General features: G+C 45.9%; 3 protein-coding genes, 1 non-coding gene and 2 pseudogenes across 16 annotated transcripts; 4 read left to right on the top strand and 2 right to left on the bottom strand.

Annotated features, from left to right (window-relative positions):
• Positions 1 to 103,410: 103,410 nt before the first annotated feature.
• LOC132494199 (protein artemis-like) lies at positions 103,411 to 106,202 on the bottom strand (annotated as a pseudogene).
• Positions 106,203 to 166,155: 59,953 nt separating this feature from the next.
• DBX1 (developing brain homeobox 1) lies at positions 166,156 to 170,173 on the top strand. The gene is made up of 4 exons (XM_060105542.1): positions 166,156 to 166,522; positions 167,168 to 167,269; positions 169,185 to 169,387; positions 169,808 to 170,173. Exons 1-4 carry the CDS (start codon positions 166,156 to 166,158, stop codon positions 170,171 to 170,173), a joined length of 1,038 nt encoding a protein of 345 aa, XP_059961525.1.
• Positions 170,174 to 195,905: 25,732 nt separating this feature from the next.
• NAV2 (neuron navigator 2) lies at positions 195,906 to 965,215 on the bottom strand. Of its 7 annotated transcripts, XM_060105512.1 has the most exons (39): positions 603,475 to 604,521; positions 475,786 to 475,903; positions 465,868 to 465,920; positions 438,163 to 438,235; positions 426,495 to 426,750; positions 422,056 to 422,124; positions 413,879 to 414,045; positions 369,196 to 370,291; positions 363,897 to 364,009; positions 357,874 to 357,982; positions 355,032 to 355,421; positions 321,792 to 321,914; positions 270,676 to 270,814; positions 262,386 to 262,677; positions 260,940 to 261,642; positions 257,731 to 258,198; positions 256,996 to 257,061; positions 255,618 to 255,662; positions 252,994 to 253,154; positions 250,728 to 250,916; positions 245,549 to 245,601; positions 240,454 to 240,477; positions 240,265 to 240,339; positions 235,367 to 235,450; positions 234,873 to 234,984; positions 233,202 to 233,347; positions 230,281 to 230,453; positions 223,203 to 223,356; positions 222,035 to 222,197; positions 221,197 to 221,297; positions 218,989 to 219,084; positions 217,139 to 217,307; positions 213,057 to 213,292; positions 210,612 to 210,766; positions 210,340 to 210,411; positions 208,501 to 208,697; positions 207,460 to 207,578; positions 200,950 to 201,153; positions 195,906 to 199,291 (listed from the first exon to the last, which is right to left on the bottom strand). In XM_060105512.1, the coding sequence occupies exons 1-39, from the start codon at positions 603,730 to 603,732 to the stop codon at positions 199,166 to 199,168; spliced, it is 7,347 nt and encodes a 2,448-aa protein (XP_059961495.1). In that variant the 5' UTR covers positions 603,733 to 604,521; the 3' UTR covers positions 195,906 to 199,165. The 7 variants fall into 7 exon arrangements, with proteins under 7 accessions (XP_059961495.1, XP_059961493.1, XP_059961488.1 ...); XM_060105510.1 differs by lacking the exons at positions 422,056 to 422,124; positions 603,475 to 604,521 and adding an exon at positions 964,644 to 965,215; XM_060105505.1 differs by lacking the exon at positions 422,056 to 422,124.
• Positions 433,252 to 434,053, top strand: LOC132493895 (26S proteasome non-ATPase regulatory subunit 9-like; annotated as a pseudogene).
• LOC132494513 (small nucleolar RNA SNORA1) lies at positions 709,177 to 709,310 on the top strand. Its single transcript, XR_009533091.1, has one exon. It is a non-coding gene; the product is annotated as a small nucleolar RNA SNORA1 (small nucleolar RNA).
• Positions 965,216 to 1,063,946: 98,731 nt separating the features above from the next.
• On the top strand, positions 1,063,947 to 1,081,688 carry E2F8 (E2F transcription factor 8). Of its 7 annotated transcripts, none has more exons than XM_060104985.1 (13): positions 1,063,947 to 1,064,109; positions 1,065,927 to 1,066,054; positions 1,068,233 to 1,068,511; positions 1,068,858 to 1,069,014; positions 1,070,719 to 1,071,033; positions 1,071,253 to 1,071,414; positions 1,073,075 to 1,073,212; positions 1,074,754 to 1,074,957; positions 1,075,262 to 1,075,349; positions 1,075,838 to 1,076,369; positions 1,079,985 to 1,080,117; positions 1,080,235 to 1,080,629; positions 1,080,998 to 1,081,688. In XM_060104985.1, the coding sequence occupies exons 2-13, from the start codon at positions 1,066,040 to 1,066,042 to the stop codon at positions 1,081,178 to 1,081,180; spliced, it is 2,601 nt and encodes an 866-aa protein (XP_059960968.1). In that variant the 5' UTR covers positions 1,063,947 to 1,064,109; positions 1,065,927 to 1,066,039; the 3' UTR covers positions 1,081,181 to 1,081,688. The 7 variants fall into 7 exon arrangements, with proteins under 7 accessions (XP_059960968.1, XP_059960967.1, XP_059960965.1 ...); XM_060104984.1 differs by having other exon boundaries at positions 1,064,101 to 1,064,177; XM_060104982.1 differs by lacking the exon at positions 1,063,947 to 1,064,109 and adding an exon at positions 1,064,457 to 1,064,727.
• Positions 1,081,689 to 1,098,883: the final 17,195 nt, after the last annotated feature.

Genomic DNA, 1,098,883 nt, shown 5'->3' with positions numbered 1-1,098,883 from the left:
GACACACCCTAGGCTACTAGGGGGACAGGGCCATAAAATTTCAGGGCAAATGGGAGGGCAAACACATAACGGAAGGCAAAGGGAACACAAGGAAGCTGGGGTAACATGGAAAGGTCCTGGGCCGGAAGACTTGCCTGCCAAGTCCAGGATTGACATTACCTTTGATTTAGATGAAGTTTCTTCATTTATTTGGCCTCCCTTTTCTTATCTATAAAATGGAAACTGTTTTATTATGTTTACTTTGCTCCAAGAAACAGAGACTCACTCATGTTAACTTGAGTAAAGACGGTGAATATTGTAAGGATACACATAGTGTGTAAAGGAGACAGAATCTCAGAGAGATCTGAAAGTAGGATCTGCTGTAAGATCGGGCCTCAGGGAGACTGGAACTGGAAAGTAGTTCTGTATTTAGGTCAAATGTAGGGTCTTTAGCATCAGGGATCCACGCATCTTCACTTTAGAGCCATATTTTTAGTGACACCTTAATAAAGACTTTCTGTTTCAAGCAATTGGAACACCAACTCAAAATGCTTTGAGCAAAAAAAAGAAATACACTGACTCATATCGTTGAAAACGTCAGTGTGTGTGACAGCCTCAGACATCACTGGAGTCAGGCGGTCAGCCAGTGAGGCCAGGACTCAATCCCTCCGCCTCCCTTGGCTCTGCTCTCCTTCATGTCCATCTTACTGTCAGAGCCCACAAGATGACTCGAAGGCGGTGGGCAGCTCCAGCCTGTCATCCTCTATTTTAGTCAAGGTCCAAGATAGGAAAGACATGGCACTCAAAGTGGGTAGTCTAAGGCAAGGGTACTAAATGGATGACGTTTCAAAGAGCAAAGGACAAGAGGGGATCAGTTACCAAAACTGAGACAGAGAGAGCTGTCTCACAGGACCTGTGATCTTCAGTAGAAGAACACAGCCAGTATGCAGCAACCCCACAGAGGAAGAGTCAGGGGAATAATAGCCCAGCCTCACTCTTCTCCTTCCTTTATCTCCTGCTGTTACTCCTAATTGGCTGCAGTCAACTAGAAGTTAGAAGGAGCTTATTTTGTGCAGACCAATTTTCTTCAGGGCATAGAGCAGGGGGCAGAAATGAAGAGAGTGGATTATTCAAGATATCAGTGCATCTCCCAGATTTAAGTCCAACAGAAAAGGGCACAATTGTAAGCAAAAGTTCCCTGCTGTGTCTCCTTAGTTCTGCCTGAGGAGCACTAAGGAGACCCTCCTGACCATCACTGTGGCCAGAGGAACGAAGCCTAGATGGGGCCAACGCCTCCCACATGTCTGTGAGTAGAGAAGGAGGTCGTACCCCCAAGGAAAGTAGCAATTTGGATTCCTTTTATTTCTTTTTCTTCTCTGATTGCTGTGGCTGAGAAATAGAGGTCACTATTTTTAAAAAGAAAGAAGAATGGATTTAAACAGTATCTACAGTGGCCATACTTCTTCCCCATTTATTATCCCATTTATTCATATAAATATGTATGCTGAATGATTTTTTTGCAAAGGAGAGTTACAAATAAATGTAGCATGACTAAGGTATCTGGTGGGGCAAAAAGAGTTTGGACTTGGAAAAGGTAAGTGTTTGGAAGAAAATGTTTCTGTATTCCCCTGTTACAGAACAAATGCAACCATGAACGGCATTCATCAATTTAGGTAGCTGATTTGGTATATTTATCACGTTCTTGATAGTAATTTTTTTCCCTTTTGAAAGTTGTACGAGTGGAGAACTGCTGGCATATGTGCTCACATGTTTCCTGCTTCCATGCCAAGTTTTTTCATTTTATAGATGGAGAAACTGAGTCATGTATCTGTTAAATATTTGTTCAAGATCATAGAATTAAAGTTTGATGCCAGGACAAGAACCTGGATATCCAGATCAATGACAAAATGTTTAGCGATACCAGTGCAATTCTAGAATAGTCTTCAGGAAAGCATAATTCCTCTTCTTTTTAGCTTATTGTCCTATCTTGTTGTATTATTCAGGTTTCCTAGCATTTTTGAGAGTGTTCTCTCATTGATCAATGCTGAAGAACAACCTATGCAAAGGCACTGTGGTGGGTGAGAGTATGGCTGGTTTTGAGGGGCCAAAAACCCAGTATGACTGAAATGGAGGCATAAACACATGGGGTAGGGGTCGGGGAGAGGACACTGAAGAGGTAGGCAGGGGCCAGACTGTACCTGCCCTCATAAGATAAATCATCATTTATAATTATTATTCAATTTTAATTTTTTAAGTTCAGTAAACTTGATTTCATTGTAGTTTTAATGGTTTTCCTCTATTTAAGGTAGCCGCATATTACATTACTAGTAATATATTTATTAGTACTTATTACTATTAATACATTTAAGAAAGGTGTGTAAAAGTGAGGACATTTTTAAAATATTAAGAATAGGTGAGTGGACTTCCCTGGTGGCTCAGTGGTTAAGAATCCGCCTGCCAATGCAGGGGACACGGGTTCGAGCCCTGGCCCGGGAAGATCCTACATGCCGCAGAGCAACTAAGCCTGTGCGCCACAACTACTGAGCCTGCGCTCTAGAGCCCACGAGCCACAACCACTGAGTCCGTGTGCCATAACTACTGAAGCCTGCGTGCCTAGAGCCCGTACTCCGCAACAAGAGAAGCCACCGCAGTGAGAAGCACACGCACTGCAACAAAGAGTAGCCCCCACTTGCCGCAACTAGAGAAAGCCCGTGCACAGCAACAAAGACCCAACGCAGCCTAATTAATTAATTAATTAAAAAAAAAAGAATAGGTGAGTGTAGAGTACACATGAGACATGACGAACTCATGAAGGAAATATCTGAATGAGAAGAGTTTGTGAAATACTGGCGTACTGGGCATTTTCACCTGCCCCTTCAGATCCACTTTCTACCCTCTGCACCCTTCTCTGTGACCCCAGAGCTGACCTCTAAGGCCCGTGTCAGCCCAGTTTCCCTTGTCCTGTGGCTTCTAGCTGGATTTGGCCAATGGGAGGCACTGGTTGGATCTGAAAAGGGGAAGAATGTGAGATAAGGGTCTCTACTTCCCCACATCCCTTGCAACAGGGTCACTGTGGTCAGTCCTCTATCAAAGGGCACTGCTCCCACCAGACCTCCCTCACAGATACAGGTGCTCTCCGAGGTTCTTGTAACCTCCTCCCCACCACACCTCTCACACCCCGGTGTGGTAATGTCTCCGGCTGTTGTTACCATTGGGACTCAGTGCCATTCCTTGTTGGGTTTTTCTTAACCCTTGTAAATCTTCTCTTATTAAATTCTCCTCGTTTATCCCATTTCAACACTCTGCATTTTCCTGCCAGAACCCTGACCGGTATGCCTGATGTGGTGGAAACCATGAACTTTGAAATCAGACATAAGTAGATTTGAATCTTGGCCACTTAACAGCTGTGTGACCTTGGGCAAGTCCAAGTAGAGCAGCCCAGTATTCATCACCCCAGGAAGACTCTACCCTGTAAGTTCAGGCACCACATCTATCTCACCAATACAGCCCCAGCTCTTGGGGGTAGTGTTTAATACTTAGTTGGTACCCAAGAAAAACTTTTGTATGGATGGATTTCATCTTTTAGGTGACCTAGAAGGAGAGTAAGAGAGCAACTTGTCAAACATTCTTACTTTTCAGGTGATACCCAAGTGAAACCAGGTAACTCAGACTGGGACTTGAAACCACATGCCAGGACTCGAACACAGCCAAAACCCAGATTGGGACTTGAATCACAGTCTTTTAACTGAAATCACATACCTGGTCTCAGGACTTAATGAAGCTCAGGTTCTTGCTGTCTCATCACAGAAAGAATTCAGTGAGAGACACAGTGGTAGGTAAGAAGTGGATTTATTTAGAAAGAAACACACTCCACAGAGTGTGGGCCATCTCAGAAGGTAGGAGCGGCACCAGGGTATGGGGTTGTCAGTTTTTATAGGGTTGGGTAATTCCATGGGCTAATGAGTGGGAGGAGTATTCCAGCTATTTCGGGGGAAGGGGCGGGGATTTCCAGGAATTGGGCCACCATCCACTTTTTGACACTTATGGATGGACTTGGAACTGTCATGGCGCCTGTGGGTGTGTCATTTAGCTTGCTGATGTGTTACAGTGAGCATATACTGAGGCTCAAGGTCTAGTGGAAGTTGACTCGCCTGCCATCTTGGACCTATTTGGTTCTAATCAGTTTATGTCGTGTCCTCGGGCTAGGTTATGCTTTTAAAGGTTGCGTCCTGCCCCCTTCCCTCCTGTTTCACAAGGCTGAGGTATAACTTGTGCAAGTAGTAAGCCTCAGATGGGCTCTTTAATGGAAGCAACATAGGAAAGGGTTTAAAAAAAAAAAGGAGGAAACATGGCAAGTAACTCATGGGCAAAGGGTGCCCTGCCCACTCCACCATCTGTCCTTACAGAGTTCATCTCCTTCCCCATATTACCCACTTCAAAAGACAGTTTCCTTCTGAGAGTAAATTCTGTTGAGAGAGCATGTCGTCTTTCCAACAAAGAGGAAGCAAACTGAGGGAAGGCACATAAAGGACCCAAGGGTCCCATGCAGAAGACAGTGAAGGAGCACCAGATAAGGCAGAGGATTTATTTGAGACGCAGAGCCTGATGAGCAGAGAAGCCACAGATGTCAGGAACCGTGAAAGTCAAGAAGTGAAGAGATGGTGTTAGTGTCCTAGGGCTGCTGTAACAAATTACCATGAATTGGGTGGCTTATGACAACAGAAATTTACTCTCTCACAGCCCTGGAGGCTAGAAGTCTGAAATCAGTGTGTCCGTAGGGCCATGTTCCCTCTGGAGGCTCTTTCCTTGCTTCTCCCAGCTTCTGGTGGCTTCGGGCATCCCTTGGATTGTGGCTGCAGACTCCAATCTCTGCCTCTGTCTTCACATGGCCTTCTCCTCTGTGCGTCCGTGCCTTCTCTTCTATCTCTTAGAAAGATACTTGTTGCTGGATTTAGAGCCAGCCGAGAGACATACAGCATGATCTCATCTGGAGATCCCTAACTTAGCTACACATGAAAAGATCCTTTTTCCAAATAAGGCCACATTCACAGGATCCAGGGGTTAGGATATGAACATACTTTTTTGGGGGGCGAGGGCACCATTCAACCTACTACAGATGGCAAAGAGAACAAATGTTAGCCAAATTTTAAGCAAAAGAGTTGCTTGATGAGCTCTACATTTAGTGGATAAAAAGGAAGCTGGAAGTAGGATGCAGAGAAGGGATAAAAGTAGAAGAGGGTTTTTGGTTGAAGCTCTTGCCAGATGGGATGAAGGCATGGACCAAAGCAGTCACTGCAGGAAAGAGAAGGAGGTCATGCATATGAAAGACCTTATAAAATAACTATCAACCCTGGTTATTTGAAGTTCTCTGCAACAATATAGAAAGAGCATAGGATTTCAAGTTATCAGACCCAGATGTAAGCCCCAGCTTGTACACTGACTAGCTGTGTACATTCAGTCCAGTCCTTTGTCTCTGCAGCTATAAATTGGGGATAATGGCAAAACCAGTTCACTATACAGATTTATGGCAAAATTCAAATTAGACACCACATGGGAAGGCAGTCTAGGCTGGTAGCTAAGTGTACAGGCCACAGCATCGGTCCACCTGGTTTAAAATCCCAGCTCTGCCACCAGCTATGTAAGTGACCTTGGGCAAGTTGCTTACTTTCTATTCCTTGGTTTTCCCATCTGTAAAGGATAGATGATAATAATTACCTAACTCATGAAGTTTTTGTTGGAGGGTTAAAAGAGATGATCCAAATAAAGCACTCAGTATCTAAAATATAGTAAGCACTGAATAAATATTATCTTATTATAGGAAAGATCTTTGTCAACATCTAAGTACTTACAGCAGTGACTTGCAGTTCTGGCTACAGATGGGAATTTCTTGAAACTTTAGAAAAATAAAGATGCTTGGGCTTTGCCCTAAACCTACTGAATCAGGACCAGTAGTTTTTAAAGATCCTCAGATGATTCTGCTGCACAGTCAAAGGAGAAATTCACCACAGCAGGACACGTTATTAGGATCCATTTCCTAACAACATCCATCAGGAGAAAAAGCATAGTCTTTATCTTAGGGAGACCATATAGTAGCCTGAACCAACCTGGGCTTCGCTTTTCCGTTTTTGTTTTTGTTTTTTTTTTTTGCGGTACGCGGGCCTCTCACTGTTGTGGCCTCTCCCGTTGCGAAGCACAGGCTCCGGATGCACAGACTCAGCGGGCATGGCTCACGGGCCCAGCCGCTCCGCAGCATGTGGAATACTCCCGGACCAGGGCACGAACCCGTGTCCCCTGCATCGACAAGCAGACTCAACCACTGTGCCACCAGGTAAGCCCCGCTTTTCCTTTTTCTAAAAGTATCAATACTTACATAGCACTTATGATATGCCAAGGACCATTAACTCACTTAATACCCACAATATCCTTATGAAGCAGGAGTGATTATTACAGATAAGGAAAATGAGCCACAGAGAGGTTAAGCACATCATCAAAAGTCACACAGTTAGAAAATGCTAGAGCCAGTATTGGAACTGCAGTCTTCTGGCTCAAACAACTATAGCAAACAGATTCTCTCAAAGCTATAGTGTCTCTCAAAGCATGTAACCTCTACATCTCAGTTTTCTTATCTGCAAAATGAAGATTATAACATTACTTGCTTCCTAGGAGACTTGTGAAAATGAAGTGAAATGCTGCCTGTAAAGCTCTCAGCAATGTATTTAGTACCTACTAAGCACTAAATGAAAGTTAGCCATTATTAATCATTTTAATATTATCACTAATTATTCAGTTTCATAGAAATATAATGCAGGTTCCAGCTCAAGTCTAACTAATAATCTGAAATATCTGAGCCTGTTTATCGAGCTGCTCGGGCAGGACACCTGGTTTAAGGCAATGCAGAATCTATCACTTGCATTTACCTCCTGAGCCTCTGTTCATTTCCAGTGCTCACATGTCAGAGTCCAATGGTGCAGGGGAACTTGAAAAGCTAAAAGTCCTGTGGTACTAGTCAACAAACAAAAACTCAGCAAGACATTGAAGAACAAGCAACACTGCTTCAAGGGGCCTGTAAGTAAAGGCAAAGTGAAAGGACAGTGGATATGCTTCCGTCTTCCAAAGAGAATTTCCTACCCTTTAACTTCTTAAGGAAATCAGAGCCCTGACATGAGGATAAGAGAGAGACAGGGAGAGAGTGAAGGAGAGAGACAGCAATGAGAGCATTCTTGCCAGATAACACATATGACACATACTTCCAAAAAACACATAAATGCATTTTATAGGTTGTGTAAGTCTCCAGGAATAAGAGCTGGAGGAAATTCAAACTGATAAGGTAAATTACAGCCTACTGGGGCTAGGGAAACTCAGGTTACATAATATTTTACAATTCCTGACACAAGCACCGATTAGAGTAACAGGCAGAGAGGGAAAAGAAATTTTAATCTGTAAGAGTGTGTGTTTTGTAGAATTTTTTCAGATCTCTCAACTTCTGGAAGCATCAGCACTCTTGCTTAGTTTCCACCACAAAGCACAAGAGGGCGCCAGAGACGGTGGAAATTTTTGTTTTCCCAGGAACCACTCAGTGTTAGAAAATCTTCTCTGATCTTTATATAAGGATGCTTATTATTAGTTCTCTTGAGTTTTAAAAAATGAAATGACTATGTGCGTAAGTTTATTGGCTAATACTTTCGGGTGAGGTGGGTAGTTCACAAGTGAAAACGCTAAACTATGTAAGCAGTGTTGGAGAATGCAGAGGGTAAGGAAGATTGCTAATGATTAATCAATTCACTTGTCAAATATTTATTAGTAGTTGCTTTCTGTGTGTCTGCTGGTTAGATGCTGTGAGTGCAAAGATAAATGAACCCGCAATTTTCCATTGAACTTATTAGTAACATCAGAAGTCAAAATTATCATAACACTTTATTTTTTCTTATTTAAAACTCTCTTTATCCTCTTCATCTGTTCACCCATTAACATCTTCAGAGGGATTCTGTGTAATGGTTAAGCACAAGGGCTTCGAAGTAAGAGGCAGAGATGAGACAGGTATTAATATTATTTCCATTTTACAGATGAGGAAACTGAGAGTAAAAACCACTAAGTAATACATCTCAGATCACACAATTAATAAAGGAAAGAATCAAGATCTGAATCCATTTCTAGTCTTACTCTTATTGTAAAACTGACATTTTTTTCAGAAACTGTCATTCCCCCCAAATGACACAAATACCCTCTGGTATAACACATGTTTAAAAGTATGACCTCAGTCATTTTTGATTCCATGTAACAGTGACACATTTCCACACCCCTCGAACCTTCACGGACTTTTCCTTTCCCTGAGTATTGGTCAAAGTCACTATAATCAGAGCCATCAACTACCTCAATTACCTCAATTATCCCTCAATTACCTATATACTATTTACTAACTGTCTTGCTAGAAAGAACATTCTATGAAGGCAGGACTTTGTTTTGCTCACTGTTACATCCCAACACCTAGGATGGTACCTGTTACAGTATAAGCACAAAATAAATATTTGTTGAATGAATGAACAAACAAGTATGGGCTGGCTTTCCTTGACCATGCTGGACAACTTGGTGAGCAGAACCCTTGAGAACATTACACACTTGATAACATTGGTCAAAAATCCTTATTTGTTTCTTCCATATCGTCACATTGTAGGAACGAAACACACACACACACACACACACACACACACACACACATTGACTGATAGATATATCAACTCTACCCTTAAAATGAGCTCATTTCCCTCAGATTCCATAGCAGGATTCTGTGAGTGCCTGGTGAGTACAATGAAACTGAGTGTGAAAGTTCCCAAACTCTGTTCTAGGGTCTACATTCTTGGCTCTGTTGTGATGGAATTGGCCCCATCATAGAGCCTGAAAGGTCTGGGGTCTCATTCTAGCTTTTCCACTTGCCAGCCATGTGGCCTTGGACAAATCCTTTAGTCTCACTGGACCTTCATTTCCTTGGGTGTAAAATAGAAATAATCACTCAGCTTTTTGTGAGGATCGAATTATATGGTTATGAAAACATGAAAAAACCAAGCAAGATACATAAGGGAAGACATAAATTGAATTCATACATTTCTAGGTAAAATAGGTTAAAAAATCTCATTGTGATTACTGAATTCCTTATATTGATTGGTCCGGGTGGGTCACATAGGATTTGGCTAAAGGCAAACTGGAAACAATTTATCCAAATACTATTTGGAAGAAAGCAGTTTAGTTGAAATTAAATTGGCTCAGAGGACAATTTGGTCAAAAGAAAAGTTTGATGAAAACAATTTTCTCAGTTACGGGTTTTACAAAAATTGGTTATTTTGGTTTACTTTGGGGAGAGTCTTTTTACATCTGTTGGCATTTTTGTCATTTAAAAAAAAATTCTAACAGTTTCTTTTCTTCTTTCTGCTTAAAGTCATTTTAAGGATGCCTGGAACTGGGTTTTTCATCGGTTCGACCATTTGTCAAATGTGTTTCCTCTCAGGAGATACGATTAACATCGATTAATTATTTATAACTGGGAATTCATAATTGACTAATTATAAAAATGAATTACCAGAACACAGTCAACTTCTCAGCGATAAATATTGCAGTTTCTCCTTCAAACATTTGAGCTCTTGGAAACTGGCTGCTTTGGGGTCTTTTCACCACTTTTATGCAATTTACTGTTAACAGAGAGTAAAGAAGGGAAGAAAATCTTGCAGGGAGGAAGCATTCAGGATTCCAGCGTGTACAAAGCCACCATTATCTGCTAAGAGCCTTCTAAAACCTCAATTTAAATGTAAAACTAGCAGGCAAACTCAACTGTAGTAGTGGAAAAGAGAAGATTGGGTGGAAGGAAGGCAGTGAGATTCGAATAGTCTTGATGCTGTAAACTTGGTTGAAAGCACAAGAGGGCAGTGCAGTGCTAACTATCTCAGCACCGACTGCCTGAAATATACACAGACTTGCATCTAAACATGACATTAAGGAAAGGAAAAAAGTCGAATTCACAGAAACAGAAAATAGAATGATGTTTGTCAGGATCTGAAAGGTGGGGGAAATGGGGAAGGTTAGTAAAAGGATACAAGCGTTCTGTAAAATGGATGTATTGTGACACAGGATTCTTGGAAGGATTAAATAAGACAATGTATGGGAAGAGCCTGGGACATAATAGCTGCAGCATAACTGATAACTATTATTATTGTTGAATTTTATTTTCATAGTATTTACCATTTCTGAACAAGATAAGTGATATACAATCTGATTATAACAACAGACAGTTTACTTTCATCCTCATCATGGATGAAAAGTGTAATTAGTTTAGCCCTGTCACATTCATTCTCATGCTGAAAAACCATCTAATGACTGTGGAGATCAGTATAACTCATTCAAATATAGAAACCACTGTTCTTGCAGAGCCACAGCAGATGAAAATGTACTATTATGTGTTAAGATGATGTTAAGAAAAATTTTCTGAGCACAGCCCAGCAAGCCAAGAATTTATAATCCAGTTTTTCTTGTCAAATCCCGATACCTGATCCAATAACGATAGTCATGATAATGACAGTAGTCCTTAATTTTCCAGTCAACAACACTGCTAAGCCTTAACTGACGAGAAGAATTCACCTGGGCATCCAAGTCATCCTGCCATAAGGTCAATCATGATAAATCACTGTACTATGGATAAATCACTCAGCAAATAAATATTGGCTGGTGAGAGTATAAAGAAAAAAGCACCAAGGAATAGAAGGAGTCACAGAAGTTGCCTGGTCCACTAGAGATCATTGTGTGAGAATCTAACACTTAATAGCAGTTCAGAAATATTTCTACCAACCACTACTGACCTGGACAAATACAGTCTGAATCAAGAATTCATTTGGAATATTACTCAGCCATAAAAAAGAACAAAATAATGGCATTTGCAGCAACACGGATGGACCCAGAGACTGTCATACTGAGTGAAGTAAGTCAGACACAGAAACACAAATATCATATGATATCGCTTATATGTGGAATCTAAAAAAAGGGTACAAATGAACTTATTTACAAAACAGAAGTAGAGTCACAGATGTACAAAACAAACTTATGGTTACCAGGGGTTAAGGGGGAGAGGGATAAATTGGGAGACTGGGATTCACATATACACACTACTATATGTAAAAGAGATAACTGATAAGAACCTATCATATAGCACTGGGAACTCTACTCAATACTCTGTAATGGCCTATTACGGGAAAAGAATATAAAAAAAGAGTGGATATATGTATACGTATAACTGATTCACTTTGCTGTGTTGCTAACACAACATTGTAAATCAACTACACTCCAATAAAAATGAAAAAATAAAAGAGACTTCGGAAAGTACAGTTTGACCCAAAGACTGAATAACTATTGCAAACAGTAATCAATGAGGTGGTATCCATTGTAGAAAACACCTTAGCTGGAAATTATTCCTGTCCATTCAAACTGGGTTTTCCTTAAGTTTTTACCTTTACACTTGGTTACTATTTCCTTTTCAGTGAAAAATGTGCACCCTTTTGAACATGGAAGCTGAACTAGCCTGAATAGCTCCTGGAAAAGTTTTTTGTACAAATGAATGTGCAGTCTGGAAAAAAAAAAAAAAAGAATTCATTTGGGAATTGAAAAGTGGAAAGACTTAGGTTTACCCCCAAGTTGTATATAAACAAAAAGAAGAGAGTAAAGTCGGCTGATAATCTTTTAAGTTTCTTTTGTTGAACTGAAATACTCTATGTTATATGCATTTTTTTTAATCTTTTTTTTTTTATTTTTATTTATTTATTTATTTATGGCTGTGTTGGGTCTTCATTTCTGTGCGAGAGCTTTCTCTAGTTGAGGCAAGTGGGGGCCACTCCTCATCGCGGTGCGCGGGCCTATCACTATCACGGCCTCTCTTGTTGCGGAGCACAGGCTCCAGACGCTCAGTAGGCAGGCTCAGTAATTGTGGCTCACGGGGCCAGCCGCCCTGCGGCATGTGGGATCCTCCCAGACCGGGGCTCGAACCCGTGTCCCCTGCATTGGCAGGCAGATTCTCAAGCACTGCGCCACCAGGGAAGCCCGCATTTTTTAAATCTTTTAAATTAAAAGATAGTGCTCTGCTTCGTATTCTTTTTGGTACAAATCTAGCTATATGTAAAGGAATGAAATTAAATGAAAACATAGTAATTACATTTTAAAATAAACACGTGCTTGTTGTGTTAAAATAATTACATATGCTTATTAAGAGAAAACATCCAAAACACATTTATTCAAAGATAATGTAATTTTGGCAATAGTTTCCTTATGCTAACACAACAAAAATAACCCCCATATATAATCCACGTTACACTGGAGATGATTCACCATTTTCTCCAGTAACTTCAAAACCATCTGCTTTAATTAGCTCTGCTTATTACAAAATCATCCTTCTGTTTTCTAACATGCTATAAAAATGGATATCAAAATTACTATCTTCAAGGTATTGTGCTTTTGAATGAACTATCTGAATTGCAAGGACTATCATATAGGATTATACAATAAAAAACAAAAATGTGCTCTTTGTAGGAAAACTAGTGAGTTAAATCAAACCTACTCGAATTCAAAGAGAGGGAAGGTTATCAACTGGATAACTATGGTTAGTGGCCACAAGATGAATGACTTCCATCTGCAAACCAAATTCCTCAATTTAAAATTGGATGGCCTTTTCCCTTGAAATTGCTTGGAAGGGATCACACACTTTCTACAGAGCCAACATGAATTCATTTGGTTGGTATTACTCTCTTTTTCCAGGATAAGATGGATGGCCTGAGAACATTAGCTCCTTCTGCAGTCATAGTTCAAAAGTGGACCTAATTGTTAGTAAACCATGCTAATTGTCAGAAACAGATGCTTTAATATGAGTAAGTTATTCTTGACAGTGTAATCATGGCATGATGATCTGCCCCTGAAATAAAGATTCCAGAATTCTAGAATTTAAGAGTTGAAGGAGACTTTAAGTCATTTAGCTCTTCTTGTAGCCACTGTTTGGATTAGGCTGGAGATTCTTCTGACTTGTAAAACTCCCCAAGGATGAAGATTCTGTTCCTAGCTTACTAATTGATTCTAAGCACTTACTAACACAGATGTCTAAGTCCTTTCCTAGAACCCAAAGTGAATCTGATATTTTTGTTGTGGGCCCCATAAATTTCCAAATGTATACGCCATGCTGTTGTAGAAGGAGTATTGAACTTGGAATCAAAAGACCTGGACTTGACACTTCCTATTTGACCTTCAGCGAGTCCTTTATCCTTTCTGGGGTTCAGTTTCCTCATCTGTAAAGCAAAGCTAATAATCCTTACCTATCTCAAAGGAGGTTGTGAGAATCAAATGAGCTAAGGTATGTAAAAACAAAAAAAAAAACAAACAAACAAACAAAAAAACATGCAATAATCATAAAGCTGCAGACTTTCATCCTAAGCCTTATGATATTAGGAAGTTTAGAAAGAAAGAAAGATTTAGGGCTTAGATCTTAAATAATTATGCTATTAGGAATCTTGGTTATGATAGTTCTCAGTCTACACTAGACAAACCACTCACTTAGGGGTCTGAACCCTAGGCCCCAAATCTACAAAATTTCAACATCCACCCATTGCTCTCAGACCCTTTTCAAGCAGTTTGTGAACTGTAAATCATCATACGAATTAAGCTGTTACAAAAATGACTAGTACTATTATACTAAGAGCCAGTGAGCCACCTGTTTCAGAAAAGCCCCAGGCTAGATTATCTAATAAGAGCTGGGATGAGGAGTTTTTTCTTGGAACCTATAAGGCTTATCCTTTATGAATAAACCTAGTTACCAGGGAACTTGACTAGCCAAAGAATCACATGATCCTAACATGCTAGCCAGCAACCCCAAAGTCAAAGGACCATGGTGACAAACGAAGTAGCAAGGAAAGTATCTGTCATCTACATAGCGCTTTGCAGTTTTCTAAGCTCTTCCATGTGTTACAGACCAAATGTGTAATATGACTGCATCATGGGAGTAATCTCAGTAATATGAGAGGTGACAACGAAAAGGAAGGAAATATGAGTTAAACCACTTAAATATCTTAAAACTGTAAAACAGATTAAGTACACAGATGTATACCAAACTGAGCTATGATACTAATATCCATCAGAATGTAAATCTGTGCCATTCATATAAAGAAGTAGAGATTTGTGCCTATTCAGCATTTATTTCCCTTTTTCCCATTCTTTGCTCTGGGAAAACATCACTCATGTCCAGCTCTATGTACTTTGGGTGGTATTGACCTCATCCTTTGGTCTTAGGGTTGGCCCTGATTGATCTAAACCAGTTTGGATAATCTTAATCTCTGTCATTATTCAGGAGCCATCCAATCACAGTAAAACCTAGAACTTTTGTTTGGAGGATATGGGAAGCATCCTCCCCCCCGCCCCCCCAGAATGTGAAAGAGAAAGTCTGTAGCCCAGTGTGCCGCTGGCAGCTATCCTGAGACTGTAGAGAAAAGAATGGCACCTTATCCATCTCAGGGCTTTTGGGTTATGAAAGCCAATATCTTCTCTCTAGATTTAAGCTTTGAAATTGATTTTCTGTTCTTGCCACACAAATCATTTGACATGATATTATTTAATATATAAGGGACTTTGCCATCATATATTGCATAATTGGACACTCACAATGACTCAGTGACTCATCTCCATTTTATAAAAGAGGAAAGAAGTCTCCGACAGGTTCATGACTTGCCTAAGGTCCATACCAGGTAAATGTTAGAGCCAGAAATGGAACCAGGTGTTCTGGTCTAAAACAATTACTTTTCCCTCTACCCTGTCATGCTGAAATGTCAAATTAAGGGCAGATTTTTAAACTTTCATGACCTAGGCAACATATAAGATTTTTCAATTTTAATGTTGTTAAAACATGGTAGACACATATTATAAAACGAAGAATCTCAATTTTGGTTTTCAGCAATGGTTGGATTCCTTAATTTTTAAACCTTTTGCATATGGGCCCTAGCCTGTGGTCTGAGTATGCTGTAACTCGCACTGAATGTGTTGAAACTCTTGTTCTGTCCTGTATAACAAGGCAGAGATATTGATGTTAAGTTATGTGAACGTTGGGGTGTAAACAGCTCATGGTTATCGCTACTAGCACTGATGTTAAGGGCGTCCAGTGGAACTCTACAAATTGCTGTCGATTTCAAAGCATTATTCTTTGAAAGCGAGATGAGACCCTGTATTAACCTGTTGTTTGTTTTTCAGTGTTTCACTGAAAAGCCCATTCTCCAATGTCATGGGTGTGGAGTCGCATTGTAATAGAAAGGCGTGACTGATATTCATTCATTCAGCAAAAATTTATTGAGGACAAACTATGTGTCATAAACTACTAGAACTCAGTCACACATATGAATAAACCACAGTTTATTCTACCTTTAGGTTACCTGTCCTTTCGTTTTAATTCAGCCAGACAAAAATTAGCAATTACTGTTTGAGCATCTTTTAGGGGAATGAGGAGTTGGAGGAAAGAAGAGAAATACTGAAACACTAAAAACTATTTAAGAATAATTAAATTGTATGTCTGTAGCACTGAATCTGTTTACAGTTGGTAGCCACATAATGAACATGATGTGGGCCCAGTTTCCAGAAAAGACTTCAGGAAGATAGTGAAACATGAATCCAGTAATAATAGGGGGAAATTTTTTATTTTCCTTAACAGAGGGTCCCTCTGCCTCAATAAGACCCACCTTCATGCATCTGGCTCTATATAATGCTTGAATTTAAGCAAAGATTCCAGCTTTGTAAGCTGGTGTCATCATCCAGAAAATAGGAATAAAACTAAAACCTTCTTTATGGGGTGGTGTTGATTATCCAATCATATGATGTGTGAGGTGAAAGTATTTTTATATCAGTTAGGATGCTTTCAGTTGTAAGTAACAGAAAACCAATTTTAATTTTGGCATAAATACTCCAAGGAATGTATTCTCTTCCTTAAAACCATAGTGGATCAAGCTTCAAGCACAGTTTGACTGGGGCTCTAACTTTGTTTCTCTCCGAATTTCTCTAATTTTTCCTTCTTTGTGTAATGGCTTTATCCTCAGGCTGGCTTCCAGTGTTTTTCAGGGTATAGTCCTGAGACCACCCTCATCAGACTCTCCTATTGAACCAGAATCTTGGGGTATAGGGTAGGGAAAGAGTGTCCAGGAATCTTATGTTTGAACAATGTCCCAGATAACTCAGGCATGCTAAAGATCAGGAACCACTGGATAGCCCTGAAAGAGGAAGGTAGAAAGGACATAGTCTATTCCAGATTTCCCAATTACAGCCTATAGTGATTTAGCTTTAGCTAACTATCAATATTTGGTAAAGTACAAGTCCATTTATTCTTATTCCAGGCACTCAGAGAGAAACTGAGGTCTGAGACTCTATGAACATGATGTTTAGCTCAAGTCTCTTTTGCCTGTGTCCTTCCCTTCAGACATTTGACACATAGACCACTGTCTTCACAGGAAAATCTATAGGGGGAGAGGCAGTTGGAAAGTGAACTTGCAGAGAGTATCATTAGGATTTTTTATTGCAGAGTATCATTAGGATTTTTTATTAAACACAGATTCTGGCTATATTAGAAAAAGAAGGGGTTCATTAGATAGATATGGGGTGCTCACAGAAGATGAGAAGGTGTCTGATTGATCAAATGCAAATCACATCTGTTCTTTTGCACATGGGATGGAGGGTGAAATCTGGCATTTGGGAATCCTGGGATAAGAGCTACTATCTTCTACCAAGACTACGTACAAAATGGAAGTATCCAAAGAGGAAATAAGGAGTGGGACCTGCCTACAGTTAAACAACAACAACAAAAATTACCTGATTAAAACATGGGCAAAGAAAATAGACATTTCTCCAAAGAAGATATATGAATGGCCACCAGGTACATGAAAAACTGGGCAGCATCACTATCAACAGGGAAATACAAATCAAAACCACAACGAGATATATCACCTTACACCCTAGTTAGGATGGCTCTACTTACTAGGAAAAAGAGTAAAAACATATGTAAAATGTTACCCCTGTGCACACAACCACCTACAAATAAAAACTGCTTCAGCAGAGGGAAAGCAGTTAAAAATTGGCAATTTGCAGAGACAGGAAATTAAAATTTCACATCCCGTGTGAAGTGAGCAGTCTGAAAACTGCCTCCCCAAAGCCAGCTGAGACTGTGCACTGGGGGTGGTGGCCTTTAAAGGCTTACCAGGGTTGTCTCCTGACCGTCTATGGAGGCTTAGGCCCCAAACAATTTCCTACTTTGATGGTGATTCCTATCTGTCACTCACTCCGGTTCCATTAAAAAATCTCCAGCTTTTTTTGCAAAAGAACAGTGGAAACAGGCTCCTGGGGAAGATGACAAATCTATCCTATTTCTGATTGCTATGGCTGATTCCTAGAAAGTTCTATTCCTTGAAACGTCTGGATTCTAGGCAGCTGCACATGACCTGATTTTTAAATAGAGTCCTGGACCGTCACTTCCCCAGGGGATTTGCCCTTTAAGCTGCAGAGCCGACAGGCATCAAATGATACCCATCCCAGTGCTGGGAGCCCAGGGAGAATTTTTCCATTTCACAGCTGAACCAAACTTCACAATGCGCCAGGGAAGAACTGGTAAAAGGTTGAGCTGGAGCAACTGTCTTCAAATTGGAATACTAATGATGACCTTTAATGAAGCCTGACAGTACAATCTGTTTCTCATTGTTGCTTAAGTGCCGGCTCCCGAGCATACCCGGGTTTTCAAGGAAGGGACAGACTGGGATAAATGGGCCCTGCTGGTGAGCAGGCCTGAGCACAGCTGATCTTTCAGCCAGGATTAAATTAATTAAAGTGATTCTCTCGGCCACAGAATTAGTCTTTTTATCTGTCATTATTGTATTGTTTATTAATCTCCAATGGAGGCTAATTGGTATCTGAGCTTTTGGGGACGAGGGATCTGGGAGTGATAGGGATGAAATTGCCCTCATTTGGAATGGGGAGAACAGGAAGGGTTGTCTTAGTTCTAGATGTGAAATGAGCTTGTTAATTTAAGACCTTCATCAAAAGACTACAACAGCCCAAGGCAAGAACTGTAAGACAAAATGAACCTATATGGGGAAAGCTTTAGCTGTGTTGGCTTTGCCCCAGATTAGTAATCAATGGAATAGTCACTAAGAAACCTACTACAAGCATGGCTTTGTGCCAGGGAATTAGAGGGACCCATTCATATGCCATGGCTCCTTAAATAGGGTGCACTTTAGTTAATGAGATGCCTGAGTCCCACGCCCCAGAGGAATCTGGAAAAAATTTGAAAACTCATCTAGTTCAAACTCTCATTTTACACATAATACGTAAGTTACCATCGGCAGTGATGATGTTTCTCAAAGCTGGGGTATTTCTTGGAGTGGGAAAAAGGTGCCAGGCCAGGCTTGGGACATCAAGATGTCAGCTGGGTCCAAAGAGAACAGAGTTTCCCCTTCTACTCTGCTTTCAGTTCTACTCTCAGGGCTTGGGTAAACTTGGAAGGATGACCCAAGGAGGGGATATTGGGACTGGGAGTATATGAGAAAAGTATATACACAAGACATCTTGAGACAACTTGCCAGGAAAAAAGAGAACCAAAGTTCTGTTTGTACTAGTAAAGGCTTTTTAAGATGCAAGTGACAGAAACCCAATTGTCCTTTGCCTTCATGGCCACTCCAGGGAAGTATTTTCTAGTGGAATTCCTATTCTGAAGGCTATATTGCTTTAGCAGTTCTCTCTTATCAGTTTGAGCTCTGGCATCTAGGGATTGCAGAAAAAAAAAAAAAAGCTGATCGATTTCAAGACATTATTTTGCAAGCTTGGGACCTCTCTGGCAAAAGCAATCCTTAAAACCACAGTTAACTGCTAATCTGTTAGTGTCAGTGGACTAAGGTCCAAAGCCAGAAATCTTGTTCAAGATCCTCAAATGTAGACACCACCCTTGCGGTTTCTGTCGCTTAGCAACAGTCTTGCCACTTTTAACTAATTCCCACTCTGATCATTAGGTACCACTTTGGCCTCTGCTAAGTAAAATAAAAGCCTGAGGTGGGAAAAGGTTGATGCTTTCTTGCCTCCAGGCTGCATCTCAGCCAATGGCTGCCTACAACAGAGCCAGATAGGGAGTCCACAGCAGGAGGGAAGAATATTATTTTCTATTCTGTATTGTCTCTTTCCTTTGTTTGTCCTATCAATAGGGTTGATAACGGATTCATGTTTTCCAACTCAGGCAGATACAACCATCTTGAATGACTGGCCACAGCAAAAAGAGTATCTCAGTAATGTCCCTTTGTTGCACCTGGTATATATCAGAAACTCACAAGGGCTCAGCCACCTCCACCACGCTAATGTTGGGAAAGGGATGCCCCTTCATTGCTGGAGCTCACCCCGTAGAGGGTGGGGAGAATCCCCAGAGCTTCACCTTACATGGGGCACTTCCACTGCTGCTGTTGTCACTGATGGAGAGGGGAGGTCTGCTGTTTCCTTGCTGGCTCTCACCTGGAGTAAGCCAGGGACAGTTAAAAGACCTCTGTCCCGCAGGATTTCCTCCTCCAAGTCCTCAGGCTAGAAAGCATGAGTTTTCCTCAAAGCCTTTTCTGTCTGTACCCGCTGGTAGTTTTAATTTTCAGGCTGCCCTGGAGCCAGAGACAGGCTCTCTAGGAGGGAAAAAGAGCAGCAACCCAGGAAGTTCACTGCTGGGTTGTCCCTCAAGGACTGGGTTTCCTACCCAGTCCCCCTGCTCTGATCCCCCTCCCGGAGTCCTCTGACAGTTGCTTTACACATTCTATCCAGGATGTTTAGTTGTACTCAGAGAAAGCAATAGAGTAGAGTATGCTTATTCCATCCCGACCAAAACCAGAACTCTTGTGTCTTTTCATCATGTCTCCATTATTCTTTGAACACATCTTTGCTTTCTGATTCAGTAAGGTGTTCCAGGCTCATCTTACATTTTCCTCGTCCAGCCCTTAAATCAGACATTTCTCAAAGGAGCTCTGGTTCCTTTTCATAGAGAAAAGTATTTAGGAGCCAAGATCTGGGCACCAGATTGCTATTTGCTATTGCTACTGCTTTGGGGCTTTGCTTCTTCCAGCCCTTTCACCACTCACGGATCTTCTCAGTGATCAGACCTTAAAAGAAGCAGCCATGGTACCACAAATAATAGTGCTACCTGGCTATTTAAATTTAAGTTTAAAATAAATAAAATTAAAAATTTAATACCTCGGGCCTCCCTGGTGGCGCAGTGGTTGAGAGTCCGCCTGCCGATGCAGGGGATACGGGTTCGTGCCCCGATCTGGGAGGATCCCATATGCCGCGGAGCGGCTGGGCCCGTGAGCCATGGCCGCTGGGCCTGCGCATCCGGAGCCTGTGCTCCGCAACGGGAGAGGCCACGACAGTGAGAGGCCCGCGTACCGCAAAAAGAAAAAAAAAAAAAAAAAAAAAAATTTAATACCTCAGCTGCACTAGTCACATTTCATGTGCTCAACGGCCACATGTGGCTGGTGACAACCATATAAGACATTGCAGATATGGAACGTTTCTATCGTTGTAGTGCTGATCTAGATAATTTCTGCCCCAAATCGCCTGCATTATGTATTTCACTTTGCTTGTGAAAATGAAGCATAAAGCTTATGTCAAATTTTTCATAATATCTATCTATTAACTTAAATATACAAAAACTTATGGTTACCAAAAGGGAAGGGAGGGATAAATTAGGAGTATGGAATTAACAACTACAAACTACTATACTACTGCTATATCTAAGCAACAAGAATTTACTGTATAACACTGTATAACAATATCCTGTAATAACCTAGAATGGAAAATAATCTGAAAAGATATATATACATATATACATATAACTGAATATACATACATATAACTGAATCACTTTGCTGTACACCTGAAACTAACACAATACTGTAAATCTACTATACTTAATTTAAAATATTAAATATACAATATCACCTATAACAGGCGTACAAACAACCCAGGATGCACTTCATAGCAAAAGAATGAGTAATGCCTTCAACAAATCAAACTGTTCTCCAGGCTAGCAGTTTACCCACTTAAAGTCAGTTTTAGCTCTCAAAGGACACCAGAGATTCTAACTCAGAAACTTCTCGAGGATTCAGTCCAAGATATATTACCAACTAAAATGAGAAATTCTTCTTTTCATTCTCCATCTGTATTTTTTTTTTTTTTTTTCTTTTTGCGGTATGCGGGCCTCTCACTGTTGTGGCCTCTCCCGTTGCGGAGCACAGGCTCCGGACGCGCAGGCCCAGCGGCCATGGCTCACGGGCCCAGCCGCTCCGCGGCACATGGGATCCTCCCGGACCGGGGCACGAACCCGTATCCCCTGCATCGGCAGGCGGACTCCTAACCACTGCGCCACCAGGGAGGCCCCTCTCCATCTGTATTTTTTCCACTGAACCAGTGAGGGAGGGAGGGATACTAAGTGAACACACTGTTGACTATGGAAGCATAATGCCCTTCCTCACTAGAGGACCATAGGATGGAGCCTCCACTGTCTTGATGAGAACTGCTGTAGAAGCTAACACAGTTCTCACTATTTTAGCATTCTTACTAAAGTGTCATAAGTCCAGGCCTGCTGACAATGATTGGCCAGAGGAAAAAATGATCTCAAAATTGTGTCACAGAGGTATATATACAATATATATCAATAATATATATTATTATATATAGATATATATAATACTATTATAATTATATAATTAAATGAGTTAATGCACATATAGAGTTTAGTATAAGACTCAGCACAAATAGTAAGACCCTGTTACACTTTAGCTATTCTTTTGATTCCCTTTTTTAAAAAATGGAAGTTTAGGGGCTTCCCTGGTGGTGCAGTGGTTGAGTCCACCTGCCAATGCAGGGGACACGGGTTCGTGCCCCGGTCGGGGAAGATCTCACATGCCGTGGAGCAGCTGGGCCCCTAGAGTGAGCCCTGGAGTGAGCCATGGCCGCTGAGCCTGCGCATCCGGAGCCTGTGCTCCGCAACGGGAGAAGCCACAACAGTGAGAGGCCCGCGTACAGCAAAAAAAAAAAAAAAAAAAAATGGAAGTTTAGTTTCTGAGTACAAGTATACTTCTCTTCCTCCTTCTCCTATGCTGACTAAGAGTAATTCCGTAACTATTTGGCAGCCACTTTGGTAAGCACTTTGAATATATTATCTCATTTAGCCCTCAAAACGACCCAAGGAAATAGGTACCATTATTATACTCAGCTCCAGGAAGATTAAATAACCTGCCCAAGATCACATAGCTTTGAAGGCAGTAGAGGAGAAACTCTGTGCATGTAGTCTGGCTCTCAAGCCAGGACTCCTAATCCCTGTGTAAGAAATTCCAAACCAAGTTTCAAAATACTTTCACACCAATTTTGTGTGAAAAGGTTCAGAAAATACTGATCCCAAGCTATGAAGCCTTGTACATCATAACACACACACCTAGCCTTCTAATACCTAGTGAAAGGAGAGGCTGAGGACACAAATTCAGAAACAATGCAGGGCTTCCCTGGTGGCACAGTGGTTGAGAATCTGCCTGCTAATGCAGGGGACACAGGTTCGAGCCCTGATCTGGGAGGATCCCACATGCCGCAGAGCGACTAGGCCCGTGAGCCACAACTACTGAGCCTGCGCGTCTGGAGCCTGTGCTCCGCAATAGGAGAGGCCGCGATAGTGAGAGGCCCGCGCACCGCGATGAAGAGTGGCCCCCGCTTGCCACAACTAGAGAAAGCCCTCGCACAGAAACGAAGACCCAACACAGCAAAAATAAATAAATTAATTAATAAACTCCTACTCCCAACATCTTAAAAAAAAAAAAAAAGAAACAATGCAGATGTTAGCACACACATACAGTCCTCCCTTGGATGCTCAAGTCCCTTATATAAATGACACAGTATTTGTATATAACCTATGCACATCCTCCTGTATACTTTAAATCATCTCTAGACTACTTATAATACTCAGTACAATGTAAATACTATGTAAATAGTTGCCAGTGCATGGGAAGTTTAAGTTTTGCATTTTGGAACTTCCTGAAAAAAAATTTTTTTAATATTTTTGATCTGTGGTTGGTTAAATCTGCAGATGCGGAACCCGCGGATACAGAGGGCTGAGTGTACAGTACTTACTTTGTATCAGACATTGTTCTCAGCACTTTATATATACTAACTCATTCAATTTTTCCCAATAACCCTATTAGGTAGGTACTATTACTATGCCCATTTTTCAGAAGAGGAAACTAGGCCAAGAGCTTTAGGGATTGACACAACATCACATACAACTAATAAGTGTTGGATGTAGGATTTGAACTCAGGGAGTCTGACACCAGAGGCCATAGCATATTGTCCCAAATGTTGCTATCACACAGCTGGTGATGTCAGTTACTAAACAAGTGATCTCACCACGACTACCACTGCCACGACAAACTTAAAAATTCCCTAAAGTTGAAGCTACAAAGTCTTTAGCCTTATCTTAAGAGAAGCATATAAATAGAAAATTTAAAACAGTAAATCCAGTTACTGTAGGTATTCTAGTCTCATAGGCTACTGGAATTCTTATTCGCCACACCACTCCCACATTTTCTTCTTATTAGTTCTTTATCATTCACATAAATACACACACTCACACACACACACAGCTCCTTCAGAAAAACTCAACCATTATGTTTGTCTTTCTGAATTATTCTGACTCTTTGCACTTGAGACTTGTAGCCCCTTGAGTTGCAATATGCCTGAAACAAAAGAGGAGATCAGTTGAAAAACATAAGTGGACCTTCTTAGAAAATTGCATGCTTCCATCACAGGGCTGTTGTGAGGATCAAAGTGAGAATGTGTGTGATCTCTCTTTGAAAATTCTGAAGGCCTTCAGAAATGGAAGGCATCATTATTATCACCATACTAAAAACAAAACCCTAAGCTCTCTTCCCAAAACAATTCCTGCAAACACAAAATCAATGGGAAGGCAAGGTTTGTGGTTCATAGCCTTTCTTTTTATTGTGTCAAACTTCAGAGTTTCTGTGGGTCTTTTAGTTGTTAACATTTGTTTCACTGGCATTGCATAAGACTTGCACAAGCTCATGAAGACTGTGCAGTAAGATTCATTTATGAATTGGCCAATAGATGACACAGTTTTTTCAGGGAAATTTGCATTTGTCATTGCAATAATTGAATTCACTGCTCAACACATGAGTAAATTCCTCAAAGAAGTCTTTGTGTTGTGCTTGGGATTAAGAGTATTTCTTTCTGTCAAAGCAAGGCAAGTTCTGCCTGAAATGAGTTTCTTTTTGCAGCACAAAAAAAGTAAACTGGAAAAAGATGCTAAGATGATCCTTTGGATATGATGACCTCAGTTGAACCAACTTGCCCTGTGGCCTGAGTAAAGCCATACAATTTATCTGGACCTTGGTTTTCCTGGCTACAAAATGGGGAGGGTAAACTTGGATTTTGTGATCCCTTCAGACTCTATTATTTTATGATTCTATTATTCTTCCCTTCTGATGTGCCCAAAAGATTAATGTGGTGCGCCTAGGCCCTAACAATGGATAAACCTTAATGTTCTAGAAGGAAAAGCGAAACTTCATTCTACCTTCATTATAATCAAAAATACACTTGTACTACTCATTTTATAGTTAACAGAGTGTTTTCGCATATATTATTTCATTTGATTCCTACCATAAACCTTTGCAGTAGCAATTTTTATTCCATTTTACAAGTGATGATGGAATTGAAACTCAGAGTGAGTCGTTCAATGTCTCTTCCAAAATTTCACATTTTATGAATGGTGAGTCCAAGACTCGAACTGTAGGTCTGGACTAGTGTAATTTCCACCACTGATCTGACTGACCATTTATTATGGGAGGAGATTTTTACTCCCTCCTTATAGAATGCAAATGTTGGTACTGAAAATTACGCTGGTGACCTATATCTTCTCTCATGAAATGATGGTAAGAAACTAGTTGAGCAAGAAAGCTTGAAATCCTATTGGGCCTGTTTCATAAACATTGTGAAGGTAGAAGTCCAACAAAAATACTAAATTCTATGTCTTGACATTCACTCATTCATTCATCCATTCTTTTTCATAAATTCAGCACATACTTGTCAAGTGCCTACTATTGCTAGGCATGGTATTACGAGACACAGTACCAAATAAGGCCAAGTTCCTGCTCTCATAAAATGTATAAGCTAGCAAAAGAAACAGACAAATAGGAATTGTTATGAGTGTTCTGCTAGGAAATGGTTAGGGTGCAACAGGAGCATAGAGAACAAGCTTGTGACTGTCTGGAGCAGTTAGAAAAAGCTTCCCATGGGGGCTTCCCTGGTGGCGCAGTGGTTAAGAATCTGCCTGCCAATGCAGGGGACACGGGTTCGAGCCCTGGTCCGGGAAGATCCCACATGCCACGGAGCAACTAAGCCCGTGCGCCACAACTACTGAGCCTGCGGTCTAGAGCCCGCGAGCCACAACTACTGAAGCCCGCGCACCTAGGGCCCGTGCCCTGAAACAAGAGAAGCCACCGCAATGAGAAGCCTGCGCGCTGCAACAAAGAGTAGCCCCCTGCTCTCCTCGACTAGAGAAAGCCAGCGCTCAACAACAAAGACCCAATGCAGCCAAAAATAAATAAATAAATAAATTTATTTTTTTAAAAAAAGCTTCCCAAAGGATGTAGGGTCTAAACTGAGAATTGGAGCAGGAAGAGACCCCTGGTGATGTAAGAGGCAAGGGAGGTGTTTCACGTGGAAAGAAGAGCATGAGCAATCTGGCTTTTTCTTTTGTAAAGTTACTGCCTCCTTTTTTTTTTTCCGATACGCGGGCCTCTCACTGTTGTGGCCTCTCCCGTTGCGGAGCACAGGCTCCAGATGGGCAGGCTCAGCGGCCATGGCTCACGGGCCCAGCCACTCCACAGCATGTGGGATCTTCCCAGACTGGGGCACGAACCCGTGTCCCCTGCATCGGCAGGCGGACTCTCAACCACTGCGCCACCAGGGAAGCCCACTGTCTCCTTTTAAATACGTTTCTAAGATTTTTAAAGTACAAAAATAATATGAGCTTGTTGTGTTATCTGAAATAATATAAAGGTCTATAAAGAATAAGTTAATATTCTCTATCTCCATTCTCATTCCATTTCTACCCAACAAATATACATTGCTTTTGCGTGGAATCTTCCTCTTCCTCTCTATGAAACAGTTATGATGTAGCTAAATTGTTTTGAAATGCTTGGATCCAGACAGTGTGGTATTTTGTGTGTGTTAGTTGGTTTAAGTCACAAGCCAAGAACAGTCAGTTGCCCTGATCCAGATGTGGCTACTATAACTGCTTCAGCACTCTTCATCTTTGAAGGACACAAAGACATTTGGTTGATTAGGTAGTGAATGTCAGAAATGGGATTTTCACAGGTGAAATGAGTAGCTTGTTAGCATGATAGATGTTAAAATGGGCTCTCATTGGTGAAATTGGTGGTATTCAATTATATATGGCTTACTTAAACTCTTTTACAGACACTCCACTTCCTTGCATGGATAGGGTTTAAGACTCCAGTAAGGACTATAGCCTGCTCCCTTAGGGATGGCGTCTGAGGCCTGATCCTAAAGGGTACTGTCTAGTTTGCTTTGGGGGATTTCTGATGGCCTGAAAGACCAGAAGGGAAATAGAATCCTGCCCCTGAAGTACCGTCACATCTGGCTCAAGGGAACCTGCTGTGCAAGGCAGTGAATAAAGCAACTAGAGGACAGAGCTGGACCTAATTCAGCTTCCAGAACTGGTGATGTGACCTGTTTGTGCTTGTTTGCTAATAATAAATAAATAAATAAACAAATAAATACTTGAGTCAGACACTTGCTTTTATTACAGCCCAGTAGTGAGATTGTAGGGGAGTAGCTAACTTTTCCTACCTAAAACTATTAAGAAGTTCATGTTATTTACCAATATGACCCTAAGAGTGGTGCATGTCTTCACAGTACATATAAATACACACACACACACACACAGGTGAAGTTTTAAAAAGTAAAAATGTATCATACCAAATTCATTTCTCTTTTTTTTTTTTTTTCATTTACTAAATACATCATGGCCATCTGAGTTAAGAGATAAAGATATAACTTTCTTTAGAGGCTGAAAAATATTCTATAGAGTTGATGTACTCATTTATTTATTTGCCATATACCACTATTAATGAATACTTCCAGTTTTATTTTATTTTTGTTTTTATGATGATAAGCTTTGCTATAATAAGCACCCTTGAACACAGAAATTCTCAAATGCACTAAATCGTCTTTTAGATTTTCTATTTGGCTCTGGTGCTTTGGTTTTCTTTTCTTTTTCTTTGCTCTTGCCAATTCTATATTGTGAGAACAGGAGACTTATGGTACGTTTTTTCTTTCCCTGGTTAGTTGTTCTTTACTAATAAAAATGAGTTAATCAAATGAAAAAGCAAATTATTTAAATTTAAAAAGCTTAGGGGGACTTCCCTGGTGGTCCAGTGGTAAAGAATCCGCGTTCCAATGCAGGGGACGTGGGTTCAATCCCTGGTCGGGGAACTAAGATCTCACATGCAACTAAGCCCGCACGCCACTACTACTGAGCCTGCACGCTGCACACTACAAAGCCCATGCACTCTGGAGCCTGCATGCCACAACTAGAGAGAAGCCCGCATACCAAAATGAAGAGCCCTTGCACCACAACGAAACATTCTGCATGCCGCAACGAAGATCCACATTACGCAACTAAGACCCAACGCAGCCAAAAAATTAATTAATTAAAAATAAATAAATAAGAATTTAAAGCTTATTATTCAGATGGGAAAAAATAACAAATGGAAACATGCAATAAAATCAGTTTTACCTAACCAAGCAACTTTGGAAACATCCTTTACTTCCCTCAACTTCAGTTTGCTCATCTGTAAAATGGGCATTTATAATTGCCACCTACTCCACAGGTTTATTGTAAGGAACCAAAGAAATTAGACATAGAAAATAGTTTGTAAATTCTAAAGCATGTTGGAGACATCAGTTATTATTATTCACATATGTTGTAATATGTGGGACACCTATTTCTTCATGGACTATGTTTAAGCATGTAAGCATAATGACATCTTATAAATCATGAACTACTCTTGTTTCTCCCACTCAAAATAGAGGAATGGCTGACAAGGCCTTAGAAATTGCATGTGTTTTCAAAGCCCTGGCCAACTAATTGGGAGGAACGATAGAAAACAAATGGAGATGATGAACAATGCAGTGTGGAAAAGCTGCCTCCCCAAATCCCCAGGTTAAACAGGCTTAAGCATCCCACGTTGTAGCCTTGTCTGGGGAGGATTCTAAGAGGATCATTGCCCCATAGCAGGCTGGGTAAAGGGTGAAAGGTTAACAGGCCAATCCCAGGACAAGGTGTTGGCCCAAATTAGGTGTCTGAAACATTTGCTGAAGGACTTAGTCAGCCGAATTCTTTATTTCCAACAGCAAAAGTATTTAGGGAACAAAAAAAGACTTTTATGTGGAAGAATTCAGGAAATTTAGTTAGGTCCTCTCTTCTCCAAGGGAACCAAAAAGTTTAAAATTTTCCCCCTATTTCAAGGAGACAATTATAGATAAAAAACACTGAAGCTCGTTTTGTGTTCTGGGAACCAACATCATATTGGCACGACTCTTTGTTCAGTAACTTTCATTTGGAATTACTTTTCCACTGAGAGAAACAGAACCACCAAGAAGTACAAGTGGTTGCCCGTTACACTGACATCCAAATACTTTTAATAGCTCTTTTACTTTTAAGGGCAGTGAATTTTTCAGTAAAAACTAGGCTTGAGGCAAGGGAAGTAAGAAGGAGATTATTTCAGAGTACGAGGAAAGAAACTCATTGGACACCTGCCACCCCACCCCCAAACCCACACATTCCAAGGCCAGAAAAACTGTCTTCAGTCATCCTGGGAAGTACTTAAGCATTGACTTTGGCTACATTGTTATTCAATAGCAATTCTATAGCAATGAGATCATGAATCCGGAAAATGGTATTTTGAAGGAAGAGAAGAGTATTTCTTTAGACATTTGTACAGCATACTCTGAAGAGACTCCTGGTCAAATTTATCCAGAGCCAGAACTCTCATATCACCTTGCTGAATTCTGAAGATGTTGACAGAGATAGAATGCAAAGGATCACATTAGCAAATCCATATGAACCTGGTACCAATCAAGTAGGAATTTAACTTGATTTTACAATGATAGGCCAGAAAAAAATTAAAACCGAAGTTACTGTACATGAAACTACCTCCAAACCCTATAAACTACAAAATTTTAAAAATTAAGTGTATGGATCTAGTTGAAAGGTAAATTTGTGGGGAGGAGGGTGCTGGTAGTGGTAGTGGCGATTATTCAGTGTACAGAAGGAAGTGCAAATAGAAGTCGGTTATGTCCGTTTTTCTCCTTGCCTTAATGAAAAGTAAGGGTAGAATATAAAATTATTTTTATGCTATGATAACAAGTGTGTTATAATTGTGTATGCTTGTGGGCCAACTTTGAGAGAGACCATGAAAAAATAATAAAAACTGTATTGAGGGGGGATTAGAGGTGATTTTTTTTTCCTCTCTCTCTCTCTCTCTCTCTCTCAGTTTTTGATTATATCACAATATTCCTTGGAAAATAAGTGACAGTTAAAAATTTTTTAAAGTCCAACTTATTGTAAGATTGTCCTCAGGAGGATAAGAGATACCTCTTTTCATAATGGGCATGTAAATTTGCTATTTTCCAGAAGAGACAGTTTGTAGAAAATCAAGTTGTAACATGTAATAGTCCTATTTTTCCACTAAAAGAAAATCAGAGAAATCTAAAAATTAGAGATGTAAAATTTTCTAAGCCTGGTTTTACTCATTACACAAAGCCTTCTTCTTTTCTTTCTGTGTGTGCCAAATATCAATTGCATTTCAAAGGTCCTAGCCAAAGAGGATCCTCACAAAGCACTGAGAAGTCCCCAGTTTTGTCAAGAGAGTGCACCCCTTCTGATAGTGTTCTCAAGTTTACACCACTATGAGGACTAAGATAGCATAAATATGGGGATTAGGGGAGTGTAAGACAAAAGGGAATGGTGGGGCCTGGAACAATCTGGATAGCAAATTCCAAACTTCTGAAACACAGTGCCAGCTGAGCAAAAATCCTGGAGTTGGGCTCTCACTCATTAGCCTTTGACCCCTGGATAAATATGCTACAGACCCCAGGGGGCTGAGTGACCTTTCTAAATTGCAGATCAGATGAGATCATGACCCTGCTTAAAGACTTCCTGTGGCTCCTGGTGCCCCCCAAATAAATACAAACTCCTAGGCAGGCAAACAAGTCTCCTGCCTGCTTCCGCAGCTTCACAAGCTGTCCCTTGCCCCCATCGATCCATTCTTGCCCACATATCTCAAATCCAGGCATACTGACCCTCTTAGGGTAACCCAAGCACATGCCCTCTTGGCCTCACACAGCCTGTTTGGCTTCCCCTTCCCATCATCTCCAACAAGCAAACTCTTACTCATTCTTCAAAACAAATAATAATGTTCTATTAGACCAGCAGTTCTTAAACTTCTTGTTCTCAGCACCCCTGTACATTCTTACAAATTACTGAGAAATTCCAAAGGTTTTTGTTTATGAGGGTTATATTTCTTGATATTTATAGTGGTAAAAAAATAAAACTAAAAAGTTTTAAAAATATTAGCTCATTAAAAACAACAATATAAATTACATGTTTTATGAAAAATAACTATTTTCCAAGACAAAACATATTTGGTATGTTTCTGCAAATCCCTTTAGTGTCTAGCTTAGAAGAAGACAGCAGAATTCTCATATCTGCCTCTGCATTGAATCTGTTTAGATATGTTGTTTTTGGTTGAAGTATATGAAGAAAATTTGGCTTCACCAGTAGGTATGTAGTTGGAAAAAAAGTAATAACCTTTTCAGATAACTGTGGATTTTATTCTTTGACATTATGCCCAAAGTAGACAAATGGTGATTTCTGAAAGGTTAGTTGCAATGTGGAATTTGAAACCATTTCAATGGAATTTTCATACTCTGTTAAATTAAAATCCATTAGTCTACCTGACGCTCTGAATGGATCTTTTATCCATGTCTGAAATTTTAACATCAGCGTCGGTCATTTGGAAAATACTGATTCACTAAGTGAAGCAGATCGTTCAAATGTTGGCACATTTCATTATACAATATTGAAATGTCATTTTCACTAATATCACCCCTAATCTCACTGAAGAGGTCTTTTTATTGGGATATGTCAAATTCATGATGGGGGGCATACAGTTTTCTGAAATTGTAATTTTTGCTTGAAACCTCAAATTTTATCATGAGCAACAAGTACTGTCAGTTGTCTCCCTTGAAGCGACAGGCCCACCTCATTCATTTGCGAGAAAATGTCTGTCAAATATTCCCGTTTGCGTAAGCATAGTTTGTCTGTCAGTTGCTCTTTCAAGTAAAAACGGTGTTTCACAAAAAAGCAGCTAGTTCAGCTCACAACTTGAACAATCACACAATGCTTTGCCTTGAGGTAGTCATGCTTTGGCATGAAGAACTGCTTTATTTATTACTTCCCAGGTCATCACACAGAATGCTAAAAAGACATGTATTCAAGGATAAATAATCATATTAATAATTTTAACTGCTTCATCAAGGAAATCCTTAAAAGAACTTGGAATTTTTTGTTTCCCTGCAAGTGTGCAGTGTTGAAGAAAGACTGTGCTAGCAGCCCCAGGCCTTGATTCATGCTAAGCCTCCAGTTTTATCAGTGTTGTTTTTGCACCATCAGTACAAATGTCGACATAGTGAAAAAAGGCAAACAGCATCTTAGTATAAAATGAAAATAGTTTTGACCTCACAGACCCCCTGTGAGAGCTACTGCACTGGACTGTAATTAACCTGAGAGCAAGGTTAATTACAACCTCATGCTCTCATGTCCAGTGGTGTGCTGGAGCCAGCTTGTATTGGCTTGCAAAAGCTGACTGTTAACTTTACAGGAATTTTTGCAAGGGGGTTGACGTCATGTTGGCTCTGTGTTATCAGCCAGGCAGGACTGTTTAATGCACAGAAGTCATCAGACATTACAAATTGCGGTCTTTTTTTTCCTCTTCGGGAAAGCCGATTGTTAACCATCTACCAACACACCACTGTCTGTGTCCCTACTTCTTTGTGAATCAGTGTCTTGCATTGTTCCTGCCACATGTACGTATTTAATGAAAACCTGTTAATAAACATGAGTAAATGAATCAGTCAATCTATTGATGCCACCTCCTCCAGGAGGCTTTCCCAGGTTCTCCAGGCAGTCAACCTCTCCTCTGTGTTCTCACTATTTAGCATTCTACACTGGTTATACTGAATTGTAATTGTTTTACAGGTTAGTTTTCCTCATGAGTCTGCGGACATCTCTAGAGACTATTTCTTGTAGGGTGGCAACCTGGCAAAATAGTTTAGCACACAGGTACTGTGTGCTGAATTGCCTAAATTCTGATCCCAATTTTGCTACACGCTAACTCTTTGACCTGGGGCAATTCATTTCACCTCTTCCGGCTTTACAATCAGAGTTGAGATCACGTTAGCTCTTCCTTCCAAGGATTTTTGGAAGAATTAAACAGGTTAGTATTTGTCTAGGAATGAAAACAGTAAATACTCAATAAATGTTAATTACTTCCACCTCATCTATTTCTTCATCCATACTGTCTTCCCAGCATCTGGCTTAGGACAGATGTTCATTAAGTATCTTGTGAATGACTTCCATGTTTCAAGCATTGTACTAGTCACTATTAGAGACATGAGGATAAATTAAGCCTGGAATTCTAATCTCAAGATACTTTATAAGCAAACACACATATAAATAATAATGGGAAAGGAAGGAAGAGGAAAGCTCCACAAGATGGTAAACCTGAAATGCTGCGGGTTGTATTCTCAGGAAAGTGAGAATAATGGAAAAGAAAATGAAAGTAGTCAATTGTCATGAGGAAATAATGAGGCCCAATAACATTCAGAAACTTAAGTTATCCGTAACTGGTCAATGTTTCTGCTACTGCATCCCAGGGAGAGAGGTAAAGTGAGAGTGTTCTGGGTACAAGAATTGGGAATTCTGCTGCGAGGTAACTAGAATTTATTATGTTTTACCTGAACCTGGATGAAATCTCTCTCAAGATACTTGCAGGCTATCAGGAGATTACCTCTTTGAGTCTTGGTTTTTCCATTTGTAAAATGGGAATGATAATATTACCTGCTTTGGAGATTTTTGTGTGTGCCAAATCATGCAGTGTTTGCAAAGCCTGGCACATACTAAATACTTTATGAATATTAGCTACTGTTATTGTTGTTGTTTGTTTGAATTATTCTATGCTTATCCTTTTTTTTTTTTTTTTGGCTGCTTTGGGTCTTCATGCTGCGTGCGGGCTTTCTCTAGTTCTGGTGCGCAGGCTTCTCATTGTGGTGGCTTCTCTTGTTTCAGAGCACCGGCTCTAGGCACGCGGGCTTCAGTAGTTGTGGCTCGCAGGCTCAGTAGTTGTGGCGCACGGGCTTAGTTGCTCCGCAGCATGTGGGATCTTCCTGGACCACGGCTTGAACCCGTGTCCCCTGCATTGGCAGGCAGATTCTTAACCACTGAGCCACCAGGGAAGCCCTTATCCTCTAACTTCTGATTATTATTTTGCTTTCACAGGTAACTTAATGACTAGAAAGAGGCTAACCTGTACTTATTACCAGTATCCTAGTCATCGGAAAATGTTTCCTCTTTTACGTAGAGGTTTATAAAGTAGTTGTTTTTTTTGCGGTACGCAGGCCTCTCACTGCTGCAGCCTCTCCCGCTGCGGAGCACAGGCTCCAGACGCACAGGCTCAGCGGCCATGGCTCACGGGCCCAGCCGCTCCGCGGCATGTGGGATCTTCCCAGACCAGGGCACGAACCCGTGTCCCCTGCATCAGCAGGCGGACTCTCAACCATTGCGCTACCAGGGAAGCCCTAAAGTAGTTTTTTTGACTGTCAAAATCAAGTAGACAATCAAGTAGAATCTTGATTGTCTCTGGATTAACTGGTTATTCAGTTCTATAACTCCTTTCCTGAAACCCTTGGGCCAGGTATGTTTCAGGATTCAGAATTTTTTTTTTAAATTTGAGAACGATAATATCAAACATATACTACACATTACATAAAACCCTCAGCAGCACCTCATAATCAGACATATTAACATTTTGGCAAAAAAATATATAAACACTGACATTTTATGGGATAGAAAGATTGTAAGAAGCCTCGCATCAGTTCATGCTAGGCTTTGCTGCCAGGTGATAAAAAGAAAAAAAAAACCTTTGATTTTCTGAGCTTTGGGGATTTCAGAATTGCAGAGGAGGAGTATGGACCATATTAGGCTTTAGGCTGGCAGAGCTGGGCATCTGACCCTGTATGGTAGTGACCTCTCCAAGGAAACTGCCCAGTTGAAGCCAGGCAGCCTCTGACTCCTGTCCTCAGCTGCACATTCTACAGACAGGCTGTACAGGGTACTTCCCTCTGGAGATGGGAAACCAAGTCATTGTGTTGCATCACAAGAAAAAAATAAATGATGGGCCAGGTGCAACTCCCAGTAGCATTTGCCTGATGGTGTATGGAAAGGCAGTAATAAGCAGTGAATCATGTTGGATAACATTCCCTCTCAGTGCTTCACGGCAGTTTCTCAGGCCCTTCTCCCTGTGGGGAAGGAAGAAAAGCCTCTACCAGAGACCGCTCTTGGGTTGCTGTGTATGCCTACACACCCAAGAGCCGGATTTATTAACTCCATATCTTTAGTAGGAGTTCACATCAGACCCACCACAGGCCTAAAGATGGCTCCTGCTGAGCCCCCAGCAGGAGGACAAACGGTTAGGCTAAGAGTGCGAGCCAGCATGAATAGGCCTAAATGAGGCCGGGCCTAATAACCCGTTTACTAACACCTGTATTAGTCCTCCACCACTCAGGGTGAACCGCTGTCGGACAAGCCGTAATCCCATAAGCTTTTCATTTGCATACCCCTCATTAGCTGATTAAAACTTGAAGAAGGCAGGTTTCTGCAGCTGGTGGGCCCATTCCTTCACACCGCCTGCCTGGGTGGCTTTGGTAATGAAGTCATGTGGGTGGATGTGAGATTTATATGTATGGAAGGGATTAAGAGTATTAGAATTTGTGTGAGCTGATGTTGCCATATTCTCTGTACTGGAGCCCAGTAATTGGATGGGAGGAGAAATGGCAGACCCATTAGTTTTGTCTGTTTACTCAGGAGCAGGGTGCTAGAGATTCAATTTTGCTTTCTTTGGCTCCCTTGCCTTTGTGAAGCGGGTCTGCTTTGTCTCCTCTGGCCCCAAGCACCTCCAAACCCCAGCCCCGCTAAGGCGATTCAGCCACAGGGGCCCAGGGAAGAGAAAATGCAGCTCCAACTCAAGTACTACTTGAAGGTAGCCCCATCCCGCCTCGTCCAATCCTGGGAGAGAGAGCAAGAGATCATTGAAATTTATCAACACTGCTGGGGGCTTTTTTTTTTTGATTATTTTATTAGTTCTCCACATTTGGGATTAACCATCCTCAGCATCAAAGGCACCGCAGGCTCCTTATTTGGGAAATGAATCGTTAGACATTTCGGAGACTTAACAAAGCAATTGTTGTATTTGCCGGGTTTGCATAATTTTAATAGACAAAAAATAACACGAAGGGAAAAAAATCCATTTCCTGTGCTGTTTGTACAGCTGGAGACAGAGCTTCTTGTGCTTGGTGATGTCAGAGATGCGCCATTGTCTCACCCCTCACCCCGACAATGTGGTCCCACTAGTATCGTTCACAAAACCGGACTGGACAATTCTGCAAACTTTGAAGCTGACCATTGTCTCCAAAGTGTATGGGGCGCCACAGACAGAACGATGTTGATTCATCAGCCGGGCTGGGGTTTGCAAAGCCTGGAGATGAGGACTCCCACCAGCAAAGAGTGAAGAAGGGAGGTTGCATGAGCACGAGGTCAGAGCTTGAAGCCAGAGGAGACAGGGGGGAATGTGGATTGGGGAATTTTTGTTCTTCCTTAAAAATATCGGAGAAGTATAGAATATTTCAACTCAGACCCTGTGAAGGTTTATTTTATATTTTCAGTTCTCTCTATTAAAAGCCACAGCCACGACCACTTCCCACAAATTCTGATGTGAAACTTAGTTTTATCACTTGCTGAAGTATTCCATTTCAATTGGGTTTATGTTTTTAAATGTCTTTAATGAAGGGGAAAAAAAAGGTCAACCAAATGCAAGTCTGAGTTAGGTCATTTGCAGGGTTTTTAGTGAAATCATTTATCGAGATCAAGGAATTCAGATGAGACCCCCATAGGCAACAGACAGAGAAACTGCAGTGACAGTTTTTATAAAAGGTTTCCCTCAGTAAAATCCAATCTTTAAAAACAAAACAAACAAAACACCAAGCCAACACGCCAGGACAGCAAATAAATAAAAACACCACACAGTAACCATCCTGCAGGCATTTATGTGTGTTTGATCAATCAGTAAAAGAAAAAATTTGCCATTTCTACCTCCCTCTGCCCTTATGATTTTAATGATTTTTCCATTCCTGTTAAAGCAACTGGATCCCCTGTGCTTGATACTCAATTCAGCTAACATTTTTGAGTCCCTACTCTTGCTGTGTTTAAGGTAGGGTTAGAAAGAGGGTCACCCAACAAAGCATGTAAGATTTCAACCACTACCCAGAATTACCAAGTGGGCAATCAAGGAAATCTGTTTAGAAAGGTAGTGAGGAAAAGAGAATAGGAGAAAGTTTTATCCTGGCTCATATAATGATTCTTGAAGACAGAGATTCATCAAACGTCAAGAATAGGATGAACCTTAAAGATCCTCAAATCCAGTCATGCAATCAATACTCCAAATCCCCTATAGCAAAATTCAGTATACCTCCTTATCTGTTCCAAGCATTTGGGACCTATCATCTTCTTCAATTTTTGTAATTCTGATCTACAATTTTATTACAAATTACAATTTTTGTAATCTGATCTTCTAGCCACTTTGCATTCCTCTCAAACTTATCTTTACGTAATAAATTCTTCATGGGGAAGGAATTTAACATTTTTTGAGCACCTATTCACACCATACAGCAGGTGCCAAACATGTACTATCCTGTGAAGTGGGAATAATTATTCTCACATATAGATAATAAAACGGAGGCTCCAGAAGGCTAAGTAGTGTGTCCAAGGACACACAGCCTTTAAGCAGATCAGCCTAATCACTACTCCAAACCTAGTGGTTTAAAACAACAGCCATTTTATTATTTCTTAATGATTCTGTGGCTTGGCTGGGAGGTTATGCTGATCTAGCCTGGCATGGCTGGGGCTGGAGGGTCTAGAAGGGTCTCACTCATAGGGCCGGGCCTCAGCTGGGATGGCTAGGACAGCTGGCCCTCCCTCCATGTCATCCTTCAGGAGGCTAATGCATACTCGTTCATATGGAGGCAGCCTTTCAAAAGAGTGAGAGCAGAAGCTGCAAGATCTACTGAGGTCTAGGCTCAGAACTCATGGTTACTTCCCTGCCTTCTATTGATCAAAGCAAGTCACGAGGCCAGCCTAGGCTTAACGGGTGGGAAAATAGATTCTGCCTCTTGATGGGAGGAGCTGCAAAGAATCCGGGGCCATTTGCAATTGAACATATGGTCTGTGGTTTATGCTCTTTACTCTGGAGCCAGACAGTGTATGTTCAAATATTGGCTCAGCTAGGTGTTAGCCATGATGTCTTGGGAAAGTTAACTAACCTCTTCCTGCCTGTTTTCTCATCTGTAATACAAGGATAATAACAGGACCCTTTTAGAAGGATACTTATGAAGACTGAGTGGATATATATAAAGCACTTAGAATACTGCCTGGTACAGACTCTGCACAATGTAAGTATCAATTATTATTATTGTTGTTGTTATTGTTGTTAACCCATATGTTATACTGCCTATCTCAATATTTACTAATGTTTAGCATGTGCTAAGGCCTAGGAACATAAAAAAAGGAACTGGGTGGGAAAGATTTAATATTTATTTACCACCTATTTATGTAGGCCCTGTGCTAGGTGCTTTATATTTTCATTTAATTCTTATAAGAATCCAGTAGGGTAGATGTTATTCTCCCTGATTACAGGTAACTAAGGTGAATAAGACATGGTCCCTTTTCTTGAAAAGTTCACTCTACTATGGAAGACATTACCAAAAAAACGACGTTTATTTGGTTATTTCACAACACACTCGTACACACTATTTACTCACTGGAGCTCAACAGCATTTTTGTCAACGCTGTTAAGCAGCTGAAGACAGTGGTGTGCAGAGAAGGCGAGCATCGGAGAGGCCCACCGCCGGGATGAAGAGCCTGGACCAGGGCTGGTGTCTTTGGCCACTCTGCTGTAGGCTTCTCCATGATGCCCCCAATGTCTCACTTATTTAAATCAGAAAGTGTCATTTGTGGAGGAAAAAGATCTCCAGATAGTGCTAAGAAAACCTGGATTAGATGAAGGCAAAACAGCCAAACGCAGCATGAGATGGCCACCCCTGGTGCATGCCACACCCTGTCATAACACTTAGAGTCACTGGCTAAAATCATTTTCAGAGCTGGTGGGCCTAGTAAGCAGGTACGGCAACATGAAGCATGAAGTTCCATGGACTAGCGTTGTGGAGCCAGGTTCATAAAAGGAAACCATTCCACAGCCAGCTTGATTTGTGATCAGCTCACAGATACAAAGCATTCATCGAAGACTAGGATGGTCACTATCAGAACAACTCTGGAAAACTGGGATCTTCTACTTAATTTAGGATTGCCACAGCTACCAGTCAAGACTAGACTGGGATACGTGGCTCCCTTCGCACACTGGAGAGGACCAACATGAGCCTTCAGAAAGAGCAGGAGGTGGAGTCCAACGGACCTAGATTTTGATCCTGGTGGCACTGCCACGCACTGGGCAAGTCCTTCGCTCGGTGGGTCTTGGATTTCTCGTCAGTAAGAAGAACAGCTTTACTAGCATGTGACTGTGTGGACAGTGTGAGGTCTTGCACATAAAGTGCTGAGCACAGCGCCTGGCACGTGGTCAGTTCTTACTGGTGAAGGACGAATTGATAGTATTGGAGTGAGGAACCCAGGTGTGTCCAAGTCCTGCCCTGCAACCACCCCTTTCCTTTGAGGGAGATAAACACATGAGGAACAAGAGCTGAATGGAAACTAAACTTCCATTTTGGCATTACTGCTCGCACCCCCGGTCCTGAGTTCTGGAAAAGCTGTGATGGAGCACATGATTTTAGCTTGAGGACTAGACAGAGCCTTCCCACTCTCCTCCTAAATTCAAATCTCAGAATCGTCTACCTCCTGGTGGATTCATGCGGGAGGAAGGTCAACGGAAAAAGGGAGAAAAAGTTGGTCAGGTTTGGAAAGAGAGAGAGAAAAAGGGAGAGAGATAGAGAGGAAACAGGGGCAGCAGGAGGAGGAGGTGCAGGGAGAGGGAGAGGGAGAGCGAGGCGACGGGGCCCAGCTTGCTGTGCCAGCTCCATCTGGATCTGCCCACCATACAGGCAGGAGGAGACGGCAGGTGCTTTTTATTTATTTATTTATTTTTTCGCGGTACGCAGGCCTCTCACTTTTGTGGCCTCTCCCGTTGCGGAGCACAGCCTCCGGACGTGCAGGCTCAGCGGCCATGGCCTACGGACCCAGCTGCTCCGCGGCATGTGGAATCTTCCCGGACCGGGGCACGAACCTGTGTCCCCTGCATCGGCAAGCGGACTCTCAACCACTGCGCCACCAGGGAAGCCCGGCAGGTGCTTTATAACACAGTGACCCTGTCTATTGATAACCACGACCCAGTCCACGTTTTAGATTCTTGTTATTCATTTTAGCAACTCTTCTTCCTGTGACATCGGTCGTAGAAAGTGAGTGGAAGTAGGGCCAGCACTGGGAGACAAGGCTTGAAGACTCACCTACCCGACAGCACTCAATATACCTTAATTATAATTATTGTCATTGTCGTCATTGCTGTCGTTACATTTCTGTGTCTCCACTATTAGTGAAAAGGAAATTGAATAGTGAGGACTAAGGTTTCTTTCAGCTCTGAATTAATGATAGTAATACTTCAAAAAAACTGCTGATAAATCCCACTACTAGGCATATACCCTGAGAAAACCATAATTCAAAAAGAGACATGTACCAAAATGTTCATTGCAGCTCTATTCACAATAGCCCGGAGCTGGAAACAACCTAAGTGTCCATCATCGGATGAATGGATAAAGAAGATGTGGCACATATATACAATGGAATATTACTCAGCCATAAAAAGAAACGAAACTGAGCTATTTGTAATGAGGTGGATAGACCTAGAGTCTGTCATACAGAGTGAAGTAAGTCAGAAAGAGAAAGACAAATACCGTATGCTAACACATATATATGGAATATAAGAAAAAAAAATGTCATGAAGAACCTAGGGGTAAAACGGGAATAAAGACACAGACCTACTTGAGAATGGACTTGAGGATATGGGGAGGGGGAAGGGTAAGCTGTGACAAAGCGAAAGAGAGGCATGGACATATATACACTACCAAACGTAGGCTAGATAGACAGTGGGAAGCAGCCGCAGAGCACAGGGAGATCAGCTCGGTGCTTTGTGACTGCCTGGAGGGGAGGGATAGGGAGGGTGGGAGGGAGGGAGATGCATGAGGGAGGGGATGTGGGAACAGATGTATATGTATGACTGATTCACTTTGTTATAAAGCAGAAACTAATAAAAAAAAAAAAAAAACTAAAAAAAAAAAAAAAAAAGTTATGCAGCACAGTTAGATGATGTTTTATAGTGATTGAAGATATTCAAGGGGATGTACCACAATTTTATTTTAGCAGATAGAATATTGAGAACTTCAATAACGCTACAAGGTATTATCCAGTAAAATAAAATAAGTTCATTCTCAAAAAAAAAAAAAAAAAAAAACTGCTGATAAATAAAAACCTATAAATCCAAATTCATTGTCTTCTAACGATACGTTGAGAGATAGTATGGCATAAAAATAAAGCCCAAAGAGAGGGTCATACTTGGGCATATTACCTAACCCCTGTGAGTCTTAGATTTCTTATCTGTAAATTAGAATTAATGATAACTATTTCCCAAATTTGGGAGAATTAATGAGCTAATGTAAGATAGAGCCTTGTTAAGTCAGACAAAGAAAGACAATATCATATGATATCACTTATATGTGGAATCTAAAAAAAATGATACAAATGAACTTATTTACAAAACAGAAACAGACTCAAAGACTTAGAGAACGAACTTATGGTTACCAGGGGGGAAGGGTGGGGGGGAGCAATAGATTGGGAGTTTGGGATTGACAATGTACACACTGCCATATTTAAAATAGATAACCAACAAGGACCTACTGCATAGCACAGGGAACTCTGCTTAATATTCTGCAATAACCTAAATGGGAAAAGAATTTGAAAAAGAATAGATACATGTATATATATAACTAAATTACTTTGCTGTACACCTGAAACTAACACAACATTGTCAATCAACTATATTCCAATATAAAGTAAATTAAAAAAACATTTTAACAATCAAAAATAAAATAAAATAAAGCCTTGTGTGTGGTCAAGGTTCAAGCAACAGCAGTCTATTATTATTACTAAAAATAGGATATGAGATTCTTTATTTTTTCTTCAATTCCGACCTGTATTATGCTATTCCATGTACTCCTGTGTTTGAAGCTTTAATTTTATTACTCATCACCCACACCTCCACCACCACTCCATGCCCCCACAGGCCATGTCCAGGCAGAGTGTTGTAATACAAGTGGCATCAGATTCAGATTCAGGGAGAACTAGAGATGAATTTAGGCTCTGTTGTTTTACAGTTTTGTGACTTGGGACAAATAATTTACTTCTCTGAACTGTTTCCTTGCCTAGATAATAATTCTGTGGCCAAACTTCTAGTCTTTGACCCCAGTATCCATTCCCTTCCTTATTATCTGCATATACTGCTGCCTACTTAGAAGACTACACTTCCCACCTCCCTTTGCAGCTAGTCATGGTCACATGACTCAATTTTGGCCAGTGAGATATAACTAGGAGTATTACCTGGCACTTCATTAATCTTTCCTATTTCTTGGAACAAAGGCATAATGGCTGGAACTCAGAAAACTTTGTGGCCCCTGCGGATAATTTAACAGAGAACGGAAAGAACCTAAATCCTGAGACAGTGGGATTCCAGCACCAGCTCTGTAATCGCTACCTCTGAACATCTCTTAAGAATGATCAAAAATAACCAACCTTGTTTAAATTAATCTTATTCTGAGTTTTCTGTCACCTGCAGCCAAACCCATATCAGATAATGGATGATAAAGTACTTGGCACTTTGTAGACACTCAATAATTTCAGTTTCTTTCTCTCATCTTTCCAATCAAGTCCATTCTTGTTACTATACTCAGATAGCCTTTCTTAAATTCCAATTATTAAACAACAAATTTCATACATGTGCTCAATTATCGCCATTGCAAAGTCATTAATGGGGTTATGATGAAGGTCAAATGAAATAATTCTGTAAAAGTACTTTGTATGCTGTAAAACTCTATCTAAAAGGGAGGCATCAAGGCCCTTCCCACTATGGCCACACTTCTCTGACCAGCCTTGTTCTCGCTCTCTTCTCTGTCCATTCCAACCCCTCCTTCCATGTACCTCATTTTCCAGCTACACCAAACTGACCACCTCCTACACTAGTCTCAAACTTTTTGACTAATTGCAGAGAAGAATAAGCACAGACCCCAGGCATATCTGGAGACAGAGCCTGCCTGAAATAGCTTTATGGAAAAGCCCAAAATTTCTTGGAAGTATTAGATTTTATCTCAAAAATTAATTTAAATTTTTATTCTCCTCCACAATATCCTATTTATATTAATAAGACTATACTGTTTAAATCAGTCAACCTTGAGTAGCTTGTGACTTTGAGAATTCCCCCCAGATCCAGATCTGAGAAGGAAGCCCAAATCTGTCACATCTCTGTGCTTTTGGAGCCGTTTCTTCTGCCAGAAATGCCTTTCCTTGAACTTGACCCTTCTAGCCTCCTCTGTAAAAGTGTTCTTGATTCCTTCAAGCCGACTTAGTCACTCTCTAGCATGCTGTACATCCCTCCACTATAGTACTTAAGAGATAATATCTAAACTTGTTTCGGGGGTGGGCTGTTTAAAGTGGAATGGGCTGGCTCTTTCATTAGTCCACAATATCCTCTAGGAGAATGACTGCCATCTTGTATCATCATCACTGCTACCACTACCATACCTCCATCCTCATTAGGGCCTAGCACTGTGCCTAGCCCATAACAGATGCTCGGTAAAGACCAGATAGAATGAATAAATGAATGTTCAACAAGTAAGTCAAAAGAAAGAGGAAGCTTTGTGGACCTTAACCTTGGATTTCACCCACCATGCACTGTTCACTTTGGCTTGGGTCAAGGCCAGTAGTGACCTCTTCCGTGTATATGGCTACTACACTTCTAAACTGGGCCCTGAACCCGTCTCCATGTACAATGGAAAGATAAAGGCAGCCACCTCCAACTCAAGTCAGCCCAGCCAGAAAAATCCACTGCCAATGTCCCAGTGGTCTCTGAAATGTCAATACTATGAAGGTTGACGCTAAGCCCCGCACACCCCCACGTCATCAAATGCCCCTTTGCTTCATGTTTTGTCTGGTCTGTCAGCACCATTTACTGCTGAGCAGGTCCCTTATCTTTATTGATCACTTAATTTATCTTTTCTTAACTTCCCTTGCACCGTCTGGTGCCGTGTGTCCGTCTGTTGAGGCTGTCATGACTGGTTTGCTCTTGACATAATAGGGGCAGCAGGTGGTGTGACTAAGTCGACCCTTGGCAGAATGGAGGATCATTCCCAGTCCCTGTCTCAACCTGCCAGTGCGTCTACACCCTCCCAGCTGTTCCACATTAAAGCAGTCAACTGTGACTTTACAGTCCAAGTTTTACACAACTGTTTTACAAATCGGGAAGAAGGTCTTTTGTCCCAAATCCTTTGTCAGGCAGTAGAATGGGGGGAGAGAAAGCCAGTTCCGAGAATTCGTGCATTTTAATTACTATGCAGATAGATGCATACTCCTTTGCTTTAGTAAAGGGGTGTGGCTTGGGGGTGGGAGGCTGGCTGGGAGGAGAGAGAGCCACCTGACTCCTTGCTCTTGGGACAATTTAGTAAGAGGAGCAACTTCACTTTCAACACTAATTTCAACTTCAAAGAGACCCATGAAAGCCTTCACTCCTCTTGTAAAGTGAAAATAAGGGCAGTTATTTAGAGCCCTGTGTCCTAGAGTCAGTACCCTGGGGGCAAGTGTTGCCCAATTGAGAAAACAGCAAGAGAATTATGCTTTTGGGAAGCAAACATCAAGTGTCTTTATTATTTGCGGCTTGTAATCACATGTGAGAAGAAATGAGACAAAGTGAAAAACAGCACAGAGTTTTGAGTCAGACAGATCCAGGCTCTTAAGATAAATGACTTTTGACATAACTCACAATTAACAATATGGTATATTAAAATTCCTAGTTATATTTGTAAATGATGTGACTGACAAGGGGTTAATTTCCAAAATATACCAACAGCTTATACAACTCGATATCAAAAAAAACCAAACAACCCAGTCAAAAAATGGGCAGAAAATCTAAATAGACATTTCTCCAAAGAAGACATATAGATGGCCAACAGGCACATGAAATTATTCTCAATATCACCAATTATTTGAGAAACGCAAATCAAAACCATAATGAGGTATCACCTCACACTGGTCAAAATGGCTATCATCAAAAAGTCTACAAATGATAAATGATGGAAAGGGTATGGAAAAAAGGGAAGCCTCCTACACTGTTGTTGGGAATGTAAATTGGTGCAGCCATTATGCAGAACAGTATGGAGGTTCCTTAAAAAACTAAAAATAGAGTTACCATATGATCCAGCAATCCCACTCTTGGGCATATATCCTGAAAAGACACAAACTCTTATTTGAAAAGATACATGCGCCCCAATGTTCACTGCTGCACTATTTACAATAGCCAAGATATGGAAGCAACCTAAGTGTCCTCAACAGATCAATGGATAAGAAGGTGTGGTATATACATACAATGGAATATTACTCAGTCATAAAAAAGAATGAAATAATGCCATTTGCAGCAACATGGATGATCCTAAAGATTATAACAGTAAGTGAAGTAAGTCAGACAAATATCATATGGTATCACTTATATGTGGAATCTAAAAAATAATACAAATGAATTTATTTACAAAACAGAAACTGACTCACAGACATAGAAAATAAACTTATGGTTACCAAAGGGGAAATGGAGGTGGGGTACAAAAAATTAGGAGCATGGGATTAACAGGTACACACTGCTACATATATTAATAAAATAGAGGGACTTCCCTGGTGGCACAGTGGTTAAGACTCCAGGCTCCCAATGCAGGGGGCCCGGGTTTGATCCCTGGTCCAGGAACTAGATGCCACATACATGCCACAACTACGAGTTCACATGCCACAACTAAGGGGCCCTTGAGCCGCAACTAAGGAGCCCAACTGCTGCAACTAAGGAGCCCACGTGCCACAACTAGGAAGTTGGAGAGCCACAACTAAGGAGTCCACCTGCCACAACTAAGGAGCCCGCCTGCTGCAACGAAGACTTGTCGCAACCAAATAAATAAATAAACAAATATTTTTTAAAAGATAGATAAGCAACAAGAATTTACTGTATAGTACAGGGAACTATATTCAATATCTTGTAATAACCTATAATGGAAAATAATCTGAAATATATATATATAACTGAACCACTTTGCTGTACACCTGAAACTAACACATTGTAAATCAACTATACTTGAATAAAAATTCCTATTTCTTAGGATAGAAATCTTTGATATGACATCTATCTCTATCAACTAGAAGTTGATTAATCAAAACCTTTAAATAATTAAAATCCACATCTCTCTCTATACACACACACACACACACACACACACACACATGCATTTTAGTTAGAAGCTAAAAGTCAAGGAAAAGATGATAAACTTAATATTGTGAAAAAAGTACATTAAAGTAAAAAATCCTTTTATTCTCTCGTTTTATTTATTTATTTATTTTGCTGCACTGGGTCTTAGTTGCAGCATGTGGGATCTAGGTACCTGACCCGGGACTGAACCCAGGCCCCCTGCATTGGGAGCACAGAGTCTTAACCACTGGACCACCAGGGAAGTCCTATTCTCTCTTGTTAATACTAACCAGCTGGTTGAGTTTAGGCATATCACTTAAGCACTGTGAGCTTAGTTAGGAAACTATTAAATGTAGTAGTTTATCTCTAAGGTGTGTCAACTGGAAAACTGGATGGTAATGGGGGCAGTGAAAGGAGAGTGGGGCTATGGCCTCTCTTTCTCCTTATTTATATAGGTCTGTAGACTGGCAATTTCTACTTTCTTTTAGGTATCAGAATGGCACTGTTAGCCCTTCTTTTCACTGACCCTTACCTAAGGTGGGAGACGGCTAGTGTCTGATTCCTTGCAGCCACTTCTCTCTCCTGGGTGGTACGCGGTGTTAAAGATTGATGTTTCCACAAGGCCTGTCCTTTTCTCTTTCTGATTGTCTGGCCAAAAGGTCACAGGTGCAATATTCTCCTTCTAGCCCTCATGTCTTTAGCCATGGGGTGAGAAAACCCAGGTTAGAAGCCAGGTCCCGTCTTCTAAAGCAGAGACACTCAAATGTGACCTGCTGACCAAAATGTTTATGACTGATCCATGATATGTAATGCAGACATTGTCATTAGTATTTAGAAATCTGTCAATCCATGAAGCAAGCTCATTTTTCACATTAAAAACTAAATATTGATGTAGCCAAGAGGTAAATGTATACACAGCATTAAATGTTTATACTGGAAAACAAATAATTCCTTCAAGCAATAATCTAAGATTCCATCTTACGATACTAAGAAAAGAAAATCAAATTAAAACCAAATCAAGCAAAGGGAAGGACATAAAAAAGATAATAGCAGAAATCAATAAAATAAAAATAAAATAATGGAGATAATCAATGAAGTCAACAGTGATTCTCTGAAGAGAGCAATAAAATTGATAAACTTCTAGCCATACTGATCAAGAAAAAAAGGAGGCAAGACATAAATTACCAATATTAACAAAGAAAGAGGATATAGAGCCTTCAGAATTTAAAAGGATTATAAGATAATATCGTAAACTTCTTTATGCCAATGATTTTGATAGCTTAGGTAAAATAGACAGATTCCTTAAAAGACACAAACTACTCAAGAAGAAATGGATAATCTGAATTGTCCTTATTTATTAAAGCAATTGAATTGATTACCAAAAACTTTCCCACAAACAATACTTGAAGCCTGGATGTGCTCACTGGTAAATTCTACCAAACATTTAAGAAAGAAATATGCCAATTTTATACAAACTCTTACATAAAATAGAGGAGAAAATATTTCCGAAGTCATTTTATGAGGCCAGCATGACCCTGACAGCAAATCCAGAGAAGACATTGTAGGGAAAAAAAAAAACAAGGTAATATCCCCCATGATTACTAACAGAAATCCTTAACAAAATTTTATCTAATCAAATCCATCAGTATATGAAATATTATACATCATGATTAAATAGAGTTTATTCCAAAAATGCAAATTTGATTCCACATTTGAAAGATAATCATGTCAATGGACTAAAAACAAAATGCAAAAAAAAAGCATTTGACAAAATCCACATCTACTCATGATAACATTTTCACCAAGCTATGAATAGAAGAGAACCTCAACAACCTTATAAAGGCCATCTATGAAAAACCTATAGCTAACATTATACTTACTGGTAAGAAACTGAATGCTCTCCTCACTAAAATCAAAAAGAAGGCAAAGATGTTTGCTCTCACTACTCTTATTCAGCATTGATTGTAACCAGTGCAACAATGCAAGAAAAATAAATAAAAGACAAACAATTGGAAAGAAAGAACTAAAAATGTCTTTATTTGCAGACATCATGGTCATCTAAGTAGAAAATCCCACGGAATCTTTTTTTTTTTTTAAATGCTACTAGAAGTAATTAGTGAGTTTAGCAAGGTTGCAATATATAAGTCAATATACAAAAATTGATTATATTTCTATATACTGGCAATGAACAATCAGAAATTTTTTTAATGCATTTGCAATAGCGCTGAAAAACATGAAATACTTATTGATAAATCTAGCCAAATATATGCCAGAATTGTATGCTAAAAACTATAAAACACTGATAAGAAAAATTAAATACCTAAATAAATAGGTATACCATATTGGTGGACTATAAGATTCTGTATTGGGAAGATATCAACTCTTCTCAAATTGATCTATAGAGTCAAATCAACCTCAATCAAAATCTTATTAGGATATTTTGTATAAATTATAAATTAAAAGCTTATTCTAAAATTAGTATGGAAAATCAAGTATCTAAAATAGCCAAAACAACTTGAAAAAGTAGAACACCAACTGATTTCAAGACTTATTACAATGCTATACTAATAAAGATGGTGAAATATTTGAGTAAATATAGACACAGACCAATGGAACAGAACAGAGGGTCTACAAACATGCCCACGGATATACAGTCAACTGATTTTTGACAAAGATGTCCAGCTAATTTAAAGGACAAAGTACAGTCTCTTCAGTAAATGATGCAAGAAAAGTAGAATATGTATATGTCAAATAAAATAAAATCTCAATTTTTACTCATGACATATACAAAAGTTAACCCAAAATGATCATAGACTTAAATGTAAGCCTTTAAACTATAAAATTCCTAGAATAAAACATGGGAGAAGATCTTTGTGATTTTATATGAAGCAAATATTTCTTAAATAAGTCACAAAACATGAACCATAAAGGAAAAAATAGATAATATGGACTTAATAAAAAACTAAACAGACCTCCTCTTCTTTCCTGGTAATAACTCAGCCAATGAAAAGTCATGGATTCTTTGTTTACTATAGCCCTCCCAACTTCCTTTTCCCCTCTATAAAAGCATTCTCCTTCTCTTGCTGTGCAGGGGACTTGCATGTGGCTCGCCATGGTTGCAGACCCTGAATTGTAATTCTTTGCTGATCCCAAATACACCCATTTGTTCTGGAGAAATACCTGGTAGTATATTTGTTTCAGGTCAATGCAACCATTAAAACGTATTGTAGAAGAATATTTAACACCATAGAAAGATATTCAAGTAGGTGTAGTATGTTCCCATTTGGCAAATTAACAAAAAATAATTATAAAGAAAAAAGAGTGGAAGTATTCAGGCCAAAATGTTAATAGTGATTTTTCTTCTTGTTTTTTTTTTTTTTTTTTTGTACCTGTATATCTAAATTTTTCAAAGTGAAAAATTTCACTTAAAAACGATCCAGGGGCTTCTCTGGTGGCGCAGTGGTTGAGGATCCGCCTGCCACTGCAGGGGACACAGGTTCGTGCCCCAGTCTGGGAGGATCCCACGTGCCGTGGAGCGGCTGGGCCCATGGGCCATGGCCGCTGGGCCTGCGCGTCCGGAGCCTGTGCTCCGCAACGGGGGAGGCCATGGAAGTGAGAGGAAAAAAAAAGGGGGGGGTGCTGGGGGGGGGAAACGATCCAGGGCTTCCCTGGTGGCACAGTGGTTAAGAATCCGCCTGCCAATGCAGGGGACACAAGTTCAAGCTCTGTTCCGGGAAGATCCCACATGCCACGGAGCAACTAAGCTCATGCGCCACAACTACTGAGCTTGCACTCTAGAGCACGTGAGCCACAACTACTGAGTGCGCGTGCCACAACTACTTAAGCCCGAGTGCCTAGAGCCCATGCTCTGCAACAAGAGAAGCCACGGCAATGAGAAGCCCATGCACTGTAACGAAGAGTAGCCCCCGTTTGCCGCAACTAGAGAAAGCCTGCACACAGCAGCAAAGACCCAACATAGCCAAAAACAAATAAATAAAATAAATAAAATTTTAATAAGTGATCCAATTGGTTTTACATTGTTTATCTTGTCTGTGTCATTCATATGTCTCAGAGTAACTATAATAATTATCTTTATGCATATGTGATTCTGTATATCAAGTTTGGGCCATGTTCTTATCATATTGTATTCTAATTATTTGGCTAAATATATATCTCCAGTAGACTTATTCATCATCAATATGTAACACAATACCTGGTATATGTGATGAATAAATGTTTAAATTGGAAAAATTGGGGAAAAAAAATTGAACTGTTTCACCAAAAAAGAGATTATAGTGACAAATAAATTCATGTCAAGATGCTCACTTTCATTAGTTATTTAAAGAAATACAAATTAAAATGACAATGATATGCCATTTCACACCTATTAAAATGGCTGAAAATTTTTTCACGTCACAATACGGAATGTTGGTGTGCAATGAATTCTCACTTTGATGGTGGGAATGTAAAATGGGAAGCTACTTTGGAAGATTTTGGCAGTTTCTTATAAAGTTAAATATGCAATTACCATCAGACACAGCAACTCCGGGTATTTACTCAAGGACTATGAAATCAGGTGTCCACACAAAGACTTGTATGTGAATGTTTATAGCAATTTTATCCATAATTGACCAAAACTGGAGTCAACTCAGATGTTCATCCACTGGTGAATGGATAAACAGATTGTACACATCCCATACAAATGGAGTACCATTCAGCAATGAAAAGTAATGAATTATGGATACATGCAACAGCATGGCTCAATCTTAAAAGCATTATGTTAAGTGAAAAAAGCTAGACACAAATGGCTACATCATATATGGTTTCATTTATATGTCATTTTGGAAAAGGAAACATCACAGCACCAGAAAACAGGTGGTTGCCAAGGAATGGGAGTCTGGGGAGAAGGGTTTACTTGTAAGGGGGCACAGTGGAACTTTCTGGGATGATGAAATATTCTATATCTTGATTGGTTACATGACCATACACCTCTGTACTTATCAAACTGTGTACCTAAAAAGGGTGAATTATGCTGTATGTAAATTATACCTCAATAAACCTAATACAAATAACATCGATATATACAACATTCACCTAAAGTGTGCATATATGCATTAAATGTGGGGAATTGCTATTTCACTCATAATTTTAAATTTTGTTATGCTTGACAAGTGGCAAAAATTATGAGTGTGATAATGATTCTATATATTGATTGCCTATAGGCATTTTCAATGAACTGTATATACAGTTTTGTAATTCTTTTTTTTTAACCTGTTGTTTGTTTTATTATATTAATGGAAATGTAATTTTTTATCTGTTGAATCTAATAAACATTGCAATTTGTGTTTTATATGTCTTTGCTTTCTTCATTTCATTTCTCTAGTAATCCATTCTTATTGCATTTGGCAAATTAATGGGTCTATTATTGAATAGGAATAAAAAAAGGAAAAACTGGTTCTTCAGCACAGATAGTTCTAGAAGCACTATTAAGGCAGGTGTAGAGGCCTGTGCATGTATGTGTGCATGCGTGTGTGTGTGTGCGTGCCCGTGTGTGTGTTAGTTGTTTCCCTTGTAATTGATTTGGGTCACTGTCCATCCTGCAGACTCAATCTCTTCTTCATAAGCAAGTAACAATTCTAGAAATTCCACTGGGTCTCAAGCACAAGATCATTTCCCAATTTAGCTCTCCTGGCAATCTGTGACTAATTCTCAACTCTTCCTGAAATTGAAGGGGAAAGGATATGACTGGCCACATCAAACCTCAACATAAAGATCCTTCCGGTTTTAAAATCCTAAAATTCTACCAGGAGTTTATTTAAAACAAACAATGCTCAGGGTGTTTGCCAGGGTCATTGCATAGAGAAGTCTCCTTACCCTAGTCCTTTTCACCAATCCTGGACACTTCCCTTCAACTCAGCCAATGGTAACAGATACCTACTCTCTATTGGGCCCCTACTCAGTCCTATAATAGTAAAGACGAAAAAGGCAGAGTCTGCCCCTCAAAGGATTATAGATCATCTTATAATAAGAATTACTCTTCAAAATGATGATCCCAAAGCCATAAGATCCAGAATCATCAGGAAACATTCAATTGTGTTTTCTTCCTTAGGTAACAAAGTGCCTGAAATGTTAGAAAACTTATATAATTACAACAGTCAAAATAAATAGCTCTTTCCTTCAATTTCAGTAAATTAAGCATTAATTCTACCCAAATTCCAAATTCCTCAAAGTTTTTATTCCTACTGATTAAGGTTTTCACTGCCCATTTGGAACTCTTATCCAAGGATAGAGCCTCCCTTCCCAAAGGGCTTGACTATTGTCTGTAAAACCGCTACAGGCAATTTAGATAATTAGCTTGATTTTGATACACTCCTGTTCTCTCCCATTGTCTTAGCGTTTTTGCTTAAAAATGTTCTGCATTTACTCATTTATAGGTTTTTCAGTTGAGATAATACATGTAACTTTAATTTCCTCTAGCTTGTTGCTATTTTCAAGTAGTGGAATGCAAGGTTCGTATAGAGATCCTCATTTCCAGGCTTTTCCTCTGCTGAAATGTGAAGGCCAGGACCTTAGGAGATAATGATCTGAATGGTTTTCATTTTGAAGCTAATAGTTTAAAACCCAGCCATCTATAAAGTCCTTTCTAGAATTTTTCCCCCCAGGAAAAGATTTGACTTTCCTGATGAACCTGTATACTTCCATTTACTATAAAATGGGAATTATGTAATTTATCATATTTCCTTTTGGCTTAAGCCAAATAACTATGTCTCTAGGTCACATTACTCAACTCTTCCTCTATATGATTTTTTTAACTTCTCATTTTATCTGTCTTACAACCTTATTTAAGCTGCCTCAGAACTCCTGTGGAAGTTAGTAGGTATACAGCACTCAAAGGTAAACTGATTAAATTAATAATGGCAATTTAAGAATGGATTCTATTAGTTCCTTCCTCTCCATTCACTACTATTTTGTATAATTACTGGATTTTGAGGTGTTTCAAGAGCCTAGATCTATTTCTTTTAATGAAATCCATGTAATGATATAATCAGGTAGAAATATGTATTAAGGTAAAATTGGATATTATTTATTCTTTCTCTCTTAATAAAATCAGAAATAATTTATTAGGTTTGTGAAGAAGATAATTTTTTAACAAAAATTTTAAAAATTAGCAAACAACTAAAACCAGGCAGTAGGTAACAGTACTCCCCAAGAAAATACTGATATAAAAATTTGAAATTAGTCTTTAAGAGCAAACATTCAAAACAATATATAAGATATTTGAACAACATGAATAATAAGCAACATGTTTTCTTAAAGACAGCATCAAAAATTTTAACCTATGACCAAAATCTGGAGTTCAGGTTTACCTCTGAATACAATCTCATCAAGGATGATCATATTTCCAATATCTCGTATACCCCTGCATCAGTAATAAAACAATGTGAGTGGACACTTGAAATGTCTATCTGCCATCCCATTCTGAAAGTTGGTCTTTTTCTAAACATCTTCAGTTAAAAGTTCTCCAGTTGGTATTATTTACTGTGGTCAGGCAACCAAATAGAAGGGTCCCTCACCTCAGGGTCTCAGGGTGTAAATTAGAGAGAAGGCACAAGTGAACTGAGTGTGGTGGTCGTTTGAGACCCTCATGGACATTTGTCTACCTCACAAAAGCCTCCATACAATTGGGCTCAATCTGTCACAACTGACAGTTTCTGCTCTAAAGAGGCCCAGACCTGGAGTGGCACAGATGTTACAGTTTTTCTCTTTCTTCAGTTTGGACCACAGAGACAAAATTCAGAGTTAATAATTCCAAGCAATCTGCAAAACTCCAAACATGCACCTTTTTCTCTCTCTTGTTTCCTAGCTCTTTGATGCTGTTCTGATCAGCTTCCTTAGCATGAGAGCCCCTTGGTCATTGCCAGAACCAACCAGCAGGAGACCTACAGGCACACAATCATTTCATGAATCATTAGAAGGGCTCTAAAAATTACAAACTGAGATAGCATCTCCACAGAAGTTTCTGAGCTTCTGGAATGCAGAGCCCAGCCTCATCCACAGCTGTACCCACCCCCCAGTGTCCAACTCAGTGGACCACGCAATAGTCCCTCTGTAAATGTTGCATGGAATTGACAGAGGAGCTTGACATGTTGTCTTAAATGCCAATGAGCCCATTTCGCTCAAGTCTCCCTTACACTAGTTTCAAAGAAAGCCCAATTTGTAACCAGACATCTACAGCAGGGCCATTAGAAGGTACAATTGCAATTGATTCTTGTGGCAAAAGTCATCAAACTCCTGTGTTTTTGTCTGTTCCCACAAAAAAAAAAGACTGAGGAAAACAAAAATTGTTGTGTAGGCGCCTTGCGGTGAGTACAGTTTTCATATAATTGTCTTCAGAGTAATCGAATCTGTCCTTTAACAACTCACAAATTATCTCCTGACAACTTGAAATAATAGACTTTTTTGTTAAAAGGAAAAGCTTGTGGAGACCAAAGGTTAAACAGGTCTTTTCATCATGATAAATCACTGGTTAATGAGGTCACTATTGTTGGGTATTATGACCATTCCCTTTAATGCCATTACCTCCTGGTTGTAAAGCTGACACTACCGATGGGCTGCATTCTTTGAACTTTGCCACAATATTGACTGGCTTCTCTGAGCAGATGTTCCTTGCATGTGATTGCAAGAGGTTCTACAATTCTTAGTCAAGGAAAGAGCTTCAGGCAAGCTTATGGAAACCAGACGGTCCTGACATTGGCAGAGAGGAGGGAAGAGGTAGCAGAAAAAAAGAACACCAGTTTTAATTCTGTGATAATATCAATGTGCAACATGTACCTGAGGTGATACTGTGAGGCAACTAGCACCAGAGAGCTTAATGAAATTCATTAGAAGGTGAAAAGTACGATTAATACTTGGATTATCCCTTACACATTACGACAGCATACATCTTCTCAAGTTGATCCGTACACAAATTCTGTAAGTTCCATTTATTAATGCCACTTTTAATAATGGGGAAGGGGCTTTCCTGGTGGCGTAGTGGTTAAGAATCCGCCTGCCAATGCAGGGGACACGGGTTCAAGACCTGGTCTGGGAAGATCCCACATGCCGTGGAGCAACTAAGCCCGTGCGCCACGACTACTGAGCCTGCGCTCTAGAGCCCATGCTCCGCAACAAGAGAAGCCCGCACACCACAATGAAGAGTAGCCCCCGCTCGCCGCAACTAGAGAAAAGCCCACATGCAGCAACGAAGACCCAATGCAGCCAAAAATAAATAAATAAAATAAATAAATTAAAAAACAAATGCTCTTGGGCTTCCCTCGTGGCGCAGTGGTTGAGAGTCCGCCTGCTGATGCAGGGGACGTGGGTTCGTGCCCCGGTCCAGGAAGATCCCACATGCCGCGGAGCGGCTGGGCCCGTGAGCCGTGGGCGCTGAGCCTGCGTGTCCGGAGCCTGTGCTCCGTAACGGGAGACGCCACAACAGCGAGAGGCCCGTGTACCGCAAATAAATAAATAAATAAATAAATATTTATTTATTATAAATAATAGAGACTGAGAACCTGTGGAGAAATCCTTTCTCTAGGTCCTGCAGATACTAGATGATGAGGAAATGCTGACCCCAAACCTCATGATCTCTCATACATACAGCCATTGCCACCAGGAGAAAAAATTAACTAATTATGCATCAGAGTATTAATAGCCACTTCAGATGTTTCCTTTAGAAATGACAATTCCACAACAGACTAGTCCTTCACTTGCACTCAATAACTGAATAGAAATAGAGCTATATAATTTTCACAACAGAAAGATTTTAGAGATCAATTACATAGGGAACAGAGGCCCAGAGGCAAGTAACTTAGCAACCCTCAAAGCCAGATAACGAATGAAGATATCACCATGTCATATTTACAGCAGCATTCTTAGGGCAGAATGGTTTCCAGGGCACATGTACAATTTTTGAGTCACAAAATCTCCCTTCCTTTATTTTTGTTGTTGTTGGGTTGTGTTGTTTTTATCTTGTTTACCTGAATCAAAAATGAAAAATTGAATTAATAAACCACATATCCTGCTACTATGAAATCAAATATGTACAATGCCTTCCAAATACACATGATTACTATTATGTAGGCAGGACATCTAGGTATTTGGGCATGAACTATACAGCCTATTCAACATCTGATGCCCACTACCTTTGTGAAAAAAGAGAAAAATGGAACAATGCAATTACAATCACTGGAGAGCTAGTAGGCACTCAACTGGAAAACATGGGTATGAATTTATACCATTCTTGTTTCGTGAAAATTTGAAGCATTGGAATAACTTAAATGTTTTACTTTTTGAGTTGCGAAGAACTTTTCTCATAGGGGAGTAAATCTAGAATTACCAATGTTTGCTACCTTTTTTCCCCTCATAGAAAGTAATCACATTGACAGCATTAGCCAATCTTTGCTACTTCAATCTTGAGTCCAGCCAACACAGTTTGGGTTTGTGTCACCTTTGAGGGACACTGATGAAATTCAGAGAGGATTAAAAAAGAGATTTGAAATGTGAGGAAGCAAAAGAATAGTCTGTAACCAGCATACTGGATGCTCATTAAGGGCAGAGACTATATTCACTTTTGTACCTGGCAGATAGAAGGCATTCAATACATGTTTGTTGAATTAATTGAATAAATACATGAAAGTACAAATTCATAAATGAAAACTTCATATATAGTCTATAGATAATGGCTCAATTACTTTAGACTTCCTTTTCCAAAGCTGGCTTACTTCAAATACTTACTGATAGTTTGATATTACAACTTCCAATGGGTCAATGAGGTGGGGAATCATTTTGTCTATTTTGACAGATGAGGAAATGGATCCACAGAGCAGGCAGCAAACTACATAAAAAGGAAATACTGATTTCAACAGAACCTTTTTCTATCTTTCGAAAACTGCAAAAAGGAAACCATCCAAAGTAAACTTGACAAAGTTAACGCAGTAAGAGGCAATCTTGGTTGTGCATGTTCCTGAAAAAGGGAAGAGGTTTCCGTTTTTGGAAGAAGACTCAAAATCTTCCCTTTCACACAACAAAGGATAAAACATGGTATTGAAACATGAAATTAATCTCCCCAGTGCTTTGTCTTTGTACCTCCAAAGACTCTTGATACAGGGGGGAAAACTCTAAATGTCTGGAATCCCATATCAAAGACCTAATAATGAGCTGTTTTTCACTTTTTTTTGAGAATACAACCCTGGATCCACAGGGGGGAGTAGGCAAATGTTAATTAGTAGGGCTTAATTTTCAAACCAAAGCTCTGACTAGGCCTAGTCCACATTTGGATGAAATCTGAAAAAACAAAGTCAGGCACACTTCAGGATGTTTTGAAATATATGGGTATTAAGTCCTGTAATGGTAAACCAAATAATCTGCTTAATTTCATTTTTCACCACATCCAGGTGTCATTCAGAGTCTAAACTGGAGATTAAACCTATTCTCTCAATTCCAGGGATTATAGGACCTCAATCATCAACTTAGCTTAAATAAGTGATTCCAAGAACGTGGGGACAGGTAATTGACAGAGACATAATGAGAGGATGATAATTAACATTTTACTTGAACTCACCACAAGGTTGTACTGTGTTAACTTTGGCTAGCACAGTTACTCCCATTTTAGATGAGGAAAACGAGGTTCTGAGAGGTGAAATGAGAAGTCAGCATGTAAAACGATTAGGGAAATAGTCTTGCCTCTCTGCTTCTCTGATTCTGGGACTTTCCTTTTTGACAGCTCAGTGCAGTGGTCAGCAGTATGGGGGTTACAATGTCTGCAGTGCTTTAAAATACTTCAGTATAATCTTGTGATAGTATGTCTGGATCAGGGAGCATAAACTGTAACTCTAGGGGCGGTCAGCTCACATGTCCAGAATGTACTGCCCAGGAGCAGTTGGCTACTGCTATCTCATAAAAGATACACTCCAGAGGAGGCCAGGTCATTCTTGATCAATAACTCACATGCTGCTAATTGGCATATAGGCTGTCAAAAAAGGGGTATGATGAGTTATGATCCTAGTATCCTGTTAAATAGTATACATGTTAGAAAACTGGCTCTCATCAGTAAAGTGAGAGGCATTCACTATAAAAGGATGAGCCAAAATAGTTTAGGGTCCCCTCCCCGTCCTTGCATGAACAAGGTATATAATCCACTGAGGTGCTGTAGGAGCAAAGGGGAAGAGATCCAAAGACCCTGAGAAGCTTGTCTTCAAGGAGGGGTAGAAGACAGGTACACAGTCCATCAAGGCCTCCTGGACTCACCACATGATCATTTAGTGCTCACCTTTGGTCATACCGTAGCCCCGGTCTATAGGATACGTTCTGATCTTCAAATTCTGAATCAAAAGGATTCAAGGAACCTTAGTCTCAAGTTTGGGGTTTGAGCATCATCACCTTTCCTGCTTGTCTGGTCTCGACCTCGGGTTGCCAAGGTTTTGATAACTTGGCTTCTGCCTTCTTCCCTGGGACTTTGTAACATGATCAGCAAGTTGGCTGCCTGGATAAGGATCCTCCTCAACAGTCAACCCAAACCCAAAGTCCTGCTTTGAAACACAGCCCAGTGGTGGGGTTCCAGTCAGGAAAGTATAATCTCCATAAGTTTGCTCAAGACAGTCCTAGTCAATACCTATGGAGCCAGTATCATTATTGTGTAATTATTAATAGCATTCCCTTTCCCTTTTAAAAGTGTTCTGGTTTGCGTAAGAAATTATATGTTCACCCTGCCTATGAGAGAAGAGAAACTTACCTTCCTCCACATTATATTCCCAGGGCCTGGCAGGGAAATGGGGTTCAATATCTGTTTGCTGAAGGAATGAATGAGTAAATGAAAGACTATGTCACAATGTGTCACCTGGGGCACATTCCCCGTGTTACCTCCCTATATTACTACTGCTGATCCGACTTGCAAACACCACTTGCCTTGACTTTCAAATACATTCTTACATTTTCTGCAGACATTTAAATCAGGCCAACTGGAAGAGTCTGCTACCGGCCAGAGCTGGGACAATCTGAATATCAATGAGAATAAGGACATCAATGGGTTGAACACATTAAATATGATTAAATTCATAATTCAAAGTGTTAATCGAAAGATTCCAAAACAAAACTTCATTTGTGATCTTCGGAAGAGCCTAGGGAACCAACTCTTTAAAAACTGATAAAGGGAAAGAATTAAGCATTGATCCTGCCTTTCTTATAGGACTGACTATACCTCACTGTAAGTCGCCAGCTGCTGAGGGGAAGTTTGTCTTTCTAAAAGGACACCAGCTGACAACTAAAGACTGAATGATGTACTTAGAATATCAACATTTTGCAACCTCTAAGGAAATAATGAGTCTAGGTCAGTGGTTCTCAAATGGAGCCATTTTGCCCTTCAGGGGACATCTGACATCTGAGATAATTTTGGTTGTCACAACCGGGGAAGAGGCGCTTATAGCATCTAGTGAATAGAAGCCAGGGATGCTCTTAAACATCTGAAAATGCACAAGACAGTCCCCCGCAGCAAAGGAATATCTGGCTCAAAACATCAATAGTACAGAGTACAAGAAGCCTTGATGTAGGCAATAATCCTTAAGGGTTGCAAACATTAGAGACAAACAGACACTGTGTCCCTCCAGATGGACTTACACAGCACCTCCTCTAAAGCGGTTATGCCAGAAAGTCAATCCTGCATCTGACCAAACCTCTAGTTCAGGTGCTCTCAAACCCAGTGTGCATTCAAATCCCCAGGAGGGCTTGTGAAAACACAGACTGCTGGGACCCTCAACTGAAGTTTCTGATTGGAGAGGTCTGGGTGGGTCCCAAGAATCTGCATTTATAACAAGTTCCTAGGTGTTGATGCTGCTGGTCCAGGACCATACTCTGAGACATAAGTGCCAATTTATAAGAAATACAGAGGGCAGAGAAATATGTTAACTCATTATAGTATTCATCCATTATATTCTGCATTATATTATTGGAATTCATTATACCATTCTCTCTATATTTGTATGTTTGGAAGTTTCCATGTCAAAAAATGAAAAGAAAAAGCTATCTATGGAAGAAAATTTAATGAAGGGGGAGTAGTTCATATTGTTTTTTGTTTGTTTTAATAAATTTATTTACTTATTTATTTTTGGCTGTGTTGGGTCTTTGTTGCTGCGCGTGGGCTTTTTTTTTTTTTTTTTTTTTTTTTTTGGTTGTAGCGAGCTAGGGCTACTCTTCATTGCGGTGCACAGGCCTCTCATTAAGGTGGCTTCTCTTGTTGCGGAGCACAGGCTCTAGGTGCGCAGGCTTCAGTAGTTGTGGCACAGCTTAGTTGCTCCACGGCATGTGGGATCTTCCCGGACCAGGGCTCAAACCCGTGTCCCCTGCATCAGCAGGCGGATTCTTAACCACTGTGCCACCAGGGAAGCCCTAAGCTATATTGCTAAGAGAAAAAAAAATATGTGCATTGGAAAAAAAAAAATAAGGGAAAAAAGGCCAATATGTTAACTTTAGGCATCTTTGAGTGGTAGAATTAAGGAAATTTTTTAAAACTTTTTTGTTTTTCTTTTTTTAATATTAAAGATGTTCTTTTTTAAGAAAGTTATAAAAATTGCTCTGTGTTCAGCCTGGTGAACTGTATTTCTAAGTGTCTATATCTTTGTCTGTCTTAGTGTCCTCACCTGGTGCAAAGTGCTTCTCCCAGACACAGTCCTTTGAAGGCTGTAGCAACCTGCTGCACTGGGCAGTCCTAAGCTATAGTCACGAAGTGACACAAAATGACTATCACACAAGGCACCATGGGAACTCTAAGATAGTGTCACTGGGGTTGAAAGGAAGGAAAGACCACATCCTTCCTCATATAAGAAAGCAGGAAAGGCTGCGTGGAGGAGGAAGGGTCATTTGATTCAGAACAGGAAGAGAATGCATAAGATTTTGACAGATGGAGATGAAGCAGATAAGGCAGATGAATGAAAGGTCAATCGCAGCAACAGAAGCAACAGGGCAAGGCCAAAGGCATGGAATCTGGTGTGCTCATAGTCTGCTCATAGTGTGGCAGGAGCATGGGAGCCTAGGAAGTTTGTAGGAGATCTAAGGAGGTTAGAGACACATTGTGAAGAATGGAGAACGCTCAGCAGATTATGTGCAGGAAGTGTTTTGCTTTTTCAAAGCACTTGCCTTATTCTGGAAGCCTTACCCATATAGTTGCCTTGTGTAGGTCTGGTTCATGCAGGCTCTTTTCTACTTCCTTTGCTCCTGATACTGCAGACAATTTCCCTCTCCAATATGGATCCTTCTCTCCTCAATAGGTGAGTGTATTCATTTCCACAAAGACAGCTGGCTGCAACACTGCCCCCAGATGCACAGGGCCCCAAGTTGAAGAGCCAACTAAAGAGATGGCCAGGCCAGGCAGGTTATGTCAGGTTATCCACTGCCTGCACACATTCTAGACCAAGGCCGCCCCAGCTGTGCGCCTCACTGAGGAATGCAGCTGCACTGGCTCTGCTCGTTTATTGGGTTTCCAAGTGAAAGAATTAAATTTTGTAAAAAATGCTCATTTCACGTACACTGATTAGCATAAAATTGCTCTTTTGTCTCAGCTGCTACAGAGGACAATGGTGCTGAGACTCCTGGCTGGGGAGACAGTCCCTCTCCCTTCCCCCACCCTGGCTCAGGCCACCCTACACAAAGACCCCAGGGGCACCAGGATCAGCCAGACTTCCAACTGTAAAGGCCAAGAAGGTAGTCTCTGGTCTCGACCTCCTTCATCTCTGGGTGAAAATGTAAAACAGCACCTGGAGACTTGGACAGGACAGAAAGTATTCCTCCCTAAAGTGCGGTTTCTACCTTCTTTCAGGAGTAGAAGCTTAAGACATGGGAACTTCATTCACTCATTTCCTCTTTTACTGTTTATGCAGTGGTTAATGCGTAAGTCCTGATTTGCCTAGACTCCTGGCATCTGAGAAAGAGATGAGAAACAGCACATAAAGTCAGTGATTTCTCCAAGAAGAACTTGGAAAAAATTACCAGCCCTATGATGCTGAGATCCAAGTATATATATCTGATTCTAAAATGCACAATTTTCTACATTTTAATATCTCCTAAATAGGCAGAAGTCCTATAATTAATAGCACACTAAAATTATAAATGGCAGGATTTTTCCTTTTCTGGTGGCACATGAAATAGTGTGTGTCTAATAATTGAGGGTATGTTGGATTAGATAAAAAAATCTCAGAGCGAAAGTCAATGACAATGTTAGAAACTGATAAACAAACAAAATATTCTCGTATTGACAAGCTCTGCCCATCTGAAAGGGATTTCCCTTTCCATCCCAATCCTCTAAAGAAATGTTTTCCAGGAGACAGAATTGTGTTTTATCAATCCAAAAATGAGATGGTGTATTTAAAATTCCCTAAGACTACCTGGTTCCTAGCAAAACTACAAGGAAACAGAATCAACTTTAGGCAGACAGAGTTGGTTCTAATGTCCATTTCTGGTACCTACTATTCCTTTACTTTTTGAAGCTTCGCTTACCTGCTCTGTAAAAGGTTGATGACAACATTTCCTTCCTAGAAATGTTGTGAGACTAAATGAGATGGTGTGTAGGAGATGCTCAATAAGAGCTACTTTTCTATCAACATAGAATTATTTTTTAAGAGTTTTTTAAATTAATTAATTAATTTGCCTGCACCAGGTCTTAGTTGCGGCATGTGGGATCTAGTTCCCTGACCAGGGATCAAACCCGGGCCCCCTGCATTGGGAAAGTGGAGTGTTAACCACTGGACCACCAGGGAAAACCCTACACAGAATTATTTATGATACTAGATATACAGTTCCCCCAAAAGCTCATGCAACCTGTAAAACGTACCCATTGGGAAAGAAACTGGTAACTTGACCGAGGTCCCACAGCTGGTAAAGGAGACAGGTGTGGGGTTTCCAAACAGTCTAGTGTTCTGTTTTCCATACAACAGCTAACTCTGTCAAAATCCTCACCGCAGGCCCCAAGCCCTGCACTCTGGTCAAATCCAGAGAATGAAGTTAACATGGCTAGGCTCTTCATAAGACATTGATTGATTCACACGGTGAGCATCTGTGTGAGTTATCATGTCAAAAATGCAGGGGTCATAATTAGCTCTGATATGATCCGATGCCTGTGACCCTCTCCCCCTGACATCCTCCGGGGGCCACCAGTCCTGGCCCGACACAGCTGCTGTACTACCTCAGTTCGCAGCTATATTGACACAGCCATTTTCATGGTGGGCCTGTTGTAAATGTGTTGTTACATGGTGCGTCTGCCCCAAATTGCACGGTGTACGTAAATTTTTGTGTGTGTGGCGGGGCTGGCACGGGGGCTGGGGGCTGGGGTACCGGGGCTGAATGGAGCGTGTGATGAGGCAACCCGCAGGAGACCTAACCCTGATAAATTGTTTACTTGTTAGTGATGGCGCTCAAGAGTGGGCCGGGGGCTGCGGGCTCAGCGGGACAGACGTAGAAGGTGGACCCACGCCAATTACCAGCCATTGTGGCGTCCTACCCCGTGACTGACACCAATGTCTCCCCTCTCACCATGGGTCCTTTTACTATCCCAGACCCAACACAAGCCCCACTGTGCTAATACCATGGTGTCTTCAATTTCCTCTGCTGCCAGCAAAAATTAACCTAGGCCTGCAGCCTGTAGAAGACCTAAGGCCTTTATTTTCTTATGCATTTTCCCCCAGGTTTTTCAAGGACGGGTTAAAAAATGGAGGTTGCTAAGGCCAGTTGGGCAACAAAGGAAGCAAAGGGACAAACATTATCTTTGGATGACTGACTTCAAAGTTAATGATCTTCCCCACTGAATTGTGCCCTCTGCTCCTCAATGAGGCCTTTGCCATCAGATAAAGAAGCGCCTTTTTAATCCACTAACACTTCTTTGTCCCTTTGTGGCAAAATGATCATTTCATCAGTTTCGGGCACTCTCTGCCGGGAGAGTTTTTTAGCCTAGTGATTCAGAGCAGGAGAGACAGAGAAGGGTATTTCTCTACTTCATTTTTCCTCAAGTGACGGCTGAATAACTATGCAAAAAAATTAAGGCATAATGACCCAGCAACAGTGACAAAACCTAATTAGTCACGGAGTCCACTGGGTAATGAGCCGCAAAACCCGGCTCTTGAGTGTGTAATAACTGTATTTTTCTCCATTTCTTCCCCTTTAGTCACAGCCTTGTGTGGCATTTTTAACAAACTAAAATGGCACCAGATGCAACAGGGTTCAGACATTTTAACGTGAATTAAGAAACCATATGTTCCGATAAGTCATGGTCTCTTCTTTCCCACAGACTGGGTCCTCCATCTGTGAGGTAACACTCCAGTGGTGAGGGGACGACGGCCGATGGGACAATCATCCCACGAAGATGACAAGGGGTTGGGGTTGGCAGTGGGGTCTCAGATCCCTCGCTACAGATACTGGTTCTGACTCCCGCCGGCAACCTGGACATTCCAGACATGGGGCCCAGACTGCTCCCGGAGCACACAAGGACTGAGAAGCAGGAGGAGGGAAAGAGGGTGGGAGGGGGCAGAGGTGGGAAGGGCTCTGTGTCCAAGTAATAGAGTCTGGAATGCTGAGAAATGCCTTTAAGCATTTATGACAACGTTCTCCACTTTCAAGTGATTTAAGACACAGGTTAGCCAAGTCTGAGTCTCACAAAAGCCTTGAGATGTAGGATCGTCCTGATCTCCTCCATCCTTTTGAGATGAAGCAACCCAGGATCAGCGAGGTTAGGAAATTGCCCATGATCACAGTTAGAAATGCAGGAATCGAGATTTGAAGCCACATCTGTGATCATTATCCCGGTGTGTTTCCTGTGTTTATTGTCATTATTATCGTTGTTAATAATAGTTTCCCCTTGAAATTAGAAAAAATTTTAAAGGGCGGAAAGTTTACATAGCATAGTTTGGCATGATCTCTCTCTTCAACCCTCAGATCCAGCGTCAGTTAGGTACATATCACTAATACACAATTTTTATTTGGAGCAGGGCATCATCAGGGGTATGCCCTTGGCCCTGCTCTGATCTTAATGTGAGACACTTCCAATCCCCATCGAGGGAGACACCACCCCACGGTGTTAACTTTCATTTCTCCTCTATTTCCGTGGATGTCGTCCTACTTCTGGATGTCACCAACTTTGGGGCTGCGACTGGACTTGGAAACAGCAGGCAGAAAGAGTGACAGAAAGGCTGACTTTTCTTTTGTTCCTCCCCATACCCAGCAGACCAAGAAAAAACTTCCCCAAGATGAATCCAACTCCCCCTAGGTTTCAATAAGGACCTCATTTCCTCCTGAGCCTCTGGCCACGGAATCACATAAGGGAATCTCGAATGAGGAATCCCATGTGGAACACAGAGTATAGAATTACTCAGAGAACACAGACACAGGTTTGCACAGACTGTTTCCCTCCTCCAGGAATTTTAAAATAGCATGCATTGGGCTTCCCTGGTGGCGCAGTGGTTGAGAGTCCGCCTGCCGATGCAGGGGACACGGGTTCGTGCCCCGGTCCGGGAAGATCCCACATGCCGTGGAGCGGCTGGGCCCATGAACCATGGCCGCTGAGCCTGCGCGTCCGGAGCCTGTGCTCCACAACGGGAGAGGCCACAACAGTGAGAGGCCTGCGTACCGCAAAAAAAAAAAATAGCATGCATTAAAAAAACACCCAGCACCAAACTCTCCCTATAACAGGAACAATGCATGGAATGAAAACACAAGCAAAAACAAACAAACAAAAAACAGGACAGGCTACACAGTTGGGGGGTTTATATAATATACATTATATTTTAACTCCTCATATAACTCTGACATAGCAAAGGGCTGGTGTCTGGGACTGTGTAAATGTGACAGCTCTTTATTTCTCTAATCCAAGACCAGCTACATAATTTGCCAGGCCCAGTGCAAAATAAGAATGTGGGGTCCCCTGCTCAAAAATTATCAAGAATTTCAAGACAGCTATGGTAGAGCATTAAACCAGATGAGGGCCCTTCTGAGCCTGGGGTCCTGTGTGACTGCACAGGCTGTACACCCATGAAACCAGCCCCGAAAAGGAAGCTCATGCATCAGCGTCCGAGTAGTAAAGGCACACACCAGACAATCATGAATGGTTTAGCCAAAAAGGCCGCCTCGCGTTATCCCAGCTTTTCACTCATAGCGGTTCAAAGTTGACTCCTTTTCCTCTAAACTTTGAACTTCAGAAAGTCTACTTTAGCATCTCAGAAGTACCGTATGTAAAATGGGGAATTTCTCCATGCAGACAATGCCATTTCTTCTTGACTCTTCTCCAAACTTTCATCTATTCTAGTCCCCGGCAAGCTTGGCTGCTCTGTTCACTGGGCCTTTTCCTGCACTCAAGTCATTATCCTCTTTTTATATACTGCACTTCGTGCCCTTGTGAACCTGTTGAAAAACAGTGAAAGAGAGTTGAAAAGTACCACTGGCTCCTAAAAACAGTGCTGACTAGGAGGCAGAAAGGGGGAACTCCGGTTTTATTCAGTGCTAAAGATAACACCACCAGAATGATAGACTCCTCTGAATTGTTTGTCCCCACTGCCCATTGTCCCCCGGGCACTGAATGAGCCTCTTAGCAGCTCTTGAGGGCCTGTCACAGGTAGGCACCCAACAGAGATAATTCCCAGCCTATGCTTGACTGCTTCTTTATAGACACTCACTCATGGTTCTGAAAGGCCTCAGACACTGTTGAATAAACTCCTGCTCGCTTCCATAACCTTTTTCTCCCACTGAATTTTCCGGGGATGTGAGCAGCTTCCCAGCCTCGCCAGAGGATGCTTCTGAATGCACTCCTGTTCTGAATCAAAGCCTGACAGCCAAGCCTCTTTCCGAAACAAGAGGGAAAAAAATGGGGCCATCGGTCCCCAGGAGGAATCTCTGTGCTTTCTTCTACAGGTGAAGGCCAACTCCCAGAGGCTCTGGCCTTCTCCTTGCTCTTCTTATGGGTTTATTTATTTGGGTTGTAGGAGACTTTTTTTTTTTAATGAAGGAAAAAACCTCTGTTTGTTGTCTGAGCTCCTGTCTCTTTTGGTTTTGAAAATGTAGGGCATCCCTACAGGACATAGACACGCTGGGGGCATGTTTGTCTTCAGAATGTCCTAGAAGAACCCGGGCTTTAGAGCAGCACCAAGCTGGACATGATTCCAAGCTCTACCACTTATTAATTTGCGGGGTCTTGGGCAAGTCACTTGCCTGTCTGAGTCACAGTTTTCTCATCTATAAATAGGGCTAAAAATAATCTATCTCACAGGTCCTTTTCTATCAAAGGTTAAAATAGATCCATGTACGTAAAGTGTTTTCCACGGTGCCCAGTAGGAAAGAGAATTCAATAAATGATAGATTTGATTACTATATTATTATTCTGTTTTTCTTTTGTTTTTCTTCTGATTCACCAGACTCTTAGGAACCCTTTGAGGCCAGTCTCTGGCTTCTGAAGGATGCTGACCACCTGCCATTCAGATCTTTCTAAGCTGGCTTCTCAGGGAAGGAGACACTACCTCCTACTATTACTTTATATTTCCTCATTCAAATAACAGAAGTGAATATCCCCATGACCTCAAAGGCCTGTTTTAAGATCACTGGGGCTTGAGAACGCTTAGGAAGAAAAGTTTAAGACTTTTCATTGTTGCTCTTTTTATTGTATACTCTTTGCTCACCTTTTATTTCACTGTGTGAAACAAACAAAATGAATGCTTTGCCCCCTCTCTTCCAGAAAGATAGAGAGACCCTTTTAGAGATTTCTCATTTAGAGGAAAATGAATCTAAAAGTGGGGGCAGCCTCCTTTTTTCCCCTTATTCCCCCAGCATTTCCTCTGGAACATCACTGGTACAAAATGCAAACTTCAAGGAGAACCATCTCTGAGGTCTCTGTTTTGAAATATCAAGCACTAGCAACACTTCCCTGATGAAACCACAAGGGTTTTGATCAACATGCTGACTGGTGTATAGATCTTCTAAAATCAGTAGGGGGACTTCCCTGGTGGTCCAGTGGTAAAGAATCCATCTTGCAATGCAGGGGACACGGGTTCGATCCCTGGTCAGGGAACTAACATCCCACATGCCACAGAGCAACTAAACCCACCTGCCACAACTACTGAGCTCGCGCGTCTCAGCTAGAGCCCACATGCTGCAAACTACAGAGCCCACGTGCTCTGGAACCCACACATCCTGGAGCCTGCGTGCCACACTAGAGAAGAGAAAACCCACTGCCACAACTAGAGAGAAGCCCGCGCACCACAACGAAGAGCCCACACGCTACAACGAAAGATCCTGCATGCCTCAACAAAGATCCCGTGTGCCGCAACTAAGACCCGGCACAGCCAAAATAAAAATAAAAATAAAATAAATAAATAATAAATAAATCTTAAAAAAAAAAAATCAGTAGGGTTGGACGTTAGGGAGGAGGCTGCCCCACTGAGCACATTAGCATTCTTTCTCTTACCAAGAATAAATGCATTTGTGTACTATTCGAGTTGGTCCCCCATTAGGATCAGCGCGAAGCTCTCTGAGGGAAAGCTTGGGGGAAATTGTTCAAAGGAAATCCCGCCCTAATTCTAACCCACTGCAGAGAATCCATCACTTTGTGACACCTTTCCTCTCGGCCTCATAAAGTAGGGCCGCTTGTCAGTAATTCACTTATTCATTCAGCAACTGTTTATTGAACATCTACTCTGTGTCTGGTCCTCTGCCATGTGTGGGAATACGGAAATTAGTCTGGAAGAGCTCCCCATGGCCAAGAACTCACTCTCTGGGTAGGATAATGTGACTACATACAAAGAACTCTAAGGCATAGTTTAGAAAATCCACTGTGCCACGAATCCAGGGGTGCAGACAAAATATCGTAGGAGTCCAGGAAAAACAGAGATTAGTTCAATTTTTAAGAGTAGGGAGGAGAAAGGATAGGATCAGGAGAATTGTGCCTTAAAAGCTAAAGCTGGATGTGTCCTTGCAGAGATTGGTTGGGGGAGGAAAAGAGCTTCCAGGTGGAGGAACAGGCAGAGCTCAAAAGTGTGGGACCCAAGGGAACATTCAGTAACTAGAGACATTGCATTGTGCATCTAATTTTCAAACAGGAATGAACTCTGAGAGATAGGGACCTTCCTCACCCATAGCCTCAGCAGTTAGCAGTCTTGTTTGGAGCCACCTTCCTGCTCCTGGTTAGATCCCCAAAATGCTGACCTATTTCCAAAGTACACAAATCTCCACCAGGAGTTCTGGGAAGTCCAACTGGCTTGGACCAGCATGAGACTTGGTCCTTGCCCTAGCAGGGCTCACAGACCTGCTTCTTCATCCTCTTCTCTCCCAGTACATAGTGATAACATCCTTTTTACTATATGAAAATTATTTACAGGTATTATATTATTTAGCCTACCTACATATGTAATTCCAAAAAAGCAATGATGCTCTTCAGTAATATAAAGGAGAAATAAAGGAAAATAATTTATAATAAAACAGCATGTATTTCAATATGTAAATGCTTAAAAGAAGCTTACACTAGCAGTTATAGGAGGTCAGAAGTTTTCATCTACATACAGAATTATTGTAAATGCAATCACTATAAAAGCAGAACAACGTAGCTATATCTTGTGGAGACTCAAGTACCACAAGCAGTGTTGCCATCAGTGGATGCATTTTCTGAAATGGTAAAAAAACTCTTGGTCAAAGTCCATGCTAAACAAAGTATAACTGTCCTTTATTTTTTAACAATGGTTGTTGCATTCCTGGGGAATTCTCCATATGTTAAACTGTGTAAAGATTACTTGGTGTCTATATGTAAAACAGTTAGGTTTGAACCTTGGATAATTATAAACAGTTGCTGACCTTGAATGTCCAGTGGAACATCATAAAATTTTGTGAACTGTGGCGTAATTATTCATTGCCTGGACTGTCCTGTGCATTGCCCCTGTGCAGTAAATGACAATAGTCCTCTCCAATTAATGTGATCACTGGTCCCCACCCAAACATTTCCAAAATGCCTCCTAGCGGCAATGCCACCCCATTGAGAACCACTGGTTTAGAGCTTACTGGAGGAGGGAAGATTCACACCCCAAAAGACAATCATATCTGGGCTTCCCTGGTGGCGCAGTGGTTGAGAATCTGCCTGCCAGTGCAGGAGACACAGGTTCGAGCTCTGGTCCGGGAAGATCCCACATGCCGCGGAGCAACTAAGCCTGTATGCCACAACTACTAAGCCTGCACTCTAGAGCCCACGAGCCACAACTACTGAGCCTGCACGCCTAGAACCCGTGCTTTGCAACAAGAGAAGCCACTGCAATGAGAAACCCGTGCGCCACAACTACTGAGCCTGTGCTCTAGAGCCTGCGCGCCTAGAGCCCATGCTCTGCAACAAGAGAAGCTACCGCAATGAGAAGCCCGTGCACCACAATGAAGAGTAGCCCCCGCTCACCGCAACTAGAGGAAAGCCCGCACGCAGCAACAAAGACCCAACGTAGCCAAAAATAAATAAATAAATAAATTTATATTTTTTTAAAAGACAATTATATCATAAGTAGTCATTTATTAAATGTCAAATCAGTCATGCAGAATAGACATCAAGTACTATTCAAAAAAGGGCAAGAAAACTGGGGTTTCAACTCATCAGGAAATTCTTCACGACTAAACATGGTTTAAGAAAAAGTATAGACTCTGCATCAGATTCTGGGGCGAGAATTCCAACTTTTTTTTTTTTTTTTTTTTTCTTTTTGCGGTATGCGGGCCTCTCACTGTTGTGGCCTCTCCCGTTGCGGAGCACAGGCTCCGGATGCGCAGGCCCAGCGGCCATGGCTCACGGGCCCAGCCGCTCCGCGGCATATGGGATCCTCCCAGACCGGGGCACGAACCCGTATCCCCTGCATCGGCAGGCGGACTCTTAACCACTGCGCCACCAGGGAGGCCCGAGAATTCCAACTTTGACATTTACTCCCTGCATGAATCTGGGTAAGTACTTTAACTTCGCCAAGCCTCCTTTTGCCCACCTGTAGAATGGGAATAATGACACCTACTTTGAAAAGTAAGTAGAAAGGATTAAATGAGGTTATGTATGTAAAGTATCTGGGAGAATACCTGGTTCATGGCAAATGTTCAACAAAGAGTAGCTGTTATTGGTATAAAGGAAGAATAACTTCAGTTGGCCTTTGAAAGATGGCAGGGGTGGGGGAGGGAAGGTAGGCACAGTGTGACCAAAGCCTGGAGGCAGAAGTATCTACGGTGGGTTTTGCAGTAAATAGTTCAGTGAGTCTGGCAAAGAGGGTGAGAGTGGGAGGCATGATCAGCAAAGTGGGCAACTTTAAAAGGGTGCAGCCTTGAATGCATGGCTAAGGAGGCTAGCATTTATTCTTTTATTTTAAAATTAATTAATTTATTTATTTGTCTGCGTTGGGTCTTCGTTGCTGTGCGTGGGCTTTCTCTAGTTGCAGAGAGTGGGGGCTAATCTTCACTGCAGTGCGCGGGCTTCTCTTGTTGCGGAGCACAGGCTCTAGGCAAGCGGGCTTCAGTAGTTGCAACGCATGGGCTCAGTAGTTGTGGCTCGTGGGCTCTAGAGCACAGGCTTAGTAGTTGTGGTGCACACACTTAGTTGCTCAGCGGCATGTGGGCTCTTCCTGGACCAGGGCTCCAATCCGTGTCCCCAGCATTAGCAGGCAGATTCTTAACCACTGCGCCACCAGGGAAGCCCCTAGCATCTATTCTTGTTGGCTAAGAAGACAATGAATGTGGAGCAGTCCTAGACACAACCTAGGTTAGAACCGAGTGCAGCCGAGCCCAGCAAGAGCTACAGTCCTCACTGCTCTAAAGAGCTGTGTTCTGCACCACGTGCTTCTCACACTTCTCTACACCTCAGCTGAAGTGAACTGAGGGGGGCCTTGGCCTGGAGAGCAGCCTGTCTGGTAAGCTGTGACTTATGCTTAAAAAACTTGTTAGCCAAACTGAACTGTGCCAATCCATATTCTTCTTTTCAGAACAAGAACAAGACAGTAGCTGCTAGAGCTGAGCAGAAAGGTCTTGAGGTAGACCTGGGGCTGTGGTGTCTGCTTGGGACCATAGGTACCCTGAGGCTAGGAGGATGCCGCCTGATAGAGAGCAAGGAACCTGGATCATACATGGACAGAAGCAGCAACATTATTATGAGAAATAAGAGAGAGACTGAGAGAGCAGCTACCAGAGGCACTGGTGGTTTTCTGGTTCCAGATTCAGTTTCTGTACATCCTTTCAAAAACCCCCCTTTCCTTAAAGTTAGTTGAATGGGTTTATGACTTCCAGTTACCCAGACTTCTCTACACACAGTGGTGTTTACCTCTTCTGGGATTTCTTGGATAAAGTGATTTCAAGCCTTCAGAAAGTCTTATGCATATTAATATCTCAATTTTGGAAACAGTCTAGTAGTGGAGGGGATATGCCAAGTTATCATCTATGACACTCTAAGAAAGACGAAGAAGAGATTCTGATTGAAGAATGTGATAATAAGCCTTATGCTTTTTTTTTTTTTTTTTTTGCCGCACCTCGCGGCATGTGGGATCTTAGTTCCCCAACCAGGGATCGAACCCATGCCCCCTGTATTGGAAGTGCGGAGTCTTAATGACTGGACCGCCAGGGAAGGCCAAATAAGCTTTATGCTTAATGTCCCCTCTCTCAATAAAATTTCTACTAAAATTATCAAAGAAAATCAACTATTATGGGGGAAAAATCCAATTTATCACTGGAAGCTAGGGAAACTCACATGCCAGCAACTTTAAGAAATTTCCGCAGATTTTAACACAAGCAGTACCATTTGTCTGGAGGGAGCACCAATATGCCGTGAGTTGTCAATGGAAGAAACCCCAGTGGAACCCAAACAGCAATCTCTACCTTGCAGCATTTCTTGGGGGAAATTAGTGCAGGAAATCAAATTTCAAGCTTCCTAAAGCCTCTAGAAGGGCAGAATGTTATAACGCAAAAGGAATGGGAATCTCGTTGCAACAGACCATACCTGACATGGATGGATGGTTGGTCAAAACACACAAAGGACCTGCCAAAGGTAGATCCTAGCAAGAGCAGTCCTGCAAGTTAGAGAAGAGAATGGGTGAGGTTACTTCAGCTATACCCAAGGAAGAAACATCTTACACACAAAAGTCAGTAAGTAGCCCTGCTTAGACACTGCTGGTGTGGCTACTTCCTTCTACCCCAGGAGATGAAGTGATTTCTCTGATCAGTGAGTGACGGAGACTGTGGGTTGCCCCTCATACCCATTCTCCTCCTCTTTCTAAGTAGTGAAATGTTTAGTGGGGCACATGACTGCTTAGAATAAAATGTTCATTTCCCAGCCTGCCTAGCAGGTAGGATTCAGTCCTGGCCAATGGAATGTAAGTGGAAGTATCATGTGGTAGCTTCCATAAACTTCCCTCAGTTTCTTCTTTCCCCTTTCCTCCATCCTGCTATCTGGAATGTGGGTGTGATGGCTGGAACTCTATCTTGAACCATGGGCATAGGAAACACACCCTTATGATGGCAAAACTAGAAGGAGCCTGAGTCCCTCAGGACTTGCAGAGAGCTGCCTTACCAACCCTAGATTGATTGTCTTCAGATCTTTACATATGACACAAACAAATCTCTCTCTCATTTAAAATACTGTTATTTCATATCTCAGATACAGTCCAACCTAATTCTAACCGAGCTAAAAAGCAACACTACGGTAAATCTGAAGTGTGTACTTTCCCTTTCATCTGAATTTAACACGGTATATAAAGGTCACACATAATCAATCACAGAAACCTCAATACTGGACAAATAGAGGCTTCACACTGTAAGGATGAGCAAAAGGAAAGCATTCTCTGGATACACAGCAATATTAAGCAATTCCAAAGAAAGGGCCAATATGAGGTAAGAGAAGGTATAAAGACCTAAAAACAAAAGAGAACTATAGAAACGTCTCCAATTTGTACTGTCAATAAGCTCAAGAAGCTATTGCATCTATAAAACAGGATCAAATTAGCAACAAAAGGGGAAAAAAACCTACACAGAGGAAAGCCTTCTTAAACAAGGAAAGTACAACTAATGAATTTTAGAATATAGTGAAGGCAATAAACAGCAGACTGAGTACTGCAGGGGTCTGGGTATGCCTGGTTACTTCCCTGGCACATTCCAAGCTTTCACTATTCTTCCTCAAGGTTACAACACAATCCATCCTCCTCTTTCCAACATCTGACTTAACCTATTTCACCAAGAATATTAAGCATATTAGGTATGAAACCCCTCGAACTTTTCTCTATATACCTACAGCTCATCTCCATGTGCCTGCACTCTCACCAAACCACCCTCTCATCTAACAGGAAGATGGATCTTTTCCCATTCTTAGGCCAATTTCTATCCCTGATCGCTTCCTCTTCTGATTTCTCTAAGATCAGGACCTTGTTCTTCCTCTCTCCCCTATATTATTACCCTCTCACTCTTTGCCAGACCCTCCTGTGCAGATTACAAATATGTTCAAATCACCCATCTTTATAAAAATCCTTCAATTATTCATCCTCTACTAGTACTACATGACTAGCACCTCCTGTGCGGCATGGTCCTCAAAACAACAGATAGCACTCACTACCTCTATCTTCTCACCTCCCAAGCACTCACTTTTAAATAAGCTGCTTAGATAAGTTGTTAAATGAGTTGGTTTTCCTTGTTATGATATACGTTAGTTACAGGAAGTTTGAAAAATGTAAAAAAAATCATCCATAGATCTGTGACTTAGTAACAACTGAGTGAATCTTTTGGAGATTTTTCTATCCATCTAGTCTGTCTGTATTCATTGAAATGTAAAATTGAATCTGACTCTAATTATAATTTCATAGGCTTTTACTCACTTTATAGAATATTTTGCAATTTTTCTATATCAAATTTTCTTTAAAAATACATTCATTTAAACAAAAACTTGCACATGAATGTTCATAGCAGCACTAGTCACAATAGCCAGAAGGTGTAAACAACCCAAATATTCTTCAACTGATGAATGGATAAACAAAATGTGTTATACCCATACAAGAAATATTATTCAGTCATAAAAAGGAATGAAATAGTGTCTATGCTATAGCATAGATAAATCTTGAAAATGTTAAGTGAAAGAAGCCATACACAAAAGGCCACATATTATATGATTCTATATATATGAAATGTCCACAAATAGGTAAATTCATAGAGATAGAAAGTAGATTAATGGTTGCCAGGGGCTGGGGGAGGGGCAATGAGGAGTAAGGGCTTAATGGGTGGGGTTTTGTGCGGGAGTGATAAAAATATTCTGGAATTAGATAAGGATGATGGTGGCAAAACACTGCAAGTGTACTAAATGCCATTATTGTACGTACACTTTAGAATGGTTAAAATGGTTCCCCTTAGGAACAGATAAGTGACACAAATACCAAATTAAATCATTAATGATTCATTCATATGGTATGATTCATTAATACATAGTTATTCTTTAGCAGGGACCTATGAAAATTGGACATGGAGAAGGAAGTTTTAAGATGGAAAGGCAGAGGGAATTCCCTGGCAGTCCAGTGGTTAGGACTCTGCTCTTTCACTACCCACTACCGAGGACCTGGGTTCAATCCTGGTCAGGGAACTAAGATCCTGCAAGTAGCATGGTGCAGCCAAACATAAAATAAAATAAAGCGAGGAGGCAGAGAACAGCGGGAAAAAGAACCTCCTTGTAGTCACCCACAGTGAGTGCATTTTGGCACCTACATGACAGGTTACCAAAGAAATGGATGGAAAAAGGAAGAGAGGTTGGAGCAGAGGAAGACTTTGGTTTACTTCTCTATATTCATAGTACAGGTCCCACAAGTGGCTTGGAGAAGATGGTAGGGAAAGTACAAGACACCAACATGAACTGTAAACTACTGAGGAGTCCATCACTGTCTTTTTCATTCATTATTGTACTTCCCAAGGCTAGCACAATGTCAGTTACATAGTAGGTGCTCAATAAACTTTTTACATTAAAGAAATAAATGGAAATTTCATGGTTTCCTAGTCATAATACTTGCTTGTAAAAAACAGAAACTTTGTCAAATTAACTAAGTTTAGTACGAGGATAAAGAGGAATTTCCCACAAACCAACTACAGAATGTACAGCAAGGTCTCATGAGAACAATTATCCATTCTTTTCCTCTACCTGGAGCCCTGTGGATCTCTCACCTTGACTCCTTTGTCCATATCTAACCTACTCTTCTCTTCCTCTTTATGGATTAGTTTCCTCTGCTAAGCCTTTAGTTTCTATTCTCCCAAAATTCTACCTGCTTGAGGCTTTGGGTAGCCATGCTGACTACCCTACATGCCTATAGCTCGGATGACCAACACTGCCAACTGACTCAATCTCTACCTAAATTTCAACTTCCAGGACAGAGACTCTAATTAGCTAAGCTTGATCCAGGTGTCTACATCAGGAAAGTGGCTGTGACCAGGCTGGAATCATGCAGTTCTTTGGGCTCCCTCTTCTAGGCTGTGAATAAGACAGGTTTTCTAAGATGGATCATTGTTTGCGGAGGAAATGGTGATGCTATGACTTGGGTAAGAACAGAGTTAAGGGAATTGCTTTCCACCCTCTGAAGCTTTGGGCGACAGTCCACGGTCCTATGAAAATGTATTTAGGATATAAAATGGCCATATAAATACCATGAGCACGATGCTCCAATGATCCATCTGCTTTTCAAGCCACTAGTTCAAAAGACAGAGATCAAGCTATAAAGCTAATCCCTTGGTCATGACACATACTGTGTCATTCCCTACGCTTCTAATAATTAGCATCTCCTCTCTGCTTCCCATGGGCACTCTCAGACTATTAGGGTCCATAGTCAGCCAATGATCAAAATCAGAGTCCTTCCCTGACAGAGAAGTGCAAATAGCAATCACCTTTCTTTTCTTTTTAATTGAAGTATAATTGACCTATAACACTATGTTAGTTCCTGGTGAACAACCTAGAGATTTGGTTTTCTATACATGACAAAATGATCACCGTAAGTCTAATTACTATCTGTCACCACACAAGTTATCATAATATTGATTGTATTCCCCAAGCTGTGCATTCATTCCTGTGACTTACTTGTTTTGTAACTGGAAGTTTGTACCTCTTAATCTCCCTCAACTATTTCACTCATCCCCTCACCCCCTCCCTTCTGGCAACCACCTGTTTGTTCTCGGTATCTATGAGTCTGTTTCTGTGGTATCACACTTGTCACTTGTTTTGTTTCTTAGATTCCATATATAAGTGAAATCATATGGTATTTGTCTTTCTCTGACTTATTTCACTTAGCATAATACCCTCTAGATCCATCCATATTGTTGCAAATGGTAACATTTCTTTTCTTTTCTTTTTTTTTTTGCAATCCCCCTTCTGAAATTTCCAGGACTCCAACCTTCTAGCAACAGGCATAGAAGCACATAGGAACCAATGTGTTAATTTGGATTAATCAGCTATGTTGAGGCAGGAAAGAAAACAGTAGCTTTCTGCAGAGTCCACTTGGGGCTGATGGTCCGGAAGGGTCTTCAGACTCTTCAAGGGTCCCCTAGTGGCCTGAGGGGACAAAGCTACCTCCCAAGCCCCATCCTGTTCTTGAGGAGCAGGTCACACTGGAAGAGAATTTTTTTTTTTTTTTTAACCATTTGGGCCACATGCAAAAGTTTAACACATATTGGGCTTCCCTGGTGGTGCAGTGGTTGAGAGTCCGCCTGCCGATGCAGGGGACACGGGTTTGTGCCCCAGTCCGGGAAGATCCCACATGCTGCAGAGTGGCTGGGCCCGTGAGCCATGGCCGCTGAGCCTGCGTGTCCTGAGCCTGTGCTCCGCAACGGGAGAGGCCACAGCAGTGAGAGGCCCGCGTACCGCAAAAAAAAAAAAAAAAAAAAAAAGTTTAACACATATCAAGTTACAAAGTTAGACCTAGGAAAAATAACCTACATATAGTATATTTTAATATTTGCTTGTACATATTGTTATAACAACAGTTGATCAAAATCCAAGTTGAATAGTTAAGAAAAACACTTGCATTTCCTTCATTCTGGTATTCTGCACTATATTCTAATTAGTGTGACAATAGAACCCTCAAAAACCATCATGTGGACTAAATTTTTTATTTATTATTGAAAGCCCCTAATGCCAAGTTTATATCATATTAGTTTCCAAAATGTCTATAATCTATTGCTTCGTGTATAAAAACCCTAGGTAGTCTGGGATAGAGTTTGGTCCTGGAAAAAAAGATAAATTCCAGTTCTTGCCTCAAAATACTTTTTTTTTTTTTTAATTCTTTTTTAAATCTTTAAAGGTCCAGACTGTTGGTTAACTTGAGAGAGCGCCGGGGTTGATTGACAGTATCTGCCAGAGGCAATGAACTCCACTCCAATGTTGCCTTTATGCTGGTGTGTCAAGTTGTTCAACTGTGACCCTTCCATCTGTTCCAGCTAATCTGAAAGTCATTTAGACCGGCTTCCCCATTCATTTGAAACACAGCACATTCTCCTGTTAACACACATATGCAAAGTTGTCTGCTGTCAGCAACCTATGGTTTTTTTTTTTTAAAAAGTCTCACTTACAACATCTGTATAAACATTTACACAACAGAAAATCCATTTATTGCCTATTACTGCCTCCCTAACTTAATTTTTTCAGACATTTCTAAGTATAGGGTCATTCTGAATAGACATTTAGTGGTTTACCTCCCCAAATTAATTTTTAAGCAGGAATGGTCACTTGACTTTGACATTTCCAAAAAAGCATTCTGTGTTATATGTTAAGAATTCCTGGGAATTCATGATCTTATTTTCAAGGATTCAGTTACAGTTGAAAATCTTTTTTTTTTTTTTTTTAAGCAAGTTTAGGAGGAAGTAGTCAAGTTCATCAGATCTACTAAATCAGAATCCCTGGGGTGGGGCTCTGGGAATGTGTACATTCAAAAAGTCCTCCAAACGATTTTGAGAATCAACCAGGTTCAAAAACAACTGGTCTGATTTACTTATACTTTACTAAGATGCCTGGTAATGCATGATTCTGCTTTCTTATTTGCATGACCCATACCATTCTAATAAATAAATTACTTAGCTAAAGGTAAAAAAACAAGTATAATAAAATAAACAGGAAAGCTTATTTGAGTGATTTACAAGGGTGTTTCCTTGCATTATGTGTAAATTGAAACTGCATTTGGATGTAACACAATAGGAATACTCATACTAAATGAATTAAGAACTTCTTTGGTCCAGAACTTTAAAAAAATTGCTTTGCTTTATTTTAACCTGGTTCCTTCTCTGTACTCTGTCCAGATTTAACACTGTATTTCTCAGGTCTGGCCTCAACCCTGACATTGAATCTCTGTGTGACCTTGAGTGAGTTACTTCTCATGAGACTTAGTTTATATGAGGGAATCTGAGAAAATGATTTCTAAAGCCCCTTCTAGCTCTGACAGTGTCTGGGCACCTAAAACAAGTTCTAGACATCCTCTTCTCCTGATAAAATCACCTCCAGCCTAGAACGTTATCTCCAACCAGACACAATTAGGGGGCCACAAAGGTACAAATTTATCAGGGTATTTTAGGAAAGTATTTCTGAGGTTCGGGAGCTTAAGGGACTACCCTTTGTGAAATGTTCCTAAAATTTAAAATTTCAGCTCTAGCTCCAAAAGATTTTTTTCACTGATCTATTCACAAAATGTTGCCACTCTCTTTCTTGAGGTTATATCCAAACTTCAAAGGTTCTTTTCGTTACATTTGTTGTGTTTGTCCTTCCATATCCGCATCTCCTCTTCATTTTTGTCTCTAACCCTCTTGGCGTGGTTGAAAGAACATATAAGACTTCCAATGAGTTATGTGATTTTTTTTTTTTTTTTTCCTCCTCGGTACGTGGGCCTCTCACTGTTGTGGCCTCTCCCGTTGAGGAGCACAGGCTCCAGACGCGCAGGCTCAGCGGCCATGGCTCACAGGCCCAGCCGCTCCGCGGCACATGGGATCCTCCTGGACCGGGGCACGAACCCGTGTCCCCTGCATCGGCAGGCGGACTCTCAACCACTGCGCCACCAGGGAAGCCCAGTTATGTGATTTTGAACAAACCATTTAATCTCCTCAAGTGTTTGGTTTTTTTCATCTGTAAGATAGAAATAATATGAGTACAAAAGAAAACAAGTCTTAAGTACAAAAGAAGATAAGTGAGAGATAAGCACTTTCTGAACTGTAACTTGGTATACAGGTGTCATTATTATTATCTTTATTACAGTTATTACTGCTGCTGCTGCTGCTCAGAAGTTGGTCATCCTCTGCATCACTACTGTGAGTAAACTACCATCTAATAAATTTGTTTTGGGACATCTATGGAGAAAAATGGAAGGGAGTTGCAAACACGTGTACCAAAAGCTCTTAAATTTTTGGTACAATAATTTGACTTCTAAGAATGTATCAAATTATATATCCTATTTTTGCATAAAGACATTCATCAAAGCGTATCTGCAATAGCCCATATTAAAACCAATTCAGGGCTTCCCTGGTGGCGCAGTGGTCGAGAGTCCGCCTGCCAGTGTAGGGGGTGCGGGTTCGTGCCCCGGTCCGGGAAGATCCCACATGCCGCGGAGCGGCTGGGCCCGTGAGCCATGGCTGCTGAGCCTGCGCGTTCAGAGCCTGTGCTCCGCAACGGGAGAGGCCACAGCAGTGAGAGGCCCGCGTACCGCAAAAAAAAAAAAAAAAACCAATTCAATGTCCGTGAGTAAATCATTATCTAGCCATCATTGAAATGCTACATAGCCATTCAAAATGGTGTGTTGGAAAAATATTTAATGACTTAGGAAATGCTCAAACTATGTAGTAAGGAGTAAAAATAAACCACGACGCAAACTTGCATTTAAGTATAATTGCAATTTTATGGCAAAATATATTATCTAAATATATAGTAAAGAAAAAAGGCATTGAAGTATTTACAGTGACTGTCAACAATAGGGGTATAATATCTGTTTTCTATTTATCTCTGTGTTTTGCAAATTTTCTTTTTAAAAAGTTTTTTTTTAATTGCAGCACTCCCTTCCCAAATTTCAAATCACATATTCAATCATCCAACAAAACATACTGAGAATCTCCTGTGCATCTTTACCCTCTGCTGGACATGGTGGAGACATGAAGGTGTGAAGCATGATCATAGGATTCTAGGACCCTACAGTCTAGAAGGAAAAATTGTTCCTTATACAAAGCAAGGCAGTAATGACAAAAGGATCCTTAGAACAGTACAAATGAGCTGCCATAGAAGTTAAGAGAGGAAGTTTCTCTGAGGATGTAACAGATAAGCTGTTTATTAAATCCCACAAGAATTAGTGTTGAGGTAATAAGCAGTTGGCAGAAATACTTTAATATGATTAGAATTTGCACATGCTATACCTTCTCATCAGGAAATAGAAAGTTTTTTAGTTTAGCTTTTATTTACTGGAATGTTCTTGTCAAATTAGGCCCCAACCTGGTGAGCCCCATATTTGTCAAAAAAAAAAAGATAAAATTAAATGCATCAGCAATCCATTCTTAGGAGGTGAAATACCCAAGAAAGAATCTAAAGAGTCTTCAAATAGCACAAGGTCACCAAAATCATATGAGGGCACCAGGATTCTTCTAGCTACTCCCACTTGGTCCCCTAAACTCAGGAGTACAACTCCAAATGCAAATAGGCAGGTGTCAATGTGAAAAAGAAAAGAACACTTTCCATCTAGAGCCCAAAATTCTCTACCTAAGGGAGAAAATAAAAATAGTCAGAGTCTATGATGCTGGACCCCACAGTAGAAATACAAATGAAATTGTCTACAGAGCTATCTCATCTTCCACTTTCAACTGCACCATTCTCTATTTGTGAATAGGTTAGAGTTAGAATATTCCATTTAGATGAGTACTTCATGTCTAAAGCATGATTGGTCATGAACTTCAACTGCTTACAGTGGCCAGGCAGGCCATATAGATGTGTGAACTGGACAGATATAAGACACTGATGCACTGATGTGGTGATGCCATGCTAAACTGGAGAGTACATGTCTCACCTAATAGCATACTATTTAAAATATAAAAAGCACCATCCCAACCCAATATTTCCCATCTGTAAGCCGAATCTGCCTCTCTATCCTGTAGCCAGTTTGTGCCCTGCAGAGAATGGCCCACAGAAAAGCGTATTCATCAGCCCATTATTCATGGTTCCAGATAAGGGCCATTGGTTTCCCAACCACTTCTAGTTCCCGTTCCTGGAAATGATTCCTCCTCAATGAGGAATCTAGAATAAAGAGAAGCTGAGAGTTGGCCCTGTGCGACCAAAGAGTCAAACAGAGCATGAGCTTTAACAAGAGGAATGTAAATGGTGAGGGAAATCATAGTGAAGCCAGCAAGGAATTGAATCAGGAGTTACTGGTGCCCCCAGAACATGAGAGAAACACACCAGTGGTTCTCACTGGGGACCATTTTGCCCCCAGGGGCCATTTGGCAATGTCTGGAGATATTTGGGTTGTCACAACCTTGGGTGGGCATGGGGGGTGGCATGTCACTGGCATCTAGTGGGTAGAAGTCAGGGATGCTGCTAAACATCCTACAATGCCTAAGGACAGTCCCACACAACAAAGAATGTCAACAGTGTGAGATATGAAGTGAGGGAGTTATTTAAATTGAGTGGTTAGGAAAGAGATCTTTGGAGATGACATGTGTGGTGAAATCTGATTGATCCAGAGGAACAGTCTTCCCCAGGAAAATCTGAGGGCAAAGTGGGTCAATCAGGGAAAATAGCAGGAGCAAAGGTACTAAGGTAGGAATGAGCATGGTGTAGTATCTTTCTCCACAACCTCACCAATACTTCTTATCTTTTGTCTTTTTGATAATAGTCATCCTAACAGGTGCAAGGTTTATGGTTTTGATTTGCATTTCCCTAATAATTAGTGATATTGAGCACCTTTTCACATACTTGTTGAGTATTTGCATATCTTCTTTGAAGAAATGTCTATTTAGGCCCTATGCCCATTTTTTAATTGAGCTGTTTGCTTTTTGCTATTGAGTCGTATGAGTTCCTTTGTATGTTAACCCCTTATCACATATATGGTTTGCAAATATATTCTCCCATTCTGTACATAGCCTTTTCATTTTGTTGATTGCTTCTATAGTTCCACCTGTTTATTTTTGCTTTTGTTGCCTAGGCTTTTGGTGTCATACCCAAAAACATCATTGCCAAGACTGATTTCAAGGAGCTTTTTCTTTGTTTTGTTCTAGTAGTTTTATGGTTTCAGGTTAATACATTTTATTTTAAGTCTTTAATCCATTTCAAGTTAATTTTTGTGTGTGGTGTAAGATAAGGGTCCAATTTCATTCTTTTGTTTATGGATTGTTAGGATGCAAGGATGATTCAACATATGCAAATCAACAAATGTGATACATCACATTAGCAGAATAAAGGATAAAAATCATGTGACCATCTCAATTGATGCAGAAAAAGCATTTGAAAAATTCAACACCTTTCCATGATGAAAACTCTCTCAACAAACTAGGTATAGAAGGAATGTTCCTCAACATAATAAAGGCCAAATATGACAAATTCACAGCTAACATCATAATCAACAGTGAAAAGCTGAAAGCTTTTCTTTTCTTTTCTTTTAGCTTTTCTTCTAAGATCAAGAACAAGACAAGGTATCCACTGTTTCACTTCCATTCAGCATAGCACTGGAATTTTGTAATGTATTTAAATGTTGAATCACCATGTTGTACACTTGAAACTAACATAGTATTGTATGTCAACTACATTAAAAAAAAGAAAAAAAACCCATAATACTGGAAGTTCTAGCTAGAGCAATTAGGCAAGAAAAAGAAATAAAAGCCATCCAAATTGGAAAGGAAGCAGTTAAATTATCTTTGTTTGACATGATCTTACATATAGAAATGCCTAAAGACTCAACTAAAAGTTCATTAGAACAAATAAATGAACTCAGTAAAGTTGCAGGATACAAAATGAACATATAAAAATTAGTTGTGTTTCAGGGCTTCCCTGGTGGCGCAGTGGTTGAGAGTCTGCCTGCTAATGCAGGGGACATGGGTTCGAGCCCTGGTCTGGGAAGATCCCACATGCCACGGAGCAACTGGACCCGTGAGCCACAACTACTGAGCCTGCGCGTCTGGAGCCTGTGCTCCGCAACAAGAGAGGCCACAACAGTGAGAGGCCTGTGCACCGCGATGAAGAGTGGACCCCACTCGCCGCAACTAGAGAAAGCCCTCACACAGAAACAAAGACCCAACACAGCCAAAGATAAATAAATAAATAAATAGTGACACCTTTATTAAAAAAAAAAAAAAAAAAAGAATAGCTAACCTACACAGTGTGCTTACCATACCCTAGGCACTGCGCTGTCCTCATTAAAAAAAAAAAAAAAAAAAAAAAATTAGTTGTGTTTCTATATACTAAGAACAAACTAACCAAAAAAGAAATTTTTAAAAATCCCACTTACAATTGCATCAAAAAAATAAAATATTTAGGAATTAATTTAACCAAGGAGGTAAAAGATCTGTACACTGAAAACTCTAAGACTTTGATGAAAGAAACTGAAGAAGACACAAATAAATGGAAAGATCCTGTATTCACGGATTAGAAGAATTAGCATTGTTAAAATGTCCATACTACCCAGAGTGACCTACAGATTCACTGCAACCCCTGTCAAAATTCCAATGGCATTTTTCCAGAAATGGAAAAAAAAATCCTGAAATCCATATGGAACCACAGAAGATCCCAAATGGCCAAAGCGATCTTGAGGAAGAACAAAGCTAGAGGCATCATACTTCCTAATTTCAAACTATATTACAAAGCTAAAGTAATCAACCAGTAATGGGACTAGCACGGAAACAGACACAAAGACTATGGGACAGAATAGAGAGCCCAGAAATAAACCCATGCATAAATGGTCAACTAACATTTGACAAGGGCACCGAGAATACTCAATGGGGAAAGGATAGTCTCTTCAATAAATGGTGTTGGGAAAACTGGGGTATGGCCTTGAAGGCCAGGGAGGGGCTCTGTCTCAAGCTCATCACACCCATCTACTCACTCATACATTGAATTCCTTAGCCTGAGCCAGAGTCTGATATTCCAGAGTGAAAGACTTTATATTTATTATGCCTCTGAAAGGGTCAACACAGAGGTCTTTCATTCTCCCACTGAGGAGCATGATAGACAAGTACACCTCTGCCAGCAAACACGGTTTGATGAGTTGGGGAAGGAAAGAGAAGACGGAGCTGCTAAAACTGCAGCAAACATCCCAAATTGATACCTTTTCACCTGTTGCCCCAGAGCCAGCACAGTAAGGGCTCTGTCACTACTGGTAGAACTGGGCGGAATTGCATTGGGTTGGCTCGCAATGATAATTACATGTCCTAGAGTTCCTGGGACAGCCCTGGCTTATGCCTGTTGTCCTAGCACAATTATTCATAGCATCCCCTTTCACTCTCACAAATGTGCTCAGAAGCTCTAGGGTCCATTGGCCATAGGAGCAGGGCAGTCCCAGGGAACGTTAAGGGTGGTATCTGGATGAATTTCAGCCTCTCTCCACCTAGACTCTGCCTAGGGGGCAATGAGCCAGCCAGAACAACAGATGAGTAGTCAGCCAGGCAGAGGAAAGATTCTACTCACTATTTGCCACCAGGTCCCCAGTACAGCCATAGGGGATATTTATGGCTTTGTCTTTCATTCATTCCCATACCTTCTGGGAAAGCTCCCTGAGTGTGCTTAGGAAACCCCACTCCCCTCACTATTAAGCCAGGGGGCCTCAGGGACAAACGGGGGACCCAGGCTGATCAATTACAGCATTTCAAATCCTTCGTCACAGGGGTTGGTTCAGGGAGAGACATGTGACCTAAGCCTGGCCATTTAGAGTTCAACCCTGGATTGCCCATGTCAGAAAACCTGTCTCTGCTACAGGATACCTGACAACCTTGAAAATCAATTCCAGGATATTTTGGAAACTGGTTGAACTGCTGAGAAGTTAAGGGAAAGCCTGGTGTCCTTGGCAACTATCTTTCCACTATGAGAGGAAAGTCTACCTAAGAATGGAACTGACGCAGAGGAAAGGCAGAACAGAGAGAGCACTGAAGAGAAAAAGCTAAATCCTAAGGACAGTGTTTATTATTATTATTTTTGGCCACCGCTATGTGGCTTGCAGGGAAGTTCCCCGACCAGGGATTGAACCCACACCTTCGGCAGTGAAAGCGTGGCATCCTAACCACTGGGACCACCAAGGAATTCCCCTAAGGACATTGTTTAAGTACCTGTATCCAATGAGGCCCAAAGCTAGTATTTCCCTAAATTTTTAAGTTAGGGATGTTAAACTACTAATTTCCTTTTTTAAAATTGAGTTTAAGTTGGATTTCTATCCCTTGAAAAATAACGAGAACATATTTGCATAACTGAAGGCAGATCTTGTGTCCCCAGGGACAGTCCTCCTCATATGCCATGGGTCCAGATCTCTACCATAGTGCTCCTACTCCTTTGGGGGTCTCCCAGAATACATTCCCACCCTACAATTATAAGCATTACCGTAACAGCCAGAAGGTATTAAGCATTTACTATTAGCCAGGCAACGTGCTAAGCTCTTTACAGGCCTCATCCCATTTAATCCTCACAACTATCTGGGATGGGTACTATTATTGTCTCCATTTTACAGATGAGAAAACTGAGGCTTTGAAGACTAAATAACTTCTTAGGGTGATGTAGATATTAAGTGATAGGTCTGCACTCATATCTTGATCTAATTGAATTCATCTCTGTTCACTACTACATAATACTGCTTTTATGGCCTGGGACACAGGATCTTACATTACATATAGGAACTTGGGTAATAACTCTACACCATATTGCATTTGTACAGATGGCTATACAACACCAACACAATATCTGTAAGAAAACACATTTCTGTTGTTTTAAGCCACCAAATTTGCAGTAGTTTGTTTCAGCAGCCACAGGAAACTAATGCAACTGCTGAGTCGTTTTGGATCCTAATTCCCTAAACCAATGAATAAATTATATCTCCCAACCTTAAGCCCCCAGCAATGTAAAAGATACCATATCTTGATCTTGATCATGCCCTCTACATATATACTCATGTAACTGCTAAAATGTAGATCAGACACAGGACCATCTATTATATTGTCGGAATGGGACTCTGGTTTCAAAATAGGAATTACCAGACAAAAGGGGCTTCTTGGTTTAGTAAAGAAGTTTGGGAACTACTGGATTGAAAACATTTGTAAAAGTTTCTCTACTACAGGACTTCTCAGAGCCTTGAATATGCTGGTGGACATTGTGAATCTCCAAGGAGGGACGTGATCTTCAGTGTTCACCAAGCTTATTTGATTATAATCATCCCGCCCCTGGGAAAGCACTTATAAGGACAAGTGTTACAAAGACCACAGTTAGGAGAAAAATATATCTGGCCCAACCAACTCACTGTACTGATAACGCAAGTTCAGAGCAGTTGTGAAGGGAGGAGGGTTCTCTAAAGACAACTTCATTGAAAGGAAACATTTTCTGCAGTGAGTTAACAGCTTATAGAATGCAGCAATGAGATATGAGGAAAGGTGGACTTTTCCTACCTTTTGTTATTGGCATTGACCCTGAAGGTCCTTAGTCCTCCCCCAGAAGCTTAAGGGGCTTAGATCAAGGGCAGATTTTGAAATTGAATGTATTCAGATTAAGCAAAACCTTCAGTGAGAGGATTTACTCCCCACAAGCTGTTGCCAAATTGGGGCTGTCCGGGCCAGGCCCATTTTCCTGAGCTGCAATCGACTGGTTCCCTAGTTGCTGGCAGCATCCAGGCAGCCAGTTTCCTGGGACATTAAACATTCAGAGCTTCATCAGACTCCTGGATCCTTCTCTATTTCTCCAGTATTTTTAGACAGGTTTTGGGTAGGCTGCAAATTTTCTAACAATTATCCAAGGAGATGATCCTGGGGAAAGTAGCCAGAGATTCAGAGTCTAGAAAAATGCACCTGTCTTATCAGTTAGCATTTGACAAATCACAATGAGATTGTCCCTGGCAAGGAGGATATTTTGCCATGATAATCATCTAGAAGACAAAAGGCAGCTGGGAGCCCAGGATTATAAGTAGTTGTTTATTTGGGGATTTTTCTTTTAATGCCATATTCCCCTGGTTTGCTGGATGCTACTTTTATTCCTCAAGTCTGAAAAATTACCACTCATTTTGAGAGTCCTGAATGTGGCAGACATAATAGTTGCCGAGTGGATTTTCTACTTCCGGGGATGTAACATTATCAACCTTCTATTTCAAACGTGCTCTGCCTTTAAGACTGAACTTCTCTAAGCATTTAGAAGGCCTCAAGTTTTTCCCTTTTGTGTCTATATTTTTTAAATAGCTTCTATTGCTTTTTTTCTTATAAAAATAATACACATTTGTTTTAGAAATGTTGGAAGTATGAGAAAAGCATAAGAAAAGAAAAGAAAAATCTTCTGTGTTCTCACCACTGAGAGATAAAGGTTATTATCATTTTTGGCTCTAAGTCCTTTTAGAGTCATTTTAAAATACCTTAACAGGATGCTGGTGAGCGTAAAGTTTGAGGTTAGTCCCTCTAATCCCCACAGGATGGAAGGCAGCCTCTGTGGTTCAGCCCTGCATCAAGCACAAAGAGAATCAATCACCTATCACTTACTGAGCTACCACTTCAAAAAAATCATAGTTTGTCAGACTGGATGGGGTCTGAGAACCCCACTGAATAGGTAAGAAAACTGAGCACCAGAGAGTAACTAACTTCCCCATAGTGCCTGACATCTCAGAGGTAGAGCAGGGACCAAGAAAATCTTCTGATTCTCATTTTAGTGTTTTTTTTTCTCACTATACCAGCTGTGTCGCTAGAGAAAGAATTATAAAATTCAATTTGAGTAAGAACATTTAGCTATGCCAAAACTCAAAGCATGAGGAATTTTTATGTACTAATTATTTGGCATTATGGAGAGAGAAATAATCTCCACATAAATAGTAATTTCCAAAGTACTAAAGGTCAGCTTTTTAAGCACAAAGACTTGCATCTTAATATCAATATTAGCCAATTCCAGTGGAAATTATTCTACCTATGCCTTTTTAAAGACAGGCACATTCACATTCATGACAGCAATATATGGGAAAATGAATGCCTGCACATGGGCAAGATTGAAACATGACTCTGGGGGCTATACATAAAGATGACAGTTACTGAGTTCCTTTTTCTATAAAGTTAAGTGCCTCATAAATACTGGCTATAGGCCTCAGATTTTTTAAAAAAAGAAAAAAAAAAGACAGGCACATTTAACAACACAATCTTTTCTTGATGACTCAAAGTCATGATTATGAGCATCAGTTTTTATTCTATGCTATGACACAGTGAGATCTTCTGGGACTGGTAAACTGTAAAACCCTGAATGGCTCCAGACTGCTAAGCTTTCATAGCGTTATGTTTGCTTTATATGGATTTTCTGTCTCCCCCTTCACAATCAAGCTGTCAGCTATTATTTCTTGCTGCTCCCAGTATGTCCGAGATCCTCTCCTCATTTGTTCCCCATCTGCTATGCTGCTTCTGATCTTTTATGAGCTGGAGAAGCGGATATCCACGTGTGTTAGAAGTATTTGTAACATACGAGTAATTAGGCTCTGAGTGAGTACTGAGGGTCTCTCTTAGTCATAAAGTTAGTGAGCAGACTAAGGGACACATATTTTTATTGCTCAGAAGCCTTCTTAAGTTTGTTTTCTCGTAAGACTGGCAAATAAATAACACCCAGATAAATGATACAGTACAGTACTTTAAAAATACATATAAACAGGATGAAGAATTCAGAAATCTTTTGCTGATTTTACGCACATAATTCATTCTTTCCTTGGGAAGAGATCCAAATCTCCTAGCAACATAGCGCGTCCTGAGTCTTAATTCCGTCATTTCTTTTAAATTTCTAAAATTTACTTTGCAACATAAAATTGGTCTTTTCTAATGCTAATGGAAACACAGCCAGCCGTGGCATCTCTCATGGGGGCCTGGCAAGTACAGAGGACAGGCTTCACTTTGGGGGCTGTTTCCCAACCCCTCCCCCCCACTGCCTGACTCCCCTCCACCCTCAGCTGCTATCGTCCTCTCAAGTACAAAAGTTGCCTACGTTTTCCTTCTTCACTTGTTGCTTGTGTATTTTTGAAAAGATTAAAATGGTTTTCCCTTAATTCAAACTTTAAAATTCCTTTAAATGATCAATAAGACTGATATTCCTACTGTCTCCCAGTATTTTCTCCCAGATTTAAAATTTCTAAAAATTTTATTGCCAAGAATAAACAAATAACTGAGATGGACTAGTAGGAAACTAATGTCCCAGCTCACATGATGCTGAAATCATTTTGAAAGCTACCATTAGAAATGGTGCTGCGGGAATGGCACAAGCTGTAAAAGCCAAGCTATTTGCAAAATTATGCCAAGAGGAGGAATGACTCAATGCAAGCACCTGCTGCAGAGTGATTATCAAATTATCCACAGAGTAACTATGATCCTGCAAGTTGACTTTCCTTCCCCTCCGCCCACCCCCCCGCCATTCCATGGTCGTTTGTATTTACCAGTAAACACCCACAAAACCACTGCACTCTGCTAAACCAAAAGGCCAAATTAAACGACTCACACTGGAATTAATGAGGGGCTGTAATAAGAACAGCCCAGCCACATCTGAAGGAGACATTAACCATTTGCAAAGGACTTCCACACACAGAATCTCACAGCTTGGAATAACTGCCCACTAAGGTGGTTTCCAGGGAAAGGTGCCACCGATGGGTTTTCCCAAAGAAAGTGCAAAACTTTAAAATAAAAACCTAAGTTAAAATATACCCTAACCATCCCTTCTACTTCATCCTGCCCCCCTCCACCACCACTTTTCTTTCCAGCTGTCAGTTTTTAAAGTGTATGTTTTAATTTTCCATGGTTGACCACAACCAAAGCTTCTTTAAAGGAGCATGGGATTCTATTCTTCTCTAAAATCTATATGCAGCCATGGATTACCACAGCTGGCCCTGGTAACATGTGCAAAGTCTAACTTACTATCTGAGACTATTTCTAAGGCTATTGTGAGTGACATTAGGCCTGTTTCTGGCAAGAAATCCTCTAGTTGTAATGTATACCATCTTAAATGGTCTTTTTGTGATCAGGGTCTCTCTCTTACACAAATGCAGGGCGTATTTTCCCCGATGGGTGTCCCAAGGAGAGCTTGGGAAGAAATCATCATTATCAAGGCGGTTCACACAGACACACAGACTTGCTTGTTACCGTATTTAAAGAAGTGGCCACAAAGAAATAGTCATTGCATTTACAATAGGAGAAACCTAGTATGCATTTCCAAGGAATCACATTTTGGGGAGAATTACAGAATAATTACACATATGCTTAGATCATGAGCATTCAATGAAGCGGACAGTATTTTGAGGATTTAAGATGTTGGCGTTTTGGTCGTCTCTAAGAAACCGGGATAATTCAGACATTCAAATGCAAAACCACACCATTTGGAGAGTGTAATGCGGTCTGTTCTGGTCACTGTTACAAATTCGGAAAGGATTCCCTGGCTGCAGACATTAGAGGCACTTAATACTTAAATCTGTTTCCAAATGTAAAGCATAGAACAAAAGTGCTGGGCATTAATGAAACGTATCCTAACACTGGTGTGCTGACACATTTCATTAAAGTGTCACTTTGGGAGAGTAAAAAATAATGACAACAGCTTTGCTGTGTGCAACTTGATAAGGTCCTCAGATGAAATATCATTAACTAATAACACATTAAACATCCATTTTAACACTATCAGGGTTTTCAGATCAGGCTGGAATTAATTTCATGCCTAGATGTTGTCTATAACCAATTACTATAAATGAATCTCTTTTGTAGGTCTAAATACTGATTGTTTATTCATGTTAGTTGTATTCAAACTGCCAGGAAATCAAGTATTCTTGGAAGTTATTGCAATGATCTTAAGAGAAAGATCTTAAAACATCAAATATCTTGTTTACTTGTAAATTAGTTATTTCCTGAAGGGATGTATTGTAAGTATTTTTTAAAATACACACTTTTATCATTTTTGTTGGGTCACTGGCAAAATACTTTTCTACTGCACTATAAAAGTTAAAGTGGTTTTCTAAGCTCAAAAGGGTTTTTCTTTTTTTAATTAAAACAAATTGGATAAAAATAAGAATTCAACAAATGTAGACCAAAACCTCAGCAGTTTATGAATTTGAAAAGATTTCCAATCTAACGTTCCAATTTAAAGCTAAGTAGTCTTCTATTTAGGAAAATTTTCCATGTGTAAATACATGCAATTTGTATTTTCAGTAAATTTTCAAAACATCTTCTTTGAAGATCTTGTGTTCAAAATATCAGAATAACGAGAACTTTGCAACTCTGGTAGCCACCTGGAACTCTTACTGGGCAGATTTAGATAGGCTGTTTTCCAACATTTATAGATTTGTTTGATTTTATGCAGAAGAGTCATTCTATAAAACCTAGGGAGGCAAGAAATTCTCCCAAGCTGGGCCTATGCAGCCAAGAATCGAGTTACAAAGTAACACAAAACAAGAGATGAAATAGAGAAATTAGTCTAGAGCAAAACAAGAGAAGTGTGCAAGAAACTTGGAGCTGGCAATCTCGTAATGTGAAAGGTTAATCACAAGATTTAAAATCTAATCTTGCTCTCAAAGGCAGCTCATGTAATTGCATACATTGTAAAGGGACATGAGAACAGTGGGAACAGAAATAAAAAACTTAAACAAGTGAGCTTGATATAAACTGTAAATTTAATATGGAGAAAAGTAAAAACTTAGCAAAAACAGGCACAGACCTCAGGAAGGGGTCAGCTGGGGAACTAAGACAATAGAAATGGCTACAAATAACTACTTCTAAAGAAAAGACAACCTTTAATTTTGGATAGATACGTATTCTCATGGGATACTCCCTAAAAACCCTTTAGATTAAATTCCATTCATCTATGTTGCCTAGCAAATATTTATAGGGGACCTATCATGTGCTGATATTGTGGGAATACAAAGATAAATAGGACACAAGAAGAAGAGAGTCATAGCTCCCTAGAGTACAAAGTAGAAAGTATTAAGTGAGAGTTAAGAGGTGGAAGAAATTACTCCAAAAAAGGGCTGGCATTTAAATTCTGCCAGGAGGAACGTGCAGCACTTGGCCATAAGCAGGTGGGGATGGGAGGGCACAAGCAGAGATAGAAAAGCCTGGAGTATGTGCAGAAGTCAGAGACAACTTCAGGTTGACTGGCAGTGCAGTCGACCGACACAGGAGCAGTGTGGGCATCATGGGATCTGGAGGAATCTGAATGATTTCTATGGAAAGTGGGAAAACAATGGAGCTTCTGGATTCCAAGAACAGTCTGATGTAAGGGTACTGGAGAAGGTTAATCTGTGTGGGGCAGTCTAGAAGAGGAAGAAGAAAACATAATCTCAGCAGAATATATTTCAGGACAGCAAAAATGCAGAGATTTGTGTTCTTGGGCCAGAAAGTACTGAATGCATATTTATGAGTTATGTGTCTCTAAATTTCAAGACTGTCAATTCTTGCTAATTTGGAAAAGCAGTGAAAGGTGTCACTGAGGAACATGTAATTTTTCAAGAAACCGTGGAAGACCCAGTGGGTGTTAGACCAATTTCCCCGTTTTTTCCAGAGAGATCTCTGGGTGTGTGTTGAATGCCAGGGACTGAAAGGATTAAAAAAAAAAAAACACGCCAAGGGTGTATGTAGTTCCCTATCACAGCAGGAATTTGGATACACCTCAGGCCCAAGCATGACATACAACTACCTCATGAGCAGCCCCTGTGTCCAGGAATGTGCTAACCAGGATAAAAATTGTTTCTGTATCAACATCAGGAAGGGGAAGCAGACACACACATTTAGAGGCCCTTGGCAATAAGTGCATCGTGTTAGGGCTTGGGCCATCATTTACTGAAGAGGATAACGTACCGGTGAGTAGAACATTTTGCAGGTTTGTTTTCATAAGGACATTTCTTTACCTGTCATATTTGAATAGCATTTTATATTTTTCAAGATCCTTTTTTTTTTTTTGCAGTACGCGGGCCTCTCACTGTTGTGGCCTCTCCCGTTGCGGAGCACAGGCTCCGGACGCGCAGGCTCAGCGGCCATGGCTCACGGGTCCAGCCGCTCCACGGCATGTGGGATCTTCCCGGACCGGGGCACGAACCCGTGTCCCCTGAATCGGCAGGTGGACTCTCAACCACTGTGCCACCAGGGAAGCCCCAAGATCCTTTTAAATAGATTATTTTATTTCCCCCAATAACCCCATTATTCTCGTTCTACAGAAAGAGTTACAAAGCCCCATCAGGCTGTGCAGCTGTGCTTCAGATCTCACAGCCACTTGGTAGAGGGGTAAGCACCCAGAACCCAGCTCTCTGGATTTCTCCTCCACTTCTTCACCTGGCCTCTTCCTACTTATCATCAGCAAATATTTATCAACCATCTCTTCTGTAGAAGGCATACTTCTAAGTGTGAGGAAAGCCTCAAGTTTTCCTGGAAGTGTTAACATAAAAATCCTAGGATTTTTGGTGCTGAATAAAAACCTAGCTCATCTTCCCTGCATAGCGCCCTCTGGTGGCAGTAAGATATAAATTATGAGGTAGAAAGTCCTGAGTTTTTAGGATTCAAGATGACTTGAGGTGTTTTTTTAAAATATATTTATTTATTTTTGGCTCCGTTTTGTCTTCGTTGCTGCGCACGGGTTTTCTCTGGTTGTGGCGAGCGGGGACTACTCTTCGTTGCAGTGCGTGGGCTTCTCATTGCAGTGGCTTCTCTGGCTGCGGAGCACAGGCTCTAGGCCTGCGGGCTTGAGTAGTCGTGGCTCGTGGGCTCTAGAGTGTAGGCTCAGTAGTCGTGGCACATGGGCTTAGTTGCTCTGTGGCATGTGGAATCTTCCCAGACCAGGGATTGAACCCGTATCCCCTGCATTGGCAGGCAGATTCTTAACCACTGCGCCACCAGGAAAGTCCCTCAAAAGTCTTTACAGAATAAATCTGATCTTCCAGAAAATTAACTGCCCAATAAAATTCAGCATGCTTTAATGGGAGATGACAAAATCCAGACTCTCAAAGATTTATAACCTACAATGTCCAGAATACAACTTAAAAATTACTAGCCTATGAAAAGTCAGGAAAATATGACCTGTGGAAAAATAAATCATTAGAATAGACCAAAAATAAGAGAAACAATAAAGTTTTTAAAGAAGACTTGAGACTTCCGGGTAAGATGGCGGAAGAGTAAGACGCGGAGATCACCTTCCTCCCCACGGATACACCAGAAATACAGCTACACGTGGAACAACTCCTACAGAACACCTACTGAACGCTGGCAGAAGACCCCAGACCTCCCAAAAGGCAAGAAACTCCCCACATACCTGGATAGGGCAAAGCGGAGAGATTCCCGCACAGAGGATCGGTGCCGAGCGGCACTCTCCAGCCCGAGAGGCTTGTCTGCTCGCCCGCCAGGATGGGCGGCGCTGGAAGCTGAGGCTCGGGCTTCGGTCAGAGCGCAGGGAGAGGACTGGGGCTGGCGGCGAGAACTCAGCCTGAAGGGGGCTAATGTGCCACAGCTAGCCGGGAGGGAGTCTGGGAAAACTCTGGAGCTGCCAAAGAGGCAAGAGACTTTTTCTTCCCTCTTGGTTTCCTGGTGCGTGAGGAGAGGGGATTAAGAGCGCTGCTTAAAGGAGCCCCACAGACGGGCGCGAGTCGCGGCTGAAGGCGCGGAGCCCAGTTACGGGCGTGGGACGCTGGGGCTGCTGCTGCCGCCGCCAAGAAGCCTGTGTGCGAGCGCAGGTCACTGTCCACACCGCCATTCCGGGAGCCTGTGCAGCCCGCCACTGCCGGGGTCCCGGGATCCAGGGGCGGCTCCCTTGGGAGAACGCACAGCGCGCCTTGGGCTTGGTGCAACGTCACGCCGGCCTCTGCCGCTGCAGGCTCGCCCCGCACTCCGTGCCCCTCCCTCCCGCCCGATCTGAGTGAGCCAGAGTCCCCGAAGAGGCTGCTCCTTTAACCCTGTCCTGTCTGAGCGAAGAACAGACGCCCTCCGGCGACCTACACGCAGAGGCGGGGCCAAATCCAAAGCTGAGACCCGGGAGCTGTGAGAACAAAGAGGAGAAAGGGAAACCTCTCCCAGCAGCCTCAGAAGCAGCGGATTAAAGCTCCACAATCAACTTGATGTACCCTGCATCTGTGGAATACATGAATAGACAACAAATCATCCCAAATTGAGGAGCCAGGAGTCAGTGCTGTGCCTCTGAGGTGGGAGAGCCAACTTCAGGACACTGGTCCACAAGAGACCTCCCAGCTCCACATAATATCAAACGGCGAAAATCTTCCAGAGATCTCCATCTCAACACCAGCACCCAGCTTCACTCAACGACCAGCAAGCTACAGTGCTGGACACCCTATGCCAAACAACTAGCAAGACAGGAACACAACGCCACCCGTTAGCAGAGAGGTGGCCTAAAATCATAAAAAGTCCGCAGACACCCCAAAACACACCACCAGACGTGGACCTGCCCACCAGAAAGACAAGATCCAGCCTCATCCACCAGAACACAGGCACTAGTCCCCTCCACCAGGAAGCCTACACAACCCACTAAACCAACCTTAGCCACTGGGGACAGACACCAAAAACAACGGGAAATACGAATCTGCAGCCTGCAAAAAGGAGACCCCAAACACAGTAACATAAGCAAAATGAGAAGACAGAAAAACACACAGCAGGTGAAGGAGCAAGATAAAAACCTACCAGACCTAACAAATGAAGAGGTAATAGAGAGTCTACCTGAAAAAGAATTCAGAATAATGATGGTAAAGATGATCCAAGATTCTATTTCCCAGATCCAAAATCTTGGAAATAGAATAGACAAAATGCAAGAAACAGTTAACAAGGACCTAGAAGAACTAAAGATGAATCAAGCATCCATTAAAAACACAATAAATGAAATAAAAAATACTCTAGATGGGATCAATAGCAGAATAACTGAGGCAGAAGAACGGATAAGTGAGGTGGAAGATAAAATAGTGGAAATAACTGCTGCAGAACAAAATAAAGAAAAAAGAATGAAAAGAACAGAGGACAGTCTCAGAGACCTCTGGGACAACATTAAACGCACCAACATTCGAATTATAGGGGTTCCAGAAGAAGAAGAGAGAAAGAAAGGGACTGAGAAAATATTTGAAGAGATTATAGTTGAAAACTTCCCTAATATGGGAAAGGAAATAGTTAATCAAGTCCAGTAGGCACAGAGAGTCCCATACAGAATAAATCCAAGGAGAAATACGCCAAGACACATATTAATCAAACTGTCAAAAATTAAACACAAAGAAATCATATTAAAAGCAGCAAGGCAAAAACAACAAATAACACACAAGGGAATCCCCATCAGGATAACAGCTGATCTCTCAGCAGAAACTCTACAAGCCAGAAGGGAGTGGCAGGACATAATTAAAGTGATGAAGGAGAAAAACCTGCAACCAAGACTACTCTACCCAGCAAGGATCTCATTCAGATTTGATGGAGAAATTAAAATGTTTACAGACAAGCAAAAGCTGAGAGAGTTCAGCACCACCAAACCAGCTTTACAACTAATGCTAAAGGAACTTCTCTAGGCAAGAAACACAACAGAAGGAAAAGACCTACAATAACGAACCCAAAACAATTAAGAAAATGGGAATAGGAACATACATATCGATAATTACCTTAAATGTAAATGGACTAAATGCTCCCACCAAAAGACACAGATTGGCTGAATGGATACAAAAACAAGACCCATATATATGCTGTCTACAAGAGACCCACTTTAGACCTAGAGACACATACAGACTGAAAGTAAGGGGATGGAAACAAGATACTCCATGCAAATGGAAACCAAAAGAAAGCTGGAGTAGCAATTCTCATATCAGACAAAATAGACTTTAAAATAAAGACTACTAGAAGAGACAAAGAAGGACACTACATAATGATCAAGGGATCGATCCAAGAAGAAGATATAACAATTGTAAATATTTATGCACCCAACATAGGAGCACCTCAATACATAAGGCAAATACTAACAGCCATAAAAGGAGAAATCGACAGTAACACAATCATAGTAGGGAACTTTAACACCCCACTTTCACCAATGGACAGATCATCCAAAATGAAAATAAATAAGGAAACACAAGCTTTAAATGATACATTAAACAAGATGGACTTAATTGATATTTATAGGACATTCCATCCAAAAACAACAGAATACACATTTTTCTCAAGTGCTCATGGAACATTCTCCAGGATAGATCATATCTTGGGTCACAAATCAAGCCTTGGTAAATTTCAGAAAATTGAAATTGTATCAAGTATCTTTTCCGACCACAATGCTATGAGACTAGATATCAATTACAGGAAAAGAGCTGTAAAAAATACAAACACATGGAGGCTAAACAATACACTACTTAATAACGAAGTGATCACTGAAGAAATCAAAGAGGAAATTAAAAAATACCTAGAAACAAATGACAATGGAGACACGACGACCCAAAACCTATGGGATGCAGCAAAAGCAGTTCTAAGAGGGAAGTTTATAGCAATACAATCCCACCTTAAGAAACAGGAAACATCTCGAATAAACAACCTAACCTTGCACCTAAAGCAATTAGAGAAAGAAGAACAAAAACATCCCAAAGTTAGCAGAAGGAAAGAAATCATAAAAATCAGATCAGAAATAAATGAAAAAGAAATGAAGGAAACGATAGCAAAGATCAATAAAACTAAAAGCTGGTTCTTTGAGAAGATAAACAAAATTGATAAACCATTAGACTCATCAAGAAAAAAAGGGAGAAGACTCAAATCAATAGAATTAGAAATGAAAAAGGAGAAGTAACAACTGACACTGCAGAAATACAAGAGATCATGAGAGATTACTACAAGCAACTCTGCCAATAAAATGGACAACCTGGAAGAAATGGACAAATTCTTAGAAAGGCACAACCTGCCAAGACTGAATCAGGAAGAAATAGAAAATATGAACAGACCAATCACAAGCACTGAAATTGAAACTGTGATTAAAAATCTTCCAACAAACAAAAGCCCAGGACCAGATGGCTTCACAGGCGAATTCTATCAAGCATTTAGAGAAGAGCTAACACCTATCCTTCTCAAACTCTTCCAAAATATAGCAGAGGGAGGAACACTCCCAAACTCATTCTACGAGGCCACCATCACCTTGATACCAAAACCAGACAAGGATGTCACAAAGAAAGAAAACCACAGGCCAATATCACTGATGAACATAGATGCAAAAATCCTCAACAAAATACTAACAAACAGAATCCAACAGCACATTAAAAGGATCATACACCATGATCAAGTGGGGTTTATTCCAGGAATGCAAGGATTCTTCAATATACGCAAATCAATCAATGTGATACACCATATTAACAAATTGAAGGAGAAAAAGCATATGATCATCTCAATAGATGCAGAGAAAGCTTTTGACAAAATTCAACACCCATTTATGATAAAAACCCTGCAGAAAGTAGACATAGAGGGACCTTTCCTCAACATAATAAAGGCCATATATGACAAACCCACAGCCAGCATCGTCCTCAATGGTGAAAAACTGAAACCATTTCCACTAAGATCAGGAACAAGACAAGGTTGCCCACTCTCACCACTCTTATTCAACATAGTTTTGGAAGTTTTAGCCACAGCAATCAGAGAAGAAAAGGAAATAAAAGAAATCCAAATTGGAAAAGAAGAAGTAAAGCTGTCACTGTTTGCAGATGACATGATACTATACATAGAGAATCCTAAAGATGCTACCAGAAAACTAATAGAGCTAATCAATGAATTTGGTAAAGTTGCAGGATACAAAATTAATGCACAGAAATCTCTGGCATTCCTATACACTAATGATGAAAAATCTGAAAGTAAAATCAAGGAAACACTCCCTTTTACCATTGCAACAAAAAGAATAAAATATCTAGGAATAAACCTACCTAAGGAGACAAAAGACCTGTATGCAGAAAATTATAAGACACTGATGAAAGAAATTACAGATGATACAAATAGATGGAGAGATGTACCATGTTCTTGGATTGGAAGAATCAACATTGTGAAAATGACTCTACTACCCAAAGCAATCTACAGATTCAATGCAATCCCTATCAAACTACCACTGGCATTTTTCACAGAACTAGAACAAAAAATTTCACAATTTGTATGGAAACACAAAAGACCCCGAATAACCAAAGCAATCTTGAGAACGAAAAATGGAGCTGGAGGAATCAGGCTCCCTGACTTCAGACTATACTACAAAGCTACAGTAATCAAGACAGTATGGTACTGGCACAAACACAGAAAGATAGATCAATGGAACAGGATAGAAAGCCCAGAGATAAACCCACGGACATATGGTCACCTTATCTTTGATAAAGGAGGCAGGAATGTACAGTGGAGAAAGGACAGCCTCTTCAATAAGTGGTGCTGGGAAAACTGGATAGGGACAGGTAAAAGTATGAGATTAGATCACTCCCTAACACCATACACAAAAATAAGCTCAAAATGGATTAAAGACCTAAATGTAAGGCCAGACACTATCAAACTCTTAGAGGAAAACATAGGCAGAACACTCTATGACATAAATCACAGCAAGATCCTTTTGGACCCACCTCCTAGAGAAATGGAAATAAAGACAAAAATAAACACATGGGACCTAATGAAACTTAAAAGCTTTTGCACAGCAAAGGAAACCATAAAAAAGACGAAAAGACAACCCTCAGAATGGGAGAAAATATTTGCAAATGAAGCAACTGACAAAGGATTAATCTCCAAAATTTATAAGCAGCTCATGCAGCTCAATAACAAAAAAACAAACAACCCAATCCAAAAATGGGCAGAAGATCTAAATAGACATTTCTCCACAGAAGATATACAGACTGCCAACAAACACATGAAAGGATGCTCAACATCTTTACTCATTAGAGAAATGCAAATCAAAACTTCAATGAGATATCATCTCACACCAGTCAGAATGGCCATCATCAAAAAATCTAGAAACAATAAATGCTGGAGAGGGTGTGGAAAAAAGGGAACACTCTTGCACTGCTGGTGGGAATGTGAATTGGTACAGCCGCTATGGAGAACGGTATGGAGGTTCCTTAAAAAACTACAAATAGAACTACCATATTACCCAGCAATCCCACTACTGGGCATATACCCTGAGAAAACCATAATTCAAAAAGAGACATGTACCAAAATGTTCATAGCAGCCCTATTTACAATAGCCCGGAGATGGAAACAACCTAAGTGTCCATCATCGGATGAGTGGGTAAAGAAGATGTGGCACATATATACAATGGAATATTACTCAGCCATTAAAAGAAACGAAATTGAGCTATTTGTAATGAGGTGGATGGACCTAGAGTCTGTCATACAGAGTGAAGTAAGTCAGAAAGAGAAAGACAAATACTGTATGCTGACACATATATATGGAATTTAAGAAAAAAAAATGTCATGAAGAACATAGGGGTAAGACAGGAATAAAGACACAGACCTACTAGAGAATGGACTTGAGGATATAGGGAGGGAGAAGGGTAAGCTATGACAAAGTGAAAGAGCGGCATGGACATATATACACTACCAAACGTAAGGTAGATAGCTAGTGGGAAGCAGCCGCATAGCACAGGGAGATCAACTCGGTGCTTTGTGACCGCCTGGAGGGGTGGGACAGGGAGGGTGGGACAGGGAGGGTGGGAGGGAGACGCAAAAGGGAGGGGATATGGGAACATATGTATATGTATAACTGATTAAATTTGTTATAAAGCAAAAAATAAAAAATAAAAATAATTATTAAAGAAGACTTGAAAAACTTATTATAAATATGTTCACAGATTTATAAAAACAAACACAATGAGGAGACAGATGGAAACTATAAAGATGAAATAGGGCTTCCCTGGTGGCGCAGTGGTTGAGAGTCCGCCTGCCAATGCAGGGGACACGGGTTCGTGCCCCGATCCGGGAAGATCCCACATGCTGCAGAGCGGCTGGGCCGTGAGCCATGGCCACGGAGCCTGCGCTCCGCAACAGGAGAGGCCACAACAGTGAGAGGCCCGTGTACCGCAAAAAAAAGAAAGAGAGAAAAAAAGTAATAAAAAAAATAAAAATAAAAATGAAATAAAGGGAACCTCTAGATCTTTTTTTTTTTTTTTTTTTTTTTTTGCGGTACGCGGGCCTCTCACTGTTGTGGCCTCTCCCATTGCGGAGCACAGGCTCCGGACGCACAGGCCCAGCTGCTCCGTGGCATGTGGGATCTTCCTGGACCGGGGCACGAACCCGTGTCCCCTGCATCGGCAGGCGGACTCTCAACCACTGCGCCACCAGGGAAGCCCTCTAGATCTTAAAAATACAGTTTCTAAAATGAAAAATTCACTGGATGGACTTAACAGAAGATTAGATATTGCAGAAGAAAATATTAGTGAATTTAGCATGGCATCAAAAGTTATCTAAACTAAAGCAACAGAGAAAATAGGCTTAGAAATATAACAGTGCCTCAATGAACTGTGGAAAAACATCACGTGGTAATTGGGTTCCCAGAAGGAAAGGAGATGGAGTGTTTGGAGAGGATAAAATCTGATGAATTATGGCCGGAAATTTTCCAGATTTAATGAAAAACGTCAATCTACAGATCCATAAATCACAATGAATTCCACGAAGAATAAACATAAAAACACACATCAAGGCACATCTTAATTAAACTGCTGAAAACTAGTCATAAAGAGACTATCTTTTTTTTTTTTTTTTTTTTTTTTTTGCGGTACATGGGCCTCTCACCACTGCGGTGTCTCCCATCGAGGAGCACAGGCTCCGGACGCGCAGGCCCAGCGGGCATGGCCCACGGGCCCAGCCGCTCCGCGGCATGCGGGATCCTCCCAGACCGGGGCACGAACCCGCGTCCCCCGCATCGGCACGCACACTCCCAACCACTGCACCACCAGGGAAGCCCAAGAGACTATCTTAAAAGCAGTCGGAAAGGGAAAAAAAGACAACACATATAGTAGAATGAAGATAAGGATTATCACTGATTTCTCAAGCCAAACAATAATGGAATGGCATTTTTTCAATGCTGAAAGGAAAGAAAAAATGACTTTGGATTATTAATATCACATATAAAGGCATCAAAAAATATGAAATACCTAGTGATAAGTTTAACAAAATATAGTTAGGAACAGTATAGTAAAAACAAACAAAAAAATAGTACTGGTAGAAATTAAAGAAGACCCAAATGTTCATGGATTGGAAGATTCAATATTACTAAAATGTCTATTTTCCATAAATTGATCTATATAATTCAAAGCCATCTAAATGAAAATCCTTAAGATGAAGCTGTGATTTCTAATTCTTCACTTTCACTGATGGATTCTTCATAATCTGTAACGTTTGCCCAAAGAGAGGTTGGTGTACTTTCTGCTTTGAGGCATCCTGTGCCTTTCTCAGTTTGTCAGGCTGGTTTTGTGATATTGCAGTCACCATGGGAAATACCTCAGGGTGAAGAGTTTGCTCGTTTGGAACCTTGTGCCTTAAAAGTACAGGGAGAGGATCATCAAAGAGATCATTGTTTTCCTCCTGAGTCTAGGTGGATTGTTCTAGCTCTCTTCAATTTTCCAAGTGGTTTATACTTTGGCTCCATACTTTGGGGAAGACCAGCATGAAGGCTTGAAGATTTCTTTAACTTTATCCATAGTTGTGCCTTCTGGAATGGCATTTGGATATGCATCCATGTGAGCAGCTCTTTGCAGGAAACTGCCCTCAGCAGGAAGCCCCTTTGCAGGTCACTTTAGCAAAGCTACATTGTAACTAACTTCTTTCTTTTTTTTTTTTTTTTTATAGCGCACCGTGTCTCTGCCACACTATACAACTAAAAACCTTGTAAACAATGCATGGGGCAGCCTCTGAGGACTCTGAAAAGGAAATCGTAGCAGGCTGCTTGGAAAAAGAAGAGGAAGAAGAAGGAGAAAGAAAGAAAGAAAGAAAAGAAAAGAAAAGAAAAGAAAGAAAGAAAGAAAGAAAGAAAGAGAAAGAAAGAAAGAAAGAAAGAAAAGAAAGAAAAGAAAGAAAGAGAAAGAAAGAAAGAAAGAGCGAGGGGGGGAGGGAGAGAGAGAAAGAAAGAAAGAAAGAAAGGAAGGAAGGAAGAAAAGAAAGAAAGAGAGAGAGAGGGAGGAAGAAAGAAGGGCAGGCGAGAGAGAGAGAGAGAGAGAGAGAGAGAGAGAGGGAGAGAGAGAGAGAGAAAGAAAGAAAGAAAGAAAGGAAGGAAGGAAGGGAGGGAGGGAAAGAAAGAGAGAAAGAGAGAGAAAGGAAGGAAGGAAGGAAGGAAGGAAGAAAGAAAGAAAGAAAGAAAAGAAAAGAAAAAGAATAAAACTCAAAGCAAGACCAATTCAGCAGTGAATTATTGGGTTTTTTTTTTTTTCCACCAGTATCTCCAGCCTGGACCCAGAGGCATGCAAAAATCCAGAATTAGGCACCAGTGCAGATAGCAGGAGCTCCAAAAGATCTCTCATTTTAATCTAAGAAATGAGAAAGGGTGCACCTAGGGGTCCAAGAAGAGACTATTGTAACTAACTTTTAAACCAGGCACCCCCAAGATCTACTCATCTCTGGCCCAAATACACCTTTCAAATCTTTTGATCACACAATACCTTGCCTAACCTGTTGGTTCTTTCCTTAGATCAAAGAAGTAGAGATGAAGAATAAGTAATTAACTGAAGACCAGGTCTTTTTCCTAGTAGCTTCCCCTTCAGTAATCTCACAAACCATGTGAACAAGACAGCATCTAAAGAAAGTTCACAAGGCGGCAACAAGCCTGCACACAGTGGGAGATGGCTATGAGTTTGATCCCCCATCTCGATGATTAACTGAGATTACTTCCCCTTTAAAAACTTTCATGGCTGAGCAAAATCTTTGGAGTTGGTTTTTTTGGGAGACATGAGTTCACCTTTTCCCCAGATTGCTGGCATTCTGATTAAAAGCAATTTTCTTTTCTACCAACAACTGCCTCTCGGGTACTGACTTTCGAGTGGTGAGCAGTCAGACCTGAGTTCGGTAACATTCACAGGACAGATGTGGCTCAAAATATCTTTAATCTCACTGTAGGAGGAGTTAAAAAAAAAAAAAAAGTGAGCTCTGTACAAACTCTCTCCAATCCTCACAATGACATTGTTTTTTCTGGTTCTTTCTCCAGACCACATAGTGGATGGCTTCATGCTGACTGTGTGAAGTGGAATTCTATTTTTGGAACTAATTCTGCAGGTAACTTATTCCACTGAAAATATTCTGCTTTTGTATGCCGACATGTGTGGATCTGAGTGCTACCGTCTGTTGTGAGATGATGAAGAATGTCAGGTATGTTTCTAAATGTCTCGTTTATCCACAAGAACCTGGACTCCTAACTCCTCACTAAGGCTGACTGATACTCCTACCCGTAAGCTGCTTTGCAGTTCAGCCACACATCACGGTACAGACTCTGAACGATCCAGCTTCAAACCAGCTCGGATGTTCCACTCAGACAGTCCACCCAACTAGGAATTTAATAATATTTTGGATTGCAGAAAGTAGTATATAAGTACACACTCTAAGATGTCTTGCAGTCTGCCCCCAGAATGCAAGCTTCTAGCAGCTTCTCCGTTTGCGAGTCTGAAGTCTCCCATGTACAAGACAGTTCTGTTATCGCCCTGAAATAAAAACGTAATTGATCCTGGGCAATGACCAGCTGGTAAGAGAGTCACAACAATCTCTCCCTTCTCTCTTGATGCTTCATTGACTAAAGATATCTGGGTAGGAGTTTCAATTTCAGCTGATATAATGTGTTTCTCCCAAAATCTTTAGTTAACAACAACTAGTTGACAACTCTCTGGTAACAGCAAACAGTATAAGTAAACCTTCAAGCTGGTGGAAATCCTGGTCCTGCCATCTACTGGATGTGTGACCTTGGGCAACTAATTTAACCTCTCTGGTTCTTCAGTTTCCTCATCTGTACTCCAACCTTCTTTTAAAAGTAGGGCCGCTTAATTCTTTCACGTGATCCTTATGGTAGCAGGACAGGAAGAAGGTGTGGGCCCTCAGGTTCTCCCTGTCCAAGAAGTCAATGGAGATTGTTGGATACTCGGCCATTTGCCCCTTGAAGGAGCTCACACCACCAGCCAACCCCAGTGAACTGGCCACCCAGCCGGGTGTGGAAGCCCAAGCCACCACTGACTGCACCACCATATCTGGGAACCTGCCCAAAGATTCCTTAAACATGATAGAAAAGCACTAGCAATAAGAGAAAAATATTGACTAATTGAGTTTTATCAAAATTAAAAACTTTGATTTTCAAGAAACACTGTTAAGAGAAAGGTCAAGCCTCATACAAACAGGAAAAAAATATTCACAATACATACACCTGACAAAAGGCTTATTTCCAGAATAAATACAAAGAACACTTGCAACTCAGTAAGAAGACAGCAACCCATTTTTTTTTTTTTTTTTTTTTTTTTTTTTTGCGGTATGTGGGCCTCTCACTGTTGTGGCCTCTCCCGTTGCGGAGCACAGGCTCCGGACGCACAGGCTCAGCAGCCATGGCTCACGGGCCCAGCCGCTCCGCGGCATGTGGGATCCTCCCGGACTGGGGCACGAACCCGTGTGCCCTGCATCGGCAGGCGGACTCTCAACCACTGCGCCACCAGGGAAGCCCCAGCAACCCATTTTTAAAACTGCCGGGCTTCCCTGGTGGTGCAGTGGTTAAGAATCCGCCTGCCAATGCAGGGGACATGGGTTCGAGCCCTGGTCTAGGAAGATCGCACATGCCGCGGAGCAACTAAGCCCGTGTGCCACAACTACTGAGCCTGCGCTCTAAAGCCCATGAGCCACGACTACTGAAGCCCACAGGCCTAGAGCCCGTGCTCCGCAGCCAGAGAAGCCACCGCAATGAGAAGCCTGCACACCGCAATGAAGAGTAGCCCCCACTCGCCACAACTAGAGAAAGCCTGCACACAGCAATGAAGACCCAACGCAGCCAAAAATAAAAATAAAATAAATTTAAAATTGCCAAAATATTTGACTGTCATTTCACAAAAGGATATATATATTCTTGAGAGAATACCTGTGAGGGAATTTGAGGTGATAAAAATGTTCTACGCCTTGACCAGCAGGGTGTTACATATATTTGTCAAAACGCCATAAACTGCATGTTTTAAATAGGTGTATTTTACCTAAATTATAACTCAAAGTTTTTTTAATAAAAGGGAAAGGGAAGGAAAAGAGGGTTGAAGTTATAGAACATTATGCAGCTATTAAAAAGAATGGGTAGATATCTATTTCTAAATTTAAATATATGATGTCAAGTGAAAAATTAAAGTTATTGAATACTACCATTGAGCCCATGTATTTTTCTAAAACGTAGTCTCTCTCCCCTCCCCCACCCAAATATATGTATTTGCTTATATATACCCACACAGAATGGATACAGAGAAAAAGCACGTCAAAAGTTACTTTGTAGAGCATCAGAGAAAAGGGGGACGGCCCTTTTATTTTCATTTTATGCCTGTCTATATTTCTCAAATTTTCAATTAGACCATATTGGTTTTAAAATAAAATAAATTTTTAAAACTTTAATGCCCTCAAAGACCTGCCTTCTGCTCTCTAAATGATACAGTTAAAATACAAGATAGGAAGGTATCTATTCTTTCCGAGTATTTTTATTATTCATACTTATGACATGTGTAGAAACCTTCACTTTTTTATTGTAGAAAAACATACATAACGTGACATTTACCATTTTAACCAATTTTAAGTATACAGTTCATTGACATTAAGTGCATTCCCACTGTTGTGCAAGCATCACCACTATCCATTTCCAGAACTTTTTCATCATCCCAAACTGACACTCTGTACCCCCTAGACAATAATTCCCCATTCCCCCACCCTCTAGCCCCTGGCAATCACTAATCTACCTTCTGTATCTATGACTGTGACTATCTCAGGTACTTCATATAAGGGGAATCATACAATATCTGTCCTTTTGTGTCTGACATTTCATTAGCATAATGTATTCAAAGTTCATCCATGTTACAGCACATATCAGAATTTCACTCCTTTTTAAGGCTGAATAATACCCCATTGTTTAATCTAGTCATGCATCCATAGGCATTTGGGTTGCTTCCATCTTTTGGCTATTGTGACTAATGCTGCTTTGAAGATTTTTGTACAAATAGCTGCTTGAGTTCTCGCTTTCAATTTTTTCAGGTATATACCTGGAAGTGGAATTACTGGATCATGTGATTATTCTCGTTAATTTTTTCCTCATCTGTAAAATAAGTATGATTATCCCTGCTCTGTCCACACCTGTGAGGCTTTGCAAACCAGATAAGAACTCCTTTGTAACTTGGTAAACATCAAATTCATGCAAGAGATTATGAGAAAGTTTTTATGAGGAAGAGTATAATCTTAAAAACAAAATATGTATAAATAATTTTAAGATAAAAATTAAGAATAACAACTAAATGAACAGTTATTGAATGCTTCGTGTGCCAAGCACTGACCTATGCATTTCACAGGTGTTAGCAAACTTAAGCCTCATAACAATCTTGTGAAGTAGGTATTACTACAGTTGGCCCTCCGTATCTGTGGGTTCCACATCCACAGATCCAAGCAACCATGGATCAAAACTATTCAGTAAAGACACAGACGTAGAGAATGGAGTGGAGGACACGGGGAGGGGGAAGGGTAAGCTGGGACGAAGTGAGAGAGTGGCGTGGACATATATACACTACCAAATGTAAAACTGATAGCTAGTGGGAAGCAGCTGCATAGCACAGGGAGATCAGCTCCATGCTGGTGACCACCTAGAGGGGTGGGACAGGGAGGGTGGGAGGGAGACACAAGAGGGTGGAGATATGGGGATATGTGTATATGTATAGCTGATTCACTTAGTTATAAAGCAGAAACTAACACACCACTGTAAAGCAATTATACTCCAATAAAGATGTTAAAAAAAAACTATTCAGGAAAAAATAATTTCCACCAAGTTCCAAAAAGCAAACCTTGAACTTGCCACACACTGGCAACTACTTACATAGCATTTACATTCTATTAGGTATTATAAGTAATCTAGAGATGACTTAAACCATACGGGAGGATGTGCATAGGTTATGTGCAAATACTATACCATTTTATATAAGGGATTTCAGCATCCACCGATTTTGGTATCCTTGAGGGTACTATAAACAATCCCCCATGGATACTGAGGGCTGACTGTATTATCATTTTACATGTGAGAAAACTGAGGCACAGAAAAGCTACATAACCTGCCTAAAGTCATACACCTAGTAAGTAAGAGACTCAGAAAAAACTTCAAGGAGTAATGAACTTCCCCACATGATAGAGTTCTTTCTAAATTTAGTAGGTTTTATCATAATTTACCATTTCAAATTTTGAAAGAAAATGCATTTATCTCATTTCAAAACCACATGAGTAGTCTAAGAAATACAAAGGGAAATAAATCTGTTATAAATGCTACCTAAGGTTCCCCATAAATGGCTATTTCTTTGATACTGAAAGGAAAGAAGAGTCCAGACTCTATAAGCACCACCATGTGTAGGTATCACAAAAACTGGCTTCTGAAAAGGTTTTGACCTCCTTGTTACCAGCAGGGATTGGGCAAAGGGATGGGCAGGTGGAGAGCAATGTCTGCCGTTGGCATCAACACGAAGGGAAGAAAAAGCTAAGGAAAGCAGGTGTGAGCCAACAGGAGACACACCACATTTCTAATGAGGTCTTCATGTCTTCTTTGTCTTCAAATGAAAACTGAAGCCATGAAATTTCTTTTTTGTTAACGTTAACATGTGGTAATGCCAAGCATTCATGGCCATAAGCATGGAAAATTGATGAAATTACAGTCTGTTCAGGGAAACAATGTAGTGATAAGAGAAAAAAATCTTCACCTATGTCAGGATCCTGACAGCAGCTTTTTAGAACCGGTGAACATTTCTTTCCCCTCTGCAGGAAGACATCCCTTTGTGGATATGCCAAGTAGCTGCTTATGGAAAAAAGTCAAAGAAAAAAGAGACTGACACAAATAATTGAGATATTTTTAAGGGCATGTAAGTCAGTGAGCATTTCATTAGTATCATTTCAGCAATTTTCTGCTCTCAAAGAAGCAGCCAAATTGAAATCATATCCTTCTACTTAATGAGCAAAAGAATGTGATTATGTTGCTGTAACATTAAGATTTGAGACGGTCATGGGATGGGCATGAAGAAAATCAGAGTTAAAGAATCTAAGTAAAATTAACCTGGCCATTTCCCATGAATGCTTTTCATCAGAATACACTAAAAATAATCACTTCTTTATGAGCTAATAACATCCACAACTCAATGGTCAGAGTAATGCATTTCTAGCATATGCTATATTGAAGCTCCAAGTAATTGAAAAAAGTATTGCTGTATCTAATCATAGCGCATTCAGCTTCCACCTTAAGTACCACCTCCGAAGGTTCAAGGCTACATGACTCTATCAGTTAGTTATTGCTGGTAAACAAGTCAACTCGAAACTTTGTGGCTTAAACAACAACCACTTATTAATTCTCATGAGTTCTGCTGATCTGGATGAGACCTGGCTGATCTCAACTGGGCCTCCTCCTAGGGTCAGCTGGTGTACTGACTGTGGGCAGATTGGTCTAGGATGGCTTTGGCTGGCATGACTTAGCTCTGCTTGCACATGGTGGCTCATCCTACAGCAGGCTAGTCCAAGTTTATTTTCATGGCAATGGCAAAGTTCTGAGAGAAAGAACAGAAGCAATCAAGGCTTCTTGAGGTCTAGACTCAGAATTAACACATGGTCTGTACTACATTCTATTGTCCAAAAATAAGATATAAGATCAGTCCAAATTCAAAAGGTGGGGAAACAGAGTCTGTCTCTGGATGAGAGGAACTGCAAAATAACATTGCCAAGGGGAAGAATGGAAGCCACTATAATTATCTAATTGTAAATGGATTGCCTCCGATATACAAATAGATTGAAATGCAAAAGTACACTAATACTCCATTGTTTGACTCTTGGGACACATATTCCTAAAGCCGCAAATGTTAAGTTAGGCTCCCCAGTTAATCAATGAGCCTATTATCCCACAACGTTGAAGGAACAACTATGCATTGGCAATGTAATATAAAAATTAATAATGTATTTGCTAGGAAAATCACAACAAAGAGGAAATCAACAGCATTAAATCAGAAATTACTTTCAGATAAAGGTGCCTTAGAAAAGCAAGTTTCATTAGAGGATGATGACCGTATGGGTATTTTGAATCATGAGATAGTCAGCGACCTGTGAGAAAATTAGCAGTGACTTGTCTCCATGCCCTTCTTTACCACCTACTGCCCCACAATTCCCTGTCCACCAAACATATGTATTTTGGGTTCTAAACCCCCTCCCCACTCCAATCTCATTCTTATACTTACTACTGGGAAATTCAGGTAACTGTAGTAAAACTTTTCAAACCAGTTGTCTAGATGTACTCCTGTTAATCCCCCAATCACTCTTCAGCCCACTTCCATCTGCCTTCTGTTTCCACCACTCCACTGACACTGACCTTGTCAAGGTCATCCACCAGATATGGGCTGCAGAATTCAAGGTCATTTTTTAGTTATCATCTCATATGATCTTTGAGCAACACTGGGCCCCACCGACCACACTCTGCTTGAAACGCATTTATTCCTTTGCTTTTGTGAAATTAGACTCCTGATTTTCCTCCTACTTCAATGGCTCCTCCTTCTGCCTCCTTTGTTGTTTCATCTTTTTTTTCCCTGTAACTCTCTACATATAAGAATGCCTCAAAGTTTGGTCCTAGTCCTTTTTCTCCAGCTGCACTTTCTTCCCAGGTTATCTCAGCCATTCCCATAGCTTATAATCAGAGGGGTACCAAGGGCAGGGCAGTGAGAGCTATCCATGTCTGGTACAGGCAATGGGGATGCATGGTCTGTAGAGATTATTAAAACAACAATAGGACCAGCTGTGTGTGGGTCTAATTTTCCTTATCACCAATTCTAAACAGTGTCAGCAACAAAATACTCCTAAGGTGGGAGGGCTTATCTTTTATTGATTTAAATTGTAAACAATGGCTGCAGTTACTGTTGAGTTTTAATAAAAATATGTAAGTTTCAAATTAGCATATTTTAATTAGTTATTCTTTAATAAGCACTGTCTTGGACATGGAAGTTCATCTGGAGAATGCCCATTTATGAAGTCAGTCCTCCCCCTCTTCCACAGGACACGTGCAGACTCCGCTACATGCATTCATTTCAAGAGAGGTTAGTAATAGTTTGAAATTATTCAATCTTGTGTCAGGTACAGTTCATGTCTGTTCCCCCTGTAGCACTACATATTCCCGTGGTTAGGCAGCACAGTGATTGTAAAATGGTAAAATCAAACTTGAGTTTTTCAATCCTGTCATTCTACGTGAACATTTGGAGTTTTTATTTGTCTTTAAAAGAGTGAAACAGAGTGTGAACTTCAAGGTGTAATATTTCTGTTGGTAAGTGTAAAATATATAACTCATACTGAAATATTTTACTAAATTTGAATATCTTTAAAATGAAAATGTATTGCTCTTAATTGTTAATTTTTCTTTTAAAACTAAAGTATTAATCAAGAAAATGTGAATATTACCTATTATTACATGACTATTATGAAAAATATTTTGTCATATAGAGGAGGGGGTGTTTTAAAATGATCGACTTGGGGGTCAAGCACATTACATATGCCACTGCTTGAAACAGTGGTCTATCTATGCACTCTCAAATTTCTGTCTCTAGTCTAGATCTCTCTTAACGGCTGCAAATTAACATATCAGAGTGGCTGCTTGACAATTCTATTTGGATAGCCTACAGATATCTCAAAATTAGTCATCAGATGGGCCTTGATTTCCTCTCATCCCACACCAGCCCATGTCTCCTTCCAGGCTTTTCAGTAACTGATACCACCATTATCCATCCAGTTACTTAAGCCAAATTCCAGGAGACATTGCTGATTCTTCTTCCCCTTCCCTCTCTTTCCATATCCAAGTAGTTGCCAAGGGACTAGTATAACCATAGTTCAAACCATCTAGTGACAAACTCTCCCAGTCTCCCAGCATGTGCACTCATCTCTCCAACCCATGCCTCCCATATAGCCCCTGGACCAGGCGATGTTAACTCCTCTCAAAATCTTTCAATAACTTCCCACTGCTGAGTATCGTTACCACAGCCCACAATCCTCTGCGTTTCCTGTCCAACATCATCTCAGAACACTTCCATCCTCACTTATTCTCCTCTTGGTTCTGACTCTGAAACACCTCAATCCTTTCCCCAGGTCAGAGCCTTTGCACTTGCCCTTTCCTCGACCCAGAGGAGCCTTGAAAGCTTTTACTCCAGTTCTTGCAAAAGCTCATTCATTGTTACCCTTTAACCTGTAGTTTAAATGTCACTTCTTCAGAGCAGCCCTCCTTGGCCCTATTCATACCCATTATCAACCTCATAATTATAGTGTTCATTTGGCTCCTAGTTAATGATTTCTCTTCCTTATTATAACAGAAGCTCCGGGAGAGCAGGTCAGTTTGCTCACCCCTGTGTCTTCTCTTCTAGCACAGTGAACACACATTGGGTACATAGTAAGTCCCCGTTGAGAGTGAATTCCTGACCTCTCCTCTCCTGGTCGGCCTCTATATGACTGCTGCAGAAGCTGCCATGCTCTTACATGACATACCTTCACTGGTCCAGGACAGTACATCTGTCTCACATCAAAACACGGAGACTCTGCCTCAGGATTTTGGAACTGGGATTGAGAGAGAGTCTTTCAATCCCTCTCAGGTAGATACAGTTGCACCATAAAAACTTAATGGGCTATCAATGACTTTGTTTTCCACCACGAGTCAGAAAAATAGAGACAACAAAATTTTCGAAGAGATAAGTAAAGCAGATGCACCTAAAACAGAATGCAAGAGACAGAGCGTGTCCTGATTGCATTCTGCCTGGTCCAGGTATTCTGGGGCCCTGATGCAGCCCTGTCCTTGGTGTCCACTAGACACAGCAGAATCCACAGACTAAAGACCCCTTTCTCTTAAGTTTGTTCACATTGAGTTTTTATCACTTGCAACCTTAAGAATACCATAAAAGCACATTGTTTTTGGTCACAAAGGCACATGGATAAATGACAGCTATAAATGGCTGTGCCCATCAAGTGAGCAGGTCAAGAAGGTAAAGTTAGGTAAGTGAACATAAGTCAATGTCACTGTGAAAAAAGACATTGACAATCTGAACTGGCATTTACCAGCCAAAAGAGACAGTAAGAAAATGAAATCAATGACCAAAGGATTCACTGGGAAGAGTCCAGTGTGATGGGGCAGGAGGATTGGTAGCAGCAAGTATTTAAGGTGTCCTATGAGAGAAGGGAGGGGCCGACAGAGGGGGCAGGGTTACAGCACGTGCACTTTGGTAGCAAGTGTGTAACAATGATGAGACTAAGCTATTTCACACCCTAGAAGACATTCTTCCAACAGTCATTCACCCAGGGTCCACTATGTGCAGAGTACTGGGTGGCCTGCACCTTTGGTTTGGTAGGCAGTCTGTGTGCAGAACAAAGGATGGATGGGAGTGGCGATCTAAAACCCAGGCTAAGCTCTGCTTGCCAACCGTGAGCCTGTGGGGGTTGTAACTGCCCAGAGGGGGACCCCATTTAAGGTTCACACAAAAATCAGTAGCAGTCCTACCTGAGGTCCAAAGCTTCCTGATATTGATCAAGTACAACTCTTACCCTCAGGGTTCTCTTAGGCTAAACCCATAGTTATTACACTGCAAAAGTCCTCCCCAGTAGGGGTCATTTGAGCTAAATCTTGAACGATTTCAGACAGACAGACAAGAAGGCTAAGTATTTTGAGCAGGAGGACAGCACGCGCAAAAGCGTGACGCATGGTGGTTCAATGTCAGGCACTGCAAGCAAGTCAGAAAAACTAGAGAAGTGGGTGTAGAGAAGAAATGGGTGGGAAGGATGCTGGAAGGGGAAGAAGCCACCAAGAAGGGCCTTGCGTTCTACACTAAGGAGTTTGGGCTTCATCCTCCCACCCAGAGCCACTGAAGGGATTTGAGCCAGGGAGCGACCTGGATGGGACCGGTGGGTGGGAGAGGCCTGGAAGCAGGGAGACCAGTTAGGAGGCAGTTAGTTAGTTTAGGTTGGGGCTGGTAAGGGCCTAAACCAAAGCTGTGGCAAAGGCAACTGAAAGAGGAAATAGATTGAGTGACATTTAAGGATTACAATGGAGATTATACGTTACATATGGAGGCCATATGTTCCAGTTTGCCCAAGACAATTTCAGTTTATACCATTGTCTTGGCTTAATTATTAACAGTGCCCCCTTGCACTAATAAATGTGCCTTGATTTGAGTGATTAATTATATGTTACCCTAGGTGTAGGGCACAAAGGAAAGAGAAGAACGAAGATCCTTTGGGATCTGGCTTGGACAACTCTGAGCTTCGTGCTTCCCATTACTAACGTAGAGAACACAAAAGGAGCAAGTTTGGGCCAGAAAATAACAAGATTATCACATACTGGCTTGAAGGTGCTCATGAGACATCTGAATGAAATTACCAAGTAAATAGTTAAAATATACTAAAATGTTGCACATAGAATGTTGTTAACTCGAAAGACCATAAGAGACTTTGAGACCAACTACTGCTGTTACATAATTCTTCCCCCTAAAATTTTCCTCTAATTCTCAAATGTATGAAGCTCTACATCAGAAGCTGAAAATCACCAACAGAAAGTTGAGGGTACATCCCACAACACATGGAGTGAGGAAAACCGTTGGATTTGACCAACGGACACTGACAAAGGAAGTCAGTTTCTGCTACCAAATCCTTTCCCAATGGAAACCTTCCTGCCTTGCTTGGCTAGGAATATTTTACAAATGTCAGCATACTCAGGGTCCCAGAGAAGGGATTTAAATTACAGATAATAATTCAATTGAGGAACTTTTGATTTTTCATCTAGTCACTTGAGGCCAAAACACAAAGTGGAAATGTTCACAGACTGTGATTAATAACCACTTTTCGCATTCTGAATTTAAAATTAAATAAGAAGAATGACATAAGATAAACAGAACAGGTTTCATTCAAGACCTCCAGCACGCATGTACTCTATGGCATCCTAAAATTTAGCATGCTTCCTTAACCAGACCCACCCTTGCCCAAATACACACACACACGCACGCAGGCAGGCGCGCACACACACACACACACACACACACACACACACACACACACTGATACCTGGGCTGAACTTCAGCAAAGAAACAATTTGTCACAGCAACAGCTGAAATAAGAAGGGTCAGCAAGATTGATTAGACTAATTATTAAGGCTCCAGCACCCATCAGAACCGCGATGACTATGCCTTCTTCTTACAGCCTGGGCTGGGGAGCGATAACCAGTCAGAACCCACAGTCTTGCAAGCCCCCAGCACTCGCTTTCACCTGGGCCATTGGAGACAGCCCAGTTCAGCCAAAAGTGTCTCCCTGTGACATGACCACCCTGCCCATCCTGCCCTATTACGAGCCTCATGTGGCTCTACTGATGCCTGTACAATCCAGACATCATGCAGTAGCACCATCATAATTGACGAAAGAGACCCACCAAAGAGCAGCTTTACTCAAAGAAATGTTTTTTGAATTCCGGTGGTGCACCCTCGACAGGGAGAGCATAGAGTTGGAAAGAGTGTTCCCACTTCTCTCTTCTTTTTCTTTGGTTGAGGTTTAGAGGGGAAGGAAATCAGGGGAGGAGGATGAAAAATGCCTTATTCAGTACAGTGGAAAGCAAACGAGCTCGGGAACACTTATTACAGATGCTCTGCTGTCACCAAGCTGTGTGACCAAAGGCAAGTCCCTGCAACGTTCTGATTTCCTAGTTTCCGAGCCAGAAGCTTGCTTTGAATCTTTCTTCTCTTCATTATCCAACCACCTCAATTTCCAACGACACATTTAACATTTGCCTTGGCTTCTGTTTATGTCACTCTCCAACTCAAAATCATCCACTGGCTTCCCAATGATCGTATGATAAAGTTGAGCCTACATAGTGAGGTATACAAACTTTTAGGATCTCATCCCTATAACAGAAATATGAAAATGATGGCAAAACTAGCTGGACTTTCTTAACATTGATCCTTCTCCTGGATTATGTCACATCTGACTCCACAGCCTCTGGGTGCTATGGTCCACCTGCGTGGCTGGATCCTACTCATCGCTTAGTACCAAAATGCCCACATATACCCTCCCCCCTTTTGGCCTCAAGATCCCTTTACAATCTTAAAAATTATTGAGAACTCCAAAGGGATTTTGTTTATGTGTGTTATATCTGTCAGTTATCATTCTATTAGAAATTTACACTGAGAAATTTTTAAAATATTTGTTAATTCAATATTCTGAAAACTGTAACTTGTTAACATAAATAACCTGTTTGGGTAAAAATAACTATTTCCAAAACAAAAAAATAGGGAGAAGAGTTAACATTGTTTCGCATTTTTGCTAATCCCTTTTAATGTCTGGCTTAATAGAAGATAGCTGAATCTTCAGAGCTACTTCTGCCTTGAATCCATGGCAATATCACACGTCACATAGACTCTGGAAAAGTCCACTATACACTCATGAGAGAATGAGTGAACAAATCAAATAGCATCTTAGTATTGCTATGAGAATAATTTTGAGCCTCCGAAAGAGTCCTGGAAGCCCCCAGGAGTTTCAAGATCTCATTTTGAGTCTCTGATCTAGTGTGAGTGCAATGAGTTCAATTTCTTGGATCAAGGACCAGGGGAAGCTGTGGAGCCAACTGGTAACACACAGACATTGAATCAGGCAGACTTGGATTTATATCTCAGCTCTGCCACTTAGAAATATGCTGTATAGGATATATGAGCCTTGGTTTACTCGCTTCTGAAATGGGAATAATGCCATCTATTCCATGGAGCTACTGTCAATATAAAATAGGGCAGGGACTTCCCTCGTGGCGCAGTGGTTAAGAATCTGCCTGCCAATGCAGGGGACACAGGTTCGAGCCCTGGTCCGGGAAGATCCCACATGCTGCGGAGCAACTAAGCCCGTGCGTCACAACTACTGAGCCTGAGCTCTAGAGCCCGCGAGCCACAACTACTGAGCCCAAGTGCCACAGCTACTGAAGCCCGGGACACACAACTACTGAAGCCCACGCACCTAGAGCCCGTGCTCCGCAACTAGAGAAGTCACCGCAATGAGAAGCCCACGCACCCCAACAAAGAGTAGCCCCCGCTCACCACAACTAGAGAAAGCTTGCGCACAACAACAAAGACACAACAAAGCCAAAAATAAATAAAATCTTAAAAAATATATAAACTAGGGTATATATGTGCTTGCCACAGTGCCTGGGACATGGTCATTATGGGGGGTGGTGGGGGGAGACAGGAAGAGAGGAAAGTCACTAAACGACTTTAAAAAGTTATGTGCTGTCCTGACACACTTTGGATCTTACTATCTAGTTTGAAGAAAAAAGGTAAAACATAAATAGTATATTATAGCATGGTATGGAATGGGATGATATGGCATGGTACCCTCTCCTATCCTATCATATAGTGGAAGCTCCCGCAGGCGGGGCTGGGAGATAGTTAGCTAGTTGAAGGTGCAGTTAAAGCAGAAGATCAGGGACTTCCCTGTTGGCACAGGGTTAAGACTCCACACTCCCAATGCAGGGGACCCAGTTTCGATCTCTGGTCAGGGAACTAGATTCCACATGGATGCCACAACTAAGAGTCTGAATGCCACAACTAAGGAGCCCACCTGCTGCAACTAAGACCCAGTGCAACAAAGTAAATAAATACTAAAAGAAAGCAGAGGATCAAGCAAAATAATACACACTGACCTAAAGCATGTTATTTTAATCTAACACATGTATATGAACATCAATCTGCCAAGCTCCTGAAATGAGGCCTATGCTTTTCTTTGAGGACAAGTCTTATAATCGGTGCTCTGTGTCATCTTTCTTACAGAAACCACACCTGTAATACATCACATATCATTTCCAGCTTCATTTTTATTTAAGTGTACGGGGAACTTAAAGACACTTGAGAAGCAAGTATAAAACCTTCCGTTTTTACTATTTTTCCCCCAATAGTCCCAGTTTTCTTTACTTGGATAGCAATTTGTTTTAGTGATCATCTTTGAACTTAATCCCAAAACATCAAACTTAGTTTTTGGAGAAACAACAGCTCTCTTTCATTTTGCACTGAAATGTCATTGATTTACCTCATATTTAGTTAAATCATGTAACTACAGTAGTAAGGACAACTGGCATAAACAGGTTTGGGAACAAACAACTCAACTCTTGGTAAGCATACGACTCAACCCATGAGCGCAGACATGCCCGGTGGCTACAGAGTGACCTATTAGCCAAGAACGTTTATGGGGCCTCAAGCATGCATTTGTATGTTTAATAAAGAGAACAGAAAGTAGTGGTTTATCTGAATTAGCGAAGTGGAAATTGTTTAAGGGTGCTCTGTAGATCTGTATGTACTGTCATGGAAAGATATACAAAATATGCCCCCACTTAACTGAAAAGAAACCCCCAAAATCTATATACATTCACATGTTGTAAATGCATGGGAAGGATGTCTGGGAGGATGTACACCTCATTCCTGGCAGTGGTCACTTCTGGGGTGAGCAGAGATTTAGAATTACAATAGAAAGTGGGTTTTCACTTATTTTCCCCTCTATATACATCCATACTGACTGAATTTTTACAGTGATTATTACTTATGTAATAAATAAACAAATAAATAAATAAGGCAAACCCTTCCCCACATAGTGAATTTAGGGGGTGAGAAACAACTATCCTCAATTGGTCTAAGCAAAACCAAGGTGGGCACTTGTCCTTGGGGCTCCCCTCCTCCACTTCATTCTGTGGTCTCCCCCATTTTGGTCCCATCGAGCTCATGCTGTCACTGCCACCTCTCACTGAGGTTATAGGCTGGCCAGGGAAAATGACGGTTATCAACAGCATCCTTTGATAAGGGCTGGAAAGGAAGAGTGCTATGAGATCACAGAAGAACCTGATCTATTTGGGGAAGACTAAGGTGAGCTGAGATCCGAAGGGTGAGAAGGAATTAGCTCAGGGGAGTAAAGAAGGGGGTGGGAAAAGCGTGCCAGGAAGAAGGAACAGCATATATAAAGACCTAGTGACAAGAAGGGTCACACATATTTGGGTATTTGAAAGAAGAGCAAGGCAGTATGGTAAGCGAAGCAGCAGGCTGAAAAATCTGGTCTTTATCTAGTGAGCAATAAAAAGCCATGTAAAGGTTTTAAACAAGGGAGTCAGATGACAAGACATCATCAGATTTTTTTTCCACACAGGACAGTCTGAAACACAAAAGAGTTCATACTGAACGATACCATTCATAACTAGTGAATAACTAATTGAAGGGAAGGTTAGCGATTGAAATGGGCCACGAGGAAACTTCTGGGAGCAGGTAATGTACTGTTGCTTAATCTGGATGCTGGTTGCATGAGTGGGTTCAGTTTGTGAAAATTCTTTTGAGTTACGACGTGCTTTTTAGGAATAAGAGATGTAGAGAAGTGGGTAGATTTGAGAGCTACCGAAGAAATAATGATGGGGAACAGGGAGGGATGTGAAGAATGTCTCCTAAGTTTCCACCTCGTCCAATTTGATGGATGTGGTATACCATTCACTGAGAGAAAACAAAAACCCTGGAGGAAGACGAAATGAGTTTTCATTCGTGCTTTGCTGTTGTTTTAAGGACAGGGGCTGTGGGGATGCATGGGATCAAACTTAGAAATGTTGAGCTTGAGGCAGTATCTAAATGGAGATGCTAAGCAGGCTGTCGGATATACACGACCGGAGCTCACAGAGGTTATCTGTGCTGCAGGTTCATACTGGAGGATCATTTGTGACATGGAAGCCATGCAGTAGATGGCTTCACTTAGGGAGAGAGGATACTATTAGAAGAGAAGGGGGGCTCTGAACTTAGCAGAATGCCAGCATTTAAAGGACTTGGGCAAGGGAGGATGAGCCAGTAAAGGAGAATGAGAAGGAGCCTTCAGAGAGAGAGGGAAGAGGAAAACCAGATATATTCTATTTGTAGTTCTGGCATTATCGCCTCACCCAGTCACCCTTCTTTCTTCCTCCTTTCTCACAGGGGTTCCACCTTTTCTCTTATGTGTTTGTACCTTAAGATGGCCCAGTGTGTTCATGCCTTCTCAGTATATGGACACCTACTAGATGCCAGTGGACTGTACTCTACTAAGGTCTAATCTCCAGAAGGTTCCTTTGTAGGCACCTGATGAATATTCCTGAGTCTATAGAGGATCCTGGCCACTCCCAGGCCAGCACATGGTCACTGAGAGCCATTTTAAAGAAAATACAGCAATTACTGTCATAATACACTTGATGGCTGTAGTGACATTTTGCAGCCATGGGTCACAATCTCTTGGCTTTAAATAGCACCTCTTTGCTGGGCTTCAATCTCCTTATTTGTAAATTGAGGGGCTTGACCAGATCATCTTTCAAGCCCTTTTCACCAATATCATCCTATAAGTCTATGCCCCTTTGGCCTTGACCTTCAAACTAGTTTTTCAGTGGGGGCAACGCCCACAGATAGGCCAGATCATTTTAGAAAGAGAAACCAAGGTCAAAAATGATGGCTTTTCCCCCCCAAAACCTAGAAGATTGCAGAGACTGAATCAAAATTCGGGCCCAGAGGTTGCTGGCCTCTTAGTGTGTATAATGGTTAATTTTATGTGCCAACCTAGTTAGGCTACAGCACTCCATTTATCTAATCAAACACTAATACAGGTGTTGCTGTGAAGGTGTTTTCTAGATATGGTTAACAGTTGACCTTAAGTAAAGGAGATTACCCTTGATGGGGATGGATCTCATCCAATCAGTTGACGGCCCTAAGAGCAAGAACTGAGGTTTTCTGAAGAAAAGGGAATTCTGCCTCAAAATTGCAGCATCAAATCCCACCTGGGTTTCCAGTCTGCCAGCCTGCCCTACAGATTTCAGATTTGTCAGCCTCTACAATCATGTGAGCCAATTCTTAAAATAAGTATCTTTACATATGTATATATACACATACACAACACATGTACACACACATGACGCTCATTCTCATGTTAGGCTTTTAGTTTCCATCAGAAAGAAGCAAGAAGAGAAGGCCAGGGTCTTTGACTCTAAAACTCTGTTACATCCACTTCTGTTACTTCCTGCCTGTTTCCCACATTATCAGACATTAAATGGTTCAATGCTGAAGTGTCACAGCTGGTTTCAGAGGTGGCATAAAAGGGGCCGCAGAGCACTACTCCCTAGTGGCACTTAGCAAGGGGAGAGTCCCAGTGGGGAGAATTGGGGCAGGACCCAAAGTTACAAGAGCAGGTTGAGTCCCAAAATCCACAATGAGGAGGAATAAAAGCGTACAGGAAGGCAAATCCCACTTGAGGTTCTAAGAAAGGCCTCTGATGTCTCCCCTCTCCCAGGAGCCCATAATTTCCAGCAGTTAGGGGGTATATAGAGATCGCCTGAATGCCTGACACGCCACCCGCTTCTGTGCTGATTTACTGCACCCGTTTACAGGATAATAAGCATCTAGCAGAAAAAAACAAAAACAAAAACAAAACAAAACACTAGCAAGGTTGACAGGTGTGCCCACAACAAATTTAAGCTTTCCCAGGCAGTCAGTCTAGAAAAGCATTTATCCGCCAGGGCCAAAGGGACATCTCTAGCAGGTGACCCTTTCATTTCCTCCTAATTCAATTTGTGTAGAAATAAGCATAGCTCATTGACTAAATCTGCCTTTCTCTTAGAGAGGAACTTGATATGGCTTGAAGTTGCTCACTTAATTCCCATCTCCTTTTACAATCAGGAAGCTATATTTTTACTTGATTAAAATTAAGAAATCTGAGATCTGGAAAGAAGCTTAGAATACCTCAAGTTTAGCCTCTTCATTTAATGGTGAGGACCTGGAAGGTCACAGAGAAACATTCAAATAAGACAGATCAGAGAGTGAGTGGTGTGGATCAGAAACTACCAGGTGAGGGGGATCCAGGGTGCTCTAGTAGAATGTTCACACGTGTGGGGTCAGGCAAGGGTGAGGTTGGATGCTTGGGGGTGGTAGTGACAGGGTGGATGCTCCATTTCCCAGGGGGATGGTACTCTGGTGATCTGGTGCAACCTCTCCCAGGAAACCCTTGCACCATTTCCAACCTCTGCTTAAATACTTTCAGTGATGTGAAGGGGGGCAGAGGGGGGTTATCCAACCACTTCATTAAGCAGACCCAAAACAAAAAATGTTTGTTTTTTTGTTTTTCAGTCAAATTAAACTGTTTCCTCGAAACTTCTACCCATTACCCCAGTGGTTCTCACCTTGGCTGATATTTAGGACTTATCAAAAAAGTCCTGATGGGCTTCCCTGGTGGCGCAGTGGTTAAGAATCTGCCTGCCAATGCAGGGGACACGGGTTCGAGCCCTGGTCCAGGAAGATCCCACATGCCACAAAGTAACTAAGCCCGTGAGCCACAACTACTGAGCCTGCGCTCTAGAGCCCACGAGTCACTACTGAAGCCCATGCGCCTAGAGCCCGTGCTCACAACAGGAGAAGCCACCATAATGAGAAGCCTGCGCGCCGCAAGGAAAAGTAGCCCCCACTCGCCTCAACTAGAGAAAGCCCGCACATAGCAACGAAGACCCAACGCAGCCAAAAATACAAGAATTAATAAAATAGATAAATTAAAAAAAAAAAGTCCTGATACCCAGGCTACACACCAAGCCAATCATATCAGAATTTCTGAGGGGAGAACCCGAGCATTAGTATTGCCTAAAGCTCCTTGGATGGTCCCAACGAGGGACCAAGCTTGAAAACCTCTGCATTTGGCTCAGTTCTTGCATTAGTCTGCTAGGGCTTCCATAATAAAATACAGCAGACCAGGTGGCTTAAACAACAGAAATTAATCTTCTCACAAGTCTAGAGACCGGAAGTCCAAGATCAAGATGTCGGCAGGTTTGATTTCTCCTGAGGCCTCTCTCCTTAGCTTGTAGATAGCTGCCTTCTCACTGTGTTCTCACAGGGCCCTTCCTCCGTGCTTTGCGCATCCCAAGGTGTGTGTGTGTCTCTCCCTCTCCCTCTCTCTTCTTACCAGTCATACTGGATTAGGAACCCCACCCCTATGATTTCATTTAACCTTACCTCCATGAAGGCCAGTCACATTAGGGGTTAGGGCTTCCTATGTGAATGAGGGCGGGGGAGAGGGGGAACGGGGCAGGAGAGACAATTCTGGTTGATTTAGGGCCCCTTACCCAAAGTGACATAGCACCCATGTGCGCCACGAGGTATCAGGTTGTGAGGGTGGCCAGTTGGACTCTGGGGCCATCAGAGGCCCTGGGATAGCTGTCTCTGGCCCTATGCAGCTACTCAAGCATCCTCTGAAAGCAGCATCCACTGAGCACGGCCAGATGCCATGCCCAGCAGTCTCATGAACCCCCAGATCAGCAAACAAAATGAGCTATGCCTGGCCCTCACTTATTTGGGCAAGTAACACCCTCAGGGCTACCGGAGGAGTTTCAGGTGCCCAAGGAGCACAGAGCACAGGACAAAGAAACAGAGGTTAGGGGCCACACAGGTGGGCTCCAGCTGGTGGCTTTTACTCTCTCCCTTCACATAAATCAGATGACATATTGTGACAGATGAGCTACTGGCAGGCAAGCAGATTCTGCAAATTAGGGCTTAATCATTATTTTGAAAGACCTGGTATTTAGGTGTCTACAACAGTACCTGGCACTTAGCAAGCCTCAATAAATACTTGTTGAATGAACAAATAATGAAAATGAAAATATCTGATTGGACTTGAAATCCATTAGAAATATTACAAGAGATTTCAACATTAAAAGTCCTTACATTTAACTGCAACTCTTGAAGTTTTTGAATGGTGAGAAAAATATTTCTAATTTTGTCTCCTGTGTGAAAAAAGGTTTTCATTGTTGTGATTTTCAAGAATTGGAAGAGCTTATCATTAAACAGTCTTGATCAGAATTGTGTGTAGCCACTTCAAGTTTAAAACCTGACATTAAAAAAAGTCAGGTTCTTTGAAGCGATGTTCCAAAGCAAGTTCCTCATTAAATTTTTTTTTTAATTTTAAGTGGTATTTTTTAAATGTATTTGCTATATCTTCCCTAATGCTTTGTATTCTGTTTTTCTTATCATAATAAAATAATATACAAAGAAAAATTTCACCAAGCCTCATATAGACATCTGCAAATGCTCTCTAGTTTACTCACTGAATCCTACAAATATCATCATTTTTTTATTTTTATTTTTTTGTGGTATGCGGGCCTCTCACTGTTGTGGCCTCTCCCGTTGCGGAGCACAGGCTCCGGACGCGCAGGCTCAGCGGCCATGGCTCACGGGCCCAGCCGCTCCACGGCATGTGGGATCTTCCCGGACCGGGGCACGAACCCGTGTCCCCTGCATCGGCAGGCGGACTCTCAACCACTGCGCCACCAGGGAAGCCCTATCATCATTTTTTATATGTGTTACAACACGAAAAAAGTTAGGAAGCACTGCCTTCTACTTCTCTCAGTAAATGGCACCACTATCAAAATTATTAAGCCTAAAACCTGGGTGTTATCCTGATTTCTCTTTTTTCCTCATGTTCTAAATCCAATCCTTCAGCTAGTCCAGATGTTGCTACTTTCAAAATTATCCCCTCTGTCCACTTCTTTCTTTCTCCAATGCTTCTACTTGCAGTAAGCTACCATCATCTCTTGCTTGGACTATTGCAAAAGACTCCTATCTGGGCTTCCATTTCCTGTGTTTCTTGCCCTTCTCCAATTCCTTCTCCACATGGCAGCGAGAGTGTCCTTGTGAAAACTTAATTAGATCCCGTTATGTCTCCCCAACTCCTTACACCCTTAAAGCTTTCCAATGGCCCTTTAAATAAAACCTAGACCCCTTCCTATGGCCTAAAAGGGCCCTAATGATCTGGCTCTGCCTTCCTCTCCAACCTCATCTCTACTGCCCTCCCACCCTTGCATGCTCCAGCCACAATGGCCTTCTCTCTGATGCCTGAGAAAAAATTCTAGGACAAAGGTCAAGGTCAAGTGGAGATACCAGGCAAACAATTAGACAGATGGAGAGTCTAGAGCTCAAGGGATATCTGAGCTGGAGCTGTAACTTGGGGGTCTAGTAGAAAAGCCACAAGACTAGGTGAGATCACCAAGGGGGCTTAGAAAGAGAAGAGGACCAAACACTGGGCAGTGGAGCTCTCTCAACATTTAAAGGTCAGGGAGTTGGAAAGAAACCTGTGAAGGAGACTGGGAAGCAGCACCCAGTGGGGTAAAAGAAAAAACAGGAGATTTGGGGGCCTTGGAAGCACGCTGAGAAGTTTGTAAAAAAATATACACTTTCAGAACTATCCACTGGAGTTTTCAGTATGAAGATGAACACCCGAAGTCTGTTTGGTTGTTTTTTTTAAACAAGCACTCCTAGTCTTGTTATCGTCAGAGAAACCTGGGAAACACTGCCCTGGAGCTTGGCCCAATCAGAAGAATCACCTGCTTGGGACCCTTTTTAAACACATACTTTTCAGAGACTTCACCCCCAAATACACTGAAACTGAACCCCCAAGGGACTTAGAATTTGGAAGTTCATCATCCAAACTTAGTATTTCTTCTTGGGACTTGCTCTAAAACAACCCACCACAGTTTTGCTTTTGAACCAACGAATCAGTAGTTCTCTCTTCATTGACAAAGGCTGATACACCATTTCCATCATCTGGAGATGCATTTACTAAAACCATATGGAATTAATTTTAGCGAATGCTAGGGTCTTGGCAAAGAGTCCTGGGTTTGAACTAGAATCAAAATCACCTAATAAACAAATGGGAATTCCCACGTCCAGACATAAGTCAAACTACAAGTTAGAGCTCTCCACCCAAATGTCTTAGCTGATTTAACTCTCAAAGCACACAGAATCACTCTCTCCGAGTCTCAGCAACCACATCTACCCTCCCCAAATGATCTGACGGTGGCCACGTCTAGATGGCCCGCACACAGCCTCTGTTACTGGTGTCCTCACGGCTGCCTCCCCTAATCCAGCCTGCTCCATCAGCTTTTCCAATTCTGTACTCAGAGACTCTTCCTGAATTTCCTTACTCTGAATGTTAAAAACTCTCCCGTCCATCTGATCAAAATGGGAAACTTTTTGCCCTCTCTGACAGAAATCATTCTGTGTTGGCCACCTGATGGGTACTTGGGGTTAATTAGAAAATCCCCATCAAGAGTTCAGAGGCCAATATCAGCTGTCAAAATCCCACATTCCCCTCTCTCCCCTCTTTCAAGTGCAAAACAACCTGTGTCTGAAGATGTGCGGGAGATAAAAGGGCACACACAGCAGCGCTGGGGGCTTTGACTCAGTCCCATTCATGGGCCCACCACCATGAATACTGCAAAATCTCAAATGAAAGTTTTAATCTCCCCACTGCATTCAGCCTAAAGAGAAAAGGGCTTCCTTTTAACAATTTCCCCCCTTAAACCTTTTGTGTTGCCATGCTCCTGAAAAAAGCGGAGATTTCACTCTGACCCGGCGAGGGCTTTACGCCAAAGAAAGCAATGCACCTCAAACCCTTTGTGCTGAAAGAAGGGCTGGCCGGCCCGAAGCAACCGGCGGGAAAGCAGCAACCCATGGTGGGGCGCGCGGGGGACCGAGGGTGCCCGCGTCTCTGCTGACGCCGGGCTCTGGCCTCTCGACCGACGGGCCTAACGGAACGAGTACGGTACGCCGCGGGCCCCACTGCTCTCAACAGTGCCGAGTCTGGCGTGAGAGAGCGACAAGGGTGGCTGATTTCGCAGCTAGAAATTTTCGCAGCTAGACCGTTTCATCGGTCTGAAACGCAACAGCACCCGCAGACCAGGAGGCCCAATTTGGCCCTTTGTGTTCACACTACACTCAAAAGAAGAAAGAACAACTCCACTCCAAAGTTCCACCCTCTCCAAGCCACCCTTTGCGGAGAATCTCGGACGGGGGTGTTCACAAGACCCTGGCTGATTGCTGGGAAGCAGATAGCGGCGGCCTCTAGGTTCCTACCTTTGGGTGCAGACTCCGGGCCACTCCGGGAACAGGGGCTCCCGCACTCTGCAAAACGCCTTTGCGCGGAGGGCGCTTCCCCCTCGCAGACCCGCCGTTCCCGAGAGGACTTGGAGGAACGCAGAGTGCTGTTTCGATCTTTGCCTGCCTTCACAATTACTCTCTCCGCACGCAGTTAATGCTACTGGGGTGCTTGTGATAAGAAACGCAACGCCCACCCCCCACGCTCTTCTAGCATTAAAAAAAAAAAAAAAAAAGTTTAGTAAGTATGACGTTCCCTTCTTTATCTCCTCCAAAGGGCTGCCCTGTTTGAAATTAACACCTGATATTAATCCAAAATGTCGGGATTAAAACCAGAGGCTCTGTTCTGAGCCCAACGCGGTCTTATGAGCGCCTTAATTCGGTGTCGCTTAATTCTGACAGCTCAGTGAACGCCACGTTTTCAAAAGGGTATTTTTGTCGAGCGGCCAGAGTTCAAAAGGTCCAGCGCCCAGCTTTCTGCGCAAAGTACGTGCAGGGGCAGCCTGGAGCGGTTCTAAAGCAGTCCCTGCCGGTCCCTCCTTAAATCTGTAAAACGATGAACGCGCCCCTTTCCTCAAGGGTTCCGTTTCCTCCTGTTTGACAGTTTGCTTCGCTAGACTTCTCACCATTCCTGAACATGATTTTCATTGAGCGTCACAGACATCCGGGTAGATACGTTGCCACTGCCCATGGCAAAACTGTCTTTGATTTGATATTTTTCCTTTTTAAAATGTTTGTAAAATGTCTCCCCTTTCCCTCTCTGGCCAGTGTGTGTGGCCAGAGAGTGTGCGTGACTTGGAGTGTGTGTTGTCTTCAGGATAGCGAGAGGGAGGTGGAGGGGGAGGATTTCAAAAGATTTCTCAAATTCAGACGTTTAAAGAAACAGCGATGAGAAGGCGGTAGCGCGGAGGTGAACAAAGGCCAAATAGCATTTAAAATTATTACATTTATCTGTGCTGAATGACATGTATTTTAAAAATAAAGAGCACATATAAAGACTTTAAAATCCCTTCCTTTTCATTTGCCACTTGCTGAATAAAGGGTTGTAGAAAACGCGCCTTTGATCATTTTTGAGCTGTGAAATTTTGGCCAACCTCTTACACCAAACACAAGCACACATACATACACACTTTCAAATTGAGAGCAGGAATAATTTGATAATGTTGGCCAACTTTTCTGCATCTCCTTTCTAACTGCGAGCTCAACAATGAAAAACCAAATGGACACAGGGCTCTATCAAAGTGTTTCTAAGTTCCTTTCCAGTTCTAATGTTCTATAAATAATATTTCTCAGTTTGTGGGTAGTTCAAGTGAAAGTACAGCTTTTTTAAAAACCATAATTATCTGGGTAATTAGACTAATGCAATAAAATTTAAGTACTAATTTTAACACTAATAAATACACACTTCTGGAAAAAACTCATTTTATATAAAATCATATTTCAAATGCACAAATACTGCTGCATTTAAAGGAACTCAAGTGCAAATTATTCTGTAAAGTGAAGAAGACTTTTCTAATGTGAATAAACACCCCCTTGTTAATGTTTCATATGTCTGATTTTTCTTAAACCAGACTCTTAAAAAAAAAAGTCATAGTTTCCTTAGACGGCAGTATGGCTATATTCATAGTATACTTAAATTAAAAATTCTCCAGAACCAAATACAAACTGAAAGGTTTGTAAAGACACTTGACATCTTTTCTCATTAGGAAAATGACGAGATATAAAACTTAGAGATATCTGTTTGAGCAATGAAAAAAAAAGTCAGAGAGCATAAAACTATTTTTAACTCCTCCACTAAATAGATGTGTTTCAAACTTACATCTTTATGAAGAGGAAATAAGATAATCAAATTTAAATATTCTAAATTTCAACTGAATTATGAGTAATGCATCTTTTATGTAAGTTACTTAAATGTGGCTCTTTGAGGAAAACTTTTCATTTGATTTTGATGTTTTCTCCAGGAGTTTCAGAGAAGGAGAAATTGAAAAAAATTAATGCAATTGCTCATAAATTTCAGTTAAGCCAAGGTAGAAGAGGAACAAGTCGTTGGATATGGGGATATCTGCATTTTTGTCTTCTAACACTAAAATCTCCTTCAGAACTCAGCAATTGGAAAATTAATTTGTGAGCCTTGTTATAAACCGGAATAACATTTCTCACCTAAACATTTTCTCCACTTGTCTTAAAGTAAAGAGACAACCTGGTATAAACCACCTGTAGTCCAATTAGACAAGTCTTTTGCCTTGGTGGGAATAATGACCTGCATGAGTCACTACTTTCAGACTAACCGAATCTGAAAACCCTGGTCAGAGTGGTCTTTTCATGCTCACAAAGTCAGCAGGCATCTTGCCTCTCATAAAGCTTAAAATCTATCAAGCACATGCAGAATAATTCACATCACTGCCCCTGAAACCCTTTGAAGCAAATAAACAGAAAAGAAAAAGATTACGATTTGATCTCAATTTAAACATGTTAACAGTAACCCTGTATTATTCCAGATTTTACCCAGCTGTTTTGGATCTTTAGTGAATGTGAACAAGAGAGCAAACCTGTTTCAAGGATTAGAGAATATAAAGGTTCAAAAGGAGTCGAACCCTTTTCTGAACTACACATCTCCTGCGCTGGCTTCTTGCTAGGCAGACTTTTAGAATTCAATGCCACTGGGTTCTTTCTCACTTTCTTTCTCTGCAATCTGGCTTTCTTATAATTACTTCCTAAACCAGGTCTCTTATATTCTTAAAAACCATAAACATTATAGGTCACATGGGTGGGCTCCAATAATTTGCCTCATACGGCACTGGGGTTTGTTTTGACGTCATTCATAATCATCTATGTCAAATTCAACGAGGGAGGACTTATTTAGTTTTACTCTTTTCTTTTTTAGGAAGACATGAGCAAGAAAGAGACTAAACATGACCACATTTAGGGTAAAGTTGCAGCCAGTTATCACATAATCACTTCCCTTAAAAGAATGAATCTGCTAAGTTTTCCCAGAACTTGCAGAGAAAAAAAGACATTCTCACAGACAAGAAAGCTTCATGCTTAATAGAAGCTGATTCCGCCAATTAAGTTCAAATGGAGAGTTAGAGGGAAATGTTTAAGTGTAACAGAAGAAAAGTCTGAAAATGAATAATAAATCGAAGGGAACTATTTGTATATAGCATCAGTCACTGTAACGTTGCTGATCAGAAGGCAGTTTGTCATTGCAATTAGGTTAACCAAGTTCCATAGAAGATACTGCAGGACCTACGGGAATGAAGTGCCTGGAAAGATACACTTCATTTGCCTTGGGAAAAGAGAAATAGGGTTTGGAGGTAGAAGTGTAGGAAAATATTTATTGAACAGCGCTATTACAAAGGTAACCATCACAAGAACTCTTACTAGTCCCCATTTTTACAGATGAGTAAAATTAGTTTAGAAAGTTTCAGTTTCTTGCACAAGGAAGACAGCAACTATTTGGTGGGGCTGAAATTCTGCTTCAAGTCTACTCTTTAAAAATATGCTGCCTCTCCACTCAGGAGCAGGAAGGCACATTGTAAATGTTCATGGTAGGTAGTGTATATAGGATAGTAGATATAAGGCCTCTCTTTTCCTGTTATCTGTTTTTGCATCATTCATTTCAACAAGGTAATACATATTCATTAAGCATCTTTTTACTAACCACCACTCCCAAAAGATACTTGGTATGGGTTAAATGCCTTGCCTAAGGTTTTACAGAACCCAGGCAATCAGACTAGAGTCCATGCTCTTCATTAAGCACCATTCTTACTGCCTCTTGCAAAATAGATGATCTGGCCAAAAGGACGAAAGAACATTGCATAAAGGTAATGACAAGAGGATATGCGCCTCCTAACTCATGAGAAATATGGCATTTGGGCAAGATTCTAGAGTAGCAAAAATAAATCATTGACCCAATGGGAAGAAAGCAACAAAGAGTTATCCAAGAAAATGGAATTGATTTTCTACAAAGCAAAACAATCACATCAGTACTTCTCTGTTCAACTAAGTACAAAACCACAGTACATACAAAGGAAGAACATATATTGTTCATATAGAAAATTTAGAAAAATTATAAAATAGAAAATAAAAATCATCCATAGTCCTGTCACTCAGAAATAGTCACTATTTTTTTGTAATATACACATTTAAATATACCTATATAATACACAAATATAAGGACATTTTTAATAGAATTAATCTTATGTATAATTTTTAACCTGGCTTTTTAATCACTTACTATGCCAGAAACATTCTTCCATGCCATTGAAAAGTCTTTGAAAACATTCTTCTTAATATTACATATCAAAATGTATTAAACCAATTCCCTATAGTTAGGTATCCAGTAATTCTATTTTTTGCTACTATAAGTAGCTCCATGTTGTACAAGTAGTTTGTATTGTTGTGAACATCTCTGATGATTTCATCAAGATTAAACAACACTTTTCGTGTTCTTTATACTGCCATATTGTCTTCCAAAATGGTTGTATTTATATACCCTCCATGAACAAGATGCAAAAATGATCTTTTCACTGCTGGGTAAGGATTTCTTTTTTTTAATTTCTACCAACTAAATGGAGGGAGGAAAGCATGTTATTATTTGAAGTTCCTTCATTATTAGGTTGAATACTTTAACATTCTTCTTGATATTTTTGCCATTTATGAATTATCTTTTATGTCCTTTCCCTTTTTTGCTATTGGTATGCTTGACTTGTTGATTTTAAAGAGCCCTTTACATATTAAGAATATTAAATAATTGCATAAAACTACATTTGGACCTGTTTTTCAAGGCCCAGACCAAGTTCTGCATCTTTCATTATGCCTTTCCTGACTCCTCCAACCCTTACACAAGTCTCCTGCTTCTAAAATCCTAATACAATATTCAATACTGAATTATACACTGTTTGCAATTCTTTAGAGTTTCTTCTTTTGTCCTCCATAATACCTTTCCAGAGGAGACTTCATGTCTTTCAACAACTACAAAGATGACCAACTTGACATCTCTGAAGTCTCAGTGTCATTAACTATGACCTGGTTGTAATTATCCCCATTTAACAGGTGATGGAACTGGGGTTCAGCCCAGATTTGCCAGCTACTATGTGGTTATCCTAAGTACTCAACCAGGCTTTCTGACTTCTGCAGTGCTTCTTCCAGTTCTCATGTTAACACGTTTACATTGAGTTAATCTTATGTTAACATTTTCTCTTAGTTTATTTTAAATGTATAGAACACAATTCATAGAGCTCACAAAGAAGACTTGGTTGGTAAGAAACAGAATCAAGTCTGATATTTTAGATTTTTGGTACAGAAAAATGACTTCTTTTATTCTTTTTCTGATAATTACTTGAATAATCCTTTGCCTTTAGAACAAAGAATATCAAATTTCCTCAGAACTTGATTTTATGGGTTATTTATATATAAAGGATTTACATGAGTCACCCTAAAATCACATCACAAATCAGCAATGCTAACAGAAATGAAATTAAACAGCCTATGGCTTTCAATATTTTATTCCTCCCAACTCTTGCTCCAGAAGTCAAGTCCTTACAAATGTTCCAAATGAATAGCTTTCTTTCTTTTTGTTATCAATAGGATGGGAATTTATCCAGTACTCACCCATAAAAAGCTTTTATTAAAAATCACTCTTTAAAAAAAAATCACTCTCTTTGAAATGGAGAGGACCCCAGGGATGGCCTAGAATCCAATGGAGAAGAATCCCACAGTGTGTTACTTTTTGTGCAATCCAATGTGACTTAGCTAGAGACTGAGGAGAGGATGAATAAGGAGTAAGAAAATGTCGTATGCGAAGGTGAAACTCATGTCTCTTCTATGGAATTGGGCAGGTATGTGTTTTAGAAAGGCCTTCAACGTTCTTCTGGAGAAAAGGCCTGATTTGAATCAATTAACATGGCTGGACTTCCAGGCCTTCTAAAATGGTCTTTCATTTCCATGTGAATATTGGAAAATGCCCTTCTTGGGAGCAGGGGCAGGGGGAACAGACCTCTTTGCTTCCATCTCTGCTAATTTACATGCTCCCCAATGGAGGTCATATCAATATGAGACCCAACCGCTGTCAGCTTTGCGGGTCCCTTAACCTGAGAACCTTGAAGCCCATTGAGAGCTATTCATACTTGGCAGATTGATTTCTTCAGTTATTTTGTCATAGTAACTGACAATTCACTGCCATCCAAGTGTATCTGGGAGCACAATGCCCACATAAATATTGTTGGCAATTCTCAGCATATCCCTTTGTGGAAACAGTAGGTTAATTTACTTCTGCCACTCGACTTTCTATAGCTACGTGGCAGAAGATCATTTCCTCTGCAACCATATAGCCAACAGAACCAGTAGGGCTTGTTTCAAAGCAGCAGAGAGTTCAGAATCCCCCATTAATGCAGAATGAGATGAATCAAAACTTCAAACCCAGGTTAATCTGGAGGGGGAGAGAGGAGGTCCACAGGAACATAACAACCTTGATGGGAATCAGGTGCAGCTCAAGTCCTAAAGCTATTCTAGAGAGTTTAGGTCGTGGAAATAATAGATCATATGATCAGGAAAATGTCTCTTAAAAAAATAATCACGTGAGGGACAAAAGGCACTGACCTTTAATCATACCAGCTAATTTGAAAGGTGCATTGTGAGCTGTGTTGACTCACAGAGCAGGTGGGGGACTTCCTGAGAGCAGTGCAGAGAGCTCCAGGGTAGCCTTGGTCTATAGAGGATTTTCTTCCCTAGCTGTTAATCCAACCATCCCGGAACGGTGAGGCAGCCACAGCTGTGGCATGGGAGAAAGAAAGGGGGCTTTGGCAGTAGACATTCCTGGATTTGATACCTAGTGCCACTGCTTAGCCATGGTACACTAAGTCCCTTCATCTTTCTGAACTCAGTTTCACTGTCCGTGAAATGGGATTGTAAAGGTACCGACTTTATGGAGTAGTCATAAGGATTAAATGAGATAATTTATTCATCAAGTCAATCTTTTCTAAGTGCCCTCTCTGCATTAGGCAAAGCATTTAGGACTGGGAAAGAAAACATTTGTTTTTTGTTTTTGTTTTTTGCGGTACGCGGGCCTCTCACTGCTGTGGCCTCTCCCGTCGTGCAGCACAGGCTCCGGATGCGCAGGCTCAGCGGCCATGGCTCACGAGCCCAGCCGCTCTGCGGCATGTGGGATCTTCCCGGACTGGGGCACGAACCTGCGTCCCCTGCATCGGCAGGCGGACTCTCAACCACTGTGCCACCAGGGAAGCCCGGGAAAGAAAACATTTGAAGGAAAACACTATCTTTGATTTTAGTGCATCCAGTTAGAAAGGAAAATAAAATTGCTTCGGTACAAGACTTGACTGAGTTGGCTTGGAAGCATCAGGGAAGGCTTCTCAGAGAAGACAGCACTTGAGATTTGAAGAAGGAGAAGTTTGTCAGCAGACTAGCAGAAAGGAGACACCCCAGGCAGACGTGAAGGCCAGAGAGGCAGGTGACAGCACTCTTATTGCTGCTGATGTATGGTGGGCAAGGACCATGCGGCAGAAGACAAGGCTGAGCAGGGAGAGGAACAAACCAGAAAGAGCTCTGTGCATGTCCAATACAAAGGAGTTTAGATTTTATCCTATCATCACCAGGAGCCTTCAAAACATTCCTGTCCCACTGAGCATTTACTAGGTACCATGTGCTATGCCAATCACTGTGATACTCTGTCTAGTCAGGGTGATCAAAGCTGATGTCACTGTGGGAGCTGACTTTCCACTGAGTTCCTTGTGATGAAAAATAGTGAACCAAGTTTGTGTATGGGTGTGTGGGGAGGGGGTGGGTGGCAGATAAACCTTTTGAAAAATTCTACACATATTTGGGGTCAAGAGGCATGGATACACCTCCAATTGGTTTCTTTATCTCTCTGAACCTTTCTCTCTCTAGTGTGTGCGTAAATAGCACCTGCCAAGCCTCAATGGAGAACTTTTATGGCATAAGGGATACCAAGCACCTTGAAAAGTTAAGTATTATCTAAGGCTATAATCTGCTCCAATTTTCTCCTTCCTCTCTCCGAAGTGTGTGACCAGGACACTCGAATATCTGAAGGAACCTAAGTTCTAAGAGAAGGGAGCCCCAAGCCTCCCAAGCCCACTTAAACAGGAGGTGGGATTTCCCAGAGGGTTCGTACCCCCCACACTTCTGAGGCCCATGTGAGGAGAGTCAGGACTTAGGGGGTACTGGGAAGACAAATCCTAGAAATCCAGATGCTACGGCTTTACCACTTAGCTATGTGATCCTGGAGAAGTCACTGAATCCCTGTGAGCTTCAGCTCCCTCATCTCAAAAATAGGAATAAATGAGCATACCCACCCTGCTTGCTGCATAGTACAGCAGCGTCGGTGATGACCATGTGCTCTGGTCATCTATTGCTGCATAACCATTGCTCTGAAACAGAGTGGCTTAAAACCATGACATTTACCTTGTTCACAAACCTGCAATTGGGACAGGGCCCAGTGGAGACAGTTTATCTCTGCTCCACTTGGTATCAGCTGGGGCCAATCAATGGCCGGGGCTGGAATCTCAGAGGGTTCGTGCACTCACAGGACTGATGGTCAGTGCTGACTCTTGACTACCTCACTGCGTCCTCACAACATGGTAGCAGGTTAGGGCTAAGTGCCTGATTAGGCAGATCACCAAGCCAGAAGTCACAGAGCATCACTTCTGCCATTTTCCCTTAGTCACAAGTCCCATTGGGATTCAAGGAGAGCCCCCACCTCTCCACAGGAGGAGTGTCAGTGCCACTGTAAGATGATGATGTGGAAGGGGATAGACATATATTGGTAGGGCCATCTTTGGAAAATATAATCTGCCACTTCGTGTAGAGGAAAGAGCTTTATGAAGTATAAATCAACATATGAATGGTGTTCCTGACACTCAAGGCTTTCCGCTTAAGTGCCGCTTCACATACTGAAGAAGTACTATTATTTTTAAACTCTTTATTCAATATCTATTGATGTCTACTACATGCAGGCACCATTCAAGATGTTTTCAAGCCCTAGACCTCATTTCACCCATACAACGAGCATGAGAGGTAGGATTTATGATCCCTATTTTAGAGTAAACTGAGGTACAGAACATTAATAAAAGCACTGAGTGACAGCTTTTATTCATTCACTCAGTAAATACGTACTAAACATTTACTTTCTGTCAGACAAGGTGCTCAAAGGGGAACAAAGGTAAACAAACCAGCCATAATCTCTGTCTCATCTAGTGGAGGAGAAAAATAAAAACCAAATGATCATGAAATAAATTGATTACCATTGTGACCAACACTATGGTGGGAAGATCTCATGTAGACTGGAGGTCAGGGAAGGCTGCTTTAAGGAAGTGACATTTTAAATGACACCTGAAGAATGAGTAGGAATGAGATGGGCGTTGGGGGGTTCAGGAGAGCATTCCAGGCAGAGGGAGCTGCCTGTGCAAAGGCCCTGTGGGTGGAGGGAGAGGGATAGAGCTGGAGCATAGAGAGTGAGGATGATCTTGCTTTGAGATGCAGCCAGAGGGACAGACAGGCCAAAAAAGCATGCAGGGACTTGCCTAATCGTAAGCCAGAAGCTGCAGAGTCAGGACTTATCTTAGGGATTTCTATCTCATTATGTAACATAATCAAACTATGGTAGATGAGTTAGACCAAATATTTTCATATAATTCAATCCAATTTTATTAAATGAATATAATCCAAGTACTAAAATTTCTAGATTTATAAAGACTTTTATTGGAATGGGAAAATTTTTGGAGGACTAGGGGTATATCATATTGATTCAATTATATATTCATGAACCTAAAACTTGACATTCTAAATAATAATGAATGTTTACCTTCTATATGCCCTTCTTTTCTTCCTTTTTCTTTTTTTAACCCTATTATTGTCTTAGTAATGGTTGTTACTCTCACTTGACATCCTAAGCTTGGGTGGAGCCAAAAGTCTTTAACTTCAAAGAAAGCAAGTTTGAGGTTTTCTGGATCTGACTCAATCACTGAAGATAATAGCAAAGAAACAGGAGACTGGATTATAGGGGAAGGCTTCTCTAAACCTACCATTGGGCAAATAATTCAGAAGTATTTCAAATCAAAGCTAAAAGAATTGGTGTTTGATTGAAGGGAAGGCACTAAGAATATCGTATTTCCCATCAGATTGTGTTTAAATTCTACATATGTTCAAACTGACTCTCACCTATTATGACCCCAAATAAGAACAGTCATCAGTCCTAAATTTGTTCAATGCAATATTTATTATCTACCATGTGCAAGGCAAATATTCACAGGAGTGACTCTGTGAAATGGTTCCATTATTCTACATAAACTCTATAGCAGGTTAAAGAGGAAAAGGCAATTTTTAAAAGAGACTTTAGGGAAACAGCCCTTTTCATATCACAGCTATGATGAAACTCAGCATTCAGAATACCAGAGGTGGACAAATAAAAGCTGAAAATTTAAAAACAGTCGGGAGAATCTGTAACCAAAACAACTCAGGAAAATTAAATATGTGCTTTTAGGGAAAGGTCTAGAAAATGCAAGCAATATTATTAATGAAATAAAAATATAGGCCAATATAACAAATTTAGTGTTAATTCGGAATGTTAACTTTTGAAAAATACAAAATGGATTGCCCTGACAAATTAGATAGAATATAGAAAAATATAAATATTATACCCTGTGGCCTAACTTAAAATATTTAAATATCGCTCGTAGATCAAGGGCAACGTTGAGGTCTTATTTCTGTTTTTACCTCTAGACTCTGGAAGTTCTTGAAAATAAGAAGCATGCGGAAAAAATCTTGGATGAATTACAAAATCGTTAAAAAGTTGAAGTACACAATCTGGGAGTTCATTTATACTTAGCTATACTTAATACTTAGTAAAATTGTTATAAAAGTTAGGAATGAGGGAGAAGCATATACAATTTCAAGAAGAAAATGTCTTAAGAACCATTCAATCTGAAGAGCTCATATGATGAGGAATTCTTGATCAACTCTAGATAATCTGGTTTCAACATTAAAGAGTACTGATCCCTTGTTTTCTGTTGGATACACAGCCTTCTTTCTAGAACATCTAAATTAAATAATTTATCCAGTTTGTGAATAATCAAAATCCTTTTCCAGTCCTCATCTACCCCTGAGGCTGCTTTTTCTGAATCTTTGCTTATTCTAACCCAGCCATGCTCTTTTCTTCCAGACTGGCAGAGGAAAGGAAATTCAACTCAGTCAGCCTCTCTCCCTCCCTCTCTCTACCTCTTGCTTTCTCTCTCTTCCTCCCTCTCTTCCTTCCCCTTTACCAACTTTTGTTCATTTTTATTTGTATCAAAGTAGTACATGCACATCATTTAATTGTTAAATGATACTGCAAAGGTTACAATAATAACCCTTAGCTCCTTCCTCCTACTTTCCAGATAGAACTATTTTCCTATATTTTTAACTATTTCTTCTGCTATTTACCCCCATATTTCTAAACAGTTTTCTTCTAGCTCTGTTTTGTTGACTAGTACGTTTTAAATTTATTTATTTTATTTATTTATTTTTGGCTGTGTTGGGTCTTCGTTGCTGCACGCAGGCTTCTCATTGCGGTGGCTTCTCTTGTTGCAGAGCATGGGTTCTAGGTGCGCGGGCTTCAGTAGTTGTGGCACACGGGCTCTAGAGCGCAGGTTCAGTAGTTGTGGCGCACGGGCTTTGTTGCTCTGTGGCACGTGGAATCTTCCCAGACCAGGGCTCGAACCTGTGTCCCCTGCATTGGCAGGCGGGTTCTTCACCACTGCGCCACCAGGGAAGCCCTACGTTTTAGACGTTAGCTATTGACTTTCCATAAGAGACGGTGAAGGTTTACCCCTCACGCTCAATGTCTGCCACCACTCTCCCATAATAATTCTATCTCTACTTTTGGTACAATCACCATTACATGTATCCTTTACTACAAGTATGCAAATACTGTGCACTGATGAGCTAGCATTAGGCAATGGTTATACTGCCTTCATTGTGTTTTTCTTTTTTCCTGAAGCTAATAATTTTTTCTTTTTCTTTACATAGCTCTCTGTGCAGCTCTCATTAAGTTCTTCTAAAACTCTCCCTCAGAATTCTAAAACACCTCTAAATACCCTTCTCTTTACTTTGTGCTCAAATGCATCGGATACCATCAGTCCCCTGTCTTCTCCTGCACCCTTCCGTCCTCCTGCTCCTCGCTGCGTCCTCTGGGCCTGCTGTCCCAGATTTCCCTTTGCTTCTCTTCTGGGTTGGACCTCTTATTTCAAGGACCTTGTGTCTTCTCCCTTCTTGGTTTACCCTCTCTTTTGGTAAAGCATCTCCTGCTGAAGCTTCTTAAGAAAGGGAGAAGAGGAAGAGAGGTCTCCTTGCTGTTAAGACTCCCACTTCTCAATTCTAAGAACCCTGCTCCCTTACAATCTCCTTTAAAGCAGGGGCCATGACCTATATACATTTTTTTAACCTCCCAGGCTGTACGCCACTATTCCCCTACAAGTCCTTGTTCACCACAGACCCTGAAGTTACCTTAGTTATATTTATGTGTTTACCAAGCTATTATCTCTCCACCATGCATGCCTTAATCAGTGTATCCTCAGTGCATGTAGCTGCCCGCCCCTCCAAAACCACTAAATGAATAAACAGAAAATTGAATAAAAATGTGCAGAAAGAGCATGCATTGGAGAGTCAAACAGCCTTGTACTCAAACACTGGCTTTGTATTTTGGTTCTGAGACTTTGAGAAATGTGCCTAACATTGCTGAGATTCCATTTTTTCGTTTGTCAAATAAAAGTAACTATTTCTCATGTGTCAAATCAAGGGGATGCTGCTGATTTATTTAGGGTTGAAGTATCAGGATACCTATAACTTACTTTCAAATGGTTCAGCTTCCCTTCCCCAGATGTATATGTAAGCACACAGAGAACAGATGAGGCAATAAGGCAGTGATTAGTGAACCCAGGAGAAGGATATATAGGTGTTCACTGTACTTTTCTTTCAACTTTTCTCTAAGTTTGACTATTTTCAAAATACAAAGAGATGAAGGGGGGGAAATGGCATAGCTACCTCAGAGGGTCTTTGTTAGAATTAAAGGAATCTGATAATGAAGCACTTAAAACTGTGCCTGGGCTTCCCTGATGGCACAGTGGTTGAGAGTCCGCCTGCTGAGGCAGGGGACGCGGGTTCGTGCCCCGGTCCAGGAAGATCCCACATGCCGCGGAGTGGCTGGGCCCGTGAGCCATGGCCGCTGAGCCTGCGCATCCGGAGCCTGTGCTCCGCGACGGGAGAGGCCACAGCAGTGAGAGGCCCGCGTACCACAAAACAAAACAAAACAAAAACTGTGCCTGGCAGTACTGGATGCTCAACAAATGTTAACGTTCTTCATTCCCTGGAACTAATCCCAACCTTAGACTGGAGAAATATAAAGGAACTGACATCTGTGGACTATCAGCTTGGCTTTCAGCCAGCCCTGCAGTGGGCTTACTCCAACTTCATAGCCCAATTCAAAAAACTTCTCTCTAAACTTTGCTCCCTGTGGTAAGCTGAAAAATTCCTACCTCCCACCAAAGATGTGCACATCAAATCCTTGGAACCTATGAATGTTACTTTATTTGGTAAAAGGGTCTTTACACATGTAATTAAGAACCTTGAGATGAGATCATCCTAGATTATTCAGGTGGACCCTAAATCCAATGATCAGTGACACTGACAGTGACAAATCCAATCCTCATAAGAGACACACAGAGGAAAACAGTCAGAAGAGGAGGAGGCAATGTGACGTTCAGGGCAGATATTGGAGGGATGTGGCCACAAGCCAAGGAAGCCGAGGAAAGCAGACAGCCACCAGAAGCTGGAAGAAGCAAAGAACGTATTTTCCCCTTGCAGCTTCTAGAGGGAGCTTAGTGCTCCAACACTTTGAGTTTGGATTTCCAGCCCCATAACTGTGAGGGAATAAAGTTCTATTATTTTAAGCCACCAAGTTTGTGGTAATCAGTTACGGCAGCCCAAGGAAACAAATACACTTCCCCTGACAAGATTCTCAACACATGCTTCTATTGGAGGAAACAAATACACTTCCCCTGACAAGATTCTGAACACGTGCTTCTATTCAAGCAGCCTGGCTCTGCCTGAGTCACCCAACAGCCCTCACCCAGCCCCTCCAGCTGCATCCCTAAGACTAGGGCCCTGTTTCCTGTCCCTGGCTCTTCTTTATTTCTCTCCTACCCACCTGACCATCTCTGTCAGCTGTTGGCTGCAAGATCTCTCTGATGCCAGCTACCTGCTTGTCTGCTCTTTGCATGTGACTTGCCCTTCATACCTCTCAAGCCTCATTCTTATGGGCCAGCTCCCTGGTCCCTGGGGTCTAATCATCTCTGCTCTAACTAGCCCTACTAACTACCATGCTCCAGATATGACATCTTTTTTTTTTTTTTTTGTGGTACGCGGGCCTCTCACTGTTGTGGCCCCTCCTGTTGCGGAGCACAGGCTCCGGACGTGCAGGCTCAGCAGCCATGGCTCACGGGCCCAGCCACGCCGCGGCATGTGGGATCTTCCCGGACCGGGGCATGAACCCGTGTCCCCTGCATCGGCAGGCGGACTCTCAACCACTGCAGCCACCAGGGGAGCCCCAGATATGACATCTTTAACATTCAAAAATGGGCAGGGACTTCCCTGGCAGTCCAGTGGTTAAGACTCCATGCTTCCACTGCAGGGGGCGCAGGTTTGATCCCTGGTCAAGGAACTAAGATCCCACATGCCGTGTGGCATGGCCAAAAAAAAAATTTTTTTTTAATTTTAAAAAAATGGGGGCACTTCCCTGGTGGTGCAGTGGTTGGGAGTCTGCCTGCCAATGCAGGGGACATGGGTTCATGCCCCGGTCCGGGAGGATTCCACATGCGCTGGAGCGACTGAGCCCGTGCACCACAACTACTGAGCCTGTGCTCTACAGCCCGTGCTCCGCAACAAGAGAAGCCACCACAGTGAGGCCACACGTTGCAATGAAGAGTAGCCCCCGCTCGCTGCAACTGGAGAAAAGCCCGTGCACGGCAACAAAGACCCAATGCAGCCAAAAATATAAATAAATAAATAAAATTTAAAACACATTTTAAAAATGGGCATAATAATCTGTTGTGAAAAACAATTAGACAATGGTTGCCTTGGGGGGTGGCGTGGGAACCGACTGGGAAGGGATAGAAGAGAACTTCTTAAGGGTTATGGAAATGGTTTATGTATTTACAGGAATCTGGATTGCAAGGATATGTGCATTTGCCAAAAGTGATCAAACTGTAACTCAACTTAAGATACCTGCATTTCACCATATGTAAATTATTCCTCAACCAAAAAAAGTAAAAAATGAAAAAGAAAAAAGGAAACCTGCTTATAATAAACAAATTTAGAAGAAAATTAAAGTCCTTAGGTTAGTTCAGAGTTTCTCACCTTTGACTATTGACATTTTGGGCCAGACAACATTTTGAGGGACTGTCCTGCACATTAAATAGCAGCATCCCCTGGCCTCTCCCACTAGATGCCAGTAGCATTCTCCTGGCATCCTGGCACCCCCACTCCCCAACTCTGTGATAACCAAGAATGTCTCCAGACATTGCCAAATGTCCCCTGAAGGGAAAAATCATCCCCTGGTCACAGGTAATCATAACTGGGCTACTTAATACATAGTGTTTATCCATGGCCATCCCATGCAGAGTGACTGGTACACACTGTGACACGCTTTGGAGGACCAACTGAGAGGGACCTGAAGAGGGATCTTTCTCCGAAAGGAAAAAAAAACTTGTTGCCAGGGATGTGGGCATGATCTGATATTTCTCTGCTTTTCAGTTCTAGTTGTAAAAAGAAAAAGTATAGATTAAGAATAGGCAGGAATTCCCTGGTGGTGCATTGGTTGAGAATCCACCTGCCGATGCAGGGGATACAGGTTCGATCCCGGGTCCAGGAAGATCCCACATGCCGCGGAGCAACTAAGCCCGTGTGCCACAGCTACTGAGCCTGTGCTCTAGAGCCCATGAGCCACAACTACTGAGCCTGCGCTCTGGAGCTCGTGCTCTGCAACAAGGGAAGCCACCACAGTGTTAAGCCTGTGCACCACAATGAAGAGTAGCCCCGCTCGCCGCAACTAGAGAAAGCCTGCGCGCAGCAACAAAGACCCAAACCCAATGCAGCCAAAAATAAAAATAAATATATAAACTTTAAAACAAATTTTTAAAATGGATATCGTAATCTGTTGTGAAAAAAAATTAGACAATGGTTGCCTGGGGGGTTGGGGTGGGAAATTAAATTTAATAAATAGATTAAATAATAAAATTAAATGAAATAAAATACAATTAAATTAAATTTTAAAAAATATAAAAAATTAAATTTAAAAAGCATTTTTTAAAAATGAATCTAGACACAGACTTTACACCCTCCACAAAAATTTACTCAAAAATGTATCACAGACCTAAAGGTAAAACAATGAAGCTATAAAATCTCCTAGACGATAACCTAGGAGACAATCTAGATGACCCTGGATATGGCAATGACTTATAAGAGACAACACTAAAGTCATGATCCATAAAGTAAATAATGGATAATAATTTCATTAAAAAAAAGAAAAAAAAAGAATAGGCAGCAGGGGCTTCCCTGGTAGCGCAGTGGTTGAGAGTCCGCCTGCCGATGCAAGGGACACGGGTTCGTGCCCCGGTCCGGGAAGATCCCACGTGCCGCAGAGCAGCTGGGCCCGTGAGCCATGGCCGCTGAGCCTGTGTGTCCGGAGCCTGTGCTCCACAACGGGAGAGGCCACTATAGTGAGAGGCCCGAGTACCGCAAAAAACAAAACAAACAAACAAAAATAGGCAGCAGCAGTAGCACCAGTGATTTTAGTAGTTGTTCTGGGGGTTGTGATATAATACCAATGATAACTAATATTTATATGTTCTGTATTTTAATTCCTTTAAAAATCCACTAATTTCTCTGCAACAATATCCCTTTGAGAAAGTTAGATATGATATCAATGTCTTTATAGATGATAAAATCAAGGGGCAAAGGTGAAGTTACTGCCCAAGGTCACAGTGAATTAAAAGAACAGCTGGAGCCATGACCTAACCCTTAGTGTCACAGAGGGAGGATCCACATCAGAGAAACCTGTGTGTTTGCGAGGAAATAAGTAATCAATTAGTCCCTGAAGGGCTGGCTCTGCAGACCCAAATTAATCTATGTGAATAATGAATAATAAATTTACTTTAGAAACTATAGCCATTGAAGATTTTCCTCTTTGGTACGATGTCTGGGAGCACACTTTCGGGGAAAAGGATGTGCAGTTAAGGTGACAACAGCAGTGCCCAGCACCAAGGGAAGCTCAGAGACTACAGAACGCTTCCCGGAAATAGAAAACCCATCACCAAGCCAGGACTCCTCCTTTCTCAGAATCCTCGCCATGCTGCTATCTCTGCAAAGGAAGAGGCCTTGCTGCCTCTTTCTTTATATGTCCCAGAATAGATGTTCTGTAATATATGCACAACCTACTTGTAGTAAATTAAATAAATGCCAGTGACGTAGACTCTCTGAGTATGCTTCTCACAGGACCCTGACTTAGCTCCGATCTTTATCCATAAACATGCTGTTTGCCTGGTTAATTCCCCACCAACTGAATAACTTGTCCAAAACAATTGCTTCATCAAGACTCTCCCCGCTTGAACATTTCCAAGGTTCTCTGCTTCCGATAGGCTAAAAGTCCAGCATCTTTAGTCTGCCTTTGAACACGTCCCACAGTCGGACAGGAGCCACTTTATCCAAAGTGATCATCTACTTCCCATGGTCTCAGCCCTGTGCTCCAGCCATACCAGAACCATCACAAACCCCTGAGGGGGTCGGATCTTTCCAAACCTCTACCTTGGGGATTGGAGGGCGGGGGGATGCTCTCCTTTAAATAGGGAGCTCAGGGAGGGACTCTTTAAACTAAGGCGAGATTGGAGGCCAGAACTGAGAAAGGTGAGGCGTGAGACATATGAATACCTGGAAGGTGAGCAATTCAGACAGAGGGAACAGTCAGACAAAGGCCCCATGTTGAGAATATGCCTGCCAAGTTCAAAGAGCCACGGGGAGGCTGCTGTTTCTGGGGCAGAGACAGCGGGAGGAGTAACAGGAGGTGAAGTCTCGAGGCGTCACAGGGTAGTGGGGAAGACGGCAAGGTGACGGGGACTTTGGCTTTTATTCTGAGATGGGAAGCTTTGGAGGGTTTTGAACAGAGAAATGACATCATCTGAGCTGCATTTTAAAAGGGACCCTCTGGCTTCTGTGTTGAATACAGAGACTGTTGTACCAGGTTAGAAACAGAGAGACTACTGCAATAAAACAGGTGAAGGATGAAGGGGGTGAGGAATAGCAGGTGGTGGTGGAGGCAGTGAGAAAAAGATCAGATTTGCAGATGCATTTGGAGAGTAAAGCCTGAAAATTCTCCATCTTTAAGCTCTATCTCAAGGATGGGGGGGAATTAGCCAGGATTGATAATATAACGTTTGCATAGGCCCTGAACCACAGAATAGCTTGGTTGGTTCCAGGAACCAAAAGGTGAAGGGACCTAGAGCTTAGTGAACACAGAGTGAACTTGGTAAGAGGAAGCTGGCGAGGTGGGCAGGGCCCGATGAAGCAGGGCACAGGAGGCCACAATGGGAGGTCGTGGATGGGTTTCAAGCAGGGGCATCTTTTGAAGCAATTTATGTATAAAAAGGTCACTGTGACTGCTAGGTGGAGACTACATGGATTAGAGAGTGAGCTATTAGAAAGGTCTTATTTGTATTCAGCCAAATCAGTTTTCCTTGATTAGTCCCAGTTCTACTTACTTGTAGCCATGTGCAATGACTGTGATTTCCTTCTCTGAGACTCCATGCTGTCCTCAGAACCCCTCCAGTAGGCTCAGCACCTCTCACAAGCAGTTTTTATCCAGGACTGAGTGCAGTGAGACCCATCCAGAGCAAACCAGAGTGTTCTGGGTTCCATGCCTGGAGCCTGAGATCCTTTTCTTATCACTAGCGGCAGCCAGGATGAGCCGTCCCCTCTCTTGGCAATGCTGCTGCTGCTCACAAGTTCCTGCCCTACTCGGTCCCAGTGACCTCCTTATCTGATCAGTTTCACCTGGTAAGCCACATAATCACTTTGCCCCTCAATCATAACGGCTTCCCAGTAATGCTCAACTGGTGAGAATACATGAGCTTGTGGGTGGGAATGTGTTTGTTTTGTTTCCCTGATAGATAATAAGATGTTGGACAGATGAGAGTGGGTTAACTTCTCTGGCTCGGTAGCTAGCACAGCTCTATATACAAAAATTGATGACTGGGGCTTCCCGGGTGGCGCAGTGGTTGGGAGTCGGCCTGCCGATGCAGGGGACACGGGTCCGTGCCCCGGTCCGGGAAGATCCCACATGCCGCAGAGCGGCTGGGCCCGTGAGCCAAGGCCGCTGAGCCTGCGTGTCCGGGGCCTGTGCTCTGCAACGGGAGAGGCCTCAACAGTGAGAGGCCCGCGTACCGCAAAAAAAAAAAAAAAAAAAAAATTGATGACTGTCTTTCGGAGTAAGTATTTTAAGTATACTCTGAACGTAAGTATACTCCTTGGTTTGCATCAAGTAAATGTAAATTATAACACCAATAAGATACCACTGCACACCTATCAGAATGGCCAAAATCTAGTACACTGGCAACACCAAATGCTGGGGTGGCTCTAGAGCAACAGGAACTTTCATACATTGCTGGTGGGAATGCAAAATGGTACAGGCACTTTGGAAGACTGTTTGGAGGTTTCTTACAAAGGTAAACATACTCTTACCAAACGATCCAGCAATCGTATTCCTTGGAATTTACCCAAATGTCCTGAAAATTTATATCCACACAAAAACCTGCACATAGATGTTTAGAGCAGCTTTATTCATAATTGCCAAAACTTGGAAACTACTAAGATGTCCTCGATAGGTAAATGGATAAACAAACTGTGGCACATGCAGACGATGGAATACTGCTCAGTGCTAAAAAGAAATAAGCTATCAAGTCATGAAAAGACACGGAGGAACTTTAAATGCATATTACTAAGTGAAGGAAGCCAATCTGTGTGATTCCAACTAGATGACATTCTGGAAAAGGCAAAGCTATAGAGACAATAAGATCACTGATTGCCAGGGGTGGATCAGGGAAAGAGATAACTAGGCAGAGCAAGAGGATTTTTTAGGGCAGTAAAAATACTCTGTATATCATTGTAACAATGGACACATGGCATTATGCATTTGTCCAAACCCATAGAAAAGGCAACACCAGGAGTAAACACTAAGGTAAACTATGGACTTGGATGATTATGACCTGTCAATGTAGGGTCATCGTTGGCAAAAATGTACCATTCTGGTTAAGTGATGCTGATATTTTGTTGTAAAACTAAAACTGCACTAAAATAAATAAATAAATAAAAGTCTTAAAAAAAAGAACTGCTGGAGGCTCACCCTTGTTAATAGTTGAGGGAGTACAGATCCCAAAGAAGGGGACCCTAGGCGAGTTGGCACCCCCAAAGCAGCTGACATTCCCAGAACATCATTTTCCCTCTCTGCTGTATTAGGCTCTTGTTCCTGGATGTTCCTAAGAAACAAGGGAATTTTCTCATTGTCATCCTGGATATGTTCAAGTGCAGCGAAAGTGAAAGTAACATTTGTTGAGCACCTACCATAGGCATTTCTCTTATAGCAGGAAGTTTTCATGATAAAATTTGGAATTAACCATGCAATCAGTTAGAAAGTAGGATTTGCCCTGCCATTGTTTTTAAAGTATCTCCATCTGGAACTTGTAGAAACAGAAGCATTTTGAGCCAACATGGCAGCTTCATTTGAATGACTTGCGGCTTTCTTTACCACAACAATGGAAGATGAGGGAATAAAGGTGATAAGAATGAGCAAGAAGTACTGAAGATAGTGTCTATAGGACTATGAAAAGAAGGCTCTTTATTCTTGAGCAGAGGCTGGAAGTAATCAAAGCTGGATTTGCTAAGCAATGTTTATAGCAACATTTAAAATTTCTATTATTGAAGCGTCTGCAGGAAAAATAACGTTTGACACTGAAAATCTGAAACTCAGGAATCCTTAGCCCCTTTTTCACATTCTGTTTTTATAATGTGGTTTCTTAAAAAGATAACACTGATCCCATCGGCACACCCACCATCACATACTGAACCAGGCAGTGCTAAGCGGGTGCTTATTGAATCAACATGCTTAGTCAAAACAGGTTGCAAATGGCATGAGTTTTAGAAACCTAATTACTTTGTTTCTCTGTGGAATGGCAAATAGACCTGAGATTCCTTTCACAAACACCCGTGAAGCAGAGTAAGTCAGAACGGAACCTATCTATATATTTTCTGAAACTACCACAGTCTTGAACCCGAATCTGAAACAAGGGGGAGAGCTCACTTGGGGCCCGTTCCTCCTCTGAACCTCATACAATCATCTGAGCCAAGAGCGAAGTCCCCTAAAGCAAGTGCCAGGAAAGGGCCTCGGAAGAAGGTGATTTTTCCCAGGAAGAGTTAAACTTCTTGGGTGAACAGGCCTTGCCTTGCCTACCAACCCCTTCCATCCAGAAAACAGCCCTGGGAGCCCCAGAGGGGGCTTTTTCTGCTGACTTCTCACACACCCTTCTTTCAAATGAATTTAAACCTTTTCTTGTCCAAATCCCTACAGAGGGGGGAAAAAAAAAAAGAGTAACCACTCTGTAGTTTTTCTACTATTATGCAAATAGATTAATCAGGCAATGCTCCTGTGAGAATTAATTTATATTTGAATCCAATGAGGCCTGGATGCTTGCTAACAGAACTCCCCACCACCACCACCCCCCGGGCCAAAGCCTCAGCTAGGTAGCACCTCATATTATTCCTTTGACGAGATGTGAACTGACACAAATACTATGGCACCCTTTCAATCCGATTACCCCGTTACCTCACATCAATGCTACCCCAGCCATCGGATTCTGGCGTCTTTCCTTTCACCGGCCCCAGGAACAACGGACAACTCCTCCTCGATAAACAAGCACCCACGCTGCCACCTCGTACCCCCGGCTCTTAGCCCATCATCCTCCCTCAATGGGCTCTATTCGACAAGGTATTTTATTTTGTGTGTAGGAATCAAGGACTGAAAACCAGTTCAAAATCAGGCCTGGCTGGGGCTGTTCATTCAAAGCTGCCCTTTCACACAATCCGTCACTGAGAGCCTCTGGAAACAACACCCCTGAAGTATCCACCCTGTAAAGGACGTCATCCCCTTGGGACGCTCCGGCCCCCATCTCCGCTTCATCTCCCTCCCTGGCGTCTTCTTAACTCTTTTTAAAACACACAAAAAACAAATAGCAGCACAGGTTTCCCTAGGCTTGCGTGACCTGAAGCTCAGTCAAAATGAACCTACATTTTAAACCATACCTTGGTACTAAACTCATGTTGACAACCACTAAATTCTTTCCGTTGCTCTGCACAGAAACTTACAACAACAAAAAAAAGATTCATTTCTCTCCCTGCCCCCCAACCCCAAACTCTGCCCATTTAAGAAGCTTGGCTAAACAATCCACCAGGTGGGGGGAAAGCTTTTTTATGTGGGCAGCTCCGTTTCTGGAGCCCCTACCTTGGTAATTAGATTAACAGGCAAATGCGAATAGCACAGACCACAACGGTCCCCTCTCCCTTCATGCTTGATACCATTTAGTGCACATAACCCAGAGAAAAATATCTTGAACGGTGGCAGAAAAAAATATGAATTTGTGAACTATGCTAAAAATGGAAATGAGAGAGGATGAAAACAAAGCCAGCTTTATTTGTTAAAAAGCAACCCCAACTGATTGTAGTACTTGGTTTCTTGAGAAAAGGGCAGAAATTATATGTGACATTGAACTTGTGCTGTTGGCATGTTTGTCAGCTTTGTAGTTAATTAGCTTAAATATTTCTGTAACTTCTTTTAGCTTCTCTAAAATAGAGGACAGTGACCCTACAGCCACGCTTGTGTTTCTGAATGGATGAAGGCAAGGATACCTTCTGTAACCACCATCCCTCTAGAGGCTCTGAATTTGAGAAACCCTTTAAAACACATTCTAACTAAATACATATATTAAGAAGCTACTCACTTTGAGAATAAGAGAAAGCAAAATAAGTCATAAGAATTGAAATACATGAACATTGCCTCAGAACACCTACCTACAAGGAAAGTTAAAGTTTTGCCAAATACCATTCATATTTTTTTCAAAGCAACTTGCTTTCTGTTTATGCCAGCGGCGAACACCTCTGTTTTCATATCAAATAGACTTCCATTTAAAAGTTAAAGAGGCATTGAGTGAACATGTTAGCTTTTGGTAATTCATTTTCATTAAAAGAGACACTGTCTTTTTCTTTCACCTGAACACTGGTGCCTTTGCCCAAATGTCTAAAATTTGCTGCTTAATGTCTGCCAAGTACAGATTTAGTGACTCTTCAAGAATGCTGTTTCATACCATAGTTTTACTTAAAAATAAGTGCAACTGCTTTATTCCCTTCCTTTGGTCTGACTGGTCACCATTCACTCAACAAACACTCCTTCCCTATCTACTGAGTAGGAGATGTGCCCACAGCGGCAGGCTCTCAGTAGCATTCAGGGTGACCTGTGTGGTTAAAATCCTCACTCCACATTCTTCCTTTACCTACAATTTGGGGCCACAGAAACCTTCTCCTGCAAGCTTCTCCCTCCTCAATCCTGCCCCTTAACAGGAAATATCTGGGAGACTTAGTGCATGAGCTTAGGGGACTCAGCTTCCTCAATGCTATTGCCTTCTTCATGTGACAAAGGCTCCCAGGCTACCCTAATGGACCCCCTTGCCCACTAAGTTCCCACAACACTCTTCGGCCCCTTCCCAGATCACCTGCCTGCCCAGAACCACAAATGCTCCAAACATAGGGCGTGCCTTCCTCTAACCCACTGGTCTTCAACCAGGGCCAGTTTGGCAGTGTCTGGAGACATTTTTCTCTAGGAGGCAGGGGGGAGTATGCTACAGGCATCTAATGGGTAGAGGCTAGCAATTCTGTTAAACCTCCTACAGTGTACCACACACTCCCCTACAACAAAAACTGAAGTTCAGAAATCTTAAATCAGTTCCCTCCCCAATTCCATAGACAGCATAGGCGACAGGGTAGGAACACAGACTTTGGGTCAGACCACCCTGGTCCAAATCTGCCTCTGCCACTAAATTAACTACATGATGCCCTGCAAGCTACTTTACATTTTTGAGCCTCAGTTTCTTTGTCTGTAAAATGGACTTGTTATAAGGAGACAAGGAAATTATATATATATATAAAGCATTAGCACAGTACCCGTTAAACGGAAGGCATAATTATTGTTGCAATTGTATCATCATCCCTGGAAATGTATCCCAAGATCCAATCCCCTTGAGTCCTGTTATTTAATGGCAAACCTCTTTCCTATGAGCTTTCTCCCTGTAGTTCTCATAGTTCTCAAACCACAGATGCTACATGGAGCATGGGTCTACCACTCCTGCTGCCAGAGCCCTGAAAGGCATTATTAATTAATAGCAGAACATTTTCCCAGGCCACCCAGAGTTGATCTTAGAATCCTTCTCTACATATCAATAGCAGCTTAAATGCAACTACTAACCAGCGAGATTCGGCACATGAACTGAAGTGCATTTACCATCTTTCATTAATATGTTCTCTCTTACTAACCAGAGGTTATCTCTTGCTAGAAATAGTGAGTTCCTTATCACTGGACGTACTTAAGTAAGGCTACCATGAAAGGGATTTTATTTTTAACATGCATGGGATTTTATGCATGTTCAGATAACCCTCTTAGCAGCCTGAGACCTGCATACCAGATCTGCAGCCCCTGTGCTCAAAACACAAGGCACAAGGAAGATGATTTGATGGGTACATTAGTCACGATAGGATAAATTCTCTGATAACCCCCAAATCATATAATAAAAGCTTATTTCTTACTCATGGCACAGTCCAATACGAGATGGGTGGCTCTCCTCCAAGCCATGACTCAGGGATCCAGGTTCATTACATGTTGTATCTCTGCCACCCCGACACGTGGCCTTCATGTCCCAATGGAAGGAAAAAACAAAAAGGATTGTACTTGTGAGATTTTATATGCCAAGCCTGGAAGTAATATAGATAACTTCTGCCCACATTCCATTGCCCAGAACAGGGTCTATGGCTCCATCTAACTGTGAGGAAAGCTAGAAAATGTTGTCTGTGTCCTCATAAAGAGAAGAATGGGCATTGGTGAGCACTGGCAGTATCTGTGGTGGTCAGTAAAAATTTTTTAAAAACAGGAGTAGGGCTTCCCTGGTGGCGCAGTGGTTGAGAGTCCGCCTGCCGATGCAGGGGACACGGGTTCGTGCCCCGATCCTGGAAGATCCCACATGCCGCGGAGCGGCTGGGCCCGCGAGCCATGGCCGCGGAGCCTGTGTGTCCGGAGCCTGTGCTCCGCAACGGGAGAGGCCACAGCAGTGAGAGGCCCGCGTACAGCAAAAAAAAAAAAAAAAAAAACAGGAGTAAGACACAGTGGTGAAGGGCGGCTACCAGGACACATCCATGGGTCTAGCTTTGGGTAAGGCCCATTTTATACACTTTGCTTTATTTAACATGTAGTAACAGACACTGTTTGTTGCCTATATAAAGCCACACACCTTTTCCTTTGCAGTATCTTTCCTTTTCAGTATCTTCTTTGTTCAGAAATCTAACACCCATGTATTTCAGGAAGCTAGGTCCTTCCTATTTCCAGGAAGGTTACCCTAGATCCACTTAATTAAAAAATAGTAATTCCATTTTCTTTGCCAGTGACTGGCTTAGACATGAGAAACTGGCACTATTCTGGCCAACGAGACAGGAGTAGACATCCTCCAGGTGGGCTTTTGGAAAAGATTTTATTTTCCTGCTGATAAAAGGAGAGAGAAGACAATAAGCTGACTCTCCTTCTGCTAGATGTTGTCATCTGCATGTGATGTCTGGATATGGGGCAGCCATTCGACACCATGAGGGAGCCAGTCAAAGAGGATAACTCAACACATTAAAGATGGCAGAGCAGAGAGAAAGAACCTGGATTCTGATGATATCAATGAGACAATAAATGAATGGACTCTGGACCTGTTTTACTTCTGGAATTCTTGTTTTATGGAATAATAACTTTTCTTTGTAGTTTATTCTGTTTTTGGATGGGTCCTTTTGCTACTGCAGCCCAAATCATCCTAACTGATAGGTATGTGTTAAGTGCTTTAGATATACACTCTCCAAAATGGAGCTAGTGGAGACCCAAGGTTCATCTATATCTATCTCCCTTTGTCAGAGCAGGGAACTAACAGCTCCCCTCACTCTGTATCCCTTGCCCTCACAAAGTTCACTTTTTTGAAATCCAATACCTACTTCTATGCATAAAGTAAGTGTTGGAACTCCTGCTTCTACTTCTTGAGAGGACTGTGAAGATTAAATGAGTTGATACGTAAGTACTTCGAGCAGTATCTGAAATTCTGTAGATGCTAAATATGTGCTCATATCATCATTATTATTGTAGTAGTAGAAGTTTTTTTATTTTTAATTTTTATATAATTTTTAAGGTTACTGTCCATTTACAATTATTCAAGACATTGGCTATATTACCCATGTTGAGAACTTTTGATTTTTATAAACTAAGGTAAACTTTATCAGTTGCTATATGCCCTCTGAGTGTCAGTTTGGCCCATGAGTATAATGACCTGTTAATCGCTGTAATATTTCAAGGCAGAAGAGGGCTCCAGACCTAAAATTTAAACCTCAGACTAGTCTCATCTACCTTCAAAATCCCTAGAGTTTCTTCAGGGCCAGTACCGAATAATGGTTATGAACATAAGTTCTAGGGTCAGACTGAGTTCCAAGCCTCGGCTCTGGTACTTATTAACTGTGTGTCACGATTCAATCAGAGAAGCAGAACTAACAGGCAGTATACCATACACATATCAGGAGCAGGCTGGAATCCACAAACACAAGCTGGAACCCCACAAGAACAGACTGAAATCCATGTCAGTCTCTACTGCCTCTGACCTTGTTGGTGTGAATGTCCTGCAAAAGCCAACACCCGCCTTCAGTGGGGTAAACACAGGAGTCAGAGAAGCTGGGGAAAGTGGAGGACCAGCTGCCTCACACCAGTGACATAAGCCAGCTGGTCAGTGACAAACCAGCCACTGCTTCCTTCCACCCTCCAAATCTCTCAAGCCTGTTTAGCGGCCCACCCTAACTGGAGTCATGCTGCACAGGGAATTCTGAGAAACAGAGTTCAGCCTAGCCAGGCTGACACAACGCAAAGCTAACCTAGTTCTGTTGTTAAATTTCCCTAAGTTTCTATATCTCCTCCTGTAGGTAAGTGGGGATAATAATAGTATCAACCTCATAAGGCTGTTTTGAGGATTACTGTAAATCATGCCTGGAAAATATTTAACACAGTACCAGGCTTATAGTAAGTTCTCAATAAAGCTAACTATCATTATCATTGCTGTTGCTATTATTATTAGTTTAAATGTCCTTCACTGACATTTTAAAAGGAAATCAGGTATAGGATTAGGATATTTAGTTTCTTGAGAGGAAAGGGTACTAAATTTCTTATGTGTCTAAATATAAGCCAGTCACTGTTCTAGGCAATAAATATTTTTCATAGTCTTTTAGGATAAGTTTTATTATTACCATTTTAGATGAGGAAGTTGGAAAAACTAAGGGACAGAGAGGTTAAGTAACTGAGCCCAAAGTCACACAGCTAGTGAGTGACAATGTGTGCTCTCTCTTTATACAGTAAGTCCCCTACATACGAACGAGTTCCGTTCCGAGAGCATGTTCCAATTTGTTCGTAAGTCCAACAAAGTTAGCTTAGGTACCCAACTAACACAATTGGTTATATAGTACTGTACTGTAATAGGTTTATAATACTTTTCACACAAATAATACATAAAAAAGAAAAGAACCCACGAGCCACAACTACTGAGCTCGCGTGCTGCAACAACTGAAGTCCACGTGCCTAGAGCCCGTGATCCGCAACAAGAAGCCATCACAATGAGAAGCCCGCGCACCACAACGAAGAGTAGCCCCCGCTCACCGCAACTAGAGAAAGCGCACGCGCAGCAACGAAGACCCAATGCAGCCAAAAATTAAAAAATAAAATAATAAATAAAATAATTAAAAGACTATAAAAAAAACAGAAAAATAAAGAAAACATTTTTAATATTACAGTACAGTACCTTGAAAAGTACAGTAGTACAGCACAACAGCTGGCATACAAGGACTGGCACTGAGTGAACAGGCAAGAAGAGTTACTGACTGGAGGAGGGAGAGGAGGTGGGAGATGGTAGAGCTGAAGGATCGTAAGCAATTAGGAGGCAGAGAGCAAGCTGCAGTTTCACTCACGTCAGATGTTGATGGAACACACATTCGCATCTTTGAAAGTTTGCAACTTTAAGGTTTGTATGTAGGGGACTTACTGTATGTGTATAAATATAGATATAGATATATTGCCAAGAAGAAAAATATGCAGGGTGATTAAAACTGGGTGATGAGAAAGTAGTATTTAAACTGCAGTTTGAAGGATGAGCAGGAGTTAACCAAATGAAGCAAGCAGAGAGAAAAGCATATTGCAAAGGTATACTGGTGAGAAAGAGCCTGGCATCTTAGAGGAAGAGAGAAGAGATGGGAGACAGGACTGTGGTAGAGGAGGGGGAGGGGGAGGGGCTGGCAGAGGCCCGTTCCTACTTCATCCTAAGTGGAATGAGAAGATCCAAGATGGCACAAGCTCTGTCTGTTTTGTTCACTCCAGTGTTCCCAGACCTAGAACAGTGCCTGCTGGTACACGGTAGGACCTCAATCAATATTTGTTGATTGAAAGGAGAGGATGGGGCAATAAGAATTGACTTATGTTTTAAAATCTCTAGTTGCTGTAAAGTATGCATCTGGCCTTTCTTTGGTTCCTTCTAGTAACTTAGAACTCATTACTTACTTTCTTTCTCTTGGCAGCCCTTCGAGTACTTGAGTATGACAGTCATATTCCTCTAGGTTTCCATTTCCCCAGGCCAACAGATTCAGTTCACATTCAGGAACTCTAGTCAACGCTGTCAAAAGAACTGCAGTGATGGAAATGTTCTATATCTATGCCATCCAATAGGGTAGCCACTAGCCCCATGTGGCTACTGAGCACTTGAATTGTGGCTAATGTGACTGAGGAACTAGATTTTAATTTTTATTTAAATTTTAATTTAAGTTTAATTTAAGTTTAATTTATTTAACTACTTTGAATTTGAATAGTTCCTTGTGACTAGTGGCTACTGCATTGGACAGTGCAGCTCTAGTTCTACATTGACTTTTTTTCTGATAATAAATTGGATATCTCTGCATTTTCTCTGAGAGTCTTGCTTTCTTTAACTTCCTCTCCACCATTATTAACCAATTCTGATACCCATGCCTGTGTTGGCTTTCTGTCTCACGTCAACCAATTTAGTACCTAAGACCTAAGGATTAGCTGGCAGGCACCAGTTTTCAGAGCTGCAATTTTTTGCTTTCTGGACCACAGAATTCCTCTTAGTGATGAGTTCATTAATATATATATTTATACATATATATTTATGTATGTATAAAAAAACACATATATTTATACCCCCTAAGTGAGGGCTGGGTGGGGATCTGCCAGTGGATTCATTATTTACACTGTGAAAATTAAATATTTACTTAATTTAATGCTGTGAGACCAAGAGTTACCGTATATGTGTTCATCTGAGCTTGGTTCCTGTGCTATGGAATCTGACCCTCTGTTAAACATATTTAGTCAACTAAGCATATTCACCAGTAATATCTAATAATGACCAACAATGCCAACAGACCTCATCACCTAATCATTCAAATCATCAAAGAGGACTGCCCTAGGAGATACAGATGAAGACCAGACAGTCTTTTGACAAAATCTGGGAGCTTTCCCATCTGGTTACCATCTAGAGAACCAAACAGTATAAAACGAAGAGCTAATAATGATAAGACTTTAGAAGAGGTTAGAAGAGAGATCAGTGAACTAAATACACTGAATTTCAAAGCAGGAAAGGTCCTTTGACATGAGGCAGCAAAGTGCTCCCAAACTTGAAGGTTTTATCACTCTGCACACATTCTCTGAATGCATGCTATGTGCCAGGCATTAGGACACAGAGCCAAAGGACACGGTGCCTACCCTTAAGAAGTTCATGGTCTACAGGGGAAACAAACATGTAAATTATTCCAATAGGTACAGTTGCCAGCAAATAAAAATTCAGAATATCCATTTAAATTTGAATTTGTGATAAACAATGAGTAATTTCTTTAGTCTAAGTATATCCCACACAGTATTTGGGACATACTTATACTAAAATAATATCTGTTTGTTTGAAATTCAAATGTAACTGTGCATCCAGTATTTTTATCTGGCAACTCTAAATACAGTGTAATAAATGCACTATTAAAGGTGAGTGTTAGGTACTATAAGAAAATATCCAACAGACATAGACCTCACAGTACATGTCAAAGAAGGATCACAAAGGAGGTGAGGCTCAGGCCAAATCTTTCCCAACCCATGGAAGTTAGCCAGGTGAAAAGAATCCAAAAGGATCAGTGTGCACAAAGGCACTGGGGTTTGAGAGAGTGGGGCATAATTAGGCAAGTGCATGTAGTTCAACAGGGGTAGAATAAGTAATAAGCAGAATTTCAATAACTGTCTGGGGGAAGAGCCAAAGTCAGAACCCAGAATACTGTTACCATCTAAGGGCTTAGCAGAGAAAAGAGAGTTCACAAACAGAGCAAGAAGGAACAGTCTGAGGAGGAAAAAGAAAACCATGAAGCCAAGAAGGGAGAGGTCCACAGTGACAAAGGCTGTAGGCAGGCCACATAGAATTAGAGAAGATCATTGACTCTGCCCACAGGGATGGCATCAATGACGCTAACAAACCCATCTCAGTGGAATGTGGTGGCAGCAGGTTGAGAAAGGTCATGAAGGTGGCAAGAACAGGAGAAAGCAAGGTTAGACGTCGCTTTTCAAAAAAGTCTGGTTGTGGGGCTGCCCTGGTGGCGCAGTGGTTGAGAGTCCGCCTGCCGATGCAGGGGAAACGGGTTCGTGCCCCGGTCTGGGAGGATCCCACATGCCGCGGAGCGGCTGGGCCCGTGAGCCATGGCCGCTGAGCCTGCGCGTCCGGAGCCTGTGCTCCGCAACGGGAGAGGCCACAACAGTGAGAGGCCCGCATACCACAAAAAAAAAAAAAAAAAAAAAAGTCTGGTTGTGAAAGAAGTACCATGCTTCGACCTGGACAAACAGGGAACTTGTAAGGCCTTTCTGTCTGACGACTATCTTTTTCTCTCTGCAGTTAGAGGGAAAAGCTGATAGTGGAGGAGGGTAAGCAGGCTAGGGAATGTTTTGATTTTCCTCCTGTAGACAGCAGCTGGCAGTTAGTCTTAAGGCCATTGTGCAGTATAGGTAACACCCTAAAATAAGGCTATTTCCCCCCATCCCTTCCCCATGTAAGAGGAATGTCACATTCTCTCATGCCTCCCTCTTGCTTCCCTACACTGACTAAGCAGAACTGCAGAGCTGGCAAAAGTCTTGGGGGACTTTTCCTTCTCTCTTTCCTGCAATAACCTCTAAACCCATCTCAGCCGCAGGCAAAACAAACCCTCAGCAACTTAGAGCCCCATACACATCAGAATACTTCTCTCTATGGTTCCAAACAGCCTCTCTCTCTCTGATAGGTCCCTCCTCTGACCAAATCAAGACTCACTTCCTGTTAGAAGAAAAATAATTTTTAAAATGAATTTTTACTACATTATAAAGAACTAGCAGTCTTACCTCTAATCCTCCCATGAGTATCTGGATTAGAAAAATACCTCTTTGTCCCAAAAGGGCAATCTCTACATTTCAAAGATGAGCTGAAGAATTTGGAACGTTTAGCCTCGTCTGCTCCCTCCCCCCACCCCGCCCCCACCTTCTGCAACCAACTGGCCCTAGATCTAAAATGACTCCTCTTCCTTCTATGTTTGAAAACATGCCATCTGGTTTTTTTAACATGAAAAAGGAGAAGGTGAAGCAAGATTCTGGTTTGGGAAACAGAATCTCAGTCCATAGGCAAAAGTCGTTTTCCCTTGTGGGTTCTTAAACGTTGGACAAGATTAAGGTTTAATATCAAGACAGCAAGCTCCCCAGAGATAGCTTGAAAGACTGGTATAAATCTGGCAGCACCGACTTCGCACAGCCACTGCACATCAACAAGACCAGTCTTCTCAGAGTCCTCTATTCTTGAAGTGTGGGTGTGGGTGTGAAGTGTGGGTGGCGGTCGTCCATTTCTCCAGGATCTGCCACGCAACTCACTGGACTGCCGACTCCCTCTAGAGCCGCCTCCACCCCAACGTAAATCCAGCCTCTCAGAGGCACCTGCTCCCCATCCCTGAGTCCTTGGCGAGTGAGAAGGTGGAACAGATATATTCCCTCTTCTCCCTCCCACCGTCGACGAAAGCCAGCTCTTTCAGGTCCAGAGAAAGATCCTACATGGTTTCCCACTCAGCGCCCCTCAAAGATTCTGGGACAGGAAACCAATAGTTTCAGCTTGAGATGAGAGGAAGGGGAAAAAGAGGAAGGGGAAAAAGCTGGGGCGGGGGCAGGTGAGGAAGGGGTTCATGGGGGGAGAGGGGGGCGGGGAGCGCAAGGAGTAATTCAAGAGGCTGAAAAGCAACTCCCAGGACCAGGGGAGCGAGGCAGGGAGCAACACCTCCTGTTTTACACCTGGCATCAGGTCACACCTCTTTTCGGGACCAGGACTGAACAGAAGTCCGACGCAGGGAGGGATGCGGGGCGGGATGCTGCGTTGGATGCGAGGGCCCAGCACCTAAGGGCTCCGAGTGGATCTTGAGACCCGAGGAGCAGAAGCCCAGTCGATCTGCACTGACGCCTCCAGCTCACTCCACGCTTCTTCCCTCCACTCAGGGCTCGCCCCTAGTACCCGGAAATGCAGTCTTTCAGGTCCTCCAGGTGGAGGCCAGACGGAGGGAGCTGCTGCGTTGGGACCCGCAGTGGGGTGACAAAGAGCAGAGAATTTTTAAACCTTAGAAGGTTAGACCTGAAAGGGCCCTTAGAGAGCTTTCTAGGGCCCTAGTCCCTTGTTTCCCACACAGGGACCCTGAGGCCTGGGAAACAAGGACTTTCCCCAAAGACACACAGTAAAGTGAAATGGATCCAAATGTGAGTTAAAAGGATATTTAACACTGCAGTCTGCTGAGAGCCGGTTAATCAAGGAAACGCAAAGGCAATTTACTTTTGGGAGGGGGGGGGACATCAGCTTTGAAAAGAAGCATTATAAAATTAATTTCCGAGACAAGGAGGTGGGAGTGATGGAGAGAAAAAGCACTCAAGGCTCGGCTCACCAAAATTTAATTTTGATTATCTTGAATGGGCTCAGATCGCCTTTGCCAACATCTCACGGTGCTAATATCACTGGGCGGCAGGGCCCAAGCAGCCAGTTAAAGTAAACTCCCACCAAGCCGGGCCTGCGCACAGCCCTGCTCTAAAGACACCCTCTTTCTTCGGGTTAAAAAAAAACACACACACAAAAAAAAACCCCCACAAAAAACCCACAAAAAAACACAACACACAGTTAACCACCTGTCAGGGCTGAGGACACAATGAGGCGCTTCGAAAAAGAGCTTTTCATGCATGCGTAATATATTTGTTCAGCTATTCACTTAATGAAGCTGATAAATGTGATGCAAGACAATAGTCAAGTTAATCTATTTAGTAAAATGTTTTTGAGACTTTCAGGCTACGTTAAGGAGGGGAGCTTTCGGCGACATTTTCATTTAAATGCGCTCATCTCCCCTCTTAGGCTGCACAAGGGGGTTCAGGCAATCTATGTGAATATAATTTCTTATAAATGTGTCTTTAATGGGTTTAATTCACCCTTGCCAGCTGTTTTGGGGGCTATTTTGTAAGAGCAAAACAAACGTTTCAGGCTTGGAAAGCTAGTTAAAATTAGTTTCGGTCAGCAAGGCCAAGCTATATTTCCTGCAAACCATCTGCTTGATTGGCACAATAGAAGGATTTTCAAGGAAAAAGGGGGGAGTGAGTGTGAAAGGAATGAGCGGTGCGGGGCGATGCTAGAAAGGGCTGGGGCGGCCGGTAGCTCCCTGTGGCCTATTCTGAAGGTGAACCCCTTAGAGGTGTCTTAATAGAGCGGCTCGCCTAAAGAGCTGGGGCTGTAGGAAAGCTCTTACAGCCCAAGCCTCGCCGCCCTCCTCCTTTGCCTCGCGCATCAGCTCCCTCTTTTTCCCTGGGACGGCAGAAGCCAGGAGGGGGGTGCTAATTCTGACGCCACCGCCACCCTGCAGCCTGCCAGACTTGCAAAGCATTCTCTGTTGGTAGCTCCGATCGGGAGCGCCACGGCCTGGGGGTTTGAACCCTTGCAAAGTGTGACCCTGGGGTCCCAGTCTTCTCGAATTTACGTTCGTTATCTTTTCGGAGGGCGAGGAATATATCAAGTCACTTTCTACTTTTCGGGCACTTCGTCTCCCCATGGGCGGTCTGCACTTAGCCGGGGCAGGCGCTCACGCCTCGACCCACACTGGAGAGGGTGCGCCACGGCCAGACGCTGGCGCATCCGGCAGGGACGCGCCAGCTCTCCAAGGCCCCGGGGGCGTGGCGGGGGGAAGAAACCCCAGACGGGTTCCAGAGCCCTTCCTGCCTTCCCAGGGAGGCTCCGGCAGCTTTGGCCTCGAAGGCCCCGGGAGCCTCGGCTGCCTCTACTGAGGCCTTCCCCCAGCGAGCAGCGGCGTCCGCGGCACAGGCGAGGATCTTCACCCCAACCCGGCGCCTCCGATTCTCTTTTCCCCTCCCGTCTTTTTTTCCCCTGAAAGAGAAACAGACAGAAAGCCCCGCTCTGGGAGACAGGACGCTAGTGACTTCTCTGAAATAAACTTGAAGATAACGACATTACAATGAATGGCAGGACGCACAAAACCCCAAGGGCTCAGGTCAAACGGCATTAGTCACAGGTCTTAGCCGCAGCCGCCGGCTGCGCAGCCCCTTAGGCTATGGCGGAGTTTGAAAAGACGCGTTCAAGGAAATCACTTAAAAGTAAGATCCTTTCGTCAGATTTCTTGCTTCCTTAGGATTTATTTTGCCTTTTCACGGGCCGCCAGCCCTCGCCCCCGCCTTCACTGTTCCCCTTGGAAAAAGGAAAAAAGGCTATGGAGACGGACCGCTGGAGGCCAAGAACACGTGGATCGCAGCGAGGGGTTGACCCACCTTCCAAAAAATGTCAGGCCCCCCTTTTTAAAGAAGAGACATCAGCAGTTAGTCTAGAGTGCGGCAGAATGGCCTGTGTGTGTGTGTAAGGGTGGGAACCAAGGAGCATGTCAATTGTCAAGATAGTAACTGTAAAAACTACGCCCATGGAAATACCTCAGGTGGAGAGCTCTAGGGAAGGCGGGGGGGGGGGGGGCCGGGGGGCGGTCAGGAAGGCCTTAGACTGGCTTTGAGTCCTTACCACCCCTCAATACAAAGCCCTGCAAATGTAGGCTCTATCTTCCAGTAGACTGCAGTCAAATGCTATGCCGCTGAGCTACACCCCGACTTCCTTGATGGGAAACCCAACACCTCTAGTCCGGGCTTTCCTCCTTCCGGGAACTGGCAACCGCTCCTGGCAGGGGAGTAGGGGAGGAAGGAGGGAGGGAATGAAGAGGGGAAAAGAAGAGAAGGAGGGAGAGAATGCAAAAACCAGAGCTGGTCCTCCTGCTTCCAGAAAGCAGTTGGTGGGGAGGGGTGATAGCGAATGAAAACTCTGTGGCAAGGTTAGAGCTCAGGTGTTCAAATACTTTCGACTCTTTCTCCCCTATTTTATGGCAAAGCTTCAAAAAGAGGAACATTTGAAGTTCTCCAAAGATCTGTCTCTTTCGTTTCCAGGGGACTCCAGTTAACTTGAGCAACACATTTCCCATGTTTAAATAGCCACTTATTTAACAGTTGTTCTTTCCTTAGTGGTTTTCCAGGGCCTGCTGCCCAGAATGCCTCCATAAACAGTCTTGGGCTCAGAAACTCCGTACTTGCGTCATGTTGGAGCATTAATTCGGCTCCAGAGCCCGACCTAAATAACTTTTTAATCTGAATCAAGGGAGAGCTTTAGCGAGCTCCACTTCTGGTTTAATGTGATATAAATCACAGATGCACTTTTATTGAATGGTTAAAGCAGCGACATGGAGATCATCAACACAAAACGCTCTGAACAAAACCATCGAGAGAAATAAAGCTGGTTAATAAGATTTTTGAGAAAGCTTTGTGTTAAAAAGCAAAAAAGGAAAACCAGCTGAAGGTGACAGTTAGTTCATGGTTAATAGGATCAGGGCGGCCTGGCGGGCTGCACACTTCTCTTTGGGGAGGTTCAGCCACACTAAAGAAATGAATGGGACATTTTACACATCTGTTATCTAGCCGAGCTGAGAAACGGAATTGAGGCTCAGCGCCACCCCAGCCCCAACCCAGCAGAAAACACAGTACTGTCTACAGGAAGATTCTCATTTGAGGCACCAAATTAAGTAAGAATCGTCTTTCCTCATGTGGACCAACATTTTTGGGAACCGCGTCCTTCGTGCTGTTTTCACGTGTTTATACATTGCAGTTGATGAAGAAGCAGCAAAACTTTGGCCGGGTTAAGCGCCCGCCATGGGTAGGACTCTCTCGGGACAAATCCCAACCTTCGCTGCTGTGGTTTTAAAAGTCCAGGCTGTGAGTTTCTACTGAAACTGCCGAGGGCTTGTAGAGGTTAGAAAATAGCCAGCAGAGCACCCACAGCGTCCAGGTGTCCGTGCCTGAGGCAGCTTCCAGCAGAGGTAAACCCCTGGGAATGGAATCGGCTGCCTTGCCCCTTTTCGACACTCGCTCTCCTGATCCTCCCCCGGGTGAACTGCTGTTCGTTCCTCAGTGACACTTACAAAGATACGTCGCTGAAAATCATTTTCTGAGTTGCTGGGAGTTTGCAGGAGAGTCATATTACTATTCAGGTATCCACTAACTCTCTCAATCTCAATTAGTTTCCCAACATGAAATAACTCAAATCAAGACCTCCCCCCTCCAACCCTAGGGACGCACATCCAGTAGCCCCAAAGCATCAATTTCAAGTCTCCCTGGGTTGTTAGAACGGCACTCCCCTACCCCACATTTATTTAACCCACCCATCACATCTGCTTTATGCCTCAGCTGGAGTAATGTATAGGGCAGAGACCGAAGAGGGAGTATATTTTCATGTTCACTGACTTGAAATTTTCCATTGCCCTCCCCACAAGGGGGGAGGATTATTTTACTGATTGCCTGGAGATGAATTTCTATGAATATTTATTGATTTATTTTCCAGGCTCAGCAGGGGAGCTGCAAATAAATTTAGTGCATTCTTTAAATAATTCCTTTTCTATGAGGCAAGATGTCATCTGAAACTTCTAAATAGGCATTTAATTAGCCCGGGTGTTGCTTCCGAACAAAAACTCCCGGCGAGAGCTTTGGGGGAGCACTGTATTGCAAAGAGGCGGTCGATACGCAGAATTGATGCGCGCCAGCCTTTGTTGCCAGCCCATTGTGCGGGTCATGCTTATGAAGACTAATCCAATCATAAATTGCACCCCTGCGCCAATCAGCGCGCCCAGAGCCTCCAGCGAATGAAGCTCGAGTGGAGAACTTTGTTGAACTTCATTGTCAGAGCTGTCACTTTTCAAAACGCTTTAACGGGCGGGCCACTATAAAACCATCACCTCAACGGGAGGACCGCGGAGGACTCGCAGACACCCAAGTGGGATCGTTACTAGAAGACGTTTGCTAAGCCCAAGAGAGAGGGCGGGAGGGGCGGAAAGCCCAGCATCTACCCTCTGGCCACTGGAAGAAGGGTTTTTCCGCCCGCCCCTCGTCTAACATGATGTTCCCCGGCCTCCTCGCGCCCCCAGCCGGGTACCCCAGCCTCTTGCGCCCCACGCCCACCTTAACATTGCCCCAGTCCCTGCAGTCGGCATTTTCCGGCCACTCGAGCTTCCTGGTGGAGGATCTGATCCGCATCAGCCGACCCCCCGCCTACCTGCCCCGCAGCGTGCCCACCGCCAGCATGTCGCCCCCTAGGCAGGGGGCCCCTGCGGCTCTCACAGACACAGGGGCCTCGGACCTGGGCTCCCAGGGTTCAGGCAGCCGGCGTGGCGGCTCACCGCAGACGGCCGTCTCCCCTGCCAGCGAGCCCACGTTTCTGAAGTTTGGAGTGAACGCCATCCTTTCTTCGGCGCCCAGAACTGGTAAGTGAAAGCAAAACGCTAAGGGGCCGGTCTAGATGCCGAGTCCTTCTGGCCTCAGTTTCCCATACGCAGGGGGTACCCACGCTCACAGCTGTGCACACACGTACGCAAGATCCCCGAGGCCCCACTGTCAAGCAATGTGAGACTTAGGTGCAGACGATTCCCGGGAAGCCTCCAGGTTCGCCCCACCCTCAGAATGAATTTGAACACCTGCAGTCGGAGAGCGCACAGTTCCCTGGCGCAGTGAAAATTGCGCGCACGCCCCTGGACGTCTGCGTTTCTGTCCTTGAGCTTCTGAAAGCCAGTTTTTTTTAAACCCAAGACAATATATTTACTAGCTTAGCAAGTGTTATCGATCTGCAATTCTTTTCTCCCCCCACCACCAGTTCTTCTATCTCGTTAGTGCCTAGGATGACATGGGGGGGGAGGGCTCTGAGGACTATTGGGGGAGGGGGTTCCACAGATAGAGACAGTGTTAGGGAAAGGTTTACTTTACTGTGTCAGTACACTGAGTAAGATGCCTTTGAAACCAGCCGAAAGGTTAATCATGTCGTGTATTCACTGTGCTGTACAATAATCATGTACTTAATCAAATTCCCTTTCTGTCTCCCTCCTTCTGTTCCTCCTTTCCTCACTCTCTCCCAGAAACGTCCCCCGCCTTGCTCCAGAATGTCCCTCCCAAGACCTTCGCCTTTCCCTACTTTGAAGGCTCCTTCCAGCCTTTCATCAGATCTTCTTATTTCCCAGGTAGGTCTCATCCCCCTTCCTTTCAGGAGGCTGGGCGTCGCCCCAGCCCCACCCCGTCGCTCCCTGCCCCGAAGCCATATTTCTCCGTCCACCTCACGGGGTTACGCTCCGGTTCAGAGGTTGCAAGGCGTACAACATTCACGAATCCGTCGCGCCAATTTGATGCCCTATTTAGCACAAGCAGTGACTGCTTGACACTTTGCACCAATTCCCTGCTCTACAAATTAGCAGGAATTGTCATGGTCCAAATTTGAGGCGGTTCCCTTCCCGGCGAGGAGCTGTTGGCATCCCTTCACGCCGCCGTTTTCCCACAGAGTCAGTGCACTTGGCCACGATTCCCCACAAAGGTTTCAGCACCATGACCAATTGGTCAGCTCCTCCGGGCAGCCACACACAGACCAACCCTCGCCCCTCCAAGCCGCGGAGAGACACCTACCAGCCGGGGCTAATTTCTCTTTAAGACTCATTCAGGGCTTCAGGCTTTTCACAAGACCACATGGGGTGCCCTCTTGTGTGGGATGCCTGGGGTCGCCCAGGGGGAGGGGGACTAGATCCTCCCACAACCCCAACCTTCTATTTCCTACCTGATTTCCCAAACTCTTTCTCATACCGTCCCCCCACCGCCATACCGTTTTAAAGATCCTAGAGCTCGTAAATTAAGTCGGAGGGAAGCCCATAATTGGGGCCCGGTTTAAAGGAGAAACACCTTAAACAGGTTCCAGGACGTCTTCATCCTGGAATCCCAGTGGTGACTCAAACTATGGCTCGAAAACTCTGCAGCTGGTCAAGATTAAGGAGACAGGAACTCTTATAAAGGGAAGAGAGACTGGGCATGGTCGGTGGGGGATGGGTAGAACCTCGACAGCACTTCCAAATATCAGCGAAAGAAACAAGCAATTGATTTTTGAAAGGGGGAGAGAGAATTCACCCCCCCTCACCATTCATGCTACTGCTGATAATGGAATTTGCTCCCTTTCTCCCCCATCTCAATGCTCTAACAAAAACAACCCGAGCTTTATAAATAGCTTTTCATGTCCATTTAATGAAAATGATTCGGGGAAGAGAAGCCTCTGCCATCAGTATTCTCCCAATGGTCTTGGCCTGCAGTTGTGTTTAGTTTGAAAGTGTAAATCTCTTTTGTCCCAGTAATATATGGCTTTCGCTGCTTGTCCTCAGTCTTTTTCTGTTAGTTCATTACTACACAATTACCATTCACGCTTCATTAGAGTCTCTGTTTCTTTTGGGGTTTTTTTTCTCCCTTAAAGCGAAACTCTCCCCCCTTTTATCATGCCAATACCCATTGGGAAGCGGTCAATGTGCTAATTAGCTGCCACTTTTCATGTATTCTGGCCGAATTCTTTACGTTTTGTGGGGGAGGGGAGGAAAGATTAATATAAAAAAAGATGAATACTGATTGGATTTTTCAAAACATAAAAAATCCAAAGCGGATTTTCTCCTCTCTATCAAATCAGTAAATCACCTCATTTTCATCTAAAGAATGCAAAAGCCACAAACGTGTTAAAAGCTTAGGGGAAACCCAGTGGCTGGCTACTTTATTTTTACAATTTACTTTTTTCTGCAGTTATATTAGCTGATGCACGCAAGTTAGTTTCCCTGAGACCGCTGAATGGAAAAACGAAATAGGCTATTGTGGGGGGTCCTTTCTGTGTTTCCGTGGTTTTACCTAATCCGAGTTTGCACGGCTGAAAGGGAAAGTTATTTGGGCAGAAAGCGCCTTTCACTCTCGCAGGTTTGTAGGTTCATAGCCTATTCTCCAGGGGGAGAAAAAGGAGAGCTTTAAAAAGATGAAGGGATCAGAGAGAAAAACCTAAGGAGGCCGCAATGGTGGGGCGGACGCCACCGGCCCGGGCGGGCCACCGCCCACTCACTCACCTCGCACCCCTGGCCTCCGCAGCGTCCTCCAGCGTCGTGCCCATCCCGGGGACCTTCTCCTGGCCACTGGCTGCTCGCGGCAAGCCTCGTAGGGGCATGCTGCGTCGAGCCGTGTTCTCCGACGTGCAGCGCAAGGCGCTGGAGAAGATGTTCCAGAAGCAGAAGTACATCAGCAAGCCCGACCGCAAGAAGCTGGCGGCCAAGCTGGGCTTGAAAGACTCACAGGTGAGGGCAGTCTCCCCAGAGCCCCTCCCCCCACGCATCGTACGAACGGGAAGGTTCTCTGAAACCGCCTAGGTCCCATTGTACAGACGGGGTAAGGTCTAGAGAGGGAGTAAGTGCACGAGCCAGCTTCGCGGAGGCTTCTCGCGATAGCCCGCTACTCTCCCCGCCCCGTCTCTCCCGGGCCCAGCGTCTCCCCCACCCCCGCCCACCTGGGCCAGGTGCCGGAAGAGAGGGCGAGAGGTGCGTGCAGCCGAGCTGGTGGGGGTAGGGTAAAGGCCACTTCCGGTCCGATCTCACTTTACCGGGTGGGGAGCCGGCAAAGAGAGGAAGAACAGGACCTCCTTCCCACCCACTTGGGGCGGTGGCGGGGGTTTTGCGCTAACCGCTGCTTCTCCCCTGCTCTCACCCCTCTCGCCCCAGGTGAAAATCTGGTTCCAGAACCGACGCATGAAGTGGCGGAACTCCAAGGAGCGCGAGCTCCTGTCTAGCGGGGGCTGCCGCGAGCAGACCCTTCCCACCAAACTCAATCCGCACCCGGACCTCAGCGACGTGGGCCAGAAGGGTCCCGGGGACGACGACGACGAGGAGGACGAGGGCCCGGGCAGCCTCCGCCACCGCCTGGTCTATCATCCCCCGTCCCCCGACCCTCGGCACCTGCGGGACCCGCGCCTCGAAGGGCCGCTGCCCCACTCGCCCGCGCACTCTGGCAGCCCCGACAAACCTTCGGACTTCTCCGACTCCGAGGAGGATGAGGAGGCCGAGGAGGAGGAGATCACCGTATCTTAGAAGCCCTCCCGCGCCTGGGGTACCAATTATAAGTGCTTTGAAATTGAAGAGGTGGATTTCGGTGCGTGTTCACTTGCCCCCGCTGCGCAGACGCTGCCGCTCCCCGCTGTAGAACTGCCGCGTCGTCGAGGGCACCCTGCCCCCTTCCATTGCCCCCCAACGACATTCCCTTGCCCACACCACCTACCAACAGCCCTCTCCGCATAAGTTAAATTTAGGTCTTGGTCCCAGCCTTAACTTTGCCGCGAGGGCCCCTGTTTAGCTTCCTTGTTGCAAGATATTTTCAACACAGTGGGGTGTTCACTCTCCCAGCCCGGGTTTAGCTGTGAGCCAGGCCCTGCTGGTCTACAGCAGCAACAACCCTGTAAGGTAAGAAACCTTTTCTGAAGTAGGAAACCGAGATAGGAGTCACAACATCAAGCATATAACTTCAAGACCCCTGACTTCCTAGATCCTTCCACCTCCCCATCTTAGGTAGCGAGGGCCTCTTGCCCAACTCCAGACGCTGGTAACCTAGTCTCCCCGTAGCAATGCCCTTAGAAAGCTCAAGAATTTCAAAAAAAAATCTACCCGTGCCTTCTGGTTTAAGGTACCACATAAATATTGAGTCTTTTCTATGTGTCATATTCCAAATGATCTCTGGGCAAAGAAGTGAGTTCTGTAAATGGGAGGAAGAGTCGGCCTCTATTTCGAGTGTGTGTTTTAAAGCCTTTTCTTTACTATTTCTGCATGCATAGTATATGCACCAAGCACTCTACCTTGTGCCCTTTTATTATTTCTGGGGAGGTTTCACTGAGCACTGGGCATGATGTGAACAGAGAGAGACCACAAGCCTCTTTGATTTTTTTTCATAGAACTTTGCTGTCTTTGCACAGCTTTTGTGAACTGTACACTATTTTGTACACTTGTATGGATATTTTAAACCAAGTTTATTGTGAATGATATAAAGGACTGACTAGATTTCCTTCTCTCTTTTCTTGCAATGGTTTTTAAACTTTAAAAAGGTAGCTGTTTAATTGAGTAACTTATAAAAAAATACTTATTTTGTATTTTTACCATGTACAGATTTTTATATATGTATATATGTATCAAATGAACAAATGCCAAATAAAAAGTAGGATGCACACAATGATCAAGTGTTATCCCTAACTTACAGATTGTTAGAGCTATTCTAGTGCAAAGAATGGAGCTATTCTAGTCCAAGTGCTGCTGGAATTTACAGAAGGTGTGCTCATATTCAAGAGAGGAAGGCACTTGTCTAAAGCACCCAACTAGTTAGAGGACAAGCTAGAACTAGAACCCATCTCTGACTCTCGGGCCAGTGCCTTTTCTGCTTCCCTGTACCATAAAATAGCCAATTTTGCTATGGTTACAAGTAAAATAGCTCCAGTCAAGTGATGTCAACAAGTTAAGTCTGTGAAGACCCTTCTCCCCTACTCTAAGGACTGAAATGATGGACTAGAAGACAACAATGAAAGTCAGTTTAAGTGGTTCAACTTTGCAATGGTTTTTCTTTCCTTCCTTGAAGGCATATTTCCTAGTCCCCAGGGAAGCCCAAAGTTGGTTTTGACTTCTGTGTATGAACTGATTTTAATAGGAATGACATCTACAGGCAGGACTTGGGATCCCAGATACAGACTCTGGGGCTCCCCGGTGAAAGTAAAGTTCTTTAAAGACTAACTTTCAGCAAAAATGATTTATTTAACCAGCAACCAGTAAAGAACATCAGGTTAGAACCCTGGCAAGGGCTCTGTGCTCTTTGAGAGACTGATCTCTGCCACATCAGCCACATAACACATTTGTTTATTGTCCTAACCCATAGCACAACAGCCAGGAAAAAAAGTTGTTAAACTTAAATTTCAATAGTTTGCATTATATTTGAAATTTGAATATATTCTATTCTCAACTCTCTTTTCAAATAACACAAGACCTCTCCATGCGAAGGTCCTGATATCCTGCCCTCCTGGGCACATTTCTGACACTGGCAATCACTGTTTTCATTGTCATGGGAATTTGGGGGGGAAATTATCTTAATTATCATAGTTATCTTAATTCAAGAAATCTCCCACATTTCCCCCTCAGTACATATGAAAGTGTTAGCATGGTGTCCTGCATATGGTAGGCATACCATCTTTCAGACAGGAAACCCTCTCTGCTCTGAGTGATTCAGGCTATTTTCTCCTTCCCTCTGCTGTTGCCCAGAGAGATAACCAGAGATGGAATCCTGGCCAGAAATGGCCCACATTTCCCCCTCTGCCAGCTCAAGCCTGCAGTTATTACTTACAGTTGAGACCTATTTTCAGGCATGGGGATGGATTTGTGTCTACATCAAAGTACTCTAGTGGCACACCCGTGTGCTTTGCAGCATTATTTACAATAGCCAAGAGATATTCACGTTCACATCATTCCCATTATTCACAATAGCTTCTGCAACCCAAATGTCCATCGATGGGTGAATAGATAAAGTGGTATACACACACGATGGAATATTATTCCACCTTAAAAAGGAAAGAAATCCTGTCACATGTTATCCTGTCAACATGAATAAACTTTGAGGACGTATGCTAAGTGAAATAAGCTAGTAATAAAAAGGCAAATACTATATGATTGCAATTATATGAGGTATCTAACGTAGTCAGACTCATAGAAACAGAAAGTAGAATTGCAGTTGCCAAGGGCTGGGGTCACAGGGAAATAGGGGGTTGTTCAATGGGTACAGAATTTCAGTAACATTTCAGTATTGGAAAAATAACTCCCATGTTAGTAGATTTAAAAATCCAGCAATGGTCAAAATTATGGCAGGCAAGTGAAAAAAATCTGAGGTAAGCTATATATATATATATATATATATTTTTTTTTTTTTTCCTTTGCCACACCACACGGTGTGGCTTAGCAGGATCTCAGTTCCCTAACCAGGGATTGAACCCAGGCCATGGCAGTGAAAGCCCGGAATCTTAACCACTAGGCCACCAGGGAATTCCCTGAGGTAAGCAATATTATCATAAGACAATGTAAAATTCAAACCAAGAAGTATTATGTGATGTAAATAAAGTTTTTTTCTGTATTAATAAAAGTTAAGAAAACCCAGAAAAGGAAAAAAATATACTCTGGAGGTTTTTAAAAAATGTATGCTACTCCCCCATATGCACAAAGCTTTACTTCTTGAGAATTACAAATGGCACATTTTGGCTCATTTTAGTGCCAATTTTAGCTGAGTGTCACAAGGGTGAGAATCATGTTCATTTTGCATACTGTTTTCCTAGTGTCATGCATAGTCCCTAACATGTATTAGGTGTTTGATATGTGTTGAATAAATAAATAAATTAAAAGGAAGGACAGAGACACTCTAGATTCTAGACCATAGGTTTGAAAGTTGAAGGATTACTTAGGCTGATAATAAAGTAAAAGAAAAACACTAAATAAACTGGTCAGATGTGTTTTTTAAAATCAAACCAATTGGGCTTCCCTGGTGGCACAGTGGTTAAGAATCTGCCTGCCAATGCAGGGGACATGGGTTTGAGCCCTGGTCCGGGAAGATCCCACATGCCGCGGAGCAACGAAGCCCATGTGCCACAACTACCGAGCCTGTGCTCTAGAGCCCGTGCTCCGCAACAAGAGGAGCCACCACAATGAGAAGCCTATGCACCGCAAAGAAGAGTAGCCCCTGCTCACCGCAGCGAGAGAAAGCCCGCGCACAGCAACGAAGACCCAACACGGCCAAAAATAAATAAATAAATAAATACATTAAAAAAAACATCAAACCAATTACTTTAGTCCGAAAGACTAAAATAGTTATAAGCTGAAGAATATTAAGTACAACAAAAAAAGAATTTTTATTGAACACCTATTATGTGGCAGGCAGGCATTCTGCTAGGTGACTTACACATCAGTGCTTCTCAGACTTTAATGAGCATAACACCACCTGGGGATCTCATCAAAATGTAGATCATGGGGCTTCCCTGGTGGCGCAGTGGTAGGGAGTCCGCCTGCCGATGCAGCGGACGCGGGTTCGTGCCCTGGTCCGGGAGGATCCCACGTGCCGTGGAGCGGCTGGGCCCGTGAGCCATGGCTGCTGGGCCTGTGCGTCCGGAGCCTGTGCTCTGCAACGGGAGGGGCCACAGCAGTGAGAGGCCTGCGTACCGCAAAAAAAAAAAAAAAAAAAAAAAAAATGTAGATCATGATTCAGAGCTCTGGGTATTTATTTAGCATTGCTAACCCCTTGTTGGTCCACAGAACACACTTTAAGTAGTGAAGATTTACATGAAGTTTTATCCTCACAATAACCCATCTAAGGTAGATATTATTATTCCACAATACAGATGGACAAACTGAGGCTAGGAGATTTGGTAATTTCCCCATGCTTACCTCAGCCAGAATTCAAATTCAGGTGCATCTAACTCTAATACACCATCCTCCTTCCTTGACTAAACTGGTAAAAACTCATTTAACCAAACTCCAACCAATAGGCACTCTTTTTTTTTTTGGTATATATTTATTATTTATTTATTTATTTATTTTCTCTCTCTCTCACACACACACACACTGTATTTTATTTTTACAAGAGATAAATAGACTGACACCAAGCATTGTAAATGGATGACCACAACAAAAGCAACGATGATTGCAATTACCAAACACCAAACACACTCATACTATGTCATAATATTGACATTCAGACCAGTAATCCTCCATTGTAACAGCTCCTTTACTTTACAGTGAAAATTGATTTGTGTATATATATATATATATAATATATATATATTTGTGTGTGTGTGTGTGTGTGTGTGGTACGCGGGCCTCTCACTGCTGTGGCCTCTCCCGTTGCAGAGCACAGGCTCCGGACGCACAGGCTCAGCGGCCATGGCTCATGGGCCCAGCCTCTCCGTAGCATGTGGGATCCTCCCTAACCGGGGCATGAACCCGTGTCCCCTGCATCGGCAGGTGAACTCTCAACCACTGTGCCACCAGGGAAGCCCTGATTTGTATATTTTTTGAATAGGCACTCTTAATAGAGCTTTATGTTTTTTAATATTCTGAAGTTATGAGAAAAAATCAATGGCTATTTAGGGACTTCCCTGGTGGCATAGTGGTTAAGAATCTGTGTGCCAATGCAGGGGACATAAGTTCAAGCCCTTGTCTGGGAAGATCCCATGTGCCGTGGAGTAACTAAGCCCATGCACCACAACTACTGAGCCTGCACTCTAGAGCCCGTGAACCACAACTAGTGAGCCCGCGTGTCACAACTACTGAAGCCCGAGTGCCTAGAGCCTGTGCTTGGCAACAAGAGAAGCCACCGCAATGAGAAGCCTGCGCACCGCAATGAAGAGTAGCCCTCGCTCGCCGCAACTAGAGAAAGCCCGCAGGCAGCAACGAAGACCCAATGCAGCCAAATATAAAATATAAATAAATTAATTAATTAAAAAGAAAAAGAAATCCAAATTTTAAAAAAATCATTGGCTATTTAAAAACCTTTCTCATCCACCTAAATCTCTCGAACTACCAGCTCTCCTCCCTGAGGTCTAAACCAGTGATCCACAAACTGTGGTGTTAAAAAACCCCTTTACACTCTTAAAAATCACTGAATATCTAAAACACTTTTTTGTTTCTGTGGGTTTTATCTATCTATATTTTTGGTATAAGAAATTAAGACTGAGAAAAAATTTAAATACTTATTACTTCATTTTAAAACAATTTTGTTTAATATCCATACAAATACCATACTTTACGAAAGATAAGTATATATACAAAACAAAAAAATTAGAAAGAAGAGTGGCATTGCTTTACATTTCTGCAAAACTCTTTAATGATTGGCTTCATAGGAGATAGCTGAATTCTCTTATCTGTAGAAAACTCGGCTTCATAAAATATGCAAATGGAAATGAGCAGTATTTGATTAACCTTAGATGACTGTGGCTCTTTGGTACAACAGCAAAACTTGATGAGTGGTAGTTTTTTTAAAGGTTAGTAGCAATTTGAAATCTAAATTCTTATCAATGAACTTTTCAACTATGTTACATTAAAGTCCATTGGTCTCTCTTGCAGTTTGAATGGGTATTTTACCCGTATTTGATTTTGTAACATCATGCATTGGTCATTTGGAAAACATTGGTTCACTGGGTAATGTCAATATTCTAAACATTGACACTTTCCATATATTATCAAACATCACATTTGTTAATATCACACATCTCATCATAGAAGTTTTAAGAGTTGAGGAGCTGTCAAGCTCATGGTGGCAGATACAAGTTTTCCAAAATTTAAGTTTTTATTTGAAAACTCTAATTTTATTATGGGGACAAATGTTATAATTTTTTCTTCAAGTGAAAGGCTCACTTCATTCATTTTTGAGAAAATGTCTGCAAGATACCCAAGTCTGAAACCATAGTTTTTCTATCCATCATTCTTTCAAGTAAAAATGGAGTTCCATGAAAAATGTGGCTAGTTGAATCGCAAAGTGCTTTTCCTTGAAATAACCATCACATTTCACGATGCAGAGGCGCTTTATGCACACTTCTCATGTCATCATACATAGTGTTAAAAGGATTATATATTATATACTTAAGCACTGAAATTTGATAACATTAATAATTTTTCCTGCCCCACCAACCACATTCTTAAGTGAAACTGGCTGTCTGTGGGCAGGAGGCAGCAGGGAATGCAATGACCACTGGTGTAGTTTAGCACCCCTGCCTTGATTTGTGCCAAGGTGCCAGTAGTTGTACCGACAACCGATTTTGCACTAAAAATGCCCTAAAAATGTCAACACAGTAGTTGAATAAAACATAAGATTCAAAAAGGTATTCAATACTTTATAAATACTTCAGCAACACTTGCATTTGCTGTCAAGCATTTACAGATCTTCTTTGATGATTAGCTGTTGTGAATACTAAACAAATACAAACAGAATAGAATATCCGGGCACTTTTGCAGATTTGTCCATTTCCAAAGCAAAATTACAGTTTTGCAGACGATTTATTAACTCTGTTTTTGATTAATTACTCTAGTATTGGAAAGTGGCACCATCATGACTGCTTTTACTGACTGTTCATCCAGCAGGTGTTCAGCATTGTCAGCTGTTTTAATTAGTCTATCAGCTGCTGAGTGTACTTCCTTAGCTAATGCAAGATGCTAACTTACTCTGTGAGATGCTTTAGCAGACTTTCCATCTCTAGTCTGAAAATCTGTAACAATTTTTAATTTTTAAAGAGTGCCTCACACCTTTGTTTTAAAATTGCAATTCAGTTCCTTTCTTTAAACTCTGAATGACTGGTCTCAGAATGATAGTACAATTTAATTGGAACCATAATACTATCCCCAAATGGTCTGTTGTGTAAGAAAATAAAGGTAAATTATTACATCAACTAACTTTTAACATATTTTCCTTCTTTTTTTGCAGTTTCATCCAGCTTCTGTTTTTGTTTATTGGGGGGGAGAGGGGCAGTATATTTCCTGCCTTCCATGAACTCTGATATGTCACTTTTATCTGTTTTAGCATCTTTAGAAATAGTGCAGCTATGTGTTGAGAAAGTGACTCTTCTAGTCTCCCTTTCAAAAGCCAACAATTCACCCTTAATATAAGAAAAACGTATGGCACATTTTCTTTTATTTTTAAATAAAATATAAAATTCTAAAATAATAGCAGTTTTTGGCAAAATCTTACAGTGTAGAACATTTTCAGAAAATTTAAAAATATTATGCTAAACAAGACAACCATGTGCATTTCTTGTGTTTCTGCACAGGTGCAAGGAAAATTTGGGAATTTCAAAATAGCAATTTACTGGGTGATAATGAGGTTACAGATGTCATAGCAGGTATAAGTGAAGAGAGCTCTAAAAGCACAGCAGAAGTACTGAGAAAAAAAAAACTAAGTTAATCACTAAAATGAACATAAATCTAAATTCACCACCTTAGAAAATTCTAAGAAACACAAGACTATACAAGTACATATTCCATTAGCCGTCAGAGGGAGATACCATTGTACATGCAACCCCTACTGTACAGAAAACACCACTGTACAGTTATAGAAGGGTCTTGGGGACTTCCAGGGTCCCCAGATCACACTTTGAGAGCTCATCATTTAAACATACGAAGTGCCTCACTAGGGGAGAGATGGGAGGAAACTATCTGGCCAAGTTAGTACCACTCCACTTAAAAATTTAGCTGCAACCACACCTGTGCCTTCCACAGGTCCTCAGTTCCCTCCCTCCTCTGTCAACTCTTCCCTTCCCTCCAGGAATCCCTTCTCTATCCATCTTCAGCCCACCTTTCTCAGTAGTACCTCAGTAGCACCCACCTTTCTCAGTAGCACCTCAGTAGTATCAGTATTGACACACGATCAACTTTATCCCTTCCTCCAAACGTACCCTAGAAAATCTCCTCTTCTGTTCCCTCTAGCTACTGCCGGATGTCTCTCAGCCCCTCGAGCTGGCAAAGGCTCATTCTTTGGCTCATTACCCGTAATGAGATGTTTCTCTTTATCCTTAGCCCCTGCTGCTGCTTTCTCCACGAGCTACCCTGGTGATCTCCTCTCTGACTCCAGCTAACATCTGTTTGATGGTGAACCCCAACCTGGCAATTGAACATCTCTTTCTTCAACTCCAGACCCAGATAAGCAGCAGTCCTTGGATATCTGCCCTTGGATGTCCCAAGAACTTGTTAAATTCCACATGCCCAGGACCAAGGGCAAGTCTTCTAGTTGCAACACTCCATTCAAACAAAGCAGAAACAAAAACAAAAACACCCCAAAAAACAACAATAAAAAACCCCCCACCCAAGTCTTCCCCTAACTCCATGAATGCCTTCATCTCTCTTGCCCAAAAATTAGAGACAAGTGCCATTCCTGACCTCTCCCTCTCTCATCGGTTCCATACAAGGGATCACCCTCTAAGGCCTGTCCTGGTATGTAAGTCCTTAGTAGATTTTCTGCTTTGCTTTCCATTCTCACTGCCACTATCTCAAAGAAAAGCTATTATTAATTATTATTATTTCAGACCATACTACATGCTAGATGTGGGGATTAGCATTTTATATACATTACTTCCTTTAATCACCATGACAAATGATCTTCCTGGTTATCCCCTTTTCCCAGCATTTAGTGGGTTTTGTGGAGAAATTTGCCCCAAGTCTTGAAGGATGGTATTATATTTATGGGGTAGGAAGAGGAAAACATATACTGTTTTGTTTCCAGAAAGACATACCACGAAGAGCAGAGGGAGCAATGTTTCTGAGTGTGCTTGTGGACAGTGATGTTATAGGACGTTTTTATTCAGTGGCAATAAATTGAAACAAGCAGCCACTAAGTAAACATTTCCAAAATGCCTCGTTCCCTTTCTTTAAACATAAAAGAATAACAGTAATGCCTACGGAGTCCTAGTGTGCTGGGCATATTGCTAAAGCTTCCATTTAGTTTGCATCTAACCTTTACTACAGCTCTCCGTGGAAACATCAATACCTGCATGTGACAGAATGGGAAACTGAGGCTGAGTAACTTTCACCTAATTACCCAGATGGCAGAGACTCCAGCACATTCTTTTTCCACTAAGGGCAAAGGCACCATAGAAGCCAAGTCTCCTCCCCTTCTCCCCAGCCCACTACCAACTGCAGCTTCTACATGGGGTCCTTTGGGTAGATATTCATGCTTTCCTTTAAAGAGTGTCTTTAGCTGGAGTCCCACAATCTGAATTTGGAAAGACAATATTAAATAATTATAGAAATGGTTTTCCTGGGAAAGACCTGTAAGTCTGCAACTTTACACTCTCCAAAAAGAAAAAGGTTTCCTTGATTTTAAGTTTATGGTTTTACTTCAAAATTTTTAAAAATGACTTTTGATGCTGATGTAAAAACAATCTCAATCAGGGGGTAGGTAGGGGGAAGGGATAAATTGGGAGTTTGGGATTGACATGTACCCACTGCTATATTTAAAATAGATAACCAATAGGACCTACTGTATAGCACAGGGAACTCAATATTGTCTAATAACCTAAGTGGGAAAAGAATTTGAAAAAGGATAGATATATGTTTATGTATAACTAAATCGCTTAGCTATACACCTGAAACTAACACAACATTATAAATCAACCATACTTCAATATAAAATAAAAATTTTAGAAAAATTCAAACAAATCAAAACGAACAAAAAAACAATCCCAATCAAATGAGATCCTGGGACAGAAAAAGGACATTAGGTAAAAACTAAGGCAATCTGAATAGAGCACTGACTTTAGTTGATTACAATCATGTACCAATATTGGTTTTTTAACAGTGACAAATGTACTGTGGTAAGGTAAGGTGTTAACACTAGGGAAGATAAGTGATTATACGGGGAACTCTCTGTACTATCCTTGCAGCTTTTGTAGAAATCTAAAATGATTCCCAAATAAAATATTGTTTTAAAAATCCAATGTGTTTCTATAGATGTGTTGCAAGGGAGAAAACAGGACCACATTCTTTATAGTTTAAATGGCAGAAGTACTATTAGAGTAAGGTGATTATTAAAAGGAAAAGTGAAGTTTCAATTCATTCTTTGGTAATCCACACAACAAAAGTGTGCACCCCACCCCCTGCCCAAGCCCAGTGGGGCTGATGATTCTATTATTTAAGCCACTCATCCCTACTCCCCCCTCCAAACCCCCCACCATCAGGGTAATGCCTCCTGGAATTCTTTTTGGCACAAACATCTTGTTTTAGGACCATGTTTAGACTGTGATTAAAAGAGGATTATTTACACCACGTAGGCATCCAATGCGAAAGGACAGGCCACCTCCTGCACTTTTCTAAACTTTTCTGTAAATACCACACCCCAGCAATCACCAACAAACTAAGCAAAGCAGATCAAGGGGCGAGAGAGCTGAGGTTTTATTGTTCTTAGCAAAAAACTGTCAACTAGCAGCTGCCACTAAACTCCTCATTCTTAATTCAAAAGGACTCATTTACTGGGATTGATGGCGTAAGTAGTGCTAAAGTTTGTATTCCAAGAAAACCTTCCTTTTCAAGCTGTATAATGGGAGGAAATGACCAGGAATGTACAGTTATTAATTATTAACAAGGCCTTGGACAGACTGGTTTGCAGAGGCCTATTTTACATACAGGTATTTGAGAAAGTAGGTCCTCATTCTAAGTTCTCACATAAGTTTTCCTCACCTCAACATCAAATCAACCCCTCACATTTGTTCAGAGTTTAAAAATTTTACCTTACCTCATCCCATTTGATTTTCACATCAACCCCATGAGATAATCAGGGCAGGCTTCATTTCCCCCATGTTCCACATAGGCTCTGAAAGTTGACTGATTTCCCCAAGGTGGCACGGCCTGTAAGCAGTAAAGATGGTACTTGAACCAAGGTTTCTTAACTCTAAGTCAGGGTTCTTTCATTTAACAAGTATTTACTGAGTGCCTTCTGTGTGTCTGGATCTCTGGTTGTTCCTGAGGATGGAGTGATACTTGAAACAAACAGGGTCCTTGGTCTTGGAAGCTTACAGTCCAGCAGGAGAGGCAGAGACAAGTCAATGAACAGATGCATATAAAATTACAAATTGTGATGAGGTCTATAAGGGAAATAGAGTGCAAAGCTAGCCAGGTAAAGCCTCTTTAAGGAAGTGACATTTTAGCAGGCATCAGGCACCAGTGGGGCACATATTGTGGAAAGGATGCTGCAGATGACTTAGGAGTCTGCAAAGGGCATAACAATGGAGAAAGGAACCAAGAGACACGATGTGGTTAAAAAGAAATGGGAGTCAGAGGATGGGCAGAGCGAATCTCTCCCAGCTTCGTAGCCCTGTTAAAGGGCTTCAGTTTCATTCTACATGGGACAGGAAGTACAGAAGGGTGTTTAATATGGCTTGACATGACTTGACTTGTGTTTTTTAGAAAATCGTCCTGAACACAAGGTGAAGAATGGATTGAAGAATAAACTGGTTTTACCTATGGGCAAGAGTGGAAGCAGAATGATCAGTTAGCAACACTTAGAAATTATGGTGGGGGAATTCCCTGGCAGTCCAGTGGTGAGGACTCGGTGCTTTCACTGCCACTGTTGAGGGCGCAGGTTCGATCCCAGGTCGGGGAACTAAGATCTCGCAAGCCTCTCAGCCAGCAACAACAACAAAGACCCAGCCCTGTTAAAAAAAAAAAGGAACGGAAGAAATTATGGTGGCTTGGACTAGGGGAGTGGTAGTGAGGGTACAGAGGGGGCGAGGGCTAAAAGGATCCACAGGTTGTAGGAATGAATTAAATGTGGGAGGTGAGGAGGATGGAGGAGCGTACTGTACTGTTCAGTAAAAAAGCCAGCCACAGGGCTTCCCTTCCTAAGATCCCACATGCCGCGGAGCGGCTGGGCCCGTGAGCCATGGCCGCTGAGCCTGCGCGTCCGGAGCCTGTGCTCTGCAACGAAAAAAAAAAAAAAAAAGCCAGCCACAGACCCATACATGAATTCATTCATGGAAAAGAAAAGACATATTTATTAATAAAGATCCTAAAGGATATCTAGCTTGAGCTAGGTCCATTTTGGGTGTGAGAGAAAATCCCAAATAACAAAGGTTTACAACAATACTCACATTCCTCTCCTGTATACAAGGATGGGTTTGGAACAGCATCTCTGGGTCTTCCTGTCTCCCTCAATAGGCAGCTCCCACTTTGGGGTCTGTGATATTGTCATTTATAATAAGAAATATGTATTTGGTCTTTGTCCCCCTTTCTGGCACAGAGCTCCTAAAACCCTCAGAATTTCCTAAGTGAAGAGACAGGTAAAGGCGTCTTGTTATCCATAACAAACATCTTTCAACAACACCTGAGTTTATGTTAATGAGGTGACTTCCAGAAAGCACTTAAGAATGGGGGCCAGGGACTTCCCTGGTGGTGTGGTGGTTAAGACTCCGCCTGCCAGTGCAGGGGACACAGATTGATCCCTGGTCCTGGAAGATCCCACATGCCGCGGAGCAACTAAGCCTGTGTGCCACAACTGCTGAGCCTATACGCCACAACTACTGAAGCCCACGCACCTAGAGCCCATGCTCCATAACAAGCTACCACAATTAGAAGCCCGTGCACCACAACGAAGAGTAGCCCCCACTCGCCGCAACTAGAGAAACCTGGCGTGCAGCAATGAAGACCCAATGCAGCCAAAAAAAAAAAAAAAATGGGGGCTGGGGGCAAGTGGAACCTGCCACATGATTAAACAGTTGGAGCTTTCAGTTCCATCCACACCTTTGGGGAGGGGAAAGAGGCTAGAGATTGAATTCAATCACCAATGGCCAATGATTTAATCAGCCATACCTACGTAATGAAGCCTTCCTAAAAGCCCAGGAGGACGGGGTTTAGAAGGCTTCTGGGTTGGTAAACCCATGGAGATGCTGGGAGAGTGACCGAGAGCCTGGGAGATCCGTGCTGCTTCCTACATAACTTGTTCTGTGCAACTCTTCCATCTGGTTGTTCCTGAGTTCCATTCTTTCATGATAAATCGATAATCTAGTTAAGTAAACTGGTTTCCTGAGTTCTGTGAGCCGCTCTAGCAAATTAATGGAAACTGACGAGGGTGTTGTAGGAACCTCCGATTCACAGCCTCTTGGTCAGAAGCACAGGTGAGAAGCTGCCCTTGGAATTGGCATCTGAAGTCTGGTGGGGCTGAGCCTTGACTCCTGGCAGCTGACTCCATCTCCACGCCAATAGTGTTAGCGCTGAGTTGAATTGAAGAACTCCCAGCTGGTGATGCAAAGTTGCTTGGTGTGGGAAAAAAATCCCACGTATTGGAGGGTCCCAGGGGGCTGCTCTGGCTCTGGCAACCCAACAGTAGAAAGGAGCAAAGATGAGGAGAAGGGCATGTCTTTTTCTCTGAGGGAACATCCCTGCAGTTGCACACACAAATTGAACTTCTCCACCGTGAGCCAGAACTCAGTCACAGAGCTGCACGCAGCTGTGTGGGAGGGAAACCCTGTTACCCAGCAAGGGCTTGCTGCCCAGCATGCATTGAAGCCAATACCATGGCACTGGCTTGTGATAAAAGAAAGCTTGATTGCGAGGTCGACTGGCAAGGGGACAGGAAGCAGGGCTCAAAGCTATCTCCCCTATCCAGAGTCGAGGGTGAAATTTAACCGGTTAGGGGAATTTCAAACTTGGAAGCTGATTGGCTAGTCTGGAATCAGTCCATCTATGGTAATCAAGTTACTCGTGCTGCTGGAAGCTGACTTTTCTTTATTGAAGGACTTCTTGCTTCGTAAAGGGCTCCGGTGGCAACACTTCTATTCTTTGAGTTCCGTAGACTAAAGATTCTTGGTTCCAGGCTCATCCTGGAGATGTGGGTTCCCATCCTGCACATGCAGTACTGTCTCTAAAATAACTCCAGGTCTGATTAATCAACAACCCTACTTAAAGGAAGCAAAACCAGTTTAAACTGGGCAATGCTTTACATTTCAGTGTAATCTGACTTCTGGGTGGTTCGATTACAGAAGATAAAGGGGAGAGTGGGTAGTGGGCAGCTCACATCCTCAGCCCCCCACACCCAACAGTCCACATGCCTCTGTGGGGACACAGGTGATGAGTTATAAAAAAGGGATATTTTATGTTCCTCTTATGGATCTGCCTTGCTTCATTTCTCTACTTTGGAAACAACGTATTTGTGTATCATTTGTGTACTTTTTTTTAAGCCAAAGAAGGGTTGGAGAAGGAGGAGGAGCTTGTGCTGGGACTGGATAGAGTAGAAGGCACCTGGGAAGGAGATGGAAAGGAAGCAGCACTCATGGTAGGAGGAAAGCCAGCAGAAGTAGGTTGTCATAGAGGCCAAGAAGTAGAGGGATGCCAGTTCTCCCGAAACTTTAAAAAGGCAGTCAAGGGGCTTCCTTGGTGGCAAAGTGGTTGGGAATCCGCCTGCCAATGCAGGGGACACAGGTTCAAGCCCTGGTCCGGGAAGATCCCACATGCCGTGGAGCAACTAAGCCCGTGTGCCACGACTACTGAGCCTGTGCTCTGGAGCCCACAAGCCACAACTACTGAGGCCCATGTGCCCAGAGCCTGTGCTCCACAAGAAGAGAAGCCACCGCAATGAGAAACCCACGCACCACAACTAAGAGTAGCACCCACTTGCCACAACTAGAGAAGGCCTGCGTGCAGCAATGAAGACACAACACAGCCAAAAATAAAAAAAAAATTAAAAAATAAATAACGTAAAAAAAAAAAAGGCAGTCAAGATGAGAATACAAACTATCTGGCTAGATAGAAATCATCAGGGACCCTGAGAAGACCAGTTTTATTTGAGACATGGGTGTAGGCCAAATGGAAGGGAATTAAAGAATAAATGCCCCAGAAACAAAACCAATACACAAAACCTTGCTGTTTGCTCATTCAGTGGAGAGAAATGCACTTCGATAAAGAATGTTAGGACAACTGTCTCTCCAAAATTATGTATACTTCTGATCCTGAGCTCACATCATGTGCAAAAATTCATATGAATTAAAAACCCAAAACAAATGTGAAATACAAAATTTTCAAATACTTAGAAAAATACATCTTGTTGTAGATGCACATAGATTTAGTAGGAGTTTAAGAACACAGACAAGATAAAAACCCAATTCCTGCCTCCAAAGAGGAAGAAAGGGAAATGGGAGGTGGGACTGTAGGGGACATGTTTTTAAATCTGATGGACATATGACAGTGTTAACATTTGTAAATTCTAAGTGGTAACAACAAAGTTTATTATACTGTCCTTTGAACTTTAATATATTTAAACATTTCTCAATGTCAAAAAGTTAATAGGAGAAAGGAAGTGGAGCAACAGTTTAGGCCAGTGTCTTAGTCTGTTCAGGCTGTTACAAGAAAAATGCCATTACCTGGGTGGCTTATAAACAACAGAAATTTATTTCTCACAGTTCTGGAGGCTGGACTTCTGAGATCAAGGTGCTGGCAGAGTCAGTGTCTGGTGAGGGGCCACCTCCTGGTATACAGTTGTCTTCTCAAATGGAGAAGATGCCTTCCACACCCCAGAGGAAGAAGTGAGGGAGCTCTCTCAAGCTTCTGCTATAAAGACACTAATCTCATTCCCGAGAGCTCCACCCTCATGACCTAATCACCTCCCAAAGTCCCCACCTCCAAATATCATCACATTGGGGATTAGGTCTCAACATAGGAATTTGGTGGCAGCACGTAGTGTGGGGGGACACATTTAGTCTATAGAAGCCAGTTTTTTGTTTTTTTTTAATGAAATGGCATAACATAGCATTGAATGGAATAGAAAATCTCAGTGTATATTCCATGAGTAATGTTTTCTGAAATGTTTGTTTCTATTTCATATGTGTGTTTATGTGTGACTGTGTGTATGCCAGGGCATGTGTGTGAGTGTGGGTACTTGTGTGAGAGTGTGTGTGCTTACACACTGAGTGTGTGTGCCCTGGGCTGCTTCGTAAAATGCATTTCTTACTGTGGGTCATGGTCAAAAAGTCTGAGAGTCACCGGAGACAAGAATAGTCAAGTTTTTCAATCAGGTTGGCTATAGACAAAAGCAGAGCAATGGAACAGGAAAGGGATGTGTTGTTAAGGGAGGTTCTTGGTTTGCTTTTCCTTTTTTTTTTTTTTTTTTTAAAGTCTGCTGATTCTGGAGCATGTCTGTGGGCTGATGAAAGATACATCCAGAGAGAAGGAGGGACTTCCCTGGTGGTCCAGTGGTTAGGACTCCACGCTTCCACTGCAGGGGGCCCGGCTTCGATCCCTAGTCAGGGAACTAAGATTCTGCAAGCCATGCAGCACAGCCAATAAAAAAAAAAAAAAAAAAAGAAAGAGAGAGACAGAGAAGGAGAGTTTGGTGATTAGGACTAGAGTGGGAGTGGAATAACTTAGGCAATAAATGTATTATTTATAGACTAGTACCACCCCTCTAGGTGGTCACAAAGCTCCGAGCTGATCTCCCTGTGCTATGCGGCTGCTTCCCACTAGCTATCTGTTTTACATTTGGTAGTATATATATGTCCATGCCACTCTCTCACTTTGTCCCAGCTTACCCTTCCCCCTCCCTGTATCCTCAAGTCCATTCTCTAGTAGGTCTGTGTCTTTATTCCCGTCTTACCCCTAGGTTCTTCATGACATTTTTTTTTCTTAGATTCCATATATATGTGTTAGCATATGGTATTTGTCTTTCTCTTTCTGACTTACTTCACTCTGTAGGACAGACTCTAGGTCCATCCAGCTCACTACAAATAACTCAATTTTGTTTCTTTTTATGGCTGAGTAATATTCCATTCTATATATGTGCCACATCTTCTTTATCCATTCATCCGATGATGGACACTTAGGTTGCTTCCATGTCCTAGCTATTGTAAATAGAGCTGCAATGAACATTTTGGTACATGACTCTTTTTGAATTATGGTTTTCTCAGGGTATATGCCCAGTAGTGGGATTGCTGGGTCATATGGTAGTTCTATTTGTAGTTTTTAAAGGAACCTCCATATGTTCTCCATAGTGGCTGTATCAATTCACATTCCCACCAGCAGTGCAAGAGTGTTCCCTTTTCTCCACACCCTCTCCAGCATTTATTGTTTCTAGATTTCTTGATGATGGCCATTCTGACCGGTGTGAGATGATATCTCATTGTAGTTTTGATTTGCATTTCTCTAATGATTAATGATGTTGAGCATTCCTCCATGTGTTTGTTGGCAGTCTGTATATCTTCTGTGGAGAAATGCCTATTTAAGTCTTCTGCCCATTTTTGGATTGGGTTGTTTGTTTTTTTGTTATTGAGCTGCATGAGCTGCTTATAAATTTTGGAGATTAATCCTTTGTCAGTTGCTTCATTTGCAAATATCTTCTCCCATCCTGAGGGTTGTCTTTTGGTCTTGTTTATGGTTTCCTTTGCTGTGCAAAAGCTTTTAAGTTTCATTAGGTCCCATTTGTTTATTTTTGTTTTTACTTCCATTTCTCTAGGAGGTGGGTCCAAAAGGATCTTGCTGTGATTTATGTCATAGAGTGTTCTGCCTATGTTTTCCTCTAAGAGTTTGATAGTTTCTGGCCTAAGAAAGAGAAATTTGATGGCCCAAATTCTTTAGTGAAGTCCACGAAGAGTCCCTGCAAATCATCTTCACAAGTGGGAGTTTACCCCTTCATTCTCTCAATTGTCCTGTTAGTAAATGTTGAATCAAATACTCTCCCTCACACACACACACACACACACACACACACACACACACACACACGTCCCTGACTCCTAATGCAGACACTAATTCTCAGAGGTGCAGTTTTAACTAGTGGTCATAAATGCAGATGCTTTAAGGGATCAGGCAGGTGACACATACTGAAGGGGGCCAGGACTGGCGGGGACTCTGGAGCCCCCCCAAAAGACCGCTGCTCCCTCCAGCTGTTTGTTACCACGTGGGAAGTGGTCAGATTGCCTGGGGTAAGCGGGAAATCTGGAATTTAAGTGCAATTTCCCATTAAAAAAAAAATGTTTCATGCCTCCTCTCTCACCATGAAGTCTCTACTTCATAATATTATGTATGCAGAACTGTTCCTCGCCTTTGTCTCCCCAGCTTCTTTCAAACTATCCCTTTATGCCTGCTTGACAAAAGAGGAAGGCCTGAGGCTGAGCGGTACACCTCTGAGTGGCACCCTTACCCTTTTGTTATCCCCATGGACCCACGGATGTTTGGTTTATTCAATTATGTTATGATGCATCACCACCATTATTCTTTTGGATGCTCAGTGATCTCAGACTCAGCTAATGGGAGTCCCTCAGATATGTCTCCAGTAGCTCTTAAGCACCTCCATGCTTTCTGGGACAACCAGAGTTTCCAGGCTCACCTTGTAATTTTTCTGCCCCATTCGTGGAATCAGCCACTTCTCTAAGAAGCTCAGGTTTATTTTTTAATGGGGAATGGTATTTAGATATCAAGATCTGGTGGCTAAGTGTGTTGATTTGTACTGTAATATCATTGCTTCCATGCCCTTAGAGGAGAGAGAGACAGAAAGAGACAGAGAGACAGAGAGATCATGCTGATCATCTACAGCAGCACAGGGTTCTTCTTTTTTCCCCCATTCCATATTTTCATCTCCCTTCTCTCACATTATGTGAGAATTATTGTTACCCCATACAATATATTTGCTTTAACCTACATACATCACTCACAAAACAGTACTGGAATGACTACACCAGCACCACCATCAGCATGCCTACAAGTAAATATAAGATTATATTCCTTGGGGGCTTCCCTGGTGGCGCAGTGGTTGAGAGTCCGCCTGCCGATGCAGGGGACACGGGTTCGTGCCCCGGTCCGGGAAGATCCCACATGCCACGGAGCGGCTGGGCCCGTGAGCCATGGCCGCTGAGCCTGCGTGTCCGGAGCCTGTGTTCCGCAATGGGAGAGGCCACAAGAGTGAGAGGCTCGCATACCACAAAAAAAAAAAAAAAAAAAAAAAAAAAGATTATATTCCACTAAATTGTACAAAGTTCTGTCATCAATCTGATGCACAGTTAGGTCTGTTCGTTTCCGCTGGTCTTCATTTGTAAGCATTTTTCCATCCTTGCTGATGTAACTTTATTTCATGTGCACACCTAGGGTGTTTACCTTCTGAACTTCCTCGAACTTGGCTTCCTTCTACCTCACTTTCTCCCCATCGAGTCCTTTCTTTTTTTTGGCCACACCATGCGGCTTGTGGGATTTCAGTTCCTAACCACTGGACTGCCAGGGAATTCCCATGTTGAGCCCTTTAAATGTCTGCATTTCCTTCTGTCTTTCTTTATTTTCTGTCCTTATCACCTTTACTGATAGGAGCCAAGTTCTGTGCCAGGTGCTAGAACCCCACGGTGGAATCAGCATGCCTCCAGCTCACCACGTGTGGAGGAGACACAGGTAACAGCCCGTTGCAGCGGAGCGATGGGGACCATGAAGGGGAGGCACAGGGCTGCCGGGAACACGGGCTTGGGGGCACTTCTCAATGCACTGTGCCCATCGAGAGAGTGTGGGTGGCACTCCTTAGCTGGTTGTCCCATTACAGGTGGAAGAGACGATGTCTCTTATTAACATTAAGTTAATAATACTTACTATTGACTTAATAATTATTAACTTAATACTTATTATTAGCAATAGGTTAATAATACTCACGGCATAGGGTCACTGTGAGGATGAAACGAGATAGTGCATATAACATGCTTAGCACAGTGCCTGGCACAGGAAAGGGTTGAGTCAGTGGCTGGATGACAGGATCCAGTTCCATCTCTGCTCTCCTCCTCGCTGCTTCATCCTCAGGCTGGTCTCGAGATGATGGCACCAGGTTGGAGGTCACCTTTCAGACATGATGATAGTCAGAGGAAGAGGAAACGTTTCTCCCCTGAGGATCTCTCTTAAGAGATAAACTCTCCCAGAAGTCACCCCTTCCCCAAAGACTTTCCCACAAACCTCATCATAGGTCTATTCCTGACCCATCCCCTAGGAAATAGACTGGGTTTTACATTAGACCATTGACTCCACCCTGGACCTGGGGATGGGGGTCAGCCTCCTTGAATCACACGACCTTGTGGGGAGGGGGTAGATGCCTGCACACCATCAGGGTTTAGTGAGGAAGAGAGGATGATGGATGCTGAGAAGGACACAGCATCTACTACAGGTGGGTATTTCATGTTCATTTTACAGATGAGCAAACTGAGGTTCAGGGAGTAACAACTTTCTCAGGGTCACAGCATATGCATGGGGGAGCTGGGATTTAAACCCATTCTGTAGGACTCCAGAGCCTGTGTGCCTAGCTGCTTCCCTAGTTGCCCAGGAAAGGAAGCCAGGACACCTGGGTTCTTGTTCTTGTGGCACTATTAGCTCAGGTGTGTTTGGGGACAATTTCCTTCCCCTCTCTGATCTGCATCCTCCTGTGAATGCAACTATGCCTTCTTGGGCCTAACCTGCAGGGCCAAGGTGGACCATCAATAAGGTTATGGATGTAAGCATTTCAGCAACTGCAGGTGGAGGGCACCATGTGGTATAGGAGAGACTCCAGGCTTTGGAATCTGACTGGGCCCTGGGTTCAGATCCTTACTCTATCACTAATTAGTGAGACCTTGTACAAGTCCCTTAACAGTCTATAGAGTGGGGATGATGATACCCACTCACACAATTGTTATGCAGGTCACGTGAATCCATGAAGGCAAATTCCTTGGCTTAACAAGATGCCTGACACACGTCAATTCCTTTCCATATTCCATTTATTAGAGACTGCAGCTTCATCCTCCAAGCATGGGGTAGAAGGGAAAATACGACACTCAATGGTCTGAGGATCATATCCAATTCTTTATTGGTAATATGGTGGGGGGGGAGGGGAGCGGGGAGGAAGGCGGTGGGGGGAGAGAGAGAGGAAATTTTGCCAAGAAAGGCACGTCCATCCCAATGGAGGATTGGCATTGCTTGGGCTTTCCTGCCCCCTCGTGGCCACTGTGAGTAGAAAGGGCTGCCCGTAATTGCACCCTGGAATGGAAGGAGCTGGGAGAAGCCTGCAGTCCCCAGCTCCTTCTGATTCTCCGGGGCTAAAGGGGGGCCGTAGTCTGTTTCTAACGTGCTTCCTGGGCTCGGGGTGGTCAGCCACATTAGGGAACCACTGAGCTAGTCCAATCCTTTCATTAAACAGATGGGAAAACTATGGCCTTGAGAGTAGGGGGGACTTGTCTGAAGGAGGCAGCCAGGATAGGAGCCAGTAACTCAGGTCTCTAGACCCCAGGGCTCTTTCCATTATGCCCTGTCTGAAGCGATCCTGCCAGGCAAGCAGAGCTCCAAAGACCACTGGAACTCACCTGCCAACCGGGGCTGGGATCCCTCTGCTGCTGCTGTCAGGTGGTCCTCCATTCTGTGCTTGGACTCCCATGGTGACAGGGAGCTTACTAGCAGCCTATTCCCTACTTGTGAACTTCAGGACATTTCCCCTTGTCTGGGGTCCAGACTCACCTCTCCGCATCCTCCCCTATGGGACCCAATTCCCCCATCTGAGGCTGAGCAGCTCTGTCCTCTGACACACTGGAAAGACTGCACAGCCAGAGGAGCCAGAGCTGGGAGGATGAGGGAGATGGAGTGAGTGCTTCACGGCACCAGGAACCCTCTGGACGCATCGCCTCCCTGAATCCTGCAAGACACAGGTGGTTTAGCCTCATTTTACTTCAGAGGGGGCTGAGGCATAGGGAACTGGCATTAACCCATCCAAGCTCACGCATCAGTTAGTGTCGAGGTGGACGCAAACGGTGTCCTTGGTTTATGGACTTGGGAAGCTCAGTCTGCTCTCAGGCAGGAGCGTTCTCGGCTGCCCTGTAGCACTCATTGGGTGTGGTGGCCAGGCGGGCAGCCTGGGGTAGCATCTACTTTGTAAAAACCTTATTTTGAAGTATAACACGCACAGACAAAAGTGCACAAAGATATACAGCTTAGTGATCTACGACAAAGCAGCTGCTCATGAAATCACCACCCAAGTCACAAAATAGGACACCACCAGCAACCCAGAGCCTCTTACCCTTCCTGACCACTGCCCTTGTCCTCCTTGCTTTTCCTTCTAGTTTTATGACCCACACACGTGCCCACACCTAACGGCAGTGTGAACTTTATGTAAATGGAATCACACATTTGGCATCAGTCTGGGTCTGGCTGCTTTCACTCAGCATTCACTCAACATCCACCCACAAATATTTTCACTGCTGGAGGACACTGACATCACAATTTTGTCAGTGGACCTGTGGACTGTTTCCAGGTTTTGTTATACTGAACGTGATAACTGCTGTGAACATTTGTGTACATATTTCTTGGTGCATACATGTATACATGTATACATTGGGTATGTAACTGTATGCATTTCCTAGAGCTGCCATAACTCAGTGTCATAAACTGGCAGGTTTAAAACTGCAGAAAGTTATTCTCTCACAGTTCTGGAGGCTAGATATCTGAAACTAAGGTGTCAGCAGGGCAGTGCTCTCTCTGAGACTCTGGGTAGAATCCTCTCTTGCCTCTCCCCAGCTTCTGGTGGAAGCAAGGAGCATCCATCCTTGGGGTGTTTGCAGCTGCACAGCTCCCATCTCCGCCTCCACCTTCGCGTGGCCCTCTTCCCTTATATCCTTAGGTTATCTTCCTATAAGGACACTAGGCATAGTGCGTAAAGAGTCACCCTACTCCAATAGAACTTCTTCTCCATTAATTACATCTGCAAAGACCCTGTTTTTTTTAATACTCTTTAAAAATTTTTATTTTATTTATTTATTATTTTTGGCTACGTTGGGTCTTCGTTGCTGTGCACAGACTTTCTCTAGTTGCGGCGAGCGGGGGCTACTCTTCGTTGTGGTGCATAGGCTACTCATAGCAGTGGCTTCCCTTGTTGCGGAGCTCAGGCTCTAGGCGCGCGGGCTTCAGGAATTGTGGCTTGCAGGCTCTAGAGTGCAGGCTCAGTAGTTGGCTATACTTCACCTTTTGCGTTTCACTATACATTGTAAAACCATCTTGTCGATTCCATAAAAATTATGTCGGCCTTTTGAGTGGGCTTGCATCAACTCTCTAGACCGTTTTGGAGGAACTGACATCTTCACATTGAGTCATCTAATCCATACACATCACATATTCCTTCATATCTTGGGGTCTTTCACTTCTCCCCATGGTTTATAGATTTCTACGTAGAGGTCTTGCCCATCTTTTTTTTTTTTTTGGCCGTGCCGCATGGCTTACAGGATCTTAGTTACCTGACCAGGGATCAAACCTGTGCCCCCTGCAGTGGAAGTATGGAGTCCTAACCACTGGACCACCAGGGAATTCCGAGGTCTTGCCCCTCTTACATTGAATTTATTCTTAGGTATTTGATATTTTTGATGCTCTGAAATTGGTATTTTTAAATTTAAAAAAATTTAGGTGCATATAGATGTTCAATAGATTTACATGTACTTTGTATCCAGCAAAAATTTTCAACTTATTATTTCTAATCATTTATCTGTGAATTCTTTTGGATGACCTAAGTACATAATGCTATCTGTAAGAAAAGACAGTCCAATTTCTTCCTTTCCAATCTTCAGGATTTACTTCTCTTGCTTCTCTGTGCTGACTGGGGTTCTCTACTGTGATGTTACCTGATGAAAGGAGGCATCTTTATCTGTCTCCTAATCTGAAAGGGAACACATTCAACATTTTACCATTAAATACATTACATATGATGCTTTCTATAGTTCTTGCATTTTTGTTTTTTTTTTACATAAATTCTTTTTATGGTCAAGGGAGAGAATGTCTTAAGAAAATGGATTGAGAAGAAGAATATTCTTTTGTTTTTTAACATCTTTATTGGAGTATAATTGCTTTACATTGCTGTGTTTGTGCTGTACAGCAAAGTGAATCAGCTATACGTATACATGTACCCCCTCTTTCTTAGATTTCCTTCCCATTTGGTCACCACAGAGCACTGAGTAGAGTTCCCTGTGCTATACAGCAGGTTCTCGTTAGTTATCTATTTTATACATAGTAGTGTATATATGTCAATCCCAACCTCCCAATTCACCCCACCCCCCTTCCCCCTTTGGTATCTATAAGTTTGTTCTCTACATCTGTGTCTCTATTTCTGCTTTTCAGATAAGTTCATCTGCACCATTCTTCTAGATTCCACATATAAGAAATATTATATGATATTTGTTTTTCTCTTACTTCACTCTGTATGACAGTTTCTAGGTCTATCCATGTCTCTGCAAATGGCACTATTTTGCTCCTTTTTATGGCCGAGTAATATTTCACTGTATAAATGTAGGGGTGGAATATTTGATGTGGGAAAACTTGGAAATTCAGGATATCTAGTTGCCACACCATTGTACCAGCTCCCTTTCATTTTTTTTTGACAGGCATTAAAAACTGCCTATTCTCAACGTCTGGATTCTTTACCTGCCCCCTGGCTGGGCCACTGCTGTGTGCTACATTGAGTTGGACATTTCACATCACCAGCAGTTGAGCCAGCTGGGTCGGATCAATTTCACAGTGACCCCACAGGCCTCACTTCAAACCAAGCCTTTACAGTTTTTGTCGTTCTGGTAAAAGTGAAGGTTAAGATGTGATGTCATCTCCCGCTGCCTCTGCTCTGCAGTGGATATCAGCTGCAATGCGGAACGGGGCCCCTGAGATGAGAGGCAGGATTTGGGGTTGGAATATGGGGCTGAAACTCCAATTCTCTCACCTCTTAGCTTGCAGGATCCTTGGCAAGTTTTCTCTGAGCCTGATTTTCGGTCTTTGTTTTTCCTCTCACTTGTAAAACGGGAGTAAGAATATTTACCTCCTCTGGGTCATTTTGTAGATTATATTGGAGCACTTGGGAAAGCATCTGGCAATTAGTAGGTACTCAATACATTAAAAAAAAAATCTTGCCTGTGCCAAGGGGTCGACTGGGGGGTGAGGGGTGGCTGGATACTGATAGATAGAGCTTGCCTTGAAGTATGGTCTAGAACCTAGAGCATTGGCCTCACCCAGGAGCTTCTTAGAAATTGAGAATCGCAGGTCCCACCCTGGACCTGCTGAATCAGAATCTGCAATTTCACAAGATCCCCAGTGACTCAAAGTTTGGGAGGAGCACAAAGTCCACACAGGCAATAACTGAGGCAAGGAACTGGGAAGAGGTAGGATGTCGATGACACAGCAGCAAAGATGGGTTTGCAGATTTTGGGGGGCTCTCGCTGTGTTTCCTGCATCCAAATAAGAATGACTTCCTCCTGGCATGAAACTGAACTCTCATTAGTACGTTCTCTAGTACAGAAAAGCCAAACCACTAATCTGAATAAATAAGCATCAATTTTATTGAATCATGAATAATTTAAGACTGGTACAATCATCAGCTTTATTCTCTATGATGTGGGGCATGATCTCCAGCAGATCATTGGCAAATCCAAAAACCTCATGACGAGTGAAAATTAAATAGGGAGGGACGGCGGACGGGGAGGGAGGACGGAAACATACCGTACACAAAATACTCAATTCCTAGTTTTCTCTTTAAAAATGGCTAGAAAAAATTCATCAAAATGCAGCACTTTAATCAATTATTTACAATTTCTATGTTACAATGAAAAAATGTACATCTTATAGAACATATTTCATAAACTGCTCCACTGGAAATAACTTGATCAAAACAGCAAACCTTCCATTTTGTATCCACAAAGTTGGATTATTTTTTCCTTTTGAAGTAGATTCGGCATTATCAAATTCGAATACACAGAATTTTGAAATTTAAGCATCAACAATAAAATATGTCCCCAAGATACAACAAAGGTCTAGGCAAGTCTCGTTCCATGTCCCCCCCACCGCCCACCCACCACCTTAAACTAAAGGGAATTCCCACCTCACTTATGGCCTGTAAAATTCTTGGCAGTTTGGAAAGAAAACTTTTGGCTTCCATTGGTAACTCAACACAAATGTTGCATAGAATTTCATACATTTTCAAAATTAGCCTAACTGTAGAAAAAGGCAAAATGGAAGCATTTCGGACAGAACCCTAAATGAGCACAAAGTCACTTTGTCAAAGGTGAGTGACACAAAAGCAAAACAGGACCAAAGTAAGAAATGTGCATATCAGACAACCCTGCTTCCGGAAACTGTAGGAAAGACCCCGAGTTGTGACTCGTACAAGGCTACACTCCTTGAAACCACCGTTCACTTGTCAGGCAGCACCAGGGACAGAGGTCTCGGCGCTGAGCCTGGACCCGGTGGGAGGGAAGTCTGTGGGACGGGGGAGAAAAGAAAGAGAAAAGAGGGTGCTATAAAAAAGAAAAAAGAAGTGTCAAAGGATATTGGCAGGTGTCTACTCACAAGGTGACCGGGAAAACTGCCCATGAGGAGAAGTCCATTGCACCTCCTCCCAAATTCACAGTATGAGTGTGTAAGGTCATCGCTGGGAGATAAATTGAGAAGGACCATTCTTCAGGTTTACCAGAAGGCTCAGGGTGTGACTGACCCCTGAGGTCACAGGCTAAATACATGCTTTAAACATTTTATGAAAAACAAAACAGAACAAGACACACTCACACACCCAGATGACTAAGGAAGGCTTAGCAGAATAGAGTCTGAGTTTACTGAGATTAAAGAAAAGAGCACGCTGAGAGGTTTCCCATTCACCTGTTAGAGGGACACATTCCCCTTTTCCTTTCAAAGAGGAAGCAAATGGTGTCATCCAATGTAATGTGACTGGTTTCAGGTCAAGCTCTTGTGGTAAGAAAATAAAAGATGTTGAGAGAGGGACCTTTGGAAATAGAAATGTAAAAAAAATGGAGTAAAAACCCTGATCATTAACAGAGACTCCCCCCATGGGGGTCCGATAAAAATAAAACAGAAACAAATGACTCAAAGATTGACCACACTCTGTAGAGAAAATACCGGTATGTTGAAGACACATACGAGCAGAGCATGGCTCAACAATGTCATGTAACATGGTAGGAACTTTTGCCTTTTCCTGAACAAGACAGATCATTGTCTAGTCAGGGCGTTAGCTGGAGACTGATAAGAATCTAAAAAAAAAAAAAAAGATTTTTTTTTTTCTCCTTTTTCTTTTTCCCACAGTCACACATCCACACGAATGAGTCTTTTGGATGAGAAAAGTCACATTAGCTTGAGTTCTTCTAGTGAGCAGATGACTTGTTAGCCCTGTTTGCTCTGATGGGGAAAACAGAAAAACAGACCCCAGGCAGGCACGACACTCATCAATGAACACGGTGAGTACAAAACCAGTTAAGGCATCGCTTTGGGAAGGTCAGCACCGAAGAGGTCAGGCAAGGCTCGTCCGCTGGAGGCCAGAGCTTCTGGAAGCGAGCAGCTGCCTCCACCTGTTGACTTGTGTGACGTCACGTTGGTTCCGGGGAAAGTGCAAGTGTTTTGCGAGGTGACCTCACCCCCCACCTGAGGTCGGGGTTGGCATGCTGGAGGTGTCGACGTGTGTCCTGCAGCCTTGAGGACGAGGAGGAAAGGCAAGGTCCCGCTCACCCACACGCTGAGGACGGGGTCCTGGTCCACTGTCAAGGGCACAGCGACCCCGGCCCCAGCAGGAGGCAGCGAGTGTGCAGAACTGAGAATGGACAACTGAAAACCAAAACTCAGCAGGACCAAACCAAAAGCCAACTCCTGCGGTTCTCACGTTCACCAAAGGATGGATTCTGATCATGAGGGGAAGGAGAGGGGAAAAAAGTCTTCAAAATCAAAAGAGTCAGAAAGGGAGAAACTCAACCTCATTCTCAAAGGGGTGATCGGTTCGCCAAGGTAGATCAATTCCCACTGTACACAGTGTTAGCAGGAATAAGACCTGATTCATTTCTGTACGAGAAGGAGACAGACACATGCAGCTCTGCGTTGACAGCCACATCCGCTCGGCCTCCCTCTCACTTATGGAAGAACCAGAGGCTGATGGGTCTGAAAGGCGGGGGAGGAACTGGAACAGGCAAAATACCTCTCGGGTAAGGAGAGCACCATTTTAAAAACAAACCAAAGAGAAAGCACGATTTGTTTTTCCTAAGTTTTTCCTGCGATGCGGCTCTGCAGTTTGTTGAGTGTGACCAAAGCAAGGGCCCCGGCTGGCATCGGATCTCTGTGTGGCCGGTGTGGTGGAAAGGCGGCGGCGGGGTTGGAGCTGCAGGGTCTGTGCGCGGAGGAAGCCCTGCGGTCTCCGCTTTCAGCTCTGCTCTCATCTCTTCTGTCTCTGGGCCGCCGAGGGCAGGATGCTGTTTGGTTTCAGAGCTTCAAGTGGGTTGGCTTTTTTTTTTTTTAAACCCTTTTCATTTCAACGGTGATGGTCCTTTCCCGAGAAGTATCTTTCAGTGTCTTAGGAAGGTCACAGCAACGAGGCAAGACAATAATGGACCCAGAAGACGGTGCAGTTCTCCCTGTGAAGGAAGCGGTCCCGAGGCGGCTGGCCCGGGGTGCCTGCACCCAGGTCAAGGCTGGAGGACGAGGAGGGTCCGGGTCTTCGCGTGGCACTCACGCCGAGGCCAGGGGCTGGCTCAGGAGGGCGCCCTCAGGGTGGTGCAGAGGGGGGCGGTGGAGGGCAGGAGGGCAGGCTCCGTGGCCCGGCCGTCACAGAGTAGACTCCAGGGACGAGTCCAGGATATCGTCGTGATGGCTGTTGCTGTTGGAGTCGCTGTCGTAGCTCTGGGGGCTGGAGTAGTTGGCCGCTTCCTGGAGCCTCATCAGCATGTTCATCTGGGGAAAGAGCGGAGGCTGCGACATGGCTTCCGGTCCGGCCAGCCGGCCACGCCTGGCCTCTCCAAAGCTCACGCCACCTCCTCTAGACTCACCCTGGGGACTGTGGCCCGCAGTGGACGAGAGCATGGGCCCTCGGCCAGGCTTCCAGGGCTCAAGTCTCGGCTCCACCACTTACTAGCGGCATGACCTTGGGCCAGTGACTTAACTGCTACACCTCAGTTTCTTCACTGGTCACATGTGAATCATTATACCTGCCCTATAACGTTACGGTGTGGATTAATACACGCAGATCACTGAAAATACAAAATCCTCTAAAAGATAATGTGTATATATTTTTTACTTGGGAGGGGCACCTTACTCAAATATAGCCCTCAGCCTGGGTGAGATGCCAGCCGCTGACCTCGAGGCACAGGGTTCCCCCTTCGATGAGCATCGAGCCCATCTGTAGTCCTGGCTCTAGCCAGAGGGCAGGCTGGAGTCACCTGGGCTCCAGCTCCTGTCAAGGCCTCCACGGGGAGGCAGAGGACAGCATCAGTAAAGCAGAGCCTCGGAGCACAGGGAGGCCTGGATTCCAATTCAGAAACTTTTGGGCAATTATTATTTTTTTATTTTTTTATTTTTTTATGGTACGCGGGCCTCTCACTGTTGTGGCCTCTCCTGTTGCGCAGAACAGGCTCCAGACACGCAGGCTCAGCGGCCATGGCTCACGGGTCCAGCCGCTCCGCGGCATGTGGGATCTTCCTGGACCGGGGCATGAACCCGTGTCCCCTGCATCGGCAGGTGGACTCTCAACCACTGCGCCACCAGGGAAGCCCAATATTATTATTTTTTATCTAGCAAATCAGTTAGTCACTAGGGATAGAACAGCAAGTCAACTGTCTTTTAATCCTGCTGCATCTCTTATGAATGTGTTCTTTCATTAGGTAATGCAAGCAATATTCTTTGCAGTGTTTTTCCTTTTGCCTGAGTTGCCAAGAGAGCTCAGTGTTAAATTTATAGCATGATAATGGTCATTTAACCATGGGAGGTTCCGGTATATGTGTTTCAACCTTCTTTTAACAGGGCTTTTGATTTATTAGGTCTAATTTCGCAGTATGCCTACGTATGGGTCTTACATTGGCAGAGAGTTCTAGAATTGTAGTGGTATGATCTCTGACCCAGGTTTTTCTTAAAGGGCCTTTATTGCTTTAGCATCAGTGGAGTAAAGGTGCTCAGGCAGCGTTAAAGGCTTAACTCATGTCACTGGCCAGGGGACCCGCATTCAGGCCCCCTTGCCCTCTCCTCCATGAGTCCCTCCCACCGTCAAACCTCTCCCTGCCTAAGCTCCTGACCATTTGGCTTGGGCTACTGGGCAAGACATGATAAAGCTGGCACTCAAACCAGAGGGCGAAGAGTGGTGTAGGGACATTTAGGGAGAAAAATCAAATTCTTGAACTTTTATCTGAAAAATTTCAGAGGGGTTAAAGACACGAATGAAAAACTAAAAACAAGGAAGAAAATATTGGCAAAAATGTCCCAAATCTTGGGATAGGTCTAGCCTTCCAAAGCAAGGCTGGGGCTCAGTCACTTCCAAATTTCCGGTGTGCCTGGCATGAGGCCCAATACACTGTAAGTGCTCAGTGAATGAGGAGCTGCTCTGGACGCCAAGAACTCACCAGCGGGTCTCCGTCAGCGTCGCTGGGGGGCATCTGCTTGCTGGTTGACCCCTCCCGAGGCATGGAGTAGCCGTCGAAGCCGACATCCTCGGGCCGGAGCTGCAGGAGGGGAGGCCACTCGTGCTGCTGAGGGCTGGCTGCCCAAGGATAGGTGTCCATCACCCACTTGGCGGGGTCCTCCCAGGGGGCCCGCCTTCCATACAGCTGGAAACAGACAAACAAGGAACAGTTAGGAAGTGGGCCGAGACCTCTTCTGCAGGCCTTGTTTTGAAACTTTCTGAAAAACTCTCCAAGCCCAGCATTATGCTTCCCTTGATGGAGTAATTCCACTTCCAGAGGAAATCCTAAGGAAATCATCCAAGGCACGGACACCTTGATGTGCTAAGACCAAAGGCAGCATGACCTAGGGAGTAAAAGCACTGGCTTTGGAGTCAGCCTGACCTGGGTTCACACCTCAGCTCTGCCACTGACTCACTGTGTCGCCCTAAACTCTAAGCCTCGCTGATTTAACTTGAAAAACAACTCTCTGATTTGAAGTGCTTGCCAATTTCCATGATATGAATACTCCCACCGTGGCCAATCAATTACCGACATGATGTCACTGAATGTGGAGCTGGAAAGAGGGGCTGTCATCCCACTGAGTACCCCCCGCCTCCACGGCACACAGATGGGGTGCTGGGTATCAGCAGCCCAGGCAGAGGTCACCAATGGCTCTGGCTCAATAAAACCCCATTTCTTAAAGTGAGTCTGACTCTCAAAGAGCCCCCGTGTAGAGGCAAATTGTTAAAGGGGTTCCATGTGGGAACTGGAATTGTAACTGCTTCTCCTCCCTCACGTATTTCTCAAAATTGCCCAGAACAACTAATTTGCTCTTAAAGCGGAATTATCACATAATTTTGTAAGACCAGTACCATGCCTCCAAGCTCCTTTCCTTAAGCCTGAAATACCAAATAATACGATGATGTTAGTGACTTCTTCTGTCAATTTCAAGAAATACATACACTCTTCAAAGAGCAAACACCTAGGCTGCACCACTTCCCCAGGCGAGGCTCTGCATCTCACGTGGCTGGGTGCCTTCTCTGTATCTTTCCCCTTTAACACCACCCCTGCCGCCACACCTTACAGCTCCCTGCGTGCCAGGGATTACGAGAAGCACTTGACAAATATCTTGTTTAACCACCATGTGATTCCAAGAGGAAGCATCACTACCCAAGTTTCCCAGACAAGGAGCCAGGCCCAGGGACGAGAGAAGGCAGAACTGGAATCCAAGTCTGCCCAGGTCCGTGGACCACTTAAGTCTGAGCATATGTGGTAGGACTGGCTCACAGCCAGGACAAGATGTGCCCACCCGGGAGAGTGCCACCTGTGGCTCTGGAAGGGCACCCCCTCTGTAGGGCACCACAGGGGTACAAAGACCAAAGCCCCCTGAACCACAAAGGCTGCAGAGGGGGGACTCTAGAGTGGACTTACATCTGGACCCAGCCTGTCTGTCCGTCTGCCTGTTCCCTCTGTCCTCCCAGAACTCTTACAGTTGAGAGGGGAGGGAGGGGGATGTGGGGAGAGAAGGCTGACAGTACAGGAGAGCTGAGCTCTGACTGATAAAACCACGTCTTTCCCAGGTCACAGGCTGCCTCAGCTGGAAGGAACTGGGGTCCCAGCGGCCTCATCTACCGGATGGAGAACTTACAGCTTAAAGAGAAGAGCCAGTTGTGAAAGGTTTCGGAGCAGCACTGGATTCGAACCCAGGACCCTGGCATCCTTGTCTGGGCCTTTCCCTTCTCCACCCCTGCTGACAGACTCCACTCTGAACCACTCGGTATCGGCAAGAGCCACATGACTCAGCCAAAAGCGGAGCAGGGAGATGCAGGCCAGGCTGTCCACTTGACGAGGACACGTCACCTGGGCTGGGCTTGCTGTCCCTCCGCTGTCTCACGATTGCCTAAGCCCCCTCCGATTGTCTCAGGGAAGTGCCTGCCCTGCCCACACTGCAGACAGGCCCGCCACCTCCCTTAATCCATGGCCTCCTCCTTCACTTAAGATACATAGCCTTCTATGAACTCAGCGCTTTCAGACACCAGCGCCCTTCCTGTCTAGTGCTGCAGCCCTGTCTACTGCGAAACCTTCCTTAACCTGGGGCAGCAGTGAGAGCTCAGTCTGGCATTGGAAAGGCGACTCACAGTCCGAGCAGGAAGGGATCGTGTGAAGGTTCGTGTGCGCATGGGTACGAGTCAGGGAGGAAGGGAACACAAAGCGCTTAGGGTTAGTTAGAACTGAAAAAGCCTGTTGCACGTGAGAAACGTTCCTGCAACTTGTAGAAGCTTCTTCCTCCAAGGGCTTCCCTACAGCACTCAGCTGACTTTCCCAAGCCAGATTTCACATGTGTGAGGCTGAACCAAACGTCGTTTCTGGAAGCTACTGCTTCTGTCTCCATCCTCCAGCCTGGAAGAGAAGATGCTCAGGGCTGCAGAACAACAGAGTCTAGAATTCCGAGCTCATCAAGCTCCTAGAGGGTCTGGCCCCGTGGCTTTTAAATTTCTACTCTGTCCCCCTGACCCTACTATGAGTGGTCTGAGGAACTTCGGGGCTCCACAGAGCCAGCCTGAAAAAACTCTTCTAGTCCACACTTTTCAGATTACAGATGGGAAACCCGAGGCTTAGCAGTGGGAGGTTTGCCCAGAGTCTCAGAGCAGGTTGGTTCATGTGATCAGTGGCTCCCCACTCTCCCCTTTCCACCAGGGGGACGGGGGCCTTTTGAGTGACTCTGCAGGCTTTAGACACTTTGGCAAGTGTTTACAATGAAAATTCCAAAGGGGAACAGGGCTGAGGACTAAGTCGTACGACAACTGCACACCTGGGCACACCTAACGTCGTCTGCAAGAACAGAGAATATTTTTACAAGCCTCCCCACTTGCCGCTGGACATGTCTAAGTCCAGGTGATGAATGGCTGGGTAAGTACCGTGGCAAGCAAAGGATGTGTCGTAACGCTCCTTGGTCCCCCTGCAGAGCCCTAAGGCAGCTCTGGGAAACAGCAGACAGTTGTACAGACAGACAGGACATTCACTTTCCCCAAGGCAGGAAGAGGGAGCCAAGACACTGGAAACTGAAAACTTCGCCACTGGGCACCTTCTCACTCTGTGGGATGCACATGTTTATCACACGTGAAGGCATCAAGGTACACATTCTGGAAGAGCCTACAAGCAGTTGCGCGTGCGCGCGCACACACTCTCTCCCTACTGGGAAAAGACTCAGGAGCCAAAACTTGCAATGATACCTGGTATCCACTAGGGGGCGATGCCACATCTCCTCCAGGCAAGGCTGTGCCTGTTGGAGGGGCTGACCGGAAGCCCCTGGTGAGATCTGAGGGCAGCAGGGTCTCTGTGCTGCCAACCATCACCGGCAGCCCTGCCAGAGCCCAATCTGGGGCTCCACCTCTTCTTAGCTTATGACCTTGGCCAAGGGCTTACCTGCTTTGAACCACAGTGCGCTCACCTCATGGCCACACCACTCCTCGCAGGGTTAGGGTGGAGTAAAAGGCCTGCACAGCGCCCAGCGCCCAGTGAGCACGGGACTCAAGGTAACACGAAGGAGAGTGAGGAATTTTAAACTTTTTTTTTTTTTGAATAGAAGAGTCTTTTTGTCAAATGAATTCTTATGTAGAAAGTCACGCTATGAAACACAATACTTGGTTCCCTGAGCAACCTGAGGGGTCTGGGTGGAGTAACAGGGGTCTCAGGACAGCCTGAAAAATCACGGAAGTAACCGAGGAGTCAGCTATGGGCTACGACGCTGGCTCAATCCACACCCCGCCTAGTGAACTGGGGAAGGGTCAAAATCTGTGAGCCTTGGTCTCCTTGTCTATGAGGTGCATATTGGGTGCTGAGAACTAAACGGAATCATGCCTGTCAGGCCCCTGGCACAGTGCCTGGCAGGTAGCAGCCTCTCAATAAATGTCATCAAATTTTCCTTCAAAACTAGAGACATGAAGAACACTCCAGGGTACCTCATGAATCTGCAGATTCCATGGGGTCTCCCAGGCTGCAGAATGGGATGAAGTAACAGGTTTGGGGCAGGAGGGCTCACTTTTGAGCAACTTGGTACAATGCTAACTCTGGCTGCCTCCCCTGGTTGTTTCCATGCTCTTGAAAGACTGTCCTTCAAAAGACCCCACAGCACAGGGAAGGGATGACTGTTCTTGCCTCACAGTGAACTGGTGAGTCTCCTGAGACGGTGACATGTTTCTGTTCCTTGTCCTAAATGGGCTGTTCCACAGCCACCCCCAAGTCCTTTCACCTATAGCCTCCTTGCTCTTGGTGGGAAAGAGGCCCTTGAAGATCAAGTCCATCAGCAACCTCTCCAGGACAGGCAGGGAAGATCAGACTCGACTTTCACAGCCATGCCCACAAGGTCTTCTTTCAAGCTGAGGTCCAAGGAGCAGGGCCTTAGCACTGTCCATCCTTAACGAGGACCAACGAGGGGCCTCTGCTGTGTAGCTGGAGGCTAGAGCAAAGCCTACCCCTCCTGGTTGGTGCCTCCTTGGGCACCCACGTGCTTTATTCAACAGCACCCATGACTTTTTCCAAGCACACTCTAGGTCACTCCTGTCCTGCACCAGGAGACGTATTTGGGCAAAGGAGCAAAGGGGAGAAGTGAGAGGCGAGGCAGAAACAGAAGGCAACAGTGCCCCTTCCTCCCCTGCAATTCCTGTGGCTTCCAACGAGCAGCACAGATTTCTACTGCAGTCCCCGCAAGTCCCTGATGGGAAGAGAGAGAGGCTTCTGGAACGAAACAGACTCCAAGAATCTAGTAGGAGGGGCATCCCAAGAAAACAGGAGTGACTGGGTGGCTGTTTGGGTTTGCGGTCCTAACAAATCCATTTGAGTAAAGACTAAATTATGGCTACTTTACCCAGTGAATTTTTCTACCTAAAGAGAGTCCACTGACAGATCTGAAATCTTTCATTATTTTCTTTCAAAAGCCACATTCGACAAAATAGAAATGCTGCCATCAATGGGAGAAATAGCTGAAGGGCATTAAGAGGTATAAACTTCCAGCTGTGAAATAAATAAGCCATGGGGATGTAATGTACAGCAGAGGGAATATAGTCAATAATATAGTAATAACTCTGTACGGTGACAGATGGTAACTAGACTTACCAGAGTGTAATTTCGTAATGTACAAAAATATCAAATCACTATGTTGTCTGCCTGAAACTAATATACTGTATGTCAATTATAATTTTTAAAAAATGCTGCCATCAATTAATGATCTTCAGACACTGGAAACTAAGGCCGGTCAAGGGATTGCCGAATTTCTTGCTACTCTCTGTCTTCATAATCACTTATATTTGAACACGGTGGCTTGAATACGCAGTCTACATGCTCCAGTTCAATGAAATACCAGTGACCAGAGCCGCAGCACCTTCCTTTTCAAGCCCTGGTTGTCCTGAATGTCTCCGAAGACCCTCAGTGCTGCTGCATGTTACAGATACAAAGCAGCTGAACATTCGCCAGGCTCAGCTAAACGTACACAAATGTCAAACCCTGACGGAAGCCATTAAGGTGTGCCGTCACACATGTGCATGTGGGTGTGCACACACCCCCGCCCCAGGTCCTCCACCAGCATGGTGTGTCTCCCACTGTCTGGTACTGAGGAAACACAGCCCTCAGAAACCCGGCTGTTAAGCTGGTTCCTGGACTATTTGGCTGTGCGTGATGCCTGCTAATTACTCAGAGTGGTCCTGAAAGCCGACAACCTTCTCAGGCCACCTCCAGACTCAACAATAAAACTGTTACAATCTCCAACTTACTGCTAAGCTCCTAGCATTAGCCCCTGGGTTGAGTGAGAAGTGAAGGAAGGATCTGGGCTTTCCAGCTGCAGCAGGGCAGGAGGGATGGGCAGCCACGTGGGCCCAGGGTCACCTGTGAGGGGTCCTGGTGTCAGGCAGCGAGTGCCGTGGGGCTTAGGGCCAAGAACCTGAGGCCTGGATGCAAATCCCAGATTCTTCAAGTTTCACTTCCTCACCTTGGACAAGTCACTTATTCACTCTGAGCCATAATTTTCTCTTAAAAAATGGGGATAAAACCAAAAAATCTCTGCCTAACCCCAGGACAAATGCACAGCTTGAACCAAACAGCAGATGCTTTGCAAACTGTGAAGTGCCATATTCCAGTCCTTGTGCACTCACTATGCTGAGCACTCGATGGCCATGATGTCACTGAACCCTGGCAATAACTCTTTGTGGCACAGTACTATCGTTCTCTCTTCCATCGATGAGGGCACTATGGCAGAGAGAGGCTGGATGACTTGCTTAGGGTCACACAGCTAACAGTGGCAGAGCCAGGATTCGCAGCCCAGTGTCTCTTACACTGCGCTGGATGGATGGCTTCACAGGTGAGGGGTTGTCACCCCACGTCAGTCAGATTTCTGAAGAGGGAGATAAAGACAACCCTTCTCGTCACTAGAACAGTCCCTCGAACTTTGAGGAGGTCAGTGGGCAGTGTGCTTCTTACCTGGAGTCCTTCTCTGACGGCTTCTAGGAGATAGGGGATGATTGAGTAGTTCCACAGGTCGGTGAACCACACCCTGGAACCATCCACGTCGATGGGGCACGACAGGAAGAGCCGGGGGCCTGGGGACCACAGGGAACATCAGTCAGACTGAAACGGGGGGGCAGGAGAAGCCAGCCCGGGCCCCCCTCAAAGGAGGGACCCTGCATTTTCTGAGTGAGAGCAGAAATACCACCTGCCACGTGGTGGGCACAGAGCAGGACGCTTGGGCTCCCTAACCCCACCCTGGGACCGCGTTCCTCTCAGGAATCACCCCAAAGGGAGGCAAGGCTTTATACAGAAAGATGTTCGTTGAGATGTTATTGGTCCTAACCTTTGCAACTGGAAGCACAGTCGATGTCCGAGAGAACAGAAACAGTTAAGGAAGTGACGGTGCACCCACATTTGATTATTTCGCAGAGTAATTATTTTGCAGAGCAATACAGAATGCTCATGAGACAATGTGAAGCGAAAATAAAAAGAACATACTGTATGTACACTATGACTGCAACTACATAAAACATGTATGGACAGGGACAGAAAAAATAAGCTCGAATTACAATGATTACATCAGGATGGTGGGATGACCAGTGATCTTTTTCTTTTCTCTGAAGCTTAAGCTTTAGGAATGTCGATAGCATTACTTTATTTATAAAGCAAAGCCAATCCCACAGGGTGGTTTCCACCTGGGGGAGCCTCGGGGTGGGGGCCCCTCTCTGAGCCCGTAGTTTCTGCACCAGCCTGGGGCTGGACACTTCTCTCTGCTGCTCATCAGCCCCAGAGCCCTGGGCAGGAGAGAAGGGCACAGACAGCCCCGGGATGTGGGTGCAGGGCGGCCCGGGGTCTGTCCAGGCTGTGCCTGTCCTTCTGTCCCCTTCTCTATCCATGTGGCCAGTGCAGCATCCAGCCCAGGGACAGCCACCCGAGGAGGCCAGGGCCCCGGGAGCAGTACTTCCCTCCCCTGCCAGCCCGCCTGTCGGCACCCACCCGGCCTCCCCTCCCCACCTATGGTGACGTCCGAGGAGCTGTGAGCCTCCAGGAAGCGGTTGAGGTGATGCCAGACCTTGGGAATCCAGTCGATGACTTTCACCAGCTCCACGTTCCGTACCCGCCCACCGATCTCCGTCTCCATGAGCTTCCGCCTCAGGAACCGGCCCAGGAAACCCTTCACGGGCTCCGTGTGGTTGGCACACAGCACCCACCTGGAAGAAGTCAGGAACCCTTTTCCATGACAAGGACTATGGCCAACCTCACGAATCAAAGCTCACTAGAGCTGGAAGGTGCATATGTTAATACTCAAACTGGACTCTTCTGGACACTGAACATATATCAATTCACAACACCTCACAGCAACCCTGTGTCATGGATATGATTGCCACCCATTTTACAGGTAGAAATTCTGAGGCACAGACAGGTTATGCAACTTGTTCAAGATCAAACAGCTAGTCAACAGAAGAGCTAAGAATAGAACCAAGACAGTCCAACTCCAGAGGCTGAGCTCTGACCACTGAGCTAATTGCCCCCTGTGCTTGTGACGGGTTCCGTGCTGGGCTGTGGGGCTGTAACAATGACTCAGACACAGTCCCTGTTCCCCAGGAGCTCACAGTCTAGCAGAGGAGGCAGATAAGAGGAACGAGAGATGATGAAACCTGGGGAATCAAGGAAGGCTCCTCAGAGGAGGGGACATCTGAGCTGAGACCAAAGGAGATGAATGGAGCAGCCACACGAGGCAAGGCAGGAGCAGGGGCTGGGGCGGCGGTGGGGTGCAGGGCATGCTGCAGCATCTGCAAAGGCATGAGCAGTAGTGTGGGGTGTTCGGGGAAACTGCCAGAGATTCAGTGTAACCAGAGTTTGGACTTGACCAGCCAACCTAAGGGGCCTGGATTTCATTCTGGAGGCAATGGGGAGTCATTGAAGGACTCCTTGCATGAGGATTTACAGTCAGATTTGAATTCTAGAATGTTCACTCCGGTTGCCACTGGCACAGAGGATGGCCTGCAGGGGGACCAAGGGGCAGGCAGGCATACTGGTTAGAAAATGACTGCAACAGTGTGCTGGGAGATGATGTGGCGGTGACGGGGGAAGCAGGCGCAGAAAGGTCTTGAGGGACATTCAAGAGAAAGCGTGCATAAGACTGGGACAGCCTGGATGCAGAGGTGACCCATGATCTCAGTGACCTGGCGGGGCTGGTATTTCTCTGATAACTGCAATTCTACTTTCAACAGGGATGCCAGCAGAATGGCCATGAAAATGAGCCCGGTGGAGGGGGGGGTCTCACCCCAGGAGACGGCTGTTCATCCTTACCTAAGGCCCCAGGCAGGGGAGCAGTATATGGAGTGAGCTGAGTGTCAGCACCGGGCAAAGGGCATTTTGCAACGGCAAGGCGAGAGGCCACACAACCTAGCATGGCAGAAGTCCCACAGCCCAGCAGTGGGGTAGCTGGGTACGGGGCTGGGGCACAGGGTTCACAGCAGCTGGAGCTCGAAGGCCACAGACCTGCTCCATGAAGATATTCATAAGCAGGGGCTTTCACTGCTCACGCCCACTTGGGACAGACAGACGTGCCATTGGTGATGTGCAGGGCTGCATGACGACAGTCCCTGCCCAGGCCTGCCCCCGGGGCACTGCTGTCCCAGGACTTAGCATCAAAGAGATCTGGGTGCAAGTCAGCCCTGCCATCGACTGGCTGTGTGACCTCACACAAACCACTTAATTCTCCCCATTTGTAAACTGCGAATGATAAATTTAACGACTTGAGGCTTTTGTGAGAATCAAATGAGTGAAGCTGGGAAAAATGCTCACAGTTCCCGGCATACAGCAGGTACTCAAAAAATGACTCCTTACCTGAAGTTATGATGAAGCTGCAGGTTGGGGGTAGAAGAGGTAGCCTGGTTCATTGTGCCAATTATGTAAGGGCTGCGGGGGAAATGAAGGGTAAGAGAGCTGGAGAAGGTGTCGCAGCGTCCCGGGGCATCTAAGGGCCTAGGTAGATGGCTGCTGGCTGCTGTCCCTCCCCCCATGTGGCCCCAGCCCCTCCCTGCCACGTGCGTGCAGCGCTCCTACCCCCTGTAGCACACATCTCTCCCAGGGGACACGAGGTCCAGAGCTGCCTTTACCATTTGTGGTCCTTGCAGTTGAGCAGCCCGTTGAAGATCTCGCCCAGGGAGCTGACGTGATGCAGGTTGTCCAGGATGATGACCAGAGGCATGTCCACAGCGTTGTTCTCGCTGGCGCACTGGTCGGCGAGGTTGGACAGGTACTGGCGCAATTCCTGCGGAGGCCAGGCAGGAATGAGTGGGTGAACGCCCCCAGGAAGACGCACGTACTCGGGGCCTTCCCCTGCCCCGGGCCGGCACCGGCAGAGGGGCCCTTCCTGAGGCCTCACGGTAACCGCTGCTGAATGCCTGTCCGCTACAGGGCATCTGCCTGGGCGCAGGGGGTGCGGGCGGGGGAGTGGTGAGGAAGGCCTGGGCCCTGGCTTCTGGAATTCACTAGGCAACAGAAAACCTGGGCAAGAGCAGGCACCCTGGGGGTGCCCAGGCGTGGTGCTGTACCTGCTCCAGCACCCTCTAGAAGCACTACTATTTCTTACTCTGCCAACCTCCCAGGAAGCTCCTGAGGGCAAGTGCCTCATACATCTCTCTAATCCACAGCACTGCCTGAGGGCCATCTACACAGAAGCCCTTGATGAATCAGCACAGCAAAGGACCCCCTTGCCCCCAAACACACATATGTACTGCTGATTAGTGCTGGGGCAGACAGACAGTGAATGGTGCAGGCGGGGGTGGTCTCCACGCATGGGGGGCCTTGGAAGGTCTGGGTGAAAGGGGAACCTTTGGCCTTAACTGTGAAGAATGGGCAGGGCACTGTTTGGAACTGGCACTAGAACACAGCTCAGCACGGCTGGGGCAAGGGGCGCGTCAGAAAAGGAAGAGAAAGAAGAACGTGCGATGGGGAAGGGCCAAAACGGTGAGCTAAGGGCCAGCCAGCGAACCCAGAACAACTTCCTGAGGATGGAGTGACCTTGCGCCAGGCACGGCTCTGGGACCTCACACGTATGAACTTCTGTGCCCCACAATAACCCACTGGGGTGGGCGCTATGACTCTCCATGTTACAGATGAGGAAGCTGAGGCATCCCTCAGTCAGGTGAGCAGCCTGGGATGGCACAGAGGGTCGGCGGCAGGGCTGGATCTGGACTCGGTGTGGGCGCCTCCCCAGGCCACTGTCCTGCACGCTGGCTTGGATGCTCGAGGGGGTCATATCTCCTCTGCTTCCTACACACACACACGCCTCCCTTTTAAGTCAAAATGTGGCTTTTAGTGATAGAAGCAGCCCAATGTTTAAAGTTACTAGTTATCTTCCCTTTTAGTTCCTCTCCACTATGGGTTCTTGGCCTCTGGCACTTGACAAGGCCACGGATCCTGAGGCTCGGAGCCCTCTCTTCCTCATGCAGGCTTGCAGGGTATAGTTGGGGAGCTGTGCTCTGTACAAGGGTGCCTGGCCAAGGGGAGTGAGTGGGGGCTGAATTCAAGCCTGGCTCGACCTCCAGCCACGTGCCTAGGATCCTTCTCTCGCTGGTCCCGGGAGAGGGCGCCTTCCCTGAGCTTATTCACAGAGGATCTTGGTACAGGGGCTCTGACCACTTCCCGTAGTCCTGCCCCTGTGTCCACGTCACCTGGAGAACTTGTGGTACAAATTCCCAGCCCCACACAACCTCCTGAAACAGATCATCTAGGAATGAGGTCGGGGAGCTGCATCTTCAAGGATGCCAGGTGATTCTTAAAGGTGAAAGAATCACTTCCAATTCACCTTTGACTTCCCGGCCCCTTTGGCCAGTCAGAGTGAATCAACCATCAACAACCACTGCATGGATAATGAACAAGTTTGAGAAAACACCTCCTAATCCTAGGCTGGGACTAGGTCAGGCTGTCCGAACGTTTCCACTGCTCCCTGTGAGGCAGGATCAAGCCTATTTGCTGGCTCTGGGGTCTAAGACACTGACTTGAGCTCCAGTCTACCGCTCAGTACTATCTGAGTGGCTTTAGGTACATGGTCATCTGCCTCGAGCCTCAGTTTCCTCATCTATAAAATGGGATTGTGACAACTACTTCCTTAAAGGTCCTGCTGTGGGGCGTTCAGTTTGCTGCTCCCAGGGTAAGCAGTCTGCAAATGCGAGCTGTTGTTGTTCTTATTATTGTTGTTCCACAAAAGAAGGTTTTGTTCTGGAAAAACAAGAGAACCTAGTAGGCACGTGATGAATTTTTGGTAAACGGAAGTGGAAGCATCTGGGTTGACCTTAAAGAACTACCAGTACTGAGCATCGTGCCCAACTCACAGAGGGAAGTAAGAAATGAACTACATCGACTTACACATGGAACTTCTTGCTGGGAAGTTTTGGATCTAGGTCTTCCTTTCTGCTAGTTCCATTCTGACCTCCTTCCCCAGGCTTTGATAACCATCAAAGGTGAGCATTGTAGGAAATGCTGCTTTGCCATCACGGGGGTGGTGGCATCACTAGTTCTCAAAGGGCTAAGCAGCAGCCTCTGAACGACCTCCTCACCTTGCTGGACTTGTGGTCCACATTGAAGGTGGCGATGATCCCGTCTGTCAGCTCCCGTCCCTCCCGGAGCACCAGGTACTCTGACAGCCGGTTGGCCAGGTAGGTCTTCCCAGTGCCGCTGGGCCCGGAGAGGATGATCCGCCGGTGCTCCACCAGCAGGGAGACATAGCGCTGCAGGATGGGCTTGGGGATCAGGGACTCGAACACCAGCGAGTCCAGGCTGTTTTCCGCGAGCCCTGTGTTTGAGAGAGGAAGTGTTCGCAGCCCTGCAGAGAGGGTGGCTCTCTGTGCCTGCCCACCTGGAACTGCCAAAACACAAGGCTATCCCTTTCCTGGGCAGCCCCGCCCACCCAGGGACACCGCAGGCTCCCTTCACCAGCACGATGTGCTCCGGCTCCTGGCTTGGCTGACTGCCCCCCCCACAGATTCACCTTTAACATGTGGCCCCTCAGTCCTCATCCATCCTCTGCAGAATTCACGAGACTTTGAACCTACTTGTCTTTCTGGATTTACCATTACCGGTGGTGTTGGCTCAAACCAAACGTGAACCCCCCGTGTCCACCCAGACCCTGGGGCTGCCTCTTCACCCTGTTTTTTTTTTTTTTTTTTTTTGCGGTACACAGGCCTCTCACTGTTGTGGCCTCTCGCGTTGCGGAGCACAGGCTCCGGATGCGCAGGCTCAGCGGACACGGCTCAGGGGCCTAGCCACTCCGCGGCATGTGGGATCTTCCTGGACCGGGGCACGAACCTGTGTCCCCTGCATCAGCAGGCGGACTCTCAACTACTGCGCCACCAGGGAAGCCTTTCACCCTGTTTTTTCCTGCACGCCAGGTGCCGCTGCTGTCCACACTCACATACACCATGAAGGTATCAACACTTTATCGTTAAAATGAGGAAAAACGCAAGGTGGGACCATTTGATTTGGGGATGTGAATACTGGCAGACCTAGGCTAAGCCTCTCCAACAACAAGAGGAAACATCTTTCCCCCTCCCCGCCTGGGACAACTTCATTACTCAGGGCTGTTGGCTTTACAAGAGCTGTTTTCTTCATGTCATTCCCAAGAGAGGATCCAGCCAAGGTTACTTATCCAGAACCTAAGGCAATTCTATTAAAAAAGCACCTCAAGAAAACACTCTATGTAGGCAAAAAATAAACTGAAAAGCACTTATTCTGTTTTACAGTAGCATCTTCCATCCACATAATTAATTCACTGCAAACAGACCCCCCTAACGCATCTATACATTTGTTTCCAATCTTCCCCAACCAAAGATAGCACAGTGACTGTTCTAGAATCATCCTGATGAAGGATCCCAAATGAGATCTTCTGGATACAGGCCTAAGACTTTCCTAGAACTGGTCTCAATAGAGCCTACATGGGCTCAAAGTTTGGTGCAAAATATGGAGGATAGGGTCTCCTGTCTAAACTTAATAACAAACACGGGGCAGTGATTAAAACACACTGAAACCCCTCTCTTTGCATCTACATTGCTGTCTCAGTCTCTTGTTAAAAACCCCCTGGCAGTGACTACTTTGCAGACGAACTCACTTCAGAGCACACAAAGCCACAGCCCCTGCCCCCGGTACCACTGAAGTGAATCATCTGCAGCTCACGGATCTCTTTTAGCTCAAATCCTTGAGTGGTTTTCAGTGCCTTGAAGGCATAAGTGTCAAGCACCACAGGAAAACAGAAGAGTCAGGTATCGCTTAAAAGTACACCCGAGCTGATCTCTAGAGATGCTAAAACAACTTGATGTGCTGAGAGCAGCAACAGCTTAGGCTCCGTGGTGAGGTGGCCTGTTTGGGAAGCAGATAATCCTGTCGCTGTTTCTACAGAGGTTTGGTCTGATCTCAGCAACGGGTCACTCCTTTTACCCTTCAGGGCTTGCAGTGCTCACCTGCTCGCCAGCGTGGTTGAAACGCAGTTTAAAGTCATGGTGTATCAGGCTTTCCCTAAAGGGTTCTTGGAGTGGACAGTTGTTGTTAAAGTGTGCCTGGCAGCCCTCCCTCCTTCCCCTTGTAGTGGGACTCTTTTTTTTTTTTTTTTTTTGCTTTATAACAAATTTAATCAGTTATACATATACATATGTTCCCATATCCCCTCCCTTTTGCGTCTCCCTCCCACCCTCCCTATCCCACCCCTCCAGGCGGTCACAAAGCACCGAGCTGATCTCCCTGTGCTATGCGGCTGCTTCCCACTAGCTATCTACCTTACGTTTGGTAGTGTATATATGTCCATGCTGCTCTTTGTAGTGGGACTCTTCTTTCTTTCTTTTCTTTTTTTTTTTTTTGCGGGCCTCTCACTGTTGTGGCCTCTCCCGTTGCGGAGCACAGGCTCCTGACGCACAGGCTCAGCGGCCACGGCTCACGGGCCCAGCCGCTCCATGGCATGTGGGATCCTCCCGGACCGGGGCACGAACCCGCACCCCCTGCATCGGCAGGCGGACTCTCAACCACTGCGCCACCAGGGAAGCCCGGGACTCTTCTTTCTTGCAAGTAGTTCATTCCAGCTGGTCCAAGAAGGGCTGACCCAGCACCTTCACCCACCAAAGGGGTGGGCTTGTGACCAGGCTGGGCCAAAGCCTCTCCCTGGTCACAACGACTGATTTGGTGATAAGCATTTGACCCATGGTGGGCCAGAATCACCCTTAAGAATTTACTGTCACACTTGTCCAGAAAGACATTCTCTTTCTTCTAGGTTCCTAAGCTAGAAGGATAAATCTGGGCCATTCACCGGCTATGTGCAGAAAGCTCAAAAAATAAGCAAAGCCGAGATAGGCCTGATCCTGATGGCATTGCTGGAGCACCTGGATCCAGCTGCACCTGAAGCCTATACCTGGATCTTCCAGGTACCTGAGCCTGTATGTTTCCTTCCGGCTAAAGCTAGTTTTGAGTAGGTTTCTGTCACTTGCAGCCCAAGGCCACAATTATGGAATGCCGACAAGATAAGGCTATGTGTGAGACCCAAACAGGAACATGTTACTGGTCACCAGGGGAGCAAGACCTTCATTCCTGCTGATGAGGAATGTTGGGGTGCTTTTAGAAAACCTCCCAGTTAGGAAACAAAGCTTGCCTCAAACAACCCCAAAACTACAGTCAAGATTAATGCCTTACAGGGAAGAAATAAGATACCATGAAGGCTGAGCTTAGGACAGTGTTTAGCAATCTCTTCTTTAAGTGGTTCATAAAATATAGGAAAAAGGGGTTTCGCAGTCAAATGCATTTGTGTCAGACTGGATCACACAGTTTTTTGTGTGTGTGTGTGGTACGCGGGCCTCTTACTGCTGTGGCCTCTCCCGTTGTGGAGCACAGGGTCCGGATGCACAGGCTCAGCAGCCATGGCTCACGGGCCCAGTTGCTCTGTGGCATGTGGGATCTTCCCAGACCGGGGCACGAACCCGTGTCCCCTGCATCGGCAGGCGGACTCTCAACCACTGCACCACCAGGGAAGCCCCACACAGGTTTTTTAATGGCAAGAGTCAGGACATTAAAGGACAGAGGCTTTAGAGAACCTGTATGGGAATAATGATGCTGGACTTATTTGGCCATGAAACTTTTTGTTCCCCCCAAAATACTTTGTGAGTCTAAAGTTCCACAGAACTTGAGCCTCGGGCGTAGCCTCTCTACGTGATGAGGCAGTTGGGGGCTCGAACAGCATTGTGCGTGGGCAGGAGCTTCATTGCTTCCGCAGGGTGCGCCGAGCAACTCCTCTCTGGCCCACAGAGCATCGTGGTTTCCCATCTGTAGAATGGGACTGCATCCAAGGCAAGAGTAAACTCACTGGTATCAGTGGAGCCCCGTTTCAACAGGGTTATTAAGATTCCCTCATCTCAGAGTCATAAGGCTAATGGCACCTATTGTTATGTAATTTCATCAATAAACTAAAATTATTTGTTTCCCACGGTTGCTGAAAAAGCTGAAGACTGTTCAACTTGCTTAGGTAAGAGTAACTCTGGTGGATGGGGAAAAAATACAACCCACATATACACGCACAAACAGAATCATGGCCACAGGTTCCCGTGCCAAGTCACAGAACAAAACCTACCATTCTGGAAGCTCCCACCCCTGCAATGGGCTGGATTACCTTTGACGGCCACAGAGATGGTTGTGTTCTCTCCAACCAGGTAGCCACAGGGAAGAAGCTCAGGGGTCTCAGAGGTGTTGCTGCGCTTGATGTCCCCAATGCTGTAGCCGAGGACACTATCAGAGTTCAGCCCCAGCTGACTCACGGGGTCGACGTGAATGATGTACTCCTGGAAAAAATAAAATAAAGACCCCGTCAAAGATGTGGTGAAAAATCTGCCCAAGACTCACGTCTTCACTGGGTGATTTACGATCATCTTCTCCTCTTTCCCAGCTGATGCCTGAGTTGAAATCGAGCTGTGGAACGAGAGGCAGAAGAGCTGACTTTCTCTGGGGAGGATGCCCTCGTATCACAGGCCCCTTAAGGTACAGATTTATTCGGTTAGTGATGGGAGGGTGGGAAACCCTCACAAGATGGTGAACATTTAGTCTGGATGAACCAAGCATTGAAAAGTTAAGCTGCTTTTCCTATAAGTTCAGCTGAAGTCTTAAAGACATTGGGACCTGTGAATGGTGCTGGAAAATGCATGGAAAAGTAATTCGGACAAGAAATCTCTCCACCAGCCCTTTCTTTTGGTTCAGGTCAAAGGCCATATAATGACAAAGGGAACAAAACCCCGGGCTGCTAGAAAAAAGCAGCGTAGAGTTTTAAACAAACAAACGTGTGTTTAATTTGGAAAGTGTTCCATCTTAGATGAGTGACCAGAAGGTTTTAGGTCAGTGAACTTGGAACGAAGTCCATGGGCTCTGTGGTAGCCACAAGACTGAGGTGGAATCCTGATAACAAGTCTCTACCTTTAATGGTCTCACTTCCTCACGTGTGACGCCTCACAGGCTCTTTTCAGCCCCAACTGTGGTCTTTCTAATCCAGGGATGTCCCAACTGTCCATCAGCAGAAATAAGGTTTCGGCTGGGGCAGCAGGCTTGGTCTGCTCTAAGCCATTCCTGTCTCTCACCCCGTCTCATTTCTACAGACTGGCCTGTCAAGATGGGAAGTGAGCTTGGGTCAAAGAACAGAATTTTCTCTCTGTGAAGCCACCTGAGTCTAGATGCCAGGAGACTAGAGTATACTAGTTAAAAGTCAGGTTTTGATATCAGACGAACTCAACTAGACCAATGTGGTCTCTGGCACAAAAAATGTGGGCTATTATTAATACTCAGAGGATGTGATTAAAGAACACTTCTGGTTATTGACCTACTTCAGGTCAATAGAAAAAAATGTACCAAAAGCTTCTTTCAAATCACCCAGTATGTCAGGGTTCACCTAGATGCTCATTAGTAATTTCTCCTGTGGCAAACACCCACTCCAGTGATGTGATTAGAATGAAGAGAAAAATAACTGTGCCAACAGCCTTGACACCAGCCATGGATCAGAAGTCAATGTCACGCACAGCACAAATCACAGAGTCTGAAGTGTTGGCATGGGACGCAGGGTAAGTTGGATCAAATCCCCCTACCAAAATGAGGGGTGGAAACATGATGTCGTTTCCCCAGAACACACGCTGCAAAACATACTCAACAGGACACAATTCTAAGGTGAAGAGAATGTAGACATTAGCAGTTCACTCTGAGAGGCTCATATAATCGCTCGAGACCAGGGAAATGCCTCTCCCTGGCTGGCCAACCACTGTCAAGGGCAGATGAGAATAGTTGGTCCTGTTACCAGCCTATACTTACCATCCTCCTTCTGTTCCCTTGAGGGCCAGGGGACAAGTCCCAGCAACATAAGGATGTGGGAGAGGGGACAGGCCTGATGAATGATCAGGTTCGGGCCACAAACCGCCCTTTCCCTCCCGAGGCCCAGGCCCCTGCTCGGGCACACTGCTGTAGCTGTCTTCACGAAGCACTTACTTTGAACAGCCGTCTAACTACCCCGTCGAGCACATCCCACTTCGTCTTGCCACTAACTCCAATGCAGCCGATGAGAAAGAGGTGTGGTCTGGAATCCTAAGGAAAAGGAAATGTCCGCAGGTGAAAAACAGGTGGCTCCTTTCTGACTCAGGTTAGCAGAAGACTCAGATTGTCTTAGAACTCCGCCAGTGGTTTGAGAGGGGAATAAAAGCCCTATTTGTCCAGATGTAACTTGGACTGAATGTAATGGTCTTAAACACTTTCCTCCCCTATTGCTAAAACAGCAACCCGTGGGTTAGGAAGAGAGGATCTCCTCTCTGGAATCTAGAACCTTCTACTGACTGTGCACCTCATATGGTGTGTAGATCACACATCCTTTGCAGGGAATGCTCTCCCTTCTCCTTTCTGCCATCTCTCCCTTTCCAAACCTTGCTTACCAACTCACCTCTTCCAGGAAGCCTTCAATGATCAACCCACCAGGCTCAGAGCTCACACTGCTTCAACAGTTCTGTACACAACTTATATGATGATATATTCTGCACTTTTTATTTTTAGGTATTCGTCTTATTTGTCTATCAAGTTTGTCTCCTTGCTTGATCTTAAATTCCTTCAGGATATTTTTATTTTTTCTTTTCTTCTTTTCTGTTTTTTAATAGTATTGATTTCTTTTCTTCTAATTAAAAGTTAAAACATGTCCAATTCAGAAAACTAGTAAAACTCTAGGAAATTCATAAAAAATAATCTCTGTTCTCCTTTTTTTGCCTCTCTGCCCACAGGGCTCTGCATAGTGGGGGCTAACTGATCACACTGATTAAAGGAAACTAATAGAACATTCCATTTTGTTTGGTTTTAAAATATCTGACATGCTGATAAGAATATAGAATTAGGAGAGTGGAGGGAGGTGGGGAGAGGAGGGGGTGTATTTGGCGGTTAAGCAAAATCAGCAGAGAAAAGAGCAACAGTCTTGAAGTGAGATGATCTGGCCCCATCACTTGCCTTACAGCCTTAGGTAAGTGATGCCTGGGTCCCGGGCTTCTCAACTGTAAAATGGAGATGATAAAATCTGGGCAGCCAACCTCATCTGGATGCTGTGGTGATCCAGAACAAGATAATTTTGGAAAGTGACAGACTTCCGTAAAATTTAAGATCTATCTGTTTGTGTTGATGATCATTAGAATAAAATGCCTTCACAGATACCACTTGCGTTTATTAACAGAATGTTACAAGAATGGACTTCCCCCTTGATAGTCTATCACTCTACCAGCTAAGCTCTGAAAATGGAACTATTTTTTGGATCTTTCTCAACTAGATCATGCTCAGACCCCTGGCAGCTCAAAATCCTGGGGCTACCCTCATCAGTGAGACTAGACAGCCAGCCAGACGCTTTGTTTTGATAGGCACTGCAGGCTCCCAAGCTTTCAGAGCCTACGATAGCGTGTTGGCTAAAATACTCAGAACTAACAAGCATACACAAAAACCTCAAGGGACTTACATGAGGGGCTCAGGAGGTCTTTTCCCACTTATCTGAGAGATGGTCATTCTCAGCATCCTTTAGATTTAATTGACAACTAAAAATCAACTTTGACTGTCAACCCTTGCCCTCACCCTAAAACAGTCTCTGACGTATGGGCATATGACCTCTAGACGCCGGAAGAGAACAGAAACTGCTCAGAAAACTCAGATTCCCCAGCCTCGGTGAGTCGGGGTGCCCCACCATCTTCACTGCTAGCCACCTGTGTGCTCCTGGGCTTGACCACCTCTACCTCCCAGTTTCTACTTGGTCAGCAGCCTCTGACGACTGGATTAAAACAGGTGCTCTTGGTCGGATGAATTTGGGTGGCTTACTTCTGAACCTTCTGTGCTAAATGTGCTTAGCTGCCTTTGAAGTGCCTTGGGAATATACTAAATTCAGAAAAGCCATTTCTGACTGATGTTAGTGTTTAGTTAGATACTTGAAAGTGGTGCAGTGTAGACCATTTTTAGAACTCTTTACACGCTTTTCAAACACGAGAGACAGGGAGGGGCCACTGGCTCACTTTCACGGTGTCAAAATGCTGCTGGGGAGTAGGGTTAGTTAGGGAAAGCGTTAGAACTATTTCCAAATCACCTCAGGCTCAGGAGGGGATGGGGCGTGATGATGGAATCACTATGCTAGGTAGTTCTACCTGGGGAAGGGACAGGCCAAGCGGGGTAAGGGATCCAACTAACCTCCTTCCACTTCATTTCCTCCTGAAAGCTGACAACTATCTTAACATGCCTGCCTCCTTCCTTCCGAGCCGGGCATTCACCAGTGTCATCCAGCAACATGTCTGCGAATGGAAAACATCAACAGCCTTAGGCACATGGGGACAGCAAAGCTGGCTTCCTGACACCCCCGCTGCTTGTGGGCACAGCAGCGGGACAAACCAGGTGTCGTGGTGCAGTGGAAGTGGGATGGGGGGTGGCGGGGGGAGAGGGCAGAATGCAGAACGCAACCACAGAAACCGACAGTGGACCAATCAAGGAGCCAGCGGGCTGACGATGTACCTTTGCCAAATGGAAGTGCGAGGGAGACTCAACCAAAACGACAGCAGGAGCAGCGTCACGGATAATCAATCAAAGCATCAGCCTCGAAATGCTTACACACAGATCTGTGTGATCTGCCTAGATCACATTCGCTACTTATCGAGCCAGCCTGAATCCAGCCCCAAGGCAGGAAGGTCATAAACCAAGCCAGCGTCCCGGCTACCAAGGGCAGGTGGGGCAGGGGGCGGGTGGTATGCAGCACACAGCTTGCGGGTCAGCCTCTTAAAATGGATCAAACAGAACTCAGCACGGTGGGCGAGGGGATCCGGGCTCATGGCTTGGAGAAGTTGGGGCGCTGGAGCAAAGCATGACAGCGGTCTAATGGCTGGGCTCATGTCGGTAGCAGACGCACACCCACACACACGTACACCCTAAGCACACGCACGCCTGCTGCCTCTCCATGTGATCTGCTCATCTGTTCATCTTGGGGCTCTTGCTTCGAGACCAGAGTGCCAGCTGTAGGCCCTGTGACGCCACTCACCCAGGCTGCTGGACTCAGCGAGGTTCAGGCTGTGCTGGGAGAGCCCCATGGACTGCCTTGGGGAGGTGGAGAGGGACGCCTGGGAGGGCGCCCGGCTGCAGCCACTGCCTTGAGACTCCGACTTCAGCCGGTCATTCTCAGCTTTCAGCTTCTCTATTTCACTCTGCGAAGGGTAAGGGAGAAGCTCACTTACTAGGCAGGTACAATGCGAACAAGCCTTTCCTGGAGGAGGGAACTGAAAGTTGCCTGCAGGGATCAAGTGCATATCCCAGCCATGGAGGCAGAATAAGTTAGACCATCAGAGAGATTCAACAGTGGTCACTGTCTTTGCTGCATACACAATACCTCTCTCTTTTGGGTTTTTTTGGGGGCTCTGAGGCATGTGGGATCTTAGCGCCCCGACCAGGGATCGAACCCGCACTGCCTGCATTGGAAGGTGAAGTCTTAACCACTGGACCACCAGGGAAGTCCCCCCACAAGATCTCTCTGGCACAGGAGGGTCCAAGAGCTGGCCTTTGACAAGACCTCAGAAATGTTTCCCAGAATCTGGGTAGTAAGTGGAAAAAGTCTTACCTAAGAAGTTTGAAAACTCTGGGTTTCTCAACCCAGACCTTTACTGCAGGACTTCTCAGAGCCTTTAATAAGTCGGTATGCATTGTGAATCTGAGAGGGGCACATAGTGTGCAACATTTCCCAAACATTTTTGATCAAAGAGCCTTCTTTTCACAGAGTTTCTTATGGAATGAGCGTTTCACGGAAACTCCTCTGGGAAACGCTGCTCTCCAGTGAAAGCCGATTTAGTAGAATCCAGAGTGGTCTTTCATTCCATGAATACTTATAAAGAACCTACTATGTGTTAATAAGCACTGGTCCTACATCCAGAGAAAAGGATGCAAAACAGAACAGCTCAGAAACTCAAATGCCTTCAATCCGTGTCAAAAGGTGAGAGGGGCCTTAGGAACAAATCTATAGGGATTCAGATGAGGGCACTACACTAATTCTTCCAGCTGCAGGACTTGGAAAGGCTTGGCAGAGGAAGAAGCATCAGGCTGAGCCTTGAGGGAAGCTTCCAATCTAGATGTGCAGAAAGCTGTCCCAGCAGAGGGAGCGTGGCAGGAGCAGCTCCTCCCCGGGCAGCCTGGGGCTCAGCCACACTCCTGGATCTCACCTGCATCCTGTTCATGGCCTCCCGCAGCTGGTCCAGCTGGTGTGCAGAGCTGAGGGCTTCCAGGCGGATGTCGGTCAGCTTCATCTCCTTGTCTCTCAGCTCATTTCGGAGCTGCATGACCGTCTCGGCTTCACTATCCATGCACTCCGAGATGCTAGGGAAAGACGAGTGTTACTGACCAAGGCGGCTCTGAGTTCAGCTCCTTTTAGCCCTCCACTGACCACCACTTCATCATCAGGTTTGCTAAAGAGTAACCCCGTATAACCAGCTGCCCGGTGCTTCCCGGAAGTGACAATATCAAAAGCACCTGAAATTCACAGACTTTATTACTTCTCTACACTGTTTCTTTGCAGAGCTCTGGCAATCTGGATGGCTCCGGTATGCCTTTCAGCCAAATTCCAGTGATCTAGGGATAAACAGGAGCCAGCAAAAGGGAATGGTAACCTTGGGGGTTTGAAACCCTCCGTGATGTGTACACAGCTGGGCCCCTATAAAGATACAACATGGCTCTTGATAGCTAAACCCACTCAGAGAAATGAGGTCAACTGTCTGTTGTAAAGGCAGACAGGGTCAGACAGCTGAGGGTGATTTTTATTTGCCAAAAAGGGGGAGAAACCAAAAGATACGGGTGGAAGATGCTAGTCTGTTTCTGGTCACATTCTAAAGCCCACTCCCCTAAAGGTGTCTAGAGAGAGAAACATTCTTTCATTCCCCCACCCCCCATACTGCTTAATAAGCACATGGCAAGGAAGAGAAACATCTCAGGTAGTTAGCAGAGAGTGATGCAACATGAAAGCCAAAATTTTATCTGAAAACATGCAATAGTGTGGTGAGCTGTCCTCCTTCCCCAGCTGGACACCAGATCAGGAGACTGTGGGACCCTGAGAGTCCCTCTGTTTTAAGAGGTGGACCTTCCAGGCTGGGTTCCTTATTCGATTACTTAGGTTTGCCCTTCAGATACTGGCAAGTCAGCACAAACTGGAAGATCATAAAAGTCATGATGAATTGCAATGTTAGGAAAGATAGCTTCTATTAAAAAAAAAAAAAAAGTTCGGTTGATTTCAAAGATTATAGGAGCTGAGGTGTGGGGTGATCCAGAAGAGAAAGCTTTGACATTTCTTGGAACTAAAACAGAAAAAAGAAAGGAAAAAAAGCCCAAGTTCATGAAGTTACAAAGCTGAAGCTGATTATCTCTGAACGACATGGTGAGCACGTGGTCTCTGCAGAAATAATCACTCGAGCCCTCTCTCCAGGACCCAAGTACTGGATTTGAGGCCAAACCAAACCTGACCTATGAAACTGGGAGAGGGAGTGGAAATGTTAATTGCCAAAGGAGAACCATGATAATTGTTAAAAGAGATGTATTTCAGGGGCAGAAAGGACTAGAAGAAAAATTTAACGCCTGAACAGCCAAAGCTTGTTGTGGCTATTTTCTTGACCTGCACCCTGAACTGTTTTGAGAGATACAAAATCATCTCCTATTTTAAAAAGTTGTCAGCATCCAAGAAAACTTCTCCACTTCAAAATCTGAAACCTCCAACAGACCCTTGAAAAATCTTGTAATTATTCCCATTTCATACCTATGGGAAACTAAGGCCAACAGATTTGGGACTAAAAGGGCTACAGGGACAGTCATGTCTTTAGAAATCAGATCATCCTCTGTCCCGGCCAACCCCCCAGCTCTCTGTGCTTTGGATAGCCTGTGGTCTGTAGGGTTTAACTATACAGTCATACTTTCTTTGGTTTGGGAGGTTTTCGAGGGCAGCTTGCAAAAACTGGTTCTTTCTTGGGAAAGGACTATGGTTTCTGGGTTTAAATGGAGTGTAAAGTCTGAACAAAATCCCATTGTGACATTCTGGTCTTAGCCAAACCATGTCCTGCATAGATCTCAAAAATTCCAGTTCACTGCAGAGAACAATCAGCTTTAGTCCACCCTGTCTGTCTGTCACACGGCAAGGCGCTTTGCTCCAGTCTCCTTCAGGTGGCCTGTGCTTTTTCCCCAGAAAGCTTTCTCAGCGAGAGAGACAACATCTCCTCCGCACCCACTTTGTGGAATTTATCACATGGGTTACTTTGTGAAGCTTGGCCAAACAATGACTTTACAAAGGGAAGCAAACTAAAAGGAAGAAAGTCTGCCGGGAGTCCAAGGCCCTCCCGTGTCCCCCACAGATCGGCCAGTTCTCAGAAGCACAGCCCAGCGAGGCTGCACAGGAGGGGTGTCCTACAACAGAGGTGATGTTGAAAACAAGCCCCAGTTAAGAGTTAGTCCCCCTGTGCCTACTGCCCAGGACAGAGCCTTCTCCCCTGGTCCTGCTGAGCCACTGATAATCACTCCCTGCATGGCCCCCGGCTCCCCTAGGACCAGGGTTCTACTCTGCCTGCTTTGTAGTATCTGATCACATTGATTGGCCCATAATGTTTACTGAATACATAGACCACTGTGTCAGGCATCTGCAGCGTATTATTCAATGCACTACGTACACTACTAACTTTCGGGAAGAGACACTACAATTATCTCCATTTTAAAAACGGGGAGGCTGAGACAGAAAGAAATGGACATGCCCACTAAAAATGTGAGAATCAGAAACAAGTCTGATGGGTCTGCTTAACTCCAGGGCGCAAGCTCCTGAACGGCATCCAGTAGGCATGGATGAACACACACTGGTCCCCTCTATGGACCCCTTACTGAAGCGACCTGATGTTAATTTTTCCTACTCAGCCCCTAACACTTAATTCCAGCATATTCGTGCCGTCATGCCCAGGAGGCAAGGCTGAGGGCATACCTAACTTCACACACTGTAGTGTGGGAAACACTGCCTTCCCAAACGGCCATTCCTTCCGCTCACGGGGTAGGAACGTTTCTGAGCCCCGACTCCTCTGCCTTTGGTTTCTTCTTTGAACGCCCTCTCGCGTCTAGATCTGCACATTCTTACAAACCCTTCAAGGCTGGAAAGAAGCATTTGCTCTCTGCCCATGCTTTGGACAACCAGACCCAAAGCAAACATCTCGAGCGTGCATGGATGCTGTGGAATGTAAGGAAAGGGCTGCCGAGCCAAAGGGTGGGCCCGCCTGCCCCCCCAGTCCCTATGGGGAAAGTGGTTTGGGGGAGTGCTCCTGCTACAGGCTCCGGGAGCCCCATAGGCTGAATGCATCGCGGCTTGGCCGCGCGGCAGCTTCTGGCCCAGTGACCACTCTCGCCTCCAAACAGTTTCTTCTCTCTGCTTCTGGGTTTCCACCCACCTCGCTGGCTGCTCTACCTCCTCGTCCTAAACCTCAGATACGAGAGAGCCCCAGAGCCCAGTCCTTGCCCCTTTGCCTCTTCGCCATCTCCATTCAACCCCCTGGAGGACCCCTCCAGCTTCCCAGCTTTCGAAACCACCACTGAGGCCACGTCTCCCAAACCTCCACCTCCAGGAACTCCAGGCTGGCTGGCATCTCCACAGGGATGTCTCCTGGGCATCTCAAACTTCGCACGGTCAAACCAGAGCCGCTGCTCCCCACCTGGCCCCGTGTGTGTCTCCCACTCATGCCAGAAACAACGCCGCCACACACCCAAGTCCTCAAGTGGCAAGTCTAGGAATATTCAAGGACTCTTCTCCTTCCCTCACAATCCACATCACCATGTGCCCTCAACTTTCCTTCCGGAATATATCCTAAGTCCATCCGGGACTCATCATTAGCATCAATCACTCATTCCACCTAACATCTGAATGCCCGAGAAACAGACCACCTACCTCCCTGGAGCTTCAGCTGTAGACTGGGGGGTGGGGGCAAAGAAAAAATAACCAAGGAAAAGCTCCACGGCAGGGGGCGATATTTGCAGTGGTGAAAAATAAAACGGGAAGGGGGCTGTTGGGAGTGCTGGCTGGTGGTGGGGTGTTTTAGGCAAGGTGCCTAGGCCAGGCCTTACTGATAGGGTAGTAACACTGAGCAGAGGGCCGGAGGAAGTGAATCTCTAGGGAGAAGCACACCAGGCAGAGGGCACAGAAAGGGCAAAAGGCCCGGGGAGGTGGGGGTGTGAGTGGCCAGTTCAAAGACCAGGAAACGGGCCAGAGCAGCTGGTGGGGAGAGTGGCCGTCAGCCTCTTCCATGGTCTCCCTCCTCCACTCCTGCCCCACTATGTCCCTGACCCCCTGAACGGAGACTCCCACCTTTGTGAAGCTAATTCAGATGATCTCACGCTCCTGCTGAAAACTCTCCAAGGCCTACTTATCACACAGGAAATCAGCTGCAAATTCACCTTGGCTTCAAAGCCTCACAGGTCCTGGGCCCCGTCTCTGCATGGCCAGCCTTCCTTCCCACCACTTTCTCACGTGCCCGCGACGCAGCAGCCAGGCTGGCTAGCCCCCCCTTTCTCAGACACACCAGGCCTGCTTCTGGGTTCTGTCGGGAGGGCTGCCCTGCTTGCTGGCTGGCAGAGTCGGCCACGGGTTTACGACGGCCCACCTCCTTCCCCTCCCGGGCACACTCATGTCACGTCTTCCCGCCAAGGTCGGAAGCCCTGCTCAGTGGACGGTGGGAAGAGGCCTGGTCCACGATACACGCCTGCAGGGCCCCCACACTCTCTCCCCTCCCCGCCTGCTGGCTGGACACTCAGCAGAGGACACGGGCCCGCAGGACGGAGGGAGCCTCGGTGCCGGCATCACCACACGGCAGGCCGCCTGCCGATGAGGGGTATCTGTGTTGGGTCTGGAAGGAAACAGAGATCAACAGTCGCAGGTAAAGGCGCTGACCTTTGCGACTCAGTTTGTCACAGCAGCTAGTGTTACCGACGAGAACTAACCAGGGGTTCTTCCTGGCACACAGATCTCGGCTGAAACATCATCTCCTCAGAGGGGCCTTTCTGGACTACCCCGTCTGCAGTTGCTGCCAAGGTACTCTGTATCCCAACACACTGTTTCAGTTCCCAGCATGAACCCTTGGCACTATCTGATTCTTCTAGTTTATCCAGGTTTATGTGCTTAAGGCCCATCTCTCCCCCGACATATAGGGTCCACACCGGAGTTGGGACTTGATTGTCTCGTACACTGTTGTCACCGGAGCCAAGAACAGCGCCTGGCACGGAGCAGAGGCCAGGAGTGCAATCCGCTCTACCGTGTCACGTCCCCGTAGTCCCTAATCCCCAGGGGTGGTTAATATTCTCTTTGGTCTCTCCAGAACCGTCTTGGGTAGTGTCCTGCTCACACAGGCTGGCATATGAGAAGTTTATACCAACACATAAAGAACAGATGAGGAGTTCCTTTTTCTCTTGGCCGGGAAACAAACAACTGGATTGAGATGCTCTGGGATGATGGCAGGTGAGTCAGGGGCAGCTTGTCCTGTATTTACCTCTTGGGCACTCTTCAGGTCTAACGGGACTCACACTCCTGAGCACTGGTCTAACCCTCACGCCAGCACACAGGGCCTCAGGCGGGCACTGCACTCCAGCGCTCAGCACTCCTCTCCTCGGGGTTTCACCCTCGCCCAGAATGGAAGTGCCCATCCGCACGGCCTCCCTCTTACCAAGGTGCTCCCCGAGAGAAGAGGAGTTGCTGACCTAAGTAAAGCAGGCACCCTGGCAAGGCCATGCTTCACTGGTAGGTGGGTTCATAAAAAAGTCAGGGCTCTACACTCTGTCTCCTTGCTTCCACTGCTGGCCTCGTGTGCAGTCCGGGCAGGCGACGTGCTACAAAGGCCTGGCCCACCCTCTTACCCGCGTTCCCTGCACCCATCTGGTGAGCTGGCTTTGGGGACGCTGGTGCAGGCCACTGTCTTCTGTGGGCGGGCGGGCTGGCTGAATGGACCTGGGGATGGCACCAGACCTGACCTCCGGAGATCGGAAGGAGGTCGCCCTGCATGCACGGGATCTGACCCGGCCCTCACGAGAACCCAGTGATGCAGATCCCATTTTCACCAGTGAAGAAACTGAGGTGTCTACCACTACCCCACCCACCCCCCGTCCAACCCTAGCTCGCTGGCTGTTCTGACCCCAGCCACAGCGGTCCTCTTCCCCCAGGCACTGTCTTATCTCGCGCAAACTGCCTTTGCAGACCTCTTGGGCTCTGGTTCCTCTTTCACTTCTCGCCTGGTTATGCCAAGGGTTCTGAAGGAACTCAGCCCTACCTCTGATTGCCCTATTGCAGGGGCAATCCTTTTCACCGCTGCAGGGAGTCGCTGTGCCACGTTCTGAGCAGACACCTGGGTCCCCGCCTGTCTGTCCCAAGCCATTCCTGACCTCTTCTTGCCTCTAGATTCTCGGCCTCATGTTTTGAGATGGGGCACAGGACAGTCTCCCCGCGCCCTGATGGAACAATGCTCAATGGGTGCTCGGTGGAAAGCACGGGAGGTTGGCTGGGCAAGAGGAGATGACTCTTCCCTTCTATGTACCTCTCTGCCAAGGGCAACAGCACCTAAGCCAAGGCCAAGGGAGCAATTGCCTGTCTCACTCAACCAGCTGTGCTCCCAAAGGGCTCTGTACAAACTGACTCATTTACAATCGACTGGGAGAGTTCATGGTGATGAATCACTCGACGAAATATAGAGCCCTCTGGTATAGAGAATCATCACTGAATCGCTCTGTTTTTTTAAACGTCGTATTTCTGAGTGCTGACCTCAGAGAAAGAGTCAACACTAAATGTTGATCAAAGAAGAAAAGTATAATCTCTCTAAGCCCCGTCACCCAAGTGAACCAGAATTTCAGCCCAAACTGCCAACACTTATACCATCATCTCCCTGTCAGAGCACAACTGGCTGTTGTGCTCTTCACATCCACTTATCTTGTTCAATCCTTAGGATAGGATAAGGAAGACAACCATTATCCCAATTTGACAAAGAAATGGAAACAAAGAGAGGTTAAGTCGTTTGCCCAGGATCAGCCAGCTAATTATGCACACCGATGCCAGCAGCACAGAAACTCGTTTCCTTTCTCTTTTAAACGCTCTGGTCCTAAAACACTGAAAGAATATATGCATGGTCTTATGAATGCAAGACACAAAGGACCCCAAGGAACATAGCAGGACTCCTAGCCATTCCTATTGGAGAGGGTTCCCAGGGGCCAAAGATGCCGTCTGACCCGAGTAACCCCGGCAGACAGACTTACAGAGAATTGGAGTGAGAGTTCCTCAGCAGGGGAGTGGAGCCCATGGAACCGTTGTGTGGTAACTTTGGTGAGGAAGGCAGAGAAGAATCCGTCATCTCCTCAATGTCTGAATGAGAGGATGCCGACTTGGGGGACTTCTTCTTCCCGAAGGCTTGCTTGAAGGAGCTGCGTAACTGAATACACAAGACCGTCAGCCTGACGGGAGCTGAGACCACCCCTCAGACCTCGGCAAAACGGAGACATGCAGAGTGAACAGCAAATTACTTCTCCCACGCTTTCCCCCCAGCAATGAAAAAGGTTCCCGACAGCTCTCTCAAATCAGTGCATTAAGGGAAGAAGAGTTATCTGGTGTTGACAGCTCAGGGGACTGGACCTGTGGATAACATTCCATGCCTACTCTTGGCTCAAGACTAGATGCCAACAGCAAGACAGAGCCTGGCTCAGCAGATGGATGTCGAGAGGAGGAGGTGACACAGCAACAAAGCGGGGTGCTCAGACACGGTGATGGATGCGGATGAGGTTAGTCATATCAATGGATGGGTTAGCTTGGTATCTGATATTCACGTTGGTCTTGCTTACCTCATTGACCTGCCAGAGAAAACGCAAGCAAAAATGGGGAAGGGGAAGGAAAAAAGACAATTTTTAACAGAGAAAGCCAGTGACAGGGAAAGCTTCGGACTTTTCAGACATGACATGGCTAATAATAAACACCATACAGAGAGGAGGTTTCCGGTAGGGTCAAGAATCTTTCAAAGCATTAAGGGCATCTTCCTCTATTATGGAAGGAGAGGAAGAGCGAGCCTGGAGGCCCCTACAATCCGAGCTCTGCAAGCTTCTCTGTCTGGTTGAAATGACTGTCCCACCTTCCTATACTCCTCACTCTTTTCTGGCCTTTTATCAGTCATCTCTAAGCCTTATTATTATTTTTTGGCATGTCTTCTGTTCTTAGCAAGGGTAGCTTCTTTGCTGCACTGGTCCCAACATGGCTGCATAGCTCTCTGATATATATACTTAGGAGCTGCTGCTGTCCTTCTATACATGTAATATAATAAAAGCAGAAAGTTAGCTGTCTCCTTCTTGCTCAAAAAAATGATATTTTAAAGAAATGTATTAACCATATTGGGAAAAAGGAACTGGTATATCACAGATGCCCCAAACCATGAGATGGATCTGAAAATTCTAGTGCGAACATGAAGAATTTAAAGTGCGAGGTCTGCTCTGAAAGCCATGATAAGCATGTATTTTTCTAGGCCAAAAAATAAAGTTTCATCTTGAAAAATGTCTTTTAAAAAGTAATTTCCTTTTTCTAAAGTCTTCTTTTTCCTACTGAAAACGTATTCTGGGCATTTTCTTAGCCATTGTGAAATTCATAAAATGGGCCATCCTGAAATAATGGGAATTGTCTCTCATCAAAGTTTCACCCATAACAAACTTCATGTCCAGCTTGTGGGCGAGTCTGGATCCCATTTCTCTCCCATTTCCTACTTATGGCCATATTTCCAGAGAGTAGTCATAGAATGAGAAGGATTTGGTATTATACATCAACCTAAATCCTGGCCTCAGCCTCTGGTAAAATGCCAGGCAGTAGAGCAGATGATAAAGATTAGACAAAATTAAGCTTTGGGATTCTCTGAGGATGCCAATTATCCATCCTCCCCAATTGCACTGGTAACCAAGAGTTGTCTTAAAATAAACAAGTTTTATTTCCTGAATTAAAGAAAATGGATAATCACGATTTTTCATAGAAAATAATTCTCATCACTTTGATAATTAAATCAGACCGTATTTATCAACAGCACATTAGAAACAGAAACATGAGTTAATTCTGTTTGTTTAAGTCATAGCCAATGAGTTGACTAAAAGCCATTAGTAACATAAGGAAAATTTTAATCGGAACAACGAGAGGACCACACTGAACTGGCCTTTCGGCTTGCCTCCGATGCGAGTCATCAATAAGCAAAATGACGAAATCCTTGACTCCTCCATCACGAGACCTCGCCACCCATCCAAGATAACACAGAATGAGGGGGAAGTGTATGGAATGAATGAGGACAATGAAGCTACTGTGAAAACACGATGCCGTCGGCATTGACAAACGGGGCCCTGTGCGTCCTGGCCAACTTCAGATAACCTGGGGTGTCCCTGCACTGAAGTCGGGGAGCAGCCAACGTCTGTCAGAACTGACTGTCACAGCCCTGACAGCACAACTAAAAATTGGGTGGGGAGAGGTGAGTGGCATTTCCCAAGAAGAATGGGAAAAACTGTTCAAGAGGTCACTGTACAGAAGGCCAAGTAGCTCGATGGGATTATGGAAACATGGAGAAACACTGCACTGGACACTGGTTCTATTATATTTGCTATTTTGAGGTATGATCCCCGCCCCCCACCCCAATTTAGAACCACTCACTAACTGCTAACAGCTATATTATGAAGCTTTTAGTTACAGCAAATGGTCAAAAAAACGTTCAAAGACAAGGGTGGGTGATTTAATGCTATCACAGGCAATTATGTAAATAAATAGATAAGGACCACGGTTAACGATGGGATAACTAGTGATACATATTCCCAAAAATACTTTGGAACTAAGGAGAAAACCACTTAAGAGTAACTTTGCTCTAATATCTGGAACTCTGTGGCCAGCATATGATGAGGAAGAAATGACACATGAAATGAAAGATGAGTGCTTCACGTAGTCTCATGAAACAGAAAAACTACAAAGAGGTAGTTATTTCATAAATCCTGGGGTTTGACTGAGCACCACACTGATTTTAGTAGAAACCTGTCCACAAGCCGCTTCTCTGGATTGACTCCCAAAGGTCTATGTTGTGAAGTTAAGAGCTAGCCTGGGCTTTCTCTGGGGCACGCCGTTTCCGAGCCTGACTCTGCTAGTGGCCCACGACAGTCTCTGGATGCACACTCACCCAATTCTTTCTCTTCTTCTTCTTTGAATCACTCTCTATGTTGCTGCCCACGCTGGAGTGACTGGTGGCACTGTTGATGCTGGAGACGCTGTCGGAGGAGTGCTGTCTGCGGATACGGAGGTCTGCGGACTGGGAGGTACCATTTCCTGGAGACCCAAGGCAGGACATCAGGAGCTGCTGATTTGAGCCCCTTCCTTTGCCCCAGGATTTACACCTAAATCCACACATCCAAGGACTAGGAGCTATTTCCCATTAGACATCACCTTCTGTTCCGCGATGCTGTTTTTTTTTTTTTTTTCGGTACGCGGGCCTCTCACTGTTGTGGCCTCTCCCATTGCAGAGCACAGGCTCCGGACGCACAGGCTCAGTGGCCATGGCTCACGGGCCCAGCCGCTCTGCGGCATGTGGGATCCTCCTGGACCGGGGTACGAACCCGTATCCCCTGCATCGGCAGGCAGACTCTCAACCACTGCACCACCAGGGAAGCCCCCCGCAATGCTGGTTGTAAGGTCCCTGGGTAGCTGAGTGCTACGCCCCCTTTGGTCAATTAAAGGAGGGCTCTCTCCACTTTACAAAACAGAAGTCAGGGGAGGCTTAGAGATCCCCCCACACTCACTCTTTTGAGCTAAAATGCGTCTGTGAGTTGTGGCAATAGTCACCTGTGTCGTGAGTGCCCCTCCTTTGCTCTCCCTGCTCCTCCCGCACCGGCCTCCTTTCACGCCCTCGGACGTGCCAAGCCCATGTCCTCTCACCACCTTACAGGTGCCATTCTCTCTTCCTGGGATGCTCTTCTCCCTCTGCTCTGCCTGGCCAGCTCTTGCCAATCCTTCCCACGTCACCTCTAGCCTCGCTTTCCCAGGAGGTCTGATGTTTGAGGTAACAGTGGTACCAGAAATAACACTGCCCAGAACGGTACTGAGACCAAAATAAAGTTTGCAGACAGTGTTCCTCACAATCACAGAACGACCCTGACAGCCCAGTCTTTAAGAGCACTGGTTTCAGGGGCAGACTTGGGCTCTCGTCCTATTTCTGTTTCTCACACTCTGTGGCCTCAGGATGGGACTCGCGCCTCTAAAATTCAGCATTCCCCTCAGTACAATGCGGAGGACCAGCACTGCACTCGTAAGCGTGTTGTGGAGAGAAAATGGAATAATGAAATAATGTAAACACTGAGCGTAGTGCTTAGAACACAGTGAATGTTCCATAAATGTTAACTCTCACTATTACTTTTCTATCGGTTCTCTTAATATCATTTTCTGGACGTAACTCCTTTTCATGCCCATATCTCCCCCCACCACCCAAGTAAGATACACAAGGACAAAGCAATCCTTCCAGAATATTTTCTGGGACAAATGAGAGATGAACCCATTTCAGGCTGTCCCAGGTCAATATGTAAATATCAAAGCATTAGTGAAGTTAAGGCTATGAAATACTTTGACATTTTGCCAACAGAGATATATTTTCTTCCATTTTGAGATACATCAGAGAAGACGATGAGCTGGAATAGCTGTTTTCCTAGAGGCTGGAAGTAACTGGATTAAGTGCCTTCTAGGACCTGTCCAACTGACGTGGACACCCACCCTCTGGCAGAGAGGCTGTATCATATACTGTCAAGGGAGAGTTCCTAAGGGCAGGCAGGTCACTGGTCTGAGGCTGTTTCTCTCCCTTTACCTTTGCAGTTGAGCTCTGGGGTGTTAATTACCCCATTAATGGCCGCCTGGGCAGCTGCGTTCTGTTTCTTCAGCAGCTCAATGGTTTTTCTTAACTCATTCAGTTCTGAATCCTGAGGAATAGAAAAAAACAGTGGTCATCCCCAAATCATTTTGTACCGAGTTCAGCTGAAGTACAACTTAGCATCAGCTTAGAGGAGGGTAGAGAATGAAGGAGTTACAGGAAACCTTTATCTCAAACATTAGGTCGAATCAGTTTTTAATAGGCATCTGAGACGCAGACGGAATAGGACTAAGATCTGTTGCTGATGTAGTTAACTGCCACTCCATCTAGGTCGTATTTTCACTCAGCAGACCTATGCTTTCAGATTCAATTCCAACAGTCCTAACAAGCACACTAAAATCTATAGAACTCTCTGGAATAAAAGAGAATAATGTTTTTAGGTTTGTTGTTAATTCCAAGCAAGGAGGGAAGAAGCATTCTTTCTGCTTTACCTTCTGCTCAGCCGTCATGGTTAAGCTCTGGAGCCTGATTGTCATGTTTCCAAGACTCTGTTCAAAGGCCGCCACAAGGTGAGCCTGGAGGGGAAAGACACATTTCCCTTCAGTTACATTATCTTGCAAGGTAGGAGTGCCTAAAGGGTGCCAGGTCTCAAAGACGGAAATCCAAATGGAGCCACGTGGGTTAGCCCGTCGACTTCTTCAGCCTCTTGAGCTCCACCCCTCACCACTCTCTGGGATCCAGTTACTCTAGACTTTCACGTCCTTCACGCCCCATGCTTCTTCTCCCCTTAGGGCCTTTTTGCACGCTTTCCCCGCTGCCTGGAATGCTCTTCTCCCAACTGCTTCCCTAACTGATTCTTACCCATCCTTCTCAACAGACCTCAGCACATGCCTTCAAGACACCCCCAGATTGGGTTGGTTCCCTCTTATTCACTCTCACAAGCACACTGGACTGCTGATGTATGCAGTGTGGTATCACAGTCAAAAACACACACACTCTTGTGATTGCTGATTTACGCCAGTCTCCACTACACTGCAGGATGACCTTTTGTTCCCCAAGCACCAAGCTCATAGTAGAGCCTCACGTTGAGCGTGTTTGTAGGATAAATGAACAAAGTGGTTGGCAGATGTTGCCTGTTATAATCCTGGTTAATAAAAAGCCACCGAAAGGCCCATCTGCTACCTCCTTAGAGAACCTGCCCACTGTTTTCCCTGGAGTTATGACTTTCCCTGGGGCTCCCCTGCACTTTTGTGTCCCTGTTAGAAGACAGCAGCAGACACACCATTATTTTACATTTTACAAAGACAGTTTTAAAAATGACGCCAATTATAGTTGAAATATGCATCCAATTTTCAGGGATGTGAAAAACATGAAAAAAATATATATCATAGAATTGAGAAATGTGATGCTTCCCTATCTGCCCCTTTCTCTGAAACCCTCTTCAAGGGCAAGATGCAACTCTGTGTCCCAACACTAAGCCTTTTTCCTTCTTCCACAGAGCAGTAGGTGAAATATTAGTTAGCTGACCTAGGATCCTGATAATATTGTTAAAACCAAGAATAAAGAATGGACAACTCATCTAATCCTACTGGCCTCAGTTTCTTCATCTATAAAATGGAAGCAATATCTATGTTCCTCCCAGGGTGATTGTGAGCACTGAATGAAACAATATAGTTGAAAATGACCTATAAACTGTCAAGGAATTGCAAAACACAGGAATGACTAGAGACTGCAGGGAAAGGAAGGGGTTTGGGACTGAGAAAGTGACAAAAGATACTATGGGAACACAGGTGTGGAGACATCAAGAAAGGGTTCTAGGAGCGGGGTGGGTAGATACACAAAAGGTCACAGGAGGAATCAGAAGGACCAGCAAGATACTTCAGTCTTGGAAGAAGTGAGATCTGATGGTTCTGGAAACTTCTAGAGGAAAAGGTGACTGACGCACAGAGTGAAGAAGACAAGGGTGGGAGAGGAGCCGTCACTCTGTGCTGTGAGGAGGGTCAGGGTCAGTGGACATTTCAGTTTGAGGAGGAGAGACTTGACGGGTGAGTGAGAGGCCTCGGTTACTGGACTTCATCAAACAGGGAGATGGAGGATAAGACATCTCTAGGATCAACTGCTGAGTCTCTTTTCCACTGGCCGTAGGAACTGGCAGGGAGCAAGGGCACTTGAGATAGAAATGTTAAGTGGACTGGCCAGCTTCTTTCTGACTGCACGCTCTCTCTTTATTAAAAATTGAGAAAATGCCTTTGCATTTTAAAATAAAGAGATATGCTTTAGTTTGCCAGGGACAATGTGGCAGAACAAAAGCCAACCAATTCAAGACATTCACAAAGTGAATGAAGCCAGGACGTGGATGTGAAACAGAATGACTGCTACCCTTGCATTTCAAAGGAATGACAAGGTCAAATTTAAATGACAGAAATTCCATTTATTTCAATTCTCGTTTGATTGCCCCAAGATTCTATTTGTGGGCATTCAAAATTTCTCTTCAGTTAAAAACAAAAGCAAAAACCTGACCCCATGAAGACTGCTATCAAGAGAGTGTTTTTGCAACTCAAGAAGGAACCGCGTTTGCTCTGAAGAACCAGAGGATCGCATTTTGCTGGTGAGCAGAAGGACTGACTTTGTGTCATGATCTCGATTATGAAAATATGGGCCAGGAGGCTGGTTTAGAGCTGCACAACAGCCTTCTCAGCAAGCAGCAATCTCGTATCCCCAGGAAAACAAATGCAAGTGGTATAAAAACACTCAGAGAAGGTGGCTTTGAGTAGTTTGTCCTAGAAAAACAAACACAGCTTGGTCTGCGAGAAAGATGGCAGACAAGTAAAACATGTTAGCACTGCTGGCGGTGTGTGGCAAGACTAAATATTTACTTTAAAACAATACTTGGACTTCCCTGGTGGCTCAGTGGTTAAGAATCCACCTGCCAATGCAGGGGACACAGGTTCAAGCCGTGGTCCGGGAAGATCCCACATGCCATGGAGCAACTAAGCCCATGCACCACAACTACTGAGCCTGTGAGCCACAACTACTGAGCCCACGTGCCACAACTACTGAAGCCCATGCGCCTAGAGCCTGTGCTCCGCAACAAGAGAAGCCACAGCAATGAGAAGCCTGCGCACCGCAACAGAGAGTAGCCCCCGCTCACTGCAACTAGAGAAAGCCTGTGTGCAGCAATGAAGACGCAACACAGCCAAAAATAAATTAATTAATTTTAAAAAAGAAAAGAATACTGGACTCAATGGCTTTTGTGAAGAGCAAAACGTACTTTTGAAATAATAATAATATGTGAGAGATCTCACTCTTTTTTTTTTTTTTTTTTTTTTTTCCTTTTTGCGTTATGTGGGCCTCTCACTGTTGTGGCCTCTCCCGTTGCGGAGCACAGGCTCCGGATGCGCAGGCCCAGCGGCCATAGCTCATGGGCCCAGCCGCTCCGCGGCATATGGGATCCTCCCAGACCGGGGCACGAACCCGTATCCCCTGCATCGGCAGGCGGACTCTCAACCACTGCGCCACCAGGGAGGCCCGAGATCTCACTCTTCTCGATCAGAGAGGACAGTTCCAAATGGCCCAATGTAAGGTCCCTTGGGGAAGCATGAGGTCGCTGGAGGAATTAATCCAAGTTCATTGATAAGTAAATTACTTACTATTTTTTCATTAGTAAGGGGCAGCCATTGGCAGCTGTAATTCTTAACTAGGGGAGTAGCTCCAAATCACTTGCTGTCAAACCTCACATGTTTCGAGAAGACCCCTGGCTCACCGGATCTGGGGTAGGTGCTGGATTCGAATGCACGCATCTGGTTACTGAGATGAAGACTACCCACAGAAGAATACCTCTGCCATCTTAACTAGGCTCTAAGCCTCAAATTTCAGATCTAACATCAATTGCTGATCTTCCTTGGATAGAGTTACTGATGGAGGAAGAAGTCAAGAAAATAAAGGATTATAAAACACACAGTAGCCTAGTATATTAGGGTTTTGAAAAAACCCCAAAGATTTCCAGAAATGTAAGAGAGCTCGGGAGAATGAATAGTTATGGGTAGTTATCAATTATTGAGCCTATAATCAAGGTCAAGCACTGTGCTAGGTACTTCATATGCAGACTTTAAAGTGAAATGGAAAGTTTCCTTGAGTAGACTCAGGCTCAAGCCGGGAATTATGTGGGCAAAAGCTGCAGATAAATATTAATTACCTTCCCGGTCCAAAGAAGACAAGCTTTTGAAGTTGCTTTTCATTTTAACAGCATGCTGGGAGTCACGCAGGTGGCTTTCTGACAGGCTCACACACACGGATATGTGATCTCAAGCTGGGTTGTGCGCTCCCAAGCAGGAAGCCCTGCCTCTGAGGCATCTCAGCAGCTTCCAAAACCTCAGGCTCTGCCTTCTGAGCCTCAGCCCTCGCCAACTCACGGCTCTGCGGTAGGGCTCCTTTATAGACTGATCTAATGGGGTAGGAGATCTCTGCCTCTACTCTGACCCCTCACATCCTATAACCACACCACAGTTAGAAAGCTGACTTAACCACCTAATAGCTGAGAGCCTCCATGATGTGGCCTGACCCTTGCCTTTCTTTGATGCCTCCCTCCTTTCCACTTCCTTCTCCCCTCCACCCCAGCCTCTTCCCCACATCCAAGCCACAGATTCTAATTACACTGAGCTATTTATAGTTTCCAAATGCACCGTGGGCTTTTGCACGAATTACTCTTTGGTTAGAATGCTGTCCTTCCCATGCATCCTCCCCTACACAGCATTCATCAGATGTCACCTCCTCCAGGAAGCCTTTCCTGACTTCTTCCAGCCCCACCAAGACTGATCTAGGTGCTCCTCCTATATATTCCTGCAACCTTCATCCTTTATTGCTATCACAACAGCTGTCATGTTATAGCAAAACTGTTTTGTCTCTCTGCTGTACCAGAGAAAGAACACTAAGATGACAGTGATTGTGCCTGCTTTGCTGTTGAACCCACAGTACCCGGGGCATAGTTGGCACTCAAACAGTTGCTGAATTGAATGCCAGTTGGCAGTGCCTCCTGAACACGTACTTGTGTATATTATAATTACGGAGCAGTCAGCTATTTACTGTGGAGCCTTAGATTTTTTTTTTTTTTCTCTTAAGATGAAAATTTTCAGAAAGAGAAAGGGAAATGAACATTTCTGAGCACTTAATCTGTTTCAGGTACTGATCATGTGACACCCCCGAGAGCTAAACATTATTATTCCCCAACACACAGATGAGCAAAGGCAGGCTCAGAAGTTAAAGAATTGCCCAAAGCACAATGCCGGTAATTGTCAGAGCTGACACTCACACCCACGATGCTAAAGCCTATGTCCTTTTTATTATACCACACTGCTTCTATAATGCTCAACCGCCCTGGGTCTGTACTCACATTTGCCGTCAGCTGGGTGGTCAAAGCGGAAACCTTCTCCTGGGAGGCATCCAGCTCCCGCCGTAGTTTTCGAATCTAAAGATAACAAGGGACAGAGTTACCTGCTTTGGGAGTCCACTTACAGGATGAGCTGGGAGAAATAACTGATAATAGCGAAAGACGAAATCCAACTAGCCAACTCTTCCTTACCTCTGACTGGCATTTTTCTTCTGGCTGTAAAGAAAAACATAGAAGAAATTAGACCAGTTGGGGAACTAAGAACAGTATAACCCTGCCTACAGGGAGGACCATATCTGGACACTTAACGGCAGTCTTCAAGATTTATTAGTTTCTTTCCTGATGGACGTTTCTGGATAAAGTGGTTCAATTAATATGACCAATCAGAAAGGCCAAATACGAACAGCACATTATTTTAAGAAACGAGAAAGAATTAGGAAATACGCTCCTGTTTTGGTTGTGGGGAGCCCCCTGTCCCCACGTGGAGGTGATAACAGGGAGAAGCTATGATGAGAAGGGGATAAGCTAGGGCAGAGTTGCCAGATTCAGCAAATAAAAAAACAGAACACTCAGTTAACTTTGAATTTTTTTAGTTTAAGTATGTCCCATGCAATACTGGGGACATACTTATACTAAAAAAATATACGTTGTTTACCTGAATTTCAAATTTAACTGGGCATTCTGTATGTAATCTGGCAATCCTACCTGGCAGGCAGGGAGGACGGCTCATAGATTAATTCTGCCCCGTTTTCTCCCTCCCTCTCATCTCCCTAGGGCACTGAAGCAGCAGGTCAGGAAGGTTCCCGAAGTGAGGGGGGCTGGGAACCCCTGTCAGCCAGCCTGGTGACTCCCCAGGTTGTAAGGACGAAGGTGGCCTGTCCCTTCCTGCTGCTCCATCTCTAGTCCCCCAGTTACCTGTGACCCTGGGGAGTAAAGACGAAGCCTGTGGGCCCTCTCACTGGCAAAGCCTTCCATACTGAGCCCTGGGTCTGTGGTGACACAGCAGTCGGCCAGCCAGAGACTACAAGCTACTTACCCCTTCCCATAGGGGGAGCCCACATGGGTTGGGGGGACCTGCAGCAGGGGGAACTACTCCTTCTCTCTTCTGGGGTTCCCGGGGCGGGGGTGTCCATAAATGAAGAAACCCCTAACCCTCCCCAACTGCCCCTGCAAACACACCCTTTCTTGGAAATACTGGAAGTGTTCCTGCCTTTCCCTCCGCACCCCACCATTTGCACTTTACTGGGGTGGAACAGTGACTTGGGAGCCAGGTAGGTGAGTGAAAATCAGGAAGGACCCTATTTTGTCCTTGAGTCCTCTATGTGTGTCCTAATCCAATTTCACTAGTGATACACCCATTCTTTTAAAAAGTCAGCATCTGGTTTCTAGTTTCTACTTCTCTATTAGTTCAGGATGCAGAGGGGTATGATTCATTAGGCCCCGTAGTCCCTATACCTAACAGCTGGGACAGGTGGGTAGCCTACCTAACAGCTGGGACAGGTGGGTAGCCCTTTCCTGTCTGACCACCCTTCACATCCTGCTCCCACCGCCCTCACCCCTGATCCTGCCCCAGAAGGCCGTCCCTCCAGGCTGGCTTCTAACAACAGTAACTAATTGTTAGGTACACTGGGGCCAAATCAGTTAATCCTTGCGGTAACTCCACAAAGTAGGTTTATATTCCATCTGAGGCTCAGAGAGGTTAGATATCTTGCCTAAAGTCACACAGCTGGACAATCTCCTCATCTAAGAAACACTTTCAGGAGAAGGTTTGGAGAAGTCCTCAGGGCTTACTCTTCCCTCTCTGATGATATTCAGCCATCTCTCTTTGTCTGTCCGTCTGCCTGTCCATCAATTCATCCCCACCACCATCAGATATTTATTGATTTCTAACTATGTGTCAAGCACTGTTTTAAGAACCTGGGACACAGCTGTGAACATGACCAAGTCCCTCACATCTTATGTTGCTTACATTCTGGCAATAATAAGTAGCATTTTATTGAACACTTACTATATGCCAGAGACGGTTCCAAGCACTTGACATTCATTATTCATTTAATCCTCATAACAACCCTTTCAGAAGGTACTGATATAATTTGCTCATGGCGACAGCTGATAAGTGATAGAACTGGGATTGGATCCAAGGTAGTCTGGCTCCAGAGCCTATGATCTTAACCAGCACTTTCTCCTGCTCTGACTGTAGCGACATTCTCCTGGAGGCCTTCCAGAAATAAGGCCCTGGCTTCTGAGTCTGATCCAAAGGAGAAAAGTTAATGGCGATAACGTCACAGCTATCTAACATTTGGGAGGCGAATGGAGGTCTGTTAGCAGGCTGAACCATCCAGGGAGGACCAGCCCTACTTCTAAACACTTCTATCAACAGCCTTCCTTGGGCGGCTGCCACTGTCCGTCTCGGTGCCCACCTGTCTCTGGGGTTGGAATGCTGTTCTCAACAGCAGCCCGGAGAAATCATGTGTTTTGTATCTTGCCCCAGCTGCTGCTGCTCTTCTGTACATCTGGGAACTCCGAGAGAAGCTCCGGGCCTCTCTCCACTAGGCAGTTCCCCTGGAAACTCAACTATTGCTCCCTACCAACCAAGAAAGCAAATGTGATGCCAGACGTGGCCTCTTCAATTTTTTTCTACTCCAAGGGCCAGCCATGACCTCTTCATGGCATTTGTTTAGCATCAGGCTGTCTTTTTTTCCTTTGTAATTAAAATTACAGGCAAATTTCAGACAGAATGAACATTCTTGAATATCTAAGAATTACAGGGATTTCAGGGGGGAGAAAACCTATTATCCAATAAGAGCCTTTAAAACACTCTGGTCTTTTTTTTTTTTTTGCGGTACGCGGGCCTCTCACTGTTGTGGCCTCTCCCGTTGCGGAGCACAGGCTCCGGACGCGCAGGCTCAGCGGCCATGGCTCACGGGCCCAGCCGCTCCGCGGCATGTGGGATCCTCCCAGACCGGGGCACGAACCCGTGTCCCCTGCATCGGCAGGCGGACTCTCAACCACTGCGCCACCAGGGAAGCCCAACACTCTGGTTTTAAACAGACTCTTTGGTCTGGGTTGGTGGCAACTTAAGAGACTCCAAAGATCTCTTTTTAGACAACAAATACGAACTTATTTACCTTTTCATTTACAAAGGCGCCTGGGCATTTGTTTCTGAATTTCATCATCACCAAGGAGCTAATAATAGATAAGGGACCACACACCACTGCTTGGTGGTAGCAGAGCCTAGCCAGACTTGCAGTTTTCCTTGGAATTAGCATACCACTCCATCATGAAAATATTCAAAGGTTAGAGTATTTTGTAAAAAGTCTGCAAAAGCAACTTACATTCTCAGAGAAGGCGCATATAAAAGAACAGTACATGGGAACCTTTGACTCACTGACTAGTGGAATGTCAGAGGCTGTAGGGACCTAGGAGACCAATTGGCCTAGCTCCCTGAGGCCAAGGGCAAAACGGAGACCCCCAGAGTAAGGAGGTAATTTGTCCAAAGTCATACAGTAAGGGAAGAACTATGAATAGGCCTCGGGTCTCCTGCTACCCAGATAAACATGGAATTAAAAATTATTATTATTAGGTCTTTGGTAATTTGTGAACTTATATCAACTCAGAAAGGACAATTTCAAATTTCATGAAAACACGAACTTCAGGTCCACACACCTAGAACAAGAGCTACTGAAAGAGAGGCCTGTAGCTGTAAGAACTCCCGGTGGTTGGTGTGAAGGGAAAGCAGCCAGGAACTGCAAGTGATGGTTTCCTGCATCTGAATTCTCACAGGTGGAGGAGCTCATGCTCTTTCCCTCCCAGGCTGGCTGACGCAGGCCAGCCCCCATTTTTCACTTTTCTGAATGAAAAGTGTGTTGACAGGAAAGCATGGGAACTCCCTGGGAAAACATGGGGTTTGGGCACTGAAATGTCTGGTAGAGCTGCACTGCACCAACCCTGTGAAACTAGAGTTCCACACGCCCCCCCGCCCCCCGTGCCCTCTGTGCCTCTGGCTTCCTCTTTCGGAAGCAGGCCCCTCTCTCCACCTAAACCACGCCCTTAGGGCTCAGCCCAGAGCCTGGCATATATCAATACTTGGTGCCAGTAAATACCGTGGAAGAAGTCAATCTAGGCGGAAAAGTACCACCTCTGGTCTGGTACCCAGGTCACAGAGTTTCATTCTAGACGGAAGGACCCAGTAGATGCAATAGCTGATAGTTAGAAGGCCATCCCTATGCTTTCTTGGATAACGGCTTAAATAACCCCTTCCCAAGGTTACCATATAGAAAGTCTTTAAAATGAAAGCCAGGACTCTGATAAAACTTCAGACAAGTTGACTAGCAGAGGAAAGAGGTACTGTGGAATTGGAGGGGCAAGGTGGGTAGGAGCAGAAGAGAACGTTTCCAGATCCTTCAAATCAGACTGTGGCAGCAACCACTGAAGTCTGTTTGCTCACTGTAGGGCTAAGAAAGAACAGTCAGGCCCTGGGCTCTTTGACTTCATTCTGGGATGGTCTTTAACTTACAGGGGGCTATCTACAGTCTGTCCCACTACAGAGCCGAGATACCTGGCATTACCAAAAACTGAATTATTAAAACATCTGTCCTCCATGGAATTAAGGGCTAAAGAATTCCCAATTCCTAATTAATCAAATGGTTTTTTCCTACAGGAATTCCCGAGTTAAAGTTTTTAAGATAGTTATGCACAGAGCTATAAAAAGTAAGCATACTGAATAAATCCAGTACTATATTTGATTGTTTGGCTTTTGTTCAGTAGACCTCTCACTGATGACAGCTATCATTTACGAGAGCTTCCTCTGTGCTGCATACACTCTATTCATTGCTTTACGTGCATTTCCTTATTTCATGCAAACCTATTTTTTGAACACCTACTATATGCTAGGCCCGGTTCTAGGCACTAGGAATAAAACCAGAAAAAAGTCCTTGTCCTCAAGGAATTTATATTGCAGTGAACAGTAATATTCATAACTTTAATTCTCATTACAACGCCACAAGGTAGGGGCTGCTGTTCTTTCTACTTTACAGACAAAGAAACTGAGGCAGACACAAAGTTGAAAAAGGCATCTCATACATTCTAACTAGTTACCACTCGAAGCACAATGCCACCTCAACAAAAGTCAGCTCCTGATTTATTGGTTGGTACATCAGTAACTGTTTGTGAATTTCAAACCTTGTTCCCTAATTAACTGATTCCCTTATAATGGAAATACTCTCTCTAGGAGACATGCTATTTTATTTTTGACACACATAGCCACACAGCATTGATTTATACTCACTGTAGAATAAATTGATGACGTGCTGGAAACCAAGGAGAGTGAGGATCCATGAACTGTTTAAAAAAAAGAAAAGAAAGAAGAGGTGAATTTCACAGTTGGCCACTATTGAGCCGAAAAGGGGAAGGGAAGGAGAAACTCAGCATTAGAGGACACTACCAGGCTTGGAGCAACTTAACCTCATCTTGACCCAACCTTTCCTGGTTTGGTGACAGGTCAGTTTTAAGTAAGGAATAATTTTCTATGGGAGTCATTTCTCTATCACCACATTTTTTTCCTTACACCATTCTATATACTACCCCTGCTCCAACTATCAACATAACACATAATTACTAAGTTAAATGTTTCAAGTACAGAGAAATGTTAAGAAGCATTTTCACTGCCATAACCTGTGTGATTCATAATTCTATTACCCAGAGGCAACTTTTACCTGCTCTGTTCCAGCATACTTTATTCCTTTCTTTTTTCTAATGTATTCCCTTAGGGTTAAGATTGGGTTGCATATATATTTTATATCCTGCTAGCATCTGCCATTTGTAAAAGCAAAAAGATGAGCTGATTATTTTGAGCATAGGAGGCTGGCTGTTGGCCATGGTAAATTCATTCTAGATGACCATGTGGTAGAACATTGTTTAGAAAACATATCCACAGAAACATAGATTCTTCATTTAATTTCTATCATATCTACAAAGTGGCTTCTTTTCTGTTTGTGACTGGTATTTTGGGTACCATCCTTGTACCCTCCTCACCCCCTCCTGCCCCCAGCCAATGGAGACATTGTATTTTCTGTTTTCATGTAATTTAAACCATGGTCTTTTCCAGGACTAGGTATTCTGGCTGACTTTTCTTGGAAACCAGATTCTTATTTATTTATTTATTTATTTTTGCAGTACGCGGGCCTCTCACTGTTATGGCCTCTCCCGTTGCGGAGCACAGGCTCCGGACGCGCAGGCTCAGCGGCCATGGCTCACGGGCCCAGCCGCTCCGCGGCATGTGGGATCCTCCCAGACCGGGGCACGAACCCGTGTCCCCTTGCATCCGCAGGCAGACTCTCAACCACTGCGCCACCAGGGAAGCCCAGAGGTAATTATTTTTCTCCGTAATTAATTCCTCTCACTTGTAAACAGCAACAGCAAGGCTGTGGTCCAAAGGAAGAGTCCTTGCTTTCCAGATCAACCCAAAGCTGAATATGGCTGCCTGAACCACTGCAGTTGGCCTTCCTTCAAGAAACCTGAGCCAAGGCAGAGCCTGGGTTATGTGGCTGGGATACTTTTGGACAACAGAATGCTTATGAGACTTACAAAGCCAGAGCAGCAATAGCATGCTCTGCGGCTTCCTCCCTACACCTGTACCTCCAAAAATGTGAAGATACTAGGAACCACAGAGAATATCTAGGCCTTCTCTGCCACTGACTAATCTGAAACCCAGAGAGGTTAAACAACCTGCCTAAGGTCCTACAGCATTCAGGAACAGGATCTGCAGACCAGAAATCTGGAGATGGCTTTGCCCCTGAGTGACCTTGTTTACTGGTATCTGAGGTTTTTTTGTTTTTGGTAAAGCTTTTTGGTATATTTAGAATGGTTTCCTAAACCCCTCATTCAATCTACACAGGCACAATCTGGGACCAAACAAGCAAAAAGTGCATGTTTGAGAAGAACTAGAAGGCACAGGTAGGGGTGAAATCACAGGATGGAATGAGACAACTGGGCATATTCCAGCCAATAAAGCAAACAAATGCCTCTGTTGTCACACTTGGGCACCATATATATATCTACGTCTATAGATATAGACGTAGATATATGTATATATTCAGCTTCATACTAATCAAGCACTTCCTCATACGGCGACCACACTGATGAAGGTTCAGGGTTTGCTTCAGACACGTAAGAAAGCCCAGCTGTGGCCCAGGAAGAGACAAGTGTAAGGCAGGATTGAGTAGAAACACAGAGGGCTGAGAATCAGGAGTTTAGGACATAGTTCTGGCTGCAAAAAGTCCCCAAGTCACTTCCTCTGTTCAACTTTGCCATAAACAAAATGGGGTTGAAATGGCCCATGGGGAGAAGGATAAAACAAAACATGACAACTATAACAATAGCTACCATTGACTGAGTACTTACTATAAACCCCTTTCAAAGTCATTCTGCTAAATGCCTTGCAGGATTTATCTCACCTAATCTTTACTTCAATCCTCTGAAGTAGGTACAGTTATACTTATTTTCCACATTCTAGTGAACAGGGAGTAGGCTGAACAGGGTCAAGTCCCTTACTCAAAGTCACCTTGCTAACAGTGGAGGTGCCAGGACTTGAATCCAAGTGTAACTCAGGGGCTAGAAAACACAGGAGAGCTGCAACACAAGATTTATTTACTAATAAGCTGCTCCGTTTCTTTGGGTTCCATATGAACGGATTTAGACTGTACCAGTTCTTAGAGATGACTGGTAAAGCCCCTGGATTTTTTTTTTCTCCAAAGACATTCATTTGAAAAGTGCCTCAAGCATCTCCCTAAAGTGCACTATTAAAGTTGACTTGAAGATTGCATAATGCATCTGATGGAAATTAATTTACCTGAAATAACCTTGAAAGGTTGCACCTGGGCCATGCCTGTACCTCATCTACATATGTATGACTTCCATTTCCTTCAAAATGGAAAGTGCTAATTAAATCCCACAAAAACCTCACTCAAGTACTTGTGCTAATTCTTCCTAAATTTTCTTTCTGCTTTCTGGCGTATGATATATCTAACTGCCTCTTATCAATATAAGGAGGTTCTATTCGGTCCAAACATGAGATGTGAATTTTTTCCCAACTGTTTCTTCAGTACCAGGGGTTTATACATTCAAGAGGGGGGAAAAAAAAAAGTCATCCCCCAATGGAATTAAAAACACCTAATTGCACAAGCCCTATTTTGTTTTTGTAATGTAATAGCCTTGGAAGAAATAAAATCAATCTGATGCCAAATTTCCCCAAAGATGAAGACGTTACATGTTTCTTAGTATATCGACAGCCGTCTCTACCCCTTCTCCCCAAATTTGATTTTACCTCTGCGCTTCCGTTCCACATCACCATGAATCATCAGGGCTTACAAAAGTCTAGACACTGCTTGTGGGCAAGCTCTTTTTATCAATGTCACTTTGACACCCCAGATATTCCACAGTTGTGCTGCCTGACGGCTTGATTCCAGATGGAATTAAAAAACCCATCTGATGATGATACTGTAACGGTCCTGGACCTTTATGAGGTCAAGTGTGCTTGTTGGGACACGTTGCAGCACTGAACACGGTTCACTCAGGTACACACGGGACACAGCAGATGAGTAGGGCACAGGGCACTCTCCACTCACGAGTCATTAGCAGGAGGGCTGGGAAATGCTTTGTGGCCATGCTTGGTTCGCCCACTGATCAGAAAAATGTTAAGGACAAACTGCCTACTCCTTCACCTTACGGTCAACGTGCCCTCCACGATTACTACTGATTTCTAGCTCTTAACTCCAGAAAAACGCTCTCAGTAACTCAGGCTCTGCCCCTCCTTAATCCTTTGTCCCAGTGGGTTCCCACAGATGGATTTACAGACTGAGTGTCTGCTCACTGGACTCAAATGATACATAAATCAGAGTGGACAGAATTAAGGAAGATTAACCAGGGGGCAACTGCTCTGTAACTAAACTCTTTACAACTTTCGTTAAAAAGAACACTGGGCAGGGCAGAAGCTGACGTCTTGCATCTCTCTCCCTCTTGACTTGTTTAGGGGTTTCCTCGACAGTCACAAGTTTATTTGTTCTTTCCTACCAGGAGGACACTGGGCGTATTTCCCCATTCTCACAGGGACCTGGGAGCAGAGGGAAGTGCCTGTGACTCCCCTCCCCACCCCCATTCTGTCCTGTCACTGGCAGAAAAGGCACAACTAGGGCTATGACCCTCAGCCTCGGCTCCATTGGCTCCAAGAGTCCCCCCTCCTCTTGCTGGGACTTCCAGCTGCCAGGACATCAATGCTGAAGCTCAGTTTTTAGGCTGTAACAGGTACTAACATTACTGGATGAACATTTATATATATTATCTCATTTAATTCTCATGATTCCATGAGCCTGGTACTCCTACTTCATCAGTGAAAATACAAAGGCACAGAGAGGTGAAGTTAACTTGCCCAAGATCATATACCTAAGAAGTAGTGGAGCTGGAATTCAAACCCTGGTATTATTATCCCATATTCTTTTTTTTTTTTTTTTTTTTTTTTTTTTGCGGTACGCGGGCCTCTCACTGTTGCGGCCTCTCCCGTTGCGGAGCACAGGCTCCGGACGCGCAGGCTCAGCGGCCACGGCTCACGGGCCCAGCCGCTCCGCGGTATGTGGGATCTTCCCGGACCGGGGCACGAACCCGTGTCCCCTGCATCGGCAAGCGGACTCTCAACCACTGCGCCACCAGGGAAGCCCTATTATCCCATATTCTTAACCGTTCGTCAGTGGTACTGACAGCAATGTCTTATCATCCCCATCTGTGGGAAGCTTTTGGGAGTGGGGGTGATGTGCCTTCCCAACATTTTGACTGCTTGCTCCCCTAACTCCCACTCTGACTGAAGTAGGAAAGAGAAATGAACTGAGTTAGGAAGATGGCTGATGAAGATGCCCACTGTAGTATTCTCCCCAAATTCTGATTCAAATGAACAAAACATAAAAATCCAACACCAAATAGTCCCAGTTAGCAAGCAAAGAAGGGAAAGGGCAAAACTGAAAGCAACTAACTTAAAAACACTGGTGCTTGAGAAAAGAAATAGAAAATTCTGGAGCAAAGGGGAGAGGCGTGGCTGCCGACAGCCCCCCAAAGCCATACGGGTGTGTTGGCGCAGGGAAACGAACCCTCCAGTGACTGGCATTGCCAAGATGTTGTGCCAGCGGCTGAGTCTCACAGTGGAGGTGCATGCCAAGTAGCGAGGGCCCAAGTCCAAGGGAGAGAAGCCTGGAGCGGAACTCGGTCAACCCCAGGGTTCACCCGTGTTTTGTCTTCCCTACAGTCCTGCGAGCTTAATTAAGAGTCAGACCCTACTATTCAGAGTTCCCCAGCCCCGCGCCCCAGAGTAAGTGGCGAGTTGGAAACTGGTACAGGTGGATTCTTAGGTCAATGAAGTGAACTCGGTATAGAGGACTGTTAACCGCACAACGTGAGAGAGGGTCAATCTCCTTGCTTCCTACCTTCTTCGAACCCATCCCGGAATGAGCCTGAGCGGCTCATGGTTCTGCTCTTCTCGTCCAGGGACATGGAGCTGTTCCGGAAGCGGCTGTCCGTGTACGGGTCGTACTGCCCGTCGGCATTGGAGAGGCTGTGGGTCCTCAGCATGGTCGGGTTGGACAAGCTCATCTGGGTGACAGTGGTGGGACTCGCTGGAAGGAAAGGAGTCAGTCAAAGGGTTGGAGATTCATGTCCCGGTTCAAATCCCGAAGGAGGACGAAGAGGAGGCTGCTTACGATCAGCCATCCCCGTCCCTGTCAACTTCTCTCCCTTGTCTATTTTCTCAAAGGTGGCCACACCAGCATCTGAGTAACACACTTACAGCTAAAAATAAGGGAGGAAAGGTGGGTCAGTTCCAAAGCGAGGCTCTGGGCCTCAGCTTTCCAACTTGGCACATTCAGACAAGCTAGTGTCACCTTCCAGGCATGAGCTAATTACTTTCTGGGCTCATCTGGAACAATTCTCCCTAAAGCCAAAAGCCCAAAATAGCCCAGCCGGGCTTTTGATCAGATGGGAAGCATTTGTGCATGACAAGAAACTCTTGCCTCAAAGAGTTACAGCCAGGAAAGAACAATATGAACACAGGTCTCACTGTCTCAGACGGGGAAGATTTCATAATGGTGCCTGCAGAGCTTCAGTGCAAAGGGGGTGCATTTACCTTAGCCGAAACTGGCTTTCTTATTAAAATCCTGTCCATTTCAGTAACGTAAAATAGCTCAGAAGTATGCATTCGGTTCATTTACAATGAAGAGTTAACCCTTACTTGATTAGAAGTCCTTAAAGACTGAGTTTATTGTTCACAATAATCAGAAAAGGCTGCCTCTCTAAAGAACGAGATGAGACTGGAAAAAATATTTCCCTCTCTTTCCGTCTTGGAAGGCTCAGCTCTCACCCTGCCACCTTCCTGTAACCTTTCCCAGTCATTTCAGCCAGGACTGTTCTTTCCTTTTTCTAACTGTGTATACTTGCTATCAGATCATATGCAGTTTTTACATGGATTCATATAAAGCTTTGGACTGTTCTTTTACCTATCTATGAGTCTGTGTGGGTGTTTGTCTTTCTAAAAAAAGCATCCGGGGCTTCCCTGGTGGCGCAGTGGTTGAGAGTCCGCCTGCCAATGCAGGGGACACGGGTTCGTGCCCCCATCCGGGAAGATCCCACATGCCGCGAAGCGGCTAGGCCCGTGAGCCATGGCCACTGAGCCTGCACGTCCGGAGCCTGTGCTCCGCAACGGGAGAGGCTGCAACAGTGAGAGGCCCGCGTACCGCAAAAAAAAAAAAAAAAAAAAAAAAAAAAAAATTGTTTTTGCTTGAATTTTTTATTGCTTGAAGAATATAGCATATGAAAATCACAAGAATGTCAAAATGAAAAGTCACTAGGATTCAAACATATAATACATTATCAGATGCAGTAAAATATTAACCTGAATTCTGCATCAAAAAAAAAAGTATGGAAAAATATCTAAGTTGTTTACATAAGAAACATATACTTAAAATAGAAAGTATAAGGATGTTACAGTACAAGTTAGAAAAGCCAACACTTATTATTTCTTAGACTAGACTACCTTTGGTACTTAAACTTTTAAAAAAACAATCCCTTCTATTTTGTCCAAATGCACTTCATGGATTCATTACCAACTTCAACTCAAAACATTAAGCAAGATTCACTTAGTTGTGGCATGGAAGATGTGTATTTAATAAATGTATGACAATATTTCACTTCTTCTAAAACTACAAAATATGATCATTAAGAAATCTAATACTTGTAAACTTTATATCCATTGACATGTCAGCAGGGACTGTGTTACAAATTATTTTCCTTTCCTCACTGTGCCAGTCAAAGCATGATGTCACCGGTAGGCATTTCCAAGAATATCTGCTCAGTCAAAACCTGATCTTTATTTCCGGTTTAATAAAGCAATGAGGATGACCAAACATGGGATACGCTATAAAACCTACATCTTCAGAGGTCTTAGAATACATTCTTCTCATTCCATGGATGGTTTGCTCTTTGCTATAACCCCACCTATATCAACCATGTAGAGAAAATTACTGAGAGAACCAAAACACATTTTTCTTTTCTTTTGCTATCAATTGCCTATAATCAAACTACACTGCTGAGGGCTGATCAGATACTGAGAGTGATGTGACCACTTGTCTCTTTCAAAATGCAAGATAACCTCTGCCCTAAGGCGCTGATCAACACAGTTAATGCCAAGTAGCTACTCACCAAGCTGAGAAAAGTTGAATCTTGTTCCAGAGGGAGAAGTTACACTGGAGCCAGAGGAGAAAGGAGAGTTGGCGGCAGTGTCCTGCAGGCCTCCTGCAGAGTGAGACCGTAACCATTCTTTTGCGTCTTCTTGTGTGCGAAGCTGGGAGGTGGGGGTGTACCTGGACAGACAGAGATCAGGCTGGGATTAACTACGAACAGCGCTTATGAAAATGAGCTCTCTGGAGCTGACGATAAACATGTAAAAAGAAAATATACATCCAAAGATGACGTTTGAAAAATCAGATCGCTACACATCCCGAAACTCACAAAGTTTCTCAAAACCTTTTTTGCCACTTGGCTGTCTTTGGGGGAAAACTGCAATTCCTTTCAGTTTTGAGGGAACTACATAAAGGGAACAAGATGGGTAAACGCTCAAAAGACCCGTCCCTGGGCGTATCTGTTAACATGTTGATTCATGACGGTGTCATTTCAAAGCCTCCACCTTGACAGGACTGAAGCAACAAAACAAGCTGCTGTCAGAGCTCTGAGGAAGTTTTAATTGGATAGCTCATGGCATCTGCATTCTGGAGCGCAAGTAAGTGGCCATGAATCACAGAGTATCAGAAACCAGACACGTAAAGGAAGGTATGAGGAGACCGACGCCGACAGTAGTTACTAGAATCTGGCAGAAACCAGTCTTCACAAAAGGAACCCCAAATCATTGGGTCTCACACAGGGGAGGGTCTTCAGAAGTCACGTGGTCCACCTCATCATTAATTCTGAAACGTATTTGGTAATGATTTATTGAACGTCTCTAACGTGCCAGGTGCCTTCACCGACGTTATCTTACTGAAGCCTCAGATTCTCCCGGCAACACAGATGCTATTATTCCTGTTTTACATTCAGGGAAGGTGATGGCCTGCCTTGAATCACGGGCCGAGATTTCAATCCATATTTGTCTGATTCCCAAATTCACTATGGATGCTGCCTGTGGGCTCTTCTCATTATGCCCACAGGCAGCATCTCGAATGTCTGAAGTGCCCCAGTGGCCAGAGTACTTTGGACTTATAAATAGATTACCGTGGGGTTACTACTGATTTCGTAAATAGAGTGGTCCTCCTGACTTAGGACAAGGTGTTGTCAGCGTGTTGGTATGGGATGTGTTGTGTGTACGGAGTGGGTGAGCTAGAAAGGGAGTCACAGTGAGAGGGAACATAAACACGATTCTTCCTTAATGTTTTTACTATAGTTGGACTTTCTAGGTCCCATCAGTTGCCTGAGGATACCCTGTCACTTACCTCTATTCTGAATTCTTTTAAAATCTGATTTTAAAAGCCAGAGCTACATAATTTTCACAGAATAGATCTGCTCCAGAAATATACACATTAGCGTTACGAAATGCTGATATTCAAAGACGTGAGCTTCCTCTGGGAGCGACGCTGGGGCATCAAGGTCAAACTCACGTGAAGAGTGGATATGATTTAAGCATTAGCCTGAGTGCCGACAAGCATGACGAAAACTGTTAAGTACTAAAGGCCTTGCCAGCTCCCCCCTCGAAGGCCACCGTGCTGAACTTCCTCCGTCCGGAGGTCGGCTGGGGGCTTTTTCAATACTTTTATTCTTAGGTTTTTAGATTTGGCTTTACTCGGAACTCCTGTTGAAAGGAAGCATTGATACCTACCTCCCGTTACTGGTCAAAACGCTCTCAGCCTTAAGAACTGCTGGTTATTAACTACAGACATACATGACAGCAACGAAACATTTCATTCCAAGTTCCATGTTTTGCGAAAGCACTTACTGCTTGGTGCAGGGTGAAGCCGATGCTACAAAGAACGAGGTGTTTAGAGAGCAGGAGAAATGACAGCTGTAACCGTGTGACATTAAGATCACGGGGCAGGCGTTAGGACTGAAGTTCCTCTGGGTGGCAAAGTGAGGTGGATGGCGTGAGCAGTGGTGACTTATAGCATCTTGTTTCACCAGGACCAGCGCCACAAACGAGCCATCACTTACAGTGAATGAAAGGACATTGGCTCTCGGAAAGGAAGTACTTACTTTCTTTACATCAAAAAAATGAACACACCCATGTCTTGCTGGGCATTGAAAATTGACCCGATTTTCGATTAGAATATTCAGACAAGTTCCAAGCACCTGTCCTTAGCAACTTTCTATGGGCCAGAAAGTTAAAAATCTTCAAATTGGCAGGGGGGTGGGGGTGGGGGTGGGGATATTTCTCTCCTTTGCTCTGTGTCCTGGCTGACAAATCAACATGCTACAAGTCATATCCTTTCTCTTGGAAGACAGCCCGTGAATGGAATGGTCATGGCGAAATGATCAGCGATTAAACCCACTGGCCCCAGAAGAAGCGGTAACCGCTCTCCGGGCTTGCTCAGGGATGGCTGTCATGAGATGGTTTGACCACAGTAAGCCTGAAAGAGCACAGCCTCTGCTCAAGCAAAGAAGCCGACAGATGGAGAGATGAGAACGAGAGGGTTGCGAGGGGAGCCGTCATCCAAAGGGTCCTGCTGCGGTGGCCAAAGCGGGGACCCCAGCCCAGCCCGAGCCCCACCAGCCATGAGAGAGCCACACAGCCAAGCCCCAGAGCCACACCAGATGGCATGGATGCAAGGAGAAAACACAGATACCTGAGTCCTTTTTTAGGCAAAGTGTTCCTATCAAGGTGCGGGTCACTGTAGGAAAGTTAAAACAAACATAAGAACCTCAGAGAAGCACAGGGAAAGCAGGCCATGTGAGGGGGGAAAGGCTAAGGACAAGCCAAGAGATCTGGAGGAAGAGACTCACTTCACCAGGGAGTGGTCCTCTGCATGCAACACATCCACAGCCACGGGAACAAAGGAAACCCAGGCCTGCGCTCACACCCAGGCATCCTCCACCCCCGTCCCCAGGAGTCCTGAGCCACTCGGCCCCAACTGCTCCTTCTTTTCCACGGGTTCAAAGCCAAACTCAGGAGCTGCCCCCATCTGGAAGCAGAGCCCGTGCCTTCCGCGGCAGAGAGAGACGCCAGGCTCCCCGCACCCCTAACCACTCTGGCCCACCACCAAATGCCACTGGCGATGACTTCAAGTGAGAGAAGGGACTTGCTGGAGAGTTTCAAGAGGCCAGCAGTCTGCATATTTGGAATTCATCTGTAACAAGTCAAGGGAATTCCAGGTCCCTCTCAGTTTTCGAGGCTCTCATTGGGCGTAGCTAGGAGCTGAGCCCTGGGCAGAGTTGGGGCATGTTACGACCTGCTGGCTGATAAAGTCACAGCATTTGGATTTCCAAAGAGCTAGGTTTAAAGGCTTGGTCTATGAGTCTGACAAAAGCAAAGTTTTCGCTGTTAATGGGGTGAAGAGGGTTTTCATTAATTTTTTTCCTCCTAGCATGAAACAACATCTGCTCATTATGTTTGGCCAAGCCATGGCTTCCCCACAAACTCAAGGTCAAGATCCATGTCTGGGGCCCACCCTCAGGGCATCTGGGGGCCAACAACACTCCACATATTCTTCTTACAGAAAACGGGCACACAGAACACAACAGCCTGCGAGACACAGAGCCAAACTGCAGCAAAGGCCTTTGAGAGGGCAAAGGGCCAGCTGCGTGGGGAGCAGGGGTGTGGGAGACAAAGGTGAGGGCCGCAGAGCCGCGTGGTGGGCGGTAGGTCACTTCTGGGCTTGGAGGGGGAGGGGAGAGAGGAGAAAGGGCAGGAAGCTGGGAAGCAGGAGCATGCCACGGGGAGGCTGAGATGCCAGTGAGAGCTTCTGCCGCCCCTCGCCAGGTGGCAGGTTTGAGGTTCCTTCCCAAGCTGGGAGAGGAGGGGCCAGCCCCGCTCCACCTCTTTCTGAGCTTTGCGGGCAGCGGAACAGACCCTCACAGGCATGTCTGGGGGTCACAGAGCACACCGGGGCCACGAACACAAGCGGAAGCCGCAGGCCAACAGCCTCATACAAGACATCTGGCTTGACACAGCGGGGCAGAGGAAGCTAGAGGCTCGGTGGCATCCCCGGCCTACGACGTCATTACCTGTCCTGTTTCCTGGGCAGAGTACTTCTGCAGAACTTAGGGCTAGCGGCAGGGGAAGAGAGAGGGCTAGAAGGCCAGGCAGGTGGAAAACAAGAGAAGGAGCATTAGATTGGAAGGAGGGGGTGGGGTTATTATACACAACGACTAGAACATTTTGCTCATTTCCAGTGCTGATACTGGCTTTCTTCCCCATGTGGAGAAAATGGACACGGATCACTACTGCAGTGAGATTCAGAGCTTTGAGAACAATTCTGGTTTCTTGATTTCCTATCGCTCTGGCCCGCAGCCCTTCAGTAGGAGGGTGTCTGCCCCAAGGACCAGCATGTGGACTCAGCTGCTTAAGGAACATCCCACCACACGCTCCGCGGCTGCAGCCGCCACCTGCTTGGACAATACAATTACAAGGGGCAGGGAAAGAGGCAGTTGATGAACGAAATATAAAATGGAAGGAGTTCGAAAGCGGAATGCCCTTTCAAAAGGCAGCATGAAATCTGCCCCCGAGAGACTTCCAGCAGCTCCATGCACTGAGAAAAACCACAGTGAAAAAGATAACAGGAAGCAGAGCCAGGCTTAATTCATCCCAAACTGGCTTCCCTCTGGAAAGACGGCAGTGATCAGAAAGAGAGACATCTCCCAGCAAAGGTGAGCTAACACTTGGGCTTCCTGACATAATCTTTGGACTCTTGGAAGGGCGTCTTTCGGGGAGATAAAGGCAGCCAAATGCACAGCACCAACCTTTCCGACAGTGTGGTCTTCACACTGTTGGTTCTGACAAAGGGGGTCAGGGCGTCATCCTTAGAGGCGGCAATGAGGCCGGTGGAGGAGTTGTGACTCAGCGCCCCTCCGCTGCCCAGGGAGATGTCAATGGACTCGCAACTGGTGTGGAGGCTGCTGACCGACTGGAAGCCCAGGCCGTCCTTGCTAACGGCCGAGGAGCTGCTGGCGTTGGTGCCCCACGTGAGGCTGTTGGAGGGGCCCGAGTGGGCGGAGCTGGGGCTGGAGGCCAGGGGGGACTGGGTGCTGTCTGCGTTCTTACTGTAGAGAGGGCTGCTGCTGCCGCTGCTCAGGACGCCGCTGCCCGAGGGGGACTCTAAGTTACCTTGCTGGCTCAGGGTGGCATGAGGGTTGGAGATGACCACCGAGTTTTTCATGTTTTCGGCTGTGGCGATGGGCACTTGCTTGGTAGGCTTCCCACCAAAGAGTCTGCGAAGAGACAAAGGGTTGCACGGGTTGAACACCCAAAGCCCAGGGATGCCGGCCGGCCGTCAGAGGAGGGCGGGGCGCAGGAGCTAGTGAGAGTCCCTGGGGAGGGAGGCGCGGTCCTTTCTAGGCTCAAGGCGCTCCCCCGGGAAAGGCTGCCACACAGCGGGCCAGGGCACTGGTGGAGCAAAGGCTCCACCTTCAAGTTCTAGGCTGCTGCTGAGACCCTGGATCTACCTGAGTCAAAGGGAGACGGGGAGTAGTCTTCTACAGGCCTATCCCTCACTGGTCCAACATCTTGCTTTCCTTTCTTTCCATAAATAGAGTAACTAGAAAACTGCCCTTGCCCAGGAAACATCTCAAGGGAAAAGAGCTGTCTTGATCACCTTTGTATCCATGACCCCAGCGCAAAGCAGGCACTCCGTTCATGACACTTCAGCTCCAAAGGATTTGGTTTCTTTGATCTCTAAGCAAACATGTAGAATCAAGAATAGGAGGCTAGATCTGGAGGCGGCCTGGGCAATGTATCCTCTCAGATGTATTCTCACACGAAAGCCCAGCCTGAAAGATGTGTCTTTTAGGGCCAGAGAGTTAGTACTGTCCAGTGATACACTCAAACCTTGTGGGGTTCACAAGATGTTCGAACAGACATGCTGGGTGTGAACTGTGTCTCTGTGATAGACACACAGAAATGCCATTGCATGTCATCTCCCCCACTGCTCGTGACCACAAATGTGCTGTCAGAACACAGGGAATGGCACAGACGCTTCCCTCTTCCATTGGCAGAGGGTTCTCTGGTAGGATGGAGAAACTGTCTTAAAGTCAAAGGACAGTACATACCCTAGAAATGTAACGGCTTTATTCTATCCACTAAAACTGTCATGGAACAGGTATCTCCGTAAAGAGACGATACTACTACATACTATGATAGGCAGGTTGCCTTTCACCCAGCTAGTCAACGTGGTGTGAGTTTGACCTCCGACCTCTCCAAACAGTTGTTACAAATCCCAATTGTTGTAAAAATAAATAAACACATAATCAACCCTCATTACAATGTCTGGTGACAGAAGAGGAACACTTTTTGCCTGGTGACAGAGAAAGAACTATCCTGTTGCAGAACCTTGGCTTTAGAGTGCTTACATACCGCCAGTGTCAGGGACCTCACTACTTTATACTCCAAAGGCTAACTGGCTCCATTGCCAAGCACTTCCAATTGTTACACAACCAAAACCTAACCCACCTTCTTCCAACTTTTATGTCTTGCTTCTAATCCTGCTATGTGTAACTACACAGAAAAAGCCCTATCTTTTGTCCGTTAGTCCTTCAAACCATTTGAAGAGAGCTATCACACTTCACCTAAGATTCCTCTTCTTCATACTAATGCACAACGAGAGAATTCAGAACACCTTAACAATTGAGGAAAAATGTAATTGCTAGGAATGGGCTGAAAGGTGCTCAATTCACAGCCTAAGAAGCTGCATGCATTTTCAAGTATTCTATTACACTAGCCTAAGGGTCTAGTAAAATGCCTTTGTAGTTACTAAAGGAAATCTATAATACCAAAGAGCGAATATTACATATAATACTTGAGGCAAGAAGCAGAGAAAATTTTCATTTACAAGGCAACCTGTTAAAACAACAAAGAGCAGCCCAATAGGACTTTCCCCTGAAAAAATAATCATTACTGAAATTCTAATAATCAAGTCTAGACAAAGAACGGTGAACTGCTCCATTATACCTTTCATGTGGAATGCTTCTTCTGAAGGCTTTGCAAACATTCCCATTCATCCCCAAATATGTACATGTGCACATAATTTTTATTTTTTCACTGCTAAATTTTCTATCCTTGGACTTACTCTTTCTTATGACAAGAAATTTCCTGAAAAGGTAGGATGAACTCTGCTCTATGCAGCTGCAGTTTTCAAGTGGTCCAGTGGATATTATAATGAGATGCTATGGAGAGGCAAAAGTTGTAGAAACTGAAAGGAAACTGTTTTTAAAAAGCTAATAATCAATTTTAATGTACAAATGTCCACCCGTTGTGGAAGTGCAGGAAAATGCCTTTTTCAGGTAATAGGAAATCAAATTCTCTTTTTCGAAAACGCTTCTGCTTTGAGTTGTTTCTTCTTTCTTTTTTTTTTAAAGGAAGCTAAAATTTCAGGCACTAATTTGGAGTTATGCATGTAGTATAAAAAAGTATGTGGGGGATATTGGACTATTTGGGGAAAAGATCTGGCCATTATACCACTGTCTGGCATAATGATGAGGAATCTGAGCCACAGATTAAAAACAAAACTGTTTCCCTTGAGCTCCCCATCCAGATCTAAGGGAGTATTAGGATCTCATCTTCGATGGTAGCTAACTTTTATTGAGTACTTCCTATGGGCCAGGTGTAGCTACATAGATTAATGGACACAAGAACCTGTAGGTAGGTATCATCATCCCCATTTTACAGATGAGGAAACGGAGGCAGAAGTATTAAGAGAGGTTACATGGTGGTTAATTAGGGTGGACCTAGGATTCAAACCCAGGATGATTGATTCCAGAGGCTTATGTTTTTCATGCCAACATGGGAAAATAATCAGCTGACTGCAGAACTGCTGGCAGCATCCGACCAAACAGCTTTACCCAAGGACTGAAGTGGAGAAAACCAGAGGTGGCTTCAGCTAAGAAAACAGGAAGTTATTAATCCAGGATGCCACTCCACGTATTCCAGTTCCGCTCGGTGCCATTTACCCACTTACCTGCGGAGAGTGGGAGAGGCCACATCAGGGTACTTGGCCCCTGGCTGGAGAGTGGCCTGAGCCGCGCTAGACACAGGCTGGGCTGCCGGGTTCCCCTTCACTGAGTTACAGGAAGCCACGCTCTCGTTGTCGGATGAGATGCCTTTCTCCTTATCGGTCTGGTTGACCAGACCTGGCAGAGAGCTGCCCAGGGCTGTCTTGGAAGGCTCCCTCAGCCTGGGCACCGGCAGGCCTGCTGACTTGCTACTGATGTTGGAATCTATGCTGCTGGTACTAGACCTGTTCCCAGCCCCATTCCGGCTGGTGGATTTACTGGGCCTTGGCAGACTCCGGTACTGTAAATTTGTCCGGGAGCTGAGAGACAGATACCCATCATCCTGATTCTGAGCCCCATCCATGCTCGTCTTCCGACCGGTGGACCGACCGACAAGTGCGGACGACTTTGGGATTTTGCCCAGTGTGGCTGACCTGCTGGTGACAGTGGTCCCACTGGCTGTGATCATGGCCAAACCAGCGACAGAGCCACTCTGCTTCTTGAACCCAAAGCTGTTGGCGTTGGCAGTAGGCGTCCTGGAGCTGCCGGGGAGGGGTTTCTTGGATTCATCACCACTGCTGCGGCCAGCATCTGACGGGGAGCGCTTCACCTGGGAGGCTTTGGGAGACAACCTTCCTTTCTCAGACACCTTTGCATCGTCTGTTTTTCCTGAGAGAGAGATCCAAAAGGTTAGCCTGCAAACCAAGAAGTCAGCTCCGCCAGCTGACTGTTTAAAATTCTCCCCTCCTCCAAAGAACTAGCTCGCTTTCTCCTGGGGGAAAGCAGTCCCCTTGGGAGACAGAGGAAAGAGCTTTTTATAAAGATAATCGCATCTACAACTGTCACCATGAGCCTTTTAGGAGATGTCAGTGGTTTTCCTCATTCGCAAAGCAGTCTAAATTTACCCAGAAGAAAGCAAAGCCAGCCAATCACTGATATGTCTGGGAAAGAGATCTTGGGTTTTATTGGCCATTCTCCCTCTGTCCATTGAAAAGCTGTCCCTATCATTTTCAAGGGGTACCCCACCTTCCTGCAAAAACCCTGCCCTCGTTTACATACATCCTTAAATCATGGACAACATCAATTCCACACACCAACAGCTCCTAACCACGTGCTCTTGAATAGCCTTCACTGGGTATGTTAGCTCTGACCCGGCACATGCTTAAACCAATTCAACATGGCTCGGCAGTTGAACCATCTTCAGAATTTAAGAGGCTCTCATGCTTACATACTTCCACTTGGAGAAAGGTAAGGACGTGAACCTTTCTGAAAGCTGGCTATGAGCAGTCTAAACCCTAAGAAGAAATACCTGTGCATTTTATAGGGATTTAAAAATATCATCAAGCCCTCGCTAGAGTGACTGCGGTTCAGGTTTTGAAAATGACAAGTGCCCATGCACGCCTTTGACTCACCAGTTCCTGGGGTCTTGAGCATGCCTGTCGGGGCAGCCGGCTTCGTCCTCGGCATGGTGATGCCCACCTGAGCCGTCATGCCTCGCCGCCACGAGCCTGTCTGAGAGATGACGGGGTTCTTCTTGCCCGACGTGCTTTTGTCGGACTCGTCAGACACATCAGAAGGATTCCGCCTCCACTTCGACCCCGGCTCCATCTTTATGCCACTGTCTGACCCTCCGTCTGACTTCTTGACATCATCGCCGGACCACAGGGAATTCCTCTCCACCTGTGAGTGCTTCTCAGCGTCGGTCTGTGAAGGAGACCCTCTGAATTAGTCTTTCTCAAACCCCAGGCTAGAGAGCCCCTCACCCCAGAGCAAAAATGCCCATGTACTGCACAAGTTAAGGGAAAAACAACAGATGACTACTTTAAAATGCCTGGGCCTTTGCACTCTGGTTATCTTGTTAGGAAGCCTGATCTGTTGGGTCCAAGGAAAGGAAAGAATATGAATATGTCCTAAAAGGGAATGAGGGAGGAGAGTAAAAAGAGCCAGAGGAAAAAGAGGGACAGAGCCCCACGGAGGAGAACCAGTGGACGGAGCTGTGACAAAAATTCAGCCACCAGCTCTGCCACTTGGCGACCAGCCTCCTCTAGCTCCGGCAGCCTGAGCTCTATCCAGCTCACGGCCTCCCAGCCCATTTCCCTTTGATCACTCCACTGGCAGCCAGATCTCTGGATCTAGCACAGCGCCACAGTCTAACGCACCGAGGGTGAGCGGGAGAGGGCGGCTGCTAGCCCCCCTCGAATCAGGGAGAGAGAGGGGCTGAGAGGAAGCAAAGCCTCAAAAGCCACTTCCTCCCCACGACACCATGTGCTCCCACCCAGCTCCATTCATATGCCGCTGCCTGCTCCTCTTGTGGGATTTTGTGCAGACGAGGGATCTAATTAGCCAGCTTTCTTTGGAAGAGGCCTGACCTGCTGGCCACGGAGCCCAGGAGGGGGAGTGCGATGGTTAATCATTTGCTGCAGTTAAAAGCCATAACTCGCTAACCAGAAAGCTCTGGGGGCCTCCCTAGGGGTTGGGGCCAGTCTGAGCAGATTTCAGCAGGGAGAAGCAGTGCAGTGAATGGGGAAGCAACACTTTAGGACGGCTCCCCTGCGATACAGGTCCCATATTTGCTGTACTTAACTACCAAGTGTGGGCAACATCAGCAAGGTAGCAAATCAAAATGACCCCCTGGCAAGAATCTGGCCTGATGCTTGTCACTCGAGATTAGTACCGATGGCTTCCTGCATGGAATACGCTGGCTGAGCGGGAGCAAAGATATATACGGACAAGCAGCCCAAGTTCAATCGCCTCTCTATCGCCACCACAGCCTCCCCCCTCTCCCTCAGCCACCTCATGGGTGCCTGCAGTTGTTTGGTCATTCCTCAAACATTTCCACGAGGTACTAGGCATAGAGGGAGGAGGAGAACAGAAACACTCCGGGGCTGCGAGAAGCTCATCGTTCAGCTGCGGCAAAGGACGGAGACAGAGGCGTCCCCACAGCAGGCACGCAATCAGGCTTGGTGAGGAAATGAGAAAATCGGTCGGCGAACACATGCTTCTCGAGCTACAGCACACTTTACCAAAACGACCTCATCCGATTCCGACCGCTATCTGGTCAAGGAGGGTAAGCAGGTAAGTAGAACTGTCTTCATCTCAGTTTTACAGATAAGTGGAAACTCATGGTACTTGCTCCATGTCCCACCTACACCAGCCCGTGTACCTTCCTCTAAACCTTCCAGTGTATTCATTCAACCAGAATTTCCTCCATGCCCGTGGTTTGCCGGGCACTATGGTGGGTCTGAGGATCTGTGAGTAAGATTGGTTCCCATCCCTTCTGAAGTTTATGATCCAGTGAAAGAGGCAGGGATTGGAAATATAAGACAAATAAATGGAAAAGGACAAGGAGTCTGAGAGAGAATTACAGGCAGTGATGTAATTTAGATTATGATGATGGGGGTAAGGTACAGTGGTCTGGTAGGGCCTTTTTGAAGAAGTGTCCTAAAGAATGAGCAGAAACTGACCGAGAGAAGAGTTTAGGGAAGAGCATGCCAGGTAGAGGGAAGAGTATGTGCAAAGGCCCTGAGGCAGAAAATATCTTGGCTTTGGAAACATTCACTCAACAAATATTTACCGGTACCGCTGTGTGCCAAGCAAGCTTTTGGGTACTGGGACTACTACAATGAATGAGAACAAAATATCAATACAAATCATTAACCTCCTGGAGCTTATGTTCAAGTACATTCTATTACACTCTAAGAGGTACTGAAAACTTAGTATGTACCACATCCTGGGGTACTGCATTAATTATTCCTTTAATGCTCCTATACCTTATTTTCCCTGATCAAATTATAGTGATGCTAATAGTAGGAGTAGTAACAATGAAAATTTACTAAGCATTTACTATGTGCTAGGCACTGGGCTAAAGTGCTTTACATGTACCATTTAGTTTAATCTTCACCAGAAACCTATGAGGAAGTTATATAGTTTGTAGTCTCAATTTTACATGAGAACACTGAGGCACAGAGTGGAAAAGAAAATTGCCCAAGATCACACAGTGCAAGGGTTCCAGGGAGCCTAAGTGCAGAGCCCATATTTTAGCCATCATGCTATGCTGCCTTCCTGGAGGACAAGTCCAAGGACTTGAGGATGTTGCATGTCCAGGGGCACCTAACATAACACCTACACCCAGTAGATTCTCCTTCCACCCTGGCTGGCCGGTGGTTCCCCAGCTCCAATTCTGGAGCAGTTCCAGCCTAGCCTCTGGTGGGACCTCCAGAACTGATTCCACCCCAGTGGCAGAGAGAGTGCACACATCCCTGGTCTGGGAATACAGTTGAATCCCCCTCTGGAAAGAACAATCATCCAACCCTCACAGCCCCACAATGTATGTGGTCCAGGGTGGTAGGCTTCCCAGCTGCTCTCAGCACAGTGGCCTCTGCCCTGGGACATTATACTGGCTGTGAGTTCACATCTCCTTAGCAAACCCCTGCTGAGCTGTGTGCCAGATCATGTGGTGGCACCAGGAGGGATTAAAAGATGAAGAAGGGCCAGCCTCTCTGCTCCCAGAGCTTACGACAGGAGGGCCAGCAGGATGGCCCCATGGGAGGTACAAAGAGCTGCACCCTCCCCTTTGCCAGCTGTTCCCATCTCAAGTGGTACCTCCTTTCTGTAGATTTTCCTACTGCCCCTACCTGTAAGCCCACCTATTCATTCAGCATCCAAGAGGGAAGGCAGGGAAATAGCCACACTCAAGGAGGAAGAGGGCCTGGAAGATGGGAGAATTCTCCCCTGAGGGCCCAGGTTCCCCAGAGACTGAAGAGGGGAGGCCAGTCTGCTGAGAGCGAGAGGATGGAACCAAGGCGCTGAGGAACGAGGTGCAGCCGTGGGGCGGGAGGTGGAGGGAAGAGCATGGGCTTGGGGTCAGACAGACTTGAGGTCAAGTACTAGGTGCTGCATCTCCCTCCTGTGCTGTGTGTGACCCTGAAGGAAGCGGCTGAGCTTCTTTGAGATTGTTACCTTGTGCGTGAAACAGGGGTGATAACAGACAGGTGTCTCAGAGAGCTGACGGTGGGCACAATGAGTTCAACGTGCAGGGACTCAATTTTAACAGTGGCTCTTTTGCAACCAACTGTCCCCCCTCTGAAAATCTCCGGCACTTTAGCATTTAATCTATTTCTGTCTTGCATTAAGGTGAACGGGGTACTTGTCTTTTGTGCTCTTAGGTCACAAGCCTCTAAGAAGCCAGAGACACTGCCCTCTTCAAGCCCACACCATCCCCTTCAGATTGAGATGCTACACTGGCTAAAGTTTGAGTCCCAGTAATAACAGAAATTAGGATCAGCGTCAGCATCATCACCTGCCGCCTTTCTTACTGGGCACTGGGTGCCTCTGCACACATTATTAGCTCATCTAATCCTCTAAACTTGCACTTTTATCAGTATTTGACAGACAAGGAAAGCACAGGTGTGAAGAGGAAAGGTAACTTGCCTCAAGTCACAAGCAGCAGGACCCAGCAGGTGGCACAAGGGGTGCCCCACCCACACCCCAGCCAAACCCTATCCTTACGTCCAGACCATCATCCAGAGAGCTCCAGGATTACTCAAGGTCACACAGGACAGAAATCCTTGCCACAGAATTCAGAATTTTGTTTCCTTCAATAGCAAAAAGTAAACTCACATGGGATTCCCATTTTTTCCCCTTGTATATTTTATTAAAATTTCAAAGGCAGTGAAAATGAGAGGAATCTTGACATATGCCTTTTTTGTACCTTGGCACCTGGAATGGAAACTTCCACAGACTGAGAGAAAATGCCGAGTCACAAGGACAGGAAGAGATAGATGAAAGGGATGTGGGGAAGTGATGTTCACGTGTGAAAAGTCTTCTGCCACCAACACACTGTCTTAAAAACAAAATGCTGGGCTTCCCTGGTGGCGCAGTGGTTGAGAGTCCGCCTGCCAATGTAGGGGACACGGGTTCATGCCCCGGTCTGGGAGGATCCCACATGCCGCGGAGCGGCTGGGCCCGTGAGCCATGGCCGCTGAGCCTGCGTGTCCGGAGCCTGTGCTCCGAGAGGGAGAGGCCACAACAGTGAGAGGCCTGCGTATCGCAAAAAAAAAAAAAAAAAAAAAAAAAAAAATGCTGCAAAACATAAGATGAAATGCTCTGACACTACAAAGAAAGGACATGAATAACAGTCAACTTTTGGTTCCTGACATGAATGGAGGAGAGAAGCAGAGGGATAGGTAATATAGAGGAGGGAAGGAAGGAAAGGGAAAAAGGAAAAGGAAATGGAAAGGAAAGGAAAGAAACGAAACGAACAGTCTGAGCAACTACTGAGAATGAGGTTCTGAGGGAATTCCCTGGAGGTCCAGTGGTTAGGACTCGGCGCTTTCAACTGCAGAGGGCCGGGGTTCAACCCCTGGTTGGGGAACTAAGATCCCGTAAGCAGAGTGGCACAGCCAGAAAAAAAAAAGAAAAAAGAAAAAACGAATTAGGCTCATTTATCTGAAAGCATGTTCAGATAAAGAATGTCCATATCGCTCTCACACTCACCCTTCGAGATCAGCCTAGTTACCGTGATTTTATGTAATCACGGGGAGGCAGAGGCTTGGAGAGGTTGAGCTTATCCAAGGATGCCACAGAGCCAGGAGATCAACCCTGACTTCAAAGGCCATACCTTTTCCCTGACACTGCAGCCAGACTCACCAGCTCTCCTGGAGAAAGTTGGTCAAGAGGCTGTCAGTCCCCAGGCAGGGAGATGCTTTGCCCAGCACAGAGAAGCAGTGAGCAGAGGCCGATGCTGGGTATCTGGGCACGGGTGTCCCATCGAAGACCCTCCCCGTGCTCCTCGACATCCTTGAGGAGACAGTCACTCACAGACAAAGGGGACAAAGGTCCCCCAAGGACCGCTCCTCTGTTACCGGCTGCCGCCTCTCTCAATCAGCTAAACGAGGCTGTTCCTTAGGCTTCCAGACAATAGCTCCCCTGTTCCTTAGATGTACTTCCTTTTGGCTGGTCTTCAGAGGCTTTTCAAATATGAAAACTCAGGCAGGCAACCTGTCCTCAACCTGCTTTCCCAGTGGACACACTGGGCTACTTCTTCCTGCCTTTCCATGCCTCGCCTGGGATGCTTTGTGCTGCCCATTTGTCCAGGGAAACCCATATGTGATGAGAACCTGAATGAGCCCTGGGGAGGATGGCAGTGCACACCTTCCCGCTGCCTGACGCTGCTCCGAGAGGAGTGATGGCCCTTAGCCTCCCTCAGAGTGGTACAGGGGAGGAGGGGAGAAGGCTGCAATTTATGTGGATTCAGATATTTGGAGATGCTCCCTGGACAGGAAGAAAGGGATGCCAAAGAAACCATCTCAGCAGGAATCTTTGTAACTATGGATGCAAGTCTACATTTCTTTTATTCCAAGACCTACTTGCTTAATTTTTATTTAAATATTTTAAACTCAGGTAGTTGTAGAGCAAAAAACAACCCAGTAAATAGTAAACTCTTTACAACCCTTGACGTTATCTTTCTGATCTTGGTCAAAAGACATACAGTTGTGTAATATTCTTGAAGCTTTTCTGATGTGACATTTGCTAGATGAAAGCAAAGAGCTGGTCAAGGAGGAGGGGGGCCTTGACATTAACCAAATTCAAATGTATCATTTGTAAATCCCAGATGTTTACTCTGTATCAATGTGGAAAACAGATTCTAACTCCAGGTTTGTGGGAAGGGAACAAAGACAAGGAGACTGTTCCAACAGTGTTTTGTTGGCTCAGTGAACATTTTAGGAGCAAGCTTCTTCCTACCTTGCAAGTAAACAAGAGAGAAACCTACTAATTTACAGATCTCTCTCTCATCTCTGTCTCTGTCTCTCCTCTCTCAGTTCCCCAGCTCCGTATCTAAGAACTGTCTAGAAGCTTGGTTATTGGTACCTTGAAATTAAAATGAGTCTCGGAAAAAAAAAAAAAATTAGTGTCCACAGGAAAGGAAAACGGTGGATATCTTTTTTTTTGGCTGTGCCCCACGACATGCAGGATCTTAGTTCCCCGACCAGGGAATGAACCTGGGCCACGGCAGTAAAAGCACTGAGCCCTAACCACTGGACTGCCAGGGAAGTCCCGGAAACTGTGGATATTATAACATTTGGCAAGTGGTAGGGACACAGTCTGGCTGGGTGTTTCTAACGTGTGTCTAATAACTAATTAAACAGTGATCAGTTGGTGGTGTGGCTTAGGTTTTTTTTAATTAACTTTTTAAAAATTGAGGTATAACATTCATACACTGAATGTACAATCTTAAGTATATAATTGGAAGAAATTTTCTGAAATTAACATACATAACTACCCCTCAGATCAAGATATGGCACATTATCAGTACCCCCCAAATCTCTGGGCTCCCTTCATCTGGGTAGTTTTTTTTCCCCTTAACCGCCACAACCCACCCTTGTTTGCCAATGATAATTAGAAATTCAGGCTAAAAATGAAAACTCAAGAAGTCATAGGCAATCCCAGAGGCAACACCTAGTAGATTTCATCAGGCAGTCTGTGTTTACATTTCTGTGGTACAGAATTAATCCCACACTCTGACACATCCTTCATTTAGCCCTGTCCTCAAAGAGGAAGATACCTTTGAAAGCAAAGAGATTCCCAAAGCAGCTCCTATCTGTCCAGAGTGAGAAAGAGCGGAGAAAGGAAGCGGATGTGAAAGGAAGGGAGTGAAAGAAGGGGCTGTGTCAGCTCTGCCCTCAAAAGGTCCCTCTGGGAGACTCCGTCCCCATCAGACCTTCACATGGGTTCACCCGAGGCAGTGGGCCCCACGGGTGGGAGGGACTCATCACGAAAAGGATTCCAGTCCATATATGCCAGTGCCACTGTGGGGACTGGTGGTGAGGATGGCACCTCGCTTGTCCACTAGTAAAATGGGCTTAGTAGAACCAACCCCTCTGACCACTAAGGGATGCTATGAGGGGAAGCAAACCCACCTGCACAAAACTGCTTTGGAAGCACTGCATCTGAAACACTAAATCAGAGAGTTTAAAGCAGGGGTTGGAAACTCAAGTGCCTCAGGACAGGCAGGTATTTGAAGGGTGTAGCTGGTTGGCACACAGCGGCATGGGCACCCTGTCCAAAGGCGGAGACACCTGGACATCTGCTGGTTGTGGAGAATATAGACTCAGGAAGGCAGTATCTTCTGATTTTTCAAGAGAAACCAGAAGCTCACTATCATGTGAAGTGATGAACTTTAAAAAACTTGACATGCCACCCCATTTAAAAGAAGAGTGATACTGTGGGCCAAATACAATACACTGGCAGGAGGATATGACCCACAGATCTGCTGGGACGTACTGGCCTTCCAGCCCAGGCTTCTTAACTTTGTTCCCACCCCAGCGCTCTTGAGGGATCAGACGAATGCCATGGACACGCACTCCAGACTAAGAATGGCCAGTTGAGTCCAACATCCTTTTTCTTTCTTTTTTTTTTTCTTTCCAAATAGATGATGAAACTGAGGTCGGAAACAGGATTTGCCAAGGCCACCACAGTGAGAGCGGTGAGTCTCCCCACTCCCGTTTAGCGTACCCCGATACTGGACCCCCCCTCTCCCTGCAGGTAGAGGACAGAGTCAAGACATAAGAGCACAGGCATCAGGCAGGAGGTCGGGCCTCATCTCACGGACCTGGAGATTCTACGCACCCCAAACAGCCCCCTTGGCCCACAAGCCCAAGGCTCTCTGCTGGCAGGGGCCTTGGGAGGGACCCTGTTCCTTACCTGGACATCCAGGCTCTTACGCGAGGAGGCAGGCGTGTTGGCATAGGAGCCGATGGAGGAGCTGGTGTTGATGTCATCCGTGCTGAGGTTGTCTATGGTGTCGCTGATCCCGCTGCTGACGGAGCTGCTGTCATCCCAGCTGCCAAGACAAACACAGCCTGAGCACCGAGACCTCACACTGCGTCAGCTCAGCGGCGTCTGATGATACAGACAAGTGTGTACCATCCCCGAAGGCTCCGGTGTCACAGAGCCCCAGACAGAGCTCCTTTGCCTCTGATGTGACTCATCTTCAAGGGTGCCATCCATCCGTTTCGTCTGGCAGCTGGGTGAAGTGGCTGATGTGTACCTTCCCTTGAAGGGTGGGCACCTCCCTGAGCAGACGTGGCTAGACACCTACACCCTGCCTACCCCATCCTCAGCTTCATCTCGGGAACTTCAGAAAGGCCGAGGGCTACCTGCCAGGCCTAGAGCCCGCGGAGGAGCAGTGGGTTTGGGGGTTGGAGCTGACAGTGAGGCAGAGAAAGAGACGGCAGTGGCACCCTCCCTGGGGCTCAGAGCGGGAGGAAGAACTGCTATGTGAATTCTCTGGACTCCACTCCTGGAGCCAGAAAGCCAAGGGAGGGCTTCCCTGGTGGCGCAGTGGTTGAGAGTCCGCCTGCCGATGCAGGGGACACGGGTTCGTGTCCCGGTCCGGGAAGATCCCACATGCCGCGGAGCGGCTGGGCCCGTGAGCCATGGCCGCTGAGCCTGCGCATCCGGAGCCTGTGCTCCGCAATGGGAGAGGCCACAACTGTGAGAGGCCCGCATACAGCAAAAAAAAAAAAAAAAAAAAAAAAGCCAAGGGAAGGAAATTGCAAAAGTCAGCAAAACCCACCCACTCCATTGGCAGTTCTAACTCTAATAATATCCCCGGATGCATCGAAAAGAGAGTCCATTTCTCAACCCTCAACTCCATCGAGACCATCGTCCCCCACCATTCAAGTCAAATCTCCAAGCAATAATTCTTCTGTTTTCTTCTGCCTTGTCTCCTGCTTCCCAACACCAAGACATTCAGTCCACCCCCAGGTCCGCCCGCCTCTGCTTGCAGAATCTCTCCCAGTGTGCACGGCCCGCCCTGCGGTTCCAGCTGCTTAGCTCTGCCTAGGTGACTGCCAACAGGCCGGCTGCGCTCCGTGCTCCTCGTCTGCTCCCAGACCATCTATTATTCTCCCCACAGCAGCCAGAAAGATCTTTGTGAAACACAAATCAGATCTATTGCTCCACTGCTTCAAACCCTCCAGTGGCTTCTCAGGGACCCAAACTCTGTACTCTGGCCCTCAAGACCCTGTGATCCAGCCTCCCCGTCCAGTCCTGTCTTGGGCCGCCCTCCATCGCTCACTGGTTCTGGGTTTCTGTGTTCAAGGCTTTGCATTTACTGTACCTCTTCTTGGTCACCTGTCCCTTCTTCCTTCTCACTTGAAGAGTCACCTCCCCAGAAAGGCCTTCCCTGGTCCCTCTATCTGCAGTGCCACCTCCACCCCCGACCCGGCCAGCATCAAGCCGGTTGCATTTTTTCATTTGTTTGGTTGCAGGGTGGCAGATACACAGCAGGGGCTCAATAAATACTTGCTGATTTAGACACATGGGAGTGGGAAGTTGAGAAGGCTATAAAGTAAGCTTCCAGCACCAATGTAACACTGCTCTACTTGATCAAGTGACAAAAGGTATTATTGTTTTTCTGTTGTACAGGTGGAGAAACTGAGGCTTAGAAAGGTAAGGCGCCTTGCACAAGGTCAGACTGTAAGAGGTGGAGCAGGACCTGGATCCAGCTGCCCCAGCTTCAGAGCCACCCTCTTTTTTTTTTTTTTTTAAATAAATTTATTTATTTATTTTTGGCTGCTTTGGGTCTTCGTTGATGCATGCAGGCTTTCTCTAATGGGCGAGCGGGGGCTGCTCTTCACTGCCATGTGCGGGCTTCTCATTGTGGTGGCTTCTCTTGTTGCGGAGCATGGGCTCTAGGCGTGTGGGCTTCAGTAGTTGTGGCTCGTGGGCTCTAGAGCACAGGCTCAGTAGTTGTGGCTCATGGGCTCTAGAGTGCGGGCTCTGTAGTAGTGGTGCACGGGCTTAGGTGCTCCGTGGCATGTGGGATCTTCCTGGACCAGGGATCATACCCGTGTCCCCTGCATTGGCAGGTGAATTCTTAACCACTGCGCCACCAGGGAAGTCCCAGAGCCACCCTCTTTACTGTGATGCCAGATGGCTCTCTATTACATCAATTTTCAGTGCACATGGACATACAACACGGCCCACTTCCCCAGGAGGAAGCCCAGGTTCGGGAGGCTAGCACATCCCAGAGCAGGAGTGGCAGGGTCAGTATCTACACCCGGGGCTGTGTGATGATGATGCATTGACTTAACCACATTACTCCACCACTCAGCCCTCCACAGTGAGCTGTGCCTCACTGAAAGGCCTGCACAGCGGCAGCCTGATGCCTCAGAAACGCCAGTGTCAGAACAATTCCACTCCTGGGTATACATCCGAAAAAACAAAAACACTAATTCGAAAAGATACATGCATCCCAATGTTCACAGCAGCATTATTTATAATTGTCAAGATAAGGAAGCAACCTAAGTGTCCATCAGCAGATGAATGGATAAAGATGTGGTATGTACATACAGTGGAATATTACTCAGTCATAAAAAGGAATGAAATTTTGCAATTTGCAACAACATGGATGGACTTAGAGGGCATTATGCTTAGTAAAATAAGTCAGACAGAAAAAGAGATATACTATATGATAGCACCTACATGTAGAATCTAAAAAAATACAACAACAACAACAACAAAAAAACAAACAAACTAGGGAATATAACAGAACAGGAACAGACTCACAGAACAAACGAGTGGTCACCAGGGTAGGGGGATTAGAAGGTACAAACTACTATGTACAAATTATATAAGCTGCAAGGATATATTGTGTAGCACAGGGAGTACAGCCAATATTTTATAATAACTATAAATGGAGTATAACCTTTAAAAATTGTGAATCACAGGCTTCCCTGGTGGCACAGTGGTTGAGAATCTGCCTGCCAATGCAGGGGACACGGGTTCGAGCCTTGGTCTGGGAAGATCCCACATGCTGCGGAGCAACTAGGCTTGCGAGCCACAACTACTGAGCCTGCGCGTCTGGAGCTTGTGCTCCACAACAAGAGAGGCCGCGACAGTGAGAGGCCCGCGCACCACGATGAAGAGTGGTCCCCGCTCGCCGCAACTAGAGAAAGCCCTCGCACAGAAACGAAGACCCAACACAACCAAAAATAAAAAAATAAAAAATAAAAACAAATTGTGAATCACTATGCTGCACATCTGAAACAAATAATATTGTACATCAACGATATCTCAAAAAAACAAACCAAAGAAACCAAACAACAAAAAAGAAACGCCAATATCTGAGATTTAGAAAGCCAGGAGCTCCCCATACTCCCCCAGGTAATCAAGAGGAAGTTTCAGTTTGTTCCACCAGCTTGTAAGATGCCTGTCTGAGCTCTGCTGATCAGGCAGGAAGACGAGGCTTAGTGGAAACCTGTTTTCATCACCTTTCCCTTCAGTCCGCCAATTTGGCTTCCTAAAGCCCACCTGGAGGATCCCAGACAAGTGCAGGGGAAACATGCGAAGACGGTTCTCAAGTACGGAGGATAAAGGCAGGAAGTGTGAGGGCTCTCAGCAGGGGACTTAGGATGAATTCACAGGCACTGCAGCAGCCCGCAGCTCCGGGTCTTAGCCGGCTTCCCTCCTGTGATGCCACTGCTTTGGCCTGGGCTCCATCCGGTTCCGAATCCTCCTTTAAGGACCTCTCCAAATACTGTGGCCCACCCTCACAACCCCCTCCTCTGAATTCCCCCAGTCTTCCACATTTGGGTTCATCCTATGCGCTCCTGCAGTTTTCTGGTTGTTCTCCGTATGACGGTCTATCCTACTTTCCAAGTATATGCAGGGGTCTGCTTAGTGATAGCAACAAATGCATCCAAGGTGTCAGGCATCATGCCAGGTGCTTCCGATACATCACTTATTTCTCCACTCTTCCTATCACACCTGTAAGGGACCTATTATCCTCCCCAGTTGACAAATGAAGAGATCAAGGCTGAAAGAACAAGTATTTTGCCCAGTGCCGTTCAGTCCACTTTGGAATTGGGCTTGAGACGCTGAATCGTCTAAGTGCAGAACATGTGCTCCCTCTGGCCTGCATCATCCGATTTTTCACAACAGCCGTTGGCTGAGCACTTGCCAACATGCCAACTCTTCAATATCTGCACGTATTCTCAGCAACGTTCCTACTCCCTCACAGGTGGCCTTGCTTCCTAATGAGGAAACTGAGGCTGTGAGAGCTGCCGTCCAGGGCTCTCTGCAGATGCATGGCAGAGCCGGCAGTGAAGCCCTCCCTGACCCTGAAGCCCACCTCCAGAGCGGCGCTGCCACAGCAATGCCAGCCTCACATCAACTCCATCTCCAGGCACACAGTATGTGTGTATTAAACACCTCCTGACTGAACTCACGTACAGGAGAGACAGGCAGGGCAAGTTCTGACGCAAACGCAGCCCCAGCAGTGGATTCTGAGCCCGGCTCCCTCCCACTTCAGCCTCTGACAAGTCACAGCTTCCTTGCCTCAGTTGCCTTATGGGTGACACATGGATGACACCACCTATAGGCTGGCCACTGTGGAAAGGCTCTGCTGGGAAAAGGGTGACATAACAGATGGGAAAGGACTCTAATCCACTCTCATGATGAAAAGAAAATCCCATGAGTCTTTAAATTGCATCTGCTCTCTGGGGTTAGCAATTTAACGTATCTAAAATTTCCTATAATCCAACGAAGAAGAAAGAGGACAGCCAGGAGACAAGTGGGGCTGGAGGGGAGGAAGCAGGGAACTTAGGAACAGATGCCCATGAATCCAAGCCCCAGATTTTTTTGCTTTGAAATTGTACCCGCTCTTCCTTTGTGGCCTTTCAACACTGAGATGCTGTTGCAGAGGGGCATGTGGCACTTATCACACACACGATTCTTCCCACGTCGGTGCCCAGAGCATCACGCGGCTATGATGAGATTACAGGAAGTGCTTGAAACTGAGCTGGCCCAGAAGGGGCGAACCAGTGATCTACCCCGCAGAAGAGTGGAGAGGGGAAATTAAGGAGGAGGATGAAGGAGCAGTGACACAAGGGAAGTCCATGCTGAACAAGAGCGGCCTTGGTGTCCCCCCCCAGGGCTGTCCCCACACTCGGAAAACCAGCCATGTCTCCCTCACTTCTGGATCTTTGGGGACATTGACGGATCTATCTAGATATAAAATCACTTAGCTCCAACTTGTCCTTTCCCTAAAATTCCAGGTATTATAAATGGTCATGGGGCTTCCCTGGTGGCGCAGTGGTTGAGAGTCCGCCTGCCGATGCAGGGGACACGGGTTCGTGCCCCGGTCCGGGAAGATCCCACATGCCGCGGAGCGGCTGGGCCCGTGAGCCACGGCCGCTGAGCCTGCGCGTCCGGAGCCTGTGCTCCGCAACGGGAGAGGCCTCAACAGTGAGAGGCCCGCGTACCGCAAAAAAAATAAAATAAATAAAAAATGGTCATGAGCCACCAAGATCAAGGTCAGTGAGTTCCAAGAATCATCCTAAGGAAAAGTAGGTCCATAAGATGCTCTGTGATAACAATGTGGTCCCAGCAAGAGAATGTGAAGTATGCTAGCCCCCTCTTAGAGATACACGTCCATGACCTTCTTCACAGTTACAAAGCGCTGGCACAAGCTCTTTAACTTTGCCTAAAATAGCACTCCCCCCACAGGAGATGCTGAGAATGACACACAGCTCTGGAACAAATGCAAAGGAAGCCTAGAGCTGCCTCTGACCCACTGGCCCCTTCATCCTTACCTGCCTTAGAAGGCAGTTAGCACAGAGGCAGGGAAGCAGAGGCAAGAGGAATGACATCACATGAGCCCCTGCAACCAGTCAGGCCAGAAGCCACTTCTGGGAGACCAAACAGTGAGAACTAATAAAATTCTTTTCTTTTGCTTAAAACTAGTTTGCTTAGGTTTTTGTCACTCGGTATACTTGTGCTAACTAATGGGGAATTGCAATTTGTTTCTAAAACGACTCCAGACATGTGGTTGAGAGTCAGACAGGAAAAATGTGGAAAGCATGCAGAATTCATTCAGGCAGTAAGAACATTAGTTGAATCCAATCAAGTGGCAAAGGAAATTAGGTACAACCTGGGGTGGGGTACAAGTCTACTGACCCAAGTCGGGCGATAAATGTTGAAGGAGGTTACAAAACATGATTATGACTCAAACTTGAAAGAAACCCAGAGGATTTGTGTTTGCAGTGTGGTGAAACAAAATTCCAGGCAAGAGGCTTGAGGGACCCAGATGACACGGCAGAAAGAACTGCAGTGTACTCAGCCATGGCTCCAGAACAATCATTCTGGAATATGATTTGACCATTCCTACATCCTGCTCTTGAATCTGATTGAGAAAAACCACATGATGGTTCTGAGCCCACCTGAGAGGATCAACTTCCTCCCCTCGGTTGGGAGTAAGTGACTTTAAACCCTGGGAAAGTTTCAAAAAGATGAAGGGAGATAATGAAATAAATCCTAATATTAATACTTAAGTTTAGGGTGAAAGCTTTGTGATCACTGGGGTAATCTCTCTATATTTATAGTATTTAAAAAAATATACGGCATATTAGAGAATCTAAAAAGAATAGTCTTGTGATTCGAACCTAAATGAGTACTGATTTTTGATTTGAGATTTTTAAGATGAAAGATTTAAGAATTGGATTCAGACTGCAAAAAGAATTGAAGTGTCATAAATTATTTGATTTGCAAGGGTTGTTTAAGTGCTTAGAAAGATTTTGCTTGTTAGGCTGCTAAAGTCTACCCTATCCAACATTTCGAGAGCATGAGGAAACCAGGTATGTTAAGTTTACGAATGCAATCTGAAATATTTAAGGAGGGAAATCCCTGGTGGTCCAGTAGTTAGGACCTGGCGTTCTCACTGCTGGGGGCCTGGGTTCGACCCCTGGTCGGGGAACTAAGATCCCACAAACCTCGTGGTGCAGCAAAAAATAAATAAAATAAAATATTTAAGGATACGTAATTATCCAAGTTTGCAAAGAGTACTAATTAAATTCAAGTCTGAATTAATAAAGTACTAATCAAATAACAAGTGGAAACGTTCTTAATGTATACAAAAATACTTGGCTTACAGATAAGATTTGTAAGAAAACATAGGTTTCGAAATTAAAGCTTCAACAGTTGAATAGTAAAACCTAATTAATTCTAAGACATTCTTTTTGGGTACAAAAGCGTTCCTCAGACATTTAGAAAAATATTAAAGCAGATTTCATTTTGTGAGTGAATGAATGATTTTTATATGAACGACCAGAAGAATAAATGAACACAAGACAGCATCTACTCTCTTCACCAGTTCTTCCCGTTCCACTTCACCTTCACTCTATATTGTAAGACTGCCAAGACTACTCCAAAAGTCTTAGTGGAAACAGCATTGTGTTCAATAGCTTTGGGAAACAAGCAGAAGAACTCTGGGGGCCTCCTCCTGCCCCGGGTTCTATCATAGGAAACTAAAAGGGAAGTGGGGCCCACAGCTTGGCTGGTCCCCGTCTTTTTTTTTTTTTTTTTTTTTTTAATTTCAAAACAGCATATGATGTTTATGCCCTATAAATTCTTTGGCTGGGACATCTAGAGAAATGGCAAGAAGATGCTTCCATTGACTCCTCAGAACCATCAACACAAAAAGATCATTTCCCCTCCAGATCACAGCCATGTCCCTTTTTTTCTCCTCAATGAAAGCTCCTCCACTGGTGGTCCTATCAGAGCACAGCTGCAGTTATAAGTGATCAGATTGGAAGATGACCTTCACCTATTTTTGCCAGTGGGTGGGCGGAAAGAATTCCACCAAACATTTGCTATTTTTCTTCAAGACTCCTAAACTCAATGTTTTTGAGTCCCGAGCCAGGGGGACTTGGATTCATTTTGTTCATCTCACCCCATCAGCCAGCACCCTCTATGTGCCAGGCACCACGTGAGGTTCTGGGGGGTACAGTGATGACTCAGTTGTCCCCACCCTTGACCGCAAAGCCAGTAGATGTGAAAGACAAGAACACATAGCTCAGACACAAAGGAAAATGTAAACTGGGAAGGTCAGTAAAGGAAACTGCACTGGTTTCAGACATTTCTACAGCCTTCAATAGCCCCTCAAACCACCAGCCAAGTGCCAGCACAAGGCAATAGATGGCAGCATGCCCAAGCCCAGGCCCACCGACGCTCTTTGCTATGCTGCTCTCTCCTTCAAGGCTTGGAAGTGGCAAAGCCAAGGAGCCAGGAGAGCCAGGCCCTGGCCCCAGCCCTCCCCAGACCTGCTTCCTATTAGAGTTTGGACATGTCACTTACTCTGAGTTCCCAGTCTCTCATGAGGGAGGTGGATGCAGCCATCCCAGAGGTGCTTTCTAACTGCCATCCTGGGAGTTGAAGCTCAGAGAAAAGCTAATAGAGGCAAAGGGGCACTGAAGGTCCCCACTGGTCAGAGCATCTCCTCTCATTCAGTAAAAGCTGCCAAAGAAGTAACTGCACTTCCTAGTTTCTGGGCTTCTTCGTTGCTGATTTCACCCCTTAAATGATTATCTTTAAAGCCCACACTGAGTCTTTTAAATATTTGGAATAGGTGCCAATATCTTATACATAGATGATTACTTAGCCCTGAGTTGTAACTGCTCTCTTTAGACAGACATGTGCTTTCCCATTTGATTCAACCCCGCATCTGAGCCTTTGCACTCACATATGCTACCTGACTGACCCGGCAATCTGAGTTTGAGACCCTCCTATAGAGGCATTACAACCCAATCCACAAGAGGTTCTCTATGAGACCACCGTTCATCCACAAAGGAATAAGATGCAATCTTACCTAATACTTAGAGCCACCATTGGCGGTGTTTACCAAATGCCAGGCACTGTACTAGGCATGGTACGTGGATTATTTCACCTCCCATTTTCCACTGGATGAACCGAGGCTCAGAGCCCAGAGCTCATCAGGATAGGACTCAACCAGGGTCTTAATGCCTCTCGTCAGAAAGAGAGTACATGTAGGTCAGCTTCAAAGTCTCTGTCTGCTAACCAGCCGAATCTCAAAAGAACCTCGACTGGCTGACAGCAACCAAGTGTAATATCAATGAGACCCCATGTTGGCCAAGACACAGCATTTTAACCAGAGCCAAGGCTCTCCAAAGTGACCGGAAAATCCATTAAAAAATGGAAAGGCCCATAAGACAAGGAGATCCAGTTTCAGAGTCTTACAAGAGATTCTGACATCACTGTGTCAGGAATTCAAATGCCACTCAGAGGGCTTAAAGCACAATTTTAACAGCCCAAACACAAGCTATCTGCTATGAAAAACGCAGGTGAAAGAATCATAAATTATTCCAGCCTCTCACACTCCCTGTTTTCCTCACTGCTGTAGGGAGTTAGCATTCCATACAACCAGGGAAGAGTAACCTGTTTTCACCAGACCCTCCTGAGAAATCACCTCTAATTTGGACAAATTTTTAATATTGAGCTCTTCTGGGGAGTATCTTGATATATCAGGAATCTGTAATGGTTCTAAATTAATGTGATACTATATTACAACTTCATCTTCCATGAAATAAAAAGGCAAAACCGAATCCCAAGGTTAGAGGGATGATTAAACAGATTTTTCCACTAGGATTTACACGCCCAGGCATGAGGAATCCTGGCTTTCAGCAAAAGAGTCTGAGAAGTTACTGAAGGATCTGGAGGGTCATTACACTTTCCAAATGGACTCCCTGTGAGATAATGTTGTTTATGCAAGGGAAAGACATGCCTAAATGATGTTGTGAAAAAAAATCAGATTGCAGATAAATATTAGTTCTCTGCTCACTAATAAACCACAGCAGGTTAGCAGAGATGAAGTACTGTAACTCTGGTTCTCAAAAGCAGCCTTCACAAAGCAGTGGATACTAATCCCTCTCCCCCAAAACCCCAAAGGCTGGGTCTACGTCCAGAAGGCCCTCACCATTCTCAGAAACAGTCTGGACGGCCCCTGCCCCCGTCTCTGCCTCTCTCCTGGTGACTAAGCCCGCACTGTAGAGCCACCCAGGGCTGTGTCCCGGCCTTACCTGCTCACTTTTCCAGTTCTGCTCCAGAATCACAGCAGAGCTCATTTCCAGGGCCCTGTGCCCCCCACCAGACAGCTGTATTCACTTGCAAAAGCCCAGACTGGTGGAACTTGTTTTCTGGCTATTGTTCAAGGCAATTGTTCCTGTGAAACCCCAGGGCCCAGCGGAATGAGATCCTTTGGTGTGGATGAGTGAGCAAGCCCAACCAGGGCTTAGCAGCAACCCCTGGGGAAGGGAAAAGGTTTGGCTACCTCCATTTCCCACCAGACAGGTATGTTAACTATTTCCTCCCCAGGAGATTTTCTCAGGAGCATCACCTCCTCCGAGCACTGCCGGAGCCTATTAAGAAAATCGACCTTCAAAGAATGCAGCAGGATTCCTGCAGAAACCTACCTTTCGCTGCCTATCTGAGAATGATAAGGGCCAACTTTAATTGAAGTTTAAAGCCGTGCCAGACTCCATGCTAATTATATTACTTGCATTCTTTCATTTAATCTGCCCAACTCTTTGATAAAAATAATAACTATTATTGACAGCTTACTTAGATTTTCTCCTGGGTACCGTGAGATAGAGACTAATTCTATACCCATTCTAGAGATGAGACAACTAACGCTTGGAAAGAAAGGCCCAAAGGTCATACAACTAGGAGCTGTTGAAGCTGGGATTCACACACAGATCCAAGAGCGTTCAACCACCTCATTTATTTATTCATTTGACACATTTTCATGAACACCTACATGTGTATTAAAAGGACTTTAAAGTTTTCCACATGAAAAAAAAAGATAGCTACTTGAAAACAGTGATGAGCAAGCAAGCCACCCTTCCTGCTTTCACCCCTGGGATCAGCCTACAGGGTTTTGCTGTTGCAAAATGACCCAGAACCTGAGCTCAAATTAAAGAAAGGGCAGAGTTACATACTAATCCCAGTAAATTTAGTCTCATCTAGCAGTGGGCTAGGGTACCACAAACCCCCAAGGCTCTGCTGGAGGCAGCATATGCTCTGGAGGAAGAAGCAAAACAGATCTAGGTTTGAACCCTGGCCCTGCCATTTGCTTTGTCAGAGCATCTTCACCTCCAGGAGACCCAGGTTTCCTTCTGTGTGATCTGGTGCTAATTAACACCCAGTCCTCATAAGCCTTTTGTGGGACCACATCAGATCTCCAGGCACAGAGGAGACAACCAGCTGCTGTCAGCTGCAGCCCTGGATCCAGGGACTTTGCAAGGACCGCAGGAAGGAGACACAGGCCCACAATATGAAATAGATGACAAAGTTCTAGCGCAAGAGCTTGCTGCCACAAACGGGCAGTGTCCCAGGGGAGAAGCAGCTCCTACAGACAGTGCCAGGTGCAAGGCCAATCATTTGAGGTGGAGAGAGGGAAACAGGAACCCCATAAAGAAGGCTCCAAGGGGATTTAGTAGCACTCAGAATGCCTGGGGTTGAGTTTCACCCCACGGCACCTTTGTCCCATTTTGGTAACTCATTCCTTCAACAAGTAGGTGGTCCCCTGAGTAAGCGTGAAATTCCTCCTTTGGCTCCAGGGGCTGGTTGGGCTACAAACCCCAGAGCTCTGGTCCAGATGCCTTATACCCTCATTGTTAGAATAGGCACCAGCGTGTCTGCTGGCCTCAGCTACACAAAGGCCTCTCTCCTCCAAGGCTCCACCAGAGAAGGCTGCTGACACTTGGTCCACAGCCGCCTGGCTTTTGCCAAAGATCTCAACAAACTCGTCCTGTTGTTCTGTTTACCAGAAGACATGAGTACCCTATACATCAAGAGAATTCAGCAATAGCTAATGAAAGCAGCAGCAAACACTCACGCAAGCTGAAAAGTTTTAATAGTGGGCTCCAGGCACTTTGCTAAAGCGCTTTACATATGTTATCCCACACACTCCTATTACACTACAAGGCACAAACTATTAACGGTCCCTTTTTACAGATGTGGAAACTGAGACTTACAGGGGCTATGGTGACCTGCCTACGGTGCCAGAGCTAATAAATGGAGCTGGATCTGAACCTAGATCTGCTTGGTTCTAAAACTCAAGCTCTTCTTAACCACATTCATTCAACCTAAGAGCAGAGGCAAAGAGGCTTTTAAGCAGATCACAGTCATATAAGAACTCTGAACCCTCACTTGTTCTCCAAAAAACCCAGGACACCTTTTAAGGCAGTCAACTTATTTCAAAAACATCTCCAAGTAGTTAAAGAGAAGCTGGGGCGGGGATCCCAGACAGGGCACTGACTGGCTGCCTTAGGTCTAGAGTAGGTGGGGGGATGTGAGGGTCCCAACATTTCCATTAACACCGCCCACCCACACATACTCACACTCACTTCCCCATACATCTTAGGAGTCCGGGAACCTGTATGCATAAAACAGAACTACAATTGCCTCCGGGCTGCCGGTCAGGGGTCTGCTACGTCTTCTGGGGCAATGGGATGGGGAGGGAAGGGAACTCAGGTCAAGAAACAGACACTCAAAATCAGCTCTGGGACCCAAGAGCAGCTCAGCCCTAGCTAATTAGCCACCCCCGTCACACATGTGAACGGCTAGTGCCAAGCCTGGGTCAGCATTAACATTCTGGGTGTACAACCTCTCCCTCAGGGACTCCATAAATCCAACTTCTTGGGAGGCCGCCGGAGAGTTCCAGGGCACAGTTCCAGCAGCCCAAGGCCAACTCCAAGGCCACTGACCTTCCCAGATTTGACTTTCACTTGGGCTTCTGCCCCCCTGAACCAGCGACAAAGCCAACCAGCACAAATCCAGTCACAGATTCATCCATGAGTCCGAAAGCCTCAAAGAGATGAGCAAACTCCCAGGTAGGTCCTGCTGCCAAAGCAGTTACTTTTTAATACCATCTCGCTCCAGAAACAAACTGAATCTGAGAGGCCCAGGCAGGCCGTGCTTGCAAGTTATCCTGTGCACTTGGGTGAGTCCTCCACAATAAAAACTGCCCTCATCCAGCTGAATCCACATTTAAACTTACAGATAAAACCATCCTGATCCATCTGCCAAGCCCAACAAGGAAGGCAAAGTGGTGGCCAGTCCCAGCTTTGCCCAGTATCTGTGTGACCTTAAGCATGTTCCTTAACCTCTCCTGGCTCCCACTGCCTCACCTCAAAATTTAAAATAATATTGCTGGCTTTGCAAGAAAAGTTAAATGAGACAATGTCTGTTAGGTGCTTGGCAAGTAGTAGGTGGCAATGAACATTGTTTTCTCTTCCCCTTGTTTGGCTTAAAAATAAAAATGCTCCTCTTTGGGAAGCTTTAGAGCAGCCATAACAAACAAGAAAAGTACTCCTACTTAAATCTATGCCATCTCTCCCAGAGCCTAGTTTCCACAAAAAAACCCACCTGGTAATTTGCAGCATTAGTAAACACAACCACAAGTTCCCCCAGCTTCTTAGACTCCAAACAAAACCTCCAACTGCAAGTCATTTCAATCAGGGCCCTCTGAACCACCAGCAGCCTTCGCCCTCGCGCGGGGCCCATGTTGCCTCTCTCTAGTTCCCCCAACCCCCCAGGCTCAAAAGTCTCCTCCAAAAAGCCTGAAATAAGGACCTAACATAGCTAGTGATCAACACCCAGTTTTTTGGTCTCAGCAGCCTAATTTGATAAGATGGTCTGGAAAATATTGACATTACCCAAATGTCCAGGTGGACCAAGGACATTTGGGTAATGCTCTGTCAGGCTGCCTTTAAGATTATCAAGGTTAAAATGAAAAGGGCTAGGGGTGGGAAGGAAAAGGATGCTGAATTTCCTGACCAGTGACTCCCCCGCTACTTAGCTCACTGGGATTTTGGCAGCTGCACCACTGGCTTCTCTGCCTGGCTTTCCGATACCATCCAAGGTAGTTCAGGCACCACACCCTGCCCCAGGCCCTAGAAATTTTAGAATATCGTCCTACCTTGTAAGGTTCCTAGGCCAGAGCATTTCACTACATTGTGGTCCTTAGAGAAAGCAGACAAAGAAGCTGAATGAATCTCACGAAGGCAATTCCGTCAGCCAGCCAGCCAGCCCACGCCGGGCCTGGGAATTCCAGGCACCCAGCAACTCTGCTACTGAAGTACCAGCTAGAAGGGGATCTCCATTCCCCTGCCCAGGAAAGAAACCGGATCCACCAACAAAATTAACCCCTAAAGTGCTGAAGGAGCGAGAGGTCAGGCCTGAGTGCTAGTACCAAGTCAGCTGTGAAAAGTTTCAGCAAAGCAAAAGCTAACACTAAACTCGGAAACTGTTACCGTAAAGCACCTAGTGGAAGGGCCCTCCTATGGTCCCAAGGGAGTCGTAACAGTTGGTCAAGCTGAATAAAATCTAGACGTGAAAGAACATTCTAAAAACCCATGGACTGTGCTAAAGTGTTGGAAAAAGTCGCTCAGCTAAAACTGCTACTATTGATAATGACACAGAAATCACTGATGGTAACATTACTTAACTAATTCCATCAACAATTGAATGCAAAGAATTTAACTGAAATGATTAGGCTACAGATAACTTCTGAACCTGAGAGGGAAAAGATACCTATTTGCATAGATAACAATGACGTACTTTATTTCCGGTGATGTCAATTTTGATGCAGTGCCAACAAAAATATGCATTAATTCCTCATGGTTTTTGTTTTTGTTTTTGTTTTAAAGACGCTCGGTCTATGCATGGCTACTTTAAACATTACAGTACAGAGGCTGGGAGGGGAGGTGGGATGGGAGAGAGTCCCAGTTCTGGGATGGGAAGGGGTTGCACCATCTAATCCCTATTAAAACCTGTAATCAAGGAATTCAGAAGGAGCTATGTAAACAGATGCTGTGAACAATGAACAATTGTTTTATTAGTGAGAATTCAAAGGCAAAATAATGTCATAGCCACAAGCTTTTATTTTAAAAGGAAGGAGGATTAAGATGCTCTCCAAAACCCTTATGCCCTTTCCAAAAATCCTACCAGCTGGCTCCCAGCAGCTTTCAAAGACTTTCCTTGAGAAAGGCTCTCTCCCTGGCCTGGACTGCCTCTCCAATCAGTTGGGGGAATAGGGGGTTATGTGTGTGTGTGTTTGGAAAGGGGGGAGGGTAGGCGAGGAAGCAATAACTGGCCCCAAGCAAGGTCTTGGTGTGGTCAATATTTGCTCAGCAAACAGAAGCCTTTCAAAGGGGGAATGAAGAGCCATTCCTCCTCGACCCAAAAGGGGGGGAATAAAAGGTCAGCTCAGAGAGGAAGCGAGGGTCTAGTGGGCTTCCCAGGTGAACGAAAAAGCAAATGTGTCCAGGAGCAGAGATTGTAATCTTGAAGGAGTCTCAACCAAAGTTAATCATTCACATCTCATCACTTAGAGCTCTCCCCCAGGTGAAAAATTGAGGCCAGCCTCTGCAGTGGGAAGTGGAAGGCAGAGGCTGGGTGAGGGAGGGGTGAGTTCAGGGGAGGCCAGAGTAGCCCAGATTTACAGAGACAAAGTCAGGATGGACCCAAACGCTGTCTGACAAAGATGCTTTAAACCATTCCTCTTACTTTCTATACTGTCTCTGGAACTGAATTATCTTTACAACATGACTTGTTTGAGAATCTCGCTGACTTCTGGGTTAATTTAGGTGGAACGACTACGTATATGGAGACATACATACATAAACACACACACACACACATATATGCATATATACAAACACACACATAAAAAATGTCCACTGTTTCCTGCAGTTGTTCCTTGTTCTAAGCAAATATGATATGTAAAAATGCAAATTAACTGCCAAGATAACTAAGGGATCCATTCAATCATTTATTTATTCATTCAACTAACCAATATTTACTGAGCACCTGCTATACAAGAGTCAACAACATAGACAAAAAATTCCTTACTCTAATGGGAACTTACTGTTTAGTGACAGAACTATACAATAAATGAGACAAAATGTAAATGATAGAGTATGTTATAGTGATAAGTGCAAAGGAGAAAAAGTAATGTAGGGAAGAGGCTGTGATTTGTCAAGGAAGGGTGTCTGAAATTTTACATAGGGTGGCTAGGGAAGGCCTGCTGAAGGGATGATTACGACAGATCTGAAAGAAGTGGGGGAGTTGGTTAGGTGAATATTCTGGAGGTAAGAGCCTTCTAATAGAGGGAAAGGTCAGTGCAAAGGTCCTGAGACAGGATACAACTTGCACATTCATTCCAAAGACCCAGATCCCAGTGTGGCTGGAGCAGAGTGAGCAGTGAAGCAAAGGGAGCCGAGGAGGTCAGGTCAGAGGGGTGAAGGGAGGGTCCCTGAGGAAAGCCTGGCAAGTCACTGTAAGCATCTTGGCTTTCGTGCTGGGAGAGACACACTGGAGGGTGAATAATGGAGTTTTCTCCTTATATAAAAGTTCGTGTAAATCTTCAACACTAAATATACAATTATGCACAATATTTTTCAAGGGCAACTTTATTACACAAGACAATATAGTTTAAAAGGGTCTCAGTCCTCTCCCTGTGGTTAAAAGTAAAGATCACATCCCTAATATGAAACGCTCTGAATTCTTTGCAGCAATGGGTTCAGATTTAGCTAGGGCTTTTCCATGCTCTGCAAGGCAACACTCAATATGGCTAAGAGATCCAGCAATCAGAGGAGATAAGAAAAGGAAGGTAGGTCAATCAACTCTATGAAAGCAGATGCCCTTTGGCTCTTCGCAAAGAGCCAACCTTACCCTGACATTTCTGACCCTGGTTTCCAAACAGGCCAAATTCCAAAGACCTTCTAGAACTCACAACATTTTTCTCCACAGCAACAATGTTATCAGTGATGTCAAGGTTCTCAGGTTAACTCACAGAGCCATTTTTTAAACCAAAAAGCAGCTGATCAACTCTACCCAGGTATCAAAGAGTAGAATAAAACTTTATTCTTAGAATACAGTAGGTAATTAGAGAAAACAGAAAACCACTGAAATGAATCTAAAAAGATGTTCACTTATTTCTAATGAATACTTTTATTAAAATAATACTAATGATACTATTTTATTAAAATAATACTAATACTTCACTCCTTCTCCAACATCATCGGTTTCTCTCTTTTTACTGGCTCTTTCCCACTGGCCAAGAAATATATCACCTATTTCATTATATAAAACAAAATTTTCTTTAACCCCACGTCCACATTCTCCTCCAAGACCATGTTACAGCAGAACACCTCAAAGGAGCTGTCTATACTCCAACTCCTAAGGCCCATTGTCTCTTCAACCCACCAGGAAGACTTGTGTCCCCCTCGCTCCACTGAAACTGTTCTGTTTCTCCCAAGAATGTCAATGGCTTAATTCTTGCCAAAGCCAATGGCCCTTCTGCTACCAACGTGGCAGCATGTAGCTAGGTTGGCAGCTTCCTCCTTCCCGAATGGGTCTCTGCCAAGGTTTCCATGCCATCATCTGCACCTGGTTTCATCCTCTCTCACTGGCTGTGTCTCTCTGTCCCTTAGCTCAACCTCCTCCTCTCCACACCTCTAGGGTTCGGTCTCTTGTCCCCTACTCTTTTCTACCTAGTCTTTTCCTAGGTGATCTCATCTGGGGTTTCAAATACTAGACGTAGACAACTCTGAAGTTTGCTTCTCTAGCCTGGCCCCCTTTGTGTACTCAACACATCTCAAATCTAATTCACCTTAGACAAAACTATTGTTTCCAACTTCCAATTTGTGTGCATCCCACTCCCAAAGTCGTCCCCTTCCCAGTCAATGTACCACTATCCACCAGTCACCTATCAGTCTCTCTTTCCTTCATGCCTCCTCTACAATCCACTAACAACTCCTTTTGGCTATAACTCTCCAGTGCACTTTGAACCTGATCACTATTCAGCATCTACAGTAAGATCACCTTGGCCCAAGCCACCATCATCTCTCTCCTCCGTCATACACCTCCCTGATCGCCCAGCCTTCCTTCTTGCCCTGCTAGGGTCCATCAGCCACCCTGCAGTGACAGTGACCTTTCAAGTATATATCAGATCAAGTTGCCTTTCTGCCTAAAACCCTCCAAGAGCTTCCCAGGGAACTTAGGATAAAATCCAAATTCATTAGAATAAAATCCAAATTCGTTCCCTTGGCCTAAAAGAGATCTGACTCCTGCCCACTCCCTCTGCCATTCTGCCTCTCTCCTTCACTATGTTCAAGTGCAGGCCCCACTTGGGCCCTGGAACAGCCTAGGTCTCTTCCCATTTCATAGGCCCTGTGCTGAGTTCCATTTGCCTGGAATGTTCTCCCCCCACATCTCCCCATGGCTGCCTCCTTCTCATGGTTCACGTCTTGGTTGGAATGTCACCTCCTCAGGGATTCCCTCTAGACTCTGGCCCAGTTACTTTCCACTCCATGATACTTCATGGTACTTACCAGGCAGTACATTATTCGTTTATTTTGTGTGTGTGTGTGTGTGTGTGTGTGTGTGTGTGTGTGTGTGTCTGGGGGAGGGGGTGTTATTGTCTGTATTTTCCCAAAAAAAATCACCAGTAAGCTCCTTGAGGACAGGAGTGCTGTCTGCTTTTGTTTTGGGAGATCTCCTCCCAGTGCACAGGGCACCGATGATGTGGTCCTGGACCAACTGGGTACAGGAGGACAAAACAGTGAACTGAACTCTCTGTGCAGTCTTCTGGCAACTTCTGGTACTGCCAAGGACTTTGATAGAAACCCAGGTCTGTTTCTCTGTAAACAAAAATGTATGCTGACATTTTGTGCACCATTTCAGGGATGCACTGATCGCCTGAAGCCTGTCCATAAGCCCCAGGTTAAGGGCAGCTGCTTCTGAGGTGTATGGCAGTGGCTTTACACAAGGTCTAGTTTCACATTCATTCTATCACCTTTTGTTTCCTTAATTCAGGAGCCAGCCTGATGCTCATTTGGGTTGCTTTCTTCTGGTTTGCTAGTAACAGAACAAAAAGAGAAAAGAAGGAAGGAAGGCTCTCCTGGATGGATGAACAAGAGTGGGAAGATATGGGGCTAAAAGAACACCTGTGAAGATGAGAAGCATCGCATTGCTCACCACTGAATTTTACTGACTGTGATCTGCAGTAGACAGTGGGAAGGGGAGAAATACTCCAGAGGTCTTCAGCAAAGCCTTCCCAGTATAGGAGATAACATTAGGGAATTTGTGGTTTTTCTTTTCTTTTCTTTCTTTCTTTCTTTTTTTTTTTTTTTTTTGCGGTACGCGGGCCTCTGTCGTGGCCTCTCCCGTTGCGGAGCACAGGCTCCGGACTCGCAAGCTCAGCAGCCATGGCTCACGGGCCCAGCTGCTCCGCGGCATGTGGGATCTTCCCGGACCGGGGCACGAACCCGTGTCCCCTGCGTCGGCAGGAGGACTCTCAACCACTGCACCACCAGGGAAGCCCGGAATTTGTGATTTTTAACAGAAATTATAAGACACGAGGTAGCTCTGGGGTAGAAAATGAACAACATTCAACCAACAGCCATTTAGTGCCTAACCTGACTCCAGACTGGACACTGGGGATTTAAGGGCGAGTGGAAGAAAATACCCCAGCCCTGATGGAGCCATTTACTCAGAGGAGACAAACAAGGAAAGTCATTCTGGATGTCACGGGAAACGCGAAGAAGGAAAACAAACAGGGTGCATGGGAAGAGAGTCACAGGAGGCACTTCCTTTAAGTACAGTGGTCAGGAAAGGCATCTCTGGAAGTGATATTTAAGCTAAGATGCGAAAGACGAGAGGGAGTCAGCCATCAAAAGGAGGGAAGCCTGGCCTTCCAGGCAGAGGGCACGTCTTGTGCAAAGGCCAGAGGGAGGGAAGAGCTGTGTGTCTGGGGAGCTGAAGTGGGGCTACCATGCTGCTAGGTGGCGGGGGTGGTGGCAGGTGGTACTAGAAAAGAAAGTCCACCCTCTGGAGAACTCCAGACCCATCAGTAACAGATGATCCTGGTGGGGTACCAAAGAAAGAGCTTTGGAGATACTGTCCGTGTGCCTCTGTACCTCCATTTCCCCAGTTCCTTCCTGGGTCTCAGGACCTATTGGATAAATGAGAAATCCCCCTTTCCTGTTGAGGTGCTCATGCAGAATCCCTGCTTCCACTCGGTCCTCGCCTGGCTTATTCTTTGCATTTACAGATTGTGGGTCCTGCCCTCCTTTTCCAGTGAGGAGGTGATACTGTCCTCCAATCTTACTATAAAGACAGAAGAGTCACACTTCAGTGTCAGATGTTTTATCTTGAGGGGTTGCAGTTTCTGTTACCTTCAACTGATTAATTCCTGGGATTGTCTGGAGACCACGCTTGTGGGTCCTCACACGTAAATGCGCATGCATACTCCTCTGTCTCTAAACAAAAGACTTCATTTCATCAGGAAGAGTATCCACTCTGTTATTCGTGTTTACTCCCCTCCCGTTCTGAATCTGAAACCAGAGGCTTGTTGACAAAGCCTTGGATAGAGGAGGCTGGAGAACAGGACCCTGGGTGTCGGCATCTTTAGCCTAAGATCACAAAACCAGACCTTCTGTCCTCAATCCAACATCAGAGATGCCTTTTCTTTCTTTTTTTTAAAAAATTTATTTATTTTGGGACTTCCCTGGTGGCGCAGTGGTTAAGAATCCACCTGTCAAGACAGGCAACACAGGTTTGAGCCCTGGTCTGGGAAGATCCCACATGCCGCGGAGCAACTAAGCCCGTGTGCCACAACTACTGAGCCTGCACTCTAGAGCCAGCGAGCCACAACTACTGAGCCCGTGTGCCACAACTACTGAAGCCCACGCACCTAGAGACCATGCTCTGCAACAAGAGAAGCCACTGCAATGAGAAGCACATGCACCGCAATGAAGAGTAGCCCCTGCTTGCCACAACTAGAGAAAGCCCACACGCAGCAGCGAAGACCCAACGCAGCCAAATATAAATAAGTAAATAAAGTTATGGGCCTCCCTGGTGGCGCAGTGGTTGAGAGTCCGCCTGCCGATGCAGGGGGCACGGGTTCGTGCCCCGATCCCGGAGGATCCCACATGCTGCGGAGCGGCTGGGCCCGCGAGCCATGGCCGCGGGGCCTGTGTGTCCGGAGCCTGTGCTCCGCGGCGGGAGAGGCCACAGCAGTGAGAGGCCCGCGTACAGCAAAAAAAAAAAAAAAAAAAAAAAAAAAAAAAAAAATAAAGTTATAAAAAACAAACAAAAAATATAGATTATTAAAAAAAAATTTTATTTATTTTTTTGGCTGCGTTGGGTCTTTGTTGCTACACGCAGGCTTTCTCTAGTTGCGGTGAGCGGGGGCTACTCTCAGTTGCGGTGCGCAGGCTTCTCATTGTGGTGGCTTCTCTTGTTGCAGAGCACAGGCTCTAGGCACGCAGGGTTCAGCAGCTGTGGCACTTGGGCTCAGTAGTTGTGACTCACGGGCTCTAGAGCGCAGGCCCAGTAGTTGTGGTGCACGGGCTTAGTTGTTCCACAGCATGTGGGATCTTCCCGGACCAGGGCTCGAACCCATGTCCCCCGCAATGGCAGGCGGATTCTTAACCGCTGAGCCACCAGGGAAGTGCCAGAGATGCCTCTTCTAACAGGGTGTCAACTAACTACAAACCAACTCCCAAAGGGCAGCATTTTCAACAAAGGATACGTGAGGCCAAAGTTATTTTCAATGACAACGATAATTCAGATTTACATACTTTACTGCCTATAAATCTCATTTAATTCTCCCAACTGTGCCAACAAGTATTATTATCCTGACGTTACAGAAGAACAAACTGGAACTCAGATAACCTAGACGACTTGCTCATAGTCATACAAGTACTAAGGGACAGATTGAAGCCCGTGCCTTCAGATGGCAAATCCTGTTCAGTTTCCATAACTCCACGTGCTCAGAGTAGCAAACATTTCCAGGTCACTGTGCCAACAGATGTCACTAACAGGTTATCCTTTAGCTGCTTCTAATACTTTGGACTTGGTCCTATTTAGATCTACCCTTCCACCAAATTCTATGATATCATGTCTTCTACTATATTCCCAGTGACTGTTCTCTTTAAAATATTGGCTGGGTGCTGACTTTTATGTGCCAGGCATTGTGCTGGGTAAACAGTGGTATGCAAAACAGCAAAGGTCTCACTCTCCCCCTCATGGAGCTTATAGTGTGGTGTTTGTGGGGATGTCAGGCAATCAAATAGAAAACAAATACATTTAATTGCAAACCATGATACATGCCATGAAAGTAAGCTGTGGGAGCACATCAGAGGGGAGGAGAGGAGACGACTGCTTATAAAGTCAGAAAAACCTGTGCCTAGGCTGCCTGTACAGGAATGCTGTGCCATGCTAAAAGTTGACAGTTTGGTGAAAAATTTTAATTTTGTGCCTATTTATATATAGCTTTCCACATAATAAAATGAGATTATCCCATAAACCCCATCCCAAACATCCTTGGCTAATAGACAACGGCCACAAAGATTCCTGTCATTGTCCCCACGGCCAATAAGGAGTAACAGCAGATAAGAAAGTTAGTTCATCTGGTGTTTAGGGATCAATTTAGAGTTAGGGCTTCCTGCAACTCTGGTCATGGTAATAAACCTGGTTATTTGGAAGAAAATATTTAAAACAAAAACAAAAAACCAAAGAAGCAAATCCACATAGCAATTTGGTCTTTCGAAAAACAAACAAAGAAAAAAAATAAAGGAAATTTAAAATAATACCATTGGCCATAAGGGGTTGTATTTTGATGATGCTGTTATGGGTGCATAGGGAGACTCCCAAGAGTTCAAATATTTATTTTTGCAGCTGGACTATTATCTATCTCTATGAAGATGGATGGGTAATGAATAAAATATTTCAAAGCCACTCTTTGGCTTTTTTTCACGTGGCTCCAGCTGCAAGGACATCCTTGAGTGTGTCCAGTGCAGGGTGGTGAGATAATGAGCAGGGGGGGGCAGGGGGGGCGGGGGGAGAGGCTGGAATAGGTGCTAATCAGGGACAGCCGTGAGCTGGCTGGGATGGAAGCCAGCGGTCGGCAGACTCTAGTCTCACGTTACTCACTTGTTACTCCATGCACCCAAGGTGCTCCCTCTGGCCCTGGGTCACTCAGCTCTCACGCTGGAAGTGCCCTGCAAAGCAGTGGAGAAAACACTGACCAGGGCCGGGTTCAGCCAAATCACTGCCTGACGATGGCTCAGATTGCGTGCCTGTTCGGCGAGCCGACTGCCACCCCAGAGGTTCTCGAAGACCCCTCCAAGCATGAACGTTTTTATAAGGCTACACCCTTAGATCTCCCACTGAAATCCCGTTTTGAAAGAAAATTCATTTGTCTGGCGAATTTGACTCATGCTCCCTCTGAGTCCTCAGCCCCTGAATTTCCTGCAGACCTTCTAGGTGTCAGGTGTTGTCTTTAATGCTGTAAATACCTCATCCCATGCAACCCTTCCTACAACCCTGAGTCCCTTATAAGAAAAGCTGTCCTGGGACTTCCCTGGTGGTGCAGTGGTTAAGAATCCGCCTGCCAATGCAGGGGACATGGGTTCAACCTCTGGTCCGGGAAGAGCCCACATGCCACGGAGCAACTAAGCCCGTGAGCCACAAAGCCCCTGAGTCACAACTACTGAAGCCTGCACGCCTAGAGCCCGTGCTCCGTAACAAGAGAAGCCACCGCAATGAGAAGCCCGCGCACCACAACGAAGAGTAGCTCCCACTCGCCGCAACTAGAGAAAGCCCGTGCGCAGCAATGGGGACCCAACACAAGAAAAATAAAATAAATAAATGAATTTATTAAAAAAAAAAAAAAAAGCTGTCCTGTCCCTTAGCTTGGTATTTCATTGTTTCCCTCCTGAGTTTATAGGGACTATAAAATAGATTCACAATCTCTAAACCACAATCTTGTCTGAGTCAAAGGGAAAAAAAAACGTTTGGCAAAGAGCCCAACTTATTCTAGGTATTTGCCTAGTGGGGTGACTAGCTGAAAAGTTACAGATTGGTTAAGAATTAAACTCCTTCCATCTGACCATCAGTCTCTAAGAGAAAAACTGTTTTGAATGAGGGAAGAGAAATAAAACAGAGTGATTAGCACATACTAAGTGCTTACAAATTTTGCTATGGGTACTGAAAACCAGCTGTGTGCCAGGGATGTACACTTTTGATATCAAAACTCAAAATACTCGGGCCTCCCTGGTGGCGCAGTGGTTGAGAGTCCGCCTGCCGATGCAGGGGATACGGGTTCGTGCCCCGGTCTGGGAGGATCCCATATGCCGCGGAGCGGCTGGGCCCGTGAGCCATGGCCGCTGGGCCTGCGCATCCGGAGCCTGTGCTCCGCAACGGGAGAGGCCACAACAGTGAGGCCCGCATACCGCAAAAAAAAAAAAGGAAAAAAAAAACCTCAAAATACTCTAGTAAGATAGATTTTATTGTCCCCGACTCACACATGATCTACACCTCTGAAAGGTGAGCTACGTTGCTGAAGGACAGATAGCTAATAAGTGCTAAAGAACAAGTCGGCCTGACTCATAAGTCAGGGTCCTTTCGAGGATTTTTTTTTTAAGCTCTCATTTTTATTGAAGTCTTATCATGGCAGTTATTGCGCTAAATTCTCTGGTCTTATTTTATCCTTCTGACATTCCCTATATAGTAGGTATAAGCCCCTACGTACTAGGGATTGTTATCCCTAATATATATGAGGATGTTGAGAAGCAGTGGGTTAAGTAACTTACCCAAGGCCACACTGCTGGTAAAGGCCCTACTAAGCAGAGCTCCAGTTGAAACCACCCTCATCACCTCTGAATTTTGGCCTTGAGCCTGGTACTTGGCCCGCTGGGGACAACTTTCTTCACCTCACCAATAGCCACTTCACTGCTCGAGTATTAAGTACACTGACAACAACCTATACCCACGGGCCCTTTATTTTCTTCCCTTCTTCTCTCCCTCTCTACAGGAGTAGTTGACGCCAAGGGTGGGTGACATCATGGTAGATCCCACTTCTGTATTTTCATTTGAGTTCAGAGAGAAAGATGAACACTCTCATTCAATTCAGAGCACAGTGCACACTGACACTAAATTTGTAGGTTCAGCTGCAGGCAGCTGGCTGGGCCCAGACAGAAACTCCATTCTTCAGCCAACCTTCTCCCAGACATGGTACCAGGAACAACGGAGTGTGGAGACAAAAAGTGTGTGAATGGTTCAGGGCAGCCCCATCCCCAGTAGCCGGAACATACTCAAGACTACGTTCTTCTAACAGGGCCCCAAGGGCATCATCTGCACGCACAACTGTCAGAATTATAAGGAAAATATAGAATACAGTCTTTATTTGCAACTCACACTAGCACGCATACATTTAGCTCCAAGAATGGTCTTTGCATTGTTGCTTGTAATGACAAAAGGAGTGGGACGCCCTGAAAAACCTTTAGTGGGGAAAGAGTTAATCGAACTGTGGCTCCACTATAGAATGGAAAACTGTGTGGCCATCAAAAGTGATGCTGATGGATCCTGATATAAAAAAAAGATGCTCATGCAGTAGTGTCAAACTACAAAAGTAGACGATAAAACCCTTTCCATTTTTAGAGGTTATAGAGCGTAGCAGTTAAAATTAAAGACTACAGAGTCACAAGTGGCCTGTTTCTGCCACTTCCAGCTGCCTGACTTTGGACATGTTGCTTAAGCAACATATGATGGGTCCCTACTCTAGAGTTACTGTAAAAATTTCATGAATCAATATATGTAAAGAGCATAGAACAATGTCTGGCTCGTAGCGAGTGCTCAAGAAATTTTTGATTTTTTTCAAAAATGAAATGTGTAAGTGGTTACATGCATAGAAAAAAGTCTGGGAGTCACCAGGGTGCTAAGAGTGAATCTCACTGGGTCATATGTTATGATGACATTTTGCTTTTTTCCCTACTGTTTGCTTATCTGTATTTTCTGTTTTTCCAAAATAAAATGTTTGGTTTTTTCTTTAATAAGGAAGGAAGAAAATCACCTTTAATTTTCTATTTAAATCCTAAGCTTTAATGAGAAACGGAAACCTCACCCAAACTTGTTTTTTAAAAATCGCTGTGGGTCAGGCCAGGTAATTACAAAACCTGGAGTCTGGAGAAATGGCATGGTGTTTCCTGGTCTTTTCTAGTTCAGTGCCTTAATAACATGAAAGAATTTGCACCCCAGCGCCTCGGTTCTGAAGATGCACAAGCAGAGCTGGGGAGAGGAAGAGAGACGGGAAAGTCTGGTTTCATTCTTAGCAATCCACTTGGTTTAAAAAGTCAGGAAGTTTAGTAGATTAAAGGTATTACAGCCACTATTCATAAAGGTGTTTTGTTAGAACTTCCAAATAGCAATCTGGTGAAATAAGCTTTGCACAGCCTTAAATGAAAGCCTCTGTTACAGTATTTAAAGATTCCTAGAGAAGGAAAAAGACACCAGGTATTAATTTACCTAAAGAGCAGCTGCCTGGAAGATACCGTAATGTATCCTATGTAGCCAATGCTATAAAATAGGTTACCAGTCACAGAACGAAGTTTGAGTCCACATCACCCAGTGTAGAACTGCTATTAGCAGTATTGAGAGGCATGACTGTGTTCTGATAAGAGCCACGGCTGGACACAAATTACAGACTTGGGTCCCTTTCTTCAAAGTCCAAGGACATTTAAAGCTTTTGGAATCCAAGAGGCAGAAGGCATGTTTGAATTTCTAAACTCACACACACACTCATACACACACACACACACACACACACACCAACCAACCAAAAAATTGCCTGATGTACTTATCTCACAAATGCATCTGGGACGGGAAGATTGTGGCAAACTCTGGGGGGAAAGCAACCTCACTGTTATTGAGCCCCCATGAGCACAGCAGGCCCTGTGCTGTTTAAGTCAATTGACAGAAGTTTTCTCATGTCTGGTCTTATACACGGGGCAGAGTCTTGTGAGGCTCTAAATCAATGTCTGAGACACAAATACCATTTTTCCCCACTATTTGTTTCTTATGAGATCATAGAAGATGTCTCGAGAGAGGAGGGTTGTCATAGTTAGGGGAAGATGGGGTTAAGGTGAGAAGTCTTAGAGTGGAAAAGAGGTAGGATTTGGAGACAGGTAGCCTTGGGAGTGAATTCCGGCTCCAAGAACAAGCTGAGCTGTGTGAGTTGGAGCTCATCTACCTGTCTGGGCAGTCTGTCATTTGGCCTGGGGAATGAGGATACGATGGTGGTAAGACAGGCCCTTGTCCTCAAGATGCTTTGTGCATAAATGAGGTGACAGGAGAGTAGCTGACATTTATAATATTATGTGTTTGGTGCTCTGATAAGGAACAGTTCTAGGATACTATGGAAGCAAATAGGAGGGTTAGCTAATCTGGTCTTGGGAGTTGGTGTGGTCAGGGAAGGCTTCCTGGAGGAGGTGACACTTAATGTGAGCCTTTAAGGATAAGAACTAAGTTGTGGGTGGGACGGAGGGGAGCATTGTAGGTCAAGAGTACAGGCTCTGCAAAGGCTATGAAACAAGAGAGAGGATAGTTTTGGGGGAACAGTTTGGATATCAGTGTGGATGCAGAGAGGGGAAGAAGGGTCAGGAAATAATGGGGCCAGAGCTCACAGTAAGCCTAGTAACAGAGTGTGAACTTTATCCTGAGACACATTCATTGCTTCTGGAAAAGCTATGGGAAGCAGGGATGCAGATATAACAAAGGGAAGTTACCCAGCTATATTTCACAGTTTAGAAATCTCCCGCCGTTGCTTGCATCTTGTGTGATTTCTTTGACAAACCCAGCATTTAAAAAATTATTATGTCTAGTCCATGGAAGCTCCAAGTCACACCATGATCTCACAGCTCATCTGTTGCAAGTTCTGGAGATGCTGTTCAGACTTCACTGAGTTCAACGAGCAGCTACCTCCATGCAATTCATTTGCAATTACCTAACCCCGAATCTTATACAGGGTTGTCTTATCTGATGAACTGAGGTCACCCTAGAAGTTTGGATCTGAAAAGAAACTTAGGTGCTATGTGGCTGAATTCCCTTATTTTATGGGTGAGCTCAGGCGGAGAGGAAGTAACTTGCATGAGAACACAGAGTTTAGTGACAGATCCAAGGTGGGACCTCAGATCTCCAGCCCCCAACCCATGTTTTGCTTTACTACCCACCACCCCGTCTCTCTTCTTACAGACAAAGGGTTCCAAATTCCCATCCCACAGTTAGGGAGGTCTCACAGACACCTGTGCAGCCATGCAGGGCCATGAAATCTCATTTGCCAGCAAATGCTGCAGGAAGGAACAGAAAAGATGGTTGAACAGGATGGAAGTGATAAGAAGGGAAGCTAGTTAGAGTGCTCTTATCCATTTAAAAAAAAAGCAGTAACATCACAGCAGTCGAGGAAAAGAATCAATTCTATTTACGCAAAGCACTTTAAGGTAATGTAAAGTGCTTCCAGCATTACCCTATTTCAAAACATTTATCGGATGCCAGGGAAATTAAGCATGTGCAGGCACACATACTGTTCTGTGCAAATGGTTTATCTAGAAAATAACCAGGGGAAAAAAGATCTGAGGAACTTCAATTTTCAACTGCCAAGTAGATCAAAGACACAAGCCGCAGAAAAAGAAATACACAAGTCTAAATTTAGTCCTCTCCCACACTGGCGAACTTCTCTTCCAGAGCGTGTTGGCTGCCGCGTGGACACGGCGTGGTGTGAATGATTTTCTTCTCTGCCTCTATCGTTGCCTGAGCAGAGTCCTAAGGGTAGCGCTGAAGGTGCTGATTTGTAAGCATGCTCTGCTTGTGTCCCTGAAATCTTTGTTGGCTGTCAGGGGCAGGGAAAGCTCTGGAAGGTTGTGAACCTCAGGAAGTAGCTGAGGAAAGGACAATAAAGGTGAGAGAGAAAAGACACAGATACAAATGAAGACAGACACACCCACTTTAGTGAAAATGAAAATTCACTATGAGAGAAAATTGAACATTTCAATACACATTTAAATAAGGAGGCCTACCTAGTAATGGAAAAGCAGACTAACTGATTTAAGCTTAAAATACACAGACTGAGATTTCTGAAACATCTGGGCTCTGCTTCCCCGCCGCCACAAAACAGCCCCCCCCAACTGACTCATCTCCTAAGACTAGCGCAAGAAGTAAAGCATAATGATGATGTTCGCCCATTTTGTGGACATAAAACACTTTGACAAATTCTCACCAGCACCATAAAGCAAATGATCCAAAGCGTGCGGGTGGGCACAGTAGGCGGTTACTCTAATGCTGGCTGATCTGGGCAGACGAACACAGCAGAAGCCCTGGCGAGGAGGCGGCTGTACCTCCTGGTTCTCACCCCTCGGTGCTCCTGCTGCAGCCCCTGATCCACGGCTCACACAGCAGGCTCAGTGGAGATAAATACTGAATCTGACTTACCTTCCAAGGGAGAACTGATTTCTTCAAGGACCCGCTTCTGTCCTCCAGCCAACCTGTCAAACCTATCTTTTCCTGGTGACCATGAATACGTTCTGCTGGCTAAATTTAGACTCTCACAGCCTTTTCCAACCTGTCATTTCACTCTGGAGAAGGGCAGACCAGTTTCTTCAGTGACAAGAATACTGCTAACCCTGTCAGGATTGGAGAGATGTGGCTAGGTCCCAGGGGGGCTCACAGGTTCCCACACCCTTGCCCTACACCTCCAGGAAAATTCCTTTCCCACACCCTGGGCATATGGACAGTGAGTCTCATTTTAAAGACCTCTAGGAAAGGAAGGGCCACCATTTTACTTAATAATCTAATTCTTCTGTATTCTACGAAATCCTTCCTAACGCTTTCTGGGAGACAAGAAAAAAATGGTCTGTGGAGACCAGGGTTCCAGTCTCAGCTCCACCTCCAACTATGTGCAGGTTATTTAACCTCTTTGTACCTCAGTCTCCTCATCTGTAAAATGAGCATAACTCACTGGATTCCCATGAGGATTAAGTGAGTAAATTTCAGTAATGTGCCTGGCTCATAGTAAGTACTACATAAATGTTAGCTGCTGCTGCTACTACTACTATTACTGCTGCTGCTACTACTATTACTGCTGCTATTACTTCTACTACTATTACTGATGCTACTATTACTGCTGCTATTACTTCTACTATTACTGTGGTTACTACTACTATTACTGCTGTTACTACTACTATTACTGCTGCTATTACTTCTACTACTATTACTGCTGCTGCTACTACTATTACTGCTGCTATTACTTCTACTACTATTACTGCTGCTGCTGCTACTATTACTGCTGCTATTATTTCTACTACTATTACTGCTGTTACTACTACTATTACTGCTGCTATTACTTCTACTACTATTACTGCTGTTACTACTACTATTACTGCTACTGCTGCTACTACTACTATTACTGCTGCTACAATTATTAACCCAGCTTCTCCAGCTGTCTGACCTCAGGTAAGTTCACCTCTCTGCACCTCATTTTAGTTTCCTGACACAAAAAATAAAGCTCACACTGACTTTGCAGGAAGGAGTTTGGCAGGATAAAACGAGGTGAGATCCTGGAGCCCTCAGCCCACTGCCAGGCACACAGAAGTGCTCAGAAATGTCAGTTCCCTTTGCTGTGTTCCTCTCTGAATTGAACAGCTCTCAACCCACACGGGGCTCATTTCCCCTTGTTCTGCTTTTAAAGAATGATTAAAAATAACCAGAACCACTTGGCATTGAAAAATTTCACAAACATTTATGGGGCTTCTAGCACAGGGGCTTCCAGGCCCCGGCTGTTAAAGTGTTAAGACGGACAGAGAGGGTATCCACTGGCAGAGGCTCACCGTCCAGCAGGGATGCATCAGAAGACACTTTTGTTTCTGCCCTACCTTGGAGCCAAATCTTCCTTCTGAATAAATGCTCTCGTTTACTGGGATTCTCACTGGTGGGTCTCATGCCGACAACACCAAGAAGGGCCTCTAATTATCTGGATTAAGTTACTCTAAGTCATTTGGGTAGTAAGTGGCTGAGCTGGGATTTGGGCTATCCCAGCCAAATTATTTGGGTGACAGGCTATTCCTCGGCTCTTAACCACTGCATTTTGCCTCAGGTTTGAGGTCTTGAATCCAAAGAAGCATGAAAAGGAAAAGAAAGGCAGATGAGAAACGCTGACTTCTCAAAGCCCATTTGGTGGCATCTGGAACAAGAGGGAGGCCAGTGCAGGCCAGCCTGGGGGCTAAAGCTTGTAGCCTGGAGAGCAACCCAGTGGATTTAGATGCTATCTTCTTTCAGAACCACCTTAAGTTACAAGGAGGCCCTGGGGCAGGGAAAGGGAATTTCTGAGACTAGTAAGTGTGCCTCCCAGGGAAAGAGGTTCTGAAAGAATTAACTGTAACCTGATCAGAGCATCAAAACTGCCCTTGGAGCACATCTGTTTTATGTTCCATTAGCACCAGGTGGTCATTTCCTCATTGGGAGCAGGGAGAACGTGGGCTGCTGAGGCCGGAGCCACACCTGTCCTAGGGGTGCAGCAAGCTGCACGGGAGAGGAGAAACCAGGACTTCACACGCCCATTTCACAAAAGGGAAACCAGAGCGCAAAGAAGGTGTGGATTACCCTAGAAACGTGTGTCCCCGAAACTCAAGGTTCCTCTGAAGGACATTTAAGCCTGCCAGGCAAGAGGGCTTCATTCTCCTCCCTGGATCTCAAGAGGCTTCACGCCCATAGCCATGGTCTGCCCCTTCTAAAGCACTAGGAAGAGTGTGTGCAGGCAGTTGGGGGTGAACTCCTTACCTTTCCCACCAATAGGGCCCAGTGGCCTCCTTCCTGGAGAAGCAATAGGCAGAAGCAGGTGTGATTCTTTTACCTGTTGGACTCAAGTGGAGCTAACTCAGAGATTGTGGTGAGTGGGTACCGATAGGAGAGGCAACGTCCCACACCTGGCCCTTTGAGTCCCTTGACCCTTGGGAGTGGCTGGGGGCAGTGTGTGGTCATGTGAGATAATGGAGAGGGCTTGTGCACCCAGGTCAGATGACCTGGGTTCTAGTCCTGCTTGCTGTGTGACTCCAGACAAATGACCTAGCCTCTCTGAGTCAGTTGCATCATCTAACTTGAAGGTGGTGGTGATAGTTTTCCCCTCATAGATGGGTACGCAGATGAAATGGAACATCATTTGAATCTAGCCCCATCAGTTACTAGCTCTATTTCCCCATCTGTAACACCGAACTCACCAGCCAGGCTGTGATGCACACTAATGCACAGCTTAATGCACCTAGCACAAGAGAGGGGAGGGAGGTGCTTGTTATTTTCCACTCTCAGTGACCTCAGAACCCCACCGCTCCCCTCCCCCACCTCCTTCCCTGTTGCAGTGAAGTTCTGGGTCTGTTCTCTGGGTGCATGTCAGAGGGCTCGTTGCTTAGGGCAGAAAGCATTTCTCCAGCCTCCTTCCCTCCAGTTGGTGGGACAGCTGCTGCATCCCCTGGTTTACAACCCATTTATGGCAGGACGCCCCGGTCACTGGGTGTTTGTGTAGTGTTTAATTATTAGGAGGTGGCCAGTTCTAATACGGTAAGCCCCAGGGCATCTACAGATAAGTCAGCTATTGCGTCTATCAGGGTCTGTTTTCCGAAGGCTCCTCTCGAAGGGCACAGGGATGACCTCTGACACAGCCTGGAGATGGGGGAGGTGACTTCTGAAGGTCACAGTGGGACATGGCTACTAGAGATGAGGCTTTAGGTATCCAAGTAAAGCACCAGCCAGCCTGGAAAACACAGCCTGCAGAGATGGGACTTCCTTTCCCTCCGTCCCATTTCCCTCCCTGCCCAACCTGGACTGTCCTTTATCCTCCTCACCACTCAGATATCCCACTTGTTTTCCAAGATCCACCTAAAAGTCCCCTCTCCTCCAGGAATCCTGCTCTAGCGCTCTCGTTCTGACCTCTGAATCAGAAAGCATCGACAGTCCCCTGCCCTTTCCCGCAGTTGCTCATGACCTGGTCTTTGCGATAACGGAGAAGCCTTTGGTTTTTTTTTAAAGAAGGCGCCACTCCAGACCCCTGTGTACCCACAGGGTCAGCTCAGCACCCTACACGTGCTAAGTCCTGGTGAGCGCTCCACTGGATGGAAGGGACAGTCACACTACAGTCATTTCAGTCAAGCTGGCACCTGATCCTTCACTGAAGACCTACTCTGTGCCACCCACCCAGCTAAGGGCTGAACCAGTGCTGGGAGCGAGAAAAACAACCATGTTCACAGTGAAAAGGCAAAGCCTCAAGCTGGGGAAACATAACTCATCTGGCTAAAACAGGAGTTCAGTTTAACAAGCGCTGACTGAGCACCTACTGTGTGCCAAACACTGTATTATCAGGTCCTGGAAACCCAGTGATAACTAAGATAATCCCTGTCTTCAGGCTTAATACAGAGATAATAGAAAAAAATAACAGTTAAGATTTTGTTAGAAGTTAAAGGATTGCATGGGGCCCTTTGGGAGCTCCCAGGAAAGAAACTTACTTTGTCTGCGATGCCTAGTAAGGAAACATTGGAACCGAAGGCTGAAAGAAGTGTATGTGTCAGTTAGCCTCGCAAAGCAGGGCCAGGAGAGGGCATTCTGAGCAGAGGGCCTTCCATGGGCAAAGGCACAGAGACGTAGAACATCGTGGAGTGTGCTAGAAACTGTGAAAGGTTTGGTGCTGCGGATTATGAAGTGGGAAGTGCGGCTGGTGTGGCAGTCGGGGCCGAGGTTGGGTGGACAACTCTAGATGCTTCTAAGCAGGTGAGTGATGCACTGATACACGCGGCCAGATCGGCATTTGGGGAGGATCACTGCGGCTACGCGCGGGCTAACGTGTGGAGTAACAGGACAGCGGCCATGAGAGCAGGGGGACTGTGCCAGGAAACACAGCACATGAGAATACGCCATGAAGCGGTCGGAAGAGCGATGCTGAGAAGGAGGCCCAGCTCTCTGGCCCCAGTGGAGCTCAAATCAGAAGTCTGGGAGCTGACCTTGGTGGCACCAGCACTGGCATGGTAGCTGGGTCATTAGCATGACAAGTGCTGCTTATGGACAGAGGCCCTCCGCTCCAGACTTCCTGCAGGGACGTTCAAGGCCAGAGCCTGCATTAGCTCTACCAGCTTGCTGGCTTTGCCCTCTAGCCCTTTATCCCAGATCATTAAGAGCACAGCCCTCTGGGAGGCTACCTCGGGGCCCCTGTTTAAAGTGAGAAGCAAGGACATTTAATTGCCTCAGCTAGACACCCTGCTTTACTCCCCGTTCCCCTCCCCTCCATACCCCCTGCCTGGTTAGCACCCCAGGCCCTCCCATAGCACAGCCCACAGCTTGTGTCTTGAAACATAATCGGTGTGTGCTCTAAGGCCCTCCTCAAATTATGGCTCTGATCTTTACTTCCAAACGAAGAGCTGGAATTATAGCCTGGCTCCGAGAGACATTTAAATCCACAGGGTCATAAACCCTTTCAAGTTCTGTTTCAAGACCTTTGTTGGGGATTTTAACAGGTTTGCACCTCTGATGTTGTTATGCTGTGGTCAGCCTGCTGGTTTCAAGAGTGGGGCCTCTTGCCAGGATGTGGAGTGTGCTGACTACTACAGCTTTTGGCAATGACTCATGGGGGGCTCTGGCCTTAAGTGATACCTTCTGCTTTTTCTTCAGCCAGAGTTCCCCAAGGATAGGAGAAGCAGGGGGACAGGAGCTGAGTGAGACTGTCCCCCAGAGCAGAATCACGAAGAGAAGGGTATGCTGTGGCACAGAGGTGATGCAGGCAAGTGGCCACAGTGCTGGACCTGGGGTTGGCAGGACCTATACTTCCATCCTGGACCCCCAACTTAGGCACTTCAACCTTCCTGTGTCTCTCTTTCCTCATCTGTGCAACTGGTATTCTAATCCTTTACAAAACAAAACTGGCTGCTGTTTATGGAGGGTGTTTAACTGGGCTCTGCCTCTGTGCTGACATTACCCCTGCACTACTCTAATTTACTCTGCACAGCAACCCTACGAAGCGGAAGTGGGCTATCTATCTATCTATCTATTTTTTTTTTTTTTTTTTTTTTTTTGCGGTATGCGGGCCTCTCACTGTTGTGGCCTCCCCCGTTGCGGAGCACAGGCTCCGGACGCACAGGCTCCGGAAGCACAGGCTCAGCGGCCATGGCTCACGGGCCCAGCCGCTCCGCGGCATATGGGATCCTCCCAGACCGGGGCACGAACCCGTATCCCCTGCATCGGCAGGCGGACTCTCAACCACTTGCGCCACCAGGGAGGCCCTCTATCTATTTATTTATTTATTTTTGTTTTTGCGCTACGCGGGCCTCTCACTGTTGTGGCCTCTCCCGTTGCGGAGCACAGGCTCCGGACATGCAGGCTCAGCGGCCATGGCTCACGGGCCCAGCCGCTCCGCGGCATGTGGGATCTTCCCAGACCAGGGCACGAACCTGCATCCCCTGTGTCGGCCCGCGGATTCCCAACCACTGTGCCACCAGGGAAGCCCTATTATTTATTTTATAGACAAGGACATGGGGGCTCAGGATGGTTAAGTTAACTGATCTCTGTCATGTAGCTGGGAGACAGCAAAGCTGGAGTCTAAACATGTCAGGGGGGGTTGCAGGTTTGAAATCCTTTTTCCGGGAAAGATAGTGGGTTGGGTCAAACCATTCAGTCTCACACAGGAGAAGCTCCTAGATACCAACAAACCCATTTTTTGAATGCAGGTTGGGGTCATGGTTAACTTAACTTGAGGACTGGATGAGGACGGAGTGGGATGGATCACTATAAGCCCCAGCACCAGAATTGATTTGTGTTGGCAGTAAGGGTTGTTTACCACCACTGATGCCTCATTCTGATTGGTCAGTGCCTGTTCTGGTTGGCCAGTGCCCTATTCTGATTGGTCAGTGCCTGTTCTGGTTGGCCAGTGCCCTATTCTGATTGGTCAGTGCCTGTTCTGGTTGGCCACTGCCTTGTTTCCCTTGTTCTGACTGGTGAGTGCCCTGTTCTGGTTGGTTGGTGCCTGCACCTCACTGGCTTTAAGTATTTTGCATATGGTCCCTGCATCACAGAGCCAGACAGTCATTCAAGAACATGTGTAATGAGCACTCTTCTGAGCCAGGCACTGTGCTAGGAAGGAGAGTCACCTGAAAACAGAACTGACCTAGTTTATGTTTCACTGATACTTACAGTCTAGTGGAAAGACATAACAGACAAATAAATAAAAATGAACGCAAATGCAAATAGGGATGTGAAAAAAATCAGACTGGATGCTCCAGAAGACACTAACAGCTGAGACTGTTACAGAGAGTGGTCAGGGACCTTCCCTGAGAAATGGGTGAGATGTTTGAGTAGATTCCTGAAGGATGAGAATGAGTCAGTCTTATAAAAAGAAAGGGGGAAGTGGGAGAAGCACATTCCAGGCACAAGGAATAGCACATGCAAAGGCTCTGAAGGGAGACATTTGGCAAGTTCAAGGGCCTAGAGGAAGGCATGAGTTGGGGAGGGGAAAGTGGAATGAGGTGAGGCCAGAGAGACAGGCAGGGACTAGAACATGCCCTACCCTGGAGACCATGGTAAGAAGTGTGGATTCTATTCTCTGTGCAGTGGAAATCCACTGAGGTAAAGTTATAGGCAGGGGGCAGAGGAGATCTGATGTGTGTGTTAAGAAGATCACAACGGCTGCTGGGTGGAGAATGCACCACACGAAGGCCATGGAGGAAACAGTGAGCCCAGTCAGGAGGCCACAGTGGGAGCTCAATGAGAGGTGATGGCAGCCTGGACCCCTGTGATGGCAGATGAGAGACAGCGAGAAGCAGAGAGATCTGAGAGATCACTTGCAGGGACTATGCCCAAGATTTGCCAATAGACTGGATGGAAAAGGAGAGGAAACCTAAATATTTAGCAAGTCTTATTAATCATTCATAGGATACTGTAAATTAATTATACAGCAAACATCTACTACTGTATATGCCAGGCCCGTGCAGAGTCCAGGAATGCTGAGTAGAGTAAGATACCATTCCGGTTCCTCCCTTTAGTTTAGCGGGGGAGACCACACCTGGAAGCAGGCAATTCCAAAGTCATGTTACATGCTACCAGGGAGCAAAACATGGGTTACCGGGAGACCCTGGATGGATGAGAGGCCCGCGGGGGACCCTGTCTGGGGTTAGGGGAGGAGAGGAGAGGGCAAAGAGACTTCCTAGGAAAGGCAGGGCTGGGGCCAGTCCTGGAGCATGAGTGGGGGTTACAGAGGTAAGGGAAGCCAGGAGGTTATTCCTGATTATTCCAGGAGAGAGCTGGATCCATGGACTACTCATCACTGGCACACCCCTCTTTGAGAGACGGGCAGCACAGTACCCCAGGGAGAACATGCTTTTGGAGTCCGACAGACCAGGATGGAATCTGAGCTCTGCGGCTCACTGCCCACGTGCCCCTGGGCAAGTCCCTTAGACCCACTGACCCAGGACTTCTCAACTGTGAAATGGGGATAACTCCTCACTGGGTCTCCCGGGAGGTTAGAGCAAATATGCAAAGCATTTAGGACAATACCTAGAAGAGTAGCTGTTGCTGACAATGAGGCTCAGAGGCCAGGACCACAGATTGCAAACTGCCAAGAGTCCTATGGAGGAGTTTAGACAGCCTCCCAAGGGACCTCCATCCCTGGTATACCCAGAGCTCTCACGAGCTGCTCCCACACTGACAATGGAAAAATGATCCCTTCTCCCTGCAAGAGCTCCTACAGAACAAGGAAGAGGGTACCTGGAGATCTACCCGCATCTTCCTGCATGGTACTCAGCTTCTGGCTGATGGTAGGACACCCACTGTGGCCCCTGCACTCACCCTCTGCAGCCACCTGTGTACCCTGTACAAGACAACACAGGAGAGTCCTGCCCAGCCAAGATGCCGGGCGATTCTGCTGCAAGTCGCCTCTAGGGCTCCAACTACCGCACCCTTGTGGGTTACCCATGGGTCCATGTCCCAGAAGCCCAAAGAGGCAGCCAGGGAGGCTTGTTTTTTTTTTTAAGCCTCATTTTGCCACCAGAAGGGTTGTGAGTGCCTCTCCCCAAATCTCAGGGTAAGCTAAGGAGAGAGGAGATGACAGAAATCCTTGAGTCAGGGGCTTCGAGCCCACCGAGGCATGCAGCCGCCTCATTTCCTTCAGTCCCCATTTAATCTCCTCCACACAATCCTGCAACATCCCTCAAAATGTCCGAGTCACTCCTCAGATCTCATTTCAGGCAATTTTACAGAACTCAGCACCACGGATTAATGAGGGGGATAAATCAAAGTGCGCAGCGGACAAGGGAAAACAACGGGGCTGCAGCTGGAGCGCACGAAGCAGGCCTCCTTTTCCTTGAGTCCCAAGACACAAAAGCCATAGGGGTCTATGGCAGAGGCCAGTCCTGGAAAAGACAGACCCTGAAGGTCACCAGGTGGGACCAGTAGGACAAAGGCAACTCTGAAGCCTCTGCTGGAGGATCTGGCACTGAAGAAGTTAAATGTTCCTACAGAGGAAAATAGGACTCCCACGGCTTAAAGCATCCCCAAATTCTTCTTAAGGAACAGCTAGAGTTCCCTCCGCAGCAGCAGAGCCTGGCCTGAGCCGCAGTCTCTGGCATTCCTATGACCCAGCCTCCAGATGGGAAAAACGAGAGCTGGGAAGAGGACTGTCTCAAAGGTCAGCGGTCCCCAGGCTGTCACCTTTGCAAGCACCTCAGCTGGTGCAAAGCACTAAGGAGATGCTCGCCTATCACTCATGTAGCTCCCAGTGAGGGTCACCTTCTGGAAGGATGGCGCTGAGCCTCTGAACAAAGAGGAAGAGAGCACGATGATGGAAAGCAAAGGTTTTGTGCCCAGAGAGACGTGAATTCAAATCCTAACTTTGACCCTTACGGCACTGTGGCTTTGGGAAGGAATGTCACCTTTCAGAGTCTGCTCCCTTATCCGTAAAGCTCATGGTCTTGTGTAAACCCATTCCCAGTTTTGCCCTCTAGGACTCTGGCGTACCACACAAAGCCTGCCAACTGCATGAAAAATCATAGTGCAGGGAAGTCCCTCCAAGCCCCCTGACACTGCTCATTCCCAAAGCCGCCCGCTCCCCTTTGGACAGGCAGAGGCCGCTGCTAGTGGTGATTTAGGGAACAATGTCCTCCCAAGTCTAATTAAATCCTGAGTCAAAACACCCACCAAAATAAATACAATTCACTGCTTATCAGTCACTTGGAATTTTATCTCAGTGAAAATAAGACTACAATCCCATGAGCTTCAACTTCTAATATAACTTTGGTGAGGCTCCAAGTTAGAGCAAAATCCATTATCACGTGTAATAGATTTTCTCCAAAGCGTCAGAAAGGGACATACCCCCACCACTCCCGGTCACAGCCCTGTCTGCCCTGCTTTCCCCTTTTGCAAGATTTCATTCGGTCTTTCAGCCCTGGGCATTCATCTGTGCCTGCCGTCCTCGGCGACACTGCTACCTGCCTCTCTCTCCCTAAGTGCCTCGAGGCTTAGCTTTGAAGCACAGTAAGGATGGACTTGGAGGCTTTCTCTCCTCTGGAAGAAGAGGGGCCCCTCAGCCTGCTGGTCTGCACATACCAGGGGCCCTGGACGAGCACTGCGCTCCTAACAGAAACGCCATCGCACGACGACACCTGTCATCGAGATCATCAGAGCCGAAAGGTTCGTGGGGTCCCTGGCCTGTGTGGATGAGTCACAGTCCCGAGTCATTCTGTAACTCTGTCCTTCAAATGACAAACAAGAACACCGAGTCCCAGGAACTCAAGGACCTTAAACGTCGGCAGATCTGACTGCACGGATGAAGGAACGAGGGGTTCAGGGAGGGGAAGCCTCTTGCCCGAGATGTTCAGTGGTGGCAGAACCAGGTCTAGGACAAGGACTCTTGATCCCTAGGGCGCTCCCTCCCTTACTGCATGGACTGCATTCATCCTTACCAAAGAGATAATGTGCGCTTTCTTCAGTTACTCAGAGTTCATGCTCTGCAAACTCACGCCGAGATGACTTTGCTCCCCAAAGCCTGGAGGACAGAGCAGTCACTGGACCACACACCATCTCCCCAGACCTGGATTTCCTCACTGGCAAAGTGACAGAGGGCTGCGGCTGGGGACTCTGAAGGGCGCTCTCTCACCCAGCCTTGCATGGTAAGCTTCTCTTCGGAGAGGCAGCCTTGGGAAAATACATTTACATGCAAGGTAACCTTGAACGGAAACTCGGCTGGCACAGCTGTCCAGCATGACCAGCCTAAAGGCTACACTTAACCAGGAACACTTCTCTACAGCCGGTGTAAGGGCTCCTTCTACACCAGGCTTATTTCATCAGCTCCTGCATTTCAGTCACAGAAATCACAGCTAGGCTGCTCTTCAAACAGGACAAAGGATATTAAAGGAAACAAAAGGAAAATCCCAAGTGGATAATGAAACAGGCAGGCCTATTTTGACACTTGGGTAATATTTTTAAAGGATCTCTCAAATCATCACTGACAGGAAAAGAAACTTCCTGCATTTCGTTACAGTAACGACAAGTTCCCAATGTAGGATGACATTTAGCCCTCAGGGATACCCCTGGTCCTTCCAGTTCCCACAAATCTCTTTGGCACTTGGCACATGGTGTTAGGAGTGCTTATTAAGGCTCCTCTCCCCTCAATTTGACTGCAAGCTTCCTGAGGGCAGGGAGCAGGGACGATGTCCTGACTCACCTTTGGATCCCCAGGGCCTGGTGCATGGGAGATGCTCTGTCAATATTAAATAGTCATCAGCATTTTCTATAAGCTGTCACATATCAAGATACAGGCCAAATACTTTGTTGAAATGCAACTGACCCATAGCATTGTCTAAAATTCCTCAGCCAGTTCAGTCAGTGGGTTCCTCATCTATGGGCTCACCCTCCCTGACTGAGGCCATCAGTCAGACCAGGTGCCATGGTACCCAGCATCTGATAGGTATGTAGTGAATATGTGATGAAATGCATGATTCAGAGTTGGTTACATAATGTGGTGGGGTGGGGGCAGTATTAGGCTCAGGCTGCCAGTTGTATGTAATAAAGCAATGATAGTCACTAAGGAGTTCTCCACACGTTTTGTTCTCACAGGCACCTGGCAAAAATGTACTTCTCTTCACCTTTGAATTTAAGTGGACCCCTGACTTCCTTTGGCCAATGACAAACGAGTGGAAGTTACAGGGGCCATTCCTGGACAGAAGCTTTAAGAGGCAGTGTGTCTTCTCTTTGCCATGGACATTGTCAATGCTCTAAATAGTCGCCTCTCTGGCACCCTGGGTCCTAGGGTGAGAATGATGTACAACGTAGCTTCCCACTGATCTGCAATGGCCAGATACTGAGGGTGGGTTTTGGGAGGTGTTTGTTATGCAGCACAACCTAGCCTATCGTAACTGATGCAAAGACCGGCTCAGGTACTCGGATTAAAACACATGATGTTATTTTCTGTTGCAGGGCACAGGCGTAGTCAGATTCTGAGTTTGGGATGGGGGCCTATGCTTCAAGTTTCTGGGGGAGGAAGCACAGAAAAAGGTGCCGCATTTGGTCTTTTTCTTTTTCTTTTTTTGGCCACGCCACATGGCATATGCGATCTTAGCTCCCCGACCAGGGATCGAACCCATGCCCTCTGCAGTGGAAGTCAGTGTAACTCTGTCCTTCAAATGACAAACAAGAACACCGAGTCCCAGGAACTCAAGGACCTTAAACATCGGCAGATCTGACTGCACAGATGAAGGAACGAGGGGTTCAGGGAGGGGAAGCATCTTGCCCAAGATGTTTAATGGTGGCAGAACCAGGTCTAGGACAAGGACTCTTGATTCCTAGGGTGCTCCCTCCCTTACTGCATGGACTGCATTCATCCTTACCAAAGAGATAATGTGCGCTTTCATCAGTGGAAGCGTGGAGTCTTAACCACTGCAGTGGAAGCGTGGAGTCTTAACCACTGGACCGCCAGGGAAGTACCTGGTTGTTTCTCTTTGACCTGTCACTCTTGCTTTTGTATTGCTAGATGTCTTCTCATCCATATTTTGGATAACTATCAAGTCTCCAAATTACCTTTAAGCAACTACTGAAAAGTCACCACTTCTGGAAAATGTGCTTTGGGGGAGTGATTGTCCTCCCTGTCCCCTAACACACACACACTCTGCTGTGCTTCTCCTATGGCATACCCTGGAACAAAGCTATGAAGTCAGGCAAAATAAGGGAGTGGAGGGTTCTCGTGGGGCCACTATTCTGCCTTTTTTTTTTTTTTTTAAGTGAAAACACTGCATGGATGAGAAATGATACTCCACAGACCATTCTTTCTCTTCTTGTTACAACCCCCTGGGAGAATTCCTTTGTGGCTTAAGGTGCAGATGGTTTGCTTCCTGTCAGCACTGCTCCCCATTCAGCACAGGTGGCCTCTGCCCACCCATTCCACAAGCAGCCGCTCTTACTTAAAAAGGAAGCCAGTGGTACCAGCAGAAAAGAGGCCCTTGGGAAAGGCCAATGCAGTAATTATTGTCCTGTTACCACGGAAATAGAGGTTTGCCTCTAAGGCTCCTTTGATGAGCTTTAAAATGAAAGTGACTTTCACTCTCTCCTACTTTGTGTTCTCTTGCTACACCCTGGCAGGAGAAGAAAGGGGGGAAGGGATGGAAAAGAAACACAATGAAGATCATTGATGCTGGGCACTGTGCTAGAGGCATCTTCTTATCTGAAGAAAATGAGTATAACCCTGGAATGCAGGACTAGGAAAACGCTTGGGGGCACTAGTGAGTATAATAGGCAGTTATGAGGCAGTGAGAAAGAGGCCAGGAGTATGAGAGAGGAAGAGAGGGGAGGGCTGGGGGTGACAGTGGGATGGAGGGGGGGAGGGGGAGAGAGAAGGAGGGAGAGAGAGAGAGGGAGGGAGAGGGAGAGAGAGAGACAAAGACAGAGAGAGAGAGGGAGGGAGAGAGGGAGAGAGAGAGGGAGAGAGGGAGAGAGGGGGAGAGGGAGAGGGAGAGGGAGAGAGAGAGAGAGAGAGAGAGAGAGAGAGAGAGAGAGATCAATGGGTTGAACCAAGCAAGGCAAGATGAAGACAAAATATTATGGGAACAGTCAGGAAGGCAAAGTTCATTTTCACTTAGTCCAGTAGGAATCTCAATGCTGAAATACCACGCAAATATGCAACCATGTAGGACCTTATCTGTATTCTCAATTTTCTCCCTTTTCTACACGTCATATTCTAACTTACATTTCCTTCTTTCCTAATGTTTCATTCTTTTAATTTACAATTGTTCTTTTACTATACATAGTCACTCTAAGCTGTTACGGCTTAACTATTAGTTAATTAAATATAAAGGTAAGAGAACTGCAGAGGGCTAGAGGCCGGATTGCCCTGAATGGCTTGCAGGCCCAAGAATAATCAGTGTATTTATCTCTGTCCCGTACTTTATAAAGCCCTTTCCCTACCGTCACCTTGGGCCCTCCTCACGACAGTCCTGTGAGGCACGTGTGAATACTGTCCTCATTTTAGAGACAAAACCCTGAAACTCAGGAGTTTTGACTAGACCTAGGGTCCCTCTACAGCAAACCCCGTGTCTTCTCTTTACTCCACAGCTGCCTTTTGAAATAGAAATGAGCTGGTCTATATCAGCGCTGCCCAAAAGAACTCACTGCAGTGCTGAAATGTCCTCTATCTACTGAAGAGTGTCTGCATTCTCCAATAGGGTGGCCCCAAACCACGTGGGACCTGGAAGCACTTGAATGTGGCTCACGTGACTAAAAAGCCAACTTTTAATTTGGTTTATTTTACACTGCCATGGCCACATCTCACTGGGGGTCCTTACACTGGCGGTACAGATCTTTAGTCCCCCACGCCCACCACATGAATGCAGGGGAAACAGGGCTCAAATACTGGCAGCCAGAGATGGCATGAAGTGCGATTAGTGATAAAAGAAGGGCAAACCGCGCCCCCTTGGCTTCCTCAGTGATGGCGGGAATGTTAGGAAATGACAGTGCTCATAAGACACAGAGAGGACACAGCGAGGGGGAGGGAGGGAACATTTTAGGGGAGCCCTCCTTTGACCATGGCTCAGCCAAGTAGGCCTGCAGACCCCCAAACTCTGGGTAGAGAAACTCCAGCAATGCTTTGGGGACTACAGTGGTAAGCCGGCAGCAGGGAGAATTCTTCAAATGACTGCAGAATCTCAGCAGATTCTGTGGGCCCTGGATTTCTGGGATCATTAAAAGTAAGGATCAGCCCTGGCCTGGGATCTTAAAATCGTGGACCCCTCCTCCAGCAAGCCACCCAAGTTGGCAGCAGGTCAGAATCCACAAACAGGCATCCCTCCTCCAAACCTGCAAGGAGGCTAAGGGGTAAACTGGCCCAGCACTGTGTAAGAAAGACCCTTTTTTTGAGGCCAGAAATCACAATGGGATAAGGGATGAGGGTCAGCCCGTCTGCAGTGTCCCTGTGAGAAAAGTGTGGGATGGAGGGAAAGGAATCAAGAAATATTCCCTCTTCCCTCTTAATGCAAACTGTTTTGCATTGTCCCTTAAGGATGGAGTTCGCCTTTCCAGGCATCTGGGCATTGTTTACCTTTTTAGTGAGTAGGGTCTCATTTAACGAGATGACACCAAGATAAGGGCTGGAACTAGGGAAGAATCCCTGCACAGAGGGCTCCCTGAGCGGGCAGTATGGCAGGTGGTTAGAGCCTCTGGGGGGTCTGGTGGGCCTGGGTTTCAATTCCAGCTTGGACACTATAGACAGTTAGCTGTGTATGCAACCTAACCCTCTCACAGCCTATGAAACTAGGATAATACCTCCTCTCAAAGGGTCAGGGTTAGGAATTAATGACACAAAGTTTGTAAGGTGCTTGGTACAGTTCCTGGCATATAGCGATCCATCAGGAAATAGCGACTACGATTGTTTTTGTTATTTTCTTTTTTTAAAATTAATTTTTACTGGAGTATGGTTGCTTTACAATGTTGTGTTAGCCTCCACTGCACAACAAAATGAATCAGCCATACACATACAGATATCCCCTCCCTTTTGGACTTCCCTCCCATTAGGTTACCACAGTGCATTAGGTAGAGTTCCCTGTGCTATACAGTATGTTCCCATCAGTTGTGTATTTTATACATAGTATCAATAACATATATGTGTCGATCCCAGTCTTCCAATCCCTCCCACCCCACCCCTTTCCTCCTTGTGTTTTATTATTTTCTGGTAAAGATGCATATTAGTTTTCTATTGCTGCTGTAACAAATTATAATAAACTTGGTGGGTGAAAACAATAAGTAGGTACTGTCTTACAGTTCTTCAAGGCAGAAGTCTGAATTGGGTCTCATGGACTGAAATCACAGTGTCGGCAGGGCTACATTCGTTTATGGAGGCTGTAGGGGAGCAGAATCTGTTCCTTTGCCCTTTCCTTTTTTCTTTTCTTTCTTTTTTTTTTTTTTTTGTGGTACGCGGGCCTCTCACTGCTGTGGCCTCTCCCGTTGCGGAGCACATGCTCCGGATGCGCAGGCTCAGCGGCCATGGCTCACGGGCCCAGCCGCTCCGTGGCATGTGGAATCTTCCCGGACCGGGGCACGAACCCGCGTCCCCTGCATCGGCAGGCGGACTCTCAACCACTGCGCCACCAGGGAAGCCCTGCCCTTTCCTTTTTATACAGGCCACCCACATGCCTTGGCTGTGGCCCCTTCCTCCATCCTCAAAGCCAGCCAGAGCGGGTGGTGCCTCTCACACCTCATCACTCTGCCCCCCTCTCCTGCCTCTTCCACTTTTAAGGATCTTGTGATTACATTGGGCCCACCTGGATAATCCAAGGCACTCTATCTAAACGTCAGCTGATAAACAACCTTAATTCCCATGTAGCATAACATATTCACAGGTGCTGGGGCTATGGTCGGGGACATCTTTGTGGGGCCATTGTTCTTCTTACCCCAGGCTTGGAAGGGAGGACGAGGGGAGAAGTCATTCCCATCTGTGCTCCCTCTAGCCTGCATATCCCAGCAGGGGTGATGCCTAAGAAACAGCTGGGCTGGGGACCTACCACATGGTGAGGGCTCCTACCAATTGCATCTGCTGGCTGGGGTGCTCTGGCCTGGATTCAACTCCTTCCTCCAGGTCGGGCCTGCATCTGTGAATGCACTGCTTAGTGCCAGGAGGCCGTGTTGTTCCACACAAATCACAAAGCCAAGCAGTGCCCTGGGCTCGTGGAGATCTTGTGACACTCTCACCGAAGAAGGAGGGCCTGGCTTGGCAGGCTGGTCAAATACCAGGTTGCATAGCTACATCCTCACACTGTGGGACTCCCTGTTCAAGCTGAAGCTGGGACGGCTCCGAGCACCAAGGCCTGGGTCCCAAATGCAGACAGTCCAGTTTATACAATGACTGAAGCCCAAATGAAATGCCATCTCAATACCTAAAATGTGCAGAATTTGCAGGGCAATGAAAATCTTGTAACAAGGGAAAAACAAAACAAAACAAAATAGTTTCTCCTTCCTGTTTGGTGATGTCAGAGGGCAATTTTCATTTTGTTCAAGTCTCAGGCTGACGTTTTAACACACGGCATTAGTTTTTCTGCTATTTTTATTACTACTGAATGAATAAAAGCAACTGGTGTTCAATAAGCGTTTTAATGGTTGAGAAGAAAGTTACCAAGTAATGCAAAGTCCTCCTCAGCATCTATGTGCAGACGCCTGGCTTCTGTCCTCCACGTGCTCTCAATGACACGTACATGACCATCGGGGGAGCATCTAACTGTCTTAGTCCACTGCTCTCTAAAGCAGGATGCCGGAAAGGGCCACAGCGATGCTTTGGGGGGACAAAGAAAGGGACCTGAGAGTGGAAACTTTCCCACAGCTGACCTTTACGCTTTTTTTTTTCCTGTACAAATCAAGCATTTTATTGATATAGCAAGGAAGCACTTATTTATTCTCCATTTAAATACCATACGTGAGATTTTAAATCACATTTGGCAGTGTACTTCAGGATGCTAAGTAAGACTTCAGCCATATTGCTTTGGATTTCTTGACTTCTTGTTGTTTTCCATCACCCATTGGAACAATTAGCTCAGCTTCCACCTGGATCAAACTGGCGGGTTATCAGGATGCGGTTGACCTTTAAGCTTTGAAAACACTCAACTCACTGGAGTTCAAGAACTTCTGATGGGTTCTGAGGACACAGCAGTGCATGCAACCAGCTGGAGATCCACAAACCATGCGACTGTGGGCCCAGCCCCTGGGCCCTCCTTGTTTTCCTTCCTTCTCCCAGGCTGCCAGTCCACAGACCTCCATGCCAAAGCTCTCTTTAGTTATCTGTTATCTGGGGCCAACAGCTTGTAATAAGCCACCTCTGTTTGTCCCTTTTGATCCTCCCTTCTCAGACAGCTGGCTCTAGTTTGCTTAAAGTTCCTCCTGATGACTATCAGGTAAAAACTAGAGCCCACGGGTGGCAACCCTAAAGAGTGACAGGAGATCAAGGACAGACTTGGCATCTTGAATTTACGATTGTCATTTATTATTTCTCAGAAGCTGGCTGGTGACATAACGAGACTCACAAACAGATATGGTCTCTGTTTCCCAGACTCTGAAGGTACACATTCCTATCAGTTACTTTTAATAACCCTGAAGATACCCCAGCTACATCCCGTCGCCGACAGCCACGGCCTGCCTGGTGGGTCGGCATCCTTTAGGGTCTTCCCCCCCACCCCCACCCCCAGAGCTGTCCTTCGGGGCTGCACTGCCAAGGTCAATGATGTTCCTGTTTGCACTGTGAGGTGATCCGCCCTTCTTGTGCTTGCCTTCCCTTTGCTGAGGGCTCATCAGAAATCATCTCTCGGTCTTCCCTGGTGGCGCAGTGGTTGAGAGTCTGCCTGCCGATGCAGGGGACACAGGTTCGTGCCCCGGTCTGGGAAGATTCCACATGCCGTGGAGCAGCTAGGCCCGTGAGCCATGGCCGCTGGGCCTGTGCATCCAGAGCCTGTGCTCCACAACGGGAGAGACCACAGCAGTGAGAGGCCTGCATACGACCAAAAAAAAAAAAAAAAAAATTCCCTAAAGAAATCATCTCTCAGTACTTTTTCTATTTCCTTTGTAGAACTCATGTAGTTTACTGCTTGTGTGTGAATCCTTAAGGACTGGGCTGTCTTTTTATAAAAAAACTTCACAGAAATACCTTAGCTCTTTTTTTTCAGGTTAAAAGGGAAGAATTCTGGAAAGGTGCTGGGTTCTCTGCATATTTTTTTCACTTGTCTAAATTATTTAAACAACATATTTCCAATTCAGGGATAAGAACGGGATTACCTAGCCAGCAGCCATTTGCATACTACTTTTTATTTTTTGATATATCTGCACACCATCTGTGATAGTCTTCCTTGATATTTCACGTTAAATCATCCCAAGCTTATACTATCCTTACCCTAAGCAATATTTGTAAAATCATGGGTTTGAGATGCTAGTTTTTATCTTTTTTTGAATTATAATTAAAATGTAATTGTTAAAAAGAAGTATTTCCCTGTCTACCATCTAAAATTATTTCCTGTACTATTAATGTTAGCCTCTCACTTTGGGATACCCTCATCTAGAATATAGTTTTGGGAAGAGTCTTACATGAGGAACTTGAAAGAAACAAATCTACTGCTATTTCAACTTAGCCAGTGATAAAGAATTCTTATGGTCTGTTTACACTAACTTTGGAGAGTAGAGAATTTTAACATATTCAAGAATAATGCAGAATATCTCACTGCCTACAGGTCAAAACTTTTATATAAAATAGAAAATTTGTAAGCATTGTTAAATCCTTTTTTTAAAGTCACCTGAATTCTTTCTTTACAAGTTGGTCAGGGGACTCCCCTGGCGGCTCAGTGGTTAAGAATCCGCCTGCCAATGCGGGGGACACGGGTTCGAGCCCTGGTCTGGGAAGATCCCACGTGCCACGGAGCAACTAAGCCTGTGCGCCACAACTATTGAGCCTGCACTCTAGAGTCTGCGAGCCACAACTACTGAGCCCTCCGTGCCACAGCTACTGAAGCCCACGCGCCTAGAGCCCGTGCTCAGCAACAAGAGAAGCCACCGCAATGAGAAGCCCGCGCACCGCAATGAAGAGTAGCCCCTGCTGGACACAACTAGAGAAAGCCCGTGTGCAGCAACGAAGACCCAATGCATCCGAAAATAAATAAATAAATAAATTCATTAAAAAAAAAAAAAAAGTTGGTCAGTTATCCATTCAGTCTTAAATGATCACATCTGAGCAATTCCACCTTGGAGAGAACCGGGAGACACTGTTGTCTCCTTGGTCCCACCACAGGGGTTGAGCTGGAACAACAGACCAAATGCCACCCATCTTTCCAGTCCCCACGCAAATCCTCCACCTCCAAAAGCAGGAACAAGCTCAGCTGTGATCTATGATCATTCCATTAACCTTGCAATGAAGCATTAAATTAAATTGCCTACTGCAGACTCTGCTTTCGCTACAAGGGGAAAAAGGCCTTCACTTTATGCTAATAGATTTACTAAGCAACTCCGTGTTTACAAGAGAATGCAAATAAGCAAAATAATTTAGCAAATTGTGAAATCTCCAGTGGGGGTGTTACAACAACTGATTTTTCTTTTGCTGATATTCACTCTAAAGATTTTAGTTATAGAGAATTTTAGCCTTAGAAAGAGCAGTTCTCAAACGGTTCATCTTTCTATAGGATTTTCAAACCAATACTTTAAATAAAATTACAGGAAAAAAGCTGACTTGAGCTGGACAAGTCTTTTGTCCTCTCTGGTATCAATCACCACCTTGGATGCTGGGGAGACTCAGAGAAGGACATAGTTGAGTTGGTGGCAGAGCCTGGGCCTTGGGCAGATGCCAACTTCCCGACAACGAATTCAGCACTCTCCATACCAGCCCAAGCTTCCAAGTCTTCCCCAGAGAAGGTGAGGATTCCTCTTCAGCAAATTCCATTTCTGGTGGTAACTTCAAAATAATGCTGCCCTATTTCTCTGAAGCCAGAGTACTACAGAAGTCATATCACTCTCTGTAAAAAAGTACGTCCTGCTAAAAGAATAGTAAGAAGCTGGGCTTGTGATACAAATATTTGGCACAGTGATTTCAAACCACTCATATCAAAATTCCATGTTATGGGGACTTCCCTGGTGGCGCAGTGGTTAAGAATCTGCCTGCCAATGCAGGGGACACCAGGTTCGAGCCCTGGCCCGGGAGGATCCCACATGCCACAGAGCAACTAAGCCCCTGTGCCACAACTGCTGAGCAGCCCCCGCTCGCCACAACTAGAGAAAGCCCGCACACAGCAACGAAGACCCAATGCAGCCAAAAATAAATAAATAAAAATAAATTTAAAATTCCATGTTATGTCTCATGAACCCAGATGTGGAAAGAGGTCAAATATGCCAGAAAAATCCTTCAACAGTCAGATCATGAAAGGGTATTGAAATCTAGAAATATAGCACATCAGAGCTGGAAGGGATCTTGGAAATCATACAGTCCAAGCCCCTTCTTTAATAAATTGCTCATGGTCACAGAATTGGTTTGTGTCAGAGTAAAGACTAGAAACTTGGAGGCCAAATATTCTTCTTTATTATACTGTTTTCTGAAGCTCTTTTTGTCTCTGAAGCAATGAAGACCGGTCAAGTCCTATCACGTCAACTACTCAGCATGCAGTGTATAAAGCTACATGGTTAAGCCTTGCCTCCTATCACCAGGCAACTGGAGAATTATGGGGAAGCCTGCTCAGCCATGGCCAGGAGAGCTCCCTTCTACACACAGACCTTCTGTGCATCACCAGGGACTCTGTTCCTTCCAAGGTGCAATACCTAGAAAGCTGGCTAACAGAGGAAGAAAAGCAGATCCCCAGGGCCTGCTGAACTGATAAAGATACAGTAGCAACAGTCAAAACAACAACAAAAACTGCCCAGCCTGAGTCGCTGGGTTCACGCTGTCAGAAGCACCATCCTACCCAGAAGCGGGATGCAAGAGCTGGTCAGCAGCCCTCTCCCTCCTGCTGTGCCAGCTCCTAATCAGAGGCCCAGCTTCAAGGCCTCCCAACCTCTGGTGGGTTAAAGTAGCACCCATCCGCTCTCACTATCACTGCCCTCATTTCTCAGGCCCCTCTGGAATGACCTCCACACCTGGGCAACCCCAAGTGGAGCAGGCTTACCTGTCAGCATCTCCGAGGCCCAGGGAGGTGTTTCTTTGCAGGGTCTCCCTCACCACAGCCATCCCATCAGGGAGCCGGTTCAGGCGGCGGGTGTAGAGGCCAAGTCCACCATCGGTCATGTACCTTTGAAAGGAGAAGAGGATGACGCAAATGTATGGTTAAGAGCAAGTCCTGTGCCGTCCTGCGGTTCATATCCAGAAGCCCTGCATGGCCATCCCGTGCTCTAAGGGGGAAGGAAGTGAGGCTTTCCCAAGGCTCTGTCACCGATCACAGCCCAGGGGTAACTCAGCTGACTCAACCCAAAGGATCGCCAGCTTGCTAGCAAAAATAAGTTGGCTTAGTTAACCCAAACTCACAGGAATCTATGAAGCAGAAGGGAACTAGTAAATAAAATGAACTGTCAGATGCATTCATGACATTCTTTTTAATGTCAGCAATTATACAAGCAGGTGTTTTACCTAAGTACTGTGAATGGAACTGATAAGTCATTGGCAAATCATAGGGAAAAATGTTACAGAACAGTGCAGTGGAAAAAGTAGGCAAGCTTTTTAGAGGAAAAGAAAGAAAAGACGGAGGATACAAGAGCCAGCTTTGCCGTCGTGGGCAAGTCACTTCTCTGAGTCCTGTGTTTTTCATCTAAACTGTGTGAATATCACAGCCTTCCTGCATCACAAGGTGGACATGAGAATTAGTGAGATAAGGAATATCACAGTGCTCTATAATTTGTATACGATCGTATAAACAGAAGACGTTATTAGGATAGTCATCATCTTGAAGTAGCTACAAGGGTAAATTTCACCTCTGATACTGATGTCTTAAGGGGGGTGTCCCAAACTCTCTGAATAGCAGTAATGCTCCTTTACTTTTCTAGATCTCTCGGTGATGCCACAAAGCTATCTTCTGATGAAATCAGTGTTGTCAGGGGGAAGGGGAGACCCCTGAAACTTTCTGTATAGATGGCTGACTATCTACCAATCAGACCAGTTCCTGAAAGATTAGCTACCAGGAGGAGGTAGTTCAGGTCCAAAGCAGCTTTACTTCATGTACCTTGGCTCCTCCACGACACCCCACAAAGGATACTGCTTGTGCCATCACCCCCATCTCCAGAGGAGAACAAGAATTCAAAGCAAAATTTGAGCAGAGTCAGTATCCAAACTCAGATCCCTTAAATTCCCACATGGGCCCTATCAGATAGACCTGCAATGCATCTGAAACTGCAAGTGATTTGCATTTCAAGTCTAATAATAGGAAGTAAGAAGACCAATGAACAAGTGGTTGTTTTGCTGCAACAGTCAGCTGAGCTACATCATGGAATGTTTCACTGCATTTGGTATCTTGGCTTTAGAATATATGGCGTAGATCCTGAGGGTTCTCAATCCTTGAGATTCTTCCACCTCTAGTTTAGGAACTTCTTAGGATATATGCTTAGAAAAATGGACTTACAGGATGCTTTGGAGGTTTCCCAGAACCAGTAGGGTCAAGTTAGGGTCAGAGAAGAAAGTTCTCACAGAAGCCATCTTGGGTGAGAAGGAGCTTCTGTTTTGGGTCAAAAGAACTCTCCCTTAGGGCAGCTTCCAGGATACCACGTCTGAATTGACTTATCTGATGGCCCCATTCACCCCCCATTTATGACATTAATGATCACAATGCCAGCATAATGGAAAATCTGCTGAAGTCAGTCAAACCGATTGTTTGTGCACCAGCAAAACAACACAACAGACTGGTTTTTTTCACTCAACTGTACGATGAAAACCACCCTGTGAATATACTAAAACCCAACAAACTGTACACTTTAAAATGGTGAATTTTATGGTATTTGACTTATTCCTCAAGCAAAAGGAAAAAAGAAAAACCAAAAACCCCAGCGACTGCAGCTATAGTTAAATAATTATTTGTGTAATGACTTTTGGATGCTTGGTTCCCACACTGGATAGTGAGCTCCTTGATTGCAGGGGCTATTTTATTTTGTTCAAATCTATATCCCATGTGCCTAACACATACTAAGTGCTTAATAAATATTGCTTTTGTTGAATGAAGCCCAAAGATACAGCCATAGGGTGAAGTTTAGCAAAAAACATTTTGGGAGGAAACCAATTACAGGTTGTTCTTCCTCTTAAATGTCAGCAAATTTGACATCTAAGACATATGGCAATTAAACTGTCTACCTGTCAGTCAACCCATCTGCCCATCCATCCACCCATCTACCCACCCACCCATTCAGCCAACAGATGTAGTGACCCTGGGTCCAGTGGTGGACTCCATGTGTGCATCCTACAATTAACATAAGGAGAAAAAAAAAAAAAACACCTACAGAAAAATGCAGTAACTCTGCCAGAGGCTAGACTTTCTAGAGTAAATGCCGTTTCAAGGAGATTTCATTGGAAGCTCTTCAAAACACAATCTGCTGCACCATTAAACAAGGCAGTTAATTTCGATTTTAGCAAAGTCTGCTCAGCCATATAGATAAACAAAAATTTTTCAACTGGGGAGATCCTGTCAAAGGACAAACTAATTTTAGCATTCATTTCCCTGCTGGATTTTTATTGCTGGTGAAACAACACACACGGCTGGGCAATTACACTTACCCGGGCATGTAGACAGAGGCCCACACATACACAGCCCTGGCTTTCTGTGAAGGCCAAGAGCAGAGGCTGGTGAGCATTCCAGAGACTGAATGCTGAGATGTGCTGCAGCCCCCAGCCCACTAACACTGGGTGCAAGATGGTGGTGTCAAAAACTGACCACTGGGGCTTCCCTGGTGGCGCAGTGGTTGAGAGTCCGCCTGCCGATGCAGGGGACACGGGTTCGTGCTCCGGTCCGGGAAGATCCCACATGCCGCAGAGCGGCTGGGCCCGTGAGCCATGGCCGCTGAGCCTGCGTGTCCGGGGCCTGTGCTCCGCAACGGGAGAGGCCACAACAGTGAGAGGCCTGTGTACCGCAAAAAAAAACCAAAAAAAAACTGACCACCGATGAAGGTGGGGGGCCTTGGAGAGATGGGACTGGATGTGCTAACTTAGCTTGTCAACTGCTGCTGGGAACTCTGATTTTGTTTAGGCAGAGAGGAGGGGAAAGTCAAGGATAAATCAGGATCCTCTGCCTTCTCAAATGCGCCAAAGACTGAAAGCCAGAATCAAATGTAACCAATGTGACAATGATCCAGTTTCTTTACAAATCTATTTCATTCATTTTGTGTGTGTGTGTCTGTGCGTGTGTGTGTGTGTGTGTGTGTGTGTGTGAGAGAGAGAGAGAGACAGACAGAGAGACAGAGAGAGACAGAGGGAGAGAGAGAGAGAAAGAAAGAGAGGGAAGGAGGGAGGGAGGAGTCAGAAGTGGTTAAGGAAAAGAGGGAATTTACCTCTTCTCCCAGAGATTTGTAAAAACGTATTCAACCATATTTTTTTAAATGTTCAAAATAAATTCTATGTCCTCTCACTGCAAGACAGCACAGCACTGGAGATAGCTGTCACTTGAACCAGCCTCACACTCAAGAACTTAAAGTATTTATTTCTAAAATTATCCACCAAATACAGTAGTCTGATTTATAAAAAGCTCTGTATATATTTTTAATAACTCTTCTGGTCTCAATGAAAAATATACATTTTTCGGTTCAACTCAAATTTCTACAGGAATTGGCTACTGAATGCATTAATATATACTGCTGTCAGTTCATCCCTTTAGGAAGCATAATTTTAGAGATGAAGCCGTCACTGGTGTGCTGATCTAAAAGACCAGCCCTCGCCCTGGAAGGTGTAAAGGTTTATGTTCCTGACGGCTCAGGAGGCTGGGAGGGATGGCTGCATCCCATCTCTGGGATGCAGCTTTATCAGAGACTCCCATTGGGTGGAGATGCAGTGACTTGCCTGAGGTCAGAAGGAAAGGAACCAGCTGATCTAGGGACCGAACCCCTGAGCACCAGGGCCACACTTTCCTTCTCCGTGGAGAAATAAATAATTAGTGCTGGAGCCTAATGAGGTGCTGGTAATATCCTAATGCTGGCTTGCTGGGGTCCTAAGCCACCAGGCAACTGAACAATTTCCACACTGTCCTCCCGAGTTCCACAGTGATGGGTGGAGGTTCCGCTGCTTCCCCAGAGGCTCCTGGATGGAGAGTGGGAGCCTCTGCTAAAGAGACACGGTGTCCGTGGGGTGTTTTTCTTGCTTCTCAAGGCTGGGGCACCCTGGGGTGGCCCATGAGCATCAGAGTTAGGAGCATGGCTCTAACTTGCCAGCGAGTCCTGGGTTTAAAGTCTCCCCTGCCCCTTGCTAGCTGAGGGCCCTCGTGTGCATCATTGTTAGCAAATACTAACGGTTACTGATGCTTGCTGGGTGCTGTGCTAAGTGCCTCACATAAGTCATGACATCTTCAAAAGAGTCTTATCAAGTGTTATTTTTATCTAGATTTTTTAGATGAAGACAATGAAACTGAGGCCAAGATCAAGTACAGGTAGGTGGGTTTTAATCCCAGCTTTGTCACTTTTGGAGGGTAATTTCTCCAAGTTTCGGTTTCCTCATCTGCAAGATGAGTGAAACTACAGATTAACCTCACAGGGCCATGGTGGGTAGACTGAGACAGTGTGTATAATGCCCAGAGCCTGCTACATCAGGAGCCCTTAAAATTGATTAGCTGCTGTTACTATCAGCAGCAGCAATGGCTCGTATCTCTGAGTAGTGACTCTGCAGTCCCTCCTCCCCTTTCAATTCCACAAATATTACGTGCTCTGTGCCAGGCTGGGGTTACAGAGACAGAGAGGTCTCATTCCTGTCCTGCTTAGTGAAGCTCAAAGTCAACAAGGGTCTCAGATATGTAAATAGGTAACTCTCCTACTGCAGGACGAGCCGGAGCCGTATTCCAGATGGATGTATGACAGGCTCTGTGCATAAAGGGGAAGGAGTCACAGTTGGCCTTTGAAGGGTGCATAGGAGTTTGCCAGCCAAAGGAGGAGGATCCATCTAGGCACATAGATAACATGTACAAAAGCAGAGAGGAGGGTAAGAGGATGGGAAGTAGTTCACTGTTGCCAGAGCAGCAGGAACAAAGACAGGAGCTGGGCTGCAAGGGGACTGGGGCACAGTCAGGAAGGGCTGGGAGGCCAGGCAGGGCTGAGACCTTTGCCCGGAAGCCAGGGAAGCTATGAAGGTAATAAGCTAGTGAGTAACAGGTTTTCGAAACCTCCACCATTCAACACTCCATTTTTGGCAAGCACCGTCTCACTGATATCTCCTGTAGATTTTTCAGAACACGCCACTTGTCTGGATCCTGTCTGAGTCACCCCAGACCTTCGGGGAACGACCAGACTTGCAGGGTAGACCTCACCATCCCTCCAGCTAAAAGAGACCTGTGAAGGCAACAAGCCTATGACAAGGAACTTTCTCAACAAAATAGGTGCATCCTGCGTAACGGACAGGAGCTATGAAAAAGCTTTGGAATCTCATAGGACCTGTCAGAACAAATACGCTAAATTCTGAGTCCAACGTCGTCAACAGATCTCTCCTTCTTTCAATGTACATAGTGAGGCAACAATGTAGAACGAGTGAAACTGGCTCTGTGAGTCACCTTCAGAAGGAGGGAAAGAGGACCCCCTCCTTCCCAAAGTTCCCAACCTGGCACATAAGGAACACAAACCGGCTCGCGCACTAATCGCAAAGGAAATCACCTTCTGTCAAGAACTGGGGGAGGTGAGAGGGGATGGGAAGGGAGAAAAATATGTACACTGATGTATTTCAGTGTATTCCTAATAGAGCACAGCATAAAAAAATTTAAAACTCTCAGAGGCAAGAAATGAAAGCAATACCGACAGAAAAAAAAAATCGAGCCTCAGTGATTACTTTTCTTCAAAGAAATGTCAGCTTGTCTGTATTTCTGGGACACACATTTGGTTTAAATGTGAACATAGCAAAGAAAAATGGAATAAAAGAACTGCATATTTAAAAACTATTCCTTGCCAACATGAATATAAATATATGAACATATACATCAACACAGACTTCGTTGTATAAGGTTAAAGAAAATGACGTGGGCGGATGAAAAGACCTTGCATTCAGTTTCACCAACACCCAAGTCCCCAAACAACCAATGCTTTCACAGTGCTTTTCTACTCCATTACAATAGGCCTGACATTTATATTCTAAGTTTATTAGGATGTAAATTGAGTTTCTGGACCAACCTGTAAAAGGATCCCTTTAGTTTACGGCCTCTTAGAAGTCAGATGAATAAATTTCACTCTGGGTCATGGAAGGACAAACTGACAAGCAAGTCTAACAAAGCTGCCTGAAGCCTTTTGAAGAAAGTTGATCTTAGTGACAAAAAAGAATCTGCTACATTTGACTTAAGGGGAGAAGATGCATTTGAAATGCAAAAACATGGTCGGGAAAAAAACAGATTTTTAAACTTTTCAGTGCTCTTTTCGGGCGGATGTGAGAGTTCAGTTTTCCTCTCCAGCAAAAATAATCATCATAATAGTAAGACCGCAACACGAAAATTTAGATGAACACTTAACATTTTACTAACGAAGCACCTGGAAACTGCTTTGCCCTCAGGTTTTAGGCACAAAATCTGAGCCAACTATGGCATATTTCATTTACCAATCCACCCCCCTGCTGCCCTCACCTCCAATGACAAGTACGGAAACGTATCACAGAGCGATTCTAAGACCCTACCCACTGCATAGCCTTAATATCTAAAAATCAAATAAAGGTGAGTCCTAATCAAAGAACAGGTTGCTGCTGCTTCTCTATCATGGACCACCCCAAACTGACACACAATGAAATGAAACTTACAGCAGCCTTCAGAGAGAAAGTCTAAGTTTGAATGTCTTTCTTCATTAGGTTTCCCTGCAATAATAGGACTTCAGGTATAAATAATCCAGACTAGACAACACAAATAATCAAGAAACATTTCTTTGGCGTTCATGTCTTTTAGGGAACTCCTCCAATAACTCTGCTGGCAGAGGGAGAGGGGGATGTGCCCCTACAGGACCAGTTTCCTACCTTCCTGCTCGGAGCAGGGTTGGGGCAGCGATCAGCACCGCTTCCCACTGTGCTCTAGGACAGCTGGCTCTTCAGGACATCCCCGAGCTGGTATCTTGCTCTTTTTAGGAGGATATGAGAGTTCAATTTTCCTTTCCAGCAAAATCTGCCCTTATTTCGCTGAATCCTGGAGCAGCCACCCGAGGCCAGAGCACAGAACAGGGCTATGGCAAACAGATGTCACTTTCACTGCAGGGAAGTTCCTTCAGTGGCCAGGAAGCCACCAACCGGGAGCATCCACAGCTCAAGGGGCACCAGCTCCGTCCGTGGCTCATCTGCATCTCACTTCAGTCTCATCGAGTCAGTCCTGGCTGTGAGGTGAGTCAGATGATTGGGGAAACCGTGGCTCAATTCTCTGAGCCTTGTGTAGCAGGAAGGCAAGCCTGCAGAAGTGAGCCAGGCTCAGCAGGTCTGGAGCCTACTCTGGCTACCTAGTCACCGGAGCACGCCTCTCTGGGGAGCACTGTAAAGACGTTGCTAAGTGAGTCAGGCAACAGCTCAGCTCCAGCAGGCCACGGAGACAGAGGTAACAGCAGGAAAAAGCAGGCCTGAGTAAAGGAGGAGTCAAAAGGTCCCAGGGGGCCCCATTAAGCCTCACTGGGTGAAAGTGGTGCCACAGACTTTATTTCTGAAAGCTAGGTGCTGCAAAGCTGCTTGAAGAGAACAGAAGGCACACTGCAGGGGTCATGCCACAAAACTCAACACCTGCCTCATCCTCTACCTGTCGCTGAACCAGCAGCTTCAGCATCAGCTGGCAACTTATTGGAAGTGCGGCATCCCAGACCTCCTGAATCAGACCCTGCAGTTCAACAAAGTCCCCACATCGTTCTAATGTGCATTAAAGAATGGAAAGCAGTGACCTCAGGCAGTGGTCTCCGTAGTGGAGAGCATAAGATGACCCACAGGGGTAAAAACTAAAATGCTTCTGTTTATATTTATTTCTTATCACATCCCTTGTAAATCCTGTGTGTATGCAGGTATTATAGTATGCACAGTGTTTCAGTCACAAAGCATATGTATGTTTAAAAAACAAATACAGTGTCTAATGGAGGAACAAGCTCTTTCTGACGCAACCAAAAGCAGTTTAGAGACCACCATCTAAAGCAGAAATTCCTAAATCTTCTTTCCTTTTTTTTTTTTTTTTTTTTTTTTTTTTTTTGCTGTACGCGGGCCTCTCACTGCTGTGGCCTCTCCCGTTGCGGAGCACAGGCTCCGGACACACAGGCTCCGCGGCCATGGCTCGCGGGCCCAGCCGCTCCGCGGCATGTGGGATCTTCCGGGATCGGGGCACGAACCCGTGTCCCCTGCATCGGCAGGCGGACTCTCAACCACTGCGCCACCAGGGAAGCCCCCTAAATCTTCTTAAGTTGTGGACCCGTCAGAGAAACCCCTGAAAGCCATGGAGCCTGTCTCTCGTATGAATAAAACATGTATCCAGTTCAAGTCAGGTCACAGACCACCCCCAACCCAGGCCCCATGTTAGTGGCCCCTCTGCAGAGTTAGGGCAGAAGTGGATCCTGGCTGAGTGGGTCCCTTCAACATATACAGTTTCCACAGAGCAAGGTGTTTGCTTGTCTTTGCTGTAAACGGACTTCGCACTGGCACATGGCATCGCTGTAACTCACAAGTCACCCTGGCTTCTAGCACACAGACTCAATCTCACCACTGCTGTGGGTTTGGGTTTGCCTCCACCAAACTCCTAGCAGAGGAGAGACTGATCTAGCAGGAAAATTCCTGCATGGTGATGAAACATGCTGCTATGGCTCTTGCATCTTTTGCAAATTGTAATGGGGATTTTTACAAGTCGAACAAAATTCCATCTAGCATTGATTACCAGAGCATTTCGGTTTAGCTTGCCTACGGATCTATACATATATCAATGCTATACATATATTTTTAAAAATCCGTAACTGTACTGATAAAATACACAGTCACACAGAGAGCCAGGGATTATAACAATTTATACCTATTTATGACCCCTATTTAAATAAATACACACATATAAATTTTTCATTACAACCCATAACTATGCTTGTTGAAAATGGGTGTTGGCAGGGCACCCTCCTGAAGAAAGGCTGCACGCTTTGGAAATTTGACAGTCCCCATGTCTGGAATTTGGTCTGGCCTGAATTCTCTTTATTGTGGTTCAACTGTCAGTGTGGGATTGCAGCAAGTATTTCTAGCACGAGCAGGAAGCTTTTTGTCCACCTACTGAAAGATGAAACACATTCTAGCACACAGGAGACGGTTCTCTAGACAAAGCCTCTTTAAGCTCTTTCTTGGAATGAAACAGATGGTGAAAGGAGACTGACTGATATCCAGGAATTCTCAAACCTCAGAATATACCCGAATCATCTGGGGAACCCGAGAAAAATGCAGACTCCAAGGCCCCAGCTTCACAGATGCAGAATGCCATTAGTGGGGCCCAAACCTGCATTTTTAAATAGACCTTTTTTAAAAAAAGCATTTTGAGGTTTACAGAGAAACTGCATGGAGGAAAGTAGAGTTCCATTAAACTCCTTTTCCCCTTCCACCAGTTTCCCCAATTAACATCTTGTATCAGTGTGATACGTTTGTTAAAACTGATAAACTAATATTGATACATTATTATTTGATACTAATAATTATTTGATACTAATAACTAACATTATTATCAAAATATTGATACACTATTAACCAAAGTCCATAGCTTACGTTACAGCTCACTGTGCTGTATAGCTCTATGGGTTTTGACAAATGCATAATGATATGTGTCCACTGTCACAGTATCACACAGCTAACGTTTTATTGCCCTAAAAACATCCTGTCCTCCCCTGTTCATCCCTTCCCTCAAATCTGTATTTTTAACAGACATGTAATTTTCTTTTTCTTTCTTTCCTTTTTTTTTTTTTTTGGTTAAATAATTTTCTTGCAGTCAGGATCAAGCTGTCAGAAATGCTGGTTTAAGTCTTGAGAGCTGGATGGAGGAACTGTGAGCTAGACTGACCTCAGTTTCCCTAAGAGTTAGTTAAAAAGTCACCATAGGGCTTCCCTGGTGGCGCAGTGGTTGAGAGTCCGCCTGCCGATGCAGGGTACACGGGTTCGTGCCCCGGTCTGGGAGGATCCCACATGCCGCAGAGCGGCTGGGCCCGTGAGCCATGGCCGCTGAGCCTGCGCGTCCGGAGCCTGTGCTCCGCAACGGGAGAGGCCACAACAGTGAGAGGCCTGCGTACCACACACACACACAAAAAAAGTCACCATAATGTGACTATAGTGTAACAGTAACTTAACTTTCAAATCTTTATAATAACTAGTCTTGGCCCTGTATATTAAGGAGGCAACATGCATGTTAAGAATACCCGATCCCTGATTCCTAATGGCCCCTCCATCTCAGATCACGGCCTGATTAGAGTTGTTAGAACTCTAAGTTTCTTCTAAAATATCAGTTAACTCTTGCGTGTGGACTTTCAGGCCCACAGGCCCCAGAACAGTCCAACTGTGGGAGCCCAGACTGGGAAGGGACATAAGTGAGCAATGCCAGGTATGCTGAATACATACAGAGTACTGGGGGTCATCTGTGGGGGGTTCAGCGGGGGTGTCATAATTAGATGCCCTTACCCTGAAATAACCTTGTTTCAAAAGAATCCGTCCTCCCAGGCACTTCTCATGCACTGGGACACGCTTGCCAATCTTCTGGTTGCTGCTACACCTTATCATTCCCATGATTTCTGACATGACTCCCCGACCCCTAAAGTTCTCTACAACACAAGTTCACTTTTCACCTTGAGTCGGTGGAATTTGTCCTGGTGTTCAGGATTGTGTGTTTCCTTTCCAAGATGACTAGAGCTCCCAGCAGTGGGAATCAGACACCCAGAGTCTCTTTCCCTTTTGGTTCCATGTAGACACCCCTAGGTAATAACCAGAGTCACTTCCAAACTGGGGAGAAGCCAGCTGGCACTTGAGTTTAGGTTTAGGTAAGTTTCACTTTGTCTTATCTACACTGTGGCTCAAAGAAATGCCCAGGGGTACTGAGAACAGGTGGAGGACGAAGGTGACTAACGTAACTGGGGGGCAACCCCTTCTGAGACATAAAGCAGGCCTTGGGACATCACCCAACCTCAGCAAAGATTTCTGGAAGCAGCTGGGAGGCTACAGGAAGCACCGCACTACAGCCCTATGCAGGCTGCTGCCCTAGAGATGGTCTACATTTTGAGGTGGTGTCATTTGTTCAGTAAACATTTATGCAGCCCCTGCTGTCAGGCAGGCACTGGCCTGGGTGCTGGGGATACAAGAATCAGATCTAGTCCTCGACCTTGAGGGGCTTAGTGTCTGGGTGAGGGGAACAGACATGTCAATGTTTGCATGGGGCTCAGCAAGGGCCAGAGCAGGGAGAAGGGCCAGAAAAGGCTTCTTAGAGGAAGAAACCCTCAAGCGGCATCTTGAAGGATGAGAAGGTGTTTGCCAGGCAGCCTTGGGTTGGGGCAAGGAAATTAGACAGTTCACACAGACACACGTGTACCAATACAAAGGATCTAAAATGTACAGTGGATTCACTGTGTGGTCTTAGATGCTAAATTTCTACTAGGTAACATTTTCATTAAGAAAATCATTATTCTGGGCACTCATTCTAAATGGAATTAGATAAATGTTATTTCCAACACAAAGAAATACGTATATAGACCTCTGGCTTTCAAGCACAGGGATTAAGCCAAAATTGGGTGACCCCAAGGATACTCGAATTACCTGCCACTAAATCTGGCAAGCCCAGTAGACACAACAGCTGACAACATAGGATGCCTGACCCTGTGTGCTTTTCCATTTGTCCATGAGCACTGGGTCACCTTCAGAAACAGCACCCAAGCAGCCAGAACACCAGTTCTCCATGGCAGTGGGCCCATCGCTGGGGTGGGGCAGGAGTTTGGAAAAGCATATTTGATGTTATAAATTTACCACTTTAAACAAACAACTAAAAAGGCCCAATGTTTTTTATAAGGATTCTATAAAGTTTGACAGAATTTTGGTTTGCGTGGAACTACTAAAGAGATGGTAATTCTCTAAAGACACACTTATTCTTACTCTCACATTCCCCCTCCCCGCAATTCAGAGTGTGATGTCTTCACATTAAGCGATATGAGAGTTTTCTTTTTTTTTTTTTTTAAGTCTGAAAAACAATGAGTTAAAGTTCTGTGAGAATGGGAACCAGCCATTTTCCTCCTGGAGAGCTCAGATTTTGAACTATGTAAGCACCAGGCCTCCATATTAAGTGAGGCCATCTAAACATGTGTCGTACAGTCACAGAAGTGTCTCAGGATATATTCACATGGAAGGAACAAGACTGTGGCTGAGAGTGGGGACGGGGCCCCTCCCTGCCCTGAGCCACGACAGGCAGATCTCACAGCTGCCTCTTTGGGGTCCCACCCCTTCCCCCAAAAAAGCTGCACTGCATAATCCTGGTAAAATAGGGCATGCTGAAATTCTTAAAATCTTAAAAACAAAACAAAATTCTAAATTGAAAAGGCTTCCTGCACAAACCAAGGGCCACCGGAAAAAAGAAAAATCAGCCCAGCCTCCATCTTGGCATTCCCCAGATAATGCCTGGGTCCCTCCCACGTGAGCCACAGAAAAATGACCTTTTGTACTAAGGCTGGTAAACGTCTGTCCTACTCCAAGAAGTGCCTGTGGGGTCCAACATGGTACAAACTCCAAAAAACAAATGATGTGCTCCTCAATGATTAAAACACCGTGCTTGAGTTGCCATAGGGTCCAGCAATCCCACTCCTGGGCATCTATCTGGAGAAAACCATAATTCAAAAAGATACATGCACCCCTATGTTCACAGCAGCACTGTTTACCATAGCCAAGACATGGAAGCATCCTAAATGTCCATTGACAGATGAATGGGTGAAGAAGATATGGTACATATATACAATGGAATACTACTCAGCCATTAAAAGGAACGAAATAATGCCACTTGCAGCAACACAGATGGACCTAGAGATTATCATACTGAGTGAAGTAAGTTGGAAAGAGAAAGACAAATACCATATGATATCATCTGTGTGTGGAATCTAAAATATGACACAAATAAAGTTATCTACAAAACAGAAACAGACTCACAGGCATAAAGAACAGACTTGTGGTTGCCAAGGAGAAGCGGGGGTGGGGGAGGAATGGCTTGGTAGTTTGGGCTTAGTAGATGCAAACTATTATATATAGGATGGATAAACAACAGGGTCCTACTGTATATAGCACAGGGAACTATATTCAATATCCTGTGATAAACCATCATGGAAAAGAATTTTAAAAACCCCACCTGGCTCATCTGCACACTGACGTGCGGTGGCCTCACTCACCATACTCTGCCTCCTCTAGCATCTTAGTGCTGAGATACTGGATGTCTTTTAAGATCATCTCCCCCACCTCCCACTGAGGACACCAGCCTGAAAAGGTTGTGCCTCTAAAACCTCACCTTAAATGCAACCAGGCATTAAGAAAAACACCAACAGGGACTTCCCTGGTGGCGCAGTGGTTAAGAATCCGCCTGCCAATTCAGGGGACACGGGTTCGAGTCCCGGTCTGGGAAGATCCCACATGCCGTGGAGCAACTAAGCCTGTGCGCCACAACTACTGAGCCTGTGCTCTAGAGCCCGTGAGCCACAACTACTGAGCCCGCAAGCCAGAACTACTGAGCCTACGAGCCACAACTACTGAGCCTGTGAGCCACAACTACTGAAGCCTGTGCTCCCAGAGCCCATGCTCCGCAACAAGAGAAGCCACGGCAATGAGAAGCCCATGCACCGCAATGAAGAGTAGCCCCCGCTCGCCACAACTAGAGAAAGCCCGCACACAGCAACGAAGACCCAACGCAGCAAAACTAAAATAAATAAATAAATTTATTTTTTAAAAAAAGTTAACCCTTTAAGAAAAACACCAATAATACACAGTCTTACGGAACTACAGAATATTAGATCAGGGGGTTGGGGGAGGTTCCAAAGATTACTTGGTCTGATGATTTCTCAGATGCAGAACTGACACTCAGAGAATTTAAGTGATTTACCCAAGGAAACTAGAAAGTAGCCACTGATGTGTTTTCATTTTAATATATTTTAGGATAAAATTAAAATTTAGTTCCTTTTTTTTCCATTTTATTTTAACTGTTTACCTAGTTATCTCCTTGTCTTCCAGCCTCTCACCCAACGACTTCAACAAATGTATGACCGGTGTTATTATAATTATGATTATTATAATTATTATATAATTATAATTATTATAATTATTATTTTCAAGCTTGTATTTTTGCTTCATTACCCCTAGTCCCTAGATTCTGCCTAGAATTCTTGAGATAGGTACCTAACAAATGTTCTTGGTAGACCAAATGAAAGAATAAATAATAACCTAGAATTAAGTTGCTTTAATGTATGATATATGTGTTAAACATTGGGGAATACAAAGAAGTGAGGCATCCTTGCATCTACTTAGAGAAAAGTCAAATACTTTAATAGAGGCTATGTTAGCTAAAGGATTCAAGGAAGACTTCTAGGAAGATGGGGGTCCCCCAGGCAGGGGTAGCTAGTGAGAAAAGGCTTAGAGGGAGGGGTCATAGGTCCCATTCAAGGGACAGCACGGCATGAGCAGAGTACTCAGTGTAGGGAACAAGGTCAATACCACCCTCAGTGGCTCATGAACCTGAGCTGAAGGCAGGCATGTTGCCACCTGGCTGAATTCCCCATTGTCCGTGATGTTCTAAAAAGGAGTAAAAAGTGAAACCAGTAGAGCAGGGAGTTCAGTTGGAAAGGCAAAAACTGTTTCCCTGTAGAATTTCAACAGGTATGGGCCTGGACAGTGCCACAGGCATGTTTGCAAGAAGGACGGGTGTGTCTCCCCACAGCAAGGCGGCTGCTGGAGCTCGGCAGGTAACTTGGGCAGGAGACATCCAGCAGCCAAGAATCCAGGCAAACCAGCCAGCCTGGGGACAGACAGAGCGGCCCGGGCAGTGAACATCGGGAGGGCACCCCCGCGGCAGCTGGAGCGTTGGCGGGAGGGGCAGGCTGGGAGGGAGCCTCCCAGGCTGGGAGGGCGGTGACCTCCAGAGCAGGAATCAAGCAAAAGCTGGTTGTCTACAGGATACTCAAGTTACCTGCTATCAGGGCAGGAGGAGCTGCAGTCACAACAGCTGGCTGGTGCTGTACAAAGGAACAGGGTCCCTGAATTTCTCATGCTTCCACTGGTTCAAACGTTTCCACTCTCACAAGAATGGGAGACACATCAGCTGAAGGAGTCATTCAAACAGGGCAGGGGCAAAGCCACATCCCCTCGACCCTGCGTAGTGAGAGTGAGCTTATTCAATATTGTAACATTTTACACTTTAAAAAATCCAAAAATCCCATTCCTGGGCATATATCCAGAGAAAACTCTAATTTGAAAAGATACATGCACCCCAGTGTTCATAGCAGGACTATTTACAATAGCCAAGACATGGAAATAACCTGAATGTCCATCAACAGATGAATGGATAAAGAAGATGTGGCACATATATATAATAGAATATTAGTCAGTCATAAAAAAGAACAAAATAATGCCATTTGCAGTGCCATGGATGGACCTAGAGATTATCATAATAAGTGAAATAAGCCATACAGAGAAGGACAAATGTTATATGATGATATTGCTTATATATAGAATCAAAAAAAAAAAAAGATACAAATGAACTTATTTACAAAACAGAAATAGACCCACAGATATAGGAAGCAAATTTACAGTCACCAAAAGGGAAGGGGGGGATAAATTAGGTGTTTGGGATTTATACTACTGTATATAAAATAGATATATTCAGTTATATATATAACCAAATCACTGTGCTGTATACCTGAAACTAACACAACATTGTAAATCAACTATCTTTCAATTTTTTTTTTTTTTTTTTTTTTTGCGTTACGTGGGCCTCTCACTGTTGCGGCCTCTCCCGTTGCGGAGCACAGGCTCCGGACGCGCAGGCTCAGCGGCCATGGCTCACGGGCCCAGCCGCTCCGCGGCACGTGGGACCCTCCCGGACCGGGGCACGAACCCGCGTCCCCTGCACCGGCAGGCGGACTCTCCACCACTGCGCCACCAGGGAAGCCCTCAATTTTAAAAAAATCTATCATTTTCACTATACAACCTAACAAGTGTAACTTTCAGTAACACCTCGGCAGGCGTGCAGCCCCTGAGCTGACAGTGATTCGCAACAGCTACTCTGACGTCTGCCAGACCAGAACCTGCAGCAAGGGAAAGAAGTGGGTCGGATTGTTGTGTTTATCTGAAGGGGCCATGGGTGAGGACATGTTTCGAAGGAACAGCTTTGGTGTCCTGCTACCACCCGCAGGCTGGCATGACCTGTGGAAACCAGTCTTGTCAGAGAGACCTTCTCCTGAACATGACGCCCAGCCCTGCTCCATCCTCATCAGGATCTCAGTCATTCCTATGGGAACTGGACCCCCTGAATCTTACACTTTCACTGGTCCTCTCTCTCAGCTCCTCACCTCATACAGGAATCCCTTCTACAACATGTGGACACAGGTTTCCAGATTCTGCTTGATTACTCCCAGGAATAGGAGGCTTATGCCCTTAAAAAAGAGCCCAGCCCCCTTTGACTAGGTCTGATTTTTAGCCTGTTTTCCATTACACTGATTAACAGTAACCTTGGTGTTTAGGAAATGAAAAATGAAAGTCTAACTGCCACCCACAATTTGAGTTTGGTCCTCTGGGACCTACTGCTTTTCTAAGTATTATCCATGCCAAGCAGATCTAGTTTCTACAAATATTTCTATCACATTTTGAACCCTTTTTCCTTCCTCGCCACACTTCCCTAAACAAACCTTTGCCTAATTCTGAACCTCTTCAAACCTGGCACCAAGAACAAAACAGACGTTGTCTAAGCAGCAGATACTCTTTCACCTCCCACATTATTATCCTCCTCATCATTATAGAGCTGAAGGTTAGGATTTATGGAGCTCTCTAAAACCAAGAAACACCTTTGGGTCTCAGAACCTACAACCCAGCAGGTGGCAGCACCGAACGGGAAGATGCTTGGATCTCAACTGCTGAGTCCTCAGGCTTCCTGAAACTGGCTGCACCCCTTAGGAGCTGGATGACCTTGGACCAGTGGCCTCTGTTATCCCCACTTTCCACATCTATAAAATGGGGATAATAACAGTGTTATAGGCCTCCTAGGATTTCCCTAAGAATTCAATGATACAATACTTGAAAAGTGCCTGCCACGTTAAAAGTACTCCACGATCACTGGCTACCGTTATTACCGGCAACAGCAGTAGCATCAACGGAGTGGTGCCACTATTATAATTACCTCTTTCCCTCTCCCTTCATTCCAAACACATCACTAAACCCACACAGCAGGTCTGGTAGAAGATGTTAGACATGCAGGCGTAAAAAGACACAATCCCTCTGCTCAAGGATATCCTAGTCTAGGGGATAGACAGTTATACAAACAGACAGAGCAAAAGGAACTGAGATGAGCCATCTGGGAGGTATTACCAGGTGTTTGGGACACAGAGGAGGAAGGCGACGTCTGCTGGCATTGCCAGGGAAGGCTTCCCAGCTTCAGCCGATTCTTAAAGGACTGTGGCAGGTGGATGGGAATGGAGGGGGGAGGGATTTAGGGACAGAGAGAGCGGCTACGTGCAAAAGGCACAGAGGTCTAAGAGTGTGGTATGTACATCAAGGAAAATGTCAGTGGTCCAGAGTGGCGGGACCAGGGTGCGTGGGGGAGGGCTGGGCAGTGAGGGGATGGTGGAGATGACAAGAAACGAGGCTGGGCAAGTAGGTCACTCATTAGCTCCCCAATGAAAAGCAGGGCCTCTTCTGTGCCATGCACTGTGGGGCACAGGAGATTCATGGTCAGTAAGGAAGACGAGCTGTGTCTCCATGAAACTTACTCTCCAATATGGGACCACGGAGGGCCTTGTGTGTCAACATGTTGGACAATGCAGGGCGTAGGATGCGGCAGACTGTAACTTTCCGAAGATGACTCAGAAACGTCTCCATCCCACGTGGTCTTCTTCAAGGTGACTTGCCCACTGAGAGGTGGGATCTATGCTCCCTCTTTGAATCTGCTTTGGCCAATGTGGTCCAGGGAAAGTGACACTCTGTGACTTCCAAGGTAGATGAGAAAAGGAAAACTTTGCTTTGCTCACTGTATCCCTTGCCCTTGGGGCTCTGAGACCTCCATGTTGTGAGGAAGCCAAGCCACATGGAGAGGTATGGGCATCCTAACCTTCAAGTCATCCCAGGCCAAGTGTTAGACGTGTGAGTGAACAAGCTGTGGAGTGATGTGTACCCCTACTATCAAACCAGCTCCAGCCCTGGGGGCCTCCCTGCTGAGGCTCCAGACTTGGTAGAGCAGAGACAAGCCATCTCCACTGTACCTTGTCCCAATTCCTGAGGCAGAGACCTGTGAGCAACATCAAATGCTGGTTTCAAGCAGCCAGATTTTCAAGTCTTTTGTTATACAGCCACAGAAACTCAAACACAGAGTTTACCCAGCAGGCAAGGTGGAGCCACTGAGGAATTATAAGCAAGTGATAATGTAATCAAATGTATACTCCAGAAAGAGTTTTCTCACCCAAGTGGAGGATAGATTTGTTGGATGGATGAGATCAGAGGCAAAGAAAGCAAGCAAGGGACGAATGCAAATCAGCTGGAGGAGCAACATGAGCAGTAACACTAGAGGGAACCATGGCAGGAGAAAGTGAAGAGACGGAATCCATCAACCTTGGCGACTGGCCTTCCAGGAACAAGGGCACAGAAGAGTCTGAGATTCTTTCTGGGCTGTGGATGAGAAATGGATGTGGAAATACAGGAGAAGAAATAGATTTGAAGGCGAGAAGAGGAGTTAGATTTTTAACATGTTTACACAACTTACAGGTTTTCAGTAAAAACCCAACACAGTGGTTGCACTTCTGCTTTGCAGTCAGGTATCTGCATTTGAGTCCCGGCTCCCTAACTCACGAGGCTCTGCGACCTTGGGCAAGATACTGATGCCCTCCAAGCCCCCGCATCCTTGTCAGGAGAATGAGCAGACGACCACACAGATTACAGCAAGGCTGACAAGAAATAAGGTATATAAAGTGCTGCACACAGTGCCAGGCATTTAATATTGCTCAGTAAACAATAATGGGTAGTTGTTAGTATTACCACCATGATCCTTATTATTAACTGTTATGCATACTTGGTCAGAGGCTGGCAGGTTCTTTGTATGCAGGAGGCCTGGCTGCAGGGCATTGAATGAAAGCTGTTCCCAGGAAACCTTGCACACACCTCTGGAGCATGGTTTATTCAAGCATAAAGTCTGTGTCCACATCTAAAATAGCTACGCCAGCCTGCAAAGGCGGAAGGGAAACCAGTCTGTTAGCTGTCCTCAATTTCTGTCTCCCTCCCTCTCTCCCAACTTAATGGGTGAGTGGTTTTAATTAACAACTCCCCCAGCATAAGGCAAAAGTCACTCGCTTAATAAAGCTCTAACTTGCCGAGCGTGGTTCTGGGGTCTCCAGGTGGCGCTGAGCTTGTAATTGTGTGTTTTGTTTGGGTTTGCAGTGGGTGGGAGGCGACACGACTAGAATTTCCTTGGAGAAATTCAGTATCACATCCACAAAGGCTGGAAACCGCCGGTGATGGAAAGGTCCACTTTCATGAGACTTTACAACAAGAAGCTAGGCTGCGGTGAGGTGCTTCAAGAAATCACCTTGCAAGAGGGGCTCCAGCTCTGAACCTTCCTGACTCTGACCATCTCATTGGTTTTTGTTTCCAAGACACACAGAATCAGTTTTGCCTCGGCTCACTTCTTGTGCACCAGCATGTGGAGAATGTTGATGCAAGTGTTTCTAAAGCTACAGCCAAGACCTGTGATATTTAATTGAAATGAAACATGAAATAATGCTTTTGAGGCAAATAAAAGTATCTGCTTTTGCCCCCTCCCCAGCCAGCCTCCTTGGTCCTCACACAAGCATTGGCCAAGTATTTCTCAAAGTTCCTATGCAACTCAGCCCTCCAAGCATTACCCTTCGAACACCGCCCTCCGTCTCTCTTTATAGTCTTAATGCTCCCTAATATGGCATAGGGGAGCCCCAGGGTTTCCAATACCCACAGATGCCCACTCCTCCCTTTTGGTCATGCCTTCCATATAATCAGAGCTACAGGGAGAAGCCATACTACAGAGTTCTTGGAGCACAGGCTCTGATTCCAGCCCAGTTAAACACTTGGTTCCAGCTGTTACTGTAAGAGGGAAGAACAAATCAGACTCCATATTGGATCTGTTTCTTTTGTGTTCTACTGTTTTTGCTACAAGTTAAGAAGGTTGACAATTGCCTGAAGTATACAGGAGAGTTCTCAAGGCTCTGACCTTTAAAGGTATAACACTTTTCCATTCAGATAGAGATAAAAAGTTGCAGAACAGACCATAGCATTTGTCTTATTGGAGGTTTACAGGAACATCGTGATCTGACCTACATGGGCAGCTGCAAGAACAAAGGATTCTGACACCAAGAAGTTTGCAAGGACCAACCACACTCCCTCCCTTTTAGTATAAACGAAGTCTGAATTCTAATTTGGGTGCGATGGTTCTTTGGGACACTAGTCCGCCGTCTTTTCCATCTGCTGGCTTTCCAAACAGAGTCACTATTCCTTGCCCCAACAACTTGTCTCTCAGTTTATTGCCCTGTCATGTCATGAGCAGTACAAGCCTGGACTCGGTAACATTACCACCTGTGTGACCCATTCAAGTAACTTAACCTCTCTGAGCTTGGTCTCCTCAATCATAAAAAAAGGATGAAAAACAGCCTTTATCTCAAAGAACTGATGTAAACACTAAGTGAGACAATGCATGTCATGAGCTCAACAGAGTGCCCAGCACATGACAGAGACCCCAAAGCAACTTAGCTGTTGTGAATTACAGCACCGCTACTGCAGGACAGGCAAAAAGACACGTGCTAGCAGGCACCGTTGGTCGACTTCTCTGTGGTCTTTTCCCATCTCAGCAGAGCCAAGACCACATTTATTCTGTCCCATGTTTCTAACAACTTGAGCTGACTTCACCCTTTAAACTTCACTGCTCAAGTATGTGAGATTTCTCATTTCAAAACGGATGACCAGGTGATTACAAGCACAAAGCTCTGGGAACTGGGACATGGACTCCAACGATGCAGCAGAGAGAACCATAGACCCCCATCTCCCTCTTGTCCCAAGATCAAGAGGTGCATGTGGGCTTGATTTATAGCTGGAAGATCCTGGAGACAGTCATGGGCCTCTCCTTAGACTCTCTTATTTCACTTTGGGGTCTCAAAAATCATCAGCACTCCAGAGGTATCCATGTCAGGGTATCTGTTTAACTCTGTAGTTATTTCAAGATTAAGAGGAAAGGTTAAAAACTCCATTTCTCAGGAGATTTCTTATTAGGACCTGGGGATTCTGGAAGGGATGTGATGATTTTCCAAGGCATGCACAGACTCATGATTTGTTGTCATATCAGGGGCGGTTGCACTAGCCTTGAGCCCTCACAGATGTTTCTACAAGCTGTGTTGTTCTTTGTCTCTAGACCACAGGTAAGCTGCCTCCTGGCCCAGATGACTCATTTCTACCGATCATACAACGAGGTCTGCTGGCAGACTAATGGTTAATTTTTTTTTTTTTTTTGCGGTACGCGGGCCTCTCACTGTTGTGGCCTCTCCTGTTGCGGAGCACAGGCTCCAGACGCGCAGGCTCAGCGGCCGTGGCTCACTAGCCTAGCTGCTCCGCGGCATGTGGGATCTTCCCAGTCTGGGGCACGAACCCGTGTCCCCTGCATCGGCAGGCAGACTCTCAACCACTGCGCCACCAGGGAAGCCCCCTAATGGTTAATTTTATGTGTCAACTTGGCTAGGCTGTGAGACCTAGACACTTGGGCAAACATTAGCCCAGATACTGCTGTGAAGGTACTTTTTAGAGGTGATTGTCATTTAAATCAGTAAACTTTGAGTAAAGCAGATTACTCTCCAGAATATGGGTGGGCCGCATCTAATCAGTTGAAGGCCAAAAGAGGAAAAAAGACAGATGTTCCCAGGGAAGAGGAAATTCTGCCTCCAGGCTGTGTTTGGACTTGAGATGCAACATGAAATCTTCCTCTGGAGAACCCTAATACACATATGGACTCTGACCCAGTTAGCAGATATCTAGCTATTGTGCTCAAGAATAAGAAACAGCATTACATCATCATAATAATGTTCTAAGTAGGATAAAAGAGTAGGAAGGCAAATAGATGCATAATTCCAAAAAGCCCAAAAGGAACAACCATTCTGTATGTGCCAAACACTTTAGAAACACTATCTCCTTTCTTTCTCACTAAACACCTAAGAGGCAGGCTACCACTGAACAGGTGGGAAACAAGCTCAGAAAAGGAAGCAAATTTGCCAAGGTCACACAGCTGGCAAGCAAGGAATATGAAGTCAGGTCTTCTCACCACGAGTCTAAAGTTTCCTCCATCATACCACTTCTCCAGAGCAGCAAAACGAGAGGATCATGAGTTGCCAAAAAAACTTAAATTTCTTATCTTGATCTGAGTACAGGCACATATGGTTTATTACTTTTATTATTATTATTATTATTTTGAGTCTTTCAACATGGGCTTACTGTCTCAGGGCCAAAATACTCCAAACCTCATCCAAATGTTTCTTTTCATCTTCACCCCAACTCGAACTTGGTATCCTCCAACCTCGCTATCATAAATCTGTTGAGCCACTCTGTAGCTGCTGGCCCTTGAAAAAGAGCTGGAAAGGGTGTTTTCAGTGATCTATATGCTTAAGATAAAGATAAATATGACTGGGTTTTCTAGCTGAGAGCTATGCAAAGGCTTAATAGGAAAAATAGAGGACCTTCAGGTCTACCTGTGACATAGTTCTCTCCATTCAAGGTACATTTGCAAAGCACTGAGTAGTGAAAAAGGAGCCCGCAGACTCTATGAGAGAGGGTGTCTGGAGGGAAGCAGAAAATACCCAGCTAGAGCAAAGCCACAAAGGCACCAAGATCACACTGAAATTCCTGCACACAAAGGGAAAGACATAGCAGAGCAGCAGCCATCTTTTTTCTCTCCTCCATGGGCTTAAAAAACAATGAAGTAAACAATTACCCTCTTGGGTCTTCATTTTTCTTATCACTAAAATGAAAATATCCTATAAAGTTTAAGGGCTATGTAAGGTACCTGGCACACAGAAGGTGTGTGATACATGTTAGCCCCTATTCCCTGTCATCCATCGAGAGCCACAGAGTTGGAATATGTCTTTCCTGGATATGTAAGCACCCTTTGGTAAATGTGAGCTCACGGTCCCTCCTGATGAGGACCTATAATGATCAAAAGTGAGATCCCAAAAGAAGGGGTACCAAATGGTCAGCCTGAGAACAAATCTTGTCAGTCAGATACGCCAGAGCAAAGCCTGGGATGGAGAAGACACTTGTTAAATATTTGTTGATTTTCAGTAATTAAAATGCAGAGTCTCTCTGCAGTGTGGATTAATGGACCCAAGGCAGAATTTCCCTTGGTTGAACACCTGGGGCTGATCTGAGGAAGGCCAAAGCGGCTGTGTGTTCTGTTGATGATGCTTACCAATGAAGAGCCCTGTGAAGGCAGGAAGTCTGTTCCAACAAGACAGCAGATGGTCCAGATGGTGCGAAGCAGAGGAAGGAGAGCCTTGCTAAACGTGATTCATTGTGGCAGGTTTCTATACCCCAGCGCAGTGGATGCAGGCTGCAGCGTTTAGGGGGACTCTTATTTCCCACATGAATGTCAGTTACAGCCTCATTTCAAAGCCCACTCACTATAAGGAGATGTCTCACTAGGGTTTGGGAACGAGCAAGGGTAGAAGGGAATGACATATAGTGAGAACTTTTACCCGGCACCAGGCTCTGAACTAGGCATTATATGTACATCGTATCCCATTTAATCCTGGCAGCAGCAGCATTATTATGAGGAGGGTTTGGAAGGGTCCAGCAGCCCTGTGCATGTCACCTCATTCAATCAGTCACTGCAACTCCAGGCTTTATTATTCTCATTTGCAGATGAGGGAAGCCTGCTTCCCAGAAGAAGAAAGTGAGAACAGAAAAGGCTCCCTCAGGGCTCTGCGTTATGGTCAGACCGACACCCCCAGCCCACATTTTGCCTCTCAATGGGAACATTTATCACCACCTGCCTTGCGTTAGAATTAGGTGTTGAGCACAGGGCAGCCTCCCCTACTGGGCCCGGTGCTTCTCCAGGGCAAGAATCGGGAGGCTGTGGGACTGGGGTTTTCCTAAAGCCCTGGGGATTACACTCCAGAGGCTGCCACGTACTCTGCTGGAACAGTCAGCCAGCCCTGGTCCGGGGGTGGCCCGGAGGCCTGAGACAATCTAAGGGCAGTGGGTGGTGCCAAGAGGGTGCTGAGGACAGACGTTAACTATTCCCAGCCAGTATCGGCACAGGCCGGAGCCTGGGAGTCGGCCTTGACTCTCCGGGGCCTCCATGCCCCTTGTCCAACGGGCCTCAGGTCAGGCCGAGTGTAATGTAAAGAGTCTCTCTCTAACACCGTGTGCCCGTTCCCAGGGCCTCGGCTTCACCCGGAGCTGTGTCACCCCTCCCTGAACTCTGAGAGCTTCTGACCTGAGCTCCCCCCGTCCCGTCTTGAATCTCCATCCAAGCCAGCCCAGGCACCATTCTTATAAAACTATACGCCGCACACCCGTATGTCTTCATGCCCTTGCTCTTGACCTCGGCCTCTTGTTTACCCTTCAAGGCCCAGCTCACAGGTCCTGAAGATGCTGTAGCTGCTGCCGGTGGTAGATACTGTGGTAGTGCTGAGGGCTCTGTCCATGCAGCCAGGCTCTGGGCCAAGTTCACAGGCGGGAGCTCACAGAAGCCACACAGCAGCTCTGAGATGGGCACAGGGAACGTGCTCCAGGACACACAGCCCAGAGCAGGGCAGCCAGATTGGACTTCCCATGCCCCCACCTCACAGTAGGCCCTTTATCTCCCCCTCATCGTCCCCACAGAAGGCACTGCTTCCTACCGTCTCTGGAGCTCCCTGCTCTTACGCTGACCTATTACCTCCCCGTTCTGTGAGCGTCCTCGTGCTGTCAGGACCTCGGGCTCTTGGGGCCTGTTAATCTCCTTTGGTCTTACTGTCTTGAGCACAGTCTCCAGTACACAACAAACTCAGTAAACACCTTTTTTTTTTTTTTTTTTTTTTGCTGTGCGTGGGCCTCTCACCGCTGTGGCCTCTCCCGTTGCGGAGCACAGGCTCCGGACGCGCAGGCTCAGCGGCCATGGCTCACGGGCCCAGCCGCTCCGCGGCATGTGGGATCTTCCCGGACCGGGGCACGAACCTGCGTCCCCTGCATCTGCAGGCGGACTCTCAACCACTGCGCCACCAGGGAAACCCAACACTTTTTAAATGGAATTTTACTGCCTTTTGCCTGGAGCCTCCCGAGAAGGCAGGCCAAAGGCAGGGTTTCCAGTCTCCCACTCCAGGAGAGCCTGTGTGTTGGAGGATGTCACCGAGGATGGGCGAGCAGGCAGTGAGCAGCCCCTTCAGGGCCACTTCAGAAGGGCCTGAGGTATGGTCTTCTTCTCCCAAAGCACTCACTTTAGTTCCCTTCTGCCCTTCTTTCCCTGAAGGTGCTGTGAGTGGGGTGGAGTTGGAAGAGATTCAAATCTCAAAGCAAGCTCGGAAAACTCCCAAGAAGTCAGGGCCTAAGCCCCGTTTCCTGAGAAGACAAGACGCCCCCTTTTTTTCTCTCTTCCCCACAAATTACTAAGCCAACATTTGCTATTACGAGTAACGGTCTGGGCTGCCCATGTCAAAGCTGGACCACACTTCATTTCTCCGTGGGGCTGTTCTCCAGGAAACCTTTTCGGAATCCTGCTCTCTGCCTGCTCAGGCTAACTCACCAACAGTGAGTGGCGCGAGCAGGCTGGGGAAGGCTGGAGAGTTTCTCTGCTTTCAGCATGCCGTTAGCTCAACTGTTCTTTCTCCTCTGATAAAACCGCCTGCCCAGCTGCCGATAAGGGCTGAGCGATTTCCCACACTCAGTAAATCAAGGGGGTCTGCGATGCGGGGAAGGAGATGGGAAGAAGACATGTACAAGTGATGTTGTCCCAGCCACTGGGGACAACCGATACTGGTAACCAGAGCCATCAATCAGCCGGACCGCCCGTGTCAGATGACATCACAGTCGTCGGGGGGGGGGGGAAGCTGGCACTTGTTCAGCGACGCTTGGGGAAATGGATCCTGCCCCCTGCCCGACCCCCTGTGCTCGCTCACTCCACCCAGAGAGCTGCTGAGGGAAACGGAGGTCATGGGGTTTGCCTGCGATATTTAACACCAAGGAAAATAAGAGACAGGGTGAAGTATTTCTAGTTTCTGTGAATTCATACCCCGTTAAGATATGTATGAATCACCAGGGGAAGCGAGGAAACACCAAGGGAAGCAGAGAGGAATGGAAAGGCTGATAAACTGGAACCTGGTCCAGCCCCACCACAAAACTACTGGGTTACCCTGGACCTGTGGCTTCATGCTGGAGCACCACTGTATTTTTTGAAGTGTGTGTGTGTGTGTGTGTGTAAGAGGAACGCAGTGCATTAGGGGCAAGTGGTTTGCCCAAGGCCCTAAAGATCTGTCTGCCTAGAGAGCTGAGTCTCTACCTTTCCATGATGGTTCCACCTTCCAAACATCACTGAGACCTGCCCAGTGGCTGACGGGAAACCGGGAATTCCCAAGCCTTCCAAGAGCCTCACAAGCCAAGATCATTTCAGGGGGATCAACCTGGAGAAACAAGCGCCCATCTTTTTCAAATCCCAGAGGTGCCCGCCACACCCGGCTGAACCCTGCCATGACTCTGTGCCTTTCAGGACAGCCTTGCCTAAAATCATTTATCTTGGCTCCGGGCTGCATTTTGGCCAAAAGGAGTATTTTGGCTTCCTCTCCTATCAGTTTGCCAGGAACAACAGCCTGTCAAGGTTATTTCAGGTCTGGCCTGGAAAGACCATGAGAAACATTCACCAGATAAGAAAGGGCCTTTCGTGCTATCACTACCGCCTTGTGGACTCACGGTGCTGCATGAGGTGTTCTGCACTGACTTGAGAAACGCTTCCCTCATTTGTCCCATGATGGCCACTGGAGGAGAGAAGAGAGAAACAGGGTACCTCTACCTCCACCCACCACTCCCACGGCGTGTGGCCCTGGTCCTCTGTCTCTTTTACATGCACTGTCAATGTCGGGCTAGAGGGAGTCACAGGTCTGGAATAATTGGTGTACAGGACAGGGCCGAGGAAAGAAAGATCACATAGGTGGGGCATCAAGCTCAAGGGGCCTCAATTAGAGGTGCATCTTCATTTAGAGGCACATGACTGGTCTTGCTTCGCTGAAAGTCAGCTTCAGCATTCAGTCAACGAATATTTATTGGCCACTTACTATGGAACAGGCACTATGCTAGCTGACGAAGATAGGGGAGCATCTAAGACAGACTGGACTTTGACCTTTAAGAGCTGGTAACAGGTATGGGCTCTCTCCCCTCATAAATAATGCACTGAAACAATCTATAAAAACACTGTGTATGGACGCTTTGTTTGCTTTTATACACACATATACATTTGTAATAACTCCGATGCAGTGCTATCAGTGTTATTACAAATACATCAAGTACCATGAGAGCCCAGAAGAAAGACTCACCGCCTCTGTTTGGATAGGATCAGGGAAGGCTTACTCAAGGAGGTGACCTGGCAGGCAATGATGGGAAAGGCAACACAGGGTGCTGTACATGCAAATGATACACGGAAGCCTGAAACACTCTGTTATGGTTAAATGTTTGTGCTTCTCTCACCCCTGCCAATTCCTATGGTGAAACCCCCAGCCACCGATGTGATGGTATTAGGAGGTGGGGCCTCTGGGAGGTAACTGGGTTTGATGAGTCACAGGGTGGGGCCCCATAATGGGATTAGTGCCCTTAGAAGAAGAGGAAGACACTCCAGACCTGCTTCTCTCTGCATTGGGAGGACACAGCAAGCCAGCAAGGGGGCTCTCACCAGAACCCAACCATGCTGGTACCTTGATCATGGACTTTCTGCCTCCAAAACCATGAGAAATAAATGTCTGTTGTTTAAGCCACCCAGTCTGCGGTATTTTGTTATAGCAGCCTGAGCTAAGACATGCCATGACATACTTATGGAGCTACAAGTAATTCAGCAGGGATGGGTTCCTCAACTTCTGAGGGATGAAGTCTCCCAGCCGGCACATGTGGTATCTGTTGAATAATCCCTGACACCTAACACCTAAGGATTTAGCCATCAAAAAGCCAACTCTGCTCACAGCCCCACGTTCTCTCTTGAACTAGACTTCTGGTCAGGCCACATTTGAAAGATGGTCCAACTGCTACAATCTCCATTCTCTCAGCCTTGAATAACACCAGCCCTGAGTCTTAAACTAATATAAGACTTTGAGTCAGAAGCAATCAAAACCACAGCATCACACCCCATATTTGCCACTAGATGGAGCTAAGCATCACACCAAAAAAAATACCAGAGGCTAAATTGATTTTCTCCAAGTGTTCTGTAAATAGAATCACTGACTTTCACAGCTGGTGGCAGCAAGTTATACAAGGCCAGGGTCCTGTGAGGGTTGGCATGAAGGATAGGCCATTCACAAAATAGTTATTAAATTCCTACTTGTGCTAGTCTCAGTTTAGACAAATAATGGGCACTATCTGCCTTCTGGGAGCTCCGTGTTTGGTGGAGGAAAGGCACACACACACACACGCACACGCACACATTGTGCATGATGTTTCTTGTGCATCCCAGACTCTGCTGGGTGTTTTTCAAGTTCTGTCTCTAATTCCCAAATGTTAAAAACTTGCTCCAGTTCATCTGGCAGAGCCGAGATTAAATCTCAAATCCGCTTGCCTCTTAAGACCGTAGCCTTTCCTCAGTACCGTCCAGCTCCCTCTCAAACACTTCCCATGCAAAGCGAAAGGTTCACACATAAGGTTGGGCGTGAACCAAGACCACCAGAAACACACCAGACAGAGCTAACTGACTGGGGGTGTCCAGGAAGGCATCCCAGAGGAGGTGTTTTTTTGTTTGCTTGTTTGGTTTTTTTTTTTTTTGAATCAGTCAGATAAGCTTGAGGGGAAAGAAATTCCAGGGAGAAAGAGGCAGGTCCTGTGGCACAAAGCTTTGCAAATGCAGGAAACAGCCTTTGGTAGCAAATGGCATGTAGCCTAGGGCACTGGGGAGCTGGGGTGTGTGAGGAGGGATGTGGACAGGGTGGAGGTGGGAGGGCAGCTGAGGGAAAGACCATAAACAGCCTCCCCTGTTCAGTTAAGAAGTTGAGATCTATTCCCACAGGCAATGGGAAGCCATCAAAGGCTCTCGGAGAAACTTCTAATGTTAAATTTGAACGGTCATTTTTTTTTTCCAGGAAGGGAGGTATATTCATACTTTGGGGCATTATACAACTTAGTGACTCCTTTGAAAAGAAAAAAAAAATCTTTCTGAACATATGGACACTAAGCCTGTCCCTTTAATTTCACTCTATACCATATGGCACGCTGAATTTTTAGATGAGTAGATGGATTGGCTTCACAGATCAAAACTTGGTAAGAGACATCTTCGTCTGTTTCTTTAATTCCTTTTCCACTAATCACAGCCGAAGCCAATTTATCAATCTAATAAAATGAAGTGGTGAGGTCAGACGATTTCTTGCACAGTAAGTAGACATGCCTGGCACATACTAAGTGCAATAGAAGGGTTTAATAAATACACACACACACACACACACACACACACAGACCAAAGGCGTGTGTCATTAGTTCCTAAGCTAAACTCCAAGGAAATCCAGTAACTTCAGCCCTACCTCAGGGAGAACTGAATGATACACACAGGTGCACGTGCAGTCATATCCAAAGGAGACAATGAGCTGGAGACATCAAAAAACAGCTGTTCTACCTCTAGCTGAGGTCCGGTGTCATTTTAAAAACAAAGGCCATACGTTTTCAGAAACTAGAATTTACTTCCACCTCAGTCTTGCTAACTAAACTTGCTGTAAACTTTTACGAGAACTTTCCTCAAAGAGCCTCAATACTGATTTATATATTACTCATACATCGAGGCTGTTTCCACTAAGCCAAACAAACATCTGGATAAAAACTGTAATCATTTCATTGTTTCCAAGTGCCGGGACCTTTGAGGTTGATAAGACATCTAAACCCTGTCTGAAAACTGTGTGTCTTTATCAGATATTTGCCATTAATTAGATACAACCTCAAAGAGAAATCTAATTGTAGAAGGTTAAAAACCAAATTAACTGTAGTGCTTTGAGGCTTTGGGAAGTTAGATGACGAGCTTAAAGTTAGAGTTTGCGAGTGGCAGAGCGGGATTCAAGCTTGTCTGGTATCTGTCTGTTTTCTTTCCACTACACCAACTGCCTCAGCAATATGACTTATTGGGCAGATTCTGAAGTACAGACTAAATGACCAGTCATTCAATATCTACAACCTTGTCATGTTTATAAAAGGGAAAAGAATTGAGTACAAAGGACATTAAATGGCGTGCCCTGAACTCTGCACATACAGGCAAACCTATAACTTGGCCTCAAAGCAGAAACTCCTGTGCATTTCCAGTGTGGAGTCATGCTTAACTAGCACTCTAGAATGTCACAAATAGAAGGAGTGCTCAATGCCATCTGGGCTGCCTCTCCTCATTGTGTAGGTAAATTTCTACATTAAAAGGAATTGGTGGGGCTGGGGGGAGTTGGAAACAGACCAGAGTTCTCCAATTTCAGTAATTGGGTGTTTGCTTACATTTCCGCACTTTTATCTACACTTGCTCTAAGCACTATCTCACTTGCTAAAAATGTAAGCTTCCCAAAGCAGGAAGTGAAATGTAAACATCTGTGCCTTTTAGCAGGGGTAAAGGCTTTGGTTTGAATAGCTGAAGAAACTAGGAATGTCTCACTGTAACATCACTAAGGTTCAGTTTACGGTGTTTCAATGTCTCCACCTTGTGGAAACTGTCAGTAGTACATAAAAATAAATACATCTTCATTTCTTAAAAGACTGACCTGACAAGAGAATAAACTTTCTTAAAAAATATGAAAATCTCAAAATAATCCCGAAGTATTTTGGTAGTATATCACAGTGGGAAGTGATAATGATAACCTTGAGGCTATGCTGAATATCAACGGTCTTCTAAAGAATAATAAAAGGGTTTCCCTGGTGGCGCAGTGGTTGAGAGTCTGCCTGCTGATGCAGGGGACACGGGTTCGTGCCCCGGTCTGGGAAGATCCCACATGCCGCGGAGCGGCTGGGCCTGTGAGCCATGGTCACTGAGCCTGCGCATCTGGAGCCTGTGCTCCGCAACGGGAGAGGCCACAACAGTTGAGAGGCCCGCGTACCGCAAAAAAAAAAATAAATAAATAAAATAAAGAATAATAAAAGATTAAATTACATGTAACTTTAGTAACAGGTATATGTTACTGTTTTCATGTTCATGTAAAACTAGAGACACAAAATGATGCTCTAAGCTAACTGGATCATTTGATTTATCAGGCCATTAACTTTCCCAGCCATTTGGATAATAGCAGAAACGTGTTACATACACCGTAAGGGTTTGGTGGCTCCTGTCTTTGAAGATTTCACTATGGGGTGGTTCTAAAAGTAACAGGCAAAAAGCCAAAGCAGCTCTATCTCTAAGCTTCTAATTAAATGAAAGAACACTTCTAGCAAGACAGGTAGAACTAAGCAAAAGTAAATCAACTTTGAAATAAACTCAAGTAGCTGTGCTATTTCAACACAGCAATAAAATGCTGGCCAAGATGGGGCAGTACAGTGGTTAAGGAACTAGCCCTGGGCTCTGCTTCTTAACTACTTGGGCAAGTTATTTAACCTTCCTGAGCCTCAGTTTACTCCTCCAGAAGATGGGGATTATGATATCACCTATCTCAGAGGACTGCTGTGAGGATAGAAGAAGATAACATATACATAAAGCACCTAGCACAGTGCTTGGCACATAGTAGGATAATGAGCTATTGTTAAAATTATGAAAACACTGACTCACCCATGGGGTTCTTGATCATTACATTCAGGAAAATGAGTGGCATGATCATCATGCCTAATTTTTATTATCTGTAATTTTATCTATTAGAATGTTAGAGAGGGAGAAGGTCCTGAAGGACTTCTGAGCAAGCCGGGTTAACAGATGAAGAACTCACAGAAAGTGGAGCAAACGGATGCTTGTTCAGCTTCCACAGTGATGTGGAAGTGTGGCAAAAACAAGAAGCCAAGCCTTGGGCCACACATGGTCACGGCCCGGCTCAGACATCGTCTCATCACTCGCCTCAACTTCGCATGTTACAGGGAGGCTGGGTCTGCTCCTTCATCCATCGAGCCGCGTGCTCACCAATTCAGCAACGTTTATAAGCTCCTACATGTACAAGGCATTGGGGATTCAGTGGTGAGCAAGCCAGACAAGTCCCTGCATCATGGCGCTTGTTGTTGTAAGCAGGAACGGGCGGGGAAATGATAAAATATAAACCCATCCTCAGGATAATTTTAAACAGAGATAAGCTTCCAAATGAGCATAAGACACGGAAACTAGGCCTGGGGCAGGTCACATAAAGGACTTCAAGTTGAAGGGTCAAGGAGGGCCCCTCCAAAGAGATGCCAGCAGAGCAGCCAGAAGGAACCAAGGGAATAGATCTGGGCAATAGAACCAAGGCAGAGAAACAGTGCAAAGGCCCTGAGGCAGGAAAGAGCTTGATGAGACTGAGAGATAGAATTACCAGCTGCAGCAGCAGAAGCAAGGGGGAGTACAGGACAATGAGTTCTAAGAGGCAGGTAAGGGTCAGATCCCGTAGGCCAGGTAGGCCAGGCTCAGGAGTCTGGATTCTATCCTAAGCATAAGGTTTGGTTTAAAGGACTGACACAATATGGTTTGTTGTCAAGTGTCACTCTGGCTGCCAGTGGAGCCTGGCTGGAATTGCCCAGCGAGTTACTGTCAAGCCCGGACTGTGGCCCAAGTCTTGCGTCTCTTGGCCCAGAAGGCCCCCCTCCAGGGCACACAGCCTTCAAAATGAACAGGACGTGAGGAAGGCAGTTTGCTCTCCCCCAGAGAACTTCAATAAGCCCCGCAGAAGAGAAGGCAGGGGCCACGCCTCCCCTGCTCCGTGAAAAGAGAGGCGGCCCAGGTACTCACCCGCTCGTGATGTCGTCCGCCCGCACGTTCTTGCTCAGAACGTCCCCGTCGCTCATGTAGCCGGGGGCGTCCATGCTGATGCTCTCCAAGTCCATCTCATCTCCTGCCTTGTCCGAGACGTCCCCGTGGCAGACGGTGCTGCCCCTGGAGGCCAGCTGCCTCCGCAGGGGGGCAGAGTACATGTAGCGGCCCGACTCGGTGTTGATGAAGCGGCTGGCGTTGGCTCGGGGCGGGTACCCGTTGCCCATCGAGGGGGCGTCTCCTGCCTGCAGCCGAGGGCTGGACTGGCCGAGCCTCCAGGACAGGGGAGTGGGCCTGCCCGTCAAGCTGAGGATACTGCGCCCGCTGATCTCCGTGGTGACATTGGTGTCAAACGTGGTTTCCAATGTGCTAAAAACATAAAATCGGCCTTGGGTTAGACCCCAATATGCCTAGTAGTCTTTGCAGTTTACATTCTCTTTCATTTTTTTTTAGAATTATGAAATATTTCCCATATACAAAAGAGGATCAAAAAATAAGGTACTGGGCTTCCCTGGCGGCGCAGTGGTTAAGAATCCATCTGCCAATGCAGGGGACAGGCGTTCAAGCCCTGGTCCGGGAAGATCCCACATGCCGCGGAGCAACTAAGCCCGTGCGCCACAACTACTGAGCCTGCGCTCTAGAGCCCGCGAGCCACAACTCCTGAAGCCCACGCGCTTATTTATTTATTTATTTATTTATTTATTTATTTTTAGCTGTGCCAGATCTTAGTTGCAGCACGCAGTATCTGTTTTTAGTTGCGGCAGGCATGTGGGATCTCGTTCCCTGATCAGGGATCAAACCTGGGCCCCCTGCATTGGGAGCACGGAATTTTACCCACTGGACCACCAGGGAAGTCCAGCCCACGCGCTTAGAGCCCGTGCTCTGCAACAAGAGAAGCCACCGCAATGAGAAGCCCGTGCACCGCAACAAAGAGTAGCCCCCGCTCACTGCAACTAGAGAAGGCCCGCGCACAGCAACAAAGACCCAATGCAGCCAAAAAAGAAAAATAAGTTAAAAAAAAAAAAAAAAAAGTATCAACATACCACCCAGTGTAGCTCTGTTGTTAAAAATGAAGACGAAGCTGCACATCTACGTGACATTCTGAAAAGCCCAGAACAGATTTTTCCCCTAAAACATGGTACAAGATACCCCCTAACAATTACTTTAAATAAACAATCTTAACTTCTGGAATCTTCTTTCCAACCCAGGAAAGGAAGTAGAAAACTCTATAGACTGATAACAATGGGGCATAAAGGTAGCTGTGTGCCTATTCACCCTAGGATGCTGCATCTCAGCTCACTTTTCCTAAAGGCAGGATGCACCCATCCACTCCCAAGGTCCTAAGATCCCATTTTCACATCCTCAGCCCTCTCCAGACTGAGCAGGTGGGGAGGGCCCTGATTTTCTAACTCTGTAATATCTATCCCCCACCTGCCCCCGCTACACACACGCACTTTTGCTTCTCCCACCTTTTGTTCAAAATGACAAACTTTGGGGGCAAAAGGCCAGAAAAGAGTGGTAAATGCCTGGGCTTGAGACCCATGAAACTAGCTGAGTCTGAAACTGCCAGGGGATGGAGCTCGTCCCTGGCCCTCCGAAGACTCTTTTGCAGTCAGTCCACTGTCTTTCTGGCCCTGCAGGTCTCGCCACACCATCAAGATGCAGAGACACGCCGGGGTCTCTTTACTAAGCAGAGAGAGTGAGTCTTTCCTGCAGAAGAAAGCATGGAAGATTTCCCTCCTGTCATGATCACCATCCTAGCCCAAGCCAAGAAATCCACGAAACTGCTGTAATCTACATTAAATCAGTTTCAATGACGATGGTGGAAAGAGGGATGTTTCTTAGCTAATCAAGAGTCGCAGGGTCCAGCACCTGGCTCCATGCCATCACCAGCCACCCCCAGTGGACTCTTCTCTGGGAGAATCAATTTGGTGCCTCATCTGTTTTCGTTTCCCTCTGATCCTGGAAGCAGCCTGCCTGACTTTCCTTATACTGGGAACTCCTAAGGTTTGGGCCCTGGTCTTCTTTAAGAAACCACAGTGCTTAACCCCCATCTGCCGAAGCTGCTGGCTGTGGTGGAGCCCAGCAGTCTCCTTGCTGTATTCATTTATCAAAGAGACTGAAATTGGAGAAGCAGGCGAGACCCCCCAGACCCAGGAGCTCACCGGGGTAACCGGGACTTTACCTTGATCATCAAGGCCAAACACAAACCATAAAAGTTGGTTCTGCCCAAATCACAAAGGATGTCCCAGGGCTGCACCCTTTTCCCCTTCTTGCTCAACAATGAAAAGAAACTGATAAATGTTTCCAGGGTAATCCTAGAGTTCATCTAACGAAATCATGGTTTAAACATGATCCTACGTTTTTATAAATATTTCTGTGCGTGTTTTATACACGTGCATGACTAACAACGTTACAGAGTGCTTGGGGATCAGAAGACCGGGTAGGAATTCGAGTTATTCGCTTTATCACACAGGTCAAATACAGTTCACCTGCTCGTTTCAACAGCATAATATCACATCGTTTTGGAAAATGCAAGCAAAGGGAAATTTAAATACAGCTGGTCTGCTACATCCTCTGTGGAATGGATTCGGCAACCTTCTGCTTTGGGGAGGAATCTGTCTCCACGGATTTTTGTCCCTGACACTTCCGCATGCCGTATGGCATTCTCGGTGAATTCCAGCACATTTGGCGATCAAGGTTATTTATTCCGTAATTAACCAGATCACTTGGCTAGTGGCGGAAACACACGGTGGCAGAAGCAGCCATGTGAAAACCAAGTTACTAGCTGGTTCAGGAAAGTGATTCACGCTCCAGATACCTGTGTGTAACCTGAGTTCCCCGTAAACTGGACATGGTCTCCTCCAAATTCTGCCGCAGATCAGCGATGTTCTTCACCGTCCGCAGTCGCCGAGCCTCGGGATCTTCCCCTGGAGAGACAAAGGTTAAAGCTATTTTAGTTCTCAGATAGATGGGGAGATTCTTGGGAACAGCAACTGTGCCTGTGACCAAAACCACGTTTCCTGCTCAGGGCCTGGTTCACCACGGGTGCTCGAGAAGGATTGGAGAATGAATGCATGAATGAATAAATGCACAGGTGCCCAAAGGAAGGTGCTAAATCTAAAGAGAGAGAGAGAGAGGTCTTTCTTCTCCCTGCAGGTCCCTCCAGCAACAGGTGAAGTCTAGCCCGTGGGAAAAGCAAAGTGCCGAGTCTGAGACAAACACATTTTCACACTGTCTCCAATAAAGCCACGAACACATGAGGTCTGACCCCTGCCCAGGAAGGACCTTTGGTTTTCTCACCCATGGGTGATAGGTGCTGCTGTCTATTGGCTCGACATTACAGATGGTTAATTTGTAGTGGCTAAAAGATCTGCACTTATTAATCATGAATATTCCTCCAGAGAGGTCTGCCTTTTTCATTGTTCGATTTGTTATGTCATCTCGAATGCTGGCTCCTTTAACTCCCTGTCTGAGTGGTCACGGGGTAAGTGCTGACCCTCTCTCTCCATCCTTCAGAGTCCACGGTCCTAGACGAAGACGGTGACAGTGCTGACCTCAAAGGACTGTTATGGGGACTAAATGGAGAGCCCTGAGCGCAGCACCCACCAAAAGCACTCGACTCGCGCCAGCTGGTGCTGCAGAGCGGGCAGCATTCGAGAAGATTCAGACTTCTCTCTGGGGGATAAGGGACTTCCATTCCCTGGGCAACATTTCCCACTAAATACCTGGCCCGGAGAGGTCAAGTTGGCACAAACATCCCAGGAGAAACAGGCTACACCCAAGCTGGGAAGCCACGTCCCCTCTCAGAGAAGCCTCGCTTTGGGTTGTCTGGTTATTCTGTTTAGTTTGGGCTGCTTATGGGGGGAGAGGAGAAGCCAAATAACTAAAATAGTGATTAAAGGAACCACATATCATTCCCTCAGAGTAATTTCAGGAGGGCTGAGAAGACCACAATCAAGGGTCTTTAAAAGCTGATGACTATTTCAAGTGCTCAGCAATATTTCTAAAGAAATCTCTGTACAGAACATAGTACACGTGGGCAGCAGCAAGTGGGATACAGAGCAGACACCAAGTAGAACTTCCAGCAATTGTCATTAATAGTGCAACAGGCATTTCTTATAGACATTTCTATAAGAAATGTCATAGAATTAACTTTCCTTCTGAGACAGATGATCTTAGATTATTCTCAGCATGGTGGTGCCTGGAGGGTGGGGAATGGATTAAATGATTGATTATATGGAGATAATCTGCTATGGCAAACTCTCTACCCTTGAAAATGCCAGTGTTTTCAATTTTCTTCCCACCTCTAACCAAGAGAAATTTGGAAGGCATTTTTCTCTTATCTAAAAAGTGGTCAAACCTGCATTTCCCATCCAATTCTTTAAAATACATACATATATATATATATATATATATATATATATATGTATGTGTTTTTAAACAAAAGCAGTGATGAATATCTATTTTACCTTCCCCTAATGGCCGTGGAGGAATGTAATTGCATCTATCTCCTGGGCCATCAATTAAATATCTTTTACTGCCAGTTTGACCATATTTTATCTGTGTAAAGGCTGCCAAAAAGGTACTGATCCTTTGGATAGCTCCAGGCCCTGCAGGGAACATTTATTATGAAGCTAAGTCTAGGCACCAGTTTTCAAATTACCTTCATTAATTAACTTAATCACACACAACAGTATAATAACTATATTTATAGGCATACCTTGTTTTATCGTGCTTCGCGGGCATTGAAGGTTTGTGGCAACCCTGCGTCAAGCAAGCCTATCAGTGCCATTTTTTCAACAGCATTTGCTCACTTTGTGTCTCTGTGTCACATTTTGGTAATTCTCCCAATATTTCAAACCCTCCACCAGCAAAAAAATTATGACTCACTGAAGGCTCAGATGATGGTTAGCATTTTTTAGCAATAAAGTATTTTTCAATTAAGGTATGCATATTGTTGTCTTTTTTCTTTTCTCTTTTTAATTAATTTATTTGTGGCTGCGTTGGGTCTTCGTTGCTGCACGCGGGCTTTCTCTACTTGCGGCGAGCGGGGCTACTCTTTGTTGCCATGCATGGGCTTCTCAAGTGCAGTGGCTTCTCTTGTTATGGAGCACAGGCTCTAGAAGCGTGGGGTTCAGTAGTTGTGGCTCACAGGCTCTAGAGCGCAGGCTCAGTAGTTGTGGTGCACGGGCTTAGTTGCTCCACGGCATGTGGGATCTTCCCGGACCAGGGCTCATAACCATGTCCCCTGCATTGGCAGGCAGATTCTTAACCACTGCACCACCAGGGAAGTCCTGTACATTGTTTTCTTTAGACATAATGCTACTGCACACTTAACAGGCTACAGTGTAGTGTAAACAGAGCTTTTATATGCACTGGGAAGCCAGAAACTCTGTGTGTCTTGCATTACTGCAATATTTGCTTTACTGCAGTGGTCTGGAACCAAACCTGCAATATCTCCAAGGTATACCTGTATTTATCCATGTCTCTATGAACGACACATTTGCCTGTTAACTCTCCTTTAGAAATTCAAAGATCTTTGATATGGAGTGGTATCTCACCTTTATTTTTGATAACCCCACACAAATCTATAGATCCTCAAGAAATATTTATTGTCCACAAGATGTTTGGTCAACGTAGGGCTGAAGAAAAAGGATAGCTTTTGCATTCCAACAGGTAAAGGTTTACTGCCACTTACTAGCCACTTGACCTCAGGCAAGTCACTTATTCTCTCTAAATGTCACATGTCAAATGGGGGTAAAACCCCTTCTCTCAAGGTTAGGAGGATCAGATGAGATGACACATGATATGCCTGGCATAAAATGAGGGCTCATTGAATCTGAGTGTCCTTTGTCCCTCTGAGGGGTCCCACTAGGAAATATCTGCTCCTCTCAGAGCTCTACATACACAGATGCCAAGAGCAACGTAGAAACACAAACCAGTAATCCACCTGCCTTGCTCAGGTGATCACATTCTGAACTGCCAATTCTACCTGCTTGGAAGATGGCCTTAATGTAAGATCTCCCTACCAACCCATAGCCTGAACAAAATAAACACACAGCTGTGCCCTGGTGGAAATGGCTGGGCCCTTAAAGCCCGTATACAGAGAAGTTAAAAACTGAATGAACTATTCCATGTCTACCTGTGGCTCTCTGCATCTACCAAGGGCAGTCCTCCCTCAAGCCACTGGCCATGATGGAAAGAACACCATATTCTGACCAAATAGAGCAGAGGTGAGGAGGTCAGGGTGTTACATGAGGAACATGGATGGAACCGGGGAGTTTTACTTGGAAGAGGGAGGCTAAGGGACATGCTGCTACATGGAAAAGGATGGAAATTGTCTGTGAGGCTGGATTATATCTAGTGATTTAGAAAGGTAAGGATAAAAGACTCTATCACTACTTAACGCCAATAAAATATGGAAGGGCTGCCTCATGAAGGAATAGACTTTCCATCACAAGAAGTATTCCAGGGCTTCCCTGGTGGCGCAGTGGTTGAGCGTCCGCCTGCCGATGCAGGGGACACGGGTTCGTGCCCCGGTCCGGGAGGATCCCACATGCCACGGAGTGGCTGGTCCCGTGAGCCATGGCCGCTGAGCCTGCACGTCCGGAGCCTGCGCTCCGCAACGGGAGAGGCCACAACAGTGAGAGGCCCGTGTACTGCAAAAAAAAAGAAGAAGTATTCCAGCAGAGACTGAAACACAATTCATCAGTGAATGATCGAAGGGATTCATGGACTGGATAATAAGCGGATGTTATTCCTTCTAACGTTACAACCTGAGATGCAGGACTCACGTGTAACGCTATGGAAATGACAGAGCACCATGGGAAAATCCACCTACTTGCATAAGTAAGGGGGAGGAACTTAGCAATGGATCAAAGAGTCTCATAAATGTCCATTCCTAAATACACCCATTTGTTGTCATTTCAAGGGATCGGCTGTACATAAGCTGAATCCAACCTCATACGTACAAGCTACTATGTAGTGTCTCCATGAAATTATTAACTGTACAGCCGCATGTGTTACAGCCGCCCATGTGAGTTCCACTACTTGAATGTAAAGACAAGTCACCCTAATTCAGATATTTTCCTTAGCAACTAACATCGTTTGACTTTACACCGAAGGGTGCTTGATCAGGCATGACTGGCTGCACAGTCCTGGTCCCCAAACCAACAGCATCTCAGGCTTTCTGAGCTCTCACCTGGTTTACTGTCCTGATGCACAGGAGACATGGGGAGAAAAAGAGAAAGGAGTGAAAAGATCACAGGCTGCCATCTGTCCCTGTGAAATTTAACTGTTATGTGGAATGTTTTCCGGCTGCCGCTTTTGCTTTTCAGATGTGAATTTCACTGAGCCCCAATGTCTGCCACGACGCCACACTCCTCCACGAGTCACACATCTGATCCATGCCGGCCTCTGAATCACCGGCCTGGCTCTTTTGATGCGTGCACATGCGAACACAATCTGGAATGTGTGTGGAGACCTGAGTAGTAATTAAACTCCACACCCTTCTCCTGGGAGCTGGCCCTTCTCCTGAACTATCCATGTCCTCATATGCAGGGGAGCTAAAACCTGGGAGAGAAGGAAACATAAAATCAATCCCAAACCACTAAATGGGGCCCTAAACCACTGTAAGATGGATCACTTACAAATGGCCTGAAACCTCTCTGCCCCAACACTGTGCCCAGGCAGCAGAACCAGAAGAAAAGAGAGAAATCACTCAGATCCTCTGAAATTAATACTCAGAGCTAATGGTCAAACGGGTATAAGAGTCGATCACGTGGGCTGCAGACCAACTCCACAGCTGTAATGTGGCTATTAATATGGTGGGGTCATGGATATTTAGTCTAATAAATGGATTTAAAACATGGATTCAATTTTTAACCCAACTCTGGAAGTGGTAAGATATGTGAAGAATAACTCAGCCACTGCTAAATATGTGGTTTACCACTCCCTTCCCTGGTTAGAAGTTGCTGGAACCCAGGGCACAGAGCTGGGAACGGGGGACAAGGGACAGAGAAGGTGGTAGCTCGGAATACACTGCAGTAGGAATTCTAATTCTGATACTACCTTTTTTTCTTTAAATTAAGAATGTGACAGTATAACACTAATCAATATTTGTGGAATTAACTATATGACAATTGCAGATTTTATGTTTTTATGTGATATAATATCCCTTTAATCATCCTTGTCTGGGTTATATTTAAATAAAATTTAGATTTGTTTTTGGTAAAAGAAGCATGCTGAAATCTTCTTTCCAACTGTTCTGAGGGTGCTCAGAACAATTTTCAATCAGTGCTTCTTAAAGGAAATTTGAAAAAGTCAATACATTTTAGAGTTCCAAGTCTTTTTTTTTTTTTTTTTTTTTTTTTTTTGCGGTACGCGGGTCTCTCACTGTTGTGGCCTCTCCTGTTGCGGAGCACAGGCTCCAGATGCGCAGGCTCAGCAGCCATGGCTCACGGGCCCACCAGGGAAGCCCTCCAAGTCTTTTTGTAAGGCAACTCTATCTGAAGAGTGAACAAGGAGAGTCAAAGTGAAGTATCCGAGCAGCCCGGAGCCCCTACGTGACTGAAGAGGAGCATACCTTAAAACAGAATGGCCAACAGGTGAAAGACCTATTTACAATTCTGGGGAGGAGGGAGTAGATCATGAGAGAAGGAGAAGAAAGAGAAGGAAGAAAGAGAAGGAAGGTAGTAAGACAGACAATCAGTTCGTTTGGCTCATCAATCAAGGCAACAGTGAAGCGACTTCACATCAAGCTGGGCTCGGGACCTTCCAGCAGATGGTTGCACGGGAGGCCTCACCACCAAGAGACACGGAATTTCCAGGCGCCAAACTCACCAGTGAGTTCCTCCAGGGCAGGCTGTCCACTCTTGGTGTAGTGGCTCGGCTCCACGGTCACACCCCCTGAGCTGGACTCGGCAGTAACATTCCCTTCGGTGTCTGTCTGGGACCTTCACACACAAACCAGAGCAGACACACTTGTCACAAGGGGTAACTAGCACATCCGGACCACTGTGCCCCGACCACAGCCCCGACTATCCCCTCCTTCGGCAAGAAGCTTTAGAACAGGGCAGACCAGCAGACGGACGCTAAATAATTCACTGGTGCACGTGGAGCAAGGTCCTAGAAACAGAGAGAGCCACCGAACTGTGAAGGATGAAACATTCATCGCCCAAATGGAGGGTCTGCAATCCTTCACTGGAGAACGCTTCTCTGCATCCCCTTCGGGGAGCTAGGTCTAGCCAGAAAAAGGCTGGCGAGTACTGGATGGTTTGGATCGTTTAACATGTGCCGAAGAGCCACTTCTAAGTAACCAGCGATGCCAGCAAGCCAGGCATGAAGATGACTCCATGACTCCACTGCCAGCCCCCGTCCCCCCTCCAGATCCTCCTGACACGGCCGTCTCTGGAAAGATGACCGTACAACCAGGCAGGTGTGCTTGTCCCCTAGGTCTGATTCAGAGCTCAGAGCTTCTGAGATGAAAGGTCTCATTGATGAGTATTTCAACACCTGACTGAAATCTGTACCTCCCCAAACCTTCTCCATGTCCTTTTTTGTCAAGCAAATCGAGGCAACTGCTTCATGCCATGTGCTCTTGCCACAATTACCTCTGCTTATTTTGGCGTGCCATGCAAACATATAATTATACTCAGACACATAACCATGGGAGTAACGTTACTAATTCATTAGCATCCTGAGCCGATTCAACCAGATTTCACTCCCTGTGAAGAAAGTGGTGCCAGCAATGTGAACTGTCTAAAACAGACTGTGGTGGATGTGTACTGATAACCCCACGTCATCCATCCATGCTCCCCCCTTTGCCCTCCTACCGATACCATCGGTTCCCCATTCCTGCCATCTCGACCTTTAAAGGATTTTCATGCTCTCGGTGTTCCTCTCCTTCCCTTGACCAGAATCCAAGCTCTCGCCATCTCTGCCCAGGCCCTAGAAGCACTTTGTGAACAGGTACTCTGTCTCCAGACTAGAGGTTGCCAGCGACAGCCATGTACAGAAAGCAGCCCACAGACTGATTCTTATTGGTCTCCACAGTATTTTTTTTTTTTTTTTTTTTTTTTGCGGTACGCAGGCCTCTCCCTGCTGTGGCCTCTCCCATTGCAGAGCACAGGCTCCGGACGCGCAGGCTCAGCGGCCATGGCTCACGGGCCCAGCCGCTCCGTGGCACGTGGGATCTTCCCGGACCGAGGCACGAACCCGTGTCTCCTGCATCGGCAGGCGAGCTCTCAACCACTGCGCCACCAGGGAAGCCCCACAGTATTTTTTTTAAAGCTTCTGAATTAATTTCCACAGTTGAAAGTCGGAAGATTTCACAAAAATTCTGGATTTCTGCCTTCTTCCAGTAAAAACAAGTCTGGAAGGACTGAGCTCACGTTCTTGCAGGGCGCTGCCTGCTGGTGACAAGTGGTGGCGGCCCCCTCTAGAGAGGCGTGGGGTTCCCTCTACCAGAGTCCCACTCAGCCTGAACCACTCATTTGTATTTCCTTTGTGGAGTCAAGCAGGCACATGAACCGTGACTTCTGTTCTAGACTGTTCCTAGGTCTGGTCCACTCCCCATTCTGTCCTGCACTGATCTCGGTGATGCCGATGTGATCCTGTCACCTTCTGATTAAAGGGCTCCGATGGTTTCCCGCTGCCCACAGAATAAGGTCTAAAGTCCTAATTGTGATAGAAGGTGCCCTACAGCATGGGATTCTTCCTTCCTTCCTTCCTTTCCAGCCCTGTCTCCTGCCACTCCTGCCCTTTACACACAGCCCTGCCCTGTGCTCCACCCACACGTGGCTTCTCTCCATTCCCAGATCATACCCTGTCCTTAAGTTTTGTCTTTGTAGTCATTGTGCCCTCTGCCTAAAGGCTCTTTTCCTCTTTCTTCCTTAGTTTGCTCCTAATCTACCTTTCAGGCACAGTCCCCATGCCATCTTGGCCCGGAAGCCTTCCCCAGTCCTTGGCCAGCAGATGGCTCCACCTCCTGTGCGTCTCTATTCTCCTGATGCCTACTTATTACAATATGATCTAAAGGATAAATCTTTCCTACACTAGATTAAGAGCTCTCTGAAGGCTAAGACTGGCTCTTTTGATGCGTGCACATGAGAACACGATCTGTTCCAACTCACATGCCAAGCAGGCACTCAGGCAGGGTATGCTGAGCGGATAAATGAGAAGTTTTTAAGTCTAGAACGATGCCAGGTGCTAGAAGGAACGTTAGACTTGGAGTCTGAACACTGAGCTGGCTGCTGTGTGGAGTCTGTAACTTGATAGCCATGCACATCTCAGTAAGTCACTGCACCTCCCTGAGCGTCTGGCCCTCAAGCGGGGATTATGACAGTGACCTCCCCTGGCTGCTACAAAAATCACAGGTGAGACAACATAAAAGCAGTAAAGTGTAAAGCAATAGAGGTGTCCAGTGTGCCTTCTGAATCGGTAACCATGATTCATTCAGAGTTATTTTTCAAAAGTGATTTATCTTCCTCTTCTTCCCTTGGTACCATCACTAACGTGGAGAGGTTCTGGGGGAAGCGCTGTAAGGCATCTACAGTGAGCTATAAACTTGAGAGAGAGCATCTCAGAGCACAAAGGGAGCCTAAACCATTTCCTAAAATCCTCTAATCTAGCCCCATCTCCTCACTTTACAGATGAGGCTCAAAGCGAGGCAGTGATTTAGAGTCACGACGGTTTCGTGGTTAAGCACTTGGCCCCTCTTAAAGGGACAGACTTGGCTTTAGACGCTAGCTTTCTGGCTCTCAGCTCTTTGACCTAGAGCAACTTACTTAAATCCTCTAGGCCTCAGTTTGCTCACCTTCAGAACAGGGATAAAAAGGGTAGCCAGCTCATGGAGTTGTGAGAATGATTAAATGAGCTGGGTCTCTGCACTCGCATGGTGTATACTCAACAGCTATGCCTGCAGCCAGGTCCCAAGGCCACCCAGGGACTCGCGAGCGAATAAAAGGCAGAGTCCAGGCATCCTGACTCCTATCCCAGTGCTCTTCTTTCCCTCCTCCTGCTTGGCTCACCTAGAGGAAAGGCACCTCAGAGGAGCCAGAAGGATATCACACAGGGTGAGCGTAAACACTAAAACGCAGCTTGACAGACACGTGACGTTTTCTCCTTCCTCCTGTTTGTCAGACATTTGCTCTTTATCATTAAGAGTTTTTCCTCTCATTGAAAAATCTTGAAATATTTTTTGAAAAGGTTAAACGTTTTAGAATCGTTCAAATAATTACAGCCAAAAAAAAAAAGGAGCAGGGGTGAGATTGATGGTGATCAGACAGTCACGTATTTTAATTCTGAAAATGCAGATCAAGAATCGGGGAACAGTCGCTTGAATATGCATCACCTCAAGACTATTCGTGTGAGTGCCACGATAAAAATTTCACGGCAAGCAATTCAGTTGCCTCCACGGTTCAGAGAACAGTTGTATAAAAAGCTGAGCATGGAGGCAAGTGCTGAGTCATTATCTAAGCCTTGGCACCCTTCTCAGGACTGTTAGCTGAGCTGATGACTTGATTGAATACGAAGATGACCGCCTCCCATTAAAAAGGTCTGGTGTGTCCCTCACTGAAAGGGTGGGTAAGCAACGAAAAGAAAAGAGTTTCTCCTCAGAAGCCTGACATTCCCTCACAGGCTGGATGCTGTGGGCTTAACTCTGAAATCAATCACTTGAACCAGACTTTCTATCAGCTCTTGGCAGGAATGGTGACAGGACCCACTAGAACTCACCTCAGGCAGAAATAGAGGAAATATCTAATTCTTTGGGGAACCATGTAAACAGAGGAAGCTGAAAGCATGGGCCTGAGTCTGTGCATATGAACAGGTATGTAAATACACGTGTGAATACGTGTATTTACATTTTATGTATGAATGTGTACTTGTGTCCTTACTTACGTGTGACTGTCCCTGATGTGCATCCACACTATAGGTGTATGAGTGTGTGTGTACAGGTGTGATTGTGTATATACTTAGGGTAGAAACTGTAAAGTAAGTGCCCAGACTGTGGCATTCAACCATCGGTCCCCTTGTGCTGTGGAGAGGTATTAGTTATCACTCAGCTGTGCAGTGTAGCCCACTGCCCTGCACATCTCGAGCACAGGATCAAGTCGAGCACTGTGAACAAGGTTCTGGGAACCCCCAAGAGCAGGGCTGAGAGGCTCGCATCTGCCCGGAGAGGACTCATCCCATGCATCCAGCATCACCCGCATCCAGTGTCCTCCATCCTGTACAGGTGTGTGGTGCAACCAGAGGCTCTCGTAGGCCGGAACCACCCAGAGCAACAGCATCTGGCTCCACGTGGTCTCCCGTGGTGCTATGGATGTGTCATCAGAGACAGACAGACCGAGGGACCGATAACGGACAGATGCAAACACCCAGGCTTGTCTCCCCAAATACAACCCGGGTTCCTTTGGTTCCTCTAGAACCAGTCCCTCCTCACGGCTACGCTTCTTCCTCATGCTGTTCTCCCCTCGAGAAATCCCAGCACACAGCAGGGACCGAAAAAATATTGAAGGAATTCCCTAGTGGCCTAGTGGTTAGGATTCTGGGCTTTCACTGCCGTGGCCCAGGTTCAATCCCTGGCTGGGAACCTGCAAGCCACACTGCACAGCCAAAAAAAAAAATTATTTTTTATTTTAAATAAAAAAGAAAAGAAAAAATATTTAATACGTGTGATGGCGTAAGAAGCCATGAGGATCTGGAATTTTAAGATAAGCACCTCTGTGAGAAGCCTCCGTTACTCAGCAAGGTGGTTTTGTGGTTTTCCTTGTTTAAAGTACGTTCAGGACGCTTTAGGACTGATGTTGGAGCCTGTTGAGTGATGGCAAACCACCCTCCTAGCTTCTGATCATGCTGCTGCCGCCTCTGCAAAGCCCCTGGGTCCCCATGTGCCTGGGCCACTCCTCCTCGTCCCAGGATCAGCTCACATTTTACTTCCCCTCTTTAGCTTCCTGGCCTCCCCCCAGAGCTGCTGAATTAACTGTCCCTCAAGCACACTGATCACGCGGCACCTGAGCTATCTGCCTCAATGTTCCCGGGTAGCAGTCCTGACCCCCTACCCTCAGAGACTCAGAATCCACCAGCAAGGCTCCTTTGCCCACGGGCCCTGGCAGGGCAGGGGGGCAGCCGCTCCTACCTGTACAGGAAAGGCGCCACTGTGGCAGTGTTGGGGTGGCTGTATTGCTGGGGCTGAGGTAGCTGGACGCTGACAGTATTGCTTCCCGTGGTCTGGGCGGTCCCGACGGACCCACTGACAGTCTGGCTGCTGATGCTGTGATTCAGGGTGGTCCCTCCTGGGGCTTTGCCTTCCGAGGACGCCAGGCTGGAGGAGGAACTGGAGTGTCTGCCGTCCAGCTGGGGCTTCTGCTGGGGGAGCCCCGAGCTCGGCTTCCCACCCCGGCTCCGCTCCCCATCCTTGGAAGGCACGGGGGCACTTGGGGACTTCCCAGGCATGCTCTTCATTCCTGGTTTTGGTATCCCACTGTGGGAAGGGGCCGGAGCCTCCTTCTTGGCACTGTTGAGCTTCCCCCCTTTGGGGATTAAGCTGGCGATCTTGGAGGACTTTTTTGGCATCTCGGTCACCGCCACCCCGCTGAGGTCTTCTCTTGGCCCCTCCTTGAGGTCCGGCCTCTCTGTCACCGAGGCTCTCTTGGCGAGGTCCTTGCTTTTCTCCTTCTCCTTCTCCCGCTGCTGTTTCTCCTTTTCCTTCTCGCTGCCTTTCGGGGAACTCTTCTTGTTGGTCAGCGCCCGGCTGAAAGTTCTCTGGGCAATGCCCTTGAGCGCGATCTTGGGGCTGTTGGAGGTGGGGCCCGCCGCGGACAGCGGGCGACCACCGGCCTCCATCTCTTCGCTCTCTTCGAAGCTGGGCAGGATCTCCAGCCGCTCGCAGCTTGTGTCCCGTGACCCCGGGCCCTCACCCACCTTGGAAGCCCCCTTGCTGTTGAAAAGTTTCAGTTTTTCCAGCATGGACCTCTGATTGTTGGGGGCTGGCTTCAGGGCTTCGGGGGTGGGCCTGGGGGCCTCGGGTGCAGGAGGCTTGACCGCGAGCGTGGTAGCCGTGGCGCCGTGCTTCACACTGACCGACTTGCTGCGCCAGGGCTTGGAGGCCGTGCCGGGCTGGGGGATGGCAGAGGAGGCGCCGCAATTAGCAGGGGTGCAGCCGCCGCCCTCCAAAGCAGCAGGTGCATCTTCGCTCATTCCGGGGTGGGAGGGGGCCGGACTCGCCGAAGGCTCTGCAGAGACAGGGAAGAGAAGGAGACCTGAATCACACCCACGGATCTGCACTGATCATGAGGGGGCATGGGCCACGGCTACACGGCCAGTCGCTCTAACCCAGATGCCGCGCAGCTCCGTTACCTGCTTCATGCATTACCTATGGTTGAATTTAAACTCTACCTTGACTTTCTCCTATTCACGCACTATTCACATGCCCCCCTTGTCACCTTTTGGTGTCTGCTGTGCGAACGCATGCTGATCTTAACGTCAACACGCACAAGGCAATATTAAGCACATATGTTTACGGGAAAACAAAAATCCGCATCACCACTAGGATGGTGTAGGAATGATGTAGGAAACATCTCCTGTTTTGAATGACTCGACCCACAACCCCGTTTCCTAGTTAAGCCAAACAATTGAGAATTATCCAACTTTAAGAAAACAATGTAGCAGAGACATTCAAACGGAACAGACCAAAAAAAAAAAAAAAAAAAATCCAGAAAAAGAGAAAGCAAGTATAATCTTTACAGAAAAAGAATTACCCACAAAAGTTGCTAAATCCCATCAAAGCAAATACGTTTTTCCTATGTTGGCACTTTTAAAGAGTTACGAACACAACGCAAGTTAGAGTTAAAATAAAAAAGGCTGTTGAGCTTAAGAGTATGAACTGGGCACAAGCCTTCCCCGTAAGCAGGAAAACACGCAGGTTATCTGAAAGTCAAGGTTTCCCCCTTGGCAGTCAGGGAGTAGTTCCCCGGCCAGACTCTTTTCTCAGAAAAGCTTCAAAATATTTCCAAACTAGAACTGGAATTATTCTGAGAAGGGCGGGTTCCAAACTGGTGCTCCGCTAGGCACCGAGGTGGCCCAGACTGCAGACATGAACCCTGCAGCACCCTTCCTCAGGCAGCGCTCGGAGCCACGCAGCTCCGTCCCCGACGTCAGGGCAGCTGTCAGAGGGAAGGTGGCAGGGACATGGCCGAGCCCAGCACCCGCACCCACCCACGGCCACACCCGCCCAGTGCAGACAGGATGCAGTGCCTCGGCCCCCAAAGAGCATGTCTGTGCCTGCAGAGTCACGATGACACGACTTACCCAGCGGCAGCCACTTTCTTCCGCAACGATTCCCTAGGAAAACTTCTCCAACCCGAAAGGCTGTCCTTCCAATTGTCACAAGTGTTTTCGGTTAAACTGCTCATGTTTCTAATTAACTTTTGTCATCCGCAACTGCTCCAGTGCCCAGAAGCCTGGCGGGATTAACGGCTGCTTCTTCTGCTCTTTTTTTTTTTTTTTCTCTCCCTTTTTAAATACCTATGTTCTGCCGCCTTCTAGCAACAGAGTAAACTGTATACAGAGCGGCTTTTTATGATTTAAAAGTCAACGGCCGCCAAAGCTGAGTGAAGGCAGCCCCTTGTGGGACACGAGCCGGGAGAGCTCCCGGCAGAGGAACTGCTTCGCTTCAGTCTCAGCTGCTCCGGGAAGCCACGGCTCCAGGGTGATCCAACGCAGACCTCCCAATGTTTTAAAACACATACATCTTCCTGACTTACTGGGGATTTGGGTTTGGAGCAGGGGCTGCTGCATGATCCTCCCTCACAAACCTCAAGGGGCGTTGCTGGATCTTTTCCTGGGGAGAGCCGGGGACTGCCTGGGAAACAGGCTCACAGAACCCACCCACACTACTGGCCTTTCAGAGGGTCTCCTCGGGTGCGACGCTGCTCATGGAGGGCTTCCTGGGGTCACAGGGTGCAGTGCTAGGCACGTTGTGAAGAGGGTTACCGCCCCTGTTTGACAAGACTAAGGCTCAGAGAGGGCAAATGACTACTCCTCAGTCACCTCGCTGGAAATGGACAAATCTGGGCTTTGGACCCAGGTCTCCTGACACAGTGTTCTTTAGGACTGCCTCACAGCTACCTCCTGTGATAAAGAATACATCTAAACCACAGCCACTTAAATGACTAGAGTACTTTTGGGGCATGCCTTTTCTATTGCTTGGGTATATTCACGATATCCACTGTGGGGGACAAACCAGCCCAGTCACTGGAAAGGAGGCAGCCTATGCCACAGAGGCCAACGCCCTGGAGGAAATACTGGTGACCCTCCCGAGTCCCACTCTCTCAGGACAACTGTCCTTCCCTTTACTTGGGCTCGGATCTGGGACAGAAGTAGTCATTCATTCGTTCATTCAATATACTCATTCATATCAATATTCAGTGAGTGCCTGGTATATGCCACACATTCTCTAGGCACTTGGGATGCCTCAGTGACAGTTGGCACAGATGCCCCAAGACCCCTGCCTTCACGGAGGTTACGCTCTGGCAGCGAGGAACAGATGATAACTAATGTAATTAATAAATACATCTTATCATTTGGTAGCAAAGAAGCCCTAAAGAAAAAGGGGCTTTGGGGGCAATGTGCTTACAGGAGCTGCAACAAATCACGACCAGAGGTACGGCCCTCGTTCCTAAAGAAGTTTCAGGCACACTCCCTACTGAGCAGACATACATGGATCAGTGTCACTTCTCTGCTCCCATACATTCCTTGGAACTCTTATAAAGCTCGCCTGAAATCGTCTGGACAAGAAATGCCCCTGCTTAGCGTTTCTGTGTGTTTTTAAACCTTAACACACACAGCTAGAAATCAGTTGTTACTAACTAGCTAAGGGCAGATCCAGAGCTAAACAGATGGCTGGCTCGTCTAAGAGAAATGTGCAGACCAACCAAAGATGTGTGTCTCCTTTAGGGAAGGTGCCAGGTTCAGGGAAGGGGCCCACGCAGTGTAGCCATGGTGGACACTCAGGCGCTCCCCAGGCCATTCCCCAAACAGCTCCCAGAAACTCCTCCCTGTCTTGCAAACCCCAGCTCAAATGCCTTCCTCCTCTGTCAAGCTACCCGAGACCCTCGAGCTGAATGATGCAAACCCTCTGGTTTGCATCACATCACCTGGTATTTCTCCCTACTCCGTTTTCCCAGGACACTGTCCATACCTCCCTTTTTATAAAAGCATTGGGAGGGCCACCTATTTACACCAGGCACTGGGAATATGGAGTTGAGTAAGATAGGACCCCTGCCCTCTAGGAACTCACTGCCCAAAGGGGCAGCGGACCTCAAAACAGAGCACAGAAACAATGTCAAGGCTTTAGAGGGCTGTACATGGTCCCAGGAGACCCAAGCATTGGGATCTCTTAATTCTCCCCAGGGAGTCTGGGAAAGCTTCATTGTTATTCCACTGGTTTATAAATTCCTCCAGGGCAGAGATGACCCCCACCCCCATTCACCCTTGTGTCCCAAAGCCTGCCAGAGCATAGAAAATAGTAAATGGTTTTTGAATTGTTGTTGGTAGTTTTGACCTTTGCAAGTCACATTTAAGGTAAGAGAGACTCAAAATTTGTGATTAGTCATTAGGGTTTTATTAAAACTTTTCAGTCCAAACTCAGGATCAGGACTCAGAGCTTCAGAATTTCTACTTGGCATTTTGCCTGGGCTACCCTGGTTACAGGATCATGGGGACACTTCAAGGCTACTCATTACAGCTGTAAGGGTAGTCCTGGTGGATGATTCTGAATTTGGTTTCTAGAACAGAAGTTCCCTGAGTAGGGCTACAGGGCACCTGAGAATCAGATCATCAGTACTTTGACATTATGTCATAGCCAGAAAACCCCTTAACAGTGAAGGGGCTCCAGGTCATGAGTGGTCTTGTCCAGGTGAACTTGACATGTTTCTCTCGTCCCTAGGGTATCGCATCAGTGATCTCAGACGTTGGTTGAAGTGGAAGGCAGCCATTTCTAATACAAGGCTTCTGTGATTCCCAGCATGAGACTTTCCTTACCAGGCTTCTGAGAGAGTGAGATAAATGCAGGAGGGATGTGGGGAGGCAGGCCAAGCCTCATGTTTTACACCAGCTGAAGGTGTGACCCCAGGTATACCACTTTGCCCCTCTGGGCCTCCATCGCCCCATTTGTTAGAAAGAGGATAAGCTTTTTCTCTAGAATCCTTTCAGCTCTGTTTCCATTCAAATCTCAGCGAGTCTCCAAGAGACCCTATGAGGCTGGGCCCCAAGAACGCAACTAGGTTCACTCGCTAAACAAGTGAGTTTCCCTGCGCTGTGACATAGAGGTGTTTCTTTAATGTCAATCATTCCCCCTCCATGGTTCTCTTAAGATTCTTACCAATAAATGCAGAAAACTGGCTGGGTCAAGGAATACTCAACCTTGAATGAGCTGCTAGTGAATTCAAAAATGCTAGTATTCTATGAAAGTAAATGTGTGGGAGGGAGGGTAGGGGGAGTTCTTTAAAATTAAGAACACTTCTCTCTAATAACTAACAGCTCTAGTTTCTTTTCTCAGGTATAGGAACCTTTGTTGGAACAAAGGAATCTGAGAGAGCAAAAGGAGGATCCTCAAGCACAAAAGAAATGTTCTGGGCTTCCCTGGTGGCGCAGTGGTTGAGAGTCTGCCTGCCGATGCAGGGGACACGGGTTCATGCCCTGGTCTGGGAAGATCCCACATGCCGCGGAGCGGCTGGGCCCGTGAGCCATGGCCGCTGAGCCTGCGCGTCCGGAGCCTGTGCTCCGCAACGGGAGAGGCCACAACAGTGAGAGGCCCACGTATCACTTAAAAAAAAAAAAAAAAGTTCCGACTACCAGTGTTCTCCCAATAATGGTATGTGGGGTAAAGAGGTGAGATGAACATTTTTAATGGCATGTGGATAAACATTTTTATATTTTAAAAGTTACGTATTTATTTTATTGCATATCAGAAAAGTAGCCCATATATAAATCAACAGTTTCACAGATAGCAGATGTAGATTTAATTTGAGTTGATTTAAGGAAAATATGAAACAAATAAAAACACAAGCAGTTCACCGATGTGGCAAAAATCACGCAGAAAGTTTGTGAAAGACTAAAGTTGGGGAAACACTGTTCCATTAAATCAGAAATACTTATTTTATATGTAAAATACATAAGTATTTTAATAATACTTGTTTTATACTCAATTTATTCTTTTGGAAAATGCAATCAATCAAAGAGAAATTAAATCAGAAGGCCCAGGGGCTTCCCTGGTGGCGCAGTGGTTGGGGGTCCGCCTGCTGATGCAGGGGACACGGGTTCATGCCCCGGTCTGGGAAGATCCCACATGCTGCGGAGCGGCTAGGCCCGTGAGCCATGGCCACTGAGCCTGCACGTCTGGAGCCTGTGCTCCACAACAGGAGAGGCCACAACAGTGAGAGGCCTGCGTACCGCAGGAAAAAAAGAAAAAGAAAAAAGAAAAAAAAATCAGAAGGCCCAAATAAGGACTAGGTTCAAAAACTAATCTGAAATGGCTACTTTTATAGCTTTATTTATTTATATGTATTTGTTTAGCACGACATTTTGCTGAGAATTGGCCAGATCTGGGAACATGACCAGGCCTTTGTTTAGCCAAAGGTAATTTTAAGAATAACGGTCTTGGGCCTCCCTGGTGGCGCAAGTGGTTGAGAGTCCGCCTGCCGATGCAGGGGATACGGGTTCGTGCCCCGGTCTGGGAGGATCCCATATGCCGCGGAGCGGCTGGGCCCGTGAGCCATGGCCGCTGGGCCTGCGCGTCCGGAGCCTGTGCTCCGCAACGGGAGAGGCCACAACAGTGAGAGGCCCGCATACCGCAAAAAAAAAAAAAAAAAGAATAACGGTCTTAAGTTTCGGACTACTAAACACAGTAAGAATAACACGTTACATCATGCCCAATAAACATCCCAAATATCCATATGTAAAATTAAAAATATCAAGACTTACTGTATGTAATAGACACTGGTATATTTTGTCTTAGTCCATTTTTTAAAATGTTGATCACAGGGGCCCTGAACAGATTTTACGACCCACCAGTGGGCCACACCCTGCAGCCTGAACATCTCAGCTTTAAAAGGCCAGCTCGCCAGGTTCACCCACCACCAACTGACAAACCATCGCAAAAAGGAAAAGTCTCATTTGAAATACTGCAGAAACAGGAGGCCTTTGAAGAAGAGAAAAGGCTTTTTTTTTTTTTTTTTTTAAGAGTTTAGGGAGAGCATTAATTCTCCTGTGGGGAGGGGAAAAGTTTGGTTTTTCTGGCAACCAGCCTCAACCTTCCCTGACAGTAACCAAAATACTTTCTAAATGGAAATACTGTCCAAGGCAGATAAATAAGCATTTCTTCCTCTCTACTTTCAAGAGGGCCAACACTGGTCCCCGGCCCCTTCTGTCCCCAGCTTCCTACTTAGGGAGACATTGGTGGTCTGGTCCGGATGGCAGCAGGCACCCAGGCAGTGAGGCCAGCTGACCTCAGCTCCAGTCACCCTACTGTGATTTTAGACCTGCCCTGGGGATGGTTCTTGCCTAAATCCTCTCCATCACCTTCAGGAAAAGGCCTGATAATTGGGCCTAGGAAAATGTTCACAATTTCCTATAATTTGTCAAGGTATCAACCTTGAGCATTCCAATTTGTTCGGACAATTGAAACCAGTTTTTTGGGTTTTTTTGTAAGTGCATGGACTCTAGCCATATGGGCTGGAGATTGTTTCCAGAGTTACTCAGGTCAGTTTCTTTACAACCATGTTAGCCACCAGACCACAGAGGGGCACATAAATGAACCTCGCTCAATCCACTTAGTGGTTCTTTAGGATTCCTGGAGCCTGGCCCGAGGCGTCTTCTCAACACTGTTGTGATCAATGTCTAAAATTAAGGGCATGGGCTTAAACATAGTTTCTCTCCAACTCCTTCTTTGAGAGGATCCTTGGAGGTACAGAAAGATGGAGAGGCAGGGGTCAGGAGAAGTACCAAGAAAAGTGTACAGAAAGGGAAAGGGCATGGTGTAGAGGGAGCTGGGCTTTGGGTTCATATTCTCTAAGGATCATTTTGTGTCTACAACTCCATAGGCTCCTAAAACATCCAAGTTAGAATAAGAATGATGATTTATATAAACAAATATTTTCTTTAAAGTTGTTCTGTTAAGTCAGTCCCTATCAAAATCCCAATGATGTTTTTGTTGAAATAGAAAAATCCATATAAAAATTTAGATGGAATCTCAAGGGACTCTGAATAGCCAAAACAATCTTGAAAAAGAACAAGTTTGGAGGTCTCATACTTCCTGATTCAAAACTTACTACAAAGCTACGGTAATCAAATCATTGTGATGCTGGCAAAGACAGTCATATATATCAATGAACGAGAGAGGCCAGATATAAACCTTTGCATATATGGTCAAATAATTTTCAAGAATATTCAGTGGGGGAAAGACGGTCTTTTCAACAAATGTGCTGAGAAAACTGGATATCCATGTGCAAAAAAATGAAGTTGGATTCTTACCTTATACCATATAAAAATTAACCTAAGATGGATCAAAGACCTAAATGTAAGAGTTAAAACTATAAAACTCTTACAAGAAAACACAGGGCAAAAACTTCATGACACTGGGTTTGGAAATGATATCTTGGATATGACACAAAAAGCATGAGCAAAAAAAAAAAAAAAGGTAAGCTGGACTTCATCAAAGTTAAAAACTTGTACATCAAAGGACATAATCAACAGAATGAAAAAACAACCTATGGAAGATAATACTTGCAAATCATACATCTGATAAGGACTTGATATCCAGAACATATAAAGAACTCATATAACTCAACAACAACCTGATTGAAAAATGGGTAAAGGATTTGAATAGACATTTCTCCAAAGAAGATATACAATTGACCAATACACACAGAGAAAGACGTTCAACGTCTCTACTCACCAGGGAATGTAAATCAAAAACCACAATGAGATACCACTTCATGCAAATTAGGATGGATATTATTAAAAACCAAACAAAACAGAAAATAACAAGTGTGTGTGAGGATGTGGAGAAACTGGAACCTTTGTGTACTACTGTGGAAATAGAAGATTGTGCAGCCATTGTGGAAAACAGAATGGCAATTCCTCAAAAAATTAAACATAGAATATGATCTATCAATTCCACTCCTGGGTATATACCCGAAAGAAGTGAAAGCAGGGACCTGAACAGATATTTGTACACCCACGTTCATAGCAACATTATTCACAATAGCCAAAAGGTGGAAGCAACCCAAGTGTCCATCAATGGTTAAACAATAGATATTGTTCAGATAAATGAATGAATAAGCCAAGTGTGGTGTATATATATGAACACACACACACAAACACATACACACGCATGCACACACACACAATGGAGTATTAATTCAGCCTTCAAAAGAAAGGAAATTCTGACACTTGCTACCATATGGATGAGCTTTGAAGACATTATGTTAACTGAAACAAGCCAGTCATGAAAGGCAAATATTGTTTGATTCCACTCATAAGAGGTCCCTTGAGTAATTAAATTCATAGAGACAGAAAGTAGAAGGGTGGTTGCCATGGGCTGGGGGAAGGGAGGAATGTTCACAATGAAAAAAAAAAAAAAAAGAAAAAGACTGTATTTGGCTGCAAGTAACTGAATTCTGACCACAGCCTAAACGGGTGAGGGGTTTACTACTTTATTTCCAGTGCTTAGCACAAGGTCTGGCATACAATAAGGGCTCAATAAATGTTTGTTAAACTAAAGTTTATCTTTGATGTTAATGAATCACATGAAATTGCATAGTTTCGAATATTAATTTATTAGTATTATTTTATTCTAGCTTGAAAAAAATGTCTGCTTCAAAGGAATAGTGATCCTTTTTAAGAAACTCAAGCAGGGAAGCAAATTACACCAGTAGACATTTTCTTCCTTAAATTGGCCATCACTGACTCTATGGTCAAGCTGTTTCTTCCGACTGGATGCTTCCTTGCCCCCCTCGTTGCCTCACATCCCTACCTGACTTTCACCCCCCCAGCCTGCATTTCATGCTGTTTCTTCTAGGAAACCTCCCAAACCCCCAAACCAGAGCCATTTCTTTTCATCTAAAGAGACAGAAGCCTCTGCCAGGCCTTCTCTGGGGTCCTGATATTTGCTGCCCTGTGTTGTAGTTAGTGGTCACACTTAGCTTACTCACAAGAATGGCTGATGCACTAGGTCCCAGAAATGCTTGTTGGAAATCCGTGCCTTTGTCCTTTCAAGACTGGCTCATCTCCCTTAGTGAAAGTGATGCACTGACAGGTGCCCAGAAATCAATAAACAAATAACAACTATTACCTACACTGGATCCCTCCATATGGCTCAAAATTAAAATCAGGTATGCCTGGCTTATCCCTCTTGGCTAATCGAGCCAGTTGTTCTCTTTACAACTAAGTGAACTCAGAAGACTAGAATCCTTGGCGATGCTTTTAGTGCGTTTCCTGCTATGAATGGTGAGAATTTTGCTATACTGGGTCATCAGAAAGATTATGTATAAACGCACCAGTACCTTATGAGGGCGTGACCAAAAATGAATGTGCGGAATGTAACTTCAAGGTAATTCTTTCTCTTCTGTGGCTTATTTTGGATAAAACCAAGTGAAACTATGGGTAATAAGGTCACTTGTTGCTCTAAATGGAGCTAAAAGGCAGTAAAAGAAGAGAGTACCATTTTCCTACATAGTTGTCACTACATTTTCTCCAGCTTTACAAGGTACGTTTTCCAATCCTACTTAATGCCATAAAGAACTGGGGAAACTAAACAAAGGTAAACTTGCCTGAAATATTAGTATACAGCTGGGCTTATGGTTGACCTGGTAATAACACCTTAGAAAGAGAATTCTTAAAGTCTTTCCCTCCCTCCCTCCCATACACCCTTTACATCAAAAAGTGTCCTATACATATTGGTAAACGCTCCCACTCTGTTGGGTAAGGAGACAAATCATTTGACTGCTGACACCTGAAGGAAGATACCTTTAACAACAAAAAGCGGTCCCATTCTTCATCTTTCATTTCTTGAAGGCTTATCACTGTCAAAACAACTCTTTCCTCTCTCTTGAACTCACTTGTTCAAAATCCCAAGCAATATGTTTGAAGAGAAAGCTTTTGTTTTAACTGGTCAAGCCATTTCTCTATCTTGTACCATATATGGCTATAAGTACAAAACTGGCTGTAGAAAACTTTCTCCCTTGCTTCAAGGGTGTATGAAATTTCACAGAGATGATAAACACTTTAAAGGGGGGCAAATCTCATTCTCGCAGGAGGTCACTGTCCACAGCTAACAGCTCTTTGGCAGAGTGCAATGGTTGTACACTATTATAAATACATCCCCCTAAGATGGAGCTGGTTAAGGAATGCTATAGACTCTCTTCGCCTAAGATACCAGCCCAGTCTTCTTGTTTTCTCTTTGGGCAAGGGATGGGCACTCCAAAATAGGAGCTTCCAAATGAGTGTTAAAAAAGAATGCCTTCTACTAGACAATACAAACAGGCAGTAACAGAGAGAAGGGGTTCCAGGCTCAGGTAAGTTTAGAAAACAGAGGGCTAAAGAGTAGTCAGTTTTCTTGCCTGCAGGACTTCTCAGAGCCTTTAACATGCTCACTTGCACTGGGAATATCCAAAATGATAATGGCATAGTATGAATCCCAAACCTATTTTTTGCCATAGAATTGATTTTATGGGATAACTTAAGGAAACAGCCTATCATACGATGCATACTGGTAAACTGTCCTAATGGAGGGGGGCAGAAAATGGGAATGTAACCCAAAGCAGATAAGACTGCTGTCTAACAGGTAATAGTCACTAATCAGGAGAGCTACACAAAGGAGAAGGAACAAGATGCACCTTTTTTTTCCCCTGGGAAGTTGTAGGTTGTGGAATGCTTTCATGATATGCATTTTGAACACTAAATATCCTTAATATGTACCTGTTCCCTTTCATTTCAAAAGGATTAGGACAAGGCTCTGTACCAAAGCCAAAAAGCTATATGAAAACAGGAAGCAGCAGTCATGGCTGTGCAGGGGGATGTCTATAAAAAGATTTCTATCAACAGGCTCACTGTGACTCAGTCCTGACACATGGCAGCCATGAAAACTGATGTGATCTTGGACTGTATGAACACAGGAATGACATTTAGAAGAAGGGAGGTAAGGATCTTGCCCTGTTGCACACAGCTCAGACCAGAGCTAGAATGGTGAAATCTTTAGAATTTTGGACCTGGAAAGGTTTCTTAGAGATCCTCTACTTTAAGTCACTCATTTGCTCAAAAGGGAACAGATCCTTGGGCAGGTAATGACTTCTCCAAGGTCTCCCAATCAGTAAACGGCACAGTTGTTACTGAACTTAGGACACTGGGGCTTGTTAAATAAAGTAGCTTTGCTGGCCCTACCCCCAAACCTCCCAGTTCAGAATCTCTGGGGATGGAGCCAGGCAGCTGGAGGTCTGACTAGCTCCCCAGGTGACTGTCATCCAGGTATTAAAGAATTCATGTCTTACTACAACACGCTGAGAACATCTATCTATCTAGATATCTATCTATCTACCTACCTACCTACCTATCTATTTACTTATTTATTTATGGCTGCGTTGGGTCTTCACTGCTGCAAGCCGGCTTTCTCTAGTTGTGGCGAGCAGGGGTTACTCTTCATTGCGGTGCGCAGGCTTATTGCGATGGCTTCTCTTGTTGCAGAGCACGGGCTCTAGGCACGCGGGCTTCAGTAGTTGTGGCACGTGGGCTCAGTAGTTGTGGCTCACCGGCTCTAGAGCACAGGCTCAGTAGCTGTGGCACATGGGCTGAGTTGCTCCGCGGCATGTGGGATCTTCCCGGACCAGGGCTCGAACCTGTGTCCCCTGCATTGGCAGGTGAATTATTAACCACTGCGCTACCAGGGAAGTCCTGCTGAGAAATCTTTAACTTGCCCAGGATAAGGACTAGAATCTGAGGATGACCGTAAACTATTCTCAGCAAGGAGTGGCGGAAATGAAGGAGACATTCAGCTTGGAGAAGAGAGGATCTGGGAAAAGGTGAAAGTGGAAGAAACCTTCTTACTGAGGTGTCTGCCTTTCCCTTTGATTTTTTTCAACCACTGACAGTGAACCATCAAAAAGGATTAAAGCAACACCTGTCAGGGCTGGCCCATGACTCAGATCTGCTCTGTGGACAGTGAGAGGTCAAGGGCCCACGACAGCACTGGAAGGTGGGAGCTCCCCGGGCTCCACCTCCACGGCCAAGGAGGTGGGTTGAGGTGGGAAAGGGAGTGTTCGCAGCAATTATGGAAAAGGGGAGTTGACCCAACCTGCTTTTATATGTTCTCTGCTCCACTTCTACCAGAGCAGCTCTCTTTACAAGTAAGATTTTATTTGACAAAAGGTTTCCATGGAAAAAAACCCCTGTAACAACGTTAATAATCCTATATTAATAAGAATAACAGCCAACACTGACAGAGCCTGCACTTTGTGCAGACACTGTGCTAGAAAGCACTTTCATTGTATTGACTTTTTTCTTTTGCATTAAAAATCCAATGAGATAGGTATGAGGAAACTGAGGCATGAGGCTTTAGGTGCCTCAAGATCAAACAGATTAGTGCCAGGCAACTTTATTTCAAAGTCTACACATTTCAGCTACACTCCCAGTCTACCCGCCTGAAGACGAGACCCTAAACTGGACTCTCAAAGTACATGCTCCTCTTTTGGTACAAGATAGCGGTATTTTCATCAAGTCTTCCATCAACAGCTTTCAGAGATGCTACAGTGAAATTCTCTGACCTTTAACTCCTTCCAGGAGGAAAAAGAGAATTTTTCTCTCCAGGAGACTCTTCTTAAAAAATGGGGATGTCAAACAGCCGGGCAATAACTTAAGTATGGTTTTTGTTCTTCAGAATTTAGGATGCTGGCAAAATGCAATCTTTGTGCTGTTATTTTTTCTACCAATCAAAATCAGCAGCCAACCAAAGAACTAACTTATTGTATTTCTCCAGGGGAATCAATGCAGAAACTGAGAGCTGAATTGGACTATTATTCACTATCTATGATTGTATTATGCCAAAAGTGCAGGAACAGGAGGGAAAAAAAGCAGTCATTTATCCTGATTCTGCCAAGTATGCAGACACGTGGTATCAGATAGATCAAATAGTTCTGGGGCTTCGCGACCGTCACTGATCTACACCCAGCTCTACCAGACTTCTGAGCCTTTTCACCTGACAGTTGTCTCCTTAATGGAAAAACAGAATTTTTCTTCTGGAAAAAAAAAAAGACATACGCCGAGGTAGAAAATGTCCCTGAAGGCTGCTCATCAGCTTTATTCATCCAAATCAGGAAGCAATTTCCTTCAGGTGTCTGTTTTGTTTTATACAACAGGCCTGGCTGTGACAAGTTGGGGGTACATTGAGTTTTTGTAAACGAAGCACTCATTTAGAGGAATCTAGTAACTCTGCTGTAACGCTAAGACATCTTTTAAAAACCAGAGAATCATGATGAGGTGGAGAGAACGGCAAGGTAATTGTTTTACTCTGCTCTGTGCAACTCACACCAACCTAAGAATCATGCAAACACAGGACTCTGTGGATGGGGGCAAGTCCAACTTAATAGCCTGGTAACCTTGACCTAGTCATTTAGTTTAGTTGAACTCCAGTGTATTCATAAGTAAAACTAAAACTAACATCCCTAACTACCATTTACTGAGTGCTAACCAAGTGCCAGGTACTGTGCAAAGTGCACTAAATAATTTCATTTATGGAATTCATTTAATTAATGATTTTATTAATTCACACATAAGCATCTCATGAAGTGGGTTTACTGCGGCTCAGAGATGTTAGCAACTTGGCCAAGGTCATGGCTAGGAAGCAACAGAGCAAGAATCTGAACACTGAAGTCCATGCTCTTAACCCATGCACTTCACTAAACGGAGATGGTGACCGAAGCTCCCTTCCTTCGCTATAAGGAGCAAAGGAGCAATGATGGCGGAGCATTTTGCAAAAAGTATCTGCATACAGATTCACTTTCATCCCCCCACTAATATTGGGCTTTCTTAAAGCAAGGGATAGCTGTACCCAGTCCTGGTGGAATTGTCCCATAAGCAGAATGGGGCCAGGGGGTACCCTAAACGCTCTCCCTGACCCGATTTTATAGAGGGAGAAAAAGCTGCGCTTCTTGGGGCCCTGTGCGTTCCAAAGTACCCACGGATTGTAAGACGCTTCCCACGGCCCCATCCAGGCTGACTGCAGATCGCTGGCAAGCTCCCTCTGCTCCTCTGTGAACCAGGGCCCCGTGCAAGGCAGGCTTTGGCCTGTGTGCCTTGTCCACCTCACCAGGCTCACTGGAGGCAGCCCAGATAATACACAGCTCTCACTGTCGGCCGTGATGACTCAAACACTCCTGGCAACATCTGCTCTGTTTCTGTAAGACTCAAAGGGCTCTTTACATGAATGACGGTGAAAAGCAGTCAAGAAGCTTCTCACCCGTGTGCAGGGCTATGAGATATAATGTGGAAACCAGGCACGCTCACGAACCAGCTTGGAGGTTTTAGCGCACACTTACACATGCCAAAGCTTATTAAATGTTGTTCCAGGGGATCTTTGTCATCTTGAATAATGAATTCTGGAGGTACAGTAACCAGGAATATGATTGAGGCTCAAAATTATTTGGTGATGTTTCTCCTTGGAATCCTAAAACCACCACAACATGTAGTGTCTGTTCCTCCATCCATCAGATCCCATCCCATCCCTCCAACGTGTCTGACTCTTCTGAGTCCTTTCCCAGGTGCTGGAGATACAGTAATAGATATGAAATCTATGCCTTTAAGGGGTCCTAAGTCTTATGGGTGAGACAGACCATAGAGCAGAAGTAACAACAAAGTGTGAAAACACTGTGATAGGAAAATGCTTATGGAACTCTGGATGGCAAAGTGGGTTACATCACTCAGTCGGAGCAAGAGGCAGTCCCAGAAGTCATTCAAGCCATGTTTCGTCACCCTTGCATAGAACTTTTAGAACTTAATTCTTTATAAAGGATTAAAAGGAAATAAAGTGTCCAGGCACCCAAACCAAGTGATTAAAATAAAAATATATAGATTCTCCACTTGATCAGGGTAAAATCTGGTCAGCCAAACGCACTCATGATACTAATCACGACCAGGAGTTCTGAGGGCACAGCCATTGCCTCCAGGCATAATGAAAAATGGGACACATAACTCAATCAGAATGTTATTCTTCCCTGCTCACCCAGCATGCATATACTCCCTTCATTCAGCACACGTACTGAATTTATTTCCGCAATGAAGGATCCTTCAAGTCACCTCCCAGTCCGGGCTGGCAAAAACAGACATGCAGACACCACACTCATTCTTTCCCAAATTTGGCTGATAAGCCAAAACAAAGTGGATGGTCTCGACTGTTATCAAACCAACTACCGATCAAGTCCCTCCCAGCTATCAATCCAGAAGCCACAAGTTCAAGGCAAATGGCTAAACTTCCTCTATCAAGAGACACGTAGCGCAATAACAAAGATATAAATGAGTGAAAGAAACCCAGATGCAAGTTTATACACCCAATTTGGGACTTAAAGGAGGAAATGAAGGCAGGAAAAGACAACTAGCATTAGCCCCAAAATAACTAGGACCGAGCTTGGCAAGCAGGTTCTTTTCCTGAATTTTCACAACCACCCAACGAGGAGAGCGGTGTCAAGTCTATTTCACAGAACAATAAATCAGGCTCAGGGAGACTGAGTCACTGGCCTGAAAACACATAGCAGGTGAATGCAAAGGTGAGATTCAAGCCAAGGTCTGTCCAACATGGAGGCTACAGAGGGCTGCCCCACCCTCACTTCCCTTTGAGAAAGTAACAGAGCCGGGACCAAAGCTATGCAGTTGGGGGTGGGAGGTGGTTTGTGGGCTGAGCAGTGAGTAGTAGCATATTTTGGGGAAGCTACCACCTGTTAGGGTAATGGGAACACCAGGATTTCTGTTACAATGGGAGAGTTGTTTCTGGTGGGAGAATTCCTTAATAAGCTACTTGGGCCAGAGACTGAAGTCCTAGGAGAACCTGTATGTCTTGCAGAAGATAAAGGAAATAATTGCTTGGTCCCATCAAAAAGAGAAAAAGAGGGAAAAGAAGTGGGCAGGACAAGCAAGGTAGGGGACACGTAATGTGCAACACATGCCTCCCGGTGACATCACCATAAACTGCCACAAAAGCTACTAAAAAATTGGAAATGCTTGCTGTGAGTGGGTTTCTCTTGGAAGCCATCAAGGAAATAGGTTTCCGTGTTCAGGGGGAGGGTGGAATGGAGACAACCTACCAAGAGAGCAGTTGGGGGAAGCAGTCCACAGGAACTGGCAGAAATTTTGAGGTGGGATCCAGGCTGTTCAATCAGATCTCCCAAGAGCGGAAGGTCTTTGCCAGTATGTGGGCTGTTTAGTGCAGGTCTGGGACAACTGATCCCTAGTTATACCAGCCATCGCCTGCTTTGGCATCAAGCCATGCCTCTCTTCCTCCTGGCCTTGGTTTGCCCTCCTTTACCTCACCCAGCACAGCACTCCCACCTCCCTAACCCATTTCTCCTGTGAGGGTCACAGCCCATCTCATCCTCTTCTCATCTCCCCATCCTCTGTCCTTCACAGGCCTTAGCCCTTGGTGCTCACCCTGCCTGGTCCAGGCTTAGCTCAATCTAAGTACCTATGTCCTCTAGGACAGAGGTCAGCAAACCAGGGCCCGACAGCCAAATCTTTTTTTTTTTTAATTGAAGTATAGTTAATTTACAATGTTGTATTAGTTTCAGGTGTATAGCAAAGTGATTCATATATATATATATTCTTTTTCAGATTCTTTTCCATTTTAGGTTATTATAAGATATTGAATACAATTCCCTGTGCTATAACAGTAGGTCCTTGTTGTTTATGCCCGCAACCTTGTAAATAAAGCTTTACTGGAACATAGCCATGCTCATCCTTTTGCGTATTGTCTATAGCTGCTTCCTTACTACAATGACAGAACTGAGTACTTGCAACAGAGATCCTATGCCCCGTAAAGCCCTAAGCATTTACTATCTGGACACTTAAGAGAACGTTTGCTGACCTTGCTCCAGAATATTAATTCCTCGAGGCCAGGGGCTCTGTTTCACTCATCTGTTTTTCTCCAGTACCTGATACAGGGTAAATGTTTGATTAAGTGGTTGAATGCATGCACGAGGATTAGATAAACATCATTAGGTCAGTTACTGCAAAGACACAAATTAGAAATGCTTTTAATAACTGAAAAGAGATAATTATAGCTAACTGTATTTTCTAGTTAAGCCAGTTAGCAGCAACAACAGAGACTTTATGTTTCAATACATATTGATTTGGTTTTTTCTCAAAAGCATGTTATCCCATTTCTCTTCCTTAGTACTTGTGTCTAACTGAAAGCACCACGTGATGCTTCAAGCTGCATATCTCAACATCAGTATTCGTTACTGAAGAATCACAGACATAGCTTTCGATGTTATTTGGAAAGAGGATCATTTGCCTTCAGTTAAATGGTCAAAATTACTGCTTTTTGGTACATATACCAAAAATACCAGTTTATGTCCCTATCATTTATTTACTCTTCATGATTTTGACAATTAAAAACAGATCAATAACTTATTGAGCATATATTGTATAAAAGGCACTATTCTGAGCAATTTACTTGCATTGCCTAATTTACCCCTCACAATAACCCTAAGTAGTAGATCCTGCTACATCCTCATTTTACAGATGAGAAAACGGAGGCTTGGAAAGATTATGTAGCTTGTCCAATGTCAAATGCCAGGTACACATCTACTGGCTCCAATGTCTGAGCTGTAAATCATGATTCTACAGCTCATTCCTTCATTTACTCCACCAACAAATATTTACCTAAAGTCTCTAGAGACCAAGTTCTGTGATGGCAATGGACAGAAAAGAGAAGAAGGCTCCACCTGCAAATGAAGGATGGACAAGATAACCACAGAGCGTGATGAGGACAACCAGAGAATAAGGGCAGGGTGCGGTGGGAACACAGAGGAGGGGTTTCAAACTGAGCCCAGGAAAAGCTTTCTAGAGGAAACAAACTCTGAGCTGAAACCTAAAAGGTGAAGTAGAAACTTGGTGGGAAAAAAGAGTGAGGAACGAGGAGGGCAGAAAGCATTTCAGAGACAGACCAGCCCGACAAAGGTGGCGCACTTGAGAGAATAAAGGCCCCTGCATGAAACTACTAACTATTCCATAAGGCAGAAGCTTCAAGTGAGACAGAAGACCAGCTCCCTCTAAACGGTCAAACGCAGAGTAGAAATGGTAATTCAGTATTCCAAGGTTCACTTGACAAGTTCCCCCTTCTCAACAAAAGTCATTTTCTTCTTTATGAAAATCAGATAACTTCTGGGCTTCCAAGGTGGCGCTGTGGCTAAGAATCCGCCTGCCAATGCTGGGTACACGGGTTCGAGCCCTGGTCCCGGAAGATCCCACATGCTGTGAAGTAAGTAAGCCCGTGCACCAAAACTACTGAGCCTGCACTCTAGAGCTCACGAGCCACAACTACGGAGCCCGCGTGCCACAGCTACTGAAGCCCGCAAGCCTAGGGCCCGTGCTCCGCAACAAGAGAAGCCACCGCAATGAGAAGACTGCGTAATAAAAAAAAAAAAAAAGGAAATCAGATAACTTCTGATTGCAGACTCCCTCCCACCAAAAACTAAGGCCCTGATGGACTCAGTGAAACCATAAAGGCTGGTAGAAAGTCAACACTCAATAAATACGCACCAAATGAATGCACTGAATTGGCACAGTAAAGCTGTGCACCAGCTTTGAATTAAAATGAATTATTTTTATTTATTTTTTAAAGGTAAGAAGTGGAGTTATTGAGAAAGATACACATTCCACAGACAGAGTGTAGGCCATCTCAGAAGGTGAGAGGCCAAAACGAATTGTTAACTGGAGATAGTCAGCTACCAAGTTTTGGAGACGGAGGATTCTGAAAAAAACAGTATGATTTTAATAGCTGGTACCAGAGCTCCTCTTAGACGCTTTGTTTAAGAAATACCTTGGATAGGGGCCATCATATCCAAGGAGGTGTGTAAGATGAGGCCCTGGGGCATGGTCTGCAAGGAGACAAGAAAACAGAGAACAACTGCTTGGCATATACGAAAGGGAGAGGGAGAAGAGGAGAACTGAACACTACAGTAGGAAGCTGGAGTCTTCAAAACACAACAACATGTGGTCACTGAGAAACTCTCAGTGGCAGGGAAGCTGAAGGACTTTTAAGAACAGGAATATCCAATATTCAATTTGAAGGTGTTCGTACTGCAACACTGTAACCCCTTTATGGCCTTAAACTTTCAGGAAAAATCTACGCTCAACGCCTTATGTCACTCTTTTGAGGACAGAAGGAGGTGGGGCAGTTCCAGTGCCAAGAGAGGGATACTGCACATAGGATGGGAAGCTCCGTGATCTACAGGCTCAAGTATTTCAACAAAACAGGAACTGGGAACAAAGACTACTGACCAACAGTCATGTAACCCCACCTTCACCCCAACAAAACAAAATGAGTAAAACATAACACTTCCAGAAAGACTCTGGGTCTTCTTCCACCTGTGAGTTGGCAGATCAATTTCATGTGAATCTCTGTGGTAGGCTAGTGAATATTGAACAACCCTGAAGAAGACTAAAAAAGTTCTGATTTACAGTGTGTGCCGATTTCTGTGGTGTAAATACTCCCGCCATGGCAGCTATCAAGCTATTGACATGACATCAACAGTCTTCTGAGAGTCCTAAAAATTTTTAAGTTGGCTCTCATGAACTGGTACAAGCTGGCTCATCATGTCCACAGCTGGCCTCTAGGTTAATGGCAGTTCCCATGGATGCAGTCCTTGTTTGGGCTTTGATGAGAGAAAGTGCTACCCAGAGCATTATTATTAGCTTTTGGAGACCAGGCAATACCTATAGGAGGGTAAGGAAGGCCAAGGGACAAGAAAGGCACCGAGGCAGGCACCATGAGTCAGGGAGCCATCATGTGATCAACGTACATTAGAGCGGAGAAAAGGACTCATTTAGCTGGTATGATGCCCCTTTTTAAAGAGGAGGAACCCAGGTCCCAGAGAGCACGATTAACTGCTCAAGGTCACTCTTTGAATTAGTAGCCAACCTGGAACTGGAGCTGGGGCTGCCTGCCTCCCTCTCCTCTGTGCCTCAAAGTCCTCCTTTCAAGGAAAGGAAGGCCTGAACTTGGCTTGCAGCTGGGCAGGGGCACACACGGGCAGCTCTGGCTAAGTTTTTACATTTTACTAGCTTACCATTTGGAGAACTTCTGACTCTCTCTGTATGAAGAGGAGGAGCTCTGTCAGGGATTTGGGTGAGCTTAAGAAAGCCCGCCAGAGATCCAGCTGACAAGAAGGAAAGACCCAACTGGGGTGGCCAGCAGCAAAAGAATGAGCAGACAGTTTTCTCCAAGAATGTCCAAGGATGTGGGTGGAAGCAGAGGGCGGATGGGATCTTCCCAACTGTGAAAGGATCCCCCATTCCCATGCTGATCAGCAGGAAATAGGAGAGGCAGAAGAGGAGGTCCTTTTATGTTCTTAATACATCTCCAAACACAAAAACCTACAATGTACCAGGCGATGTCACCCTCTCATTGAAAAGAAGATCAAATTAGGCATCGTAAATGTTTTTCAAATGATTTCTGGCCGGTTATGTTACAGAAAACAGGGCAGGGTGATTCAAACCTGCTGTCAATACAGAGTGAAGGAGAGAAAAATGCCAGCTATTCCGCAGCTGTCCGGCCGGAATCCTGGAGGAGCTGCTTTCATGACAACTCTGATGCACAACTTCCAGAGCAGGAGTTAAACCAAATAAACCTGAAGGATATCAATTTAGGAGGAGAGTCTTAAAATAGCAGCCAGGAATGCATGGGTTCCCTTCCACAACTCAGATTACATGCCCTGTCCCTGTCTTAAATAAAACTATGCACTCAAAGTGTCTGTTTCATCTAGTTTCCCTCTGAGATGCCAATGAATTTTCAGCTCATGGAAGCCAGTCTGGAGGCAAACATGCTGGGTGAGCAAATGTACAAAGTGATACTCCTTGGAAAAGCAGGCAGGGTACGGAGAAAAGTAAGACACAGTCTGGGTCCCTAGGAAACTATCCTAGGATTAGGGAGAGACACACCCACAGGGTCATGTTCCCAAGGGTGAAGATTTCCAGCTAAACTAATGGGATGGTCTTCATGAAGATGGGCATTTAAAATGGACTCTCCAGGGGCTTCCCTGGTGGCGCAGTGGTTGAGAGTCCGCCTGCTGATGCAGGGGACATGGGTTCGTGCCCTGGTCTGGGAAGATCCCACATGCCGCGGAGCGGCTGGGCCCGTGAGCCATGGCCGCTGAGCCTGTGCGTCCGGAGCCTGTGCTTTGCAATGGGAGAGGCCACAACAGTGAGAGGCCCGCGTACCACCACAAAAAACAAAACAAAACAAAAAATAAAATGGACTCTCCAGAAAGGGAACCCTCCTACCTACACTGTTCGTGGGAATGTAAACTGATGCAGCCACTATGGAAAACAGTATGGAGGTTCCTTAGAAAACTAAAAATAGAGCTACGATATGATGCAGCAATCCCACTCCTGGCCATATATCTGGGAAAAATGAAAATTCTAATTCAAAAAGATACATGCACCCCAATATTCATAGCAGCACTATTTACAATAACCAAGACATGGATGCAAAGTGTCCATTGACAGATGAATGGATAAAGAAGATGTGGCGTGTGTGTGTGTATGTGTGTGTATATATACACACACATACACACACATACATACAATGGAATATTACTCAGTCATAAAAAAGAATGAAATATTGCCATTGGCAGCAACATAGATAGACCTAGAGAATACCACACTAAGTGAAGTAAGTCATATAGTGAAAAACAAATATTATATGATGTCACTTATATGTGGAATCTAAAAAATAATACAAATAAATTTATTTACAAAACAGAAACCAACTCACAGACATAGAAAACCAACTTATGGTTACCAAGGGGGAAGGGGGGGACAAACTAGGAGTATGGGATTAACAGATACACATTACTATACAGAAAATAAACAACAAGGTCCTACCGTATAGGGTAGGGAACTACATTCAGTATCTTGTAATAACCTATACTGGAAAAGAATCTGAAAAATATATATATATTTATACATCTGAATCACTTTGTCATACACCTGAAAAGTAACACAATATTGTAAATCAACTATACTTCAATAAAAAAAGATAAATAACTCTGCAGGAGGCAGTAATTTCTTTAATAAATATCTCTTCTGTGCTAGGTCAAAGGAACACACAGATCAACAGTGACCAATTTCATGGGGTGGATAAGGAGTCGGGCATACCAAAACTACTACATTTTTCTTTCTTTCTTTTTTTTTTTTTTTGTGGTACGCGGGCCTCTCACTGCTGTGGCCTCTCCCATTGTGGAGCACAGGCTCCGGACGCACGGGCTCAGCAGCCACGGCTCACGGGCCTAGCCGCTCCGCGGCATGTGGGATCTTCCCGAACCGGGGCACGAACCCATGTCCCCTGCATCGGCAGGTGGACTCTCAACCACTGCGCCACCAGGGAAGCCCAAAACTACTACATTTAAACATATTTTTTCTGCTTCACTTAACATCTTGGTAGCCAGCAGTATAGACATTAAAGTCCAGTTGTGTTTAAATAGAATGTAAACATCTGTCCCACGCTGTGAGTGTTTGAAAGCACAACAGCCTTTTTCAAGAGATACAGAAATGCACGAGAATCACTTTTTTGCAAAGAGGCCAAAATGTCCTTGAGTCCAAAAATAAATTCTGCTCCTACTTTCTCTGTCTCAAAAACATTGGCCTTAGCTCATCTTGCCTTTGACAGTTCCCTAATCTTTATTTAATGAGATAAAGTTAAAGAACTACTACCAAACATAGACATTTTGCTTAGAAATTAGAATGTAAGCACCAAAAGAAGTTACTCGGCTGAGATCTAACTGAGCAGAAATTCACTGATGAAATCCCTGCAACCCATCATCGCACCCATCAGGATCGCCACAGCGGCTGCACAAGTCATCACGTGTGTTCACAGACACTGAAACTCGCTGGGATTTGGCCGGCCCAGGACTTCATCACCACCCAGCTCCATCCGGTCCCTGTGTCCACAAATAAAACTATCACTGGACCACGATGTGCCTTCTTTTTTACTGAAAGCCCATCAGGTTAGCGAAGCTCCTTGGGCAGCTCTGCCCCCAGGCTGGGATTGCTCAAGCCACAATGTTCCAATAATTGATTTCTGCCCTGACCGGCCCATGGAGGTACAATAGGTCATTAAAAGGATTCTAGTACTAATTCCAGCGTGTGTGTGTGTGTGTGTGTGTGTGTGTGTGTGTGTGTGTGTGTGTGTGTGTGTGTGTGTGTTGGGGGGATTCCCCACACCTCCCAGCAATTCTCTGACACCAGCTGGGTGTCCTCCAATCCAACTCAATTCTAACACTATTTACCTGGAGTTAGTGTTAGGTTCCACAGGTTAAGGGTTTAATCCCACAAGACTGCTTCCCACCCCCAACCCTCTACCAACGCTCAAACATCAGTCACAAGCCTGCACTTACGGTTGACCAGATAGATTGAAGGTACCCACAACGTCCTCCTTGGATTCAACTAACTTGCTACAGCAGCTCACAGAACTCTTAAGAGAAATATCTTACTTACCAGATCACTGGTTTATTATAAAAGGATGTAACTCAGGAACAGCCAGATGGAAGAGATGCCTAGGACAAGGTACCAGGAAAGGACTAGGAGCTCCCATGACCTCCATCCTCCCCACATCCCCATATGGTTACCAACACGGAAGCTCTCCAAACCCTGTCCTGTTGGGTTTTTATGGAGGCTTCATTACAGAGCATGGCTGATTAAATCCTTGGCCATTGGTGCTTGACATCAATCTCTGCCCCTCTCCTCTCCCCGGAGGTCAAGGAGTGGGACTGAAAGTTACAACCCTCTAATCACATGGTTGGCTCCACTGGCCACCAGCCCCCATGCTTCGGTGTGGTCCAAAGTCACTTCACTAACAGAATAAAAGACACCTTTACCACTCCCATAGCTTAGAAACTTCCAAGGATTTTAGGAGCTCTGTGCCAAAAATGGGGATGAAAACCAAATAAATATTTCTTATCACAAATTACAATATCACAGTCACCCCCTGTCCAAGGCCAATTTGGAATTGTCCAAGAGATCTCAGAGGAAGAAGATTGCCCAGAACACTAACCAGATTCAGGAAACCTGGGTTCTGATCCTGTTTCGGCCACCCTCTGTTCTTTCAACAAAGATTTATCGAACATGAGGCATGTTCCCTGCCTACATAGAACTTAAGAGTCTAGCACTGATTTGCTGGTAGACTTGAGAAGGTCACTTTGCCTGCTTCAGACAGACATGTGCAAGAAAGCTCTCAACTTCTGTTCCCTTGATCCTGCTATGCTCTCCCTCACTGTCCCGCCCCCCCCCCCCCCGCTTCTTCCACAAGCTGTTCCCTCAGCTTAGAATACTCTCTCCTTCTATGTAGTTAATTCATCACTCATCCGGCATTTGCTGGTTTTGGTCATAGCTGCATCTCCAGTAATTTGCACAGAACCTGACACAAAAAAAAGGGGCTTAATGATTGGTGAGTTTAGTCAAAGTGAGCTTGTATGACAGCATGATGGTGAAAAGCAAAACACCAGCTTTGAAATCATGCAGATCCTAGTTCAAATCTCCACTCTGGCCCTTGCTGGCAGTGTGATGTAGGCAACTTATTTCACCACTCTGAGCCTCAGTGTCTGTATCTGTGAAATGGATCAGATACTACTGACATTCCCTGGTAGTGGTGTGAGGGACTGAACAAGGCTATGCATGCAAAGTACCTAAAACACCTCTAGGCAGGTAAGAAAACCTGAATAACTAGCAGCTCACCATGACCGTTATCTTCATTACTACTGTTACGAGGTCCTTTTCTGTTCACAGTCCACCACCTCATCTACACTAAAAGCAGGCCCTGAAGTTACTTATAAGGCAGGCTTTTGTAACAGCTGCTTGCTGGCACACATGTAAGGCTTTCTGACAGCAATGAAGAGGAGGAGGAGGAGGATGACCATTACTTCCTCTCATGTCACTGATTTTGGACCCTTTGACAGGTTTGTTTTACAAAAGCCCACATGAGAAGTGGGAGAATAAAAAGACCAGCTCAAGCCTGCTCCTGAAGAAATGGACTTCCCAGAAACTCCTCAGGATCCCCTAACCACAAACCACGGAAAGCTGCACAACATTTTACAACCAGGAATCTCTCCTTTGCCTGCCAGGAATCTATGCTCGCCAAGGGTATGGAAACCTGTTTCTGTGCATTAGATCAAATGACAACTCAAAGTTACAATCTGCTTTTATCTGGATCAAAGGCAAAAAGATAAATATCTCAGCCATTACTTAAAATTCCTAGTCCAGCACCAAAGGCTTTCTACACTGTGGTTCCAGAGGGAATGGACAGTGCAGGGCACTCTGTTACCTGCCTCAAAGCTCTGCTTACTGCCTGGGACTCTCCTGGAACTGGAGGAGCTTCTGGAATTGGGTTGCTAGAAAAAGGGGGCTCATTCTCTATCCCAGGGATCAGCCCATCTGAACTGGATTAAAGTTAAATAGATACAGGGAAAGGAGGACTGGGAATTCTTTTCTGCATTACCCTTGTGGCAAAGGCAATGCCCTTATTTTATTGAGGGTAAACTGAGGCCCAGGAAGGGGGAGGCACGTAACCACAAGCACCACTGAGCAGGGGCAAAACTGCGGTCAGAACATCTACTCAAATACAGCAGGAAAGGAAGCCATTTTTTTAAAACCACTTCATAGAGATATAATTCATGATCATAATATTCACCCATTCAAAGTGTATAGTTCACTGGTTTTTAGTATACTTATGAAGTTGTGCAACTATCGTCACAACCTAATTAAAACATTTTATTACAGCAAAAAAACCTCCGAAGCTATTAGCAGTCACTCTCCATGCCCCTCTGTATGCCTTCACCCTGACCCTTAGCCCTGGCAGCCACAAATCTACTTTGTGTTGCTATAGATTTGCCTACTCTGGACATTTCATATAAATGGAATCATACAATGGTCTTCTGTGACCAGGAAGCCATTTTTTCATGATGAACTTTAGCAGCAGACCCTCTGGTTGCTCCCTGAACTACTATCCAGAGATGTGCTGTCCCATACTATAGCCACTCGCCACATGTGGCCATTTAAATTATTAACATTGAATATACTAAAACTTCAGTTCCTCATTGCCACCAGCCACATTTCAAGTGCTTGACAGCCCCATGTAGCTAGTGGTTATCACATTAGACAGCACAGATGTGAAATACCACCATCACTGCAGAAAGTTCTATTGGACAGCACTCACCCGGAGGATACAGAGGCATTTGCTCCTTAACTACAAACCCACTCTCTCTAAAATGGCTGCTCTTCCTGGTGTTGAAAAGTTACCTTTGCAGATGAAGAGTGAAGGTGAGAAAGAGCTAAGGGGGGGAGGGGGAGGGGAGGGGGAGGGGGAGGAGGAGGGGGAGGAGGAGAGGGAAGGAGGAAGAGGAGGGGGAGGGGGGAGGAGGAGAGGAAGGAGGAGAGAGAAGGAGGAGGAGGGGGAGGGGAGGAGGAGGGGGAGGAGAGGGAGGAGGAGAGGGAAGGAGGAGGAGAGGGAAGAGGAGGGGAAGGGGAGGGGGAGGGAGGGGAGGGGGGAGGGGAGGGGGAGGGGAGGAGGGGGAGAGGAGGAGGGGGAGAGGAGGAGGGGGAGGGAGAGGGGAAGAGGAGGGAGGGGTGAGCCAGGAAGAGCCAATCTCCTCCTCCCACCCTTCCCGCCCCCAGCTCAGTGTTATGCTGGGTGCCCAGGGAGCTCCCCTGGCCAGGACCCAGACCTGAAAAGCTCTCTAGTGAAGTTCATCCAAAAGGCAGATATGCCAAAGCCTTTGGAAGCACTTCAAGGAATCCGGCCTCTACGTCAGCCGTTTGATGATTTCTGAAGCGTTTCAGGCCAAAAGGTGATCTGAGGGACTCCTTAATGCAAGTGAACAGTCCTGATAACTTTCCGGCCAGCAGTGGCTACTTTGGTTGCCAAGACATGACCACTGAGGCTGATGGACACCCCAAGGCCAGAGCCATGGCATCTTGGCGTGCCCGGACAGAAGGGAGCCCAGGCTCTGCATTCCACCCCTTTCCTTGGGCTGTTCACTAGTTCAGCTACAATGCCTTTCTTCTTATTGTCGAAAGATGCTTCAGTCACTGGCTCCCAGGAGCGGGGCAGCAGGTTATTTCAAATTGCAGTTTTGGATGCATTAAGATGATCAGAGAGCCCAGACTGAAGGATGATGGACAAACAAAAGGAAGTACAGAATCACATTTAGAAAAAAATCCTATACTAATCCAAGGGTGCTTTGTTCCCAAACACTGCAAAAATCACCCATCATGACCTTTTTATTTTTATTTTTATTTTTTTTGTGGTACGCGGGCCTCTCACTTTTGTGGCCTCTCCCGTTGCGGAGCACAGGCTCCGGACGCGCAGGCTCAGCGGCCATGGCTCACAGGCCCAGCCGCTCCACGGCATGTGGGATCTTCCCGGACCGGGGCATGAACCCGTGTCCCCTGCATCGGCAGGCGGACTCTCAACCACTGCACCGCCAGGGAAGCCCCATCATGACCTTTTAAAGTTGTTTTAGAGGAGCATTGTTAAGTTGGCTAATGTCCTCTGTTTAAAACTCTGCTGGAAGATGTATCTTCTTTCTTCTTCTTTAGCAGCCAACTTATTAAAGAAAAAAAAAAAAAGACAACCTAATGAACGCTTCATTCAGTGTGCCTGCTTGTCTAAATCAATACTTTTGTCTTGAATTTCCCCTCCCTCAATGAGTGGCAGTGGAGGCATTTCAAGAATCAATAGGTTACATTTCTAAGACACCAGGAGCAAAAGAGAACCAGGTGGATATTCACCAAGCTATGACAAGAGTTCATTTGCTAAAAAGTTGTTCTTTCAGGGAAGGGCACCCTGTGTTTCTTGGTCCCTTGGTTTTCAAAAACATCCTGCACCATGGAGATGTAGCTAAGCAGGAAGAGGCAGTTCCACGGGTGCTTTAGACTTTTGATCCTAAGCAACAGACCAGGCGCAGAGAACTAGCTCTCTGGGGTTCTGTGTTCTGCTGCTGTGGTTATTCTGCCCCTTGCAGTCATTTCTTTTTTTAAAAAATTAATTAATTTATTTATTCTTGCTGTGTTGGGTCTTCGTTTCTGTGAGAGGGCTTTCTCTAGTTGTGGCAAGCGGGGGCCGCTCTTCATCGCAGTGCGCGGGCCTCTCACTATCGCGGCCTCTCTTGTTGCGGAGCACGGGCTCCAGACGCGCAGGCTCAGTCGTTGTGGCTCACGGGCCTAGTCGCTCCGCGGCATGTGGAATCCTCCCAGCCCAGGGCTCGAACCCGTGTCCCCTGCATTATCAGGCAGATTCTCAACCACTGCGCCACCAGGGAAGCCCAAATCTTGATGATTGTTAAATCTTTTTTTTGTGTGTGTGGTTCACGGGCCTCTCATTGTTGTGGCCTCTCCCATTGCGGAGCCCAGGCTCTGGACGCACAGGCTCAGCAGCCATGGCTCATGGGCCCAGCCACTCCACGGCATGTGGGATCTTCCTGGACCGGGGCACGAACCCGAGTCCCCTGCATTGGCAGGCAGACTCTCAACCACTGCGCCACCAGGGAAGCCCCCCTTGCAGTCATTTCTGACTTCATACATTCATGAATTCACACATTCAATAAACTTCACATCCATAATTCAGGGTATTTTTTCCCCTATGTTTCATCTCATGTAATCCTCCCAATAACTTGTGGTTGGAGCCATTCTCAATTCCATTTTAGAGTTGAGGAACTGGAAGTTAGAGTTGTTAAAGAAGTCATCAAAGTCACACAGCCATCAGGTGGAGTTGCTAGGTCAGACTCCTGATGTCCTGCAATCACAGGCTGGCATTCAGGCCATCTTCATTACATAACAACTTGTGCCAGTTGGTATGGAAAAGAGAAAGCAGTGGAGCAAGGGGATCTGAAGACCAAGGATCCCAGAGGCCCAAGAACAGGCTTAGGCAGAGCCAGACCTGTTTTGCAGGCTGCTGTTTTCATGGGTAGTTCCTACCTTGGCCAAAGTGGGTCTCATAAAGCAAGCGGGGCTTGTGCCCTGCAATGAATGGCTTGTGTCTGCTGGTCAGAGAGAACTTCTGTGGGACTGAATAACCAAGGATGCTTCAGCCACTCTCTCCACTGAGAGTTCTCAGAGCTACACGCCCCCAGCTCACCTTTAATGAACTCAGGGGATTCTCATTTTCATGTGATTGCAGTGCAAATACACTATTACCTCAACAAGTGAAATCAATCCATATATATAATATATATATATGTATATATATACTGGATCTAACTTACACTGTGTGGAGGTGGATTGCAAAAACAGTCTTAGGTCTCCACCCGCCTCTGGATCCTGCAGGCTTTGCAGTGTGACTTCACAACACCTCCCTCCTTCATGCATCTGGGCAGGCCGTGTGACTTGCTTTGGCCAACACAATGAGGCAGAAGAGAACTGATGTCACTTTTCAGAGCTTAGGTGTTAAAGGGCCTTGCACACGTCAACCCTGTCTCGAACTTGTCCATCACCATAAGAACAGCATGGACTAGCCTGCTGGAGGACGAAAGACCAGGTTGAAAAAGCTGGTTTGGCTCAGCCAAGGCCAGTGCAGACCAACCGGCATCCTACACACCACCCAGACGGCCTCAGATGTGTGAGCCAGCCCCACCGGGATTACTGGAGCCTGGCACGCCTCAGCAGAGCTGTCCTGTCCGCCTGTAGGCTTGTGAGAAATAATAAATGGTTATTATCTGAAACCAGAACTTTTAGGGCCTGAGGAGACAGGAGTCTCCTTCGGTCAGAACCTGCTTCACCAACCTTATCAAGGCTGAAGTCCAGAAAAAGTCTTGCTCCCACAAGTTCTACTATTATTTACTATTACCTAAGCAGTAGGTAGCAGGTTTGAAGATGCTCCGGGGGAAATAATCATTATGTCTGATGGAGGGTTTGAGACCAAAATGGCTCAGAACTTGGCTCAAAGAGTGGTGAAAGCTTGGAGTCAGGTGATCTGCGTTAGCCTCCTTGCCCTAGCACATGAGTCCTGTTGTGGAAAAGTCACTCTGCCCCCAACAGGTACTCACTGGTATTAACTGGACACCAGGTGAATTTAACATCAGGCAAAGTAATCCTGGCTCGCTAAGGAGGTTTATTACCGAAGGGCCAGAGCTTCATTCCTACATGAACAATAGGACAGACTGAGTCTCAGGTGTGCAGAAACCTTTACGGACAGGGCCCAGAGATTCTTTCCTAGAAGGCAGACTCTCTCTCCCTGGTTTTCCCTAATGAATGCTGCCCCCTACAGCACATATGTGAAATAGACTTAAAAAAATAATTCTGTATGGACACCTGCCTGAAGATACTCGTATCTGGCTCTTCTCAGGAGAGGGCAAGAAAATGAGTCCAATGTTAAAATGGTTGAAAGCAAGCACGAGTAACTTCTCACTCAGTGGCCATGGCTATGTCCGTGCGACAGGAGTCCTCGCCTGTGGCCTCTCTGATGGCCTCAGAGCATGAGTTTGGCAAGTTCCAGACGACTTATCTGAAGTTAAGGGAGAAATCTTCCCCGAGTATGTGAATGGAGTAAAGGAAGTCATTGCAAACTGCACACAGGCCATTTTCTGCATGAAATGCAACTTTCGTTCAGTAATGAACCCTAGAGGGTAAGCAGCATGAAGAATAAAGCACATTGTTGGAATGAAGACCTTCAAAGGAACCAATCCAAAGGCGGGGCTTTGGGAACTGCCACAAACTGCGGGGAAGCATGTGTCATGACCAGGCCTTTCCAGGACCTACTAAAATCACACCAACTTTACCCTTTGCCTGGGATAATCAAATCCTATATTTGCAAGGGATCTTACAGAATTTCTGTTCCAATCTACCTACCGATGCAAGAAAACTCCCCTCTAGTAACCTCAGTGAGTGATGATCTAGCCTTTGTATCTGTTCCTCTGGAGTCAGGGAACTCCCTACACCCAAGATAGCCTATTCAACTGTGAGAAGACAAACGTGAAAGAGTTATTTTTCCTTTTTTTAAATGAAGCCAAAGTTTGCATCCTTTTAATTTTTTAGTTCTGCCCCTACGGCTAGAGGGAGAAAAAAAGCTGGCCCAGGATACAGACTTTCATTTCTAAAAGGAAACTGGTCTCTCTCCATAAAACTGTTTCCTAAAACATCTTTTGTGTCTAACCATTGCATGGGAGAATGGATGTTCTGAGCAAAGCAGACCTCTGCACACTTCTCTCTGGGTCTCACACCCTGACGAGCTTCTACCTAATCCAGAGAACTCGGTTCATCCCTCCGTTATTCTCACTCACAGCACCTAATCTTCTCAAGAGCAGGTATCACACAATGTCATGAGATTACTTGTGTTGTGTGTGATCGCTGTCTCTTCCACTAGACTGTAAGTTCTATGAGGGCAGGGATCATTACCTGCTTTTTCACTTTTGAATTTTCAGTGACTACCATGATGCCTGAGACAGACGAGCCTCCCGATGGTGTGTGAATAGATGAAAGATTGAGTTCCAAGTATGTGAATATGCAGCCTAATGAGAAGAGAGAGACCCACCTACTCCACACTGTACAGTCTGGTTAGAATTACCTGCCTTTTAAAAATGGAGTCAAGGGCTTCCCCGGTGGCGCAGTGGTTGAGAGTCCGCCTGCCGATGCAGGGGACACGGGTTCGTGCCCCGGTCTGGGAAGATCCCACATGCCGTGGAGCGGCCAGGCCCGTGAGCCATGGCTGCTGAGCCTGCGCGTCCGGAGCCTGTGCTCCACTATGGGAGAGGCCACAACAGTGAGAGGCCCACGTACCGCAAAAAAAACAAACAAATAAATAAATAAATAAATAAAAATAAAAATGGAGTCAAATCTAGCATAACTTTCCTTGCAGCAAAAATCCACTAGTGCCTTCAGAGATCCTTATGCTTAGGGCTAATCCTGATTCTTGAATCCACCAGCTAGTGGCCTGCTGAAGGGAGAGAGTGGACAGCCTTGTGAAGACCGATTTCAGCTCAGGCCTGCTGTCAATTCCTCGCCACTGGAGAGTGCGCTTCTCCACCTTCCCACATGAACAGGGTCACACCGACAGTGTGGGTTTTATTCAGTCCTCATACATTCTCCTAAGTTGTGGAAACAAATGTGGGAAAGCTCTGTCTGGAAGAAAACGCTGGGACAGTCTGGAGTCATTATCCTCCCAGTGTGCCCTGAGGATGCCAGCCTGCAAACCAAGGCTCTCCTCGGATACGATACAAAACCTGGGCAGTAGGGGGAAGCAGAGACTCACCGTCCTGGACCGTTCCAAGCCAAAGCACGTTTTTTTTTTTCTTTCTATCTTTGCTTTACCCAAGGTGAATTATTACAGGTCACTGATTCCCTACTCCTTTCCACGTTTCATAAAAATGCTCTGATTCGCCCATCTTGAAACAGGCAGAGGGAGCAGCAGGTGTGGAGAGGCCTTCTTTACCTTTGCTCTTATGAAGGAAGTAGTCCAGGCCGCTGATTTCCATCAGCAGCTAATAACTGTCCAATCTCCACAAAGTTTGGAGAACCTTGCCAATCACATGAATCAACACAACGGTCACTAAGAAATCATGGCAGGAGCTCCCAGGACACTAAGAATGTAAATTGTGCCCACAATGCCTTGGCATAAACCACTGTGCACCATGACCATTTATCTCCATGGTGTGACACCTATCAAAGGCCCATGCGGCAGTCCCACCACAATGAAGATGGATTATGACCATTATCTTGGACACAAATATTCTCAATGTGACCCCTCATCTGACACCCTCAACAGAAGATGGCTCCCCGACACATGGGATATGTGTTGGTTATCCTAATGAAATGCACAGACTCAGAAGCTTGCAGAAGGCAAGCTGTAGCTGAGAAACAGGCATTTTATGTGTTAGGTTCATTTATGGCCAAGGACGCCATGTCCTTAGCACAGAGGCAGCCACACACATGTTCACAAGAAACTCCTCATCGAGTTGGTGAGCTACACGGAGCTCTCAAGTTTTATTGTTCAGGAACTCTCCCTGTTCTGACCAGCATTCTCTTCTTGTACTTTTCATTGTGAATAGGGGCCACATGTGCTCATAGAAAAGTTAATCTCATTTATCCCACACATATTGTATTTATCTTCTCATGCTAATATACACTGTCAAATACCTAACTTGGAGAAGGAGAATTTTTTTTTTTCCAAAAAGAACATCTAAATGAACAACTAAACTAAGACCTGACTGCAGATGACACCTGGATAAAAGTGACTAGGGGAGCCCCCAGAAACATAAATACTTTCCCCTACCAATGATCCTTGAAATTAAATTGAATTCGTGTACGTGTGACGCTTTGCACATAGAAGATGGAAGCAAAAGAAACGCTGAGATTTATCACCTGAAAATCAGATGAACATCAACTGGTCATTTTCGGTTCCTGACACAGACTAACGATCAAACAGATATTTCATCTTCCTAAATGATTTCTTTTCATTCTTTTTCTTGACTCTTTCACCCTTTTACAAAAAGCCAAGTTGAGTGTATTTTCGGGAAAGGATATACAGCAGAACCATGAGGTCACGCATGGCTTTGAAACACATCCCTCTTTAGAGAAAAGCAAACATGGTTATATCTCTCTTACTCTTCTCCCTGAAAAAGGGCAGCTTTAGCCTTAAAGGTTGTTAGTTTCACACATTAGAGGGAGTGATGCGTCTCCTCCTCTGAAGGCTCTTCTGAATTACACAGTAGATGAAAAAAATGGCTCCCAAAGGTGGCCAGAGAGAGCTCTTTCACCTTCACATTTGACTTTAGTTTAATGCTAGAGGTTAAGGACAAAGGCTACGCCGGAGTATGGGAAGGAAGGATCATCACACAGGCTCCTCTCTAGGTAGCTCTGCTAGGGCTCACCCTTCCTCGGAACAGGAGATGGCTCTTACACTCATAAAGTAACACCAAGCTCTCCAAGTGCAGGTAGAGAAAGAGCCAGAAGATGATTCTTCAAACAGGGAAAGGGCAAGCTGCCTTCCCCCTCAGACCACCTCCTTGCAATGTATTCCCTCTGCTATCCTATCTAGATCCCACAGGGACAACTCTCTTTTTTATATTTCCAACCTAAGTGTGGGATCCAAATCCATTTCCTTATCTTCTATTAGCTCAACTGAAACAAGGCAGCATTGAGTCATTTTTTTAAAAATTAAGAACGTCTCTAGAGATTAATGAGGCATTAGCAAGAAACCAAAAGATACAAAGACCTATGCAAGCAGCTATGTCTACCCAGTATAAGTTGCTGACTCTGAGAATAAGTGTAAATATGTGTACAACAAAATGCGTGTAACATGCCAGTGTAAACAGTTTCCCACGCGTTGAGCTCCTGCTATATGCCAGGCATTAGTTTGGGCATCTTGACACGTTTATCTCCATTCCCCATAACAACACGCTACAAAGTAGTTGCTGAGAGTTGAAGGGCAATTAGAAGGGAGCATGCCCTTTCAAAGGGGAGCAAGAAGTACTCCTAGGAGAGGGGTTCGCAAACTTCAGTGTTGTAAGAACAATAAGGGTGTAGAATGTAGACTTTCAGGCTCTAACTCAGAAATCTGAATTAGGAGGACGTTTGTAAAGCCTCGGGATTTCTGTTTTTAGCAATTACCTCAAAGGATGCTGGTGTAGGTGGCCCATTCATCATACCTTGAGAAACGACAGTCTAGAGTCTTGAATTCACCGTGCCACCAGACCACGGGACGTGAGCTGTGTGCTTCACAGCTAACAGAGAGCTACCATGTGGGACCTGTTCTCTTTTCCAACACACAGGGGCAATTTACAAATGCTATGTCGGAGTGGAAAAATGTTACTGCGGAGGCACTATTTTGGAGAGAGATGCCATGTGTTTTTAGGACTTTTCATCTCTTCAATTAGACATCAGTGATTTGTTTACAACAAGAGGGAACCAGGGTGTAAAATGCAAACGAGAAAAATGAAACCTGCCTTTACTGCAGCAGCCACAACCCCCAGCCCCCAACCTGTAAAAGGGCACCACTAACAGACAGCAAACAACCGACCACACAAGATTTAGAAAGGTCAGAAGTAGCAACTGTTTGAAGCTGTGCAAATGACACCCACGTTGTCAATCAACGGTCAGCTACTACGAAACAAGTCATACCCTTCACAGAAATGTCTTCAACCAACAGAGGTGACAACGGCCAGAAAATCTGAATTGAGCTCTACAAAAAATGAGAAAAAAACACTTCACATCTGACTTTCTCGCATCACTAGGGCTAGAGCGGCCTGTTGCTGCTTCATAGATAACTGAATCTCTGAGAGGTGAGGCGACTGGCTGTTGGAAAAGGATTAACAAAACCTTTTCCCCTTCTGCATGAGAATTTGACCTTGGGTTAACCTTCTATCTCTGTTCCCCTGGAAACTTGATAAAGATAGAATGTCAGCTATGTTATCAAGCAACACTGCTCATGATAACATTGACCCTGGATAGTTATACCACATCTGGACGGACAGGAGCTATAAATGAGGGTCTGTTGAGGGCCACCATCATTTTAGGCTCCTTTGACTGCTGGGACGCTTACCGATCGGGCCCAAGCCCATTGGTGGGAACCACAGAAGTTTTGCATGTGGAGCTGGTACAAGAGATACTGGCTCTTGTGGGTCACGTGGCTTTTAAGCTAGAGAGACTCCTACGCCTGCCCCCTGTGGGTCTTGTTCCCCCACACCTGAGCTGTCACCTGAGGTGGGAGAGGGGAGCGATAGCCCCTGGATGCTGCGTGGACTGCTGTCTATACTGCTGTGAGGACCCCTCCTATGGAACAGAAACGTCCGCACTGCCCTGCCAACAACCTGTGATTCCCCTCTGTCCCCTGAGGAGTGGAATGGTGCCAGGTGTGGCCTGTGATGGTCCGAGCGTGATTCTGAACACATGCCGCAGTGAGCAGTGCACTTGCCCAAAGCCACACTCCTGGGAGGTGGCGGGGCCAGAATTCGAACTCAGTTGGCTGTCTTCAAGGGAAACATTTTCTCTTTAATTGCAGGGCCCAAACCTTTTCTCCTGAGACAACTGTATCCTGGCCCAAGAGACTGGTGCAACTGGTGTAAACACTTGCCAGACATTCTTTTCGCCTCCAGTGCCACATGAGGTCCCTAGGTTTGGAAGCATCTATTTCATCCTGCCTGCCCACCTCAACAGCGGGGTCAGCTGAGTCATTTCTAGATGATTCTCCCAGTGTAGGCAGCTCTTTGCAGGAAACTGCCCTCAGCAGGAAGCCCCTTTTCTCTTGTCACTTTAGCAAAGCTACATTGTAACTAACTTTTAAACCAGGCACCCCCCCAATGCTCTACTCATCTCCAGCCCAAACACACCTTTCAAATCTTTTGATCACACAATACCTTGCCTAACTTGTCAGTTCTTTCCCTAGATCAAAGAAGTAGAAATGAAGAATAAGTAATTAACAGACGAGGAGATCTCTTCAGTAGCTTCCCCTTCAGTAATCTCCAGAACAAACTGTGTGAACAAGATAACATCTAGAGGAAGATCCCGAGGAGTTGACAAGGCTGCCCACAAGCCTGCACACGGGGGGATGGCAACGACCTGACCCCCTATCTCAATGATTAACTGAGGTTACTTCCCTGTTTCCCTTTAAAAGTTTTCATGGCCGAGCAGAATCTTTAGAGGTAGTTCTGGGGGACACTGAGTCCACCACCTCCCCAGATTGCCAGCATTCTGGTTAAAGGCACCTTTCTGTTCCATCAGCATCTGTGAGAAGTGATTTTGTAAGCAGCAAGCAGTGGGACCTATTCATTTCATTTGATAACACCAGAGACTTCTCTAAATGCGATGATACCCTGGTTCAAATCTCTAGATGACTTTTTTTTTTTTTTTTTTTTTTTTTGCGGTATGCGGGCCTCTCACTGTTGTGGCCTCTCCCGTTGCGGAGCACAGGCTCCGGACACGCAGGCTCAGCGGCCATGGCTCACGGGCCCAGCCGCTCCACGGCATGTGGGATCTTCCCGGACCGGGGCACAAACCCGTGTCCCCTGCATCGGCAGGCAGACTCTCAACCACTGCGCCACCAGGGAAGCCCCCTCTAGATGACTTTTTAAGCCCTCAGACAATCATGGCTTCAGGCTGGAGGGTCACGGTGATGTCACACCTGATTCCCAAACCAAGGTGACTGTCACCCATGAGCACAGACGGGTACCCAAGCTCTCCCCTTGCCTGGGGTGACAGCTCTGGAATGGCAGAGGTCCCCTGATGACCAAGGGAGGTCCTATGCTACCACTGAAATGATCTTACGGAAGTTTCCCTCTACAGACCCTCCACGGGACGTGAGGTTATTAATACAGTGAACACAACACAGGTCCTCCCAGATTAACACCTGACCAGAAGAGTGGATGCATCATTCCTTCCCAGCCTCCCCTTCCTCTGCTCTCAGCAAAAATCTTCAGATGGAAATCAGGGCAAATGATATAACCTCTCTGAGGTCCTCCCCAGCCTTCTGGCTAAGTGGATCTTCTTCCTCACCACTTTGAGCATAGCCCTATCACAGGACAAGTGAGCACCGCCCCTTCCCCAAGGCTATCCAGCTCCCAGTTCTCACTGTCTCTACAAACAGCCCAAAGCTGGGCACAAATGGTGACAAAACGAATAAAGGCAAGAAACAACATGAAACAGGTGCACGCACCCCAACCATATTCTCTTCTGTGTGACCTGGACCACTGAATCAATTCCATCCAGTCTAAACTGTAATTTTAGGTCAGCATCTTGATTAACGGCAGAACATGGGCAACTTCTTCATGCTTCCCTCTCCCGACCACTAAGTCTGATAAAGAACTTGCTTTGGGCTTCCCTGGTGGCGCAGTGGTTGAGAGTCCGCCTGCCGATGCAGGGGACACGGGTTCGTGCCCCGGTCCGGGAAGATCCCACATGCCGTGGAGCGGCTAGGCCCGTGAGCCATGCCCGCTGAGCCTGCGCATCCGGAGCCTGTGCTCCGCAATGGGAGAGGCCACAGCGGTGACAGACCCGCATACCGCAAAAAAAAAAAAAAAAAAAAAGAACTTGCTTTGCCAACCACTAAGTGACAAGTTTATAGAGATTCTAAATCAATGTTACTCAGACGTGACATCGTGCTGAAGGCTGTAAAACCCCGTCTCCAGCCATGTCTGGCTCTCCTCTTCTGCCACGACAGGTAGGAGTGAACAAAGAGGAAGAAAGTGACCCAGAGAATGAACACTCGAGGAAGAAACCCACCAGAAAGCGCTGACGGGGCTCACATTAGGCAAGGCCAAACAGCCAGTGAAAACTTCGCAGTGGCTTAGTGCCAGAGAACTTTAGACTCACTTTACAGAAGGGGAAACTGAGGCTTGGAGAAGTGTCTTGAAGGAGGTCATGCCAGGTGGTAGTGAGCTTGATCTCAAACCCAAGTGCTTTTGTACTATGCCACACTCACTAGTTGTGACTCTTGGCAAAGTGTCAATAAAAACAGTCAGTTTTTAGCAAATGATCTTGTTATTTCAGCTTCTTAAAATAATCTGCTTCATTTCTAATACAAGGTATTTTTTGCCCAAGAGAATGAAAATAAAAGTGTCAAGTGTGCAGAGAAACTAGCCTTCTCACACATTGTTGCTGGGAATTATAAACAGGGATAAACTTTGGGGAGCAAAATTTGGCACTGTTAAAACAACTGTAAAATGTGCATAATTCTTCAATGCAGTAATTCCACTGAAATGGTTGTATACATGCAAAAAAGACCTACTAGGATGTTAATCTCAGTACTATTTATAATATCAAAAAATTAGAAGCAACCTAAATGAAAGTGATTAAAAATATTAAGGTAAATTCATACTATGAAGTACTATGCAACTATTTTATGAAGAGAGAATGACCTATAAAAAGGGCTGTCCACGATTTGTTGATTTTATTTATAAGACTTAAAATGTCATATATGTGTGTGAGAGACTGTGTATATGTAGAAGGCTCCTGTAAAAATTAAATATTACTAATAAAGCACTTCAAATAGTTCCTGCCAAAGAGTAAACATTAGGAAAAAGTTATCAAAATGTTATAGTATATAAATCAACTCTACTTTGATTTAAAAAAAGGAAATATTAAAAGCACTTTAAAAAAACAAACAAAAAATGTGATAGTATATGCATGAAAATAATATAGACGAATATAAACTAAGTGGCTAACAGTGGCTGTGTCTGAGAGGTGGGATTCTATAGGGTTCTTTTTCTTTTAATAAATTTGTGTTGTTCAAATACTTTCATATAATTCTTTTTGTATTGAAAATATAGTAAAGATATGCTTTCTACAAAACGAAGAAAACCTTATTATTCAGAAAAGAACATCCTCCACATGCACAGAATTCAGTCTAGGAATACTAAACATTCCAAATTTGTATGATGGACTAAATACTTTAGACCTGTATTAGATTTCTGGCAGTGTTAACCTGTTCAGAGGATGTAAGTGAGGGAATGGAAGGAAGAGAAAACAGATCATGTCACAAATGTTGAAAAAGAACAGCTATTTCCTCTCCCCTGAAAATCTGTGATTCTGGCCTGGAGCCCTAGAGCCACTCGGAGCCAACAGAGGAAGTGGAGGGCCGCCGCGCGTCCTGGCCATTCCTTAACAGATGTTTCGCAGCCGATCCTGCTGACACATCCTACAGGCCAGGCAGGGCCCTGCACGGTTGTTGCCTGCAGGATTGCAAATCCAAATGCAGACCTAAACCATGGCAGCGATAATGATACAACAAACAACTAGCAGGTTTTCCTAAAGGCTAAGGCTCTGCAGACTTTCCTCCAAACCTACAAAATCTGAAATCTGAATTTCTAGGAAAACTAACGGGTCATGTTGCTGTACAGAACATTTCTTTCTGGGTTTTGTGTATCACCTATGTACTTGGTTACTTTATGGAACAACGTAATGAATTGTGTGAGTCCTGAGGTTTTTTTCTAGCTCTGAAGTACTACTACCTGTTAGTTTTCTTCTGCTTTACATCTCAGTTGATTGCCCAGTATAATCAGAACTAAATTCAGTGATGATGACAAAAGGGGACTTGTTTCTTTGGGTGTGATTTTAAGAGGAATGCTTTAGTGTTTCCCCACAAAGCATAAAGTGCTTTGGGGTTTTTGAAAAGTTGCCTCTTACAATCTCCTTTTATTCCTCTTAATCCTTTTTAAAAATTGGGCCTACGTGTTGAAATATTTTTGTCATTTATTGACAGAATAATGAATTTCTCATTGAACTTACTGATGTGATTAGATCAATTCCTAGGACTGGAATTCTCGGGTCAATGGATCACATAGAAAAGCCTATGAATTGGTTCACCTGAGAATGAAATGCCAGAGCACAATGCAGTCTGAGTCTGACTGACTCACAAGAAAGCTTCGGGGGAGGACAGGTAATGAGATTCTATCACGGACTTGACCTCATGGGAAAGCAGTCCACACCTCAACTATAGCACCAACCACACTGAATTGCAATTCATCTGCTCAAAGAGTTTCTCTCTCCAAGATTTCTCCAGGTAAAGGATGATATCTTATGCACCCAAGTACCTGTTGTGTCTTTTACATGGCCAGGTGGCTGAGTTATTTCTGTTCCGTCCCCACAAACTATATTTTGCATGCAAGCTGCCTACCTCAGTCTGCAATCAAGGTCAGATTCAAGGGAGAACACAGGGATCATGAAGAAAGGAGGAGGAAATAACCAGTCTCTGAAGGGAAAATCACATGACCCCGTTACTTCAGGATGGTGGAAAAGTATTAGTAAAAAATACCAGAGGCCTGGGAATTCCCTGGTGGTCCCGTGGTTAGGACCCAGCGTTTTCACTGCCAGGGCCCGGGTTCGATCCCTGATCGGGCAACTAAGATCCCACAAGCCATGTGGCTCTGCCAAAATAAATAAATAAATAAAATCTAGGTCTGCCCCAACCTTGCTTTACCTCAGCTCCCCAGGATAGGAGAGGGATAATAAACGCACCTCCCATGCACCTGAACCTCCATCAGTAATTTTTATCACTGTAAATCCTTGCAGGATTTTCAGCACATCATAGCTCACACAACATTCTCACACATATCCCCTCACTTGACACTCCTCACAGACATCCCAGGGGACAGGACAGAACCAGAGTTCAAAGCTGGGAGTCGGGGCTTCCCTGGTGGCGCAGTGGTTGAGAGTCCGCCTGCCGATGCAGGGGACACGGGTTTGTGCCCCGGTCTGGGAAGATCCCACATGCCGCAGAGCGGCTGGGCCCGTGAGCCATGGCCGCTGGGCCTGCACGTCCGGAGCCTGTGCTCCGCAACAGGAGAGGCCACAACAGTGAGAGGCCCGTGTACCGCAAAAAAAAAAAAAAAAGCTGGGAGCCGGACCTGGATATGAATTCTAGCACTCAACTAACAGGGAGGGCAAATCTCATTTAGCCTCATCTTCTTTACCTGTAAAACTGGGGTAATATTTACCTCATGGAATGCTTCTGAAGATCAAGTATAACATAGTGAAAATCAAAGTCCCTAGCAGATGTTACATGCTCAACAAGTAAGTATGATTTCCTTTCCTTCTGACACCGGAGGTTTTCCCTGGGACAATGCCGCTATTAGCATTCACAGCCACTGTCCTTCAGGAGGCCTCCCGGCTGTCTGCTTGAGGGACAAGGGGCAACCCCTGCCCAGGATAGAGGCAGATTGGTGGCTGCCCCAGTGCCAGTGGGGAGCCCCTGGCTGGGCTGCCTGAGTGGCCCTATGTCTGTGTGGGCTCTGGGACACAGGTCCAGCCACCAACCCTGCACCCTCCCGCATATGTTCCCTCCACGGGGAACCTTTTATTTTCTCAATTTTTTAGGCATTGACCTCATACCCGTCCTTCAGACTGTTTTACGTCTATTCTCCCCAAAGGACTATGGGACAAGGGCAGGCTTCTCAAACACCTTCTCCTCTCTCCCTGCTCCCTCAACCTGCACATCTCTAACCAGCTCTCAGTGGCAGGGTTTCAAGCATTTCTTTTCCACTTCCAGGAAAAGCACAGTATTAATTGTGGTTCTGGAACCAAAGTGCCTCGGTTCAGTTCCAACTCCATTTCTCACTGTTTCTGGTGTGACCTTGGCAACTACTTAACCTCTCTTAACCTTAGTTTCATCCTTTATAAATGGGGGTAACAACACACTTTGGGGGAATTCAATGAGGCACACAGTAGGTACTCAACAAAACTTAGCTCTTTTCTATATTATGTATATATCCATAAACGTATCTGGAAGGATATGCATAGAATGGTTTATAGTGGTATGCTTCAGGGAGCATATAGAGGAGAACTTTTATTTGACAGAAACTTACACCATTTTACAAGCATTCATTATTTTTGTAATTTAAACACACCTTTTTAACAAGAATACACGGGTACGGTAAAGAAAAGGAAAGGAGGAGAGGGGAAGGGAGGTGGAAAAAGAAAAGAAGAAGAAAAATGGTCTGCTTGAGGCAGAAGCCAAAGGCTGGATCAGAGTCATGACTGGTTGAGACATTCTGGTTATAGCTTTAGTGCTAGGTGCAGAGTTCCCCATGCCTTGTCAGAGAAAACTTCTGCCATATATATGTCAGCCTTACACAGATTTCCTTCATATTTCCTCCAGTGTTCCAGGTGGGAGTGGGTGTGGGGGGAAGCCCAGCTCCATTGGATTAAGTTATCCTGGGATGGAGGGGTGCGGGCAGGGAGGTTCTGATCTCGCTCACGGTGGGAGAGCTGCCCAGTCCCCTGGAGCACTTGGCGGGGGGTGGGCGGGGGTGTCTCCTGGGTCCCAGGGGAGGAGGGGGCACTTCCAGGACAAGCCCTAGGAAGCTTCCACACTACCAGGCAGGAAATGCTTCCCAGGGACCTGGCCATGCTCCTCTAAGAAGTCTAGACCACTTTGCGTGGGAGGAATAAGGGAGGGCTCTGTCTATTATTGAAGAATCTTCTGAGTGGTTTCAATTTCCCTATTTCTCCATTGTCTCATGAGATACAGACTGCAGCAAGCAAAGGTTTGTTTTACTACCTTCTGTGCAAGAGTCCCCACAGGGCTACTTACATTTCCCCCCCAACCTAAAAGCTCAGTACTATGCATAGTAAAAAATCATATCCTTTTTTGGTAAGAGCTACATTATCAGAACACCAAGAGGAATGCTGCCTACTCTTTATGTGTAGCCAAGATATTCATTTAGCCAACCCACAATTCGGACATTTTCAAAGGGTGAAAACCCTCCTTGTGTCTAACTTCCCTCACATCACTTCTGATGGGTAAAAACCTTATCGGCTCACAAAGTGCATGCCCCAAACAGCTTGCATTTCGAGAAAACCACCTCCTATATAGAGAATGTTCTATGAACGTTTTCAAATTGCAAATGCTATATTGCTTCTATATGTCTTCTGGGCTCCACCCAGACAAACACAGCTATTCCTGCTGGCAACTGTGAATATGTAATACTTTCCCCACCTAATTAATACCTCTTCTAACAAAGTTCCTGCCAGCCAAGCACATCCTTGTGACCCGTTCCCATCACTGTTTGCCACCCCACACTCACCCAATAGAACTGGATCTGCTATAAAGGAAGATGTCAGAAAGGACTCCCAAGAAGGTGGCTTACCTTTCTCATGGCTGCTTGCTGGTGGGGGTGGGAGTGGGGAGGTGACCGGTTTGGACTTGTCATAGTTGTTAAAGCTCTGGCTCCGTCGGTTGTTAGCAGTGGCTGACCCTCCGCGTGTTTTGGCCTCGCTGCCTGCAGCGGATACCCTCGCGGTAGGACCTGGAAGTCTAAAATGCAAAAGCAACAGAGTAATGGCTTCAGTCTCAGGAGAACAGCAGTACCTCAGAAGGTTCTGCAGTCATGCAGGAGGTGAAAGAAACCATTCAAGACATCAGGTCGGTGGCAGTTTGCCAGTCCAAGGACTTACTGGAACCACCACAAACATCTAGGCTAGTAATGACCCCAGTAAAGTCCAAAAGCCAAGTGTGAGTAGTTTTCCTTTGAACACAGAGAGAAATATATGAATATGTCTGCTGATTAGAAATACAAAGCTGGGGAGTTCCCTGGTGTAATAGTGGTTAGGATCCTGGGCTTTCACTGCTGTGGCCCAGGTTCAATCCCTAGTCAGAGAACTGAGATCCCACAAGCCACACAGCATGGCCAAAAAAAATACAAAGCTCATCTTACTTTTTCTCTTGGATGAGTAATTTTACTTTTCAATAGGGCCAAACCATATCATCTCTAATTCTATCTAGGGTAGAACATAAAGGCCTGTTAAGACTCTAAACTGTTAAACTTGTGTGTGCATCTCTTTTGACAGATACTGAAAATGGTTTTTGCCATAATCTAGGGATGTGAGTATCAAGAAAAAGATATAATTTATGATGGTCAGAAAGGAAAATGCTACCTCAGAACCCAACTCATCTGCAATGAAAAATTATGGACTGGATGGAAACATTTGTTCAGACATACATTTTCCTTCAACATCTGACAACCTGTCTCCATAGACATTACTCTGAGTCTGAAGCTCAGCTTCTCTGCACAGTAGATGGATAAAATCGTACATTCTTTCTGTAAAATGAGCAGGAATCTGTTAGCCTAAAGACAAACACACACTTTCCCTTTAAATAAAACACTTCATTTTTGGGTGGTTTGGGAAATAAAGTCAGCAGACTAATCTTTGGTAATGTGTCTAAAGGTATTATGGCCCACTCCCCAAAGAGTTAAGGCTATGACTCCGCAAATCAGAATTCTGGTTCAGGGACTACTAAGCAGACTCTTTCCAATCATTAAAGTTGAAAGATGAATAAATGATGAAATATTTAGTTATATCTTTCAGCTAAAACCCACTTAGCAGTGTTGAAAAGCCACTGGAACCTCAGCTGACCAGCATTAGATCTAGCGATAAGTCTGAATTTTCAACTCATAAAGCTTTCAGCCTTCTCTTTCCACACAAATCTCTAAGCACCAAAGAAGTCTGCAGTCTGGAAGCATTTTAGATAGAAGCAGGCATACGCTTCAAACTTTTTCTTATTGGCTGAGCAAGAAAAAAATGGCGGTAGAGTACACAGAGAACATGAGCTGGTGTGAGAGGACTGTAAGATTTATACAGTTGAGAAGAAGCTGGCCCAGTTCCTTAACTGGGAGCTAGAAGAGAAGGAAGGGGGTGAGTTCTTCCTCCCAAAAGTGGCAGAGGGAAGGCCTCACTTCCCACTGCATTAGGAGGATTTGCCCCTCTGTTAATTTACCCCATCTTGTTTAGTGAAGATATTCACCCCATGAAGACAGGCACAGAGTGGGGTGCAAAACCAGCAGTGGCAGTGCCTGTGTTTGCGGACCAGAGGCGGCCAGGTCAACTGATTAAGGAGGTCCAGCAATGGGATCTTGGTACCTCCCAGTTCTGCTTCCAATGCAAACAGCACCCTGAAGGCCCTCCAAGATGGACAGTGTTACCCGAGGGCTCCCGGCCAATGGCAGAGCTGCTGCAGGTGCAGGCGTGGGGCTCCTCAGGGCTGGACTCTGCAGGAGTCTGTATGCCCACAGATAGGCCTGCAAAAGGATTATGGACATGTTCCAAGGTGATGTCACAGCAACAGTTTTAAGTGGTGCAGGGTAACACAGGTGACAGTATTCTACTCCCGTGACAAAGAACAGGGAAGCAAAAAGCAACGAGGAGGGAAAAGATGCTTGAGAGGCCCCACTGCCCTCACCTGGGACGGTACCACAGATTTTTCAGAGCAGCACAGGGCCTTTATAGAGGCAAGAAATCAAAGTATTGGATGGGATGGCCACAACCTTGAATGAGGTAGGCAATTTGGTCCTCTGTGAGGCAGTGTGGTACAATGGGTAAAATATGAGCTTTTTCCATACAAAGATGGACATGACATTGGGCCAGTCTTATGATCTGAGATTCACGTTCCGTATTTGTCACTTTGGAATAACAGTAAAGTACCCAATGGGATAGCTGTAAACTTGGAATGGGACTTAAGGTCCAGCCTGTTGTAAGTACTCAATGCATGCTCGTTCCCCTTATCATTCTCTCTGCTGAGCACAGATTCATAAAGGAATTGGACATTGTCATATAGAAAACATGCTATGGTAGAAAAAAGAACCAGACAAATAAGGAAGGAATCAGGCAGATCTAGGTTAAAGCAGCAATAGAGAGCTGGACAAAAATCAACACACAAGAGCTGGAGATCAACATTTCCAAAGAGGCAAGACAGGTTTTGGCAGACAGGATTCATCATCTCCCTAAGAAACATTCGAGGAGAGAAACTGCTTCATCTAAACATCTGTGACGAAGAAACTGCTTCATCCAAGCATCTGTGATGAAGACCTTACACTTGGGGTACCTCTGAGCCATCTGTGGGGCCCAGACTGAAACATCCCCAGTCTTGGATTAACTGAGACGGTTTCCCAGGGGTGGTCACCATCAGATCCTCTTCCTTGAGTCAGAACCTAGAGGTGCCACTCTGATGGGAGTGACCCATCCTTCAAATGGCTACAGGTTGTACCAAGTTTTCTGAGACATGGAAGAGGTCTCGAAGGCCTTGAGGGCAGCTGACATGACAATAAGGGATGGTTGGCACATGCCGAGCCATCAAAAGCCACCATAAAGCTCAAGCCAACTCATGTCACCCTCTACTTCATCACCATTACACCCTAGTGAGGACAGCTCCCTTAACTTGACCAAATGGGAAAACTGGACGGAGACCAAGTAACTTCTTCCACGTGTCAGAAGGAATCCATGTGAATACTGTGCTTTAAAACTTGGGTTCTGTGGTGGATGGGGTTGGACAGTTGCTTGCTCCAAAGCAAGCCTCCTCCATCCCTCTGAAATTTTCAGCAGTCTGCCTCACAAACAAAGGCCATGAATGAATGTGTGATGGATGGGAAGTAAGGTAAAAAAGCTTCGTTTGGATCCACCCAGGAGGGAACCAGAACATCCCTTGGGATGATGAGTCAATCCACAAACTGAATTAATTCAGACTGAATTGTGAATACAGGATTTCAAAGCCAAAGGTGACCACAAGATCCTAAGATACCTGAGCAATCCAGGTGAGGGCACTGGACTTCACAAACTGAAGCAGGGATGTGCTATGTCTGTGTTTCTGAGTCCTTCCTTACCCCAATTCATATGTTGAGATTGTAATGCCCAATGTGATGGTATTAGGAGGTGGGGCCTTTGAGAGGTGATTAGGTCATTAGATAGAGCCCTCATGAGTGAGATTAGTGCCCTTATAAACGAGGCTCCAGAAGGCAAGCTTGCCTCTTCCACCACGTGAGGACACAGCGAGAAGTCAGCAGTCTGCAACCTGGAAGAGGGCCTTCACCAGAATCCGACCAGGCTGGCACCTTGATCTTGGACTTCCAGCCTCCAGAACTGTGAGCAATACATTTCTGTTGCTTGTAAGTCACCCAGCCTGTGGTGTTTTATCACGGTGGCCCAAAAAGATTATCACAGGGTTCTAGTTCAATCTTATCTAGATCTTAAGGGGCTGATTGACCCTAGCTGACATCTCAATTACATACGCATTGATACAAGAATATGAAAGGTCAGAAGTAATTCAAAGAAGAGAAATAATGACCTCGGAAGTTGTTGGAATGGTCAGGGAAGGTTCCAAACAAAAGCAACCCCAGAGCAAGATGTGGCGTGTGGAATGAGAATGTGAGTAGAGGGCAAGAAGGTAGGGGGCAGAGGTGTCATGCAGAGGGAAGTTGTAAAAAAAAAAAAAAGCATTGAAGAAAGAAAGGGCCAGTGTGTGCTGGGGCTTGAGGGACAGCGTGGGAGGAAATGAGGCTGGAAAACCAGGCGGGGGCAGCCCTTAATGTCACACTATGAACCTTGGACTTGGTCCTGTCCTCCAGCAAGGAGGCATTCATTAGGGAAGCTGAGAACAGAGCTAGAGTTGAAAAGCAGAGTAGCTTCCAGTTCACAGTCACACAGGCCCCTGGCTAACATTCTGAAGTTCATTATTATTAACATCCTTGGGCATCAGGAGAACTTCTCTCAAGCCCCAGCCTGCAAGTAGCTGCTGTCTGTCCATCAGCATCATTCTGCTGCAGAGCTGGGTCGTGCTCATATGGAACAGCTGCAGATACCACAACAGCTGCTGCCCAGCGATGCCTGCCTCATTAAGAAAAAGCAGGGAGAGGAGAGTGCAGCAAGTCAACCTCGAATCATCTACACCCTGCATCATCCAGAGTGCCAGAAGGTTTCAATGGCCCCTTTGCAAGAGGGACTCTACTTCCCATGATCATCCCATGTCCAAACAACAGTTACAAAATGAGAGGACACAGATGTGTTCTCTGAAACACACACACGTTGCTTTTCTTAAAAATGAAGTTTAAGGGAAGAGGTGTAACAAAGAGGCAGAAGGAAAATCCTGCTGCTACGGGAGCTATGGTCAATTTCCCCAACATGTGCACAGCCGAGCAGGCAGGATGGTAAGACTGTCGTTCCTGGCACATAACCTGTGCGTGCATCCCGGCTCCACGCGTTGTACGTGCTGATGGGAAGAAAGCCGTTCTTCTCCCCCAAACCACTTCAAAGGCTGGGAGCAGAAGATGGCCCTCCCAGGAAAGATGGCAGCTTGTGTGCACATGCTCAGGACCTTGGGGGTGGGGGGCTGGAGGTCATAATTGGAGATGCTTTTGCTAGACAAGATGATTAAATGCTAAACCTCTCATCTCCACGGCATCTGCTTTTCAGCAGCTGGGCAGAGACGGCTGAACTACTAGCCACGCTGATTCTTCTCCACGAGATGGTTGCATAGAGATCGACTCTGTGAGACTCGCTAGAGCTGGCCCAGAACAACCCAAACCACCAACATCACCCTATCCGCTAGTTATGGTGCACTGATTACATGCCAGGTTGCAAAGGACTGGAAATGACTTTATTGGGTCCACATAGCACTGTGAGTGAGGCAGGACTACCCCATTTTACCAATAGGGAAACACAGGCTCATGGAGATTCAATATTTGGCCCAGGTAACATAGTAAGTGGTGAAAATGGGGTTTGTTAGGTTTGACTGCAAAGCTGCACTCTTCGTCACCATGCTTCAATGCCTCCCACAGGTAGAATAAGCTTAAATACCTGAGGCTCACCAGGGATGCCAAGAGGCAATACAGTGGTCAAAGGTGGAAATTCATGGAAATCCTTCATCCCTGTACCAGTTCCCTCCATAAGCCCCTTCCCTGTAGATTCAAGATGAGGCTTCCCACCCTGCTCAACACCCTTGGTGCCTATCTAGGTGTTTGGCTCTGGCCGGTGTTCGATCAACGTTTGCACCTGAACAAGAGACCTATTTCCAAAGCTCTGGGAGAGGTATTCTACTCAGCCAGAGGGGCAGGAAGCGCTGTTTCTTTTGGCAACCAGACTTTACTACTTCCCCTGGTGGTGCCTGATCAGCTAAAATGTTTATCAAGATTGTGCTCAAGTCTAGGGGCAGGGAAGTGGGGGGAGCAGAAGGCAAGGAGTGTTAGACGAATAATAAAATGAAGACCATCCCTTTGTCAGGCTCGTCAGAAACAAAATGCATCCAAAAGAAACTCCAGGTGAGGGATAGGACCCTGATGGAAAGCCAGACCTTGGCTTCGGTCAACTTGGAAGCCCTGTGCCCAGCATGCCCTCAGGGCAGGGCAGACACGCCCTCATTCTTCAGTTCTTCCTCTCTTCCTCCCCCACAACCCCACTCCACCTCCTTCCATCATTTGGGACTGATAATAATAGATCATTCATGGGATGGGCATGTGCTTCCAATTAGATTCTTTCCCAGCTAGTTCCTGTTTTCTCTCTCTTCCAGAAGTAAGCACATCGGGGGAACAAACACTAGATTTCAGGTTTCCTCCAAGCTCCCCACCCGCTTCCTTTCCTGTGTATGGACTTTGCATGACACTCAAAAGAAAAAAAAAAAAAAGGGATCCCAGGTTACCAGTGCAGTGGTAGGGGGAGGCTGTCTATCTGACTTGGGCCTCGTGCTGTTGGGGAAGCAGTCACTCTCTAGCAGGGCGCTATGGACTCATGTTTGTGTCCCCTGCTCCCCCAATACATATGTTGTCATCCCAGTGTGATGGTATCTGGAGATGGGGTCTCTGGGAGGTAATGAGGTCATGAAAGTGGAGCCCTTGTGATGGGGTTAGTGGTTTGGAAGAAGAGACAGGGACGGGAGAGCTTGCTTTCTCTCTGCTCTCTACCATGTGAGGACACAGGAAGAACACAGCCGTGTGGAAAATGGGAAGAGGGCTCTCACCAGAACACAACCATGTTGGCACCCTGACCTTGGACTTCCCAGCCTCCAGAACTGTGAGAAATAAATCTCCATTAAGTCACTCAGTCTATGGTGATGTGTAGTAGCAGCCTGAGCAGACTAAGACACATGCCTATGAGATTCAGTGATGAATGTAGGTGCCCCAGAACCAAGTCTGGGTAACACGCTGACTTGTTCTACAGAAAAGCAGCTGCCCTGTGGCTCCTCCCTGCAGCCAGACGGATCCTGAGTTGGGCCTCCCCATGCGTAAACTTTTTAGAAAAGTTAACTGATTAGAAAAGGCACCCACCTGGAGCCTAAGAGCGTGGGGCAGCAAGCAGACGTTCTGTACCTATTTGTTGCATGAAAACAGAGAGAAATGCAGTCTGGGCAGCCCTTTACCTTTACATGGGAAGTCAATGAAAAAGAAATACCAGCCGTAATGAGGAGGAGACTCTGTTTCTGTCAGGATGCTACAAGGGCAACATGAGGCAGAGGCCAGGAGGAACGGCTGAAAAGTAAGATTTTAAAAAGCAGCCTCAACAACCACATAAGTACCAGAATTCAAGGAGGAGGAGCGGGGTGGGGAGAGATGTAACATAGTGGTTAAAGTGAGGGTTCTGGGGTTAGATTACCTGGGCTCAAATCCTGGTCTTTCCACTTTCTGTGTGACATTGATAACTTACCGAGAACTTCCTAAATTTTAGTTTCCTCATCTGTAAAATGGAGATAATAACATGACCTACCGCAAGAATACTGACGTGAAGATTAAAAAAGATAATGTATTCAAATTGGCACATAATAAGCATTCAATAAAAGTTAGCTGTTGATACCTTTAAAACAGAGTAGATACAGGGATATAACTGGCATTTGCCATACCCTGAAACAGGTCCTGACAGGATGCGGTAGATGCCAAACTGAGTCAAGAGAGTTAGTTAGTGAGCAGCCCTAATTTTTATTTTCAGGGAACTGAGGTGATCTGTCTGTCCATGGTACACATGGTACACAAGAGCACCCAGAAACAAAAATGACACATTGCCTATTGCCTTGTCTCCTCTGAACAACTGGATTCATGCTTCAGGTCTTTAAAACTCAAGAGAAAACCAATCCCACATTAGTAATTTTAATGACAGCACCAATAACAAAAAGCATAACACACATAAATGAGATGCAGGTGAGGTGGGATCAGGACAGAGCAGGGAGCCAAACTCATCATAAAACTACTATGGAAAACCACCTACAAACTCACCTCTCTAAATCAGAATGGACTTTGATGTCCAAGCAATCAAAGACAAAAAAAATCCATGAAATGCAGAAACAATACGTACAACTCAACCTCACTTACAGATCACACACACACACCCCCCCTTCAACAACCCCATGGCCACTCTCAACTCTCCAACACTGGGTCATTAGCCAAAGCATGTTTGGTTTTTCCAAACTGCAAACATGACATGGGGAGGGGGACCAAAAGGAAACGCAGCCAGAACAAAAGGAACGAGGGGCTGGGTTGAAACCATGCTTTGCGGGATGTGGAGAAAGTCTAACCTAGAGATCTTTTTCTGACCCAGAGTGAAGCGGATGATTTTGCTTTGTGATGAGTCCTTGGAAGATGCACTGCATGATAGGAAAGAAAAAAGTGGAAGAGATGAGTGAGGGGAGAGAAGATGCATTAGACACACAAATACATCACAGGAGTCCTGTGATAATGCGAATGCCCCTGGGTTTCCCTCTGCCCGCTTTTTCTACAATATGCAGCCTTCTTTCTAGGTCTGATTTGATAAATTTCCAACATGAAGAAATTGCTATCGAGATTATCTAAGAACTTTTGTGGTTTTCTTTTTCTTAACTCCAAATCTCTTTTCTGGTATCCATCACTATAAGGCCTTCTTCCACAATGACACTGAAGCCAGGGGTCTCAGACAAGTAAACTTTGTAACTTTCTAAAGTATTCAGATGTTTCTATTTCACATGCTTGTTCTACCAGGGTGGTTTTTTGATGAGTGTCCTCAATAGCCCATAAAGTTGACCCTAAACAAGGGTGGATGTGGAGATGTTTTCAAGTTTTGCTGGTCTTGGGAATTTTTGCTCTCCATGGTATAAGCAATGATCATTTCAAGTCTTCCGAACTTGCTACATTCTGGGCTTTGAACCATAAATTTATGAATATGAAGAATCATGGTTGGACTTAATAAAAGGTTAAACTTATTTACTGCCTTATGAAAGACAGAAATATTTATCTTTCTTGCATCCATACATCTTATGCCACATTCATAAAAGGATATGAGGTGAGAAATACAATGTTAGTGTCATTAAACTTAGGAAGTGAAGGAAGAGACAGAAGTGAATGAATTTAAAAAAGTAATTGTTTGGATTTTTTCTAGAAAGCTAAATATTGATAATATGTAAGGTAGACACAGATGGAGAGGAATTTCATGAGGTGAAATGTGGATCAAGTTCTCAGCCATTACGTAAATTAATGAGAAGAGCTGCAGGGTAAAAGTGAGTCTCCATTCGGCGGCCATCACAGAGGAGTTGCTCTGATTCCTTCATGCCAATATCTCAAATTTCCTTGCTCAGCTTCCACCACCCTCTTATTAACAAACGCTACGGAAAAGCTGTCAAGTTTTAGTATTTGCTATCCTGAGAGGTACTGTATTTAGGCATGTTTGTATCTGGCAGAGTTCTAATGAAGGATCAACACAAACCTGGTATTTGGGGATTGCATCAACATCTGACGTTAATGATCGAGGGTCTGAACCATTATCCTTGGGACTTTGGTTATCGAAGTCAGAATTTGGGGATAGAAATACAATGAAACAAAGCCAGGGAAGTGATTTTACTACTCTAAATTTACAGCCAGAGCATGAGCACGGGGTATCACATCTCTAGACCTTGAGAACAAGATTATCCTCTGGAAGTAAAATTAGAAACTATCAGTATATAATGGATAAAACAAATAATCTGTGAAAGTAACCCAATATGGGCCAAATAAGGGATGAATGAGGACATACAGCAACTCCAGAGCCCAGTTTGTGTCACCACATTGCAGGGTCAGGGGGCCATGATGGCAGGAACTACTCTGGAAAAAATGGATATAAAAACCTGGCTTAAGTGAGTTTGGCTCGTCTTTAGGTAAAGCATTTATTTTTTATTTTTAAAAATTTCTGGCTCCCTCGCATGGCATGCAGGGTCCTAGCTTCCCATCCAGGATGGAACCCCTGCCCCCTGCAGTAGAAGAGCAGAGTCAGTCTCAACCACTGGACTGCCAGGGAAGTCCCCCTAGGTGAAGCGGTTATTAATAGTAGGATGTTTTTTCTTACTTGGAGATGGGTGTCCCGACTGGAACATCTGGTTCTTTTGAGAAGACAAAGGCTTACTATGGAAATGGATGCCTCAAGCTAGCATAGCTCAGTGACAAAAGCCCAGTGTTTCTCAACACATGTTTCTTGGAACCCTATGCAATGAGATGCTCTATAAAATAGGAAGAGCTCTGTGGCTCAGTTTGAGAATGCTTTCTACGCCGCCTTCTGAAGATTTCCAGTACACATGTGTTCCTCCCCCGACCCCAACCTCCCAGCTTCCTTATCTCAAGAAATGCCACCATTTTCCTAACCGCTCAAGCCAGAAATCTCAGCTTCATCTGTGATTCCTCTCTCCCTCACTCTAGATAGTCAATCTACCTGTAGTTCTGTTGGCTCATCCTCCAAAATATCCTGAACTGGTCCATCTCCATATTTGCTCCACCACCTTGATAGAAGCCACTGTCATCTAGAGGACCACGGAAGCCTCTTAGCTAGGGTCTTTCCTTCTATTCTTGACCCTCCCACAGTCTTATTCTCCAGAGAGGAACAAAAGTGACTAAAAAAACAAACAGAAAAACTGTAAATCAAATCAAGTCTCTCTCCTGCTCAAGACTCTCCAATGGCTTGATACCTTTAGAATGAAATAGCAACTCCTTAGCCTGTAGAGCCATCACTGTGACCTCACTTCAAGGGCCATGGGACTACAGAACTCTAGGGGCCACCAGTCAGCCCTCTTTGCTTATAGGCTGCCTTTCACTTCACACCCCCTTCACCCACTGAACTCCAGCCACACCAGCCTTCTTTCTGCTCCTCCAAGCTGCCAAGCTTACCCCTACCACAGGGCCTTTGCACTGGCTGCTCCCACTACCTGATCTATTCTACACCCGCATCGACAGCTCCCTGGCATTCATATTTCCACTTTGGTGTCATGTCCTTAGAGAAAGCCTCCCATCAACCCAACCTAAATTATCAACCCGGTCCTTCTGATCCCATTATCTTATTGTACTACCGCCATCGGATATTTCTCTTCCCCTTCTGTTTGCCTGCCCTCCTCCAGTAGAAAGTAGAGAGCAGGCACCTTGGCTATCTCATTCACCCTTGATCCCCCAGTGCCTAGGACAGTTCCGGGCACAGAGAAGGCATTCAAACACTAACTGGATAAATGAATGCATATTGGCCGATTCAAGGATCTGAGTAGATCCTGAAGTAACAGTTATACAACTTAACCCAGAGGATTTCCCAATTTTTCCCCCATAGAACCCTTCCCCTGCATGTTACCATCCAGGGAATAAGCACTCTGCAAAATGCAGTGTGGGAAATGACGTCCTGATCATTTAGTCATCCAGGTCCATCGGGGATCTCCCAGCAGAGAATGGCTCCCACCCAGGTGGTTCCTCAAGGCAAAGGTGCAGAGGCTGGCTGCCTGGCTGTCTATTCCTCATTGCCAGTCCAGGCATTCCTACTAGCCCACAAACTTCCATAATGGGAACTGGATATAATTAGATAATCAATTAGGGGCTCTGAGTTACATCACATCTCTCAGTGCTGTTTTTAACACCATCACAATTGGGAAAAAGCGCTTCTCTTAGGGAAAAAAAAGCTGTAACCATCTATAAGGCAGCTGCTTTGTTTGAACCACTTCGTGCTTTGCCTAACTACAATGGCCTACTAAGGGTATGACGGGTGTGTGAGAAAACCTACGATTATTAATGCTGGTGCTTCGCGGAACTGGAAAGAAAAAAGCCATTACTCTTTAGCATATGTTCAATAAAATCAAGCAATCAATTCGATCAGTGGCATTTAGGTTTGATAGCTAAAGGTTTATGGCTTAAAAAAAAAAAAAAATTATGGTGGACTTTTCTCCAGAACTTTACTATGAGTCAAAAACTTTCTAGTTCCTAATCCCCTCCTTCTTTTGTCATTAAAACAAATGTTTTACGAGGTGATCTTCTGCAGAGTTGTTTAGGAATGCACCTATACACTGTAACAGAGTAGATGGCAACTGCCCCAGCGTTCTGCTAGCGTTATCATTCTATGGCGAGTCCCTCTGGCAAGCGTGGGTCCCTCTGGAAACAACAAACAAATCTAGGTCCTAATCCAAAAAGCAGAGGGCCACAGCTGACACTGCTACCCGGTCTCTAAGGTCAACAAACGTCAGTTACATTTAAAGGTAACTGCTCCCCATCAGGGGATGCTGGCCCTCTCAGGGAAGGGGGAATGCCTCTCTCCCTGCTAAAAACCACTGGCCGTCTTTCTTCTGTGTTCTCAGTATTTCTCTAATGGCAAAGCAGAGGCATCTGCTGGAGAACTTTTGCCTCCACTAAGGGAAATTACTTGCACATATAACACTGAACACCCAGCTTGTAGGCAGACACACAAAAGAAATTTGAAGTCTATTTTAGGGGCTGTTGATTGCCTACGAACGTGTGTGTGTGCCAGGCCAGAGTTCAGGCAGGAGCAGCTAATTAGCTCTGGCTGCTGGCGATTCTGATCTATAAAAGTCCACATCTCCGCCAGGCACACCCATTTCAAGGTCACGCTAATTCCCCACTAACTACCGGCAGTTCTCAGCACCGAACAAGCGCAAATGACACACACACTCCGGCACAGGCTAGAATGTGGTCAGTGCGGCAGAAGACCCCTGAAAAAAAGCAGAAGTATCACTTGGCGAAGAGAGCCCACCTGGACTGCATCTCGGCTTGTGCTTTTGATGGCTGGTGTGGCGCTGGCTGGTGAGGCTGGCACGGGGCTGGGGGAGCGGCGGGCACCTGTTGCTGAGGAGCGCCAGCCTGGCACTGGGAGGGGGCCCCGGCTGCCGGGGACACGGCGGGCAGCAGTGGCGAGGCGAGGTGCGGCTTCTGGGGCTGCTGCTGCTGCTTGTACCGGGAGAGGCTGAAGAAGAGGCCTAGAATGGCCTTGAGGTTTCCATTCCTGATTTCTGCAAGACAGTGAAGAGGTTCTGGTTAGAGGAGGAAGCCTTTCTGGGGAGTCCCGTCTCGCACCCTTTCAAGAGGCTGCTTCAGCCCTTGCAGGAGTTTTTTGTTTTTTGTTTTTTTTTAATATACATTATTTATTTATTTATTTATTTATGGCTGTGTTGGGTCTTCGTTTCTGTGTGTGGGCTTTCTCTATTTGTGGCAAGCGGGGGGCACTCTTCATCACGGTGCGCAGGCCTCTCACTATCGCAGCCTCTCTTGTTGAGGAGCACAGGCTCCAGATGCGCAGGCTCAGTAATTGTGGCTCACGGGCCCAGTTGCTCCGTGGCATGTGGGATCTTCCCAGACCAGGGCTTGAACCCATGTCCCCTGCATTGGCAGGCAGATTCTCAACCACTGCGCCACCAGGGAAGCCCATGCAGGAGTTTTAATTCCTCTAGGATATGACAGATTTCCTGAACACTTAATTGGTGTCCCAGTCAATTAAAATCAGGCCTAAACCACAAAGAAATTAGTTGATTCTCTCCACTGGGATTAGAGTGGATACCCAAGGCAAGCAGCAACTGGGATGTCTGGTGAGTGCCAGGGGGAAATTCTCAGGAAGGACACAACCGAAAAAGACCGAGTCCCGAGCAAGACTGTGCTTGTTCAGGACACAGAGCAAGCCGTCCAGGGACAGAAGCCCCGAGGGAAACTCACCGGTCTCCACGCGGCCCTGCCCAATCCGTGCTCTGCGCTTCAAGCCACCTGGAGTGAGCCAGTGGCTGCCGACCCACTCCAAAATCCTCACCCTGCTTCGCCCAATCATCCTGCCCTCAGATGGCTCTGTGTCTCTCTTGCCCGTTGAATAAAGAACTTGAACTTGGGGTGGGCGTGGGAATAGGAGATAGGGGTTGTTTCCATAAAGAACGCACACAAAAATTCTCCTATAGTAAAATAAATTTGTGCAGAGTGGGGCTAAGAAAATTTTTTATTCCAGACATAATTTTTCCGATGTTAAAAAACGCATTTACAGTGGTTGAGAGTCCGCCTGCCGATGCAGGGGACACGGGTTCGTGCCCCGGTCTGGGAAGACCCCACATGCCGTGGAGCGCCTGGGCCCGTGAGCCATGGCCGCTGAGCCTGCGCGTCTGGAGCCCGTGCTCTGCAACGGGAGAGGCCACAGCAGTGAGAGGCCCGCGTACGGGGTGGGGGTGGGGGCACGCATTTGCCTCGAGGCATGCATTAAGTGCTGCAGAGAAGGAATAAAATATTTATTCACAGGCAGAGACTGTGGATGCAAGGGTGTTTCCCCATGGGCAATCCCTCCTTTTCTGCAGTTCTTTTAACACCAGATGCTGATGGCCAGGGTCTAAACTGACCCTGAGGGGAAAGTAATAGGGCCACCCAGCATGGGGGACAGAGAAGAAGGAACCTAGGGGCTCCCTCTGCTTTGCTTCCACCCTTAGGCAGAATTTCTTTTTCTGAACTGGCAAGGGGGTTTGAGGGAGTGGGGTTGGAGGAAGGGAAGCCCCCCTCCCCTGTGTGGGTAACACACACCTCCAGGTCAGCCCCAGGCTGGGCAAGAGGATGCTGACAAAGGAACCAGAGTTTCCTCCAAGGACCCGTTGAGGGGCAGAAGGCATGAATGGGGTTCTTTCAGAAACAAGCCCCATTCCCTGCAAGCCTGTCAGTGCCCTGGGGTGTGATCCTGCTGATTAGGTCAGGCTGAATTACTTCCTGTTGGAGAGTACCTCTTCCCAGCCTCTGAAGAAACTGACAATACAAACTACTAAAATCCAACTTTCACCCTCTGCTCTGGGAGCTAGCATGTGCTGACTGTGGGACAAAAGTGTCAGGAGCCCAGCTTTCAGAAAACCAAAGCCATGAGTTGCAGTCTATACTCTACCACTTACTAGCCGTGCAACCCTGGACAAGTCACTTAATCTCTCTGGGCCTCGAATGACAATATTGACACAGCTTGCCCCATCACACAGGGTTGTTTTGCAGATCAAGCCAGAGCGGAGACGTGAAAGCACAACTGTAAACAGCCACGTCCTTCACTGGTCTTGGTTACTGTACGACCACAGCAGCCTCGGAATCCTGTCGGCGATTCCCATGCAGCTCCGGTTTCCTGCCTTCAAAGTTATGGTTTTTACCACGTGACCTTATAATTTATCACGAAAATGACATCATTTTTGAGAGGGGGAGGGAGAAGTTCTTGATTACATTAGGAAAACAGGTGTAAGCCTGGGCTGACTTGGACAAGTCAAGATGCTCGTAAACCACTGTGTGCAATGCAGGGAGCACAGAAAGTTTCCCCAGGTGTGGGAAAGTCCCCCAGGTTCTTTGGGTAGCTCAGCTTTAACCCTTCAGCTCTGCTTCCTTCTCCATCCTAAGGAAACCAAAGGAGGACACACCTGGGGCCTGTTCCGCTTCTGCTTGTAAATGTTCTGACAAGGACACCAGTGTCACAGAGTGTGAGGCTTGGCTGGGATGATTCAGTTTATAGATGGAGTTTTTGTAAGATTCAACCTCTGAGTCTCAGTGTTCTTCTTTAAAATAGGCATGTTCCTCATGGGCAGATGGAGGGTAAAGGGACACACCCCTGGGCCCTTAGCTGGACAGTGACAGGAGGCAGGACAGAATCAAGAGCTGCCGTGCAGGTGACGACCTGTTAAGGAACTCGGGAAAACAATTTCCCCTCAAAATTGAATTCCCTGAAGGGTGAAAACAGAGCTATCATCATGACAGATGAAATCTATGTAAGATTTTAGTGCCTTTTATAGAGCTACTACTAATTAGTACATATCAAGAGAGGCTTTTTACATACATGATCCCATTTAATCCCTACAACCTGGAAAATGAGGCCTATTATCTCCCTTTTACTTAAGGGGAAACAGGCTCAGAAAGGTTTGAAACCTCTCCAAGGTAATAAATCCTGGAGCTGGGATCTGAATGGAGGTTTTCCAGCTCAAAGCCCAGGCTCCCAACATGGTGTAACCAGGCTTACTTACATACCCATCACGGGACGTGTATTGAAAAGCACACCAGATAATGTTTTATTTAAGTTAGCTCATGGCCATATAAGTATTCTTTACTCTCCTTCTAGAAGTAGTGTTGTATTATGGGATGAGTCAAATATCCCATAATACATTTTTTAAAACCATGCAAGAAAAACAAAGAAGGGAAGAACTAGCAATTCAGCATATCCAAGGGCTCAGGGGTTGCCCCCTGCAAAAAGCAGGCATATCCACATCGGGACCCCCTTAATCTACCTGCCCGGCCCAGGGCAGATGAATGGAGCTGGCTCTGTCATATTCTCTCCCTGCAGTGGATGTTCAATCATTTATTGTTCATAACTGTTCTATTATTCCTGAAAGCATCTTTTTATTTGTGACGGAGCGCAGTGCTCTCATAAATACACTTTTTCTTAGGAGGAAGCATTTTTATTATAAAGATCACTGATTGTTAGAGCCACAAAGCCTTGGGTTTGAATCTCTCTAGTCCAGCATTTATGGACTTCAAAGCTTTTCCAAGAGTCAAGCTCTCTGAGCCGCAGTTTTCTTCTTTAAAATTGGCATATGTGTGCCACACCTTCCCCACAGGGATGCTATGAGAATTAACAGAGGATTAATGAGAAGATAAGGGCAACGCACCTAGGACATGGCCTGACTCTGTATTTCCCTTCTGGGTTCAGAAAATACCATCATTGTACCTGCAGCCCCCTCAGAACTCAGCACAGAGCTCTTCAACTACGTGAAGACTAAGAAGCCCTTCTTCCTGCACGTCCCCTCCAGGCCACAGTCCCAGGCGTCAAAAAGAAAATCAACCATGATAATCTCATTTTACAGAAGACTCAATGGTCATCTTTTTAAAACAAACAAACACACAAACCAGCTCTACTGAGATATAGTTTATATCCATAAAGTCAGGTGTGTGATGATTTTTAGTAAGTTTAGTAAATTCTAGTTTTAGAATATTTCCATCACCCTAAAAAGTGCTCATCTGCAGTCAATTCCCAAACCCATCCCCCCAGGCAACCTCTGATCTGTTGTTTCTATTGATTTGCCTATTCTGGGCATTTCCCCATAAATGACAATCATGTGATGTGCAGTCTTTTGCATCTGGCTTCTTCCACGGAGCATAATGTTTTTAAGGTTCATCCAGGTGAGAGCGTTATCACTAGTTTGTTTCTTTATATTGCTGGGGTATTATCCCATTATATGGATAGACCACATTTTATCCATTCACTAGTTGGTGGACATTTGGACTGTTGTAATTTTCTTTTCAGAACACAGGACTCGAGTGTGGTGAATGCTCTGTTTGGGAACGAGCCACACAGTTTATGCCATGGGTGGTCCAAAATAGCTAGAATTGTGTTATCTTCCTATTTCCAAATGGCATTTCTCTGTGTGCCACGAGGCCTGGTAAGCTGGCTCCATAGGCTGTCTAAAAGCAAAATCCACCAGCCCACAAAAATGTTCCCCTCATGACATTTCCCGAGGCTTTGGAAAAAGAACATCATTCTGTTTCTGATCAACTATCCTCACCCTCCTGATTTGTAGAGAAGGAAATAACTGTAGACCTAGAGAGATATGACTTGTTTAAGGAGACAGGAGCTAGGCTGGTATCTAAACCAGCGTGAGAACCCTGTTCTTCTTTCTCTCCTATGGCTGCACCCACGTAAACTGAAGAATAAAGTACACAGGCCATAGTCCAATTTCCACTAGAATTCAGTATGGCGTTGATTCTGAACTTCCTTGGGTTCTGACTGATCTCCATACCCACTGGCTGGAGCTAATCTGCATGGATGCTTTAGGGGAATGTTGGGCAAGAAGGGAGGATAATAGAGTTATTCTCTTTCCATATTGTTTAAAAGAAACCTCAGGCCTGCTTTAATAAGGCATAATCATTGGAATAATCTAATACAAAGAAACCTGCTTTGTAGGAAAGGGATTGGGAGCCAAAGGGAGGGCTGCCTCAGACCGAAGTCTCAGAATTCCTATTCAATCCCCTTAAGCCATGGTGTAAGGTCACCAGGCTGATTCGGGAGTGTGGATTCTGTGGCGTTACTCCTCCAGCTGGGCCGTCTACATCACCCCCCTTCAGCATGTAACTTTCCACCCGACTCTGGCAGCCCTTCTGTGTACTGCTCAGCAAAGCCCCTCAGTGACTCTGCCCACAGGGGAAGTGGATGAGGGGGTGGGAACAGAGCCTACAGGGCCCCCTGCCGGTGAAGGACAGAAATGGCCCCGCTCACCGCCAAACTCAGGTGACATGGGTAGGGAGAGATGGAGGCAATCTACGTGCTGCTTATACCCTAACGGTCCAGAAAAACCTCCTGCTTTCTGGCTCAGGATGAAAGGAGGAGAAAGCTCAGCATCAGGTTTCTGGCTATCAGGGCAGCAAACCCCAGGTCTGAACTAATCAAGTCAGCAACCGATTTCACTCCTAAAGCATATACGCCCTGTTAGAGTCACCTGGAAGCATCTTCCTGCCTCTGTTTCTTCAACCTGGAAGACGGATAAGAAGCTAGTCCTTTGTTCCCATCATATTACCTATGCCCCAACGTCTATCTAAATTTCCCTTCACCTTCCTTTTCCGATTGGTGAAAGCCTATTCAACTAGTAAAACCCAGGAGAAACATCACCATCTCTGAGAAGCCCCTGCCTGCCCCAGGCAGAGCTGATCGTAGCCTTCTTTGGGCACCACTGGATCCTGTACATACCACCAGCACAGCTCTCTCATTAATTGGAATTTAAAGCTAGTTTTGTATGACTAACGTGACTCTCCGTGTACCCCGGTGCCTAGCACTGTGCCTGGCATATAGGATGTGCCCGGCAAATGCGTGCTTAACTAAATAGGATATGTCTTCACCTCCAGACCTCCGCTTCCCCATTACAGGAGGATGGGCTCAAGGCCAGGTAGCGCAGACCCCAGGTGTTCTCAAAACTCCCAAGGATAAAGGCCATTCCTCCTCACAGGAACAGGTTTACAGATGGTTGTGACAGGTGGAGTGAGGGGTTGAAGTGATCTAGAAAATCACCCCGGGCAGGCTGAGGCCCAAGCTCACAGGATTCTGGCAAGTCTCCAGCAGCAAGCGGATGGGTCCGATCTTGGGGAACACGCAGGAAAAGCCCCAAACCAGCAGAATCTCCACGGGGCTCACCTGGGCCTGCAGCCCCTGCTCGCAGGCATCAGCTGTCTGTGCCCTGGAACAAAGGCTCCCTGTGGCTCTCTCGCAGGCAGGCCAGGACAGGGCCTGAGCTGCTGAGATGCTTCAAGGACAGTTGCACACACCCTCCCGGGTTCCAAACCTGGCTTTACTCACTGGGAAAGAGTGGAGATGTGCCTATGAGGCTTTCCAACTGCTGATTTTTTTTTTTTTTACATCAGAGGAGGAGCCTCAGGGCAATCAATCATCTTCAAAAGGAAAACAAAGAGCATTAAAATTACATGATTTCTCTTGGGCGTCCGTGGTCGGGAAACCGGCTGTCCGGGCTCCCAGGCCGAAGTTCACGATGTCGGAGAAGGAAACGAGGCAGAGCGGAGGCTCCCCGGAGGCCAGCCGGGTGACTGTCAGGGACATACAGGGACTTATACGGCGCGAGGAGGAGATCGAGGCGCAAATCAAAGCCAATTATGACGTGCTGGAGAGCCAAAAAGGCATCGGGATGAACGAGCCACTGGTGGACTGCGAGGGCTACCCCCGGGCAGACGTGGACCTGTACTAAGTCCGAACCACAAGGCACAACATCGTCTGCTTGCAGAACGATCACAAGGCAGTGATGAAGCAGGTGGAGGAGGCCCTGCACCAGCTGCATGCTCGTGACAAGGAGAAGCAGGCCCGGGACCTGGCCGAGGCCCGCAGGGAGGCCATGAGCCATGGCCTGGGCCAGAGCCAGGACCTCAGCCCTGCTCAGGCCTTCGCCATAGTGAACAGCATCAGCCCTGGCTCCCCTGCCAGCATCGCAGGTCTGCAAGGTGGATGACGAGATAGTGGAGTTTGACTCTGTGAACACCCAAAACTTCCAGTCGCTGCAGAACATTGGCAGTGTGGTCCAGCACAGTGAGGGGAAGCCCTGAATGTGACAGTGAACCGCAGAGGGGAGAAATACCAGCTTAGACTCGTGCCATCACGCTGGGCGGGAAAAGGACTGCTGGGCTGCAACATTATGCCTTTGCAAAGATGATTGTCCCTGGGGAACAGAAACAGGAAAGCATATTCCCTTGCCCCAGACTTGGGTCTAGTGGGCATTTCCTCCTTCTCTTCTCTTCCTGAAGCTCAAGGTTCTGGAAGAGGCTGGGAGCCTGAACTTCTAGGTGGTGGAAATGCTGTGGTCTCCTAGTGTGATCTCTTGGGATTAACGCATTGTTAAAAACTTGATTTGTGTTTAGCATCTTTTGCAAATTAGGCCATGGCCCTAAATGGGAATCCTCTGGATTGTGAGCAAGTGGGCAGGAGTTATTCTGGTAGGTGCTGATGTGACTTTATTCTTCTAGAAATTTTGTTTTTTCCCCCCAAATAAACAGTTTTACAGTGTTAAAAAAATTACATGATTTCTTTAAACACTATAATGATTTTCTAGTAGTTATGGGAGTGATTAGAAGCGTAGATAGTGGTGAGTAGTATAAAATACCAGGACTTGAATCAGCAGATGTGAGTAGCTTGACCACTGCTGACTCTGTGGGCCTCCCTTTTGCCACATGGAACAATGTCTTTGGGCCGTAGTCTCCTCATCTGTAAGATGGGGTAATACGAATACTGATCTCGGAAGGTTGCCGTGGGGGGTTAAATAGGATATAAACCAAAATGTGTACAACACTTAGCCCAGTGACTGTACATGGTGGGTCCTCAATACATGATTTCCACTCCTATAACTTAACAGTATGTCAAATGGAGGTACTTCCTGTAGCCCTGAAATTGTGAATAAGGCCCGTTTGAGGAAAACAGGCTCCCAGTACCCTTGCTTTGTAAGTTCAAGGCCCTGACAGAAGTTGGGACCAGTCACCCTCCCACAAGACTGCACTAGTCCAGAATCAGTCTTACAACCAAAGTCCATCATCACCAGCCTCTACCCACCGCGCCCAAAATCAATATAAGAAGATCCAGATGAGAGAATGTCATTGAGGGTGGCCGTGGGTGGTCATGATTGATGATCACAGAGACAGGATATCTCCTCCCCTCACCAAGGAGCAAGACAGCGGGGTCCTTGCACTCCTGGGAGTCAAGGGAGTAGAACCTTCAAGAGAATCACTCCAGGTGGTGGTGCTGGTGTCCTAGTGCCCAGCTGGGACACCTGCTTAGCAGGGACCTGGCAGATCTGCCTGTCTGCCATCTAAGCTGGGGGAAAGAGCTGGAGAGAGACTGTATGGCGGGGACTTCCAGGTGACAGGAGGCCTGTTCCATCACTACAAGTGGAAGACAGAGCCCACACATTCCTGCTGCTCTATGGTGGGTAACGCAGGGACTGTGAGACTGAGGCCTACGGCCTTACCAGGCCCACCTTAGCGTGGGGACGAAGAGGGGCCTGAATCAGGGGGATGGAATGTGACCGCTACCAGCTGGGGGTGAGCTAGAAGAGTGGTCAAATCTCACAAGAGAATACCGAGGCCCTGGGAGCAGCATGGGAGTGAGTGCCGGTCAGCAGGGCATGCGGAGACCCCCAGTGGGGACAGTGGCAATGACGGCCCACCAGGAGGAGGGCAGCAACTTCACCACCAGCAGAACTCTGCTGCCGCCCCAATGCTGGAGGCTCAGGCACAGGAATGAGGGAAGGGAAAGGAAGTCAAGTCATCACCCCCCTGGCCCCCCTCAGCCTTCCAAAGCCACCTGCACTGGGGGGCACCGGGGAAAAGAGCTTTGAGTCGGAGACTGAAGCTTAAAAATGAATAAGACTAGGCTTCCCTGGTAGCACAGTGGTTGAGAGTCCGCCTGCTGATGCAGGGGACACGGGTTCGTGCCCCGGTCCGGGAAGATCCCACATGCCACAGAGCGGCTGGGCCCGTGAGCCATGGCCGCTGAGCCTGCGCGTCTGGAGCCTGTGCTCCGCAATGGGAGAGGCCATAACAGTGAGAGGCCCGCGTACCGCAAAAAAAAAAAAAAAAAAAAAAGAAAAGAAAAAAAAGAACAAGACTGAGTCTTAAGTACTGACATAAATCTGTTCTAATAACTGCACAAGACCGAAGAGAATGGGTTCTGGCCCCGGTATCATTAAATGAGTCTCAACCAAGCAGGAAAGATGGGGGTCAACATAGCACAGGTGGGGGCAGTTACTGAAAAACTTACTTCATGGTTATACCCCAGTGACTGATTCCTCAACACACTGATTCCAGTCTGCTCTTCTCTTCTCAGACTCACAAGGGCCACATCCCACCACCGACCAGGGGGGCTGGGGCTGAGTTTGTCTGCACGATATGCCTTCATGGGCTGCCCAGCATCTTCCGAGACAGTGTTCCAGCCAACAAAGGTTCTAGACCTTTTTTGATTTCTTTCACCCGTACATAGCACGCCCACATTTTATCCACCTGCCTTCCCCAAAGACACCATGAACAGGAGCTCCGAAACCACAGACCTGGGATCCAATCCTGGCCCTGCCACTCACTCACTGCGGGCTTCATAACTTCTTTCAGGGAAAATTTCCTCATCTGTAAACTCAGCAAATTATAAATTCCACCGTCAGTTGAGAGAGCTGGAGCTGACACAGATAAAAGCCTTAAAAGCACAGTTGGTACTTATTCATTCAACACATATTTGTTGAGTAGGTTCTCTATGCCTTAAGGTATAGAGAAGATGGGGCAGGGGGGGACAGGACAGGCAGAATGCAGGACAATGCGTAGACAGATGGCGGGGTGGCCAGGGTCACCTCCAGGCCACATGAGATGAAGCTGGCCTAAGGAGTCTGCATCCCCTGGAGCCCTTTCTGCTAAGCGTGACTTGTAGAAGAGAAGCCCCTGCTGATGCTCTGCTGTGGGTGGGGTGCACAGGCCCGGGATCCAATCATGCCCAGGACCTAGGAGGAATGTGTGCCTGCCACCTCCACCAGCACGAGAACTCTCTACCAGGAGGAAGCAATGTGTTCCTTGAAAGAGAAATTTGCATCTCCCTACCTCTCCTTGGAAACACCAACACCAACCCCTCCTGCCCCAGCGATGGGCACGCCACATGCCATTCAGCCTAGATCTCATCCCCCGAGGAGGAGGGCCCATAGCCCAGAGCAAAGGAATCCTCCATGGACCCTTCTCTCAGAGCTGAGATTAAGGCTGACCACCGAAACCTGCCTCCGAGACCTCTGGAAGCAGTGTGACCGTGTCTGACCCGGGGCAGCCCCAGCCTGTTAGAGGTCCCACTTGGGGAATTCCGTGCAGAGACACGACACACCAATAGCAGCCACCCACCCGCAACGCTGGAAGAGACTACAGTCCAGAAACACAGCCAGGAAAACCAAGCTCACCACACAGCAGAGCAAAGGCAAGGAACAGGCCCCAAAAGGATCATGCTTGCAAACTTACGCTCCACTGGGCTGTGTCCTTCCGCACCGCTCCCCGCCTCCCCAACCCTAACTACCAGGGTCAATGCTAACCAGCAACTCTGCAAAACGCGACCAGGATAGGGAAAGGTGGTGTCATCTGAGGCCCCCGCTGCTCTACCTGTTCTGGGAAAACTGGAGGAGGTGGAGCCTAATGAGTTTGGGAGGATGCTGGGGCCTATGGCCGCTCTGGAGCTAGCAGCTGCTTGTATTTACAAACAGGAGAGAGACACAGCAAGTTTCCAGAGTGAGCTGTTGCCCGAGGAGGCTGAGAATTCAGACCTGCCATCTCCAGACCAACACCTAATGAACAGCGAACCACCAGCCAATGCTAACGTGCTAATTAGCCACCAAATTGGAGTTAATGAAAAACTAATCACAATGTCAAAATGGAGCACCTCATTAATAAATCACATGCTTTTTTGGAGCGGGGGGGGAGCTAGGAAAAGTGCTGCTTCTTCTAATAAAATTAAGAGATAAGGATTAGGCATTTTTCCCTGGGAACTTGCACAGTTTAAATATGCTCTGTGGTTAAGTGTTCTCTCTCCCACAGATAAGGCTTGGCTTGATAATTAACTAAATTGCCGGTCGCGTGAATCAGATCGGTGTTGTTTGATGAAGCCCTTCTCAAAGAGAAGCAGCTCCGTCTTTACTGCTCCCTCCGTGTCTTGCCGACAAGGCTGGCACAGTTGGATTGGCACTCTGAGAGAGATTCTTTAGGTTGTCAAAAAGTTGGCATCCTCAAGTGTAGACAAGCATTGAGTGGCCTCAAAACCCGAAAGAGACAAAAGCGGAAAAGCCCACCAGCACCCCTTGGCTTAACTCTAAAAGTGTCATCAATAAGTAACAGGTGGGCATTTCAAAGGATGAAAGGGCAGCTTTATGACAAGTGCTCAGACTCACCTTCTGCGGACAGCCCCTGGATGTTTATTCCCTTAGCTGCCAGGAAATTCAAGCAGGCATCTATGTTTTCAATCTAGGGGGGAAAGAAAAAACAATATACACTCAATAAATGTTCAGTCTTCTCCAGAGCCATCTCTTATTAGGAACAAAAGTCTGTGTCAGAGAGAGGGTTCATTGTGCATTTGCTAAGGTTCTCGAAGAGGAAGAAATGACGTGAAAACGCCGGATGGATAGATGGACGCAGGTCAGTACTCTCCTTTGTCTGTACTTGCACAGGAAAAGGCTACCTAATATCCCAACTACACACAGCGCCAAAAGTCAAGGCCTTGGATTGCTCACGGCTGCCAAAAATAACCAGGGTGGAATTGGAGTTCTCGTGTAGTTCACTGTCACCAGTGCTATCCTGAACACTTGAGCAGCTGCCAGAAACACAGAGTTGGGACAAGGTTAGGAGACCCTTCCACCTACCAGCAGCTGGGAGAGACTTCCCAGCCCCTGAGGAGGTGGGCAGTGAAGCATCAAAAGAGTGAATGGGCGTCTCAGCAGGAATCTGGGTAGTGTTTACTCACAAAATTCTCAGGATGGCAGGCATCGCAGAGGACGGGAGAGCTGCAAACTCACCCAACCTCTCTGTCCTCCGGGTTTTCTGTGGCAGAAGGGACCAGACCCCACCAGGGTCTGGGAGGCCTCCCAGGCTTTCCAGGGCTGATGCCACGGCCAAGGGCAAGCTCACGTCCAGCCCTCAGGAAAGAGCAGTTAGATCATTCCCAAAGGTCTGATTTGCCTTCAGTTGTCAGGGCTAATTATTTTTTGGTCTACAGGAAACTGTTCGGGCTCGATTCATGTCAGCGGTGACCAAAAATAAGAGAAACTGCCTTGCACTTGGCACAGGGAACTTTGGATTTCACACGGTTTGCATTTCACAGCGGAGATCTTCCTCACCTCCGCAACCCCTTAGCGCCCCCCACCCCGACTTCCCAGGCTCCAGCCACACGCTTATGAACTCCAACCAGTATTTGACCCACGGGGTTTGCTGTGAACTCATAAATGACTCTCTTTCACGGCGTACATGTGACCCTTCTCCCTCCCCTCCCCCAAGCAATATCCTGAGGGTTCCTTCAGAGCCACAGAGTGAAGCGTCTCCATTTTACGAGCTCTCATTTGAGTACAGTCTGGCTCCAAGGCAGTCTTCCTGAAGTTCATGTCCACCCTCCCCTGATGTCTGGCATTCTCCTTCTCTGCTCCCAGTCTTCACAGCTTCCAAACACGTTAAATTAAGCTCAGGGACACCTGAATAAAACTGCATCCATTCTAAAAGAATCCGCTCAACCCTGAGCTTGAGGTCACTCCATCCTCACAGTTTTTAGCTCAGGTTCCCAATCTCTTTCCCAGCTTGCAGCTCACCTTCCAGGGTCTTCATCTGGGAGACATTTTTTCATCTCTAAGAAAAGGGGTAGAATGCAATTTCCTGCCAACGAAATAAATGCTGATGCTACACGTTATGCCTGCCACCATCGCAGAAAATCGTTTCTTACAAAGAGGGAGGAAAAATGAGATGGCTTTAAACTCTCCTTCCTTCTTTCCAGCACAGGATGACTGACAGTGACAACCAAGTGCTACCACCTTGGAGGGGAGGGGGGCGAGGGGGAGGGCGAAGAAGGAAGAGAATGGCTGGGAGGACCCTGTGCAAGGTGTTTTGGCGCAATCGGCTTCCATGCAGAAGTGTAATAAAAATCATCTCTCTGGGGCTTCCCTGGTGGCGCAGTGGTTGAGAGTCCGCCTGCCGATGCAGGGGACACGGGTTCGTGCCCCGGTCTGGGAAGATCCCACATGCCGCGGAGCGGCTGGGCCCGTGAGCCATGGCCGCTGAGCCTGTGCATCCGGAGCCTGTGCTCCGCAACGGGAGAGGCCACAACAGTGAGAGGCCCGTGTACCGCAAAAAAAAAAAAAAAATCATCTCTCTAAATGTTATTGCACTCTATTACAAAACCCTGCTTTTGAGAAAATACCAATCCTTATTTCATGATATTGTATACAGTGGTAAGAGACCAAAACCATTCAAAAGGATCTGTGGCCTCTACACAAAGGCACTGGTATTTAAATCACAGTAAACTTATAAAATTCCTCTTCTACTGTTTGTCTCTTCCTATCATCCTATCCTACTTTTTTTTTTTTTTGGTGTGTATGTGTTTTTCTTGTTTATCTATTTTTTAGTTTTTTAGGTTTTATTGAAGTATAATTGATTTACAATATTGTGTTAACTTCTCTGTACAGCAAAGTGATTCAATTATATATACATTCTTTTCCATTATGGTTTATCACAGGATACTGAATACAGTACCCTGTGCTATACAGGACCCTACCCTACTTCTTCTAATATAATATCTTTTTTTTTTTTTTTTTTGCTGTACGCGGGCCTCTCACTGTTGTGGCCTCCCCCATTGCGGAGCACAGGCTCCGGACGCACAGGCCCAGCGGCCATGGCTCACGGGCCCAGCCTCTCCGCGGCATGTGGGATCTTCCCGGACCGGGGCACGAACCCGTGTCCCCTGCATCGGCAGGCGGACTCTCAACCACTGCGCCACCAGGGAAGCCCCTAATATAATATCTTACACATGGCTCTGAAGGGAGGCGTTGGCGATTACGACCCCATAGCAAATGAGGAGAGAAATCTGACCGCCCCTGAAGCTGTTAATGCAAAATGAAAAATAGTGCACTTGGTATTGATATTGATCCTGGGAAGTGTCATGTAGGTGGGCTGACATGGGTAGGTTTAGTTTTTCAGCAACAGTGTGGCGATGTGACACTAAATACAAAAAAAAGGGACATCTGCCCACATATGCAAGAAAAGTTCTGCTCTACTACAACACTGCAATTCTACAGAATTTTCCCTCCAAGGAGCATGAAGTACGTTTCCTTGTTACATCTATGGAGCATTTGATGTATGTAGCACCATCTAAAGTCCATGGTAGGGCTTTCTGGTGGTGCAGTGGTTAAGAATCCGCCTGCCAATGCAGGGGACACGGGTTCGATCCCTGGTCTGGGAAGATCCCATGTGCCGCAAAGCAACTAAGCCCGTGCGCCACAACTACTGAGCCTGCGCTCTAGAGCCCGTGTCACAACTACTGAGCCCGTGTGCCACAACTACTGAGCCTGCACTCTAGAGAGCCCATGCGCCACGACTACTGAGCCCGTGCGCCACAACTACTGATCCTGTGCTCTAGAGCCCACGCGCCACAACTACTGAGCCTGCGAGCCACAACTACTGAAGCCTGCGCGCCTAGAGCCCATGCTCCACAACAAAAGAAGCCACTGCAATGAGAAGCTCGCACACTGCAACGAAGAGTAGCCCTGGCTCGACGCAACTAGAGAAAGCCCGCGGGCAGCAACGAAGACCCAACGCAGCCAAAAATAAATAAATAAATAAATAAATAAATAATAAATTAAAAAAAATAAAGTCCATGGCAATTTCTTCTTGCAAGGCTACCCTTGGTACATTTCAATTCACCCATGGGGCTTTCTTTTTAAATGTTAAATTCTGTTAAGGGGAGAAATAATTATAAACAGGTTACCTAGAATATTTCCTCTCTTGTTGATTTTTGTTACAGTCCTATCATTCTGTCAACCAATTTCATAATTTTGATCAATGGTTCTTTGCTGAGTAAGGGAGACTGGGAAAGAAGATTTTGCCCCCCAGGGGGCATCTGGCCACATTTTGGGTTGTCACAACACTGAGGGAAACTGACATCTAGTGAGCAGAGGCCAATGATGCTGCTAAACACCCTACAAGGCACACAACAGTTCCCTCCCAGCAAAGAATTATCCAACCCCAAATGTCAGCAGTGCCAAGGGTGAGAAACCTGAGGGATATGATTCTTTCAATCACTCAGTCAACATCACTGTGCGGATGTCTGCTCTGTGCCAGGCATTGTGCTCGATTTTTTTTGACAGTGTTGGTCCAGAATCTTCCCCCCAGTCCAGGAGCCCATATTTACATAATCCTTCTCTTTAGGGTCCACAGAGCCACTCGACATACACTCCCCGACTCCCATCCATTTCCAGGAGAATCAGAGCATATAAACAAGGGAAGCACTAGGATCTCCCTACATTAGGTGAAGGAGGAGACCTAAGGGCACTAGGAATGCTTTCTCCTAAAGAGGAGATGAAACAGGGAACATTACCCAGATGGCCAGATTGCACTCCCAGAAAATGTAAAACCTGAAAATAAGAACTTGGGTCATCATTTAAAAGACAATTCATAAGCCCATCAAGCGCCTTGAATTTTTTCCTCTCTACCATGAATTCTCTGCTCACAGAGGAGTTCAAAAAACATTCCTCAAGTTTCAAATCCACTGTTTAATAATGTTCCATTAAGGCTAAAAATCACTCCCGACAAGGGGGCCGAGACCCACGCTCTTTTCATCTGCACCCCAGGAAGGGCACGGGGCTGGGAAGCAGCATAGGGTCAGATGTGGATTCCAACCTCCCGCTTCACTTGGAATGAGATCAGAAGAGGAGAATGTTTCTTTGATCCACGCTCTCTTGTGATTCAAATCCACCTTAAGGTTTTCTTATAAATACTGTTCAGGTAAACAATCCATCCTCCAGTACCACTGAGGTTGCAAACTCCCACCACATCCCTGGAGGGGACAGGACGGTGGCAGGACCCTGGGGCACTCAGCACAGCACAGTGAGGTCCTAGTGCCCATCTTTAACAAGGCTCATGGCTCCATATGGGATCCAGACATGCAGTGCAAGATGAGGATCCTGTTAAAGTTGAGAGGCAGAGTGAAGGAAAAGACTCTTCACCAGCAAAGTATGTAAATACAACGAAAGTTGTTCATTAACACATAGCGGCCAATATAAACTACTTTCCAAAATTAGCTGAAAAAAAATCTGTGCGAAGTCTGACATTCCAGTGTTGCTGATGGGTGGGGAGGGGCACTGGGTGAGAAGGCTGTTGTAGTTGTTGCCATAGAAATGGGTCCAAGAGCTCTGGAATCAAGCTCCTGGAGTTTGCAGTGCTAGCTAGGGTAGAGGCAGGAAGCTGAGAAGGGGGACCACAACACCAGAGACCCTGGGAGCAGAAAGGAGCTGGATGGAGGAGTGCACAGAGTAAGGGGACAAACCAAGACCAAGATGTACTTCCCAGAGTCTCCCTCTGTTTGGGGCCATATGTGGCCTCAACCCTGTGTGGTCCAGGAACATCCAAGAGACAAAGGCTGCAATTAAGCCTTTCTCCCACTCTCAGCCAGACTCTCCATTCCAAAGTTGAATAGCTTCTCAACAGTCTCTGAACTTTAGACCTGCAGGGCAACTTCCATGGACCATGTATGTTGTAGCCTATGTCTCCCACATCCAGAAATACATCCCCAAACAGGCCAGGCACAGAGCAAGGAAAATCAAAACAAATGGCAAACAACTGGAAAGAGAAGGGAGGGGGCATCGGAGGCAAATGGAAAACTTCACACTTCAATCATGATTAAGGCTGGACTGGGTCTCATGATAACATAAAATATGCAAACCTCAGAAGCACTGCTGTATATCTCCTCGGTAGCTTAGAGACTGATCAAATACCATCTGTTATGGCAGTTGTCATGGTAGCATTTTTCTCTGAATACCAGCGTAGCTGAGTGCAAAGCTCATGAAAATGATTAATGTAGACGAAGACCATCTCTACCGGCACTATCGCAGCCCAGGGAAAGACGGGACTCCGGGCATAATGAGTAAACGGTGTGCTAGTTTTTATGAGTTCAGAGTTTGTCACCGCACCCCTTGAAGGTCTCCTTCCTGAGAAGATGAAATTGGAAGGGAGGCAAACAGATGCTGCATTAAAGTCAGGCATGGTCACAGCCGTTTAAAAAAAATCATGAAACGCCTAGAGCTTAAGTAGTGGGAGACCTAGACCCCAGACAAGGCTGAGCGAGAACTTGCAAGTTCTAGGGACAGTAAAAGCACAGTGTAGCTTCTTCTTGAGCCTCTTATCAACACAAACGACTTCCTCCCAGAAGTGTGTGTGGTCTTCACACCCGATATTGCTACTTGTCAACAAAAACAATTACCATTCATTCATTCATTTATCCATTTCTTCATCCATATTTACTGAGCACCTTCTGGGTGTTCGGAAATGTGTTGGTACTGGGTATACAGTGGTGAATAAAAGAGACATAATCCCTGACCTCTAGAACCTACAGTCTAATGTCGGGGAGCTGGCACTAGATAAACAGTACACCAATAGCATCTGTCATGTACTAAAGGACAGGATCTAGCCTGGGGGGATGGGGAGTCAGGTAAGAACTTAAGGAAGAGATAGCAAGTTGGTCCACAGAGACAGGGCTTTTTGTCTGTTCTGTTCGCTGATGTGGCTCCAAGCACCTAGAAGAGCATGGGGAGCATGGTAGGTACTAGAGAATGTTTGTTGACTGAAGGGAAATTTGAGCTGAGACGTAAGAGTGAGCTGGGCACCGAGAGTGGGGAAGAGAAGAACATCCCCATCACAGGGGACCTAAGGCTGGAAAGCTTTCATGCAGGATGCAGCCCAGCATATTCTGGGAACCAAAAGAGCTGGAATGACTGGAGGCCAGTGAGCAAAGGAGAAAAGCAATGAGAGAGGACACAGAGCAAAAGCAGAGTGCTGGGCCATATTCAGGGGCTGATGTGGAAAAGGAGAGAAGGGAGGGGTCCTTCCTGTTCTTAAGGAAGCCTTGACACTCCATTACCATGGCAACAGCAGCCAGGCCAAGCCCTCTGGTCTGAAAGCTGCAGGATGGGCTATGTTGTGTTAGGGATGGATCAAGCAGTGCCTTCAAGGTGGGGCTCCAGGCTGGGCACCGAGACAGGGAGGGATGGGAAGGGCAAGGCAGCATCTGTGGTCACATGTACTAGGAAGTCTGTTTCCTATCTGACAAGCCTCCATGCTCTCCTGACACTCCTTCCCCTGACACTTTCCAAAAATAAAAATAGAATAGAGGAAAAAAATAAAAACAAGAAATCCAACCATGAAACCCAAACCAAAATGTACCTTGGGGAACTGCCCTCCGAAATGCCTGTCTCACCAGTGTTGCCTTTTTGCTCTGCATTCCTAGGGACCACGACCTGATGCATGATTTTCCAGCTTTTTTCTCTACCTACGTCAGTGTTGGGGTCCAGCAGCATCATATGGTCACTTACATGGTCATGGGTCACAGTATGGTCCTGGAGATGCACATCACCACAGGACAGAGCAGGCAGGGCCCAGACACTGTAGTTTTAATTTTAGAAGGGGACCCCAGAAAAAGGGAAATGTATGCTGGTGCTTCAAATCCACCCAGGTGGGGAAGCGTTCAGGAACATCTTTCCTTGTAAGCCCCACATGCTGCTGCTTACTTGAGAGACCCAGAAAGCCATCTTTGGCCGGTAGTACAAGGGGCTCCCTGTACCTTCAGTCCAAGCTCTGGCCATTCAAGCACCAAAGATTTCAGAAAGTCATCTCTAGCTCTCTTGGTGGCTTTGAAACACAAAGCTTAAGAACGTGGGACTCGGGGGCTGGATGGAGCTTGAGTCCCTCTGTCAGACTGTTTCCCGTGCTGCTTTAATGCCTTGCCTGACTCCTTCCTTTAATTTGGCAACGTTATCCTCCTTATCTTTTATGATATTTATAACTCAGGCTTTCCAAGATGTTGTCAAGAATTCCTTTTTAAAAACATTTTATAGGAGTCTCTCTGCTGTTACAGCAAATGGGTAAGTCCATATGGATACAAAAAAAGTCTCTCTAGAGGAGAAAAAAAATTGAAAGCAAGAATCTCAAATTCCTCCAGTGACTATCTTTTTCCACTTTGCTTCCTACTGCCTAGAATGTTTCATTTCCCTATTATTTTCTGACTTCTCGATTTTTCCCTTGAAACAAAGAGAGAGACCTGGAAGGGGAGCTGTGGCTAACTTCTCAAAGCCAGTCCTCACTCTGGAGGCTCCCAGAATAGAGGCCTACAGTTGAACTCTGCAGAGTAGAGTAGAGCTTTTGGATACAGCAGTCGTTCTGAGGGTGAAAACTCCACAGGGGAAGAGCATCATCGGAAAGGCCCAAAGGATGCCTTTGTGCATGTTCGTTCAGCACAGCATCCTGCACGTCATTCCTCCTCCTACAGTTTCACAGTAATGATCCCAAACGTCCTAGCACTCCCAAAAGGGATTATTCCAAGTGGAGGCCTCCATTAGGAGCTGATACAGATGCTAAAAGGGGAGTGATCAGGGCTAAACAGTGATATTTATAGGATAACAAAGGCTCTGGGGTCAGACAGATCTGGGTTCAAATCCTGATTCTGCCATTTACTGAATTATGATCATCAGCAATTTAACCTGATTAGTGACCTGATCTGTAAAATGGGCATTCTAACACCTACCACTCAGGGTGGTGGTGGTTATCCTATGAGAGGATATGTGTATGGTACTTAGTGGGTGCCCAATAACTGGCAGTTTTTGTTAATGTGTTGTCAATTCTGATATGACTGTCCCTGGTCTATAGTGCTCAGGCCATGACATGCTCAAAGCTGTGTCTGGGGTCGGCCTCTGGCAAAACAGAAAATTAAACAAGCTTATCTGGTCTGCCTTCCATTCCTCCTCCTGGGTTTTCCTTTCCATCACCTGATGTGCAAGCCCTCTCTTGAAAAGATACCGATAAACCAATTCACAGCAAGACAGAAGGGCTTGCTACTAGCCTCCCAACATGTCACCTCTCCCAGAGGTACTTGTATTCCATCACAATTATTAAGGAACAGTATATATTGATACAGATATTGAACTCCACACTAGATTCTGGTTCCCTTAGAAACTACCCACAAAACCCTAAGAAAATTATTAACTGCTTCAAGCCTCAAATTCACCATCTGTAATATAGGAATGCTGATAACTATCTCATAGCATTACTGAAGAGTACATGAGTTGACATATGTCAAGAGTCTGGTGGTACCTCACATGGACCTTTAAAAAGGCTCTTCACAGCTAACACCTGTCCTTCTCAAACTCTTCCAAAATAGAGCAGAGGGAGGAACACTCCCAAATTCATTCTACAAGGCCACCATCACCCTGATACCAAAACCAGACAAAAATGGCACAAAAAAAGAAAACCAGTATCTCTGATGAACATAGATGCAAAAATCCTCAACAAAAAACTAGCAAACAGAGTCCAACAGCACATTAAAAGGATCATACACCATGATCAAGTGGGGTTTATCCCAGGAATGCAAGGATTCTTCAATATATGCAAATCAATCAATGTGATACACCATATTAACAAACTGAAGGAGAAAAACCATATGATCATCTCAATAGACGCAGAAAAAGCTTTTGACAAAATTCAACACCCGTTTATGATAAAAACTCTCCAGAAAGTAGGCATAGAGGGAACCCACCTCAACATAATAAAGGCCATATATGACAAACCCACAGCCAACATCATTCTCAATGGTGAGAAACTGAAACCACTTCTTCTAAGATCATGAACAAGACAAGGTTGCCCACTCTCACTACTATCATTCAGCATAGTTTTGGAAGTTTTAGCTACAGCAATCAGAGAAGAAAAAGAAATAAAAGGAATCCAAGTCAGAAAAGAAGAAGTAGGGGCTTCCCTGGTGGCGCAGTGGTTGACAGTCCGCCTGCCGATGCAGGGGACATGGGTTCGTGCCCCGGTCCGGGAAGATCCCACATGCTGCGGAGCGGCTGGGCCCGTGAGCCATGGCCGCTGGGCCTGCGCGTCTGGAGCCTGTGCTCCTCAGCGGGAGAGGCCACAGCAGTGAGAGGCCCACGTACCGCAAAAAAAAAAAAAAAAAAAAAAGAAGTAAAACTGTCACTTTGCAGATGACATGATACTATACATAGAGAATCCTAAAGATGCTACCAGAAAAGACCTAGAGCTAATCAATGAATTTGGTAGAGTAGCAGGATACAAAATTAATGCACAGAAATCTCTTGCATTCCTATACACTAATGATGAAAAATCTGAACGAGAAATTAAGTAAACACCCCCATTTACCACTGCAACAAAAAGAATAAAATAACTAGGAATAAACCTACCTAGGGAGACAAAAGACCTGTATGCAGAAAAGTATAAGACACTGATGAAAGAAATTAAAGATGATACAAACAGATGGAGAGATATACCACATTCTTGGATTGGAAGAATCAATACTGTGAAAATGAATATACTACACAAAGCAATCTACAGATTCAATGCAATCCTTATCAAACTACCAATGGCAATTTTTTACAGAACTAGAACAGAAAATCTTAAAATTTGTATGGAGACACAAAGATCCCGAATAGCCAAAGCAGTCCTGAGGGAAAAAAATGGAGCTGGAGGAATCAGACTCCCTGACTTCAGACTATACTACAAAGCTACAGTAATCAAGACAATATGGTACTGGCACAAAAACAGAAATATATATCAATGGAACTGGATAGAAAGCCCAGAGATAAACCCACACACCTACGGTCAACTAATCTACGACACAGGAGGCAAAGATATACAGTGGAGAAAGGACAGTCTCTTCAATAAGCGGTGCTGGGAAAACTGGACAGCTACATGTAAAAGAATGAAATTAGAACACTTCCTAACACATAAACAAAAATAAACTCAGAATGGATTAAAGACCTAAATGTAAGGCCAGACACTATAAAACTCTTAGTGGAAAACATAGGCAGAACACTCTATGACATAAATCACAGCAAGATCCTTTGTGACCCACCTCTTAGAGGAATGGAAATATAAACAAAAGTAAACAAATGGGACCTAATGAAACCTAAAAGCGTTTGCACAGCAAAGGAAACCATAAACAAGACGAAAGACAACCCTCTGAATGGGAGAAAATATTTGCAAACGAAACAACTGACAAAGGATTAATCTCCAAAATATACAAGCAGCTCATGCAGCTCAATATCCAAAAAACAAACAACCCAATCCAAAAATGAGCAGAAGACCTAAATAGACATTTCTCCAAAGAAGACATACAGATGGCCAAGAAGCACATGAAAAGATGCAGAACATTACTAATCATTAGGGAAATGCAAATCAGAACTACAATGAGGTATCACTTCACACCAGTCAGAATGGCCATCATCAGAAAATCTACAAAGAATAAATGCTGGAGAGGGTGTGGAGAAAAGGGAACCCTCTTGCATTGTTGGTGGGAATGTAAATTGATACAGCCACTATGGAGAACAGTATGGAGGTTCCTTAAAAAATTAAAAATAGAACTACCATATGACCCAGCAATCCCACTCCTGGGCATATACCCTGAGAAAACCATAATTCAAAAAGAGTCATGTACCATAATGTTCACTGCAGCACTATTTACAATAGCCAGGACATGGAAGCAACCTATGTGTCCATTGACATATGAATGGATAAAGAAGATGTGGCACATATATACAATGGAATATTACTCAGCCATAAAGAGAAACGAAATTGAGCTATTTGTAATGAGGTGGATGGACCTAGAGTCTGTCATACAGAGTGAAGTAAGTCAGAAAGAGAAAAACAAATACTGTATGGTAACACATATATATGGAATCTAAAAAAACAAATGGTTCTGATGAACCTAGAGGCAGGAAAGGAATAAAGACACAGACGTACAGAATGGACTTGAGGACACAGGGAGGGGGAAGGGTAAGCTGGGACGAAGTGAGTGAGTAACACTGACATATATACACTACCAAATGTAAAATAAATAGCTAGTGGGAAGCAGCCACATAGCACAGGGAGATCAGCTTGAGCTTTGTGACCACCTAGAGGGGTGGGATAAGGAGGGTGGGAGGAAGCCACAAGAGGGAGGGGGTATGGGGATAAACATATGCATATAGTTGATTCACTTTGTTACACAGCAGAAACTAACACAACATTGTAAAGCAATTATACTCCAATAAAAATGTTAAAAAGAAAAAAAAAAGCTCTTCACACAATCCCATAATGGCAGAGTACTAGACACCCATGACATCTTCTGAAAGTGAAGAGCATTTGGAGGTGTGAGACATTCTGAGATCCACTAAATTATGACACTAGTACAGCCTCCCTATGAATGGGCTCCTTGAAGCTTGAATTCACTTTGACCCTGTTGGAATCAGTATTTTCTATCTAAAAAGCTCTCAGGTGAAAGTCTCCTGTGCTAAGTTACACAGGAAACCCTAAGCCTTAGACAAGTAGTTTTGTTAAGAAGAATCAAACATTTTTTTTGCAGAAAACTTCTGGCTTCACCTACAGAGAAGGATACAAACTCAGATTCCAACTTCTAGACCCCAAACACACAGCTGCCTCTTGAACGAATGGGGAAGAGCAGTGCTTGTCGGAGAATTTCACCCAGGGACGAACTGGGACTTGGCAGCCTCATTCATTCCTGGAAAAGTGATGATTGAGTATTTACTCTCTCCCAGGCCCTGCTCTAAGGGAAGGGGAAACAGTGGTGATGAGACAGTGTGGTCCTTCCCTTGTGGAAAAGACAGCCTCCTGAGCAAGAGCAGACTTTAAGCAAATATCACCCCACTAAACAAAGGTGATACAGGCTAACTTAGACCTATCAGCTCCCCTACTTGAAAGCCTGACACTGACTCACTGGGATCTTTTTAGAAGGTCTGGGTGCTTTTTGTATTTTTGCCATATTTCCATGCTTTTTAACCCATAAGCCACCACACAGTCCTCAAGAGGCAGCAGAATGTAAATTCAAAATAAAGCAAAACAGCAGATCCCTGATACACCCCAAGAGTGCAGTAAATCCTCAGTTTTGGAGATACCACTAGAATCTACCATTTCACCCACAAAACCAACACATATAAAAGAACAGGGTAATGGGATAATTAATCTGTAGATGAAGGCCAAGAGTTACACTTGGCTCACCAGCTTGGTGACCAGTTCCCTCACATCAGCCTGTAAAACTCAGTTTTGTGGCTCAGCCAACTTGCCAATGTCTGCAGCTTATGGTCCTTCCGGGTTACTCATGAGTAGCGGATCTGTGGATTCCTACCCCGCAATTCCAAGGATAGCATGATGTACCTAAGTGCAAGATGCATCCTGGCAGCATCGATAACCAGGGAAGCAAAGCCAAGCAGGTAAGTTTAAATGCTTTAATACTCAATTCAGGATCCTGTAAGACTTTGCTCTCTCACTGTGATGATGGCCGGAAGGAAGCCAACTGTTCTATTATCCTCTCCTTGTTTGTATCACCTGTAGTGTTAATTTCTGCAGGAGATTTAATTCAAAAATCGCCATTAAAAAAATAAAAAAGAAATGGCATATTTTGGAATTCCCTGGTAATCCAGTGGCTAGGACTCCACGCTTTCACCGCGAGGGCCTGGGTTCAATCCCTGGTTGGGGAACTAAGATCCCACAAGCCATTCAGTGTGGGCAAAAAAAAAAAAAAAAAAAAATCACCATTGTTTACACTCTAATTCCAGATGTTGCTAACAGTTACCATATGCCAGGCATAATACTAGGACCTTTCACATACATTACACTTCAATCCATTTTTTAATTTCAAAAGCTGTTTGTAGGTATAGCTAAAGAGTTGAGCCTGAATTACAGCCTCCTAGTGGACAGTAATATAGAATTCGGGAGATTTTCCAAGTAGTACACAAAATACACTAAGAAACTAGATTTGGCCCATAGTTTCAAATTCCAAAATCTGTGATCAAGGCAAAGAGCTACTTGCCAACCAAAAATTATATGAGATTAAAAGTAAAGGGCCTCCCTGGTGGCGCAGTGGTTGAGAGTCCGCCTGCCGATGCAGGGGATACGGGTTCGTGCCCCGGTCTGGGAGGATCCCATATGCCGCGGAGCGGCTGGGCCCGTGAGCCATGGCCGCTGGGCCTGCGCATCCGGAGCCTGTGCTCCGCAACGGGAGGGGCCACGGCAGTGAGAGGCTCGCATACCGCAAAAAAAAAAAAAAAAAAAAAAGTAAGTAAGAATATCATCAAGAATTAAAGTAACTCTCAACTCTACTTACTGCCACAGCCAGAATGTCAGAGGTGTGGTCAAAGTCACTGAAAGAGGAGAACAAACAAGACAAGGAAGGTCTTTATTACAGGATATCCTTGAGATTCCCAAGGCTACAAGATCGTTAACGCACCTGTGAAGAAATAGTGACAATTCTTATATATAATGCGAACCTGTTACTCATCCCATCCTTGTCAAGTATTCAGTTGAACCAGATAAAACTGCCATTTCTGTAGGTAAAAATGGTTACACACTGGCCATTCCATATGGTTCTACCTATTATCAACATATTAGGAAGATGCTTCCCTCCAAAAGCTAAAATTATACTGCCAGGTGATCATAAAAATAGCACTCTAAAGCCACTGATAAACAAAGCATCTGTAAATTCTGAAACTCAGGATCAAATCTCTGCAAGTGTCTCTCAAAGGAGTTTCAAAAGACGGATGATGATACACTTTGATTTATATATATAAAGTCAGAAGAAACACCCCATTCACAAGCTAAGCCCTCAAAGGCCCTATGCTTCAGTTCTAAGAATTTCTTCTGCACCATCCCCTTATAGAAGCAAAGTGGGGCAGACTTTCATTCCAAGCTGATTCATCTCAAAACTTCCCATAAAAGGCAAGCACTAGTCCTCTTTCACAATAGTGAAGGGTAGCCCAGGTCACCTACCCTTCTCCTCTTGCCTATGCAACTCTACATGACTGTTACCACATTCGCACCAATGTGGGAATCTACTCCATAGGAAAAGCCAACTCATGCCACAGGGTCGTCATCGGCATTGTGAGGGCACCATCACAAAGAGGAAATTTTAAAAGGGGAGATGGAAATAAAGGATTTCCCAGGACCAGAGGTGAAGTCTGGGGAACCATAGGTTTCTCTGAGCTTCTTGGCTCTCTTTGAGCAAGGTACTTAATTTCCCCAAGCCTCAGTTTTCCTTTCAGTAAAATGGGGATAATCATCATTTTCTTATCCCTCCCAAGAAACTAATATTTACACTCTTAGAAAACACGAAACACTGGGCTAGATTCTTTTCCGTACATTATTATTTCAGTTATTTTTCACCTTTCAGTTAGATAAGGTAGTTTGTTTTTTTTTTTAACATTTATTTTTGGCTGCGTTGGGTCTTCGTTGCTGCGCGCAGGCTTTCTCTAGTTGCAGCATGTGGGGGCTACTCTTTGTTGTGGTATGCAGGCTTCTCTTGTTACCAAGTACAGGCTCTAGGCGCACAGGCTTCAGTAGTTGTGGCACGCATGCTCTAGAGAGTAGGCTCCGTAGTTGTGGCACACGGGCTTAGTTGCTCCGCAGCATGTGGGATCCACCCAGACCAGGGCTTGAACCGGTGTCCCCTGCGTTGGCAGGCGATTCTTAACTACTGTGCCACCAGGGAAGCCCCGATTAGGTAGGTATTATCATCACTCTCCCGATGGGGAAATGGAGGCATAGAGTGTTATAGTGTCTTCCTAAAATCACGGTTTTAAATGGCACAGTTGCAATTCGAACACTTACTGGAAAGTGTTTTGTAAGCTCTGAAATCTACACAAACATGGGGCATTAACAACCGAGCAGCAACAGCTTCACTATTGCTGAGGAGAAGAAAACTGACCACCCCGTTTCGTCATTTCCCTGGCCCTCCAGTAGTAAGACAAGGCAAGTAATCAATCCATCTAAACTAAACCCAATCATTACATCAGAAAGACAAAGGGCACTTCGCAGAGGAAGGGGTGACTTCTCCCACATCCTTCTGGACATGTTTTGTGGAAGATATTTATGTTCTTTTATAGTGTCTGAAATCTTCTAGGGCAGGAATTATTTAAACCAATATAAATATTACAGGCATTATTTTGATGTCGAAATGCTCCCATAACAGGGATTTTTCAAACTACCATATTCCAGTGTTTAGAATTCCTGAGAAAGTTCATGATACCTATAAGAATACAATGGTTTGGGGGTCAAAAACCTCAAATGTGTGCAGGGGGTAGGCAGGCAAAAACTAAGTAAAAGAGGCTGGGTATAAGACAATAGGGAATGGTGAGGAGTATGACTAACGCAGTCTACACCTACCTAAAGAGGACAGCTGCTATCCAGTTTTAGCCAATTGTTGCCTGTGGAGTGCCAATCCAGTACTGCCATTTTTTTTCCTAAAAAAAGCTGGAAGATCATTGTTTGTGAACTATATTGATTTTCATCGAATGGTTAGCAGCTGTTTAGTTTTTGTTTTAAAAGGTCTTTTGGGACCTGAACTCAGCTTGTTGGCCACTGTTCTCTTCCCTTTGCTTAAGTGAGCACACTGGCGTTCACCTACTGACCAGTTCCCAACACGCAGACACCACAGGCTAAATATGCCTTACCAAAGTGCCAACAGGAATTCCTTACTAAGTTCTAGTTCATGGGAAAAAAATAAAAAATAAAAAACAAAGATGCATACCAAAACACCCCTTTGATGCTAGGCTGAAACATAAGAACCCCATGAAGACATATGCAGGGAGATGGATCCAAGCATGAAGCCAGATGGCTTTTATATAAACCACAATCTACATGGTTATAAATCACCATCCAATTTCTCTTTCAGCTCAAGATCTGAAGCTATTCTCTCCCCACCCATCCACATACTTGCTAAGCTCTTTAACCTTACAGGGCACCACATGTTGCCACTCAAAATGCCTCAGTTTCAAAGTAGGTGTAATGGGGATTTCTTCCGTTAATACTCACTGAGCATCCACCAGATGTGAGGTGGTATGGGCAGATGGAGAGATGAGACCCCGCCCTCAAAGAAGTCTGGTGGGATGCAGGCAGTTAAGGACAATGTGCTAAAGGATTATCACCTGGGTTTTCAATGGAGGAAACCAAGGGTCACAGAGCTTAAGTGAACTGGAAGAGGTAGAGAAGACACTTGCAAACTCCAAGACCACAGCTGCAGACACAATTCAGATCCTATCAACTTAGAACTTACCACAGTTCTCAGACAAGAGGATGTCCAAGGCGTCCTTATCCTTCCAAAAAGTAAACTGATTGTTTCATTCAAAATATTTAGTTAAACCTTATTGTGGCGATCACTTCACAACAGATACAAATGTCGAATCATTATGTTTGTACACCTGATATGAATGTGATGGTATATGTCAATTATATCTCAATCAAAAATACATAGCATTCCTAAAAAATTAGTTAAAATTAAATAAACCTTTAGAGAGATTAATTTTTAAAAATGTAAAGAACTTTGCAGACTTAGATGTTTAAATGCATATTTGCACAGCCATATCCCAAAAGAAGTATTTTTATTCAGCTCTAAGATAAGGTTGGCAAAGTAAGGTCACCAAACCAGGAGCATCAGCATCACCCAAGAGCTTGTTACAAATGCAAATTCTCCAGCTCCTTCCCAGACCTACTGCATCAGAAACTCTGGGGGTGGGGCCCAGTACTGTTTGAACAAGCCCTCCAGGTGATTCTCCTACTCACTAAAGCTGGAGCCCAGTGGCTAGAGTAGGTTTTGCCAAACCTCCAAACACTCCTTCCCTTATTAATGAAAATCATCTGTTATCATGGTATCACTTCCACACACTTTTATAAAAGATTGGATTTGGGAATTTCTTGGTTTAGCATTACTTAAGTTTCTTGATAGCATTTTAAAGTGCCTAGTATTTCACATATGAAACCTTGAGGGGTACCATCGTCCCACACTCTGGGAAGCTCCCAGATGGCTGGACCATTTACTGTTTGGCTCATTCATCTGAGAAAGATTAGCTGAGCATTTCCAACGTACCTAGCACTAGGCCAGGTGCTGGAAATATGGAGCTTTTCATTGAACTAAAAGATAAAAAAAACACTCTATATGTACTACAAAGCTTTGACGGGATTACCTAGCATATGAAATATAAGTCTCTCATAAAGTGTGCTTAAATGTCGTATTAATTACAAGACAAACACACATTCGTTAGGGAGCATAGTACTTACTCCTGAGTTTACATTCACATCAGCAACACCACGTATCCACTTCTAAATAATAGACGAAATGGCACTTGCCACTCCCAGTATCTGAGCTCAGTATCTGAGGCAGCCCATGATATGGTCACAGTGCTGGAAACTAAATGGGGGCCTCTGTCTTCGCACACTTCTTTGCAATGACCTGCAGTAAACGTACAGATGTGCAAAACTCCATTCCAAAGTGTTCTATCAAGGGAGGCAACTTCCAGTCAACTCAGAAACTTAACAGGCACACAGTGGCAAAATGAGCCTCTGCTATAAACCCGAACAGCTTCCTAATACAGTCAGAGTTACTTTGCTTGAATCCCAGAGTGTATTAGTTTCCTACTGCTGCTGTAACAAATGACCACAAACTTAGTAGCTTAACACAACATAAATTTATTATCTTAAAATTGTGGGAGGAAAAAAAAAATAAGGACTTTCCTGGCTGTCCAGTGGTTAAGACTCCATGCTTCCACTGCAGGCGGCACAGGTTCAATCCCCAGTTGGGGATCAAAAGAAAAAAAAAAATTCTGGGAGGTCAGAAGTCCAAAATCACACACCACTGTATATAAAATAGATATCTAATAAGGACCTACTGTGTAGCATAGGGAACTCTACTCAATACTCTGTAACGGCCTGTATGGGAAAAGAATCTAAAAAAGAGTGGATATATGTATATGTATAACTGAGTGGATCAACTATGCTCCAATAAAAATTAAACAAACAAAAAAAAGAAGTCCAAAATCAGTTTCAGTGGGCTAAATCAAGGAGTCCACAGGGCTGCATCTACTCCGGAAGCTCTAGGGGAAAATCTGTCCCCTTGTCTTTTTTATTAGCTCTGGAGGCCACCTGCATTCCTTGGCTCATGGCCCATTCTTCCATCTTCAAAGCCAGCCAAGTCGCATCTTCCAACCTCATTCTCTCTCATTCATTCTCTCCCTCTCCCCTTCCCCCACGCTCCCCATGTTCCCTCCCTCTCCTCCTCTCTCTCCTCTGATCGGCTTCCATGTTCCACGGTCACATCTCTCTCTCACCTTCCTGCCTCCCTCTTAGAAGGATCCTTGTGGTCACATTGGGCCTGCCCAGATAATCCAGGATAATCTTCCTGTCTCAAAATCCCTAACTTAATCACCTCTGCAAAGTCCTCTTTGTCATTTAAGAGAACATATTCACAGGTTCCGAGGATTAGAATGTCGACGTCTTTGGGGGTCCATTGTTCAGCCTACCACACTGGTACCTACTTTTTGAATATGAAAAGCCTTTTTAATGCACAAGTTAATAGTTAGGAAATATGTGACTTGTCAACAGAGAAGGGAATGACAGTCTAATGTGCTCTCTTCATGAGCCAGGTGCTTTTAATACCGTCTCTCATTCATCCCTGGCAACCCTGGGGGCAACTTCCATAATTATCTCCCTTTTACAGAGAAGGAAAAAGACTCAGATTTTCAGTAACTTGCCCAGCACACCTGCCCAGTATGTGAGAGCCAGGTCTGCCTGATTCCAGAGTCCATGCTTATTCTTTTTCATCCCAAATCTCCTTGCCATGATGGAATGCCTCATCCCAAAGCTCTGCCCTTACCTACATGAGGAGACAGTATTACAAATATAATTTTTGCACCTCCACGTCAGTCATTTTCTCTTCTTCCATCTATTTCCTTATATGTAGGCTAGCATAACAGTTAAGGGAATGGACTCTCCAGCCAGGCTTCCAGGGTTCAAACCCCAGGCTTGTCACTTACTAGCTGTGCGACCTGAGGAAACTGTGAGACCCGAGGAAACTTACCAAACCTGTCTCTGCCTCAGTTTCCTCACCTGTGAAGTGGAAATAATAAAGATACCTGCTCTCATAGGGTTTTATGAAGATAAAACCAGTTATAATGCAGATAAAATGCCTAAAACATTGCCCCAATGTACTGTATATGTATTTGCTATTAATATTATATAAAAACCTGGACAGAATCAGGGACAAGGGCAATAACCCTAGGCTCTACAGTATGAGGGGGAAAGAATGCGATGTTCCTCAACGTGCCTCACATTTGGCCCCTGGCAGAGCACAGCAAATGGCACCAGGGTCCAAGATCTCCATAGCCTTTAATGGAATGAACAAAATATATTTCTTACTCCATAGGGTTGTTATGAGAATAAAGTGAGTTAAAACATGTAAATCACTCAGAGCAGTAATTATCTTCATTTTTATTATCAATGTTAATCATCTCTGGTAATTGTAAAGATGTCTAAAAATGCTTACCTCAAGCAACATAAAAGAACTCAGTAAACGAAAAATTAGCTGCCATGTTCTATTTGGATCCTCTGGATAAACCAAGGGAGAAAAGAATTAAGAGAAGGAAAGACACTTCTAGAATAGTGCTAAATATCCATTTCTTAAATCCCATAAAGAACTTCCAAGTAAACACCCAGCGCTCAAATCACTGCTCAACAGTAGATAATGATATGAGAAGAACAGTATGTTATAATCCTCTAGCCCCATGGACACATCCAGGCCAGCTCCCTCTTTGGTCTTTCCATCTGTCCGTCCATCCACCCAACATTTATTAACCACCTACTATATGCTAGTCATCTAAGTGATAGGTGCTTAGATCCTCAGGTGAAAGATACAGCATCTCCTTCAAGAAGACAATTGAACAGACAACCACAAAGAGCAGGTTATGAGACATGCTTTCACACCTAGGGACAAAAGGCACCTAATTATCTCAGTTACTTGAGTTAACAGTTAACCTGAATATTCAAGGTTACACTGCCCAGGTGGGACAATCATCAGGTCTTCCTGGCAGACTGGACAGCTTGCATCAAAGTACAAGGCATGAAAGTACAGGGCCTCCTTGGGGCACCCCAAGTTCCAGTATGGCTGGGGTATAGAGTTTGAGTGGCCAAGTGGCAGGAGATGGTGGTAACTAGGTTGTGAAGCCCCTTCTATTGTGTGCTCAAGAGTATGGAGAGGTAAATGGGGAGCCAATGATGGTTTTGAACAGAGAGGTGACCAAAGCAGTAAGAGACAGACATGGAGATGGCCGCCATCTTTGAAAGAGAATGTCAGCCACAACACATGCAGTGATGCTGGATGCACCCCCTGAATGGGAAGCAGTGGATGCTTCCTGCCCATGTTGGCCCTGGACTCTCCACTTTGTTTTAAGTTCTAAGGGGCCCGTGGACGTTCCTTCATTCTTTCTTGGTTTTGTAACGTGTGTGCCCTTAGGGCCATGTAAAAATAGGTCCAAGGGCCCAGGGAAGAGGCAACTCAGCTGCCCAAGGATCTCAGACACTCCCCAGGCATGTGGCCGGCTTTCTGGCAGCTGTTGGGAGGGCTCAAGGTCACTGGGGCTGGAAACCTGATCTTGTTACAGACAGCCTTCTCCTGGCCCAGGAAGCTCTGTGCAGAACGCAGTCGGAGGTACCTGGCGCCAGGGCTCTTCTTGGGCTTCTCAAGAGGCTGCCTTTCACTGGGGGCCACTTGCCCCTTTTTCAGCTCTTGAGTTCCCATCGACAGGTCAACTCAGGCAATCTCCAGAAATACTCACTCTCCTCCCTTCTCACTAACTCTCAGCTAAACCCAGCTGGCTCTACTGTGCTCACGAGTGAGAAATAAGGGACTGGTGAGGTGGAGACTATTATGCCCTTTCTCTGTTGCAGAAGGGACCACCACAGGCTCTCCAAATAGACAAACTTGGGTTCAAGCTCCAGGTCTGCCTCCTAGGCAAGTAGTCTGAGGCAAAAAAAAAAAAAAAACTTTTAAAGCTCAGTCTCCACGTGCAAAATACAAACAATAATTGCACCTATTCATAGGGCTGTTACTTCCCACATTTCCCAGGGGAGGAAGTACAGTGCCAGGAGGCCAAGTGGATTAGCCAGGGCCATGGTGGTAATCCCCTCACCCAAAGGTAGGCTGGCCAGTCTTGAAACATCTATTTCTTTAAAAATACTGAGGTATCTTGAAAAACCCCATCCTATTAAGAGCTAATATCAACTGTGTACTTCCTCTGTGCTCAGCAGCATGAGGGCATGTCATACAGATGGCCCCATGCACACCTGAAAACTGCCCTGGGAGGCAGGTGTGGTTACTAACCCCGTTACAGAGACTGGTCCCCTGATAGCCTAAGGAACATGCCCTAGGTCACAAGCAACTGGCCTTCAGGGCCCATGCTCTTAGCCCTGATGCCTTGTAACCTCCAGAGGTTAGAGGTGAAGATGACCTAGTTGATGGTCTCTTTTTCCTACAGGAGACTTAGGAGGACCAGAGAATGGGCTGGATCTATCCAGAGCTGGAACCTGATGCCCGGGTAGGGGGTCCCTAGGCTTCATCGCACTGTGTATTTTCAGGGACTGGCCTTCTGAAAGGGGGCTTCAGGGGCAAATGTGACAGTGGGGAGGGGGAGGGAAGAGGCAGGTGAAAGGGAGATGCTACGATGGCCCTCCCTGGGCTGCCTAATCCTCTGTAAAGCACTAATGCAGTTTTAGTCACTTTCACACGTGGGGTGCCACGTACAATTTTATTGGGGAAAAAAGGGGGGGTTCTGCTCATGGAACAGAAGTTTGAAAACCAGTGTCCTGTCCTTCTGTGTCTAAGAGCAAATTCCTCTTGTTTTGGGAACCCAGCTGCTGGCTATTTCCACGGGGGCCTCTGAAAGGACACAGTGACGAGCAGACCAGCGCCCTGCAGACCAGCAGGGGCATCGAATGTGCGGGTTTGTGGAGCCCCAGAGGCCTCTGGGATCCGTGAGCTGCTCAGGCCGTATGCAAAATTCCGGGGTATGTGTGATCCGGGGAGCAGAGGGCCGGGAGCTCTTCTCAGATTTCCCAAGGGTTCCATGTCCCCCAGAACCTGAATGGCTACTAAAACAAACCATCATCATTGGGGAAACCACCGCTGACTGAGGGCTGACCACGTGCTATGGAGAAGGGGGGTGATGAGGTCACCTACCGCAAAGGGCTGTTGGGAGGATGAACTAAGAGGATATTTGTGAAGCACTTAGGACGGCACCTGGCACACGGCAAACACTGTTTGGCTTTATGGTTTATTTTCACCATCATTACTGTCATCCGTCGTTATCACTCTGACTGCCTCATTAGTCCTCACAAAAACTTGATGAGGTCCGTATTATTCTCAATCCCACTTTATAGAACAGGAAATAGAGGCTTCAAGAGGTTAAATAATTAGCTCAAGGCCACAGAAGAGCAGAGAAGGAACTCGAAGGTGGCCTGTCTGGTTCCTAAGCCCAGGCAGGCCCTCGGTCTAGAAGGGCTGAGGGAAGAAGGCAGGACTCCCTGAGGGCCCAGGAGGAGGGGGGCAGGCAGGTGGGGAGCACTGCGAGGTCCCAGATGACCCCGGGCCAGAGCAGAAAACAGGCCAGGGCTTTCCACTGAAAGCACCTGAAAGGACAGGCAGCCTTCCTAACTTTGCACCTCTTCTAATCAACAACGCAAAGCCAAACCACTTAAAATAGTAAGGATGAAAAAAGAAAACCACCCCCTGCTGCTCCTTTCCTAGGCTCCAAAGTGAGCCAGCGTCTTGGAGCACAGTGGGTTCAAGGCGCAAGGCAGTGGCAGCCCCAGCGTCCACTGGCTGTGCTCCAATCAATGTTTCTCCTTCCAAACACACACGTAACCCTGCTGAACACGCCACTTGAAAGCCAAAAAGATGCCCCATGGGTTGCCGTGGCAATGCTAAACAGACGAAACATTTTAACCAGCTCTGACGCACATACGCAAACCTATTTAAGGGCCAAATGGATGGGTTGGGGGGGTGAGGAGGTGGGGGGAATGTTGTTTCTACAGCTCCGTCTCCGAGGATCTGGCCCCCAAAGCGTTTATGTCAGGGTGAAACAGAGCAACACAAGCCGAGGCCAGGCTTGCTCAGGAAAGGGAAGCCACTGCCACGCTTCTGCATTTCGGCTGCAGGCACAGTCCTGTTTTACGAGGGCCACGAGAGGGTGACAGGAGATGCCAAAGGTCCTGGTCCTGCCTCTCCCTGGGGACAGCCCTCCAGCTGCCGGCACCAGTGTCTCTTGGTACACTGGCCTACGGCAGGGGCGGGAGGGTCAAGTGTGCCCAGGAGAGTGAAAGGCCTTAAAGCACCGCGTGGATGCCTGTGAGGGCTGATATTAACAATATTAACCACCATTTCTCACATCCCATGGTTCAACTTTCATCCACAGGAGTTGATCGCCATGGGTATTTTCCTTTAGAAAACTTCACTCCAGGGTCCAGTGGGGCTGTTCCCTCAGGCGCTGCCACCTGGGGAGTGACGATGAATACAGAAGACCTGGCCCAGGTCTGAAAAGACCACCATGCTTCTGGGGTCTGGCGCACTCTGGTCTCTTCCACGGCCTATTCCTCACCTCGGATACGACAGGACAAAGGGTTGACACTGAGGAGAGGCCAGAAGAGTCTCACCAGACACAGCTGATGGCACACGCTAAGAGCCATGCACAAATGTTGCCAAACCTTCCTCTGCAGGGTCCAGGATATCCTCAGGTAAACAGAACCTCCAGAAATGGGAATCGTCTTCCACTCATCACTCCCTGTGGTGAACCCTCTTGCCTTTCAAGACTCAACCCCTAAAAGTTATTCCTAAGCCGCCCCTAGTCCTGGAGTGGAATGGCCCCCACTGTGCCATGCACAGATGTCTATGGGAGCAGTTGCACTATTCCAGTGTTCTAATTGTTCTCTGGTCTCCTGCCCACTCATCACTGAGCTCCCTGAGGGCAGGGGCCCCATCTTGTTCACCCTGGTCTAGTCCAGTGCCTGGCATTAGTCGGCACTCTGTGACCGTGTGCTGACTGACAGGCTAAAAGTATACAGTGCCATGCCCATAATGTTTGTGCCTCAAGGCCTCTGGAATTCTCTAGTCCGTATGCCACAAGGGTCTGCTTTCACTTCCACATCCTCTGGGAAGACAGCAGAACTTGAAGCAGAGCCTGGAGCTCAGGAGTTGGAGAAGAGAGCTCCGGGCAGCCTGGTAGGCCAGGAGGAGGGGGATACGAGAGGAGGACGAGGCACCCCACCTGTAAAACTAAAGCTCTCGTGCTTACCCACGGATTAGCTAATGAAATAATTTGCCCCTTGAAAACTGAAATAGCACCCATCCCCCCTGCTCTGAAGCAAAACTTGTTTTTGTCTCCGTTATTTAAGGCCTCTGAAGATGCTCTGTGTTCTGTGAGCACAATAACCCTACGCTGATGATTTTCAGTGGACTCATAGCTACCCTCCCGGCAGGTAGACTCTCCAGTTCTCTCGTTGTGCATCATCTTCCTTTTGCCAACATGATGCTCTCTGTATATGTTCCCTTCTGGTCTCCTCCAAACAGGCAACATTTAGCAAACAACAACAGATCTTTATCATTGGCTGCCCTGAATAAAGACTAAGTGGGAGTTTAACCTTCTAGGCATCTAGAAATGGTGGCTCATCTGCTACGCCATCTTCCCAAATGATACTTCCCATGAGTAGAGATGCTTTAACTCTGTATGTGCTCACACACGCATACACACAGGTGTCCTATGAGCCAGAACACCACCTGTGCTTGTGTGTAAGCAGCACTTCCTGTGTGCCCTAGGTGAGTTCTGCGTTATGGATTTGTCATTGCTTTGTGATGTAGGTGAAAGGACAATGGCCCCGAGTTCCTTATCATTGCCTTTCGCATTTCCTACAGAATGGAATGACTGTGGTGGAGGTTCTGCCATTTTCCTGGACTCACATCCTGTCTGCTGAATTATTCTCTGCCACTTTTACCACCAGACCTTGTCTGCCCCCCCGCCCCTGAGCTGGAACCAATTACCACAGACAATTTTAGGATTTTATATTCCTGTGTTCTTAGAAGAAAAAAAAAAAGAAAAAAAAAAAAACACAGTCCATGAAGAAAAACCCAATACTTCCATAGCTGAAAGAGTTACAGAGAAACCACAAAATTGCGTTGGTGCTATGTAGCATTATACATAACATATTTACATAAACTAAATTGGCACAGAAGAATCTGAGGTGACGGTATTATTTTGTAAGCTTGAAAGTGGACTTTAACAGCAAACATCTCCAACAGAAGGTACAGAAAATACAAAGGCACCAAACAGAATAAAAGGTTCACTACTTTAAACTGTCAGTTGTACATATGCATTATAATGGGCTGGGACAAACACATCCGTCTCTATCCCAGGCGGAAATACTACATCTCTTTCATGAGAAGCTATGACTGCATGTGTAAAATGCTTGCACTAAAATTAAGTCTTCTATCTTCCAAATTTTCTCAATTATTAATACACCAGACAGCTGTAGTAGCTCTGGCAAAAATAGCAGCCAAGCTTTTCCAAAAGTCAAAGCAGCCATGAGATGTCTGCATGGGGACTTTCCTATGTGAGGACTGGCTGCTCTCTGGATGAAACAAAAAGAAACAAAATCTCCAGTGGAACAACAAAAAAAGAGAAACTTGTTTCAGAATTTAATGTGAAAAATGACATCCTCTGCCCCCACCAGGCACACTCACTCCTCTTTATAATAAGAAACTTTTTGTATCTAGATAAAAAGTTGACGAAAAGGCTATCTTGTCCACTCACTGGGATAACAAACAATTCGGAAAATTAAACAGTAAACCCAAGGAAGGCCAATCACTTCAGTGTATTCTGGAATGAGACTATCCAATTGTGTCTACTCAAAGGGAGGAGGGTGAGGTTAGAAAACAAATTATGCCTTTTTTTTAGATTTCTGGAAGCAAATTAACGTCCAGGAGAAAAGGTCGTCCTTCAGTTGCCATCTTCATATTTTTTTTTTTTTTTTTTTTTTTTTTTTTTTCTTTTTGCGGTATGCGGGCCTCTCACTGTTGTGGCCTCTCCCGTTGCGGAGCACAGGCTCCGGATGCGCAGGCCCAGCGGCCATGGCTCACGGGCCCAGCCGCTCCGCGGCACATGGGATCCTCCCAGATCGGGGCACGAACCCGTATCCCCTGCATCGGCAGGCGGACTCTCAACCACTGCGCCACCAGGGAGGCCCGCCATCTTCATATTTTAAACAGGTATTAGCGTCATCTTAACAGAGTCTGATAATATACAATCTTTGTGGAAATACTCATATTTGAAAAGCATTTCTAAGGGAAAAACTAAGCACTCAGATTGTGTCACAATTCAATGCTCCCTGAACTCAACAGTGATCATGAATTTTCATTCAAAGATTATGTGCAGGACATGCAACAAGAACAGAATAGATTTTTAAAGATTTTTTAAAGTTATAATATCAGAGCTTAAGCATATCACGCCAGAGAGAATGTCACTTGTCAAGGTTATGTTGTGAATGGTCTGGATGTGACTGGACATTTCACGTTTCCTGTCACAGTCCTGATTTCACATCATTCTAACCTTTAAAGGCAATCAGACCATACGCCCCAATCTCTGATGGTTGTTATGATACCATCACTCCATTTGTGCTCCAGCACAAATATACACAAACAGAAATTGATGTGGGTCTTTGAGGAAAAAGCAAGAGTCATATCAGCCCAAGTTCTAAACAAGGGTATGTTTGCAGCAGTTCTGCATAACTTGCTTCTAAGAGCAAGGACCATATTTCATTTTCGCTGTCTCATGACCTACGTAAAAATCACAGCCATCTTCCAGTAAATGCCAACAAATGCCAGAGAAGCAAACCATGGCTATTTGGAAATGGCTGTTAGTTTATTAATATAATCCCCCAGAGTAAAGCTTGTGGTGTGAATGTTTTCAAGATGGTCAATATCATTTAGAGGCAGGGCTTACTAACATAACATAAACACTCACTGCCCGTGTACCACTTACCATTTGCGATCTGTTCTTTGGACAGCCATTGATGTCTTCAATCTTCTCATTTGCTGAAAAAAGAAACACAAGTCAGAAAAATAAATAATCATCACAGACACTTTGAGCAGTGATGTTCAGAACCCTTGAGGCCAAGAAACTCCTAAGGCCCATACTGGGGTTTGTCCAACCAACGCAGGCATGTGAAATACTGAGACGCATCTAGCAAGCTTCAGGACTTACTCATCGAGCTGCCGCCCTCCAGGGACAGCTGGGGCAAGGTCGCTGTCATCTAAGGCAGAGACAACTGCATTGATGACAGTCTTGGAGTGATGGGGCATGGTGGAAACGTCTGGAGACTGGGAAACAGCCTGAGCTGTGACTGTGCTTTAGGCTCTTAAAAAGGCAACTGCAACTTGCCCACAAAAGATAGGGTGCTTCAGAGTGGATCCATCCAGCCACAACACAGCTCCTGGGGACAAAAGCCATAGACGACAGCATCTCACCCCATCTTTAGCCAGAAATGCTAAGATTGCTTTTGTTTCTCCTGATTCTATTCCCGGAGTGGAGGCCAATGGAAGAACAAGAGAGTGAGACTTTAAAAATGGCACATCCATGGTCATACAGGAAGTCCAGATTAGATCTGGAACACACACTATTGAAGACAAAAGAGTACCTACCTACCTACTTAGGGAAGTGATATAAAGAAGCTGTACTGAATAAGCTGGAAATCAAATAAATAACAGGGAAGAAAGGCCCAGCTTCCCATGGTGAATGTATTTCACCCTAAGTATGGAGGAATCCTTGCAAGACACAGCCCAAGACATTTGAGTTTGCAAATACAGTGCTACAAGAAAGGCAGTACGTGTAGTGGCTTGGAGGCGAAGATACCCCAGTTTGAAGCTCAGCTTTATAGCTTCTCAGCTGTGTGATCTCAGCCGTGTAACACAACCTCTCTGGGCCACAGTTTCCTCATCTATAAAATGGAGCTAATACTACCTGCTTCACAGGAGAAGCTGTGAGAAGATTATATGATGCCAGTAAACTGCTTAGTGCCATGCGTAGCACACAGTGAGCGTTCTATGTATGGCAGAGATCATTAATCCAATAATACATATTCTTATCATCTATGTAAAAATATATAAAATAAAATTTCCCTTTTTTGATGTCTCCATCTGACTTAAGCCCAGAAACTCAGCTAGGAGTTCACAGAGAAGAATTACGGACTTGGGCTTCCCTGGTGGCGCAGTGGTTGACAGTCCGCCTGCCGATGCAGGGGACACGGGTTCGTGCCCCGGTCTAGGAAGATCTCACATGCCGCAGAGCGGCTGGGCCCGTGAGCCATGGCCGCTGGGCCTGTGCGTCCGGAGCCTGTGCGCTGCAACGGGAGAGGCCACAACAGTGAGAGGCCCGCGTACCGAAAAAAAAAAAAAAAAAAAAAAAGAATTACGGACTTGCCTCCTCTGTGAAGCCTTTAGGAGATTCCTCCCCAATCCCATGTCCCTTTACTGCATGACCCCTCCCCTAGAAGGGTAAGTCCCACTAGGTCTCTTTGCTCTCCCAGCACCCTGGACTTGCCTCTACTTTGCTTTTAATCACCTAATGTGTAACTCCTTTTCTTGTCTCCCCCAGCTACGCAGACATGTAGATTTTGTTTTTCACACTTGTATCCTTAGGGCTCGACAAGTGTTTGCAAAATTGCATTAAAAAATTATATATATATATATATCACATCAAATTTTAATGACTATGACACGTAAAACTTCCATGAAGAGAAAAGACATTGAAAAGTGTCTGAAAAGGATAACAGACTCAAAGTGTCCCAGGACACTAAGGTTTTAGAACACCTGAACCTAAATATAGCTCACCGTTACCTCAATTGGGTTTTTTTCCTCTAGTGTTTCTATCTTAAGAAGTAAAAAATAAGAAAGCAAGATAGTGGCAGGAAATTATTTAAAAATCTAATTACCAGAGACAGACTGGTTAGTATACATTCAGCCTGATCTACACCGTCTTTAGAACTGGCCCAAAGTAATACATATTCAGGCTTATGACCCACCTGGGAAGACCTCGGTCTTCAGAGAGCCAACTGAGTTTTCTCAGCTCTTGAGAACACCGGGATAGGCATTTTAGGAAGCTTCCTCAACCTGCTTTTCCCTACTCCTAAAAGAGGTGCCATAAAGCCTTTAAAAAGCATGTAAAGGATGCCCAATGAATGGGGTAACTCATGGATGTTTGTTCTTCAGTTCACCAGAAAATACAATTAGCCAGGATGTGTCACTAGCATGTAAACTCCTCAAAAACAAGGATTTTCATCTGCTTTGTTTTCTACTATAACCCTAGAGCTTAGCACAGTGCCTGACACACAGTAGCCACTCAATATGTATTTGTTGAGGGGAACTAAGGAGTATTCTGAACATTCCAATGAATCAAAGTTTTACTGTCTATTTTGGGGCAGCTGCTCTTTCACTTGTATATATAAATGTATGTACTGAAGGTGGAAAAAAAGAAAGATCCTTGACAAATGGCACTCCTTCATACATGGGAAATTATGGCAGGCTTGCACTCTGACCTTGGATTTTGATAAACAACACTGATATGGCTTTTGAGAATCAAGGCCACTCAAGGTATCTTCCAGCTGGATACTCATGATGGCCAAAGTCATACGGCACTGGATTCTGATCAACACCCAGTTCATTAGTGCTCATTAAAGTGAAGGATGGATAACTATGATCCTGAAAAGTCATTTTAAAGATTATTTATATACCTTCTGGATAAACAAAACCAAGGGATTTGGTCTAATTATCCCTCTAATTCCTTTTCATGGTCTGTCACCTAAACCACAGTCAGGTGCTCCTTGAATACATTAGGCTCCTATAAGCCTAATGCTGCCATTTTACAACATTCAAAATAAACCAATGGGGTGAAGCCTATTCATGACCCTCTAAAGAAAACATGGGAAGAGATCAAATGACTCAGCCCAAACTCAAAATAAATGTTTAATAAAAATGCAAAAAAGTCTGGACCTCCTAGTTTCCAATTTCATGTAATTTAAATACTTCTCCTTCAACTTAAATTCTCAAGAATTTCTGTGGTTGTCATAAATACTTAGAGCAATAATAGCAGCTCTGATTCTGCTGGTTAGAAGGAAGAAGAGCTTGGTCCTCAGAGCTGAATTTATTAACTCGGGGTAGGGGGTCTTTGGCTACAGCCCCAGAGAAGATAACCAGAGAAGCAAAGGCTTTTTTTTTTTTTTTTTTTTTTTTTTTTTGCGGTATGCGGGCCTCTCACTGTTGTGGCCTCCCCCGTTGCGGAGCACAGGCTCCGGACGCGCAGGCTCCGGACGCGCAGGCTCAGCGGCCATGGCTCACGGGCCCAGCCGCTCCGCGGCATATGGGATCCTCCCAGACCGGGGCACGAACCCGTATCCCCTGCTTCGGCAGGCGGACTCTCAACCACTTGCGCCACCAGGGAGGCCCGAAGCAAAGGCATTTGTCCCCCGAAGTCTTCAACTGTGATTAAAACTGGCATCCTGAAGTGCCGATGGTAATTTATTCATTCCAGCAATCTCTAATGTGGTGACCTGTCTGCACACAGGTGACAAGTTAGTAACTGGAAAGCATCAGTGCACTTTGAGAAGAATGGAATCAAGCTCATCACTTCTCAAAAGACCTCCTCGGAAGGGTTCCAAGCCATTTCAACAGCCCAAGCATCTATGCGTGGCATCTATGCATGTGCAGGGCAGCTGGCAGCCCTGCCAATGTCTAGCAAAATTGGCTGCCCTCACTGAAGGGCAGATGACTTACCCAAGGCCACGCCATGGTAGCAGGTCATCAACAGAAAGAAGGTAGAGTCCTGCGTGTTGCCTGAATTTCCTGGTTGTGCTCAGAGGCAGCACAAATGGTGGTGGAAACTGAGCTGCTCTCATCCCCTCTCTGTCTTGGCTTCCTCCTTCTCTCCAAGCCTCCTTTGTTTATCCTGTTTCCCTCCCTCTCTCTCTCCTCTTTCCTCCCTTTCTCCCGCCCCTTCTCTCCTTTGCTCACTCCAACCCCTTCTGGCATCCTCCCTGAGTGACAGCAATGTAGGCAGGAGGAGGGAGGCCTGTCTCTCCCTCTTGATTCATGCTGTTTATCCTGGCCTCGTAAACCTTTCTAATAACTCACGGACATGGCACCGTGATGGGCTGGCAGGCAACTGCCGGCTTCGGGCAGCTCATGACTCAAGAAGATAATCATACTAATAAGAGGCTGAACACAGATACCCAACCCTCAGTCACTAAAGCAAGGGCACTAAGAGGCTGCCTAATGGGCAGAAGGCAATGACAGAAAAGTGTGGGCCCCAAGATATGCCACTATCTGGTAAGACCAGCCCTAGGATGGATGGACGAAGAGATGGCTAGATCCTAGGGCCCATCTGGGCTAGATGGAGACTTAGGTAGGAGCAATGTCTGTGAAAAGCATCTAAGGTTTTCCTTTATGTTACACATCTTAGCTTTTAAAGGATTCCAACTCTCCATCATTAGAAATAGTAGAGGAGGTAGTAAGATCCCCAAGCTGAAAACCGACTCTTCAATCACTGGCCTTTGTTCTTTAGGTTAAAGCCCAGAATTCACTGCCCTGTACCTGGTAGCCTGGTCTTATTTTGCCTTGGTGAGCCTCTGCATCTCCATCCTTCAGCCTTTCTGTGCATTATTTCCTCCACCAGGAAAGCCCTCCCTGACCACTTTACCCAGCTAACTCCAAATGTGGGGTCTTGGCTTATAGATACATTCCTTGAGGAAACGTTCCCTGATTCCTACCCTCCTAACCCAGCCTCCCAGCTTCCCAGTCATGGGTCAGGCCTCAGAGCACACGGATCCTTAATCATTATGCACAACATTCCTCCCTCCCAGGCGTAGGAACAGGTTGTCCCTTAAAAGGACAATCTCCCTGGCTGCAAGTTTTTTTTTTTTTAATAATAAATTTATTTATTTATTTTTGGCTGTGTTGGGTCTTCGTTTCTGTGCATGGGCTTTCTCTAGTTATGGCGAGCGGGGGGCACTCTTCATCGTGGTGCACGGGCCTCTCACTGTCACGGCCTCTCTTGTTGTGCAGCACAGGCTCCAGACGCGCAGGCTCAGTAGCTGTGGTGCACGGGCTTAGTTGCTCCGTGGCATGTGGGATCTTCCCAGACCAGGGCTCGAACCCATGTCCCCTGCATTGGCAGGCAGATTCTCAACCACTGCACCACCAGGGAAGCCCTGACTGGAAGTTTTGATGGACCTTCATTTAGATGTGTTCTTTTTAACTATTTTGAAGTAACTTCAAACCTACAGAAAAGTTACAGGAACAGTGCAGAGAATTCCTGTATAGTATCATCCATTCTCATTTTCTCCCTCTCTCGCTCTCTCCCTCTTTCTCTCTATAGGTACACTTGTTTAAAAATTCTGAATCAGGGCTTCCCTGGTGGTGCAGTGGTTGAGAGTCCGCCTGCCGATGCAGGGGATGCAGGTTCGTGTCCCGGTCCGGGAAGATCCCACGTGCCGTGGAGCGGCTGTGCCCGTGAGCCATGGCTGCTGAGCCTGCGCGTCCAGAGCCTGTGCTCTGCAACGGGAGAGGCCACAACAGTGAGAGGCCCGGGTACCGCAAAAAAAAAATAAAAATTCTGAATCAATATAGCGTAGGCTACATAGATCATGTCCCTCACTCTTAGTGTGTATTTCCAAAGGACAAGGACATTACTTCATGGTACAATTCTGAAAATTTAACATTACTATAATTCCAATATTCCAATTTTGTCAATTGACTCAAAATTGTCCTTTGTAGCATTTTATGCCCCTGTATGGGATCCAGTCCAGGATCATGCGGTACATTTAGTTGTCAGGTCTCTTTAATCTCTTTTCTTCTAGAACAATTTCGAAGCCTCTTATATCTTTCACAGCACTGACATTTTGGAACAATTCAGGCCAGTTTTTTTTAACAGAATGTTCCACAATTTGGGTTTGTCTGAGATTCCTCAGGATGGGTTTCAGGTTTTCCATCCCTGATTGCAATACAGCACTAAGTGATGTTGCACTCTTTTCGAGGTACCACGTCAGGAAGCACGTGACATCCGGCTGCCCTTCACCAGTGATGTACTTTTTTTTTTTTTTTTTTTTTTGGTATGCGGGCCTCTCACTGTTGTGGTCTCTTCCGTTGTGGAGCACAGGCTCCAGACGCGCAGGCCCAGCGGCCATGGCCCACGGGCCCAGCTGCTCTGCGGCACGTGGGATCTTCCCAGACCGGGGCATGAACCTGTGTCCCCTGCATCGGCAGGCGGACTCTCAACCACTGCGCCACCAGGGAAGCCCAGTGATGTACTTTTGATCACCTGGTCATGACGCCTCATTCTCCCATGTGGTTACTACAGCTCCCTTTGCAACTAATAAGCCATCAGTGGAGAGCCACTTTGAGACCATGTAAATAGCTGCTCTCCATCAAACTTTCTCCTCTAGATTTCAGCATCCATTGATTCTTGCCTTAACTAACCTTTACCATGCAACTCTTCTACATTTATCAGTCAGCATTCACCCGAACAGTTGAGTTCTCTCTTCTCCTCCATTGATAGATCATCTATTTATGTATCTATCTATCAATACAGATTTGTGGATTCCTATTTTATTCCACAGTTATAATCCACAATGGTCCTCAATTATTTTGATGCTCTAGTTGTCCCAGATGAGCTTTGCTCTTTGTAGCCCTGGAGGGCAGAACTAGTGCTTGTAGGGAGACACGACCAAGGAGGGGCAGATTTTGACTTAATGAAACAAGAGCTTTTAAAAAATTCTAACTCTCCATCGTTAGAACTAGTTGAGGAGGTAGTAAGTTGCCCATCTGCTGACTACTTTAATAGACTCTGCTGACTACTTTTCATGGAAGCAATTCACACATCAGGTTGAGGCTTTTAAAAGGTCCCTTCCAGGGGCTTCCCTGGTGGCGCAGTGGTTGAGAGTCCGCCTGCCGATGCAGGGGACATGGGTTCGTGCCCCAGTCCGGGAAGATCCCACATGCCGCGGAGCGGCTGGGCCCGTGAGCCATGGCCGCTGAGCCTGCGCGTCCGGAGCCTGTGCTCCGCAACGGGAGAGGCCACAGCAGTGAGAGGCCCGTGTACCGCAAAAAAAAAAAAAAAAAAAAAAAAAAAAGGTCCCTTCCAAACCTTAGAGTTGCACCAGAATCCTGGAAAGGAGGAGGGTGTGACATACAGTTTAGAGGAGTGCTCAGAAGAATACTAAATACTGGTAAGGGAAAACATTCAGGCCACCTTCTGGAAACCATCTGAGCCAGGCTTAGGGAAGCAAGGGTTGCAGTGAATAAAATTCTCTTCCCTAATCTCCTCAACTCTTCTTGAACAGCATTGCACGCCAGGTACCATGTTAAATGCTGTGAACCTAGAAAGAAAGATGACTCAGACCCAGGCCTGGAGAGACCCAGACCCAATACAGCAGTCAGTAGGATGACAGAGGAGGGTCCCTCCAGCTCTGCCTGGGGGAGCTAGGAAGTATCAGGGAGAAACTGACCTTTCTAGAATGAGTAGGAGCTCTCCAGCCAAAGAGCAACTGCAACCACTAGAATTCTGTCTGATACAAGATGGAGTCACTAGGACTCCAATTCTGGGAAAATCTTAGGGAGAATAGAGGGAGATACACCCACCCCCAACACACATATGTGCGTGTGTATATATATACACACGCACATATGTGTATATATTAAAAACATGTACACATACAAATATATATTTTTACATTTTCCTTTTATAGGCACATGTGTGGGGGAAGCATGGAGTATAGCAATTAATAGTTTAGCATCCTGGTCAGAGTGCTATCCCCTCCCGCCACCGCCCCCCAACCAAGAGATCTGTGTTCACAAGACACTCTGAGATGAAATGTTCTGAAGTGGCTGATGGACAGTCTAGGGAAGAAGTCACATAGGAGATGCCTATGTTTAGCTGCCTTCTCATCTCCCCGTATCCTGGGCCTCTGTTCTCCACACCCAGAGAAGAGGGTGTGAGCCTGGCACAGTCAGGGGTAGAGTTCCATGTGTTGACATCTGGCCTTACTTAGTAGGGAGTCCCTGGGCAGAGGGAGCCTCTCCTGGAGGGCTGGGGGGAAGCAACTTGGTGGCCTGAGTGGCAGCCTGCACCAGTGGTACTAGCTTGAGCCTCTGAAATCACAGTCCAGTAGTTCAGGCCCAGAAAGGTCACTGTCTAGGGAGGTTCATCTCATCTGAATAGATTCAGGGAAGCATCCTCCTGAGCAATGATTAAATACTGTGCTAGCTTACATTTCCCTAGCACTATGCTTAGTAAATTTGCAATACATGTTACCATTCACCTTTGCTGGGCCCTGGCAGATACAACTAATCTATCGTGACACTCTGACATCGATTCAGAGGCCTCTTCATCTTTCTACACATATCTTTCTAGGCAGTGGCTACCAAGTCCTATCCAGAAACACCTTCCAGTATCCAAGCATACTTCATATCTGATACCTACCTTATGCATTTCCCAAGACTGCCACAAGATCAGACAAAGCAGGCATCGCTGTGTCCATTTTAAAGACAGGGAAACAGAGGTGGCAGAGGCCATGTTCAGAGACCCACGTGGCAAGGAGCTGAGAGGGTCTTCTAGGAGCTGAGGGTGGCCTCCAACCAACAGTCAGGGAGAAATCAGGGCTCACACTCCTATAACTGCAAGCAAATGAATTCTGCCAACAGTCTGAGTAAGCCCGACCCCTTTCCCCAGTCAAGCTCCAGATGAGAACTCAAGCCTGACCAACACCTTGACTGCAGCCTTGCAGAGGCACCCAGCTAAGCCATGCTTGCACTTCTGATGCACAGAAATAGTTAATGTATGTTGCGAGACAGTTAATATATGTTGTTTTAAGCCATTAAGTTTGTGACACTTTGTTATACAGCAACAGCAAACTAATACAGGGAAGGAAGGAAAAAGGAGAGAAGAGAAGGAGGACCAATGGAAGCTGGTCTTCAATCAACCTTAGGACAGCAGGGAAGCATCTTTCTCTTTGAAAGTCCAAGACCTTCGCCTAAGGGCAACGTACCTATATTTTTAGGTACAGTCTCCACAGATGTGAGCAGAGCTAGAACTATACAAGGCTTCTTCTCACTTGAAGGAGAAGCAACTTTTCCATAAGAACTCACGCCTGAGGAGCTGGGGCTTCTGTCCGTTTTTTCTGCCTTCTATTTTGGCATGAGTTGGCTGCTAAAGCTGCCAGCGACAACAATCAGCCTAATGCCGTCTAATTGACCTCCCGCCTCCACGGTCTGCTCTGAGTTCTCAGGCAGGACCACTGGGGTGCTTCCCTTAAGACCCAAGGCAAAGCTGTGCCCAGCCTCCACCCACGTTCCTGCCCAGGGTGACTCCTCTCCTGCCGCACACAGCCAAGGCATTAAAAGCCCTGCTGCTCCACTTCCCTTCCCCTAGTATGAAAAACAGAACCAGCCCTCTGCGGAGTTTGATCCTTTGATTTCTCAGACCCGATTAGAGTTCACAGGAATAAACCAGCCCCATATTGCCGTTTTTTTTTTTTTTTTTTTTGAAATATTGCCAGAGTAATCCACAAAAAAGCACCATCGCAGGGGGGAAATGAGAGAGCCAGAAAGATGGTAGGAGGTAAGAAAGGGGACAGAGAGCCCCTCCCCAAACCACCAGCATTTCCCCCCAGCCATGGCTAGTCTTTCTTCTCAGAGAATCAAGATGAGATTGCCACGCGGGTGATCTTATCAGGAAAAGCAAGCTGGTACCCCTCACTCCCCCGGCACAAGACAGTCAAAAAAAGTGTCATACATGTGACAGAAACACTGCATTTTTAGATGTCAGGGTTCCAGTCCCTCTTGCCAGACTCGACCCCGTCTGGACTGGTCTCCACGGTAACTCATCCACCCCTGACGTAAAATCTGCTCTTACCCACAACCTGGATAATCTGGGCCAGGAGGACGCCGTCCGTCACATCTTGCTGGAGATCCTTGATGAGACGTTTGTGGCCTGATTTGGCTAGATAGTGATTGGCCCAGTCCGTGTAGATCTGCAAAAAAGCAAACGGGCAACTTTAGGAACCCCGTCAGATTCCATCTGAGGCAGCTGCTGGGCCAGTACAGTATAGGAGCCACTGTCCCACAGGCGAGCTGTCTGGGGCGAGCCAGCGCCATTAACATGCAGTGCATTGTGCCCAAGGGGTATTCAGCTGGCCAGAGCCAGGCTTTCACCTATTGAGAGATCTGCCATCAAGGCTCAGGAGAAAGCTAAAGAAAGCTTCAAAACATGCAGTGGCCTGAATGGGACAGGGGACACGGAACTAAACAGTCTGCGCCAGACGGCTTTGAGAGGCTGCGACTCTAAATGCAGGCGAGGTCTCCCCCGCCCCACTGCCCTGCCCCGCCCCTTCCCATCTTTTTCTCTTTATTGAGAAAATGTATGGGGAGGTTACCACCCAACAGGCATCTTTTCACGGGCCATTTCAGGGAAAGGAGGGCTATTGAGTTAGCCGAGTTCTCAGGAGCCTGGGTCCCTTGTAAAGGAGCCAAGTACCAAAACACAGAGCGCTTCCATTACTCTTGTGTGAGCGGGGTTATTAATGGCCTCACAATCATCTCAAATTTAATCAGTTTAACTTAAAAGCCTGGCATCATTTTCACAGTTGGGATTCTCTGAACAAAAAACCCCCCAGCAAATTCCAACATATTTAAACACAGCATTGGTGTGCACAGCACCCGAAAGGCAGAGGCTGGGTCATCACGGGATCAGGAAAGCAGACCCCCTTGGGGGACGGAGAGACCTGCCCCTCCCAGTCACAGAATCATCGGCGCAAAGAATATTTGCTTCCAACGAGCCAACAAACACAAGAAAACCCTCGCCTAAAAACTTTCTCCCTAAGTGACATAAGCCAAAAACAAAACTGAAAGCCTCCTCGTCAATTCTGAGTGCTAAGTTTCATGCGTGGACTTGTGAGTTTGTGGGGGACATGCAGGTCCTGTTTATCAGCACCTTTTTTTTTTCCCCAGGAGGGATACAAACCCACGCCTGCTCAGAAGGAGAAGTATCCCACCTCAGCTGGGCCGTGTTTGCAGGTGCAGTTCACGCACTAATCCATGTGATGTCTCCACCAAAATGATGAAGGTGGTCACTGTATCTCCACTAGCAGGCCTGCTCCGAGAGCTCGCGTGACTCACGGAGCAGTGGAAGCCCTGTCCTTGCCCCAGCTCTCACTCTTCCCAACACGGGGCTCAGGGGAATCTCACGCAGTGGGGTGCTGTCCTTCAAGGCCCCCGGAATGGGGACTGAGGGCCAGGGCCTGGACTTGCAAAGCAGGCCCTTCGAGGGAGGCGGTACCTCTGGCTACTCCCCCTGGGACCGTGAAGGCCTCATCCCAAGAGGGGTCAAGGCAGACGTGCACGTTCCACTTCATCAAGCGCTGAGAACAGACGACGCCTATCCACCCCCCAGCCCCCAACTCGAAGCTTCCACTGCAGAGACCCACACCACAGTATGGTTCTATTTCACACCTCGGACCATGGCATCTAATCCTTAAATCCATGTCACTTCCCTTCCTCATGACTCCCAAATTGTCAGATAGAAGCTCTAGTTCAGCAAGATCATTTTCAACTTCACAAGCACTGAGAAGGCTAAGGAAGCCGAGCGCCATCTTGGTCATTACAATGGCCAATCTGAGAGATCATGCGATGAAACTGTTAAGAGGGAGAGAGAGAAAGGGAAAAACATTCAAAGGAAAAGAGAAAGACCTGGGTTCGAGTCCCAGCCCTGGAGGCTCCCCAGGGTGGGGATTTGGGTCTGTTTTGTTCAGTTTCTCAACATGTATCTCTGGAGAAATGGGTGTATGACCTCAGGTGAGCTATTTAACTCTCTGAGCCTAGGTTTTCTTATCTGTAAAATGGAATAAATACCATGTACTTGTCAGCTCTTAGGAGGACTGAGTGATATAACATATTCGGAAATAAGTGCCTTATGCAGTGTAGGAGCTTAATAACAACTAACACATACAGAGGCTAATACATGCCAGACACTGGTACAGACACTTTACATGCATTAACTCATTTCATCCTTATTCTCTGTGGTAGATGCTATTATTGTGTCTATTTTTCAGAGGAGAAAACTAAAGTGTAGAGAGGTAAAGTAACTTATCTAAGATCACAGGGGAGTGGCAGAGCCAGGATATGAACCCAGGCTGACTAACTCTAGAATCCCTTAGACACTCTCCAACACTGCTTCTCTGAATACAAATATCAATTCTTCAATTCACTCACCCCCTCCATGACACCGTCCTACTGACTCGGCTCATTCTCTGTTATGTTCACACTGAAAGAATTGTTTAAAAATAAATAAACCCCCCAGACCTATCCATTGCTGTCTGAATGCCCTTTGGCAAGTCACTTGCCTTTTCTGGGCTTCAGTTTATCCAGCTGTAAAATGGGCACAGTAAGGTCTACTTCAGAAGGTGGTTGTGAAGACTCAGTGAAGCACCACCTGGAAGCCCCTGACCTGACCCACCTGGGGCTCAGGAAGCAGAGGCAGCAGGTGGTCAAGAGGAGGGCACTGGAGTCAGCAGACTGCTCTAAATCTTGGCTGTCACGCTGCCTATTACGTCTGTGTCCTTTGGCCTGGGTGTCCTCATTTACAAGAGGGGATAATAATACCAACATCATTGGGCCATTATGAAGGCGATACAAGTTCATACACATAAAGGACACAGAATCTGACACATGCTAAGTGTTCAGTAGATAAAAAGAATAATTAGAAATTTGACTACCAGCATTATAAAATGGGCCAGAACAAAACCAGCCACAGCCTCTACCCTGAACCTCCAGGACACAGATGACTTGAAGACTCACTCCCCTTCTCTTTCACAAGGTACAATTCCGAGAGTCTGGAGCACTCCCATCTGGAATCACAAACCACAGTAGACTGGGAAAGAAAAGCAGGCCAGGCTGGTACAGAGAGTGATACCTGGCTGGTATCTTCCCTCAACAGGAGATACACCGCAGTGATGTCTCAAGCCCTGGAGGGATCCTACCATCTGAGGGTCTGAGGGACCACGAGAACATCCCAAAGCTTCAAGCCACCTGCCCCACAACCATCAGCTGAGGTGAGAACAGGCCACGGACAAGGACACCGCTGAGTGGGAGGGGATACAGGTACCTCTGCTCGTTCCCTTCCTAGGTGATTAAGGGTATTTTAAAATAGAAGTATCCTCCCTAAAGCCAGCCCTCTCTTGTGTCTATACAATCCAGCAGGAAACCAAGGTTAAACAAGCTTCTTTCAACAAGTACAGGGGTAACCCTCTCCCACTCAGCCATCAGCACACACAGTGTGGAGCCCTGGCGACGCCACACAGGTATCTAGCATACCAGGGAGAACTTTCAAAGTTCTACAGTGGTCAGAAATGGCTCTGCCAAAGAAGTGAACCTCTCTACTCTACGCTGTTTAAGACAGAGCTCTTGTTCTCCTAACTCCAATCTACCTACATACCACAACCAACTTAATCTTCCAAGAGCACAGCTCTAGTCCTATCACCTGCTCACAAAATCATCAACGGCTCCCCACTGAATGGAAGGCAGACTTTTCATACTGCAGTTCAAGGCAGGCTTCTCATCCATCCACTCTTCCCCAGCCAGTGTCGACCTCGCAGGGGAGGCAGTGCGTGGGTAAGTGAAAAGCTTGGGCTTGGGAACTGACCAAGTCAAGGTGGCCCTTGGCATGTGAATTTCTTTTCACCTCTCTGTACCTCAGTTTTATCCTCCATAAAATGGGGATTACACCAAATATATGATAAGGCAGGGAGGGACTGGCCAACTGTGACCCAGGCCAAACCCAAGGGACCACCTGTTTCTGTAAACAAAGTTCTATGGGAGCCCAGCCACACCCATTTGTTATCTGTAGCTGCTTTCAGACCACAATGGCACAGCTGTGTAGTTGTGATAGAGGCTTCTGGCCCGCACAGCCTCAAATATTTACTGTCCAGCTCTTTACAGAAGAAAGTGGCCAGTCTGTGTCATAGGGACTGAATGACATAATATGCCTACACATAGCAAGGGCTCAGTAATAATTACAATTACCCTCAGGAAAACTGGACCTCACACTTCCCCATCTCTGAACTCCTGCCATGCCACCCACCTGAGTGCCTCCACCTGGGGCCACCCCAAAACACTCCATTCCTATGCTGGTTCCTCCAGGAAGTCACCCTTGATTTCCTCATTGCATCCTGAGCTGCATAAGAAGCAGAGAACCTGTTCGCTGGCACCACCTCCTCACCCCACCCCCAGATTGTGGCAGAGATGGTGTCTCTCAAGGCGGGGGCACAGCAGGTGGTCAGTAAGTGGCTGCCCGACATTGAGCTGAATGGAGAGAAAAAGGGCAAACCCTTGGGAAACTGATTGCATTGGAGACTTAACGTGAGCTCTCAGTGAATCCTCAAACCAGGATCTCAAGTCTCTTTATTGACTGAAAAGAGGAAGGAATAGAGAAAATAAATCAGTCCAGAGTGCAAGCTCGTTAATCAGGACCTATCAAACAAGAATCATTGATTATCTGGAGTTTCCTCTCCCCAGCTCTCGACTTTCTGAAGAAGTGAGTCACAAGAAAGTGCCTAGATTTATTTTAAGAAACACAGTTTTCATGGGCCCTGCTACGCACTGACACACTTCAGCCCCATGCCTCTCACTTGCTGTTTCAGTAGCTCATGCAACGACTACCATTCTTCCAAGGAGCACCTTTGGAAAATAAACTCACAATATCCTTAGTCATCGAAGACTACTTCGGGTTCAGGAACTCAACAAAAATGGAACAGTGTGTGTTTGAAAGATTTTAAGCAAGGGCTAAGGCCTGCAGGGCTTCCTCTGTAAGCCTCAGGCATTCAGAATCAACTTCTCCAGAGCCTCTCCTTCCTCAGAGTTCCAAAGACTTAGGGCTTCTGTTGCTTTTACGCTGGAGCCCACTCATCCTTGATCGGTGAACTTTTCAGTAGAAATGGGCAAGACAAAGAACCACACAGTTCTAGGAAAGAATAAAACAACCATCCCCACCCCCAACTCCAAATCATCACATCATTCCAGAGAAAAGATTCCAGAGGAAAAGGCTCTAGAATCGTTTCACACCAGTATCCGAAGGAGTCTTTCCCGCTCTGGCTCTGACCCATCTCGCTGAGTTTACCCCCTTTCCCACCCCCTCTAACGGGAGACCCAGTGCTCCAGAAGCGCCCGGTGAGGGAAAGGAGCTGCTGTCAGAGGCTTGAAAAGAAAAAAGGGGAAGGAGGACAATGACAGCTGAAGAGCGAATTCATTTTGATTCACTTGATTAGCCCTGACAGAATTTCAAGCAGTGTGTCATTTGTTTGCTTATAACTCCACATCATTCCATATCAAACAGGCTGAAATCAAAGAGGGAAAATCTCGACAGATCAAGCGAAGTAAAGAACCTGACTATTAGTTGTAAGAAGAAAACTGATAAAAATTGCACTGATGTTAAACCAACGGGGAAGGTGCCGAGTTTATACTGCAATTAGCTCTCAAATGAAGGGGGACGGGCAGCTCTAAGGAAGAAACCTCCCAAAATTCCATAAAATAACTGCACCCAAAGTCATTGCCCTAACAACTGTAAATGCAGACCAACATGCTGGGCACGCAGCTTGATGGACGCCGAAGGCAGCAGATAGCTTTAGCACAGCCAGTTCCAGGAGGAAAAGAGTACAATGTATCTCTTAGCAGGAAACGCCAGGGTGGAGATGTAAGATACAAGTACACTAGTCATTTAGCATCTGAGGTGGTTTCCAGCCCATCCATTGTAAAGAGAACTCAACTGTTCGGCCTCCATTCAATGTCCCGCTTTAGACTTTGGGAACATCATCAACATCCCATCATCTCCATGACTGCGCAGTGTGTGGTTAAATGGTTTAGTTCTGATTGCCCTGAAGCACAAAAAATGATATTGCAACAATAGTATAGAGTGTCCACCCAGCACCTGAATACCACAAAGAATGATTATTCAATTAGTCACAGTTTTAAGACAATCAAAACGCACCATTTGTTATTAAGGGCAAAGCTGGTTAACACGTTCACTTCAGTATCCCCGGCATCTCGAAAGGAGCCCGGTACCTACCCCACAGGTGTGGCCACATGTCCACAGATCATTTTAACTGCCTGGGGTGAAGTAAGGGGCCTGAAGTTAGCTGGTGGCTTTTTCCCTCTTCCCCTCTCTCCCCATCAGTCTAATATATCCTTTCTTAAGGTAGACCCTGCCCTGATTAAAACCACTGCCTTGAAACAAACATTCAAATGGGTGAATGGTGTCCCCGGCCCTATACATTGGAAAAAGACGGGGAGCACGGAGAAGCCAATCCAGGCCACACAGCCCAGCAGGGGCTGAGCCTGAACGCTGGCACTGCTCCCCGTTTTCTCAAAGGAAGAGTCCAGTTCTGCCCAGCGTCCGTGGTTCTCACTACATGCCCACCCTAGAGGTCAATGACCCTCCTCCATCCCCATGTTTGCCATCTCCCGATGCATTACTCAGGTCATTTGCGGTTTTTCATCAACCGCGGTAATTATACAAGGGCAGTGTGTCTGCAACTCTCAGGAGCTGGTGTGGACCAGGGTTCAGATCTGGCTCTGCCTCTTACCAGCCAGGTGGCCCACAACGAGTCAGGGCCAGCTGAGCGTGGGGGGCCCTCACGTACACGGTGGTGATATGCAGGTTTGCTTTACAGACGAAATGAAAACATGTATGTCAATGGTTAACACAGTGTCTGGAGCACAGTATTGAATAAATGGTGGTTATTCATATTCAAATGAATATAAGTTTTGGGGGAATAAGTCATTCTAAATTGCTGAGAGCTTCCACTTCTGAAAGCCAGCTTTTAACTATGCCATAGGGACTCTTTCCCAAATAGATTATAACGATCCCTGCTTTTTAAATTAACCCAATTCCATGTTTTCTTGATGACCTGTGGACGTCACTATGAATAGCATTTTGATGCATACAAGGATGCCCTTAAGGCTGCAGAGTTGCTGGACTGTCTTTAAAAGACCCCAGAGTCCTTTAAAATTAGGTGTAAAGTAAAAGAAGTACCATTCAAGCAAGAGCCTTGATAGGACTTTTCCATTGATGAAAACACCTAAGTGGAAGGCTTTTGCGGCACCCCTCTGAGCTGCTCAGAGGGTCGGTAGGGAAGGCTTCTTGGCTCTCAGCTGGTCTCTAGCCAGGTAAGGCTGCTAGAAAGCTGGGCTCCAGAGCACCTAGATGTGACTGGGGTCTGTATCTCCCACGCGAGCACGTGCAGAATGGGACTGCCAGCCCCCGTGCTCAATATACGTTTTGGAACATGGTTCACAGGATCTTGTTTACACCAGGGAGTATACATCCCTGTCTGGACCCAGAAGATAGCAGCAGGGGGAGGAAGGAGCCCACTGCTGGTTTTCTCCCTTTTTAACGGGCTGTAACCTACATACTTGTATGCACAACCAGCAAAGAGCCACCCTGACACCTGCCCATATGTATGCTTCTGTCCCTAAGGGATATGCACACGTGTACACACACACACAGCAGGTGACTAGAGGAGGGGCAGGGCTTATCGCTAATCCGAATTTCCATCCACTCCCCTCACCACCCTTCCTCCTACTTTACCTCTGAATGATATCAAGTCAAGATAAGGTGCTCAGAGCTGCATGTACGCCCTGGTGCCTTGAGCAAACCCTGCCTGAGCAGCCGCCTCTGCAGGGTCCCACTCTTGCTGCATCCTTGTGTAGGATGCTAACTACCATCCTCCAAATTCTATGGTGAACTGATAAAGAGAGCACCTTCTAGAGTCAGACTGCTTAGGTGCCAGACATGCCTCAACCACTTCCCGGCAGAGTTATCCCAGGCAAGTTCCTTAAACTATGTCTGAGCCTCCGTTTCCTCATCTGTAAAATGGGTCGACTCCCTATTCAGGTTCTTGTGAGATTGAAAAGAGGTCATGTAAATGGGAAGGAAATGTAAACAAGAGGGGATATATGTTTACGTATAACCGATTCACTTTGCTGTACAGCAGAAACACAATACTGTAAAGCAACTATATTCCAATAAAAATTAATTTAAAAAAGATGATGAGAAGGAAAAAAGAAAAGAAAAGAGGTCATCTAACAATGCCCAGTGCACAGTAAGGGCACACAGTATGTTAGTGCCAATTACCATTACCATGAAGATGATGCCATGCACTGTGAACACTTGGCAAACAATGGATTCCTTTAGTTCCCAACTCACCTGTGAGGAAGGTATTATTTCCCCCATTTTACAGATGAGGAAATGGAGGCTCTGAGAGGGGAAATGACTTTCCCAATGTCACACACTAGTGTGCAGCCTTTGATAGCAGAGACTCTGGTTCCTAATGATGCTACACTGCTCCTCAGAGGCCCACGCACGAACCGCGAGCCACAGAAGGGTGAGCGTCTCGGCCGCGTGGGAAAAGCAGCCAGAGAGTGAGGCTCGTTGCACAACAGGCACCTCAATGTCACCCGCGCATGCCCCTGGGAACACAGTTGGCTGCTTGTCACTCACGCCTAACAGATCCAAGAGGGGAGCTGACACTTTCCCATGTCACCAAAGCACAAGCCCAACATCATTTCACAACAGTGTCACTTTCGCAAAAATAAAAATGCCAGTACAAGAGGAGTTACCACTGCAGGGTTGTATCCGGATGGGAAATGCTCAGGAGTAAAGTCCCCCAGTTCCTCCAGCCTGAAGTGGACCAGGCCGGCCTGGGAAGGGCCCCTCAGCCACACAATGGTGGCATTGTCTTGCGGGAACACCAACCAGCCGCAGGTGGGCGTGCACAGCAACTCCGGAGGTTTTGAAACTGTGCCTCTAGAAAAAGACACCAGGCTGGTGAACGTGCAGGGAGGCACTGGTGAGACCTTAAGGATGAGCACGTAGGCGCCTGCTTACCCCACACCTTGGGCTGACCCACCTTCGACGCCTAGGATGCCCCTTGCTTGCTTGCTCAGTCCTCCTGGGATAGGCTGTGCTCTGCCCTGCACTTGACAGGATACATAGTCCTTTCCCATTTGTTTCCTCACTATGGCCACCACCTGTGCATAAGGGGAGGATGTGCTTCTGTTGAGAGCCTACTGTGTGCCAGGCATTTTCTACCTGTGATCTCATCTACAATCTCTCCCTGCTGGAGTGACAGGTGCAGGAGAACAAAAATTCTCATCTGCTTTGCTCACTGAATTTTTCCAAACATCCAGTATGGGGCCTGGCACACAGTAGGTGCTCACTAAATATCTGTTGACTAAATGAGTCATCCCCATTTTACATACTGGAAAACAGAGGCTCTAAAAGGTTAAGAAATGTACATAGGGTCCCACAGCTAACAAATGGTGATGCTCCATTTGAGCCAGGCAGCCTGGTCCTGCGGCTACCAGCTCTTACAAAAAATGTGCAGCCAGGTCTCCCGAGGGCCTCCCTGGAAAGTCAAATAAGGCCAAGTAAGGATGAAGACTATCACTGCTGCCTTCAGAATAAAACTGGGCTCCCCCGGCAGCACTTCCTCTCACCTACTCCAACCAAAGACGCAAGATCTGAATAACTTTTACCATCATGTCCAGCATCTCCAAGAAAGCCAAATGTCAGAGCCCACTTGGAATTTCTCAAGTATTTTCTCTCCCTTCCTGTGTTCATTAGTCATTAGAGATATTCTCTTCCCAAGAGCTTCCTCTATGGCTGTGATGGGAACCAGGCCCCCCCCACCCCCGAGGCAGGCCTGGAGGGAGGGAAGGAGGAGATGGGGTGGAGGGTAGGGGGAGATGCTGAGCACACTCTTTGACAGCAAACATCCCCAAACCCAACAAGAGCTTGTGAGAGCTGCCTGGCAGGGTGGCCACACCTGAGGGGCTGGTGCCAACCTGGGCAACAATACGGACCTCCCTCCCGTCTGGTCATGAACTGACCTTTTATTTTTTTTTATTTTATTTTTTTGCGGTACGCAGGCCTCTCACTGTTGTGACCTCTCCCGTTGCGGAGCACAGGCTCCGGACGTGCAGGCTCAGCAGCCACGGCTCACGGGCCCAGCCGCTCCGCGGCATGTGGGATCTTCCCGGACCGGGGCATGAACCCGTGTCCCCTGCATCGGCAGGCGGACTCTCGACCACTGCGCCACCAGAGAGGCCCGAACTGACCTTTTAAATATTAGCCTCCCTCCGGTCCTCCAAGCCTCCACAGTTCCCCTCATCTGCAGACTGCAGGTAAGGGGATTCCGGCCATTGCGCTTCTCAGTCGCTCCTGTCCAGCCCAAATGCCTCAGCTTAGCTTCCTAGGCACAGGCTCCCCAGGATTTTGGCCCTACCAGGTCCAGTCAAGACCTTGGAGTCCTGGGTAGCCTCTGGTAGGTTGCTTAACCTCTCTGAGTCTGTCTCCTCTTCACAGGATTGTTAAATGCATAAAGGGAAACGTTAGACCTAAGGGACCTCACACATTTGGACACGGAGTTTGCCAAGGCGTTGAGCAAGCCACTTTCTGAGCCTCAGCTTCCACATTTGTAAAATGGGATAATAATTTATTATCTACTGTGAGGACTACATGAGAAGGTTTGTGAAGTCCTTAGCACAGTGCCTGGCACTTCGGTGGAACCTTTACATTTTTTTAAACTTATTTTTATTTTTGGCCACACCATGCAGAATGCAGGATCTTAGTTCCCCAACCAGGGATCGAACCCGTGCCCCCTGCAGTGGGAGCACAGAGTCTTAACCCCTGGACCGCCAGGGAAGTCCCAGGACCCTTTAAATGTTCGTTTCCTTTCCTGCCTCGTCTCCATGTCCCCAACCCACAAGTTCCTCTGGTCCACCACTCACACCACAGGCTCTGTGCCACGTTAACCTTCGGTCCCTGCTGGTGGGTCTTCTGGTCTGGCGTGTCCTCCCGCATCCCCTCCGTTTGGCAGGATGTTCTTTTCTAGAAAGCAGCCCCGACTGCCAGGCTCCTCTCCCTTCTTTGAAATCCTAGTGCACCTACAATTAAACACACCTGCGTGCCTAGCTGCCCAGCCCCTGGACCTTTGCCCACGCCACCCTCTCCGCCAGCAGCGCCATCTCTACACCACCACCTGGCAAATGCCCATTCGGTGTCTTAAAAGCCGAGTCAAGTCTCAATCCCTGTAAAGCCATTGCCAACTCACTGTCTCACTCCCAACAGGAAATTCTTTGTTCCTTCTTGGCTCCAAAAGCACTTTGCACATGGCTTCCTCATGGTTATTAGAACCATCCACATCTCAACTGGGGGCTTCTCCAGAGTAGAGAACAAATTTTCTACATCTTTGAAACAGTAGCACAATGCCTGACTCCCTAGAGGAGCTCAATAAACAAGAACTTACTGACTTACTGGAGAGTTACTGACTTACTGGAGGTGGACAGATGGACAAAAAATGGAGGGGTAGACCAGTGAACGTTCAGATGGATGGACAGACAGATGGATGAAATAGATGGGATGGACGAATGTATCTGTTCCCCTTCACTGCCTAGAACATAAAGTCCCCATGAAATCAAGATGATGATTCATGTATCTTTTAGACCAGTCGTAGTACAAGACACAGAACAGGCACTGGTAGGTAACACTTTGCTGTGAGAATTTCCAGCAACGCGGTAGTGACCCACCTGACTGTGGACATTAAAGTGTTCTTTAAAATGATACACACACAGAAACACACACACGCTAGAGCAGGCTTGTACTGGCTCTGGAGAGTTGACTGTTAAACTTTTAGGAAATCTGTGAGTTAGCTGTTAACCAGCCATTAATTATAAAGGAATATCAGAAAGTGAAATTTAAGAAAACAATCCCATTTACAATTGCATCGAAAATAAGTTACCGAAGACTGAGTTCTCACCTTTGAGCAGTTGTCTTCTAGTCGTTCAACTCTGAATTACCAGATTGGCCTAAAATTATTCAAAATATTCTCTGAAAGGGACTTCCCTGGTGGCATAGTGGTTAAGAATCTGCCTGCTAATGCAGGGGACATGGGTTTGAGCCCTGGTCTGGGAAGATCCCACGTGCCGTGGTGCCACAACTACTGAGCCTGCATTCTAGAGCCCGTGAGCCACAACTACTAAGCCCGTGCGCCTAGAGCCCGTGCTCCGCAACGAGAAGCCACCGCGATGAGAAACCCGCACACCACAAAGAAGAGTAGCCCCCGCTCACCGCAACTAGAGGAAGCCCACGCAAGGCAACGAAGACTCAATGCATCCAGAAATAAATAAAAAATTCAAAAAAAAATTATCTGAAAGGATTAATAGGAAATGATTAGACATTCTGATCTCCAGGAATGTCTATCTCCAGTAGACAGATATTGGGACAGATAGACTGGAACTATCTCCAGTGGATAGTCCCAATCTCTCTACAGTGTTGTCGTATGAGGTAATCCTGAATCCCAGGAGACCAATTCATCCATAATTACAATTACAGAATGTCAGTGACTGAAGAACCTCTGGTGATCTGATACAACCCTAAATTTATAGTTGAAGAAAGTGAGGCCAATTTAAGTTACTTTTTTTTTTTTTTTTTTTTTTTGCGGTACGAGGGCCTCTCACTGTTGTGGCCTCTCCCGTTGCGGAGCACAGGCTCCGGACGCGCAGGCTCAGCGGCCATGGCTCTCACGGGCCCAGTCGCTCCGCGGCATGTGGGATCTTCCCGGACCGGGGCACGAACCCGTGTCCCCTGCATCGGCAGGCGGACTCTCAACCACTGCGCCACCAGGGAAGCCCCCTTGCAACCCTTTATAAACCGTCCCTCACTCTACCACTGCTGCAAGGCTAACACAGATCTGCTTTATGTCATTACAGATTCACTTGGGCTTTCTGAACTGTATACACATAGAATTATGTATACTTTAAAATTACATTATATAAACTTATAATAAAATTTTTAAAGGTAGTCGTACTCAAAACTCATCATTCCCTTTAAAATTATCTTTCTACATTTTACCATTGTTTATGCTCGAGGTGATTTACATCTATTTCCTCCATATGAGGGAAACAGTATGTAATGGTATAGTCTTGCACATCTCTTGCCAGTTCAGAGATGTCACATTTGGTAGACTGAAATCAGCCTTGGTAGGAGGATTTACCTTGGAAATCAGCAAGTGCTACCTATCAATTGTGAGCCCACTGTTAACCGCCACTAGGCGTGCACAGGTGAGTGGTGGGGGTGGGATGTTCCTTTCTTCCCCCCCCTCCCCCACCCCACACCAAGGAGGAGCTTTTTTGTTACGTAAAATAATGTGTATGAGTGTGCAAATTTAGAGGAGTGCAGACTGAGCTAAAATGCTTTGCATCAGAAAGACAGAGTTCAGGCAGAGAAGGAAGAGGTCGGAGCTGGACCGACCGGGAAGCAGGAAGGCTGTGTGGGTGGCGAGGAAGGAAGAAGCCCTGGAGACAAGATCAAGGGGCATTTAATGAACCTGTACATGGTCCAAACACAGCCCTTTCAAATCTTCAATAAAATCTATATTCTTACCGGTGCTTTCTAGGGCTAGTGGAATCCTTCTTAGGAAGGCCTAAGGTGCCAAGTCCTGCTTCCCAGTGGGTGAAGGGGCAGGAGAGAGTGAGCCAGAGCCAATTAGGTTACCCCCATTCCAGAGTGATGAGCTTTATCCACAGGGCCGAGGGGTAGATGGCGAGCTCGTGGTACCCCTATGTAGCACCGAGCTGGGTGTGTGTGTCCTAAGGCACTCACTCAAGGAATGCTGGCAGACAGGCCCTCTTGGTGGCCTCCTCCCTCCTCCCCGCACAAGCCTCCTGGATTCCAGCATCGGTCTCCCAAATATTTACGGCCCACAAGCTGCCTCGCCCCTTCCTGCCCCCTACACTGACTCCGCCACCCACCGAGGTGTCCCAACTGGCCCTGCCCCCGATGCTGCCCATTCCCGGGCACTGGGCCTGGCCCCGTCTCAGCCTGACCCTGGTGATCAAAACTCACCTGACATGTTCCATTCCATTCCATCGGGGCTTCCTAGGTCCCAGGTATGCAGCTCTTCCAGGGATTGCCTGGTGAGTCACTGTTCCCAGCTAACATTTACGTTCCCAACGGAGTCATCAATGCTTTACTTCCAGGAGAATGGCTAGGGGGAAAGGCAACCACACTGGCAAGCTTGGGAGAGAGTTTTTTGTCTTTTTTAAATGGTGAAAGGGTTTTTTGGGGCCAATCAGATCACTGCAGGTGAGTGGCTATATAAACAGTACATTGCTCACTAAAATTCACGACCCACGGGACAAACAGTGTGCACTCTTGGTAACTGTTTGAGAATGCTCCCTTACCCAGGAAACCTGAGTAATGGATGACAGTTTAAGGATTTCCCCTGGCTCAGGTTTCTCGAGAAGATTAAGCAGCCAAAGCAGGCTGATTCATAGGAAGAAGCAGATTCAGAGAAGACCCCAAGCATGGGGGCCGGGGGCAGTCCCCTTTTCTGCATGAGGGGCTGGGAGGCAGGGGCAAAGCAAGATGGTGGGTGGGGCTCCACCCAGTGAAAGAGGGAGGGGCACAGCTGAGGGGCCCTGGGAAATAAACGGGGTACCATGTGTCCTTATTCTCCCCCACTTCCAAGCAGGTTTATGGTTGGCACAGAAAAGGTAACAGCCATGAACTCTGTGAATTCTATGTTAGTGACAAGGAGAAAATGGTGTGCAGTGGTTCAGAGGGTGAGGTCAGATCTGGGATCAAATCCCGGCTTCACCTCTGAACGTACCCAAATCCAGGCAAGTCACTTAAATGCAAGCTCAGTTTCTTCATCAGTAAAATGGAGATAATAATGGTACCTAGTGCATAAACTTATATTAAGGATCGATGAGAAAAAATGTGCAGCACCTGTGAGCCCACGCACACAGGTACCCAATGAAGGGTAATGATGCTTATTAAGGAAGGTCCAGGTGCTCCAAGGGGAAACTTAGAAGGTCTGGCAGCCTCAAAAATGGTCAGAGAGCTTCATCCCATTGGGCAGAGAGGCACTAGGCCTGCCAGAGACAGTGCTGTGTCATTTGTGGGAAAGTTGTGTGACAAAGGCTTTAAAAATCTCTGGAGATAGGCGGTTCCCAGCAGTGGCTGGCATTGCCCTGGCCCAGGAAACACTGCCCTGTTCGGTCTCCATTTAGGAGCCTCCTTCCTTTCTGAGCAACTCCACGGCCAAGAGACTTGGCCACGGTGGAAGTGGCCGTTGTGCCCCGGGCCCCTCTCCAGCCCAGATGTCAGAGCTCTCAGGCCTGGGGAAATCTCGGGGGTTCTGTGTTTTGTATTTTTATAATGGGCTTTTACTAGGAAGACTACCAGATACCAAGCTGGCACCCAAGACAGAAGGGGCCAACCTGGCCCGGAGCACAAAAAGAACCATTTGCACAAAGATACTGTTTATTCTACAAAGTTCTGGAAGTAAGCCCCGACTGATTCATCTCAAGAAGAATACATAAAGTCCTAACTACAACTCAGCCATTACCTCCCATCTGCGGTGCTTATAACTTATAAAGCCGTTCTGTAGATACAATCTAATCTGAGCCACACCACAACCCTGGGAAAAGGGGGAGGCGGTCGCATTGCATTCCCCCCACTTCATAGATGAGGAAAGGGAGAGCTCAGCTGGTCAATGATTAGCATCAGCACTGAGGCCCAGGTATTCTCACTCAGTCCAGCCATCTAGGTGTCACTCGGCAGGTACAACACCAGGCCAGGTCATTGACGTGCCGTGATGGGGAGGGAGTTCTAGGACAGAACTGGAGGGAGTTTTCTCTTCCTAAGAAAATCAGGATTCAAGTTCCGTGTCTGTCCAGCCAAGCTCAGCAGGAGATGGCAATCCCCATGCAGAACATGAGATGTGTTCATCTCAGAATCTCAGAAGCTCAGAATCACATACCACAGCTTCCTCCTACTGAAATGTCTATTTTTAACATCCTACCTCAAAAGATATCTCTTCCATGGGGCAGTGAGCCTAGATCCTGAAACTAAAATGTCAAAGTAATGACCCAAAGACACCCCCATCAATCACGCTTGGCCTGGGTATTGTTAGACCTCCAAAGCAAAAGACACACCGGTGTCCAATATCCCAGTAGCCCTCTACCTCTAATGAGCCAACACACCCAGAGGACGGAGGCCACAGAAGGATATAAAATATTCGGAGGGCTCCATAGAGAGGCTCATATGGAAAATGGCCTCAAAGCTGCATCAGAAGATAGCTCCATGCAGGGAGTTTTTTTCTACATGGTTCACACCAACTCCATTCAGACCCTTGCACGTAAAGGGCAAGACTACCCCCCTCACCTAAGCAAACGTTTCGTGGCTTAAACATTTTCCAATCAAGCATTCCAAGGTCAGTTATACACAGTAATCGTTAAACAAGAGAAATTCGCTCTTCCCCAGAAAACGCGTCCTTTCTACACCTTATAACAATGTTGCCTAGAAAGTTGAGTTGGGGGGAGGGGCAGGGATACCTTCTGGGAGGGGAGGACAAACTACACCGTTGTTTGCGAGCAAAACGAAAACATAGCAAAGTGGTCTGATTATCAAACCCTCTGCCACAAGCATCAAGACTGCCATTGGCCCCAGGGTCGCATTAACTGTCTGAAGGTGAAGGAGACATAAAGGAAAAGAAATACATCTTGCCTTTTTGCTCTGTGTTGCAAGATCCCAAACGGATTCCCCACGATAAATGGAAAGCCACAGGGGCAGCTGCTGTCCGGCTTGAAAGATCCTGTCCAAGTTGTCCGACTAGCCGTGGGGGAGGTCAGCGGTGCCCTGCCTGGGCCATTCCTGGTCTCACAGGACGGGAAATCACTTCGAGTTACCTCCCAAATAGATCCTTTCTGCAGTGAAGCCCCCTGGAGGACTCCCTTACACCTCTTCAGACCTTTACAGAGGTCAGTCTTGTTTCCCGTTTGCACCTGCTGAGGCCCACAACTGAGAAAACACCCAAACCTGCCACACCTGTTGGCGTCTGCGGCCCTCCAGATTGTTGCCTTTGGTTTATGCGACTGTATTTTTTCAGGCCATCAACAGCTTCTAGACAGATTCTTCCCTACCTGCTCTAAAAATACACAACTGGGTCCTCACCCTGCGAAGACACAGGAAACAAAAAGCGACAACGAGGTGGCAGTTAGTTCAGCCAAGCGTTCTGCAGATGAAAAGCCAGCTCAGAGCGCTGTGGTCCCAACAGGTGTAGAAAATAAACTAGAACTGCGTCTAAACACAAGCCCCAATTCAAACAAACTTCATCACCTCTCCCCAGGGACCCCGCCAGTGGCCCTCAGGTGGCTTACCAGTTTATAATGGTTGCAGGAATCCCGACTCTCTCCCCGGGCAGGAACCCACAAGTTGATGCTTACAGGCATGGCTCGACCCACAGCCCACGCTCGGGCCCTGCAGTCCATGGCCTACGCCCTCCCGGGGTGTCTAGTTCAAAGCACTGCGGAGGCGTGTGAAGCCTCCAAGGTTAATTTTAGCTGAAGTCATGCTCCCACTGTGGTCAGATTTTCTTACACAGGCCACCTCCTGAACAGCGGCAGCTTATGTTACCACAACCCGCTGGGCAGCCCTCTGGCCCTCAGCCGCAGTTCTACACTGCTGCCATTCTCCCCCGTCATCTCCCCCACCCCATTCTCTTCGCCCTCCAAAATAATCGAACTGTGTTTATATTTTCATGACACACTCGAGGGAAAGAAAGCACAGTTCCTTTTGCTGCCCCAGGCAAACGAACCTGGGGAATGGCTCCCCCCCTCCCCATGCTTGGCAAAGGCTGGGCAAAGGCCGAGGGATTGTACAAACTTCACTTGAACCGGGCAGCACAAGGGCAGGAGCCGGATGCTTCAGCTTCTGCAGAGAGGTTTTGCAAACCTTTGTCTAAGCCATTAGCTGCGTGGGACCCTCACGTGTCTTGTCTTCTGCCTGACATTCTTTTTGTCAAAGGGAGGCACAACCGTGCCTGCCCTTCCGTTTCTCTAAACATGCTGATGGAGAGGAATCTGCATGTTTCTACCCAGAGGTCTCGCTCCTGCAAAGGAAGAGAGTGCGAGCCTTCATTCAACTTTGCAGAGGTTTTGAAAAGGCTGTCTGTGCAGGGCCCTCGGATTCCAGATTGCAGCAAGTGGAGACTTCAGGAGGAAGGTCCCTAGAAGCAGTCTATTTCAGGCAGGCCTCGCTTCCTGCTAAGCTCAGCGACTGGGACCTGGGAGCTTACCAAACCGGTCTGTGCCGGGGTTGCCTGCTAGATGGAATTCTGATCTGCTCTTCAGATGGCCTTTTTTCAGTGTGGACAGGACCATGGAAAGGCTATGGAAAAATTAAACAAATCTGGAGTGGCCAACTGCAATCTCCCACCAGACCCCACAGCCTGCAACCCTGCAGGCAAAACGCTGTGTTTTTTGCTTGAAATTGTGTGCAGTGCTCGAAATTGACACTAAGGCCACACCCAGAAACTGCTCCCTGTAGGATGCAATGCAATGCCTTTCCCCCGACCTGAGGGCTACCTGTTAACACTCCCATGGTGTCCTAGGCCCCTCTTTTCTTTTCTTTTCTTTTCTTTTTTTTTTTTTTTTTGCGGTACACAGGCCTCTCATTGCTGTGGCCTCTCCCGCTGCGGAGCACAGGCTCTGGACGCGCAAGCTCAGCGGCCATGGCTCACGGGCCCAGCCGCTCCGTGGCATGTGGGATCCTCCCGGACCGGGGCACGAACCCGTGTCCCCTGCATCGGCAGGTGGACTCCCAACCACTGCGCCACCAGGGAAGCCCAGGCCCCTGTTTTCTAAGACTCATTATGCTTGTAATTACTTCATTCATTCAAGACCTTACTGAGCACGTACTCTGGGGCAGGCACTCTTCTAGGCTGGGATGAGGCAGCAGTGAGTAAGAGAGCCTATGGGGGATGAGAAGTGGGAGGGACAAAATGGCAGGGAATGATCCATACTATAAAGCAAATGCAGTAGATGGGAATTCCCGGTCCGTCTCGTGGTTAGGACTCCACGCTTCCACTGCTAGGGGCCCGGGTTCGCTCCCTGGACGGGGAACTAAGATCCTGCAAGTGGCGTGGTGCGGCCAAAAAAAAAAAAAAAAAAAATGCAATAGAGAATGAATGGTGAGGGGAGGAGGGATCCTATGTCAGGGAACTCAAGAATGGCCTCTCTAAGGAGTTGACACTGAAATAAAGACCTAACTGAAAAAATGGCGGCCATCATGCAAAGACTCAGGGCAATGGTTGTCCCAGACCAGCAGTATCAGCATCACCTGGGAACCTGTTAGAAATGCAGGTTCTCAGGGCCCACTTCAGGCCTCCTGAATCGGAGACTCTGAGGTTGGGTCCCAGCTGTCTGGGCTTGAACAAGCTCTCCGGGTTTTTCTCATGCACACTACAGTTTGGAACCCACTGAAATAGGGGACGAGCGTTCCAGGTGGAGAACTCTATAAACAACAGAAATCTGTGGTTCTGCTCCCGGCTAGAATCCTCAGCCACCAGCCCAGCATCTAGCACAGAGTAGGAATCCAGTATTTTTTGACTTCTTGCCAAGCTTTAAGCCCTAGCACCCTGGACCCCAAATAAAAATCACAAAGATATAATCACAAAAGTGATAAATTCATAAAACTTCAGCGAAAGCACCCAAAAAGCAACAGGAGGAACTCATTTAGAATTCCAGGTGGCCAGTGGGAAGCTTTCCGTCATGTCTGAAACTGCCAGCCGCTAAGATTGACTCTTCCCAATTTAATAAAACTTGGCATCACAAAGTTGGCAATTAGATTTCCTGTAAAAGGCTAAATGCGGTGGCCTTCTGCTTCCTGGATTCTGAAATTCAGTAAGAAAGGCATTAGTGTGTGGCAGCTGGGATAATCATTTAATTGATCTTTCCTACCCATAGAACCCTCCCTTCCTGGCTTCAACCCACTGAATTGTAAATCAATGTCACCTTCATTGTGAGCATGAAAAGGCAGGAAAAAACACCCCCCTCCCCAAATCAAATAGGAGTCAATTTCCTAATGGGGACTAGGTGAGGCTCTAAATGGGTGCTGCTATTTCTCCCCCTCTGGCCTCCTCCTGGGCCACCCACACAGCTCCGTGCAGGCCAGTGGGAGCTCCAGTGATATGCAAAGCAGGAGACAAGGCAAGTGGTAGGAATTCCTTGACAGAAATGGCATGATTCTGATGTCAGTCAGACCCAGTTCAGATCCCTGAACTGGACTATATTTTGAAAGTATCTGCAAAAGCATTTGGCATGTAGGAAGGGTTCAATAAATCATTTCCTTTTCTCCTCCCTCCTCATTCACACTGTATGTAATTTTACTCATTCATTCAACAAATATTTATTGAGGACCCACTATATATATATATATACCCACTTACTAGGGATGGAATGATGATCAAAAAGAACATGGAGCTTCTTATCTTGAGGGAGGGTCAGGTATTAATCAAATAAGGATGTCAAGTAAAAATAAAGAAAAAGGTGTCAGAGGGTACTTGTGGCAAACGCTACAAAGATGAGTGCATGGCGCCATGAGCCTGTAATGGAAAAACTCAACCTGTCTAGAGATTATTAAAATACAGATGCCCAGGTCCCAGGTAGGCATCTAAATCAACCTCAGGACATGGGTCCTGGCACAGGGGTGTTTAATAAGTTTCACAGGGGATTTTACTGCGGGAGTGGGAGGTTACAGACCAACAAGGGAGGAAGGCTAGAATGATCAATGTGCTAACTGGTTCGAGTTGGAAGCTCTATATACATTATAACCTATTTTTAGTTTATAAACTAAATAATAGTTTATAGTTTCAGTATAACTATATACTGACCTATAGAGTATATCGGTATAAACTAATGTTTAGCTTAACCTAGATACAATATTTATAGATACATGTGTTAGTTAGTTAGTATTTCCTTGTTCTGTCAACTGAAAGGATCTCAAAACAATGATATCCCAGTGGCAACAAGCACACCCAGTGCCCACATCTTGGTTTCTAATACTGTTTACTGATATAAGGAACCAGGGCTCCTTGGAGAAACGGCTGATTCTTGGGCTGCGACGGGAAATTTTCAGATGTGCCAGGAGCACATTATAGTGCCAGAAAGGCAGGATACATCCCCACACCAAAACACATGGATGGGGTTTTGTCACAGCGACACAGGAGCTAAATGAAAGAGCTCCCAATGGCCAACGCCGGAACAACTGACCAACAAGAGTAATAAAGGATTAACAGTATTGGATTAAAACCCAACGCATGAAACAAATATCCATGAATCCATACTGAGAAATAAAAGGTTGAATAAATAAATAAATGAATGGGGAGAAGAGAAAAATCTCCCATGCAAAGAGAATTCCAAATAATTTATGTCAATATTCTGTTCTCAAGGAGGTACAACGTGAATTGCCACTCCTTTAAGTGTGGGCTGCACAAAGAGAACAGTACGGAAGCGATGGGGAAGAGTAATTTCACAGAGAAACCTGATAAAGACCAACCCACCCGGATGATCAAGGTCCACATCCACATCCATAAGTTGTGTTGACAGTAGGTACCCCTGATGCGAGGTGATGAAAGTGGCACTTGACCTCTCCGGTCTTCCTCCCCAAAACCCACAATCTTAGTCTCATCATGAGAAAAGCATTAGACTGATCTCAACTGGGAGGGGCCATTCTACAAAATATCCAACCAGTACCCCTCAAAACTGTCAGGGTCATCCAAAAACAAGGAAAGTTTGAGAAAGTGTCACAGCCAAGAAAAGCCTAAGGAGACATGACAACTAAATGTAATGAGGTGTCCTGGATGGGGTCCTGGTACAGATAAAGGACATTAGATTAAAAAAACTAAGGAAATCTGAATAAAGTACAGACTTTAGTTAATGATGTTTTAATACTGGTTCATTAATTGTGGCAAACATACCATACAAGTTGTTAACAATAGGGGAAACTGGGTGTGGGGTATATGACAACTCTCTGCACTATCTTCACAGCTTTTAGAGTAGAGTTAACTTTTCAGAAAAGTTTACTTAAAAAAGATAACACACAAAGCTCCACAATCGACGATAGTGTGCAGCCAGGTTTGAAAACTGAACTCTTAACCACCCATGGATAGACTGTTGATTTAGCCATTTCAAGGGCAGAATGCCTTCCCTGAAGTTAGATTTGAGATCACAGAATTTCAGAAACATCATTCACTTATACACACACACACACACACACACACACACCATACATGGATGTAATGTATATAAAGTCTATACCCTAGTTATTATGTACCAGAAACTCTTTCTGCATGGGTGAGTCTCCTTGAATGCTCATTAGTAACTGTTAAGGATAAAAGGACTTAACAGGAAAAAAAGGCCATTCAAAACTCCAGGTTTTGCTTTGATCCTTTCAAAAGGGCTACGAAAGAACTATTTGTGCCCAAAGAATAAGTGTTGGGAATCTCCCAGTTAACAACCCTGGGCCCCAATTCAAAAGAGCCCATTTGTTCTTAAAGATTCTGCATTTGATTCTTCCTCACCTTTAAAAGAAGGAATCAAAACACTTGAGGGTCCCTCAAGTTAACCAGATCGAAATGTGACGTGAGACACTGTAATCAATAATGTAAATTAGAACACACCAGATCCTAAGATCTTCAGTATGTAAAAAACCTCTCCAAAAGTGAATTTAATACCCAATGGCCCCATGGTCTGAGATTTTGAAGGGGAAAAAAAATTCCTCCCTATGACTGGAAACACAAGCCCAGTTTTCACCAGCAATAGGTGGCAGCATTTCTGTTCTCTGGGCCACATTCTATATACAGGATTGTTACCAACTAGTAATAGACAATTAGAAGACAAGGGGTTTTCAAGGTCCTACTGCATCCCTTGTTTTCCATTAAAGGATACACTCTTTCTACAAATCACTTTGGCCAGAGATAACAAAATCACGTCTCTTTCTTAAAAAACAAAAGAAAAAATTAAAGTGACAAATTAATTTCCCCAAACATAATAAAACTAATTCAATCATCTTGCACTGGCCATCTGCTTCACAGATGCAAATCTAACTGCATTTTCTACTGCCTGATAACTTGCTTAATTCTGTTAGCTCTTGTGACCCTGCTTTTGTAAGCAGTTCTCAATGGGACCTTCCCCGGTGGCTTCTAGACAAGGAATTGGCTGAGCCAGAGAAGTGTTTCTCCAAGGAGCAGCAGTGACGCAGCCCCTCTCCAGCTGGCTGCCCATCAGCAAATGAAGTTTTAAACAGGGCAGCTAAGATGGCTAGACTTTCAGCTGAACGCAACTGGATAATGGGTACTGCACAGCACTTCCTACATGTCAGGCACTAAGCCCTTTACACGCATACATCACGTTTAATCCTCACAAACTGAGTTAGTTTCTATGACTTCCACTCATGAGGAATCTGAGGTCCAGAGATGTTAAAACACTTACTCAAGGTTTGAAAACAAAGCCTTTCAGACCTGACAGCCCATGCCACTGGCCACTATGCAGGTCACTCAGCATGACAAAGTGGACTGCCTTGAAGTCTGAGCTTAAACAGAGACACCAAAGCAAGCCTGGGACAAATGTGTAAAATGCAGGATTTCAAAAGAATACTGGGGTTTCCTTGGTGGCTCAGTGGTTAAGAATCCGCCTGCCAACGCAGGGGACATGGGTTTGAGCCCTGGTCTGGGAAGATCCCACATGCCGCGGAGCAACTAAGCCTGTGCGCCACAACTGCTGAGCCTGCGCTCTAGAGCCCGTGCTCCACAACGAGAAGCCACTGCAATGAGTAGCTCGTGCACCACAACGAAGAGTAGCCCCCGCTCAACACAACTAGAGAAAACCCGTGCAGCAAAGAAGACCCCACACAGCCATAATTAATTAATTAATTAACTAACTTCCTTAAAAATATAAATAAAATAACAAAGGAATACTGGAGAGCCAGTTTCAAGATTTTTCCTGCTCCATCAGATGGAAGATATTAAAGAGATGAAAAAGTGTGGAGAAAGAGGATTTGGGGAGAAGGGTATCACTGGAGACCACTGTGCTATGAGCACATGCTCTACTCATTCACTCAAACCTGGGTCAGGGGTGCTTCAGTGGGGTCCCTGGGAAGCCTGAGATGAATGTTCCTGCAGTTAGAGATGCTGTGGTCTAAGATCTGACTCCTGCCCTGAGAATCGGGAGGGATGAGGGAGTGTAGGACTGACGGTTTCAGTGATGGAGTCAGGAGACTGTCACAGGCTGGGATTAGCCTGCAGCCCACACTGTTGAGGCAAGAGATTTGGTGTTTTCTTGGAGGGAGGGCACACCAGGGTTCATCTGGGGTTCCTATGAAGTGGCCCTTGAAGTGCTCCACAAAAGAAAGACTCAGCTTTCAACAGAGCAGGAAATGAGCTCAGGGAGGCACCATCGGGTAAGACCCTTTCTCCTCTGCGTAGTTCCCTGGGGGCTGGGGAGGGCGGACTGCTTTCACTCTTCCTCTGCAGGGGCCTGACAATTCAAGTTTGAGCTTTGATTAAGTATTATAGAGGGGGGATACTCTAGTTTCTCACTTGAGGCTATCTTTGCAAGTTATTGTGACCATGGGACTGTCTATATGAATGAGCAGAATGGCCATGGGCTATGAGAGCCTTCCTCCCGTGGCAGGAAAAAAAAACTCGTGGGCTTTGTCCACAATCCACACGTTACACTTACCCAATATGCCAGTTACATGAGCAGGGCAGAGTGCCCTGGGGAACTTTTAAAAAACACAGATGTCCAGGTCCCACCTTCAAAGAGTGATGCAGTAGGTTTGAATGACCCAAACAACTGCCTTTCTTTTCAAAGTTCTCTAGAGAATTCTGATGCCTTGGCAGGACTGAGAACTATCAGATCATGCTGTATATACAGATATAGGAATAATTATCTCTGAAAGGAAGATAGAAGATCATTTTATCAACACCCAGGTTACTTCTTAATATTTAGAAAATCTGCATTATTTGGTGAATGCGGCAGCATGGTTATTAAGTATGTCCCACAAAAGAAGGTTTCCAGCGTTGCTTTTTCTCATCTCTCAAAATATCAGCAAATGGTGGCATACAAAAACGATATGAAAATATTACGATCAATTCTCCACCCCCTCCCCAGAAATGAATCTTCACTTTAAAGATAAGAGAACTGAGATTTAGAGATGTTATTTGCTTAAGGTCCAGCAGTTAACAAGAAGCAAGGCTGACAGTCGACCCGGGTCTTCTGCTTTCTTAACCACTGTACCTTCTTCCTTCTAAGAATCACCATTAATGTAGAAATCAAGACATTCTTTTCCCCTGGCCCCAGGCCTGATCCTGTTCCAAAGTTTAAGTTGAAGAAGTGCAGGTACTTGAGATGAAAGGGATCCGATGACAGCAGAGGTGACTGATGCAGGATCATTTCCTACACAGAACTTCAATGTCAAGGCCGCTAAGAAAGAGTTATCACAAACCATGTAATATTCCTTTGATGGAGAAAAAGAATTCAGGAAAGGAACATTTTCCAATGAGAAGTTCACTGGAGAATTCAGCCATCTACAAAATACATTAGATTATAAAGTCAGAAGGAATCTCGCCTGACATTTTAGGACCTTGTTTATTTTCATCTAAGGGTGTGGGAAAGAAACTCCATAAAGATGGAACGCTGTGGCTACCCAGGCAAATTCAGCATGAACGAGCTTTTAAAAATCACATGTTCAATCAACTACTTAACTACAAGTGACTGAACTATCAGGGGACAAAATAAATAAATAAAACCCTCTGGAGTGACATTCCAGGTTCAGAAATCAGACACGCATGGTTTCATGGAAATTATCCAGGCTTTGACGCCAGGCAGAATTTTGGCTGGTTTGAATTCTGGCTCTGTCACTTACCGACTGACCTGGTGACTCTGGGCAAGCAGTTTACCTTTTGACACTCAGTGTCCTCTTCTGTGAAATGGAGGTGTGAACACCCCAGTTTAAAGGGCTGCTGGCGGAATGAGAGGTCCGCTAGGGAAAACCCCAGCCGCCAGAACGCAGAATTCCCTCAACATTCTGTAGCTCATCTTTTTGAAGAACCTAGATAAACATGGCTAGATATTTCAAATAAATGGAAAGAGACAACCAGATAAGGAAAAGCGGCTCACGGCACATGAAATTTTAATGTCAGCGACAGTTCAGGTTTGGGCCTAGTCAATAGGAACCATAAATAGCTGTCACCTAATGGCCATGTCCTCTTGAAAATGGGTTATTTGTCTGAGTCCATCTCCCAGAGGACAGCTGCAAATACCATCAATACTGGCACTAAGCAACAGCCTTATTTATAGCTAAGGGACAGATTCCAAACATAGAAGAGGTCATGGAGGCTGAAACCCCTTCTCCAAACTCCCAAATTCCTAGAGGGCTGAGAGGTGAGGCTAAAGAGCAGGTCTTACAGGAATGCCTGAACACAGTGGGAAAACTGTCAATAAAAGTGAGAAAAACTGAAAAGTAAGGAGAGGTTTGAAAAGAAAGAAGCAGCCATGAAAGGAGGAATTGTAGACAGTGCTATGTACGCCTGGCGCTGCTGAATCGGCCACCACCTGTCATGAGACTGCCCCCCATCTCTCGGCTAACACCTACTTGTTAAAAACTGGAAGACCTCTCAGAATCTATCAGCATGTTCAAGGAGGGCCAGAAAGTCTGCCCTTGGCCACACCTACCAGGAAAGCAATCTCTAGTACCTACAGAATCAAGTCTCAAAGCCTTAACTTGACTTCTAAGAACTGGTACTTAAGCCGGTAACAGTTATATCCCACTCCTCCCCTGATATTCCACTTCTCCCCTTCACTTTAGCCAAGTGCAACTACTGGCAAGTCCTCATAGAGAACCACCTCTTTCCAGGCTCTGGGCCCTTAGTCCTGCAGCAGGAATGCACAGGCTTCACAAATTGGAATCTTGTGTATTTCTCAAAGAGAAGCTGTTTCAAATACCACTCTTCCCCCAAAAAATTGTCCTCAGGCTTTTCATCCAGGTTCTTAGGGGTCTTGACTCCTATTTCACATCTTAAGGTCTTAAGGGCAGGAGCTATGATCTTTATCTCCATATTCCCTTGCAAGTTTAGTGCCAATTCAAGTGCCAATAAGTGTTTGTTGGATGGATGGATGGATGAAAGAAGAGAAGGAAGAATGGATGGACTTGATGGATTAAGAAGAAACCAGCAGGGAACACATTATCCATGGTGTCATTTGTCATCCAGTACAGCCAAGAAATGGAATGTCCTGGTTATCACGATATTCTGATTAATAAAGTCCTCCACCCGCTCCCAACATCATTCACAGATTTGACCACGAGCAACTGACTATCTCAAGATGGGCATAAAATCTACCTGGCATTTCAAATGGAATAAACAAGACTGTCACTTGTTGATGATTCAGAAAGCACTTGGACATCCTGCAAGACTCAAGGTTAGAAATCTCAATGGCCACTGCACTGGTGTGTGAGAAGGACGGGTTGCAGAACACTGATTAAAAAAAGAATCCTAGATAACTAGACATATGTTTGCTGAAAATATAACTGAAAATAAGTAGTTTTCCTACAGTCCCTTCTTCAGTGGAGTCTTACAAAGCTAGGATGAACGTTATAAACTTTCAACCAGATGACCCTACAAAGCAGCAGAGACATGAAAAAACACAGAAACACACACACACCACCCCGAAGTGCATGAGGTCTGGCTCTTTCCCCTCAGACCCAACCGGCAGACTTGAACTCAAAAAATCAGTGGCAAAAGTCATTAAGCACCCTGGCCACAGACCACATTAAAACATCTCACCCTTGTCTCGCACTTAATCCCGGCCCTCCCCTCCTCCAAGTTCTCCTTAGCCTTGCCAAATGTTCCTAGACAAGGCCCATGCTTGTTTGACCAGTTCCCAATTCCACCAGCCACAGATGGGCTGAGGCAGAGGAAACACACACCAAACAAGTCGGGCTGCTATTATTATTATTATTATTTTTACATCTTTATTGGAGTATAATTGCTTTACAATGGTGTGTTAGTTTCTGCTTTATAACAAAGTGAATCAGTTATACATGTACATATGTTCCCATATCTCTTCCCTCTTGCGTCTCTCTCCCTCCCACCCTATTATTTTTTAACTTGGCTCCTTGGTGCTCGCAGGTAGAAGAACCGGTTCTGTTGTAAACAGTTACTCCGCTGCCAAAGCAGAGAGTAGCACTCGGGGTTTCCTGGGCCTGTGGTCCTCTGCCACTAGAGCGTTCCCAAGTAGTCATCAGACAGCTCCCGCTCGCAGGTGCTTTCCTGCGCCAGGGCATTCTGCCTCCTCTCAATTAACTATATGCAGCATCTCAATGAATCCTCACAACATCTTCTGAGGCAGGGATTACTACCCGTTGCACAGATCAGGAAACAGATACTCTGGAGAGATAAGTGACTCATGTAAGCTGCACAGGATTTGAATCCACCTCTGTCCTCATCGTGAAGCTATGCCCCCACCATTTCAGGGCATCACTTGGAAGGATAGAGCATTTCTCACTGCCAAGTGCTCTCGTGTCCTCTGTCCCGGTCCCAAACTGAATAGCTGTGGCAGCCTCTGCAACTAGAGAGAGGCATGAAAGGGTGAGCCGATACTCACCAGAGGACACAGCCCCCTGTTTGGTTCTCAAGGCAAAACTAAGGTACTCTGTGCAATCAGAGGCTCCGTCTGAGTTCAACAGATGTGCCGGCGATTCCACTGCATAGTTTTGATATACTGCATATAACTAATAAAGTGTATGCCCACCTGGGAGTTTGCTGGTGCCAAGAATGAACAGAAGGGAATGTACTGCAGAAATATTAACCTTGGCAGTCTCCTGCCACAGTAAACCGCTGGCTGAGCTTTAATGAAATCTTGCACAAGAGCAGAAACATCTGTATCGCTGGTAAAAATAAACCCCAGTCTGGAACGCACAACTGTCTTTGCACAAGGACACGACAAACTGGAGAGAAACGGAAAGGAAGCCTTTCTCTGCGATCAAAATGACTGTTTATAACAAACAGAAGATGGGTCTGCTCACCTCTGCCTGTGTTCTATAGTCAGGCTCACTAGCTTCTCGTGAATGAAGATGTATGCTAAATTTGCACAACTCAGGCTTTCCTAGCAGGCTTATGAGTGTGGGCAAGCAAAGGTCCTGCAAGCTGCCCATCCCCACCGACTCTTCCTGTCCCCACAAAACCATTCTCCAGGATGAATGAACACTATGCCAGCACAAGAAGGCCTAATTGCTTTGTTAAGTATCCCGAATTAATTACTCATCCAAGCCAAAATTAAAGCACGGACATAGCCTCATTTAAAAGATATAGTAAGAAGCCAGTCTACAGACCACAGGTGGTCAGGGGAGGCCTCAGCAATCACATCAAGTCGCTGTATAAGTAGGGAATATGATATCTTCTGTGTTAGGTGGCCTTTCCCAGAAAACAAACAGCACAGGAACCGAAATCAGACAGTCCTAGGGTTGGAAGCCCTCTCGCCCAATCTCCCTCCTCCCTGACACACAAATCCCCTCATCGAACCCTGTGCCAAGTTTTCCCAAACTCCCAGGGATGAAGACCTCCCCAACCCCTAAGGAAGCCATCTGACACTACCTTAGAAAGCTCTTCCTTCTGCTAAATTAAATTTTTGTTTTGTTTGATGGGGAGGAGCCCAGAGATGAATCCTACCAGCCCTTGGGAGATAGAAGGTGGCATAATATCTCTTCCATGAGTCTTTATAAAATGAAAGTGTTTCAACTTCCTCTAAATATTCTGTAGAACAAGGTTTCAGTTCTCTCACACCCTGGCTGCTCTCCTCCAGATAGAGGGTGATGATGGATAATGATGACAATGATGATTATTAAAATAAAAGCAGTTACCTTAGCTCTTATTTAGTAAGCCCCTACTATGTGACATACACTATACTATGCACTTTCCAGGCACTTCTACTGGAATCCTCACAACAACAATAGTTTGGAATTATTATTCTGTCCATTTTACATTTTGAAGAAATTGAAGCTCACCAGGTGATGTAACTTGCCCAAGGCCATAGAGATAGTAAGTGATGGGGTTGGGATTCAAACTCAGACAGACCCATTGCCCTCTTTGTCCTCTTCCCTAAAGAGGGCACCAGTTCAGCTACATCCTTCTAATGGTCCACGAGGTGGGCTACGGACATCATACTTCCATGGGTGGAACCTGAAACTGACATTCTCTACCGGGAAAGACTCAGACCCTGAGCAGCAATGGCGACAGTCTGCCTGGGAGAAGTTAAGTCTTCAATGGGGAACAGGAAAAGGAAAGTGGGAGGCAGTGAAAACAAACTGTTTATCATTTAACAATCTGGAGGAATGTTGGGCTTGGAGGAGACACAGCACAGGGAGAGGGGCCAGAGAGTGGCAGCAGGGACCTCATCCCCACAGCAGTAGATGGCTGGCAAGAAAGCTGCTTTCTGGGAGACCCAGTGGGTGCAGGGAGTAAAGGGCCAGTGTGCTGGCTACAGTCAGGCGGCAGGCCGCCTTTGTGCCCACCATTCTCCACTCCCCACGCTGGGTGGGACACTGTTGTTGCCAAACTGGTTGGACTAAGTCACAGACAATAAAGATGACCTGTCTGGCTGCCATATCCCTGATCAAAACTGACTCATTTCAAAGGTGAACTGTCAGTAACTTGGGAGGCTGCAATCAGACAAGAAAAAATAAACTGTGAGGTTACTTCAGCAGTTAAAAAACAAAACCTGAGCTTCCCTGGTGGTGCAGTGGTTGAGAGTCCGCCTGCCGATGCAGGGGACACGGGTTCGTGCCCCGGTCCGGGAAGATCCCATGTGCCGCGGAGCGGCTGGGCCCGTGAGCCATGGCTGCTGAGCCTGCGCGTCCGGAGCCTGTGCTCCGCAACGGGAAAGGCCACAACAGTGAGAGGCCCGCGTACCGCAAACAAACAAACAAACAAACAAACAGAACCTCCCCAGAAAAATGAAGTTCTCTTTTGTGCTTCTGAAATTCTCAGACCTAAGAACGTATGGGACACTAATTAAATACTTAGGGTCCTGAAGTAAGACCCTAATGTTCATTTGGCCTCAAGCTTTGTCCGGGATGGGGAGATTTTCTGCAGCTGTGAGCTTACAGAAATGACCCAAGTCTAGAGTTCCGGCTGGGATCCCAGGTGTTTGGAGATCCCAACTTTACTTCCACGCACCCTCACGTTTTAATCACAGTACAATGAAAGCACAAAGAGGTTCCAAAGAAAATACATACACACGTACACACAAATACACCTATTCACACATGCACACACATAGACACAAACATCTATTTTCCTTCTCTCTCCCCCTCCCCCTCTCCCTTTCTCTCTCTCTCCAAGGAATCCCCAAGCTACCGAGTTAGACTCACACTAAGCTTACACCTTACACGAAGCTTAAGATCGGTTCAGGCCCTGGATTTTCAGAGTAAAACCATTTGGTCAGAAGAGGCATTTACTAAGCCGGTCACAGGTTATCTACCTAGAAATGAGAAGAAGAACTGATTTACATTTGATATGCTGGGGGAAATGGGAATTTTCCTTGCTTCTCCAACCCTGGGGATTTAAGAACCTTGAAGATACCTACAGATGTGTCTACAAGGGAGCAGCCAGCTGGAGCCCTCTTTCTTTTGTAAGGCTGTGGGCCAACCCCTAAGTGCTGGAACATCCAGAGGACCCCACAAAACCCCACTGGGCTTGTCAGAAGTGGGCCTAGTGCCACTGTCTGAACAGAACTGCCAGCAAGTACAATACACTCAGTTCTGCCAGAGGGGAACTTGGGTCTAGCTGTGAGGAGGACGGAGATGCAGCAGGATAATGGGGAGGATGCTGGGGTCAGGGACACTGTAAAACCATCACCAGTGTCACACCTGCATCAACCAAACAAAGTGTGTCAATTTAGTACAAGACGTGGGGCTCCAATGGGCTCTGAAAAACTGCCAAGATATGCTCTTCTATCCAAGTTTGAGGCCCTGGGCTGAAACCCAGGGGCGGGCAGTTAAAACAATTTCTCCATCAAATTCCTCTCCGGAAGAGGCACGTGTTCCGGCCTCCTCTTGACTGCTGAGGCCACACAAAGTCTCTCAGGGCTCTGATGCCCTCATCACTATATGTGGGACAAGGCAAGGGGGAGACAAAGAAAGGGTCTGAACAGCACCCACACACCTGCTCTCTTGCTGCTACTGGGACTGTTGCATCTAGGACTGTATTTCCTTAACAGTTTGCAGGTGCCCTGCAGGAGAAAAAAGCAAACGCTGGCTGTCCTGGAAGAGGCAGGAGACAGACCTGCTGAAGCTCAAGGGGATGCCCCAGCCTCCCCTCTCCCCCCACCAGTACAGAAGTCCAGGTGAGCTACAGCCCAGCACCTAGCTTGGCCAGTCTTGGGAGATGACACGTTCCTTGTACAAGGCAACTGATGCCAAATCGCACACTCCTGCCCACACTGGGACCCGCTGGGTTTTTGTTCTACTCACCTGGGGTCATAGCGTCTTAGAAGAGTTTTGGTGACGGGGACACAACATTGAGCATTTATAGAATGGACTTAGTGAAGATCTGTAATTTGGAATGCCCTCTTTACGCTCCCTCACCTCTAAATCCTACAAAAATGTTTTCCACTGGTAGTTCCCCACCTGGGGGCCTAGGATCCTTGCGGTCCGTGAAGGTATAACAGTACCTACGAGTTCACATGGGCATAAGAATGCTTCCAATCAACCAACAGGAAAAGAACAAGGACTGTCACATCTGCCACAGGGTGGGACTTTAGTAGCTGCTAAAGTTGATCCATGCCACTTCCTGCCAAAACTTTCCATCTCATCCCATGACCCTGAACATGAAGTCCCAACTCTCGAGACCTTGGCAAAGTCTTTCAGAGCCCAGCCTGTGCTCACCTCTCCTGCCTTAACCCCGGGAGGAGGCGAGTGCTAGAGGGGTTAAAAGAACACCAGTGAGGCTAGTCCCAGTACTTCAGAACTATGGATTTGGAGATTTTGCTTCCAGGAACCCATAGATGAATGGGAGGCAGCCAGGTGTACTGGAAAAGCTACAGGCTTTGAAGTCAGTTAAACCTAGACTCAAAAACCCTCTCCACCATCCACTTGGTAACCTCAGGCAAGTTGCTTAATATATCTGAACCTCAGTTTTTCCTCTATATGTACAATGGGTCTCATGTAAAAGGAGCTTCAGGATGACCTATGTAAAGCACCCATCGTAGTGCTTGGACAGAGTGAGCTCTGGACCCCAAAGCCCCTTGCAAAAAGCCCCTTGCACTTTCTAATTATCCCCACACATGCATGGACCACCCTCTCCCCACATCTTTTTAAAACCATTTTCCCACAGCAGAGGAGACGGGCAGTGAGATTTCAAACCAGATTTATGAAAACCTGTAACTAGAAGATTAAAATTCCAAATGTCATCTGGATAAGATGGGCCAGATGCTTGGAGAATTACAAAAAGCCTCAAGCTCTTTGCACTGGCAGAGAAGTGGGAGCTGTCAAGGAGCTCGTGTCAGAGGGTCTCACTGATTGAGAAGGAGTGCACTCTACCTATGATAGCAAAGGAGAGACACATCTTCAGGACTTGGTGGGTGCACTGCACGGGCTAGATAAACTCAAACACCATCACGTGGTGTTTGGTGAGGGCTTTTATTCACTGGGAGGCAACCATGATTCAGGGTTGGCTCACTGGCCCTTCTCCTAGGTAGCTCTGGAATGCGTCTCTGTCTACCCTGAGGCTGCTGGGGGCCAGAGGGAGGGGATCAGACCAGGGCCACTAGGAGAGAAAACCCTAGAGGCTAAGTCATTAGGACCACATACACACCAATTGACTTCAGCTGGTCAGCACCACCTCACACTGCTAGCAAAAAGCAGAAACGGGAAAGTGAGCAATATTTCCAGAACTCCTACCACATGCACACCAACCATGATTAATGCTTCACACACAGGACTTCATTGAGCCCTTCTGACCATCTGATGAGGGTCTGTGCATCGTTATCCCTACTCTGTAGAGGAGACTGGTGCTCAAGGAAGCTGAAGGTACCCATAGTCCTATAATTTTCAAACACAAAGAAGCAGAGTAGGGATTTGAACCAGGTATTTCTGATTCGAAAATGCATCCATTGTCCTAGAACTTGCTCCTGTCAGCTAGAACCGTCACATCTCATGGTCCATTTCCACAGAGGGTGGCCCACTCCCACTGAATACCATGGCCAAAGCAGCTCAGGTAGGAAGTTAAATCAAATCATCAATGTCATTATCAAAGCATTAAAAAAAAAAAGTACAAGTAAAAGGGAACAAACATTCACAGAAAGATAGACAAGATGAAAAAGGCAGAGGGCTATGTACCAGATGAAGGAACAAGATAAAACCCCAGAAAAACAACTAAATGAAATGGAGATAGGCAATATTCGAGAAAAAGAATTCAGAATAATGATAGTGAAGATGATCTAGGACCTCAGAAAAAGAATGGAGGCGAAGATCGAGAAGATGCAAGAAATGTACAAAGACCTAGAAGAATTAAAGAACAAACAAACAGAGATGAACAATACAATAACTGAAATGAAAACTACACTAGAAGGAATCAATAGCAGAATAACTGAGGCAGAAGAACGGATAAGTGACCTGGAAGACAGAATGGTGGAGTTCACTGCTGCAGAACAGAATAAAGAAAAAAGAATGAAAAGAAATGAAGACAGCCTAAGAGACAACATTGGGCTGGCACAACATTAAATGCAACAACATTCGCATTATAGGGGTCCCAGAAGGAGAAGAGACAGAGAAAGGACCAGAGAAAATATTTGAAGAGATTATAGTCAAAAACTTCCCTAACATGGGAAAGGAAATAGCCACCCAAGTCCAGGAAGTGCAGAGAGTCCCATACAGGATAAACCCAAGGAGAAACACGCCGAGACACATAGTAATCAAACTGGCAAAAATTAAAGACAAAGAAAAATTATTGAAAGCAGCGAGGGAAAAACAACAAATAACATACAAGGGAACTCCCATAAGGTTAACAGCTGGTTTCTCAGTAGAAACTCTACAAGCCAGAAGAGAGTGGCATGATATACTTAAAGTGATGAAAGGGAAGAACCTACAACCAAGATTACTCTACCTGGCAAGGATCTCATTCAGATTCAATGGAGAAATCAAAAGCTTTATACACAAGCAAAAGCTAAGAGAATTCAGCACCACCAAACCAGTTCTACAACAAATGCTAAAGGAACTTCTCTAAGTGGGAAACACAAGAGAAGAAAAGGACCTACAAAAACAAACCCAAAACAATTAAGAAAATGATCACAGGAACATACATATCAATAATTACCTTAAACATGAATGGATTAAATGCTCCAACCAAAAGACACAGCCTTGCTGAATGGATACAAAAACAAGACCCATATATATGCTGTCTACAAGAGACCCACTTCAGACCTAGGGACACATACAGACTGAAAGTGAGGGGATGGAAAAAGATATTCCATGCAAAGGCAAATCAAAAGAAAGCTGGAGTAGCAATACTCATATCAGATAAAATTTACTTTAAAATAAAGAATGTTACAACAGACAAGGAAGGACAATACATAATGATCAGGAGATCAGTCCAAGAAGAAGATATAACAATTATAAATAGATATGCACCCAACATAGGAGCACCTCAATACATAAGGCAACTGCTAACAGCTATAAAAGAGGAAATCGACAGTAACACAATAATAGTGGGGGACTTTAACACATCACTTACACCAATGGACAGAACATCCAAACAGAAAATTAATAAGGAAACACAAGCTTTAAATGACACAACAGACCAGATAGATTTTTTTTTTTTTTTTTTTTGCTGTACGCGGGCCTCTCACTGCTGTGGCCTCTCCCGCTGCGGAGCACAGGCTCCGGACACACAGGCTCCGCGGCCATGGCTCGCGGGTCCAGCCGCTCCGCGGCATGTGGGATCTTCCGGGATCGGGGCACGAACCCGTGTCCCCTGCATCGGCAGGCGGACCCCCAACCACTGCGCCACCAGGGAAGCCCCAGATAGATTTAATTGATATTTATAGGACATCCCATCCCAAAACAGCAGATTGCACTTTCTTCTCAAGTGCGCACGGAACATTCTCCAGGATACATCACATCTTGGGTCACAGTCAAGCCTCAGTAAATTTAAGAAAACTGAAATCATATCAAGCATCTTTTCTGACCACAAAGGTATGAGATTAGAAATCAATTACAGGGAAAAAAATGTAAAAAACAGAAACACATGGAGGTTAAACAATACGTTACTAAATAACCAAGAGATCACTGAAGAAATCAAGGAGGAAATCAAAAAATACCTAGAGACAACTGACAATGAAAACACGACAATCCAAAACCTACGGGATGCAGCAAAAGCACTTCTAAGAGGGAAGTTTATAGCTTCACAAGCCCACCTCAAGAAACAAGAAAATCTCAAATAAACAATCTAATGTTACACCTAAAGGAACTAGAGAAAGAAGAACAAACAAAACCCAAAGTTAGCAGAAGGAAAGAAATCATAAAGATCAGAGCAGAAATAAATGAAATAGAAACAAAGAAAACAATAGCAAAGATCAATAAAACTAAAAGCTGTTTCTTTGAGAAGATAAACAAAATTGATAAACCATTAGCCAGACTCATCAAGAAAAAGAGGGAGAGGACTCAAATCAATAAAATTAGAAATGAAAAAGGAGAAGTTACAACAGACACTGCAGAAATACAATGCATCCTAAGAGACTACAACAAGCAACTCTATGCCAACAAAATGGACAACCTGGAAGAAAGGGACAAATTCTTAGAAAGGTATAACCTTCCAAGACTGAACCAGGAAGAAATAGAAAATATGAACAGACCAATCACAAGTAATGAAATTGAAACTGTGATTAAAAATCTTACAACAAACAAGAGTCCAGGACCAGATGGCTTCACAGGGGCTTTCTATCAAACATTTAGCAAATAGCTAACACCTATCCTTCTCAAATTCTTCCAAAAAATTGCAGAGGAAAGAACACTCCCAAACTCATTCTATGAGGCCACCATCACCCTGATACCAAAATCAGACAAAGATACTACAAAAAAAGAAAATTACAGACCAATATCACTGATGAATATAGATGCAAAAATCCTCAACAAAATACTAGCAAACAGAATCCAACAACACATTCAAAGGATCATACATCATGATCAAGTGGGATTTATACCACAGATGCAAGAATTCTTCAATATACACAAATCAATCAATGTGATACACCACATTAACAAATTGAAGGAGAAAAACCATATGATCATCTCAATAGATGCAGAAAAAGCTTTCGACAAAATTCAACACCGATTTATGATAAAAACTCTCCAGAAAGTGGGCATAGAGGGAACCTACCTCCACATAATAAAGGCCATATATGACAAACCCACAACAAACATCATTCTCAATGGTGAAAAACTGAAAGCATTTCCTCTAAGGTCAGGAAGAAGACAAGGATGTCCACTCTCACCACTATTATTCAAAATAGTTTTGGAAGTCCTAGCCACGGCAATCAGAGAAGAAAATGAAATAAAAGGAATCCAAATCAGAAAAGAAGAAGTAAAACTGTCACTGTTTGCAGATGACATGATACTATACACAGAGAATCCTAAAGATGCCACCAGAAAACTACTAGAGCTAATCAATGAATTTGGTAAAGTTGCAGGATACAAAATTAAAGCACAGAAATCTCTTGCATTCCTATACACTAATGATGAAAAATCTGAAAGAGAAATTAAGGAAACACTCCCATTTACCATTGCAACAAAAAGAATAAATTACCTAGGAATAAACCTACCTAGGGAAACAAAAGACCTGTATGCACAAAACTATAAGACAATGATGAAAGAAATTCAAGATGATACCAACAGATGCAGAGATATACTGTTCTTGGATTGGAAGAATCAATATTGTGAAAATGATTATACTACCCAAAGCAATCTACAGATTCAATGCAATCCCTATCAAATTACGAATGGCATTTTTTACGGAACTAGAACAAAAAATCTTAAAATTTGTATGGAGACACACAAGACCCTGAATAGCAAAAGCAGTTTTGAGGGAAAAAAACGGAGCTGGAGGAATCAGACTCCCTGACCTCAGACTATACTACAAAGCTACAGTAATCAAGACAATATGGTACTGGCACAAAAACAGAAATATAGATCAATGGAACAGGATAGAAAGCCCAGAGATAAACCCACGCACCTACAGTCAATTAATCTATGACACAGGAGGCAAGGATATACAATGGAGAAAGGGCAGTCTCTTCAATAAGTGGTGCTGGGAAAACTGGACAGCTACATGTAAAAGAATGAAATTAGGGCTTCCCTGGTGGCGCAGTGGTTAAGAATCCGCCTGCCAATGCAGGGGACACGGGTTCGAGCCCTGGTCCGGGAAGATCCCACATGCCTCGGAGCAACTAAACCCATGCACCACAACTACTGAACCTGCGCTCTAGAGCCCGGGAGCCACAACTACTGAGCCCGTGCTCTAGAGCCCGGGAGCCACAACTACTGAGCCCGTGTGCCACAACTACTGAAGCCCACACGCCTAGAGCCTGTGCTCTGCACGCAATGAGAAGCCACCGCCATGAGAAGCCCGCACACCGCAACAAAGAGGAGCCCCTGCTCGCCGCAACTAGAGAAAGCCTGCGCGCAGCAACAAAGACCCAATGCAGTCAAAAATAAATAAAATCATTTAAAAAAAAAAAAAAAAAGAATGAAATTAGAACACTCCCTAACACCATACACAAAAATAAACTCAAAATGGATTAGAGACCTAAATGTAAGACTGGGCACTATGAAACTCTTAGAGGAAAACATAGGAAGAACACTCTTTCACATAAATCACGCAAGATCTTTTTTGATCCATCTCCTAGAGTAATGGAAATAAGAACAAAAATAAACAAATGGGACCTAATGAACCTTAAAAGCTTTTGCACAGCAAAGGAAACCATAAACAAGACCAAAAGACAACCCTCAGAATGGGAGAAAATATTTGCAAATACATCATTGGATAAAGGATTAATCTCCAAAATATATAAACAGCTCATGCAGCTCAATATTAAAAAAACAAACAACAGAATCCAAAAATGGGCAGAAGACCTAAGCAGACATTTCTCCAAAGAAGACATACAGATGGCCAAGAAGCACATGAAAAGCTGTTCAATATCACTATTAGAGAAATGCAAATCAAAACTACAATGAGGTATCACCTCACACCAGTTAGAATGGGCATCAGCAGAAAATCTACAAACAACAAATGCTGGAGAGGGTGTGGAGAAAAGGGAACCCTCTTGCACTGTTGGTGGGAATGTAAATTGATACAGCCACGATGGAGAACAGCATGGAGGTTCCTTAAAGAACTAAAAATAGAATTACCATATGACCCAGCAATCCCACTCCTGGGCATATACCCAGAGAAAACCAGAATTCAAAAAGACACATGCATCCCAATGTTAACTGCAGCGCTCTTTACAATAGCCAGGTCATGGAAGAACCTAAATGCACATCAACAGATGAATGGATAAAGAAGATGTGGTACATATATACAATGGAATATTACTCAGCCATAAAAAGGAACGAAATTGGGTCATTTGTAGAGACGTGGATGCATCTAGAGACTGTCATACAGAGTGAAGTAAGTCAGAAAGAGGAAAACAAGTATCGTATATTAACACACATATATGTGGAACCTAGAAAATGGTACAGATGAACCGGTTTGCTGAGCAGAAATTGAGACACAGAAGTAGAGAAAAAATGTATGGACACCAAGGGGGGAAAGCAGCGGGGGGTGGGGGTGTGTGTGATGAATTGGGGGATTGGGATTGACATGTATATACTGATGTGTATAAAATGGATGATTAATGAGGAAAATAAATAAATAAATAATAAACATTAAAAAAAAGAAAATAGGACTATTTGAGATTTAATTTCGTCTTGTTTTAGTTTTGGAAAGTTATATTAGAAATTTCCATTACTTCAACATTTTCAAATTGGCAAAAAGTTGTCCATATTACCCTATTGTAAACTTTTCCAGGTCTACGTCATCTATGTCTATGTCCCCTTTTTCTTGCTGATAATGATTTTTTCATGCTTTTTTCTTTTTTTCTCATTAGTATCAATATGAGGTTTACAAAATTTTACTAATGTCCTAAAAGAAACAATATCTGAATTTTATTGATCTTCTCTATTATTTATTTTCTATATAATTTATGCTAACTTTATTTCTTCCTTCCCTCTACTTTCTTTGGATTTTATATCAAAAAAAAAAATAAGAAAAAGAGAGAATGACTTGTGTTGGAAGGTTGATCCTGTGCCATAGTCTAAGATCAAAACTATCAGTGAGTGAAGGGAAAATGCTCTTCAGAAGGAATCTGCTTCACTGACCAAAATGAAAACCTAAAATCACCTGGGATTCAAGATCTGTTAAGCAGAGAGTTCACTCTGTTTGAAATGAAGAAGGGAAAAACCAGGTGGAGCAAAAGCTCATCTCTTGCTGTCTCTAGCCTTTTTCATGTGGGTTGAGCCCACATCCTCCTGCTACATTCACCTCTGCACCTCCACCACGTCACACTCCTACTCTCACACCACCTGTTAGCTAGCGACACTTCTTATCATCTGAGATCAAGTTCAGAATCCTTAGCTTGGCATTCATGGCTCATGATAACCTGGCCTCAGTCTCCCCTCCAGAGAGAGGCAGTGTGGCTTAGCAACTGGGCACATCGGCTTCAGTGTCAGCCTAACCTGGGTTTAGCAACAGGGCTCAGCTGCCTAATAGCTGTGTGACCTGAGGTGGGTTATTAAGTCTCTCTGAAGCTAAAATGAGAAGAAATAACATTCAGAGGGAGAATGGAAACACTGCATGTAAAACGTACTCAGTATAATGCATGGAACCTAGGGCCCATTCAAGAAAAAAGAGACTGGAGATTTTTAAGCCTTCATGCCAGGAGAGAGGTTGATACCATTGCACTGTTCCACCTTTTGATTTTCCTGACCTAGACCTCTCTACCACATCCCCCTACACACCCTGACCAGAATTCTGCAAGGTCCAGTTCACACCAATACTGTTCTTTCTTTCCTGTGACCTTGCTGGTACTGCTTGTTACCATTTAACTGGGATTTGCACACTTATCCTGGTTAATTATCTGCCTTATCTCCCCATGGTTATATTGTCTATTGGCATTCGGCATCCATTTCTGTCCCTTGCTATGTTCTCTTCCACTTCCATACTGCAGCGTGGAAGCATATCCCAGACTCCCTTGCAGCGGGGGTTCTGAGTGTGATTTAGGTTCTGCCAACAACTTGCACTTGCATGAGGTCTAGAAGGCAGGCATGAGGCAGAGGGGGCTGGCAAGCAAATTACAACAGATTGAAGTGATTGTGGAAGCCAGACTCCAGGTTTCAGAATCTGGTAATCAGCTTCGTGGGAGTCAGAGGCAGGTGGGTGGGGGCAGCAGGGGAGTATAACAACTCTAGCATAACAGGCCCTCTAGATCTCAACTGTGGTGGTTTGGCCTTAAGATGAAGAGTCCAACTGCACCCTCCTAACTTCTGTCCTTCTTAGCAATTTTGTATGTTACCAATTCCCTGTATTAAATCCCTTCCTTCTTGAGTTACCTAGAATGGTTCCTAGTTCCTGGACTGATGCCAAATTATTAAGACCCCCCCCCAGTTTGCTCTTCAGCTTCTCAAGCTCAGTAATTATCACATTATCTGTATATAGTTTAGTGCTTAGCTCTGGTTGTAGGGGCTGCTCACTGAATCATGAGTCCATCAGGGATCCAGATTTATTTTCATCTTTGTAGCCAACTCAGCCTAAGCAGCCACCTTCCCACAGCACCTCTCAAAGCCACAGCCTGTGAAATTGATAGACGAGAGTGTATATTATCCAACAGTGTCCATGGCCAAGGAGGGCTCCAAGAATCTACAAAATCACATGCTGGGAAAAAGAAATAACTGCCAACATTTGTCCCAAAGCAAACCTGGATGACAAAATCAGATCTGTCACTGGGACAAATTTTCACCACACCTATGAGGTGGCAAACTCAGCACTAAGACTTAGACTAAAACTTTCTGACCATTCTGTGAGCTTTGATAGTTCCTCCTTCTTTTCCTGGTCTTTCTTTCTCTCTGGTCAGTAAGAGTCAGACTTGCTTTGTAAGTCTGTGTTTCACAAGTGTGGTAGATGAACCCCTGGTGGTATGCTTTGTAAAATTTTAGACTCCACACTGGTGAACATCTTATTGTAATGGTTATGTATTTATTTTTGTGATTACTTTCTATTATGCCCAATGATACTGCTTTTGCATTTGTAGTTGGAGTATATAGTTTCCTCTTTAAATAAATTGCTTCAAATTAAGTAGTTACTAAGAAGAAAACTAGTAAATAAATAAGCAGTACAAGTGGTAGACAAATATGGCAAAACTATGAATATGGCATAAGAATGACTAAGTTTGGGTGACACTGACTTAAATCAAAATCAAAATAAATATATTTTCTGGGGAATTTCAAATGATCTTATCAGGATAGTATGAGATGGCTCTGAGAACATTCATAATTCATTCTACATAACTTTCCGTCCCACTTCTCTTCTCAGGGTCTTGGGAATAATCTGGTCTTCCAGGAAGACTGTCCAACGGCATCAGGAATCTCAATAGCCTTTTGCAGACTGTGGTCCTAAGCAGGTTATTCAACCTTGTTTGGCTCACTCCTGTGCCTGGGAAAGGAAACCTTCAGGTGCCCACTTACTCCATGGGGTGCTGAGGAGGACAGAAAGATGGAGCTACGCCTTCTAAATGAAACCATTAATTTCAATGATTGTCTTTAGTTCAACTGATTTATCTAAATACAGTTTTTGATACATATAATCCCAGGGGTGGGGGAGAAGAAAGGTTTGCAATAAATTATTCCAATAAATGAATCTTAATGGGGGGAAATGTTAGTATCCGGATATACCCTTTTAAAACATACTTGTTTATTTTGGGTCCTTGTGAATATTCATGAACAGAAATGATACTGAAGCTAGAATGAACAGCCTACCTCCCCTCCATTCCTGCCAGCGTAGAGAGGGGGATAAGAGTTTCTAAGCAATTCTCAGCGTCATAGGCTTCTTCTCTTCCAACTGGATGGCCCCCCCTCCCTGAAACTGAAGCAGGCGTAGCCACAAGGGGTCAAGCACCTATACTCCAGGCACCCTCAGTGGGATACAAACACACCAGTTTTCTTCTGAGAAGCTGGCTTCCAAAGAAGTCAAGAAACAATGTGTTGGCATACAGTTGGTGCCAAATAAAAATAGCACTAGGCTGTGGCTGATTCCCTCAGCCATAGATATATGGCTGCAGAGCTAAGGTAACCCCAGGATGTAGATCCACAATTATGAGAGGAAAAGGAGGTGGGTGATTTTCTCTCTAGCCATCCCACAAAAATACTACTGGCACTTAGGGTCCCCCAAAACCCAGTGTAAGAGGGCAAAAGAGAAAAGGGTGACAATAAGGCCAAGGAAGTAACTCACCATGAATTTGTGCAGGATGAGGCTAAATTCCCTGTGGACCTACTATGGTCATTTTTAGCAGAGATATCACAAAGTACATCCTAGAATATGTTTGATAAGGGAAAAAGTCTTCTGGGGAAATGGTTGTGATATTCATTGTAAATACCACATTGGTCCACAACCATTTGGGGCAGGGTTGGGGTGGCGGGGGAGGTCAAATCTACTGCGTAAGGCAGCCAAGTTGGGTTCTTTGGCAGCTGCAGCTTGTCCACAAGACTAGGACCTCAGAGAGGATGAGAGAAATGCAATGTAAGAAAGGCTCCACATACAATGTAACAACAGTATAATTGGCGTGGGATCCTAACAATAGCTGGGGGGAGGAGGAACGTGGCTGGCTCAGGTGAGGTGAAGAGGAAGCCTCCTTAGAACTCCAAGTACAGATGTCCCTTCTCAGAAGACCCCGCCAAGTACCTTGCCCACGAGTCTGGTCATTCGTTCATTTGACAAATATTTATTGGCCCCTACCTTTGAGCCAGATACTGTGCTAGGCGTCAGGGATTCAGTAAAAAAACAGACAGACATGTCCCTGAAGCCATGAAACTGACCTATAAGTTGGGTGAGACGGATGATACCGAATTTAATATATTAATAAACAAGACAACGTCATCAGTGCATGTGGTGTGTTATGAGGGAAGGAAAGAGAGGGACAGAGCTAGTGACTGAAGGGGTCACTGCTATGGTGAGGGCGGGTGGAAAGTGGGGCTTCTCTGAGGATAAAAGGAGAAGGAAGAATCAAAGAGCCAGGTAAGAAGATTCTGGGCAAGACAACAGCCAAGACCAAGGCCCAGAAGTGGAAAAGAGCCGGAAATTGTGAGAACAGAAAGGCACCCCGTCCCCAGTGCCTGCCCCCAAAGAGAAAAGAGTAATGTGGGGTGATGTTGGACGGCAGGCAGGGACCGGGTTGACGCACGACGCCCGCAAACCACGATGGTGCAGGGGAGGGGATTTTATTTGACATGCAACGGGCAGCCATGGGAAGGTTTAAACAGGGAGCAAAATGATCTAAGCTTTCAAAAGGTCACTCTGGCCCCTGTGGGAAGAATGGACAGAGGGGTGGGGTCAGGACTGGAAGCAGGGAGCCTAGTTACCTGGCTGCTGCGGTAGTCCAGGCGTGAGAGGCTTGGGCCAGGGGATGGTAGTGGAGACTGAAGGAAGTGAGGAAAAGCAATTGAAAAAGACTAGGCACACGTAGGCACTGAATCAAAGCTTCCTGAATGAATACTTACAACTTGGCTGGAATTTTACCTGATTTGATTGGCTTTTCGAAATTCAACCATCATAAAAAGTGAAACTGATCATCCACCCAGCCGCCTGTTCTAACTCCGAGATGGGCAACAAACATCTCTGAACTGAACAACAATCAACTGCTGTTATATAAAGTAGGCATTACGATAAGCTCAGGGCAGCATCTCCATCCATAGTAAAGAAAAATGGCTCACTCAAAACTGTGCTGTCAAGAGCTTCCAGTCTGTCTTCCACTGACTCTTACCTGCCCCCATAACCCGAGCCCATTCTTACTTCGCAGTTTCAAAGTTGAGAGCCTGAAACCTCCCCAGAACGAACTGTAACTTCCAAGGAAGAATGTGGTCTGGCATCATGCTTCAGTAAACCCAGAAGGCATGCTGAGATAAGAGTATTAAGGGTACCTATTAATGAAGACGGACGTCCCGAATAAAGCAGAGATGTCCCAAAGGGAGACATATAAACCAGAGCCTGCATCCAGGCAGAGGCTGAGTTCCATAATTGCTGGCAAGTCTGCAGAGAAGGCTTTTGCTTCCCAGCTTCCTCAAAGAGCAGCAGAGGGGTGGCGGCACGGAGGAACAGAGGTTTTTCTCCATTCCTCTGGAAGCCTGATGCGCACGCCAGACAATTAGAACGTGGGTCATCAGTGGTCCTAGAAAATGGTTTTGGTTTCCAAGGCGTGCTCTCCCTTGCAGCAGACCACCGTGTTGGGCCTGACACCATTAGGGGGCCATGCTTTCTACTGCTTAGAACCAAATCCCCCTGGTAGTGAGGGCTTTGACTCCCAGAAAAACTTATGGGGGAAGGTGGGGAGGGGCTAAGGAACCCATGAATGTCACTGGCACAGGAGTTCCTAAAGCCTGTGACCTGGATCTAAACATGTAACTGTTAGGGAAACAGGCATAAAGGAAGGTTCTCCTTTCAGTTTCTGAATTTAATCACCTCTCACTACCACCTAGGTATATAAATTAGCCATGCATGTGAAGAACAGGCACCCTGGCATACCCAGGGCAGTCCTGCCCCCCTGGGGGCCCAGCAGCGGGGCTGCACAGACTTGGCAGGAGAAGGGGAACATTCGCAAAGCATCTCTTAGGGGCCCGGCACCTTCACACATATGTCTACTATATAACCCTGCTAGAAATCCTCTCAGGTGGGAAGGAAAGACCATCTCTGTACTAGAGGGGAGTAAATGAGGTCCAGAGTCAGGTAACCAGTGCATAGCAAAGCTGTAGTCTGAATGAGTCAATTATAAGTCCCATGTGCTTTCCACACCTATCAGCCGCTGCCCTCAGCCCAGCCACACTCTCCCCTAGGGGGATGAGTGCCTGCCCTCTGGATGGCTACAGCCCGGGGTTCCAACCCAACCACTCAGCTTGCCCCAGGCTCTTACCTAGCTTAAGAAAGGTGACCAGGCACAGATGTTCTCACTTGTGAGCTCTCTTTGAGGAAAGAACGCTATAGTGCCCTAACTGTGCTACTGTGGGTATTCACCAGCAGCCATGTACTCTCTCCTCTGCAGGGTCTCTCTCCTCTGCAGATTAAGATGTGCCTTTGAGCAGCTCTCAGGCTCAGCTTCTTCCTGCCCAGCTCCGGGCCTGCAGACCCGCTCCCCGTGGGCTCCGCACCTGGGCGGGAAGGGAACTTGGCAGGCTCAGTGAGCTCCCAGGCTGCAGCAGATTGGTGTATGCGGTGAGCGGGGCTGGGCGGGAGGGCAAGGGGAGGAGTCGAGGACGTGGCTCCTTTAGCAGCTGGGGAGGTGGTAATGGTTAACCCGGCAGGGTGCTCCGCGTCCTCCTCCGGTGCCCTTGGTGTGAGTGACGTCACACACACACACACCCCATCGCAGGACTCATCTGCAACCAGGGCCTGCCACAGTTCCTAGCAGTCACTGGTTAAGGGTGTAAACTTTTCAAGCCAGATTGATCCGTGTTCAATAGTGTGGCTCCCCCTTCTCGCCAACTATGTGACTCGGGATAAGTTATTAGCTTCTTGAGGCTTAGTTTCCTTATATATAAAATGGAGATAATCACAGTACTTATGTCATAGGGCTACTGTGCAGATTAAATGAGATAATGCATGTAAAGGCACAGAACAGTGCTTGCCACCTAGCAAGTACTCAATAAATGTTTTAAAAAATACAAGTAACATTCTTTTAAAGTCAGTCAGTCATTGGAATTGCAGTTCTTCCCTGGAGGCGGTAGCAGTTCCAGTCCTAAGAGTCCCCCCTTCTGGAAACAGAAAGAGAAAGGAACAACGTAAGCACCAACCTGGTGGCAGATGCTGTGTCCGGCTGGCTCCCAAACACAACATTCTCACCCCTTCGGAGGCAATAAAAAATCTGGCCATTCGTTCAGCACCTACTTATAGGCAGGTGCCTCGTATGCATGTCCTCTGATCTATTCAACAATCCTGTAAGGCCAGAATTATTCCCACAGAGGAGGAATCCAAGGCTCAGAGATGTCAAATAACTTGCCCAGAGTCACACAGCCCGGAAGGAGCAGTTGGAATCACACAATAATAATGAGAGCAACATTTACATAGTCCTTACGTTGTGCCAGGTATTATTCTGAGATCTTTACACATATTAACCCACGTAATCTTCAACACACCCCAGATGAGGAGGTACTATGATTATCCCACTTCACAGATGAGAATAACTGAGGCCCAGACAGGTCAAGCAAGGTCATACAGTGGACAGCTGGGCTGGAATAAGAACCGAGGTAGGTTGGCTCCAGAGGCGTTGTTTTAACCATCGCCCTAACTACCTCTCAAAAAAAAAAAAAAAAGTCCTTGCTCTGCTCACAGCACTATCCTGCCTCTAAAAAAATGAAACCTCATGGGTGCTGAGGATGCGTTTCTAATCAGAGACAACTGTGTCAGAATTCAAAATACAATGGGCTGGAAGTTGGAGATACTGGGTTGTGACCTTAAGCAAATCACTTTCCCTCTCTGGATGTCAGCTGGTCCAAGTAGAAAAAGATTGGTTTGGACTAGGACTTTGCACTGCAATCTCACAGCTCTTAACAGTAGATGGTTCTCTGAAATGGGCCTTCCTCCTTCCTGAGGAAGACCATCAAGTCCATGGAACTGTGAGCCGAGCTTGCTGACAGGCCCTTCTCAGGGCAGCCAAAGCACATCTAATGGAAGGAGATGGCATGTGGCCGGGAGAATGAGAGCCGCCCACAAGTGAGCATCTGAGCCTGGGAGATCCTGGGCAATTTACCAGGCCTTGGTTTTTCCCCTTTGGCAAAGATAGGGAAATAACTTGCCTCAGAAGGTTGCTTTGAGGTCATAAAAATGGTCATAAAGCATTTTCCCAGATTCAGAGTCCGGGTTTGCAAAATGCTCTTGAACTCAGCCATGAGAAGAGTAATCAGAGAAGAAGTCGGGACTTTGCAGGATTCCCAGAAAGCAGTCTGAGAATGTCAAGAATCTTCATTACTTCTCCATGCTTCTTACAGCTGAGTCTGGTCCAGAAAGAGGGAAAAAAAAACCCCAATGCTAAATCAAAGCAACTCAGAAGATATTCAAAACAATACTATGCTGTTTAGTATAATTATATGCTATCCAGTTCTCCAAAGTCTTCATCTCTCCCATCGGACAGTAAATTCTTGAAGGCTATTAAATTTGTCTCTCTCTAATCATAACCTGTAGATTTGCTGATTCATTCCAAGATGAGACCCAAATTCGCTTCCCTGTACATTAACCTACCTAATTCTCCTCTCTTTTTCTTAAGTGACTTGATTCAACTCAAGTCAACAAACATGTACTGAACACCATGGGCCAGGCAGTATGCCATTTGTACATTCCAGCTACTTTTTAAAACTACATAACAATAATGGCTGAAAATAGCATCAATGTCTTAAGCTTGGAGCTGGGGGGTGGGAGGCTGGTAATCAAACCTTCCCTATAAAGATCTGAGAAGGTCAAAGAATGGTTTTGGAATTTCAACTACTTGCTTAAAGTCTGCTTATTTTAATCATTATGCATTCATATAATATGTGTTATACAAATTCTTACTACATAAGATTGAGTCATTCATCCATTCAACAATTATTCCTTGAGCAGCTGCTCTTTGTTAGGCAGTGTGCTAACAGTCCTGAGAGATTCAAAGAAGAAAACTGGTATATTACTTATTTTATTGGAAGTCTAATTCCAGAGGTCCACGGCTACCAATTTTAAACTAGAGTAATGGCGTCTCTCTTCCTCAAGGATGATAAGATTAATTCATTCATTTAGTCAACTCATACTGGGCATCTATCTTATGCCTGGTAGTAGAGATATGTTGAAAAGCAGTCAAGCATGATTCTTGCCTTCATGGAGGCCAGCCATCTAATTAAGGAGGCAGCCAATTACTAACTGCAATAGGTGTGATGAAGGAAAAAAACAAGGGACTGAGATTTTGAAGGGGGTACCTACATAAGATAGATAGGGCAGGGAAGGCCTCTATGAAGGATCTCCATTTAGGTTGAGTCCTGAAGGACGAGAAAGAGCTAGTCATGTAAAAAGTGGGGAGAAGAGGGCTTCCCTGGTGGCGCAGTGGTTGAGAGTCCGCCTGCCGATGCAGGGGACACAGGTTCGTGCCCCGGTCTGGGAAGATCCCACATGCCGCGGAGCGGTTAGGCCCGCTGCGCGTCCGGAGCCTGTGCTCCGCAACGGGAGAGGCCACAACATTGAGAGGCCCGCGTACCGCAAAAAAAAAAAAAAAAAAAAAGTGGGGAGAAGAGCATTCCAGGTCAAGGGAACTGTAGGCGAACTCCCTTAGGTGGGAAAGACATGGTTAGTTCAAGGCAGGATGGTGCGGGAGCCTGGTGAGCAGCCGAAGGAGGTAGAGATGACAGATGGGGAGGTAGGGAGAGCACTTGGTGCAGGGGCTTCTAAGCCAAGGTGGTAAGTTTGGATTATATTCTTTGTGCAAAGGGAAGCCACTGAAATGTACGTGAAGCAAGAGAGTGAAGTGGCGCCATTTTTCTTTTGGCACCGCTCTGGTGCCGTATGGAGAATGGGCTGCACGCAGGCAACAGCAACACTATGGAGACTAGTTAGGAGACTAGTTAGGAGGCCATTGCAGTTCTCTGAGTGAAAGATGATGGTGCCACATGAGAAAATGAGAAGTGGTCAGATTCTAGATCTGTTGGCAAGGTTCAAGCAGAAGTAAGTACTTGCTATTGGGATGCAGGAGGGCAGGAAAGAAGGACTCCAGGATGATTGCTCAGTGGCTAGAGCCTCTGCTAAACAGAGGACCATTTACTGCAGCGGTTCTCAACCAGCAGTGATTTTGCGCCCTAGGGCACATCTGGAAATTTATGGAGACATTTTTGACTGTTACGACTGGGGGGGTCCCTACTAAATATTCTACCATAGGTAGAAGCCAGGGATGCTGCTATAAATTAAAATTAAATAATTATCTGGCCCCAAATGTCATTAGTGCCAAGGTTGAGGAAGGCCGGCTTTCAGAAGTAGGAAGAGTGAGGATGGGAGACAGTCTGAGGGGTTACTTAGTGCCACATCTGGGACATATTAAATTGGAAATATTCATGTTAAATTGTCCTTGGAACCACACTGCTCAGAACGAAGAAAGTAAAAAGTGGGACTGGCAACAGGCTCCTTGGAGGAGGAGAGAGTGTCAGTCCTTTCTCTCTGGGCTCAAAAAACCCAGTGGTCCTACTCATGATCCTCTCTGCTGCTAACTTATAAAAGAAATTTCATAAAATCAAAAAATGGGAGTCTCGGAGGGCTAGATTGGGAGTTTGGGATTGACATGTACACGCTACTATACTTAAAATAGATAACCAACAAGGACCTACTGTGTAACACAGGGAACTCTGCTCAATATTCTGTAATAACCTAACTGGGAAAAGAATTTGAAAAAGAATTTTAAAAAAACGGTAGTCTCTTTAGACTTGCCACTCACCCTGTTTGGAACCCTTCCTTTCTTCTGTCCCCAGTTCTGCCTATTTTGCAAGCCCAGTGCCAAGACTTAGATTTTCAAGGTTTCCCTACGGTACCCATCCTTGCTGCATCTAAGTTCAGAGGAGTCTGACTTTTCTGGCACCTGCTGTGTACTGGCAAATCTCTAGGTATGCCATCCTGCTACGACATATGTGTATCTCCTTTAGATTTCTGACATCCCTCAGAGGAAAGGATTCCACCAATCTTCCAGATAGAGAAACTGAGGCTCAGACAAGTAACTTGTGGGCCAAGTTGATGGTGATGTAGACCAAGTTCTATTTCTAAAATCAACGCACCAGACAGGCTGCCTCCCTCTCATCTCCTAAATACAGCACTCAATCTACAGCCTCTGGATGATGATCAGGCCCTGCTTTAGACCACAGCTCTCAGGTACACTGGTTTCCTGTGCCTACCAGTGGCTGGCACACAGCTCATGTGCTTGATCATTTGTAGAAGCGTGTTCCCCCGGTGTTAGCCTGGCCCTTCCAGCTGGTCTGTTAAGAGCTTGAAGGCAGGGAAGCATGTTGGGGAAGCGCAGAAACACTCAGCTTTTCCTTCATTCCCAAGATCCCATTGGATTCCCCAAAGAAGGAAGCACCAGTAGTATTTCTGGCCGCATCTGCACACCTACAGGAGGTGCTGGGTCTAATCTGACCTGGCAGAGACTAGTACTCTTTGGGGTCTCAGGTTACTGGTGGGTGGGATGACTGTGTTTAAAGGCAAGAGTCAGGTTCCATGCAGTCTCTTTCCCTTCTGGGGTGCAGGCGACTCTGGCCCTTTTGCTCTCACTGTTCAGAGTCTCCACCTGGAAGTCCAATTAGGTCAACCCTGTGGCCAATTCACGGGAGATAAGGCAGGAAGCTTTCCTTTGGACTCAGGCCTACGTCATGTTCTTCACAATTTATCAGAAGTCTTGGATTTGGGGAGTTAAAAGGGGTGTACCAAAAAGGTGCTTACCCAGGTTAGTAAAGGCCACCTGTCTTTGTCCAGGTTAATAAAGGCCACCTGTCTTTGTCCCTAGGGAGGGAGGAGGACACAGCCTTGATTTATGTTGCATTCACATTCCCCTTGCATAATTTGGGTCACAGTTTAGATAAGAATTCAGTAAAACTTGGAAAATGATATAACTAACTCCAACATGGCACTACCAAGCCTATCCGCCATGTCCCATTCCCCTCCCTCTCTGACCCACTCCTCCTCCTGAGGTCCTGATTTCAGTCAGTGACAGTGTGAAATCCCAGCTCTCCCAGGATAAAAGCCTCAGAAATCTTTAAACTCCCCTTTTTCTGACAACCAGAACAATCTCACCCCCACACACAACAACACTCCTACCCAAAGAATGCCTTTCCCAGGCCACTACCTGAGCTTTTGCTCACTCTATGGAGAGAAGCCCGCCAAAACATAAACCCTGGGAGGAAAGTCGTGATGTCGTCATCATCTTTGCCTTCCCCAGAACACAGCACCTGGCGTACACAGAACGTTGCCAACCTGGGGCAAGTATAAGACCACCATTCCAGCTGACAGTCTTGGGCCAGGGAAATTCAGAGGGACAGGCAGCGCGGCCTGCAGCTTCTTTTCTTGCAAAGGTGACACCAAATATCAGAATCAAAAGGTCTTCATCAGATCCCCACATCCCTCTGCTCCCAGAGCACAGCTACACCCCACATATAGTACAAGGTGAATGAACTCCGCCTGCAAAGAGCTGAGCCCCAGAGCCATCAACTTCCAGCTGGGACACACAGTAAAACCCTGAGACAACTGGGCCTCATGATAACTTGATTTCCCATTTAAATGGCCTGGTGATTTGCTCCAGGCTTCAGCCCAGAACCCCGTTCTCCAACAAGAGTAGGTAAACATCTTATCTTTATGCATGTGTGTGAGAAGGAGGGGGGAGGGGAGGGAAGGGGAGATGGGGAAAGGACAGCCTCTTGGGGAGGCGCAAGGCAGAGCTCCACAGCCACACCCCTCATACTCCCCAGGCCCAACATGCCTGGGGAGCCACCTGGGAGCCATGGTATCAGAAAACTCTTGGAATAACGGCCACTCTCTTGGTCCTCCTAAGCAGCTGCAGAACCGCAAAACATTCAACCCACACTGAACCTGGAGTGGACCTCTACTGGGAGGGAACCAAACTGCAGCCTGGACCCAGACTGATTGGGAACCCCAAGAGAGAACCCAGGAACCCCTGTCAGCTACTGCTCAGATTCACTCCAGCTATTTCATTAACGTTACGGTACGCAACGCTACATTTTATGGGATTCAACACTGCATGATGGGGGGAGGGAAGGATTGGGAGTTTAGGATGAGCAGATGCAAACTAGTATATACAGGATGGATAAACAACAAGGTCCTACTGTATAGCATAGGGAACTGTATTGGACATCCTGTGATAAACCATCATGAAAAAGAATCTGAAAGAGAATATATATATGTGTAACTGAATCACTGTGCTATACAGCAGAAATTAACACAACATTATAAATCCACTATACTTCAAAAAAAATTTTTTAAACAGAATTTTAAAACTAAAAAAAAAAAAACACCGCATTATGATGAAAAATCAAAATGGTGACTTTACAGTTGCTTCATTCATTGAACATGTATGTGTGCCAGGTGCTATGTTGGTTCCAGGGAAGGCAAAGATGATGGAGATTCAACTGCAGGCATCTAGCAGGCATCTGCAGAGGGTCCAGGCAAGCCGAAAGCAAGGTGGGGGATTCTTTACCCACAATGGCTACTCTGGAGACATAACCAACAGGGCTTAGCAACTGAAACATCTTGAAACTGCACCATATACAGCCTTGAAACCCCCACTGTCTCCTTGAAGAAGTCTACAGCCATATATCAATCTCCACATTCTTACAATATAGAACACTTCCAGGAACTAAGTTAAAGGATAAAGCACCAAACTCCAGATTCCTAGCGATATCTGATTATCTACATGCTTTTTCTTTTCTGACTAATTTTCTGTCCGAAAACTTTTCTCCTCTTTCCCTGGTGTAAGGTAGATGTGCAGCTCCCTTTCACTGAGTGAGAAGCAACTTAAGAGGGAGAGAGGGCAGAGGGCATGCAGCATGGATTCAGAAAATACAAAGTAACACAAACCTAGCTGTCCCCACGTTTTCCTGGGTCAGAAATCTATGTATTCAAATAGGGGCCCCTTTAAACCAAAATATAGTTCAATCTGGAATAGTACCTAACCAGAGAGGCAGTGAGACAACTTCTGAGGACTGAACACTACCGTGTCTATAGCTCCCCGCTCCTCCCCATACGGCAGCCAGACATTACTGTGGAGAGAACATTTACTACTGTGGTTAGCGCTTGGAAAAAGAAAAAGCCAACCGACACAATAAACTCAGTTCATTTAATTTCAAAACATGAACTCATTGCTATCTCAGGAAATATCACCTTACTCTTTAGATTAAATGTTAGCCCAAGTCTAGGAGGCATTCAACAGTGAGAAAGTAATATACTTTAGTTGGCTTTTCCAGGCTCAAGTTTCACCAAAACAAGTTTCGTGCAAAGATTAGCCAAGTACCGGGTAATGGGATATGGAAGGGTTACGTCATCTGCGGCCCATTTCCAAAGAAACATGGCTTTTCCAGGTGGAATTCTAAGTGCTCTCTCTTCTCTTTATAATCTTTGTTACACCAGTTTGCTGGATGGGTAATGGCAGGTGTATTAAAACTGCTTGCAAGCCATGAGGCCTTGGGCAGGTCATTTCATCTCCGAGTCTCTGCTTCCGCCGTTGTGAAGTGGATTGTTAGGGGCCACTAGTCATGGGGCTCCTTCCTGAATGAACATCCCAAGATTGTTAGTCCTAGACTCCACTGTCCAACTCTTCTTGTGGCTGCCTGGACACAAAGTCTCCCAACGGGCATTTGAGTCCAGCACCCAAACGCTGTGTGACTCACACATTCTGTGAGTAGGGATGGAAGCAACTACCTTGCAGACTGAGCCAGCTCATCTCCCAAGTCCACTGCTCAGCCGAATTTCCACCCACCTTGCATATCCTCAACCCCTTCCCTGGCACAGTAAGAGACAGGAAAAAAAAAAAAAACAATCTGGTGATGCCCTTGATCTGGCGAGGATAATGGTAATGAAATTTTATTAACTGCTTATGAGGTGTCAGGTCCTGCACCGAATACTTTACTTGAATCATCTCATTTAATTCTCACAAAATCCCTCTTAGGTATACATAACATAGGAGGGAACTGAGATGCAAGGAGATTAAATGATTTGGCCAAAATCTCACAGCCAGGAGGTGGCAGAACCAAGGATTTAGACCAGGCCTTTCTGACGTGATACAACATTTTAGCCAATCTAGATGCTTGGAGTAACCAAGTATAAATATGAAAGCATCTCACTTTGCCCAGGACAGGACTGATTTACACCTGTATCCCTGTACAGTTCTTCACAGTATCCCCTTTCACTCTCAGAAGTGTCCCGGCTTGGATGATAAATTATACAGTCTGCCTACTTATAATGCCTCCCTGAGGGGGGATAATAATGATAATGATTATTATTAAACAACCATGTCACATTTGCAGTAAAGCCCTACTTAACCACTCTACATTAAAGAGAGACCTCTCCCACCCTCCCTATCCTTCTTCTTACTTTGCTGTATTTTTCTCCATAGCATTCATCAACATAAAAATACAGATTTAGCTTATCATCTCCACTAAAATATAAGTTCCATGCAGGCAAAAATGGCTTTTTGTTTACTCGTGTATCCCCATTTGTAGTAGATGTTTCATAAATATTCGTCGAATGAATGAATGCATCATCGTCATTGGAACAACAGAGAACATTTATTGAGCATTTACCATGTGCTAGGTGCTGCTCAAAATACATATATTTTATCAAACGACCCCAAGTTTGGAAGAGTTATCCTCATCATTTTATAGATGAAGAAATGAAGCCTCAGAGAGATGAAGCGATACTCTCCAAGGGCACACAGACTGTTGGTGGCAGAGCTGGGAGGGAAGTGAAGCTGACCATCTACACCACCAACCACCACTCTTAAGTCTGACAGTAGAGACACAGCACACACACAAGCAGCACAAGGATTCAGGGCAGTATGGGGTCAAAGGCGGGTTAGCGCTACTGTCTGTCAGAGATCCCCAGAGAGTGTGTGGTCAGGCAGGGCTTCTTAGGAAAAAGGGGACTTGATCTGAGCTTTGGAGGATGGCATAGAACATGGACAGACGGAAGAAGTATTTAGTCCCAGGGAGCAGTGAAAGCGGAAAATCACAGGGCTGACCATGCTGATTAGAGCCAAGAGCTTCTATCTGGAGGCCCTGCAGAGCAAGATTTAAAACACTGCTGTCAGGACTCTCCTGGTGGGCCAGTGGTTAAGACGCCACGCTTCCAACACAGGGGGTGCAGGTTCGATTCCTGGTCAGGGAACTAAGATCCCACATGCTGAACGGTGCGGCCAAAAAATAAAAATAAATAAATTAATTTAATTAAAACAAAAACAGAAACACTGCTGTCCCCTAGAGAGCCTTGAATGCCATGGAGGAGTTGAGCTTCATCCACTAGTAAGCAGGATCCCACAAGAGGTTTCCTACCAGGAATGACAGAGTGAGCAGTCTACATTCCTGAAACTTCACATCGGTAACAAGGCCAGAGGAGTTGGCAGGAGCTACAGCTGTGGACCAAGACTCCCCCTGGAGCCTCTGCAGATACACATCCTCTTAAAAGCCCAGGGCACAGACTCGAGCTGGTAAATCCCTGTTTAAAGCACACTCCTTCCCACAGATTTGTGTTTTGGGTCTTATCATGTTCCTTTGAGCATGTTGCCCTTCTCTACTATGACAAAGATGATGCAGGCGCTAACCCTTGTCCCCCACCACAGTGTTCTGAATGGATGAAATTAGTATCTGTGGTGGCAAGGACCATCCTCTCCTATCCCCCGGCCATCCCAAACATCTCCATCATACCTTCTTATTACCCTGTTTAAACACTATCTGTCAACCTGTTCTATCCTCTCCCCTCTTTTCACGGCCTCTCCACCTCCTTGGCTGCTATTCCTATAACATGAGAGCCAGCACATCTGCAACATCTGAGTCAAAAATGAACAACCCTTGGGAACAGCCCCTGTGTCACCCAGCCAGGAACCCTAGGCCCGCAGCTAGATGGATGACGGCAGTCTGGTCCACATATCCTGGAGAGCCTAGACACCTTGAAGAAAAGCTTAGCCACATGCCTTCTGGGTGACTGGCATTTTATGACAGAAACCAGAAGCAAAACCAAAAAATATACATATTTCGCCAGCTCCACACAAAAACAATGGCAAAAGCAATGCGAGCACTACTGGGTCACCAGAGGGACCAAATATAAATCTCTACATCCATATCAACACCAAAATGAAGGAAAATGTGTTCCCTTAAAATGTCATCCTAAGGAAGTCACTAATTTCAGCGGTTTTCTTTCCTCCCCTTCCGATATCCATTTCTTTATTTTCTCAGTAATTAACCAGAGTCAAAACCTTTCTTACAAGCTTTGGTTTCAATTCTGAAAAGTCTATCAAGGCTATGATGGCTCATTACCTATAGCAGAAATGCATACTGAAACGTTCCTGTATATTTCAACCTGGTTTCTCCAGGAAAGGATGGAATTTCTTGCTCTGGAGATTTTTGGAATGAACAGAAAAGACATGATGACTTCAGTACCTGGAATATGGTAAAAATCTATGCCAGTTACAATTAGTGAAAAGCAGGAGAAAGTTCTAGAAGTTTCTGAGAGTTGAAATTGCTGATATTTTCCAGCAGAAGAAGGAAATACCTTCAGGTGAGTGGTCAACGAGCTTTATCCGGAAAAAAGGCAAAAGTTGTCACTTTTCTATGCACAGAAAGACAAATAAGAGCTGAAGGACCACTGCATTTTAAACACAGAACCTGGTCGTACATGGGCTCTGCAGTGTCCATGGCATCCTTGCCTTTGGGAGGGAGCAGTATAACTGCAGAAAGGCAGACAGGGCCCTTTAACCCACTGACCTCTTTTAATCTGCTTGTTAGCTTGGCTGTGGGCAGGACCAAGGGGCCTGTGATCAATGCCTCTCTGGGGAAAGGTCAAAGGTCAGAGGCGCATTCCCTCATCATCATTATTCTCAATTATTCTTCGTTCAGAGCTACTTTCTCCCCCATTTTGAGGAAGGGCCCCATAAGTGTTTTCCAGGACACTGAAGGGCAATGAGCCAACCGAGCCCTTCTCACTGTGTTTCCTTTCCTCTTCACCTCGCTCACTGCATCTCCCTGGCCAAAGAGGATAATAGTGGGTAGCAACTCACAGAGAGGCCCCTCACAGGGAGAAAGCCCGGAGGTAAGCACAGGCCTGTACACAGCACATTCACACATACCTAGCTCAGAAGAAGGCCCCACTGGTCCCCAGGATGCACCCACAGTTTTATGACAGAGCAATTCAAGGCACAGACTTTGCCATCAGACAAGGCAGAGGTTCTACAAGTTACTAACCCTGGAATGTTAGGCAAGTCACTTACCTCTCCGAGCTTTAATTTCCTCATCTGAGCAATGGGGATAACAGTAGTTTCTCCTTCATAGGGTTATGGCGGCAATGAAATGGAATGAAGCTCAAAGTAAAGGATCAATGCATGTTAGCTATTAATATGATGCACATTCATTATATGATTATTTTAGCAGTACTACTATTTCTATATTTCCTTGATGATAAATGTAAAGTATGGTCATTGCACAGAATCTGAAATATAAGCAAAAGTATAGACCAAAAACAATCCTTGATAATCTCCCCCCAGAACTGAGCACTGTTAACAGTGGGAATATTTCCACTGAGTGTTTCCTCTGTGCACACAGACATGCACCCACTACTGGACCACCTTGTAATCACAGGAGCAACCGTCCGCCGCTTGTCAACTCATCGCTGGGCCCTGAGTTCAAAGCCTGCAGCACACTTCTTTCTAATTCTCACGGTAACCCTGTGAGGCACTGTGGTACCCATTTACAGATGAGCAAAGCAAGGCTGAAGAGGTTATACAGCCAGGTCACACGGCTAGCTGTTCCTGAACAGAGCTGTGACTGTGGGCCTCTCTAGCTGGAGTGCCTGCCTCTCTGCCTGAGGACAGGCTGCAAGGGTGGCCGCCCCACCCTGCTTTTCCTCTCCCCATTCGATGGCTCTGCCACTTCTCAGAGGACACTAGATGCTCCAGAAGTGGCCTCATTTTCTTTTCCTTGCCCTGCCCAAGTTGAAAGAATCTAAAAGAAGGGAGGTGAGAAGGGGGGTGATAAGGATGTCAGAACCATCTACATCATGCTCTAGGCCCATGCTTACCCCCTCCCAGTGGGTGCTTCAGGCTTGAGCAGTCACCTCCTCTCACTTTTATCAAAGGCTCTGTGACCCTGTCAGATGGGATTTGAACAGAGAAGGATTTATCAGCTACTGCCTTCTACCCTAGGTGGGCAGGTGCCTTTCTGACATCCCCCTGCAGAGATAATACAGAAAGATGCAAGTTCTGCCTCTTAATTACTCTTAGCCTTGTTTTGATCCAATTAACCTTAAAATAGAACACGAAACAAAATCTTTGGTTCCACTATTCAATCAGAACGGTGAATTTGCAAGCTGTGGGTTAACTGACTTCATGTTTATTGAACTGCATCAGTGATAAAAGTTCAGGCACCCACCTCTGGCCCCAGGCCCCATTCTGGGATGGTTATTCATACACAATTGACTTCCAAGATGTTCCCAGAGAGCTCCTTCCTACAGAGGGCCACTAATGACTCAAAGGTAAAAAAGGTTTGTTTTCCTCAAGCTCATTAGGAGAAAAAACCATTCACCCAAGAGCACAATAGAGAGCAGGACATTTACCTTTGAAGAAAATAACAATAATAACAACAACTGTTGTTCCCATTTTTAGGTACCCATATATCAGACTCGGTCCTGGATCCTGTTTCTATATTCTCATTTCATCTTTTCACAACCTGGGAAAGAGGGCTATAAAACCGTCTTTTACAGAAGAGGAAAACGGATTCGGAGACTAGCAAGTGACAAGGCTGGAATTCAAACTGAGAATCACCTGAGAGCGAAATCTTTCGCAAGGAGCACGGTCTCCCACCACGAAAGGGCTCTGCACAGAGGAAACACACAACATAACTGGTAAATCAAACAGCAAATGATGAAACCAAAGACAAACTAATGAGGTGTCAACTAATGGTGTGGCCGTGGTTTCTAGGATTCTGCGGAAAAGCTGAGGCCCATCCTTGAGGGTAGCAGAGGCTCTCTGAATGTCAAGACGCAGTCATCAACTTTTCCCGCCTGGGGCAGTAGCTGCTACTTCCCCCAGTGCTCCCAGGTTGTTTGAGTGCCTCCAGCCCCTCCCCCACCTGGCACAGGGGTACTTTGGTCAGACCACAACTACCTTGGGTGGTCCTCACAGTTCATTCGATAAGTGAGACTCATATTGGGGAATGCTCCCTCCATAGGCTAAAAGGGAGGCTGTATTGGAGCAGTGAGGACATCCCAGCCCTTACCACAGCCACCTGCCACCAAGCTCTAGAAAACCATCTCCTGGGATACTCCACGTTTTCCCTGCCTGGGAAATAACTCTTTTTTTTCTTTTTTTCTTGAGAGCATTTAGGTCTGGCAGCCTGACACTACCCAGTCAAGACCAGGACCCAACCTTCCTGGGCTGTACCTTAAAGTAGCATCTCAGGTGTAGCTTGGAGAGAAAATGTGTGAAACTCTGGGCTGTCCCACAACAGTCTGGTTGGAGAAAGATTTCAGGAAAGGATTAGGGAACTGGAGTCCTGGCATAGTGCAGCAAAGGTGCATAACATCTGCTAATGTTACAGCACATTAAACGAAGTTGTAAAATAGTAGTTTAAAGATAGACAGGCCAAACATAACACAAGAAGTATGAAAAGCAAGGTGCCATTTTTCCAACAAATAAGTTCATTATATGAAGAACCAGCTTAGGTTGATTTAGCATCTTGGTATCCACTGCAGCTGCTATGACTTTTTTTTTCTTTTTGGTAGCAACTTTAAAGAGTTCACCCCATAAGTATCAATTCCAGTTTATTAATAATACCTATTCCTTACTGAATCCTTATCTTGGGTCAGAAACCTACAAATATAATTCCTTATCCTTGCAGCCGCTCTACAAGGTGAAAACTTGCCCAGTTTACTGAGGAGGAAACTGATATCCAAGGGGGTAACTCACTTGGCCTCAGCGCTGACTGACTTCAATGGGGAATTAAGGTCCCCGCCAGCTGAAACCATCAGATAAAAAACAAATCACAAAAGCAAAACCCAAAGAAGAGCCTTCCGATCACATTTTCTCCTTGTGATGGAGAAACAATTCAGACTTCCTGGGGCAGAGAGGAAAACGCCGCTCTCCTCTGCCGTCCCAGGAGTGATGGGCGGTTATTTTTGAAATCGGAGGAGAGAAAAAGTACCTGCAGCCTAGACGGTTCTTACAAGCTTGAAAGAAAACTAAGGCATTGTGAGAGGCGGGAGAAGAGGTCGCAGTGCATGTTCAAGCTGGGCTCGCGTTTGTTTGCCCAAACAAGCCAAACCGCAACAGAGATCAACACTCGCGCGTATCCCCAAACTATCAAAACACAATGGGGGCGGGGTGGGGAGAGGGGGGCAGGCCATGCTGACCCGGGACCCGCATTGAGAGCTCCGACCTATGCGCAGGAGACAACCCCCAGCGTGTGCAACCCTAGAAAGCCCCAGGAATTCCTAGGTGGAAGGGTCTGGGAGATAATGCAGCCCATCCCACCCGCCTTCAATCGCTCACACACACATACGCACATCGACTTTCCTGATTAAAAAAAAAACAAACAAACAAACCCTGAACTCTATTTTCAAAACAATAAGGGAAATACCAAGAACTGGATGCACTTCAGGGGCTTTCCATCACGGGAGACAGTTCCTAATGGGGCTGGGGGGTGGGGTGAGGAATAAAAAGTAGAGCAGTGCCCCGGGAGTGAGGGCTGCAATCCACCCTTACCAGCTTCATGGTGGTGTTATTCTGGTCCCAGCGCCACAGCATCACGCTCATCTTACTTCAAGGAGAGGAGGGAAGGGAAAGAGGAAAAGGAAAAAAAGGGGGGAGGGGGCCGAAGCACCTGCCCGCGCGCCCGGCAGGTTGGGCCGCCCCGTGCGGAGTCGTCCTCTCCGACCCCGGCCCCTCCGGGCATCCCCGGCGCCCGCGGCCGCCTCGCCCACGCCCGGGGCCGCTGCCGCGCGCGGGGACCCTCCCCAGGAGCCCGGCGCCCGCGCTGCCCGGCTCTAGTGCCTCCCTCGCTCGCTCCCAGCCGGCCTCCCCGCCTCCGCCAAATCAAACAACTCCCCCTGCGTCCGAGCGCCCGCGCCTCGCAGCGCGGGGGCCGCTGGGGCCGCGGCGGAGGGGGGTCGGGGCCAGCGGGCTCTCCGCCTCTTCGCCGGCCCGCGGGCTGCCCCGCGTGGCCCCCGGCGCTTCAACTGGCCGGCTCCCCACGGCGGGGGCGGGGGCCGGGGGGAGGGGAGGGGAAGGGGCAGAGGTGGTCGGAGCGGGGAGGTACTTAACTCTTTCGGGGAGGGCGTGGGTAGGCGGAGCAGACTAGGCAGAAATAGGGAAGGTCTGGTGGGCCGGGGGCTGCGGGAGCGCAGTCAGTGGCTCCTCGGTCCTCGCGGCTCCTGAGCCCAGACACAGCCCGCGCCTCTAACCGAGTGTGCTCAGCTCCGTCTGCATTTTGTTTCTGCACCGAACTCATCCAAGTTGTCTGACAGTGGCGGCTCTGGGGCCGCCGCCCCCGGAGCAGCTGGAGGTGAATGCACCATCGCCACCCCCCTCCGCCCCCTGCACCCTCCCCCCGCAACGCACACACCCGCGCCAGCCCACACGCCGCTTCCCCAGCAGCATTTATTTCCTGCTACGTGAAGGACGGGGCTCGAGTGTTTTCAAACACACCTGGCTGCTGCTGCCAACGAAAGGACGTCCGTGGAGGGGAGGAGGAGGGGGCAGGCGACGACAGGCGGACAGAGGAAGAGGCTGTGTGGCCTTTGTTTCCTCTTCTGCCTTTCCCACCTGCCACGGGCTCTTTCTAGGGACCTGTCCCCTCCACCCTGTGCCCTCCTCTGAGACTTTGGGGGCTGGGCACCTCCACACCTTCCTGCCCAACCCTTGGCCTGGGTCTAGCATCCCCTAATGTGGCAGGGATCCTCCAGGGCTCCCCAGCAATTTTCAGTACCCTGAAAAGGCTCAGGAATCCTTCAGCTCCCCAAGGCAAGATGACACTAGTCACCCAGACCTCAGGGCTGTATCTGATTGGGGCTGCTCGGACATTTTGGGATGGAAATCCTGACTCTCCCCTGCTGATAGAGAGCTATGAGGAGAACTCATGCAATTGCCTTATTACACATTCATTTCAGTAGTCAAAACTGTACAAAATGACAGGAGGTGGTAACATGGGTCCTCATCTTTTCAAAGTGATCTTTAAAACATGGCAGTTAGATCGAAATGTTGCCTTACCTAACTAAAGCTTTCAGGATTTGGTTTCCCTTCAGAGGTGAAAAATCCCAACTCTTCTTCTATGGCCTACAACTCCATCTCCCAGCCTCTCCCCCTGACTTCTGTGCTCCAGCAACAGTGGCATTCTTTCTTTTTCTCAAACACACAGAGGGGGAATTCCTTGGCAGTCCAGTGGTTAGGACTCAGCTTCCAATGCCAGGAGCCCAGGTTTGTTCCCTGGTGGGGAAGCTAAGATCCTACAAGCTGCACTGAGAAAAAAACACATGCAAATCCTTCCCACCTCGGGACCTTTGCACCCGACAGCTTCGCTCCCTAGATCACAGTTTCCCCTAGACCTGACCATGGTCTCATTTTCATGTCACCTCCTCAGAGGGACTTTTGACTTTTCCTGTAGTGACCTTCTCCTTCCCACACTCTTCTATCTCATTACAGTCATCTTTCCTTCCTTGTTCTGCTCACTTTGTAAACTTAGCTAACTTGTATTCTTGTTTATTTTCTGCATCATCCCATTGGGCTAGAAACTCCATGGTGTCCCCAAGTGCCTGGAACAGTGTATGGCTCAGAGTGGGAGCTCAGTAAATGTTTCCCAACTGAAAACTGTTGACAACTGTCCTACTTTAAGTTCATGCAGCTTCCTCTACAATGAGGACTGAGCCAGACCCAGGCAGCACATCCCACATCCTGCCAGAGGCCCTGACCTAGACTGAATGTCTGCAAGAGACCCTTTTATGTACATCTCCACACATATTTCTAGAGAATGTAATAAAGGCAGTCACCTTTGCTCCTCCAGGGAAGGGGCACATCCTAGGGAAACAGAAAGGGGAAAGCAGGTGTCATTTAAAAAAGTATATTCCATATTAAAATATACTTATGTATTTGGAAAACAAGATTCTAAATAACTTTTTTTTTCTTAAAATAAATCTTGACAAAATCGTATTGGCCAAAAAAGCAAAACACAAGCTCTCTATTGCAGCTGTTTTAAGCCAGGGGTTCTTGGAGTCCAGCAGCCTTCTGGTTATGAGAAAACGCTGTGACTGGACGTTTGTGCATTTTCTGGGGAAACACGTATAGATTTATCACATTCTCTAGGATACCCAGAACATTAAAAAACTACAGGTCTCCCGGGAGTCACTGAATGAGCATTTGGTTCCCAATCAAAATCTTTGCTGGTCAAAGATGGAAAACACCAGTCACAGTGCAAGGAGGACTTTGAGGGGTGGGGATTTTGAGAGGGCACCTGTCCCAGCTTTAATTAAAGAGAATAAATCCTGTGGCCTTGCCTTTCAGATCTCACACCCTTCAGACCACAGGTATGTTACCTTGTTTAGCAAATTCTCCTTGATCATCTACCATGATGCACTTACCTGGCTCTGTGCTGGGTATTGAGAATCAGAGGAATTCCTCTCTGATGCGTGTGTGTGTGTGTGTGTGTGTGTGTGTGTGTGTACTCCTACCGTGCACACACACAGTCTACTGGAAGACGGACACATACACCATCAGTTGCAATGCAATGTGACAGGCGCTTCAGAAGAGGGCTATACGGTGTACAGCTGGGCCAGAAAGAAAAAAACCTACGAACAAGACTGGGAGGCATGGAAGAACTTCAGAGTGGTGACGCTGGCCTGCATCTGCAAGGATGAAGGCAGGCTGGACAAGAAGAGGCATGCATCCCAGAAAGAAAGAAAAGCACGTTCAAGGATGCAGAGAAGTGAAAAAGCATGGCAAGTTCTGTGTGGTCAGAATGTGGAGATGGAGTGGCAGGAAGTGGGGCAATTTGTTAGGCTGGAGCAGGCTAGGTCCCTATAAAGGGGATTCTACCCTTAATTCTTATAAATCAGGAGAGTGATTTGACCAAGTTCCCATTTTAGGAGGCCCTCTCTATTAAAGCAAGAGGATGGCTTTGACAAGGTGGAGGCTGGAGGGACGGAGACCAGTTGGAAGGCTGTTGAAATCACACAGGGGAGCCAGAATAAGGACCTGAGTGAGGAGATGTGTATAGAAAAGGAGACTGATGTCACCAGCAAGCCACAGATGCCATGAGTGGCTCCAAGGGGTAATGGCTGTGCATTCACCCAAGTAGGTGTCAGGACCCTGCAGATTTTCAGGGGCAGACGTGGCTCCTTAAACCTCCTACTACACCTTGGGGAGCTGTTTCTCATTCACCAGGCTGCCTCTCCCAGCACCTTTCTTCTCCTTCTCATTTCTGTAATCTCCCATCAAGGCCTTCGATATGGGTTCAGAGAAAGAGATCAGCCTCTCTATGTGTGGGCCACATAGGACAGAGCCGGTGGGAACAAGGCTTGTGAAGATCTGCCCTGAAGTGCGGTCTGGTTCCTCCCAGCTGCCAGCCTCTTTTTTTCAGCTCATGGCCTCTGACCCATCCCCTGGGCCTGACCATTCAGCGCTGACCCTTGCAGGTAGTAACACCCGCAGCTTGGCCCAGCTCCCTGAGCGTGAACTCTCTTATACTCTCATGGTAGCCACAAGGCAGGACTTCAGGTCCTAGTACTGGGCAACCCCTGGTGGTGCTGACCACCCCCCCCCGCCACCCAGAGGCTGAATCTGCCCTTTGCCGACAGTGTCCTATGGTCCAGACCTTTCCACCACCAGCATACAAGAGATCCATCCCACATCATCCAGCATTCGCTTATTCCCAAGTCTATCTTCCTTCCTGTCTGCTTCTCTGAATTTTAGCCCAGCTTCAGTAGACATGTGATAAATATCTCCTAAATAAAAGTGGGAGTGTCCATCTTGCTCTTCAAGGCAGAATAAGGAGGGGAGGAGAGCCAGGCCAGAAAGCAGGGTTTGAGGCTTAGAATCCCAAAGCCCTGCTCTCCTGTGAACTTTCTTTCCCTTGCCTATAAACTGATGATCTGTGAAGCTCCTTTTCACTCTGAAATCCTGCAAGTCCAGCCCCTGTCTGATAAACTAATTTGTGTCCGGCTGTTAATGGCTTAATGCGTTTCCCAGATAACGGATTTCAGTTTAACAGGGGTCTTCCACTCTCCCAGCCAAAGCAGTGACTAATAGGGGAAAGTTCAGATGCAGTGGGGGCCGGCCCCGGGAACAGCAAACAACATGGGCTCTTTAGACGGGCCTGAATGTGGGCTGGTGCCTTTCCACCCACACGTGAGGCAGACTGTGGAGAGATGTCAGCTTTTATGTGGTACAAGGCTAACAAAGTTAAGACCAGAAGCGGTGTGCCACTCCAGAGAAAGGGATAAGCTAGTTAGCTTGACGTGGGGAGTCCACTATTTTTCCCCCAAATAACTGGGCTTGAACAGAAAAATGCCACAGAAGAGCTTAGCATCACCTGTCAAATGAAAAACCTAGCCATATTAGCAGCTATGTATTAAGCATGGCACAGGGCAACTTTCACTTACTCATCACAGCCCTGCTAAGAAAGGTCATTTTGCGGATAAAGGCTCAGAGAGGGAAAGTGATTGGCTCTGTTCAACCGTCTCAGAAGCCGCCAAACAGGTCAGCCTTCCTCACCCACTATCTCTGCAGTGTCTGTGTTATTGTCAAACTTCCTGCAGGAAATGAAAGTACAGAAATGCCATCCCTGGGATAATGAAGAGGACCTGTGAGCAGACATTTTTGCAAGGGGCTTTCAGACTTATTTTAAGTCTCCTTCCCACTCTGGAAGGGCCCTGCAATCTTGGATATGGAAAAAGAAGATGTCTAAAAATTAAAATAAAAGGCTTGAAAAAGTACACAGCTGGCAGGCTTTTCAGGACTTGAGCATCAAATTTAAGAAAAGCACTAAGCCTTCCTGGAGAAGAAAAAACTCTTGTTGAAAGCCAGGGACAAGGAGAGTCTGAGCACAGGAGGTGCCATCTCCCCTCTGCCAACCTCTGGGAAAGTGAGCCCCCTACCTAAAGGTCAGCCTGGGAATGCTGGGGTGTGCAGGGGGTCCAAGGCGACTGGGGGGTTTGAAAGTAAGATGTATGGCTTTCAAGAGGGCAGACACAGCATCACACTGACAAGTCCACAAATGAATGAATATGCCCCTAGAAAGGGCTGGGCTGGCTGGGCTAGCAAAGGATTTCTGTCCCCCCACACCTCCTTTCCTTTTCTCTTAAGATAAAGAATTATGTAAAGGCATCTCCCAGCGCACATACTAAATATCACTGACTTTCTTGTATTCCTCCAAACAGGGTTTAATTGGTCGCCTCCTGGCTCCCCACACAATTTACTTTCTTCCTTCCAGTGACAGGGGTCAGGTGGTGGTAGAGAATTTCTGGGTGGAACAGGGTCTCCCATCGCCCCTCCCAATGTACCTGTGAGCTGCTCACTCCCCAGGACTAGGCCACTCACGGTCACACTGCCACGCCCTCGCCTAGGCTGTTCCCTCAGCTTAGAAGTGCTTTTCCTTCCATTCTCTGCTGGACGATATCACGTTGTTCTTTCAGGACCCAGAGCAAAACTAACTTAGCTGGTGAATCGCTCTTCAATCTCTCCCCCATCAGAACTATTTACACCCTCCTCTGTGGTCCCCAGTATTTTGTTTCTATCTTCTTGATGGCCTTTATCATAGTCCATCTTCTCTTGGAGTTTGAGGTTGGTATGTTTTATTTGCTGTTATGGGTATTAGTATTGATATGAATTTTATCACCACTAGATTATAAGTTGCTTAGAAACAGGTGCTCGACCTTATTCATCTTTGTCCATGCAGAATAGTGCTTGGCTTATCATTGGTATAATTAAACACAATTAACAAATTCAGAACGTCAGGGCTCTAGGGGGCTGAGAGATCGTCCAGTCCCCCACCCCACCCGCAATTTCCAGAAGAATCCCCGTATATAGCTCCTTCCACTGTAACAAAAAATGTATGAAAAATAAACCCGACTGAATTGGGAGGCTGGAAGCACTGGGCATGATGGCATCTCGGGCAGGCCCTCAGGAAGAAACCAGAAATCCATGGTGACTCAGACTAAAGATTCACTTGTTTGCTGGGAATCTGGATATTTGATATTTCCTTTTAAATATTAGTAGAAGAAGAGCGTTTTGAGAGTGAGGATTCTATCTTATTTCTCTCTATAGCCTCTCAAACACTGTCAAACATAGAGGGGGGAGTAGGGTAAAAAATAAGTTTCAGGGTGAATGAATAAGGAATTAAAGACTAAATTCAAAGCTCCAAGGCAAGAGGTTTTGATTTATACAAGGCAGCCGAACTGGTCCCAAGCAATGGAGGACACACCTCCAAAGAGCGAGCTTGTTTATCCCTCATATCGGAGGGTTGCCAGGTGCCCCCGGTATTTATTTGCTCTGCTCAACACCCCAGGCCTGGGGGCTCCTCCTCCAGCCCCTTCCCCTCCCACCACCTCAGTGAGGCAGATAAGGGTTGAAATTGCACAATCTTTGGGTGACCTCTGACCCCCCTTTGAAGGGCCTCCACCTGGCCAGTCCTCCCTCCAATTCCCCCACTCTGAGGACTGCCACCTCCAGCTCTGACCCCAGGGAGGTGTTGGGGCATGGGGACCCACAGACATTTTGGGAAGTGGCTTAAAGACTTGTTTCAGGCTTATCTAGCCCACTTAGGGGGGCTAGGGGTTCACATAAGGTGAAATAAAACCATTTAAGCAAAAGAAAAAAAAATTTAGAAAAACTTCTGCCACAAAACTGCGGCCGCAGAAATATGGATAGTTATTGTGGAAGCACTTAAGAAAGTTAAATGGTTTCTAATTTTTATCCTCTGTTCTGGTTTTGCATCTGAGTGATTCAGAGAAACAGTTTGGAACAGAGCTGCCCTCAAACTCTCACTGGGGTGTGTTAGGGTGTTGGGTTTTGCTTTGTTTGGTTTTCAGTGGCTGTGGTTTGGTGGGGGAGAGGGTGGTGTGGTTTCGTTTATTTTCTTTTCCCTGTGGGATCAGCCTTTTCATTCTGGGCCAATTCTGGTCCCCGGGGATTAAGGTTAGCAACTTAAGAGGCTGCGCCTTTCCCAGGGGGCCATGGTCTACACCTCCTGGGAACTGTTGAGGAACTGAAAGCCTCCCTAATAACTTTCCTCTTGGGACTGTAGTTGCTTTCAACAGAAAAGTTACATGATTGAACGATTAAAGGGACACGAATACCCTAGACGTGGGCTAAAAATTATTCCCCAATGGGGGCTTTTTCCCCCCTTGGAACAAAAGCAGCAGGTAAGTTGATTCCACTTTTTTAGGCCTCCTGATCTCACAGGAGATGGCTACACACACACACACACACACACACACACACCTCCAGCAGTGTACACAATCCACACTGAGCGTTCCTTCTCCCCACCAGCCCAGGAGAGGGTGACTGTGATGAGTGCCCCTGGGGAGAGGATCAGGGCTGGCTCTCTGGATCCAGTACACAGGGCCTGAGCTGAGGATAAACAGGAGGAAACAGATGTCTGAGATGCACCAGCCGAGAGAGTGTGTGTACACAATCACCCTCTATTCCAAGTCAACAGAGGACAGCAGGGAAATCCCAGAATGAGGGCGCCATTGTTGAGCAAAGGAAAACTCCCAGCGCCACTAATGACTTGCTTTTGGCTTCCGTACAGGCCCATGAAATTACACTGGTCATAATTACTGTGGCTGTTGATCAAACGGCCTCGGCAGTTCAGGGCATTTCTCAGCTCCTAGAGTAAGCCTAGTAGAGAGGTTCTCCCAAGCCAACCCCTTTACACAACTTCCTCTCTGGTCATGCTCCAGTCAAATGTGGACATCGAGAACTCAAGGTGACCTGGTGTTATATTTATCAAAGCACTTTCTCATCTACCCAGGTAACTCTTCTTAGAACTACTCTGTGAACTAAGTTGAATGGCTGGCACGATTTTCCAAGAGGACACTGAGGCACAGAGAGGGTAAGTGAGCTGTCTAAAGTTGCACAGCTGTTTAATGAGACCGCTAAACTAGGTCTTAGACCTTACTGGCTGCTATCCAGATCCACTCTCAAGGGTTCTCAAGACAAATGGACTTTACATAATAATAGTACTATTAACAAAAGCAATAGCAGCAACATAATTAATACCTTCATTGAATTTCTATGTGCCAGGCACCATTCTGAGAAGTCTGCATGTAAAATCTCATTGAATCATCATAGTAACCTTATGATATAGGTTTGAAAATTACATGGTACAGAGGGAAAATTAGGACAGAAAATTTAATTAACTCACCTAGAGTCACATCGCTTGGATTTAAACTCTGTTTAGCTGCAGAATCTACATTCTTACCCTGTGCCGTTCTATCCCTCTGTGTGGTGACATCATAATTATAACATGAGCCTAAGATCAATAAACAATATAAATGTACTCCACTGAAAGGGTTTTGACAAATAATAGGTACCATTCCCATTTAGTCGGGGGAGGATTGTTTTTGTTTTTTGCTTGTTTTGTTTTGTTTTGTTTTGTTTAGTTTTAATGATTGCTGTTACTACAAATAAAATTCCACCAAATGTACCAACTTCTTTCTCAGGTCATGCAATTGTAGGTTTTTTTTTAAATAGCTCTGTGACCTGGAGCAAATTATAAACCTCTCTGCCTCCTCTTCCATAAAATGGGTATGATCACACTTACCTTTCAGGGTTGTTTTGAAAATCAGGTAAGATACTACATATGAAGGCACCTGGAAAACTGTAGATTCCTAGAACTAGTTTCCCAAAATTAACTGATGGTAAACAAAGTTTACCTCGTTCAACAAACTTACATATGTGTCTCAACTGCAGGACTCCTGGGAAGCTTAAGTACGCTAGTGAGCATCTTGGAGCTCTTAGTAGGAAACCAGAAATGGAGTACTTCCCAAATTTGACTACAGAACCCTTTGGGTGAAGCATTTCTCCAGCTACTATTCCAAGTAACACACTTCAAGATATGTCTCCCACAAAGTGGAAACTGGTATGTATTTTCCCAGAGGGTCCCCCTCTTCAGCAACATTCCGAGCAGCTCCAGGCCATCTGAAGTCAGCCCTAGATTTTTCCACTTAACTGTGAGACTTTGCAGCAAAAGACTTAAGCCTGCATTTCTATTATTATAACTATCAGTTATATCCTCATAACAGGATATGAGTGACGAGAGAGAGGGGCTCTGGGACTCCAACAGAAACGTGACAAGAGACCTAAGATGACCCAACTCTAATTCTTGTGTCCTACAAGCTGCAGAGTCACACTGGGAGCTAGTCACCCAGAATGTGTGGCTGGCCACCGACACAAAACCCAGATTTGAAGGATGGCCCTACTATGATGAATCCCCATCCTTCCAGCACCCACAGAGCAGATGCGTAAAGAATAACATGGGGGCTTCCCTGGTGGCGCAGTGGTTGAGAGTCCGCCTGCCCATGGGTTTGTGCCCCGGTCCGGGAGGATCCCACATGCCGCGGAGCAGCTGGGCCCGTGAGCCGTGGCTGCTGAGCCTGCGCGTCCGGAGCCTGTGCTCCGCAACGGGAGAGGGCACAACAGTGAGAGGCCCGCGTACCGCAAAAAAAAAAAAAAAAAAAGAATAACATGGGATTGGCCCAACACATGAAGCACAACTGGAGGAGAATGCATGCCTTTCTCTGCTCGGACACCGCTATCCTATGGAGGTGGACGTGGGATGCCTAAAATCCCCACTGTTTTATTCTGATAATAAAAGTTGCTAACATTTATTGAGTACTTGCCTACTTAGCATGTCCCCAGCACTGTCTAAGCTAATCACCGTCTTCAATCCTCACAATAACTCTGTGAAAGTATTACCATCAACATTTTACAGAGCCGGTATTGGGAGCACAGAGCTGTTGGGTAAACTGCCAGTCATCACACAGCTCATAAATGGTGTAGCTGGGATTCCACCATAGGTTTGTCTGAATCCATAGCCTTGGGCCTAGGGTCATAGGCCTTATAGGTCATCCAGAGCAGTGGTTCTCAAAGGGTGGTCCTCGGACCAGCAGCATCAGCAATACCTGGGAACTTGTTAGATATGTAAATTCCTGGGCACCCTGCCAGACCTACTGAATGAAAATCTCTGGTGGGATCCAGCAGTCTGTGTTTTGTACAACCTCTGCAGCTCATTCGAAGGCCCACTAATGATTGAGAACCACTGCTTCTGAGGCAAGGGCTTTGTACCCAGGGGATGGCACCATATTACCTGAGAAAAGTAACACAGCCCCAGAATGAGTCCTCTGGTCCCTTATCCAGTAGTGTCACCCAGCAACAAGCAGGGCACATTAGGGCAGGGGTGGGGGGTTAGTAGTTATTTTGGGAAGGAAAAGTAATAGTGAGGTTGGTGGTCCCAGGGCACTAGGGCCAAGACAGATTGGAGAGGGAGCGCCGCGGTCCGGTGTAGGGGCAGGGAAAGGCCAGGGCAGCCCAGGCCTGCAGTGAATATGCCACCACTTCCATCCCAGTCTATCCCATTCCATCCCATTTCCCACCCTCCCTCTTCCCACAACCATAGACTCTCAGGGCTGTGAAGTCCTCAGGACCCCTGAGTTCTCTTCCTACCGGGCACACGTCCCCGCCTTAGCAAAGCCTCTGCCAAGGAGGCCCCCTTCCACTGGTTGAACCCCTTCAGTGATGGAGAGCTCACTGCCCCCAGAGCAGTTCTTTTCCCTTCTGGAAGCATCTGCCCGTTATGCTGCGTTTTCCTTCTGTGAGATTTCTGCGTGTTTCCTTACACTATTCCCTGACACTCCTTCCTCCACTCCATGGAGGCCACTCCGAACTCACCTGCCCAGGGCGGCCCCTCAGATATGGACAGAGCCCAGGCTTCCTGGGTCTTCTCTTGTCCAGGACAAAGGCCACAGTTCTTTCAATAACTCCTCTTCTACCTGTTTTCATGTCCTTTCCCCATCCCCATCCATCTGAAAAGGCTCCTGAGGAATTTCCAGGGAGGGGCATCCAGAATCCCTTATCTACCACTTTCTGTTGGCCGAACTCACCAAACTCCACTACACGGAAAAGTATCAGGCTTGCTGAGCAAAGAGGCCTGGGCTGCCACCACACGCTGTGCTGTTGTGAAGGAGGGCTGGATAGCCCCCTTCCTGAAGGAGGGGCTGCGGGGAGGGAGCACTGACTGCTTTTCCTTCTCTTCTTCCTGATGAGAACATGGAAAACAACAGCCTGCCCTTCAGAGATTGCCTCCCTGCCTCTGCGTGCTCATGGAAATGTTCTTCCAAGACCCACTCAACATGCAGGGAGGGAGGCTCATCCTGAATGAGAAACTTCCACCCCACGTGCCTGCCCCCCATAACGTGGAGGGGCACCTGCTTCCTGCGTCTCTCCTGTGTCCCAGGACTGGTGGGGATTTGCCACCCCACTGGAACCCTTGGTTCTTAGAGTTGGTAAACATCAAACTGTGTCAAAGCCCTACAGCCTCTCTGCAGTTGGCAGGGATTGAACCCAACTGCAGGGAAGAGATAGTGATGGGTCGGTTTTCTCTGGACAGACCGTGGTTATCTTCTCCGAGGAAGCCAAGTAGGGTGGGCTGGCAGCCTGGAGATCTGGGCTACAGGCCCTCGAGGTCCCAGTGCATCCTCTGGAACAAACTTCTTGAATTTAGATTCTGGTCCACCCTGGCTAGCTGTGTGACCTGGGGCAAGTTATTTAACTTCTTGTGAGGTCTATGACCTCATCTGTTCATGGGGATATCTATCTATCTATATATATGGTGCCCTCTCTCAAGGTTGCTGTGAGGACCACATGTGACATGCATATGAACACTGGGCACGGTGCCTGGCACACAGTCAGTGCTCACTGGATGTTTCTTATTTCTATTGGTATTACTGTTTCACACAACTTGATTAGGGACCAAGTTATACATGACTAGAGCCTTTCTAACTTTGTAGACTTTCCTTTTTTTTTTTTTTTTTTTCTTTTGGCTGTGTTGGGTCTTCATTTCTGTGTGAGGGCTTTCTCTAGTTGTGGCAAGCGGGGGCCACTCTTCATTGTGGTGCGTGGGCCTCTCACTATCACGGCCTCTCTTGTTGCGGAGCACAGGCTCCAGACACACAGGCTCAGTAGTTGTGGCTCACGGGCCTAGTTGCTCCGCGGCATGTGGGATCTTCCCAGACCAGGGCTCGAACCTGTGTCCCCTGCATTAGCAGGCAGATTCTCTACCACTGCGCCACCCGGGAAGCCCTGCAAAGACTTTCTTAATTCTCTGGTAATCCTAATAACTCAACGAGATCACAATGTCAAGACTTACCATTACCATTGTACAAGTGAAAACGCTAAAGGCCAGAAACGTCAAGTGACTGGTCCAAAACCACACAGCAGACCCGTCATCAGATCCCAAACCATCTGACCTCCTGCCTTGAGCTCCTGAGGCGCAGCTGTGATGGACAGTTTGATTTGTACTATCATTGCATTTTCCCCCATATTCCACAGCTGTCTTATTTTCTAAAATCAAGAGCTAGACTCATGATCTCAGACATAAAATTCCCCAGTCTGGACAGTGTATGGGCTCCCCTGTCCTACACTCCCCAGTTTCTATCCTAAGGGGCATCCAAGGAAGAGATTCCTATATCTTTTCACTCCTTAACCTGGCTCCTGGGCCAGGGCTGGCCCAGTCCTTGCCTGGTGTATGAGTCAGTTTATAGCCAAGCTCACTGCCTAATACAAGGCTCCTTGTCTGACCCTGAGCTAGAATTTGAGGGTGTGTGGCACCAAGTCCTCCACAGGACCATCCCGTGCAGCACCCCATCCAGCCCCTGAGTAGCCTCCTACAATGGCCCCAGGAAGGGGCCCAGCCTCTCTTTTGCAATGATCCAGATCCAAGCCTATTTCTTCTGAAGCTTCTAGACTAGAACAAGGCAGGGTGGGAGTGTAGGGTGGGAGAAGGGTACACCTGCCTGCTCCAGATGCACCCCTCTCGCTTGCCAATCCAAAGGGAGGAGACTCTGGGGTATTTGTGCCTGGGGCTGGGAGTCACCATGTTCTATTCAACGGCTCCAGAAATACCAGATCTTTCCACCATGCCCCATCTAGGACTGATAAGCACCATCTCTTCCATGTCTGTACTAACTGGATCGCAGGCTGGCTTAGCTGTATATTCCAGGGGAGGACAGCTGATCTCAGCACTTTCCTCTGGCTCCAAGAGATGCTTCTCTCCCTCCTCGAGAGACATCAGGAATTGGCTCCACTGAGCACTTATCCAGGGATGCTCCAATGACATCAGCTTCCTGGGAGCTGGACAGTTCCCCTCACTTCAAAGCCCTGCTCCGCTCCCCTCCTCTCCCTGCTTCTCCCCACTCCCATGTTCACACTCGGATTCACCCTTCAGACCCCGACCATACGTGGAACTAGGTTCCCACAGTCCTCGCTATCATCCAGAGCACAGCTTGGCATCTTTACCTGATCTCTCTTTATTAGACCAAGCCAACAGGGCCGAGTGTTTAAAAGAGGGTTGCCTTGCTGCAAATGAGTGGTATTACAGGAGAAGGAAACAGAGGTGGAGAAAGAAACAAGACACAAATATGAAGGCGAAGAAGAAGAAGATGATGGCAACGTGATAGACTCCTATGTGGCCCACAAAACCTAAAACATTTTCCATCTGGCCCTTTACAGAAGAAGTTTGCTTATCCCCTAATATTGAGATCTGAAGGACGGTAAGCCATTTTTTGAGTTTCATGTCCAATATTATAGGAAGTTGCTGGGATGGGGGCAGGAGGTTCTGGGCAAGTTAGCGGCACAACCTGGGTCTACTTGTCAGCGCTTCCTCTGGCTCCACCACAGGGAAATGGCTGTAGGGGTCCAGGGTGGCATAGGGAGGGGGGCTGGCGCTGTTATACTCACCCAGGAGGGAGAGGATGGTGGCTCTGTTTGCGATGGCGGCAGGGGCGGTGGTGAGAAGGGCTCAGGTTTGAGACACATCACATATGGGAGGTGAGGGAAAGAGAGGTGTGAAGGACAACTTGGGTTTTCAGCTTGAACAACTAGGCAGATGTTGGTGCCATTTACTGAGGGCAGAAGACGAAGGGAGAAGCAGTTGGCGAGATGGGTGTGAGAGATCCAAAGTTCTGGTGTGGCCATGATCAGTTTGAGATGATGATTAGTCATCAAAGTGGAGACGTACATACACACATGCACAAAATACATACACTGTAAATTTTGTATACCAAGGTAATAAATGCTGTGTATAACTTCTTTAGATGTACATAGTGCTCCAGCATATTAATACCCTGTGAGCTTCAGAAAACCGAAGACATTTACGGTAGTATTGCTGGTCACCAGAATGAAGGGGAAGGAGACTTTACAGTTGTGAGAATGCACAGATGCTCTCATTAAGGCAATACTGACTCAGATGACCACGTAGTATCTGTCACCTCAAATGCCTCAACTCTGGAATGCCTATTGTGACAAACATGTCACATATAACGTAAAGAATGATAATGTTACGGACGTACTTGGAAAAAAGAAAAAAGAGTGCATTGAAGACTTAGTGTGAAGTAAGATGTTCATGCTCATAACAATCTATAAGGAAAATGTTCTCCATTTGTCCCTCCCCTTTCATGGATGAGAAAACTGAGGCTTAAAGAGGTTGAACAGTTTCCCCAGCATTACATACAGAGTTCAGCGGAGGTAGAGCTGGGAGACAAAGCCACGAGTCCAGGTTCTTAATCCTACATCCACTAAACTGAACACTACCGTGTCTGCTCAGGAAGGCACCCTTCCTTTTTTGGTGTTTGTGTTTGGGCATTTTTATTTGGGCAACATAATGGACCAACTGAGTTCTCAAATTGATTCTCTAGCCCAGATACAATAAAGTATTCTTGTTTTCTACCTCTGAATTTAGTAAAATTGAAAATACACATTTTTCATTATAATCCTGTTTCTTACACAATACTTTTTTAACTGATGAAAGTAATACATGCTTATTAATTAAAATTGAAAATACAGAAAAATAGAAAAGGGTGAAAATTAGTCATGTTCCCAATCCTTAAATATAGCCATGATTGAATATTCTGGGACTTTTTAAAGGCTGCATACACTTTATCTGCTTTAGATAACAATTAGTTTCTGAGATTCAGAAACGTGGGATCCGCAAGTAAAGAGGTCCCCAAAGGAGCCAATGAAGTATATGGCAGAGGAGCCAGGTAATAAATAATAAAATGGCTGACATTTATTACAACAACACAAAGATGTGTGTCAAGAGTTGTGCTAAGTGCTGAAGCTGCATACCTTATCTAATTCTCACACCCATTTTATAGTTTTTATTTTATTTTATTTTATTTTATTTTATTTTATTCTCACACCCATTTTACAGCAGCAGAACTGAGACTTTAACCCAGAGCAGGAGCCCTTTAATCTCATGTTATGCTATTCTAGAGAACAACAATGGTCCACCAGAAGGCTAGGAGGTGCTTAGTAAACAGTTTTTAAACAAATAAATGAAAACTAAGGAATCTGATTAATTCAGAACAAAACCAAGGAGAGGAAGATAGAGTGAACAGGGACAACCCAGGATAATTAATTGATTCATTCATTCAATAAATATTTACTGAGCATCTACTAAGTGCCAGGCACTGAGCTAGACACCAGGGACCAGCAGTGAAGATGATAGACTAAAATCCTGGCCTCATGGGGCTCACATTTTAGTGGATGGACCACCATGGGTGGTTAAATCTGGGAGATGCTCAGCGTGGCTTGCCCCCAGGTCCTAAAGGTCTACCTCATTTCACTCTGGTGCACATATTCACCCTTCATCAACCAACTTCTAAAAAGTAAAGGACTTCAGGAATGGAAAAATCTATTTATGGAGCATTTCTATTCTATTCTTCAGACCAAACATTGTCTAAGTTGTGCTTCACTGTCATCTCTTATTAGCTATATTTCTGCTCAATTTCCAATCAGACCCTCTAACTGAAATTTTTAACCTGAGGCCCTCCAGGGTCCCCATGGACGGGAGGATGTTACATAAATATACGTTCTGCAGAGGGGGAAGGGGCATGGAGGGGAGGTCCACTGCTTTTGTCAGAAGTTTGAAAGGGTGTGTAACCTCAAAAAAGTAGAAATCCATGGCTCTAATCTTTTTCCACTTCAGTGATACTTCCTATCGTCTGTGAATGTTGACTCTCCTTTCCTATAACAGTCTCTCATAGACCTGAGACTGATGAGAGACCTGAGACTGAGCGGCATGTGGGCTTTGCTTTCAGGAACCCGTAAGTACAGCACTGGTATTTTTCCAGGCGAGGCAAAAAACGGAGCTTAATTCATTCACTTCCACATTGACACAAGGGAGAATGTTCCAATTCCTCAGCCGCTGAGAAAGGCAATGTCCCCTACCAGGCTTCACACAACCCTCTTTCACTTGATTATTGTTGGAGTCTCACCCCTGGCCCTGACTCCACACCGTGGGTCTATACCGTTTCCCTGAATACACACAGTCTTAGATTCCTTTGAGCCAAAGAAAATAACACTGTTCTGATAGTTGAAGGCAAGAACAGACTTCCTAAGCAGGTTGTGCATCTGCCAGAATTCCTGCTCGCTATGCTTATTCTTGAACTCCAGATATCAATCACCATCTCTATAGGGTAGGAAAATGGAACAGAAAATACAGACGGTCTCCTGTTATTTCATTTTGTTGAAAGCAAGTAGCACATTCAAGTGGAACATTTCAGATTCAAAGTCTTTGTAAGCATTCATTCCTTCAACAACTACATCTTAAGTGTCTACTGTACTCCAGAAACTTTCTAAGTGCTGAGGACACAGCAACAAACAAGACAGGCATGGTTCCTGCCCTCATGGAGCTTGTGGACTAGTGCAAGAAAGAGACATCACAAGTAAATACAAGTGTTTTGAGAGTTATGAAAAAAATATGAAGTGCTGGTGCGCACATGAAACCGAAAGACCCTATGTAATATCATAGTGTCAAAGAACGAGGAAGCCATCCCTGCTGAAGGAACAGCTATGCTGTGAGACCTGAGGAGAAGTTGCTGAGGCCAAGATGCATGGAAGGAGAACAGGTTAGGAGCCGTTGAGGCTTGTGCAAAGGCCTGAGGCCAGAACGAGTACAGCAAATTGGAGGAACTGGATGAAAGACTGTGTAGCCAGAGCATGGAAAGTGAAGCCACAGATGGCTAGAAATAAGGTTAGGGAAGAAACAGGGGAGCTGCATAGACAGGGCTTTGTATGTCATTGTGGGGTTATGCTGAGAGCAAGAGGAGTCATGGAAAAGTACCAAGGAGGGGAGTGTGTGTGTGTGTGTGTGTGTGTGTGTGTGTGCACGTTTGTGACATGACCAGATTTGAGGTTTTTTGGATTTTGTTTTTGTTTGTTTGCTTATTTGGTTGTTTGTTTGTTTTATTTTTTAGCCATGCTGTGTGACATGCAGAATCGTAGTTGCCTGACCAGGGATTGAACCTATGCTCCCTGAAGTGGAAGCACGGAGTCCTAACCACTGGACCACCAGGGAATCCCCCCCAGATTGGAAGTTTTAAAAGATCATTCTGAACACAGTGTGGAGAGTGGACTGGAACTGGGCAAGACTGCATGTGAGGAATCTGGTTTAGAGGCGGAGAAGTGGAGAAGAAGGAGAAGTGGACTCACCTAAGAAAACACAGGGAGCATGACCCAACAGAGCTTGCTGGTAGGTTAGATGTGGAGGTGAGAGAAGGATTAGTTCTCTGAGTAAGCATTTCTGCTTGCCTCCAAAGCAGTTCTAGACACTCCTGGATACTCCAGTTGGGGTTATAGTATACCAGGTATAAAGCTGAAACAAGCCACGAATGCAGGACGGTCCAGGGACACTGGCCATTGATAAGTTCATTGAATGAGCCAAGCCTGTCCCTACCTGGAGCCTTTGTGTTGGGGATTCCCCTGCCTGGACCAGGCTCTCCCTTCTTCATGTGCTTGGAGTTTCAGTTCTAATGCTACCTCCCCAGACTGGTCTTCACTGAGCCGCTCTGGAACACATCACCCTGCTCTACTTTCTTCACAGCACTTGTCACTCTCTTATTAATAAACGTTTTAATGCATTTGTTTACTTGTGGTTTGTCTGTATCTCCCCACAAGAAGGTAAATTCCACGAGGACAGAAACCTCGCTATTCTTGTTTCACTAGAACAGTGCCTGGGGCATAGTAGGTGCTCAATAAAAAGAAGAATGGATAAATGACACCCCAAAGACCAAAGCCACCCCCCCCACTGCCCTCTCCTTGGGCAATCTGGTCATTTACATTGGCCTTGGTTCTCACCCTTGGCCCAGATGAGCAGCCCCTGTGCTCAGATTCCACACGAGCTCCTTCAGGCTCCCTCTGGCCTCCTGAACACAGGGCTCAGGTAAGCAGCAGGTTTTCAAGAAACAGCACTCCCACAGGGATTTCCTTTTATTTCTTCCCCAAAGCAGAAGAACCGCCAGCATTGGTACCTTTCCAAACTCCACACCTCGAGGCACAAACCAAACTCGATAGGATCCTGGGACAGAGTTACTTACTCACACCCACGACTGGAACAGCTCACAGCAAATATTGCTTGTGCTGCTGATTCGTTGCTCTTTTCCCCCCCCCAGTTTTCCCCATAGATCTCAGGGCCAAAGTCAACTGCATTTGTACTTCATAGCTGATTCTTTTTAACTCAAGATATTGGACACGATTTGGTCCTCTCAGCTAAATTCTATCTTGCAAAGGGCTCTTGATTCTTCCTACTCTTTGAATTTTATTTTGAAAAGATGCTGTTTTCATAACAGGAAGCTGGAGACTGCATTCTGCAGAGGGGAAAGAAACAGGGAGTGGCAAGGCCCAGCCTGGCCCCTGCAGAGCCCACCGAAGGGAGGAGTTGATGCTGAGTCACCAGTGGATGGTCAGTTGTCAGAGCTTGTGAGTTAGTGGCTGCTGTGGATGGGTCTTCTAATCTTTTCCTCATGCCTGCAGTCTCCCCGAAGCCAGGAGGGAAATGACTAAGAACAGACATCCTTGTCCAGTGATAATTTCAACGGAAACCATAGTGGAACTGATGAGATAAGAGAAACTGTCCCCTTAAAATACAATACACCTGGGCTTCCCTGGTGGCACAGTGGTTGAGAGTCCGCCTGCCGATGCAGGGGACACGGGTTCGTGCCCCAGTCCGGGAGGATCCCACATGCCGTGGAGCGGCAGGGCCCGTGAGCCATGGCTGCTGAGCCTGCGCGTCCGGAGCCTGTGCTCCGCAACGAGAGAGGCCACAACAGTGAGAGGCCCGCGTACTGCAAAAAAATAAAAAATAAAAAAATAAAAAAATACAATACACCTTACTGTATTAGCCCAGCGTTGAGTTGGGATGGGACAAAGGATAGGCTCTAGAACAGCTGGGTTAGGCTGGACACCTCTTTCTCCAGCCTGTCTCTCTGAGGAGCCATCTCAAGGCTCACACACTGGCAGATGTGCTGGGGCTGCTCTTGAAATGAAAAACACTAATCTCTGTTCCAAACCGCTAATTCGTATGCCGGAACTCTAGCTTCACGGGGACTATTTTTGTCTTAGAAATAGCCTTTCAGGAAGTAGAGGCAAATGATCACATAACAAACTTTTGGAAGGGAATTAATAAAAATCAGTTCTTAGGGATGCTATGGAGGGCTGAGCTCAAGACAATAACATTTGTAGACCAGCTTGCCGTCACTGAGCGTTTTCCTATGCTCTGCATCACTGGTCATCTGCATTTTCTGCGCCCGCCCCTTCAAATGGTAACAGCAGCAGCCATGTATTGAATACTCACTATGCGAGGAGCACTTTATATGGTATTTTATTCAGTTTATATGGTATTTTATTCAGTTTACATGAGCTGAGCGTCCACTATTACCTACATTTTACAAATTGAGACATTAAATAACTTTGCCCCAGAACACATAGCTAGTAAGCACCAGATGTGGGAACCAATCCGATACCTGACACCAGCAGCCCCGCTCCGCTCTGCTGCCAGCCTCTCTTCAATCAAACAGTCTATTTACTCTGTTTACTAAATCAGAAAAGGTATATTTGTTTGGTCTTTGATTTTCCCCAGAAAGACTTTTACCAACTATTTTTCATGACACTAAATTAAAATAACACCTGAGCCTTAGTCTCTTCTTCTAAGTGAGAGTGTTGGACAAGATTGTCTCTAAAGTATCTTCCAGGACTTCCCTGGTGGCACACTGGTTAAGAATCTGCCTGCCAATGCAGGGGACATGGGTATGAGCCCTGGTCCGGGAAGATCCCACGTGCCGCGGAGCAACTAAGCCCGTGCGTCACAACTACTGAGCCTGCGCTCTAGAGCCCGCGAGCCACAACTACTGAAGCCTGCCCACCTAGAGCTGGTGCTCCACAACATGAGAAGCCACTGCAATGAGAAGCCCGCGCACTGCAACGAAGAGTAGCCCCTGCTCGCCGCAACTAGAGAAAGCCCGTGCGCAGCAACGAAGACCCAATGCAGCCAAAAATAAATAAATGTTTACTTAATAAAAAATAAATAAAATACCTTCCAGGTCCAAAGGGCTGCAATTTCATGCTGATCAACTGCACAAAGCATCTTCCTCCTCTCAAGAGGGGAAAAAATTCTCATTAGGCTCTTTAAAACATCTGCTGCAATTCTCTGTAGATGGTGGGGTTCCTACAAAATCTGTAATAAATGAAGATCCACGGTCTCCAGGGGCATGTGTAAAAGTGGGCAGAGGAAACTGCTCTGCCTTCCTGGGGAGGTCTTGGCTCCCACTTTGGCAGCAGCCTGGGTCTAAGTCACAGGTGATTACCAGCTGTGCCGATCCCTAGATGCATCAGAGTGTGACGGCCAGCCCGTGTGGGTATGGAGGGAACCCCTGAGCCCCCAGGCCTGCTGACTGTTTACCCTGCAGCAAAATGAGAAAGGGCTCCACAGGCGCCAAGCCCGAGCCCACCCACCCACTAACCAAGCAGGCTGCCCACCAGCCCACCCTGTCCTGCCCAGGTCTGGCCATCATCCCTCACTGGACACGTGGCCAATGACATGGCAGGACAACTGCCCCCAGAATCAGCTTCGGCAGAAATGAGTCCACGCTGACTCTTACAAGAGTCACCTTGCTTTTCACCACGGCCACTGCTTCCTGTTCCCCTGGCCCCCAGCACCCTTGCTCTCCCCTCCCCAGCCTCTTCCAGCCCCCTCTCTGTTCCTCACAGACCTCTGCTCTTCCTCACCCCGCGCAGATCACACCACTGCCTCTTTCTTATCATTCAAGTCTCAGCTCCAAACAGCCCCTCCTCAGAGAGGCCTTCCCGGACCTCCTGTTCACTCTGCCACATAACTACATTTATTGTCTTCATCGCCATCACCATGATTTGAAACTATTTTGTTTATGTATTTCATCACCTGTCCCCCAGCACAAAAATATAAGTTCTCTGAAGGCAGAAGCCCCCCATTTTGTTCACTGTTGTGTCTCCAGTGTTTTAAACAGAATAGTAGGTGCTCAATAAATGAAGTGAACAGAATCTTTCATCTCAAATTTCCTCATCTCTAAAGGGGAGGTGATAATATTTGTAGCACAGGGCTGCTGTGAGGATTACAGGCAATGTATTTTCAGGGTTTGTCCGAGACCAGGTCCCAATAACAGGCAGTTTTAAGATGATTAGGATTGCACTGAGAGAAGTAGCATACACTGGGGGTTAAGCCTACAGCCTCCAGAGCCTGAATCTGGCCATCACAACTAATTAGCTGTTTGACCGTCAGCAAATTATGTAACTTCTCTGAGTCACAGTTTCCTCATCTGTAAAATAGAGATAATAATGGCATTAATGCAATTATACTCCAATAAAGATGTTAAAAAAAACAAAAAAGAAAATAACGGCATTAACTCCTAGGGCCATTGTGCATATTAAATACGACAATCCATGAAAAGTACTCAGAACATTGTCTAGCAGGAACCATACCCTCAGTAAATGTAAGCTATTATTGTGTACAGATATAGGGCTATACATTTTCCATTATGCCCTCTCCTTATACACTATACAGTCTTTAGCACTTTGACATAAAGTTTCTCAGCTCTTGCTTCTGAAACCCCATGAGGACTAGGAATTATCCACTCTATTTCATAGCTGAAAAAACGGACACTCAGAGAGGTCAAGCAGTTTGCCTGAGATCACACAGCCAGCCAGAAGCAGTGGAGGCAAAGCCTCTGAATCAGAAATTCAAACTCTCTTTTGGTCACCACACTATGCTTGTGTCCTCATCCAACCTACAGTCCAGAATCTGAAGACAGCACGCTGGGCCCAACATGGAGAAACCCGGCCGTGCTGCCTGAGTATTCCTGTTCAGAATAAACAGAAGCCCTAGGCCTCTGCACACTCACTGAGGCCAAGTGCGTCTCTCCCAAGCCCGTTCCCTCGTAGGCCAGTTGAGAGCTTGGCAAAGCCACAAAGACGGATGGAGCCTGTGGCTTCGGCCACTAGAGGAGGCCCAAAGTTCTAGCACTCTCCCAGCCTCAAAGCAACATCAAAATAGCTCAGCACTGGCTGGGGGTGGTTCAGACCGGGGCACTGAAGCAGTCACCCAGGGCTTTGTCATCCGCTTCCAGCTGGCAGGTGAGTTCACTAGGCACCAGGGTCTTGCCCGCAGATCAGCCAGGCCTAGTGGCCCCTCCCAGGTTGACCCTCTGCCCTGCCTCGGTACGTGGCCCCTGTCCTCGGAAGGGTTATCAGAGGTGGCCTGACCAGGCTTTGGCAGATTTTCCTGCACCAGGGACAATTCAGGAAAGGGGCTCTGGGCACAAAGTCCAAGGAATCCAAGGGGCGGGGGGCAAATGATGGGAAGGAGAGCCAAACTGCATTCACCAAAAAGAACCCGGTGCCCCATTCAGTCTTTTTTTTTTTTTTTTCCGGTACGCGGGCCTCTCACTGTTGTGGCCTCTCCCGTTGCGGAGCACAGGCTCCAGACGCGCAGGCTCAGCAGCCATGGCTCACGGGCCCAGCCGCTCCGCAGCATGTGGGATCTTCCCGGACCGGGGCACGAACCCGTGTCCCCTGCATCGGCAGGCGAGCTCTCAACCACTGCATCACCAGGGAAGCCCCATTCAGTCTTTTTAATGTCCAGTAGCAGCAGATTTGTTGTGACTAATGCTTTAGGTTTTGACTAGTTTCACATGCAAAATTTCCAAAAGGAAGTAGAGATTGCCAGTCTCGGAAACACCCACCTGCTGAGGGAAACCCACCCAGTTTAATTCCTTAAAAAAGCAACAAGGAGCTGTGGCCAGAAAGAAATCACTCAGAACCAGTTAGATCTGAAGCGGGCGGGGGCTGGTGGTGGTGTTAATGGGTGGAAATTTGATTGGATTCTGTCATCCTCCTCAAAAACCCCTCATGCTTGTTCCTTGCTCACAGTCTAAACTTCCTGGCTCTACCTTCTAGGAGCTTCATGAACTGGCCCTGTACTGGGTTGAACGCTGTCTGACCAAAACTTCATGTCCTCCTGGAACCTCAGAACGTGACCTTATTTGGAAATAGGGTCTTTGCAGATGTAGTTAGTACTGGATTAGTGTGGGCCTTAAATCTAGTGATTGATGGCCTTAGAACAAGGTCATGAAGGCACCGAGACACACAGAGAGAAGAACGCCATGTGAAAACAAAGACAAAGATTGGAGTGATGCGTCTGCAAGCCAAGGAATGCCAAGAATTGCCAGCAACCACCGGAAGCTGCAAGAGAGGCATAAAGCAGATTCTCCCTCAGACCTACCAGAAGGAACCAACCCTGCTGACATCTTGATTTCAGACTTCTAGCTTCCAGAACTGGGAAAGAATAAATTTCTGTTGTCTCAAGCCACCCTGCTATGGTATTTTTTAAACGGCAATCCCAGGAAACTACTGGTCCCCATGTACATGCCTAGCCCTTCTCCCATCAAAGTCACCCTCCTCACACGCCATGTATAGGAGATGGTTATTATACATTTTTTTTTAAGTACCAGAATTCAGGTCTCACCTCTGCCATTTTGGCTGCTGTGTGACTTTGAGCGAACCAATTCACTTCTCTTATTTTCAGTTGTCTAATCTATAAAATGAAGGTAACAGAAGGGCTTTGTGGGGGCAGTGAATGAGAAAATATACATGTAACAAGAGGGAAACTATTGATATGTAGCCACTAGGATTTCTCTTGGGGAGGTATCACATTTGTTTGGAAAATAGAGCTTAATAGGCCACTTGCAGGAGGGCGGATCTCAAAGGCTCAGATCAAGAACCTGGAGGTGGAGGTGGAGAGGGCTGTTGATTACCATGATGGATTTGTAGTGTGTAAGTTGGGTGGTAAGAATCGGCTGATAAAGAGAGAGGAATGTAAAGGGAGAGAAAGAATCCAAGAGATAAAAAGGGCCAGCAAGAGTAGGGGAAGGAGGGAGCACCCCGCCCCCCCCCCCCCCAATACCATGGTGTGGCTAAGGAGGGCTTCCGGAGAAAACAGAAATGTCTACTGGATACTTTCAGTTGTTTGCGACAAGGTATACAAGATAAAGTCTTTTCCCCACCTCCCCTCAAAATGTCCAGTAAAGACTAAATTGGGTACCAGTGTTTTTATGCTCACGGAGTTTTTTTCTGTTTGAACTTGGAGAGGTACCAAGTTGGAAGGCTGGGTTGTCACGGGGGTAAAAAGGAGAGACGCTCACACAGACACATGAGCTGGAGACCCAGGAACCTGGTGGCGGGGACCCAGGGACATTTGGTGGCAGGCATGTTGCAGGTACTTTATAAACATTACACATAAATGTTCGCTTCGGCCACAGTCCTCACCTTCTTGACCACGCCTGACTCCTGCCCGAGGCTCGAGTGACTCCTGCCCAAGGCTCGAGTGACTTCTGCTCTTCCTCTACCACTTCCTCACCCATCTGAATCCTACCCGTCCTTCAAGAATCAGCCGCCTCCCCGTGAAGCCTTCCCCCACCTTCCCAGCTGGAAAGGGACGCTCTCTCTTCTCCCAATTTTGTGCAGCCCGGATTCCCATGTAACAGGTACGCACCGTAGTCTTCCTGGAGTTAGAGTTAATCAATAAAAAACAAGACGAAAAGTCGTGCAGAGGCAGATAAGGGAAGATGAACTCAGGACAAAGAGAAAGACCCAGAAGGGAGTGGGGGAGGGGGAGAAGGTGGGAGGAAGGGGTCCTGGGAAGCTCAAGTGACCAACTTCATTCACGGTCATTGTATCTGGGTTGGGCGAGAGGGACAGAAGGGAAAGGTGACATCACAAGCGGGGCCTTTTGTAAAGCTGAAATTCAAGCATGTCCCCTGACGCTTGAGTGTCATTCTGAAGCACAGTGAGAACAATTGCTCTGCTGGTAATGCGGTTTCTTGGAAGCTTTCTATAGCCACGTGGAAATTAGCAAAACCTCCGCCTGCCAAGTTTTCTCCCTGCCCTTGCTCAAAGCAAATACATATATCCACAATGGCCTGAACTGGGCATTAACCTCAAAGGTAGGGCAGGTGGGGTGCTCTGACCCACCCCCAAAGGGCTCTGTACAGGAGCTCTCGATGGGCCTGGAACAAGGAAATACTTCCATTTACCTATTCAGCCGGGAGCACAGGGGACAAACCACTGCCTTCCCCCGAGACCTCAGCACCGGTCCTGGAGCCCAGGTTACTGAACTATTGGAAGGCGGAGCCACGGGAACGTAAGATACGTTTTTGCTGTTCTCAGGGAGGTCCTCGTGTAGGGAAAAGAAACCAGCAGGCAAGCGCAGTGCAGTGTGAGTAGTGCAGTGATGGCCCAAGGGGTTATGACAACCTAAACCCAGAGCATTACTGCCCGGCTGAGCCTTGAGGGACAAAGAGGAATGATGATATTTCTCAAAGCCCACGACTCGCTCCCACCACAAATACACACACTCGCTGTTACAGTCATTGTCATTTCAGAAATATTAAAACATAAGGAAACGTCTGACTTGCAGGAGAAAAAAAGAACCTATGATAATCAAGTAAAAAAAGCTGAGGGAGGGACTTCCCTGGTGGCTCAGCGGTTAAGAATCCGCCTGCCAATGCAGGGGACACGGGTTCAAGCCCTGGTCCGGGAAGATTCCCACATGCCGTGGAGCAACTAAGCCCGTGCACCACAACTACGGAGCCTGCGCTCTAGAGCCCGCGAGCCACAACTACTGAGCCCTTGTGCCACAACTACTGAAGCCCGCGTGCCTAGAGCCCGTGCTCCAAAACAAGAGAAGCCACCGCAATGAGATGCCTGCACACCACAACGAAGAATAGCCCCCGCTCGACACAACTAGAGAAAGCCCGCACACAGCAACGAAGACCCAACACAGCCAAAAATTAAAATAAAAAAAAAAAGTTTGAGGGAGAAGTGGAAAGGGCTACCCAAGCAGAGGGAACAGAATATGCAAAGGCCCAGAGGTAAAATCCTGGTTGCCATATAGGTGCCATTCTAGTGAGGAAGGAGGTCTCAGTGCGGTGGCTGTGACAACAGACCGCCACAGACTGGGCGACTTAAACAACAGACACATGTGTTTTTCACAGTTCTGGAGGCTGGGTGTCAGCATGGTGGGGGCTCATGCTGAGAGCACTCCTGGTTCACAGAGAGTTGCCTTCTCACTGTATTCTCACATGCGGGGGGAGGCGGGGAGAGAGGGAGAGCGCTCTCTGGTCCCTTCATCGCCTTATAAGGACACTAATGCTATCAAAGGGGCTTTACCCTTGTGACCTCGTCTAAACGCAAATATCTCCCAAAGGCCCCCCTCTCCTAGTCACATCAGGGATTAGGGCATCAACACATGAATGTGGAAGGGTGGGGGGGGACACAAACATTCAGTCCACAGCATTGAGTTGTCCTAACGGAAGTTAAGGACTTTGAGATTAATCCCTGTTGGTCTAAGACATACCAGTGAGAAATTCCATCACAGCATCATCTGTAATAATCTAGAGCTGGAAACAACGGAACGGTCCAAACGTTATTACTAAATCATGGTACCTACCTACACTAAATACTCTCCAGCTAATAAAAGTGACTGTGTATAAGCATACTTAATCACATGGAAAGATGTCCATGATGTATTAAGCTTCTTAAAATATAGGTCAGAAAATACATAGATGGTAATTGGTAGAAAAAAAGACTAAAAGAAAACGGACCAAAATATTCACAGTTGTTATCTCAGGGGTGAGATCACAAGTTATTTTTTAACTATTCTTTTACTCTTTCCACGTATTCTAAATTTTCTACAATGGACTTGTAAAATGTTTGAAATCAGTAAGGAAGGTGGGTGTGTGCATGCGTGTGTGTGTGTGTGTGTGTGTGTGTGTGTGTGTGTATGCACGTGAGTGATTATGTACTTACTGCCAGGCATGACCCAGGAAATGTGGGAGAGCGCATTGGTGTGACCCTCGAGGTCAGAATGAGTGAACAGGCACCCGGCCCGGGATCCCTGCAGCCACTCCATTGCTGACTGTTACCTGAATCCCCTCGTATTTGCTTCCTTAAAGGTCACACTCAATCAGTCCCAATCATCCGCTTAAAGAGTTAGTTTAAAGGACACAGCTACACTCACCTTCTAAGATGGGAATGTAATTAGTTCTTGGGGTCAAAGGTTCCTTTGTAAAATGTTTGATTAATTATTTGTTAGCAAATCAGCATTGACAGATGGAACTGTTGGCCTATTTGAGGCGGGAAGGTGGGAACGTGAAAGAAACAGCTCCAGGGTGGAGAGAAGATGGCTGTAGGCTTTGAAGATCCCATGAGATCAGAGAGCCAAGGAGAAGCCCTTTACCTTTACAAATGAATCCGAGCTAGTAGCTGACTACCTAAGGCAAGTCTAAGAAAGGCAGCAGTGGTGTAGGATAACGGCTGAGATTCCTTAAGTTACCTATCTGATCCCTCCCTGGTCTGCACTCCGAAGCTATGATGGTGAACTAGACACAGGTCCAACCTTCACGGACCTGGTTGAGAAAGACAAAAAGCAAATGCGTATGTGCTATGAAGACAGGCCATGATAAGTACTATGAAAATCAACTAAGGCAAGTGAATAGAGACTGCTGAGGTGCTGTTGTTGATGGGTTGGTCAGGGAAGAGCACAGACTAGAAGAAGTGAGGGAACAGGCTTTGTGTTGATCTGTGGAAGAGCATTTAAGGCAGTGGGAACAGCAATGACGGAGGCCCTGAGTTAGGAGTATGCTTGGAAAGCCCCCAAATAGCAAGGTAGCCAATGCTGCTGGAGCGAGGGAACATGAGAAATGCTCCTAGGGCTGCCAGATCCGGCCAACCAGGTGTGGTTCCTCTGCATACGGGTACCTCATACCCTGACACAATCCTATGGATCAGCTTTCTCCTACCACCACCTCCAGCCCAAGAGGATCGAGTCTGACAACTTGGCCCTGTTAACTATATAGGGTAATGGTCGAGAGCTCAGGCTTTGAAGTCGCACACCCCTGGGTAAAGGTCCCAACGCTGTTACATCCCCGCTGTACGTCCTTGGGCAAACTGCTTAGCTTATAGGAAGCCCAGGGGTATGCCGGTAAACTAGATCTCCTGGAGGAGAGGGGGGCAGGGGATGGAGAAAAGCCCTGATTTGTAGCATCTGCCCATTTCTGTGGTGTAAATACTCCCACTGTGGCTGATTTCAGTTAGCAGCATGAAATCACTGAACATGGAATTGGGAAGAGACACACGTTTGGCTCTTGAGAGCCAGTACTAGCCAGCTCCAGCATACCATTGCCTCAGTTCCTCCATCTGTAAAATGGATTTCACCTCAGAGTACCTGCTGAGAATTAGATGAGGTATATGTTAAAAGCACTTAGCATACTGAATGGCACACAGCTAATACTCCATAAATGAGGTTCAATTTGTATTCAGTAAGGATGTTGAATTCCAGTCTGGCTTTTGTATGTAGAAATGACTCTTGAAGGTAAAAAGGGCTAACAGGAAGACTGGGGCCCTAGTGTGACTCTGTCTCTGCCTCCTGTGTGACTTTGGGCAAGTGGCTTTCCCTCTCTGGGCTTCAGTTACTCTATCTGAAGTGAGGGATAGAGCTATTGATAAAGTCCCTTCCAGACTGGACATTCTGCAACTTCCTACTTTGGGGACTGGTCTGGAAATTGCATTGAAAGAACAAGTGGCTGAAGGCCACCAAGGCAGCGTGAGGGAGGGATAGAGTTTGCTAGATTCTCATCAGTATGAAAAGCTACCAGGACAGAGGTGGCGAATGTGTGCAGAGCCTGGGATAGCAAGCTCTTTCCTGGCAAAGGCTAAAGAATTGTTCAAAAGGTCAAGAAAGTGAGAGAAAAATACATTAAAAAAAAAAAAATGAGACCTAAGGTCGTGGTGAGAGAAAAGGAACACTTGCTTAAGTGAGTAAGGTCAGGATTGATAGGCTTTCAGAAAATGTCTTTAATAAACATGTTAGAAAGGAAGGCTGTTTCTGCCAAACCTTGCATGTAAAGAATTCAGAAAGGAGCTGTTGAGGAAATGCTGGGCGAGATGAGCACATCAGAGGCAAAGAGGGAAAAAAGGAAGGTGAGAACGCTAAGGTCCTTTAAGACCATCCCCACCACGCACAAGCAAGGCAGAAAGAGCAAGAGGTTAGCTAGAGACATCAAGTAGCACCAAACTTCAGGGACTTGAAAACTGAATCTGCAAAGCTGAGTTCTTTGTGCCTCCAATGTCCTCATTAGAATCCCTTTGAAGTACATCAGACTATAATTTTCAAGAGTCAAGAACAAAGCTTCATCTAGCCTTTGGCTCATATGGCCCATCAGAAGGAACAAAGTATCTGCCACGGCTCCCCCAAAGCCACAGACATGAGGCAGGCCTCCCCGCAGATGACAAGCTGCCCTGAAAGATTTTGTGGACCTTGCACTTTTCTTTGTCAAAGTCTCTGGACTTGCCTGAATTTCTTCTCTGGGGGACAAATGAATATCATATCTGAATGCTGTGATCCCAGAAATTGCTTCCACTGGCTATTATGGTTTGGAACTCAATTTTCCTCACAAACGAATAGTTTTCTCAAGCAGCCTGAGAACTCACAGCTCTTCTAAGTCATGACAAGTAGGTAACTTAACTGAATTTCCAGCTCGGTAACCCCTGTTCTAACATTTTTGGGTCAGATATTGTTCCCATAAGGAACTTAATTCAGATGCCCTGACATCCAGGGAAATGAAGGGGGGAAACTGCAGAATGTACTTCATTCTGACTTAAGCCAAACTCTGACAGGTGAGCTGAATTACTAGCTACCTCTTCATCAACCAGCTTAGGACAGAGAGAATAAAGTTGTAATAAAATGGAATGACAGTTTAGTCAAACTGGGACCTCAGTGGTGGCAGCCGGTGACTGGAGTGGCGAAGTAGATGTTTAAAGAGCTGAGGACAAACCTGCAACAGGGACATCCCCAGCTCTTCCCACCTTTTGGTTTCATCATTTTAATGAAGACACAATGAGCTCTGGGCCTGTGGAGTCAGGAACTATAAATGCTGCATTAACTATGTCTATAAACGATTAGCAACTGTAGCCTTTAAGCTTATTAAAAATAAACTGAGAAATGAATCAATCATTGTCAAACGCTCAGTGTGATGTTGCTGCTAAAAATGAGTCCATTTGAAATTCTAAGAGCATCTTACAGTGGATGCCTAAACAATCTGTCAGTGAAGCTTAAAAGAGTGGTTCAGAAATGACACTCTGAGGGTTAGAATCTCTGGGTTCCAATCCGGTCTTTTGCCAGTTGTCAGTCTTGTCGTTTGGTCAGTCCTCCCCCATCTCTGCCTGTCAGTATCCTCAATCATGTTCACGCACATCTTTGTCTTTTAAGCATCTGATCTTCCTTGGGAGCCCGGCTGAGATGCCCTTGTTCTCCTCTGAGCCTACTTCTCCTTGGCCTGCTGCTCTCTATAGAAGCGGTGCTCAGCCCTCCAGGGAGTTTTAAAGCCCCCATCCATGGGTGCTTCCCGTGAATCCCTAAAGAAGTATTTTGCTCATATCGTCACCTTGTATATTCGCAACAATGTTCATTCAATGAACAGGTGCTTATCCAGCACTTACTCTGTACCGGGCACCATGCTAGGTGCTTGGGATAAGATGGACAACAAGGCAGGCGCAGCTCTTGTCTCCAAGGAGCTCGTGGTACAAGTGTTATTATACCCAATTTACAGGCGAGGAGACTGAGACTCAGCAAAGGCTAAACAGTGGGAAGTAGCAGAGGTGGGATTCAACCCCAGCCTAAGTTGTTTCACTCCCAGCTGTCCAGGGACATTTCTTTTTCCCTCTCCCACATTCCTTGAAGGTGGGCTCCAGGTCTCCTGTGCCTGCCTGTCTTTCTCTCAGATGCTCAATAACCAAGGCTGGCTTAGCTGAACTCCACAACCCTTGGTTACCTAATCTGTAAAATGAAGGTAAACAGGTCTGCCTCACTGTACCATGGGATGGATGTGAAGACCCCAGGGCACACATGGGCATCTGGAAGGGCCTGTGAACAAGTTGGAAACAAATGCGACTTGGAGGCGATTTCCTCTGCAGGAAATTCAGTCTCCCTGGCTCCACCACTCCACTGGTCAGCCCTGTCCCAGGCCTCAGTGCACATCAGAGCCTTCCCACAAAGCCTCCAGAAGGTCTCATTACATGCCCAGCACATCCCGCAAATGCCACGCTCAATTGCCCGTGTGCTCAGGTTTCCTGGGCTGTGCACAACCTCCCTGCCACCCTGTCAGTGGGGCCCTGGGGGCAGTGGGCAGGGGCCCTGGCAGCACGGCCGAGTCTTCTAGGCCCTCCCAGGTCTCCACCTAGGCAGAGTTCTCGATTTCCAGATGGGATCACTGTCAAGAGGGAAAGTGACACTGGCTATTTCCTGGAAGGGAAATAACTGCTGAGGCAAAGTATTAAGTGAATAGCCTACCCCAACTCAACTTGAGTTTTAGTTTCAAAAAACCAAACATCTTGAAACCAGATCAATATCACTGCCTGGAGACAGTCAGGGAGAAGCAAAGGAGGCCGGGAATGGGACAAAAGTAGATTTGCCTCCTCCCAAGGGCAGCTTGGACACCGGGTGATCTGAGCATGGATGTTCAGCTCTTGTCCCAGGTCCTGTCCACTCCTGGCTATCTAGTGAGCTTGCTTGATTCAGTCCTTTCTGTCTGAGAATAGCACAGTGTCATGGAAGGTGATTAATTTGAGTCCTCTATCTGTGCTGTGTGACCTCAAATTACTGACTCAACCTCTCTGAGCCCCAAGTTTCACATCTATAAACTGGATATAATTATTCCTACCCCAAGGTATTATTGGCAAGTAAAATAATATGAGTGATGACATAATAAGTATTCAATAAAAGGTAGACACTAATGATAATAACCATCGCGGCTTTTTAAAGAGGGACATGATGAGAGCCTAGCTTTATAAAGCTTAGTCTTGAGGCTCCTCTCAGTCAGGATTGGAGGGAGCATTCTAGAAGGTGGATATGACTGACTGACACTGTGGATGTGGCAACAAGAGGGGAGTGAGAGCAGGATTCTTAAAGAGAAATGGAGGGGGCACTGGGCAAGGGGTTAGATGAATGAAAAGGTTGTGGAAATCAGATAAAGTGTAAATAAAAAGGAAAGAAATCCATTTCTAATTTTGCCATCCACAACTCCTTCTTAAATCTGCCTTCTTCTGATTAATCCTCCTTCCATGCTTCTTCAGCGTTCTCCTGGTTAATGACAGTAAACACACTCCATAAATAAAAAGGGTAGTAGAGAGGTCATTAATGCTGAGCCAACTAATTCCGAATTTCTAATCATGCTCTACTTACATTAAAATGAGATTCCAGACGTGTGACAATCAATTTTACTCTAGTTTAAAAAAACACACACTCACAAACTGAAGTCAGTTATTTAGGGAGAGATTCGGGAAGCACTTGGCTTCCATATGTCACGCAAATATGTGGAGCTCCACTTATGTGCCTGTCGGGATGTGGCACTGTCATTGCCTTGTCTTCTGTAAAGTTGCACTCTTGACTATGTTCAGAGAACAAAGTTGTATCATGACATCTAAGTTGAGTCAGGGCAGCAGAGCTGGTCTTGCAGGAGGGTGTGAAGGGGGCTGAGGCTGCAGCTGACTTTACAATACTATTTCTTACTAGCCATATGTTTTGGACAAGTCACTTCTCTTTTCTCTGTGTCGGTGTCTCTATTTCTTCATCTGTAAAATGGGTATAATGCTTTAGGATAACCATGTTGGTGAAAACGCTTTGAAAACTGCAAGTTTCTTAGTGATCACCCAAACGTTGCCCAGTGTTTTATGTGATGGTCAACTATACCCAAATGGCCTGAATCTCGTACCTTCCTAGTGTCAAAAGCCAGAGTCAGGGAGGATGACAACAGGGAGGGAAGCAGGTGCGTGGAGGGCTCATCTGGGGGCCACGTCCAGGGCCAACTTTCCCATTAGGCACAGTGCTTAGGGCCCGTGAAAATATTTTAAATTTTTTTTTTTTTTTGTAGTACGCGGGCCTCTCCCTGTTGTGGCCTCTCCCTGCTGTGGCCTCTCCCGCTGTGGAGCACAGGCTCCGGACGCGCAGGCCCAGCGGCCACGGCTCACGGGCCCAGCCGCTCCGCGGCATGTGGGATCCTCCCGGACCAGGGCACGAACCCGTGTCCCCTGCATCGGCAGGCGGAACCCCAACCACTGTGCCACCAGGGAAGCCCAATATTTTAAATTTTTTGTAATCAGAAGAAAAAAAATAAATATAATCCAGCCTGGATTATATTTGTATAAGACCAATATATTATATATTGGTCTTATATCAATGCAGTTATAAAATTTACTTTTTTAAAAATCTGTTTTTGATGGAGGAAGGGGTCCACAAAGGCAAAAGTGAGGACCCATCGAAGTCCTAATGTAGCCCTGACCAAGTCCACTGCTAATGAATGCAAATGGGCTTCCCTTGTTACCCTTGCCAGAGCCCAGATTTGTTCCTCTGAGACTGATGTCTGTTCCTAGACATCGGAATCTTCTGGAGACAATGTCCAGGTCAAGGAATGAGTAGGAATTCCCGACACCATGGCTGGATGGAAAGGGAGATTCCTGAGGGGGGAGGGGGAGTGGTTTCTGGATGCCTCTGGAATCATACCTTCTAAGCTGCTGTCCAACCTGACCACTGGACTCATTTTCCAGGCGGAGATACTCTCTACTCCCACTGTTGGTGGGAGTATAACCCGGTACAAACTTTCTGGAGAGCCATTAGGCAGTATTTAGTAAAATCTAAATAGTATGTACTCTGACCCAGCAATTCTGCTTTCAGGAATCCATCTTACAGTCCTTATTGTGCAACTGTGCACAGATAAAGGTATAATGAGCACGTTGTTCATGACGGTAAAAAACTGGAACAAGCCGAAATGTCCATCAGGAGGGCAATAGCCAATACACTGTGTAGCGCCAACAGCCATGCAATGGACAGCAATAAAGCAGTTAAAGAGAGGGCATTTGATCTCTGTGTCAAGAGACGGTGAGGAGGGAAAGACCTCTGTAGAAGGGTGTGTATGGGGAGATTCCAACTGGGGAGGAAAGAATAGATGTATTTGAATATGCCTGTTTTTGTACAAAAATTTCTGGAAAGATGCACAATAAACTGTTCATAGAGGTGATCGCTAGGTGAGTGGGAGTGAAGTTGGCTGGAGAGTAAGGCCTTGCCAGGGCGAGGTTGACAGGGGAGCATTTCACTGGGTCTCTGGCAAAGTGTGTCATTGGGATCCTCCCTCTCTGCTCAGAGAAGCCTGGGAATCTAGGGTGGGCCTTCATTCCAGGTCTTTTTCTGGAAGGTCTTGCATTCTTAGACTCTATACATACAAGGAGGCAGAAAGTTCGGGCTTAAAACCAAGTTCCCACTTCACTAGCTGAGTGGCACCCTCTGGAAGACTCAGTTTCTTCATCTGTAATATGGGAACAACTACCCCACCCTTAAAAGTCTTCTTTGAGGAGGAAATGAGACAAGCTCTGTGAAGACATTCAGCACCATGTCTAGCACATATTAGGTACTCAAGAAACATCAAATGCATCTGAACTCAGGGGAGGGGAAAGTGATGCTATGGGCAGGGGAGCACATCACAGCCTGAAGAGGACCCTTATGGCCTGAGGATGGGGATGGCCCCAGCCTGACCCAAACCTTCCACTGCTGGTGGGGCAAACAGACACCCCAGGCTCCTTGAGCTGGACCAGCCCAGCAGCTGCTGCAGCAGGACAACGAGAAGCCGCTGAGATGACTGCCTGACGCAGCACATTGGCCCTTTGTCCATCAGCAGAAAGGGATGAGCTAATGCTTTGTGACCAGGTCCAGATACCATCACATTCCTGGGGCAAGAGAAGCAGCTTGGGGCTGAGTCCAGCCCTTCTATGTGGCCTTATCTTGGAGTGCTGTGTCTTGTCCCTCATTCAGACCCACAGTTTTGTCCTTGGGGGAAACTCAGTCAAAAGCTCCTATGCCCAGAACTGAGAATTACAAGCACTAGGCATTTTCCACTTTGGGTAAGGAGATCACAGACAAGGCTCAGGAGGAAGAAGGGCCTGGAACACACAGCCAGGACTGGAGACCCCTGTGCTTCACCCACCCTAAGATATCCTGGGCCAGCAAAGATGGAGGAGCCACAGCCAGTCCTGCTCCTATCTCCAAGCTGGGCTTGGGTGGTCGGTGGCCCCTCCCAATAAGGTCAGGGGAGCTGAAAGGCCAGTCTCCTGACTCACAAGTTCAGAAGCACTGACCTCTCTTTGCTGCTGCAACCCCGTAACCATCACCTCCCCCACTTACAGAATCCTTTGCCGTTTATAAAGCCCTTCATGGGAGCCTCACAATGGCTTTGTGAGTAGATGTGGAGGATGTTCATTACATTTTAGATAAGACACAGACTCATCGAAGTTCAGTCGTATGTCTGAAATCCCAACTACGGGAGTGGAATTTGAACCTAGGTCACATGACTCCTCTCACTGTGCTCTTCCTCCTAAACTTCACTTGTTTTCCCTCTCTGGATCTCAGTTTTGCCCTCTGTACTGTCAGCACGTTGAATTGGACCTTCACTTCCCAGGATGCTACAAGCTTATAATGATATTGCCGAAGTCTCCACGCATGCATTGCTGCAAAACACCACCAGATGGCAATAGCAGCCACAGCTTCCCAGGCAGCAGTAGGGAACTTGGGCTTGTCGGCTGCCCACATGTGAATTTGTCTGGACCAGGGCAGAGGTGGTTTCTTTTTTTTTTTTTCTTCTTTTTTTTTGGTACGCGGGCCTCTCACTGTTGTGGCCTCTCCCGTTGCGGAGCACAGGCTCCGGACGCGCAGGCTCAGCGGCCACGGCTCACGGGCCCAGCCGCTCTGCGGCATGTGGGATCTTCCCGGACCGGGGCACGAACCCGTGTCCCCTGCATCGGCAGGCAGACTCTCAACCACTGCGCCACCAGGGAAGCCCCAGAGGTGGTTTCTTGATTACCTGCCTGTCTGGGCACCAGGCTCGAAGTATCGCTACTCCCACTATCTAGAGACAGGCAGGGCTGACACCAGCCCAGGTCCCAGTGGACGGCAACCAGCTCCTGTAACCTTCCTGGCAGCAGCGCCCTAGCTATCGGTACAGGCACTGGGAAGAGCAAGGATGCATCAAACGTTGGCCGCCAGGTCCTACCCGGAGCATCTCACGTGGAGGGCAGCATGAGTCCATGAGCCAACGCTGCAAATCACACCCACACCTTTACCAATCCTGGACCTAGGCGATGACCACGTGTGAAATTAATTCTGTGCTCAAAGTAGCTGTTTACGGGGCACTAACTATGTATCAGATCCCATGTTAAATGCACTTATCTCCTTCGACTCTCACAACAAGCCTATAAGGGCAAGAGCTATTATCACCCATGTTTTACAGATGAGGAAAATGAGGCTAGAAAATAAGTAATTTGTCCAAAGTCACCAGAGGTAGTTAGCAGTAATCCAGAATTTGACCTAAGCCCACGTAACTCCCCAGTTCATGCTCTTCCAAAAGAGTTTGGCTAGACTGGAGTATAAGGGCCTTGGGAGGGGTAAGTGGGAGAAGACAAACTGTTAGGGGAGGCAGAGGCCATCCAGGAAAGGGTCCTGAGTCCAGACTTTGAAAACGGTGCCATGACAGGGTCCAACTCACTCTCTTCACCTCTTACCAGTCTCACAGCCGTCATGCTGGGGCTGCTGGCTGCTACTGGAAGCAGCACAGGGCAGAGGTTAGGGTGTGGGCTCTGGGGCCAGACGCTGGGGTTTACTAGCTAGGTGACATTGAACATGACCCTGAGCTCTTTGCGTCAGGTTCCTACTCTGCAAACTTGATGATAACGATAAGAAAGAGTATCTCTCTCACAGGCTTATTGTGAGGATCAGAGATGATATATGGAGTGTGCTTTTAACATGCCCTGGATATACAGTAAGTGCTCAATAAATGCTACTATTAGTGACTGGGCTACCAAAGCGAGGATTGCTGTGGTTTGGTTCTCCTGACTGATCTTCCTTCTGCATCTTCCCAAACATCAGTACGTCTCCTTCCCTGATTATGTCTCCCATGTTTTCCGACTTCCATGCCTTTGCCCGTGATGTTCCCTCAAACTGGGTCGCCAAGTACCCTATTTCTGTTGAAAAAACCCCTCCAAACTTTAAGGCCCACCGCAAATTAGTATAGTATGCCTTTAATTAGTTCTTTGTGAATAAGTTTTATTGTCTCTCGATGCTTGCAGGCAGTCATCCCGCCCAGCACGTCACACAGTACTTTACTTTGTTCATAGCAGGTGCCCCCAAAAGTGCACAGTGCAAATGATTCCTCACTGTGGGCCAAATGGCCACCCTCCGAGGTGTGCCTGCTTGGAGCACTGATAAGTATGGGAGAACTTTCCTTTTCCTCTGCAAGGACAGAATAAAGCATTTCCCTCCCCATAGTCCTCTTCAGATACGCTGTGAAACTTGAATTCACAAAAGCTGAATTCCAAGCATAAGAGCAAAACCCAAGTCCCTGAGAAATTCTTCAACCCAGCTTGGCCAAGTCTGGAACCGCCAGCTCTTCTTTCCTCCTAAGAGGGAAAAAGGGTATTTTCCCCCTAGGACACTGTCAATCCCTCTAACTCAACCACTGACTCAAGCAAAAGAAAGATTTAGCCAAGAATAGTAAGCTCACATTCCTAGAGGGGCCAAGCAGCTGGCCAGGTGTAAGACAGCTGGGAGTGGTGGGGACTGTGGTAAACAGAGAACACTACTTAAAGTCATTCCCAAAAGTTCTTGCCAAACAAATGTATCCACAGACCTAATGCAGCCTGAGGGCCATCTGCTTGCCAACTTTACCTTAAAAATTTGCCACTGACCCTCAAAACAGAGGGATTCAGGGGCCTCAGTATGACCTCTGAAGTAATACTTAAGGGGGACAAACCTGAATTTGAATTCCTACTCTATCATTTCCTAGCTGTGTGATCTTGAACACTTTACCCTCTCTTTACCCATTTTCTCATCATTAACATGGGAATAGAATGAGAATCTGTCTAGTGGGGTTGCTATGATGATTAAATGAGAAAACATACATGAAATGACTGACACAGAATCTGATATATGTTAAGTGATTTTAAATGTTACTGACCAAACAGGAGAATTATAAGAGGAGAGGGTAGGATTTGTATATGTTTCTAATTACATTGTTCCTTCTGGTATAAGCTGTGTGTTCTCTCCAGCTACTGCTTCTTCTCCAACAGGTACAACATGCAGCCCAGGGGACAGAACCTAACTTGTTGTGCTCCAAGGGTGACTCTGGGCTCCAGCATATAGCTCTGCATTCCTATAGGCAGCCAAACAGCATAGCAGCAGAAGTTTCCCATTTGCAGTAGTTAAGACACCTTCAGAGAACTGTCACAGAGCCCATGCACCAAAGGCTGTGTGACCTCCTCTACGGGGAGAGACCCAGAGGTGCCCTCACAGTGGCCACTGTCCTCCCTGTCCTCCCTGGTCTCCCTAACAAACAAACCCTATCTGCCAACAGCAGCCGCCACGCCAGGTGTCAGGATATCCAGTTTAGGTGTCTACGTTGGCTATAAACACCGCCTCTGCCTTGAGATCTCACCCGCAAGTTCCTCACTAGGAAAAGCCACCACCCACTGATTGTAGTCTCCCTACTTTCTCCAGAACCAAGCAGATGGAGCTGTCTCTTCATCTCCTGGATATGCCTCTCCCACATCTGTCACCCCCATTTAAGATCTACATCTCCAAAACTGGAAATCCAGCCTGAGCAAGGCTGACAGGCTCCAGATGGATCCTCAGAACACATACATCTAGGGGCTCCTGCTCTGCCTGGGCCACACAACGTGGAAAACATAACCAGCATCCAAACTGTTATTTTATCCCTTTTTATCCCCCCAAAAGCCCTATATTATGCACCCTCACCTCAAAAGTCAGAATACATTAAACAGAAGTTTACCTCTTCGTCGTGGCTCAAGAAGCATCACAACCATCATTAATCGCCCTCAGGGCTGAGAAAACAATGGATTTTTCAGTCCCCTCTTCCTTTGTGGTTTCACTGCCAGCTGTTGACTGGGCTGTCAGAGTGCCTACTTACCCTGGCCCTCCTAGTCAGTTGCTTTGGATCTACTTAAGCCTGAGAAATCAGATAATAACTAGCAACAGCCACCATTCATTGGGCACTATGTGTGCATCAGACTTCCAGCTGAGGGCTTCCTTTCCGCGCACGATTTCACTGAACCCTCTCAAGCACCCTGGGAGGCAGGAACTCTTTTCCCCATTTTTCAGATGAGCAAACTAAGCTCAGAGTTTAAGTGTATTGCACAGAGGTGTAGAGCTAGGAAGGAGCAAGGACGGCTCTTTTTTTCTTTTTTTTAAACATCTTTATTGGAGTATAATTGGTTTACAATGGTGTGTTAGTTTCTGCTGTGTAACACAGTGAGTCGGCTAGATGCATACATATATCCCCATATCTCCTCCCTCTTGCGTCTCCCTCCCATCCTCCCTATCCCACCCCTCTAGGTGGTCACAAAGCACCGAGCTGATCTCCCTGTGCTATGTGGCTGCTTCCCACTAGCAATCTATCTTACATTTGGTAGTGTATATAAGTCAAGGACGGTTCTTGAATCCAGTCTCTTTGACCCAAAAGTCTGTGATCACGGTATACCACCTTCCACCATGTTACTCTGCTTTGGAATTATCTGCTAGATAGATGGGCCCCTTGCCTCCCTAACTCATTCTATCCCTTCCTCCTTGTAATGATGTAATTCATGCCTGTTTTCCCCACCAGGCTGTAAGATCCAGGAAAGCACGGATTCTGTCTTCCTTGTTCACCTTATCCTGGCCTCTCCCTCTCCACCCTGCTGAACACTGTACCTGGCATATGGAAGATGTTTAATAAAAAGACAGACTCACTCCCTTCTTCCTTTTCTTTCCCTCATATTTTCTTATCTCTGTGCTCACTATTTCCTTTAAATCAGGCTTTTGAGTGCCTTCCTAGAAATTTTCAGTCTCCCTCCACAGCCTGGGACCAGCCAGTACGCCCCAATTAACAACTGGAGTCGTGGGGCTCCCTGTCCTCAGTTCTCCCTTCAGGGACACCTCTGAACTTCTACCCTCTCATGGTGTTGACCAGATGCCCCAAGGAGTTCCAGAAATTACCCCAATGGTGTCTTGGGCTCCATGACTGGGCCTCAATTCTAGGAGAGCAACAGTGTGGATCCTCTTGGCTGGGACTGAATGAAGTTCTTTCATGAGATCGTATGAGGTTGTCCTATCCAAATGGTGCTGGCACATTGACTTTTGGCCACAAACTTCTTTTACATAGATAAGAACCCCTCAAAAATATTTGTCAGGGGCCCTATATAGCCTAGGGGAGGCTTTGCCTACGCAATCCCTAAAGGAAGACTCCACCAATGTTTATATTGATGAAATCTGATTAAAATGAACACAAAGGGTAGCCAGGATCAACACCTGGAACAGCAGAGTTGGGGCAGAAGATGTCATGCGAGTTTGGGCTTTGGAGGTGGCAGATGTGAGTCTGAATCCCAGCTCTGCCAGTCTGCTGGCTGAGTGACATGGGGCAAGTTCCCTCCCTCCTTCCTGTGGAGTGGAGTGTAAGCATTTTGGTTTAGGAGCCTCGTGAATTTATTTAGAGGTCCCCAAATCTTTCCAAATTACAGTTGACCCTTGAACAATGCAGGAATTAGGGGCACTGACTCTCCATGCAGTGGGAAATTCTAGTATAACTTGTAGTCTGCCCTCTGTATACCAGTTCCTCCGTATCTGTGGCTCTGCAATTGGGAATTCAACTACCCACAGATCATGTAGCACTGTAGTATTTACTACTGAAAAAAATCTGCACATAAGTGGACCCGTGCAGTTCAAGGGTCAAAACTGTACTTGCATTTTGTTGCCCAAATCCAGATGGCTGGGGAAGGCAGGCTGGCAAAGTGATTATGAGTGTAGACACCTGGTCCAAATTCCAACTCTGCCACCAATTAGATCTCTGATTGTTAGCAAGTCAAATATACAGAGTAACCCTCAGGTATCTCTCCTGTGAAATGGATATAACTGTAATTTCCTTATAAGCTTATTATGAGCAAGACATGAGAAATCTTATATATAAAAAAACCTTAGCCCATGGTAGGCATTCAACAAATGATGGTTATTGACTTTGATCTCCAAATCAGTCAGTATGTTTGCTTAGCACAAACCTAGCACAGATGCAGGTGCCCCAGGATATTCCCTGAGAAGGACTAGAATATTCCCTGGGTGTTTAATGCTGATAAGAGTTCTCACTGAAGCTCAGCAGATCATGTTCTACTAAACATCCTGGTAAAGACTTTGCTCTTTTCTCTTTATCTTCTGCTTCAGCAAAGCTCCAGGGCCTGGGACAGCCATGGAGGTCCTCATGGAAGCTGCCCTGTGTCCAGCCCAGAAGCCCTGGAACCCAACAAGAGGTGGCCTAGAAGGCAGACTGACAGTGAGTAGCTCCAGTTTTCCTAAGAGGAAGCTATTTTTAATCCTAGCAGCAGTGGAAACTGCATACATTAACATAATCTCAACTTCACCAACTTCTAGTTTTTCATTTTTAAAAAACATGTTTCATGATCAAAAGCCATGCCCAGTTTGTGTCTGGGGCTGGTTGATACCAGCTCCACACAGGGGGAGATACATGGTCACTGCTGCATACTATGAAGGGACAATGTGTTTTGAACTGTCACCACCCGCCATGGACCTCTCTCTGCCCCTTGAGCTGCCTTGAGCCAAAAACTCTTTGGAAAGATCCTGCGTTTCTGATGGCTGATGCTGGCGACCGGACAGGTGCTGGCAGGTCAGGCTGATGTAGGTCCCAAATTGGGCAGATGGCAGCAGATGGCACCCAGGTGGGCAGCCCCTGAAACTCAAGCACCTTCCTCTCCACAATGTCAGCCTCCCAACTTCAGCTTTTTCTTCCCATCCCTGCAGCTTATTTTTACCATGGGAGAAAAAAAAAGTGATGCTATTTCTCTGCATTTTACCCTGAAACAAGTCACACCAGCTCCCTCAAAAAAGCACCCAACAGATGGCTCTGGTCCCTTGCGCTCAGAGAAACAGCAAACCTCCTGGGCTATCGGGAAGTTATTAAAATCTCACGCATCGTGCAGAGGGAAAGGCTTCAAACTCCTTTGTTCAGAACAGCACAGAAGTGAGGAGTCTGAGTCCTGCTTCTGATTTCGGCTGTACGATTCCAAGCGCAAGCAAGTGACCTCACCTTGCTGTGCCTCCATCTACTCCCATATAAAATGTGGGAAACAACAGTGTTTGTTTCCTGAATAGTTGTGAGGCCTAAATTAATCAGTCCAGTGCCTGGCACACAGTAGGTGGTCTGGAAGGATTGTCTGGAACGATTATTACCTCTGATGGAAACCTCTGCAGGGCTGGAAAGGAATGCTACAAGACCCTGTCTAGGATGCCAGGGGAAAGGGCTGCTCCCAGGGCAACACTAACCCCAATACCACCCATGTATCTGGCTGAGAGAGCCAGGGAGAGTGGGCAGGCACCACTGTCACCAGTGGCACCAAGCTGCCAGGTACCAGGCTTAGTCACAACACCCATGGAGAAGCCTTAGGTCTCCTGGAGAGGTTCAGAGTGGGGCTGGGGCAATAACTCCAGCTCACATTTAGTAAGCACTTACTACATGCTGGGTCCTGGGCTAAGCACGCTACAGGCCTTCTCTGATTTAGTCCCCTCAACGCTGTGAGGAAGGGATTATTACTATCCACAAATAGTTACAAATGAGAAAACTAAGGTCACAGAGAAGAAAGCATGAGGCCAGGACCCAACTCTGGCCTCGCCGACCGGAGGTTCTGTGCTTATAATGACTACATGCCACCGAGGTGGAGCTGGAGGGCTGAAGGGTTTCCCCCACCGCCAGCCTGAGAGGAGGCTTGTGGGCCTGGCCCAGCCCTCCATGGCAGACCTGGCCTAGAGAGTGTGCGGTTCGTGACTTTAGTGGGGACCCAGGTCCAAGGCCTCTGATTCCAGGCCCAGGCGGAGACTCCAGCCTTCTCACTGTACCTTTTTCTGGGGCGGGATGTGTGAGCCTCTCCTGTCCCTGCCCAGCCCACAGGGATTACTCACTTCCCCACCTCCATTAGTGAAACTCCACCGTGGAAGGTCTGTTAAAATGCCACCGTGTGACCTGGAAAGACAGATACCTAACCCAGCTGGTCAGGAATGCTTGAGCATGAATTGTTTTCCATCAGACTGAGTGTGAGTAGCAAGGAAGGGCAAAGAGCTCAAGAGAAAGGGACCCAGGGCAGTGAGGTTTGGAGGCAGCACGTGGAAGGAAGGAAATGGCTGGCACGAGCCTTCTTGAAACTGACCCGTCCAGGTCCCCTTCTCTTAAGCCATCCTCCCCGTCCTGAAGCTGATGACTTCGCTCATGCTGAGGTGTCTGTGTCTGGCACTGGTTTATTATATTCTGCCTTTCAAATCTGACATTTACGTTTTCTCACAGGCATTGAGGAAATTGCTACCTTGCCCCTGCTGGCTGCGTGGTCACTTCACCCATTAACTACCCACTGGGAAATTGGCTGCTATCAAAAAGCAACAGCTTCCCTTGGAGTCATTACACAGCCTCCCCTCCTTCATCTCTTCCTCAACACGGGGCGCCAAGTCCTCTGCTTGTTCTTCCTCCAATGACTCTTAGGTCTACTTGCTCCTCTCTAGCCTCAATGCCCATCTTTATTCCAAGCCCTTATTGCCTCTCTGTGCCAGTTTCCTCATCTGTAAAATGGGGCTAATAATACTACCTTCTTTGTAAGACTGCTGCAATCTTTTAACAAGTTACTACATGTAAAAGTCTTAGAATAGTATCTAGCACATAGTAAACATTGGCCATTGTCAACATCACCATCACCATCATCAATATTAGTACTACGATTGCCAACAATCCCTGGTCAGGCCTCTAGTCTCCAGCCTTTTCATCGCAGTGTTCTGAGATGATCTCCTTAGACACTGTTTTCAGCCTGCCCTCGCCTACTCGGAATCCCATCATGGCTTCTCACTCTCTGGGACTGAAACCAAATGTCCCTGACTGGTCTCCAAGGCCCTCTTTCTCCAGCCTCCAGCCTGCCTTGAACATCACCTTCCCATATATACATTCGATCAAAGCACGTCTCTTCAATGTCACCCCTCGCTGCATGATGGCCGTGATCATTACTGCCTCTAGGCCTTGCACAGGCTCTTCTGGTCCTCGGAAAACCCTCCTTTCTCCCTCCACGTATCCAAATCCTTTATCCTCTTTGAGGAAAGACGGGAGATCAGAAACCAGCTCTTGTCCCATCTTCCTCAGAAGCCTAGGTCCTCTGTCCAGAGGTTGGGCACTTTATGGCACCAAGTGGCTTAATGCCCACTGTCTGGTAGGCGGAGCACGCTATGTCCTCGAAGATGCTGCACGCAGACCCAGGTGTGTGGGTGACACACAGCCAGTCATGGGCTCTGGAGCCAAACTCCCTTGAGCGCAAAAGCTGGTGCTACCATTTACTGGCCACTTGACCTAGATCAAATCAGCCAGCCTCTTCAGCACATTTTGCTCATCTGCAAAATGGGTCTAAGGCCTGACCCTAGAGGGTAGTCAGGGGACCTAACCCGATGTTGGGAAAGAAACCCCACTACAGTGCTGTGCATACAGCAGGTGCTCAGTAAAGGTGAGCTCCCTTCCCCTCCCCTCAACAATCATGGGCTGTTGATCATTACTCTATTGGAAACCAGAGTATCACCTAAAGTAGCAATTTAATCCACCTGCTCCCACAGGAGGGTGAAGCAGTCAGTGGAAAGGCCTCTCCTGTGAGAAGCCCACCCCACCCACTCCTCAGAAATGCCCCCTCTTTTCAAAGCTGCTTTTCTGTTCAAGACAATAAAACTAGCATCCATGCCAACAGCATAATTGTGCAGGCATCGGCTGACAAAAAGGTTTAAGAGGGTAATAAAAATGCCCACATCTCAGACTTCAAGCCCAGCAAAGGAAGAATGGATGGTGTGACGTGCATAAATCCTCAGATTCCTAAAGGATGTTCCTTCTCTCTGCCTCCCAGGGGGCTGGGCAGGGCAAGGCCTAGCACAGGCAGGCATGTCAAGATGTTCGGAAGACACCCTGGTATCTGGACCAGACCACGACTGGGCAAGGAGAGCCTGAAACCAGCTACTCCTCAGAGAGGCATCCAGATGAAAGCTAGAAGAGAGTCCTCTGAAGCCCAGGTGACCAAAGGCCTCCAGAGAAGCCAGGGGTGTAGTCTCCACAGCCATCCCTCTGACAATACCTCTTTAGGCTGGTTACCTAAGGTCCCTGACCTTCACTTCTCCACCTAATAATTACTCCCTCACAAGGGTGTTAAGATACTCAAATAAGACCCTGGTAATAGCTGCCCATTTCTTGGGCACTTGCTCTGTGCCAGGCTCCACACTAAGTGCTTTATGTGACTGGTCTTTTTCCATGCTCTCAACCACACCTGTGAGGCTCTATTTTACAGAGGAGAAAACTAAGCATGGAGATGTTAAGTACTTCCCTGAGGTCACAGAGCGGAGACAAGGCTTGAACCCAGGCCTGTTTGAATCCCCAGCCCATGCTCTTTTTTTTTTTTTTTTACGGTACGTGGGCCTCTCACTGTTGTGGTCTCTCCCATTGTGGAGCACAGGCTCCGGATGCTCAGGCTCGGCGGCCGTGGCTCACGGGCCTAGCCGCTCCGCGGCATGTGGGATCTTCCCGGACCGGGGCACGAACCCGTGTCCCCTGCATCAGCAGGCGGACTCTCAACCACTGCGCCACCAGGGAAGCCCCAGCCCATGCTCTTAATCATTACGCTTTGCAAAAAGTAAAATACCATATAAACATCTGGTATCACTGTTATTTATCTGAGACAGAAGGAGAATGATATAAAAAACGGACAATAACAATGCCAGGCAGAGAACCAGTGTGCTGAGGGGCTTAGGACGGAGGGGTATGGAGAAGGCCTGGGGCCTAACCATTCCTGGCCCCCCTGTATTTCCCCTCTCCTTCCACTCCTACCCTCCATGCCCCAACACACACACACACACACACACACACACACACACACACACTCACTCACTCATTCACTCCATCTAGAACCCTGCATTGGCAGTACATGTTCACATTCACTATTTTACTTGGAATCTCACACCAGTCTCAGAGGCAAGGTATATTGTTCCCACTTGATAGATAAGGAAAACTGAGGCTCGGAGAGGTTCAATGACTTACCCAGGGCCGCACAGCTAGTCAGCCATGCGATACGGCCCAGGATTTCAACTTGGATCCTCTAACTCCCAGACCCCTATTCTTTATGTTAGTATGGTTGTGCAGGTGTGGGTGAGATGTCCTCCTGGGATTTCAGAGAGAGCCCGTCTGTGACTCGCTCCACCCCACCCTCAGTGTTCATGGTTTGCTGAATCGTCATTGCTCTTCTGTTCACTGCATGTCTCCCCTACTAGCCTGTAAGCGCCTTTGAGGGCAGAGACCACATGTGGCTCATTCACCATTAAGCCGTCAGGGTTCAGCCCAGTGTGACAGGCAGGTGCTCAGTAAATAGTCACCAACTGGAAGTGTACCTCAAAGCTTCCCTTCCCACTGTGGGATCTGGAGGAGAAAGATGCAGCTCATGGAAGCAGGGGTGAGGAAGAGCCGTGGGGCAGTGGCTGTCTTTCAGTAAAGCACCTACTAAGTGTAGCAGCCAGCACCCCAGGTACGGGAAGCAGGAGGTGGAGAGTGTGTGCAGGAGAGGACTCCTCCACGTGCCCCACCTTGGCGGCATGGACGAAAATCTAGCCGAGTCCTAGAGCCTCCACGCGTGTGCCCATCGTGGCTTCCTTAGCTAGGATTGTCAGATTTAACAACGGAAAATAGAGGGTACCCTGTTAAATGTGAATTTCACATAAACAACCAATAATTTTTAGTTTAAGTGTGTCCATGACACACCAAATGGACCCACATCTTGGTTCAGGCCTTATCGATTATTTATATTTGTTACATACTTAAACATAATTTTTAAATTATTCACTATTTATTGGAAATTCTCATTTAACTGGGTGCCTGCGTTTTACCTAGCCACTCCACCTGTGGGTGCCCTAAGTTACTGGGGTGGGTGTTATTTCTCCAAATGGGCTGAGAATGGTGCCCCTGAGGATCGAGGGGACCCTCCCTGGAAAGAGCCGACCACAGTCCCCCCATTTCCGCGGATCAGGGCCGGGCCCGGGCACAGGAGGAGGCTGAGAGCCGGCCTGTGGCTGGGAGCCGGGTTCGCAGTCTTCCCGGCACGGGAAGGAGTGTGGCGTCCGCGCTGGCTGCTCCCCATTAAGCGGGGCTGGCATTTCAGAGCGCGTCAGAGGCGCTGGCTCCCTGCCCTGGAAGTCGCATCTGGCCTCTGAGCCAGCGCTGCCTGCCTGCGGGCCCCAGCCCTCTCAGCTCAGCGGACCCAGACGGAGGGCCCCAACGGGCCATTGTCATCCCGCCTGCGCCTCAATGGGGCCATTCAGGGGCTTTGCAGAGGCCCCTCTGGAGGGCACCTCCCCCCTCCTGGGTGCCCTTGGCCGCAGCCTTCGCCTGTGTGGGTGGGGTCTCTGGCTGTGGCAAAAGCAGCCGGCAGCCAGGGCAGCATTACTGAAGACTGGATTGTTGACGGAGGGCACCGAAATGCCCCACACGTCACGGGACTCCAGGGTGCTCCGCCCAAACCGCGCCCCTGCCCCGGCCGGGGTGCCCAGGCTTCCGAGGGGCCTGCACCTGCGGGCTGAGCAGCAGGGCCTCCCCTACATTCACTGAGGATCTGAGGGCGATTCGCCGCAGCCAGACAGAGCGAGTTCCAGCCCAGGCTTTGCCAAGTCCTAGCTGTGTGGGATTAGGCGAGTTGCTTCACCTCTCTTTCTCCATCTGTAAAACGAGACTCCTGATACCCGCCTCCTAAGGTGGACACTGAATGAGGTAAAACATGTAAGCATGTAGCATGGAGCCTGGCACACAGTAGGCGCTGAATAAATGTTCCCTTCCCCTCTATCCCTTCTTATAGCTCTTTCTGATCCACGGAAGACCCCAGGAAATGTGCTCTCCTGTGACCAGCAGATCCAAAGGCCACTGCTAGGGGGATATCTTGGTTCAGGCCTTCACAAGTGGACCCTGGGCCCCTCGTAGGCCTGGCACTCTGATTCAGGCCCCTCTCAGCTCACACAGCCCATGATAAGGAGCACTGACACACAACACACAACCCCTCCTCTCATCTCTGGCGCTCTTTCTGCCACCCCACTCTGGGGTCCTGAGTACCTCCTACTGACTTTACCCTTCCAGGTCTCCCCACCCCCAGATTGTTCCTGGGCTCTGATTTCCAAATGAGCAAACAGAGAGACAGATGCTGAACTCTATGGGCACTGCCAGGCAACTTACAGGCAGCCAGCTTGGGCCTTAAGCAGAGGACAAAGGGGCACCTACCCTGGGTTCACAGCCCTTAGCCAGGAGTCCCAGTGAACCCTTTTCAGTGGCTGATATCCTGGTATGACGCCCACCCTCCATGGCAACCCTGGCCCCTGGCAGCAGGGAGAGGAGCCAGGGCTCCCTGTCCACCAGAGCCCTCCACCCTCTGCTCAGCACACGAAATCCTAATATGCTGCTCTGTTCTCTCTGCATCTCGCGTGCGTGCATTCCAACGTAGCTCCTCTCACCTGGTCTGGGCTCCCATTCTTGCCTGCCCCCACTCACCCAGCTCCCTCCTTCTCTTAATCATCTAAGTTGATCTTTCCCCCCTGGACCAGCGTCTGTCAGAGAGTGAGGGCTGCAGACCCTCTTCTGCACATTCACTTGCCAAAGATAGACATTCTTGGGCCTCACCCAGACCTAGAAAATCGGCATCTCTGAGGCTGGGGCCCAGGATTCTGCATATTTAACTAGTGCCCAGGTCATACGGATGCACAGTGGAGTTTCAGAACCACTGTCGTGGAGGAAGAGAGGCACGCTTGGCATCGCTCTCTGGCCCCGCAGGACCTTTCTTTGCACACTCCCTTTCCTGTTAATAACTGTCTGAAAGAATGAATTAATTGGTTTCCTTATTGCCAAATTACACTAATATAATTGAGCTCTGCCATCTCATTTCCCAACTGCATTCTCCTTGGACTTACTTGAGCGGTTTCTATCCATATATTAGAGTACAGCAGAAAACACAAACACACACACCTGAGACCTAACATTTACAGAGAACTCATCACATGCCAGGTATTTGCCACATGCTTCATACACTTTAAGGCTCACAGCAGCCCCGTGAGGTCATGACTCTCATGCCTCTAGAGCAGATGAGGAAGAAAGGACAAGTTTATCAGCAATGCACCTTACACGGGCAGCGCCGGAATCTAAACCCTGGTCCATGTGGCCGTGACCGCTTGCTCTTACCCACTTCATTATCCTGACTTCTCTGAAAGAGCTGGTTTCAACTCCAGTAGCTCTCACCCCAGATTGTGCATCAGAATGCCCTGCAGAGCCCTGAGAAATACGGATGCCGAAGCCTCACCCCAGGCCTATATCTGGAAGGGAGATGTCTGGACGTGTGTTCTGTTTTGACAGCTCCACGTGGTCCCGGCAAAGAATGACTGGCCACGTGCCCAGGTCATGCGGTTTGCTCAAGTAGGTCTAGAGAGAAAACTCAAGTTTCTCGACTCCCACAGCAGAGCTCTGTCAGCCTCTCTACACTGCTCACATGCTAGGGTGCTGCCAGCAGTCGAAATGGATTTTCTCTAGCCCCTCAAGGAGCATCTGGACGCACACACACGCACGCAAGCCTGTGTACTCACGTGCATATATGCACACTCCCACAAACATCTTAGCATCAGACTCATCATCTCTCAGTCATGGGACAGCTTCCCTGTTCCCAACAGGACCCAGTCTGGACTTGAGGGGGGCTGGGGATGTCCCTCCTCCAGGTGACTTGGATGGGGTTAAATGAGACAAGTCTAGGGGAGCTGGGGAAGGAACAGAAAGCCCCCCTTGACTCTCTCCACCACCTTCCTCCCTCCTGTGGACTCCAGAGCAAGGTGACCAAGTCCTCTTCCTCCACCTGCAGTGGCCCATGCCTGACTGGGCCAGGCATGTGCTCAGGGATGGGCGGTTTCTATGGTGACCGTGTAAGCAGCTTTTCAGTAGCCCTGATTTACACAGGACAAGACAAAAAAACTCCCACCTCTAAAAGCATTAGACAATAATTTCACCAAACAGCCTGATCCAGGGGCTCAATTAATCTGCCCTGCTCCTATCAATGGGCTTTCCGCAAATCAGTACCCAGCCGCAGCATGACTGAAAGAAACGCCTCAGCAGGAAGACAGATTACATTTGCATGGCACCTGCCCATTCACAGGGCTTCCCTAGATGGGGATGGAGACCCCAGCATGGCCACTGGAGCGAGCGGCTCCCCTTGGTTCTCTGGGGCGCACTCCTTCACGGAGCTATGCCAGAATCATGCAATGCAATTTCCTATTGCAATTCAAGGAGAACTGGAAGGAGACTTCCAAACTGCAAAGGATCCTGGGAGTTGGGCTCTATTCAGATGGGGTGAAGGGCTGTCCTCCCTTTGCTGAAGGGGCTGGAGAGGATTTCACCGCTGGCTGTGAGAAGGGCTGGGATGGAACTGCCTCCAGGTCCTGAAAGATGCCATCTCGGCCAGCCTAGAGCACACCAGCGAAGAGGACAGCTGAGGTCCATTGATCCTGAATTCCCAGGCCAAAGACAAGATCTCCCTTCCTTCTGCAGTTACCAGGCAGATTACAGCCTCCCATCATGCTGACCAAGCATTAGCCACAAAGCCCAGTGCACAGGTGAGTAAGACAGAGCAATGTAAGAAATGAAGTGGCCACAGATTCTAGAAGTCTCTTTTATGGTACCCTCTTCTAGGGTTGCCCTGTCCATCCCTCCCATCCCTAATCAGAGGGTAGGACTATTAGAGGCAATGGGGCCTGTGCCTCCAGACAGAAGGTGCAACTGAGTATTTATAGGAAGGTTTCTCTTGAGTACTTCTGAAGGGGTGAGGACATAATGGTTCTCCTGCTTCTTAAACTTTAATTTGCCTATGAAATATCTTGAGGTCTGGTTAAAATGCAAATTCTGATTCAGAAGGTCTGGGGCTAGGCTGGAGGTTCTGCATTTCTACCAAGCCTCCAGGGGATGCTATTACCGCTGGTCCATAGACCATACTTTTATTAACGAGGGTTAAAGCACAAAAAGTAGCCAGAACAAAGAAAGGAAAGAAGGAGGGAGGGAGAGAGGAAGGGGGGAAGGGGGAAGGAGGGGTGGGGGAGGGGAGAAAAGAAAGAAGGAAAACTGAAGAAAAAAAGGAACCAGTGTACGCTGGCAAATCCAATTCTCACCTCTCTCTTCTACTGTGGATCCAGCTCTCAACTTGGACCAAGTAAGAGTCTACTCATAGGGTAAGAATTCCCCAACCTGATCACAAGTATTACCATTTCCCAGACAACCTAACTCATCTACATCTTTGCGTTAAGACGCTGATCTTTGCACTAAGACACTCATCCACCCTTTGCAGTAAGAGCCCCTACAAAAGACACAAAACTGTCAAAGGGAGGACATATGGATTAGCATCTTAAGGGACACATTGTAGATTTCTTAGTAGCATCTGGAGAAATAGTGTAAGTAAGTAAGAGTCCTTGACTTCGAGTCAGACCTAGATGCTAATCCCAGACGTGCCTGGAATCCTGTACAAGTCCCTACTGTTTATTCACTAAATATTTAGTAAGCACTTACTATGTGCTAGACACTGTTCTAGGTGCAGGGGATACAGCTGTGAACAAGAGAGGCAAAGCCCTGGTTCTCATGGAGCTGAAAGTCTAATAGAGGAAGACACAAGATAATAAATACACAACATGTCTAGAGTAGACCGCTCTGATTCTGGAGAAAAATAAAGCAGAGCAAGGAGATATAAAAGGATGGATTGCTATTTTATATAGGGTTGTCAGAAAAAGCGCCTTTGATAAAGGGGCATCCGAGCAGAGACTGAGGGTAAGAGAATGAGCAGCGTCAATATCTGGGGAAGACATTCCAGGCAGAAAGAACAAGTGCAAAGGCCCTGAGGCTCGGCTTCATCATCTCCAAAATAAAGAGGTAAGGAAATAGAATCTTTGTGATACAGCTCTAAGGTTCCAGAGTCTGCCAGCCAGGAGCAGGAGAGTCTTTGGAGGTTGGAGGAAATGACCTGTGCTGTGTGAAAAGGCCAGGGTGGTGAAACCTACAGGCCACCTTGACAGCCCCCTCCTTTTTTACAGTCTTATACATCTCCCATTCCAACTCTGTTTCGAGGAGCAAATCACCCAGTTGTTTTTAAGAAACAAAAATAATCTGTCCTCTTAAGGGAGAGATATTTTAAAACCACTGAATGGATTTTTCCTTCCCAGCTTTTTTTTTTTTTTTTTTTTTTATTGATACATCTCTTCTCCTTCCAGTTCTAAAATAAGCACCCTGTCTGCCCATACACTAATCCAAAGGCAACACAGTGCAGATGGCGTGGGTCTGGGGAGAGCCAGACGGAGGTTGCTTGGAAGGCACCAGACCCGGAGAAAAGACACCAAGACAGCCTGACCAGCCTGGCCTCGCCCATGGCCTGCTTCCTCCGAATCTAGGTGACGAGACGTTCTTAAAAACAACAGTGGAATGTGGTGAGAGTTGGCATTTGCAAATGACAAATTTCTGACCGAATTCCAGTTCTTTGGAATGGAAAACCAGCAGTTTCCTGTTACAAAATGTACCAACAGTTCATGCCTAATACATGGGTGTGGGCAATGCATATACTTCACATCTAAATTTGGCTAAAAATATATCAAAGCCGGCATATTTTTAGCCAGGTAAACATTTCTAGGGACTAGGTCAAATTTATATTGGTTCTGCTCTGCAATCCCGAGAAGAAATGATTCCAAATGAGTGAGAAGCAGGGACCCAAGGGGAAAACCACACAGTTCCCCCAGGCAAATTGGGAGTCACTGATTCTCAGTGACCATCTCCCGTTTGGGAGTGCTTCCCAGGACTAAATAGTTTGTCCTTTCCCACTGGAGAGGTGGCGCTGGCAAATCCAATTCTCACCTCTCTCTTCTACTGTGGATCCAGCTCTCAACTTGGACCAGCTTTGACAGTTTTGTGTCTTTTATAGGGACTCTTACTGCAAAGGATGGATGAGTGTCTTAGAGGCAGCACCTTTTAAAGAACAGAGCCCCAGGCTGCTTGAGGAAGGCAAGTCGTAGTTGGGTTTTACTACCTCTCACGCTAAAGAACCTTCAACAAGTTGTTTTCCATCTCTGTGCCCTCCTCTTTCTTCCCCACCCTCAACTAGATTTGGGTGTAGTTAGGAGCAGCACAGAGGGAGGACCACAGGGTGGGTAAGGATGCGTGCTCGGCCAGCACTAATGAGTTTCAGGCCTGGTTCCTCCATTTATAGGTGGGTGGCCTTGGGCAAGTTGCTCATGGTCTACCTGCCTTGGTTCACCTGTAAAATGGAGAGAATAACAAAAGTGCTTACCCCAGAGGTTATTGCTTTTATGATGATTAAATGGGTAAATCCATATAAAATGCTTAGAAGAACACCCAGCACATAGTAAGTGCTCAGCAAATAAGTGATCTTATCTACCCCATGCCAGGCATTTTTATATACACTATTGCTTTGATCTGCATGATCCACTGAAATGCTACACTTTCCCTCAAGCAGCGGAGGTTTGGTAGGACTGACTTGTCCAAGCTGCAGTTCAACAACTATTTATGGAGGGCCTACAGTGTCCCCGGCCCTACACCAGCACTGGGGAAGTTAGATGTCCAGTAAATAAATGGGGAGCTAGGATCTTAACCTAGGTCTCTCTGACTTCCGGCCTGGGGGTGGGGCTCTAAGGTGTTTGGTAGAAAAAGCACAGATGTGAAATTAGAGAGTTCCAATACTGACTCCGTGTGACCTCGGTCAAGTTACTGACCTCCTCTGCACCTCATACATGAAACTGATGAAATGCCACCAGCCTTATCACATTGTGGTGAAGCTTAAATTAGATGATGTATGGAGAGTGGCCCATGGGAGGTGTGGAATGGTGGTTTGTTGCCACAATTATACGATCCACAAAGAGGGCCTGGTTTTCTGATCCACTGAGCCCAATGCAAAAGCTTTCAAATATGAAAGAATTAGGAGAACAGACTTGTGGTTGCCAAGCGGGACAGGGTTCGGGGATGGATGGATTGGGAGTTTGGGATTAGCAGATGTAAACTATTATATATAGAATGGATAAACAACAAGGTCCTACTGTATAGCACAAGGAACTATAGTCAATATCCTGTGATAAACTATAATGGAAAAGCATATGAAAAAGAATGTGTATATATATGTATAACTGAATCACTTTGCTCCACAGCAGAAATTAACACAACATTGTAAATCAACTATACTTCAATAAATTTTTTTAAAAAACAATACTTAACTACTTAGTAGATGGAGGGGAAAAGAACATAGCTTAGAGCTGGTTCTAATTCTTTAAAACATCAGGCACTTCAGAACAGAACATCTGATTGCCATGAGTGAGGTGGAAAGAACACTGGGCCAGGAGTCAGGGGGCCTGGATCCCAGTTTTTGCTCTGCCCTCAAAGCTGGGTGACCATGCGCAAGTCACACCCCCCTCTGGGCTATGTTTCCCCATCTGCACAATGGAGCTTTGGGAATAGACGGCCTCCAAGGTCTACACTGTCTCAGACATCCCAAATTATCTAGTCCATAGAGGCACAGATCATTAAGCAGACATCCAAGTAAGCCTGAGTCTTCTAAATCTGTTTTTGTCACCCAAATGGTACTTTTCCCTCCAGGGCTTGCCTTCCTCTGTCCAGAGACAGTTAACAAGCAAAGTTCACACACTGGAAAGTCTGACAGCTCCAGGATGCTCGTGGCCCAAATTTTTTGACGTCGACATGCGTCACTCTCAGGTCTGAAAAGAATCAAAGCAAACCAGTATGAAATGGGGACCGTCTGCAGAGCTGCAGCAGGAGGACAGGAAAGAGGTCCTGCCAGCTGTCAGGCACATGGCCCTGCCCAGCTCACCAGCACTGACCTGGGGAACAGCAGCCACAGCAGCGAGAGGAGACCATGCCCAGATTGCAGCAAGATGCAAGCAAAAGCCAACTGGGCTCCTCATTCTGTAAATGCAGAGCCTCTGGCAAGAGGCTGGGACAGGCACAGGAGGCCCTGACAAGAAGGAGACAGTGAGGGGGCCAAGGCCACGGAAATGGGGAGCAGGCTCCAAGGAGAAGAGGGTTTGGAGGTGTGGTTTTCTAAAGCAGCACCCCAGTATGGGATTCAGGCCTCTTCCAACTCCTGGCAGAAGAAGGCAGCAGTTAACAGCACAGATTTTGGACTCAGAAACACCAGGTTGGAATCCTGCCACTGTTCACACCTGTGTGACCTGTAAAAGTTCCATGACCCTTCTCAGGCCTCTGCCCACTGACTTCTCACTTTTCTCCTTACTGATAAGGCAAGATGAATAACATGGGCTCAGAAAGTTAGTGTGAGGATTAAGTGAGATTTTGTATGGAAATGGCACGTAAGTGGTTGCTGAAATCATTATTCCTGGAAGGTTTGTCCTATCCTCTTTTCTTAACCTACTAAAATCCTTCAGAACCCTTCTCAGGTCCCCCTTCCAAAGTTATTGGTGGGGGTGGGGATGGAATCTGCCAAAGCCCTCCAAAGCGCACCCACCCCTTCCCGTCTACTGTACCGCCATGATCACAGCTGGACAGACCTTCTTCCAGTGGAGCAGCCAGCCGGTCTGGATGCTGTAAACAGCCTTGTGTAAAGAATCTGCCTTCTCCTGCTACCCAGCCAGGTGAGTTTTCCCAAGACCTGGCGTTGGAAAGCTTTGACACTGGCCTCGCTTGGCCACCCACCATCATGAGATCATCTCAGCTCACATGCCAAGAGGGAGTTCTGCAGAAGCCATATGGCTTAGCTGCAGCTTCAGGAACACAGCTGGTGCTCAATATCCACTCAATCCTGTTTTTCAACTCTTTCTTTTATCTTCGTCCTCCCATCCTTCTTTTCTTCTGCAAATAGGAACTAAGAACCTACTATGTGTTGATGCTGTACCAGCAGAGATCATGAGAGACACATCCCTGAACTCACAGAAGCCCTGGTCCAGCTAAATAAGCAACCATAGTCCAAGCGATGGGGGCTCAGAGCAGGCTATGGGAGAACACAGGACAGATACTGCATCCAGACTGTGGTGGTGGCACAGGGCTTCCTGGACGAGGTGGCACTAAGCCTGAACTTGAATGGGTGAAGGATGGGATGGGTTTAGCCAGGCAAAGGAGTTCTAAGTAGTGAGGAGAGAAAGAGGTTAAAGCAGACAAAGGAGCTTGCTTCCACTCATACTCCTTGCCTGCTTCATGCCTAGATGAGTAAAATTCAACCAGGTATTTTCATATTTTAAAAAATTTCCTCATTAAAAAAAAATCTCTTTTATACTTTCAACCTTGGAAACATCTTAGATTTTTATAAGAGATTATCAAATCAACCTGGATCTTATGATTTCCATAAAATTTCAGCAACCCTTCTCATAAAAGAAGAGGAATTAAGCCAAGGTTCTCACACTACACCAGAGATAGGAGATAAGGAGTCCAGATCCTAAACCCAGTGAAACAAACTTGGCCAGGCTATTTACTGTGAGTACACACACACACACACACACACACACACACACACACACACACACACACTCCTACTTGACACACACTCCAACCTCATATATGTTCTCATGGATACACCACAGATGTCAAGGGGATTGCTAATGTATACTCTTTAGCCAAGGCTTTGTTTTGCTTCCCAACATTTTATTTTGAAAAAGTTCAAACGCAGAAAAGTTGAAAGACTTGCACATATATCTTCACCTAGATTCACCAGTTGTTAACATTTTACAACATTTGCTTTCTCCTTCTATCTACAGATATACTCACCTTTTTTTTTTTTTTCCCTAAACCATTTGGGAGTCAGTTGCTGACATCAAGATACTTCACCTCTAAATATATCAGCATGTATCTCCCAAGAAAATGGACATTTTCTTACATTATCCCCAAACCATTAACATCAATGGAGTAATACTATCTAACATACAATCTGTATTCAAATATCTCCCATCGTCTCCAAAATGACCTTTCTAGCATTTATGGTTTTGCTTGTCAAGGATCTCTCATTGGATTTGGTTGTCATAGCTCTTTAGTCTCCTTTTCTAGAATAGTTCTCCATCTACCTTTAAAATTTTTTTGTTTCTCATGACATTATCAGTTTTGAAGATCCCAGGCCTGTTGTCTTAAAGATGACCCATAATCTGAATTTATCTGATTGCTTCTGCGTGCCAACAAATGATCAAATTCCCCATTTTTCCCTTCCTCTGTCCAGAACCAGCCCTGCCAGTTACATAGTGATAACACCTTAGTGGACCTTGTGGCATCAGAACACTTAGAATTTTACAAACCCTAGAGAGTTTAACTGATACGATGAAGCAGCTGATGTTTATTTAATATTGAATGAATATATTCAATATTTCTAAACTCTGGGGCGGAGGGGAGGAGCCAGATGTCATATATACCACACCAAAGGAAAGTTTATAGCAATTTACTTTGATTCCGTATTAACAATGCCTTTTCAGATACTTTTTAAAAAGTGCTCTCACACTTGCTATTTAAGAACCTTGACTTTGAGGTCAAACAGATAAGGGTTCAAATCCTGAGTCTGCCACTTAACCAGCTGTGCTCGTTGGAAAAGTAGCTTAACCTCTCTGACCCTTGGTTTCCTTAAAGGGTATTTATGGTGTAAGATGTTTAAACCAGAGTCTCATTCATAATAATTACCTCTATTAAGCTTTACAACAACTCTTCAAAAAAAGTAGAGCAAGTATCATCCTACTCATTTTAGAGATTAGGCAACTGAAGCTCAAAAGACAATGTAACTTATTGAAGGTCATGCAGGAAAGCATCTAAAGAGACAAAATTAGAACCCAAGTTGCTGATTCCCAGAGCTGTCATTTCTATTCTCTTCAGGAAGTAGCTTCTATGTAACGGGATGTTGGGAGGATTAAGTGAAATGATGCATGCCTGGTGCTATGCATTATGCTGGTAAGAGGCTATGCTCTGTCAGTGTCAGTGCCCATTATTATAATTATTTTTCCTGTGTCACACTCTCGTAACTGATTTTGTTCAAAGGCTCCAAAAGAACTTTATCATTATCTTGACCAAGCCCCCTTTCCTACCCTATCTTCTCTTCCACCAAGACAGGGGAGGTTGGAACACACCAAAATTCACTAAAGGTATTAAGGTTTCACTTAGAGGGAGAGAGAAAATATCCTGAGGCTGTGGGGCTACTGTTTGCGAAACACAAAAGAGGGTCTGTTTTCCTTGGGAAATGGAGCACTAAGTCATGAGTCATTCTTTAGGTTCTGCGTGGGCGCCTTGGGGTTCCTGCGAAAACTTCTGTATCACTCGCTAGTGTCTTGTGTGGACTGAAGCACAAAAGCCTGACCCAGTTTTGTTCCCCAAATCACATGAACCATTCTGCCCAAGACATTCTAGGAACACACTGTCCATCTCTTCGAACAACGTGACCAAGAGACAGAGTCACCATTGAAAGTGGCCCCGTGGCTATCAGTAAAACACCACTGGGCAGCTGGCCATGCCTTGGGGCACCTTAATGGCCAAGCCGATCACAAGGTTCAGCTCCCACCACAATCACGCCAGCAGTAAGGGGACAGGGCTTTCCTTCTGCCTTCAGAACAATAAGAAACCATTCAGAAGCCCAATCAATGAGACTGTTCCATTCTTGGTCCTGGGCAGTGCAGTCAGATTGGCCAGCTTCACTCAATCACCTTGACAGTGCCTTGACTGTGAATCTTCACAGACAACCTATAAGCATCATTGTTTCTGCTTTATAGATGAAGATACATTTAGAGATGTTAAATAACTTGCCCAAAGCCTGGGTATACAAAGGAGGTTCCCATTAAGTTTGGTTTGCAGCAGATCCCTCACCTTGGTTAGTGCTATAGAGATGGCATGTTTGGGACCAAAATGTGGAGGCTTCATTTCACAACTCTGGATATGACTCCATTAATTTACTCTTGACCCTGACCCTCATTCATCTAACCAAAGCCCCGCTATGCTCTCTGCTTTCACAGTGCAAGCCACCTGTCCTCCATGTAATCAACCATGCACTTGAGAGGCAGAGAGGTAGGGTAGAAAGAACACAGGCTTGGAATGAGGCAGATCTGGTTTCCAAACTTGGCTCTGACCTTGGGTAATAAAAATAGGCAATATCACATATTCCTTGCTTATTGCATGCCAGGCTCTGTGCTCAGCAACTTACCTGTATGATCTCACTGAATCTTCACAGACAACCTATAAGCGTCATCATTTCTGCTTTATAGATGAAGACACATTTAGAGATGTTAAATAACTCGCCCAAAGCCTGGATTTGAACCCAGGTCTGTCTCTCAGTTAAGTGTAATCTACCATTTAAAACTGTCTCCAAGTGATAACTTCCCCTGGTCTCAGCTTCCTCATATGAAATGCAGGGGCCACTTTACATTTTACCCAGTTTCTTGTGCTTCACATTAAATTTCATATACATATAAAATTTATATATACATAAAATCATATATATATATATATATATTATATATATATATGTGAAATCACTGCAGTCTACTACTACCTGGCACATAGCAGATGCCCCATAACTACTCCCTTCCCTGCTGATGAGACTGATTCTAAGAAATAAGAGTCTCTGACCTTAAGCCAAAATCTCACTGGGTGGTTTGGCTTTTTCAGGCTGGCTTCAGGAGCTTCACTAAGGCCTAATTAAAGCACCTCTCTCAAGGCCACATCTCTTATGTCTTATACGTAAATAAAATGGGACACCAAGACTTGGTGCTTCAATCTTGGTCACAGAGGAAGGGAGTATGAGAAGTGGGAAGCAAATCTAGCTATTCTGAAAGCTGGAAATTGGGCTGTAATTCCCCCAGCCTGGCCTTTGATGTGTGTGTGCTTACATGTGCTCATTACTTTAAGCTGTTCCATGTGTATATATTTGTATATGTGTGTGTATATATGTATATATACACATATCCAGAAGTAGATGTATTTATACACACATATATACACACGTAATGATACCCTAAATTAGCCACCAGTCCCACCCTTCAAGTGTCTTCAGAAAATTAACCCATGGAATAAGCAATAATACGTGAACTATAAACATTCTTGCATGTTGGCAGATAACCATGCTACACATTCCCCCTCCAAGAACCGAGGAAGAGAAGAAAGGGAATAACACAATAGCAGAAAAATGCACTAATCAAATCCATAATCAACTTTGATGATGGAGCAAGGATTCTAATCAAAACACAATGGGGCAAAGTTGCAACAGGTTGCAAGCTTGGAGCTGCGCTCTCTTCCCAGGGGCCTCGCCTGCGCTTTCTTTTTAAACATCTAAAACACCCACAGAGGATTTCAATCACTTCTAATTACTTTTTTAAAGAAATGAGTTGCAAGTTGAACCCCAGGCTCCTAAAAACAGGAAATATCAAAATATTATATATATAATTTTTTCCCCTGCAACTGCTTCTTAAAAATAGGCTAACCTCTCCTCAAATAGCTCACAAGCATTCCTTATCTGAAGGTCAGCCGGACAGAGTTTCTGAACTAACACAGAGCAGATCTCTAAAACAATTCTTTGCACATGGTCATAATTTATACGCCATGTTAACAGAGCAGATGCTATAAATGTTCATTCTTGGGGGAAGGCCCAGGTATCCCAACACCAGGAGGGGAACTCGGGAGGGATGTGTGGCTGCCAGAGCAGTTCCTCTCTCTGAGGGTCCAGCCCCAGCTGTAGGTTTGTGGGAGAGATTCAAGGTGAGGGGTTTGGCAAGTCGACAGTGGGGCTGCACCTAAAAGCTAGCTGCTGGCTGCGTCAGGTCTTTTCACACTTGATGGCGATGGACAGCAGGCTTGGGGGAGAACAGGCTGTCACTGGCTAAAGAGCGTCGCTGCCTAATAAAAGCCACGAGACCCACGTCCTTTTGCGCATCACTACCATGTTGGATATTCTGAACCCTAAGCTAATAATAATAATCACTGTCATTTCCCAAGGGGCTGTTATGAAACAGGTCTTTTGTAGACACCATCCTTCCACCTTCTCATAACTACCCTGCGTGCTCAGGATTACTACGGACCACGAAGGCAGCATGCAAATCCAATCCCTCAACTGCAAGAAGGCTTTGTTCTTTGCTCATGATTACCTTTCAAAAGGAAGATACCAGATACGAAGCAATCACCTGTCAGGCCAAGGTGAGCCTTCCCGGTGGCGACACCCACTCCTGCTCTGCACCACTGCGTGTCCCTGCTTCTCCTCCTTCCCTGGCGTGCTCATCTCACCCCCTCTCCTCCCCAGCCAGCCATTCCTGCCCATCTCTGGAGCCCGCCATCTCCTGCCTCCTCCGGGAGGCCCTCAGGACTTCTGCAGCCATGGTGGCCTTTTCCTTCCTTTCAGCCCCAAGCACACCTCTCAGCTCTCTTCGTGTTGTGCCTGATGCCCTTGGTACAACAGTCATGCCTCCCAACTAGACTATAAGATCTCCAAGGCCCAGGCCATGTCTTATCACTGTGTACCTCCACCAGAGCATCCAGGAGGAAGGCAGCTGTGAAGAGGGGAAGACCCCCCAGCCTGGAAGCCAGACCAACATGAGCTGGGCCCCCGACTCGCCACCCTGGAGCAGGATGACCTAGAGCAAGTTATTCTACCTTTTGCTAAGTCCTGCTTACTCTTCCAGCTCAGTGGCTAGAGCAGTGGTCTTAGAAATCAGGGCCTGTGAGGAACTGCAAAGTCCCTATGACCCTCTCTCTATAGCATGCTGGTTTAGGACACGGAGTCCAGAGCCAGATTGTCCGAGTCCTAATTCTATTTCTGCTACTCAAGGGGCTACTAACCCGGTCCTTGCCTCAGTTTCCTCATGTGTAAAATGAGAATAATAACACTTGTCTCATTGGATTGTTGTAAGAATCAAATGAGGGCTTTTAGAACAATTCCTGGCACATAGGAAGTGCTATGTGATGACTTGCCATTATTATATCATTGTCGTTAAAGAAGATGTTACAGGAAATTACTGTCATAGAAAATGTTATATATGCTTTAAGTGGTACTGTGGGAATGAAATGAGATCGTATGTAAAGAGCCTGGCACATCAGGCACTTCCCTCATCTTCCCACCATGGCTGGTACTGTATTAGGCATGTGACAGATGCTCTGTAAATCCTTGCGAACTCAATGATACCTTCTCAAGGGCTTGACGGAATAAGCTATGCCTTTTCTCACTGAGAGGCTATTAGACCTACGTTCAACAATGCCCCATCTCTTGGTTTAGCAATACGAATAGCTCATTTTATTGTTTCCTATTTGCCTGACACTGGGCTTTACACATGTTACTTATATATGTCTATACATATGTCTATATGATGTATGTATGTGTGTATGTATAAACATATGTATATATGACACTTTACATATGTTCTTTTTCTTAATCCTCATAATTTGTGTGGTTGTTTAACGCCCATTTTTACAGATGGGAACAGTGAGGCCCAGAGAGGTTAATGGACTAGGTCACCAGCTAGTACATGGTGGAGACAGGATACCAGGGATATCCACCTGACTTTAAAGCCTGTGCTACTGACCACTGCACAACCCAGCCTTCTCCCCAAAGCCCCCTGAATAAAAGGGGAGTCAGATGCCCCAAGATACCATTTGCCATTTAACTCATCATCTCCCGAGTATCTTCTAGTGATAAATACCAGGTTTTGGGTCCAGGACTACCAGATGTGTCAAGTCTGACACAGTCCTCGAGCCGTATGGAGAGGCTTTCCTGGATGGTGAATGGACACCGTGTCAGGCAAAGAGAGAGGAAGCCTTGTCCAAAGACGGGAAAACCCCTTTTGCCAATGTCACTTGGATGCCAGGGTGAGGCAGTGAGACAAGGGATCTGTACCTGCCACAGAGAAGAGCCTCCAGGAAGCTCAGCCATGAATAAAGACAGGGCAGGCTGGTAAAAACCAGGAGAGCCCACTGGGAAATGGCCAATTTCCTCAGCAATCCATCCAAACCATCCACATGATCAGTACACAAGGTCCCACTGAGGGCAAGACAGGTGGCGTGGGGGCAGCCAGGGGACTGTGGGCCAAGGGCGAGGGAGAGAAGAAAAGCCTCGAGGGAACTGGACCACACCAGCTCCTCCGGCAGCAGCTGGAGATCATTTTTTCAGGAAAAAGAGGGATGAATCACCTTTCCAGAGCCTGCCCATGGCAAGTCCACCGACAGTGTTTGTTAAATGAAGGGTCAAACGGGCAACGGTAGAACAGCTGCCTGGGTAGCAACGATCCCAGTGTCCACTTTCCCCCTCATTCCTTGGGTCCTCCTCATCAGGCTGGAGGCTGTGTGTCACATCCCGGAGTCACTGCTCCAGCCTCCCGCATACCACCCACCACACCTCATCAGCTCCGTCTCCAAGGATGGAGGGGAAACCCTCACGAGGGTGCACTCCCAAGCTCATTCCCATTTCAGAGCCCACGTACAAACCTGTGCCGAAGGCAGAAAAAGAGCGCAGAGCACAAAACCCTGGCAGAGACAGGCCCTGGGAGCACTGGGGGAAATCTTTCTCCCACACACCATCACTCAAACCTGTCAGCTTCCAAACATGTTTAGCAAGGGCAGCAGCAAGGGGCATGCTTATCAGCCTGGCGTGGGAGCTTAATCTGCTTTGAGGGCCTTCTCCAACCCAGAGCTCCAAAAGTCTGCTTACAATTAGCTTCCAGCTCCAGTTCCTCCATCAGAAAGGCTAGGAATGTGTTGAGTTCTAGCCTCTGATCAGAGAAATCTCCAGGAGAAGGTGGAGACAGTGTCAGCAGAGAATAAGTGTCAAAAAGGTCAGCTGGTCTGTTGCCACTTCCCTGACACCAGCCCCAAACTACCTCCCCCACTGGCTTCCCGCCTCTCCTGACCGGGACAGTCACATCCGTCAGGTCTGCCTGTCCCCAAAAGTCCCTGCTGACTAACTGCCAAGAAAATACAGCACGCCCCTGCTCCCTCCTACCAGAAGAGGAAAAAAGAAAAAAAAAAAAAAAAAAGCAGCAGTGAGGGCAGGAGGCCAGGAGAACCTGATTGGCCCTTGCTGATTTCCTTAAAAGAGACTGCATGGCTAGGGCCCGTCACCCAGCCGAATTGGGTGATGCGGGCTCTGTCTGGAAAGGTAGAAGTCATCAATTCTTTTCAAGTCATCCCCCCACCCCAGCCCCAGTTACCCGGGCTACCGGCACCAGGATCTGCTACCCAGGAAGGAGGGGCTTAGCTTCGGGCCGCCATTCTGAGGCAGGCACCCCCGCCCACCGCAACAGCCAGCCGAGACGCTAGGAGTCCCCAGCTGCCTGCCTCCGCTGGTGCACCGAGCACTTCTATTGCAGTCCCAGGACCGTGCCTGGAATCCTGTCAACCCAAAGGATGGGGCAGGGGCAGGCATCTTCACGACGAGGCGAGCAGGTACACTGCCCACCCCCAGACCCCTTTCCCTGGATCTTTCAGCCAGGCCCGAGGGCGTGGAGCCCAAAGAGGCCTCGGACCATTCCTTGGCAGGGACAGAATCTCTGCAGAACCGACACACAGACAGACAGACGCTGCAGCAGTCACTGCCTTCTTGGGGCCAAGCTCTCAACATGCAGAACCTGACATTTCCAGTGCGGCACAGTTTTGAGAACACCCTGACCGTGCCCGCCAGAAGGAAGCCGCTGACGTGCCCGCACCCCGGTCTCACAGAGCTCCTTAAAGCAAACCTCGGTCACCCGGCCACACCCACTGGCCAGCCCACTCTCCGCGCGCATCCCCCAATCTGCCGGCCTAAAGTGGGACCGTTCCCTTCTCAGCCCACAGGGTAGCCCTGTCCCCTATTCAGCCATGCCAACAGCGCCACCCCCAAGCATTCACCCTTCTCCCAGAACAGTGCCCCGGCACACAGCACCTCTCACCTGGGTATCGAACCCGTTTTCCACCGAGCCGCTCATCCGCAGCGGGAGCCCCTCCCCCGTCGGCTCCTGCAGCCCCTGCGATTTCAGGGGGATCTGGCTAGGGTAGGCGGTCTTGCTCACCTCCACCTTGCTTCCTAACTTGAGGTAGCAGGGCTGGGGGCCCGCCCGGGCTGGGGGCACGTGCAGGATGGGCGCGGCGCTGTGCACGGGTTTGGGCAGTCCCGACTTCATTTTGGAGGCGACCAGGATGGCCGGCATCTTCTCCCGGGGCTTCGGCTTTCCCAGCACGTCCCTGGCAGCGGCGGCGGAGGCGACCGCTAAAGGCAGCGCGGGCAGCAGAGCAGGCGCCGGGCTTCGGCCCGAGAGGCGCCCACCACCAGCCAAGGGAAAGAAAAAAATATCCCCGGGTCGGGGATCTCGGAGCAATCCGGCGAGCTCGCCTTGGTCGCGGCGCTCAGCTGATCCCACCTGGACGGATGCTGCAGCCGCGTTTCACGCCCCTCCTGGGCGGCCTGTTCAAGGGCTCCGGGTGCTCAGGAGCTGCTGCCTCTTGCGATTCTCCTCCTGGGAACTCGAGGCTTGGACGCCCATATTAACTTGTCACTGCATCTCCGAAGTGAGGAGGCCCCTTTGGAAGAGAAGCGGCGGGGACCCACGCCTCCCGCTCCAGGAGGCTGCGGGTGTGAGCGGGCGAGCTAAGGAGCGAGCAGCTGGGGAAGGGAAAGAACGATAGGGGGGAGAGGGAGGGCGCACGGAGCCCAAGACGTCTTCACCGAGAGGCAGCTGCCGCCCCGCAGTGTCACCCGCTACGCAGAGGCGCGGCGAGAGCCCCCGAAAGGTCTCTCTACGCGTGACAGTCACCACTGCCCAGAAGCCCGCCGGACAGATAGCACCTCGGCGCCTGCGGGTCTGCACATGCTCCGTGCGCTATAGCGCAGCAAGGCTGTGGCCGTGGGGCGCGGGCACCGGGACGCGCGGCTGGCGGGCTGGTCAGGGCAGCGCAGCGCTCGCGAGCGGCCGCCGCGCTTCCCGTGAAGGCTGCGCTGGCTGCGGGGCTCCGCGCAGGGTAGGACAGGCTGCTACCCGCGCGGCTGCGGCGCGCGCTGACAGCCCGGGCCGCCCCGGCGTGCCGATTGGCCCGTGGCGGGCCAATCTGCAGCCGCGGCTCTCACTGCAAAGGGGGGCGTGGCCTCAACTCCCGGGCCGCCGCCGAAAGTCTGGGGCCGCGCTTGGCCGCAAGTACAAAGCCAGCTGGTGGCCGCTCTGCAGCGCTGCTCTAGCTTCGCGCTCCCCCGCGGGCTGACACCCCCGCGTCCCTGAAACCTTTTGAAAAATGCCCTTTCGAACGCAAGCGCCCGCCTCGGGGCCCCGCGGGGAAGGCTCCGGGGAAGTTTGTTTCCTTTTTCAAATTGTTCTGGTCACCTTAACGGTCTGAGGCTTCCGGAGTCGCGCCTGCAGCCCCGCGGCCCCCCATCTGGTCTGGGCAGGGCCGTTCCTCGTCTCCCGCGTTAAGGACGCGCCAGCCATTTCTTCTCTTTTCTGCCAGCTCTTCCAGGCGGGCCGGGGGGCCTCCGAATAGCTTCCTCTCCAGCTTTCAAAGGCTGCACATTTCACTTAACTATTTGAAGTATTTATAGGCACATACAATACCCCGCGAAGCCTCCCGCCCCAAGACGGTTCCTCCTTGCAACCTACCACAGACTGGCCAGAGAAAGCCAGGAGAAGCTCCATGACCCCGGCGGGCTCGGGCTAAATTCTGCTGCGCTTCATGTAGGAGCCCCTCCCTGTCCGCGCCTCGGACTCACTGGCCCTACAGGTTCCTCGACTTTAATTCGCCTGAGGACTTCTCTCCTGTCCCAGGTGCTCTATGGGTTCCTCGCTGAGAGTTGGAAGAGATGACACAGGCAGGCCAGACCCCTCATAGATGAGAAGGCCCCCCCACACACACCGTAGAACTACCTGGATTTAAATCGGGCAAGTTCTCTGACTTTACATACATCCTTACAAAGCTTCGGTTCTCACTGGGAGTAAGGAAGGGGTTTGACTACATATATATAATATACTGTTGTTTGGTTAAATGAGATCGTTCATTACAGTCATTTAGCACAGGTACTTAGCTATGTGAGAGACCAGTAAGTTGGGTATTATTATCCCTATTATTAAATTACTGCTTCTGCAACCCCCCCCCCCCCAGTCATCTCTGTTTATAAGCTGTTTCTCTTCTCTGGCTCTGAGATACAGGTTTTCACAGTATGCCCACCCTGTAGCCTGATTTTCAATGCCGATAGCATTGATTTGTCATTATCCAAGTCGTAGGAAATAAAGTTTTAAAACAATCTCCCAAAGCAGCATTAAGAAATAAGAAGGGCTCTTACCGTGGCCTGCTCCCTCTCCTATCTTATCTCCACCCATTCTATGCAGCAACTTTCTATTCTAGCGAGACTGAAATGCACACAGTCTTGTACACAATTTCAGGTATTCCTCCCTCTGAAATTAAAGCACACGTGGTCCGTGCCACTTACTTAGCACTCAGCCCTTTACCATCTGATGCCACCTTGTTATTTATCATTTCATGTTTATTTTCTTCTTAAAGAGAAGGCCTTTTGAAGTTAGGAACTGCATTTTTAACCTTCATTAGATTCTCTCAGCATTGAGTATAATGCTGTGGACAGAATAGCTACCCAGATTGTCATCAGATGGATGAGTAGATGGTGCCAGCAGCAATTAACCAGGGGGAGAGCCTTTTTAGATCCAGGTACATAAGGTCATAAGAGATGCTATGCTGTACTAAACCTTGGGACTCTCCTACTCAGAATTCTGGTTCTGCCAGATGTAGCAAGAGTTATGGAAATACACTGCAGTCTTTGACTTTAAAGGTCATGGAGATATTCCAATGTATTTCCATGGCCTTAATGCAGTTTTTCTCAAAGTGTGGTCCCGAGACCACCACCAGCAGCATCAACACCTGGAAGCTTGTTTGATAAGCCCCACCCTAGATCTTCTAAACCAAAAGTTCTGGAGCTGGGGCCCAACAATCTAGGTTTACCAATTGTTTAACCCAGTGATTCTGATGCACTCTGAAGTTTCAGAACTTCCACCGTAAAGAATATATCATGCATTCAGTGCTCCTTCAGGGCCACTTAAACCTTAATATACATAAGAATTATGTATCTTGCTAAAATACAGATTCTGATTCAGTAGGTCTAGAATGGGGCTGAGATTCTGGTTTCAGAATAAGCTCCCACAGGACACCCATGCTGGTGGTCTGGAGCTCACACTTTGAGTAGTAAGGCTAATCCATAGGTAGCAAAATGGGTTCATCTCAAGAGTCATCTCTAGCTAACCGACTTTCTGTCACACTGTGCTGAAAAGAATTCCAAGGGTGCATGTATCTAGTTAAGTTGGAAACAGCAGCCTGATCAATTAATAATGTCTGTCATGGGTACAGAAAGAGACCTAGTGACATACATGCTATGTATTTGCCATCTTGGATCTCCCATTTAAATCATATTTGTACCAAGGTCATTTTTTTGGATTCTGAGACCCTCAAATATGTACTAATATGAAAAATAATGCATTCTTTTTTGAAAAGTACCTCTTCCTAATACTCTAGGATTTGGTAAACACATGACCGTTCACCTTAACCTTATGTGATTTATTTAAAGTCTGATAACTTCTCATCTTTCTTGATGGAAAAGGAGTGAATCTTTTAGTCTACTTCCAAATTTCTTTCCTGGACTCTGCATCCCTTTAATAATTTTATTTGCTCTTTCCTGGAACATTTTTCATCTCCCTTTATATCTTTCCTGTCTTTCCCTCATTTTCCTTCTTTAAAGCAAAATAATTTGTCATTATAACCAGACAAAGGGGAAAAAAAGCTATATTTTCCCTGAGGCAAAAGAGATAATTGCAAGATTCCTCCTTAAATAAGATCATCTCAAATTATAAAAATGTCCTATAAAGTTACTCCTTCCACACAGATGCTGTGTTAACATGAATGAAGTCATTTTAAATCAATAAGTCTGGCAAGCATTGGCAGAGTATGGTTCAGAGTATGGCAAACTGCTTTGGAAAGAATACACTATCCAGGTTTTTTTTTTAACGTTATTTTTTTTTAAATGATATGCACTGTGGATAACCCACTATTTTATTTTATTTTTATTTTTTTAATTAATTAATTTATTTATTATTTTTGGCTGCTTTGGGTCTTCGTTGCCACACATGGGCTTTGCGGTGAGCGGGGGCTACTCTTCATTGCGGTGCACGGGCTTCTCAATGTGGTGGCTTCTCTTGTTGTGGAGCATGGGCACTAGGCACACAGGCTTCAGTAGTTGTGGTACGTGGGCTCAGTAGTTGTGGCTCACTGGCTCCAGAGCGCAGGCTCAGTAGTTGTGGCGCACGGGCTTAGTTGCTCCACGGCATGTGGGATCTTACCGGACCAGGGCTCGAACCCATGTCCCCTGCACTGGCAGGCAGATTCTTAACTACTGTGCCACCAGGGAAGTCCCAGCCCACTATTTTAAATCCCAACTTTGACAACCCTTCTCTCTTTTTCTCTTTTGGACTCTAAACTTTCAAAATCTCCCAATTTGAAACATATTACGAAAGCTCCCAGGACCACTAATCATCATCCAAAGAGTTTGGCAGCTCTCTGGCTGTAAGAACCATCCTCAGGTCAGGATGTGCCAGCTGTACTGCTTTCTGATCCTATACCTCAGCCACTGGTGATTAGCTGAGTGTAAATTGGGCTTTGGAGCTGACCTGCAAGTGACCAGCCCCATCAACCCACCCTTTATCTGACTTAAAGACCCCTGGCTTCACCTGACCTCCCAAGAAGACAGTCTTAAGAGAGCCTGAAACATCTAAACCCCAGCCTACCACAAAAAATAAAAGCAGGAATCTGGGGAAAGAATCAACAGACTCTTGGAGACCCCTACTATAAATGATGAAGGGACATGTTGCAAGTCTCTAGAATAAGATAAAAAGCAAACATTCTTGAATTTATTTGAGAGTAAAAGAAAAATCAGACTAGCTTATTTTCAAAAATGCACTTTTCCTTAATTTTTTATGGCATGGGTTGGCAACTTATGACACCTATCTCAGCACTGGCACAAATGCTCTCCTTTTGGTAGTGGCTGAAATGAGAGCCCACCCATCTCAGACTGCAGAGAAGCTGGGGTAAGAACCTTAGAACAGGGGCTTCCCTGGTGGCACAGTGGTTGAGAATCTGCCTGCCAATGCAGGGGACACGGGTTCGAGCCCTGGTCTAGGAGGATCCCACATGCCGCGGACCAACTAGCCCTGTGAGCCACAACTACTGAGCCTGCACGTCTGGAGCATGTGCTCCACAACAAGAGAGGCCGCGATAGTGAGAGGCCCGCGCACCGCGATGAAGAGTGGCCCCCGCTTGCCGCAACTAGAGAAAGCCCTCGCACAGAGACGAAGACCCAATACAGCCAAAAATAAATTAAAAAAAAAAAAAACCTTTAGAACGGCTATTTAGAAAGTCTGCTCACCCCCCCCCACCCCGTCCACTTGCTTCTAATCTACCTTTTTCCAGATGGGTGTGTGCAGATCAGTATGCCCAGTGGTAATCTCTGGGTTGTTTTTTGAGAGCTGAAGACAGTGGCTTCTTCTACCCGCAGGGCTGAAGTGTAAGGAGTATGTGTGAATGTGTGCGCGCGTGTGTGTGTTTACAGGTGTTTGAGGCAATAGCCCTGACTAAATGTCAAACAAATATATGGTAAACCACTGGTTTGGCTCAATCATTAACTCAATGAATAAACTGAGATCCAACTATGTGCCAGGCTCTGGGCATAATGACGGGGAGCAAATAAGAATAAGTGCTCATTCCCTGCTCTCAAGGTTCAAAGAATGATGCAACTGCTGTTTCCAGCCTGAGGGTTACCCTTTTCTGCAACTGAAAAACTGAGAGAACAGGGCAAGCAAACAGGGAAATAAATGACAAATAGTAGAACTAACACTCTAATAGAAGCCTAAGAATAACTGGGGGTTAAAGGAGCAAAACCCTAACAGCACACCATCAACAGACCTAGAATTCTGAATCTGCGTGTCTGCATTTTAAACAAGCGCTCATGGACTCTGAATCAATTCTCACACTTGGCTTCACAGCCTGGGCTGTCCATTAGAGTCACCTGCGGAATTGAAAACACAGGGTTGCCCGGGCCCCCCCCTGGGCCAATTAAATCAGACTCTGGGGATGGGGTCCAAGCATTTGTCTGTTAATAAAGCTCCCAGGTGCAGGCAAACTGAAAAGTGCCGCTTTAAGAAATGCTACAGGGGCTTCCCTGGTGGCGCAGTGGTTGAGAGTCCGCCTGCCGATGCAGGGGACACGGGTTTGTGCCCCGGTCTGGGAGGATCCCACATGCCGTGGAGCGGCCGGGCCCGTGAGCCATGGCTGCTGAGCCTGCGCGTCCGGAGCCTGTGCTCCGCAATGGGAGAGGCCACAGCAGTGAGAGGCCCGCGTACCGCAAAGAGAAAGAAAAAAAAAAAAAAAAAGAAATGCTACAAAGACTTTGCTCCCTCAACACTTTAGAGTGGGGGATGACGAGGCAAGAACCTGGACAATTTTAATCAATGTGAATGGACAATCTGGAAAAACCCAGGCCTTCTATTACTTTCTGTGCAAGATCTTCTTTTTGAGAGACACACTCAGCCAGTCGAGCTGCCTGTGCAGCCCAAAGGCAGCTGGGTAACTGCCCAAATGCTGCCTGGGAGTCAGCCATGCAGACGGCATCAAGCAGCCTGACCTCTGGGCAGTGCGGGCCCCCAGGCAAGGAGCCAGGATGCTCCAAGCTCCCTCCACCCATTTCCTCTTTGGGTTACTGCTTTCCTCCTGTGAGCCTTCCTGCCTACCCTCTGACTCTGCCCCAGGCACAGGGCCTGGTGAGCATCTGCTAGCAGAGGAGCTCCTGACCCTGGGAGAGGTGCATGGTGCCCAGGGTTCAGGGCTCTCTGAGGAGAGCCTGGAGCAGTTAACTCATGAAGGTCTGTGCTCAGAAAAGGTGTGCTGGCATGAAAAATCTCAATAATGGATAACAAAAATAATCATGTAGAACTTTGGTATGTACTTTGTGGTTCTTTTTCCTTTATTTGAAATGTATTTGTCGGGACTTCCCTGGTGGAGCAGTGGTTAAGAATCCACCTGCCAACGCAGGGGACATGGGTTCGAGCCCTGGTCCAGTAAGATCCCACGTGCCGCGGAGCAACTAAGCCTGTGTACCACAACTACTGAGACCACGTGCCACAACTACTGAAGCCTGTGTGCCTAGAGCCTGTGCTCCACAACAAGAGAAGCCACCGCGATGAGAAGCCCGCGCACCACAACGAAGAGTAGCCCCCTGCTTGCTGCAAGTAGAGAAAGCCCATGCACAACAATGAAGACCCAATGCAGCCAAAAATAAATAAATTTATTTTTTAAAAAAGCATTTGTCGTGGGGTATTTATGTTATTATTTACTTACATGTTTGGCTACTGTTAAAACTTGCTAATATGTTTATGTGTGTTTACATATATATAAATAAATATGTTTATAAAGGGAAGGAGAAGGAAGGAATCACATCACACTACTAATAGCGGTTATTTCAGAGGAGCAAGTTAGGGACTGGTCATTCCTTCTTATTTTTCTCTTTTTTTTTTCTTTTTTTTTTTTTGCAGTACGCGGGCCTCTCACTGTTGTGGCCTCTCCCGTGCGGAGTACAGGCTCCGGACGCGCAGGCTCAGCGGCCAGGGCTCACGGGCCCAGCCGCTCCGCGGCATGTGGGATCTTCTCGGACCAGGGCGCAAGCCCATGTCCCCTGCATCGGCAGGCGGACTCTCAACCACTGAGCCACCAGGGAAGCCCTCCTTCTTATTTTTCTATCACTGTTTTAAAGGGTTGGGATTATGGTTGATTTCAACTTACTTTTCCATGCAATTTTTCTGCATTTTTCAAATAAGTATCTTTACTTGTTTTAAACTTTTATTTATTCAAGGAACACTCACTACGCCCCATAATGAACAAAGCCCTGAGCCAAATGCTGGTGATATAGAAGTTAGCTAGCTTATATCCATCTCTGCCCTCCACCTTTTCAGGCAGGAGGGATGAGTCCTCTCCCAAACAAACAGACAAAAGCTTTGTTAGCTATAGAAGATTAAAATCCAGTTTTAGTTAAACTAAAATCCAGTTCAATTAAATCCAGTTTAGTTATATATATACATATATAAGATCTATATACAGTTAGCCATCTGTATCCGTGGGTTCCAGGTCCACAGATACAACCAACAGCAGATGGGGGAAAAAAAAAAAAATCTAGAAAGTTCCAAAAAGCAGAATTTGAATTTGCCGTGCCCTAGCAACTATTTACATAGTATTTACATTGTATTAGGTACTATAAGTAACCAAGAGATGACTTAAAGTGTACGGAAGGAGGGTGTATGTAGGTTATATGCAAATACTACGCCATTTTATATAATGGCCTTGAGCATCCCACAGATTTTGGTATCCGAGGGGGTCCTGGACCCAATCCCTCACATTTACTGAGGGATGACTGTAGATAAGAAAGTCACTAACAATCAGGGTTCCCTCCTTCTATGACAGCCAGGAACAGTTACTCCAGAGACCCTTCCTGTTTTCCCTTCCTTCCAGGGAAGCAGCTCCTAATAGAATCCTCCTCTGCAGAAGTGCCAAGACCACCCCTGAGCAGAGGGACTAGGAAATCCAATCTTTTCTGACTGACCTACTAAGCTGTCTCTATTAGCCACGACACTAGCCTGAAGACAGAGTCCTCATCTTGCAGAAAGAGAGAAGATGGAGAAGAAAGTAGGCCCCTGTATGCCTGAAACGAACCCTGCTGGGCACATGTAAAAAGGAATTCTAGTTCACACTACCCCTTGGCTGAGTGAAAGCTGGTCTAAAAACTGTCAACAATGCAGAGACACCCATGAGGATCTTTTGCGCCCTGAGATCATTCGAAGCCACTAAACATAAACAGCTGTGTTGATTTCCACTCGCTCTCCAAACCCAAGGCAAATAAAACCTAAGAGCTTGAAGGGTGGAAAAGAACAAAATATACAAGGATTTTCTTTTACTTTTTGGCTTAGAAAGATGGTTTTACAAAGAGTGGGGCAAGATACCATTCCGTCTTTTTTTTTTTTTTTAATGGCATCTTTCTTGAAGCTCCACATTGTGCAAGAATTTTAGACATTCACTGATACATTTTTCAAAATTTTTTTCCTCAAGGCAGTCTGGACGTACATCAAATGTGAATCTAACACAGTCAGTCTCCCTAAGGCTGCAAAGAAGACTGTCAAGCATGTCACCCTGGCTTCCTCGTTTCCACAAAGACTGTCTTTTTGAATTTTGGGATGGTGAATGAATTCTTATTCACAGTCATTTGCTTCTTAGGGTTTTATCCTTTCCAAGCGGGTAGAGGGGACCCTGAAGAGTTGACTGTGGAGATGGAGAATCCAGTCTTCCCAGGCATCTGGCCTGCAAGACTAACTTCCTGCTGAATTATCAAAGACAGGTTGCTAGAATCTCCTCCCATGACCATTTTAGCTCTTTCCTTGCCTTTGATCCTTTATTCTTGACTTTCAATCCTGTCTGGTATCAACAACCCCATTTTCTTCTCCTTTCCCTAGAGGAGGAGCTTGAGCAGAGCCCCTTATCACGCCTTTTTTTTTTTTTTTTTTTTTTTGCTTGTACTACATGGCTTGTGGGATCTTAGTTCCCCAACCAGGGATTGAACCTGCGCCCTCAGCAGTAAAAGTCCTAACCACTGGGCCACCAGGAAATTCCACACTTATCACTGCTTTTTTGTTTCCAGTTTCTTCTCTGAGTGATGTGAAACAGAGAGAGAAGACTGGGGTGGCGTCAGGCAAACTTGGGTGTGAATCCTGATCTCACCTCCCATTGACTGAGCAAGGGTCACTTCATTTCATCTCTGGCCCTCAGTTTGTTCATCAGGAAAATGGGAATGATGGTAACTAGCTCACTGTGTTGTTGCCAGGATTGGGGATAATGGAGGCAGAGGGCCAAGTGTGCATCTAGAACCTCATAGGTGCTCTACTCATTCATTCATTCACTTACATCATCGTTCAGTGGTACAGAATGCCAGACAGCATGCTAATTGCTGGTGATAGAATGTTAGTAAGAGCCAAAGTTCTTTTCTCATGGAGCTTACAATATAATCAGGAAAATGGACAATAATTACACCATCACATCTGTGGATGTATAATTACTAAGCAAGGCAAGTGTTATGTTAGCAGATAAAGAACCTAGACTGTCGAGGCAGCCAAGCCTCCTGGAGAAGTGATGCTGGGGTGAGGCTGGGGTGAGGCTGGGATGAGGTCTGAAAGGCAAAGAGGCAGGGATGGGGCTTTCACGGCTGCCTGCCAGCGTGCTTGAGACGGAAGGCTGGGCAGTGCGCAAAGACCGGGGCGCCCCTTCTGTATACTCCTCCCTGTTACCCATGGGGTAAGAGGTGATGTCAAGGTTTCAGTTGCTCTCCTGGAAGCCCTTCAGTGAAGTGGAAAGAGTCCCACAGATGTGCATGGACACTTAATTGGTTGTGTGACCTTGGCCTAGTCACTGAACCTCTCTGAACCTCAGTTGCCTCACCTATGCCATGAGTAACACCCACCTCCTGGGACTTTGGAGCAAGATTAAATAAGAGAAGCAGTAGAGGTGGGTACAGTTGAAAAGAGGAGGACTTTGGAACTGGACTGCATGAGTTTGATCACATGCCTTTGAGCTCTTCTACTTACCAGCCGTGTGACCTTTGACAAGTTATTTAACCTCTTCATGCCTCAGCTTTCTCATCTGTAGAATGGGGTTTCTAACGGTATCTCCCTCACAGGGTTGCTGGAAGGATTCAATGAACTAATATGTGTAAAGCACTAAATCAGAGATTGATACATGGTCACTGCTACCACCATTATGATGATCGTTTTTCCTGGCACACAGTAAGTTCAAGCCACAGTTCCTCTCTCCACCTACCCTGGAGTCACTACATGACCCCTTGTGGTGGGTGTATCTGAGTGTGTGGAAATTTCCATCGCTAAGACACTGAGTGAAAGCCCAGAACCTGAGGCTAGGAGCCCAATTGGGACCTCTGCCTCTCTGAGAGGGGTTCATGGACACCATCCCTTGTCCTGGGAGAGGGATCTGTATCCCCAGAACTGGGGCACCCAGAATGGGCCAGGCAGGGAAAAGAAGCTAAGAGAGAGGGTCATGGAACCTCTCCACAAACACTTCCCTTGCAGTTCTGCAGGCCGAGAGAGGTGCAGAGAGGTCCAGCCTCTCTCATTGAAGCCCCAGCTCATATCTGCCCTCTCCTCACCTGGCCTCCTGCCAAACCCAGTTAGTAGAGAGGTACACAATCAAGCTATGGGCATATCTGTCATATCCAAGACACCCACTCAGGGTACTGCACCATACTTCTGCCATGGGATGTCAAACGTAGGTGTCGCCCCCAACAATGGCTGCTTTTATCCCAAACGCCTGAGGTACCGAGGCCATCCTCTCCAAGGAAGATGCCTCTTTGGGGGAGGCAGGCTTTGCTTTCAGCAGCCACCTCTTCATACTGGTGTCTCTCTGACTCTTCCAAATCCACAGTCAAAGTCAACACATAGTATCAGCCCAAGGCACGGTGGTAATCCGGGTGCAGAAAGCCACTGGGATGGGGGCAGGGTTTGGGGTGGGAACGAAACAGTCATGTGCCAGAGTAGTCCTCTCATTTAATGTCTCCAAATAATGCAAATTTTCTCCCTTTTACGGATGAAGAAACTGAGGCTCAGAAGTAATTTTTTCAAGGTCACACAGCTAGGAAGCAGTAGAACTGGGATTCAAATCTTGAACTGTCTGATTCTAAATTCCATGCTTTTTCCATTCCACACCCTCTCTGACACCAGCCCCCTGGGACTGAGTCCCTGTCTCTGTTGACTGAAGGTTGGGCAAATCACTGCCTCTCAGCAAAATGGCTCACGCCTTCCTCCAACAGGTGGCTGAAAGTAGGTTGCAGAGGACCTGGGAAGAAAGAGAGCACTTCTGTTTGAGTAACAGGGCAGGGGGCTAAGCCACAGTGTACTGGGGTTCAGGTATGGAAACAGGCGCTGGAAAACCTGGAATTTTCTGTGTCCTCTTTTTCTTCCTCGTCCCTTTCCTTATCCCCCCCCACACACACGTGCACACACACACAGACAAACACACACATGCACACTGTCCTCATGCAGCTTGCATCTGGCAGGAAGGCATGCCAGCGGAGGTGTTGAAATCCATGGAGAGTCATGATTTGGCACCTGTGGAGTACTTTTCAGCACTTTGGAATGACAGCTTATTCGTACACACAACCCTTCCAGAAAGGCTGTATCCGTGCCATCATGGAGAGAGGAAATCTGAGCAAAGGCTGTGAGTGACCATGGCCAAGCCTGAGTTGAACTTTCACCCCTGCTCAGTGAGGCTGCTCACAGGTACCTCTTGCTCCCTTCTGCTGTTCAGATTCCAGGTGACCCTGGGAAAGCCACGGATCCCCTTTAGGCCCCAGTTTTCTCAGCTGCAAAACAAAGGGTGCTCAGCCTGGGCTCTCAAGACCCACAGGGGCTTAGGATACGGTAATGGCAGTTAACTGGGCATAATAAGAGCTGCCATTTACTGAGAACCATAGACACGTTTACCAGGTGCCTTATGAATGATATCTACAATTCTTAAAGCAAACCTGAGAGGGCTTCCCTGGTGGTGCAGTGGTTAAGAATCCGCCTGCCAATGCAGGGGACACGGGTTCGTGCCCTGGTCCGGGAGGATCCCACATGCCGCGGAGCAACTAAGTCCGTGCGCCACAACTATGGAGCCTGCGCTCTAGAGCCGCGAGCCACAACTACTGAGCCATGTACTGCAACTACTGAAGCCCCCAGCACCTAGAGCCGTTGCTCAGCAATAAGAGAAGCCAACGCAATGAGAAGCCCACGCACCACAAGGAAGAGTAGCCCCCGCTTGCCGCAAATAGAGAAAAGCCCGCGCACAGCAACAAAGATCCAACATAGCTAAAAATAAAATAAATTAAAAGAAAAAAGAAAAGAAAAAAAAAAGCAAACCTGAGAGGTAGGAATGGCCACCCCATTTTACAGATGAGAAAACTGATCTCCACAGTGGTCAACGGACTTGCCCCAAATCTCATAGTTAAATACATGCTGGAGCTGGGATTCAAACCCAGGCTCATGTGTAACTATTACCACCTACTGCTTCTGAGGGGATAGGTAGCCTCTCTGCTGGCTTAGATAATGGGCAGGACATGGGTTTCTGGTTCATCCGTGGCCGCCCCCTCAGCACTCAGCCCTGTGCTCCGATGAGCCGGCTGCTGTGTAGGAAGGTTCTGGTGGGCACAGGCGCTGGGTAGGTCATGCAGCTTACAGGGAGGGAAGGCACAGAGCCAGCTGCTCCAGGGCTGACCCCTGAGGTCCAGATAACATGTCGAGGCAAGAGTTCAGTGGACGGGGAAGGAGAAGGAGGCCCTTCTCACATTCCTCCCCACTCAGCACGGAGCTGCTGTCAGAGTTGACTGTCGTCGCAGAGCGCCTGCGCCTCCGCGCTCTCTTCCAAAACACTGACCTACTTTCTGTTGTGTAGAAATGTATCCCGAGCCCCCCAGCTAATGCCTTCTTACTCTCATTGGTACAGGTGGCAGCTCTTCTGACTGTGCACTGGATAAAACCCGGTCTTCTAGTCTGGGTTCCCTAGGCCCTTCCGGCCCTGCCCTCACCCACCTCTCCAGCTTCCTCTCCCTAGGTTCTCTTTTGTCACATGCCCCAGCCATCTCCAGACATGCCAGCCCCTCTCATGTTTCCACACATGAAGAGGCAGGACAGTTCAGTGGTTAGCACAGCTCTCAGGAAGCAGAGCGCCTGGGGTCCTGTTCTATTTCTGTGATGCTAAATATCCTTGGGCAAGTGACTCACCCAACTGTGCCTCAGTTTCCACATCTTCAAGATGACTGCAATAGCAGTATCTATTTTGTAGGATTACTGTGAGGATTAAAGAAGAAAATACACGTAAAAAGTACTTTTGAAAAGCTCCCGGATGATTCCACCGTGCAGCCAGGGTTAGGGAATCTCTGGTATCAGACTGTAATCTCCAATAGAGTAGAGAAGGCATCTTATTGTGTGTACTTCACGGCCTCGGCGCTTATGTAGCACAGTGCCTGGCAAAAAGCTGGCATTCTGGAAATAGATTTTGAATGAGTGGATGATTCTATTTATTTGGAAGATTAAAGGATAAATGATCCTTTCCCCAAAGCCAGACATCCAGTGACTCCAAAAACCCAGTTGCAGCCTGAAACCAGTAAACCCATGATCCTGTTCATCGAGAAGTCCTGCTGGTTGAGAATTCAACTATGAGATGCTGAGCTCAACTGAGCCATATCTCAGTAAATTAAGTCAGTATTTAAAACTGACTCCTGGACAAACTAGGAAGAACAGACTCAATGAGACCCAAACAACACACAAAAGGGAAAAAGACTCAACAGGAGACAGGTTTTCGGGTATTTAAGTGTTTGGATGTTTACTCTAGGTTTCTTGGTTTTTTTGTCAGACTTCAAGTTTCAGGGCCCATGCCAGCTTGCAGACGCAAAATGGACAAATGCACTTTTTGAATCCTCACACCTAATTCCAGATGGAAACACTAGGAAGTGACTGACCAGCTCTACTGCTGGGAGAGAAGTTATTCTTAGCACAATGGTGTGGGTGGCAAGCCAGGTTTTTTTTTTTCCTTAAGTGATTGATGTTCAATTAGGCTGCTGAAAACTAGGACAGTATTTCTATGTATGGGGGAGAAGGCTGGAGCAGGGCAGGACCCATCATCTCAGTGTCTTGTAGCGTTTTGCTTTTTCTCTTGTGGTGTGCTGTCCAAGAGGGCTTCATCTGAGGAGCTGTTAGCATATGGAGTATAATGGAATTCAATGAAGAGGGCCAGGTGCTAGCTCTGCATTAGTCAAGATCAATGGGGGGAAAAAAAAGCAGGCCCTTTGTGTCCTTGGACAGAACTCAGATGGAAACCCAGAAGGGACAAAACCTTTCAAAACACATGAAAATAAAGGACACATTTCTCTGGCTTGCACCCTGCACCCAAGCAAGCCCAGGGCAGCTAGGTTGAATTAAAATGCACAGAATGACCCAAAGTTAAGACAGGTAATGGGACAGGAAGCAGTGCCAGCAAAGCCAAGGCAAAAATGTTGGGACCAAACAGTTCTCAGATCCCCACTCTGTGCTAGGCACTGACAGATAACATCTCATTTATTCTTTGCGCGGGGTGGGTAGAGTATTATTATTTCCTGTTTATAGATGACAGAATGGAGGTACAAAGAAGTTAAATAACCACTTCAGTTATTAAGTGGATGAATGGGGGTTGTGAACTCCCATCCAGCCTCCAGAGTCTGTATCTTTCCCACTATGGCAGGTCCTCGGCTGGAGAGCTCTGACTCAGCTCCCTTGGGAAGGCCGCCTTGGGCTGCCAAATAAGGGCAAGTGACTGCACCTGGCGGGGTGAGGGGGGGCAGGGTGGAGGAAGCAGCTGGAGGGGATCCCCCTCACCAGACGTTCTGGTGCCCAGGTGCCCCTTAGCCGGGCTCAGCTGGGGGTGAGCTCTTGATCACAGCAGCAATAGACTTCTCAGGCAGTGACACCGGATAGCACTTTGCCATCGGCCATGGCCTTGGAGAGCAGCAGGTCACCCTTGCCTGTGTCAAGGCACCCCTGAGTGGGACGACAGGCTCCAGGGACTATGGAGGGACATGTGAGCATATCCCACAATGCTGGGTGCCGGAAAGGCCCCTTTTCCAACCTAGAGAGGCACAGGGGAGAGCTAATGTGATGAAACGTCCAGCTTCCTGCTAAATGGACTTTGACAGGCTATGGCTCTCGGTCACTTGGGTGACACCCCCTCCGCACACCCCCTGCCACCCAAATCCATCTGCATGAGGCAAGTAGGCTCTGAAGTCTCATTCTAAGGGAAGGAGGAGCCGGGCACCACCAGCTTGATCCTGGTGACCAAGGACATTGGAACTGACATTGAGAGGATGACAGTGGCCAATTCAGGACAGCAGAGTTCTGGTCCTACCTCTTTGTAGCAGGAGCTGAGTTACTTTTATCCTTCTGAATCTCAGTTGCTTCATGAGTGAAATGGAGATGAAACTAATACCCACCTCCAGTGGACTCCAAAGATGTTCTGCCTGGAGGCCCAGGGCCCCCTCACCATTTCTGTGGCCCTCCCCTCCCTCGGACTCCATGTGCTTTGCCTCTATTGGCCAGCACCTGTGACCTTGCTCAGAGGCTGCATGTGGGCTACTGGAGCCCCTTCACCCAGGTATGCAGACAGCTGCGTGAGTCTGAGCATGGACTCCTGAGGGCACCCATGACCAGAGATGGCCCGCAGGCACACAAAAGCCCAGCTCACTTATCTTGAGGTGGGACAAACCCTGAGGAGTAACTGAAGCTCCAGAGCTCGACGCAGGATGAGGCTGAGACTTTGCCCAAAACACATATCCTCACTTGGCTTCGTCCCTGGCCCCGTCCTGGTTTTGTCCTGGGAGCACTGCTTTAATAAATCACAAATACTCATCTTAGAGTCCACCCCTGGGGAACCCAACTTCAGACACCACTCTGTTGGGTCACTGTAAAGATTAATTGACATAATTGCTATCAGGTGCTTAGCTCAATGCCTGGCACACAAGCAGGAATCAATAACTGGTAGCTATTGTTCATTTTCAGATGGAACCAGATGACATTGCCAATAACGACTATTTTTGACTCAAAAATGATAATTTCATATGGATCGACCTAATGATATTTAATGATAGGTCCAGTCTCCTAACATTCTCTCACCAGCTACAATGAAAACCTTTTTCTAATGAAGACCACAGCCTGTTCTGGTGGGTTCCCAAATCAGTGTCTCTTCTCTGTTCTGTCCCCTTCCTGGCCTCAAACGTCCCCTCAGTTGCTGGCATTTGGGCTCTACTGGGCTGGGGCTGGGTACAGATACACTTGTTATTTCACCAGAAGACCATGTGTACTGGGGCCCCACCCAAAACAGGAGGAAGGGCAGGGCTGTGGGTGGAGGAGAGCGAGCAATATTTGTCAAGTGGAAAAGGACCAGATGATAAATAGGAAAAATGTTTTCGACTTCCCCCAAGGGCAATGTTTTGTAAATATATTTTTGTTTTATTTTCCTGAAATAAAAAAAAAAGAGGCCATTTCGGTGACCTCTTAAAGCAGGCTGCTGTGAATCGACTCTTTGAGGGGCCATGGTATATATATATATATATATATATATATATATATATATATATATATATATATATATATATATTTTTTTTTTTCCCCCGGTACGCGGGCCTCTCACTGTTGTGGCCTCTCCCGCTGCGGAGCACAGGCTCCGGACGCGCAGGCTCAGCGGCCATGGCTCACGGGCCCAGTCGCTCCGCGGCATGTGGGATCTTCCCGGACCGGGGCACGAACCCGCGTCCCCTGCATCGGCAGGAGGACTCTCAACCACTGCGCCACCAGGGAAGCCCGGGCATGGTATATCTTATGGCACATTTCAGCATCAAACACTGAACAAATGAATCCTGTGTTCCTGTCGGCGTGGCACTCCTGGCTGACAGAGACATAAAAAGTGTATGGGAAACTGTTGTTTATATTTCCTCTAGCTATCACTGCTCCAACCTCATGACAATGGGGAAAGTTTACGGTGCAAACAATCCATCTGCTATCTCACCCCAAACACATCATCCCCTCCCCTCCCATCACGAGGGGACCCTGTGGAGGGTGAGCGTCACGGGCAGTCATGGCTTCAATCACAGAGGAAACCGAGGGCCCAGGTAGAGGTGGGACGGTGGCAGAGAAGTGACAGAAAATGAATCTGAAAATATTGGAGCAGGCGGGCGCCAAATGATCTGCTTAATTGGCACATCTCAGCCATAGGTAACCAGGGAGCTGTTGAGCTTGGACAGAAGGTATTGGTCAGGTTCTCAGGCAGCAGGGACTCTGGGCAGGGAACAAAATCTGTTCTGGGTGGGGGAGAGCCCACTGTTGGCCTTGGCTGTTCTGTGACTCAGTTTGGGCCCCATCAAGTGTGCAATAGCACATAGAATACTTCCCACCAGGTAGACTTTATCTGTCATTTGCTTGCTTATTTTTCATCCCTGTCTTTCCCCTCACCTCAACACAAACGCACACACTTGGATACAGGTTTCATAAGAGCAGAGGTTTCTTTCTGATGTATCCCCAGAGCCTAGAACAATGACAGGTACTCAATACATATTTGTCAATTGAATGAATGAAATATAATGGCCTATACTGTCAAGATGCAAAAATGCCTGTGGAGGCAATAATGATACCCAAACATTAGATAAAATTGGATTTTGCTCGCTACCCTCCACTTACTGAGGCAGGGAATAAGTCAATCCAAGTTTAGAAGGATTTGCAACCATAAGGAATGAAACAAGGAACAGTTTCTGCTTTACTGGAAAACTCCATTAATCAGACCATCCCTGTGTAGATGTTTTGTCTATAGAGCACAACATATTTAGATGTTTCCAGATATTCATATGTTTAGCATTAGGTAGCACCAAGCTATGAGCTTTCTCAGACAAAAGCAAGCAAAAGCAAACATTTGATTGAGAAGCCAAATGTCCCAGCTTCTCAGACATGGGTTTCCAGGGGGTACATGTGAACAGAAGTGCCTGTTGAGTCACCTGCAAGTCACAGATTGGGGGAGAAGCTTATAGCTTTCCTTCTGGCTCAGACAAGACCCGAAACCTCCACAGTGAGGCCCTGAGCCGGGGCGGGGATTTCTCCCAGCGAGTCTGTGAGCACGGCCAGAGATGTCAGATGATCCATTGATGTCTCTTTGGCAGGAGAAGAACTGCGCCCGAAGTCACAGAGGGCCCACAGATGTCACGCTGGCGACCTGCCACGGAACCACGGCCTGTGTCTCTCACCGTCATGGCTGACCCCACAGAAAACCCTTCCAACGACCAGGCCAGACAGTGGCAGGGCCTGAGCCGTATGGAAAGTATTCTCAGCCCCGCTCTTCTAATTGAGAACAGAGTACACAAGCTTTCAAGCATTTAATTGTATATTCCGACACCACCGTGCCAGTTGCACTGAGGTCTTCTGGACCAGATGAATCCAGGGTTACCCAGAAATGAAGGAGGGAAGGTGGGGTTTGGCCTTTCTTACTTTGACCCTATGTAGGCTGTCGTATTCACAGGAAGCTGGACGGTGGGAGCCTGGGCTGCTATTCTTCAAGGCTTAGTGCCATCCTCACCCATGAAAAAGGTACAAGAGTGGGCTAGGTGGGCCTGCCAATGTGGGAAAGCCGGAGGAAGACCCAAGATGATGGTCACTGTCAGCTGGTGTGAAAGGGGGTACGGGGCTGGGACTCACTCAGTGATTGCCTCTAACTGCCCTGTAACCAACAGCTACACACGGCGACTTCATACTTAAAATATGGCAAGTCTGAACAGGGATGCGCTCTAAGTGTAAAACACACACTGAATTTTGAAGATTTTGTATGAAAAAAATGCAAAATATCTCATTAATAATGTTTATACTGATTATTATGTTGAAATGAGAATATTTTGGATATACTGGGTGAAATAAATATATGAAAATGAGTGACATCTGTTTCTTTTTTTGATGTTGCTACTAGAGACTTTAAAATTACATACGCAGCTCATATGAGATTTCTATTGGACAGCGCTGGCCTAGAGCCCTGTTAGGCCAAGTCTGGTCCGTATTGGCAGTATCACTTGTCAGAAATGCAGATTCTTAGGCCTACCCAGCCCTACTAAAACAGAACCTGCATTTTGAACAAGATCCCCAAGAGATGCATTTGCATATAAAAGTTTGAGAAGCCCTGGCCTAGGCCATTCCCTAGGATTCCTGGCTTCACCGTGGTTTAAGGCCAGTTTTGAGGGCTATGGCAGAAGAGACCCCAAGAAAGAAAACTCTGGTCTGTGCAGTATCATGGCAGGAGCCCTAGTTTGAAAATCATGGGATCTGGCTTCTATGCCTGATGCGGCCTTGAAATTGCTGTGACCTTAGTTAAGTCACTGGCCCTCTGTGGGGCCAATTCCTCATCCTGCAGATGAAGAACCTGGACTAGAAGACCTTTAAAGCTCCTGCAGGAGCTTTCCCTCATGCCAGCTGGTGTGACTGGAATCTGCTCCTTTTACAAAGGTTCCCAGACAAATCCCCTGGAAGGTTTTGTTTTCACTTTGGCCTTTGCGTCCATCCCACTCAAAACAGTCATATACAGTGCGGAACTGATACATAGGTTTTAGTGTGTTCTAGCATGTTCTCCTTTGGGTCCGGAGAACTTTATTTTAATTAATTAACGTTTTTGTTTTTGAGCAATTACTACATGCTGGGACGGATTCTAAATATTTCACATGTATTGTCTCATCTAACTCTTACAATGACCCCAAGAGGTAGGGCTCATCATAACTTTAGATAGATAGATAGATATAGATTTATCAATTAAAGCACAGAAAGGTTAATTACGTTGCCCAAGATCATACAGCTGGTAAGTGCTCAAGTCTGGATTTTGTTCCAGGTAAACCCAACTTTTCATTCTTAACCAAAACCGTGAACTCCTTCTGGGGCTGTTCTGAAACTCCTTACACCCGTGTTCAGCCCCCGATCTGCCAGGGATGCTTATTCTCAACTTGCCACATTAGCTTTTGGTTTCCAGGCTCCAGAGTCTTCCCCTGACACTGCTGATATCAAAACCCCGGAGGACCGCACCCTTGTTAGTTGTTCCCTTGGCCTCCCAGCCCATAACTGTGGATAAGGGGTACCAGACACAGCAGCCATGGTGCCGTATTCTTGCTCCATGCTGGGAACAAGCATTCAAAACAGGTGTGTTGACCCTGACTCAGGGTCCTCCAGACTTTGGCCATGAAGTCATGACTGGCCAGGAGGGGAAAGGCCCAGAGAGGCAGCCTAAGACTGTTAGATGGCAAAAATAGGGAGGAAAAAGGAAAGTATTATAATCGATATAAGTGAATCGAGTCAACACACAAGGCCAAACTAGGTTCTTCTGCAGCATTTGCCTGATCCCCATATGATGGTCCATGTCACGCATTTGGCAACCATGATAATCTCTCTCTTTGAACTCAGCACCCACATGAGACAAGTCTCCTGGGAAAGACATTCTGTCCAGTTGCTACAATGACATAAATACCCAGTTACACACACACTCTGACAAGCCTGGTTACAACGGATGGGGCAGGCTGATTAATTTGTCCCCAAGGAAATAATCTGAAAAAGGTTAATGCTAAAATAAGCCCTTTTCTTTTTAAAGATCCCTCTCTTCTCTCATGAATAAATTTTGCTGTAAAAATAACTACTCGTAAGGTAATCATAGCAATGCCATCAAAAGGCAGTTTAGTTGGCCAATTGTGAATGCAGTCTGGGGAGGGCTTGTCCTGCCTGACCAATGCCTCCAACCTACCCAGGCTACATCCCTTCTTGTGCCAGCCTTCAGCCACTGTGTTGTCACAGCCTTTGCCCTGAGCCCTGTTCCCAACCCTTGCTTCTACCTTGCACACCTCTTCCCAAACTTTTCCTCCCATTCCTGGTCCCGGGCTTCTTGCCTCATTTCCTGATGATGTCTTTGTACACTCATCCCTTGGAACTGACACATCACTTTGACTTTGGCATGCCGACCTCTCAGACTAGAATTTGCCTTGTTCCCGTAGATGATTCCTCTCTGGCTGCTCCAGAAACTGGCCGAGGCTGGCTCAGCCTGCCCTCCTCGACTCTGTCCTGGCATTGTCACATGACCTTTGTCCAGAGCAAGTGTGCCTTGACCTGGGGAGGGGGGACCAAGAATGGACCACTGAGAAAGGCCACATCAGGATTCTCCCTCCTAACAGATTCCCAAAGTCTCTGGGAGCTCCTTGTGGGAACATACAAGACTTCCCCTCTGTTGAGTTACTCCCAGCCAGGGACTGAGCTTCCAGGCCTCCTCCCCTAATCTTGCTGGGTTTTCATACCTAGAATGACCATATGATTTTTCATCCAAATTGGGCTCCTTTGGCAGTGGAAGTAGATGCTATTAATAATCATGCCTGGACAACAGGCATAAACTGGGATTGTCCCAGGCTAACTGGGGGACTTAATGAAGTACCCTTACTCAGATCCCAACTTTCTTCTCAGTGATACAGCCTGATAATAACTTTATCCCTATGTTGTATACACTATACCGATTCCTCCTTTGATCACTATCACTGAGACTTGTCCACAAAAGTACCCCTAAAGACTGAGGTGTACACCTCCCGGGTGACTGATGCACTCTGCAATGGGACCACCTAAAGCCTCTTGACAGCGGCTCTTTTCTTTGAAGTCTTAGAGGGTATATACATTTTGTCATTCTATTTAACAATATATCCTCATTTTGCCTTTTAAAAAACCACCTTTATATTCTTTTCTCAAAATTTAAAGTGAAATTGATGCCGAGGAAGATGCTAGCTGTAGGTTTACTCTGTGGTTTTGGGTACCCCCTGATTCTACAATGTCATCTGAGACGCATGACATTATAATAGCCTCACACCCAGTGTGGGTGGCAGGGTGGACAGAAAACCACACACACTCACCATGTCCAAGATGTCTGTTGGGATGAATGAGAATTCCACAGATCAAGGTCTAGATCAGGGTCTGGGCTTGCCTAAGCATTTGACTTTCTTCTCTACTGAGTTTCCTGTTCCTCTACGTATGACAAATATAAGGCCAATAACCCTCATGCAAGAGTCTTGGGGGCTTCATGATCATGCAACTCAAAGCCCTAGATGGGATACTTTGCCCCTTACGTAGAGATGCTTGAGCTTGACAACAGGCCACCTCTGTGGGAGACCCTCCCCAAATGCGAGGTGTTTGTGTGGGTCCCCCACCTTTCATCCCATTCCATGGTTTCTGAAGAAACCAGAAGGCAGTTCCCCCAGCAGTCATACCTGGAGTGCTGAGTCCACAGCAATCTCATCTGGATGGAGGCTGGGGGTCAGCCTGAGGCACAGAGGCTCTAGGTCAAACCTCCTAGACTCAGCTGACTGTGACTTCCTCATTGAGGCCTGATTCTAACCCTGCAGATAGGGCAAGGCTCTCATCGTTTGTGATGAGCCTCCCCGTGCATCCCTCCCACCTAGCAACGTCCTACACCACACACACACACACACACACACACACACACACACACACACACACACACACAGAATCTGGTCCAAGAACATCAAGTCACTCTTCCTTTTTCTCTGGAACCTGCAGCATTTGCCATGTCTGAAGATTTAGTACATCTTGTGTTGAATTCCTTCCTCCCCTCCTCCACCTCCTTCCTGCAGACTTACAATTTCCCTAGAGATGAAAGGATAATTTGAAAATTAACTTCTTTTCCCAGTCTTTTTCCATAGCTCCAGGAAATATCCTCAGATCAAAACACACAGGGCCTGGAAGGTAACGATTAGGAGGGGGCTTGATGGGGACTCTGGTAGCCAGTAATGTTCTATGTCTTGACCAGGGTAGTGATTCCATGGGTGTGTTCATTTTGAGATGATTCATTCGCCTCTATGAGTATAATGTGTGCTCTCCTCTGAATGCATGCGCTACTTCAGTGAAAGTTTAAATTTGAAAACTAGCACAGGGTGAGAGGGAAGGCTCTAATTGGAGACTTGCTATCTGGACAAGAAATCTTTCTAGCTCTTTTTCTGGTTCTCACCTATTAATACAGCTAAGAGCTGCTATTGGGCTGCTGGAGATGCCACTGTTTCAAAGATGCGAGGCTGAAGGCCTGCACTGTCTCCCTGCTTGCAGGGAGAAACCTGTATTGAGAACATGTTAGTCTGTGATCTCATGCTGCTCCTTCTAAGGCTCTGGGCAGACTAACCCTCCTGGAATACAGTCAGGAGGTCCTTAGACAAGAGGCAAAGTGGTTGAGAGCCGAATGTTCAGAGGCGGACAGATAAACCTGCGCTCAAACCCTGATCCTGTTACTTGGTAGCCATGTGACCTTGGGAAAATGATATAAGCTGTCTACTCTTCAGTTTCTGCGTCTGTAAAATGGGGCTAATGACAGAGCTGGCCCCATATGATTGCTGTAGGAATGACCTGTACTGCTTATAAAGGGTTTCTCCCAGGGCCTGGCAAAATTATCAGCACCCATTAAAGACTAAATGTTATAATCCAGTCCAGCCCCCTCACTTTATGAGAGAAAAGTAAGACCCAGAGAAGGGAGTACCTTGTTGAAGTCACAGAGCCAGTAGGTGACAATGACAAGGACCAGCACCCAGATCTTCTGATGTCTTCATCAGGGCACAGGGGACATGGCTGGGGACAACACAGGAAATAAAGAGGGTCCTGCCTTCCTGGAGCTCACAATCTGGGAGATGGTGGGTGGAGAGACACCAAACTATGCAGATGACAAGCAAGGGATGGGTTATTCAAAGAAGAAGTAAGGGAAACGTATCACAGGGGCCTAAGAGAAATGAAGAGGCAGGGAAGAGCCTGTGGGAAGGTGCTGGGGTGGGGTGGGCATGGGCACGGGGAATAGGACAATAAAGGGACCGGTGCTGGTGGAATGCAGGGAGCCAGGGGGAGTGTGCAAGACCTCCTAAGCCACAGCGGGAATTGTGGACTTTATCCTATTGGATGTGAGAAGCCGCCTCAGGGTTTTAAATTGGGAAGTGACATAATGAGATTTGCTCTTTAGAAAAGAGCCCTGAGAGTGAGACCAGGTCCAAAGGCACCAGGTGGTACAGAGTGGGAGGGCTCCTGCAGCCCCATTCAATTCCCACGGCCAGAGCAGCAGGGTCCCTTAGGGGCTGGTGCATCTTCACCAGACAGTTGGGGAAACTGAGGACCAGAGAGGGAGAGTGACTTGCCCAGGGTCACACGGCAACCCAGAGGCAGAGCTAGGTCTGCTTCCCAGGTCTCCAGGCACAGTCCCTGCTGCACCCACAGCCACCTCTGCCTAGCACCGTGGTTTTTTTAACCCCAGATGGACCAATGGGCTCTTAATGGGCAGGGACAAGTCTTATGTCTAGAGGCACCAAATAGATCTTTGCAGAATGTAGGAATTTAAGTGCATGGCCTTTTATGGGGACCCTGGGTCTGCTCGCCTTTCCCTCCATTCTTCCTTCACAGCATCTTGGGGCCTGCAGAGCTTGACCTCAGCCTGGCTGCACCTGCAGACCTGCTCAAGTAGAGACTGGGAATGAACCAGGAACCCAGCCATGAACCCGATTCCAGCAGGGCTGCTGGAAGCCTGCTTCCCCCCGACCCCTATTGCTGGGTCCGGAAATTCCCAAGGATTCTTCCTCAACTCGTCCCCTTGGATGGATAATATGGGCCTTTGAAATAAGAGGAAAACTCCTGCTAGGCTGGAAATTAAGGTGATTTAAAGCCAGATGGCAGAGCTCTGAACAGAGAGGACAGGACAAGTCATCCAAACACACCAAGCTGAGAGGTCAGCTTGGCCTTTGGGCATGGAGGTTTTAGGGTTGTTGTGGACACAGCGCCCGGGGTGGGCTTCATGGATGTGCCTCCTCTGAGGGTCCAGACTGGGGTCAGACCCTCACTCCTTGCCTTGCTCCCTTCTCACCCCAACCCCACATTAACCACAGGAAGAATCTTCGGCTTTCCCTGAGAAATGGATTTCCAGGTCCTGGCCCTGCCTGAACCTGGGCTTATGGAGTGAAGGACTTAGGATGGGAAATGAACACTCAGTGAACAACTGCCACATGCCAGGCACTGTGACGGGGGACCATGGGTTATAATGACCCAACCTGCAGCAATGTACAACCAGTGGCTCTTTAGGCCACAGGGATAAGACCAGCCCGGGAGCATAGGGAGGATTCTTCCCTTGAAGGGAATGGGTGTTCCCATAGCCGATTGTCCTGGAGCTTCAGGAAATGCAATGAGGCTCTGGACTGGATGAGGGATGAAGGAGATGTGTTTTTCACCCTGGTGCCCAAGGGAGTTGCACCAGACCTGCTGTCTGGAGAGGCCGTGAACCGTCTAGGGGTCAGTGAGCTGCCCTTGGCTACATGGATACTATCCAGGAGCCGGGCAGCACCTTGCCACCCCTGTTTACCATGGTGGAAGCAGCAGCAGCTCAAAGGAGCAGCAAGTTTTGGTGATAATCAACATTTAGGCAATGATCAAGGGGGCATGACTTAGTGCCTGCCCCTCTTCAGAGAAGTGAGAGCAACCCAGGCTGACCCTTGGATTGAGGCAAGCACTTCCCCTTCGCCCCTGGGCTCTCAGAGAGAGCCAGTGGTGATGACAGCTGAGCCAGCCAACTGGTGACCTCACACGGGGAATTAACCCAGATTGTGGTGTGGGCACAAAAGGGACCAGAAGAACCCCCGGGATTCTCTCTGGAGCACATGTAAACCAATGCCCTGGGAAACCCCTCAGAAATGATGGGGGGACATTATCACAAGGGCTAATGTCCAGTAAGGAAACTCAGACCGTAATAGTTGACACAAAAGGAAGTATAATTCTATTTTAAACTGAGTTCAGGGACATGCAGATTATATGTTACTTCACTTTTCCAACACAATAACCCTTCAAGGGAAATAGAACTAATTATTATCCCTACTTTATAAATGAAGAGATGGATATTCTGAGAAGCTATGCCAGTGATCTCCAGTTCTTACAGTTCACAAATGAGCAAGTTAAAAAGCACTGGGTTAACATACATGGGTTGCTAACTTTTATTTAATATTCCTAAATAAGGAAATGTAACCCCCCCAAATTGCTACATCTACATTCACTATTGCTTTTTGGTAAAAGAAAGGATATTTTAATGTCAAAAATAGAGCAGACAAGCTAATCAGTGTAAAGTCTGGTCTTTTAAACTTAATAAAGTTCTATCATTGAAGATTCAATGGAATATCCTTATTTGTCTCACCTCCCAGGAGACCTGTGAGATGTGGTCCTGTACTTGGGCTGGTTTGTGAAGTTGGGATTCCAGGGGCTGAGTGACTCAACCTAGCCAAAAAGAGGCAGAACCAGCTGTGCTCCACTGTGGTCGGGGCAGGGGAGACCCACAGATGCTCTCCAGTGTGCTCCAGGGAGCATCGCTGCCCTTGTCTGACTGTCCTGCCCACAGGCCTCTTGGACGGGCTCGCTGGGCTGAGAAATCAACCAGTAACACCAGCACAGAGGACCTGGCTAAGCTCAGTACTGCGTGTTTTCCTCCGCACCAAGTTATGGCCCATTAACGATCCAGACCTTGCTGGGACACAGCAGTGAAAGAGAAAGGCAACCCAACTCTCCTGTATGGTCAGGCCACCCAAGATGGCTGTTCTCTTGCTCTCTGTACATCCCCCCGCTCAACTAGTGCTTGCTTCACCTACATCCTACTGACCTTCCCTCGTATTCACAGAGCCTAACCAGTAAAGGCCTACATACTTGCCCCCGACCCCAGCTAGTGATTGTTCTAATCTTTAGATCAGAACAACTCCAGTTTGATAGCTTATCGAAAGGGCAGTGAGGGGCGTGCTCCTCTACTGGTTTCCCTGGTAACTGACAGCCAACCTGAGGTCAAGTCCTCCTATAACTGGTAATCCCTCCACCCACCCTCCCCCAGAAGTAAAGACAACCGCCACGTCCTGCCTGCCATCTGCCACACACAGTGGGGTGTCGCTCCAGGACCTTGCTTCAGATGTGTAAGATCACCGTCCATTAAACTACTGATGTCTCTGTCACCGACTCCAGGCTCTTTCTTCAGTCTGGACGCTGGGCAAGTACAGGGCTTGCAGGACTGTGGGGTGAAGTCCAAGATCTCCCTTTTCTCTTTTAGGAAAACACATCATTGAACCTTCATCCCCAAGCTGCTGCCATGAGGCTTTCTGCTCCCTGAATACCCTGCTTGAAGGAAAGACAAAACCATTCCCTCTCCTTGCCTGTCCGCATTTAACAGGCTTAGAAGGGTCCCAGAACGAGACTGCTGATAGTTCCCCCAAATCCAGGGCATTCTTGCCTCCTCAGAGAATCACAAAATATTAGCACTGCAAGGAACTTAAAGGATAATTTAGTCCAATACCCCCATTTTACGTATAAAAGGCAAAGAAAGCAGCCGCTAAAACCCAGGTCTTCTAACTTCTAGCCAGAGCCAGCGTGTTGACAAGTCACAGACGAACTTAGGTTGGAGTCTAGTCCTCCCTCATCCTAGCTGTGCTACCATGGGCGAAACTTCACTTCTCCTAACCTCAATGTTTTCAACTGAAAAACGGGCAAAATACATACCAGCCTCCAGGGTTCCCTCAGGGATTAACCAGGCCATTTCACATCCAGCTGTCAGGTTGTCCTTACAGTGCCCAGTCCATAGCTCCTTCTGGGCAGCCTACTAACTTCTCTAAGCCTCAGTGGTTCCATCTGTTAAGTGGGGATAATAATTGGATGATAGGCGCTAAGCAGGTATGTAAAAGGTTTAGCCCAGTGCTTAGCACATAGCAAGCAGCATGTGGAAGTAATTATTATTAGCACATTATCATTATCAGCCCCTTCTCTCTGTCTTCCTCTCCTCCCTCTCGAAGTCTCCCACTCCTCAATCCAGATAAATGAAAAGGGCAATGTGTAGGGTGAATACTTTGTTAATGGGCCCTTGCCCTGCCTGTGGTTCTGGTTCCAGCAGCCCTGGAGCCCCGAGGGGTAAAGTCCGCTCCATGGCTAGCCCCTCCCTGAGGAGTTTGATCAGGGTCCCGTGGCCAACACAGCTTTCCCAACGATCTGGAAATCTATCTAATTCCCTCCTTAATTTATTCCATCAGGTGCCCTAAATCGTGTGTGAATGCACCATGCAGCCTCCTGAGGCTATCTGCCAGGCCTGGCCCATTCCATCCCCGCAGGAATCCCACTCGGATGTGCAGATTCCCCAGGTGGCTTCCTGATCATCTGGCAGCAGGAGATGCTCACCCGACACTGGTGTGAGGCTCTGGACACTGTAGACATGTGCTGTGTGAAGGGAATTCCTGGACCTCAAGCCCTGACTTGCCAGGGGCTGCCCAGGGCCTCTCAGAGCCATAGACCGTCAGTGCAAAGGATGGTCTTCCCAAGATCGGGGGGAAATCCATCGCTAGCCCCTATCAGGCTGGTCTCCTATTCTGGAGGATTTAGGCAGACCAGGGGGCCATTACTGCCAAATAATCAGGTCAAGGAACTTCAAAAAGACGAAGTCAGTTTGCTGACAACCCAGCCAGCCATTTCACATGGAGTGGTAGAACCACCTCCAACTTTGAGAAAGAGAGACCTGAGTTGAAATGCCTGAGTTGAACAGACCTGAGTTGCAACTTTGTCGGTAATCAGCAACATCAATCAAAACCTCAATTTCCGCATCTGGAAAATGAGGACCATCAACCCTATCCTTAATAAATGCTGTGAAAATTAAATAGAAAGTTGATAACTGCTTAGTTCAGTGCGTGGCACGCTGTCATTGTTTAATGATGACCCAGTTAGGGCAAAGGACAGTCAGGCCAGGGACATCCCTGAGAGACTCCCGCTGCTGTGTATGACATGGTCCACTGAAAGCAGATCATTTATATTCACATCCTGGCTCTGCCTCTTTCTCTACCACGCCAGTTAGCCTTTCCGTGCCTCAGTTGCTCTATCTGTAAATGGGGCTAAGGATAGTACCTACCTCAAATGAGCTTATGATGGTTAAATTTTTAATGTAAAGTACTGAGAACAGTGCCTGGCACATAGGAAGTGTTCAGTAAATGGTGGCTAATAATAATAGAACTAAACGATTTCTTATAGCCTAAAGTGAGCGTCTCAAGTGTGAATTTTGGGAAGCTCATTATCGTCCTGCCTTTCTGAAATGACAGATGGGCAGAAGGCATGAGACCCACACCTTTCTCCTCCATCAGTTCATTCCCAAGCAAAGGAGCTCTGCTTTATGATAATAATTGCCACTCCTAGAATGCCTGCCATGTGCCAGGTGCTTTACAGATTTTATCCCCGGTCCTCATGATAACCCTCGAAAATAGGCATTATTATCCCCATTTTACAGATAAGGAAGCTGAGGTTTGGAGAGGTGAAGTGACTTGCTCAAGAGAGCACAGCAGTGGGCAGGGGTAGAAGCAGGGTTTGAACACCAGTCTGTCTGGCTCCACAGCCACAGCCGCTTTGCTTCCCTCAACAGAATGGGGCTCTGGATCCCTTTTGTGGGCGTGGGTATGTCAACCAGTTCCTCAGCACTCATTCAGCTCCGCTGGGCTGGCTGAGGCAGTTGATATTTAAAAACTGGAGGGTAGTGGGGAAAAATCCTCTAAAAACAATAAACGGTGATTCAGACCAAGTCTTAACTCAGGCGGTTACGGGAAACTGGCGGGAAGCGACAGCCTTAGTCACTGAGGAATGGCCGAGCCCCTGACTCATGGGCAGCAGATCACGTTGCTCAGGACAGAAGCCAGCACTGCTTTCAGTGCCAAAAAGGCAGGAAAAAGCTTCGGTACGGGGGTGGGTGGGGAGAGCAGGAGATGAAAGACATGATGAACTGGAGTGAGAGATACTTTGTAAGGGAGGGATCAGGCTTGCCCTGGTCCCTGGAACCGACATCTAAACTCCCAAGTCTGACATTCCTGCCCCTGTCTATACCCGCCCCCAGCTTTTTCCGCCCAATTTCTCTCTATTCTCATTCAAACACCCCACATTCCAGCCAAATGGGATGACCCACCATGCCCAGGATGCCCTCTTGTTCCCTTCAGTGCCTGGAATGTCCTTGCCTTTTGCTCCCGGTGCCCCAATCTCCCAGCCCTTGGGTCCACTGTGTTTGACTCTCCTTCATGGGGCCTTCCCTCCTGCCTTCAGCTCTAAATTCAGGCCCTGGTTCCTCAAATATTTGTGGAGCATATACTACGTGTTAAGTTCTATGGTAGCTACTGGAAATACAAAGATGAATTATACATGGTCCCCACCCTCTGGAAGCTCACATCTTGTGTCCCTTTCAGTGAGGAACCACGGGTATACAGGGAGCCGGACAGAAGAAGAGCTCTGATATGGGGAGGGTGGTGTGGAGGGAGGGCACACCCACTCTAGGAACCAGGGGAGGCTTCCTGGAGGAGGTGATGTTTGAGTTGAATCTTGAAATGTAGAAATTAGAAGATGGTGGATTGGGAAGAATATAGAATCATCACTTCTTCCAAACTCTCAAAAACAGAAATTTAGGCAAGTAATATAAGTTTATTGTACAAAAAAGAGAAAACAATGAAGAAAAAACCAGAGAAGAAAAGTAACAGCATCCGTAAATCCTGTTAAAATTTTGGAGTGATTCCAGCCTTTCCTCTGTGTATTTCTATGTGTGTAGACATACACATTAAAAAAATGTTAATCTGTTTTGTAATCTGCTTTGTACATTGAATAATGTAATATGGAATCTTTCCATGTCAGTACACACTAGTCAAAGTAATACAGAGGTCATGACTTATCTACCCTGAGAGAGGTTTTGTTTGGCTCATGTTCAAATTCTGCATTTGCACACCTAGCATGAGGACTATATGAGCTATCTCTCCCCAAGGCCACCTTTCCTTGTCTTAAACACGAGCAAGGTCCACTCCTCTGTTTACATCCCCTGCCTGGCTGGTCCAGGCACTGGCATCTGAGCCCCTAATCCTGAACACTTGAATGGCTATGTAGTATTCCAGAACAGGAGGCACCTTGAATTCCCTGGCATCTTACTTGGGCGTCTCTTTTGACATCGCCAATTTCTACTAAAGACAGCCACTAATCACGTAGCTGCCTTGTCCCCTCATCGGTGGGCTTCTCAGATACAGGCTCCATGCCTGACATTTTTCTCTCTCCTTCTGACTCACAATACCCAGCACAGCTCCACGATGACTCTTGCTCAAAAAGTGGCTCCTGGGTTTCCCTGGTGGCACAGTGGTTGAGAGTCTGCCTGCCGATGCAGGGGACACGGGTTCGTGCCCCAGTCCGGGAGGATCCCACATGCCGCGGAGTGGCTGGGCCCGTGAGCCATGGCCGCTGAGCCTGCGCATCCGGAGCCTGTGCTCCGCAATGGGAGAGGCCACAACAGTAAGAGGCCCGCATACCGCAAAAAAAAAAAAAAAAAAAAGTAGTTCCTAAATGTTTGACAAAGGGATGAAGAAGAAAAGTACAGAGTCATGGCTTGACCTCTCCTAATTCAAGTGAGATGCACCCACACACCCCCAATCCAGATCATGCAGTAGATGAAGGACAAGGACTCCAGAGTAAGCCTTCCCGGGTTCACACCTTGTTCCACCACTTAGCGGGTCTGGCAAGTTCCTAAATCTCTCCATACTTCAACTTCTCTTGTGCAAAATGATAATACTAACTGTACCTATCTCACCAAGTTGCCATTGAACCATTGAGGGTTCAATCCTACAGGAAAAGACCTTCTCACAGAACATGACACACTGTTACAACTGTTAGCTATTGTTTTCGCTCTTATCCTGATTATCTTACACGCTCAACTCCCCTCTGAAGGAGGCATTCCTATTTGTCAGCCCCCCTCCCTCTGTTCCTGGGGCACAGTCTCACCCTGTAGAGAGGGGTCTTGGGCTGGCACCCGGCCTGACAGTGGGGGTGGATTCTCTTCTCAAAGGAGGAAGATATTGGAAGCATGGTCAGCAGTATCCAGGCCTTTGGAAAACTTCGGTGAATTAGACCAGGGGTGGGTAAACCTTTTCTGTAAAGAGCCAGATGGGAGATATTTTAGGCTTTGCCGGCCATATGGTCTCTGCTGCAACTACTCAACCCACAGCTGCACAGAAGCAGCTATGGACAACGTATGAATGAAAGGTCATGGCTATGTTCCAATAAAACTTTATTTACAAAAACAGGTGGCAGGCCAGACTTAGCCCAAGGGCTGACCCCTGGGTAGACCAGTCATACACTCACAGAGTCAGGGCCTGTGGGTCTTCTCTGCTCTGTGCTCCTGAGAAGCTCCTTTCTTGCCCGGAAGTTCAGAGTCCTCATCTATCAATTGAGGTGATCGGGACAGATCATTTTTAAGAGGCATTTTGTCTCTAAAGTACAATAATTCTGTGCTTGGTAAGCTGTGTGTCCCTGGGCAAGCTCTGTTCTCTCTGGGACAGTCTCCTCCTCTGTAAAATGAAGGGGCTGCATCGGCCGTTGAGCCCTGACCATGTGCCCAGGGGAAGACTTTGGGCTGGGGAGGCCCTGAGTTTGCTAAAGAGTGAGCCACAGGCACTCAGGCACCCTGACCATCCCAAGATGCTGCCCTTTCCCACCTCACTGCCCTCCTCCCCATTGCCTGGGACCCCTGTAATCCGTCACTGTGGGCTGGGCCGATGTTCAGCCCCACACTCTGACACAGCCAGGTTGCTCTTGCCCGAATGGCTTGCTGGGAAATCCCTCCCCAGCCAGACTGTCTCATTTCACGTTTGAGTGTGCCAAGCACCCAGGGCAACTCCTCTGTAGAGTGCAAGGTAACATGGCAAACCAGGTGTGGTGTCATCGTGGACTGGACCAGACCACAGCGTGACTCGGAGGCCAATAGGAACGCAGAGTTCCCTGCTCTACAAGGCCAACCTTAGAGGCTGTTTGGGACTGGCAGCCTTTATTCTGTCCTTTAGAGGCACTGCCTTCACTTCTGGCAATCTTCATATGCACACACACACACACACATGCACGATCACAGGGTACCACGTGGCCTTTACGTCCTAGGAAATGTCTTAAAGATCTGAGGAGAGTCAGGAAGCTCTCCAGACCCAACCAAATGCTGCTTTTATCCCCATAAAAAAAGAAAAGCAGCTGTTCCGGCCTGACCCACAACGAGGCAGGCCTTAGAAGATGAAGAGCGCCTCCAGTGGGGAACCATGGCATCCTTGTGACCTGACCACTGGGGGACAGGACTGGGCCAGCCTCATTTCACCAGGAGCTGAGGTGTCAATGGCAGTGACACCGCCATCAGCCTAGGCAATTCTCCCCAGCAGATGCCTCCACCCCACAGAGCGCGTGACTCCCAATCTTCCCTGGGGTATTGGGATAACAAAGGCTGTGTCCCAGCACCATTGTACAGCTGGGGAAGGCCGGAAACCAAGCTGCAGGAAACTGGTTGCTATGGTTTCCTTGAGCATACTGCCATAGAAATCGCTTTCTAAAAAAAAAATTTAAGGTTTCTGTTGTTTTTTTTTTCAAGGAGAAGTAAGGAGGGAAACATTTATTTCAATATTTACTGTAAGCCAGGCATTGAACTAGGTTCTAAATCCTCATAGCAAACCACTAGGTTTGGTGGTCATATCTCCATCTTGCAAATGAAAATATGGAAGCACAGAGAGGCTAAGACACCTGTCCACAGACACAGAGATGCAAGGTGGCAGAGCCAGTTTTGAACCCAGGATTGTCATACTCCAGTGCTTGCTTCCTTTCCAATATATACGCTGGGATTCAGGAGATTCTGCAACCCAGATGATTCTTATCATCCAGGCCCTGGAGCAGGGGGTGGGACAGAGGATCGAGGGGACAGGGAAGGAGCTAAATCAGAAATTAGAGGGGCTTCCCTGGTGGCGCAGTGGTTGAGAGTCCGCCTGCCAGTGCAGGGGACATGGGTTCATGCCCCGGTCCGGGAAGATCCCACATGCCGCAGAGCAGCTGGGTCCATACCGCAAAAAAAAAAAAAAAAAAAAAAAATCCTTGGGGCTTCCCTGGTGGCACAGTGGTTGAGAGTCCGCCTGCCGATGCAGGGGACACGGGTTCATGCCCCGGTCTGGGAGGATCCCACATGCCACGGAGCGGCTGGGCCCGTGAGCCATGGACACTGAGCCTGCGCGTCCGGAGCCTGTGCTCCACAACGGGAGAGGCCACAATAGTGAGAGGCCCGCATACCGCAAAAAAAAAAAAAAAAAAAAAGAAATTAGAGAGCTGAGGGGACTTCCCTGGCAGTCCAGTGGTTAAGACTCCATGCTTCCATTGCAGGGGGCGCAGGTTTGATCACTGGTCAGAGAACTAAGATTCCGTGTGCTGTGCAAGCGCATGAGGCCAAACGTTAAAAAAAAAAAAGAAAAAAAGAAAAAGAAGAAAGAAAGAAAAAGAAATTAGAGAGCTGAGGAATGAGGACCCTGGTACCTTCTGATGCACAAGCACTAGGCTCTTCAGGCTCTCCAGGTGGGTGGAGGGATCACAGGACTTGGCATCAAAGGGCCTGAGGATAAGGTCCACTTTCCCACTCTCAGTTTGAGCCTCAGTTCCCACATCTGTAAAAATGGGTGTAAAAGTCCTATCTGCCTCATAGGGTTGCTGTAAGGATTAAGCAAAATAACCCATGTCAAATGCATGGCACAGAGTAAGCACTCAATAAATGTCAGCATTCTGGCTATTGTTACCATTATTAATTATGCTATTTGTGAAAACAAACCTGAAAATTATGAATTGTTGTGCGAATACCAACTAATTTAGGGGGTCCTTTGGGCTAACTTAGTGGAGGGACCCTGGGAATGGCCGTGCAGGTGGCACACCCCACAAGCCACATGACTGTACACAGCAGCCCTGATTTACTGGCGGATGGGAAGAGACTTCCTACCTTGCAACCCTCGGTGAGGACAGTGATGCGTGTGTTACTCCCAAGGGTATTTACTGAACACCAAGTATGTGCCGTGTCTTGTGCCAAAAGGAATACGACATGGTCCCTGCTCTCCAGGACCTCACGGGTTGTGAAGGAGACAGAAGGGGCACGCACACTGGCTGTTCACTCACAGAGTGATGCCTCCTCTAGGAGGGCATGTGCAGTGGGTGTGCAGGGGGGGGCATCCCTACTGGGAGTGTGTGTGTGTGTGTGTGAGATGGTGGACAGGGAAGACTTCTCCATGAAGGGGGCACTTAAATTAAGCCTTAAAAGGTACATAGGAGTTTGTCAAGGGAGAAGCAGGAGAGAGCAGACTGGGAGGAAGAAACAACACCTAAAAAGATCTCAGGGCATTTGGGGAACATGTGATTAGAGTTTCAAGTGCATATGTGTGGTGTGGAGTTGGGGGCGGCTGGAGGAGTGGGTAGGATGAGAGATGAAATGGAAGTTGTGTTGGGTCTTCTACACTACCCTAAGGATCCTGGAGGCTTCCTGTGGTTGAGACAAGAAAAGGAAGCCATTGTGTGTGTGAAGGATGTGACTGGAGGTCTATGGAGGCCCTGGGAGAGATGGTTTAGAAGCCACAAGGCTAGGGGGAGAGCCACCCTATATCTTCCACTCTTACTCTCTGCGAGGCCCCCTGCTGAGCCCTTCGCATGAATCCCCTTCTTTAATCCTCCTCCAAACTTCACAGGGTGGTCCAACTATTGCCCCATTTTGCAGATGCGGAAACTGAGATTTGGCAAAGTTCTACACCAGATTCGAACCCAGGTAGGCTGGCTCTTTCCCCTCCCATCCTACCATGGACAGGTGGCACGTTTCAAAGAGTCCAGGAGAGAAGTTGTGACGTCTGAAGGAGGGCAGTGGGCCTAAGGGTGGAGGCTGAGGGTGCAAAGCCTGACATTCCAGGCAGAGAAGTGAAGAAATACCCAAGAAGTCCAAGGCTCGGGAAAACCTGCTCTCTGGGTGACCTCACTCACTGAAACTTCCAACTGTCAACACGTGTCCATTGAGATTCCTTTCTGGGCCTGTCCCCACCTTTTTCTTGGAGAACATGAGCCTGGCCCAGGACAACAATCCTGAGAACAAACGCCCCCCTCCAAAACTGGGAGAAGGGAGCAGAGAAGTTCAACCCTCAGGGCTGGCTGCTTATAACCTTCCATTGAGAAAAATTGCTGGCTGGGAACTGCCGCCATTCCTGTGTGTCAAGGGCAGCATCCAGAAGGCTTGTCTTCCCAGAAAGGAAGATGGACACATGTGCTCCTTCCAAGAGCTTGTCCTCACATCCCTCTTGTGCAAAAATCACTCCAGAGTGGAGATGAAAATAAGACCTGGGACATGGTGATCCTTAGGCCGGTCTCTGAAGGTTCCTAACTAGCTCGGGGAAGAAGTGGCTGCAAGTGTCTGTGATCAGAGAGAACAGAGAAGGTGAGTCGGGACCAGCTGGAGAGAGAAAGAGCTTGATGCTCAGCCAAGAGCTCCTTTCACATCCCGGGCCAGAGGCACTTGGCTGCTTGGCCCAGGCCTGACGATGACCAGAGCTGCTCTCCAAGTGCCCCTGAGTTGCTCTTACTTAATTAGCTCCATGGCCATAAAAGGCTGGCTCAGCTCAGAGGAGGCGTCCGGCCCCAAGAAGCAGCAAACTGAGTGTCATGAAAACACTCCCCAAGAAGGGGAAAGGAAAGGGCAGGGTGGGAAATTCAGATCATCCTGGATGTGCTGTTTCTGACAGCCGCTGCCCACCCTGGCCTGGAAGGAGGCTGGGTCCTGGCCCCCGAGCCCTGCTGTGCCTAGCCTTAGTCCATCACGGAAGGAAGCTAACAGGTCCTGTGAGGAGAAAGAGCTTTGCTGCATGTGTTGTTTAATCAAACCAAAAGGTAATGCACAAAACCTTTCAACCCTCCATCTAAAACCAATTCTGGGATTTCTTTAAAACTGACTGTTTATGTTACTCACTGTCTCCTTCCTCCTCCAATTAAGACTCCATATGAGAAATTTCTTCTAGAATTTAGTGTGAAGGAACCTGTTCTCAGAGGAGTTGGGTTAAGAGGGTGGTGAGAGACGAGGTTTAGAATCAAACTCCTCTGGGTTTAAATACTAGCTCTGTGGTCTCGAGGAAATCACTTCACCTCTCTGATTTTTGTTGGTTAAATGAGGATAATGATAATACCCACTTCTGAGAATTGTTAGAAGGATTAAAATTCTGTGTATAAGGCATCCGGCACAGTGCCTGCCACATGGTAGGTGCTCAATAAGCACAGGCGTGCATGAATACATTTATAAAACACAATGCAGCCTCTCTAACTTCTTGGTCCTGTAAATGGAAATAATAATGTTTATCACCATAGGGCTGCCACATGAGAATACCTTCCATGATAATGGTGCTCACTACAGACTCAATATTCGTCTTTCTCTTTCTCTCCCAGGCCTCTGCTTATGCCTCAGCTGCTCAGAGGTTCAGAGCCAAATTCAATGTCTAATCCAGCTCTTGGGCCGAGGTTGTTTCTGACTTCTCTTTCTAGCAACCCTCTTGTAAGCATGTAGTTTGTTGCAATCTGCCTCAAGTTTCCTTTGGAGAAAGACTAGGAGCCAATAAGTAAACATAAAACACTCATAAGTCTACGTTCTGTGCCACAGGAACTTTGCCCTGTCCCTCTGCCTGACTCTCTAAGACCTGAATCCTCTTTGTTTGGAAGGTGCCATAGGCTGCCGGCAGGGAGTTGCATGGTCCCAGCCCCTGACTGACTTGGAGATGGAGGGCACTCTGCCCGCCTGCAGGCCCGTCCCAAGCCTGAGCTGGTCAATGCAGGACATGTCCGCTCTCAGCTTCTGTCAGGCTCCTTCCTCACGCCCTCTCTCTGCCGCTCCATCTGTGCCGATCACCCTTCGTGCATCCCTCCCACCCTCCATGTCCTGGGCCCAGCAGCTAGGAAAGAACTCCTGCTGGTCACCTTCATGGGGCATTTTCCAAGGGCTCACTGACTCCCGAAGTCCCCTCCAAGAGGCAGGTCCCACCATTCTGCCCACTTTACACCGAGAAAGTTAACACTTGGAGAAGTAGAATAACTTGCTCAGTCAAGGTCAGTGACAGAGGCAGGAATACAACTCATGCCAAGGAAAGATGTGCCAACAGTCACCCTGACCAGCACTCATTCCCGAGTGGAACTGCCTCACTCCTAAGGGTTGGTTGGATGTAGATTCAGGCTCTGTGCCCTTATGAAAATAAAAAATTAAAGAAGAAATTAAAGAACCACACAAATCTCTAACATTTCTTGAGTGCTGACTCAGGATCTGGCATTGGCCTGGGGACCATGATGGAAGCTGCTCAAGGCACTGCACTTGTATTGAGCACTTACTCTCTACCAGGTACTGTGCTAAGTACCTCCACTTGGAGTTCCTAGGACAGGCAGTGCTGGTTCACTCCTGTATGCCCTTGCCCTGCTGTTCCCTCTGCCTTGATCTCTTCTTCCTCTCTTCTATCTCATTCCTAGGTGCTCAGGTTCAGCTCCAAGGTCATTCCCAGGAAATCTACATCCCCAGTTCCCTCATGGCCCCCATCACTTTACTGTAATGGCCTATTTATGAACGTCTCTCCCTCCATTCAGGCCATTCCCTGTGGACATGGATGTGCTTTGTACATCTTTGTCTTTCCCACACCTAGAATCACACTAAGCATACAGCAGGAGTGCTTAAAGATTTGTTTACCTAAATCAAGAGTTGGCAAACTAAGGCCAAATCCAGCCTTTGGCCTATTTTTGAATGGTCCCTGAGCTAGAATGATTTTTACATTTTTAAAGGGTTGTAAACAAAACAAGAGCAGAAATATGTAACAGAGACCATATGTGGTTCTGCAAAGCCTAAAATATTTACTGTCTGGCCCTTTACAGAAAAAGTGTGCCAACCCTTGTTCTAAGTGTTGAAACTAAGTCTTGAGGGGCAGGTGGGATGGGGGAGCTACTGGGACGAGCGGGGCTCAGTCTGACCCCAAGGAGCCAATCTGGCTGCAGGAGACGGGAGCCACAGGAACAGGGAGAGAGTGAATAATGCCAGATGCGGTCGGAGCAGGGGATGCTCAAGACAGATTTCATGGAGGCAGCTGAGTTCAAAGGGTGAGTAGGATTTCCGTAGTCACTATAAATAGAAGGCATTCCCAGCTGAAGGACAGGACATAAAAGCTCAATGAAATAAGAGGCCCCGTATAAAGAAGACAATACTGGAGAAATCACACCATCCACTGTGGAGAAGTACAGGTGTGAATGTGAGCACATGCATGTGTGTGCCAGAGCTTGTTCATTACCTGTCATGATTTTTTAAAAGCACACATAGGTTGTTGGTGAGACGAGAACCAGGGCAAACAGTCCAAGTGAGGCAAAGAGCAAGAACTAGATCAGAGAAACATAGCAAACAGCACTAATTGATCACCACCCTCTTTCACGAGCGGCTTGGAGGTAGCTTCCAATGCCTCTCCACCCGAGCTCTGGCCCCCTCTGCCCATTTGGCGTTGAAGCAGATGTAACCTACTTGCCATCTTAGACTAGATGGAGTCCCCAGACTCTTGGCATCACAGGGGCTTTGAGGAGAGGGGCCAGGAGGGCTGGCCTAGCCAGGTGGGCTGCACTGGGGAGAGGGTGGGGCTGGAAGGACACGCCAGGCTCCTCCATTAGCTGCCTTGACATTCCAAGGGGGCTGGATGAACCAGACTGTGGCTGGAAAGCGCTTAGGCCAGGCTGCCAGGGAAGACAGGGTGTCATTATTTATTTATACAAAGTGCTCCGCGGTGGTGATTTCTTTATTAATAATTTCCTGTGGGCTCAGAGGTGCCCACAGCCACGGCACCACCTCTTTGGCCTCTCCCGCCTCCTCCGTGGCCCAGCTGCAGCTTCAAAGCCTGGGCTTTGCTTTGGGGGCCGGGGGACCCAGCAATTAACGCCTGCCTCCTCCCTCCTCTGCCCAGCGAGTCACAGACATGGCTTGGTCAGCAGCCCCTTCCGGCTGGCTGGGTGCCTGTGGACTCCAGGCCCCCCCGGTGCAAGGCTGCGGGCAGCCTTGGGTGAAGAGCTGCGGAGAGGCTGTGCCTTCTCCTTGGAACGCGACAGGAGGGAGCACAGGTCCTCCCTCTGCAGAGCTCCCGGAGCAGACGCAGGCACGGCGTCACCCCGGCAGTGAGGGAGCTCGCGCCGCATAGGGACCCTTCGGAGACACCGGGGTCAAAGCGCTGTAGAGGAGAGGCCTGTGCCCTTCCTCCTGGATCTCACAGGGAATCCAGCGAGGGAAGGCTGAGACCACCCGGGGAGTTCAAGGTTAGGCGAAGAGGCAGTACGCCCAGACCTTGAGGGTCGAGAAGGGCTAGGGGAACTGGGGCCTAAGCAGAGATGCCGTGGGTCAGGGGGAGCCACTGGCGGTGAGTACGGAGGTGTGGGTGGAGAGCATTCCAGGCAGAGTGATAGGGGAGGCCAGAGTGTGCGTGTACGTTTGAGGGGCTGAGGCTCAGAAAGGCTGGGTCACAGAGCGCAAGGCGGGATGATGAGGAAGAACTGCAGTCTTGGATATTTGTGGGCAGCAGCCAGATCACGTGGGACTTTACGGCAAGTGGAAAGCAGTAGGACTTTTCCGGAGAGCATCGGTGGTCATAATATGCAGGGGAGAGGTGTGATTAGATTCGCCTTTTAGAGAAACTTGAAATCTGGATGCCAAGAGGGAGAACATGTCTGACCTACTGGGCGTCACCCAGGACTAGGGAGGAAGGAGTCTCACCCACCGCCATCACGGGCAAGCTGGGTCCACTTGTGTGAACCTGGACTTAAAAGGGTGTTGAGGGACTTCCGTGGCGGTCCCTCTGCCCTTCCATTGCAGGGGGCGCGGGTTCAGTCCTTGGTCAGGGAACTAAGATCCCACATGCCGCTCGGCACAGCCAAAAAAAAAAAAAAAAGGGTGTTGAATGACCTGGGATTTACTAAGAGAAAAGGGAACGGGACAGGGTAGGACCCTCTGACCAAGCTCAAACCACTCAGCCAGGTGCCTCTGGCTCAAAACTCCCTTGCTCACAAGTACTGAGTTACATCACAGGCAGCTGTCACCAGTGGAGGAAGGAGAGAAAGACTGTGAGCGGCATGGCACCCCATCTGGCACTTAGTAGGTGATCTATATAGTTAGCACCTGTATAGATCATACTGTGCACCACGCACTGTGCTTTACATACATTAACTCATTTTGTCATGTTGAGGCTCTATGACAGAGGTGCTATTGTATTCCACATTTTACAGATGCTCACATTGAGGCCCAGAGAGGGTAAGTAACTTGTCCGAGGCTGTGTAGCAAGTAAGTGGTAGAGCCATTTAAAATGAATGGGTGAGGGGAGGAAGACCAGAACAAGAAAGGTCATCTGGGGCTTAGGGAGAAGCAAGTGAGATGAAATGGAGCTGAAGAGACCAAGGCGATGGCAGTGAATATCGGCGTCTTGCAGATCTCTTATGCAATTAAATGACCTTTTATACAGAAAGGCCCAGTACGGCTTCTGACACCAAGGAGTAGCTCAATAAACCTTAGCCACTGGCTGCACCCCCTCTGCAGCTGGTGCATCAGCCAGAGCTCTCCACCTCTCTTATCGCCAAGCGGGTGGTCACTTGTCCATCCCTCCATTCCTCCATCCGTCCATCTGTTTATCCTTCACCTTACTGGTACCCCAAGAGGATGGACAATACATGAAGACCCAAGCTCTCCTAATTGTCTCCCATAGGCCTGCAGTGTAGAGGGAATCACTTTTAACAATGAAACGGGACATTCTTCTCAACTACTAGTGTTCTGTCTCAGAAACCTATTTAATACCGCCAGGGAGCCAGCATTCTCACCTCTGGGCGCAGATGGGTTGATGGGAAAGCACCTGAGCTCTGGGCAGCCACAGCTTGCGCACCAGGGCAAGATGGCCCAGTGCCCGCCTCCTCAACCCTGACTGGAAACGGGTACATGAAGGGCCTGAACGAGGAGGGACAGAGAGGGGGATCCCACCCTGGACTGAGATGATTCAAGATCAACATTAAGCTGTAAACACTTTAAGCCACTAGGCTGTAGAACCAAGGTTACTTTTTTGTTTTTTTAATAAATTTATTTATTTATTTTTGGCTGCGTTGGGTCTTCGTTGCGGTGTGCAGGCTTCTCACTGCGGTGGCTTCTCTTGTTGTGGAGCACGGGCTCTAGGCTCGCCGGCTTCAGTAGTTGCAGCACGCAGGCTCAGTAATTGTGGCGCACGGGCTTAGTTGCTCCGCAGCATGTGGGATCTTCGGATCAACTAAGCCCATGCGCCACAATTACTGAGCCTGCGTGCTGCAACTACTGAAGCCGGTGAGCCTAGAGCCCGTGGGCTTCAGTAGTTGCAGCACGCAGGCTCAGTAATTGTGGCGCACGGGCTTAGTTGCTCCGCAGCATGTGGGATCTTCCCGAGCCAGGGCTCGAACCCCTGTCTGGTGCATTGGCAGGCGGATTCTTAACCACTGCGCCACCAGGGAAGTCCCCCAAGATTACTTTTTAAGGCTATTGATGGAAATAGCATTTCATATGGGAAGTGCAGATCTTACTTATATGTGATTTTTAAAAATATAGTCTTTTATACATTCCCAAACAGTTCCCTTCCTGCTCTGCCTGCTCAGATTCCCTCCCTCCTCTGCCCTTCCTCCTCCCTGGAGGTGTCCTCTTGGACCTGGGAGGACAGGCAGAGGGAAGACATTCAGTGGGCATGGGGGATCCAGGATGGGTCCTCCCCCAGCCCCCCGGACCCAGACCTGGGCCCTACAACCCACCAACTGAGCTGTCTCCTCATCTTCACTCTCTTTCCCCACCCCCTGGTGTCCCTAAAGCACACCTGTAGGGGGATTTGGGAGGCTTTGGCTAAGACAGGCTCCAAGGGAACTGCGAGCTTTAAGGGCGGTGGATGGGAGTATGGAAAAAAACAGGCAAGCAAACACCTTGAGATGTGTGACTGTGGATTTTGAGTCCCTTTCATGGTGTTTGAGAAATACAAATAAAGGACTTGAGCTATGTTGAAATTCCTTTTGGCTTCTGAACTGTGTTCTTTTAACCATGACACCGCTCTGGCATAGAAACCTATAAAACACACACTGATCCTCACCCAGGGAGTTCTCCAGTTCCTCAGAGACTAGGCATTGAGTTGCTTCATTCAATCATTTATTCATCAATTCGCTCAACAAGCTCTGAACAAGCACCTAGCATATTCTAGGACTGGTGCTGGGCACAGGGGACCCAGGATGGTTCCTCCCCCAGTCCCCCAGCCCTGAGCCCTACAACCCACCAATCAAGCAGTCTGCTCATTTTCACTCTTTTCTCCCACCTCCTGGCGCCTCCAAAGCTCACCTGTGGGCGCTGGCCATCCCGACTGGTGATCTCAGGCCTGAAGAAGTTGTCAACCTTCCACCTGTGCCCCTAGTCAGATGCCACCCTGAAATTATTTGTTCACGCATCTGTCTTCCCTGCCTGACTATGAGCATTGCAAGGTCAAGGGCCACGTCTTACTGAACTTTAAATCCCCAGAGCCCAGCACAAGGTCTGGCACAGAGCAGGCATCAGTGAGTAATTGCGGAATTTTGAAATATCTGTTTGGTCTATTCCATCAGCCAGAAAAGCATAGCAGGCACATCCCATGTGCAAGGCACTGGCTCTGAGGCCTGGCCAGTGAACACGGCAGACATGGTCACTGTGCCCAAGAGTCAGCAGCTCCTTGGGACACTGACAACGGGAACAGACAGCAGAGGCGCTGAGCCCAGTCTAGGGGTGGGGGAATTGGGGTGGGGTGAGAGGTGGGCTGGGGAAGGCTTTCTGGAGGAAGTGACATTTAAATCAAGTAGGAACTAGCTAGAATCAGCAGTTTTCAGTGCTGGTTGCATATAAAAATAACCTGGAGAACGATATAAAAATACTTGTGAAAAGGCCTCACTCCCAGAAATTGTGATGCATTTGGCTTGGGGTGAGGCCTGAACATCATCTTTTTTTTTTAACATCCTCAAATGATCCTAATGTGAGAGGACAGGGTGAAGTCTCATTAAGCTGGATGAAGGCAGAGGTGGAGGTCGAGGGGTGGAGTAAGCAAGAATATTCCAGGCCAGCATGTGTAAAGGTCCTGAACTGGAAAAGAGCATGGCATAGCCTAGGAACTAAAAGAAGTACAATAAGGTGGAGGCGAAGACGGGGAGAGAGGGCATCATCACAGACCCAGCCATCAGTGCCCACCGAGTCCACAAGCTCTACAGGCTGCCTGGGAGCCTACTCGGCTACAGGGGAAAAGCAAATATTCAGGGCTCAGGCCACCCATGTGTGAGGTCATTACCCCAAATCCCCCTTGACAATAGCAATACTGAGTGGTGGTTACTCTCTGCTGCAGACAGGCTGCTGGAAGAGGTGCCATGAAAACATCTAGCCAGTTCGGACTATGATGGCACCAGGAGCTCCCACTGGTTTCTGTAAAGGCTTAATGTGGACTTTCACACCATTCCAGATACTGATTCAGGGAACCTGGCTTCCATTATACATGTTGGGCCCCACCCCAGACCAACTCAATCAGAATCCCTGGCTAGTGAAGCCAGTGGAAAACCCATGGTGAGATACTGGAAGCTGGCTGCTATAGCGGAAAGAGCATGTGAATTTAACATCAGAGAAAACTAGGTTCAAATTCTGGCCCTGAGACTTTGCTACGTGAACTCACACAGGTATTGAACCTTTTGGAAGCTCAGCTGTATTTTATTTGCAGAAGGAGATTTATAATACCTCCCTCGTAGGCATGTGGGAATGGCGGGGGTCCAATCACCTGCGATGGAAGGGTGTGATGATGACGATGGGGTAATGATGGTGATTATGATGCTATTTCATTCTTTGAAGTTATGTTGTGATTCATAATCCTAGAATGAAATAATCTTCAAGTATGGTTGTAATTGATCACACGTATCATATTCGCATTTTAGACTTCGGTTGATCTAAAAAGTTCTTTATAAGAAGATTGCTGGGCTTCCCTGGTGGCGCAGTGGTTGGGAGTCTGCCTGCCGGTGCGGGTGACACGGGTTTGAACCCTGGTCCGGGAAGATCCCACGTGCCGGGAAGATCCCGCGTGCCGTGGAGCAGCTGGGCCCGTGCACCACAACTACTGAGCCTGTGCTCTAGAGCCCGTGCTCCGCAACGAGAGAGGCCACCACAGTGAGAAGCCCGTGCACCACAATGAAGAGTAGCCCCTGCTCATTCCAACTAGAGAAAGCCTGCGCGCAGCAACGAGGACCCAACACAGCCAAAAATAAATAAATAAAATAAATAAATTTATTTTAAAAAGAAAAGAAGATTGCTGAGAACACTCGCCTAATGTCTCATTATTAAATTGATTCTATCAGGCTTTTCTGCTCTTCCAAGAAAAGGTGATAAACATTTTGGATGGTGAGAAGTTTGAGATATGTTTGTCTTCAAATCTATATCTTATGAATCAGAAATGAACGGACCACAAGAGCAATGGTGACTGTGTGTTTAAAATCTCTTAAGGCTTTTACATATATTGATTTTGATTTGAGCAACAAGCTTGCCAGGTAACTATTCATATCTCTGTTTTGCAGAAGAGCCAGTTCCTTAGAAAAAACAAGCCACAAGGCTCTTCCTTGAGCTTCCTGAACAGAGCTGTCATGGGATAAGGAGAGCCTCATAAGCTGTAGAAAGCCATGTACGGGGGTGTCAGGCAAGCACGCCACTCCCTGCCCCCAACCATGCCCCATCTGCTCCTCAGCCTCAGAAATAGCATCCTCTCCAGAGGCCTGAAAGGAGTGCCGGGTAACAGTGAGCTGGGGAGGAAAAGAGAACTCTGGCTGGTCATCGGCAGCCCAGAGAGTCCAGGGGCCACACGGTAGAAGCTGCTGTCCCTGCAGCGGGCTCAGCACGCCTCTTGACTTCTCAGTTTTGTTAAGTGGTCATTTTTGTTCCCTTAACGTCTCCCCCAAGCCCCCACCCCCAGGAAATACAGCACAAGTGATAAGCTCCTTGGCTTTCAAGTTTCACAGTACCCAGGTCTGAATTCCAGCTCTGCTACTCACTAGCTGTGTGACTCGAGCAAATTATTTAATTTCTCTGAATTCTAGGTATCTCTTCTGTGAGGTAGAGACAATCTACCCCTCATACAGCTGCTCTGAGCACTGAACATGAGGACGCTTATAAATATGTCTTGTACATTGCAAGAGCACGATAGGCGTTCAATAAATGTTCATCTGTTCCCTCTCCTTCCTTGGGCAGGTGGAACTCAACATTCTCCTCCATGGCAAGGGCCTCTAGGCATCTTGAAGCCCTCAGGGTTCAGATTCAAACAGGTTGAGGCTTGAGATTGGGGTGATATCTAGCTCTCCGTTTTCTACTGAAATTCAGAGCTCTATCGCCCACCCCTTCTCAAAGCTTGCCAGAATCCCTAAGGATGGCAGCCTCCTTTCTCCTGTCCTGGGAGACTTGTTTCTCTGGTCAACCTTGTAACTGTCCTATGGGCTTGAGGGAGGAAGTGCTTCTCTAAGCGGTTCTAAATTCATCTTGGACTCCTGACCTCTCCATTAATAGACAGCAGACCAGTCATGGTCTAGGACACGCAACAAGACGACTGAAGGCTCAGAGACAGCAACGAAGAAACACAGGCATTGCCAAGAAACTGACAAATCTGGTTTGTCTTCAGTTTGGGGTCCCCAAGAGCTGCCCCCATGCCCAGCTGTGGGACTGGCATCCATGTGACAAAGTGTCAGCTTTCTCGTCTCACTCAAAAGAGCCTTCAACCGAAGAGTCTAGGCTAAAAGAACGAGGCCCAGAGAAGGAATCCAGGGCCATTGGAAGGCCCACCTTTCAAGTCTGATCTCCTCCAGAGACTGGGATCAGGCTTCACCTTCCCCCTTGAAGGATGGTCTGGTCCCTTTCCTGTGCAGTCATGGCCTTATTTACCCTGTTGGCGGGGGGTGACGGCAGAGAAGGTTCCATTTTACGCAACAGACCGGCTTAGTTGGCAGTGGCTTTCTGGAGCCCTGTGCTGTGTCTGGGCTCCACAAGGAGGAGTGCTGTCATTAATCAGTGATGTGTGCCATGGGGATGGGAGTGGGAGGGGCAGCCACATGCCACACACTTGCCTCGTGTCCTAGAGCAGAGGACCTGCACCGTGTGAGTCCATATGTCCAACATCAAAGGTGTGTGGATGCTATTATATGAAAGGCATTTTGCTCTGCTGAGAACTCTGATGGAATCTGAGAGAAGGTTAGGAGCAAAGGGCTGGGGAAACTTGAATTGGTCTGAATAATAGAGGCAGAAGATATTAGAGTTTCCCCGCTCATCTGGAAAGAAGGAGGGGAGGATAAGAAATGAGAGTAGGAAGAAAAGAGAATATGTTTCCAGGACGGTGTGGGGCTGGAGGAAGCAGACAAACCATTCGGGGGGTGTGGGAGGCAGGGGACCACAGGAGTGGTTTGTGACGGCTCTGGAGTCAGACTGCCTGAGTTCGGTTCTTTAGCTCTGCTACTTCCCGGCTGTGTAACCTCGAACACATCTCTTATCCTCTCGAAGCCTCAGCTTAATCTATACACTGGATACATCAATAGTGTCTAATTCCTAGCGTCGCGGGGACAATCAAATCAGGTCATACAAATGAAGGGCTTAGCACAATGCCTATCATGTAATAAGCACCCCATAAACGTCAGCTTTGGTTATTTTTATTTCTCGCCCCCATACAGTATCTAATATTCAATACAAAGTTACATGCCTTTCTGAAATACATACCCCCTCTGTCTCGCCAGCAAATCTTTCGTATACTCTACACGCATACACATCGCCTTGTGTGAAAGAGATTGGGTTTCCAGCCCAGACGATGGGATGCAGAGTCAACATGGGCAGAGTGGGGAAATGACCATTAAACTACGAGGCAAGAGTGCGGGACTTGAGGGAACTGTGCAAATGACTCTCTTATCATGACCCCAGCTAGGAACTGATTGAAACTGGGGAGAGCCTTGGACCTCCACAGGGCATGGAGTGTGGCGCTCAAGCTAAGTGTCAGTGGTCCCCTGAATCGGGAGGGCCCTAGCTGGCATCAGGTCACACATACATGATATCAGGCAGTCGTGTGGCAAGGGGGAAGGTACAACAGGCCGGGGAAGGTAGCCAAAAGATACAGTCCACTTGTCACTGGACCTGGGGTCTGAGTGTCTCAGGCATGGGTGAGACAGGTGGGGCTGCTGTAGGAAGTTCTGTGCTTCCACAGGAATCCCTGAGCCCATGGGCACAGCTTCATCGTAGGGAAGTGGCTGAATGGAAAGAAGGCTCCAGGGCAGGCCTGTCTGGTGCCACTGGGGTGCCGGCTCTGCCGGGCCACACAACCGTCCCTCCAGCTGCCTGGCATGTGGTGGTTGGCAGGGATGCGAGGACAGTCAGGGCCATGAGACCCACTTGGAGTCTGAAAGGTTGAAAGGCAGGTAGAAGTAACAATTGCCATTCTCATATTTGCTTCCCAATCCTCCCTCACCTGAATTTCAGGAGACCTGGGTTCCAATCTGACCTTGGCCATTAATTCATTAAATGCTTTAGTCTCCTAATCCATTATATGAGACAAATATTTCATGTCCTACCTAACCACAGATTGTCATTTGAATCAGATGGAAACAATGAAGTAACACAAGCAATGAAATCCATTGAGTATTAAAAGTCAGACTCTGCTCAACATGTTCACACTTGTTCTCTTATTTAGAATAATAGTAACTGTCCACACTGGGCATAATGTCCCGACTTCTTCTCACATGAGGACACTGAGACATAGTACATTTAAGAAACTTATTCCAAGTCACACAACTAGTAAGGAGACAAAGCCAGGATTAAAATCCAGGCCTGACTGGCCATCAGACTCCTATTCTTACCTTCACACTTTAACTTCAAAAGCCCTCTGACAAGTTAAAAACGCCATACAAACAGAAGATAACCATGCATCTTGTTATATGCACTTTTTGACTTTGAATCATTTCAACACACCCAGTATCAATAGCGACACTGTAATAATAGCCAAAAAATGGAAGCAACCCAAGTGTTCATCGGATGAATGGATAAACAAAACGTGGTATATCCATACAAGGGGATATTATTCAAGCTTAAAAAGCAATGAAATTCTGACACATGCTATGACATGGATGAACCTTGAACACATTGTGATAAGTGAAATAAGCCAGACACAAAAGGAAAAATACTGTATGATTCCATTTATATGAAGTACATAGAGCAGTCAAAATCATAGAGACAGAAAGTAGAATGGTGTTTGCCAGAGGGTGAGGGTTGTGCGTAAGGGTAGACATTTTGTTGTTTAATGGGTACAGAGTGTCAGTTTGGGAAGATGAAAAGGTCCTGGAGGTGGATGGTGATAATGGTTGCACAACAATGTGAATATTAATGCCACTGAACTGTACACTTAAAAGTGGAGGGCTTCCCTGGTGGCGCAGTGGTTGAGAGTCCGCCTGCTGATGCAGGGGACACGGGTTCGTGCCCCTGTCCGGGAAGGTCCCACATGCCACGGAGCGGCTGGGTCCGTGAGCCATGGCCGCTGAGTCTGCGCGTCCGGAGCATGTGCTCCGCAACGGGAGAGGCCACAACAGTGAGAGGCCCGCGTACCGCAAAAAAAAAAAAAAATGTGGATAAAATGGTAAATTTCAGGTTATGTGTATTTCACCACAATTTAAAAAAGAGGGACACTGCCCAAAAGCTCCATATCCCCTCAATTGTTAGTGTTTTCACAGGTAAAGGCTATTATTATCACTACCGCTACTGCTATAATTAGAAGGGCACTTCTCCATTCTCTAACGGGGCTACACCAGCCTCACATCAGAATCTCAGAGTGGCAGACGGAACGTGGTTTAGAAATTGTATCCAACATTGTAGTCTTATATTGAGAAAGCAAGCAGATTTACCTATTGCTTTTGTAATACACCTTGTGTAAATCTTCCAGGCTGGGCTGACATGGAGTCAGAAGGGTTGAGGAACCCTGAGTCAAAGTATCCGAAGCTGGGGGTGGTTGGTCACCTCTGGCTTCTGTTCGGATCTGCGGGCCCCTCCGCGTGTGTTCGCCATCCCCTCCTCCCCAGGGCCCTGTACACCTCCAATTACGCCCGACCTAACCTAGTACTACCATCTCCCTTGTTTTCTTCTGGACCCCACCTCTTGTTGCCGCCTGGATGTCAATTTCAGGAGCCTGTGAATCATCATGTCCAGACCAGGAAGCAGTGAGTGATAGTGGTGACTCATCCGAAGCCGCACCAGAAAAGGGACCAGAGAGCACAGGTGACGGACTCCCCAGAAAAGGGACCAGAGAGCACAGGTGACGGACTCCCCGATGAAGGCCCCACCCGCCAGGGAGGTCCAGCCTGCTGGGGCAGCCCCCGGGAGGCAGTGGCCTGGTGACGTCAGCATAAAGCCAGCCTGCTTCCTCCTGTCCAGCAGTGCTGTTTGTCTGGCCTTTGCTGTGTTGTCTAACCTGATATTATCTAGGGCACTGGACCTGTGTTTACTTTGAACAGCTTCGCCTGCCAAATTCATGCTGGGGAAGGGAACACAAACACAGAGAAAGAGGGGACGCCTGCAGTACTCCTCCCAGAACATTTTCTTTCCAAACAAGAGCTGTTTGCCTTGAAAGCCTCAATTTCTTAATGGCAGGCAGAGAAATGATCAATAGACTAATCATAAGAGTAATAATTCCGTTTTGGGCAGGGCTCACTAAATTCAGGTATTATACAGGCACTTCACACAGAAGAACTCACTGAGACCTCACAAGGACTGCGTGGAGTAAGAGTTCCATTTTATTGATGGGGAAACCGAGGCCCCTCTCAGGGACCGAGTCACTTGCAAAGGGCTACATTGCTAGCTAGTGATAGGGTCAGGATTTGAACTCAGAAAGTCTGCTTTGGGCCCCTTGTCTTTAATGTCTCAAGGAAACTGAGGTCCAGATGAGGGAACCGTCCTTGATTCCATCCTCTCTCTTGCTTTGCAACCCATATCAATCCATCAGCTTGTCCTTTCGGTTCTGCCTCCTAAATACATCTCACATGTGTCCCAGTATAGTCCAGACCACCATCAGCTCTTGCCTGAATTCCTGCAATTTCCCCATAAGAGATCTCCCTGCTTCTACTCTGACCACACTCCTCCCAGCCCACTATCCACACGCGAGCCAAAGGCATCTTTCACTGTTAGAAATCAGAGCAGGTCACCCCTCCCACCCCATGCTGCCCCCACCATCTGGCCATATCTTATGCTTCCCTTGCCCACCACCCACTCCACCTCACCTGGCCTCCAACATGTGCCAAGCTCTTCCCAGTACTTGGCCTTCACACACACTCCTCCCTCTACCTGGGTCTTGCTGCCTCCTTTTCATCCCAGAGGTCTCTGGTGTAAATGTCAACTCTTTACAGCCACATTCCTTGACTCCGTGTACAACCAGATTCTCCTCTGTTTCCTTCACAGTATCACAACTTGAAAATGTATACTTGCACCTCTTTATTTTTACCCATCTTCCCCACTGGACTCTAAGTGTCACAAGATCAAGGACATGTCTCTTGAAGTCACTGATGTATTTCCAGGGCCTGATGTTATGACAACAGAGTACACTTGAACTGCTAAGTATCCGTTCCTGGAATGTTTTTGCTGGTTTCCGTCTCCCCCAGGACCAGGGCAGAGATATACCTGGTTTCCTGACTCCACAACCTTCCTCTGGCCCCAGTGGGGCACACTTGATTCTAAATGTCAGCTCAAGTCTCATCAGTGGTGCACTGGTACCTTGGCTGTCCAGGAAAAGATAATTCCCGATTTGTAGACCTTGCTGATTTCCATGGTGTGAAGACTCCCACTGTAGCTGATTTCAAGCAACAAATGTAATGTCAGTGAAAGCAGAGTCGGGAAGAAATGCATGCATTAGCTTTTGTGAGCCAGGAAGAGCCTGTTCCAGCACACCGCTGGGCACATCCAGGCCCAGAGTCCCTTTTATCTTCAATAAGGGGATTTGAGGAGTTTGACTTCCGCACTCAAAGGGCGTGCCAAGAAGTCCCCTCTTTGCCTGCCCTGCCTTTGATTAGGTGGCATGGATCGGGTGCTATGGCTGGTGGTTCAAAGTTCAGACATTAGTGTCTATAATGTGTCTATAAAGGCTGCCTTGCCTTTCAGCTATGTGACTCTTAATAAATCGCATGGCTTTCTAAGACTCACTTTCTTCACCTGTAAAGTGGAGATAATACTGGTACCTATATGGTTGTCATGACAATTACATGAGTTTCTATGTGTAAAGTGCTCACTATAGAATAGTGGTTAAAAGCCTGAACTTGGAGTCAGACAGCTTGGGTTCAAGTCTCAGTTCGGCTACTTATTAGATGTGTGACCTTAGGCAGGTTACCTAACCTCTCTGTGCTTCAGTTTCTTAAGATATAAAATGGAATAATAAGAGTACCTGCCTCACAGAGTTGTGAAAAGTAATTAGATAGTAAACATAGAATGCGTAGCATAGAATAAAAGCTATTGTTATTGGGGATTAAATGGCAATAGTAGATATAAAAGTCCTTAGCACAGTATCTGGTACTCAGTAAGTGCTTGATAAATAACAACTTTCATTATTAATAATACCTGACCCTAGGCTGTGTTCCCCAGTCCAAGTCTCTACCTTGTCCCAGGTCTAATACTTTGGTCTCTATCACCCCATGCCTCTGCCCCTGATGTGATGATGTGTCCAGAAAGCTGTTCCCATCCGTCACTACAGGCTCCTCTTCCTGGTGAGGTCTCATTGCTCGGACTTGTTGTTTATCTCATCTCTCAGGATACCCAGCTCTTCTTCATGCCCTCCTGCCCTGTTTCCTGCCTGTGCAGGGCTCTGGAGCCCCAGGGAAGCCAATGTGCCTTGCTTGGGGGCTGAAGGACATTAGCACAGGCTTCCAGTCAAGGCCTCCCTGTCTGGTCTATCCTGCCTGCTGTCGCTGACCCACGTGTTCCTGGCCCTCTCAGGATATAGGGCTGGCGTGGTTTCAGGCAGCCTAAGGAAGTGGGCAGCATAAGGATGATGGGAAATGGGCAGAAACTCAGATATAGGCACATTTCCCTAATATTCAGAACCCACTTGAAGATCAGCCCTGGGCGTGGCATAATCAAAAGAACATGGATATGGAAAGCTGATTGGAATTCAAATCCTCAGCTACATACCTGCCATCTCTGAACCAGATGTATGTATGTATGTATGTATATTAGATGTGTTAAATAAGTTCTACCTGCTTAGCTGCATTGAGAAATACAAACAAACAAACAAACAAAAACCATACATAGGTACCTGCCACAAATTGGATGCTCAAAAAGGAATGAGCAGGATGGTAGCCTTTTTAGGCTACCCTAGACTCTCCTGCTTTTTCCAAATTGAAATATTGGAGGGCCAGTTTGGGCCCTCGGTCTTATTCTTCTCTAGTCATACTCAGTCACAGTTCCCATGAATTTAAATGTCCAGATGTATATCCCCAACCCAGATAGCTCCCCTCAACTCTGAATCTGTAGAGCTGACTTCCTGCTCAACAGTAGCACCTGGATGTCTAGAAGGCACCTCACTACATCATAGCCAAGACAGAACTCCCCCTCAGGCCTTCCCCTCCCCAGCATTTTTCATCTGAGTAAATGGCTTCTCCATGGACCCAGTTGTTCAGGCTGAAAGTTCAGGTGAGAGCCTGGATGCTTTGTCTCTCACACCACACAACCAAAGCCTTAGCAAACACTGTCAGCTCTACCCTTAAAATATATCCTGAATCTGCTCACTTCTTAACTTCTCCACTGTCACTACTTTAGTCAGGTGACCATCATTGCTGTCTCTAGAGCACTGCTATTCCTAAGCAATCACTTGAGTCTGCAGATTCTGAGTACATGGGGGCAAGGCCTGGGGGTCTGCATTTCTAGCATGTTCCCAGGTGATGTGGGTGTTGCCAGTTCCCTGGGCCACATGGAGAAGCGTCCATCTTCTAACGAGTCTCCCTGCTTCCACTCTTGCCCACTTTCTCCTCAGTAGCTAGAGGGATCCTACAAAACATAAAACAGATCAAGTCACCCCCTTACTCAAAACCCTCCAATATCTTCCCTTCAAACAGGGAGTGAAATCCAAAATGTCAAGCTGACCCGCAAGTCTCAGCATGATCTGGCTCAGGGCTCCCTCCCCAACCTCAGTCCGAGCATCTCTCCTGCACTCACTGCATTTCACCAGGATGGCCTTCTCTCTGTCCCTCAAACATACCACACACACCAAGCTGCCTCCTCTCTCAGGGGCTTTGCATGGGCTATTCCCTCTGCCTGATGAATGCTGAGCTGGAGAGTCCAATACAGCATGAAGCTCCGTGAAAACAAATGAGATGGATTCCCTTGTGAGATAGGGGATGGGCCTTTGCCACTGAGGATTGACCCTGGGGTTCCTCCCACAGCCAGACTCCCTGGAAATGGAGGTCCCTATGCACTGTCACTCAGCGCTCTGCCTTTTGTCATTTCCATTTGCTGTTTAGAGAGAAACTCAGCTTGAAGCTGCGATGTGAGATAACCACAATGCTGCAAGGCCACTGGACAAAGCCCCTGCACAGAAAGATCTTCTTGAGGCAAATGCCCTGCAAATGATCCCCCTGCCCCCATCAGACATCTGTCCCCCTGGAAACTAAGAGAACAGCTGGACAATCTTCCTTCTCCAATCAAGGGCCCAGAGGTATGTTTGACCTCTGCAGTCACCCCTAAAGCTCTAGCCTGTCAGGTCATCCAGGCGAGAGGAGGAAAGCAGAGGTTCAAGTCCCGGCCCTGCCAGCCAGGATTGTGTTACCAAGGGCAAGTTATGTCAGCTCTCTAAGCCTTGGGTTCCTTGTCTGTAAAATGGGTATAGCAGTGGTTCGCTACCTCACATGATTATAAACGTATTCATATGCATGATGCACTTAGAAGGGGCCTGGCACACAGCAAGCGCCCCATAAGTGTTAGTTGTTATTGTCATGCCTCATTATCTCTGGTATCTTCCAGTAACATGGCAACCAGTGCGGCCGAGCTGGATGGCAAAAGCATGACGTTTTGATGCCAGGCACGTCTGGGTTTGAATCCCAGCTCTGCCTGGCTGCATGTCTTTGAATAAGTGGCTTCACCTCAGTTTTCTCATCTGCAAAATGAGGATATTAATAGCAACCTCCTGGGTACATGAGGAGGATTCATAAGGACACAAATGTAAACTGCCTGGCACTTAGTTGGGGCCTAATAAATGTTAGTTCCCTCCCTCTTGTCCTCCTTTACCTCCCTCTGGAGCTTGCTCTGCATTCCCAGTCCTTTTTTTTTCCTCTTTACTGTCACACTGAATAAATGAATACATTAAGTTAGTTCGAGCAGATACTTTAAGAATCCAGGCTGGTACATTTCCCAGGTTTCGCCGCCATCCATCATGAAACATTAACAAGAGCACTTAAAGAAACACAGCGCAACAGAGATAGAGCGGAGCTTCTCCATGGCTCCGTGGTTCTTGTGCAAATGTCACCTGTTATTAAGGCCAAGGGCAGGAGAGGCTGAGACGTGGGGGAGCCCTAAGCGGAGCCCAGAAAAAGGATGGGGATTGAGAAGCTGGCTGTGCACAGCTAGGGTTCAATGCTGGGCAACTTTCTGCCTTCCCCGGAGGTTTGTAAAGAAAAACCAATGCTTCGTAGTCTCAGTAAAGGTGGAAAATATCTAAATAATCTGCAATGGGGAGCTAAAGAAATTACAGTCTATGAATGCTTTGCATCCATTAGAAGGAAAGAAGTGAATTTATATGCACTGCCATGGAAAGCTGCCAAGTGAAAAAGTGAGGAGGAGAATGCTATGTATGGGATGGTTCCATTTATGCGAAAAAAGCTCTGTAGTCGTATATGGACATAGATGCATGTAAATGTGTGAGCTGTTCACAGTGGTTACCTCCAGGCAAGGGGAGGGCATTCAAGGCAGGCATGGTGGTTGAAGCCACGCTTTCATAGAAGTACCACATAGGGCCTCCCTGGTGGCGCAGTGGTTAAGAGTCCGCCTGCCGATGCAGGGGATACGGGTTCGTGCCCCGGTCTGGGAGGATCCCATATGCCGCGGAGCGGCTGGGCCCGTGAGCCATGGCCGATGGGCCTGCGCATCCGGAGCCTGTGCTCCGCAACGGGAGAGGCCACAACAGTGAGAGGCCCGCATACCGCAAAAAAAAAAAAGAAAAAAAAAAAAAAAAAAAAAAAGAAGTACCACATATACTTCTATGTTATTGATTGTTTCACACGTATATTACTTGGCAAGTTAAGGAAGTAAAAGGAAAAGAAAAGAAAGGAGGCGAAAACTAATATTTCTCTGTCCACAAACCCAAGCCCATCTAATCAAGGATGCTTAGGGTCTGGAGGAGCCTTGCTTTCTCACTGCATATCACCCCAGATTCAGAGATTTGTCCAGACATATGTCCCTCAATGCCGATCACGGGCCTGCTGCTTTGCATGTCTGCAGAAGGGTTGGGATTGGGGCTGCTTTGACCTAGGGCCCTGCCAGTACTCATCCTGTGGCTCAGCTGTGCCTCCTTCAGACCAGAGGAGCCCTGGGAGGAAGCTGGTCCCAAGGGTGCTGGTGGTAAGCCAAGATCCCTCCGAGCTCCCCCTCCCAGAGCCCACAAAGCATCCAAGTGCAGACCCTGGCTGAAGGTTCTTATTAGCTGGAATCATAGGAGCACAAATGGCATTTTTTCCAGTAGGCTCTACTTAGTTGGTTAACATCCTAGGTTCATCTTTGTCAGGCCACTCCTTGCTCCAGGATGTTCTGTGGGCCACCGTTCCAATACACTACATAGGATACAATACTAACTCCTTACTCTGGCACTCAGGGTCCTAAAGGATCTGTCCTAACTAGATACCCATCCTTCTAGATCAGAAGGAAAGCATATCCTATTACGGTTTGTGACTCATCTTGCCAGAAATGGTTTTTAGAAACAGATGCCATCTGGCAAGGCTGCCATCTGCCCTGCCTTTGCTAAGAAGGCCGAAGTGGATGACCAGCTGGTCTACCCACCTCATTTTTTCACTTGGATCATCTGCAGGCTCTTCAGTGAAACGGGGTTGGTGATAATAATTCAAATGATAAAGCAAGTTCCCATGGATTGAGCTTTTACCTCATGCCACACGGTGCTAAGGGCTTCAGATATATTATCTCACTTATCTCTCACAATGAAATTTCAAAGTATCATGTGCTCCCTTTACAGATGAGGAAACTGAGGCCCGGCAAGCATAAGGGGAAAGGGGCTTCTTGACCTCTAGGCAGTCCTGCCTCCCCAAGCTCACAGATGTGTGGGCCCCTCTGCAGCCACAGTGGCCTGTTGGGTGTGCAGTGAGAACATTTTGTGGAGTGTGTCCCTTGTGCTTCCACGTTATGTGGCCCACTGCACATCACAGGCCCCAGAGACCCTCGTTCCTCTGTCTCACAGGGAAGTGCACTGGGCCTCTCTGCCCCGTGATGGGGCCTGGCGGGTTGAAAATGCTTTAGTCAAGCTCTTACTTAATCTCTGTGCTCTTATAGGACCCTTGAGAAAAGACATCCTCCCTGGAGACGAGCTGTGAAGAATGCCTTCCAGGGAAGGGCTCTTCAAGAGTGTCAAGAGGGTCTGTACAGCAAACCTAATGGCTTTGTACAGCAAATCTGGTGGGATTTTTTTTTTTTTCTCCCAAGAGCTCTCTTGAACTAAGACTCAGATGAGGGATTCAGGTTTTGTCTTGGCCGTCAGAACTGCGTGACCCTGTCCTCTTCAGGCCAAGTTTATTGAGAAATAATTTACCTAGAATAAAATGCACCTACTTAAAGTGTTCAGTTCAATGAGTTTTTATAAATGTGACACTCCTGTAACCATCACCACAGTCAACATACAGTAGTCCCCCCTTCTCCATGGGGGACACATTCCAAAATCCTCAGTGGATGCCTGAAACTGCAGACAGTACCGAACCCTATATTCACTATGTTTTTTCTTATACATACATACCTCTGATAATGTTTAATTTAAAAATCAGGCACTGCGGGCCTCCCTGGTGGCGCAGTGGTTAAGAGTCCGCCTGCCGATGCAGGGGATACGGGTTCGTGCCCCGGTCTGGGAGGATCCCATATGCCGCGGAGCGGCTGGGCCCGTGAGCCATGGCCGCTGGGCCTGCGCATCCGGAGCCTGTGCTCCGCAACGGGAGAGGCCACAACAGTGAGAGGCCCACATACCGCAAAAAGAAAAAAAAAAAAAAATCAGGCACTGAAAGAGATTAATAACAATAACTGATAATAAAATATAACAATTATAACAATATACCGTAATAAAAGTCATGTGACTTCAGTCTCTCTCTCTCTCAAAATACCTTATTGTACTGTAGTCACCCTTCTTATTCTTGTGATGATGGGAGACGATAAAATACCTACGTGATGAGATGAAGCAAGGTGAATGACGTAGGCACTGTGACGTAGCGTTAGGCTACTATTGACCCTCTGATGGTGTGTCAGAAGAAGGATCATGTGCTTAGTGTGGTCCTGGATCCTTGAGCCATGACGATGTTGATGGTTGGACGTCAGAAGCAGAAGATGTCAGTGGTTATGGATCCCGGGCAGAATGGAGCGAGATGGCGTGCAACTTCATCACGCTACTCAGAATGGCGCACAATTTAAAACTTACAAATTGTTTATTTCTGGAATCTTCCATTTAATATTTTCAGATCGTATGTAACTGAAACTGTGGAAAGTGAAACCGTGAATGAGGGGGGACTACTGTAACAGACGTTTCCATCACTCCAAAAGCTCCACTTCCTGCTTTCAATCACTGAAGATTAAATCTGTTTTTTTCTAACGTTTCATACACCTGGAATCATTCTGTATGTGGTCTCTCTCCCTTGGCATGTTTTTGAGATTCATTCATGTTGGTGCACGGACAAGTAGTAATTCATCCCTTTTAATTGTTGGGTAGTATTTATCGTATGAATCTAATACAGTTTGCATATCCATTACTTGTCGAGTATTTGGATTGTTTCCAGTTTGGGGCTGTTATGAATAAAGCTGCTGTGATCATAAGTAAACAAGTCTTTTGTGTAACTCCATGTTTTCGTTTCTCTTGGTTAAATACCTAGGCATGGAAGTTCTAGGACCATGTGGGTGTATTTGTTTCCTAGGGCTGTCATACAAAGTGCCACAAACTGGGTGGTTCAAAACAACAGAAACTTACTGTCTCTCAGTGTTGTAGGTTGAAGTCTGAAATCAAGGTGTTGGCAGGGCCGTGCTCCCTCTGAAGCCTCTAGGGGATGATTCTTTCTTGCTTCATCCAGCTTCTGGCAGCTCCAGCCCTGGTCCTTGGCTTATGGCAGCCTAACTCCAATCTCTGCCTCTGTTTTCACATGGCGATCTTCCCTCTGTGTCTGTGTCTTCACATAGTATTCTCTTTTGCGTGTCTGTGTTTAGATTTCCCTCCCCTTACAAGGACATCAGTCATTGGATTAGGGCCCACCCTAAAGACCTCATCTTAACTCAACTACATCTGCAAAGACCCTATTTCCAAATAAGGTCACGTTCACCGGTACCAGGGGATAAGACTTCAACATACCTTTTTTTTTTTTTTTTTTTTTTGTACACGGGCCTCTCACTGTTGTGGCCTCCCCCGTTGCGGAGCACAGGCTCCGGACGCGCAGGCTCAGCAGCCATAGGTCACGGGCCTAGCCGCTCCACGGCACGTGGGATCTTCCCAGACTGGGGCATGAACCCGCGTCCCCTGCATCGGCAGGCGGACTCTCAACCACTGCGCCACCAGGGAAGCCCCAACATACCTTTTTGAGGGGGATACAATTCAACCCGTAACACATGGTAAGTAGCTGTTCAATTTTATAAGAACTGCTAAACTATTTTCTAAAGTAGTGGCATCACTTCACATTCTCATCAGCAATACAGGAAAGTTCCAAGTTGCTTCACATCCTTGACCACTTGGTAGTTGTCACACTCTTGTGTCTTTGCATGCTAATGGGTCTGTAGAGGTACCTCATTATGTTTTTTTTAAATATTTATTTTATTTTATTTATTTGTGTTTTTGGCTGTGTTGCATCTTAGTTGCGGCACGTGGGCTCTTTGTTGCGGCGTGCAGGCTTCTCTGTAGTTTGCGGCACGCGTGCATAGCTGCCCTGCTGCACCTGGGACCTTAGTTCCCCTACCAGGGATTGAATCGGAGACCCCTGCATTGGAAGGCAGATTCTTAACCACTGGACCACCAGGGAAGTCCCTACCTCATTACGGTTTTATTTTGCATTTCCCTGATTGTCAGTGATGCTGAGTGTCTTTTCATGTGCATATTTGCCATCCACAGTCTTCTTTGGTCAAGTGTCTGTTCAAATATTTTGTCCAATTTATAACTGAATTGTTTACTTCTTCTTATTGAGTTATAAGTGTCCTTTATAATATATTCTCTCCAGACCATGTTAAAACTAGGAGTGATAGTCTCATTTCTAAAGTCCCTTAAACCTCTTTGGTTTAATCTCAAATTAGATGGTCAAACTGATGGGAATGTTTAACCCACTGACCAGATGCAAATACTGAATTGTATTATGTCTTTTAACATAGCAATCTTACTCTAGAGAATTTATCCTGAGGAGATATACGAGGATTTCGTGACAAGAATATTCCTCCTAGCACAGTTTGTATTCGAGAAAAACTGGAATTAATCTAAATGCCCTAAAACAGGAGATATCCTGTCTAAGTGATATAATAATATACATCTACTGAAACAGATGCCATAAAAATTCACATGGAGGGCTCCCCTGGTGGCGCAGTGGTTGAGAGTCCGCCTGCCGATGCAGGGGACACGGGTTCGTGTCCCGGTCCGGGAAGATCCCACCTGCCGCGGAGCGGCTGGGTCCGTGAGCCATGGCCGCTGAGGCTGCGCGTCCGGAGCCTGTGGTCCGCAACGGGAGAGGCCACAACAGTGAGAGGCACGCGTACCGCAAAAAAAAAAAAAAAAAAAAAAGAGAGAGAACAAGCCAGAGCCCCCCCACCCACCCACCCAGTACCCACCTCCTCTCTCCCACTTCAGTCCCGGGAAAGGGTGGGTCAGAAGGTCTGACTCTCGGTGTCCATTCCACGTCCATCAGTGACCAGGGCTCACCACCTCAGCGTGCCCAGCCACAGGGATGGCAAAGGGCGGGTGGAGGTCTAGGTTCAAGAGCTGGGACATCTGGATGCAAATGCTGGCGTTGCCACTTGCTTGCTGCGGAAGCTTCATGAGTCATTTAGTTTTCCTGAGCCTCGGTTTCCTCAGTGGTAGAAGGGGGCCGTGCTACCTGCCCCACAGTCATAATGATGAAGGGAGGTGGTGCTGGTGGTGGAAGCAGACACCGATCGCTGGGTTTGTGCTGCAATTAGGTGTATGAATTTCTGGGCTTAGGGAACATTTCAAGGGGCAAAGCGCAGCTTTAACCCTAGGTCTGACCTGAGGCCTGCTCTGTACTCTTCCATGGTGGCATCAACTGCTGTACAGTGCCAGCCTCTCCATGCCTACTGGGAGCCCATCAGCCTGCGAGACCTGCAACACACGTGGGCAAGCCTGTGTGTGCTCAGCCTCATCCCCACCAGGGCTGTGGTCTGCTGCGTGCTGAGGGCTGCTCTCCAAGGGAGACATACCTGGCCAATCCTGACCACAGGCCCAAAGGCGGCAAGCTAGAGCGGCTCAAGCCAGAGACCCAGAGGGAAAGTAGCATCTCTTACCCTACCTCTGCTTGGCACAGGAGGGCCTGGCATTTTGTGGCACACCTGCCCCCTGCCTGCAGCAGATTCTTCAGGAATTCTGGAGGCTAACTGTTGGGGGCCAGGGCAGTGTCCCCTTGCAGTGCCTGAAGAGACATGGGCTGTAGAGTAAGTCAAACCTGAGTTCAGGTCCTGGTCCTGCCACATTCAAGCTGTGTGATTTTGTGTAAGTTACTTAAACTCTCTGGGCCACATCATCCATACCTATAAATTAGGGACATCAATAATATCTACCTCAGGGGGCTTCCCTGGTGGCACAGTGGTTGAGAATCTGCCTGCCAATGCAGGGGACACAGGTTCGAGCCCTGGTCTGGGAGGATCCCACATGCCGCGGAGCAACTAGGCCCGTGAGCCACAACTACTGAGCCTGCGCGTCTGGAGCCTGTGCTCCGCAACAAGAGGGGCCGCGATAGTGAGAGGCCTGCGCACCGCGATGAAGGGTGGCCCCTGCTCGCCGCAACTAGAGAAAGCCCTCGCACAGAAACGAAGACCCAACACAGCAAAAATAAATAAATAAATTTATATATTTTAAAAAATAATAATACCTACCTCATAATGTTGTTGGATAGGATTAAGGATTTTATAATTAAAGCACTTAGCATAGTACCTGGAGCATAGCTGCTATTTGAAAACTGTCATCTGATTCCCTCTAAATAAGCATCCCTCAGCAGCTGTCTCTGGCCAGTACCCTCACCCTAAAATACATTCCAACACAACCCCACCCTGGGAAGCTCCACAGGCCCTACACCCTAACACTGCGGAGCCCGCCCTCCCTTCTGCCCTCTGACCTCCAGCAGTTTGTGGCACGTGGCACCACGGGGCCTCAGCTCAGACATGGTCATAAATCCACATCATTGCCTGCCACGTACAGCTGCCCAATGCTTGTCTGCCCAAAAGACAACAAGCAGGAGGAAGCCAGCCTGCCAGCCTCCTCTGCCCCATTTCAAACAATCCTGATCACCTCCATTTTTTTCCTAGCTGGCTTCACTCTGCAGCCCCTCGACGTCAGGAGTGAAAGACAATCGGAACGCAAACCACGTTCGCATAAAGTCACACTCAGAGATGCTGGCTGTGCATTTTCTGACATTTGCTAGGGAGGCCATTAGCATTTCTGCTGATGGGGCTGAAGCCCTCAGCCCTGGCCTCTCACTCAACCCCACTTGCAAAGCTGGGGGATAATCTGCAAGGTGGGCACGGCTCCAGAGAAAAGCTCTGTGTCAGGCGCTGTCATCAATCCCGGGCAGCACCACTGCTCCTGGCAGCCAATTCGACTTTAAAGGACATCACAGCCATGTCAGAAGCTGCCCCTGTTCTCTGCTTCAGCCATGGTGTAGCTTTGGACTTGGTTTTAGATTTTTAACCTTGTCACTTACCAGCTGGGGGACTTTGGATGAGTCCCATAGCCTCTCTGGGCTTCATTTTTCTCCACTGTAGAATACCAGTCACCTTTTCACCCAATCAAAGAGTTGTGGTGATAATGAAATGAGACATGCCTTTGAACTATATAGCAAGTGCCTGGCACATAGTAAAGGCTCAATACATTTTAGTTCCCTTTTCTTTTCATCCCTCCCCAGTCCGTTGACATCCCTTATCTAACTCTACATGTCGTTAACTACCAGACTAGGGATGGTCAGCATCCAGCATTCTTATCACCCCAAATTCCCACCAGTGCCATGGCAGACGTTGCTACTAATCTATCCCTACTACAGTAGGCAGAATTACACCCCCCAAAGATGTCCACATCCTCCTCAGCTCTGAAATCTGGGACTATGTGACGTGCTATGGCCAAAGGGACTTTGCAGATGTGATTATTAAAGATCTTGAGCTGGGGAGATGATGCTGGGTGATCTGGTGGACGCAATGGAATCACAAGTCCTTATAAGTCTAAGAGGGAGGCAGGAGAGTCAGGCTCAGAGAGATGCAGTGTGAGGGAGACTCAACTGGCCATTGCCAACTTTGAGGACAGAGGAGGGGGTCACACACCAAGGAATGTGGCTGCCGCTAGAACCTAAAAAGACTGAGGCAATGGATTCTCTCCTAGAACCTCCAGAAGGAATGCAGCCCTCCTGACCTCTGGATTTTATCCCAGGGAGGCCTGTGTTTGACTTCTGACCTTCAGAATTGTAGGAGAATAAATTTGTGTCATTTTAAGCCACCAAATTTTATAACTTGTTACAGCAACAACAGGAAACAAATACACCCATCATCTTTCTCCAGAAGAATATACTTGGCCTGAGAGTTCTTTTCAATATAGTGCTCCAGGCAGCCACCACTGAGAAACACCAGATGTGACCTTCAGTCAAGGCCCCCCTGGGCCACACAGAATGCAAAAAACTGTTCATCACGCAGTACTCTGATCATAGCCCGCCTTGACCTGATGGCCATCTGTCCTGATGGCCATCTGTCCTGATCTGGGACCTTCTCAGGTCCCAGCTCTGCTACCTACTTTCCCCTTTGCTTGAAACCCAACAAGCTAAGGGCCACACTCCAGCCAGCTCTGGACTTAATGGCCCTACAAAACAGACTCCTTCTTCCCAAGGCTTTATTCTCCCAGTTCTGGCAAGGGCCTGGCTTCCACGGCTGCCCCGTGACCCACAGCTGGTGGATTCTCAGAGCAAAGGGGCTCACATGAATGGCTGGATCAGAAGGAATGAGAGACCACAGTCTGTCTCCCGGCTCCCATGTCCCTCAGCCTCAGTACAAAGGCTCTCACCACAAGGGGTTATATGAGATGCATACATTCATATCCACCGGCCTGTGGCCACCAGAGGAACAAAAGCTTCTTGCAGCAACACCTAGCACCAAGGACGGCTTCCTTGGAGGGACAAAGGGTCCCAAATAGAGCTGTTTTTCCTCCACTTGTGATTGCAGAGGAGCTATAGACAAGGACAAGCTCCCAGGGGATGGGCACCAAAGGGGAGAAAATAATGACTCACTGTTCAAAATGCCCTGACATCAAACACTTTCTCCCCAGCATCCGTTTCTGGAGTTCACCCCATGCAAATGTAACCACACAAACAGCCTTCTGCTGTGGGGACATACCACTCCCATCCAGGACAACCCAACCCACAGAAAGCCACCTGCACACGTGTGTGTCAGTCCCTGGATGTATGTGCTCACACACGCACCCGAACGTCAGGATGCTCTTCCCTGTGATGGAAAGGCTCACTTTGGGGGCATCACAGTGCACAGACACAGGGTACTACTTACCAACCCAAGACACGTAGTGTCTTGTATGTGTTTAACTACATGGAGGCAGTGAAATACCAACTTTACGGTAAACACGTGCACAAACATAACACACGTACTTGGAAGCACTGCCACCTCCACCCTGTGGCATACATATAATTGCATCTAGGATCAACACCTCAAAACCGTGGTGATTCCCCCTCCACACACCCCACCCCCCAACGCCCACATCAGAAGGACAGCCATGCAGAATGCAATCTGGCACACGCTCTCCGAATGCCTTAGTGGAAACAAGCAAAAGCCACGTAAACAGAAGCGAAGGCCTTTGATGTTTTTGTTTCTGCAACAGGACTGCCACCTGACTCAGGGGCTGACTGCTACAAGCTGCCTACACTCGCAGCATGTGGCCACTGTGAACACAGGGCTGGTACACACTGAGAGCACGGTAATCATTTCCCAGGGGCCTTGGGTGCTCACACACACGCACACACATACCCCTGACTGTTTGCAGCTGCCTTTTCTTTTTAAATCTCTCCTATAATACACTTTGCAATCCAGCCCCCCTCCTGCTCGGCTGGGCTCAACTATTTCGGGAATTGGCACAGATGCTGAGAGCAAAGATATTATTCTGAGATGCTCAACAGAGATCAAAGCTGCTTAATCAAAGCCGTCGACTCTGCGCACAGTGCCTTAGCGCATCCAGAACCCAGGTGGAGAGGAAGAAGTCAAAGCAGATAATTGAGGAGACCGGGGGAACCCAGTAGTGGAACTCCAGGTCTGACAAGAACGAAGCCATCAGGATCAGGGAGGGACCCCTAAAGTCCTCCAAGTCCCAAGCTGGTCTCACTCTCCACCTCCAGACGGAAATCGCTCAAAGCAGCCCCAGAAAGAAAAAAATCAACCTGCTTAAAAAGCACTCCAGGGAGTTGTGAATTATGGCTTAGTACTGTGGAGATTATATTGATGTTGACTAAGTTTAGTACGCGAATATATCCTAAGTTGCATGTCTTATTTATTTAGAGGTGAGGGAATTATTTAAATTCTGTAAAATTTCTTAGACTTTCATATATGTAAAAATCAACTGACACAGCAATTTATTGTCAACTGAGGCACTGATTTAGTTATATATTTGGGGTAATATATCAAACATACATCTCTTGGTGTACCACTGGTGTAAAGCTTTTTAAACTGAATGTTAATAAAATTTTCCACACGTTCAAAAAATAAAATAAATACATAAAATAAAATAAAATAAACACTCCAGGGAGGAAGATTTCATAACACTGTATCAAACGATTCTCATGCTTAGGAAAGGGCTTTGTCTCCAGGCACAGGTCTGATGAAACGCTCTAGAACTTACAGGGACTGTGGCCCCCTCCCTGGAGTGTTACTGGGTGGTGCTGAGCCGTGCAGGATAGGGGCAGGGGGGTAAGTCCCGGAGGGTACAGACCCTGCGGGAATGTGGAGATGGAGACCCAGTGGGATTCCCAGAGGCTTGCGTTCTTCACCTAGGGAATTTAGTCAGGAGAACACCTGTCCCTGCCACCCCTTCCATCCCCCAACAAATAGAAAGTGGTCACTAATTAATTCATTAATTCAACCAACACTTGTTTGTACCTACATTTCGCCGAGCACTGTTCCAGCTGGGAATACGTGTGACCAAAACCAGGTCTCTGCCCCCCACAAGGAGCTTGCATTTGAGATGAAAATGGGAAGAATGGATGGGGGAGACAGGTCAGAAAAGGAGAGACAAGAAATAAAAATTAAATTTCAGATTGTCAGAATTGCTAGGAAGGAAACAAAGTGCTATGAAAGACAGAGAGGTGAGTAGAAGCCGTGAGGATGGAAGGCTGTGTTTATCTAAGGTGACCACAGAAGCCTCTTTGAGGAGGTGACATTTGAGCCCAAACCTGGAGGATGAGAAGGAGGTAGCCAGGTGAAGAGCAGAGGGCATTTCAGACAGAGAGAACGGCAAGTGCCAAGGCCGGAAGGTGAGAGCCGGCCGCGCTCGAGGGAAGCCAGTGTGGCTGCAGCCTGGTAGGTGAAAGGGAGAGTGGGGGGAGGTAAGACTGGCCAGCGTGTTAGGCCAGCTAGGGAAGGGCCCTGTGGGACACGGTGAGGAGGTAGCCCTTCTTCCCAGAGTCTTTTTTTTTTTTTAACATATTTATTGGAGTATAATTGCTTTACAATGGTGTGTTGGTTTCTGCTGTATAACAAAGTGAATCAGCTCTACATATACATATATCCCCATATCTCCTCCCAAGAGTCTTAACTCACTGACTGCTGTGGAAACGGGTTAAAAGTGGACAAGAGTAGAAGCAAAGAGACCAGCTAAGTGGCTACTGCAGTGGTCCAGGCAGAAGGTGATGGTTACGTAGACTAGGGGAGTGGTGGTACAGGCAAAGGGGAGTGGATGGATTGGAGATTCTTTGGTAGGTGGAAGGGATGGGCTTGCTGATGGATTGAATGTAGATGGTACGGGGACTGGAGAATGCTGTCATCTGTCAATATTATAAAGTCAAACTTCCTAGAGTCAAAAATCTCAGGGCTGGGAGAAACCTTCGAAATCACTTCTCATCCAGAGTTTAAATATTTGCTTCCTGGGCTTCCCTGGTGGCACAGTGGTTGAGAGTCCGCCTGCCGATGCAGGGGACGCGAGTTCGTGCCCCGGTCCGGGAAGATCCCACATGCCCTGGAGCGGCTGGGCCCGTGAGCTATGGCCGCCGAGCCTGCGCGTCCGGAGCCTGTCCTCCACAATGGGAGAGGCCACAACAGTGAGAGGCCCGTGTACCACACACACAAAAAATTGCTTCCTGCCCCCACCAGGAGGTCATCAGTCCCTGCTTCCAGACGATGGTACCCACTAGCTCCAGGGGCCAGCCTACCCGTGGCCTGACAGAGAGCAACGATCCCTGGAGAGCTCTCCTTTGGGTGGCACTGAACTCTGCCTCTCCGAAGCGCCCATCCCTGGTCCTGGTTATGTTCCTCCTTTGGAGTCACAAGGCAATGGCAAGCCCCCTTCCCTAGGGGGACTTTGGAGGACTGTGGGCAGTGCTAAAGGTGTCCTGGGTCATCTTTTCTCCAGGCCAAACATCCCTAGTGTCTACAGTCGCTCAGGGCCACCCCAGCTTGACATCACTGTCACAGTGTCCCTTCATGAGGTCAGCACCTGGGTGTGGGTCTTGGACTTTAACACATTCAGGTTCGGAGAATCGCCAACGGACTAAAAGTCAAGATGTCATCTTTCTTGAGCCCTACAGTTGCAACCCTTAGCTCACAACTCAGCCACTTGGCCCAGAAAACTGGGCTGGCCAAACCCTGTCCCTTTAGTTTTACCTTTCCCCTCACAGAGCTATCTTCTTGTCCTAAGGTGTTCTCTTAGGCCTAGGGAATGGGTGACACTATCCAGAGCTGTGTCTCCCAAGTAGGCTCTGAAATGATAGTCCCATGATACAGCACGGGAAGAGGAATCTCCAGGTGAGTAAGTGTGGGCAATGCTGTGTATAATAACGTAAAGTATTATGTGTGTATGTATATGTATATATTAGAAACATATATAACATATACGTATACACTGTAATAAAATACTATAATATAATCTTCTCATGGAGTTTCATGATATGCATGAGCAGGCTCTGAGAATCCTGCAGTAAAGATATCCATTCAGTTTGGTTGACGAGCGCATTACCTAAACTTATTGACCAAAGCAACCTTTATTCCCGAACACCTATTATTAATAGCTCTGCTTTAGGAAACGCCGTTCCAGATGACTGAGTTACGAGATGGAATTTGTTATCTGTCTAACTTAAGCCCCCAAGTCCCACTTTGCCCTGAACCATTTAGATGTTTTAAAGCCCAAATGGTGTTTTTGAATTCAATTCCCCGCTTAATGGATTCTGTCTTTCTTTACTGGCACTTATAGACCTGGCTTCATTTACATACACACACTGGTTTGGGCAAGTGAGCAGGAGGCTGTTAGTCACCTTCCCTTCGTCCCCACAGCCCTCCTGAATTCAAACAAGCCATCCCTTTGCTGCCAGATGGGTCTGAATGAAACTGGATGTTTACACCCTGTTCCGGTTCCTAGGAGGAGATCCCACTGGTTGAGCCCTTTCTCCACATTTCCCCCCGTCCCACTGCTGATCCTGATCACATACGAGGCCCATCAGTGGGGAGTCCCTTGGCTCCATGGGCACAGGTGGAGGAAAGCAGCCCTGGGCCTCCTGTGAGACACCCAGGGAATCGCTTTCCTCTGAACCTCCACTTCCCACACTGTAGAAGGGAGGAGGAGACCACTAAGGCCTCTGTCTGTCGGTGGTGGGTTTGTTTGCGGCACCCCCATCAGCAGGCCTGTGACAGCCAGTTTCCCAGAGAATTAACCTAAAAATACAGCAACGGAAAGCGTCTTCCCCACCCACAACCTTATAAAAAACTGGAAAACCTCTTGAAATAAATACTTCCTTTGTTGATTAAATATCTAGAAATATTTTGCCTATTCTGCATAGGCTGCCAGTCCTAAAGTGCAATTGTTGGAGGGTTAAAAATAGTAACGGGGGCTTCCCTGGTGGCACAGTGGTTAAGAATCCGCCTGCCAATGCAGGGGACACGGGTTCGAGCCCTGGTCCGGGAATATCCCACATGCCGTGGAGCAACTAAGTCCGTGCAGCACAACTACTGAGCCTGCGCTCTAGAGCCTGTGAGCCACAACTACTGAGCCCACGTGCCACAACTACTGAAGCCCGCGTGCCTAGAGCCCATGCTGGGCAACAAGAGAAGCCACCACAATGAGAAGCCCGCTCAAGGAAGAGTAGCCCCTGCTTGCCGCAGCTAGAGAAAGCCCGCACACAACAACGAAGACCCAACGCAGCCAAAAAGAAATAAATAAAATAAATAAATTTAAATTAAAAAAAAAATAGTAATGGTCGTGGTGGCGGCAGGGCTCCGGGAGCCTCCTGTGGGGCTGTGCAGGCTGTGCCCTCCATGTGGGGCTGCTCACAGAGGGCTGAACCATTTCATAGGTGCTCCTGGTGACCAAACCCTCTTCAAAGTAGTGAATCTACTTCATCCTCTGCTTCATACGACAAACCTGAAGTAGAGCTGTGTCGGGGGGCCTCAAGCAAAAGCCATATTTTTTGCACAAACATTTTAGGCGTAGTGTGCCATCCGTATCGGGAAATTGTAGCAACCCTCTGGAAATCCAGCAGACAAGGGCCAACCTGTGAATAGAACTTTCTAAGGATTGCAGTCTCAGCCTGCTATATTAACGTTTTTCTACACAAGGACCGGTACTCTCTCTACTTCCAGATGAATAAGTTAAGGCTCAAGGGATGCGCCCAACCACCTATGTACATTTGGACACATTGTAAACTACACTGGGCCTCAGTGTCCTCATGGAAAAAAAGTAGGGATAATAATATAAACTACCTTATATTGTTGTGAGGACAAATAAGCCTGCATGTAAAGCATTTGGAACAGTGTCTGGTGCATAGTAAGGACTCAACAATATTAGACAGTATTAGCATTAGTATTATTGGTCTACACTACATGGTTAGTAATTGGCAAAGTGAGCCTTCAACTTCTGGTCTGCCTTTCTCCACTGTATCTGTCTTAATATACCACATTACTGCTTCCACCAACTTCTGCTTTCTCAAGCTCAAAGCTTGCTTTTTTGGTTCACATGGTGGAAAGCATGGCAATGAAGGTCCCTGTGTTTTGCTTATTACTGTTCAGACACTGAGAGAGAAACGGATCTCCTTCTTTCAGTGCCAGTAACAAACTTCCCAGGGAAGGGACTGATTGTCCCAACATTTTTTTTTTGTTCTTCTCCCAGTTCATCCCACCTCCCCCTCCCACCCCTGCTTCCCCCGCTTGGTGTCCATACGTTTGCTCTCTACATCTGTGTCTCTATTTCTGCCTGTGTTCCCATTTTGTTTGTTTGTTTGTTTTGTTTTGTGGTACGTGGGCCTCTCACTGCTGTGGCCTCTCGCATTGCGGAGCACAGGCTCTGGACACGCAGGCTCAGCGGCCATGGCTCACGGGCCCAGCTGCTCTGCAGCATGTGGGATCTTCCCAGACCGGGGCACGAACCCGTGTCCCCTGCATCGGAAGGCGGACTCCCAACCACTGTGCCACCAGGGAAGCCCTGTGCCCCAATTTTTGACAAGTGCTCACCCTGGGATCAATCACATGGGCCTAAGAGGGAACGGTCACATCGAAATCTAGTAACTCCTACTGAAATCATATGAATTTGTGGAAGGGATTCCTAGGAAAAGAGATTTGAGGCAGACAATCCTGTAAGTGTCCATTACAAGCAGGGTAACAATAGGTACTTCCCAGGGTTATTCTGAGGATTTAATAAGACAACATACATAAAATGTTTAGCACATAGTAAGTGTTCAATAAATTATCACAATAATGACTTAGTCAGAAACCTGTATCTGAAATAAAAGCCAATTTACTAGTCTAACCTAAGAAGGCCCCTGGAAACTAAAAGGACAAAACCCCCACTAGCTATGAAGGACCTCAAAACACCTTGTATGTGTCAGCACTGGCAGGATGGGTTGGGAGGGGGAAACGTGTCCAGTATTCCTGAGCACAGAGGTAAACTGAGGCTGAAGGGAGGTGTGCAGAGACTGAAGGTAGAGGCGAGGCCAGCAGCCAGGGAACACAGAGACTAGAGGTCAGGCCAGGAAGAAGTTCATGGCCCTTCATGTGGCCAGGAGGCCACACCCCCAACTCTTGAATGGAGCAGAAAAAGAAGACCCAGAGGTACTTTTACCAGCTCCTTCATGGAAGCCTTAACTTGGAACTGATGTGCTACACTGGGACCCCATCTGTCCCTGTTGAATATTTTCAACTTCCAGCACCAAAGCTCCCTTCTTTTAAGAGGAAACTCATTGTCACATTTCACGAGATGTGGGTCTATATACCAAGTGGATCTGGACCAACCAGACTGTGAAAATTAACCTGGAAGGTGTGAGGCAGCCTGAAGTTCCAGCGTCCTTCAGAGTAAGTGAAAGAAGAGTTAAAGGTCGCAGAACTCACTACCTAAGATTCCAAGTAAAGAACTCCCTGCACAAACTTGAATCTCTTCTCTCTCTCAGTATGAGGCAAGCCAGCAGCTCCCTGGGCTCAAGACCTTGTGGCCACAGGGTCCTTTCCTGGGTGATGTGCCCTGAATTACAGGCGGGGCCATCGGAAAGATGGTAAGCAAAGAGACCAACAAACCCAGGGCCCCTTTCCAAGGGTAAGGAAATCTCCATCTTCCTACTGATGCTCAGGGGCAATCCTTGCTTCTCTAGGAGAGACAAATGTGTGGAGAAACAGACATGGAGAACAGAATGCAAAACAGAAAGAAAGACACAGATGTTCAGAGAGCACTACAAACATCTCTGATTTCTTGGAAAACTAGCAATTGCACTGACCAAATCTATTGACCAGGGCCCTAATGGATGAGATTCAGGCTTGTGGAAACAGAGCTCAAATAAGCTGCTCTGTATTGACTGTAATTTCATGAGCATGAGGTTCAATTAGCCATTGCACTAGACATGAACCCAAAAGCTATTTAGCTCTGCTGCAATGCAGACTCCAATCCATGGCCCAGACTGCCTCTCAGGACAGCAGTCAATGCCCCCTCTCCCTCCCCATCACCACTGCTCACCCATCCTTAGGTAAGATGGCCTGGGTTATGAGAGTACTCTTCTCACTGGTTCCACTGCCTCCAGCCTCTCTCCCTCCAATCCACCCTCCACCCTGCAGCTGGAGTCGTGGATCTAAAAAAGCAAATCTGATGATGGCAGTTCCCTGCTTAAAAATTTCTGATGATGCTGCACAACTTTTAGCATAAAACTCAAACTCCTGAGCTTGCCTATAGCACCCACACGCTCTGGTCTTGCCTATAGTACAACCACGTCTCACCATTCCCAGTCGCATAGCTTCTGTTCCAACTTTCTTTAACCCCTAGAAATTCTTCACACAGGTTGCTAGAGGTACTATGACGTTCCCACCAAAAACCATGTCATTTTCCTTCTGCGGACATGGCTACAAGTAGCTGATTCTGAGGCTATAAAGGATGGAAGAGTCACAAAGTGATGGTGCCTGGGTCCCTGAATCACTGCAAGAAAGAGAGCCATCTAGAAGCATCTGACCAGGAACACCAGTGTTGGACCATTGCATGAGCAAGAAACACCCTTTTATTATATGGAATTACTGAATTTTTGAGCACATTCGTGACAGCAGTTAGTGAACACTAACTAACACATGGGCACGTTCTCTTAGCCAATAGGCCTGTGCGTGCATGCTCTCTCACCCTGCAACCCATTTCCCTTTATTTTCTGCCTAGAAAATACCTAACTATCCTTCAATACTCTGGCATCACCTCTTCTGGGAAGCCTACCTTAGTTCTCCAAGCTGAGTTAGGAGCCTCATCTCTGAAGTGTCTCAGAATTTTGCGCTTTTCTTTTGCCAGTGTACCTAGCCCATGGCATTTAATTCTCTCTTCACTTGTCCAACTCCTCCAGTTAATACTCTGGGCAGGGACTGTGTTTTGTTCATCTCCGTATTCCTGGGGTGCAGGATAGGGCTTTTCCCTGAGGAGAAGTTGAGTAGAAGTTTTTTTGAATAAATGAATAAATGGATGAATAAATGGAGTTAAGACATAGATTTGTGAATGGGCGGTTCCTTGATGATAACCTATATGTGTATATAACGCTGCCTCCCTCCTGTGTGCGCTGAGGACAATGTAGGGCAATTGGTGCAGCAGCCCAGGCTGTAGGAAAACGTACACGGCAAGCTTTCTGGACAGTGGTCGATATAGGAGCCAGAGCTCTGGGTTCTCTGTGTGCTGTGGACACAGGTGAGGGGCAAGAGAAAGTTAGGAAACCTTGGCCTGGCGAGGAAGGAAAAAGGAATGTACTTTTATGAAGCATCTACTATGTGCCAGGCCATTTAAATATATTCTTTCAGTGAGTCTATCCTGACAACCACTCTGTAAGTTTGCTGCTATTATCCACATTTGGCTCAGAGAAGTTAAGTGACTTTGCTAAGGTCACACAGCTGGTAAAGAGCAGCAGGGCTGGAATCCAAACCAGGCTCGTCGGAATTCTGAGCAGGGGCTCCTCCCAATGCACCTCAGGGGACAAAGGCTGAAGCCAGATATGCCTGGTTTCTCCATGATGCCCCGGGCCTGGACCCTACACAGGTGTGAGGCCCGCACATCAGTCCTGGCCCTAGCAGAGCGCTCCGAATGCTTCCCCTGGCAGCATCCCGTTGAACATGGACTTCGGAGGAGAGGGCAGGAACAGACTGCTTTTCCCCGGACCCGGCTCTGTCAGGCAGGCCTGATTTGCACAGCTGCCCCAGATACGGCGGAAACAAACACCGGGCTGTTGCGTCAGCTTCCCCTGATTTCGCAGGTGAGGGAGGCAGACTGGAGCCAGCACATTTCTCAGCCCCCAGGCAACGGTGGCCAGGCCTCCCGGGCTCTGTCTCTGCTGGCAGCTGTGAGCTGTGCAGACTCTTGGCGGGCTGAGCAGCCCCTGGCCCTGCTGACAGGTAAGGGCCCAGGGTCCTGAACGCCAGGGACCTGCCCCTCTGGCTGGGGAGATGGATCCAGGCGTGCAGCCAGGAGCCCCAGTCCCCGGTCAAAGCTTTTGCTTGCTTCAACAACCTGGCAGCTGAGCAGAGGCCCCTGAACTGCTGTCAGGGAGACCAGGAAGGCAAAAGTCCTTCTGGGATGGGACTAGGAGGGGAGGTTAGTGGGGAGAGGCTGGAAGGAGTTTGGGGCCCAGAATGAGCCATCTCAGTGAGGCCTCTGCCAGGCACTGTGATGAGCAGATATAGCTTCTTCCCCCAAGGAGCTCAGAGTCTGGAGCAGGAAGTACACACAAGGCAGACAATCTTAGTGCAGTGTCAAACGGAGGCAGATTCTTCAAGCTGTACCACTTACTAGCTGCGTGGCCTTAGACAAGTGACAAACTCTCTGGACCTCAGTTTTCTCATCTGCAAAATGGGACTAATAATATCCACTTAAAGGGTTTGGATGAGAAGCATACAGGTTAACGTACTTAGCCTTGCTCATAAAAATGATGTTTGCTAAACACTGCGTGGATCTTTGCCCTCCTGTTGAGGTGGAGTGTGTGGAAGTCAGGGACCTTGCCTTATATTTCTTTATAGCACCCATGGTTTTTAGCCCAGCGCTGAGAGTTTCGTTTCCTAAGTATTTAAGAAAGAGGTCAAATGCATATCCTAATGGGATAGAAACAACTGCCATCAATAATAGCTTCAGGATGTGAGTCTCTCCCTACTGGGCTCCCTGCAAGGAATCAGCCTCTCTGACTGACCAGGATGAAAACTGCAAAACAGGCAACAGCAGGTGGGAAGAGGTTGGCTAGTCTAATAATCTCATAATAATGAGTCTGGATAATCTGAACCTGATAAAAAGCTCCTCAAATAATCAAGACAGACTGCAATGATGAGAATAACTCCTATCTAGACAACACTTTCAGTCTGCAAAGCTCTACCACAAATATTACTTCATCCAGGGAACCCAATAAATATGCGTTGAAGGATAGAAGCTTGCAATAGCCTCATGATACAAGGTATAAGGGTCCTCATTTAACCGATAAGGAAGCCGAGGCTCAGAGAGGTGAATTAAATGGCTAGAAAATTATGGATCCTGTTTGATGTCAAACCTAGTGTCTTTCACGCCACACCGCGTCACTCCTATAAACAGATGGTAGAAGCGGGTATGCCATCACAGACACCTGCCCCACCCAGAGCCATACAGGAAATCCAACCAATACAGCTGTTCTCAGTGTGCTGGTCTTGGAGATGGGTCTTTGAAGCAACATGCAAAAGCTATTCCCTGCACCCCTACCCTGCCCCCCAGCAGGCATGTTCCCTGGTGGGTGGGAACCGTGGAAAGATGAGAAGGGGGTAATTGACACAGCTGGAAGGCAAACAAACAATGAAGCCGGTGAAAGGTTGGCCTGGGTCTCTCTTGCTGATGGAGGGTGTATAAAATATGGAAATAAAAATTACACAACTGAGCTGTCTCCTGGGAAGGTGATGGCTAATTAGATGTCTCACAGCACACTGACCCCTCACCACAGAGCAATCTGCACCCTCGGCTTGCAGACCCCAGCCACGAGCCAGGAGGGGTGCCCAGAGCAGCAGCTGTCTCCTGGGACGCTGACGGTCACCAAAGCCACCGCTCGGAGGTCACTTTCCAGGTACCGTCGCCTGTGCGGGGCCTTTGCATTCACTACTCGTTGAATACAAGTCTCTCCTTAAAACCCTGAGAGTGAAGTGCTCTGAGTGTCCTCATTTGCTATGTGTGGAAGTAGAGGTAACAGGGCTTATGTGAGCAGCCTAGTCTTGGAGGGGAGGTGAAAGGTGGGCAGTGACTCTAGAAACAAAAGGAAAGATGGCCTTAAAACCAGAGAGAAATAATTGGTTTTGCTTTCTCCTTACGTGGGCACTTTTGGGGGTGAAATAGATGACAAATCCTGGCTTGTCAAAGCTGGAAAGGCCCTCAGAGAGCATCGAGGCCAGTGTTTAACGAACTTTTCTTTTTCAAGCAATAGGACCCTTTGTTTAAATGCACTCTTGAGTGGAACCACAGTAGATAAAACAGAGCGAGGAGGAGCTGCCCTCTTAGAAGTAGGGGTTGCTGCCCTCAACCACTGCCTTCTTCCCTTCTCGCCTTGCTCTCACCATCACATCTTCCTGGAACCCTAGGGTTCCCTGGAATCCAGTTTGAAAACCACTGTTCCTGTTCAACTCCTTCCTCTTGCACATGACAAAAGAGAGATCTGGAGAAGCTAACTGATCTGCCAATGTCAAAAAGCCAGTGAGTGGTAGAGGCAGAAGCAGAAATCAGGCTTTCTGTTGTTCAGGCCAAGGATTTTTGGCTGGGCCAGGCAGCCTTTACTGCTCTAAACTACTGTGCAGATAGATGCCGATGATCTAGATATTAATGATATATAGATACTGAGAGATAAAGATATGTAATTTATTGAGCATTCTTTGCACTAGGCTGTATGGGTATACTGGGGACCCAAAGTTGGGGAAACATGGGCCCTATGTCTCAGCAGCTCCCAAAACAGTTGGGGAAACAGACAGTGGTCTCCGGGGTCGCCCCACAAATCGGAGAGTGGAGAGGATTTTATCAAAGGCTCTTGGGCGGGGAGGACGTGGACCAGCTCTTGGGCCAGCAGAGTTGGGAGGGTTGATGGGCCCATAACCCAAGAGGCCCTGAGAGCAAAAGCAGAGAGGCAGGGAAGTGCAGGGCATGATCTAGTGAACACGCGGGGTCTTCCAAAGCTGAGATCAGTCCAGTCTCTTCCCGGCCCCCTTTCCTAACAGGATTTGCGCTTCCCACCCTCCCCTCCCCATCCCCCCACGCCCACCATTCTGGGATCTCTTTGGGGGCTCAGCCTCTTCTTTTCCAGCAACTGTCCTGAAGATGGGAGGGGGACATAGGGGGAGAGCATGAAAAAGGAAATTAATTCCTCAAGGCTGTGTGTGAGTGTGTGTGGGTGTGAGTGTGAGTGTATACGTAAGAAAAAAATAGCATCAACGTCAAACACGGAAGCTACTCTGCCTTTTAGGAGAGAGGCACAATTAACCTGAGAGGAACTTTTCTGACACAGCTTTTTTTTTTTTTTTTTTTTTTTGCGGCACACGGGCCTCTCACTGTTGTGGCCTCTCCCGCTGCGGAGCACAGGCTCCGGACGCGCAGGCCCAGCGGCCATGGCTCACGGGCCCAGCCGCTCCACGGCATGTGGGATCTTCCCAGACCGGGGCACAAACCTGTGTCCCCTGAATCGGCAGGTGGACTCTCAACCACTGAGCCACCAGGGAAGCCCTGACACAGCTTTATTACCAACACTGTTGTTATCGTTATTATTAGTAGTCGTAGTTGTAGTCTAGGAAAATGTCTTAATGGGTCTCTTTGGTTCCTGGCCTGGGAGGCGAAGGAGAAATAAGAGAGGACTAAATTGCTCTGCCCAGTATGACATTTGGGCTTTGCTCCCTGGGAGCTGCAGAGGCTTGATGAATGACAGCTCAGAGGGGTGGGAAAGAGGGGTGGGAAAGAGGGGTGTACCAAGGAAATGCAGATGGAACTCCAAAATAGGCAGGGAGTGCACTCTGTGGAGACAGAGAATTGCCACTTGGTTTCTGGGAAGAAAAAGAGCTGTTTTCTGCCCACTCCTTTATCTTCCGCAAAAGCCTGGTGGCCACGAGATCCCATGTTGGTGGCATTTGGGAATGAAGATGGGCGCAGGAGAGAGGGCTGTAGTCTCAGGTGCTTGGAGCAAGGCCAGGAAGACGATACACCTTGGAGGGAGGAGCTGAACGCCTTGGGGGTCCTGGGGAGAGGGTGTTTGTCAGAGTAGCAGGGACAGGGTTTGGGCTGTTTTGTTTGGAGAGTATAGTGGTGGATGCTGCCAGAAGGCTAAACGGCTAGGGGACTTTGGTGTATATGGTTATGCGTGTGGAATTACATGCACGTGCATGTTTATGGTATGTACATTCACATATGTGTTCATGGGTGTCAACACTGTTTGATTGTGCAGGTAACTGGGTGCGCATTGGTGAGTATGGGTAAGTGATGGGGGTGATTAAATATCCTGTGTGTATGTGAGTGTGTGCACACAGGTCTGGGACTTCAGGACCTGTGGGATACATGTGGACAAATGAACACAGATGAGTACATGGCCATGTGGGTGTGGACGTCTGGATGCATATCTGAGCACGTCTGTGTGTCTGTGCGTAGGGGCAGGGCTGTGGGGCTATTTGTGAACGTGTGACACTGTACACTCTACAAGGGTGTGCACAGATGTGCCAGGGGCCCCGTGCAGGCCTGGCCGCCTCTGCAACGTGTCTTCCTCCCCACAGGGCCCAACACGGGCTGGTGAGACTCCAGGCACTGGTGAAGGGGGAGCGGATGTTCCCGGCATGCTTGCCCCAGAGCCCTGTTCCTTGCCCTGGAACATTCCCGCTTTCCCATTCCTGGGAAGGAACATAATGTCCACTGGCACCTCTCCCGCCTGACGAGTCCAACTCCCCGGCTGCCTCGGGCGGCGAGGCACTTCCTGACCAGGACGGAGAGCATCCAGGGAGCCAAAGCCCAGGGGCAGAGTGGGAGGGAGACACACCGGCTCCAAGGGTGTCAGCAGGAGGAGACTCTCCCCAGGCGTGATGAAAGTATCCATCGTTTATTGGGTGTTTACCCTGTGCCGCCCCATGCAGCACATTTCACAGGCATAAACTCACTTCAGCTTCTCCACGGCCTCAGTGGCCACGGGTTACCATTATCTCATTTTGGCAGATGAGGAAACAGAGGCTAAGGTTAAGGAATTTGTCTAAGATGACACAGGCAGTGCTGGGATTGGAACCTGGGTTCCCCGGCTCCAGAGCCCAAGCTCTCACCACCCTGCACGCAGGACTAGCACCTCCCATCTGGCTGTCACCCTCGGGGCACAGACAGGGAGGCTGGGGCCCAGGAGGAGACCCTCTCACACCAGGCTTCCTTCTGTGCAAGGCTACCCCCTTGGAAGCCCTGGAGACAGGTGGGCTGTCACTGCGGCAAGGGACCTTGGAGAAAACTATGGTCCACCCTCCACTTGGGAAAAAGCCTCGCATAAAAGTCCAGAGTACATTGTCCTCTGCACAAGTTGCTTCCTTTTGCTGGTACTGATAAGATCAGAATTGCAGCTCCTGTGGCCTGTGACCAGAGAACTTCACCATGGAAAACCTTCCATTCCCATGGCCAGCATGGCCCCCAAGCCAACAGAGCCCTGGCCCAGCACACACGAGTCTCTTGGTCCCCAACTGATCCTACACACCTCAGCCGGCCTCACGTTCTTCAAACACCCCTTTTGCATGTGAGGACCTACTATGTGCCAGGCCACGTGCTGAGTCCTTTCACATCCCATATGACATGTGTTCTACTTTCTAGTTATTGTCTCATTTCATCTCCATAACTATATTATAAGGTTGACGTTATTCCCATTTTACAGTTAGGGAAACTGAGGATCAGAAAGGTTAAGTCACTTTCCCAAGGACACACAGGTCATAAAAATTGGAACCAGAATTTGAACTTGGACCTGACTCCAAAGCCTACGCTTTTAATAATTAAATTATCACATTTCAGTCCCACAGTACTCCTGGGAGGTAGGAAATATTAAGCCTTGGATCAGAGAAAGGGCACAGATCTGTTAAGTAACTTGCCCAAGAATACACACAGAGTAAGGAGCAGAGGTGAATATGAACTCAGGTTTGTGAGAACATCAATGTGCTTCTATAGATGGATACCTGGGACCACATTATAAGAATGTGTGTGTGTGTGTGTGTGTTGGTAGTGGTGGATCTTTCCGTCCTTTTCCTGCCAGCCCAACCCCTTAGCTTTAGCCAAGATGGGTCTCTATCCTTCTGGTCCCAGAGAGGCCATCCTCTTCCTCACACCACTCATTTCGGTCCCTCTCCCACCTCTAACTCTCCCCTTCTCAGATTTCTCATGGTCCTCAGAGGGCACCCGTGTACCTCCCCTCAGAACCTTGTTCTCCCCAACTTGACTCTGGACTTTTCAGCTAGTTTTTCTTTGGCCCCATCTCCCTGTCAAATCTGGGGCTCCCCACCACCACAGCTTAGCGCAGGGCCAGGCCCATGGTAGAGACTCAGACTGTACCCATTGCTTCTTCCAGTGATGAGGATGAGTCTTGAGTCCCCAGGGTCCCATCCATGCATCTAGAAAATATTTATTAAACACCTATTATGTTCCAGGCACCATTCTAGGTACTTGTTTACATCAAAAAATAAAACCAGACAAAAATACCTGCCCTTATGGGTCTTATCATCCAGGAGGGAGAGAAAGACAAAAAACAACAAATAAGTAAATTACGAGTATGTTAGAGAGAAAATAGCCTAGGGTAAAGGAGGATCCAGAGCCCATTGAGAAGTTGACCTTTAAGCAAGACTTGAAGGAAGGAGTGAGATAGCCATGCGGATATCTATGGGAAGAGTGCTCTGGGTGGAACAAACAGCAAGTGCAAATGCCCTGAGATGTATGTGTGCCAGTGTGGCTGGAGTGCAGTGACCAGGGGAGAGTAATGGAGGAGCAAGTCAGATCGTACAGGGACTTGATGACCATGGTAAGGACTTGGATTTGTCCTCAGAAGAGAAGGAGGACTTCGGAAGCTCCTCCCACCCCTGCCTCCTGTCCCAGATCTTTGTTTTGCTGTCTTTTTATCCTTCAGGTCTGGACCAAAGCTGTCTCCTCAGGGAGGCCTTTCCTAGGGCCACCTTTATGTAAGTGGCACCCCACATCTCACCATTCACTCTTTATCACAACTCCCATATTTAACCTTTTTCACATTCTGAAAATTAGCTGATATGGATTTCCTTGGCTACACCCACGAGACTGGAAGTTCCTGGAGGGCAGGGCCTGTGTCTGTCTTGTTTAGTGTGGAAACCTCAGTGCCTAGAACAGTGCCTGACAGTGTCCAAGCATTGTACAGCGAGCAAAGTAGCAAGCAGCTTGTTATCCCCATTACCAGCCTGCTAATAGCTGATGCACCCCCGGGGGCTGGACACCGGCTCATGAACCTGCTCCTGTTGGGAAGGCAGGTACATGCTTTCTGCAGAAAGTTCATCCTGCCCCTCCTCCAGCTGCCACCATCCACCTTAAATGCCCTCTAACACTCACTAAAATGAAATATAAAGGTTTAAATTAAAGTTACAACAAGCTAAAAGAAAACATTTGCAAAGCTAAGCCCTCCTCTCTGCCCCTCAACTAGGTCATCAAAAATAAAAAGCTCTGGGCTTCCCTGGTGGTGCAGTGGTTGAGAGTCCGCCTGCCGATGCAGGGGACACGGGTTTGTGCCCTGGTCCGGGAAGATCCCACATGCTGTGGAGCGGCTAGGCCCGTGAGCCATGGCCGCTGAGCCTGAGCGTCCGGAGCCTGTGCTCCGCAACGGGAGAGGCCACAACAGTGAGACGCCCACGTATCGCAAAAAAAATAAAAATAAAAAAACAAAAAGCTCTTTTCCTAGAAATTCATGGCATTGCCTTGCTGGTCCAGTCATAAAGCTGTTACCCAGAAAATTCCACAGAGACAAAGGGAATGAAAAGTGATGGAGAACCTGCAAGGTTGTCTCCATTGATTTTATCAGTTAGGCTCCTGAACAAGGCTGCAACGTAATGTTATTACACCTCTTTCACAGATGAGGAGACTGAGGTTCTGAAGTTTAGTAACTGTCCCCATCTCAATATTATATGATTAGCATATGACAGAGCCAGGACACCAAATCTTCATGCTCTCTCCATATGCCTGTGCTAACACAGCCTCTCAATTCAGCATAAAAATCTATGCTTCTGAGGACTGAAAGGAAGCAAGAAAAGGAAAACAAGAAAAATAAGGAACCTGCCTCAACAGGGCTGGGGTTGGCTGAAAGCCAGCTCAGCACTCAGGCCAGAGGAGCCAACCTGAGCCCAGCACTGCCCAAGCAGGAACACGCAGCACCTTGGATCCAGACGTGGCATTGGGACAGCTCTGTCCCCCCCATCATCCAGGGCACTGGAAGCAGCCCTGGGGTCCGGCTCGCCGCCTGGGTGCTCCACAGGGAGTCTCCACTGCCAGCCTGCCTGCCTTCCAGACTAAACACTTCCTCTCCCAAGTCTCCCTGCTCTGCCGGCCAAAGTATCCTAGGAGGGTCTCAACAACACAAGTGAAGGATAGTTTACACGTGTCTCTGGACACCCTTGGGAGAGATGCAGGCATGAACCCAGGCTCACAAACACACACGCACAGGGGCAAGTGAGACTTTGGATGCTGCTTGGGGGAGGTAGACCAGCCCAGAGAGCCACAAACACCACACACACACACACACAGACACACACACACAAAGGCAGAAGTGGTTATCTTTGCATACTGATCAACAGAAGTGGGCTCACACTAAAATACACACACATAAATATCCAGACACCACGTGCCCTGAGCTTCTGGACACCCACAGGGACACATATGCCTAAATGTGGACACATACACAGGGTGCAGGGCTGTATTTTGGAAAATAAGGAGGAAAAAAAACCTGCCAATGTTTCCACTGTGTGCTGCTTGTAAAAATTTTGTAGCCTGGAGGGACGCCCACAAGCCGTGTAGCTGTGTGCGGGCTGTCAAATAAAGTGGGGAGCACAAAAGCAAACAGCTCAGAGAACATGGGGGTGGAGAGGCCAGCACTCTGCTGACAGGGCTGGGGTAGGGGCTGCACAGAGGGTGGGGTCCCCCGACGGCTGATACAGAGGCAGCTGGAGCTGCCAGCTGATGGGCCTACGGCTTTAGTTCCCCGAAAGAAAAAAAACCTAAGCCCACCCTAATGGTGACTTTGCTAAGATTCAAGAAGATGATACTGAAAGCACAGTGCCCGGTACATCCCAGGCACTCAGTACATGAAAGCTGTTGTGCTTAAGCTCACGGGTAATAAATATGGGAATCATTCCATTGCCACCTTTGATGCTGCCCCTTTTAGAGCTGATTCACTACAGCACTGTTTGTCTCAAAAAACTTTTATATAATATGATATAGTACATACACATATATTATGCATTTGTAGTAACAGTAAGTGTAAAAACAAAAACTACCATTTGTTGAATAGTCACTCAGTGCCAGGCATTGTCCTAAGCACTTTACATGTCTTATCTTATTTGACTTTCATAAGAGCCGTATGAGGAGGTACTATGATTATACCCATTTTACAGATGAGGAAATAGAGGCACAGAGGACTTAAAGCAAGTTTACCCAAGTGGGAGTTTGAATATAAATGCAAATCCATTCGTGTGTGTGTGTGGGGGGGTGTGTGTGTCTACATGTTGTACATATTTACTGTGGAGGGAAGTCAGCCAGAACAGTCAAGTGGGCACTAGCAGCCCCAGCATCTCAGGCAATGACTACGAGTTGCCCATTCTGAGCTTTGCTCGGTGGAGGGCACATAGCCATCTGGTGCCTCCACCATAGTCTCTCCTCTGGGCAGTATTCTGAGGATGAAGGAATGGTACAGGAGGTGGCCCAAAAGTCACAAAGGAGAGGACCATGTTTGATATTAAAAATGAAAATTTTATGGTGGGTGGAGGGGTCTTTAGGGAAAAGTTCCAGAAAACAGAGGGCCCATAGGGATCGGGGTAAGTCCTGATCATAATCGTTACTGTGGCCTGGAGGGCTTAACTATTCCTTGCATAGAAGGTGCTGGGGGAAATTCCAGACAGAGGCTCTGAGGAGAACAGGAAAGCCACGGCTCCAGAGCAGGCACCTCCTCTCAGCATGACCTCGCTGCCTGGCCATGGAGCTGGGCGCCCCTGGACCCCAGCATCCAGACACGTACCTGCCATGCCGACAGGGTGTGTGTTTAAAAGAGACTGGGGTGCCAGGAGTAAACCCTGACGTAAACTATAGACTTTCGGTGATCATGTTACATCAGTGCAGGTTCCTTGATTGCGACAAAGGTACCACCAGTGCAGGATGTTGATAGGGAAGGCTGTGGGGCCGGGGAAGACGGGCTTATATGGGAGCTTTGCACTTGGCCTTTATTTTGCTGTGAACATAAAAGTACTCTAAAGAATAATACATTAATTAGAGAGAGAGAGAGAGAGAGAGAGAGAGAGAGAGAGAGAGATGTGCAGAGCCAAAAGAAAGGCACAAGCCACTCCAGGTCGGAGGGTTTCATCTCTGTTCTGAGCAGCCAAGGGTTTCTGGAAAGTGCCTTATGGGCCACTAGGGGCTGGGGCTGGAGCAGAGAGGAAAAGAGCCAGCAGGATCCAGCACCCTGCTACATCCCCCAGGCATCTTGCCAGAGCTACCCTGCTTTTATTGCTTTATCAATTTGGGTTCCGCATAAACTTCAACTGAAGAAGGCTGAGCGGCTGGTCCTGTTTTAAAAACGTCTATTTCAGGGGCTCAAACATAGGTGAGCCCACGACCCTCCCTCTTATCTGTACAACCCCACAGTTTGCAAAGTCCTTTCACAAAAGGGCTCCCGAAGGCAGGTAGCTCACCTTTAGGCCCAACTTCCAGGTGGGGGATGTAGAAATTGCCCAATAATTTAGTGCACAAATGACTCGTTTGACTGTTAGAGCAAACCTAAGAGGGGAGCAGCCAATTGTGGTTTTACCTGTCTTACACGACTTTTATTGAGTTGCTTCCAATGGGCCAGGCACCGTGTTAATTGCTGCAAATGAATTAACTCATTTCATCCTCATTACAAACCTCTGAGGTAAGTGATATTATTACTGATGAAAATTGGGGCACAGGGAAGTTCACTGACTTGATGAAGGTCACATGGCTAGTCAACAGAAGAGGTTCCAGCTCTGGTTGTTTGGCTCTTATTCACCATGAAAAGTTGTTTCAGACTCAGAGAAACCTGGGCTGGGAGAGTCGTAGCAATTCCTGCAAGTCCTGGGAAGGCTCAGATCCCAAGAACAGCTCAGATGCCCTCCCACCTCATCAAAGCTTTGTTACTGGGCAGGCTTCTGGACAGGGCATAGGATGGCTGGTTCCCCATCACCTAACAAACAATAGGACACTCCCAGCCTAGAGGCCAAGGGCAGCACTTCCTGGGAGATCCATCCATACCCAAGGCCTGTCTGATGTGGAGGAAACAGGAAGTCACATTCAGAATAATAATTTAAAAAGCAAGATGAGGGCTTCCCTGGTGGCGCAGTGGTTGAGAGTCCGCCTGCCGATGCAGGGGATGCGGGTTCGTGCCCCGGTCCGGGAAGATCCCACATGCCGCGGAGCGGCTGGGCCTGTGAGCCATGGCTGCTGAGCCTGTGCATCCGGAGCCTGTGCTCTGCAACGGGAGAGGCCACAACAGTGAGAGGCCCGCGTACCGCAAAAAAAAAAAAAAAAAAAGCAAGATGAAAAACACGATCTCTTTTCCTAAAGCCTTGCATTCCATCCATATCCTCAGCTCAGACCCTGGGAGGAACCCAGACAGTCATAGAACTTTTCCAGCTGGGTCCCTCTGATCCAGGAAGGGGCTGGCCTGATTCTGGAGGGAGACAAGATGGTGCTCGATGTCCAGGCACGTAGGCAGGCAGGTTCAGGCTCTTACCACTGCATTCATCCATCCATCCATCCACTTATCCATACAACATCCATCATCAAACCATCATTCATCCATCCACCCATCCATATTCTGGAACTACAAAGAATAAGTGCTCACATTCTGTTCTTCTTAAGCTAATTGACCTCTGGGCTTCCTCCCTAATATTGAAGGCCACTGTGTGAGAACTGGATGTGGGCAGGCTGTGATGAAAAAGCTCTCCAAGCAATAAGGCATTTTACCAGTGAGATATTTATGTTAAGTACATATTATAAAACAATAAGAGATTTCTGAAACTTTGAAGGGAGTTCATTTTTTTTTTCTTTTTTTTTTGTGGTACGTGGGCCTCTCACTGTTGTGGCCTCTCCCATTGTGGAGCACAGGCTCCGGATGCGCAGGCTCAGCGGCCATGGCTCACGGGCCCAGCCGTTCCGCGGCATGTGGGATCCTCCCGGACCGGGGCACGAACCCATGTCCCCTGCATCAGCAGGCAGACTCTCAACCACTGCGCCACCAGGGAAGCCCTGAAGGGGGTTCATTTTTTAGAAAGCTTGGAGTCACAATGGTAGCCCACGTCCAGGTAGCAGGTGTGAGCCCATTGGCCTCACTGCTCTGGATATAACCTGATTTTCCCTCTCTCTGTTTTCCACTGTACTCTGACTTCCTTGACTACATATAGGTTACCATCTTGTATTTGCTTATATATTTTAAGCTTCCTCAAATCCTTTTTGGAATAAAGTTGGATCGTGAAGGGAAAAAAATGACTGGATTGAACTAATGCAGATGGAACAAAGAGGGGGTTTATTTCAGGAACTGAGATGAGCACCACGCCCCATCCAAACCCCCAAATGGAGAGTCCAACATTCTCTGTTATCCTCACCCATATCCCTGCGGATGTGACTGCTGTCAGTTGAAGGGTTGCCTCTTGTTGGCCAAGGGATGCGGCCCTTCAAGAAGAAACTCTCAGACCTGATTTGGGGCATCTGAAGGGGAGACCCCAGCTTCAGTGTTCTCACTGTAAAGTAGGGGTACATCAGTTCCTGGCCTTCAGGACTGCTGGGAGGATGTGTGGTGAGAGCTCAGTAAGGGTTATCTGCTATTGCTGATGGGTTTAAATTATCCATGATATACACCGAGTTTAAATCTTTGTGCCAGAGCCCAAGTGGACAGCCTGAGCTGTGCCCTCTCCCTTCCTCTCAGGCTCTGAGGGTAGCAGAAATAGGATCTTTGAGGACACAGAGGATCACATGGCCAAGAATCAACTGTTCAACTAATCCTGGACATTGAATGGTAACAGTCCCCCTAGTTAAGGCTGGGTGAGACTTGCAGAGCTCAGGGCCTCTGCTAAGCCCTCAGGGGTGCCCAGAAGGGAAGACACACTCCCTGCTCTCAAAGAGCTCAGTGTCGGGCTTCCCTGGCGCAGTGGTTGAGAGTCCACCTGCCGATGCAGGGGACACGGATTCGTGCCCCGGTCCGGGAAGATCCCACATGCCGCAGAGCGGCTGGGCCCGTGAGCCATGGCCACTGAGCCTGCGCGTCCGGAGCCTGTGCTCCGCAATGGGAGAGGCCACAACAGTGAGAGGCCCGCGTACCGCAAAAAAAAAAAAAAAAAAAAAGAGCTCAGTGTCTACCAGAGGAGACCCACCTGCAAACCACCAACTACAGCAGCAGGAGGAATGAGGTGTTTGTGGCTCCATCTTGCCTTTAGGCCTTTGTCCATGCTGTTCCCTCCACCTGTAACACCTTTCCTTCCCTCCACCCTGCCTTTAAATACCTCTCCTCTCTCTCCCTCTCTCCCCTTCCCCTTCCCCTTTTCCTACCCCCTTCTCTGTAAGTCTTCCTGAAGACACAAGTCTTCCTTGTCTTTCTACACACCTGGTCTTCATGTATTTTGCATTTTCTTTTTCTCCCTTCCCTCTTTTCCTTTGTGTCAGCTTTCACCTTCAAATTTCTATATTTGGAATTTCTTGCTATCCTTTTGTAGTAATGTAAATGACTAAAACTATGTCTGCGGTTATTAATAAATCTCATGTGTTATCTGCTTTTACAAAGGCTAGTGTGGTAGGCAGACTCGTGGCCCTCTAGAAGTTGCTGAATCTGTGAATGTGTTCTTTTATACGACAAAAGTAATTCTGCAGATGTGATTAAAATAAGGATCTTAAAATAGGGAGGTTATTCCAGATTGCCCAGGTGGACTCAATGTAATCACAGGGCCCTTAAAGATGGAAGAGAGGCCGAAGAGGGAGAGAAGGAAATGTGGCAATGAAAACAGAGGTCGCAGTGATGGGATGGATGGCCAGCTGGGGACCATGAGACATGGAATGCAGGAAGCCTCCAGAAACTGGAAAAAGATAAGGAAACAGTCTCCTCTATAGCCTCCAGAAGCCCTGCTGACACCTCAATTTTAGACCTTGACCTCCAGAAGATAATAAATTTGTGTTGTTTTAAAGCCACAAAGTTAGTGGTAATTTGTTAAACTAGCAATAGGAAACTAACACAGCTGGCTTCCGAAGAGAGACATGGAAACTCTGTTTCTCACAGGAGAATTCATATTGCCTAGTGTCAGGACAGCCAGATTTTGTGTGTGTGTGTGTGTGTGTGTGAGAGAGAGAGAGAGAGTGTGTGTGTGTGTGTGAGAGAGAATGTGTGTGAGAGAATGTGTGTGTGTGAGAATGTGTGTGTGTATGTGTGTGTGTGTGTGTGAGAGAGAGAGAGAGAGAGAGAGAGAGAGAGAGAGAGAGAGAGAGAGAGAGAGAGAGAGTGTGTGTGTGTGTGTGTGTGTAATGGGACTTGCCCATATAGCATATGGATATCTTTTCTCCCCCAGATCATGGCTGACACAGGACAGGTCTCCTCAGAATAAATGGATGCTCTCATCTCACTTGGGGCTTTGTGTGGAGACTAGTTCACATGCCTAATGGACTTGGCCTGAACACCCCTCCCTCTGAAAAACATCAAGGGCATCATTGTGTTCATGCACTAATAAGCAAGGCAAGGCAGTTGGCTTTGCTTTTCTCGTGCTCTTTTCACAGTGACATCTGCTGGTCTTCAGCTGGCATCCCGGGCACTGTGCACAAGGGGCCATGAGGGCGGTGGAAGTGGGAGCAGAGACCCAAGGAGAGGCAGCGTCCCCAGGGCATTTTACCGTTTAGAAATGCACCTACATTTTTACAATTAAAACACGAGTTCTACAAGAAGGACCCATGTCTTTGATAAATGGAGCTCCACAAAGTCCTACAGCAGCCCGTTTGCTCTGTTGGAATGTAGTAGAACATGGTGATGCAGAAAGGTGCAGAATGCTAGATTGGGATACTGGCTCCTACTGGCTGTGGTCCCTGGGTTTGGTACTGTTCTTTTCCTCATCTGTAAAATGGGAGAATAAGGTGATTCTGGGTACACAAGGGGATAATGCATTTATGGGCAGAGCACAATCCCTGAGAGAGGTAGCTCTCAGGGCACATGTGGACGTTCTGGCATTTAGCCTCCTGATCAGCATGCAAATTTAAATGAAGGATCATAAAGAAATAAAACTAGGGTTCTGTGGTCAGTTATCTTGTCAGAGGAATCTCTGTTGAAAGGTTTCCAGAGGCACAAACTATTTTTCTCCTTGGTTCCCTTTAGGCATGAAGCTTCCCTTCCGTGCTGTGATTAAGAAGCCTGTAATCTGAGCTCCCATCTTGCATCCTGCTCAGTGGACCTGTTTTCTTTCTCATCCCCTAATCGTGCTCTCAGCCCAGCCACACCCATTCATTAGGGGCTCCGAGGCTGATAAGGAAAAGAGCTGAGCTGTGAGTGGAGAGGTACCTGTTTACTCCCACCTTTGGGGCCAGGGATACAGTCAACTGATGGGGCAAGAAGCCTGCCGTATAGGGTCAAGTACAGCCAGACACATTGACATGCAGAGCTGGTCATCCTCCAGCTGCAACCTCTCATGACAGCTGCCCTCACGCTGCTTAGAAAGGCAGAGCCACCTCCGCTCACCAGGTGGGGCTGCCTTGCCCAGCGCTCAAGATGGCAAAGTGAGCAGAGCTGGTCCCCATGCCTACAGGTCCTCTCGTCTCTGCTGTGGGCCGAGAGGGCTCTCAGCGCCAAGGGCAGACAAGGGGGAGATCTGGGAAAGAAGTCAGGATTGGGGGGGATCACACCCACACCCGGGGGGGCCTATCTGAGCAGAAGCTGAAGGGCCAACTGTGCAGCTGGGGTCACCTACCGATAGTGGGAGTCCTTCTCCACGGTGCCCTGACCAGATCCAAGGGACACAGACCAAGAGAGGGCCTTAGCAGCGGGGAGACGGAGCAGTGCCCAGCTGTGGCGAACCCCTGCGCCCTGCCCTGGCCTGGGACCTGGCCATGGGCGTGAACGAAGTGCCGCCCGCTGGAGCAGCGTACCTCCGACGCGGTTACGTGTGCTCCGAATCGCTTGGGGTCTCGTTAAAATGCACATTCTGATTCAGTGGATCTGGAGTGGGGCTGAGATTCTGCATTCCTATCAAGACCTCGGGTAAGGCTGTGCTACCTGCCTACTTTGGGATTGCAGTTAGCCTGAGAAAGCATAAAAAGAAACGATAATTCAGAGACAAGAATAGGGACTTGCCGGAGACCTTTCTCTCAACTTTCATGATGTCCTGGGTGCCTCTTCTCTCAGCAGAGGTGATTTAGTGTGCCCTCGCCTCCTCGTGGCCTTTGGGGTTCCGGCTATGTGCTTTTCTGGAGAATGAAGAGGGGCCCAGGGCAGGGCTTGGGGATTTGGATTTGAGTAACATCAAGTGCCCGAGTGGAGCAGCCCCAGGAGCACAGACGCAGCATCGGGACAGAGCAGAGCTTGGCTGAGGCAGCTGGAATGGTGGTGGTGGGAGGGCAGACGAGGCAGAGAAAGGGGGAAACCAGAGGTGCACAGGTGCGGTCCCAGAGGAGCACTGGACACGGAGCCCTCGTTGGCTGTGATACTGGGGGCAAGGTGACCTCTCTGAGCCTCAGTTTCCTCATCTATGGATAAGTATTATAACATTTTGGCTTCAGGATCGGGGTGAGGATTAAAGCAATGAATGGGAAAGCCTCCGGCAGATTACCTGACCCATAATAGCATCCAGTATCCAAGACATTTTGAAACACAAAGCAAATCAGCAGGCATAGCTCATGCAGGATCTTGACAGCCAAACAAAGTGGCTTGGCCGTGCTGTGAAGAAGCCAGTCACAAATTATTCCCAACTCTTTAATCGAACAAGGCCTGCCCTACAGATCTCTGCTGAACTGCCTCTGAGGACGTAAATGGAACTCAAACAGATAAAAATTATAGAATTTAAGCTTAGTCCTGAATGCCGGCCTCTCACTCGTTCCCGTTAACCTTATGCTTCAGTGTGAACGGGTGTGATGCCACGGGCCGCCACATTTCCTGGAATCATCGGCCAGCTCTCTCTCCGAACAGATTCCAAGATGAGCAGCAGGGCTGCAGAGAGCTGCACGGGAACAGGGCATCCCGGGGAGGCTGCACAGCCTGGACCCCGGGCCTTGAATCCCAAAGGCCTTCCAAATCTGAAATCTGATGAAGCTAAGAAAAGAGGTGACCCATTTTGTAGGGTCCTTGCTAGAGGCCCTTAGAAAAAGGCAGCCTCCGTCATGAATCCTTTCCAGGCAAACAAATGAAGCAAAGGAGGCAGCCCTACAGCTGCTACCAGGAAGGAGATGCGAGGCCAGCCGCCTGCGCTCCTCCCCCTCCCCCTCCCCACCCACCCATCCTCCCTCACCCCGTTGGACAGGCCTTCTCAGCTATGCAGAGCTTAGGCCACTTTTCATTATTTTTTTCTTTTTAAAAAATAATATTTAGAAATGGTTTGGGGCCCGGAAACTTAAACATTTCCACCGAATCATTTTTTTCCTGCAGTGTATTTTTTGAAGTAGATAGAAACAAAGCCAGCATGTCACAAACAGAACACGAGGAAATGGTAAATACACTTAAGATCAGCGTAGGGGAGTGCCCCTTTACCCTCCTGGCAAGAGGATCTTAGAGGGGGCTGGGCTGGGGGATTAAGAGTTTCTCCCAAAGGCCAAAAGATCTAGATGGGTGTGGTGGACGAGGGGAGGCTGGGTGGAGGCAAGTCAGAATCTCCTCTGGGTGTTTTTTTCCTAAATAAATATCCCTTCCCCTCAACCTCTCAAAGAGCAGGTGGCAGTCCTTTGTAATTGTCAGGAACATGTCTGGGCTCAATCCCAGCTCAGCAGCTCACTACCTGGGGACCCTGGGTGAGTTGATGAACTTCTCAGTACCTTAGTTTCTTCGCCCGTAAGTGGGGTGACTATGGTTCCCATCTCATGGGGCAGCTATGAGTTCCAATGGAGTTAATACCCGTGAGGGGTTTGGAACAGTGCTTGGCACAAAGCAAGGTTCAGTAGCTTAACTTTCCCCAAACCACCAATAACTAGCATGTCCCCAACCTCTCGACCCATCCCAGTCGTTTCATTGCCCCCCTCTCTGGGTAAATGACAGCCCCATCCTGCCAGTTGCTCGAGCCTAAACTTTGGAGTCAGTTTTTCGACTCTTTCTCTCTCCTACTCCATAGGCGATCCATCTGCAAATTGTATCAACTCTACATTTAAAATAGATTCAGGGGCTTCCCTGGTGGTGCAGTGGTTGAGAGTCCGCCTGCCGATGCAGGGGACACGGGTTCGTGCCCCAGTCCGGGAAGATCCCACATGCCGCGGAGCAGCTGGGCCCGTGAGCTATGGCCACTGAGCCTGCGCGTCCGGAGCCTGTGCTCCGCAACGGGAGAGGCCACAATAGCGAGAGGCCCGCGTACCGCAAAAAATAAATAAATAAATAAAAGGTTCAGAATCTGGTCGCTTTTCATCATCTTACCAATAACACCCCACTTCAAGCTAGTATCACCCTTCGTCCTTACTATCACAGTACCCTCCTACTGCACTCTCCTCCTGGCCCTAATCTCTGCTCCAGAGCAACCCTTTTAAAACATTTAAGTCCAATGATGTTTCTTGGCCTAAAATGCTCCCCAATCTCTCCATCTCACTCAGAGTAAAAGCCAGGTTTTTACCAGGGCCTCCAACCCACTTCCTCTCTGATGCTCTCACCTACTGCTTCCTCCCTCTTAGTCTCCTCCAGTCACACTCTCTTCCTTGCTGTTCCTTGAACCTGCCAAGAATGTTCCTGCCTCAGGACATTTGCACTCTCCATTCCCTCTGCCTGGGACACTGATCCCTCAGAAACCTTACAGCTCCCTCCCTCACTTCCTTCAGGCTTCGCTCAGACATCACCTCATCCGAGAGGTCCTCCTTGAACCTCCTGTACAGAAACCTTCCATCGCTCACTGTACCCATTTCTCTGCCTGATTTTCCTTTTCCGCTTTTATTGCTAGTTAATATGATAAATCTTTGTTCCTTTGCTTTTTTTTTTCTTTCCTTCCTTTAGTTTTAAGACCTAATACAGCAGCCGCAGCTTAACTCCTTTTCTCCATTGCTATACTCCAAATCTCTCGAAACATGCCTGACACACAGTAGGTGCTTTATCACTATTTATTGAATGACAATCTCCCTCCCTCCATTCTTGTCTGCCTCTAATACAACTCCAGGCTGTAGCCAGGATGATCTGCCTACAACACATTTTATGATGCTCGTTCACTGCTCATGAACAACCGGTGCCCACTTGCTGCCGACAGGGCAAAGCGACTATGACACACAGAAGGCCTTTTGTGGTCTGGTCCCACCTCACCGCAGGCCCCTCTGTTGCCATCAGCAAACCCTGCAGCAGTAATGTCATTGTTCCCTGAGCAACGATCATTGGCTTGTGCTGTTCTTTCAGCTGGATACACCCTCCTTTCCCTTCTCCATCTGTCAGACTCTCACTGTGGGGGGTTGAATGGTGGCCCCCAAGTGATATGTCCATTCAGAACCTGTGAACGTAACCTTTATTTCGAAAAAGGGTCTTTGCAGATGTAATTAAGCTAAGGATCTCAAGATGAGATCCTCTTGGATTAGGGTGGGCCCTAAATCCAATGACAAGTCTCCTCACAAGGGAAGGACAGGGGAGAAGACACAGAGGAGACATCAACGTGAAGACGGAGGCAGAGACTGGAATGATGCTGCTACAAGCCAAGGGATGCCTGGAGCCACCGGAAGCTGGAAGGGGCAAGAACCAGAGGCCTTTCCAGAGCCTTTGGGGGGGGCACAACCCTGCCAACACTTTGACTTTGGACTTCCGGCCTCCAGCATAGTGAGGGAATACATGTCTGTGGTTTCTAGCCATTAAGTTTATGGTAGTTTGTAATGGCAGCCACAGGACATTAACACACTCCCCTTCAAAACCGCCATAGAGATGCAGTCTTCGCTTCCCAGCACTGAGGGGGGCTGAGGTAGCCTAGATGCCCCTGCTTCCCTGGCCAAAGCTGATTGAAGCCGGATGGGCACTTTGCCGGGGCTGGGCTGGTAAGTGTCACAGGTACCGGGAACTATATGGTGTGGCCATGGGGCATGGGTAGGGGTGGTCATCTAGGCTCAGACTTGGGCCGTGTGGGGTCACGTGGGGAAAGGAAGCTGTGTGGAGAGGCGCAGGGCAGGCCCTGACAACAGAGAAGACCAGGGGTCCTGACGACTCCTCGCTCCCATGGGGAACGTCCTGCTCTTTGTTTCCAAAAGGTTCCTTGTATTCCTCTAAAATCCAGCCCCCCTCCCCTTTTCCTCCACCTGGCTTTTCCTAGAGGAGGCTGCTTTTCCTTGCCTAGTGTCACCTCCATAAGAGCCTCCCTGACTGCACCACATGGAGAGAGATGACCCTAGTCTCTGGACACTCTCAGCTCTGTGTCCCCACCAAGATTCACTGTCATCGTTAGGGATGTTTGCATGCCCTTCTCCCCTCAGACTGAGCTCCTCCAGCCGTGGACCAAGCTCATTCTGTGTGTCCGGATTTCCCAGTTAATCACCCAATGGGGTACAGTGTCTGGTGCCACAATGGATAAATAGATGAATAAAGGACAGGTGCCACTCGGCTCTGCCCACAAGGAGCTTTCAGGCAGGTGGGGAGGCAGGAGCACACGATGAGGCAGACATCGGGGTCGGGGTGGGAGCAAGCAGAGGGCAGCTCAGGGAGGGCTGGTGGGCGTGGCAACCCGAAGGAGAAATTGTAGAGGTTGTGCTCGGGGGACAGTGATGGCTCGAGCAGGCCGAATGCCGGCGGAGCAGGGAGCACTTCCGAGGGGGGCCTGTGGGCATTGGGAGAGGCAGCATTTGGGGCGTGTGATGGAGATAAGGCCAGACTTAAGCGGAAGTTCCAAGGTGGGAACTCTGATGGGAAGTGTCAGTGGGGCCCATCCTGGGGCCTTTGGTCATTCACCCACTTAGCTGACGTCCAACCAGGCACTGTGCCCACTGCCAGCTCTACAGCAATGACAGATAGCAGAATCCAAAGGCTAGACTGGAGCTCTTAAGAGAACACCACTGTATCTGCTGTTACAAGGACCAGGAAATAGTCAGCTCATAACCAAAGTATTTGTAGAGCGTTTTACAGTATATAAAGTGCTTTCTCACATGTTAATGATTACAAAGTCCTGTGGTATAGTAGGAAAAGAGTGACTGTGGCTGCAGAAAGCCTGAGTTAAGGTCTTGCATCCTCAGTGCAGCTCATGATAACCCCCGAGCTTTGATGTCCTCATCTGTAGAATGATGACCATGGCTAGTGTTGACTGAACACCCACTGCAGGCCAGCTACTGTTGTAGTGCTTTTTTATATGTATATGTATATTTTATATGTATCATATTCACTATTTTAAACTTCAAAACAACCCTATCAAATAGGTACTACTGTTGCCCCCATTTTGCAGATGTGGAAACTGAGGCTCAAAGAAGCTAAGTAATTGGCCTGAGTCACACAGCTGCTCAGCAGAAGAGATGAGATTTGAACACAGCTATTCCGGCTCCAGAGTCCATGTTCTCAGCGGCAAGGCTATACTGCAGATCCTGACAGCAGGCCTACCTCCAAGGTTTCGGCAAACTGATGAGATTCATAGACATGTAATTGGTTAGAGGTTAGAGGTCAATATTGACCATTGTTATTCTTCTGTCTGACACTCATGGCGCTTCGGCATTTGGTTGCTTTAGCAGATGCTGTTGACACTCTAGCATCACCGTTGGCCGAGCCTAGAGATCACCCACAGACAGTGGCAGTGGCCCTCTGCGTGGGGCCATTCTCTCTCTGAGAGATGCTTGGCCACCAAACACGGCAGGCCAGAGGTTCTGGGGTGCTCACACCCAGGAGCACCCTGCAATCAATGAGGCCTGTGAGTTGGTGGATAAATACGTCATTGGGCCAATTCCGAGGTATGCCCCACACAGTCCCTCCGAGGACCCCTAACAGGACTGAGCCCCAGCTTCCCACAACAGCTACCCACCCACGAGGGCCTTTTTATGGACCTCCTCCTCTCTTTGCCTCACTCCCCACCCTCATAATGCTGCCTGGAATCATTTCCCAAATAAACTACGTGCATCGCAATCCTTCCCTCATGGTCAGTTTGGGAGGACCCAAACTAAGACAGGGGTGCAAGCTGGTTTGGAAAGAGAAGAAAAGAAGAGCTATTACCCATTGAGGCTTGAGGTTTTTCTGGACACATGTGACTAGGGGAAGAGCTGGGGAGGGAGGGGCACACACAAGCCCTCCCACAGAAGGGGAAAAGTCCCAGGAGGTGGGGAAATAGACCAGGTACCCCTCATGCTGGCTGTCAAACAGGACAGCCTCCCCCGAGCCCACATTTCACCTGACGCTCCAAAAAAGATTGGCCATCAGAGGATTTTTGGCAAGAGCCCCCGTGCCTCTGGAGTAGATTAAAGGGGCATTCCTTGAAACTCTGGGATGTGAGCACAGAATAAACACAAATAAGCTCCCCTTGTCTAAATAAACTGAGGTACAGTTTTATGAAGCCGTTTTCTTTTTCTCCTCACCCTCCCACACTCCTCTCCTCAAAGGCCACGCTTGTTTGCTTACTTTCTTAATCCCAAACCCTTTGCACCTTCAAAGGGCCCCTTTGTGTCTGGGATGATATGGAGCGTTTCTGCCTCATAGACCCGATTTTCCAAATGAACTTCCAAACACAGAAGAGCCCAGATGATTGACAATGAGACGGCATCGTGGTTTTGGGCCAACGGATGAAATGAACAGAAGGCAAGAAGGAAAACACGAGAAAGGATGAATTTTCAGCGGGTTCCTCCAGCCAAATAGTTTGTAATTCCATTGGAAAGGATCCTCATGAGGAAAGAGACCAAAAAACATGGTGGAAAAACAGCAAATTACTGGCCCAGCAGTGTGGCTTCTTTCTTCGACAAGTTGGTCATAAAGGAAGAGGGACAGGACGCATGGGAAAGGGCTGAGAGCTGGCCCGCATGGTGGGAAAGAGGGCTTGGTCACCTCAAAATGAGGGTGGCCCTTGGGCCAGGTCCAAAAGATTCTCCACCCACTTCATTCATCACTGAAGCTGCAGAAGCACTGAGAACAGAAGGCATCTGGCCGGAGCCACCGTGGAGGGTCCACATGGGGAGACGCTTTCAGAGAACACAGTTGGAATGAAAAGCCAACCCAAGAATTTTTTAAAAAGAAAGCTGGTCGTGAAAGAACACATTATTCAGAGCCGATCAAAGAAAAATCAGTGGGGATATTTGCATTGTGAGGTACCCAGTTCCCTAAAGGTTCAAGTTCTTCCAATAAGAAGCAGGATTACCTAGTGGTCAAAAGCCTGGTTGTGGAGCCAAACTGCTTGGGAGGGAATCCCCAGCTACACCATTGATGGGCTGGGTGACCTTGGCAAATTACATACACTTTCTGAGCCTCAGTTTCCCCACCTGCAAATCAGGGCTGATGAAAACAATTGTACTTACTTCAGGGAGTTGTTGGTGAGGATTAAATAAGAACATACACCTAAAGCACCTAGAAAAGTGTCTGGCAGATAATAAGTTACCGATACATGTTAGCTCTAATTACTACACAGCTTCCAAAGACAAGAGCTCCTCGGCACTACAATATTCTCACAGGTGCAACAGAATAAAAGTTAAAAAGGCAAAGCAGCATGAAAGCAGGTTCAGAGCAAAGAAGAATGCCCTGAAGCTTGGAGACTGGAACAAAGCCGTGGATGACCTTACCTGAGCGTATCCCCCAAGGAGCACAGACGGCCGGTCGCTGTGCCTGCCTCCCGTGCTGGGGAACCCTGAGGTCCCCCGCATGCCCAGGTTCTCCTCAGTGCGGTAGGAAGGCCCCCTTAGACTGTGGATCAGAGGCGTGGCCGAGACCGGGGCTCTGTCCTCGCAGGGGAAACGGCACACCCCCTCCTCACCCTGGAAAGCAGCTCTGCCACCCGGCTGTGCCTGTCGCTGCCATGGTTAGCGGCTGGGACTGGTCCCCGGGGCAGCGGAGGGGCACGTCGCAGGCACGGTTCACAGTGTGGTCTGTCTGTGCAGAGGGTGGCACTTCTCAGGCCCACCTGCCTTGAGAGCAGAGCCCCATCTCCATCATCCGCTCGGGATCAAGGTCCCAGCTTTCCTCCGCGGAGGTGTCTTCATGGGGGAGAACCGGCCACGGGCACGCCTCCACTCATCTCAGACAGACGCACGCACCCTGGCGAAACCCATCATTCGGTGCAAACATTCCATATGCACCCCAGAGCCCCAACTTTTCCATTTAGACCCCTGCAGCTTGGGAATGAAGCTGGAATTACAGCAAAGACAAAGGGGCCGTTATCAGTAATTATTTCTGAAGCAACAAGCAACTAATTGGGTCTTACTGTTGTTATAAACTGATACTGCAGGCAGTAATTCAGCTGCAGCTAATGAGAATTCCAGCACTAGCCTCTGCCCCCACTACACGACGACTCCCCTCGCCCCGGGCGGAGGGGTCTGCTGCTGGAAGAAATAAGTGGTTTCTTCACAGCCCTCCGAGAGATAGTAGTCATGCTGGAGACGTCTGCCCGGGGGACGTCAGTTTGGCCGAGCAGTGGGGTGAGACAAGGCACAAGTGAGAAGCCCAGGAGCACAGGAAGGCTTCTAGATCGGCTGCCATGCCCCCTCAGGATGGTGATATCATGCCTGTGGGAAATGGCTGCGGGATGCTGTCAAGCCAGTGGAAAAAGAGCTGAATCGCCTCTTTTATAAATAGATGTATTGAGAACCTTCTAACGCACCAGGAGCTCTCAGAGATTCATTTATACACATTATTTCCTTGACTCCTCCTAACAGCCTGAGGAAGGAAAGGAGGTGCCATTAGGAATGGAAGAGGGCAACTTGGCTCACAGAGGGGAAGTCACCTGTGGGAACTCACCTGGCCACTGCACAGAGTGAAGCCAGGGTTGGAAACCAGGAGGAAGGGGGAACTTTGGGTGACATTCCTGCAGGCAGCCTGGCGATGTGGGAAGCAGGTGTGGAATCTGGGGACAGCTGTGTGTGGCCACTTACTAACTGCCTGGTGAGCTTGTCAAGTTACCAAAACATTCCATGCCTCAGTCTCTGCGTCTGTGGACTGGGAATGATCATGCCTATCTAGTGGGTCTGCTGTAAAGACCACATGCTGTAACACGCTGCATATAAAGCATTCGACATAGTGCTTAGTGCATGGTAAATGCCCAGTAAATGCCAGTTATTATTAAAGATGCTGTTGAGATGTTCTCGAAGAAGCACTGAGGGTTGGAAGAAACTCATCGTCTGAGCACGGCAGAATTTTTGTGATAGTGGAAGCTGTGGAAGTTTCAGCAGAGTGTCTGTCTGCCTCTGTCCCTGGGGAAGGGGGCAAACCAACCCAGAGGGCTGGCTCCGCTCTGAGGCCACTGCCCTGGTGTCCAGGGCAGCGGGAAGCTGGCCAAGCTCCCAGACAGCCTGTCTCGGGCCTGGAGCACAGAGCCGTTGCCTCACCAGCTTGTAATGAGCTGCGTCTCCATCCTGATTAGGGGAACAATCCTCACTCAGAGAGACTCAGGGGAAGGAAGTGACAGCGTCGTGGGGACAGGGCATAACCTCGTCTCCCAAGGAGGGGCTGGCTTCTGGGGAGCTGGTGACTTGGAGGTCACAGCCCAAGATGGTGCCCATCCCCCTGGAGGAGGCTGAGCAGACCCCACTGGGGCAGGTCTGGGTCAGAGCAGGAGACGAGCTGAGCCAGCTCAGCCCTCTGTCTGCAAGCCTGGGAGGCAGCTGCTCATGGGCTCTGGTTTGCCAAGAGGGGCAAGCAAGGAAACCAACATTCTCTGGGCACATTCTGGGCACCAGGCTGGATGCCAGCCCTATGACATCATCACTGTCATCAACATTGTCCTATTAAATCAAATGTTAGAGCACCATCTTTTCCAAAACTGTAGATTGCAGCCCGTTACTGGGTTATGAAAACAGTTTAGTGGGTGACAAATAGCATTTTCTAAATAACGTGATAAAAAATACAGAAAATTTCAGAGTGCCTTGCGCAGAGCAAGGATTAGTATCGTACTGTGGAACTTTCATTTCTTGAACGTGTCTGCAAGTGTTTGGGAGCTGGATTGTAATGGGGATGGAAATCGTGCTCTTTCTTAAAGCTGTTGTAGGGACTGAATGAGTTAATGTTTTAAGTGCTTAGTGCAATGTAGCAGAGGCTGCCAGAACCCACCCAAGTCCCCTTGGAGATAGTTCAGGCCCCCTGTACGTGCCTTCCTGGATGTCTCTGTCTCTGTCTCTGTCTCTGTCTCTCTCTCTCTGGTCGTGGAAACATGCTTAGTTCAAGTTCAGGGCAGGTAAAAGCATGGCAGAATTAATGTCCCAGGATCAACCCTCAGCCTAGGAGGACTGGGAGATGGTGGATAAACACCGCATCTTCCTCACCTTCCCCCACGACCAGTGCAACAATTCTGAGGCATGTCCCCCACGATGTCTCTGAGCCCCAGATGCCCACAGAACAACTCCCTTCCCCGTCTCCCTTCCTCTCTCTCTCTCCGCTTCCTGGGATCCCCTCCCAAGTAAACTTCTTGCACCTATATCCTTGTCTTGGTGCCTCATCTTATTTTGCATGAACTCAATCTAAGATAAGCAGATTCTGGCAAAAAGTAAGTGCTTCATCATGTTCATCTAGAGATAGGATCTGTTCAAATGCTTCACATGTATCATCTTACTTAATCTTCACCCCAGCCCTATAAGGTAGGAACTGTGATAGTCCCCATTTTCCAGATAAGAAAACTGAGGCTTAGAAGAGTTAAGAACATTGTTCAAGGTCACATACATAGAAAGGAGAGAGCTCCATTCTGAATCCATGTGTGTTACTAAAGCCCCGTTCTCACCCTCTGCTCTCCGTTTAATCCACACAACCACCCTGCCAGTTAGCTACTGTCGTTACTCCCATTTTACAGATGTGGAGATGGAAAGTTCAGGGAGGTAAAGCATTCAATTCCCACACTATTCACTGCCAGGCTGGGACCCCTGGCCCTGTGCTTCCCATGACATCAGGCTGCCTCCCAGTGCCCTGGAAAGGGTAAGCATGGAGAAAAAAAAAATCCCCGCAGTGGAAACTGGCAGCTCTTCACCAAACCTGTGGTACAGGAGAGAGGTAAGATGTGGATAAAAAGAAGGGACAATTCCAGCAGGCTTACTGGGATTTCCAGATGGAAGTGTGTTCCAATGCTTGTGCCTCAACTTCTCAGCCTGTTAACGGGGCTGATGAGCTGACATTAAATCCCTCTACTCACTGCTGGCTTCAACTTTTATCTTCCCATCCTTATCTCCAGCAGCCCCACCATTTCCACCCAAATCCCGTGAGTTGTATGTGCCTAAGATCTGAGCTCCATCTGAGCGGCTCACGGTGATTACTCACTGCCCATCTGCTGCATGCCAGGCAGCGTGCTGACCACAGTGCCTCAGTTTCCTCATCTGGTATATTGGGATCATCTTAGTCTCTTCTTCATGGGTTGTTATGAGGATTAACTGAGCTACTTGTGCAAAGCACATATCTGACCAAGGACTCTCAACTCCACGTTAAAAAACCAAACAATCCAATTAGAAAATGAACAAGTGATGTGAAGAGCCATTTTACCAAAGAGGATATTCAGTTGGCAAATAGGCATGTGAAAAGATGCTCAACATCACTCACTCCTGGGGAAATGCAAGTAAGACCATGGTGAGATGTCACACCATACCTATCAGAAGAGCTAAGATTTTTTAAAAAATAGCGACAACGCCAAATGCTGGCAAAGATGTGGAGAAATGGAATCACCCATGCATGACTGATGGGAATGTAAAATGGTACAAGCCGCTCTGCAAAACAATTGACTCTTCCTTAAAAAATCAAACATATACTTACCATACGACCCAACAATTACACTCCTGGGCATTTATCTCAGAGAAATGAATTCCTATATTCACATAAAAACCTATACATGAATGCTTGTAGCAGTTTTATTTGTAATAGCCCCAAACTACAAACAACCCAGATGTCCTTCGATGGCTAGACCATGGTACATCCACACCATGGAATATTACTCAGCAACAACAAAGGAATGAACTACTGATGCATAAAACAACTTGGATGGATTATGCTGAGTGAAAAAAGTCAATCTTACAAGGTCACATACTGTGTCATTCCATTCAGATAACATTGTTGAAATGATAAAAGTATGCAGATTGAAAGCACAATAATGGTTGCCAGGAGTTAAGCATGGCGGACGAGAGAAGGGTGGCTGGCAAAAAGTAAGCCACCCTCACTGGCTTACTGGTAGGAGGGAGAAGGGTGGCTCTATAAAGAACTAGCATAAGGGAGATTTTTGTGGAGATAGAATAGATCTGTGTCTTGATTGTGGTGGTGGTTACACAAATCTACACAAGTGGACACAGAACTGTACTCACACACCATCATGCCATTGTCAGTTTCCTGTTTTGATACTGTACTATAATCGTGTAAGATTTAACCACTGGAGAAAACTGGATGCCCTCACAAAGGATCTCTCCACACTATTTTGCAATTTCCTGCAAATCTATAATTATTTCTAAAATTAAAAAAAAATGTTTTAACTGAGCTTGTAAAGAGTTTAGATCAGTGCCTAAGTGAACACTTAATATTAGCTCTCATTATAATTATTTCATTTTTGTTATTACTTCATCTTATTTAATGTTCACAATAAGCTTATGAAAAAAGGGTTTTTTACCTCCATTCTACAGACTGGAATACTAAGACTCAGACACATTAGGTAACTTGTCTAAATTTACATATCCATAAAGACCTAGGAATTGAAGTTAAAATCCATGGACTTCTCACATATATGTGAATACCCAGTAAAATAAAAATCTTTGCCCCCACTGAGTTTATAACATAGTAACGGAAGTAAGAGATATAACTTAAACCCAAGCAGAATACCATACATGCTGTATAAGTTCTATGGAAGGATGGGAGAAGGAAAAGTTAAAAATTCCAACTGGGGAGATTTAGGAAGGCTTCCTAGAAGAGGTGGCATTTGGGATTGTTTTGAAGAATGAGTAGGAGCTCAGTAGGTATAAAAGGGGGTAGTGGTGCAGGAAAGGACATTCCAGGTAGAGAGAACCTGATGCCTAAGGGGTGGGAGAGCTTGGAGAACAGTGACAAGCTCAAGGTGGCTGAAGCAGCTGGCATGGGACCAGAGGCAGAGGCAGAAGGAAGGAAAAGCAAAGGGCAGTCGGTGAGAATAGGGTGGGCATTGGGCTTGTTCTCCCAGCTTTTGCTCCCTGTGGCCTGCAAATTGGAGTCTGCCATGGAAGCCTAAAGGCCAATGTCTAGAGTGCACGTGCTGTGAAAACAGTGCACGACATGGCACCAGGCTTCTATAGATGCTGAAAAAGCCGGGTAGAGCTCTGCAGTGGGTTCTGGGGTCCCAGGAAACAAGGAGACCTTCTGTTTCAGGACCTCAAGGTGACATTTTCCAGGGTCCTCCCAAGACCAGCCCTAGTGGATCCTAAAGGCAAACCCCTGCCCCTTGTGGGCTTTGGAATTTTATCTTTCAATAATAAGTCATGAGCCCTAGCACACCTGTACTTAGTAATCTTCCCACCCCATCAATGACCTCTGTGCAGTCAGGATCCAGGTCTTTCTGGGTCACTGTTGAATGCAGCTTGGAGTTGACCACGTAGAGGTTCCATATTCAATTCCATTCGATCAATCCAATATCTATTTATTGGGTGCCAGCTAAAAAAAGACCCTGTGCTAGGATCGGAGGTGAAAGAACAAGACGCAGTCCCATAGTGAAGAGACAACCATAGGGCACCTCACACAGGGCAATGGCAGTGCTGACCATCTAGAGGCAAAGGGATGAGAAGCTACCCTGGACTGTGATTGGTGGAGATGGTCACATCTGAATGAATTATCTTTAAAAAATATGTTCCTAAAGCCATTGTGGAAAACAATATGAAGGTTCCTCAAAAAATGGAAACTACCATGTGATCCAGCAATCCCACTCCTGGGTATATATCCAAAGAAAACAAAAACACGAATTCAGAAAGATACATGAACCTCAATGTTCATAGCAGCTTTATTTACAATAGCCAAGATATGGAAGAAAACTAAGTGTCCATCAACAGATAAATGGATAAAGAAGATGTGGTATATACATACAATGGAATACTACTCAGCCATGAAAAAGCATGAAATTTTGCCATTTGCAACCAATGGATGGACTTGGAAGGTATTATGCTAAGTGAAATAAGTCAGACAGAGGAAAACAAATACTGTATGCTATCACTTATCTAAAAAATACAACAAACTAGTGACTATAACAAAAAAGGAACAGACTCACAGATGTAGAGAACAGTGATTACCAGTGGGGAGAGAGAAGGGAGAAGGGGAAAGATAGGGGTAGGAGATAAGAGGTACAAATACTATGCATAAAATAAATAAGCTACAAGGAAATATCGTACAACACAAGGAATATAGCTGATATTTTATAATGACTATAAATGGAGTATAACCTTCCAAAATTATGAAGTACTAAGTTGTACACCTGAATCTTATATAATATTGTAAATCACCTATACCTCAATAAAAAAAATGTGGAGGTAAAGCCGCATTCTTAACAAGAAGGGCACTGTTGGTCATATTGTCCAGAAATTGTTAATGGGACTAAATTGAGACACAAGTTCTGCTTACATCACAGTAAATTTACTGAAATGGTGATAATGAGACTGTTAACCTTTTTGCTAAGGTCGTGAGTGAAAACTGGATGTACCACAACTGCAATAGGAGAAAGGGGTTAAGGAATAATGCATTTTAGATCATTAGCCAAAATGGCAATGTACTTCTTGCAGTTCAACTGCTAGAGCCCCAGAGTGAATTATTTGAAAAACGAGATCCCAAAGGTTCTATGTGGGATACTTTTTGAAGTACGTCATCAGTACGTCCTTATTCAAGTGGAGATAAAAGAAACCCAACTAAGAAAATTGCGACCAGGCTGACTGACAGAACAACTGTGGATGAAATATGGGATCTTTAAAAATGCCTATCTTGGGCTTCCCTGGTGGCGCAGTGGTTGAGAGTCCGCCTGCCGATGCAGGGGACACGGGTTCGTGCCCCGGTCCGGGAAGATCCCACATGCCGTGGAACGGCTGGGTCCGTGAGCCATGGCCGCTGAGCCTGCGCGTCCGGAGCCTGTGCTCCACAACGGGAGAGGCCACAAGAGTGAGAGGCCCGCATACTGGAAAAAAAAAAAAAAATGCCTATCTTGAAGATAAGTTTGACTCAAGTTTTGGAGGAACTAAGGTAACTTTGATAGGCAGTGGAATGAATCACAGTGTGTGAAATTCCTTAACTAAAAATTTATTGGCTTAAAAAAAATGCGGAGGTGGTACTTGATTGTCTGTGGGTCTTTGCAGTCAGGATTTTTGTTCAAATAACTTCCTCACCTCTCCGTGTCCATTTTGGTTTGCCTTTCCCAGACTGTCCCTGAGGCCTGGCGCAGCTGATGATTTTGGAAAATGGATTTTGAGCTGTAAAGGATAGCTATTCCAGATGTATACTCAGGTTTCAGAAAGAAGAATTAGATTAAAAAGAGCAGCTGAGGAAAGAAATTAACACAAGATCGTAAATCAACTCTACTTCAATAAAATTAAAAAAAAAAAGTGCAGCTGAGAGACCTCAGCAATCTTCTGGGACAATCGCTTTCAACCTGGTGTTTTTGGAGCCTAAGAGTTCTGCAGAGGTGCCCTGGGGGGAGGGGGTGCTGGGAGACAGCCCTGTGGAAAGGGGATGCTGAGGGCCTGGTCTCGGGGTCTCCACCTGCATCAACCAGAAGAGGTCAACATAACCTTTCTTACACATTGCAGTTCCAAATACGTTGGAAAAAAACACCGTGTAGAGGTTTAAAACCTCCAAAGCTAGTCCATCACGATCATCTCATCATATTTTACAACAGCTGATTTTGAGTGTTTTGCATGTGTCAGACACTGTTAAAAGGGCTTTATGTGCATTATCTCATTTAATCCTCATAGCACCTTTAAGAGGTAGGTACCATTATTATTAGCCCCTTAACATAGGAGAAAACTTAGGCCCAGAGCTTAAGTAATTTGACCAAAGCACAGATACCGTAAGAGATGGAGCCTGGCTTTGAACCCATGCAGCTGCCTCTTGAGCCTGCACACTTTTCCACCACGAGGTGTTGGAAGCTGAGGCCCAGGGAGAGGCAGGGACTTGCCCCAGACCTCACAGTGGGCTCAGGGCAGACCATTCCCCCTCAGGGCCTTCTTCCTCCTTCCCTCCCTCCCTCTCCATCCTGCAGTATACTTCCTAGAACCGACTCACAAGTGGCTTTAAATAGACCATCCCTTGGTTACCAAGCCTCTGTGCTCTCACGAGGGGAGCCTCTGAAGGAGATGGAGCTGTGATAACAGATCTGCTTTGGGGCCCCCTGTTCTGCATGGGCCTGGGGCACTCTCCTGGCCTGTGGCCTCATTTCCCACCCTCTGCTCTAGATGCAGTTGAGGACCTCGGGCACAGCATCCCAGGCCCTTCACAGTCTGCACTCTGTCTGTCTGTCCTGTCTCACCTCTGTTTGCTCCCCTACACACATCTTTGCTACTGCAGCTATGTCTACACCTTATTCTTTTGTCCATGCTGTTCCCTCTGCTGGGAATACCCTTCCTGCCTCGTTGGCCTGGCATTTTCCTCCTCACATGTGTCCTCTAGGGTCCTGACCTCCCCCACAAGGCAGAATCACTCACTCTCTCCCAGCACCCTCCCTGTCACAGCACACACCCCTGTGCTAGAACCATTGATTTCACTTCCCTGATTCAAAGATATGCAGGTGGCCCCATTTCCCCTTGACTAAAATCAGGGTAGTTCTTACAATCCGTGCTTCTGAGTCAGAGTCCTTCTTGCCTCCTGGAACCCTGTTATTGAATGGATACTGTTTTGTAATTGATGTCATCTTAGGATCCAGGAAATACAGGACTTATGGCTCCCTCTGGGCTGAGTTCACCTGGGTTGGAGGCCATGACCCAGGAGTCTCAGGACTGCCAGCAGCCAACACAGGGAGGTGCAGAGGAGGGGCTGGGTGGTGGCGGTCACGGTGTTCATGGACTGGAAGGCCCCCTTTGTGCCCAGGTCATCATAGGAGGCCTGCGGGGCTGTAGGCTCCAGGGCACCCTGGAGGCCCAGGAGAGCCTCCTGCCGTTTTTACCCACTACCCAAGTTCACGCAGCTACCTCGTGGCCTATGCCCCGGAGAGAAACACGGGCGAGAACAGCAGATTTCATTTCCCCCTCTGTTAGTTTTCTGCCATAACAAACTACTACCACTCACTGGGTGGCTTAAGCAACAGAAATTAATTTCCTCACAATTCTAGAAGCTAGAAGTCCAAGATCAAGGTGTCAGTAGGGTTCGTTTATTCTGAGGCCTCTCTCCTCAGCTTGCAGATGACCATCTTCTCCCTGTGCCTTCACATGCTCTTCCCTCTCTGTGTGTATCTGTGACCTAATTTCCTCTTTTTATAAGGACGTCAGAGTCATATTAGATTAGGACCCTTTCACCAGCTTTACTGAGCACCTACTATATGCTTGGCACTGCTCTAAGAGCTAGGGATTCAGACAAAGATAGTGATATTGTCAGCCAGATGCCAGATTCAAGGGCACCCTAGCTGTATTTAATTCTTTATGGACTCCATTTTAGTATATTTCCCTTTCTGTAGCAAATATTGCTAACTGTCCCTAAAATTCATGCTTTTCCTTCTATGGTATATTCCTTCCATGTGGAGGAATTTCCCAGAAAGCAACAACAGCTCCCAGCTCCATTTATATCTAGGTGTGGCCATGTGACCTCATTGATGAAATGTAAGAGGTGATGAGAGCCATTTCCAGGCTGAGGCTTTTATGAAGATGGTGAGCCTTCTCCACAATCTTTTGTACCTTCCTTTAACTAGATGCAGGATGGTGAAGCCATAGGATGGAAGGAGCCTAGGTTCCTGAATAACTGGATGGAGGAGAGCCACCCACTGACCAGAAATGTCAACCTCAGACTATTATGTGAACAAGAAGTACATTTCTATTGTGTTGAGCCTTTATACATTTGGGGGTCTTTTTGTTATAGAAGATTACATTACCCTAACTAACACAATTTTTACGTGAAGTCAGTCTCATTGCTGCACTGGTCCAGACATGTCTTTGTAGATCTGTTGCCTACTGTCAAAAGAGTCTTGGATGTAGGGACCCAAAGGAAATGCTTATCAGCCAGGAATCAGCCTTTCCTCTAAGCCAGATGCCCTTTAACTCAGATTTTGAGAGTTTTCTATGAGAAGGGCTTAAAAACCCTGGTAAAACAAGCTTTCAAAATTTGAGAGGAAACTGTAAAGCTTCCCTGAGAAATTCCCAAGCACCATATTCCTTTACCTGGGAAGTCGACCTGGGTACAGGACAATTTGTTAAGCAGCGAGAAACCCTTTGCCTGGGTTCTAGTCACTGGGGCTGTGGCTCAGTGAGGGAGCCAGCAGAATAAGGACCACCTGGTAAAGAGAAATTAGCAAGTAATAGAAGCCCAGCCCCCTGGTTGGGTTAACAGCATGAGTCAGAGTGCTACAGAAATAGAGAAATCCCATTCATAAATTTTTCCTCACCCCAGCTTAAGAGCTTTCAAAGTCATAAAGTCGACATAAAGCCAGAAGACCTACAATTGTCCAATTAGAGGTTTTATCCAGGAAAACACACATTTTCAAAGTCACTGGTTGGTCCCCGTGCCAGGAGTGTAGCTGAGCTGATTTGGCGTGCTGCGCCTCTGGGTTTTATGGAACTTTCCACTTCAGTGAGACAGGACAGAAGACCTCTCTGAGCCTTTTACCCCCAGGGTGTGGTCCACGAGGGGCCTAGAGACACCCAAAGCTACTCCTTCCTGTGACAGCTCAGGAGAAACGAGCATCTACCTAAGCCAGCTCATCTGGGAAGGGGTGGCAACTAAGCGCTTACTATCTCCTATTCTTGAGGCTTCTAAATACATAGCGCACATGATTACATTCAATCTTTATTACTCCCCTGCAAGGAAGGCTCTATTTTCCTCCATATTCCAGATGAGGAAAGTGAGGCCGATATCTGAATGCAGGTCCAGTGATTCTAAAATACTTCATCCTCTACCTTCTGTTACCACTCATGATCCCAGGGCCCTTACTCTGTCTCTTTCAGGTGAAAAGCATGACCAGTGAGGGGAACCAGCCCTGGACAGAGCTCCCAACATTTGCCAGGCATTGTGCTGGCGTTTTGCTTAGATTATCATGATAAATCCTCATAACAGTCCTGCAAGATAAGGATTGTTATACCCATTTTACAGCTGAGGCAACTGAGGCTCAGAGATGTGTGGTACATACTTGCCCGAGGCCATGCAGTTAGAAAATGGTGGTGAGTCTGCCTGAGCGAAGTCCCTGCTCAGAAGCCTTATCCCAGACCCTGACCTCACCCCGCTATGCATCATAAGACTTTTATTCTGGGGAGGGATTTCTTTTTTGTCAAATTCCACCTCTACTTGTGCACATTTAATTGGTAACTTCTCTGACAGTCTTGGATGTTGAGTCTTCCACAGCCACATCTACTTTTAGGCCACTTACTAGCTGAGTAACCTTGAGGATGTCCCTAAACCTCTCAAAGGGGACACAGTTTCTGCTCTCATGGGACTTACCATCTAGACCAGGTGTTGATGAACTTTTCCAGTAAAGAGCCAGAGCTTAAATACATTAGGCTTTGGGGTCCATCTACTCCCTGCATGGCAACTGCTCAGTTCCGCCACTGCAGTGTGAAAGCAGCTGAAGATATAAGCGGATGCATATGACCAGATCTGGCCCATGGGCCTAAGTGTGCAGACGCCCTGATCGAGATGGTCAAACGATTCCACAAGTGTTAGATTCTCATTGGGTAAGTGCTACAAAGGAGATGGACCACCCTTCCCTGAGAGTTTATTCCCCCAGGAACTGGTCCCAAGGGGGTTGGCAGCTTGGACAAGGCCACTCCGTGAGTCAGAGCCAGGCTAGGACCAGGGTCCAGGTCTCCTGTTCTCCCCTCGGGGCTCCCCCCAGCACATGCTGCCTCCCTGCCCATCAGGAAACCTCCTCCAGGAACTGAGGCTGGTCCTGCAGCCCTGTTAGAGGCGCGGGGACAGTAGGCAGCCCTCAGAGAGCAGCCCGGGGCTTCTGCAAGCGCCTGGCTTAAACTCTGCCAGGGGCCAAGAGGCTTCCCCTAGCAAATCACTGGCTCATTTCTCTCCAGCAGAGCCTGGCTCTCGCAACACCTTCTGGAAAGCCGTCACGGCAGCTGCAGCAGCACGCGTGGCGTTAATTTATTAAAATCCCAGTTTGTAAAAGCCGAGCTTGCAGGCAGAACTGGAGGAAGCAGAGGCACGCGGCACCGGACACGGCGTGAGCTGCTATTTTCTTCTCCCACAGCCACAAAAGGAAATGTTGGCGAGGTCCTGGGAGAAGGGGTGGTTGGTGGGGAGAGGACGCTGCTGGATTTGATAGCGTGAATACGAGTCATTTGTCTTATTGTAAAAGAGATGCGTGTTTGGACGCCGAAAATACTCTGGATCCTTTCCTTCCTCCCCTCGCAGGCATGAAAAGCTGGGAGCAAAACAAAATGCTGCTGATTTTGAGGCTATTTTGGGTGCCTGCCGCTGATTGTCTGCTTCCGAGCCCCTCGGCACACGCCACCTTCTCAGAGAATGGTTTGATCAAATTGAAATGGGGACTGAATGAGCATCTTGCTGCTGCCGCCGCCTGCCATCAGAGCAGAAAGCACTCCCCAGAGGCCGGGTCTGGCCCACGTCCCTGAATTCTTCTCTCTCTCCCCGATGCCCACCCACTGCACACCTCCTGCCCGCGCCGTGCTCGCTGGCGCCTGAACTCGGCTGCCCACCCCGTGCCAGGAAGCTATTTACCGAAGGAAATAACTCCGATAAAGGGCTAAAATTAGCCAGCAATGATGGAAAACATTTTGTCGAGCGATCTGTTGACAAGAGGGGAAATAGAGCTGTGAAAAAGATAGGGGGTGAAGGACACGGAGGGACAAGGGGGCTGACTGTGACAGGTGGGGGAACCCAGAATTATCTGGGACAGAGCCAGAGGCCAGGATGGCCTCATGGACGGCGAGGCCCAAGTGGCCAACCTTCCCTCTCACTCAGGGGCCCCCATCCTGCGCTATGGCACCTGGCCTCAAGGCAGTGAAGGAGGCAGAACCAGCAAGTTTCTTCCCAGAGGATGGATATCTGAGGTTGGGTATCAGAAGCGCAGCCCCATGAAGGAAGCAAGCAGAGGGCAGGGTGGAGGCTAACCAGAACCTGGCTTTTGGAGTTCAAGTCTCAGCTCTGCCAGTTACTAACCGTGACCTTGGACAAGCCACTTAACATCTCTGAGCCTCACGTGATATCCTCACGTGATAAATAAGTATAATGTTAGACCCACATCACAGGGTTGTGGCGATAATACACGCATACTATTTACCAAAGCAGCATTATTCAGGGCATTCAGCCTTCTGCAAACATGGATGGAGGGCATTCTGTGCGCCAGGTGCTGTCCTGGGAACTGGGGAATGCCTTGATGAGTTAGACAAAGCCCTGCTCTAAAATACTTTAATTCCACAGAGAACACCGCAGGGAAGGAAGAGCTCTTCTTAGAAAAATAGAACCAGCACTGTTTGTCCTGAAGCAACTGAATTGAAAGTCCCCAGAATGCCTTTGCTGAGCCACAGAGACATTGATCCCACCTGACTGCATGTCTACTGCTGGCTACATACTGGAGAGGGAGGGATTTGAGCTCAGTCTGCCTTTTGGAAATACACAGCCTGGTGGGGAAAACAAGTAGGTAAACAGGTATCTGCCATTCAGCACGAAAAGGACCATAACAGAGTTAGGTTTAAGAGGGAACCGTGAATGCTCCCTGGAGAGAGGGGGAACAACCTCATGAAGGAAGTGACAGAGGCGGGTCTTAAAGGATGTGTAGGAGCTGACCAGGCAGACAGGGAGGAGAGGAAGGCATTCCCACAAGAAAGAACGAACAACATGATGTTTGTGAGAAAAATGTCCATAGTTGGGAATGGCTGGTGTGCAAGGTGCAGGGACTGGTGATACCCAACCTATTTAATAATTGGTATGGCAGGGACCAAACAGTTAACATGTGCTGGCCATGGCGCTGGAGAACAGGGTTCCAGAGCCCCTCTGTGAGCCGGGCCCTTCCTGTTAGTTGCTGGACTATTGGAAGGCCAGGGGTGTGTGGCAGGGGCTGGACGGTTGGAGGATGTTAGGCGGGGGACACAGAGAGGGCTCGGGGCAGTGGATAGTCACCAACTGGTTTAGAGGTATGGTTATAGCAGCATGTGCGGCTAAATGGTGGAAGGAGTGGAGGGAGAGGAACCCTGAGAATGGGGCAGGGTCTCCAGAGCCCCCAGGGAAGTCGTGAGGCATCCCAAAAGGCAGAGATCTGGGACCCCGACCATGATGTTTGCCAAAACACCTCCACTTTTATTCTGTTTGCACGTGGCTCTCCTATCCAAGGCTTCGTCTGGGAGAAGTCTTTTGATGTTAAAACAATGACTCAGGCAGCATAGGCTCTGTTCTTTGATGAGCAGACATCTGAATTTTGCCCTCTTCAGCTTTTGCATTTGCCACCACACTGTGGAAGGATATATCTGAAAAGTTTCTGAAAGCCATCCTTTTCTCTTCATTCCCATGGCTGATATTCTGAAGCCCTTTCCCTCCCCTGAGGTCTTGCAGAGACCTGGAAAGCATTCTGAAAACAGGGATACGTCTTCTCCTTGTGAGTTGTCCCAGCGGCTCACGCAGGGCCGGGCCTATCAGAGGGCTTGATAAGGATATGATGTTAGCACCCAGTGGACGGCCCTTGGCCATCTCTGCTTGGTCATCTCCAAGGGCAACATGAATGCTTCTCTCTGAGGCCTCAGATAAGGCCACTGAAACCACATGATGAGGTGGAAGGAACATGCACTTGGAGAGCAGGACAGACCAGGAGTTTAATCCCAAGGCCACCCACTGCATCCTAGCTCTGTGCCGTTGGTTACGTGTTTTACTGGCCTTGCCTCCTTTTTTTTAAATCTGAAAAACGGAAATGAGAACAATAACCATCTGATGGGGTCATCATCAAGATAAATGAGATAACGTTTGTTTTATCACGTAAGTTTGGTTCTTGCAATATCAATATGAAGAGTGTTTAATTACAGCCAGGCACATAGTAGGTTCTCAATAAAAGCGAGTCCTTTCCCTCTCCTCTCTTTCTTTGAGGTTTCCAAGCACTAGAGTTTGCAAGTCTTTACAACAAGCTAAATATATACAAGTTAATCATATTCGTGTATTTGCATAAATTAATAAGCAGTAATTATATATTACAGCAATTTCTGAAAAATATCCCAAAATAACTATCTCTAAATTAATAAGCAGTAATTATATATTATAGCAATTTCTGAAAAGTATCCCAAAATAACTATCTCAATACACCAAAATGTTAACAATGTTTTTTTTCTGGGTAGTGGAATTGGGTGATTTGTATTTTCTCCCCAGATCTGCTACAATTAGTATGCATTATTTTCTAAATAGGTGGGAAAAAAAAGCAACAGTGAGTAAGAAGAAAGCTGTCCTCCCATACCCTGTGTGGGGAAGTCTGTTCACTGGCCTCAGATTCTGCTGACAGTCTCTGTGACTCCACGGACCTGGTGAGTCATCAAAAGGTTGAAGTAGCTTGAAAATAGAAGATGTTGCAGCAGAATGCGTCAAGGCTGCCCAGGCTCTGGCTAAGTGGGTCTGATCCTTTTCTTCCTTACTCTGGGAGGCCAGATCAGAAAGGAGTGTGCTAACCTGGGGGGAGGAGAGACAGAGGGGAACCCACTCCACAAATGACTGTGCTTACAGGGCCCTGACAGAGGCCTAGATCTGAGGGCGCACTGTGCCGTGTGCCAGATGCAAGACCTTGGGCCAGCTTTTTACTCCCCTGAGCCTCAGCGTTCTCAGTACATATGTTTTAGTTGTCACTTCCTCCGAGAAACCTTCCTGAACCACCCCAGCCTCCACGGGGCACCCCTCATTAGAGTCTGCACCCCAATCTGCTCAGCCCTCTGTGTTACATTGATCTCTTCATGGCCCGTCCCCTGTACAAGGCTTAGAGCAAGGAACACAGCTGCCCACAGCTGTTTCCCTTGGCCTCTCATGAAGCCTGGTACAGAGTGGGCCCTTCATAAACATCTGCTGAATGAATGAATGAATGAATGAATTATGAATGACAGGCAAGCCCGTGCCAGGCCCTGGAGCTGCGGAGATGTAGCTGCCTGGGCCCCCTGCCCTCAAGCAGCTCACACTGTGGTTGGAACTCAGACTCCCGAACAGAATGTACACTATGAGCAAGGCCTTAAAAGGCTTAAGAGAAACTAGGAGAATAAGGAAAGAGAGGAGAATTCCCCCAGGGCCTTGTATAAGAGACGGAATTTGCACAAAGCCTGGAAGAATGAGTGAAACGTCCCCCATGGGGCCAGGAGGTAAGGCAGCTGAAGGCAGGAGTTAGGCAGGAGAGTGCTCAGAAGGGGAGAGATGAGTGCAAGGCGGGGACCAAGTGTGGAGCACCTCCCACGGGAGACAAGCAGGTCTGGGTGGCATTCTGGCTGCAGCAGGGAGCCCAGACAGGTTGAGGAGGAGAGCTGATGGGATCTGACTTGCCTCTCTCTAGACTGGCAGGACCAGGCATCTCGCACCTCTACTAGATGCCAGCCTAGCCTAGCATTCTTTCACCTGCCCATCAGGAGGGCTCAGAAATAGGACCAGTTTGAAATTTGCCCAATCTAGTCTTCAGCAAACAAGCCCTCTAATTTAAACCAGCATCTGTGAAAAGGGCAGGCTTTGGCATGGGTCCTGAGGACCAGGGACGTGATTAACCTCTGCCAGCTGCAGCAAATTAATTGCAGAAGGGATATCCTGGGAGCACCCAGGATCTTAAGGGTAGCCAACTGTTGAAGACAAAGCCTGCTTGCCTTGTCTGGGCTGGAGGAGAAGAGCTGTGGCTTCATTTTGGGGGCCCAGTGTTCCCACTAAAAAGTGTGGGGGCACTAGTTAAGTTCAATCTCACCCCAGGGCTTTGCATGTGCTGTTCCTGCAGCCTGAAACCCCTTCTCCCAATGTTGAACATGGTTGGCCTATCCTGATACTTCAAGTCTTGGTTCAAATACTGCTTCCTTAATGATACTTTTCCTGGCTCCCCATTTTTTTTTTTTCTTTTTTTTTTTTTGCGGTACGCGGGCCTCTCACTGTTGTGGCCTCTCCCGTTGCGGAGCACAGGCTCCGGACGTGCAGGCTCAGCGGCCATGGCTCACGCATCCAGCCGCTCCACGGCATGTGGGATCTTCCCGGACCGGGGCATGAACCCGTGTCCCCTGCATCGGCAGGCGGACTCTCAACCACTGTGCCACCAGGGAAACCCCTGGCTCCCCATTTAACATAGCATTACTATTCCCCTCCATCACCTCCCATTATATGATTATATTTTCTGCTTTCATAGGGCTTCTTTTCTTTTCTTTGATACGTATTTATTTTCTTTCTCCCCACCTGACTCCAACCAGACTTAAGTTCCATGATAGCAGCAATCTTGTCTTGCTCACAGCTCTGGTCACTGTGCCTATAGCATAGTACCTGACACATAATAGGTACTCAATAAAAATGAATTGGATAAAACAAAGGAAGGGAGGGAGGAATGGTGCTTCTAACATAATAGCTCCAAAATGAAACCCAGCCCCCAGCCCTTCTGCTCTGGGAAGCTGGCTCATTAACCATGAGCCTTTGGAAAACATCCAGGGCAGGGCCTGGGGTGTTGCATCCCCAGGGACAGCAGAGGCCTGGTACTTGAGGCTTTAGGAAGGGGAGGGGAAGAGGGAGGGGACTAACCTTTATTCAGCCCCTACTGTGTGCCAGGCTGAGGTTTCCTACTGAAGGAAACCTCTCATTTTACAGATGAGGAGACTGTAGCCCACAATGAATAAACATAAAGTAACATTTATTTTGTAGCCGGGGTCAGCACGTCACATATATTGTCTCATCCATCATCCCCCCGCAAAGGTTGGGAGGCAGGCATTGATTACTGCTGAGATTTTATAAGCAGGGGGATTCAGGGATGTTCAAGAAACTTACTCAATTTCACACAATTCAGTGGCAGAGCCAGGATTAAGAACCTAGGTCTCTCTAACTCTTGTCTGATATCTCCCTTTGACAGAAAACACCCTTCACAGGCATGATGGCTGTCTTGGCCTTGCCCCGCGCCCCACCCTCCTGGGGACAGAAGTGGAGGGAGCCCCGTTCCAGGCCACGGCTCTGAGCAAACTTTTCAGACAATCCCTAGTGCATCCACCGGCAGCTCTGGACCCCTTAATTAGCCTGCCACCTCTGAGCGCCGAAAGCTGCTTGGGCCGCCTGACTCAGGGAACATGCCAAGAGCTGCCGGCGCACGTGGGCAGGTGAGGAAGGGTGGCCTCGGGCCCTCCGGAGCAGCCAGCTCAGAAAGCACCCAGGGAGGCCCGCTCCGCAGGCTGGGATGCAGGGCAGGGCGAAGGCTACGCTCGCTGTCCAGGACGGGAGGGCTCGGTCCTTAGGCTCTGTCACACCCATCAACTGTGTGACCCGTGAGTTTCTTCCTTCCTCTGAACCCTAACTTTCCTATCCATAAGGCTGTCGTGCAGAAGAAATGAAATGACATACGCCAAGCACTGCCCAAGGCTGTCCTGGAGGGAGAGCTCAGTAAAGATTGGTTTTCTCTACTGAGCACGACTGTCCTGGATGAATTCTAAATTCAGAACCAGCCTGCAAATTCTCCTTCCCACTTGCACACTCACATGTGCGACAAACACTCGTGGAGTCCGTGCTCCGTGCATGCCCCGGACACTGGAGAAAAGACAATGAACAAAATGGTCCAAACCCCCGACCTCAAAGCCCTTACTTTCTAGTTGGGGGGCTGGGGAAGGAGAGGGGATGATCAACACAATAAAGAAATAAATGTCAGATAATGTGCTAAGAAGGAAAAAGTAAAGCTGAGAATGCAGAAAGGAAGTGTAGGGAGACAGGGTCACTGGAATTCTGGAGAGGGTGCCCGGAGGCGGGCTCACTGAACAGCTGACTTCTGAGAAGAGAGTGAAGGAAGTGGTAAAGGCTGCCCTGTGGATACCTAGTCTGGGGGACAGCTTTCCAGGCAGAGCAAACAGGTCTCAAATGCCTCCTGAGCTAAAACGCCAAGGCAGAGTCCTCACTATTTCAAAGACAAAACTTTTCCCAAACAAGAAGTCAATGAGAAAATTAGATTTTGTAAAAATGCAATTTGTGGCCAGTTTTTCAAAAGGAATGGTGTGATCCACTGTTAGTTTGATGGTTTGCTCTTTCTGGGAACTTTATCTTTGGCAAGCCTCAGCATGTTAATATAGGTTTCCCTAGGTGATGATACTAATTAATATCAGCAATAAGAATTATAATCACTGTCATTTCTTAAGCCCTTACCAGGCACCAGACAGAGCTCTGGAAGTTCTGATGTGCACTGTTACTATTCCCATTTTGCAGATGAGGAAACTGAGGCACAGAGAGTTTAAACCTTTAACCAAACTCACACAGCTTTTAAGTAGACCAGCTGGGGTTCAAGTGCACGCAGCCTGGCTCTGGCATCTATGCTCTGACCACCATGCTAACTACCTCAAAACCTGCAAGTGGTTGTTGCTATTAGCATGAAGGGATTGCCCTGGGCCATCCAAGCTTTCCCTCTCTTTCCTGTGAACCATGCTGCTTCCCCCAAATGAACACTGCAGAGCAGCCCGTTTAATCTTTTGATACGGCTCATTTCTTTTGTCAAAGATGAAAAATCTTAAAGAAAACACATGTTGCAGATGGACTACTACAGCAAAGGGATGACTCAAAACTCCAGTCTCCATTGCAGAGTGGAGCGGCTGAGCAAGGAGTGAGGCAAGCTGGCGCCACGTCCTCAAGCCTCAGTTTCTCCGTCTGCAAAATAAGAAGGGATGGAAGGGGCTTCCCTGGTGGCGCAGTGGTTGAGAGTCCGCCTGCCGATGCAGGGGACACGGGTTCATGCCCCGGTCTGCGAAGATCCCACATGCTGTGGAGCGGCTGGGCCCGTGAGCCATGGCCGCTGAGCCTGCACGTCCAGAGCCTGTGCTCCGCAACGGGAGAGGCCACAACAGTGAGAGGCCCGCATACCACACACACACACACACACAAAACCTATCTTAGAAATGAGGAAAACTGTGGGTCAGGATGTGTAAGTCACCAGCCCAAAGACACACAGCCAGGGCAGAGCAGAGGCAAGGTTTGAACCTGTGTCTTCAACCCTGGAGCCCAAGATCCATGTCATTCAGCGTCTGCACGTCTACTCTCCTGCTGTCCTTATTCCGCTGTCTTCAACAATATAGCTATTTCACAAACGAAATGCTGAAAGGGAAGGAACAAAGGGATGCAGATTTCCCCGATTTCTGAAGGCCCAGGTAAAAGCAGCCACCGGGTTGAATCCAAGGACTAAGTCATCTTTATATCTCAAAGTTTAGCTTTGAATAGATTTTGTAGCCGTGTTTCCGAACTTTCCTTTCTTATAAAGCAGCAAATAGTGGGACAACCTCTTTGAGCCATTGCATCTCATAACTCCATCTCCCAGGGTGGTTAGGGGCCCTTCTCTCCACCCAGCTCATTCTCCAGAAAAGAGGGGAGAGGTAGCCCTGTGCATCTTTGGGTAAAGTGAGCCTGACTCGCCTTCATGTTCACAGCAAACACCCACTTACTGAGGCCTAAGGTGAGCCAAGCTCTGTGCTGTGGAGTCACAGAAAGAAGCGTTTCACTGGCTCACAGGCCTGTGGAGGAGGAAGACGGAAACAGCTGCCTCGTGGTGACATACATGGGACCACGGGAGAGATGGGCATGGATATTTGGAATCAGATATGAGACACCCATTTATTCACGAAAAAAATTCTTATGGATTTTTCCTATGTGCCCATCGTTCCTTTGGATCCTGAGGATAAAGCAGTATCGCCTCACAGAGCTTCCATTCTAGTGGGTAAGACAGACACTAGCCAAGGAATCAAAGAAGAGGTTTCTTGGGCTTGGGAAGGGATCAGCATTTGCAGAGCTGGGCCTCGCGAAGATGTGAACGCGTCAGGTGGGGCAGGGGTGTCCAGTGTTTTTTCCAACACCACCAAGCAGTTCTCCAGTTCTCAGCAGCCATTGCCTGTCCTACAACTTTAACTCAATCCTGACACTATCTACCTGGAGACAGCGTCAGATCCCAGCGATTAAGGGCTCAGTCCCACAACACTGCACCCGCTTCAGACGTCCATCGCAAGTCCAGGTTGTCACCTGTGCTTCGGACCGACTGGCTATAAATCAGAGGCCCCATGACTCCCTCCTCAGGTTCGATTAATTTACCAGAGCGGCTCACAGAACTCAGAGAAACATTTACTTATGTTTGCCATTTTATCGTAAAGGACACAAATGAGCAGCTAGATGAAGAGATATTTAGGGCGGGGTCCAGAAGCATCCCAAGCATTGGAACTTCTGTCTCCGTGGAATGGGGGTGCACTCCCCCCAACCCCGCAGGTGAATTCATTACCAACCTAGAAGCTCATCCAGTGTCTTGTCGCTCAAGAGTTTTTTTTTTTTTTTCTTTTTTTGAGGTACACGGGCCTCTCACTGCTGTGGCCTCTCCCGCTGCGGAGCACAGGCTCCGGACGCGCAGGCTCAGCGGCCATGGCCCACGGGCCCAGCCGCTCCACGGCATGTGGGATCTTCCCGGACCGGGGCACGAACCCGGTCCCCTGCATCGGCAGGCGGACTCTCAACCACTGCGCCACCAGGGAAGCCCAAGAGGTATTTTTTTTAGAGTTTAATCTGCAGCCCCCTACTTCCCTTCCTCAGAGGTTGGTGGGGGACTGAAAGTCCCAACCCTCTAGGTCTTTCTGGTGACCAGCCCCATCCTGAGGCTGTCTCCATTCCCCACTCATCAGCATAAACTCAGGTGTGGTCCAAAGGATCTCCTTATGAGTAATAAAAGACACTTCAATCACTCAGAAAATTCCAAGGATTCTAGGAGCACTGGGACAGGAACCAGGGACCAAGACCCAATATATTTCTTACACCACAGAAGGGAGAGCATTCCAGGCTAAGAGAAATGTACAAGGAAGGGCAGGGAGCTTTGCAGGTATTCGCTTGTTTATTTGTTATTATTTAAAATGTTTTTCTTTGATTATAACCTTTAAAAGTGCAGAAAAAGAAGAAAAACCACCCATAATTCCATCACCGAGGGATAACCATTAACGTCGTGACCACGGAAAACCAGAAGCCATTTGACTTCTCTGAACTGCAGAGCCCACAGATGCCTGGCTCAGCATCCAAAAGGCCTGTGTTACGTGGACCGGAGCCTTGCTTTCCCCCGAGCTGCCTGTCAAATAGAAGGCACACGGGGACCCAAGGCAGCACAGCTGAAATGAAAGTTAATGACTTTGGCTCAACTCCCTTCTGCTAATCAGATCCACTGAGATTGGAATTAAAGCCAGAGCTCCCCTTTGCATTCCGGGGTATGGCTGGAGTGGGGAGGCCACCTCGGGAAGACACCACATGCCACAGCACAGACTTGAGGCCCGAGACCTGACTCTGCCCGCTGCACCCCTGACCTGGGGCAAGTGCTCACCCTCTCTGCTCCTCTCTCCCCTCATCGGGTGATGCAGGAACAGGGACCAGGCCTACCTGGGAGGTGTTTTCATAAGAAGTAAACAAGACCGAGTATGTGAAGTGCTTAGCAGGATTTAACCTGTAGTTGGGTTCAATAAAAGATGCTACCATGCTCCGGAATCCTGGGTCAAGTTGCCACTTTAAAGACCCATCCCTGCAATTCAAACACCCAGAATTCACAAACACTATCGAGAACTGGGGCCAGGATGCACGCACTCTATCCAGCTCTGCCTGCTCTGGATTCTCCTGAGTGCCCTGCCCGCCTCCACCCAACCCTGCACCTTCCCATCCATTCCACGCCCCATCTGGCTCCTGTCTGGAGCCGCTCTCCAGGGTCCTGGCACTGGAGAACATTTCTGCGGACACTCCCCTTAGAGGGTGTCTTGGGCTGAGCCGAGACCCCTGAGCCCCAAGAGACAGAGCTGGTGGCCTTCTGGGCTACAGAGAAGTGGTGCGCCAAGGAGGGCAGTAGCTGTGACAAGAGCTGGGGCGTGAGGAGGGCGTGCAGGCCAAGGGAGCTGAGATGGCCTCATTCACACTTTCACCCACTTCCCGTTTATCAAGCACCTACTATGAGTCAGGTGCTGCCTCGGTGGCTGGCGTGGCAGCTGTGAAGAGGTCCCTGCACTCAGAGAGCTCATAGTCTGGGGGACAGAAACTGAAGTCAGAAGTTCCACCACAGCATGGTCAGTGTTAGACGGGGGGTGCCAGGAGCCCCCAACCAGGCACGAGGCAGAGGGCAGCTCATGTGCACAGGTGAGCGGGGTCACCAACGACGGGAGACCCCTCGCAAGAGGGGACCTTTCAGCTGAGCGTGACTGTCAGTAGGGTCCCTGAGGACATTTTTTTTTTTTTTGAGAGGATAAATAAAGTGAAGAAAGAGTCCCAGGCAGCAGAAACAGCCACGCAAAGCTCTAAAGACAAAGAAGAATGTGTACATTGGAGGGACTGAGATAGATGGTCACAGTGAGGTGCCTGAGACACGGGCCCAGCGACGCAGGCAGGCCAGTGAGCCCATGACCGGGGAGGCAGGGGCCAGAACTTACTAGTGCCTGACCTTGGGCAGGTTATACAAGCTCTCTGAGAGGTGCTGGTGGGAAGAGAGAGAAGGGAAGGGATGTGAGAACACAATAGAAATAAATCTACACGATGACTTTGGAAAACTGTATACCTTGGTCCAAAACCACACGGAAAGCCCCAGGGTCACTTTCTGGTGGGCGAGTCTTCCTTCCCCCAGGACCACCACATGGGACCCAGCCTGCCACCTCCCTCCACAGCCTCAGCTCCAGTCCTCCCCTGGCGGACTTTCTTCCTTTGACTGGGAGACGTCCACAGTCGAAAGTGAAAAGAACCAGTTGTGCCTGGCCATCCTGTCCCCAGTCATGGCTGAATGTTCAAGAGAGGAGAAAAAGAAGTATCTATGAAGCTATCAACGGGGACATCCTGGACTACGACGAAGACAGAAATATTTACTTTGCAGGGATAAATATTACAGAAACAACCTTTCATTGTCCAGTCTCTGGTCTGATGTAGATTTCCCTTGCCAGGACAGTGTTCTCGCTGCCTAGACAAATGACTGCAGCAGAAAGTGTGGACCCCCAATAAAACAAATAAAGGCACCTCTGTGATACTTGGAAAATTTGCTCTCAGAGGTGAGTGTGAAAATGCTACCGAATGTAAAATGGTTGGCTGGTGGGTAGCAGCAGCAGAGCACAGGGAGATCAGCTCGGTGCTTTGCGATGACCTAGAGGGGTGGGATAGGGAGGGTGGGAGGGAGGCTCAAGAGGGAGGGGATATGGGGACATGTGTATGCATACGGCTGATTCGCTTTGTTGTGCAACAGAAACTAACACAGTATTGTGAAGCAATTATACTTCAATAAAGATCTTTTTTTTTTTTTTTTTTTTTTTTTTTTTTTGCGGTATGCGGGCCTCTCACTGCTGTGACCTCTCCCGTTGCAGAGCACAGGCTCCGGACGTGCAGGCTCAGCGGCCACGGCTCACGGGCCTAGCCGCTCTGTGGCATGTGGGATCCTCCCGGACCGGGGCACGAACCCGTGTCCCCTGTATTGGCAGGCGGACTCTCAACCACTGCGCCACCAGGGAAGCCCCAAAAATCTATTTTTAAAAAATGCATGGATTTGAATTGGACCTACGTGGATTTGCTCCCAGAACCTTTCTGTGCTACTTGGGTGACCACGGACCAGTTACCATGCCTCTCTGGGCCTTGGTTTCCTTGGATTCTAGACCTAGATGGAGCTTATATCTTCACGATGTGACCGTACGGATGGAATGAGCCCAGGATGTCGTCTGGGTTCTCAGCGAGTGTAGATTCTCTTTCTCCTGCTCTTCTTCCTGTCTGCCACATGAACTTCCTACAAGGCCAGCAGCTCTGAAATTCCTGAGTCCTGAGGCAGTACCAAGACTAGGTCACTTGCGGCAAGAAGCTGTCTGGGCTCCCTGCCTCCCAGGCCCACCCTTGGGTGGCATCCCCAGTGACAGAAAGCATCTCATGTTTGAGCCAAGTGGTCTTCACAGAATCAAGTTTACAGATACACTTGAGGCTTATGGTGCACTTCAGCCATGGTCCCCTCTGGATTCAGAGAGATCGATCAGGACCAGAGTCCTTTTTTCCTTCCTGTAACAACTGTAAATGAAAATGACTGCCTTGGTGAGCCCTTAGATGGGGATACAGCTTGGTGCCCTGCAGTATTTCTGGAAGTAGCATCCATGGACCACCAACATCAGAATTCCCTGCGAGTTCAGCAAGCCCAGTGCTCCGGGAGAAAAAACAGGAAGCCACAAGTTCTTTTCCTCCAGCTGCCATTAGACATCCGGCCACAGCTGGCATTTCATTGGTGGATGGAGAGACAGCCGGGAGGAAAACTAAAATGTCTTCACATTTGTATCGTGTATATTGCACTGTAGCACCTCTGAAAGGCACAACTCATCAAGTCCACACAAAGGCATAAGTGTTTGCACACAGACATGGTTTATTTTAGTGGTGGGTTCAAATCAGTGAGTGGACTCAGGCAGTCATTTTACTGGCATTAATTTCTGTGATAAAAAGGAGGGCTGTCAATTTCTCACCGTAGTGAAAATAAATGCAATGTGAGCCCTTGCCAGATAGCTGCAAAAGGGGTGTGCAGGGGAGTGGGCTTCTCCAGCAAAGAGATGTTCTGACTTGTGTGCTTCTAGGAGCAGAGTTTAGCAGGGAATTGGTACTTTCAAGGCTAGGAATTTCAAGCAGATCTAAAATTGGGAATATGATTGAGTCACTATTGTAGTTCTTACCAAAGTACTCTTGGATTAAGAGGGAAGAGGGGACTTTTAATTGTGGGATAAATGGGAACTTTAATAATTTGTAAGATTGGGGAAATAGAAGGGTAGTCCATAGGGTTTTGAGGCAGTGTGGAGCGGAGGGAAAAGCATGGGCTTTAGGGTCAGACACTGGGGTTTACAGATATGGTTGATGTTGGACTGAGCATATGTGATATGACTGCCATTACGCCCGGCAATGTCCTAGGCTCTCAGTTGGTGGCCCATGGCACTGTTATCTTTGCTCACCAGCTGTGTGGCTCTGGGAAAGTCACCTTACCTCTCTGAGCTCCAGATTCACCTCTGTAGAATGCTCACGAGCTACAGAAGAGCATAGAGCAGGTGCTCAAGCAATGGTGGTCGGCTTCCTCAGCCCTCGACTCACAGGGGATGGCAGCAAGGGCAGTAACTCTTAGCTCCGGATCAGAGGGCAGGTCACCCCCCACCACCACCCTGACTCCGAGGGTAAGAAAGCTGGCTAAGTAGGGCTAGCCTCCTTGCACAGTTCTTGCTCCTTCAGATGGAAAAAGCGCACGAGGCCCAGATCCTGGCCCTGCCAAGAGTCTCCTTAGAAAGGCACCGCAGGCAGCGCCCTGCTGAGGGCCTGCCGAGGCCAGACTGGGTGGCAAAAATAAAATCAACAGCTAAGGAGGCACTTTCTGAGGCCTCAGGGGAGAGACTCAGCATCAAGCCAGCTCAGGCTCTCGCTTTTCGAGCAACGAGAGGAAAAGCAGTACCCTGTCTTGTGACCATCCCCAGACATTCCTCTCCACAGTGGGAGGAAGATTTGAGAACAAATGCTGATCCCAGCCTCAACCCATTCCTGGCAGAGACAGCCCCCATCCTCAAGGGTCCCAGCAGGCTGTGCTCTGAAATGTGTGCATGTCGCCCCCTGCAGGTGGCCACTGTCCCTGCATCCACCAAGACCCCAGCCACAGTGGCTGGGCCAGACTTCTTACACCAGCACATCCTGGCTGAGAGGAGTGGGGCCGGGAAGAGTCGGGACCTGCTCCCAGGACCCCTAGGGCCCCAAATGGCCTCCATGTGGACAGCTGAAAACAGAGACTGTCTCTAAAGAATGATATCAGAGTAGCTGCTAATATTTATTAAGCACTTGCCAGCTGCCAAGTACTTTACCTGCTTTACCTCCCTAAACTCTCTCGATAACCCTGTGAGGGAATTATTATTACTGGTCTCCCCATGTTACAGAGGAGGAACCCAAAGCTCAGGTGTGCTGAGGTCATACATATGGTAACTGGCAGAGCTGGGGTTCAAATCCAGAGAAGCCTGACTCCAGGGCCGGTGTTCCACTGCAGTGGTGGTTCTCCAGTGTCAGGGTGCATGCAAATCACCCAGAGTGAATGTCAAAATGCGGGTTCTAGGGCCTTGTTTCCGTAGGTCTGGATTCAGTGGGCCTTGCGTAAAGCCCAGGAATTTGCATTTTAACAAGCAAATTGGTGAATTCTGAGAAGGATGCTAGGCTGCATCCCCATCTAAGGGCTCAAATACCAACCAAGGAGGTCATTTTAATTTATGGTTGTTACAGGCAGAAAAATGGTCTGTAAAGGTCGCTCTGTGTCAAGAGGGGACTGTGACGAAATTCTACCTTTGGCCTCTGGTTACCTGTAGAATCTACCCAGAATCCTGGCCCCCAGCTCAGCGCTCCACCAGGAGAGCTGCCTGTGAGGGGAGAGCCTGGGGAAGTGATAGAGAGCTGGGTGGGCCCTGCCCTGTCATTTGGGAGTTCTTGGAAAAGTCCCTCCGCCTGATCTTGGTTTATCCATCTAAGCAATGAAAAGATTTGAGATCTTCTCTAAGTTTTGAAAATTCTATGTGCTCATACTCCAAACCTTTTTATGTCTTTTGGCTTCCTGCCAGTTCTCAAAGCAGTCAAACTTAACTGTCCAATGTCTCCGATGGGTCCAGAAGTTACGTTAATTAGGGCTTTGCTGTTAGCGCTGTTAATACCTTCCCCAGGTAGGTAAGACATAGCAGATTCTACTCCAAGTTTTAAGGGTGATGCTATTTCAGGACCCAGGGCAAACTCGTAGGATCAGATAGATGGCCAGAGAATAGACGGAAGGTCAGTGATTCCTTGACATCCCACCATCCCACCGTATGGTTGGCTCTGAGTCACAACTTGATTATGAAGCAGCTCTGTCTTGCTGGCTCTGAGTAAAGAAGGTCAATAGATCAAGAGACGAACAGCCTGAGCTCCAACCCCAGAACCATTGTTATGATGCTGGCTGAATCCCTACCAGCTCTGGGCCTCCTCTCCCCTCTTTGTAAATGAGGTATTGGACTTTGCTTTACCCAGTCCCCTCCTTCCTGGACTCTGACTTATTAGATCAGCCAGCTCTGGGCAGACCTAATCCCTAGCCAAATATCTTAGAATTCTATCCTGTTGCAGATATAGTGCCCAAACCCCACCCAAGCTCCAGGGCCACCAAAACTTGAAACTGAAAAAGAAAAAATAATTCAGTAAGGGTCAAAGAGGTTAAGTGAAGACCCAGCCCATGTCTCAAAGGGGGTGGCTATTATAAAGGTTTTGTCTTGCTTTAGAAGATACCTTGGCCCCGGAGATGTCCCAAAAGCTTGTCGGGAGGCCCCAGGGATCACTTTGATTATCAACAGGCCTTGCCACCTTCCAAGAGGGGATGTGACCCCAAAGGGCTGGGTGCTGGGTATAACTTGGTCACAGTCATGATAAGTCTCCCCACTAGAAGGCGCTGTAGTTCCTATAAAGGCATGTGAAAATGAAGACAATATGGATAATGCTTGGCACACAGTGTGAGCTCCATAAGTATCAGTTGTTGCGGTGGTTTTTGTTATTTTTACTAGATAACCTCTATAAGGATATCTGTAAAATGGGTATATTACCACTGTCCGGGAAATGGTTGGAAGATTAAATGAAATGAAGTATGAAGGCATGAAGCTATCTCTTTTGGAGGCTTGATGCCTGCATCTCTGGATTGGGTGGCCCCCAGACCCAGGGTGAGGGCAGGAGAGAAAGGAAGACTGGAATGGAGACATGTCCCAGATCTCAGCCCTCATCTGCAGGATCTTCATCCTCCCCCCAGAGACGGCAGCCTAGGGCAGGGGACAAGGCTCTTGAGTTAGGCAGGGCTCAGTGCCAAGCCTGACTGAGCCAGACTTGCAGGCTGTGAGATCTTGACCGTGTCACTTACCCTCTCTAAGACACAAGGGAGTTCACAGAAGCTGCAGGGTAGAGGTCCCACTTAAGGAACTTAGCGCCCAAGAGAGATAAGAAGTAGAAACCTTACGAAGGGCTTTAGCTATCCACAGACTATGGGATTTGGGGTTCACAGAAATTTAACTGAGATCTCAGAGACTCCCCCAACATATATTTAAATTAAACAGGCTGATGAAGATGATTAAGTAACTTACAGATGCCCGGTAATAGTAGGTGCTCACAAAATGTTCCTGATGTTAACTTTTCCCTCCACTGAAGGGGAGAAGCTCATTCAAGGTATTAGAGCTCATAAAGGCAAAGGCCAGCCTCAAATGGCCTTTGCTGCCGGCCTTGGACTTCAGAACCTCACATGTGTTATATGCCAAATTCTAGGTCCAGACAATTTTCTGGTTTTCCCTAAATAACAGATGGGCCCCAGCACTGTCCTCTCTCCCTGGCCTCCCACCCGACTCCTCCATCACTGATTGTCTCTAAGGAAAGTTCAGCTTGGGTAGGACCAGTGACACCCAGACGTGTGTCTCACTGACAGCTGATGACACCGAGTCATCATAGGAATAGAATTAGTTGTAATCTTGGTGAAAATCAACACTTAAAGGGAAAAACCCACACATTCTGTATTTTATCATCTCAGAAATTCCTCTTTCTAACTGTAGAGACCCAAGCAGAATGGAAGGCTAAATTTCAGAATTGGAAGGAATGGTTGAGATCACCAACCCGATAATTTACCAGGTGCATTCAGTAGCACACCAGTCTTTGTGGAAAACAGGGGTCTGTGGTCAGAGAAGCTTGGAAATACTACCCACATATGCTCTCCTTCCCTTAGAAATTCACTGTGCAGATGGCATTTAAAAGGCACTGAGCAGTCCTGCAGAAAGAGATTCAATTTTGTTTAAGCCAGTTCCCCAAATTTGTTTACTTTGGACCCTTCCTCGCAATGCACATTTTTGAAAACCATAGTACCTATTAACATAACATTTCTTCTATCCAGTCTACTTTACTCTTTGCCAGTACTCTTTTCTGGCTCCTGAAGGCATCTGAGTTTGCAACCCATTCTTTAGTCCAGATATCCAGAAACATAAAGTGACTTGTCCAAGGCCATACAGTGAACTATTCTTGATAATCATAAAAACCAATATTTGCATAGCACTTCAGAGATTTCTATACGCTGACATTCTTTCAAAGTATCTCATTTTATCCTCAGAATATAATAACAGCTGATGATGTTGTTGAGGGCATATTGATGACCTCTGTGGAGCTTCGCAGCAAGACCTCTGTACTATGTACTTATCCTTCTCATTGTGACACTGAAGATGCTGCTGAGGCTCAGAGAACCCGATTCATATGCCTGAGATTACACAGCTGGCAAATAGCAGGGCCAAGGTTTGAACCCAGAAAGTTTGACTCTAAAGCCCACACTCCCAGTCTCTCTCACCCAAGGAGAGGTTGTTTTCCAGCAGCAGGAAGCAGATGTCCGCATCGCTGATAATCTGGGAATCTCAGGGTTTTCTAAATCTTGTGATTAGATATCCGATGTCTCAGGAAGCACATCCTTCTTCTTTTGGGGGAGGGCGGAGGAGGTGGTGGAGAATAACCAAAGGAGGCCAAACCATCAAAAAATGGGGGCTATTTTACCACTGATTCTGAGCAAAGCAATAAAAAACAGCTTCAACAAAGAGCTAATCAGGAAGTCATAACTTGGAAAACCACCAAATGCAATCTTGATGAGGATGAAATTTAATAAAACCACAGCTTCTGGTCCCTGCAGCTAGAGCTGATCAGACACGTGAGGGGAATGGCTAACGGAGAGGTAATTGAAGAACTGGAGACTCCAGGTAGAACAGGCAGGGTTGGAGGGCTCTCTGTCCGTCTGCCCTCCAAAGGGCTGACAGACTCCCGGCACAGAGTGGTCTACTGAGAGGGGGCTCTGGAGACTCACCAGAGAGGACAGCACAACCCCCAGACTGGCCCTGGGAAAGGGAGAGGGCCAGAGGCTTCAAAAGAAAGCAGCTTCCTGCCTCCAGAGTCATCTTTCATAGAAATAGGTTCTTGGGAGTTTCCTTAGTGATCAGACAAGAGTGGCTTAACATTCACGTCAATGGCTGCTTCCCAAAGACCTGGAAATTGCTACTGCTTGTGGGTTACACACTATATAACCCCTCCTGTCAGCCACCCTTAGCCGCCCTAGTTTACCACTAGTGTCAAAGGAGGTAAACATGAATCTGGATTCTACCAGCAGGAGACAAATTCTGAAAGAATGATATTCAAATTAATATCTCAAAATAATTCATGCTCCTATATTCTTCATACATTATAAGATGCTTTCTGGGGCATTTCCTTATTTAGTCTGCAAAATAATTCTATGTGGTAGTTGTCTTTATTATATCCATCGGAAATCATGGGAGGAAAGAAAGGCTCAGAGAGGGTAAGTGACTTGGCCAAGGACACACAGCTTATAATGATGATGTGATAAGTGAACGTGCTTTGGATTCAGAAAGGCTTGGGTTTAAATACCAGCTCTAACCTTACCAGCTGTGGGATCTTGGGACAATCTCTGTAGTGTCTCAGCTTCGGTCTGGTCAGCTGTGATAGTAGTTACCATTTACAGAGGGTTTCCTCTGTTCTACCCGTGATGGATTGTTTGCAAAGATGGCCACCAATAATTCCTCCCATCACTGAAGTGCGTCATTACTCCCATCAAGAAGTAGAGCTTCTTTCTCTTCTCCTTGAGGCTGGTCTGGCCTTGTAACTTGCTTTGACTCAGAATGTGGCGGAAGTAACGCTGAGCCAGCTCCTAGTCTAGGCCTTAAGAGGCTGGTAGCTTTTATACTTATTCTCTTATAGTCCTGAGTCACTGTGTAAAAACATCCTGACTATGTGCTGGAGAGGGAGGCCCAGCCAGGCCTTAGCTGAGCTGCCATACATTTGAAGAAGACTTCTTGGTCATCCAGCCTCATCTGAACTGCGCCAGACAACATTCCATGGAGAAGAAAATTGTTCCCCATAGGGCTCTGCCTTGACTGCAGAATCATGGGCACATACATAGTTGCTGTTTGGGGCGGTTTGTTTTGCAGCAATAGATAATTGAAACAGTACCTAATTTGTATTAATTCATTCAGTCTTTTTATCAACCCCATAGAGAAACTGAAGCAAAGAAAGCTTAAATAACTCGCCCAAAGTCACACACCCAATAAATGGCAGAGCTGGATTTAAACACAAGCAAGCCGGCTCCAGAGTCCACATTTGTAGGCACCACGTTATGCTGTCCCTTTGTAAAAGGACATGCCTTTCCGAGTCATTAAAGGGACTGTCCCTCCCCAGTGTGGTCCCACAGGAGCACCCACTCCTCCAAGAAGAAACTCCCAGTGGGTTATTTGTAATGAGGTGGATGGACCTAGAGTCTTTCATACAGAGTGAAGTAAGTCAGAAAGAGAAAAACAAATACTGTCTGCTAACACATATATATGGAATCTTAAAAAAAAAAAAAAAAAAAAAAGGTTCTCATGAACCTAGGGGCAGGATAGGAATAAAGACTCAGACATAGATAATGGACATGAGGACACAGGGAGGGGGAAGGGGAAGCTGGGACGACGTGAGAGAGTGGCATTGACATATATACACTACCAAATGTAAAATAGATAGCTAGTGGGAAGCAGCCGCATAGCACAGGGAGATCAGCTTGGTGCTTTGTGACCACCTAGAGGGGTGGGATAGGGAGGGTGGGAGGGAAACGCAAGAGGGAGGGGATATGGGGATGTATGTATGCATATAGCTGACTCACTGTGTTATACAGCAGAAACTAACACAACATTGTAAAGCAATTATACTCCAATAAAGATGTTAAAAAAATTAAATCAATAAATCTGAAAAAAAAAAAAGAAGAAACTCCCAGTGGGCTCATCAATTAACCAGACCCAGAGCCCCTCTGTAATCCTGATTCGATGCTGCCCTCCAGTGGCCACTGGTTATCCACACCTTCTCCTATTTGCGGGTGACACACCCCCAGGCTGCAGACACCACCCCATGCTTCCCAACTGGAACTGAAGCCCCTTCTGTTCTGTTTGAGTTCCAGTATAACCAGGCCTTCCCATGGTCACTGCTCAGAGGAAAGCACCCCACCTGAAGCTCAAGGTGAGGTGCTTCCAGACCCCCAGAGGAGAACTGATACAGCATCTGGGGAAAGAGGATGTCCCTCCTCAAGCCATCAGCAGACATGAAACTTCCAGTTTTCTTTTTCTGAGCCCAGGGTACCATCAATTTCCCAAGAACTGCACAGATAGCATTTAATCAGAGGCAGCTGTACTTCAGCAAGAGAAATGTACACATTGAGATTACTTCACAACAGCTACAATAAATAGAACATACAAACACAACATTCAACTCACTCATCATTAGACAGGAACAAGTAGAGGCTGGGCTCTTGGAAAGGCAGACCTAGGTTTGAATTCTGGCTCCATCATTTACTGGTTGTGTGACCTTGCACAAGACTCCTAACCTCTCTCAGCTTCAATGTCTTCATTTGCAAAATGGCTACAATAACAGCACCTCCCTCACAGAATTAACCTGAGGATTAAATGATATGATATTTAAGAGTACAAGTAATCAAAAAAGTCTGAATCATATTTACTTTCTCTATTTGCTTATTTAATTTTAAAGTTCCCTGATTATTGTATACATTGTAGAAGTAATGCATGTCTATTATATAAAATTTGGAAAGCAAGGAAGGGAGGGAGGGAGGGAAGAAGGAAGGAAGGAAGAGAAAGAGAGAAAGAAAGAAAGGAAGGAAGACTCTGATGCCGGCATTTAAAATCAGGGCCCATGAAACCCCTAGAGGACCTGTAAGAAGTTCATAGCATGCCTGAACTTGAATAGGAAAAATGACAAACTGATTTCATCAGCTTTTAACTAAAATGCAGCACTTCCATCCATTATGAATACAGGCATCAAATCACAGAAATCTTAGCTGTAGTGCAAGCAACTTTGTCACCAAAAGGAATCTCAGACGTTGCTATATCACATTTTAGTTTTTGCAGGTATCTTGAAATACTGTTTGCATTCATTACCCCTCCATAGGTATAGTAGTTATTTGACCTCCTGCTAGGTAATCTTTGTTATTTAAAGGTATTTAAGAAAAAGCATATACACTACTACATTGCAAATTTGTTTTAAATTTTGATACCTGTATTTCAATATCATTGGTTTCCTTTGAAGTTCTATATTTTATATTTCATGCATTAATAACATGCTGAGAAGGGGCTCACCAAACAGACAAGAAGGATTTTTGTTGTACAAAAAGGGTTAAGATCTGCCCGCTGTGGTGTCTCCACCCAAGCCCATGACTAGTTCAAATCCTATCCCCCCACCCCTGTCGTTAACTGTTTATGTATTTCCTATTGCTGCGATCAGGTTGCATAATATAATTTTGTAGTCTGCGTCATTAACTAACCATAAACATGTTTTCGTGCTACTTCTTGCACACATAATTTTTAATGGTGGCATAACAGTCCATTTTGCTGACACACCACAATTCACTATTCCCCTATGGTTAGAAATGGTTTGAATCTGTCACTTTTATATATGACATGGGGATGAGCACCTTCCTGCGTAAAGGATCTTCCATGTTTTAGATGATTCCCTTAGGCGAGATTCCCAGCAGTGGCAGAGTGAATGTTTTCAAAGCTCTAACACCCTGCCTGGTTCCTGGGGAGCTGAATGCACTGACATTCAGGATGGAGGAAGAGAGAAAGCTTTGAAAGGGAGGCGGAGCCAGAAAGACAAATGGGAGGACAGGGCCGCCATGGACAGGTGTGCAGGCTGAGTCCTGTTCAAGGATACCCAACCCAGGTGATAAGTGTGGGCTGGATTCTAGTCCGTTTCTGCTACCAAGCAATGCACTCTGGCTGGGGCCGGCAGCCCACAGGAAGGCACGTTCTTCCCAAAGGCACCACGGGGACAGAAGCCGGCCTGCTGAGGAACCCACCACTGCCCCCTGGTGGCAGCATCTCCTTGGGATTTCTAGGATATAAAAACCACACCGTCAGAGAATGCTAGAAAGGAGGGACCACATTTTCAACCTGGAGTTCCTAGATCTCTAGGATATGGGAAGGCAAAAATGTAGGATCATAAGCAAGTTTTACTTCCAAAACATATAAAAATTAACATGTGCCCTCAATAAGGCCTTAAATGTACAACTTCTACAGGTTGAAGGTCCTTGCGTCATTTGCTCCTTTAGAGTACAGAGTTACTGTGGTAGCTGCTGTGGTGCGCCCCCCAGGACAGATGTCCTCCCTGCCCGGCTCTGGGAGCGTCAGCTGCTGTTCATGGCTCAGTCCTTCCTCGGGAACCACCCTGACCTTAGGGAACTACCTCGTCCAGGTCGTGGCCCCTGACTGATGGATGTCGGGGCGCTCAGGCCTGGCCCCTCATCCCGTGGAGACAACTCTGCAGCTCATCCCAGCTCCCGCACTGCCCACAGATGGGCTGAGGCCTTTGCTGTGAATGCACGGAGGTCGGATGTCTCCATCTGCCCACTCCAGCTTCCTTCCTTCCCTCCCTCCCACCCTCCCTCCCTCCCAGAAGGTTTGCCAGGACACTGCCAACTTCCCACACGTCCATCTTACCTCAGAATCCATTTCTCAGGGAACCCAATCTAAGACAGTTACCTATCTTTGTTTCATAGAAAATGTGAGAAGAAATAAATTATTACAACATACATTGGTGGATTAAAATTTTTTCAAAACATGGTGTCCATGAGGTAGGAAACCATTTTTAAAAAGATCTTTGCGGGGCTTCCCTGGTGGCGCAGTGGTTGAGAGTCCGCCTGCCGATGCAGGGGACACGGGTTTGTGCCCCGGTCCGGGAAGATCCCACATGCCGCGGAGCGGCTGGGCCCGTGAGCCATGGCCGCTGAGCCTGCGCGTCCGGAGCCTGTGCTCCGCAACGGGAGAGGCCACAACAGTGAGAGGCCCGCATACCGCAAAAAAAAAAAAAAATAGCTTTAAAAAGATCTTTGCGGCATCTAATCCTGATCTTCACCTACCCCGCTCGTTTTATGGATCGAAAAACAACCCCAGAGGACAAGTGACTTGAAAGTCACACCGCCTGTAAACATCAGAGCTAGAATTCAAAGCCATCCTAGTAGCGTTTCCAACCCTCAAGGCTGCCTCTCACTAGCTTTGGGTTCAAGGTAAACTCATTATCTAGATAAAAGTTCATTCTATTAGTGGGGAGAAGCAGGGCCCTGAAGCCTAGTGTCTCCCCAGGAGGTTAGTCATTTTCCCTGCCCTCACTCTCACATCCAGAGAGAAATCCTAACCCATAAGGTGGTCCTAGTGTGGGTACTGGCATCACACAGTCAGTCCGGGCTCTGCTGCTCGCTAGCTGTGTGTCTTTAGGACAGTTAATTTACTTCTCTGAGCTACACTTTCTTCATCTGTAAACTTAAAATTCTAATAATTTCTCAGAGTTGTTTTCTGACAAAGAGAAAAACCTCTATGTAGATTTTTTAGCCCTTCCAGGCCCTTAGAAGGCTCTAACCCAGCCTTAGTTCCCCCAGGCCAACTTCATCCGGCATTACCTCCTGGGCTTAGAGCATAGTATTTCCAAAAAGATAGAACTCTCACTTATTTTCAGGGTGAAATTAAATCAAATGCCCTGTCCCCTTCTGTCATTGCCAGGGGGACAGAAGTCAGCCTCACTCTCAGCTTCACCTTACTAGGTGCAAGGCCCTTGGAGCCTGCAGCCTGAGAACCTGTGCGGCCCAGGCAGTGACTTTGCCCTGATCTGCCAGCAGAGGGCAGCACCACTCTGCCAAAAGCCCAGGAGGATTTGCCATCCAAGCGGCCTCCTCCGTCTTACTGCTTCACTGGCTCCTGCAGGCAGTCTGGTCCTGCCTCTGAACCTCTTTCCCCGGAGCCCAGCGGCTGTGGCATGTCTCCCCAGAAATGGAATGGCCAGACCTTCAGGTCTGCAGCAACCAGGGCTGGATTCAATTTGCAATTCCAAAGCATATTTGAATGGGCTCTTCTGTTAAATGCGTCCATTTGTTACAAACAATACAGCCTGGAGGTGGAGATTCAAACCAGACCAAGGAAACCAGCAGCCTCAGCTCACTGTTTCCAGGCCTTTGACAATCTGGTGGCCAATGCCTTCGCTCAGTCACCCTGAGGGTGGGGGTGGGGGGCAGGGAGGAGAGACAGACAGAAATACAGACTACGTGTGTGTGCGCAGGCTTTGTCTGCATTTTTGTGTCCTGATGCTCCGAGGGCCCTGAGCCCCTGGTGGAGGCCCCAGGAGGGAGCATGGATGAAGCAGGGGTGGGACCCCACGCGCTCTTCCTCCTCCCGCAAGGAATTTGGACAAAGCCTGGACCAGAGCCCTCACGTTCCCCTGGGAGCCGAGAGTCCTGCTCAAGACAGTGGCATTAAGAAAGTTGGGGGGGTGCAGTGTTGATTTCCTGTATCTCAGATTCTGGAGACAGAGCAAAGGTTTTTGGGACTTTCTAGCTGAGAGGCCTCCTGGGTTGGAGGCAGGACGATGCACTGAAAGAGGGCGCCCCTGTCAAGGGCCTGTCCAAGCAAGGCTCTCCCAAGGGACAGGGACAGCCCCCTCCCCCCCAAGCAACATTTTCCTGTACAGATGTGTCCACAGAGAACACATCACACAGCCATGCTGAGGGCAGAGACAGGGCTGCCAGGATCTGCCTTCTTTTTCACTCCATTGATGCAATGGACAAGAAGAAGGATTTCTGCTTACGCATTAATTTCCCTGTCTTGAGTGGATCGCGCTCTCTCTCTCTCTCTCTCACACACACACACACACACAATGCAATGTCAATGCTAACGAGTAAGCAAATTTTTCCACAGAGAGAACTGCTGCCCAGGAAACAGCTCCTCAGAGAAAGCTACTTTAAGGCAGAAAATCCTCCCAGCGCGCTGGCCAGTGAAAGTGATTCGGCTCTTTCAGACTGCAGCGCTGAAATAATCTTTTTTTCCCCCACGTTCTCTCCAAAATGCCTATCGTATCCGCAAGACCGAATAATTTACGGTTCTGCTTGTCCTTCAAGCCACCAAGTGGTTCCACTTCATGTTGTTCCACAGCCTTGGGACACACAGAGCCTCGTCTTGTCTTCTTTGACCCAAATGGGATCTGGCTGGGGAGATTCTGCCCTACTGGGAGGGGGATGGGAGGGAGCTGGTGTGGGGTTGGAGCCCAGGGCCCAACAAGACCCCCCAGCCGTGACGATGCTGCTCTGGGGCTTCTGGGAACTGACCCAGAGAAGCACAAGAGGGGCAAAGTGAGGGGGCTGAACACCCAGGGACTGTAAACTGCAAATTCCCCGCAGACACATCACTCACACAGCTCCCTTCTCCTGGTTCCATCTGTCCACGGATTCCCAGGTACCCCAGCTCTCGCCCCTCCCAGCCCCAGGCCTGGCAAAGAGGCAAAGGATGGGTGAGAAGCGCTTCCTCCCCACCCTCCCCCCACTGCAACCTGCCCCCCACGCGGGCTCCCAAACTGACAGTCTCGCTGCCCCCTCCAGGGGCCCGGGCGCCTCATCAATAATTCACAGCCTCCCCTCTGCTCCTGAGACAAAGGGAAGGGGAGAGGGCAGGTCTCAGAAGCCCCAGGAACCCAGGGCTGCTAAAGTCCTCACCAAAGGAGCAGCAAGGAGGGTGAGGTGGGGAGAGAGGAAGGGGAGGGAGAGGAGAGCGAGGGGCAGGCGGGGAGCAGGGAAAAGAAGAAGGTGGGGTGAGAAAAGGAAGCAGAATGAATCTGATCTGGAATAACAATTCTAGAAGCCACGCACGCTTCACGCATGAAATGCACTATTCCGACAGAACGAAGGAACTTTTTTTTTTTTTTTCCACTGCTATTTTACCCCAGAAATGAGAGGAAGCAGGACGCGGCTGGGTTTCACAGACTATTTCTTCACAGTTTCTTATTCTGTTTTGACAAGACATCTGCTTAAGCTACTATTCTGAACCTCGCGGTGTGGAGCCTCCGTCAGCTTTGCCAAGTCCAATGTTCTGCAACATAACAGGGGAAGCTGACAGCACATGCACCTGGCGGGCGGGGACGGGGAGGGGGATGGAGGGGGCGTGCAGGGGGCCAAGGGAGAGGAGCGCTTGGCGGGGTCACCGCTCAGCCTGGAGCACACGCTGGGCCCCTCGGGTAAGTCGCTTGACCTCTCTGAGGCTCAGCCTGGCCTCTGACCCCCTCCTCAAGGAACAGAACACATGGCCCTTATCCTTGGGGTACCTACAGTCTGGAACTTGATCCCAATGACACATCAGTCTGCTAACCTGCACGCATTCTTGTGTAAGTTGCAGAAAGAAAGTGACAGGAATAGGCTGGTATCAGTCCCCGAGAAAGCCATAGGGCCATGTGGAAAGGGATGGGCTGGATCATCACTTATTAGGTAAATATTTACCGAGCGCCTGTTCTGTGCCAGGCCCTGAAGCCATAGCAGGGACCACACAGACCCAGTCCCTGCCCTTGTGAAGCTCATGGTCTGCTGAGTTCCAGTCTCCACTCCAGTTCATGTGCACCTGCACTCGGGCAAGTCACCTGACCCCTATGGGTCTCGGTTTCCTCATCTGTAAATAGAAATTATTAATCCAAACTCATGGGATTATTGGGAGGATTTAGGGATGCTTTAGGTACGAGGGTTCTAGCACAGTGCCTGCATTCAGTAAGGGCTTAATAAATGTGCATCCCCTTTCCTCATTAGCAGATAGGGGCATTGAGGGGCTCTGGAAGGAAACTCGGAGTTTCTCAGCCAGTGATTTTCTTTATCAAATGAGCATCAGGAATAGCTTTACTCTTTTTTTTTTTTTTTTTTTTTTTTTTTTTTTTTTTTTTTTGCGGTACGCGGGCCTCTCACTGTTGTGGCCTCTCCCGCTGCGGAGCACAGGCTCCGGACGCGCAAGCTCAGTGGCCATGGCTCACGGGCCCAGCCGCTCCGCGGCATGTGGGACCTTCCCGGACCGGGGCACGAACCCATGTCCCCTCCATCGGCAGGCGGACTCTCAACCACGGCGCCACCAGGGAAGCCCAGGTTTACTCTTATCTTTCTTCAGATACTGTCCTGTCAAATTTCCCTTCCACACCCCTAGGTAATATCTCAAGCAGGTCCCAGGTTTTTCTGGTTGCCTTCGGGTATTGGAACAATCTCATTTTCAGGTAATCACTCTCCCAGTGCAATCTAAATCAAAACTCGGCTCTCTTTTCCAACTCCACACGTGTCCTCTCTCCCTGGCTGCAGTGTGAGCGCTGGGGCCACAGAGCAGCAGAAGCGGGAGGCGGAGGGCTACTATTTTGCTTTCCTTGCTCTGTCCCCCTCCACTTGCTCTCCTGTTTCTGGCTCCTCTGGAGCTGGGGGAGGAGGATGGGAGGCTACGGGGAAAGGGCAGACTCTGACACGACTAACGTTACTGTCATCTGGCTATGATGCCCCTGGTGGGCAGATGACCTAATGCTCACGGGGGCAGTTTGGGTTCTTGGGCGATGCCCCCTGGGGCCTCCACAGTGTATCATTCATGGCTCGGAGGCGGGACCCTGTGGGGGGACCTCTCCCTCCTCCTCAGAGCCTGCCCTCTGGCACAGCACTCCCGTGTAATCTGCTGCTGGAGTCCCCTCTTCCTGGCAGGCAGCCCTCCCGGGTGGGGTCCTTTTAAAATGGCTCAGCCTGGTTACCCTTTGCTGTCACCTGCCATGCTACTGGCAGAAAGGTCACGCTCTCTCACAGTACCTGCCCTCCTTGCTCTGGAGTCAGGGGCCTCTCTTCCAGCCAGAGCCTCTGTTCATCAGGTCAACCCCCATGCTCTTGGGGACACTTGTCCTTCAACCCCAAGAGACAGCACGGGGTGGAGAAGGGGGTGCCCCTCTCCTGTGAGTTTCCGAAAGGACTAGCAAGCATCCAGATGGGAATAAGATCCCAGTCTCCCTTCTCGAAGGCAGCCTCAATCTCTCTGAGTGGTTCAGAAGGATCTGCCTTCCTACCCACCCCCAGACTTCCTTTATTCGTTCTGGAAGTAGGAGCCCTGGGATTGGTCTTGGTCACATCTTAACCAGTTCAATAAGGATGACCCAGCCCCTACCTTGAGAGAGTGTGGACACCCGGCCTCACTTTGGGAGCCTCGGCCAAGCCCCAAGACAATAAGAAATGTCCCTTTTAATATCCTATCACATTCAGAAAGAGAATGACTTTTGGTCCCAAAGCCTGAGACATTCACTTGCTTAGGGGCCCAGATGACCTCCGAGGTCCTTCTTGCTCAGGGAAGCAGTCATTTGAAAGAGATGTAGTCTCATCTTTCTTGTCTGTAACCCTGGCTCAGACAAAAAGGAGGGTGTGCAGGAAGTCAGTGACCTCTGCTTAATACAAATTACCTCATCTTTGAGCAGCTCATATGTTTATAAACACTCACCTTTAGAATGTTTTGAAATTTTCTATTGCTTGTGGTTGGCAAGATATTGGTGAAGGGTACACTCTTTGGTTATGAAGGCAAACTGTAGACCTAGACAATATAGGCTCATGAACCCCGACTCTTCTGCTCTCACTGTGCTCCTGGGTAAATGACATTTCTCTGCCTCAGTTACTCCATCTGTAAAATGGAGCCAAGAACAGGTCCTCCCTCCGAGAGCACAGGAGGCCATGTCACTAGAATCAGCCCCGGTACAGAGTAGGTGCTGCAGGATGTGCGCGCTTGGAGTGAACGGTGATAACTGAACCCCACCCCCATCATCTGATTCCCTTTGATCACTTACGTCTTTACTGTTTCAGGATTTCACTTTATTATTATGCCCTTTCCTTAAGTTTCTTCCCTTTCTGTTCACGTGTGAACTGCTCTTTGGAGATACCCATTACCGACAGCCAGGAAATTGTCAGTAAGAGACGCCACGACTAACCTCACCTGTGAACAGTGATACCCAAGGAGGAACAATGGTGACCACGGAGTCAGGCCCCCTGAGTCTGATTCCAACCCCATTCCTCACTAGCTGGGTGATTTGCAGCCGGTGATTCAACCTCTCAACCTGGACCTCCCCATTTCTAAATCAGGGACGCTGCTCACATTTACTTCACCTTAATCCACTCTTCCAACATTTCTTGTGGGCCACCAACTTGCAGCCATTGAAATGTTACTATCCAGACTGCAGTTGCTTTGTTTTAATTAGCAGGGAACTGGAGCCCAGAAACATCTCCGGAAGCCAGCCCATTCCCTGTAGTGAAAGCGAGTTCTCAGATCTTTTATTATTATCACTATTATCATTATTATTATTTTATCGTCACACTATTATCATTAGCCTTATTGTGACTACTCAAAGCAAGGATGGGCAAGTCTTAAAGCAAAAGAGAGTGTGGGGTTGCATCGCCCATCTCCTCCAGCTCTCAGCTCCTACTTGTTCTTTAGTAAATGGCTCCAAGGAACGGGAAGATGAAAGGCAAACTTGAGAGGCCAAAAGAAGAGGTAGAGAAGATGACAACTGCAGCTGGATGCCAGCAGCCTCCCCTCAACGCCTGATAATCCCGTGTGCAGCACAAGAACACACTTCATGGACCTGTGACCAAGGAAGGACTGGAAAAAGTAGTGGTGGGAGAATAAAAAAATCAGCTTCCAGGGTCTGCAGTTAGAAAAACCAGAAAGAGGCTGCTTTAGTGTCAGCAGTTTTGTGTTTCATGGTAAAGTACTGCTTTGATTTGGCGTTACATTTGGGGGTGGGGGGAGAGGAACTCAAGTATTTCCAGCATCTTTCAAGCTCTCCATCTGCTAGGGCTGCTTCTGGCCCTCGCTCGGCTCTGCAGATGGCCTCCAGCCCCGGCGACCTTAATTAACGACTGCTGTCCAGCTTGGAGAGCTGGCCTCCAAAGTTACTATAGGATCATTAACCTCTGGGCAGCCGTGGGGCCTGTGTGCGGGGCTGGGGAGGCTCCAGTTGGAAATGGGTGTGCAAGGACACCCCCCATGTCAGTGTCAGGGGCCCTCTTGGTCTCATGTGCACCCAACCCCGATTCTTCACCTATCATTCAGAAGGGAGGTACACAGGCTACGGGTGAGCTCCCAGAATCCAGGTGTTGACTATGGCCTAAACTTCAACTGATCTTCTCCCAGATCTGATCTAAAAATGAATCACGGGTTATATGGATGGGGAGGTGTCTGCACCTGGGGGTTAGAAAGTGCTACGTCTTAGGGATGTAGCTTCCCGTCTCCAGGAGAGAAATAGAAAAAAAAAAAAGGAAAGAGTCTAAAATGTTTACAGTTACTTTAGAGGAACTTTAAAAAGAGAGAGAACTAGCTCAAAACCTGGGAAATAAAATCTTTTCGACAGTCCCTAAGGCAATTTAAATGAGAAAAAACACCTCCAAAAGGGCCGCTGGAGTTTGGACCACAGAGGGTGGTTACCATGGTAACCAGCCCCTCCTTCTGTACACAACCCCTCCCCCCGTTGTCCAGGAACTCACCCCACCCTGCAGGTGGCTTTGGAGAGGCTGGGATTCTGAGAAGAGGCAGTCCAGCCGGCTCCACTGCCCAGCTTCCAGGCTGTTTTCCTACCTGCCCCCAGCGGCTTAGTCTTTGCCATCCAGGCCGCACGCCCGGGGGCCCCCAGCATGGCCACCACGGGGCTTCCTTTAGTCACGACAGCCAGACCCCCAGCGGTCAATTGCGCCCTCAACATGGCCTTAGTTACAAAACAGCCAGGCTTGAGGGAGGAGGACGTCCCCGAGCTGGGGGTTCAGCCTCCCGTCATCTGCTCTTCAGAGACCAGTCAGGCCTTGCGAGAGACTCCCAATCAAGGCGAAACAGGGATGAGATTTCTCTTCAGGAAAACATCTATTTGTTTTCGCTGCCTGCTTGAACACAGTTTGGTGTGGTTTCCTGGAGAATGAGTTTCCTTGGTTCTAAAACAGAGCCCCATGGAATTCTAAGGTTCCCTGGAAGCACCCAGTGGAAACTTCCTGGAGGGGAGGGGGAAGGGAGATTCCAACCCACTTGGAGCCACTCTGCCTTCCGTTATAGCACAGGTTTCTATACTATGACTGCTTGACTTTTTTTTTGAAGACAAACAACAGAAGAGTTCCTCTACTTAAAAAAAGTGGAAATGATTAGATTATTTCCCCAAATGTCTAGTACCCTCAGGAAAAATAAAAAAGAGAGAGAGAGAGAGACCACTGCTTATTTCTCTGACCTATTCAAGCCAAAAAGCTAAATTGTCTGTCGAGCAACCAACTCCCAGCAGCTCGATGCCAGCCTCTCAGGGAGGCTCCAGGTGGGAGCTCCACTTCAAAGGGGGCACCCCCAGCCAGGACCGTCTTCCTTTGACCATCTGCATGCTGGTGTTGCAACTGTCCCCCAGGAAGGAACTCTGTCCCTGGAAGCCACATCCAGCACCAACATCAGTCTTTAAACCAAAGAGGCTCCAAGGGAGACAGGTGGAGGTGAGCACGCATGTAGTGGATAATTCAGCTGGCTGCCACGTCCAAACCGGCTCCCTGGAGGCAGGGTTGAGACACACATCTGCCCCCCCATGAAATCTCACAGAGCCAGTCGGGTCTGGGTAGCAGCTTGGCCCTCCGGGAGCTCCCAATAATAAATGCCCACCTTGGCGAGGAGGGCTCTGGCCGGCAGTAGGAACACAAGAAATGAACGAGTAGGTGGATGAGGACCACGGGGCCCAGAGCAGCTTCATGGGGGGAAAGGGTCTCTAAACATGGCAATTGCTCCGAATGGGCTTTACTGCCTCCTGGGCTGAAAGCAGGGTGGAGAAGGGGAGCACCTCACATTTGTTACCATCTAACCACGTGCCTGCCGGGAGCTCTGCACACGAGCACCCAAGTCATCCTTACAACATTTCCATGAGGCGGGTGTTAGGATTCCCATTCTCATGCCTTTGTTTGAAGTCGCTTGCAAGGATTGGGCTGAGGGAGAGTTGGAAGATTTGCCTGTGGTCTTACAGCTACCAGGTAGCAGAACCAGGCTCACTCTAGCTCCGCCTGGCTCCCAAGCCAGGGCTCATTCTGTTGCTCCCGAATCCCTCCCTCTGACTTTCTTCTCGCTGGCCCCAGGAGGATAAGATGGGCAGGTAAGCAGCCAGGGGGGTGACAAACTGGGAGGAGGCTGCACAGTAAACCCCATTTCCCCCCGAAGTGGATTTTCTCCCCAACTCCAAGCCACCAAAGTAGACCAGTGTTCCAGAGTGAAACCCAGCCCACCCAGCCCCTGCCTGGCTTCAATTTCTCATGTGTGGAATGTGGACTCCAGGCAGACAGAACCCAGCTCAGGCCTTGATGGCTGCTCAGAACACTGGGTTTCAGACTCTGCCTGACCAGAGCCCGGGAACCAGTGAGCCAGGGGGATGAGAGATTTGAACTTGGCCTTTACAGTGACCTCCTTCTACTTGTCATCCCTGAAACCTGTGGCTGGCTCATAGCACGGATCTCATTCTGCTCACATTGGAGACTCACGGCAGAAAGAACTCAGGAGTGAGAATCAGAGGGTCTGGGTCCAAGTCCATCTCCTCCTCACGCCGCTTGAATCACTTGGTTTAGACGGCATCCAGCTCTGCCCATGTCACTGCTTCCCTGAAGAAGTACTAATCCATGCAGTCATTCATTCATTCAGTAGTCAAACATTTATTCAACACTTACTATGTGCCAGGCACAATATTAAGCCCTACACACCTATAAGACGCTCAAGAAATATTATTTAAATGGATGCATACAGTGCAAATCATATTGCTGTACTAAGGACATTCACAAGCTTTGGTCTAGAGGACAAAAGAAGGCAGTTTACATTTTTTCTAAAGCTAAAAAGTACACTTGTGACCATTATAACACTTGGTAGATCATCCACCATGAGCCTGGAAATACAAGAGAAAGACGGAGGTGATGAGTAGCATTTGGTATCACTGAGAGGTCGGACTCAGAGTTGGCTAAGTGAGAGAGGAGGGGGCAGGGAATAGAAAGAGAAATAATGTTTGAAAACCTACTATGAGTATGTCTGTAACCTGAACCGCTCTAGAGTGGGGAGGCAGGTATTTTTACTCCCTTTTTATAGACAAGGAAAGCCAGGCTCAGCTCAGTTAACCAACTTGTATAAGATCACACAGTCAAAAATGGCAAGACGCCTGACCCCAGAGTCCCTGGATTTTAACTCCTACACCAGGCTGAACGTTTCTCGAGGGGGAGTACAAGCTGGAGAGACTGTATCAGTGGGATTAGGTGGGGTTTGCTGCGAGGATAAAAGCAAAGTACCATATGTAGGGGTGTGTAAGTAAACGTGACAATAAATGACATTTCGTTGACGGCAGCGATGACTGCTGTTAGGTTGGCTGGCAACACGCGTCATCAACAGCTCAAGCCACGGTTCCTGGAACTTCAGAGATACGCTTAGAAAGTATCGCTACTTCCAGGAGGAAGCTCCCACTTCCAAAAGAAACAGATTGATGACCATACAAGGTAGCCATTCTTATCTCTGGTCATAGACAAGGAATCTGAGCCTCGGGGAGTTTATTCAATTTGCTTTAAATCACTCAAAGAGGAAATGGCAGAGCAGGGATTTGAGCCCAGGTCTTTTTGACTTTGAAATTTACATTGTTTTCCATGACCCTATTCTGAAGGTGACCAAGGATGAATGAAGGCTTTCTCTAATCATTGGTTCTCAAATTTAAGTGATTAGACCAGCTACCCGGAAAGCTTATTAAAGCTGCTGGGGGGCTTCCCTGGTGGTGCAGTGGTTGAGAGTCTGCCTGCCGATGTAGGGGACACGGGTTCCAGCCCTGGTCTGGGAAGATCCCACATGCCACGGAGCGGCTGGGCCCGTGGGCCATGGCTGCTGAGCCTGCACGTCCGGAGCCTGTGCTCCTCAATGGGAGAGGCCACAGCGGTGAGAGGCCCGCATGCAGCAAAAACTAAATAAATAAATAAATAAATAAATAAATAAATAAATAAATAATAAATAAATAAAATAAAGCTGCTGGGGAGGACAGAGAGATGGGATCACCCATCATGAGAGGGGCTGGTCCTCTAGGACCCAGGGGCAGGATTAGAGGTAAGCAGGAGACCAAGGAAGAGCTGGGGGTTTGAGTCAGGCTGACCTCCTGACTCTACTACTTCTAGCTCGAGAGCTTGGACAAACTCCTGAATGTTCTGAGCCTCGGTTTCCTCACCTGTAGAATGGCAGCACTATGGCTTTTGATGGACAGTGTGCTTTGGGGCAAAAAGACCTTGATTAGAGTCACAGCTCTGCTGGTGGCCTTGGCTGAACCCCTTGGGTCCTTATCTCTAAAATGGGCATACTAAGAACCACTTCACAGCCTGTTACAATGAAATGAGATGGTATCTACGGCCATGAACAACAGCTATTCTTATTCAAGGCAGAGAGCAAAGGGCTTAAGAGCTTGGGCTCTGGAGTGACCCTTCCAGAATTTACCAGCTCCATCACTCACTGCCTGTGGGACCCTGAACAATTTCCTTAATCCTCTGTGACTTGTTTCACTCACTCTGCAAAATAGGGGTAATAAGATATTACCTTAGAGGGTTAGGATGAAGATTAAATAAGACAGGCATGTAAAATGCCTATAGCCTAGAGTCTGGCAGGTGGTCATGGTCCTTTAAAGAGTACCCATTGTTGCCTCCCTATGGGGTCAAACTCACTGAGAGTTGGCCAACAGCAGATAGGTCTACACAGGGAGGGAGGGAGCTCCCTTGTCTGTGGCAGTGCTGAGCCAGAGGCTAAAGGACCATCTGTCCAGGGTAGGTGGAAGGGATTCCCATATGAGGTCAGTGGTGGGCCCTGCTGACCTCTAAGACCCCGCCTGTCACTCCCATGCTGTGACTCACTCTGTTTGAGTTACTAGAGAAGACACTGACCCATCAGACCAACAAATCAGAAGTGGAGAAATCACTTCCTGGCTTAGCTTTAAAAAAACGAAGCCCATTTCCAGCCAAAGGCAATTACAGACTGATCCATAGTAAGGCAGAAGCATATTTCAATTGAAAAATGGCATCTTCCTAGCTGTTGCCATATGGAGCCAGGACACCAGGTGGCTCAGGGCTGAGACCAATCACAGGGTCCAATTGGAACTAAATAAAATGACCCCCTGGAGGAAATGGCTCCAGCGAGGCCCACAAATCCCCATGACATGTCATTCTGGCAGGTCCCACCTCAGCCTGGGCCTCGTGCTCTGCCTGACGCCTGAGGCTCTGGCCCTTCCCTCCAGTGGGACAAAGGGATGAGGGGCCTCAGCTGTGAGTACATCCCAGTGTAGAGGAGGAGCCCCTGGCACAGCCGAGGAGTCCTGGCCTCAGCCCGCTGCTGTAGAGAGCCCCAGGGACAACCAGATTCACAGGGGACTCTGCCAGGGGCGGCCAGTCCCCAGAGATGGACCCAAAGCTTTCATCTATAGTAAAACTCTTCCCCTACGGTATTTCGGCTCCATCCCAGGGCAGTATAGTCTCAATACTGCTACTGCATCTTTCCTTCCCTGGATTCTGGAGCAATTTGTCTTTTTCCCCTGCTGTGGGAAAGCAGGTCACATTTTTGGTATAAAAGGTGGGAGAGTAGATGCTGGACGATGGGTCTCTGTGGGGCTGCCACGGCCCTATAACAGGTAACAACAAGGACCTACTGTACAGCACAGGGAACTCGACTCAGTACTCTGTAATGGCCTATATGGGAAAAGAATCTAAAAAAGAGTGGATATATGTATAACTGATTCACTTTGCTGTACACCTGAAACTAACACAACATTGTAAATCAACTGTACTCCAACAAAAATTTTTTAAAAAGAGAGAACTTGGCTATGATTCCCTTGTCAGGCAGTGAAATCCAAGGCGGCAGTCAACAGCTCTGCCCCCACCGCTGGCTTAAGGGGCTGAGGGCAAGAGCCTGTCACGTTTCTAACTTCCTCTAGAAGCTTCTTCCTCTAGTCACATTTCCTCTTCCCCCATCATCATAATACAGTTTAGCATTTAGCAAAGTGTGACCTGTGTTGTGCAAAAAATGATAACTACTTGGGAAATACTGAGTTAAACAAGTAAAGTTTGTTTCCTGCAGGACTTTCCAGAACTTTTATTAAAACTAAATTGCATTGGGAATCTCCAAGAAAGGGACTGGGGTGTGGTGAGCAGGGACACTGTAGAGCATTTCCCAAGCTCTGTCTCAGAGGATCTTGAAGGAAACATACTTTGGGAAACACTGGCATCACTTGCAGCATGGGATTTGGAGCCTGACAGAGCTCAGGTCGGGGACTGAATCCAGGTTCCGCAATTTACTAGATGTGTGACTTCCTTGAGGCTCTTTTTGCTTTATTTAATGGGAATGATTATATTGACCCTGCAGAGTTGCGAAGAGGATCTGTAGCTAAATGTACAAATGTGCATAAAATGCTTAGAGTCGGGGAAATAATAAGTGCTCAATAAATGGTTACAATTCTTATTTTTGTTAGTTACTATTTCATTGCGAAGAATGAAATAGACAAGGGTCCTTGGGCTTGTCTTTAGAAGGAAGGAGAAACAGGCAGGAGAGAAGCTGGGAAGGCCTCCTGCAACCAGTGTGGGTGGGGACCTTGGGAGATGCCCCAGGAACAGGTTGCCTCTGAAGTTGGGGGATGGCAGCCACTGAGGGAGGAGAGACAGGCTGAGTCCTCTGTCTCTGCAGCCTAACAAAGAAAGGGCTTTGGGAGCCCAGCCGGGCCCTTCCTGGATAGTGGCTGGGAACAGCCAATCGTGTTTACCCCCTCAGTTGCTAGGAACAATTGTCCCTCTCAGACAGCCTATTGTCTCTAGTACAGCAGGCACATAACTCCCTTTGGCGCTGATGGGATTATGGGTTCCTATCGGGAGAGAAACAGAGCCCAGGCTTGGATAAGGGATGGGGGAGCAGTGGGTCCCCCTTGGCGACCTATCTCAAGGCAGCCATTCGTTTGATTATCAGCTGGACACAGTGAGGCTTCTTTCAAGAGAACTATTCAACCCTGAGCATTTGTAGCCTGGCTGCTCCTTGATAACTTTTCAGGGAGTAGACGGATTGCATCAAATTTGGGATGCAATCAAAAGGCTTCAAAATGCCCATGACATTAGATCTTGCATCAAAATGGCAGCTGATAATGGCTTTCCAAATGGCTGTGTTGTCTCAGTTGTCTTCAGTCTTTTTACTCCCATCCCCCAAAAAAGAAGGTTGAAAAAACACTGGCTTCTTGTTAAACTGATCATCTAGAAGTTGCCACCATGAGTGCACATATTTACTCTGTATTAATGAGAAGAAAATAGCATACATTTTATAAGATTAAATAAAATTAGGATTAGGTATAATCGGAATAAATATCTCATGATGTGACTAAAAATAATGAATGGGATAAAGCACATCAAATCAGAAAGAGATCACATATAAATTTTACACATGGGTTTCACCAATATAGCTTGAGAAAAATGGTAGCTCTGAAAAACATTCTTAGCACTTTGAGAAGATTAGCAACATCAATCTATGCTGTTTTGTTTGTTCCTGATTCAGAGCCTCCCAACACAAGCCCAAAGACCCTATTTCCAGCGCCAACCTTAGCCTGTAACAGGAAGATGCACAATTTGGGAAAAGATAGGACACCCTGTGTGTTTAAGGTACCTTAGTTAATCATTAGAGATGGCTTACTTCAAACTAATATTTCAATTTATCCCTTTGTTTGACATTCAGATGGTTTGAAATCCCAGGGCAAATCATCCTAGTAAGATTTGAGATAAGGGAGAGGTCTCCTTCTTGTCAAATGGGAGAAGAGCCTCTCTAAACTTTTATTGGGTAGATCTTCTTGGTCATATCAATACTGGAAAACTGTTGAAAAACAAGTTGAGTATCTGGAAATTGATTTCTTTCAAACTATTCATGCATACACACCCCTGGGGAAATCTTCAGGTACTCCCAGTTTGAAGATCATTGCTCTTACTGATTTAATGAGATTCAGTTCACAGAATTTGGAGAAACCTGTGACTTTGCAGAGTAAAACTACCTGGGCATCACAGAGCCATTTAAAGATTGCAGGGAGAGGAAGGGATAGAAAATGATACAGGGCTCTTGCCCTACAATTTTGATTCACACACTTAGCGAACAGTAATTAGGCAGCTACTACACGCTAGGCACTGTTCTAGATGTTGGGAATTCTGTGTCAAATGAGACAAAGTCCCTGATTTTGTGGCCCTTAATTTCTAGTGAAAAGAAAAAAATTTTAAAGATAATGTCAGTATCTTGGTTGTTATATTGCCCTGGAGTTTTGAAAGATATTACCACTGGGGGAAACTGGATGAAGGGTACACAGGATCCCCCCATATTATTTCTTACAGCAGCATGTGAATCTACAATTATTCTAAAATAAAAAGGTTAATTTCAAAAAGATACATAAATAAATGAAACACAAACTTACAGAGACCATGACATGAAAGCACAAAAAAATGAGTTATAATTTGAAAATAAAACAGAGGAATGTACAAGCATATGAACAGAGAACTTCCAGATTTGATTGGTCAGGGAAGGCCTCTCAGAAGAGATCGTGGTTCAGCTGAATGATAATGAGAGCCTTCGGGGCCATGTCACAGCTTGGCCAGGTTATTGGACCTCACCGATGTCAATGATATTTAAAGACATGGGAACAAAAAAGCAAACTGAGAGACTCTACTGGTCTGAGTTGCTTTCTGTGTAGCATTTTATCACCAAACCTAAAGCACAGGTGTTGCAAAAGGTGCAGTGAGGTAAGGGACCCAAGGCTGGGTTCTGGCACCTCCTTCCCTCAGCAGCCTTATAACCATGGCAAGTTGCTCCTTCCTCTAGAACTCAGGTGCCTTCCCTGCCAAACATGATCTCCAGACCAACTGCTCCACATATACTTACTTTGTCAATTCTCACAACACCCTATGAGGCAGGTTCATCTTATGGATATAGAAACTGAAGCTTAGAAAGATTAAATAACTCTGAGGTCACACAGAAAGTGGCAGAGGCAGGACATGAACCCAGGTCTGTTTGACTTAAAAAAAAAGCACGTGGACTAGATCTGATATACCCGTGAGCTTGTGTCCAGAACTAGGGAAAGTCGCTCAGGAAATGGATAGTAAAGGTGACGATATCCAGAATGCACTGGGACTTCCCTGGTGGTCTAGTGGTTAAGACTCTGCGCTTCCACTGCAGGGGGTACGGGTTCAATCCCTGGTCAGAATGCATTAAGGAGAGGAGGTAAAGACAAAGTCTACTTGCTGGCTGTTGACCAAAGGCCAATTCTAAAGCCCCATCACTGAAATAGTAAAGAAAAACCAGCTGTCAGCCACAATGGTATAACAAGTAGAATGTAATAAGCCAGAGGGGTACTGTGCTATGAAAAGAAAGGGGACTTGGGAGACTTGGCTTTGATGGCTGGATCATATGGTAATTCTATTTTTAATTTCTTGAGGAACCTCCATGCTGTTCTCCATAGTGGCTATATCAGTTTACATTCTCACCAACAGCGTACAAGTCTCCCAATTTCTCCACATCCTCGCCAGCACTTGTTATCCCTTGTCTTTTTGATGATAGCCGTTCTAACAGGTGTGAGGTGATATCTCATTGTGGTTTCCATTTGCATTTCCCTGATGATTAGTGATGTTGATCCTCTGGATTTCTTCTTCAACACATATTAGAAGTTACTAGACTCACAGTGACCCCTTTTATAATCTCCTTCCCACTATGGACCTCACAATTTGAAAGCCATTGTCTCCTAAACAAGTCAAGTTTTTGAAAGGTAATTAATTAATATCTCTTTTTTATTAATCAAAGTGATATATGATTGCCTATCTAAACCCCTGCTCTCCAGGAAATAACTAGTTTCCATGCTGGCCAATGATAATTCTTGCCAAAAGCAAAGATGTTTGTGTCCAAGTTCACATCCCTATGGTCTGACTAGGATGAAGTAGAAGATACACGTTGGACTTCTGGGAATGCTAATAATGGCTCCCAATCTCCATTATAATCATCCTGAAGCCCAAGAACTGAGAATATGGGACCTTAGCTCCCAGAACTCCAGGTCAGGGGCAGGGCTAGGGACTACATCTGGATTCTGCCACTAATTGAATGTGAGATCTGGGCCAAGTCATCACTTAACGTCTCTGTACCTGTTTATTAGGAATAACATTGATATTGGAAGGCTCATGAGGATTAGTAGAAGATGCTGAACAACTATCAAATATCCATTTTGTTTCCCAAACTTTAATGGGTATTGTACATCCCGGGAATCTTATAAAAATGCAGATTCTGATTCTTATGTGTGAGTTGGGGCCTGAGATTCTGCATTTATAACTTGAACCCAAGTGAGCTGATGTCACAGGTCCGTGGACCACACTTTGAGAAGCAAAGGTCTAACACACCCTCCAGATAGGGTGCCAAAAAAACGGGCAGTGGGGTTCAAGCTGGGAGACTTTGGTTGTAAGCCAGGATAGTGCAGTCAACAGAGAGAGGTCTTTGAAGTTGGACAGACCTTGACTTAATACCACCTGCGTCTCTTACTAGCGGGTAGATTTATGGAAGATGGTTAATTTCACTGACTTGCTTTTCTCTTCCAGAGATGGGAGACAAAACTGCCTATACCTCATTAGATGGTCTGGAATATTAACAGCCACCAGGCACATAAAGCACCTCACATAGGACTTAGCACATAAGAGCTGCCCAATAAATGTTAGTCCTTATTGATTCCCTAACCTTTAATGACCTGAATTTGTGACTGTAATCAAGTTACTTAATCTTTCTGAGCCTGGGGTTGAAGCCTGTGGGCTAGCCCATCAGCTTTTCCGCTTCTGTTCTCCTAGTTATGGTACTGGGTCCTAATATATGCGTGGCCGCCTCTCAGGTTTATCTGCCTAATTCTAGGGGCTTCCTCAAAAGGCCTGCCCCTAAGGGGTCCCGTAATCTTGACCTCAGGAGGCACATATGTTGTGTGCTTGCCTGGGGCTCAGTTGGACAGCAAGAAGATGGACCCCTATGTTACTGGGAGTTAATTGAGAATTCTAATTCTCAACCCCCCAAATCAGGCCTGGTTGGCTTCACTACACCCAAAATGTCAATAGAGAGTGGAGTTTGGCTCAGGAATGATGACCCTCTGTGATCAAAGGAGGCGGATAAAACTGTTGATATGTAATTTATTAATAAAGGATAAAGAGAATGTTAATTAGGGCAGAGCCTGCAAGACGGCAAATTCCCAAAGTAAAACTTTAGAGAATGCTCAAATGATGACTATTTTAATTAAAAGTGTATCACCCGATACTAATGGCAAGCCACCCTTCTCACCGCAAGGGCTGTCTGAAATGCAGAGCTGGCTGCCTCTTCCAGGGGCGCCGTGAGCTGCTGAGTGAACCCAGGTCAGGCTGAGCTGTAGTCCCCGCCTGGTCCACATCGAGGTCTCGATCACTGTCAGGCTTGGGGGCTCTTCCTCCAGCCCCTGCACCCTTACTTTGAGGAGCAAAGTATGGCCACGTTTCCTACCACAGCAGATGCTCTAGATCCTAGGAACCACGCCCCCTCCTCTGCCTCCCTTTTCATTCTAGCAGCCTCCAAACTGTCCTCCCTGATTCCTGTCTCATCTGCTTTCCCCAGGGCCACTGCCAAGCCACCCTCTACACTACTGCCTGAGTGATCTTGCTAAAATGCTAATCTATCACATCCCTTGTTTGTCTCAGAAACCTCCAATGGCTCCTGGTTAACCACAGCAACAGGAATGGTGATGATTTATTGAGTACATACTATGTGCCAGGCATTGGGCTGAGCACGCAATCACATTCCCAACAACCCAAAGGGAAAAATGTTAACCTCATTTCAAAAATGAGAAAACCGAGGTTAAGAGACATAAAATTGCTGGGCCAAACCATTGAGAAGTATCAGAGGAAGGGTTTGAACAAAGATCTGAGACTAACTTCTAAGCCTACGGTCTTAACCATTAGCCCACACTGCTTCCATGACTCTTTTTTGCTAGAGGATAAGGCTGAAGTTTCCTCACATGGGATTCAAGGCCTCTCAGAGTTGGCCTCATTTATTCCACCACCATCATCTCCAGCTGCTTCAGATACCGCCCTGGTATTCCTGCAGCACCAAGCTTTGTGCCATGCTCCTTCCCTGTCCTCTGGGCTCATCCATGATCCCCTAGATCTCCACGCCTCTAGAGATGCTGTGCACCCTCCCTTTCCTCTAACCACCTCTCTGGAGATCTTTCCTCACCTGCTCCCTTTCTGTGCTCCCATACTTCCCTGTGCTTACCTCCTCCATTGGTCTCCCTCTACAAGGCAGCAAGTTCCCAGGAGACAGGGACTGTGCTATTCACCTTGGCATCTGCAGCCCCAGCACAGCACCTGGCACAGAGTAGGTGTCCACCAAAGTCATTCAACCAACCATTAGCCATGCACTGCAGTCGGCACTGTGGCTACAGCAGGGAACAGGCTAGAACAGTTCTCTGCCCTCAGGGAGCTTACAGTCTAATGGGGAAGGAAAGCAAGAAACAAATAGGCAAATAAATGAACAAGATGATTCCAGAGGGTGGAAAATGCTCTGCAGGAACTGAAGCAGAGAGATGCAAGAAGGAGTGACTGGAATGGTCATCAAGATGGTGCCATGCGAACAGTGACCTGAATGTTGAGAAGGAGACACAGGCAGGGGAACAGCACATGTAAATGTCCCAGGGTGGGAACATATTTGGGTGTGTCTGAGGATACGTAAAAGGTGCCCAGCACAATAGAGAGTAGTGAGAGAAAGAGCGTGTCCCAGAGAAGGTTTCAGTATGACATGGTTCCAGGGGGACAATTAGTGAAAGGTAGGGGGAACCTGGTTACAATGGGGTCCAGCTTTCACCCAGCCCTGCAGTCAGATGCCATGGGGAGAAGAATTTTCAGGAAGGCCCCAGGGCATTCATGGAAGTGGTCAGCTGATGACCTTCTTGGGAGGATAAGGGAATTATTTACACCAATGGTTCTGAACCCTGGGGAAGGGGGTGGGTACAGTTTCGCTCCTCAAGAAACATTTGCAATGTCTGGAGATATTTTTAGTTGTCTATTTGGGGGGATGATACTAGCCTTAATGGGTAGCAGACAGGGATGCTGATGTACATCCTACAATGCAAAGGACAGTCCCCCATCACAAAGATTCATTGGACCCAAAATGCCAATATTGCTGAGGTTATGAAACCCTTGTCTACACTACAATCCTGTTGAAATGCTGACGGCAACTGACTCTGGTCAGCTCCACGGTTAGGCCTTGGCCAAGAGATAGCTTTGTCCCATCACTCAAACCCACCCAAATCCACCTCTTCCCTCCCACCTCATGCTCAGGAAACTTTCTCATGATACCAGAGAAGACAGAGCGGCCTTCACCAGCCCCTCCCCAGCCACAGGAAACCCATTCAGCACCATTCTGTGTGGCACCACCCTTGACTTATAAAAATGTGGCCTAAGAGAGCACTGGACCCTGAGTCCCCAGGGTTGGGTGTGAGTTACTCTCTACACACATCAGTTGCCTCCCTTTCTAGTGGCCTTTCCAGGAGCCACTCCGTTTCCATGAGAGCACTGGAGCTGCTGAGACACATTACATTTCCCGTTTATGTGGGGCAACACCTGGAACGTCCCTTGTCATATTACGGGAAGGGGTTGCCCTTGGGCTCTGGCGATGATGCTACTAAGTTTCCTTCAAGAACCACACGTCAATCCCAGCAGGGAGGCAGGGGGCTTGGTGGACTCCAAAGCCCTTGGCCTTAAACACCCTGCTTTTCAGCCTGGCTCCACCACTATGAGTGGCCTGCCCCCTGAGGTCTCAGTTGCCTCATGTACAAAATGGGAATAATAACACGTACCCTGAATGGTTGTTTATATTGATGAATGATTACATAAATCTCCTAGTAGATGCTCAAAGTACTGCAGCCAGTATTATTGTCATCATAATGCCTGAGCCAGAAGAGGGCTTCAAGATCATCCTGTCCAACCTCTTCATTTATAGATGCAGAAACGGAGGCCCAGAAAAAGAAGAGATTGATCTGTTTTCTGGGTCTGGAAGGGAGTAGAGAAGACATTATATGCCCATATTACTGATGAGGAAACTGAGTTCAGGTGTGAACCCAGGTGAGCCCAAACGTTTGGCCCTTGTGGATGCCATGTAGCCAGTGCCAGGTAATGTGGCTGCAATGCCAGCTGGCCACCCCTGAACTCTGCATCCTCAGACTGAAGCCCCACAGGGAGGCACCATCATGGCATCTGCCTCTGAAGAAGAACTTTAACTGTCTAACACTGCATTTGGCTGGAACTGGGCCGTGAGCGTCCTAGCTTTGCTGTCTGAGAGCACAGTCCTTGTATTTCTTTTTTTTCTCTCTCTCTCCTCTATCACTCCCATGGTGATTTCAACTCTCACCACCTTTAATATCACCTATATACCGGCAACTTCCAAACTGACTATATCCCATTGATTTTAAGACACACATTTTAATATCTCTAAAAGTTGGGTTGTGTCCTAGTTTAATTGGCAGCATTCTCTCTTAGTAGTACATAAAATAACGGTGGTCTTACAGTCAATGACATCTTACATTTGATGAAATATGGTACATTTTTAGCACAGAATACCCCTTGAGTTCCAGCCTCATAAATCACAATGGCTTTCCAACATCTCCCCTCGGATGGGGAATAAACATCTCAAACGCAAATAATAAAATTGAAATTCTGACCTTCCCATCTTCCCCATCTCAGCAACTGGCAATTCCATCCCTCCAGCTGTTCAGGCAGAAATCTTGGAATCACCCTTGACTCCTTGATTTCTTTCCCAATCTACATCCATGCTATCAACAAATCTTACTGATTCACTTCAAAGTGAATCCAACCACCTCCCACCGATCCACTACCTACCACCATCCTGATCCAAGCCATCCTTGTCTCTTACCTGGATTTTTGCCATCACCTCTTAACTGGTCCCCTGCTGCTCTGCCCACCTACAGTCTCCGCTCAGTGTGGCAGCCAGAAGGGGCGTGGGGTTCACACAGACCCTCCTGTCTTTAATAACTTATAGCCAAAATGACACATATTTCTTTCTTCCTACATTTGTTGTCTGTTTCTCCTACCTGAATGGGAGCCCCATGAAGGCGAGGGCTTTGTCTCTCCATTTAGTGCTAATCCCTACCTTCTAGAACAGTGCCTGGCATAGAACAGGTGCTCCTAAATACTTCTTGAATGAACTGTGTCCCACAGGACAATGCTTTCGAGCAAGCACTGAAGTCAGGCAAAGCTGGGTTCAAATTCTGAACCTACCGCTTCATGCACATGGGCCTTGGGAGGTTCATTTAAACTCTCTAGTCTGTTTCTCAACTGCTTAATGGCAATAATAATACCCACCTTTCAGGGTTGTTGCGAGGGTTAAAAGAGTTAATACGCAGAAAAATCCTGCACGGCGCCTGACACATAGCAGGGGCTGGGTTGTTGTCACTTATTACCATTGTCATTCCAACCTCAGGATTTGGCCACGGAGCTCTGGGGCTTGTCACCAAACCATGGCACATTTTAGTGAATGGGAGGTAGGCTCAGGGCAGAAGCACAGAGGTGTGTGTGCACTGCGGGTGGCGCAGACTTGCATGTAAGTCCTGGCGATGTCGTGCGTCAGCAGTGTGACCTCGGGCAAGCCACCTAACCCCTCTGAGCTCCAGTATTTTTGTGCGTGAAGAAGAGATAATGATGACATCTATTTCACATGATTATTCTTTTTTTTTTTTTTTTGCGGTACGCGGGCCTCTCCCTGCCGTGGCCTCTCCCGTTGCGGAGCACAGGCTCCGGATGCGCAGGCTCAGTGGCCATGGCTCACGGGCCCAGCCGCTCCGTGGCATGTGGGATCTTCCGGCACCGGGGCACAAACCCGTGTCCCCTGCATCGGCAGGTGGACTCTCAACCACTGCACCACCAGGGAAGCCCCGAGATGTTCATTTTTTAGGTTTCTTTTTTCTTCAATATCCTTACTTGGCAAATAAGTTTCTTGTCATTCTTAAAACATATTATTGGTCTGTAAACTCCAAAGACCAGGGAACCACTGTTTTCATAGCCTTTCTCTTTGGCAGCCTAAAGGTTCAAGGGAATAGGCTTCATTGTGGAAGGGAGATGGCAAATTCCTCCCAAGTGCCTCTTTACACTGGCCAGATTCATCCCTGGTTTGGGGGTGGGATGATGGGGTTTCAGGTGCCTGGAAGTCAGACTGTGCATGTGAGAAATACAGTCATCCGCAGTCTCAGAAGAGGATAAAAAAAAAAAGATATGACCCTGTGCACTGCCCACTCAGCAGTGCCCCTCAAACTGCAAAACATTACTGCTGCAAAATGCCAGGGAGGGGGGATGCAGGGACCAGGAGGTCATGAGAAGAGGCCACCAAGGCTGATGCAAAAGGTCTTCCTGAAACCACCTCCTTTATTGGTCATGGTTGTTTTCTTGTCCCCCTTTACATCCCCCATGGCCTTCCCCAGGATTAGAAAGGTGCAGTCGGGGTGGGGGAGAGGCGCTGAGTGTATAATGTTTCCCTGATGCAAAGTTATTCCTCTCCGTGCCTGCCACCATATCACAGAGCAGTGAAGGTGGTTTGTCCTAACAGGGCTCCTGGGGAACTGCACCCTGCCCCTCAAGCCCCTACCATTTGTTAAGAGAAACAACTGCAGCCTGATTCCCAGGATTGGGGGAGGGAGGAGGGAGTTCTCTCCCTGTGACTTGGCTGCTCTGCATCCTCAACCCCTCTGAGGAGACTCAGGAAGCCTGTGGGATTCCCATTGTAGGAGTTCCGGTGGGAGACGGGCTCCACCAATCAGGAGGGACCACCCCAGACTGCGAATCAGGAGCCTGGGAAAGAGTACATTTCAGCCACGACCTCAGACAGACAAAGAGATATTAGATACTCTGCACAGTGCAGGGAGAGACCAAGATGCGGACGTTCACGGTTGGTGTCTGATACATTCCAGAGAGTGAGCTTGAATTTGGAGAGAGCTGCTGCGGGGAGGGAGGGCACCCACCCTAGAGGGTCTAGAGAAAGTGGTCAGTGCGCTGGAGAGCTTGATCTATGTGCACTGGAGGCTCACCAGGCTACTGCCCGATATGGACCCGAGAAAGTTCAAGCCAAGGGAGTGTGGCTGTCAGCAGAGGGGCGGGGAGAGACAAAGAGAGAGAGAGAGAGAGAGAGAGAGAGAGAGAGAGAGAGAGAGAGAGAGAGAGAGAGAGAGAGGCAGCTGCATGGAGAAAACACCCACCTCTCCCTCCCCAGCAGTGGCTAAGGGGGCATGAACCTCAGGGACTTCTATAGGAATGTGAGCCATAGGGGACAAGTTGGGACAAACAAGAGTTTCTGCTGCCTTATTCCTAGCGTTTGTGGGCTCAGAAATGACATTTTTCAGTTGTGGACCTCCTCTGAAGAGAGAGCTGGTGCAGGGGAGTGATGGGACTTTAGCAGAAGGAAAACTTCAGGCTTCCTAGGGGGCCACCAAGCCAGTGGTGAGCTCAGGCTTGACTGCAGTCAGCAGGTGAGCCAGACCCCGCCTCCCTGCCCTGCCATAACTAAGGCTCTGAGCAAGTGTGAAAGAGGTCTGCTGCCTAATCGGCTTTCAGTGTCTGCCCCCAAGTCCAGCGCCGGCCGTGACAGTTGTGACTGGCACCCCAGTTTAGTAAAAACTTTCCTTTTCTACTGTCCCCCCTCCTTGTCCTTTGCCCAACCCTGGAGCTGCAGTCAGTAAACTGAGGGCAAAGGAAGAACAGAGAAAGAGAGAAAAGCACAGTCCTACCCACTCTCCAAGACAAGGCTGGCCCTGAAGCTGGCCCTGGAAGGGGACATGGAGAAGGTGGACCTCTAAATCAAAGGCAGAGTTGGACCTAACACACAGGACTGGGTCTTCTCATTATAGGACCAAGACTGTGCTTTGTGACTTCAAGTGACAGAAAATATTACTAACAGTGAGCACAAGAGTCATCGGACCTCTTTGAGTTTTCATTTGGGGACAGGAGCAAAACTTCAGCGAGAGACAAAAATGAAGTTACTCTGTTCCTCCCAAGGCTCGTGCTTGACGAACGTATGCAGGGAAGCAGGAAGCAGGAGGAGCGTTCCGCTGCTGCAGCAGAGGCAGCACAGGCCACGGGCCGGGCCCAGGGGTGCCTGTGGCCAGGCTGTCGGGGGGAGGCAGAGGTCCAAGCTGATGCAGTGGCGGCGACCATGGCATCCTCAGCAGCCTGGCTTTGAGGCTCAGCTTTGTCGGGTACCAGTGGGTCCTGGCCACCCCCTGGCTTCCATCTTGCCTGCCTGTTCCTAAGCCTTGGCCTCCAGCCTTCTTAGCAAGTCTGCAGACTACCTCAAATCCTCTCAAGGAGTTCATTTCCTTAATGCAACGGAAAGTGCTTTCTGTTTCTTGTAATCAGAGACACTGACTAATATGTCCTCTTTTGCCCAGTCTTTTAAAGTAGTCAGCAAATCCTGTCTCAAGTTTTCCCTAGCATCCCAGGCATCTTCCTTGCTTGTTTCCAGCTAGAGACTCAGAATCTCATCTTTATCCAGATTGGAACATCTGGCCAGATGACTCTGCCCTGGATCCCATCTCTGGCCCTTCCAGTCTTGGTGACCATGTTACACAATGATTATGAGAAAGAGCGTCTGAAGTCACACCTGTCTCTGTCACATGTTGTCTAAGAGACCTTGGGAGAACAACTTTTCCTCATCTGTAAAATGGGTACAATAATCCTTTTAAGGATAATGTCAGAATTAGAAGGGATTATCACATTTGAAGTACAGAGCATATTACTGGGTACACAGTAATACTCAATGCATGTCAGCTAGTGCCAGTACTAGTAGTGGTGGTAATACTTGGAGCAGTACAGAAATAGTAATAATAGTACTAGTAGTAGTTGTAGAGGTTGGACTCTCTGGACTGTCAGGTGAAAGAGGAATAAATTTTTGTTTTGTTTAAACCACTGGCTTTAGGGTCTCTTTGTTACACAAAGTAACAAAGGCTTATTTTGAGTCTTAATGGAACATATTAAATGAATATTTTGAATTTTAAAAACATAAAAAAGTTCCTTTTATACTAAGGTAAGAATTATGTCCAAAATATATGCCTGTGCAAAGTCTGGAAGGAAAAATGATTATGATAAGGTGATGGACTTATACGAGAAACATTTTTCCCATTGAAATTTCCTCTTGTTATCTGTATGTTTCAATAAAAAACTATCTTGCCAGAGGAAAAGAAGAAAACACCCCTGAGATTGAATATATTTTGATCATGTTTCTATATCATAAGAGGGGACTGTATCTCTGAACCCTCCTTCAGCTGTAGGTCCTGGAGAGAATTAAAAAATAAAAGAGACAAGGCTTCCCTGGTGGCGCAGTGGTTGAGAGTCCACCTGCCGATGCAGGGGACACGGGTTCGTGCCCCGGTCTGGGAAGATCCCACATGGCCGCTGAGCCTGCGCGTCTGGAGCCTGTGGTCCTCAACGGGAGAGGCCATAACAGTGAGAGGCCCGCGTACCGCAAATAAATAAATAAATAAATAAATAAATAAATAAATAAATAAATAAAAAGAGACAAAGACAGAAAGGACAGGTCTGCCTCAGTGAGAGTGTGGGAGCAGTGGGCACTCTTAGCACAGCGCTGAGAGAAGGGACGCTTCTTCCAGGCAGCATTTCACAATGCCCACCTGAACCTCGGCGCCCCCAACAGGGTGGTGGGGAACATTCTCAGGTGGGGCCAGTCCATGGGGCACCGAGACCTGGGCCTTCACTCTAAAGCATTTGGCCCAGGGTATCCTATCTCCTGTCTCCCCTGGTGACCAGCTGCCCTGTAGCCTAAAGACTGGTTCGCTGGACCAAGGCTCCTCCTCACAGCAACCTTAGCAGTCATCAGACAAACACCTGGCATTTCACGCCAATGAGATCTAAAACATGGAGGGCAGGAAGGTCGTCTCCAGAGGCTTTGTCCACAAGGTAAGGAAAGGTAGGATGGGGGCAGGCTATTACACGATGCGTGTGTCTCCTACCAGTATTAGTGGGAACTAGGCTACGCCCCCAGTTCCACCCCCCCATCCAACCCCATCCAAGAGAAAGGCCCACCTTGCAAGGTCTCCCACCACGGGGACTTCTCAACCTCAGCTGACATTCTTCTCCAGTGTGACTCATTGTCAGCACCTCTCAAAACAAGATGTGTGGTTTCCGCATGGCTAGTAACAGATCACAGGCCTCTCTTGCTCAGCCTATGCCCTCTCTTCTATTTCACTCGGCCTGATTGTTGACAGGCCGTGAAGGAAGCGTATCCCATTCCACTTAAAGAATTTCTGCTAGAGTGGTTTGGGGTTGGCACTCGGCAGAGCCTGAACATTTCTAATGATCTGAGACGTGCCGTAGGGAAGAGATTCCATCTGGGAGACGAGCTCGCTGTGCGTCCTCAGACGAATCAGTGCACCTCTCTGGGCATCAGTTTCACTCTGTCAATGATGGGGGTTGGACAAGAAGATCCTTTCTAGCTCTGATACACTCTAGTTCTGGAAAGCCACTCTGGTTTAGGATGCTGTACTCTGGCTTGAATTTATGACCCAGATAGCCATTTGAATGCCAATTTGATGTTTCTTTTTTGGAGAAATGACTATCATTCCCAGGGCAATAACCAATGAGCCAATTCAAACCAAGGATAACAGGAAGAAAAAGAAAATGTCTCTCCAAACTTGCTTAAATATAATTTACACAATACTGGTCTAACACAAAGCTAAACACTGAACTCTGTGTGTCTGTTAGCAGAGGCCAAGGGGCCTGGACACTGCTATTTTAAATAATAATTGTAGAAAGCCTAGACACTTCTAAGGCATTCATGGGAAGGGACACTATCTCCTGGAGAAGTCGCTAGAGTTTAAGTGGCTTAAGAAAATTTGAGGGTGGTGTGCTGGGGCGCCCCAGTAGGAAATTCAGATCTTAAAATGAACAATTCCAGGATTAGAGTGGAGGCAGGACATCTTTCCTGACCTTTCCAAGGGCTGGTTCTAAGGCGTGGCCCTTTTAGGCCTAACCCTCACCACGTTGGCACTGACATCAGCTCAGTGGCCCCACAGCAGGCAGCCCTGGGAGCTCTGACTTGCTAGATCAATGAAAACATCAACCTTGCCAGATGTGTCTGCCCCACTCCAAGCCCGCTGTGGAGCCAGGGGTTCAGGCTTGCTGCCGGACCACCTGCCATTAGGCACTGCTGTTAATTGCTGTGCTAATGAACAAGGTTTGGATTGGAGGCACAAAATGCACATGCAGATTTAGACACAGTTCCCAGATACTGGGTCTTGCCTCCTAACAGCCTGGCACAGTCTCCAGGATGCAAAGGTAAAGGTGGCCGGGTCACATCATGGGCACAGACACTGCATAACCCAGTGGGCAGATACTCCAAACAGCAAGTGCTGGGAATTTTTCAAGCAGGAGCTCATTCGTCCATTCATCCATCTATCCACTCAACAACCACTGGCTTTATGGTGGACACTGTGTCAAATGCCAGGGCTTTAGGGATGACAGTGACTCAGTCCCTGCTGCCAGGGGATGACAGCCTAGCAGGGGAGATAGACAGCTGGACAAATACAGGAGATAGACAGCTGGACAAATACAGCAAATGCATCATGGCAAGAGCTGGGAGAGAGGTCACGCTAGGGGCTGGGGGAACACAGAGGAGGGGTATCTAACCAGCCTGGAGGATCAGGGAAGACTTCCCTGGAGGAGGAGAGAATGCCTGAGCCAAATGTTAAAGGAGGAGCAGAAATAACCCAGGGAAAGAATGGAGGAGGGCCTTGCAGACAGAGGGACCAGGAGGTAAAAGAGAACGGAGATGTCTGAGGAAGCGCAGGGAGCTGGGTAGAGCACAGGTGTGTAACGGGGGAAGGGGAAGGCACTGGGGGGAACAGAGTGAGGATGCTGGAGAGGGAGGTGGGGGCAGAAGATGAAGAGCCCTGGAGTGCAATTACTCTGCAAACCTTGACTAGGCTCCTGCACTGTTACAAGGGATAGGACTAGGTCAATGTGAAGCCCTGCCCTCAGGGGACATGAGCAAGGAACATAGGTGGTGGCTCAGAGTGGTTTGGAAGAAGAAGAAATGGTAACAGACCGAGTCAGAGAAGGTCTCGCTATTGAGGAAGTCAGAGGTGGGCCCCCAGTCTCAAGAACTTGGTCAGCTAAGCCAGCGTTAGGAGCCAGATACTTTGCAATGCTGACTCATCAAATCAGTGAGGCTGCGCTGTCCTCCCATTTTCCAGGTGAGGAGACTGAGGCCCGGGGAGCTGAAATAGTTTGGGGGCTGGGAAGTGGGATGGCCAGGATTCCGACCCCTGGTGTGCCTGACTCTGAAGACTGTGCCCTATCCATGCCACTTCCCAATGTCTTCCTGGAAGAAGGAACAGCACAAGCGAGGACAGGAGAAGATAAATGGAAGGCACATGGAGGACCATCAGGAGAAGAGAGTTTGCGTGAAGGAGGAGACTGGGGCCCTGGGTATATGGATGGACTCGCAGAGCAACCCAGTCTTGAGCTTTGGAGTCCAAAGCTTGGCCTCAGTTTCCTAACTGGAAAACGGGGACCTCACATCTACGTCCTGTGGCTGTCATCGGAATTCAGTGAGATAATGCGAGTGCTCAGGACACAGCCTCCAGCCTCGTGTGTCCTCAAACATGGATGGTTGATTATTTTAATCAACGGTCATCATTGTTCCCAATAATCATAATAACTGTTAGTAAGACCCCTGAAGTAGGTTGGGGCCAGTATGTGGGGAACTTTGAGCACCAGCTCGGAAAGCGGTTTTGATCTTGTCGATATTGAGGAATCGCAGAGAAAGGTTTTAAGCGCAGATGAAATGATGGCTTAGAGCCTTTTCTCCTCTCCTAGAGAATAACACAGCAGCTCCCTTCTTCAGAAGTTTCATGATTTTTCTTCTACACAGGAAAATTGCATCACAGTGAAGAAAGACCCTTTCAACACCTGCAAATGCTGGCCTTGAGGTGCCAGTGGGGGTCCGAGTGACTGTCTGAAGCCTGGGCACACGCCACAGGAGCCTGAGAAGGGGCTTGTGGGTGCCTGCTGGGGCCCGGGGGGCTCAGACACCCCCGGCTGGTGAGGCAGGGAAGGAGGGAGGAGTCACCACTGCTGGCCCCTTACTGCTGACTCTGTGAGCCTCTTGAAGGTGTGAAGCAGCATCCCCTCAGCCATTTATCACCAAATCAGGAGCCTCTGGAGGCCACGATCCTGAAGCCCTAGAAACAGGCCCTCTCTGGACCACTCCTCTCTTTATTAAAAAGGATGAGTTGGTGGGTCCCCCCATCTTCAGTGATGGGAGTGGAGATGGCTGAGGGAGGCGAGGCCTTTGTGAGGGGCCCGCTGCGGCTTCACTGCCAGCCTGCCCCCCTGCCCTCTTGCTGTTCTGTAGAAGGAGGCTCTGTGGAGGCTTCCGAGCTGTGCAGCCACCCCCAAGGAAGGGGAGAAAGATCTGGCATCTCCCCAGGCACCCACACATCTTTGAGTGATTCTACTCCCTCGTGACCTGTCTGTGAAGCAGACCTTATCTTCACTTTACAAATAGAGACATGTGGCCCAAAGAGGGCAAATGACGTGTCCAAGCCATGCAGTTAGTAGGTGGCCAGGCTGGATCCAAACCCCCCATCTGTCTGATCTGCAAAACCCCAGTTTTAACCCCTACTGAATTCTGCCTCTCAGAGCAGAGGGTGAGAGAGATAAGAGTTGGCTAGAGCTCTTCGGAAAAGGGAAGAAATGATAGTGGCCAAAGGAAAAGGAAGGATCCAGCTGACCCCTGGCTCTAAGCCAGGCAGAGAGACAGTCCTGGGTAGCATCTCCCCGAGTGACCTTGGGTAAGTTTCTTAGCTTCCCTGATTCCTGCATCCTCATCTAGAGAACGGCTCAGGGCAGGAGGGACCTACTTGCAGGATGATTGTAAAGATCAGAGATGTGGTATTTAAGCCCATGGCCTTCCATAAATGCTCACTGATGGCAGTTCTGATTCATACAGATAGGATGGGGGCTCCTCAAGTATCCCCACTAACATGTAAGATAAGCTAAGAACAGAACTGTGAGCTGGACAGGCATGAGAATCTTCCTTCTCCCTGACAACTGCTCTTGGAAGCGATCCTTTATTGCTAAGCGCTTAGGTACACTAGCTAACTTCACCTTCCTCACAACCTGGAGAGGTATTACCCTCCCGTGTTACAGGTGAGGACGCTGAGACTCCACGACGTATTGCCAGGTCAGCCGGCTCCTGCTTGTTAGGACCCAGAGCCCTGCTCCCTGCTGCTCTGGCTCCCTGTCCCTCCCCACAGCAGCCCAGGACCTGGGCACCGGCCTCTGGATCCACGGTCTCCAGAAGGTTCCAGAAGGAAGTCTTGTCCCTAGCCTCAGCCCTCACATCCCCCTCTCAGGAGGTCAGCAGCTGCACATGACCCAGCCACTTCTTTTAGCCGAGTGGCTGCCACTGATCACCCAATGTGAATGATCCAAGCTGAGGACTTCACTAGGACACGGGGAGAGGCAGGGTTCAGCTTGGAGTTGTAGGTCCCAGGCCCACCACCCCTCCCTGCCTCATCACCAATTGGGTGTAGGACCCAGACTCAGGTGTTTTTTTTGTTTGTTTTTTGTTTTTTTGCGGTACACGGGCCTCTCACTGTTGTGGCCTCTCCCGTTGCGGAGCACAGGCTCCGGACGCGCAGGCTCAGCGGCCATGGCTCACGGGCCCAGCCGCTCCGCGGCATGTGGGATCTTCCCGGACCGGGGTACGAACCCGTGTCCCCTGCACCGGCAGGCAGACTCTCAACCACTGCGCCACCAGGGAAGCCCCAGACTCAGTTTTGCAGGGTCCAAATGAGCCAGTGGGCGGTCACATGGACCCCTTGAAGGGATTTCTAGGCTGGCCTTCCATTCCCCTCCATCAAAGCACTGTTGCAGCTCACAATGAGGGCCGGGGGAGCTGTAAAATCCCCATTTGCCACAGTTAGCAGATGAGTAATGAAGTGGCAGTGGCAGCCGGCAACAGCCTCTGCTCTCCCAAGGCCACCCCTTTGCACCTGTGAGTGCCACACAGGGGCGAGCCCGGCGGAGCACCTGGTACCCAGAGATACCTGGAGACACACCACTGGCTTCTCCCGCTCTTCCTCCCTGAAACCCAGACTGTCTTTGATGTTACTGAGCAGCTCGTGTTCTCTGCAAAAGGCCTGCGCTTAGAATCTCCAAAAGCAGGGTGAAGCAAGGCAGGGGGACCCCAAAGGAGCAGAAAGGAGGAAGGAGAGACGAGGAAAAAACAACATCTGCAAGGACCCCGGGACAGGAAGGAACTATGATGGGAAAGGGAAGCAGGCTGAGCAGCTACAGAATGAGATGCGTGGATTGAGAAAGGGCTGGACGGGGCGGGCAGAGACAATCAGGTGCGGGTCCCCACAAGCCATGGGGGAGATTTTGCCATAGGGCTGGCATCTCAGGGCTTCTACCCTTCTGGACTGTCAAGTCCTTTGATGCTTCCCTAGATTTCAGGAGCAATTCTGCTTCACCTGCAGATGGTTGTACTTGCCTGAAAATGGGCTGGTGCCAGCTTCCGGGCCATAGTCTGGTAAAACGCCCATGCATGTTTGTTTCTGGGTGCATCACATGGAAGAGGATTAGAGGCAGCCATATCCTTTCTGTGGTCCCTGAGGTCAGGGGCTGCCTGAGCATGAAGGAGACCCCAACTCCTGGCACCCTTCCAGAAATCCTCTCCTTCTTCTGGTCCAGCCAAGAAAGGACTTCAAGGCCCTCAGACCAAAGAGGAGAGTTGAAAAAAGTCTCAGCCAGAGAGAAAGCGCTATTCCCTCAAAATGCTTCTGTCCTGCTCAGTGCATCAAACCTGCTTTATGTAGCACAAAATGAACACAACCCTCATTAGCACGTTTGTGCTGCAGCTGAATTATCAAAAGCACATGCTGCTTCCAGCCTCTGCATCCCCAGAGGAGGCACAGCGTCTCCCTGAGAGGCCCGGCCAGTGCATGTGGAATCATCACTTGACTTGTGCTCATGCAGTTTGCCTCATTTCCTCCAAGGAGCTATTTGCTGAAGGATATTCTCCTCCAGGTCTGATCCTCAGTGAACTCCCATGACCTGGCTGGGTCTGGTGAATTGAGACGGGAGGGATAATACGGTGTGTGGATGTGCTGGGCTGCCTCACAAGCTAAGACAGGTGCAGCCAGGGAAAGCCTTACTGAACACCAGACCAGGAAGGGGGTCCTTCTCGCATTTCTGCACTCATTCAGCAGTTACTCATGGAGTGCCCACTGTCTGTGAACTGGTGGGAGACAGCTGGGTACCGTGCATATTGGTGGGGATTCTAGAGCTACATGGTCAGGGTTCAAATGCTGGTTCTACCACTCAGTAATAATAACATTACTTTTACCCACTGATCCTAATTGGTTTTGTCACCTGTGAAGGGTGCTGGGCTACCAGGGTGGGGGGCCATAGAACCATGGTTGAGAGCCACTCTTTTAGCTGCCTCTCCGGCTGTTTGGTATGTCATCTGAATAAGTTTGGTCAAGAGCCTCATCCACCTCTGTGGGCTTGACCTGGAATTCTGGAACGATCCCCAGTCCTTTGGTGCTCAATCACCTCCTCTTTGCAGGGTTAAAGGTAACCCAGCCACTTATTGGCAGGCAAGACAGAGGTGAGTTTGGAGTGCATGATACTGAACTAACTGCCAGGCACTGATGGGCAATTTGTGGGCACTGTTTAATTCGTGCTCTCAAAAATTCTGCAAGCAGGTATCATTATTCTCATTTAAAAGATGAAGACACTAAGACTTGAAGAGTTTGGTGATTTGCCCAAGGACATGTGAGTGCTCAGGACCAGAACCAGAAAGCCTTGAATCAGAGCAGAGATTCCACAGAAAAGCCCCCCGGGCCAGGGCATGCTCACAAGCGCTAGGGTGGCTGTGAGATGCAGCTCTGCGATGACCACATAACATCCATGGGCAGCAGGGAAAGTGGACTGTGGCGGCCAAAGGAAGGGAATTAGCTGTGAGTCCTTCTGTCATTTTCTCACCAATCCACCCATTCTCTTCTGCAAAAACCCACTTGAAATTTCACCTTTTAAACAGTGCTGATAACGTCACCTATCACCGCATCTCTCTTCTTCGTTCACTGAAATTCCCAGCATTTACCCACTAAACCCCACTGTTGACAGGTATACTTGGGGCATTGTGCAGATGACCTGGGTCTGTTGCCCACCCTCTCTGAGCCTCACATCCTCACCTGGGTGAAAACGCCAGGCCAGCGGGGAGCCGTTTGGCTTTTCCTCAGTCCCCATTTCTCCTGCCCTCTCCTTTCAGAGGTCACTGACCAACAGCCAGAGGGACCAAAATGGAGCCAGCCAAGACTACAAGTGGACTCCACCATCATCTCATCTCCCCTCTGCCCCCATGACGTCAGCCAAAGGAAAAAAAACAGTGATTGTAGACGAGCTCATTTTGCTTTCCACATGGGGGTGAGCTGTGGTGGAGAAGGATTAACCCAGGTGTGCAAATTAGCACAAGGCTATATAGGCTGCAAAGAAATCAGCCGCAAAAGAGTTCCCGGCCGGGCCTCTTGTATCCACAACTGAGGACAGCTGGTGTGGTTTTCTGCCCAAGGTGTTACTGGTAAGGGTAGCAATTCTGGACTCTGGGGAGTTGTTAGTGAAGGCAGAAGTGTGTTTGATATTGTGGGGCTCAAACTGTGACACCACATCATTGGCTAAGGAGAAAGAGGGGAACGTGTCACCTTTTCCCAGCAACAAAAAGAAGAAAGGTCCCCAGTGTGGTGGCAGCTATTCTGAGTTCTGCAACTCCCTTAGAGATCTCATGTGGTCTCAATTCTTTAAATCTATGGATCACACATGGATAACATCCTACTTTATATCTCCAGCCAGGACATCTTCCCTGAATTCCATACTCATATATCCAACGGCCTATTTGACAGCTCCACTTGGATGTCTAATAGAAACCTCCAACTTCATGTTTTAAAAACAAACTCCTGCTCTTCCTCTCCAAACTCGCTCCATGGGAAGCCTTCCCGTCTCAGTCAAGGGCAAATCCATGCTTCTAGTTGCTCAGGCTGAAACCCTTGGAGTCATCCTTCCTGCCTTTCTTTTCCCCACATGCCTCATCCACTCAATCAGTGAATCCTGCTGGCTCTACCTTCAAAACATATCCCAGTCTAACCAGTCCTGGCCACTCCCTTGCCTCCAGTATCGCTCCCTGAAATTACTGCAATAGTCCCTTAACACACAGTGTATTTGTACCAAGGGGAAACTAGAAATTAATGTCCAACAATATAAGCTTTATAGAATAATTTTTAAGATTTCCATACTCTGGACCGTCAAATGGCTATTTAAGGCCATGCTGAAGAACAATCAAGAAATTGCCTGGGAAAACGGTACTTGAAATTATAAGGTTAAAAAAAAAAAAGAATACATGTAAAACTGGAAAGTTATATTCAAAAATGTTCTCTGGGTTCTAAAATTATAGGAATTTTAAGTTTCTTTTTCTATGTTTATACTTTCTAAAATTTTTTTAAAGAATGAAGTTTCATTATTAGGAAAAATTGCTACTTAAAAAAATAAAATGATGGGAAAAGAAGACAGAAGACAGAAGCAGAGACAATGTGTGGTTGTTGAAGAGGAGGGAGCAGCTGCTGTTTCCCTGTCTGCAGAGAATGTGTGAGCTCTCTGTCTTGTGAGTCCCCATTTCCCAGATAAAGAAATAGAGGCCCAGAGATGCACGGTGACTTGCTAGAATAATAATGCCTGCTTTCATTTATTCCCAGGTGCCAGACACTGTGCAATGTGCTTTATAAAATGAATATTCTTCACACTACCTGTCTCAGGTTAGCCATCCCCCCTGCCCTGCTCCACCCCATTCTACAGCTGAGGAAACTGAGGCTTCCAGGAGTTAGAGAACTTGTCAGAAAGACATGACTGGTCACCTTCAAAGCTGGTGTTCAAATCCCAAAGTCCATACTATTAACTACTATTGTGTGTGTTTTACTAACTTTACAAAGTCATAGATTAACTCAGGAGTGGAGAACCAAGGTTTCCCAGCCTCCTCAGTCCTCTTGCCCCATTTGAAAATGGAAGGTGACAGCAGAATGAAACAGCTCAGACGCCCCCTAATACTTCTCAGCCCAGGGCGCAGCCTGGGCCTGCCTGGGCCAGGGTTACCTCCTCTGGTTGGACTCATGAGTCCAAATTTCCCCTCATAAAAAAAGCAGCTGCTGCGGGCAGGCTTTCAGAGAGCCTGGGGCTGCCGCCAGGGGAAGGCCAGCCAGCCTGGGAGGTGGGAGTTCCCCCCCAGGGCAGCCTGACCTCCTACCCAGAATCCTCTCCTGTGTGATTCCCTCCCAGGCAATAAAGCCATAGACGTCTAGGGAGCATCTCCTAGGGTTAAATGTCAAACACACACGGATAAAAAGGCTGGTGAACTGATCTCTCTGAGATGAGGAGAAGGGGGACTCGGGTCCTATCAGCAGCTTCTGGGCCATGGGGGAGGGAGTCGTGTACCTGAGCGACTCCTGTGGCCTGACAGGTAGGCCTGGGCTGCGGAAGTGACAAATAGTTTCACCTACAATGTCTGTAAAAATAAGATCAGAAGGACAGCAATGTTACAGTGCTGTTGAAAGGATCTGATGAGAGTCTAAGTTAAACCCTGGGAGAATTGAATTGTTCTAGTTCTGAGGACAACAGTGCCAACCCCCAGCTTGCGACTAGGCAAATGAAGATTTTCCTGTGATATGCACCCTACACGACAAACACAATACGGACTGGAGCAGAGTGATGCAAAGGCATCTTGAGGAGACAGAATGGCCCTCAGGCCTTTGGCCCTGGATGTTAACCTTGGCGCAGGTACTAGCATTTTTAAAGGAAAAACATAGGTTTTAAAGGAAAAATATAGGAAAGCAAAGTTCTCAAGTCTTTCAAGTCAATCTAAGAATTAACTTTCTCCTTTTTTTTTTTTTTTTTGCGGTACGTGGGCCTCTCACTGTCGTGGCCTCTCCCGTTGAGGAGCACAGGCTCCGGACGCGCAGGCTCAGCGGCCATGGCTCACGGGCCCAGCCGCTCCGCGGCATGTGGAATCTTCCCGGACCGGGTCACGAACCCACGTCCCCTGCATCGGCAGGTGGACCCCCAACCACTGCGCCACCAGGGAAGCCCACTTTCTCCTTCTTATCCACAGCAGGTTATATTCCCCTTTTTGTGGCATCACCCAAACCAGCGTAAACAGTCCATGCACTCTGGTATTGCAAAAATGAGCTTCACTTGTTGATCTGATCCCAATCTGGTGCACACCTGTGAAAGGATGCGTGTGGGACATGGGGATTGAGGCACGCTGTTGGGAAAGCATCTCCAGGCCTGATGAGAAGGCGACCAAGGTATTTCCAATCTTTTTTCCTACAAGGCTTAAAACAGAAAAGTGATTCTGCCTAACTCTGAGTTATCCAGAAAGGCAAACTAGCCACTTGGCCCCTTTCTAACGAATCACGCTTTCACTCTAAGAGCCTAAAATACAATGTGAATGCATGACAGTTCCCTTGTGAGTTTTAGCCTCCCTCGGGGGATAGGACTCCCTCTTTTTCCTCCTTTCCCCTTCCCTGTATGCAGCCACTTGCCAGTTGGCACCTCCGTACCACTTCCCACAGTCTCCTACCTTCTGCAGACCTGTCTCCCAGAGAACCCGTCCCAGCCTCGATCTCTAAAGTCCCAGCCTCTGTGCTCAGTGGCCGCTCCAGAAAGGAAGCTGCCAGCTCTGGGTTTCATTTACAGCTAATGAAAGAGGCTGTTTTCCCTGGAGACAAAGTCAGAGGAGTCTTCAAACTGCCATGCACCCCCCTCCCTGTGGCCCGCAGCTCTCAGCACTGTCCAGACACCCACCACCATTCCACCCCTCAGGAAGGGCACCTAAGGCTCCCAACAGAACCTACTGAAGGGAGAGCTCACCAGCGAACAGGGCGGTTTCCTGATGGGAAGGGAAACAGAGTCTGTCTATTTCCCTTGGAGTCTTTCCAGGCAGAGCAATGTCAAAGACTGGGCTGGGGTACAAAAGGCTTTAGGCAGGAACCCCAGAGGACAGTGTGCAGAATTCTGGCCATCAGACTGCAGAATGTGTTGTTACTGGCTACATCCATTCCTATTTGGCAAATGTAGTTTTTGGAGAGGACGATGTTTTTCAGTCTGGGCTCGATGTGCCAAGTGTCCTGGGTCAGAGGGAAAGGCTGGTGTCCACGCCAGATGGCAGGGCTGAGGCTGGGGGAGACTGCAGAGCTCGCCAGGGCCCCAGCAGAGTCATCACCGGGGCACCGAGGCCTGGGTGACGAGGGCGGTGTTCTCCTGTTCTGGCCCTTCCCTCCAGCCTCACCTCCCAGGCCTGAACAGAGGGCAATGGAGACAGGCAGAGAGACAGCAATTGTTGTCTGGCCCAGAAAGGCTGCACGAAAAACCTCCCGCTTTCCAGCCTGGCGTTTCTCACGCACCCACCCGCCTCCCAGCTCCATGCCTCCAGATGTCTTCCCCACTTTTTTTTTTTCAAAATAATAGCAGCTCTACTGATGGATTATTCTCATACAATTCATCTATTTAGAGTATACAACCTGATGGTTTTTAGTCTATTCACAGAGTTGTGCAACCGTCACCACAATCCATGTTCACCCTACTCCCCCCAGATAACCCATACCCACTTCTGTGAGGATGCAGTGCCTATACCCTCTTCTGGTCACATCGCCCTCAGCTTACCCATTGCTTTTTCAGTTCTCCTAGTAGCTCTGGGAGCACTTGTGCACTTCAGAAGAGACCATGAACTTAAAAAAGGAGAAATAGTACAGCATCATCAAGAAATCTGACCTGCGATACAGAAAATGATCGAGGAGAATCTAATGAAGAGTGAGACTTCGGTCAATGACGCTTAGGAGGAACAGGAATTGTTAACCTCTCTACAAACTGACTGACCTGATTTAAAAAAAAAAAAAAAGAGCTGAAACATCTCAAGAAGAATTGTTTACCCATAAAAAATGCATCTATTAGCAATCACTGCCCTTTCTTTTCATTTTTCCCCAAACCTAGGCAACCACGAATCTACTTCCTCTCTCTGTATTTGCCTATTCTGGACATTTCATATAAATGGGATCATACCATACTCACCTCTTAAGCCCCGGTGCAGCCCAGTTTAAGCCTCCTGGGGCTTGTGTGTCTACTGGGGACCATGGCACCAGGCTGGGCTACCTGTGCTGATGGATGAAGCGGTGGGTCCAAAATGTTCATGCATGCCTGCCTTTTCTCCGTGAGTCCCCAAGTCTCCTGGCTGTGCTCTATGATGACAACCATGGACTGACAAGACCCGCAGACATGGAGTCAGGAAATATGGGTGCAAAGACAGGCTTTGCCATTTGCCGGCTCCGGCACTGACACGTCACTTAAACCTCCTGGACCCGTTTCTCAGCCGCAAACCAAGATTAATACATAAGTCTACCTCCCAGCCTTGCAGTGAGGGTCACACAAGAGGTGTGTGAACGCACACAGCATACATCATAAAGCCATATGCAAATAAATACGGTGTCATCCCAGCTCTTCTTTGAGTTTATAAACAAAAGTGAAGAGCTGGTCTTCTTACTGTGATAACTCTGTGTCCTCCCCTCCCCACCTTTATTCCTCTGTGTTCTATTCTCTCTGTGCTTTTGACACAGATGCCAAGGATAACTCAAGGGATGCTGCCCCGAGAAGCCAGTAAAAGAAGAGCTGACCACTTCCCAGGGCTCTTTGGTGAGCAAACAAAATGATCAGTCCTTGCTGGGCAGGCTGCAACACACAGAGTGCGTGGGCATGGACCAAACACCCGGACTTTGGATTGGGACGGTCCTAGCCTTCAGGGCTGGCTTGGGCATCTCACCTCTGGCAGCCCAATTAACCTCCTCTCCTGTTTCCTCACCTGTACAACTTGAGATAAAAATAGTTACAATCTCATGAGTTGTGTGCTAGGATTACCTGAGATAAGGGCTTAGCACAGAGCCGGACTAGGTCAAGATAAATTGCAGCCACTGCTATTAGTATTATCCTGGTCGTAATTATTACTGCTGTTATCAGAGAAGGGGTAGCGTGTTGGTGAGAGCACTGGCTCCCACCTGGGTTTAAGTATATTCACACAGTTGTGCAACTGTCACCACAATCCATGTTCACCCTATTCCCCCCCCCCAAATAACCCACACCCACTTCTGTGAGGACACACTGCCTGGATCTCCTCCTGGTCACATCGCCCTCCGCTTAACCATTGCTTTATCAGTTGTTCTAGTAGCTCTGAGAACATCTGAACATACTTCAGAAGAGAACACGAATTAAAAAGAGAAGAAATAGTACAGCATCATCAGTCAGTTTGGTGGTTTGAGGTCAGGCTCCACCCCCTCTCTGTGCTGCAACTGAACATTGATACAAAAATAATACCCAACTCATAGTATATATAACTGTGAAGGTCAATGAGTTCATATACATAGTGTGTTTAAAACAGTGCCTGGCACAGAGAGCTATGGAAGGATTTGTTACTATCACATCCTGAGATGGTTTTCCTCATTCCCTCACATATCAACAATGGCTCCGGGGTATCTTCCCCTCACTTCCTCCCTGTATACCCTGAGTCCCTGTTTTCTATCTTAAAAGTCCTTCTGATATTTTCTCAAATTGTAAAATAGCCTCTGGTTTTCTAATCCTATCTAACAATCTGTTTACACCTGCAAAGGTCCAAGAACTAAAAGCATTAGATAGTTCCTCCTGGAAAATGTCAATGCCCAGAGGAAGAACACCCCCAGGAATGAGGAAAAGCCCCCAGACTTTGGAGGTGGGTCTCTGCCTGAAAGATCTAGCTCAGACATTTCTTTCTAGCTGCCTGTTCGAGGAAAGATTAAAGCAATTCCAGCAAATGTCAGGAGCTCAACCGCCCAGCCCCCAGAATAAAAGTCCATTTCTTCCTTAGTGTTCTAGGGACAGTAAATCTGTGGCTTGAGGGGATAGACACTGATGAAATCTAAAGAACCAGCAAAGAGAAGGTGGGGCAACCGATTATCTTCCCAACTTGCCTCCGCTGATTACATTATCATTTATTGCAGCTCAGCAGGAAAAAGCTGGGAAAAGCAGCCTGCGATCCTGGGTTGAATAAGTATCCCAACTATCAGGGCTGGGAATACAAGCTCGATGCAGCCAAATCTTAAATGCATTTGCATCTAGTCCCCTTCTAATCCTTCCTATGGAATAATGTAAAAGCTGAACAAGATCATCCAGCCTTCCCAGGGTGCACAGGACACAGACACTCCTGTCCAAACTCTGAGATATAATTAGCCAAAGCGGGGTTCCCCTCTGAGAGCTTGAAGCCCGGTACTCCTGCTAATGACAATGTCCCTGTCCCAGATGATTTTGTGCATTTGCACACACGTCCACACACACGGCTGAACAACAGGGGACTAAACCTCAGGCAGAGGAGGACCAAGTTGAAAGGGATCTTAAGAGTTGTCCAGTTACCTGGCCCACTCTCATTCTACAGAACAGGGCACTGGGACCCACAGCAAGGACTAACTTGCCCTAATTATCTCTGTCTCTTTTTTGTTTCCTCGTTTGTCAAGTGCAAATCATTTCGCCTACACTGCAGGGGTTTTGAGGACTAAACGAGAGACATAGGCCCTGAAACACAGTAGAAGCTTGGTAAATTTACTTTCTTCCCTTCCTTCTCATGCTGCCCTGATATGTAATGATGGTGTTTTGTTTGCTTTTTCCTGAACATTTAGTGGCACCACAGTCAACCTACCAAATATCAGGGAAGCTGGGAAAGCCATGAAGTTCTCACCGTGCAAGACACAAGCTTTCCCCCCAGTATAGGTGGTGGGTCTTTGGAGGTTTTATTCATTCATCCATTTATTCAACAAATTCAGAGTCAGCCATTGTTCCAAGGATACAGGAGTGAGTAAAATAGTTATTGCAAGAGACAGATCTTAAACAAATCACTACACTCCTAATTATTTAATGAAAATTCTGATAAGTGATACAAAAGACAGACAGGTGGCTGTAGGATTGTATAACAGGGGACTTAACAGAGCCTGGGGTGGGGGTAGTCATCCCAGAAGACTTCCCCGAAGACCCAAAGGAAGGCTTCCCTGAGGAACAATATGCTCACAAATGATGGATGATTAGAAATTTGTCCAGCAATGAGTGGGGCTGGGAATGAGGGCTGGGAAAAGCAGCCCTGGAAGAGAGAGCATGTGCAAAGGCCCTGGGAAAGAAACTGCCTGCCATATTTGAGGAACCACATAGGATTAGAGAGAAGTCTAAGGGCTGCTTTTGTGCTTATATGATTATTTGTTTTTGTTTAGTTTTGGGGAGGACCAAGGTCATCAATCTCAGAGCCCTGGGGAGGAAGGACCACTGGAGGGGGAGTCAGTGAGTCAGTCTGTTAATCCTGACCCTGATCCTGACCCTTGGGTCAAACCAGGGTAGGAGTTGCTGCAACTCCAGAGGAATCAGTGAGACAGTCCTAGGAAAAGACATTTGAAGTTCTGGGGCTGAGCAAGGCTGGTCCACAGAACAGCCCTCACCAGCAGATACTTATTAAAACACCCCCTCCCCAACTCTCACCCGCACTGCCTTTGCTGTAGAAGGAAGGCTACTCCTTACTTCATGGAGGACCCATCTTCCAAAACCAACTCAAAATCTAGGAGACTGCATGTCTCTCAGCATTTATTCAGTATTCATGTCATCATTAATCCAGGGGCGCTGTGCATAACAGTTAAGAGGTTGGACTCTGGACTGCCTGGGTTTGAATCCTGATATTGTCATTTACTAGCTGTGTGACCTCAGGCACGTCTCTTAACCTCTCTGTGTCCTCATCGCTAATCTCTAAAATGAAGATAACAATTTATTCATTTCATAAGGTTGTTATAAAGGTTAAATGAGATGATGCATATAAACACTGGGACACTCAGGTGGACGTCCTTAATAAATGACAGCTTTATATTATTATTATTTCAGTAATATCACCATAGCAACCCTGTAGTGCATGTCTACAACGTTCCAGATACTGAGCTGAGTATTCCATATACTTTATTTTGAATGCTCCCATAAGTTTAGTATAATGATCGCCATTTCCTAAATGAGGAAACTCAGGCTCAGAGGAATTAAGTGACATAGCTATTAAGTGACAGAGAGAAGATTCAAACCCAGGTTCCAAAAGCAGTCTCCTCTCTGCATTTCTATCCCAAATTAGCCACTTCTCATCAAAGTGCTGTAAAATCCCGTTAATTATGACTAATGAGAATGAGGTCCTATCCACTACCTGTTCATTGATTTGCAGATTTTTAATATCATTCTTTGTCCCAGGAGAACTCTCCAGGGGACCATCATTACCATACAATTCTTTGGGGGAAATGAAACAACAGCTGGCCCTGCCAATCACCATGGCAACACTCCTGTAAGTACATGGAATCATGTTAACAAAAAAAAATTATATATATATATAAATTTATATATATATGTTCTATATTTGCCCTTAATCTCTATGTTACCCATTGACTTGCTGACGACACCATCCGGGCTCAGGTAGAGGTGTTTTCAATCAGCTTCAAGATCCCTTCCCCTCCTCTGAGGTTTCCAAGACCCCATCAAGCTGGGCATAAGCAGGAAGAGAGGTTGCTAGGGAAAAGGGAACATTGCCAAGCTCTGGCCCACAGCAGCACTTGCTTCACTCTGGCAGTGTGTAAGTGTGGGACAGGGCTGGTGTCATGGGCATGTGACTGGTACAGTGGCAAAGGGCCCTGCACTCAGAAACGGCCCGTGCTTGGTTTAATACTCTTGCTGATGCCATCCTGAAATGCTCAATAACCTTTGAAAAAGGCATCTCCCATGTCCATTGGGCAGCAGTCCCACAAATTACGCAGCAGGTCTTGTGTGAGAAACAAGTGATGAACAGGCATTTTGTGCATTTCCTTCCTGGATGGGATTTTCTCCGTCTTTATGCCTCCTTCTCAGATCTGCCAATCCATTCAGCACTCTAGCTCAAGAGTTTTTATCAAAACTCAATAGTCTTCCTCCAGAGAATGCAGCCATGCCAACGTCACCAGAACGGAGTCACTCATAACGCTACAAATAATAGTTGCTATGTGTGTATTGCCTGCTAGATGCCAAGTACCACACTCACCCGGGGCTAATATTATTCCTGATCTGGAAGGTGGGTAGGTATTGTCAGCCCCATTTCACAGTTGAGGACACTAAAGCTCAGAGAGATTCAGTGACATTCCCAAGGTCACACAGTACTGGAGACACAAATCTTGTGACTCTTCTCAAAGGTCCTTCTCAAAGGCTGCTGCTGTGCCTGACTTGGGCCCAGGTGGTTCTCCATTTGTGGCAGATCACTTACAAGTCCCAGGAGTGCGGGCCCCTCCCAGCCACATGCTCAGAGTTTCTGGTTCTTCTGACATTTTCCAGACTTGGAAGAGACACTTTCCAGTGTGGTGTGGGTGCTGACATTGTGGGAGGCTGCTGACGGGATGTGCGGTTACAATTCTGAAGTGAAGAAGACTTAGCTCCCCACTGGGCACACTGACCAGCGGGAAATAGGGGTTGAGAGGGAGCTGGGCACAGACATTCCTCTTCCTCCTCTCTCCATGGACTACTTCTGTCATTTGCAACCAAGGGAAGCCCAGCTAGGACCGTATATTCCCACTGAAGGGAACTAGAATGCAGAGGTGGGAAGAGGGTGAGGTTTGGAGCCTGACAGACTTGAGTTTGAATATGGAACTCCATCACTTTCCAGCTCTGGATCATGAGGGGTAATTGAACCTCTCTGTGCCTCAGTTTCCTCATGTAAGAAATCAGGGGAATAATACCATATTTCTAGGAAACTGTGAGTATCTAATGAGGTCATATATATAACATGCTGAGCACCATCCCCCTGCCCCCAGTATCTGCTCAAAACGCTGATTCGCTTTCCCTGTCTTCCATGTTCGTGGCAGGGACTATCTGTAGAGGCAGGTTTTGCTTCAGCCCAAAACCCCATGGGTGTGGTCAGAAAGCACTATTAGTCACTCCAAACTGTCCTCGTTCTCTGCACCTTGGACTGAGAAGACAAGACCTAGAGGCCTTCCCTAGAAATCAAAGATTCACAAAGTCTCATCCCTGAAGCATACCTCAGACACAACATAGCTCCAGCTTTCACATAGACTGCTTTGAAAATCTTTTTTTTTCAGCTTTTAATATATACATATATATATTTTATTTTTAACATCTTTATTGGAGTATAATTGCTATACACTGTTGTCTTAGTTGCTGCTGTATAACAAAGTGAATCAGCTATACATATACATATATCCCCATATCCCCTCCCTCTTGCATCTCCCTCCCACCCTCCCTATCCCACCCCTCTAGGTGGTCACAAAGCACCAAGCTGATCTCCCTGTGCTATGTGGCTGCTTCCCACTAGCTATCTATTTTACATTTGGTAGTGTATATATGTCCATGCCACTCTCTCACTTCGTCCCAGCTAACCCTTCCCCCTCCCTGTATCCTCAAGTCCATTCTCTACGTCTGCGTCTTTATTCATGTCCTGCCCCTAGGTTCTTCAGAACGTTTTCTTTTTTTTTTAGATTCCGTATATATGTGTTAGCATATGGTATTTCTTTCTCCCCTTTCTGACTTACTTCACTCTACATGACAGTCTCTAGGTCCATCCACCTCCCTACAAATAACTCAATTTCGTTTCTTTTTATGGCTGAGTAATATTCCATTGCATATATGTGCCACATCTTCCTGCATTCGTCTGCTGATGGACACTTAGGTTGCTTCCATGTCCTGGCTATTGTAAATAGAGCTGCAATGAACATTGTGGTACAGGGCTCTTTCTGAATTATGGTTTTCTCAGGGTATAGGCCCAGTAATGGGATCACTGGGTCATATGGTAGTTCTATTTTTAGTTTTTTAAGGAACCTCCACACTGTTCTCCATAGTGGCTGTATTAATTTACTTGCCACCAACAGCACAAGAGGGTTCCCTTTTCTCCACACCCTCTCCAGCATTTATTGTTTGTAGATTTTTTGATGATGGCCATTCTGACGGGTGTGAGGTGATATCTCAATGTGGTTTTGATTTGCATTTCTCTAATGATTAGTGATATTGGCAACCTTTCATGTGATTGTTGGCAATCTATATATCTTCTTTAGAGAAATGTCTATTTAGGTCTTCTGCCCAGTTTTGGATTGGGTTGTTTGTTTTTTTCATATGGAGCTGCATGAGCTGCTTGTAAATTTTGGAGATTAATCCTTTGTCGGTTGTTTCGTTTGCAAATATTTTCTCCCATTCTGAGGGTTGTCTTTTCGTCTTGTTTATGGTTTCCTTTGCTGTGCAAAAGTTTCCTTAGGTCTCATTTGTTTATTTTTGTTTTTATTTCCATTTGTCTAGGAGATGGGTCAAAAAGGATCTTGCTGTGATTTATGTCATAGAGAGTTCTGCCTATGTTTTCCTCTAACAGTTTTATAGTGTCTGGCCTTATATTGAGGTCTTTAATCCATTTTGAGTTTATTTTGGTGTATGGTGTCAGGGAGTATTCTAATTTCATTCTTTTATATGTAGCTGTCCAGTTTTCCCAGCACCACTTATTGAAGAGGCTGTCTTTTCTCCATTGTATATTCTTGACTCCTTTATCAAAGATAAGGTGACCATATGTGTGTGGCTTTATCTCTGGGCTTTCTATCCTTTCTTTCCATTGATCTATATTTCTGTTTTTGTGGCAGTACCATACTGTCTTGATTACTGTAGCTTTGTAGTATAGTCTGAAGTCAGGGAGCCTGATTCCTCCATCTCCATCTTTCTTTCTCAAGATTACTTTGGCTATTCGGGGTCTTTTCTGTTTCCATACAAGCTGTGAAATTTTTTGTTCTAGTTCTGTGAAAAATGCCACTGGTAGTTTGATAGGGATTGCACTGAATCTGTAGATTGCTTTGGGTAGTATACTCATTTTCACAATGTTTATTCTTCTAATCCAAGAACATGGTATATCTCTCCATCTGTTTGTATCATCTCTAATTTCTTTCATAAGTGTCTTACAGTTTTCTGCATACAGGTCTTTTGTCTCCTTAGGTAGTTTATTCCTAGGTATTTTACTTTTTTGTTGCAATGGTAAATGGGAGTGTTTCCTTAATTTCTCTTTCAGATTTTTCATCAGTAGTGTATAGGAATGCAAGACATTTCTGTGCATTAATTTTGTATCCTGATACTTTACTAAATTCATTGATTAGCTCTAGTAGTTTTCTGGTGGCATCTTTAGGATTCTGTATGTATAGTATCATGTCATCTGCACACAGTGACAGTTTTACTTCTTCTTTTCCAGTTTGCATTCTTTTTATTTCTTTTCCTTCCCTGATTGCTGTGGCTAAAACTTCCAAAACTATTTTGAATAATAGTGGTGAGAGTGGGCAACCTTGTCTTGTTCCTGATCTTAATGGAAATGGTTTCAGTTTTTCACCATTGAGGATGACGTTGGCTGTAGGTCTGTCATATATGGCCTTTATTATGTTGAGGTAAGTTCTCTCTATGCCTACTTTCTGGAGGGATTTTATCATAAATGGGTGTTGAATTTTGTCAAAAGCTTTTTCTGCATCGATTGAGATGATCATATGGTTTTTATTCTTCAGTTTGTTAATATGGTGTATCACATTGATTGATTTGTGTATATTGAAGAATCCTTGCATTCCTGGGATAAACCCCACTGGATCATGGTATATGATCCTTTTAATGTGTTGTTGGATTCTGTTTGCTAGTATTTTGTTGAGGAGTTTTGCATCTGTGTTCATCAGTGATATTGGCCTGTAATTTTCTGTTTTTGTGAAATCTTTCTCTGGTTTTGGTATCAGGGTGATGGTGGCCTCATAGAATGAGTTTGGGAGTGTTCCTCCCTCTGCTATGTTTTGGAAGAGTTTGAGAAGGATAAGTGTTAGCTCTTCTCTAAATGTTTGATAGAATTTGACTGTGAAGCAATCTGGTCGTGGCCTTTTGTTTGTTGGAAGATTTTTAATCACAGTGTCAATTTCAGTGCTTGTGATTGGTCTGTTTATATTTTCTATTTCTTCCTGGTTCAGTCTCCGAAGGTTGTGCTTTTCTGAGAATTTGTCCATTTCTTCCAGGTTGTCCATTTTATTGACATATAGTTGCTTGTAGTAATCTCTTATGATCCTTTGTATTTCTGCAGTGTCAGTTGTTACTTCTTTTTCATTTCTAATTCTGTTGATTTGAGTCTTCTCCCTTTTTTTCTAGATGAGTCTGGCTAATGGTTTATCAATTTTGTTTATCTTCTCAAAGAACCAGCTTTTAGTTTTACTGACCTTTGCTACCATTTCCTTCATTTCTTTTTCATTTATTTCTGATCTGAATTTTATGATTTCTTTCCTTCTGCTAACCTTGAGGTTTTTTTGTTCTTCTTTCTCTAACTGCTTTAGGTGTAAGGTTAGGTTGTTTATTTGAGGTGTTTCTTGTTACTCGAGGTAGGATTGTATTGCTATAAACTTCCCTCTTAGAACTGCTTTTGCTGCATCCCATAAGTTTTGGGTCATCGTGTTTTCATTGTCATTTGTTTCTAGGTATTTTTTGATTTCCTCTTTCGTTTCTTCAGTGATCTCATGGTTATTTAGTAGCGTATTGTTTAGCCTCCACGTGTTTGTATTTTTTACAGATTTTTTCCTGTAATTGATATCTAGTCTCACAGCGTTGTGGTCAGAAAAGATACTTGGTATGATTTCAATTTCCTGAAATTTATCAAGGCTTGATTTGTGACCCACGATATGATCTATCCTGCAGAATGTTCCATGAGCACTTGAGAAGAAAGTGTGTTCTGTTGTTTTTTGATGGAATGTCCTATAAATATCAATTAGGTCCATCTTGTTTAATATGTCATTTAAAGCTTGCTTCCTTATTTATTTGCATTTTGGATGATCTGTCCATTGGTGAAACTGGGGTGTTAAAGGCCCCTACTATGCTTGTGTTGCTGTCAATTTCCCCTTTAATGGCTGTTAGCATTTGCCTTATGTATGGATGTGCTCCTATGTTGGGTGCATAAATATTTACAATTGTTATATCTTCTTCTTAAATTGATCCCTTGATCATTATTTGGTGTCCTTCTTTGTCTCTTGTAACATTCTTTATTTTAAATTCTATTGTATCTGATATGAGAATTGTTACTCCAGCTTTCTTTTGATTTCCATTTGCATAGAATATCTTTTTCCATCCCCTCACTTTCAGTCTGTATGTGTCCCTAGGTCTGAAGTGGGTCTCTTGTAGACAGCATATATACAGGTCTTGTTTTTGTATCCATTTGCCACTCTATGTCTTTTGGTTGGAGCATTTAATCCATTTACATTTAAGGTAATTACTGATATGTAGGTTACTATTACCATTTTCTTAATTATTTTGGGTTTGTTACTGTAGGTCTTTTCCTTCTCTTGTGTTTCCTGCCTAGAGAAGTTCCTTTAGCATTTGTTGTAAAGCTGATTTGGTGGTGCTGAATTCTCTTAGCTTTTGTTTGTCTGTAAAGGTTTTAATTTTTCCATCGAATCTGAATGAGATCCTTGCTGGGTAGAGTAATCTTGGTTTTAGGCTTTTCCCTTTCATCACTTTAAATATGTCCTGCCACTCCCTTCTGGCTTGCATAGTTTCTGCTGAAAGATCAGTTGTTAACCTTATGGGGATTCCCTTGTATGTTGTTTGTTTTTTTTCCCTTGTTGCTTTTTTTTTTTTTTTTTGCGGTACGTGGGCCTCTCACTGTTGTGGCCTCTCCCATTGCGAAGCACAGGCTCCGGACGCGCAGGCTCAGCGGCCATGGCTCACGGGCCCAGCCGCTCCGCGGCATGTGGGATCTTCCAGGACCGGGGCACGAACCCGTGTCCCCTGCATCGGCAGGCGTACTCTCAACCACTGCGCCACCAGGGAAGCCCGTCCCCTGTTGCTTTTAATATTTTTTCTTTCTATTTAATTTATGATAGTTTGATTAATATGTGTCTTGGCGTGTTTCTCCTTGGATTTATCCTGTATGGAACTCTCTGCACTGCCTGGACTTGATTGACTGTTTCCTTTCCCATATTAGGGAAGTCTTCAACTATAATCTCTTCAAATATTTTCTCAGTCCCTTTCTTTTTCTCTTCTTCTTCTGGGAACTCTATGATTCCAACGTTGGTGCATTTAATGTTGTCCCAGAGGTCTCTGAGACTGTCCTCAATTCTTTTAATTCTTTTTTCTTTAGTCTCCTCTGTGGTAGTTATTTCCACTATTTTATCTTCAGGTCACTTATCCATTCTTCTGCATCAGTTATTCTGCTATTGATTCCTTCTAGAGAATTTTTAATTTCATTTATTTTGTTGTTCATCATTGTTTGTTTGCTCTTTAGTTCTTCTAGGTCCTTGTTAAACGTTTCTTGTATTTTCTCCATTCTATTGTCAAGATTTTGGATTGTCTTTACTCTCATTACTCTGAATTCTTTTTCAGGTAGACTGCCTATTTCCTCTTCATTTGTTTGGTCTGGTGGGTTTTTAATTTGCTCCTTCATCTGCTGCGTATTTCTCTGTCTTGTCACTTTGCTTAACTTACTGTGTTTGGGGTCTCCTTTTCACAGGCTGCAGGTTCATAGTTCCTGTTGTTTTTGGTGTCTGCCCCCAGTGGGTAAGGTTGGTTCAGTGTGTTGTGTAGGCTTCCTGGTGGAGGGGTCTGGTGCCTGTGATCTGGTGTATGCGGCTGGATTTTGTCTTTCTGGCGGGCAGAATCATGTCCGGTGGTGTGTTTTGGGGTGCCTGTGAACTTATTATGATTTTAGCAGCCTCTCTGCTAATGGGTGGGGTTGTGTTCCTGTCTTGCTAGTTATTTGGCATGGGGTGTCCAGCACTGGAGCTTGCTGGCCGTTGAGTGGAACTGGGTCTTAGCATTGAGAAAGAGATCTCTGGGAGAGCTCTCTCCAATTGTTATTATATGCGGCCAGGAGGTCTCTGGTGGTCCAATGTACTGAACTCAGCTCTGCCACCTCAGAGGCTCAGGCCTCACACCCGGCTGGAACACCAAGACCGGGTCAGTCACACGGCTGGTTGATTCTGCTGTTCTCAGAAGTATCCAAGTGGGGTGATTTGATTAGGCAGCTGAAGAATAGTGGAGGGTACTTCTTTTCGGAGCAGTCCCTCAGAGCTTTAATGGGAGCCTGTCTTCTGGGCTTAAGTCCTCAGAAAATTTGCCAAATAAAACATAAGTCTCAACTTTCAAGTTCTATATATTTTTTTTCAGTCAACAGTTGAATAACTTGTTGAAGAAATATTAGAAATATAAGCATTACTCATAAAACTAAAAGTTACTTTGATTAAAATAACAGGTAGCTATATATATTTAGTCTAGATATTTTTCAAGGTATTAGTAAAAATTAAAAAACAAAGAGGCTGTGGACTGGGAGGCCTGAGTCCTAGAGGGGGTTCACTGGGCACTCCACTGCCCTCACGATGGCCCCTCTAGCCCAGCAGCCCAACACGGAGACTCCTCCCTCAGCCTGCCAGGAACTCGGCCTCCTGCTCTGAAAATCTTTAAGGAGTGGTTATTCAGTTTGGACTTGAATACCTCTCGTGACAGGGAATTCACTCTCTCACAAAGGCAACACGTTTCATTTTTACACAGCTCTGACATGAATAAAATATTTAGTTTGCTTCTTCCATTAGGCTTGGAATCTTTGACAGGTGGGGAGCCCCAGATTTCTATTACATAGTAGGGTCAAAGCCTTGATAGCTCCTGCATGTATGTCACCATCATTTGCCTAGAAGAGCTCTTTGAAAAAGACACTATATAGCTCACCTTAACAAGTACCGTGTTTACCCAGTACTTTGTATCCACACATCGTGGTCATAAGAACAGGATCACGGAAGAGATTAAAGATTGCAAACCCTGTGGCATTCCTCCCATCCAGGGGTGAAGTCTATGTCCCAACCCCTTGAATCTGTGTAGGCTCTATGTGTGGAGGTGACACTGTGCCACTTTGTAAAGTGAGGCTTTATGAAGCTGGCAGCTCCCATTCCCTATGATCTGGAACACTGTCTCTGGGAACTTTGGATGTCAAACCCTGAAGCCACCATGTTGATGCGGCCACATGTAGATGCTCCAGTTGACAGTCCCAGCTGAGCCCAGGTTTCAGGTCATTCCTCAGCCAAAGCACCATACATGTGAACAAAACCCACCCAATCAGCTCATCACTGGTTGAATTCCATGATTGGTCTTAGTTAAAGCCATGTGGAGCAGAAGAATTGCTCGGCAGATCCCTGTCTGAATCCTTGACCCACAAGATTGTAAATTATTAAAAGATGGTTGCTATTTTAAGCTACTAAATTTTGAGGTGATTTGTTATGCAATAAGATATGACTGGAACAATCATTACCTCACCCAAGAGATGAAGAAACAGTGGCAGAACAAGGTAAATGAATTGCCTAGACAGTGGGGCACCAACATGTGGGGCTGGAACCCAAGACTTCCTTTTTTTTAATCTTATTTTTCTACTTCATCTTGATGACACTATGAACACCTATAATCATCAGCAGCAAAGAGCACTCATCGTTCATTTTAATTTTATCTAAAGTAACATTATCTGGCACTTCCAAATCCTGGTGTCAGTGAAATTCTTTCTAAGTGCTTTAACACACAACAACCCTATGAGGTAAGAGCTATTATAATCTCTAATTTGTAGATAGGGAAACTGAGGCACAGAATGATTAGGTAACTTGCCAAAAGTCATGTAGCTAGCGAGGAGGAGAGCAGGGACTTGAACCCAGATGTTTTGGCTCCTGAGACTATGCACTTAACCACTAAGGCACTAAGGCATATTGTCATTCAAAAAAGCCAGGGCATCTTAAGTCTCTTCAACTCTGAGAAGATCTGAACTCATGGCCGTTATGTGTGGCTCAGTGCCATATTTGCTCCCACCATGAGTTCTTAAGTTTTGAAAGCCTCTCCAGAAGCTTCTGGGAGACTTGAGACCCACCCATGGTTCACTTACAACACAGAGCAAAGCTATAAAGGACATAAATACTTGATATCCAATTGGGTGAAGGGAAGCATCTTTGTGTCTGCCTGAAACCCTGTTTCAGAGAAGCCAGGCCACCCAACCAATGCCACACTTAATTTCCCAGCACACACCATCGCCTGTGGGGAAAGGAGGTGCTGGCTAATTTCCTATTCATGAAGTCACACTGCCAGGCTTCATTTGCATGAAGTAATTTCTGCTGGTGCTACCCTACCATCAAATAAATCCATTTCTACTACAAGTCTGGTCCCTTTACACTAAGAGAGATGAGTAAGCAATATATGCAGAAGGAACATACCCTTTGGACTATTTTAATCAGAAACATGTCTGTAGCTAACACTAAGTGATTTTATAGGAATATAAAATATCTTGGACTCCAAGTACTCAAAGACAACTCTGTCTCAAGATCTGTTTTGGGGAGTGCTTACCGTTTTTTCTTCCACTTGGCCAAACGCCGAGATTTTACAACAACTGGAGTTGTGGAACTATAGCTACTGCACCGTTGTCCAGAAAATAAAATGAAGAAAGGGGGGCGGGCAGTAGCCTTCCAAACCCTGATGAAATGAGTTACTGGAAATGTAGATGACCCTTTGCATGGCAGGCAAAATAGTGGTACTGCAAAGATGTCCACATCCTAGTTGCTGGAGCCTGTGAATATGCTACTTTACATGCAAAAGGGACTTAGCAAATGTGATAGAGGTGAAGGACCTTGACATGGGAGAGTATCCAAGATTTCCAGGTGAGCCCAATTGAATTGTGTGAATCCTTAAAAGTGGAGGAACTTTCCTGACTGTAGTCAGTCAGAGAGATACGACTACAAATGAATGATCAGAGAGATGCAATGTTGCTGGCTTAGAAGAGAGAGGAACCAAGGAACATGGGCAGCATCTAGAAGCTGGAAACAACTAGGAAACAGATTTGCCTCTATACCCTCCAGGAAAAAAAAATGCAGCCCTCCTTGACACTTTGATTTTGAGACTGTCAGACTTCTAACCTATAGAATTGTAACACCATACATCTGTGTGGTTTTAAGCTACTAAGTTTGTATTAACTTGTTACAGCAGCCACAGAAAATGAATACACCTTCTATCAAGAGTTCTTTCTATGATTTGCTAGCTGTGTGACCCTGCCTGAGTCACCTTACCTATCAGGAATAGTGTTCCTGAGAAAATCAGAGTAATTTAGAGAAAGCATCTGTAAGTTTTCTAAGTATTAAAGTGATGTGGGGGTAAGATTTTACTATTATTAACATTATTATTCCAGCTGACTGCACTCTATCTAAGAGAGACAACCCAATAGAGATGGCTGAGACTTTCCAATTCATAGTGTTTCAAATCATTTAAGCAATGATCATTTAATGCCAGCTTCCCCTGATCAAATATTTTCCCAGAGGTGATAAAAAGAAAAAAAATGACAAGAAGTATTTCATTATTTCTCCTGGCCCCTTTTTAAGATCTATCCAAGATATTAATCAAAGAGGGGTGTATCAGATATTTACTGCCACAATGATGCTGTGTAACAAAGTACCCCAAATGTTTGTTGCTGAAAACAATAAGCATTTATTTCTCTCATGAGTCTGTGGGTCTTTGATTTAGGCTGGGCTTGGCTGGGCAGTGCTGGCAGTAGCCCAGCTCACTCTCATGATGGATAGATGATTGTCAGATGACTCAACTCTTCTCTACATGCCTCTCACCCTCCACCAGGCTAGCCTGAGCATCTTCTCATGGCAATGGAATAGGAGCAAGAGCAAGAGTGGAGTTATCTTTTCAAGCCTCTGCATGTGTCACATCTAATATCCCGTTGGCCAAAACATGGCACAGGTCCAGCCTTAGAAGCAAGTAAGTGATTCTTTAGTGAAAGAAAATACAGGGCTTCCCTGGTGGCGCAGTGGTTGACAGTCCACCTGCCAATGCAGGGGACACGGGTTCGTGCCCCGGTCCGGGAAGATCCCACATGCCGCGAAGTGGCTGGGCCCATGAGCCATGGCCGCTGAGCCTGTGCGTCCGGAGCCTGTGCTCCGCAATGGGAGAGGCCACCGCAGTGAGAGGCCCGCGTATCGCAAAAAAAAAAAAAAAAAAAAAAAAAAGAAAATACAAAGACACATGGCAAAGGGCATGGACATTCTGTGTGTGTGTGAAGAGTTGGGCCCATTGATACAGTTAATCTACCACAGAGAAGAAAAGCAAGGCAAACTGTGTCATCTTTATTTGAGATTTAAGCACCTACTGTAAGCCAGAAACTCATCTAGGGGACAGGGAAATAAACAGAACCTACCTTATGCAGTGAACTTACATTCCAATAGAATGTCTAAGATGAGTGTTTACAGGGCAAAAGAACAGCATAGGATATGTTCCAAAACGTTTCAGGCCCAGGCCAATAACTGGGGATAAAACGTAAACAGTATGTTATCTCATTTAGTCCACACAACAGCCCCGAAAGGTGGGCACTATACTCATCCCTACTTAATAGATGTAGAAATCAAGGCTGAGCAAGGTTAAGCTGTGTATATGCCCAGTTTCAAGATACCGAGCTACATCTCATTCCAAACTCCAGATTCATTCTGCTCTGCTCTGGAAAGCATTCCTTCATTGACTCAACAGCTATTTCAGTGCCAGGCACTGTTCACAGCTCCTTAGAAATGACTCATGACTCTTCTCCTGCCCCAAATCTATCAGACCTCACCAATTGCAAACAGAATCCCTACCATCTCCCACCTTTACCCCCATGTGGGGTCATCATGGTTGAGAGATGCTAACTAGCTCCTTTTAAAAAACCCAATAACAACAAAAACCCTCTAGGAGAAACAATTCATCACTATTACTGTAACCTCTGGTTCACTTCAGTCTCAGGTTCCCAGCCTTTTATTTATGGTGCTTTCAAAGTGGTTCCACTTCATTAACTGCTCACTGTTGAGGCCAGTTAGATGAGGTTAAAGCACTTCTGGAGAAATCACCCAACCCAGGTGGTAAAGGCAGCTTTGTCTGCCTAGGGTGCTGGCTCTGCCCTCTAAGACATGTAACAACCCAGAGGTGGTCGGAGCATGTTGGCTGGGCTGTATGGCTCACATAAAATGGATGGACTATAGACAGATGTTAATTGTGGATTTATTTCAACAGAACAGATCTGAACATGATGAGAGGTTAAACTAATGGTTTAACCATAGTAGCTTGCTACTAAATGAGGAAAAACCTTAGGGAAAACCTCCTTTAATAACAGAGCTGTCAACCTAGTGAATTAAACCTGGCTGAGCAAAGCTTTGTACATCTGAATGTGATGTGACACTCAACAGCATAGGCTGAACCTGGATTATGAGCTACTTGAGAGCAAGGACCCCAGCTTTCCATCTTTGGAACACAGCAGACAGTAGTAGCTCAATCAATATTTGAGTGAATGAATGTGTGGATGAGCGAACAGATGGATAGGAGGATGAATGGACAGGCAGATGGATAGATGAATGAATGTAACAAGATAAAATGGGGGTGAACAGGTAGGAGTAAATGTCTGTGAAATAAATAAATGGATTTGCGATTTATTTATTTTTACTTTATTTATTTTTGGCTGCATTGGGTCTTCGTTGTGCGTGGGCTTTCTCTAGTTGCAGTGAGGGGGGCTACTCTTCGTTGCGGGACGTGGGCTTCTCATTGTGGTGGTCTCTCTTGTTGTGGGGCACGGGTTCTAGGCACATGGGCTTCAGTAGTTGTGGCTCACGGGCTCAGTGGTTGTGGCTTGTGGGCTCTAGAGTGCAGGCTCAGTAGTTGTGGTGCACGGGCTTAGTTGTCCACAGCATGTGGGATCTTCTTGGACCAGGGCTCGAGCCCGTGTCCCCTGCATTGGCAGGCGGATTCTTAACCACTGTGCTGCCAGGGAAGTCCCGTGATTTTTTTTAAATTAAGTAAAGTTTCACACTACTTATGGGAGCTGGTAGGAACAGGGAGAAACGTTTATTGAGTACTTCCTGTATTTCAACACAATACATATATCTTCTCATTTACTATTTTTTTAACAATGGATCTGATTTAATATGTTTTTTATCAGAATTATAACTTTTAAAGTTTTTTTTAATGGGTTTCCCTTGTGGCACAGTGGTTAAGAATACGCCTGCCAATGCAGGGGACACGGGTTCAAGCCCTGATCCGGGAAGATCCCACATGTCGCGGAGCAATTAAGCCTGTGCACCACACCTACAGAGCCTGAGCTCTAGAGCCCATGAGCCACAACTACTGAAGCCCACACGCCTAGAGCCCGTGCTCTGCAACAAGAGAAGCCCCTGCAATGAGTGGCCAGCACACTGCAATGAAGAGGAGCCCCTGCTCTCCGCAACTAGAGAAAAGCCCAAGTGCAGCAATGAAGACCCAACACAGCCAAAAATAAAATAAATAATAAAATAAATAAATTTTTTAAAGGTTTTTTAAATTATTGAAGTATAGTTGATTTACATCGTGTTAGTTTCAGCTGTACAGCAAAGTGATTCAGTTATACATACATACATACATATATATATATATATGTTCTTTTTCAGATTATTTTCCCTTATAGGTTATTACAAAATATTAAGCATAGTTCCCAGTGCTATACAGTAGGTACTTGTTGGTTATGTATTTTACATAGAGTAGTGTATATATGTTAATCTTAAACTTCCTAATTTATCCCCCTTTCCCCTTTTCTCACTTAATTGTAACCACACCTCTCCAGAGTTGGCTTAATCATCCCGTTTATAGAAAGGGACGCTGAGGCTCAGAGAGGTTATGTAAGGGAACTGGCCAAAGAAGCCAGGGTTCAAATCTGAGTCTGCCTACTTCCTAAAGTCTGTGCCCTCCCCACTGGGAGTTGGGAGAACTTTCAGGGACCTGGTTTTGTAGATAAGGAAACTGAGGCAGGGAGAAGCACATGATGTGACCATAGCCATCAGCAGACCGTGTGTGAAAAAGAACTGGGGAGTTGCCTAGATCTGTTGTCCTCGTATCCAGAGGAGCCACATGGGGAACAGGGTTGGCCTGGAGAGACTGGAGCCACCAGGGTGGCATATAGAGTGCTCGGGGCCTGGGCTCTGGAGCCAGGTTGCATGTGTTTAGATCCTGGCTCCATCACTTCCCAAGTGTGTGTTCTTGTGCAAGTTACTTAACTTCTTGGTGCCTCCGATTCCCTATCTGTAAAATTAGGATGATGACAAAATGACCTCAGGATGACTGTGAGCACTAAACGAGCTCTGACAGGATCTGGCTCAGAATAAGCCAGCCGTGGACGTTAGCGACCGTTCTCAGAGTTGGTTCCTCCAAGCCCCTTTTTACTGCTCGCTGCTCCAAACCCAGCAACCGCCAACTCAACATGGTACTTGAGCAGAAGGGGCCTCGTGGAGGCCTTTCTGCCGATTGACGTTTGGGAACAAGAGATGGGCTAACGGAGACATTCTAAAAGGGAATGGTATTTTCTTTCTGTGGCTTTCAGGTCACAAGTTCAGGTGGCGGGCTCACCTTTTGGTTAGCAAAATTCATTCATTCCCATCCGATGATGAATGACTCATAAACGCTCAGAGCCTCGGGGACCCTGGGGCCAGGGGCTACAGCTGTTCATCTAACCATGGAAAAGTAAAGACAAATTTAAAAATAGGAAGGGAGCCTGGGTAAATCTGAGGCTGTGAAAAGCCAAGGAATAGCAAACATATTAGACATCCAGGGAGGCTCCCACCCCACATTCTAAAGGGATCTACTCACCAGGGTATTTTTTTCCATTATGTTCTGATAACCTTCAGTCTTTGTTATGGGACACAAGCCTGGACAGAGTGGAGACAGCTACCCATTATTAAATACCTACTATATACCTAGACTATGTTTTATTTCACAAATAGCAACACAGCACTTAGAATGTGCCAGACACAGTGCTAAGCACTTTATAAGAATTAACTCATTCAATCTTCATCACAATCTTGTGAGGCAGAGAATATTATTGTTGCCACTTTACAGAAGCAGAGAGCCACAGAGAGGTGAAGAAACTTGCCCAAAGTGGCCAATAACTGGTAACACCAGGATTCAACCTCTTCACTGCTACGTTTTGGAGTGTCTACCAGCTGGTATGGGTACTGTTCACCTTTACCCCTAAGAACACCCAGGAAGGTGGCTATTATTACTCTCCACGTTACAGTGAGGAATCGGAGGCACAGGAAGATTAAGTGATGTGTCAAAGCACAACCAGTGAAATTCTGAGTTAATTAACCCCAGGTCTGGAATGAATGCAAAGCCTGGGCCCCACCCCGTCCTTTGACATTAGGAGCCGACATGACCTTAAACAAAAAATAGTTCAGTAGACTGTTTTTTTTTAGTGATCATATCTCAAATTTTCTGAAATAATGCTAATTTTATGTCATTTTAGAAATAGATTTTCATTAGTTGCCTACTATGGTAGCCAGTCTCCAAGATGGCCCTGGTGATTTGTGCCTCCTAGTAATGGAGTCCTTGTGTAGCCCTCTCTCACCCTACACAGGACTGACCTGTGTAACAGATAGGATGCTGCAGACCTGACGTTGTGTGGCTTCTGAGGCTAGACCACAAAACACATTGGGGCTTCTGCTTGCTCTTCCTTGAGTTACTTGCTTTGGAGGAAGTACCTACCATGTTGTGAGGACACTCAGGCAGCCCTTTAGACAGGTGCACGTGACAAGGAACTAAGGCCCCTCTAACCATCAGCACTAACTTGTCAGGGTGAGCAAATCATCTTAGAAGTGGCTCCTCCAGCCCCTGTTCAGCCTTCAGATGAACACAGCCTGCCTGACATCTAGACAGCAGCCTCCTGAGAGGCCCTAGGCCAGAACCACCAGCCACGCCGCTCACGATCACTGACACTCAGAAACTGGAGGACCGTAAATGTTACTTTTGAGCCACTAAATTTGGGGGTAGTTTATTATACAACAGAAAACTAATTGCATATAAACATGAATTTTTTTAACCTCTTTATTGGAGTACAATTGCTTTACAATGGTGTGTTAGTTTCTGCTGTATAACAAAGTGAATCAGCTATACATACACATACATCCCCATATCTCCTCCCTCTTGCGTCTCCTTCCCACCCTCCCTATCCTACCCCTCTAGGTGGTCACAGAGCACTGAGCTGATCTCCCTGTGTTATGCGGCTACTTCCCACTAGCTATCTATTTTACATTTGGTAGTGTATATATGTCCATGCCACTCTCTCACTTTGTCACAGCTTACCCTTCCCCCTCCCTGTGTCATAAAGTCCATTCTCTATGGCTGCATCTTTATTCCTGTCCTGCCCCTAGGTTCTTCAAAGCCATTTTTCTTCTGTTTTAGATTCCATATATGTGTTAGCATAAGGTATTTGTTTTTCTCTTTCTGACTTACTTCACTCTGTATGACAGTCTCTAGGACCACCCCCCTCACTACAAATAACTCAATTTTGTTTCTTTTTATGGTTGAGTAATATTCCATTGTATATATGTGCCACATCTTCTTTAACCATTCATCTGTTGATGGACACTTAAGTTGCTTCCATGTCCTGGCTATTGTAAATAGAGCTGCAATGAACATTGTGGTACATGACTCTTTTTGAATTATGGATTTCTCAAGGTATATGCCCAGTAATGGGATTGCTGTGTCATATGGTAGTTCTATTTTTAGTTTTCTGAGGAACCTCTATACTGTTCTCCACAGTGGCTGTATCAATTTACATTCCCACCAACAGTGCAAGAGGGTTCCCTTTACTCCACACCCTCTCCAGCATCTATTGTTTGTAGATTTTCTGATGATGGCCCTTTCTTTTCTGATTTTGATTCCTGTTATTTCTTTTTCTTCACTGATTGTTGTGGCTAAAACTTCCAAAACTATGTTGAATAATAGTGGTGAGAGTGGGCAACCTTGTCTTCTTCCTGATCTTAGTGGAAATGGTTTCAGTTTATCACCAATGCAGAATGATGTCGGCTGTGGGTTCTTCATATATGGCCTCTATTATGCTGAGGTAAGTTCCCTCTATGCCTACTTTCTGGAGGGTTTTTATCATAAATGGGAGTTGAATTTTGTCGAAAGCTTTTTCTGCATTTATTGAGATGATCATATGGTTTTTCTCCTTCAATTTGTTAATATGGTGTATCACATTGATTGATTTGTGTATATTGAAGAATCCTTGCATTCCTGGGATAAACCCCACTGGATCATGGTGTATGATCCTTTTAATGTGTTGTTGGATTCTGTTTGCTAGTATTTTGTTGAGGATTTTTGCATCTATGTTCATCAGTGATATTGGCCTGTAGTTTTCTTTTTTTGTGAAATCTTTCTCTGGTTTTGGTATCAGGGTGATATGGTGGCCTCATAGAATGAGTTTGGGAGTGTTCCTCCCTCTTCTATATTTTGGAAGAGTTTGAGAAGGATAGGTGTTACCTCTTCTCTAAACGTTTCATAGACTTCACCTGTGAAGCCATCTGGTCCTGGGCTTTTGTTTGTTGAAAGATTTTTTTTTTTTTCTGCTGTACACGGGCCTCTCACTGTTGTGGCCTCTCCCGTTGTGGAGCACAGGCTCCAGATGCGCAGGTTCAGTGGCCATGGCTCATGGACCTAGCCACTCCGCAGCATGTGGGATCTTCCCGGACCGGGGCACGAACCCATGTCCCCTGCAACGGCAGGCAGACTCTCAACCACTGTGCCACCAGGGAAGCCCTGTTGGAAGATTTTAAATCACAGTTTCAATTTCAGTGCTTGTGATTGGTCTGCTTATATTTTCTATTTCTTCCTGGTTCAGTCTTGGAAGGCTGTGCTTTTCTAAGAATTCGTTCATTTCTTCCAGGTTGTCCACTTTATTGACATATAGTTGCTTGTAGTAATCTCTTATGATCCTTTGTATTTCTGCAGTGTTAGTTGTTACTTCTCCTTTTTCATTTCTAATTCTGTTGAGTCTTCTCCCTTTTTTTCTAGATGAGTCTGGCTAATGATTTATCAATTTTGTTTATCTTCTCAGAGAACCAGCTTTTAGTTTTATTGATCTTTGCTATCGTTTCCTTCATTTCTTTTTCATTTATTTCTGATCTGATCTCTATGATTTCTTTCCTTCTGCTAACTTTGGGGGTTTTTTTTTGTTCTTCTTTCTCTAATTGCTTTAGGTGTAATGTTAGGTTGTTTATTTGAGATGTTTCTTGTTTCCTGAGGTAGGATTGTATTGCTGTAAACTTCCCTCTTAGAACTGCTTTTGCTGCATCCCATAGGTTTTGGGTCATCGTGTTTTCATTGTCATTTGTTTCTAGGTATTTTTTGATTTCCTCTTTCATTTCTTCAGTGATGTCATGGTTATTTAGTAGTGTATTGTTTAGCCTCCATGTGTTTGTGTTTTTTGCAGATTTTTTTCCTGTTATTGATATCTAGTCTCACAGCGTTGTGGTCAGAAAAGATACTTGGTATGATTTCAATTTTCTTAAATTTATCAAGGCTTGATTTGTGACCCAAGATACGATCTATCCTGCCGAATGTTCCATGAGCACTTGAGAATAAAGTGTATTCTGTTGTTTTTGGATGGAATGTCCTATACATATCAATTAAGTCCATCTTGTTTAATGTGTCAGTTAAAGCTTGTTTCCTTAATTATTTTCATCTTGGATGATCTGTCCATTGGTGAAAGTGGGGTGTTAAAGTCCCATACTATTATTGTGTTACTGTCTATTTCCCCTTTTATGGCTGTTAGCATTTGCCCTATGTATTGAGGTGCCCCTATGCTGGGTGCATAAATATTTACAATTGTTATATCTTCTTCTTGGATTGATCCCTTGATCATTATGTGGTGTCCTTCTTTGTCTCTTGTAACATTCTTTATTTTAAAATCAATTATGTCTGATGTGAGAATTACTACTCTAGCTTTCTTTTTATTTCCATTTGCATAGAATATCTTTTTCCATGCCCTCACTTTCAGTCTGTATGTGTCCCTAGGTCTGAAGTGGGTCTCTTGTAGAAAGCATATATACAGGTTTTGTTTTTGTATCCATTTAGCCACTCTATGTCTTTTGGTTTGAGCATTTAATCCATTTACATTTAAGGTAATTATTGATATGTATGTTACTATTACCATTTTCTTAATTATTTTGGGTTTGTTACTGTAGGTCTTTTCCTTCTTTTGTGTTTCCTGCCTAGAGAAGTTTCTTTAGCATTTGTTGTAAAGCTGGTTTGGTGGTGCTGAATTCTCTTAGCTTTTGTTTGTCTGTAAAGGTTTTAATTTTTCCATCGAATCTGAATGAGATCCTTGCTGGGTAGAGTAATCTTGGTTGTAGGTTTTTCCCTTTTATCACTTTAAATATATCCTGCCACTCCCTTCTGTCTTGCAGAGTTTCTGCTGAAAGACCAGCTGTTAACCTTATGGGGATTCCCTTGTATGTAATTTGTTGCTTTTCCCTTGCTGTTTTTAATATTTTTTCTTTGTATTTAATTTTTGATACTTTGATTAATATATGTCATGGTGTGTTTCTCCTTGGATTTATCCTGTATGGAACTCTCTGCACTGCCTGGACTTGACTTTCCTTTCCCATATTACAGAAGTCTTCAACTATAATCTCTTCAAATATTTTCTCAGTCACTTTCTTTTTCTCTTCTTCTTCTGGGACCCCTATAATTCACACGTTGGTGCATTTAATGTTGTCCCAGAGGTCTCTGAGACTTCCTCAATTCTTTTCATTCTTTTTTCTTTATTCTGCTCTGCAGTAGTTATTTCCACTCTTTTATCTTCCAGGTCACTTATCCATTCTTCTGCATCAGTTATTCTGCTATTGATTCCTTCTAGAGGATTTTTAATTTCATATATTGTGTTGTTCATCATTGTTTGTTTGCTCTTTAATTCTTCTGTGTCCTTGTTAAACGTTTCTTGTATTTTCTGTATCTTATTTCCAAAATTTGGGATCATCTTTACTATCATTACTGTGATTTTTTTTTCAGGTAGACTGCCTATTTCGTCTTCATTTGTTTGGTCTGGTGGGTTTTTAATTTGCTCCTTCATCTGCTGCATATATCTCTGTCTTGTCACTTTGCTTTACTTACTGTGTTTGGGGTCTCCTTTTTGCAGTCTGCAGGTTCATAGTTCTCATTGTTTTTGGTGTCTGCCCCCAGTGGGTAAGGTTGTTTCAGTGGGTTGTGTAGGCTTCCTGGTAGAGGGGACTGGTGCCTGTGTTCTGGTGGATGAGGCTGGATCTTGTCTTTCTGGTGGGCAGGACCGTGTCTGGTGATGTGTTTTGGGGTGTCTGTGAACTTATTATGATTTTAGGCAGCCTCTCTGCTAACGCTTGGGGTTGTGTCCCTGTCTTGCCAGTTGTTTGGCATGGGGTGTCCGGCACTATCGCTTGCTGGTTGTTGAGTGGAGCTGGGTCTTAGCATTGGTACGGAGATCTCTGGGAGAGTTCTTGCCAATTGATATTACATGGGGCTGGAGGTTTCTGGTGGTCCAATGTCCTGAACTCGTCTCTGCCACCTCAGAGGCTCAGGCCTGACACCCTGCTGGAGCACCAAGACCTGTCAGCCACACGGCCAGGTACGTGGGGAGTTCATGGCCTATTGGGAAGTCTGAGGTCTTCTGCCAGCATTCAGTAGATGTTCTGTAGGAGTTGTTCCACATGTAGATGTAGTTTTGATGTATTTGTGGGGAGGAAGGGGATCTCCACGTCTTACTCCTCCGCCATCTTGAAGGTCCTCTCCACTGTTCTATTCTGTAACCATCTTACATCTAACCTCTCCTCTACTGGTGGAAATGTAGGTTATATCCATTTTCTTTGCAATAATAAAAAAAATTATATGGAGTATCTTTGTTCACATGACTTTAAGCATTATATGATTATACTCTTTGAATAAATTCCTGGAAGACAAGGTTTTTAACTATTTGGAAGGGAAAGCCTTTCTATTTGTATCCATTGAGATGAGGTTTTGCTAAATATAACAGAAAAAATAAAAAGAGCTGTGGTTTAAATGAGACAGAGGTTTATTCTTATAAAAAGAAGTCTGGAGGTAGACAGACCTTATATGGAGACACATGAGGCGGTTAGGCTCGTTCCAGTTTACCCTCTTTCTCCCCTGGGGTATGGTTTTTATCCTTGTAGTCCAAGATGTCTGCGAGAACTACAGCCCTCATATCAAAATTCCAGGCAGCTGGATGGAGGAAGTAACAAAGAAGGGTGTGGCTCCTCCCTTTATGTGTCTGCTGATATGTAACTTAGTAAACTTAGTAAAATGTCCACATTTAGCTACAAGGGGAGCTGGGAAGTATAGTATTTAGCAGCACCCATATGTGCCCAGCTTAATATTGGAGTTCTGGGACTATGGGAGAAAAAAATGTATGTTCCAGCCCACCTGCGGATCCAGTGTCCCTTTCATGAGGTAGTGGGAAAGTCTTGGAAGTCAGGCATGACTTGAGGGGAGGAAAGCTATCTTCATAAACACATTATGATCACAATAGTTAACATCTATCTAGTACACAGTAGTGGGCTAGTTCTAGTATGTCATCTCTGCTCTCACAGGAAAGAGCTGAGAATCAAGCCCAGATGATTCTCTATCACGTACCGAGCACCTACTCTGTGCATCTCATTTTAACTCCTGACGTACAGGCCACCGCTTTGCCTCACAAGATGACCTTCTGAAAGGCAGGGACTGTGACCCTTATTTCACAGATGAAAACTGAACGTAGCAAAGTGATATAAGTTGCTCATATCAGCCTGTGAATGGTGAAGCTAGAATTAAGCACTACTCCATCTGAAACCAGAATCTCTACCTTTTCCATGTCATAATGCGGAGGGCCCCTTTCCTTTCAAAGAAAGATATTATTAGAAGTGACAGCAGAGAGAAAAAAGGTACCACAATTTCAGACTAGAGAATACCCTCCTTCATCCCTGCCCACACCTGTAGGGGCTTAAGATACCACTGTGGAGTCCAGGGTTGAAGATGTGCACATGGGGCTTCAACGAAGGTGTGGTCTCTGGGGAAGGGATGGAGGCCCTGGGCCTTCACAGTCCCAGGGACCCCCCTTCACCACTTCTCCTGACTGGGCAGGGGAGCCTCCTAGACACTCCCCACCCTGCCCAGAGTAAAGCAGACCCTTGGAGAACAGAAAAGATGCTGGGCCCAGGACAGCACTGACTGTATGACAGACTCCTGAGAGCAGACACCTCAGTGTCCTCTATAGGGTGGCCTATCCAAGTGACTCAGAGCATCCAGGGGACAAAACTGTCTGCTTTACCTCAAAGAGACGAGGACAGACAGGGCCACCCTGCAGACTGTAAGTTCTATCGATTGGCATCTGAAACACTGAACCAAGAGTTTGGCTCCGTGCCTTGCACGTAGTAAACACTCAATAAATGTCAGCTTGGTACACTAATATGTCAGTAATGATGCAGTGATAAATGCTTGTTTATTAGAGTTAGGTGCCACTACTGAGAACTAATTAGCGGCTAAGTACAGTATATTCTGTTCATTATCAAATTCATAATCAAATTTAATTCAACACTGTGGGGTAAGTTTTATGATCCCTAATCGCCACTTCAGAGGTGAAGAAACTGAGGACTTATGAGAGAAAGCCCTGAAGGGCGCACAGCTGGGAAGGGGCAGACCTGGGATGTGAACCCAAGGCCGTCTGACTCCAGCATCCCTGCCCTAACTTTACTTCACCATCTGTACATCAGCAAGATCCAAAATGGCCTGTCTTAGTTGTTCTCAATGAGAACACCCTCTATCCACAGCCATCCCCTGCTTGCTTACACCTACAGATTAAATCAGTAAAAGGGCTGACAAATTCTCAAATGTACGGAAATGTTATTGGTCTAATAAAGTTGGTTACAGCATCACCGTATTTAGAGTAGCTATTTGTCATTTTTGTATCTTTCAGTCAATAGATACAGAAAGCAAAATTACTAAAGTGGAGGAAGACAGTGGTCCCTGAAACCTTGAAGTTGTGATTCACCAACACCATTGTGCTAACCCAAGTCCCTTATAAAGAAACTGAGACAGGGAGGGGGACAGTGACATGTCTGAGATCACTTAGTGACACCATAGGTTGTTCCACCTGCCTCTCTGATATTGATGGAGGCACCTCCTAATTTTTAGGATGTCTTTGGTTTTAGGACTTCCATCCATGGCTCTCCAAAACCCTAGGAGCATGTATTAGCTATCTCTTGCTGTGCAACAAATTATCCCAAATCTCAGAGGCTTAAAACAACAACAATTTCTATGGGTCAGTGATCCAGACAGTTTCACTCAGTCCTCTACTTCAGAGTCCCTTACAGGCTTCCATCAAGATGCTGGGCAGACTGTGGTCATGTCAAGGCTCAACTCGGGGAGGATACACTTCCAAGTTCACTCACATGGTTGGTGGCATAATGATGCCACGATGTCAGTTCCTCGAAGGCTGTAGGACTAAGGACCTTAGTTTCTCACTGGCTCTTGGCCAGAGGCTGCCCTCAGCTCTTGCCACATAGATCTCCCCAACATGACAGTTTGCTTCATCAACACAAGCAAGCCAAGAAGACAATGGAGAAAGAGTCCAGTAAGACGGAATTCACAGTCTTCTATATCCTAATACGGAAGTGACACCCCATCACCACAGCCATGTTCTATTTTCTGGAAGCAAGCCACTAGGGGAGGGAATCACCCAAGGAGGGAATCCCAGGAGGCAGGGATCACTGGGAACGTGTCAGAAGCTGCCAACCACAGAGCACCAGCTCCATTTCCCATTTTGTGAAGTTGTTTCTTCTCCTCAGGAGGAAGATTTTAAATAGGAATGCCTTTCAGCACTGAATGAACAGCATCACTTCCGGTGACCTTGCAAGTGACAAGTCTTTGCATTCTGAAACCACTGAGTCAGCCTCTCTCTGCTTCAGGAAGCAGGCTTGGGGGTGGCGGGAGGGAGCACAGTATAGCTGGATGGGTCTCAATGTCCTTCAGTCATTTTCCAGATAAAGAGGCCCAGAGAGGGAAAGCCACTTGCCCAGGCAGTGTGCCTGAGCCCTCTCCTTTGGTCTTTACACCCAGAGCCTCTCTGGGTAGGGTGCATCCACCCCAATCCTGATCAGTGTCTCAAGTCCAGGAGACAACACGTAATCGGTTGTAACTTTCCCTGGGCATCTTTTGGGCCTCCAGGAGCTCTTTTGAGCTAAAGGGTGCTGACTCACGGATTATAGAAGGTGCTTGGATAGATTGAGGATAGTTCTAGGTCTGAGGGACTATGCATATTCATTCCTTTATCCACTCCCTCATAGGAAGCTTCGGAGAGATGATGCCTGAGCTAAGTCTTGCAGGATAAAAGGTGGGGGGCAACAGAGACAGAAGAACCAGAAAGACCAAAGCCCTGACAATTGAGAGTGATGGGGAAGGCTATTAGCCAGTGGCTTCTGAGGCGAAGGGTCCCAGGGGGAGATTGTAAGTGGATGCATCTAAACCCTCCCTGTTCCCTGGTAGCTACCCTCAGTTCCACCTTCAGCTACTCTGACACCACCCACTTTTGCCTAGTTGGCTTTGCACTCCAGAAGCTACAATGGGCAAACATCAGAGGATGGGCACTTTGTGTCTCTTGGACAGGGCTACTGTGGGGAGATGCTTTTGCCATACTCCACTCCTGAAGGGCTGCAAAGCTCACCTCACTCAGAGGTGGACCATAAGGGCAGTGCCAAGGTTCCCCAGCTTGGTCAGGTTGAGGGCTCATGGTGGACAGGGGACTTGCCATCACTTCAGCTCAGCCTCCCTTCCCCAGCCCTGCAGCTGGCTCCAGCTTGCCCTGTTCAATGCAACACGACAGAGCCTGTCATTGGCACAATCAGGAAACAGGTTCTATTTGTGCACAGGCATCTCTACGTCATAGCCCCTGGACACTCTGTGCCCTAACATTTGGAGCCATCCCAGGCCTGCTTACATTATTTCTTCCTCTCTTTAAAAAAAAAAAAAATCCTTAATAGATTCTATCTATGTGCTCCTTCAAGGATCTGCTCCATGGGAAGTAAATTCAATCTAATGGGAGTTAAAGGATAAGAACGAGTTTATTCAACTCACTTCCCAGATGCCAAATTTAAATATTCACAGGTGACTTCTGGAGACCATGTGTCCCCAGAGGAGTGACTGCAGTTATTGAATTAATGGGGGCAGAGAGGATATTTGGGGGGTGGATGGGCCTTTCAACATCTCCCAAATCAAGCCCTGTATGCTGGTAACTTCCTGGTGGTCTTGGCCCTAGGCTAGAAAGGGAGGGCAGAGATGGAAGAAGTGACCCTTCCTTTCTTCTTCTCCACTCTCTTGCCTCCCACTTAGACTTGAAATTCAGAGGAAATCTCAAGTCAGAGGGTTCTGAGAAAAGAAAAGTCAGGGATAGAAAGAGGTTTGGATACCACTGGCCTCAAGATCCTTCAGAAACCCACACACACCCTTTGTGGGTGGGAAGATCAGTACTCAAGTAGGGGAAGTGACTTGCCTAAGGTCACAGAGCAAGTTTAGAGCAAAGTGAGGAGCCTGGGCCTCTGAACGCCTAGGCCTGTGCTTTGTCCTTTGCACCTTGTTGATTTCCAGAGGGCAGGTCCAAGGGAGTTGCTTGTGATAAGTTTCAGGGCAGGGCCAAGGTGCTATGGAGTCTGCAGTCTAAGCCTCTAGTGCACAGGAAGGACTAGTCATCCCAAGAAACAGAGATTTCTCCTGGCCTTGGGGGTAAAGCTGTTCCATCACCCCATATGGAAGTCCTCCCCAGCTCTGTCTGGATGAGTGCCTGCTGAGGCAGGGATGAGGGCAGGAGGGCAGGCAGTTGAAGGCCAGGCCCAGTGCCAGCTGCCAGAGGCTCAACACTGGGAGTTTCTCTTGCACCTGCTGTCTGAGCCATCAGCCCTTTCCCTGCCTGACTCCAGCAGCCAGCGGCTGTGGGGCTGGAGAGAATGTGGGCTGGAAGGCTGGCAGTTCAGCGGTTGGCAGGCTGATGAGGGAAGGGCTGGGGTCAGAGTGGACAAAGCCTTGTGCCACCTCCCTCTAGGGAAGAAAAACCAGAAGCTGGAACTTTCCTAGGAGGGGTCCAGCCCTGGGAACAGGGAATAATCACAGCCCAAGGTCTAGGAGAACAGACCTCAGGGTCCAGGCAAAGGCCTCTCAGGGTCAAGAGCTGAAGGGTCCCTTCCTCTAGACATAAACAACAACAACAAAGCCCCCATACCAGTTGGCTGAGCTGCTCTTCTGGGGCAGGATTTGCCAGGGCACTTGTATGGTTCCCGAGGAAGAGATGCTTTCTAACGGCCAGGGCTTTGCAATAGTGCAACCAGCAGCGACCCCCCACCCCCACCCCCCATCATCAGAAGGGCTGTAAGAAGTGGTTGAAGCAGTCTGAGGATGCTGCAGAGGTGACTGACCCGGAAGCACCTCCAACCTCCCAAAGCAGGGGGCAGAACAGTGCAAAAGAGAGAGCCAGGCTTTAATTAACATATTCATTCTCTGAGGGCCTGGGGAGACGCGTGTGTGCGTGTGTGTGTGTGTGTGTGTGTGTGTGTGTGTGTGTGAAAAGACCAGTCACAAATCCAAGGGCACAGAGGAAAGAGAGACCTGCATTGCCAGACTCAAAAGGCAGAAGACACAGTACTTTTTTAGCAACAAGGTGCTTGAAGCCCACCTCACCACAGTCTGTGATACCCCAGGGGCGTAGGGCGCTGAGGATCAGCCCTGCTGAGTAAAACGTTTGGGCTTTAGAATCAAGAGACTTTGGTTTGAATTCTGGCTCTGCTACTTCCCGGGCAAATTACTTTGCCTCTCTGTGCTTCCTGTCTTTCCTTCTGAAAACCAAGTAGAATCAGAGTATTACTCATTTACCTATAACAGGGGGTTGTAGGATCTGAATAAAGTAGAGGGCAGGCCAGAGGGCTTGCGCAGTGCCTGGTACCCAGGAAGCTGGGCTCAGGAAGTGGAAGGTGGCATTTGTGTGAGCACAGGAGTGTGGGGCTGGGCAATGGCACATGGGAACAAGAGGCATGGAGGGAGGGCGCATTAGCCGCTGTCCCTGCCCCAGCCCTTCCCAAGAACAACCCCCCACACACACACACATATATATGTGTATATGTGACTGCAGAGTCTCTGTAACTCCCTAGCACAACGGCACTTAGAGAAAGGCTGAATGTTTTCCCACCTGCCTTGAAGAGCATTCCATTTACCCCTGTGATGAGCTGCAGTGAGCTATGCTGGGCATTGCTAAGGTGGTCCTGACACGGATTCTCCTCCATGTCACTGCCCACCTGGCCAGCTCCGGCTGACTTCTTAGCCTCTCGGGACCTTGCTGGACCCATGCCAACTGCCCTGACTTGCAAACGCTGCTGGGGAGAGCAGTGCTGAGCAGTCAGAGTGGCTCCCACCAACTTCACTGAGGCCAGACCGTCCCAGTCATCAACGTCAACAGGCCACCTCCATTCACAGTCAGTTTACACTTATCCTCAAGCACCACTTGGGCCGTGGCCTGACTCATGGAAAACTACCTTCTTCTCATTTGACAGACAGTAACCCTGGGGTCCTGAGGAACATTCATTTTGGTCCGGGAAAGTTGAGTTTAGATGGAGAGAGCTCAGGTAACAGAGGACAAATTCAGCAGCACATTTTCATTACTGGTGGCACAATACAAGATTTGGAGACTGCACAGAAGCAGGAGAGAGCCCGTGGAGGAAATTCATCTTAGAGTTGATTCTGGAGCTGATGTCTTCCTCTCTCCAGTGACTACATAGATGCCCTTTAGTTTCACCAACTGTAAAATGGGAATAATAATGGTACCACCTTTTGGGGTTGTTGTGAAATGTAATTAGATTACAATAAAGATAAAGTTCTGAGCATAGTGCTTGCATATAGCAGGCTCTCAATATATGGATAATAAATTTAAAATTACAAATGTATAAATCAACTATACTTCAACAAAAAAATAAATTTAAAAAAGTAAAATAGGGCTTCCCTGGTGGTGCGGTGGTTGAGAGTCCGCCTGCCGATGCAGGGGACACGGGTTCGTGCCCTGGTCCGGGAGGATCCCACATGCCGCGGAGCGGCTGGGCCCGTGAGCCATGGCCGCTGAGCCTGTGCGTCCGGAGGCTGTGCTCCGCAACGGGAGAGGCCACGACAGTGAGAGGCCCGCGTACCGCAAAAAAAAAAAAAAAAAAGTAAAATAAAATAAAATTACAAATGTAATTCGTACTTTTTTCTTTTTTCTTATTTTTCTTTATGGAAAGCATTAAGAATTTCCCACCTGAGCCAGACCTCCGATTTATTTGCCCAGATGCTGTCTTTGACAGTTAACACTAAGGGCACGCTGTGAGTGATATTATGAAAACCATCTATCATTGACCATTACTATTAAAAGTGCCTGGTGGTCAGTAAGTGTTCAGTAATGGATGGATTCCTTCTTGCTCTTCCCCACCTTTGTGCGCCACCCCTGAGATATACTGTAGATATTCAATGGCCTTTTAAAGCACCTTGGTCTACATACCGGATCAATACACTATGCCACAAGGTATGTCTCAAGACACAGTATCTGAGGATGGGAATTTAACAATAAGAAGAGTAGCCTCTATGTATTGACCATTTACTACATGCTGGGCCTGCTCTAGATGCTTCGCATGGATTATTTCATTCAATCTTCCAAACAACCTCATGGGCATTCCTATTACTATTGCCCCTATTTTATAGATGGTAAAGCAGAGGTTTTGAAGGCTCAAGTCATTTGCCCAAGGTCACACAATTAATAAGTGGAAGAGCCAGGATTTGATCCTAGGTCTTTCTGCCTCCAGAACCCCATCCCTTAACCACTGCTCAGATAGGTAGCAGGAAATAGTTAAAAGATGAACGTGAGGCTTAAGAGCTTTACAGAGCAGGGGTAGAGACGTCCATAGTTGGCGTCTCACTGAATGTCACAGCCTATGTGTCAGAGACAGCTCTCCCAAAAACGTGCTCCTTCCCACAGAGCCCTTGGACTAGTCTTCAAGCCACAGTTCGTAGGCCCGGCTCTTGGCTCTTGTACCAGGCAGAGGCTACCTCTGTCCTTATCCATCCAGTACAGATGCCAGAAGCTGGAGATTCTCCAGGGCCCCCTTGGGGAGTATTTGAGGGTGTGGCACTCTTGAGGATACTGGTGATTTGATTCAGTAGTGGACCAAGATTTGCAAGTGGCCCTAAGATCCATCCCTACAAACTATCCAGCAGTCACAGATCCCCACAGCTGAGGCCTCCAGACTTCCTCCAAGGGCTGCCTGCTCAGCCCCCCAAGTCATCATCCCTCTCTTCCTCTTGTCCAGGCTCCATCTGCAGAGGGCATGATGGTCCAGTGAGCAGCCCCAAAGAGGGAATCTAGAGAGGGGAAGCATGATCTGGAAAAGACAGATAGACAAAGCTCCCAGCAGCAGCTGGTCAGGGAGGCTGGATTCTCACCTCTAATCTGCTTCTGCAGATTATGCATCATGCAGTCATTGGGGGAGAAATACCATGATTTACATGACAAGGGCCAAAGGAGAGAATTACGGCAAATCAATTCTGCATGAGGAGATAAAGCCCCATATTTAATATATGCAGTGAAAGGTAGAAATTCAATTCTCATAATGGCAGATAATGCTGATTAAAACTGACATTCTTTATTAGTATGATGATTTTTCCCTCTCTTCTTGGACTTGAACAAACAGGCCCCATAAAGACGGGGTTGTAGAACACCATCGTGAATGAGCAACTGAATGAAGAATGGGCGGCTCTGGCCACCGCAACAGACGACCCCTAAGGAGAAGGCGCTCCTGGAACAGCACCACTCTCACTGAGGCTGGCAAAGGGCAGATGGTATAGCACTGCCTTGGGAAGCTCCTGGAATCTGCATCAAGTCCTGGCTGAGCCATACTCAAGCTGCATGGCCAGTAGCCTGTCACTTTTCCCACTCTAAGCCTGTCTCCTTGACCAAGTGAGTGGGGTCAGACTCCAGTAGTACTCCCCAAAGCTCACCTCAAGGATGCCTCGAGGATGAAAGGGGGTCCTTTAGCCAAATATGTGAGGCTGCGCTGCAGACCAGGTCCTTCTCTGGGCCCTTCACAATGCACATTAGCTGAGTGAAGGCTCTGAAAAGTCTTGCAGCAAAGAAACCTGTTTAATTTTGTTTCATCCTTGGTGTCCTTAGATCAGGGTTGGCAAATTTTTTCTATACAGGGTCAGATAGTAAATATTTTAGGCTTGGCAGCCCATACAGTGACAATCACTCAACTCTACAGTTGTAGCGTGAGAGCAGCCCCAGACGATAGTAAACAAAAAGGTGTGACTGTGCTCCAATAAAACTTTATTGAAAAACACAGCTTGTGAGCTATGGTTGGCCAGTCTTTGCCCTAGACCATGAACCACTGCAGCCCCAACCTTCTTTTCTATGCGAGACTTATCAACAGGTCAAAGAGCAGAGCGGGTAGGAGGTCAGGTCCAAATCCCCGCTCTGCTGGGTAGTAAGTCTGAATCCTCGGGTAAATGACTTAAGCTCTGTTGCAGCTCCTGGCACAGAGAGAGGTGCGAGATGGAGTCAGTGAGACAGTTTCTTGTTAGAATATACATAAAGCACTTCCATAGCAACTGTCACATAAATGCTCAATAACTATGTTGATGACAGTTTTATTATTATTATTATTATTATTGATGTCCAGAAGTAGAGCGTTCTCTGAAATGCCCAGAAGAAACAATCTCCAAAAAGGCCCCTTGGGTGCTTGCATTCTGTTAGGTGAGCAGGGAGGAGATCAGCTACCAGTGTACCACCAGAGCCATGGTGGCAAAGACCTCTTGTGGAGTTTCCAGACTCTCATCATTAATTTCCCATCAGAGTTCATCCTCCCTGACCTCCCTGTCAGAGAACTTTCTTTAACTTCCTTTCAGCTCAATTAATTCTACCCGACACAGTGACCAGGCCACCAAATGAACTACGGCTCAACTCACAGCCACCCTCCAGACTCAGCCCCATGCAGCTGGCTCGGGCAGCCAGGTGAAAACGGCCACCCCACCTCTGTAGGCCCCATCCAGATGCCCAGCGTCAGGGGAGGCCTCTGGAAGCTGGGAGCTATGCTCAAAGTATGCGCCCGTCTCTGTAATGAAAAACAGCGCCTCAGATGCCTGGCAAAGCCTCCTTTTTAACTATCTCATTATGGGGGAGACTTTGTTTCTAACCTAGGCATTACATTTGCATCAGAACTTTTGACCTGACAAGCCAACGTGCCTTGCCTTGGGACAGAGGAGGAGAGATGTCTGGTAACGGTTATGGAAGCCAGCAGGAACAGGGGATGGGGATGAGAACCGTGTGTGTGCGTGTTTGCATATGCATGTGCATGCAGGAGTGTGCACGCATGCGTGTGTGCACACATGTGCGTGTGTGTGCACAGCATAGGGGCTAAGGCGGCAGGTAAGACCTCGGTTTTTGTCATGGTTGGTCAAGGCTTCGGTTGTGTCCTATCTTCTTCTTGTACTATCTTGTACTTGCAGAAGCAAGTACCAACCCTGACACACAGTAGGTACTCAATATATTTTCACTGACTGAAGTATTTGACAAATTTATGAATGAGTTACTATCCCCCCTCCTTTTTCTTCTGCTTTGGTCTGCTAGGCCCTTAGTGTTTTGCTCCTCAGTGAACTCCAAGCTGGCCCACTCTGCCCATTGCTTTGACATTGCCTCTTGGAAACCCCTACCCTTCCTCTCCCATCCCTACACTGGAAGCCCTCCATCAGTGATTCTTTTTTTTTTTTTTTTTTTTTTTTGCGGTACACGGGCCTCTCACTGTTGTGGCCTCTCCCGTTGCGGAACACAGGCTCAGTGGCCATGGCTCACGGGCCCAGCCGCTCCGCGGCATGTGGGATCTTCCCGGACCGGGGCCCGTACCCGTGTCCCCTGCATCGGCAGGCAGACTCTCAACCACTGCACCACCAGGGAAGCTCCATCAGTGATTCTTGTAGGCCCCTGGCTCTGGACCTGCCTGTCCAGTCACGCCCAATGACCTGGATTCCCCTTTGCTGTGCTGACATGGAGCTTTGTGGCCTCCTCTGTCCTTCGCTCCTGCTGTCCCTCTGTGAGTCCCACCTCCAACACCCCTTCCAGAGGGAGCTCTTGCTCTGCACCCTATCTCTCTCCCCTGATACCCACACACTTTCTCTAATTGATCTTGACAATTTTCTACCGGATAAAGCTCTTTTTAACAGACAACCCTTATTGTCCTCCTGAGGGCTCTTTGAGGGCTCTAGGACATCTTTCCAAGAAAGGTTGTTGCTTGTAGCAATAAATGCTGAATTGGTCATGATAGCAACACATTACCCGTTGTACTGAATGGTGTTTGCATCTGGCAAAGCACTGTCACATGGGATCTGGGGCTGTGCTGGAGGCCACCCAGGGTGTAGAATCCAAGGCCCAAACTTTAAATCCTGGTTCCCCTCCTCTTGTCTGAGAAACCTCAGGCAGGGTCCTCAACCTCTCTGAGCCTCTGTTTCCTCATTTGTAAAACACAGATGGTCTCGATCCTGGCCTTACCTAACTCAGGGAGAGGCCATGGGGATGAAGTGAGGTGATGGACACAAAAGGAAGCCCCTAGTAAACCTTCAGACATCACAATACCAGTAATTTCCTGCAGCCTGCTCTGTGCCAAGCTCTGCTGGGAATCCTCATGAAGGCTGTGAGTTTCCCAGGTCCCTCTGACTGTGGAATCTGCAACTTTCCACTCTGCCACACGGTGGGCATTTGATTATTTATGACTCTAAGGGAGGAACCTGTATCTCAGGAGGCAGCGGCTCCACTCAATAAATCCTTCTTGATTAACCGTTTGAACGCATACAACATAATAAACAATGCAAATAAAAGGGATGCCGCTCACTGCCCTCTTGGAGTGTTTGGTGTAATGCAAGGAGAAAACATTGCAGGAGACAGAGAACAGCAGTCTGACATAAAAGGGCCATAAACACGACAGCTTTTAGAGGGTTTGCAATTTCTTCTTAGCAATGCCCTCATCAGCGTTCCTCTGCCAACTCTGATGGAGGGCTGAGTGCCCCGTTCACCTTGACAAGTGTTTTCGTATCCTTATCCCAAAAGATCATTTTCCCTGACCCAGACTGTCTAGATTTCCCGCCCTGTGACCCAGTCTGGGGGCAAAGGACCCCCTGGGAACATGATATGATTGGGGGATGGGAGTGATCATTCCTCACCTTCAAACTTCCCTTGATGCACAAAGCTTGGAGAGGAGAGGCAAACTAGGGGGAGAACAGAAGGAAGGTACACAGCAAGGTGGTCACAAATGGGCCTGCTGGTACTGGGCAAGACACCCTGACCCACGCTGAGGACTGGGTGGGCTAAACGCCAGCACTGAGCCTTCATCCTGGACAGAAACTTGGGTGTCATCCTTCATTTCCCCAAATCCAAGCCAGACAACACCAGTGTCCCAAGACGCTCCGTGAAAATTGGCTTCCCTGGTAAATTCATTTGAGAAGCAGATGCACGTCAGATGCTCTGGAAAGACCTGCGTGTGGGAATTGAGTTAATTTTGTCTGACAGTGCTTTCCAGTGAACTCTATTCATGTCCCACAGAGCTAATGTTACATGGAACACAGTTTGAGAGATGATGTCCTTTCTTTTCACGTGAGGACACTGGGACCCAAAGTGGGGGTAGATGGGATGGCTGCCTAAGATCAGTTGGTGAAGAACTGAGACCAATATCCAAGCCTAGAAGTTTCAGCAATAGCCCAGTGATTGGAAACACAAGTAGGAGGAAAGAAGCTTGGCTGTAAGAAAAAAAAAAAAGCCTCTGGATGATTTAGCTCACATCTTTTTACATTTTAATATGTCATGAGTTTGGATAAATGTTTTTGACTATAACATAAACAACAGCACAAGAGTGATATGCTCTTAATGGCAACTGACATTCAGCCTCAGGGTCAGGGAGCAGAAGGGAGCGGTGGGGACTGGGGCTAATGGAGTGCTCTGGTTACAGGGCCAGCCACTCCATGACTCCTGTGATTACTGCCATGTGAATGTGCAGGTCTCCTGTGATTACTGCCATGTGAATGTGCAGGTCACACATTGTTGGTTCTTTTGATTTCTCAAGAGAAGCAGGATGGATGGATTTGTACAGTACCTCTTCTAATAAATATATTCTTTGCAGGCTGAATTTTGTCAGTGGGTCCCCGGTTTGTCTGTGCTAGATCCTTCTCCTTCCAACCCAGTCTGTTCCTCTCCACAGACAGCCAAACACTAGCACCCTCCAGCAATCAAGGGCAGTACCAGGCAGGTCAGCGGGAGGCAGAGGTTTCCCTTGCCCAGTTTGCTCTGCTCTGAGGAATTCCCCGCAGAGATGAAATGGGACAACAGTGCCCTGCAAACAGCAGTTTTCAACATAAATACTGCCAGGTTTGAGCTAATGTGATATCGGCCCGGCTTGTAACCCAAACAAAATAGACCACTGTCCCGTGATTATTTTTCCTTTGGACAAAAGCCTCTGAACACTTGGTTTCCCATTTTTTAACCTCTGTATTTATGGGCCATGTTAATTTAACTCAGCAGCTCCGCCTTCAATACGGTTCAAAAGAGGCCAGGATTTGCATTTCATGATTTCAAAGCCTTTCTGATCTGCTGGGCTGCCCTGAAAGGGAGGCTTTGTCCTCTTCATTCTGAGAAAGAAGAGGACAGAAAAACCACCCAAACCCTTTGACATAATACAAAACCTCCTCGGCAGCTACACACACGGCTGCTCATAGCCCAGAAACAGAGAGCTGATCCCAGAACACCTGGAACGTTCTGGAACAGTCTGTCTTGGCCCTCACAGCTGCAGGCTGTGACCAGGGAGTGGGGCTGCTGACCCAGGCCCAGCTGAAGGTCATCAGAAGTGCCGGCTGCTAGCTGGTGAGGCTGGGCCAGGCGCTTGTTCATGGGACCAGCTTACTCCCTGTCCAGGGCTGCCAGGCTGTCTTCTCTAGAAGCAGGGGAGCCTTCCCTGAAGTCCACCCACCACTTTTTCACAACATGCCCAGCACTGGGCTAACAGCTTCATAAACTGTACCGCAGTTTAACCTCGCAACATATGAAATGGGGTCTGTGACTGTCATTTCACAGATGGGGAAACTGAGGCTTACAGAGGCAGAGTGATTTGCCTGAGGGCTCAAGGTCTCTTGAAATGCAAATAAAGGATTCTCTTTGGAAAGCAAAGCTGGCTTTTTTCATCTGTCCTCAGAAGATGACTTTGATTTCAATTCCCATGACTGAGAATGGATTTCCATTTTTCTCTTTTAATATAAACTTCTAATGGAACAAATCATCCATGAGTGTATTCCAATACATTCTTTTTACAAAACGTTACAGGTAAGGCTTAAAGCTTCTTAGACCACTCTACTTCACGCCTTACCCCATCCCAACACTGACATCCCAAGTCTCTCTTCCTCTCCCCAAAGGGAGCCACTGTGATCAGCTTCCACAGCAACCTTACACCGGTTTTCCGAGTGCTTATATACTATTCTGATGGCTGTGCATGTATGTAATGTTTGCCACTTTTTAATAAATTGGTAATCATATTGTATATATCTTTCTGCAATTTCTTTTTTACATTCAATAAGCTCTTGGAGAATACGGAATACAGCAAATCTAGAACTTTCTCAGTCTTCTTACCATGTGGCCGAACCATGTTTTCACTCTCGCAGACACTGCAGGGACAAGGCAGCCCGAGGCTGCTTCCTGGGGAATACCTGCAAGTATCTTTTCAGAGCTGATGTGAAAAATGGGATGGCAGCAGGTCACAGGGACTGTTTGTTCCCAACACCCTCTCACCTCTTCCGTGATACAGAGCCCAGATTTCTCAGTTTGGGTTCCCTGAACCTGTCTCTGGCGTAGCGTGTGCGGGCAGAGGTTTATTGGGGACACATCTTGAGGGGGCCACCTATAAGGAAGTGAGGAAGGCACGGCTGGGCTGGCAATTCTCTTCCAACCAGGCTCCAGGGGGCCCAGCAGGACCTCCGGAGCTGGAATGACCCTTCAGAGCTGTCCCAAATTGAGGCAAGGAGGCCAGGAATTTTTCTGCCTGCATAAGCCAAGGATGGGCAAAAATGGCCTCCTTCTGGAAGGGGGTATAATCTTGGGTGAGATGGTTCCCAAGTGACCATCTTGGCTCTGGGCAGTGACCAGAGAGAGACACAACTATGTACTATCAGTCACCGATATTCCCAGCAGCTGGGGATGGGGATGTCAGCCCTGAAGAGGGGACCTAGGCAATGTAGCATATATCCGCTGCAGCCACTTCCAAAAGAATGACTCCATTTTTCAGGCTCCCTCCCAGCTAAGTGCATGTGATGAGCTTCTGACCAATGGGACCAGGCACTAACATGAGTAACTTCCAGGTTCAGCCATAGAGAGATCATCTCCGACTTTTGCAGGAGAGCACAGTTAACTTGAGTGCTATTTAGATCAATTTTATGTGAACTTTCTTTGAAAAACAGCTGAACATATATACTGACTAATGCACCATGGGCATGCATACTAAATAAACGGAACAGTTATAGTACTACTAGGCCTCTCCCTCTCATCCATGTCTGTGCCAATTCATACCCCCACCTGCAGAGTATGCACATGTCCATTTCATGGAAATGACTTGGTACTGAGCCATTTGTATCCTCTAACCTGGGCCCATTTCTGCCCTATTTGTAAGGACTCTAGCAGTGGCTAAGGATTCTGTCAGATGCATGGAACAAAGCAAGCCTAACTTGGCAGAAAACAGACCCAAATAGGCACCTCCTAAGCTATATTAGCTTCTAGCTTCACTTGGCTCGCACCTCAAAAAACAAGCTGGGGGAATCAGGACCAACAAAGCTGTATGGGTCCAAACCAGAACTCTAAACTCTGAAACCTTGGCTCCAATCCCAGCTTGGCTGCTCTCTTGTGAGCCCTGGGAAGATTCCTATGGGTCCTCTGTCTTCTCATCCGGAAAACCTGCTGACCTGTAGCACAAAGAGTGGGCTCTTCACCCAGACCTGGAAAAGCCTCCAGTTAATCATGGTGCTTCTGTGGGTCACACAGTTGAGCTGCTGGGGGACCCCACATAGGGAGGCAGGCAGCACCAGGCTTGGCTACTGTCGCTGACTAAATGATGGTTTTACCATCGAAACTTCAGGCAAAGTATCATCTTCCCAGCAGGCACTATTGAATTTATTTACATACAGCACTGCCTAAATCAACCAGGAAACAAGGGCCCTGGAGAAACAGCTCGAGCGAAGAAGGCAGCAGCACTTCCTGAGGGACTATTATGAGCCAGGCACCTACAAATATTCAATATTATCCTATCCAATCTTCCTGACAAGCTGAGAGACCGAAGTCTACCTACCGATGAGGAAATCGGGACCCAAAGCGATGAATGCATTTGCTTGGGCTGACAAGAGTGAGGCTTCAAACCAGCCCTATGTGGCTCCAGGATCAATAATAACAGCATTGCTCCTAATAATATTCATAGCTCTTGGGCTTCCCTGGTGGCGCAGTGGTTGGGAGTCCGCCTGCCAATGCAGGGGACACGGGTTCGTGCCCCGGTCCGGGAAGATCCCACATGCCGCGGAGCGGCTGGGCCCGTGAGCCGTGGCCACTGGGCCTGTGCGTCCAGAGCCTGTGCTCCGCAACGGGAGAGGCCGCGGCGGTGAGAGGCCTGCATACCACAAAAAAAAAAAATAATAATATTAATAGCTCTCATGTACATGTCACATCTATGTTTAGGTATTGTTCTTAGCGCTTTACACATGTCAACTACTGAATTCTCAGGACAACTCTGTAAGGTAAATACTGTAATTATCCCCACCTTACCCATGAGGAAACTAAGACACAGAGTGGTTAAATGATTGGTCAAGGTCACACAGCAAGTAAAAGTTGGAGCTAGGATCTGAACCAACAGTCTGGCTTTGGAATCCATGTGCTTATCCACATGCCCCCTGGGCTCACTGCCCTGTATTTGTCTCTACACTCTCAGCTTGCTATAGAATAATGGAGCTAAAAGGGATTACAGCAAACATAGTTTAATCTCCCTATTCTACAGATGGACAAACTGACACCTAGAGATGACAAGAGATTTCCCCAATAACACACGGATGGGAGCAACAGTGCTCGGAGCAGAACCAAGATTGAGAGAGTAAGGAGAAAATCATAACTAAGTTTAAAAGCAAGGCACTCTTCAGCCTTAGCCTCTGTTTTTTACTTCAACAGATCTGGAGTTCTCAGGAAGCTAGCCAGTCTAACTTCGGTGTTCAGTGTTTGGTGTTCCAGCAGGAGTGGGGATCTTAGGGCAGCATCTGTGGGAAGAGGATCAGAGTGAAGCTGGCAGTGGCAGAGAAGGCTCTAGCAGCTCTGGAAGCCAGATGGGTGCCCAGGCAGCCCCAGCCAGGCACCGCAGGGGCTGCAATTCTACCATATTGATTGGGCTAAGCAGTGCCCTCTTCATGCTTACCCTTTACTAGTTGGAAATCAAAAGTGAATACTGAGTGAGGATGACGATGGTGATATAACCAGTGCTGAGAAGTAGTAGAGGGTAGTGGTTATAATAATGAGTCCTGGGTCTACTCCATCATTGGCTCTCAGTGTGACTATGGATAGCTGCTTAATCTCTCTGCCCCTCAGATCCTGCACTGGTAAAACCATGATGGGGAGAGTGCCTTGTCTACCGGGGAGAACTAAATCCACAGACAGTCCTAAAGTGAATACCATACATCTGGCACAGAGTAAGCGTTCAAGAAACAGTTGTTGCTGTTGCTTATTATTGCTACTGCTACTTGTTGGGCATTGACCCTGTCCCCTGGCTCAGGGTGTTATAACCATTTTTCTCATCTTATCCATCTGCTGTGGTGGGTATTACTTTCTCTCATTTACAGATGAGTAAATGGAGACTCAGAAGGATTAAGTAATTTGCACAAGGGAAGCAACTGACTTCTTGGTGTGAGTGTTTTATATGGAGCCCTATCTCTCCCTCTGTGTAGTGTTCCAAATGGTACTGATAACATGAAGATGTAGCCATGGGTACTGGGAAAGTCACCAGAAAAAGGAGATGGGGGAGAGACACAGAAGGCAAATTCCAATGCAAATGCAAATAACCTTCATTAAAATAAGAGAGTTTGGAGGTGGCTGATTTTCTCCTTTTGCCCCACCATTCTCCACACTTCTCCACCCTGCTCTGGCTCAGGAGGTGATTCTACAGACTGCATTACCCAGACTCCCATGCCCTCTAGGCCAATGAGAGGCCCTGCCTGACAAGAGAAAGGAGAAAGGAGAGCCAGGGTTGGGGGCGGGTGGTATTTCCCCAGCTCCCTCCCCGCCAAATTGTCTCATTCTTCTCCTTAAAGCCAAAGCTGCTGTGGGGAACCCCTAGTCCAAGGCTACAGCTTTCTCCCCTCAGCTCTCAAGCCTGGGGCTTGGAACAGCTCCTACTTTTGCTACTTCCTGTTGGCTCCCTCAACACTGCCCATGCCTTTGTAAACAGTCCCTAGATTAAACCCTCTCCAACCAGTCCTTCCCAGTGTGCCACCTGCTCCCTACCGGAACCCTCATCTGGGTTATAGGGTTCCAGGGAGTTTATGGCACAGGAACATCACTTGAGTTATCCCAACTCTCCTGGAGGCTGTCTAGGGAATGATCCAGACACTTCTAGTAAGTTCTCAGGGTAGCCAACAGCTCCCTGAAGCCCCGTAGCTCAGCCAGCACTGACTCACTGACTCTTCAGGATTTTCCACCTTCCCTCAGCCCCAGGGAGACAAGGAGTCTTTGCAGAAACAAACTTCCAGGAGCCAGTGTAAGGGCTGCCTGGCACAGTCTAGGTTGACCCTCTGGCCAAGGGCAAGCTCAGGGTCAGCAATCTCCAGGTCATCGGGCAACCCTCCACCCTTAATGTTAATAAAGAGGCAGAGGTGACAGGCAAGGCACAGGGGCTGCCTTACTTTGCATTCTTGCCTCCTTTTAAGAAGACAGAGAATCAATGTTAGAGCTTCTCATGGGGCTTTAGTACAGCTGGTCTGAGTTGCCTGGCTAGAAAAATTCAATACAGCAATGAAAAAAAAAAAAAAAAAAAAAAAAGAAGTCCAATAAGAAAATATAGAACAGGTAGAAAATGCAGGACAGCCAGGAACAAAGGTAGCCAGATCAGGAACATAACTTTTGGATTTCAATGGTTTTCTTCCTTTCCAACCTGTGCCCTTTCCAACTCCTGCCAGATTTGCCAAGGAAAAGCCTGCCAGGATCCTGCAAGCAGGTGAGAGTGCACCTGGTGAGATGAGGCTGGAGGCCATAATGGAACGCTAGAGATGAGAGAAGGCAGGAACTAACACCACTGACCACGTGGGGAAATGGCTCTGGTCGACCAAATGGCTTAATTAGCAGCGTTCCTAGAGCTGGGCTTTAGGAAAGGTAGGTCTTTTCTGCCCAGTCTAGCAGGGAAGGCAGAGAATACACAATCCTCTGGACACCAGAGGGCAACCTTTTAAGCCCTTAGCTATCCTCTGCCTCATCCCACAGAGTTGATGGCAAAGGCCGCAGATCATAGCCTAAAGAGATGGCGTTTCCACCACTTCTGCCTCATCCTGGGGGCCTGCCTCAGCTTATTCTTGACTCATATTCACACATGGGCATTCTTGGGGCCGGATCTTGGGGCCAGAACTGAGCCACGGGAGCAGCCACCAATCTTTGGGAGGCAGTGGTTCCCTGGAAAGGGTGGGGACTTGGATGTCACACTGTGTGGGGTTTGCTTCCAGCTCTGCCACTTGGCAAAATGACTACAAGTTTCTGAGTACTTTCCATACACCAGGTACGATGCTAGGAGCATTACGTGAAATTCTCTCATTTAATCCTCATGAGAACTCATGAAAGACTCACGAGTTAAGTTTGGTTATCCCTATATACAGGTCCAAGGTCCCAGACACAGTACGCGAGAACTCAAACATCAGCTCTTTGTCTTCAAAATCTCTGCACTCAACCGTTATGTCATCTGTCTTTCACATAACCTCTTGGCACTTCAATTTCCTCTTCCAAAAAATGGGGGACAAATAGCTACCTCGGAATGAAACAACAGAAGAAAAGGACCTAGCCACATAGCAATAATAACAGCAGTAATAATAGCTTCCAGTTTTTGAGATTTCCCACAGCCTGGCCCTGGACTATGACTTTTACTTCAATTTAATCCTCCAGACCAACCTGTTAGGGGTTGAATTGGGTCCCCTAAAAAGATATGTTGAAGTCCTAGTCCCCAGTATCTCAGAATATGACCTTATTTGGAAATAGGGTCATTGTAGATGTCATCAGCTAAGATGAGGTCATATTAGATGAGGATGGGCCCTTAATGGATGGTGTCCTTATGAGACAGGAGAGAGACGCAGAGAGGAGAATGTTATGTGAAGACACAGAGACACAGGGAGAAGATGGAGGCAGAAATTGGAGTTACACTGTCATGGCCAAGGAAGGCTGGGGACTACCAGAAAATCCCCAGAGGATTTGGAGGGAGCAAGGCCCTACCAACACCTTGAATTTGGACTTCTAGTCTCCAGAACGGTGAGACCATACATTTCTGTTGTTTTAAGTCACCCACTTTATGGTACTTTGCTACAGCAGCCCTAGGAAACTAAAATACAACACTAGGCATTTTTTTTTTCTGTTTTTACAGATGAGAAAACTGAGGCTCGGAGAGGAACCAAGATGGCGGAGTAGAAGGACATGCTCTCACTCCCTCTTGCAAGAACACCAGAATCAAAACTAGCTGCTGGACAATCATCGACAGGAAGACTCTGGAACTCACCAAAAAAGATACCCCACATACAAAGACAAAGGAGAAGCCACAATGAGACGGTAGGAGGGGCGCAATCACAGTAAAATCAAATCCCATAACTGCTGGGTGGGTGACTCACAGACTGGAGAACACTTATACCACAGAAGTCCACCCACTGGAGGGAAGGTTCTGAGCCCCATGTCAGGCTTCCCAACCTGGGGGCCCAGCAATGGGAGGAGGAACTCCTAAAGAATCAGACTTTGAAGCCTAGTCGGAATTGATTGCAAGACTTGGATAGGACTGGGGGAAACAGAGATGCCACTCTTGGAGGGCACACACAAAGTAGTGTGTGCATTGGGACCCAGGGGAAGGACCAGTGACACCAGGGGAGACTGAACGAGACCTACCTGCTAGAGTTGGAGGGCCTCCTGCAGACGTGGGGGGGTGGCTGTGGCTCACGGTGGGGACAAGGACACTGACAGCAGAAGTTCTGGGAAGTACTCCTTGGCATGAGCCCTCCCAGAGTCTGTCATTAGCCCCACCAAAGAGCCCAGGTAGGCTCCAGTGGTGGGTTGCCTCAGGCCAAAAAACCAACAGGGAGGGAACCCAGCCCCACCCACGAACAGTCAAGTGGATTAAAGTTTTACTGAGCTCTGCCCACCAGAGCAACAGTCAGCTCTACCCACCACCAGTCCCTCCAATCAAGTCTCTTAGATAGCTTCATCCACCAGATGACAGCAGAAGCAGGAAGAACTACAATCCTGCAGCCTGTGGAACAAAAACCACATTCACAGAAAGATAGACAAGATGAAAAGGCAGAGGGCTATGTACCAGATGAAGGAACAAGATAAAACCCCAGAAAAACAACTAAATGAAGTGGAGACAGGCAACCTTCCAGAAAAAGAATTCAGAATAATGATAGTGAAGATGATCCAGGACCTCGGAAAAAGAATGGAGGCAAAGATCGAAAAGATGCAAGAAATGTTTAACAAAGACCTAGAAGAACTACAGAACAAACCAACAGAGATGAACAATACAATAACTGAAATGAAAACTACACTAGAAGGAATCAATAGCAGAATAACTGAGGCAGAAGAACAGATAAGTGACCTGGAAGACAGAATGGTGGAGTTCACTGCTGTGGAACAGAATAAAAAAAAAAAAAGAATGAAAAGGAATGAAGACAGCCTAAGAGACCTCTGGGACAACATTAAACACAACAACATTCGCATTATAGGGGTCCCAGAAGGAGAAGAGAGAGAGAAAGGACCTGAGAAAATATTTGAAGAGATTATAGTAGAAAACTTCCCTAACATGGGAAAGGAAAGAGCCACCCAAGTCCAGGAAGCACAGAGAGTCCCATACAGGATAAACCCAAGGAGAAACAGGCTGAGACACATAGTAATCAAACAGACAAAAATTAAAGACAAAGAAAAATTATTGAAAGCAGCAAGGGAAAAATGACAAATAATATACAAGGGAACTCCCATAAGGTTAACACCTGATTTCTCAGCAGAAACTCTACGAGACAGAGGGGAGTGGCATGATATCCTTAAAGTGATGAAAGGGAAGAAACTACAACCAAGATTACTCTACCCGGCAAGGATCTCATTCAGATTCCATGGAGAAATCAAAAGCTTTACAGACAAGCAAAAGCTAAGAGAATTCAGCACTACCAAACCAGCTCTACAACAAATGCTAAAGGAACTTCTCTAAGTGGGAAACACAAGGGAAGAAAAGCACCTACAAAACAAACCCAAAACAATTAAGAAAATTGTCATAGGAATATACATATCGATAATTACTTTAAATGTGAATGGATTAAATGCTCCAACCAAAAGACACAGGCTTGCTGAATGGATACAAAAACAAGACCCATATATATGCTGTCTACAAGAGACCCACTTCAGACCTAGGGACACATACAGACTGAAAGTGAGGGGATGGAAAAAGATAATCCATGCAAATGGAAATCAAAAGAAAGCTGGAGTAGCTATACTCATATCAGATAAAATAGACCTTAAAATAAAGAATGTTACAAGAGACAAGGAAGGACACTACATAATGATCAAGGGATCAATCCAAGAAGGAGATGTAACAATTATAAACATATATGTACCCGACATAGGAGCACCTCAATATATAAGGCAACTGCTAACAGCTATAAAAGAGGAAATCGACAGCAACACAATAATAGTGGGAGACTTTAACACCTCACTTACACCAATGGACAAGTCATCCAAAATGAAAATAAATAAGGAAACAGAAGCTTTAGATGACACAATAGACCAGTTAGATTTAATTGATATTTACAGGACATTCCATCCAAAAACAGCAGATTACACTTTCTTCTCAAGTGCGCACGGAACATTCTCCAGGATAGATCACATCTTGGGTCACAAATCAAGCCTCAGTAAATTTAAGAAAATTGAAATCATATCAAGCATCTTTTCTGACCACGACGTTATGAGATTAGAAATGAATTACAGGGAAAAAAACATAAAAACACAAACACATGGAGGCTAAATAATACGTTACTAAATAACCAAGTGATCACTGAAGAAATCAAAAAGGAAATCAAAAAATACCTAGAGACAAATGACAATGAAAACACGATGATCCAAAACCTATGGGATGCAACAAAAGCAGTTCTAAGAGGGAAGTTTATAGCTATACAAGCCTACCTCAAGAAACAAGAAAAATCTCAAGTAAACAATCTAACCTTACACCTGAAGGAACTGGAGAAAGAAGAACAAACAAAACCCAAAGTTAGAAGAAGGAAAGAAATCATAAAGATCAGAGCAGAAATAAATGAAATAGAAACAAAGAAAACAATAGCAGAGATCAATAAAATTAAAGCTGGTTCTTTGAGAAGATAAACAAAATTGATAAACCATGAGCCAGACTCATCAAGAAAAAAGAGGGAGATGACTCAAATCAATAAAATTAGAAATGAAAAAGGAGAAGTTACAACAGACACTGCAGAAAAACAGAGCATCCTAAGAGACTACTACAAGCAACTCTACGCCAATAAAATGGACAACCTGGAAGAAATGGACAAATTCTTAGAAAGGTATAACCTTCCAAGACTGAATCAGGAAGAAACAGAAAATATGAACAGACCAATCAGAAGTAATGAAATTGAAACAGTGATTAAAAATCTTCCAACAAACAAAAGTCCAGGACCAGATGGCTTCACAGGTGAATTCTATCAAACATTTAGAGAAGAGCTAACACCTATCCTTCTCAAACTCTTCCAAAATATTGCAGAGGAAGGAACACTCCCAAACTCATTCTATGAGACCACCATCATCCTGATACCAAAACCAGACAAAGATACTACAAAAAAAGAAAATTACAGACCAATATCACTGATGAATATAGATGCAAAAATCCTCAACAAAATACTAGCAAACAGAATCCAACAACACATTAAAAGGATCATATACCATGATCAAGTGGGATTTATCCCAATGATGCAAGGATTCTTCAGTATACGCAAATCAATCAATGTGATCCACCATATTAACAAATTGAAGAATAAAAACCATATGATCATCTCAATAGATGCAGAAAAAGCTTTTGACAAAATTCTACACCCACTGATGATAAAAACTCTCCAGAAAGTGGGCATAGAGGGAACCTACCTCAACATAATAAAGGCCATATATGACAAACCCACAGCTAACATCATTCTCACTGGTGAAAAACTGAAAGTATTTCCTCTACGATCAGCAATGAGACAAGGATGTCCACTCTCACCACTATTATTCAACATAGTTTTGGAAGTCCTAGCCATGGCAATCAGAGAAGAAAAAGAAATAAAAGGAATACAAACTGGAAAAGAAGTAAAACTGTCACTGTTTGCAGATGACATGATACTATACACAGAGAATCCTAAAAATGCCACCAGAAAACTACTAGAGCTAATCAATGAATTTAGTAAAGTTGCAGGATACAAAATTAATGCACAGAAATCTCTTGCGTTCCTATACACTAATGATGAAAAATTTGAAGGACAAATTATGGAAACACTCCCATTTACCATTGCAACAAAAAGAATAAAATACTTAGGAATAAACCTACCTAGGGAAACAAAAGACCTGTATGCAGAAAACTATAAGACACTGATGAAAGAAATGAAAGATGATACCAACAGATGGAGAGATATACCATGTTCTTGGATTGGAAGAATCAATATTGTGAAAATGACTATACTACCCAAAGCAATCTACAGATTCAATGCAATCCCTATCAAATTATGAATGGCATTTTTTACGGAACTAGAACAGAAAATCTTAAAATTTATATGGAGACACACAAGACCCCGAATAGCCAAAGCAGTCTTGAGGGAAAAAAATGGAGCTGGAGGACTCAGACTCCCTGACTTCAGACTATACTACAAAGCTACAGTAATCAAGACAATATGGTACTGGCACAAAAAGAGAAATATAGATCAATGGAACAAGATAGAAAGCCCAGAGATAAACCCACACACCTATGGTCAACTAATCTATGACAAAGGAGGCAAAGATATACAATGGAGAAAAGACAGTCTCTTTAATAAGTGGTGCTGGGAAAACTGGACAGCTACATGTAAAAGAATGAAATTAGAACACTCCCTAACACCATACACAAAAATAAACTCAAAATGGATTCGAGACCTAAATGTAAGACCGGACACTATAAAACTCTTAGAGGAAAACATAGGAAGAACACTCTTTGACATAAATCACAGCAAGATCTTTTTTGATCCACCTCCTAGAGTAATGGAAATAAAAACAAAAATAAACAAATGGGATCTAAGAAAACTTCAAAGCTTTTGCACAGCAAAGGAAACCATAAACAAGATGAAAAGACAACCCTCAGAATGGGAGAAAATATTTGCAAATGAATCAACGGACAAAGGATTAATCTCCAAAATATATAAACAGCTCATGCAGCTCAGGATTAAAGAAACAAACAACCCAATCCAAAACTGGGCAGAAGACCTAAATAGACATTTCTCCAAAGAAGACATACAGATGGCCAAGAAGCACATGAAAAGCTGCTCAACATCACTAATTATTAGAGAAATGCAAATCAAAACTACAATGAGGTATCACCTCACACCAGTTAGAATGGGCATCATCAGAAAATCTACAAACAACAAATGCTGGAGAGGGTGTGGAGGAAAGGAAATCCTCTTGCACTGTTGGTGGGAATGTAAATTGATACAGCCACGATGGAGAACAGTATGGAAGTTCCTTAAAAAACTAAAAATAGAATTAGCATATGATCCAGCAATCCCACTACTGGGCATATACCCATAATTCAAAAAGACACAAGCATCCCAATGTTCATTGCAGCACTTTTTACAAAAGCCAGGTCATGGAAGCAACCTAAATGCCCATCGACAGATGAATGGATAAAGAAGATGTGGTACATATATACAATGGAATATTACTGAGCCATAAAAAAGAACAAAATTGAGTCATTTGTTGAGATGTGGATGGATCTAGAGACTGTCATACAGAGTGAAGTAAGTCAGAAAGAGAAAAACAAATATCGTATATTAATGTATGTATGTGGAACCTAGAAAAATGGTACAGATGAACCAGTTTGCAAGGCAGAAGTTGAGACACAGATGTAGAGTACAATCATATGGACACCAAGGGGGGAAAACCACGGTGGAGTGGGGATGGTGGTGTGCTGAACTGGGCAATTGGGATTGACACTTATACACTGATGTGCATAAAATTGATGACTAATAAGAAACTGCCTGCAGTAAAAACAAACAAACAAACAAAAAAACAACTAATCCTAAACTTTCTTTGGGTTATTTGTATGGAAATATGTTAATATAAATATTTCAGACATTACATGAAATTTCTAAAAATCTTATATGTTCTGGTATAATGTTATAAGTCATAATTCTAGTTATTACTTTAAAATGTATATCTCAGAAATAACTAAATTTCCTTGTCAATTGCATTATTATGAACTTTCATCAAATCTTTAACCGTGGTCATTTTTAAGTCTTTTGTCATTTTGCCAAGTTCTGGCTGTACTCTGATGCTTTTGCAAAAATGTTCCTATAAAAGGGTTTCATCTTCAGGGAATTCATGGAAAAGACTCTGACAAGTACAGGTTTCTGGTAACTGACTATACTGCTGAACTGAATGAATAAGCATTTTCAGAACTCTAATGGAAAACTGATGAATTCATAAAAGTGCTAACAAAAGATCAAGATGAAAAGAAAAATTAATTACATGGGACTGAGTGAACTGATGAGGATGATTATAATTTTTGTGACTTTCTGTTTGAATAAAAAAAAAATCCCACAAGGACTCAGAGGCAAAAAATATACAAATCAATTTTCACTGCAAAGTAAAGGAGCTGTTACAGTGGAGGATTACTGGACTGAATGTCAATATTATGACATAGTATGAGTGTGTTTCATGTTTGGTAATTGCAGTCATTGTTGCTTTTGTTGTGGTCATCCATTTACAATGCTTGGTGTCAGTTTATTTATCTCTTGTAAAAATAAAATACAGTGTGTGTGTGTGAAAAAAAAGAATTAGTTAATGAATAATGTTATACCCATAAAATGGAATGTTATCAGTCAAAACCAGCAGAATATGTATGGTATAATCTCATTTTTGTTTTAAAAGAAACACATTTGTATACATTTGGTTATCTGACAAGTGGTTCTAGAAGGCTATATACCAAACTGATAATAATGATTAGGGTGAATGGAGATGTCATGTACTTAACATTTTTTTTTGCCATGAGCATATATAGCTTTTTTTTACCATGAGCATATATAGCATTTATAACAAAAATATTTTTTGAGTTACAAACATATACAAAAGCTGAGGGAATTTAGAAATAAAACCCATATACTTATTCCTCAGTTTTAATTGTTTTGAACATATTGCCACACTTGCTTCAACAGGTTTTTTGCTTTTTGTTTAAGAAAAAAAAAATTGTGTTCATTTGTATCATATCTACTAGTTTGTAACTTCTTAAGGTCAGGACTCAATACATGAATATATTTTCAATGTAAAATATTTTAAAATACAGATAAATAAAAGTGAAAAAAAAAACCCCAAAAAAACAGCAAACTGAGGCTCAGCAGAGCCTCAGATCAAGATCACACAGAGAGTGTGCAGTGAAGCTGAGAATGGAATGTGAGTCTGTCTGACCCCAGAACCTCGAGGCTCGACCACCAAGCCTACAGCCTGTCTGTGGGAGGGGCTCAGCACACACTAAGCCCCTCCCATGCCCATTCCCCTCTCGGCTCCTTCTGCCCACCCCTTCACGGCCCACTTTCTCTCAGGAAGCTTCCCTGTTGACTTACCCACGTGACCTCTCCCTTCTCTGAGTTCCCACACTTCCACAACAGAGCACAGCCACGTGGCACCTTTCTTCACGCCCTCTTCCATGGCCCCTCTTCAGTTCAAGTGAGCCTCGCCTCCATCGTAAGACTGAAAGTTCTTTGAGGCCAGGAACTGGTCAGGTCTTCTGCTGCGCTGTCCAGAGCTAAGGCAGAATCACCCAGTACTTACCCATTTGCCCTCAGACTGACCCATCCAGGGACAAGACGCTGATCCCAGAGATAAGAGGCCCATCTGATTCACCCGCAGATCTGAGAATCCACAGATCCGCATGAGAAGCAAGATATTTCCTGGATGCTTTTTTTTTTTTTTTTTTTTTTTTTTTTTTGCGGTATGCGGGCCTCTCACTGCTGTGGCCTCTCCCGTTGCGGAGCACAGGCTCCGGACGCGCAGGCTCAGCGGCCATGGCCCACGGGCCCAGCCGCTCCGCGGCATATGGGATCCTCCCAGACCGGGGCACGAACCCGTATCCCCTGCATCGGCAGGCGGACTCTCAACCACTTGCGCCACCAGGGAGGCCCTTTCCTGGATGCTTTTGACAACATTGGATGTCAGGTCTCTCCTTTTAACTTACTCTCAATTCTATGCTGCTTCTCAAGGAAAATCTTTTCATCCAGGGTGTAAGGGAGCAAGCTCTTTGACACCAAAGGCAATGTAAATTGCTACAAAAATTCCTGGAAAGCAAGTCAGCCATGAATGTCACAAGTAGTTTTTTTGTTTTAAGTTCATAGTTTTTATCCACTTCTAGAAATCTTTCCTAAGGAAATGATCAGAAATTCCAACTAAGATTTATGTTCAAAGCTGCTTTATTAAAATAGTATTTATTATTTTGAAAAAACTGAAAACAGCCTAAATGTCTAACAATAGGTGATGGGTTAGTTAAATTATGATACACTCACAGAGTGTTATGCCTTATTGGTTAGATAAGTTATGGTTCTTCTAAAAAATTATCCCTGGACAATTAAAAATGTTAATTCTGAAGAAAATGTCTTATCATGGGAGCATGTGGATACTATTAAAAAATCAAGTTACCAAATTGTACATACAATATGATCCCAATTTGGACTGTAGATAGAAGGGAGGAGAGAGAGAGAAAGAGAGAGAGAGAGTGAGAGAGAGAGAAGGAGAGGGGAGGGGAGGGGAGGGAGGGGGAGGGAGGAAGGGAGGGAGGGGTGAGGGAGGAAGGGAGGGAGGGGTGAGGGAGGAAGGGAGGGAAGGAAGGGAGAGCGAAAGGAAGAATGGATCATGGGGGATAGGAAGGGTGAGACAGAGATTCTCAGATCTATAGGAGATACATTAAAAATATCCTTTCCTTTTGAGTAGCAAGACGAGAAATAAATTTCTCTTTTTCCTTGTAATTTTTTGTGCTTTCCAAGTTCTCTACAGTGATTACCGGTAAGGGTTTTATAACTGGAGGGGAAGCAGGGGGTGGGGGCTGTCTCTGCCCAGCGAAATGTCCCCACCGCCTCCTTTTCCCCTCCCTGCCTAAACTGGCCTCCACTAGGCTCCACCCATGGCTCATTCAGAACCTTCCTGTGTGGCTCACTCCTGAGCCATGTGGAGCTGAGACTAAGCAAGTGCCAGTGCATTCAAGAGTCAAAGAGTGAGCACAGTGAATGGACAATTTTCCATTGCATCTCTCTGCACCACACAAGCAATTCATCGTCTGGGACTATTTCCAAGAACAGCTCATCTGCTCTGAGCAGCAGCTGGCTCTGGCACCTGCACACCTCTTACCTTGTTCCCAGACCTTCAGACACAAAAGCTAGGAGGAACTGCGGGCAAGCCCATTCACCCCAAACTGGAAACGATCCCTCTTCCCAAGCGTGTTGCCGCCAGCCACATCTCAAGGACAGGGCCAACAGGGGCATTTGGTGGAAGAAACAAGGGGCTGTGGGCAGGTCCAAATGGATTTTCCACAGTGAGGTCACAGGAGGAGAAATCCCACCAATACAAACAAAACGATAAGTCTGACCTGTTACTTTGGCCTATCACCCAGTGCAGCCACAAGGCTTTTACAAATGCTGCCTGTCTTCCCATCTGGCATGGCGCTATAAAAATTTAAATAAAATACCAAACACACACAGCACCAAATTATCATCTTTATCACTTTCTCATGGAAACAAGAAATTCAACTAGCTGAACTCTCGGGCGCGCAAACTGCATTTTAATGAAGTTCACATTCATGTGCATTTCTGGACTCCTGTCTCTGCCCAGAAAGCATCATACATTATAGGGACCAGTTGGTGCTCTCCCATCTAGACCTTTACCTGTTTAATTTCCTCTCTACTAATTACCTTCTGGGTTCATCCCTTAGGACAAAGACCATTTCTAATCCTAAGGTGTTAGGAAAAGTAAAGGAATTGGACACCTGGGTTCTAATTGCAGCTCCCCCACTAGTGAGCTGAACCTCAATTTCCCCAACTGTAAAATGTCTACCATATTTTTGAGGATCAACTGAGATGGAAAGTGTAAATTGCGGTGAATCCTCAAGTGAATACGGTTAATGTTACATCATCTTCCATTCTTAGGGTTTAACTATAAACTTAGTTCGGTCACTTTCCCAAAAGCCCTAATCAGGGGACCTTCTCTCCAGTTCCCCATTCTACAACTTGACAACACACAAAAAGCCCACAGTTTCGTTCTAAATCTTTCATCATGAATCTGAAATTATAAAGGCTTTTTTTTAGCTAGTTAATTAAATTTGATTTAATAGTAATTAAAATAATTAAAATCTTTTGGAGAAATAATGGTCATTTAATACCAAAAAAAAAGCATCTTTATAAAAAAAATGAAGACTTTTGATTCCATTCTACCTGTAAATACAGACTAATCCTGAAATGGAAATACTGACTTTCTTGCAGCTACCACAACAGGGCAGTCCTCCCTCCAGCAGGGGGCTCCCTTTTCTTTGGACAATCAGGAGAATGCAAACCTTCCCACCCATGGTTGATGCAACTGCAGGAGAAAATACACACCCCCAGTGTCCTCTTACCCTAAGGCAACTGGAAAATGCTGTTCTATGGATAGTTTCCCAGGCTCACCAAGTTTCATTCCAAGTTAAATAGTTTCATTCCAAGTTAACCTGTCAAAATCAACACTATTTCAAACTAAAGCAAAACGACTATTCCATGGGAGCCCCATCATAACAGTTCTGTTCCAGGCTAGTTCATGAAAGAGCCCAACTCCAGGATACTCTATAAAAACAGTACTATTATCAGCTTAGTCCCATAAAACTAAAATTACTTTAGTTCCATTAAGGGCCAAACAGGGTTTTTGTGGGTTGGCCGAGAAAGTTACCTCCAAGTTTAAATATTCCCTGGAAAGTGCATTCTGAGTTTGACGCAAGAAACTTAAAAGCCAACTGTAGGGACACAGCGCATGTCTAAGCGGGTATCTGCCAGCAATGTCTAACTTTTTTGCACTAAATGGTTTGCTTCTGATCACAGCAGCAAATCTGGATAAAGCATGTTAGTAGTGTGTATCCCTCTGATAGATGAGAACAGACAAAGCCTGGCAATTTGCTGGTCAAACTTCTTATAAAACAAATCTCCCAGACAATTGCTGTCTAAACAAGGAACATTATAGATGGGAGGGCATTTAGATAGTATGATTCAACTTCTCCATTTTGCCGGTAAGAAAACTGAGGCCCAGAGAGGGGCAGGGTCTGGCTCAAGGTGACCCAGGCACGAGCCGGGTCTGAATGCCAGACCCTGTCTTAGAGGGTGCCGTCTTTGCATCATTCTGCTCCAACCAGCGGACTATTTCCCTATATCCACTTTCACTTCCTTTCTACTCCTGCAACTCTAAAGCTGACTAACCGGAAAGTTCTGGAGCCAAAATTCAAAGCCCATCACCCCCAAGAGTAGGGCTTTAAATATTTTTGCCGGCCCCCCATCTGCTCACAATAGCAACAGAGCTCGGGCTCAGTGAGAAGGACATTCTTTTAAAGCAGGGGTGGCTTTTTTTTAAACAAACAATCCCATTAGAGTGTAGCCTGCAGTCAGCTCGTGATGGAAAAGGGCGCTCAGGGCGGCTTTGGCCCAGCACTAATCAGGTTCTGTGCTTGATCCTGAGGGACCTGGATTACTACCCTATGAAATAGAGAAATGCCTCCATTATCCCTTGAATCTTTTCACTGGATTCAGGGGTTTTCACACAGAGGAGGAACATTTCTTCCCTGTCAGCTTCTTTTCTCCAAGTTAATCCGCATCAGTTCAGCTTTCTCTCCGGGTGCAGCACAGCAGCAGCCACTCAGCTCCCTCACAGGAAGCTGGGGACTCTCACCTGCCTGCTCCCAGGGGCACAGTGATGGTCCCCTGACTTCAGCATGGCCAGAAAGGCCTCTCTTTACTGTTTCAGCCTCAACACACCCTTTCACCATACCCTCCTGTCCTCCTTACAGTTCCCCAAATGCCCGCTTGCTCCCTCTTGCCTCCAGAACACACAGATGGAGATGGAGAGAGAGATGGAGGTGGGGATGGGGATGGAGATGGGGAGAGAGATGGAGATGGAGAGAAAGATGGAGATGGGGATGGAGATGGAGAGAAAGATGGAGATGGAGGTGGGGATGGGGATGGGGATGGAGATGGAGAGAGAGGTGGAGATGTGTATGGGAATGGAGATGGAGACAGAGAGATGGAGATGGAGAGAAAGATGGAGATGCAGATGCGGATGGGGATGGGGATGGAGAGAGAGACAGAGTCCTGACTAATTGCTTGTCTGTCTGTCTTGTATGTATGTATACATGCTGTTCCCCCTTCTCCCTGATCACCACCCCTCCTTTAAATCTAATCAACTCCTTATTTGTCCTTCCAGACTCAGCTCTTTCTGCAAGCCTTACACAACATGCTCTCCCCAGGGAATTAAGCAACCCTCACACAGGGTATGAGGACCTCTATTTTCTCCTATAATGGCATTTACCACACACCCCTGTAATTGTCCATTTCTAAGTCTCACCCACTAAACCAGGGAAAGCAAAGAAGTTAAGGGTTTACGGCCACTCCATCTGCTGGGCAGCACTGCCTGAAGTGCCATGTGAAGAAGGATGCTAAAGTTGCATATTGAGCTCAGTGTGAAATGATACCGTGATCAATTAGCCATGTTTGCCTCAGGCACGGGATTAGAGCGTGGAGGCAGGTGGGTCAGTTTAGCACTAAATTGAAAGATGCCTAAAGGCAGGGGCAGGGCCATATTCAACTTTCTAGCTTTGGTATACATAGCATAGTGCCTAAAACAAAGTTAGGTGCTCAATTAATATTTGCACATGAATGAGTAAGGACTATACTATCTACTATTTACTGAGGGTTCATTCAGTACCAGGTGCCATGACACGTGTTTTATATATATTATTTAATCTTCAGAAAGTGCCTATGAGGTTATAGGTATTTTTAGTCCTGTATAAAAGATAACAAATCAAGACCTAGAGAAAGTTAGGTAGAAGGCTCAGGATCACATAGTAATGGACCCAGGATTTGACCCATGTCTCTCGAATCCCATAGCTACTGCTCTTTCAGCTACAAGTAGAAGAAGTATCCTTTGAGTACTATACTCTAAGTCCCAGCCTAGGAAGTGCCAAATGTTGGCCTCCATTTGGGCTCTTCTGGAATCATATTTGATATAGAGAACATTCCTGGGCAAAGGGGCTTTTCCTGGGCTTGGGATCTTCATGAGACCAAGCCATGCACATGTCAAGATTCCAACTAAGACCCAGGTATGGAGTTGTTGACAGGAGGTGGGGCAGGCTTGCAAAGACGGATGAAGGCTAAGGATCCCATCCAGCTTCTCATCAAGCCTGTGCTCTTCTTCCCTTCTGGGGGTTAGGTACCCATCTAAATAATAAGGGGGGTCGGCTTGCCAGTGCCAATGTTTCTTCTATCTCAGGCAATTTATATGGGACTTGGAGAAAAAATATAGAAACAAGCACACAATATACAGAGAGATGCCAGATCCACTTGTTGAAGACAGATTATTTCCAAAACTAAATCGAGCATAACATGGTTTATAGTTTCGGGGTCAAACCGACTGAGTCTGTATCCTAGCTCTTAATCGTACCACTTGTGGACCACGGGCACATTACTTTCTCTCTCTGAATCTCAGCTTCTTCACCTATGAAATGCGGTCATTAGGCCAATGGTTTTCAAATGTGGTTTGGGATGAGCAGCATCAGCGCACCTGGAAGCTTGCGAGCGAAGTTTTAGGCCTGACTCAGACTTACTGAACCAGAAACTCTCAGGATAGGGGTTGGCATGCTGTGCTATAACATGCCCTCCAGGTGACTCTCATGCACACTAAAGCTTGGGAACCACTGAGTTAGGCCAGTGAATTTCTAGCTTTTTTTCTCCACCACCCACAGTAAGAAATTTATTTTTCATCACAGCTTAGTACTCACACACATTATGCTCATAACTGAGATACAAGTTTCATGCAACATTCTTTCTCTGGCTTCTTTCAACGCTCTCTGATATTTAATATGCCATTCCATTCCACTCCACTCCACTCCATTCCACTCCTTCGCATCCCACTGCACTCCACTCCATTCCATTTCACCCCATTCCACTCCCCTCCACCCCACTCCATTCCATTCCATCCCACTCAAATTCCATCCTATTCCACTTCTGTCCACTCCATTCTACTCCACTCCACTTTCTACTCCACTGCACTCCATATTCCACTCCCCTCCACATTCCACTCCCCTCCATTCCATTCCATCCCACTCAAATTCCATCCCATCCCACTCTAGTCCACTCCATTCCACTCCACTTCACTCCATTCCATTCCACTCCATTCCATTCCACTCCATTCCATTCCCTATCAATCTATTTCATTTTTTAAATGCTGGTTTCAACCCATCAAATTGATTTCATGACCCATTAATGGATCACAAACTATGGTTTTGAAAGAAACAGTGACCAAAGTAGTCCCTTCCAGATTGGGCTGATCAGAAGAGATGTTTATAAAATACCTAGCACACTTCCTGATGCATAGTGGGTTCTCAAATTAACGGTAGCTTTCATCATCATCAACACATTATGCAGATGGCAGAAACTTATTAAGTATTTTAGAGAAATGAAACTCATGTTAATGTCTTAAACCACATAAAATGCACACGTCCCAAACCTCTTCTTTTGAATGTGCTTATGCATGAATCCAAGTTCATCTTTTCCTAGGAAATCCCTCTGAAAGTTATAATTATTCTGATTCTTGGCAACAAAATTATCATAGTGCTAGAAAATCCCCATGGAGGAGTGTTGCCAATGGACTAGTGAGAGGGGAGGCAGGGTCAGAGGTGGGGGCTGAGAAGGGACTCTCCATGGTGCACTGAGCTCTGATGGGTAAATTTCAACTTTCCCGTGGCATTTACTCAGCACTGTAGTTGCCAACAAAACAGATCTCCGCTAAGGAGACCAGATGGCCGCAAAGGAGCCAAATGGGAAGGTGCTGGTTACAAATTATAACCACAGCACCTGAACTCTACAGACAGAAGCTGCTGCAGTGCTAATCATCCCCTCCTGGAAAAGCAGACCTGCGTTTAATTCTGAGGACCTGAAGTGATGAATCCCATCAGAAGTATACTGTAAGTCTCAACTCCCTTTATTGCATGTGGAAGGAAATGAGGAGTATAAAACTCCACCCACCAAGCGAGGGGGAACCTCTCTCCCAGGATTGCCTGGTGAGATTCACCTATCTAGAAAGTTCATCTTTGATTCTCAACTCCCCCAACCAGGATTTTTTTCATGATGATTTCTTTCTTTTTTTTTTTAACTGTAATTATTTTTTTAACATCTTTATTGGAGTTTAACTGCTTTACAATGGTGTGTTAGTTTCTGCTGTACAACAGAGTGAATCAGCTATATATTTACATATATCCCCATATCCCCTCCCTCTTGAGCCTCCCCCCTAACTTCCCTATTCCACCCCTCTAGGTCATCACAAAGCATCGACTGATCTCCCTGTGCTACGCAGCAGCTTCCCACTAGCCATCCATTTTACACTTGGTAGTGCATATTTGTCAATGCTACTCTCTCACTTCGTCCCAGCTTCTCCTTCTCCCACTGTGTCCTCAAGTCCGTTCTCTAGGTCTGCGTCTTTATTCCTGCCCTGCCACTATGTTCATCAGTACCGTTTTTTTAGATTCCATATATATGCGTTAGTATTCATGATGATTTCTAATACCTATGTGCCACTGCACATACCTATGTGCCATCTGGCTGGCACTATGTGCCAGCCAGGTGACAGGCTGAGCTTTATCTGTAGGCAAAGTAGGATTGTAAATGAAATTTTTCAGATGAGGAAAGAGGCTCAGAGAGGTTGTCCAAGGTCACAGAGTTGTTAAACAGGGAAGTTAGATTTGATCCAGGTCTCTGGCTTCCAAGCCCAAGCCCACATTCTTTATTGGTCAGAACCTACTTCTTCAAACTCAGCTGAACTGGGTCACTGGATCACAGGAAGAGGAAGGAAAAGGAAGAGAAACCAAGATTTGTTGCATACTGATGATGTGCAGTATACCATGCTAGGCGCATTATAGAAATTTTCTAAATCATGATCTTCCTTTCAGATCAAGATTGTTCTCCCCCTTTCCGGATGAGAAAACAGAAGTAAAGAAAGTTCAGTATCTTGCCCAGGGTCACACCATTTAAAAGTGGAAGAGTCAGACTTTAACCCCACTCTCCGAGTCTAAACCTCTTGCTTCTCCACTACACCGTGCTGACTAGACTCTTGAAAGGGATTCTCCTCCACACTTCAATCCACCCTCTAGGTTAATGCGGCATTAGTCATCCTAAAACGCAACTCAGGCTAGAGCCCTCTCTTGCTCTAAAACATTCTATGGCTCCCAAGTACCTAGAGAATAAAGCCTAAATCCCTCAGCCTGGCTTCAGGCTCTCTTCAGTCTGGATCCAAATAGTCTTTCCAGTGTTTATACTCAATACTGCTTTTCAAGCACAAGTAGACACCCCACATCTCCCTAGTCCAGTCCAATGTCACCACCAATGCATTCTTCCTAAATGGTGCTTAATTACACCAGCCCTTTGCTTGAACATGGGTCTAAGGAGACATCTGTTACGTTCACTGCCATCATTTGCCCTTCCTCTGGGAACAGAGGTGACTGTCCTCTACTCAGTCCTCCTTGGGGTAAGCCTGTAACCAGGCCTGACCAATCAGAGCACCACACCCCTCAGACCACAGAGATTGCTTCAGGTATGGGCAAGTAACCTAGGCCAGGACAATCCAATCCACTCAGAGCTAATCCCAGGACTTGGGCTCAGGCAAGAGCACTCTCTGTTTGGGGGTATTTTAAGTGCAGGGCCATAGGCAGTCACCATGCCACCAGGGGGGAGATTGTATCTGAGAATGCAGCTCATAGAGAGGAGAGATGCAAAATGACAAACTCTTAATGACACGGTATATCACCCCTGGATCAAGTCTGGCCTGAAATTTCTTTATCCCTAGACAACCCAGTGACATAGCCAATACATTTCTTTTATGCTTAAGCAAGTTTGGGTTGGGCTTTCTTACAACTTGAACCTGGCAGTCTCCTTATGACTGGAAGCTCTAACTGATGTAGCTCTCCCCTGCCTTTGGCATGAGATTCAGTCTCCTGAGGGACTTTGAAGACCTGAGCAGTCAGGAACCCAGTCTTCCTTTCCAGGCTCATCTCCTACCACTTCCCCTCTTCCACCCCGACCTGTGTCATCACGTGTAGTCACACACTCAAGCCGCCCCGCCATGGCCCACATTGCTCTCTGCCTGAGTTACTCAGCCCCAGTCCCAAAGTTAGTCGATGCTAGATCAGGATTTGAAGCCCCACTTGCCCATCTCAGAGTTTAAATGCATAACTACTATGGAAGATGGCCTCTCAGAGGCGGGAGGTGTGCCTGGAAGGTGGGATGATGGACCAAGGAGCACCATGTGCCAGGAGAGGACTCTGGACTCTATTCTTTATTTACTGTGTGTAGAGAACTGGCTAAACACAGGGCCCAGGAGCCAGACTCCTTGGGTTCAAATCCCGACTCCACCTCTTACTAGCTGCAGGACTTGGACCCCTTGACCTCCCTATGTTTTGGTTTCCTGATCTATACCATGGTGGTGATAACGCATCCTACCTTGAAGGATCAAATAAGTTAACAAAGGATTAAATAAACTAACAAAGATAACGCACTCAGAACAGTGCTTGATCCATGGTTGGTCAATCAAAGGCTTAGCTACTATCACTGTTAATCTGCAGGAGACAGGGAGCCATGGAATGTTCCTGGGCAGGTTTCAGGGACATGAGCAGGGCCTTTATTGTATTTCACACAAACGTGTGACTTAGCTACAGGAAGACTTTGGTGACTTCCGTGCACACGTGGAGGGTCCCCTCACCAAGTGCTTCCTCTCTATTCAGACCAGACACCTGTGGGAAGGGGCTCTGGGAGCAGCCACAGCTGACTGGTCACTCCTGCATCCCCCTTGCCTCCCAGCACAAGCACCACCTGCTCCCAGCTGCAGTGTGGCTGTCACTGGGCTGACCTCTTGTCCACATGCTACCAGCGTGGGGCATGAGCCACTCCTTGGATGGCAGCTATGGGCGCCAGGCCCAGGAGCCACCATGGGGCCTCCTCCGCCCATCAAGCTGCCGCCTCCCAGATGTTCTCAGCTGGCTGGGCTTGCAGACCCGGCGAGAGCAGGATGCCTGGCACGGGGGGGCCAAGCCTGCCGCCAAACTACCCATAAGACAAGGGATCAGATGGAGGCTGCGGGGCCAGAAAAGAGGCAGAGCGCAGGCCAGTGGGACTGGAAGGGAGGCCCCCTGCCTTCTTTCCATCTCTAACTCCTTGCTGTGCACCGCAGACCAGTCCGTGCTCCCACTACCCACTCCTGTGGTGCATTCTCTTCGATGCTCTGTCATTATTTCTTGAGGGTCAAATAGGAGTTTGTTAAGAGTGGCCTGTAAGATCCTTCAGGACAGCAGCTCGTCACATGCATCCCTGTTCTCCCCTCTGCCCAGCACAGACCTGCCCCCAAACTTATAAAATCTGCCAGCTTTTCTCCACTCCTCCGCCTGTTACACCCCAGGCCAGCAGCTCCTGCGGGGAAGACCGGCCTTCCTGCTCCCCCTCTCTCCCACCCCCTGCCATTCATCCTTCACGTGGCAGCCCAAGTGACCTTTTACAAATGCAAATCAGAGGGTGTCACTCCCTGCTTAAATCTCTCAAACGGCCTCCCATCCGAAGCCTAAACTCCTTACCGTAGCCAACAAGGCCCTCCATGCGCTGGCTCCGCCCCCCTCCCCCCTCCCTCTTCCCAATGACGCGGACCAGGGTTTTCTGCCTCCTACTCACCAAGCAGGTCCTGCCTCAGAGCCTCTTCCCTCTGCCTGTCACACTGGTCCCTAGGTCTTCACACCACTGGCTCCTTCGTGCCTCCAAGTCACTTTCCCAGAGACTTGTTTCCGGACCACCCAATCTGAATTAGCCTGCTCACGCCACCCTCCCTTTTCTACAGCATCATTTTATTTTGGTTTCTTCACAGCATTTACCAGTACTCCCTAAAAGGCATTGGTGATGGTACTGTTTTCTTTCTCCTCCATCTGGTTTAAATTTTGCTTATACTTTTTCGTCCCTGGGATGGGGCAGGGAGTGTGAGCTCTGAAGTCAGACAGACCTGGGTTCAAGTCCCATCTCTGACACTTCTACTTGGGAGCTTGTGCAGGCTGTTTCTTTTTACTCCAGACCTCAGTTATTTCACCTGTATAACAGCAACTTTACAGGGCTGTTCCACACAATAGATGTTACTTATTAATAATCATTACTAGTATCTCACAAAGGTGTTTGAGGATTCAGTGAAATAGTGTCTGTTGATCTATCATGGCACCTGGCACATCATAGGTGGTCGTAACTGGCAATGACTTTCGGGTCACATTAGGGAATATCCCAGGAGCACCAGGGATATCACAGGTATCCTTTAAATGCACATTTCTTTTACTTTCTTTTTTCTACCTATAAATGCAGAGGCTTCGGGCTTCCCTGGTGGCACAGTGGTTGAGAATCTGCCTGCTAATGCAGGGGACACGGGTTCGAGCCCTAGTCTGGGAAGATCCCACATGCTGCGGAGCAACTAGGCCCGTGAGCCACAACTACTGAGCCTGCGCGTCTGGAGCCTGTGCTCCGCAACGGGAGAGGCCACAACAGTGAGAGGCCCGCGTACCCCCCCACCAAAAAAAAGCAGAGGCTTCTGATTATGCTTTACAGAGCTGGGTCCTCACCTGGTTGGGAGGAGCTGATGGGAGCAATCCGGGTCACTTGGATGATACCACTGCACCTCCAAGGTGCTCAAACCCTGAACAGCAGGAGCAGCCTGTGCTGCCTACTTGGCCTCCTCCCTTCCCCCTCTGCAGGGCTGGCCCCACCATGAATATGTACACTCAGGCCTCAGCCACGGCAGAGGATGCCTCTGCCTACTATAGGTCAAACACCATGGCAACCGGGCAGGCCCCAAAACATCAGGCCTTTTGATACCTCGGGTTCTCGTGCATCGCTCACGGCTGGCAACCATGCTCAGGGGACTGTTTCACCGGCACAGACATGACCCTGGACTTCTACTGGTGATTTTTCTTAAATAGCACAAAGGTAAAAGGACAAAAGGAGGGGCTGGCATCGTCCCGAAGAGCTTGGGTTCTGATTCTAGCCCCAATCCTTCCTAGGAAGACAACTTAACCTCTTGTAATGTTTCATCTCCTGTAAAGTGGGAAAAATAATAGTTCCCATTCACAGAGGTGCTATGATTACATTGAATTATTCATTCCACAAATATTCTTTGAGGCCCTACATGGCAGGCATTGTGCCTGGCACCAGTTCTTGCCTTAAAGAAATCACGGCAGAGTGGAAGAGACGTACCAACGATTATGCACGATTCACTGAATTTCATATGTGGCAAATGCTGTGGATGAAGTCTATGGGATGCTTTGAGAACAGATAACAGTCTAAAATGTGATCATTCTTTCAATAAATATTTACTGAACATCTACTATGCACCTCTTGTGATTCTAGGCCCTAGGGATATGGTAAACAGCCTCCCAACTGGCCTTCCCTCTTCCACTGTCAACCCGCCCCACCACATCCATCACTTCTCCACATAGCAGCCAGGAATATTTTAAAATGAAAACTCAGATCATCCCACCCAAGTGGGAAAAATCCTTCGGTGACTTCAATTGTGCTTAAAATCTAAACTGGCTATTGCACCTTCCCTGCCCCTACAGAGCTCTACAGCTCATCTCAGGCAACCCCGCCCCTTGCACACTGTGCTCATGCCCAGTGGTTCTCTGTCTCTAACATGCATCAGAGCCATCTGGAAGTCTTGCTGGGCCCCCCACCCCAAGGTCTGTGATTCAGTAGATCTGGGGTGGGCCTGAGAATTCGCATTTCTAACTTGTTCTCAGATGATGTTGAGATCCACTAGAGATCCACTCTGAGAATGCTTTAGCCAACTGGCCTTCATTTTGTTACTTGAAGACACTAAGATTTGTCCCACCTCAGGACCTTTGCACATGCCATTCCCTCTGGAATGCCCCAACTCTCCCCCTGCTTGGCTCCATCTCATATTCATCGTCACTTGCTCAGAAATGTTATCTTCGGCCATCTGCCTCCTTTGTTGTTTTCAGTTACAATGGCCTGTTAATTCATGACAACAGTACTGGTCTGTTCCCTTCATTATCCCACCCATTCTCCTGTAGGCTTCATGAGCAAAGGGCTGGCCGTTTTGCCTACCAGCTCAGTACGGTGTTAGCAAATGATAAGCTGTCAGTAAGCGCACTGGGATGAATAAAGGACAGGCACCCTGCCTCAGGGATGTCCGTCTAGAAAAGACTTTGCAAAGCTCTAAGCACAAGGCCTAGCACATAGTAAATGACAGTTATCATTGACAACCTCCCGCCCTCAGGGTGATGCGCCTGAAGGAGCCGTCCATCCTCCTTAAATATGAGTCACAGAGAGGCTGTGTCCTCAAAGCTCCCTGAGACCTACTTTCTTGGCCAGCATCGAGGCAGCTGTTTGCAGCTGGCACTGGCCCCCACCCTAGGAGGCCAGGTGGGCTGTGTTCCCTCTGCAGACACCTGCGCACCCCAGTGTCCTTGAGTCAACCCCCCACGCAGTTGATGCTTAGTCTTTTGGAGACACAGCCCTTCCTCCAGCTTCTCTAGTCCCCCTCTCTCCTTGGCCCGGCAGTCTGATCCCAGCCCTCAGCCCTCTCTGTGCTCTGAGTCGCAACACCTCCAAGGCAAGGAGTGTTGACTTTAAGCACCCTTGTTTCATTGAAGCCAGCATCTCTGTGAGAAAAGTCTGTGTCCAAGGCAGCCACAGAGAATGGTGTCCAAAATTGTCCATGAAGGCTATGCAGAGGCACAAACAGGCAATTAACAATGAAAAATAATCGTAATGGCCTCTCCCCGCAGAAAGGGGTTCACTTAAGGCACAATAGTGACAGGAAGGCGGATGGATGGCTCCGGATGGGCTCTGTCCTCCCTTTTCTAAAGGGCTGACTCTGGCCTTGAGCAGGAGACAAAACCTTAAAGGAGTCATTTAAAAGGATAAAGGTTTATCCGTGAAGGGTTTAGATTCATGGCTGGAAGGATTTCAGGAGGAGGAGAAAGCCACAGGGGCCCTGAGGATTGGGCAAAGAGGTCTGCCCTCTGCTCCCAGGCCAGGTCAGATGCTTCCCCAGCCCTGGTGGTACCGGAGCAGCAGAGCTAGGACAGGCTGATGGCCCCGTGGGGTCTCAGCCAACGACATGCCAGTCACTCTGGGAGCCCCTCAAGGCAATCTGAGGAGAGTTAAGAGAGGTCTCAAATGCCTGCTGGGTGTTTTCAGAGCAAGTCAGCATGGCAGGAGGAGGAGGAACCCTACAGAGTTCTTCAGAGGAGACGGGACTGTGGCCAGTTGCAGGAAGCTGGAGCCCCCGCGGTGCTCTGGGCGGGGTGGGGAGGGCAGCTGCCTGGGGTCAGATCGAAGAGGGAGGCGCCCTCTGGACTGAGCCTCAGTGGTCAGCAGACAGGCTGGCCACGGTGATGGGCCTGGCTGGTGGGATCAGAGTGACCGGGCTCCCAGGCCACTCGGACAGGACATTGGTTTTCTTAGAGGTGACATTATTACAGGCTGACCCACGCAGCCCATGGGAGTCTCCAGAGGATGTCTCTCTGGGGGAGATACCCACATACCAAAAAGTGTTAGCATGGTCAGGGATCTTCCAAACACATTTCTAATATCCAGCTTAAGAATAAAGATCAGTTTCCCTCTACTGATCTAAATCTCACTGAATTTTGTTAGGGTCTGGATCGTAGCCCTCCTGAAGGACATGCACTCTTTCTCAGGGGCCTTCCATCCAAGAGGCTTGCTCCACACTCAGGCTTCACATCTGTTGTCCCAAATTTTCCTTTGCCTTTATCTCCAATCAGCCAGTCTCCACGTGTTTATTTTGAACACCTGTGATGTGTCAGGCACAGTGTTAAGCACTGGGGATTCAGAGGGAACAAAATAGCCATAGTGTCTGCTGTTAAAATCTAGAGGGGAATTCATAACAATGAATAGTTAAATATGGGCAATAAACTGTCACAATCAGGACCCCAGTCTCTGGAGTCACACTGCCTGCCTGGGATCACACCCCAGCTCTGGCACTTACCAGCCCTGTGACTTTGAATGTATGCGATATTGATCAAATTACTTAACTTCTCTGTGCCTCAGTTTCAACATCTGTAAAATGGAGACAATAAGTGCCTTTATCATAGGGTAGTTATGAGGATTAACACATGTAAAAAGATTTTACATATAGCAGCCACTATTTATCTAATCGTGTTCTCATTGTTTGCGATCTTATTGTCATGATGAAAGTGGAAATACAGGAGTCTGGAAGACAGAGGAGCATTTCTCACCCAGACAGTGGGGTGTGGGAGAATGGGGCCGAGGAAGGAACCTGCCCAAGGGGGAGGGGATGGCATTTTGGGAAGACAGGGAGGGCGTGGGCCTTTCATGATGGTCATTCTCCAGCCTGGGAGCTCTTTCTTCCTATCTCAGTGTCCAGCATGGCACCTGTAGCATGGCAGGCACTCGATAACTATTTAGAGATTATTTATGAATTTTCAAAAAGGATTTCCCTAAATTTGCCTTTAGTTTAGGGCTGATTTTTTTTTTCGCGGTACACGGGACTCTCACTGTTGTGGCCTCTCCCTTTGCAGAGCACAGGCTCCGGATGCGCAGGCTCAGCAGCCATGGCTCACGAGCCCAGCCGCTCTGCGGCACGTGGGATCTTCCTGGACCGGGACACGAACCCGTGTCCCCTGCATCGGCAGGCGGACTCTCAACCACTGCGCCACCAGGGAAGCCCTAGGACTGATTTTTAAAGGGTTATCCACTTACGTGAAAATAATAGAAGGGAAATGCAGAGAAGAGAATCTTTGGTGCACGCTCTCTCTCTCTCTCTCTCTCTCTCTCTCTCTCTCTCTCTCTCTCTCTCTCACACACACACACACACACACACACACAGACTCTTATACTTAATAGAACTGACCACACCACAGGGTGATGTGCACTGTGTAGTGAGAATGGGACAGCAGATACCACAGCTGTGGGGACACCTTATGGAAGATACTTCCTTGCTCAGCCCTCTTCACCAGCCCCTTCTCTTTTGGATCCAGGCTCCACCCTCCACCTGACCTTCAGGGTCCTGCTGCTCTGGTCCTGGCCAGCCTCAGCAGCTACTGCCCCTCTTCACCCGCAGGCTCCAGCCAGCCTCTTCCACCTCCAAGTCCCTGACTCTACCCCACTCCTTCTTGTCTCAGGGACTTGGAACCAGCTGAGAGGCGGTTCCCTCCTCCAGGACTCTCTCCCATTCCCCTTCCTTCCTTCTAGGAAACACCAGCCTATCCTTCAGTCTCAGCTGAAACATCCTCAGAGCAGGCAAGCCTTTTGGATCCCCATCCCAGCCTCACTGTACCTTGCTCTCCTAGCATCCTGCGCGCACCTTTGCAGCCCCCCAGTCACCTGTGAGTAGTTCAGTATTTGCACAAGTGGCTGTTTTCTCTCTCCACCCCCAGACGGGGAGCTCCACTGCTATACACTTAGAGCCCAGCCCAGAACTGACTAATAGTAGATCCTCAGTAAATACCTTTTGGAAGGAAGGAAGCGATGAAGGCGGGGGGGAGTGGAAAAGAGAGAATGCGTACCATTTGGGGAGAGGTGTAGGTGGACACTGGGTCCATCAGAGGGGATATGTTTCCCTTTCTGTAGTGTCATCGGTCCTGTGCTGCTTGGGGGAGAAGAGTAGATCTCTAGAAATATCTGTGAGTCACAAAAGAAGAGACTGGGGGAGGGGCAAGGAACTGAGAGGAGGCAGAACAATACACGGCAGCCTCGGGACTCAGTCTCAGAACAAGAGGGAGAGAGAGCTGCAGACATGAATAAGGGGCAGACAGAATACATCCCTTTGTCCTAGCAACTTCGTCCATGCTCCAGGGCAGAGTTCATTTGGGGCAAGCTAAACTCTCTATCCCTGTATATGTATTCTAGGAGGGCAGTTGGAGAAGTCCCTACTACGTGGTCATTTACTAAGTGGCCACTGTTATCAAAAGCCTTCAAGTTGTCCTATCGTTTCAGACCACAAGTCCATACCTTATTCAGAAATTGCTACAGACCTCCGCCCACCCAGCAGGCCCAAACCACTGCCCACCAGCTGGCACCTGCTGTGCTCAGGTGGCCTAGACTGGGAAGCATCAGATGCACTAAGCTCAGGCCCATCACACACTTGACCCTGGAAAAGAATCGATGCCACTTGGTGGCAACCATATACATCGTGTCCCTGCCTCAAACCAAACTGATTAAGCCAATCCAGCCACATGATTTGTTGTGAATTACGAAGTTGCATAGGTTAGGCAGGGAAACCTCATTAATTCAAACCTCAGGAAACCAGACATTAATTCAAAAGTCAAAACAAGACTACACGTGCCAGTTGCTTATATTTTTATTAATAGGGCTTTTTTTTTTTTTTTTTTTTTGTCAGCTGGGAGATAGCAAAGGTTCTGAATTACTACGTGCTACTTTGAATAAGCCATTAACGGATTAGGAAGGTTTTCTGCCATTTATGCTACAGGATGTAACAAATGACCTCAGGGGCTTAGAACCAGTGATTTGCTTGGGCCAGCTCTGCCGAGAATGAGGGACCAAGTCATTTTCTTGCCACCAAATGGTTTTCTTCCAGTGCCCCATGACTCAGAGGAACTGGTCTTTAGACACTGATAAAGGGGGCAATGAAAGGGAAGGAAATTAGGTGACACTGCAGCTCTGAATGCTGCTGATTACAAGTGACCCTCCACCATCAAGGAGTCAAATCATCGTAGGCTGTGCAGGGAAATTAGCTCAATGTGCCTCAGAAGGGGACTTTAAAAAAAATCCATATATACCACACTACCCTTCACCCCTGCAGCTCCACTGTAGTAAATGGACTTCTAAGTTCCCCGACCAGACCTCACTGTCGTCACAGAAGTTCTTCTCCCCCATTTCCAAACACTTAGGCAGTTACTTTTTTTAATGAGAGTCCACTGATGAATTGAAGATGATAGAATTTGCAGGTCACCATCTCTCCTGTCATGCCTTTCCCTGGAAAAGCAAACAAGGCCCCTTGTTGTCCTCTGCTCTGGATGTCTGCTTAGTTCTCACCACAACAGAATGACGCCACAAATCTTGAGGGCTGAGGGCAGGCCACGAGAGAAGACTGCAGAAGGAAGAGGGGTCACTGGAACCCACGACTGTTTTCTTAGCTCAACCACAGACTTGCTCTGGGCCAGACCCTGGTCCAGGCACTGGGGACATAGAAAGCACTGCCATGGCCCAGCCCTGCCCTCCGGGGTCACACAGTCTGACAGGGGAGGGAGACAGGGAAATAGACTGTAACAATAAGCGATCTACAAAAGCACCCACTCCATGCCCCCGCCCCCGCCCACCCATCCCCACACATGGTTTGCCTCAATTATGCCTTTGCCCTCCGTCAAGAGCAAGGAAGATCGGCCCTGGAAGGTGGTGATCCCTGCCCAGGAAGGTGGAAGCAGAGGCAGTGTTTGCCCAGAGCTCACAGCTCTCCCTGTGGGGCTACTGCCAATACATTCTGCCCGAGGCTGTCACTTCTCCACGCCCACATTTCAAATCAGGCTTCCACATTCCTCAGAACCTCTTCTGGGCATTGCTTCCAGAGCCCCCTCCTCTGCTTACACCACCACAGACAAAGCGCTGTGTGTGTGTGTGTGTGGGGGGGGTGTCTTTCCTCAGCATAGAGCCCACCTAGATGGTCCAGCTCCCCATACTGGAGGCAAAGTCCGGATGCCCTAGCAGACCCAGGAGGTAGGGGTGGGGAGAAGTAAAAATAATCACTCAATTCCAGGCTTGCTTGAGGCTAAGTGAATTTAATAATCCATAGATCATGTTATACAAACTGCATTTCACAGTTTGAAAAAAATAATCCCACACTGTGTACAATCCTGGGTGGTTTATTTTACAAATAAATAACCACTCTCTAAACAGCTCTATTTCCTTAGCCATCACGCTTAGAGAGCAGATTGACTCCCTGGCTCCCCTCTCTCCCTCCTTCACAGACTGTGAATTTCATTGCCAAAAAGGTTTTATTTATACAACTAGTCGCTATGTGAACAAAACAGAAAACAGATGGTATCTATATGCTAGGTAATATGCAGCATGCAAATTATAATATTAACAGCATTATTAAACAATAACATACATTATTGCATTTAACGCTTATAGTGTGAAGTAAGGATTGTTGTGTCATTTTGAAGATGAAGAAACAGGATCAGAGAGGTTAGGCAACTTATTCAAGTTCACGTAACTAATACTCATAGCTCAGCGTACAGAACAAAGTGTCCAACAGAATGTCCCACAAAACCAAATGTCCAACTAAATAATGAATGGCCTCCAAGGAGAACCATGCACCTGGATCCCAGTATAAAACAGACTTGGGGGCCTCCCTGGTGGCGCAGTGGTTGAGAGTCCGCCTGCCGATGCAGGGGATACGGGTTCGTGCCCCGGTCTGGGAGGATCCCATATGCCGCGGAGCAGCTGGGCCCGTGAGCCATGGCCGCTGGGCCTGCGCATCCGGAGCCTGTGCTCCGCAACGGGAGAGGCCACAACAGTGAGAGGCCCACATACCGCAAAAAGAAAAAAAAAAAAAAAAAAACAGACTTGGGATTGGGGAGGGATTCAGAACTCCCAGGGTGTCCCGGCCCTGGGTGTCCTTGCCATCAACCTCCCTGGGGAGGAGGGAGATGGCTGTCACCTCTGAGGATCTTGCTTATTTCCAATCCATGCAATGAGACAGCCAGGCCTGCTGGGGGCGCTGAAGTAGCACCCAGGCCATACTGACTGCCTTTAAGTGTTTTTACCCCTGTGACCAGCAACAGTTCAGGCTAAACCAGGGTGCCAGGACATTTGGTCACAGGAGAGCGAAAGAAGTTGGGATCATGCTGACTCACATGTTCTGATGGTATCTCATATCTTACATCTCACTTCAAGAATCCAGCAGAAGGACCAGCTCATGGAACATCAAGGATAAGGAAGCACTCCTCCTGGGACATTGTTACAAATCAAATTCCTAGTTGGTCCAGAAAACTTGTTACAAATCAAATTCCTAGTTGCTCCAGAAAACTAAGATCTTCTGTGACTTAGTCTAATAAGTGAAAGGAGATATGGTCTCTGGCCATGAGGGAAGCTTATATTCTAAGTCAGGGAGGCTTAATATTTCATCTAATAATTCACAGATTATTACCTCATAGTCTTGTAAGAATTATTAATAATGATAATAATAACAACAGCTAACTACATGCTAGACCCTGACATAGCGCTGTAAATGCATCCTCTAGTCTCGTTTCCCCAAAACCTGTGAGGTAGGAATTGCTATCTCCACTTTACAGCTCAGGAAGCAGGGGTGAAGCACCTTTGTCCTGGCATCTTTTTTTTTTTTGTGGTATGCGGGCCTCTCACTGCTGTGGCCTCTCCCATTGCGGAGCACAGGCTCCAGATGCGCAGGCTCAGCAGCCATGGCTCACGGGCCCAGCCGCTCTGCGGCATGTGGGATCTTCCCAGACCGGGGCACGAACCCGTGTCCCCTGCATTGGCAGGCGGACTCCCAACCACTGCGCCACCAGGGAAGCCCCTGTCCTGGCATCTTAGCCGAGAGGTGGGAGAGCTGGGGTTTGAACCCACTCTATCAAACTGCAGAGCCCAGACTCTGAACCTCCTCCCAACACAACCTGCTCAAATTCAGGTGAGTGGCAGCGCTTTGAAACCCATGAAGCAAGGCACAAATGTCAATGGTTATTCGAGTCTACATGACAGTCTGATGGAGTATCTATCAGTTAAATCCTGAAAAGAACCATCCCGCTCAATTTCAGGGAAGCCACAAGTAAGCTAGAAAGAGACTGCCGGTGTTTTATTTCCAACTAATTAGGAAAAGGTTTTCAGGTTAGAGGTACAAGGGAGACAGCCCTCTTTTACCACAGACCTGCTGGGCAACAGTGGGTCTCAGTATCCCAAAGGGCATAATGAGTGGGTACCAAACCTTCTAGGCTCTGGGGAGGGAACACACGGGACCCCCTTCAGGTCCAATTGGCAGCACCATAACCTCACTGGCTCATGCCAGGTTCTTTACCTATTGATTCCCTCTCCTTGGAGAGAACATGAATCACGCGCACCTGAAGGACTCTTACAGCACTTGAGGGCCCAGGCTGACGCTGGCTCTCTCTCCATCAGGCCCAGGATATGTCAACATCTGTTCCACACAGCTGTCCACACAGACCCAGGCCTGGAAGTCTCGGGCCCTCCAGTGTGTAGAGGTGGATGGACACATTCCAAGGGGCACGGCCCCTGTGATGGGTTCTCTCCTGGCTCCCACAAGCAGGAGAGCCCGGAGCCCTTCAGCAGTTCAGCTGTTGGCATTAACGATGACGCGGGCGGGCAGGCAGGCGGCACTCTGTCTGAGATGCAGTCCTCACTCTTGTTATCAAATCCCCTGAAGCAGTCGCTAACCCCCTGCTAACACCTGGCAGGCTGCGAGCAGCTCATTAAAAGGGAGAAAACTCCCTCCACGTGGCCCAAAACTCCATTCCCTGGAGAGCTGCCAGGTGAAGCAGATAAACCCCGAGTTGTGTCAACTTTCATTTAAGCCCAAACAACCCCCGGCCCTGCTCTCTGTGCCAGTTGGGCCTTGGTTAATGACACAGAACACACAGTAGAAGAAGTGGGAGGAAAGGAAGAAAGGATGCAAAATTAGCATTTATAATGCCCCTCCCCATCTCTGAAAAAATAAAGGAAGCTAGGAGCCCACAGCTCTGATGCGGGGAGGGTGGAAGCGGAGAAGAGGAAGAAAGGGGATCTAACCCAGAAGAACCCAGATCCTGATCTTATGTTTCCAATGCGCCTGCTTGGCTGCATCTCCATTGCCTTAGGCTGGGAAGAGAGGGTAGATGACACAGAGCTGGATATTGAAGTTGCCATTTTCCTTGTGTTGCTTCCCAAAGAAACTTTACAGAAATGAGATTGAGTAAATTAAGAGCTGGAAGAAGTCTTGAAGATATCGACTGTGTTGAGGCACAGTGACTTGGGACTTTATGCCACAAAAACATTGCTGACACACATAGCCAGGAGATGTGTGTGCCACAGAGATCTGGGACAAGTGATGGAATCTCTCTCTCTGCTTCAGTTTTCCGTAACATCACCTACCTCGTATATTGTTGGAAAGATTATATGAGTTAGTTGTTCTATTGAAAGACTCCAGTATGGTACCTGGCATATGTGGCTTACCTCCATCCCCCTTTCCCTCTTGTTAAAAAAAAAAGCAGCAGAGACAACAAAGCAGCATGCCAAACATCATAAAGTCAGCTAATGGTAAAGGTAGGGCAAGCCCCCGTCTACTGACATTGCTTGCCTTTTCCCAGCTGCGACCTCAAATTCTGCTGAACTAGACTTGGTGAATGAAAGTGGCTCCAGAGACAATAGGGTCTCTACCCAGTGAAGATTCAAGCGTCTGCTCTACAACTGACTGTGTGATTCTGGGGGAGTTCCATCGAGTCCTGTGTATCAGCTTCCTCATCTATAAAATGAAAGACGTAGCAACTTCATGGGTTTGTGGTGAAGGCTCAGCAGGTTAGCAGGGATCCAGGGCTTAGCTTCCTGTCTAGTGCGTCCCAGGTGCTCAGCATCCTCTCCCACTCCCTTCCCCTTCTTACTGCATCTCCCACACTGCCCAGGGCTGTGCTCTGTCCACAGGAGGCTCTCAGAAGATGCTTGTTGGCCAGTAGGACTGAAGCCATCTTCCAGAGCAATGTAGGTGCCCTGCTACATCAGTTGTGAAATGGGCCAAGTCTGTCTTCAGCACTGCATCACCTCAACTTCCCACTGCTCAGCTGCCTTTCTCAAACCTGCACACCCGTGCCCTGAGTATTTTCTATGCCCCCCTTCAACCCCAGAGCCAGACCACAGTTCCACCTCCCATTCAGTCAGCGCCCAACTCTCCACTGACATAACGTTGATCGTGATGATGATGAAGATGATGGGGGTGGTCGTAGTTAACTTTCCTTGAACTCATTCTGTGCCAGGCACTGTCCTATTCTTTACACAGCTTTCTTGACCCAATTCTCATAATTGATCCATTTTATAGTTCAAGTCATTTGGCACAGAAGTCACACAGCTAGTAAAGTGATGGAGTTGGAATTCACAACCAAGCCTTCTAACTCCAGAGTCCACATGCTGAACCCCTTGAAAAGCCTCAACAGGGCCTCCCAGAAAAGGTCTTACTCTGAATAATAAGAAGTTACAGACGCAATAGCAATAACAATGTAATGATTAAGGTAATACCAGCTGCAATAACAGAAAAAATCTGAAATCTTGGTGGTTCAACACAAAAAGAATTGATCTCATATTTATATAACGTTCACTGGTGGTGTGACGGGATGGGCTGGTGAACGGGGAGCCTCTGCCCTGTAGCCATCCAGGGCTCTGGGCTGCTGGATACTCTGCTGTCTTCAGCACATGGTTAAACTGCGGTGAGAACATTTTATGAGCCAGGCCGGGGTAAGGCATTTACATCACTTCTCCCCACGTTCCACTGGCCAGAACTCAGTCATATGGCTTTCCCTAGTTGCCAGGAAGGCTGAGGATGGAAATCCATGGTGGGACAGGGCTTCTGAGCAGCAACTCTTTACTGTGGAAGGGTTGCACTCAACTTTGGTGGCAGCCAACCATTCCTATTATAAATAATAACAGCAGCAATAATAAAGATAATGATTGAGCACTCACTGTGCTTATGCACCAGGCTCTGTGCTAAATACTTGATACTCATTACATCTACTTTTCACACTCTGAAAGCTGAATATTATCATCCCTATTTTACAGAGAAGAAAATTGGCATTTTACGAGGGGAGAAGTTGCACGACTCACACCGCTGGCAAGCTATAGATCCATGTGCCAAACCAGATGTCTCAGTCTGGGTCCTCCAGGAAGCAAAGCTTCAGCGAGAATTCAACTACAGATACTCTTAGGTAAGTGCAATCCCATGGCAGCAAGAGGGAGAAAAAGAGGAAAATGAGACCAGGAAAGGGGCTAAAGGATGCAAAGCGATGCCTCACTGCGGGCCACTGCTTCACCACAAGCTGCTACGTGACAGCAGGTGATCGGCAGGTTTGTCTGCTTAGCATGTGGAACTTTCTCCAAAAGATCTGCAAGGACAAACTGTGCCTTGGAGTGGTCCATGGCAGGGAGGAAGAAGCGGGGAATTGGCCCATCTCTCCCAGGCTTCTTCCTTCCCATTGGTCCAAGTCTACGGGGGGTTGGCTCCCTATACTTCCAAGTGGTATCATTCAGTCCCTGGTAGGCACTAGGGAGGCCAGAGACAATATCCTGCCTCCCACCCCTGTCTCACAGTGAGGGACGACGCAGCAAGGATAAGGGCCAGCACATAGGGCATGGAGGCCACGCTGGCCCAGCGCTTCAGCTGTGATTGTCCAGCTGTGGGTGGCAGTGCCTTCAGCAAGAAGGAGGCGGAGGCGCTCTGAGTAACCTGGAAAATGCCCAGGGCTCGTGTCTCACCACCAAAGCCCATGCTCTTTCCACTACATTACCCAGCCTCCCTCTCAAATTAGATGCAAACCGTGGGAATTTCAGGCCCTCTGATGAGGAGGTAGGGAGACCTCTTTGGGCAGGAGTGCATTTCAAATCTTACCCCATAAGGGACCACCTTTCTCCCCACACTGGAAGAAGCAGCTGAAATCAAAACACTAGGAACCCAGGGCGGTCCACCTATGTAGCTCTCTTGGTCAAGGAAACTGAGCCACACACCTGACGATGGTGGCTGAGAGGGAGAGGACGATACCTCTGACGTAGCCCACTGTCACACCCATTTTAGAAACTGGGGCCCATTTTTAGAAATTTCACAGTACTGAAAGGGTGTTTCCTCTAAGTTCACACAGCCAATTGGTGGCTGGGTGGGATCAGAGCTCTGGGCCTTTTCTATGATGCCACCACCTCCCGATATCTCTGCAGGCTTCTGCAGACCACCCCTAATCCTAATTCTGGCCAGCCCTCCAATGCCTGGACTCCCCCACCAAGAGCAGAGAATGGTCCTCTCCCCACATTTGAGAAATGCACCTCTTTTCTAGCCACACCTACCAGGGGCACAAAGTCATTTCTTTGGGGAAATCCCTCCTTTAGAATGAATCATTTACCTTTGGTTTTGAGGGATTGCAAAGCCACAGACATAATTATCCTTGTTTATCAGCTGGCCTGATCCCAGGAAGTCAGCAGCTTGCCCACGCTGCCCACAAAAGCCAGAGGTGGGGGGGTCTGCTTGAATGTTCAGAGTGGAGGCCCTGTCACCCACGCCAGCCGCCTTTCCTCAACCCATTAGCATTCCGGAGAGGGCCTCTGGGGAGATGGGGAGGAGGGAGCACACAGATGGGAATGTCTGCGGTCTCCCCTCCCCAGGGCCCTCACTCTCAGAGCCCCATCAGTTTCAGCCATGACGGTGCCTAACTCTCAAACTGGAGATTCCTTGAAAGGTATAGAGCCAGGCCCAAACCAGTAGTTCTGAGCCACCCTGCTCCCCCTGTCAAGCCATTAGGAGGAGGATTAAGATGATGGGGCACCAGGGTGGCTACAATTAAGCCAGCACATCACTATCTCCACAAATGGCATGAGCGAAGTAATTTAACAGCTCATTATTAATGGGAAAAATGAGATAAGGACCAGGTTCCGTGTCCAAGGGGAGTTCCTGTATCAAATTGAATATGTGCTAATGCTCGCTTTCAAGCCAACCCCTGACAGAAGGGTGAATTCCACTCCTGCCCAACTTCAGCACCCCCACCCCCTGGCCCTCCCCTTGAAACCAAGGGAGAAAATGCGCTCTGATAAAAGCACGTTATCTGCTGTGACCCACATCCTCTCCCTGAGAAGAACAACAGTAAGGGAAGTGTCGTGTCTGTTGTTTCATAAAATTGGTAAAAAAATAAATAACAAGTAATGTCAGCTTTAATGCAGAATGAAGGGGTGGGCCATATCCGAAAGACAAGGAAGAAATAATGTGAAGACAATCAAACCTCAGTTTCGTGTTCCCTACGGCTTTCTGTATACAGGGCATTGTCAGCCTGTTTGGAGACTGTGTTGTGTGTGTGTGTGTGTGTGTGTGTGTGTGTGTGTGTGTGTGTGCATGCCTCCCAGTGTCCCTTCTTGCTCCCCTCGAATCCATTCATGTCTCAGCAGCTGTGTGATTGATATATCTCTCCCTATTTTAAAATCTTTCAATGGCTCCCAGTACTCTTAGACCAACGATCAAAATCTCTAACGTGGGTGGCTGCAAGCCCTCCAGTGAGGAGCCCCTGTCTGTGTTCCAGCCCACCGATCAAAATCTCTAACGTGGGTGGCTGCAAGCCCTCCAGTGAGGAGCCCCTGTCTGTGCTCCAGCCCACCTCCGGACACCCTCCCAGTTAATCCCTGGGGTTCAGCCACACTGGCCTTCCGTCATGTCCTTGAACACACTCTGCTCCTCCCTGTCTTGGGGCCTTCGCATCTGCTACTCCCTCTGCCTGAGACACTCTTCCCACCTCCTTTTGCCCCTTCAGAACCTAGCGCAAGCAGCCATTTCTTTTTTTCTAAATTACTTTTTGTTTTTATTTGACATTTGCCATGAATTCTTCTTTCTTTTTGTAAAGATTGAGTGGTTGCTCAAGTGCTTTAATAATTCCTCCTCAACTGATTTATTTAATGGAATATTTGCTATCAGTTCACTGGCTCACCTATATAAAAATATAAAGAAGGTCATGATTTTGCACCTAACCAATAATAAAACGAGTATTTTTTCAGATGGCCAACAGGCACATGAAAAGATGCTCAACATCACTAATTATTAGAGAAATGCAAATCAAAACTACAATGAGGTACCACCTCGCACTGGTCAGAATGGCCATCATTAAAAAGTCTACAAATAACAAATGCTGGAGAGGGTGTGGAGAAAAGGGATCCCTCCTACACTGTTGGTGGGAATGTAAGTACACTATAGAAAACAGTATGGAGGTTCCTCAAAAAACTAAAAATAGAGTTGCCATATGATCCAGCAATCCCACTTCTAGGCATATATCCAGACAAAACTATAATTCAAAAAGATACATGCACCCCTATGTTCATTGCAGCACTACTCACAATAGCCAAAACATGGAAACAACCTAAATGTCCATCAACAGATGAATGGATAAAGAAGATGTGCTGTATATATACAATGGAATACTACTCAGCCATAAAAAAGAATGAAATAATGCCATTTTCAGCAACATGAGATTATCATAGGAACTGAAGTAAATCAGAAAGACAAATACCATATGATATCACTATATGTGGAATCTAAAATATGGCACAAATGAACTTATCTATGAAACAGAAACAGAGTCACAGACATAGAGAACAGACTTGTGGTTGCCAAGGGGGAGGGATGGACTGGGAGTTTGGGATTAGCAGATGCAAACTACTACATATAGAATGGATAAACAACAAGGTCCTACTGTATACAACAGGGAACTATATTCAATATGCTGTGATAAACCATAATGGAAAAGAATATGGGAAAGAATGTATATATATATATATATATATATATATATATATATGTATAACTGAATCACTTTGCAGTACAGCAGAAATTAACACAACATTGTAAACCAACTGTACTTCAATTAAAAACACCTAATATTTTTTCCCAAAGCAATATACTTTGACCTAGAGATTTAATTTTTTTTCTTTTCCCTTTCAATTTAAGAAGTTTCTCTGTTGTGAAATTTTTGACTATGACTTCCCTCAAATTGTTCCAGTTTCTTCTCTGAAAATACCTGTAACTCTGAGCTGAGCTCTGTTTTCTATCCTCCATATCCAGTGTGTTCTTTTGAGTCACTTCAGTCTTTGTCCTTTTCCACTTCAGGTTTCTCTCCACTGGATTACCAGTTCACCTTCTCCTTCAGAGTGACCATCTTTTATTCCTGTTTTGCCCCTTCTTTACATGTCTCAAATGTACTTATGAATGTATTTATGTGCCTTTCTTAATTGAATTAATCCTAGATTAATCAGAACACAGATTCCAAAGTGTTTTCTATTAAGGGGATAGATTTGTGCAAAAACAAAACCAAACAAAACCAAAAAGACCACAAGATGCTAAAACGTAACAAAAGTTTAGGATAAGTAGGCACCTTTGTTTCATCTTAAGCCTCACTAAAACTGGAGAAAAGCAGCCATTTCTAAGAAAGCTTTCCTTGGCCCCGTTATGTGCCCTTACATCACCCCTGTATATCCTCTTTGTATTGTGTGTCAACATTTTAATTACATAATTATTTGTGTGGTTAGTTATTTAATGCCTGTCTTCCTCATTCCATTGCAAGCTCCATGACAACAAGGTCAAATTGCATTTTTTCCTGTACTGATTTCCAGAACACTATGTAGAAGGACTGGCCTGTGTTACAATGGAATAGAGGTGTTTCCAGATGTGTATGAAGCACAGATGAAAGAAAATAAAAGCAGTTGAGTAGGAAGGGTTAAACCATTTCTTCATTCATTCATTTGTTCAGTCAATTGCCAAATTCCCACTGAATGCCTGTCTGATGCCAGGAGATGTGTGGGCTGGGGACACAGGTCCGACAGTTAATAAGATAGGCATGGACCATGCACAGTTCATGTGTCCTGTCCTCTATGGAGTCACTCTTGAGCCTTTCACCTCCCAAGAGGTTTACTGCTTCATTCTTTGTGATCGGTACCCGTCTCTCACCCCCTCCCATGCTTGACTGTGTCGAGTGTCTTCCCCACTGACTGTGTGCACCCTGAGATCCAGGCTATCACCTGCTGACTGTGCTACCCAGGGCCTAACACAATGCCTCCAGCACTCGTGGTACCTAACAGATGAACAATGAAAGAATGCAAGATGAATACTGGAGCCACATAAGCCTCCCTTAGATAATGAATTAAGAGCATGACCTGGCCCCTTCCCCTCCCACCTCTCCAATCCCCCTGGGACCCTTACTCTCTGTTCCAACCGCACTGACCCCAGCACCTTGGACAACACTGGGGTTGCACTTGCATAGGCTCCATCTCTTACACAGAAAACCTTTCCCTTTATCCGACTCCAGCTCATCCTGCAGCTCTTGGTTTAAGCATCGTTTCCCCCAGAATGCCTTCCCTGTCTGACCATCACCACCTTCACCCTCGCCAGGCACCAAACCCAGACTTGGTAGGAATGCCTGACATGGCTTCTCATAGCTCCCAGGACTTCCCCCACCAATTGTCTGCCTTCCCCCTAGACAGTAGCTTCATCTATCTTGTATACTAGCCCCTTGCCTGGCACACAGTAGGCTCTGAATGAATTTTTTTTTTTTTTTTTTTTTTTTTTTTTTTGCTGTACGCGGGCCTCTCACTGCTGTGGCCTCTCCCGTTGCGGAGCACAGGCTCCGGACACACAGGCCCCGCGGCCATGGCTCGCGGGCCCAGCCGCTCCGCGGCATGTGGGATCCTCCGGGATCGGGGCACGAACCCGTGTCCCCTGCATCGGCAGGCGGACTCCCAACCACTGCGCCACCAGGGAGGCCCTGAATGAATTTTTTAAAGTAAATGATTGTAAAAATACTTGAGTAGAAATTGCATATGAAGCCAGAATGCTTCCAATAGCTTGCCTTCAATTATGTAACTTCAACTATATGGGCATTTAGCTGAAACTCTGAGCAAAAAGGTAAATTACTTTTTTTAAAGTTCGCATTTGGAATTAATTTTTAAACCAATTTGCATGTTATTTTCAATATTCTACATCATTCTTGGCTATACCTGAAGGCCTGGGTAATGAGGAATGATGGTCAAAATGAATCAAAGATTAAATCATGGTCACCGCATGTAAGAAAAATGGATTCTGACATTTTCTAAGGATTTTTAACAAGGGTTGGAACAAAAGAGAATTTGAAATTAATCCTCAGTTACCTAGGAAATTACATCCATCACGGCATTCATTCACAAAAACATGCTCTTGATCATGTACTGTGTGAATGATTAAGGGCCAAAGATGTGAATGAGTACATCTCAGGGGGCAGGAAGTAAACATGGTGGCCTGTTGGGCCCATTATATAGATCATCCCACCTAAACCTCACAACCTCTCTGTGAGGTCAGTATTATCACTGTCACTTTTATATCTGGGAAAAGAGACTCAGAAAAAAATGCGTAATTTCTCTAGGATCACACAGTTGATAAGGGCTGGAGACAGGGTTTGAGTTCAGGTCTTCCTCAATCCAGACCTGTGCTTCCTCTAGCCCACTGGTTTCTACACTTCATGGCTGAGATGACCATGGGGAGAGTGATAATAATAATATCAACAACACTAACACAGCACAGAGGGCACAAGCAAGCAGACAAATATGAGGTTCAGACCCTGACCCACCACATACTGTATCTCAGACAAATTACTTAACCTTCGAAAGCCTCAGTTTCTTCATCTGTAAACTGGGGTGATAATAATACCTATCTCATAGGGTTGTTATAAGGATCAATGAGATAATCCATGTACGGGGGCTTGCTGCACATTAAAGCACAACGATGCTGCAGAGAAGGACTCTTTTAGCCCCAAGGAGCAATGGTTTTAAGATAAGTGATGGAGAAGTGGTTAGTCAGAAGTCAAGTGAAGCAGGAGTCTGAAGTAGGCTCACTTTATATAACTGCAAGCCTGCTAAGGGCCTAGCACCAATGGTTTCATTCTTTTAAGAATTCATTTCAGAATGACTAAATCACCAGTGCTTACACTGGCATTAACAGAAAATGGTATTATGTGGGAAAATGCCCATATCAATGACTCAAATATTGATTCAGAAATCTCAAGCTCTAATTAGAGACATTTTAGCAATACCTTACTCGATTTATTTTGCTTGTCTTTTTTATGCATGTACCAGTGATATGGTAGAAAGCCATGCCTAATTAAGTATAAGAGAGCTCTTTTGATAAGGAGAAAAATTCTAAGTGATGAGAATGCATTGTGTCATAGTTTAATTGGCAGTGATTTTTTTTCCTGAGTGGTACATAAAATCACAGTGAATTTTATAACCAATGGCATTTGAGATTTGATGAAACAGCATAACTCACAGACAGACATTTGGTATATGACCCATTTGTGAGTTTTAACTGACTAAAGAAGGAATTCACTCTAAAGTATAAAGGACTGTTCTCCTTTATGTCTCCAATATTTATGTCTCCAATATTTCCCAGAGTTAATTTTGCTGGAAAATGAGAGCGCAAAGGGGAGAGAGGGAAGGGATGGAAAAGAGAGACAAGAGGCAGAGTGTAGGGTGAGGTTAAAGCAAATTTTGTATAATTAGCATTTTGTACACAGGGCCAACCCTGATAAGAATAAATATTTAGAAGGATGAATAAAGATACTGTGAAATCCTCAGCCATCAGGCAAAGATTCTATTATATTTACCACATATGTTTGGAAAAGAAAGTAGATTTTGAGTTACTGACAAGTTTGCAAGGATTGGAAACATAAGATTTTTCTGGTTAGTTAGCCTCAAGTAACCAGAACTTATGAACCTTGGACATTCCATTTAAATGAGAGTTGGTGATGGTAGGAGCTTCATCTCATGAGTGGTCACTGCCTTCTTTGTGACAGATCACATGATCTAGAATACCCTTGCTGCTCCTTCTGTACACCTACCTCATTCCACCACCAACAGATTGGTGCCGTCAAGATTTAGGAGAGCTGGGGACCAATATAACGACTCAAGACAGATTTGGGAAACATGAAGAAGCTTTTCAACTTTTCTGAGAAGAACCTTGGCAAAAGTCCCCCATAGCCTCTTGCTTCTTTCCCGTGTTTCTTTTGACTATACAAGTATGAGAGATTCCAATGGTGACTGATACATCCATGTCAATGAACATAGTTTGATATTTGAAGGCTCATCTATAACAAAGCCAAAATGCTGGCTCCCACCACCCAGTCTAGAGTAATTTGATGGCCCAAGGTAGGAAAATACCTCAAGACCTGCTCAAACAGTATTGGCCTTCTAAATGAGCTAAAGAAGAAATATGTTCCAAACCTGGGGGTAAACTACTGTGCATCCATCCATGGGAACTTTACGCAGAGTCTGGGAAGGTAGACGCTCACTCAGTTCTGGATTCCATGCTTCTGATGGGAACTCAGCTTCCTTCTTCCCGAGGCTACACTGTGAAACTCCTCACTTCCCTTCTTTCTCTCCAAGTTCTTAATTCCTTCTTTTTGTAATTATCAACAACAAAACATTGGCCACTCTGACATATTAATTCTTCTCTGAAAAATGCTTCATTTCTCCACCACCGAGCTGCACAGAGATGACCCCCAACATACTTCTTCCCTTCAGGAACCAAGATGCCTTACCCTCTTTGATGTCCATATCACCAAGAGCCACTGGTCACTTTCTATGCATAAAATCAGATGCCTGGCTCCAACGTCACTGACAAATTTGTAGCACCCATCTCTTTAGACATGGAAAGTTGTCTCTTCTGTTTCTCATGTGAGAGACTGCTATTGACTAATATCCATGCCATCCTCTCTTCTTTGGCATATTTCTTAGTTCCTTATCATCCAAGGGAGGCCACGTGATTAGTGTAGTTTGCCCAACGGAGTGTGGGCAAAGTGACCCACACCATTTCCAGGCCTGGCACCTAAACTTCCTGCATAACACTTCATGCTTTCTCTTCTCTTGCCTATTGGCCAGATGCTAAAGTTCTCCTGGATTGCCACAGGGAGAATGGTCCATAATGTCAACAGTAGTTACAGGGCATAGAGGCCCCTGCTGATGCATGTGATGGGAGAGCCCAGAGCTGAAAGAAGCCTGGGTCCTTGAATGTTTAGCAGAGCCCCGTGCTGATCCAACTGAAACCATGGCAAGCGTGAGAAACATCCCTTCATTGTATTAAGCCCTTGAAATTTTCAGCTTTACTTGTTATAGCAGCTAGCATTACTTACTTCAACATCTTAATGTATTTTTGACAACTCTTTTCTAATGCAGATTTTATTTGTGCACGTGATAGCTTAAATGTCTCAACTGGATTTGAGACTTTTTGAAAAGCAGTGATCTGCCTTCCAGTCAAGGGGAAATACAACTTGTCAGTGGTGGTCACAACGGCAAGGAGTTAATATAAAGATCCCGATTAGATTCAAGGACCTAACTGGGCAGTCCTGGTGGAGCTAAGACCCTTCAATAAGCAAGTGTGTTGCCAGCTCACAAAACACTTGGTCCATACCACCGCCTTTCAGTTGAGCAGATGGGGGCTTTGATATAAATTGTGCTGGCATTTGCCGCTCTGAAAATAGATTTGGTTTTGCTTGCTTCCAAAATCAGTTTTAAAAAGCAACAGTCAACCAGTTCCAGTCCCTCCCTTTAGGCAGGTCAGCAGGACCAGACCTCAGTTTCCTATTAAAAAGTGCAGAAATAAAGAATCCAAGCATCGCGGGCTTATGAGGGCTCTTAGGCATTCCCTTGTTGTTGCCCTATCAAATGCAGAAATCTTCTGGATTACTTGTAACTTCTAATTTTTCTAGAAGCATATATTGATTTGGTAATAAGAAAATTATTTTTATAATATAAAATAAGAACTAAAACATGTGCAGAATACTTAGGTCAACGTTTCCAAAAGAAACTCTCAAAGTATAGAAGTTGCATCAGTTCTTAGAACCTCAAATAGTGATTTCTGGAGCATTCCAGATGGAGCAGCCAACCTGTGTTTGCTTGCCCTCTTTGATGGGGAGCTCACCACTTGATGAAGTAGCACCATCTAGTGTTGAAGAGCATTGGAATTAGAGAGCTGAAATGGCCTCCGCAAAAATTCCATTCTTCAGTCCCATATCTGCCCTTTAGAGGCAACCTCCACCCCCATAAATACAATCCCATCTCTACATGTGGACCCTTCAGGCATCTGAAGACAGAACTGAAGGCTGAACATGTATCTTTTTCTTATCTCTGTCCCAAAGGCCTCTCTTCACCAAACAGCATCATTTCTAGGACCCTTCCTCAGAACATACTCCAGCTCATCAATATCCTATGAAAACTCAAGTACCAGGAGCCAGACACAAGTCTGACAAATATGGAGAGGAATGGGGTAAACATTCAGTGTGTTCAGGACGTTAGTGGTTCGGGGTGAGTTGGGCTCTTTTGGTTGAGTACGAATTGCCTCAGAGGACAGCAGGGCTCTCCTCAGCTCCAGTAAGGTTTACTGGGAAGATAAACATGGAGATAAGGAAGCAAGAACTTGGGTCTCACGGAAACCTTGAAATGGACTAGCACCTGAACATGCTTTGAAACCACAGGGTAATTCAGGATCCAGTGCAGCTCTAACAGCAGGGACACCTCAGCAGCTCCTCAGGGGCCCTGGTTCCTGCCTGTCTCCACCTCTGCTGCTCCAGATCCGGCCCACCAGGTGCCTTGCCCTCCATCCTTCACGTCTTTCTAGCATCTGCATACTCCTGGCTAATACCTCCTCATGTTCATCATGCCTCTGGCTTCTCCTGCCTGCCTCCCCTGTGAGTGTGTGGTTTGTGGTCTTTTCCCAAAATATTCTCTATGACTTAAATTCAAACCTTCCACAGGGAGACAACTTGATATTTCCACTTAATCACCACCCACCCAGTCATGCCAAGTTTTAGCAGCAGGTCGCCCTATCAGCTGCTGGCCAGCCTACAGATTAGTTCAAATACCCTCCTCTGATCCATCAACAAAAATGAGAGGGTGGCCCACAGGATATGAGAGTGGCAATTTCTACAGAAGAAACTCTGTAAGGGTCTTTAGCAAGATGGGCCTATGCTGGCTTGCCCTGTCTTAAACCACGTTCACGAATCCAGGCTTGTCAATGCTTTTGACAGTCACATTACACTCTAAGCCTCGCACTTATTGAAAAATCCCAAAGTTGGGCTTTCACCAGCTGCTGCTAAGCCTCCCCTCTCCACCAGGTACCTGTATGTACAAATCTTCACCTCTCACATTCATCTTGGTAGATTCTACTTAAGGTCGAAGCCTGTAAGTTCTCTCTTCATCCAAATTCATTCTTTTGACTCCTGGCTTTTTAATCTCTGCTCTTAAGCCCCATCAGAACCATAAAGAGAAGAAGCAGAACGAGGGGGTTAGAGTCAGCACCCAGCCCCAGCTCCACTTTGGCCAGAAAAAATTGTTTTTAACACAATAAAGTTCCAGGTAGGAGTTTGTTGGAACAATGGTTTCTGAAACAAAAATAAAATTTGAAAAGCATGGAGGCCAGGCCTCTCCCGGGCTTCTGTACTCAGTGGATGGTCTCATTGTTCAGTACATCAAGATGCAGGGCTTGCACAATCCTCCAGGCTCCTCCTGGGGCAAGTAGAAGCCAACGGGTACACTCCATCTCCCCGCTGCTGCTCCTGTAGTCATTAAATACGGCAAAGAGCTGGGACCGTGACTGCTGACTTCCTAGCTCCAGGAAGCAGCAGCCCACCACGTGGCTTCCCGCTTCGGGCTTTAGCCAGCATTAATTCAGCACAGCTAGAAGAGACAAGCTGTTTATCCCCAGCACTGTGAGACCACCATGGGTAGAGAGACAGCGGGTGAAACTGTTAGCAGCTTCCAGGCGGGAGATGAGATGCCCCTCCATGGGCACTTTTATGTTGCCTTTAATAAAGCTAAAATAAGGCAGATGTACACTGTAAAGGTTTAAGAGGCTATGGAAGGGGCTTTTTCGTTGCACCCAAATCTTGGCTGAAGCCTTAAATGAAAGCTAATGGGTGACAAATAGCCCACGTTCTGGAGGGTGGCTTGACACATCCCAGCAACACTTACTGGAAGACGACAAAGCTAGCTCTGGTTGTGGCAGAGGAGGCTGGGGCTTCTCTGAGGGGCAGACCCTCCTAAGGACATCTGTGGAAGAACAGGAGGGGACCGAGAAAGGCGGTGCTTTCCACAGGAAGCTCCTCATTCCTTAACTGTGCTGAGCTCCAGAAACTTAGAAAAACCACTCCCTGTTATAAACGGAGTAGACAGAAGTGAGAAAGTTCTTGGGAACTCAGCGTGCCTCCAGGAGTTTGAAAGTGTATGTGAAATGAACAGGGCTGTCCGTGGGCTGGAGCTTCCATGATGGCAGGGCAAGGGGATGGGGCTCAGCAGTGGGGTTAGCTGCTCATCGACCTTTCAGCTGGGCAAGGATGCACTGTATCCATGGGACAGAGAACCCTGGTGAACTGGGCTTGAACTGTCTTGAAAGGACCCAGCTGAAGAAGGCTGTGAGAGAAGGGACAGGAGGAGGGGAACAGACACCAAGGAGGCCAGCTGGGGTGAGGAGCACAGTCCACGTTAAGGGTGGGGCAGCGCAGAGGCACTCAGAGGACACGCCAGGGGCTCCACGGCAGAGCTGACTTTGGGAAAATGCTCTGACACAGGTGCCTGGACAGCTAAGCAAGCAGGGCAAAGAGCATCAGCTGCATGAGAAAGCCTCTGCCCCGTCCTTCCCCGACCCTCAGCTGCCTGAAAGGGGGAAGTCAAGGGCGGGGGCAGGGGGGGCAGCTGAGAAGTGGAACAAGGAGAATGAAGGGCAGAGGGTGGTCCTCCTCCCACCGCTGCTCACTGAGGGCCAGACCAGGTGGAGCTGATGGGAGGGATAAAGTTTTAACCTGAATGTCAAATTACAGTTTTCAAGTTAAATTGGATTCAATGTTCAAATAACTCAAGATAAGACCTCTTCCTTCCTCCTCCTCTCCCTTCCCCCCCTTTCCCCCTTCCCCTCATCCTCTTCCTCCTTCTTCATGGCTGTAAAGGACTGGAAACTATGAGCGTCACCAAGTGCCAGAGAAGTGAGACCAAAGGCACCGGCAGGAGAAAAACAATGTGGTTTCCTGAAGGGACCCTACTGAGTCCAGGCTACTGGAGAACCAGTTGTGTAGTCTTAGAACTTAATTTTCCGAAGCCTCCGATTGCTCATCTGTAAAATGGAGACAACAAGATGCACCTCCTAGATATGTCTTGAAAACTGAAATGAAAGCATTTATGTCAATGCATAAAGCATCTGGCACTTGGGGGAGCCCAGCCAATGTCTGCCAGCACTGACAGGTGTCCCTCTCTATAACCTCTGAACCAACAGACTCCTAGAACAGCAGAGCTGAAGAGTCTGTGGACAGCTGTGGTCCAATATCCTCACATTACACATGACTAAACTGAGGTTCAGAGAAGCTGGGGTCAAGCTGCCTGAGGTCACCCAGTGGGTTCAGGGCAGAGTCAAGATTCAGACCCAGATCTCCTGACCCCAAAGCTAGACTTCTTTCTCCCAAGTCCCTGGGCATTTCCATAATAGCTCAGCGAAGGTCTGCAGATTGGTTGATTGACAAGCCTGTTGATTGGCCTGGTGCCCTAGGCAGTGCCAGGAACTGCCAGATAAATGGATGCATCAGCACAAGGTTTCATTCACCCAGCAAACTTTCCCCAAGCACCCAACCTGTCCCAGGAATTGTGAGTGGAGCTGGATATGGATCTGGAAACCACCATCTCTGTACTTATTGAGTCCCCAAACCAACGAGGGAGGCAGAAGACTGTGAGTATACCTTGGAGATTCTAGAAAGGCTGCACAGAGGGGTTCATGAGCTTGTGCAATGGACAGAAAACGATGGAGGTCCACTCAGGATTTTCCCCTGTCCCCGTCTCCCCAGGCCACCTATCTTTTAGGGCTCAATTTTGAGTTCCACGGCTCTGTGGTCGGGCTGGGAGAAAAATCCTCTCTCATTTTGCTTTTGCCTCCAAGTACCTACTACACTGCACAGGAGTCAAGGTTCTTAGGCAAGAGTTTTCTTGACGCAGATGAAGAAAGGATCACTTGGGAAAGCGTTTGCCAACAATTAGTTTGCACATCTCTGCTTGTTTCATAATTTAACAGTCTGGCCAACCAACCCTTGTCTTCCCACCCTGATTCTCTGCTTATAAGAGTTTACAACAGGAAGGTGACTCTGAGTGGCCATGAGGAAAGCACAGACTGTAAGGCACAGGGCTTCCCTGAAGAGAGCAAAGCAAACAGAGATCAAGGTTTAGTTCCTGGCCAGGGTATTAAACTTCAGATTCAAGTAGCACCATTCACCCAGTGATTTCAAAGCACTTAGGAGGAAAGGCATGAACTGCGTTTTTTAAATATCAGGTAATCCAAATTTGAATTCACTGCCCATGTAAGTAACATCAGGGATAAAGCTCTTAACCTCTTTGGGTGCAAAACCAATTAAGTATAGCCAAAGACAGTACAGTGGCTCGACTGTGTCAAGGAGACACATAATTCCCAGTGATGGCTAATCAGATCAGCCCCAACCTGCAGCTGGCAAAACTTTCAGGGGCTCTCAAAGCTCAGTACTGAAGGACTGGCCAGGAGACAGCCCTCTGCAAGCCAAAGGCACTGGTAGACAGAGAGCAAAGGTTTCAGGACAAACTGGGGAATGATGGGAAAGAAACTGTAAGAATGAAGATGTGATTTAGAAACAACACACCTCTAGTTGCCCAATTATGTAATGTTTTCACACAGGATGACAGTCAGGTCTTAAACCAGAGGTTGCAAATCAGGGGTCGATAGATCAAATCTAGCCCAGGTGTGTGTTTTGTTAGGCCAATATAATGTGCATGCGTGTTATATGAATTAGTTGCCAATATTAATAATTTGAATGTTTAACAAAAAAACCCCTGACTTCTGGGTTTTATTAAAACTTGGAAGATCTGAAAGATTTAAATACAAAGAAGGAAACTGCTATAATAGAAGAAGAAATCATTGGAGAATTCTCTTTATAACCTCAGGATAAAGAACACTTTTCAACTTTAGACCCAGGATCCAGAAGTTATAAAGGAAATGATACATTTGACTATACAAAAATCAAAAACACCCTAAACAAAGTCAAAAAGACAAACAAACTGGGGGTGGAAATTGCAACTCATATTACACAGGTATAATTGCTCTCATATATAGAGACTTCAAGAAATCAATAAGTAAAAGATCAACCACCCAACAAGAAACAAGCAAATGACATAAACCAACAGTTCACAGATAGTGAAATACAAGCAGCTTTTAAATATAGAAAAGATGTTCAGCTCTACTCATAATTAAAAAAAACACAACCAAGCTAAATTATACTGAGATGCCATTTTTCACATGCTGGAATGGCAAATATCCAAAACCTTGATAATATCCACTGTTGGCAGGGCTGTGGGAGATTGCAATTCCTCTTCCAGGAAATTAAACAACAACTATTTGCACTACAGTACAGAAACCATCTGACTTTTCATCACTGTGTCCCAGTGACGAGATTCCCCTGGGAGTTTCATACCTGGATTCTGAAGATGGAAACAAGAACTTTGTCTGGATCCCATTCAGCATTTAACTTGAACATGCTGCTCTCCTGTAATTAGGCAAAGGTTCTGGTTAAAAATAAAAGGGTTTCCTCAGTAATCCTAGCTGCATGTGCTCTTCCATTTCTTATTAAGAGAGAGAAAGAAGGGGAGAAACAGCAGGAGGGAAGGAGAAAGTCTAGTACCATTGCAAGCTCATTATGCACCAGCACCCACCCGGAGCTTCACAGGCGTCAATCACCTCATTTCTTCCCCACAACAAGCCCAAGCGCGCTGCCATCCTCTTTTTGTAGAAAAGGAAACAGACTCAGAGCAGCCATGGGACTTGACCTTCTCTGACAGATATGTGCAGGGAGGGTCTGAACAAAGGAGCCACAGCTTGGTCCATGTGGAGGAGAAGTTTATTTTGACATGGGTTGTTTTGGTTGAATGAGTGAAAGGAACCCCAGAAGCTAACGGTGCCCTGGTCAGCTGTGGAGCCAGCTCAGACATACTGTAGCAGGGTACCATGCCAGGGATTTCATTTGTGCTTTTCCTTAATCCTCTTCTTCAGTAAGAGAGGGGCCAAGACCAGTCTTAAATGGCTGCTCTGTGTAAAGGAAATAGCAGTGGTGAACCCCTCAAATGCCATTGCTTCCTCTGATTAGGGGAGAAAGCATGACTGACCTTTGCACCGCATAAATCACCAGGTTCCGGGACAATGTGGTGGAGGTAGAGGAGTCAGACAGGACCTCAAGGGGGATACGAATTTCCTGCTGGTAGAGCAGTTGGCGGAGGAGTCCATCAATTCATTAGAAAACAATCACAAACAATGATAAGACTTTGCGCGCTGAGACAGTGGAGAGGTTCTCACTGGTTACAACCTACAGTACTTGGTTTCCCTCTCCCTGTACCCTGAATCATATTCCTCTCTTGGTAAGTTCACCATTAGAGACACTAGGATTCTTGCTGACCTGTCTCTCCCCATTAATGGAACTACTTGTGGGTAGATGTTGTTATCCTTGGCAAAGGGATATATTTGGAAACCAGGAATTAGAGTGAAAAGGCCAATATTTTTTCTGTAACCAAGGAGCATCTCTGATTTATTTCTTCACAGAGTCCTTCATGGAGTATCAGGTTGTGATTGGAAAAAATTCCCAGAGAAGAGTGATGGGGAAGAAAGCCATTCAATGGCCTGGGAAAGCTGAGTTCCTCTGGAGCCTGCCAGCAGTACCTCTCCATCCCAGAAACCTCCGTTGGGACCCATCTGAGCCCTTCTTTGGGGAAGACACAAATCTATATATCTAGAACTGTGATGCAAACGGATTTCGTGGGATTCTCTGAACACTGATTAAAACCACTGAGAAAAGGAGAGGGTGGGCAGGAAGCTGTCAAATTTTGCAGAAAACCACACTCCCAGAGTCTTTCCAAACCATTCCCAGAGTCTCACTAAACACAAACTCGTGTTTCCTTTCACCATTACTCAGAATCACTGAGCTGGAGTTGTCAAAATAGTGCATGTCTCTGAAATAGTGCAACTTCAGTTAATCAAACCTTGCTGAATCACAGCCCCAGTAACTCTAAAGCTATCTAGTTCCCTCTTTCCCTCTGTCATTAAAACAAGAAGGCAGGGAGCAGGAGCATGAGTGGGAGTCGAAGTGTCAGGCCCAGTGGCTAGAGGCCAGACTCACCACACACACCACCCTCTTTTGAAAGGTTAAAAAAGAAGAGGAAGAGAGAGAAACTACAGGAATCTACATCAGGACCAGAAAGCAGAACAAACAGAGTATGGGAATATTAGCCAGACAAAAGCAAAGAAGAGTGGAATGAAAGACAAAGCTTTGCTTCTGTCATTTGTCCTAGGGTTCTGGGTTCTGTCTGTCCACTTTTTTTTTTTTTTGGATAGTTTTTAGTGCTTGTTATCATTGGTGGATTTGTTTTTTGGTTTCGTTGCTCTCTTCTTTCTTTTTAATTTTTTTATTTTTAATATTTTTTATTTTAATAACATTATTTATTTTACTTTGTTTTATTTTATTTATTTTTTTTCCTCGCTTTTATGCTGAGCTGTGTAGCTGACAGGGTCTTGGTGATCCGGCTAGGTGTCAGGCCTGAGCCTCTGAGGTGGGAAAGCTGAGTTCAGGACACTGGTCCACCAGAGACCTCCCGGCCCCATGTAATATCAAATGGCAAAAGCTCTCCCAGAGATTTCCATCTCAACACTAAGACCCAGCTCCACTCAACGACTAGCAAGCTACAGTGCTGGACACCCTATGCCAAAAACCTACCAAGACAGGAATACAACCCCACCCCTTAGTAGAGAGGCTGCCTAAAGTCAAATAAGGTCAAAGACACCCCAAAACACACCACCGGACACAGGCCTGCCCAGCAGAAATACAAGACACAGCCTCATCCACCAGAAAACAGGCACCAGTCCCCTCCACCAGGAAGCCTACACAACCCACTGAACCAACATTACTCACTGGGAGCAGACAACAAAAACAATGGGACTACAAACCAGCACCCTGCAAAAAGGAGACCGCAACACAGTAAGGTAACCAAAATGAGAAGACAGAAATATACAGCAGATGACAGAGCAAGGTAAACACCCAACAGACCAAACAAATGAAGAGGAAACAGGCAGTCTACCTGAAAAAGAATTCAGAGTAATGATAATAAAGATGATCCAAAATCTTGGAAAAAGAATGTAGAAAATACAAGAAACGTTTAACAAGGACCTAGAAGAACTAAAGATCAAACAAACAATGATGAGCAACACAATAAGTGAACTTAAAAATTCTCTAGAAGGAATGAAGAGTAGAATAATTGAGGAAGAACAGATAAGTGACCTGGAAGATAAAATAGTGAAAATAACTGCCGTAGAGCAGAATAAAGAAAAAAAAATGAAAAGAATTGAGGACAGTCTCAGAGACCTCTGGGACAACATTAAATGAACCAACATTCGAATTACAGGGGTCCCAGAAGAAGAAGGGAAAAAAAAGGACTGAGAAAATATTTCAGGACATTATAGTTGAAAATTTCCCTAATATGGGAAAGGAAATAATCAAGTCCAGGAAGCACAGAGAGTCCCATACAGGATAAATCCAAGGAGAAACATGCAAAAACACATATTAATCAAACTATCAAAAATTAAATACAAAGGAAAAATATTAAAAGCAGCAAGGGAAAAGCAACAAATAACATAAGAGGGAATCCCCATAAGGTAAACAGCTGATCTTTCAGCAGAAACTGTGCAAGCTAGAAGGGACTGGCAGGACATATTTAAAGTGATGAAAGAGAAAAACCTACAATCAAGATTACTCTACCCAGCAAGGATCTAATTCACATTCGATGGAGAAATTAAAACCTTTACAGACAAGCAAAAGTTAAGAGAATTCAGCACCACCAAACCAGCTTTACAACATATGCAAAAGGAACTTCTCTAGGCAGGAAGCACAAGAGAAGGAAAAGACTTACAATAACAAACCCAAAACAATTAAGAAAATGGTAATAGGAATATACATATCGATAGTTACCTTAAATGTAAACGGATTAAATGCTCTAACTAAAAGACATAGGCTGGCTGAATGGTTACAAAAATAAGACCCATATATATGCTGTCTACACAAGACCCACTTCAGACACAGGGACACATACAGACTGAAAGTGGGGGATGGAAAAAGATAATCAACCCAAATGGAAATCAAAGGAAAGCTGGAGTAGCAATTCTCATATCAGACAAAATAAACATTAAAATAAAGACTATTACAAGAGACAAAGAAGGACACTACATAATGCTCAAGGGATCAAACCAAGAAGAAGATATACCAATTGTAAACATTTAGGCACCCAACATAGGAGCACCTCAATACATAAGGCAAATGCTAACAGCCATAAAAGGGGAAATTGACAGTAACATTAATAGTAGGGGACTTTTAACACCCCACTTTCACCAACGGACAGATCATCCAAAATGAAAATAAGTAAGGAAACACAAGCTTTAAACAAGATGGACTTAACTGATATTTATAGGACATTCCATCCAAAAACAACAGAATACACTTTTTTCTCAAGTGCTCAGGGAACATTCTCCAGGATAGATCATATCTTGGGTCACAAATCAAGCCTTGGTAAATTTAAGAAAATTGAAATCATATCAAGTATCTTTTCCAACCACAGAGCTATGAGACTAGATATCAATTACAGGGGAAAAATCTGTGAAAAATACAAACACATGGAGGCTAAACAATACAGTACTAAATAACCAAGAGATCACTGAAGAAACCAAGGAGGAAATAAAAAAATACCTAGAAACAAATGACAATGAAAACATGACAACCCAAAACCTATGGGATACAGCAAAAGCAGTTCTAAGAGGGAAGTTTATAGCAATACAATCTTACCTCAAGAAACAAGAAAAAATCTCAAATAAACAACCTAACCTTACACCTAAAGCAATTAGAGAAAGAAGAACAACAACAAAAAAAAAAACCCTAAGTTAGCAGAAGGAAAGAAATCATAAAGATCAGATTAGAAATAAATGAAAAAGAAATGAAGGAAACAATAGCAAAGATCAATAAAACTAAAAGCTGGTACTATGAGAAGATAAACAAAATTGATAAAGTATTAGCCAGACACATCCAGAACAAAAGGGAGAAGACTCAAATCAATAGAATTAGAAATGAAAAAGGAAAAGTAACAACTGACACTGCAGAAATACAAAGAATCATGAGAGATTACTACAAGCAACTCTATGCCAATAAAATGGACAACATGGAAGAAATGGACAAATTCTTAGGAAAGCACAACCTTCTGACACTGAACCAGGAAGAAATAGAAAACATGAACAGACCAATCACAAGCACTGAAATTGAAACTGTGATTAAAAATCTTCCAACAAACAAAAGCCCAGGACCAGATGGCTTCACAGGCAAATTCTATCGAACATTTAGAGAAGAGCTAACACCTATCCTTCTCAAACTCTTCCAAAATATAGCAGAGGGAGGAATACTCCCAAACTCCTTCTACGAGGCCACCATCACTCTGATACCAAAACCAGACAAAGATGTCACAAAAAAGAAAACTACTGGTCAATATCACTGATGAACATAGATGCAAAAATCCTTAATAAAATACTAGCAGACAGAATCCAGCAGCACATTAAAAGCATCATACACCATGATCAAGTGGGGTTTATCCCAGAAATGCAAGGATTCTTCAATATACATAAATCAATCAGTGTGATAAACCATATTAACAAATTGAAGGAGAAAAACCATATGATCATCTCAATAGATGCAGAAAAAGCTTTTGACAAAATTCAACACCCATTTATGATAAAAACCCTCCAGAAAGTAGGCATAGAGGGAACTTACCTCAGCATAATAAAGGCCATATATGACAAACCCCCAGCAAGCATCATTCTCAATGGTGAAAAACTGAAACCATTTCCACTAAGATCAGGAACAAGACAAGGTTGCCCACTCTCACCACTATTATTCAACATAGTTTTGGAAGTTTTAGCTGCAGCAATCAGAGAATAAAAAGAAATTAAAAAAATCCAAATCGGAAAAGAAGAAATAAAACTGTCACTGTTTGCAGATGACATGATACTATACATACAGAATCCTAAAGATGCTACCAGAAAACTACTAGAGCTAATCAATGAATTTGGTAAAGTAGCAGGATATGAAATTAATGCACAGAAATCTCTTGCATTCCTATACATTAATGATGAAAATCTGAAAGAGAAATTAAGGAAACACTCCCATTTACCATTGCAACAAAAAGAATACAATACCTAGGAATAAACCTACCTAAGCAGACAAAAGACCTGTATGCAGAAAACTATAAGACACTGATGAAAGAAATTAAAGATGATACAAACAGATGGAGAGATATACCATGTTCTTGGATTGGAAGAATCAACATTGTGAAAATGACTATACTACCCAAAGCAATCTACAGATTCATTGCAATCCCTATCAAACTACCAATGACATTTTTCACAGAACGAGAACAAAAAAATTCACAATTTGTATGGAAACACAAAAGACCCCGAATAACCAAAGCAGTGTTGAGAAAGAAAAAAGGAGCTGGAGGAATCAGGCTCCCTGGCTTCAGACTATACTAGGAAGCTACAGTAATCAAGACAGTATGGTACTGGCACAAAAACAGAAATATAGATCAATGGAATAGCATAGAAAGCCCAGAGATAAACCCATGCACATATGGTCAACTTATCTTTGATAAAGGAGGCAAGAATATACAATGGAGAAAAGACAGCCTCTTCAATAAGTGGTGCTGGGAAAACTGGACAGCCACATGTAAAAGAATGAAATTAGAACACTCCCTGACACCATACACAAAAATAAACTCAAAATGGATTAAAGACCTTTATGTAAGGCCAGAGACCATAAAAGTCTTAGAGAAAATCATAGGCAGAACACTCTATGACATAAATCACAGCAAGATCCTTTTTGACCCACCTCCTAGAGCAATGGAGATAAAAACAAAAATAAACAAATGGGACCTAAGGAAACTTAAAAGCTTTTGCACAGCAAAGGAAACCAGAAACAAGATGAAAAGACAACCCTCAGAATGGGAGAAAATGTTTGCAAATGAAGCAGCTGACAAAGGATTGATTTCCAAAATTTACAAGCAGCTCACGCAGCTCAATATCAAAAAACAAACAACCCAATCCAAAAATGGGCAGAAGACCTAAACAGACATTTATCCACAGAAGGTATTCAGATTGCCAACAAACACATGAAAGGATGCTCAACATCACTAATCATTAGAGAAATGCAAATCAAAACTACAATGAGGTATCACCTCACACCAGTCAGAATAGCCATCATCAATAAATCTATAAACCATAAATGCTGGAGAGGGTATGGAGAAAAGGGAACCCCCTTGCACTCTTGGTGGGAATGTAAATTGATACAGACACTATGGACATCAGCATGGAGGTTCCTTTAAAAAGTAAAATAGAGCTACCATATGACTCAGCAATACCACTACTGGGCACATACCCTGAGAAAACCATAATTCAAAAAGAGTCATGTACCACAATGTTCATTGCAGCTCTATTTACAATAGCCAGGAAATGGGAGCAACCTAAGTGTCCATCGACAGATGAATGGATAAAGAAGATGTGACACATATATACAATGGAATATTACTCAGCCATAAAAAGAAACGAAATTGAGTTATTTGTAGTGAGGTGGATGGACATAGAGTCTGTCATCCAGAGTGAAGTAAGTCAGAAAGAGAAAGACAAATACCATATGCTAACATATATATATGGAATCTAAAAAAAAAAAAAAAAAAAGGTTCTGAAGAACCTAGGGGCAGGACAGGAATAAAGATGCAGACATAGAGAATGGACTTGAGGACACGGGGAGGGGGAAGGGTAAGCTGAGACGAAGTGAGAGAGTGGCATGGACATATATACACTACCAAATGTAAAATAGATAGCTAGTGGGAAGCAGCCGCATAGCACAAGGAGATCAGCTCAGTGCTTTGTGACCACCTAGAGAGGTGAGATAGGGAGGGTGGGAGGGAGATGCAAGAAGGAGGAGATACGGGGATATATGTATATGTATAGCTAATTCACTTTGTTATAAAGCAGAAACTAACACACCATTGTAAAGCAATTATACTCCAATAAAGATGTTAAAAAAGAAAATACAAGAAGGCAAAAGAGAAGAAAACAATCTCACCTCAGGGCTTTGGACAATAACTTTTAGTAGATATCTTGGGCTTGAGATCAACAATGAAGAGTCATAAGAATTGATGTCCAGAATGACAGACTTGGGGTCTTTAATATCCTCAGTCATCAAAAAAGGATTTGATATGAATCTTATACTCTGTCTACTAGAGTATGTAAGAGAATTCAGAACTAACAAGGGTTGAACCAAAAGGATTTTCTGGATAAGCCTCCACTGTCCAAAATCACCCCTGTCCCTAAGTTTAGCAGTTAATGGAAGTGGCACTATAACTTCCCATTGTGGGAGGCATGTTTCTTGACTTTATTCTGAGACATAATGGATCAGAACTACAAAAAATGCACAGAAGATTAACCCACAGGAGATCCAGTCCAAGTCAAGACTGTAACCAGCTGGGGACATGTCCTTCTAATTATCTGACTCTTAACTTTCTTACCTGAAAGACAAGGCAGTTAAATTAGCACAGGCTGACCTTAATGGGAGGAAGGAGAGACCAGTGGGGCACAGAGGACCTACCCAGTTGGAAGAAGGAAAAGGTACTCTTGAAGAAGGGAAGAGCATGATTAAAGGCATGTCAGTGGTAGAGAATGTTGTTCTTTTCCTTGGATCTGGTGACCCTATCCCCGCTCTTCTTGGATATGGATTGGCTGTTCCCTTCTCCAAAAATGGTTTTTCCTTTCTTCTGCATGTGTCTAAATTCTACGCAACCTTAAAAGTCCCGTTCAAAAGTCATCTCCATAATCTTTCTTTCACAAATAACCTCTTCACTGAACTATTCCAGCACTAATTTGCACCTCTATGACGATAGTTATCACTTTGCCTTATACTAAAATAGTGCATGCCAATAGTGTCCTAGACACAAGGCTGAATTACATATTTGTATACCTGACAATGCCTAGCAGAATGCTTTGTGCAGAGTACGTGTTCAGATTACTGTAGGATGACTGACTGACTGAATTAATGAATGAATGAATGGAATCCCATAATATCTGGACAAAATTACTGCTGTTAACCGAAATACTTTAAATATTTTATTTTGAAATTCTTGCTTAGATCCTATTAAAAAACTGTAATAATCCTATTCCAAATTCTATGGTTTATTTAGTTATGGATTGATCCCACACTGAACACTTCTTACAGTGCAGAAGAACCTTTAATTTCCGACAGTCAAATCTTTGATGAGCACCACACCTAGAGCTCTTCTCATCGCTCTCAAATACATGTCTGTGACAACATTTCAGCCCAAGCCTGCTGGGAAAATTTAATTCCTCTCTTATAGCCCCACCTCCCAAGAACCAGAAAATAATACTTAGAGAACTAATAATCTTTGTTCAACACAAATAAAGGGGAAAACAATACCCATGGCTTCTTAAAGCTGTATATTAGCCTCACTGCAGAGGGTATCTCATTGATATTAATGTGCTTACAGCTTATTACACAAAAATTAATTAAAAATTGAATAAGGCCAGAGCTCAAAATTCTGCATGTCTAATTTCCCTGTCAAAGCAGTTCATACAATGAATAGCTAAAATTTTAAGAGCATTAGTTTGTCACAGTGCATGCAGCATACAACTCCATGTCAGATCACTCTTTTCACAGGAAATGGGGGGTCCTTGGCTTTCTGGGTCTACCATTTACATGTCAACTTTGGGGACAGGAGTCAGATCTTGGACTTGATGCTGCTTTACAATTCTCAGCTCGAGCTTCAGCCCCCAGGGAAGTGCCCAGTTATTTCAGAACCGCCAATGGCCCATCCATGGAGAAACCTATCAGAAGTCTCCCCAGCCCCAAGTATCTCTGCAGACTCAGGAGTAACTCACAGGGAGGAAACCATGGCAGGTCAGGTCAAGCTGACTTCTACCTCTCAGGTCCCAGTCACTTCTCCTCCCCTAACTCTGCTCCCTGGGGATAGCTGTGTACAGTAGAAAGATAATGAATGCTGGAGTCAGACATTAGCAAGCAACTTCCATCTCTGAGCCACAGTTCCTCACATCATACCTACCTTATAGCATTGTGTCAAGAGCTACACGAGATAATGTGTATGTTACACATGACACTGGGCAGATGCTCAATGCATACTCCCCCCACTGAAGACAAAACCCAAAGCTTCAGTCCAGCAGTTTCCAGCTCCATTTATTTCCCTACAACATAAAATGTCCACAAGCCTCTTGCCTGTTGAGTCTATTGAACAGTAAATTCTTGAAGGAAAGAGACATCTCTCTTTCATCTCTATGTTCCCAGCACCTTGCACAGAGCCTGGCACACAGCTCTTAGTTGGAAATGCCTGTAGAACAAATGAATGAAAGAATGGAAAAAAAACTGCCACTAGTTGTTCGGTGCTTGCCTTTAGCACTTTACAAACATTAGCTCATTTAATCCGTACAACAACCCTCCAAGGTGGATACTGTCTCTGTTTTACAGTTAAGGATACAAATGCTCCAAGAGATTCAGTATGGCAACTTCACGAAGGCTACACAAATAATAGGTAAACCATATGAAATTATCGTTAAAAAAAATACAAATGAGTATTTACTATGTGTCAGGCACTTATCTAAACAGCCTACATGCATTGTAATTTCAGCATTACAACCTTGTGAAATGAATGAAATTACAGATGTGGAAAGTGAGGCTCAGAAGGGTTAAGTATCTTACCCACAGTTCTGGACCATTTTAGACTGACCGCAATGGCCATTTCAAATGGACCAATCTGGTCTTAAAAGGGAAAGCCAGGGCTCAAACTCAGGCCTCTCTGCCTCCAAGTCCCTGATGTGCTGCTGTGCCTCATGAATAAATGAATCAGTGCATGACAGGAGGGGAGAGGGAAGGAGAAAAAGAGCAGACAGAAGACAAGAGGGAGAGGGAGAGAGGGAAGGAATGAGGAGGGAAGATATGTGCAAACACTGTAACCATCTGGGTAATTCCTACAAGGCCAGATCTTTCCTATTATTTTTTGAACATCTTTATTGGAGTATAATTGCTGTACATTGTTGTATTAGTTTCTGCTTTATAACAAAGTTAATCAGCTATACGTATACTTATGTCCCCATATCCCCTCCCTCTTGTGTCTCCCTCCCACCCTCCCTATCCCACCCCTCTAGGTGGTCACAAAGCACCGAGCTGATCTCCCTGTGCTATGCGGCTGCTTCCCACTAGCTATCAGTTTTACATTTGGTAGTGTATATATGTCCGTGCCACTCTCTCACTTCATCCCAGCTTACCCTTCCCCCTCCCCGTGTCCTCAAGTCCATTCTCTAGGTCTGCGTCTTTATTCCTGTCCTGATCCTAGGTTAAGATCTTTCCTATTTAACCTTCTGCATAATTGCTGCCATGGGGACCAGGCCGGTCTCCAAACCTGCAGCTCCCCGTGGCCAGTGTATAAAACGTCAAGGGGCCAGCCTCTCCTTTGCACTTAGCCCCAGAAGGGCCGTGTGGATGGTTTCCTGTTGTATGGGAATGGGGCTCTCCAGCGCAGGTGCATCCCAGAACGCCACGTGGGTGGCTACCCTCTGCTGGGGCTGGCATCCCAGGGGCACTGCTTCCCAATGCAGTGGCCCCTCATTGCTCTCCAGGGCAGTGGGGGCCTCCCTCTCTGGCTGGCAGCCCATTCAGCTGCTCAGACGCAGCTCACTGATCCCCAGGCTCACTCATGAAGGCCTCTTCAAATCACTGGTGCTCTCGCCATGGGAAGTCAGGCTAACCCAGCAGAGACCCGGGTAAACTATGCCACACTCTTCTCTAGCTGACCCTGGGCCACTGGAGCAAGGACTTGCAGAACCGGGATGAGGAGGGATGGTGCCTTAGAAGAAAGAGAACAGCACTGGGAGCAACGAGCCCTGGGTTCCAGGTGTGGATCTGCCTCTAGACGCTGCCTTATATGAGTCCCCTCCTCTCTCTAGGGACAGAGACCAACCAACTTGAGCTGGGGCTTGATCATCTCTTTTAAACCTTGTAACAACCCCGCGATATAGGTATAAAGTTTTTCATTACAGCTAAGGTATCCTCAGCTCAGAGAGGTTAAATTACATGTACAGTGTCACACAGCAAGAAAAATGGGGGGTTGGGATGTGACTCCAGCTTGATCTGACTTTGAAGCCTACGTTCTCACTGTTGCCCTGTCAGGGACCCTGCTCCTTCATTCTTGGTAATGGATGATGATCATTATCTCAACCTCCCATGCTAGGGCAAATCTATCTCTTAAGAAAGCCTCTCTCTGAAGGCACTTAACGGGCTCTCCAGTGCTGTGTCAACGTTAGGAGTCAGGATCGTCACGTTGTTCCTTCCCCCACATCAAGCCTCAGTTTCCACATTGTGACCTGAGGGATCCAGATTAGTGTTTCCCAAACTTCCACTTCTATGATTTTTGCCATATCCTTATATCACATATACTAATACTTAATGTTTGTCTTTAAACCAACTAGTTTTTAAATTCAGTATCATTCTAAGCAATAATATCCATGAAATCAAGGATTTAATGCACTTATATTTATTTCCTAATACACAACAAAGTAAGTTGATCATTAAGTTACAAATTGTTCATCTTGGTGACACCTATAGGAGCATCCCATCACAGGCAAGACAGCCTTGTTTGGGGGACTCAATGATCTCCAAGCTTCCATTCAGCTCTTGCTCTGTGAGTCCTTGCCCCATCCCCCTGCATGGGTGTGTGTGTGTGTGTGTGTGTGTGTGTGTGTGTGTGTGTGTGTGTGTGTGTGTGTGTGTGTGTGTGTGTGTGTGTGTGTGTGTGTGTGTGTGTGTGTGTGTGTGTGTGTGTGTGTGTGTGTGTGTGTGATTAGACCTGTGTCATCTGCAGCCGTGTGGTCTGGTCCTCCATCATGGATGCCGGGCTGCCACAGAGGCAGCTGTGTGATGGGAACTAGACTGCAGCACGTAGGCAAAGGAGGCAGAAGTTGATTTCTGGGAACCTGAGCATGGTTTCCATGTGGAGTGCCTGGGGCAAGAGTCTGGTGAGCCTGAAGAGGTGGAGAGCAGGAAAGGGGCAGGATCCTGCCAGGTTGGGACCCCTTCCACCAGCTGCCACACATCAAACCCAAGCCCTGCTTCTCAAGGTGTGAGGCTGGGGAGAGCAGCTGGGCAATGCCTTTTGGGGCAGTGGCATCCTATGGTGGAGGAAGGCAGGGGCAAGCACCCTGCCACATACAGTGGAGATCACCCTTAAGTTTGTTTCGCTTTGCTTGTTAGCTTAGCTTTTCACTGAAGCACAACATAATAAGAAAATACACAAATCACAAGTTCAGAGCTCAGCAAATTTTTAATAACTGAACACACCTATGTAATCAGCATCCAGATAAATAAATACAACATCGGCCTCATTCTAGAAGCCCTCTCATGCCCCCTTCTAGTTAGTACCTTGTCCCAGTGGTGAACACTGTCCTAGCTGCTAATATCAGAGATTGGTTTTGCCTATTGTGAACTTTATATAAATGGAATCATACCTATGTAGTCTTGTGTCTGGCCTCTTTGGTTCAACATTATGTGTACAAGATGCATCCATATTATTATATATAGCTTTAGTTTGTTCATTCTCATTGGTGTAGAATAGTCCATTGTATAAATAAACTATAATTTATTCATTCTACTCTTAATGGGTATTTGGGTAGGGCTCAGTTTGGGGCTGTTATGAATAATGTTGCTATGAATATTCCAGCACATGACTTTTGTCTTCATTTCTCTTGGGTATATACCTAGGAATGAAAGAGCTCAGTCATAGTAAATGTACATGTTCGGGTTGAGTGGATAATGACAGTTTTCCAAAGCGGTTACACCAATTTGCACTCCCACCAGCAGTGTGTGAGAGTTTTAGTTGCTCCCCATCCTTGCCAACCACTGATATATTTTTTAATCTTTTTGATTTCAGCCATTCTGGTGGGTTTATCAATCACCCATATTTTGGTTTTGTCCAAACTGCACAACAAGTCCACGGGTTGATGTCATTTCTAGAAAGCAATGTGACGTAGCAGACATTGTTCAGACCCTGACTCAGAAGACCTAGCCCTAATGTTGGCTCTCCAGCTACTAACTTGATGCCATTAGGAAAGAATTGCTGCTGGTCTTTACCAAGCCCTTCCTCAAGCCCTCGCTCATTCGTCTGATCCTCACGACAAACGGATGAAGGCAGGCAGGAAGGAATTTTTCTCCGGAGCTTACATAATTTGCCACGTGAGGGCCAGGGACAAAATTCAGGCTTGTCTTCTCTTCTTCTGACTCCAGTCCAGCATTCTTTCACAGAGTGTATGCTGGCTCTTAAGTCATTTACTCCCCATTTCTAAGAAGAAGGTGTTGAACTACATGATCTCTGATGTTTCATCCAGTTTAAATATGGCGGAAGGATTTTTGTCTGAGCATACAAGTGGTTAACTCACGAAGTTTAAACAAGTGAAAGAGCCTTGCTCAGTCCTAAGAGGAAACTGAGCCAAGCTCAGCTGGTGACTCAAATGCCAAATGAAGCAGAATCTTTGTGAATACTCAGCTGTTGGAGATGACAGAGACTCAGCAAGACTAAGAGTGAACAGAGGTTACAGCTTGGTCATTGAAATGACAAAATGTGCTCTACAGACACATTTTATTATTCAGGATTTCCTGCAACCAAAGGGCATCCAACTATCCATTCATCCATGCATCCAACCAATAAGCCATTTATCTATCTATCCATCCATTCAACCATCCTCCCATCCTTTTATTCACCAAGCATTTATTGAACACCTACTCTGTCAGTACCCAGACCAGCTTCTGGGGTTACCGAAATGAATCAGTAACAGCCCCTGCTCTGAAGAAACTCTCCATCTAGGCAAGTATCTCATCCTACACACACTTCCCTATACTCTCAGTTACCAGAAAGCAAGGGCCTTATCTCACTTCTGTCATTCCTAGATCATCTATTGCTAAGCCTGGTATAAAGTATTGCTAAGGTATATTTGATGAATGAACTGTTAATCCCTGAGAATTCTCGAAGAGAATTTGGAGTGTTCATTTCTATCATTCCCCATTTCTTCTCATTGGACTAAGAACCAGGTCGTGGAGCTCTGCCTGCCATGGTCCCTTCCACATACCAACCAAAGTGCAAATGAAAAGAGCAAGCGATTGTTGCACCAGCTTCCTTTCTCAGCCATGCTGATGGGTGCAAACAGCTGGGAAACAAGTTCTGCCCACATTCCCCAGAGAATCTTATTCATGAGATCCTTCCGTATCAGACATGTTTCCCAAGTTTTCTAATTGGCTCATGATAGAATGCTACAGAGTGTTTTTGATGAGGCTCACCTACAGTGCTTTTTCTCTAAAGATAGTAGGAAAGCTACATGTTTTATAAAAAGCAAATAATTGTCAGTCAGCATTTCAACAACGACAAGCAGAATACAGTTTAGAGAAGGTGGGCCGCTTGCAGGTAGGAGGCAAGAAAGAAGCGGAAGGCACTTCCAACTCCAACAAGTGCCAGTACTCCCCACCCCCAGTAATACTGACCCCCAAACCTCCAGGGCTCAGCTCCCAGCACTCAAGGCATGTGTCTGCCATCAGATGCATTCAGGTCCATAAACACCCTCTGAGCTCCTATTATGTGCACTCAGAGGCCGGGTGTTACCCTTACCTCCTCTCCCACCCTTACCTACCAAACACCATCAAGCACCAACTGGTCCAACCCTCTATCTCTGGAATCCAACCCTCGCTCTCGTTCCTTACTGCCGCCACTGGAGGCCAGCCCATTGTCACCCTCCTACCTGGACTCCCACTGTCTCCTAATTGGTCTCCCTGCCTCTACTCAGACCCTCCAGCCATATAATAGATGCAGATCTGATTACACCACCCCACTGCCACCAACCCTCCAACGGCTTTCAATGGCATTTAGAGAAATGCTCCAAGCCCTTCTGATGACCTGCAAGACCATCTGTGATCTGGCTGCCACCCCTCTTTCCAGCCTCGTCTCAGTCCCTTCTTCATTTGACTTATTTTGCTCCACATGCACAGATCTTTCCCTAAATATGCTCCTCCTCTTTCCTACAAGCAGACCTTTATACATGCTGGTCTCTTCTTGGAATATGCCTTTTTCTAGTCCCTCATCTCCGAAACCATCACCATTCATCCTTGAATAAGAGTTTCAGCTTGGGCCTTTTCAGCGAACACTTATCTGAGACCACAGTGAGGGGTAATCCCTGTGCTGTAAGCCTCACAGCACCTGCGCATTTCCTCTGGGGATGCTCATCCCATTGACAATTCTTCTCTCCATGTCCAGCTTCCTCCTAGACTGTGGGCTCTCTTAAAGCAGGCAAATATAGACTTTCTCTACTGCTGAACCACCACTCCTAACACACAGCCTCCCAGATAAGAGGCTCTTGATAAACACTGGTGGATTGAGAGGCTGATTGGGAGGTAGACTGACTGACTCACTGCAAGCACTGAACTCAGTGTCAGAAAGTCAGAAGAAGGTTTTAAAACAGACTCCTGGGATTCTTTCCAAACTCTAGTCTATAGCTACAAGCTATGTGTCCTTGGGCAGGTGATTTCACCTCTCTGAACCTCAATGTCTTCATCTTTACATTCATGATAGTAATACTTGCCCTTCTTGTCTCATAGATGCCGAACCAACAAATGAAACACCCATTGTGAAGATGCTTCGCAAAATGAAGATGTGCCAAGCAGGGCAGCCGTAACAGCACAGCTGTGCTCTGAAGGAAGTCCCGTCTCTGGTCCTCTTCTCGTCCGGATGGAAAGGAATAGTCTCCACATACTTTCTCCCCGTTCCTTATCCCTTAGTAAGTTCTCAGGGCTCCTTGGGATTGAGCTAAGACCCTCTTAATAAATAATAAATAAGACACAATGAGAAGGAGGAAAGCCAGAAGATATTTATAAGAGATGGAAGAAAAACACTCTACACACACACACACACACACACACACACACACACACACACACACACAATAGCTCCTGGTCCTACTTGTCTCTGGGGTCTTGTAATGAAGGAGAAAAACCTTAAATACTTATGGGAAAGGGAAGGAAATGGTATTGATGGCATGTGGGTAGAAAATGCATTCTGGTTAGTAGAAGGTGCTCTAGGTATCCCATAACCCAGTGGCTTTCAATTGTTTTGAGGGTTCAAGTTAGTTGACAGTATGGTCCCCCAAAGAGTACTTTTTGCTGCTAATGCAGTGGTTTTCAAAGTATAGATCCCAAAGCAATGGCAGCAGCATCACCTGGGAACTTATGAAAATTCAGATTCTCAGGTCTCACTCAGCCTTAATGAATCAGAAATTCTGTGGGTAGGGCCAGAGAAAGCCCTCCAGGTGATTCTGCTGACACCCAGGTTGAGACCAACTGTGCTACTTAGGCAGAGGAAATGAAAGAGAATGGGGGATAGGATGGCAACTTTGGTAGGTATGGGAATGTCCCCTCTGGCACCAACAACACGGGCTCCCCTGTTGGGGAGCCGAAGGAGGATTTGATGTCAAGTTGCTCTGTGCAAACGTCCTTGAGTCCCTTCACCACCAAAAAAAAAGTTGATCCTGGAACTCAAGCAGAGCCTTGAGAACAGGGGCTCAAAAGCAAACAAATATTTATGCCTGCCTACCCGTCTTCCTCCCCCGTTACCTCTGGAAACAGTGGCTACAGGGATGAATCTCTCAGTCCCTATCCAATATAGAGAGTCTCACAGTCAAGAGGAGGGAAGATTATGAGTGATGGGATAAAAATGTGTTGACTTGTAAGTGTTTCAGGGTTTATATTTGTCTCCATCTACTAAGGAGAATCCTGCATTGGCCTCTTGGTTTTCCCTTCCCACTCTTAAAGAGAAAAGATTCATACTTGCTAGGAAAGGGACTAAGTCCATAGAACTATGAAAGGAATAGAGAAGACATGGAAGGAAGAAAGAGACAGAAAACGCTTGCACATTATGTGTAGTGAGATTTGGGGTGTGGGGCACAGAGAAGGATTGAGAGGAACTGTCGGATACAAGGCAATTGGAGAGCAGAGAAAAGGGAGTTTTGCCAAGGATTGTGGTAGACTAGGATGAGCCTCTTTGGTGTCTCCAGGACATGGATTTTAGTTACTTTTTCATTTGAATATAATTACTTAAAATTTTTAACTTGGATTGTTAGTCCTTGGATATACTAATGCTCCAAAACTGAATCATGTGGTTTCCTAGTCTTACTAGGGTACTTATACTCTGACAATCACAGCACTACAGCATGGGGACAGTGTACTGTGCATGACTCACTCTGCTCAAGCCAGGCAGGGAAGGCTTCTCCATAGAGGAGACATCGACCCTGGGTCTAGGGGAATAAATAGAGGTCAGTCAGGTCATAAAGAGTAACTGGTCAAATGACAGAGGACCTGTATTTCTAAAGAGCAATTTGGTGCAAAAGACCAATAGCTCTCAGAAATAAGTAAGCTAGCACTCTGAATATTGCGGATGACAAGGAACACAGCCAGGTCCCCTTTGGATGGGTGGCATTCACTTCAGCAATGTAGGCGGAGTTTATGACTAGCCAACAGGACATTTCTGGCTACCTGGGACAACTATTAAATGGAGCTGGCCAGTGTTAAAGAATCTCTTCTCACCCTTTGCCACGCCCCTTAAGAGTACTAGCTCTTATCTAGAAATCTGGCCTTCCACCCTCTCCATCTGGGTCTTTGGAAAATCATAATGTTCCATCAGTGTTCATCTCTATTGGGCATAGCAGCGGCAGCATCTCAGGTCTCGTTTACTGAGCGTTGGGCCAAGTTTAAAAGAACTGAGAACGACATAATAATATAATGTCATTCCCACTTCACAGATGAGGAAACTGAGGCTCAGTTGGCATGTGGTGTAGCCAGACTGAACCCAGGTAAGAAGGGCACCAAATCCTGTTCTCTTATCCAGAAGCTCTGCTGACTCTCCACCCCAAGCCTCACCACACACCGTGCTGTTCTCTCTCCCCTGAACACTCTGTTATGACATTCCTAAGTAAAGGGGTTTCTTCATGTTCGTCCTCACCTCCCTCGGCACGGTGCCCAGCACATACTAGGTGCTCAGGAAACGTCTGTTTAATGATTATTTAAAGGAAAGAGCCCTTCTTGTGTCAAGGAATCCTGGCCCTAAGTAAGGTCTGGTCTCCCCATCCCGTTTGAACTATGATGTGAGGAATGGCACCCAGAGCCCTGCCCGCTCCCCACCCCCAAACATCAGCCCTACTGCATGGCGGTCCATCCATTACACCTTCATTTTTATGCCTGAAAGTGTTCTTTTTATTTTTTCCTTTGAAATGAAAATATTCCATCAGGGAGTTATCAGAAATATCAGCACAAGGTAGTGGTCAGGAGTACAGATGCTGGAGTCAAATCCTCTGGGTTTAAATCCCAGCTTGGCCACATCTTAACTGTGTGGCCTTGGGTAAGTTAGTTAACCTCTCCCTGCCTCAGTTTCCTTATTAGTAAAACAGGGATAATAAGATCTACTTAGTAGAGGTGTTATGGAGATTAAACGAATCATTGTGTATAAAGTGCTTAGAACAGTGCCCGGAACACTTAAGTGTGTGTTGAAAACATAAATCAGGCAGGGATTAGATGGAAACCAGCAGAGAGTCAGAATGAGGTTCCATATGAGCGGATAAAAGGAAGGAAAGGGCCCAGATGAGGGGGGAGGAGTTGTCTGAAACAAAAAGTGTGCCACCTTCATAATCTAGCCAAGGCTGCCCCTGACTGCTGAGTGGCTCTTGGGAAGGTCCCAGCCCTCAGAAAGGTCCCCCTTCTGTCTGTGCCCCCTGAAGTCGGACCGGAGCTGGGTGGGGAGGTAGGGGAGCAGCCCCACAGAGGATGCTGACGCACAGAGGTCTGTGGACATCCTGGGCTCTCCCTGTGGGGTCCAGTCTCCTGGGCCCAGAGGCCCTGGAGAGCCTCCCAGAGAAGCTCCCAGCCCCCAGTCTGGCCCCAGGACTACCCACCCCCCCTCCCCACTGAATCCTGAGCCCTGGCCCAGCCTAGAACACTCAGTCACTTCCCTCCAACTGGAGTCGAAGAAGATCCCAAACTTTGGAGTCAACTAAACTTGGGTTCAAATACCAGCTCTGCAACAGTATGTTTTTGACTTTGAGTAAGTAACTACCCTCTCTGAGTCTCAGTTTCTTCATCTTTAGAATAGGGGTGCAGTAATAAAGTCCACCTCCATGGGTTTTTGAGAAAATGAAATTAAATAGCAAAGGTAAATCTTGGAGCATGAGCCTGGGGCATCACAGAAGCTCTGTGAAGATTTGCTGAATGAATGAATGAATGATCACACAGAACAGAGTCTTGGATTCATACGGCTCATGGCTTCCACCATTCCATTTAGAGAGGAGACCATAGCACCAGATCACTTCCCCTTTCAACCTTGCCAAGGCCGCTCCAGGCAGTCCGGGGCTATTTACCTAAGGGATGGGAAGACTGGGGAGAGCTCCAAGATCCCACCCACCCACCCAAGAACAAGGCTGAGAGCTCAGCGGGTGACTGGGAGAGATTTGAAGTTTCAAAGCAAATCAAGATCTGTCAATGAAAGATCAGGAAAAGCAAAAGCCTAAATTAGTCCCCATGCTTTGTTAAATCTGGAAGTCACATTTAGTAAAATGCAAGTGATTAAAGAGGGGATCCTTTTTTACTTTCTCTTTTTTAAACCCTCAAGCATCATTCAGCTTTTGCACTTGCAGAATAAACCCACCGTCCTTCTAGCTTCCCGGAGGCCCCAGATGACATGGGGTAGGCCAATGATTTGCTCGCCAAGGGAAGCTGATGTTCCCAAAGGGGGAGAAAAAGGCGTGTGATTTACATGGCTTAATATACTCATTAAAGGTTTAATTGGAGTCACTTTGCCACTGATCCTCCAACAGCCCCCTTTTCTCCCCATTTAATTAGCAGAGTAACCTTTAGCTTCACAACTCATAAAGAAAGCCAAGTATAAAAGAGGGGTCTCTATCCACTTCTCCATCCTGATCCTACCAGGCAGCTTAAAACCCCAGTGGGACTCACGGGCTCTGGGGGAGGTGCCTGTCTTCAGTTTAAAGTATTCATATCCTCAGAAAAAAGGGGCTGCAGAGTCTTAGTCAGCCAGGCCCAGATTCAAATCCTAGTTGTGTCATTCACTAGCTGTGACCTTGGGCAAGACCATCTCTTTAGCCTCAGTTCCCTTATCTGTAAAATAGGGATAATAATTAAACAGATAATTCACGGGGTTGAGTTTCAAATGATTGCAACATTTGTATGGAACTTAAGCACAGTGCCTGGCACGTGGTACACGGTAAGCGCCCAGTAAAAGTTTGCAGTTTGCTCTTATCACTAAAGTCACAACTATGGAGTGTAATGAGTTTTGGGGTAGCAAGAACCGGACTGCCAAGGGACTTCCCAAACACTGATAAATTGTCATTTTGCCTGAAGGAGTCAGCAAACAGTTTCTGGGAAACCACATACAATATTTCTAGCAAAATTTATTTGGAGTGACTACACACAATCACCCTTACTTAATCAGGGTTCAGAATATTTTAGCCGCTTGCCATGATCTCAACTGGTCGGCTGTCCCTCTCCCAACCTCCCCCCTTTCTGCCCTTTTCCTGCTGGCTTGCAACATGAAATATAAATAATTAATGCTATCCAATTACCTAAGCCAAAAATAAACAAAGCTTCAAGGGTGTATTGGATTTCTACACAAATCCACCATCAGGAAGACTACATTCCACGTGCAGGTGTCTGCACCCCAAAAGCCATTTGTGATGGGACCACTCAGTAGGTACTAGGGTTAGTTAAAGCTCGCTTCATTATGGTGAGGTCGGGGCAGATGGTAACTGACGGCACTGGGTTGTTTTCATAGGGAAATGTGCACAGAGCCCCAGGTCAGCGCCGTGATAAATGGGCTTGCCGACAATTTGCTGGGAGCATGCATCTTGGGGGACTCCTGAGGTCGTGAAATGTCTGCTGTTAAGCTACACAATTTTCTTTACTTATCAGTCCCAACCACATCGCAGACACATATTTGCACAATGAAACAAAGGAGGACACGCATTATCAGGCCCCAGCCGGGAATGGGAGAGGCACTCAGCCAGCCAGTGCTGATTGGACAAAGCCCGGGACTTGCTGAACGCCAAGTGCAGAAAGGAAGGGAGGCTGGAGATTTCATTTTCAAGTGGCAAGTTGGAAGGGGGAGCGGGTGGGGGCTGTGGGTGGGTGGGGTGTTCTCTAAAGAGCACAAGTCCCAAGGGCTGAAGTCGTCTATCACCACCACAGCCTTAGCGGCTGGCTCCGTCCTCCACATGGCAGCACAGGGATCTCCCCAGAATGCAGATCTGATGTTTGCAACCATCCCATGGCTCCCCGTCGTCCACAGGACAAAGCCCAAACTCCTCAGCACGCCTGCAAACCCTTCCATGCTCTGGACCCTGCTTACACCTCTCCCCCAACTCCTCCACCCTACTCCACATTCTTGTCATCCTTCATTCATTCAGATGCCTGCAGGCCTTTGTACGTGCCATTTTCCATCTGGCAATACTCTCTTCTCCACTCCTTTAACTGGCTAACTCCTAGTTGCCTTTTACGCCTCAGATGAGATTGGCTTCCTCCAGGAAGGCTTCCCTGACCACCATCAAATTGGAGTTTTGTGCTCCTCGTCAGCCTCTCACAGCACAGCCCTGTTCAGCTGTACTGTTAATGTCTCATTACTTGTCTCTAGACTATCAGCTCCACTGGGGCAGGGGCTGCTGTGTGTGTGGTATTTCCAGTACCCTGCACCATGCTCGGCACAGAGTAGACACCCGAGACTGTCTATAAAATGAATGAGTAAGCATGCAGAGAAAGAACCTGCCCACCGGCGGGGGCCAGTAGTCCTAAGGGAGCCACACGTCCCGTCAAGGTAAGGTCAGGACCTCCAACTCCTCCACCGCCCCCGCCGCCCAGAGCCTCCACCTGGCAGTGGGAGACAGAGATCAAATGAGTTAACAAAGCTGAAAACCAGACAGGACATCAGAAACCAAATCCCTAGGAAGGAGCTTAGAAGTACTCCCAAATAGGGCAGCAGAGGAAGATATGGAATTTGGTGTGTGAAGCCAGAGGGATGAGAGAGGGGGCCAGAGAACCAGGAGCAGATTGGGAAAGAGGTGATTTCAAGGAATTTCCTAAAACAGTCATGAGCACATGCTTCTCCTTTTATGGGTACGTTTTAAAGGCCGGGAACAAATCAGACCCTCTTGGCTATAGGGTGATTGGGCAAGTGAGGCCCAGATCCTCTACAGGGCAGTGGCGACAAGTAGAGATTTCAAGAGAAAAATAGGCTTGGTTAATTGCAAAAATAAAAAAAAGGAGGAGGAGGGGGAGGAGGGGGGGAAGCGGAGGGGGGAGAGGGAGGAGGGGAGGAAGAAGAAGAAGAAGGAGAAGGAGAAGAAGAAGAAGAAGCAGCAGCAGCAGCAGCAGCTGCCTGGGTGAAGGGAAATAGGAGACTCCCAGTGACATGAGCCCATCCTGAGGGAATGGCTAGTTCCAGGGGCCACCTGTAGAAGTATCAGGTAGCATCTGAGCAGGCCAGCCTGGAGAAGACAGACCTGTAGCCTCGGTTCTGTCTGCTCTGTGACTTAAGACGAGTGGTCTGCTGTCTGTCTTCCCTTTTCCTCTTTGGCAAAATGATGCTTTCCCCCATTTTTACCATTGAATCTTCCCACACCCTGTTAGACTCTCCCCTCATTTAGCAGATGAGGAAACTGAGGATCAGAAGAATAGAGTCACCTGTCCTAGCTCACCTAGCTAGTGGGTGACCATGCTCAGATTCAAATCTGATGAGTCCAAATTGTGCCCTCCCCCAAGCCCCGCAGGCTGCCAGGTGGCCCCAGCTTCCCCCAGCTGCAAAGCAAGAACACAGAAGCCGAGCTAGCTTGGGTTGACCGCCAGAAGTTTGCAAAACGCGTTCCACCTCTGCCTACCCAACCAAGCACCTGAGAGCTCTTTCCTGGGATTTCTTTGCACCCATTACCAAATTGCATATCCCACCCCATCCCCCAATGCCATGCTTCTCCTACTCTGTTCCAGTGGCCCCATCTTGTTTATCTAGTAAGCAATCCCTACCTGGGTAATTATGGCATCCCTCTGAGATAATCCTTTTGCATTTTTTTCTTTTTTTTTTTTTTTGCGGTATGCGGGCCTCTCACTGTTGTGGCCTCCCCCGTTGCGGAGCACAGGCTCCGGACGCGCAGGCTCCGGACGCGCAGGCTCAGCGGCCATGGCTCACGGGCCCAGCCGCTCCGCGGCATATGGGATCCTCCCAGACCGGGGCATGAACCCGTATCCCCTGCATCGGCAGGCGGACTCTCAACCACTTGCGCCACCAGGGAGGCCCACCTTTTGCATTTTTAAAAGGTTTTTTTGGAGACCCAATGCCTTCACCCAAAGCTCTAATACAAATAGAGAAAATGTCACTGTTCCCTGATTCCCCTACTCTACGCTGGGCACGGGCACAGATATTACAAAGCAAGTACTGCCAATCGCACTTTATGGATGAGGGGACTGAGGCCTGGAAAGGTTTAATAACACATTCAATGCCACAGGGAGGAAGTGGCAAAGTAAAGCTTCTAGCCTAGGCCTGTCTGTGTCTCATACACAGCTTCTTCCACTGGATCAAGGTGTTTTCAAGCACCTGTGGGTATGCGGTGGCAGGGGCGATGTGGCGTGGTTTGCTGGTGGTGTGCAGAGGGAAGGGTTTTCAGGACAAACAAACCTTTTGAGAGCCTTCACATCACTCCTTCACATAGTGGGAAATACAGCCCTGACTGCAGAAAGATCTCAGTGGAGAGCAGAAGCAGCCACTACAAAAGGGAAGGGATCATTTATCACAGAGAGGGGGCCAGAGACCCAGGTGGGAAGGAAGAAGGGGAGGGGGTCAGTCCAACGTCAGAATTTGGGTGAAAAACTATTAATATCCTGGCAGGCGCCTCCCAAACATCTGCTTCCCTATTTATTTGGGGGGACCCAGTGGTCTCAAACCAGCAGTCTTCAGCATACATGTCAATGAGTATTTTTCTCCTTATTCATAAACATTCAGAGGCATCAGGATTCTGGACTCTTCTAGGACAGTAAATACCTACTCCTATCTTCCAGGAACAAGAGACAAAAATATCTAGGATGGAAAAGTCAGCTGCCTTTTGCCTCTGTCCTTGGTCCACGCTCCTTGTCCACTGCCCTGGATAACCGGAGCTCCAGGTGGACGGTGCAGAGAGGGGAGGGAAGGCTCAACGATGGGTTTTTGAAGACCCAACAGACAGCATTTCCAAGTTAAAACTTTAAAAAGGAAAGAAAAAAGTCGTTTCACCCTCTGTTCTCTGATTCCCTGCTGAATAGGAGTGTGGGTTTAAAATTTAATCATGAATTCATTGGAAGGAAATAAATCATAGAGTAAATGTTTAAAGTGCAAAATTGCTGAGTTCTTGGGTTGTGATCACTTGATTTAGCATAAAAACTAAGATGTAGCGTTTTCCAGGAGCGGAGACAAAGACGCATTTAAAATTCTTTTAAATGACAGATGCCATTAATTTAAAAAAAATAATCTGATTTGCGATGCAGTGTACAACATAAAAATGTCTCACTGTTCTAGACCTAGGCTTCAAGCTGCAGAAATTGCACCTGTAATAGCACCCACAGAAAGCTGGAAGTTTCTTTCTCACTATTGGCCTTAGGGGCTCAGGTGACTGAATTCTGGTCTTTCCCGCCCACAATTCAATTCAGGAGGTAATGCTGATTCCAGTAAGGCACTGGTGAGACCCATGGAAAGAGGGCAACTTGCAGGCAGTGAAGGAGACAGACGTGGGTGCAATCAGCTCTGCCCCCTGTTGCAAGTTCAGGCCTCCCTCCTTTTTCAGTGGGGTCACCCCCTGAACTCCTCACTTGACGCCCCTCCCCTCCAGTAAACTCTCAAGCTAGAGTTATCTTTGTCGGACGCAATGAGACGACATCACTCTTGATTAAAACCCTTCCATGGTTCCCTGGCTCTCATGAAGAAAGCTCAATCACTTGGCAGAGCTTATGCCTCGGCCCTGGGCAGTCGGGCCCCCCAACCACTCTGTCTTCCTTCCGACTCATGCTCAAAGTCTCCACTTGTCTTCACAAGGCCCCGTGGCAACTGGCCAGCCCTTTGCCCAGTCTCCTCCCACTCTCCCCTTGCTCACTCCTCAAACTGGCCTCTTTGCTCTATCTCCAACAGGTCCAGCCTGCTCCTAACTCAGGGCCTTTGCACATGACTATTTCTCTACCTGGACCAATCAATGTCTCCTTAGAGAGTCCCATGTTTCCTCCTTCACTTCCTTCAGGCTCTGTACAAATGTCACTTATCAGAGAGGCCTTCCCTGACCACCCCATCTCAAATAACACTCCTTCCCCTAACCACAAACCCTATATCCCTTACTTTGCGTTGTTTTTCCCCATAGTGTTTCTGGCCACCTGACACAGGACATCCACATCTGTTTATTGTTTGTCTTCCCATGCTAGAATAGAAGCCTCGTGTCCAATTTGTTCTCTGCACTATCCTTAGTGCACAGAACAGCGCCTAGCATAAGTAGTGTTCTTGCTCAATGGATACTAATAAAATGAATTAAATGGATGAATGGCTTCCTGATGTCTGCTGCCCTCCAAACGTATAGCTGCTGCTGCCGCCTCTCTATCTTTGAACATGTTGTTCCATTCATGTGGAATGCCCTTCCTCCCATTTCTACTACGAGGCTAACACCAGCTTTTCTTTTAACGTCCCTTCTCTGGGAACTTCCTTGTCCCTGCACCTTGGGCCCCGGCCTGGCGAGGGTGCCAGCTCTATGCCCCACATGCAGTACCTTCTACTGCACCAGTGTGGGATTGTTAATGCACTTCTCTATCTCCCCTAGGAGATGCTGAGCTCCCCGTGGAAGAGGTGTGTTGCTTTTTCTTAAGCACCAACTATATCTTAAGTACCCAGCGAGGGCCTGGCAGATAGTAAATACTCTGTAAATGTTTGCTGAAATTAGCAAGTAAGTGATTATTATAGCTGGTGTCTATTGAGCATTTACTATTTGCCTGTCACTGTTCTAAGCACTTTGCAGAGATTAACTCATCATCTTTTTATCAACCCTATAAGGTAGGTGCTAATATAACTCCATATTTCAGGTAAACAGAGGCACAGAGAGGTTAGCTAAGTTGTCCCAAATTCACACAATGTAAGTGGCTGAAGTGGGGTTTGAAGCCAGCTCTGGAGTCTGGGCTCTTAACCACCACCCCTATTGCCTTAGTAATGAATAAATGGGGAAGTGGCATGAATGTTGGACCTGAAATAATATCCTTTTTCTCTCCTTTTCTTTCTTTTCTCTATGCTCCCTCTGTTATTCTTAGTCTCTCCCGTTTCCTTATAAACATCCACATGTTCAATTAACATATACTTACTGAGAAATTACAATGTGCCAAGGCACAGCACTGAGGGATGGAGGTAACTACAGTAAGTGATGCTCTCATGGAGCTTTTGTCCAGGAGGGAGACAGATACTACACACAACACATGAGCACACAGAGACAAATGATAATAAGGGCTATTCATTCATTCATTCAGTTATCCAATAAATGTCTACGATGGCTTACTATGTGTCAGGACCCATTCTAGGTACTGAGGAAGAAGCAGTATCTATTTGCACCCAAACAGACCAAAGATAAATAAGCAAACAAATAAACAGTCAAGATAGTTTCAAAGTCCTATAAATTATATTATAGGCACAATGAAGGAGGAAAACAAACACCAGAAGAAAACATACAAAAAGCTATGAAAGCATATTGCAGGGGACTTTGATCTCGACACACAGCGATGGAAACCAATACTTATAAAGTGCTTACTGTGTTTCAAGCCCCAAGCTCTAAGTAGATCAGTCTGTTGAATATTCACAACAAGTCTGTGTTATCTTCACTTTAAATATGAGGACATTTTAGGCATAGAAAGAGAAATAACTTGCTCAAGGTGAAACCAATAATAAGTAGCAAAACTAGGCTATGAACCAAGGCACCCTGGCTCTAGAGTCTACACTCCTCCATGCCTAAGTTCACACCTTCTACCACCTGGAGAGGTGGTATTGGGTTGAGGTATCAGGAGCTGTGTGACCCTAGGCGGGCCACCGCCTCCTTGGGCTTCAGCGTTCTGGAGTGAAAAACAAGACTACTGGACTAGATCAGAGCCCGACAGTCTTATATCCGGGGTGAAGGACCCTCAGAAATCATGTGAAGAATTTTGTGTGCATGTGAATATGACCATGTTTCTTAAGTGTGGCACCATAGGTTAAAATTTTCAGAGTGATCTGTGGCCCCCTAAAAGTGCATTAAATCATTCCTTCTAGAATGTAGTGTTCCATGAAATATACCAAGAAACATACCTTGTGTACTTCTGTATAGTGTATACATGCCCACTCTCAGAAGAACCCAAACGTCTACAATACTTTCTGTCCAGAAGATGAATCCTGAGTCAATCTTAAACAGTTTTCCCTGCATCTTCCCGACTGCCCTTGCTTCCTTTGAACTGTGATCACTCCTCCTTCACCTGCATCCTTCTGTACATTGAAAACCCAGACGCAACCCTCCCCGGCCCTAATGCTATTAAGCACAAATAAAGGTGAGCTGCACAATTGTGGTTTCATAAATGTGCCCTGTAAATCTGAGAGTGAAACATTTTATTAGGTGGGAAATGCCATACATAAGTTATTTATTTGCCCATAAAAACGTGAATGAAAAAACTTCATTGTATGAGGATACAGTTTGATTCCGTGGCTGTCAACTCATGGCTACCAGCATGGTCAGGGGGATTTGGTTTTGTCTTTTTATTTTATATTTATATCTGAAAGAAAAATAAATTCAGCCATTCAATGCTCAGGCCTTAAGTCACTTAACATTATAAACACCCTTCAATAATGCATTAACATATAAAATATATTCTTAAAGACAAACAGAAAGAATTAATATTTTATGAGCTACAACCCACAAATGTCTTTAGAAGCATTGATTGCTTCCTAAATCCATTAGGTTCTATTTTGATCTCCAGTGGCTGGAGACAGTCTGCTCTGTGGTAGGAATTATTTTGGCAGCACAATAATTTAGAGATGGCCAATGTTTTGATGACCTTCAGCTTCTGACACCGAGTGCTAAAGTAGGTCTAATAAGAACGCACAGCTCCTGGCACACCCCTGTGTATTGTCACGATTATATGTTAGGTGGTCAAAGGAGAATTGCTCTTTTGTGATGAAATCTGATTAACCAGGCATCAGGCTGATCCAACTAACCCACCAAAAGGTCAGGTTGGAGCTCTTTTCCATCAAGGTGATAATAATGATGATAATAGTAGCGGCTATCGTTTATGCAATGGATGATGTGTATCCTACATACCCTAGGGGGCACCATTCACACCATAGGCTGGAAGATGACAGTAGAATGTCTGGAAGAAGAGGTACATTCTCCTAATTCTAACTCTCACAAAACCACTATATAAGCTAGTGACAGCCTCATCCTCCAATGACCTGTGAGTTAGGGGTCATATCCCCCTTCTACATATGAGGAGATGGACTTAGGCAGGTTACTGACTTACTTATAGCCACACAGGTAGCCAGGGTTGATGCTGAGATTCAAACCCAGCTCACCTGGCTTCAAATCCTGCCCTACCCTGGACAACATACAAGTTGGCTGGTAAGAGGGACCAATATGACCCCAGGAGACTGAAGGAAGATAGCAGCTGGAACAGATGGGAAAGCCAGGGCATTCCTTCCTTGTCACCCAGATGGAAGCTTTGGAGCAAACACAGCCTCTCAGCAGAAGCTCCATCTGGAACATGACGAGGAGATCTCCATGACTGTGATGAAATTAACTCACCTCCTTCTTCCTTGTGATTTCTTAAGACTCACGGTCCACCAGATTCTCCAAAGCCCTTACTGAATTAAACCCTAGCTCATAATGTTTGTCTCTTCTACAACAGGTCTCGTGTAGAGAGCTCACCACTCTATATCGTGAATGTCTATTACATCTCCAACACCCCGCAGGACTGGGAGTGCTTGGCGACAAGAACTTCTTCTGTACTTTCTCTAAGCATAGTTGATGGATGATTTTAATGAGTTCGAAATTAACTGGATTTTCATTCAACTCTCTCACCTCTGGACAAGTCAGAACTAAACACAAAGGTGCCACCCCTCTCCAGGTCACCCACCCACACTCTGTCCATCTGGGTTCAGCCCAGCTCAAGGATCACCTTGAAGCCTTCCCTCTCCCCTCAGACTGTCTCACACCACAGGGTTCTTAAACATGTTCTCAGATAAGCAGCTTTGTGTTTCCAAATGGATTAAAGAGTTCCTCTTGGGAGAGGTCTATTCTTGGAGAGTTGGAGGTGCATACATATGCCCATGATATGTGCTGTTTAACCTCCCTAAGAAGTCCCATCTCTTCCTCACTAGAGGAAAGCAAATAAAACCAACCAGCCCTAACTAACCCCTATAATGAACAAGGTACTGGTGCATATTAAATCCTTACAAAGTCTCTGCAAGTAGGGAGAAATTATGCCCATGTTACAGATGAAAAAATTGATACCCCGAATTCTTCAGTAACTGGCCTACAGTTGAACAATTAACCAGGGGCAGATCTGGAACTTGAATCAAGTTCAGGTCTCTTTTTCCTTCCAAGACACCAGGCCGAATCCTGATCTAAAGCAAAATAATGGTCTCTTCCTTCAGACATTTTCTTTTGAAGCCACAGCAATTCCATTTCTAATAGCCAACAGCTGCTGAAGAAATGGTCCCAAAATTACTCCCCAGAAACATCACCAGGTTTGTCTATTTATGCCAAGATCAGACCTCCAATTCAGACTTAAAACTGAAAGATGTCCAGGTGTTCTTGCTTTGCAGTTCAACGTTTTAAAAATCTCAGTCCTGCCTTCCATTCATAAGAAAACCCCGTCCATCTTAACCACGGGACTTCTCTAAGGCTGCTTGCCAACTGAAATGTAGTCCTAATTCCTCCTGGCCAAAGACCAATTAATTCTCCTAGAAACCTACTCAGAACATATGATGGAACCAAGACTCTGCATCGCTGAGTCTGATGAAACGTGGTCTTAAGGTGCGGCTACCTCTGCAGGCGAAGCTCAAAGTCAGAGGCCTGAAAAGGATGGAAGAAGCAGAGACTGGGAGGGAACCGTATTTTTCTAATGTCAGTCACACTGGGACACCTCTCTTTTTCTCTTCTTACCACACCGGCTGTTCTTTCTGTCTCCCTCACCAATGTTCTTCATCTTCCTGACATCTTAATGTTGGAGTGAGCACCCCAGAGATCAGTCCTCAGATCTTTTTTCCATCCACACTTCTTCCCAGTGTCATGACTTTAAACACCATCTATTCTCTGATGATTTCCAAATGTATATATCAGGACTGGACTTCTCCTGTGAACCTCAGATTCATATCTAACCGCCCACTCAATGCCTCCACTTGTGGATCTCATAAGCATCTCACCGTTAATGTGTCCAACACCCAGTCTCCACATTTTCTTCTCCCCACACCTGCTTCTTCCACTGCCTTCCCCAATTCATTAAATAGCAACTCCATTTTCCCACTGGCTCAGGCCAAAAACTTTAGTCTTCCTTAACTCTTCACTTTCTCTCATAATCCAGAACTAATCCATCAGCAAAAATTGTTTGTTGTATATTCAGTGTATCCAGAATCGATCCACTTCTCTCCACCTCCATGGCTACAGGCACGGTGCCAGTCACCCTCATTACCCACAGGCATCATCGCCATCACCTTCTATCTGCTCATCCCCTCCTGCCCTCCCTCCCCTTCCAGCCATCGGCCACACAGAAGCCCCGAGCAAGGGGATCCTTTAACATGTAAGCCTGGTGTTATCTTTCCTCTGTTTAAAACCCCCTACTGGGTTTTCATTTCCCTCAGTGTAAAAACAAAAGTCCTTATGGTCACCTGCGAGGCTCAAGCATCACTTCCCTCCCCTGACTCTTAGTCTACTTCAGCTGCATCACTCCCGGTTCATCCTTAGAAACGCCAGACACATTCTCCTTGCAAAGCCTTTGTACTTGCTGTTTCCTCATGTCCAGATACCATGTTGCCTCACTCCCTCACCTCAGGACTCTGCTGAAATGTGAACGTATCAGTGAGGTCCTCCCTGACCGGCCTGTGCAACATGCCATCAACACCCTGTCGCCATATTTCTATTCTCCGTACTCGACTTTATTTTTATTCACTACACTTATAACCATCTGACATGTTCCATGTTTTACTCATTTGATGTTCATTATTTTGATTATCTCCTCTCCTCAGCAGAGTGTAAGCTCCAGCAGGACAGAACTTGTCTGTTTTTGTCCACCAGGGCATCGCCAGTGCCTAGGACAGCGCCTGGTGCACAGGAGAGATGCAACAAGTCATTTTCCAATGAATGAATGGGAGAGAGGAAAATGCTCAGAGGCCCAGGAAACTAGCCAAGGATACCTCCCAGTCCTAAGTAGCCCTATGAGCTTTAGAAATGCCCAACATGACACACTCACGGCCCCATCCATCCTGTGCCTTCTTCTAGTGATGAGTGGGAAGGATCTGGCACTTTCCCTGGAGGTTGTCTTTAAACAGTTGGGTATTTACCCTGAGGAATCTCCAGTTTTGTTACAGAGCCCTCATCCATAGAGTTTTCTATGCAAAGAGGTGAAATGCTGCAATGGTGGTTCTTTGGAGCACGTGTGCCCCATGAGAGACATCCCTGGAGGCCTGAAGATTTAGTCGGTGGCTTCTGGGGGGAGAAATGACTTCTTCTCCCCATTGCTGTGCCATTCCACCAGCGGAAAAGCCCAGCCACACCAGCGCAATAAGGAGCAAGTCAGCCTCGGGGGCCCTGGCTCTACGTGGCCAGCATCTGTGTTTACTACAGGGATGAACGGGAAGTAAAACAAAGAAGAATGAGGCTAGGGTAGGGATATGGGAGCAGGTGGCCCTTTGGGATACCTCCCCATCCTCCTGAACGCTAACTTTACCTGAATTCACAGCTGTCACTGTGGACCCCCCCCCAGCACCCACCCTGATCTTCTCCGAACACACCCTTTGGGTGACAGGCACAGCACCTTCCTGCCCCAACCTCAGAACGCTGCCTCACTGCAGACTGATCTTCCGCATCTGGACACAGGAGTCTGTCATCTGAGAGCATTAACCTGCTACTGAGAACCACTCATGAGATGTCGTATTAAAATGGAAATGGCATCCAAGGGGGCTGGCTGCACAAACGAAAGATGCTTCTCTATATTCTGGCCACTGGGCTTGGGGCTCTTCTGGGTGCTGGGAAGGGCGATACCATATATGGGGTAAAGGGCTAGCTGACTTTGGAGTCAGTCAGACCCAGTCCCAAGCTCAGCTCCATCACTGGCCCTGGGCATTTTAACCTCTCTAAGGCTCAGTTTCCTTACCGTAAATGGCGTCGGTCATAATACTTGCAGCTTAGGGTCGATGAAAGAAAGGGTCTGCCGTCTTATCCCAGCGGCACCCCGACCGCATCAGTCCATCCCCTCCTCACCCCCCGGTCCCACCGACACCAGAGGCGAATAGGGTCCAAGGACAGGAGCCTTGTCACATCTCTCTGTGTTCCCTGCCCGTGTACGCTACACCTGGCACAGAACAAGCCCGTTAACAAGGATTTCCTGAACTGCATGGAACTGAAAAATATCTGGGCTGAGGGGTAAAGCCAACCTCAGGGACTTGCAGGAGAGAAGGCAGCCTTCTGTGTTACTACCCAGAGAAATTACCATTCTGGTAATGTCAGGGTTGAAATAAAGAGCTGCTGACTGTCTCTCCAAGTTGGAATCTGACTTCTGAAGGTGGAGGGAGTGCAGCGTGGGGAGAGGGAGTTCTGATTTTTTCCTTGCAAAATTCATCACAGACACTCAGCCTAAGACACAGGGGAAAACAGACCTGTGTTTTGACTTCTAATTTATCTTCTTAATATCCACTTCCCCACGCCCTGGACCAGGGCCAATGAGTCTCAAAGATCACATTTCACCAGTGACCTTGAAAGTGTGATTCAACATCTCTTTTTGCAGTAATGAGATCTTTTAACCGAAAGTGACCATTTTATGAGGCTGATACATTACGAAAGAGCCCATAGGCAAACTGAAGCTCGGGATTATTAAAGCCCTGGGAGAAATCAATATGCTCTGAAGCCAGCCTCCAGCTGTGACTTAAGCAACAGTGACCTGGGGTTCAGGAAAGGTGTTTGCCAGAGGCTGAGGCTGTGTCCAAAAGCGCTGTTCATTCACCCACCAACTATGATCCTGTCTGTGAGTGAAGGAGAGGGTCCAAATCCTCCTTCCCTGGTGGGAGCAGGGGTGTCAAAGGGGGCCGAGGCAGGCTCCTGCACAGGATAGGGAGCTGAGACTAGTAGGGTACCTCTAAATCCCCAAACTGTGGATCTAGCCAGAATTAAGGGGCAGGGTAAAACTGAGCGTCAAAAGGGAAGTGGGGTTTCAGTAAGCTAGGGAAGGACTCCCAGAAGGTTGGAGAATGGAGGCAGAGGTTGGAATTTCAGGGAAAGGAAAGCAGAGGGGTGAGTGGAGCATGGAGGGGGCTCGGAGGAAGGACAAGCCAGCACAAAAGCAAGGCTAGCTTCACAGAGTCGCCACGGTGGCAGAAGCATGGTGCATGGGAAAGCCAGCTGTGTTTAAAGGGACAGGGACTGGCCTACAGAAGGGGAAACCAGCAGTGCTATCCCCCAGGCTTGCTTCTTCAAAAGCCAACCCTCTAGGCATCACGGAGCTTCTGGGACACAAGTGATGCGGTCGGCACCTCCTACACATCTCCCAGATGGAGGATGCCAAGGAGAGTCAGGAAATAGAGCAGTATTGACAAAGTGGATGCAGCCCGAAGACACAGGTCCCTCTCTCACCACTAGCCCTATTCCCATCACGTAGAGGCACAGATATTGTCCTTTCTCTTTCTCTCCCTCCCCCATTCCCACGGCAGCCCAGCCTGTGTATCAGAGCTATATGGGCCCATGCATAGCGTATATAGTCCAGTCCTCCCATTTTACAGATGGGCAAACTGAGTCCCAGAATGCAAATGTACCTTGCCCAGTCATATAGAGAGGGAGCAGCCAGGCTAAGGCTAGACCTCAGGTCTCCTGACTTGTAGTAGCCCACTGATCTTTCTTTAGTGACATATAATTCAGAGGCAATTTTGATTCAAGGTGCAATTTTAATCTATTTTTTATCATATAATCAATGCTTGCTTGTTGTAACAAATTTAAATTAAATATGCATGCAGAAATAATAGTAAAACGTAGAAATGATGAGCTCCCCCACCCACCCACAAACGTTTACACACCAGAGGTAACCATTCCACATGTGAGAGGCCAGGAGTTTACAGCCCCCTTTCAGAAGGCAGACACGAGGGCAGGAACCCCAATACACACACACACACACACACACACACACACACACACACACACCCCTCTCAGAGAATCCAATCTTGTCCACAACAGCCCCGCCAAGTAGTCAATAAGTCTTGACTTATATACCTCCAAGACCAAGAGAGATCGTTACCTCTGGAAGCATCCTGTCCACTTTTCCATAGCTCTAGTGGTCAGAAATTTCCTCTTTTAATTGAGCAGAAACTTGTCTACCCATAGCCCTAGCTTAACCCTTTTGACAACCCCAAACATATCTGCTTCCTCTTTTTAGGGGGCCCTCAAGTATTTAAGGACAGGGCCCACAGCCCTCTGAGTCTTCTCATCACCATGCCAACCATCACTGGTTCTGTCAGTGGTATCTGAAGGACACAGTCAAGATCACCTGCCCCCGAGAAGGGACACACTGGCATAGAGTGGGGCTTGAGAATTGACACACAGTGGTGCCTCCCACCAGGTGAGGTGCAGGAAAGGAGGAGCACAAGCTTCCTTCTGGAGACCCTATGACTACATGGATCTCACAATGTGGGCACAGGTAAGCCCTGGACACAAGCAGAATGACAGGGATAGAGCCTTCTGAATAACACGGTATCTCTTCACAGAAAATGCACTAAGCAACACCCTCATAGGCTGTAGGTTAGCGGTAATACGTTACACATCAACCTAACACACACACCACTGGGGCCGTGTCCTGGTCTCATACAGGCAACATGCCCATGTTAGGCCTCCATGCTTCCTTGCTGTGAGATCTTGGGTAATAACAGTGGCTGTTCTGTCCAGAGCCCAGCCCGTGTAATGTGCTCAAATGTTAGCTAGCAGTATTAGTGGGTGCTTAACAAACACCAGTTGTAGGGGAAAGGCACTCTCTCTCCCCTGCACCCTCTAAGCTGCTGAGATTGGTTATTCATAATTACCAATATCACTTATTAGGAATTTATTAGGAGCATGCCAGGCAGAGCTGTGGGCACTTGACATGCATCATCCCAGCTAACCCTCACAAAACTCCAGGAGGTACTTTTACCCATTGTGCAGTTGAGGACACTCTCCACTCCTGCCTGAGATCAACTCAAAATTCTCCCAACTTAAAACTTTGTGGGGAACTGCAAAGCTGGGACCTGGGTGCCAGGGCTGGGACAGGTAGGAAATGAGACAGTTCTGTTACAGGAGCATTCAGGGGTGAAGGAGCAGAGAAGGGGCAGAAACAGGGTGGGACCAAAAGGGAGAGGCAGCAAGAGGGACAGTGTCAAGAACAGAGGCTGAAATAAAAACCGGAGCCGTCGGTGTGCTGGCTTTGCCTGCAAACAACATCCAGAAACCCCCAGCAGGCTCAATCCCCACCCCGCTGAGGGCTCCCTCCTGCCCTGAGCACAGGCTGGTCTGTCAGCTGGACCTTGGGGGCTCAGCTGTCTGCCCAGTGAGTTACAGGCTCATTGCTGCTCCTGCAGCAATGGTGCCTCCTGGACCAGGAACCTGGGCAGACATACCTGCCTCTGAGGACAAAGGAGCTGCAGGCAGCTGCCCACCCATCTAGAGCGATGGCCTGAACCCTGTCTGGACCCTCTCCACACACCAGACTCAGCCTAGGGTGGTCTTGTCAGAAGCAGGAATCCTCTCCCTGCCCCAGGTACCTGGCACAGGGGAGGTCCTCCCAGAATGAATGTGTGCTGAATGAATGAAGCACAGCAAGGCAGGTGCTGTCCATGGTAGCAGAGGCTGGGCCTCTCTGGGGGCAGGGGGGCCTCTTCTTTCCTCCCAGGAATGTGTCCCCTCGGGATTCACCTACACACAGGCAAACCCACGGGCACATGCTCACAGCCTCACTCTTCTTCCCTGATCTCAAAGAGCAGCACTGGAAGATTTCAAGGTACCACTTGAACCCAAAGACACAGCAGCTGCCCACACCCCCAGAAGGTCATTGCAACCAGTCTACCTTGCCATTTCAAAGATGAGAAAGGTCTGCCTCAGACAAGCTGGGCTTCCTGCATTTTGCCTTTACGGAGTTACGTACAGCTCATCCACACACCACAGGTTGCATCAAACCCTTTGCTCTTACTCTCAGATAAAGGTGGCCTTCCTGAACATGGTCAACTGCCCTGGGTGGAGCATCCCTGCTGAATCCCCTACTTCCTAGCTCGAGGGCTCCATCCCCGCCACAATGAGTCTTTTTCAGGACCTCATGCCTCCACATCCTCTTGATAATGGGCTTTTGTCCATGCTGTTCCCTCTGCCTGGGCACTCCTCCCTCCTTCTTGACTCACCAACTTCTACTCTGCCTGCAGATTTCAGCTCAGGGAAGTCTCATCCCACCCTCTGCCTGGGGTGAATCTCCCCTTCCTGCCCTCCAATGGCACCACGCCCCTGTCTGAATGTTCCATTTCAATGAGCCCCTATGTTTACTGTTCCCACTCCCATAGACTCTGAACTCGGTGAGGACAGGAGCCATGGCTACTTATGTTTATCTTTATGTCCTGAGAGTCCAGCACAGGCCCTGGAACACAGCAGGTGCTATGAAAATATTGGCTAATGGAATAAATGAATGAGCACCCTGGAAAGAGTCCCTCTAAACAATCATTCTTTGGGGGTTGTGGTTTTGTTTTTAAAACAAAGGTTTTATTTCCCATTATAAAAGCAATATCAACATCTTAAAGAAAAACAGAAAGAAAGTGAAAAACACCCTCCTTCCCAGCATCCAAAGTTATACTCAAACAGTAAAATCATGAGGTCCACTGCACAAAGCACTCAGAATGTTAGGAGATGCAGCTCCCTTCCTGGCTGTGATATGGCCAAGGGGAGGGGAACCGTGCTGGATAATTTAGAGTTACCTTCCAGAAGAGACCCAGGATGTATCCTTTGACCTCCCACCACCCACCCCAGAGTAAAGCAGGTCTTCAGTTTCACTGCCTCCAAAAATGCTCAGGGTTCACAGTCCAAATGGAAAGAGAAGTTCCTAATACAACAGTCTCCATGAGTTTCACACTTTCATAAGTGAGATTTTACTTAAAAACAAACAAACAAAAAAACTTAGGTTATAAATTCTTTTTAAAACAGAAGTAATAATATAGAGCAAAATGGCTCTCTAGGCAGTACATTTTAAGTTTAAAACAAGCAAATTTCTACTGGGAAGAAAAATTACCAGGTATATAAGGGAGAGAACAAGGAAAAAAAATCCAAATTAAAAAGCCTGGAGATAGCAGTCCAATTTCATTGCCTTCTTCCTCAGGTTTTTGTCTACAAAAGGTACTTTTCATTTCAAGGAGGATTACATTTTAATTTGACAGGTGATGGGATTTCCACTGCAAAATTAAAACACATTTTGTCAGGTGTTTTTTTAAAAATTGTATTTTATTGACACACATATAATTTCAGGCTACAGATATAGCTCATATTTTATAATCCCTGTAAACAGACAAAGGATCCACACCTTCCCCTCTAAATCAATGGAGCATAACGAATGGGGTGGTATGGAAGTGTTTTAAAGCTACAGACCAGCCCAATGTAGTTAACAACAGAAGTGGAGAACAGAAGCTTCCAGGTCAAGCCAGCAGACATTAGACACCTCCCAAAGTCCAAAGGGGACTGGACACAGTGACTTAAGGCCTGTCTGGTACCTTTATCCAAGGCCTTCTGGATGACAACCTGAGAAAGAAGAAACTGATGGTCTCAGTGCCATTCCCACAGCAGGGTGCACAGGGCAAAGCAAAATATTCCAGTGCCCACCTAATCAAGCCCCAAGTCCCTTTTCAAAGAGGAAAGAGGGACAGACAATCTGGGAAAGAAGGAAGAATGACCTCAGGCTGTAGAGATTAGATCATCCAATTCATTGATCCGTTTCCTCTAACAACTGGCACCACATGTAAATGATGCTGAGTGACGTCAGTGCCTTTTGCTAGCCTCTGAAGGAGCCACACAGAGTCCTGCTAGCAAGAGTTCAAATCCCTGCTCTGGAAGTCACTGGGAATCTGAGCAAGTCATTTCACCTCTCAGAGCCTCAGTGCTTCAGCTGCAAACTGGAAATGTGACACGCTTCATAAGGTTGTTGTGGTTGTACACTTGTGCCAGGCACTGTGCCTTGCTTTACTGCAAGATCACATTCAATCCTCACTACAGCCCTGATGTAGGAACTATGTGGTGGTTTTAAGCAGGGCTACAGATTGTTTTCCACTCCTCCCATCAAAAGGTAGAGTCTAGGGGCTTCCCTGGTGGCGCAGTGGTTGAGAGTCCGCCTGCCGATGCAGGGGACATGGGTTCGTGCCTTGGTTCGGGAAGATCCCACATGCCGCGGAGCGGCTGGGCCCGTGAGCCATGGCCGCTGAGCCTGCGTGTCCGGAGCCTGTGCTCCGCAATGGGAGAGGCCACAACAGTGAGAAAGGTAGAGTCTAATTTCCCTCCCTTTTATATGGGCCAGCTGTCTAGACTCATGCCTAATGGATAGAATGTAGTAGAAGTGATGCAGAGTGAATTCTGAGGGTAGGTTATTAAATGAAATACATCTTATGCCTGGTTCTCCGTCTCCTCCCCTCCCCTCCCCCTCCCTCTCCCTCTCCCTCTCCCTCTCCCCCTACCTCTGGATGCTTGCCCTTGCATCCAGCTACCATGTGGTAAGGAAGCCCAGGTCCCATGGAGAGGCTGCATGTAGCCCAACTAGACCCCTAGCTGACTACCAGCATCAACTACCACATACGTGAGTGAGTGAGTGAAACTTCAGGTGATTCCAGCTTCAAGCCACACTAGTTGATACTGAATGGAGCAAAGAAAACTACCCCCACTGAACCCTGCCCGACGAATAGATTTGTGGGACTTCCCTGGTGGTTCAGTGGTTAAGACTCCACGCTCCCAATGCAGGGGGCCCAGGTTCCATCCCCAGTCAGGTAACCAGATCTTGCATGTCACAACTAAGTGCCCGCATGCTGCAACAAAGATCCCGTGTACCACAACTGAGACCTGGCGCAGCCAAATAAATAAATATTTTTTTAAAAAAACAAATAATAGATTTGTGAGCAAGATAAATGTGGTCATTGCTTTAAATTATTGTGTTGGGATGATTTGCTATGTAGTAATAGATTCCTGGAACAAATTCTTACTATATCCATTTAACAGATGAAAAATTGAGGCTTGGAGAGATGAAGTCACATGCCTCACACAGTGAGCAATTGGCTGTCAGGGCTTGAACCCAGCTGGCAAGGCTTATACCCATAACCACTATTCCTCCATCATCAACTCAAACGCTTAGAGAGAGTCTGATTAATCCTCAACTACCAGAAAACACGAATCCAGACTCTATTCCCTGAGCATTCTGGTCAAGAGTATAATGTATTCCATCCCTTACTATGATTTATAATCACGATTTTTTTGCTTCATTTAAGTATCATTTTCTTGGAGATGGAGATGGGGACATGGTGAGGGAACCAACATTTTATTAGCATCCCCTATGTGCAAAGCACTGTGCTAAGTATTGTCATTCATTATTCTAGACAAATAGAATAGATAAGAAAGAAAAGTTATAGTTAGATTGAACTCCAGCGTCTGTTACAACACACAGTATAAAATCCCCCTCCCTCCCCAGTTCTTGTTCCTCCCCCACTGCCCCAAACCCCACTGATAGGCGTGAAAACCTCTATCACTTTCTTACTGTGAGTCCATTAGCAACACCTAAATTTAAAATCATCCCCCACTGTTCCTGCTATTTAAAGGCACAAAACTCTCTTCAGGACACACAGTAACAGTGAATGTCTTGTTCACTGTAAGGTCTTCCTCAAATTCAAGGGGTCATTATTATTATTATTATTTGAAGTATAGTTGATTTACAACATTGTGTTAGTCTCAGGTGTACTGCACAGTGATTCAGATAGATATAGATACACATATACATATAGATTCTTTTTCAGATTCTTTTCCCTTGTAGGTTATTACAGATATTGAGTACAGTTCAGTAGGTCCTTGTTAGTTATCTATTTTCTACATAGTACTGTGTATATGTTAATCCCATCCCCCTAGAGATAGATTTAATTTAAGGAATTGGCTTATGAGATTATGGAGGCTGCAAAGTCAAGGGGTCATTCTTAATGTCGCTAGTAAGGTTTTAAGATACCTGATAGCCTTTGAAATTCAGAGCATCCGAATTTACTGAAGGACACTTAGGTTGCTTCCATGTCCTGGCTATTGTAAATAGAGCTGCAGTGAACACTGTGGTACATGACTCTTTTTGAATTATGGATTTCTCAGGATATATGCCCAGTAGTGGGATTGCTGGGTCGTATGGTAGTTCTATTTTTAGTTTTTTAAGGAACCTCCATACTGTTTTCTGTAGTGGCTGTATCAATTTACATTCCCACCAACAGTGCAAGAGGGTTCCCTTTTCTCCACACCCTCTCCAGCATTTATTGTTTCTAGATATTTTGATGATGGCCATTCTGACCAGGGTGAGATGATATCTCATTGTAGTTTTGATTTGCATTTCTCTAATGATTAATGATGTTGAACATTCTTTCATGTGTTTGTTGGCAATCTGTATATGAAAGGATAAAGAAGATGTGGCACATATATGCAATGGAATATTACTCAGCCATAAAAAGAAACGAAATTGAGTTATTTGTAGTGAGGTGGATAGACATAGACTCTGTCATACAGAGTGAAGTTAAGTCAGAAAGAGAAAAACAAATACCGTATGCTAACACATATATGTGGAATCTAAAAAAAAAACAAAAAGGGTCATGAAGAACCTAGGGGCAAGACAGGAAGAAAGATGCAGACCTACTAGAGAATTGACTTGAGGATACAGGGAGAGGGAAGGGTAAGCTGGGACAAAGTGAGAGAGTGGCATGGACATATATACACTACCAAATGTAAAATAGATAGCTAGTGGGAAGCAGCCACATAGCACAGGGAGATCAGCTCCGTGCTTTGTGACCACCTAGAGGGGTGGGATAGGGAAGGTGGGAGGGAGGGAGACGCAAGAGGGAAGAGATATGGGGATATATGTATATGTACAACTGATACACCTTGTTATAAAGCAGAAACTAACACACCATTGTAAAGCAATTATACTCCAATAAAGATGTTAAAAAAAATTTGCTGAAGGTTTAACGTGAAGATGGTGAGGAAGTTCTAGATGAGGACATTTCTTCTGCCCAAAGTGTGCAGATGGAACAGGTAGGAACCAGGTTCAGGGCTTTGGGAACAGGTGAAATGGCAGCTGGGAAGGGACAGAGGTGAAATGCTGAGAAAAAGCTGACTAGGTGCTGAGTGCAAGGCAGGGGGACGAGCCAGAGACAACATGGAAGGGACTCTCATAGGTGAGGTATGGAAGGTGGCCTCCTTGGAAATGAGCTGTAATGAAGGCAAGAGGTGGGGTTTAATCAGAATGCAAGTGGGGCTGAAAGGAGGCAGTGTGTGCAATAAGTCCTACCGAACAAAGGCCTGGGATACTGCGAAGCTGGTGAAATGCCAGCCCCACCACTTACTTGGTCTGGGATGCTCGTGGACAAATTACTTAGCCTCTCCACCTCTCAGAGCCTTCATCCTCCAGAATGAGACTGGAGCAGCTGCTACATCTTAAGTAACGGAGGGGACAAGATTACCACTCTTTTCATAGGATCAGTTAAGATATGGCATGTAAGGATGACGCCTGGCACCTGGCGTGGAGTTCACCCCACAATAAACACTGACCGCTCCTCAAACACCCCACTCGCTCCCACTTCAGGGCCTCTTGTACAGTTGCCTCCTTTTCCCCAGATCTTCCAGCTCCTTCTCAGCTTGTAGGGTCTGCTCGGAAGTGCTCTCCCTAGAGAAGCCTTCCCTCACCATTTCCCGGCCCTCCCTACCCACCCCTCACCCTGCTTGACTTTCCTCATGGCAGGCAAGCCAGAACTGTTGCTCATGTGTTCTCAACAATGACACAATCCATCAGCCCAATCTCTCCACTCCCTGGACATTTGGTTTAATGCTTCGTTCCCCTCTTAACTGAAACTTTATGATTTATTTCTTTGTTTTACTTGGGTCTTGCTTCTGTCCAGGGCTTTAACCAACTTGTTCGCCCGGCATCCCCAGGGTTAGCACACAGTAGGAGCTCAATAAATGTTTGCAGAAGGATGGAATTCATATTGATTATGGTCTTGCAGGCACGAAGCAGGATTAGGCATTTGGGGCAGATCCGGGAGCTACCCACCAAGGGCCAAAAGCTGAGGCAGGGGGATGATGAGCTCTTGCTTGGGGAGACTTGAGAGACAGAAAATTATGGGTCGAGCACCGTCCATCATGAAAGGCCACAGAAAGGGGTTGGGGGAAAGAGTCAAGAGGGCCAAAGCAGGATCATCATAGCCTCAGGCCACCGGCACCTGCACAGCTAAGCTCAGGAGAAAGGGGTGGCCATAGGGAGGACCCTGAGTGGGCTCTGAGTGAGCATCGGAAGGTTATCATTTAATGAGGCTCCATATGTAAATTGTCCCACAAATCTATGAGCCTGTGTACAGATAATTGTTTCCTGGAATGTTTGTACAAATAGTGCAGATTATGAAACTCTGACCAAAGGATAAAAATATCACATACGGCCAAGGTCACAGAGCAGCCTGGGTCGTTGAATAGAGGGCAGGGATTCTACCTCTGACCCTAGGCCACAGTTTTTCTTGTCTGACCAGCTCGCAGTTGAGAGGTGATGTGAGAACATCTCTGCTTGGAGCTTAGGCCTGTGGGCTGGGGCAGGAGGCTTTCAAGGAAGTTCAAGTGGCCCAGGCCAAACTGTTTATGCCCCAGAAGCACAGATGAGATGTTTGGAAAGAACAAGCTTTGAAAACAATAAAGCACTAAAGACTCAGAGTTCCATAAACATCTTTAAAGAAATACTGTGTGCCAGGCATTGCACTGGCCAGTTCCCATATATCTGGGCATTTAACCCTTTGCAACAGATCTCTGAGACAGCTGTCCTGGATCTTCATGGTCCAGATGAGGAAACTGAGACTCAGAGAGGAAAAAGGATCTGTTTAGCATCACAAATCTGGTGGTGGGAGAACAAGATTCAAATCCAGACATTTTGAGTGCATATTCTGTGTGCTTTCTGATAGGTTGCAGCAGCCTCTGAAATGCAAGACATTTCCAAAAGCACACTGTGCTGCCAATGTGCAACTTATCACGTGCAGGTGAGAGGGGAATGTGTTTATTTCACAGCTCCATCAGACGAAAGGCCCTGTCTTCATACTTTTAAGCTCTCTGGAGTCTAGAGCCCTGCCTTGTGCATAGTAGCTATTTATCCAGCGTTGGTGGAGTTGACTAGCTGGTGGATTGATTGGGACCAAGCAGCAGGCCATGTCACTGCTCACCCTCTTCTTGTTCATGGATGATGAACAAGTCTATGAGATTTGCTTCCATCAGTTGAGGAAGGAGGCTGGTGGGTTCCTTGGCAGTAAACCGGAATGGCCGGGTGAAAAATGAGTCTGGCTCACAGTGGACAACTGAGGGCAGAGCAGAAAGAACATAGCTCTGGGGTTCAAAGGACCTGGGTTCAAATCCCAGTCGCATGGGCCAGTGCTGTGGCCTTGAATAAGGTATTTTTCCTTTCTGAACCTCGGCTTCCTCATCTATCAATGTGGATAATGCCACCTGCCTATGGAGTTGTTGTAGGAATATATATAATAGATGTAAAGTCTGGGGCACATAGTAAGTTTTCAGTAAACTATGGCCATTTTGCATATGAGGGCAATGACAGAATCATAAGAATTCATAGATCTTCTTTTGCCCTGTGTGTCCTACTACTAACATCTATTTCATCATAAGTCACAAGGAAAGCAGCTGTTCACCAAATCCACCCACATCCACCCCACCACCTACTCCTCAACTTCCCCCCAGCAACAAACCCCCAGCCATCTATAGTTCAATCTTTCCGTGCAGATTACATTACAGGAGGTTTAGAAAAACAGATTCTCAGATGGAATATATATTACATGGGTGTTTTTAATACCTAGCAATTAAAATCTTCACAATGAGACAGAGAATCAACAGGCAAACTTTCAACATCTCCAATGAGGCTCAACCTCAAGGAAGCCAGACTCAGGACTTGAGCTGTAAAGCTGATTTTTCTAGGATCGGGAACAGCTGGAGAAAGGCAGCCTCTTGCAAGGTCTGGCAGAGATAAGCAATGTACTTGCGAGGAGAGTCACACACGTCCCATTACCCTGAAAACTCCAATATGCAATTTATTTTTATTTTTTTATTTTTTATTTATTTATTTATTTTTTTTTTTTTTTTTTGCGGTACGCGGGCCTCTCACTGTTGTGGCCTCTCCCATTGCGGAGCACAGGCTCCGGACACGCAGGCTCAGCGGCCATGGCTCACGGGCCCAGCCGCTCCGCGGCATGTGGGATCTTCCCAGACCAGGGCACGAACCCGTGTCCCCTGCATTGGCAGGCAGATTCCCAACCACTGCGCCACCAGGGAAGCCCTGCAATATGCCATTTATAATCCAATGTTTTATAAAGTATTCTAAAACATATAAAGATTTACACTTTACTGTATTTCTAAATTCCATAATCCCTTTTCCTTCCCTTCCGAAGTTGGAAATTTCTGGCTTGGAGTTCTCAAGGTTTCACCTCCCAGGAAGCTGGTGATGCTTTCCATCATTGTCATTTATTTATTTCTTACATGCCTATCATGTGCATTAGAGTCCCGTGAGGTTCGTGTGGAAATGCAGATTCTACTTCAGTAGGTATGGGAAGGGGCCTGGGGTTCTGCATTTCTAACAAGCTCCCAGCTACTGCCATAGGTACCAGTCACACACTTGGTGTGGAGAAGCACAAGGACGCTGGTGGGTGCCTACTGCCTGCCCAGGGTCCATCAAAGGGAGCCAAATGGTAGCAAGTTTTTCCTCTCCACTGAGCTTTTTCCCTAAGAATGGAGCTCTTAAATGAGGCTTGAATATTAAAGAAGTCTATTTAAATCAAATTACAGCCAAGAACAAGATTTAAAGCAAATGAACAACTTCTCAACAGTTACTCTGAAACAGTTTCACCCATCCTCACTGGCATTAGAAAGCCTCCTGTCCTCTATTCACAGTCTCCGGGACTCTCTGGGGCAAGTCCCCTAGCGTCCACCCCTTCCCTGGACAGGAGCCCCCATGCTTTTCATGACCTCACAGCCTCACTCAACACCCACTGACTACCCAACCCCTCCCTGTCACTTCACGAGGGGAAGAAAATACTGTTCTGTTCCATGTGGTTGGCGAAAGTGGGAAGAGAAAGAAAATGTGCCCTGGAGGGAAAGCTCTGTGGGGCTCGGAAGCTTCTCTTCACATCGCAGCTCCCAGTCTACGCTCCCACCTCGGCCATGGGCAGTTCCTAAAACACGACATGCTGCTCAGTCCCTAGGCCTTTCTCCTTGCAATGCCTCCCACCCTGGCCACCTCCATTTCTTCTTCATGAGGTCTGGTGCTCTAACTCACTCTCAAATCTCAGCTCCGGAGAGCTCTGGGACACTGAGCCAGCGCCTTCCCGACGTCTGCCCCTCCTCCTTCAGCCACCACGTCCCAGAGCACCTAGCTGACCTGGATCACAAATGCTTAAAGAACATCCAACAGGATAAGGAAGATTTTTAACTAGAAACACAGTTTAGAAACATGAACGGGTGAACCAGCCTTTTGTTCTCCAGAAAGGGCTTGCGTGTGTGTGTGTGTGTGTGTGTGTCTGTGTGTGTGTGTGTCTGTGTGTGTGTCTGTGTTCGCGCGTGCGCATGCCCAGTGAGAAACTGAGAAAGTGATATCATTGAAACAATTTGCAATGGGACAAAAAAGGATATTTGGGGGATGAAGTGTGAGTTTCTGGTCCTGAATCAGGCAGTGACCACCTGTGTGGCCTTGGGAACCCACTCCCATTACCTCTCACACACCTTTGCCTACATTTCACCCCAAAGAAGGGCTTGCTGTCCTCCTACTGGGTGGGCAGCCTCCACTCACCTTCCCTTCTCTATCTTTCTTTCCTGTTTTTACTCCCAGTCCTTCTCATATCTGATTCTTTTCCAGGAAATTATCTCTGAGCACTATGCCCCTGCCCATCACTTTTTTTATCCTTTACCTGCTGCCCTTTTGGGTCATGGAGATAACATCTCTAAGCCCCAAACTATAAAACTAACACGTTTCAGTCTTGCCAAGTCACATTTTCTCTCTACCAAACCAAGGTCAAAGTTACAGGCAAATTTCCCTGGTGTTCTACTATGGCTCACTGAACACTGCTGAAAAATGCTGGAGGTTATTCCAAGAGCTGTGCCATCTCAATCTCAAATTTGACAGTACATGCTCCCCACTGCCTCATGTTGTCTTTGAGAATCTCCTCAAGCACATCTTGTGACTCCACTGAGATTGATTCAGATTCGACAGGCATTCACTGAACACCTATCACATGCCAAGCTTTTTTTTTTTTAATTTACTTATTTTATTTTATTTATTTAATTATTTTGGCTGCGTTGGGTCTTCATTGCTGCGTGCAGCCTCTCTCTAGTTGCAGTGAGCGGGGGCTACTCCTCGTTGCGGTGCTCAGGCTTCTCACTGCGGTAGTTTCTCTTGCTGTGGAGCGCTGGCTCCAGGCACACAGGCTTCAGTAGTTTTGGCTTGCAGTTTCTACAGCGCAGGCTCAGTAGCTCTGGCACATGGGCCTAGTTACTCCGCGGCATGTGGGATCTTCCCTGACCAGGGCTCAGACCCATGTCCCCCGCATTGGCAGGAGGATTCTTAACCACTGCGCCACCAGGGAAGCCCACCAAGATATTTTTGACATGCTCCATTAAATCAATAATATGAGATAGGTATGATTATACCCATTCCACCCAGGAGAAAACAGAGGGTCAGAAAATTAAAGTCTGGGGACACTCCCAAGATCACATAGCTAAGACATCACAGGGCTATAATCCAACCCAGTCCCCTAACTTCAAACCCAGAGCTCTTTTCATTATAAAATGATATCAGTTTCTCACATCAGAACTGCTCCTTCTGTGTCACTGCACAGTGCCTCGTTCAATGCTAGGCACAAAAAATATTTGTTGAATGGATTTAACTTTTGCCTTTGGGCAAGTAAATAAAGCCACGCCAACTTATGGCTTAAGACTGTATTAATTTAACATAATTTTCTTATATTGAGAGATCAAAATGCAGCTATATTTAAAAAGAGATTGAGGGAAAAAGTTTCAGCAAATGGAACAAGATCATTATTAATACCATCCATTCCCATGCATTTCTTCTCAAAGAACTGGAATGCAGAGGCAAAAGGTAAGAGAATAAAAATTATCTCTTTCCTGTCAAAGCCAGGGCCAAGTGTGAAAAAAATGACATGCAAACGGAGGCACCTCAAAACTCTTATTTTTATTGCAAAAACACTTTTTTTTCAGTTGTCAGATTTATTTTGAAATTGCATGTAAGATAACATGGGTCTGAGAATCAAGAAAATATAGTAAATAACACTAGCTATATGGTGACTGACTTAACAAAGCTTCATTTCAAAAACTGTCTACATGCTCCTTGAAGGCATAAACTTTGCTTTACCCATCACAATGTAATTACATAATTGCTGGATAAGTGCATGAATGAAGAAACATATTTATCCAGAAACTATTTTATCACATAAATCAAATCATTTTGAACAGAATTTAAACTGATGCCATAATAGCAATGAACTGAGAATCCAGTTATCCCATATCCTTACCAACTTTTGGAGTCATCAGACTTCTGTTTATTTTAGCCATTCTATTGGGTATGAAATGGTGTTTAATTTTGGCTTTAAATTGCATGTTCCTTATGACTAATGATGTGGAACTCCTTTTTATGGGCTTATTAGCCATTCCTAGATCTTCTTTTGTGAAATTCTTCTTCAAATCATTTGCCCACTTTTTACTGAGCTTTTTATTGTCAATTTTTAGAAAATCTTCATATATTCTGGATGGGAGTCCTTTGTCAGCCATATGCATTGTGAATACTTTCTCCCAGTGGCTCACTTATTCTTGCATAAGAATAAATGGTTCAGGGACTTTCCTGGTGGCGCAGTGGTTAAGAATCTCTTGCCAATGCAGGGGACATGGGTTCGAGCCCTGGTCCAGGAATATGCCACATGCGGCAGAGCAGCTAAGCCCATGCGCCACACCTACTGAGCCCCCGCTCTAGAGCCCACGAGCCACAACTACTGAGCCCACGTGCTACAACTACTGAAGCCAGCGTGCCTAGAGCCTGTGCTCTGCAACAAGAGAAGCCACCGCAATGAGAAGCCCGCGCACCACAACGAAGAGTAGCCCTTGCTCAACGCAACTAGAGAAAGCCCATGCACAGCAACGAAGACCCAAGGCAGCCAAAAATAAGTAAATAAAACAAATTAAAAAAAAAAAAGAATAAATGGTTCACTTATTCTTGCATAAGAATAAGTGGTTCACTTATTCTTGCAAAAGCATGTTTTTTACAAACATGAAACAAACTCATTCACACTCATTAAGTCCCTGGCTCCAGGGGTAAGAAAGCTCGTGGTGAGTGTACCAGCCCCGAGAAGGCTACTCCAGCAAGTGCTGCCATGCTGGATGCCTTGTTATATTAAGGCTGGGAGTCGTCAGCTTTCATCCTGTGGTCCTCAGTCTGTCCAGAGATGCTCTTATGCTCTGGGCACCTGGAGAGTGTCACAGGACACCTGGTCCTGTCAAGGACAGGATCCACATTAGCAGCAGAACTTTTACAGGGAAGGGCGGAGGGGAGATATCCATGTGCTCGTGTGTCCATATAGATAATACCCATAATATTAAACATCCAACAACCAGCACCCACCTAAACCACAAATGACAGCAACACAACCCTATACTCGATAGTTCCCCGGGTCAACTCAAATTTCTCTTCATCTCTCACACTGTCCAAGTCAACATCCACACACAGTGATCAGAGATGTTCAATGTCATGGTTAATGCAGGCAAAGCCAAAAAAAAAAAAAAAAAAGAGTTTATATAACTTATTTTTTCTCTTTACCTAAATAATTCCTTTTTAAGACTGAAAATCTAGAAAACACAGATAAGCAAAGGAAAAAAGAAACTCACAGACCTCACTCCCCAGAGATAAACATTTTAATATTTCAGGGTATATCCTTTTACTCTTTTTCTTCTGTATACATATGCTTTTATTTTTATTTTTAAAAATAGGTTCATGGAATACATGCTATTTTACAATCTGCTTTCTCTACTTTTTTGCTGTGCATACTTTTTCATGTCACTTCATGGCCTTCTATTATGTATGTTTAATGGCTGGATGGCTGGATGGTTCTCAGTTGAATAGATGCACAACCGTTTATTTAACCAATTTCCTATTGTTGAAAATTTAGCTTGTTTCCAATTTTTCACTCAAATGCAATACTAGGGTAAACATTTTAATAGCTAAATTTTTGAGCATCCAAGATTATTTTCTTAGAATAATTTCCTAGAAGTGGAATTGCTGGGTTAAGAGCCGTGCAAACATTTAAGGTTTTGACACATAGTGGACAACTGCTCTCTCACTAAAAGGAAAAATCTTTAAAATTTATCGAGCAAGTATGCAGCAGGAGCTGTGCTAGGGACTTTAGCTGTATTACCTCTAACTCCTCGCAACAACCCAGCATGGGTGGTATTTCCTGGATTGCCCAGAAGAGGCCTCTGCAGCTTAGTAAGGTTGAGGTACAAGGCTACCAAGTGGTGAGCTGGGACAGGAACTCAGTTGGGTCTGACCCTAAAGCCTGTGTTGTTTCCAAACTTCACTCTCTTGGCCTCTGTTTACTGTGGCAGAGAAGTGGACTCAGGCACTTTTCAAGGGCTTTTTTTTAAGGCTCTATATTACTGGTGGTGGAGAGAGCTGACGGCTATAATAATATCAATATCTGAGTGACTTAACCCAATAAATATGGCCTCTTGCTTGCATTAAAGTCCCGTCTGGGGGCGAGGGGTTGGGGGATTTGCTCCGTATACTCATTCAAATACCTAGGCTCCTTCCATCAGTGACCCTCCTTTAGGTCCTCTGGGGTCACAGATGGATGGTTTTGAGGGTGGGACAAGCCTGTAAGGGGCGTACATCCCTTCTGTTCATATTCCACTTGCTAGAATTCATTGACATGGCCACACTTCACTGCAAAGGAAGCAGGGACACGTAGTGAGGCTGTGAGCCCAGGAAGAAGGCAGCACAGATACCGGTGACTCTAGTAGGGTCTGTCACTGGGTTGAAGGCAACTGGGTTTTCCTACTAACCCTCAGTTAACTAGAAAAATCCAGAGATCCCTCACTCAGCCTAGTATAGAAGTTCAGTGCAGGTATCTTAGAGTCAGACATCCTGTGTTCAATCCAGTTCTGCCCTCACAAGCTGTCTGCCTTTGGGAGTAATGAGAGTCACAGCAGCTAACAGGTCTGAGTGCTCTCTGTATATGAGGTGGTATTGTAAATGGTTAAACACTTAAACTTCGGAATCAGACCACCTAGGTTCAAGTTTTGGCTCTGTCGAGAAAGACAAATATCATGATATCCCTTATATGTGGAATCTTAAAAAAATGATACAAATGAACTTATTTACAAAACAGAAATAGAATCACAGACATAGAAAACAAACTTATGGTTACCAAAGGGGAAACGGGGGAAGGGATCAGTTAGGAGTTTGGGATTAACATATACACACTGCTATGTATAAAATAGATAACCAATAAGGACCTACTATAGAGCACAGGGAACTATACTCAATATCTTATAATAATCTATAGTGAAAAAAATCTAAAGAAGAATATACATATATACATATATATGTATGTGTGTGTGTATATATATATATATATATATATATCTGAATCACTGTGCTGTACACCTGAAACTAACATGACATTGTAAATCAACTATATTTCAATAAAATTTTTTTTAAGTTTTGGCTCTGTCACTTACAAGCTGTGTGATCTTGGGCATGCTCTTAACCTTGCTGTGCTCCAGTTTCCTCATCTGTAAAATGAGGCTAATAATGGAACCTGTATCCTATATCCTATATCCTATACAGTTGTAAGGATTAAATGTGTTGTACCTATCAAAGGACTTAGCATGATGCCTGGCACAGAGCAAATCTAACCTAAATTTTAGCTACTATTGTTGGGATGGTGTGCCAGGCATTGTGCTAAGTGCTTTGAAGTTATTGGACTCCTTTGGGCCACGGTTTCCTCCCCTGTAAAGTGGAGAGAAAATCACTTGCCACAGGGCTGTTGCTGCAATGAGATGAAGCTAGTTATGGAAAGCAGAGCCAGCATCTGGCCGGAGTGAGCAGCTCCATAGACAGCAGGCTCTCATTCATCAAGGTCGGCACAATTGCCACCCCCTGTGCTGGTGTCAAAGGTCACGGGCGACAATTCCAGGCTCTCATTCAGGATGGGCCAAGAGGGAAAGAATTCTATAACCAGAGCCGTCTCCCGCGCTCACCTCCTGTCCCATTGTACACAGGGAACATGGTGTCCCAAGCACATTATTCCACTCCTGAGGATGCCGTGCCCTTCCCCCTCAGGCTCTATTCAGCTTAGATTAAAAAGGCACTGCCTTTCCCAGCTGCCTTTCTGAAATATTCATCCTGCAGACAGAAATTCCAGTACACAAGGCAGCCCCCTTGGCAGCTCAGGGGACTTGCTGGCAGCGTGCTCACCAGGGGTCCCAGGGAGTGATGGGTCTGCCGAGCAGCCTGTGGACTAGCCCTGGCCACCACCCAGCAGGCTGGCCTAGGACACACTGCCCATACCAACCTTGCCTCCACCAGGTCCCACCTAGGGCCTGCACAGCTCCTCTCTGCCCTCAGAAGCCCAGCAGGGCCTCTCTAAAAGAAACCTCCTAAGTTCTGTGTCCTGGCCACCTTCCCGGATGTCCCACTTCTCTCTTCTTGGCCCACACCCCCTTTTGGGTAAGCATCTGGGTCAAGAATATCTCTTTGGAGATCAGATTTGTGGTTACCAGAGGCAGGGGGTAGGGGGGCAGATTGGAGGAAAGTGGTTGAAAGGTATCAACTTCCAGTTACAAGGTAAATAAGTACGAGGGATGTAATGTACATGATGATTCTAGTCAACACCACTGCATGCATATACAAAAGTTGTTAGAGAGTAAATCCTAAGAGTTCTCATCATAAGAAAAAAATTGTTTTCTTTTTTTACTTTTTGTTGTATCTATACAAGACAGCGGATGCTAACTAAACTTATCGTGGTCATCATTTCATTATGTATGTAAGTCAAACCATGTGGCCGTACACCTTAAACTTATACAAGAATGTATGTCAATAAAACTAGAGGAAAAAAAAAGAAAATAGAAAAATCTCAGCCCTCTTCACCATAAAACCTAAAAAAAAAAAAAGAAAGAAAGAAAGACTATCTATTTGGCACCCAAGAGCCAAATGACCAACAAGCCGACATTTGCCCTGATGTTGCATTTGGTTCACTTCTCCCCAGGTTGTCCTGTCCCTCCCCCATCCCAGCTCCCAGGACACCAGTTTGCTCTATCACCACCCTCATCCCACAGCCCCTTCTCGCTTCCGGCTCCCTTTTCCCTGGGCAGGAAGTTTGGTGACCCTGAGCTATCACACTCCCCACTTCCATCCCCAGGAAGAGTTGGGGTCTCCCCATCTTTCATGAACTGCTCCAAGTGTTTGTCAACAGAACACAGGCACACCGTTTTGAAAGGTCACCAACACCTGAGCTATATCTTATCGTCTACCTTTAATTCATTCTGTCACTTAAATATTTAAATCAGTAAATAAATCTATAAATAAAATATTTCACAAACGCCTATGTCTAGTCACTGTACTAGGTGTGGGAGATATAAAGTCTAACAGGTCCTATTCCTGTCTTCACAAAGCTCCCAGACCAGTGGGGAAGACAGACAAGCAGATAGATACTGAAGAGACACAGTGATGGCTGTGACATGGGATAAAGCACAGAGGAGAGAACCCCCCCAACCTGGGGGGTCACAAAGGCTTCCCAGATGAGGTGAAGACTCGCCGAGTGTTCAATTGTAAGGAGAACCAGTTAGGCAAAGACAGGGGAGCCAGGGTGGTCTTCCAGGCAGCCAAGAGAGCAGGAGTGTAGGCAAAGAGGGAAGAAACAGCAGGGAAATGGAGTGTAAGCTATAAAAATAGTGAATCGCTGTGTGGTACACCTGAAACTAATACAATATTGTAAATCAACTTTACTTCATTTTTAAAAAAAGAAACAGCAGGGAACCGTTATAACCCAGTTAGAACCACTAGAGCTTATTGCTCAAGATAGGGGTGGCAGCTGGGGCTGCAGAGGAATAGGTGGGCCTAGGTCATGGTTACAGGGTGGTCAGCTCAGCCCAGTTTGCCCTGACTTTCCAGTCTTAGCACTGAAAGTCCCACATCCCAGGAACCCCACTCAATCCTGGGCGAAGCAGGGCAGTTGGTCACCCCAGTCAAGGAACTCTTTGTCGGGGTAAGGAGCTTAAACATTGTGTAAAGGTGACAAGGAGTCCATGGAGGATCATCAACATGCAAGTGACATGATCGGATTTGTATTTATAATTTATTCAGAAAACCCACTCCAATCACTTCTACCATCCGGACAGTGGGTACACTCTCCTCCATGAGCATCTCCATAGCACACCAGTCATTCATAATGCTTAGACTGCACTGACCACCAATGCTTTGCCATGACATTGAAGGCTCTGATGCTTTCTATTAGCCTGCTGTCATGGAGGATGTCATGGCAGATCCCTGGAGAAGGAAGCCCCTTCTTCCTACCCTCCCACATGCCTCATGGTAAACTACTCAGAAGCACTCCACTTCCTAAGCAGCCCATTAGAACAAGGAAATTCCAGAGACCGTTCAAGGATGCCAGGATTTTCCCAGACTGGTACAATTTCTAGCTAGTGCCTTCCAGGCTTCAGAGCCACAGGGATGATATATCTAATGCAAAGGAACAGCAGTAGCCTAAGGAAATCCAATATGGAGAGAATCCCACTGTAACAAGCTTGACGGATATCAACATCACCACGTTGTGTTCAAATCTCATTAAGGTCGACTAGATTGTTGCCAGAGCGGCGGGAAGATGTACTCTATTATTTATTAGTTTGTTTGCATAAAAAGATCCCACTTACATGTTAATTGCAAGTAAGAGAACACACAGGGAGTGAGGAGGATTAGACAAGCGGGATGTTTTGTGGGAGAGCCTGGAAGGTAAAAACCATCATGGCAGTATTTATGCCATCTGCAACTGTATGTGGTACAAGATATTAATTATATAACTTTATTATATATGCCTATAATTATAGGCACTATAGCTATCCAAGATATTAATAAAATCTGTTTTCCAAAGTGGTCTGTTGGTGACTTGGAGGAACTTGTTAAATTCTTGGTGCTGCTGGAAGCAGGAAGTGCTTCTTTGGGGAGGCACCGTGGACAGGTGAGCAGAGAGCTGCTGTGACCGGATTCTGCATGCAGACAGCAAAGCAGTAAGAAGGAGGATGTGGGGTTCTCGAAGGAGTACTGGGCAAAGCAGGCAGTTTGAAGTGACATAGGGAAAAAAACCTCTGAGAAGCATACATGCGGCTCTGGTCGGCTCCCTAGAGACATGGCAGCTCTGGAGTGATGCTGAAAGAGCAGAGTCAGGGCAGGGGAGGTGGCCACGCCCAGCAGGTGTCAGCGTCCCAAGGCTGTCGCCACCCTCTCTTGTCCTCCCCTCTCTGCCTTTTCCTCTACAGCAGCCATGTGGGAGTCCTCTTCAGAACATAACAGGGAAATGAAGTGAAGAGGAACATTTTCCAGCGAATCAAGCATGACTTTCTTCCAGCTCTCGCTTGGAGTTTTCCCTCCTGCTGTCATGGCTTCATAGCATCCCGTCCCAACTACTACCCTGCCTTCCTCCCAGGTAACAGGCCCTGTTGCTCTCACCATCTAAACAGGTCTCTCTCCGACCCCCTTGGCTTCTCCACCCACTAGGACTTCAGTGTCCTTTTCTCCCACTCCTGCTCTATCTAGCCTGTCTGACCTTGAACCACACTGCAAGTTCCCAGACATTCTCACCACAAGGTCCCTTGGGCAGACCTCTCTTGCCCACCAAGAGTCCTCCAAACAGCCCTGCCCCCTCCTCCTTCAAGACTCAGCCTCGGAAGCAGCATCTCCAGGAAACGCCTCTGCCCCGACCCCTGTGACACACTGAGGAAGGAGTTCAAGAAAGGCTGAGAAATTTGCCCACGATCACACAGCCAACAAGGGGTGAAGTCAGAGCCTCCACAGGCACACTGAGCCTGGCACTGAGCCTGGGGTTGGGGACCCAGAAAAATACAACAAAGGCCCTGCCCTCAAGGAGCTCAGAGGCTGGTCAGGATGCCTGTGCTCCTTAGCAGCATCTGGGATGTGTGTGGTCGATCATCCATTCCTTCAGAGCATAAAACACAAAGGTGGCATCAAACCTATCCTGGAGGCTTTGGCAGAGATGAAGTTGGCTTTTATAAAAGAGAGCATCTCCTCCTCGGTAAGTGACTCCCTGCCCTACCCCCACCCAGCTCTCCATCTGCCGTTTCAAAAGCCAATCAGAAAGAGATGCTAAAAAAAAAAAAAAAAAAGAGAGATGCTTTTAGCACCACCAGCCCTATCATAGCAAATAGTGAGGCGGTGCTCTTTATTAAAGGTGTGCGCTGATTCCGAGTGGCATCTATCAGCGATTCAGTGCGTGCACACGGCATCACCACCCTGCGCCTGCCAGGGAACTGATAAGGTGTCTCTCATTGGGTTTTGACAAGCAGCAGCATGGGAAGATGCATCAGAGCCCCCTAGCCAGAGGCATGTTGCCAAGGAATAAACTCAGGGGGGAGGCACAAAGAAGACAGAAACAATATCCCAAAGTGATGATGGTTAGATGTGTAAAAGAAGCAGGCACCCCCCAAAAGCCCAGCCTCGATTTTCAGATGGCCCGAAAGGGTCCACTGCAACTTGGAAGTTGAAAGATAAATGACACGTGCTGAGGGGCCGGAGCTGTGACAGCCCAAGCAGAGGGGGGAATGTGTTTGCCGTACGCACCACTTCACTGCACAGGGAGCTTGTCTCATGCACACGCTCTCCGAAACCCTTCTCCACTCTCCCCAGAGATAAGCTGTTTGTTCAGGGCCCGCACAGCTCCGCCTTGTCAAATGCTGTCTCCTCTGATCTTCTTCCACCTGCCTCCTCCAAGCCTCACCGTCTTAATCTATTCAAAAGCTGTTACCCAAATGAACCTTCACACATTTCAAATCACTCTTCTCCTTAAGCTGTTATACCCCGAATCCTGTGTCCCTTAACTTACACCAGTGAAAATGCCTCTCTGTTTTTCCAAAGGACAGAAATGGAACTGAAATCCTGGGAGGCTTGGGGGAATTGTAGAACCATTGTCCTGGGAAGTGGAAGACCTGGCTTGTCCTTCCCAGTAAGTCTTTTAACCTCCCAGGGCCTTAAGAGTCTTGTCTGTAGAATGGGCATGAAAGTACTTTATTCTGAATACCCAAGTCATTTTTGGAAGACCTATCATCCAACTCAAAGACCTGTGATCAAACCAAGTCTGCAATCTTCCATCCTTCTTCGACATATGTGTCATGCCAGGCACAGGGCTATGTTCTGGGACCATGGAGGTCAAAGGTCACAGTCCCTCCCTCAAGGAATGCACGGCCAGCGGAGAGTCAGACATGCAAACATCCGAACACAAGGACTGAGACCGTTATAGCCCAGGGCTCTGTGGTTGCTAAGTAGGGTCCTGAACATCTCTCTGGGAACAGGAAGAAGAGACAAGAGAGGAGCTAGAAGTTAACGGATGGACAAAATGGGCAAAGGCTTTTTAGGGAGAAGGCAGAGCTAGTGCAAAGGCACGCAGCTAGGAGAGGCGCGAGAAGGGCCCTTCCACACTCCCTGACAACATCCCTATTTGCCCTGTTCTTGTTGCTTGCTGGAGACAGTGCAGTCAGCACTTTTAAGCTTTTTTAAGATGTAATCCCCTTGTATCACTGATGAGAAAGCAAGGCCTGGAAAAAAGACAGAGTTTGCCCAGGTCCCAAACCAGGTCTTCTGATTCTTGTCTGGGGCACTTTCTCCATCCCATATGTTCACAGCCTTCTCCAGCCCACCTTATCACTCAAAGTCCCCTCACCGGGAATGCTCTTCCTTCTTGAACTAGCTCCACCCACTGCTTTCTTGACAACTGAGCCCAACTAAGAGTGATGTAAGGGGTGGGCAGAATTGTGGTGCGTCGGAAGCTGGTACCACTCAGGGAAATAAATGCGTATTAATACACATTCACATCAAAATTCAGCCTTAGCATCACTTCTTCCAGGAAGCTTTCCCTGACCACTGCCCCAGGCCAGGTGTTCCTCCTTTGTTTTTCCAGAGCCCCAGTCCTAATGCCTGAGCACTTTTCACACTACTATAATTAAACATTTACTTACTGTCTTCCCTACCAAACTGGGAGTTCCAGACAGTATCTGGTATATAATAGGTTCTCAGTGAATAGTTTTGGATGGATATAGATGGATGGATGGGTGGATATATAGATAGGTGGATGGATGAATGAATGGCTGGGTGCATAGATAGAGAGATAGATAATTCAATGAATGAACAAACCTGTTTCTTTGAGAGGCAGTGTGAGATTGTGGAAGGAACTCGAAACAGAAATGGAAAGACTTGGGCTCGAGTCCAGCTCCACCACTCATTAGCAATATGACACTGGATGAGTCTCTCATTCCCACAGAGCCTCAGTTTTCTCTTCTGTAGTAGGGGACTCTAAGTGTACCCAGGCCAAGGTTGTCAGGAGATTTAAATGTGACAATCAACCTGAAGGTGCCTTGTAAACTACCAAGTGTTGTACGCATGCTACTTCTATTTACAATTAGGATGCTTTGACAGCAAGTAAAAGAAAATCCATTTTAACTTAGCTTAAATGACAAGGGAATGTATTGGCCCACCAGAAATGCACAAATAAGAAATTTTTGAGCAGAAAATAACTACAGAAGTAGGGAATGTGATTTTTCTAAACACAAGATTTTTCTTCAAGTAATCTCCACAAACTTGCTCTTCCCCCTGTGACAAGTCTTTAAACCAGCAAGCTCTTAGCTGTCATATCCTATCTGAAGAAAAACTGATAGACTACCTGTAAGAAAAAACTCCATGGTTATATTGTAGTCGTTCATTTAAGCAACAGGTTAAACCTATAGACATTCAATCCTTTTGTTCTGTTTTTCCCGGAATCCCTTTCAACCTTCCTACCAAGATATTTCTAGTGATATTTGTGTTCTTAATAAAAATGAATCTTGTGAGGAAAGGCTAATAAAATGATCATAAACACACACACTCCCAACATCACCACCGGAAGATAAAACATAAAGAGCTATAGCAATGCCAAGGGATAATAACGTGGGATTCTTTGGTTGAGATCTTCCAGGGGAGTTTAGTGTTTTATGAGGTAGAGTGACACAGGACCTGAGCACCTGCACAGGTGAACTCACAAGGCTTGCATGTAATTCTGTAGATAAATCCAGGTCCATCCAAGCCACAGCATTCAGCCATTCACGCAAAGAAATGGCAAACTCTATCCCTGAACAGCACTGACAGATGGGTATGTCTAATATCTAAATTTAATAGGAAGGAGAGGCTGGGAGAACAGTAAACTCAGACAGATGTAGAGCAAGAGCTGAGCTTGGCAAGGAGGAGGTAGATATTGAAATTCAAGCACTAGGAAACAAACAAGCCCAGGAAGAATTTTGCTGGAATAGGGGGGCAGGGGGGAAGGGAGCACCAATGTCTTGCCCTGCTTTCTCCATGAGCAGGCTCCCGTTGCCTGATCTGGGCCCGGCCGTCCCCTGGGATGAATTCATACACATCGGATTTTGAGTGACTGCAGTGGAGAAACAGGGCTCCTGCAGAGGTGTCCTGCCGTAAGTGCATAGAAGAAAGAGACTACTCAGATGTGTGGAATAATGACTCCTCATGTCTGAGGGGATCGTGTAGAGAACAACTGGCTGCCACAAACCAAGAAGTTGGACAAACGAGTCTTTTTTGAGTGGCTGTACGTGGCCACCCTTGGGTTAGAATTTGGAAGGAACCTAGAAGTATAGCAAACTGTCATTGTCCAGGAGGAGCTTTAACATGGCTAGAGAGGAGGACGTCAGGGTCTGAGTCCTGACCTGGTGGCTGGGCGAGCCAGGCGGCATCCAACCGAAAGGGACAGATACAGTCAAAGTCGCTCTTTGTATGCCTGAAGGACCCCCATTCAAGGGGGTTGGGACTTGGTTCTGATAAAGAGAGAGGGACAGGCATCAAAGCAAAGGGAAGAAAAAACCTTGCAGGGGAATTGTATGGTATGATGGGCACCAAACTTCCAGGTGGGCCACACAGTCAGGGAACAAGGTGAGGGGATGGTTATGTATCCTGAATGTCCAGATTCTGAATTGTGCTGGATTCACGATATTCCCAGAGTTAAAGCTTCTTAAAATCAAAAGGGGAAAGGATCTAAAAAAAAAAAAAAAGAGCTGATCTAGCTCAACAGCTTCTGGTTGGATTCTCTTGGTGTTTCTTCCTATTTTGCAGATTAAGAAATGGATATGTAAAATACACTGCATAACTACAACATAAAGGTTCAAAACAACTGGCTTCTGCCAAAGTGCAAGAATGACAGGATCTCCCAAGTGAGTCCCTGGAGAATGCACCATGGTGCCCTATGACCAGCCAGTCAACTGCAGCTCACCCGTCACCCCACACCAGACACCACAAAGTGTCCTTCAGTGAAGACACTGGCGAGGGGTTCTTTAAACAGACACTTATTTTTTAAATCTTTTAAGAAGAATTCTCCTTGGATGCACTGGGTATTTTGATTCGCCCATAAACAGTCATCTACTGGACCTGACAAAGAGTCATGGGTGCCAAGTTACTGTCACATAGTAAATAACAAGACAATAAGGTTAGGTGTGAAGTCAGGAAAGCATGTGTTTTGGGGGAAAAAAGCAGACCAGTCATACATGTGGTAAATTATGGTCACAATACATGTTCAGAATTGCTGTGAAATGCACATATGAAATGCACATACTGAGTTTTGTTATCTGGACAAAAACTAAGAAAACTCTATCCTTGTTATAAGTTTTATCAACTTATATCAAAATGAATAGAAATTGCTTTCCTGTAAGTGATCTTGATTAAAACTATCACACCTTTTCTGAGGGGAAAAAAATCTGTGGTATGGGGCACATTACATCTTTCAGCCTCCACTTCCTCACCTAAAAAATTGGAGAAACGATACCTACCTCTCAAATCATTCTTTCATTCAACATCTAACAACCATTCCCTGGGCTCCAGCCACTTGCAGTCACGTTCTAGGTGCTGGTGCTACATCAGTGAACATGAAAACGTGTGTACCTTTGTGAATTTTATAATTCAGGGGGAGGGACAAACAATAAACAAGAAAGTAAATAAGCATGCCATGTCATACCAGGTAGGATAAGTGCTATGATCAAAAACAGCAGGATAAGGGCGTTGAGAGTGGGAGGTGCGGTCCTGTCTGAGGGGCTGGTTTAGATGATGTGGTCAGAGGAGGTGCCCTGATGAACAGTGAGGCAGCCAGGCAAATATCAGGGGAACCATTTTCCAGGCAGAGGGAACAGTAGGTGCAAAGACTTTGAGGTGGGAATATGTTGACAGGTTCAGGGAACAGCATGAAGGTCAGAGGCTAAAGGGGAGATTAAAAGTGGGGGCCGGAGAGGCAGGCAGAGGCCAGCTCTCCTGGGAGACTTCCAAGAGGGGTGTATGAGTCTGGAGCCCAGGTGCACGGTTGGATCTGGAGACATAAACTTGGGAGTTATCGGCATAGAGGTGGAAGGTAAACCACAGGGCTGGATAAGACCCCCTACCTAGTCCTAGAGAAGAGAAAAAAGGATGAAGGACTGAGCCCCAGGCACTTGACATTCAGATGAAGAGCCGGCAGATTAAAAAGACAAAACCATTAATATGGGAGAAAAAGCAAGAGAGTGTGAGCACTGCAAGGAGAACATGATCTGTTTTGTGGGAATGATATGGCATAATGTGTGTAAAAGTCTCAGCAGAAAGTCCATCAAAGAGTCCGCTCTCAAAACTGTTTGCCTCCCCTCGGTTTGAGAGAGAATTAAGTACTGCAGGATTTAAAATAAGTAAGAAATCAGTGTAGATGGGAGAATGGAACACTGTTCCCCATCCCAATAAAAAAGAACACAATAAGACTGGTTACGGTTGAAACGAAGTTTTCCTAGAAATCCCAACAGCCCAAATGGCCAAAGGCTGTGAAATGACAGAGTGCACAGCTGATGGGGCCAGGAGGTCCCGACATCTGGTTTCCGCAGCCATTTCTCAGCATCACTTATCGCCCAAACGTCTCAAGCCTGGTCTCCTCTGTTGTCTCACGGAAGTGGGGCTTGGATGTTGAAGCAGGGCTCGGCCTGCTTCCACTTGGAACCAATATCTTCTATGTACTTCAAGCACAATGGAATGGGGACTCTGTCTTGGAGGCCCCACGGCTCCCCTCTGCAGGCGTCCCCAGACATCTGGAGGGAGTACTGCCAGCTCGGCTCTGTTGTCCCCCTGAGCCAGCTAGAAAAGAGGTCTTGCTGGCAGCCATTTAATACCCAGGCCACGCTCCATCCGAATCAAATACAAACCCAGCTGTCATCCAACTCACAACAAATGTGGACACTCCAGTGGCGAACCGAAGGGATGAAGCAACAGAGGAAGCTTCCAGAGCTCAAAAGATAAAGGGACTTAATGGAAAGAACCAGAATAATCCCCTGTTCAGCACTTTTCCACTGAAGCACATGCACATTTACTGTGTCACAAGCTCCTGTGGCATAAATGAGGAGGCTGGTCCTCTTTTACCAATAAGAAAACTGAGGCACACAGAGGGAGAAGTGACTGGCCAGAGAGCGCGTGGCACATTTAGTAGCAGAGCTAGAACTATATCCAGGTTTCTCAAGTCTTACCTAAGGGGTTACTAGGAGGATGAAATGAGGTATGGAAATGGGTGTGGATAGGATTCAGAGACTCCAGGCCTCACAAAGTAGAACTAGGACAGTCGAATTTTGGAGCTTCTGCTTAAATCCTATCAATCACTGGATAAGTTATTCTTAACCTCACTGGCCTTCGGTTACCTCACCTAACAGTACCAACCTTCTAGGATTGTGGTAAAAATTAAATAAGAGGGTGTAAAGCATACAGCACAATCTCTGGTACACAGCAAGTGCTCAGTAAATGGTATCTACTTTCAGTGGCAATAACTATATTTTCCACTAACTATTTGGGTGGCCTTGGGCAAGTTGTTTCCCTATTTTGAGTTCCGGGTGTTGTCACCTGTAAAATGAGGAGAAATTAAACTAGGCTCAGTCGGAAGGTGGAAGGATACGGCGGTTCGGGTTGCACACTGGTGTCAGACGGTGAGGATTTGAGTGCTGGCTCCTCCGAAAGTTACTTCTCTCAACACTGCATTGCCCCGTCGGTCAGAGAGAGATAATAAACAGTACCTACCTGCCTGCCAGGATTTTTCTGAAGACTAAATGAAACGCATGCAGAATTTTCAGTATGGAATAATACAGAATAGCACATAATAAATGCTCAATAAAAGATGGTGGGCTTCCCTGGTGGTGCAGTGGTTGAGAGTCCGCCTGCCGATGCAGGGGACACGGGTTTGAGCTCCGGTCTGGGAAGATCCCACATGCCACGGAGCAACTAGGCCCGTGAGCCACAACTGCTGAGCCTGTACGTCTGGAGCCTGTGCTCCGCAACAAGAGAGGCCACGAAAGTGAGAGGCCCATGCACTGCGATGAAGAGTGGCCCCCACTTGCCGCAACTGGAGAAAGCCCTCGTGCAGAAACGAAGACCCAACTCAGCCAAACATAAATAAATAAATTTAAAAAAAAAACATGGTTAATGCAGTTGCTTCCACCTTTCTGAAATTCTTTCCCATTGGTGGCAAGCATTATAGAGGTCACTTTTCTATCTGACACGCCCAGCTTTCCCATCTGTTAAATGGGAGCTTGAAATAGGTGGTCTCAAGGAACCTCCACCTCTGATGTTCTATGAGGTTACCGGCATCTCAAGGAAATGCCTCTTCCCAGGGAGTCATGGAATCCTCCCAAAACTCAAAGTTGGACAGCCCAGCTGTCTGCTGTCACATAGCTTTGGAAGCTGCATCTCCTGGAGCAGGTCCCCCTAACATTAACTGTCAGCAAACCTGGCCTTTGAAGCAACTGCAAATGCTGTGTCTGTGCGTGGCGGGGAGCCAGCAAGCGTGGGCGCCATGCTCTCCTCTGCAGCTACCCAACTCCATCTTCTGACTGAGCACATGCCAGGCCATTTCAGGACACAAAGAAAGTTGCAGAAAGACAGGACGGGTCTCCTCCCTCCCTCCTTCCTAAATAAATATTCTACTCCATGTTGTAATTACTCTCCTCTCAGTCCAAAATACTTAGCAGAAACATTTGCGAGGTGGGCAAACACCTGCCACAAAGCTGTGTCATATGAGGCCTTTTACTGCTCAGAGCCCCCCGATATCAGATGACACACCCTCCCCTGCACAAGAGCTGCTGAATCTGGGTAATTAGAATCAGACTCTGCTGCAGAGTTTGAGAAAAATTTGCTGAGCAAAATGTGACAATGCAGCTTGCTCTCTTCCCCCCATCTAACACCAGCTCAATGAAAAGGCTTGTCCAATAAGAAGACTTAACCGTCTCCTCATTAGCCATTCCTTCACCCATTCAGGCCAAATTGGTATTTGATGCAACAGGGAAACGTGTCGAGTACATTATTGATCAGGCTCAGCAAAGGAAAGGTCATGGGGGTGACTGGCCCAATGACGGGATGTGGGCAACAGGCCAATGAGAGCGTGCTGGGGAAGAGGGGAAATCGATGGCTATGAAATGACGGAGGGTTATGAATAGTTGGAGGCAACTGAAAGGCTGATATTCTGCCCAAACCAGACACGTGCAAGGCTTCCATCTTCAACTGTCTTCAACTGTTTATTATGAGGAGGAAAATTTCTTGGCCCGGAGGAAGCCAGTACAGAGAAGTGAACCCAGAAGCCTGCAACCGGGTCTTAGGAACAAGAATCACTCGATGCAGAAGTTTTGATTGGAAATTTATCAGACAGGTTAGAGCTCCAGCAAAAAAAAGAGATGTCAAGGTGCCCACCAAAGGAAACTAGGCTTGTTATCTTTCGATTTCCTGATGTAGCTGCTTGATATTCTCAACAGCCTCAGGAGGACATGGGTTTCCAAGAGACTTTTCCAGATAAAGTATGCTGGGGTATGGAAATGGCCCCCAAACTGCCTTAACTGGGGCATTGATTGGTTAGAATCAATGTGCACTTAATTCTACAATAAATTGGTGGTGAACCATCCAGAAGGTCTCCCTAGGGCGCACAGCTCAAAGAAAATCTCTAAGGAAGTCACAAAAGTTTGCCAAGGATGATGCACCAGAAACAAGCACACAGCATAAAAATCCTTAATCCCTGTGAACAGGTGTGGCTAAGCATTTCTTTTTAAAGGAATCCCATTAAGCTCTAACTACAGAGAGGACTATCCATCTAGTTTATCAAACACAGAGTAGACCAGGCAGAGATGAAGTTGTGGTCATTTTATAAAGGTTTTTAGATTATTAATCTGAAGAACCAATGAGAGCGCTCATTAAATTGCACCCTAGGAATTGATTTGCAATGGGTCGTTCCCATGTGCTACGCAAACTTGTTGTAGAAAATCAGTCATCCTAGACTCCCTAAAGAGTACAGACATGACATCCGGGCATCTGTTAAGTTTGCTCAAAAACATATGCGAGCCTTTTTTTAAAGAACCGTAATTACATCCTGCTGAAACCTCCAAGGACCCTGCTAACTGCCTTTGTATTACAACATCCATTTCCCACTTAGGCAGGCTCGGCTCTGCTATTTAGATGTGCGTTACAATCTGCCTGCTCCTCCGGCATGCTCTCTCAGCTAGAGTCTGCAAACGGTCAAGTCCTTCCATATTCAAAGAAGGCCAAACTTAGATGAAGGAAGTGTTGTTGGGTAGTGGGTGTCTGTGTCCTTTATTAAAATACAACCGGAGGGCTTCCCTGGTGGCGCAGTGGTTGAGAGTCCGCCTGCCGATGCACGGGACACGGGTTCGTGCCCTGGTCCGGGAAGATCCCACATGCCGCGGAGCGGCTGGGCCTGTGAGCCATGGCCGCTGAGCCTGCGCGTCCAGAGCCTGTGCTCAGCAACAGGAGAGGCCACAACAGTGAGAGGCCCGCGTACCGCAAAAAAAAAACCAATAATAAATAAAATAAAATAAAATACAACCGGGAATTTGGAGCTGAAAGGGACATTAGCATTAATCCACACCAAGTCCCTCATTTTCAGATGGTACCATTGAAGACCAGAGAGGGAAGTCACTTGTCCAACGTGACACAGCTCAAATCTGAAACAGTATATGGTGTGGCGATGAAAAGCTTAGACTCTGGGGTCAGACAGATGACAAATACCAGACTCTATCACTTATTTACTGTGTGACTTTGAGCAAAGTACTTAACTTCCCTGAGCCTCAGGTCCTTTATTTATAAAATGGAGAATATAACAGTGCCTGGGACGTACCCAAGGAACATTAGCTGTTAGTGCCTTTTCATTTTCACAAACATGACCTCATTTAATCCTCACAACAACCTTACAAGGGAGAAAGGGCTGGGATTACTAGCCTCCTCATACAGTGACAAAATGGAGGCTTACAGTAGTGAAATGACTCTTCCAAGGTCATACACACACATTGTCCAGTTTCTGACAATCCTGCTGAAGTACATGGGGGGGGCTTGGTCCCATTCAATGTCCCACCATTTTTCTTGACTTCACCCAGAGATGAACAGGGAGGCCAGGAAGAAGCTTGCTTGTTTGTGTCTGCATGGGAGCAAAAGCAGTGTGGCCATCATTCTTAGGACTTCAAATCCTGCAGGGACTCTGGGTCTAGCTGGCTGTTCCCTGCCCTGGGGAAGGGAAGAGAGGAGATATATCTCCAAACCTGCTACTGGATGATGCTGGGGGCATGTGTATAAGTGAGGGAGGGGGAATATTACCTCAGGATTCTACTGCATATTTTAAAGCTGACATCAGAGTACTTGTCAATGCTCCATCAGCCTGCCCTCCTGACCCCCAAATCTGGCCTTTGGGAAAAATCTAATTGCCTGCTCTGAGTGACCTCGGAGCCGGGTGAGTGATAAAGTCATATACAGTCACTTTGTGATTATGTGCCCTAATGGAAGGAGGAAGGCACTGAATGAATGCATGAGAGAATGAATGAATGAATGCACCCCAGGGTTGTTTACACGAAGCTCTGGAGGGCAATATAGTGATGTCTCCATTAAGACATCTTCTGGGAACTCAGCCCCTGTAAGGATGGCAGCCAAGGACAGAGCCATAAAATAGATGCAGGGGCTGTCGGAAAACAAAGACCTTAAATAGCAGCTTCTCTGGGCCTCACTTTGGGAGTTTCTGGTCCTTGGGACCCGCAAGGATGGACATACAGCTCAGGTAATGGGTGGCTGCACTCTGGGTCACTGGGAGGGACACCATCCCAGAGAAGTCTCTATGAGCAGAAGGGATGGAGGTCTGCCATCTTGTTTAAAAGAGCCAGTGGGAACCTTTCTGGAAAAGCTACTGCCATGAGCATCACACTATCTCCTTGCTATCTGTTCATTCACTCATTCTTTCATTGCATGAAGAGGTCTTGGAGCACCTACAATGTGCCAGGCATGACAGCAGAAATACAGAAATGAATAAGACTTGGCCTAAATCCTTGAAAAGCTCATTGTCGAGTAGGGGAGACAGGCAGGGAAACAGCTGTCCACAATGCGGTATGAGAAGTCCACCACAGAGGTCAGCTCCACTGGCTCTGAAAGCACAGAGGAGGGGTCCCCATATCAGCTAGGAGGTGGTGACTGGGGAAGGCTTCTTAGAGGAGGTGACTCTTGATCTGAATCTTCAAGGAGGACAAACAGTTCAGCACCGTCAGTGCAGCGGTTGTACTTGGCAGAGGGAACAGCACATGCAAATGCTCAGAGGCTGTAAGAAGATCCTGAGGGATCAGGAAATTACAGATGCTGCTGTACAGCCTAGATTGCGGACCTGGGCCTGGTTCTACCACTCTGGGTGTGATAATTCTGGGCCTCAGTTTCCTTGTCTGCACAATGACGACTCTGGATTTAAAGACGCAGGTATCAAAGGGAGAATCTACCCAAACCTAAGAAACCTGCTCTAGATGCAGCCCCATCTGCACAAAAAGTGAAGAGCTAACCCAAGTCATTGTTGGAATGGTCTAGCAGCTACTAAACTCGGCTGTTAGAGTCTAGCTAGTCGTCTAATATTCAAGAGTGGTGACATAGGGGAGGGGGGTAGCAAAGAGCTGCCAGGCATTAAGTTCTCACTATGCACCAGTCTCAACACTCTCTTCTCCAAAGGAGGGGAAACATCCCTGAAGAGTATTATTCTCCCCACTTTACAGATGACGAGCTGATGATTAGAAAAGAGAAAGGATTTGCATATGGTCCCATCATAAGGGCTGGATCCAGGATTTCATCTGGGGGCTGATTCCAAATCCAGCTCTTTCCAGGACAGCCCTCTGCTTCGCATCCACTACTGGCAGCTCTGGCAGGCCCATCCTAGGGACCTGAAACTTTCCATCAACTCAAACACCTGTATTCTTGCCCACCTAGGGGCTCCTGATTCCCTTCCTCTGCAAACTGACCTCGCAGGGAAAGCTGCAGAAAGGCGACCCTGCCAGGAGGACTGAGCAGAAAGAGCAGCCCCGGCTGCCCTCCAAGTGATGGGGGCCGTCTACAGCCCTCCCGCCCTCCCTCCATCCACACGGAGCTTCAGACTTAGAGGGGCTCCACGGAGGGTGCGTTGGGCACAGCTGCTGCCTCTCCACGAGGCCAGCACGGGCTCTTAGGAGCCACACTGACGTCATGCCCACTGGTAACCTGACTCTTGATGACTGCCCCCTCCTGCCCCTTCCTGGCTCATCCTGCCAGCACAGGGGAGAGGTCACCCCCCAGGGGAAGGGGCCAGGTGGGGCTCTTTTTAGCGGCTGCTGAAATGAGAGATAATTTTGGTTATCGACATCTCCCACAGGACTTCCTATTCTCAGAGCTCTGCTTAATGCTTCCTCTCTGGCTGCTTCTAGAATCAGACCTGCTTTCACTTCACACTAAAAGAGCAAGGGTGGCTCTCCCTTTGGGCTTACTCTCTGTGCCGTTACGAATTGGCCAAGAGCAGGAGTCTTAAAAGCACACGGTTTGGCTGGGGTGTTTTCACTCCAGGAAAATAAACACTTATGAATAAACCCTATATTTAATTGCTGACACATGCATTCTAATAAAATGGGTCTAAGGACAAGCCAAACACTAATTTTACTTAAATGTAATTCTAATAAAGCAGACAGAGGAGAAGGCATGAAATTTGAAACCTCCTTAAATCCCCCAGGTATTTATAGAGCGCTTCTATGACTTTAGCACCATGATCAGCTCTGGAGGATAAAAAACAAACATGAGACTTGGTCTCCGCCTTCTAGCATCTTACACTCTAACCAGGAACACAGCACCACTGTCGCCACTATCACTGCTCCCAGTCGGTATTTACAGAACAGTTACCATCTACTGGCTACCTGCGAAGTACCTGTATTGTCTCATTTGATCCTCCATAAGATGACCAGGATAGAGCAGCTATTGTTTTCTCCTTTGAACAAAGAAGGGAGCTGAGGCACAGAGAGAGGAAGGGGCTTTCTGAAAGTCACAGAGCTGAGAGCTTGATCCTTTGACTCCACAACTCATGCTCTTAACTCATATGTGATTCAATGAAATACTGTATCAGGTAGGAAACAAAGAAAGAAAGTTAAAAAGAATCAGAGAAGAAGGAACAAGAGAGAAGAGACAGGGAAGGTTTCAAGTGAATAGAAATGGGAGAATCAATCTTGAAGAGTGGCTAGGGCTGGCTGGCTGGAGGAAAGGGGAGAATATGGTGAAGATGGACAGACACTGCCAGTTTCCATAAGGACAGCCAGTCCTGCTTGAAATGGCCCAGATGCAAGTGACTGTCTCCACATACTCTCATCTGTATCCATGCAACTTGGGCTCTAAACACACCTGAAAAAATACAGCAGAGGGGATCATTGTTTCTAGTTCATCCTTTCCCAAAGAGGGAGACAGGCTCTCAAAAGGAAGCTCAGTTGCCCTTAATGATAAAATTTGGCCCAGAGATCTTCCTATGAAAGGTAGAAAACAACAACAGTCAGAATATTGTGTGAGTAAACCAACCTTTGCACAGTGAACATATTCACGAAAAGTAACAAGCAATCACAATTTTCTAAAGCTCTCTAAGGAAAAGAACTCCATGAAGACATCTGTAAAGCAAACCACTATTATGTTATATGATGGGAAACAGATCCTTAACTGCTGCACCTTGCAAAACAAGATGCCTGTGTACGAATTCTGTTGCTGGTGCTGCTACGGTGGCATTTGTCTGTTCCAGGCCACTGTGCCCCGCTGCAGTCCCACATTCTAGTATGTGTTGACCGCCCACCGTGTACAGGATCTCTGGGCCTCTGGATGGACACTGTGGGGGACACAAAGATGCCACAACAGGCTAATGGGAGCTGAAGACTCATCCCACATCACTAGAATCAAAGTTGGAACATGGACAGGCAGGGCGACACTGGCTGCTTTCTGAAAACTGGGCCAGGAGGCTCAGTTGGCCCGAGAGGATAAAGTCTGACCACACGTCTGAGAGATAAATGGGTAGGCATCCCTCTGTCAGGAAGCGGGGCTTCCTTTCATGCAGAGGCAGTAACGGCAGAGTAGCTAAGGGAACCAGCTTTGGCTTCTATGATATTGTGATAGATTAAGAAATACGTATTTAGCCTTCATCCCCAGGTCCTCGCACAGAGCTTCTAAAATCCTTGGAATTTCCTGAGTTATAGGGCTGAGAGGAGAGCCTGGCCTTTTGTTTTTCCTGAGTTTATGCTAATGAGATGACTCCTGACGGGGGGCTTCAGGATGGGGGCTGGTTGCCAGAGGAACCAACCGTAATTAGAGGATTGGAACTTTCAGCCCCAGTGCCCTCACCCCCTGACCTCCAGGGAGGGGAGAGGGGCTGGAAATTGAGTTAATCACCAATGGTCAATGATCTAATCAATCTTGCCTACGTAATGGGTCTTCCGTTTAAAAACCTAAATTAAGGGGTTCAAGGAGATTCAGAGTTTGTGGACACAGTGAGGTACCGGGAGGGTGGCATACCCAGAGAGGGCGTGAAGCTCCATGCCCCTTTCCACATACCTTGCCATATGTATCTCTTGCATTTGGTTGTTGTATCCTTTATAGTAAACTGGTAATAGTAAGTAAACACTTCTTCTAAGTTCTGTGAGCCATTCTAGCAAACCCCGAGAAGCGGGGAGTGGGAACCTATGATTTATAGATGGTGAGTCAGAAGTACAGGAGGTCGGCCCTCAACCAAGATGGCGGAGTAGAAGGACGCGCTCTCGCTCCCTCTTGCGAGAACACCAGAATCACAACTACCTGCTGGACAATCATCGACAGGAAGACTCTGGAACTCACCAAAAAAGATACCCACGTCCAAAGACAAAGGAGAAGCCACAATGAGATGGTAGGAGGGGTGCAATCACAGTAAAATCAAATCCCATAACTGCTGGGTGGGTGACTCACAGACTGGAGAACACTTATACCACAGAAGTCCACCCACTGGAGGAAAGGTTCTGAGCCCCACATCAGGCTTCCCAACCTGGGGGTCCAGCAACAGGAGGAGGAATTCCTAGAGAATCCGACTTTGAAGCCTAGTGGGATTTGATTGCAGGACTTCGACAGGACTGGGGGAAACAGAGACTCCACTCTTGGAGGGCACACACAAAGTAGTGTGCACATCGGGACCCTGGGGAAGGAGCAGTGACCCCAGGGGAAACTGAACCAGACCTACCTGCTAGTGTTGGAGGGTCTCCTGCAGAGGCCGGGGGTGGCTGTGGCTCACCGTAGGGACAAGGACACTGACAGCAGAAGTTCCGGGAAGTACTCCTTGGCGTGAGCCCTCCCAGAGTCCACCATTAGCCCCACCAAAGAGCCCAGGTAGGCTCCAGTGTTGGGTTGCCTCAGGCCAAACAACCAACAGGAAAGGAACCCAGCCCCACCCATGAGCAGTCAAGCGGATTAAAGTGTTTTTGGGGGGGTGTTTTTAAAAAATTTTTTTGGCTGCATTAGGTCTTTGTTGCTGCACACGGGCTTTCTTTAGTTGTGTCGAGCAGGGACTACTCTTCGTTGCGGCGCATGGGCTTCTCACTGTGGTGGCTTTCCTTGTTGAGGAGCTCGGGCTCCAGGCACGTGGGCTTCCCTAGTTGTGGCACACGGGCTCCAGAGCACAGGCTCAGCAGTTGTGGCGCATGGGCCCAGCTGCTCCGCGGCAGGTGGGATCCTCCTGGACCAGGGCTCGAACCCATGTCCCCTGCATTGGCAGGCAGATTCCTAACCACTGCACCACCAGGGAAGCTCCACGGATTAAAATTTTACTGAGCTCTGCACACTAGAGAAACACCCAGCACCACCCACCACCAGTCCCTCCCATCAGGAAACTTGCACAAGCCTCTTAGATAGCCTCATCCACCAGAGGGCAGAGAGCAGAAGCAAGAAGGACTACAATCCTGCAGCCTGTGGAACAAAAACCATATTCACAGAAAGACAGACAAGGTGAAAAGGCAGAGGTCTATGTACCAGATGAAGGAACAAGATAAAACCCCAGAAAAACAACTAAATGAAGTGGAGACAGGCAACCTTCCAGAAAAAGAATTCAGAATAATGATAGTGAAGATGATCCAGGACCTCGGAAAAAGAATGAAGGCAAAGATCGAGAAGATGCAAGAAATGTTTTAAAAAGACCTAGAAGAATTAAAGAACAAACCAACAGAGATGAACAATACAATAACTGAAATGAAAACTACACTAGAAGGAATCAATAGCAGAATAACTGAGGCAGAAGAACAGATAAGTGACCTGGAAGACAGAATGGTGGAATTCACTGCTGTGGAACACAATAAAGAAAAATAATGAACAGAAATGAAGACAGGGCTTCCCTGGGGGTGCAGTGGTTGAGAGTCTGCCTGCTAATGCAGGGGACACGGGTTCCTGCCCCGGTCCAGGAAGATCCCACATGCCGCGGAGCGGCTGGGCCCGTGAGCCATGGCCGCTGAGCCTGCGCATCCGGAGCCTGTGCTCTGCAACAGGAGAGGCCACAACAATGAGAGGCACACATACCGCTAAAAAAAAAAAGAAAAAGAAATAACGACAGCCTAAGAGACCTCTGGGACAACATTAAATGCAAGAACATTCGCATTATAGGGGTCCCAGAAGGAGAAGAGAGAGAGAGAAAGGACCAGAGAAAATATTTGAAGAGATTATAGTAGAAAACTTCCCTAACATGGGAAAGGAAAGAGCCACCCAAGTCCAGGAAGCGCAGCGAGTCCCATACAGGATAAAACCAAGGAGAAACATGCCGAGACACATAGTAATTAAATTGGCAAAAATTAAAGATAAAGAAAAATTATTGAAAGCAGCAAGGGAAAAACAACAAATAACATACAAGGGAACTACCATAAGGTTAACAGATGATTTCTCAGCAGAAACTCTACAAGCCAAAAGGGAGTGGCATGATATACTTAAAGTGATGAAAGGGAAGAACCTACAACCAAGATTACTCAACCCGGCAAGGGACTCATTCAGTTTCGATGGAGAAATCAAAAGCTTTACAGACAAGCAAAAGCTAAGAGAATTCAGCGCCACCAAACCAGCTCTATAACAAATGCTAAAGGAACTTCTCTAAGTGGGAAACACAAGAGAAGAAAAGGACCTACAAAAACAAACCCAAAACAATTAAGAAAATGATCACAGGAACATACATATCAATAATTACCTTAAACATGAATGGATTAAATGCTCCAACCAAAAGACACAGGCTTGCTGAATGGACGCAAAAACAAAACCCATATATATGCTGTCTACAAGAGACCCACTTCAGAGCTAGGGAAGCATACAGACTGAAAGTGATGGGATGGAAAAAGATATTCCATGCAAATGCAAATCAAAGAAAACTGGAGTAGCAATACTCATATCAGATAAAATAGACTTTAAAATAAAGAATGCTACAAGAGACAAGGAAGGACACTACGTAATGATCAAGGGATCAATCCAATAAGAAGATATAACAATTATAAATATATATGCACCCAACATAGGAGCCCCTCAATACATAAGGCAACTGCTAACAGCTCTAAAAGAGGAAATCGACAGTAATGCAATAATAGTGGGGGACGTTAACACATCACTTACACCAATGGACAGATCATCCAAAATGAAAATAAATAAGGAAACAGAAACTTTAAATGACACAATAGACCAGATAGATTTAATTGATATTTATAGGACATTCCATCCAAAAACAGCAGATTACACTTTCTTCTCAAGTGTGCATGGAACATTCTCCAGGATAGATCACATCTTGGGTCACAAACCAAGCCTCAGTAAATTTAAGAAAACTGAAATCATATCAAGCATCTTTTCTGACCACAACGCTATGAGATTAGAAATGAATTACAGGGGGAAAAATGTAAAAAACACACACAAATGGAGGCTAAACAATATGTTACTAAATGACCAAGAGATCACTGAAGAAATCAAAGAGGAAATCAAAAAATACCTAGAGACAAATGACAATGAAAACACGACAATCCAAAACCTATGGGATGCAGCAAAAGCATTTCTAAGAGTGAAGTTTATAGCTATACAAGCCTACCTCAAGAAACAAGAAAAATCTCAAGTAAACAATCTAACCTTACACCTGAAGGAACTAGAGAAAGAAGAACAAACAAAACCCAAAGTTAGCAGAAGGAAAGAAATCATAAAGATCAGAGCAGAAATAAATGAAATAGAAACAAAGAAAACAATAGCAAAGATCAATAAACTACAAGCTGGTTCTTTGAGAAGATAAACAAAATTGATAAACCATTAGCCAGACTCATCAAGAAAAAGGAGAGGACTCAAATCAATAAAATTAGAAATGAAAAAGGAGAAGTTACAACAGACACCACAGAAATAGAAAGCATCCTAAGAGACTACTACAAGCAACTCTATGCCAATAAAATGGACAACATGGAAGAAATGGACAAATTCTTAGAAAGGTATAAACTTCCAAGACTGAACCAGGAAGAAATAGAAAATATGAATAGACCAATCACAAGTAATGAAATTGAAACGGTGATTAAAAATCTTCCAACAAACAAAACTCCAAGACCAGATGGCTTCACAGGTGAATTCTATCAAACATTTGGAGAAGAGCTAACACCCATCCTTCTCAAACTCTTCCAAAATATTGAGGAGGAAGGAACACCCCCAAACTCATTCTATGAGTCCACCATCACCCTGATACCAAAACCAGACAAAGATACTACAAAAAAAGAAAATTACAGACCAATATCACTGGTGAATATAGATGCAAAACTCCTTAGCAAAATACTAGCAAACAGAATCTAACAACACATTAAAAGGATCATACACCATGATCAAGTGGGATTTACCCCAGAGATGCAAGAATTCTTCAATATATGCAACTCAATCAATGTGATACACCATATTAACAAATTGAAGAATAAAAACCATATGATCATCTCAATAGATGCAGAAAAAGCTTTGACAAAATTCAACACCCATTGATGATGAAAACTCTCCAGAAAGTGGGCATAGAGGGTACCTACCTCCACATAATAAAGGCCATATATGACAAACCCACAGCAAACATCATTCTCAATGGTGAAAAACTGAACACATTTCCTCTAAGGTCAGGAACAAGATAAGGATGTCCACTCTCACCACTATTATTCAAAATAGTTTTGGAAGTCCTAGCCATGGCAATCAGAGAAGAAAAAGAAATAAAAGGAATACAAATTGGAAAAGAAGAAGTAAAACTGTCACTGTTTGCAGATGACATGATACTATACACAGAGAATCCTAAAGATGCCACCAGAAAACTACTAGAGCTAATCAATGAATTTGATAAAGTTGCAGGATACGAAATTAATGCACAGAAATCTTTTGCATTCCCATACACTAGTCATGAAAAATCTGAAAGAGAAATTAAGGAAACAGTCCCATTTACCATTGCAACAAAAAGAATAAAACACCTTGAAATAAACCTACCTAGGGATACAAAAGACCTGTATGCAGAAAACTATAAGACACTGATGAAAGAAATTAAAGATGATACCAACAGATGGAGAGATATACCATGTTCTTGGATTGGAAGAATCAGTATTGTGAAAATGACTATACTACCCAAAGCAAACTACACATTCGATGCAATCCCTATCAAATTACCAATTGCATTTTTTACGGAACTAGAACAAAAAATCTTAAAATTTGTATGGAGACACAAAAGACCCTGAATAGCCAAAGCAGTCTTGAGGGAAAAAAACGGAGCCAGAGGACTCAGACTCCCTGACTTCAGACTATACTACAAAGCTACAGTAATCAAGACAATATGGTACTGTCACAAAAACAGAAACAGATAAATGGAACGAGATAGAAAGCCCGGAGATAAACCCACGCACCTATGGTCAACTAATCTAAGACAAAGGAGGCAAGGATATACAAAGGAGAAAAGACAGTCTCTTCCATAAGTGGTGTTGGGAAAACTGGACAGCTACATGTAAAAGAATGAAATTAGAACACTCCCTAACACCACACACAAAAATAAACTCAAAATGGATTCGAATCCTAAATATAAGACCAGACACTATAATACTCATAGAGGAAAACACAGGAAGAACAATCTTTGACATAAATCACAGCAAGATCTTTTTTGATCCACCTCCTAGAGTAATGGAAATAAAAACAAAAATAAACAAATGGGACCTAATGAAACTTCAAAGCTTTTGCACAGCAAAGAAAACCATAAACAAGATGAAAAGACAACGCTCAGAATGGGAGAAAATATTTGCAAAAGAATCAACGGACAAAGGATTAATCTCCAAAATATATAAACAGCGCACGCAGCTCAATATTAAAAAAAAGAAACAACCCAATCCAAAAATGGGCTGAACACCTAAATAGACATTTCTCCAAAGAAGACATACAGATGGCCAAGAAGCACATGAAAAGCTGCTCAACATCACTAATTATTAGAGAAATGCAAATCAAAACTACAATGAGGTATCACCTCACACCAGTTAGAATGGGTGTCATCAGAAAATCTACAGACAACAGATGCTGGAGAAGGTGTGGAGAAAAGGGAACCCTCTTGCACTGTTGTTGGGAATGTAAATTGATACAGCCACTTGGAGCACAGTATGGAGGTTCCTTAAAAAACTAAAAATAGGGCCTCCCTGGTGGCGCAGTGGTTGAGAGTCCGCCTGCCGATGCAGGGGATACGGGTTCGTGCCCCGGTCTGGGAGGATCCCATATGCCGCGGAGCGGCTGGGCCCGTGAGCCATGGCCGCTGGGCCTGCGCATCCGGAGCCTGTGCTCCGCAACGGGAGAGGCCACAACAGTGAGAGGCCCACATAACGCAAAAAGGGAAAAAAAAAAAACTAAAAATAAAATTACCATACGATCCAGCAATCCCACTACTGGGCATATACCCAGAGAAAACCATAATTCAAAAAGACACATGCACCCCAATGTTCACTGCAGCACTACTTACAATAGCCAGGTCATGGAAGCCATCTAAATGCCCATCGACAGATGAATGGATAAAGAAGATGTGGCACATATATACAATGGAATATTACTCAGCCATAAAAAGGAATGAAATTGGGTCATTTTTTGAGACATGGATGGATCTAGAGACTGTCATACAGAGTGAAGTAAGTCAGAAAGAGAAAAACAAATGTTGTATGTTAACGCATATATGTGGAACCTAGAAAAATGGTACAGATGAACCAGTTTGCAGGGCAGAAGTTGAGACACAGATGTAGAGAACAAATGTATGGATACCAAGGGGGGAAAGCAGTGGGGGGGTGGGATGGTGGTGTGCTGAATTGGGTGATTGGGATTGACATGTATACACTGATGTGTATAAAATTGATGACTAATAAGAATCTGCTGTATAAAAAAAAATAAAATAAAATTCAAAAGTTTTGAAAATAAATTAAAAAAAAAAAAAGAAGTACAGGTCTGGACTTACAATTAGCATCTGAACCAGGGGCAGGCTTGTGGGACTGAGCCCTTAACTTGAGGGATCTGACACTCACTCCAGGTAGATAGCATCAGAAATGAATTGAATTGAGTTGTAGGACACCCAGCTCGTGTCAAAGAATTGGTCTTTGTGGAAAAACACACACCACACACACACATTTTGTATCAGAAGTGTTCTGTAAAAATCAAAGCAGTAGAGCTCCAGACATACCTGGATTTGAATTTCAATTTCATCATGTTTTAGGCTAGGGAACCTTGGGGGAAGCTGCTCAGCCTAAGTCTTCTCATCTGTAAAATGTGGATAATATCCACAATCAGATTTTTGTGAAGATTATAGAATGGTGTCTGGTATACAGAACATGCTCAAACATTAATAATTGTCAAATGAATGAATGAATCAATAATAGCTAATACTTAACATAGCACTTAATATGTGCAAGGCACTTTTCTGAGTATTATTTTAACTTGTTTAATGTTCAAAACAACTCTAGAAGAGAGATATTATTATTATCCCCATTTATAGATGAGGGAACTGAGGCACAGAGAAGATAACTAATTGGCTGAAGGTCAAACATCAAAGGAAGTGGCAGATTTCAATTTTAAACCCAGGTCTGACTACTGATCCCATGTTCTACCCACTGTGATGCTTTGTACAGAACTTGGCACATGGTGAGTGTTCAGTAATCAGTCGATATTATTATTGTTGCTGTCATATTGCTAATGACGTATAGGGAGTGTTTCTAAACTGAGGTCTGTGTACCCCTAGTGGTATATGTTATTTTAAGTAGTACATCAATAAACTTTAAAAACTTCATACCCATGATTTCATTTTAATGAGTATTAGAAAGAAAAATAAGTAGCACATCAAACCTGGGATTTCACTGATACTATCCTGTGATAAGGCTAATTTTGTTTAAGTGAGTCAATTTAAAAACAGATATGGAGTATTAATAATATGGCAGAGGGCCTCCCTGGTGGCGCAAGTGGTTGAGAGTCCGCCTGCCGATGCAGGGGATACGGGTTCGTGCCCCGGTCTGGGAGGATCCCATGTGCCGCGGAGCGGCTGGGCCCGTGAGCCATGGCCGCTGAGCCTGCGCGTCCGGAGCCTGTGCTCCGCGACGGGGGAGGCCACAACAGTGAGAGGCCCGCATACCGCAAAAGGAAAAAAAAAAAAAAAAAAAAAAAAAAAAAAATATGGCAGAAGTCAGGGCAGTGGTATATTAATGTCTATAATGGCATCTGATGAAAAAGGGCATAGGGTTTGGAGTCATGCAGAGCTGGCTTCAAGACCCAGGGCTACTGCTTCCAGCTGCTGGAACCATGGGAAAGTTATGAACTTCTCTGAGCCTGAAGTGGGGACAATAGCGCTACCTAAGATGACAAAGTACTAAAATCCCTGCACCACTGGACCTCAGCAATCGCCGGTCCATCTCCACCCTCCAGGCAACCCCCACCCTAGGCATCTGCATTGCCGTCACTCATGTCTTTCCCCATCACCTCTACCTCATCCTCCTTAATCTAGCTGAGATCTAGGCTCTCTGGGCACCATTCTGGGGGCCCAGGGATTCTCCTCACAACTTCACTCCAGCAATGGACTTCACTCCCTCTGCCTCCTCAGTTGTGTTGATAATAAAATTTGGAGACTCCACAGGAATCCAAGTAGGAAGATGCTCCAGGGACACTGGCAGAAATTAGATTTTTTTCAATTACCATAGGCAAAGGGCTTCATGTTGTTCTAGTAATGCAAACTGCTTATTTGCTGTTTCCTTCTTCAGTCCTAGCCGGGGCCCTGCCAGTGATTGATGGCCATAAGAGAAGAGAGCGCACACATCCAGGGCTCCTGTTTCCAAGTACCCTTGATTTCAATCGGCAGAGCGAGTTGGCTCCCTGGGCTTGAAGCAGCGGCCTCTAGATGATGGAAGGCAGCCAGGGACGAAGATGCTTTACAGCTGGGAACTTTGCCCGGCCTTCCAACCAGAAGATCCCCTCCTAAAGCTACCCACATGCCAAATACTAGCAAAAGGCCAGACCAAGGAGTCAAAGAACTTCATACAAGTCCAGCAGGAGCTGAGGCCCAAGGAAAGACGGGACTTGCCCAGTCGTAGCTGTCACGCCAGGTGATGAACTGGGATTGTAACTCAAGTCCTCTTGATAGTGTGACATTTCCTCACTCTTCTATAGACAAGAGATGTTAGTCCCAAAGTAAACCCACTAACACCTCAATAACAAAGTGCAGTTTCTCATGGCCTAATATGAGCTCAGAGACTGGTAAAGGAAAGTTCAGTTTTGATCAGTACCAATGCAATATACCAGGTGCTGTGCTAAGTACTTTACATACATTATTTCTTTTAATATAACCCTACAAGGTAGAAACTATTAGTATCCACATTTTATAGATGAGGAACTGAAACTCAGACACATTAAAAAACTTCTTCCAAGATCAAAAGACCCAATACAGAGCTTCCCTGGTGGCACAGTGGTTGAGAGTCCGCCTGCCGATGCAGGGGACACGGGTTCGTGCCCCGGTCCGGGAAGATCCCACATGCCGCGGAGCAGCTGGGCCCGTGAGCCATGGCCGCTGAGCCTGCGCATCCGGAGCCTGTGCTCTGCAACGGAAGAGGCCACAACAGTGAGAGGCCCGCGTACCGCAAAAAAACACCCCAAAACCCAATACATTCCAAGGCACAGATTGAAACCCAAATTGTTCAGATTGCTGAAGTTCTTCCCACCTTATCATTTGGCTTCCTGCTTTCCACTGTTTTGTTTTTAACAAATATTTATTTATTTATTTATTTATTTATTTATGGCTACGTTGGGTCTTCGTTGCTGCATGCGGGCTTTCTCTAGCTGCGGCAAGCGGAGGCTACTCTTCGTTGTGGTACACAGGCTTCTCATTGTGGTGGCTTCTCTTGTTGTGGAGCACAGGCTCTAGGTGCACAGGCTTCAGTAGTTGTGGCACGTGGGCTCAGCAGTTGTGGCTCGCGGGCTCTAGAGCGCAGGCTCAGAAGTTGTGGTGCACGGGCTCAGCTGCTCCAGCATGTGGGATCCTCCTGGACCAGGGATCGAACCTGTGTCCCCAGCATTGGCAGGTGGGTTCCCAACCACTGCACCACCGGGGAAGCCCCTGTTTTCCATTGGTGAAAGCCCCATCTTCCCTGGTATATTTCATTTATCAATCAGTGGAACCTAAGTGGATATTTGTTTCAATATTCATTTAATACCTGGTTGCTCCATTGGACTGTGAGCTTTACAAAGGCAGGGACAATCCAGTGACAAAGACAGATATTCAACAGATGATTCCATCACTCCCCTGACCATCCAACCCAAAGAGTGCCTCCTCCTCTCTAGTCTCCTCTTTCCATCAAATTCTATCTAAGAACATAGAGATGTCAGTCATTGCCTGCCTACACATGCCTCCTCCTGGGATAATCTACTCTCAAAGGCTGCCATGTACCATGTGACCCACCCCCACTGGAGCCATAGCTGACAGGCCCAGGAACAGACCCACAACTCATGAGTGGTCAATCTAGTGGCTGATCTAACTCTCTAGACTTGCTTCTAAGCTGGACAAGATGAGATGAGCCAATCGGAGCATCGCATGACTTTGAACTAAGCAACACAAAGGGAAGTTCTCAGTGGACAGTAATACTGAAAGAGCTAAGTTGTGATGGCAGGTGGAGGTGATGAGGGTCAGCCTTGAAGTTAAAAGGGAAGAGAAAGAAACTATGAATAGCAGTAGAGGACGAGTGCTGGGAAGAAGAGAAAGGAAGAGATGCACTGAGAGAAGCAGAGAAGGGACACAATAGCCAAGGAGGAACAAATGGCTGGGACCTGGAGTTGCCTTATTTCCTGCCCTTCCTGAAGCCTGGTTCTTGACATTTCTCTGGGTTCCTAAGCACATGTGGCCTTTCCATTAACAAACAACAAACTTCATTTTTTCCTAAGGGAACTTAAGTGAAACTCTTTGCAATTAAAAAAAAAAAATTTTCCTCCAACCCATTCCTGCAAAGCCCTGATTTTGGTGCTGATGGAGGTGGTCACCTCACAGGAGGTGGTCACGGGTGTAGGTTAGAATCACTGGAAGGCACATTTAAAATGCATCTTGCTAGTTGTAATCAAGATGTTGACTCCTGTCCTTCAAGTCCCACTGTGACCTCCCCCAGAGGTTCAAGGGAGCGTGGATACAGGAAATGGACAAGGCTGTAAGTACCCTTGTCTGTACTTACTCAGCTTAGCCAAGGGAGAAATCCCCACATACACCCAAGTGTATTTCTCAACCTTCCTCTCTGACACACACAATTACACAGCTCTGGCTCATTCCCCAAATGACCTCCAGTTCCCACATCAGACACCACCCTGATCTGGCTCCATTAGCCACCGTCCCAATCCCAACCCTCGCCTCTGCTTCCTAAAGTGAACTGGGAATGCAGATGCAAGACTTCAGATGCTCCCTCTTCCCAGAAGAGGCTGCATTATAAAAACACCCACTCCTGCTCTGCCAACCGCATCTCCTTGCATTTCTCTCCCCAACCCCCGCCCCGTCCCTCTCTTTCTAATTATCCCAAAGAGAAGGAAGATTAAAAATTAATGCCCTGAGGATAGGAGTCAGAGATGTCATTATTTTGATTCAAACCGCAGGCATGGAGGAATCTGATCTAAGCTTTAGGAGCAAAGTAACCTAGGACAAGATTTGGAAAACCTTGATTAATTGGAACTTAGCTCTAGGTAACCAGATTTTTTTCTCCCAGTGCTGCAGTTTTAGGGGATGCCACAGAGTGTAATAAATGAAATTCAGAAAACATATTCACGCAAAAAATGCAACTTGTGGTGGGGGAGTGTTGGAATCACACAAAAGGTTTAGCCTCATCTGTACATACCGGAGTCCTGTAAATTGTCAATTAATGTGCAGAACGATGAGGTCAAGGAAGTTCCTACAGGATTGCTAAACAAAGGAAGACTTGGTTGTTTTCATTGACTCTACTTCTGAAGCAGAAAAGCGGACTTTCTTTGAGGGAGACATGCAGTAACAAAAGTTTAAACTAGAAGTAATTTTATATGACCTCAGTTAACCAGAAATGGAAACTCAAATGAGCAGCAGGCACCCATCTCCCTCTCCACCCACCTCCTCCCCATTTTATTCCCAAAATATGCCACTTAGAGAATTTTGCCAACCAAGGAAAGGGAAACATATAAGAATTATAATAGATATCATTTAATACTTAATTGTGAGCTAACTACTGCATTAAATACTTCAAGTGCATTGTATCTCATAATCCTCACCAAAGGTTTTATTATTATCATCCTAATTTTTAAGATGAAGCAACAGAGGCTAGAAAGGATAAATTATCCAATGTAATAAGGTCCCAAAGTTATGTTCTTAACAAATACCAAACAGCCTAGGTGACATTGCCACTCTCTCCCTCCAGTTTAAGACCACACTTTATATAGTTTAAGGAAGGAATTAATGATGAAACAATACAGACCAACGGAAAAAATTAAAGTCTAAAGAGATCAGGTAAGTAAATGGCTTTAACAAATATGCCAGCCCTACATAGGAAGCCAGCTGGAAGGTTGGCACTGCTTACTACTTCTTATTAAATCTCAGCCCTCCTTTGTGCTGAGGACACAGTAATTTGGTTCCTGGAAGCCAGCTGGGACAGAGCTGGAACTTATTGCAAAGCTATCCTCATACAATTTATGTGTATCTTTCAAATAAATCGGAAGAGGCCACCACCTCTGAGGTGCCTGAATTACTGTTCAACTTCTAGCACCTTTAGGGCCAAAAATAATTAACTTTTCCAGTATCTTTAAAGTAGGGTCCCAAAAATGTTACTTTCTTCCCCATTGAAAATTAAGCTAAAATAACACAACATCAGCATTTATTTCTGCTGATTGAGGAAGGCAGTTTTATTCCCTGGAAAGTGACCCTAAACTAGAGGATAAAGACTAGGGATCTTCACCTCCATCTAGTTATGAACAAGTTGTGTGATGTTGGGCCGGTCACTTGGCTTCTCCATGCCTCACTTACCTCATCCACCAAATGGAGACAGAGTCAACTACTCTGTTATGACCAGTGCAAGAGATCACGGTGCATCCGGGGTACATTAGTCTTGATCCAAAGTGCCACTGGACTATCAGACACCATTCCAGCAGGTATGGGAAGGGGAAGCTCTGAACCTTGGAGACCCCTGGGATTCTTGCCGCCTGGAATAGGAGTCAACCATATCCAGTTGTTGGCCAGTTTCTGTTCCTCAGATTCTATTCCTTGTATCTGTGCTCATTTCTGCCTTCCCTTTGTCTTAGCCCTGGAATGGAAGCTTATCATGAATGCCTATGTGGCTACTGTGGCCTTCTAACTGGTCTCTTTGATTCCAGGCTCTGTCACCTGCACAGCTACCCTCACCCCTTCCTATCCACCCTGGTTTATTCCAGAAATCTTCCCAAGCACCACTTTCAGGGCATTCCCTAATTCTGACACCCCCAGTGGTTTCTCAATGCCTACAGGGCAAAATCCCAAGGTTCATATGGCTTGTCCAGTTTCTCCATTCTCTGTCCTCATCTTTTTCATTCATGGATTTTCTCACTCAACAAATATTTCCTAAAGACCTACCAGACATCAGGCAGTGTGTTGGATGCTGGGGAAGTGACCTAGTGTCTGCCCTCAGGGAGCTTACAGTCTGGGTTGTTGTAGGTAAAATGTCTTAAGCCAACTCCCTCTCTCCCCGCGTGCCAGTGTATCAGTCTGCTAGGGCCACCATAGCAAAATACTGTGGACTAGGTGGCTTAAACAACAGAAAATTATTTTCTCACAGTTCTGGAGGCTTGAAGTCCAAAATCCAGGTGTCAGCAGGTATGATTTCTCCCGAGGCTTCTCTTTGTGGCTTGCAGATGGCGGCCTTCTCGCTATGTCCTCACATGGCCTTTCCTCTGTGCACACATTCCTTCCTCTTCTCAGAAGGACACCAGTCATAGCAGATTAGGGCCCCACCCTTTTGTCCTCATTTAACCTGAATTATCTCCTTGAAGGGCCTATCTCCAAACACAGTCCCATTCTGAGGTATACTTCAGCATATGAATTTAGGGCAGGGGGACTGCGAGCTGTTTATTTAGTGCTCCCTCCGGTGTGCTCCTCACTCAGCCTCTTATAGGCAGAGCTCAAGTTCCTCCTCCTCCAGGGAAGCACTCTCTGCCCACCCTCCCACCCCTGCCAACCTCTCCAAGCCAGACACACACTTATTTAATGTCACTGTCACTGCTGGTTAAACTGACTCCTCCAAGGCAATGGAAGTGCCAAGAGACCGGGGACAGTATCTAAGCTCATCATTATGACCCCAGAGCCTCATGCTGTGGCTGGCTGGCATACAGTAGGGACTCAATAAATAAATGTGGGATGAATGAATGCATAAATGAGACTGATCTTGAGCTGTCTCACGTTCTCCGCACTGGAATGAAAGCAGGGCATTGCCCTGGCCCCTTTGCTAGCCGAGATCTCTCCCCCTATACCTGAACGGAAGCTCAAAACAACTGAATTGAGTTGCATCCGGCTATAGTCTTTTTCCAGCCTTCAGTGACACGTGAAATGTGCTGTGGTAGGCCCTCAGTGTACACCCCCTGAGAGTTTGGTTAACGTCCCCTCCAGGCAGGCCAGGCAGACAGGCAGGCCATCCAGGCAGGGAGGTGTCTGGAGGCTGATCAACTTGTAACTGCTGCCACCTCCGGCTACAAAGGGGCGACCGCAGCACATGGGCCCAGGCCGAAGAGCAAGCATCTCAGCTCATCTGGAAAGAGCGCAGGGAGCTGGGACTGGAGGTGCATTTTTACCTGACATGTGAACATCCGTTCGTCCACAGCCCTGACCACACTGGCAGCATCTCAGAGCTCAGACCACTAGGAGGAGAATCCCTCTACAGCAGCTCAGCCTCACCATGGCCGGAGACTGGCCCTGGGGAGGGTGGTGGCAGGGAGCTCTGATTTCAGGAATAATATGGACATAGTTCCCAGATGAACAAACACCTGTAAGGTGTCACACAGGCAAACCCTGCTATGGAGTATGTATGCACGCACGTGTGTGTATGTGTATGTCCATGTATATATACAAGTACACAACTAAAAGGAAGTTAGAAGAAACTATTTTTAAAGTAAATTCCAGTTTAAATTTTTTAGAGATATAATCCTAATGGTAGGTGAAATTACAGTGAGGTGCCGGAGCCTGGCAGACAAAATACATTGTGGAAACTTGGAGAAATCCTTTCCTTTGCATCTGTAAAATGGGTTGGTAATACCTACATCAAGGGCTTGGGGGAGATCTAAATGAGATCAAATGAGTGCCTAGTACACTCTCTGCCACATAGCAGTTGTACAATATGTTAGTTACTTTCCCTATCCTTAGCCTATTTCTTAATCCTTTCTGAAAGATTCACTAAATCTAAGTCATGTGTGTTTGGGAAAAGTACCTTAAAATACACCTTGTTTTCCTTCTTTGCCTGAAAAGAAATAACAACTGCTCTGCTTCCACTGGTGCAAACCAAGCAAAAGAGCACTTCTGCTGTGAGAAGCATTAGAAGGTGTCATTACTTCAAGTCGCTCCATTCAAAGGGCTGCAAGTCCCCTCCAGCCACCGATGTACCAAAGCTTGGCAACATCTTAGATTCATCCCTCTCTGTCAGTCTCGGGACTAGTCTAGTCGCTAACCCAAATTCTTCTGCTCCTTCCTTCAAAATATCGTTTCAATAGGCTTCTTCTTTCTATTCCACTCACCAGACCCAATCTAGTCTCCCGAATCAAATGTATTCAATCACTGCAGGGAACTCCTAACCATCTCCTTGAATCCTATTTCTCCCTCTTCTCTCTCTAAGAGTGGACAACATATTAAACCAGTCCTTTTGGAAGATCAGATTCAGCTTCAGGACCACAGGGAAAAAGAAATCTCAAAGCAACAAGTAACGTTCATTCATTCAACCAATATTTACTGGCGCCTACTGTGTGCCAGGGGATGAAGAGATGGGCAAGACCAGTTCCTTCTTCAATGAGCCAACAAACTAGTACAGGGTGTGACATGTAGAAAAACATCTGGGCCATGAGGAGAATGCCGTGAACTGCTACACCGGCTGCATGTGAACAAGGTATTAGAAACAGGAGGAGGATGCATTCTTCAAGGAGGACGGATGAGGGGTCTCAAGGTGGACAGGCGGGCATGTGCAAAAGCAAAGGCTCAGAGGTGGGGGAAACGTGAGGGTTGTTCATGAAACAGAAATGAGAGTTTGGCAAGAGAATATTTGGATAAAAGAGAATGGGAGACTATAATCATCACAGCAATTCCCACTCACTGATTATTTACCATGTTCCAGGAACAGGGCTAAGCATCTTACAAGCTATGAATAAATACCACTGAGAAAACAGCTCAGGGAGGTTCAGAACTCTTCCAGGGGTGAAGCTGAGGTCTATGAGACTCCAATGAGATTTGAGCTTCTACATATTACACCCTAGAAGTTGGGCACAGCATAAAGTGCCAGAGGCTGGTGAGGGTAAGGTCATAGCAGGAAATCACTGAATAGGATGACAACACTCCAGGAAGACTCCAAGAAGAGTAATCTGGCCAGAAGTGGAGGATGGTCTAAAGGAGAAATGGAAACAAGAGAGCCAGCCAGGAGGCTATGCCACCATCCAAGCAAGAATTCCTGGACCTGAAATGAAGGTGATGGCAGTAAGACCAGAAAGAAGAGACAGCTGCAGATACAATGTAGGACAGGAGCAAGTGGGACTGATGATAGGATGAAAAGGTAGAGGACTTAGCGGGTGGTGGAGAAGGTAAAATTATTCTGAGCTTCAACCACGTGATGGGGAAGTCAGGGATGCCAGTGATAAAAATGAAGGGGAGAGGATGACAGGGCAAGTATGATGATATCTTCCACTTTGTAGGGCAGGATTTGGCAACCCAGAGCCGTTCGGCCAACCCGGGAAATTTTAATTATACAAAGCCCAAATTCACTCTCTCCAAAGTCATTTTAAAAAAACTGTCCCCAGGAAGTCTTTCATGCTGAGAAGATGACAGCCCGGAGAATATTCACACTAAGCCATCTTTGTCACCACTCAGTCATCAAGTATCTTAAAAACCCCTGAACAATTCTTATTTTATGTTCATCCTCTGTGGGAAAGCTCTGTCTGTGAAGGACAAACTTCTAAGGAGGAGTAGAGAAAAAAAATCAATCAAAAAGTCATTCCCTTGACTGATCAATAGGTGTCTGTCAGGGAAACTTTACTCCTCCCATCTGTGCTAGTTAAGTGGGTTCTTACAGCACTAAACAATACTTACCTCACTGAATTTCTCTCCGTGGCAATTTGCAGCCCCATGCCTCTCTGGATTTTTCCTGATGTCAGCACAGAATTTGAATTTCCAAGTGCTAGGGATGCATGGGGAGCTACTGTCCATAAGTGGCACCAAGATAAGTCCCCCAAGGGGGAGTTCTGAATGGCAGCCCTCCCTGCTGCGGGGTGAGTGTGGGCACGTGCACATCTGAAGTCCACCATCGGATCTTCCCATGACCAGCTGCTGCTCATCACTGAGGTCTCCACTCAAAAGGCACTTCCCTAGGGGGGCATCCCTTATACCCAGCTACAACACACCCTCTTGGGGTCAAGAAATGGTCTATATCTTGATCTCTGTGGTGGCTGCACAGGTGTGATAGAGACAAAAGAAAGTTTATCAAGCTGTAAACTTAAGAAGCATGGACTTTACTGAATGTAAGTCACACCTCAATTAAAAGAAAATTAAAAAATAATTATAAGAATGAAGTTCACCCTTGCCACACCCATGACACTACCCAGACCTAGTTATTTTCTTTAGCATGTAGGCCATTGTCTGCAAATAGATGATGTAGCTGTCGAGAGAGGCACTGTCCAACACTGTAGCCATTTAAGCTTAAATTAATTTAAACTAAATGAGAACAAACTTTTTTCTTTGGCCACACCGTGCAGCATTCGGGGTCTTAGTTCTCCGACCAGGGATCGAACCCATGCCTGCTGTAGTGGAAGTGCAGAGTCCTAACCACTGGACCGCCAGGGAATTCCCAATTTAAACTAAAAGAGGTCCTCAGTCATATTAGCCACATGTCAAGTGCTCCGTGGCCAGATATGACTAGTGGCTACTGACGTGTGAGGTTCATGAATGGAACATTTTCATCATTGCAGAAAGTTGGGTGGAAAGCGCTGGTCTAGAACATAAGCTTCAGAAAGAAAGCGATCATGTCTGTCTAGTTGATACCCAGCTCCAAGAATAGGACTTGGCACATGGAAGGTACTTCATAAATACTTGCTGGATAGATGAACAAAGGAATTTTGTAATACCAAAAAAAAAAAAAAAAAATCACAGAGCAAAAACCAAAACCTGGAAACATCCTAACTGTACATACAAGGGATTAGTTAAATAAATTTTGGCACATTCTATAATGGAAATCTCTCTAGTCATTAAAAGGCATGAGGTAGGTGTGTATGTAATGACTCAGATATTCACACTATATTAAGTGGAAAAACAAGGTTCTTAAAAATATGTTCAATATGATTTCCTTTTATTAAGAAACACAAACCAAGAGTAGTCAGGAATGCTATATATCAAACTGTTAATAGCAGTCACTGCTGGATAAAACTAGAGAAAAGAGGAATTTACACTCTGAATTCTTCTGTAATGCTTGAATGTGTAATGAGTGTGTATTCCTTGAGTATTTTTTTAAAGATTTAAAACAAAATCACATGTAACCCTCTAAGAACAAAAGGAAAATAAGAAATACTACGTTGCAAATTGTCCCAAGAATATACAGAACATTTCTTAAATAATTACCGATCACCAAAGTCCTTACCAGCTTTACTTCAGTTAATCTTAACAGTATCTCTATAATTAAATACTATTGTCCTCTTGGAAAATGTAGAATCTAATAGTCAGAGAGTTTAAGTAGCTTTCTCAGAGTCACACAGCACAATTGGAATTTGAACCCAGCTCTCTGGTTCCACAGCTCATGGCACTCTTCACTGCAGAAAGCACAGGCAAATACCCTCAAAGAGCCAGATCCTAGAGGAGCCCTCAACAAGGCACTCTATCTGTATGAAAACCAAAAAAAGGGCCAAGTTACAGCAAGGTGCATGAAACCTACCAAACCTTAAAGAAAATGGCTTTGCTGCTCTGGACAGCAAGAAATATAGCAAAATGAAGCTGGCCACTCTCTCTCTGCCTTGTCTCCGCAGCTACCCACAATTGTCCTTCCCTGGATAACACACACACACACACATACACACACACACACACACACACACACACACACACGCTCACTGACAGCAATGCCACAAGGATCTGGTGCCAGTGAACGCGTGGTAACTTAAGCATGCTGACGGAGATTTCCCAGCTCCCCAATGGATGCCTTGATTGTGCCTTTGTTGGATTTTCAGCCAATCCCCCCTGAAGAGGGGTTTTCAGCTCACCCGAGAGATCTGAGCCAAAACACTGGAGAGTCGCCTTTCAGCTCCGGGGACAAGACATTCCAGGCTGTGTGCCGGGAGGCTTGTTCAGCTTCACACTTGACACAAATGGGGTGTGTGTTTACCCACAAACACACACATGCACACACCAACAGAAGCTGCTGCCGCCAACAGAAGCTGTTGCAGTGGCGGTATTTCTACAAGAGTACCCAAAACTGTACTCGAGCAATATGGAACTATAATCACAATGCCTATCAGAAAAAGCAATCTAATTCCTCCTCAGCAAAGTTTCAACCACTGCCTGGAAAATTCAGTAGGAGATGAAATGTAATACTCTATTAAGCCTTATTTTGCCAGCACAAGTGAGAGCTCACTCAAGCATGGAGAGTCATTAAAACGGATCTTACATATATCATTATAAATTTAATAATCGCCATGACAGCTAGAGTTCAAGTTAAAATGAATGTCAGCTGAGCATGACCAATTGATGTTAACCCAGCTGCTGCGGAGCCTCACTTGGGGTTATATTCTACTTCCAGAGGCTCCATAGTACATGTGGACCCAACACAGCCAGAGCCAAGAACAGATGGGAAATGCAGATATCCATACCTAACCAAGGAGAGGCTGTCATAATTGCATATTATCTCGGTGTACCAGCCCAATTAAAATATTCTACAGTGTCAGAGGTCCCAAATGTTCCTCCACTAAAGTGTCTGGATATCAAACTTGGCTTACACTTAGTAAAACGCAGTCAATCCTAGGATCTGTTCACAACAATTACCGGTTTTCCTCCCATCTCTCAGAAAGCTCCTGTAGAAATAGGAGCAGACAGGTCTAGCAGGTTATACACTGGATAAATTAAAGACCACAAAACAAATTTCACTTATCCAGGTGCCTAAGATAGTGGGCATTCTTCCCACATTATGGTGAGTGCAGCTTAAAGAGTGGAAACTTTAGAAATAGAGTAATTAACTGTTTTTAAAATATGGCTTGTTTCCATTTATGTTTATTTTTTTGAAGGTCAGAGCAAAGCCCCATACTAAATCCTTTACACACACACACACACACAGCCGTTGAAAACTACAGGGAAGAGGTGTAAGTCTAGTTTTCACCTCCACAGGTATTTCACACCAGGAAGAGATGATCTTTGAGACTCATGAAGAGAAGGGATACTCCACTCCACATGGAGAGAATACCAGAAGTTTTTCAACCATCCACAACATTTCAAAGGAAACATAGAAATTATTTTCAGATTAACATAGACCCTGACTCTGCTTGAGCTGTATTTAACCCTGGCCACCCCTGGTCCTAGAAATTCCCCTGGGGATGAGGAAACACAGGAAAACCAGCCACTCAATGCTACACTCGACTGCATTTGGCTTTTGAAGACAAGTTGAACTTTAACTGCAAGACACAAGTCCTGGGTGACTGCAGCTTTCAGACCAATGACAGCAAATGACCTACACTCAACGGGCCTTTTTAAATGGCTTTGACATTCTCACAGATGCGGCCAAAGAGTGGAGTAGAATATGGTTTTGATCCATAAACACAAGAGCCAGCAGACCACATGGTGAATAACTCAAATGAAACCACCGCTGTCAAGAGTACCATTTCCAAAAGGTGCTAACAGTGTATAAATCCCAAAGGGGGGCTTCAGTACAAATACGCTCATATTTGACTTATAGAACACCAACACTTTTTGTCAACTCCCTGAGCAAAGGCTTATAAATCTTTGCCTTTCTGATTTTTTTCCCCTTCTTTCTCTCTCCCCTTGCCCAACAGGTCAAGGCTTCAAGTCCAGCACTAGGACCTGGCAAATCAAGAGCCACCATCCCACCTCCTTAACCAGAGAAAGACAAACCAGCATAATCAATGACAACAGCAACAATGCAGACGACCACCTGGGTGCTCTGAATCATGCTTAGCAATTCTGGCGCCATAAGCCAAGCAACAAAGTTCTCACTTACCCTCTTTTGATCTTCCAGTCCGTGGGTTACCAGTTTTCTCTTCTGCTGTTGGCTGGACTCAGAAGCCGATTCCATTTCCCAGGAATAAGATCCCCTCTCTCCTTCAGCGATGCTTCCAAATCCACAGAGGAATAAAAGAACCCAGGCAAAAGTGATGCATGCACGTGGCCTGACACGGCTCCTGCCAGCTGAGGAAATCCACACTACCTTTTCAAAGGTCTTCCCGACTTCTTAAAATCCACTCGGGAACCTCTTTCGCCATGGCTGCTTTAGCAATGAAGGCAGCTGCTGCCGGCATCATGAGAGCTGGGACTTGGGGTTTTATTTCAGTTCCAATGCTGGCTTCCTGAGAGCCCAGAGGACAGATTTGGGCAAAGACGAGTCCATATCCTGGGGCATGTGCCACATCACTGCCCCAGAAATCTTTCCCCTCACAGTCTCCTTGGCACTGATAATTTATATGTCAATAACAATGGAAATGGGCATTTAATCCACCAAGCTGATAGCATCCACATCCCTCTCCGGCAGCCCCTGACTCCCATAAATCACCACAAAGCTGCTCGCCAAGCCGCCCCTCACAGTTCCTGCGAGTGTTCATCACCGAGGTTGCTCCCTTCCTGGGCTGTCATCTTCCTCCTTGGAGGAAGACTCATACCTGAGGGGAAAATGTTCAATGGTCAGAATTGCCTTGTGTGGAGGAGGACAGGCTTGAGCTTCCTTGCCCACCATCTGGAGCCCAAACCCAGCAGCAGCCATTGATCTTCCTCCAAGCCTCGCCATGTTTGGAGCGCATTCCTGGACAAGCACCCGGGGGCCGCACAGGTTCCCCACTCCCACTGGGAAGAGACACACAGAGGACCCTGTTCTTCAAATATGCACACCGGAGACAGAAATGAATTCTCTCTCGAACCCACGTGGGGTGCATTGTCATCAAAGAATAAGGCACCCAGGTATGATAAGACAGGGAAGCAATGGTCTCTGAAGCAAAAAGCCATCAACATTTTTCCCCCAAATACAGCTGCGAAAGCAGCATGTGGCAGGTGAGACAACTCACTGCCCACTGGGTCCACTGGGGAAGTGAAAAGAGCAGCCTAGATCATCTGAGGGCTGGAAGGCGACTGTGCAATAGAGCTGCATTCCCTGCATTCCCTGCCTCAGAACCTGCAGGCAGAGAAGGCACCCAGTCACCTCCGGGCTGACGTCACAGAAGCTCAGAGGGACAGGGAGGGAGGGAGGAGAGAGGAGGGACCTCTGCACCAAGGAAAACATTTCGCACGAGATGCACCTTCCATGAATGATCCGGGGGGTGGGAACATATGGGAGAATCCCCAAGAAGATGCACCAATAAACAATTATGAAAGCCTTTTCCCATAGCACCAGCACCACCAGAAAAGAAAGAAAAAAGGGGGGAAAGCTCTTTACTAAAAGGCACTAGTCTCTTGCCAGCGTTTCTAATCAACGCACTAGCCATTCTACAATTCAGGCCGCGCCAGCCTCCGGGAGAGCTGTGGCCAGATCCGGCCACAGCGGGCATCAGACAGAAGCCCTCAGACCCTCCCTTGCAGCTGTCCTGACTGGTGGCTACTTTGGAATGAGGCCGAAGCCACCCCCTGTCACAAAAGGCTTCCGCACGGCTCAGTGCCAAAGCAGGTTAAAAGGCGGATGAGAGACTCAGCCACGAAGGGTTTGTGAGGAGGAAGAGAACAGCTTCTCCTGGGAGAGAAGCTACAGAAAGGTTGAAGGCTTGTCCCACACCACATGAAACACTCGGCCAGAGAAGATTTCACCAAGTAAATGCCCAAATCACAAATCTGACTTTCTGAATTTGGCAAGAATCCATGAGAGCAGAATGTCCAGAAGACAGGCATCTCGTACACCCATGGGTGACAGATCTAAGACACTGCATCAGTGAAGCCCTCTGCTGACCCAGGAAATAGCTGAGCTTCCAGAGAAAGCCCTCTGGTTGCCCACCACCATCTCCACAGCCCCTTCAGGGGATCCCTGGCAGAGGTGAAAACTCTCAGATCCATTCTTTTTAGCTCCAGATTGCAATGCAAATAAACTCTGGCAAACTGGCTCCAAGTATTACCCTTTGCTGAATCTGAACTGAGACCTCAAACTAGAGGACTCAGACAGATCTAGGTTTGAATCTCAACTCTGAAACTTAACTCACTGTGTGACCTTGAGCAAGGAACTCAACCTCTCTGAGCCTCAGTGTTCTCATCTATAAAGTGGGGATAATGATAGCACATAGGAGTGGAAAGATCAAGATCACCTATTGACGGCAGGTGATCAAAAGATAACAGTTGCTAACATGTACTGAATGCTCGCTCTATGCCAGGCACTGTTTACTGCCTTACATATTCATTCATTCAACCAGTCTCTATCAGGGGCTTGCTATGTGTCAGTTATCTTGCTCCAATTAGGGATTCTTAACCTTGGGTTAGAGATGAGACAACTGATGAGGAGGAAGGTCAAGTAACTTGCCTAACGTCACACAGCTAAGAAGTTGTGAGGCTGGGATTTCAACCCACGTCTGACTGCAAAGTCCTTGCTCATAGCCATGCCTCTCTGGCAGGATCACTGTTATTTGGCTTTTCACAAGCAGCCTGAGTCCGGAGTCCACACTTTTTACAGCTCCTGGCTCTCCTCATGAATAATAATAAAAGAAAAAAAGCCACTGCCAAAAGGGTCTCCTACTTGGACGGGCCTTCTCCAGAGCAGCCGCTTCATTCTCTGCTCTGAGATCTCTCATTTCTGAGAACAGCTCTGCACTCCGCACCAGACCCTAGCTCTCTCCCGGGTGAGACCCTGTCACATCCCATCATGCCAGCTGGTGCACACACCCCAAGTGCACATGGAGGCAGACGTTCTCGCCACAGAAATACCTCCCCATCAGTGGGGAGTGGGAGGATGTTCAACACCTCCTGTGAGCCTTTTGTTTTTTTCTGGGAGTCAGTCTCCACCAGTTCTGGGGCTGTCGCTGTCCCTGTGCTAGAGCCAGGGTAGGGAGGGGGTACCCAAGAAAGGGGAGAAGCAAGGATGCTGTTCTCAGCTCGCTGCCATATCCAATCAGTTTCCTGACTGGGGAGGGCAGACTTCATGAGAGGAAATCCTGATGTAAAAGTTCTGATTTCTTACTGCCCAGAGAAATCTCAGCAAGTTTTTAAACACACTTGAATAAAAAAAAAAAAAGAGTTGAATGGCAGGACTAACAGGATAGTTTACTGGATGGTTGAGAAGTCAATGTTTGCTGGATTGACCCCTAAATGCAGCAACATAGCAGCAGCTTCTCCTCTCCATGCCCTAAGTCAGCCAGGAGCAGTGCAAGGGAAAGGGGAGAAAGAAGACTGGACCAGAGTGGACCATAAGAGGGATGGGGGGTCATTGTGGGCAAGCCCCAGCTCCTCCTTAAAGTCCAGAAGACAAGTCCAGCCATAATGAAGATATCCCGAGCACACGGTGTGGGCTTCCTCCTACTTAGTCAAACACAGTCTCCAAAAGCCTTCAACTTCCCACTCCACGTGTGTTCAAATCCTCCCTGCCGTCTGGGCAATCCCCAGGGGAAAAAATTTTAAAGACTGGTTTGGAGGCACAGCCCAGGACACGGGGAGCCAGGCAAGGATCTAGTCTCAGGTATAGGGGCATCCTTTCCAGAGGCCCAGTGAGGTCCCTTCCTGCAATAAAACTCCATTTCCCAGTAAATGCCAATTTGGGATGCCAGGTGCCAGACAAGCCACAGGCCAGTCCCTCCCAGGTACAATGCACCCCTTCCTTCTGCCCAGGTATTGGAATTTTGAACCCATTTCATATGTTTTGGTAAAACAGCCTTCTTATTCTCCAAAGTTTTCAAAATTGGACAAAGTCCCTTTGGCCTTCTTACTCTTCTCCCTCTCCCCAGATGCCCCTGCCCCCAGCTGGCTCCAAGACTGGGGAAACCTGGATTAAAGGTTATCGGGGTGAGAACAGGCAGCCTGCCCTGCTTCATCTTTTAACTGGAGTTAAGCTTCCAAAACAGGGGTGCATCCGTCTTTGGAATGGTCTAATTAACACTCATCACCAACACAGCGTTTTTAATTAGTCTTCGGTGCCAATAGGGTAAACGGAGGAGCTTCTTGGCAATCAAGCCTTTCATTAATCAATCAATCAATAAGTTACATAAGATGTAAGAAAGAGCCAAGGAGGCATGGTGGTTTCCGGGCTTTTTTTTTTTTCTTTTGAGGGGGGGTCTTTTTTTCCTCCCAAAGGGAGCCCGCCAAGTCGGCCACTTCTGCTAAGCTGCCCTTGGCCACTTCTGCTAAGCTGCCGGGGAGGGCTGACCCAGCCGCCAACCCCGGGGCCTTTATTTGCGCACGACTAGGGAGCGGAGCGTGCTCCCGCCTCTTCCCTGAAGAAAAGAAAGGATCACACACAAAAATAAGTCACTAGGGCCCCAGCTGGGCGGCGCGGGCTGCTGCTGCTGCCTCCGCCGCTGGGGTCCCTTTGCCGGCAAGAAAGGAGCCGGCTCAGCGGAGCGCACACCCGCGAGGCACCGTGGCTCTCCCTCCCAGCCCGCCGCCCTCGCCCTGCCGCCCGCGGCTCCCCGGAGCGTGGGAGAGAGCGACAGGGAAACTGGAGGCCCGGCCTAGCTGCCCTCGGCTCGGATCCACCTACACACACACACACACACACACACACACGGATATGGACACAGTGAAGAGACTCCGACACAGACTGACACAGGCATAGTAGACACTCGCAGAGGTCCAGACATAAACACACACGCAGACTTACACACACATACCTACAGAAGCTTAGATCACACACGAGGATGCACACCCACCCAGAGAGGGACACGCGCAAACAGGTACCAGACCTACCTATAAAACAGAGGCACAGACAGAAAACACACACATCCTCTTAGATACACAGACAGGCACACAGAGAAAAGAGACACACACAAACACCGAAAATACATGGAGACGCCAACAGAAGGATCCACAAACAGCGATACTCAGACACAAGCATCCGGAGAGGGCGTTCACAGACACCCACGCCAACAGCAAACACAGAAGGGCCCAGACGTGAGGATACACCCAGAGATCCAATCACACAGAGGGAGAATCACGCACAGAGACACACAAACAGAAGACATCAAAAACACAAGAACACGCACAAGAAGATACACCCAGCCTCAGGCACGCACACCCAGAGAGACACACACCCACTCTGCATGGGGGCGTGTGCAGCGTAGCCCGAGGCCGGGGAAAGTGCGCCCCGGAGCTCGCAGAACCACCTCGGAGCACCGCGCCGCGCGCCCCAGCCCACATCTGCCGGGGAAGACTTTGCCGCCGCATCTCTGAACAAGGGCCCGCCAGCCGTCGGCGTGCGTCGGTCTCTGCGCGTCCGCCCGATGAGCCTCTGTGCTGCGGCCACACGTCCGAGGAGGCCCCGGCCCTCCAGCAGGGTCCCGGGGTGGAGGTGTGGCCCCCGCGCCGCTCCGTGCGGGGCCAGCCCTCTCCCCGCCCGCAGTCCCCGCCCTGCCCGGCCCCCAGAGCCCAGCACAGAGCATCCGCAAGTCCTCTCCTCCCTGCTCGTCCCGTTGGGCGGCAAACTTTCCCCCAGTTGGTCCAGGTGCCGGGCAGCCCGGCCCAGCCCGACCCCAGGGGGACGGCGCTGGGAGCTCCTACCTGCGCCCACGCGGCTGTGCGGAGCCGCCGCCTCCAGCAGGTCTCGCACCGCGCTCCGGACCGCGCTCCTCAGCCGCGGCCGCCGCCGCTGCAGGCGCTCCTTGCCCTCCCGTTACCCGGGAAACCGCCTCCTCCTCCCTCCCGCCAACCAACCAGCACCATTCACATGGCGCCTCACAGCCAATGGGCGACCTCGCCATTCAGGTCCCCTTCCAGGGTCCCGAGCCCCTTCCCAGGCTAAGGGACCAGACGGGGAGGCAGGGGTTTCTCTGGAGCTGCTGCTACTAGAAGATGGGGTCCCGGGAGCCAGAGAGAGTCATCTGGTTTCTCCGCTGGTACCATTCTTCTGCGGGACAGATTTACCTGGCACTTTAATGTAGACCCGCATGACTGGAGAACCTGAGTCGGAAAATGCCCTAGGGCACCTACTTCAGCCTTTCACTAAAACCCGGAATCCTCTGGACAAGGAGCTGTCCAGCTTTCAACACCTCTCTCCATGGAGCGCTCGCAGTCTCCCAAGGCGATGCTTAGTGCCTTCTCCCTTTTAGAGCTCTGACTGGGAGCAGGTTCTTTCCAACACGGAACTGATCCTGCCTCCTGACCAAGCCCCATTTCTGCCCTCTTGGGCGCGCAGAACAAGACTGCCAGGCTACCTAACAGGCCTTCAGAAATTAGAAGGCCACACATCCTATCCCCCAGGTGACCCTTCTTCAGGAGGCTCTTCGTTCATCTTTCGTCTTTCCCCGGGACCATTTTGAAATCGGAGAGGCTTGTGCTCAGCTGTGTCCCTCTACCCCTCTTTCAGGTGCCAGGTGGGAGGAACCTCGGGAGCCTAGCACTATTTGCAAATAAGACCTGAAATGGTGAAAACAAACGTTTTCTCATCTCTTAAACTGAGGTCAGTTCCGCAAACATGGATTAAAAGGGGAGTCAAGCAGGTCTGGAGAAGCACTAGAGTGGTCACTTCCATCTCTGAAGACCTCTTATTTCCCTCCTATTTCATCCTCCAATCAAAACTTGCTCCATCACATGGGGCATCCAAGGTGAGAAGAAAGGAGTCCCATTGGTCCTGGCAGGAGGATGGCCTGGCCTTTCCAAAGCCTACAGATGCCACCAGACTGCAGGGCCTGTCCACACCACCACCTGGGGAGGACCATATGGGCCCAGCATTCTCAGGGTGCTGTGGACCCAGGAGCTCCGGACACAGGCCAAAGCAGAAGGCCAATCCTGCTGCTGGGCCTCTGGTTAAGGGGTGGGAGGAGATTCAGGCTCAGAAAGGGAGGTGCACTCCCCAGGTCTGGTGGTAGAAGAGGGCAGGAGCCTCCTCTTATTGAGAGCAAAGGGCCAAGCTGTGAGATGGCAGGGCTGAGGCTGTTGCAGCTGGGATGGAAGGGCACCTATGCTCGTGCTCACTCCAACACAGACACATGTGTTACACTCCTGGGTCCTGCCCCAGAGGGGTCCATTAAGACTGGTCACAAGACAGAACTGAAAAATGAAAACCATGCTGCTTTCTTAGCCAATTCCTGCAAGTCCCTCTGAGGTCATGTAAGCAATATGACCAGCAGGGAATGACAGGAGAGTAACATCATGCACCCAGTTGTAGGGAGTGTGATAGAGTTAGAACACACAGATCTGAGCCAGACAGCCTGGGCTGGAATCCCCTCTCTGCTATTTATCAGCTATACGATCTATTCGGTGGACCTCCATTTTCTCAACTATAAAATAGAGAAGTTAATATTCCTCCCGACAGAGATGTTCTGAGGATCAGATGTGATCATAGGTGAGTACATGTTTTGTAAGCAAGAATGTATCTTGCAGAGAAGGGCTTTTATAATAAATCCAGTTTGCCCCTGTGATGGTTAATTTTATGTGTCAACTTGGCTAGGCTATGGTACCCAGTTTTTGTTCAAATACCAGTCTAGATGTTGCTATGAAACTATTTTTTTAGAGGTTATTAACATTTAAATCAGAAGACTTTGAATAAAACAGATCACCTTCCATAATGTGGATGGACCTCATCCACATCCATTTAGTTAAAGACCTTAAGAGAAAAGACTGAGGTCCCCCTAAGAAAGAAGGAATTCTGCCTCCAGGCTGCCTTTGGACGCACAACTGCAACATCAGCTCTTCTCTGGGTCTCCAGCCTGCCATCCTGCCCTCCAGATTTTGGATTTGACAGATCCCCCAAGCACATGAGCCAATTCCTTCAAATAAATCCCTATCTATCTATCTATCTATCTATACATCGGAGGGGGGAAGAGAAAGAGCTATATAGATGTAGATAAAAAAATAAAAATATAAATACATACCCTGTTGGTTATGTTTCTCTGGAGAACTGTGACTAATACAGGCCGTTCCCAGAATGATGAGGATTTGCTAGGCAAATGCAAAGAGAGGAAACAACCAGGTGGCTGGATTTGTAGCCTGATCACGAGCCTACAGCTTGTTGGTATATGTGTGTGTGTGTGTTTCCCCAAGTCTGGGCCAAGTGGGCATTGACTTATTTTCACAGGTGGTTTTGATCCACCACTCTACACAACAACCTTTCCCTACTAGAGGTGGATATCTGGGGGAACATTTTTCTAAAATAGCTCCCTTTCTCTCCTGCCACTATGACTCCTGCCCAGTCCCCACCTGTACACTAAGATCCAAGAGGATAGAGTTAGTTCTAGGGAGAGTCTGTCTGATCTCTCTCTCTCTCTCTCTCTCTCTCTCTCTCTCTCTCTCTCTCTCTCTCCCCCTCCCTCCCTCCCTCCTTCCCTCTCCCTCTCTCACTCACACACACACACATGCTGGAATCCCAAATGAGAGTTGTAGCAGTAAAGGCCTTAACACCTACTACCATGTGCAAGACCATTTTTGCCTTTATTAAGGATGCACAAATTTTAAAAAATCATATCCAATCACCCATTTAGGGTCTTAACCCCAAATCCGTCCCTGTCACCTGAAGAAAGGGTTATTTCTATTTCATTGATGTAGAAAACCAGGAACCACAGTATAACCAGGTCTCCCAGGGACTAGAACTGCAAGCCTAGGGACTCAACTGCTCCCTCCATGCCTTCTGGAGGGGGCTGCACCTTCTCTTGTCTCCCTTTCCGATCACTCACCTTCCTCATAGCCTAACATGGCTGCCTGTCTCAGTGTCTCTATCAGGATCTTTCAGTGCAGATACCAATTACCCTCTGGAACTTAGTTGAAATTCTCATGGAAGAATCTGACCTTTGGGTCAGATCAGGGGGTCAATCAGCAGTAGCAAATATGAAAGAGACCTTTCAATGGTTGGACAATGTCAGACATTTGTAGCACACAGTGAAAGGGAGACATGCAAAGGTACTTATTTAACTCAGCTTCTGACTCCTAATACTAACCCCCTGCACCGCCATTTTCTTGTTTTCAAGAGTGGCCATGTTGCCCTCTTTCAGAGCTACGGAATCCCTGAACAAGTGAATCGGGAGGCACTTTAGGAAACTAAAGCATGTTCTGTTTTTCTATAAATTAAGGAGCATCTTTCATCCAATCTCAAGAAGACTTGAGGGGAAAAGTCTCTGGTTTAGGCCTCTGGAAAGCAGGCAGGTCTGGTAGATTCAGCACAGATACTGTCTTAACATGTGTGGGACATCAGGGAGGTGGCATCTTAAGTGCAAAAATGTTCTTCTCGGGCTTCCCTGGTGGCACAGTGGTTAAGAATATGTCTGCCAACACAGGGGACACGGGTTTGAGCCCTGGTCCAGGAAGCTCCCACACACCGTGGAGCAACTAAGCCCGTGAGCTGCAACTACTGAGCCTGCGCTCTAGAGCCCGTGAGCCACAACTACTGAGCTTGTGTGCCACAACTACTGAACCTGTGTGCCACAACTACTGAAGCCCACGCACCTAGAGCCTGTGCTCTGCAACATGAGAAGCCCATGCACTGCAACAAAGAGTAGCCCCTGCTCACCACAACTAGAGAAAGCCCGCATGCAGCAACAAAGACCTAACACAGACAAAAATAAAGACATAAAATAAATTTATTTAAAAAAATGTTCTTCTCTCATGTCTTTAGTTGTCTGTGAATTGAACACAGGGCCACTTGGCCAGCAGGCGGGAAAGAAGATGGAAAATGTCCCTTTCCACCTTATCGTTCTGGATTGGTGAACTTTCACTATCTTTGGGGATCCAACTCTTAAGAATTTTCCCCAAAATCCTCGTCAGAATTGGTTGTTCTCTTCTCAGGCATCCCATAGCATTTTATACTCTTTTCTAGCACCTGCCACACCACACCATAATCATCCCTTTTCATGTTTCTCTCCCTGACTAGTCATTCATTCACATTCATCATTCACTCAACCCTGCAATAAATTTTATTGCCAATAAAGATTCTGAGATACAGCAGTGAACAAAGTAGGAAAGGTCTCTGCTCTCATGGTGAGAGTGGAGGAAGATGGAAGAGAAACAAGTATTCAGTCAAGATTACTTGCGAAAATAATTAGGGCTCTGCAGGGAATAAAAATAGGACGGTGTGATAGAGAATGACTAGGTGGGTAGCAGTAGGTGACTTCTCTGAGAATAAATTTAAACTGAGATCTGACTGATAAGGATACAGCCACACAAGAATCAAGAGGAAGAACATTCCAGTCAGAGACAGCTCCTAGTGCAAAGGCCACAAGGGAAACGGCAAAACAGCAAGCTTGGCATGCTCATGGAGCAAAAAGAAGGTCAGTGTGGCTAGAGCATAGTGCTCACATCCGTCTGGGGAAAAAACAAGCCTAGGGCGGTAGCAGGGACAGGGGAGCGTCCACCCCTCTTTTCTGTACCCCTGCGTGATACCAGCTTTACCCTCACCCACCATATTTCCTTTCTTCTAAGACAGCTCAATTTGTCTCTGCCAACATAGCAAACTAATCTCACTCTACACTCCCTCACCTCATCCTTTCCCTCCAAGCACACCCCTTAAGTTTATGGTATATTATATCTGTATGATTTTGTTTTCTTGCTCCTTCGTTCATTTAGTTGATAAATTTTATTGAGTGTCCACATATGCCAAGAACTTACATGCCTGAGCAGTATGATCTCATTGATGAGAACGCACAAAGAGTCAGGAGATCTCTGAGAAGTCAAAAGAGATGACGCAAAGGTTTGATAAACGAGACAGCCTCTCCAGTCCTCGTTCAAAGCCTCTCTGCTCTTGGTTTATGCACACTTTTAATGGGGCTGGTTATCTCGTTCTCAAGCCCACAGCAAATCAGAGGAAGGCACTGATCCCTAGAGTTGGCAAACTGACAACTCTAAGAAGTAAGAGAGGACAATCTGTCAGCAAGAGAAGAGACCAATAAACCTATGAAAACCAAAAGGTCCAGGCAATCTGGGACCAGTTAGTGAATGGACAATCAATCTTACACATCTCATCCATTCATTAAACTGCATGGATCCCTCGTAACACTGACTCTGAATCCAACAGAGGTCTTAAAAGGCATGGAAGATTTTAGTATCCAAGGAAGCTTTTCATACAAATTGGCTAAGTGGAATTTAATGGACAAACCCAGGTCTTCTAAGAAAGTTCAGTTGTCAAAAATGACTGAATTCTGGACAGCCAATATTTGACACTGATTGAACTATTAATTACAATTTATTGAGCAACTCTTAAGATGTGCCAGTTGCTTTAAATACTTGACTTCAATCAAGCTCCACAACAAATCTACAAAGTCAGTACTGTTTTTTCCCTGTTTTCTGAAGGGGGAAAGAAGAGAAAACAGGCTCAGAGGGGTTGAGCAACTTGCCTTCAGTCACAAAGCTGGTTAGTGGCAGATCTTTTACAACCAAATAGAAAGATGAAAGAGAGAATAAACAATATTTACTTCTTTTATATTCCTCTTAACACCTAACATAAATCTGGGGATAGAGTAAGTTCTCAAAGCAGGGGCTCAGGGCTCATTCATCCAAGAAATTTGTCCCAGGAATTGCGCCAGCATCCAGAGATACAGGGAAGAACTGGCCAGACGCAGACCCTGTCCTCAGGGCAGTGCAGCATGAAGAACTGATGAGTCTATCCCACAGTTTTGAAAACAATCAATTTGCTGTGATTCTATTAAATATGACTCTCATTCTGGATCTTTTGGAAGCAGCTGAAGTTTCACTCTTGAAAAAAATATGTGCCAGATTATAGTAAAGTCAGAGGTTTATGTTTGAGGAAAATTCATGACCCCACCTCTACTGTTCCCATTTCCTGGCAGCCTACAGTCCTCATTTTGTGTTTTCCCTTCTACAACTTCACTGAAGAGTCACTTAATGGTAGTCACTTCAGCCTCCTCATCTGAAGAATGGTCGTGGCAGGGGTGATGGGGAAGGGAGAGACAGATGGGCTGTGACGTTCTGGTTCTCTCTCCCTCCTGCCCCTGGCAGGTTCTCCTCAAACTCTTCCCTCATCATCCTTCACTCAGCACCACCATGGCTGAGCAGCTAGAGTAGACAGAAAGAGTCTGTTTACCGGACTGATAGTGGGCAGAGACAATGCTGCATTGTCTTAAGTAGACAGCAGCGGGGAGGGAGTTTACTGTCAGCTGGCAAGGGGTGGAAGCTGGGGGTGGGCGGGCTCTGGTTCCCCAGCCCTGAGTGGCTGGCACTTCTGCAAGCATGGGAGGATGCTATAAAAACAGGCTTGCTGAGGAACACCCAGACAGGCAGCATGAGCATGTCAGTTGGGCTGTGGAGGAGTCAAATGTAGAGAAAGGGGCTTGGGGTGGAACATTCTAGGGAGGCTAGAATGGGTAACAAGATCCAAGCTATAAGTTGATTTTAGTAGTTTTGGTTTTCAAGATATCTTAAAGAGGGGGCACGTATGGACTAGAAATGGAGTTGAAACTAAAATTTAAAACAAATCCAGTGAATATTTATTGAGTATCTGTGTCCCATGCATGCAAGAAGGAGGTTCTTTGGAAGCCAAGAGCAAGAACAAATTAGAGGAAGAAGAGGTCTGGGGGTCTACGAAGGAAAACTCTGTGTCCTGGAGACATAAGATGAGCGACGAGCCAGTGGTGTGGAAGTGGCAGTCTCAGGCACCATGCTTCCTCCCAAAAACCAAAGGGAGCCACTATGGAAGGATTTTAAGCAGGAGAAGCGGGAGTGATGTAGTCAGATGAGCTGTTTAGAGAAATGTCTCTGGTGACGAGTGTGAAGAATGGACTAGAGCAGGGAAGACTGCAGACACGAAGACAGGAGGCAGCTTCAACAAAGCAAGCAAGAGAGGGTGAGGACAGGGACTGAGGCCATGGCAGAAATATTTAGCCGTGTCACAAAGAGAATGTGGGGACTCCTGGATCCCACCACATTCAAACCAGAGCAACTCTACCATCTAAAAGAGAATGGGCGTGTCCTCTTATATTTTGAGTAAAAGTTTCAGTCACCCCATATCTGAATAGTGTTTGCTTCCTGGATGTGTGACTCTCCGTTGACATTTTGTTTCTCTAAATTCTTCAAAGGGAAGATTCTTGGCTTTGACGATGAGGCCACCCACCCTAGCTTCCTGTGTGTGGATCAAGACCTTTCCTGGGAAGGCAGGTGTGAGGCCCCTGGCTTGGCTACTTTGCATAGCACATTGGGAGTATTTGCATTTCCAAAGTCTTGTTTCTCCATTGAAAGGAGCCCCATTAGATTTTTTGTTGTTGTTTTTGTCCTGTGGCATCAGATGAAAGTGGCCTGGAAATCAATGCAAATTCCTTTCATCTCACAATGTGTCCAGTGGTCTAACTACTCAAAGCCCAACAGGCTGAGCAAGGATATACAGAAGAAAAGCTCCACTGCGATTCTTTTGGATGGGTTCCCGGCTGCCTCCTAACTAGTGCTCACACACACATGCACGCATGCACACACGCATGCACAATAAGCCCCCAGGGTCCACCCGCTCACACAAATCCTTCTTCAAGACACCTTTGAAGTCTGGTGATGTCACCACACTATGCCGTTGTCTTCTCCCCTGGGGCTGAATGATGGCAGCCTACATATTCCAAATCCTCAAAGAAAATAAAAAACTCTCTTCTTTCTGGGTGAGTAGGTTAGCTTTGTGTTAAAAAAAAAAAAAACCCAAAAAACCAAAAAACAAAGATGAATCCTTCATGGAGAAATATATGAGTGCTGCTGACGTGCATCTCTTTGCCTTCCTTTACCTGCAGAAATCCCCCCTGGAGATGGGATGTTTGGCTCTACGTGAGTTGTAAGCAGGTTCAGGTAATAGCACCCTGAGCTTCAGAGTCTAAATCCAGAGATTACAGCTCTATAAGACCTTATTTCTGATTAGCTTTTGTTCTGAGAATAGTTTTTAAATATTTAGGTCCAACTCCAGCAGACTTACTAAATATTTGGGGATAGAGGGTAGGATGAGTTTATGATTTTTTTTTTTTTTTTTGCGGTACACGGGCCTCTCACTGTAGAGGCCTCTCCCGTTGCGGAGCACAGGCTCCGGTCGCGCAGGCTCAGCGGCCATGGCTCACGGGCCCAGCCGCTACACGGCATGTGGGATCTTCCTGGACCAGGGCACGAACCCATGTCCCCTGCATCGGCAGGCAGACTCTCAACCACTGCGCCACCAGGGAAGCCCTGATTTTTAAATATGGGAACTGTTGTGTTTGCCATCAGACTGAAAAAAAAAAAAAAAACTTGTTAAAGTAATAGTAAATGCTATTGATGAGGACACGGGGAAACAAATTCAACAAATGTTTATTAAGAACATAATCTGTGCTAGGCATTACTCTAGGCTAGAGTCCTTGTGGTATAATAAATGGACAAAATCCTTGCTACACGGAATGTGCATTCTAATGTAATTCATTGTGCTGAAAATGTGCATGCCTCTTAGAAGGCAGAATGCATCAAAAGCCTTAAAAATATGTGTACATGCCCTTTGGGACAATCGTGCACCCATATACATATAAGACTGTAAAGTTGTTTGGAAGAGTAAAAAATTTAGGGGAAAAAAACCTAAACATATTACATTAAGTAACAAGTTAATTATAGTCCACTTTTACAACTGAATACCATATTTGTTGATTCGGGAAAATGTTAATGATGTATTGCTATGCAAAAAAAAAACAAGTTACAAAACAGTAGGTAGAGCATGATTCCATTTGTATAAAATAGACGGAAAAAATTAAGTGAAAGGTTATCACTTAATTTAGCATATTTACTGAGCACTTACTATGTGCCTGGGCCTTGGAGTTACAGAACTGAACAAGATTAGACAAGTCCTTTCCCTTGTAGAATTTGTGGTGGTTATCTTTGAGTGGCAGACTTCAGGGTAACTTTAATTTTTTCCATTTGTTTTTGTGTCTTCCATGTCTTCTACTGATCAGATATTCCTTTTTAAAATTACTTTAAAATTAAACATAATTAAAAAAATAAACTTTGGAGAGGTCATTTGTAGCTTGGGGTTGGAACATGGGCCTTAGGAACTAAAGCCCACCTCTTATGTCCTTCCTCCCTCTGCGGGAATAACCCATGATGGTCAACAAGAGTGGTACAGCAAGAGGGCAAGAATCAAAGAGATAGTGTGAGACAAGGACCAGCGTTGAAAAGAAGATGCCACATCTCTAGCCAGGATCTAGGGTGAGGCAGACACAAAGCCAAGACCACAGGTAGGGAGAGGAAGCACAAAATGGAAGCCAAGGAGCAGAAGGTCCACCTTTTGCCATGAATAGGGCTGAAGCCCATCAAACCACTCTTCCTTCTGGCTCTAAGGTACATTAGGGTGTCAGAAGGGGATAAAGGCACAGGGTCAGGTGGGCATCTTCTGCCACCTTCTTAAAATACATCCACCATTGAGTCAGTAGTAAAACATTGAAAGCCATCCAAATACCCAATAAGGGAATGGTTAAGTAAGTTAAGGTTCTTTTAATACTTACCCATACAAATGTGGCCAAATAACATTTTGAGATGTTAGCTAAAGTTTTATTTCTTCTTTACAATGCCTTAGAGATTTGTAAGTGCAATAAGAATGTTAGGTATTAGTGCATACTCTGGGAAGTGCCATGGCCTTACCTACACCATCCCTCCCCTCCTTTCTGTCCCCTGTTTGGCCTCTCAGTCCTTCCATAATTGATGTATCCAATTTCCTGTATGACATTTGATTTCTGTTTTCCTAACTGGACTTTGACTGATCTGGAGCAGAAGCTTCCCTCACCCTCAGCTGAGGTCTTGATACCATGTGAGACCCCTGGGAATTTATCACAATTCCAGGGGGAAGGAAGGAGGTTGAACATCCTAAATTAACTGAATTTACCCAAAAGAGGCTTAGGAAAACTTTGGATGATTAAGTTTTTGTAACTGATTAACTTAGGTAGGATTTTTTTTGTCTGTTTCTTCATTTTAGCCATCAGCTATGAACGGAGCTCAAAATAGAGTTTAAGTTGTAAAAAAATAAAATGATCATCTTTGCATATTTGAATATGTAACTTGTGAAATTCCTACTCACTACATTAAATATAAATATGAAATGAATGCATGCCATCACCATGACTAAGTAAAATTTATATACATGTAGATAAAGACAAGGAAAGAAATAGGAAAAATGAATTCCTTATGATGGGGTAGAAAGATAATATATGACTTTTAAAAAATCTATGTTATCCATTTTAAAAAGACATGTTTTCAAAGAAAACCCTTAGGGGTCACCTGGGAGCCTTAATAAACCAGATAGCTCCTCCATTCCAGGGTCAACGTCTGTGGAAAATGGTAAAGATTCTTCCTCTGGAGCAGCACCAAGTGAATGGGGGCATTTTCACTATACGGAAAGCTGACAGAATGCAAGGTGTAAAGCTAAAAATATAGGCAAGCAGCAAAGAATAGCAGAGGTACTAAGATACAAGCATCAGAAGCAAGTGTTAGAACCTTCCTGAAGCCACATCATAATTAAACTAGGTCAGGTGGAAGGCTCTGATTACACCAGGCTGAGTAGGTGCAGAGCTAAGGCATCCAGAGAATATGAGGGCAGTTTGTCCAATTTGGGGGTCATTTCCCCGCTGAGGTTAGAGACATAGCCCTGCTCTCCTACAAACCAGTCCTTGGTATCCCCTTGAAAGATATAATCCTGGGCTAGAGGAGCTGACCCATACTCCATGTCTTCATACCCACAGGGATGGAAGAATGATCTCTGCAGAAAATGTTGAAACAGAGACACTTAAAAAGTAATATGGCCCGGCAGGGACAGGTCAGCATAGCGGTCCCAACCATGGACTTGGAGCTTGGCAGACCCAGGTTTGATGCCAGCTAACCACATACTAGATATGTGACCCCAAGATAGCCCTTAACCTCTCTGAGCCTCAGTCTCTCTGTCTATATGTGAGGATGATAATAATAGGACTTACCCTGAGGATCTGGGGAGGTAGGAGCTGAGATAAGGCCGATAAAATGCTTAGTACATAAGTGCTTGATCAATGTTAGCTGCCGTAATTATTTTTGAAATCAGAATCCCTAAGTTTAATTTTTTAGAATAAACTAAAGGTATCAAATGAGCTGCAGACTGTGTACTAGTCACAATGGAAGAATGTGAAATGAACATACTCCTGTTAAATGTTTCTGATGGTGACTGTTGGCTGGCATGGTGGGGGGGGTGGGGAAGGGGAAGGAAAGAACCATAAAACCCAATCAGTAGAACTGAAGACCCAATGGAGGATGATTTACTGAAGCGCCATGGCAAACACACAAGCTTCAGGTTACAAAGCGTTTTGAATGAGAGGTAACTCTGAGTATTTACTCAGAAGCCCTCATCTATTTATAAACAACTCTTTCCTCTAGAGTTGAGACAAAAAGGACTTTCAGGTCACTAACAGCAAATAGTCTGGGTCCTTGCCATGCCACTCAGACAGGGACAAGCTCAGGTAAACAGCCCTCCCAATTCAACATGGCCCTGTGTCTGTCTCACCCGGGGTACCTCCTGGACCTGGGCAGATAAGATTTGGATGAGCAGGGAGGAAGGGCCACTAGGTAACTGGATTATTTTTCTTTTAATTGAAGTATAGTTGATTTACAATATTTTGTTAGTCACAGGTATACACCAAATTGATTCAGTTATATATGTAATTTTTTCAGATTCTTTTCCATTATAGGTTATTACAAGATATTGAATATAGTTCCCTGTGCTATACAGTAAATCCTTATTGCTTATCTGTTTCATGTAGAGTAGTCTGTATCTGTTAATCTGGGTAACTGGTTTCTTTAGGCCACACAGCCAATCTCAGGAAATTTAATACCAGAACTAAGCCTAATGCTCCCCAAACCTATGATTCTTGACATTTTGGAGTGTCAGTACTCCTGAAAGTTCAGTAAAAACTTTGGACCCTTCCCCAGATAAAATGCACACTATTTTACATATTATTTCAGCGTATTTATGAAGCCACATGAACCTCCTAATGTCTAGAGATAAACAGACCTACAGTTCATGGCAAGACTTTTCAATCCTTGAACAGAAAAATTCAAATGACATCTACTTAGGATAACCGATAATGTAAACACACACATACACACACACACACACACACACAAAATGCATTCTTTCTATAGCAAAGACCAGCTGCTCCCCTTACCAGAGTTTTTGCATGACCCTTACAGATTTCAGGGACTCATGTGGTAAAGCCCGATTTCCACTCACATTCCAAAATCCAATCATTCCCTCATGTCATGGACTTCTTTCCAAATGTTTACTATTCTGTGACAGCCCCAAGGCACACCCCAGTTGTCCCTCCTAACCAGCTGGGCAGTCAAAGCAAGCCTCATTGCAAAGCTGTCAAGGCAAAGGCAAGAGGTTACATAATTCCAATTAGCAGAAGCTCCACCGACTCTAAACAGCTCCTTACCACTTCATCATCTTTCCCCTCCAAGGAAATAATCACAATTGCCACCAACATCCTGGAAACAAAAGCCGACAGAATAAACATGGTGCTCACCCAGCAGACCCCAGGATTAAAATGTAATCTCAAAATAAAGTCTAATAACTTTCCCCCTTTTGAACACACTTGGAATAAAATTAGCATATAAATCAAAGCTTAATTAGGACATTATAACAATGAACAGCACTGGCTGGTATTAAGGGTTTCAGACCCAATATGATGCTTCGAATAAACACCGTAATTAGAGAACAAAATAAGGGTGGTTTCCTGGTAATCAATCACCCGGCTAGGTTCAAGCCTTTCAACTTGAGGGTCACCTCTGTTTTCTGCCTTGTGAATCTTGCCTTCCAGCCCGTCTCTCCCAGGAGACTTCATGCATCTTCCAGGCTGGTCCCTGGCACATCTCTCCAGCTCTTGGTCCTCAAAGAGGAGTCCTGGCACAAAGCAAGGATGGAAGAGACTTGCAGGTTGGTCAGATCAATAGCTTGCGGGGTTCCAGAATGAAGCACTGATTCGTTATTTGAGCTGTACTAGGTCCTTTACATGCTGGTTTTATCCAATCCAGAAAAGTAACTGCCTGATGCAGAAAGCCAGAAATCCTTAAGACATGTCTCTTCTATTTTCACTATGCTTCAGCCACACTGGCTCCCTTGTTGTTCCACACATACATACACCAAGCAAATGCCTGCCCCAGGGCCTTTGCACAAGTTGTTTATTCTCCCTGGAATGCTCTTCTCCCACATGGCTTTCTCTCTCACTTCATCAGAGAGGTCCTCCTTACCTCTCTTATCTAAAATAGCACCTCCTACCACTCTTTAACTCTCTTTGCAGGAAGTTTGAAGAGCCACTTCTACTCCACGTTTGTTCTAATTCAATTGCAAAATAAGAAAGAAAGAAAAAAAAAAGGCAAGGCAGATGGGAGAACAAAATGTCACCTTTATTTCCAATAGAACTGACATTAGAAAATGAGACTTATACCTGTGGGCAAGTGGGCTTCTGGGTACCAACCTACAGATGAGGCACATAGAACCACCCGGCCTGGCTTTGCAGGACCAGACAGCAGGGTACCCTAAGAGGTAAGGCTGGAGGAGCTGAGTGGGCTGGTGCTTGCAGAGAGCAGGCTCACGCCCAGCAGAAAGGAAGGGAGGACGAGCAGGGCCTCACATGCCCCACTATTCATCCCCAAATCACCAACAGTGAACCAGCCCTTCCTCCCTAGAGGAGTGTTCCACAAGGGTGGGTCCTCCCCCTACATGGGAGGGACAGGAGAAAGGAAGATGTGGCTCCTACCCCCCACCCACCTTCGTTTTCTTCATAGCTCTCATCACCACCTGACGAATTACATCAGTAGTTATTTATTTGCTGTCTTCCCACACTGAATGTAAACTTCAGGAGGACAGCTCTTTGCTTTGTTTACTGCTGCATCCTGAATCCCTAGGGCCTAGAACCGTGCCTGGTACACAGCAAGATTCACTAAGTAGTTGTGGAATAAATGAATGGTCAGAAGGAGTCTTTACTCGCCTCTTCAAAGAAACACTGTATTCTTAGGCTGCACTGTGCCTGGGCCGTGGTCATCTCTAATCATATAGACTCACGGACTTTGGAAAGTCCTGGTATAATTACCTATGGTCTCCTTGAACACTGAACTGATTTCTTACCTGGTATAGTTTTCCTGACCTCTAATTCCATCTAGATTAAGCACCATGAACGCAGGACACTGTCTGTCCGGCTCACTGCTGTGTCCCCTGCGCCAAGCACAGTATCTGGGACAATAAATGGTGGCAGAAGGAAAGGAGGGAGGAAGGGAGGATGGAAAGATGACTCTTCTTTCAAAGCCCCCTTCCCCAGGGCTGCTCCTCTCACCAACAGAGAAGATGTGGTCCAGCCTTCAGCATTTAAAGAGAGAAGACATTATCATCTTCACCTAACAGATGAGGCCAGAGGCCCAGAGAGGTTAAGCAATCTGCCCAAGGTCACACAAGCAGGGTCACAGGGAGTGGTGGTGGAAGGGACTAGGACCCAAACCTTCTGACTCCAAGGACAGCGCTTATCGTGTGATGCCTGTTCTCTTAGGACCATGGGTCATTAGCACCCCGGTCATGGCCCTGTTGGTCTGGAGAAGCTCTGACGAGGGCATCATGGCAAGGCCTCTTCTCTTCAGTGTCCAGTGAGAGAGGGGTCCACATGGCCTGAAGCTGGGCTTGGGCCTCCAGCCACCCAGGGCTGGGCCATCTGTTTAGATCATGCTAGGCCACAGGCAGAGGCCACTTGCAGTTCATCTGCCTCCACAGTCCTGCTCCTTTTCCAAGTGTCTGCTGGCTCCCAGACCCCCGGAGCCTTTCATGGAAACAGAGATCCCTTCCCAAGTCACATGTCCTGAGCATCTGGGCTCCATCCAGGCTCCGGCCTTGCTAGGGGTGGGAGGACTCAGATGAAATGTCACAGACTGTGCCCAAAGGGTCCCAGCCTGGAGTGGGAGGCAGATACATAAACAACTACAGTGTGGCTCCAGACCTGCCTCTTCTACATTAAACTCACCTACTGATGGTAGCTTCCACTACTGGGTATCCACCATGGGCCAAACATGAAGCCAAGGTCTTCATATCCATCAGCTCATTTCATTTCACAATAACTCTATGAGGCAGCTATGATTATCAGCAGTCCCATTTCACAGGTGAATAAACTGAGGCTGAGAAAGGTAAATTACCTGTTGAAAGTCCTACAGGTGGTATGTGGTCAAGATTCAAGTCCAAGTCTATCTAACTCCCAAACTGGAGAGCTTAAGCTCTTCTGGCCTATCCTGTCCTCTCCTGGGTTTGTCTTCTCCACAGGCTGCCTCTCCCCATGCTGACCAAGAACAAAGGATGAATAAGCAGGAGCCCTGCTATGCAGCAGCCTCCACACTGCCCCCAAGCCCTTTCCACGGAGGATCGCTTGCCAACATGCACTGTCACCTCTCCACACCTTTGCTCATGCCATTCTCTCTGCGTGGAACCCCATTCCCCATCCTGCAAACTCCTGCTCATTCTTCGAGGGCCTGTACAAATATCACAGCCTCTGTGACCACTCTCCCAGAGTCAAATTTCATCACCCTGTCTCCCCTGCCATGTAGAGAACATGCCCTGATTTCAGTGGTTCTCAAAATGTAGACCCGAGACCAGCAGGGTCAGCTGCACTTAGGACTTCTTAGAAAAGCCAGTTCTTTTTTTTTTTCCATCTTTTAAAAAAATTATTTTTTTAAAAAAATTGTGATAAAATGTACATAACACAAAATTTACCATTTTAACCTTTTAAAGTGTATGGTTTAGTGGCATTAAGTACATTCACACTGTGCAGCCATCACTATCATCCATCTCCAGAATTTTTTCATCATCTGAAACTGAAACTTTGTCCCATTAAACAATAACTTCCTCGGGAATTCCCTGGCGGTCCAGTGGTTAGAACTCAGTGCTCTTACGGCCGAGGGCCCAGATTCGATCCCTGGTCAGGGAACTAGGATCCTGTAAGCTGCGTGGTGTGGCAAAAAACAAAACAAACAAACAAAAAAACCCAATAACTTTCTGTGCAGTTAACATTTTGATGTATTGTCTTTGAGGCTATTTTTGATACGTGAATGAGAACGTAATATTTTTCTTTTACAAAGATGTTGTTGAGAGCACTTCCTTAAGAAATACCAGTTCTTGCGCTTCCCTGGTGGCGCAGTGGTCGCGAGTCCGCCTGCCGATGCAGGGGACACGGGTTCGTGCCCCGGTCCGGGAAGATCCCACATGCCGCGGAGCGGCTGGGCCCGTGAGCCATGGCCGCTGAGCCTGCGTGTCTGGAGCCTGTGCTCCGCAACGGGAGAGGCCACAGCAGTGAGAGGCCCACGTACGGCAAAAAAAAAAAAAAAAAAAAAGGAAAAACAAAAAAAAAGAAATGCCAGTTCTTGAACCCTAACCCAGAACTACTAGAGCAGAAACTCTGGGGCTGGGGCCAGCATCTGTGTCAACAAATCCTGCCACTCAGTCTGACACATATACTGAAGTTTGAAAACCACTGCCCTATTTTAACACATCTTATTAGAGGCATTTGTATGTGTTTAAGAAAATCACTCAGCTGGGAGGACCAGCGGGGCCAGGACTGGATGGTGTTCAGAGTCTGTCCCACTGTAGGTGCTCTGTTGACTTTGAAAGGGCTTCCTTTCCTGACAACCTTGTGGCTTAGCGATGTCAGCAACAAGGAGGGAGGGAGGGAGGAAGGACAGAGGGAAGACTGGGTCTCCCTTCTTTCTGAGCTACCTTCCCCAGGGCCGGTAGAGAAGACTTTATCATCTTCACCTAACAGATGAGGCCAGATCGAAGGTGGAAGTATTTTAGTTGAGTGGGCCTTCCTGTGTGCTGTGCAGCAGGCCTCCTCCAGCATCGCACCTGCTCGGTGGAGAAAAGCTCCACGCGTTTTCATTCATTCCTTTCATGAAATGTATCAGAGGCCAGAGGCCAGACGCCGATAAGCCTGGAGGACACATGGCGAGTAAAGTACTGACTCAACCCCTAGCCTCATGGAGCTTACAGTCTAACGGGGGAGACACACAGTTGTCAAATAACTACAGCTAATTTTAGTGCCATGTACGTTTATTGGGTTGTTTAATTCTCACAACTACCCTAAAAGTGGGTACTACTCTGATCATTCTCTTTCTATGGATGAGGAAGTAGATAAAGAAAGGTAAAAACACTTTGCCCAGATTCCTACAGCTTGCAGATGGCAGAGCTGGTATTTGAGCCCAGCAAAAATTCATCCCTTCTCTTAATCACAGCACAATCTTAAAATAATTACAAAATAATATGATAACTCACAGACATAGAAAACGAACTTATAGTTACCAAAGGGGAAATTGCGGGGAAGGAGGCATAAATTAGGAGTTTGGGATTAGCAGATACAAACTACTATATATAAAATAAACAACAAGGAACTACTGTATAGCACAGGGAACTGTATTCAGTATCTTGTAATAACCTATAATGGGAAAGAATCTGAAAAAGAATATATATATATATAACTGAATTACTTTGCTGTGTACCTGAAACTAGTACATCATAAATCAACTATATTTCAATAAAAATAAATTAATTACTTAATTAATACTATAAACTTTGATAATTACTCTGAAAAACAGCACACAAGAGTACATGACAGGGAAAACTGATATAGTAGTTGGGAGAGAGAGGCCAGTCAGAGAAACTTCCTGGAAGAAGTGACATCTGACTGGGGTCTGAAGGATAAGTAGGAGTTTAAGAGTTTGATCAGTGAGGCGAGGGTGGGGTACAGGTGGGGCCTTTGCATGCAGAGGAACAGCTCTTGCACAGGCCACCAGTGGCCATGGCACTGGGGTTGGGAAGTGGAAGAGGGTGCAGCTAGAGGATGGAGATGAGGTTGTTGGTGTGGGTGGCACCGGCTCAGCCGGGCACCTGGTGCCATGTCACCAGCCCTTATCCATGGTCCAGTCCAGGGACTTACACTTTTCTGAAAAAATGTTGTTAAACCAAGAGTCCCACATAAAAGGATGATCTATTATATGCGAAAACGTGGTTAAAGTCCAAAAAATCTCATCATTCACCCATTCAGTCATTCGTAGATATTGACCGAATGCCTATCATGGGCCCAACATGTTATAGGTGTCGGGATACAGCTCCATCCATCTCATTCCAAATCATGCCCAGGGAGAGGGGACATGCTGAGAACTGATGCTTGCTTTCCTCCATCAGCACTGAGCATGGGCTGTTGGCCAGGCACTGTGTTAGGAGCTCTGTCGAATGGCCTGGTTTGCATTTTAATGACAAATCAAAGGCACATTCCATAATCACAACTGGACCTCCTAGTCACCAAAATGGACATCCCTTACAATTTCAACAGTCACTTAAAATTCCCAGGATTTGAAACATTTCTTAAGAAGCTAGTATAAGATAAAGCGTTTTGGCTGCTCATAAAACGAACTTTGCTAATAGAAGCTAGGGTAATGAAATGAATGTCTACAGACCTGTAATTCATTCTGCATAACATTTACACACTGCACTCCACTGAAATCTTGTTAAATGACTTTAGTCAGCAAAGCTCAGCCTAGAAAGGAGGTGAAGAATGAACACAGATTGGTTCAAAAAGGTCTTCAGAGAGCATTTTCCTAATCTGTTAGATTTTTCCAAAGAAGATATATGAATAGCCAGCAGGTACATGAAAAGGTGCTAAACATCACAAATTGTTAGGGAAATGCATATCAAAACCACAGTGAGATATCACCCATGCCTGTTAGAATGGCTATTATCAAAAAGACAAAAAATAACAAATGCTTCCGGGAATATGGAGAAAAGGGAACACTTGTGCACTGCTGGTGGGAATATAAATTTGTGTAGCCATTATGGAAAACAGTATGGCGGTTCCTCAAAAAATTAGAAATAGGGCTTCCCTGGTGGTGCAGTGGTTAAGAATCCGCTTGCCAATGCAGGGGACACGGGTTCAAGCCCTGGTCCGGGAAGATCCCACATTCCACAAAGCAACTAAGCCCATATGCCACAACTACTGAGCCTGCGCTCTAGAGCCCACAAGCCACAACTACTGAGCCCGTGTGCCACAACTACTGAAGCCCGCACGCCTAGAGACTGTTTTCCACAACAAGAGAAGCCATCGCAGAAGCCCATGCACCTCAACGAAGAGTAGCCCCCATTCGCCCCAACTAGAGAAAGCCCGCACACAGCAACAGAGACCCAACAGAGCCAAAAATAAAGAAATAAAATTAATTAATTAAAGAAGTTATCAAGAGATCCATTGCTAAAAAAAAAAATTAAAAATAGAACTACCATATGATCCAGCAATCCCACTTCCAGGTATTTATCTGAAGGAAATGAAAACATTGTGCCAAAGAGAACCCTCATGTTCATAGCAGCACTACTCACAATAGCCAAGACATGGAAGCAACCTAAATGTCCATCAATAGATGAATGGATAAAGATGTATTGTGTGTGCACTGTGTGTACATACATATGTAAATATACATGCACACACACTTAAACAATGGAATATTATGCAGTCATTAAAAAGAAGGAAACCATGCCATTTGTGACAACGTGGATGAACTTGTAGGACATTATGCTAAGTGCAATAAGTTAGAGAAAGACAAATACTGTACAAATACTTATTTGTGGAATCTAAAAAAAACTCATAGAAAAAGAGATCAGACTAGGCACAGGGTGGGAGATGGGGGAACTGAATGAAGATGGTCATAAGGTAAAAACTTCCAATTATAAGACAAATAAGTACTGGGGATGTAACGTATAACATGGTGACTCTAGTTAACACTGCTGTGTGGTATATTTGAAAGTTAAGAGAGTAAATACCAGGAGTTCTCATCACAAGGAAAAAAACCTTTTTTTCTTTTTTTTTTGGTACTTATCTGAGATGATGGGTGTTAACTAAACTTACTGTGGTAATCATTTCACAATATATGTAAATCAAATTATTATGCTGTACATCTTACACTTATACATGCTGTATGTCAATAACATCTCAATAGAACTAGGAAAAAATGTTTGCATTGCCTCTTTTTTTCCTATAGAATGAAGGAAGTGGTATCACTGTGCAGATTCCACTGAAACTGACATCTTGATTTCTCATCACATACAGGACAAAAACCATACTCCTTTACTTTGTCTGTAATGCAGGGGACACGGGTTTGTGCCCCAGTCCGGGAAGATCCCACATGCCACAGAGCAGCTGGGCCCGTGAGCCATGGCCGCTGAGCCTGCGCGTCCAGAGCCTGTGCTCCACAAGGGAGAGGCCACAGCAGTGAGAGGCCCACGTACCGCAAAAAAAAAAAGATTGTAGGATTTTCCTCTTGGTTAGAACTCCAAAATTTCAGATGAATATAGGTTTGTACCCTGATGAAACTGACACTTTTTAATCTGGATTCATGTATTTCTTCTATTAGGAGAACTTTTTTTTGCTTCCTTGATTATTGTTTCTTCTTTATTCACTCTGTTCTGTACTTCAGTATTCTCGTTTTGTGAAACTTGGACCTGATAGCTCTATTTTATATAGATTTTTTATCATCCTCATAATTTCCATCTCTTGTCTTTGTGCTCTGCATTCTTGAAAACTTCTCCAACTTGTCTTCTAAATCACTAATCCTACTCTCAGCTATAGCCCCTTCTACTAGTCACTGTTGATTTTTTTTCTTATTTCTTTTCTTATTTTTTTTCCTTAGAACTCTTTTCTAAGAGTTGTCTGATTCCCTCTATTTTTTGGTCAGCCTTCTCTTAACTTATTGATTCAGTATCTTTTAAATAACTCTAAAAATACCAAAATCATCTTTAAAAAATCTAAAAATACCTCTGAGACATTAATTAGACATGTAAATTTTTTCTTTTGTTTCCTACATTAATTCTGTTTCAGTCAGAAATTCTTGCTCTGAATCCTCAGCCTCACCCCCCTCCTTGAACTGCTGATTCTCCTTGTCATTCTGATGCACTCTTTGTTTTTTTTTTTGGCCTCAGATTCACCTGTGCCCTAAGGACATTTCCCTAGAGACCTGGCTCACAGCTGCCAAGTCTAGGAACAAGCTGGTGGGAAGAACTGGCAGGGGGTTGGGTTTGGCTCAGAGAGGAGTGAGAAGGACAACCCAAGCAAGGAGCAGAGAATGATGGAGGCTGGGGAGCGGGGCTTGGGGGAGGCCCTGAGTTCACAGGTGGGGTGGTATGCATGTAGAGTCCTCCTAGGGCTGTCTGCCTAAGAGAGGTGGGCAAGGGAGATGGGACTCCAGAGAGCCTTTTTTCGGAGTCTTGAATACACAGCTAGAGGGTCTGGTCCTGGTGCAAGGGAGGAGTCGGGCCACCGGCCACAGGTCCACCTTTGTGCTCTATGGAGGAGGGGACCTTCCAGGTCTTGGCCTCAAAGTCAGAAGTCAACAGATATCGAAGATTCCATCCTGGCCTGAGTTTATGCCACATAACCCAACGTCTGTTCAAAGGCTCCATCGTGGAGCCCTGCCTGGGATGGTGTATGAATCCATGAGCCAATGAGCTGGCTAAATATGGTAGAGCATCCACGGCCACCAGGAGAGAGGAAGCTGTACTAAGAAGGCCCTTTGCCTTCTCTTGGGACCACAGAACTCCCCCAGGGCACCCTAATGCCTGGTATACTTTCCTGCCTCCTTCCTGGAAGGGCATCATAACATGGAGGCCTGGGCAGACAAGAGTCCAAATTTTAGCTCAGCCCTTCCTTAGTCACATGATCCTAGGCAACTTCCTTAACCCCTCTGGGCCCCTGTTTCCTCATCTGTAAGGAGGGGTTTGCCTACCTCAGGTAGTCTTTGATAGAATGAAAGGAGTGAGCATTCACAGGAGGCCTGGCACTCTACAGGGACTGGGTAAATAGTAACTATGGCTCTTATGCTTTCTCATTCTTTTTCCCCTTTCCTATTCTCAGAGCAGCTTGGCATCCAACAAAGGGTTTTCTCCACCTGAACCCAGAAAATCTCCCGCCCTCTGGCCTTTCTTGCTCTGCTCCTGGACCACACCGTTTGTGTGGACAACTTGTCTTAACAGTAGGATTCGCTTACCAGGGGAATAGAAGATTGGAAGAGTTTTCCTGGGTCTGGGGCTGCTCCAGCCAGACTGGCTCTTCTCTGCTCTTTGCTGCCCCCTATTGGTTCAGAGCCTAAAGAGCCACTTGCCCACTTTGCCCACAGGGCTACACCATCTATGGAGATGATAGAAAGGCATCTCCAAGCAAGTAAAAAACAGAACAGAATTAACAAACAATAAAGCTCTGGAGGGAACTCCCTGGTGGTCCAGTGGTTAAGACTCCATGCTCTCACTGCCGAGGGCCCAGGTTCAATCCCTGGTCGGGGAACTAAGATCTCACAAGCTGCACAGTGAGGAAGGAAGGAAGGAAGGAAGGAAGGGAGGGAGGAAAGGAGGGAGAGAGGGAAGGAGGGAAAGAAAGAAAGGGAGATTGAGGGAGGGAGGGAGGGAATGAAGGAAGAAAGAAAGGAAGGAAGGAAGGAAGAGAGAGAAAAAAAGAAAGGAAGAAAGAGAGAAAGAAAGAAAGGAAGGAAGGAAGGAAGAAAAGAAAGTTCTGGGAAAAAAGTTCCAGAGCTAGTCCTGCCCTGCCATGTTTGGCTGCTTTGGGGTGCTAACATCTCAGGAGCCCCTGTAACCTGAGGCTTTGAAATAAAGGGGAAACCATGCTGTGCTCTACCCACTTGGGGAGGTCTTCACTACATTTTCCAGAGAGGCTGAATTTGACACAGTTCTGTAAGATCCTGGCAGGAGCGTTGCCCTTCACTCCATTCTCAGGCCTATGTCAGGCATTATCAACTGATCACTTCATTTCTTCCCTTCTGAGAACAGACTCAGCCTCAGCATCCTTCTTAACACAGCTGCATACCAAGCAGCCCGTCCTAGTCAGGGATTGGATTTGGTGCACAAGATGAAAACTGTTTTACATCTTGGGGTCTGGAGTTCAAGAGCTGGGTCCTGCAGCCAGGAAGAAGATGTGGACCGAAACTTCCTGCTCTGTGCCTGCCCCACATCAGCTTTCTCCAAGTGGTCTGGGTACATCATAGTTGCAATAGAGCAGTTCTGGGCTTCTGTTCTTGAAATATCATAGCTATTTAGGAAATTTACTAAAGATAGACCACCAGTAAGTTGAGACTTAAAAGCATTACTGAGACTGAGAATGGCAAATAAGTGGACATATAGGTGATATTAACTGATGTGTCTCCCCTAGTACTTCTGGTTACTTCCTTGGAGCAGCTAAACTGAACCACAAGCCCCCTGATGCCTCCTGGTTGGGTGATGACAGCAAACTGGAGAAGAGTATAGCCAGATCCAAGTGTTCAAGGTTTCAAAAGACTTCAAGGCTCTTAAGTTACAAGACCTAGGCTTTTGAGTGTCAGATGCCTAAGTCCTACAAAACTCAGGTGTAAAGTTAATGTTGTTAATGACAGATCTGGAAGAAAATGTGACCAGTCCGAGCCTCTCCTTACCACTCCCCAGACTAGATCATTCCACACGCTGTTGTGAGAAGAGGAGAGAGAGGGAAAGCAGAGAGCTCAGATGTGGGGACACCTCTGAAAAGGGGGTCTGTGCCCTGTCTAGCCCCATCCCGTGACCCAGGCCAGGCCCCGGGGCAGGATACGTCAGGCATCTCAGAGCAGAGACCCTGGGGCTTACTTCTGAGTAAAATTGGGTTTTCCCTTCCCAGACCCTACAGGGAAGGGAAGATTAAGTAGAAACGGTTACAAGAAATATAACCTGTGTTCTTCTATACCAGAGTGGCAGAAATCTAATGTCAGGGAAATTTTATTCCATCTGGGGGTTCTCTTCTCCTTTATGTTCTTCATTTGTTCGTTTTACTTTGTTTTGTTTGGGGGTACCAAGACATGGGGGAAAGAAGAGTCTTGTCTCAATCATCACCAGTCCCACTGTCACCCACTGGGATGTCCCTGGGCCCATCTGGTCTCTGGCCGTCTGTTCACATGAATGTCTGCTCCAGGGGCCTTGGCCCAAGGCCTGCCGCGTCTCCATGCCTGGTCCACAGGCCCACATTCCACTGCTCTCCACGCACTGTGTGAGCTTGTGAGACCCCCAGGAGGCTGTCTCTGACCACTTCCACTTAAAACCTACTCACAGGCACTGTAAATGTAGGCAAATTACATACATTATATAACCTCTCCACACCTCAGTTTCCCCATCTGTAAAATAGGAGGAACAATAGCATGTACCCCATGGGGTTGCTGTGACTAATTAATACATGTTAAATGTCTAGAACACTATAAATGTGTTTGTTCATACTATTTGCTACTGCTAGTAAAGGGGTGAATGGTAGAGGTCTCCATATATAAATACCAAATATGTAATATTTGTCACAGGCATTCTGATGTGCCTTCCTGGGTGGGAGAGAAAGGGTGAGGTTACAGCTAGGGCTTTCGGAACAGCACATCACGTAATACTGGAAAGTGCTGATATTTCAAATCAGACCTAAAAGAACGGTCCTGGAGGCACCTATGTGCCAGGCGTGCTCCCTTCAGCTGTGGGATGGTAAAGAGAACCTGAAGGTCCAGGGGTGAAAGGGTAGGTGGCCAAGGCAGTAGGTGGGGGAGGAGAAGTGGGGAGGGACCTCCAGGGCTGCAGGACACTGGCTCTTTAACCAATCAATGTTAAAACAGTTCACTCTTTTCACAACCAGTATGGCCTTCCCAATGAGCTGGGCTTACCACTTGTGACCAACCGTCTCAGTTGACCTAGAACTGTTCCAGTTTGAGCACTGAAAGTTCCACAACCCACAAAAAACAGGAAAATCAGAACAGCTGGTCACCCTACCAACAAGAGATATGTAAGCCCTATCTGCCCTCCTGGGCCCAGGGCTGATCCTGCAGCTTAATAACCAGGAGCAAACACTCCTCTTTAGAAAGAGAATGTGGGAGAGACCTTCAAGATGGTGGAGGAGTAAGACGCGGAGATCACTTTCCTCCCCACAGATACATCACAAATACATCTACATATGGAACAACTCCTACGGAACACCTACTGAACGCTGGCAGAAGACCTAAGACTTCCCAAAAGGCAAGAAACTCCCCACGTACCTGGGTAGGGCAAAAGAAAAAAGAAAAAAACAGAGACAAAAGAATAGGGACGAGACCTGCACCAGTGGGAGGGAACTGTGAAGGAGGAAAGGTTTCCACACACTAGAAGCCCCTTCGCGGGCGATAACTGCGGGTGGCGGAGGGGGGAGCTTCGGGGCCATGGAGGAGAGCACAGCAACAGGGGTGTGGAGGGCAAAGCGGAGAGATTCCCGCACAGAGGATCGGTGCCGACCAGCACTCACCAGCCCGAGGGGCTTGTCTGCTCACCCGCTGGGATGGGTCGGGGCTGATAGCTGAGGCTCGGGCTTCAGAGGTCAGATCCCAGGGAGAGGACTGGGGTTGGCTGCGTGAACACAGCCTGAAGAGGGCTAGTGCACCACAGCAGGCCGGGAGGGAGTCCAGGAAAAAGTCTAGACCTGCCTAAGAGGCAAGAGACCATTGTTTCGGGGTGCATGAGAGGGGATTCAGAGCACCACCTAAACGAGCTCCAGAGACAGGAGTCAGCTGCAGCTATCAGTGCGGATCCCAGAGATGGCCATGAAATGCTAAGGCTGCTGCTGCAGCCACCAAGAAGCCTGTGTGCAAGCACAGGTCACTATCCACACCTCCCCTCCCAGGAGCCTGTGCAGCCCGCCACTGCCAGGGTCCCGTGATCCAGGGACAACATCCCCGGGAGAACACACGGCATGCCTCAGGCTGGTGCAATGTCACTCCGGCCTCTGGTGCTGCAAGCTTGCCCTGCACTCCGTAACCCTCCCTCCCCCGGGCCTGAGTGAGCCAGAGCCCCTGAATCAGCTGCTACTCTAACCCTGTCCTGTCTGGGCGAAGAACAGACGCCCTCAGGCGACCTACACGCAGAGGTGGGGCCAAATCCACAGCTGAACCCTGGGAGCTGTGCGAACAAAGAAGAGAAAGGGAAATTTCTCCCAGCAGCCTCAGGAGCAGCGGATTGAATCTCTACAATCAACTTGATGTACCCTGCATCCGTGGAATACATGAATAGACAACGAATCATCCCAAATTGAGGAGGTGGACTTTGGGAGCAACTGTAGACTTGGGGTTTGCTTTCTGCATCTAATTTGTTTCTGGTTTTATGTTTATCTTAGTTTAGTATTTACAGTTTATTATCATTGGCATATTTGTTTATTGATTTGGTTGCTCTCTTCCTTTTTTTATATATATATATTTTTTCCTTTTTCTTTTTGTGAGTGTGTGTGTGTATGCTTCTTTGTGTGATTTTGTCTGTATAGCATTGCTTTTACCATTTGTCCTAGGGTTCTGTCTGTCCTTTTTTTTTTTTTTTTTTTTTGCTTTTTGTTTTGTATAGTTTTTAGCACTTGTTACCATTGGTGGATTTGTTTTTTGGTTTGGTTGCTCTCTTCTTTCTTTTCTTTTTCTTTTTTTAATTACTTTTAATTTTTTTTTCTTTTTAATAACTTTTTTATTTTTTATTTTAATAACTTTATTTTATTCTTTCTTTCTTTCTTTTCTTCTCCCTTTTCTTCTGAGGCATGTGGCTGACAGGGTCCTGGTGCTCCAGCCGGGAGTTACACCTGTGCCTCTGAGGTGGGCCAGCTGAGTTCAGGACATTGGTCCACCAGAGATCTCCCAGCTCCACATAACATCAAACAGCGAAAGCTCTCCCAGAGATCTCTATCTCAACGCTAAGACCCAGCTCCACTCAATGACCAGCAAGCTACAGTGCTGGACACCCTATGCCAAACAACCAGCAAGACAGCAACACAACACCACGCATTAGCAGAGAGGCTGCCTAAAATCATAATAAGGTCACAGACACCACAAAACACACCACCAGATTGGTCCTGCCCACCAGAAAGACAAGATCCAGCCTCATCCACCAGAACACAGGCACCAGTCCCCTCCACCAGGAAGCCTACACAACCCACTGAACCAACCTTAGCCACTGGGGGCAGACACCAAAAACAATGGGAGCTATGAACCTGCAGCCTGTGAAAAGGAGACCCCAAACACAGTTAAGTTAAGCAAAATGAGAAGACAGAGAAATATACAGCAGATGAAGGAGGAAGGTAAAAACCCACAGAACAAACAAATGAATAGGAAATAGGCAGTCTACCTGAAAAAGAATTCAGAGTAATGATAGAAAAGATGATCCAAAATCTTGGAAATAGAATGGAGAAAATACAAGAAATGTTTAACAAGGACCTAGAAGAACTAAAGAGCAAACAAACAATGATGAACAACACAATAAGTGAAAGTAAAAAGTCTCTAGAAGGAATCAATAGCAGAATAACTGAGGCAGAAGAACAAATAAGTGACCTGGAAGATAAAATACTGGAAATAACTACTGCAGAGCAGAATAAAGAAAAAAGAATGAAAAGAATTGAGGACAGTCTCCGAGACCTCTGGGACAACATTAAATGCACCAACATTCGAATTATAGGGGTTCCAGAAGAAGAAGAGAAAAAGAAAGGGACTGAGAAAATATTTGAAGAGATTATAGTTGAAAACTTCCCTAATATGAGAAAGGAAATAGTCAATCAAGTCTAGGAAGCGCAGATAGTTCCATATGGATAAATCCAAGGAGAGACACGCAAAGACACATGTTAATCAAACTATCAAAAATTAAATACAAACAAAAAATATTAAAAGCAGCAAGGAAAAAATAACAAATAACATACACGGGAACCCCCATAAGGTTAACAGCTGATCTTTCAGCAGACACTATGCAAGCCAGAAGGGAGTGGCAGGACATATTTAAAGTGATGAAAGGGAAAAGCCTACAACCAAGATTGCTCTACCCAGCAAGGATCTCATTCAGATTGGATGGAGAAATTAAAACCTTTACAGACAAGCAAAAGCTAAGAGAATTCAGCACCACCAAATCAGCTTTACAACAAATGCTAAAGGAACTTCTAGAGGCAGGAAACACAAGAGAAGGAAATGACCTACAATAACAAACCCAAAACAGTTAACAAAATGGTAATAGGAACATACATATCAATAACTACCTTAAATGTAAATGGATTAAAGGCTCCAACCAAAAGACACAGACTGGCTGAATGGATACAAAAACAAACCCATATATATGCTGTCTACAAGAGACCCACTTCAGACCTAGGGACACATACAGACTGAAAGTGAGGGGATGGAAAAAGACATTCCATGCAAATGGAAATCAAAAGAAAGCTGGAGTAGCAATTCTCATATAAGACAAAATAGACTTAAAATAAAGACTATTACAAGAGACAAAGAAGGACACTACATAATGATCAAGGGATTGATCCAAGAAGAAGATATAACAATTGTAAATATTTATGCACCCAACATAGGAGCACATCAATACATAAGGCAAATGCTAACAGCCATAAAAGGGGAAATAGACAGTAACACAAACATAGTAGGGGACTTTCACACCCCACTTTCACCAATGGACAGATCATCCAAAATGAAAATAAATAAGGAAACACAAGCTTTAAATGATACATTAAACAAGATGGATTTAATTGATATTCATAGGACATTCTATCCCAAAACAGCATAGTATACTTTCTTCTCAAGTGTTCATGGAACATTCTAGAGGATAGATCATATCTTTGGTCACAAATCAAGCCTTGGTAAATTTAAGAATATTGAAATTGTATCAAGTATCTTTTCCGACCACAAAGCTATGAGACTAGATAACAATTACAGGAAAAAATCTGTAAAAAATACAAACACATGGAGGCTAAACAATACACTAATAAATAACCAAGAGATCACTGAAGAAATCAAAGAGGAAATTTAAAAAATACCTAGAAACAAATGACAATGAAAACACGATGACCCCAAACCTATAGGATGCAGCAAAGGCACTTCTAAGAGGGAAGTTTATAGCAATACAATCCTACCTCAGGAAACAACAAACATCTCAAATAAACAACCTAGCCTTACACCTAACGCAATTAGAGAAAGAAGAACAAAAACCCCCCAAAATTAGCAGAAGGAAAGAAATCAAAAAGATTAGATCAGAAATAAATTGAAAAGAACTGAAGGAAAAAGCAGCAAAGACCAATAAAACTAAAAGCTGGGTTTTTGAGAAGATAAACAAAACTTAGCCAGACCCACCAAGAAAAAAAACAGAGAAGACTCAAATCAATAGAATTTGAAATGAAAAAGGAGAAATAACAACTGACACTGCAGAAATAGAAGGGTTCATGAGAGATTACTACAAACAACTATATGCCGATAAAATGGACAACCTAGAAGAAATGGACAAATTCTTAGAAAGGCACAACCTTCTGAGACCGAACCAGGAAGAAATAGAAAATATAAACAGACCAATCACAAGTACTGAAATTGAGACTGTGATTAAAAATCTTCCAACAAACAAAAGTCCAGGACCAGAAGGTTTCACAGGTGAATTTTATCAAACATTTAGAGAAGAGCTAACACTTATCCTTCTCAAACTCTTCCAGAATATAGAAAAGAGAGGAACACTGCCAAACTCATTCTATGAGGCTGCCATCACCCTGATACCGAAATGAGACAAAGATGTCACAAAGAAAGAAAACTCCAGGCCAATATCACTGATGAACATAGACGCAAAAATCCTCAACAAAACACTAGCAAACAGAATCCAACAGCACATTAAAAGGATCATATACCATGATCAAGTGGGGTTTATCCCAGGAATGCAAGGATTCTTCAATACACGCAAATCAATCAGTGTGACACACCATATTAACAACTTGAAGGAGAAAAACCATACGATCATCTCAATAGATGCAGAAAAACCTTTCGACAAAATTCAACACCCATTTATGATAAAAACTATCCGGAAAGTAGGCATAGAGGGAATTTACCTCAACATAATAAAGGTCATATATGACAAACCCACAGCCAACATCGTTCTCAAGAGTGAAAAAATGAAACCATTTCCACTAAGATCAGGAACAAGACAAGGTTGTCCACTCTCACCATTATTATTCAACATAGTTTTAGAAGTTTTAGCAACAGCAATCAGAGAAGAAAAAGAAATAAAAGGAATCCAAATTGGAAAAGAAGAAATAAAATTGTCACTGTTGGCAAATGACATGATACTATACATAGAGAATCCTAAAGATACTACCAGAAAACTACTAGAGCTAATCAATGAATTTGGTAAAGCAGCAGGTTACAAAATTAATGCACAGAAATGTCTTGCATTCCTATACACTAATGATGAAAACTCTGAAAGAGAAATTAAGGATATTAAGAAACTTTAAGAAATTCTTACCCTTAAGAAATTAAGGAGTAAACTCCCATTTACCATTACAACAGAAAGCATAGAATACCTAGGAAAAAACCTACCCAAGGAGACAAAAGACCTGTATGCAGAAAACTATAAGACACTGATGAAGGAAATTAAAGATGATACAAACAGATGGAGAGATGTACCATGTTCTTGGATTGGAAGAATCAACACTGTGAAAATGACTATACTACCCAAAGCAATCTACAGATTCAATGCAATCCCTATCAAACTACCAATGGCCTTTTTCACAGAACTATAACAAAAAATTTCACAATTTGTATGGAATCACAAAGGACCCCAAATAGCCAAAGCAATCTTGACAAAGAAAAATGGAGCTGAAGGAATCAGGCTCCTGGACTTCAGACTATACTACAAAGCTACAGTAATCAAGACAGTATGGTACTGGCACAAAAACAGAAATATAGATCAATGGAACGGGATACAAAGCCCAGAGATAAACCCCCACACATATGGTCACCTTATCTTTGACAAAGGAGGCAAGAATATACAATGGAGAAAAGACAGCCTCTTCAATAAGTGGTGCTGGGAAAACTGGACAGCTACATGTGAAAGAATGAAATTAGAACACTCCCTGACACCATACACAGAAATAAACTCAAAATGGATTAAACACTTAATGTAAGGCCAGAGACTATAAAAGTCTTAGAAAAAATCATAGGCAGAACACTCTATGACATAAATCACAGCAAGATCCTTTTGGACCCACCTCCTAGAGAAATGGAAATAAAAACAAAAATAAACACATGGGACCTAATGAAACTTAAAAGCTTTTGCACAGCAAAGGAAACCATAAACAAGATGTAAAGACAACACTCAAAATGGGAAAAAAAATATTTGCAAATGAAGCCACTGACAAAGGATTAATCTCCAAAGTTTACAAGCAGCTCATGCAGCTCAATATCAAAAAAACAAACAACCCAATCTAAAAATGGGCAGAAGACCTAAATAGACATTTCTCCAAAGAAGACATACATATTTCCAACAAACACATGAAAGGATGCTCAACATCATTAATCATTAGAGAAATGCAAATCAAAACTACAATGAGGTATCACCTCACACCAGTCAGAATGGCCATTATCAAAAAATCTACAAACAATAAGTGCTGGAGAGGGTGTGGAGAAAAGGGAACCCTTTTGCACTGTTGGTGGGAGTGTAAATTCATACAGCCACTATGGAGAACAGTATGGAGCTTCCCTAAAAAACTAAAAATAGAACTGTCATACGACCCAGCAATCCCACTACTGGGCATATATCCTGAGAAATCCATAATTCACAAAGAGTCATGTACCACAATGTTCATTGCAACTATTTACAATAGCCAGGACATGGAAGCAACCTAAGTGTCCATCGACAGATGAATGGATAAAGAAGATGTGGCACATATATACAAGGGAATATTACTTAGCCATAAAAAGAAACGAAATTGAGGTATTTGTAGTGAGGTGGATGGACCTAGAGTCTGTCATACAGAGTGAAGTAATTCAGAAAGAGATAAACAAATACCGTATGCTAACACATATATATGGAATCTAAAACAAAAAAATGGTTCTGAAGAACCTAGGGGCGGGACTTCCCTGGTGGCACAGTGGTTAAGAATCCACCTGCCAATGCAGGGGACACAGGTTCGAGCCCTGGTTTGGGAAGACCCCCACATGCCGTGGAGCAACTAAGCCCGTGCGCCACAACTACTGAGCCTGCGCTCTAGAGCCCGCGAACCACAACTACTGAGCCCTCGTGCCACAACTACTGAAGCCCACGCACCTAGAGCCCGTGCTCTGCAACAAGAGAAGCTACCACAATGAGAAGCCCGTGCAGCGCAACAAAGAGTAGCTCCCGCTCGCCACAACTAGAGTAAAGCTGGCACGCAGCAACGAAGACCCCATGCAACCAAAAATTAATTAATTAATTAATTAATTAATTAAGAAAGAACTTATGGGCAGGACAGGAATAAAGACGCAGAGGTAGAGAATGGTCTTGAGGACACGGGGAGGGGGAAGGGTAAGCTGGGATGTAGTGAGAGAGTAGCATTGACATATATACACTACCAAATGTAAAATAGGTGGCTAGTGGGAAGCAGCCTCATAGCACAGGGAGATCAGGTCGGTGCTTTGTGACCACCTAGAGGGGTGGGATAGGGAGGGTGGGAAGGAGATGCAAGAGGGAGGGGATATGGGGATATATGTATACGAATAGCTGATTCACTTTGTTATAAAGCAGAAACTAACACACCACTGTAAAGCAATTATACTCCACTAAATAAATACATGATAATGAAAGCAAAAGGAAAAGAAAGAGAATGTGCCAGATCCCCTGAAGAATCTGACTGTGAGCACATTTGGTGGCTCTTAGGTGAAATGTTTACCCAAGATCCTAAGGACCTTCAATTCCCCTGACACTTTCTTGTTGATGAAGATGTAGTATGGAAGATCTTGGAAAGTATCCATCTGGAGTGTGTTTCATGGCTCTTACCTTCGCCAGGAGATAAGATCTGTGAGACAGTGTCCACACAGTGCTTCTGTTAGTGAGTGGTTCGTCACAGGGAAAGCACAGGTCAAACACCAAATGCCCTGGCCACAGGCTGGGCAAGCATCTCTCCTACAGAGGGAAGACACTCGTGGATTCCGACCAGTTTCACTCATCCACTCCCCCTTTCTCTAACCCTGCAGATCAAAACAAGACCACCCCCTAAGTTCTCAACTACTCTCACCCAATAAGCCAGGTGCAACAACAAGAATGCTTTTCAGCTGCTGAAAAGACCTCTATCTGCAGTACCCAGGAAAGAAAAAAAATATTCCTTCTTGCTTGTCTCTAAAAATTTACTTTTCAAAGCCGAAAAAAGGAGGAAAAGGAGAGAAAGCAGGGCATAGAGTAAAATCATTTGCATTGGTTCAACATGCAAAACTAGCCATCCAAAGGAAAGGAGGAAGTTGAAAATTAACTTCGGCTCTCCAGTTTGTGTCCTTTCTGCCTGCAACTTGCTAAGAAGAATCTCCACTTGCACTGGGCTATGTCTGCTTATGGTGACATCTGTCAACCTAGGAGTTTAATTGTTGGTAATAGCATTTCCCTGTTATTCAGGCATCGCACAAATAGCATAAATATGATCTAACCACCCTTGCCAGAAATCACAAATTTGCGTCGTGCGTGCTGAACGTTAAGGCTGATTAGCATAAAATTTAATTTTCGTTAATATCAGCCCAAGACAAGTAGAGCATGAAATGAACCTGATGTGTTAATATTGTGCTTCACAGTTCCAAATGTATGCTGTAGATGCTCTCATTCGAGACAGGTGCCGCTCTGCACGGGGAAGAAGTCTAGCCATCAGCACTGTCTGGGAGGCAGAATGAGCTGGCCCAGGAGGCGGGGTTCCCTGCAGCTGCAGGAGTTCAAGAAGGCACTGGATGATAGCTCAGGGAGGCATTGATGGCAATTGGATATTATGGTGGGAATTAAGGCCTATTCGCCTCTGTGGTCCTCTCCAATCCTGGGGTTCTGGGATTTTAAATCTTAAGAAAACTTCCACAGGTTGCATGCTATTATCTAAGACAGGGGTTGGCAAACTACAGCCTTCAGGCTAAATCCAGCCCATTGCCTTTTTTGCACAGCCCATGAGCTAAGAATAGTTTTTACATCTTTAAATAGAATAATATGTCATGATGAGAAAATTATATGAAATTCAAAGTGTCCATAAAGTTTGATAGGCACCCAACTGTGCCTTTCGTTTTCGTATTGTTTATAGCTGCTTTTGGGTTATAACAGCAGAGCTGAGTACATGCAACTGAGACCGTATGAACTGGAAAGCCCTAAATATTTACAATCTGGCTCATTACTGGCAATGTTTGCCACCCCCTGATCTGAGACAATAATAATTTTCAAATGGGCTCTTTGGAGAAGGGACAAAGGACATCAAGAAGAAGTGGGACTCCAGGCTTTAGCTCTTTAACAGTTATACACAACATGCTTCTGTTTGAAGAAAGGGATTATAGCTAAAAAAAGTTCAAGACAGGGCTTCCCTGGTGGCGCAGTGGTTGAGAGTCTGCCTACCAATGCAGGGGACACGGGTTCGTGCCCCGGTCCAGGAAGATCCCACATGCCGCGGAGCAGCTGGGCCCGTGAGCCATGGCCGCTGAGCCTGCGCATCCGGAGCCTGTGCTCCGCAATGGGAAAGGCCACAACAGTGAGAGGCCCGCATACCGCAAAAAAAAAAAAAAAAAAAAAAAAAGTTCAGGACACATAAGATAGTTCAAAATGTTTTCCCTTTGGAGAGGCACATCGTGATCTGTGAATGGCGGGCTGCAGGTGGCTTCAGGATCTCCAAAGATCCCAGATGAGGGCAACATGCAGCTGAAATGAAAGTTGTTTGTGTGTACACAGATGCATGTGCATGAATCATGTGCTCCTCCAACCAAGGGGTTTGGGGTCAAGGGCAAGTATACAGTGAAATAGGTTATAATCCTCATGGAGCACATGAGGGATTCTTCTACATACACGGCCTTGCCTTCTCCCTGTGCCTGGCAAACACCTACTTACTCATTTTTAATAAACTGGTATATATTATTCATTCAATTAAACCATTTATGGTAGGCCAATGTCTACATCAAATCCTTGGAAACTGTGAACGCTGCCTTATTTGGAAAATGGATTTTTACGGATGTGATTAAATTACAGATCTTGAGATGAGGACATAATCCTGGATTACCTGGGTGGGCCCTAAACGCCATCACAAGTATCCTTGTAAAAGAGACACACAGAGGACAATGGGACAACGGAGGCAAAGGTCACAATGATGTGGCCACAAGCCCAGGAATGCCAAGGCAGCCACCGGAAGCTGATAGAAGTAAGGAACAGATTTTTCTCAAAGCCTGCCTCCAAAATTATTAGAGATTAAATTCCTGTTGCATTAAGCCACCAAGTTTGCGTTAATTTGTTACAGCAGCCTCTGGAAACTAATACACCATTACAAAAGGGCTTTTTTATAAATAGTCCCACAATCCTGACATAATTATTTTCATTACTTTGTGTTGAATACCTACATATCACTCAAAAGCCCATTCAAAGCTTTCCTGTCTTATAAATTGTGGTACAGGAAGAGCATGCAGGACTAAATGAGGTAGCTTAATTAAAGCACTTGGCAGGGCTTCCCTGGTGGCACAGTGGTTGAGAGTCTGCCTACCAATGTAGGGGACGTGGGTTCCTGCCCCGGTCCGGGAAGATCCCACATGCCATGGAGCGGCTGGGCCCATGAGCCATGGCCGCTGAGCCTGTGCGTCCGGAGCCTGTGCTCCGCAAAAGGGAGAGGCCACAGCAGTGAGAGGCCCGCGTACCGCAAAAAAAAAAAAAAAAAAAAAAAATCACCTGGCATATACTCGATACGTCCTGCATGTGAATTCCTTTCTTTCTTTTCCCCCAGCAGAATCAGTTGCCCTTTCCTTTGAGTTCCCATGGCACCTCATACATATTTTAACTAGCACTTACCTTTCTCAGATATATACTCCTGTGTTGTTTTTTTATAGATAAGTTGTACTCACTCTTTTTATTTTTTTTTTACTCCTGTGTTTTTGATGTCAGTCACTCTCTCCTCCCTACTAGTGGGCTCCAAATTTCTTGGGGGGCAATGATCATACTTCATTCTTTTTTTTTTCCTTTTCATTGACTTTTTATTGAAGTTTAACTTACATACAGTCAAGTGTCCATATCTTAAGTGTATAGTTCAAAGAATGTTTACAGATGTTTACAACTGGGGAGCCACTACCCAAATCAAGAGAGAAAACATATCACCCAAGAAGTCTCTCACGTGCTGCTTCCCAGTCGATACCTTCCCAGTTACTATTCTGACTTCTACCATAGAATGGTTTTGCCTGTTCTTGAATATGATATAGTATATACTCTTTTGAATAAGGCCTCTCTAACACAGCATAATGTTTTTGAGATTTATTCATGAGGTTGTGTGTAGCAATAACACAATTTCTGTTTATGAAATTACCACAACTTAGGTATCTACTTTACTGTGAATTGACCCTAGGGAGTTTCCAGTTTGGAACTATTACAGCTAGTGTTACAAGGAAGATTCTTATACATGTTCTACCATGGAAAAAATCATTCATTTCTGTTGGGTATTTACAGGAGTAGAATTTCTGGATCACAACTTCCAGGTCACAAGGTTGTGCATATAACAAGCTTTAGTAGATACTGCTGAACCATTTTCTAAGTAGATGTACACACTGTCACTTACTCCAGCAATGCATAAAATTTGGAGCAATGCACCAAATCCTCACCAAACTTTGTCAATCTTTTTTATTTTAGTCATTCTGGTAGTAGCTAATTCATCTTTTTTTTCTAGCTTTACTGAGGTAAAATTGACATATAAAATGGTAAGATATTCAAAGTACACATCATGGTGATCTGATATACACATATACACTGTGAAAGGATTCCCTTCATGGAGTTAATTAACACATCCATCACCTCACATATTTTTTTTCCTTTGGTGAGAACTATTCCACTCTCTTAGCAAATTTCAATTATACATACAGTGTTATCAACTATAATCACCATATTATACATTAGATCCTCAGATCTTATTCATCTTATAGCTGAAAGTTTGTACCCTTTTACCAACCTCTCCCTATTTCCCCCACCCCCTAGCCCATGGCAACCACTTTTCTATTCTCTGTTTCTATGAGTTTGACTCTTTAAAAAAAAAAAAAAATCCACATCTAAGTGACGTCATACAGTATTTGTCTTTCTTTGGCTTATTTCACTTTAGCTAATTCATCTTCTTACCCCTCATGCACTAGGCCAAAATGTGTACTATGTGACCCCACCTTCCTTCCTGGCCAATGGTGGCCAGATACAACCATTTGACCAAAAGCCAGTAAACCATAGGCCAGCTATCAACTAATACCACTTTTCATGAAAAAAATGAGCTATACCAATTAGATCCCCTCGCTCAGAAATTAAAGCAACAAAACAAAGAGAATAACATAGTCTTCAACGGGAGCAAATAATAGAAAGTGGGAATGGGAATGGTAAATCAATACAAGCCAAAGACATGAGAAATTATAAGAAGCAGAAGCAATAACAGAGAGACATTATAGGGTGGAGTGGGGGGAGGGGGGAGCAGCTGAGACCAGGACAGAAAGAAGCAGGTATTATGTGAATAGCAAGGAACCAGGGCATAACGCCCAAGGCCACGCTCTGGGGTCCACAGAGTAGCCTTGGATCCAGAACCACCCTCTAAGCCCCCAGCTCCGTAAGGCCCTGGAGTAGGGCCTATTCTTGAATCTCCATGATATTCTATCTCCCTTTTCTCACAATAAATACCGTTGGCATAAACCCTTCTTCACTTTAGTTGAACTAACCTGAGTGAGCCCCTGCTTCTTGCAATGAAAACCATGCAACTGTCATGCCTGGTAAGCAGTATCAGTGGTGGGCTGGTAAATGCTTAACAGTCAACTCTCTGGGAATAGTAAGCCCTGATTTGAAGTGCTTGCCAATACATGTGGTGTAAATATTCCTACCATGGCCACTTTCAAGCTACCAACATGACATCACTGAACACAGATGGGAAGAGATGAGAAATAGCGCACCATTATATAGTATTTTCACCACACAGATGCAACCAATGTAAATAACCTCAAGAGCATAGATAGTAGTAAAATAATTGGTTGACTATTCTCAATGTGAGTACAACTGAGTATTTATTAGCTTTGTTTTTAACAATTTATTTAGTTGTAAGTCTATATAATTTACGTTTTTATAATGGTTGCATTTAATAACTAGCTTGTAAAATTCCTGAAAATTGACCAAACAAGCCAGCTCTAGCACACCGCTGAAGTAGATGCTCACTAAATGTCTGAATCCTTTCCTGCCTTCTGTGCAAACTGCATTATGACAGGCTCCTCACTGTGTGGGGTTTAGCTAGCTGCCCAGCTCCTAAGCCAGGGGCATACCCAAATATGAGCAAAACGAATCATGTGATGAAAGTCTTGTACTCAATTTTCCACTGTAGATGTCCACTGGTGATATTCTAAACCATGGAAATAGACATGCCTTGGCTATATTTACCAAGACAAAATTGTCACAGCTTTTTGGTTTGGGAGTCTGGTTTGTTTTGGTTTTGTTTGGTCTAACAGATCTAAACAAGCATGTAGTAATGTTAAGTGGTCACGGGAACTTTTTACTCACCAAAGGGGTCACTGGGTCAAAAATCCAGCAAATATCCAAACCCCTTCCCTGTGCCTACCACTGTGCTGGGCACCATGGTCATATGAGTGCAGGAAGAGCTGTACTTGCTACCCTTCAAGGGCTCTCAGCAATAAGGAGGCTGGTGGTGAGAGGTGACATTTATTAAGTGCTCTTTGTATAAAAAAATCCTTTTCCAAGTGCTTTTTATAGATAAACCCAGCTAATCCTCACAACAACCCTATGTGGTGGGTACTATTATCTTCCCAATCTTACAGATAAGAAAGATGAGGCATAGAGAGCTTAACTGGAGCCTAAGGTTAAAATGTGAACCCAGGGCTTCCCTGGTGGCGAAGTAGTTGAGAGTCCGCCTGCCGATGCAGGGGACACGGGTTCGTGCCCCGGTCCGGGAGGATCCCACATGCCACGGAGCGGCTGGGCCCGTGAGCCATGGCTGCTGAGCCTGCGCATCCGGAGCCAGTGCTCCGCAACGGGAGAGGCCACAACAGTGAGAGGCCCGCGTACGGCAAAAAAAAAAAAAAAATGTGAACCCAAGTATCCAACCCCAAAGACCATGCTGCCAACCACTGGGCCACCTTACTTTAGGACAGTAAGATACAAACGTTGTTGTACAAGTAGATAAGCAAGACATCGAGAGGCTGTATATAAGTACATTAGGATCAGAGAAGGAAGGAAAAGATTACAAGGGAGCATGAGGATACTTTTAGGGTGATGGCTCTGTGCCCTATCTTGATTGTGGTGATGACACCACCACTGTGTGTGTGTGTGTGTGTGTGTGTGTGTATATGTCAAAACGTATCAAATTGTATACTTTAAGTATATACAGTATATTATATGTCAATTATACCTCAATAGTGCTGCTTTTTAAACTGAAAAAAAAAGCTATATACCATATGATTCGATTTATACGGCATTCTGGAAAAGGCAAAATAGAGGCAAAGAAAAAAAGATCAACAGTTGCCAGGGGTTGGGATAGGGGAAAGGGTTGAGGACAAAGGAGCATGAGGGAATGTGGAGGAGGAAGGGTTGACAGATGGATGAGAAGGACACTTCACCTTGGTGGTCTTCCTCCCCAAAACCCATAACCCCAGTCTCATCATTAGAAAAACATCAGGCAAACCCAAATTGAGGAACATTCTATTAAATGCCAGTACTCTTCAAAACTGTCAAGGTCATTAAAGAAAAGGTCGGGGGTAAGACTGAGAAACTGTCACAGACCAAAGGGGACCAAAGAGACACAATGACTAAATACAATATGACGTCCTGAATGGGATTCTGCAACTGAAGAAGAACATTAGTGGAAAAACTAGTGAAATCTGGGTAAAGACTGAAGTTTAGTTAACAACAGTGATGCACCAATGCTGGTGCCTTAGTTTCGATGAAAGTACCATGGTGACGTAAGATGTTAACAACAGGGAAAACTAGGAGAGGAGGAGATGAGAACTCTTTGTACTAACTTTGCAACTTTTCTGTAACACCAGAATCATTTCAAATTTATTTTTAAAAAAATCTTAGTGGAGGCCCTAGATGCTTTTGTTCCCCTTGTTAAATCTTCTCCTAAGAAGTAAAGAGTTTATTTCATTTTTTAGCCAAGAATTAATTTCCAAGCCAAGGGCAGGAACTTCTCCACTTTGACTCACAACACCCTACACAGAGCAGCCTGGAGGGGAGAGTCATCGGACTCCGCCCCCCAGAGCTCCTCTGCCTTTTCCCCCATCAGCAGCACCAGCGGCAATTTGAACTCAGTAAAGGCATCCTGACCACGTATGGATCCGGACAGCCAAGGGTCTGAGGGCAGTGGCAGACTCTTCCACTGTTCTCTTGAAGCCCCACTGGTCAGATGGGCTCTGGAGAGGACCACTGCTGAGTGGGGGGGATGGGGAGGGGTGTCCCCTCTGAGGCCAGGGGGTTTCCAGGGCTCCCTGTGAACAAAGTGTGTGTGTGTGTGTGTGTGTGTGTGTGTGTGTGTGTGAGAGAGAGAGAGAGAGAGAGAGAGAGAGAGAGAGAGAGAACGAGAGTGAACGAGAGACAGACAGACAGGGAGACAGACTGAACTGAGCATTGAGGAGGGGGTTAGGGTGAGTGACCTGAAACAGGCTCCAAGAAAGAACCTCTCAGCAGGGGAGCAGAGAGCCCTTTTGGAAACCAATGAAACCGGAAAGTGGTGTTGACCAATGAATTGTACAGGCCATTTTCACTATGTGTAAATAAATGAAAGCCTGACCCATCCGTCCTCCGGGACTAATAGTCTGTGTGTTTCTCTGCTCTCCCCATCCCCAGCCTCTGTCAGCCCTGGCCTTCCGCCCTCAGCACCTCCTCCACCCCTCCTTCCTCTACCGCACTCTCCTTTCATTGTCCTTCTCCTCTCGGCCTGTCTTCAAGTATTATTCTACTTCCCAAATGCAGCCGCTCACACTGAAGCCTTAGCACCCTCACCCTGCCCCCAGGGAGGTCAGCCCTGCCCACGAGGTACAGTCAGGGCCCAGGTGGCCTTCCCACCCAGGTGCTTCTGCAGAGTCCACCCAGGGCATCTGGGTAAAGACCAGAATCCCAGCATCCTTCAACCAGAGAGATGCTGATACCTTCACTTGTAAAATGAAGGTGTCCTTCTCAACTGCCTTCTTTAGGGAAAGTGGAGTCCTGTGTGGTATTGGACAGGGTCTGGTCAGAAAGCAGAACCCACATCAGTAATTCTAACAGAGACAATGTAGTATAAAGAATTGTTAACAACATACTGTGGTAATCAACTCACAATATATACTTATATCAAATCATTACATTGTAAACCTTAGATTTATACAATATTATATGTTCTGTGCACCAGGAATTAGAGAACTAAAAAGCAAAGAGGGAAAACTGAGGTTCCTGCAAGCAGGAAGCAGCTGTTGCCACCACGGCTGGAGGAGTGAACAAAGGAAAGAGTCTGGGGCTGCTAGAACCTAGAAGCACAGAGGAGGTCCCCCCAGAGATGGAACCCAGGCCTCTGAGGAATGCATGCCAACGGGCCAGCGCTAGGATCTCCAAGGAGGGACAATGAGACTGGTTTTGAGACTCTGAGAAAAAAATGAAAACCAGAGTCAGCTGCCATATTGAAATCTAACACTGCCGCGCTAAGTCGGGTGATGCTGGCAGGAACTGGAGGCGAACAGCAAGAAGCACATCTCCTTTCCCTCCTCCTGCCTTCCAGTCTCCATCTAGCACCCCCTACTGGCAGAACCTGAACTCCACCCAGATGGCAAAGGAGACAGGGGTTTGCAGAGTCCCAGCGCCAGCAACACAAAACAAGTATACAAAGTAGGTGTGAATTTGAGACCCAGCAGCATACTAATAGAAGCAGAAGGAAGAAGAAATGTAAATTTATAATTTACCAAATGACTATTCCATAGATAAACTGTGTGATTTTACAGGCACGTGTGAGTGTATGGGTATAATAAGTATCTCTGAATATGATACATTATGTTTGATGGTGGCTTCCCATTTCTAATAATAGTATCTAATATTCACTAAGAGGTTGCCAGGTACAAGGCAAGTGCTAACCTCTCCACATCACTAATCTAATTCACAAAAACACAAGGAGGTAGATACCAAAAAAATCTTAATTTTGCAGATACGCAAATTAAGGTTTAGAGAAGTTAAGTAGCTTATGATGCTCAGAAAGTAGTAGATCTAAGACCAGACACTATAAAGCTCATGTATAGTCTCCGCATCACCTCTTATCTACTGGGTACCATGACTACAAAGTCTTCCACCTTCTCCTCTCCTTCCACTAACATTGTCAGGAGCTCCTCCAACAAAAGGGCTAACAGATTCTCAGCGTTCTCTACTCAGATGCACTGCATAACTCCAACTCGGTGGAATATAAAAATATAGTATTAGGACTTCCCTGGCAGTCCAGTGGTTAAGACTCCATGCTCCCAACACAGGGGGCGAGGGTCCAATCCCTGGTCGGAGAACCAAGATCCCACATGCTGTGTGGCACAGGCAAAACAAACAAACATGCACAGCAGTGAAGCACAACCATAAAACCAAAGGAAAAGAAGAAAAGTGTACCTGCATTCCAGTATGCAGACAATAAAGTTATGTTGTAGAAATACATGTACTGACATGGAAAGATAACAATATCTAACATTCAATGAGAGGTTCCCATGTGCGGAGCACTGTATTAGGGGCTTTTTTTGTATTAACATATTTACTCCTCAGGAAAACTCCATGTAGTAAATTCCATCATTATTCTGTCCATTTTACAGATGAGGAAATTGAGGCACCAGAGAGGTTATATAACTTGCCCAAGGTCATATTACTAGCTTGTCCAAGTTAGTCATTGACCAAGTCGGTATTTGTAACAAGGCAGTCAGGCTGCAGAGCACATGGTGTTGACACCACATTATTCTGACTCCAGCAGAGTGTAAAAATCTTCATGACATACCATTCTTTAAAAAGAAAGCAGGTTACAGACTAGTGTGTATAGTATTTTGCCCTATGTGTATGTGTGTGTGTGTGTGTGTGTGTGTGTGTGTGTGTGTGTGTGTATATATATATGTTTTAGTCCATAAGGGAAAGTCTGGAAGGGTTTATAATAAAATATTAACACTGGTTATCTCAGAGTGGTAGTTGGATTTTTTGCTTTCTTATTTTTAAATAGCTGTATATTCTGGGTTTTTTACAATAAATATGTTCATTTGTAAAAAGTATTTTAAGATTTTTTTTTAAGAAATGTGTGTCGGGCTTCCCTGGTGGCGCAGTGGTTGAGAGTCCGCCTGCCGATGCAGGGGACGCGGGTTCGTGCCCCGGTCTGGGAGGATCCCACATGCCGCGGAGTGGCTGGGCCCGTGAGCCATGGCCGCTGAGCCTGTGCGTCCGGAGCCTGTGCTCCGCAACGGGAGAGGCCACAACAGTGAGAGGCCCGCGTACCGCAAAAAAAAAAAAAAAAAAAAAAAGAAATGTGTGTCATTTTAGGGAAAATGATCTGACAATTTGAAAAGCTTTCTAATATTTGGGGTAGTTAAGAAAAAGAAACTTGTGTTTTAAATAGACAGGTACAACAGAAAAGGGATTCAAAAGCATCTGCTCCATCCTGGCAAGGTAATAAAACGCTCCCTGACAATCATCCCAGGAGCCAAGTCCCATGCACTGTTTTAAGCGTGTTCCCTTCTCCACTGCACTATAAGGAGGGTTTGCAAATTTATGGAACATAGCGTGATTATTCCACTTTGAAACTCATGCTACCCAGATTCTAATCAAGATGACTTGGTTCCTCTGAACACCCGACATTTGCGCACTGGGTAGTATTGTTGTGGTAGCTGTGATGTTATCCCTTTGCATCGAGAGTATTCTCTCCATTTTCCCCAAGCCATGTGTTGCCTTGGAAACATCATGATTCTTATAGAGTTCTAAGCAAAGGGAAATAATAAAAATAATAAAATCTTACAGTCGAAGTCTATCTTTCATGCCACCAAGGCGCGTTGCTAAACCTTTCCTCTAGATAAAAAGACAGACAGGCAGAGTGGCTCATACCATGTGTCACCCTGATAATTAACAATTAGAGAAAACACACTGATCTCTGTTCTCCAGATAATTCAAGTCAAAGTAGTTTTCCACCTGAATTAAGCGTATTGCCAAGGCCAACAATTTCATGAACAGAAAGATTTAGTCCCATATCTAAAGACACAGGCATGAAAGAGGCCTCTGAGCTGAGAAGCAACAAAGCCTCTTGCCATTGTGGCATCAATTCATATGAAAGAAAGGTCTGACGTAATCCAGGGAGCCTTCCCTTTGGAGTAGCAGTTAGTGATCTTTTCTGTAAAGGGTGGATAGTAAAACTGGTTCAGCTTTGCAGGCCATATGGTCTTGGTCTCAACTACTCAATTCTCCTATTGTAAGGTGAAAGCAGCCAAGATAATAAGGAAAGGAATGTGCATGACCATGTTCCAATAAAACTTTATTCATAAAAACAGGTGGTAAGCTAGGTTTGACCCATGGGCCATAGTGTGCAGACCCTTGCTCTAAAGTGTAGACTGAAGATCCTCAGGTGTTTCTGCAATAGTCAAGGATTCCACTCAGGAGAACTACAAAGTTGGCAACGTTGTTTTCAAATTCATTTATTCAATAAACATGTATTGCATTCCTTCAGTGAGCCAGGCTCTGGCTGAAGCCTTGTGAATCAGAAGTAGAAAAGCAAATAAAGTCCCTAGAATTTCCATTTGACAGAGGATATCCTAAGCCAAGTAAACAAATAAATAAACAAGAAACTTTCTGGTAATGGTGAGTGACATAAAGATGACAAAAAAAGTAATGCTTTCCTTGGTGGGGGAGGGGATGAGGAAGTCAGGGAAGGCCCCTGAGGAAGGTGCTTTTGAGCCCACATCAGAATGAAGAGAAGCAGCTGTAAATGCATAGACCTGTGTGAAGAGTGGGCCACCAGGTGGAGAGACGGCAAACACAAAGAGGCCGGTGGCAGGAACAGGCTTTGTGGGTCTGAGGAACAGAAAGGCCTAATTGGAGCATAATGAACAGGGAGAGTATGGTTTGAGATGAGGCTGAAGAGGTGGCCAAGGATTGAGGCAGGTGGGGCCTTCCGAGCCACGGGGCTTTGCCTTGACCTCACGTTGCCACTGTCCAGCAGCCTTGGCTCTCGCTGTAACCTCACCTGGGCACTCTCAGGCCATGGGCCGTCCTCGGTTCCCCTGCATCCATCGGGCGTGGCTAGTCCTGGAGGTGCTCTACAGATGCTAGACGGGACAGGCTCCCCACCAAGGAAAACACACCTATTTTCACTGGAGCCAATAGAAGACAGATTAAAGTACATTCAGGCAGCAGTGAGATTTTAGGCACCTGATCAGGCTTCTTAGCATCCCTCTTTCTTAAAATCAATGCTCAGGCCAAGAATAATAAGGCAGCAACTGGCTGGGCACTTCAGGGCCATGTTCAAAAGAAAAAACGACTTAATTCCTTTAGGTCTATCAAGCACAACAAGCTTCAAGCTAGAAAACATAGAATATACATGTTTAGAAAGATACTGAAATACAAGGCAGAGAGAACTAGCAAGACGGTCTTAAGCTATTTTAAATGAGATGGAAGGGCCAGCCCCACACCAATAAACCCAGGATGGGGAGGCATCTATCTCTAGGACCAGTGTGATAATGAACTAGGATCTGTGAGACCAAGAGAGGAGCCAGAAAAGGCAATGCTCTTCTTTTCAGAAAAGGTAAAGAAGCATATTCCAAAAGCCACAACTCATGATTTGAATATCAGTCCCTAGAAAAATCCTGTAAGGGATAATTAAACAATAACATTTCATGAGCGAGAGGGAAATGGTGAGCACAACAACCAGCGTGGGTTGCTAGGAACAAATCTCACAGGATCACCCTCATTTCTTTCTTTGATAGGATGGTTACATTCAACAAATGTTTATTACACAACAACTACGTTCTCACGCCAGGGCTACAACGGTGAATAAGACAGACACAGTGTCTAAGTCTGTGGAGGTCTTTAGGAATATGCCATTGGGCTCTCTCCTTGATCCTATCCTGTTCAGCCTCACCGAGTAGGATGAAGATAGGAAAGGCATGACTATCAGCCTATGCATCACACAATGGAGTCTAAAATGGGCTGAAAGAAATGAATGGGCTGAGAAGACACTGAATATGAATATTTAATCTGGCACAACTCTAAAAATACAGGATGTAGACTTCTAGTTACAAGTTGTCAGTGGATCAGACATGTATCTCCTTTCCCTCCCAAGCAAAGAGAATGGGAATGGAGCCATCCGTGAATGAGATTTCAGCAAATCTTAGGAAGAGGAAAAGCGTTTAGAAGGGTGATGACTGAGGTAGCAGGGCAGAGAAAGGCACAAATTAAAATGGCTGCAGAGGAGGCCATTGCCTCATGGAAACGTGGGGAAGCTCAAGACTTGACCCAAACCGCCGTGGAGAAGGCGGGGGCAGTGCAGGGCTGCAGGCCATCTGTATCTGAACATTGGAATCCCTAATCCTTCTTCCGCCCCCAGATATGCAGAACACCAGCAGCTATATATGCACGCCACCCTCACCCATCACCACGCTTCCCCAGGGAGGAGATCAGGAAATTCTTCCCTGGAGAATCTGAACAGCCCCAAAGAAAAGACTGTCACATTCCTGATATTTGGGTTTCCCCCAGGTGTCAGCCTCCCACCCCATCCCCCAAGAGTGAAATCTGCCAATAGAGAAACCCCCATATCCATACTAATACACAGAGCTACCCGTCGGCTTTTTAATCTTATTATTAGATAGGAATGGATAACCCAACCAGGATCTTTGACAAGAGTCATCAATGTGAAGAGAGGCTAAACTCAAACAGTAGAAAAAAGGAAACAGGGAAACAGATATAACGCAGGAAGCAAAGACTAGGAAAAAAGTACATCTGGTCAGTTTCCTCCAAAATACTGATATTGCATACAAAAAAACAAGAAGAGATTACAAAAGAGAGGTAATTAAATAAGATTTTGAAATTAAAAATATGATAGTATATATAAATAATAAATGATAGTCTACATAAACAAATGAGTTGGAAGATAAAATTGAAGAATCTTATAAGAAGTAAAACAAAAAGGGACTGAAAGTATAGGGACAAAATATAAGATTCAACACAAGAAGCAGGAGGCCCAATACTCAACCACTAAGTATTCTGGAAAAAGAGAAGAGAGGAAAAAGAGAGGGATGAAACTAGTATGAATGAATGAATGAGTCTCCAGATTGAAGGACCCATTGTGGGTCCAGCACAATGAATGACAAAAGGCCCTCATTAAGTCTTAGCATAGTGAAATTCTGAACCCTGAGGATAAAGAGAAAACCCGAAAAATGGGCTACTTTGAAAAATACCAACATCAGACTGACAAAGGACTTCTCAAGAATATAGTATACTAAAACAGTGCTTCTCAAAATATGTGGTGAAGGACTTTGCCTTCAATCTGTCACTGACTATTACTTTTATAAAACAGAGTAGAAAAAGGACTTCCCTGGTGGTCCAATGATTAAGATTCTGCACTTCCACTGCAGGGGACATGGGTTCAATCCCTGGTTGGGGAACTAAGATCCTGCATGCCGTGCTGCGTGGTCAAAAAAAAAAAAAAAAAAATAGAGACTAGAAAAGAATTAGAAAAAATAAAATTTGAAAAAGACACACAAATTAAAAGCCATCAACATATTATCAGCTTCAATAAACATGTAATGACACAAATTAGTATAAAAGTTTTGAAATGCTTACTCTCAATTTCTGCACTGATTTCATCCCAGATGAATGACAAATAGTTTGCACACTGACACTGGTCCATGGACCCCACTTTAAGTAGCAATGTGGTAGACGAAATGCATTCAAGATTTGAGTTCTCAGCCCAGAATTCTATCCCCAAACTATCAGTCATAATGAGAGCAGAATAATGGAATGTTGAGATTTGCAAAAGTGAAGACAATTAATATTCTTGACTCCTTTCCCAGGAGGTACTAAGAGATGTTCAAGCAAAATGAAGGAGTAAATCAAGAAAGTACAAGACAAGTGCAGTAGAGGGGAATGAACAATGGAGTCCTCCAGCCTCTCTATTCCAACCTGGACCACTGATGGGAGAACGGCCCCCTTGCGGAGCCACTCTCTTCCCTTTGAACAGGTGTCTCCCAAGTTTAAACCCACAGGTGTGTTCCTACAATGGGGCTGATACATGTGTGCACTCATCAGAGAAACTACAACAACCAGGCAAGGAAAGTGGCAGAAAAAGGAGACTTGGCTTCTCCGTGCCTTTGCTGGGCCTTTCTTATCTGCATGAGTCTACCCAGGGATTCCAGTGGGCCCCAGCCCTCCTGCTATAATCCAGGCTTCTGTTTGAGATTGTCAGGGGGACAGGCACAGAAAGTGACTGAGGTTCCCAGCTTGGTATCTGCTCTCCCCCAGTGTCTGCTGAGGCTTATTTCACTCTTTTCTTTCCACTCTGGCGGTCTTGGAGAACAGTAAAAAAAAAAAAAAAAAAAAAAAAAAAAACCTAAAATATTTGTATTCCGTTCTAGTTAACACCGCATTTTCTGTAATTATCCCCGCTGTTGAAATCATTTTCTTGTGTGCTTTTTGAGCAAGAAGGGAGGGGTAGGGGGACCAAATTAATTCTTTGGCAACAAAAATCTAATTAATCAGAAACTGTTCCTAGTCATTCAGAGCCTTTTCAGCCCATGGAAACAGCAGCCAAAAGGGAGCAGGAACACTAAGCTTGGTAGTAAAAAAAAAATCAGGTACTTCTCAAGACAGCAGTTTTTATAAATGTGCCAGTGGCTGGTGGGATAGCATAAGAACATAAGCAGGAGATTTGGGGTCAGTCTGAGCTGTGCTCGAATCCCAGCTCTGCTATTTCTCACTGAATAACCTTGAGCAAGTTACTTTGTCCCTTTGGTCCTCAGTTTTCCCATCTGTAAAATGGGGGTAATAATACTCTCATAAGGTCAGTGGAACGGTTGATTGAGGTGATGTCCGTAAAACCTTTATGTGTTTGTCACATGGAGAATACTAAGTGTGGATGATGGTTTATTAGCACCAAGCACAGCTGCTATTTTATGAGTCATAAATTTTCAGGAAAGTTTTTTCAGCTCTTTCAAAAGCTGTTCTTAAGTAGTTTCAACTAAATATATTATATTATATTAGGAACACATACTAAAGACTTAACAAGAGCTGGATGAAGACATTTATCTGTGGGAATGTTCATCATGCTGTTGGTTCTAATAGAAAAAAGGAAACTATTTAAATTCCTAAAATTTAAATTGGTAAAATAAATCATGGTACACCCATAAAATGACTAATCACCCTTCAAAGTGGATGTCAAAGGAGAATGTTTATCGATGGAAATATGAGGGTGGGGGGTGGCAAGGTACAGGAAGCCAGTTACCAGTTTGTAAAGTATAAGCCATGTCTATTTTGTTCAAAATATTTTCTACCTGTGTGTGTGTGTACATATATATATATATATATATATGCACATATACAAATATTTCTGGAAGTATGATCAGAAATTTTTGAGTATTGGTTTTCTTCTTTTGACCATTTATAATAAGCATACTCTTTGTGATTTAAAAATTTTGAAATTTTATTTTACTTTGTATAAAAGGAACCATAGATGTCCTAACTCTGCTCAACCTCATAGCTCTCTGGATGTGACCCTTGAATGATCTAAAGCCAGTCTGGAAGCTCTGTCAACACAGAAAATGCACAGTTTTCTAGGCCCTAGTTGTCAGCCTGGTTTCCCAATGATTTCTACAAACGCTGCCATTGCTCTGCCTCCCCTGGTTGATAGGCAATAGCTCCTGTGAAAGAAATAATTCCACACTGATGTTAACTGGGGTCACCAGTGATGGAGCTGGGGTCTGTTTGCTGAGCATACCTGCTGGTTTTCGTCTTCTCTGGGGAGGGACAGGGGTCCTATGTGCTGCCTGTTGCCTTCCTTTACCGCTCTGGGAAGGAGTCAGCTCCCTGGGAGCTGGAAGGCAGGACTGAGCTGCCAGCCTGCCCGCCCCCCTTGCCCCAGCCCTCAGCTGCCACCTGCCTACACAAACCCAATGCTGCTGCAGGGCTGCAGCCCCCTCTCCCCTCCAGTCCTCCTCAGCCCATGCCCTATGCTCTGAGCAGGAACCAGCATGCCTTTTCCTGCCCCCTCCTCACCACCCCCCCAAAAAAACCCACTCCCTCCTGGCAGGGAAAGACAGATGTGATGTCAATCAATTATAGCCACTACTGCAGTCTCAGCTATAGCAATCGGAGAGTCACAGGGCTATATTTCACCAGCCCATGGGACTTCCCAGGCTTTTAGCTCAGAGATGGCAAACTGGTGGCCCATGGGCTGAATTCAGATGCTCAAGTATTTTGTTTGGTCCTAGCGCTATTTTTTGAAAATTTGGATTTGTTGCCAAGAAACAAATGTCAAGAGATTTTGCATTTAAAATAAAAGGTGAAATCTGGCTTCTTTTGGGGAAAAAAAAAAAATCCCACCAGTTTGTCTTCCAGTGTGACAACACATGGCTGTTGCTGAGAGGGGCTGCACACTTTGGAAAGGGGCAGGCACCTGAGTTCCCTAGGCCCTACCAAACCTGCTTCACCCATGTATGGTACCTGTCTGGGCCCTGAAATACTTGAGTTTTCAACCTCCACCTTCGGAATGCTGCAAGCCAGGAAAAAGGACTTGGTCAGAAGGGAGCCTGCAGAACCCCCAAATATTCCATAAGCAACTACCTTCTCTACTTGGGCTGGAATCTGGTCCTGATGCTAGTATCTGCATCAGCAAAGAATGCTACCTCACGGATGGAGGGAACTTCTTCTCTTACAGACACTTAATTATCCTAGTGCTGAAAGGTCCAGTGGTCAATTAAGACACTGTAGCAAGGTTAAGGTTTGAGCCATGAATTTTCTCCTCCCTCCACCTCAGTGGGTAGATAGGACCTCTGACTCAAAGGAGTAACCACAGACTTTTATACAGCCCTGTGTGTAATTTGCAAAACCCTCTTCTACCCGTGGTCTCCTTCAATCTTCACAACAGCCCTTGGTGTGGAAAAAGGTAGTGTTATCTCCCCATTTTACAGAGGAGGAAAGTGAAGTGAGGCTGAGGTCTCTTTTTTAACCCAGGTCTTTTTTTTAAAATTAATTAATTAAGTTTTTTATACAGCAGGTTCTTATTATTTATCTATTTTATACATATTGGTGTATATATGTCAATCCCAATCTCCCGGGTCGTCCCACCAGCACCACCACCACCACCACTCTTTTCCCCCGCCTTGGTGTCTATAAGTTTGTTCTCTACATCTGTCTCTCTATTAACCCAGGTCTCTTGATACTCGATGCCAGGCCCTTCCCACTGAGCTAGGCTGCCAGGCCAGAGTTCCTTCTGCAGCAACTCTCATTAGCAGCACACTGTACAATAAGATAAAAACAGAAGTGTGAATTTTCACAGAATTTGGGATCAATTTGGGAAGTACTGAGCTACAAACAAAACCAGACTTGCATTGTAGCAAAGATAGGAAGGAAGGAGGAAGGGAGGAAGGAAAAGAAGAAAGACAGGCAAGCAAGCAAAAAGCACACATGGGCAAAGATTACACCCAGATCTTACCCACACTATCCCTATATGATTCAAGCCTAAACTAGTCCCATGACAAGCCTCAAGGCTATGGTTTCAGGTTCCCCTGTCACCTCCATGCACAGTCCATGGAAAGCCCAAGGGAAAAAAAACCCCAGGCTTTGAGCATGGCCAGGCAAAGCAGACGAGTGATACTGTCCTAAGAGCTGAAGGTCCTGATGGAAGCTTGCCTTTTGGGCTTTCAAGAGCTTTCCTCCAGAGACCCCTACAAGCCATGAGCAGGTGCCCGTAATGAAATGGCATCCTGTTGAATCTCTGAGTGAAGAAACAAACCTTGAAGCAAAACAACTATGAAATTAAACATTTCAGCTGCAGAAGTAGAAGAGGAAGTAGTAAATGAGAAGAAGAATGATAAAAAAACCCAAAATGGCTTGACTTGGATGTTCTGTATGTATTCATTTAACTCAACAAACACTCTTTGTGTCTTCATGGGCTGGGTCTACAAGAATGACAGAGATGGGGACAAGGTCAGCCCTGGTGAGGTCATCACTGCATGGATATGTTCCTTCAGGTTCCTTCATGTGGCTAAGTATATGTTCATACATTTCCTTACCAGACCTTGCCAGTTCTCCATTAAAAGTGGAGTCTACTTCCCCATCCTTAGGGTCTGGATGGGCCTTCGGGACAGCCTTGACAAGCAGGATACTGCAGAAATGATAATGCCTATCTCTGGGGCTTAGGCCATAAGAGCGGATATGACTTCATCCTGGTTCTCTCTGGCTCTTGGATCCTCACTCATGGGTTGGGGGAGGTGATGCCACCATGCTGTGAGGAAGCCCAAACTAGTCCATGCAGAGAGACTTCACGGACAGGCCCACGTGGAGGGGAACTGAGGCCCCTGGCCTCAAGCCAGCCTCAGTCAGCAGACTTGGGAATGAACAAGACTTCCAACGAGCATGGCCCCAGCCTTCGGGTCTTCCAGCGGAGGTTCTAGACACTGTGGAGTGGAAATAAGCCATCCCTGATGTGCCCTCTCTGAATTTATACGTGAGCCAAATAAATGGTGGTATTATGCCACTACATTTTAGAGAAATCTGTTACACAGTTATAGTAACTGGAATATCTCAGTCTCTTGAGCAGAGCTTGGGCTTTTGGAGCCAGGCAGACCTGTTTTTAAATCCCCACCCTGCCATTTCCTAGTTGTGAGATGCTGGCAAAGTTACTTGACCAGTCTGAGCTTCACTTTTTCTCTCTGTAGAATGGGAATAACAGCTACCTCACATGAATGCTTTGAGGAATAAATGCCACAGTGTGTATATAAAGCAACTAGCTCAGTACCGTTGGAAACAGAGGGAAATTGCTGTGAGCAGACCGGGCAGAGGGATCAGACAAACATCCTTGAAAGAGATGAGATGAGAATGGCCCTAAACAGTCAGGACAGGAGGAGAGAAAGTGCAAGAGTTCCAGATAGACCCAGAGAGTGATCTCTCTGGAGCAGCAACCCCTCTGTGGGCCAGGTCTGGATGGGCCTGCCTGAGTACCTGCCCCCATGGCCCTGCAGTCCCTGATCCAGTGGCTACTTGACAGTCATCTGGAGCTTCACCTTTGCTCTGGAAACAGTTCTGGCCTGAGCCAGGGGAAGTGCAATGTAGATGCCCCACTTTCTGCCCACTCTGTCCAACCTCCCCAGTAGACAGCTAATAAAGTCCACTGCTGAGAATCCAGAAAAACTCCTGGCAACTGCCTAGGGCCTCCCCACATCTCTGACCTCCCACTTGCTCCTGCCCTGAGCTTTGTCCCACTTTCATTCTGTACCTGCTCTTTGCATTTGTAAAAGGATCTTGGCTTCCCCGGCTTAAACTTAAACACTCTCTGAGGACCCTGGCTCCTTCCCCTTTTCTGGTTCTTTCTGCTTAACCCCCACCTCAACACCAGCCCAACCATACTAATAAAAAGTAGCTACCATTTATGGACCTTTCATGCCACGCACTTCCTCACATTATCGCATGTAAACCTCCAACAATTCTCTAAGGTTGGTAGCAATGGTCCCATTTAAGATGAAATACGTGCCACTTGGAGAAATCAAGTCACTAGCCCAAGGACACAAGCCCACCGTACCAACAAGCTAGTGGTAAACGCTCTGGGACCCCTAAAATCTGCACATTCTTCACCCCGACACCATGTTACCTTCCTTGGCCTGCAGGAATGCACACACCCGCCCCACAGCCTGCAGCTGCACCAGGTCATTCCCCACTGCCTCCCTCCTCCTTCTGGCCTGGAGTCCTTCCCTGAGACCCTGCAGGCAGCTGTCTGGACACAGATCTGCCTGCTCCCCACTCAGCAGCCAGGACACCCTTCTCCCCAGTGGCCAGGCTACCTGGGATGACGCAGGTCCTTAAAGTGGACCAGCTACAGGTGATGGAAAGAAAATGGGCTGGGATAAGGGAACTCACTGTATCCGCAGGATGTAGAGGCAGCCCCTGAGGGCAGCTTTCCCAGCCCTGGCCTTTCCTGGGATGTCACTGTGGGGCTTCTGGTAGTCAGGCAGACCCAGGGGTAAGGCTCCAGCCCAGAAATTCTCAGAACCATGTTTCTTGGGGTGTAGAATGACAGTGTGCCTGACTCTCCAGACAGTCCTTCTCATTTACTGCCACCAACTATCAAAGCAATTGTCAAGCTGTTTATTGGAAACTGCCCCCCTCATACAACTAAGCTGAAAGGAAGTTACCTCCAACTATCAACAATCTGGGTCAGCTTGACAAAGTCAACATGGTAGGGACTTCCCTGGTGGCGCAGTTGTTAAGAATCTGCCTGCCAATGCAGGGGACACGGGTTCGAGCCCTGGTCCGGGAAGATCCCACATGCCATGGAGCAACTAAGCCCCTGCGCCACAACTATGGAGGCTGTGCTCTAGAGCCCACCAGCCACAACTACTGAAACCCACGGAACTAGAGCCTGTGCTCCACAACAAGAGAAGCCACAGCAACGAGAAGCCCACGCGCCGCAACTAGAGAAAGCCAGCGCGCAGCAACGAAGACCCAATGCAGGTTAAGAAATTGCAAAAATATTTCCCCAATTGGTTGTATCACATAAACTCCTATCAGAAATGTTTAAGGTTCTCAATTACTACACATATTCACCAACACTTGATATAGTCAGTCTTTCTTATTTTAACCATTCTGAAGGATGCCTAGTAGGCATGTCATTGTAGATTTTATGTGCATCTTCCTGATGACTAATAATACTGAGCATCTTTTCATGTGTTTTTTAAAGCAATTAATATGTCATATTTAGTGAAGTTTCTGTTCAAATCATTTATAAATTTTTACTTAACTGTCTTATTCTGACTTTGTTACTTTTTATGGATTACTTAGAATTATGTTATGTATGAATAAAGATAATTTTTCTGCTTCTTTTCAAAAAAAAAAAAAAAAAAAGACCCAATGCAGGAACTTCCCCGGTGGCACAGTAGTTAAGAATCCACCTGCCAGGGGCTTCCCTGGTGGCGCAGTGGTTGAGGGTCCGCCTGCCGATGTGGGGGACACGGGTTTGTGCCCCGGTCTGGGAAGATCCCACATGCCACGGAGCGGCTGGGCCCGTGAGCCATGGCTGCTGGGCCTGTGCGTCCGGAGCCTGTGCTCTGCAACGGGAGAGGCCACAACAGTGAGAGGCTCACATACCACAAAAAAAAAAAAAAAAAAAAAAAAAAAAAGAATCCACCTGCCAATGCAGGGGACATGGGTTCAAGCCCTGGACTGGGAAGATCCCACATGCTGCAGAGCAACTAAGCCCGTGCACCACAACTACTGAAGCCTGCGTGCCTAGAGCCCATGCTCTGCAACAAGAGAAGCCACCGTGATCAGAAGCCCATGCACCGCAATGAAGAGTAGCCCCCGCTCGCTGCAACTAGAGAAAGCCTGCGTGAAGCAATAAAGAACCAATGCAGCCAAAAATAAATAAATAAATAAATAAATTTTAAGTCAACATGGTAGGTGCTCAAAAAAATATTTGAATGGATGAGTGGATGAACACACTAGACTCTAAGTTCCATGAGGATGGACTCCAGTTCTGCTTTGCCGATCACTGCACTCCCAGGGCCCAGCACTGTCCCTTGTAATGCATTCTTTGGAGGTCAGTGGTTATTACAGTCCAGGAGTGAGGACCTAGGTCTCAGGGGTGGCTGAAGGAAGGGGCAGACGAAAGAGACCCTGGGAAGGAAAAATGGGTGACTACATGATAGATTTGGTATCGAAGGTGAGGAAAGAGAAAGAGGCCAGGCTGTCCTAAGTTCAGAGCTTGGGCTGCCAGAAGGTGCAGGAGGCCCTGGCCCATCAGGTAGCAGAGGAGAGGGGATGCTGCCCGGAAGGGGCAAGAGCCCAGCATGAGAGATCAGAGGATAGTTACTGTAGGAGGACAGGGAAGGCATGCTCAAGAGACTGCAAGGATGGTCACAGGAAATTGTCCAGCAGGTAGCTGGCTGGACAGAAGTCATCCTCCAGTGAGTCATCTGCAGAAGTGATCACTGAGGCTAGGGGAGGCAGGAGAGGGGAAGGCAGGAGACGGGGAGGCAGGAGAGGGGGAGGCAGGACAGGGGGAGGCAGGAGAGGGGGAGGAAGTCACCGGCGAGTGGGAGGGGGTGGAGCGCCAAGGAGTCAGGCTCCTCTGGCCAGAAGACGAGCCACTTTCGGCTAAAGGAAGGACCTGCCCTGTGAGTGCGCGGTCTGGCCTGATGCATCTGAAGGCAGTCAACCCACCCCAGGGGTGCAGGATTTCCTACTAAAGCTACAGGGACACCAAGACCACAGGAGCGAGACCAGGGAGTAGAGGAAGGGGAGTTGCAGAGGCCGTCAAATCATAATAGCCAAAAGCAGTATCAAAACAGATGAAGCCAGGAGCCTGGGAAGGGAAGGAGTGAGAGCCAGCTCGAGGAATGAGAGGGCAACGAGGGAAGGGCTGGATGATCATCTAGGAGAGAGGGGCTCGCAACACAAGAGCAGAAATGTGGCCTCAAAAGGTAGAACCAGGACCAGGGAGATAAACCAGAAGGATGCAGATTTCAGCGCAGCAGCTAATATTTTTCACATCCAAAAACGGTACAGAGTAACTAGAAAGGTGTATATTTCCCTTCACTGAGGCTTATTTGACCCAAGGCTGGATGCCTCTTGGAAGGGACATGCAGAGCACACAGAAGCTTCACCTGGGGCACTGGATCAAAGGACCTTTAGGGTCCATTCCTCCCTGAGACACCAATTCTTACCAGCTGCCCTGCCACTCCTCAGCATGTCACCCTTCACTAATACTCAGCACTGCCTTATCACCAGCCGATACTTTTCCTCCTTCATTTATTAGTTTATAACCTCTTCTTCATACTATCATCATTTACTGTATAACAAATTGTCCCCAAACTCAGAGGCTTAAGAACAACATTTACTATCTCAGTTCCAGTGGGTCAGGAATCTAGGGGCATTGGGGTCCTCCAGCTGTGAGTTTCACTGGCGGCAATCAAGGTGCTGGCCGGGGCTGCAGAGCCCTCAGACTCAACAGGGAGGGTCCACTTCCTGGTTCCATCATGTAGCTGCTGGCAGGACTTGGTTCCTCACGGCAAGGAGCTGAGGCCTCTGTTTCTCAGGAGCTGCGGGATGGAGGTCATCCTTATTCCCTGCAGTGTAGGTCTCTCCATAGAGCATCTCATGGCGTGGCAGCTTGCTTCACCGGAGTGAGCGAGAGGGAGAGAGAGATAGAGACAGAGAAAGAGACAGAGAGAGCTAGCAAGATGGCAGTCACAGTCTTTTCTGACCTAATCAGAAGTGACATCCCACCACCTGGGCTCTGTTCTCTTTCTCAGAAGCAAGTCACTAGGCCAGCCACACTCAAGAGGAGTTGGGAATCACACAGGGCTGGGACCACCAGGAGTCACAGCTATCACGTTCCTCCATGCCCCCATCCCAAAGCTAAGCTCCACGACAGCAAGTACCTTAGCTGCCTTGTTCACCTCCCTGCCCCAGGGACTGACACATAGTAGACGCTCGACATATATTTTTAAATGAATGAATGAGGTTAAGCTCTAAGCTCTGTGTGTTCCCAGCGCTGCACTGCAGAATGCATGCTTGTTAAATGAATGGGTGAATGAATGATCTGAATGTCCCGTGGTGAACACTTGACACTGTCACTATTAAAAATAAATTTAACAGACTGAGTGGCTTAGTGGGTACCATAAACAATTAAGATTTTTTCAGTCCTAATTGCCCATAAATCCTGCTTCCCAACTATGTGTCCATGAGGCCATTTAGAAGATGCTTCAAGAACTGAGGAATCCCTCTGGAAGACACGTGGCAAGAGGGCCCGCTGCCCCTGGAGAAAGGGACAGAAAGCAGACCTTTACCCGCTTGCCAGGCCGTGGAGGGGGCTCGGGAGAGTTTAAATTTGCGTAAGCGTTTCCCCTTCGCTGGCTCCCCTCACTGCTAGGGCTGATGTCCTGGAGACGCCTTTCCCAGTGACGAGTATATTGTCAACCCAGATCAGATCTGTGTGCCAGGCTGACTGGCAAGCCTCTTAAACCACAAAGAACGCCCCAGGTGAGCAACTTGGGGGACCTGGAGGAGGAGACTGCTAAGAACATGTTCTCCCCGCCCCCGCCCCAGCTGTTAATTGCGAAGGAGAGTGTCAATAAATTATATTGAAAACAGATGATCAACTTGAGCTGCGTTTATTAAAGAAATAACAAACGGCAGGATGCCAGCATGGATGAGTCTCACTGTAGCCAGTGTATTTATTTCACCCAGAAGAAGCCTGTCTGGGCTTCTTTTAAGCCTGACAAACTCATTATGCTAAATTTCAGCCCCCATAGCACTGAGGCCTTTCTATATGTTAATTCATTTTAGTAAATTATTTTGTTTGGCTGAAGGAATGCATGTCTCTATCATTTGATAACTGGGAGGGTTACTCCATGTGATTAATGGGAATCATAAACGAATACTGAGAGTATAATAAAGAGGGTCGTGGGGAGGTGGGAAAGATCCTCCCCCACCCCGCCCCCTCCCTCCTTTTCCTTTCAGAGTTAGGAACTCCAGACTTGGAATAGGAGAGACTGCCTTTCTTCCCCCCCCGCCAAGATCCAATTCTGATACACAGCTTGCTTCTCTTTGGAGCTCTGAAATGTGCCTCTGTGTGTCTGTAGGTAAGAGGAGAGAAAGGGAGAAGTCGAGAGAGGAGCTGGAGAGACACATAAAGACAGAGGCAAGAATTTGAAGGTTCTTCCAGGCCAGAGGCTCCCAAATGCCCATCTGAATCCCAACCTATCTCTTCCAAGTTGACCAGTGAAGTTTTCACTAGTCCTCAGTGAAATGAGAACTATAAAAACAATGTAGTAGCTTTCCCACCAAGCCAAAATGCACCACAATTTTAAAAAATTCTGGGATCATCCTTCACATAACTGGAGTGTTAAAAACATCCTTTTGTGACATGAGTGTTGGTCATACTGTTCTCCCTTTCCTTACTTAGAAAACAAAAAACTCGCCAACTTTTTTTTTTTTTTTTTTTGGCACTTTTCATTTAGAAATTGACCAGTCTGTGAAACACCAAGGTCCTAGAACCTCTGCTTTTAGACCAGAGCCTTTCAGCCTCAAGACTTCCAAATCTGATTTTTCTGGGCTATTTCCTTGTTTATTAAGAGGTGAAACTGATTAACCTAGGTATTAATCCAGCAATTCAAAAATATCACTTAAGCACTACTCTGTGCTATTCTTAGCACTGATGATAAAGTTGATGGTGTGCTTTAACAAATAACTAATCAATTTCGCTGAAGGAGTGTTAACCCTATAAATATGGAGGTTTGCTGTGCGTGACTAAGGCGAGACCACAGTGCCCGGTTCTTGGTAAGGGATCAGTGAAGTGTTTGTTGACTGAAGGAAGGAACGTATCAATACCACACGTAGTTGTGAGATAATAAAGGTTCTTGACATATTCCAATGTTGTTGCTGCCAGGAAATGGACCTTTAGGCCCCACCAGGGCCAGCTAGGAAGCCCTACGTCATCAGTGCCCCCAAGGAGCCTCGTCAACTGGCACCCCACTATCATTCCAGACATGCCGGCCACCAGGGGCACCTTGGCTCTTCCCCTCCCTGCCCCCCCAAACCCCAGACCTGCTCCCTGACCCCACCCAGCCTTCTCACTTCTGACCTTTCCCAGCCCTGCCCACCCTCACCTGCTCTGGCCTCGGGGTCCACCATCCAGCCTCAGGGTTTCCTCCCCCACCTCCCAATGCCCTCACCTACTGGAATCTTCTTCCGGGACCGGGGCACGTGGTTTGGGCAAAGGATGTCGGGGCTCTGGCTGCCTCCTGTCATACATGCCTCCTCTCCCCTAGGAAGCCAGTGAATCTAACGAAGTACAAGTCCCGAGCCCTGGCAGGCGCCAGCAAGCTAGGCCGGGATCGTTGTTCCTCCTAGAAGCTAGAGGTTGCATACCCAGAAGCTGCAGAGAAGTAAAAGCTTCCAAACGCATTCATTCACTCAGCAAATAAATTCAATTTGTTCCTGATAGACACCAGTCACTGTGCGAGGCACTGGGCATACAGCAATGAACAAATGAGCAAAACCCCTGCCCCCATGATGCTTGATTTCTAGCAGACAGATACAAACACATATACGATATATGCCAGGGAGTGAACAGTGTCATGAAAACGAAGCAGGACAAGGGGGTAAGGTAGCAGAGGGGGCCTCTCTGGGGAGGTGACATTTGAGACACAAAGGCATTCCAGGCAGAGGAGAGGGAACAGCAGGTGCAAAGGCCCTGAGGCCCAAGCATGCTGGAATGTTTTAGGAATGGCCAGTGTAGTAAGCCCTAGATGGGCTGCAGAGTGGAAAGAGCAAGGATAATGGGCCGTCAGTTCATGTGGCTCTGGTGGACAATTGTGAGGGCTGTGGATTTATTCTGGGTGTTTAGGGAACCAATAAGAAATTTTCTGATCAATCAAAAGCAAGGGGAGGCTGGAGCTGAGGCCTGGCCTGACCAGCCACATAGTCATAAAAGAGGCAGCCTGTCTTCAGAGAATTCCTTCCAGCCTCTTCCTCCTCCTGTACCCTCCAGCCTCACCTGACACCCTTCTCACCCACCCCGATAAAGTCTCTTGTTGTCTCTCATTCCCACTTCTCACTTGGTCACCGACCCATCAGCAAACAGTGCTGGAGGTGGGGGGTGGCAATCATATGCCAGGCACTGCACCATATCCGAGGTTGGTTATTCAGATAAACACAGCCAGAAGAAAACCTGGTTTAGCAGAGACAGTACCAGATGCAGGACCGCAGGAGCTGGTTCTAGTCCAGCTTTGCCATTTAATAGCTGTGTGACCTTGCACAAGTTACTTAATCTCTCTGGGCTGTCTTTGTCTTTAAATGGCAACTGTAACCACTGCTCTGCTAACCGCATGTGGTAGTCAGGAGACGGTGTGACAGTGCTTCAGGTAAACTACGGGGTGATGTACACTTGTCAGCTGCTCACCATGGGGATAATGGAGGATCATTTGTTTTTCTCAGTCAGTCAGTCATCAAATATTGGTTTAGAGACTTCTCTGATGTGGGCCAGGCTCTGAGCTAGGCCCTGGGGCTCCATCAGTGAACTAGACAGGCCTGGCCCTGGCCTATAGGGCGCTTACTCAAATAGTATTTGCTTTACAGCTGTGGTCAGTTTATCAGCGCTCAGGGAGCTCTGGGGGACCGTATCCATCCAAGGGGTCAGGGTTGGCTAGGGCTCCTCTGAGGAAATGTCTGTGTCACCTCTCTTGAAGACCACATTTGCCATTTTGCAGAGTGGCCCGTGGAACAAATCACCTTTCTCCATAGAAGCGCCCATCCCTGCAGCCCAGCAGTAGACAGCAAGCCAGGCGACCAGGGATTCCGTCCTGGTTCCACCATGCCAGGTCAGTTTGTAACTTTGGACACATCCCTTCTGCCCTCTGGGTCTCCGGGTTCCCAGTCAGTCACAGGAAAGGCAGCAGAAGCCAAGTTTTCCTAAACCTTCAGTTGTCCTGGAACCATCCTCATGACTTTTGCCCCATATACCCCTTCCACCTTCAATTCACTTAATTTTATTTAACAGTTACTTATACAGTGTTTAGTATGAGCTGGTAAATGTTCTAAGCGCTTTATAAGTATTAACTCATGTAACCATCCAAACACCCTTATGAAATGGCTCCTATTTTACAGGTAAGGAAGCTGCCGCAGAGTGAAGTCTCCGCCCATCGCTCCACAGCCAATAAAGGTGGAACCGGGAATCCCACCCAGGAAATCTGGCTTCAGAGTTCACGCTCTTAACTGTTATAGTATGCTGCTTCTCTAAATAGTTTTTTAAACCAATTCATCTTTATCTCAACCTTCTTTTTTAAAAACTTTGTATCGTGGCCATCAATTGAAAAGCTATATGACTTGCCATAAATAGAAGAGACACATTAAAATGCATGGCTAGGGCTTCCCTGGTGGCGCAGTGGTTGAGAGTCCGCCTGCCAATGCAGGGGACACGGGTTCTTGCCCCGGTCTGGGAGGATCCCACATGCTGCGGAGCGGCTAGGCCCGTGAGCCATGGCCGCTGAGCCTGCGCGTCCGGAGCCTGTGCTCCGCAACGGGAGAGGCCACAACAGTGAGAGGCCCGCGTACCGCAAAAAAAATAACAATAAAAAAAAAGCATGGCTATTACATTTAAAACTCAGTATTTCCCCCAATGAGGTATCACCTCACAGCAGTCAGAATGCCCATCATTAAAAAGTCTACAAATAATAAATGCTGGAGAGGGTGTGGAGAAAAGGGAACCCTCTTGCACTGTTGGTGGGAATGTAAATTGATACAGCCACTTTACAGACAGTATGGAGCTTCCTTAAAAAACTAAAAATAGAGCTACCATATGATCCTGCAATCCCACTGCTGGGCATATATCCAGAGAAAACTCTAACTCAAAAAGACACATGCACCCCAATGTTCACTGCAGCACTATTTATAATAGCCAAGACATGGAAGTGACCTAAACATCCACTGACAGATGAATGGATAAAGAAGAATGTGGTATATAAATCTATATATATGTACATACAATGGAATGTTACTCAACCATAAAAAAGAATGAAATAATGCCATGTGTAGCAACATGGATGGACCTAGAAATTATCATTCTAAGTGAAGTAAGTCAAACAGAGAAAGACAAATATCATATGATATCACTTATATATGGAATCTAAAATATGATACAAATGAACTTATTTACAAAACAGAAACAAACTCACAGACATAGAAAACTAACTTATGGTTATCAAGGGGGAAAGTGGGGGGTGTGATGGGAGGGATAAATTAGGAGTTCGGGATTGGCAGACACAGTATACAAGCTACTGTGTATAAAATAAACAGCAAGGGCCTACTGTGTAGAACAGGGAACTATATTCAATATCTTGTAATAAACTATTATGGAAAAGAATATGAAAAAGAATATATATATACATGTATATATATGTGTATAACTGAATCACTTTGCTGTACACCAGAAACTAACACAACATTGTAAATTAACTCTATTTCAATTTTTAAAAACTCAATATTTCTCCATGTGACTCCTAAGATCATCTCACAGACCACCAGAGGACACCCAGGGACACCTAGGGGGGATGTGCTAACGGCCTCTCCAGCGCCATTACACAGTGATCTTCTGTCACTTCCAGCACCTGCAGGCTTCCTGGGGAGAAGCTTAGAGGCAGATGGCCCTTCCTCTCTGGCCCCCCTCTCCCGCCCACAGGATGCCACTCAGCCACGCACACTCTGAGGACTTCCAGGGGATTCGAGGCTTTGATGACTCACCTGCCTCTTCCCCCGCACGTGAAGCACCCACTCAGGGGCTGGTGATACCCCAGCCCGAGGCTCCCTTTGCATGCTGCTTTCTCAAAAGACAACCCACTGGAGGTGTGTCCAACCTCCTGCTAGAGTAATGGACAATTCGCCATTGTCCACACTCCACGGAGACTCTTCAGGAAATGCCAGCCCCAAGTGCAGGTGCAGGGGTAGGCGAGGGTGGGTCCTGCCATTGCTACCTGGGCCCCTGCCAGAGAGGAATTCTCAGGATAATGGGCGTTAACCACACTTCTGCAGCTGCACCAATTTGCAGACCGGCATTTGTCCCACCACTCATGCCCCTGCCCTGTGCCAGGCTCTTTATTATAAAACAAGGATGTCTTGTATTGACAGTGGAAGGGAAGAAAAGTGGGGAATGGATGGCATGGGATGAAACTGTCCCCCATTGAAAAGTTTTCTTTAACTTGGAGTACAAATTCATGCGGGGAAGATATAAAGGTTTGGGGAACCAAATTCTGTGAATTCCAGTGAGCCGGGGGCTAGCAGCTTGTGGTGCCCCACTGCTCCTCGATCACAGGATGTGGCTGAATCACAGAGGTGAGAGAAGCTGACCTGAAGCCCCCAAAATTAAGTGAGTGTGTGAACTTGGGCAAGGCATTTATTCTCTTTTGGCCTCCGTTTCTTCATCTTTGAAACAGGGATCGTATCCCGGGCCTGCCCAGCTTAAGGGGCCATTGTTGGGACTGAATGAGATGGTGGCTCAGCACATGTCCTGGGAGAAACAACACTCCCTGTGGATGTGGGAGGCTGAGAGGACGAGGCGCTAACCACCAGCACCAGCTGACATCTGGTGTCAGGGGCAAAGATGGTCGGTTTCAGGTTCACCCTCTGAATATGACGACATGGTCCTGCCCACCTCAGTGTCTGTAATAATTTGTCAAATGGGGCATCGTTTGACCTCTAAGATAACCAGACTTCTCAGGAGGGCAGGATGCCAATGAAATGAAGTCCTGACTTAAGCGGAGTTGAAAATAGTTTCCAACTCCTTGTTTTGTTCTGGAATGAAAGAGAGGTTTGATTCCCATTATAACTAGTTTACCAAGTGAGATTTGACTTGTCAGGGAAGATGGGGGCACGGAGACAACTTTAAATCAGTTCAAATTCCAATAGATGGCAGACACTTGAGTTAAGTTAAGCTTCCAAGCAGGAGGATTGTTTGCCCTGGTTTAGGTTTAGGGTGTGTTACATTTGGGGTTCCCTGGCCTTTTGTAATGGGGTTTGGCTGAGCAAGTGACATTCATCACACTGTGCTTTTCCAGTATGTTTGCAAGTCAGTATCCATTTGGTAGATGACATTCAGATTTGGCTATGACTTCTAAGGGAATAAGCTGCAGAACTACTTACCCAGACACACAGAGGGAGCACCCACCCACTGCTTCATTCATTCACTCACCCATTCATTCATTCACAAACATTTATTAAGCTCCCACTGTGCCAGCATTCTCCCTAATGCTAGGAGAATGAAAATAAGACTTAGTATCTGATCTCAAGAAGCTCATGGTCAGGTGAGAAACAAGCCTGTAGAGAAATACATTACAATGTAGCATGTCAAGAGTGATGGTCAGAGACTTCCCTGGTGGCCCAGTGGTAAAGAATCCGCCTTGCAATGCAGAGGACATGGGTTTGATCCCTGGCCAGGGAACTAAGATCCCACATGCGGTGGGGCAACTAAACCCACGTGCCACAACTACTGAGCTTGCGTGCCTCAACGAGAGAGCCCACACGCTCTGGAACCCACACGCCACAACTACACAGCCCACGCGCCCTGGAGCCTGTGCGCCACAACTAGAGAGAAGCCGGCGCACCACAACGAAGAGTCCGCACGACACAACGAAAGCTCCCGCATGCTTCAACAAAGATCCCACAGGCTGCAACTAAGACCCAATGCAGCCAAAAATAAATTAAATAAATAAGTAGTAAATCTTAAAAAAAAAAAAAAGAGTGATGGTCTAGGCCTATGCATGGAGCAGGACAAAGGATCGAAGCAGCGGTGTAGTCCAGAAAGTCTTCATGGAGGAGGTGGCCTCTCGTCTGTACTTTGAAAGATGAGTAGAGGTTCACCAGCTAAAGACACTTACTGCATTCTGATTCTTACATATTTACCAGTGGAAGTGTTTATTTCTACACAAGCATGTGTGTGCGAGTAAGCACACATGCAGCACTAGAATATCCACACAATGAAGTGGGACTTGGTCCGTTCACTGCTACATCCCCAGAACCTAGAATGATGAATGGCAGGTATTTGTCAAATGAATGATAGAAGGACATATTCCAGTCAAAGAGCACAGCATGTTCAAAGTGTGGAATCAAGTTAAAAAGGACAAAGAAGACGGTTTCCATTGATGGTGGAAGAGAAATCCTGTAGGTTGGCTCAGGAATGGGTAGCGCTCAAACCAGCGGGCAGAGGGTTTACAAAGGAGGAAGTTACCTGACAAGGAATGTAGGGGACGTAGCTGAGGCTTTCAAAGGGCCATATTTTTAAGAAGGGTTCAGATACCCCACCCCACCCTACCCCCACACATACTCGATTTTTGCACTAAATTTGCCTGGAAATTGGCAGGCAGAGAAGGCGGGCACCAGCCATAGGGCAAGTGCATTAACCAGACAGTGAGAAAAACAAAGCAGAAAAAGGACTGTTGACACCACACATAATCCTTCCCCCCGACAAGCCAAGGCCCACGGACAGACTAAGGTGACAGCTACAGAGCCGAGAAGGCCATTCTCACAGAGCTGCCACTTGGAAGGTAGCGATATGAGCAAATAACGTTCATTTCAGATTCTAGGGACTTAAGATGGGGAGTCTTGAGACAGCCAAACAGCCATGACTTGAAAGTAAGACGTCTACACCTTAATACCACATTTATCAATTATTCCTGAGCCAGAGGGGTAATCAGGGCATTTGGTCTGCAAGTATCAAACAGCAAAGTAATGTCTGACCTCGCCAAAGGGTACGGACTATGTCATGAGAATGTGTTAGCCGTGGTGAGCCTGGCTTGCAAAGGATCAGAGTGGGAGCCAAGGAGGGAACTTAATTCTCCAAGGGAAGAGAGGCTAGTGCAGGCAGCATGCTCAGCAGTCAGTCGCCCATGTGGCTGCAAATAAAAAGATGGGACTTGCCTAAGTGTTCAAAGTATAGAACAACTCCTGAGGAAGACGCATTTATCACAGCTTCAGGAAAGACGCCAGAAAGAGGAGCAGACAGAAGAGGGAAGCTCATTGACTCTGCTCACAAAGTCAGGCTGAAGAGCCTCCAACTGGAGAACAATCTTGTGCAGAGATAGTGGCTGCAAGTCACTTACTGGGTGGAAACAAAGAGAGAGGTGACATTTAGAAGAGGTAAAGCATTAAGCGACGGCATCATCAAGATGAATTTGTAGGTTTAACAGACGGTGAAGATGCACCTATTAAGTAAAGTAGGTCCCCAAACCCACACCTCTTCCTTTTAAATGGGTCACCGACTTCTAGCTGGCAGGGGCCGGACAGCACTCCAAACAAAACCCAACCCCCATCTTCCACAAGAAACACGGTGATGTGGCAGGATGAGCGCTGGGCTGGGAGTCACAAGTTCTTCCTCTCACTAACTACTAGTCCCCTCAGCCTCTAAGCTGCAATTTCCTCATCAGTGATATGGGAACAGTGAGGCTGATGTCACGTGACTGTCGCAAAGATTCAATCAGAGACGTGAAACTGCATTGGAAAGGTTAGGCGTTTGCCTATTTTTTTTTAACACGTGAGGTCACTGAAGTTCTGAGAAGTGAAGTGATTTAAGCCCAAGAAATCAGCAAAAGGGAAACAGGATCGGAATTCCCGACCCCTCCCTCAGGGCTGTCTCAGTGCCCACAAACTGGTCAAGAGCTTGGAGTTTCCCCTGGGCGCACATCTTATCTCTTCAGCAAGTTTCTCTGGGACAAGGACTACGTGCTCTCCACGGTTCTGAATATTGAACAACAAAGCCAACATGGGTGGAGCTGTTACAGGGTGCTGGGTTTTGTCCTAAGTGATTTTCCTGCACTGACTCATTTGTCCACCTGTGAAATCTATGAGGTGAAGTGTTATTATTATCGTCTCCATTACTACCGATGAGGCACCTGAGGCACAAGTTAAGAAACCGAACTTCCGGGTAAGATGGCGGAAGAGTAAGACGCGAAGATCACCTTCCTCCCCACAGATACACCAGAAATACAGCTACACGTGGAACAACTCCTACAGAACACCTACTGAACGCTGGCAGAAGACCCCAGACCTCCCAAAAGGCAAGAAACTCCCCACATACCTGGGTAGGGCAAAGCAGAGAGATTCCCGCACAGAGGAGCGGTGCCGAGCGGCACTCACCAGCCCGAGAGGCTTGTCTGCTCCCCCGCCGGGGCGGGCGGCGCTGGAGCTGAGGCTCGGGCTTCGGTCAGAGCGCAGGGAGAGGACTGGGGCTGGCGGCGAGAACTCAGCCTGAAGGGGGCTAATGTGCCACAGCTAGCCGGGAGGGAGTCTGGGAAAACTCTGGAGCTGCCGAAGAGGCAGGAGACTTTTTCTTCCCTCTTGGTTTCCTGGTGCGCGAGGAGAGGGGATTAAGAGCGCCGCGTAAAGCAGCTCCAGAGACGGGCGCGAGTCGCGGCTGAAAGCGCGGAGCCCAGAGACGGGCGTGGGACGCTGGGGCTGCTGCTGCCGCCGCCAAGAAGCCTGTGTGCAAGCGCAGGTCACTGTCCACACCGCCGTTCCGGGAGCCTGTGCAGCCTGCCACTGCCGGGGTCCCGGGATCCAGGGGCGGCTTCCCTGGGAGAACGCACGGCGCGCCTCGGGCTGGTGCAACGTCACGCCGACCTCTGCCGCTGCAGGCTCGCCCCGCACTCCGTGCCCCTCCCTCCCGCCCGGCCTGAGTGAGCCAGAGTCCCCGAAGAGGCTGCTCCTTTAACCCTGTCCTGTCTGAGCGAAGAACAGACGCCCTCCGGCGACCTACACGCAGAGGCGGGGCCAAATCCAAAGCTGAGACCCAGGAGCTGTGAGAACAAAGAAGAGAAAGGGAAACCTCTCCCAGCAGCCTCAGAAGCAGCGGATTAAAGCTCCACAATCAACTTCATGTACCCTGCATCTGTGGAATACATGAATAGACAACAAATCATCCCAAATTGAGGAGCCAGGAGTCAGTGCTGTGCCTCTGAGGTGGGAGAGCGAACTTCAGGACACTGGTCCACAAGAGACCTCCCAGCTCCACATAATATCAAACGGCGAAAATCTTCCAGAGATCTCCATCTCAACACCAGCACCCAGCTTCACTCAACGACCAGCAAGCTACAGTGCTGGACACCCTATGCCAAACAACTAGCAAGACAGGAACACAACGCCACCCATTAGCTGAGAGGCTGCCTCAAATCATAAAAAGTCCGCAAACACCCCAAAACACACCACCAGACGTGGACCTGCCCACCAGAAAGACAAGATCCAGCCTCATCCACCAGAACACAGGCAGTAGTCCCCTCCACCAAGAAGCCTACACAACCCACTAAACCAACCTTAGCCACTGGGGACAGACACCAAAAACAACGGGAACTACGAACCTGCAGCCTGCAAAAAGGAGACCCCAAACACAGTAACATAAGCAAAATGAGAAAACAGAAAAACACACAGCAGGAGAAGGAGCAAGATAAAAACCCACCAGACCTAACAAATGAAGAGGTAATAGGCAGTCTATCTGAAAAAGAATTCAGAATAATGATGGTAAAGATGATCCAAAATCTTGGAAATAGAATAGACAAAATGCAAGAAACAGTTAACAAGGACCTAGAAGAACTAAAGACGAATCAAGCATCGATTAAAAACACAATAAATGAAATAAAAAATACTCTAGATGGGATCAATAGCAGAATAACTGAGGCAGAAGAACGGATAAGTGAGGTGGAAGATAAAATAGTGGAAATAACTGCTGCAGAGCAAAATAAAGAAAAAAGAATGAAAAGAACAGAGGACAGTCTCAGAGACCTCTGGGACAACATTAAACGCACCAACATTCGAATTATAGGGGTTCCAGAAGAAGAAGAGAAAAAGAAAGGGACTGAGAAAATATTTGAAGAGATTATAGTTGAAAACTTCCCTAATATGGGAAAGGAAATAGTTAATCAAGTCCAGGAGGCACAGAGAGTCCCATACAGAATAAATCCAAGGAGAAATACACCAAGACACATATTAATCAAACTGTCAAAAATTAAACACAAAGAAATCATATTAAAAGCAGCAAGGCAAAAACAACAAATAACACACAAGGGAATCCCCATCAGGATAACAGCTGATCTCTCAGCAGAAACTCTACAAGCCAGAAGGGAGTGGCAGGACATACTTAAAGTGATGAAGGAGAAAAACCTGCAACCAAGATTACTCTACCCAGCAAGGATCTCATTCAGATTTGATGGAGAAATTAAAACCTTTACAGACAAGCAAAAGCTGAGAGAGTTCAGCACCACCAAGCCAGCTTTACAACAAATGCTAAAGGAACTTCTCTAGGCAAGAAACACAACAGAAGGAAAAGAACTACAATAACGAACCCAAAACAATTAAGAAAATGGGAATAGGAACATACATATCAATAATTACCTTAAATGTAAATGGACTAAATGCTCCCACCAAAAGACACAGACTGGCGGAATGGATACAAAAACAAGACCCATATATATGCTGTCTACAAGAGACCCACTTCAGACCTAGAGACACATACAGACTGAAAGTAAGGGGATGGAAAAAGATATTCCATGCAAATGGAAACCAAAAGAAAGCTGGAGTAGCAATTCTCATATCAGACAAAATAGACTTTAAAATAAAGACTACTAGAAGAGACAAAGAAGGACACTACATAATGATCAAGGGATCAATCCAAGAAGAAGATATAACAATTGTAAATATTTATGCACCAAACATAGGAGCACCTCAATACATAAGGGAAATATTAACAGCCATAAAAGGAGAAATCGACAGTAACACAATCATAGTAGGGGACTTTAACACCCCACTTTCACCAATGGACAGGTCATCCAAAATGAAAATAAATAAGGAAACACAAGCTTTAAATGATACATTAAACAAGATGGACTTAATTGATATTTATAGGACATTCCATCCAAAAACAACAGAATACACATTTTTCTCAAGTGCTCATGGAACATTCTCCAGGATAGATCATATCTTGGGTCACAAATCAAGCCTTGGTAAATTTAAGAAAATTGAAATTGTATCAAGTATCTTTTCCGACCACAATGCTATGAGACTAGATATCAATTACAGGAAAAGAGCTGTAAAACATACAAACACATGGAGGCTAAACAATACACTACTTAATAACGAAGTGATCACTGAAGAAATCAAAGAGGAAATTAAAAAATACCTAGAAACAAATGACAATGGAGACACGACGACCCAAAACCTATGGGATGCAGCAAAAGCAGTTCTAAGAGGGAAGTTTATGGCAATACAATCCCACCTTAAGAAACAGGAAATATCTCGAATAAACAACCTAACCTTGCACCTAAAGCAATTAGAGAAAGAAGAACAAAAACATCCCAAAGTTAGCAGAAGGAAAGAAATCATAAAAATCAGATCAGAAATAAATGAAAAAGAAATGAAGGAAACGATAGCAAAGATCAATAAAACTAAAAGCTGGTTCTTTGAGAAGATAAACAAAATTGATAAACCATTAGCCAGACTCATCAAGAAAAAAAGGGAGAAGACTCAAATCAATAGAATTAGAAATGAAAAAGGAGAAGTAACAACTGACACTGCAGAAATACAAAAGATCATGAGAGATTACTATAAGCAACTCTATGCCAATAAAATGGACAACCTGGAAGAAATGGACAAATTCTTAGAAATGCACAACCTGCCAAGACTGAATCAGGAAGAAATAGAAAATATGAACAGACCAATCACAAGCACTGAAATTGAAACTGTGATTAAAAATCTTCCAACAAACAAAACCCCAGGACCAGATGGCTTCACAGGCGAATTCTATCAAGCATTTAGAGAAGAGCTAACACCTATCCTTCTCAAACTCTTCCAAAATATAGCAGAGGGAGGAACACTCCCAAACTCATTCTACGAGGCCACCATCACCTTGATACCAAAACCAGACAAGGATGTCACAAAGAAAGAAAACTACAGGCCAATATCACTGATGAACATAGATGCAAAAATCCTCAACAAAATACTAGCAAACAGAATCCAACAACACATTAAAAGGATCATACACCATGATCAAGTGGGGTTTATTCCAGGAATGCAAGGATTCTTCAATATACGCAAATCAATCAATGTGATACACCATATTAACAAACTGAAGGAGAAAAACCATATGATCATCTCAATAGATGCAGAGAAAGCTTTTGACAAAATTCAACACCCATTTATGATAAAAACCCTGCAGAAAGTAGGCATAGAGGGAACTTTCCTCAACATAATAAAGGCCATATATGACAAACCCACAGCCAGCATCGTACTCAATGGTGAAAAACTGAAACCATTTCCACTAAGATCAGGAACAAGACAAGGTTGCCCACTCTCACCACTCTTATTCAACATAGTTTTGGAAGTTTTAGCCACAGCAATCAGAGAAGAAAAGGAAATAAAAGGAATCCAAATGGGAAAAGAAGAAGTAAAGCTGTCACTGTTTGCAGATGACATGATACTATACATAGAGAATCCTAAAGATGCTACCAGAAAACTACTAGAGCTAATCAATGAATTTGGTAAAGTTACAGGATACAAAATTAATGCACAGAAATCTCTGGCATTCCTATATACTAATGATGAAAAATCTGAAAGTGAAATCAAGGAAACACTCCCATTTACCATTGCAACAAAAAGAATAAAATATCTAGGAATAAACCTACCTAAGGAGACAAAAGACCTGTATGCAGAAAATTATAAGACACTGATGAAAGAAATTAAAGATGATACAAATAGATGGAGAGATGTACCATGTTCTTGGATTGGAAGAATCAACATTGTGAAAATGACTCTACTACCCAAAGCAATCTACAGATTCAATGCAATACCTATCAAACTACCAATGGCATTTTTCACAGAACTAGAACAAAAAATTTCACAATTTGTATGGAAACACAAAAGACCCCGAATAGCAAAGCAATCTTGAGAACGAAAAACGGAGCTGGAGGAATCAGGCTCCCTGACTTCAGACTATACTACAAAGCTACAGTAATCAAGACAGTATGGTACTGGCACAAAAACAGAAATATAGATCAATGGAACAGGATAGAAAGCCCAGAGATAAACCCACGGACATATGGTCACCTTATCTTTGATAAAGGAGGCAGGAATGTACAGTGGAGAAAAGACAGTCTCTTCAATAAGTGGTGCTGGGAAAACTGGACAGGGACATGTAAAAGTATGAGATTAGATCACTCCCTAACACCATACACAAAAATTAGCTCAAAATGGATTAAAGACCTAAATGTAAGGCCAGACACTATCAAACTCCTAGAGGAAAACATAGGCAGAACACTCTATGACATAAATCACAGCAAGATTCTTTTTGACCCACCTCCTAGAGAAATGGAAATAAAGACGAAAATAAACACATGGGACCTAATGAAACTTCAAAGCTTTTGCACAGCAAAGGAAACCATAAACAAGACGAAAAGACAACCCTCAGAATGGGAGAAAATATTTGCAAATGAAGCAACTGACAAAGGATTAATCTCCAAAATTTATAAGCAGCTCATGCAGCTCAATAGCAAAAAAACAAACAACCCAATCCAAAAATGGGCAGAAGACCTAAATAGACATTTCTCCACAGAAGATATACAGACAGCCAACAAACACATGAAAGGATGCTCAACATCTTTACTCATTAGAGAAATGCAAATCAAAACTACAATGAGATATCATCTCACACCAGTCAGAATGGCCATCATCAAAAAATCTAGAAACAATAAATGCTGGAGAGGGTGTGGAAAAAAGGGAACACTCTTGCACTGCTGGTGGGAATGTGAATTGGTACAGCCACTATGGAGAACTGTATGGAGGTTCCTTAAAAAACTACAAATAGAACTACCATATGACCCAGCAATCCCACTACTGGGCATATACCCTGAGAAAACCATAATTCAAAAAGAGACATGTACCAAAATGTTCATAGCAGCCCTATTTACAATAGCCCAGAGATGGAAACAACCTAAGTGTCCATCATCGGATGAATGGATAAAGAAGATGTGGCACATATATACAATGGAATATTACTCAGCCATAAAAAGAAATGAAATTGAGCTATTTGTAATGAGGTGGATGGACCTAGAGTCTGTCATACAGAGTGAAGTAAGTCAGAAAGAGAAAGACAAATACTGTATGCTGACACATATATATGGAATTTAAGAAAAAAATGTCATCAAGAACATAGGAGTAAGACAGGAATAAAGACACAGACCTACTAGAGCATGGACTTGAGGATATGGGGAGGGGGGAGGGTAAGCTGTGACAAAGTGAAAGAGCGGCATGGACATATATACACTACCAAACGTAAGGTAGATAGCTAGTGGGAAGCAGCCGCATAGCACAGGGAGATCAGCTCGGTTCTTTGTGACTGCCTGGAGGGGTGGGATAGGGAGGGTGGGAGGGAGACGCAAAAGGGAGGGGATATGGGAACATATGTATATGTATAACTGATTAAATTTGTAAAATAAAAAATAAAAAAAAAGAAAGAGAAAGACAAATACCATATGATATCACTTTTATGTGGAATCTGAAAGATGACACAAATGAACCTATCTATGAAACAGAAACAGAATAGAGAATAGACTGGTGGTTGCCGACGGGGAGGGGGATGGGAGACAGTTGGATTGGGAGTTTGGGATTAGCAGATGTATACTGGTATATACAGAATGGATAAACAACAAGGTCCTACGGTATAGCACAGGGAACTGTATTCAATATCCTGTGATAAACCATAATGGAAAAGAATATGAAAAATGAATATCTATATGTATAACTGAGTCACTTTGTACAGCAGTAATTAACACAATATTGTAATTCAACTATACTTCAATAAAAAATAAAATGAAAAAGAAAAAATTTTAAACTAAATGACAAAGAATGTACTGAATATCAATTTTTCTTGATACAACTTATGAATGCTTAGATGAAAATCCATCACTTTAAATACTTATATTAGAAGAAAAATCTAAAATCAATGACCTAAGATTCCATCTTAAGAAACTAAAAAAAAAAAAACAAAGTAAAAAAGAAATAAATTATAATAAGAGGAAAGTCAATAAAATAGAAAATAAATAATAGAGAAAATTAACAAAGCCAAAAGTTGATTCTTTGAACTTATAAACAAAAATGACAAACTTCTAGCTAATCAAGGAAAAAGAGAAAACCCCAAAAGGAGGAATGAAAAAGAGATGATCAGCACAGACCTCACAGACATTAGAGGATAATAAAAAGAATGCTATGAACAACTTTATGCTAAAATTTTCAAAAACTGAGATGAAAGGACAAATCCCTCTCCCCCCCAAAATTACCAAAATTCGCATGAAAAATAACAAAAAAATCTGAATACACCTATGTCTATTAAGGAATATGAATCTAAAGCTTCCCCCAAAGAAAAAAAAAAAAAAAAGAAAGAAACCAGCCCAAGGTCACCCAGCCAATAGGTTGGTGGTATTTCTTTACTGAGGCATCTGAAGGGAAATCTCTGTTCTGGCCACCTGAGCAGAAGTGCTGTGTCACACACAGCTGGCTGTGCTACCCCAGGGAAGTTTGGCACAAGGCTTGTTCATGCCAGGGACACAATCGATTGTGGTTTCCCTTGACCTGAAGAAAATCCTGTGATAAAAAAAATTCACCATGAAATAATGCCATTTGCAGCAACACGGAGGGACCTAGAGATTGTCATCCTGAGTGAAGTCAGACAAAGACAAATATATGATATCGCTTATATGTGGAATCTAAAAAAAGGGAACAAATGAACTTCTTTACAAAACAGAAATAGAGTCACAGATGTAGAAAACAAACTTATGGTTACCAGGGGGTAAGGGAGGGGGAGGGATAAATTGGGAGATTGGGATTGACATATACACGCTACTATATATAAAATAGATAACTAAGAAGGACCTACTGTATAGCATAGGGAACTCTACCCAATACCCTGTAATGGCCTATATGGGAAAAGAATCCAAAAAAGAGTGGATATACGTATATGTATAACTGATTCACTTTGCTGTACACCCCAAATTAACACAACATTGTAAATCAACTATACTCCAATAAAAATTAAAAACAAAAAAATAAATTTTTAAAAATTAAAAAATAATTTTCTTTTCTCTGCCAAAGGAAATATGAGGAAAAAGAAAATTCACCACCTGCAGCCCTGGTCTGGCTTCCTGCTCTTGGGAAGCACTTCCATCCTTCCCTCCTCTGACAAAAGACTCAAGGAAATGTGTCCTAAAATGTGATGAACAGTCACAAAGGGACGTTAACAAACTAGGAGAAATTTTCACCCTTGCCGGGAGTTGAAAAGCACAAATTAGAATTAGATAGTCTTTTCACCTGTCAAATTAGAAAAGATTTTTTTTAATGATAATATCTAAGGCTGGCAGGTATGGAGTAAAACAGGCATTTTTACATCCTGCTGGTAACAGTGCACATTGATTGTACTTCTCTGGAAAACAGTTTGGCCATATCCAGTCAATTCTTGCTATTCCCTGCAGTTACGTTTTATAAAGTCACCACGAACACAGAATTACAGTGAATACTGAACCATAGTTTCTAGGGAGAATACAGGGTTAGGTTACTGGGAGCCTCTGGTCACAACACTTTTGTCAACCAATCAATACGTACCTTGTTTTACATGTGTCTCTATTTAAAGACACCACTTCAATATACTATATATTGTTGATTCGTTAATATTGAACTCACAGCCAACAGCACTATAAGCCAGGCCTGAATGAGGCTCACCAAACACACGTATTCTCTGTGTAAAGCACATCACAGCCTTCCTGTGCTTACAAACACTAGACAGCACTCTAGCACAACACGTGGGGGACATTTTAAACAGCAAAATCACCAACAGAAAGCACAGAAAATGCAAAGAGCATGGCCCTGAGTAGACCACGTGAAGGACACTATAGTGTAAGGGAAATGAGGAGGCAGAACGTCTCAGCTGGAAACGTGCATGACGGAGACTCAAATTTTTCCACTCTGCACATGTCAGCAAATGACTGTAAAAGCCCAGCGAGCATTGATTTCGAAGTTACAAATCAATCTTAGCAAGTAGGTGAATTTGCAAATCCGTGAAAAATAAGTATCCACAGTATCTATTAAGAACCTAAAAAGCTCAGCTACCTTGAAAGGGACAGGTGACACAAATACAGACTTGATTTCACAAGTGCCTTCTGACCTGATCCTATTTCAGCTGAAAAAGATCCCCCTGAAACAGAGTCGGGGCCTGACTGGTAAGAACTACTGTGCATTTCAGGCTGAGAACTCCAATAAGGAGAATTAAAGGCCCCCCACTTGGATTTGGGGATGGGGAGCATCACAAAGCCAGGCATAGGCTCCTCTGCCTCCTCACAGACTCTAGGCTCTGTCCTCAGGAAAAAGTTCCCACTAAGGACCAAGCCCTTCTCAAGTCTGTGCCAAACCCATGGTCCTTGTAATGGCCTGGAGGTCAAGGCCCCTTCTCCCATTCTGACTTATCTCCTGCCCCCTCTCGCTTTGACTTGTTTCTGTCCCACTGGTCTCCTTGCTGTTCACCTGAACGCACCAGGCAGGGTAGGGTCCCACCTCAGGGCCTCTGCACTTGCTGTCTGCCCCACCTAGAACTCTTCCTCCCGAGAGTCAATTGGGTCTTTCCCTCACCTCTTTCCTCTCTGCTCAGTGGGGCTTTCTCCGCCTGCCCCCACCCATCTCTCCACTCTCTCTCCCCTGTTTTATTTGTCTTCATAGCTGTTCTCATCTGACTTATTCGTTTCACTTGTTCATTTATTGTTATCTCTCCCCACAAAAGCTGAGAAAAGGGGGTTTTTATCTTTATTTTTAACCCCATATTCCTAAAAGAAGGCCTAGCACATACTAGGCACTCAATAAATATTTGTTGATCAAATGAATGAAATGAATGTCAGATACTAGTAGTATAGTAATAAGAATTAACATTTTTGCACCACTCACTGTACTTGGGTGCTTTACACATGTTTCTTCATTGGTGTCTCAAAGCTTTAACAGGTGAGCACTCTTTTGCCCATTTTATAAGTGGAAGCACCAAGGCACAGGGAGATAATACACTTTAATTAAGATCAACTAGTTATTGAGATTGGGCTGCAATAAAGGCCAGATTTTTCTAATTCTACAGCTTCTACACCAATGTTTTTCAAACTATCTGTGGTGAAGGACCAGTTGGGTGTTTTTTTCCCTCAGCCCATCCCAGATTGATAATAGAAAAATAAAGTGGAAAAAAGTATAAGATACCCTCTGCACTTGGATGTCACAGCAATATTAAAGTTTTAAACACTTGCAGTGTTTGTACTTATCTCACCACAGACTGGTAGAAACAGTTCCACCCAGACGGTACTGAGCAGCTCTGCACGTACACCTAAAGAACCAAATAGTCCTGAGTTTCCAGGTGGCCTGGGGACTGGGGCTGAGACTCCATGAGAAAAGTTCGTAATCCCTTTCCCATGTAGGGAACCTGAAAATTTCACAAATCAACCTTCCTTCATTTGACCCCTGCAGTTCTGTGAGGTGGGAAGTAGCTTTTCTCATCCTCAAGATTCAGGTAAGAAAATCTGCTTTTCTCTCTGCCCAGAAGGCCCCTTCCCTGGGCTCTTCCCTCATCAGCCTTGGGGTCTCGGCTCAGTATCACTTCCTTAGAGCGCCCCCTGCCCAGCCACCCCCCCAAAACCACCTCTGACCCGCTGTGTTAACACACCCTATTTATTTCCAGTACGGCACTCATCACTACCAGAAATTGTCTTTCTTTTTCCTACGTGTTTACTTGTCTACTTTCCCTCTTCCCTCTTCATGAAACAAACTCCAGGAGGGCAGAAACCTACTCGGTTCATCGGTCTCTCCCTAGTACCTGGCACAGAGTCAGGCTCCCTGAAACATGTGTTGAAGGAACGCAGTTAAAAAAAAAAAAAAAAAGAGTGGTTAACTAGCTTACCTAAGGTCAAAATCAAGCAAGTGCAGGAGCTGGAAAGCAAATCCATTCAGTCGTTCAACAGATAACGTTTCCGTGTCTCCTCCTGAGTCAGCCATCGGGCTGGGCGCTGGGGTCGCGGTGGTGGGCAAGAGACGCAAGGTCTCTGTCCTACGGGGGCTCACAGGGCTCAATTACCAAACGCGGTGCTCCTCCTCCCCGCCTTTCTGACCCTCTCTAGTTTCTTTCACCTGTACGTGCTTTTCTGCCTGCAAACACTTCATCACAAACAATTGTGTTATCGTGTAAGCTGAGAACTTCTTACACCTGTTTTTGCCAGAAAAAATACATTTGAATTGGAAATAAACAGTGAGTAATTCTTTAGGATAGTATGCCCCATGCAAGACAGGCATACTTATTCTAAGAAATTATTCATTGTTTATCTGATATTCAAATGTAACTGGATGTTCTGGGGTTTTCCTTCTTTTCTTCCTCTAAATCTGGTAACATGACACATTTTACAGATGAGGAAACTGAGGCTCAGTGAGAACAACTGACATAAGTGGCCACAAGGGCACACAGCCAGTGGGAGAACCAGAACTCGCCTCATCTGCTGTCCAACAATTAGCTACGTCCTCATCCTCTCTCAGAGACCCTGTGCTTCTGCGCCCAAGCCAATCCCTGCATAGCTGTCTAAACCCATGCACTATGAAGGTGATCTTGCAGTTGAGATGTCTCCTTGGCCTCCAGCAAGTTTCTATGTCTATATGTAATCATTTTTAGTAAATCTTTTTCTAATTATAAAAATACAGATGGGCAACATATTCACACAATACTGCACACCAATGAAAAAGAACTGACTTCTGCTACACAAAACAACAGAACAGATTGGTGAGTTTTTATGTATTTATACACATCAGCTTAAAGAAATAATATTGAACAAGAATCCAGACACAGAAGACATCCTGTATGATTCCATATATATATAAAGTAAAAAATTAGGCAAAACTAATCCATGGTGATAGAAGAGTCGTTCCTAGCAGGAGAGGGGTTACTGGGAAGGGACCCAAAGGAATGTGGGGGGCTTGGGTAATGTATATCTTGATCTGGGTGGAGATTACTTATGTATATAAATAGGTAAATCCAAGCTGTTTGCTTAAAATTTACATATTTTCCCTTTGTAGGTTATACTTCAATGAAAAACTAAATACAAACAAGGAAGTTAAAAGATGCCCATTGTAAAAAAAGAATAAAGTACAAACAAGTATGAAAAAAACAAAACAAAACCATCTGTATTCCCACCACTGGGAGAGATCACCACTAACATCTTAGAGCGTATCCTACCAGATCTTTTCCCAGTAGCATTTCCTAAGAAAGGAACTTGAGACCTAAAACCAATCACTGGAGGTGCTAATTTATTTAGGAGTCTGAATTTCCTGGACATGTCTTTCACTTACCCAGAAAGCCGTGAAACGAGTAGATCTAATTTGACCATTTTAGAAGAGCATGGAACAATTAACAGCAAATAAATGGAATTAAAATCAAATTGAATACAGCCTTTCAATGATATGACTTAGAATCTGATTTTAAGTACAGTAATGAATATAAAATGAAAGCTTAGCGTGTGGAAGGCTAAAGGGCTCTTGAGCGTCCTGTGACCCAGAATGTCACCTACTGGTCACAGTCTGTAATAACATCCCGCCACCCCATTATCAGAATGTATGGCCTTCCTACTGAGAAGCCTCAAAATAATACCTCTATTTTTTTTGTATGAGTTTATATATCTCTCCCAAGAGCTTCCCAGACACCTTTGCTTCCATAGTGAATTGCACAGTTCCTAGCACATAACAATTTGTTGAATGAATGAATGAAAGGATGGATAGACGGTTGGATGGATGGATGGATAAACAAACAGATGGACATTACTGTGTGTTGTGAAATGAGGAAATAATCTCTGCCCTACCCAGCTCACAGGATTTTTTTGGTTTATTTTGTTTTTAATAAAAATGATGATTTGATACACATAGTGAAACGATGACCATAGTCAAGCTAATTAACATATCATCTCCTCACAGTTACCTGTTTGTGATGAGAACACCTGAATTCTATTCTCAGCATATTTCCAGTATTCAACACAGCACTGTTAGACTAGCCATTGTGGTCTCTAGATTTATTCATCCCACGTAACTGCAACCTTGTACCCTTTGACCAGTGTCTCCCGATTCCCCCCACCTCCGCACCCCCAGTAACCGCCGTTCTACTCTCTCTGTGTTCAACTATTTTAGGTTCCACATATAAGTAAGAGAATGCAATTTGTTTCTTTCCTCAGAGGCTTTTTTTGGGAGAGTGAATAAGACAGCCCTTGGGGGAGGCCAGATGAATGTGAGGGATTTTTATGACAACCCAACGCCAGGGGGTGGAGGAGTCCAGTGGTGACCAGAGTGAGCAGTGAGGCTGCAGAGATAGGTACTGCGTGAAAAACAGGAAGCTCAAAGAAATGTCTCGAACCAGATACTCCATAGGCACCTGACAGCTGTTAGCTATTTTCCCTTTCCTCCTCCTCCTTGCAGCCCAGTTCACAAATCCCTGCACAGGACCTGAGGAGCTAAGAGCAGAGATTTGCTCTTTTTGGGGCTCACTCAGAGGGTAGGTAATGTTCAATGTTTGTCTGCTGTCAGTTTTTGAAACAGACCAGGGTCACTGTGCTTGCGGGTGTGAGCTGGCCCGTCAAAGCCCTTCGTGAGTTAAGAAAAGTGGTTTCTGAGCCATCACTGTCAGGCTGCCTGATGGCAAGGTGCCCATCTGAGCGTGTCCCGTGACAGCGCTTGACAAGCATCACGCCGGCCTTGCTTTTAGATGCCGCCCAGCAGGGGCTCTGGTCTGCAGAAAGGCAGCCTGATGCAATTGAAAGAGTACGGACAAGAGGTCAGAAGACTGGGCTCAGCCACCTACTAGCTAGGTGACCTTGAGCAACTCTGCTTGCCCTTGCTGGTATATAAAAAGTCTCATTAGGACAGTGTAACAAGATAATGCCTGGGAAAACACTGTAATCTAAAGCACTGGACCCAGGTTAAGGTGTGGCTATTAATAAAACCCTAGATGAACACCATGCCTGAGTGACCTGCATGAGCTCAAACTACAGGGAGTGTCACCTGCATTGATCTGGGCCTGGCTGCTTCTTATGGAATCCAATCCTGTTTCAGCGGCTACATCACAATTATGGCCCACTAACACCTACCCCCTATTGGCTTTTTTTATATGGGCTGCACCCCTTGGAGCACCATCCACTCCTTATATGGGTGATTTTTTGAAACTAAGTGTAAACTTTGTGTTACACATACACTAGGTAAATTTAATCTTATTGCTCTGGTCTATCTACATAAGCTATTAAAATATTTTTAATACTGCTTTGGCTATCTATCTCCCTGCTGACTTGGTGAGAGCCATTCATTTCAACAGTGTACAATCCATGCATCTGTTCATTCAATATACATTTACTGAGCACCTACTATTCTCTAGACACTGTGTTAGGAACCAGGAGATTCAGAGGGTATATCTGATGGAGGGTAGCAAATGCCATAGTAGAAGCTAAGAGAGTAGGGCATTCCTATTGCTGTCAGCAGCATGGGAAGTTTTCTCAGTTCAGGAGATGTGGCGGAGACCGCTAGCCACTCGCCTCTTCTTTCTGAGCAAACCACTGGACTATATTTTCCAGCCCTGACAATTTGTGGTGCTTCTGCATTAATGACCATATCTTCCTAGGCAGATGAAGAGATGAAGTCCACTGTGACAGGCTTCTAATGGTTTCTTAGAAACCGCAGGTGGCAACAGCTAGCCTGCTTTTATCTGTCTAACCTCTTCACCCCATGCTCATCCCCTCGTCACACACACATTCATTCCACAAATATCGGTAGAGTTGCTACAATGGGCCAGCACTGTGTTGGGCACTGCTGCGTTCTCTTAAATCCTCTCTGAGTTCAAAAATCTCCACTTTGGGGAGCAGGTGCCTTCTCCATGTGGGTGGATCCCCTTCCTTAGCCCTTTCATCCCAGCCAAAATCAAGGTCTGAGCCTCTGCATCCTCACACCCCCAGCTTGGTACGGCCAGGCTCTGTGTAAATGTGCCAAGAAAGGAAGGAAGGAAGGAAGGAAGGAAGGAAGGAAGGGAGGGAGGGAGGGAGGAAGGGAGGGGAGTCAAGGCACATCTTGTCTTCTTGGTCTCTTCATTAGCAGAGCACTGTAGTGAGTAAAACTTGGATGCAGATCCAGATCCAGACTTGAGTCCCAGATCTGCGACCAACAAACTTTGTGACTTTAGCAATGGCCTGTAAAACAAGCTGAATAACCCAGAAGACCTTTGAGTTCCCACTCAACTCTAATATTCTGATTCTTTCTATGCTAATCCCGAATTCCTGGATGAATGCTCCTCTCTCTTCTAATCTAGCTTTACAGAGGAATAAAAAAATTCCCCCAAAGAGGCAGAAGGGAGGGAAGAGTTTCGCCAACTTTCCTTATAATGAAACATCTGCTGGCAATAAGCAGTCCGAAGCTAAAAAACAAATGCTAACTATTATAACTTCAGAATATCCTAAAATTCTTCCTTGCCCGTAACCTGATTTCTTTTAGGCTCAGCCTAATTTTGTCCAGACTCAGGCTCCATGTTAATTGTCAAGACCGGCTTGAATTATTCATGGAATTTCTACACTGGAATGGTTTGGGAGATGTTCTTTGCAGATGTGTTCATCCTTTCATGGCTGCAGGAACTCAATAATGAGCTGTTTGGATTGGGGAGTCCCTTCACTCTCTTGGGCCTCTGTTTCTTCACCTGTAAACTAGGGAGGCAGTTCCCCCCAGCTCGAGAATGTCTTTGGTTCTGTGGTTGCAGGTGCCTCAGCCAGAGATTCCACATGCAGCTCACAAGCAGCAGTAAACCACGGAGACAGAAAAAAAAAAAAAGGTTGCCATCTGACGATCAAATGCAAAAGGATTATGCAATTAGCAAAGGACATTGATCACACAACATGGGAGTCTAATTGCAGCACATGCAAATGTTTGCTAAGTTCGATAAATATGGGTTTGCAGTCACTCTGGTGCACAGATTGAGTGGTAAAGTTAAGGAAAATATAAAAGTTAATTATGAGATGGGAGTGATAAACATAGTGTATGTGCACTAGGCCGATTAGGATTATTAACCAAGTAATCATAGCACACGAAAAGTGTTATAGGAGGGCCTCCCTGGTGGTGCAGTGGTTGAGAGTCCGCCTGCCGATGCAGCGGACACGGGTTGGTGCCCCGGTCCAGGAAGATCCCACATGCCGCGGAGCGGCTGGGCCCGTGAGCCATGGCCGCTGAGCCTGCATGTCCGGAGCCTGTGCTCCGCAACGGGAGAGGCCACAACAGTGAGAGGCACGCGTACCGCAAAAAAAAAAAAAAAAAAAAGTTATAGGAGTCCCAGGCCCATAGTTGGACTACCGTGTACTGGTTACCACGTGTCACAGGACATGGAAAACACGATTCATTTTTACATAGCACCTGTCACCTAGGGAACCCCAGCACTCAGGGCTCGTTCCATTGGCTCGTCAATATGCCCAATGCACATTGCCAAGGTGGGCCAGGCTTCGTGTGCTGGCTCAAAGAAAAGCTGCATCCTAATGGTTCTCAGACTCTCCTGAACCTGCTGCCAAGTCATAAAGCTATAAGCCCATGAAGTAGCTCTCACAAGATGTGCCTATCAGCCTTCTGGGACCTTTCAGGGATGGGTAAAGAGTTCTGAAGAGGCAGCCACAGTGAGAGCCCAGGTTCTAGAGGCAGACAGCTTGGCTTTGAATCCTGGGTCCCTCACTAATTCTTCGACAAGCTGGCTCAGTTCGCTGTGTCCTGGTTTCCTCATGTCTGTCATGGGGACAATAATATCACCTACCTCTTGGGGTAGCTGCAAGGATTAGAGGAGTTATGACCGATAACAGAACACTGTCTGGCACATAATAGACACTCAATAAGTGCCTTGTTTCTTACCCTCTGGTTTCCCCTAATCATTAGATCATTCATTCAACCAAGTAAGGGCCCCGTGGGTGAGGCAGTATGCTAATGATAATGACCATGGGGGTGGAGGTGGGGTGGGGGACATACACACACGGGCTCCACCCTCACATCGGGATTAGGGAAGAAATGTTGGCACACAGATAACTGCAATGAAGCCACACGTGAGGTGCACTGCTGAAGTGTTATGAAATGCTCGAGGGTGCATCATTCCTGCAAGGCAGCTGGAGAAAGCTTCACTGAAGACAGGCCACTTTGAGGTAGGCTGTGATGAGATTTTAACAGCTGGTAGGCTGGGTGGAAAAATGTGTAACATTCTAGGCAGAGGATATGTCATGGGCAAAGATGCCGAAGTCAGGAAGCTCAAGGCAACATCAAGTCATTGCAGGAAGTGATGGGTAAGGCTGCGAAGGAGCTCTGAGGTCAATCGTGGCGGGGTGGGGTGGGGTGGGGAGGTCTTGATATCAAGCCCTATCAACTTCATCCTGTGAGCCATAAAGAGTCCTTGGGACATTTTAAATAAAACATTTTAGGACAAAGCAGTGTTAAAGGAAGATGAACCTGGCAGGGGGAGCAGAAAGGATGGAAAAGGGAAAGGTTGGTGACAATGGGAGCTGGGAGGCTACTGCAATAGTCCAAGTGCACAGTAATGATGATACGTATGAAAAGAAATGCAAGGGAAGGACAAATTGACAGGACTCAGTGACCAAGAGGATGTGCAAAGCACAGATAGAAAGGAGGAGATAAGGGAAGGTTTTGAACTTGGGGAGCACGGACAGAAAAGGAGGCTTGCTAGTCAAGCCAAGATTCTGATTCCTAGTTCCCCAGCATATTATCCCAGTGAAGCTCTACCAGTGGGAAGCAGCATAGAGTAGAAGTTCTGAACATGGTCTTGAGAGCCCACATCCCTGCCCTGCTGCTTGCTAGCTGTGTTACCCTCAGCCAACCTTAACCTCCCAGAGCTTTCCTCACTTGCAAAATAGGGATAAGAGCAACCTACCTCTCAGGTACATGGTGAAGATTAAATGAGATAATGTGCCGATAACATGAAGCACCTAGAAAGTGTCTGCCCCCCTGGGGACCTCTCAGTAAATGCTGAAAAAAACAAAACCAAGGCCTCAAAGTAGAGACTATCCAAAACAAACAAAAAAAGCCCTAAGTAACTCGGCACTAAAATTCCCCTGAACATGGTTTGTTCACGCTTTGAGGATTCAGAAGCTCTTTACAGGTCTTGCAGAAACACCAGTACACTATCACTGTGCTATAGTCCCACAGAAGCACTGGTTGGTACATATTCGGGTCAGAATAAAGATAAACCTAGCTCACTGTACTGATTTGGAGGCGGAAAGAGAGAAAGCAGTGAGCAACAATCCCAGGTCCTGCTGATGGAATCAGACCATGAATTTGGGTAACTTTCTCCTGTTTTCACCAAGGACCTCACCATTTCGTTCTCTTGCCTCTCAGGCAATGCCAGCTTTGACCGCTGTTCCTGATGGCCTGTGACAAAGGTTATGTAGATGATCCCAGGGGCTGCTGACCAGTCAGTGGGTATGTGTGGACTTCCAAAGCCTGCTGAGACACAGCTGCAGGCACACCCCTGGGTGGGGGGCCAGTGGTGGGAGGAAGCCCTGTCTGAAATGCTTGGTCACACCTGGAGAGCCGCAGAACCAAAGGCAAGGGCACCAGTAAACCATCCCAGCTCTTGGGGCACTGGTATTCATTCAACAAAAATTCAACATGCAAAAGCAAACTGGTTCTACCAAATGGGCCGCTGGAGTTTGGAAATTCTAGACCTGAATCTTGGCCTGATCCGTTTCATCACAGAGCTGTGAGCTCTGCTCACAGCTAACGCCTTCATGCAAGCAAAACTGCTCTTCAGCCAAACTGCGGTTCGTTTTCCAAAATACCTGGAACCCTCTGAGACAACCTTTCAGGGTCCAGAAAGACAAAAAGACAGCAAGCTGTGAAGTGGGGGATTGACCCCAGTCTGTCAGACTTCATAGCCTGTGCTTTTTCCAATTTCCAAGGGAAGCCTAACACCAGCATAAAATTATACAATGTTGGGAGATTTAAGTAATTAAGTCTGCTCTCCCTGTATCACAGGGGAGATAACTACAGTTCAGAGGAGTTGAGTGACTTATTGAAGATCACACAGCACATAGCAGTTCCTACTGTGGAAATCAATAAGCTAGCAAGAGATCTGATCATATTAATAAGACTATTTCCTTATAATCAAATCACAATTCATGTTTTCAAACATTATTATTTTTACTTATATTGCTTTGGTTGGTCTCACACAATCAGTGAAATATTTATGCTACAAACATTACCAACCCCTTTCAGAGAAGGAAACTGAGGCTTGAAGAGGTAAGTGGTCTACGCTAGGGCACAGAGGTAGAAGGCACCCCAGCCAGGGCTAGAGCCGAGTCCTTGTATTCTAAGCCAGTTGGCAAATTCTATGCCCAGGCCTAGGATTAGAGCCTTTAAGGTGTCTGTGTGCTGGGAGCAGAGAGAAGGGAGAACAAAGAGCAGGAGAGGCAATATGTACTAATAGAGCCCATAAACTAGACAGGAAACCTTCAATTATGAGATACTTATTAATTCTAATAAGAGATAAGAGTATGTTATGTTCGAGCATTTTTTTCCTCTTCAAAGTATCTTTCTCAAGCATTTCTGTAAATTATGTCCTCAAAAAAGGCCTCAAGTTGTTATGCTTGCAGGACACTGGACATGTCCCCCTGCAGTTGTGCACTGAGCCAGCTGCACCTCCTGCAGGGGGCGGCAGGAGGAAGGGGAAGGTGGGAAGATGCAGACGCTGTTGGTCAAGAGGAATTTCCTGGCCAAACCACCTGGTTACCGGGAATCTTTTTCCCCAGAGTGATTAAACCCCACAAAAAAACAAAAACAAAAATGAATATGGCTTTGTCTGGATTCGTGTGGGTTACAATAACATGTAATAATAACTGTTATCGAGTACTTACTGTAACGTGCTAAACACTGTGCTAAGCAGGTTACAGTAAGTACTCGGTAACAGCTATTAGCTCATCTAATCCTCACAACAACCCTTCAAGGTGGGTATTTTGATCCCCATTTTAGTGAGGAGGGGAAAGTGAGGCTCAGAGAGGTTAAGTAATGTGCCTAAGGTTACACAGCTGTAATGATGAGGTAGGCTTTGAACCAAGCTCTATTTCACTCCAAAGTCCTAACTTGTACCCATATCCTATCCTCTCAAGGAAGACGACTGACTAGAAGATGCCTCTCCATTCTCCAGACCCTGAGTTTCTCTAAGAGGCAGCCGCAGATGCTATGACACAGATAGGACATTATTATCACAATGATACCAAGATAACCAGTATCTAAAAATTTTGGTTAGCAAATACCTTTCCCTTTTTTATTTATTTATTTATTTATTTATTTTTTCCTTTTGCGGTATGCGGGCCTCTCACTGTTGTGGCCTCCCCCGTCGCGGAGCACAGGCTCCGGACGCGCAGGCTCCGGACGCGCAGGCTCAGCGGCCATGGCTCACGGGCCCAGCCGCTTCGCGGCATATGGGATCCTCCCAGACCGGGGCACGAACCCGTATCCCCTGCATCGGCAGGCGGACTCTCAACCACTTGCGCCACCAGGGAGGCCCACCTTTCCCTTTTTTAATAAAAAAGTAATGTTTCATATTATTCAAACTAACCTTAAAACGATTATACATTTTTATTCCAAAGACTGAATTTGTAATAAAGCTTAGCTCTATGTTTGTTTATTTATTTATTTATTTATTTACTGAAAGAGTTAAACTTTAAAGCTTAGCTCTATTTTAAACGCATATGTAGAACTAACTATCCGTTTTGTGGGCAGATTCATATGCAATTACTCCAACCAATTTCCATACTGAAAAATACTGTGAGCTTTTATTGAGCATTTGCAATTAAAACTGAGAGGACAGTTATGCACTTCTTTCAGAAGACCCTAAGTATTTTGTCAACAAAATTAACTATGTATGTCCTATCCGATCTCTGTACTATATGATGAGGCAGTGTAGTAAGCCATTAAACTCTACCATAATATATCTGGGTATCATGGGTATATTAGATCAAGTCAGATCCTGAAAACCATGACTTGAAGGAGAATTCACATGAGCCAGTGAGTTAGAAGAAACGTGTAAGGAGAAGAAGTGGATTCTTAGAGCGCTTGGTGACTGCCTGTAACCCAGTGGGGGAGATGCCCCCAGCCCAACTTGGCTGATTAAGAGCCTGTTCTGTCTTCCTGGCTCCTGTCTCCAAGACTTGGCAACTGAGAGCTGGCAGAGGTTTAACTAACCCACTTAATCTGACTTCAATGATCATTCCAGGAGAAACCGGGTTGCCTCCAGGGACTCTGAAGCAGCAGTCTGAAAGCCTCAGAGAAGCAGACAACCTGTCCAAATGAAGTCCATGTCCCTGGAAAAGAAAGAGAGAGAGAGAGAGAGAGAGAGAGAGAGAGAAAGAAAGAAGGGTGGTGAGTAAGTGAAAGGTTGGTTTTGTCACTGTGATGCGAGGGCAGCCGCCAGGTCCTATAGCAGGTGCCCAGTACAGTCCCTAGGCTCAGAGCAAGTGACCCATACATATGAGCTGAAAGAAGGAAAGACCAGAACTTGGGTTCCTAAGGAAGAAAAATACCTACAGAAAACTTAAAAAAAAAAGTACTATAGAGGTAGGACATAGAAAAAAAGACATTTGCTAAACTGAGGGGTGGCAGAGAAGTCTCACATTATCAGGAAAAAAATAAGATGACGATAGTAATAATAATAGCAGTTACCACTTTGTGCCAGACACTGTTCTACTCCTTGACTGTAAATTCCAGTAGGGCAAGGTCTTTTCCTCTTTCACTCACCTGTACACACGAAGCACCTAATTTAGGGCTTGGGGCCATAGTAGGCATTCAGGATACTATGTTTTAGTGAATGAATAGATAAAACAGAAGTCATGGATCGGGGAGGGGGGTGGAAATAGTATTTAGCTAAGTTAAAAAAAAATTTAAAGGATGGTAATTATGAGCTCATTTTTTCTAACATTATTGAGCACCAAGTATGTGCAACGCATTGAACTTGGCCCTGAAGATAGAGATTAAACGACAAGGTATATTCTGGGCTTGGTGAGATGGCAATTATTTAATCAACCAATACTTATCAAGCCCCTGCTCTGGGCCAGGCATCCAGTTGAGCACTGCAGGGAGAGAGATATAAGGGAGTTCCTTTCCCTGCCATCCAGGAGCTCACAGTGGTGTGGGTGGGGTGTGTATAACAAGAGATGCATACACAGGATTATGATCAGGACAGGGTGTGAGGAACCTGCCTGAAGGGGCCAGCACTGTTACCCTTCCCTACCAGACTTCAAGCAAAGGGTAGCCATCGCTGATCAGGGAGGTTATGGGATTCCTGCATTGACTGGGACTTTCTCAGGTACTAAATTCCTGCCCCCACTCCCAGGAATCTGTATATATTTTCAGTACTCTAGAACCTGGAAAATGGGCTCTTCCAATCCAAGATAAGCGCTAAGCCTACATGATCCTCAGCTCTATGACAATTCTAAGATCAGGTGATGCGGTAACGCAATGAGGACAGAACTCAGACTCCAATTCTATAAAAAGGGTCCTCAGTATTTTGTGTTCTGTTATCCCCAAAGCATTTTAAAAACTTAGATGCAATAATTGCTCAATAAATGGCAGCAACTGTTGCCGCGGCAGCTGAGTTCAGGGCTGCAAATATCCGCTCAGGGCTCGGAATCGAGTGGCGTTCCCCACAGGAAGTCACAGGAGAGTTGGAGCAAACCTCACACACAGCCCAGCAGGCTCTGACCAATTCTGGCTCCACCGTCAGCACAAGCCACCTCCAGGCTCTCCTACCCTCCTGCACCCCTTGCCGTATCTACCCTCTTTAAACCTTGTCCAAAGTGGACTCAGCACGCTTCATTTTCAGGAAGAGTAACCAACTAGTTAAAAAGCCCAGGGAGGGCTGAGATCTGGTTGGGAGCAGCTGCAACCTAACCCAGCACATGGGGATTTGTGCAACTGAAAGCTGTAGACGACTCTGTGCCAATGTGTGCTGCAGAAGCAGCACAAGCCAGCACTGCCCCCACTGGGTCAGGAAGTAGAGCGGGTGATAGAAGCACGTGGTGGGTGGAGGCAGTGAGAGAGCAAGAGGGAAAGGTCTAGGAACCCACTGGCTAGAGCAACTTTTTTCTTAGTTCCTTGACCTGCCCTGGTCAGCAGGGAAGAGCCTGCTTTTTTCACACCCCTGTGTGTGAGGCTCTGGTGATAACGAAAAGGGCCGTGATTCCAAAATCCCGAATGTTACCTTTGAATCTAGATACCTCAGGTGACTCTCATCTTTCCCCATTACCTCTGATATCTTTTTACATTGTTTAATGCTGAACTTGTTACCCACCATCTCACCCTCCAAGTTGTGCTAGCATAAGGGTATCAGCAGAGAGTCGAAAGACTGGCCTACTTCAATGAGACACAGATTATACAACATGGTGAACAAAGGACCAGCAACAAATGCACGAATATTCCCTTGGATTATATAACTGGAAAACATGTCTGATAGCAATACAAGAAAAAAAAAATTTCAAATCTGCTCCTTCATCCTTCCTTCTTGGTTGTGCAGTAAACATAAAAGGTTTCAGTAGTCTTGTGTCATTCCTTTCCACTCATGCTGAATTTCAAATCAGACACACCATACAGTGTTGAGTAGAATTGTTTTAGCTTGCTGTCTTTTTTCATTTCCTTTACATGAAAGGGTTGTTAAGACTTTAAAACTATATCATTTCCCTCTTAATAGGGCCACTCTTCATCCCAGTCAGTAAGCTGGATTATAATTTGCATGTTTCAATAAGACATGACAATTGTCATTAGAACAAGAATTACAGATCCCACTTTTTCTATATTTTGTTATGTTGGGGGAGGGGTTATGTAGTTCAGAGTGGTCTGATGTGTCACCAACATTGCTTTTACAGGGACTTTCAGAAGCAGTGGAATGGGATATATGAACTGGGAGCAGGTAGACCTGGATTATAATCCTGACTCTATAGCTAACTTGGCTATCACTTAAACCTTTTTGTGACTCAGTTTTCTTCTCTATAAAATGGGGCACAACTATCCTGTGAAGGAAGTATGGACTGGCCCAAGCACAGTGGAGAACATGGCTTTCAGTGGAAAGCCCTCAGGAGTAAAGAGACTTGGCTTCAAATCCCAGACCAGCCACTTACCCCGAGACCTGGGGTTTGTTAATTAAAAATGTTCTACTTCACTTCCTGGATGGTAACTCATAGTTAACACCTGTGCTGAGTACTGAATGAGATGACATCTGTGCAGCCTCACCAGAGGCGGCTGCTCCTTGCATTATTTGCCTTACAGGTACTTGGCACTCAGACCCCTGGGGCATGAATGCCCCCGTAGACCACAGATGTGAATGCATCATCACCGGTTCTGAATACAGTGGCATCAGACCTTCCCTTTAAAGAGGATTCCCGGGTTGTAAAAACTTAAGGTAGATTGAGCAGAGCTGGACAGGCACACTCCTATAAATGCTGGTGGGAGAGGGGGAACAACCCGTGAAACAGTGGCTAAAGCAGAAGCACCAACTGCCCACCTTTCGTTGATGTATATATAAACACACCTTTCTCCGGAAAAGGTGTACCGGGGCTCAGTAAGAACGAGCTGCTCAGTGCTGTCGGGGGTGGGGCCCTGCCCAGTGACCTCACTTTATTTTAAATCTGAGAGCTCTAGGTGGCCGCTGCCTTCTGCACAGCACCGCGCCCAAGGTCGGCTTTCAGGTGGAAGCGAGTTCTTGAGCGACACTTATCTGAAGCCGGGTAGGACCCGCTCCCCGGGTAGCGGAGAGGGAAGGACTGAGACACCACGGCGCTAACCGTTCGGGGCAGCCACCCTGCGCGCCCTGAGGTCGCGTTCAGCGGCAGAAAGAGCCACCGCTCGCCACCGGGACCCCTGGTCCTTCGGCCTGTCGCTACAGCACGGCGACCTTAGCCTCAGTATCACTGTATCCCCGCCCTTATATCGCGTCCGGGAATATAAGAATATCCCGCGCTGCAAGTCTGCACTGGGTGATTCGTTGACAAATATAAATAAGTTACACGCTAGGGGGTTGTGGCCCCGAGCTTTGCTGGAGCTTAAGAGATGAGAAATTACAAAAGAGGAGGAAGAGTTCAAACCAGTAGATAGATGGGCGCCCTGATCTAGGCGCTGTTGGGCAATAAATGCGGTCCCGCAACTCCAGCACAGGGGTCCCCAGAAAAGGGAAACGCTTTAAAGCAGAGAACAGCGGAGCAAGACAACGCGGGCGCAAACAGTCCAGGCACAGGCAAAGGCAGCGCTGCAGCCCCGGGCCTCGGTTTCCCCGTCTGCAAAACAGGGCGCTCGACTAGAGTGTCTCCCAAACCTCCTATTAATCTAGAACTCTACAATATTACATGCTGAAGCTGCCCGAGGCTCGGAAACCGGAAAAAGAGGGAAAAGCGAGGGAAGACGACAGGGAGGGGAAAGGGAGGAGCCGGGAGGAGACCTGGAGAGGGAAGACAGGGGACGCCTGGAACAGGCTTGGCGGGTTTTCAACCTTATTCCTCCTCCTCCCACACCTGCGTTCTCAAGTCTGGGCCGAGACCCCGCGCCCATCAAATCTGATCACCGGTTGGCAAGCTTCTCCCTCCACACCCCAGTTTCTAGAGGCCATGAGCAGATGGTGGGCAACACAATAATGCATGCCATGGGTGGAAGGGGTAATGGTCCAGGCTGGGATCCCCAGGGCAGGTGAGCGGATCTGGGGCTGGGCAGCGGGTGGGATGGACCCAGGCTGGGGATTGCAGAGCGCCCGCGTCCCAACCCGCGTGCCCCGGGCGGACTAAACTTCATTCCCCAACTTTGAGCTAGGGGAGGGGGTGTTTGCCAAAAAAAAAAAAGTTGCTTAACTTTTCCCCCAACTCTGTCGTGGAGGCAGGACCGGAGGGCGGTGCCTGCACCCTGATTCGCCGCCGGCTCCAGTCTGGAGGCTCGGATTGGCGCGCGAGGTCCGGGGCCGGGAAGAGCGGGCGTGGGGGAGGGGAGCGGCCCTCCCTGCCCGCGGGATCGGCTCGCGCCGGGAGCGGGTTAATTTCAAATCGGGGGCTTGACTGCTCCTGGACGGTCACGTCCCCTCTGCCCGCCCGCCGGCCCGCCAGTCCCGGTCCCGGCGTTTCCCTCCGGCACCCACCTCAGCGCAGCGTAAGGACCGACTGACTGCCCGACACGCGGGCTCCCGGGCCTGAGCGGGGAAGGGGTGCCGAGGAGTCCCCGCTCAGCCCCCGTCGGCTCCAACCGTGAGGTGAACTGACAGGTCAGCGGGGCGCAGAGGGACGCGGCGCTCGGCCAGCCTGGCACCGGGAGAGGGCTCGGGAAGGCAGCGGCGGCCGTTTCCCGCCTCTCGCTCCTCCCGGGGCCGTGGAGGGAGGAGCTGAGCTCCCGCGCAGAGGGGAGGGGGCGAGCGAGGGGGAGGGGCGGGGATGCTGTGGTTCCGGGCGCGGGTTTGCCCGCGCTCAAGCCCCGCGCTGATAAGGGGCGGCGCCGACCACGGTCCGGCTTTCCGCGCCAAATTTTTAAATCGAAGGCGGAAGGTCCGGACCCGCCCCTGGCGCTGCCAACCAATCGCAGGCCCGCGACCAGCACTCTGATTGGCCGGGAATCGTTGCCCTAGAAACCGCGAGGATGCTGTCCAGGAACTGCCGGGCGGGCGGCGCGCGGACTGGGACCGCGTGGGGGAGGGGCAGTTGGCCTGGCGCTAGGGGAAGTGCGCGGGGCGCGGGAGCCGGTGGCGGCAGGGGGACTGTACCTGGTTGCCTTGCTGAGCAAATGCAGCCTTCCATGGTAGGGTCCAACATTGTGGCGTGAACTAGCCGCCTGAATAGCAAGTACATAGCGCTTTAAGGAAGCCGCATCTGTAAGGAAGTCTCTTTTTTAAAAAGTCTTAATCATAAGGCGCTCTTTAAATGCCCAGAATACGTTTGGAGCTTAAGGACTGAATTTGTAAGTTACCTATCAAGCTATTTCCCAAGACTTTACTGCTGAGCCTATGCACGTGTGTGTCAAGGGAGAAATTCAGACATCTAGATGCAGACTTTTATCCAGATACTTAGGGTTGTGGCTGCTTAGCCGGAACCTGGGCTCATGCTCTGAGTCCCGAGCTCTGATCTGTGAACAGGTGGGTGCTTGTGCTTGCTACAGTCCATTCGGTGGGGTCTGGAGAATGGTTTGCCTTCTCTAAAGGTGGGAGAGGGCTGTCCCTGGAAATTCTGTGGGTTGCTTGAAGTCTCATGACAGCAGATCGGTTAGCTGAAGAAATTTACAGGCGTTTAATGGAGTTCTCTGCCCCGTGGGGCTGTCTGTGCTCGGGAATAAAATGTAAATGTAGTTTGTCAGTTTTCTTTAGCCTTTGTTTCAGTAGCCTGTGGCGTCCATGAAGTTATTTTCAACAGATCTACGGCTTTTATTTTTCTTTAACTTTTTCTATTTCCTTTTTTCTTTAAGGATATTAAAATTTTTAATTGGACTACCTGGACTACTTGAACCATCAGGATATTGGGAGGAAATCCAGATTTTTCATTTTTAAAGAAACTCTAAATGTATGAGAAATTTACAGAATGGAGAACGAAAAGGTACCTTTTTAGCTTCAATACTCATCCTTGCAGTTTTAAATGCAACATCATCCTGATTTAGCTCCATGATTTTTCAATATCCAATATCTTACTAATGCCGCATCCTTTTTTGGTTATCCTTTTTTGGTTAGCCCCTATAAAAACCCAGAAGGAAGGGAAATTTAATTTTTGAAGAGGGGAAAATTACCTAGGATTACTCTTTCTAGTTTTTTATGATTTGGTGGAAATTTCAAAGAGATAAGTAGAGAGAAAAGGTATTTTTAAGAATAATAAAATTTGTTAGTTGCTTTATGATATTTCTGAGAATTCTTGAACAATAGGAATTCAGAAAGGGCATTTGACATGATTTGAGATTGGATTTCCTGTTAAGATCATTTTCTAGGGCTTCCCTGGTGGCGCAGTGGTTGAGAGTCCGCCTGCCGATGCAGGCGACACAGGTTCGTGCCCCGGTCCGGGAAGATCCCACATGCCGTGGAGCGGCTGGGCCCGTAAGCCGTGGCCGCTGAGCCTGTGCGTCCGGAGCCTGTGCTCTGCAACGGGAGAGGCCACAACAGTGAGAAGCCCGTGTACCGCAAAAAAAAAAAAAAAAAAAAAAAAATCATTTTCTACCAAACCACCTGTTTCTTTTAACTATAGGGGACACTGTCAGTGGGGGGTATCTTGATTGATGTCCAAATACTGATAGGTTAAAAAAAACGAAATATGCAAATTTCCTAAAAGTTTTAGATAGTAGTCAAATAAGAGAATTGCTATTGCTTCTGATGGTCAGAGGCAAAGGACAGCATCCCTGAGAAAAATCCCCTTCTTGGATCAGCACCTCTCAAGTGCACCATCAGGGGAGGGTCCCCCCCTTGGGTCCATCACACTGACTTCCATGTAAGGGCACCATAGTTGGATGGAGGAGATTCAGATTCAAGTCCTGTGTGACCTCGCTCAGCCTGGGTGTCCTCTTCTGTAGAAGAGGACTACAGGATTGGATGAAAACACAAATGGAAAAGCACTTGATAAATCCTAAAGAGTTACAGACATATAAAATAGTCCCATTAATCTCTGTTCCTAAAGTCACTGAAGAATTAGTGAGTCTCTATTTTTTCGCTTATTGCCATCCTAAGCATTTTCTTATAGATATAGATGTATTCTCAGTGTTTCCATTAAAACAGAACAGTTCATGCATAGCAATGCAAGAGCGGGATTGACTGCTCATTGTACATTGTAAATTGTAGACAAACATCTTTTGTTGTTATTAATAAAAACATGATAATAAACATCCTAATCAAATTTTTTAAAAATAAAAATAAAATAGATACAGGTGGTAGGAATATGTGAAGTCACCAGTGGCCAAAAGTAGAAGAAACATAGTCTCCATCAGTCTTAAGTATGAACTGCTATTAATGTACCCCCTTGTTTCTCAGTGGCAGTCCAGCCTCTGCCAGGAACCAGCTTTGTGGTCTTGGGTAACTAATTTTACTTCTCTGGGTTCCATTTTCTCCATCTGTAAAGTGAAAAGGTTAAATATCCAAAGAGCAGACTTTTCTGGTCGGAAATGCTGCTCGTAGGCACTCTGGATTTTGCTCCCCAGTGGATTTTGCCAACAAGTCTGACCATATGCCAGCCCTCACCCTTGTTTCCTTGGCTCTCTGACTTTTCTGCATCAGTGGTATTTTATTGAGTAGCCACTGCATGCAGTCATTGTGCTAGATACACAGATGAATGGGACATGGTTTCTGCCGTGGAGATGTTTACTTATTACAGTGTCATAAGTCAAAGTCACTCCGAGGAGTTTGGGATCACTTAAAATAATCAGTCCTATTAAGGGAAGCTAAGTGAAAGGCATATGGGAATGCTCAATCTTTGCAACTCTTCTCTAAATCTAAAGTTATTTCAAAATCAATTTTTTTTAAATTGTAAGTCTTAAAGTTTTCTTTTTAAATTCTTGGAACATAAGATGAAAAGTTTAAGTCCATGCTTTGTTGAAAAGTTAAAAATGGGAAATTTAGCTATTAGAATGGACAAGTGTCAAAGGGATCATTGGAATATAGTCACTAATTTAATCAACTCGACAACCTCACTAGGCATTCTTTCCTTAGCCCTATTCTATTTATACAGATTCTAGAGTCAAAAGCTATCTGATAAATCCTTTTTTACAATGGATTTAATAATTTACTTGTTTTGAACCAGGAAAATCTCTTTTTCGAGCCACATAAAAGGGGACTGGTGAAAACACCTCTGAAAGAATCCACCGCAGCAAATATAGTGTTGGCGGAGATCCAACCTGACTTTGGCCCTTTAACCACACCCACCAAGCCCAAGGAGATCTCCCAGGGAGAACCGTGGACACCAACAGCCAACCTAAAAATGCTAATCAGTGCCGTGAGCCCAGAGATCCGCTACAGAGATCAGAAAAGGGGTTTGTTTGACAACGGAAGTGGATTACCTGAGGCCAGAGATTGTTTACATGTAGGTTTTCAGAGGCCTGGGTGGAGACTGGGGGATTTGGGGAGCGGGGGTCGGGGGAGCAGTGTGAAGCTGTTGCAGAAGCACTAGCAGTGTAAAGCATCACCCCCCTCAGAGCCCTGGAGGGGTTTGGACCCCATCAAATACAGCCCTGGGAATTCTGAACCTGCGACTTACTTATGAACTTCTTCCCTTTCAGATCTGTCAAGCAATTTATCCTGGCTCCACACCTTTTCTTTCCAATTTTGTAGCTATTGAAGCAAACCATGTGTATAAGTGTTAGTCACTGAGCGCAGATGCCCCCAATAAATCTTTACGAATAAGACATTATTTACATCTTTCTTTGTAGGAACACTTATCTGGAGACGAATATGAGAAATCCCAACCCAGTCGAAAAGAGAAAAGTTTAGGACTGTTGTGTCATAAATTCTTAGCTCGATATCCCAACTATCCCAACCCTGCTGTGAATAACGACATCTGTCTTGATGAAGTAGCCGAGGAACTTAGTAAGTATGCAAAGAGCTCACCGAAATGGTTAATCATTAAAGGGACTTCATAGACTTACTCCTTCAGACCCACGCTCATCTAGCCAGTGTTTGTAATGACACAAGGCCACACAGAAGTTATCGATCTGTAAAGCCCTATTAATTTAAGAATAACCACATACAGTTTCCAGTCTCAGTTGTCTTAAAACAGAAGCAGAAAATCACAATGGAGATTGCTCTGACTGCATTTCGAAAGCTCTGAAGCTTTAAAGGGAGGCACCATTGTTCTATGACTTGTTTCATAAACAGCTACAACTCTGAACTTGGGTCTTGTTTCTCACTGTGGAGCCAGGCTGTGGAATGGTTTCTTCACAGTTTACAATGAGGATCGGCCTCTGGGCATGGGAGCAGGGCTTTAGCCCTCCCTGCCATTCAGCACTACTCTGAGAACCAGTGCATTTTCTGAATGTTTTGTGTTTGCCAAAAGTTACTGTGTTCCCCTGCCCCCTTTCGCTCCTCTCTTCATGGACTCAGATCTAGTTACAGCTAAAAAGGGGTCTGTGGCAAACTTGGTATACCTTTGGAGTCATGAAAATACTATAATCTGGATCTGTGAAGAGATATACAGGATATTTTAATATATAGCTATCACCCCGGGAGGAAAGTTTTGTCCTTCTCATACATGTTTATACGTAGCAACTTTATTTCATATTTTAAGAATATGCCATTTAGATTCATCTCTTCACATACACTTCATTGTAGCTATGGAGGATGTACCCTTTAATTCAGCAGGTATCTACTGATCACCTATGATGTGCCAGGCAATGTTGTAGCAGCTGGGATGACATTGGTGAACAGAAAGACAAAATCCCTGCTCCTGTGGAACCTGCTTTCTAGTGGGGGCAATAGATAATATGCAAAGGACATAATAAGTAAGTAATTATGATATATGTTAGAAGGTAATATGTGCTGTGGAAAAAAAGAAAATGTAGACCAAGGTAGAGGGGGATCGGAGCGCTAGGGGTGTGCTTTGCAATTTGAAATTTAATTTTAAATGAAGTGGTCGGGTCAGTCCTTGTTAAGAGGGTGACATCTGAGCCAGGACTCAAAAGAATCAAGGTGGGGAGCTATGAGGACATCTGGGAGAGGGATTCCAGCCAGAAGGAGCAGCCCAGCACAAAGGCCTCAGGCAAGGGCATATCTGCCAAGTTCTAGGAACAGCAAGGAATCTCAGCACCTTGTACCTATCATACGACAGCCGTGTGTGTGTGTGTGTGTGTGTGCATGTGCGTGTGTGTGTGTGTGTGTGTTGGGGACTAATATAAGAAATAGAGTGTAGAGTGTGGGATTTAGAGCACTGAAGACTCGATTTTGCCACTTACTGGCTCTGAGCCTTGAGGTGAACAGCTTAGCCAGCCTGAGCCTCTATCTTCTCATCATTAAAGTGTGGATAATAATGCCTACCTCACAAGTTTAAAAATGTCCTAAACCTGTATGGCGCAGCGGAAGCCCTCAATAAATGTCACCTTTCTCATTCATATTAACTATTTGTGCCCTTGGAGAGCAGGGACGTGCCTTTCTCATCTTCACACTCTTTGTTGAGCATAAATAAAGTTACATAATCCAGAACCTACTGACTAGTAATCCCTGGAAGGAAAAGGTATTCAATTCTATCCACATTACAAAATCTGATCCTAGTAAGGTACAACTGCTCGTTCTTTGCAGATGTCGAGCGCCGGCGCATTTACGATATCGTCAACGTCCTAGAGAGTCTGCACATGGTGAGCCGGCTTGCCAAAAACAGGTACACTTGGCACGGCCGACACAACCTCAACCAAACCCTTGGGACTTTGAAGAGCGTCGGGGAAGAGAACAAGTACGCCGAGCAGATTATGATGATCAAAAAGAAAGAATATGAACAAGAGTTTGACTTTAGTAAGAGTTACCGTATAGAGGATCCGATCATCAAATCGAACACTGGCCAGAACGGACACCCAGACATGTGTTTTGTCGAACTTCCTGGAGTGGAATTTCGGGCAGGTGAGAGCTGCTGTTGAGAAGCTCAGGCGGCAGAACACCTCTGGGAGGTCTAAAGAAGCGGTTCCTTAGGGAACCACGCTCAAAGCTACTGCTGCTTTTAATGTGAAAATGCTGCACATCAACCGTGGGGTCAGGTTGTGGTATTTTTAGCCTGGTTACTTTAGAAAGCACTTGTCCCTTCATAAATTTTAATTCTCTAATCCTCTTCCTTCTCCAAAGCCTCTGTAAACAGCCGCAAAGACAAGTCTTTAAGAGTGATGAGCCAGAAATTTGTGATGCTATTTTTGGTGTCAACGCCTCAGATAGTAAGCCTGGAAATTGCTGCCAAGATTTTAATTGGGGAGGACCATGTGGAAGATTTGGATAAAAGCAAGTTTAAAAGTAAGTGGCACGACTGCCATGGACTTTTGGACCTACTCTTAAATAATAAAATCTCGGTTATTAACTGATTTCCAAATACATTTGTTATATAAACAGATCATATCTAGTTAGGCTTTTGTATCTTCACTTCTCCCCAGAAGCCATGATGATACTGCTTTAGCGGACTTGTAGGATTCAAAGATACGTAGATAATTACTCTCATCTGACACTTTGGCTTATACAGTTCCTTAAATGTTACCTCCTTTGTCACTGTAACGTTGTCTCCATTTTACACAAGTAGAATCTGTACTGTCTGAAATCTAAATGAGCAGTAAATTGTAAAGTGGGACTGGAACCCAGGTCTCTGCTCTTTCCACTGACTCGTATTTGAGGGTGAAAGTAACTTCTAACACTGTCCCCAGAAGTGACCTGCAGCACAGTTGGTTCGCCATTTTGAAACTGGTTTGAGCCAGAATATCTGCTCTAAGTTGTAAAGAGACCGTAGATTGGGTCCCTAACACAGCTCTACCCTTGCCTCTAGAACAGACTTTGCAGGAACCCCCTCGAAAAGGAGTAGAGAGAGAGTGTGGAAAGGAGTGCTCAGCAGACACCTGAGGGCATTAGCGACCTCCAAGTAGGGCATGAGGCTGGCCTGGACATGGGTCATTCGGGGGACCCAGCTGACTGGTGAGGAAGAGCTGCCCCGAGCCACAGCAGAGGCTGGGGGAATGCCTGCGAGCTACCACACAGATCCCTTCCCATCCCTGTGAAGTTGTACTGGTGAAGTATATTAAAAGTATATGAAAGTATATTCAGACATCTCCAGTGTCTCTATAAAGACAAAATGAATAGAGATTAAGGCAGTAATGCTGGCAATGGGCTTGGGAGATCTGTCATCTCAAAAAACACATCCTGATACTACCTATGGGCGGCCCGCTTTCTCTGAGCCACCAGATAGTTTTCAGCTCTCCATTTCACTGGTTAGTCACAGCCCTGGAAACTATTCCAGGAACTACAGATGTGTAATTTCCTGAATCCCCAGGGAATTCAGAACCTTCTGGCATGGCTCTGAAGAAGGGGCTCAATTCGTAACTTTGTACTGTCAAGCTGAAGCAAAGGCAGACTTTTTGCAGCAAAACTTTTCAAGATATGTAGGATTTATAGAATTAACAAATCTCTGCTTTTCATATTACATATGGACAGTATGCAAACTTATAAATTTTGATGGGCTATAGAATATTCCATGCTTATGTTATTAAATAAATCTTTTTATAAACTATCACAAGCAGGAAAGCAATACACTTATCATTGATACTGCATTTCTATTTGTTCGTAACCCTGAATCCTCACTAGGAGATGCCCAGCAATGGTACATTTTTATTAGAAAATATGTAACATGATTCCCAATAAGATGATCTCATTGAGTCACTTTTCCTTTTCCAACATGTACTTTTGTCATTTCAAAATTCAGTATCATCAGTAACTGTGTCTTTCCAATATTTAAAACTATTTTTTGTTGTTTTAATTAAAGCAGTGTCACTAGCATAACTTAAGAGTCACATTTTTCTCTGACACTGATGGTTAGGATAGCTCTTTGAATGTACATGAAGTCCTTATGAAGCAAAGTCCTTTGATCTTTCATTATTCCATTAAGGGATGTATACACTTTCTTTCCCCCCAGCAAAAATTAGGAGGTTGTATGATATAGCTAACGTTCTGAGTAGCCTGGATCTTATCAAGAAAGTTCACGTTACAGAGGAAAGAGGCCGAAAACCAGCTTTTAAATGGACAGGCCCAGAAATCAGTCCAAATCCCAGTGGTATGTATTTGTTTTCTTTCATTCATTGCTTCATTATTTTGAATTAATGCACATTTGGAGATATTCTCCCTTTCCCTTCCTACCCACACTCCCACATGTAAAGGACATATATAAGTGACTGAAATGACAATTAAAGATGAGTACCGATATGGAAAATTTAGCTCTTGGCTCCATCAGCAGTCCAAGGTCCATAGCAACTGCACACCCTGTGCAGGAGGTAGAATCTGTATGTGAAAGGATTTGAGAAAGTTGAAAGCATCACGAAGCATAAGATACTACTGCTGTCATTATTATGCTGCTCAGTGACCATAACAGTCTGTGCACATGGAGAATATGAAGCGAGTTCATTCCAGTATCAATATTCGAGTCTCCTTCTCAACTCTGGGATTCTGACATTTTGTGTTCCACCAAGATCCCCACACAGAAGTGCTGGAAAGTGGGAAGAACATGGGCTGTGGAAGCAGAGGGAGGTTTAGGTTCCAGTCCCAGCTCTGATACTTATCAGCCTTGTGGCCTTGGGCAGGTTACTTCTCCAAGACTGTTTCCTCACCCACAAGTGGGAAGAACAGTGGCACCTTCGCGAGGTTATTGGGATTTTGGATATAACTACAGAGAGAGGTCCTTTGGTACAGGGATTCAGAGTGTAGGCTCTGGGCTAGACTGATCAGGTTCATATCCCAGGCCCACATTCTACAACCTAAGAGACTGTGAGTCAGTTAGTTAATGTATGAAATGTCTCTGAAATGGGGATGCATTTCCTGAGAACTACCTACCCAAGTTGTAGAGAGTGTCTTAGCCTGTTCAGGCTGCCATAGCAGAGTACCATCAACTGGGTGGCTTATAACCAACAGATATTTACTTCTCACAGTTCTAGAGGCTAGGAAGTCCAAAATCAAGGCACCAGCAGATCCAGTGTTTGGTGAGGACCTGCTTTCTAGACAGCCATCTTTTCATTGTAACCTCACATGGTGGAAGGGACTAGGGAGCTCTGTGAGGTCTCTTTTATAAGAGCACTAATCCTATGCAAGAAGGCTCCGCCCTCATGAGCATCTCGCAAAGGCCCCACCTCCCAATACCATCATATAGGGCATTAGGTTTCAGCATGTGAATTTGGTGGGTCGGGGAGTGGGGAGGGACACAAACATTCACTCCATAGCAGTGAGGGTCACCATATTTCATCAGATTAAGTCTCCACTGATTCTGAGATGCACAATGTTTTATATATCAATAAGAAAGAAAAATCAGTAACAGTCATACTATAGCACACCACTGGTTATAAGATACAACGGCTTTCAGAGATGTTAAAGTGTGAAATATTATCTCAGAATTTATTTAATAAGATAAACAAGGTTTTGTAGGTGAAGCCCTTAAAACGGTATCTGGAAAAAAAAAAAAAAACGGTATCTGGCACATAGTAGGTGCTCTATTTAAACTGTGGCCAGTTTAATTCCTAAAATCATTTTAGAATCACACTCTGACCACATACCCCAGAAGGAGGCCGAACCAACCGTGTATTAACACACTGCCCTTTCCTGTTTCAGGTCTTGGCCCAGTGCTTCCTTTCGCTCCCTCTGATTTTGAAGGGAGGCGGTCTTCTAAAGAGAACTGTGCCAAAAACCTCTTTTCCACACATGGGAAACCAAACTTCACTCGACACCCATCTCTCATCAAACTGGTAAAGAGCATAGAAAGTGATCGGAGAAAGATAAATTCTGCTCCCACTAGCCCTATCAAAACCAACAAAGGTATGTTTACAATCATGTCAGGGCTCTGCACGGAAGAATTCCTTTTTATCTGACTTTTTAGCTTACTTGATCCCACCGGACTTGCTAGAGAATTGTTTCAACTTCCATAGTCCCAAACCCACTTGAAGCCTAACTGTATATGAATTAAAGGATAAAAAGTGATTTGTGGGGTTTATTGTTTAATTGCTGGGTGTTTTTGGGGGGCGGTGCATGTTCCTTTGACCTCAGTGATGTTTCATCTGTGTGAACATGTATTCTTTTGCTTTGACCAATCCTCTCCCCCACCTTCTTTTTATTTTACCAGCTGAGAGTTCTCAGAATTCTGTGCCTTTCCCAAGTAAAATGGCTCAGCTCGCAGCTATTTGCAAAATGCAGTTAGAAGAGCAATCAAGGTAGGCAACGCTCTTTAGTAACAGGATGCATTACTTTACTTGCATCGTTAGGATTACTTATTTTACGTAAGAATAGGCAGTAGGGCTTCCCTGGTGGCGCCGTGGTTAAGAGTCCGCCTGCTGATGCAGGGGACATGGGTTCGTTCCCTGGTATGGGAAGATCCCACATGCCGCAGAGCGGCTGGGTCCGTGAGCCATGGCCGCTGAGCCTGCGCGTCCGGAGCCTGTGCTCCGCAACGGGAGAGGCCACAACAGTGAGAGGCCCGCGTACTGCAAAATAAATAAATAAATAAATAAATTAAAAAAAAAAAAAAAAGAATAGGCAGTAGCCTTGGCAACTGGTGAGAGAATCTTTTCTATACGGAATCATTACAGAAACTATCTGCTAGTTTCATAAAAGCATAGCTTCAATCTGGGGCAATCTGAAGTGGTAGAACATTTTAGAGAACATGTTTCCATTGTATCATGTTTTAAATCTTGTCTTTTAGTGAACCCAGAAAGAAAGTGAAAGTACAACTGGCAAGATCTGGGCACTGCAAACCAGTGGCCCCTCTGGACACTCCAGCAAATGCTGAGCTAGAGATGACAGCACCGTCCCTCATCCAGCCCCTGGGGGTGGTCCCCCTCATCCCTAGCCCACTGCCATCAGCAGTGCCCGTGATCCTACCTCAGGCCCCTTCGGGCCCATCATATGCCATCTACCTGCAGCCTGCCCAGGCCCAAACAATGACGCCGCCCCAAGGCCTGAGCCCCACGGTCTGCCCCACCCCCTCTTGTAATGCTACGAGATCCAAAGGTTCCACCGATACCACCACAGAGAAGGCAGCCAATGATGCACCAAAGTCCAGTGCCTCCGCCAGGCCTGGAAGCTTGCTGCCAGGGCTAGAGCGACAAGGTACAAAGAACCGAGACAGGGAGCCTGCTGGAGAAAGAGGCTCAAAGAGGGCAAGCATGCTCGAGGACAGTGGTTCCAAAAAGAAATTTAAAGAAGACCTACAAGGGCTTGAAAATGTCTCCACAGTAAGTACAGCCTTGAACTGTGCAAAGCTTTAGGAGCTCCCCAGTTGATTAGGAGAGAATCTGGTGGCTTGTGAAATTTACCAGAGCAAAGAGCAGTCTCTCAGAAAACAGGGAACTGTTCCTTAGCATCCCATAATCCAAACAGGCCTCAGACAGCTAATCCCCTTACTTGGATGATGGCAGGGACATTTTTAACCTTTGGAGGAAGGGATTATTTGCTCTCTTTTTAAAGCACTGCGGGTGGTTGTCCTTAAGTCCATTTCTCCGGCACACACTGGAATGCAAACACCTGCCATGAAAGTCTTAAATAATTTACAAGCAGCCGTGACCCCAAATGAATGGATGGACACATAGGGTCCCTTTAACTCCTGCTTTCTGAGTCATTACTTGATGTTTGTTTGATGTCATGTAACTGGCATCTGTTGCCTAGAAGAGAAATTGTTCCCCGTTTTTACTTTCTACCTAAAATTTAAACCAAAATTTCTATTTTGTGCAAATAGAAAAATCAAACTTAGCTTGGCTAATTTTAGGTATATTTGATGTATTGGTTTCTAGGGATTTTGATGTTCTAGACAATTTTTTTCCTAGATGGAGTTTTATTCAGGAAGGAAGGAACATTTATTGGATGCCTACCCACATACCATACAGCAGAAGTATTAGGCACTTTTACATACATTATCCTGTTTTCCTCCCTTAGGACAATTATATATGAAAGACAGCATCACCAAATAAACAAACACCACTAAACGTGGACGCAGAAGTTAATCTCTCATTTTGTCCCTGCTGTTAATTCAAGTTATTTTACTTCCCTTCATCTTGTTTTTTACATCTAAAAAGAATTTGTTCTGCCAGTTTTTCCTGATCGTCTATTGGGTGTAAAGAGAATGTGCTGTGGATCAAACCAAACCCAGCACCTGCCTTTGGGGGTGGTTGCTTTTGCGCACTTGCCCCAGGGCCATATTACAGTTTTTGTGAGGTTAAGTGCATTTATTACGTGATGTTTTACATAAAGGGGTTTGTGGTCCTTTTAAGGCACCGTAGAAGCTGAAGGGTATTATCTGTAACTGTTGTTATTAAGGAGGCTTTAGAGTTTGTCAAATCTTCCCTGAGGATGGCCTCATGGTAACCATTCAAAACATCCATCATCTTAGCATAGTATCATTTTGCATCTAATGTCCATGCTGGGGGGAAAATCACAAGGCTTCGGCTTGATTCGATTTTCTGGGAGGTCCATAATCTCTTTGAGCCAATGGGTATGATTTAATAATGGTCTCCTGTTGCTCACTTAGTTATTCAGGATTAGGGTTTTCACTGGATAGATTTTTCACATCCCCTGCTTCTTTTTTCATCTCTGACTTCATTTTGACCATTTCTTTTTAGCACGGACTGAGCAGAACAAAGAAAGTGAGAGATTCGTGTGTTAATTCATTCAACAAACATTTACTGAGAATCTACACTTCTAGGGGTGGAGAGAAGACAGTATACAAATAAACACGAACATATCAGGTAGTGAACGATAAGAAATATGGTGAAAATAAAACAGGATAGTGTCATAGGAGGAGGGGTAAGAGTGGTAATGTAGGCTCAGTGAGATGTGCAAGTTGAAATATGTCAAATTCTTTCATCCTGCTGTTTTAATAGTTCTAATTTTTTTTTAAAAAAGGAATTGGCATTATAGGTGAAAAAATTTTGCGATGAATATAGTTTGTAGGAAATGGAAAGATAAGTATTATTAGAGTATTATAGGTCTTGCTGGAAATTTGAAAAGAGTTAAACCGGCAACCAGAAAACCTTGTACCATGAGAGAGTACGATTAGAGATAGCAAAAAGCAGCTATTTGTAAAACACCTAAATCTACCCCTTAAAAATTCTTTTTTGCTGCAGTCTTTAAGGAACCTACTAGTAAAGATATTGAACAGAACTAAGCATCCAAGAAACAAAATTGAAAGTCTGTGGTACCCTTTAGCACTGTGGATTCTGACCAGACCTATTAACAGCTAGATCAAAGTATAGACTTGTTTTGACAATGGCGAGAAGAAAGATCCGGAGGAAGATAAAAGGAGGGCCCCTAGTTTACAAGACCTGCTTTTTTGCTTTTACCAGTCCTGCTCCTGGTTAAGACTGAGCAGACTTTTCAGGCGGCTTAGCCACCCATGTAGGCTCTGTTTGGAAAAGTACAATGATCAGCAGGCGTGGTGTAGACACACACAACCCAACGCTCTGGCCATTTTGGTTTGGAATGTAACTATTTCCTAAAGCTTTTGCTGCATGACAATTGGGCATCTAATATGAATTAATTAGTTCTCTTTTTTATCTGTAATTTTTGAACCCTGATGCCCTGCCCTTTCATTTGTATATTATAAGGTGTTTGGTATCATTTGAACCTAAAGTACTAGGGAAAAAAATCTATAGTTGTATAATTCCTTTGTTCTAAATCAGGAGTCAGCAAACTTTTTCTGTAAAGGACCAGATAGTAAATGTTTTTGGCTTTGTGCGCCACATGGCCTCTGTTGCACCTATTCACTCTGCCATTGTTAAAAAAAAAAAAAAAAAAAAAAAAGGAATGCATCTGTAGACAATACATAAATGAATGGGCATGGCTATGTTCCAATACAATTTTATTTACAAAAACAGCCAGGAGGCTGTATTTTTGGCCTATGGTTTGGCGTTCCCTTTCTGTAAATCAACATTTCTTAAAATGTTTTCCTTAAATACCAATACTACCGAAAATTTAGTTGCTGAATAACCTAGGAAATGTTACATGATGCCCCCTTGGAGAACAATGCATGCCATCATAAAAGTCCCTTAGAAATTCTGTCATAAAGACCGTTTTCCTTTGTTTAATTCAGAATTTCCCAAACATATCTGACTATGATTCGCAAAGTGCCTGCTTGCATCCCATAGGACTAGAGCCCCTCAGAATATTCTTGGGAAATACCATCCCACACAATTCAAGGACAATCAGATAATAACACAGCAGTGCCTTTACGGTGTCCAGCTGCATTAAACTTGTTCTGACAGTACCACATCATACCAAGAAGTCTGGTAGCAGGACTTAGGGCGTCAGTGGTGGGGGTCAGCGGGGATGTGCTGGGTAAATCCTGCCCTTAAGCAGGTTCAGTGCTAGCTTTAGGACACTTCCTAAGACCACAGATGGCATTTAAGAAACACATGGTTTGGGGCTTCCCTGGTGGCACAGTGGTGGAGAGTCCGCCTGCCGACGCAGGGAACACAGGTTCGTGCCCTGGTCCGGGAGGATCCCACATGCCGCTGAGCGGCTGGGCCCGTGAGCCATGGCCGCTGAGCCTGCGCGTCCGGAGCCTGTGCTCCGCAACGGGAGAGGCCACAACAGGGAGAGGCCCGCGTACCGCAAAAAAAAAAAAAAAGAAAAAAAAAAAGAAACACATGGTTTGTATTATTCAGGACAAGCGTTGGAATGGGAAGGAGGGCTATTGTCTTCAAGGAGCCATTATAGCTGGCCTGCCCATGGCCCATACCATTGGAGGCTTTAGTCTGATGAGAGAACCACCAAGGGATACTAGTCCCAGAAGAGGCGCTTGGCCATTTTTCTTCCGTATTTGTGTGTAAAATGAACGCTTCCTCCTTGTTTTCTAGACCTTGTTCCCGTCAGGATACCTAATCCCTCTCACCCAGTGCTCAACCCTGGGGGCAGAGTCCATTTTGTCTAGTAAAGAAAGCTCAGGTACACTTTCCCCAAACCACAGGATCTACAGCTCCCCGATTGCAGGTGAGTGTACGTAAAACACCGTTCAAATGTGGGTCATTCTCAAGTTCACTCAAGCCTTGTATGCTCCTCGGACAAATGCCTGTGCTTTTAAGATATTCTCCCCCCTTTTCTTTCCAGGTGTTATTCCAGTGACATCATCTGAACTCACTGCTGTTAATTTTCCCTCTTTTCATGTAACACCTTTGAAGCTAATGGTCTCACCAACTTCCGTGGCAGCCGTCCCTGTCGGGAACAGCTCGGCTCTCACTTCGAGCCACCCCGTTCCCGTCCAGAACCCGAGCTCAGCCGTTGTAAACTTCACTCTGCAGCACTTGGGCCTCATCTCCCCTGGTATGCAGGTGTCCGCCAGCCCCGGGCCCGGAACCGTTCCTGTGTCTCCAAGAATAGAGGCTGTTAGTGTCACACCAGAAAATGCAGGCACTCATCAAGGAAGGGCCACCAAGTACGACGTATCAGTCCTGGGCCAGAACCAAACAAATGGGCAATCGGTTGCAGTGACCGGGGCACAACAGGTATTTCCATTTATTTTTTTTCCTTAGGTTATTAAGTCCCCAAAATCAACATCACGGGAGACTCATATTTGCTTTTCTCCTTTGGGAAAAGGAAAGGATGGGAGAGCGAGGAGATTAAAGGCCTGCCTTCCTTCCAAACCCAGGAAGAGTGACCAAGGAGTCCACTTTATGGGGTTATTATGAGCTTTTTGTCTCACCTTAGCAAAAATAATTGAGAACACGAAACTCATTCAGGCTCAGCTGGCAGATCTTCAGGGCATGCGAGCTTCCCATCATGTGACGTGTCCCTCCAGTCCAGTTTTCTAAGGTTGCCAGGTGTACCTGTCTGCATGGGTTTGACTTTCCTCCATTCTTCTCTTTCCAATCAGCCTGTTCCTGTGACACCCAAAGGGTCCCAATTAGTGGCTGAAAGCTTCTTCCGTACCCCAGGTGGACCAACGAAGCCGACAGGCTCCTCCTGCGTGGATTTCGACGGTGCTAATAACACCTCCATAGGAACTCTCTTTGTCCCACAGCGAAAACTGGAAGTCTCAACGGAGGATGTCCATTAATTGACAGATTTGGCCTCGTTTAATCTTCTAGAGTTGTTTAACAGAGATGATGTCCTCAGACTGATATGGAGAACACGTTCTCTGAAAATGCTGTAAATACGTTGGGAGTTTACTTAATTTCAAATCAGACACTTGTTTTCATACTTATATATATCCATACACACATATAAATATATATTTGTATTAAGCTAAGTTCAGCCATCAGTCCTACAAAATAAAAGAACTGAGGTATATTAACTTCCAGGGGGAAAGAGTTCGTTGTTCCAGCTGTGCCTATTACTATTATGCCTAGTAACTGTGTTAAAGTTTACTTCCCTTTGAGTGAATCTGTGACAGGCCTAATGCAGTGCTCTCTTCAACTTTGCACAAAGAAAACGCTGTGATGTACAATGCTGTATTTTTAAACAGGAGGGCTGTAGCTATATTTTTTGTAATTTCTTTCAGCTGTTGTTGCAGTATGTCTTTTTGTAAAGTTCGCAACAATCCTTAATCAAATCTATGGAAAAATTATTTATAAAATGTATTTTTAATCATAAGTTGTTCAAATTAAAACTTTTCTAAAATGTACTTAACTTTTCATTTGGCCTGTTGGAAGAAAAGGAAAATTTCTCGAACCTCTGAGGCAAATTCTTAGTACGGAGAATACATCCTGGGTTTCCTTAGATATGCCAAGTTTATTGCCTACGTTCTTCCCCTCTTTTGATCTTCCATATGGCTCCACTTTTACAGAGTGAAAATGGCTTCAGAGAAGCTGTTACTTGGCCAAGGACGGCCAGCTTAGTCCCCTGGGCTTTCCACCACGCCCTGGGAGGTTGGAAATGAGAAGTGTGAGTTGGGGTGCACCTGCCCTGGCATGGCATGGCATGGCCAGCATCCACCCTCTTCTGTCCCGCTGTCGACAGAAGAGGGGCTGCAGCTACAGTCCTCTTTCCACACTTTCCAAATGGCCCAGCTCCAGGGGTGGGCAAGTAGCAGTAAGGATTCTAGTTTCGTCCACACTCAAGGAACTACCACATCAAACCCTCCATGAGCTCCAAGAGAAGGAACGAGCTATAATGTGTTAAGTGTGCATCTCCCTGATCCCCTGGATATGCAACAAATTGTACCTTAAGAATTAACACATGCCTTCCCTTGTCAGAGTCTTAAAGGATCATTGTAATATCTATTTCCTGCTTGTTTCCTATGTGCCAGGCACTGTGTTACACATTTTAAAGGCATTATCTCTACAAGCTAGGGCGATGAGGTCACAGGCTCCCAGAAATTCAAGCAGCAAGTCCAGGGTCACACTGCCAGTGTATGCAAGGACTTAACATATGTCTTTATCTCTTTATCTGTTCATTACCCTTCTGCCTCCAGATGCATGCCCAGCAGCTCTAGCAGGAACCAAGCATATTGTTTCAGGGTAATCTGAGCATTTACAAGCTCAAAGCTTTCAAATATACATGTTTTGTTTGCACAACCAAGTATAGCTAAGAGGCAGATTTTCACGCTGACCTAGAGATCCCTCTTCCTCCACACCACTAGAGAGCCAATATGAACTATTTCCCCCAAAGTTCCTCTGCCTTGTCCTTTATAAACCTACTTGGAGGGCATGTGGATGGTTCCTGATTTAAGAAATGGCTCCTGCCTTTGCTTATAGTATCATTGAGGAAGACAGTATGCACACACAAATAAATGAAAGAACGCAAGTCCATTCAATACAGAGAAGGTAAGTTGCCAGTAGTAGATATAGACTAAAGATACAGTTCAGGGCTTCCCTGGTGGCGCAGTGGTTGAGAGTCCGCCTGCCGATGCAGGGGACACGGGTTCGTGCCCCGGTCCAGGAAGATCCCACATGCCGTGGAGTGGCTAGGCCCGTGAGCCATGGCCGCTGAGCCCGGAGCCTGTGCTCCGCAATGGGAGAGGCCACAACAGTGAGAGGCCTGCGTACCGCAAAAAAAAAAAAAAAAAAAAAAAAAAAAAAAAAAAAAAAAGATACAGTTCAGCGGAGGCTACTACATAATTGCACAGAGAACTGAGAGAAACACCAACCCAGACAGTCACTGTAGCTCCAAGGAGGTGAATCTCCTGACATCTGCTCCCCGATAGCCGAGCTAGAGAGACTGCAGGCCAGGTTTTGTTCTGCCCCCCTTCTCAGGTCTACACATGGAGAAGTACCTCCCTAGGACGGAGGTTTGGGGAAATAAGACGCACAGAAAGAAAGGAGATGTGTCAGGTTTTGAGACAGCTCTGGGGTTGTCCCACCCAGCTCTGCCACTGGCAGATTCGTAAAGTTGCCCCATAACCCCCACCTCCTGGTGTTCACACCCTTGTGGATTCCCTTCCCTTGAGTGTGGGTGGGACCTGTGACTTTCTTCTAACCAACAGGACACAGTGAAGGTGATGGGGTGTGTGTGAGTGTGTGTGTACATGATTAAGAGCCTGCCTTTCCCGCTTGGAGGAGTCAGAGTGACCATGTTTGGGGAGCCCAACAAAGGACCTGTGAGCAGCTGTTGCAGCTGAGGGTGGCCTGCCACCAACAGCCAGCAAGAAACTGAAACACTGAATATGGTGCCAACAGTCTGAGTGAGCTTGCAAGCAGATCTTTCCCCACTTGGACCTCAGATGAGCCCGCAGCCAGGACACCTTGACTGTAGCCTTATGAGATCCCAAGCAGAAAACCCAACTAAGCCACTCCCAGACTCCTGACCCACAGAAACTGTGACATAATAAATTTGAGTTGTTTGAAGATGCTAAGTTTGTAGTGATATTGCCATGCAGCAGTAGGTAACTAATACAGCTACATAACCCACTAGTGTTCAGAAACGTCTTCTTCCAGTTTGTCTTATTATAGGCATTCATAGAAACAAGCATCACTGGCACATGGTAACCCCAAAGGCTTTCATGGGAGAGTGTCCATTTTTAAAGCTGGAAACAACTTTAAAGGTGCCAGGTTGTAGCACAGTAGTGGCCAAAGTTATCTGCCCAGCACGAAATTTCTTTCCTCAAACTGCCTCCTGAATTTCCTCTTAAGGAATTACTGGGTGGAGCCCAGTGGACTATAACTGGAGGTCCCAACACATATCTATCAAGAGTGGGGTTGACATCCAGTCTAAGCCAACCTCCCTGGAATTTGATGTTCATTTCATCCTCGCAGTGGCCTTCTTACCATTCTGTCCCCACTGCAAGACTGTTGCTGGCGGTCCTGCTTCCCAGCCTCTGGAAAAGCTATGGCACCTGCCCAAGTTCAAGCCTGATTTTTAGTCGCCTGATTCTGTGCACCTCTGCTATCCTTCCAAGAAATTTCCTTTGCTTCAAGTTGCCAATCATACCTGTGGCTGGTAACCAAAGGACTCTTTTTGTTTGTTTGTTTTGGTTTGGTTTGGTTTGGTTTTTTGTTTTTTTTTTTGTTTTTGTTTTTGCCAAAGGACTCTTAACAAATCACAGAGTGAAACTCAGAGCCAAGGCTTCCCAGTTCCCAGACCAGTTAATTCCCTGTTCCCTGGACCTGGTGAAATCCAGCCAATGACTGAATAGAAGAGGCCTTAAGAAATGCTTTTCTCACCAGAAAATGCAAGCAACTCACATATGTTCAAGTGAATGCAACATGCCATTTAAAATACCTAAAAGAGTTATAGCATGGAGAAGAGATGCAAGTAACCCACGGAACTAGAGCAATAGAATTTGCTGCAGGAAAAAAAAAATTTGTTTAAACCCAGCTTTAAAACAAGTTTCCTCAGCCTTTTCCTTTTCAAGCGATTAGTGTTTCTGCAGATAGAGACTTTCAGAATTTAAGCAGATAAGCTGTCTGAGCAATCCTATTAATTATATAGAAGAGTGTGGGTTGACTGCTGATTCTTTACTATATTTACCACCAACTGGTAGTTTTCAAATCTTGAGAGTCTGAAATAAGAGGTAAGCTGGAAAGAAAAGTGTCATTATTTTAGGTTGAAAAAAAAGTATCAACCTTTTAATCAACTTTACAGAAGTGATTTTATATCTCAATGTTCTATTGAGGGCATTCAGGTCAATTACTTGCTCAGTTGGATCAGTAACTATTTGGACTTGTTGCGATTGTCAACAATTTGTAGAAAAATAGGTAGGGAATATATTATCAATGTCCTTCAACAGTCAAGTAATTAACTACATTTCTGAAAGTTTGCAAGAGAATCTTCCATATTCCATGAGTTAAGCTCAGAGTCTGATTTGCCCTTTATATATTGAATTCTTTTAAAAAAGTATTTATTCTGTAAAATATCTAGGAATAAACCTACCTAAGGAGACAAAAGACGTGTATGCAGAAAATTATAAGACACTGATGAAAGAAATTAAAGATGATACAAATAGATGGAGAGATATACCATGTTCTTGGGTTGGAAGAATCAACATTGTGAAAATGGCTCTACTACCCAAAGCAATCTACAGATTCAATGCAATCCCTATCAAACTACAATGGCATTTTTCACAGAACTAGAGCAAAAAATTTCACAATTTGTATGGAAACACAAAAGACTCCGAATAGCCAAAGCAATCTTGAGGAAAAAAACGGAGCTGGAGGAATCAGGCTCCCAGACTTCAGACTATACTACAAAGCTACAGTAATCGAGACAGTATGGTACTGGCACAAAAACAGAAAGATAGATCAATGGAACAGGATAGAAAGCCCAGAGATAAACCCACGGACATATGGTCACCTTATCTTTGATAAAGGAGGCAGGAATGTACAGTGGAGAAAGGACAGCCTCTTCAATAAGTGGTGCTGGGAAAACTGGACAGCTACATGTAAAAGAATGAAATTAGAACACTCCCTAACACCATACACAAAAATAAGCTCAAAATGGATTAAAGACCTAAATGTAAGGCCAGAAACTATCAAACTCTTAGAGGAAAACAGAGGCACAACACTCTATGACATAAATCACAGCAACATCCTTTTTGACCCACCTCCTAGAGAAATGGAAATAAAAACAAAAATAAACAAATGGGACCTAATGAAACCTAAAAGCTTTTGCACAGCAAAGGAAACCATAAACAAGACCAAAAGACAACCCTCAGAATGGGAGAAAATATTTGCAAATGAAGCAACTAACAAAGGATTAATCTACAAAATTTACAAGCAGCTCATGCAGCTCAATAACAAAAAAACAAACAACCCAATCCAAAAATGGGCAGAAGACCTAAACAGACATTTCTCCAAAGAAGATATACAGATTACCAACAGACACATGAAAGAATGCTCAACATCACTAATCATTAGAGAAATGCAAATCAAAACTACAATGAGATATCATCTCACACCAGTCAGAATGGCCATCATCAAAAAATGTACAAACAATAAATGCTGGAGAGGGTGTGGAGAAAAGGGAACCCTCATGCACTGTTGATGGGAATGTAAATTGATACAGCCACTATGGAGAACAGTATGGACGTTCCTTAAAAAACTAAAAATAAAATTACCATATGATCCAGCAATTGCACTACTGGGCATATACCCAGAGAAAACCATAATTCAAAAAGAGACATGTACCATAATGTTCACTGCAGCACTATTTACAATAGCCAGGACATGGAAGCAACCTATGTGTCCATTGACATATGAATGGATAAAGAAGATGTGGCACATATATACAATGGAATATTACTCAGCCATAAAAAGAACGAAACTGAGCTATTTGTAGTGAGGTGGATGGACCTAGGGACTGTCATACAGAGTGAAGTAAGTCAGAAAGAGAAAAACAAATACCGTATGCTAACACATATATATGGAATCTAAAAAAAAAAAAATGGTCATGAAGAACCTAGGGGCAAGATGGGAATAAAGATGCAGACTTACTAGAGAATGGACTTGAGGATATGGGGAGGAGGAAGGGTAAGCTGGGACGAAGTGAGAGAGTGGCACGGATATATATACACTACCAAATGTAAAATAGATAGCTAGTGGGAAGCAGCCACATAGCACAGGCAGATCAGCTCGGTGCTTTGTGACCACCTAGAGGGGTGGGATAGGGAGGGTTAGAGGGAGGGAGATGTAAGAGGGAAGAGATATGGGGACATATGTATATGTATAACTGATTCACTTTGTCATAAAGCAGAAACTAACACACCGTTGTAAAGCAATTATACTCCAATAAACATGTTAAAAAAAAGTATTTATTCTGGTTCAATCCCAGGTTTTGTCACCAAAAAAAAAAAAGTATTTATTCAATTTTTACTATACGCTTAGAACTGTTATGCAAAACAATGCCACTTTTGATAATAAAATATCCTCTGTGTATGAATCTTCTAAAAGTTTATCCTGAATAAAAAATTTTTCTTTTAGTTACTACTAATTAAAAGCTTTCTAAAATAATAATATATCCTTCCAGTTCCTAAACAGAGTACTCTGAATATCATTTAAACTTTTCTTCATATTTCAGAAACTCATGAGCACTATTTTATTAAATTCAAATTCAACAAACAATTTAGACCATCTATGATACAGTAACGCCCTCAAGGGCTATTAAATATGTAGGTCTGTATCCTCCTAAAATTACTGGCTCCAGAATATTATGCTTTTCAAGTTCTGTTTTTAATGGTTTTCTGTCTCCAACTTTGATATCAGCTTCAACTTGCTTCTTCCCTCTAACCTCATGATGAATCTCTCTTCTAACCCAGGAAAACTGAAGGATTCCAGGGGAGCTGATGTCACCACACTCACTTTTATGAACCACTCAACAAATTTCTAATTATTTAAAGGGGGCTCTGTTTCTCTCTTGGGGGATAAAGGCCATGAGCTTCACCTCAGGTGTTCCCCTTGCCAAACAGTGGTCTTTCTCACTGTCCCCACAAATCCAAAATTGTTGATATTGGACATCTGGGGCAGATGTCCATTCCTGACAGAGTGCCAGGAATGATGAATTTAAATTATAGCTCTAGGGCTTCCCTGGTGGCGCAGTGGTTGAGAGTCCGCCTGCCGATGCAGGGGACGTGGGTTCGTGCCCCGGTCCTGGAAGATCCCACATGCCGCGGAGCGGCTGGGCCCGTGAGCCGTGGCCACTGAGCCTGTGCGTCCGGAACCTGTGCTCCACAACGGGAGAGGCCACAACAGTGAGAGACCCGCGTACCGCAAAAAAAAAAAAATTATAGATCTATATTCATGATCAAAATCCAACTTAGCCAATAAGGGCATTTCTACACGGAGACATTTTAAGAAATACTACACGTCCTAGATATACTAGGGGGAAGGGTGGGACTGGAGAGATAAAAAGAGTCATTTTTATTGAGCATCTACTACTATACCTACTCCAAAACAGTATTATGAGGTGGTTACTATTGGTGCCACTTACAAAAGAGGAAGCAAATATGTAGCTTTTCAGAAAGTGTAAGGAGCATGTCCCAATCCCACAGTATGTGTGCAAAGGCAGCACACACATGTGGATCAGCCTGGTGACAAAGCTGTTCTGATTCCAGGGCACCACGCCCCACTGCTGCATCACACTAAAGCTATCACACGTTTTCAGACTGTGGTGAAACAGGTTGATTCCAGATTGTTCATGACAGATGAGAACAGAGCTTCAGGAACATTACTCTCAAGGTATGACAGCTGTTTCTATTTAAGGCTCTCTACCTACAGTGATTAACGTTGTATCAAGTTGCCTAAGCCAGAACACCATTTCACAAAAACCCCTTCGTGTTATGGTTGTGCTTTTGAGATTGCCAAAAGAGGAATGCTTGGCTCCTTGAATTGACTGGTTGGTGCCAGCTCTGGTTCTCCACCTCACCCTTTCAAACCTTCACTATTCCAGCTCCTCCTACAATGGTGTGAGGTCTAATTCCTGTAAAAAAAAAAATCCCTGACTTCATAACTCATCGCAGTTCTGCTTCCCTGATTTAACACTGACTATACAATACCGTGCAGCACATTTGAAAGTAAATGGGGCTTGGGGAGCTCCAGAGGTGGCCAGGGGCTGTCTAGTTCCCAGTGCACAGGGAATAGGATGTGCCAGTAAACTGTGGGTCACTTTATAAGCTGTGGGTCATTCCGGTTGCCAATATTTTAGTAACTGCAAATCCAGGAGCTAAAGCATGTTTAGGTCAAAATGCCCTTTACAAATGCACTGCATGGAACTCAGCCACGGCCCACTCACTGCAGCATCTGACCCAGCTCAGTTACTGAGTTACTCAGTTACTGGAGACTCCCAGGGGCTCCAGGAGACTCCGCATCCAAGACCTCACCTGCCTCAGCTCAGTCAGATAGAAAATGTGTTTCTTAGGAGCCAATATCTGGCTTCTGGCCCCGGCTCTGATGCCCTAAATAAGGCACATAACCTCTCAGGCCTGGTTTCCTCTTCTATCATTAGAGAAGTGAGCTCAAGGAAATGATTTCTGAAGTCCCTTAGAAATAAGTTTTTATGAAAAGCAAATTTAAAGTCACTAGCGATCCCTAGCACATAAGCAGAAACTGCACTCAACCAAAAGAAGTCTGTCAAATATATGGGAAAGGGATAATTCTAGGGAGAAAAGGAGATGCTTAATGAAACCACTAATCCTCAGACCTGAGCATACATGGTCTCCCTTCTGGCTAACACCACATAAAGCAGATTTAGAATTTATTGCTGCTTTTAGTGCAAAAATTTGTCAATTCCATGAAACTAATCTTATAGGTTAGGAGTCCATTCGTTCTTCTGTTGGCTTTAATATCTTGACTTTGCCTATGAGTTCTATATATTTTTTGGTCAGCTCTATGGCAGCTATGTGGCATCACATAGATGACCTATGTGATCTAGAGCTTCAGTTAAACATTTGAGGGAAGTGGCTAGGCACCTCACTTAACAAGCAGCTTTCTGAACGGGATATTCTGAATAATATAGAGCCTGAGGATCTCAGGGTTGGAAAGGACCTTGGAGATCATCTCATCCAGGGCTTCTCACACTTCCAGCTTGGACCCTATCTCAGGGCCCCCCCAAAACCGGTGCCAGGTTGGCTATATCAGAAACTCAGAAACATCTTCTATAGATTCTTGGGTTCCCATCCTCAGAAATCAGTCTAGGGTAGGGTCCTGGAATTTATGTTTTTTTAAGTTTCCCAGTTCATTCAAATTTGTTGCTAGGTTTGAGAATAATGATCTGCAAGAGTGGTCATCCAGTATTTAAATTGTCATTACAAAACTTCTGGTGCTAATCAAGACAGAGTGAACCCATGATAGCCTATCTCTCCCATCGATTATAACTAAAACCTCCAGAGAGAATACAAAAGCTACTAGCTGAGGACTATGAAAAGTAAACGGTAGCAAATAGACTGAGAAGGGAAGTCAAAACCTGAAGCACAACTGGTATAGCAGTGAGATTACTCAGTTTTTCTTACCTTTATCTCTTGGCTTTGATCCAAGGGTGGGCTGAGTCCTGGAACTGTGCTACAGGTAGAGACAGCAAAAAATCTGAAAGAAACCCCCTTTTCTAGCCAGAGGATTGGGAAAGGGGGCCCTTAAAGCTGAAGAGTATGGGGAGAATCCCTTTAATTTTTCTTTCTTTTTTTTTTTTCCCTCCCAGGCCTCAATGCCAGTCCTAGTCCTAAAGCTTCACTGTCACAATGGCAGCAGCAGTGGTGTGCGTACCTAAAACTCAAACAACCATCTCTCGGTTTGCACAAATCGGGAAAAAGAGTCCCAATGGCCTGAAGAGAATGGGAGGGATTCCTATTATTTTTCTCTCTTCTTTCTCTTCATGTTGCCTAGAAGGCACCCCATGTTCTAAGAAAGTGCATGGGTTAAAATTCTGGGAGAAACAATAGCTTTCTAGCCAGAAGACTGCGAAAAAGGACCCCTGGGAGCCACAGAGAGTCAGGGAAAGTCTAAGGATGAGAAAGCTGGAGAAGCAAATCCCTTAATTCTTTTTATTTTCCTTTTTTTTGGAAATCCCTTCATTCTGACTATGAACAAGCACCAATCTCACTCACTCCTGAGTTATGCATGTACAACACAGACCCAAAGAAGAAGAGAAAAAGTTTTGAGAACTAAACTATGATATAAATCAGATAAACAACTGAATGGCGTGTGTGTTGGGCAGATACACAGAGCACCGCAAAAGCTCTGAACTGACATTGCACCCACCACTCTCAGAAGGTAAGACACAACTTGGAATATGAACATAACCAGGCACATTGCCTGCTAAAATAAGCAAGCAAATAAAAATTAATGCTCTCCAGAAGATTTTAATAAGGCCCAGAGCCTCACAGCATAATATTCAAAATTCCAGAATACAATTCAAAATTATTTGACTTACAAAAAAGCAAAAAACACAGAAAAGATAAAGTCTGCCCAATTCTCAAAGGAAAAGAGCACCAACAGATGCCAAACCCAAGACAATCCACATGTTGGAATTAGAGAGTGGCATGGACATATATACCTACCAAATGTAAAATAGATAGCTAGTGGGAAGCAGCCACATAGCACAGGGAGATCAGCTCGGTGCTTTGTGACCACCTAGAGGGGTGGGATAGGGAGGGTGGGAGGGAGACGCAAGAGGGAGGAGATATGGGGATATATGTATATGTATAGCTGATTCACTTTGTTATAAAGCAGAAACTAACACACCATTGTAAAGCAATTATACTCCAATAAAGATGTTAAAAAAAAAAAAAGTGACTATTATAACCATGATCCATGAAGTAAAGGTGGACACTCTTGAAATGAATGGAAATATAGATGTTCTCACCAGAAAAATAGAAACTATAAAGAACAAAGTGGAAATTTTAGACCCGAAAAATACAGTTTCTGAAATAAAGAAAATTCACTGGACTGGCTTAATAGCACAAACAAAAATTAACATTCTCCAGAGATTTTAGTAGTGCCCAGAATCAATAGAGAGACCAGAAATAGACCCATGTAAATATGGTCAATTGATCTGATACAATTTTTTGACAAACGTGCAAAAGAACTTTAATGGAGAAAGAACAGTCATTTCAGCAAGTAGTGACAGAACAGTTAGACAATCATATACACAAAAGAGTGAACCTCAACATACACCTTATGGCTTATACAAAAATAAACTCAATGTGGATAATATGCCTAAATATAAAACGTAAACCTATCAAACATTTATTTTAAAGGAACCATAGGAGAAAATCTTTGTTACTTTGGGTTAGGAAAAGTTTTTAAATACAACCCCCAAAGCTTGCATAATCCATGGAAGACATAATTATTAACTTGGACTCCATCAAAATGAAAATCGTGGAGTCATAAAAGGCTTGAAAAATGTTTAAAAAATGAAAAGAACATCAAAGACTGGGCAAAAATATTTGAAAAATCACATAACTGATAAAGAACTTGTATCCAGAATATATAAAGAGCTCTCAAAACTCAACAATAAGAAAACAATCTAATTTTTAATAGGCAAAAGATTTGAACAGTCAGTTTACTAAAGAAGATATATTGATGGCACATGAAAAGATTCTCAACATCATTATTCACTGAGGAAATGCAAATTTAAAACACTTATTAGAACTAATTAAAATACCATTATTAGAATGACTAAAATTTTTAAATCAAGAGATTGACTATACCAAATGCTGGTAGATATAGAATCTGGAATTCTCATTTACTGCTGATGAGAATGCAAAATGGTACAGATACTTTGGAAAACAATTTGGCAGTTTCTTAAAAAATTAAACAGGAACTTACTTTATGACCCAGAAATTCTCCTCTGGTGTATTTACTTCAAAAAATGAAGAGTTATGTTCACACAAAAACCTGTATGCTACTGTTTGTAGAATTAGTAGTTTATTCCTATTCACTCCAAACTGGAAACAACCCAAATATTCTTGGAATTTATCCTTCTTGGTGTTCTCTAAGATTCCTAGATCTGTGGTTTGCTGTCTGACATTAATTTTGGGAAGTTCTCAGTCATTATTGCTTCAAAAATTTTTTTTGTTGCTCCTTTCTCTCTTCTGGTATGTTATACCTTTCATAGTTGTCACACAGTTCTTGGATATTCTGTTCCATTTTTTAAGTCTGTTTTCTCTTTGCTTTAGTTTTGGAAATTTCTGTTAATATGCCCTCATGCTCACTGATTCTTTCCTCAGTTGTGTCCAGTCTACTAATGATACCATCAAAGGCATTCTTCATTTCTATTTTGGTATCTTTGATTCCTAGCATTTCTTCTTGATTTTTTCTTGGGATTTCCATCTCTCTGCTTACATTACCTGTCTGTTCTTCCATGTTGTTTACTTTTTTCATTAAAACTCTTAGCATATTAACCATAGTTGTTTTTAATTCCTGGACTGACAATTCCAACATTCTTGCCATATCTAAATCTGGCTCTGTCTCTTCAAACTCTGTTTTTTGCCTATTAATATGCCTTGTAATTTTTTTGCTGGAAGCTAGATATGAGGTACTGAGTAAAAGAAACCCAGTAATTGTTCCCTTGAAGGTCTCTACTTGTGGGTTTCTGCTCCAGTAAATTGTGATTCTCTGTATCCACCTATCTGTCTCTCCAATCTGGGGGGCAGTAGTTTTTCCTGTGACCTCAATTCTCTGATGGGTATAAGAAGAGTTGTTAATTTTCAGTTTGTTCAGCTTTTAACTTGTTGTTAGAATGGAGTCATGACTTCCAACTCCTAACATGCCATACTGGAAACCAGAAGTCACTTATATATTCTTCCACTGGTTGACGGATGGACATTGTGGTAGATCTATACAATGGAATTACTACTCAGCAATAAAAAGAAACAAACCTTGGATGAGTCAACAATATGGATGAATTTCAAATACACTATGCTGAGTGAAACAAACATGATTCAAAAGGCTGGATACTGTATGATTTCATTTATATGACATTCTGGAAAAGGCAAAACTTTAGGGGTAGAGAACAGGTCAGCAATTACCAGTGGTTAGGGATGGTGGTGGATTTGACTACAAAGGGGAAGTACAAAATAATTTTGGAGGATGGTAATTATTGTGTATCTTGATTGTTGTGGTAGTTATGTGAGACTACGTATTTGTCAGAATTCATAAAACTATACAATAAAAAGTTCATAAATTTTAAAGAATTTTAAAAAATTGCCATTATAGCACCTCATCTGGGTTGTTTCCAAACTCTGCTTGAAAATTCCCTATGATGGGGAATTTATTCTTTTCAGAGACCACTGATCCTATTATTACAAAGCCTCCCTATCACTGTGCTGTGAATGGATTACAGGTTGCCAAGATATTAAACATCTCAGCCCTCAGGCAGGTGGGAGTCATTGGACTACTCTTTTCCACAGTGGGCTGTAAAAATTCTTTCATTTTCTATAATTATCATAAAGTGAAAAAGGATGCACTGTGTTATTAGATGGATTAAAGTTTTTTAAGACATTGAAACAATATCAGCCTATCTACAATGTCTATTCTTATTGGTCCTTGTTTTTTCTTGAAACACATTTATTCCCTCGTTATATATATGGCAGTTCATCAGGTATTTGAAGATTTGTTATATGTTTTCCTACTCCCACCATCACCAGTTCTTCTCTGAGTAAATGTGTCTGGTTCCTTGGGCTGTTCCTCACATGGCATATTTTTAAGATTCTTTACTGCTCCCTGGAACATGGTCTTTATTTGCAGTATTTCTTCCCAATCTCCAGAACATGATATTCAATTTTCAGGTAGCATAGGATCTACAAGGAAAACATTTTTATTGAAGCTGGTCTATGATATCTGCCTTCACACATCCAGCAGAGAATGAATAATACAATCTTTTTTTGCAGACTGAAACTATTACAGGGTCTCATGATCTTCAAGTTTTGTCATCTAACCGTACTGGCTCTAAAGCCTCTAAGAGTTCGTGGAGCACTTTCAAATTCTAGCATTTGGAGACAACTCACTAGAAGGAATTTACAGAATCAAAATATCACCGAGCAAGTCAACAATAACTATAACACAACCACCAGCACCATATCTCAGCATCTATAAAAGGCTCCACATCTATAAAAAAGACCCACAGTTGTCACCCCATATACTTGGCCTCCCTCCAGTACTATGTCATTCTGTAACTAGAGCTCCTTATTGCCCTGACCCTCTTCTTTCCAATACTCATGAGGCAAAATCTTCCTATCTTCCAGGAAATGGGAGACCTTTCTTAGGTTCCAGCTAATCTCAGGAAATTGTTCCTCACTCACAAAACATCTCACCATCTACTTAGCCCACATTCCAGCTGACAGACATTGCCATAACAATATGTATACTCAGCGAGAAATAAATTTTATCTCCTGTGGGTTTATGGAAACTTAGTTGAAATCCCTTGGTCTATGACTTCAGATATAGCAAAGTGGATTTAAGAAATTGGGTTGAAATCTCCCAACCCCAAGATATCCCCTCAATGGATATTTGAAACACACATTGCAAGTTATAACTCAAATTTGATGACAGATGATTTTTCTAACTTCTGTTTATAACTCCTAAATCAAGGGAATACAAATAAAACAAAGCCTATTTCTATAGGCTAGAAAGAAATTTCTGGATAAGTGAGATTTCTGCTAAACAATTTAAAAGTAGAATTTTGCTTGAATGTATCTATTAAAAATGAGAACAGCTCTGCAGAAGATGCTGAAAAGAGAATAAGGATACAAGCCGCATTTGCAAAAGACATATCTGATAAAGGACTGTTATCCAAAATATACAAAGAACTCTTAAAACTCAACAATAAGAAAATGAACAACCCAAGTAAAAGATGGGCAAAAGACCTCAACAGACACCTCACCACCAAAGATACAAAGGTGGCAAATAAACATATGAAAAGATGCTCAACATCTTATGTCGTTAGGGAACTGAAAATCACAACAATAAGATATCACTATACACCTTTTAGAATGGCCAAAATCCAGAAGACTGACAACACCAAATGCTGACAAGGATGTGGAGCAACAAGAACTCTCATTCATTGCTGGTGGGACTATAATACAGCCAATTTGGAAGATGGTTTGGCAGTTTCTTATAAAATTAAACATATTCTTACCATATGCTCCAGCAACTGCACTCCTTAGTATCTACCCAAGGGAACTGATAACTTTTAAAACCTGCACATGGATGTTTATAGCAGTTTTATTCATAATTGATAAAACTTGGAAGCAACTGAGATGTCCTTCAGTAGATGAATGGCTAAATAAACTGTGGTCCATCCATATTCAGCACTAAAAAGAAATGAGCTATCAAGCCATGAAAAAATATGGAGGAAGCTTAAATGCATATTACAAAGTGAAAGAAGCCAATCAGAAAAAGCTATGTGCTATGTGATTCCAACCATATGACGTTCCAGGAAAGGCAAAACTATGGAGGAAATAAAAAGTTTCAGAGGTTAGCGGGGAAAGAGGTTAGCACAGAGGATTTATAGGGCACTGAAACTACTCTGTATGATAATATGATGATGGGCACATGTCATTATACATTTGTCAAAACTCATAGAATGTAAAACACCTAGAGTGAACCCTAATGTAAACTATGGAATTTGGATGATAATGATGTGTAGTGTAGGTTCATCGATTCCAAAAACTGTACCACTCTATGCAGGACACTGACATTGGAAGAGGCTGTGCGTGTATATGGAAATTCTCTGTACCTTCCGCTCAACTCTACTGTGAACCTAAAATTGCTCTAAAAAATAAAGCCTAGTTTTTTAAAAAAATGGGTAGAATAGCATTTCAGAATATTGGAGGGCTTTCAAGTTTCCTGTTACACAAAAGGAAATTGTCACAGCATCTAACAGGTGCCAGGGATACAGCTGCACTCACAACATTGAGGATTTCCGATTCCCTTTGTACCTGTGACATATTGTAGAATGCCTTCCCTAAAGACCTGAATTTAAAACTCCACCTCCAAGCATCTTCTCCTTCCTCTCCAAACCATCTTCATGTATGACCTGACCACTTTATTCTCTCCTCCATCTTTGTGAACCCATCAGATCAACTAATCTTTCTGAGGTCTTTTTCTTAGCTTTATGCGTGGCCTTTCAACTTTAAAGGGCCAGACGCCTGATGTTTTGGCAGTAAGGAATTTTTTGTTAGTTGTTTTGCTTTTGTTTTTGTTTTTTACTCTGTATCAGGAACTCTCACTTCATAAAATATTTAGTGCTTTCTCTAATACCTAAATTTTTTTTTTTTTTTTTTTTTTTTTTTTTTTTTTTTGTGGTACACAGGCCTCTCACTGTTGTGGCCTCTCCCGTTGCAGAGCACAGGCTCCGGACACGCAGGCTCAGTGGCCATGGCTCACGGGCCTAGCCGCTCCGCGGCATGTGGGATCTTCCCGGACCGGGGCACGAACCCGTGTCCCCTGCATCGGCAGGTGGACTCTGAACCGCTGCGCCACCAGGGAAGCCCTCTAATACCTAAATTTTATGTAATGGGGCCACAGTAGGAGAAAGTGTTTTTATGACAATGTGGAATGTCTGCTCTTGTTACTAAGGGACCATCACACTCAAAGGGAAATAAAGACTTAGTCTTCCTAACTAGAAAATAAGAACCTTCAAATTTTAGAGTTAGAAGGCACCTTTAAAGTCATTTTGTCAAGCATTTTTGTAAAGAAAAAAATCAAAAAGGGGGACCGACTTGCCAAAGGGCACACAGCTCAGTCCATTGCAGAGGAAGGACGAGAAACCCAATCTGTTTGTTCCAACCTGGTGCTATTTCCATTTTAGGCATGGCATGAACTTTTTGGTAAAGCCAGTAAAAGGCTTCCAACTATTCAAAAAGTACACCCAATCCTTATTTTAACATTTTAGATGGAGTATGCTTAAATAAGTAATTTCTTCATGCTGATATTGTGCTTTCTCTTTTGCTCCTTATCTCAGATCTGGTAGGAATTTAGCCCTTTCAAGACCTCTCAAAACCACTCAGTTAGGGACTTCCCTGGTGGTCCAGTGGGTGAGACTCCAGGCTCCCAGTGCAGGGGGCCCCGGTTCCATACCTGGTTGGGGAACTAGATCCTGCATGCATGCCACAACTAAGAAGCCTGCATGCCACAACAAAGATCCTGTGTGCCGCAACTAAGACCCAATGCAGCCAAATAAATAAATATGATTATTAAAAAGACCCCACTCAGTTAGATGAATAAATTCAACCAAAAAATTTCAAATGCCTATAGGTACCATCACAGAGGACACAAAGATGAAAAAGATGCTCTCTGTTCCCCTAAGGAGTTCACCATCTCATGAGCCAAAATGACATGTGAAAAACCAGCCAAAATTCCTTAAAATGAGGAGTGTGAAAGGAGTGTTTGGGGGCCGGGCAGAGAGTGGTGAGCCCCACCTGGAAAGGGGTGGGTGAGGAGGCCTGCACTGAAGAGGCAGCATCTGAGCAGCTAATGGAAGGCCAAGGAAGATTCCATCGAGGGGGTAGGTTAAGGAGGGGGAGGACATTCCAGGCAGAGGATGGAGCGTGAGCAAAGCAGAGAGGCATGAGAGGGCTGGCTATTTTTAGAGAACAGTGATTAGACTGGAGAGACTGGAAGATAGAATAAAGGAAAGTGGGGCGGTGGGAGGAAAAGTTGGAAAGTTAATTTGGGGTAAGAAGAAGAAACTTGAATGACATGTCAAAAGTTTTTAGTAAGATCACATAGTAAGGGGGCGCTAATGGGGGTCTTTAAGCTGGAAGCTGCCATCATAAGATCTGTGTTTCGAAAGACGGCTCTGGTAGCAGTGTGAGAGATGGAAGACAGGTGGGGAAAACTCAGTGGAAAGCTTCTGAAAAAGTCTAGGCAAGACATCTGAGCCAGGGCAATCA

The sequence above is a fragment of the Mesoplodon densirostris genome, chromosome 7 (assembly GCF_025265405.1).
Source record: "Mesoplodon densirostris isolate mMesDen1 chromosome 7, mMesDen1 primary haplotype, whole genome shotgun sequence".
Classification (NCBI taxonomy): Eukaryota; Metazoa; Chordata; class Mammalia; order Artiodactyla; family Ziphiidae; genus Mesoplodon; species Mesoplodon densirostris.
This window is presented reverse-complemented; position numbering and strand designations above follow the sequence as displayed.

Bases quoted from the DNA above. Each gene is read 5' to 3' on its own strand.
- E2F8 (XM_060104985.1), top strand. The intron at 1,069,015-1,070,718 runs GTAAGTATGCAA...CGTTCTTTGCAG, and splicing joins TGAAGTAGCCGAGGAACTTA to ATGTCGAGCGCCGGCGCATT. The intron at 1,076,370-1,079,984 runs GTAAGTACAGCC...CTTGTTTTCTAG, and splicing joins GGCTTGAAAATGTCTCCACA to ACCTTGTTCCCGTCAGGATA.
- NAV2 (XM_060105512.1), bottom strand. From the start codon at position 603,732: ATGCCGGCCATCCTGGTCGCCTCCAAAATGAAGTCGGGACTGCCCAAA. The intron at 465,921-475,785 runs GTAAGAGCAGAT...TTCTTTTTTCAG, and splicing joins CCAGATTATCCAGGTTGTGG to CAAATGAGAAGATTGAAGAC. The intron at 223,357-230,280 runs GTAAGTCTGTCT...GTCTTTCCCTAG, and splicing joins AACTCTCACTCCAATTCTCT to CATCTCGGAGTGCATGGATA.
- DBX1 (XM_060105542.1), top strand. From the start codon at position 166,156: ATGATGTTCCCCGGCCTCCTCGCGCCCCCAGCCGGGTACCCCAGCCTC. The intron at 166,523-167,167 runs GTAAGTGAAAGC...ACTCTCTCCCAG, and splicing joins TTCTTCGGCGCCCAGAACTG to AAACGTCCCCCGCCTTGCTC. The intron at 167,270-169,184 runs GTAGGTCTCATC...TGGCCTCCGCAG, and splicing joins CAGATCTTCTTATTTCCCAG to CGTCCTCCAGCGTCGTGCCC.